General features: G+C 41.3%; 22 protein-coding genes and 4 long non-coding RNA genes across 73 annotated transcripts; 14 read left to right on the top strand and 12 right to left on the bottom strand.

Annotated features, from left to right (window-relative positions):
• The first annotated feature begins 71,506 nt into the window (after positions 1-71,506).
• On the top strand, positions 71,507-82,788 carry STEAP1 (STEAP family member 1). Of its 5 annotated transcripts, none has more exons than XM_081882673.1 (6): positions 71,592-71,688; positions 74,302-74,515; positions 74,751-74,857; positions 76,534-77,040; positions 78,982-79,146; positions 80,886-82,788. In XM_081882673.1, exons 3-6 carry the CDS (start codon positions 74,795-74,797, stop codon positions 81,141-81,143), a joined length of 993 nt encoding a protein of 330 aa, XP_081738799.1. In that variant the 5' UTR covers positions 71,592-71,688; positions 74,302-74,515; positions 74,751-74,794; the 3' UTR covers positions 81,144-82,788. The 5 variants fall into 5 exon arrangements, with proteins under 5 accessions (XP_081738797.1, XP_081738798.1, XP_081738799.1 ...); XM_081882674.1 differs by having other exon boundaries at positions 71,608-71,688; positions 74,371-74,515; XM_081882672.1 differs by lacking the exon at positions 74,302-74,515 and having other exon boundaries at positions 71,541-71,688.
• A 5,621-nt stretch (positions 82,789-88,409) lies between these two features.
• STEAP2 (STEAP2 metalloreductase) lies at positions 88,410-112,167 on the top strand. Of its 2 annotated transcripts, XM_081882536.1 has the most exons (7): positions 88,411-88,682; positions 97,773-97,836; positions 100,561-100,638; positions 101,509-102,032; positions 102,999-103,526; positions 110,454-110,618; positions 111,587-112,167. In XM_081882536.1, the coding sequence occupies exons 4-7, from the start codon at positions 101,541-101,543 to the stop codon at positions 111,869-111,871; spliced, it is 1,470 nt and encodes a 489-aa protein (XP_081738662.1). In that variant the 5' UTR covers positions 88,411-88,682; positions 97,773-97,836; positions 100,561-100,638; positions 101,509-101,540; the 3' UTR covers positions 111,872-112,167. The 2 variants fall into 2 exon arrangements, with proteins under 2 accessions (XP_081738663.1, XP_081738662.1); XM_081882537.1 differs by lacking the exon at positions 100,561-100,638 and having other exon boundaries at positions 88,410-88,682.
• A 6,884-nt stretch (positions 112,168-119,051) lies between these two features.
• Positions 119,052-172,554, top strand: LOC309380847 (cilia- and flagella-associated protein 69-like). Its single transcript, XM_081930942.1, has 33 exons — positions 119,052-119,685; positions 121,656-121,718; positions 122,163-122,225; positions 123,613-123,722; positions 125,437-125,513; positions 126,470-126,568; positions 128,453-128,602; positions 128,712-128,889; positions 129,826-129,949; positions 130,650-130,698; positions 130,789-130,910; positions 131,411-131,627; positions 133,044-133,208; positions 133,891-134,003; positions 134,573-134,691; positions 135,738-135,819; positions 142,777-142,969; positions 145,906-146,043; positions 146,413-146,489; positions 146,779-146,976; positions 147,303-147,389; positions 147,897-148,001; positions 149,735-149,908; positions 161,331-161,528; positions 162,679-162,872; positions 162,958-163,049; positions 163,909-164,053; positions 165,630-165,703; positions 166,242-166,294; positions 168,733-168,840; positions 169,584-169,661; positions 171,322-171,445; positions 172,069-172,554. The coding sequence occupies exons 1-33, from the start codon at positions 119,548-119,550 to the stop codon at positions 172,269-172,271; spliced, it is 4,110 nt and encodes a 1,369-aa protein (XP_081787068.1). The 5' UTR covers positions 119,052-119,547; the 3' UTR covers positions 172,272-172,554.
• Positions 172,555-174,017: 1,463 nt separating this feature from the next.
• On the top strand, positions 174,018-181,674 carry CLDN12 (claudin 12). 2 transcript variants are annotated; one of them, XR_014161744.1, is made up of 4 exons: positions 174,018-174,175; positions 176,221-176,287; positions 177,527-178,343; positions 180,653-181,674. XR_014161744.1 is itself a non-coding variant. In XM_081882726.1 (3 exons), the coding sequence occupies exon 3, from the start codon at positions 177,548-177,550 to the stop codon at positions 178,283-178,285; it is 738 nt and encodes a 245-aa protein (XP_081738852.1). In that variant the 5' UTR covers positions 174,018-174,175; positions 176,221-176,287; positions 177,527-177,547; the 3' UTR covers positions 178,286-178,873. The 2 variants fall into 2 exon arrangements, 1 of the variants encoding a protein (XP_081738852.1); XM_081882726.1 differs by lacking the exon at positions 180,653-181,674 and having other exon boundaries at positions 177,527-178,873.
• A 1,745-nt stretch (positions 181,675-183,419) lies between these two features.
• PTTG1IP2 (PTTG1IP family member 2) lies at positions 183,420-202,563 on the top strand. Its single transcript, XM_081882887.1, has 7 exons — positions 183,420-183,761; positions 185,065-185,117; positions 188,451-188,559; positions 190,739-190,844; positions 191,725-191,793; positions 195,360-195,406; positions 201,558-202,563. Exons 1-7 carry the CDS (start codon positions 183,614-183,616, stop codon positions 201,605-201,607), a joined length of 582 nt encoding a protein of 193 aa, XP_081739013.1. The 5' UTR covers positions 183,420-183,613; the 3' UTR covers positions 201,608-202,563.
• A 14,547-nt stretch (positions 202,564-217,110) lies between these two features.
• Positions 217,111-449,452, top strand: CDK14 (cyclin dependent kinase 14). Of its 6 annotated transcripts, none has more exons than XM_081882550.1 (15): positions 217,111-217,750; positions 227,284-227,315; positions 290,895-291,140; positions 298,078-298,172; positions 300,519-300,598; positions 309,054-309,148; positions 320,562-320,624; positions 329,158-329,281; positions 339,158-339,278; positions 349,814-349,907; positions 355,845-355,908; positions 365,074-365,122; positions 393,325-393,464; positions 401,358-401,504; positions 433,889-434,089. In XM_081882550.1, the coding sequence occupies exons 1-14, from the start codon at positions 217,651-217,653 to the stop codon at positions 401,471-401,473; spliced, it is 1,419 nt and encodes a 472-aa protein (XP_081738676.1). In that variant the 5' UTR covers positions 217,111-217,650; the 3' UTR covers positions 401,474-401,504; positions 433,889-434,089. The 6 variants fall into 6 exon arrangements, with proteins under 6 accessions (XP_081738676.1, XP_081738675.1, XP_081738678.1 ...); XM_081882549.1 differs by lacking the exon at positions 433,889-434,089 and adding an exon at positions 445,048-449,452 and having other exon boundaries at positions 217,114-217,750; XM_081882552.1 differs by lacking the exons at positions 217,111-217,750; positions 227,284-227,315; positions 433,889-434,089 and adding exons at positions 273,270-273,711; positions 445,048-449,452.
• Positions 332,597-640,532, bottom strand: LOC309353385. 4 transcript variants are annotated; one of them, XR_014161767.1, is made up of 16 exons: positions 640,195-640,532; positions 638,028-638,120; positions 610,905-611,003; positions 605,278-605,508; positions 597,723-597,805; positions 546,739-546,853; positions 535,707-535,860; positions 532,941-533,130; positions 531,792-531,890; positions 515,577-515,682; positions 462,991-463,145; positions 392,586-392,755; positions 387,854-387,970; positions 376,430-376,623; positions 345,474-345,607; positions 332,597-332,729 (listed from the first exon to the last, which is right to left on the bottom strand). It is a non-coding gene; the product is annotated as an uncharacterized lncRNA (long non-coding RNA). The 4 variants fall into 4 exon arrangements; XR_014161768.1 differs by lacking the exons at positions 332,597-332,729; positions 345,474-345,607; positions 376,430-376,623; ... (9 more) ...; positions 605,278-605,508; positions 610,905-611,003 and adding an exon at positions 635,603-636,284 and having other exon boundaries at positions 640,195-640,513; XR_014161769.1 differs by lacking the exons at positions 332,597-332,729; positions 345,474-345,607; positions 376,430-376,623; ... (10 more) ...; positions 610,905-611,003; positions 640,195-640,532 and adding exons at positions 635,603-636,284; positions 639,082-639,252.
• Positions 468,529-472,976, top strand: FZD1 (frizzled class receptor 1). The gene has a single exon (XM_081882895.1). The coding sequence runs from the start codon at positions 469,298-469,300 to the stop codon at positions 471,077-471,079; it is 1,782 nt and encodes a 593-aa protein (XP_081739021.1). The 5' UTR covers positions 468,529-469,297; the 3' UTR covers positions 471,080-472,976.
• LOC309353452 lies at positions 559,241-566,848 on the top strand. Its single transcript, XR_014161866.1, has 2 exons — positions 559,241-559,829; positions 565,520-566,848. It is a non-coding gene; the product is annotated as an uncharacterized lncRNA (long non-coding RNA).
• On the top strand, positions 620,369-627,498 carry LOC309353508. Of its 3 annotated transcripts, XR_014161914.1 has the most exons (5): positions 620,369-620,459; positions 623,148-623,307; positions 623,408-623,534; positions 626,171-626,805; positions 627,217-627,498. It is a non-coding gene; the product is annotated as an uncharacterized lncRNA (long non-coding RNA). The 3 variants fall into 3 exon arrangements; XR_014161915.1 differs by having other exon boundaries at positions 626,171-627,498; XR_014161916.1 differs by lacking the exons at positions 626,171-626,805; positions 627,217-627,498 and adding an exon at positions 625,657-625,780.
• A 10,543-nt stretch (positions 640,533-651,075) lies between the features above and the next one.
• MTERF1 (mitochondrial transcription termination factor 1) lies at positions 651,076-656,645 on the bottom strand. Of its 2 annotated transcripts, none has more exons than XM_081882886.1 (2): positions 656,241-656,624; positions 651,076-652,541 (listed from the first exon to the last, which is right to left on the bottom strand). In XM_081882886.1, exon 2 carries the CDS (start codon positions 652,478-652,480, stop codon positions 651,323-651,325), a length of 1,158 nt encoding a protein of 385 aa, XP_081739012.1. In that variant the 5' UTR covers positions 652,481-652,541; positions 656,241-656,624; the 3' UTR covers positions 651,076-651,322. The 2 variants fall into 2 exon arrangements, 1 of the variants encoding a protein (XP_081739012.1); XR_014161932.1 differs by lacking the exon at positions 651,076-652,541 and adding an exon at positions 654,967-655,505 and having other exon boundaries at positions 656,241-656,645.
• A 6,253-nt stretch (positions 656,646-662,898) lies between these two features.
• Positions 662,899-774,694, top strand: AKAP9 (A-kinase anchoring protein 9). Of its 13 annotated transcripts, none has more exons than XM_081931337.1 (51): positions 662,900-663,862; positions 680,062-680,316; positions 684,701-684,745; positions 690,025-690,078; positions 690,448-690,618; positions 693,470-693,625; positions 694,275-694,472; positions 695,642-698,062; positions 698,571-698,781; positions 699,505-699,584; positions 699,867-699,972; positions 701,120-701,217; positions 701,917-702,019; positions 702,674-702,872; positions 704,946-705,036; positions 705,683-705,757; positions 706,755-707,108; positions 707,743-707,967; positions 709,322-709,462; positions 709,934-710,028; positions 711,247-711,455; positions 723,136-723,362; positions 735,200-735,362; positions 739,826-740,038; positions 741,748-741,786; positions 743,648-743,880; positions 745,005-745,124; positions 746,980-747,156; positions 747,269-747,367; positions 748,350-748,502; positions 748,724-748,903; positions 751,737-752,804; positions 754,133-754,279; positions 754,683-755,144; positions 755,980-756,037; positions 756,188-756,309; positions 756,691-756,882; positions 759,580-759,768; positions 760,510-760,654; positions 762,743-762,938; positions 763,736-763,886; positions 764,729-765,397; positions 766,113-766,318; positions 768,036-768,147; positions 768,611-768,787; positions 770,176-770,376; positions 771,076-771,308; positions 772,049-772,134; positions 772,641-772,764; positions 773,703-773,842; positions 774,132-774,694. In XM_081931337.1, the coding sequence occupies exons 1-51, from the start codon at positions 663,815-663,817 to the stop codon at positions 774,173-774,175; spliced, it is 11,661 nt and encodes a 3,886-aa protein (XP_081787463.1). In that variant the 5' UTR covers positions 662,900-663,814; the 3' UTR covers positions 774,176-774,694. The 13 variants fall into 13 exon arrangements, with proteins under 13 accessions (XP_081787461.1, XP_081787462.1, XP_081787463.1 ...); XM_081931338.1 differs by having other exon boundaries at positions 662,901-663,862; positions 690,025-690,057; positions 747,263-747,367; XM_081931332.1 differs by having other exon boundaries at positions 662,901-663,862; positions 747,263-747,367.
• Positions 774,695-775,408: 714 nt separating this feature from the next.
• CYP51A1 (cytochrome P450 family 51 subfamily A member 1) lies at positions 775,409-786,588 on the bottom strand. The gene is made up of 10 exons (XM_081931247.1): positions 786,335-786,588; positions 785,771-785,869; positions 784,608-784,784; positions 783,487-783,613; positions 782,189-782,363; positions 780,679-780,798; positions 779,275-779,470; positions 778,316-778,411; positions 776,400-776,568; positions 775,409-775,947 (listed from the first exon to the last, which is right to left on the bottom strand). Exons 1-10 carry the CDS (start codon positions 786,497-786,499, stop codon positions 775,760-775,762), a joined length of 1,512 nt encoding a protein of 503 aa, XP_081787373.1. The 5' UTR covers positions 786,500-786,588; the 3' UTR covers positions 775,409-775,759.
• Positions 786,589-788,108: 1,520 nt separating this feature from the next.
• Positions 788,109-794,814, bottom strand: LRRD1 (leucine rich repeats and death domain containing 1). The gene is made up of 6 exons (XM_081931233.1): positions 794,724-794,814; positions 792,225-794,562; positions 790,577-790,775; positions 789,885-790,046; positions 788,874-788,994; positions 788,109-788,374 (listed from the first exon to the last, which is right to left on the bottom strand). The coding sequence occupies exons 2-6, from the start codon at positions 794,517-794,519 to the stop codon at positions 788,194-788,196; spliced, it is 2,958 nt and encodes a 985-aa protein (XP_081787359.1). The 5' UTR covers positions 794,520-794,562; positions 794,724-794,814; the 3' UTR covers positions 788,109-788,193.
• A 3,711-nt stretch (positions 794,815-798,525) lies between these two features.
• Positions 798,526-819,545, bottom strand: KRIT1 (KRIT1 ankyrin repeat containing). The gene is made up of 17 exons (XM_081931237.1): positions 819,406-819,545; positions 817,592-817,708; positions 814,618-814,777; positions 813,159-813,251; positions 812,362-812,491; positions 811,825-812,068; positions 811,262-811,377; positions 810,346-810,489; positions 808,715-808,871; positions 807,893-808,000; positions 806,936-807,092; positions 805,562-805,713; positions 804,883-805,049; positions 804,483-804,570; positions 803,324-803,530; positions 802,186-802,302; positions 798,526-799,845 (listed from the first exon to the last, which is right to left on the bottom strand). Exons 2-17 carry the CDS (start codon positions 817,691-817,693, stop codon positions 799,777-799,779), a joined length of 2,211 nt encoding a protein of 736 aa, XP_081787363.1. The 5' UTR covers positions 817,694-817,708; positions 819,406-819,545; the 3' UTR covers positions 798,526-799,776.
• Positions 819,546-820,343: 798 nt separating this feature from the next.
• ANKIB1 (ankyrin repeat and IBR domain containing 1) lies at positions 820,344-868,429 on the top strand. 5 transcript variants are annotated; one of them, XM_081931230.1, is made up of 20 exons: positions 820,344-820,482; positions 832,908-833,172; positions 834,847-835,147; positions 838,976-839,158; positions 841,082-841,199; positions 841,500-841,708; positions 845,346-845,434; positions 846,502-846,646; positions 848,262-848,428; positions 850,781-850,869; positions 852,065-852,195; positions 854,161-854,295; positions 856,193-856,279; positions 856,372-856,438; positions 857,624-857,769; positions 860,100-860,278; positions 860,975-861,026; positions 864,022-864,133; positions 864,369-864,502; positions 864,894-868,429. In XM_081931230.1, exons 2-20 carry the CDS (start codon positions 832,985-832,987, stop codon positions 865,641-865,643), a joined length of 3,282 nt encoding a protein of 1,093 aa, XP_081787356.1. In that variant the 5' UTR covers positions 820,344-820,482; positions 832,908-832,984; the 3' UTR covers positions 865,644-868,429. The 5 variants fall into 5 exon arrangements, with proteins under 5 accessions (XP_081787356.1, XP_081787357.1, XP_081787358.1 ...); XM_081931231.1 differs by having other exon boundaries at positions 850,781-850,887; positions 864,040-864,133; XM_081931232.1 differs by having other exon boundaries at positions 850,781-850,887; positions 864,369-864,412.
• A 1,972-nt stretch (positions 868,430-870,401) lies between these two features.
• Positions 870,402-892,776, bottom strand: LOC309381005 (protein lifeguard 1-like). 4 transcript variants are annotated; one of them, XM_081931273.1, is made up of 11 exons: positions 892,756-892,776; positions 888,915-888,992; positions 886,840-887,049; positions 885,064-885,142; positions 882,818-882,871; positions 882,430-882,520; positions 876,916-876,953; positions 876,736-876,823; positions 873,452-873,541; positions 871,815-871,862; positions 870,402-870,586 (listed from the first exon to the last, which is right to left on the bottom strand). In XM_081931273.1, exons 2-11 carry the CDS (start codon positions 888,916-888,918, stop codon positions 870,437-870,439), a joined length of 852 nt encoding a protein of 283 aa, XP_081787399.1. In that variant the 5' UTR covers positions 888,919-888,992; positions 892,756-892,776; the 3' UTR covers positions 870,402-870,436. The 4 variants fall into 4 exon arrangements, with proteins under 4 accessions (XP_081787399.1, XP_081787397.1, XP_081787396.1 ...); XM_081931271.1 differs by lacking the exon at positions 892,756-892,776 and adding an exon at positions 891,635-891,733; XM_081931270.1 differs by lacking the exon at positions 892,756-892,776 and adding an exon at positions 889,464-889,530 and having other exon boundaries at positions 886,840-886,934.
• GATAD1 (GATA zinc finger domain containing 1) lies at positions 889,699-897,645 on the top strand (the record flags this gene model as incomplete). Of its 4 annotated transcripts, XM_081931277.1 has the most annotated exons (6): positions 889,699-889,926; positions 890,799-890,873; positions 894,043-894,168; positions 894,733-894,792; positions 896,138-896,321; positions 897,173-897,645. In XM_081931277.1, 6 exons carry the CDS (start codon positions 889,834-889,836, stop codon positions 897,361-897,363), a joined length of 729 nt encoding a protein of 242 aa, XP_081787403.1. In that variant the 3' UTR covers positions 897,364-897,645. The 4 variants fall into 4 exon arrangements, with proteins under 4 accessions (XP_081787403.1, XP_081787404.1, XP_081787401.1 ...); XM_081931278.1 differs by lacking the exon at positions 890,799-890,873; XM_081931275.1 differs by lacking the exons at positions 889,699-889,926; positions 890,799-890,873 and adding an exon at positions 892,175-892,384.
• A 1,822-nt stretch (positions 897,646-899,467) lies between these two features.
• LOC309380997 (1-aminocyclopropane-1-carboxylate synthase-like protein 1) lies at positions 899,468-916,145 on the bottom strand. 2 transcript variants are annotated; one of them, XM_081931253.1, is made up of 14 exons: positions 916,009-916,145; positions 912,948-913,007; positions 912,408-912,478; positions 911,764-911,833; positions 910,004-910,070; positions 909,189-909,286; positions 908,158-908,235; positions 906,685-906,785; positions 904,799-904,885; positions 903,707-903,752; positions 902,639-902,780; positions 901,809-901,951; positions 900,942-901,095; positions 899,468-900,744 (listed from the first exon to the last, which is right to left on the bottom strand). In XM_081931253.1, exons 1-14 carry the CDS (start codon positions 916,012-916,014, stop codon positions 900,569-900,571), a joined length of 1,299 nt encoding a protein of 432 aa, XP_081787379.1. In that variant the 5' UTR covers positions 916,015-916,145; the 3' UTR covers positions 899,468-900,568. The 2 variants fall into 2 exon arrangements, with proteins under 2 accessions (XP_081787379.1, XP_081787378.1); XM_081931252.1 differs by lacking the exon at positions 916,009-916,145 and adding an exon at positions 915,265-915,575.
• A 5,213-nt stretch (positions 916,146-921,358) lies between these two features.
• PEX1 (peroxisomal biogenesis factor 1) lies at positions 921,359-942,703 on the bottom strand. 3 transcript variants are annotated; one of them, XM_081931227.1, is made up of 24 exons: positions 942,455-942,703; positions 940,318-940,461; positions 938,809-938,892; positions 938,468-938,582; positions 937,618-938,381; positions 936,837-936,956; positions 935,909-936,026; positions 935,421-935,521; positions 934,489-934,583; positions 933,792-933,924; positions 933,273-933,369; positions 932,143-932,313; positions 931,142-931,296; positions 930,712-930,901; positions 930,445-930,611; positions 928,010-928,144; positions 927,312-927,376; positions 926,960-927,102; positions 926,775-926,878; positions 926,008-926,184; positions 924,488-924,718; positions 923,804-924,001; positions 923,008-923,138; positions 921,359-921,660 (listed from the first exon to the last, which is right to left on the bottom strand). In XM_081931227.1, the coding sequence occupies exons 1-24, from the start codon at positions 942,566-942,568 to the stop codon at positions 921,579-921,581; spliced, it is 3,834 nt and encodes a 1,277-aa protein (XP_081787353.1). In that variant the 5' UTR covers positions 942,569-942,703; the 3' UTR covers positions 921,359-921,578. The 3 variants fall into 3 exon arrangements, with proteins under 3 accessions (XP_081787353.1, XP_081787351.1, XP_081787352.1); XM_081931225.1 differs by lacking the exon at positions 942,455-942,703 and adding an exon at positions 942,125-942,332; XM_081931226.1 differs by lacking the exon at positions 942,455-942,703 and adding an exon at positions 942,068-942,326.
• A 181-nt stretch (positions 942,704-942,884) lies between these two features.
• Positions 942,885-948,190, top strand: RBM48 (RNA binding motif protein 48). Of its 2 annotated transcripts, none has more exons than XM_081931263.1 (5): positions 942,885-943,048; positions 945,355-945,545; positions 945,762-945,907; positions 946,915-947,462; positions 947,990-948,190. In XM_081931263.1, the coding sequence occupies exons 1-5, from the start codon at positions 942,923-942,925 to the stop codon at positions 948,092-948,094; spliced, it is 1,116 nt and encodes a 371-aa protein (XP_081787389.1). In that variant the 5' UTR covers positions 942,885-942,922; the 3' UTR covers positions 948,095-948,190. The 2 variants fall into 2 exon arrangements, with proteins under 2 accessions (XP_081787389.1, XP_081787390.1); XM_081931264.1 differs by having other exon boundaries at positions 942,886-943,048; positions 945,398-945,545.
• Positions 948,129-954,834, bottom strand: CLXN (calaxin). The gene is made up of 6 exons (XM_081931287.1): positions 954,661-954,834; positions 953,251-953,406; positions 951,539-951,643; positions 950,253-950,404; positions 949,756-949,860; positions 948,129-948,477 (listed from the first exon to the last, which is right to left on the bottom strand). The coding sequence occupies exons 1-6, from the start codon at positions 954,716-954,718 to the stop codon at positions 948,427-948,429; spliced, it is 627 nt and encodes a 208-aa protein (XP_081787413.1). The 5' UTR covers positions 954,719-954,834; the 3' UTR covers positions 948,129-948,426.
• A 1,768-nt stretch (positions 954,835-956,602) lies between these two features.
• Positions 956,603-970,721, bottom strand: FAM133B (family with sequence similarity 133 member B). Its single transcript, XM_081931279.1, has 11 exons — positions 970,564-970,721; positions 967,137-967,234; positions 966,141-966,219; positions 964,649-964,723; positions 964,437-964,469; positions 963,920-963,988; positions 961,453-961,548; positions 960,722-960,769; positions 959,642-959,737; positions 959,177-959,221; positions 956,603-958,584 (listed from the first exon to the last, which is right to left on the bottom strand). Exons 1-11 carry the CDS (start codon positions 970,585-970,587, stop codon positions 958,498-958,500), a joined length of 750 nt encoding a protein of 249 aa, XP_081787405.1. The 5' UTR covers positions 970,588-970,721; the 3' UTR covers positions 956,603-958,497.
• Positions 970,722-970,875: 154 nt separating this feature from the next.
• On the top strand, positions 970,876-981,808 carry LOC309381014. Its single transcript, XR_014173259.1, has 3 exons — positions 970,876-970,947; positions 972,768-972,835; positions 981,726-981,808. It is a non-coding gene; the product is annotated as an uncharacterized lncRNA (long non-coding RNA).
• On the bottom strand, positions 974,236-1,088,588 carry CDK6 (cyclin dependent kinase 6). 4 transcript variants are annotated; one of them, XM_081931266.1, is made up of 8 exons: positions 1,087,431-1,088,588; positions 1,079,642-1,080,136; positions 1,053,656-1,053,791; positions 1,038,347-1,038,514; positions 1,013,967-1,014,076; positions 995,817-995,867; positions 986,620-986,755; positions 974,236-985,981 (listed from the first exon to the last, which is right to left on the bottom strand). In XM_081931266.1, exons 2-8 carry the CDS (start codon positions 1,079,872-1,079,874, stop codon positions 985,835-985,837), a joined length of 981 nt encoding a protein of 326 aa, XP_081787392.1. In that variant the 5' UTR covers positions 1,079,875-1,080,136; positions 1,087,431-1,088,588; the 3' UTR covers positions 974,236-985,834. The 4 variants fall into 4 exon arrangements, with proteins under 4 accessions (XP_081787392.1, XP_081787394.1, XP_081787393.1 ...); XM_081931268.1 differs by lacking the exon at positions 1,087,431-1,088,588 and adding an exon at positions 1,086,201-1,086,411; XM_081931267.1 differs by lacking the exon at positions 1,087,431-1,088,588 and adding an exon at positions 1,086,076-1,086,186.
• Positions 1,088,589-1,138,885: 50,297 nt separating this feature from the next.
• Positions 1,138,886-1,153,179, bottom strand: SAMD9L (sterile alpha motif domain containing 9 like). 2 transcript variants are annotated; one of them, XM_081930924.1, is made up of 4 exons: positions 1,153,011-1,153,179; positions 1,152,101-1,152,154; positions 1,146,077-1,146,146; positions 1,138,886-1,145,563 (listed from the first exon to the last, which is right to left on the bottom strand). In XM_081930924.1, the coding sequence occupies exons 3-4, from the start codon at positions 1,146,088-1,146,090 to the stop codon at positions 1,140,757-1,140,759; spliced, it is 4,821 nt and encodes a 1,606-aa protein (XP_081787050.1). In that variant the 5' UTR covers positions 1,146,091-1,146,146; positions 1,152,101-1,152,154; positions 1,153,011-1,153,179; the 3' UTR covers positions 1,138,886-1,140,756. The 2 variants fall into 2 exon arrangements, with proteins under 2 accessions (XP_081787050.1, XP_081787049.1); XM_081930923.1 differs by having other exon boundaries at positions 1,146,077-1,146,154; positions 1,152,102-1,152,154.
• Between the last annotated feature and the right edge of the window lie 254 nt (positions 1,153,180-1,153,433).

Raw genomic sequence — 1,153,433 nt, 5'->3', positions numbered from 1 at the left:
CCATACAATGCATACCAATGAGATCATAATCTTTGGGGGTGGAATGATAAAATGAGAAACAACAGGCAGACACACAGGAGGCCAAACAAACAAGATTGAGACCCTCAGTGGATATATTTATTTGTCTTTGTCTTCCTCATTTCATGTGGCATTGTGCGATGGTCTGGGGAGAGGTTTGCCCTTTCACTTGACTAGACATCTCACAGGCATCTCACACACACAAAAGTGCAGGATAGCGCTGCTTGCTATTCACCTGTTGGAACACCTGGGAAATAAAAAGAAGACGAGTTCTACAAAGAGATGGAAATTGTTTCATTTCTAAAGATGCAACTTCTGGGCTTGGAATCTTTTGTTTGACATGAGCCATATGAAAATTTGAAAAGCACAAATTCAGACTCTTGCTTTGGGAAAACACACAATGACAGATGAATTATTTCCATTTAATGTGTTGCTTCCCACATTCCTGCAGTGCTTTCATCAAAATATTCATGAATTCTTTTTTTAAAGTTCAGTCTAATTTTGCTCTTTTTTTTTTCTTACTCTGTTAGAAAGGAGGGGTTCCTTCCATTCTCAAACTCTGCTATATCTTGAGAAGTTCATGCATTTCATTTTGACAATGCAACTCTAGTCTTTGTCTAAGGTTATGACTTCAAGGTACTTGGTTAGTAGGGGTGTGACCAAGCACAACATTGGTGTCTGATTCCGATTTGGCACTTTGTAAAATAGCCCAATATGGTTTGGACTGAGGTGGAGGTTGTATAATTAATCTTGGGAGTCCAAGTCTACCTCATCCCCTCACCCAACTCACTATTAGGTTTTATTTATTTATTTATTTAAGCCAGCTGTGCCTTTTTTCTATTTGACATAAGTGGATGGAATTTACAGGTATAGTAGTCCCTCCAGAGCAAACTGATGTAGAAATGAGAACTGAACTTGAGACTGGTAAAATGGGAAACTGAGAGAAATTGAAATTGACAGATTCTTTTTTTTAAAATATGCTTTATTGTGCTTAAACATCAACAAAACAAAAAACAAAAAAACCCATACATTTACATCAATTGTTACATAAAATACAAAGTTAATAAAAAATAAACTCATATGTTCTGACAAAAAATCTTCTTAAGGTACATCTTAACTTCCCGTTGTCTCCATATTTCATTTATTATTCACTAACTTATTGCACAAACCTATCCATTCACTATAAAATAAAGTATTATTTCTCCTGTGTCGTTGTTTCTTACTTAATACAACTACAGAGGTTATTCAAAGGTGGCAACCAAGTTCAGACTGCGACAATTGTTCTTAAAATATGTTTTAAGAACTTCCCATTTTGTGATAAATACTTGTTTTGGATTATCTTTCATTTTTTTGGTTAATTTGCCTACCTCTGCATATTCAACTAATTTTTGTAACCATTCTGACCTGGAGGGGATCTTATCACTTTTCCAAGTAGTTGCTATTAAGATTCTCGCAGCGGGGGGGCATATAGAAAAACTTCTCTTACATTCCTAGGAATGTCTGGTCTTGTAATTCCAAGTAAAAAAAGCTTCTGGCTTTTTTTTTTATAAATGAGACTTTAAACATTTTTTTAAGTTCTATGTACAGTGTTACCTCCAGTTACGAACTTAATTCATTCCAGAGGTCTGTTTGTAACCTGAAACCATTCTTAACATGAGGCGCATTTTCGCTAATGGCGCCTCACACTGCTGCCGCGCCACCGGCACGCTGCTTCCGCTCACATCCCAGGGTAAAGTTCGCAACCAGGAGCATCTACTTCCGGGTTAGCGGAGCTCGTAACCCGAAGCATTCGTAAGGAGGGTGGTACGTAACACAAGGTTCCACTGTAAATGTCATCCCAGAAGTTCTTGATTTTTTTACATAGCCACCACATATGGAACATTGTACCGATTCCTTCTCTACATCTCCAACAAGTATTAGATACATTTTTATACATTTTTGAAAGCTTCCATGAAGTCAGATACCAGCGGTACAGCATTTTTTGAAAAATTTCCTTTAAAGTGTAACACACGGTGATTTTCCAGTTTACTTTCCATAAATTTTCCCACTCTTTCATATCTATCTTATGCCCAACATCCTGGGCCCATTCGTTTAATCATGACAGCCTTCACCTCCTCCACCTTGACTTCCACCTTGACCAGTCAAGAAGGAGCCAGTACATTTTTGAAAGAGTTTTCGTTTTGGAGTTGACTAAATCTGTTTCCAGTCTAGATGTTTCTGTCATAAACCCCCTTTTAAAAATCTATTTTAAATGTTTCAAATAATTGATAATATTGGAAGCAATCCGCAATCTCTTCGAAGCTTTTCAGCTTTAATTCATTTTTTTTCTTCCTTTAGTAATGTGTTATATATTAGCCAATTTCCTCCGTATTTTTCCTTTTAATTGCAGATTCTTTGATTGGTGAGATCCACCAAGGTGTTTTGGGCTCTAAAAGATCTTTATATTTCTCCCAGACCACACAAAGGGATTTTCTGACAGTATGGTTCAAAAAACCCTTGTGAATTTTGACTTTTCCATACCCCAGGTATGCGTGCCACCCATACCTGTTGTCATAAACTTCTAAGTCTAGCAGGTCTGGGTCTTGTAGCATGCACCATTCCTTTATCCAGGTGAAATTGACAGATTCACCCATCCCTACTGGAGGCTTGGACACGAGTTGTTACAATATTTGGATGTCTTCCCTTGATTCTGCTGCTTGTGACGTCCATGCATTGGCTCATTGGATAGGGTCATAAACCAGCCCAAATTCATCCTACTCTGCTAGAAGTTGGGAATAAATCAAATGGAAGATAGTTGAAATGAAAAATAGATGCCTTCCCATAATATCTTGATTTGTTTTAGAAGGCAATGACAGCTCAAAGCTCTAAAGAGAAAAATCACCTTCATCCACTTTTCCTGGGAAAGACCCAAACCAAAAAGACTTTATTTCCTGTCAAAGGCTGTGCTTCTCTATGAGTGATTCAGCAAAGCAGAATATGTAAAAATCTAAGTCATCAGAAATCTGGCAGACACTGCAGTGCTTCTTCTGATCCAACAGATATGTGCCAGGCTATTTGTGCCATCTGTCACACAGGAATCAGCAATGAGATGACAGGTGTACAGCTGGTGCTGTCAGTTTTGAAATGCCACTTCAGCATAGAAAGAGCAGGGGGAAAGTGTGGGTCAATCAGCGCGCAAAACAAAGAACCTCGGTGGTGAAAACAGTGAAATCGGCGGAAGTTCAACTCAATTTCCAATGGGCTGGCTGGTATTCCAGCCATCCAATATCACCCTTTCTAAGTGGCAGCAATACATTCCTCAGAAGCGAAAAGGTTGCCATGTCCATAAAAGAACTTGGCTGCCAATTTACAGCAGTAGCTCATGTTCATATTCCTAGTGTTGCAAGGAAGCTCATCTTTCCTATAATGTCCAGTGATACAAAGCCAATATATAATGAATCCCTCCGCTGCAGAGGCATGGAATAGAAACACAGCAGAACAGGCTCCTCAATTGATTTTTGCCATGGAAACCTAGTTGCCAGCAAAGTATTCATCAAATGGTGGCCGCCAGCTGACCTCCATTATTCTGCTCCTCCTTTCAAGTTCTCCTTTGGTGAAAATGCTGTTTCGAACTTTATGAATATGTGAGCAGGGATGGAAATGCATATCCTGAAGAAGTGAGATTCAGAGAGGCTCTTCATACCTCTAAGTGCAAGTCAATCATGACTACACAAAATACAGGGATGGAAAGCCCCAAAGTCAAATGAACCCAAGAGGGATTTAAGGTTGGAAACGTGGGAAGGAAGGGAAGGAAGGGAAACACTGTTGGATCAATCCATCAACCTCTGATGGACGATTTAGAAGGATTGGGTCCGGCATCACTTTTGCTGTATATGTGTGCCAGTATCCATACTCAACAGTTACATCTCAAAGCAGCTCCTTCCTTGGAAGCATCTTCGGGGTTGAAGGTACACACAGTAGACAATAAATGCCATAAAGACTCAGTCAAGTGTAGAGCTTTGCTTGACAGGCCTAAAAACACATTGGTAGCAAATATATACAGACATTCACCATTGCCATGGAGAGGATATACTTAGAGTCCAACAAGAGTTAGCTTCTCTCACCGCAAGACATAAGCAAGAGACTTACAAGTTACAAGTTACATAGAACCATTGTTATCAGTACTTCCTGTCACTCTGCACATGTCCAAAAAATAGTTCCCGCAGAAAATGTCCTTGTATAGACAAAACAATCTCAGCCTTCTGCTGCTTCTTGAAACTTCTTCTCTGTTCTTCTGTTTCTGGGACAAATGATTCTCTCTCACACAGAGAGAATATCCAACAAACACAACCTGTTCCCTGCATCCGCCATTAATTGGTGGATGAAGCACATTGCTCACAAGACCTCAAGGGCTAATCCAGGGATAAGCAACATGGTGCCCTCCCAGTGTTGTGTCTGGGAACTAACTAGCCCAGGTGACAAGAAAGCAGCTGCAGGGAACCCACCTAGTCTAGTTGAACCAACAATCCAGAGGAATTTCAGAGGCCCGCCCCCTTCAAGCTGTCAACCAGAGACCTGTGAAGAGCCATTCTATAAGACTTGCTGCTGCAAGGTCTATGAATACTATAGATGGGGGGGGGGAAACCAGCACAAGCATGGGCCCATGCAGGAGATTCACTTTACCTAAACGAGGTGGATGAAGCCTGAGGATGAGTCCTCAGAGCCTGCTCTAGTGCGTAAAAGCTTAGTCTGGCTCTGATCCTAAGGTTGGTAGCATGCTCCAACAGAGTTATCCATGATTGTCCAGCCCTACCCCAGCCAAATTTGATACCTTCTGCACTGCCAACCTATATGGGCCAGCTGATCTCATGAGCACTTTGCTGTGCTCTGCATGTTCCAAGACTAAATCAGACCAGTGTAGCTTCCTCTTTGATCATACCTTCCTTTCATGTGCTTGTCTTTCCTCAGCCAAATGTCTTTGCTCTTTCACATAACTGGTGAGTGCTATAGATGCCCCCAAACCAAAGCATTCTTATGAGATCATCCAGCCCAGCATCCTGTTCTCACTATGCGAAGCCTGAAAACCAGGAACAGACTGCAACAGCGTCAAAAGTGAGGCTTGCCTTTCCCACACCTGGTCTGCCATCTCTCTTCTGTGCTCTCCTATGCAGCAATCTCTTAACACCTCTGTAGTTAACCCAAATATACTCTCTCTTCTTGAATAGTAAAGCACTAAAGGAAACCTGATAATTAATGCCCAAAAGTGTAACTGCTGCTGAGATAGCGATAGCAGTAGAAACGCGAGAGACAGTAATCAGCGTTTGTATTCTTGCCGAACTATGCAAAAGTGATACTCTGCTTAGAATGGCTGTTCCTCTTTCTGCTAAACTAGGGCAGGTCTATTGAGGCAAAGGCAGTCAGCTGCTAGATCTGCGCTCTGACTCTTTTGTCATGTTGATGCCGACTATGACAGTGCTCAATGATGACAAGGAGAGACTTAGTGCAACCCCAGGCAATCACTTCCATATTTGAACAGCCAACATTTTTTTACTTTTAGACATGCACTTTGCATTCCCATGTGCAATTTTAAATATTTCAAATGATCTACCAGAGTGGAGTGTGGATCCCTATCTTTCTGCTGAAATAAGTACTTGAAAAGCCACAGGAATTTATGATTAAAATGCAAATCAAAGGAAGTGAAGATTTTAATCTGTTATTACTATTCTTAATTCCTTACACACCAGCACAGATAAGAACATTTTCAGCTGTTGATCCTCGTGACTGAACAATTTCCCCATGAAATAAAGGATCCTATTGTAAGGGTAATTTAACCCATCAAGAAGGCCACTTTTTTTTTTAAGGTCATTGTTAGTGGGCTGTAATTACAGAGAGGGTAGTGATATTCAGTCAGTCTTGAATCCATTCAAGCTTAGCCAATAAGGTTGAAGGGGAATTATGAAGATGAACCTTTAAAATGATTAAATCAAGCCTGATGAGGGAAGTGAAAGTCAGCTGTCTGGCTCATACTTAAAACGTTCTACTAGAGCTGGTTGTCACACCTGGTGGCCTAAGGACAGAGAGTGGTTACAGCAGCATCCCCTGCTAGGTAAATCAAGACCATCCCGTTGTTCTGCCTGCCAGACTAGGAAGTCCATTATAGTGCATGAAGGCAAAATCTCTCCCTGTTTTCTCTCTGCCCAAAAACTGAGATTCAGAGGTCTATTGCCCCTGAACATAGAAGCTCCCCTCAGAAATCTTTCAAGGCTAATAAGCATCAGTTGACCTTTTCTCCATAATTTTGCCTATTCCAGGAATGGGAAACTTATGTCCCTCCAGATGTTGGGGAAGTACAACTCCCATCATCCATATCCATTTGGTCATGCTAGCTGGGGCTGAGAATGATGGAGTCCAACAATAGGACTCCACATGTTACCATCTCTGATCTATCTTTTATGATCATCACCTTTACCTTGTAGCAGTGAATTCCAAAAGTTAAATTATGCCTCAAGTATGTTCTTTTGCCTATCTTAAACCTGCTACCAGTTTCAATTCCTAGTGATTGAATTAGGATTGAATTTGCTACGTACAAACCTTACATAAGCAGAAGTGTTTTCTGTCCGTGTAGATTGTGACTGTGCACCCCTAGACCATGGTGAAAACTCAGGGAATCACTTCTCTTTGTTCCTCCTTCCCACAAGAAATCATCTTGGGATAACCATCAAATGTCACCTCTCTAGCTTCCCTTTACCGTTGTTATGTCACAAATATTGTTCCCTAGAGCAATGATGAGATACTCTATGCCATTTGCCTGTGACCTTTTCCACTTCCTGGTGTGATTGGCTTCCACAAAGACCTGTTGGGTTTCTAACACCCCCCAACTTCGATGCAGAGAATCTGCTCAACTTCAGCTTCTCCCCTGCTATTTACTTACTAGTAACTGGTCAAGATAAAGTGGGTTGGTGTGGTCAGAGTTTTGCCTTGTGTTGAGCTAGCACCTTTACAATTTTTCAGCAATACATACTGCCACTTCAAGCCCCAAAGCCATCTCACATACTGTCTGCCATTTAGTTTAAAACAACATTTGTTGTCACTTGAATTGGCATTTATTGGTGTTTGCTCGTTTCCCCAAAATAAGCAAAGCAATGTTGGTATTCACAGAAAAATTATATCCATTACAATAACCTCTGCAGTTGTGAATTCTAAAGTAATAGTTGCAGGAGCACAAATGTTCATATGCATGTGTGAATAGACAAACAAGGAGATTTGATTATGCAGATAAGGGGGCTGCACTTCTCTGTGATCACCATGGAATATTCAAATGAAAGATCCATATGCCATACATTTAAAGCACATGACCTCCCCCAAAGAATCCTGGGAACTGTAGGTTATTGCTGGGGATTGTAGCTCCATGAAACTACTCTTCCCCAGACTGTTAGGGGAACAACATGTACTTTAAATGTGTGTTGGAGGTGCTTAAATATATGATGTGGATAGGTTAAAAGATGAACAGCTGGGACAACCTAATTAGCAGCAGAAACCCCTGGGCAGAGGGCATTTTTCTTCTTCATCCCCTCTCCCACAAAGCTGTTGTATGTTCTTATGTTTTAAGTCATCACAGTCTTTAAAATACAGTGTTATATTTATTGTCAATTGGATACAGACCTGGGCTACAACCCTAACCCCGTTTACTTTAGTGCAAGTCCCCTTGAATTCAATGGACTTGCTATTCATTAGGATTGCATTGCGAGTCATGCTTAGAGTAGACCCACCAAAATCAGTGAGACGCAGTGGCATGTGGTTTGTAGGGGAACAGTTAGGGCCAGAGGTACCAGCTTGCAAGGGTGATTGGGGGAGCGATGCACACATGATATCATAATTTCCTAGCATTACACCTTCCTCCCTAAGCAGAGCAGGAGTTTCCAGGGCTTTGGGAAGGTGGCAGGAGGGCTCTTGGTCCCTTTAGGAGATGAGTCGAATTCCCATTCCCCTGACTGCACACCACTGGTGAGACTGAAGTGAATCATTAAGCATGCATCAGTTTGCATCTAATACAGTGTTTTCATTTTCATTTATTTTCAGCTGCCCTAGAGACCTGTTGTCAGGCAGGAAAGCGGATTTTAAATATTTTAGTTGAACGAATGAAAGACAGTGATAAACAAGCATCACTATGATTGGCAGGTATAGATAAACAGTGTTTTTTTAAACCACGTTGCTCGAGTATCATGGAGAGGCAGTTAAGCCCTTCAATATGCAAGGCTGCTTGCAAGAGTCCAGTAGGAGAAATACCACATTCTTTGAATTCAGCAGAACATCTTCTGACTTTTTACTACCCTTGCTGCCTGCTTCTCCCCCTCCCCTCTCTTTTCCTAGGGCTAAACTTAGTAAGGCATTTTGAAAGGTTAATGGCGATTTTAATGGACCTGCTTTAATTTTCAGCATTGCAACAGAACCTTAAATATGCAAACATGTCGTGGCCTTTGCAAGTCCTCAGCCTAGAGACAGTGATTCATTGCTACCACCTTCAGAATTATTCTTTCAAAACAAAGTAGAATGAGAGCACTTCGTGATTTACTAGGGTTGTTTTTTAAAAGGAGAGAAGGGGGAGGGGGGGACATTGGAGCTGCTTTTTCTTCCAGGACACATCTGGGTGCCTCCCCTACAGCAGTGAATACTGAACAGTCAGGTTGGTTCTTTCAAGCACTGCTGTGCTTTGGGGTGGTAAGGGGTCTGGAAACAAAACCTATGGAGAACAGATGAAAAGAGCTGGGTGTGTTTAGTCTGGAAGAGAGAAGATGAAGGAACATGGGAACCTGCTTTACCACAAATCAGACTGTTGGTCATTCTAGCTCAGTATTGTCTACACTGACTGGCAGTCGCTCTCTAGGACATTCCCAGCCTTACCTGGAGATGCCAGGGATTGAACCAGGAACCTTCTGTGTGTGAAGGGTCACTGAGTTCAACTTCTCACCCTTCCATAAAGGGCTGTAAGGGGGAGACTATGATATTGGCCTTCAGATATCTGAATGACTGACATGAATAAGATGGAGCAGGCTTGTTTTCTGCTGCTCCAGAGGGCAAAACTAGAATCATAGAATTGTAGAACTGGAAGGGACCACGAAGGTCTTCTAGTCCAACCCCCTGAAATGCAGGAATTTTTTTGCTCAACGTGGGGCTCGAAGCCACAACCTGAGATTAAGAGTCTCATGCTCTACCGACTGAACTATCCCAGGGATTTAATATGAATGGATGTAAATTGGAAGGAAACAGATATTAGAAGAAACTAAATATTAGAAGAAACTCCCTATCAGTAAAAGCTGTTCAGCAGTAGTCCACTTTCCCTCAGAAGATGAGTGAGCCAACTGTCAGGGATACCTTAGTAGGCAGCCCTGTATCAGGAGGTTTTATTTTGTTTTTAGATATGCTGTAAGCTATCCAGAGTGGCTGGGGAAACCCAGCAAGATAGGTGGGGTATACATAGTAGTGGTGGTGGTACACTTCCTGTGCTGGGGGTGGACTAGATGGCATCCAAAGTCCCTTCCAGATCTAAACTTCTACAGTTCTATGATTCTTCTAAGCATGTAAAGAAGATACTTATTTGGTGTGAGAAGCCGGGTAAGCTGGGTATAGTGAAGGGATTTGGGAGGAGTCAGATTCATAATCACTTCAAGACTGAAACTTATCATTATTATTATTATTTAAAAATTGTACACTCCCCTCCCTTCAAGAATCAAGGGGGACCTCACATTTTATATATCCAACAGGCTAGGTTGAAAGGTTTAGCAGGTGAACACATGGAGAACCCTTGTTCCGCCAAATGCTGCTGAGCTACAACTCCAATCCGTCCCAGCAAGCATGGTCAAAGGCCAGGGATGTTTGGCAACATCTGGAGGGACAAAGGTTCACCATCCCTGAGCTAAATTAATACCTCAGCTCCTAGGATTACCTGAGCTTGGTGGTCACTGGTTCCTGGTGGTTCAGGGTCCAAAACATCTAATAGAGGCTTATATTATCAGCACATCACTCACTAAAATCAAAGTTCTTCTGTCCTTGCTGAGATTGTCCTTCTGAGCCTTTGATAATCAGCACAAATGTGGCCTATTCCAGATCTATTGATAATGCATTTGTGCAGTATGAAAAGTGCCCACAGGAGATTACTTTGACTCCAGAGTTTGTGTTAAATTCTTAATCAGCTGGAATCCATCAATTCCAAGAGAACAACAAGCACCACAGCACACCAGTAGCCTTTGGGTTGGAGAATGAAACAAAGCACTAACACCTCCACAGGCATTGTGACCGATAAGTATCAGGGTATTTGAAAGCTGAACAAAGCTTCCACCAGCAGCTTGCTTTAGAAAAATCAAGGCAAGGTGGAGTACATGCAAGTTTCACAATTGTGTGGCTTACCAAACGTCATTTAACACCAAGCACTTCTGCCGGTTGTGGAACACTGGCTTTGATATTCACAAGGTTATTGTATGCCAACAATGTCACTGTGAAAGGGGTATGAACCAAGGGCATGTGCATGATGCAGCCAAGCAGATCTGGATTGAGTCCAGAGTTAGGAAGCTTTTTTCTGTCAAGAATCACATTCCTTCAAAGGTAATCAGTTGAGCAGTGCATACGGCTTAGGTCCAGGCTATCCAAAGGATTATATCCCCCCCCCACACACACACACACATAAGAACCTGCCTGGTCTCTGAAATCTTTGAGGCAGTCCCTTCTCTCAGACACATTTGATGGGACTGGCTCCCTTTTTGTCTTTCCACTGGCAGGTGAAGCTGTTCTTATTCTGATTGATTGTTTTTTGAGGAAAGGGCTTTAATAGTGTGGTGCTGTTTTTACTGTATTTTAATAAATTAGTTTTTGTTTTGTTTTGATTCTATTAGAGTTTAATTATTAACTTTTTAAATTTTAATGTTTTTAACTTTTTGTATTTGTTTGTTTGATTGATTTATATACCACCCTTCACCATAAGAACCCTAGGCAGTTCACAGAATAAAATACAGGATTTGATTTGTGTAAGCTGCCTTGAGAACTGGTCTAGGGAAAAAGGTGGGGAAGAAAGAAAGAAAGAAAGAAAGAAAGAAAGAAAGAAAGAAAGAAAGAAAGAAAGAAAGAAAGAGAGAAAGAAAGAAAGAAGGAAAGCAAGCAAGCAAGCGATGGACAATGGCTGAAGCCAAAGGTGGGCAATGACTCTCTTCTCTCTTCCCCACACCTCTTCCCTCCCATGTGTGCCACCCCATTCCCCTCTCTCTCTCTCTCTCTCTCTCTCTCTCTCTCTCACACACACACACACACACACACACTACCCAGCAGGCTGCCAGAGAAAATATAGAGTTCTGAACTAATCACTTGCAGAGGATTTTCCTCCCCCATTTTGTTCCCGCCCAGTCTCCTTCTTTGGGCTGCCTCCACCCACCTGCATGAAATGTGGCAGAGAGCTGGGGCTAATGTTTAAAATGGCTTGGGGTCCCAATACCAAAAAGTGTGCCTTCTCCACAGAGGCGGAGCTAGCTGCTCTGGTACTAGGAGCAGCCCACGATGGCAGGGCTAACCACCTGCGGGGGTGTGCTGGCAGTGAGCGTCCCAGGGGGGTGCCACCTGCAGTGATGTCACCCCCCTCAGGGATGACACTTGGGGCAGACCGCCCCCCCTTTCTCCACCAGTGCTTCTCCAAAAATCAGCCATCTTGGACCCTACAGTTGGCAAGGGAAGTCCTGCTGCTAGTGCTGCCAGTGGGGGATGCCCAGATGGTGTTGATCCATGGAAGATCTTCTCAGAGGTGGTTCCCTGTTTTTGGAAATGCCCTCCCTAGTGAAGGAAGCATTTGGCGGTTGAAATATACTTTCCCGGACAACTTTGGAATTATTAGCTATGAAAGGTGTTTTGTTTATGTTTTTTACATTTGTATTGTTTTAACCATTGATGTGTTTGTCAGCCTGGGCTCCTTCAGGAGGAAGAGCCAAATATAAATGTCATTAAGGAATTCGTAATAGTCATCTCTTCCTTCCTCACTCACTTTCTCTGTCTTGTGAATTAGAAAGGTAGGAGTAACAACAGTAAAGCCATATTTTGATGTCAATGTGTGTGAATGTGTTAAAAAGGAGCAACCATTTTTGGTAGTCAGGTTATGAAATGATATGGCAAGAAGCCTATTGCACTACATTCCCTGGTGTATATGGGTTATATTGTTGTATTGTGGGAATATAGAAAATGCCAAAATTTGTGAGCGCCTGGTCTTTGGGAAAGAAAGCAAAGCAACCTAAGTGGGTGGTCAGTGCACCTATCCTTGATGGGCAGTTGTAAATTAATATTGCATAGCACCTCAAGACAGCATAATATAAAATTCATTTGATGTTGCACTCCTGTAGAGTAATTTGACCTTTAGTGTGAAGAAGGGGGTGAAGAAGGAGTGAAGGAAACTCTGCCAGATACTCCAAGCACGGGGGCCTGTTTCTGCATTGGCTGCAATCAATCAAAGAGATCGGGAGAAATTTGGTCATTAACTTCTTTTGCAATCTTATTGTTAAAAGCAGTGCCTTTTTCACTTGTTAGAGCTGCAAAAATAGGGAAGGATGCAGCAAGAAATGACATCGTCAATTAGTTATTAACTGATGTACTTCAGAGAATGGTTGATAGTGGTCTAGAAGAGACAGAAAATTGAAGAACAGTTGTACATAGCAGAATTACAGAAAACCTCTTTGGTCTGGCTTGTTCCTTAGTTCCGCCCCTTATTTGTCCTGGCGTAGGCTGCAACCCTAATTCAGTAAGTAAGCCCCACTGAATTCAGTAGAATTTATTTTTGAGTAAACATGGTTAGGGTTGTGCTATGACTCTTCAATCTTGTGTTGTGGCTCAGCCCACCCAAGTAAAAGTCAATAGTGACCTGCAACACCCTGCATATATCCTTTCAATCAGCCTCCCACACATACTGGTACATCATTGAGAATTGCACTCCCCTCCCCACAAAATACCCATGCAAAATCAGTTTATGTCATCACCCAAGTCTGCTCACCGCCTAAGACTGCTGTTCATAGACTTCCTGTCACCCATTTGGTTACTGGGTGTGCCCTCTAGTTTTCCCAGACAGAGCTGTGTAGAATTCACCCTGCAATTGAGGGTAAACACTAGGCATGTTTCCTGTTGCAATTAACATATAATTGACTGGTTTATTCAGCTTCGAGACGCTTTGCTAATACCAAAGAAAAGTCTCAAAACAAAAAAGAAGGGGAGCAGAATAGAAATTGAAACTCAAGGGGGGGGTGAAGGAAGCTGATTTTGTCAGGCCTTGAAATGATAATTTTAAATCCACTTCCAATTATTGAGGAATCTATTTCAGAAGGATTTGTAAAGTAAATGTTTAGTTTTTAACACAGTGAAGAACCCCACATGCAATATTGATGATTTCGAAGAATGTAAAGCTAATTGAAGTCAATTTTATAGGATGCATGATTAGAAGCTGAGCATTTTTAGATGATTGGATGATTGAAAGAGATTATTTTTTATTGTTTTAAGTCCAAATTCCCCATCTGTTCTTGTATGCTAACTTCACACTCCATTGCACACTTCCTAATTAAGATTGCTAATGATCTGTGTAACTGGTCAATCCATGGGTTGTAGAAAGATGAAGTGCCATTAGCATTTTATCTCAGTGATCACTGCATCTAATTGTTACAAATATGTTGCAGCTTTCATAAAGCTCATATGGGAATAGATATGCCTCTTGTTCTTGCTGCTGTTCAAATCATTTTTGCAACCGACTGTCATTTGAATAATATACTCAGAGAGGCAAACCCAGTAAAATATTCAAGTTCAGTAGCAGAAAGTACAAAGGGGGGGAGGGGTAAAAATAAAAATAAAACACAAAACCCTACAGGAATCAAACTTAACATTTTAAAATCCCACCCGGAGCTCTAAAGAAATATCACAGCACACTGACATCCGTCAGCACAGACTCTTAATCAAAAGTTTGCAAAAGGCCAAGAACATCTTGAAGGTGAAAAGGGGTCTGAATAAAACACAAAACGCTGGTGTGGACATCACAAATTATTCATTTTAAGAAGTGTGATAGAAGAATGTGGTCTTCTTGAAGTGGAGGAAAGACTGGATTGACGTCAGAGTTTTTTCATGAAATAATTTCATTAAATAAAATATGAGCAGAGACAATATCGTAACAACATGGGGAAAAGTATATACGAAGGAAGATGGCCCTGCAACTTATCATCCCAGTACTTATTGGGGGCAGGCTGGGATAGTCAATGGGTGACCTTGCAGTGTGCAGCAGATGGTTCTGATGAGGATGAGATTTGAGCAGCTTCCATGTGGGGAGAAATGCCAGTAATTTATTTGAGCCCTTCCAGGACACAGCCTTATTACAATCATCTGACACAGACGTTAAGAGTCCCCTGCAGTACCTCTCCTCTCCCCAGTCACCAGAAGTCAATGGCTGCGAAACAAGGTGAGGACCCTTGAATCAACCGAGGAAACAACTCCAGGGAGGCAGAGCCTACCAAGCTCCATGTCTTGATGCTTCAGTTGGCTCCTGCTCCATGCAGAGATAATATCCCTCTGGCTGCCTTAAGGAGAGCATTTTCAGGCAGAAGAGCCCCTCAGAGCTGTCCATGGTCCTGCTCTTCTCTGCCGTTGACTTTGACCTACTACTACCTGCTTCCCTTGCAAGCCTTGATGCATCTCAGGAAACTTCATTTGTCAACTTAAGACATTCTTAAATAAGAGGTTAATTTTTGTCGGTGTAGTTCTCCAGCTGCTATTAAACTAGCTATCAGCTGAATCCCAGGTGTTTCTCTTCCACTTGATAGCACTAGTCATTTTTTGCTGTTCTTAGCAAAATGACTATTAAATCGTGATCATTGTTGTCAAGAATCCTCTTCAGGTAACATAGCAGCACTTTTTGCATCCCAAGTTATTGCATATCAGTTATTTCGATCTGTATTAATGAGTTTTTTCAATCATTCTTTGTAGAGCAGCATGTCCAGAAAATAAGGTAAAAAATCAGCATGCCTAGATTTACATCTCCAGCAAACTCATTTTGCTAAGTTATAAGTACATTTCAATCAGTGTAGTGTAAAGTAACACTAAAACTGTCATTTTAATGAAAAAAAATCCTTTGGGTGTGCAGATATTAAACTGGCATGAACATTCAACCAAATCCATCTTCAGTCATTATCTGGCATAATTCAACCTAAATGTCTCTTCCATTTATTCAAAAAGTTACTTCTACATTTATCTGGGTTTAACAATGACATAGATCTAACTGGCCAAACCTTTTATATTACAAGTTCCAATTAATTGTCTAAATTATGTCTTGTTCAAAGTTAAAATACGTTTTTGTATAAAAATAAATATTCTCTTTCAGATGCAGTTGAAAGGTCTGAGCTTCAGAATTTTTAAAATGTACAATTTTTAACATGAACAATTAGCAACACTGTCATTCCCTTCCCTGCAAAGCAAAACTATACCCAAAGCATTTATTTGTTTTCTTATATTTATATCTCACAATTCTTCCATCATGGAACCCAAGGTGGCATTTGAATGACCTTTCAGTGAAACAGACTATTTAGGCCTACAGGCCAGAAGGAAAAGGGAATCACTGTGCATTTGGCAACTAAACCTCTCTCAAGACTATCTGTAGTTACTTACAAAACTCTGTGGGGAGTAATAAAAATTAATGGATAGAGTTCTTAGTGGGGTCATTCCTTATCAAGTGATCCAACTTTTTTACCTCGTGTCATTCAATTTTCTAAATATTTTGTACACTTGTTGAATGATCAAAACCAAATTTTGTGTAAGGTCCCCCCCCTAATTTTGTTTGAAATGCATTTTGTTGTAATGTTCATGAAATGATGTACTAACAAGAATTATTTCAAATTATTATTAATTCTATCATGCAATAGCAAGCTATCACTCGGCTTTGGAACACATTTTTAAAAGAAAAGCCTGACTAGCTTTTCAGATACCTTTAAACTGAATAACTTTCTAAAGGAATGCCTGAAGTAACTGATACTATATTCTGAAGTCTTGTTCATTCTGTTATATTTTTACTCCCAGAAAATCCATTTATCCTAAATAGAGCCCAATAAGACAGACATTTATGTACTCGTGTGTATGTGTGTGTGTGTGTGTGTGTAATGTGATCCCATTGAGATCCCAAGATGAATTTTTGCAGGTAGCAAATTTTAAATCATATTAACTTTTTAAATCACTTTTTTAAAAAATTAATTTTGTAACTTGCATTTAAAATTAAAAGTAAGTCCATCATGTGACATATCATATTAAAGCCCATGAAGTAAAACTGAATCTCACCAACAAATCACAGCTCTACAGTTTTCACGTAAATTCAAGTAACAGGTGTAGCTTCAATAACACATGCTCATATTTTATATCAGAGCAAGCCGTTCTCAGTGGAGATGATGGTGCTTTTCTTAAGAATGCCCTATTTTACAAATCTGAATGAAAACAACTCTTCGGGCACCCACTTAGGTAAAACTGAACTGTGAAAATACTGCTGGCAACATTAGGAAATATGCATTTCTGTGCACCAGATAGCAAAAAAGATCTCCACTTTCACAGGTCTAAAGCAGAATTGCTCCACTTTGAAATGAGAGAACTTAGCAGGAGATATATGAAAGCATCCATTCAGTGTAGATACTAGGATTCATCACCATCTGGTCAGATCAGATTACTATATAATCAAGGAGTCTCCTGCTAGCCGAACCATCAGGGAGAATCCTTAAGAGGCCTGTCATTTGCTATTTGAAACTGCAGCAGGGAATAAGTGTGATATATGACTAACACTCTTTGCCAGAATCAGAAGTATACACTTTGGTGTGGATTCATTCATTATGCCAGCTCCACAGAGATGCATCTGTGAAGCTGAAAGTATTTTAATGAAGAAAAACAGCAGTGTTTCAAAAGTTCAACGAGGACACCCTAAACAAATGCTGCATTTTAGCTCCCCTTTAAATTGCCAGATTCTTAAAATGCCAACTTTTACTGAAAATGGATTTGCTCAAAGGAACAGATGCTTAATGGACAAGAGGCTGTCCCAGCAAACTTTTAAAAGGAAAAGAAGCAAAAACAGAAAACTTGGCATGCCAATTCTGTGATCCCATCCTACTGTGAATGGGTTTTTAGACATTCATTTTAATTCCCCATTCACGTGGATTCCCATATGGAGCAAAAGTCTCTATTGCAGTATGAAAATTACTCAATCAATAATGGACAACAATTTGTAGAGAAATAAAATAGTGGGCAGATTACATTGCAATTAACTGAATTGCTGTCTTGCTAGTGATATAGTCAGATGCATGACAAGGAGGACGATAGGCATGGGGAACGATAGGCATGGGGTCCCAGACCAAAGTCACATCCACAGCAAACCAAAGTCTTCCAAAGCAACTACTCTAATCCGAACTTAAAAATGGAAAGCATAATGCTGGCGGTCAACAAAAGAGGTTCAAGACTCTCTCAAGGCAAATCTAAAAAAATGTAGCATAAACACCGACAACCAGGAAACACTAGCCTGCGAGTGCTCCAACTGTAGAACAGCCTTTACCAAAGGTGTCGTCGTGGACTTTGAAGACGCTTGAACTCAGGACAAAAGGGAGAAACACGCTTGGCAAACCCTCATCGTGATCAATGCCAGATTTATGTATAAGCTAAACAAGCTATAGCTTAGGGCCCCACTTTCTTGGGGGCGCCCAAAAAAATTAAAGGTGGGAAAACCGGATGTACATTTCCAAAATATAAGATAAAAAACAAATAAAATAAAACCTACATACAGCAACAGTGTTTTGTAGGCTCCTATGATGTGAGTTAAAGGGACACAGGTGGCGCTGTGGGTTAAAGCCTCAGCACCTAGGACTTGCTGATCGAAAGGTCGGCGGTTCGAATCCCTGCTGCGGGGTGCGCTCCCGCTGCTCGGTCCCAGCGCCTGCCAACCTAGCAGTTCGAAAGCACCTCCGGGTGCAAGTAGATAAATAGGGACCGCTTACCAGCGGGAAGGTAAATGGTGTTTCCGTGTGCAGCTCTGGCTCGCCAGAGCAGCGATGTCACACTGGCCATGTGACCCGGAAGTGTCTCCGGACAGCGCTGGCCCCTGGCCTCTTAAGTGAGATGGGCGCACAACCCCAGAGTCTGTCAAGACTGGCCCGTACGGGCAGGGGTACCTTTACCTTTACCTTTATGATGTGAGTAATGGGCCCCACCTGCTAGCCTGCTCCCTAAAGTATCACTGGTTTGCTCATTTCTGTATATAGGTTGCATGGACTGGTTGCAAGGCAACATGTGCAAATGGCTTTAGATACCTATTAGGTCCATAAATTACCATATATTCAACACACAAAAAAGCGACAATTTGTTGTTGACAAAGAACTGCTGGCCATATAAAGGGCCCCATTACCTTAAATGAAATTATTCTGACATTTGGACCTGTTCAAGATAAAACAGTCTGATTTTTTGAATTCTCTACCATACATCATTACTACCTGTGGACAAAGTTTAAATATATCAGGTTTCATCTTGATAACCAGTCTGGAAAATGACTTGAATTAGGCATAAAAAGCTACCGTACTTTCACAGAGTTGTGGAGGAAGAGGATAATATACCCAATCTCCTTCCACCACAACTTAGAAGCAGCTATTTATACGATAAATCAAATTTAGGAATCTGAAGTTTTTGGTGATGTAGTATTTATTTTGTTGAGCTCATTTTTAGAATAATGCCTCCTCTTTTTCAGTATTGTGCCACAGGCACTGGAGGATCTCACGGAGGGGATCATGTTCAGTTGCTGAAAGGAGGGATCCCAAAGCACAGCAGCAAGTATGACTCTCTGGTTCAAGTCCACAATGTGCAACCAGATTAAATATATATTAAATATATTGTTGCATCTCATAATCAGTACTTTGAAGGGAATAAAAGCAAGCTCTGTACACCCTTTAAGATCCGTGGAATTGTTGTTTCTTATAAAATGCTTGGCCTCTGGGCATTTCTCTGGGGTGATTACAATCTCCATAACATTTATATAGTTACAGCAGCTAAACTTGGAAATATATACCACAAGGGTAAAGAGCGAACAGCTCGCATTTCAAAACATATCTTAAATCACTGAGATAATTCATCCATAAGAAATTCTGCAACAGCTGGGAGGTGTCTTTATTAATTGTATTTCCATTGTGAGCTGCTAAAACTGCAATCTTCATAGTAAGGCACACTAGAAAATTTTGCTTTGAGCCCTTTGACAATTTCATAAATATCCAGCTTTGGACCTATATTTTTATAGGGTTTGTTTAACTTTTTAAGCTGTTCTGTAGGGAAAATTTGCCTAGTAAGTATTTCTCTAGCTCATTGCAATGACTTTTTATTAATGGCAGACAACTGACAGAAGAACAAGATGCATTTCGGTTGTTTTCTGCTTATTGCATACCAAACCTTTGGGCATTTAATATCTGCCTACAATGCATTATGAGAATGTGAATCCTGACTGTGTACAAATGACCTAATTTGACTGATTTGCAGCATACGTGGGCTGTGAGCACAGAGATATGTTCATCTTCCTTGGCTGACTGCTCTTCAATCTTCCCCATCCACTGAGCACTTAAGACAAAGACTATAGACAGATTTACAAACCTGGAGAAGTGAGCTCACCGGGGATCTACATCACTCCATTTTGGATAGTAAAATAAACCTAAAAAGTAAACTTAGCCAGACCAAACATGCAGTGCTAACTGGTTCTTGTGGCATTTGCAAAGCCAATTCCTTCCACCCTTGCCATCTTAGCTGTGGAAAGTGCTGGCTGGCTGGCTTCTGTGGCAGTCATGAAGCCACTTCCCTTCTTTGCCCAAAGTTTTGTTTTTGTTTTTTTGAGGATTTGTTTGTGAGTTTGGTTTTGCATTTCTTTAAGCCTTCAGAAACCCCATCAAAGGTCTAGGGGGAAAGGCTCATCTTTACCTGGCACCAAAAAGATGTCAGTGAAGGCACCATGAATACCTTACCAAGGAGAGCATTCCATAGACCAGTGTTTCCCAACCTTGGGCCTCCAGCTGTTTTTGGACTACAATTCCCATCATCTCTTGCCACTGGTCTTGCTAGTCAGGGATGATGGGAGTTGTAGTTCAAAAACAGCTGGAGGCCCAAGGTTGGGAAACACTGCCATAGACATGGAGCCACAGTTTAAAAGGCCCTCTCCCTTGTCATCACCCTTGGAGCCTCCCGCAGAGGTGGGACCCAGGTAACAACCTCAGATGCATTACCAGCACCAGCCTGGAGTGGACCTCTGATCTTAATACTGGCTTCTTCCTGTGCTATCTCTTTACTAGACATCTAAGTTTCCCAAAGCAACCACAGAATTGTGTGTTTACTCTGTCTCTGCAATCGGACCTAACTGTGAGCAAGGGGGTGGCTTTTCCAAAGGCAGGAATAGGAAATGGCTGGATGAGGGCCAATAAATTGAAGATGGATCTTGACAAGATGGAAGCAGTGTGGGCAGGTGGTTCTCAGATCCATAAAATCCATAAAATTGTGCTCTCCCTGAAGGTGTATACATTTTGAGGTTGTCAGTCAGGTGTCCTCAGTGGACCAAGGTGCATGGATATTAAGCATACAAAACGTAAAATGCAATAGAAGGGATACAATTCTTTGCACAGAAAACCCCTAGTGTCATTTGCTGCAAAAATGTAAAGAAAATAATTTAATGACTGTGGGAGACTGAGGGGAGCAACTCTCATTGCTTACTCATTCACCTGCCTCTATGATAATCACTTCTTTCTTACCGGTCATATGAACAGAGAACTATGTGATCAAAATTGGTTTAAAGTCACTGCAAGAAGAAAATCATAAAACTACAAATTCCCATCACATCGTGCTCCTTTCTGCAAGTCTAAGGAAATGGCAAATACTAAAAAATATATTTTGTTGGCTAGCATACCTGTGTTCAGACGGTATGCTTGCAGATTTAATGCTGACATTGAGACAGAAACAGCTTAAAAACAACAGCACTGCATGACCTTAAAAGTTTGGGTGTTGATGTTCTGCCAAGGGGCAGAGGCTCTTTTTGGATTCAGAGCATAATGAAATGGGCTGAAGGCTATAGATTTAATTAAACAGCCCAAAGGAAACAGCAAAGCATTGAAAATAGCTTATGCCCTGTCTCTTCTTGGCTGCTGAGAATCCCACTCAGCAACAGGTGTGACTCCTGAAGTTTGGCTGGTACACAGAACTTTCTGGATAGCCTGGGTCAAAGTTCCACTAGCAGAGGTGTTCTTATGCAGGGATTACATGATAAGTCACACCTTGTGTTTATGTCACATCTTGTATTGTGGTTATTTAGGCATCTCCCATTAGGACAAATTAATATAGGGCAAGCAGCCAACAGAGATAGCTCTAGGACTAGTGGAAACTCCCTAAAGTAGAAATCACTTTGGGACCTTTGCAGAAATTTATCTAGAAGGTTGCAATTCCCACACTGTGCTGTTTCAGCATAACTAGGCATGTGAAACTATAACTTTATGGAATAGATTGAGAGAAAACAGAATTACGGTAAATACTGAAAGACCTTAGCCCCCCCCCCCCCCCGGGATCTCTCGGCACGTAAGAAGCATTGTTGTATGTGTCACCTAAGCCTCCTTGAGATAATAATTGTCTTCTGCAATATAATGCAGTTTACTCCCCCGCCCCCCACAACGGGGGCAATTCCAGGGAAATAATAATAATAGGAAGAATGAACACAATTAATGTCCTTTCTAATATAATGTTCCATTTTCCTTTCTTTTTTGCACATAAAGATTTTGGGATGGGTTTTTAAAAAAAAAAACTTGACCTTCATGCCAAATATTTCAAATGTATATGGAATCATCAATATGTAAAAATAGAAAAAGTTGACTTTCCTTTAAAAGTGGGGAGTTGTTAATTCTCAGTTGCACAAAATTCTTTCATGGTCAGGTGAAATAGCCTCAGGGGACTCTCTCTTTTAGGAACTCTGACTACCCAGGATGGAATGATCAAAACTGATTAATGGGCCATTCTCTGAAAAATGGGATGCATCATTTATTACATGAAGCTGCTGTTCTTTCAGGCTCCCAAGCCCCAGGACCTCACAATCTAATGGTGGCCGTGGAGAAAGAATGGAGAGAGGGAAAGGATATTGAGCAGGGCCAACCCTATCATTAGGCAAAGTGAGGCAACTGCCTCAGGCAGCACATGCTGGGGGGGGGGGAGTGTCTTGCTTGGCAGCAGCACAATAAAGCAAGTCCCCAACTAATTGTAAGGCAAGCTCTGTTGCTGTTCCAGGAAGGAACAAGCTGAAACTGAGCCCTTATATAGCAGCAGATGCAAATGCAGATGCAGCCTAATTACCAACAGCAACTGTGCAGCAAGAGGCTGATTTATTTAAAGGGACCCACCCTTCTTCAGTAATCTCTGCAACAGAGTGGAAGAGCCTCAGGTCTTCCTGGGCCTTCTGCAATGAAGATGTCAGCAGTCATTCTGGTGCTGGCCCTGTCTCTACTTAAGAACATAAGAATAGCATACTGAATCAGGCCAACGTACCTCTAGTCCATGTTTCTGTTCTCACAAGGGTCACTCAGGAAACTGGGGAGCAGAACATGATTGCATGAGCACTCTCACCTCCTGTCGCTTCCAGACACAGGTATTCAGAAGCACTACTGCCGTCAACTGCAGAGGCAGAGTGTAGCTGTCATGGCTAGTAGCCATTGACAGCCCATACCTCCATGCTTCCCCTTCAGGTTCTGCCCAATTTCACCTCTGGACCTGCCTGTCACTGGTATGTGGCCTTCAGAAGGCTGCCCATGAGGGGGAGAGGCTAAAAAAGAAAGGTTCCACACCCCATATGACATTAGCTGTGGTTTATCTACCAAGCATTTCAGAGGAGATCCATAGACCCTGATTCAGAGAGAGTGTTAATCCTCCAGGCACTTCATACAGTGTCAGTACATCATATATCATCAGCATCAGCATCATCTCTGGTATTCTTAAAGAAAACTGTCCCTCCCCCAGAGGTGCTTAGATTCTGTATTTCTACAAGAAACAAAAACAAAAAAACAAAAAAGGGTGAGAATGGAAGGAAGAGAAGAAAGTAACAAGGGATGACTATGACTCAGGCTGTTTTCACATGTGAAGCTGGATTGTCCCTTTTAGGTTCCCATCTTATCTCTGCTCCAGGAGGAAAAACAAGAGAAGAGAAGCATTTGTGATGCAAATAAGCATTCTGGCTAAGGCAGGATTTTACATTCGCATTGTAAACCTAATTGATGTAACAGCTACTTTAAGCTCTGTGTGTGTGTCAAGGAGCAAACTATCAAGGCCGTCCAAAATGAAGACCATGGAGTTAAGGGAAAGGCTGGCTGGTAAGGGTGAGTTTTAAAGAGCAATTTGAAAGGATAGAGGTGAAGAGACCATGGAGCAGGCTGAAGCTGGTAGAGTTGGGAGAGTGAAGGTCACAAGCAGAGTTATAACAAAAGAAAATGGTAAGATTAGACTGGGGGAGGCCATAGAAACCTCAGAAGGTGACAATCAGGAGGTTTTGTTGAATTAAGGAAGAGATGGGCAGTTGGTGTATGGATCTGAGATGGTCTGACTGTAAAGAGAGGTGAATGATTTCAGTCACAGAGTTGCAGATAGGTCTGAAAGGGGTAAGGGATCAACTTGCAGAGGGAGCTATTTGTTGGGATCACTGCAGGGATGGAGGGGGGATTTAACCTTTTCTTCTCTTTGCTGCAGTCGAAAGGAAAAAAATCCCTCCTCTGAAAGTGCTATTTGCATTAGGAGGAAATCCCCTGTCTGGAAGCAGGGCAAGCAATGCCCAGTTGTAAAGGTGGAAGGAGATAATTGTTCAGATAAGGAACAGAGGGAAAGCTGAAGGAAACAAAGGAGTTCAAATGGAGGAGGGCTGGGCAGAAATCACTGTGTGGAGTTTGGGATTAACTTGAACACTTGTTTAGAGACAACATGAGAAACCTTGTAATGAGCTGGATCCTGACTTTTCTCGAAAGTGAGGGATCCACCAGCAGCACTCTGAAGTAAGAGCATGTTCTGAGGGTCTGATGGGTCCCATCATAAAGGTGGAAATTACATCACCCACTGGCACTAGTGCTTTCAGACTACTGTATCTGGAAAGCTTAAATTAGGCCAGCTTTGTCAAGACAGAGCTAAGCAAAGCATAGATGAAGCAAAGCATAGATTAAGCAGAACGCTGGGGTGTTGGAGTTGTCTTTATTCAGCAGGATTTATATACTGCTTATATTATATTTATTCAGCAGGATTTATATACTGCTTACATGTTGGAGGCTTTCCTAAACAAAATGGTTTTTAGCAGGTGTCCAAAAACAGTACAGAGAGGCACTTGCCTTGTATTTAGAGGTATGGAGTTTGTAAGAGTAGGTCCTGCCACACTGAATGATGGATTCCTTGCAAGTGCAGAACAAACATTATGCAGAAGTTGTGAAAGTGCCAGTGGGTACTGTTGGAAAACGCCCTGGGGTGCCCCTGCAGCCCCCGAACTCCAAGCATTCTCCAGTATGCGCAGCTCCGGAAAAGGCATTTCCCTTCTTCTCCAGTGCACTTCAGCAACTTATATCAAATGATATATGCATACTAATCTTCTAGCATAACACAGCAAGAAGCGTGAGACATCGTAGAGCTAATCTACCGGTATTTATTTACACACTATGTACAGTTTACAGATAAAGGAATCATGGCATCCTCTCTCTCCAGCTCCGAGAGAAGAAACAGGAACAAGTAAAAGCAAAAGTACAGTACATACATACAGTACAGTACATACAGTGGAAGAGATAAGACTGTCTTCCATTCCCACATTCTTCCCAGACAGGCATGTGATTTACACCAATCTCAAGTGCAGCATCGGAGTCAAGAAATACTTACAGGTACACTTCCAGCAGCAGTCAGGAATATGCACGTCTGTTCACAGTATACACAGTATGTTTACTATTATATGTGTGCAAAAATGCTCTAAGAGAATAGGAAATGGCAACAATGCTGCTTTTTTTCAATCTTAAGAACATAAGAAGAGCCTGCTGGATGAGGCCAATGGCCCATCTAGTACGGCATCCTGTTCTCACAGTGGCCAGCCAGATGCCTGTGAGAAACCCACAAGCAGGATTCAGGCACCTCTCTCCTCCTGTGGTTTCCAGCAACCGGTATTCAGAAGCATTACTGGCTCTGTGGAAGCAGAAGAGAGCTATCATGACTAGCAGCCTTAGATAGCCCTCTCCTCCATGAATTTGGCTAATCCTCTTTTAAGCCCATCTAGGTTGGTGGCCATCACAAGACTCCTATGGAAACAAGTGCCACAAACTTTTACATCACCTCTTATTCCTCACATGATGTGGCCACACCTGCACTACACTATGATACCTTGTTAGCAGTCATGGCTTCCCCCACCCCGGCGCCCCCAAATCCTGGAACCTGTGGTTTGTTAAGGGAGTTGAGAGTTGTTAGGAGACTCCTGTTCCAATTGCACAGCGACAATTCCCAGAGTTCCCCAGAAAGAGGGATTGAATCTAGCTCTGTGAGTAGAATAGAGACTTCCTAACAACTCTCCGCACCCTTAATAAGCTACAGTACAGTGGTACCTCAGGTTAAGTACTTAATTCGTTCCGGAGGTCCGTTCTTAACCTGAAACTGTTCTTAACCTGAAGCACCACTTTAGCTAATAGGGCCTCCTGCTGCTGCCACGCTGCCGGAGCCCGATTTCTGTTCTTATCCTGAAGCAAAGTTCTTAAGCTGAAGCACTATTTCTGGGTTAGCGGAGTGTGTAACCTGAAGTGTATGTAACCTGAAGTACCACTGCATTCTTTAAGGGGAGGAATGAATGCAAAGCGGCATTACAGTTTTTTAAAAGGCATGGTGCAGATGCAACCGCATTATTTTATAATGACATTCCATTTACAACAGTTAGGAAAACCCATTTGTATATTCTGACAAGAAAAAAACCCTCTTCCTAATAAAAGAGGATAGCTAATAAATATAAAAGGGCTTCTTTCTAGAATTTTCCAGGAAATCAATTGTTATATGCCAAACACAAATGAATGAATGCAAGATTGGAAACCTCAAATCCCTTAGAGAAGATAGATTTGCCTTTGGGTGTTTCAGGAAAAGCAAAAAGCGATGCCAGTGTGAGACCTTATTGTAGTTTGAGGGAGGGAAATTACGAAAGGAGTTCTCTCATATATATATAGACTTTCTTCTGCCTTTTTCTCCCCATGTCACTGACTGAGATTTAAAGAGTAAAACAGTGGAGTTCATTTTTCTTTGCTTTTGAGGCATCACAATGACCATTAGCAGCTAAGAGAATGTGACCTTTACAGAACTCGTACAGGAAATGTTACTGCAGAGAACATACAGTCGTTCTGTGAACATAAAGTCAAAAGGGAACAGCTCTTAAAGCGCAATAACATACAGCTCAATCCATTCCATTCACTGGCAAAAAGATTTGATAATATGCTGTAAAACCTTGGTTCACTTTAAAACATAGCTAGATATGCAAGGCTTGAGGCCTCTTCAAACAACCATTCGATGTGAGGGAGCCATGAAAATGCTTGAAAATTCCATGCATGCCTGTTCCCGCTCTCATTGTCAGTTAATCATGTGAATGTTGCTGAAAAGGAACATTTCCAGAAAAAAACCCCACCACCACCCGCTTGGCAAGGAACTGTGTAAGTGGTGCACCCCCCAACCCCCCCCCAACATTTTAGCACAGTAGCCACATTAGGAATTACCTAGGCCAACCCCTAGATACGCCTCTGGCATTTTATAATAAAGGGCACCAAGGTCTAGAACGGCAGAGAAAATCAACAGTAAATTGGACTGTAGAAAGGATGGCTCCATTTAAAGATACTGATGTTGGCACCCATAGTCCATGACTGCCATTTCTCTGCAATTTTCGCTTACCCGCCCGCCAATCACATACCATTAATGAAATCGCCTTGGTCGCTTTAAATTATTTCTTTTGTATTCTGCTCTCACATACCTTCCACTCCTATACACTTGGAAGAAATGCAATCCAGCAGCAGAAAACACTGGGGGATTCCTGCTTCCCTTGCAAAAACACAGAGTAAGAAAAGGATGACTTGACATGGTCCAGAGACTGAGAGTCCCAAGGGAACACTCTGCCTTGAATAGCAGGCTTTCCAGAACCCAAACTATCTCTCAGGGGACTTGCAGTCTATTAGCTTAATGACCAGAGGAAAGCTAGGAAGACCTGCCTTGTGGCTGCTCTAGTCAACAGAGCTACAAGTGGACTTTGATGGAAGTGCCTGGCACAGCTATTAGCCTGGGGAGCAATAGCGTGTGTATGTAGAAAGAAGCAGTGAGCAGGCTCCCCACAACTCAACTTTCCTCCTAAACTGCGGTGCACCTAGAGATGCACTTTGGGGCCACACTGCCCCAGAGGGTGACATATTATTGGGGCAACAGCAAGCTCCTGATACCTGGCCATCACAGCACCCTTTGTCATTCTTATTTCGTTCTACAAGAAAACGCTGCTTATTGCTAAGAAAATGTGTTCAGCATCAGGGTGGGAGAAGTAAATTGTCATGTCATTCCTCCTGAGCGGGCTGGCCCTGATTCTGTGGGTTTGCGAAAAAGACTCAACAGGTGAGGAAACCTTGAAACAGGTCTGCCCAAATACTAGGAAAAAGCAGGTGCCAAGAAAAATTCAGTAGTTGCTTTCATTTCTCAACAAATGATCAATGGAGAGCCAGAAGTTGGTAGGTAGTTACATCTAAGGTTCCAGCTAGTTCCTACTGAGCTATGGAGGGAACCACACCTGGCAAGTCTCTTAAAGAAAAAGTCAGTGCATACTACATCCTTACTTGCTGATTAAAAGCATTCTTTGCTAGTGTCACATCTTGTCTTTCTGTCTCTCTTTGCCACCTCTTCTCTCTCTCTCTCTCTCTCTCTCTCTCTCTCCCCCCCTCCCTCTGCCACCCCTTCCTCGACCCCAAGCCACTGTCTGAAATTATGCCAAGGGCCACATGGAGCCTTTGGGCTGCAGGTTTCCCATCCTTGCTATAGACATTTGATGCCAATTGTAAATTAACATTTTCAGGACGTGACAAAAGACTTTCCATTTGCAAAGTAGAAAAATCAGTACATTTTGCAAATTAAGATTAGGTCTATTCTCTTGTGCCCAAGAAACAAATTAGTAACAGCTCGATTGTACTATATTGGAGGTAATGTTATTTAAGTCCTTGAAGCAAAAATGGGATATTAATACAAATACAAACAGGGTTCATTAGTTCATTTCCCCAAGACCTCTGTTAATTTTTTTTTTATTATTATTATTATTATTAGCCTCAGAGATTTATTAAAGGCAGTCACAATATAGGCCACGGAAATCAATATAGAGTATTCTGCTTTGTGATATGCATTAATTACTTTCATTTACAGTTTTAATTTCTCTGGGAAGGAAGCTCCAATTGGGCATTGCTGGAAAGAAATGCCACTCTTCAATTCATTAAATCTGCACCATTGTATTATTATAGACCAATCTGAGCACAAACTATCCCCAGAATGCTTTGGGGGACACAAGCTTCATTAGAAAAGATAACCCACCACAGTATGATAAACCATAAGGTAGCTATTCTTTCTACCTCAGCACAGATAAAGACCTTACTTTAAACCACTGGCAGATTGGATTTATGCATGATGTTTCCTTTAAACTGCCTTGCTTAATTTAGAAATACATTAAAATACTCATCTGCCAGCTGTGCTGGTTTCAGCTGTACCAAACTGATGATTAGTATCCTCCTGCTATTATTTTCTTCATACAGATTTGGCGGGGGGGAGCATTATAGGATTATATTGTGGAAAGAGGGGAATCAAAAAAATTTTAAATTAAAATATATATATGCTTGTGAATTATCTTGACCATTGACAGCTCTTCTTTAATTAGGCAGATTTGCTAGCGTCGTACTAAGGCAGGTAATTTAAAAAGATTTGGCTTGCCAATCTTATTTGGGGAAAGCATTTGTCACTGGGACATAGATAATTCTGCTGGCTAACAAAAGCAACAGACAGGAATATCTGAAATGTATGTAAGGCCTTCTTGGAGGTGTCACTTTGTTCCACTGGTGGTTAGACAGGCACCCTGTTGGTTTTATGTTTTAATGTATGGTTTTGATGTGCTTCTTATTTATTTTAGTTGGGGGTTTTTAGGAATACGTGGTCTATATATTTTCAAGTGCATCTCTAGAACAGCCCTGTATCCACTAAAGCAGAGCACCTTGAAGAAAAAGGCTCTTGACCCCATGTTCTGTTTGTGGGCTTTACACTGACATTCGGTTGGCCACTGTGGGAACAAATTGATGGGATAGATAGGTAGGCCTTTGGTCTGATCTAGCTGGGATCTTCTTAGGTTCTTATCTTCTTATCTTCTGGGAATGCATCACATTGCCGTTCCAGATTTCACCAAGTCAGTTCTACCGCTGAAGAGCATAGGAAGTTGGCTCAAACTGTTGTGTACTGTATAAGAAACCTTTCATGCCTCCAGTAAGCAGAGGGCAGGGTTGAGACTAACAGATAGTCAGGGAAAATGCACTTTGTGATTTTTCAATAAACCACCAAGCTCTCCCTCCCTTCTCTTGCATAAGATAGCCAGGAGAAAATAGCTCTGTATCTTGCAGATGTGCCTTAAGTTACAAGCAAGCACAATATGTGACATCGCACAATATCATGACTTGCTGATGGGGCACATTGGTTAAGGCACGAGCCTTAGCTCCCAACAATCTGGTTTTGTGGATCCATAGTTGTCATGAGATAAGCTTAACTCTGAGCTTAAACTGGCAGGGGTTTGTATTACTGAATATTAATTTTAAATGAGTTGGATGCATGGTTGAATAGAGAAAAAATGCTGTCTCTGCCCAGAGGGCTTGAGATCTGCAGCAGAGTGACAAAACATAGGTGTGAAAGATGCCACAGTATCCGCTTACCTCACAGCAACCTTGCTTTTCCCTGTTGTGAGGGTCTGAGGCACCCAATGCGAATTAATGGGGATAGCACATTCACACCTTCCAGTAATGAAGTGATAGCTGCAATTAGCTTTCAATTACAGTCAAGTGTGATTGTAAAATGTTAACACAATTAGCAGGAGATACGAGTACCATGTCCTAGTTGTATAAAATACATAAATATCATGTTACAGACATCAATGTTAGATCATGTAACCTATGCTGAATGCAACCCTCACAAAGTTGAGCACAACTTCTAAAGAAAAAGGTAAGCTCTTGCGTTAGGTGACTGAGGCTCAAACTAGATGCAGAAAAAGCTTATAATGTGAAATTACTGCATTTGCATTTTTCTGTCCCATCACCACCCTGTGTCTCTAGCAAGCAGGGAGCACAGCTGTGATATCATGGCTTTGATTCATTGTTTTTTGTCTGCATGTTGTTGCACTTTCAGAGGCCCAATGCCTCAGAGTGGATTCAAAGCCAACAGTGGATGGGACTAGAGCTAAGAGTGGACAGGACCAATCCTCTCATTGTCTCCTTAACCTATCTCTTTTTCTCTGTCTATCTCTTGCGCTCTCTCTCTCTCTCTCTCTCTCTCTCTCTCTCTCCCACCCACCCACCACAGCCAATGAAATTAGCACAAGGCTCCCAACGCCTGGTCTTGGTCAATTTTCCAGGGTTGTTGTGAGGCACTGGGGCCCTTGAAGAAAGCAGAGAATGCAAGAGTGGTAATATTACTGTGGAAACTGCCAGCGACATCAAATCTGCCTGCGGTTTGGCAATTCATGTACACTCTGGACAGAAGCTATGAGATAATTTGACATGTTTCGTTTTTCAAACCCATTCTAAAGATGGCTGTAATTTCTTACACAAGGTAAAATTTCTCACAACTGACTTCCCAATGAATCCATTATCCTAGAGAGAAAAATCACATTAAAAAAGTCTATTACATTATTTCCAAAGGGCTATTACAAACAGTAGCTCTTAAATAAGCAGAACACTATCTACAAATATGTAAGATTCAAGATTGCCTGCACATATCACAACATAAAAATTACTAAAAGGATTGGATCCATACTTAGCCACGTAGTGGACCCACTGGAATCAGTGGGAGTTCAATCATGGATAACGTTTGCCATTGATTTCAGTGCTCTAAGCATAATGAAGTCTGGATCCAACACATATCATCCTCTTTGTATCTTCTTCTGGTATGGTACTAGAAATCTTCCACTCCTCCAGTTTAAATGCACATTTGGTTCAACTTTGAGCCAAATGTGTTGAAAAAACACTTTTATCCCTGCTGGACCACACTGCACATCTTCCATCTGATTTTTCTTTGTATGCTTTAATACTTATTTTAATTGGCTGTCAGCATTTATTAATCTTCCTATTTTAATGTAATGAGAAAACTTTAAACATGGTTCACTAAAGACTGAACTTCTATGTACCGTGCGTGCTGTGATTTCAATGTGGAGAAGGAACAAACTTGATTATGTTAATATGATAGAGACAGAAAAAGGGAAATATTAAAAAGGAACGACTATTTCAGTTAAATTTTTTTCTGTAACCATTTTCATTACAGGGTGGATTGTGTCTGAGGACTCTAGATCTATTAAGCAGTGTCAGGGTGTTTGTCTGAGAAAATACAGAGATAAATTCACAGTAAACTGAGGACTGGGATAAATGCAATCAGAACCAGTAATCTCCTAAACTAATGGTGGCTAACCTACAACTCCATCCCACCCCCCACAACACATTTTTCTGAAATCCAAGACTTTGGTGGCATCCAATAAAAAAATAAAGTAACCATTGAAACTGCATGGGCAGAGCCCAATGTCCTGATGAGGATTCGAATTGCCTTCTCCCCAGTCATCTGACTGGTCATTTGAGCAGAGAGCAGGTGATTATCCTCCCTCCTCAGCTGATCCATGTGGGTCTGAGTGTGCAAGTGTGCATGTGTGTGTGAATACAAAAGTCGATTAAGAGTATGGGGCGTCCATACTTACCATTAGCATTCAGCCTTCAGAGTTTATCAAGGATGAATCTTGCCCATAGGTGAGGAAAGGTTTGCTGCCACTGTCCTAAAACAATTCTTACCTACCTAATCTCCACTATGCTCCATCATCTTCCCTCTCCCTTTTCCAGCTGTCAGATGATAGAACCACCTTCCAAACCATAATTTCATGCTCCCTTCAGTTCCTCCCTCCCATTTACTTTAACATTACATATTCCAAGTGATCTCCTCTCCCTTGCTAGGGTGGGAAACCTCCAACCCGCAAGCCAGTCTTCGTCCATCAGGAGGTCTATGTTGGCCACAAGACTATTCGCCCATCTGCTGATATCACTGGGTTTAAAGAGCAACATTGGGCTCTGTGCAAAAGGGCTTTCAAACAGCCCCATGCTGCACTTTGAAGTACCAACAGATGGGGCTTCAAAGTGCAAAACCACTGGTCATCACTTGCATCAGGTGATTGACCCCCAAATTTGGCCTTCCAGGGGTGGCCAGAAAAGATTCCCCGTCACATCTAAATACAAGGTAGATGCCTAACTAACCAGTCCCTGAAAAGGATCCCCATAGAATCACAGAATTGTAGGGTTGGAAGGGGCCACGAGGGGCATCAAGTTCAACCCCCTGAAATGTAGAAATCCACCCAATGGGGGGCTAAAACCCACAGCATTATACCAGTTGTTGTGGGGTGAGGTTCCTCAGTAACTTGTTGCTTGTATGCCATGGGCTTTCTTCCTGTGTGAGAAAAATTGTACAAAATCTACACCACAAGTATGAATGAAAGAGTACCTTGGAGATGCAGTAGCTACTGTATCTCCATTTCATTTCTTTGCAGTGTCAAATGGTAGGTTGAACCCTTTGCAGATTGGCAAGGTGCTTTTTTCTGTAGGGCTCAACAAAGTACTTCATAAACTTTTATTATTTTTATTTTTTGTTAAAAGCTGTATCATACTGAATGGGGAACAGACCCAGGTGCCTTGTATTAGAAGGGAGACTAATGGAAGCCTGGCATAGCAACTAGTGTTTGTTCTTTTATAATCCTTTGGTTTCTGAAAGCTGCTTTATACGTAGCTTGCTTTGAAGACATTTGGAGCGAGCAGCTGCATAATGGAGGTGTGCTCCCAGGAGCACATTAGACCATCAGGCCAGCATCTGCAGTGCCTTTCTGTAGGCTTCTGTTACAGGCTTTGACCTTTTGTTGCAACCGGGCAGCAGACAAAGCAAAGTGTGCCATGTGTGCCAGGTGATTTCTGAATTTTCATCTAAAAAAACAAAACCAGTTTAACTAAAGTAGACATTTTTTTTTAAAATTGCCTAAAATAAGAGCTAATCAGTTGATTTTATCACCCCAGCACAAAGAACGATACTGTATATTTGACTCTGTTCAGTTCTGATTACTGTGTTTTTCTCCCAAAAAAAATGCATTTTCATTTAGCATACAGAAACAGGTTGAGGAACGTAGTTCATGTATTGTACTGTATTTTAGGGAGAAGCTGCTGAGCCCACTTGATTTTCAGTATTGCGCCATGCAGTTCAAGGCTAACAGGCCTGGAGGAATCCCGAAGGAATTAGTTTAGCCCAGAGGCACTCAAGAAGCTAATAAGCCACTGAATGCCAGCAAAGTTTTGCAAAGGCAAAGTTTCAAAGAGTATTCTCCAAAAGGCATCAAACCCCAAGGTAGCAACCCGCCAGGCTGGGAGCCTGTGACAACTGTTTAGCATATGTGATAATTAAAATATGTCAAGTTAAAAAAAAAGGTGATGGAACACAGGCTATAAGTGCACGGCCATTATCCGTCTCTTCTGCTGCATCTAAGATTTTTAAACAGCAAATGCCAATAGCTATTCTAAGCTTTACATGACAGCCAGGTAGAATAATGCCTTTTATCTCTTAACCCATCCGTATCAGCTCCTAGGCCTGCTACAGTTTCTTAAGAATTTTGGCAAAATTTAAGCCATGTGTCAAATGATTTGACAACTTTACTGATTTGAAGAGAGGTAATGTAGTGATTTGAAATAACAACATGTCGGGACGTATAAACTTAACACGTACAGCCAACTCTTTTACATGGTTTACATTTCCTGTTCCTGTGAGCACAAAAGGAATCGGAGAATCGGAGAATAACTCTAGGAAGGTACTTCGCTCAGCAGTTAAACAAGTGGAGATCCACATAATTAATACACATCATTTGCAGGTGTGCATTTTGGTCCCTCATTAGCACGTAACTACATGCCTGTTTATCTTGCTCATATACTTCTCACACATGCCATTAACATAGGATTCTCATGCAAAGTAATATTCACATGCTTATAATTGGCAACACTTCAGTAGGGAAAGTTACTTTTTCCCCTGGCAACCCCTTTCCAAACAGCAGCCTATATCCTCATCTGTCTGTAGGCATTGTGTGCTAACAGTTAAATTTTATTTTTATTTTTTAAAAGAAGAAGTTTCCAACAGTTAGGATGTCCATAAACATTCCTTACCACCTTGTTTAATTAAAACCAGAGCTTTTATAGATGATTGCAGTGGATAATTCAGTCATTGCAACCTATTCAGTAGCTTTTAGATTGTACATTCCTTGGGGTAGAATTTCTTATTTTCTTAATTGTGTACAGAGTCATGCACATTAAGGCTGCTATATAAATGAAAGTTAATAATAATGTTAACTCTCATGCATTCAGAGAATATGTGGAGTGGGACCATAGGCACTGACCTGCCCTCTACAGTCCCATCCCCACCACCTCCACCTTGAATTTCAGACCTGCATTGGGCAGCCAGGGGGAAATACAGCATAAAACCATTTTCAAAGGATTAAAGAGCCAGAGAAAAGAAACATCCCAATCCATAATAATAATTTTACTATTTATACCACACCCATCCGACTGGGTTGCCCTAGCAACTCTGGGCTGCTTCCAACATATATAAAAACATAATAAAACATGAAATGTTTACAAAACTTCCCTATACAGGGCTGTCTTCAGACAGCTCAGGGGTCGGATAACTCCATACGCTCCAACATTTCTCTGACAAAAATAGGAATGTCCAGTGGAGAAAAGGGACATTTGGGGATCAAATAAAAAACCGGGATGGCTTCTGTAAATCCGGGGCTGTCTCTGGAAAACAGGGACACTTGGAGGGTCTTTTAGTGCAGACCCATGTCATCAAGCCCACACTGCCATCTGCAATTAACCACCATTGGCTGGATTGGCAGCAACAGCAGCAGATCTGAACTAGGCTTATGATAATATTTTATTCTCTTGTTAATTGTGCTGTTTTAAATGTGCATTTTATATTTGACTTCTTTAGTAATGTTTTCTTTTGAAATGTTTAAGATAAACAATTTTTTGTTAACTTTGCTACGTTAAATGTGCAAGCTGTAGTTGACCTCCTTTATAATGTTTTATTTTGAAATCTTAAAAATAGTACTTTCATTTCCTGTTAATTATGTTGCTTTGAATGTATACTTTATATTTGTCTTTCTTCTGAAACATTTTATTCTGGATTGTTTTATTTCATGTTTTAATGTAGGATGTATATTTTGAGATTTCCCCCATCTTTTAAAATATAAAGTGGTATAGAAATAAAAGAAATAATAATATGTTCATCCATTAAACAGACATACCAACTTCGCATCATTCAAGCACCTTTTGAGAGCCAATGGGTGGTGGAATATGCATCTAGCAGAGCTGACCTGTTAACTGTCCCTCAACATAGATCTTTCTATGTGCCACCCATGATTTAATATCAACAGACAATATCAGAACACTATATAAAACATAATTCATCTTTGTGAACAATGCAGCTCTGAGTTGCCTATTTTTAAGAGGTTAAATTGCTTATTTTTAATAGTGTTGTGCTGCTGTTTTCTTGACAGAACAGAACTTTACTGACAGAGGAAACTTGATTAAAGTAGGCCAAGCAGCCATTGTCTAGAAATTCACATAAAGTACACCTGGAGATACGTGCAGTATGTAACATATCAAAGTTTCATTACTTGTCAATAAACCCCATGAATTACATGCATTCAAGCAATTGTAGTTTGAAGCCAGTGGTTTCTTTTATCGCTGTTGAAAATCTGCAAAGAATACCCTAGACGATTTAGCAATAGAAACTTTCCTCTGTGTATATAGGAGTTAGACAGTGAAACTTCTTTGTAGGGGGAAAAGTAATCGCATTTCAACTGACACTGCCGGAGCACATTCAGTGCTAAGGATATTGAGGAACAGCATAACCTTAAGAAATATTATTTGGATTTTCTGACACACATAAAAAGAGAGCAAAAAAATAAATCACTGACAGCTTGTAGTTTTAGTTTCATCTTTATAATGTTGCTTCTTTATCTGGAGATGCTCTTGTTACAAGGCTAAAGGCGAGTGAAGTTCACTCTGTCCTGATGGATGGCCATTTCATAATAGAACTGGTTCCAGGCCCTAAAATCAATATAAAAGCTACAATACAGTTCAGACAACCTCTCTGCCCAGTTATCTCTCCTCACAGACAGTGGTAATCCAGAAACACTGATGTCCAAGTAATCTCCATTATCCTTTTGCAAAAGTCAGTCCTGTCCTTCATCAGTGTGGGTACCAGATCAATCGGTCATCTTAAGGCGATGACTGAGTGCCAATCTTGCTCTTTGCTTCAGAAGTACAAGATAGTTTTCCTTCCCTTCTTTCTCAAGATTCACTTTAAAAGGGATTTGCCAGAGATGAGCAACATAAATAAACCGAAGAATCTAATTTCCTAAAATTGCTATAAAGACTCTAACATTGTCAACAAAGGGATTTCAGATGCTTTCCAAAGGCTTACTGAGGACAGGGCTCATTCTGACTCTTGACTGACTGACTCCCAGGTAGAACCAGCAACAGAAGTAGGCATTGCTAGGCACTTGTTGAGGCCCACACCCCTACAGGGCAGCTGCTTTCAAACCTCTGAAGCCCTATAGCCCATTCTACTGACTGTTACTGTCTGTTTTCTTGTCCCCTCAAAATAAGCAAGCAATCAAGTTTGTTGCTCATTACTAAATACACTGGGAATTATTGGCATAGCAGTCTCATGCTTGAAAAATTATTGGACCCAAACAAAGCACTGAACTGGATGCAATGGTGTATCTTCTTACAGAGAAGACTCTCCTGAAGATTTGGATATTGTGATGGGACGATGAGCTGCTTGTGCGTAAAATGCAAGTCCCTCAGAGTTTGATCAGGCTTTCAAACCTCTGCCTGTGACGGAGCCCCTCCAGCATGGCTGCGTCAATCACTAGTAGAATCCGAAAGTGGCTGCTTTCGGAAACGTTTCCAACATAAAAGCTCCTTAACGGAAACACGTCGTCTGGCCTCTCGGCGTGACAGTTTCCGTCGAGGTGTGGGTGTCCCTATAGGAGGTCCTGAGACCTCCCCACTGGTTTCGCTTGAAGCGTCTCTGAGCCATCCCTCCGACTCACTTTCCCTTGGAGTTCTTGCTCGCCCTCTACTGGTTCCCTCTTCCGCTGCTACTGCTCTCTCACCCTCAGTGAGCCTTTGCGCCTCCGGCGCTTTAGATGTCAGTTCCCTGACAGATATATACAGTTTAGCCAATGAAAGTAGTCAGAGCCTGTGACTGATGTGGACTATGGAGACGTTTAGAGCCATGCAAGCCCAAGAGAAGACCCCAAAACAGCTTCAAAATGATCCAGGAAGTCCATTATCAAAATAAAATATTATCCCATCCAGCTGTTCTGTAACTACATTGAAAGAGGGAGGGAGCATTCTTTTAAAGCCAGGAGAAACGGGGAAACAGGAAGGAAGGAAAGAACTCTGGTGGGTATGGAAGAATGGGGCAGCTTCAGAAAGAGTTAGGGGTGGGGACTAGTTAAATAAGATCAAGGACATTGTTTGCCCACTTGCATTCTAGGGAAACCTTAATTTAAGTTACTTCAGCATTGAGAACTGACTGCTAAATATGAATGAATGCTACTTTGTTGTAAACCAATTGTGAGTTATAAACTATATCTCCAGCAGTTTTATCATTTTAATATTTACTCTTATCTTCCTTGACTTTTTTCTTTTTCCAAGGATTTCATTGCTACCTGCCTTACCAAAGGAGGTGAACAAATGAGATGAAAGTGTAACAGGAATTCAATAAAGCTTGACTTTTTTATTCTTCTAAGAAACATGTTTTAATATTCTTAACTTGGTTGTTTGAAGTGGGTAATTTTCAAAAGTTGGACCTTTTATAGACTAAAGAATTAGGTGGTTTTATCCTTAGCATAATCAAGCTTTGGCAAATCCTCTGTAGAAACGGAAGTGTTAATAACAGTAAAGTAAGCAAAGCTATTAGATACAGTCTCCGGTGTATTGAAATAAAGCAATGCATGCCTGTAAATTCAAGCAAACTCAAGGCAAACATTCCTATTACACATTTTGTTAAGAGAAGATAAAGAGCACAGAATCAATAAATCACTGAAAAGATTATTATTTTGTACAAGCTGAAGGTCGCTGCAGGTCATTCCCACTAAAGCAAACAGAGCTTGTTAATTTAATCCAACAGACTTGGCAGTGAAACTAAACAAGAATTTAATCAGCAGCAGAAGGTGGCAACATCTCTGAAAATTGAACTATCATTGTGGCAGACAGGAAACAGTGTTATAGCCCCAAAAGTGGAAAGCGGGGAGAGAGCGGAAGAAGCAGAAAGAAAAGTGCTCTTCATTAATTTCATCAAACATGTAATAAATGATTAAAAACAGTTGCCAGGAAAAACAATCACTGAGTATAAGCAGTCAGGCAGAAGCTTAGTGTAACACTTAACAATAATTTCCAGAGGGGTAGCGCATGGAACTGCAGTCCTTCACGCACCAGGCCTCTTCAGGCATCCCCTACCTCAGTTAAGTAAACACACATGGGGAATCTATGGGGATAAGTGTCCTACCTTCATCCCCACCCCCTTCAACCTTTCCAGATTAAGGTTTCCAACTAGAGAGAGGTCTTCTGTACTTGTGGAGGCTCCCCACTCCTAGCCGGTGACAGGACCAGAAGTTGCATATTGATCCCCACAGTCTCTGCATCACATATTTGCTTCACACATATAGTGAACCCAGTTTGGTATACACTAGGCCCATGCAGAGGTGGGGCGCAGTTGGGTACATTTGGCCTGGATCTCGAGGGGTAAACCAGCCTTGGAGCCTTGCCAGGGGTCTGCAAGATTTACACTGTCATGCCATGAATGTCTCCCGACTGGGGACTCCCGCCCTGGGTCTCAGACAATCTCTGCACTGAGAGATCCCTGGTATACTATTCTTCTGTTTCATTGCCAATCTGTTGCTGCAAATTGTGTGCCTACAACACCCCAATTTTACATGGGCCACCCCCACCCCAATTTTTCCTAATTCTGGAAATTCTGGAGGGACTTACAAGAGCTGTAAATTAGTTTTCCTCCTGGGAGGAGGCAACTAGTAGTTTTTTCCAGTAGTGGTATGCCGGGGATGGGAAGGGCACCACCACTTGCCAGTATGGGGCAGGAGTGAGGCTGGTTTGACAGCAGTGCTTGTGTACCTGTGGGTTGCCTCCACCGCCCTGGACCCGCCCCAACCTTGCTTACTGCTTCACCCCACCCAATCCAGCAGCAGCTGCTACAATTTGCAAACAGATGTGAAGACTGAAGACTGAAAACAATAGAAACTGAGGGAAACAAAAAATGACAGAGTCGTACATCCCTTCTCAGAAGTAGTTCAATGGGACTTACTTCCAAGTAAGTTTGCATATATAGGATGGTTTTGCCGGCAGCAGGTGATACATTATGCGGAGACCAGATCTGCTGTCCCTCTGAGCCAGTGGCATGTGGTTAATTTTTTCATAGGGGAGCAGTTAGGGCCGGAGGCGCCAGCTTGTGAGGGCAGGGCGGGGGGTGACGTTATGGGCATGAGCATCACGTCTCCTTCCCTAAGCTGAACAGAAGTTTCCCAGGCTTTGGGAAGGAGACGCTAGGCCTCTGGCAGAACACTGGAGTCCTGGTGGGCTTTGGGAAGATGGTGGGAGGGTTCTTGGACCCCATTGGAGCATTGTGCCTCCCTCTCTAAGCTGGACAGAGCTTCCCAGGCTTTGGGAAGGAGGCACCAGGCTTTAATACTTTAATACTCTAAGTTACCAGGAACATTTAGGCAACTAGCCTAGTCCCCCTAGTCCATTGACCACATGCCACTGCTCTGGGCCCTGGACATAATAGTCAGGTGGGGGGAGGCTTTAGATAGCTACTTGCTTAACTTCTGTTGTGAAGCACTGGCTTCAAAGCGCTCTCTCGCTCTCTCTCTCTCTCTCTCTCTCTCTCGTGTGTGTGTGAGAGAGAGAGGAAGGAAGGAAGGAAGGAAGGAAGGAAGGAAGGAAGGAAGGAAGGAAGGAAGGAAGGAAGGAAGGAAGGAAGGAAGGAAGGAAGGAAGGAAGGAAGGGCAGATATAATTTGAGACAGGCTTGTGGTTGTCATGGGAGCTGTGCATCGAAAGCCACACCAGATGAGGCTGGTTTCCAGTCTGGATCCACTTCAGATACATGATAATTCTGAAATCCTCTTCAGATGTTATATTTCAGATTGGCGGTTTTATTCAAGTCTCTCCATACAACATTCTGCCACATGGCCCTGCCCTTGGTTTTCAGCAGAAATGTCTAAGATTCATTGCCATTTTCTCCCCTTGGACAGATTTTCCTTTAATGGTCTCCCCATATCAGAAAGACTAAACATTAAACATAAAAAACCTTATTTTTACATGGTAATAGCTTTGCACAAACGAATAAAATTGTACTTAGGCTGGAATCCTGCTTTCTCAGAGCAATACCTATTCAATGTGACTTACTTCTGAGTAGGCATCTATATGACTGTGCTTCTTCTGCATTTATACATAGCATTTAAGGTTCACTTGTGTGTGTGTGTAATCTGAAATAAAATGCTTATAAAATATCTTTACATTAAAGCTGCTTTTAGTGAGAAATGTGTTGTAGCTGATTTGGGGGCGGACTGGGAAGCTATTTTTAAAAGTGCTATAAACAAATTTAATACAAATGCCATTAGATTTTCCTATAATAATGCTGATTTGTCATTTTGAAGCCCTGTATATTAAAGGATTCAAAACACAAAATTTAACAAGAGTGGTAACAAAAATACAGAAATTATAATCTCTTCTTTTGAAAATGCCTCTTATCCTGTGAAAATACTCCTGGATTTCAACAAAGCATAAACACTTTACAATGTTTGTGATTGGTAAATATTACCTCAATATGTGCTCACTACATTAGAGGATGTTTTTACTCCTTTTCAAACTCCATAACTTTTCCTCATCCTCTGTTTTAAGAGTCTCAGCAACTGAATTGTTTCTCAAAGTTATTTTAGTGTCAAATAACCCTGATGCAGATACTGGAAATGTATAAAAAGTGCTGTATATGTTGCAATCCTGAAAACATCATTGACACTCTCTCTACTTAAACAGGTTTGGGATGAGACCTGTATCCCAGGCCTGAATAATTGGTGATGTCCAATGCCAGACTCAGCCTTGTATGGTACACCAAATGACTTCCTTTTTACTGTCCAACTCATCTTCATAGGGTAGAGTAGGTTCTAAACAGAACATGGATGACTAACAGGTAGTCTATGGCTCCCACTGTGGTGTCCAAAGACCCCAATAATTTGGAAGAAGAAGAAGAAGAAGAAGAAGAAGAAGAAGAAGAAGAAGAAGAAGAAGAAGAAGAAGCAGCCGCCAAACACTGTTCTGCAGAGAAGCAGAGAAGTCCCCCACAGTGGTGCTGAAATGTTCCTACTACAATGCTATGACGGCCCCATGAGTACTTCAAAATTCAAGTGCCTCTGCCTCAGTTTACCTTACAAAGATGACTCTTCTTCCTCCAAAGTGGCACCATTGCAAGAAGGTATTAGTGCTTCTGTGTCCTTACAGTGGCTCCACACCAGAGGGAGAAAAGGCCCTTTAGTAACCATGTCGATCTCACTGGGCAGTAGTCACCTGGATCTTCTTTTTTCTCCTTTTTGAAGATGGCGTACCTTCCAATGTTTTTATCCCAAAAATCAGGATACTCTGGTCTGGCACTCTGGTGATTGCCAGCAGGGTCACTCCAGAGGGAGTATATTTTGGTCTAGTATTCTGGAAAAAGGACTCACACCAGAGCGCTGAAGAAAAAAACTGGGACACTCTTGGATCCAAATAGAAGCCAGGATTGGCTTCTGTGATCCAGGATGTCCCACTTAAAATGGGACATTTGTGGGGTATGAGATGTGGTTAACATTTTCCCACCTCCAGTCCACAGGGACCTCACCTGTTCTCCAATAATTCTCAAAGATTATAGACAGAGGCACTGAGATTACATTCGCAAGCTCCTTTGGTACCCTTGGGTGCAGCTACTCAGGCCCTGGAGAGTTGAATTTGTTTACAGTAGCTAGGGGTTCCCTTACCATCTCTTTTCCTGTCTTGGGCTGCAGTTCCCTCCTCGCATCATTTATTCTGTTATTACCAGGTTGGGGACTCCTTTCCTTTTGGGTGAAGACAGAGGCAATGCAGATGTTGAGCAGTTCTACCTTCTCGCTGTCACCCAATAGCATTTCTCCATCTTCTCCATGCAAAGGCCCTACTAGTTGCTTGTTCTTCCTCTTAATACTCCAGACCTTTTTGCTCAATAATTCTCATGTTTTTCTGTCTCTTTACTTCAACACTTCTTTCATTCCTTTCAAGTTCCTGTTGATCTCTTTGAATTCCACCACTGACCTTTTTAGTATTTCAAACAGAGTACACTCAAATTCAAGATGGTGGATCATGACTTCTTTATCCATATTGTTGTCTTTCTTTTCCATCCTGTCGTAACACCTTTTCTTAAGCCATCCCCTCTAAAAGTGTGCCTTCTGGGGCATCCATTTTTTCTGTACATTAAAAACAGTGCAATTCATATATGTGTCCTTTAACAGCTGTTGCTTATGTAGACAAAATGGCACATGCACCCAACAGTGAGACTTCAGCAGACTTGGGGAAATCCTGAAGTTTTTCAGAAATAAATAAAAATAAAAAATTAGGGTGGAGACCCATAAAAGCAAACCAGTGGTGACTGGGCATGCTCACTGAACGTGGAATGCCAATTAGAAAAAGACAAATATGGAAGCAAATGGAAGGGTGGAATGGAATGGCCAGAATCCTGAACAGGGAGCTGTCTGGACTGCAGCATTCTGTTGCAAATCTCACTTGCATTCAGGAGTATACAGGCAAACTTCCAAGTACCGTACCTATTGTTAATTAAAGCATTTAGAAATGCATATAGAGGCTGATCCTATGAGACCCTGCACTGACGAAGAAAAAGTTTTTCGCACTTTGTAGTTGAGGGAGAAGGTAAATATTAGACTTTTTTCCCAATGCAGAGACTAACGCAGACCCTACTTGTACATTCTTCTGTTCGATCTGACCTTTCAGTCTTCAGCATCCAACGTCTGTGGGGAAATAATTGCTGGAACAGTGTATATTTTTCACACAACCTGCTTTGTTTATGAAGGTTAGTTTGTAAAGGCGTAGAGTTCTGGCATCTTAAAGTCAAACTTGACGTGACTTTTATCCCAGGTTTCAAAAACATGCTTAGGCTCCTTCGTGTACAAAAATTCAGAGACCTCTGTGTTCTGCCCCACTATCATTAATCATCTCCCTGTTCCACCCTGTAACTACCACTGCTTACTTGCACATTGCAGAATCTACTAAGGCATTCACTTATCCCCAGAGCTGCCCCAACCTTGCTGCCATTTCACCCATCCCCACAAGCAGCAGCACAGTCAGTGTCGGGAGGACTCTATAGCTGCTCAGCAATGGAACTTGCTCCCACAAGAGGCCGTGGTGGCCACTAACCTGCACAGATTTAAAAGAGGATTTGACAAATTCACGGAGGATGATGCTCTCAAAGCTCTGCCCCTGTCTATGCTCTGCCTCCACAGTCAGAGGCAGTCATGCTCCTGAATGCTAGTTGCTGGAAACCACAGGATGGGAGAGAGCCCTTGTGCTTGGGTCCTACTTGAGAGTTTCCCACAGGCATGACCACAGTGAGAACAGGATGCTGGACTAGATGGGCCATTGGTTGGATCCAGCAGGGTCTTCTAGCTATTTTCTTATGCTTTGCCCCCACCCTGCCCCATATGCACAGCTGCATGACTGTGCTTAATGGTGGGACCAGGTTTGCCCATTCCATTCCTTGTGCCCCTGTACCATCAGGTCCACCATTCCTTCTTCTGCCTTCCTATAAGCAGCAGAAACTGGCTCTGCCCCTGCAAAGTAGCAGCTGATAGTTTCCAAGTCCGAGGACCAGCTCCTACATCAGATGTGCCTGGATGTACTTGTGAAATGCAGAAGTCACACACACACAAAACACAGTATATTGTGGTCCTTAGCTCTGGATTCAAGTTCAGTGTTCTCTTTTTAATTAGCTCAACAAATGAGTTTAAAATAAAATAAAAAAGTTGGAAACGGTCCATAGAACACCATTAAAATGCTTTGATCATTATGCTTCCTAGAGATATAAGTCACATATTGACCATGGAGCAGAGCTTATTCATTCACAAATCTTACAAGCCTCAGCTATTCACTGCCTGCTACTGTCTAAGAACCCCTTCTCCTGCTGAGGGCGGGGGGAGACTATTTTATTCATTCAGTGCAATTGTAGTCTCAGAACTCAGACATGCAAAATCAGACTTGGAGGCTACCTGAGGGCTTTGAAAGCAAGCACAACAGAAGCATCCGGACTTGGCATGTGGAGTAACTGTTGAACAAGAATACAAGCAATTCACACTGCTTGTCAGGAAGGGGGCATTTTTAAATCTCAGAACATATCAAAGGCTGGTTAACAGATTCTGTTAAGTACAGCTTCACCACTGAAAGAATAATTTTAGAAAGAATAATTTTAGAAAGAAAAATCTAGTCTAGAAGAAAGATTCTCAAATACTCCTGTTCCCCTTCCCCCCTTTTCTAAACTTCCTGATTGTGGAGGTTCTTGTGTTTAGGGATTTTGTATTTTTTTTAATGCATTTTTAAAAATGCATAGGTGGGGAAGTATTGAATTAACAGTTGACACTTAAAACTGAATGAGACTTACGGTTAGCTTTCTTCAAATGGCACAAGTACAATTCAAACATTTTCAAAACTCCAAAAGTTGCTGAATTTTTTCAAAGTTTTATGCTAGCTCTATTTGTTGAGCCATAAGAACAAAGGAAGGGACGCAGGTGGTGCTGTGGGTTAAACCACAGAGCCTAGGACTTGCCGATCAGAAGGTCGGCAGCTCGAATCCCCGTGACGGGGTGAGCTCCCGTTGCTCGGTCCCTGCTCCTGCCAACCTAGCAGTTTTAAAGCACCTCAAAGTGCAAGTAGATAAATAGGTACCGCTCAGGCGGGAAGGTAAACAGTGTTTCCGTGCGCTGCTCTGGTTCGCCAGAAGTGGCTTAGTCATGCTGGCCACATGACCTGGAAGCTATACACCGGCTCCCTCAGCCAATAAAGAGAGATGAGCGCTGCAACCCCAGAGTCAGTCACAACTGGACCTAATGGCCAGGGGTCCCTTTACCATTAAGAACAAGAGAAGAGTTTGTTGGATCAGGACAAAGGCCCTTGCAGTCCAGCCCTGTGTTTTCACACTGAGCCACCAGATGCCCATGGGAACCCTATAAGCACAAAAGCCCTACCCTCACCTGCTGTTCTCAGCACAATCACCGCCTGTAGTTCTGGTATTCTGAAGCAAACTTTGATTGTAAATGTTAAGTGTCAGTGGGCTTGAACCCAGGACCCCTGTCAGCAGATCTCAGGCAACTTACTCCATGCACCAGCAGAATACCTTGCCAACAGAGTAAATGGCTGGTCTAAAGCTTGCAGTCCTACATCACCACCCTGATAATATTCCTTTCTCCATTGCATATACAGGTATTAATCTGAACAGATAAGGCATCGCTTATCCTTCAGTGCCTGTCGTTTCATCTTAAAAAACAAGGAACCGTGGCAGTGACACATAGCTAGATGCACTCCTATCCTAAACACGGTCTATGTAGCATTTATTTTCTCGGCTACTGTCAAGACAGCGTGAAGGTGTATTATATATTTCATGAAGTGTCAGAATTGAGCCGTCCACAAAACGGCTTAATGGTACAGCAGATGAAGTGAAGAAGCTGCTCTTCTTAAGGTGCGATCAAAAGCAAAGCCAAACTGCCTTTTGAACCTGTTTCCTGCTACTAATTTAATCAGTAGCAAGCAATCTAGAGTACAATGGCTCTGCCACAGTACTCACTTTGCATCCTCTAACCTCCTCTGCTCTTTTACTACTCATTACATCTTCTGCATAGATAGCATAGAAAATCGTTTTCTGGACTGAAAGGGCAATCCTAACCATGTCTACTCAGACAGTAAGTCCTACTGAACTGAATGGGGTTTATTCCAACATAAGTGGAGCTTGTTCCAAGATTGGGCTTGTAGCCTTTCTCCTTTTTGACTACCTAATGACCTGCATCGCTTCCTCCATTCCATTCCATCCTTTATCCATTTCACAGTCCACAGCCTGCTCTCTCCATTTCTTTGCTTGCTTTACTTCTTAAATGTGTTATAAAAATGCCAAATGAATAAAACAAAAAGAGAAACATATAGACCTGCCCCAAGCCATAAGAGTAGCACCAGTCTCAACCTAGTAATGAACTAAGATGTGTACATAAATGTTTGCCCTGTTTTCAGTTGAACATGATAGAGAACATTATCTGCGGCTGCTCCCATAGTGTGGAATTCCTGCCTTGGTATCCTTCCTCCACAGGCAAAGGCATTCTTTCTTAGACAGGCCTTTGAAAATTAAGGAGTCGGCAATGCTGGTCACTGGGATGCTGTCAGGACAAACTGTTTTCAATTGCTGGTTTAAAATGTGCTCTGATATATTGTGGTTGTTAATATCGCACATTTGGAATTAATGGGATGAATAAAAGCAGACTGTGCTTGAAATAAGAATTGTCCAGTGCAAAAATATGGTTCAAAAGCTTTACTAACAGAACAGACACAAAACAATGTTACACCCACATATAGTTGCACAATGTCATGTGCTGAGCCCAGCACAGGTACAGCATCTTAGAAATACTGTATGAATTTCTTCTAACCAGAGCTGAAAACAAAGCTCTGCATCTCCTGCAATCAGAGAGTCGTTAGCACACCACACTCTTTGGTGGCTTGAGAGAGGAAACGTCTAACTCACACAAAATGGATACCCACAGATTAACATATGCATAGGGCTGAAATTCAAAGTCTTTCATAGAATCATAGAATTGTAGAGTTGGAAGGGACAAGGGTCATCTAGTCCAACCCCCCTGAAATGCAGAAATCTCAGCCTAAGTGTAGCCTAAGTTAAACATCTCCTGTCAGAGCAGAAGAGATACATTCTAAGTTAGTTACCAACTATTAGGCTCTCTGAAAGTCTTTTGTTTAGCTTCAGTGGAAGCTTCCGTACTAAGCATTTAGCAGTACACATACAGTTATACAGAGTTATTTTCTGTTTCAGTGTACAATTGAACAATTGTACTGTACTTGACATGATGTGTTTGAATTATTATTTTTAGCTAGCTTGTTTTTATCGCTTTGCATTTTGCAACGCTGTTCTGAAATGTTGTAAGCTGCATTGAATCCCAACCTGGGAGAAAGGAAGGATGTACAGTAAATTGATGGAAATAAATAAATAAATAAATAAATAAATAAATAAATAAATAATATTCACAGCTCAGCATCTCCCAACATGATTTTACAGCAGTCTTTACTGACCTGATACCCTCTGGATGTTTTGGACTACAACTCCAGTGTCTACAGTGCCCAAAATGACTAGAAAGCTGTGTAACAGCAATGGGGAGAAACAACACTTGCCAAAACAAGTTTCTAAGCATGGCAACATGCAACAGATTGAATCCCCCCCCCCATCCCTGATCACTGTAGCACCGAGAAGCTGCTCTTGGAGGAATATTCTTCCTCAGACCTCTTAAAAGGACTGGAGCCCTGGGGAGAGATTTAACCGATCAACTGAGAAATAAGTACCAATAGCAAATGCTCTAAAGAAACAATAGATAAAGGTCATTGCTAAGGTTGCTTAAATGCATATCCTTCACTAACAGCGTGCTCCCAAGCAAATTGACTCAGAAGTACGCTCCATTCTTTTCATTGGGGCTTATTCCCTAGTAAGTGTGTTTAGAATTGCAGCCTAACAGTATGATGTTAAACTTGATTTGTGTGTTAGGATTTAAATGCATCATAAGAGACTCCCTGTCTCCAGTTCTAGGTGCCCTCGATGTTAATTAAAAACATGATATGAGCATAATTATAAAGCCTGAACGGCAGAGTCCCCCCCCTTTACCTCTCTCATCCTGGATAGGAAGCACGTTCAGCAGTATTCAATAAGCAAATCCCATTTCTCAATGCTATTACCATGCCAGCTCAAGATGGATTCACATTAGTGGCTTTCCCATTATTGGAGATCAGTGTGAAAACTACTTCTTCAGAGGACAACTTAGGGACTATTCATAGAGAGTGTGGCATACTTTTTGAGGCCTCTCTTAATCCCTCTTGTTACACTTTGCTCCCATTTTAACCAATTCCAAATCTCATCCTTTTCTAACTATGCTATTCCCACGCAACATGCAATTCCTAAATTTTGGAGCAGGGGCCTGTGTGGCCAATGACAGTCTTGTAAGCATCACGAAAGCATCAATAGTGAGTTTCGGAAGAATTTCAGGGTGGTATAGTAGTTACCAAGTGTCAAACAAGGGCCCGGGCAACCAGGATTCAAATCCCTACTCGACCATGAAGGTCACTGGGGTGTCCTTGGGCCAATCATTATCCTTCAGCCTCACCTAACCCACAGGGCTGTTGTAGGAATAGAATGGAGAGGGAGGTAATTATCTACGTTACCTTGAGCTCCTTTGAAGAAAGGTGAGATATAAATGAAATAACAATAGAAGTGTCATTGTCCAAATGTTTTCCAGAGCCAGTGTAACATAGTGGTTAGAGGATTGGGCTGGACTCTGGGAAACCAGGGTTCGAATCTCTACTCAGCTGTGAAGGTGACATTGGTATTAGGCACTTTTTTTCCCAGTCTAAGCTACCAAAAAGGGATATTCTGATAATAATATGGGGTGGGGGAGAACCATGCAAACACTGCCTTGAGGTCCTTGGAGGAAAGGTGGGCTATATAGTTATGAATATATACGGTAAATAATATATTGTTATGAGTTGTAGGGGGGGCGCGTCGACTGTATGCCAAGACCCTTCTAACTCCTGGCTCCAGCAAGTGTTAAAATCTAAGTAAGAATTCAAATTGCTGGAATGGCTGTGCTAGTAAATATGGGTTGTTAAGGTATCAAAGGAAGTGGCTCTGTGCCCAGAAGGTCGGCGATTTGAATCCCCGTGATGGGGTGAGCTCCTGTTACTCGGTCCCAGCTCCTGCCAACCTAGCAGTTCGAAAGCATGCCAAAAGTACAAGTAGATAAATAGGTATCGCTCTAGTGGGAAGGTAAACGGCATTTCCATGCACTGCTCTGGTTTCGATGTTCCATTGCACCAGAAGCGGCTTAGTCATGCTGGCCACATGACCCAGAAAAACTGTCTGCGGACAAACGCCGGCTCCCTCAGCCTATAAAGCGAGATGAGCATCGCAACAAGTTGTCTGCGACTGGACTTAACTGTCAGGGATCCTTTACCTTTACCTTTTTAAAGACACTCCGAGTTCCGCTGTTACTCATTCCAAAGGAAACATGAACCCTGGGAAAGCTCCCAGTGGAATCTTGCACTGCTCGGATATTGGGGTGGTGACTGGAAGTTTCAGATACATGAGCTAAAGGTGGGAAATTTATTTTGGTGAGTACCATCAGTAAAAAGGTGGCATTTACTTCCCTAATGGGCAATGTTATATTACCACAAACCTGATTTCTGGTGAGGTGACCATATGATTATGCCAAACTTCAAACATTATTGACACAACTGCCATCTGACTATCTACAACTGGTCTCATGAATGGCCTCATGTTCTCTTTTAGTTTATCTTTCATTCACCTTCGGAATAGATGGAAACATATGCCCATCTTCATATTTGTGCTTTACAATCTATCATACAAATAGAACAATAAAGCTTTTCAGACCTAAAGTATCTGGCGGGTTGTTGAGCTATGTGCAACCTGTGCAGGAGTTATTTTCAAAAGGCCACCTCTTCACTGAGTCAAAGCACACCTGTTCTGCCGCTGGATCTCATAACAGCAAGCCGCGGCTATTCAAATTCACAGGGTGTTCATGTCAGTTTACAGGAACGTTTCTACACGAGCAGAGGGCAAAAATGAAATTAGCAGCGAGTCATTTTGCACCTACGAAGCAGCAACAAGGACAGCGTTAAATGAACAATTTAGGACTGTAGATTATAATCATCTGAAGGTGTTTGCTTTCTTTTCCAAAAAGCTTCTCCAGTGTTTTTGCAGTAGTATTAATATTGTAGTACCATTTAATGCTTTGTTCGGTTTTTTTCCCCTTTTGGTCCCATCAAGCCTTTGCACAGGCGTGCATGCCGAGAATTTAAAGTGAGACTCACCTTTTCTTCTTATTATAAACTTCCTCACTCTGAGCAGTGGGTGGCTGCCTTTAACAAAAGACGGAAATGAAAAGCACTTTGGGTGTTGAAGTACTACTAGCAAGACACCCACTTTAATGTGGACTGGTTGAAGTATAAAACCTCTTAAAAGCCTCTAAGGATTGTGTTTTGTTGTGTGTTTGCTTTTTTTACTCATTTTATTAATCATGAATTTATGGGGGAGGGGGAATCTGAAGGGTTCTGTTTTGACAGCAAGCCAGAACAGAGAGTAACAGCAATTATTCAGTGCATCAAGCAAGCTCTTATGCAATTAGTCCTTATATTGAGGAGAAATAAACGTTAAATTGTAAATTACTTTACGATTAGTTACAGGGAATGACTAAAAAAAAGGAAAAGGAAAAAAGGCCAGTCTTCAGGGACTAAGAAAGCCTTCAATGGATTAGCGGGGCCAGTTAATTTCTGTTACGTATGAGTGGTCCCAACTGTCCTCTGAGACAAGTGTGTGGACAAAAATTATGTGTTAACAAAGCAATCACAAATGTAGGCAAAGGCAATTCCCATGATTACAGGGGCTTCCTTCCCCACTGCTACAACTGCAGAAATTGCTGCCAGCTGCATCCTCTATGCATCACTGTTAATTGGTTCCAAAGTTAAGCATCTATATGAAGCTCTGTATGAATCATGGGTGACTTTGGGGTGAGGTGTCATCAGCAGACTGACTCCATATTTACGCTACCAGGCACCTGGCATCTACTATTTCTGTTCCAAAACTACTTTTTCAAGGTGTTAGTCAGATGAATGAGACTGAATAGATGGAAGCTGAATTTAGAAACGCCAGAGGTGATGCTTCTGGGGTGCTCCTGGGCCTTGAAGAGGTTGGTGTTGCTTGGGATTCAGGAGCCATGACTTTCCCTTCTGTATAGAGAGAACTTCGCAGTGCTTTGTGGCCTGGTTGTTCATCTTCGAAAGGCAGGTAGCTGCAGTTGCTATCAGCTTAATACATGACGAAGGCTCCACCTTTTACTGGACAGAGATTATCTTGCTACCCTGATCTGTGCTTGACTACAGTTTGTAACCTCCAGGCCTGACTACTGTACTGCACTCTATATGGGACTTTCTTTTAAAGGCAACACAGATGTTTGAGCTAGTACAGAATATGGCTACTCATCTCCTTATGAAAGCAGCATATTCGGTCTGTGTTGCACTGGTTGCCAGTATGCTTTTGATCCCAATTCAAGGTGGATCTTTCATTGCTTGGGAGCCATGTGTCTTTGAGACCACCTCTCCCTATAGCAGCCTGTTGCTTTCTTTTCATCAGGCCCTGCTTCCTATTCCAGCAGTACACAAAGCAAGAACTGGAGCTGTTAGAAAGGCAACCCTTACTTACAGCCGAGGTGGGGAACCTGCAGCTCTCCAGAGGTTGTTGGCCTGCAGCTTTTGCCAACCCTGAACATTGGCCATGCCTGTGGATCTGATGGGAACTGGAATGAAACCACTTCTAGAATGCCATGAGTTGCCCATCCCTGCTTCAGAGTGATCACCCAAAGTTTGACTTCTTTCCACATTATAAGAAAGGGCTGCAGGTCATTTGTCCACTTTTGGTTGACTTTAGGATTTGCGGGGTAAGTGCCAAGTGAGTTGGAAAGTAATCCATCGAGATTGTTTTAATAATAATAATAATAATAATAATAATGTCAGGGAACTGACATCTAAAGCGCCGCAGGTGCAAAGGCTCCCTGAGGTTGAGAGAGCAGTAGCAGCGGAAGAGGGAACCAGTAGAGGGCGAGCAAGAACTCCAAGGGAAAGTGAGTCGGAGGGATGGCTCAGAGACGCTTCAAGCGAAACCAGTGGGGAGGTCTCAGGACCTCCTATAGGGACACCCACACCTCGACGGAAACTGTCACGCCGAGAGGCCAGACGACGTGTTTCCGTTAAGGAGCTTTTATGTTGGAAACGTTTCCGAAAGCAGCCACTTTCGGATTCTACTAGTGATTGACGCAGCCATGCTGGAGGGGCTCCGTCACAGGCAGAGGTTTGAAAACCTGATCAAACTCTGAGGGACTTGCATTTTACGCACAAGCAGCTCATCGTCCCATCACAGCAATCCGAAAGTCGCCGAAAGCCAGCTTGTGCAGAGAGAAGCATCATGAGCAACCCAGCCGGAACCGGGGGTGCAGGAGCAGCTGGAGGGGGTCCAAGCCTGGAAGAAAGGTACAGAGCGTTGGAGATCCAGTTGGCGCTGCAAACGGCGAGGCTTGAGGAGAGGAGGGCTCAGGATGCAGAAAAGGGAAAGGAGAAAACCACCCCGCTCGCCAGAAAGGTACCAGGATTGGTGCAGAAATTCGGGGGGGATCCCAGGAACTATCATGCCTTTAGAACAGAGATGCAATACGCTCTAAACTTGCAGTTTGATGACTTCCCCGACGAGGAATCGCGAGTGGCGTATGTGATTGGCCATCTCGAATCCGGGGCGAAAGATTGGGTTAGACCCCTGATGGCAGCGAATAATGAGATCTTAAAGGACACGAGGAAGTTTTTTCGTGCCATGGACCTGATGTTTTCCAGCGATATTGAGCAGGGGGTGGTGCGAAGGCAGTTAATGGCTTGCCAGCAAGGAAGCAGATCTGTCCGTGAGTACTGGACTGAATTTACTATGCTGATTCATAAATTGGGGTGGGACCTATCGGCGGAGCCCATCCAAATGCTTTTCGAAGAGGGGCTTTCTTCAACCGTCAAAGATGAGCTTTCCCGGGGGCCCAGGGCGGAGTCTATGGACCAATTAACCAAATCTGCGCTGGCCATAGGAGCGCGCCAGGAGGCGAGGGCTTTGGAAAGGCGGGAAGGGAAAGGAGACCGTTGGAGGGAGTTCCGCATTCCAGACATTCCAGAGCCATCTTTCCCGCCGGCAGAGCCGATGGAAGTTGGAACAGCGCGGGCGCGCGCAGTTTCAAATCCCAGTGAAGGGCGGAAGAAGGAGGGAAAGAGCGCCAAGAGATGTTATCTCTGCCAACAGCCAGGGCACTTTGCCAGAGTCTGCCCACAAAGAAAGGAATGGCAAGGGATGGCAGGAGCTGTTGGGGGAAAGGAAGAGGAAAGCAAGGAGCAAGTAAAAGCCAACGCCTGGCTGCCACCGTCGGGGCACAGCAGCCAGGCCAAAGAGCAATGAAAGTGCCCATGCCAGAACCTCCCAGACCTGCTTTAGTGATAGAGGTGTTACTAGAACTGCCAAACGGACACCCACTAAAGGTCAAGGCGCTTTTGGATTCAGGCAGCTCCTGTAATTTCATGAGTAAGGAGTTTGCAGCTGAGCACCAGATACAGACCATCCCTTTAAGTAACCCCTTGCAGGTGACTACGATTGACGGCAGAGAGCTGTTGGGGGGAGAAGTTAGCCAACAGACTGTCCCGATGATAATGAGAGTGGCAAGGCACACCGAACAGATAGCGTTTAATGTGGCCATCCTGGGAGGAGCGCCCATCATTTTGGGGATGAGCTGGCTGGCGCTACACGATCCGCTAGTGGGCTGGCATCAGAGGGTGGTCTCCTTTGGGTCAGCGCATTGCCTAGAACACTGCAAGGAGGGGAAGGTCTCGGGAGGAGACAGAGTCACCCTAGCGGGGATGGAAGTGATGGGCAAAGGGAAGGTGCCCCCGCAATACGCAGATCTGAGCAACGTATTCAGCGAAAGGGAAGCAGACAAACTGCCACCGCATAGACCCTTTGACTGTCAAATCAACCTACTCCCAGGGGCCCAACTCCCAGTAGGCAAGCTGTACGCCATGTCAGACAGGGAGATGCAGGAGCTGAGGGAGTTCATTGACAAAAACTTGAAGCGAGGTTTCATCAGAGAGTCCCGAGCGGTGGGGGGCAGCCCAGTGTTCTTTGTGGACAAAAAGAACACAGACAAACCGAGACTGGTGTGTGACTTCAGGGCCCTCAATGCAGTGTCGGAGCCCCTGGCGTTCCCTATGCCCCGAATTGACGACATTTTGACCAGAGTAAGGAAGGGAAAGATTTTTACAAAACTGGACCTGCGGGGGGCGTACAATCTGATACGCATAAGGAAGGGAGATGAATGGAAGACCACCATGTTTACCCCTTTGGGAGCCTTTGAATACCTCGTTATGCCCTTCGGTCTACAAGGGGGCTCCGCCTGTTTTCAAGCTTTTATAAACCACGTTCTGGGACCTTTGCTCTACAAGAACTGTGTGGCCTTTTTAGACGACGTGTTGGTGTATTCGGAAGATGAGGAACAGCATGTGAGGGACGTTCGAGAAGTGTTGGGCAGGCTGCAAGCCAACCAGCTGTGGGTGAAACTGGAGAAGTGCCAGTTTCATACCAAGGAGGTGGAATTCCTGGGGTACCGCTTGTCAGACAAGGGATTGGCCATGGATCCAGGCAAGGTTCAAGCGGTACTGGAATGGAAGACACCGAAGACCAAGAAGGACGTGCAAAGATTCTTGGGGTTTGGGAACTTTTATCGGAAGTTCATCAAGAACTTTGCCCACTTGACGGCGCCCATCACCGACTGCCTCAGCAGCAAGAAGAAATTTGTTTGGACGGTGGAGGCGGATCGAGCCTTTGAAGAACTGAAAAGGGCTTTCGCCTCGGAAGAACAACTTCTGCATGTGGATTTACAAAAACCCATGAGAGTGGAAACAGATGCATCCGACCGGGCTATAGGGGCGGTCCTTCTTCAACCGGGGAGGAGTGCGTCGGAGTGGAGACCGTGTGCATTCTTCTCGCGGAAACTGAATAAGTCCGAGAGGAATTACACGGTGTATGACAGGGAACTACTTGCCATTCACGAAGCATTCCGGAGGTGGAGACATTTATTAATTGGGACACAACACAAGGTGCAAGTGTGCACCGACCACAAAAATTTAGAGTATTGGAGAACAGCTCGAGTGCTCAACCAACGACAAGTGAGATGGGCACAGGAATTCTCCAAATTTAACTTTGAGATTTGTTATGTGCCAGGCCCAGAAAACGTCAGGGCGGATGCGCTCTCACGCAAACCAGAATATTGGGAAGGGGAGGAGGTGATCGAAGAGAGACATGTCATCCCGGAGGACCGCTGGGTGTGTGGGGCGGCGCTGGTGGGGCAACGGGAACTGGTGGAGGAAACGGAAAATGATGAATATGCCCAGGATAAGCTCAGAGGTCCAGGGGAAGGAGGGGAGAGATGGAGCGTTCCAGCGGCTGAACATTTTGTAGAAGAGATGGAAGCCATCCATCAGCAGCTCCAGCTCAACTTAGAAAGGGCCAAGGCACAATATAAGAAGCAGGCAGACAAGAACAGAAGGGAAGGTGAAACCATAAGGGTGGGGGATCAAGTGTGGTTGTCAACCCAAGGGTTGCCGTTCAAAGGGGGTTGTAAGAAACTGAGGCCCAGAAGATTGGGACCCTTTGAGGTGATTCAGCAGGTCAACCCGGTAGCTTTCAAACTCCGATTACCCAACCACATGAAATTGCACCCAGTGTTCCACAGGTCGTTACTGTCACCATACAGGGGGGGACGTGAAGGGGAGCACGTCAGGGGACCAGCCTTGGAAGAGAGGGAACGCCGCAACCATGTAGCGGAAATCCTCGATTCCAGGTGGAAGGGTAATCAGGTGGAGTATTTGGTGGTGTGGGAAGGGGAACCGGAGTCAGAAAACACCTGGGTAAGTGCAGAGGAAGTCAATGACGAGGTTTTAACAGAAACGTTCCACCAAAGGTTCCCGAGGAAACCTCAGCCTATAGCAAGGTTTAGGAGGGAGTATTTCGGCACCACCGATGAGGAAGAGGAAATGGAAGGGTTCGCGGAGTCGGAGTTGGAAGATGGAGTGGACTCTGATGACGAAGAGTACCTAGAGAGTAGGAACAGCAACAAGTGGAAGGAAGTGTTCGCGACGTCGGAAGATGAGGGAGGTTCTTTCAGGGGTTTTACCTCCTCACCGCCAGTAGGAGAGGAGACGGGAGGGGGTGAAGGGGGCCCTGGAGGGGAGGTGGATGTCAGGGAACTGACATCTAAAGCGCCGCAGGTGCAAAGGCTCCCTGAGGTTGAGAGAGCAGTAGCAGCGGAAGAGGGAACCAGTAGAGGGCGAGCAAGAACTCCAAGGGAAAGTGAGTCGGAGGGATGGCTCAGAGACGCTTCAAGCGAAACCAGTGGGGAGGTCTCAGGACCTCCTATAGGGACACCCACACCTCGACGGAAACTGTCACGCCGAGAGGCCAGACGACGTGTTTCCGTTAAGGAGCTTTTATGTTGGAAACGTTTCCGAAAGCAGCCACTTTCGGATTCTACTAGTGATTGACGCAGCCATGCTGGAGGGGCTCCGTCACAGGCAGAGGTTTGAAAACCTGATCAAACTCTGAGGGACTTGCATTTTACGCACAAGCAGCTCATCGTCCCATCACAAATAATAATAATAATAATAATAATAATATATTTATTGTCATTGCCCCCTCTCAGGGACAACGAAATTACTTGTTTTGTTATTGTTTCTCTATTTGTGGTGTTACTTATTATTTTTCTTCTTCTTTAAATGGCTTTGAGCTCCAGAAAAGTGGTGTTAAACTGTTATATATTAAATCAGCGAGTGCTTGGTTCATACATTACACCTCCTCCGTTGGCCCCTCCCGGCGTCCTTTTTACTGCGTGTCCATAATTATTTGTTCTCGTGATCCTATTGGGGCGGTCATATGTGATCCTGCTTTCAATACAGTTTACACCTGCCAAAGTACCGGGGTGGTCACTCTGCTTTCTTTCCAGTCAGTGCATATTATGTAACTTCCCGCTGAACTCCTGCAACTTTTTATGCCAATGTTCTGCTTTGTTTTTGACCCACTTTTGTTGCATCATAGCCCCTCCAGACAGCAATAGCATGGTAGCAACAGGGAAGTATCTCAGAACAAGTGAAAGCAGAATAAATCTGACACACAGTTATTGCAGAGAAAAAATATTGCAGAATAAAGCACCAGACTGGAGGATGCCCTTTGTGATTCCATGCCTTGGCATGGTCAAGATTGCCCATAGCACAGGACTTTCCAGGGCATGGAGCTACAGGCAAAGTGCTAACGGTGAAGCTTTTGCATTAAACAGTTGGGTGCCTGAACAACAACAACAATCTCTGTATAAAGCACCTAACAATTCATAACCAGAATGTTAGTCACTAACAATAGCTACATTATGCTGGAGCTGCCAAGATGATTAATGCTGCGCTCATGGGAAAAGAAAGCAATCAGAGACCACAAGTGTATGTGAAAGACAGTGAGAAGTAGACAGCAGAGATCCATTTAACATACCTACAGCTAGCATAATTTTCAGTGGAAAAGGCAGCTTTTCAAGCAGAAAAGAGGTTCACACATGTTGGCTATAGGAGTAAATCTACCCAGAGAACAGCATCTGAAACAATTTGCAGAGCCCAAGGCAGCTTTGTTGACCAATTCTGCCCAATAATTCATTTGCATGTTCATCCATATGGAGAATGAAAGCATCACGGTGCAATTCTGACAATTTCTAGAGGCTATTTTATGCATGTCTACTAAGAATTAAGAACCATTAGAATCGCAGCTTAAGGGAGCCAGGGTGGTGGAGCAGGGTGGAACAGCGTTCCCCCCAACCTGGTGCCATCCAAATGTTTTGTACCATCAGCTCCAGCCACTATGGCCAACAATCAGGCATAAGGCAAACTGTAGTCGAAAAAATATCTGGAGGTTGCCAGGATGCAGAGGCCTGCATCAGAGTATTGGATTAGGACCGGGGAGACTGAAAATCAACTCCCTACTTAGTCATAAATCTTACTGGCTGACACTGGGCAATTGTTATCTCTCAGTCTAACCTACCTCACAAGGTTGTTGTGGGGGATAAAACAGGTGAGGAAATAAAGTATGCAATATATTTCCTTGGAAGAAAAATGGGATGTAAATGTAACATATAAAACAAGTATGATGTTAAGTGTGTACAGGCAACACCCCATTTACGCATGTTCAAGGCATGCTCGACAACACATGCGTGCATTGCACCAAACCCATAAGTGACCCAAAACTGTTACAAATATGTCACTAAAAGGAGCAGAACAGAGTGTTTGCAGGCTTTGTGTTTCAAATATACACAATTTCACTTAAATGCACGGTGCCTTGGATCGTAACCCCCACATGAATTGGGAGTTGCCTGCATAGAGATGTGCTACATTGGATGAAGTGTTGCCTATGTAACCTTCCCAAATCCAGGAGCAGCAGGAAGGCTTCTGTGACACCCATATCGTGGAATTAGTAACACAGAAAGACTTAGTTGTTTTCCTCGTTCATCTTAAGCTCAAGGCAACTTCAAAACAGCCCCCCTGTCCAGTGCATTCTGCCGGCTACTGCAATTCCATTCCACAACCCTGTACCCTGTGGGAAGGATCCCAGGAAATCTGGGAAGGCAGGCTAAGAGTGCCTTGATTGTATCCTGAAAGGCAATATCTAAATGACTTATAGAACACTGATTTACAGGTGCTAAGGCACCTGAGAGCTTATCCTTGTAGAAGAGAATTAGTCTAAGGCTAAGCATTAGCCCATGTTCTCTTATCCTGTAATTTTTATAGGGATATAAGATCCCAGTTTATCTCCATGGTACTTTCACTACAACTGGGGAATGTGAGATGACTTTTACATCTCAATTTTAAGTGCAGATTCCACCCCCTAAGATCACAGAAAATACTACCAAGCTCTTTGCTTTAGCCATCAAAATTAGGTTACAGTTATCAAAGGAACATGAGTTCTGACTTAATCAAAATTATCTGCATTTTTAACAAGTTCTTGTTGTTCATGGATTTTGTTATACTCTAAAGTATTTGTGTGCATGTGCATTGTCCTCTCTTTTTTCCTACTGCATACCCCACCCCCGTGGTTGTTTTGCTATGTCTGCATTGTACTTTGTATTTACTGTATTTGGTGTTTATTACCTGTACACCAAACAAACTGTAGTCCATTAAGATTGCTGGGAATTGCTCTGTGGAAGGTAAACTACACTTCCTAGGATTCCTAGCCATGTCCTTTAAGTGAGCTTTGGTGTGTGTACACACCCTAACTTATTGTAACAAATAAATGCAGTTCTGTTTCCCAACATTCTGCCAAAGGGTGGGTGGAAGATGGTACATGGTCTCCCTTATACTGTTTGCCAATGTTATTATCTGGCACTGTTTTCCTCCCTTTGAGTTGTTTTGGAAAAACCTGTACCAATGCAAAGTTTGACTGAGATGGGGGGGGACCCTGTAAATAAAGCAGTCTGTTGTTGTTTTCTATTCAGAATTACATTACAAATATAAAGGAGGGCTGGGGGAATTTGGCTTTTGCATTCAGACAGAGCAAAAGGCAGGCGATTCATCCAGATAATATCTCCCTCGTTCCTCAACTTCAGCCAGCAGCTTGACCAGAGTGAGTCATAGAGAATATGGGCTTTGTTAAATAATTAAACTGAAAACAGAAAAGCACAGAAAAGTTGCAAAATTGCCTCTGAGTTCTCAGATTGGCAGTGGAGGATTATCCACTCCACAACCTTTCAGGATATTTTTATTTTTATTTTCTATGAATTTATACACTGCCCTTTCTCGCGAAAGGAGCCCAGTGAAGCTAACAAATACAACATAATAGGAATAGAATTCAGTAATAACAGAAAAGCTGGCTTAAAAAACATACAGAACAAGCAGAATAAAACAGCAGTAAGGACAAAGGACAAATTCTACGCTCTACAAATTCTACAGGAGTGGCGAAAAGAGGAAGTTTTCACAATGAGCTACAAAGTATCTAGTGCGGAAGGCAACTGAATGGATATCGGGAGGAAGTTCCATAGTCTAGACCAGGCAACCCCAGACTTGGCCCTCCGGATGTTTTAGGACTACAATTCCCATCATCCCTGACCACTGGTCCTGTCAGCTAGGGATGATGGGAGTTGTAGTCCCAAAACATCTGGAGAGCCAAGTTTGGGTTGCCTGGTCTAGGGGCTGCAACTGAGAATGCCCTGTCACCTGTCAGCACCTGACTAGTCAAAGCCACTGATGGCACAACAAGGAGGGCATCCCTGGCTGATCTTAATGGTCAGGTAGGGTAATTCGTATTGGATAATGTTATGTTTTCATAGCATTGAGATGGGGACACCCAGTGGCTAGTCATTATCACAACAGAGGGCTGCATACATACCATATATTTAAAACACATGTCTTCCAAAGAATCCTGGGAACTGTGGTTTAAGGTTGCTGGGAACTGTAGTTATGAGCGGTGTAAACTACAGTTCCCAGAACTCTTTGGGGTAAGGTGTATGCTTCAAACATCTGGTTATACTTTGGCCTCTTGCACCACCAACACAAATAAGTTATATATTTATAGGATGCTGAAACTCCACTCACAAGTATGTAAAAGAATGAAAGTTTACTATCTCTCCCCCATCTTCCCCCACCTCTCTCCCCATATCTCTTTTCCCCCAACCCCCTGCTGCCTATAACAGTAATATCTCACGCTGAATGTAACTGACCTGTATGAAGGAATCTGTGATTTAAAAACAGAGACGCTGGTGCTGTATGTACTTTTGTTATCCAAGAAAATCTTTTAATAAAAAAGTGTGTATGCAGCCATATTTGATTCCATGTAAATGACCAGGTACAAACAGTTCAACTACCTGGCCATATCGACAGAATAAAACATCTTCCAGTGCTTTGTTGTGCTCTTCATGATAGAACTATGAAGCAGTGAGACAGTATAAGGAAATGCAGGTTTAATACTGGGGGCAATTTCCTACAGAGGAATATATTTTCATGGTGGAGGGACTTCCCTAAGGGAAGCCTTGGTTCAAAACATATTCCAGCTCCTGTTGATTTGACTTTCACCCCAATTCAGGAGTTCAGGCCTCGCAACATCAAGAGACCTTCTGCATTCTGCTCTGTCTGCATCTCATCCGTTCAGATTCAAATAAGCTTGTAGCAATGACAAGAAACAGCAGCTCCTTCCAGCACTGGCTATGGAAAGATGCCGCGGCTGCCACCAGAGAGGGAAGCTGAAGGGGGGCCCATTAAGGCAACCGGCTATGTCTTCAGAGACATTAAGAACTGGGCATCCCACATTAGAAACTCTGATTTAGCCCAGGGTTAACCATTCCTAAATAAGACTGCTAGCAATTTACTGTGTACGCTTCTGTGCCTTTAACATGCTTGATGCACAAATTTGGCGAGTGAAGTTTTTTCCAATCATATCCCCTGATTATTGGTTATGTGTCAGGTGCTGCAGATATTTATTTATTGCATTTGTTGTCTACCTTTCCTCCGTGGAGTTCAAGGGGGCATATATGGGTTCTCTTCCTCCCTGTTTCATCCTCACAACAACCCTGTCAGGTAGGTTCGGCTGAGAGACAGTGACTGGCCCAAGGTTAAGAGTGTGGTGCTGGTAATGCCAAGGTCATGGGTTCGATCCCTGTATGGGCCAGCTGCAAATTCCTGCATCCCAGGGGGTTGAACTAGATGATCCTCTGCTTCCCTCCCAACTCTACGATTCTATGATTCTAAGCAATCCTACTGAAAAGAGCCGGTTAATGGGAGGGACACATTGCCCTGAAACGGAGCGAGAAACCCATTTACAGTATAATTCCACTGTAATATTGGTGAAGCGGTTCACCTGAGGCAAAGGAATTCATGCTACAACTGTTTTCATTTGCGGGAAGCTTTGCATTCCGTACTTTCACTTTTTCTTTTGGTTCCTTTTAATGACACCCAAGGCTCTCTTGCTGGTTAATTGGCTATGATTGCATAAACATTCTCTTACCTACAAACCCTCATTCCAGAATAATGAGTTAGTTAGAAAACACAGATCCTTTCATCTTCTTTCTATAGTATCCTACTTGGAAACATGTTTTTGAATATTCTACATCTTTGATTGGAATAAGCATGGCATTTTTGATGGGGGTCAATGGATATGTGTCTGCATACACAGTATGGAGAGAGTGACCATATAGAAAAGGTTACATTCCGTTATGTTTGTGCAAATCCCACAGCCTAGGCAGATAGATATGGGTTTTCTGTGTCTCTTGACTGCCACCTTCTGGTTAATTTCTGGGGGAAAGCATTCACACTACGGACCAATGCAAAAGTGCAACAAGATACAGAAGCAGCTTTGCAGAACTGGACTTCCACAAAGTGGAGTGTTTTTTAAAGTGCAAAAGAAAGAGAACATTCAAGAAAATTATTCTGCTTTCATTTGTTTAAAATATTCCATTGGTTTAAAAGGGTTGCATCTGAGGTTCCTAATAAATAATAACAACGAAATACTGAGTGCTTTGAAATCTTTTTGAAACCCGTTACCTTTAATATAGGCAGTATGTATATTTTCCACCTCTTTTTTAAAAAATGTGTATCATAAATAAACATGTAGAAGGAGATCCCAACGAAAAAAGTAAGGAAGTACATAGGAGGGACTCTAATTTTACGATTGGGAGTCTTTCAACATGGAAATGTTTTATAATATCATAGCATCATACAGTTGGAAGGGACCACAAGAGTCATCTAGTCCAACCCCCTGCAATGCAGGAATATTTTGCCCAACATGGGGCTCAAATCCGCAACCCTGAGATTAAGAGTCTCATACTCTACCAACTGAGCTACCCCAGCAGATGCCTTTACAGGGTCCCCCACTCTCTCAACAGGAGGAAGTTCCAAAATCAACCTTTACATTAAGTTGAGTGTAAAGCTCTTGGTCAAACTTACTCTGCGATGAAGTGGGAGGGGAGATCCAGACTAGGACCATAGCATGGGGCAGCAGGCGCTTTAAAGCAGCTTTCCAGCTCTTCCTTCCCCAATGCATCTCAATAACTCTCTTCTGTTGAGATCATAGCTAAGTGGGCCACAGGTCTGTCATGCATCCCCCCAGCTAGCCTGCTGCCCTTGGATCCACTGAAGGGCACTATCCCATTGCCAGCACTGAAATAAGATGCCACTGCCAGTCCAGTTAAGCTTCTGTAAATGGAATGAGAGGAGATGCCATCTTGTCATTTGCTTTAGGCAGCAAAATAGCTTGGGCCCCTGGGCCAGCCCTGCTTCTCACCAAGCAGAAAGGGACAGTGCACTCAGGACAGAAGGGTAGTAGAGCTGACAGAAAGAAAAGCATCCTGCATCACAACAAAGAATAAGGCTATATCCACACTGTCATGAATCTGACAGAAAAATTCTTCATTGCTAAGCCAACATAGACATCTGCTGGCCTGACATGTAAATTTTTAATAAATGCACTATTGTGAAATAATTTTAAGATATCATAAATAGATAGATAGATAGATGATATATGATAGATAGATAGATAGATAGATAGATATAGATGATAGATAGATAGATAGATATAGATAGTCTTCGTTTGCTTCACACAATAGTTCGGAAGGGGAGAAAAGAGAAACTGTTGGATGACTTAACTATGAGACATTTCATTACAGTAACTGTTGCTACAGAATTGCAGTGATTTTTGAACATTGTGGTGACAGCTTTGAAGCTGGTAGAGTCTGTATGAAAAAAAGCTTAATCATAAGAAACTGATAGCTGTTTGTCCACTGTAGGGCTTCTTCAGGTCATTCAGTCACATGACAAAAACATAATATAGGAAGGATTTATACCTGTGTTTGGATAAGTTGGAAGGGGGAGGTAATTCCACACAGCAGAAAATGGACAATTGACCAAGCTCAGAAATAAAACTGATCCCAAAGCACGGAAATGTTCCTGCAAAATGCTAATCTACAGATTTCCTTGACACAACAACTTACTGAAAAGCAGCCTAGGAGCCTGCAATCAAGAGCAAAAGAGCCATTATGGAGGGCTATCATTTAGGTCAGGCATGTCCAAAGTCCAGCCTGGAGGCCACTTGCTGCCCCTGGACTGGTTTCAAATGGCAATTTTGAAAAAGCAATGTCTTGCGGCCCCCGAGCACCTGCCCACCAAAGCCATTTCCTTTTCAATGCTTCTAGGCTTATAGAGTGGCACACAGATTAAGGACACAGGGACCAGGGTGGTACAAGTGGGAGCAGTTCTTGAGGTATTGGGTCCTGAGCCACATAAGACTTTAAAAGTAAGAAACCAGCACTTTGAATTGAACCCAGAAGCTAGCTGGTAGTCCATGCAGTCATGCCAGAATTTGTGCTAGAAATGTAAAGTTGGGAGGGACCACAAGAGTTATCTTGTCCAACCCCCTGCAATGTAGGAACCTTTCAGCCAACACGGGGCTCAAACCCACAACCCTGAGATTAAGAGTCTCATGCTCTACTGTCTGAGCTATCCCTCTGACCTGCTCTGTGTTATATGTTTGGACCGTGTTGCCCCAGTAAGCAATCTGGCCACTGAATTCTGCACCTTCTGCAGTTTCCAAATCATCTTCAGAGGCAGCCCCGTGTATAAGACATTGCAGTAATCCAACCTAGAGGTTAGCAGAATGTAAACAGCCTGACCCTGCGTGGTAGATGTGGCATTCTAATGAAAAATAAAAGGAAAGGAAATCTGCCATGCATGAAGTCTGTTCATCCATGGCTAAAAGCTAACCTAGGGAGAAAAATATTAGAAATGAAAATTAAGATTATTATTATTATTCAAATGCCAAATGAGATGATTTTAGAGTCTGCAGGGTCTTAGCTTTCTGTTTATTTTATCTGTTTCCATTTTGCTGTTCTTCTCTGGCAAAATCACCTAATCATATGGTGTCAGTTCTATCCCTGCTTTGCATTTCTGGAACTTTACAAGTAGGAGGAATAATAAATAGCAAATACGGAATAATCAGCTTCAGACATGCTATTCTAGACAATCATTTGTTCAACAGATCATGAAAATTCCTAGGAGCTTCAAACGTTTTTGCAAAACAATGTTTTCCTAAACAATGAATAATATACCAATTTCCTTGCTCCTAGAAACAAACAGCAAATTAAGTGGCTGGGTTGTTTTAGCATTTAGCCTGTTTTGGTTACTATAATTGTTTCCTTGCAGAAGAATTACAAGTGATTAAAATGTCAGACACTACGTGCAAGTAATAATGTCATTACTAGTCATCCATAATAAATGTTATCACTGTAAGCATTATGTAGTCCAATGAAATATATAACAGAACTAATCTGAAGGCAGATGACTCGGAAGCATATACTTCATCAAGCCAACCAAAATTACCACACTGTTCTATAATGTTTTTATTTAATCTTATAATTTGATTTTTTTAAAAAAATATTTTAAAGAAAAGATGCCTGAGTGTGGTAAAAAGAGAGTTGTGGAGAATCTACACATTCTCCACACAGAAGCCACAACCTCTCACATACCCTTGATTTGATCCTGGAATGTCCCGCTTTTCTTTAGGATGTCCCTCTTTTCATCAAAGAAATGTTGGAGGGTACGAAGTTATGCAATCCCTGAGCCAAGGAGATAAGTAACTATACAACCTTAGAAGACATCTGAAGGCAGCCCTGTTAATGTTTATTTTTTAAAATATGTTGCAAGCCACCCAGAGTGACTGGGGCAACCCAGTCAGATGGGAGGGGTATATATGTTGTTGTTGCTGCTGCTGCTGCTGCTGTTGGATAAGGTGTCCCTATTTTCATCAGAGAAATGTTGTAGGGTATGTTATCCACTGGGACAGAGCTGCAACACAAGCTTCATGGTAGCTGCAAAGCTTAGGAGGGTGAGGTAGTAGGGGAGGTCAGGGGTGTGTGTATAGGTCCACCAGCGGAGTCAAGCCACACATTCCCAGTGGCACATCTGTGCAGTCCTGACCACCCCACTGCCTGACTCCAACCCCACTCCCTTCTGATAAGCAGCAGTGGCTCTGCCACTGGAAGTCTAGCATTGCTGCTCTGCCCTGTAAGTGAGCGGAGAGGACTGAAAGGGAATACAGTGGAACCTCGGGTTACAAACACCTCGGGTTACAAACACTTCAGGTTACATACTCCACTAACCCAGAAGTAATACCTTGACTTAAGAACTTTACCTCAGGATGAGAACAGAAATCGCATGGCGGCAGCAGGAGGCCCCATTAGCTAAAGTGGTACCTCAGGTTAAGAACAGTTTCAGGTTAAGAACGGACCTCCAGAAGTTCGTAACCAAAGGTACCACTGTTTATATTTGGCAATCTTCTTAGTCTATTCTTGTAAACCTCTGGCACATGAAGAAGGCCACTGGGAAAATCAGGCCATGGAAATGCCATCTGTGGAAAGCCAACCATGTGAATTCTGCATGCTGAATGCTGAAGTCAACTCAGATTGGCTCTTGGTGGTGGCACCAGATGGGAAAATTGCAGTTGCAGCCAAAGGTCCAGTTAGGCCATCTACACGCTGTCCAGCTTAAAACACAGCTAAGTCCTTCTTTTTCTCCAATCCGACAGAAGCTGGTTTGGTAGGAAACCCATCGAAACATAGTATGTCATAAGAAACAACAGGATAAAAAATATTTTAAGTATTGAAATGGAAATAGGAAATTGATGTGACATTGAGCAGCGAACAAGGGAGGAAAGAGAAACATCAACGTTGTGGGGTGGGAAGTCAACTTTTAAATTTGTATTAAATTTGAATTAATTCGATGTTAATTTATTAGAATTTTTGAAAAGCAATAAAACTTAATTAGAAAAGAAAGAAACAGCAGGATAAACATGGGTTGTGGGTGGCTAATGGTGTGTGTACACTGCTTCCCTAACCAGCAGGGGGCGTATACTAGATGCAGAGTAAACAGGAGTGTGTACACCATGGGTAGGCAAACTAAGGCCCAAGGGCTGGATCCAGCCCAACCACCTTCTAAATCCAGCCTGAGGGGAGTCCAGGAATCAGTGTGTTTTTACATGATTAGAAAGTGTCCTTTTATTTAAAATGCATCTCTGGGTTATTTCTGAGGCATAGGAATTTGTTCATATTTTTTTTCAAAATATAGTCCGGCCCCACACAAGGTCTGAGGGACAGTGGACCGGCCCCCTGCTGAAAAAGTTTGCTGACCCCTGGTGTACACAGCCTTAGTCCGTTACACTACTGAGGTAGCTTGTTTTACATTTTTAACTTGTTTACTTATATTATCTACCAGGTAATTTTTAAAAGATTTATTGAGGTTTCCCCCCCCTTTTCATACTAGATACAAGCCGTATGCGATCCCTTTGATTTCTCTGTGCTTTAATATATAAGACACTTCTCCATCAGCATTCCAAAGTCATGAAATTATTGCAACTTGCAGCATCGGCAGATAAGATGTGACAGCTAGGATATACAGGGAGAAACATGTTATTAACCCCTCTTCCTGCCCCATCCCCATTTACAGCAAAAGTGGAATAACAAGGCTGTAAATCAGTGCTGAGCAAAACAAAGGAAAGGAAAAGGAAATAAACAATAAATCAAAATAAATACAGACCCACATACATCTATAATATATATTCTAGACCCCACAGTATCAGTTTTAAACATCTGAGATAAAGCTGGAAGATGTATGGGAGAGAGGGAAGCACTTCAGATTTGACAGGGCCATTAATTAATTTGTTTGTAGCTATAGGAAGCCCTTGAAACAAAAATCCACACCCACCCGCTCTGAAAAACTCCATATTTCTGCCCAAATAATTCTCCATCCCTAAGTCTCTGTACTAGCCCTCACACAGACAGAATGATGTGTTTCTCATCACACAGAGAGTCTCAGAGGGGAAAAAGAAGCCTCTTGCACCTTTTAAAGTCCTAAAACCTCCTGCCAAAAATAAAAGTGATGTTTACAACTTCTCTGACAAGGAACCAAACATTTTTAAGTGTTACAAGTCTCATCTTCCTCCATCCACCCTTTTAGTGCTTTTGCTTAGAGAACTTCACCGCCTATCTCCATTTAAAGAATGAGGTACGATGCTTTTTTTTTTCTAGAAAAAGAGATGCCAGAACTCACCATGAACGTCTCCCTTGTTCTCTTATAACCTGAGAGGTGCCGGTACTCAGTTCCAGGGATTTCCGGCTGAAAAAAAGCCCTGGGTACACATTGCTTCAAATCCACATGATAAAGTCCCATATTGATGCACCTATAGATTGGTAAAATGAGGTGCGTGGACATCACAGGGTAAAGTCTAGATGGCAGTCTGGTTAGTAGACTTTGGGAATATACTTTCCTGCTCACGAGAGCCCATAATTTCAAGCATCCTCAGCTTCAAAGCTAGGCAGAATCTAAGAGGGTGGTAGCAGCCGGTATTACAGAGGTCCGGCTCCCCTAAGCACATGGCCTGTTCATTACATCCTTCCAGATGCTTTCAAATTTGTCAGCAGTTTTTCCCTTCTGTGCAAAGATGGTTTGCCTGCGCACCATTCCACTCTGAGCATTTCTTCATCCGGGTGACTGAATTCAGTAAGGCGTACTCCCCAGGTAAGCTTGCACAGGGATTTGTTTTGTTGCCTTTTAATTGTTTTATCAGAATAATCTGTCTAATACACAGTGGATGGAGTGGCGAGCTGACCCAATATACACCTGAGGCAGGGGTCACCAACATGGTGCCTTTGGGGCGCCACAAAAGATCTCAGGAAATGTCCCCTCAAAAATCCGCAAGAGCCCGTTCTTCCTGAACAGTTCCTGTTTGCACTGGCTCAGCCTCTTCCACATTGAACACACATCCTTAAACATGCCCACATTTCATTGGTTTGGACACCAACCCTTCCTTCTGATTACAGGAATAAACGGCTGCTCTCTGTGAATGCAGCGGTGGCTGATTCTTTCCATTTATGATGTGGGGGTGGGTGGGGCACACCAGCACCCTTTTGTGTTCCAGTCGACTTTTTCAATCCTTGTAGTTGTGGCGGCCATTTTGTGCTATGCCACACCTCACAGCCACATTTTTGTGACTGGAGACTATTGCAGTTTGCCACTGGTTTAAACTAGATTGGCGACCCTGAGGACAAACTGACATGTGATCCAAAACACAAGAGGAGGAAACTCCTTTTAAGGTGCCTTGTGGCACCTTAAAGATTAATGGCTTTATTTTGCTCACAGGTTTGTGGGTTATAGCCTCTTCTCCCTCTCTAAATTCAGTTGCTTCAGCAAATATGATTCCCTGGCCGGTCTTCATTTTTATTGTATTGGGGTGGAGATGTATTTTATTCATATTTTGAACTGCCCTTTGACTAAACACCACCAACAGACAAACAAAGATCAATTCACTTTATTTATCTACACGCAACTAGAAAGTCTCAAATTCTTTTAAGTCTTCAAACACAAAAAGAACAACAACAAACAACAACACTTGATCAAGCAAGATAGGCATTAATTTTGTTGTGGAAAATTTTGTCACCCAGGCTCCCTGCAAGGATGACTAGTAGATAAATAACCCAATATGCTTATTTTTATTTTTCAAAGTAATGCTAAGTCAGCAGGTCGTGGCACAGATGGTAGGAAGAGCAGAGCTGTGGAAGGGCGGAGTCATCTTTCTCCACAGAATTACCCATTCTTTCCAACTTCCACAACAGGCCTAGTCAGTGAACAGGAAGTCTGGGATAGTTCAGCTGATAAAGCATGAGACTCTTAATCACCGGGTTGTGGGCTTGAGCCCCACATTGGGCAAAAGATTCATGCATTGCATAGGGTTAGACTAGATGACCCTCGTGGTCCCTTCCAACTCTACAATTCTATGATTCGTTGCTCCACAATGTCCCATTGCTGCTGTGGGCATCACCCTCCCTTTGGCCATGCCTTTATTGTATTGGTTTTTCTTTTCCCCAAACCCCCCAGAAAGTCCACATGGGGCTGAAAAGAGTTCTGATTCTATAGTGTTCTAGCTCACTATTTGGGTCCACAAGACTTAAGTCTTCATTGTTGTTTCCTGGAAGTTTTGCCTCTTTTCAGAGTTGGTGTTTGTTTTTATTTTCTTTCTGCAAACCTCACAAGTAAGTAGGTATTTCCCTTGTGTTTATTTGTTGGCTTCATTCTCCAAGAAGCTAGTGGTAGAATACATGGCTCTCCCCATCTCATTTAATCCCAACAACAATCCTGTAAGGTAGGGTATGTTTGAGGCAGTGGCTGGCCCAAAGTCAGCCAGTGAGCTTCACAGCCCAGTGAGGATTTGAAGCCTAGTCTCCCAGGTCTAACTACTACACCACACTGGATCTTGTTCCCCAGAGGCCGTGCTTTGCTGGCCCCATTTATCACCATCTGGGGTCTCACACACCCCGTGTGTGTGTGTGTGTGTGTGTGTGTGGTGTGAACGCTCCCCATGCTCCTCCTGGGGCTGGAAAGGGCTTAGTTCAACCTCTGGTTTGCTAGTAAAACTAAATTACTGTGTCGCGAGATGATGCATGTCTAAAAAGCATGTCACCATGAAAAGTTTGGTGTACATGGTTTCCCCACAGAATCCTAGGAATTGTAGTTTACCCCTCACTAAACTACAATTCCCAGCAGCCTTAAACTACAGTTCCCAAGGTACTGTGGGAGTAAACCATAACTGTGTGGTGTGCTAGTAATCTGCTGACTGGTGATCCTATATGCTGACCAGTCTTGGAAAGTGTAGGCTACAAACATGTGTCCACATTGTGAAGCTGGAACGGACCACATGGATCATCTAGTGTTCTAGTCCAACCCCCTGAAATGCAGGATTTTTTTGCCCAAGGTGGGACTTGAAAACCACGACCCTGCGATTAGTACAGACTTCTTGCGCCTACGTGCAGCACGGGTGCGCGACAGCAGCAGCGCGATCCTATGAGTAACTACCTAGAAATAAACCCATTCTGCTGCATGGGACTCACTCCCAGAAAAATGAGCAAATGCGACTGCAGCCTAAAGGCTGTTCATACTATCTCACAGTAGGGCAGGGGGGTTGCAAGTGTTTGGAGTCGTGTGCCGGGGCGGGGCTTACGGACACTTGGCCGCCAAATGCAGACGGCGCGCACGCCGACATCTTTACGCCCAGCGCAACAGTTTACAAGAGTGATTCTCCCCCCTCCCCTTTAAGCAAACAACACAACTTTGGCCGGCTCCTGAGGCGAAGGAAAGGCGGAGCCGACCAGGCAGGGAGAGATGCCGAAGGCGGGGCTGCCAAGGGCGGGGTAGGCGGCTGCATGTCGAGCGGGCTCCGCAGAGGAGCCGCTAGTCTGGGTCTCTCCGCGTGCTGGTTCGGGATCGCGTCGCCCCGGGCCCCGAGACGGAGAAAAGTTGTTGTAAGTAGCGCCGAGAAGTCCCTGAGCTTTCGGAACAACTCCTCCTTCTCCGGGGGAGGGCGGGATGTCAGCGGGAGGTGGGCCGGCTAGCCAAATATTTGCGGAGCCCGGGAAGGCGCCGTGAAATTCCGAGCCCCTCTCTCCGGACGGCGAGCTCCGCTTTCCAAGCACGGCCGGCTCTAGCCTCCTCCAGCAGCCTTCCCTTCTTTTCCGCTCGTTTCCCCGCCACCCCGCGGTGCAAACGAGATTTCATTAATGCCTTAATAAATAAACGAAACCGTGACGGCAACAAGGGGCGATAGGTGACGGGCTTCTTCTGTACGTCATAAGGTACAGAACACCCTCGAAAGGGGGTTGGGGGAGAGGTGTTTGCTTTTGTACACGTCTACAAGAAGCACGCGCCTCCTGGCCAAAACTTTATTGGGTTAAGCTTTGCAGGGCAGGCTTTAAATCACAGCGGCTTCTACGGGGTTTGCCAAGAAAGCAAAAGTAATTGTGCTCAACGGGACCTGCCACGAAACGTCATGGTTCAGAGTGAGTGAGTGAACGAACGAATGAATCTTTATTTGCGTCAGCCATCGGCCATAGCAATAAAACAACAATACGATATACAAAGAATAGAAATAATAAGTCAGTTATATAAAATACATTTTAGAGTTTTAATCAATAGTCAAATAGTGGATCTTATTCTGATTGCCCCAGCTAAAAACCTTGGTGGTTTGGAGTGCTTTTGATCAGGGTGCCAGCCAACTAGCTATATACCCTTTTCAAGGACACTCCATTCCAGCCCATCTTTGTCATGATTTATGCTCCCAGCTCCCAACAGACGCTCAGATGTTCTTTAGCCACTGAACACACAAAAAAATCCTCACCGACTCTTTTGGTTACCCCCACTTCTTAAAAGTACCCCAATTTATTGCAACCCTTGGGGTGTCCCGATGTCTACCGCTGTGTACCTCCATTTTGTGTTTGGATGTGTCTTTCCGACTACATAAGAATCAGTGCTTGGAGCTTGCTATGAGCACATAGAAGATAAAAAGAGTTTGGATTTGATATCCCGCTTTACCACTATCCGAAGGAGTCTCAAAGCGGCTAATATTTTCCTTTCCCTTCCTCCCCCACAACAAACACTCCGGGGCTGAGAGACTTCAGAGAAGTGTGACTAGCCCAAGGTCACCCAGCAGCTGCATGTGGAGGAGCGGAGACACGAACCCAGTTCCCCAGATTATGAGTCTACTGCTCTTAACCACTACACCGCACTGGCTCTCCACATAGGGTTTTATTTTACAGCATCACTCTTGGCATATGAGCAAAGCCAGGCTTATTGCTAGACAAGTCTTGCTGGTTGCCTAGAGCAGTCCTTTTGCTGCATCAGCAGGAAGAGAGGAGGGAATAGCTTCTACTGTTGAGGAATAGTCGAGGGGAAGGAAACAGCCAAGGGGCGAGAGGAGATACAGTTAAAGGCAGCATGAGAAAAAGCATATTGGAAAATAGTGTGTCTGCTGCTTGTTGAATAGTGGGGATGGACAGACTTACTTTGGCAGGGCATTCCCATGTCTTATGGCACCATTGCCCCAAAGGCCTTGTGTAACATGCTCACCTGCAGTACTTCAAATAACCCTGGTACATAGAGCAGGGCACCTATAGACAGTCTGGACTTTTGGACAGACTTGTACAGGTAGATGCAGTTCTTAAGATACTCTGGTCCTGGGCCATAAGGTGGGGGCAGAGGATCCTCCCCCCCCCAACCCGGCAGGAGCGTTGTTCCCTTGTGGGCAGATTTCCAGTGTCTTCATTCCAGTAGTGGGCAAGGTTAGAGGGGAAAGTAGGCATGGCCAAAGGCAAATGTGGGCAGGGCAGATACCATAGCTTGAAAATGGTAAGAATCTCATTTGGGAAAGTCAGAGGTTTCTAGCCCTGTACATGTTCACTTCCTGATCAAGGGTGCTGGGGCAGAGGCAGAGCTAGCTGCTCTGGCACTCGCACCCGGAGGGCACTGCCCATGCAGCGTGTGTCCCTGGTGGGGGTGGCGCTGCAATGTCAACCCCCCTCAGGAATGGCACCCCCTTCCTCCGCCATTGTCCTAGGGCTGTGTAAAACAACCAAGGAACTGTGCTTTAACCTCACTGAAGATTCTTGTTTTGGATATTTTCTATAGTGAACAGAGTTTCTTTAATTGCTTTACTCAACAGCCGTAAACAGCTACCAAGAGAGTTTTTGAAACTGACTTTATCCCTAGCAACATTTTTTTGCCTGTTAACATCTGCGTAGAGTGAGGCAAGATCATGATGTCGACACTTCTGTAAAGTGTCTGGTACACCAGCCTGAAGATACTGCTTGCTTAAGCTGTCTGGGTTTGTTTTACAAAACATAGACCCTGGCATCATGCCTCTTGGTCATTTATGATAGCTGTAATCTGGGATATACAGAAATCTGTCTCTCCCCCCCCCTTTTTTTTTTTTTAATCATGCCCATGTGAGGAAGATAGGCCAAAACTAGCAGATACCTTTGAGTGGAGATTCTATTTCATTCCTTTGTTTCTCTTGTCACCTTGGTAAAGTCTGCTCCCTTCAAGTACAATAGAAGCGAGAAATATTTTCTTTTATTTTCAAGCCTTTATTCTCTCTTCTGGAGTTGTGGGAAAAATAAGAGGATTCCATCAGCTCATGCTCATTTGTTTAGCCCTGCCATATGTGATTCATGCAGAAAATTAAACCCAAGGAGAACAATAAGAAGTAGATTGAAGATGTTAAGAACCCTACAGCTTTTGGAGCCGCAATTTGGATGTTTGTGAAGGGGGCTGTTCATGAAACAGCTTAAAGATCATGTGAGTCATTGTTGTGTCTCAAAAATACTTGTGTAGAATTCAGATCATTTCACTTATAGAACGTGTACTTTTAATTCTCAGATTTGTGTGACAAGACAAAATCTATGAAAGTCCCCAGGTTCATCAAGGCTAACTCAAGACAGTGCATTTGATTACTTATGTGTATTTCTAACGTACCAACTGCGTATACATAGCATGATACAAATAAATGAACCATGTAAAAATTGTCTTGCAGAGATCCTCTTGCCTTAGAGCGCAGGACAGTCATTGGTCAAGAACATGGAACAGAATGAAGATCAGAAAATGAATCCTGAAAGAACTTGGGAGAATTTCAACAATTTGGTAATCTTTATATGTGTGTGTGTATATATTTATGTTACACATGCTAGGTTGGCCTTAGGCAAGGGGACATAATGACCCACTTAATCCTTCTGGTGCTCTGGTCTGCCAAATTCAAAGAGCTTTTACTCCCCAGGCTCTTTATCTGCAGCCTCCCCAGAAAATAAAGTCTATGGGAAAGTATTTCAGGCCCTTGCAAATAGTGCAATTTTATTTACAGACCACAAGCAGTGTAGGGTTATCAGGACAACCACAGCAAAACAAAAGGAGACATGGAGACAAATGGTACCTTTTTAAAATGGGAGCATAACAGCGCAATCCAATTCATGCCTACTCAAAAGTAAATCCTGTGGAATTTAAAGGGTTACGATTGCAGCCTCAATCTGTAAACAATTAAAATTGCTAAAAATACAGAAATTTCGACTCGAAACATGTGACGTTTAATAATTGCGATCCAGTTTTGATGACTACAGCAAGGAACTTGGCTATATCTTCTGTTACCTTAGGGTTGGAATCTGACCTTACTTGTCATTCATCTGAATTTCCCAAGTGTAGGGACATATATCTTCTGTTATATCTTCTGTATATATCTATATCTTCTGTTACCTTAGGGTTGGAATCTGACCTTACTTGTCATTCATCTGAATTTCCCAAGTGTAGGGACATATAGTCATATAAGCTTCAACAGAACAGCTTTAGCAAGGACAAACACTTAGGTGCCAAGGCAGCCCAGTAAATTGCCCTTGCTAATGCTGAGTAGTTGGTAATGTGTAAACAACATTTCACATGACTCTAAACTCTAATAGAATTGTCACAAGCTCTACTCTCAACATTTATATATAGAGGGTTAGAGATCTTCTTGTCCTTCGGTGTGTGTATGCCACGCTTTGCAACTGAATTTCCCACTTGGTGTACCTCATGAACTGTGCTCTAGCAACAGGGGTTTATGCCATAATCAAATTTGCTTGCTTTAGGGTGCTCCAAGGCTCTCTCCCTTGTTTTTGCTAGGGCAAGCTAACATGGTTGCTGCTTTGAAAATTGGTAATGGAAAGAACTATCTCTATCATCATGTAAAAGAGCGAATTTGAGCAGGCACAGCTTTTTCTCATGATTTCAGTTATACCTTGACGGAAGCAGCACCTGCTGTGAAATACATCCCAGTATGGAAGCCCTGCCTGTATAGATACAGCAACCCTACTCCTCTCTTTTTGCTGATATGTCCACCTCCAAACCACAGATCAAGGGATCTGCAATGGTCCAGGAGATAAAAACGGCATTACTGTGCCTTTTTGTATTTCACACAAGAATAAATGTGTTGTAAAGACTAGAGATTACATTCCGTTCCCATTTACATGTTTTGAATTGCATTTCCTTCCCACCTCTTCACAAAGGGTTGATGAAGAAATGTAATCTGCGGAGGTGGCTCCCTTCTGGGAATAAACCTTGGTGCCTAAAAATCATCAGTGAAAACCATGACTGCAATGGAACCAACCTTAAGTTGCTTCAGTTCATTATTGATATTTTAGTATTTTGCATCCTAAAACCTTGTGCACAATTAGAACAGTTTCAGATAAGAGTATATATGAGTACACGAAGGTCAACAATGCAAGGAATCTGCCAATATGGATAAAGTACTCTTAAATACTTTAGGTTTATGTATCGTATTTTCTCCTTTTCAGGTGATGGATTTACAAGTGGTTGGCACGCCAGATGCTCTCCCCCATGTTCATAAAAGAATCTGTATTGATGAGTTTGACTGTCCTCCCAGTAAGCACTGCGAACACGACCTTTTCCCTAAATGGCATTTGCCGGTGAAGACAGCATTGGTACTGTCCTTGTTAACCTTTATCTACACTTTCCTAAGGGACGTCATCCATCCCCTTGTAACTAATCAAGGAAACACATTTTATAAAATCCCAATCCTGGTCATAAACAAAGTCTTACCAGTGGTTTCGATTACCCTGCTGGCTCTGGTTTATTTACCAGGAGTACTGGCTGCAGGTTTCCAGTTCCACTATGGAACCAAATATAGACGTTTTCCACAATGGTTGGACAGATGGATGCTATCGAGGAAACAGTTTGGACTTCTTAGCTTCTTCTTTGCCTCGTTACATGCCTGCTATAGCTTGTGCTATCCAATGAGGAGATCCTACAGATACAAACTCTTGAACTGGGCATATCAACAGGTACGCCATTTTGTTTTGTCATAATGCCATTAAATCGGTTTAAGCTGATGGTGTGCTGGCATCTGGAATGCTGTGTGGGTCTCCCAGTCCTATAATGAATATGTTATACAAAAGTGTAACAGACTGCAATCCTATACAGAATTGAGTGCCGTTGAATTCAATGGGGATTAATCCTAGGTAAGTGGGTATAGGATTGCACCTTTAAATGATTAGAAATTGTGAGTTGGAAACACCAAGGTGAGGGCTGACATAGTTAAAGTTTATAAACTTACAAATAAAGCAAAGAGAACAAATACAAAGATTATTGTATCCCAAAACATTTGTACCCAGGTTCATTCAATGGAACTAATTATCAGATGGTCCAGAAGAAGAAGAAAGACAATTCCCCACAGCATGAATAATGTCTGGAAATCATTAACACAGGATGTTTTGATAGCTACTGCTTACCTGACTTTTTATTTTAAGTCCTCATTATTATTATTATTTATTAAAATCACAGATCTCTGATTTATCCATGTCTATAGCCAAAAATAATAAAATGGCCGGGATTATCCAATGTGGTGCTTTCCAGATGTTGGCTCCTTAATTCCCTTTAGCCCCAGCCTGCATGGTCAGGGATTGGGAGAGCTGCAGTCTGACAACATCTGTAGAGCGCTGCGTTGGCTTCTCCTCGTATAAATTATGCCTTCCAGAGAATTTTGGCAGATGCAGTTGTCAAGGTGGGAGAACCTGCGCCTGCTGTTGAAAGTTTCCAGATCCCAGACCTCCTTTGCACCTCAACACCTTATATCTAACTGTAAATACTGAAAGCACGGCAGCTCATTTCTGTATATAGGCCAATTATGCAGGTTATTTGAAAACATCTAGACTCATTGGCGGGACGCAGGTGGCGCTGTGGGTTAAAGCCTCAGCGCCTAGGACTTGCCGATCGAAACGTCGGCGGTTCGAATCCCTGCGGCGGGGTGCGCTCCCGCTGCTCGGTCCCAGCGCCTGCCAACCTAGCAGTTCGAAAGCACCTCCGGGTGCAAGTAGATAAATAGGGACCGCTTACCAGCGGGAAGGTAAACGGCGTTTCCGTGTGCGGCTCTGGCTCGCCAGATGCAGCTTTGTCACGCTGGCCATGTGACCCGGAAGTGTCTCCGGACAGCGCTGGCCCCTGGCCTCTTGAGTGAGATGGGCGCACAACCCCAGAGTCTGTCAAGACTGGCCCGTACGGGCAGGGGTACCTTTACCTTACCTAGACTCATTGGCTGCTCTGGCAGAGCGAAAAAACTTGCAAGTAAGCCTACTGATTAGCTGCTTAAAATACTGCTTCTTGGTGTTGCTTACCTCTTGTTACAGTTTGCCAAAGGTTGTGTTTAGCTTTTAGATGGAATTTTCTTTGTCAGCAAACAATGCAGTCCTGCTGGGAAAAACAAGTTAAAAAGGAATTGGAACAAGTCTCCTTGGGGGTCAAAACTTTGCTGAAGTAAATACTTCTCCATCTAATTGACTTTCCTATGGTTAAGGCTGATGGCACTTCTTGGGGGGACATCAGTATAAACAATGCTGCAGTTTAAGATCTGAAATGGGACCATGCTCTAATTTGTACCATGAACAGGTGAACAAAAAATATCAACAGAATCCCAGCGTATCTTGTTTTGTGCAGCATTTTAGTTAGCTGACAATGATCTATACAAGATACAGGCTGGTTCACACACCTGGATACTTTCATCCCATCCGTGAAATGCATACAGGCTTGGATGGGGAAACTTTAGTGCCAACTGGGGTATTTTTATTTATTTTTTAATCCCACTGTTATTCCCATGATAGCTGCAATTGCAAAAAAAAATTTTAGAAATCTCTATACAGTTTGGTTCTTACTGGGGTTTCACCATGGAATCTTAAGTGTACTTGTGTTGTCATTCTAACACTTCTTAATGTGTAGTGTTCTGTCCACAGGTGAAGCAGAAAAAGGAAGATGCCTGGATTGAACACGATGTCTGGAGAATGGAGATTTATGTGTCTCTAGGAATTTTGGGGCTTGCTCTGCTGGCTGTATTGGCAGTAACGTCAATTCCATCTGTCAGCCACTCGCTGACCTGGAGAGAGTTTCATTATATCCAGGTACACATGAACAAAGCGGCATAGATTGTTCATGGCTCAGTGGTAGAACACATACTCTTTGTGATAGATTTGAAGTTCACTCTCTGGTATTGCCAATTGAGAAGATCTGAAAAACGGGGGGGGGGGACACTCCCCCCACTTCTGTAATCCGACACTGGACATTTACAAATAGCTGCTGATGCGATCATATTCCCATACCACCAGATGGAAATTGATTAGAGCCAAAGATGGATCCTTGCATGAAAGAGTTTGTGTGACCAGATATTGCTGGACTACTACCCTCATCATCCCTGGCCATTGGCCATGTTGAATAGGGCTGATGGGTGTTGGGGATTCAACAATATCTGGAGTGCCACAGATTCTTGCCCATGCGGCATGTGGAGCCTTCTCCATATGTAAATCAGCTTATAAGGATGAACTTCAATCTGTTGGTTGATGCAGCAAACTGGGACACTTGCAAGTAATTTCCCTGCTCCCGTTTTGTATATGCAAAAAGCAGTGCTGAACCCACCAGGGCCAGTAGAAGGAAATTTGGCACAGCTTGCATTGGAAACAAAGGGAGAGCTAGTCAAGATACAGACCAAAGATCTCAACTCTTCCGCTATAGAATGCGGGTGGCATGAATCTCTTATCTATTAAATTTAGGCACCACGCAAGAGATTTCCCCTATAACCAGGCCTTTTAGAAGTGGGTGGAATGTTTTTAATGTATTTCTTTTTCCTCTTTATTTTTATGTATCTATAGAGGGGTGTTGTCTGTCTGTTCGTTTGTAAGTCGCTTTGAGTTGCCCTGGACAAGATAAAGCGACTAACAAATTGAATAAATAATAATAATAATAATAATAGTAAAAGTTTAGAAAATACAAAATGACTCTACCAGATTTCAAGTCGACTGTGGTAGAGTTCCATTTGTCTTATGCAGACCTAAGTCTTAGAACATGGGTAGGCAAACTAAGGCCCGGGGGCCGGATCCGGTCCAGTCGCCTTCTAAATCCGCCCCACGGACAGTCCGGGAATCAGCGTGTTTTTACATGAGTAGAATGTGTCCTTTTATTTAAAATGCATCTCTGGGTTATTTGTGGGGCATAGGAATTAGTTCATTATTTTTTTCAAAATATAGTCCGGCCCCCCACAAGGCCTGAGAGACAGTGGACCGGCCCCCTGCTGAAAAAGTTTGCTGACCCCTGTCTTAGAAGCTCAGTGTTCTAAGCACATGAGGCAACCACCTTGCTGAAGCTAAGCAGGTTTGGTCCTGGTCAGATTCTGGATGGGTGACTGCCTGGAAACCACATGTTTGTCTCCTTGCGTTCCGTGAGCAAAGAAAGGTGGGGATATAAATATATGGTAGATAATGTTTTGGCATAGGACTGAATATGCAGCAAAAACAACAAGGAGCATTCTTCAACAATTGCACAGAATCTTAATTAAGCATTCGGTGTTTTAAAATAACAAGGGTTGTCGCCTTTTGAACTAATTCTTGTGCTGTAACAACTGCTTTTATCTGCAGCAATCAGCAGATGACATTTATCTCCATGCCTGCATATTATGTGCATGGAAAGCTGTTGATAAATGCACACAGGCAGATGCCCCTCGCCTGTCTGATGAAAACCCTGAATATGCAGCAGTGTGTATTTGTTTTAATTTCCTTTCATTTTTAAAGGTTAACCTATTGTTTTCTTTCTTTCTTTCTTTCTTTCTTTCTTTCTTTCTTTCTTTCTTTCTTTCTTTCTTTCTTTCTAGAGCAAGATGGGACATTTAGCTTTGCTGCTGTGCACCATTCATGCATTAGTGTTTGCATGGAATAAGTGGATTGACATAGGCCAGTTTATATGGTATACTCCCCCTACTTTTATGATGGCAGTCATTCTTCCAGTTGTGGTTCTGACTTGTAAAGGTATCCTGCTTTTGCCATGCCTTAGGAAGAGACTAGAGAAGATCAGATCTGGCTATGATGCTAATGCTCTGGCAAGTAGTACACAGATAACTTCCAGACTGTAGATTTTAAATGTGTGTGTACTTTGCTGGCAATATTCAGGTTTTTTTTTAAAAAAAGACCATAAGGAAACGGTCATCTTTATTTTTACATAGAGTAATCTGCACTGAGTTCAGTGAGGCTTACTTCTGGGTTGCATCGGTTAAAAGTGTGTTGGTTGGTTTTTTTCTACTGATGGATTTTAAAATATCTTACTTCACTATAGGTAGTTTTCTGAAAATTTACTTAACATTACAAGCTTACGTGAGCTTAGGCTAAAGTATGCATGTGGAAATTAAAATCTCAGGTGCCCCATATGTGAACTTCACTTTAAAAATACTGAAGATTTTTCAATACAAGTACAGCAATGACAGCCTTCTCTTCAGGGAAACTGTGGAATAATAACACAACTGTTATCACAACAGTGTTTATATTCACATCAAATCTTTTTTAAAAATGCAATACAAAAAATAATGCATAACACTTTAAAATGCAGACACAGATCTGCCTTGCCGGAAACAGCTTCTCAATTCATTTCAGTGGCTGGAGTAGATCAGTATGTACATGCTTTTGTGCCCAGAGATCATATCTTTATTATTAACCTAATGAGCTCTCCTGTGCTTAACGAGATCCAAATGCATATCTAGATCATGGGATGCACCCAGATTACTTAATAATTTAAACACTACAGAGCCTTTGTAGCAAACCAAGCTCAGCCTTAAGAACATAAGAAGGCCTTGCTGGGTTTAGACCAGGATCCATGCAGTCTTGCATACTGCTCTGCAACATGCAGGATAACCTTCTTCGCCAGCATCTGGTCTTAAGGGTATATTGCTTCAATCTAAGGAGAGTTGTGTTTAGCTATCATTTCTGACAGCTGATGAAAGAGGGTTCCATAGATTTTTAGAATCTGTCTTTTAAATTCACCTGAGCTACTTGCAATCACCACGTTTTTGTGCCAGTAAATTCAATAAGTTAAATACTAGGGGCTGGATGCTGGCCTTCTTCCATTCACAGGAGGGATTCCTATACAATGGAAATTCCTGTTGTTAGAAGGGGAGCCATTTTTGCTGTTTTTCTGCTGCAGTCTCCTGCATCACTTCCCTTGCTGTTTCAGGAGGTTCCTAACCCTCTGGAGCAGCTTTTTTCAGGCTGATTGTAAAGGAGTATTTGGCAGAAATTCCTCTTCCACTGGCAACAGAATTCCCTGAATTGGACCCCCCTCATGGGAATGCTGATTCCCACCCGTGTCCTTCTTTTGGTCCTGGACTTCTGTGACTCAACTGTCTTGGGTGAATGCAGATTACAGTGTTGAGAGAGAGCTGCTTAACCGCATAAATTGTTTTATTTCACTTCTATAAAAACTAATATGTGTATTAAAGAGTATTTGACATGGATTGGTCTGGAATATGTTTTGCAATTTGATTTTTTTAGAAGACATTTTTCCAGAGTGAGGTGGGGATTGAGCCCTTCGCCAACAGTAATTTGGATTCCAAAGAATTGTTTCATTTTGAGACTCTTGCCTCTAGTCTGCATTTCTTAAAATTATGTTGTAAACTGAGTACTGTAAATAAGAATTCAGCTATACTTGTAGAAAATGTGTGTTTTTTCACATTTACTGTATTTAAAACAATAAAACTTCTATACTCCAGCAGTTTTATATAAAACAAAGATTTGTCTGTCTTTTTAGATTGTTTTTTTTAATTGGCAGAGGCTAATAAATAGTTAATTGAAGACCATGAGTCAGTAACTGTTAAACAAGATAAATTTAGCATAGTAGACTTTCATATGGACGTGATGAGATGTGCCATGTGCGCACATGAAAGATACACAATTCAGCCAGTGCTATGGAATTAACCCTGAGATGAGTTCTCTCATCCACAGTCAGATCAAGCAAAGAAGAAACAACCTTTGTCACATTGTGGGTTGTGTCCAGTGGTCTTCACCCACCAATGCAAGCCCATTTGATCCAGTGAAGGCTTCCATTAGCAGACTGGGGAGGGAGACTATTTTTAATTATTTCCCTCTGCAGTCCTCCAAACAGTCTCTGGAATGTTGAGCGACCCATTGACACAGCAAGAAAGGTGCCATGAGCACCTCTCCATTCTTCTGATGAAAGGCCCTCTGACCCAACAGAGACTTCCATCAGAATAACACCACCACTGGATACAATCCAATTCCCTTACTGGATTGGGAACCTATTGTGCAGAAAAGATTTGTTTCCAGATAGATGAGCAGTGCAAGTTCATCTAACATGGTGTGGCCCCTTCATTTGCAGACCATGAGTGGAGATGCGCTTTCTTTATCCATCTTAACAATATACCATCCCAGCTGCATGTGCCTTGATCATGGTTAAACTTGGCTTTGAAATTACAACGCAGGAATTATTTATTAGTAAAGTGCTTAAAGTTTAATAGTCTGTTCTCTCAGGCTAACAATTAACCTGATAGACACAAAACAGAAGGGGAAGGGAGAGAGAAGGAAGAGGAAACATATGCTGGTGCTAGTCCTTTGTAAAATTATATATATTTGTAGTGATCTGCTGAAGTCGCTAATGTGGGAGACAGGTCAGTCTCGCCTCTCCATCTGCTGCACCCAGGTAGTTCAGCTGTTTATAGTAGAAGGCATATCGGAGATAGGAGGAGCCACTAAGACCTATAATAAAAAGACAACGCTGATTCATGGTCACGCGACTCCAACAAGCTAGATGGTGATTACTGTTATAAAACAATTCCATTTCCTGCAAACAGTCTCTGGGCACTTAATGCTGTAGCACAGCTGAAGGTAAGCAAGTAAGGATCTGGTCAAGATTGCCAAGAGCAGGACCCAAGTATATTGTACATGGCCTGGGGATCCTGGATCCATTGCCTTCACTTTAGACTCAGGTGGCCTTGGTAGCCTTTCATCAGCTTCAGCAGGTAGCACCATCATCTGGGCAGGGGTAACTGAACTTCTGCCATCTGCTCTGGTAACCTCTAGGTTAGATTATTGCAACGTGTTCCACATGAGGCTGTCTCTGAGGATTGGAAACCTCAGAGTTTGGAAACTTCAGCAGCCAGGTTGCTCACTAGGGCAAGATGGTTTGAGCATATTACACCAATCCTGGCCCACCTTAACTGGCTACCAGTTAGTTTCCAGGCCCAATTCAAAGTGCTGTTTTCAACCTATAAAGACTTAAATTGGCTCAGTACTGCAATAGCTCAAGGACCACCTCTCCATCGGAACCTACCAGAACCATGCGATTATCATCTGAGGCCCTTCTTTGTATGTCTGCATGAGAGATCCAGACGGCAACACGAGAACGGGCCTTTTCTGCGATGGTTCGCCATTTGTGAAATGCTCTCCCCACGAAGACTCACCTTGCACCTTCACTATACATCTTTAATTGCCAGACAAAAACATTTTACCTCTACCAAACCTTTGGATAATAAATCTATGGCCTTTGAAACTCTGGAGGATATTGTTTTTGTTATTATGGTATGTATTTCTGTGTTTTTGTAAATAAATAGACTTTAAATTAAATAATAAGCCAAATTTTCCCCCCCTAAACATCTTTTTTTATATAAATAAGCCAAATCTGTGCAGTCCTTAATATAGGAAGACTTGTTTTTTGTTTAGACTTTGTGTTTGCAAAAGTCCAAGTCCTTCCCCTGGGCAAACGACTTGATTTTTTTCATAGCAAGCATTGCAATCAAAACCTGTTTTAGCTTCCTGTCAGATAAGTTTGTGACTCAACCAAGCACTGTGACACAGAAAACTGGAGAGCCTGACCTTTTGTTGTTGAAAAGTGACGAAGGTTTCAGGACACTACAATTCTCTATGTCAGTAAAAGAACAAAAATGAAACTCAAAATGTGCAGGATGCAATTGCTTAGGAAAACATTAGAGAACTATGGCTGAAACCAGGCCTGTGCGGGGGGTGGGGGGTGGCAGCTGGGTCCACTTGCCCCAGGCCTTGGAGGGCTATGGTAGGCTTGCCATACATCTTTGGCCAAACCCTCACCACCAACAACTATACAACTTTTCTGTCCAGATTTTCACAGTTTGAAATATGGCAACCCTAGCTAAGCTGGCTGGAGGCCCCACCAGGGACCGGCTGCTTTTTTGTTTGAGCTTATAACTTTATTCTAAGAAGACTCCCGCCCTGGGCCTCAGACAAGCTCTGCACAGGCCAAGGAACAATATTTAATACTGGTTAGATTAATCCACGGGTGAGGAACCTTGGGCCTCAGGGCCAAACATAGTCCTCCAAGCCTCTCCATCTGCTCATTGGGACTCTCCTCAGCCACACCCTTCACTATTACGGCTTACCACCCTTCCTTAGGTGTTTTTTGTCTGGCTGAAATATGTCCTTGACCTCTGGTAATGTTGCTTGTCTGAGTAGACGGTAGAGGGGAGTTTGTGTAGAAACTAGCTTGCTGTATAAAGGTAAAGTTTATATTTCCTGTTCCGTCCACTTTTGCCTCTGCACCTGCCAACTCCTTGAAAGGTTGCCCAAGAGAGAATGTGGCCCTCAGACCACAAAAAGGGTTCTGCACCTGTAAATTAATCAGTTTTAAATGTTAAAATGGCATCCCGCTAATTGAGTAGCACATTTTGCAAAAATGATGTCAATGTTTCTTCTATAGTAATTTTTTTCATACTGTGTTTTATGTTGTGTAAGTCACTTGTAGAGGGCTACACCTTAAAAGGCAGCCTATAAATTATGTTTATGAATAAAGAAAATAAAGGTTGTGAATGTGCCACAGAGCCGTCTCTTATGTTTGCTTTTTATTTTATGATCACTGATAGTTTACTAGCGGCAGAATCCACATCCATGTTGACTCAAGTCCTGCCTTTCTTAATGGGTCTTTCTCGCAAATTATTGAGTATAAGACTGCATAGGTTCATTTAACTTTTTTTTAAAAAAAAATTACTGGGTCAAACCAGATAACATATAGTGAGAAAGAGAATACATTACATCAAAAGTGGACATAAAAGAGAAAAGTGTAATGGTTAATAGTTCAAGGCCTATGAGAGATAAAATGGCAGAAGGTGAAGGGTAATGGGGCCCACTTTTGTTTTGCTTGTTAATAAATGACCCCGTAAATGTAATCTCAAAACCTTTTATTGCTGACAAGCTAAAAATTAAATGAGCGCTATAAACAAATTCAGCTCATCCATGCACATTTTATCATAGGGGGAATTTGTGTTCTCATTTTGGGGACCTTTCAACATTTAGACATGTGTTTTTAAACTGATCTGAGAAAAGAGCTTAGCATGTATTTATGGAAGAAAAATGCTGAAAAGCTCAGGATCAGAACCGGTTCCTAACGTGGCCTGCTGATCTAATAACTTTGTGGTTTGTCGGAGTAGAATGGCATACGTATAAAATCACTATCCACAACTTCAAGGCTTTAGGTGTCTTTTGCATGGACTGTGGCAAATAGGAACTGCGCTCCCAATCTCAAGGTCAGCCAGCCCCCATCTGCCTGCCTTCTCCCTTGCATCCAGCCCGGGGAGTGGCCCTGGCTGTCAGCTTCCTCCTCCTCAGTTTCAGCATTTTCCTTGTGTAACTCAACAGGGGGGAGGATAGGGACAATGCAATAATTAGTTGGCTGCATCTGCCATTGGCTTTTGGCCTATTTGCCTTCTGCACTGCCAGTCCCAATGAACACCAACCACCGCCATTGCATAAACTGCAATTAGTGATTCCTTTCAAATGTGCACTGTTAGGATCACACCGGCAGACTCTGGATCAATAGAATGCAATAGAACATAGAATTGTATAGTTGGAAGGGACCGCAAGGATCATCTAGTCCACCCACCAGCTATCAAGTAATCTTTCACCTAGTGCAAGGCTCAAACCCACAATCCTGAGATTAACAGTCTCATGCTTTACTGACTGAGCTGTTCCCTCAGAGGTTCCTATAAATATCATTTGTCTTGGAAGAATTCTGATGGATTTGATGGGAACTGTCAAGATAGGAACATGTTTTCATATAATCTAAGATAGGTTACCTGAACCACAGACCCTTAGGACTCCCTCAGAAATATGCTTCAGAGAAACGTGGCTATTTGCCAGAGCAAGGCATCTGAAACTGGTCTGTGGACCACCAGTGGTCTGCCAGCTTCAGGTGGTTTGTAGCACGTTTGCATTAAATGTTAATATTTATTTTCAATTGTATATTTTTTATATTGTATTTTATTTTATTGTTTTACAGTCTGAATTTTAGGGAATGCAACTTGTAATACAATAACATACAATACAGGAAATAAGAAGAAATTGACGAAGTTGCCTCCCATCAATCCACAGAAAACCCAACTGATATTTGTTCCAATTCAGCAGTAAACAGATTTTCCTGAGGAAAGCGGTGGAACAAAAGAACAAAAATCATGGGACAAACAAAAGTGTGGATGAGACCCTAGGCATGACTTTGCTCATTTTTGGCACAGGTTCAGTTACCTCTTGAGATATTGTTGCCAAACTTGGCATTAGGGTTCTCAGGGGAGTGAGTGGTGTTAGTCAAATTTGGGTGCCTGGCATATTTTTGATTCAAGATGGTGGAGCAAAACATCACTTTGGCATGACTTCATCTGATTTTGACGCAATGGGACCAAACTCACAAATTTCACTAGCCATTTAAAAATCCACAGTATTTAGAGCCTGCTGGATGCAGCCACTGGCCCATCTAGTCCAGCATCCTGCTCTGGCCAACCAGATGCCTTTGGGATTCCAGCGCAAGTGTGCTCTCTCTCCTGTGGTTTCCAGCCCCTGGTCTGAGCAGCGTTGCTGCCCCCAGCTACATACTATAGGACTGCACTGCCCCATGTAAAAAAAAAGTTTATTATTATATGCAAATTCCCTTTACTGCATTACTTTTCTTTCTGTTTTCACCCCGTATTTGCTATCTGCAAAGAATGCTGAAAATAATAAGGAAAAATGCTAATACCGAGCGAACACGTGACGGCCCGCGGATTGTTTGCTCTGAAATTTGGATCCGCTGTCTTCCGTCTCCAGATTTATTGTTTGAATAGCGGGTTGGTTTTGCGGTGTGTGTGTGTTTATTCATTTATTTTGAACGATGTTAGTTGCCTTGAGGTTTTCTGCGGCGGAGGGCGAGTTAGGATCGGAAAGCCGGGATTTAAGAAGAAAGAAAGAGATGGCCTTAATAATAAACAGGCCTTTGGGGCCTTGCGCGGTTATCCATCAACCCACCCCCACCCACCCTTGGGTGACAGGAGCAGCGGGACGCCGGCCTCTTTCCACCTCGCCGCGCGCACGGAGAAGGCGGCGGCGGCGGCTCACCCCCTCGCTCCCCGTGACTCCGCCGCCGCCGCTTCCCCCGCCTCTCGGTGCCGTGCGAAAGGACGAGGAAGACGCGGCTCGCCCGGCCTGCGCGACCCACTTGCTGGCAGCACCAAAATCCCGAGGAAGGCCGGGCCGAGTTGGGGGAGGGACGGAAGAAACGCTTCTCCTCCTCCTCCTCCCGCCCCGCTCCCCGCCCGCCGGGAGCTTCAGACAGGCTGGAGCGCGGGAGGCGAGAGGGAGGGAGATCCGCCGAGGCGGCTCCGGCGCTGCAAGAGGTGAGCTGCGCGGGACGGGGCGGGGGGCACCAATAGGCGCCTTGCAACCCCGGAAGGACGGGAAGGGGGCTGCGCTTGTTTTTTGTTTTTAACACGGCGCCCCCGCGTGAGAACCAGGCGGGAGGACGAGGAAGCCCTGGCCGAGCAGAGCGCGGGTGGCGTGAGAACGAGCCGCGCGGCGAAGCGCAGAGCGCGCGCGCTTTCGCGCCGGTTTGTACTCGACGACCGGCCCTTATAAACGCGTAATAGCGCGGTTTCCAGTCCCATGGCAAACCATCCCTGCATATTCCCACCCCACCCGTAACCCAGTTTCATTTTATACGTTAAGAAGAATAACATAGCTGGAGCCTTCGTGTTGTCTAACATCCATCGTCTTCCGGGCCAGTCAAGGGCAAAGCAGCACAGCGCTATCGGAACGGGACACAGGGCATGCGCGATCAAAGCGGAATTATTATAGGATCTGGTTGCAGGTTGATAGAAGGCCTTTGGTCGCTTGTCCCTTCCTTTCCGTTTTCTTTACAATGTGCAGTTGACAAACTGATTAGCCCAAGAGCAGTGCTCGAAACCCCCATTGTTCTAGGCGCATTTTGCGAGCAGTTTCTGAGCTCTGGGCACAGTAGTGTGCCTAAGATTTCAGATTAAAACTGCAGAGCCTCCCCACTTCCAGGTACTCTCTGAAGTCTGGATAAGAGACCCCCTTAAGAATATTAGGGGGTGGACTAGAGCATGTGAAAAAGAACATAGTATTTTAGCTGCAGTTCATTCATTTTCAGCTTTGTACAGTGGTGAAGGTAAAGGGACCCCTGACCATTAGGTCCAGTCACCGACTCTGGGGTTGCGGCACCCATCTCGCTTTACTGGCTGAGGGAGCCGGCGTACAGCTTCCAGGTCATGTGGCCAGCATGACTAAGCTGCTTCTGGCGAACCAGAGCAGCGCACGGAAACGCCGTTTACCTTCCCGCCGGAGCGGTGCCTATTTATCTACTTGCATTTTGACGTGCTTTCGAACTGCTAAGTTGGCAGGAGCAGGGACCGAGCAACGGGAGCTCACCCCGTCACAGGGATTCGAACCACCAAACTTCTGATCGGCAAGTCCTAGGCTCTGTGGCTTAACCCACAGTGCCACCCATGTCCCTTGTACAGTGGTACCTTGGGTTAAGTACTTAATTTGTTCCGGAGGTCTGTTCTTAACCTGAAACTGTTCTTAACCTGAAGCACCACTTTAGCTAATGGGGCCTCCCACTGCCGCCGCGCCACCGGAGCACGATTTCTGTTCTCATCCTGAAGCAAAGTACTTAACCTGAGGTAATATTTCTGGGTTAGCGGAGTCTGTAACCTGAAGTGTATGTAACCTGAAGCGTATGTAACCCGAGGTACCACTGTATTCTTGTTATAAAAAGCATGCCTAGACATTCCATTGTTGCGCCGGTAACCTAGAATTAAGGTGCCATTTAGCTCCTAGCTTTCATATCTCAGTTTCTAACACAGCCCAAGAGGTAGGTGTGTGTTTAACCACAGAGGTCAAGGGATGTGTCCCTAGGTTGCACAGTGTGAAAGTGTGAAGTGAAAGGGAGATGAAATTAATAGGATGGTGGCTGCAAGAGGTCATGAGCAGGGCTCCATATTGTTAACACTGAGTGACAGCAGCTTTCAGACAGACATTCCCAGGCCTACTGGATACTGGGGACTGAAGGGGACTTTCTACATGCAAAGCAGATGCTATAGCACTGAGCTACAGCCCTTCACTAAAGGTGAAAAAAAGGTGAAAGGTGAAAAAGCTGCTTGGATTGAATACAGAGGGTACTCTCCCGTTTATGCACAGTGGTACCTTGAGTTACAGACGCTTCAGGTTAGACCAGTGTTTCCCAACCTTTTTTGGGCAAAGGCACACTTGTTTCATGAAAAAAATATCGAGGCACACCACCATTACAGCCCCGTGACGTCAGCGCGCAGCGTAACGCCGGGAGGGACGCACGAAAGTGTAAGTTTCAATTTTTTCCCCTCCCCCTTGCCTTCCTTCTGTGCCAACCGCCAAAAAGCCAAGAAAAAAGCCAAGACTTTAGGGCAGCAGGTCGACACGGAAGAAGCTCCTACCTAAGGACAGGTGCGACGGCCGTGTCCTCTTCTGCCACACTTGGCAGCCCTGCCTCACGGTCGTGACTCCCACCCTGATTTCTCCCCGCAGTCTGTCCCCCGACCTCTTCTGAAGGCTGGGGGGGGGACAAGGGCTTTTCTTCCGACCCCCAGCATTTTAAAAAACCCCGGGACAGCGGAGGACTTCTCCGCTGTCTGGGGCAATCTTAAAATGCTGGCGGGCGGCATTTTAAAATCGCCCGGGACAGCGGAGGACTTCTCCGCTGTCCGGGGCGATTTAAAAGCCCCTGGGAAGGCAGGCAGGGGGGACAAAGATTTTTGCCCCCCGCCCGCCTTCAGAAGAGGTCCTGGACCTCTTCTGAAGGCGGGCGGGGGCGAAAGCCTTTGCTCCCCCCTGCCTGCCTTCCCGGGAGAGCGGAGAAAGGCAGCGCGTTTCTCCGCTGTCCTGGACGGCTTTTGAAGGCAGGCTTTTGAAAGCCGTCCGGGACAGCGGAGAAACGCAGCGCGTCCTTGCCGCTGCCCCCCGACTTGGCTGGAAGGCTGGCGGGGGGAGAAGCCTGCTCCTTTCCGTCGCCAGCCCCGCAAACTCGGGGGACAGCGGGAGAGGCGCAGCGCGCCATCCCGCTGTCCCCCGACTTGGCTGGAAGGCTGGCGGGGGGAGAAGCCTGCTCCTCCCCGTCGCCAGCCCCGCAAACTCGGGGGACAGTGGGAGAGGCGCAGCGCGCCATCCCGCTGTCCCCCGACTTGGCTGGAAGGCTGGCGGGGGGAGAAGCCTGCTCCTTCCCGTCGCCAGCCCCGCAAACTCGGGGGACAGCGGGAGAGGCGCAGCGCGCCATCCCGCTGTCCCCCGACTTGGCTGGAAGGCTGGCGGGGGGAGAAGCCTGCTCCTCCCCATCGCCAGCCCCACAAACTCGGGGGACAGCGGGAGAGGCGCAGCGCGCCATCCCGCTGTCCTCCGACTTGGCTGGAAGGCTGGCGGGGGGAGAAGCCTGCTCCTCCCCATCGCCAGCCCCGCAAACTCGGGGGACAGCGGGAGAGGCGCAGCGCGCCATCCCGCTGTCCTCCGACTTGGCTGGAAGGCTGGCGGGGGGAGAAGCCTGCTCCTCCCCATCGCCAGCCCCGCAAACTCGGGGGACAGCGGGAGAGGCGCAGCGCGCCATCCCGCTGTCCTCCGACTTGGCTGGAAGGCTGGCGGGGGGAGAAGCCTGCTCCTCCCCATCGCCAGCCCCGCAAACTCGGGGGACAGCGGGAGAGGCGCAGCGCGCCATCCCGCTGTCCCCCGACTTGGCTGGAAGGCTGGCGGGGGGAGAAGCCTGCTCCTCCCCATCGCCAGCCCTGCAAACTTGGGGGACAGCGGGAGAGGCGCAGCGCGCCATCCCGCTGTCTCCCGACATGGTTTGGAGGCTGGCGGAGGGCTTCCTCCTCCCCCAGCCCCGCAAGCTCCCAGAGCGATGCCAAAGCTGCGCGCAGCTTCGGCATGGCTCTGGGTCCCGTTCTGGGGGAGGGGGAAGCTCGGGCTTCCCCCGCCCCAGCCCCACGCCTGGCGGTGGGGGAATAAATTTTTTCCCCTTTATTCCCCCCCCCCCCCCCGCCAATTTTTCCCGCGGCACACCAGGCAAAGTCTCGCGGCACAGTAGTGTGCCGCGGAACACCGGTTGGGAAACACTGGGTTAGACACACTTCAGGTTACTGACTCCACTAACCCAGAAATAGTGCCTCGGGTTAAGAACTTTACCTCAGGATGAGAACAGAAATCGCGCGGCGGCAGCGGGAGGCCCCATTAGCTAAAGTGGTTCCTCAGGTTAAGAACAGTTTCAGGTTAAGAACGGACCTCCAGAACGAATTAAGTTCTTAACCAGAGGTACCACTGTACCTTAAAGATGGATTTTGTGGTTGCCTTCTGAATAAAGCGACTTGCAGAATTGATCACTTGGGTGGAATGGGTGCCCAGACTCAAAGCTTGTTGCTTCTCAGTTAGACAAAGGCATTTATATTTTGCTTCTATAGGTGGTGGTTGGATAAAGACAAGACTAATCATTTACAAAGTGGTAACTTAACCTCTGTGTGCACATAACCACATAGTCAACTGATTGCCAGAACATGAACAAATAATCAGTGCATCATACAATCATAAAGGGAGCTGTCGCAGGGTAGGTTGGTACTTATTTGCTAAGTGAGAGGTGGGGATGTTTCTGAGCTATGGGGCTGATGGGAGCTGGAGTCAGCAACACTTGGAGGTTCACAAGCTCCTCATCTTTCTTCTGCATTTTAACAAGGAGGCCTTTACTCCAAAGCAGAAATGTGGTAAAATGTTAAACTGTGATCTGTGCGGATTCTCCCAACTCAGTAACTTTTCTGAAACATAAATTAATATTTTTTTATTAGCTGCTTATAAAGCACAATCAGTATAAACGGCACCTTATAATGTAACATTTTAAACATTAGTAAAAATTGGCTCCAAAGTTTGCTATCTGCCATGTTTTGTTATGTGTGTTTTTTCCTATTGAAACAATGTACTTGTTTTAATTATGAGGTTCCTTGGGGAAAGGTGATCTTAAAGATGGTATGTAAATACTTAAAATAAATAATAAAGTACAGAGAACACATAGGAGCCTGCCTCCGTGGAGTTTGCAGTCTAAAGCAGACAGTGAGGGAAACAAGGTCATCCATGGGAAGGATAAGGCTTGCCAATGTGGTGTAGTGGTTATGAGCGGTAGACTCGTAATTTGGTGAACCGGGTTCACGTCTCCGCTCCTCCACATGCAGCTGCTGGGTGACCTTGGGCTAGTCACACTTCTCTGAAGTCTCTCAGCCCCACTCACCCCACAGAGTGTTTGTTGTGGGGGAGGAAGGGAAAGGAGATTGTTAGCTGCTTTGAGACTCCTTCGGGTAGTGATAAAGCTGGATATCAAATCCAAACTCTTCCTCTTCTCATCTTCTTATATCTCAGGTTCTGCAAGCGCTAGAAACTTACTCAAGCAAACAGACAAATAAACAGGGGGTCAAGATTAAGGTTTATCGAGGGATGCCCTCCCATGCCCTGCCTTGTAGATGTCCATGGGGGGAAACAAGAGAAGGAGAGTCAAAGGGAGAGAATGAAGAATTCAGGCAAACATGTTTGCACATTATTAAATCCTGCTTATGGTTAAGAATGAGGATTAACACGATGAGTCTAGGCCTTGTAGGTGAGCTTTGACAAGGGATTTGAAGGAAACAAAGAGAGGTAACATCATACAGTATATGTTTTCAGGTTGCACACATAGGGAGCAGCAAGGAGCAATGAGGTGGTGCTGGAATCATTGAAGGGAACAGGAGACCATTACCCAGTGGAGAGGGAGATAAATGGAGGAGTGGGTATTACTTTTTTGTGCTGTTGACGTGGATGGTGTTTTAGAGAGAGTGGAAGAGGACTGCTCCCTGTCTCAAGGAGATAACGACTCTTATGTTTTCACACAGGGGAAGCAACAGTGAAACAGGGAGGTAGGCAGAGACGAAATGAGAAACAAGGATCATAGGAGAAAAAGGTGGCCAAAGAGTGCTGGGTTGGACAACAGAATGGGCAGACACCACTTGGACATCAGCAGATAATATAGCCTGGTTTCATTAGCACAGTCTTCTTATCATGTGGTAAGCATGATAAGTAGTGTGTCCCTGATGGTTGATAAACACAGGCCCAGGGCCCTCCAAGCCTCCCTGTCTGGCCCTGAGGACTCTCCCCACAACAACCCCCAGCCACACGCAGTCTCTCAATGTCATGCCCCTCTCTGGCTCTGGTTCACAGTCACCTTGAGTAGGGTGTTGTTTTTTGCTGGAATGTGTCCTTGAACTCTGAAAATGATTCTTGTTTGCTTGGATGAAGGATAGAGGCTGGTATGTGTATAAACTAGCATACTGTACAAAGGTAAAATTTACACTTGTTGTTAGGCTCACTTTTGCCACTGTCCGTTCTCACCACTGACTGGCATGTGGCCCCAGAAGGTTGTCCAGAAAGGAATAGGACCCTCAGTCTGGAAAAAGGTTCTCCATTCTTGGCCTAGAAGCTCAATGGTCATGTCTAGGGCATCTGCTTGCAGGGTGTGGCACTCATGCGAACCTTGGTAACCCACCTGTCCAACTGTCTAATTAGCTCAACTCCCTCTTTTTGCAGCAGTCTTTTCTGCACTTTCCAGCTATAATAGGATTGTATGCAGTTTAGCCACTCACTTAATTGTACCATTAATATTCTGAGCTCCTGTAAAGTTGCTAAGCAAGCAGAAGTAAACATGTCACTTTTTTGTTTGCTTTAACCCTTCACCTAATTAGTTAAGACAACTTTACTGTGCTTAGCATTTTTTTAATAAATCAGACATTACTCATCCTCACCAGATGTCCTGTCCCTAACCACAAGACTGCTAAAAGGCAGTGTGTTCCAGTTAACACAACTCACCACTCTTGAGTTCTAGCTCCCTGATTTCTCAATTTTGTGGGACAGAACAGGACTGCTGAGGGAAGCAACTTGGCAAATAGCCTGGTCAAGCATGCTTCATTATGTACACTTTTACTACTTCCTCTGCTCATATGTGTTTGGACGTTAATCTTCAGCCAGTAGGTCACAGCAGAAGTCATAGCACTATACAAAGATATGTTTACAAAAAGTAGATGTCCCTGAATCCATGCTAATTTTTTATTTTTTGTATTTCACAAGATTTATATATCTCTTGACTGTAATAAAACCTTGGTTAAATATGAGTCATGGTTCACCACAGATTTTATAGATCGACTTGGGGCTCCATCCCTGCCAGCCAACCCTGCCTACAACTCTGTCCCACTGCACCCCTCACAAACCCCCCACCCAACCAACCATTAGACCAGAGCTGGATAATCTTTTATGGTTTCCACCCCGGGGCCGACTTAGGTGGGAAGGGCAACCTGCATGACAATCACATGACATAATTGTGATGCCACATGATTGGTAGGTGGTCTGTTCCACTCACTTGCTCAAATCCCAACATCAGAGGTTGAAGGAGGACGGCTGAGAAAGCCTACGCTGCACTAATCCTTTCAGCCTTTTGCAGCTCTCCCCCTGCTTTTCCTTTGTCCCTTACCCAATGTTGGAGGTCCAAAGGAATACCAACCCCATCTGCCCCCACCTCACCAAAGCCCCCAGTGCCTTCTAGACCTTGCCCAACCAACTTCCCCCACTGAGGTAGGGCTTGCCAAGTCTCCACCCACCCCCATCCCCTTAGACCTTCTTGCACAAGGAGGAGGGAAGTGTGGCAGGTGGTCCAGGGGTGCCATAGAGGAACAATCATGATAGGCCAGGATGGCTCCATCCTGCTCACCCACTGCTTCCTTCCTCTGTGCCTTCTGCTGCTGCTGAGGTTGAAACAGCATCATTGGTGAGGGGGGCAGCAGCTATAGGGCGGTTGCTGAGGAACTGACACAGGGTGTTGTGACTTCCTCCACGGCTTCTCCAGTGCTACTGCAAAGGCCACAGCAGCTCTCCAAGAGCTATTGTCATGCTGTAGTTCTCAATGTCATCTATCAGACAGTGACCAAGATGCATGATGACAACCTTAGGCAAATATATACAGTGGTACCTCGGGTTAAGTACTTAATTCGTTCCGGAGGTCCATTCTTAACCTGAAACTGTTCTTAACATGAAGCACCACTAGCTAATGGGGCCTCCCACTGCGCCGCCGGAGCACGATTTCTGTTCTCATCCTGAAGCAAAGTTCTTAATCCGAGGTACTATTTCTGGGTTAGCAGAGTTTGTAACCTGAAGCGTATGTAACCTGAAGCGTCTGTAACCCGAGGTACCACTGTAGTAGGAGATAGACTTGCATTTTACTGAAATATCTTTGAATTATTAGTTGCACATGGCAACAGTACAGATAAATTTTACTTTTCCAGCTTCCTTTTGTCCAGACCATCATTTTTTATGTTATTTCCCCCCCACCTTATCATTTCTGTTACTTCAGTTTGTTTCCCCTTTCTGCTTCACTGCCATCCCTGGTTCCATTTTGTTCTGGTGGAAGAAGAAAAGGTGGAAAATTAGGACATTGTTGGATTAAAAATCAGTCCTGACTAAAATTATGTAATCTAAATTTATAGCCAAATGCACTGCCGAACAAATGCATTAGCAACAGGAAGAACATCTCTTGTTCTTAATAGTTCAGTGACCTGATGTTCCTTTTGAAGCGTTTATCTGGATTTTAAAAAAATCTATGCATTCTCAGATGAATACCATGGTATCACTGTGGGGCAATTGGAGAAGAGTCATTGTTCCTGGAATTTTAATCCTGTTGTAGTCCATTTTCAACCCCAAGCTCAAAACTTTGAAAAGTATACTCTGAAAAGTATACAGCGTTTCAATGACTTGAAATGGTCATAGATTTGTAAAGGATAGCCAGGTCAAATCATGCATAAAAATTGAGGCAGGTTTTTTTCTGGGTTAAATACTTTTAAGGTTGCAGGTTTTTTTAAAAAGTGGGAGAACTGTTTCAAGTTTCTAGAGTGCTTTATAGCCTTTGACAGTTTTGTTTATGACTAGAGTGGGCAGGGAGTAGATTTAATTTACTGGTAGACCTGATTACTCAAAATAGATCATCAAGAGTTTCCCAGTTGTGGAACAATAGAAACAGCAAAAAGCTGAAAACACTGATCTGTAGTAACTCAGATGTTGGCTTATATAATAACATGTCATGCAGTTAATATTTGGCTGCCAAATTGTCTTTTGCATCTGACTCCATCCCCCCAAGCCACTTACTTAGCACATGGCTCTGCACAAGGTTTGTGGAACTAGCCTGAAAACTTAGGGGAAATGATTTCTGGTTCATGCCAGGTTCTCCTGCAATTCTAGACTTCTAAGAAAACCATCCTGTCCCATTGGGAGTCAGATGCAAGATCATTAGAAGAAAATAAATCATCAGAAATTTGGACTTCTACCATTAAAGCCTTGCTGTACACAACATGCAAGGAACAAGCCTTTTAAGACCCTCTTTTTATTCTTCACAGGCTGCGCTCTGATCTCTGCTGGCATCAGAAACCGGGAGCTGATTTGCATATGTGATCCAACAAGGTAATTTTTCAAAAGCATCTGTTCATAGCTCACAGGGCCAACTTCAGGTTTGAGGAGGCTTTCAGCAGTACTGGTTCTCTCCTTACAACCGTGGGTCTCACCCAGCCACAGGCTACCCACCCACCAGCAGCAGCAGCAATAAGCTACAACCATCATTTTAAATTTCCCACTGTTCCCACTGGGAGAAAATCTAGAATTAGTTGGTTCTGTGGTTCTGGTTCCATTCACCATTGGTCTCCCTTGCTTCCACCCTATCATTCTCAATGGGCACCAATCCGCCGCTGCTCAGACCATTATCCAGTTCTGATGGGAGTCCCAACAACAACATCAGTATGGAAGGCTACTGTGATGGGACGATGAGCTGCTTGTGCGTAAAATGCAAGTCCCTCAGAGTTTGATCAGGTTTTCAAACCTCTGCCTGTGACGGAGCCCCTCCAGCATGGCTGCGTCAATCACTAGTAGAATCCGAAAGTGGCTGCTTTCGGAAACGTTTCCAACATAAAAGCTCCTTAACGGAAACACGTCGTCTGGCCTCTCGGCGTGACAGTTTCCGTCGAGGTGTGGGTGTCCCTATAGGAGGTCCTGAGACCTCCCCACTGGTTTCGCTTGAAGCGTCTCTGAGCCATCCCTCCGACTCACTTTCCCTTGGAGTTCTTGCTCGCCCTCTACTGGTTCCTTCTTCCGCTGCTACTGCTCTCTCAACCTCAGGGAGCCTTTGCACCTGCGGCGCTTTAGATGTCAGTTCCCTGACAGCTACAATGTCCCGCCCGTGTTGTACTATAATGGCAATTTATACAGTCATGCTAAGCATCCAATGAGCAGCATCTTAGGTACATCAACACATCACCCACCCACCCAATGGCCTCATTGCTTTCCCAAGCATAGCAGTATTTGACCACCCTTCCCTTATTTTATTCAACTTAAAAAGTGGCATGTCAAATACTGAAGACAGTGCATTTTTTTCTACTGTTGACGTTCTGGCAGCTGACAAAAGGATTAAGATTTCAGTATTTAAAAGAGAAATTCGAAATTGGGATTCGTGTTTCAGAGTTATGATATAAAGCTGAAGGTCTGCCTTTGGCAACTAAGGTTTGGAAATGTTGGCCTTTTTTCTGAGCAGTGTATTTGGGATCTGAGTATAAGCCCTATGGTAAACAGTGGAAATTTTAAGTTTCTGTTTAGGTTTCTTAACTAGTTCAAAGAGCATGAAAAATGAAGTGAATGCTCAATATTCAATTCCCTGGCCTCTTTTAATGTTAAAAGTAGCCCATTTCTCGTAAAAGAAATGTTACCAAATAGCTGGGGTGTTTCACAATGTACCTTTTGAGATTTAAATACAAAAAAATAGGATGCAATCTCGTCATTTGCATGAGTGAATCACATTTCCAGGACACACAAATCTTTTTTCCTTAGTTTGCTTTGGCTAAAATAGTTGTTGACCAATTCCTGCTGGATTTGCAGCTCACATTTAAGAGTGAATCATTTCCTCAGAATTAGTAAAGCACAACAACTGCTAGCAAGTTATTTCAGTAATAAAATGACATTTAAAAAATATAGATTTTCAGAGTTAAGAAATTGTGGGTTTTCCCCTTATCACAATCCTACATGCCATTTGGAACTTGGATTAAGGTTTGTTGCCTTTGACTTTGCAGTTCCCCTTAACATTTTATTCATTTATTTTTATATATGCTTCCTTCTACATTTTATTTTCCTAGACAAATGAATATATAAATTCCTGGAGGAAGTAGAATGGCATACAAAATTCCTTTAATGTACAGCTGTAACGTTTAGTCAATTAATCAGTTAGATTTTGATTGACTAACACACTGATGCTTTACTCAGTTTATTTATATGCTGCTGCTTTTTAAAATATAGTAATAGTATTTCTGCGCAATGTTACTATATTGTTTTATTGATTACTCTGGGAGTGCCTTGGGAGGATTACCAAGCATAAAAAGCAGTTTAGAAACATGTTAAATAAAATTAATAATCTTCTCCTCATTAATAGGGCAGCACATTTTTTAAAATTTTACAACAGTTGGTTGCATGGAGTGTATTAGAGAAGGGGTAATGCCTCTTCTAAGATAATGTCTGATGGGTGTGCACCATCTGTGTTTTTTTCTTTAGAGCTACTGCTTTTTCTCATGCAGTTTTAGGCAGACTATCAATTCAATTCTGTGAAAGTTTATTTGGAAGTAAATCCCACTAAATTCAACAGGATTTGCTCCCGTGTAAATTTATGTAGGTCCGCAACTTAAATCTTGTACAATTAATCAACTTGAATTAGGTGGTTGCCCTACTTTGGTAGCCATGCAATACCAGTAAACATAAATAAGGTCTGAAATAGTACCAACTTTCAGTTTATCACATTATTTATTTATTTATACATTATTATAGTATATCCTATGCTTTGGTTCAGATGCACCAGTACACAATGTGTATCTTGTTCGATATATACACTGTTCTGTGTTAGCATGGGCTATACCAGTATCTTCAGTGTGGAATAGTGTTGTGGGTCTGCTTCAGCATCAGAATGGCACACCGCCTTAGGCCACAATCCTAAGTGCAGATTGTTTCCATTGTTAACAATGGAAAAGCACAAGATGTCATCCTGCAAGCATATTTATGAGGGGGAATATCCTGCCAGGCTTTATAACTGCTACACAATGTTTGTATGGGTGTGCTGTTGTGGTTGCTTGGATGGTTGTCGTTCTTATGTTACAGAAAAGGAAATGAAGATGAGAGGTAGTGACTGAATTCCTCGCCAGCTGTGGTAGACAAAGATTCACACAATTTGCAACGGTGGGTGACACTTTGGCAGACAAATGTGTGCCTGCAGAATCTCAGCTTTCCAATGAAGACATAAATTTGTTCAAGCTCAAGAATTCTGTGGGGAATGTTCTCTCGGGTCATATACGGTATTTCAGATCTTTTATGGATTCTGCCAAGCATCTTTGAAAGATGTGTTTTCTCCCTTATTGATGTCTACTGAATTCTTTTGCTATTTATGGAGGTGGTTTTCTCTGTGTAGACCTGGGTTGGGGAAACTCAGGCCAAGGGTTTGCAACCGTCCAGGCCCTCAGAACTCTAACGTAGGCCATACCCCCAATCTGGCCCTGTTTCTCAACCCAAGTGTTTCTGCCTGGCTGGAATGTGGAATATGTCCTTGAACCTTGATGATGCCTCTTGCTTGTCAGGTTGAAGGATGGAGAGGGGTGTGTGAATGTGTGTAGAGCCAGTCTACTGCACTTTTGATTATGGCCATGTTTAGGCATGCAGCCTAAATTAGGTTCCCCCACCCTATAAACATAGGGGTTGTGGGTGGGGGGAGGTGCCTTCTGCTTGTACCTGCTTACATGCGAGGGAGAATTCCATTGTGTTCTAGAAGGTTCTGCTGGAGTGAATCATCAGGGGATGTGGGGAGGTCTTAGTGGGAAGAGTTAGATGGGAAAACCCAATTCCATAAACAAATCTATTTATGGCTTAGAATCCAAGCCATCATATGTACAGTAATCAGTTTTTTTTTGTTTGTTTTTATTTTATCTGGTGCTAGAACACAATTGCCTGGCTTGTAGAGAAATGTGTGAAAGTAGGGGGGGAAATATTTCACGATGCAGGATGTATTAATGGGTTCATATTAACTATGTGTGTTTCTTCTCTGTTTTCTTTTAGAAAATTGCCCTCTAATCTCATCCTGTTGAGTTATGGAATCAATTTCTATGATGGGAAGTCCCAAATCTTTAAATGAAACTTTCTTGCCAAATGGTGTAAACGGTATCAAGGACACCAGCAAGGTCACAATAGGCATAATTGGAAGTGGAGATTTTGCAAAATCACTGACCATTAGGCTTATTAGGTGTGGGTACCATGTGGTCATAGGAAGCAGAAACCCTAAATTTGCTGCTGAGTTCTTTCCACATGTGGTTGATGTCACTCATCACGAAGATGCCGTAGCAAAAGCAAATTTGATTTTTGTTGCTATACACAGAGAACACTATGCTGCTTTGTGGGACCTCAAACACCTGCTTGTTGGTAAAATCCTTGTAGATGTCAGTAATAACATGAGAGTTAACCAGTATCCAGAATCTAATGCAGAATACTTGCAGTCACTTTTCCAAGATTCTTTTGTTGTCAAAGGATTCAACGTTATCTCAGCCTGGGCACTGCAGTTAGGACCCAAAGATGCTAGCAGACAGGTAAGCTATACATTTATGTCTTTTTAAAAAGCGGAATGAAAATAGTGGTTGGAATAGTTGTGACTGTCTTGCCAATCTCAATATTTGTTCCAGCACTGAGAGTAAACATTGCTCAGTATGCTAGCTTGTAAACAGTCATCAGTGCTGCTGAGCTTGAATTGAGGAAGAACATCACACAAGGATGCCAAAGCGTCATCGCATTACTGTTATTGCTTCAGTACTGACCATCCAACAACAGAGTTTTCTGGGTGGCTCACAGAGATAAAATGATATTATTATTAATTATTATTATTATTATTATTATTATTATTATTATTATTATTATTATTATTGAATCCCTTCAGTTGAGGCATCCCAAAACTATTTATAATAAAACCATATGTAAAATGGTATGTAAAACATACAATTATTTTTTTTTCTAAAGGAAAAAGCTTGGGGAAGTGGAATATCTGGTTCTGAAATAATTTGTTCGGTCAACTATGACAGAATAATTCCATCAGTGCTCCAGACAACATTTGACCAGAAGCAGCTGGCTGCAGAGAATGCTTTAGTTTTCCATACAATGCTTTCTAGAAAACAAAATGAGAGAACTCCCTAGTTTCATTATTATAGAAATTTTAACATTCATTTATGTCACTGGAAACATAAGTAAGGTGAAAAACATGACCTTGCTGACAACAATGAATGAAAACGAATTAAACATATAAAATCATTTATGCATTTAAAGTGGTCTGGGCACTTTTTATCTGCTAGTAGCATCTACTGCAGTTTGACCATTACATTCAGGAGTAGCCAATGGGGTGTCTGCCAGATGTTGTTGAACTCCCATTTTTGCCATTCTGGCTGGGACCTATGGGCATTGTGGTACAGCCACATCTGGAGGACATGAATTTAGTCCATTGCAGCTGTTGAATTCATCTTTATATTGGTACATCATCATAATGTTTGTGTGTTGTTTTTTTAAAGGTCTACATATGTAGTAACAATTTTCAAGCTCGACATCAAGTTATGGAACTTGCCCGTCAACTCAGCTTCATTCCTCTTGATTTGGGCGCTTTATCATCTGCAAGGGAGATTGAAAATTTGCCCCTTCGGTTGTTCACGCTGTGGAAAGGACCAGTAATAGTGGCTGTCAGCCTGGCCACCTTCTTCTTCATCTATTCATTCATCCGAGATGTAATTCATCCTTACGTGAGGAACCAGCAGAGTGATTTCTACAAAATTCCTATTGAGATCGTGAATAAGACATTGCCAGTTGTTGCTATCACTTTGTTGTCTCTAGTGTATTTATCAGGGCTGCTGGCAGCTGCTTATCAACTTTATTCTGGCACTAAGTACAGGCGATTTCCACCTTGGTTAGAGAGCTGGTTGCAGTGTAGGAAACAGCTTGGACTGCTTAGCTTTTTCTTTGCAACAGTGCACGTGGTTTACAGCCTCTGCTTGCCCATGAGGAGGTCCGAACGGTACTTGTTCCTGAATATGGCTTATCAGCAGGTAAGGAAAATAACTTGGAGACGGTGATTCTCAATGGGGTTCCCAGTGGTCTTCCGTTCAGGTTACTGATCAAGTCTAGGCCTGCTTAGCTTCAGTGCAGCATCTGTTCCAAGAGATTGTTAACTAAGCCCATAAGCACTTGTCAGGGTTTCTGGGAGAGAGGAGGAGATGACAGAGGAGACGGAGAGCGAGTGGGAGGAGGGGCAGAAGGATGAGGAAGAAGATGACGGAATTCTGAGGGAATCCACGAGTCTGAGCAGCGAGTCAGAGGATTCTCAAAAGGGGGTTACCTTAATCAAGCAAAGGGGAGGAGAAGGGAGAAGCGGAGAGGAGCCCAGTGGAAGACAGAGGAAGCAAGAGACGTCTCAGCCGGAACGGAGTAAAGGGGGTGGAGTCGTCAGCCTCTCGGAGGGAGCAGGATTAGGAGAGAACAGAGAGAGGGGGTTGGAGCAGGGTGTTCAGCCGGAAAGGGTGGAGAGCAGAGCAGGGGGTGGTGTAGCGGTCGAAAGAAAGGTCAGCAGCAACGTACGCGCGCCAAGTTCAAACGTAGAGGCGCGCGGAAGTGGAGAGAGCTCAGGGGAGGAGCCCGGCCCTAAAGCCAGAAAGAGGGGGGAAGAGGCGGCAGAGGATTCAGCCTCAGGCGAGTCACGGAGAGAGGGAACCCAGGGGGGCAGGAAGACCCTGCGGAAAAGAAAGGAGAGGAAGAGGTGGTCTAGAGCCAGGCTATTAAGTTGGTGCGGAAGAGGGGAGGAGTCAGAGGGGACTTCAGCGGTCTAACGTGGCAGACGTACGGCCACAATGCTGAACTGTATGAGAAGCAGAAATCTTCAATAAACTTTTCCTGTAAATAAGCTGCAACGGAGTGAGGTCTCTTGTGAGCTGGGACCAGACCTGGGTGGCCGTGACAGTAAGTCCCCTCTCTCAAAGCAAAAATTTTTTTTTGCGAAGCTCACGAACGGGAGCAGCCATGAGCGCTGAGGAGCAGCTGGTTGCATTGCGGAATCAGGTTACCGCTCTCACATCGGCAGTCATTGCTTCGCAGACGAAGAATGACGACTTGGAGAAGACGTGCCAGGATTTGCAGGCAAGGTGGGAGCGCGCGGACAAGGCGGGGGCCCCAGGATCCAGAGCGGAGGGCATTGCGCTTGGACGGAGGGGGGGTGCCCTAGTTCCGCATTTTAATGGCAACTTGCAAGACTATCCCAATTTCAGAGCGGACGTTGTATATGCACTGCACTTACTCCGTCACGATTTTAAAGATGAGGAGGAGAGAGTGGGGTTCATTGTTTCGCACCTGCATGGGGAGGCCAGGGCTTGGCTACGCAATTTGTGGCGCGAAGATGGACCGGCCCGTCGCGATTCAACTGCGTTCATCAAAGCGATGGATTCTTGTTTTCAATCCTCTGTGGATGTGGACATTGCGCGCCGTCAAATGCACGGGCTGAGGCAGGGGAAAGCGACTGTGCGCCAATACCACTCTAAATTTTTTGCATTGCTCACCGCCTTAGATTGGCCAAAGGACAGTAAACTGGTCAGAGATCTTTTTTGGGAGGGATTGAGCCCCCCCATCAAGGATGAGATCGCTAGGGGGGACAGACCCCAGACCCTAGAAGACGTGGTGCAACGGGCTTTAGCTCTTGGAATTCGACATGAGGGGCGTCCGTGGCATGAGGAGGACGGGCCCCAAGCGCGTGCGCAAGCAAGGACTCTCCCTTTTGGGCACAGGGACTTCAGCCGTGCGCACCCCTCGCCAATGGGGAAGGACAGAGAGGAGCCAATGGAGATTGGTGGTGCTAGGGCTCAGAAGCCATCCCAGAGCCCTGTCCCTGGTGCAGCCAAAGCGAAGCCTCCTAGAGGAACCAGGAAGTGTTACATCTGTGACAGTGCGCACCATATGGCGAAAGAGTGCCCCCAGAGGCTCCAGAAGCACACTGCAGCGCTGGCAACTGTAACAGCAGAGGTGCAACCAGGGGAGCAGCTTCAGGGAAACGACAGTGCCTGGCTGGAAGCAGAGCTACTGGGGCTCAGCCAGGCGGATCTGTAGACAAGCCCCCAGCATCACTGCAGAGCGTGGACCCTTTGCCTCCCAAACCGGCAGTTCTGCTCACAGCAACACTCCAGTTGCCTGATGGGAGACTCCTCGAGGTTCCAATAACGATCGATTCGGGAAGCAACGCCGACTTCATGGGACTGCAGTTCGTTAAGCAGCACAACATGGCGCTCCTGCCTGCAACGACGCCTCTGAACGTGGTCACGGTGGACGGCAGGAAGTTGCTGGGGGGGCAAGTGGTGCAGCAAACCCCTCCCATGATGATGCAGATTGGCAACCATCGAGAGCTTATTAGTTTCAATGTCACCCACTTATCGGACACACCCATCGTGTTAGGCATGAGTTGGCTGGAGAGGCACAGTCCCGCGGTTGCGTGGTACCAGAGGCAGATCAACTTTTGTTCATCGTATTGTGCTCAGCATTGCTTTCAGACCGATCAGGGAGGAGAAGCTGAGCAGCCATTACATCTGGGTATGGTGCAAACAGTGCCTCACAAGTACCAGGAATTCTTGGAGGTTTTCTGTGAGAAGGAAGCTGACAAGTTGCCGCCTCATAGACCTTACGACTGCGCGATTGATTTAGTGCCAGGGGCGCAATTGCCTGCTGCCAAGCTGTACTCCATGTCGGAAGACGAAATGCAAGAGCTTCGGGAGTTCATAGACCATAACCTCAAGCGCGGTTTCATCCAGGAATCTAAAGCAGCGGGAGGCAGTCCTGTTTTCTTTGTGAAGAAGAAGGACACGCCCCAAAAAAGGCTTATAGTGGATTACAGGTTCATCAACAGCTTGACTAAGCCCAAAGCTTTCCCCATGCCCAAGATTGACGACCTTTTAGCGACCGTCAGGAGGGGCAAGATTTTCACCAAGCTGGACCTACGTGGAGCTTACAATCTCATCCGCATCCGGAAAGGAGATGAGTGGAAGACCGCCATGTTCACCCCTCTGGGCACATACGAATACAGAGTCATGCCTTTCGGCCTCCAAAATGGCAGCCACGTTTTTCAAGCATTTATGCACCACGTGCTAGCAGGTCTCCTCTACAAAAAGTGTGTCTGCTTTCTCGACGATATCCTGATTTTCTCGGAATCGCCGGAGGATCACGATAAGGACGTGAGGGAGGTCCTGCAGAGGCTGAAGGAACACAGGCTGTACGCCAAGTTGGAAAAGTGCCAGTTTGATGTCAGAGAGGTTGATTTCCTTGGCTACAAGTTGTCCGACGAGGGACTGGCCATGGACAGGGCTAAGGTTCAAGCGCTGTTGGACTGGAAAAGCCCTCGAAATCGGAAAGAGGTCCAGAGGTTCATCGGCTTTGCCAATTTTTACCGCAAGTTTATTAAAGGTTTTGCGAACGCGACGGCGGCGATCACTGACACCCTCAGTTCCAAGAAGAAGAAGTTCGTCTGGACCGAACAAGCGGAGCGGTCCTTCCGGACGCTTAAGGGTCTTTTCGCCTCCGAAGAGCAGCTGCTCCACGTGAATCCCGGCAGACCCATGCGGGTAGAGACCGATGCGTCGGATAGAGCGGTTGGGGCCGTTCTTTTGCAAGAGGATTCACAAGGCAACTGGCGACCGGGTGCGTTCTACTCCCGGAAGCTCAGCAAGACGGAGCGCAATTATACCATATGGGACAGGGAGTTGTTGGCCATTCATGCAGCTTTCAAAGCGTGGCGACACTTCTTAATAGGAGCCAAGCACACGGTGCAGGTCCGCACGGATCACAAGAACTTAGAGTATTGGCGGACGGCTAAGTTGCAGACCCAGCGACACATGCGCTGGGCGGAGTTCTTTGCGGACTTCGACTTCAAAATAGAATACATCCCAGGAGACTCCAATGTTATTGCAGACGCGCTGTCCCGAAAGCCGCAATACTTGGAGGAAGCAGCTCCAATCGCAGCAAAGCACATTTTCGCACCGCAGGCGTGGACGTGCGCTACCATCGCAGTCGACCTGGACGCGGTGCGACGCGCGTTGCAAAGGGATCAGTTTGCACAGTCTAAGATGGAGGAGCTACGCGGAGGGTCGCGACACAACGATGAGTTTCAATTACAAGATGGACTTTTGACTCGTAAGGGTGCCCTTTACGTGCCCACCGACGATCTTCGAGCCAAGGTTCTGCAACAGTTGCATGACGCCCCTAGTGCAGGCCATTTCGGCAAAGAAAAGACGATGGAGTTGGTGGCTAGAGACTTTTGGTGGCCCCAGATGAGAGGAGAGGTGGCGGACTACGTCGCCAGGTGTGATATCTGCCAGAGGTCCAAACCAGTGCACCAGAAGCAGGCGGGATTGCTAGAACCGCTGGAGACACCGCAGCAACCATGGGAGAGGGTAGCGTTGGACTTTGTTACAGACCTGCCCAGCTCCAGAGGTAAGACGGCGGTGTTAGTGGTGGTGGACTTGTTCACCAAGATGGCGCACTTCATCCCTTGTGCCAAGGTGGCGACGGCAGAACAGACCGCAAAGCTCTTCATCGATCACGTCTTCAGAGTGCATGGACTTCCGCAGTCCGTCTTGTCCGACAGGGGGCGCCAGTTTGTTTCCACTTTCTGGCGAAAGCTTCTGGGCATCTTGCACGTCAAAATCAACCTGACATCGGCGAGGCATCCACAAACCAACGGTCAAGCGGAGAGGGTCAACGCGATCATGCAGCAGTACCTGCGGTGCTACGCCAACCAGCGACCTGCGGCGTGGGTGGACTATCTGCCGATGGCTGAATTCGCCTACAACAACACGAAACACGCTTCCACCGGGGTGACGCCTTTCTTCGCGAACAATGGCCGTCATCCCAGAACCTTCCCGAGATTTGCGGCACCAGGAGGGGGGGGGCCTCAAGATGCCGACCAGTTTGCAGCGGAGTTGCAAGAGGTGCACGAGGAGCTGCGGAGACATTTGGAGCTGGCAAAACAGGCGTATAAGGTGCAGGCCGATAAGCACAGGAGGGCGGGAGAGGACATCCAGGTTGGGGACTGGGTGTGGTTAGCAGCCCACGCGATGCCGGCCAGGTCATTGGCCAAGAAGAAGTTAGGACACAGGCAGCTAGGGCCATATCAAGTTGAGGCTAAGATCAATCCGGTGGCTTTTCGTATAGCCCTTCCGGAAGGTTCCAGGGTGCACCCGGTCTTTCATAGGTCGGTGCTCACTCCCTACAAAACCCCACACAGGTTTCAAGAGTCAGGAGCACCCCCAGAGCCACGTAGGAGGGCGCCTGAGAGGGGGGAATCGCCAAGACCAGAACCTCTTAACGAGGTCACAGAGATACTGGACTCGAGATGGGGGGAGGAGGGAGTTGAATATTTTCTCGCCAGGGAGGGCACACCAGCCGCTGCTAATAGTTGGGTGCCAGGCTACGAGTTAGACGAACCCCTTTTGAAAGAAGAGTTCCATGCACTTTTCCCACATAGGCCCATGCCAGCTGAGTACTTTGATGACTGGCTTTTCACACCCACATTGTCAGATAGCACGTTCAGGGGTTTCTCTTCCCCCGAGGAAAGAACACCAGAATCAAGCCCGCCCAGGGGATCGTGCTCGGGGGTGGACACGGAAACCCCTTATTGGTGGGAGGAGCAGCCAGAGGAGGAATGGCGTAAGAGGTGGCTGATAGGTCCTTGGCGGGCAGCACCGGAGGAAGTAGCGATGGAAGCAGAGACTGAGAAGCATTTGGGGGAAGAACCCGACTTCGAATACACTTACACAGAACTGCCAGCAGAGAACATTGACGTACACGACCTGTATCCTGAGCCTACCCCCGAAGAGCCGCAGTTTCCACAACCGGTCCCCGGCGAGCGGGAGGGGGGAAGGGGGGGCTTCGAGGGGGGGATGGATGTCAGGGTTTCTGGGAGAGAGGAGGAGATGACAGAGGAGACGGAGAGCGAGTGGGAGGAGGGGCAGAAGGATGAGGAAGAAGATGACGGAATTCTGAGGGAATCCACGAGTCTGAGCAGCGAGTCAGAGGATTCTCAAAAGGGGGTTACCTTAATCAAGCAAAGGGGAGGAGAAGGGAGAAGCGGAGAGGAGCCCAGTGGAAGACAGAGGAAGCAAGAGACGTCTCAGCCGGAACGGAGTAAAGGGGGTGGAGTCGTCAGCCTCTCGGAGGGAGCAGGATTAGGAGAGAACAGAGAGAGGGGGTTGGAGCAGGGTGTTCAGCCGGAAAGGGTGGAGAGCAGAGCAGGGGGTGGTGTAGCGGTCGAAAGAAAGGTCAGCAGCAACGTACGCGCGCCAAGTTCAAACGTAGAGGCGCGCGGAAGTGGAGAGAGCTCAGGGGAGGAGCCCGGCCCTAAAGCCAGAAAGAGGGGGGAAGAGGCGGCAGAGGATTCAGCCTCAGGCGAGTCACGGAGAGAGGGAACCCAGGGGGGCAGGAAGACCCTGCGGAAAAGAAAGGAGAGGAAGAGGTGGTCTAGAGCCAGGCTATTAAGTTGGTGCGGAAGAGGGGAGGAGTCAGAGGGGACTTCAGCGGTCTAACGTGGCAGACGTACGGCCACAATGCTGAACTGTATGAGAAGCAGAAATCTTCAATAAACTTTTCCTGTAAATAAGCTGCAACGGAGTGAGGTCTCTTGTGAGCTGGGACCAGACCTGGGTGGCCGTGACAGCACTGAATTCTGAGATCTGCATAAATCACTCAGATTTGCATCTGTTTTCCATTTTCCATAGTTTATTCTCCTCTTCCTAGTTGTAGGAAGGGACAGGCCTATTAAGAGCATGAACGCCTCCTCACAGTCACTGGAAATCCTGACCAGCTTCCCCCCCCCCCATCCCTTCTTCCCAGCTTCCGGACTATCCACCAGGCACACTTAGAAACCCAACAAGTCTCCAGAATGAATGAAAACTCCTCTTGTACAAAAGTGTCCCGTGTTCTAAAAAATTTCCGTCCTCTTTCTTCAGGTCCATGCGGATGTTGAAAATACATGGAATGAGGAAGAAGTCTGGCGGATTGAAATGTATGTCTCCTTTGGAATAATGAGCCTGGGGCTGCTTTCTCTGTTGGCTGTAACTTCTATTCCTTCAGTAAACAGGTCGTTAAACTGGAGGGAATTCAGTTTTATCCAGGTGTGTATTGTAGCAAAACCCGGTATTAGAAGCTAATCTATCAGAAGGCATTTCAGTGTTGATATTTAACAGGATTGCTCCAGAAATGTCAACAAGTTCCTAAATGCTAATACTTAGCAAAAGCCGCCCTGGAATGTTTCCTTCCAAGTAACTACGTATAAGAGTACACTGTAAGGCAGTGTTCTTTATTTTTTCATTCTGGTAAACTGACTTCACAAGAATTCCAAATCTAAGAAATGCTTGGTCAAAGGACATTTCCTTGAATTTTTTTTTCACCCAAAATGTGTTTGAGATAAGCAGTTGAGGCTTTAAGCAGTTCTTTTCAGGACTTAACACAGTTTTAGAATATTATCCACAATTCTACTGCATTACACTGATATAACAAATCAACACATCTCTGCTGAGGACACTAAGCACCAGCAAATCCCAGGAAGGGCTGGAAGCTGTGATGTGTATCATTAAAGATATCTGGCAGTATCTTTCTGATACTGCTTTTTGTCGCCTTTTTCTATGCAACCATACCTGCTGATTCAAGTGAGCAGCCTCTTTCATCCCTTTTCTCCCAGACTCGTTATCAGTCCAGCAAATCTCACACACTCTGCTCATCCAGCAAAAGGTTTCTGCCCCTAGAGACCTTCGAAAATACCAGAGGAGCATTCTGGATGCTCCTTTTCATATTCTGAGCTGCTCTTTCAGTTTTCCTCTGCAGAACTTAATTTGAAAAATCAGAATACATATTGGGCCATCACAGTGAAATAAAAAAGAATGGGGAGCGACCTTTTTATTAAACCAGCAGAGTTCAGAATCCTGAAAGCGATAAAATGTACTTACAACGTGTGCTGATTTTAACTCTTTTTCAGAAATTTTAATTAGTTTATTAGCTATGTCTGCTAATTGGGTTTCCAGAGTGTTAATTTGTATCTGTTTCCTCTCCCTCCCTCCCACCCCACCCCCCAATATCTTCAAAGTCTACTCTTGGATACGTCGCCCTGCTCATAAGTACTTTCCATGTGTTAATTTATGGGTGGAAAAGAGCCTTTGAGGAACAATACTACAGATTTTACACACCGCCAAATTTTGTTCTTGCACTTGTCTTGCCATGCACAGTAATTCTGGGTAAGGTATTTTTGCTGCTGCCATGCATAAGCAGGAAATTGAGGCGGATAAGAAGAGGATGGGAAAGAAGACAATTTATGGAAGATGGAAGTGGAACTGGTTCACATCCCTCGCCAGAAAGGGTTACTATCATGTGAGTCCACAATGACGCTATCGCCTTTGTCAGCATTGTCCTTTCAAAGTGATGTAGTTCATAGAAGCTTTACTGTAGACTGAAACCTGTGGGAAACAAGTGATGATATGCTGTAAACTATTAGGAAGTGGGCAGTGTTGGTCAATGCAAACATTTTTAATGTGGCGTAAATGTCTTTGAGCACATCCCTGCATTCTGAAGATTTGCTGTCTGGGCAGAGAAAGTGTGTTCTCAAGCCTCTTCTGCCACACTTGGGTTTATTAAGCATGTTGACCAGAGAATAAATACCATTGAACTCCATGGGGTTTATATCTGAGTGAAGATTCTTAGCATTGCACCATTCATAATGTTACAGCTGTCTTCCCTTAGGCTGCCAGATTCAACGCTGGAGAACAGTCATTTTCCTTTAAATCTATTAATGTTACAAAAGATAAGTCTTGCCCTTTCCTTCCCTCGCCCAGCTATCTACCTCCTTTCCTGCTTGCTATATGCCATGCCTGGAGCCTTGATCCATTATGGTAGGTTGGAGGTGTGGCTTAAGCACCTGCCCCAAGAATTACTGGTGAATTTGGCTCCCCTGAAACAAATTCCTGTTTCTACACTCTGAGGAGCACCAAGCAGGTGGATCTTGCCAACCTTTTAATGCACATCCCACAATGCACAAATTAGCATTGCTCTGGGGCATTGTGGAAGACTTAACTGGTGGCCAAATGGGGGAAAGGCTGCAGGAGAGCTTTCTTCAACCTCACCCACATTTGCAAAAATTTACTCCATTGTTTCCAGTGGGACTTGGACACCATTGGGAGCACTGCCATCACAGCTAATAAATTCACACTGACAGAGGAAGGGGCCCACTTTTCCCAGTACACTTTTCACCCAGAGCCAGCCATGACATGGTGAATGAGGGGACCAGAGAAGCTGCAGCTGCCCTATTTCCTGCTGCACCAGGATATTTAGAAGTACAGTATATGGTTGTTTTCCAGTTTTCAATAAGGCTACCATAGTTTTTACCCGTTGTTTACATGTTCAGTAGTGTTTTGAAATTGCAAGATCAAACCTTACAAAGCTAGCTATTTATAACTGTGCTCAAATCCACAGTCTTAGAAGACTGCTGGTTTCTGCTAGGTAGATTACCACCTAAGTTAGCACAAGCACTAGTGGACAATGAAATGAAAGTAAGGGGCATTAATAGACCAAAGTAGACATTATGGCAGCAGACTGATTTGCTAAACTGATTTGTTCGATCACATAAATGTTTGGGGAGGGAAAGGGGTCTTGTTTTTTGTGTTTGTTTTTTAAGGAAAGAAAATATGGGGGCTGGTAGAGCTTTCTCTGCCCATGGCTTACTCGCATTTTGCTTCTCATTCCCGGCACATTTCTTCTGCACTGAGCCTCCAGTACTGGAAGTGAGCTCAGCTGGGAGAAGAGCAATTGGGTGAAAGGCAGTAGTGGGAGAGTTCCGTTGCCCTTACCCACATCCATAATCCATGGGACTCAGCTGGAAACTTCAGTTTCCATTCTTTCCAGTGGGACGTGGGCAGCCTCGACTTTTACTGGACTGTATCCCATATACATTTTGCACAATTTATCACAAAACCAAACTTCAGTCCGTCTTTGGCAGACGTATTTACTGTCAGCAAGAATATCACAGTTTTTCTAATGCTATAGCCTGACTTCCAGCACACTGCTTATATTTATTTGGCTCAAAATTAAGAATAATAGATATTTCACAGTCCCGCTTAACACACTCGCAGTAAGGGCGCTATGAATGTGGGATACCCGTTTCACATGCATAACGGCAGGCTGGAGGCTGCTAAAAATAGACAAAAAGGGACAGTTTGTAAGCCTTCCATGCACTTAAGGTGTCACAATGTCTCTGTGTATGACTAACCAGTAGAGATAGAGAACATGGTGCCTTCCAGATGTTGTTGGAATCCACTTCCCATAACCCGCAGGCAGGATGGCCAGTGGTCAAGGGAGGTGCAAGGCACAGTCCAGCAACATTTGAAGGGCACCACACTGGCCAGCTCCGTCATGTACAATGCCTTCTTGATTCCACCTATCTCTGGATTGAGGCCTTTGGAACAATAAGCTCAGAAAGATTCTCATCTTTTAACATGTTTAGCATAATTGGGGGGATAACTATTTTTGTGTGACTATGGGGGGGGGGGAGTCCACCGGTTATTCATAATTTGTTATGGACTAAATATCTTTTTAAAACGCTTTACATCGCACAAAGGATATATTGTGTGTGAAAAACAAAATCATCTTCTGCAATGAATGTGCTAAAATGAAATCTTCATAGTTTTAACACCTTGTTAATAATTATGATACCTTACACCTTAAGTTCCACTCTGAAACTTTAGTCCTAGGTTCCTAAAATTTTTGAATTACACTTAGGTAGGAATTCATTGTAGTGCTATAGCAATTGTTCTGTCAGCACACACACAACCCAGAGCCATGGGGGGGCATGGGGTGAAGGGGGGGACTCTGTTGCACTATCAGAAGTCCACTATGGGGACTACTTAGTTGAATCCATCCACGAGAATTTTGTTTACTATTTTGCTAAACTTCAAGTAGCTTCACTAGTTTGTTTCTGCTATTACCAATTGAAGCCAGCATAAATGGTCAAATAAATGTCCAAAACAAAAATTCCCATCACTTGTTAATTTTTCTCTAGGGCCCCAAACAAAGAATGCAAGGTAGATGTCTGTGTTTTTATGATACACTATTTGTGCAAATATTTGTGTTTCATGAGAGTCTAGCTAGATTATAATCAATGAAAGTATTGAGGGCTAATCTAATTATAGCACTGAACATGACACTGGAGAGTATTATAGGGCTGTTGTTTAATAGCAGACAGGGAGGGGGTTTTGAATGGAGCACAGCACATGGAGGTTTAACCCTTCGCTTCCCAGCCACAATCCCACTTAAAATGTTGCCTCCCCTCCTCATCTGTTAGCATTGGGGATAAAGACTTCCATTGACACCAGTTTTCATCAGGATTGATTTTCTACTTGCAGTGTTTAAATCCACAATAATTCATTGCAACCATTGTTACTTCACAGGTGGTACTAATTCCTTTGCCACTTTTATTCAAACATATAAAATAAATTGAAAATTAGAACTTGTTGCTTAGCATGGGGGGGCAGGAAGTGCTTAGCAACCTGATCTTTAAATGCTGTGCAAATATAAGATGTGCTACACCAAATTAAATGGGACCATCGACTAACAGTGGAACAGTTTACGGCAAGGTTAGGGAACCTGTGGCCCTTCAAATGTCCCAACTCCCATAAACCCTTGCTACTGGCCATGCTTGCTAAGGCTGATGAGAGTTTCCGTTCAGCAGCATCAGAAGGGCAAAGGTTTCTTACCGTGACACAGAGAATGAATCTGTGCTGCCCTGTTTCTGGCCAAGATGCACTTACAATAGCACCTGAGCAGAAATGCACCTACGGTAACCTCAGACACCAGACTACCATTTCCAGCGCAAGGGCAGACCTGGGGTTTGTTGGTTCCGTTGCTTGCACTTACTGAAGAGTCGTCACCACAGCGGAGCACTTTTATGGACCATGTAATTTAATTCTTCCCATTGAAATCAATGGATGTTCTAGTTTTTTGTCAAGGGCTGCACTCTCTCTGGGGTAACTTGTAGGGGCTATATGCCGTATGGGCAGGAACAGAGCCAAAACTGGGTTGCCCCACTTTTTTTCTAATACTCCTCTTGCAGAAGTATATACTAATGACTCATAGAGGGCTTTTGAAGTTTGGCCAAGGCCCACATGGATACATTCTTACATCAGTCACATCCACATGCTTCTTGCAAAGAAACCTGGAACTGTAGTTTGTTAAGGGTGCTGGGAACTGTAGTTCTGTGAAGGGTGAGCTCCAGTTCCCAGGATCCTCTGGGGAAAGCCATGTGTTGAATATATGGTGTGGATGTAATCAGATGCTTATTCCTATATATGCAGGGGATTCCCATTCTCTGCTTGTGAGTGGTGCTCTTAGTATGTGCCATATTTTGTACGTGTGCATAAACCCTTATGCATGAAGTATCCCCCTTAAACATGATAACACCACTGCAAGTTCAGAGCTCTGGATCCCAATTGGTATTTAGCATGTGGGTGTAAAATCTTTAATGGCAGCGTTATGTCATATTCAATTTGAGCCACAAAAATGTCTTAAGGAAAATGCTATCTTGAATTATTTTTCAAAAGGTTTTATATAATAGCATAGATATTATTTTATTTTAAAATTTATTTAAGATAGGTATATTAATAAAATTGTATTTTTGGATAAAATCAAAGAAGAGTACTATTAAAATATTTATGCTACGTATAGGGTTTTGACACATTAAGTGATCTGACTATTCACGGAGCAATTTTCAAGCCACTTGAATGCATGCAGGTCCTTTTCATGCAAATAAGCCTTACAAGCATGCATTTAAGATGCAGAATTGCACTCCATTTTATTAAATTCACTGTGGCTCAGATCCTGCAATCTACAGTAATTATAAAATAGTAATTATAAAATGCACACAACCACAATCCAATATTTTCAATGTTTATTGGCCCAAGCCAGCTTGTGCTGTATAAATGCTACTACTTACTGAAATACTCAGCAGATCAAGCTTTTCTCCAGATATTCGTATTTTGTTGTCTATGTGTGTACGTCTTGGCCATACACAGATCTTGGAAGACGTTGGTCCAATTCTGATGTTAACAATTTCATTCCAAATAAATAATTGTTTAATGCACTGAAAACAATAATTGTGTCTCCATGGTCTCTTCTTCTCCTTTCTTCTTTGCTTCTCTCATATGCCTCAACGGGAATTTCCAAAGCTTGTTAAACTATTTCACCACTACATCTGAACTAGGAAGCTACAGTTACATCTCTGGCTGCAAACCAATATGCCTTCCTGGTTTGTAATCAGATATTAAACCACAGCTACCTGGTATGGGTGTAATAGGTAACTGGCTTAATAAACCCCAGGTTTTCATTATGATGCACAATAGAAAGGATGAGAAAACACAGTCACAAGTTACAGCAGTCATTCTCAGTATAATAAATTATGGTTTATTGAATCAAGATAAATATTTCTAACTGGGCCATTATATGAACACCTCTCCCAATGTTTTCAGTGGAGCCTGTGCCGATGTAAGAGGTTTTGGATTGGGGTATAAGCCATATAATAAATTATTTCACAGCCTAAAAATGAATGGCTGATTGATATATTTTTGGTCTATATATATTTTTTGAGAGTTTCAAATATTTATCTTATTAGTTTCTTCTGAAAATTAATATAACTTAATTTATCTCATTACAATGCACTATAATGCTGTACCACTGCTTAATATAGTCCATGTGTGCTTTCAAAATATCATTTACATGCATTAAAAACATTTGAAATGACATTTGTAACATTTGTTTTCCATAATTGTAAGAAACTTTTTTATTGTGCTTAAAATGTGGCAAATGATTTAATTTTTTAATTATTAATTTAAGTGTTACTTGTTAACTGTAGCTGATAGATACAGATGAATGATATTTAAATTTGAATAATACTTAAATTAAATTTGAGGTTCTACTGAATTTTATTGTACGGTTATTGTCTTCTTGGCTGTAACAATGTAGACCCAGAGGTGCAAATTTTTTGTTGTTGACATTCTTGTACAAACATGTAATGTGTTAAACCAGAATAAATATTTCATTTGTGTTACATAGGTTTGTAGGAGTTCAGTGTGCAATTATCTATAAAAGCAGCTGTAATAGAGTTTATGAAAACAGAAGCAATTAGAATTGTGTCCATTTTTCTATCCTTATAGATGGGCCTTTAGTTTTCAGTCTGCTTTAACATGGCAACCTGGTACATTCACACAGTACTTTGCACTAATTCTAATTGAACTTTTAAGAACAGGTTGAAAGGCTGTGATTTTTATATTTAATTTTGGAATTATATCTTAATTTTGGGAAATACAGACTATCCAAGGCAGGAGGGCAGCTCCCCCCCCCCAAACAAATAAATAAAATTATTTAACTAACTAGCTAACTGCATTGTACTCAGTTCTGCCCCTCAACATAATGCTTGCCCCCCAAAAATAAATCCTGACTACACCCATGGTCTAAGGCCATACAAAAAGTCCCTGACTGAGCAAATAGTTGAACCTGATCTCATGCATTGATTTCACAAAGTCCTAAACAGAATGGGATATACTAATGGATACAGCAGCGCAAAGTATTCAGACACAAAATCAATGCGCTTCTCTCAAAGCAACAGTGAAATTTCCCGATTTTACCAATACTGAAGTCTTGTTTCCCTCCCACCAAAGTTGGGAGATGTCAAGGCTTTGCCGGAGAGGCCTAATGCAAAACCTGCCTCTGAAGGCAGCTATCTTTTGGCGCCACCATTTGGTAGCAGTTCAATATGTCTCATCTATTACGTGATGCATGAGTCGGTCCATCAGGAGGACCGTGGAAGGGGGCTGCATTATTATGGCCTATAGCCGCTTCTGCCACCTTGGCTGGGATTCTGGGAGGTGACATGGTTGAATGTACATATACTAGAGAAATCCCTCTTGCCTTAGCCAGCCAAACTTAGGACAATTTCGCATTCAACCCAGGACACGTAATGAGGGAGAAGGAATGTTCATACACATCAACCCCACTTCTTTCCTTTGTTGTGTGGTTCTATACAGTATTCTATATTCTCCTAGACGTGGCTGGTCAAGGGCATTGCGCTAGCCCTGTGTTAGCCTCACATCCAGGGCTGACCCAAGACACTTTGCTAATAATAATTCATCTAACTAGGTTTCCCCAGATTTTGCTACCCAAAGCAGAGCAGCAAACGGTACCTGCTGCTACCCACCCAAATCTCAAAGAAGCAGAGCACCCAAGACAGGTTATTTTGGCATCCCAGAAGTGACTCGTTGGTAGTAGAAAGATAATAATAATAATAATAATAATAATAATAATAATAATAATAATAATAATAATAATAATAATAATAATAGCCAGGGGCTGTCCCTTTTCCTGACACCCAAAATCAGCTGCCCTGAGGAAGCAGCTCCCTTTTAGGGGGCCTAAGAAACCTTAGGAAGGGAGAGACTGCAGATACCAACTTTTTAATTAATTAATTTTATTCTTTCCCGTAAGGGCCAGTGCCGCCTAGACCGGCTACCCCCGTTCATGGCGTGAACAGTTCTCAGAAAGCCTCAAGGGCAAAGGGCGCACGTCGTGCCGGGGTCGGGCAGGCAGCATTTCTGGCCAAAGCAGCGCCTCAGCTCTGGAAGTTCCGGCGCCATTTCTCCACAGAACTGGGCTAGAGACACAGAGCTCGGCTTTATGAAGGATCTATGTGAGAATATGAGGGCGAAGGGAGCCTATGGGCGCAGGCCGAAGCCCTTTCCCGCGGGGATGAGGCGGCGGCGGCAGGCTTGAGCCAAGGGGCTGCCGGCGCCTCGGCCTCACTGCCTAACTTAGGAGCTCAACCTCCCTCCTTCTCCTCTTCCTCCTCCCCTCAGGGCGCCCATAGCTCGCCGGCTTCTCCCGCTCCCATGGCAACCGCGCCCGGCTTGTGTTGTCGTCGTCGTCGGCTCTGGCACCTTCTCCGTGGAAGCTGCGCCCGGCCCCTGCCCCTGAGGCTTGAGCTCCGCAGAGCCCGGAGGGGCGTCGTGGGGCGCCATGTCTTCCACAGCCAGGCCCGAGGCTTCTCCGAGCCTCCAAGTCCCTTCCTTCGCCGAGATGGGGAGGTCGCCTTCCTCGTCCTCCAGGCAACTGCGCCCTTCGGAAAGCCAGTTCAGCGGCAGCCTCGGGCAGCAGGTGAGTGAAGGGAGAGCAACCGGGAGGCCGAAGCCCAGCAGCCGGCGCCGTCTTCCCCGCGAATGTCCCTCAGGGAAGCCGGGGGCTCCGCCGGTGAGCTCGGCCTCCTCCTGCCTCGGAGAGTCTTGGATGGAGGGGATTCCGAGGCTCCTCCCCTCTCAGAACCCAGGACATCATTTATTTTTATTTTTTAATGGCTGCACCCTCGACGTTCATGCGCTTTAAAATCTAAAAGGGCGGGCTTACAGGCTGAAGGGACGACGTCAAGGGCTCTGCCCCTAGGGGCTTGCAATCTAGAATGCGACATCCCAGTGTGCAGGCGGGGCGGGGGGCGGAATCGAAGCCGGGGAAGATTACTGTATGCATATATTTTTATTTACTTGCTCAGTGAAGAAGGGCATCTCCTCCAAGCAGCCAGTTAGCTACCCTGGCTTCAAGCCACGGATGGTAAAAAACGGCACTTTCAATTTGGGCTTGGAAGTTGGAACAGATCAGGAACCAATGCAATTGATAGAACACATTTTTATTTTAGGCATTTCCTCCCTCCCCATCCCCACTGGCTTTAACTTGTTCTTCTGGTGACCTTCATCAGCAGGAACATTCTTCAGAATGATGCAAATGACAAAAAGTGTTAATAAACAGTGATGTACCAGAAAGACATTACAATTCTCCCCCTCCCCCCATTATTAGGCTGTGAATTTATGAAAGCATTTTTCATAAGTAGGAAGGAGTTAACTGATGTTTATGCTGTTTTTAATTTCTACTCCAAAGCATTAGAGACTGAGATCGCTCAGGTGGAGCATGAGACTCTTAATCTCAGGGTTGTGGGTTCGAGCCCCACATTGGGCAAAATATTCCTGCCCCACCCACCTACCTTTGCAAATCCTATTTAGTCCCCATACTTCTGACATTTTTACCAACACATTTATTGTAATGTTCTTTGTTTAATGATGAGCTGGTCAAGGAACCTGAACAATAATTAGAACTCTGTACCACTGGAGGTTTTTTCTCCTTTAGATACTTTCTCACTCTGCTTCTCTGACTCCTGCTTGGGCTTCACCTCCTAAACTAGATATTGGAGGGATCCTTAAAGCTATTTATCCATACATTTACATTAGAAAGCCAGAGATGCTGCCTAAGCATGCTGAATTTTGCACCCAGTGCTAATTCATTTGATTACATTGTACAGGGTAATTCAAAATGAAGTATACAGTTTCAACGCACTATAAAAAAGAAGAATGTAATATATCTTATGTTACCTGTAACAGAATTGTAGGGGGATGTTTAAAGTTTTTTTAGAAACAGTCACAGATGTTCTATGTGTGCACCCTTTGTCACACAACATACATCAAACTGCTAATCCATTTCTGCCCAAATGCGACTCACCCTAGGCATTGATTTTCCTGGGCTTCGTTGAATGATGGTGCAAACACTATCAACAACTTCTTCCGATACACACGGTCATCCAGGACTTCTAAGATTGCACAAGCAGCCCGTAGTTTCATTTTTTTTATGCCAATCATACCTACATTTTCTGCTTGGAGGTTTTTTTCCGAATCATGTTCAAAAATGCCATCACACAACAGTTACAGATTCCATTTTGCTCAATTCAAGAACACAAAATGCCTTCTCCACTGCAGACGCAGCCATTTTGCCTGACTAGTCGTGTGATATGCACACTATCGCCTACGTCACTTCCCTCAGCAGCGGAACACAAACTTTATGAGTACTTCTACCTCATGGTTCGCAGTTGTGGTCCATGTCATCACCTGTTACTGTCTTACAGCATCTGGAAACTATATATTTTATTATGAATCACCCTGTATTTGTACAGAATTGTGAAATATATAAAACCATAGCTGGAAGTGAAAAACAACTAGGAGGTGAGAAGACTGAAAATGGAATGAGACATGTGCTATATGCTTAGCAATTATTAATCATTTACATATTGATTAAATGAATCTTTTTAGGATAACAACTTGAAATCCATGGATCTTAATCATGTTGTCAAACTGCTTGAAGAAACAGAATTAGTAAGTATGACCAAAGCATTAAATAAATTCTACATTTGAAATAAGTTTACTTGGATTCCCATTTGTTTCAGAATAACTTGAAAGTGCCTAACTTTGGCTGGACTATTCTCTTCCCATTAACTGTGCTTGAAATTGTATAGACCTTGATCCATGCCTTCATTATTTATTTTAGGTTAACTGCATAGTCTCTAGGTGACATATAATAAGGTTCCTAAAAAAACAGTAAATATGAAATCTAAGTAACTTACTTAAAATCCTGCTGGAATCAAAAGGTGCAAGCGCTGAATGTTTGACAGGGTCCTATACGTTTTCACAGAATTGGGCCAACAGTACTGAACACATGACTTCTGGTGGTTCTGTGCTGTGTAACGTAGAATGTTTGTGCAAAACACTTTAAGCACTTTTCACACTCATTTACTGCTCTTTCCCATCCTGTTTTCTAAGAGTAATTTGGAAGATCAGCTTGAAGCACTGAAGAAGGTTGCAAAACGCTATGAATATGGGCTTGTATCTTTTTTGCTGCTTTGTTGGAAGAAAAAAGGAAGACAAAAGAATGAAGAAGAAAACACAAAATAATTTTTGTTCCAGTTAAGTTAATTTATAGATTGCTTCATATCAGATAGATTAGCACTTAATTTTAATATAATCTATACAGTGGTACCTCTTGTTACGAACTTAATTCGTTCCGGAGGTCTGTTCTTAACCTGAAACCATTTTTAACCTGAAGTACCACTTTAGCTAATGGGGCCTCCCACTGCCGCTGCGCAATTTCTGTTCTCATCCTGAGGTAAAGTTCTTAACCCGAGGTACTACTTCCGAGTTAGCGGAGTCTGTAACCCGAAGTGTTTGTAACCTGAGGTGTTTGTAACCCGAGGTACCACTGTATTCCATTTGTTTTTGTTTATGAAATGTTATTACATGCCATGTATCTTGGAAGATAGAATAGGTTAAAATCTAGATCAATAATTATTTGCTACAATTTATCACAAATTAATACATAAACAGGCCACTTACACTGATATAAAGAATGTCGGTATAAGTAGGCTGCTATACCTGAATGTGGGATAATATGAATTATGATGTGGATGCAATGGGCTAGTGCCAAATATGCTGGAATTACTAAATAGGAAAAGATTGGCAAGCAATAGTTAATAATGATTTTTTCGCTCTTTCAAGCTAAGCCATTTTGTCACATGATCTGACTACACAGAACACTGGGAAGGATACTTTGCAGTGTTGTAAAGAATGCAACTATCAGATCCCACCATTCTCTGCAAAAGATCATACATTGCTTTATTAATGCCCCTAAAGTCTTGTTGCTCTAAACCTTTGTTTGGGTCAGTTGTACAGTTGACATAATGAATAATTTACAGATAGATCTGTATAGTCAATGTTATGTAGAAGAAGATAATCTCATTTTTATGCTTCCATAATGTATGCTATTCAAAGCAAATAAAAAACGTACTTTTGTTACCTGAAATAAATACCTGTCAGATCATAAAAGTTAGGTATCTAACTTTACATTCCTGTGATTTCTCTGGGATTTGTAACCCAGAGCCCCACTTTAGTCTCCTCATAGCAACAGGAAACCCTGTCGCAGACACAGACCGCACATGTGTATATAGTTTTTTTTAGGATGGGGTGCCTCATCAGTTAATCTAATTAAGTTTCTAGAAACAGTTTATTCATTTAGAAAGCTGCTCTTAGAACTGTGGAAAATTTAGCTCTGCAGGACTTATGTATCCTCTTCACTGTTAGAAATCTGGCATACTGCCTCCTTAAACTTGTATCTAATTTAACAGCTGACATTTGAAGGCTTACTTATTCATTTTATTATTTAAAGAGGTTATTATACATAATTTTCCAATTTTCCTTGATTCCTGATAATTACAAGATTCTTAATGATTTAACACAAATATCTAAAATTTTAAATCTATGTGCTGAAAGAATTCCACTCCACAATGTTTTCCTAGAACCAACATGTGAAATTCTTAAATTATATGGGTATGTATTTCATTCTTTATTTTAATACAGGTTTTTATTTACATGTTTCTACTGGCATTAACAGGTGTTCTTCTGTTCATTTGCCATCTCTGTTCTCTTTTATGTACCGGTTTTTCCAAGTCTTGTTTCTATTGTCACACACATTCTGGGAAAGAAGCTACAACTGCAGCACTAGGAATACATTACATTTATACCTTAGATACAGGGAAACCAGTTTCTGACAGGTCTCCGGTTGCCCACAGGTCATCTTCATAGGCGCCGACTCCATGGGGCTTGAGGGGGCCCGAGCCCCCTCAAAAATTTGTTTGGGGGGGCTCCGCCCCCCCAATAATCTCCGGCGCCCCTCCAGCAGAGCGCCATCGCCGCCCCTCCCCCAGCCCAAAATGCACAGGGAGGGGCGGGCTGCATGCCTCCTGCCCTCCCTCCCGAGCAAAAGCTCCACCCAATTTCCTTTGGAGCTGATTAATAGGCGCAGCACGCTCTCCCCTATTTGCTCACGAGGAGGCGGCGCCACTTTATTTGCATATTCATGAGCTTATTTATTATTCATGAGCTTTCCCGGGCCCCCCCAATATTTTTTATAAGTCCGCGTCCCTGGTCATCTTATTGTACAGGGATCATTATCACCAAGAGATGGTACCATTAAGTGTGTTTTACTGTTGGGAAATAACCCTTGGTGATTTTAATATATGTAAGAGATGTAAACATCATGTGTTTTAAGAGCTATCCTGCACAGAACTAGAAACAAATTTGAGTCACAATAGCCTAAAGCTTCTAGGAACCTGGTTGGCCAGACACTTCAGGTTTAGTAACCTTACTTAACACATTTACAACTGGTTTGCACATAATGTTAAACCATGGTTTAGCATTAGCAAGCAGCATGCTGGGTGTATGCTACTCATTAGTACCCATTTTGCTCCTCTCCAGCTTCTGTCTTTACCCCACCAGAGGAAACACACCAGAGACTGACTTAGTGTTATGTGCAAACCAGCACTCAAGATAGAAATATTATAAAGTTGGACCTTGAGGAAATACCCTGCTCTTTAGCCAGAAATGCTCACGAAACAGCTGACATATAATCACTAACCAACAAGACAGTCTCTGCCCACAGTTCTACAAAAAGAAATACATGGCATAAAAGGGGAAAGTTGGGAATGGGAGAGGAACAAATAAACTCAGACACCAGTATTGAAGTTACAAAGTTATTATAATGACCAGCTTAAATAGAAAAAATTCAGGAAGAGGAGGAGCCAAAAGGAGCTGGTCTCTCTGAAGAATTGAGGGCCCTGCTTAATATCTGTCCTACTGTTGTAGCCAGTGAGACCAGCTAACTGCTGCGGAGGGGAGGAGACAAATGCAGCGGGTCTGCTGTGGTGGGCCCAGCTGCCTCCCGCTCCATTTCTGCAGCCAGATATTAGTATAATAGCTTCCTCTTGCAGTTTATCGTTTTACTTTGGGATTTTTGTTTTATATCAGCTAGTAACACTTATATATTGTTTTATATCAGCTAGCAACACTCCTATAACTGATATAAATATTAAAATAAGATCAGAATATCTATAAGTGACAAGCTGATCCTGGAGAAAAACACATTTTGTTCACTTACTCTTCTTATGAAAATTGTTGGTGTACAGAACACATATCAATATCATGAAGAGGAATCACCTTTAGTTTTCCATGGTAATTCAATACTGTTGCAATAACTTTCTTGCAGGTTACCATTTTACAAAAAGAAGTTATCTGATGAAGTAAACTACACCAAAGAAGTTCAAGAATCAATTGCAAATTTGGGTAATTTTAGATTGCGCGCGCGCGCACACACACACACATATATGTCTTTTAGACATGTCTATGTGAGCCAGAAGTTACCTGATGCTCTGTAAGATTGCTTGTGCTATATAGGTTATTCCAAACCTAAGAACCATGAAGAATTTAAACAGCATAAGTTTTATCAGTTACATATTTCCACCATCCTGTAGTTGTAATCTTAAACTTACTTGGGAGTGGAATTTGCATCTGTTTAGGGTTGTTACCTATGTGTTTCCATCAAAATATGTTTGTTTATCTCCTTCAATACAGTCTGCTTAAGCACATAAAGCATTGCCTTGGCTTGTAGGTCATGTGTCTCAAACTTCAATACATATCTTTTGTATAATATGAAAGATATTTTATCTGGTTTTCTTATATTATTCTCATGTATTTCACACAAATTTATCTCTCTTTACTGCAGTGCTGATTTTTGGTACATGTGGGGTGCTGATTTTTGGTACATGAATTACTTAATGTAGACTTTGGTGTAGGAGGGCTAGGAAAGTAGAGAAACAAAATAAAAAAAACGTTTTGAGCAAACCAGATAAACAAAACTATAAACATATACATATATTTTAAAGCCATTATTAAATATTATTAGTAACCAGTTTTTCTTGCTGGATTCTATAAAAGGGATCCTGTTTACCTCAAAATTGGCTTCCTTAGTTTTTTAAATATAATTTAGCCATGAGGCAAAATCCCATGTTTTATCTATCTATTCTTTAATAGACTTTGTCATAAGTAATTTCAGTTTTCCTGCATATAACATTTTAGAGGTTGTTACTATTAATGAGACTAGTTCTTTGTGCTCCTGTCTCACTGAATCATCCATGTATTTCACTAAAAGCTGGGTCTAATGGGTTCTCATATCCTAAGATATGTTTTCCAGAACCTTGCATTCCCACTACACAATTATCACATTCTCTCCATTTCCCCAGGTTACTTAATGAGAGTGCCATGTTCTCAAGTAAGGATACAGATATGTAAGTGTGTAATTAGCTTTTACCACACTGAACCACCAAAGAAAGAGTATGAAGGTATTCTTTTTATTTTTATATATTTGTATTAACTGCTTAATGATATGTACAGTGCAATCATATGAGTGCTTACTTATAAGTAAGTTCTATTCTATTGAATAGGGCTTCTACGTAAGGGTGCACAGAATTATAGCTTAACAGTGCTATCCTAAGTATAGGAAGCCAGCAAGCCTACACTGGCTTAAACTAAACTAGCATAAGTTAGTTCTATTCCAAATTGTCTTCAGGAGTGGGACTACTGTCTGTTGAGTCTGGGAGAAGAAAAACAAGCCTTGATAAAGAGTTTGACTTAACATCACCCTTTTTACCAGTTCTTCTGAGTTGCGTGGTCACATGACTAAGTTGAAGGAGGTTTGGAATAGGTATAAGTCTGTGCTTGCCCTGTCAGAACCCCAGACCGTCCGTGGAACCTCTGCCAACTTAAGTTTCAGCAGTTGAGCCAGCAGAGCCTTGGTTGATCCAAGATGATGGCATTATAGTGGCTGAGCCCAAAAAGCCTGAAAAACTCACTCATCACGGCAGATCTTGGGTTTGGATTGGTATGATAGTCATTTAATTTATCATAGGCCTAGATCAGACAGACAAAAGATGCTCTATCAGTGGAGGAGCGAGCAAAAGCATGGTGGAAGAGTTGCACCTAACTTGTTTTAAGGCACACAGGTTCTCCACTATGATATCTATACATACATAGTGCTGAATCATATCATCCCTCTCCCCCCTTTTAAGGGAGCCACTATTCCTTCAGTAGCTTATGTGGAATACCCTTGCACACATTATGAGTGTGATAAAGGGAGATGCATGTGAAAGCATGATCGTCCTGGGCAAAGGTCTAAATTGGCCATATATGCTCTTAGCATATAGCATTATTGCATATAGTAAACGTAAAATGTTTCCAGTATTAGGATTAAGTTTGTTACACCTCTATTCCATTGGCTAATTAAATGCAGCTCCTCTCTAAACTGATGTGTCTTTTCAAGGGTGGATAGATTCACATTGTTTCATTTTGAATGTATCTATTTCCTGATCAAGCATGCATTCCAACTGCATGCTGTGTTTGGTTGGTAGATTCATAATATTTTCAAGCTTATTCATATGGTCTCAGTGGGTGATACAGCTGAGATACAGGATTGCATCTCCTGATTCTAGCACCTGCTTAGACTGGAAGCAACTTCAGCAGTTAGATACCCCCACCCCAGGTTTGCTCTTATTCATTATGAGATTAGTGTACAGTATAGGCTTTATTAGGGATGCAGGTGGCGCTGTCGGTTAAACCACAGAGCCTAGGACTTGCCGATCAGAACGTCGGCGGTTTGAATCCCCATGACGGGGTGAGCTCCTGTTGCTCGGTCCCTGCTCCTGCTCCTCCTTACCTCCTGCGGGAAGGTAAACAGCGTTTCCGTGCGCTGCTCTGGTTCGCCAGAAGCGGCTTAGTCATACTGGCCACATGACCCAGAAGCTGTACACTGGCTCCCTCGGCCAATAAAGCGAGATGAGCGCCGCAACCCCAGAGTCGGTCACGACTGGACCTAATGGTCAGGGGTCCCTTTACCTTTACCTACAGTATAGGCTTTGTATTAATTTGTATTAATTTTAGGTTTTACTTATGTAGAGGCACTTTCATTTTGACAATTTCCCAACCATTGTCAAGATAGTTGTAAATTACTGTTGTGTTTCCATGTTCCCTCCTATTCCAATAGCATTTAATTAAGTGGGGCATCAGTCACAGGATTCTGGCCAGATCTAGCATAATAATATGTTTGGGAAATTATTTAGTTATTAGGAGTAGGGCATTTCTGAATCTTTCCATAACAAAATATTACATGTCCGCATCGTCCTTTGCTTTACATCAATAAGATTTGCATCTTTAAACTATTGTTTCTCCAGCTTACCAACCTGTAAGTGCAAACTATAAAAGGCAGATGGTGGAAGCAGGAGGTTTAGCAGAAACTTTAGTCCTGGCGCTGACATTAGTTGAAAATCAACTTCAAGAGAAATTATGGATAATTAAAACACTGCAACATCTTTCTATTTCTGGTTAGTGTAATTTATCTATTTAAAATATAATCTTTTCTTATTTTGCTTTTCTATTTCATAAAACATTAGCAATATGACGAACCCAAGTATTGATCCTTTTCCATTTCAGAGACAAATTGTAAACTTATGATGAAAGCTGAAGCCCCAAGAAGATTATGTTCTCATCTTAATGATGCTGACCCTTCTGGACAGCTGCTATTCCGTTCCTCGGAAATCCTCTGGAATTTATTAGAAAAAACCTCTAAGGAAGAAATTATTGAGCAGCTCAGTAATTTGGAATGTGTAAAGTTAAGTGCACTCACATAGCATATATCATTTCAGCTACTATTCTAATAATTAGTTCATAAATTGTAAAGTATGTATGATTTTTAGCTTGTATTTCACATATGCTTTAAAAAGAAAGAAGGAACATATTTTCACTAATACCTAGTATGGATAATCTTCCAAAGTGATAATAATAAATAGGTGAGTGTTGTCGTCCCCATCATCATAATAAAACACCATGTGTGTTGTAGACTTGTATGTGACTATGCTGCAATTCATAGTCAACGTAGGGAATTTGCTGCTACAAAATATGATGATGGCCAGTGAATTTAGTGGCTGTAAGAATGGATTGGTTGAATTCATGTGTCTGTTAGTGCTTAATTGCAAAATGGGGGCTAGTATGTCTTTGAATATCAGCTGCTGGGCCTCAGTGCCTGACTAGAACTGTTCTTCCACATGCTCTTTCACTAGGCTTCCTAGAAACATCTAGCTGACCATTGTGAAACAGGTTGTTGGACTAGACTAGATAATTCTTCAGTATTATCTAGCAGGGTTTTTCTTTTCATAGAATTGTCGAGTTGGAAGGGACCCTGAGAGTCATCTAGTCCAACCTCCTGCAATGCAGGAATCTCAACTAAAGCATCCATGACAGATGGCTATCCAATCTCTGCTTAAAAACCTGCAATGAGCATCTTTTGCACACTTAATTTTTATCAACAGTCCCATCTTACTGCACACTGAGCAAAAATCTGATCCTCTATTTTGCAGTTAATTTAAGAGTTTGGTAATGTAATACGTACTTCAAAATAATTTAAATATTAAGTGTAAATTAAAAGTGAAGGAAAAGTGTGTTTGGAATTTCAGATTTTGATGAGATATAGATTTGATTTTATATATATATATATATTATTAGAGATAGAGTGCATAAATTAAAATACAGAATATCATCTTTTTATCAGTGCTCTGAAGGAAGCATTTACAAACTTGCTTATACATGGTTCCCGCCATTATGATCGTCAGCTAAGAAATGACATTTTGGTGATCGCCACCCTTGTGGCTCAGAACCCAGGAGCACCAATGATTGTATGTATCCTTTACACAATTTTGAGTTTTATAGGCCCATTTTTTGCTGGTATTTTGAAAATACTTTTAAAGGAAGTGATTGTATTATTGTGGTCTGCTAGTGCGTTGGTGTCAGCATGTCAAATATAGAAACAAAGCCCCTTCCTTGAAATGTACTGCGTTACTCGGTTGTCTTGCAAAAATATGTTTCTTAGGATTTTGTCGTTGCCAATGTTCTCTGGGGTGTTTCTTAACATGCCTTGTGGGTTGCTTAGTTATTTCAGGGCTCCTGGGGATATGTCTTTCTCTTCTTCAGTCTTCTGCTTTCTTTGTTAATTGGTCTCTGTCCATAAGGTTGTCTGTAAGAACATAGTCTCTGTTTCTTAAGAGTTCTACAGGTTCCAGGAAATGTAAGATATGCCTTGGGAGTGGAGTCATTTCTCATCTCCTAATCTCATAAGATTTTAAGTCCTGTCTTCTGACATAGGATCTTGGTACTTAACCATTTTCAACTGCCTTTCTATTACTTGGGCAGTTCATAACAAGTCTAGTTATTTGTGAAAAGCTACGCTAAAGCCCCTACCCCATTTAGTATTTTCTAGTAAAGCTAAAAGTAGTCTACCATTTGTTATATTTATTATTTGTGTGCCCTACTTACATGAATGTAGTAACGCTTACACTGTTCTCCCCACCCCCACTGTAACTTGTGTGTATTTTTTAGGAAACAGGGTTTGCCAAGCTGTTAATATTATTTGCCACTTTTGTTGAAGGTAAGCAGTATAACTTTTTAGTAACTGATACTTCAGTTTATCAGTAAACAGTTAATTATTTTACCAAGAATATTTTTGTTTCATTCACAGTAAAAAGTCACAATCCTTTGGTAAAGAACCTCAGGCTGACTTACTGTTATGAAGATTTTGAGTTGAAAAAGTTACTGCTTAACATGCTTACTGTACTAGCAAAAGATTTATGTATTGTACAGGTAAGATATATGTGATTATTTAGTCATTAATCATTTTAATAATCTGTGTTTACACAGGTTTTTTTCTACAATCCAGTGGTATATACATTTTATGAAATGTAAAAGTAGTAAGCTTGAAGCTTACTACTGTTTTCTCACTACAATAGAATTTTTATTTGAAATATGCTGTGAGTCTAGCCTATACTTAGAAGAATGTGCACAAGCAATTCTGAAAGTACTGTGGCAATATATGAATCAGACTTCCGAGTTCAGCCTATTTCAGAAACCGAGTGGAGGGTTTTCTGACTTAATTTTTAGATTGCTTTTTAAATGGAACACATTCTTGCCAGGCACTTGCTATGACATAACAATAGGATGACCATTGGTCTTACCAGTGGCACCTCAGAACAGAAACATTAAATACAAGTTCTATAAAAAGTGGAACATTTTGCTTCACTTCTATAGATTTATTTTTTACTTTTTCAGTGACATTTTATATTATATCTCCTTCCTTTGTTTAGCTGCTACAAGAGGGTAAAGTTATACTGGCCTTGTTTCATTATTTAAAACCAAATGAAAAACCAGGAATGGTTGACATGTCTGCTGCCCAGTATGAAGAGTTACAGCTTCTTGCAATTGCAACCTTAGCCACAATGGCTCCCTTGTTGGTAGATGACTACATGATGTGCCAAGGAAACACTCGCCTTCTCATGTTTCTCGAATGGTGCATGGGCAACGGTGAGTAGGTGGGATAGAACTACTGTACTTAAATCATATCACTGATTATGCTTAATGCTTATACTTAGAGAAGCAAGACGTTTAGAGAATCCATTTCTTAATTTCACATCTGAAAGCATTGTAAATCCTCACTATTCTATAGGTGAGGAATTGTTTGCAGGATTGCCAAGGACATGGTGACCATGAAGCTCAGTATCAATTAGATGAGGAGTGGGGAAGCTTTTTGATTCCATGAGTCAGATCCATATTGGAATCAGCCTCATGGAACAAATTTGACAGGTGGGCACAGCTGCCCACCTGCAAATCATCTGATGTCACAATGCCATCAGGTGCAAGGTGCTCTGAGGTCTCAGATTTTTAACATCAAGGCATCTTGCAAAGTGTAGCTTTCTCAGTTATTACATAATGCTGGCCTTGTACATGGCATGATGCTTTATAGTCTGTGCAAGATATATTCAGGAGTCATGCTTGTCTCTTTTGGAAACAGTGCAAGATGTATTTGTTCAAGCTAGAATCTTATTATTATACTTAAGCAAAGCCTTTAAACATATTTTTATCTTATATTTTAATTTATTTTCAGTGTTGTGTCTACCACTGGTGCTGAATTACAGTCAACGACCATTTCATGCAGGGTTCCATTCCTAGCCTCCGCTCCACCTTCATGCTGCCTTTTTGGGGACTTTTTTGTCATTTCCAGGTTTGGCACTGTGTGCACATGCGAAATCATACATCTTTCAGATGCATGTTAATCGTTCGTTGCCTGTATTCAGTCACAGAAAACTGAAAATCAATAGCCTTGAACAAATAAATTACAGATTTGACTGTTGCATTGAACCTCAGTTGCATGAACACTGCAGCACTGGGCAGGCTTTAAAACAAGCACAGCTTTAAAAAATGTAATTTTCTTTGAATATTTCTCCCTCTATTATCAAACACCAGAGGGAGACTTGACACGCCAGGGATCAAGATTAAACCTTATCACAGTTGTAGGAACTGTAGCAAATCAGCTTACAAGTATATACTCAACATGGGTATGAAAGAAACTGGAAACAGTTTGGACTAGTATACTTAGATTCTTTATTATGTGAGGGAAAGTGCAGGCATTGCCTTATGCCCTCTGTCACTATGCAGTTGAATTGGGACTCGTGTGTAGTACATTCCTTTCTCTCAGTACTGTATTTCTTTTCCCCGCACAATTAACACCAGGGATCCATGATAACGTCTTTCAGTAAATCTATGATGATCAACCATGAAATGTCTTATGTTGCAGCCACTGGTTGGTTATGTATGTTATGATAACAAAGCACCATGTTAAAGTCTGCAATATTCTTCAAATCATATTTACACAAAAGACCTTGCCATAGCCTAAACACGCTGTATTGCAAAAGAAGATGTTTTGTTTTCGTTTGTTTGCAGATCCTTTCTTTGCTCAAGGTAACAGCTTCCATGGTACTGGTGGTCGTGGCACCAAGCTTGCACAGATGCGCTACACCTTGAAAGTACTGAATCCTGTTGTGTCCCTTTGTGATGATGCTGTGAATGTTGATCTTTGTGACCAGGGAGCAATTAATCAACTGTTAGGTGAGGTATATATTAAATAGTCTTGGCTACCTTTGCCTGAATTGATGAACTTCTCCAGCTTTCATTTCTACTCTCTTTTGAAACTTTACTTTTTAATCTCTAATAACCAATCTTCCTTACCCCCACCCTTTCTATACATTATGCAGAATTGCACTGCCCATAGGATTCACATATTGGCTCCATGTCCTGAATAGCAATGCAGATTCATAACATGAAAATCCAAGCATGTTTTCTTGAGCAGACATTTCATCTGTGTTCTTTCTGTTTTCACTTTAAGAGCACAACCCTGCTGATTGAATTTACATGAAAGGAAAGATCAAATCAATATATTGGATTCAGTACACAGTAATACACTGGGATGCCAATTTAAAATATATATCAAGAACTATAGCTATCCAAAGAATTTGTGTGTGTAACAGGGCTTTTAACCTTTCCTTTCTAAATTATTTCCCTCATACACATTGTGGCAAATAATTTTTGAAATTCATGAAAAAATCAAAAGCAGTTTGTAATTCATTTTAGTAGTAGTGGGCTACTGTTTAAAAAACAACAACACACGAACAATACCATTACACACAAGCCCCTAACGGTACCTAAAGTAACTGCGTATTTTGGCCAAACTATGTGAAACATTTTTTCTGGAGGAGTAAATTTGATATTATACATTTATTTATTCTGCTAGGTATCTTAAAGAATACCACAAAGAATTATCCAGAAAGTGCCATTGTGGTAGAAGTTCAGACTGATATTTTACTTCTCTTGTCAACTCTTTGTGAAAATAACCTTCATAGAAAGGTTAGTATTTTCTCATTGTTTTTAAAATCTTGGAATCTAATATCGGAATCTAATATTATCATGTATAAGCAAAAGAAGTTAAGTATTTATGGTTTCTGTATATAGGTCATGTGCTCTTAGCTCCTACTTGTTTAAATCTTAAAATGTTAATTCTCACAAGTAGTTAACCTTCCCTAGCAGTTTGGAGTGGAAGGGACTTTGAAAACCAGTTGCTTGTATGATAACACTGGAAGACCCAAAGGCTTCGCCAACAGCATGGATACATCTTATTCCATTTGGCAATAATTAATCTTGCTGGAACCCTCTGTTCCCTAAGAGGGTAAAAAAAGTGATAAGCCTCTTCAGTCTTCCTTTCCTCTGTAGTGTCAGGATGCTTGAGTGAGGATTCTAAACTGGTGGAAGTAGGCTGCTTTTCATATGATAACAGATGGCTTGCCTCTGGGTCTCTCCATCACAGAAAACTACAGAGAATGAATGTAATGGTTATAATAATTATTAAGTGTAGTGTAAATTATTATGAATGTGTACAGTTTTTCTAGATTAAAATGGCTTTGATATATATCAAACAGGAACTCTTTGGATGGGAAGGAGTTGATACACTTATTCCCTTTATGAAGATGGATTCAAAGAAATTCTATAGTGGATTGGGTCATAATCGTCTGCTTTTTACTGCTCTGGACTGCTTATGGTATGTTCAGCTATTTTTACTGTGACCTTCTGTAAAGAGGATTTTCAGCATCACATTTAATAAATGCACAGTACCACAATATTATGTCTCCTTTCTAACTGCACACTTTACATTCTCTGAATATCTTTGGTTTCTATGAGTTGAAGTGCTAATGAATTGGCAATGACTACTACATTTATATTCATTTTGTTAATTTATTGGATTATTTTTGATTATCAGTCAAGAGTATACTGAAAATGTAAAAAATATATATTCAAGCAAGTTGTATATAAAGGAAGAAATATACTTGAAAATAAAACCGCATAGCACCCCATTGAGGCTGCCTTCAAAATGTAGCAGTAAATTTCTGTGTACTTTTTCATCCATTACATTTGGGGTTGAAGCCCAGTATTTGTACATTGTGGCAACTGCTTTGGTCACCCTATATGATGACCTCTGTTGGGAGAGAGATGCATGAGTGTGACTCTGTTAATTCTCCCTAAGCTTTCAGCAGCTTTCGGTACCATCAACCATGGGACCACCTTTCCCCATATCAACTTATATGGACCCTGCATTCATCAACTGAGTCTTTCTGAGGGAGGTGTGGAAGGTGGCAACATGAGAATGGATCTTTTCCGGGGTGGCTGGATGCTCTCCCGAGAGAGATACACATGGCACCATCATTACCCATTTTTAAGTGCCAGGCAAAGATGTTTCTGTTCGCCCTAACATTTGGGTCTTAAATGGGGTTATAGGGTATGATTAAACTATGCCCAAACCTGCATTTGGTGTTGATCTTTAATAGGGTGGGGTAGGAGTTGTCCTTTTTATATTACCACAATATGAACAATTTTGATCAAAGTTTTTTCATCTGTTTTGAAATTTGTATCATATATCCTTTTATAAATGAAAATCATTTGAGACATTCATTACATTCAAATTAATATAATAAAATAGAAGCATCCAAATTTGACATTTTCTCATTTTCAATGTGTTAGTGTAAATCCCATGTGTGTTCTGAGAGTAAGCAAAAGAGATTAAATGAACTGAAATTATTTTCATTTCAGGTGCTGTGTCATGGGCTGTACTATTTTAGAGGACTATTTTATTGAAAGAGAAGGCCTCTTCACTCTCCTGGATTTGCTTGTTGTGAGTACTATTTATTGGAAAACCACCTGTAGTAAAATATTAAATACACATTGTGTAATTGACTCTTGCTGAGGTGTCAGGTTTCAGCTATATGTCCATTGTTGTGCTTGTTGGAGATAAGCAGTGTCCAGTGCACAGCGGAATGATGAGAAGTATGAGCCAACATGCTCTATACTACTTTATTTACAGTTCAAAGCTGGTAAGTTACAGAAAAACATCTTCCCTCTGCTGGAGCAGAGAAAGCGTCATCTCTCCTCTAGGGCACGGAGAGAATCACAAACTGAAACTGCAAAGAACAGTGAAAAACAGGAAACCAGTGTACGTCATATCCAGTCTCCTTTCCCGTGGGAAAACCTCCAACAGTACAGACTCTGTGGAATGTAAACAACCTGTCTCGTGACAAGCACTTCGCTGCACAGAGAAGAAAGCAGAAACCAACATCCTCCCCCTTTCTGTGAACATCTCTGGGCAGCGTGTTCGTACAATATCAGTACAAACCCAACTTCTGCACATAGGTACAGTGTTGATCCCTTGATACAATCTTGGACAATACATCAGCAGGAATTTCATTACCTGGCATATAGGACACCGTTACGAGTCCCTTTTGAATACGTTCCCTAGCATGTTGCACCTTCAATTGCAAGTGTTTCGTGCTTTGCTTACAACCTTCAGAATTCAGCAAAGCCAAACATGCTTTGTTGTCCTGGTAAACCTGGATTGGACATTTGACAGGAATTTTCATGTCTTTGCACAATTGTAACAACCATTCACAATCTTTAAGTGAATAAGACAGTGCATTCAGTTCAGCTTCACAAGTACTTAAGCTAACTGTTGTTTGCTTCTTGCATGACCAATCAAATAGACCCTGATTGTACTTATAGCAAACTCCAGACGTACTTTTCCTGTCTGTAGTGTCACTTCCAAAACTTGCATCTGCAAATATCTCAAGACCACCAGACTTCTGATTGTTAAATCTTAGTCTGTAATGCATAGTGCCTTTCAAATACCGCGCTATGCGTTTCAGAGCTTTCCAATCCTTAACAGTAGGATTGTTGACTTGTCTGCTTAGCAAATTACAGCTAACAGCAATGTCTGGTCTTGAACATCTGGCAATGAAGTTTAGCTTGCCTAGCACACTTCTGTACAGTGTAGTGTCAGAAAATGCTTCTTCAGTGTCATCTACCTGATAACCTGTTGTCATCGGTGTGTCTACAGGGTTAGCATCCATCAGGTTTAGTTTGCTTAACACATTAGCAATTTTCCGTGACTGGTGTACTAGAATGTTACCATCTTGATCTCTCTCTATTTCCAGAGATAGGTAGTTGTTTACCTCACCAAGATCTTTCATGTCAAAGTGCTCTTTCAGTTGAGCTAGGGCGTTATTGTACATTGTGACATCTTTCCAAAAGAATAAAAGATCATCAACATAAAACAAACAATACAGTTTCTTTTGCCCCTCCTCTTTGACAAATACACATGGATCAGCTTTCCCTTGCTTAAAACCTAGAGAAAACAATACTTCAGTGAGTTTTGTGTGCCAACACCGTGCACTTTGTTTGAGACCATAAATTGACTTTTTCAGAGCACAAACAAATCCCTGTTTTACCTGTACGCCATCAGGTGGAAGCATATAAAGTGATTCATTTAGAGATCCGTACAGAAAAGCTGTATTCACATCATGGTGACTAATGTGTAGATTTTCCTCTGCAGCTAGCTTGAGCATAAGCCTAATGCTCTCATACCTCACTGTGGGTGAGTAGGTCTCGTGATAATCTTCACCTGGTACCTGTGCAAATCCTCTGGCTACCAATCTGGCTTTGTGTCTGACTATCTTGCCATTTTGATCAGTCTTCGCTTTGAAGACCCATTTGCTTCCAAGCAGTTTCATTCCTGGAACTACTGGAACAAGGTCCCATGTTTTGTTCCTTTCCAAGGAATCAAGCTCAGCCTTCATGGCATTTAACCATGGCTCAGCTTCCTTTGAATCCAAATCCTGGATTTCTTGGAAACTTGAAGGTTCAAAAACCTTCTTGGAGCTTTTAACAGCTGTTACTGCTATCTTAGCAAACTCATCAGCAAATCTCTTTGGAGGTCTGCCTTTTGTGGCTCTCTGTGACCTACGAATTAGCCTTAAGTCTTCAACACTCTCCTCTTCCTTCTTAGGAGAAAAGTGACCTATTGTGAACAATGGTTCCTCCAATTCTTGATCAGAGCTTTCAGAGGGTCGCATAGAGGCTTTCGCACTCTTGAAATCCTCTGAATCATCTGATTCAGTTTCAGACTCAGAATCAGAACCTTCATCAGTGGGTGTGGGTTGTTGCGGTTGCTTTTGACTATCCTCAGTCTCATCACTGTCATCAGGATAACATTGGAAAATTCCCACATTCTCCCCCCACTTGGCATTGTACTCAACACTTCTTGTGAGCTTAATTTCCTTAGAGTCAGTCATCATTATTCTGTAAGACCCTTTCTGATAACCTAGAAAGATACCATGCAATCCACGCTTGTCTAACTTGGAGTTTTGTGGTGAGTGAACCCACATGTCAGAACCAAAAATTTTCATGTGTTTGATGTATGGCTTCTTGCCAAACATCTTCTCATAGGGGGTACAACCAATCGCTGAAGATAACCTGCGATTATAACTGTAAGTGAAACATGAGAGAGATTCAGCCCAATAACTCTCTGGAAGATTTGCATCATGCAGCAAGGTTTTTAACCCTTGAAGCAATGTTTGATTTGCTCGTTCCGCAAGCCCATTCTGCCATGGCGAGCGTGGACTAGACAAATCGTGTTGAATTCCTTTCTCAGCCAGAAAAGCTTCAAACTGCTGAGAAGTGAACTCTCCCCCCCGGTCGGTGAAAATAATCTTAATCTTCTTACCATGCACATTTCCCAACCAAGCACAGAATTCCTTGAACCTAGGAAAAGCCTCTGATTTCTGCTTGAGATTGTACACATAAATATATCTGGAAAATGCATCAATGAGAACCATGAAGTACCTATTCCCACCCAAAGAGGGCGCTAGGGGTCCAACCAAATCAGCATGAACAACCTGGTATGGTTCTGTAGCTTGCCTACTAGACACCTTACCTTTCGCAGCCATTTTCACCTTGTTTGCTGCGCATGCCTTGCACTTCATGTGGTACCTGCAGGGTTTAATAGTCATACCTTCAACCAAGGCAGGCATTTTAGATACTGCCTCAAAATGCAAATGAGCAAATTTCCTGTGAAAATCATGAATACATTCTGCATGCAAACTTTTGTTAGAACCTGCAATGCAACAAGTGTCATCTTGCACAACATCATCATAATACAAAAGAAACAAACGATCAACAAATTCAGCATACAATTGATAATCATTTTTCTTGGTGATGATGCATCTATTGTTCTTAAAGGAAACGTCAATTTTCTTCTCAATCAGCTGTCCAACGCTGAGCAGATTATGTTTCGCATCCGGCACATAAAGCACGTCCTGTATCGATAAGTCCAAACTGTGAAGAACAACAGTTCCGTAGCCTTTACTGGGGATCGTGTGGCCATCTGCCTGGTGAATCGCACCTTCCTGCGGTGTAAAAGACACGAACAGTCGCTTATCGTTGCACATGTGATGCGTTGCAGCTGAATCAACAACGAAGAAAGATCTAGACGTCTTCTGGACCTCTGCAACCTCTGCAACCTCTGCAACCTTTGGAGCGTAGCGTGAGACCATTGCCTTGTGCTGCGTTGTCCTGGACACCGGACCTTTGCCTTTGCTCTGGCCTTTTCCACGCGATGAGCTTCCGCTGCGCTGCTCTGTCTTGGCCCTGGGATATTTGCATTCCCTCTTCATATGGCCTAGACGTCCACACGAGTAGCATTTCACTGCCTTCAAAGCTTTGGCGCCATCTGGTGGTTCCACTGCACTATGGGATGATGACTGTGAAGTCTCCCCCTTTCCCATGCAGCCAGCACCCCGCCGATCTGCTCCATTCTGAATCATGGCAGTTTCACAGGCTACTGTGAGTTGAGCATTTGGCTGATCAGTGGTATCAAATTCCCCACTTGCTTCATCCAGCCTTCTGCAGCTAGCCATCACTGCTGCTTTAAATCAAGCTGCTTTAATCCAAAGGCAATTTCAAAACTGCCTCTGCCTTTGAGCCTGCGCCTTTCTGTATGCTACGTTGCTTATCTGCAGCTGTTTCAAACTGCATTCCAAAAGCAAGCTCAAAAGTGAAAGTCCCCAAGTGCTTTCTCTATGCTGTGCTAAATTCTTGCTGCGTCACATCTGCAGCTGCTTTGAAACAACAGCATTTGTAAAAGTTACTTTCGATTTCCCCAGCATAGGAAATTGTTCCCCTTTTAGCCTTTTGCCTGTGCCACGGCAAAAACCGGCTATTAAAAGTTCAAAGTCCAGCCATAAAGCCATTAATTAGAAGCTGGCAGGCTGCCCGGAGCAGTAGCACATACCTTCATCAATCATCTTGACGCGCAGAGCAGATACCGTGCGTTCCGTGTCTCTGCCGCTGTTCCGATGCTTTGCCGGCACTTTGTCTCTGTGCTCCTTTGTTCGTCTGCCAGGAGCCCGACTTCTGAAGTCCATCCTCAAAACACTGCATTTTTCTGGGCCCGAAACCAAATGTTGGAGATAAGCAGTGTCCAGTGCACAGCGGAATGATGAGAAGTATGAGCCAACATGCTCTATACTACTTTATTTACAGTTCAAAGCTGGTAAGTTACAGAAAAACATCTTCCCTCTGCTGGAGCAGAGAAAGCGTCATCTCTCCTCTAGGGCACGGAGAGAATCACAAACTGAAACTGCAAAGAACAGTGAAAAACAGGAAACCAGTGTACGTCATATCCAGTCTCCTTTCCCGTGGGAAAACCTCCAACAGTACAGACTCTGTGGAATGTAAACAACCTGTCTCGTGACAAGCACTTCGCTGCACAGAGAAGAAAGCAGAAACCAACAGTGCTCCCTCTCAGACTATACTTGATGTGCGTCTGTGATGCTCAAGCAACCACAATCTACACTGCTAAAGACTCGAAATACACACACAATTTTTCCATGTGCCAAGTATGACTCTTTGCTCTGAAAATGTGCTATTCCCACAACAGAGGTGGTGCCTTGCAGTCAGTAGTTACAGATGGAAAATGGGTGCAGTTTTATTTACAAAGAAGCAAAGCATGAAGAAAGTCTTCACTGTACATGCACAGCAACTAGGAGGTACTGCCTCAGGAAACAGACCTTCTTAGGGAATGGTTGGCATCCGTCTGTCTTGGAAATGATGAATTGTACAACATTAGGGTCTGTTCATACTCTGCACCAAAATAATGCAAATTATGGAAACAGTAAATCTGCTCCAAGAAATACCTGCTCTGAAGTGAAGTAAATCAGTAGAACTTCAGATACTCATATTTTGCACAAGCGTTTTCAATTTGCGTACTTTATTCTGAAAACCTTACCGTATTTTTCGCCCTATGGGGCGCACCGGCCCATAGGATGCACCTAGTTTTCAGGGGGGGAAATAAAAGAAAAAAATATGATCTCTCCCCCTCCCCCCGCAGTTCTGGGAGCAGCGGACAGGCTGCATGCAGCCTGTGCGCTACTCCAAGACCTCCTTCCTGCTTTTGCGGGAGGTGGCGGAATTCCCCCAACTCCCCCAAAAGCCCACAGGAGCCTGCAGACTTTTCGACCAGGAGGGAGAAGGGACTGAAACAGCCAGTCAGTCCCTTCTCCCTCCTTGGAGAAAAGCCCGCAGAAGCCGCGCACCCTTTAAAGATTGCGCGGCTCCTGTGGGCTTTGCGACCCAGCTTGTGGGGCTGGCGATGGGGGGAAGCACTGCTTTCCCCCACCGCCAGCCTCAAAGCCGGGTCAGAGAGTAGCGGGAAGGCGTCACGCGCCTTCCCGCTGCCCCCCGATCCTCTGCTTTCCCCCACCGCCAGCCTCGAGGAGCAGACTCTTCTGGCTTCAGCGAAAGCAATGCAAAGCCTCCGGAGCGCAGGCTTCCTAGGCTTCACGTTGGTATCGCTGAAGCCAAGAAGCCTGCATTCCCCCCCTAGGATGCACACGCATTTCCCCTTCATTTTTGGAGGGCAAAAAATGCGTCATATAGGGCGAAAAATACGGTACTTAGGTTTGGAAAACATGGTTTTTTGGGAAAAGGAGTGTGTTGGAATTAGTTAAAAGAGATACAAATCAAGGGTACTGTCATCTGTAAAGTATATACAATGTAGTAGGCACTGTACTTAGATAAAAAAGAAGGACCTGCCTACAGGCTCACACTCTAAAATGCAGGAATACACAGGTGGAACGTGGAGGCCTTAAAGTAGAACACAATGTGGAGTACAAATGCAGAGTGTTTGAACAGACCTTTTGTAGTGATTGCATTTTCAAACATATTTCTAAAATGAGAAAAGCAGAAACTTGCATTTCACTTATTTAAACTGGGGACAAAAAATTTCAGGATTTAAAATTCTGCACCTGATAATCAGATTCCATTCAAAATATCACATCCCCAGAACTGGAGAAGACAAAGAGCCTAATAATTTCATACAACTTTTAACAAGTATTGCTCAGACATTTTTCTGTCCATCCTAATACATTGTACACTTCAGCAAAGTCTGCCCTCTAAAATATTTGCTTCATGCATCTACAGGTTTTATAATGGAAAAAATAGGTAGTTAGTGTTAACAACTGAGCCCCAGTTCAAAGCTCTGTGGATCCCCTGTACATATGTAATTAAGAGATGCCTGATTCCTTTCACAACCCAGCTTTGCATGAGTTCCTATTCATTCAAAGTATTCACTGACATTGAGGTGTGTGGGAGAAATCCATCTGTACATTTGAATGCCTGTGTATTCATTGGGCCACTAGATCAGGGTTTTAATGCTCAAAGTTTTATATATATATAATAATTGTGAAGGCAAATTTTTTAGGGATTAGATTTGAAATTCTGTCCTTGTTTTTCTTCTGCAAAGTTAAATCAAAAGAATATTTGCAATCTAATACTTGGGATATTAGTTGAATTTTGTGACAACCCTAAAACTGCTTCTCATATCAATACCTGGCGAGGGAAAAAAGACCAAACAGCAGCCAATTTATTAATAAAGTTATGGAGAGAAGAAGAGATTCAGATGGGAGTGAAACATGACGAAGTTGGGAGAATTGTTGGTAAGTATTAGATTGCCGAGTATTTTATATCATAGTAGTTGTAAATTTAAGAGAATTACTGAAGTTTTAAGAAGAGCTGAATTTTTCTAAGCGTGATTATATACAGGAACATGGAGAGCGGGATAAGGGGAGTGCAGCTGTGCCAAACTCAGAGCTGGCAGGGTTTCCAGGCTCTGAGCTTTCATTAGAAAAAATAAATAAACCTCTAGTCTTCGTGGAACAAAAACTATGAAGCAAAATGGGCAGGCACTAATTTCCACAGTTACTTGTGGAATTAGTGGCCACAGAACACGCCGCCCAGTAGCTGGCAGCCCAGGGGCACCAAGCAGCACCGCAATTTTTGCGCGCACACCCAGCCTGCATCCCCAGCAGGGGCCAGTTTTGCCAACCCCTAGGTACGTCTCTGTGTTTGAGTCTTTCTGGGTGTATGTTTCACTCCATTATTTTTTCTAGATTGGGACAATGAAGAAAGTATTTCTTTCATTATGATGAAGGGGCTTTCTGGTTCATTCTGAAGTTGGGCTTCTTTTTGTTTTTACTTTCCCTGGTAGAGAAGGGGGTTGTTGCCCAGAGAAAATAATTTTGAAATTCAGGACTTAGCATAGGTATGATAAGACAGAAGCATGTTTACTCAGAAGGAAAAAAAGCAGCAAATAATTGAGTTAATTTGTATCTTACGTAGAATTTAATGCAAAAAAAACCACCCCTTGTTTTAAAAATTTGCAAACGCAGATATAAATAAAATTGGTACATCTGCATTACAAGGGTGTTGTTGTTGAGAAAGCATGGGTAACATCAGTCCTGCAAATATTGCTATGCTATGCTAATACTGCTGAATGGTGGTGTGAGACACAATAGTGCATGGCAACCCTGCAGTGTAGTCCAGTGTTGTTATCCAGTCAGGAGGGGGGAGGCATTACAACATTGCAGTGTAGCAGCAACATAGAGGAATGGGTGATTAACTGCTTTCTCCTCCCTTTTGTGGTTGGGTGCTACTTCTAGTATAAACACTTAAACGGGTATACTTATGTCAAGATGCACATCCTATTTTCTCAAAAGGACAGGTGTTTGGCCTGTGCTAATTGCTGTAGATATTATGAGGTCGAAATAAATAAATACAGTGGTCACACAGTAGGAGAAACAGAGCCCCAGTTCAGTCATGGCTCGAAATACTTTATTCTGTTACTAGTTTTACCACTAGATGGCATTTGTCCCTTCAGCTGCAAAGAGCATCTATTATTAGTTTGATTGACTGACTGACTGACTGACTGACTGAGGTAGCTTTGCTTGGTAAATCTGTTTCACTCAATACCACTCTTTGTGCATCTTATTTAAAAACTAAATTCATTGTCCCTAAACATAATCAATTTCTTAGAAAATAACATTTGGTATAAGTAAAAGTGAAACAATGTAATAAAGTCAGTACAGAGTATAGTAAACATTGTTTCCTAACCAGTATTTTGTTCTCATTCTCCAACCAAATTACTGTAATGATGCTAGATTTGAAGCCCAGTATTCATCTCAGAAAGCCCTCAATATAATTCATAAATTAAAACAAACACCATTGCCAAGTTTTGACTCATAGAAATATATATAAACACCCTCGTCATAATAGGGATGGAGTAGTCTGAAAACCAGTTATTACAAACAATTGTTGCTTTTGGGCTGATGTGGAGAGTTGTAAGAATTTATTCAATAAATTTTGTATTTTTAAAAATTCTTGGCTCAGTCAAGTCAAGCAGACCAGGAGGTAATAATGCTGAGGAATAGCGACTCTTATATATGAAATATTTTGTTGTTTGTCTGTGGTATTTATATATCACTTAAGCGTTCACATTTCTAAACAGCATACATAAAAATAAACCATATAGAGGATAAAATAATAAAAATTCACCATAAAACTGAACATAAACTCAAACAGTAGCCTAAAATGTATATTGGAATAAGAAAGACATTGTCATGCACCTGAAGTTTGATATTGTTGTACGCTACCCCTGTATCTGAGCTGTGAGAGACTCCGGGGTTTCCAGCACTTACCCAGGGTTTGGTTTCCTTGGAATGAAGGTCAGTGGAGACTGTTATATATATACTCATGCCCCCATGTATAAGACTCCCCCTATTAAGAATTAAGAAAATAGGGGGAGATTGCCAGGAGTTGTTGAGCTTCTTTTGTGGGGGGGATTGCAAAAAATCACTCACCTGCCACACCGACAATGGCAATCACGCACGCCAACAGCAGCTGCCAATTGGGCAGCAACAGCCAATCAACAATAGCCCTTGCCACAGCCACCAATCACCTGCCCAATTGCCACAGAAAATCTGCTCACGGCAGCAACCAATCCCCCATCCCACCTCTGCACTATCCGTGTATAAGACGACCCTGTTGGGCAGTCGCCGGGAGGCTGGACATGCCTCCAGGCAAACAACATATACATGCCAGCCTGTCTTCTCCCTTCTGCGTGCCGCTTGGGAGATCCATCAATCTTCTTCCCCTACGTGATTCATGTCTTGGGACGTGAGCACACATTGACTTAGCAGAGTCAACAACAGCAGAGCTAGGCTCGAGGTGTGAGTACTAAGCTACTTTATTATATAAAAATCAGGACAAAGGAAAAACATGGCTCCTCTCTCTCTCTTCTTCCTCGAAGAGAAGGGAAAACAAAAATACAACGGAACAGAACAGTGTAAAAATAACTCCTACTCCCATGACTTCCAACAGAGTTGGAATGTAAATACAGACATGTGATGAAGCAATCCCACATATCTGCAGAGCAGGGGAATGAAATGTCAACAGACCCCCCCCCATTTTTCACATTATTTCATAAGAAAAAATCTCGTCTTATACATGGAAAAATACGGTACACTCAGTGAAAGTATTATAATTACTGAATATCTGATGATGAGTGGAACCTAAAACTGAAAATTTCTCTCTGCAGATACAAAGAAGCCATTGGCTGGCAAGTTCCAAAGAAAGCAAGAAGTTACTCCAATGCCTGCCAGTTGTCCCACTATTGCTGTTATGGATGTTGCTGAAAACATGCGAGCAAAGATTTATTGTATAATATGTAAATTAGGTAAAGGCCATGAACTTATTTCCTGCATTTTACATATACTTTAATTTTTAAGAAGGTGGTTATAAAGCAGTAAAATAATTTATGTTATTTAACCAAAGACAGCTTGCATAAACAGAAGAATGAATAATCAGAGTTACACACAAGTTTGGCAAGTTCATCTGCGTCTGCAACTGCTGAACTAGGAAAAGAAAAATCCTGTATCTCCTTGTCAACCAGCTATTATGGCTATCTAAGCCAGGAGCTTCCAATATTCTTGGCAGGATCACATAGTTTTGCTAATGTGTCCACTTTGAAATTGCCTTGTGACACTGTAAATCTCAATACAGAAATAGGATTTTTCTAAAAGTAATTATTAATGCTTTACTTTAGGCTTTGAAAATTTGCCTGGCCTCTCTGCCAAGGATTTTGTTACACTTGCTATCATACGTAGATATCTTGACTTCAAGGTAAGCCTTGTTTAATATGTGATTTGTTATTTATGGTTTTGTTTGTTAGAATCTGAAGCACTACATATGTACTCCTTTGCAGCCACAATGCAAGACACATTGTTAGAATTTAAAATGCCAGACTTTTGCCTGTGATTACACTTGGCTTCCTCTTTAAACTTAATGAATAAAAATAGATACTTGAACAGAGAGTCAAAAGTGGCTCTTTCTGGGTCTTTGCCCGAAAAGAGTTACGGTAGCTGTCCTTGGTATTGATAGCTTTCTAAAAGTGCCACTTTTGTTAATAAAGGTAGGTGAAATCTGGAGTGAGATATATGCAGAACTTAAAAAAGAAAACATCAAACCCGTAACTCCTGACCATGAAGCACTGCAGGTTATTATGGAAGCATTTGAAAACGTTGGAAAGATGGTGATCTCTCTCCAGACTGAAATGCTGGAAAGCCAACAATACCAGGAACTTCGAGAAGAAGAAAAAAGTTATGCCAAGGTAAGCAAAGAAGCAGCATGTGAGAGGGAACCATTTTTTAAAAGAAATAAACTCCCTTTCTTATAACACATATTTATAAGAAGCGCTTTTTCTTTAAAAACTAAGAAGTTATTGTCTTGTCTCTCCTACAGAGTCTACTCGGAATACCATCTCCACTTTGGGGGAGGGGGCTAATTGCAAACAAACTGTAGGGTGTAGTGATATTGGTGCCTACAATGCAACCAGAGCTCTGCTCTGAACTACTTCCATAACTGAACTGTGCCACTAAAGACACTTTTGAAGAATGAGAGGTTTTAATTTCCTCCTTAATCTCTTTCACGCTCTAGATTCAATCCCTCCATAAGCAAAAGGAAATGGTCAGTAAGTCCTGGGAAAGTTTCTTGGCCCGGACATCAAATTATGAGACTTTAAAGGTAAGGATATTGTGAATACTGCCTTTGGGATGATTTTAGCTCCAATTAATATTTATTTTAAGCTATTAAATAGATATTTATTGTGGATCCTCTTTTCTATTTTGTATAATTTATATTTTCAGGATAAATAGATTAAACTTGAAAAATAAGAATAGGAAGGCTTGTACAAGCAGGAGATGTGCCAAACAGATGTCTTAAATATGTTCAAAGAAATTCCTTCAGTTTCTCTTTGGACAGTGTGATGTTGTTCAGTCACTTGTAAGGAAGGGGCATTTCTGTACAATGTACGGTACTTGTTTGTATATTAGTTAATTGCTAGTTCTTCATATTACTTTTACTCAGCGTGGATTGCATCACCATACTTGGAAAGATACACAGTCTGAAACACCCCTATTTGTATAGTAAGCCTATTAATGTGTTAATGCTAAAAATTCAAAAGACAGTAAAAAGAGATATTTGACTTTGCCATGTCATTTATCCCTCACCCCCTTTTTGAATTTTTTATAGAAAGCGAAAAGGATTCAGGAAAAATCCATAGAAAATTCTAGAACAAAGGTAAAACCTTACAACGCAACATTCCATCCAACTGACATTAAAGGCCTAAATACAACTGTAAGTGAATCCTTACAAATCTTAAATATGAATTTCAAAAATATAAAATGTTACAAAAGTATTATCTAAGGTTGAAAATTCTAAGAATGCAAAATGTTTGTTTGTTTTCTTTCCAACAGAGCAAGTATTCCACTATATTGTTATGAGTCGGGGTGGGGAAGTAGGCTGTATGCAAGATCCTTCTAACCCCTGGATCCAGAAAGTGTTAAAAATATAAGCCAGGCTATCTTGCTGTTTAATGATTTTTAGGAATTGTTCAGAAAACTCTGTGTGTGTTTGAAAACCACTTTTGTGCTGCAGTAGCACAAGGGAAAGGATGAGCAAGGCCTTTGGGTAATGCAGCTTTGGTACTGAGGCTTGCATCCTGGCTTAAACATGTTGAAAACCCATTATCTTGGGTATGCCAAGGATTGGGGACTGGGTAAGCTGCTTTGGGATGCAGAACTGTAACAAGGAGTGTGCACCAAGGAGAAGGAGGAAGGCTTGAAGAGATCCTGATGAACTGGAAGCTTGCTTGAAAGGAATAAGCAGTTACCATACTAGTCTAAGGTTAAAAGTGTAATTGCGTTTTCTTAATTGGTTTTTGATTATGCGTGTTCTAATGCCTTTGCTAACTTGTCTGTTATTTTTCTGCAGGGAAGCTGTATTTTGTTGTTTGTTTGTACCTTTCAGGACAGATTCTTGTTCTTTGGTGGGTAGTGTTGTATGCTTGGTGGGGAGGAAGTAGACTGTTAGAAATGGATATCCAAGGTTGAAAATTCTGAGAATGCAAAACATTTGATTTTTCATTACAGCCGCAGCAAGTGTTTCACTATATTTTTATGAGTTTGGGGGCAGAGGGAAGAAATAGGCTCTATGTGAGATCCTTCTTAACCCCTGGATCCAGCAAGTGCTAAAATATAAGCCAGGCTCTCTTCCTGTGTTGAGGTGACAGCCTGAGTGATGGGCCTTTAAGGAAAACAAAAGAAAGGGGCTCTGCGTGAGACAACAAATGGGTGGGTGGGTGGGTGGGTGGGTGGGGGCCCTCCCTCGATTCATAGACTCAATTCAAAACTTGAATTTATGTATATATGTGTAAGTAAACCGTTTTTCATAAAGACACCACAGTCTCTGCTGTGCCTCATTCCCAAAGGAAACACAAACCCGGGGTAAGCAACTGGAACCCCTGAAATCTCGCACTGCTCAGAGATTGGGGGTGGTGTGCAATAATATTCATCCTTCATATTGAAACACTTTTTCAAACCTTCATATTGAAACACTTATTCAAACCATCATAGGTAATCTATGGCTCTATCATGCTGATGGAGATGTAAGTATAAGATCTATGGTATCAAGCAGCCTCTTCAATAATTTATGTGTTAGAGGAAAGAGCATCTAAAATATTTTTATTTGTTAGAGATCCGTAGTAATAAGGGGCTAAAGAATAAGTGTGACAGGAAGCATAGATAGCAGAAATAAGATTTGAATTTATGATCAATCTTCATTATACACACACACACACACTTAGGCATGAGCTTCTAGTGTACGTTTCAGAATGCATTCTTAAAAAACAAATCATAAAAGCATGAATGAGAAAAGTCAATTACAAGTCAACTAATAGTTTTTACATTTCCTTTCAAAATATGCTTTAAAAGAAGAGAATTTCAGAATGTCTCCTTTCTAAGGAATTGTTGTAAAACAGAACTCTTGTTTCATTTTGTCAGAATACTGAGCAGTGTGTTTTGTTTTTCCAGGTTGCATCTGGTCGCTTAGTAACTGTTGAAAGTACACCTGCTGAATTGACTGGAGGGCCACTAGCTGATACAGATCTTGCAGTCAAAAAGCTCTCCATTCGTGGTGGAGCCTTAAAGAGGATCAAAACAGTTAAAGTTGTGGATCCATTCAAGAAAGATTCAGTATCTGTAAAATAAACCTTGTCTAGAACTGTTCTAGACTAGCTCCCTGTTTTTTGTTGTTGTTAATTTATATACAAATTTTAATCACATATTTGTATCACACTGGTTAAGTGCACAGTTATTTTTAGATATATGTTGCTTTAGAAATAATGTGGAGATCATGATGCTAACAAATAAATTCAGTATGTTACAAATATAGATTACCGGTATGTCTAATCATTGCCGAGTTGATTTAATTTGGTTTTTGCTGTCCTTTTGCACTAACATAAATGCATATAGCCATGTGTGTTACCATGACATTTACACACACAAGGATTTGAAGCACAAAGGGAAGAGAACAGCCACTCAGGATATAAAGTGAATGTGGCATTAGCAATCACTGTCATAATCCAGTAATTGCTTCAAAATGAGGTAAATAGGAGAAATCCTGGAATACTGGCGTATTATAGGCAAATACTTTAAACCTTAAATAAATAGGCAGAGACTGATTCATACATTACGTGCATCTTAGTTCCCTGCCAGACTCATACAGTATTTTGGAGCGAAAATCAACAAGAGTAATTTGGAGAAAGCAATGGCAAAAATCACCCAAAGCACTGCAAATAGCACCAAGTTTTCAATAGGCTCCTGTCAATGCAATATTTCGGAGAAAAGGCCCATCTCCATGGTGGACTTGAACATGCTCCCAAATGTCTTTTGGGAAACAAAAGGGGAAAGAAGGGGAATGGGATGGAGTATCATCGAAGGAGGCCTGACTGGAACACTGAACATTCCGTGCTGCAAGGTTTTGTTACTGGTCCCACTTCTAATACATTGTTTTATAATGCAGAGTATTGCCACCAAGTGACTCCAAATGCTGCATGACTCCCTGTTCTTTTCCATGAGCAGGAGAAAGTTCAGCGGACACAAGAGAAGCACTAGAGATTGAGAAGACTGTATTGTGGCATATTAGGGAGATTATTACAAGTCTGAAGGATACTGAATTGAATAAGAGCACCATTTCAATAGTCTACACAGCATAGAAAATATTTTTTATGATAACAAACATAAGTGACTAAACCCAGTGTTTAAGAGATTACATCAAGCATAATTTCTTTGGGTTTACATTCCTCCCCCCCCGTATGTCTTTAAAATGAAATTACTATTTATAGGATGCTGTATAAAATATGCTTGTTGCTGCAGCACCATGTTTCATTAGCCTATAAAAATATATTTGGTTTTCATTGCATTCTGAACTTTTAACAATGAGAGAAACCTTTCTCCCCAAAAAGGACACGTGTGCTAGTATTAAACACATAGATTTACCTGAGAGAGCACAGGAAATTATTCAAAATACATACAGCATTTGCATTGGAGAAAAGACCATGTTGACAATGATTGGAATGTGCTTATTAAATCAGAACAAAGAAAAAGATCGCAAAAAAAAGAGTTGTCAGAAATATCTACAGTAAAATATGTGCTTTTTGAAAGCTTCATTCAGTGTGGAATCATCTGGGTGAGGTGTCTTCTGTAGATTTGCCTCTTTGCTCTACAGCTGAGGTTTGTGAACCCTGCAGAGGAAGGAAAGAGCCAATTAGAAGTAAAGATAGTCCTTGTTGCCATTTTTTCTTTCTTGTTTTTTCCTGGTTGTCATCTGTGAAATATGTGGTTCTATTTCTATGAACATTGGAGAATTGCAGAGTAGGACATGGAGGAGGTAGGATGGTGTAACACAGAGAGCCAGTGTTGTGTAATGATTATAGTGTTTGACTATGACCTTGGGAGACTCGGGTTCATAGCCATGAAGCCCACTCGGTGACCATAAGCTTACCGACCATTTCTCAGCCTTACCTACCTCACAGGGTTGTTGTGAAGATAAAACAGGGAGCGGAGAACCTTGAGCTCATTGGAGGAAAAGGTAGTATCTAAATAAAAAAAATGACATATTTAAATGCTTAGTAGTTGAAAGAAATGGGGGCAAAACACATAAATGATGATTTAATGAGAGAGCAATCCAGTTCATGTTTACTCAGAAGTAAGTCCTACTATGTTCAATGGGGCATATTCCGAGGAAAGAGTGCACAGCCTTACAGCACAATCCCACATGTGTCTATACTCAAAATTCATTCCCATTTAATTCAGTAGGACATACACTTGGGAAACTTGGGATATGGGATTACGGCCTTAATCTAGAAATAGCAGCCTTTCAGTATTAACAGCACAGACTCCTCTGGCACCTTAAAGATGTAACAAATTTATTTTGGTGTAATAATTCATGGACTACAGCCTGCATCATCAGTTACATGGCAGGTATAACACTTCACGCATCTGGTGTTTTATTAACAGGTAAGCGTAACAAAATTACCTTCTGACGCTTTCTGTCCATATGTAAAAGTATTCTCTGTGGATGCTAATTGTCTCCTGCCCATGCCGTGAGAACTTGAGAGAACGCATTCTACATACATATCCCAGAAGTTCTGAGCTAAACTGTTGAAGATGTCATTATGCTTGGGTTTAGACGACCCTTTTAGGAACATCATGAATTCCCAGAGAGCAGTAACTGTGCTTGATACCCTGAGTTTCTTCACTTCCACCAGCCTGCGAGAGGAGATTTCCCAACAATGATGATCAATCTCTCCCAGGCCAGCAAAGGCTTCTTTTTGATATTCCAGGTTGCCAAAAACTAAATTCACCATCAAGAGACAACCCATTTGGAGAAGCCACTTTCTGCTGCGTAAAAATTCCATGCTGCACAGAGGTATCTGAAAACAATACAAACAATTATGACTTCACTCCCCCTATAGTCTTTGACTTTACAACTTTGAAACATACTGTACTGTCACGAAAAAGGATGTTAGTTCTGACTTCGTCCAACTGGCCTGCGGCTCCAACAGACACAAGAACACAAATATGCCCTGTCACATGTGAGGTGGGGCCAATAACTAGTTAAAATATGTTGCTATTGCAGATAAAAAGAAAAGAAAAGGCCAGCATCAGTAGCCCCAGTCAGGTGCTCTTTGATTGTGTGTTGAACAACATGAGATCAAGGAGTTGGGCTACACTGAGTGTCATAGCCCATAAAATCACACAGTTCTCTCCTACATACAAAGCATGTGCTCTACCACTGAATCACAGCCTGAAGAGCTTTGTAAGGAGGAGACCTTCATATGACATCAACATGAATGTCGGAGAAGACACAATGTAAAGGCTCTGCCCATTTGCTCCCATACTATTCAACAGGGTAGCAATGAATGGCTAAGACACACTTGCCTGACTGGAGAGAGACCTGTTGGAATGTAATGTAAAAGTGCTGTCTAAAATGCATAAAATATTATTGGAATGGGAGACAAAGGATGAGCAAGTAAAATCTTCAGTGATACAGTGGGCAATAGATATTGGTCATAATATAGACATGGAAGCATGGGAACGGGTGTGGAATATGGATATAGAATTCGCAGTATGTTATGGTCTAAGAGAAAATTAAATGAAAATTATATATTGATAGTATCTAACACTGAGTAAATTGGCAATATATATATAAATCAAATAAGTGTTGTAAATGTAAAGAGAAAGAAGGTTCTTTTTAGCATATGTGGTAGTCTTGTAGTAATGTTAACGCTTACTGGGAAATGATATATAATGAAATGATGTTTAAAATAACCATGGGGGGACGGACGGACCAGAAGCTTTTATTTGGGGAATTATAGGGACAGAACTACCTAAACTGTATAGAAACTTATTTATGTATGCTACTACAGCAGCAAGAATGTTACTTGCCCCAAAATGGAAAGAAGCAGAGGTCCCAGCAAAGGAAGAATGGGTACAAAAACTTATGGAATATGCAGAAATGATGAAACTTACCTGAAGAATAAGAAATCAAAATAATAAACTTTTTATAAAAGAATATAAATGGTTTATTGAAGAATTACAGATAAATTGTAAACAGACAAGAACATTGGCAGGGTTATTGTAAGAACCTGCAGTTTCATTAGAGTATATATTTAAAGAAGATGAATAAATGAGCAAATTAAGTTAATTTGGATATGCAGAAGATATTAAAAATTAATTTAAGGAACCGCAGAAAGAGGGGGAAGCAAGTCAAGTTTTGAAATGTCAAAATGATTGTAAAATTAGTGAAATGTATAAACTTCAAAAGTATAAATGATTTATTTATTTTTTTAAAGACACATGTGCCCTGAGGAAAGGCAGAAGGCAAAGAACCAAGCCAGGGAGTCCAGGTCATGGAGCACAGTTATCAATAGCTCCTCACAGAAGCACCTATGACCTGAGACATAAGTGCCGGGTTGCATCCGCTACTGAGGAGGCTGACAGCGTGACATTCTGTGTGTGACTTTGCTGTTGGATATTGAGGGGCTCAGCCCCCTCCTTAAAAACTTGGGGGGGGCTGAAAGAACCTTCAAATACAGATAGCAAAGGCTCCCGTCTGAGACGTTGGAGGGCTGCTGCCTTTCAATAATGAGCAGCACGGACAAATTGTGCTGCTTGTTATAAGGCAACTTCCTTTGTGACTGCCTCTCAGAAGTCGGTTGAACACATCTTTTTTTAGGTTGAAGTACTGGAACACTGTGCTATTTAAATACACTCTGCTGCAAAACAATTAAATTGCACTCAAACCACCCGGTTTTGTTCCGATCAACATCATGAGCAAGAGTGACTTCAGTTGTAGCCACACGGCCTCAGCCTGTGTTTTCAGAAGTCCCACTGTTTATATAATGTCATAGATTTAGGGCTCCAGAGTCTGTTGATGAATGGTGTAAATTAATAAATGCTAGTATTTAGATAATATTTGGGGGCGTGAAGGGAAATACAAGCTGCAGAACTGTGCCAGGCAGGAAATTTCTGGGTTAGCTAAGTGCAGAACCATGAAGGAACAATGGCACTGAGCCATTAAGGTCCATTAGCAATGCAAAAGAACAGTCCCAAGCTTGCTGAAGCTATGAGAGGGGCAGTGAGCGACAGAGTCCACTCAGCCTGGACACTGAGGTCCTCCTCCAAGGGTTGTCTGCAGGTTCATTCACTGCAAGAAGCGAAGTTACAGGGAACCGGGCAGAGGGCCTTTTCAGTGGTGGCACCCTCCCTGTGGAACACCTTCCCTTCAGATGTCAAGGAGATAAAGAATCACACAGCTTTTAGAAGGCAGCCCTGTTTCGAAAGGTTTTTATCGCTTGATGTTTTATGTTTTTAGATATGCTGTAAGCAGCTCAGAGTGGCTGGGGAAACCTAATCAGATGGGCGGAGTATTAATAATAATAATAATAATAATAATAATAATAATATTTCTCTCGGGGTATAATGCTCTGCACCTCCTTAATTGAAGATTCCAAGTGTAAATATGTGTACAGTAAGCCATATGTATTAAATAGCCTCCGCTGTTCCTCAGTTTGCACCCTGGGTGAGTGCCTGGAATCTTGCTACCACTTGGCAGAGATTGGGAATGGCAAGCAACCTTCGTAACAATGGGATTGCATACAGGCAGGCATGGGGGGGGCAGGGAGGGGCAGCTCCCCCACCCAAATCAATCAAATTCAATAAAAATACATAGCTTACTGAGGTTCTGCCGCCCCCCAACAGAAATCCTGGCTACACCCATGGAGGCAGGCCCATTCTGTGTTAAGATGGCTGCCGCTACAGAATTTTTTTGTGCACTAGACTTGGGACAGAAGAACCTGGCTCCTAATGCCCACTCCCACCCTGTCAAGAAATGCATTGGGTGACATCAGAACAGTCACCTAACCTACCTCACAAGGCTGTTGTGGGAATAAAATGACCGGAGAAAATAACTATATATGCTACTCTTGAGTTCGTTGAGATGGGTAGGATTTAAGTCAGGGGTTCCCAAAGCGTTGCCCATGGACCACCAGTGGTCTTGTGAGTCTGCAAAGTGGCATAACTACATGTGTATGAAGAAAGGGGTGTGTGAGAGGAATGGCAGGCACAATGGCTGCTGTTTCGTTCTTAGAACCTGGCAGTCTGCCTGGAAGGTGAGGAAGAGGGAGTTAGTGATGGTAGGCAGAGATTCTGCTTTCCTCAGGGGAATAAAGCTATGGCTGGCAGCAAGACAGGGGAAGGTCCTAAGCAATCACCACTTCTAAACAACAGGAAGAAAAATCATTAAGTGATCTTGGGCAGGGAGAGCTTGTGAACAGTTGGTATAGTGGTTAGCATAAAGGGCTAGGACTGGGAAGATTAGGGTTCAAGCCTCCATTCAGTCATGATGCACACTGAGTAAACTTGGGTCAGGTACTTTTTCCTCAGACCAGCAGACTACCTCACAAGGTTGTTGTGAAAACAGAAGAGGTTGAGAGAACCTAAAGGTTAGCCCAAAGATAGCATATAAGTGTTAATAATTAAAACCTTACATAAATAAAATACTTAGGATTCTAGGCACCCAACCAACTACGACAGGAGGGAATTATTTAAAAGCAGCCAGAAGTTTATAGAAAATATTCAGCTTATACTCTTAACCACAACATTACACTGGCTCCAATATACAGTTCCATGGACAAGTAAAAAGGTCAGGAGTTTAAAACTTTTGGAATGTAAAACTTTCTTACATTGTAGATAGCACCTGTAGAAAGTGACACACAGGAGAAAGTAAAAAACTATCACTGATCTACATGATCAATAAACAATGCTTTTCTAACAGCAACATTATAGATTTTACTGATTGGTTCTTTCTATTCTCTGGAACTTAGAAGCACAATAAAGTTTTTTTCCTGATTATTCGTACTTGTTTGTATCCTCAGGGAATATATTGGAAACATATATCTTCCTTCCCTCTTATAATTCAGTTGCTACAAAAGCACTTGCAATAATAACATGAAAATTACAACCAGTTTTTTTTGTAGCTGCTGTCATTGGCTATCAAACAGCAAAAGCAACTAACACACAGCAATTCTATGACACATCTACACAGAAGTGAGTAGTGCTGAATTCAAAGGGGAATACTCCCAGGCAGGCAGGATTTAGCATCGCAGCCTTTACAAAGAAGCAACCTCCAATGAACACAGTGGGTCTTACTTCTGAGTAAGTGTGTACAGCCTTGGGCTAGAAGTTTTGGAATCTGGCTCTTCCTTGTTCAGTTAATGAGACTTTTTCAACATTTGTTTTTAAGGAGCAAAGTGAAAAATCATACTTACTGAAATATAGCCTTCTTGAGTGCAAATATTCAGTGACAGAAAGCAGTCTGTGTTGACTGACCACTTGGACACAGAGGGGTGGAGGGGGTTCCCAAAGACCAGAAGTCTGAAACTGCTGTCTGTTGCTAGCGAGGTAATGGTTGCTGCTGTATTGGGATTATATAGCAGAGGAAGACACTGGCAGTATCATCCACTCCATTAAGTGAAAAAGGAGAGGCGAGGGGCTATAAATCACATAGCCCCGCCTCTGTCCACATCATCTGCTCTGAGTCAATCAGCTACACAATCTGCTGCAATCTGCATCTTTGTTCCCTTATCTTATCAATACATCCTTATTCCCGTGTACATCCTTGTCCAATAACAGCTGGGGTAGTTGTCCTAGGAAGAGATTTGCAGATAAAGCCTCTTGATGTTTACTCAGAAGTAAGTCCCACTTAGTTCAATGGGGCTCACTTCCTTGCAAAGTGGGTTTAGGATTGCAGCTTTAGACCCCCAATCCTATGGGTGATTATTGGACATGTAGTTCAGCTGGGCCCAGTAGTGGAGCTCACGCCCAGGCTAAGTGTGCAGAGATCTGCAGTCTAAAAGTGCTTCTCCTAGGAGCCAGCTGATTACATCTTGATTAAAACTAACAAACATTGAAGTCACAAATTTGTTAGAGAACATTCATTTCCCTAGAATATGGAAGACACTTTATTTAAAAGATGCCAAATGACGTCGCCCAACGAAAATATAATGAACAGCGATAGAATCACTGCTAAAAATACAACGGTTTAAATACAAACAGCAACAGACAGGACATTTAAAAAATACTTGTTTTGTTTATTTAGTCAGTGAATAATAAAGACTCTGTGGGCGGGGTACAATTTTTAAAAAATAAAACAGTAATTTATATATATAAAAAATGATAAAAACAATAAAATAAACATATTCTTCTTCTTTGGCGATCACTTGTAGCCAAGTAAGATTGTCTTTCATAAACACGGTTTTAACAATGAGTCCGTAAGTGACTGTGGAGGCCAATTGTGAATCCACACGTCCTGCCACAGTGGGGACATTGATTCCTGGGAGGGTGCTGATCACGGTGTGGATTTGCCAAGCATGCCTTCCTCTAGCATGTTTCTCCCTTGCGTCCTAAGTTTGAGTGTCTTCAAAGCCCATGACACCTTTGGTAAAGGTTGTTCTCCAACTGGAGCGCTCGCAGGCCAGTGTTTTCCAGTTGTCAGTGTTTATACTACATTTTTTTAGATTTGCCTTGAGACAGTCTTTAAACCTCTTTTGTTGACCACCAGCATTACGCTTTCCATTTTTAGGTTCGGAATAGAGTAGTTGCTTTGGAAGACGATCATCAGGAATAAACATAAAATAGGAACAATAAAAAGTAATAAATACAGAGTCAGAGAAGGTCAGAAGCCACTTAGATCATTCAAAGCTAACAAAACACTAGACAAAACAAATGACAAAATGTGCTGAAATACCTGGTTGTTTTAATTCACTTGGTGCCAAAATATGGCACCAGGTTAACTTCCCTAGAGAGACCTTTCCATACTCAAGGCATCATGACTGAAAATGTCCTCTTTCTGATCACCACCCATCTAAGTAAAGATGGCAGGTAGGACCCTGGGAAGGACTAATGTACAGGGCCAGTTCAGGCTATCTTCCCGTCTGAAGTGGGTAAGAGGGCACCTTTCTCTCCACCACCAATCTTGCAGTCTTGGAGCTTCACAAAGAACAAATATTGGATATTATTTTCTACTCACTACAGAGTAAAGTCACTACTCTTGCTTATATTCTCCTATAGACTTTAATTCGGCAAGTGACAATACTCTGATTCATTTCCTCGATGGTGTGGTATGAATGTGAGCAGTGCTTTTTTTTTCTTTAAAAATGTTTAGGGGTACTCTCATTTTGACTCAAGAAAATCACCATGTTATAGTTCAAATCGGGATAAATAAATACAGTAAATGGAAAAAAGTACAAAGATTCACAAAATGTTTTTGTGTACCCCCAAAAAAGAAGCACGTACCCCCAGAAAAATAGCACTGAATGTGAGTATGGTGGGGTTTTTTAGAGCACTATTTTGTTCCGTTTTATACCCAAAGGAATGGTCAGGAAATAGAAGCACTTGCTAACCATTTCTGAAGCAAAATTTGATTTCTGTTTGGTGGGGAGCATTTTTGAACACCAGTACTGCATTTGGTTCAGTAGGTACATTGTAGTCGTTAATTGACTCTTCTAGTGAAATTAAGAGAACCAACCATTGCCTTTTCCTCAGCAGATGGAGAAAGGTGTTCTGGGGGCAACAAACTTTGCACTGGCTTTTCGTGTATGCGAGTCAAGATTCTTTGCTTGAGTGCCCACATTGCATCTTAACAAGAAACGACATATCTGTTTCTAAAGTCATTATAACAGAATAATTGTTGTAGAAGAGGAGGGGGCTATGGCAGGAAATTGACATCCTTATGGTGAACAAAAAACATGTCACTGAGCACAACTCAAAGTGGGCTAATCATGTAAAGAGCTTCCAGCATATACCAAACAACCTCCCCTTCCCTCAGTGCCCCCAGATGGAAAGAATGATTCAATTTCATTGATTTAGATACTTATAAAACCTATCTCCTAGCTATCTAAGCAAACAGGCTTTAAAAACTCATTTCCTTCTCTTTTTCCCATTTCCTGTTACACCATCTCTGTGATTCAGGACAAATCTATATTTCAGTTTACCTTTAGTTTAGTTTATACCTCTGTGATGCTAATTCATATGCTAGTTCATATACGTTCGCACTACTTCATCCCTGACTGCTGGCCATGTTGGCTAGGGCTGATGGGAACTGACTACACTGTTACAGAAAGGCAAAGGTAAAGGACCCCTGGTTAAGCCCAGTCAAAAGCAACTATGGGGTATGGCGCTTATCTGGCTTCAGGCCCAGGGAGCCAGCGTTTGTCCACAGACAGTTTTCTGGGTCATGTGGCCCGCATGACTAAACCGCTTCTGGCGCAACAGAATACCATGATGGAAGCCAGAGCACACGGAAATGCCGTTTACCTTCCCTTTGCAGCGGTACCTATTTGCACTGGTATGCTTTTGAACTGCTAGGTTGGCAGAAGCTCACTCCGTTGCACGGATTCAAACTGCTGACCTTCTGATCAGCAAGCCCAAGAGGCTCAATGGATTAGACCACAGCACCAGCCGCTTCCTGTACCTTTTACTGTTACAGCAGAATAACCTCAAGAGGTGTCCAGAGCACTGTCTAGTCCTGTTGTTTTGGATAGTTTCAGTTAATAAGGCTCAAGGATGCAGACAAAGTGAAGGTGAGGGCAACCATTTGCGCCCTAAAGCCTTGCCCTTCTTGGCTGATAAAAACTAGCAGGGAGGGGACAGCTGGCTGGACCACGGAGGTGATGACTGTCTCCTTTTGAGAGGGGGTGGTCGATCTCTGCCTGCTTAAAGGAGACAGTGGTAAGACCACCCTTAAGAAGCCCTGACGGGATTTTGAAAATTTAAATAATTACTGGCCAGTGCCAATCTTCCCTCTTTGATCCAGGTATTTGAGCAGATGGCCACAGACCAGATCCAGGCACTCTTATAGTAAATCCATTCCAATTGAGGTTTAGTCCTGGTTTTGGCTCAGGAACTGCTTTAGTCGACCTGTGTACTCAAGAGACAAGACAGGGAAAACATGTCCCTGACTTTTGATACCAGCAACCATGGTAACTTTCATGAGCGCAACCAGGATTTTTGGAGGGGCAGGACCAACACGATTGGGCAGTTACGTTTTGTATTTCTATTGTTTTACTTGATGGGATGGAGCGGCTCTGCTTTACGATGGATCAGGTCTTACTTCCCAGGATGAAGATTATATGTACAGGAAAGCCAGCTAATTTATTTTATGTTCCCCACCCCGCCAAATAAGGATTTATTTATTTTTTGCAATTCTATGTGTACAAGGTCCGTCTGCCACGTTATGACGTTTAGGATTCATTCCTACAGAGAGAAGTACTGTGTGGAATCTGCCTCGGTCCAGCTTCCGCTGCGCTCCCGATACGCTCCTACACCGTTTTCATTCCCCGCTCCCCGAACCCGCATGCACGGAATGCACGTGTGCAGACTCAAGAATTTCACTTCGCGTATCTGACGAAGCAGCTTCTAGCCCTCGAAATAAACGTGCCAGGCCTCTTTAAAAGGCAACCCTTTTGGAGCGAGGCACAAAATGTTCCGCGGCGCCCTCATCGCCATTTGCAGCGGCAGCAGCTCCAGCGTCTCAAGAAAAGCTCTGCTGCAGCGCCCCGCGTAGACCTTCTCTCCCCGGCCCTTCGCGGTCCCGCCTTCCCCGCCCGCCCCGCCTCCGAGCAGGCGGGCCCGTCGCGGGTCGGCGTCACTCTCCTGCGCTGCTTCCCTGGCTCTGCATGCGCCCAAGCCTCCGCTGAAGGGAGCCCCTTTGCGCCCGCTGGTCACCAGCATGGGGCGGCTCAGCCGAGCCCTTCTGAGGGAGGTTAGTGCGCCGCCAAAGCAGCTCTTTCCCCTCAGCCTTATGGGGCGGGGGGCGGCTTAGGAGGTGCCCCGTGCACCTCTGAATATTTGGCTGCGGGGAGGTGGGTCCAGTGACAAAAACTTCCCTCATCTCGATAATAAATCTTCAGTACAAAGGAAGGAAGCTCTTCAGCCCTTCTTGGATGAAATTCTTAGTGGTTATTATTATTATTATTATTATTAAACTTTACATAATGGCAAATTTAAAAATCTACAATCCTGTGTCCATCTTGCATGTCTTTGCACCATATTGTCACAGACAGTTTCCTTTTGGACTTCACTGTTTACAGGGTTTTTTTCTTTGTTCATGTCTTAGGATGGGACTATTCAGATCGGTTCTGTCTTAAATACCAGTGACACCAAGGACAGGAAGCAGGTTTAGACACCATCCCTCTATTTCAGGGATCTGGAACTTTTTGCCCTCCAGAACTTGTTGAACTACAACTCCCATCAGCCCTAGCATGCATGACCAATGCCCAGGGGTGATGGGAGTTGTAGTTCAGCAACATCTGGCGAGCCAGAGATTTCCCTGCACCTGCTGTAAAAGGTAAAGGACCCGACAGTTAAGTCCAGTCATAGACCACTCGGGTTGCGGCACTCATCTCACTTTACAGGCCGAGGAAGCCGGCGTTTGTCCGCAGGCAGTTTTTCTGGGTCATGTGGCCAGCATGACTAAGCTGCTTCTGGCTTAACGGAACACCGAAACCAGAGCAGCGCATGGAAACTCTGTTTACCTTCCCACCGGAGCGATACCTATTTATCTACTTGCACTTTTTGGCGTGCTTTCAAACTGCTAGGTTGGCAGGACCTGGGACCGAGCAACGGGAGCTTACCCCATCGCAGGGATTCGAACCGCTGACCTTCTGATCGGCAAGCCCAAGAGGCTCAGTGGTTTAGACCACAGCACCACCTGCGACCCTGCACCTACTGTACTTGTTCTTATATAACCTCATGGTTGTCATTTATCACTATGGGGAAAGTAAAGTACTGCATTTTGGTCTCATTCATAGTAGCCTCACAGGGGGTTGCATCCCCTACTTTTCATAATGATTAACAAATTGCTAGTAAATATGAAATGGCAGTGTTTTAATACTTTATTTATTTTGTTGCAGTATGGCAGGTTTATGGATGACCTTAGGATCTACGTGAAAGGAGGAACTGGCGGAATGGGCCATCCTCGATTAGGTGGGGAAGGTGGGAAAGGCGGTGACGTCTGGTTGGTAGCTCAAAAGAAAATGACATTGAAGAGACTTAAAGATCGATTTCCAAGCAAACGGTTTGTAGCAGGAGCAGGAGCCAACAGTAGGTGAGTATGTTTCATTGATTGAGAATGTGTGTGGTCCAGTTTACAGCAGTCTTGTAATATATATAATTTTTTTGCTCTCCACAAGTCTTGCTACGCTGAAAGGTACTAAGGGGAAAGATTGTGAAGTGAAAGTGCCTCAAGGAATATCTGTCACAAGGGATGATGGGAAAGTGATTGGTAAGGATGTTTTGGTTCTTCACTTTTTGTTACTGTAAAGGATCAGAAAACATATCAACTATGCATCTGGCAAGGATTTAGTACAATAAGCCCTCATACGGGAAAGTTCTCACATTATTTTCAACATTATAGGTGAGATTCTTTTACATGAACTTCCCTTCCAACACACCCAAAATATATTGAAGACTGTACCTCAGATGTATTATTATCTGAGAGAACAAATCATGGCTTACATTGCAGTCCTAACCTTGTCTACTTGGAATAAAATAGCATTGAATTCAAATTGGTTTACTCCCAGGTAGTTGGGAATAAGCTGCAATTGAGTTTAATTGGACTTACTTCTGAAGGGACATGGTTAGGATTGCACTGTTAGTTGCTGTTTACTTTCTACTGAGTCTGTGCAACAGCACAAACCTATAATTTGGCTCGCACTTCAATAAACTGGCATGTGCAGGTGTTAAAGGCATAGATGCACTGGCAGACATCCAGGAACAGTTAATTATAATTCTCAGAAGCAGCTTAATAGATTTTGATTAAGGTAGTATATTTGCCTTGATTTATGTGTCTTCACTTACAGAACTCTGTAATTTTTTTGGAAGTAAAAAGTGAAGGTAGCGTAGCCATGTTGATCATAAAAAAGTCCATAGCTGGGCGAGGCATTTTTCAGGACTCACCACAAAGTCTCAAAAACATTTGCCACATTTTGTGACCATTTAACCTGGAGGTAGGCTCCACTGTGTCCAGTGTTGCTTAGTCTCAGATGAGTGCTAAAATGTAAATGACAAGTTGAAAGAAATGTCTGTGTCATTGGGAACAAATAGAACATTTGCAAAAGGCGCTTCTGTATCTTGGTTTTTAGGTGAACTTGACAGAGCAGAAGACAGATTGTTGGTGGCACGAGGAGGTGTTGGTGGATGCATGGCAACAAATTTCTTGCCCTCCAGAGGTCAAAGGCTCATGATTCACCTTGATCTCAAACTTATAGCAGATGTTGGCTTAGTTGGGTAAGTCTTTGATCTTGAAAATTGCACTCTGGAGTCATGCTCATGTTTATATATTGAAGTGAATGCCCTTGTACTAGCAATATCTATGCCTGTACTACATCCACATTAAGACATATTTAAGTTTAGGGAATGTTATTCATACAGTCATTTATCCTGCCTCCAGATTATCCTATTGCTACTTTATTGTCATAAGGCGTCAGTGCTATTTTTCTAGAAAAAGAAGTACCAGAACTCACCATGAACACCTCCCCCATTCTCTTAGAATGGCAATGGCACCCACCAGAGAGGTACCAGAACTGAGTTCCTGTGAGTTCCCCCTGGAGAAAAATGCCCTGCAGTGCATGATGTAACTACAGTTGCAGCTCTTGCCTCACTTCTTTCTGGTTTAATGTGTGAAGTTGAACTTTTATTCAGGCTTTGCCCAACAGCAAATGGAAGCTTTATAAGGAACTGGTGGGTGTTCAAAACAGTGTCACATAAATACTATTGCCTTTGTGATATATCTGTATACCTCTCCCACCCACCACCTACTTCTACTTCAAATTTCAGGGTGGTTTGTTCCTCCCCCACTTTGTTCTAGATGAGGTAAGGAAAGAATAATTTCTAGGGAGTCATGGAAACACCTTTGGTTTATTTCACTCAGTTGTTGAGTGAGTCTCTGAAAGCTTGTTCTTTTGATCTCAGTCTGAGTTTGGTTTTTTTTAATATTTCAGTATGTACATAAGTGCTTTATCATTAGATCACAGACATGGAAAAAGATTTGAGGAACATTAGGCTGAGATACATTGAAAGTGAGACAGCATCCCTGTATATATTTCAAAGAGAGTACAGCTACTTCTGATCTAATAAAATCATTCCTAAAGAAGTATGATAACTTTTGAAATGGCTCTTGAGGCATTGCCATTACTCCAATAGTATCTTGAAAGAGCACCCTCCCTCTGCCTCATTAGTCCAATGTAAGGTATCAAAGTATTTATTCTTTACTGGTTTTTGTTTTCTGGTTATAATCATTAAGAATGTGATAGCAGAGCAATTGTTCTTTCACAAATGCATATTTGCAAAATGGTGCTTAAAAGCTTAAACAGTTGCATAACGTGGAGTGTACTTCTTTTGAGACTTACTTAAAAATAAAAAGGAATCAGATTTTTGGAAGGTGGGGGGAGAATAGCAACACAAGTTTTTTTTGCACTCCCCCCCCCCCGCCCCATAACAGTCCCGTCAACTCAGTCTTCCCTGTAATATAAGGTGGGTTCTTCCCATTGTGAGTATACAGCATATAGTTCTGTTAGGGACTTACAGGAACATTGGCTAAATACATATTTGGGGCACACTTTGATTGACTTTAAGGGGGGAAATTAGCATTTAAAGGCAGCTTTTGTCCTTGGTGCTTTTTCTAGTATGTACAGAATCTATTCTACCCTCAGAGTAGCCCACTTCTAAGACGTTTCCTCTTCATTTTAAACAAAATTCACTTGAGTAAAATGCATTTTAAAACTTGAAAGTGGTTTTATTCTTCTGTCAACTACATACTGATATGAACACTAAATAGAAATTCTTTCATTCTTCCCCCACCCAGATTTCCAAATGCAGGAAAATCCTCTTTGCTAACCAAGATTTCTCATGCTACACCTCAGATAGCAGATTATGCCTGTAAGTAATTAATTTTCCATGTATTAGTGTTTGCACCCTGATCTTAAATGCAATGCTTGCAATAGAAACACTTTGACTCTAGGAGCCATCTTCCCCGTCTCTGACAACAGTCTCTTGCAATGCCCTGGGGACAGGTGTGTGTGTGTATGTGTGTGTGTGTGAGAGAGAGATCTTGAGTATGGGCAGAGGCTGTCTGTAGATGAACTACCCCTCCTGAATGAGAGCTCAGTCTTTCAGCTACCAAGTTTTCAGAGGATAATTGCAGCGAGCTATGATACCGTCCCTCAAGTGTTTTCCAGTATTTAATAAGAATTTCTCTGCATTCAGTTTTCTATGTATCTTCTGATGTGAGCAACTTTAAATGTTTGGGAAGGACTTCTGCTATCACTGCCTGTCTAGCATTCAAGAGATTGCTTCTGAGAAACAAGAATGTTCCATCTTTTGACTGAGAATAAACAAGTGTGTTGGGCATTCAAGCCAGGGGTAAAACTCCAAAATACATCACAAAACAGGGCTCACTTTTCCTTACTTTCCACAGTTACAACGATAAAACCTGAACTTGGAACAGTCAAGTATGCTGATTTTAAACAGGTTGGTTTCCAAAAGTAAGATCTGCATTAAAGGTGTGGTTGTGGAGAAATCATTTTTTAGTTACGTTATGAGACCCCAATTTTCTTAACTTACACCAATATTTCAAGGAGAGCAGGCTGTTGACTTGTTTTCTAAGAAATGGTGATAGCCTGAGATAGGTCTGGCATCTGTTCTCCTTCAGTTTCAATATATTTCCTTCAGATGGCTGTGTCTGTCTTAAGCAATATCTGTATCCAGATAAACAACCCTTTCGAGCCACATTTACCTAATTTTTAGGACATTGAGAGAGGCCGGACACCAAGTGTGACCCATTAGACCACTCTCTGCTTTACAATACTAAATACTGTAACATGATGCATTACCTAAAATAATGCTCCATGCGGCATTATTTATTGCTGTTCAGCAGCTGAGAGTGATCTACTGTAGTAAACATAATTTTAAAAATTGCCTGTGTTTGTTCAGAAAGATTATTTTTTCCAAATATGAGGTCCGTTATCCATGCTACTAAGTTTTGACAAAGAATTAAGGACCATGTTCATTCATGAGTCTTCCAAACTTTGGATTGCACACAACCTAATTTTGACTTTGATGTGTAGAACTCTAGCTGGCACATGAGAGCAATCAAAGACATAAGATGAAAGCATTTTATCAAGAGGTGTTTGAGGACAACAGTGCAACTGTGAATGGAGTTCACAGATGCAAAATGAGTAAAATTGCTTTTTCTCCTTCCTGGAACCAGGGTGTAGAGGGCTTGTCTGACGATGCTTTAATCTTTCTCTAAATAAAGTGTATTACATGGATAAGATCTGCAGCATTACTGCTAAAGATTATATTTTCCCCCTGTACTTTAAAAGAACTTCAAAATAACATTAAGCATCTGTACAAGACTCTTAAAAATTGCTTGGAGGTTTGTTTGTTTTTTTACAATCAAGCAGTGTATAAATTTTATGAAACGAATATATAAACAAGCATTCTAGTTCCTAGCTGTCCTTTTTTACCATAACAGGCATAAAATTAGAATTGATGGGAAATAATTTTGATCCTTATCCCCCACCACCCAAAATGTAATATATGTTAAGTTTTGAGTCTTGCAAATTAGTTGATAATTGCTTGATTCTTCAAAGTGGGGGAAACTCTTCAGTTCTCAGAATACAGCATGCAAAAATATTCCCTTGGCTTCTGAATAGCTTAGAAGATCAAGCCTGGTGTTTTCTATTGTAAGGTTACCAGATGTCCCTGTTTCCCGGGGACAGTCCCCGGATTTGCAAATCAGTCCCCATACAGAATCTATTGAAGTTCAAAAGTGTCCCCGGATTCATTGAAAAAAAATCTGGTAACCTTATTAAGCACCCAAATGAGCATGCTATGTTTATACAAGTAACGGTTCAAGCCCGAAGCATAGTTTGGTTACTAATGAATTGCATGCTTGCATGTTCCCTCTTCTCCTGTATGGGTCTTCCCTCTCCCTATTTAACCATAACCAAAATTGGATGTGTTGTCTCCATTGGTAAACTATGCAGTAGTGGCCTGTGCAGAGCTGTCCCCCAGTTCTGACGTCACTGCAACTTACCTGGATGGAACATGTGGGTAGAGTTGGAGGCAGAGCTGCAGTGAAGTCAGGGTTACCACCCCCTGCCCTGTTCCAGCCCTTTCCAGGTAAGCTGCAGAGATTGCAGGGTCAGGATGATGGCTGTGCAACACCACATGGGCTACTGCTGAAACTATGGCTAGACTTTTCCCTCACAAGCAGAATCAGAAAATATGTGTGGAAGTGGCAAACTGTGGGTGGCGCAAAACTGGAGAAGGAAAAGCCGCACACAAGAGGAGAGAGGGAACATGCATGCCATGCGTCATTCACAGCCTTCCAAAACATACCTTTCAGTGTGCGAGGAGAAGCTTACTTTTAAATCAGATAATTCTAATGGAAACTTAGTGTTAAGGTTGGAGAAAACATTTTCAAAGGGGAAAATTTTGATCCTGCAGCAAGAATACAAAACTCACTTGCTGTGGTCACGTTAGTCTGTTTTTTTCTGGGTGGGGTCAAGAATTAATTGACTTGAAATTACTAGTTCCTGCAAAACTGTGGGTCATTCCCAATCTTACATTTATGTGACTGATTAGAACTTGTATCCTGCTCATGACTGCAATACTTCGTCGTCCCCACCCAAAAAAGAAAGGCTAGTTGAAGACTTATGAAGGGGGGAGTTCTGCTCCATAATGTAGCTTGGGACTAGATATATGAGGGAGTCTTCAGGTAGTTTTTTCAATGGTTCAGCCAGATAACATGACACTTTCAGTCTCTTCTAGTAGTTAAGGCTTCTTGCCTAATTCAAGCCATTGGTCTCTAATGGAGATGCTGTAACCATTTTTAAAAAATCGATGTGACCCAAATGATGATGGGATCTTTGGTGAAACTCTAATCTTTCTTTCCCTCCTAGATCACAGTTGCTGATCTTCCAGGACTGATTGAAGGTGCACATGCAAATAAAGGAAGAGGACACAAGTTTCTAAAGCATGTGGAAAGAACCAAACAGCTCCTCTTTGTTGTAAGAACATGGTGTAGCTTAGCTTTTTATTTGACATCTTTAAAGTCTGCTTTTAATTTAGGCTTTGTTTTGCCGAAGAAGTAACCTGGGGGTGCCTGTTCATTACATCATGCCATAGCTTTGCTAATATTATAAATGAAAATTTAACATATAACATGGATAGCTGCATAGCTCAGTTGGTTAGTGTGTGGTGCTGACATCACCAAGGTTGCAGGTTCAGTTCCCGTAAGGGACAGCTGCATAGTCCTGCCTGGACACAAGTCTGGGAAGTGTGTGTGGAGGTCCTTGGGTGTCCAAATGACAAGACCCCACCTCTCTCAGCCTTGCTGGTGTGTTCCAAAGGAAAACATAGCAATATGTTTGGCACCAGCTTGACTGTGGGAGTTGCCAGAAGGAAGCACACAAGATGCCACCTAAATGTCTTAGGGACTCCACTCCTAATTTGTGTAGGGTTTATTCCTTAGCCTTTTCCTCTCCCGAAGATATCCTGCAAGGCAGCGGAGGAGAGACAGTAACAGAACACATAAAACTAAGCAAACAGATTGTTTCTGTGAATTGGAAACTGTTCAGAAAGGATAGCAGAAAGGATGCTATTTTGGGGGCAGAAATGTTTTGTGTATAACAGCCACCTCACTGCCATCACTCCCACGCTGCCTGTCATCTTCATGGTCTCTTGGAAAGTGAAGGATAATCATGTGAGAAAGCATTTGATTGTCTGATTAAAAAAATTGTCAATCTTTCAGGTTGATGTAGCTGGGTTTCAGCTTTCTCCTACAAGCCCATTCAGAACAGCCTTTGAAACTGTAATACTACTTGCAAAGGTAAGTGTACTGATTCTTTTATATACAGGCATGATTTGTGCATATTGCAACACGCATGTTCTGACATGAGAGACCTAATTAAGATTTTATTTGAAATGTTTACTTGAATGGCACACCTATTAAAGCTACAAACTTGCTAACTGTATCCAAGATGTTTGAGATTTGGAAGTTTCTCATTACTTCTAGGGAGGGCTGCTAACATAGTGTTTGTCACTTTGTTTTTCACTAACTCCATTTTCATCTGTATGGTGGAAATTTCTCCGGTTCAGAAGGCAGTGAGAAGTCAAGCAGTTTAGTCTTCAAGATTGCTTCCTGTTATCAAATAGAAAACACGTAGCTAACAAAATTTGTGATGCGGATTAACAGTTGTGAATTCCAGTGGTACTGTCTCTTAGGAATTTATACCTGAGAGGCTCAGGTGCTCCCAAGTGTACACTGTCCCATTTATACTGGCTTCATGTGCTTATTCCACATGAGAATATTCACCAGACAGCTATGGTTTGATTTATTATATTTCTATGCTACTTTTCATTCAAAGGAATCCCAAAGCGGCTTAGAAACAATGTATAATAACGTGATAGAACTTAATAAAACATCACAAATACAACATAAATAATGCAAAATAATTAACAAATAATCAGTGAAACAATTACAACCTATAAAGCTCTGTTAACAAAACAACTTAAAAAAAAAGTTAAACATCTAAATCAAAGCAAGTTATATGATTAATAACTCACTGCAGCATTTATAATCTAGAAAACAATATTAACAACATCAACAAAATAGCAGTCAAAAATAAACTAAGCACTGTTAAGTTCATACACACACTCCACACACCCATGACTCATAATTTTTTCACTCTATTCAGCTCATTAAAACTACGTGTACACATAATGCCCATGGCAACAACTCCCTTCTGAAGGTTCCTCAGTAGCTCCTGCCTTGTGGAACACCCTCCCATTAGATGCCAAAGAGATAAACAACTATCTGACGTTTAGAAGACATTTAGAAGACAGGCAGCCCTGTTTAGGGAAGTTTTTAATGACTGATGTTTTAATGTATTTTTAATCTTTGTTGGAAGCTTCCCAAAGTGGCTGGGGAAACCCAGCCTGATGGGCGGGGTATGTATGTATGCATGTATGTATGTATAAATAAATAATAATAATAATAATAATAATAATAATAATAATAATAATAATTCCTCAGGCTTAAGATAGGGCAGCACAGATGAAACCAACTACCCCCTGATGGCAAGCAGAGTCTTTCTCCTCTCACAGTTCTTCCTCTGGAAACAGCTCCATTATGAAGGCATCTAGGACTGGAGCATGGGGCAAGACAGGAGGGAGAAGCCAGTCATGTGATACAGTCACGTCTTCTATTTAAATGGTGGTTGTGTATTATTATTGTATACACATGGTAGACAGTAGTAATCAGTAATGTGTGAAAGGTTAAATGTACCTTCATGCTCCCCTTGATTTTGCCTCTGGGCCTGCTCACCCCTCTCATGTGGTCTTGAGAGGTTTTTAAAAGGGAATGTGGCCCTCCCTGCTCTGGTTTGCATATATATTGTGTAGTAATTAAGAGTTAAATAAAAAGGCTTGTATAAAGCCAAATACTTTCAACAACAATATTTTACAAATGGAAATGACTTATGTCGCAGGAGCTGGAACTATATAAAGAAGAACTTCGAACTAGATCTGCACTTCTGGCTGTTAATAAAATGGATTTGCCTAATGCGCGAGAAAAATTGAATGAGTTAATGGAACAACTGCAGAGTCCTCAAGGTGAGATACTTACTGTACAGCTCCTTTTTTAAGATAACATATTCGCATATCTTTGATATGCAGCAAGTAGTGAGTTTTCATTACTGCAAAAGAAGAAACATTTTTTAGTATATTGATTGTATTTTAAAGTAAAATACCGTATAACCAAACTATTTTGTCTTTCATACTAACCTAGAACTGTAATGATGCTAAAATGCTAGTGTCATAGAATTGTAAAGGAACTGTGAGAGTCAATCTAGTCCAGCCCCCTGCAATGCAGGAATATTTCACCCAACGTGGGGCTTGACCCCATAACCCTGAGGGTTAAGAGACTCATGCTCTACCAACTGGGCTATCCAGCAGATAAGAGCCTTAGAAGAAGAATGGAATGCAAGCCAGTCATCTCTTCTGTCAGTAAATGCAGTTAGGAAGTCTTTTGGGCCAACAGCCACATCTACTTTTGTCTCCTAACATCTTGGCAGTCCAAAAACCAATTACCCTGACTTCCTTGGAATGGAATATCTTCAAACAACTCTGCTACTGCTGTTACATCAGGCATCTATTTAACTGAAATCCATCCATAGCAAATTTTATACTGGCTTTATACTATGTGTAGTAACTCTAATTATATATATATATTTCAGATTATATGCACACTCTTCCAAAAAATATGATTCCAGAAGTCATTGTCAACTTCAAAGAGATCATCCCTATATCAGCACACTCTGGTGAAGGAATTGAAGAACTGATCATGTGTTTAAGAAAAGTACTAGATGAAGAATCTGAGAAGAAGATTGAAGAACATCAGAACCAGCAGCTTCGTGCACTGAGAAGCTCAGAAATATAGCAATTTCTTAACACACACAAACTATTATATAATATTAAGACATGAATCTTTGCAGGCCTCTGAACACAACTGAGTTTGTGGCAAGCCTGTATTTACACACAGTTTCAGGTCAACCATTTCAAAAAGAAAAGAGAGTATGTTATTTTCCAGTTTCTGTAAAATACAGAAAAGTGTATCATGATCTTTTACAACAAGTCTTCAAGTTGCACAACCCTCTTAATTAAGTTGTAGAATATATTTCAAAAGATGTAAATAAACATGTAATTTTATATAAAGATAATAAGGAATTCCTTTTGTTATCGTTTACTCCATCAGTGCGGGAGAAGAACGTATAAAACTACATGTGTTTGCTTTCCTGAAATATTTTGGGCAGAAATATTTAAAATCACTAAGACTGTAAAGTGATTTATCAGTAGCAGTGCTAAGTTGAAGCATGGCAATGACATAGTCTCTATCCTGGATGCCCCAAAGATGAACAGAGGAAAAGGGAAGAGATAAATGAGTTAGACAACAGTGGCAAAAATGGGGTCTGGAAATTAACATAGTGGCTGGCAAAGAATGCCTTTTAGTGGAACAGACATGTAAATGGTGAATGTTTGTCACTTCTACAGCCATAGATAATCCAAGATAAACAAAACTCAAATTTTGCACTACGGAATTATACATTCTTGATCGGAATAAATTATGTCTGCCTAAATTAGACCGAACTCCTCACCTCTTTTGAGCAGGGACACTAAAAATGGTTGATTAGAGATAGCTGCAACTGAATTGGAAAGGAAGCAAAGGCCACTGATTCTTCCCATATAATCAGATCAGCTTTGGGATGGCTTCCTAATATGGTCCTGAATAATCTACTGCAATGATGCCCAAGGAATAAATGGCACTGGTCCTGGTTTCCCTCCTGCTTCCTTGCACATTTCCTCACCTAATATGGCTACTGCCAACCTTCACATTAAAAATAAACAGATCACAGGAAAATGAGGCTTTTAAAGCAACAATGATGAAACCATGTTTGGAATGCTTTGGTGTATAATACATATGAAAGCTAGCAGCTGGGTTCCAAGTGAAATTCTACTTGTGTGGGTGTAAGATTGTACTGTAGTGTGGGAATTATTATTGGTAGTAATAACAAATTTATTACTTATACTGGGTTGCCCCAGCCACTCTGGGTGGCTTCTAACATATCCTCTCTCTTCTCTTTCCCCATCCCTGTCAAGTATCAGAAACAGCCTGGGAGGGGGATTCTGACGGGAATAATAACCCCACGTCCCCTTGAAGAACGTGCTTAGCTGGTTATGTTGTGTTTTGGAATTTGGCTGATATTTTGCTGCTTCAGATTTGAGTTTCCAGGTCAGACTCACAGGTGGATAGTGATAGCCAGGTCTTAAAAGCTGCCTTCTCAAAATGCTGTAGCTGAGACTTTTAAAGAAAACACAGTTTTGAGATCAGGGATCCATTATTATGCTTTAGGGGAAAGTTGGACACGCAATTCTTAAAAAGAGAGGCAGAGAATATTTACATTGCGCAGCAGCAGGCATATTCAAAAGGGTAAGAGAAAACTGATGACCAAGAAGCCTCTGAAGAGATGCAGTGTCCTATTCCAGCATCAGTTCCTTTCCAGTAACGCGCGATGGAGCTGGAGAAAACAACTTGAAATACAATCAGAAAGAGGAAGCACCCGGAACAATAGAGTAGGAAGAGCGATCCCTGGGAATTGTAGTCTTTAGAGAGGAAGGTGAAACGAAGAGCATTGCAGGCGGAGACTACAATCCCAGAAGCCTTTGGGCACACCTGGAAAAGGCAGCCGCTTCCTGAAAAGCCGAGACTGGGAATCCTTAGCGTCAACAAGAGGGGGAAGAGAAATTGGATGCTTGAAAATTAAGTCCCTCGAGCGTGGGAAGGGGGTGAGTACGGGGGAGATAATCTCTCCTTCTGCATTTATTTATATGTGAATCATTGCTCCTTCCAGAGAAGCTGGATTTCATTAGAATCATACGTCACTACGGACCGGTAAAGTGTAATTTCCATTGAAATAGATGGGATTTGCTTCGGCGTAGATGTATTTTAATAGCACAGTCCTATGCATATCTGCTCAGAAAGAAGTCTCAGTGAGTTCAATGGAGCTTACTCCCAGATAAGTATTAGAATACACCCTAAAGATTGATGGCATGAACATATAAACACCTGGCGTGAAATATTGCCTTTAAAAATAAATGAATGAATTGGTCCTTCTCTGATACTCTGGTTTAGGGTGAACACTCGAACATGGGCGATCAATAGGAGATTCCGGGCAGCGCAAAGGAAGTGGTTCTTCAAACAACCCAAAATTATTTTGTGGGATCTGCTGCAGCCTGCTTGATACGGCGGTGGCTTCTATCAGATTGTTTTAAAAGGGGATCAGAAATATTCATGGAAGAAAAAATTACCAGTGGCTGCTATTCATAATGGCTATATGCAGCCTTCAGGTTTTTGAGTCAGTACGCCTCACCAGTTGCTGGGAATCACAAAAGGGGAGAGTTCTCATGTCCTGTTTGTGCGATTCATGTGCTTGATCACTGTGGACACTCAATTGAACAGACCTTTGTTCTGATCCAGGTCTTCTTACGTTCTTCTCTTTGTGTTTGTATTTCAAATGGTTTGATACTTATTATGCCCTGAGTCACAGTTTAGCCCACACACTGGGCTTGTGAGTTGTTCCATCTCTTTAGTCATCATTAGTAACGCAAGCAAAGTGACTGTCTTTTTATAGTTTCTGTACAGTGTTTTTGAAGGTTTCAAAACGGTGATTACAATCGGCTTCTCACCTTCCTTGAGTGCGATAACCCATAATTGAAGGTGAAACAGTTCAGATGCTGGCCACAGTATAACCAGTATAAACATCACATTATGTTCAAATACACTTATCACAAGTGTTGACCCAGTTATTAGCACATAAATGAATCAATGCAAGTCATATGTGGTTCCCTCTACATTCTCAAATTGATCTTGCATCCTTTTAATTATGAACTATGGCGATTAAACCCAAGCTCAGCTTGTAAAGCCTTCCCCAGCTTTGAAGGGATGGAAAAAACTTAACCTGTTGAATTTCTTCTTGTGTAACTGTTAGAGATGCATGATCCTTGCCAGATAAAGATTGGCAACTGTACTATGTTTTTACAAGTTAATATTAAGCACTGATTTTTCATATTTAAGGTTAGATCTTACATGTAGAGGGTAGCAGGTGGTACCAAATGCACAATTAAGTGCACGTCTGCAGTGCATATATACAACACTCCACGTAGTCAGGAATGCTGAAGAAATATGGTTTCTGATCACCTGGAGTGTTGCCTACACGTGTATGAGAAGCACAACATAGATGTGAATTTGAGCACCTCAGGTGAAGTCTGCAGCCTCCCTTTGTACATAAATGACTTGCACAAGCAGAAGATCCGAGCCAGGCTTGTATCTCATAAAAAAAGTATTACTCATCTGTACAACACTTTTGGGTGCAGAGTGTTCTGCAATACTGTCATGTGCCCTTAGGATAGGTATTGAGGAGCAAAGGTAGAAAAATAGCAAAACATTTCTCTTTTAACGACTCATAGGAAGAAATGTAACACTGTCTTAGTTTGGGAAGAGTTGAGTATGAAGATGTGTTGATGGAACTCCTTCCTACAGGTTTAGCACTTTTAGAGGTCAACTATTACTGAATATTCCACTGTGTAAAAAACTGGTATTGTGCAATAAGGGGAGCTTTGGATCTTGGGAAGCTGGCTCCAGCCAAGTTAACTCAGGAATTCATCTTGACCCCTGTTCCTTCTGTCCCATCTCTATAGCAGTGATTCACTCCTACAAGTTAATTGTGACGATAATGAAGTGTTTTGAAGTGTTTTATATAAGTGAAGACTAGTTTGTTATATCTGTTGTAGTTGTATTAATTCCAGAATTAATTTGTTGTTTCCCCCCCTAGATCAGTTAGAATTGTTCTACTACTTGCAAGAGTTCTGCTGTTACTCTGGATTTGGTTAAATCTCTTGGTAAGTTTGTTCTTCTAAGCCTTTAGAACAGGGGTTCCCAAACTGGTCTGAGTTTATTAAAAAAAAAAATATTTTTCCAATACAAAATTAAAAAAATAAAAATCCAACTACATATCCATATACAGAGATTTATCTGAATCTCAGGACTTCCCCCCCCTTCCCTGGAGCCCTGATTTAAATATTTAAAACTGCATCTTCTTCCAAACTCTAACTTTTATATCAATCCATATTATCCATGGTAATTGTTACACCACAAGTGAAATCTGGTCTGAGTTTCAGTCATGTGGTCTGTGGCCGTCTGTGGATTTCTGACTGAAGATGCGAGATGACATATCAATCCCCCTAAATATTTGTGGTCGTTTTTATTTGTATTGCTTCTTTTATGTTGTATGTATTGTATTTTATTTTTATTACAAGTTGAATTCTGTGGAATGCAATAAAATACAAATCATTAAAAATCATACAGCATCTAGCACAATGGCTACACCAGGTAGAAAAATAATTGTCACCCACCAATACCCTCAGCAAATTTCAAATGGTCCATGAGCGGAAAATGTTTGGGAAACGCTGCTTTAGAAAGAGCTTCTCCCAACATGCAACTGAAGGTATATTAAGACATTAATCCCTGATCCTACATAATAAGTGCTGGTGTCTGTAAAGACTTATTCTCAGCTTAGATCTTTGTCAACTTAATTTGATCCTTATCAGCATGCAAAGGCTCAGTATTATGGTTGCAGGGTCCCTCCCCTCTTCACACACATTATTAAATAAGCATGAAACCTAGCTATAACCTAACTATAGCTGGATAGTTTGGTGAGAGGCCCAGGGAGTGACAAACAAGGTACACTGGATCTCCTTTGCTATACCAGCTACGCCTGCTGTTTTTTAATTACCCACAAGTAGCTTCTGATGCTGAAAAAAAAAGTATTATTTAATAAGAGTTGCCCATTGGAGCAGAGCCTCCTGGCACAACCCATTCAGTTTAATTTATATGTCAAGACTGTCAGTCATTTCTCCCTCATTATAGTTAAAAAAAGGGGTCGAACAGAATATTTATTTATCTCATACAATTTATAGACTCATTTATTATTATTATTATTATTATTATTATTATTATTATTATTATTTTATTTAATGATCACAGCGGATTACGAACAGAATAAAACAATAACATTATCGTAATAACAGCTACTCACGTAATAAATCTTGATGATTTAGTAAAGTTTTTCCCTCTCCCAGGAGGCATTTTTGTTGGCTAAGATGGGTTGCCGTGATGTCCATGCTGCGACAGTCCTCGCCTTCCTTTCTGGTACAGCTGCCTTATCTGGACTTATTGCTGCGGCTCTGCTGCCTAACTGGAGACAGATGCGACTCTTCACCTATAACAAGAATGAGAAGAATGTCACCGTGTACACTGGGCTCTGGATTAAGTGCGTTCGCTTTGATGGCAGCAAAGACTGCGTCATCTACGACACCGAGTGGTACACAGCAGTTGACCAGCTGGATTTACGCGTCCTCCAGTTTGCTCTCCCCATCAGCATGTTAACCACTGTCTTGGCTCTGTTTCTCTGTTTGATCGGCATGTGTAATACCGCCTTCATAACCACCGTGCCCAACATCAAGCAGGCCAGATGTCTCATAAACAGTGCGGGCTGCCATCTTGTGGCCGGCCTCTTCTTTCTTCTTGCATGTGTCATTTGCCTGACGCCATCTATCTGGGTCATTTTTCATAACCAAGAACTGAACAAGAAGTACGAACCGGTTTTTTCCTTTGACATCTCTGTGTTTATTGCCATTGCCAGTGCAGGAGGCTTACTGTTTACAGCCATCCTCCTATTCCTTTGGTATTGTGCATGCAAAACGCTTCCTTCCCCTTTCTGGCAGCCTCTGTATCCTCATGCGCCCAGTGTGCATAGTTACGCCTCCCAACCTTATTCTGCACGGTCACGCCACTCTGCCATTGAAATTGACATTCCGGTTGTTACACATGCTTCCTAAATGATAAGCTGGAGAAGCCAAGCACCTGCTCCTTCTCTCCTTCGCCAAGGCACTGCAGGTGAAGTGTTTTCCCCATTCCCTCGGAGACATCTAAAAATGTTTTAAAAGGCTAGGTGGCGAAAAATTGCTATTGTAACTTGATAGCTTTTCCAATTTCGCTATCTAGGAATACTGCGGAGATAGGAATGTAGTTAGGTAAGCGAGCCATAATATTAGAATTCTACTTGTTTTGATATTGAAGCTGTTCACAAGTTTCTAGTTCTCATTAAAACTGGTGGCGTGTGAATTCATAGGTAAATTAAAGACTGGGACCTTTTTGCTTTTTATATTTTGAACTAGTTTCTTCCATGAATTGTACTACTGGAAAAAAAACCATGCCTGCTGGTGTTTATAACCCAGTGCATGAAACTTTCATTTTTAAGTACTTATTGTCAGTCCAAATTTTTACCTAATTCAAAAATGCCTGGGCTGTAACAATGTTTACCGATAGCCATTTTGTTGTGTTGTTTTGTTGTTGTTTTTTGCTTATTTAGAAACATTTGTTTTGTTTAATTATTAAAAGAATCACCTTTAAATAAAAAGAAATATGTATATTCAATATAATAATGAAAGCAAAAAGTGAACATCAATTATATTTGTGACTTTCCAGAAATTGACACTTAATCTAAAACAACCAGATTTTAATAAGATCATTCAAAAATAGCCATTTTGTACTTTCTGAAAATGATAAACTTAGGGATGTTGATGATTCATTGTAATAATTCCCCCCATTGCAATAGTATAGCCTGCATTTGCTTTTAGGTTTAGGTGATATTTCGTAAAGGCTACATCTTACTCTTTTTAAACATAAGATGTGACCAGAATCCATTTACAATTAAATTTTACGTAGTACAATACCCATAATTCAAATAGTCTTGGAATTATCTAAAGTTCACCAATACTAGAAATCTATATTAATAGGTCCCCTCTGCACTAGACATTTAAAGCAGGATCGGGGCACCTAAGAACTCTCAGCACCCTTAACAAACGACAGTTCCCTTCAGGAGGAAGCCATGACTCTTTAAACTGGAGTGATACCTCTTTAAATGGGGCCATAGAATGCTATTATATTTTGATATATAGTTATATTGGGCTTTCTGGGTTATTTATTTATAACAAGGATTTTTGGATAACCAAAATTCCTGTTGCTGTAACTTTAAAAAAAATATCAGAATTATTTTAAACAGCTTATAAGTTCGAATGAAATCTGCTGCACTGTATTCATTCTTTGCTTAGCAATGCCCTTTGAGCTTTAGACTGTGTTACTAAATTAGGATTATTTTTATGGTTTGCTGTATTGAAAATGGGCCCCTGAATTAATAGTAACACTAGTGATTTCACAGTATTTTTATATAAATAATTCTGAAGATGAGATTATTGTTAGAGGCAGTGTTTGACTTGACTATTTTTAAAGGACTTCTGGTGCTGTAGCTTTTCATGTAGGTCAGACTTCTCCATCTCTGACCTTGGTCTTTTCCCCTATTCATTAGGAATCAGGTATTTGGCTTGTATTCAGGTAATTTTTTCCCATTTGGTGGTATTTATGCCTTTTGAATAATGAAAAAAATACTAGCAGGTATCAGCTGTCAAGGTTTATTTTAAGTATTGAGAAATATGGAGCATGTAGTTTGAGCTATTCCTTTTTTTAAAAATCCACAAATGGATCTGAACATACTCTGGAAACCAAGACTTTACACATTTGTTTTAGCTGAAGGAAAACCTGGTTTTCTTAGTTTGTTAGGGCCATATATTCTTAAATAGTTAGGCAAGTGTAAACATATGATCAAAACAAAGCACTTATCAACATTCCATTTATAGAGAGAATTTTTCATCTTTCGAACTGGGTGCCTGCAAAAATTCTCTTTTTCTTTAAGCAGCAGAAGTGTAAGCTGAAGAAAACTCAGGATCTCATTTTACAATTTGCATTCCTCTAAACCCGGTTTCTGCGATGTTTTCCATACTGATGTTTACTGTGATTAAAATTTTAGGTAGCTCAATCCCGAGTCACAGGAGAGTTTTTGTTTTGATTCAAAGATTCACTGAAACACGGCTACTTTGAAGTCTATGGGGATTAGGAACAGCAGTGTCCTATTGATTTGTTTACAGGTGAAAATTGAAAGCTTTGATAAGTGCTTTGCAGTTGCACTATGTAAAAATTCACCACATGTGGTGAATTCAGTTTGCTTCAGACATTCACCGCTCATGTGATTGATGAATTCCCAAAGTATGAGGCAGGCCTTAACTTTTATGTACAGTTGTTGACAGAGGTATAATATCAATGATGCTAGAAAATGAAATAATTGCATTCCCTTTTCCTTCTCTTTTCAGAGGTTATATATCCACTTGCTTGTTTTGTTGAAGATCCTGTGATTCTTTCATAGGCATTTTGAAACTTAAAAATGTGTTGTGCACCTTTCTTTTTCTTCCCTTCCTTCCGATGTACCAGTTCTTGATTTAACATTGATTTGTGTCCAGTGATGTGCAAGTGGAAGGCAGCTTCAAGAACCAAACTTCCTTCCACTGAAGCCCCCTAGACTCTTAAAAAGCCTCCCCAGATGATCAGCATGGGTTGTGCCACCCAGAACAGCAGTATGAAGGGCAAATTACCTAAAATCAGATACAGGAATCTTGCTCCAGTAGAGCTCCACTGAGTGCAAGATTTCTCTGTCTGAATTCATAAGATTCCTGCTTTCTGCCGCAGTTCTGTGAGATGCACCCAAAATCAACACCTTATGCTGTATATGAAGTTTCAGTCAGCAAAGGAAGGGTGGCAGCCTTCACTGTGCATGAATGATGCTGAGAGCTTCAAACGATAGTACTACATGGTTCAGTCATAATTCTATATGTGGTCCTTTTCTTTTAAAGCCATCTGCTACAGGAACTTAGTCTAGATGTTTGTATTTTCAAACTGGTAACTTCTTTTTTTTAGTTTTCTGTTGTGTGCTTGCCTTAACATTTTCTTTTAAACTGGTACTATTGGTGCTACGAGCCAAATGTATTAGCTGTTGTCCATTATCCTTTAAAGACAAGGTTACCCCAAAATACATACCTATTAAAAATTCTGAACCTGCTTCTGTATGCAAAAGCCAGTGGATTTTATTTTAATTGTAACCTGTTTCTTGAACTTTGATCTTGTTTAGCTTGTACCAAGAGAAAAATGTGAATTTCAATATTTGTTACAGAAAATAATTTTTCCATTTCTGTTCTTGTGTTCTGCATGAATATGTATCCATTTCTTCAAGGTTGCCTATTATAGAATTCTCCTTTTGGCATTTAGTTATGCTTCATTATGGTTTACATTTTTTTGTAAAAGAAAGTATGTATTTTTAATTATAAATGGTATTGTGCAACTATGGCTTATTTCTATAGCTAGTTTTGAATATTGATCAGTTCAGAGAGAATGAAAGCTCAGGGCTCTCTAGTACAGTAACTGCTTGATTGCCCTCTAAGCAAACTTCAGTAACTACGGTAACTGTAACCCTATACACATCTACTGGGAAGTAAGCCTAAATAAGATGAATGGGATAGGTAAAGGTAAAGGGACCCCTGACCATTAGGTCCAGTTGTGGCCGACTCTGGGGTTGCGGCGCTCATCTTGCTTTATAGGCCGAGGGAGCCGGCGTACAGTTTCCGGGTCATGTGGCCAGCATAAATGGGATACATCCAGTTAAATGAGTATAGATTTGTACTACTAAGGAACATATTTACAGTGAGGACAAACATTATAAATGAGGTGGCAGTATTCTGAATCCACATTTGCAGTCTTGAAGAGAGATCCCAGGAACTGAAATGTGTAGTCAAACTAAATCCAGCATGTTTGTTGAGCTGTCTCCTTCCATTACTATGGGGGTAAAGATGGGTGGGAGTAGAAGGAATTTGTGGGAAATGATGTGTCTATGGGGGGAAATGTTTGGTCTCAAATCTCTAAAGTACACATAGGAACTGGCATCTATGAACCAACAGGGCTATCTCTGCACACAAAGCATGTCCTACTCATTGGTCACTAGTGTCCAAATAATATACAGTAAGCCCGCAACTTACGTGGGCGTTCCATTCAGGGAATCGTGCCTAAAGCCATAACTGTGTATAGACGAAACACATTGGGTGCAATGGTGGGTGGGATTGCCAAAGCCTTTCCCCCCTTGGACATCTACCTCCTTTCCACCCTTTATTATTTATGCCGAGCGCTGAATGTGCACGTTAAGTTGCAACTTGGAAGTCATACAGTGTTCAGTGGCCTTCAAGTATGCAAGGGATTTCAGCCTTCAGAAAAACTAGTAACACTCATGCCACATGCATTTCATACAATTGAAGGATTTCTTGTCAATGCTGCAAAGCAGACAAGGGCTCACTGGAAAGGAAAGTGGGGGTCCCATCACACGTTTGTACTATACTGTAGCTTGAGAAGGGATGGAGAAACTTTCTGAGTCCAAGGACAAACCTTCCCATGTAGACTGACTTCAGAGGCTGCCAAGGCAAAAGAGGGTTGAGCAATGGATGGGATTCTTTGCTTTGCAGTGTAAGATATAGTCCAGCCCCACAATGAGACAGGGTGTGGTGTTAATGGTTAGAGCGCTGGATTATGGCCCGAGAGACCAGGGTTCAAACCCCAACTCAGACATGATGGCTCACCAGGTGAGCGTGGGCCAGCCACTGACTCTCAGCCTAATCTACCTCACAGGGTTGCTGCGAGGATAAAATTGGGAGACACCCACGTGCACCCCCTTGAGCTCCTTAGAGGAAAAGATGGCATATAGATATAATAAACGAAATGCCTCATAGCATTCCGCACACGCGCTCCATCGGGCAAGCCAAAAACATGGCAGCTGAAAGATTCCGGCCCTGCAAAAAAAGCACTTGAGAAGAGCGCCGGGGAAGGGGCGTGGCCTATTCGTACTGAGGACCAGATGGACAGGACTTCACAGCCAACCACATTCGCCTGAGCCAGGGCTGGAGAAACTATTCGGCAGGTGCCCTCGGTTATCCAGGACTCGGACCCTGTCTGGGAAAGCGGGCGCATGAGGAGGCGGGCAGAAAGGGGCGGGCCTCGGCTTCCGAGGGAGGAGCGCAAAAGCACGGAAGCGGGCGGGACTCCCAGCTTCACCCTCTCTATAGGCGCCTCAGAGGGAAGTGGGCGGAGCGAGGAAGTCGTGCCCGAGACTGTGCCGTTGCTCGCCCTGAGGCGGCCGGTGGGAGTGCGCTTGCGCAAGAGAAGGACCGATCTGTTCCTTAAATCACCTGAGGAGGGGAGTGGACGGGGCCGCGCAGGCCCGCCGTGAGGGGAGGAAGATGATGGAGCGGGAGACGGCCGCGCGGTCTTGGCAACCGCGGCGGCGGCGGCTCTGGGCCTTCTGCCTGCCGTGCTGCTTCTTGCTGTGGTGCCGCCCAGTGACAGGGATGGAGTCCACTGCGTCGCCTTCGCCATCTCCCGCTACGCGTAAGCGAGGAGGCCCTTCTGGGCTGCCCGGGACGGGTCGTGGCGGGTGAGGGGGGGGCTCTGCTCTTGATTCCTCCCTGGTCCTGGTCTTGGTTGGAGGCAGGGGCCGCAGCGGCCTCTCCTTGGGCCCTTGGAGGGCCGGGCCGTTTCCCCCGCTTGTTAACCCCTCCCCACCCTCACCCCCACGTAGGGCACCTTCAGGTACAAGCCGCGCGTCCCTCTTCCCCTCGCGAGGAAGCCCGACGGCAACTTCCCTTTCTCTGGCTCAAAGAAGGAACTGTTAAAATGGGCAGGTGTATTATAGTGCCAGTTTCCTGGGACTGAAAGTTCCCCTTCTCGGTCTTGTTTGCATCTCATCCCAACCTAGATAGCCGTTTTGGACGTACCTGCCCTGTTAACTGCTGTCCCCTGGCCTCGATTCACCCCCCGCCTCCTTTATCATAATGACATCTCCTCCGAAATAACTGACCGTAGGACTTGGAAGCCGATTCCTCTCTTTTCAGTGACAAATAAGGGATCATGGCTAATAGTTTAAAGAATCCAGAATTGGATTGTTGTGGGTGTATTTCCACTTAATTTTGTCTCCTGTTTCCTTCCTTCCTATCTTCCACCCCCTGCCAGTGTTCTGTTTCCATACAAGGAGGCTTATCTTCGTTGTATGAGAGACTGGTATAGCTCAAACTGGCTGAAGCTAGCTGATTACTTACAGGCCACAAGTGAAAAATGAAAGCTGTAAATCAGAGAGATTATCCTGGGGGCACCAAATAAGTCCTTCATGGGTACCATCCAGTGCTTTTTTTCTAAAAAAAATGTTTCAGGGTACTCTCATTTTCCTACTCATATTGAAATACTGCCCCTCAATGAGGCCAAACTTAGATTCACAAAATGTTTAGGGGTATGCGCCCCCTGCATCCCCCCAGAAAAAAGGCACTGATACCATCACACCCATGGGGGCTGAGTTGGCAGCCCCTGAAATATGTCAACCCTAGTTCCTGTCAAGATGAATATAAGGCCAGACCTAAGATTCAGTATCCTGTTTCAAAGTAGGGTGAAGGGTTTTGGGTGTGTTTGTGCGGTGCTGAATGTCTTGTTGACATCTCTAAGCAGAGTTTAGACTAGTACGCAAATGGGTGGAAGTTGTTTTGGAGGATTTACAGTTCTTTAATACATTCTAAAGTGTTTTAGCATAGTTCAGATTCACATTTCATATGATCAAAGAGATCATACGTATGTCTATACAGCTGTCAGAAAACTAAGTTCAATTAAGTTCTTGATTTTTCATGCAAACTTTATTCCTTTCCAGCATGTGCTGCTTTTACTCAAAAGACATGTGAAGAATGTGTAAAAAATACCAAAGTAAGTTTAGTCACTTTTCTATTTGGGGGGATTTTCTAGTGATAACATAAGTGAATACTTCATGCACTGGCAGAATAAAATGTTTTGCAAGCATTTGTTGCTACACTTCAGTGGAAGTCCTTATTCTCTAATGGAAATTTACTGGACAAACTCTCACACAACTGACTCATTCGCCATGGAAACTGGAACCAATTGCTATTTTTTTTCAGGGAGCCTTGGAAAACTGTTCTTTATTTTTTGTGCTTTTGCAAAAAACTATATGCTCAAAGTGATGTGCTCTAATACCAAGTTGCTTTACACAGTAGACTTGAAGGGGAGAGCACTGTTGCATTCAAGTTCTTCTTTTGGGCTTCTTGCGGATATCTGAGAACAGAGCTGCATTGACAGGCATTTGATCTGATCCACCAGTCTCATGTGTACTTAAGGCATGACTTGACTTTTATAGGATAAAACAGCTCCCCTTGATTTGATAATTACAACTCATAATTCTGTGCAGAGTTCAAATGTTTAAAAATCTGCTTTAAATTAGTATAGAATAGAGTTCTTTAAATTATAAACATCTGGTTTGAAAACAACATAAGCATACATTGCAGCAACTTCTCAAAGTGCATCAGTTTTAAAAAATATATATCAATGTTAACAACACAAAAGGATATCAAAACTTTCTCTAATACTGAGCAGTTTGCCAAAGTTTTTAACATAGTATGTACAAAATGATCAGAACTGTTTGCCAAGGCTTTTAACAGATATTGTGAGCAGGGTTGTCAACAATGGTCTGTGTTTACTCAACTGCCCCAACTCGACAATAACTTCAAGCAGCACCAATGTAGATAGGAGCTACTGTCTATTGGATTTCAGTCTCTCACCAGGAAACCAGTCTCCCTGAAATCTAGCTGTGAGAGGTTGTATTTGCTGCTGGGCTAGAGAAAGTAAGTAGGGATTCTGTCAGTATAATGACCATTCCGCTGACCAACAATTTCCTTCCCTGAGCAGATAGATTTGATGTTGGGGCTAGTGTTTGAAAACTCCCCGACTTTGGTTCTGGGGGATTTAAACATGCATGCTGAAACCATCTTAACAAGTCCAGCTGTCACGACTATTATGGAACTATCTCAGTATACATCATAGACCCAATGTATAGAGTAGCTCATACTTGCAATCTGGTTCTCACAAATGGAAGACTTATATATGTGTCGGGAGAAAGTACAAATCACCCTGTTGTCATCAATCAACAATTTCCTTGTAGGATTTAGGCTATTGATAGTGTTGCCACCCTGCAAGGATGGATGACCCCTTAGAATGTTCCGTAGCAAGACACTAATGGAATCTAAGGGATTCCTGAATGCTCTAGGGAAGTTTCCAGTTGGCATGGCTGCTCGCATCTGAGGCCCTGATCTCACTGTGGAATGGTGAGATGGGAAGGGTCATAGATTGAGTCCTGAGCACTCTCCTAAGCTTGACTTCCTGGTTTTCAGATGAGCTCTGATCAGTGAAATAGGCTGCATGACTGTTGGAGCATAAGTGGAACAAACAGTGTACCAAGTACAACTGACCACCACTGTTAAGAGTGCATGTTTGCACCTACTGAGTGGTAGTGGTGGCAGTGAAGAAGGTTTACCATTGCATCCTCATGTGGCTATTCAGCAGAGCTTTTCCAGGCAGTGATGGTGCTAAAGGGATCCTCCCATAAGGGAGAAGGCCTTGAACCTTCAGACGCTTGCTGTGACAGATCGGCCAGGTACTTTTAGAATAGCTTCTCCATTTGTAACCAATCCTTGGGATTTATGTTTCCCCTTCTGGTTATACTTGTGGGCTCCAATATCTTCTTTCTTTGTTGAAATATATAAACCGGGTCTACTTTGTTTTGAACAAATTAAGGACTGATTGGTTTGGATATAAAGGGAGACTAGTATGATTTGTTTGAAAAAACCAAGGAGGAAGGTGGGGAGAGTAGGAAGCAGAGGATTAGTCATAAGTGGCCAAACCATGGCTTGCTTTGTCATGCATACCATTACCAAGTAATGAAAACTATTTTTATAAGATGTCCATTTGTTTAAATAGTACATAATTCTTTAAAATAGTGCATAATTCTTCTGTATTTAATAGCAATGAATGACTTTTGTGGTAACTGCAGATAGTTTGTTAGCACTGGCCTTGTGACTGTGAGATTGTTTACATTTTAATATCCGTTTTTGAAAGTTTTCTTCACTTTCCCTAATTTGGTTATACTGTTTACATTTTAATACCCATTTTTGAACATTTTCTTCACTTTCCCTAATTTGGTTATGTACTCTTCAGAAGTAAAGACTGATTTAGTTGTATTGGTGTGGTACAATGGCCCCATATTTTTTTTAAGCTGTAGCTCAGATAGATAATATCCCTTTGTACTCAGTAGTTGTTTTGTCCAAAAGAATAGCCTTATTGTGTTAAAGCAACATCTAACCCAGTATCTACTGTCCAACTGCTCTTGGACAGTTGGACACTAACAATTTAGAGCAAGCATCTTTGGAAACCTTTTGCTGCCCCTTTCACAGCTGTAGGTTCAGCAACAGGGCAGAAAAAAGGAGCAGAGCCAGGAAGCAGTGGAAGAATAAAAGTGTAGGAGAAGTATTTAATGTTGGAAAGATAGAATGAAGTGGAGGCAAGGAATAAGATTGGGCAATAACTGCTGAACATCTTACCTCTTCTGTAAATTCCTGCTATTTCATTTAAAATCTTACTGTACAGTTCTTACAATGTGAACAAAGTAACTTCTGAGCCATTGTGAAGTTACTAAAGCAACATAAATAAATATATTGTAAACACTGACAAAGTTTAGAGTAGTTATGGTAACAGAATGATGAATGACATTCACAATGCTGCAGTCTTAGTCTCGTCCTTGAGGAAACATAAGCCTGACCTTCATTTACCTGGATCATATGTGATGCTAAGTCAAACCATTGCTTAATATATGTGAATGTGAGGGTTCCCAGAGAGAAGATGGCAGCTGCTTCTGCACATCTCTCCTACTGCAACCCAATTCATGGTCTGGCTTATTGTGTCATTTGAACCCAGGAAACATTGCCATTGGGAGAGGGCACCAGGAGCAGAGGAAGAAAAGTGTTGTAGTTTCTACTAACTGTAAAACTGTCATTGGCTTCTTTTAATACCTCAAAAATTGACATAGAGGGTCTGCTTCAATCACTGCCTGCTCCCCACAGAAAATGTCAAGTTACAGCTCCATTTTAGTTTAATTTCAGACTATGTTAACTTCTCAAGAAGTGTAAGATTGAGTGGCTGACTTGCATCCTGATAAGACTACTTCTGTTTACTTTTCACTTTTGTTCTGCTTAGTGTCTTTGGTGCCATGTCAATTCCACTTGTATGGACTATCCTGTGAGGAAACTCATTCCACCATCTTCGCTGTGTAAACTTACAGACGCTTATTGGGCAATTTGTTGGGGTAGGTAATGATTGTGATTGTCTTTAATTTATTGTTACTTGTAATGGAAGCCATGAAATGATGATCATAATTCTTCATGCAAAAGTACTTAACTGGAGTTCTCCTACTAGTCAATATTTCATATATGCACCATTATCTTACATGGACTATTTATAAGCTTAAAAGTAGTCTTGCACACAGCACTAATCACCATTGGATTTCCTGAAGATTCCATTTTAATGAGACTATTTTTCTGGGAAGTTTGTTTCTGAATTGTTTACTGCTGATCTCTGATGCTGAACAGAAAAAACACAGTTCTGCTAAGTGGTAGGCTTAAGAATAAAGTTGAGTTCTCTGGATAATGTTGTCCTCTTCTGAAGTTGTCTTCTCTGATTTGCGTTCAGTTAATCAACTCACTTAGCTTGCACAATTGTTGCATTCAGTTATAATACCACATCATGGTATAATGTTATGATAAGGAACTTAGTTTCCCCTCAGATGGTCACAAGAAAGTGATAGGTTGTTGCTATGTTAATTTTAGATCAGGGTGGATAAAAATCAATGTTTTTTTAAAAAAAGAAATTAAAAATTGATTTTTTTTAATTTAAATCGGATTTTATTAAATTTAAATTGGATTTTAAAATAAAATGCTTTTGGAGGAAAAATCTTTCTAGAGATAGTTTTCTATTTAAGTTACATTGTAGTCCAAAGGGTATTCATCAGGAAATAAGGATTTCTTAAAAGTTTTTCATGTGTGCTAAGACTCAGTCTTAAGGTTTTTTTAAAAACAACAACGATTTAACCACATCAGTTAACAAACATGGATACATATGCTATAATGTTATTGTTTTAGTTAAATAATCATTTCCTTAATAACAATTAAACAATTTATTTTTCTCCTTCTAATAAAGTACAGCAGAAAAGTTGTCCAAATATAAACAGTTAACTTATTAAACCTCACAATAATTTCAGAATTATCTGTCTATGTATTTCTAATAGTAATTTTTGATATAACTGTAAAAACTACCGTGAAAATTTACAATTCCAAAAATGAAACCTTCATCTGGTTGTAAATATTAAGATTATACCAGCAAGCATGAGTCTTTCTGTAAAAAAAATAATTAAATCAAGTCTTACTGACTAGTGATTTAAATCATGATTTAAATAGATTTGATTTAAATCAAATCCGCCCTGTTTTAGATTAAGTGTAGTTTAATGCACTGCAGTTTAACATATCATCTAAATTCTAAACAAGCCACTCCATAATCATGGTTGGAAGTTAACGTCTTTTCAAGCAAACCATAGTTAAGATTAACAACAGTTTGTTTGGTTCTGACAAAACAGCAAACCACAGTTAATCAAAATGGAAATGAAAGCTGATTTCATGGGCTGGGCCGGGAGCAGTATGGGAGCCCAAAGCTTGCTGCAGCCTATTTCAATTGTTCTAAACTATGGATTAGCCTTGCATTCAATGTCTCTTTGTTTTAAATTGTTTATATGAGGGAAGAGTTCTTACAATACTTCAGATCCACTTGTTTATAGAGGGTTATCAAAAATAGATTTCACTGTTCACAAAGTTCTGTCGTAGTACATGAGTTCTCTTTATATGTTACACGTGTAGAGGGAATGCAGATGGGTATTTTGCCTAACCCCATGTGAAGTTTAAGTTGAAAATATCTGATTTTGCTACCCATGTAATTCTAATTCTCTCATTTTGAAATGTGACATTTCCTTTAGTGGTTGTTTTCTATTTTCTTCCAGGATATCTGCCTAATATTGTAGAAGACATACTTGAGAATGGATAAAATTGAAATTTGGATTCCATAGCGTCACTTGCCCTTTTAAATAAACAGACCATGTGCTAATGTTCTGACTATCTTAATGTGCTTAGTTTTAAGTTTAATTACCAGTTTTAAGATCTTTGATACAAGAACTAACCTATTAAAATGTGCAGGGCAGTACCTTGGACCCAGTTAGATGGAATCTCTAAACTAGAAGAACACATTTCACAATGACAGGCCCATCTACTTCATCACATAAGTGAATTCCAGTCATTCCATTAAGATATAATATGTAAGTTGCTGCAAGGTGGTCTTCTAATGGGCCCTAGTCGCTTCCCTGCATGGAGCTCTTCTCTGTTACTGTATTTCCTTCCTTTGCTAACCTTTGCATGTACTAAAATTCTGCTTTTAATTTTCAGTCAACTTTGAGGCTATGATCATCAGCATTGCAGTTGTAGCAGGCTTCCTTCTCCTCCTTATAGGATGTTGTTGCTGTTACTGCTGTCGCAGACGTCGTTCTAGAGGGTAAATGGTTTTTCTTAGTAACTTTGCTTGATTTTTCTCCCCCTGACTTCGTCACCATTAACCTATAATAAAGTTGTCCTTGAAATTAAGGGTTATACAAATGTGATTTTAAGCACCTGATTGAAAAACATATGGTCATCTTTGTTTACAAAAATTACAGGGATCCCCAGTACAGAATGGGTCTGCTCTACATTGAGTGTAAACTTCGTGTCAGAACTGGTTTTTTTTTTTAATTTAATGTACAGTTTCCTGAAGAAGGTATTATACACTTGAAACACATTGGATATCTGAAACATAAATTCCATTAAAGGCACTTTCATGACATGTTGGGGCTCATTCTTTAATGTCCATTACACATTGTGTCCACTGGGTGTCAGTGTTTTTTCCTCAATATGCTCATATGAAGTAGCAGATGAAAGATCTGTCTTTTAACCTAAATCAGTTTGATATGTCTTGTTATGATGCTGGTGAGTTAAAAGCTAGAAAGAACCATGTTTTGGCTTCTGATTCCTATTTCACACTTCCTCAGGTAAATTCAAGAAGGGAATCAATAATCTACTGCTAGTGAGAGAAATGGTTCCCAGTCAACGAATCCCATACTGTGATATCCAAGAACGCCATTTTTATATTGAATTACCAACACTCTTATTTATTCCACAAAATATATGACACATAAGGTGCAGTCAATGAATCATGACTTTCAAGTGTGTGTTAATGTCAGCTTCAAATTCTTCAGTATAAGATACCACTTATGATTAACTTGTAGAGAAAATGCTGCAAATTTGTGAATGTATGGGTAAACTAACAAACATAAATTCCTCAAAAACTAAATATCAGAAATTATAGTTTTTTTATTTTAAAAAAGTGCTTTATTTCTTAGGCGACCATCTGAAGAAGAAGAAAGATTTATCAGAGATCGGGAAGAAAAAAGAATGCAGTCACTTCAGCGGTATGTTTCAAAGCTTTTCTTTTTTAAAAAAACACCTAAATACCGTACATAAGTTTTGGTCATAGATGTCATTTTAAAAAAGCCTGCTAGGGATATGTTCAGTATAGGCTTGCTATAAAGCTTTGTAAGCATTAATTGCAGTAGTTCACTCTTAGTATTTATTAGGCAATATGCTTCTAAGCTGGCTCCTAAGGGTTTCAATAAATGCAACTCATGATGCTAGCTAGAGGCTTTGAGACCCTAAAAATAATAATTTGATGCTTGAGGGCAGTCAGCCATCTTGTACAAGTAGATATACAGGTCTGCTTCCAGACAGTGGCGGGGGAAAGGCAGCATAATGGAATGAAGCAGTATTGGGTGAGTCATCAGACCTTCTGTTTACAGCTCCAGGATAGCAAGATGTTCTGCCCTGGTGCTGATCCATTTTGTTAGCTGTTCTCCTGAGGATCTTCAAAGCTAGTCTATTTGTGCTAAATGTGAATAGTAATAGTGGTAGTATTTTATATGAAATATAAAATGAATCACACTGTTTGCCTGATAGCACCCATAGTGATGTACATTTAAAAAAAACAAACACTTTTTAATCCCTTGCTAGAACACAGAATGCAGGCAGACAGGAACAGCAATAATTTCCAGTAAGGATATCTGATTTCTTAGTTTTCTAAGTCAAAGAGAAATTATACATATATCTAGATTGCCACCATATATAAGATGCCCCCTATTTTTGGGACTCCAAATTAAGAAAACACCCCTCAGAACTACCTGTGTATAAGACGAGCCCCAATTTATAAAAAACAACAACCCTAGTCTTATACACGCAAAATACGGCATTTGCATGTTTCTTCAGAAGTATTGGTTATATATTCATTTAAGAAAACGTATATCCCACTTTTTAGTGCTAAAGTACCACTCAGGGCAGTTTTCAACACCTGAAAATTGCAGTTACATAAAAGTATATAAAATTGACCACAAAGAAATGTTCATCAGTTAAAATTAAAGCATTAAAATCATCTGCCACATACAGCAGAAGCCTGCAGGAATAAAACTGTCTTCAACAACTGGTGAAAATTAGCATTGCGTAAATCAGGCCACACTTCACAGCAGGGCTTTCTATAATCTTGAGTGCAACCACCGAGAAGGCCCTTTCTCTGAAATATGCTTCCACCCTAGATAGGGCACAGAGAAGCTCAGATTCTTTGAAACGGAAATTAATATTTGCAGAATTCCTCTTGGGACACTTTGCTCAGGTTTGCTGATACTTGTTACTACAGTGTTATACTGCAGTTTATCATTACATGTGAACCAACATATAGTAAGTTGGTAGGACTGTGGTTCAGTAGTAGAAGCTAGTCTTGCTTCTTATATTTGTCCCAAATTTAGGGTGGGATGCAGTCCTAACTAAGTCCTAAGTCTTTTGCACTAAGTCAGTCCCAAGAACCCTGTAAGAATCATGTAAATGATACTGCAATGTTAGGAGTCAAAGGCATGAGTCTTTTGTAGTTTGGTTCATGTCCCTCATGTCATGTTAAATTTATTGTTGGCTTTGGACTATTAAGTAGCAGGAGATCTCCCAGCATTCCATTTAACTTCAACTGCTAAGATGATCAGTCCTGGATTTTTTGTAGGCAACCTCTGGCTAGAAGAAAAGCTGTCTAAGCTAATATAGCATCTATCTGTCTACTGAAACCTCAACAAATCTCCTTGTGTATTGCCACAATTTATAAGTTAATTTTCTTGGCCATTAAAAAAACCTTTCATTTTACAAGCTGTTACGTATGTTAGAATAAGAATATGCTTATTCAGTATGCATACATCATTCATTGGAAACCCATACATTTGGAATAAAGACTTTTGAACTGATGCCTTATTTAGATATTACACTGTGATGGGCATTGCACCACAGTGCAACATAATATATTGATGCAGTCCTCTATCTAGAGCAGTGTTTCCCAACCTTTTTTGGGCAAAGGCAGACTTGTTTCATGAAAAAAATCTCGAGGCACACCACCATGCCAGATGGGGAAAGGTCACTTTTTACTTATGTAAAAAAAAAAATATATAGTAACAGCATAGAAGGTAATGGTTATCTCTTTGATGTCTGATGGGAGGGCATTCCACAGGGCGGGCGCCACTACTGAGAAGGCCCTCTGCCTGGTTCCCTGTAACCTCACTTTTTACAGTGAGGGAATTGCCAGAAGGCCCTTGGCACTGGATCTCAGTGTCTGGGCTGAACGATGGTGGCGGAGACGCTACTTCAGGTATACTGGACCGAAACCGCTTAGGGCTTTAAAGGTCAGCACCAACACTTTGAATTGTGCTCGGAAAGGTACTGGGAGCCAATGTAGGTCTTTCAAGACTGTCGTTACGTGGTCTCGGCGGCAGGTAGCAGCGCTCACAGCTTACGGACTGCACCGTGTAACAGGTGTCTGGCCCAGCAGCCTAAGGCGGACAAGCCACTGAAACAGGCATTCAGAATCCATTCATTTCATAAAACCTGCAGGGCTCAATCTCTGTGTTTGTGTATGTGTGTGTTTCTGTTTTGCCCAAGGGTCTGGGGGTGGGAGAGAGCTCTTTAGCATGATGCTTTTAAAACAATTAAATTATCAACAAACAAACCTGATGATACGAATAGCAACGTCAGGTGCTACCGGGGGGGGGGGGCCTACTCGGAAGTAAATACTGCGTCCAGGCGCAATTAGCGCTGATTTAAGGTGCACCAAGACTGCCTAAAAACCTCACCAAAGATATGCAACAAAGCGCTTCGTTGCAGAGGGGAGAGTTTGTGCACCGTGGAGGCTGGAGGGCTTCTATTCTACATGCGGGGGTTGGGGGGGCGAGGAAAATGTGCTCCGTGGGGGGGCGGGGAAGGCAAGAAAAGGAGCTGAGCTCTAACTATAGGCTCCCACGCTTGAGCACGCCCGACTCGGTGGGGCGGACCACCCTCTCTCCTGGAGGAGGAGGAGGAAGAGGAGGAGGAGATTCCCATCCACGGCGTGGCCTCCCGCGCTCCTGAACGGGAAATCTCTGCAGCCCAAGACTCTCTGCGAGGCAGCTCAGCCCTTCCTGCCTTGAGCCGCCGCCAGCCGCGCCCCCTCCCCAGTTATCTGCTGCCTGCCAAGCCCCGCCCCTCTTCATTGTCCTCCCCTTCTGTTTATTCCCCTTCCTCCATCCCTCGCTTTTTTCCCTCTCTTTCCTTTTTTTAAAAAAATATTTTCTCTTCCCCTTCTTTTTTCCCACCCTTTCTTTTTTCTCTTTCTCCCCCCCCCTCCCCGCCCTCCTGGGTTAAAGGATTTGAGCAATGGGTCTGGAGGTGGAGCTCGTCAGAGGATTAGCCCGACTCGCCCGCCTCCCTCCCACGGCACACTAGGCAACGTCCGGCGGCACACTAGTGTGCCGCGGAACACCGGTTGGGAAACACTGATCTAGAGTTTATTTTGAGCCAAGATCTGTGTTCCACTTATCTTTGTGTTCTAATGTGTAAGCAGGAGTTAATTATATTGCTTTGTCATATTTTGCTTAAAATTACGTCTTCAAGTATCTGTTTTTTATGTTCATAAACTTTTCAGAAAACATGAAAGAAAAGTGAAGCATGATGAGATACGGAAGAAATATGGTATGTATAATTCACATTTAAACACCCCACCCCCAATATTTAGCCCCAGTAACCTATTCTTAGTTCATGAACTATCTGGAAAATACATCTTCATACCTTCCCTGTCCCAAAAAAGAGTTTGGATGCTGCTGGAACCTATTTGTTATATCGTCTCCATATTATATGTGGTTTGCAGGGTAATTTATGATAAAAATATGATGTTAAAGCAGTTTCAGTGTCTTGCTGGTCCTTCTCCTTATAAGATGGCAAGCCGGTCTTGCAGATGCTAGACCATGGTTCTGCAGTGAATTTGGGATCTTAACTCTCCTGCAATATACCTGCCCTTACCCTGAACATTTGCCTAAGAGACTACATTTAATTCTTAGCTTGTCTATGGAGCTCCCAACACCAGATTGTGAATTTAATATTGCAATTTTGTTGAATTTTGAATGGTGGAGGCAAGAGAGAGTGAGTGAGGGAAGCAAAAGTTGCCTTCTTTAGCCCCTAATGGTTTATAGTGTCTTGGAGGTGAGGGAAAATACAGGCAGTGGTGGGAAATACTTTTTAATTAATTTGTTAATTTTAACCCTGCCTCCAGTAGAGCCAAGGATGGCATGCACATAATCCATTCTAATAACAGAATAAAACATTAAAAACACTCCATTCAAAAATTACAGTAAACACTACCAATCAACTACAACACATTGGTTCTCTGCTGTTGCCTGCAGTTATGACACAAAGATCAAGTTTATTTGTATCATATCACAAGAGTGAGGTATATTAAAACATATATTAAAACACTCAATAGTCAAACTCTCTTTGGCTATTAACCTGCAGTAACATGTTTTGTAGTATATTGTTTCACCCCCTCTAAATCAAAAGTTATAGCTGCTTGAGTGCCTAGAGAGATCATGTAGATGGAAAGGTAGTGTGAAGTATAAGTCATCTGCAGGCTTTACTGCTGTAGAGTTTTCTTTTTAGTACTTTATTTTGCTCTTAAGTCTAGTAGCTTATGGATATTTGAGTTACACGTTGAACTAAAGTGCTTGGGACGCAATCCAGTCCAAATTTTATAGACAGCTGCTTCTATGATGTAGTGTTCTAATTATTGGCAAAAAGAATTTATGCCATGGTGTAAAAGAGGAGACAGCGCCATATGTACAGTGTACTGGGATAAGTGAGGTGAATCCTGTGCCCAGGATTAGAAATTGGAATTATTTACTGTGCATACAATTAAAAGCAATCTATTAATCTACAAAAAATCCTGCATATTTCTTATTCTGCACAATTCTGCTACACCCTAGCTAATATCTATTAAAGTGTTACTTAGTCTCCCTGGCTTCTGAAAGTTCACTGGGCACTGCTCCTAAATCTGAAAATCTTCACTACTGTAAGGACTAGAAACATTGTATACCCATACTCCTTTGCTTACGCAAATTCTGTGATCACAGAATACCCATCGCTTGAATTATTAATGTAAGCAGCTCCCAGTGGCGTAGCGTGGGTTGTCAGCACCCGGGGCAAGGCAAGTAATTTGCTCCCCCTAACCCGTGGATTTGCGCCCCCTAACCCTAACCCCCAGATGTTGCGCCCGGTGCGGCCGGGCCCCCCTGCACCCCCCACGCTACGCCACTGGCAGCTCCTTTCTATATCTTTGGACAGTAAGCATTTAATAGGGATGCTTTCATCATTTTTTGAAAATTAAGCACTACTAATTGCCTAGTTCATATTGCTAGTTGGTATCCCTTCTCCGCAACAGTGCACCTCCTGTTTAATATAAATCTGGTCCATACATCATTGCAAACTTCACTCAACAAGGGCCTAATAAAGAATGTTGCAGAAAAGTGTAAATACACTAGATCTTCCCGTGGTGTGCAGAGGAGTCTTCTCATTTAAATAGGCAAGAATGAATGGAGAGTAGCAAATGCTTTGCTAACCCATCACTAAATTAAGATAACATCTGAAATGTCAGCCTTTTTTGGCTTTGAGGGAATGTCTTTTTACCCCTATTTCACCCATCAGCTTTTCTTGCTCCATTTAAATGGTAATTATAAATTTATAATGCATTGCAGGTGTTGCTCACTCTAGCCACAGTCCTTTGGGAGCACTGGAAGCAATAGAGCTTTAATAAGTAGGACTACTCGGTTTGAGTAGTTTCTTTGTTACGCGATTTGCCACTTTTTTATAAGAAACCCTGGTATGAATACAGTTTGATTGCTTAAATTATAGGTTCATGGCTAAATGAGTTTGAGCAGCATTTAAATTATTTTTCACTGTGGTAACTTTCAAAGGAAATAGATGCAGTTGTCGCATACATGCTACAATTCTGTTTGTTATGCAAGTAAAACATTACAACATTTTATGCTATGCCTTTGTTTAGATTCTGAATACTCTTTCATATAGTAGGGGAATCAACAGAAGGTAGATCATGGTCCACTGGTTGACCAGTGGACAGTTTCTGGTGGACTACCCGAGTATGTGTTTCTTTATCTGTCTATTGTGAAAACTGTTCATTTATTCCTACTCTGCTTTTTGTGCTTTAGCCGGTTACTGATCTGTAAGAGGACCTGCTATAAATTTGCTCAAGCAGCTTGGTCAAAAGCTTTTTGAAGCCCACAAGCTTATTAATGTTTCAAAAAAAAATCTAAAAGGTTACTGGCACAGGATTTACCTTTGCATAATCCATGTTGAGTCTTCTTAAGCATTCCTGGATTTGCAGTGTGTTCCTGACACCTTCTACTTCCCCACTCTGACTAGCCACATGTTTCTCAGTCATCTGCTGCTTAGCCATATTGCCAAGGACCCAAGAAGTTCCCAAACTACATGTAGTCATGGTCAGAATGAGCCAATATAACTGGCTGGAAGTGAAACCATTTTACCAATTGTTGCTGGCTTAATGTCTGAAGGCAAAGAAAACTGAAGAAGGTCCTTTAGATACTTAGCTTCGGGCCATATTGATCTGTAGATTAGGGATGGGGAACTTATGGCCCTCCAGGTATTGTTGAACCCTAACTGCCATCAGCCCTATCCAGCATGTCCAGTTGTCAGGGAATTAATTCCTTTTTCCCTGTTAGTGGATATAGTCTCAAACAATAACTAATTTCCAGTAGGTGAAGACCTTTCCTGACTCTCTGGAATAATTTAAGGGCAGAATCACCTTCATACATGCTACCTTCCCTTTAGATCTGCTGTAGTTCACAACCATTATTAAAAGAGAGAACCTGCCACATCAGGTGGGGCTAACCTGCGACTGGTGGGAGTTGTGGTGCAACACCATCTGAAGGGCCACAGGTTGGCCACCCAGGTGCTCCATGTGATAAGGCATGCTTATACAGTGGTGCCTCGCAAGACGAAATTAATTCATTCCGCAAGTCTTTTCGTCTTGCGAGTTTTTCGTCTTGCGAAGCACGGTTTCCCATAGGAATGCATTAAAAATCAATTAATGCGTTCCTATGGAAACCGCCTTCAGACCAGGTCCGGGGACAGTCTGTCCCCCGACCTCTTCTGAAGGCTGGCGGGGGGGGGGGGCGAAAGTCTTTGCTCCCCCCCCCCCGCCTGCCTTCCCGGGACAGCGGAGACTTTTCCGCTGTCCGGGGCGATCTTAAAATGCTGGCGGGCGGCAGCGCCACCCGCAAGCATTCTTCTGAAGGCGGGCGGGCAGCATTCTTCTGAAGGCGGGCGGGGGGCAAAAGTCTTTGCTCCCCCCCCGCCTGCCTTCAAAAGCCGTCCGGGGGCTTTTAAATCGCCCCGGGACAGCCCCGGGGCGATTTAAAAGCCCCCGGGAAGGCAGGCAGGGGGGACAAAGACTTTTGCCCCCCGCCCGCCTTCAGAAGAGGGACCTCTTCTGAAGGCGGGCGGGGGGCAAAAGTCTTTGCTCCCCCCGCCTGCCTTCAAAAGCCATCCGGGATAGCGGGAAGCGCTTCCCTGCTATCCCGGACTGCTTTTAAAATGCTGGCGGTGGGGAGCAAAGCCTTTTGGCCCCCGCCGGCCTTCCTGGACCTCTTCTGAAGGCTGGAGGGGGGGGAAGGCTTTGCTCCCCTCAATAGCATTTAAAAGAGGTCCCCGGAGATTTCCCTATGGGCTTTCTTCTTGCGAAGCAAGCCCATAGGGAAATTCGTCTTGCGAAGCACCTCCAAAACGGAAAACCCTTTCGTCTAGCGGGTTTTTCGTCTTGCGAGGCGTTCGTCTTGCGGGGCACCACTGTAAAGTGGATAGACACAGTTGGCACACATAGGTTGCATGATCTGCTTGCTGTTTGGTCATTTGGGTTGTTGCCATCAGGAAGTTATTTTAAAGCTTTGTGTTTGAAGCCTGAACCATGTCTATGTTTGAATGTCGACAATTCTGTATGATATCTTTTACTGTGCCTATCAGTAGATTAGATTATAATTGCTTGTTATGTGATTTTGCTACTGTTGCCTACCTGTTTGTATGTGTCACTGTATGCATCTGATTGCTGGTCAACAAATAGTCATTGAAGGGCTGGGACTCCTTTTCTCTGTGAATAATGTTCTTTAAGTGTTGGCATATCAGCCTGTCTATACATTTTCACATTGTCTTGTGCATCTGATCACTAAGCTCATATCTGTTGTCTGCTTTCTAATGTCTCTTGCCTCTCCACCCCTAATTCTATTTTTAAAATATATTTTATTTATAATTTTTGGGTTTATACATTTCAATAATTTTACAGTCATTTTAACATTTCACAACTTGACTTCCTTCCCCTTCTTTCTGCAGTTCCTTAAATTTATTTTTTAATATTTTCTGCATATTAACTTGATTTGTTTATTTATTCATCTACTTAAAATATATACTCTTATGAAACTGCAGGTTATTACAATAATTCTGCCATTGTTCTTATCTGTTTACAATTTGTAAATACTCAATATATCATTTCTATTATTTTATTTAAAAGTTTGTTATCTTGATTTCTTACTTTTCTGATAAGTTTCGCCATTTCTGCTTATTCCATAAGTTTTTGTATCCATTCTTCTTTTGCTGGGACTTCTTTCCATTTTTGAGCAAGTAACATTCTTGCCTCCCCACCCCTAATTTTAGATTCTGTTACTTGTCTTTGTACCAGAATGTCATACTTCATAACTCCAGTGTTAAGTACTCCCATAATGACATTTCCTGTGCTGTGCTTGTGCTATGAGTGTCTTTTGTTTATACATATCAGTGTGCTCTTAAAATAGATAATGTCATTGTGTGTAGACACTGCATGCCAGTTTTAATTGCTTCCTTAATTGGTGAGTAATCAGGTTAGACTAGACATGATGAAACTCCTTTTTGTCTGTGGGCACTAAGCCTTGATTAAAGTTCTTGATGGATGGTGAAGTATGATTTGAAGCCTTCCAAGTTTTAATTAACTATTTAGAATTTGCCTTCACTTTTTCTTTTAGCTCAGTAGCAAGTGTTTCTGGTTTCTTAGCCTGTGTGTTGAGCTGCTCTTCATAAGGTGTTGGAGTGTTGTCTACTTTTTCTAGGTGCAGCTCATCATATTTTTCCAGTAGCACTATTATAAATTGAGATCATATAATCCTTACAATTGTACTTGTACTCCTTACCTTTTTTGTACTTGATGTTCATCCTGGCACCCAAGCGACAACCTAGTTTGTTGTGATGACATGATATTATTCTATTTGCAATTTGGAAGCAGAGTTCACTTCATCAGCTCTGCTGTGAGAGGCCATCTCCATCAGGCCTTCTCTCCCCTCAGCTGCCATCTGCGGGCAGGCATTTGATCAGGTTGCCTCAATGGGAGGGATAAGAAGCAGGGCTCATTTCATCAGCTTTGCTGGAAGCGCAGCTTCATCAGCCACCTCCTGCCTCTGAATTATGCCAGCTGGTCACTATAGGAATAACGGTTTAGAAATTAGTTTCTGAGTTTTGATTTTCCTCTTCCATCTCTGTCCCTTTCACCTTGTGGTTTGTGGGTAGGCTTGTTTTGCTTGTATGTAAGTGACTCTGGGATCCTTTTTGGCTGAAAAGCTGGGTACAGGTGCTCTAAATAAATAAATTTTGACATGACAGAACAGGTTCAATGTACTGGTGCAGTAATTGGGCTGTACCATCCTTGGCAACATAGCTAGCTGGTTTGCTATGTTTTAGCTACCTGGTTGAATAATATTTTCTTAAGTATGTTATTTTAATTGTCCTGCTTTCCCCCCAGGTCTCCTTCAGGATTCTGACCATCCATATAGCAGATATGAGAATGAATGAAAATGGATGCTACTGTGTCTTCTTAAAGATGGCAAAATGTGAAGTTAATTTTCTGGTTCCAGTTTAAATCACCAAATATGTGCATAAATGCTTAATAGAAAATGGTCTTTCCCCCCCCCCCTTTGTAAGCAGCATTCTGTTTGTGTATGTAATTTTTTTCTAATATAGAACACGTCAGTGGTTCCTTTTCTCTCTTCCCCCATCCCCTGTTCCTTTTCTAGACCTCTTATTTAATGGAATGTGAGTTGAGTACAGAAATAACAATCATGTCATTTCCCCTAACACTCTAACCTTTATAAAACAAAGATATCATCGTCTTTTCCACATAATGCTAAATAAAGACCTCCTTTAAATCTGTGTCAAGTAAGTGTTGGCAAGTATTTGACACTACAGACATGTGTGGTATCAAGTGATGACAAATAATTACAGCCTATGCCACTTCCAAGACTGTTAATAGAATATGAGGGGTGTATGTGAGAGTATGCTGGTGTGAAATGGCCACCTTGGGCACAGCAACCAGACCTGGATAGCTCTTGGTGTTTCTAAGTCAATCAGTACTTTCTTGCTCTGCCCCAGCTCCTTGAATGTGGGTACCTAATGGAAGCAAACATATCCTTGCCTCTGGCTTTTCAAAAATCTCTCTCTCTCTCTCTCTCTCTCTCTCTCTCTCTCTCTCTCTCTCTTACACATAAACACACACACCAGTTGGACTTGCAGTGGCACACATCCTCTCCCAATATCTTGCTCCATTTGGGCCTTCACTGCAGTTTGAGCAGACAACTCCATTGCCACTTAGGGAGATAAGTGCCCTGCTTAGGTGTTGGGAGAGGGTTCTGATTTGTGATCATTATAGACCAACATTTGAATGACAATGGATATTCAACAATACCTGATAGCCTTGTTCCATTTTTCTACAACATGTAGAAAGCAAATAAATTTTTCTAATGTATAAAGAACGTCTGTATGTAGTGCTTTTTTCTATATATCTTCACTTCTAATAATGAACTCAAGTGGTGAATGCTGACAGGTTTGTGGCCACTGAAAACAGGGGAGGTATTAACATGCTTGGGAGAACCAAAGAAATTGCAGAAGTAGAACACGTTGCCAAAAGGTGGCATCTACCACAAAGCAGCCCAACAAGACCTGTGCATTCTCAGTAGCCAAAGAATATTGGGCACATTTGCAAACCAGAGAAACTACCATGAGCATCACACATACAAGTATGCATTGTGACCTCTTCTATTGGCTACAATAGAATATTATTTTCAAGCATGGATTCATTGGAAAATGAGCTCCTGAGGGTGCATGGGAAGGCCTCTAGAAGCATGTGCATTCACAGGAGCCACATTGGCAGCCCCTGGAATAGGCTGTAGATCAAATATAGAACAGAAACTAGGAAAGTGGGGAGGTGAAGAGTCAAATGCCCTGCTTGGAGAGCACAGCTATCTGGAACTCTGAATAGGCACTATTCTTGGAGTGATTATATATTGCTCATTTTGTTGTAGATCCCACAAACTTTGTATTGTCCTGGTATTACACAGTTAAAAATGTCTGTTGAAAGTCACATAGGTGAACTTTTGTGAAAATCAGGTGCCCTTTTCTGAATCCTTGCTACTCGTCCTGCATTCAGTCAGAATTATATACAAAGTGTTTTGTTTTCTGTTTCCTTTTAAGCAGCTACTCTCTCTAGGACTATCAAATTGTGCATGGATACTGTGGGATTTTTTTGTTCGGAATTTACTTTTGTGGATATCTGAAGCTAGATTTTTATGATTTCCCAGGGTGTGTGTTGTTGCAGCAAAAATAATGAGTCTTTGGTATCTTAAAAACCTGCTATGGTCCATGAAATCTTATACCATAATAAATTCATTTTTAAGGTGCCACAAGAGTTTGCTGTAGATTTGAACACTACTTGGAGCAATTTATTAGATTGTGACATGCAAATAATTTTGATATAATAAACTATATAGCATATATATTAATAATATACTTCCATGTCATTGTGCAGCAGCCTGTTTAAGCAAAGCAAGACCTCATTGCTCTGGTTTGTCAGTGGCTTTTGAATTCAGATATGCTTGACAACCCACAACATAGGCTGGTTTGCAAGCCACCCTCGAACCATTGATTTGGGCCCTTGTGACTCATGCTATGTGAGATCACATAGGTTTGGAATTGAAAACAAAGGGATTTGGCTTGTCATCTGAATGGAGACATAAAGGCTGAGTAATGAGTTCTTATTGGAAATCCCTTGTGAAAGTAGGTTGAATGCAATGGAAAGTTTTCTTGCCCTTTTCCAATGGTGTCTGACATGACGGCTGATCCTCTTAACCATCACAACCATCCTGCAAAGTAAGAGGTTACAAGAGTGCAATGATCCAGGGACCAAGCAGGGACTTCAGATTAGGTCTCCTACTTAAAGCTGATGTTGTCCATTATCTCACACTTACTCTATTTTCCCTTGAGACATTCTCTTTCATAATAGAGTGTCTTTTATATTTGCTCCTTTGTAGTTCACACATTTTCCAATTCAGTGTTTATGAAATATGAAGGCTACAATCCTCAGTATACTTACCTGAAAACAGTGTGACTGGCTTCTTGGTAAACCAATGTGATGATGCTCCCTTAGAAATAGAAATACAAAATCATGTTGCTCATCCTTCCACCTCGGCATTGTAAAAATATTTACTTCTAGGAAAGATCTTCATGTGAGCAATAAATTTTGTTTGTCCAACAGTAACTTCAGAAAAGCCAGCATAGACGCATTTCAAGTCCTGCTATTAATATTCTGAAAAACAGTTAATATGGTGGAACAAGGGCGCAAGACAATTTTGAATCAGTGTTAATAGTGCCTGCAAGTAGATTGTCCATGAATGGTTCTCTCTGAAAAATAAGCCATATAATGAGGAGCTCATGTGTGTGAGCTGTGGTTGCATAAGCTGTTGTTGCCTGGGGAAAGAGGGGGACTTGGAAAACCCAAAGACAAAAATAGCATGTGTAATTTTGGATATAGACACAGATTTGCCTCTTAATTTTGTCATCTACTGAGTTCTAGCAGCTAGATTTATTCTACATAGATGAATGAAGTGGGAAATATCAAAACATTGGTCATTTTTTAAAATGTTCCAAAAAACCCCTGTCAAATTTGCAAGTAACTCATTGAACATAAACCATGTAGGGTAGTTTTACAGCCCAGTCACGATCCTAGAGAGATGTCTGCTGCTTGCATTAATGCAAACTGGGCTAAGATCTGATCCTTGCTTAGCATCAACTTTGCATCATGCCTAACAGCTTAAAGAGACAGGTAGAGAGGATACCAACCACTTTAATAGATACCACTGTATCAGTTAAGTTGCCCACTAATCAATTCTAGCTCTTCTAGCAATTGCACAAAGAAAGCAATCTAGAGTTGCCTTTACTGCAGACTAACACAAGCAAATCCAATTGCATTATTTCCCTTCTGTTGATGCATGCCAGACTGTAGGAGGAATTGCAAGCTAAGAGTTTTGGTGGAGATAGTAAGCCCAACCAGTCACTGCACAATACTGTTCTATCCCTTAGCCCAGAAGTGGAAAACCTGTGGCCTTCCAGATACTGGATTCCAATTCCCATCAATCCCAGCCACCATAACAAATGGTCAGGGATAATGAAAGTTATAATCCAGTAATATCTGGAGGGCTGAAGGTTTCCAGGAGGGCAAATACCAATATTTACACGGAATGAGTAAACTTATCAGAAACTTACAGTATATTTGTGTTTTTGTTGTTGTTAGGTAGCAGTTGAGTCACCAAGTTGGAACGTATTAAAAGGTCTACCTACCATCTACTGCTTGCTGTGACTACAGACTATTCAGTGGCCTGCAGGCCTGTATACCCTTAACTACAGAGCACAGATCATGCCATATATATTAAGTGAAGCTTCATGTTGCAAGGCAAAGGTTGCTTGCTAGCCTTTCTTTCTAACTTGGAGGAAATAACACTGCTACCCCATATAATGTACTAAAGTGCTGGAGTGGAAAGAGGCACAATTCTTGACATTTGATAACATCTATTTGTGGCAATCTCAGCAGCTCAAAGGAAGGGGAGAAACATTTTCAAGCTCCTACCAGAGTTTGGGTGGGGGAATACTATGTCCTCCTTGGTCCAGCGATCCCCAGCTGTGGGGCTAGAACAGAAACTACAATATGTTGTTGAGGAGAAGCCCTTGTGGAGTTTGCCCCCCATCAATGTGGGGGTGGCAGCAGGATGTTTTGCCTCAAGTGCTGAAACATCTTGGACAGCCCCTGATTTCAAGTTCCTCATTAAAGCTATTCTAATTTTTCTAGACTTCTTATTTGGAGCTTGTTGTCTGTCACATTTAGGTCCGAACAAATTTATTTGTACAGTGATACCTCGGGTTAAGAACTTAATTCGTTCTGGAGGTCTGTTCTTAACCTGAAACTGTTCTTAACCTGAGGTACCACTTTAGCTAATGGGGCCTCTCACTGCCACCGTGCCACTGGCACACGATTTCTTTTCTCATCCTGGGGTAAAATTCTTAACCTGAGGTACTATTTCTGGGTTAGTGGAGTCTGTAACCAGAAGCATCTGTAACCTGAGGTATCACTGTATGCCTTTTGTAGAATAAATCCTTTTTAAAATCCCATGTTTTGCCTGCCCAGAAATGGAATTATCGGTCTTTATTACTTTTTCATTCTCAACTTGACTGTGGGGGGATGCCTATAAATAGACAAGCAACTGGTCTTCCACGATCACTGCTTACAACCGTGATCACAGTGACTAACAGTGCCTCATCTCCATCTGTTGCAGGGCAGGCCCAATACATTTTGGCACCCGAGGCAAACCAAAAAAATGATGCCCCCACCACCAGGGAAGAAAGGGTGAAGATCTCCATCAGAAATAAGGGGGGGGGGAATAAAGATCTGCATAAGGCTCTCTAGAGGGTCAGTAAAGCTCTCCATCAGGAACAAGTGGGGGAATCAAATCAGCCTCACCCAATGGTTGAAATGGGAATCAAAGGTAATCATGGAGGGGAAAGGGGCCCACTCTGAATCATGTTGGCAGGTGCAGAGCCCAAGAAACCCTAAAGGGCAGCTTCTGTTGTTTCCTCCCTCGGGTGTGGGAAGAGACAAGCAGTACCTATTTACAGAGAGGGTTGCCTTACCTTGCCTCGTGTGGGTGAACCGTGATCTGTTGTATACACCTGATGCCTTTTTGTCCCATTTTTAGAACAGATCTAGACATCAGACACGCTTATGGGCATGAAAGTGCAAGTGAGTTCCACTTTCTTCCTCCACACTTGGTTTAAAATATCTGGAGCTAGGCCAAGTCATCTCTCTTTGTAGGGAGATGGGCTTGCACTCCACTGTGGAGTTATCAAACCAATATTCCCACAAAGGAAGAGGTGTGGCCTCAATACTGGACATTCAAAACAAAGGTAGGAATTGCAATTTCCTCCTACCCCTTGTTTCATACACTTTGGCCCAGCATGGAACATTAATTTTCTAAGCATTGAGTAACCAACAGATTGGTGTTGTATTCATCATATGAGTTGTTTTTTGGTTGTTTTAAATGATAATCTTCCCCTAAGATCAGGGCCGGCCCAATATATTATGTTCAGGATGCTGATACCCCTGCTCAGTTCTACATAACAAGCTGATTAGACTGCCAGTTGAACTTTGCTTCAGTGCTAGGGATGTGATTACATCCTCTGTGAACACCTGGGAGAGCATACCTGATTAAGGGCCCAGGAGGGGCCATATGGCGACAGTGAAGCCTGGCTGGGGGCTCAGGAGGAACAGCCAGGAGTTGCTACAGCTGCCCAAGGTGGTTGCTGCACTGTCTAATGGTAGGGCTGGCCTAGCCTAAGAACAATAACAGTGAACATCATTGAAAAACGTACCCAAGTGCTCTCACTCTTTTCCTAGAACAAATCAAACTCTCTGCCGGTGACACAGATGGTCTGTGAGTTGTTGGGGAGGCAAACGTTGGCAGGCTGATAAGCTCAGAAAAATGTGCTGCAATCTGGAACAAATTGTCAATTAAAAAAACATCTAAGTTAAGGTCAGAGAAACTGCTTTTAAAAATGTTGTGATGGCAGCGTCTTACACCTATCACAACCCACCATATATTTTATCAATGAACTGCGAAAGGTGTTGTAACAATATATCTCACATTATGCAGTTGCTTCTGTGGTCTCCTAGGAGGATCCAAAGCTCATTGAGGAGCCAGAGCTCAGACCACATGTTTGGTATGCAGAAGGTCCCAGGTTCAATTTCCAGCATCCTCCAGGTAGGGCTTGAAAGAGGCCTGTCTGAAACCCTGAAGAGCCACTTTCAGCCATTGGTAATGCTGAGCAAGATAGATTTGAGTTGGTATCAGGCATCTTCTGGTATGGTTCCAAGTCTTCTGTGAAATTAAGTACCGTTAGCAATAACTCCTGATGTGCTACTTCTGGGTATCATTCTTGATGAGCTCCAGCCAAGCAGCATATTTTGCATAAATATTTAGCTATGTGAGTCTTTGGCCGGTCAGTGCAGCTTGTTCAGGACTTGTGCAGCCCTGAAAAATAAACTCATGGCTGCTTGGTATTTATAAGCATGGGACTTTGTAACTGTGGAAAATTTGCTCATCAAGTTCAGCTTTCCAGACTGAAAGCTTTCCGAGTCAAATGGCACAATTTTGTTTGTTTCCTTTTCAATAAATCTCACTTGGTGCTGCAAGTTAATTATACATATTTTTTAATTGATTTGTACTACTGCTCTGTCTTCTGAGATTTGTTTTTCTTCATTGTCTTAAATGAAAAAAGGTAACTGCTTGACATGTAGTTGTATGTATTTTGGAGTACACGGAATTTTTCTGTGTCTATGTAAGTATGTAAGAAATAAGAATGTAAAATGGAATGTCAAACTAGACTCCCTTCTGAGCCTCTGTGATGTCTTGTTGCCACAGTAATAGAAATTACAGCTTTTAAAAACACAACAAAAAATTCTGACCTAGAGAGCTACAAATAGGTCCATAATTTTTGGATTTAATTTAGTAGTAAGACTTATGACCAGACTTACTGTTCTTCAGATTCACAGTCTTGGAAAGCTTCTAGATCCATCACAGTGCAAGGAATTGTTACCATCTTCCATGGTTGAGCTACCTCCTCACAGACCAAGGGTTATTGACTATTGTTATTTTCAGGTGGGATTCAATCACACATCAGTGAGTTCAAGCTGTGCAATTGTAGCTGAGTAGGAGGTCTTGCACAGGAAGCTCACTTCCCCCAAAGATTGGACTTTTGCGATAAGGAAAGTGACTGACAAATGCAGCAGGAAATGTTGGGTAACACTTGCTTTGATACAGTGTCATCTAACCTCCCTGCAAACAAATCAGGATAACTGCATGATAAACAGGTTGTCTGAAAGCACTCCCAGTCCAGGCAGTGTAAGCTATGATGTATTCCTTACATTTTCATCCTGCCATTCCCCTAAATTGCTCAGTATGGCATAGGTTTCTGCCCCGTCACCACTCTTGTATCTTCAGAAGCACACTGTGAGGTAGGTTGGGCTGAGAGACTGTGACTGGTCCATAGTCACCCAGTGAACTTCACACATGAATGGGGATTTCTAGCAGTGTCTCCCTAAGTCATAGCTCAACAGTATAGCCGCCAGGCCCATGCAGAGGCGGAGCAGTGAGGAGGGCAGCTGGGTACATTTGCCCCAGGCCTCAGAGGGCAAAGCCTGCCAGATTTATGCTGTCATGCCAATAACAAGACTCCTGCCCTGGGATTCAGATGACGTGATGTATGTGTGTGTAGTTACACACATATCGGGCGTGCCTAAAACAGCCACTGCCTGTAGAACATTATTATTGTCCTTAGTTTCCAACATCCACACTGGTCCTATTTAAAGGTGCCAAACCTGTCCTTTACAACTCTGCATCTCCATAGTGGTGGACACTTTTCTTGCATGCAGCGACAATCTTTAATAAAAGCTGCTTGTTGTCCTCAATTTTACACCACCTGTGCACAAAATATAATAAACACAGCAGGCAGGGAGATAATTATAGTGGCTGCCTGATGCTTGCGGTCCTTGGTTTCCCTTGAGGTACATAAAACTCTGAACCTGATTATTTCCAAAAAGTGCTGTAAGTACTTTTGCAGGGTAGAGGGTGATAGACTGGGATTTAGTGATTAGTGGATTTTTAATTTGTTTTGGTACACCGTGTTATGTTTTGCTTTTACTCATTTTGTTGGGTGTTTTAAAAGTGCTCTGATCGTTCCTCAGCTCTCAGAATAGTCAAGCAAAGGTCATGTTTTCTTTTTATGGCACAAGAAGAGTCACTGGCTGCCTGGGATTTTTTGCAGAAACACTCATTTTATAGAATTTTTGCTTGTCGGAGACATAGTAGATGATACTGAAATTTAATTTAAGCTTTGATCTGCTGCAAATATATATATACTGTGCTTATTTACTTGGCACTGCCTTTGAGATTACATAGCCTTTGCAGAAAGACGTGATGTGAAAACCTTATAGGAGGGAATTAAAGAGTGTAATCCACATGGAGGATCTCCTGCCCTTAGAAGTTAACAGCCTGCATATTGTGCATTACAATGGGGCTTGCAAAAGAGAATGTCCTGGTGGATATGCTCAAAGTAATTGCATTTCTTTTATCTGTTTGATTAAAATGTTTAAACAGGAGTGAGGAACCTCTGGTCCAGGACACATGTGGCTTCCCAGACCTCTCTACATGGCCTAAGGCCATACCCTGAGAACATTTGGCTGTCTCTTAGCGCAGACCCAGGTCATTGAACCTGAGCTTCCATAGCCTCCAACCCATGGGTAGGCAAACTAAGGCCCAGGGGCTGGATCTGGCCCAATCGCCTCTCAATCCGGCCCACGGACGGTCCAGGAATCAGTGTGTTTTTGCATGAGTAGAATGTGTCCTTTTATTTAAAATGCATCTCTGGGTTATTTGTGGGGCACAGGAATTCGTTCTTTTTTTTCTTTTCTTTTTTTCAAAATATAGTCTGGCCCACCACAAGGTCTGAGGGACAGTGGACCGGCCCCCTGCTGAAAAAGTTTGCTGACCCGTTTTAATGTGTTGTAAACTGCTTGGAATTTTTAAATTAAAAATATAAAGTGGTATAGAAATGCAAATGCAAATGATAATAATAATAATAATAATAATACCTCTCACTCGCTCAGCTCTGCACCCTCCTTGAGAGTTTGCCAGGTTGGAATGAGAACTTGAATTGGAACAACACCTCTTCTTTGCCTCAGTGGACAGATGTGAACATCTGCGGGAGCCTCTGACTTTGTGTGACTGGAATGTAGCTTCCTGTACAGAGGTAAGAGACAAACTCACTGCTCCACTCACTTTTGCATCTGGACATGTGGTGCCAGAGGGAAGGTGCCCCATTGCTGCCTTAAACTAATACCAAGGCAGTGAACAATAGAACAATTCCAAATGAAATAGCGATTCAGAAAGAATTGAATGTGGATCCAAATGAACAATTTCCAGAGAATGCATTCTAAATGCATAATATATACTGAGCACACACAATCAATGTCAAATTATACACAATGTCATCCATGCAATAAACTCCACAACTCGACTCCTGTAAAGTACAGAGTCTTACAGCATGTTATTATATAATTGGGTGCAACTATAAAACATATCTAACAACAACAGCCTCCTGAAAAGTTTGGGGGTGGAGAATTACCTGAGCATTACCCATGTTTTATTTTGGCTAAGGTGCTGGTAGGAGCAGGCTCCAATGGACTGATCTGGCTGTCCTCCAATGGAACAGAGCACAGTCACATTGGGATGAGTTTTCCTGAGCACAGGGAAGTATCATGTCCAGTGTAAGCATGGTGACAACCTTGTAAGCAGTGCTATTTTTCTTGAAAAAAAGAGGTGTTAGAACTTGTCATGAATGCTTCCCTTGTTCTCTTATAATGGCAATGGTGCCCACCTGAGAGGTGCTGCCAGAAATGAGTTCCGGCTGAAAAAAAGCCCTGCTCCTAAGACAGATCAGCATTAATACTGTATTGCAGATAATGGGTTGAAACTGATTAGTGGCTGGTTTTAGGGCCACCTGTGAGTGCTTGGCTTATATTTTTAACTGAGTGCTTGTAACTGACTGTCCTTTCATAAGATCACTTTCCAATGACTATACTTCTCTTTGTATAATCAAACAAACATGTTGCATTAAACGGTATAGGGCTTGGTGAGGGTGAGACTAATAGGGACTAGTAACTTAGTTTTACAAAAATCAGTCACTGGAGCATTCCTGAATATTCACTGCCTCCTGTGCTAGTGAAAGAGCTTCAGCCGCCGTCTAATTCTCAAGCCGAACAGTCTGATCTTTTCAAGGTGAGCAAACTGGCATAAACGTATTTTCCTTGGCTACGGGAGAGATTTATGAAGCGTTTACACTGAGCTGTCAGGTGGAGTCCTGACAAGGTTATGCCTTCCTGATCAGGTGCTATTCTTGGCAACTCTTCCCTTCTACAAAGGATATTTCAGGGAGCCCTCATTGAACAGTCACTCATCCTGAGTACAACTGCATTCCTAATGTAATATCTTTGAGCATTAGACTCAAAGCACTTGAATATGATGAATAAATATTTAATTCTATTTATGCTACTAACTTATGCACAAGAGACACAGTCTATATATTTGAGCAGAATCAGAATGTAGCTTTAGTACATTGCTTTGAAAATAGCGAGACCTGTATCTTTTTCTTGGCTAAGGAAATAGAATATCTAGTTTATTGCTTGGAAATGTTTTTCCAAAGAGGCCAGGAGATAGGGTCGCCAATTTCTCTACTTTACGGGGGGGGGGGGGGAATCCTCTGTTTTCAGGAGTCCTCCATTCAAAGGGCTGTCTGATCCAAGACCCAAATAAGAGAGAGCAGAAGCCTTGAAGCTGCAGTTTCTGGACTGAGCACACAAGCCCCTTGTGCAGCCTTCCCCACTATGGTGACATGTGCTTTATTTCTATTTAAGCAATAGTAGTTGTTTCCAAATAAGCACCTGTATGCACAAATTAGCATATGCTAATTTTATATGAATTTGCACTCATTTTGTGGTGATGTGTTTCCTCTCTTGAGCCAATGCCTAAGTGACCATCGTGAGGGCTGCCTTTGAATCTCACCAGAACATGGGCAACAGGACAGTATTCGGCACCCTACCAGAGGTCTTGGCACACACAGTTTTGTCTTCCAACTCCTCATGCTTCCGCCACCTGAAACATCCACACCTCACTCTACCAAACAGCAGGGCCGGTGTTGCTGTGACAATGCTGAGCATTTAACTGTGTTTTTCATTGTTGCATTTTCATTTGTTCTTGTATATTGATATATGCTTGTATGTATATTGTAAATCCTTTAGAGAAGATCAGTACAAGGTGGTTATTATTATTATTATTAATCTATTTGCATTTCATTGCCAACAGCTACACTGAATTGTTATGCACCACGTGGTACGAAATAGCTTTTAAAAATCTCCCACCTCTGGGCTGACCTTTTCCTGGGTTCAGTCAGGCCTTATCCTAGGAGTCTTAGTGTATTCTGAAGAGGGTCCTGTGTTCTTGCTATGCTTGATAGGCTCTTCATTTTCAGAATGAGTCAGCTTGACACAGTGGCAGGGCCTGACCTCAAGGTTTGCGCCAGGAGAATTCTTCCCCGAAAGTCAGTCAAGGAGATGCTGATGTTAACAGACAGGAGGATTTGTGCAATTCTCCTCTCTCTGCTCCTCAAGTATACACAGTACTTGGAAGTTGCACTGGGCATAGAGCTTGTAGCTAATTGTCTGTCCCTTGCTATAGTATAAAAAAAATCCCTTTCCTTGTGAACACATTGCTTTGGGGAATGCATGAATGCTGGTCTCTTTTAGCACAGTTTGAATGTACTGTATAGACACTGATGGATTTCCACATCTCATCAAATCTATACGCGAGATGGATAAATTTGAAGATGCATGGGGGGAGGGTTGATTGACATCAACCCTTGTGATGCCAATTTATTTTAATATACAGATAAGACCATAGGACCCAACTCCTAGGGGTTGAGGTCCCTTTGCCCCCCCAATAAAATCTGTGGGGGCTGCCCCCAAGTTTATGGTCATTGCCATTCAAATGGTGTGTGTGCACCTTGACTTGTTTATGTGGGGTGGGGCTTACCTGCCCCCCCAATATTTTATTTAAGTTGGCACCCCTGGATAAAACATTTAATAAATCTTAGATTTCTTATGAAGTTGCAATGCTGAAATTTTCAGAAAGTAGATCAAAGTAAAGCTTCTTGTCAAAGGAGGCTTTCCAGGTGTGTTGATTACATGACCCTGACAGCCACAAGCCAAAGTCAGTCATGGGAAGACAATTGTGCCCCCATGCTGATTCCTGCTGGTCTAATAGTCAAGTAGTAAGTGTCAGAATCAGTGTAGCTGATGCAGGCAAAAAACAAACAATTGCTATACAAAATCTGGGCATCCTCTTCCTGGGTATCTCCTACCTACCCCTGCCCGCAGCTCCCCAAAACATTTATGGTTTAGTGCTAAACCACAACTATGGCAAGAGAAGACTGGTCAGCAAGACCGTGCAAGCACAAAAAGTTAAATCACAATGTAGGAAGCTACATTCTGAATCATTAATGCAGCCAACTTATTGCTCTATAAACTGATTCCCCTAATATTCAGACACATTTTGGGGTGATTTTGACAGGGCTGATCCAGGATATTTTGCTCATTGGGACAAAGGACAGCTCCTTCCTCCCACATCACCTAATTTGCATATAGAAGCCAACTAAGTTGGTAGTTTATTTCATTTATTTAGACAATCTCTTTACCACTTGCTAACTAAAAAATATTTCTAAGTGGTGTACAGCAAACTAAAACAATTTTACAAAAATACACAATAAAAACATTAATTCAAATTACTAATAAACATCTATGTTGCTGTATCTTCCCCATCCCTCTCCCACAGTAAAGGTAAAAAGTTCATAAAATGATAGCCTTAGTGGCCATACAGCTTTGGGTTTTGTTTTCTCTGCAGGTATTATCATAAAGCAAGATAAGGCTGCTCTGTTTCAGTGGCATTTGGCCATTGTGGGTTATATTAATAGCATACAATTCAATCACTCACTGTGAAACTTTAGAACAGGCTGGAGATATCAGTATATTGAGCATGTACTATGTGGACACCTATAAGGCCTTCAAAGGCAGCTCCTTTTCTCAACGCTGTCCAACCCTGGGAGAGCTTGTGCTGCAAACCACACTATGAGGCAAAATGCTACAGTGTCCTCTTTTTGACCTGGTGTAGGAATCTTAAGTCTTCATTATGGAGACACTCCTGACATTTACGGCGTCTGTGCCAGTGCTATAGATAACGGAGGCAGTAAACCAGTTCTGTTCCATGTTACTGTTCCAGATGCAGCTTCTCAGTCCCACTGACCTTGCCTGGCCAGCGGTGATCCTGCTGTGTCGCCCAAGCCTGAATCTGGGAAAATAGGAAGCTAGGATAATAAAAAACATACCCTCCAACATTTCTTTGATGAAAATAGGGACGTGCTAGTCAATAATAATAAGAATAATATTTATACCCTGCCCATTTGACTGGGTTGACTCAGTCTCTGTGTGTGGCTTCCAACATATATAAAAACACAACAAAACATTAGACATTAAAGCTTTTAAAAATTCCCTGTACAAAAAAACAAGAAGCTAAATAAGAAGTGGGAATTCCAAAGTATTTTCTCCAGAGCTGATGTTGGGGGCACATGGAAAGTTGCAGAGAGAAGAGAGGAAGGGAAAATCCCACCCCACAAATCTAATTCTGTGCTGTTCGGGCACAAACACTGTTGGATACAGCCTATAGCAATTTGAAAAACAAACTCATTTTATTGTTACTTTATATTGAAAATTGCTAGATAATATATGTGTCTGTGACCTATTCCACGGGGGGGGGGGCAGGGAAAGAGGTGAGGGGAAGGAACCAGATGTGAGGGGAAGGAACCCTCATTGGAGGAAAGATGGTATAAAAATGTAATTAATGACATCTCAGTCTGCAGGGTGGCCTGAGGTAAGCCACTATTTATTTAGCAGTAGCCCCTCATACAAATATAGATACAAAATGGGAACTGCAACAAAATGTTGCAGTGAGGAATGGACTGTTCCAGCCTGCCAGCCAGGCTCTCTCCAAATATATTCCATTCCCCTTCACCCAAGTTTTCCATTCCTCTGTCTTTCTCCCTGCTTTTGTACCCTGTGCTAGACAGATAGAACCAAATGGTTAAAATATAATTTGTACTGCCAGCTAAACACATGCAGCAAAGGTGAACACATTTCCCCTAGTGCAGGATACCCTCTAGATTAATTCACCTTGGCCAACTGATGTGTTAAAATTCAACACTACCTGTGTACACTTTGCCTTTTATAAGTCTTTGTTAAGCTGTTATTGCAGAAACACTTGACCCAGTGTCATGTGGACACCATAAAGCAGAAGAGGAAGTCAACTGCTTGTGCATTCATCTGTTCTGAAAAGCGAGGAGTGTTTTTGCACTCTGTTTTTGCAGAGTGACATGCCAGTTTCAGCAGAAGTTGCTGGTGCAAAAGGCAAGCCCCACAAACTGAACGCGCTTGCTTATATACTTCACCCTACTTTTCACCCCTGAAAGTACTATAAATCTGTTGGGTAGTCGAGCATCCTTTCCCAACCTTGGATCCTTAGCAATTGTTGGACTACAACTCCCATCATCCACAGCCAGCAGTGGTCAGGGATGATGGGAGTTGCAGTACCTCTGGGGACCCAAAGTTGGGAAAGGCTGTCCAAGAGAGCATCCTTTCCCAACCTTGGGTCCTTAGCTGTTGTTGGACTACAACTCCCATCATCCATAGCCAGCAGTGGTCAGGGACGATGGGAATTGTAGTACCTCTGGGGACCCAAAGTTGGGAGAGCCTGTCCTAGAGAGCATCCTTTCCTAACCAACTCCCATCAGCCCCAGCTAGAACAGGCAGGGATGGTGGGAGTTGCCGCCGAAAACATCTGGAGGGGACCAAGTCAAAGAAGGCGGTACTGGAGAAGGAGAGTCCTCCTCTCGCCAAATTTGGCGGGGCTTCTCTTGAGAGTAAACTTTATTAAGGCTTGCGCTTGCGGCGTTTTGACTGCCAAGAGGCCGCCAAGTTTTCCGCGCGCAGTTTCCTCGGGAGCAAAAGTTCCCGCCTTATATATCAAGTGAGCCTCGCGCGGGGAACGGGGCTGGTTCGGAGCCTGACGACAGAGAGAGAAAGAAAGAGAGAGAGAGAGAGAGAGAGAGAGAGAAAAGGAGCCCAATTGCATTGTGAGGGAAAGAAAGAGAACTGAACGCTGGCGAGGGAGAGGAAGAAAACTCCCCGACGAGCCGGCGTCCCTCGCTCGGGCCAATGAGCGGCGCGCGGAGCGGGGAGCGTGGGCGGGGCGCGGGCGGCCTCCGCCTCCAGGGGAGAGAGCGAGGGCGGCCGGGAGGGAGAGAGTTGTTCTTCGGGCCGCGGCTGGAGGAGCAGCAGCTGCTTGGCTGAGGGGCGGCAGCAGCGGCAGCAACCTCCCTTTTTCTGGCCGCAGCCCCTGACAGGGCTTTGCTCCTCCTCGGCGCCTTCCCTCCCTCCTGCTTTTCTCTCTTACCCTCCCCATTCCTGGGGTCTCTTTCTTCCCCGCAGATATAACCCCCCCCGCCCTCGCCTCCTTTCTCCACCCCTCATTGTCTCGGGGAGCGCGTCGCCCAATTCCTCGAAGGGGCGGGCGCGAGAGAAACTTGGCTATGGGCGAGGGCGGCGAAGTAGCGGCGCTTGCTGCGTCTCGGGGCACCTCCGCGTAAAAAGAGCGAGAGGGCGCAGCGCTTCCCCTGCTCAGCCCGACGGAGCGGGGCTTTCCCTGGGGCGCGTTGTGCGCGTGTAGAGCAGCGCCGGCAAGCCGCCTCCTTTCGGGCTGAGGTTGCCTCTTCTTGCCCTGCTCCCGGGCGGGCGCTGGGTGACTTTCTCGCCGCCCCCTTCTCCTCCTCCTCTTTCTGCGCTCTCCCAGCGGAGCCAGATGTGCGACCTGCTCGACTCGCAGCCGCCGCCCGCCGAGAAGAAGCTCAGCAGGATGAAAAAGTTGCGGCGAACTTTGTCGGAGAGTTTCGGCCGAATCGGTGGGTGAGAGCGAGCGAGTTAAGCCGGGGGGTGTCGGTGGGTTAGGCTCGCTCAGCTTCGCGTAGGGCGTCTATCATCATTATTTTTGCCAGCCTTCCCGGCTGCGAGGGGCGGCATTGCTTACGTCAACGTTTTCCTTCTTTTTAAGGGAAATTCTCTTATTCCGAATAGGATTCCTCCCAAGAAAAGGGGAAAGTTGACAGCTATGCTTATGCCTCGCTTGCTCCTCCTTGGGTGCCCTTGCCCCGCGAGGAAGCGCTGGGGCGGGCGGGGAGAGCTCTTATTCAGGGTCGCTTTATGCCAGGGGTCTGCAACCTTTAAGACAAAAAGAGCCACTTGGACCCGTTTCCGAAGGAAAAAAAAACTGGGAGCTGCAAAACTCGTCATAAAAATAATTTTTTGTCACTTTTTATTATTTCTTTGTTTGCCCCCTCAGAATTACTCCTCCTCATAGAAATAAACGTTAAATTAACAATTAACGTATGTGTGTTCTTCACTCCCCTTCAAAACAGTGACCAGCGTACATGCCCCCTTTCAATGCAGTGACCAGCATACATGCCCCTTACAATGTAGCGGGCAGGCGGGTGGGAAGGTGAAGTCAGGACGGTGCGTGACTAACGCACGCACCACCCCCATGCGACTGTCACAGCCAGTACAGCGCCCGCCACAGTGGGGAGTGTCGGGGCGCACAATGCGCCTCCTCCCCTCGCTAGTATCTGCCCCGGAGCCACGGCAAAGGTGTAAAAGAGCCACATGCGGCTCTGGAGCCGCGGGTTGCAGACCCCTGCTCTATGCGGATGAAGTCCTCTTTTTCTCTTTTGACGCCCCTCCCGCTTTCAGTTTTTTGTGCAACATCTGGTCGAGTACGCAAAAGTTGCTGCTAGATCAGATTCATTCCCACCCCCACCCCCCGGTCCCAAACCCAGATAACTGTCTCAATTAGAAGTGATTCCCAATTCAATGTATTTGGGCTAAGAGCCCTAAAATTTATTTATTTTTAAAAACGTCGAGTGTTAATGCTGGACACGTAACAAAACTTTACTCTGTGTTGAGTATATTTTACATCATAGGTTCGATGTTCGTGTATTGGAGATAATTTAAGATTAGTTATTCCTTTGCAATCTTGAACTAAGTTCTCTTTCGTTTAGTCAAGAGTGGTTAAAAGGTGGCGCCCCTAATTCCTCCCCTTCACAAAAGTGCATTGAAAGTGGAGTAGTGATTTTTAATTCTATGCTAATTACTGACTGTGCTGGACTTGGGAGTAGAAGTTACTCTGTATTAACTGGACCCATGCATTCAAACAGCCTTTAGTTATGGATTTGAGTGTTATGCTTTTGGGGGGGGGGATGAATAGTATCTCATAGGTGTGCCTGATGAACCACTTAATGCACTGCATCAGCTTTTGCCAACCTGGTGCCCTCCAGATGTTCTGGCCTTTGACTCCCATCAGCCCTGGCATGGCAGCTGAGCCTGGTGGGAGTTGTAAATCCAAAACATTTGAAGGACTTCAGGTCTAGTGCAGGTTGAATTACACGTGCCTGTGGTTTGCACTGAAAAAAATGTGAATGAGACAAATGTGTATCATAGTAGCATACATTCATTGCTGCTTTGATTGACTGCAGCTGTCAAGTACATATATCATGGCAAACATGGATTTGATGTATGAGATGACCCAGTTAGAACATGCCCATTATGTTGTAGAAAGAGTCAGAGTAATGTGGGTCCGAATGGTTTATAACTTGAAACTACTCATATTGTGTGTAGCCTGGCTGGACCTTTCAGAGGCACCTTCCTCTCCTAATATGAGAAGGAATGAGTCACAAACGTAAGCTAATCATCTCCCCAAAAAGAAGGTAACAAAGTGTGCAATGAATGAGCAGCAGTATTTGGAAATTATTTTGAGGGGTAACCTCTTTTGTGGTGGCGGGGGGGGGGCTCCTTCATACCCACTGTTAATATTGTTATAGCAAAAGGAACCTCTCTATTTTATTAGGCGCTGTTCTGTAATTAAAAACCAAAGTGGGACATGCAATGCCACTTAATTACATAGTTTCTGCTGGTGGAGTATAAATAAGTGGGAGCTTAGTTTTCCAGATGGCTTAGCTGTAAGGGAGGCCGTTGTTGGGATTGTGAATTAGCCGAACTGTCAGGTTCTGGTCCAACTTACGGATGCAAAGTTATTTCCTTTTCCTTTAAATCTTTGCTTAATACTGTTATGAATCTACAGTGCTGCTGGCTTGCTGACTCACAAAGGACTTGCAGGCTGACACACCATTGCAAGAGCCACACATATTTTAATTTCTGTTCTTGCATCTCCCAGCCACATTGCCAATTGGAAGTGACATAGGAATAGAAAAACGATGCCCTGTCTTCTAAACTATTCCATTCGTTTCTGTTATCTTAAATCTTGTGACCACTGTTTTACTTCACTCAGCCCCGCCTGCCACAGAGTTCTTAGTCATTTTTTCGGTATTTCTTGCTTTGTCCTGAATATCCTTTGGAGAGTACAGAGTGTGATAGTGTGCACAAAGGGAGGGAGGGCAAGGCTCTATGCTTGTGCAAGACACTTTACAGCCCTGTCTTGAACAATTCCAAGAACTCTCCCTAAGTGGGTGAAGTCCCATTAATTTTCAAAGTGTGTACTGTATAGGATTGCAGCACAAACCCTCAAATTCTGAGCACATTTCTCTGAGAAAATTCCCCTGAACTCGGTGGGTGCTTGCTTCCAAGTCAGCTTAGGAGATGGGAGCCTCAGGCCTTAGGGAGCACCCTGTCTACAGCCATACACTCCTTAGCGGTCCTGCATTGTTCCCTTCTTGAGTGCTTTTGCCAGGCCTAATAATGTGAGGCTGATAATGCCTCTTGCTTCCCTGGATGTGGACGACAGAGCCGACTGTGTGTGTGTGTAAAAACCAGCCTGCTAGAATTTTCATTCATTGCCTCTGACCACTACTGCCCCATTGGCTGCCTAGAAAGGAATGCAGCCTGCAGGGCTCCCCACCTCTGTTCAGAACCCGCCGTCCTCATTACTTATGGCTTTACTTTATTGTTAAAAAACAAGCTGGATAACTTAACAGGGTGATCATCTGAGAAAGTTTGCTCTGAAAGGGAGACACTCCCACTTCAGTGTGCTGTCAGCCTGATAGGGAGGCGTCTGGGATCATTCAGCAGTGTCAGAAATGAAATGTAATAAATGAGGAAGGGCTGTAGGCAGGAGTGGATTTAGGGCTGTGCAAGTGGTGTGCATGCACTGGGCGCTCAGTCTGTGCACTGGGCTTTGGGAAGGAAGTGTGAGGCTCTGATAGGGTCCCAGAGTCCTCCTGCCTCTTTCCCAGAGCCTATGTAGTGCTTTCCAAGCTTTGAGAAGGAGGTAGGAAGGTTTTAAAGGTAAAGGGACACCTGACCATTAGGTCCAGTCGTGACCAACTCTGGGGTTGTTTTAGGACCTTCCCAAAATCAGAGAGGTCTAGAGGAAATGGAAACTGGTGTTTTAGTTGTTGTTTTTGATGCACTTTTAAAAAATAAGTTGGGGTAAACAAACAGGAAGGGTGTTTCTTGGTTTCAGGTGAGATGACGACTGATAGCTTTTGAGAAATCCCAGTCTATCATTTTCTACATGCTCCTCCTACTTATATTTATATTAAAGTATTTACTTGCTGCCCACATCCATATTTCTGATGTCACTAAATAGTTCTGGGGTTTGGGGTTTTGTTTTGTTTTTTTGGCCGCCCGCCTTCTTGCCTGAAATGAAACCCTAGTTACAGCTTCTTTATGCATAGGCTAACATTTTCCTGTAAAATTGTTTCCACTTTGCCCTATTGGCAAATGCTGAACTTAAAAAAAGTACAGTATGTCTTGACAGTATAAATGGTTTGCTAGTCATTGCAAGCAGCAGTGACTTATAAAAGGGGTGTAAAAGGATGTCTGATAGAAATATGCAATAAGCTTCTGTTGGGATTACTTGGTGTGTATGTAATTCCTTCGAATTAAGGAAAAATATAAGCCATATTACCTGACAACTCTAAATGCTTCAAATATTACCTTGTTTGGAATGGCACAAGGACTTGAGACCCCTTTGTTGAAGCTACAAAGTTAGATTAGCCATAGCAAGGAAGGATTTATTATTATTTTTTGGTAGAGGGTGAATAATGCAGTTTGAGATAACAAACATGTAATGTACAAAACTTCATCTGAGGCTTTTTGCAGATCTGGCACAAAACATATAATTTGGATCCTGTTTTTCTCTCTGTGTGTTTGGCAAGTTAGCTTTCACACATTCCCAATATCCCTTGCTGTTCTGCGGCTTGCTATCCACACTCTGGGGAGACCTTGAAAAGATTGTGTCTAGGCTGCATTTTTCTGTTTCTCCCCAATCACTTCTCCCTCCTCCAGTGATGTCCATTCAGAATGGCAGGGCAGGAGGGCCAACAGAGCAAAGCCAAGCCCAGTGACAGGCAGAGCTAACTCTTTCTGATTTTGCTTCTGTCCTCTTCTCCAAAGGCAACACAGGGGCTAGGGAAGAGGAAGCTGGCAGCCAGTTTAGCCACCTGAACTGGTGGTTAGTAAGAAGGCAGGAAGGGGGGGGATGGTTGAGACTTGTGGGGCAATGCTCTTTTTGCTCTAATGGAGTGGACACCACTGCCTCTGTCCAGCTCTGCCTTTTTCCCATTCTGGACATGTGTTCAAATATTTCTGAACCTGAGTACATATACATATATTTTCTGGGAAGAGTGCAGGAGAAAATATTTATCAACCTTATCCAGCTATTTACTATGTTTCACAATAGGCAAGAAGGAAAAGCTTGTGGATTTTTGGGGAGAGTTTAGAGAGCAATATCAATTTTCTTTTTTGTTGTTTTGCTTTTAATGAGGTCTTGTGTAAAGCTGCTGCTGCTGCTGCTGACAACACACACACATATAAAAGCCAAATGTAAGTGCAGTGGTTATAGTCTCCCAGGTAATCCCCCATATTTGCTTCGTGGTGTCCTTGAGCGAATAACTTCTCCAAACTGGGCACGAGGCAGTCAGTGGTATTGCATTTATTTGGTTCGGTGCTACCCAAAAACAACAAGTTCAGGGTTGTGCTTGCGTGAGGAGATAGCGGAGTTAGTTTGGTCCCTGCTCCTGCCAACCTAGCAGTTCGAAAGCAACTCAAAGTGCAAGTAGATAAATTGGTACCACTCCGGCGGGAAGGTAAACGGCGTTTCTGTGCACTGCTCTGATTCGCCAGAAGCGGCTTAGTCATGCTGGCCACATGTACACCGGCTCCCTCAGCCAGTAAAGCGAGATGAGCGCCGCAACCCCAGAGTCGGTCATGACTGGACCTAATGGTCAGGGGTCCCTTTACCTTTACTTTTAACCCACTGGAATGGTAGACTGTTGACCCCACAAAATGTGCTCATGTCTGCAGGATTGACTGGATATGTACAATGGCTATATTTACTTATCAGATTTTCCACGGTAAGAGGAAATCCCGATTAGGCCCATATGTGGATATGAGCAATGCTAGTTTCAGGATAAACTCCTGCCTAGATTCCAATATATTGTGTTAGAATCCCTGATTTGTAGCAGTTCCTTAATTCTGAAGGGGGCGGGTTTGAGGCTATTTGGTGCAGCCATCCAGATGGATGATTTGGTTACACCTGTCCTTAAATTTGTTTTAGGTGCTTTATTGCTAAGCATTTGAGAACCAGAAACCCTTGTGGATCTACTGCAAATCATCTAGCAATCTGCTAGTAGGTTCTGATCTACCTTCTGCTCACCCCTTTCTGCAGTTCTTAATCGCTTGATTGCATGAGTGCACTGGAAATAAAAGTAGGCTGTGACTCTTAAGTTGTGACCATTGCATTATGTTTAGGAGTGAGGTCCATTCATTAATTATAAGAAGTTGAGAAGAGCACAGACCTTGTAGGCCAGTGCTGTATCTTGTTTCCCACATTGGCCCAGCCAGAGATCCCCAAGAAGCCACAGGCAAGACCTAAAGGCAATCGCCCTCTCGGGCTGTAGCTGGTATTTATTGCCTTTAATCCTGGAAATGCCATTTATCTGTCATGGCTAATAGCCATAGATAGGCCTGTTCTGCCTTTCTAAAGCCAGTGACCGATGGCTATTGCCCTATCTTGTTCCAGTGACTTCCATAAACGAATTGTGCATTGCGCCTGTCTGTCACCTGAATATTATTCCTGATTCAGTTTCGTTGGTGGCTAGCCTACAGTTCCAATATTACTGGATAATGAAAGAAAAAAGATCTTTAAAAAAGCAACACTATTCCCTCCCTCCCTCCCTCCCTCCCTAGTTATCTTTTTTTTCTCAAGTAGAGATAGGCAGCCTGTGGCTTTTGAGGCATAAGTGGCCTTGGGGGTAATTTCTTGCATTCCTTTGCTTAGTTTGCAAAGGTGGAAAATACATTGTTAGCAGGGAGGATATAAAAATGGGATTAGGAATGGGAGACAAAGGCGGAAAAATGCAGAGAGAACAAAACTCACTTTTGACTCTGGTTCTTACCCTCTACTAGTATGATCCCTCCATATTCTGAGGAAATGTAGCTCATGAAAGGTTGCCCCAGGCACACTATTGACACCAATGCTGCACTCCTAATTCCTGGGAGTAAGGTTAGGATCTCACTGTAAAGGCACCCAACCACATCACTGGTTGTTTTCAGAAGTGACTCTTCTGAAAGCTTGAACATCACTTTCTTGGGCTCCTAACAAAACCCATGGAAGCTGTTTTAAGAGCATTCTGAGTAACTGCCCTACGTAAATTCTAAACATTTCAGAGACCAAATAGAATTAATTGCAGACTTCACATTCTGCTTGCACTGGGAAATTTAAGCATTTTAGGATTTGATCCAACTTTTGTGCCAGTTTGTGTCACAATCTATTTAAATATAAGCCTGTCTTCAAGGAATTCGGAGCAGCTTGCGCATAGTTCTCAGGTACGTAGTTTCCACCCAGCAATTTACAAGGCTAAACCTGCTTGGTTTCGTTAGCAGAATTGCATCACATGTTATTGGACTGGAACACTTTGCTAAGTTTGCAGGGAGGTCACATTTTAAGGATGATGATATTTGGCATGGTCTTGCCTGGGGTTTGAGGGCCGATGTTCAAAATCAGCCAGTGATTAAAAATGCCACTTCGCCGGGTGGATAGTGAACACATGGTAGGTAGTGCGATTACCCCTTCTGCATGGTTGCGCTAGGATGGAGATGTGTGGTCGTGCTTAGTAGCATTAATGCAGAAGGATAGACAGCTGCTAGAGATAGACAACAGAAGATCTGTTATCCCCTTATGAACTTGCTAATATTTTTTAGATCTTCTTCAGAGGCCCTGGTCTGGCTGCTGCCTCCTTCAGAGTTTAGGTGGGTGGCCATTGGGTGCAGGGCCTCTTGTGTGGTAGCTCTGTCTCTCCAGAGGTGTCTGCCTGGGGCTTGCTCCTCTGCATTTTAGGAGCTGGTTGAAGCCCATCTAACTGCATTGCTGTTGCTGCTGTTTTTTAATGCAGCTTTTTGGTTTTGTTTACTTCTCTTAAGCCTACGAGTTGTCCTGCGTGCATATGTGCAGAGGCAACATGTAAATGTTTTGAATAAATGCACCCTAAAGGCTTAAGTGTGTACATAAAAATATTTGTGTTTAAGGAACTCTTTATCTTTTGTTATGTGTGTGTGTGTTAAAGATCATGTATTTTGGTAGGAAGCTGGGGTGAGGGGTGAGCCAAGAGTGAGTTTAAAACTCAAGAATTTGGCTAGAAGTTTAATCAGCAAGGTGGTAACAGCTATCTTCTAAAAGCTGAGCATTTTTCTTTTGTATGCTAGTAACTTTGTTTGCTACCATCTAATTCAGCTGCTGGAAGTTAGATGCTGAGCTACAGCTGTTCTGAATTTCTCTCCTGTTTCACTCCCGTTGTCTGGGTGTTTAAACATAGTGTGATTTTCTCACTCCTTGGTGATAAGAGTCTCTAAGCTGCCTTTCTGTGGAAAAAGCTATAACGTATAGCTTGAACTGCAGAAAAAAGATGCATTTTGATGATTTTATTGTTAAACTGTGAGCAGAATTGTCCATTTGGTCAAATGTTTTAGCTACCTAGCTGCAAGTGCTAGTTATCATACTACTACTAAAATTTGTCAATGTTAAGTTTGTAAATAGTCAGATGCCTTTTTAGCTATACTTTTGACATTTTTTTTACTAGAAAATTAAAAGTTAGGGTGGGCCATCCTTTACCTGCTGAGATGGAAGGAGCAAAGCAATGCAATGTGGTCATGCATGCATGACCCTCCACCCCCCGTTGCACCTCATACCTGGGACCTGGAAATGAATCCTCCATATGTAGTCATCTTCTGTGGAATGTTCCTTCAGCCACAACATAATCTAGGGATCTTCACCTGACAGCAGATGCATCTGGTGGCTTTCCATTTACAGGGCACTACCACAGAAAAGGCCCTGCCTCTGGTCGCCTGAAGTCCAACATTATATAATGCCTCAAAGTCCTTGTCCCTGATATAAGTTAATGGATATATTCATATAGATCAGGCATGGCCAAACTTGGCCCTCTAGCTGTTTTGGGACTACAGTTCCCATCATCCCTGACCACTGGTCCTGTTAGCTAGGGATGATGGGAGCTGTAGTCCCCAAACAGCTGGAGGGCCAAGTTTGGCCATGCCTGAAGACGAAGGCAGGCTTTCACCTATCCATTAGGCAGCTACCCATTCTTCTTCCCTGTTATTAATTTTGAACCATTTATGAGTGGGCCATAAATCTGGGTTTAGCTTAGACTTCACCATCTTGGTGTCCTCCACATGTTTTGGGCTTCAGCTCTCATCAGCCCTAGGCCATCTCCTCTGCATTTTAGTTGCCCAACTCCATGTGGATAGAAAGAGGTGGAGATAAGTTATGGGGAAGTGTGGCAATACATTAAGCAAGGTATGTTATTGTGTAATTGTTGATTTCGTACAGATGGAATACATTATAAGTAAACAATGGATGGCAAGGTGTTCACAGTAGGCTTATTGAACAATCAACTTCTGGCATTTCACTTGCAAGCTCCCGTAGGTGTGCTTAAATGAAAGCAGAAACGTGCAGATTCAAGTCCTGCTGAGCTAGAGGAGACAACTGAATGTTGTATTATAACTTATTAAAGGATTTTTTTTTGTGCTTGCTATGCAGTTCTACTAACCTATGAACATTTTGATTTTTTGAGTAAAGTCTTATGCAAGTAAATGCTCAATTAATACAACAGGGGCAGGCAGCCCTTTTTTGTCAAGGGCTCCGTTCCTTTGGAGGTGATCTGTTGTGAGGTATAAACAGGCAGTGGCAGGGGCTGGAGACAAAAGTGGGCAGAACCTTCTCTTTCTTTCTGTCCTTCTTTCTTCTATTTCCTATTATTCCTTGCTCCCTATATGAAACAGGGCTTGTAGATCAGAGGTTGCCTATTTGTGAAATGCAGATAAATATTTCCTCTAATTTCGCCCCGTCCCTGGCTCTTTGCTACTGATTGAAATACAGTGCAGATAACCAGTTTTCTTTTCCTTTTTTTTGTAGCCTTGAAGAAAGATGACAACGGCTTTGATGAGGTAGGTGAAATATTTCAGGCTGTTCTATTTTACTACTAAAAGTTGTAGTCGTTTACTTCACTATCTTTCATTTCCCTTCTCTTCAGATGTAGTTTTTGACAAAAGACACTGAGATGAGTACTGGATTCCATACAGGATGGAGCTTATGTTTATATATTTTGCCTTCAAATGAGAAAAGCCTAGTCCAGCCTTTGCCAACCTGCGTGGCCTCCAGGCGTGTTGAATTGCTGCTCACATCAACTGCAGCCAGCTGATGAGAGCTTCAGTCCAAAGTACCTGTACCTAGGGCTTACCTGTTTGGCCAAGGTTGGCCTAGTGGTTCTTGTTGAAAGTTAACATATCCATCTCCAATTTCTCCATGTTTATTTATTTACAACATTTTCATGCTACCTATCAACGAAGTCTTGGGTGGTTTACAGAAGTTATGAATTGGTAAAATACAGAACCGCAATCAAATAACATCAGGACAAATGTAATTTATATTCTAAACCTTGCTATTCCACTGCTAAACTTTCCGAGGAGAGATCTTTCGGAGTTTACCTCACTTGCCAGTACAAGTTTGGATCACCAAAAGATAGTTGCATATGAGTAGAGTGCCCCAAGTATTACCTTTCGATGCATTTGTTTGGATCATCTGTTCATACGCATGGTCTTGTATCCTCCTTTTATGAAAATGAGCAGGGATTCTTAATTTACAAATCTATATGTTTTGCTGTGAGTTCCATTTTTGTTACACTTACATCCTGCCTTTCCTCTGAGGCAACACACATGGTTCCTCCCCCTCCATTTTATACTCACAACAACCCTGTGAGGCAGAGAGGAGAGAAGAGAGAGAGAGAGAGACAGAGAGACAGAGAGACAGAGACAGAGAGAGACTGGCACAAGACCAACCTGTGACCTTTGTAGCCAGGTAGGGATTTGAACCCAGATCTTTCCAGCTATAGCCAAACTCTCTAACCCCACCAAAGAGAGAGAATACTATTAACGGGGAAAGACTTATGTGGTGAACCGCCCTGAGATCTACGGGTTTAGAGTAGTATACCAATTTAATAATTTATTTATTTTTAAAATGCCAACACATACCTCTGGTGTTTAAAAGCTTACACAGCTGCCCATATATGACCTGGCCAGGCTCAATATTCATTTACAAGGTCCTTAATAACCTAGGTCCAGTCTTGGATGCATAAATCGTAACAACTAGAAGCCATGCATAAAATGCTGTGAGCCCAAGACTGTGCGACTCCCTCTCAACTGAGATCAGACAGGGGCAGTTCTTGAGGAACTTGAGGTGCCATGACATAGGCTTTAAAAAATATATTATTCCAGCAGGCATAGTAAGGTTGCATTCATATGTGTGTGTGTTTTTTATGATTATTTTGCTGTTTTATACTGTACGGTTTGTTTTATGTACCCTGTTTAGAAATGCTAACTATTAAGTGGTATATGAATGCCCTAATTACTTAATTAAATAGAAAACCAGAAGTCCAGTCGAAAAGGAACAGATGAAACTTGTGCTGGTTGGCAAGGAGAACTTTCAGTTGACTGGTACTGTTGGTTTGGTAAAGGTACCCCTGACCATTAGGTCTAGTCACGGACGACTCTGGGGTTGTGCGCTCAACTTGCTCTATAGGCCGAGGGAGCCGGCATTTGTACGCAGACAACTTCCGGGTCATGTGGCCAGCATGACTAAGCCGCTTCTGGCGAACCAGAGCAGTGCACAGAAACTCCGTTTACCTTCCTGCCAGAGCAGTACCTATTTATCTACTTGCACTTGATATGCTTTCGAACTGCTAGGTAGGCAGGAGCTGGTACCGAACAATGGGAGCTCACCCCGTTGTAGGGATTCGAACTGTCGACCTTCTGATCGGCAAACCCTAGGCTCTGTGGTTTAGACCACAGCGCCACCCGCAAATGCCTCTATTTTTCAGTTGATATTTCTTCTCCAGAAGAAAATGCACAGCAAGAATCAATATGGTGAATCTGAAAACTTGACCTCAAAAATCTGGTCCTACAGGGTGTTGAACCCTTTCACTTTTCCTAATGCTGTTCCTGATGAAATGGTTGGTGACCAGTGGATAATGGGTCCCAAGTCTAGGTTTGCAGAACTGTAAGAATCGTTTTAGGCAAGGCAATCTTGACTGTCTGATTTAGGACTTTAAAATTTGAGCATCTGAGCTTTGAGAGTGATGGAAAGTGAAAGTATGTGGGCATGGGTGATGTGAATGTGAAATACAAAGAAATGGAATATGGTACTCTGGAAATGAAACTTACTCAAAGATTAGGAAGTCAGTGAGTCTCTTGCTCGCTGAGCTTGTGGGTCTGGACATGTAGCTTCCCAGAAAGCACCAGAAATGGTATCTGAGCACAAGCACTATACAGTGGTACCTCGCAAGACGAATGCCTCATAAGACGAAAAACTCGCAAGACGAAAGAGTTTTTCGTTTTTTGAGTTGCTTCGCAAGACGAATTTCCCCATGGGCTTGCTTCGCAAGACGAAACGTCTTGTGAGTTTGTTTCCTTTTTCTTAAAACCGTTAATACCAGGGTGCATCCGTGCTTCGCAAGACGAAGAAACTCGCAGAACGAATTAATTTCGTCTTGCGAGGTACCACTGTAATTGTTTTGTTAAAAGCCTAGCTCATAAATCCTACAAATAAGCTTGTATCATACTGTTCTTTTTTATTGTATTAAAACACTTTTTCTCTCTCTCTCAACTGTGTTGTTTCCCCTCTTTCGAGGAGACTAGATAATTTCAAATAAAACTGACAGGATGTTAGAATTACTTAAAATTTCACAATGCAGGAAGAAAATATTAAAACACTTCATCAACTTCTTGTCTCAGACGGAATCTTATATTCTGAAATAAACAAAAGGTTTCAGAATCTTTTTGTGATTTTATTTTTTATTTTTAAGAATGCACTTGACACATTTAGTAGATGCTTTCTTAGGCATGCGTTGCCAGAGTCTGTAATGCTAATTGTGTAAACAAGAGCTTCTAAAAGCTCTGTTGCTCCTACAAGTGAAGTGGAAGATAATGAGAGGAAGGAAGCGCTTTAGGTGATATTTAACCTCTGTCCTCTCTCACGAAAACCGTGGTAAAACGAAAGCCTCTTAATTTGTTCATGATTGTATATGGGCAGGGGTGTGGAACCTTGAACTGTGACACCAATTCAGTCTCCCATAGTTCTGTGTTTGGAACTTGGCATTCTCCCCAGGTCACCCCTGTCACTCACCCTCCTCTGCATCCTCCTCCAAGTTCTTTTGCGTGTCTGGAACCTGTTCTTGGACTGTGATTGGGCCTTTCTACTTGCCTGGATGTGGATATATGTGCAGGGGCAGGGATGTAGACATCTCTGGTCTCTGCATGGTTAGAATACAGCCTGTTGTCCAAGAGTAAGTTGCCCACTATGGGACGTGGGTGGCGCTGTGGGTTAAACTACAGAGCCTAGGACTTGTCAATCAGAAGGTCGGCAGTTCGAATCCCATGACGGGATGAGGTCCTGTTTTTCAGTCCCTGCTCCTGCCAACCTAGCAGTTCGAAAGCACGTCAAAGTGCAAGTAGATAAATAGGTACCACTCCAGTGGGAAGGTAAACGGTGTTTCCATGTGCTGCTCTGGTTTGCCAGAAGTGGCTTAGTCATGCTGGCCGCATGACCCGGAAGCTGTCTGTGGACAAACGCCGGCCCCCTCGGCCAATAAAGCGAGATGAGCGCCGCAACCCCAAAGTCGGTCATGACTGGACCTAATGGTCAGGGGTCCCTTTACCTTTTTAAATTGCCCACTCACTTCTGCACCTGGACCCACCTACCCTGGCATACTGCCCCTGACAGGTTGCCCTCAAGGGAATGCAGCCCTTGGATTGAAAAAGGCTTTCCCATCTCTGACACCTGGTATTCATTTAATGATAGTAGTAATTCGCTCCCCCAAAGTGCTTTTGAGTGTTCAAAGTGCTTCGCATGGATTATTTTAGCAATCCTAATAAAGTGTGAGGTGGGGTTGGCCTTGTGCCCATTTTGTGGAATTTTGAGGAAGACCAAGGCTGAAAGAAACAGTCACTTGGTCAAGGTCACCTAGTAAGTTCATTGTTAAGGTGAGATTTGAACTGGCTCTTGCTGCTCCATTCACTTCTTGCGCCATCATGGTATTCTGCCAGTGCGTTGGCGTCTGTTTTTGTATTTCAATGGTGTGGGTTCAGGGCATACGGGTTATGTAAGATTGGCAGCCCTGTGCCCTGTGGAAGCTGTGTAGGGTTGCTGGATCGTGCGGCAGATGATTTCAATCTGCATAGCTGTGGGTTGTCTGAGAAACTGCTTAAGATAAGTGCCAACTCTTGATAGATTATTTGGCTAAAATGGAGTGGACTGTGTGTAGAGCATAATTACTTCTCTGCTTTCTTGACATCTTCCTTTCTTGCTAATGGGTTGTATTGGAGTGGAATCTCAAACAGCTGCTTTGAATGGGGCATGCATTACAGACTAAGGGAGGGCAAATTATGTCCCCGTCTTCCCTGCCACCCATCAACAATAAAGCAGGAAAGGCACTAAATTAAAAGTTTTTATCTGCCAGAAGATTCTGGGAACTGTCTTTTACTTATTCTGTTCCATCTCAGGTTTATTTTGCTTTGTTTTCAGAGTGGGGTCAGGCGAACCAGTCGCAGAGACTGGCTGACCTTTGTGATGGGGGGGGGGCGGCAGCGAAATAGCTGATCTCTTAACCTCTTCATTGGAAGGCAAGATGGGCAGCAATGAACTTTTTTGCTGTTTCTTTGCTTTATATAGTAAGCTATTGATTTTTACACACAAACAATGCTTCATCAGTGAAAAGGAGGTCGTTCTTCTGCCCCTGTGCACCAGGATGCCGATGTAGAGATTGAGTGTGTGGGGGAGGGAATCAGTGAAGTGCAAAGGGATCTGATATGAATAAGAAGCACAGATTTTAGTGCAGTGTGTAGGAAATATAAAAAAGAATTATAAATGGGCCTGCGGGGGGTGGGGGACAGTGTTAAAAACACAGAGGAAAGTTCTGAGCAATTCAGCTGTCTAGGTTCTCTGGAAGTGATATGTTTGGATTGGATAGAATTTGTCTTCCATGCATGCAAGTTTGCTATCTTGAGGGCAGGAGTGGACTTAGTACACATGGTCTGCAGGAAGTAGTAAGTGCATAGCTTATAGGTTCCTGCAGAGCTTTAAAATTATTATTATTATTATTATTATTATTATTATTAAAGGATTTCTGAACAGGTAACCGGCTTCTGATGGTAACAGATTATATCACACTTCCTGGAAATAATGTATTGACAGAATGTATTGGGAGGTGATGCGCATTTTGAAGTAGTTGGTAGAAAGACAAGTTCATAGAAGTAACTTATTTTACAGTTAGTTAAATGACTTGAAGTTACTGCAATGACTTATTACCGGATTCTGAGAGGCTAGGTAGTATAGAAGCTTGAAAAATAAATGTCCACTTGTGCCATGAAAATACCTGTTTACTTTAATGGATGCTCCATTTATGAATAGTTTTTAAACAACCAACCAATGGGTGGGGTTTCTATAGACACAGATAAATCAGACCCCACATACTGGGAATGGTATACAGTTGTACCTTGGTTGACAAACGCCTTGCGACTCAAACGCCTTGGCTCCCGAACGCCACAAACCCGGAAGTGAGTGTTCCGATTCGCGAATGTTCTTTGTAACCCAAACATCTGACACGGCTTCCGATTGAGTTTAGGAGCCTCCTGCAGCCAGTCAGAAGCTGTGCTATGGTTTTCGAACATTTTGGAGGTCAAACGGACTTCCGGAACAGATTCCATTCGTCAACCAAGGTATGATTGTATAGTGGTTGACTTTTGTTCTGTCACTGTGGCCACACTCACCACTGGAATGCAGGCCCCACCAGAAGGTTTCCCAAGAGTAAATGTGCTTCTCAGGCTGAAAAGCATTAGCTATTCTGATTTACTTGGATTTACAAATGCTGCTCTCTGGTGTGGTTTGTTGTTCAGCTTAGAACTGTCTTACTAGGCTTCCCTATCTCTGATTGTTTCACTATCGCAACTACCTTTGTGGGCAGAAGTAATTGCTGCTGTTCGTGTTTTACAGGGTTGGAACCGAGACCGAGAGAGTGATTGCCCAAGACTGCTGAAAGGGATGTGGTGTAGCATTTGAATTTCTGAGCTCAGAAATGTGTGTCTGGCTCTCTTGATGTTGTTATATACTTACTGATCTTCAGTGTATGCCTTGACTGTTCACGTTCGCTGATAAATAATATATTCAGTTACGGAAAACAAGGGTAGGAGGTGGTAGAATACTGCAGTAAATTTAGCAGCTGTGATAGCACTGTTTGCTCTGCAGTTAACAGGTTTTTGCATGACTTGCTGGAATCCAGATTGCATTACAGTATTTGCATTGTCCTGGGATTGGATTCCAGTAGCTGCAGCATTCCATGGTATGGCAGCTAGGTTCTTGGTGTTGATGTCTGAAGTGCTTAGCATACATATTTGGAAGCAAATCCCACTGGAACGTTTGACAGAACCAGGTTCGAATTGTGCTCTAAAATGCAATCTCATTTGAACCTACTATTGAGTAAATGTTGGACTAAAACTACATTTAAATCAACCAGCCTTTCTTTCATATTAGTGTAAGGATTGTCTTGAAATTAGTGTAAATTGATTGTCTTGCTGTATACTCTTAGTCAGAAGAAATGCAATTCTTTTCTAATGAAGATTGAATGTTCTTCGGACAGAGTTGCCAGAGTTGAAGACTGGGAGATAAACTGGGAACCTCCTGACTTACCTTTGGAATGTCTTCACGCTGAGGTCAAGGTCTTTGCTAACCTGATGCCCTCTAGATGTTTTGGATTACAACTCCCATCAGTTGTGCTGCTTGGGGCTGATGGAAGTTGTAGGCCAAAATATCTGGGTGATGGGGAGGCAGAACTAGCAGATACAAAGCCATTGTCTTGGAAGTGACATCTTATCAGTAGCTGCTAGTCATGATGGCTCTACAAACACCTGGATCTCAGAGGCAGTCTTGTATACCCCTCAGCACTTGCTGTGTTGCTTAGAAACTATGGGAGAGGGCCATAGTCATCATGTCCTGCTGTACTGGGATCTTTCCAACAGGGCAGCTAGTGGTGGGTTGTCCTGTAGAGTGGAAGAGATCTTTGCCTGAGCCGCCCTCTCTCCTCTTATGTACTGTTGAAACAGTGAAGGGCCACTAAAGCCTGTTGACTCTGTCTCAACATGTTTTGTCATTCTCTTGGAATACAGGCAGACAGAGAAGAGGCATCCATGTTTTCCTGGTATGGTCAGATAAAGACTGTTCTATTTCTCCTTCCCCAACCTGGTGTGGTACTTTCCAGGAGCAGATAACAGAATGGATGTATTTTCTCCAAAATACTAAAAGCGGTGAAACCTGACTCCCAATTGTTCCCAAGCAGACGTTTTATCAAAATAACGTGGATGTGTTTAGGCATAACATCACAAGGTTTTTCTTCTGTCTTGTGTAAAGCAAAAGCAAGAACAGAAATGAAATGTCAATAGAAGCCAACTCCATCATGGGAAAACACATGGCAGATGTTGAAATGGTTTCTAAAATTTTGTAAAGTTAACAAGATAGTGGAAAATCCTAAGGACTGTGGAAATGCGAGCAAGAAATAAGCTGCTTTCCTATTGGGATGAAGCATGGTGACCTTTTCCTTGTTTGATCAGCTGGGTTGTGTGCATATTTCTGCATGGGAAGCTAAAACGGTATCAGAGTTGCAGATGTGTCTCTGTCCCCGCCCAGTGATTTAGTGACCTCTAATACATTCACTTGAGAAAACTCTTGGGAGCCTTTAATAGGGACCTTTTATATGCTTTTTGAAAATTGAATTTAGTCACATTTCTTTCTGTTGCCTGTGTAGTCAGGGATGCATACCAAAGGGACCACAACTTTGCATAGGATTACTTTTCCCTGCAGTTTCTCTTAAGTCCCAGGACAGGGCTTCCCAAACTCTGGTCGGTCTGCCACCTCTGGTCGGCAAAGCTTCATTCAGATGGTCTGTGGTGCCTGGGGAGAACAGCGGGAGCCATGCATCAAATAGTCATATTTGTAATTGTATTTTTATTGCTTCTTTTTGTTTCTTATATTGTGTTTTAAGATGGAGATCTGTGGAATTCAGATTGCAATACAATAAAACACAATATAATAAATAAAGGAAGCGATAAAAATACAATTAAAAATGACAGCATCTTGCACAGCATAAGCTAACTTCAGACAGAGGTCTGAAGAGGTGAGACTTGTATAAAACAGGTTTGGGGGGGGAACCATTTTCAGCAGAACTCAATCAGCAGTCACTTTTTTTCAGTGAGGTCACTTGCCTCATGAAGAACAGCTTGGTTCCTGTGTGGTTTTCTGGCATCAACTGTAGCCAGGCAGCAGAGGCCTGTAGAAGCCTGCATCTGGTTGGAGGCTTGGAACTTCTTGATCTAACCACTAAATTAAGGGCAAAATCCTTTAGTGAAAACAGAGGTGGATTGATATATTTTATTTTTTAATGGCTGAGTTCACACATGTTAAACCCTAGTTAATGTTTAACTATGGTTTAATGCAACTAATATCTTGCAGTGCAGACTAGCAGTACGTATGCTAGTGTGCACTGTTTAATAGTCCCTGTTTTGCTTCTCCACTCCAGACTTTGCCAGGAGCAACACAGCCTTGGCTTGTCGTGTCATCTGTACCCAAGCTCATGCTTCCAAACAAACCATGAACAGTAGCCAGTATTTGTTCTTGGCTTGCTTCTAATGATTTGTTTTAGGGAACGGCATTACAATAATGTGTACTAGCATGCTGCTCCTTTGCATTAAACTATAGTTAAACCATTTGCATTAAACCATCGTTTAACATTAAAGCATGCATTAAAGCGACATTCAAACACATCCACTGGATGCATTTAATATGGTGGTTTGGGACTCTGTATCTGGGTGCATAAAAAGCAAAGACAGCTGTGTTGGCCCATAAGAAATGACCAACCAAAATATAATAAAACAGTTAGCAAGGTTTTGAGTTCCTCAGAACTGTTCTTCAGTCTAAACGTTACGCAAAGCAGTGGGTGGTGAGGGCAAAAAACAAAAGAAGCACAACACCATCGTGGTTGTATGTTGCAGCCATGAGGTCTGTGTTAACACTCTGTCTCAAGATGGAAATTGCAGATGGAGGCAGTTTGCCTAGAAAACTGTTGGCACAAGAAACTGCTGTCAAAGCTGGGTCTATCTCAATATTTAATTCTAAAGATCCTAGTATTTTGACCTCCACCCCCCAATTCCAGAATCAAGCTTTGTACAGTCTGGCTGCCTTAACATTCATTTGGAAAGAATAAATGGCAAAAGCTACAAAATGAGCTTTCTTAGGTCAGTCCAGCTCTTCTCCGTGCTTCCTCCCCCCCCCCCCAACCTGGCAAATACGCCTTAGGGTCCTTGGGAGGCTGTGTTGCAGTAAGACCTCTGATATTTGCCGATACCATATTTGCTTTCTTATTAAAGCAAATTCCACTGGCTTCGGCCTCATCACAAATCCTCACAGCTCAAAGTATTAATCAGGATATGATAGCTGAAGGTAGCCAAATATTATTGGACAGGCTGCGATCTCTGTCCGGCTAGATCATGCACTTTGTTCAAACTGCACCACACTAAATTGTCTCAGCAGCATAGCTGCTAAAACCAGAACAAAACGGATAACAATTGCCATGTGTGGAAAATTATTAAGGCTCCTTCCTCAGTTATGCTTGAATACCGGTGAAAATTCATTATGGTCTATAATAGGGATGTATCTGGTAGTTAAATCTCAGACTGACCATATTGGTAATACAAACACGAACCAATTGTAAACTTTTATTTTTGTGTGGTAGTTTTCCCTGAGGCAAACTGTATTAGGAGCTTCACAACTGGCATACAACTTACCTTGTAAGTCGAACGGAATCCATTCTGGAAGTCTGTTCGACTTCCAAAACGTTCAGAAACCAAAGCATGGCTTCTGATTGGCGGCAGGAAGCCAATCGGAAGCTGTGGAAGCCCTGTCAGATGTTCAGCTTCCAAAAATAGTTCACAAACCGGAACACTCACTTCTGGGTTTGTGGCGTTCGGGAGCCAAAACCATCCGATAACTAAGCTGTTCGAAAACTAAGGTATGACTGTATTTGCAATCTGGTAACTGTTGGAAAATTTATTAGGGTGCAGCAAAAGTTTCTTCAGAAGTAGTATCATCGCTACATCTTTCGAGGCAGTTCGAACCACCACTCCTCTTCATGTAACGCACACAGAACCTCCTGTACTCCTTTGGCAGAGTCTAATTAAGGTGTGTGTTAAACAAATGGAGGCTGCACATCTCAAAATCCTGTCTCAATTACTCAGGCTGTAATACCTGGAATTCTTCTGGAATACATAGGAATACCATGACCAAGTTGTGGCATCCAAGTTAAGCATTTTCAGCATTTGCCATCATATCTCACAATGATTTATTTTTATATGCATATATTGCTAGCTGTTTCTTTCCTTATAGATATCACTTTAGGAACTGAGACCACTACTGGGGGAAAAAAGTTGTGCTTCAGTTAGCATACCACCATTACTTCCACCCTGAAATCCGTATAGTTCAGCTAGTTTCCTTTATATGCTGCTATTGCTTGGTTCAATAAGGAGCACCCCAGGGAAGTTGGTGGTAATCGCACAAAGTGTATGACCTTCCTTGAAGCTCTAGAAATACCAAATGTTCCCTTCCTTTGAAATTAAAAATCTGCCTTGTTGGCTGTGTTGTTTCCTTTGTGTTGATCTTAACGGCTGTGTGCAGTTTTCATGCTAGCTCATGCAAAAAAGGAAAAGTTTCTACTGCCAAACATTGGAGCTGGTGAAATTAGATTTCTGGGGCTCCAGATTTCAGTAATCCCCTTATGGTGGGATGGAAAGAGGCAGTGCTTGCTTATGCTTAGAGAAGGAAATAAACATGGATGCTTTTTCATAAAAGCTATTTAATCAAATCTGCCTTTGTGCTATGAGTTCATTAAAATGTTTTGGTGCATCTTCAGATAGGAGAACTTCAAAGGCAAAATCCAATTTCTACTGCTTTACCTTTTCAGAATAATAATAATAAAAATTCTGCCAGCAGTTTCAATTATTTTTAACCTCTTGCTAGCAACACCAGGGCTGATTGTAGCGGACACATTTGCAAACAAAGGAAACCTCCTGCGCAGTTGTGACCTTGTTTGGAAATGGATGACCATGTAAAATTGGAGCAGTGTTTTAAACAGTTGCAATTAGCAGTTCTTAATGCGATGCTCCCTGACCTGGATTGCAAATGGACTTGAAACCTTGCTGAAAATCATTATCCTGAACAAGGCAGGTATAGTCTACAACTTGCGTGATTCCTCCCCTGGCCCCCCTTTCTTCATTCTAATGGACAAGTTGCAAGGCTTCATTTTGCTTTCTGAGCTGTAGCCGCCTCATATGTACATTATAATGTCCTTAATATGATTGCTGCACTATTACCTAGCTGAGCTCTCATTTTCTTCCTTTAATGAGCTTGGAATATCTCTCTGCAGTAATATAAATTTTACAAAATTGTTGTAAACCTAAGTAGCAAAAGCTTTGCTGTATGGATTCTGGACTGTCAAAATCTTAATTTGGACAGTTGAAATATTGGGGGGGGGGAGTTACATAGCCTTAATTTTAATGCAAATTGACAGAACATTGCAGGGTCCTCTGGAGTGTTCATTTTTGCCTATACATTTTATAATAGCATGAGGACATCTAGCCTATCCAGTTGGGAGGCACGATATGTGCTAACCAGTTTTTCTGCAGAGGAAAATGTATAATCTGAAATGCTACCTATACGTCCCCCCCACAACTTTGGTATTTGGGGTGCTGCCATGTATTTTCCTCAAGGGAAGTGCAAAACTCTTGCCCTTGACTTTGCATTGAGGTTCACCTTGGTCTCTCAAGTCAGGCTGATAAAATTATCTGTGCTTGATCCTTTCAGATTCACAATTTAATCTGATTTCTGAAGTTAATGTAATCAGGTGGCATATAAAGTAGTGCTTTCGAAAGCTTGCTGGGTCTGGTAGCAGTTAATTCCAGGAGGTAATATTTTAATGTGGTGCTAAATTCACAGCTGCCTTCTTGAGCTTTTATTTTAAACTTTGTTTTAAAGTAAAAAATGTAGCTTGCAATGTTGGATGTTGAGGACAGCCCTGTTAATTGTGAACTGCTTTCTGAAAAGAGCTCAAGTTGGTAACTGGTGCTAGTCTTTTAACTCACAAACTAGCTACAGAGATGGGCAAAGTTAAGCATTTCATAGTCTAGCCGCTTAATAAGAGTTAAGTTTGTACTTACCTATCTATCTCCCACTGAAATAAAAGGGACTTATAACTGCTTGGCTTCATTGATGGTCTGCCACATGAATTTAGTAGTACACTTTTCATTCAGAATTACAAAGCAGTTAACAATAAAATATCTGTGCTATATATATAATGTTCACATTACATTATAGGCATAATGCTTACACCTAACTCTACATTGTTTGGGAACAAGTTAAAAAGCACAGGTCCCAATGTTGTTCCTTGGGAGACTCCGCTTTTCTACAGTACTTCTATTGATTTGGAGAACTGTCCATTTATTCCTACTCTTTGCTTCCTGCAACCAATTCCTGTTGCATGAGAATACCTTTCCTCTGATTGCTAAACTTTCTCAGGAGTCTTTGGTGAGGTATTTTGTTGAAAGCTTGTAAAAATCCATGTACATTATGTCAACCAGATCACCTCTAATATGCTTGTCGACACTCTCAAATACAGTGGTACCTCGGGTAAAGTACTTAATTCATTCCGGAGGTCCGTACTTAACCTGAAACTGTTCTTAACCTGAAGCACCACTTTAGCTAATGGGGCCTTCCGCTGCCGCTGTGCTGCCAGAGCACGATTTCTGTTCTCATCCTGAAGCAAAGTTCTTAACCTGAAACACTATTTCTGGGTTAGCGGAGTCTGTAACCTGAAGCGTATGTAACCTGAGGTACCACTGTAATAAGTTTGTGAGACAGTACTTTCTAATAATAATAATAATAATAATAATAATAAGTTATTTATATCCCACCCTCCCCAGCCAAAGCCGGGCTCAGAGCGGCTAACAAAGAGTAAAATAACAGTTTTCATAAAATCACAATTAATTGAAATACATTCTAAAATCAATTCATTCTAAAATCAATTCAGAGTCAAATAATTGCAAACATTGGGCTAGAGTTCTATGAGGATTACAGAAAGAGGGGGATCAGACTGTGCCTTGGCCAAAGACCCGGTGGAACAGCTCTGTCTTGCAGGCCCTGCGGAAAGATGTCAAGTCCCGCAGGGCCCTAGTCTCTTGTGACATAGCATTCCGCCAGATCGGGGCCATGGCCGTAAAGGCTTGGCTCTAGTTGAGGCCAGCCTAACCTCCCTGTGGCCTGGGATCTCCAAGATGTTTTTATTTGAAGATTGTAAGGTCCTCCGTGAGACATACCAGGAGAGGCAGTCCTGTAGGTACGAGGGTCCTAGGCTGTATAGGGCTTTAAAGGTTAAAACCAGCACCTTAAACCTGATCCTGTACTCCACCGGGAGCCAGTGCAGCTGGTAAAGCACCGGGTGAATGTGATCCCATGGCAAGGACCCCATAAGGAGTCTCGCCATGGCATTCTGCACCCGCTGGAGTTTCTTGGTCAGTCTCAAGGGCAGCCCCACGTAGAGTGAGTTACTGTCTCTGCTTCAGTATGGCTTGTTCTTTGGTATGCTTGGTTATTTTATCTTTAACAATATTTTCCACCAGTTTTATGGGGATAGCTAACTGGCCTGTAATTTCCAGGATCTACCCTGGATCTCTTTTTTTAAAGAATTGGTGTTACATTGGCTACTTTCCAGTCCTCAGGCCTTTGAAGCTGATCTGGGGGACAAGTTACATATTTTTCTTAGAAGTTGAAACATTTCACATTTGAATTCTTTGCGAACTTTCAGGTGGATGCCACACCCGAATATTTCTTCACATGATTTTTTCTTGAAACATCAATAATGGGATTGCTGCTTCCACCACAACTGAGGCAGCAGGCTATATTAGGGGGCCCAGGACAGGCTGTGTAACAACAGACAACTGGGCGTAGCATCTGCTGAACGATGCATCTGCCTAATTGTAGGACTAGCCCCGCACTTAACTCTGTCTGGTGGGTACCTGTCTTTGCTAATCACAAGATTGCCTTGCAACTCCTCCCATTCCTGGAAGCAAAAGCCTGAGAATTGGGCACAGCTGTAGGGAACTATATTCTACTCTCCCCCTTTGTTGTGCCAATGGTACGTGGCAAAAGATGGCAACTAATCAAGTCCTTAGTGCCAGCTTCCTTATTGCCAGCTTCCATATAATTCCAAAGGAAGTTCTTGCAACAACTCTAACCATTTGCTTTGTGGTTTAAATAATAATAATGGGGGTTAGATCAGATCAATAGTATTCAAGATAGTTTGATATGCAGATGATATTTCTGTGACATTTATTCAACTGGAACAATGTTTTCCTGAACTGATATCACTTAAGTTGGATATTGTGTTAGACTGAATTACAGCATAGTACATTAGAGCGGATCATTTTTTAATACCAAAAATGATACTAGGAGCCATTTATCTAATATAAGTGGAATTTGTGTGGCGTTATATACTAGTTTGGATATCTGGATCCAACAAGATTTAGAATCCCATTGAACATAACCAAATTGTACTGTTTAGTTTGATATAGATTGACATAGCAGGTTGGTCAAATCTTGATTAGGTAGAGTAGCAGCAGTTAAGGTGAAAATACTGTCTAAAATGTTGTTTGTTCATTAATATGCTACTTTCCATTGAAGCTGGATTTAGTAGCCAATTACAGAAGCGAATTTTGAAATATGTCTGGATGAGTAAGCTTCCAAGAGTGGCTGTTGTATTATAATGCAGTGAAATTAGCTTTGTATGAGTGGTGCTATCCTGATAAGAGGGCAGAACAAGAATATTAGTATGTGGGTTTGTCTTAAACTAATTATTACAGTTTCAAAAAAGCTACAAAGAATTGAAGATCCTGACATGTGTTATATTACCTTTAATGATTTCGTATGAATATATTCCTCCATTGGTGTCAGTATTTCATTATTAGCAAACATAGTTCTTCGTGAGCAATTTGGATGATCTCACAGTATGGAAACAAACATTGTCAAATTTGATTATTGCCAACATAAAAGGAAAACTTTAAAAAGAAGACTTGCCAGTGGCAGTTGGGCTCTGCATAGGCTGAGTATTAGTTATTCAAATGTGACACTCTCCTCATGCTTATTTCTTTCATACATTTTCTCCCTAAAGATTATCAGATAGGTATTTTAAAATTTCAATTTACAGAATATTGGTTTCCTTTGGATCCCAGAATTATTTTGTTAGGATATTTAAAAGTGGTAGTAGAAAGTAGATTTATAGTTAAAACCTGCAAATGTTTAAAATATATTTACTCCACAAATCTCAGACAGGCTCAGATTGGTTTGGAAAACAGCTATATTAGCAATATCAACATGTGTGTGTTTTTTTACTAATGATCACTTCATATTTCAGATGCTGCTATAAGAGGGATATCTTTCTATTAACTTCTAGAACAAGAAATTTCAAAGTAACATACAGTGATAATTCACAGCACACACTTTATATTTGTAATAAATTTTTATTGTTCCCATATCATGTTGATTTATTCAGTGTCTAAATATCCAAAAGTTTACTTTCCTTCTGGTCTTTTATGTTACATTTTATATTCTGTTTGAAATCTTGTAGTTCTGTATTTTTACGCCCTCCTTAAAAGGATACATTATTAAAAACAAGAAGCAAAAACTGGATGTGTCCCAGTCCTGCACGGAGCACTGATCAAATGAGAATTTAACCATGTCCCAAATCCAGTAGCTGGAGGCCTTAAGATGAACCAAGCATTAGGTTTTTTTCCTCGTAATGCATACTTGTATAGTAATAACGGATCATAGGTACACTATAAATGTGTGTATTATAAACATTCATGTTGAGTATTACCAGTCCAAAAGCTGATATTAGTTTCTGAGCATCCTATTTCAAGCAGACCTCCACTGTTCTTTTAAAAAAACATTTAGTACAAACAGGTTGCTGGGCATTCTTAATAGTATAAACTCATGTTTAGATGTTAAAATGTGCTATGCCTCATATAATAATGAAGACGTTCCTTTGATGTAGCCATTATCACCCCATTTTCCTAAACCTAATAAGATATCAGTGCGAAGCAGTGCATTATTTCATCAAAAGATTAGAGCTTATTACTTCCCACTAGCTTGTTTATTCCAGAATTTGTCGTCTCCCATTCTTTGCTGTGAATGAATATTCCATTTTTGATAATTGCTGGTTGGTCTTCAATATTCCAGGGACGTGGGTGGCGCTGTGGGTAAAACCTCAGTGCCTAGGACTTGCCGATCGTATGGTCGGCGGTTCGAATCCCCGCGGCGGGGTGAGCTCCCATCTTTCAGTCCCAGCTCCTGCCCACCTAGCAGTTCGAAAGGACCCCTAAGTACAAGTAGATAAATAGGTACCGCTTTATAGCGGGAAGGTAAACGGCATTTCTGTGTGCTGCGCTGGTGCTGGCTCGCCAGAGCAGCTTCGTCATGCTGGCCACGTGACCCGGAAGTGTCCCCGGACAGCGCTGGCCCCCGGCCTCTTAAGTGAGATGAGCGCACAACCCTAGAGTCGGACACGACTGGCCCGTATGGACAGGGGTACCTTTACCTTTACCTTCAATATTCCATTCTTGGTCAAGCATGTGATGGCTTCTGAGCTCCAGGAGTTCCTGAATGAGACAGATTATATGGATCCACTTCAGTCTGGCTTCCGTTCCAGGCATAGGATGGAAACAGCTTTGGTTTTGCCTTGGTGGATGCTGGGAGCTATGCATGGTTTACATAGGGTGTGTGTGTGTCCCTCTTGATTCTGCTGGACCTCTCAGCAGCTTTTGATACCATTGTCTATGGAATCCTTCTGGGCCGCCTTGAAAGCATGGGATTTGGAGGCACTGCTTTAAACTGTCTCTGGTCCTTCTTGGAGGGGCAAACCAAGAAGGTTGTACTGGGGGACTGCTATTTGATGTACAGTATCTGTCAGGGAACTGCCCTTTCCCCCATGCTATTTAATTTACATGAGAGATGTCCAGAATTTAGTGTTTAGTACCACCAGTATGCAGATGACTCTCAACTCTACTTTTCATATAAATCTAAGGAAGCTGTTTTGGTGCTAAATCGGTGTCTGTTGCCAGCAATGAACTGGATAAAGGTGAGCAAATAGAAGCTTAATCCAGAGAAGATGGCGCCTCTGTTTGGGGAATGACCAAAGACGCTTCTGCAGATGATCTCAGTGATTAAACTGCAATATAAGGGTTCAGGCGATCACTGAGATATCCGGGCCCCAAGATCTGCAGCATAGCTTGTGTATCCCTTATGGTTTAGGCAGTATGGACTTAGCATGTTTGTCTGACTTAAAATCAGGCAAGTGGTATTCCCTATCTCTGTGCTGTGTGGTCCTACCAGACAATCTGCATGTTAATTAAAGCAAAGCTTAGTCCTTACACTATACAGGAACTTCATGTAGTGTTTTGCTTTGTTTTTGTGTGTGTAGGTGTGTGTGGCTGACTTTGAATTTTGATACTAATCAGAATTCATGGTGAACTTCCACACATTAGCCCTTCGCCTATGTCTTTTCTGTCTACCCACTCTCCTTTCCGACTAGTTATTTCAAGTGTTGCTCTTGATGAAGAAAAACGACCTGTTTTCTTTTAAGGTTGACACAGTTGGGGTGAATGTCTGTTTCTTCCTTGAAACGAACTACCGGTAGCTTGGAATCCAATGGCAAACACTGAATATTATTCTTAACAAATCTGGTAGGTGAACATCATTCTGCTCTCTGTGTGTTTTTTTAAATAAAGAGTAGTAAATAGGGATCCATGTATGAGGTATTTCATGCAATATTGAAATCAGGAACAAAGCCTTTGCTGATCTTAATAGACTAAGATTAGATTGCACCTTTAGGGTACAACTCCCCCTCCCACCTCCTTTTATATAGAATATAATTAAATGTAGCTCACTCTGCCTGGAAGCTGCCCAAAAGCTCTGAAGAGGAGCTTTAAAAATCTGGTAGATGCATCTGTTCAGTAATCTGCGTATATGAGTGTTGTGCAGATAGATGGTGCTAATGTGTATGAGATTAGAACTGTGTGCTGGAAGTACAATGGAGATCTGTCACCCAGTAGCTCAGTGTATTTTAAAATAAATTATTTATGGGTTTAAATGTTCCTCAGCAATCTTGTGCTTAAAAAGCTTTCCAGCTGTAGCTGCCTCTCTCTCTTTGATTAACAAGTGTTTTCTCCCCATAAGCAACCACATTAGTTTGGTGCTAGCAAGGACGGATTATAAAAGTACAGCTCTCTCTCCTCCTTCTTTTGTTTCTGCAGTGTTTGTCAAGAGTGAAAGAGTGATGTAAGTAGGAGTTATACAAATTGCAGAAAGTTTGAAACAGGATATGCTGTTGGCATAAAACAGTGTAATGCTTTGTATTGCTTATTTCCTTTTTAGCTTGCTTTTTTTTACTCGACTGTCAAAGCAATGATAGATAAGCATGCCTGAGAAAATATTAATAAATCTGAGACAAGGTGTGTTTTATATATACACACATGAGAAACTTGTGGAATACTAGTAAGCCTAAATGGACTTGCTTTGCATTGTGCTTAGTCAAAACTTGACAATGTGCAAAGGTTTGAGATGCTAGATTGGCGATCCCACGACATGGGTCAGGAATGAAGGAATCGGTGCGTAGTCTGAAGATCAGATGTTTAAGCAGGACTCCCTTCTATCACCTTCAGCAGATACAATGGTTGTGGTTGTTCCTATAGAAGGGTAACCTGGCCTCATACATGTCTGCACTATTCTGATGAGATGTTTGGAGGTGCCGCCTTTAGGCTGCCCCCCAAAATAGTTCAGAATCTGATACTCTGGCTTTCTCTTAACTTCTGAGCAAAACTTTAAATTTTGGGGGTCAGCTCACTTTGGGAAAAGTTGTGTTTCTGGGCATTTCGATAGACCCTTTCTTCAGATGCTCACCTAGTCCAGTGTAAGATTTGTTGGTCAAAGGGACGGGGCTGCCTTGGTGTTGGCACCCTTGTTATGCAATTTCTTCTTTCCCAAGTGGGTTCATTGCAGTATTGGGAGCTCTGCAAAGTTGGCTCTATTCCAGTGAGTTTTGGCTGCCTAAGTTCTTCAGAATTTAACAAGATTTTCATTGGACGTGTTTGCTTCTGTTACGGATTGTTAACTGTTGTGATGTGCTGTTCTGATTTTACTACCTAGTGTATTATTGATCTTGCATTGCATGTTCTTCCAAGGGCTTGTCTAAGCTGTGCTGGCAGATTGCAGAAATAAAACTTAAATAGTGTGAGCCTACACACTGGATACCGTGTGATCTAACCAGACATGTTGACAGCTATAAAATGCTAGGTTAGGTTTTTATTTACAAAATTGAAACTTCTTGCAGAGAGAGAAATCTCCCCATTCTCAAGCAATCAATTACCTGGAGTTTTGTGTCTTGTAAAAAAAACAACCCAAACAAGAGTGGCACTAGTGAATCCAGGAGGGAGGGAATAATAAGTTGTCTAAACCTTTTCCATTGGGTTGTGTTGCAGCTCAGATCGCCCTTCCCAGACTGGCTCCCCCTGCTCCAACTAAGCGTGAGCAAGTGAACTGCAAAAGAGGCAGAGGGGGGAGGCTTAAGCTGCGTTTTGCCATCCTTATTTGCAGCATGCCCAGGCTGATTCTGCCAGTGGGAGCAGAGGAACACATGGAACTCTACTGTGCAGTATCAGCCTATATATAATCATACCCAGGTGTTTTCCTAGTTAGTTGCTTTCTTTTATATTAAAATATTATGCTGTGCATTATAGTGCCTAAATGCCCAACAGAACATTCATTTGGGGTGGGATTTTCCACCAACACCATCAACTCAGTTTAACTGAATTGTTCATATTTCATTCCCTGGTCCCATTTGTTTTGGTACTGACTGAAATAATCTCTTGAATCCAAATAGGAGAGAGTAAAATGTTTCTCCTCCAAAGCATGCACCCTTGTGGAACTGGAGCAACTGGGCACACTTTCCCCGAGGCTTACTAAAGTGATTGATACTTCAGTCTTCCCCTTTTAAAGCATTCTGATAGTTCCCATAGTTATCCTTATGGTGCTAATGGGAGCTGGTGGTGCTATGGTCTAAACCACTGAGCCGCTTGGGCTTGCTGATCAGAAGGTCAGCGGTTTGAATCTGCGCTACAGGGTGAGCTCCCATTGCTCTATGCCAGCTTCTGCCAACCTAGCAGTTCGAAAGCATGCCAGTTTAAGTAGATAAATAGGTACCGCTGCGGTGGGAAGCTACATGGTGTTTCCGTGCACTCTGGTTTCTGTCACGGTGTTCCATTGCGCCAGAAGTGGTTCAGTCATGCTGGCCACATGAACCGGAAAGTTGTCTGTGGACAAACGTGGGCTGAAGCAATGTGAGCGTCACTACTCCATAGTCTTAACTGTCCAGGAGTCCTTTTATTTTACCTTTGGCTTATAGTGCTATACTTTAAGGTCCCTTCCAGATGACCTGTTGTTTGAATGAGGATTTATCCTACTTTGTTTTTGGAGAGGCTAGGTAACTTAATTTAGTTAACAAAATTTATATGCCACTTGGTTATAACAAAACCGAAGTGGCTTACAGGAAATATTAAAAAGATATATAAATAACAGTTAAAAACAAGCAGTGACGATGCTGATTGCTTGTTGAGCATTTATTCCAGTTTGCTTGAGGGGAGGTTATACAATGTTGCATTGTTGTATTACAGCTTGATCTGTCACTTTCCTTATGGCAAAAAGTCCAGGGTTTCTTTAGGAGCGGGGGGCACTATACTGTATGCTGACATATATATTATATATTTGGTGGCATCCATCTCAATAAAATTATGTGAAGATCAGAGAGATCTTAAAAAGATACTTCAGATGGTACTATAGGTTGTAGTCGCAGCAGGGCTTAGGTCAACAACAGATGTGCATTTACTACATGGAAAGAAAAGCGACTCAGTGTGAAACGTGCCATTATTCCCTATGGTGGCCCACATGACATGCTTAGTTCATGCTAAGACATGCTATTTCTATAAAGTGCTTCTTATTCTATGCAAATATTAATCAACATGTCTAGAGAGAGAAGTTCCTATAATGTAGAAGGGCATGTGCCACTTTATTAAGATGCTTGAGTGCAGTACAGCTGTGTGGCAACATGTGGCAAGGGACTTGCATAGCTTCTGTGATATAATCTCATTTGGCAGCAGAACTCTAAAGGGAAGAACTTTTCTCGACAGCAAATCCAGGCATTACAAAAATAATCAAACATGCAGGTAGGGGAAAAAATGACATTTGTATATTTCTGACAAGTAACACATGTGAAATTCGTAATTTAGTATTAAGGTACTGGAACATTTTATGTGTATTAATATAAGCATTGTTTTACCTTTGAACTTTCACTTTCTCTTAGTTGCCAGCTAGCTAGTATTTATTGGCAAGCAGGGTGGCTGAAAGCAAACATCACTTTCCTTGCATGTTAAGTCCCTCACTTTACAGTCGTAGTAAAGCTGTTAAATAAGATTCGGTCATCTACTCGAAGTGGAATAATGCCACACATTGAAAACCTGTAGTTACCACAGCAGGGTTCATCTTTTGGACCAGGGGGCACCAGTTGAAAAATGGCTGCCATGTTTTTTTTGGGGGGGGGGAGTGGAGCATGGCAGAACACAGAGTGCAGTCATTGCTATTCCCTGACCCATAGTCATGAACTTTTCATAGGAAATCAGCTATGTCTATTTCTGGTGGTGGAGCAATTGTGTTGTTTCTCCCATTCGCACACAATGGTGGTGCTGCTCTGTAATAACAGGGAACATTTCTTCGTACTAGGAATAATAATTCCTACCACACCACAGACTCTCTCTTTCACACATTCGCACACTCTTTGTGCACATACAGAGTACAGACACACATGCATCTCTCAATCATTCATATGCACACTTCACATTTACCCCTCTCTCTCACACACAAATCCACAACCCACCCACCATGTACAGCTCTCCCTCTCTTTCCATGGCTTGGTGGGGGCGGGGGAGGAGTAAAGCCCTGAAGGGATGGAGTAGGGAGTTTGTTTGTTTTTATTTTTTTAAAATGTTTGCTTTAGATGTAGAAAATAGAACATGAGAAAGAAAATCCAAGCCCCCACCCCCACAACTGTGGTCATCCTGAGAACATCTTATTGTTTATCCCAACAGTGTCTGAATGCGCAGCAGGCAGAAGCCATGTCCCTTTGTTGCAACATATGTAATAAAGTTTGACCAAATGGCGTAAAAGTTTTCTATAGTGTGTTCATTCCTTTTCCGGAGCGAGGTTTGTGGGTTAGTTTCCCCCCCATTACAGCCAGATTCTATATCTGGGCAGTCCATTCCAACATGAGATTTGTAACTCTGGTTTCTCCAGTGTTTAGCTGTTGTCAGCCTAGCTGCTACCATTAGATAAATGATGAGGTCCTTAGAGAGAGCAAAGTTTCAGTTTCTGAGTTGAAAATAGAAATGAGAGCAAGCATAGGGTAGGGCAGAAGTTGTTGCTTGGTAATTTGTTCAATTTCTTGAAGTTAAACCTGAGGGCAAGAACACTGAACAAAAAATTGAGAAACTTAAGGGGGGGAATGAAATCTGAGGGTTATACTGTAGTTCATCCTGGGAGACCAAATATAAAGCCATAGCATCTGTGGGTACCAGAATGGCAAACCCCATACTCCATAATAATAATAATAATAATAATAATAATAATAATAATAATAATAATAAATATAAATTTATTATTTGTACTCCGCCCATCTGGCTGGGTTTCCCCAGCCACTCTGGGCGGCTTCCACAAAGACCAAAAATATACTAATATGTCATACATTAAAAACTTCCCTGAACAGGGCTGCAGTTACTGGTTTAATCATTACAATTTAATTTTACTTACAATTCTTACTTAATATCTTGTTTCTTTTTTGGACTCAATGGAAAGATCAACCACAGAATCAGGAGAAAGCCAGTTGTGCTGCAGGGGCTCCAGGGATCTTTCCCCCAAATGACCTTGCAAATCTCCAGTGGCCTCCAGTCCTGGCCAAGGTTATTCACATGCATGGGGACTTTTGTGGCACAGTCCTCTCATGACGACTGCACCAGAATGCCTGAAGGCCTTGGTTTTTTTCTTTTGCGTTTTCTTATGGACTAGACCGCTCATTGCTTTGAGCTCAGGAAATATGGGCTGTAAGAATTTTAATTAGATACACACATGTAGCTCGGTTTGTGAGGACTGTGCCTCATGAGGGGCTCAGTGACTGAGCTGGCTGCAGTATATGTAGTGTGAAAAGGTACTTCACTTGTACACCTGTCTCGTAGTGGAGGACGTTCTTTGTTCAGTATCAAAAGAGAAAATCTCTGTCTTTGTCACTTGCCCTTACAAATGACTCTTTGGCAAGCATGCTGCACTAATTCTCATATTGTTGAACTGTGTCTGTTATTCCCCCCCCCCTCTGCATTTTGTGGGTTGTGTGCTTATTGAGACCTTATGCCTGCCAGTATTTTCCTAAATGAGATTATGTGATTTATATGTTGATGGGCATTTTTAACAGGCTGTGATTGTGTAATAAGACTCATCGTCATCGGGGGTCTAATGAAAATGAGTTAATCTCTTGTTTGCCCTCTCGTATTCAGACAATCAGACACTTGCTGCTTTTACGGTGTATTTCAATGGTGCTGATTGCGCCATAATAAGTGCCCCATCTCTGTCTTAAGCACAATATGAAATTAGGGTATTTTAAGTAGTCTTGACTTCCCTGCCTCCCATTTGCATGACATTTGGCACTATAAAAGACAGGGTAGTAGTGTTCCATGTGTTCAGTAAAATATGGGAAAATAGGTGCTAAATTGTGGCAGTTGGACTGATACAATCTCTGTCATTGATGAACAATGTGTGTGAAGAAGTCACCCATGGTGTCTGGCTTCCTTTGTGGCTTATTGGAAGCTGAGGACTGTTCAGAGCTGACATAAATAATTATTCCTCTCTGGGCTTCTCCATGTAAAGGTTTTGGAAGCATCAGCTAGTATAGCTGCAGGAGTTCATAATTACGGGAGTGAAAACAGTTGGTTATTGTGAGTGTGTTGTGCCAGTTTCCAGTGGTGTTCTCCAACTACCAATTTTCTTCTCTGCATGTGTGTGTTTAGCAATGTTAGCTTCATAAGTGTGTCAAAGCAGAGCTGGACCAAAGCAGGCAATATCATTTAGATAAGTATAAAATGCAAGATGTTGAAAACCAGCCCTTGAGGGAATGTTTTGCTCAAGAACCAATATTATCTTATCTAGCTTGTTTCAAACCTTGCTTGTGCAGCAAGGACATAGATGTACCCATTTGCAACCTTTTTTTTTTAAGGTTTGCTGTCTTCCCAATTAAGTGGGCTGCACAGTTTCATCTGCAAGATTTATTTTAAAAAATGTTTGCTAGTTACAGCAAGGATGTACCATGCCCCTAATGGTAAACCAATAATCTGGGTTTGATCCTGAAAACGCTAATGGGTTGACAGGTTTACACGAAAGATAATCTTGAGATATTGCTCGCCTTCCTATCCAGTCTTTGATCCTCCATTGGTGATTAGGAATGGATTGTTTGCCTTAGAACTCTTTATTTACTGCTACAACTCAAAAAAGCTTTCAAAATATTTTGTGCGTAAACTTTTTGCAGGGCTGATGTTGGCAGAGTGTCTCAGGGTAATGCTCTGGGTGTTTAGTAGGCAGAATTTTTTTCCCTATGTGCCAGCTGTGTAATGGAGAGCAGCTGCTGTGCGAGGGCAAAGACATCTGCAAAACTTGCAAGCTGGCAAGAAATGTAAGGAATCTCCTGCTTTTGAACTTGTTAGGAGCTGCACCTCTGAACCTGGGTTATTGTCTGATTAGGCATCAACAGTTGCTGATGAGTACAGCCGTTGCATTTCATAGTATGCATGTTGGTGTGTTAAGTGAATTCGGTAAACCAGAAAAAAAATCATACTACTGATTTCAGCATTTTCAATACTGCTTGTGTGCTGGATATATGGCAGAGAGGAATGTTTTCAATTTTGAGAACTCCCATCAGACAGAATATATTAAGTAGGTCATATAAAATGCTTCGTTGCTAATTTTGTTTACATTTTGTGATCCTTCCGGATGAGAATTTAATGTATTGTTGTTCAGCGTTTGGTAAATTATTGCTAGAAAATCAGTTAAACCAAACTTCCTGTTTCTATTTGTTACATAATTAAAATTGAAATGTACACATATATGAAAATAAGGAGGCTTCTAAAGAGAGCACTTGTGACCTTGGCCTGCTTGACTTGACTACTTCCATTTTGCAGCTGTCCAAACTCCATTTTGGGAGCCCAGGATAACAAATGTCAGTCTGGGTGGGAATGTGTTGTTTCCTTCTGGGTAGTCTCATATGCAATTCCATTGAGGGGGCCTGTCACAGCTCTTTCTTTGGCCAGGATATTTTGGAAAGTTACATATTCTGAGTCGAGTACATTTCTTTTCTGGGATTCTCAATTTAAATATTAGCAAGTTGATCGCAATGCATGGTATTTCTAATCTGACCAGTTCTAATTGCTTCCATGCCTTAAACCAGATGTGGAAGTTTCCTTTCTTCATAAACACAGCCACGTAGAATGGTATTTTCCTTCCCCCTGGTGGAAGATCAGTGGTTTGGTAGGGAAACGGTTGCTGCTTTTCAACACTGTCATGCACTAGGTGTGTAAACAGGTCAGTGGGAACAGAACTGCAGCACATCCATTTTACAAATTCATTATATGTTAATGTTTTAAAGATAACGAAATGTTAAATATTACATTGTTAATGGATTTACATCCTATCAGTGTTTAGCGATCTAGGTCAGGCATAGGCAAACTTGGCCCTCCAGATGTTTTGGCACTACAACTTCCATCATCCCTAGCTAACAGGACCAGTGGTCAGGGATGATGGGAATTGTAGTCCCAAAACATCTGGAGGGCTGAGGTTGCCTGTGCCTGATCTAGGTATTTATCAACATTAAATATTACCAGATACAAGAGAGCATTTTCAACAGCTATGTTCAGTGCTTTGCCATCAGCAGTTACAGATAGGTAGCCGTGTTGGTCTGCCATAGTCAAAACAAAAAAAATTCCTTCCAGTAGCACCTTAAAGACCAACTAAGTTAGTTCTTGGTATGAGCTTTCGTGTGCATGCACACTTCTTCATCTGAATCCCCGCGATCGGGTGAGCTCCCATTGCTCGGTCCCTGCTCCTGCCAACCTAGCAGTTCAAAAGCACGTCAAAGTACAAGTAGATAAATAGGTACCACTCTGGTGGGAAGGTAAATGGCGTTTCCGTGCACTGCTCTGGTTCACCAGAAGTGGCTTAGTCATGCTGGCCACATGACCCAGAAGCTGTACGCCGGCTCCCTCGGCCAATAAAGCGAGATGAGCGCCGCAACCCCAGAGTCGGTCATGATAAGCTGGTTTACAACATGACTAAGCCGCTTCTGGCAAACCAGAGCAGCACACGGAAATGTCGTTTACCTTCCCGCCGGAGCGGTACCTATTTATCTACTTGCACTCTGATGTGCTTTCGAACTGCTAGGTTGGCAGGAGCAGGGACCGAGCAACGGGAGCTCACCCCGTCGCGGGGATTCGAACCGCCAATCTTCTGATTGGCAAGTCCTAGGCTCTGTGGTTTAACCCACAGCGCCACCCACGTCCCAACATTTTCAGTACTGAGTGTAGTTTGCAGGAAACAATAGTTACCTAACTAGGATAATGCAGCCATATGCAAATATGGCACAATGCAGATAGGGATGCCCAATAAAGATGATTTAGGATCGTGCATATATAACATTTCAGACACTGTCTATAATTTTTAAGGGTTTTCAAACAATATGTTGTTATCGTAGGAGATATTCTCTTGCCTGTGAGTGTACATGGCATCAGTTTAAAAATTTGTCCAGGTCAGTGCAGATTATCTTGTTCAGGTGTTGGGTTCAGGTGTGAGCAGTAGTCTTTCCTTTTGCTTCTGTGTTAGTCTAGTAGTCACTACATTATGTATGTCTAAGAAAACATCTGGAGGTCCAAGGATTCTCCATTGCTGACTCATAGAAGGAACTTAAATGTGGAAATCTGAAACCTTATTGATAATTCTGTGTCAAGCTGTGAGAAAATGCATATATTTGTTCCTTTATTTTATCATTTGAATATGTGCTCTGTGCCTTCTTTTACAATACTAGCAGTTTTTTCCATCCAAAATATCTAAAAGGTTATCAAGTTTGGACTTATGTCTGAAACTGGGGATTGCTTAAAGCTTGTTTACATTTCCCCTCCTTTTTCTTTAGAAAGAGCCTCTTCTGCTATTCTGTATCCAGCATTGCCTGTCTCCCTGATAAAATTAGAGGGAGGATTGTCTATGTAGGATTGAGGTGGTTAATTTCAGCTGTGCACTGTCCTGTTAAGTGGTTCTTACAGAGAGAAAGAATGTCACTGCTTGTCTTTTAGGCAGAAAGTGTTAATGTCCTTGTTGTTTTGTATGCCATCTGGAAGTGAAATTGATTTTCATTTGTCTTGCTGGTTCTGGTGAAGGGAAGAAATAATTGCACTACCTAATTCATCCTGTGTCTGGCAGATGCTTGAAGTGTTCCAAGTACCAGAACTGGGTTTTGCCTCTAGTATCCTTGATAAATTGCACCAAATCCGTGCTCGCTTCGGCAGCACATATACTAAAAATTAGATAAATTGCACCAAATCCTAATCTAGATTTTGTTGACCCATGTCTTGTTTGTAGTTGATTTTTTTAAAGGCTAAAGTAGTGGGTTGTGGTCTTTGGTCTAGACTCAGAGAGCAGTAGTTGTAAATCTCTGGTTATGCCTTGGAAATATTGTTCCTTCTCCTGCAAGGGTATTACAGAACAAGTGCAGCAAACCCATCAAATGCAGCCGGGCACCTGCCATGTTCACGTAAGATGCAGTTTCTCTATCCAATGCGATTCTCTGTTAAAGAGGAGCACCTGATGTATTCATCAACATTGCCTTAATGAGCTACTTATACTTTAATATATTTATGATTTATGGTATTAAAAGCTCCTCTGCATTCTTTGCACTTGCCTTTGAAAATTCATTCTGAGTGCAATATAATAACAAATAAAGTAAGCAGAATCTTTTGAGACCTATACAGTGGACCCTTGGGTTACACTGGATACGTAATCTTCAGGTTGCGAAAGCGGCAAACCTGGAAGTGTATTCTTCTGGGTTTCACTGCTTGTGCATGTGCAGAAGCAGCGCCTCTGGTTACAGACCCCTGAAATGAATTAAATTCAGAACCAGAGGGTCCACTGTACCATCTTTAGAAGATACAATTTCTTGTTCCATAGCCACTGGCTACCCAGATCTGCAGTGCTATTCTTCTGGGCTCTACCATCATAAGCACATCACTATTAGGAGCCTTCCGTGCAGGCAGCATGTTACTGCCTGAGGAATGTCTCATCTTAGTCATCTGATTATGTTCATTGGATCAGTTTATACATGAACTGAGAATTGATTTAATAGTCCTTCATGTTATGCTGTGTTCTACTTTTTCTACATACTCCAATGAGATCAATATATAAATAAATTTATAAATATAAAACATTGAATTTGCCCTGGTGCATTATATTGATCCAAAATGAAGCAATAAGGAAAGGAATAATAATCTCCCATGTTATGAGGTAGATGAAACCCTGGGGTTATACAACAAGGATTTCTGTTTTGGTTTGGCTCAAAAAGATGCTGTAGCATTCTGCAAATCTATATTTGGAGTATTAATCATCTTCTCTAATGCAAGTAGTTCTTTGTGACTGAAGGCAGTTGGTCGAAAGTCCCTTCATGCCACAAAGCCACAGTAACTTAAATTGATCACTACTGAGAACAGTCTCTTTTGTTGATCAAGTATAGCGTAGTATTTTTGGTATTTCCCCTCTGGAAGAAACAAAGGAAGAGATAAAGCAAACACATTTGCCGGTCTCAGAAGAAATACGCTGCCTATTGCTGAACAACAGCATAATATTCTGAGTTGCACAAGGTGTTTAGCAACTAGGCCTTGAAAAGCTAGTAGTGGGCCTTTCGTTTTACATATTGGAGATGGGGATTAAGAGAAGACAAATGAGAATTGTTGTTTTGATACAGATGCAGACACTGGGATGCAATCTAGAGTGCTTCTTTAGACATGTCTGAAGGTTCGTATGTGCCCAGTGGGATTTTCTTTTTTAAAAAACCCTTTCCCTCATAAACGGAAAGCTACCATGTTGTGTCACACACTTGCTTTTGAAGCTTCCTTCATTGTCAAAAGTGGCTTGCTGTTTAGCCTGGGAGGCTACTTGAGAAACATGAGCACAAAGAGCCCTAGGAAGTGCAGACCTAGTTTCCTTTATGTCTGTGTTGGAATCCACAGTCCTTTGCCTACAACCAGTAAGGTCAGCGTAGCACAGGCTATGTTGATTTGTGTACATTCGCTCTTCAGAAGGCTGTGGGAATATATTTACATTCTATTCTTTTGAGACTTTTTATTTGGTAAATACATTAAATCGTACTCCCAAACCTGCCATTCCTTAAAGATCTGCCATTGCACTTTGTCCTTATGATGTATTTTCCGTTCGCCAGGGACCCGTTGGCACTTTTTGCAGTTGCGTTTAATGTTTTGGAAGGCGAGGTTGGAAAAATCTCTCGACTGCCATACCTTGAGCAACTTCACAGTTGATTAACGGAGCAGAAAATGGTGCCATTTGGAACCTGAGATTCCTTTTACTTGCCACCGTGTACATTAATCTATTGATCTTTCTGCCCTATTTAATTTTATCATATAAAATAAGGGACGTAAGAAGAGCCCCATGGGGCAGACCAAAGGCGTACGTCTTCTAGAGTCTTGTTTCCATAGTGGCCCACTGGATGCTTATGGGAAGTTTACAAAGAGAAAGTGAGCACATAGAACTTTGTGGTCCCAGGCACAGTGAGCCCAAGGTCATTGGGGTGTGGGAAGCAGCAATAAATACATGATAACACGTTGGGATAGGAATAGCCATGACTATTGATTACAGATGTCAGTAGGCTTTGGCATAAGTGTTGGGTATGTATCCTGAATCAACCATCCTGATTGCTGATTATTTCTTCAGGGGGCAATCCTGAGTTACGGATCACCCTGTGATGCACATCAAATATGGGCGATCCCTCCAGTGGCTCCCTAGGGCAGGAGACATTCCAAGCTGTAATGTAATCTTCTGCATGCAAATCAGAAACTACTCTCCCAGTCCTGTAAGGGGCTCAGGAAGGCTGCTCATTCGACTTCTCCCACCCCAGTTTTACTTGCTCAGTTAGCAGCATTCTGTAGTGCTTGGTGACAACTGAGCATGCTCAGTCTTCATTGGACTTTTTCTTTGGGTTATGCTTTTTACTTCCCCAACTCTCAGCAATTTCCTCCATGCATGCTGGCTCCTCTTGTTTTCCACCGGTTTCATTTTGACTCTTGAGAGTTCATTTTGAGGTGATTTAGCTGTAAGTCATTAATGTGTGGGAAACTTATGTTCCTTTTACCCATGTTGTTGTGCTGCGATTTCATTATATATTTCAATAGCATGAATCATATGCGCTGTTACTGGGGACTTAATACATTCTGGAATGACTTCATTATAAGGATGCCATACAGAAAAGATGTATATTACCACCTGTCAAATTTCAGTGACTGAGTTATATCTAACAAAACATGATTTTGTATATTAAAGGTGTAAAACAAAAACGTCTTTGAACATTTCCCCCGCCTGTGAATTAATAATTCACTGAAGTCTGCCAGAGTGACACATTCTGACAAAGAACAGCAATATTGTGCCAAATCCTGAATGACCAACTATGCTTTGAGCAAATATCCTGTTTATATGAAAGTATATTAATCAGGTGAGGATTAAAAAGACCGTGCTTCTGTGTGTAACTTACTCCTAGGGCGGGGATAAATGATAAAACTTTCCACCCCAGGGCCCACTTGAGAAGGCTAAAAATTACTCAGGCCTGGCTTCCGGTTCCTGTCCCCATGCCATGGCGACGGCTCTCTCAAAATCGGAGAGACGCACAGGCTGAAAAAAGGGGAAGGGGTTAAACTATCCCTTATAAACCTCTTGGGGTACGGGAGGTACTGACAACCCACTGTCGCCTCAATGGCTCATCTCCGCACGGATCACAGATCAGTGCGGGGATGGGTGGAGGCACTGGGTGCCACACACTTCACCTGATGCGGACCCCCCCCCCCATTGCCATGGGATGCGGAGGTTCTCCTTATAATTGGGCTTTAATTGGCATTAAGAATAGGCACGTACTGGAGGACAGGGACATTATAACTGCGAACAATCAGCTGCGTGGAACTGAAGTTTGAAATTGGGAGAAGATTCTATCTTGTGCTGGAGGTGGTTGGAGGAGAGCGGGGGCTCTCTGCTATATTTTATGGAAGTTTCTACATTTATGATTCAGCGGCCCTCTCCTAATATAGAATTTTAAGATATACAAGTGAGGATGGTTTGATGTACGATGTAACATTGTGATTTAAAAGAAGATGTAAAGCTGTGTGTAGCTAGAAAGGAGTAAAGCGGGGGAGGGAGCCTGGTTGTTTTGTTTGGGTGTCACTGGGAGTTAGAGCCTACCCCGCCCCCCCCCCAAGACTGAAAGAGGTCATGGATATGTTGATATATAATCTTTTTTTTTTAATTAAAAAAAGCAGCGAAAGGAAAGTGGCGTGAGGGCTTTTTGTATGTTGGAAGAGGAATGGCACTGCCTTTCCTCTCCCTTTCCAGCTGGAGGAAGAAAGGGCAAATCTCTGGAACTTGTTGATCTGTTTGGAACTGCTTGAGCATTATTGGATGGAGCTGAGCTGGAGAAATAAGAGGGCTTAACCTTGAAGCTGCAGCTCTGTCCCAACCAGTCTGGAACACAACAACAGTTGGGAGTAAGGAGATAGCCCCAAATGCCACAGGAAAAAGGAAAACGTCAAAGAGACCAACAACTGACGTTCGGATGTGGCGCACAGAGGATGAAAAGGAAAAAGCTACAGGTTCCTTACTTGAAGTCTTTTTTTGAAAGTTAAATAATATAATAACACAAATAGAAATCATTAAGACTGCAGCTGTTAATTACCATATTGGCCTGAATATAAGCCTCACTTTCCCCCCAAATTCCAACCGCGAAAAGTTAAAAGTGCAGCTTATATTCGTGACCTTACGGTATGCAGCCAGAAGTGCAGCGCAAACAGCGCCAGGAGCGCGTCAAAGCGGCGTCCGCCCCGTGCGTAGTCCCCCGTCCTCTCCCCCAAGGCTGGGAAGGGACACAGTGCGGCGCCCCCGCCAAATATGCAGCCAGTAGCAGCGACGAATGGAGCGGCTTATATTCGGGCATTTTTTCTTTTTCCTCCTCCAATTTTAAAGGTGCGGCTTATATTCGGACCAATACGGTATGTGATAATTTTGAAATTGGCAGCCATTGCAGTCAGGGGCAGGTTCGGTGTAATAAGCTCAAGCTATCTTGCCCCAGTGAGCAACCTGGCCCACTAGATTCTGCACCAGCTGAAGTTTCCAAACAGTCTTCAGAGGCAGCCTTCAAATTGCAGTAATTTAACTTAGAAGTTAACAGAGCATAGACAACAGAAGTTAGGCTATTCCTGTCCGGATAGGCACACAGCTGGGCCACGGGGCAAAGCTGTTGGAAGGCACTCTGTGCCACCGAGGCCACCTGAGCCTTAAGTGACAGCAGAGGATGCAGAACCCCCCCCCCCAAAAGGGACAAAGCTTTGTGTTTTCTTTGCACTCAGCTTGGAAACCAAGTGGACTACCACATCAAGGCTATTTTATACTGAACTAGACCATGGGTCCATAGGGCTCAGTATTGTTTACACCGATGGACTGTGGCTTCCCAGGGATTCAGGCAGCAGTCTGCCCATGTGGTCTACCAACAGGAATGTGCATCTTTTCAGGAGATGCCCTGTCCCCTTCCTGCACAAACCTTTATTTGCAGCCTCCATAAGAAGAGTGCGGTGTTATCACAACTGCTTTTTTTTGTAACATCTATTGCTGAGAGTAATTTAGCTGTAGCACTTACCTGTGGCACAGTTCCTGTTTTAACATGTGTTTTATGCTTTGAAGAACATGTCTCAAACAAAAGCATTTGCCTTTAAAAAGAATTACATCTCCTTGCTGAAAAGAAGTTGTTTTATATTAAAGTGATGCCATAGTTTTTCATAGGATGGTGCATTCAGTTACGTACTTCTGCCCAATGTTGATCACACCAGCTTCCTCGTACAACTTTGTACAATGAAGTATTCAGTGGGTGATCCACCCTTTTCTTTGCCCTTTCATATCCTAGTTAAACAGAACAACAGTTTCTTTTGAGGGTAGACGTGTTTAGTGCTTATGCAACAAATACTTGCAATAAAGTGATATCAATCATAATGTAGTTTAGTTTCCTTGAGGACTCAAAAGCTTGTTTCACAAAACCCTTAAAGACTTGCTCTTAACTATTTTTCTTTCTATAGACATGGAAGACACAAAGGACAGACTGCATAATGTCAGTCTGCTGTGCTTTACCAAAGTGCCATTGTTGATTCTTGTGTACCTCCTACCAGAAGCACCAGGTTGCCACCAAAATTGAGGGGACCCGGTGCACGACTTGTGTGTGTGTATGATGTCACGTGCATTGTGTTCATGTGATGTTGCTTTGTCTGGAGGAGGCTGAGTGCTCTGGATGAACCAGCCAATGAACCTCTGAGGCGAGCTGTTCACTGTTCACTGCCCCCCTCAATGTTGGGGGGGGGGTTGTCCCCTTTCCAACAAATATTGAGGGTACTGAGGTGTCTTTGGCCCCCTAGAGTTGGTGTGCCTGCCTGCCTCCAAAAATTAAAGAGAAAAAGATATTTTTCTTACTATTTGGGTCAAGCAATAACCAGCTTTCTCCAGCATCTAGATGCTCCTAGACTATTCATTGTTCTCTTGCATTTATTTAGTATTTTATTTTAAACATATATGGAACTTAGCACAGGTTATACGGAAATTGTGTTGTATTATATATTACATTTTAAATACTTTATTTGTTTATTTACATGCTAAGGTGTATGGGGTATTAGGTGGGGGTAGTACCACTGGTGGGGACAACAACGCGTGTGCTCCTTCTGGGGTAGTTTGTCCACCTTTGGTCCCGATCCTGTGTTCAGCTCTCACCTGTGGCTCCTAGAAGCTGTCACGATGCAACAGCAGCCACACCCCAGGAATGGCTAAAGTAGGTGAGGGTAGCTGATGCCTCTCCAGTCCATGGTGAGTTAGGGACTGCCCTGCATGCAAAGACAGGCTCTGGCTGATTGAGTGGTCAAGACCAATGGTGGGTCCAACAGTCAAGAAGGTGGATTCTCTACATGCTTTAGATGGAAGTGAGGGGCAGATGGGGCTCATCAAACTGGGAAGGTAGCAGAAGAAAAACTCTGATCCTAAGCCTCCGCTGCAATGCGGGATATCTTCAGGAGAAAAGGCTGAGGAGTTTGGCTGGTGCCAAATATATTCCTCTGCTTTCCTTTGGACTATATCAGCAAGGCCTAGAGGGGGGTATTTGTTACGATATGGATGCAACGCAGCTGCAAATTGGTAGCTTGAAAACATCACATGATGGGAATGATGGGACTGACTGTGGGAAAGAATGTTACAGTCAGTTCACAGGGCGATGCACCGGAATTTGCTCAGAGTGTAATTTGAGACCTTCCTCTTGCGTATGTACAGGAAGTCTTTGCCACTTGCTGGAAGGAGTCTGAAGTGAATGGACATGTTTTCTGTAGTGCTGAAAAGTCAAAATAAAAGCATGTAAATAGACGTTTCTGGCTATCTCCTTTCCCTGTTAGGGAAGCAGGAGGGAGTGGGTGTGTACTTCCCACGCTGGGAAGTATCGCCTATCGAGACCTAGCCTGGATCCTGCGGGGATTGCAGCCAGGGAGGTCACCGGAGACCAAGCCGGGAGCCTGGGAGAGTTGCCAGCTTCTCCCGAAGCAGGCTTGTTTTCCAACAGTATTGTCATCTGGGCAGCCTAGGACCTCCATATACACCGCCCGGCTTGCTCCTTGAGGAGGTTACTGCAGTGCCACTAATGCAGCAGTTTGACTTCACCCTTGTAGGCACACTCCATTGTCTCCATTGCCAACAAGGTGGTTGCATGAGTTTGCCTTTCACCTTGGTGTCCAAGGTGGTGTGGTGTGCATGAGTTTGCCCTTTCATTTTTCCTCTTTGTGCCTCATGTTATACCTTTCTTTTGAGTAGGTAGAGCTTAGAGGTAAGTGGGGATTTCAAATATGGTCCCTCCCCAGTTATGCTCTAAAATTTTAACCATTATGCCATGCTGGTTTAGTGTCTTTTGAAAAACCTTAACTCTGCACAAGTGTCTATAACAGAAAGAACATATTTAATAACCCTGTTAGCTGTGGAACTTCCCCTCTGCAGTTCCTAGAGCTGTCTCTGGGGGAATGTTGCAGTTCTTCAAAAACGTTATATTTTATTTCATTCTGTATTTCTGTCTTCTACATGCCACTCATCAGGATGTGTTTTTGTAGGGCGAGGCCTGAGCAATCATTGCTGTTCATTCTAAATGCTTTTAATATTTCTATTATTTTGTACCAGCTTCCAAAACTTGCATTTTAGTTTCTGCTCAGAGCATTGAACCTTCTGGGTATATGACACTCAAATGTGTACATACCATCAGGTTCACCTACAGAATGCTTACAGACTGTGTGTGTAAGACCTGTCCTTCAGATGACCTGTTTTATGTTCCATATACCAGTGTAAAAACTGCTGCTGAGATTTATATACCTTTTTTGTATTACATTGCCGTTGAACATCTTTATACACTTTTCTTTGGTGCTGTGTGGCTATAAATACAGCCTAGTCTTTGAATTTCTTTGAAAGAATCTGTATGCTGTGTGGGATATAATCTCAAAGGTGCTAGTGCCTTTGCTTCAAATCTTTTTCTTTCTGCTAGATTTCTCTGTGTTATATCCTGGGATGTTCAAAATGGCCTTCTGCATTAATTGAATTTGATTGTTTTGGATTCAAAGTTCTTTTCATTATCCACATTCTGAAAAGAAGCAAGTTTTCTCTCTGGTCGGGGACAGAGGGTGGCGCTTGGGGGGGGGGGAATTGTCATCGCACCACTCCTTGGTGTGTGGAGTGCCCCTGAGCCCGGCTTTGGCTGGGGAGGGCGGGATATAAATAAAATTTATTATTATTATTATTACAGCTTGCAGTAACAGGTGCTGCTTCTCTTTTGTTTACTTTGCTGGGTGTTTTTTCGGAACTCTTTTTTCGGAAGTTGGTACCAGGGGCCAAGCCCTCTCCCCGCCCTCTATATTTTTGGGGTGGGGGGATGGAGGTCCCCCAGGGTCCCAAAAGCACAGAGCTGGCGCTGTGGGACTGAATGCAGCATGCATACGCCCCAACATTCTGCTGATTAAAAATTGGGACAGGGGCCTTGCCTGTCAGGATCCCTCCCCCCATCTTACTTGCAAGCTGGCACCTCTGGTTGGTACCCTGTCTTGTGCCCCAGAGTTTGGAAGAACTGCAAGTAGGTTTCAGCTGCAGTTGAAAAGGCAAACAATTACCGTATTTTTCCGTGTATAAGACTATGTCCCCCCCAAAAAATAATGTCAAACATTTGGGGGCGTCTTATACACAGATACATCTTCCTCCGTTTTCTTAAATCAGAGCCCCCCAAAATAGGGGGCGTCTTATACATGGGGGCGTCTTATAGACAGAATAATATGGCACTTAAAGGTGTTTAGTGCTATGCAGACCCTGGGCTCTAAAGAAGGGTAAATTATGTGTAAACTACTCTTAAGCAAACAAGCCGGCAAACAAACAAACAAACAAACTCTAATGTCACCCCCAGATTACAAGACCAGAAAAAGCTGTAAGGACCAAGACTAATTCTGGAATTAACGTAAATACTGAGCATTACGTGTTTTAACTGTGGAGCATAACTTTGAAAAAATGATATTTTAAATAAAAAATTTAACAAAGAGAGGAAAAAGAGGGGGGGAGAGTAAGGGGGGGAACCACACCCATTAGTTTACATTAAAAATGCAATAACCAAATCTTAATTTAAACCTGGAACTACATGAATATCAAGGTTTTTTTTTTTTTTTTGCCAATGCAAAGTTGATATAGATAACAACCTCAGACCAAAAAGAAAATATAACGGGGCATGTCTTGGTTGACTTTTTCTACACTATAGTTCTGTCTTCAGTAACATGTCTAAAATAGTGAGGGTTTGGGGGAATACTTTTATTTAAAAGAAATGAGGATATAAAATTAGGTGTGCTGAAATAATCGTTTTAGGAACAACACATTTGGTCTCCCCTAACCCTCCCCCCCCACATCTAGTGACACTTTTTGCATCTGTATTTGCCAGCAGCTTTACTATGAGTGGTCAGAAGCAGCATGTAATGTAGTGTGGCAGCGCTAGTAAAGGTAAAGGGACCCCTGACCATAAGGTCCAGTCACGGACGACTCTGGGGTTGCGGCGCTCATCTCGCTTTATTGGCCGATGCAGCTGGCGTACAGCTTCCGGGTCATGTGGCCAGCATTACTAAGCCACTTCTGGCGAACCAGAGCAGTGCATGGAAACACCATTTACCTTCCGGCCAGAGAGGTACCTATTTATCTACTTGCACTTTGACGTGCTTTCGAACTGCTAGGTTGGCAGGAGCAGGGACCAAGCAACGGGAGCTCACCCCGTCGCGGGGATTTGAACCACCGACCTTCTGATCAGCAAGCCCTAGGCTCTGTGGTTTAAGCCACAGTGCCACCCACGTCCTGTGGCAGCACTACTATTACTTATTACGTTTATGTCCCACCTTCCCTCCAAGGAGCTGGATGTGTGGCATACATAATTCTCTTCCTCCCAATTTTATCCTCATAACAACCCTTCAAGGTAGGTTAGGTTGAGAGACCCAAGTCCACCCAGTGAGTTTCATGGCTATGTTGGGATTTGAACCCCTGGTCTCCCAGGTCCTAGTCGAACGCTCTAACCACTACACCACACTGGCTTTTTTGAGAGAGAGTGGCAGGCTTCCCTACAGCACAAGCTTAGGTTTTACTGTAAAGAGTCTCTTGCACTGCATTGCCCTTAGTTAAATGGCCTTGCTTTTTGAAACTTGAATTTAAATATCAGTGTGGGCTTTACAAGTGTTTGGTTAATTTTTTCAGCATGTACATGTACTGCCCAGCTGTAAACAATAATAAAGACCAGCATTTTCTGTGTCACAACTACTACATCAAGATGTTTTCCAATTGCTAAAATGACTGAATAATCAAAATATGACCAACTATGGTGCTACCAATTTAAAAAGCATAGCTGCCTTACAGTAAAGTGCATAAATATAAGAATAATGTATACTACTAGCCTCATCTTTTTTTAAAAAAAGGAAACCTTGCATTATTATTAATTATTCCATCTCAAGCTTTAAAATAAGAGCATTTTTCTAGTGTAGAAATTGAATGATCCCACGTTTTGTTAGGACGATTAAAAACTCATATTGGTTTTAACTTATTTTAATTTCCTATTTCTTTATCTCTCCTTTCCAAAAAAGGACAGGGACTTCTGTTCAAATAAATAACATGTGCAAGGATGGTGAACGATGTGAACAGGGTGTTCTAATCTATGTGTACACAAATAACAGGGCGTGTTGAGTGTGAGATAAAGAACTAAAAAATTGTATCTTCTCTTGCGCTGTGTATAAATAAGGTTTTTTTGTCAGTAGTCCTGAATCTAAGAAAATTTATGCCTCTCTGTTTTCTTATCAGTGGATTGCTCATTTAGCCAGACACTAAGAAACGAAATGGTTCACTGCCCAGGAATGGAAAGTGGGCATCTGAATTAAGTCTGGAGAATAGAAGGCTGCAAATATGCTGAACAGTTAAGTGTCAGTATGAAAGGGGGCTTACAGCATGAAACGTGGTTAATGCAGTATTCCACAGGGGATGGCAATTTTGCCTTGATTATTCTTGTCCAGTAATCAAATGAAGGGAGCAGCTTAAAATGAGCCTAATAAAAAACAAGAGGAAAGTTACAGATAATATTAGTTCTTACCTAGACAGGCTGTTCCATACACCCATCTTTTTCTCTCTTACAAACGCAAACCTCATGAAGATGTCTACATAATTAGGAGCCCTGTGCAGGTGAATAGGGAATGTAAACATGAGTAACTTGTGGGCTTCCCTTTGGCATAAGTGTGGCCACTACGAGAGCAGAATGCTGGAGTCAGTGCACCTTTTGCCTGATTCTGAGAGCCTATGTTGCCTATTAAATAAAAAAGTCATTTTTTATCTTACTTTATTTACATAGAGCTTAGACAATACAATACCTACAATACTTACAATACAAAAAATTACATATATGCAACCCAACATAAACACCCCGTGCATGTTTGGCTTCCAACTCTTCTCATTGTGTTTTTTTGTAATTTGTTAATTTGTACGCATTTCATTTTTGTTATTTTCTCTGTTATCAAGATTCATTCTACAGTCATACCTCCTGTTACATCCGCTTCATGCTACGTTCTCTCAGGTTACTTCCCGCGGCGACCTGGAAGTATCGGAAAGGGTTACTTTCGGGTTTCGCACATACACTTCCACCACATGTGTACGAAGGTGCCTATCCCATTTTTATACCTCCAACATAGCTTCATAGGATTTCATAGATAACTGCTGGAATTTGTTAGGGTTTTTTTTTAAGGCAACAACTTTTAGAGCAGTGTCTGTGTTGGCCAATGGGTCCTCACTGCAGCGTTCCTAGTCATTAATTTAGACAAGTCTCCATTCCTCAGCTCCACAATCAGGGGCTTTGCATCCCATTTCACCACTTGAGGAAGTGCCGTTTTTCCATTCTGCTGCTTCTTCTACCATCACCTACCTGCTCCTGTGACCGTTTGCCCTGCCTCATTTGCCAGTAGCAGAGAAGCAGCACTGCCATTGGTGCCAATTCTCAGAAAGACTACACATATTTTGAGTGAGATCTCCAAAAGGGGGGCTTCTGCCATCTGAAGCGGTAGCCTCATCCTGCTTAATGGCTAGGCTGGCTCTGCCTGTAATATAGGGATGTTAGTATTGATTGGTCTTACATGTCAAACTTGCTCGGTTGATGGTCTGGTTCACAGGTCATGCCGAGTCCAATGTATGGCTTAGTGCAAATATGCGGACACCTTGAAAACAGCCCCCTGCTGTTTTGCTTCTCCTGGGCCCTTTTTGTTGCTCATAAAACAGTGACTAAAACAGTATAAAATAATCAAGACTAGCAAAGGCAGTGTGATTAACAATTAGTATTTATTACTGAAACATGAAGCATTATAATCAGCTTAATATGGGTGGTTATGCTTAAATGAAAATGCATTTTTCTTGCAAAGATGGCATCACATGTAGTTCTGACTTCTGTAAGTCTACACCTTTTTGCAATGTGAGAATGGTTGCTCCATGGAATATGTGCCATTTATGAGGAGAAAGAATAATCCTGATTTTAAGGAACTTAAAAGTGTGCTGCAAACATGCATAAAGCATTTTGTTTCATTTGATGTGTTTTTTTTAAAAGGATAGGAAACAGCTGGTGTGAAAACCAGGACTTTGATGTACGCTTTTAGTGTGGGGAATTATGAAATTGAGAAACGTCATTAAAAGATGGGTACATTCAATGCAGACGAAGCTTAAGGTGTAAATGAACCTCTCTCTTTTATTGTGTCAAGTTTCTATTCATTTGTGTTTGGTCTTTATTCTTTTCTGCTGTTGAAGTGATGTGACTGCTTTAGAACTTGGAGGCCCTTGAATTTAGACCCTGCATGAGGCCAGCAGAAAGCTAGATATAATTTGAAGAATAAAAGTCCAGTAAGATGAGCTTTTGTTAGTAGCAAATGTATTGATGCATAGTGAGAGCGAGAGGGGTGGGGGGAGAGACACTCTTTAGTCTAAAACTGTGTAGGATTGTTATGAGAAGAAGACTTTTGAAAGTAAAGATAACGGCAATAAAACAGATGCACGTATTTGTGAAGTTGCTACTAGTAAAAATGTGTATGGCAGATGAAACATAACCTGCAGATTTTGGAATTATTAGTTAACACATTCAGGTTGCAACCTTATGAACAGGGAGACTCGGGGATGGCAAAATGCAAAATTCATCATGTGAAAGGCTGGGCTGGATGAATCTCAAGATTCCCAGAAGAAATATCAACAACCTCAAATATGCAGATGACACAACCTTGATGGCAGAGAGTGAGGAGGAATTAAAGAAGCTTTTAATGAGGGTGAAAGAGGAGAGCGCAAAATATGGTCTGAAGCTCAACATCAAAAAAAATGAAGATCATGGCCACTGGGCCCATCACCTCCTGGCAAATAGAAGGGAAAGAAATGAAGGCAGTGAGGAAAGAAATGGAAGCACTTTCTTGGGCTCCATGATCACTGCAGATGGTGACAGCAGTCATGAAATTATAAGATGCCTGCTTCTTGGGCGAAAAGCAATGACAAACCTAGACAGCATCTTAAAAAGCAGAGACATTAGTCCTTGCCAACAAAGGTCCGTATAGTTAAAGTCATGGTTTTCCCAGTAGTGATGTATGGAAGCGAGAGCTGGACCATAAAGAAGGCTGATCGCCGAAGAATTTATGCTTTTGAATTATGGTGCTGGAGGAGACTCTTGAGAGTCCCGTGGACTGCAAGAAGATCAAACCTCTCCATTCTTAAGGAAATCAGCCCCGAGTGCTCACTGGAAGGACAGATCCTGAAGCTGATGCTCCAATACTTTGGCCACCTCATGGGAAGAGAAGACTCCCTGGAAAAGACCCTGATGTTGGGAAAGATGGAGGGCACAAGGAGAAGGGGAGGACAGAGGAGAAGAAGAAGAAGAAGAAGCGGAGTTTGGATTTGATATCCCGCCTTTCACTCCATTTAAGGAGTCTCAAAGCGGCTAACATTCTCCTTTCCCTTCCTCCCCCACAACAAACACTCTGTGAGGTGAGTGAGGCTGAGAGACTTCAGGAAAGTGTGACTGGCCCAAGGTCACCCAGCAGCTGCATGTGGAGGAGTGGAGACGCGAACCCGGTTCCCCAGATTACGAGCCTACCACTCTTAACCACTACACCACACTGTCCAAGATGGTTGGACAGTGTTCTCGAAGCTACCAGGATGAGTTTGACCAAACTGTGGGAGGCAGTGGAAGACAGGAGTTTCTGGTGTTCTCTGGTCCATGGGGTCACAAAGAGTTGGACACAACTAAATGACTAAACAACAACAACAACAACAACAACGCATGGTTGCATCCAGCCAGTTTATACTGTGTTTGTAACTTAAGCTGCCTGATAATTTGCCCCTTTCCCTGCCACATACATATCCAGGCCTGTGTTGAGAGATGGACAGTCTCTACTCAGCTTTGTTCTGAAAATCCCCAAGTTCAATTGGTTTCCAGCCTTAGTCTTCCATTAAAGTTCATCAAGGGTTTACTGAGGTGGGGTCTTGACACAGTGAATAATCTAAAATAAATCTTAACTAAAATAATCAGCACTCAAAGGCAGCAACATTAATCTTTTAATATTTGTGTTGAACTAGGGCGACAAAATTTTTCAAAAACAATGTACCGTATTTTTCACTCTATAAGACGCACCAGACCACAAGACGCACCTAGTTTTTGGAGGAGGAAAACAAGGAAAAAAATATTCTGAATCTCAGAAGCCAAAACAGCAAGAGGGATCGCTGCACAGAGAAAGCAGCAATCCCTCTTGCTGTTCTGGCTTCTGTGATAGCTGCACAGCCTGCATTCGCTCCATAAGAAGCACACACATTTCCCCTTACTTTTTAGGAGGGAAAAAGTGAGTCTTATAGAGCAAAAAATACGGTATATATGTATTTCTTATCCTTTTGTGAAAGAGATTCCCACATGATCAAGAATTTCAATGTGTAATTGATCCAACTCCTCCGCAAATCTAATACAGGTGGATTGGTAAGGATTTGTGTAGCCCTTGTTTTTCTTATAAAGTCAAACCTGGGAACTCAAATGTAATCCATTCTGGAAGACCAATCGACTTCTGAAATGTTTGAGTTCTGAGGCGAGGCTTCCGATTGACTGACAGTTAGGTGTTTGCATCGCGGAAGCTGCGTCGGAGGTTCAAGTTCTGAGGAACATTCTAAAACCGAAACACTTCTGCGTTTTTGGTGTTTGGGAACTGAAACATTCAGTAATGGAGTCATTCGAGTTCCAAGGTTTGACTGTATTCTTTCTATTGAAAGATAAAAAGTAATGTGTATATAATTGTAAGTGCACAGAGTAAAAGAATTGGGGGGGGGGGCGAGATAGCCCTTGTAAGGTTACGGCCCAGATGCCATTCCCTCACATTTATTTCTTTTAAAGAAAGATTCTGAAAATAGCTCTTTGAAAATACAAGCTTGACCTAAAGTCAGTGGAAGTTTCCAACCATCTACTGAAGGATAAGTGAGACTTATTACTTTGGTTTTTGACTGGTGGAGTCTTAAGGGCCAATGACTCCTCATGTGTCTGCAAAATCAAAATGCAGCTAAATAAGGATTTGCTTAACTGAAGGACATGAAATTTCTCCATCTATTTCTGCTAATCTATTTCTGAATAAATAACTCTTTCTTAATTCTCCTGGCTCTTAAAGTCAAGTCATAGGCAGTGTTAGAAACTCAGATATATAACCTAGTCACCAAATGGCTCCTTAAACCTGGGTTACGATTGCCACAATGGAATGTCTAGGTGCCTTTTTTGCAATTATATTCATTATTATTATTATTATTATTATTATTATTATTATTATTATTATTATACTGCTTTTTATGTTGAAGGAAAAAAAATCTGAAAGCTGTTTGCAACACATTAAAACATCAAGTAAAACAATCCAGAAGAAAACAAATTCAAGTTTCAAGAAAAATATTTTAGATCCTGCTCTTAGTGTCATTTTGCTTTCCCCATATTTATTTACCTACTTAATTTATATAGCTGCCCCATAGGAAGCCAGTGTGCTGTAGTGGTTAGGGTGTCAGACTAGGACATGGGAGATCAGAGTTCAAAATCCCTTTGGATGATGATATTGAGGTGCCGCTCATCAAATTATAGCAAACTGGGGGGTGGGTAGGCAATGCCAGTGAAGACAGAATCAGGAAAACCTTAATAGATTGGAGAACTAGGCCCAAACTAACAAAATGCATTTCAACGTTGACAAATTTAAGGTTCTATACTTAGGCAGGCAGGAAGAACCTGATGCACAAATATAAGATGGGGGACATCTGGCTTGCCAGTGGTAGGTGTGGAAGGGAGCTAAGATCACAAGCTTAACATGAGTCAGTAGTGTGATGCAGCAACAAAAACAGCTAATGCTATTCTAGGCTGCATCAGCAGAAGTATAGTGTTCAGATCAAGGAAAGTAATAGTACCACTCTATTCTGCTTTGGTCAGACCACACCCGGAGTACTGTGTCCAGTTCTGGGCACCTCCATTTAAGAAGCATGTTGACAAGTTGGAATGTGTGCAGAGGAAGGTGACCAAGATGATCAAGGGTCTGGAAACGAAGTCTTATGAGAAATGATTTGAGGGAACTGGGTATGCTTAGCCTGGGAAAGAGGAAGTAGCCAACTTCGAATATCTAATAGGTTCTCGCAAGCTTGTTTTCTCCTGCTCCAGAGGGCAGGATCCAAACCAGTGGACTCAAGTTACAGAAAGGAGATTTAGAGTAAACTTTCTGAGTGCAAGAGCTGTTCAACAGTGCATCAGACTCCTATGAGAGGAGGTGGACTCTCTCCCCCTGGGGGTTTTAAAGAAGAGGTTGGATGACCATCTGTCTTGAATGCTTTAGTTAAGGTTCCTGAATTGCAGGGGATTGGATTAGATGACTCTAGAAGTCACTTCTAACTCTGCAATTCTGTGATTCTAGTTTATAACCTAATAACCCTGTTTTTCTAGGTAAATTAGTTCATAGTGCACTTCCCTTTGAGCAGTCTCTTTCACTGGATCTTACTAGGCTTTGCAGGATAAATGCTCTTGGATCAAAAAGCAGAGCTCTTTTGAGGGCCTCGGCAAATAATCCTTGCAGCTGAGTTGTTAGATTGTTAGATGTAAGGTGTTACTGGCATAATGTTGATGGAACTGAATGCACAGTTGTAAACTAGGCCAACTTCCCCCAACTTGATGTCCTCCAGATGTTTTTTGAACCCCCCTTCAGCCCCAGCCGGAATGGTCAATGATCAGGGATTGTGGGAATTGATATCCAAAACATCTGGAGAGCATCTGACTAGGGAAGAGTGAGTTAGACATGTATATTGTTCAGCCTTATTGATGGCAATAATTCAATCACTTAAACATTCTGGTTTCATTGGATTTGTTATGAGGATTAGTGAGGGCATTAATTCCCCATTAATTAAAGCTGTGGGGAAGAGCCTAATTTCTCTCTCTTTAAAATGGCCAGGCTTTAATTAACCTTGTGAAGTAGTTTCATACTACAAAGTTGAGGCACTGTGAACAAATGTCATCATATGCACTTCTTCCTCCTTCTCCCCCTGACACTTGGCAATTTTATTTTATTTTTGATGCTAGGGCATCAACTGAATTGACCATAATTCCTTGTATCATTTAAGAATCCTTCCCCACTGCCAGCCTCTTATAAGTTGTACATACATTGGCCTCCGTTCCTTAATCTACTGAAGCTCTTCCAAGGTGTACATTTACATGCCTTTCCCCCAAAAAATCCATGATGCTGCAAACCACCTAGACTGCATGTGCATAGTTACATTGGCTGCAATACTGCTGCAGAGCCTGAGTAGTGTGCCTTCCCGGGAAACTCCACAGGCAAGTCCATCACATTTTCTTTAAAAAGGCAGCAACCAAAAACCTTCCTTCCCCTATCCCTGTGCTGTCAATGGCATTTAGACGGTGAAATCTCCTTCCTTGATGATCATCAGCACCTTCCACGCAGCAACTCTGCAGAGAATATCCTTCCTTGAGGGATTTCTTTGTTTTTCTGCTTATAATTTCCCCCTTTCTTAGCTGTAGTACAGCCGCACCATTTCAGCTTGCTAGTGCAGAAAGATGTTGTGAATTCAGTTGCTGAGAATGAGGCTGGCCTGCCTGCAAACACTAATGCTCCTAGAGGCATGCTAAAGAGTCGTAGGTGAATCTAACCCGATCCTTTCTACAACAAAACGGTAAGGCTGTGTTTGTTTTTAAATAAGAGATGAATTGAATTCCTGTCGTCTTACTAAACCTGAGCCCCTCGTTTATCGCATGCTTGCAACTTGAGCAGGATTCATTCTGGGTGCATGCTGGGCTTCCTATTTTCTTTTAAATCCTTTAAACGCAGACTGGTGGTAAATGTTACAGCTATCTCAGAATCACTCATGAGACTATACACTCTCCTGAGATGCTTGGGAGGGGGTGGAAATTTTCACCTTTCTCTGTGGAAATAGGTGGGGAAGGTTTTAAGAGCTGTGCTTCTTTCTTGCTACAGCCCTTTCTCTCTCCTAGGCTGTTTTATTAAGAGTATAAAGAGGACGCTATGCACAATTTTACTCGTATATGCTTGGCTGAGTGCCCTCCGGGATGAGTGGATGAAGGACGTGACCAATCACTTTTCCATCACTGCAAACAAGTCTGTGTCATGCTGGACCTAGACGGAATAAATGGCTTCTGTAAATTAGAGGCTTTCCTTAATGTGGAAGGGAAGGAAGGCGTGTACTTTGCTGAAATGAACCTTTAAGGAAATACCAAAACAGTATGACGGAGGTCAGCGGATATTTTTTTGGGAGGGGGGCACATTACCTGTGTGTTAGCTCTGTATCAATGTTCTAAGATATTTTAAACAGCACTGGATGACAGCACTGGCAGCAGTTTTTGATCTGTGGAATAATTTAGCATGTAGGAAAGCTTGAGCAGGAGCATGCTACAACCTTAAAAGAGAAACATTTTAAAACCCAGCAATGATCAGTATAGAACAGTCAGCATGCAAAGCACGCATGAACACAGTAATAGACCAGCAAATGTGTAACAGCATGAGATGAGCCATGAACTTCATTTTATCTGCTCTGTGGTGGACCTGCCTCTCATATAGTTCTCCCATATCTATGCTAGAGTTGATTCCATTGAGTAAATTAGAGGAGCTATGCTGGCATTGAGATATATTAAAGGAACCACAGATTTAAATTCATTATTTTTTCATTGAAATGTCAAACTGAGTTTGGTCTCTTTTGACATGAAGAACACTTTCTAAATATGTGATATATTAGGAGGTGATGGGTACTACTACCTGTAGGAGCAGGGTGATGAATTTAGAGCCATATATAATAATCTAGCAACATATTAATGCTTACTTGCTCCATAGATGTCTAGCAGATATATCTCTTGATTCTCCCTGCACCTTGGCATTAGCTAGTAGAAACTCCTATTGAAATCAGTAAGACTTTCTCCCAAGGAATATATAGGATCATAGATAATAAATATATCTGTAGGAGCTTTTCTCATAGAAGAGGAAATTCAGACCTGAGTGAAATGTATTGCAAATGTGTTTTTTTCCTTAAATGTGAGTGACAGGGAGCTGCCTTATTTCAACATACTTAAGCCACAAATTTACATTTTGATAGGAATGGAACCTCTGTTTTCACTTTGGACAGGAAGGCTAATCTCATGAATTTGTGGCAGAATAATTACTTCTGCTATATCTGGGTTCTGAGTGATAATTTTATTTGCTTATGGTACAAGATGTCTGTGCATGCATAGCATCTACTTCAAGTTTCCTTAAGATTTCAGCCGACACTATCTATTGGCATTTACTTTCATTCATTTAAATGTGGCTTTTGGATGTTTTAACACCTGCTTTTATAATCAGTATTTTAAAAACTGAAAGTACTTGTAGAATGGTGGATATTGCATCTTGGCTATAGAGATGGATAGATGAATCTTCAAGGTTTTCTTGGTTTCCTGAATTATCATGGCCGATCTTAATACGCACTTGCAGGGAATAAAAACAGAATTTCATTTGCCTGAAACATTATTGGTAAATGACAGTCCTGTGAATACTGATCATGTACGAAGAAAAGGTGAAACTTGATATTGCTATCCCCACCAAAAGTTCCCACACTTATTTAACGGAAATATTCTATTGGAGGGGCAGTCCTGAATGCTCATCACAAGTTTTCTATAGGCTGTCTAGGTGTGTTCTCTTATGCAGCTATAAAAGAGCCATTGGGCTCTGATTGCTGCTAGGGTGATGGGCTTTGGTTTGTAAATCCAGGTTCAGATCCCGTTTCAGCCACAAAACCCATGGGTTGGTCATAGGCAAATCAGTGGCATGTTGCAGAAATACACATAAGCTGAGAATTAGGTAATAGGGCATGTGCTGTGTGATCATGCATGCTGTGATTTCAGAGTCTAACTACTCAAAGGAGATTTAGAAGCATCTGTGTTTAGTTTTGCCCAGGAGAGTCAGGAGGAATTCATGCGCAATGGGAAACAGTGCGTGCAACCTCAAGACCTCATCCCTGTCTCCAAACTGCAGTTTTATCATATGTATGAACCAGCGTGGGGTCCTTCGCCAGCAGCCTAACCTACCTGGTAAGACTAAGATGTCAATCTGAGCTCCTGAAGGCAGAATAGGATACAAATGGAAATTTAAATTCTTCCAAGTTGTCAAAAAGAAACACTGAACATAAATTTGGTGTATCTCATCTGGGCCATAGCAACATTAAAAAACAAAACAACTACTATCTGGCTCTCGGTCAAGCTGCAGTTCTTCAGGTCCCTCCAGTCTTTGTTCTGTTGAAATCAAGACCCTCAAGACAACTCTCTTATCCAGCTAGGAGAAGATGGTTAAAGGAAGTGAATGACATTATTCAGTGACACTATTAATTCTTTTAGAAAAGAGATGGTTGACCTGTTTCAGTTGCACTGAAGACCACATGGGGAATGTGCACCATTGCAGATTCCATAAAGGCTGGAAGTATTCAGTTTGTTAATGAGAACTGGATTTCTTACAAATACCTGGAGACTGTGTTTATTGGATAAATTTGTAACCTATGCAATACAAGTTCTTTATTTTCACCTTCCTTGACATTTGGAAATGAGACCTATCAACAAAGGGTGTTTGTATATTTATTGTGTAGATTTCCAAGCACTGGTTTCCACCAATGTTTTCAAGCAGGAATAACCAGTAATTTAATGGTTTTTTAAAAAATGAAGTATAGAATTGTGCTTGAAAACAGGTTCAGTAGTTCCTTCCATTCCATGAGAAAGTAATGCTTTTCTTAGACCTCCTGTAGTCCAGAAAATTGATAGTGCATTGAAAAGATTTTTTTTATTGTTCTGTAGTACAAATACTCATGCTACTCAACCTGTGTTTGACTGAAGTATAGCAACAGTGATTCATGGCATGTCAGTGGATTCCAGCTCTCACAGGTAGCAGATTACCGCTTTCAAAGAGAACCTTTTTGCTGAGTGCCAGCTGGCACTGCGGTTTCTGCATGGTGTGTAGCTCCCAACACACTTTGCCCTTTGTTAACCAATTGCGATGTGTGAGTAGTTTCGTCATCCTGGTTCTAGGTCAACAGAGCATGCACGCGCGCATGCACACACACACAAACAAACACACTGACACACACTCCTGCTGTTACATATATATGCAACTCCTGCAGGAGGGCAGGAGGCTCTTACTGAACATGGTGAGCATATATTCATTTTCAGGTCACACTTTTAAAGTGCATATTCTATCATACGGTTCAAAATTAAACATAAGTATCTTGTTGACAAATTCTTGGCTAGTTTTTCTTAACCTACATTACAAAGAAATGAAACTAATTATCTGGTTCTCATTTAACATACCAAAGTTCCTTCTAAACAATAGTATTTCTTTTGCTTTTTAATTGCAATATACCCTCAGAACCAGCTGTTCCAAACATTCATTGCATTAAAACCAGAGTGAAGATTTGCCTGTAGACTTCATATTAGAAATGTACCCTATTGTGATGTGCTACATGACAGAAACCTGAGCTACTGCAGTTCCTTTGAGGAAACATAGCCAGAATTAGTTGACATCGTTCTATGTTCTATGATTGTGCAAGAGTTAAGAAAAATAACAGCCTCCTAAAACTTAGATGCTTGTGCTCAAATATTTAAACATATGGATGATCCAAGTGTTGGGCTCTTTCCTAGGAATATGAAGTAGTTTTCCAGCTGCTTGCTTTCAGTTTCGAAAATTCACAAACTATGATTCTCCAAGTATTTAGATGGATCTCCTCTGTCATTATCTCCCCACCCATTCCCCATTAGGAAGCTCTCTTCATAGTTGCTTTTTGCAATATGCTTCTCTCAGGAATCTCTAAGCATTTATACTCCTCTGGCATTGATCACGCCTACAAAATATAAACATAATGCTGACCTGTCTAAAGAAGAATGAGGATTGCCAATAGTACTTCAAATGACACCCTTATATTGAAAGAACTGTGTAAATGATCAATTCTTTAAAGTGTGTTGTGCCAACATGTTGTACCTGAGAATTTCTAGCTACTTGGCAGCTCATATTTAGGTGAAAGAATTAATAACTTTGCACATTAGGTTTTCAGCGCAGCTGTTCTGACTAGTTGTGGTCATTCATCCGCTACCATGGTAGAATATTACAACTCCTAGATAGGATGCAGTTCTACCCAACAATATAAAACCCCAATAGTTTTTGAGCAGCTGGGCAGACAGCTGCCTTTCTTACAGCAGATGCAATACCCAGTTGATGCAAAACCCGGATTCTTGCTGTGAGGAACACACACACACACACTGTTTAACAAATGAATGAGCTTGATATCTTGCAAGATGATGTATGAGTTGAGCTGTGAACTTGTGCTGGCTGCAACTCAAGATACTCGACCTCTGAAGCAAATTTAGGTGGTGCTGCTGTCATCCTCCTGCTAAATTTCTGCTCATAATACTGATGTGTCATCACGAAGTGTGAGGTAGCACTGCCACGAAGCCCCATTCCAAGCACTTCCTCTCTTTTTAGATATAGGCTTCGCTGGGTTGCAGACACAGCAGAACTGCTCCAGATGGGGGCAGAACGTGCACTTCTTCTGCTTAGTTCTCCCTTTCTATGATTGGTGCTCATTTCTTGCTATGTATGATGGTGCCTGTCTATAACAACTGGCTTTGAAAGCCTTTTCAGTGTGACATTGAAGCTGCTGTGCCCTGTGAGCTCTAGGAGTGGTATCCATTCTGAGCAGGATAAAAGGCACAAGTTCCTCGCTTTATTTTATTTAAAATAATTTCTTAACAGTTCTTCATCAAAAGTTCCCAGGGCGTATTAATTATGAGACTTGTGGCACCTGCATTTTGTTCATTTCTGTGCTTGTTTTATAGCCCTAGCTTACCAAGAAGCCAGCCAAGCTCTTGCAATGCAGGAGAGGATGCTTGGGTGTCTAAGGCTTTTTCTATCTCACCGTTACAAAGTGAAACCAGAAGCCGGGACCATCAGCCATGTCAGCAGGGAAATCCTCAACAGCATTCAGGAATCTTTAAGCCTTATGGGGCAGGCGCGCTTAATAGGCCCACCATCCCTGGAGAGAGAGAGAGAGAGAGAGAGAGAGAGAGAGAGAGAGAGAGAGATATCGATCTACTTCCAGTCCAAACCTCACCAAGAGGAGATCTGACCACAACAACAGGGTTACTGATGAGATTCTCATTTTCAGACCACCAATTTCTCGAGTGGTCAGAAATACCAGGTATTAGCAAATGGTATTATAATGGCCTCATAGTGGTCATGTGGTAAGGAAGTCCTGAGCTGCCTCTTTCCAAGATGTACCTGAAGTGAATATTGAAGCCCCCAATACCAACACCCTGGGTTGTCCAGCAAACACCACAGCCGGCTCAATTGCCATCTATCTTACCTTACTGGATAATCTCCCTTTCAAATCTCGGCCACTTATTATTCTGCAGTTTTGTTCTATTTGTCTTCGGGCAAGAAAAGAGAACTTTGGAATGGTGATAACTGAATTTGTGTACTTTGCTTCCTGCACATTTCCTCACTCATAATTTTGTGTGTGTGTAAAAGCTGCTCATTAGACAACTAATGTTCTTCCTTCATTAATTAGCTGTTTTACAAGAGTACCCCAGAATAAAAATTAAAAATGTTTCGTCTGAGAGGTCATGACTTTCTCCATGACCTCAAAATTCAACACAATGCAATAATTTCATATTTACATGACTTCATCACTGAATAGCATTAATTCCAAAAACTAAAATAGACTGGATACATCAATGCCTTGCCAAGCTTAAAATAATTTCCTATATTCATCATTGTAGCATATCTATTACTCAAAAGTGGTTGGAAGCAAGCAAAAATTGTGGTGTATAACAACTGGCCTGTGAGCGGCATATTGTAATAAAGGATATTGGAGATGAGGAAGTCTGCTTTTTGGTACACGTTAGTGGAAGGTATGCATTTAATTTGGCTTTGGTTCTTTTAAGTTTTGATAATGCCAGATGACAGTAAAGAACAGGAAACTAAAGAGTGAAGAACATACAAGTCAAAGTAAAAAAATCATTTCCCTTGGCCTTCTACAAGGAATTAAACTACTGTGAATTATATTTTCTGAATATTATATTTGGCTAAATACAGCATCTGCAAAGGCATGCAAGGAATTGAATTAAACAAATTTAAAATACTAGCTATTCTAGGCTGCATCAACAGAAGTATAGTGTCCAGTTTAAGGGAAGCAATAGTCCCACTCTATTATGCAGCAGCTCCCTCCCACCAGAAGCCAAGGTTATCTAGAGCATTGGTTCAGGGGATCCTGCCTGCTGCTACAGGTCCTCAACCTGTGGAGTGTTTGGTTCATCCTCTGAGGACTCCACCTCTGTTGCTAGGTCAGGGCTAGGCATGACAGGTGATGATGATGATAAATACAGTGGTGCCTCGCAAGACGAAATTAATTCGTTCCGCAAGTCTCTTCGTCTTGCGAGTTTTTCGTCTTGCGATGCACGGTTTTCCATAGGAATGCATTGAAAATCAATTAATGCGTTCCTATGGAAACCGCCTTCCCCCGACGTCTTCTGGCGGGCGGCATTTTAAAATCGCCCGGGACAGCGGAGGACTTCTCCGCTGTCCGGGGCGATTTAAAAGCCCCCGGGAAGGCAGGCAGGGGGGACAAAGGCTTTCTCGCCCCGCCGCTCGGCTTCGGGACATCGTTCCGATGCCGGGCGGCTGGGGGAGGCGTTCCTGCCCCGCCGCCTGGCATCGGGACGATGCCCCGAAGCCGGGCGGCGGGGGGAGGCTTTCCCGCCCCGCTGCCCAGCTTCGGGACATCGTTCCGATGCCGGGCGGCGGGGGGAGGCTTTCCCGCCCCGCCGCCGGGCTTCGGGACATCGTTCCGATGCCGGGCGGCGGGGGGAGGCTTTCCGGCCCCGCCGCCCAGCTTCGGGACATCGTTCCGATGCCGGGCGGCGGGGGGAGGCTTTCCGGCCCCGCCGCCCAGCTTCGGGACATCGTTCCGATGCCGGGCGGCGGGGGGAGGCGTTCCTGCCCCGCCGCCCGGCATCGGAACGATGCCCCGAAGCCGGGCGGCTGGGAGAGGCGTTCCTGCCCCGAAGCCGGGCGGCGGCGGGAGGCTTCAAAAGCCGTCCGGGGGCTTTTAAATCGCCCCGGACAGTCCAGGACCTCTTCCCAAGGCGGGCGGGGGGCAAAAGTCTTTGCCCCCCCTGCCTGCCTTCAAAAGCCGTCCGGGATAGCGGGAAGCGCTTCCCTGCTATCCCGGACCGCTTTTAAAATGCTGGCGGTGGGGAGCAAAGCCTTTCGCCCCCGCCGGCCTTCCTGGACCTCTTCTGAAGTCCGGAGGGGGGGAAAAGGCTTTGCTCCCCACCGCCAGCATTTAAAAAAAGGTCCCCGAGATTTCCCTATGGGCTTTCGTCTTGCGATGCAAGCCCATAGGGAAAATCGTCTAGCGAAGCGTCGCAAAAACCGAAAAACCCTTTCGTCTTGCGGGTTTTTCGTCTTGCGAGGCATTCGTCTTGCGGGGTACCACTGTACTGGAGTAGAAACTCTAAACTTTTTAAAAAGTTGCAAAGAATCAGTCTGGTTTTAAGGTAACTTTGGATATCATATTAACACTGTTTCCAAAGATGACGTTTTTGGTTGGAGTGGCAGCTGAGTGCTAGCATTGGTGGCTTACCATTAAAAAGTTGTATCCAACCAAGTTATACTTGGAGTAGACCCATTGAAATTAATGAACCTAAGTTACTCATGTCCATTAATTACAGTTTGTATACTCAGAATATGACTAACATTGGATACAGCACATCAACTCTTTATTTCACAGTAAGAGCTTTCTGATTCCCAATGTATTATAGGATATAATTTTACAAGAAAACAACAAATCTCTAGTGCTAATTATGAAGTGTGTCAAGAATATGATATTTCTTATGGTCCTTCCTTGTCTATGGACTGTGAAACAGCTAAATTTATTATTAGGATCAGTTTTGGTTCACTACTCAGCCATTCATTTTGCTCTTCTTTCTCTCCCTCTCCTGGAAAAAAAATATGTTTGCTGATACCCTTTCTTGAAATGAAATTATGCTTTCTTCGCAACAGCCTTTAGGCAGCAGCTTTTTCATCTTTCTTTTGTGCTACTTCCAGCAGACATTTGAAAGCAGGAAGATTGCATAAAGATGAGTTAAAAGCCAGTGTGTTTAAGCAATCATATTACTGTCTCCATTGTCCAAAGGCAGCAGGCCAATTCTTGAGTACGTAAAGTAGGAGAAGGATGGCCGGCTTTGAACCTGTCTAGGACCCAAAGAAAAAATTAGACACTGGGGTGGTTGTCTTGAAAGTAGGTCACAACCCTGCAAATACTATAAATCTTCCTACTGCTGGCAGCTACACTAAACTACATATTATTAATGGAAGTTGGATGAAAGCATTAACAGGAGTGTAGAGGCTTGGGTTTAAACTGTAAAAAAAGCCCAAGAACACTAGGATCTTTTTAAACAACAGTCTACCTTTAAAGACCAATGATAATCAGGATTCCTGTCTGTCATGACATTGATACCTCCGCTTTTCTGTCTGCTCCATTTAATTTGTAGCCAGAAGGCCTGCTCCCCAAATACGAGGACAAAACAGTAACACTATATTGTGTGTTGTGTCATCATTACCCACAGGAACTTTAAACTTTTTTTCTTCCTGATTTAGGGAGCCTCTTATGATAATTCAATAATTCATCCATTGCAAGATTTAGATCTTGGATTCTTTTCTGTTAGAAATACCTAACCAACTTTGGTTAGTTTTCATTTAATGGCTCAATACTTGCTTAAATGAATCAATAGTATTATATCTTCCTGCCTGAAAATATGTTCAGATGAAGTCTGAGTTTTGAAACGCTGTCCTGCTAAAAGAGGGTCTGATATGTTACTTGAAATTGATGGTTTTGAGAAAGATGGGGGGGGGGAATGGCCATGCTCTTAATTCATTAATCTTGTAAAATAATGCATATAATCAAACCACCCGTTGCATCACAGGCATTTCCCATTTTAGTCCATCTGTGAATATGGCTGTGCATTGGCCTCCCGTGCTACATTCAGTATTGATGCAGTGTTGAAACGGTCTGTTACAGAAATCTGCCCAGGCACTCGAGATAAGGAAACTGTACAGACACACAGTGTGTGGTGGGGAAGGGTTGTTATCCACTGGTAGAGCATCTGCTCTGCATGTGAAAGGCCATAGGTTCAATCCCTGGCATCTCCAGGTATGGCTAGGTGTGAAAGCTAGTCTGGGTAGATGATACTGAGTTACATAGACCAATGATCTGACAGAGTATAAGGCAGCTTCTTATGTTCTTTCAGCTGACTGTGCTTGAGCTTCTGTACAAGGTAATTTACAGGCAGTGCCTGCAGAAGATAATGGAAAACCAGAGGAGTATTTGCTTGCAAGAGATTTGTAGTTTATAGTTCAGAAAGTAAAGAAGCGTCTAGGTAGCCTGTGCCTCTTATCTCGTGTACAAGCACAGGCTGCTAAGGAATACATTCACTATCAGTGCTCCTACCATGGTACAGTGGTACCTCATGTTACAGATACTTCAGGTTACAGACTCCGTTAACCCAGAAATAGTACCTCAGGTTAAGAACTTTGCTTCAGGATGAGAACAGAAATCGCACGGCTGCGGCGCAGCAGCAGCAGGAGGCCCCATTAGCTAAAGTGGTACCTCAGGTTAAGAACAGTTTCAGGTTAAGAACGGACCTCCGGAACTAATTAAGTTCTTAACCCACAGTACCACTGTATTTAATGACACTACACTTTCTGGAAAAGGGTTTGTTCATGTGCTCCATCTCTACTTCAGATATCAGCATATTCCTTTCAGAGTTTTAACTTTTTGACATTTAATTTCTTCTGTAGTTGTTACAGCCGTTGCTCTGCATGGAATTTGAACTAGAGGCAACCTTAATGCAATGTGTGAATGCTGCAGAGAATTGTTTGGTTTCTATGGAGATAATTTTCTCTCCTTAAAATGTAATGGTCTATCAATACATTTGCTGGGAATGCAGAGACATGCTTCAAATACCAGGAGTACAGTGAATCACCCACTATTTATTAAAGGTTTGGAAGCATCTACTGTAGTTCCATTTGGGTTGAAGCATTGCCAAAACTTGTACAAGATATTACCTGGGAGGCCCTGGGCTCTTGAGACCTGGTTCATATCTGCAGGCATAACGAATATATATATATATATATATATATATATATATATATATATATATATGCTTTCGTAGATTTTCACGGGTACAGGAATGCAGGTTTTGGTGTCCTCGGGTGTCTTCCCGTGTAAAAGTTGGGGTGTCTAGGCGACGTTTCGACGAGGTCTCACTCGTCATCTTCAGGCTGGTGCTTTCGGCTTCTTGTTACTGGAACAGAGCAGGATCTCAGTGTTTGAGTTCCTATAAATACTGTTGAGGGGGTGTGGTGTATAGCCTCCAATGTTCTGGGCAGAGAGGAAGTTCCCAGGCTAGTGTGCCTTTTCTTCTTTTGTTCCTTAATTACTTGAGGGACATCTTGAGTGATTTCTTGAGTGATATCCTGAGTACCACTTAGGTGGGTCATTAGGTGTGGATTAGTTGCTAAAGTCTTTGTGTCTTGACCTCTTGAACTTTGTGAAGAGTTTTTCTGAGAAGATGGCTGTACTGCACTTAGTTGTGCTCTGGCTTGGCTTCGTGTATAGGGGCGAGCTGTGGTTTTGTGGCCTGTGTCAGCCAGATCTGTGTAGGGATTGCAGGGGGGTGCAGCATCCGGAGGTGCCACCATGGTTTGGCTACTGGATGGTGTCTGTAATTTATCTGTGGAGAGGGTCTGGGTTTGGGTCTGGTGTGGTTGGTTGGTGATGGCGTTCTGTGTGCCTCTGGATCTGGTGTCAGTTTTTGTGGGGAGGGCTAATTTCCAGATGTCTGGCAAGCGGGATGTGTCGTCACGCTTGTTCATGTTGTGAGGGTGTTTCTCTATCTCGATGGCTTCCATGATTATTCTCTTGTGGTGATGTTCCATGTTAAAGAGCAATTTGGAATCTGCAAAATTAATTTCGTGTCCTGTTTCTTTCATGTGTTGGAAAAGAGAGGAAGTTTTTTCTTCTTTTTTGACGGCATTCTTGTGTTCTGCGATACGTGCATTTATTCGTCTGTTTGTTTGTCCAATGTACGTGGCTGGGCAGACTTTGCAGGGTATTTCATAGACCCCTTGGTTTTCCAACTGGATTTTATCCTTGGGGTTTCTGAGGATATTGGCTATTTTTTGGTTGGTGCAAAAGGCTGTTTTGATATTGTGTTTATGGAGGATTTTGCTAATTTTATCTGTAGTGCCCTTGATATAAGGAAGGAGGGCCATGCCATTGTTTTCTTCTGTGTCTTGGTTTTTGGGGGGTGTTTCTTTTTGGATTAGCTTCGTAACCCTGTTTTGCTGGTATCCATTGGCAATTAACACATTTGAGAGATTCTGTAACTCAGTTGTCAAGTGGTCTTTGTCAGCCAGGCGTTTGGTTCTGGAGATGAGAGTCTTGGCTACGGAGTTTATTTGTGCAGGGTGGTGGTGTGATTGTGCATGTAAGTAGCGGTTGGTGTGTGTTTTTTTCCGGTAGATAGTGTGTCCTAGGGAGCCATCAGGTTTTTTGTAGATTAGGACGTCAAGGAAGGGAAGTTGGTTGTTGGCTTCTATTTCCATAGTGAATTGTATTTTGGGGTGTAGGCTGTTGAGATGTGTGAGGAAGCTATCCAGTTTTTCCTTCCCGTGTGGCCAAATTACAAAGGTGTCGTCAACATATCTGAGCCAAAGTTTGGGTTTGTGTTCTGACTTGTCTAAAGCATTGGTTTCAAAGTGTTCCATGTACAGGTTTGCGATGACCGGTGAGAGGGGTGATCCCATAGGTGCTCCTTCTATCTGTTTGTATCTTTGTCCATTGTGGATGAAGTACGTGTTGGTTAGGCAGTGGTTGGTCAGGTCCAAGATGTATTCGGGGGGATTGTATTTGTTTTGAATGGCTGTCAAGGCTTCATTAATGGGCACTTGTGTGAAGAGAGATACAACATCGAAGCTCACAAGTAGGTCATTAGGATGTAGGTTTTGCTTCTTTATTGTTTCTATGAACTGGAAGGAGTTTGGAACGTGTGAAGAGATGGATTCTGCATAGGGCTGAAGTTGCTTGGCGAGAAATTTAGCGAGATTTTGTAGAGGTGAGCCTATGGAGCTGACTATTGGTTGTTGTCTTTCCTCAGGTTGGTGAGTGCTTTCTGTTCTTCTGTTCTTCTTTGTGTACTCACCAACCTGAGGAAAGACAACAACATAATCATTCTCCCAGCAGACAAAGGTAATGCCACTGTTGTGATGAACACATCGGACTACCAAGCAAAACTATCAAATCTACTCCAAGATCCTACCTACCAACCTATAAAAACAGATCCCACCACCTATCTGGAAAAAACCACCAAATCCAAAATAAAAGCCTCTCCTATCAGTGAAGAAATCCAGCTAAGAATCATCCCCAGAGAAAAATCATCCAGATGCCCCAAACTCTACGGCCTCCCCAAGATACATAAAGAAGGAACACCACTCAGACCAATAGTATTGCACATGAGGTAACCTTAAAGATAAATATGGGATCACTTAGTCATCCATGATGTTGCACTCTTCAAGTATGTATAGTCAATCACTCTTGATTTTTGTGGAAAATATCTGACAGTATTAACGTGTGTGTGTGTGTGTGTGTGTGTGTGTGTGTGTGTGAAGGGAAACACCACATAAGTGAAATCTTTTTTCTATCATAATATGTCTCTGTCCTTCTAAAGGACAAAGGGTTGAACCAAATTCCTAGACTAGGAGATAGATATACCTCATATGGCTTTCACTTCTCATGAAATTCTGAGTCTGTCTTTCTGACTCATCAGTCATTATCTTTAGCCCTCCCTGTCCAGGTGTAAAAGACCTTGTATACTATTCTAGCCCTAAAAGCCAGCAACTGCATTCTTAAATTTTTTAAGTGTGCTTTCTAAGGAAAATATAATATTTATTTCAAAGCAAGATTGTTCTGTTATATATACTATAGCATGCTATGAATTTATAGAATTTATACACAAAAATACATAACATTTTACATAACAAAGTAAAAGCAATTACCCTCCCCACTGTTCAAGAGGCTATAAATTGGTTTAATTAGCTAAGGCTAATTAATGAAATATTTTTTTCTAGTACAGCAAAAATTTCCCAAAATTATATTACAGATTTTGGGGTTTTGTAATGCACTTAAGGAATGATAATGTGGACATATCACTCACCCACCTTTAATCTTTAAAGAATAGAATTTAGCCCTGAATTGCTTCATCCTAGAAGCTGAATAAGATGTCATATGCACTTTATTAGCTCTACTTCTGAACAACTCACTCAAAGGTTTTGCAAAAGATAACACTTTGCCCTTTGAACGTAGGCAAGATAATGTCATGTGAAAAGTTCAAAAATAGAACGTGTCATTCCACAAATATTTTGTTTGTTCCAGACATCAGAAAAAGAATCATCTTTTTATACATGCTAGTCTTGTGACCATTTAATTGATTTGTTTTTCCAGTTCAGTTATAAAATACAGTATTGGGCTAGTTGCCCAATCCATAGTTCTGCATGCAAACACAGTAGTGTTTGCAGAGCTGTATAAATGGTTGTTGCCATATATCTGTCTTGAGAGAGAATGGAAGAATGTGCCATCTTGGGTAAAGCCAAACCACCAGAGAGTTGCAGCACCTGCTGTAGCTGTAGAGACCAGTACGAGAGAGACATGTTTTATTGCAGCTTGGGCAGATGAAGGGTGTCCAGATTAACTATTAAAGAACCACCACGGTGTTTCTTCTCTCTGCCTCTGTTAAATGAATTCTTATAATCTTTCACACTTCCTGATAGGGTTTCATATGTGATTTCCATGAATGCAGCATCAAGACAAGCAGCCTACCATTGTGAAGTGGAGATCTCTGTATTGAGACTCTCTTTGTACGGATCTTGACGGCAATGAATTTTGTACACCTACTGCAGACTTTTGTGTTTGCTTTCCTGTACTGAGGTCAGCGCTCTCTTGCCCAAGGGTTGTTGGCTATGGTTTGCCATTTATACAGTTAGGCATTTATTTATTTCAGTGGATATACTTAAATTATTGAATAACTTCATTCAGATGTTTCTGTAGAGGAAACCCTTGGAGTAGTGGTGAGACTTGGTTTAGACTTTGTCTTAGTACAAAATGTTTTGGTTTTTTTTAAATAAAATAATAGTTGCCATCAACATTGGATCATGGCTGCATTTTGTATGCAAGGAGATAACCTCTTGCCTAGCATATCTCATCTTAAACTATTGCTTTTGCTGAGCCAGATAAAATCTATGGCAGCAGGTATTTTACAAAGTTATTTTCAATGTGAGGGAAGATGAATTCTCTAGAGTAAATTACAATCAGGATTCAGTGCACGGCTAATCATGGCAACCTTCTGTGTACTGCCTTTATTTGTTTTAAAGTATCTAACAATTAAGTTACATTTGCAACATAAACATTATAGCTCTCCATCTCATTTTGCATATATGCAAAAGGACTACCAGCATCTGTGAAGCTGTAGGATATTATGCACACAATGTGTATATCTAATCTTGTCTTTGTTATCAAATATTGATATTTGATATTTGGGTCATAGTGGCAGGTTATAGTGACAGCAAAAACCTTACCTGTGCAATATAATAATTGATTTAGGTAGCCAGAGCAAGTAACTTTTGACTCTGCTCTTGCATCAACTTTCATAACTGATGCAGAGTGATATGTGCCACGAATTTGTAGCATTCAGATTTACGGTAATGATTAGATCTTCTAGCCATTCTGGTTGTAGAATTGTGTAAGGGCCTACTACACGCATCTTGGAGTTCATTGGATCATATATATTATTTAATTGTGTCTTTGAATTCAGTTTTTATACTAGAGGCATTGTATGGAAAGAGGTACTTTAGTGTTACTTTCTATCTCTCTTGCTTTTTTGCAGAATTGTATTTCAAAGTAAGCTAGTCTTATTGTTTAAACTATTTTGAATTTGAAATTTTTATTGGTATACAGATCCATTGGCTTCCTGTTACACTGCAAAGGAAGCCTTTTTGGTGAGATATAGTCTTACTATTTTGGGGAAGCATTTTATGCTTCCTCTAGCGATGAGCACCACAGGTGATGGCAATACCATTTTCAAGGACTTGCTTAACACGTTTAGGCTTTAGAAGGTAGCTAATTGCTCTGAATCCATAAGTTAATAAAATACTTAATTCACAAACAACTGAAAAGTAATAGCTGTTGACTTGGTCGTTCCTTTGAATGCATTGGCTTTGGAGATCATCTCACAAATGTGAAGAACAACCTGGAGATTATTTTTGCAATTCCATTTTTAAAGTATTGCATTTAATGCACGAATAAAAATACATACTTGTGTGCTTTGGAACCGGCTCCTCATCTTCCTTTTAGGAGCTCTACCCAGATACACAAGGAGATTACATCAGTTCTCCTTTCTGATAATTGCAAATCTAAGAGTCCCCTCTACTTCTGTGGAGTACTATTTGGAAACTTGAGAGGTTTGGAACAAACACTCTGTGCCTAGCATATTACATTTGAAAAAAGTCTGCTGTCTGAGAACAATTGAAATAAATTGGATTTGAAGTAATAAAATCAGGATATGCACTTTGAGGAAAAATGTGCTTTTAGAAAGTGTTTATACCACTAGACTTATACATGAAGGCAACACTTTGAAGTCAATTATCCCAAGGCTAGATAGAGATTCTTTTGTGCTTCAACAACAAAAAATGGTGTTGGCCCACCATTTTGTAGATACTCACTTCCCAATGAAAATAATAATTTTGTGAATAAACTACATAGTTCATGGCCTTGGGATTGGATCATAACACTTAAGGAGGTAGCAAAATTGCTGGATTGCTGGAAAAGTAAAGACCTGAGAAATGTTGTGTGTTATTGAACTACTGAATGTTGCCTCCACTGGTTGAGGGATAGGGTATGGTTTTACCAATTGGATTTTCCAAGTCTTATACTAATTCAGCTATATACACATTGTTTTATGAAACAATTATGTAAGGCATGCTACAGTAAGATGGCTTAAATTGACATAAGTCAATATATTTAATTTGGCCTCATCTAATTTTAAACAAATGGAAATCAATACTTTGCAGCAGATATCAGTGACTGGACAGTAAGACTTAGTGATCTGGCATTTAAGCTGATAAAGTTTACATAAGGCTTTTACCAAGACTTCCAAATCTGTACTTTCCCCTTTAATTATTATTATTAATTTATTTATATTCTTCTGCTGTTTATTTTTATTTAAATACAACAGTGTAATTTGTGCCTTTTCAGAATTAATAAGTATATTCAATGTTTCAGAATAAATGGCACTTGAATACTTATTATTATATAATTATAAAACACTAAGGAGTCAAAGTAAATGTTACTTGGTGAAACATTATTAAAGGTGGGAAGAGTGTTCAGGAAGGATTTGCAGGTAAGAGGGAAGATGCTTAATTTCTCCTATGCCCACTCATTCTGGCCAGCATACTTCTTCAGTTTGTACCTTAACTGGGTTCTCTTCTATTATTAGAGCGTAGCTGAAAACATTTTAATAATTTATATGGGAGAATTGGAGGGTTGGAGATGGTTAACCATGACCCATCTGCCTGTACCATATGCATCTCATGTCCTACGTTAGTAGTACAACTGGAGCTGGAAACACAGTCTACCCCCACCCTCTGGTAATGGTTTGTTTGGTCCTGAGCAATGGTACCTTATCAAGTTATTTAATAGATATTTTTCCTTTCCTCCCTTAGATATGTGTCACAAAGATGTCTACACGGAATTGCCAAGGAATGGATTCTGTGATCAAGCCCTTGGACACAATTCCAGAAGACAAAAAAGTCAGAGTTCAAAGGACACAGAGCACTTTTGATCCATTTGAAAAGCCAAATAATCAAGTGAAGAGGGTGCATTCAGAGAACAATGCCTGCATTAACTTCAAGACTTCATCCACTGGGAAAGAATCTCCTAAAATCAGACGACATTCCAGTCCTAGCTCTGTAAGTCCAGACATGCCATATTTATCTCAACTAAATTCTCCATCCAAGTTCCAAATGTTTTGGTGCTTTTAATAGCAATGTCACTTAAAGCGGTATGCTGAGATTGTGTGTATTTTAAAAAGAGCCATATCTCTCTGCTTTCATTATGTGCAATTTTAGTCTTAGATAAACATGATCCAAATTGGTTCAGTATCATTATATTGTTTTCCATTGAATGAGCTGTGTTCTCAGAAGGTTGTTATCCCTGTTTTACCATCTTCTGAAACTGTTATGAATTCTATCCATCTAACATAAAAAGTAAATTGTTTGTTAATACTAGGAAACATCTAGTTTGAGGTGTTTCTTGTTAGTTTAGAAGATTAATAGATTTTTTTATTAATTACTGTATATACCACATTTCAATTTTGGAGGGTGGTGGGCTAGTTTATTTTAAAACTGTGTGCTACCTTTTCATCAGAAATATTTCAGAACAAAATTAAAATTAAAAACTTACTATTCTTATCAGAAGCTGGAAATTTTGTTTGGGGAACACTGGATTGGCAATGCTGAACCTTTGTCAAACAGTGCATTATGACCCAGCAAACATTTCTCACATCACAATACTTTGTGAAATCACGAAGTAGACAAAGCTCTCAGAACATGTTATGCTTTCCCCATGTGGTGTATTATCTTTTTAAAGTAGTGATAAATGAAATGTCATCCTTGCTTATGACTGGTGTGCCAACAGTTGTCCCTGAGGTGTCCTGCCAAATTATTGTGTATGAAAATGACATTTTATTTCCCACTATTGCATAAATCTCTAGTAATGTGACCTTTGAGGTAAAGAATACAAATTCCAGAAAAATGAAAATGGTATCTATTTACTTACAGGTTACTAGTCAGTTAATAATAGAATATTTTCATTTTCTCGCTGAAAGAAAAAAGTGTTTAAGGTTGACTAGTATCACTAGAGACTTTTCAGAGAGTTGTTCTGAGCCACGTTGGATAAATGTGCCTTCACTCTCTTGTCTAAATAGACTTTATGTCTAGAAGAGACATCAGTTTACAAATGTCCTTGGTGTTTATTCCAGACATCACAATGTTACTGTGATATGCAAGATAGCTTGTATTTTGCACACAGTCAAAGCCAAACAGGTGATCCCATGTACTTAACTCTTCAGTTGACCAGCTGTAAAAAAAGGCTTGCATGAATAGAACACAAAAGGTTGAATTTATTTGTCCTTTACTTTCAGATTTTCTTTTTATTGCTGTGAAATTAGTTCTCTTGAGGGCACAAGATCTTCAGTATTGATACTGAAATTCTTCTACAGAGGCACTGTGAGCGTGTTTATTGCTCCATGGATAATTTTATATTGAGATTTAATATCCTGTGGACATGTCATATCCCTAGACACAATTTCAGAACTAGATATTTTAAGCATAACATTAGCATCCTGTTACTTTATGAAAAATGAATATGAATCTAAGAGCATGTGCAAATATAACCAGTAGAAGTATATTTTTTTCACAACAAAGCATTGTTTTTCCAAACTAGGAGAGGGTAAAACCCATAAGTGGCAACTGCATTTACACAAAGTAAAATTTACTGACTTTTTGTACGCTCAAAGTGATGTGATAGTCTTATTTTTTAAATTCATGTTGAATGATGGAGGGTGGATTTTAATTAGTTTGACTGACAATGCAGTACCAGGATATTGTATTCTGAATTAATATGTGGGAAGGGAAGTTGGCAGTGTCTCTGTAGGACTAGGCTCCCCACCCGCTAGTCAGTGTATGTAACCAAGAAATGATCTGTATGTTGCACTAGCTATAGAGATGCCAATCCAATCTACCAAAGTTCCAATGCTCTTTTTTAGTGCTGTGACAAAAATTTCTCTTGCATTTTTTTGCCCATTCACCATTAGTTAATGAGAAAACAATATTATTAATGGGAAGAGAAAGTTTCAGCGAAATTATCCAGAAGTTATCTGGGCCTAAGGGAAACCTGTTTCTTCATAGGGAGTCCAGCCTCATCCAGAACGGATACTCCCCAACTCCTGGACATGTCAGTCATTCATCCATAGAGTATTTGACAGTTTTCAGATGTGGGGGATTATTGTGTTGGTTTTACTAGTCGTAATACTTTAAGCGTATCTAATTATGTGTGTGTGTCTGATTGGACAGACTAAAAGTAAATATTTAGGCTTTAAAGGTGGGACTTTGCTGTAAGGGCCTCTGTGCAGGACCAGAAAACCCGTTAACAAGGCTCATATTTTTATTTGTAATTAAAAGAAATAGTATTTTGTAATTATTTTGTATTACTTGTTACAGCCTTCTTAGCTGGAAAACTTTATGTATTTGTATCTCTAACTTTGGACACTGACATTTATCTGAGAATTTTGCAGGCAAACTAGGTTTCTTCGACCACTGGGGAAACTGACTAATTTCTCATAAGGCTATATGGAAAATACTTAAGATGTAGACAAAAGATTAATTGAAGAGAAATTAATGGTGCCATTTTTGGAATCTAAGCAGGAATGCCCTCCCCTTGAACTTTGGAGGCTGCTGAAAGATATCCATGTCAGAAGGCAGAGGGATTCAATGTTATTTTCAGTCAGATTCTTTTGTCATATAAATTTTTATTAGTTTTCCAATATTTTCAGTCACATTCTTGCCTGTGATAGAGAACAGCCTCTGCTTGCATGGCTCCTCCCTCTTTCAAATTCGGAACTGTTTTTAAAATATCTTACTGCTAAACAAACAAGCTTTTCCTACCCCCAACCCACTCATTTTATGATCTCCCAGGCTGTTAAGTTATTTTCTGAAGTGAAAGGTAAAGAGATGGGGCACTTCTTTAAAAGGCTTATTATGTACTCTAATTTTAGAGTAGAAAATAAATTATAGTGTTAGTTGTAGAGATGCACGGGCACTTAAATGTTGCCTTTGTTGACAAAATAAATAGGAGCAGAGGCCCAGATCTTTGCAATTGTTCTTTGTGAACTTTACCCAGTGAAGGAAGCCATTTAAAAACATTTATAAATGTTTTTAATGATACGTAAATAAAATTAAATGTGCATTTAAGCTGACGCAAGGCACATGTGGGGTTTGGGGTTTGTTTGTTTTTTAATTCATTGTTTTTAAAAAGGCTTCCTGAGGTGGTGTTATTTTACCCTCTTAAGGTGTTCTAATCTGTTCTTTGAAAAGCTTAAAAATACCCCAGAGGCTGTTTCTGAGGTAAAGTGCATAGGTGTGGGGGGGGAGTGGAGTTTACACACAAGTGTTGTCTCCTTTGTAATGGGAAACACCACTCATGAATTCTCACGACATGAAGCCCCCCCTCAGCCCTTCTGTTTCAGAAGAGATATGTGATTCAAGGGCAGGGGAATCAACCACCATCTTGAGTTCTGTAGCAGAGGGACCAGATGCCATTTCCAGCGAGGTGTCTGAACCCCCTGTTGGAAAACCTGAGGAATGCAGTAAAGAAATCACCGTAAGTCTAGAGTACATAAATAAGACCCAGCCCTTTCCTGGTCATTTGAAGCAACTGCTGTTCTTTCATCCTTTAATTCAAATTACAACCACTCATTCATAAGCCTTGCATATCCTACAAGCATGGATTGAGATATTTGGGGGGGCGGGGAGAGATAATCATTTTTGCACCCTCTACAGCTACTTTTTAAAAAATGACAGTCAATTAAATCTTGCATGTGTCTCCTTCTGGGTTCTTCATAACAGCATACAGTGCTTTGTAGAAGGGCTACGATTTTGTTGTCTTACCAAGTACATTGAGTGCTGAATGATGAATTCCACAGGTCATTAGGCCTGTTTTCCTATTTATATATATGTACCTGTATGAAAAAGTTGCATCAGATAATTTTTTTTTTTTTGCTGTATTGAATAATGTGCAGATCAAAACAGGGATTGCTTAATAAATAATATATACAAATGGTCAAACATGTACAAATGGTCATGGGAATTAAATAGTTAATTAATCAGTTAACAATTTAAAAAGTTTAAGAAACTTTTGACTAACTGATTAACATTTTCAGCTGTCAACTTTTTGACGTATACTAGTGAAAAATTACAAGCAAAGTATTTGGTTGAAAATTAAAATCTGACTTTCACAGAATTTTCCTTTCACGGTCGTTTTCTAGCGCTCTGGAACAACATTGTTATTTTCAAACTCTAATACTTGTTTATGAGAAAGGTAGTGATGTTTGTTTTTATGAGATACCATGAGATTCCTTAGTTCATCAAGCTGGTGTTTCAGGGCAGCCAATAGTAGAGAAAAAAGCAGAGCAGGAGTGGTGGCCATTTCTGCTGCTAAATTGTTAGCTCCCATAAAATATTTGAGCAAATAAAGCAGACTTAATTTTCAAATGTATAAACCTCTGATTTATGTCAGTGGAATTTCATGATAAAGATTATTTCAGAATTCTGGACATTTTGGAGTAGTGCTACGTTTCCTGAGATTAGTCATCATTGCAAAGGAAAATATACACATAGTGGTATTTGTTGAAATAAATGTGTGTTTTAAGAAATGTTTGCTAAAATACCCCTTTGCATGCTATAAAAGTGCTCTTTTTAGAGTTGATCTGCCAGTGAAAATTGATCCTTAAAAAAATGTACTGTGTCCTTCTGGTACAGGCAGCCTAGTCCTCAAAAGCATCTCCTGCCCCTAGTGATTCTGTGCCTTAATGGAAAAGAAACCCACTCACTGCATTTGGAAAAATATAATGCTGTTGGGCAAATTCAACATGCTTCATGCATTACTCATCAATTAGCTTAACTTTTAGCTATTCTCTTTCAGCTAGTTGAAAGTAGCAATTCTTAATTTACATGCTAACTGAAATTAATCTAGGGAGTAACCATTGAGGAACCTTGTTATCTTTGGTTCATATTTAAATCCTGGATTATGAGTACCGAATGAGATGATCATGCTGTAACAAACATTTCTGTTATTAAAACTAAAGGGCTAAATGTCATTAGCCACAAATGACATAGTGACTACCAGGCAACCTTGTTCCTGTTCACAGGGTTGCCACTGGCTCTCAAATCCAGCATTGAGACTCACAGTGTTCAGTAGCTAATTGGCATGTGGAACAGGACCTTAAAGAAAAATATTGAGTACTTTTTCAGTATTCTGTAGCTGTTGCTAACAGTCACTGTATTGCTTAGAACTAGTCTAATATGAGTAATTTCAGTGATAGACAAATAATAAATATTTAGATGAACAAGCCAGCGTGCTTAGCAATTGGCCAGAGTTATTTGTAAACCAGACTATTTCATATACAGTGCTAAGCCAGGATTATTTGAAATGTATCCCAGGACAGAAAATAATGTAAAATGTACAAAAATGTTATGTTTTTATCTCCTCAAAAGGACATGTAAAGTGAGAGGGATAGTAGGGAGACCCAAAGGCTAATTTTAGATGCATGGGGTGGTGTATTCATTTAGTCAATTAAGAGGAAAAGACAATCATATCAAAAGTCCAATGTTTCATGATGTTTTTCTTTGACAATCGGGAGTTGCTATATTGGTTAAGATTATGTTTTACTTTAAAAGGGTGAGGCCAAGAGGGAGAAGTATGGTTTGAAGATGAAAGCAAGCAGACTAGGAGTTCACCGGCAACCAGTGCCCAAGCGCCCACAGAAACCGAGATTTGGCCCTGGTTTTTATGCCCACATCTTTCTAGCCTGGCAAGCAAAATGTATTATTGCAGTAGAAGAACACATTACAGTCCTTCAAAAGCACTTCAGGAGAGTGCAGAGCAGGGCTGCTAAACCTTAGGAAGGAAATATGGCCTAGGGCAAAGTCAAGTGGCTTGGACCATAGGTTCCCTTCCCCAACTTGTCAAGAAACATTTGAAATAAATGTTTAGAAATCAATCCATGCTCAAAAACTTGGCTTTGATTCCCCATGTCGTTAAATGTATCAAAGCTTTTTGCAATGTTCTGGTTGCCTTGGGAAGGAAGGACTTCATTGTTATATGCCAAGGACAATGATGTTGAATAAGTTCCATCTAAATAGGAGCACTCCAGATGATCAATGCTGATTTTAACACTACCTCTGGAGATATTGGAAAGTGTTAGTTCATACAGTATGAAATTTGGATTTGCTGCCTACTGAGCAAGTTTATAGCATTTACATATACATTGCTAAATGGCTTGTGACCCAACTATTGGATGGAGTGCTTGTCCCTGTACCAGCTAACCCAGACATAGAGGTCAGCAGAGTGGGCCCTAGTCAGTGATCTATCAACAGGGATGGGTTTCTGTAGTGGTGCCTGATTGTGGTATTCCCTTCCCCTGGTGGAGTAGTTGGTTTCTTATTTTGTTGGGCTTCTGGCGCCAGACAAAAACACATCTGTCATCAAGACCTTTGGAGGAGCTGATTAGACTACTCAGGGCCTGGAGTACAGGGGTTATTGTGTCTGCTGATGTGCTTCTTTTGTTTCCCTTTTTTCACATTTTGGTTTTACTGTTTGAAATGGTTAATTTATTTGTATTTTATAATTGTAAACTGGGACACACCTAGATGAACAGTGGTTTAGAAGTTCAATTAATAATAATAAAAATTACTTTGGTTATGCTGTCTAGTGAATAAAGCATGCTCAATTGGACATCTTGGTACAGCTGTTCGTTAATCTCATCTTTACAGAAATTCTGCAGCAAATCCAAATTTCATTCTTCTGCATGGGCTAAGTCTTTCTGACATCTCCACTGATATAGGAATACTGTTGAAATAGGCAGTGAACATCTGGAGTGCTGAGTGATATTTAAATGGATATCGTTAGACATTGCCCTTGGTACCTGACAATGTCAGGCATTAAATATCCAAAGTATAATCTCATTAGTTTTGGTAATAACAGTTGTTCTTCATAGGGTTGGCTCAACACAGTTAATGGTAGTGTGTGAGTGCTGAAAATTTTAATCTCTCCGTTTCTTTTCTTACTTAGCCAACAAGTCCCAAGTTTGGAAAAGCAGACTCTTATGAAAAACTGGAAAAACTGGGAGAAGGCTCATATGCCACAGTATATAAAGGGAAAAGCAAGTAAGTACATTTTTATCATGTACATTTACATACTTGTGATGCAGACCAGCTGCTTCATAAACAATTCCACTATTTTAAAATAAAATATATTGTGAGGTAGGAGTAGTAAGTAACCATTTTGAATTGTTTTTTTAGATTGAACTTTAAATCTAGTGTTTTTAGTATGTAGAGAGAATGAAGAAGAGTATTCAATACAAGCCTCTTCCCATTTCCCATTATTGTTGTGCTAAGTGTAGGATATTACTAAGTGCAGTAATGCCAAAAGAGCAATATTGGCAGGCCTGTGACCTACAGTTATGTTTTGGAAGAAAATGCTTTTAGTTTTTTTGAACCATTTATATAACACTTTCAGTTCCAGTTGTGTTGTAGTATTGGTTTCTGGCTGCAGCCCATTATTTTTCATAACTAAGAGGTTATACACAAAGTAAATTTTCAAGAGAAAAGCCAATTATTAGAAAAGTTTTATGTTAACGTTACTTTATCATAGTGAGGTGGTAGGTGTGCATCTGCCTATGTATGTTATGTATGTGGGCCCGTTTCATGCAGCTGTTTGCCCACTCACCGAAAAAGAAGGAAAACTTTGTAAAAAAATGTGTCTGCACATGTCCAACTATCGGCACGTGGGGCATGCCTCAGCCTTACTTGGTGTGTGTTCTCATCTGCTTGCTTGAAATCAGACCACATGCTAAATTGCAACATGCCTTTCCAAAGCCTTTCAGACCCATAAAACATAAAGGGAGGAAGCACAGCTCCAGCATGTTTTTTACATATGGCTTCTCTTGTCAGCCTGAAGTCAATAAAGAAACAGCATGGTTCTTTCCTTTTTAAATAAAAGGTTGCAAGTCAGTGTAAGCCTTTCCTCAGCTGAAGCTGGTGGAGCTGGAAAAGTGAAGGTCCTAGACAAGAATATATGGGGACAGAGACTGGTTGTGGGGGAACAGAGGAGGAAGGCCATGGAAGCTAAGGATAAAGAATATGTGTTTCATTTGATAGGAAGCCAGCATAGGGGCCTTTGGGAAAAGCATTGTCTGGTCTGAATTAATAGGGTGATGAAAGCTTTTTGTATCAGAGTTCTGGATAGAAGTAAGAAGACAAGAACAGACATAAGAGGAAAATATTGTAGTAATCAGGGTGGGTGATGTAACATTTCAACTATACACATCTTTTGTCTTGATTATATTAATTAGTCCAAAAGATTATAAGAACTGTTATTCTTCTCAGATTCTTTCCACTATAGTGGCCCTACAAACAATGGCTATTTAATAATCAAATGCTCAAGAGGTATGCATCAAGTAAACCAGTCTGGATGGTGTCTGCTTATCAAACTTCTATCCCACCCTCCCGAAGGAGCCGAGGGTGGTAATCAAGGCAACAAAACAAAGCAATTGAAAATAAAGGAATCTAAAACTTTTTTTTTTAATTAAGAACATCCAAAAACATGGAAAAAACTATTGGGAAATACTGATCAGATTACATTCCAAATGTACAAGCAGATTTTAATAGGCTGCGTAGTTCATTTTCAGCATCTCAAATTGTCCTTTATTGGCTGTAAGGAAATATTGTGATAGCCACATCTGCATGTTTCACAAGGCATGAGGGGATTTAGAATTGCATCAGTAGAAACAGCTGGAAAAGCAAAATCACACCAATATTGCTTTTAACTGAATCAGTTTGTTTTCAACCACCTGAAAACCTGATTGAATAACTATTCACCCCACATCCCCCAATAATAAAATTTTTAGGTCAGGTCTTAATTCATAATGATAGGTCATATAAATAATAACAAAGGTCAGTCCTCAAGTTATCCATGATCAGTTGAATCTTGAAGCCTCTCTCAAATTACAGCAAAATTGTTCTATCCAAAAAGCTATGGGGAGGTGAATCATATAGCAGAGATACTCAGTGTTGTGAAGTAACCCAAAATTATTTAGAACTTATCAATCACAACTCACAGAAACATTGACAACTAGGGAGCAAGCATGTCAGCACATTTCCCCCAAAAATAACAAAAACTGCTTATAAGGTCACCTGCAAATTTTGCTTCATAAATTTATTTTTATGAGGACTAGAGATTTAAAAAATGAAAGCTCGGAATGTGGGGCGAATGAAGGTCATCAGTTCATTACTCTAACTGTGTAAAGCATTTTATTTTAATGCTATAATTTGGGATAAATACCTGAGATAAAGATTTGATAAGTTGAATATTTCAAAGCTGCTAGTATCTTGCTTTTATGGATGGCAGAAGTTGGACCAGAGAAATAGGATGTTCTGTACATAGAAAAGCCTATTATTGAAATGTGCTAAACCTAATTTTGTTTGTGTAATGTTTTGTTTGCATTACTCCAGGGTAAATGGAAAGTTGGTGGCGCTAAAGGTGATTAGACTTCAAGAGGAGGAAGGCACTCCGTTTACAGCCATCAGGGAAGGTACACTTGTTTCTTTATTTACTGCTCTTGGTTTTCTCTTCCTCCTTTCTAATTGCAACATACATCTTTTCAGCTTCTTGTTGCTGGAGAACCTTGGGTTTCTCAAATTATATGGTTATGTTTCTTGTAGGAGGAGAATTGCTACTTAAAAACCAAAAGCACCCTGTTGTGTGGGAGTTGACATGAAATAAAACAAATCTGTGCTTCTTTATTGCTAGCTTATATAAGAACTGGTATCAGGTGTACATGACAGTATGTATGCATTTGCGGAGGTGCAGAAATGCCAGTGGGAGTTCACATTGTTGGTTAAGAGAACTGCTTGCTGTGAAGTAGCACCCTAACTGAGAATAAATTTAACTTGGCTGCAGTCCATTAATAATAGCTCATATGTTAAGTCACACAAAAGTATTGGAAAATATATAGAAGTGCAAGTTTTCAAGAAGCAACCTCTGAAGTAGTGTGTATTGCTAGTTAGAAGATTAAAAATGTGTGTTTAGAGGGTTTTACCATACATGTTCAGGACATGTGTCTCTAACCATGTCTATAAGATACATCTCTGTGCTTGGGAAGTAAGTCCTTCTAGAACAGGAACACTTGAGGGAATTTAGCTCAAATGTTGCTTTAGGGTAGGGGTGGGGAACCTTTTTGGTGCCTTTTTGGAGCACTTTGAAGTCCTGACTTTGAGACTGAAAGTACCATGTGTGCCTGAATCAGCAGGCTTCAAGCTCTACCGTCTATCAGCTAAAGCCTACTTTCTACATTCATTGGATGCATGAGGGTTGTGCACCCAATCTGGCAGGCTTTGGTTCTGCTGCTGAACATTTTGGCACAATAAGCAAATATTGTACCTTAAAAATAGATTTATGTGTTGTGTTCGGAATCGGCAACATTCCTTCTAGGGCTCAATTTTCAGTCTGATTTGCATAGTGAGTTTGATAGCTTAATAGAAGTAGTAGTAATTTTTTGAATAGTAGGGTGCTCCACTAGTAAGATTATGTCTGTAAATTAAGATACATTAAAAAGGACTTACTGCTTGGTGGCTTCCAGGACAGACATAATGTTCAGGATGTCAACATTGATTTAGTGTTCTTTTTTGACCCAAAGATTAACCCAAAGATTTTTTTTAGCTCAATTTCAGCTGAATGCTATCTTAATTGTGACCAGCATTTTTTTCTGGTGGAATTCTAATTTGCACCCCCCCACACACTTTTTTTTTAAAAAAACATACATACTTGTGAATACTCTTGTATAGGATGGGCTGTAAATTGCTTTGAGTTCATGTGGACATACTCCCAAGTAAGTGGATATAAAATATATCCACTTATAAAAATGTATATAAAAATGTAGCCTTAAATGGCTTCAGTAGATATATTTTGTTTTACAACCCTAGAAGTTCAGCCTCTTTAGGGCTTTTGTATACTAAAAGCTAAGTATCAGTATTTGTTTCCCACACTTGTTTTACAACCTTTCTGACTCTTTCTCGCCAAAGTTCAGACAGCAAAAAGTTGCTGCAGGCTAAATAGCTATAGTTCAAGAAACTTTTCATGTTGTCTGACAAAAAAACCCAACAGCACTTGTAAGCTGAAACTTTGAGTGGAGAATAAGAAAAACTTAATGAAAAATTGCCCACTCAGAATTTCAGTGCCATCATTAGCATGATGATACAAATCTCATGGAAGAGTAGGGATACTAAAATTATCTTTTTCTTTTTCATCAAAATTTTAATCAGCTTCCTCATACTTTTAGGATTCTCTTCCCAACCTATTTGCCATAATCTCTTCAGAGACAAAATGCAGAATTAGAAGTGCAGTACATGACAATTATCTGTGTTCTTGTAAAAATGCTTCTTTCTCAGCCTTAGATAATTCAAAACTGAATTCCACATTTTATAAACTCTGGGTAGAAAACACACTAAGCATAACCTGCAAATTTCCAAAATAGCCCTTCTAAGAACATAAATAATTAATCACCAGTCAAAGAGGTTCATACATATTAACATGCTAAAAATCTAAACACATTTCCTGGGATACTATTACAGTGTTCAATAGATATATTCTGTCACCAATGCGACACAAATGTCAATCACAATGAGGATAAATGATGGGGATGCAGATGAAAATAGTTTGTTGAAATTGTATCTGTTACTTAATAGCAATTATTTGTTTCAAAAGGCAGTCACAGCTTAAAATAAGATGGAGTTGCATAAAATGAAATACAGCTTAGCTATTTACCTTTGTTCAAACATAAAACTGGTGGGTGTTGCTTTTGCATGGCTTCATAGTTAGGCTTGGAATTACTGCCTTTTTGCTTTTTCCATTAAAATTTTGCACCACTATATAACTAGATCCAAACATCTATAGTTTTAACCTTTTTATTCAGATGTATTGTTCATCCCCATGATTGGTGCAATTTATTCTAGATGAACACATCATCATCATCATCATCATCATCATTATTATTATTAAAAACACTAACATGTAGCCACCTTGAGGTGGACAGTGGTTAAGAAAGTTCAAACAGTGATCTGGATGAGGGCTCTACCTCAGTAAGGCAGTTAGAACCAGTTGAACCAGTTGCCACCTCACTAAGTGTCCAGGGAGTGAGGTTCCTATGGTAGCCAAGGAGCTGGCTAGCCAATCAACATAGGTGACCAGATCAAAGGTGGAGGGTGTCAGAAGATTGGACTCGAGTCCCATCTCAAAGGACTTGTCATTGCAAGTGTGAACAGACCCAGCCCCTGCTGTAGGAGCACTTGCTTGCAAGCTCAATCAGAAAGGCATATCACATATTCGGACAATGTCTTTGCTTAAGGCAATCCATGTATCCTAGATTCTGCCTTTTGAACGTGTCACATGTGTTTTGAGCTGATGCAGAGATTGCATGTTGAATTAGTAAAAAAAACAAAAACAAACCTTCCAGGATTTCTTGAAAGGGGATTCTGAGTCTTTTGTCCAAGGATGTGAGCCAGGACATCTGCTAAGAGTCTTACCCATAGTGTGAGAACGTTGTTGTTTAGTATTTTTCAAAATCACAAACATTGCCTAGAAAAAAAATGGTTGCTTTCTGGTTCATTTTTCAAACTTCAGATTTTGTCTTCTGTGTATTCTCCAAGTTTGTTATCTTTAGTGTTCTCTTTTCTTAGGCTTGTATTTTATTTATCAAAGCTTTGGCAGAACTTAAAATTAGTTATCTTTTTCTTCATGGATTTTGTGTTGTGTAGTTGCTTTACTCTGTTGAACTCTTGTATTAAAGAATTTTGTGAGCTGCCTTAGAGGCATTGGTTAAGCAGAAGGGCAGGACAGAATTTTTAATGCTTCCGCTAGCCTCATTTCTGATCTTGGAGTCTAGGTGGGAGGAAATGGGAATTGGTTACAGCGCTTTGGGAAATTGAACAGTCTAGTCTCCCTCACCCAGACCCACTGTTGCTCTGAAACACACCTCTTGAGCTTCATATGTAATTGGAAAAGAACAGAGTTAAACAAATAGGTGAAGTCACATGTAGTATGACAAACCACCCCCTCCCCCTATACCTCATTTCTCGAACAGAATCTGTTCTGGAATTCCGTTCCGAAAATGTTTGAAAACCAAGGCACAACTTCCGATTGGCTGCAGGAGCTTCCTGCACTCAATTGGGATACACGTAAGCTGTGTTGGATGTTTGGCTTCCAAAAAATCTTTGTGGCGTTCGGGAGCCAAAACGTTCGAGTCACAGGGCGTTCGAGAACCAAGGTACAACTGTGTGTACACACACACACACACACACACACACACACACACACACTGCTTCCTGCCAGCTTTTGAAAGGTGTCTATCCTCCTTTTAAGGGTTAAACATACCTATTTTACTCTTGCCACTTGCCCCAATTAAGGTAGTGTAACTAAAGCTGAAGCATCCAAAGTGTGTTGCACTTTGACCCCAATTGAATAAATACAAATCCATCTTTTCACAACTTTCACCCTACCCCTTGATGCATGACAGGCTTCTTCCCCCTCCCCCACTCGAAGTGCTTATTTTTGAGGGTTTTAAGGCATTTAAAGGTATTCTCAAATCTTTATTCAGTTATATAGGGCAGTGATTTAGAATGTTTTGAAGCGGGATTTGCCTAGACTTACTCAGACGTTTGGAACTGATGTCAACTAACTCCACCTACTGAGTCCTGCTTTCCCCTTCCACAACAATATTACGTCTATCAATCAATATTTCATTAATCAATTATTAAGCATTAAATAACAAATATATATATAATTTTTATTGATAATTAAAAATAATTTTTGAACAGAATTAACTATTACATAGAGCCTGATTCTTAAAGGGGGCAACACATTAATGGTATTTATTATTCGCTTATATAGAGCATTTTTATCCCACTCTTCAACAAAATGACTTCAAAAAAAACGAGAGTGATGTATATATAATTATTTACAACAAGCCAGCCTCTGTTCAGGATGGGAAGGAAGAGGACAATAGAAAACTTAGTTGCCAGTTTTTGAAGTAAAATACTGTACTTCTTATAATAACCATCTGGAATGGAAAATATTCAGGAACTGGAGCAGCTCTAAGGAGTTGGTCTTTCAGTAGAATTGATGGAATGGTCCTGTTCCCATATATCCCATAACTGCAGCCAAATTGAATGGCAATCCCCTTCAAATAATAATATGGTTAATGATAATAATGTTGTAGTACTGGAAGGGATGCAAAACAAACATTGCTCAGGAATTGCCTTTGGCTTGCTTTTGGCATATTCAGCCCTTTTGCCTTCTACACTTCACATGTTATTTGGCATTCAATGTTGCTAAAGTGTAGGTAACCTCCAGAATATAGACTTAGCTATAATAGCATAATCCTTATTGAGTGATAATGATTCCTTCAGAAGCACAGAGAAAATTGGTATTCAGTGTAGTTTTACTCAGAGTAGTTTTACTCAATTGAAATTAAGAAGAATAAATTAGTTCCATTAATTTTGGTGGGTCTGCTTGGTTGAATACCACCCAATATGTTAGTGTAATACTGTCTTTGGAATGATTGCATGAACCTGGGTAATCCAAACTTGATGCAAGACTAATTTGTTTCCTCTAACCAAGCTCCTAATTCTTGTTACAGTTTTGTGTGTTTAATGTGCTGTGACCTTACTGTCAAACTGCATTCATTAAGATGAAGAAGATAAGCTTTTGAAGTTGTATGAGCTTTGATTTGATGATAAGATGTGCAGTGCAAAAGTGGGAAATGCTTTCTCTAAAAGGACAGCTGGGGTAGAGGGGAGAATTTGGATTTTTGCCAGACTATCTTTCCATAGTTTCATTACTTTTGCAAGTGAATATTGACTTGGCTATTATTGACAATTATAACTGCAACATGTGTTTGGGGGGGGAGCAAGGGAGAACATGTGAACCTCTCACTTAGAGTGATGCTTAGTATGGAGAAATTGACTTCTTGCCTTTTGCTGTAACTTCTTTTTTCCTCTGTTTCCTCTAGCTATCCTAACATCTAATAGGTGAAATTGTACAATATTGAAATAAACAACAACTTATCGTCCTATAGAAACATGCATCTAGATTCTAGACAAACAATAAGGGCATTCATCCCAACGTTAGATTCTTGCATCATATGCTAGAATGCTTGCTCAAAACTCTTTGGGAATTGAATTAAAATGAAGCCATCTGTTTATCTTTACATTTGCTGCAAGAACAAAAACGCCATGTCAGATTAGCATTACATAACAAGTTTGCTAATGGGGTGTACGTGTGTGTGCTGTTTTTAAACTTTGTTAAAAATAATTTATCCAGTAATATTGTATTTTACATAGCGTAGCTGAGCCTATTAAGTTGGTTTCTAGTTTGTGCCTTCTAGTTTATGCTTGTGCTTTCTAGTTTATTTCACTCTTGTTTTTTATGTGATGGAAAATATCTACTTCTTCTACCCGTCAGCTGCAGCAGCTACCTCTGACAGAAAATTCTTGCTAAATCAGCTCATTTATAGCTTCAAAACCTAATGGGTTTGTCTCTTGAATGATTTGTGTTGAAGTTTTTCACTTGGTTTTTGAACCAGAATACCATTGGCTTGTTGTTGTTTTTGATGTAGTGAAGTTAAGAAGTAGAGCAGTGGGTCGTCAGCATATTCCTGACAACATACTCCAAAACTCTGACCCCACTCAGGAGCTTTATGTAGATATTAAACAGCATAGAGGATTAAATCAAACCCTGAGGAACGCAGCATTGAAGTCTCCATGGGGCTGAAGTGAACACCCCAAGCATCACCCTCAGGAAACGATAACCCAAGTAGAACCAGAATCACTGCAAAGTAGTTCCAGCCACCCCCAACTCTGACAGTCACTTGAGAAGGGTGAAGTGGAAGTACTGGTAACCATAGGAGAAAGTGATCCTGTTCTCTTGGGGTTCGCTATAGAAGATGTAAGGGGAAGTTGGGTGTAGTCAGACATGCGCTCTAGACTTTAAGAAGGTTGATTTCAAAAAGCTTAAGGAGCTACTGGGTGAGATTCCATGGTTAGAAATACTCAAAGAAAAAGGAGTCTGAGTTGGATGGGAATTTCTTAAAGGTGAAATATTTAACACACAAATGCAGACAATTCCAACCAGAAAGACCTCTAGTATGAGAATTCCCTTAGCCTAAGAACTGATATGTCCCTGACTGAAATGTCCTGTCCATGATAGACTCAACTAGGTAGCCCTTGGCAAGCCTCTGTCTCATAGCTTCACCCCATCCCCAACCGCAATGTGGATATAATAATACTGACTTGCTTGACTATATGGAATACAGATTACACAATAATATGCTTAGAATAATTTGAAGTACTATATAAATGCTTCATTTGCATTTGTATTGATGTTGGGTTCTTTTTATAGTTGTAATCTTTTGTGTGTAGCTAGCACTGAGTTTATATGGTGGAGGGCTTCCAGTAACTAATATAGATACCTAAAGTGATGAGGACAGATAATAAAAGATCAGGGGAAAGAAAGCCAGTAGACAGGCATCAGGGTGTGGTGTGCTCAGTATGTTTAAGTTTTAATGACCTGTTTGAGGTTTTAGAGAGAAAATAACGATCACCAAGAAGAGGTAAGGGCCTGAGGTGATACTTTAACAGTGAAGAATAGAAAACTCACAAATAGGAAAGCATGCAGTTATGTTAAGCCTGTTGCCTGCTTTCTATTGAACATTTACTGGATTGATTTTATTGTACATCATTATACATACAGTTTGAAGTGGGGTGTGCGTGTGTGCATGCGTGCATTCTTTCATGTATATGTATGGTTGGCATCCGTCTGTATCAGCAGACAATGGAAGACTGTGCCTTTGGGGGTGAAGTCAAACCGCTGGAGAGTTACAGCTCCTGCTGTGGCTGTAGAGATTGATAAGGGAAAGATATGTTTTGTTGTATCAGAGGCAGATGAAAACATCTGGTTGTGCTGGTGTGTGTGTTTCATAAACACACACACAGACACACACACCTCTCGCTTCAAACTATATTATTAATCCATCCCTCAGTGAGAGACCTTGTGGAAATAATATATTATATAGGAACATAGGAAGCTGCCTTAGACCATTGGCCCAGCTAGCTCAGTATCTGCTGCACTGACTGGCATATGAAAGCAGCAAAAGCATTTCCCCTCTTCCCCTTCCCCTTTATATAGCTGTTGTTTCTATCTTGGGCTAGGGGACAAAGTATATAAAAGAACAAAAACCAGAAAAGTATTACTTGAATATGACTGTACAGTTGCACATTATTGTCTTTGGATATACATTTATATTATGAGGGATGTTGTTCGTTTTCTGATGTCTGTGTGAGTTGACAAGTTACCACTGGCATTTTGGCTTCTGTAGTGACACATGGCTTGTCATGTCACATTGGTTAAATATACCATATCTTAGGAATATTAAATGTGCACATTAAATATGCATTACAGTATGAGCATTAAATATAGATTACAGAGAAAAATAAAATATGTGCAAAACCTTTTACAGGTTTAATAGGAAAAGGTTTTTCTGTTACTTTTCCACAGACTTAATATAATTTTTATATGAAGTGACTGATTTGGATAATCCAGTGTTAAAACACTGAATACAGTACTTGCATTCTTAAGGGTTAATGTAGCAAACTGAATCAACTGATGGTATGCAGGGCAGATAATATTACATTAACATGTTAAACTTGTTCTAATAATACACATTAAGTTATTTGAAAAAATTATTCACACAGGAGAAAAAAGCTAGAAAGAACATTTTCCCTTTTTTATACTTTACTCATGGGGTAGGGAGGAAGGTGAAATGCAGTGAACTCTACAATTCTGTGTGGGTTCAGGTGAAATAAGTATAGGTTGTATGTGGAGACAGATTATGCATCACTCAGAGCACCTACAAAATATTACTAGTATTGAAGTCATTTTTGGGTGACTTTATTGGTTAACTATATTTTCTTTTAATTGTGCCTTTTTTCTTTCAGCTTCTCTTTTGAAGGGCCTAAAACATTCTAATATTGTGCTGCTTCATGATATTATTCACACAAAGGAGACATTGACACTGGTATTTGAGTTTGTGGTAAGTTAACATTTTTATGTACTGTGATCTAAACCAGGGCCTCAAAAAGCAAAATGGGTGCCAGTTAGTTAAAAAATACCCAGATTATTTAAATAATAGTCCGTTGCTGCCCATTGAGACAGACTAGAATATAATCTAGTGCGTTGAGTGTGGAAACCTGTGAGCCAGTCTAAATCTTGCTCCCAGTCCATCATTAAGTTTGGTTAGCTAGGATGTGGACCAGAACTTTTTAAGATCTAATTTTCAGTTCAGTTGGATAAAACAGACAGAAATATTATAACAGACAAAAATTCAAAGATGAAAAACAAAACTATAAAATTGGCACCTAAAATGAGTAGTTGCATATGACTTAAAATAACAAAGTACAAGTTCAGACTTACTAACTAAGATCATCAAGTATAGTTCCAGATTTGCCAGGCTTGTCTTGAAAATGATACTAGCTATTGCTTTTGATTGTTTGCAAACATTGTATACATGAATATCGCTTCGGTGTATGTTATGAATTGTGTTAGGGCCCATGAGAAGCCAAAAGGCAGGATGTAAATATTTTAAGTAAACTGTTACAGAAGTATTGACAGTAGCAGACATTATTGTAATGTTATTGATTCTTCAGTAATTTTTGATAAGTGGTAGCTTGCCAAATGATTATAGACCATTTTTATTTGAGCTTATTGGGCTCATGGCTACTGTAAGACTTAAAAGGGGATGGGAGGGAAGCAGTATACAGGATTAAATTCTCCCCAAGTGACTTTTATTTCACCTGGCAGTTTGTATTTTAATAAGCAATGTCAGAAAAAGTCTGAGGAATGTAATTTATACTTCATAGCATATACTCTCTAACTTGCATTTCAGCTATTAATTAAAACTTCCATTTGCACAATGTAATGATCTAATTTTGTGTGGGAAATTGCTTTGTGAAGTCTTGGATCTGAACTCCTAATTAATCATTCTGTGTTTTCCTAAGACAAACATATGGTATTTGTGTAGAACCACTTCAGCATTTAACTGGTGTATTGTAGAATGTACAGTCACAATTAACCCCAAATTTCTGCAAATTGAGTTCAGGATATTATAAAAAGCAAATGAATCTCAAATAGGGTTGGTTTTTAGATAGTATGTTATGAAAAGTCCATTTACCTTGCCTATTTACATATAAATGATACATTTTAATAATACGGTTATTTCTCTGTAAAACAACTGGTGCAGAACAGTTGCAAGAATGACACTGGAGACATTGACATAGCTAAATGCTTTTGTCTAATGTATAAATAAATGGGAATTTTACTGTTATTTAATTTCAAACTGAGTAACCAATGACAAGTCATAGCTTTTAATCTTATGTAACAGTAAACACAATTTGCATAACTTTTAAATGAGTAAAATGTCTTGCCTTATGTCACTGTATATCTATTGGACAGCCAAAAAGTAATAATAATTGCAGAATTATCCACTGGTGCAATGCAAATGCCTCTTGCTGGCTTCCATCCTTTGCTCATGTTTTGCTGGTAGAACAGTGAGCCTTCATTTTCTCTAGAAAAGTACATACACTGGAAGTCCTGGGTAGGCAGAAGGATGAAGAGGCAACATTTCTCTGAGACAGGAGCATTCAAAAAAGCATTTTCTGTAGCAAAGACATGTTCATGACTGCAATATCCCTTTGCATATGGCCTTTCTGCCTGTAATCAAAGGGAGACAAGCTGAGCTATACCAGGGAAAATTGATGCCTCTTTTTCTCCCTTACTGATTTCTCTTCCCTGATTTTTTGCCTCCCTGAACTATCCTTTAACTGGAAAACTGTAGTGACAAATAAAAAAGAAATGTAAAATTTCCCTACATGCTGATATAACTTATGCGAGGAAACAAACAAAAAACCCTGACTATATCTCCCCATCCTCTGTAAAACTTTTTTGAATTATAGTACTTAAAATGTTTTAGCCAGGATCCTGAACAAAAACGATCTACTTAAATTTCACTGAAGACAATGGGCTAGTTTGCATGTTGGCATTATGAGTTACTTCTGGGTTTACATGTTACCCATCCCCCATTCTCTTGTGCTGTCACTGACTTCTGATTTTATGACAAATCACAGTTTGCTGTTGGACCTGGGCAAGAAAGATTATAGTTTTTGTAAACTAGCCTTGTAAGAAAGGCCACAAATACTAGGAAAACAATAAAAAGGATGGAGTAGAAATAAAGGAAATTATTTATTGTACAAAGCATTTTGGACCACTCTGGTCCTTTATCATGGAAAGCTACAATTTAAAAATATATATAATTACAAATCTGAATATGACTTACCCTCTTCATAAAACAATATGTTAACACCATGAAGCATTCCAAAAACAAGTTTAGAAAAAATACACCTGTCAAATAAAAGTATGAATGCTTAAAAATTTTTAAGTTCTCATGGATTAATATTTTGAAAGTGTAATAAATACTTGTATATACAAGTTACTAAGATGGGTTACTTAGTTAGATATATAGAAGTTCAGTATTTTGTGGTACCATCTCCTCTTTCATTGTACTATACCAACAACTGAAACCAGATTTATCTTTCAACCCATCCTGCTTTCAAACAGCTGTGTCTTAGGATTAGTTCTTAGAAGACACACAAAACAGTGTGTTGCTTTGAATCATTTGGAGAGGCAGTCCTTAGATAATTTGGCAAATAATACAATTGCTACTAAACCGGCAGACAAAGTTGGGCCATCGTGCTGCCATTTTGGATTACGAAAAAGCAGCGATAAGGATACAAATATTACAGTTCACATGATAAGAATCCTGTTCACTATATACAATGAGAAATTAGATTTCTGTTGGAAGAAGGTTTTGCCTCAGGTTATTTAATTCAGAGAGAACACGATTCTCTGTAGAACAAGGACCCCCTGCACTGCACCGTTCTATATACTGTACTCCTTAATACCTGCTGCACAGAAGACCTGTAGTTTCAGGATGCAATTCAATTTTAGAACCACTTTCTAAAAATGGAAGTTTCTTTTTGGCTCCTTTTGTGGTTGGATATGCTCGTACCCCTTCCAATCTGCGCCCCATCCCGAGGGACGAAGGTAGGGTGAGCAAGGATTACTCACCTCCGTCACTGGTGTTGTGCAATGCCAGGTCTATAGGCAACAAAACCGCCACCCTGCGAGATTTCTTCACCTCGCAGGGGGTTGACCTGGCTTGTGTGACGGAGACCTGGATGCGCGAAGGGGAAACTGTTACCTTACGAGAGATGGTGCCCCCAGGTTTCTCCGTCCTCCACCAGTCACGGACTGTGGGCCGGGGGGGAGGGGTGGCATTATTAATCCGGGAAGATTGTTCTTTCAGGGCTCTACCATCGCCATTGATCCCCGGCATTGAATGTGTTGGCCTAGTGTGGGGCTCCGAGGTGAGCTTGGCTGACTGGCTGGTGTACCGGCCACCTAGCGCACCAGCAGCCACCCTGTCAGGCCTGCTGGAGGCGGTGGCCGGCTGGGCCTTGGAGTTCCCTAACCTATTGGTATTGGGGGACTTCAAGATCCATGCTGATGCCACTCCCTCCTCACAGGCTCTGGACCTGGTGTCTTCCATGGCGACACTAGGGCTCTCCCAGTTTGTTTCGGGCCCCACATATCAAGCAGGCCACCCACTGGATTTGATCTTTGGCGTCGGTATAGATGTGATCATGTCTCCTTCGATGAAGGTGCCATGGTCTGATCACTACGCCCTGTGATCATCATTAGATCCCTTAGATCTATCCAATTACTGCCCGGTTTTGAATCTTCCATTCCTGGGTAAGGTTATTGAGAGAGCGGTTGCTGAACAGCTTGGTAGGTTTCTGGATGAAACATCGGCTCTCTATCCATTCCAGTCCGGCTTCCGCGCTGGTCATGGGACCGAGACGGCTCTGGTCGCCCTAACAGATGATCTCCGCAGGCAGCTGGATCGAGGCGGGTCGGGGCTGCTGATTCTTCTAGACCTGTCAGCAGCCTTCGACATGGTCGATCACAAACTCCTGGACCACCGCCTTGCCGACGTGGGGATCCAGGGCACAGTCCTTCAATGGCTGCGCTCGTTTCTCTCTGGTCGGGGACAGAGGGTGGCGCTTGGGGGGGGAATTGTCATCCCACCACTCCTTGGTGTGTGGAGTGCCTCAGGGTGTGATTCTCTCCCCGATGCTTTTTAACATCTTTATGCGCCCCCTCGCCCAGCTTGTCCAGAGTTTTGGGCTGGGTTGCCATCAGTATGCCGATGACACCCAACTCCATCTGTTGATGGATGGCCATCCTGACTCGGCCCCAGACACACTGACCAGATGTCTGGAAGCTGTGGCTGGATGGTTACGTGGGAGCCAGTTGAGGTTAAATCCTTCGAAGACAGAGGTCCTCTGGCTGGGACGGGGCGATATGGGATTGAGGGGGCAGCTCCCATCTCTTGCGGGGGTGCAATTAGTGCCAGCATCATCCGTTGAGAGTTTGGGTGTAATCTTCGATACCTCCCTCTCTATGGAGGTGCAGATTACAGCTATAACAAAGGTGGCATTTTTTCATCTCCGCCAAGCTAAGCAGTTGGCTCCTTATCTCTCTTGCCCTGACCTAGCCACTATGATCCAATCGACGGTCACCTCCAGACTGGATTATTGTAACTCGCTCTACGTGGGGCTGCCCTTGAGACTGACCCAGAAACTCCAGCGGGTGCAGAATCCTTATGGGGTCTTCGCTGCGAGATCATATTCATCTGGTACTATACCAGCTGCACTGGCCCCCGGTGGAGTACAGGATCAGGTTTAAGGTGCTGGTTTTAACCTTTAAAGCCCTATACGGCCTAGGACCCTCGTACCTACGGGACCGCCTCTCCTGGTATGTCCCACAGAGAAATTTATGGTCTGCAAATAAAAACATCCTGAAGATCCCAGGCCACAGAGAAGTTAGGCTGGCCTCAACTAGAGCCAGGGCTTTCTCGGCCGCGGCTCCAATCTGGTGGAACGCTCTGTTGCAAGAGACTAGGGCCCTGCGGGACCTGACATCTTTCCGCAGGGCCTGCAAGACAGAGCTGTTCCACCAGGCCTTTGGTCAGGGCGCAGCCTGACCCCCTCCTCTGGCAATCTGCACAGAATTTTGCTTAATGGTTGCCATCAATTTGATTTTAATTAATTTTATAATGAAATGTTTTTAGAATGTTGGATTATTTTGATTGTTGTTGGCCGCCCGGGGCCCAGCTTCGGCTGGGGAGGGCAGGATATAAATAAAATTTATTATTATTATTATTTATTGTAGTGACTTTGGATGCTGCTGCATTGTAATGAGGATGAGGATGATTTTATTGTTTATATGCCACTCACCTGAATGGGTTGCCACAGCCACTATGGGCGGCTTCCAACAAATTATAAAACCACAGTAAAACATCAAATATTAAAAACTTCCCTATATAGGGCTGTCTTCAGATGTCTTCTAAAAGTCAGATAGTTGTTATTTCCTTGACATCTGATGGAAGGGCATTCCACAGGGCGGGCGTGACTAATGAGAATGATCTCAGAGCTGGATCTCAGTGTCTGGGCTGAACATTAGGGGTGGAAACGTTCCTTCAGATACACAGTTTTACCAAAAGAGAAAGCAATGTAGAGCAAGTTTTAGATTTGCAAGAAAATAAATTTACTACCCCATTATATTGTAGCCCTTACAGAATTAGTTCTCTGTAGAAATTACTTGCCTTCCATCAGAAGTATTACTGGCAGGAGTCAGGCACATACCCAGTTCGAAAGGTTTACCCAGGGGTGTGTGTGTGTGTGTGCAAATATCACACCTCTCCACTCTGACCCTGAGTGGCTATTAGCCCATTTGCACATGCCCCAGACCACTCCTCCACACAGTGGAGGTTGAGGCATGCCGGCTCCTCTGGGTTCCTCAGCAGAATAATCCATTTGCTGGCATGGGCCATGACAGCAGCCTGCAGGGGCCCCTCCCCAGTCTGCCAGCAGCACTATTAGAAGTGTGAGTTCACCACCCACCAGCTGGGCTCTGAGGGAAGAAAGACTGAGAGAGTGGGTAAAAGTTGCAAGGGGAGGAAAAAGGATGGAAGGGGAGGAAGAAGGCAGAAGGGAAAGCAGTGAGCGGAGGGAGGAAAGAAGGCAGGCAGGCAGATGGATTGACAGAGGAGAAAGAGGATGAGGGCTTCCAGTGGCCTTGATGGAAGTCACTGGCAGAGTGTGAAAGGCAACAAAAAGCAAGTTTGTGGTCTCTCCTGACTTTGGAGGTGCTGATATATCTCCTTGTCAAGGGTGCAAGGAAACCTAGGTACACCTTCAGGGATTAGGCCTAGGGCTGTCCATTGCAGCAGAACTGGCTAATATGTAAGTGGGACAATTGAGAAAACTCAATAAGGAAGTGGGCTTAGAGGGGACAGTACAGAAACGAGTTTTTTTATATCACCTTTTTAATACCTCAGAAGTATACCTTGTAAAAAGATTTAACAAGTTTTTCAAAATTGGTAGCATAAGGCAATGTAAGCAGGGATGATGTAGTGATATTTTGAGCTTCAATATCGACCCACGGGCAAGGTAGAAAGGCATCAAAGTAAGATGATAAATATGGAATTCCCCACCCTCCCATTTTAGATGATAATAATGAAGAAGTGATCTGGCACTTTCAGCTTGAAAAACTAGTTTGTTAAAAAGCTGTTACCAGGAGGCAAGCATTTTTCATAGGATCGAAAGAGGAAGGACCTGAAAGAGAAACAGGAGTCTCATTCTAAATGAGATACCGGTAAGTAGACTAGTTCTATGTGCAGTGTTACTATAGGACAATCTGAGGATGGAGTTAGCACAACTTATAGTGTGTTCGTTTTGGAATCAACCCAGGGACTTTCAGCAATATGAGCCAATGCATTTATACAAAGAATAATTTTCACACCAGTTGTGGCATAGTTGTACTATACATGTATAAGAATCATAGAATTGTAGAGGGTCATCTAGTTCAACCTCCTGCAATGCAGAAATCTCAAGTAAAGCATCCATAACAGATGGCCATCCAACCTCTGCATGGAATCATAGAAATATATGAAGTGGGGGATATGGAAGGAATGGAATGGCAAACTTTGGTGTCACTTTTCTGCATGGAATAGTTCGGGCATTTTGGTCAGCACGAAGTCAGACATGCCCTTAATGGCTCTGTCACTTGATTTAATATCCTATTCTAGTGGGACTGCAGCTAACAGGCAACATAGCAAGATGGACTTGCCCCACAATGGATGCTGCTGCAATTCTATGTGCAAATGTTTTATGTGATATTTTGGCTATATATAGTTAAAAGGATCTGGGTAGAAGTATCATAATGCAAACAGATGGCTCAATGTTCATTCATTTATCAGTGTCATTTTTTGATGGATGAGAATGCCATTCTCTTATTGTCCATGTAATGGCAAAGATTCAGATAAGAGAATGATTGTCTCTTCTTGAACTTAATTCTGTTTTGGGGCTATTTGCTGGGAAAGGGGATATCCTTGTGCCCCTGAAACATGAAAATTTGAGACAGAAATCTGTCATCATTATGGGAAACTTTACAGGCCAAGGTCTTTCATTCTCTCTCTGGCTGTCTAACCCATTCCATTATAAAATACAGACTAGAGAACATCAGAGATAAAACATTTTATCTCCCCTTTCCCACCCATTACTCTTGGCTTCCTGAGTTAAAATAACATTTCTGTTCATCTTCTGTATGGAGGGATAGCAAAAATTCTAGGAATTATCCTTCATTTTCAGAGAATTGTGTGGTTGGTCATGATTAAGGGCAGCAAGGAAGCTGATAGGGCCAACCAAAGCTTCCTAGGATAGAGGTTACATCCCCAAAGAAAGGATGTTCAAAGAGCAGTGTTGACATTCAGTCCTCTAAACCTTGCTGTAACCGTTTCTGAGGACAACCTGCTGTCTTCTCAGTAGTGCTCCACATTCACAAATTGCTAAATTTCTTAGGGTCTTATTGTGCATGACTCTAAAAAAAGCAGGACTGGCTATGGTCTGTGCCTGAATGGGAAACTGCCTTGAGCTGAGGTGATGAAAGAAAGGTGAAATGCAACTATAACAAATAACTTAACATTTTGTGTTCCTTACTTCTGTAATTTAAAGGCAAACTTCATTAGCTTGAATTATTTTAAAAGCTTTAAAATGTTTCATATTTTGCGTTCATATAAATGGTACAAGTAGATAACACTGATATTCTTGTAAAAGAGTGGAAAGGTCAGTACCAAAATGCATGAATATTGACTTCAATCACATGCACATTTTGAGGAGAATAAGCACCCTTGAATTCAGAAAGACTTGACTTGTTAAACAAATTTACTATAAGTTTCTATAACTATTGTGTCAGTCAAATGTGTACATTTCCAAGTACGTAAAAGTAATAGATAAAACAGAATAACAAGAAAACAATCTTTAAAAAGCAAGAAAATGATGGTTATGAATGACAGTTTTAAGGGTAAGAATGGAAGGCTTTAAAGAACAACAACTCTGGAATTAACCTATTTAGTAGAACAAAGAATGTAAGGGATTTTCGCACTGACATACTTGTGAACTTTGGACAGGTTTATACATGATGCTAAATTATAATTTAGCATTACAAGAATGAACTAATTGTATAAATACAATAATATGGATGCTTATTTCTAGTGAATAAAATCTAAAATCTAAGTGTTTACTGGGTGATCATTTTAATACTATGATGAAGCCATTTCACATCAGGGCTGAGCCAAGATTGATTTCAATCCATGCAAGGATGATGCTAAAATGTTACTGGTTAATTTAAAACACCATAATTGGTTACTTTAATATTTTATGTTAATTTTAATTATTACTTTAAATTGCAATTTATTTCATAAATGAGAATGACTACAAATAATCCTAAAAATGTGGGATTCTGTCTTGTTATATTTCTACTTAGAGTAACTTCTTTGTAGAGTATGGTTGCATGCAATTGTTGCAAACATGTTACTTCAGCTATATCTTTTATTGTTCTTTGCATTGTATTGTCTGCTTAAGAATTTCTTAGTGACAATAGGGAAACTATTCTTGTCAGAAGAACCTCCGGAGCGTAACTAATGTGTGCAATCTCTTTAGCAGAAAAGAATGGCTTGCAACAGTCTTGCTGCCTCAGTGAAACAATACATTCTGTCTGCTGCATGATGTCATTGCCAGAAGCTAAATAGTACAGTTTTTGTTTTAATGGAAGAGCTCTTTCACATTGCTGGTTTGACATGATGGGAATGTGGTTGGAAATGCTTCCTGTTCATTCACAGGCCCCAGGCTGTCCATGCATTTCAGCTTCAGAAATGACAGCTGAAACCAATTAGGTACAACTATGGGACAGCTAAGTCACATGTAGATTTATCATTGCTGCGAAAGAGAGGAGGAGTGAAGAATATTTCATTGAAAATATAAGTGGCTAATTAATAGTGAATGATTACTGAGTAAGGAGGAGGCTGGGTATGAGCTCCTTTTGTGAGATTTGTCCCGGATGTAATGAAATCTAGCTATCTATTTATCCAAATATCTCTCCCCTGCCCCTTTTTCTAAAGAGAGACATGTTTGTTTTTTATTGCAACTGTTGAACCTATACTCAATGATATATGCATTAATTAATTAAGTAATTATAAATAAGCATTGTCAGTATAGAGATATAGTGTCATCTAAAGGGAATTTTAGAAAATGGGTTTCAAACTTTTCATCCCCATGAACTTTTGGGGGCTGGAACTATACAATGTGGATAATGTGTGGCTACTGTGAAAAGCAGAGAATCTATATCACCTCTTCATCCATCTCCATTGACAAAACAAAACAAATCCTGCTTCACTTAATTTGCTATAGTTTACAAGGGCAAGGAGCTCTTAAGACAATAGTTATCCTGCATTATGCTATGTATTTTCTTGTCATACTTGGACCATTATCTGGTAAAGTTTGGATTCGTGGCAATAATAGTTGACACCCCCCAAGGGCGGAGGACCTGTTTGAATTGCCCACCCTTGGAGACTGCTGGAACCCAATGGCTTCTTAAATGTCCTGGGGCATTTTCCAGTAGAGAAAACTGTTGAAGCCCTAGTCTCATTATGCAATGGTGTGATGAAATGGGCTGTTGACACAATCACTCCCAAACATTCTCTCTAGCATTGTAGAGCCCAAGTGGCTCCTTGGTATTCTGGGAAGTATGGGTTATGAAGCAAGCTGATAAAGATAAGCTGTGGGTGATAGGTGAGGGTGTGAGTGAGGTTTAAAAGTGTAGGGGAAGGGCAGTTGGCAAAGAGGTGGGTGAGCAGGCAAATAGGGAAGGAGCCTCTAGTCAGTAATATCAGCAAGTAATGATACGAACCAGGAAAATGTATTGGGCGGCTTTGTAAAGGAAACAAAACATTCTTTTTACCAATGAAACTGAAACCCAAACATGTCGGGCAGCATGGTGATAGATGTAGAATAATTAACTTGGTTTTTATTGAACGAGTAGATGAAGGTACTAAACTTCCTTTCAGTGTTTAGGCGCTATTGCACAACTTACACAGAATCTCTATGAACGACATAGGTTTCTCTAGAATGGCAGTTGTTAAATCATTTCTCTTTGGAAGCAGCTTCATTTATATTTAACATTAAGTAGAGCTTCTTATGCTGGCTTTAATAGCACATATATTTTTCTAGTAGAATGTAGGTTTGCAAATTTCATTCTGCATTCCAACTACTATAGGCATATCTTTCCTTTTATGGTTTTAATGTATGAACAATTTCTACTGCAGACAGGAATGTGTGACATACAAGACTACAGAGAAATATGTGGTTTTGACCTCCTGTTTGAACACACATTTCACTGCAGTGCATTTAGAAATGTAAATAAGGAAATAGAGGTTTTTATAACTACAACATTGTTTTAATAGAGACTGCAGTGAATGAAAAAATAATATTACAACAAGATAGTGATGAGTATGTACATAGAAAAATATAATGGTAGAGTTGGAAGGGATCACAAGGATCATCTTGCCCGTCCCCCTGCATTGCAGGATCTTTTGCCCCATGTGGGCCTTGAACCATTTGGGATGCTTCTAGTCTGCTGTAACTGTAATTAACTTTCAACACTGGAGCAGACCTATCTAGTCAAGCATCCTGTTCACACAGTGGCCACCTGGATGCCTGTGGGAAACCCTCAAGCAGAACCTGAGCACAAGACCGCTCTCCCCTCCTGTGGTTTCCAGCTAGAAAATGAGCTGCATTTTAGAGTTTTATAAGCAATATTATTAACTATATAATGAGATGGAACCTGAAGGTCATGTTAGCATAGCATGTATTCCCCTTATTTGCTGCATCTGGTGGAAATAGTGGGTTTTGAGTAGAAAATTTGTTACATTTCTGTAGCAATAGGAGTAATTAATCCCTCCTTCTTCCCTTTCTTGGATTTATCTTTTCAAGCACACAGATTTATGTCAGTACATGGACAAACATCCTGGAGGACTTCATCCAGACAATGTGAAGGTAGGATACCACTTTCCAAATAAGCATTATTATATTAGGATTGTTTGTGGTAAGAAATGTTACAGTGATAATGCAAGCAGACTTGTGATTGAAGAAAGTAAACTGGCCCTTTAAAAATATTGCTTTTACTGCTGCTTGTAAGCTGGATGTTAGCAGGCACAGCTGACATTAGTTTTTGTTATTTGGATATGAGCTGGAAACTTGATCTGGCTACCTACTGGGAAATCAGCCAAATTATTTCAGCGTAAAGTAGAATCCAGTTAGTCAATCGTCTTAGAGACCACCCAGGTAATATTTGTTCAGCGGCCTTGCTTTTTGATTATTTTCATCAGTGGAATAATCATAAACACACTGTATCATAGAATATATACTTCAAATTGCTAAATTTAGGGTTGTGATTTATTTCTCTATGTTAGGGTCTATGTACGTTTTGTAAGAAAAAGCTGTGGTCCTGACAGATTGATTGCATTATATAGATGTATTCAAATTTAAATAAAAAGAATGTGTGTGTGTGTGTGTGTGTGTGTGTGTGTGTGTTGTAATGCCCCAGGATTAATTTCTGGTTCTGCAACACAATACTTGTGGGATTTCTGGAGGCAATCAAGTGAGTTCATGCATGTGGAAACATTAACACTGGAATATAACCCTTGTGAGAACATTCAGCATTATTCTGCAGAAATCTGTGATCCTGCTCCAGCTTATATCCCTGAATGTTACATTTATTTATTTTATTTGAGAAATTTGTACCCTGCATTTCACTGAAGAGACCCAGGGTGATGAACAGTAACACTACAGTCACAATAAACAATAAAACTTGTAAAACAAAATCAATCAATCAGGATCATATAATTAAGAATAAATAACACCACAAAAGCAAAAATAGGGTTTCATGATGCATTACATTCCTCTCCAAAAGCTTGGACCAAAAGGTGCATCTTTGCTTGTCATGAAATGTAAACAGTGTGACACACCTCTGAGGGGAGCTTTCACCCAAAGCTGCAAGGCCAGTACAGAAGAAAGCTCCCTTCTGGACTCCGGATCACCAAGACTACTTCCTCTGCAAAAGCTAACATGGAAGTGTTAACATGGATATCTTAAACTGGATAATCAAGTTTTAAAATGTGTGCATGCACTTGAAGGATCACTGTGAGTGTCAGATGCTTACACAAGAGTTTTCAGCTCTCTGGCATCTCTCAATACGACCAAGACATTCTGCCAAAAAAAGTGTGCATTGCCTAAGAAATAAGTGTTTATGTGGACGCACAAGATCTTGCTTATTTTACTTTATTTTATTCCTTGTTTGTCATTGTACCACCCAGGGGAGGTAACAATAAATGTTTCAAAATAAACATTGTACATTCCTTGTTAAAGGCCTCAAGTTGTTTTTCCCCTGTAGACCTTCAGAAGAGGCACTAGAAATTTATACTGATACTTTTAGTGTATCCATGCAACACATTTTCACTTCTAGTTTGGCTACTTAGAAGAGTTGTATAACCATGTCTATTTATTTTTGTGTAAAAATAAACAATGTGGTGTTTTTTCTTTTGGCATTGTGTAGCAAGAACGCTGAATACACAGAAACATAAACTTCATTTATTAGTAGCCTTAGTGTCTCAGGGAAACCTCTGTTCTAATTAGGAATCCATTTTTATTTCTCGTTTTCCATCTGAAAGTAATGGATTCCTCTAGGGTTTACTTGCAGAAAAATAATTGCAGGTGAAATTTCCTTCTGACATAACTGCCTTTCATCACATGTCTGCTGTAATAACTGAAATGATTCTGAGTTGTTTGCTCTTTGTATATCAATCTAATATATATAATAATAAGCATTTAAAAATACTGTAGTTTAAAAAAATTGTGCTAGTTTTCTTGGTGTGCATTTTTAATAACCTCAAAACCATACCATAAATTGTTGGGTTGATGGGACAGATTGGAGTTTGGTTGATGCTTTGTTATACTATGCATTATTATACCATGATACACTGTAAAAACAAACAAAAAAGGGATAATAAATAAAATTTCTGGGTTGTACAATACACACATACTCCAATTATTACCATTTAGGTTGTGTCACCGTACGTGTATAATAATGAAATATCTGGGCCCAGTTAAGATGTAATGGGAAAGCATGGTTTCCTGCTATGTGAATAAGCGACAGCAAGCTCCTCTCCTCTTTCACACACCTGAGAAGCATCTGCTTCCATTCTTAATCTGTTCTCTTCATGGTCTGCAGTTGCAAAAAGCTTCTAATAACCTTCTGTCCTAAGATTAAAAGAGGTGAGACTGTGGTTTCCTGTTACCTCTAAACTAGGCCAGTGTGTGTATATGTAGATAATATTTTTACTCGTTTTTTTGAACCGTTCTTTGGGCATTTCCTTTCAAAACCAAAAGCACAATTACATCATAAGAAAAGAGTAAGACATCTTTGTAAAAGTGTTCCAAATGCTAGTTCCATGTTGGAAGGTAGAACGTGCATTCATGAGTGGCTACAATTAAAGAGCTTAGTTTTGGAATTTTAAATTTTTTTTTGAAAGGTAAGACTTTCAACTTCTTAGTCAAGAAAAGCAGAAGCAGCATTTCAACCAGCACAGAATCCATTGGAGGGAATTTCAGCTTTCCCCTTGACTTAGGAATGGTATCACTGTGAAACTCTTGAGGGCTGTTAGAACCTTACTTCCTAATGCATATCCATATATCTATATCTATTGAGATAGATATAAAGACATAGATATAGATATATTGCTTCCTAATATTGATCTATATATCCGTGCTGCAGCTAAGAATTGGCTGGATAGTTCATGTCAATATTTATTCATAAAACTTTTTCTATTTCTAGGATAATAGGGAAATTGCAATGAAGTTGTGAAATTTTACATAAAAAGCTTTTTTATTTGGTGACTGTTATCAAAATTCTAAAGTCCCACATGTTTCTCTGTCATGAACATTATCCTTTAACTACGTTGCCTAAGTAATATCTGTTCTTGAAAAATGGATAAGTTAATGACCAATTTGGAAATTAACAACCAGAGTGAAAGCCTTAGGGTATTTGCCATCTTATAAATATTTATATTTTTATAGGCATAAGTAATTATGCTTGAAATTACCCAAAAGCAATGAGGGGAAATTACCCAAAAGCAATGAGTGTTCAGAACAAGCGAGTAATTCATTAACATTTATTACACATCATTTTCATTTAAATAAAAAGAAGTATTTTAATATGCCTGTGTAAATACATGTGGAGTATAATCTTTCTGAGCAGCAGTTTTTCAATGTATCCTTCAATTCAAATTAATGCATTAATGGAGGTTTTACTAATATACCTGCTTGTTTTATTGTATCAAGAGTTACTCTCGCCCCCTTTGTTTAGAATGTGTATGTTTTCCTTCCTGAAATCTCCCTAAGGTATATTCATGCATAACACTGCCAAGATGATTGACACATAGCAGCACGATATGTATTGCTCTTCATATTTTGGGAGCCATAGAAGAAAAAAGAAAGTAATTGTCCTGCATAAAAAGGAATTTGGAGAATATTTAATATGCTATATACTGGGTATGCTATATACTGTGTGTGTGCCTTACAGTGCATGTGTAGACAGTAAAATAAACAGATGTTATTCTATACTGGTGTAACACATACAGTTTAACCTGTGTTTATTAATAGACTTTTAAAATCAGATCAGTTTGAATGCATGCAGGTGAAATTCTTACATCAGCAGCACACTTTTTCATACCTACATCAATGAACAGGATTGAGCAGAAATCTAGGATCCATTCTGGAAATATTCATGATTCGATATGATTTCTTTATAATTTTATCCATTTACACACCTTTGAAATGTCTGCTTTTGTCTCAGAAGGTGTGATGTCTGTGGCGCATGGCTGGGTTTTTCCATTAATTACAGTGGATATACTAAATAGGATTATTTGGCATTTAATGTAGTTGATAAGTTGCAGTTTTCCATTACTCTTTAGAGGGTAAGCAGGTGCAGAAAAGGGTAGGATAATGTTATGCTAAATTAAGGCTGTCTCTTTCAGATGGCATTGAGAATCGATTTTTTAAAATAAGCTTTTCTGGTGATCAGTCATCAACTAAATCATCATGATTTTACACTGATTATTTTATCTCTTCCACTTATACATTAATGAACTATGCATGATCATTAAATAAAAATGCTTCCCCCTAAGTTTTTAAGCATAACTACCTGAATCATCCTTACAGTATATTTCCATAACTGAACCCTCATCCCTTATGATGCATATACTGTATATATGCAAGGTTTTTTAAAAAGAAAGGCGATCAAGAATTGTCTGTGCAAGTTTTTTCCCTTTAGCATTTTCATTAAATTTTGAAAGAGCCATTGATTGTGATGATGTGTGAAGGAGCCTTTTAACCTCATTGATCAAGGAGGACAGTTTCTTCCTTCTATTAACATTATGCTAGCAGATGAGGAAGGTGTATTATTTTGCTCAGTTAATTAATCATACTTGTCAGAACATCAGCATTGTGAAGGAAACGGGAAAGATTGATAAGCACAGTAAATAAAGGTATAAATGTGTACTTTTCAAAATATAAAGATCTTAGTGGTGTGGTCTTACTGTAGGATGTTTCCATATGGAAAAGTCCTGAAGGGAATTGGTTGGAAGGACACCTTTTTTGTGAAAGCAAGTGTGATATATGTCCCTTGTAAGAATGTAGTTATGCTATAGAGTTCAAAATCTGGAAATTATGTCTTTAGCAAATTCTGCCCCTGAAATGTCCACTATCTTAGAAGGCCCAAAATGCTGTTGTTCTGAGAATTGTTACTAACATATTTCATGTCCTTTCAAAGGCTAATTGGGCTGTAAGAATATGTTTTCCTTAAGACAAACTACAATGCACCCTGGTCAAGTAGGGATCTGCACCTTGGTTTCTTCAGGGATGTGGTGGTAAGCTAGTTTTGTCATTGGAGATCACCACCATCACCATCGTCATTTGACACTTGGGCTAAAAATCAATTTTTAAAAGTTGCCTATCAGAATTTGTCTTTTTATTTTTCTTTCCTTTTTTGGTGAAAATTGGAAATGTCACCCAGCAGTTATAATTCTAGTCTTACTTCTGTGTTTGAAGGGATGTCATCCTCTTTTGGGGTATCACATCAGCTCCACTGCTCTCTTGGCTTCTGTTGATTTAGATGTTGCTGCTAGAATGTGAGCCAATGAAGTCAAATGTAGCTGTTGGGTTTTCTTGGCAATTGTCCACTTATAAATATATGTTGAATTTGATAGCATGGTTCTGAGTCTGTTCAGCAAAACTTTCATCCTGCACTGGGTCCCAGGTACCACTAAAGATTAAGCGCAGGGTCACTGCCCTTTACTTAGTTCTATGACCATCTGTTTTAGGATATAGTTTGTGGGGTTTATGTATGTAGTGTTTAAGGTGACCACTTAACCCATCACCAAAAAGAGGGCAAAATATTATAGATCTGATAAACAAAACAAAACAGACATGCTTGTTTATATGTATAGAAGCACATTTAAAATTACTGTGTGCTTGCTCAGTCTTCTGTACAGGTGCTAATTGTTAAAGGGCAACTTCAAGATCCTCTGCTCTCTCTACTTCTCATTCATTATCTTAACTTGAGGCCTTTATAATAGAGGATTCTTTCAAAGGCAAGCCTGTCCCTAATGGTGTTCCATATTATATTTACAACTTCAGTGCTCAAACTATTTCCAGTAGCACACTTTAAAATATTAACCCACCTCCACATTTCAGTTTTCCATTTTCTGTCACCTTTCTTATGTACGCAATTACTGTGAGTATAATAAGTAAGTCTCAAAATTGTTGGAAATCTCTTAAGTCATAAACTGGAGAATTTTGTAGTTTGTAGTCTGAACGAGTGGAAAGAACCTTAGTTCTTGCTGAGAGAGCTGATACGTCTTTAGTGGAGAAATTGTTGGTTTTAATGTGTTTGCCCTTACATTTTAATCATTGCTAACACATTGATATCACACTCCATAAACCTCTAAATTGATTTGACCTTCCAATGGCACCATCGCTCCCAGGACTCATTATTGGAAAGCAGTACCTCAGTTAAAGTGCGATTGTCAAGGCAAAACAGCAAAAGCATGCTTTTTGCATGGCCATCAAGTGTGGTGTTTCAGTACTTTAGATTGTTTTACAGATTAACTAAACAGTTTAATTGCGCTTCAAAATGCATCAAAGCTAACAATATGTGAATCTGTTTTTTATTTTCCCCATGATATATATCTGTTCAGCTAGACCTTTGGAGGCAATTACTGTCATTAATGTTATATAAAGTTTTTAGTTTCTTCCGCAAGCTGTATTTTATTAATGAATGGTTTAAATATGGTATATTGTTGTTCAATGTTGAATGAATATGTTGAAAAGCATTATAAGATCACTATGTGTGTGATATTTGGTAGTCTAGAAATTTTGTCAATAAATATAAAAGCAAGTAGGCTTCTATATGTGTAGCATCTCTTCCAATGTTGTCTGAATTGTCTGTGTGTTTCCCTTTTTGGAACTCTTTTGACCATCCTTTCCCTTACCAGTGGGACATCCTGATTATTTTCAGAGTTTCCCATAAAATTGTTTTCGAGGCATCCTAAGCCACTTTGTCATTGCTCTAAATACCAAACTTACTGGCAATTTGAACCTCACTTTGTCCAGGCATACCAGCGGTGCCTTACTTGAGTTCAACTCAACATTTATAAGATTTCTCATTGATGATCACGCAGAAATAAGGCCACTTCACTAAATGAAGAACTGGAATTTGGCAACAACATAATATTCTCACAATATTGAAGTTAACATACAAGGTGTACAGTGGTGTATTCTAACATAACATTGTACAATATTTGTTCTATATAAATAGTATTCCACCAAACAGGAAGTTTTGTTCATTTGTCTTTACTGTGTGGCTTGCCATTTTTTCAGACTGATGACTTGAAATAAAAAAAACTAGGTGTGACATAATTGAAATTTTACAACTTTGCTTCAGTACTGCAGAGCACTTCACATATGCACTCCTGCGCAAGCGGAGTAGGTTTTTAGTGGATATGGTTAAGCTGCTTTGTGGGGAAAGTTCCTCGAAAAGTGATCTATGTATAAATAAATAAATATGGCCTATTATGTTCTCAGTTAAAATAAACTTTGATGATTCCTAGGATCCCGAGCAACCTCCCTGTACTGGGAGGTGAGAAAGCTATTTTTATAATGTATAATCTAAAATTTAAGATTTATACTAGCCAGCTTCATTTCATTGTTTAAAAATACAATGTGTCAAAAATGCCACCCGAAGCGTTATTTTTTCCTAATTTATTTCTGTACTTGTTACCCTTGTATTTCCTCAGTTTCTTTCAGAAATTAACAATATACTATCATGTGAACAGGCAGAGAGGAAAGGACATTTAATTAAATATTCAGCTTCAGTAACATGACATTTCTGTACTTTCATGTTGCCCTTTGGTTTATTCAGTAATCATATTCCATAAATTCATACAGGTGCTGTGTTGATAGCTAATTAGGAACTACTTCATGCCGGTATATTGATTCTGAGATTTTTTTAATGGTCTAATATTCCTACACAAACAAGAGGACATCACTGTTTGCGAATAGCTTAACGGCTGGGTGAAGTAAAACGTTTGTGTTTTGTCTATGATATATTGCAATTATCTTGTCATGTAATAATAACCTTATGACTGTTTTTACAAAAGATTTGCTACTGAAGAGTAGCCTTAATATCTGGCATGCTGAGGTGAAATCAGCAAAAAGAAACTCACAATTTTGCCAGCATGCAAACCTAATATTTGATGTAGTCCTCTGACAAGTGACTTTCATATGAGATTTGAAATTATAAGAAAATACAAAGTGCACAGTGAGTTCCTGTATATATTAGCATACTGAGAATATATCTAATCCCACAGTTAGCCTATCTTTAGAAGTATTGTGAATAAGTTAAAATTCCCTCTTTGGTCACATTTTGAGTTTTTGAAAATAAACTCTTGTATCAAATATTTGAGAATAAAAGCCTTTGGGATTTATATATTTTTGATATCCTATTTCCACTACTTTCATATATATATATATATATATATATATATATATATATATATATATATATATATTCCCAGCACTGTGTTCTTCTCCTTTCCTTTTCTCCATATGCTGTTGTTTTCTTTAATTAGTGAAGATACACATCTGTCTTCAGGCTACCACCTAATCTCTAAGGCCATATGGGTAAACAGAATATAATTGTGGCTTTATAGGGATTGACTCTACTGTTTGTAGTTATTGTTAAGGATTGTTAAAGCAGGTGACTAGAGTTGGATGCAGTGAAATGGATGTTTCTTACCTCTACATATTAAACATTGCTTAAAAATAAATTCTGGTATTTTAAAATCACACCTGTAGCAAAGCTGCCAAGGAAGTGTTTTACCCATATGCAGACACCCTGCTTTTTTGTGTGAAGGAAGCCAGTGCTCTGCATGCAAGTATTAATAAAGACAATGTTTTTCCCCCTCTCTTTCAGTTATTTTTATTTCAATTGCTGCGAGGACTTTCGTACATCCACCAGCGTTACATTTTGCACAGGGACCTGAAACCCCAAAATCTTCTGATCAGTGACACTGGGGAGTTGAAGCTGGCAGATTTTGGTAGGAAAGCTATTAATTAAAAGATTGTCTTATAATGATGTGGGAAATGTTTCAGCTGTCTTAGTCATAAGCTGACTCTGGACACAGTGATGATTGATAAAATAAAATTCATAGAAATACTTCATATCCTACTGAATGACAAGAGTATGGAAAGAAGTAACCTGTCTCAGTACTAGCTAGAAAGTTTGAAATCCTACAGTTTACAGCTGAGTACAGTCTTTCTTATTAGCATGGTATTTAACTTGAAGGAAATTGTTTGTTATTTCAAGTAAGTAATATTTTCTCCATACAGTTATGGGTTCAGGAAGACACTGAAGCATTTTAAGCATATTTAGGATGTTTCTTGATCACTTCTTAATTGAAAGACTAGTCTCCAGCAAGATACTTTCATGCTGTCAATGGAGTGTTGAGTCTTCCCCTTATTATTTTACATTGTGTTTAATGAAAATCTGTAGTTAGACTTGGGTAGAAAAGAGAAGATAAATGTTTTTAATTGAAGTTATATTATTTCCTTATACTGTATCACGATATTTTGAAATTGAATACAAGATGAGTTGACTTTTTTAGTGAAAACTATAATAAAAAATTAAACTACCAGATAAAGCTATATAGGGTCATGATCCCACATTGCCATAATGAGAAATAGTAAAGGAAATCTGTCTCTTCAGAAGTATTAATGTTACAAAGTTATATGCAAAGTTGCTCTTCCACCAAAGACATCAAATGATTTTCTGCTCTTGGAATATATTTCGCTCATGTTTCTATTTTCTTAGAAGGTTGTTGCACAAGGATTATTGTGAAGCTATTATCCTTATTATGCACACAAGAAATAGAAATGTAAATGTAGCTGGTTGATTTCGGCAGGATGTCAGTAAAGAATATTCTTTTCTTCTGGAGAAGGCTTATTTTTTCAGAGTAATAAATACGAAATCACTAAAGACCTTTCAAACCTGAAGAGATGGCCTTCAGATCTGGTACCACAAGTTTATAAAACTCAACAGTGCAACTCACAGTTTTAATTCAGTGTCCCAGGGACACTTCATCTTCTCTGAGCTAAAAAAAAAAAAAAAAAACATATTCAGAGCTTAGACCTTTGGAAAACCATTGTTTTTGTATTAAAAAATTACAAAATTGTCATGTTTGCTGGTATATTGTGTTGTAGCTGATGGATTTGTAAATGTAGATAATAATCTCCCACCAAAGAAACAGTTCAGGGCTGTGTTTACCACCATACAGCAGCACTCTAAAATAGCATTTATGAAGATGAATCTATTTATCAAAGACAATGAAAACACAGATGGGATTTTTAATAAAATTAAAAATTGAAGAAAGCATGAGAAAAATTTAAGGCCGTGTTTGGTGTGCTTTTTGGAAATAATTGTTGCACAAAGGAGAGCAGTCGTGTGTGTGTGTAGAATCCTATCACTGATCTACCACCAAAGTCCTGTGGGATAGGGTAGAAGATTCTGGAAGTGGCCTTTTCCTCTCTCCCTGCCCTCACTGAAGTGTTTTTATTTTCCCTGCTACTACTATACCATCTTCAGTGATGGAGTTGTTCAGAGCCATTTGGGGAGATATGTCTGGAAAACAAAGGGACTTGGGAGCCTGCAACCTGCAGCTTCCTCTGATGTGTCACCAACACGCCCCATATCTGGGCCCATCACCAGCAGAGCACCTCTGGCTGACCAGTGATTGGTAGACCTTTCCAGCACCTCAGCAAGGAAAGCTCCAGTGGTGAGCCTCCCTGCCCACCCACACAGTGGGATGTTGGCAACTTCCATTGGCCATTCATCTGCCCTTCCCAGAAGATTAGGATTGCTTGCTAAGAAAAGTGGTATTTTTTCCTTTTTATTACAAGGCGCTGTGGGTTAAACCACAGAGCCTAGGACTTGCTGATCAGAAGGTTGGCGGTTCGAATCCCCGTGACGGGGTGAGCTCCCGTTGCTCAGTCCCTGCTCCTGCCAACCTAGCAGTTCGAAAGCACGTCAAAGTGCAAGTAGATAAATAGGTACCGCTCTGGTGGGAAGGTAAACAGTGTTTCCGTGCACTGCTCTGGTTTGCCAGAAGCGGCTTCGTCATGCTGGCCACATGAGCCGGAAGCTGTACGCCGACTCCCTTGGCCAATAAAGCAAGATGAGCACCGCAACCCCAGAGTCGGCCACAACTGGACCTAGTGGTCAGGGGTCCCTTTATCTTTACCTTTAAGTTGAAATTCTAAAGGTTCTTAAAATATGGCATGAGTTCTCCCTGTTACACAGTTAAATGAGAAGTAAATTGAGCTGATTTGGGTGTGAATTTGATATACTTTATCTATTTCCCAAAGCAAAGCTAATGTGCTGGCTGTAGCCAGCAAATAAAACTAATATTTTAAGTTAACTAATCACACAGTGAAACTTGAACTGCAGAGCTAACTGCCTTTGACCTTTCTTCACATTTTTTTACTTGATTGTTTATAGATTTAAAGTCTCCAGTGCTTTTGCATAAGGTTGCTATTTTGGATCGTAGAGCAGATTGAGAATTATAAACTTTTGAGAGATCTTTTGTTGGAATGGGTGCATGATGGAATGTTGCAATAAAGAAAGTTGCTCATTTTTGTTTCAGTACAGCATATTTAAAATTATGCTGAGTAAGAGGAGAATGTAAAATGCAACATGTATCCATGAAGGTAGTGGTTTTTAAAAAATAGATTACAGCATTCTTGATCCTAACAAGCTACATGACTAGTAACTTTGCAGTAAATATTTATATAAAATATGGTGTTTTCTTATGAAGCAATTTTAACAAGCCACCCTAACTGCTTTTCTGGTAGAAGTATGCATCTAATTCCAGTCACATCTGGCCATAGGTTTCATGTGGTGACAATATTTGTTTATTCATTCATATAAAATCTTCTGTCCTACCCTTTTGGTGCCTTTGTGCCACTCAAGGTGAGCTGCAATAATATAAAATCACAGTGCAATAAAAATATATTAAACTATAAAGAATCAAGCAATAAAAAATAAATAAAATATACACCAGGTAAAACACACATCAAAGTCAAGTTAAAGGCAGCAGCCGCAGGTAAAAATGACCTTAACTGGTTAAAGCTGGCCAAAATAAAATAATAAATTAATGCACCATTAGCAAACTATTCCCATTCCCCCCCAAACATAAAAAACACTCCTGTTGCAATATGTCAGTGTACTTAAGAATTCCACTGGGCAAGGGTGTAGGAAGAAGGAAGTTGGACTTGGCTGTCCTGGCACAAAATGATTGTTTTATTGATGTGTGTCTATGAGTGTTTGTGGCTGAAGTGAGCCAAAACACGAGGGCGGCTTACATTTTCCATTGTTTATTTAGATTAATAGATTGGCTGGCTGGTATTTCTTGAGCCTGGCAATTCCCAGTTGTTCTTTCTCCTCCAGACATGTCATGTAGAGGAACAGCAACTTGTCATGCTGATAGAATTCTGATGAAAAGAAATACAGATGAGAAGGAAAAAGAGGTTGAAGTTCTGGAAGCCAAACCTGCATTTTGGATTTGTGCAGTTATTGTTGAGCACAGATGCCTGCTGTGTAGGCGCTACTTGTAACTGGTACTTTATTTTATTTTGTAAAAGATGGTTGTACTAGTTATTTTAGGCCTTGGCTGCAAGCTCAGTAGCAGTTTGTGGCTGCAAATAATATACAGACACTTGAAAAACAGGCTCTACAAAGCAGAAGAACATCAGTGAGAAACTGGGACTGTGCCCAAAGAATATTGTTGGCCTCTCTGTAATGGCTAGAAAGGGTAGAGTTTTAACATTGCCACAGATAATTTAAGCTCTGCATTTAAGAGATTTTTCTACAGTCTTTATGCTCTGCTAGTTTTCCTTTAGCCTTTTAAACTGGGATTATTTAGCAGCATCACCTTTAACCCTCAGTCAGACTTCCAGGTATGAATACAACTTGAGAAGGTTTCGTAAAGTTCTTCAAACATTTCTACTGAGATGAGGAACTTGGACAGGAAGCTGTATTAACAAAATGCCTATCTTGTATTAAGGATTGATTGATTGATTGATTGATTGATTGATTGATTGATTGCTGAAGATGGTAAACATGGTTCTTCTCTCCATTTCATCCTCACAACAACCCTGTGAGCTAGGTTGGGCTAAGAGATGGTGACTGGCACAAGCTCACCCAGTGAGTTTCATGGCTGAGTGGGGATTCAAACCCTGGTCTCCCAGGTCATAGTCCAGGACTCTAACTGTTACATAATAATTCTTATATTGTATATCGCATGAGCACCTTTTCTACTTCTGTTCTTCAGATAGTAGTAATCAAGGATCAAAACATACACTGTGCCTTAAAATTGCAAACTAGTTCTGCTTTGAACTCCGCACAGAAAAGACAATGACCTAACCTTTTTAAAGTCAAATATCACATTCACAGCTTTCCCCTGTAATTTTTCCTTTTTAATGAGAAATATGTTTCCTAAATGTTACAATGTTGATTCTTGTTACCTGACGTATTGCTCATTTTCCATATTAAGTCTAAAATGGCCTTGAGTATTTCATTGCATTAGTAAAAGCCCTCTGGGGAACTAATGAACTATTACTTGATTTATTTTAGTCCAATTGTTCCCAGACTTTCACTCCAGTCGGTTATGGTCCTATGTATTTAAATAATTAGCTTCTGACCCATATGCATTCTCCTTATTTTTTTGCCTATAATTCCTTTTGTTGCATACCCAGTTATGCTGTTACTCAACTATTTGCAGTTCAGAGTTGTCTTTAAATTATTTGTTATTACTCTGAAATACTAATCAGAATGTTACAGATAGGTAGCCGTGTTGGTCTGCCATAGTCAAAACAAAAAAAATTCCTTCCAGTAGCACCTTAAAGACCAACTAAGTTAGTTCTTGGTATGAGCTTTCGTGTGCATGCAGAAGTGTGCATGCACACGAAAGCTCATACCAAGAACTAACTTAGTTGGTCTTTAAGGTGCTACTGGAAGGAATTTTTTTTGTTTTAATCAGAATGTATTAGTGCATCACACTCACATATTTGTTGCGTAATTAGCAGAAGTTATCTTCATAGAGAATATTTACATGGTAACAAAGTTAGGTTCATTAAATGAAAAACTAGAAACAGGAAAGCAAAGTGAAAATCAGCCAGCTGTTAAATTGTATACATAGCCAATTTCACGATGATTCCAGTTTTACAATAACATTGATAGGATATTAGTATTACTGAGGAAGAGCGGCTTTTTAGTATTAAACTCTGTACTATAATGTGTGGTTTATATTTGAAGGACAGAATTGTTATTTTGTGGAGTTTTCAAATATGGCCTCCAGAGCAAAATGTTGACAAAACATATTTAAAGTATAAGAGGTGTTTTATTTTTGTTTTTTAAAAAGTATGGTGCTATTGTGAATAAAATGCATGCATTTTCTTAATAAAAAATCAAAATCACTGATTTTTAGCTTCTAATTAGTAATGGGGAAATTGGCTGAAACACCTTGGGTTGCCCCTGCAAGCAGGGAATCTCTAACCATCGTCTCCATTTAGTCAGAGCAGGAAAAGTAGCAGATTTAGAACAAGCTGGGATCCAAAATCATGGTTTGAAGATTCTAGTGTCTTCCAAAGCTGGTAACCATAGTTCTAGTTTCCGCTAAACTGGCATTAGAGGCTTCCTGGTTTGATTTTTCTTGCTGCAAAGGCGTGTCATGCATGGATTAAGTCCCATTAATATCTTAGTTTATAGAGCTGAGATAAGATTGTCAGAACATTGCCACTGTAAACTTGGGCATGTGGAACATGGGTTTTTTGTCTGAGTTTCTTCTGGCCTTGTGGTCAGTCTAATGAAGGCCACTTTATTCGGCAAGTCTGCATGTTACTCTACTCAAATTATGAATTAGTGAATTTTTGGAATTTTGAAACTCCTGAAAGATTATTCTTCTGACCTGTATAAATATAGCCCCTTTAATCAGCTGTCAATACAGTTATCATATTCAGGCTATGCATGCTTGTATAATATAATAATTTCTTTTCTTACATCAGTGTAACATACTTTTACAGAGAGTATGTTACAGCCTCTTCTGAGTATTTAGGAATATAAGTCATTTGAGAAATACAGATGTGCGGTCTTTTCTAATCCTGTGTCTTCATACAGAATGAGCCATTTGAAACATTTAAGTAATCAGAATTTTAAGACTGCAGTTGTGTACATCATGAGGGTGAAAGGGGATACCACTTGACTTTTGAATCACTAGGAAATCTGGATATTAGAGATGAAATATTTTACTGAGTGTTGTGCCCTTTCCTGTAACATGCATCGATTGCAGCATGAATATTTGAAAATTAGTACACAAAGGTGGATGGCAAGCATTCGTAATTGATTAATTCTGAATAATGAGTATCCCTTGCATTCTGTGCTTACATTCATTAGCACAGATTAGAATCACTACTCAACATGTAAAGTTATGTTGAAGGTGTGGAGAATAGCACACATGCTTTTAACTGCATTATTTATGTTCACAAAGGACTGTTTAAAGTGATTAAGAAGAATTTAATTGGCATTAAATTATCTTGGGTATGCATAGTATGTAGAATTTATTGCATGGCAGAAGTACACAAAGCAAAACATAAACAGCACAGCTGCTTCACCTATAACTTTATCAGTTTTGTGTTGTGTTAATGATAGCCATGGCTATTAGGTGATGTGCCTTGACTTCTGACAACTGGCTCATGGTTGTCTTCTTACTGTAGAGAATTGACATGGGCAGGGTGCTGTTTTGGTGACTTTTTTTTAATCTGGCAAAAAGAGCAAGATCTGAAATTCACCTTACTGGATTGTCATGAAACTATCCCTATAGATCTTCAGGCCAAAACAGAAGAAGTAATAATATGCAAATATTATATGCTCACCTGGCTATCTTCCCCATTACCTTTTTACTTTATGTTCGCTTCATAAAAGTTATAATGATCGCTAATACAAGCAGCACTGACTTTTGGAAGAGCATGTGGCTTCCTGTAGTGTAACCATGGAAACAGACAAGGAATCCTTAAACAAAGTGATCACACATGCTGTGCTAATTAATCCTGTCCTACAGCTTTTCCTCAGCTGGAGGAAGCAGTTAGATAAATTTTGCATGAGTTTGCATGTTTGGATGTACAAACAATATGAAATATGTTGCCATGTCTAGGTTATCATTCACAAGATGGGGAAAGCCAACAATGCTGTAACTTGTCATTCATTTGTAACTTGTGCTGTGCCCCAGAAGATGTGGGGTTTTAAAAAGATTACTGAGAGGAATAGTGTATCCAAAAGGCTGAACTGCCAGTGTTTGATGTTCTGCATAACTGCTGAAGGATGCACAATTATTTTAAACATGTAGGCCCAACCTTATTATTATTAAACATGTTGCAATGAAATAGAAGAAAAGCTTACAGTATTAAAATATAGAATCAATAAAGTAAAGTTTATTGATTCTATATTTTAGAATTTTAGAAGGGTATCAGCTTAGACATTAAGGTGTATCCCCACATTCTATCTATCCATTGATTAATGCTAGCTCTTTCCTGAGACCTTTAGTTATTTCCATGCAATATTCTGGTGGCAGCTGCTAGATAGGAAAATAATTTTATGCAGTTTTTTTATTAATTCATCCATATAATTTAATAGGCTCAGCCTTTACAACTGCCGAGAAGTTACGCCTTTCTAGAATATTTCATGCTCAGTTCATCCTACCTGGTCATCTGCATGCTCTGGTATTTTTCTTTTTTCTTTTTGCTATTTTCAAAACATGTTACCAAACATAGCATAAATATAAACTGCAGGAGTAAAAACCCATCTTCAAATTTACAGCAGATAAACTAGCTTTCATTTTTTTCTAAACAGAATTCATATTCATCAACTGGTTCCATAAGCCTGTGCCTCCTCCCTTACTCTGAGAAAATAACTTTTGAATTTTCATTATGAACCACACAACACACTAAGGAGAGCATGGCAGCAAAAAGGACTGGTGAGGTGCAAAGCTACTGGGATTTCGCCACTGGGATTCTGCATGCACACGCTTTTTGGTTTAGCATGTCATGTGAACAGGCCATTCTCTCTCCATCCCTTAAACTGTGGTGGCTTTTAATTTTTGTCACAATATTTAACCATATTCTATCAAATTCTAAATCTGTACCAATGCCTTCTTGTAATATAAAAGAGCAGTCACAGAATCCAATCAAATATTGATTCCTGTAATAATTTGTATAATCTTGATCACTCTTTGCCAACTATTAAAGATCCTTTAACTTAAGATGCCAGGGATTGAACCTGGAACCCCTTGCATGCAGGTACAGTGGTGCCCCGCAAGACGAATGCCTCGCAAGACGAAAAACCCGCTAGACGAAAGGGTTTTCCGTTTTGGAGACGCTTCGCAAAACGAATTCCCCTATGGGGTTGCTTCACAAGACGAAAAAAATCTTGCATCCCCCCGCGTTTCCCCCCGCTTTTTTCACCCTTTTCTTAAGCCACTAAGCCGCTTATCAGCTGTTCTGCTGATAAGCCGCTTAACAGCTGATCGCTGGAAGCCGCTTGACAGCTGTAGCGCTAATCCGCTAAGCTGTCAATGGGCTTGCTTCGCAAGACGGAAAAACCGCTATACGAAGAGCCTCACGGAACGGATTAATTTCGTCTTGCGAGGCACCACTTTATTTTAATTATCACAATGCTTTTGAAATTATAGTGACTGTGCTGCTGTTAAAATACATCCGAGCCTAGTAAATACCTTTTGAAGAGAATCACAATGACCTGGGTTGCACATCATGCTAAACCAAACCACGCTCCTGTGCCACACTGAGCTAAGCCATAATTTTACATAACATGCTGTCCAAACCCAGGCTTGTGGTTTAGCTTTCTCCAGACTAACCACAAACTATAACCAAGGTTTGTTCTGTGGCTGCAGCTTGTGGTTTGTCCAGAAGAGCTAAACCACAACCCTGGGTTCAGATTGCACATTAAGCCAAACTATGACTTATCTCGGTGTGACATAGCAGCAAAACAACCAAGGAAGAATTAAGCACTGGGATCTCTTCTGTGCTATGTCATGATTTGGCTTAGTGTGAAACAGGTCTATGTGAGCTGGGGGGGGGGGGATTACTTCAGTTTACTTCCAAGCTGATAGTTACTCAGCCACCTCTGTTTACTATTAGAATAAATGATTTTAGAAGGAATGATGTTGCTCTTCTCAGATATGCCTAGAGTGGAATTTTAGTCCTATGAGGTAGATTTTGCTGCAGTATAGTGACTTGCTGTTCTGTTTGTTTCACAGTTGAAAAGGAATTTGAATTATTTCATCCAAGACCAGTAGTCTTACTCTTAGCACAGAGCAGTATGTTAAATGTTCAAGGTTAAGGGCAGATGGCATATATTTTTTCTAGCAGTATGCAGATATACAGCATGTGCCTGAAGCTTTAAATGTTACTCAGTGTATAAGCTATTTAGCTCTCTGTTTAATTCACTAGTTGTCTTGAGTTACACAGGTTATGTTCCCTGCTCTAAATGCTAACATTTAAGGATTCATCTCTGAGTTTTTTTTATTAAACAGTTTTTAAAAATTGTGCCTAACACTTTCTCTTTTTAAACATGAAAAACTAGATCCTAAAAAACAACAACATGACAGCCCTATAATGACTGAAACAATAATGCAGTCACTTCATATTTCATGATCTGTAGCTTTGTTTTGTGATGTGTTGAATGATAGAAATGGATATGTTTTTTCTCTGATTAGCTTAACACATGGCCAGAAGAAACACAATCTACTTTTTCAAGTGGACTCATATTACACATACCTTTTAAAGATCTAACGTGACCTTTATTTCTTTATATGCTGATTTTCTTTGTTGTGCTTTTATTTGCTCTTTAGGACTTGCAAGAGCCAAATCTGTCCCTAGTCATACGTACTCTAATGAAGTGGTTACCCTGTGGTACAGACCTCCAGATGTCCTCTTAGGCTCAACAGAATATTCCACCTGCCTTGATATGTGGTAAGAATACAGTGCGTTTACAGGATCCATATGTTCTAACTTGCTGTGACTTCGATTTGTTAGACACACAGTGGGCTTGATAAGCAAAGATTGCAATCTTGTTCATGCTGACCAAGGGATAAGTCCCATTGAACTCAGTGGAACTTATTTTGGAGTACATGTGCATAGGAGTTCTCTGTAAAATAAAGCAGTACATTGTTTGTAGACTAAAGTTTCCAGATACTGTTTCTGTAAGAAACCTCTATGCTCTCTCACCAATGGTTAATTATCGTATCTTAGTCTCATACTTCAACCAAAAAGGACTCTCAGATGGACTTACAGTTAAAAACAATAAACAAATTAGATAATCCCTGCCCTCAGGTTTACAATCTAAAAGATGTAGCTCAAAAGGACTGGGTAAACTCAGGTACCAGTTCTTAGAGTTAGAAACTTCTATACTACTGTCTTGGATGGGAGCAATTTGGGTAGCTTGACTGAGTAACTCCTGCTAGGTGGCAGATGAAGAAGTAGCCAAATACAGCTGCTGTCTTACAGATGGGATAAGCCTGCTCATCTTCGTTTCCTCCACTCCTGCCCAATGGAATGGCTGCTGTCAGGTCAGGTTGCAGTTGAGAAGGAGCCAAAGTTAGCTGATATCATAGCCAAATGAATGGAATAGCCATGCATCCCTTCTCCTTTATTGGTGTATATGTTTATAAGTAGTCACAGATTTCAGACATGTAATGTGACTGCTTTTAGTCTTCCTTTACATCTTTAAAAAAAACTGATTTTCTGGATAATTTTGCAGCACAACAAATACTTGAAGGGAATTAGACAGAATACATGTAATCGAAGATCCAGTAACATTGGCAGAGCCAGCCGAATACATTTTTCTGCCTGAGGAAAAAGACAAAATGGTGCCTTCCTCATCCCGCATATAGAAACTGACCAGACTGGCAGATTAATCTTATTTCAGCATTGAAGACAGTAGTCTAGCTCTGTCCTCCAGCGCTTTGCTGCCACTCCTTGTCCCACACCACTGCCACCTGAGACAAGTTTCTCACTCTGCCTAATGACAGGGCCTAAACATTGGTACACAGTTGTGTAAAAACAATGAGCATTAAGAGAAACTTGGGACATTGAGCATATCATCAAGCAAAAACAATGCCCATTTCTAATATTTCAACTGTACGGGAATTTTTTTTTAGTAAGTATGTAGTATGGGAATTAGTTGCACTTTGCCTCCACTGGCAGCTTCTCTATTGGAAGGAAGGAGGATTTTGGTTACACTGCCTAGCACTGGAGTGCCATCTTCTGTTCCTTCCTGATGACAGATGCTGCATCAGCTCTGTTTTCATGTGTGACTAGAGGGAAAAGGCAAAGGTCATCTACCCTGTGGCCAGGATCCTCCAGTGGCTTGGTTGTAGAGTAGCAGTGCCTCTCACTTTTTTCTGTAATTCAACAAAGCAAGGCATAATATTCCTTCCACCACTGGCTGAATGAAGCAGTGGCCCTTACCTGTTGAAAGAAAGGCTGAAGCTTAAAGGGCAGACTTATTGCAACAGCAGTAGATCTCCCCCCCCCCCCGCCCATGTATAATGTAAGAGTAGAATTTAACAGCAAAAGGGACTCATGAATGAGGGCTACTGAAGCCTGGTGTGCTACTGAAGCCTGCTATAAGTTACCACCTGTGTCCAGGCACTCTTATCAGAGCTGAGCATGTTTCTGGTATTCGAAGCTCATCTGAAAATAAAGGTGACTGGAAAGATAGAGTTCTGTACTCCAAAATGGCACATCTTGGTGTTAAAACTGCCCCCCCCCGCCCCCCGCGCGCGCTTTCTACATAGATAGAGTCATGGATAGCATTTGCTGTGATCACATCTAGTTTGTCTCTGATTTTTTTGCTGCTAGGAGTAGGGGGCTGTGTGTGATCCCTGGGTTCCTTAGGAGGAAGGTTAAGGATATAAATTTAATAAATAATAATTTTGAAAATTCATATTAATGGATGTGTAAATTCTGATTTTATACTCAGGAAGAAGATGCTCTTTTGGGATGGTGTGGAAGATATTAAGGATTTAATTTGACTGTGTAGCATTATTCAGATAAAAATGATCATCAAATTAAAATTTTATTATATAAATGCAAAGGTCATGGTTCTGACAATGCAGCAGTAATTTTGAAACATTAATAGAGATGCTCTAATTTAGTACAGAATTGATGTCTTTCTAATACCAAATGGAGACTTCCCCTTCAACCGCTATGTACTACTATTGCCAAGGTGAAAACTGGTCCTAGCAGGGGAACACAAAAATAATGTATTTAATAACGGTCATGAAATATTGATGTTCCCTGATGTAGGACCTTTAACACAAGTCAAAAAGATATATAAAGGGTGCTTTTCAATAAGAATGCTTTGTTCCAGATGAAAAATGAGGCAGTACTGATTGCATCTATCAAATATATGAATCCAATAAAATGACAAATAATTCATCTTCTGGAAAATACTGAGCAAATCACAAGCTGAGGTTGCAGTGAAGAGCAGACAGATCAAATAGCTGACAGATGAAAAGTTTTCCTTTTCTGGGTGTCTTTGTTGATATGCAGAGTAAAAGTATTGTGCTGTGTTCATCTAATGCTAGCACCCAGATCTGAAACACTTCATGGACGTGTTCATTGATTTCAACAGAATCTATTATATTGGATTCTGGAGATTATACTAATGCTACAAGTACTTCATATTTATTGTCATAAATGTATATTGTTCCACATATAGATTGCCAAGTATACATTGTGTATTGGATGAGTTTCACTTTATGCTTGGAGAATAACTGATATACCTCAGTTGGGAAATTTCTTATTGTGTCAGACTAGCTAGTGGACCTAGGCCCAGGTCATACTTTTCCGGTAGCATGTGACTACCCCCTCTAATTAGTTATCTACTTTGAAAGCTTCAAGATATAGGGCACTGTACGGCTGTAAGATGTTATTTGTGAGGCACCTTCCATTGTGCCAGTGGTCTTAAGTTTTGCAAGACATTAGGTTCATTTCAGCTTTGTGATTATCTGTGCGGCGGCAGCGGGAGGCCCCATTAGCTAAAGTGGTGCTTCAGGTTAAGAACAGTCTCAGGTTAAGAACGGACCTCCGGAACGAATTAAGTTCTTAACCTGAGGCACCACTATACCCATTTCTGATCATTCTCAGATTAGACCAACTGAAATTAATGGACATGATTAATTTAGGTCCCTTAATTTCAGTGGATCTACTCTGCATAGAACTTAGTTAGATGCAACCCTTTGGTTTGAAATTGATTGGAATTCTTACTTTATTTAAAATATTTATAACCCATTCTTCATCAGAATGTGGTATTGGAAAATCAAAAGATTTTAAAATAATTTCCAATCCAACCTGTAACACAGTAAAAGAGCATACTCTGGTTTCACCTCAGATCGTATAAATCTTTCGCCTTTTACTAAACACAGTAAAAGAGCAAATAAAATAACCATAGAGTCAAAAGCAGGAGGAGCATCAAGCTTATGACAGCTGATTCAAGTCCCCATAAAGGCCTGTTGAAATAGCCCTTTAACAGACGCTGAAACTCATTAAGAGTTTGTGCCAATCATATATAGAGTGGCAGGATATTCTGCATGTGGTGCCATCACAGAATAGACCCTTTAGCTTATTACTGCATAATAAATGTCCTTAGGCTGCAGAACAACCAAGTGGGTTTCAGCTGCTGATCTTGAAACTTGGCCAAATGTATACAGAAGAAAAGAAGCTCCTCCACAGATCTAGCTTTGTAAGTCTTTACTAACACCCTGAATTTGGCTTGGGAGCAGATTGGTAGCCAGTTGTATCAGATTCAGAGTGACATGATTCCAAAGAGCTAACCTAGTCAGCAGTCAAAGCTGCTGCATTTAGCACTGACTGAAGCTTTTGAAACAGCATCAATGACATCCCTACATAGAATACATTACAAAACTCCAGTAAGAATATTAAAATTTGACCGGGGTTGTGTTGGTGTTGTATGTACAGTGGTACCTCTGGTTAAGTACTTAATTCGTTCCAGAGATCCGTTCTTAACCTGAAACTGTTCTTAACCTGCTGGAGCATGATTTCTGTTCTCATCCTGAAGCAAAGTTCTTAACCTGAAGCACTATTTCTGGGTTAGCGGAGTCTGTAACCTGCAGCGTATGTAACCCGAGGTACCACTGTATGTCCATTTATAAGGGAGGGAAATGGTGAAGGGATCAAATTTACATTGTACATTTTCATATTGCAAACATGCAAATGATAGTGTGGGGGAGGAAGTGACAGTACAATGCCTATAGAAAGACAGGGCTATTTTCTGTTGGTGGGAAGAAGTTTAGCTAGTAAGGGAATAAACCAAACTGCAGAAAATTGCACAACATTGCTACCTAGTTCTTGGGTGGCTGGGGTTATGTGAATGGTAATGTGAGTTGCTTGTATAATATGATCACTTGTATGGAAGTTTTGTTAGGGAAAGAAAGCATGTCTCCCCCTCACATATTTATGCAGATCTCGGCTGGTTTTGCATAAAAAGAAAAAAAAAAGTTGTCAGCTATTAGATTACAGTGACACTGTTGGATTACAGTGAAATGCTTCTAGTTATATGTCTTGATGAGTTGAAAAGGAGGCATAGGGACAAGTATTGAAAAGTAATACAAATATTAAATACTGGGCAGTTTCTGGGAAGCAGGTGGCAGTGGCTGTAAGCTATTTATGCACTTCATTTGTCATTGGAGGGCATTGGGAGAGTAACCAAAAACTAATGATTCATGTACAGTATTAACATTCTCCACTTTTCTCTGCAAATAGCCACTGGCAATTTTGATAATATTAATGAAGACATACATGCATTAGTGGTTGTGGCTAGCAGTAAGAATCAATGGGGAATGTTCTGCAATTTACTACTGTCAGCATGTAGAGTGGTAATATGCTGGATGAATTGTGTGACATAAGACAGCATCAAGCATTGCTGTAGGCACAGTATTTCCCCCCCCCCCTTTGTTCAGGCAATTAGTATATTTTATTTAGCATAATCTCAGGTGTAACATTTGAAAACTTGGATGTTTTATGTCAACAAATCCTGATGTTTTAATACTTTGAGGCTAAAAGGCATTGGTGGGAACTAATACTTGATCTCAATCCCCCCCTTAGCACTTTCCTTCCTACAATCCTGAGCACATGCCATGTTTCCAAGCTGGCATTTGTGACAAGGGTTGCTCTGTCTGGTTTCTGTCTTGCCTTCTCTGTCCCGTGGTAAGAAGATAGAAAGTGATATGGGAAAGACATGTTTTGTTGCAGCTGGGGCAGATGCACCATGGTGTTTCTCTTCTCTGCGCTCCTCCCAAAAGTCATTCTTCCTTTGGTCATTGCTTTGGATATGGGACTACGCAGAAAGATGCACTTATATACACAGCTACATTCAGTTCAATTCCCTGTCATGTTTGTTGGCTCTTGAAAGTGCCAGCACTGCATATCCCCAAAATTAGTTTAACACAGAAATATATGTTAGTAATAATGGATATTTGCAAAACTTGCAAAAAAAATATTAAGTATTTCTGGTAAACAGTCAGTTAAGGAATTTATACTTGGGAAATTACTTTTTAGTCCAAAAACTAATATTTGAGCTGAGGAGATTTCTCTTTACCTTCAGTACTCACCCTAAAGAATTGCTAATCCATAAGAGGTCAGGATTTTATGATAACTATCAAGCTATTCTTAATTAAACTTCTGGAAAGATGCTGACACTGAACTCTTATCAGCTGTAATCAGCTGAATTAACTTTCAGCAGAATGATCTTCTGAGATTAGGTTGAGGCATTTTATCTCAAGAAGCATCCTTTGTTCCCACATTTTGGATGGGCAATTAATCCTGTTTTATTGAAGAACATTTTTTTCAGTCTATGAAGAAACCAGTCTCTGGTTTTTCTTCAGATCGTATAAATCTTTCGCCTTCTACTATGACCTGAGAATATATTAAGGTCCTTTAAAAAAAAAAGTATTTGGAATGTAAGATTGCTTAGAGTTGTATCTTTATCCTGAAGCAAACCTTTACAGAATTAAAGGTTTCCAAACAAGTGGCTCAATAGCTTTGAGTAGTGATTGTTGGGAGAGAACGCACTGTAGTCCATGGGATTTCCATCTAACTTAGTACAAGACATGTCTATCTCAGGGCGGAATTGAAGGACCTTACCTTGGACCTTAGAGACACACTGGGGATGCTGCTTGTGAACTGCCTATCAGCTTCCTTAACTGAGCTGCCTGAGGTTGTCTTCAGCATGGTGCTTGAGCTTCTCTGGATCTGTAGAACGGTTTTCTGGGAACCTCCTTGCAATGAAATTGTTTGGGAGAAAGTTAGATAGATGATGGAGGAAGACTCACAACAAATTTGGTCAAATACGGGCTAGAGGCCACTTTCAGATCTACTCTCACCTGCACCTGCTTATTCAGTGCCTTGAATTTCTTTTCAGTTTGTACAATTTGACAGGGTAAACAGGATTCTTAAATCAGTGAAGTTGTCCATATATGTGCACTTTTGGTTGTAGCCAACTAAATAAAGTCTACTCATTTTAGACCCATTGAAATTAATGAACTAAAGTTACTTATGTCCATTATTTCAGTGAGTGAACTCTGAATATGACTGGCATTGGATACAACTCAATTCATGTTGGCTTAGAAGGCAGTGGGAGGTGGAATGACTGATTTGGTGGAAATTGTCAACTCTTTTTGTTGCAAGGGTTCTCGTCTATTCTGCCAAAAACAGTGGAGTTAAGTAACCCACATCTTTCCAAGCCCTATCTGACAGTTTAACGGCCAGGTTTTATTTTTTTAACTTTCCATTGCCTACTGATCGCTCGACACTCTTCCCAACCCTGATTAATTTCAGGGGCCTTGGAAGGATGATTCAATCTCCATTTGTCACAGCCAGTGGTTAGGGATGGTGGAAGTTGTGGTCCAACAATGTCTGGAGAGACAGCTTAACAACTCCTGCTTTAAATCTTTTGTGCCAAAGTTTCCCAACACCCCCTGCTTTAAAAAACAACCAACAACCACTGGAGGATTTTAGAGAGTAAAATTTCACAGAAGCTAAAGTCTTTCCTCTTGTTGTTGCATCACATGATATCTTTTCTGAAACAATTTACATAAGCGTTGTTAGTAGAGAGTGCATCCTGTTGTTCAGTAGTTCCACAATCAAAATTCTCATTTAAACACCGTCCATTGTGTTGATGTTAGTTTCAGTTCCATCATTGCTGTGGTAAATGCAAGGCTTCTAGAAAATTAAGAGGAACAGTGGAACCACAGTATTAAGATAGTATGACCATATGTTCCCACCAGCACATGTAATAGGCTTAGTTATGCTTGTTGTCATGAGAGAGCAAGGCACACATTTCTGCATCATATGGTTGTCACTCCAGCTTCAGTTGTTTTGTTGTTTTGTTTTTAAGGCAAGGGTTCTATTACATTCTGCCAAGAAACAGTATTAAGATAGCTGCTTGTGATGTTAGTTTGAGGTTAATTCAACAACAAAAACAAAAACATTGGACACTAGCATGTTTTAAGAGCCTGAGGATACTGCTTTCTGGCAAGCCAGGAAGATGCAGGCAGCTATAGACAGATTTGGCACACCTTGTTTCAGGTTGCCCAGTTGTAGGGCCTTTTTGCGGGGAGATAAGTATCAAGACTTGGTTCTGGACCACTCTTTGTATGTGGGCACTTGGGATCGCAGGTGGAACAGGGGGTACCCGGCTAGGTGTTTTTTCCTTTATTATAGGAGCAGAAGGGGGTAACGAGCATTCATTGCCGGTTAAGATGTTGGCAAAAAGAGGTTTGACACTCGTGTCCTTAAAGACTCTTGTTGTTACAATCTCCCAGGCTGCCAGCCGGTCTTTTTGTCTTGCAAGAAGATGTGGGATCCTTGCAGACTGGAAGGAGAGCATAAATTTCCTTGGCCAGGGCGTGCCATTTAGGGGTACTACAGATATAAGATCTATCTGGAAAAAAGGGATGTTTAGCAAATCACGTAGGTACCCTTTAGCCATCCTCAGGTTATTCCACCTAAGTCTGGGGGCGTCACGGGAAAAAATGGATAGACATATTTTATTAGGTTGAAAAATCAAGGATTGCTTGTTCCTTTGGGGCAGTGGCAGCCTGCTTCTAGAACCCTTAAGGTGAGATTTCTGGTCATGTTGTCTCTTTAAGGCACTTTATGTAGGAGACATCAGTGCTATAATTGGCTATATACCTGTCAATGGAGGTTGGCAGAAAAGGTGATCCTCAAGACCACATTAACAGCATAGTGAACAATCCTCCAAAATTAGAAGATTTCCCCCCCTCCCCCCGTATTACAGTGTTGGGCTTTTAGATTTTTATTTACTGCTATTTTTTTGTAAAGCCCCCTTGTGAAACACCAGTGATCTACTTCCAGCCAATATAGACAACATTGAAGTAGATGAGACAATGACAAGGCAACTTTCTATGTAAAGTTATTTCCCTGTTTTAGTAAACCTTATATTTGATCATTGATCATTTGAACACAGCCTGTAATGTCTGACCAGGCCTTAGGATAGGATTGGAGAACCTATGGCACTCAAGATGTTGGATGTCAGCTCCAGTCAGTGTCACTAATGGTCAAGGGTGATGGGAGTTGTAATCCAGCAACAACTAGAGAACAATAGGTTCTCTACTCCTACTTTAACAACTACTTATTTTTGGCTCATCATTCAAGAAATTTGCAATCTGAATTTACATTTTCAAGAATTGCCATTTTACGAAGAGTCAGTTTACTAAATGATTCACACACAAAAACCACCTTTACATTTCTCTATCAATGAAGTTTACCATTCGACATTCATAGATATTTAGAAGTTCCTAGGATCACTCTAATATTTAAAATGAATTAAATGGCCAGTGTTGGGATGCATGAACAGAATTTGAACTACCTGCTTTCAGGATACCTATGTCTGCAAGATGTCTGTCTCTCTCTCTCTGTCTCTCCCTCTTTCTCTCTCTCATATATGAATACATTATTAAATCACAGTTTTAAATATTGTCTGTGTTTGACAAAGATACATTGGGTTTAATGAAGCATTTACCAAAGTAGGTGACGAATGGCAGTTTCATCAATTCAATTCCTTCCATATGCCCTAGCCAGTTACAGAGAATAATGTCAATCCCATTTTTAAGCACAAGGAACGTAACTAGGGATTAGTTGTGTGCTCTTTGTCATACTTTAACAATATGCTTCTTTTCAATCTCGGATATCTTAAACAATCTTTTTTAAGACTGCAGTTGATGAAACTAGATTGTGCACTAAAATTTAGCTATATATTGTGCACTAAAATTTAGCTATATATTCTAACTGGGTTAAAAAACAAGTTACCTATATTACTAAATGAGTTTTAATTAAAGGGCTCTTTGCCAAATGTGACTTATAAATATTCAGTTAGGATCTCTTAATTAATGAAAGCAGATTGCATGTTTTAAAGAGATGGTGTTTCACTACTTTGGCACACTTAAAATGTGTTACTTTCCAAGTATATCATTGCCATTTGAAAATACTTTTCATTCTAGCAATTATGTCATGAACTGTTCAAATGTTGTTGGAGTACTGATATGCATATTTACTTTTGGTTGTAATGATACATATTCAGCCCACATGGAGATGTAGAAAACCTTTTAGCTGAGGCATATGTTATCCAAATGTCGAACCCTATTGTGTAAGAACATCAATGCTTAGGTGAAATCAGGAACAGTACAATAAAACACAACACAATGCTGCTGTTATAGGTAAATAAAGTTGTGGTCAAGGATAAATATGATGGCATACACAGCAATAATAAACATTCTGCCTCTTTCATTGCCTTTGCTTTCATTATTTGCAAAGAGGGCGTCAGAAACTATAATACTCAGTAGTAAATATCTTTACTGTTCAGTGGTAAAACAGAACATGCAGAGTGTTCTGTATAGTCAGAAGTAACCATCTGGTTTGTGCAGAACTAAAACTGTGGCTGGTATCTAAAGCAATGTTTTAGACATAGCCAGTGAAATTCTGACTTAGGTGTAAAAAGCAAAAGAAAAACCACTTCATACACAAACAGCTTTGAAACAGTTTGCCACGTGACATGAAAGGCTATTTGAGAAGCACCAGCACAAACCCTTTGGGCACATGTAACTGGTTGAGCAGTTCTTTGAATCATGTCCTAGGCCCTATTAGGGATTTCCTGTTTATATGTTGTGCGTGTACTGCAGGGTGACTGCATTTCATTTTATTTAAGATGTTACAAACCATGGGGTGTTTCTGCCATTGTGCAATCATACAAACCCCCAGAACAGCTTTTAAATTTTGCAATTCACACTCAATCAAACTGTTTTCAAAGAGACAGTTCTGAGTCAATGTCAGACATTCAATGTAATCTGTCTTGCATCTTTTTGCAGCAAGGAAAAAATCTCTTGAAAACCAATGTACAGGCTGTGTACCAGTTTCTATTATGACATTTCCCCCCAAAAAATATTTTAAACCTTTTTTCTTTCCAGGGGAGTTGGTTGTATCTTCGTCGAAATGATTCAAGGTGTTGCTGCTTTTCCAGGAATGAAAGACATTCAAGATCAACTTGAAAGAATATTTCTGGTAAATCTCCTTCCCACTTCCCCTGCATTTGATTATTGCATGCTGACAACTGCCTCCTCTACCCAAATATAAATAGCAGGAACCTTATATAAACCACACTGAAATGAATGGAGTTTCCATGGTGGAAGTGGCTGGAGCATTATGTCAGATTCCCTTGAAATCCAGAGTTTGTTTAAATTAGTCAGCCACTTCAAACAAAAATACTGTCAATAATTATCTAGCTAGATACGTTGTGTGCATCATTAGAATTATCCATTTGACAGTTACTAAAAACGGGACTACTCTGCTTAAAAAGGATTACTTCCTTCCCCCATTATTTAGTGAATTGTGTACATGAAGTTGGTTAATCATTTTTGAAATACCTGTAGGTGTTTGGGTGATATCCGAAGAGCCAAATGTTTGCCTCTTTCCTTACTTGTTTGTGTTTTGCTTGTCGGAGGCAGAAGTCATTTTGGGCAGAAATGGAGAGAGAGAGAGAGATCAGAGAGACAAATCAGAGAGAAGGAAAGGTTGGATAAATTAGTTTCCCCTTTGTTTGGCTTTTGCTGATTTGCCACAGCGACCCTTGTTAGAATGGTCGGTAATCAGACTGTGATCAAAATGGTCTCCATTTCCATTATCAGAAGAAGAAAAATCAAATACGGAGCCAAAGTAAAGATATTCTCAACTGTTCCATAGCCTTTCCATAGGCCACCTGCATAGAGTTCATGGACCAAATGTCTGTACAGTGGTACCTCGGGTTACATATGATTCAGGTTACAGACGCTTCAGGTTACAGACTCCGCTAACCCATAAATAGTGCTTCAGGTTAAGAACTTTGCTTCAGGATGAGAACAGAAATCGTGCTCCGGCAGGTTAAGAACAGTTTCAGTTTTAAGACCTAAGATGTATATGTATGCAGCATTTACGCTATGGTAATTGGCTGCAGTCTATTTGATCTTAGCATGATACAAAGCATTATGCTAAGTGTTACTCATATCTTCATTTCCTTTATTGCGCCACCAACTGTTCTTTTTCCTCTTGTTACCTGGAACAAGTGACTATCTCTATTAAAACTGTACATGCTAGTAAAGAGTTTTACGAATAAATGTTACATTATTTGCTTAACTTCAACAGAGCTATAGCAACTTAGCTATTACTGCAGGTTTTCAAAATCTTGAAGGCAAGAAAGCTTACCTTAATACATGTTTATTTGGAGAGAACAAATGAAAATTACTCAATCGATTCCCAGTGCTCACTGCAAATCAGTATATTTTTCTTACGAGTTGTCACTTTAGAAATATTCTTATGAATACGATGAATTCAAAAAACCATGACTAATCATGGAAGAATTAAAAAGGTCACCTACTAGTCTTCCCGAGAGTGTTAATGATTTATGATTATATCCAAGCAATCATTTCAGAGAAAAATATATATTACATTGTTCCTAATGCTGAATAGGAATATGGCAAGACTTTGTTCATTTTGTCAGCGGTAAGTAGTGATGGGCATTTAAAACCCAATTTGATGTGTTGTTTGTTCATTTTGATATTTTTAAGGTGAGTATTCAATAAAAGCACAGGTATCTTTCAGGAGTTCTCTCCCAAGTTTTTAATCTTGGCATATCTCTTCACTTGTTGGCATCTGTCTGTCTTGGGAGACAATGGAAGAGTGTGCCTTTGTAGGTAAAGTCAAACTGCTAGAGAGTTATAGCACCTGCTGTGACTGTAGAGACAGATGCAGGAGAGGCATCCTTTATTTCAGTGATTAAAGGCTTAATAGTGACTATCTTCTGTTTTGTCTTTTTTGTAGTTGGTTTACAACTAACTTCATTTATAAAATGTACTCCACAGATCCTCAATGAGTTAACATTACCTGCAGTTCTGCGTAATTTTCCCTTCTACGCAGAACAAAATGTACTCTTAATACATTTTCTAGAAGGCACTACTACATTGCTAGAAGTATGCCTTTCTGTGTTTTATAGTCCTGAAACTGTGCTTAAAACCTTACCAGTTTTCATGTGGTTCAGTGGTTCACTTTATGAAAAAATTAACAACTGGGCATAAACTGGGCATATTACCAAAATGCATATTTTATAGACCATGGCATTGGAAATGGAGCCTACTGGATTTTCTGTTCCCTTGTTATCTTGTATTAGACAATTGAATGTTTAATTACGAAGATAGAATTCCATATTGATAGAAATCTGAAATAAAAATGACCCACCATCAAGCCTACTCATACGCAACCATTAACAGGCAGGGCTTTAAAGACTTTAAGTATCTTATTACAGCCCATCATTCTTACTGTTCTATTTCTCTCACACATATGAAAATAAGAGACAATTTTGATGACTGAAAATAAAAAGCATACATTATAGTAATATTTGCAGTAATAGTTTCATCCATAGAAATAATACCTGCCCTAGACAAAATGCAGACATGAACATTGTAAAGACTTACTAACATACCGTAATTAATCAGATGGGCAGAAATGTCATGATTTTTGCTGCTGTTTTATGTGCCCTATTCATTAGTTCTACAGATGTATACAAATAATGCAGATTAGTTATCATGGATCCTTATGAAGTCATTTTTATAATTGATAGATTCTTTGTGGTGTCTCAGTTGGGTGCATTTGTTTTTGTTAGTGTGCGTGTATTGCCAAATACCCAAGTGGGACCTTTGTAGATGTGCATTCTCTGGAATGCTATGCTGTAATTGTCTAGTCTGCCTGCCCCAGAATCGCAACATACTAGAATATATTTCTTGGCCTTAAATTCATTTTCTCTTCCTTCATGAATGTAAAGAATATCAAAGAGCTTGATTTATTATCTCTTATGGAAACTAATGCTTATAGTGGCAGAAATATTCATGCATTTTCTCTCGAATAGTGAGCTTGACAATAAGCTATCATATTGTGCCTTGCAAAGAGGGTTGATGAGGCATAGACGGAATTGTCACTCAAAATACTGAGTCAACATATATAATATATGCTGCTAGTAGTTACATCTGTCTCTTTTGCCTTTTTAAGCTTTTCATATAAGCCAAGAATTAATCTGAAGGATGCAATTTCTTCGTGATCTTTACTGTCACTTAAGTATCTAGTTTATGGCCTCTGTTATGCCATTGGTAAATAGAAAACAGAGTGATGATTTGCTGTAATTATTGCAACAATACTCATATGTTCTGTGTATAAATTTTCTAAAACAACACCTTAAAAATCACAATAAAAATTACATTGACAATAAATAACTTTCAAATCTCAACCAATTAGCACTAAAGTAACCCAGTACAGTAAATGTCTGAGGAAACAGGTTTTTAATTGACAGCAAAAGGCATAGAGTAAAGGGATTACGGTAAATTTACTGGGAGAACTTTCAAACATTGGAGAAAGCTTCTTCCAGAGGTAGAAGACATTACTAACATGGGGCACATTCCTATTTCTTATAAGGTTTGTTTATTTTCTTTTGGTCCTGTTCAGAACTATCTTTTGAGGAGAAAAAAACCTATTGGTCAGTTTCTTAAAGAACCTCTACAAGCACTAAATTACAGTTTTTCTTGGCATATTTTTCTCTCGTTACTGCTATTCCCAACCATGTTCAAGACATTACTGCCTTTCTCGCTGGGTCTAAAGCAGTGTGAAATATTGCAGATATTGGGGAACTACTTTTACCCACAGAAACTGCTGTATATTTGAAGTAGTGTCATGTAAACGATTAATTGTCACAGGATTGAATTGAAGATACCCTGTGAATCCACATATGGCTGTCTGAACTTGGCTCGCTTCTTGAAGGTTGCAACTGCACATTTATTTTAAATAAATAATCTAAATTTCCATGCCCGCTTTAAACTATCTTGCTTTGCACTCTTCTCCCAATTGAAGAAAACTGTGGGAAGATTACTAACTGAGAGAGTTGCTGATAATCTGCAGTTTTGAAACTGAACGAATAGGTTCTTTATAGAACCATAGAATTGTAGAGTTGGAAGGGACCCCAAGGGCATCTAGTCCAGCTGCCTACAATGCAGGAATTTCAGCTAAAGCATGCATGGCAGATGACCATCCAACCTCTGCTTCAAAACCTCCTGTGGGAGTCCGTTCCACTGTCAAACAGCTCTTACTGTCCTGATGTTTAGTCAGAATCTACTTGATTCCATTGGTTTAATTCCCAGCCTCCAGAGCAAGAGATAACAAGCTTTCTCCATCTTCCATGTGACAGCCCTTTAGATATTTGAAGATGGCTATCACATCTTCTTTCAGTCTCCTCTTTACCAGGCTAAACATACCCTACTCCTTCAACTGTTTCTCATAAGGCTTGGTTTCCAAACCCTTGATCATCTTGGTTGATACAGCCTAGAATAGCATTAGCTTCTTTTGCTGCTACATCATGTATCTCCACGCAGAGGACCTACTGCTTGCTTGTTCTTCCTCTTGCCTTGAACATAGCTGAAGAAAACTTTTAAATTATTTTTGGCCTCTTTTGGTAGCCTGAACTCATTCTGACCTTTGACTCTCCTGATCTTCCTCCTGCAACTGTTGGCAAGTTGTGTATACCCTTCCTTCTTGATTTTCCCATTCTTCCATTTCTTAAACATGCCCTTCTTAAATCTCAGTTCATCTGTAAGTATATGCAGCCACACTGATTTCTTTAGATGCCTCCCATTTTTCTTTGAATTTTCTACATTTGTGCTTTCAATATTTCACCTTTAAGAAATTCTCATTCGTCTTGGACTCCTTTCTCTTTCAGTATTTATGACAATGCGATCTCACCCAGTACGTTGAAACCAACCTTCCTTATGAAAAGCTCTTGCAATAATATGCCTTTTAAACTTTTGATATTGCTGCACTATCCTGTGTGCCGTGCTCCCCTTCCCTCCCCCCGTTATTTTTAGTGGTTTCCAATGTGGTGCTGTCCGATGGCATGCTACTTTAAGAATAATGTGCCTTTCTAATTTCAATTCTCTGCCTCCCTCTCCTGGTCAAAGTGAAATATTGCATGGTTGCTGTTATATACTGCAGAGTGTGTATGGGGGGGGGATGCATACAACATATTTGCAATTCTTCTGTACTTTCACATGAGGTAGCTTTGGCTAATGTAGAGCTACTGCTGAGCAGAAATTTGGAAATTGCATTCAAACTCTAGTCTTTGCACACTGATCACTAGCCATATCTTCCACAAACACTACTTTAATAATTATCAGACTCTTCAGGCTACTTTCTATTATTATACCCAGTCTGTCTTTAATGTGAAAGGTGATGATTAAGGAGTAGAAGTCATGGTGTTGCTGATACATTAATATGTTTTAAAATGCAAACGTTAATTAGGGCTTCTTTTTCAAATTAAGTAAGAAAAATTCAGGGTAGCCATCTATTCTGTATACAAAACACAGTTCTCTGTCTGAAGGAGTTGTTTGTTTTAAGGGCTATCCTCTCCAAGTGCAGTTTAAAGATTAAAGAACTGTAAGAAGGAAGAACAGGACCATTGAAGGGACCTAATTTTTGGCAAAAAAGAAAAGAAAAATGCAAACAGAAAATAAGGCATAATAATAATAAAAAAAAAGAATTTGTGGAACGTATTGCTACAAACATACAGACACATTGTGGCTTAGATGCTGAAGTCTCCCATTGCAGTGTTCCCCATGGTTATTGGTGCTGATTTTGATTTCTTTAATAAGGTAGTTTGCAGTAGTGAATTAATTAACAGTAAGCCTCTTTGTATCAGGTAGTACATAAACAATGACTTGGTATTCTGGTTATAAATGACCTGAATAACATGGATGTCCATAAAATTTAAATGATTAGTTCTTGTTCTTTTGTAGTAAATCCTGAAATAGTAAATCTTTTAAATCCTTGAGCAAATCAATACATTATTCTTAACTTAAGTCAATCATAAAATATTTTACATGAAGTGGCCATCTGTATTTTAAACTAAATGTATTTGGCTCTGTTTACTTGTAGGTGCTTGGAACCCCAAATGAAGATTCATGGCCTGGAGTTCATTCTCTGCCCCATTTCAAGCCAGGTAGGTTTCAAGACCTTGCCATCAGATTTCATATTTAAATACCATTTCTATTGCGAAAAGATTCTGGCATTATAAACAAAGGTGCCCTTTCAGATTTCAGCTGATGCGTATGCTGCAATATAGGAAGCTGGTCTTGGTTTGTCTGGTTCAGTATTGTCCACATTGATTAGCAATGATTCTCCTGGGTTTCATACAGGAATCTTTCCCAACCTGGAGATGCCAGGGATTGACCTTGGCACCTTCTGCATGCCCAGTAGTTGCTCTGTCACTGAGCTCTGACCCTTTCCAAGTTACTGCGCAATCACTGTGCTTTGTCTTGGCCATTCTTTCCCCAAGCTTCAACCAGAGAAGTGAGGCTGTTTACATCACCTTCTTTCCATTCTCTCTATAGGCCTTGCTCAGGTTAGAGGTGCTACTCCCTACAGGATCTCAGGAAAGTCATCCTCACCCTGTTGGTTTATAAATCCTAGTGGCAAACATCACAATTATATGCCCCTCTTGAGATACCTTACTTCTGCAGAGAGATACCCTGGCACCGTCAGGGAGACAAAGCGCTAACTTAGCCATTGGCCAGTTGGCATCTCAACTGCATACTGAAAATTTATCTCAGTAAAATTGACTTGCATTTTTTTAGTTTCACCTATTCTTTGTATAAATGACATAATGTAACGTAACGTCTGATGTCCAATCATTTACTCTCCAGAATTTCACTGGGTTTAGTTTAATGTCATTTTAGTCATTTGTTTTTATCTGAATGCTGATAACTTCCTGAAGAGGAGCCCCTCTTTTGCTGAAGACTGCCCAAACTCCCTTTATTACTAGGTACATGTGGTCATGGTTTCAACTAAGCACACAGAAAGTGGAAGTTGGTATAGAATCCCGCTTCCTAAGAATCTCAACCTTCTAAGTTAAAATGTTTGATAAGTTGTTATCCCTGCTCTTGTCCCTGAATATCATCTTGGAAATGTGTTTGTTGTAAGCCATAATACATTTTCATTTCCCCTGTTTTTTAAAAAAATTCCACTCTCTTACCTACTCTCTCCCAATTTTGCTATAAAATTGACATTCTACACTTTATAAATATAAATTTAAGGTATTTGGTCTACCAAGCCCCTGGAAATACAAAGTAGCTAACATTTCAGAAAATATGATTTAAAAATAAATGTCTAAATTTAAGAATACAAGCTAAGTTACTTTGAAAGGCACTCATTTTAGTACATTGCTAAGGCTGCTACTGTTGTTTAATTCTGTAAAAAAATTGGTGGTGTTTTTCCAGTGAAGAATCTGAGTTTAGAATAGTTTACTTCAGAGGTAGTTGACTACGGCTTCCATAATTCCTTATCATTAACCATGCTGGTTGAGGCTGATGGAGTCCAGCAGCATCTGAAAAGTATCACAGTGGCTAGCACTGTGGGCTTTTTTGCCAATAGGTTCCTTCCAGTAGCACCTTAAAGACCAACTAAGTTAGTTCTTGGTATGAGCTTTCGTGTGCATGCTCATACCAAGAACTAACTTAGTTGGTCTTTAAGGTGCTACTGGAAGGAAATTTTGTTTTGTTTTGACTATGGCAGACCAACACGGCTACCTATCTGTAACTTGCCAATAGGTGGCAGTCTACTGGCAAAATTGGGGCTTTTTTGCCAGCCCCAAAATTGGGGCTTTTTTGCCAGTAGGTGGCAGTCAAGAAACCTTTCTGAGCTGGTTAATTCTGTTTGATTTTATTTTAATTTGTATATATGTGTTGTGTGCTTGTAATTTTTCTTAATAGAGCAGATTCAGGGAAATAAACTAAAAAGGGAATGTTATATAGGCTCTATTTTAAGATAGCCATTGTGTTAGATTTATGTTTCTCTGGTTAAATGCTATATGCTTTGCCAGTTGTGATTTAAAACACTAGCTTTAAAACACTGCACTTGGAAAGGTACAGATGATTGTCAGTTGGAAAAAGCCAGCTAAATGTTATCACTCTTTTTCTGTGAGTAATAATTTTTTAGACCCTTGTTCTTTCAAACTTAATCTAATTCTATACAAATTTGTAATCCAAAATATTATCCTTTACTAGCAACTATTATTTGTAGGCTTCATGACTTCTCAGAAGTGCCAAGTGTTCTGAATTCCTTTTGGCAGAAACAAATTAGATGTGGTTGCAATAGATCAATACAGATGTAAACATGGATGTAAACATTTTTAACAGCAAAAAGAATAGGTGGATGAATCTGGGAGAAGTCGGTCTTCACCCACCGTCCAACAGTCTCTCCATACCTGGTGATTTCCCCTCAACTGAGCTTCAATACTAGAAGTCTGTGAGGAAAGAGAGAGTGCTAAAACCTCTTTCCCAGGTTTCCATGCGATTTGGTCAGATTTGTATTTTAAATACATGGATTTGCTGCCATTATATTTGGCTGCCAGATAAGCATCTTATTGCTGCTCTTAGTTTAACACTTCGGTATTAATGTGGGAGGAAAGTTGTTTGGTTCTTTTTATAAGGTAAAAAAAAATTGTTTCTGCGTTTGCTTTATAATGGAATCTAAGAACCTTAAGGCTGATTTAAATTGCATGGCTCCCACACAGAATTTGCAAAAATCCTTTTCACGCACACTGACAGGTGTGATGCAAAAGAATGCACAAATGTGCTGCTTCTTCACTTGTACAGTATTTCTCTCCACATGAAATACTGCATTCTTCTGATGATGATAGTGCCTGCATATAACTGGTAAAATGCATACTGACAAAAGCTATCAAATTGTGTGCTCACTGCACTGTAATCATGCATTTCTGCCTAGTGTGTCTATCAATGCAGAAGTTTGTCTATTTTTTTGTTCCAATTCTAATTGACTTAGGAAAAAAGTATGCAGAAAACACTGATGAAGAGAAAGTTAGCATCTGCTAAAAGGCTTTGATGTCTAAGCTTAGCTAGGTTTTCAGCAGAAAACAAGAGATTTTGAGCAGAAGGAAGAAAGTCATTAACAGCTACTAAGTTTAAAATGGCTGGTGACAATTAAATATCTACAACTTTTTACATTTCATTGATTATTTAATTTCTATACTGCTTAATATATTAAAAATAACTCTTAAGCAATGTATAAAAACAAACTTGACAATTCAAAATCCATGTCATCTTAAACCATTATTGGCACCCTAATTTAAGAAACTCCCCCTGCCTTTGCAAGGTGTGATTTGGTATAACATAATGTTGAGACAGTATTCCTTCCTGGGATGATTGCATAATAATCTATTTTGGGCAGAAACTGTGGCAGTACTGGCCCAAGATACAAACTGAACTGGTATCAAAGGATGTACATATTACCATATTTTTCCGTGTGTAAGACGAGCTTTTTTGACCTCAAAAATGAGGTTCAAAATTTAGGCTTGTCTTATACACGGGTATTGCTGGGGGGGGGTGTGAATGGTTTTTTGGCACGAGCCTGTATTGTAAGCAGCAATTGGCCGCTTGATTGGTCGGGGGGGGGGGGGAGAGAGATGCAGAAAATTGCTCACCTGCCGGAACGAAGTGCGAGCCCAAGATTGTAAGCGGCGATTGTAAGTAACGCAAGCGGTTGTGTGCTGCGTTCTGGCAGGTGAGTGATTTTTTGCATTCCCCCCAAATAATCCTCCCCGAAAGCTCACCCCCCCATTTTCTAAATTTTGAGGCCCCCAAAATAGGGAGCATCTTATAGACAGGGGCACCTTAGAGACAGAAAAATACGGTATATTATTGCTGTGTCATGTTTTGTGCTCTCATACAAGTGATTAACAAAAAGATTTTAAAGATATTTCAGAGAACTAATCCATACTCAAGTTCACCTCTGAGCCAAAAGCAAAACACCACAAAACCTCCCATTTTATTCAGCTTCTTGCAACCTTCCAGGCAAGATAATTAGCACTTACTCATTATTGCAAAACACAGTGCTCTTCTTTCTAGGACAAAACTATGAACATCAGTACTTTTCCTCTCTCTCACTCCTTGTTGTGTTGCCTTAGGAGCCAAGCACACAAAATCAAATGGATAAAAAGCACGCTTCTGTTTCCTTCTCTGTGATATATGAGAACCAGTAGAGAGATGCTGGGATCCAGACCCCTAAAGCAGCATGTGGGATTAATTAGTAACTTTATTAAGGAGCTGCTCTGAACAGTAAAATATCCCTGTTAGACATTTCTGGTGCAAACTGAAGTAGGAACTCAAATCAATGAGAGAGTAGGAGATATCAGGTGAACATGGGGGAAAATAGTAGGCAAATATGCACACTTAATTAGATAAAATGTAATAAAACAAATAAATGCATGCACTGCCTTTTTTCTGCCCTGCTTTGAGCTTGTACTTTTCCTTTCCGCCCAGAGTGGCTGGGGAAACTCAGCCGGATGGGCGGGGTATAATTTATTATTATTATTATTATTATTATTATTATTATTATTATTATTATTATTATTATTTCCTCAGGGTGCCTTCCCCACATTTCTTCCCCTCGGAGTTAAGGCAGCTTAGCTGTTTAGTTCAGCAATGCTATTAGGCATGAGCATACTAGATAATAAATAAATGTGCTTTCGGAAACAGCTCCAAAGTGTTATTAAAAAGTCAAAATTAATGTAATAGGCGTGTGTACCAAAAACAACACAGTTTAATAGGCTTTTTATGCTGTAGAGCAGGGGTCCTCAAACTTTTTAAACAGGGGGCCAGTTCACTGTCCCTCAAACACTGTTGGGGGCCGGACTATAGTTTGAAAAAAATATGAACGAATTCCTATGCACACTGCACATATTTTAATTTGTAGTGCACAAAAAACAGGAAAAAACAATACAATATTTAAAATGAATGATTTTAATCAACAAAAACTTATAAGTATTTCAGTGGGAAGTATGGGCCTGCTTTTGGCTAATGAGATGGTCCCTATCCGGTTCCATATTTGTCACTGCTAGTCACAGCACTGTCAGGACAGTCGTATACTTTTGCCAACAGTGCAGTCATTTCCCATTTATTACAAAGGTCCTTCCTCCTCAATGGGAAGGCAGAGAGAGCCTTAGAATTCTTGCTTTCCAGAAATAATTTCCAATGCCACCCCTGAGGTCCAAGCTCGGTGCGGATCCTTCCCCATTCCAACTCTAGAACACTTACATGACTCGTGGGGAATTCCGTGCTGAGCACAGCAGGAAGGACAGCAAGCTGGCTCTCTTTCTCCCTCCCTCCCACTCTCCCTCAGGCAGCATCCCACTCAAGTTGGCTGTGGCGATCAAAGATATCTCTCTCCTCATCCCACGAGTAGCCAGGTGCAGACTCCTTGAGGCACAAACAGACCAGCATCCTCACCCCCAGCTCTGGCACTCATGCTGATCCTGGGGTTTGAGGAACTCCCTGCCAAAGGGAGAGGCGGGGAGAGGAACCAACTTTAAAATAGCAACGCTGCTTGATCTCCCAGCTGGACTCTCCCCGCTGTTACCGCCGCTGAGACCAAAGGCAGCAGAAAAGAGGCAGCCCGCCAAGTGACTCCTGCCAGCGAGGAAGAGCGGTGGCAGCAGCTGGCGAGCGCCAAGCTGGAGGTAGAAGCGGTGCAGCTGCTGCCTTCTCCCTTGGCCAGGGGTGCGAGGAGCGCTTCTTATAGGATGCTTGCCAAGGCCAGCATTGCAAACTCTTTGCTTAAGATGGGAGGGTGGGGAAGGGAAGGGTGGAGATGGCGTGGCCGGCCTGGGTTTAGGACCCTGGCGGGCCGGAGGCAGGCCACGGAACGTTCTTTGAGGACCCCTGCTGTAGAGAATGGCAAGTCAGAGAAGGTGTTTTGTTTTTAAAGAAAAGACATCAAACTTTTCAAATTTACTGCTGAAAATACATCCAGTGATAATGGACGTATACCTGAACCTTAAATTAGGATCTCAGGATTAGCTAAATCCAAGTTTTACATGATTTTGTTGTCACAATGTAGACTTCTTTATTAAAGTTAGGTATTAATATTCTAAATATTATCTGGAAATCAAAATTTCATCCTGTGTTTTGGGTAACAAAATTGGAAGACTACATTTGACTCTCATAAATGCCAAATGCTGTATTTTGAATGAAAGGTTATCATGGATTTTTTTGCCTTAATATAAAAGTTACCAGTGATAAGTCAAAACACCATACAGGTATATTTATTTTTTAAAAAATAAAGTAGGCCAGCAGTTGTTATCCAATAGCTTTATTTGCCTAGAGAGTTTATAAAGTAATTTATAGGCATCTTGGAGAGCAAGATGAGTAAATAAGGTACTCCGGAGATTTGGGGCAATAATTAGGCAACCAGAGACCATAATTGTGCTGCAAGTGATGTAGTTTGAAATTCAGGAGCAATAAAATTCTATTTTTCCTCTAAAAGGATTATTTTCTCCCCTGAGATTTGTAAATGTGGTGCTTACTGAATTGCTTTAAGAAAGGTTTAGAGCAGAGCATAAGGCTTTAAAGAATTTTGAACAGAAAAAATGCAAATAAGAGGTATGTAGTCTCACAGTTCCCAATCCATTTTGGTCCAGAATAAGTTTGAAATAACATTTGGGCAGCAAAATAATTTAGATTCATAAAATGGTCCATAAATTGTCCCACTTCCTGCAAAGTCCTTACATGCTACTAACTACCGGTATATGTTCCAAACAATGACTGCTGTGATCCTTTTATACTGTAACAGTGGTGAAGTTGTATTCTAGCCTCCTTACATTCTAGCCTCCCTACAGCTCTCTAGCTTACTTTTCACACACACACACACACACACACACACACAATTTTATATGGTGAAGGGTGGATAAGCCATGTGTAGTATGTATAGTACTACTAGTAGTAATAGTCCACCAGCCCCTTCTCTCAGCCAATTTCCCTTGAAACACTTCTTACCAATCCTGGGTAATTTGCAAGCTAAGTTTGTATTCAGAATGTTCGTGGTAGGAGTGAAAGCAACTTGAAAGTGAAAGTTGCAGAGGGAAAGAGTTTTCTGTAAATCATCTTAGAAGAAGTTGTATCCTGAAAGGTGTGGGAAATAGATGGTAGTAAATAATAATTAAATAAATGTTAGTCCTACGCAATGTTTTCAAAAGACATTTCATTTTCTTGCAACATGCCCATGGTTCTCTCTGTCCTTTTATATCCTGAATCAGAAAGGGATGGTATTTCTAATCCATATTCGCTTTACTGAGGATTCCCCTTTTTAGTCTATTGCAGGAAAAACAACACAACATTCTGTGGCATCTTAAAAGACTTAGCACATTTTATTGTGGTATGAGCTTTTATGAGCTAGTGTCCTTTTTATTAGATGCAAGATTACAGTTGATAAGGTTATGCCTCAATAAAAAAAGTTCGTCTTTTTGTTTTCATTTTAGTTTGAGTTGGAACCTGACAATATCTCTTAGTAAACCCAAAATAAGCTAGTATGGCCTTCTGTTGGTATCTAGGGACAGTCCAAAATAAAACCATACAACACACAGTTCCAGTTGGCAAGTTGGAAAGGGCAAGGAAGCAAGATTTGGCAAGAATTTCAGATGTTTTCCGTTCATACTCTACACTGCATGTTTGAGAATGAAGTTAATTTTAGAGATTTTGTTTCTTGTCCAGATTTGCTCCCACTGGCACTTTAAAAAATGTTAGGGGCTTTGAGTCTTTGTTTACATTATTTTGTAAATTCTGTTTTATTTTTTCACATTTAACAAGTCAAACATTTTAGTGCTGCCACTTCCATCTGTTTTGTTACACTAAACTAAGCATATTGATTGTCACTTATGCTTCAGTATCTTTGTCAGGCTATATCGTTGATTTGTCTGTCGCTTCATCTCTTCTCTCAAACCTGCTGCTCTGTCACTGAATGTTTTTTCCAAGCTCAGTGTACAGTACATATAGCCAATGTGGTGCCCTCCAGATGCTGTTGGTCTAAAACTCCCATCATCCCTGACCATGTTTGCTGGAACTTATGGGAGTCCAACAACATCTCGAAGGCACCATGTGGGTTATTTTCTCTCTATTTTGTATCCGGCCCAGGACCCAGACATGAAGGAGGGAGAAGCTAGGCATGCTTTACTGCAGGGATAGGGAAACTCAGGCTAATAATCATGGAATAATTCCATCCCTTACTCCTGCAAAACAGGAAGAAAGTAAAATTAGTACTTCTTTCCCTTCCCTGATGGTTGAGGAATTGTGAACAATAAAGAACTTTTGTTTCTTGAGCTACTATTATGGGCAAAGGAACAAGTAATTACTGTAATTGTGGGACTGTGGTTATTCTTATCCAAGTAGAGGTTTATATGAGTTGCATACCTCCCAGCTTGTCTCTACACAAGAGCCTGTGTTTCAGTTCATTTTCCTTCCTGTTGCTGTTATAGATTACTTCATCAGGGATATGGAGCCATGAAACAAATGCTCAAGTGGATGTGCTTGTGTACAAGAAATCTAATCTGACTGTATAAAGTTTCCTGTTGTACTGTTCTTCAACCCTGTGCCCCCAGATATTGTTGGGTTAGAACTATTTATGCCTGGATGGTAGCCCAATGGATTCATGGGAGTTGTAGTCCAACAATATCTGTGAACACAAGGTTGAAGAACACTGTCCTGGTTCATAATGTTATTAAGCCGGATTATTGACTGGTATTTGCATTTAAGACCTCACCAGTATTAAAAAAAATCAGTGGTCTCCATGCACAATTCAGGGTGCTGGTTTTTTCCTATAAAGCTCTGGAAGGCTTGCAGCCAAATTTCTGAAGGACCAGAGGCTCTCCTAGGAACCTGTTTGGTTTTTAAAAATTCTTAAGTAGAAGTCCTACTCTAGGATGTCACCACAGTCAGCAGTTAATGGCAATCAGAGACAAGGCCTTTTCGGTGGTGGTTTCCAGTTGTGGAATAGTATCTCCCAGAGGCATTCAGCTGGTGCCTACATGAATAAATATTAGGCATCATGTGAATTTAATTAATTTAATTCTATTTTCTTGAGCTTTTTTTGTTACTCCTTTTACTGTTGATGTTGCAGTTTGTTCTCAGCTTTTGGGGTAGGTGGGTGTTAAATTTAGCTTGGAAACTTGTGTTGAATACTAGTATTAAAAAATAGTTTACATTTTTTTTAATGCCACTGAGCCGCACAATAAGTTGTATTTGTTGTTTTATTAGACTATTTTAAGTATGTTTCCTATATAGGTTTATACAAAACAGGAGATCTTTATTTTTTGTTACAGATCGGTTTACACAGTACAGTGCAAAAAACCTTAGGCAAGCCTGGAATAAGTAAGTCTTTTATTACCATGTTGTATCAATGTTGCTGATTTCTTGCCAATTGTCCTTCCTACTTAAGAATATATATCCCTTCACATTTTGGAATATTGTGTGTATTTCATATATCAGAAGCTACCCAGATTACTTTTTGCCTCAAATGTTGGAAGTATATATTTGTGCTTGAGGATATACTGTAGGAAATTAACAATGCACAAAGGCAAGTTATACCGGTTATGAACCTGTAGGTTAGTTGGAGATGGGTGAGTAAGTGGATTAAGAACAGAATAACTGGAAATACTCATTTGCCTATAGGTGATTCTGCTACTTCTAGGCTCTATTCTGGCTGACAGTACAATCCATAGGCTACATAAACTGATATACTGGGATGTATTTAGTCCCACTGTGTTCTTATTCGTATCATGGGGCAAATAAAGTCAATAATAGCATTGGATTAAAAAGTATAATTTGCATAAGGTATACATTTCTGGTAAGCTCTTACTGAAAATTATTCTGATTAAACTTAGTACCTTTTATTTTTCAATGTCCTGATATGATCACAATAAAAGCCAAAAGAATATCCTTATTAAAAATTATCTTAACATATTCTGAGCTCTTTGTGTGCCTTTGCAAAAGGATTGTTCTTCAGTTTAAATGATGTGATGAATAAATGCATGAAAGTTATCACAATAGTACAGTAGTTCAAAATGGAAAAGATTTAGTTTGCCAATTTTACATAAACATTCATGAAATATGGAAGGGATTTCCACCTTTTCTGATGCAAACATTTCAGTGTTGTATTACTGATTATGAATATCTCTGTGGATAATGATGTTTATATTAACATTTTAATTGAAAACATCCTGTTGTTGTTTTGGAATTGACTTGGTTTCAAACATTTGTCAACTGTTTGTTTAATGCATTTGTTTAAGTTCAAATAAACAGTATGAGGGCTTGGTTACATTTAGATATAGCAAGTGGGACTAGAAAAATGTTGCAGTGGGGAGTACTTCAGTTCAGTATTTCATCTGGCCAGCCATTTCTTCTTTTACAATGTTCCATTCTATTCCCCTTCCCCCTGGTTTTCTGCCCCCCCCCCTACAGCCAAACAGATCCTCTGCAGTGTGTGGCCACTGTATGCCATTTGGGGTGTGGGTGTCCCTGGGTCCCCCCCAATTTTCCTTGGTAACCTAGGGGTTCTCTATAATATCTCTCTCCCCTGCGCATGGGTGGTGCCATTTTGGCTACATGAAGATAGACACTCATAAAAAGAGGTTGCTATTAATATTTGTATGACTAGTCCTATGAGAAGTTCCAGTTTTATGCCTGTGAAATGTGAATAGACTCTGAAAGGTGGTAATTTCTGAAAACTGGAGAGTATACAAGGGTGAGCCTCATTGGCAGACTTCTGGGATTTGTTTGATGAAGATATTTGCCAAGCCATGTGTCTAGCTGGACTTGGTGATACCTATCAAGTTGTGCCAAACTTTCCATTTAACTGTTGAAGTTCTAAGGGAAAATATAATAGTAACTAAGATAATGTGATTGGGAGTTGGTTTTAAAATCTTTGATTTGCAGAGTTGGGGAACAAACCACAACCATGGACATTAAAGGGCAGGATGTACACAGTTATACAACACAACATTATTTTAATCTCTTCCTGAAATTTAAAAGATTGAAACCTTTTCAAAATAAGACAAAATCAAAACTTTGCATTTGAATCTGTAGAGGAAACACTTTAATCTCCTTAAAACACTATTACTTTTTGCCATGTGTTGACTTCAGCTGTGTTTTAATCAGTGTTTATCTATGGGTTTAGTTCTTAACTATAGAGTCTATATCAGTTTTTCCTCCAGGAGAAAAGGCAATACTCATGTCTGTTCACCATAATCCTAGTTTAAAGTATGAATGTTCACATATGTGGATAAAAGCTATCTCTTCCTATCCAGAACCAACACTGAAGAAGCCTTGAACACCATGGGCAAAAGTCTATGTTTGCTTTGGCTTTTCATAATTAAAAGCTATTGGGGCTGATAATACAAGTGACCCATATTTTACTTGGCAGCATAAAATTGTATCCAGAGTATTAAGCTGTTAAATATATTTTATATACTTTATATATAAAACATAAAGCTGTTAGCACAACATGCAGATGTATTTAGACCTCTAACTTGTTAGGTACTGAATAATTATCTCATAGGCAGTATATAACTTGAGGTAGCTGTGTCTTTCAAACTAAATTCTGGTACCTGGCATTATGAGCTCTATTATCAGGCAATACAACAGGAATTTTCTTTTTTGCAACTGTGTCAAAATTAAAGGAACACTTTGGACACTTGGGGGAGCACTTGGGTTAGTTCAGTAGGCAACACCTTAAAAATTGCAAACAGTGAAGAATCCTATTTGCCATCATTTAATGTCACTATTTTTATTTCAGTAATAAAGAATAGCCTTTCCAGCCACCCGTAATCAGTTTTGTTTAATAAATACCATATAATAAGTAATTTTTTAAAATAAAATCATGATTACTTGAGATAATCATCACTTCAGAGATTATCTGTGGCTTTTCTGTTGCTTGAACTTCAACTCTCAGCCTCAGCCAGCACGGGCAGTGGTCATGGATGATGGGAGTTGTAGTCTAACAACATCTAGAGAGCAATAAGTTGGTAACTCCTGTTTTAGAGCAAGTACCCCAACACTTGAGAAAAGGTAGATGTGCTTACTCAAAATCTCTTTTGAACATTTCTGCATATAAAGTGATCCAGACAGATGTAAATGAAAATCATAGTCTCACATATATGCAGAGAAATATATGGGTGTATATGGTACAATCGTTGAAATTACTTAAATATATTTTATTTTTGCTCTTTAGTGTTTACTATGTATTGTAGTCTGGATAAACCATTGTATTGAATAAACTGCAGAATAGGGACCCAGCCAAAGTCAGGACCCTCCTGTGAACTATAGAAGAGGCCGATGTCAGGAGATAGAATATCTGAGCAAGCTTCTGGGTGGAAGAGAAGGCGTGGCTTATGAAAATAGGACCAAACAATACTTTTTAAATTTGTTCTTAGTTATTCAGCACTTTAAAGTATACTGACCGCTGTGACTCAGCATATAGGACTAAGGATGTAAGAAGACATTGTTTTACCTTCCAGCTGTTTCTTTTCTGCTGCAGTTTGTCTTCTACCCAATCTGACATTAATCATCTTGGTGTCCACTGTGGTAAAATTACATATCTTAATTCAAGTAAAATTCGTTGTCATTATGTTATTCCATTCCATTTCTTTCAGTGCAAATTGGGGGAATGTAATGTCACATACCATTTTCAGATTGAAAGCAGCAGCAAATAGCAATAATTTTTGCTGGATTTCTTTCTGTTCTGGACATGGGGCAAATATCCAAACACAGGCAATTTCCCCTTCCGTTTCCAACAGAATTCTCTGACATCCCTGCAAAGGACAGCCATTTCAACAAAGTCTGGAGGGCTGAAGTTTCCCCATTTGTGCTTTATATGTTTTGACTAGATGTCATTCAGTGAACCTTGAATTTGGGAGATTCAGAGTGGGCAAAAGGAAGTACTTCACACAACACATAGTTAAACCAAGGAATTTGCTAGCACAATATGACGTCATGGCCACCAACCTGCTTTAAAAGGAGATTCAGTAAAACTAAAGGATAATAAAGCCTCCAGCATAAGAGAAGCATGCCCCTGAATAAAAATTGCTGGGATCACAAGCAGGAGTGCGACTGTCTTCATGTTCTCCTTGGGATTTTCCATAACATCTGGTTGGCTGCTGTGAGAACAGAATGCTGGACTGGATGGGCCATTGATCTGATTCAGCTGGGTGGTTCTTACGCTTTTAAGCTGAATATGCTTATCTCCTATATCACTTTATCACCATCATCACCAAAGGTCTATATATATATTTAGCTGTCTCATCACAGCTGACGACCATCCATGCCACTTTTTGTCTTTGTTCATGACGTGCTGTTGAAGTTTCTTTTCCAGTTCTCCTTTTTCTATGATTGAATGTTGTAAATAACTATTTCTTGATATCTTCCATTGAAATATCTGTTTTGATAGTTCTGAATTTTCTCTATACTGAATCTAATTTCCCCTCTTCCTCTCTTATTTTCTATATGCCTATTTGTTATATCCTTAGTAAGATTCTGCAGTGCCTTCTACTTTTTTTCCCCCAAGTGAATTTTTATTGTTTTCCTTGCATATTCTTTTCCAACAAATTGTAATAACACCATACATTCCCTTTGACTCTGCCGAGTCACGACCCCCCTCCCTCCCCACAACTGGTATATTTATCCTCTTTCCATCACACACATCATTCTCAAATTAGTACTATTATACATTGGAGGTATTTTGTCAATCCTGCTAGTGTCTTGACCTCCTTACAATTCTTCTTTAAGTATTCAATAAATTTACTCCAGTTATTTTGGTATCTTTGATCTCCCTGGTCCCGGATCCTCCCTGACAGTTTGGCAAGTTCTGCATATTCTGTCAACTTCGCCTGCCACTCCTGTATAGTTGGTATATCTTGTATTTTCCATCTTTGGGCCAGAAGGGTCCTCGCGGCAGCTGTAGCATACATGAACAAATTTTGATCTTATATTTTAATTTCTGTTCCTATTAAGCCTAATAGACTGTGATGGGACGATGAGCTGCTTGTGCGTAAAATGCAAGTCCCTCAGAGTTTGATCAGGTTTTCAAACCTCTGCCTGTGACGGAGCCCCTCCAGCATGGCTGCGTCAATCACTAGTAGAATCCGAAAGTGGCTGCTTTCGGAAACGTTTCCAACATAAAAGCTCCTTAACGGAAACACGTCGTCTGGCCTCTCGGCGTGACAGTTTCCGTCGAGGTGTGGGTGTCCCTATAGGAGGTCCTGAGACCTCCCCACTGGTTTCGCTTGAAGCGTCTCTGAGCCATCCCTCCGACTCACTTTCCCTTGGAGTTCTTGCTCGCCCTCTACTGGTTCCCTCTTCCGCTGCTACTGCTCTCTCAACCTCAGGGAGCCTTTGCACCTGCGGCGCTTTAGATGTCAGTTCCCTGACATCCACCTCCCCTCCAGGGCCCCCTTCACCCCCTCCCGTCTCCTCTCCTACTGGCGGTGAGGAGGTAAAACCCCTGAAAGAACCTCCCTCATCTTCCGACGTCGCGAACACTTCCTTCCACTTGTTGCTGTTCCTACTCTCTAGGTACTCTTCGTCATCAGAGTCCACTCCATCTTCCAACTCCGACTCCGTGAACCCTTCCATTTCCTCTTCCTCATCGGTGGTGCCGAAATACTCCCTCCTAAACCTTGCTATAGGCTGAGGTTTCCTCGGGAACCTTTGGTGGAACGTTTCTGTTAAAACCTCGTCATTGACTTCCTCTGCACTTACCCAGGTGTTTTCTGACTCCGGTTCCCCTTCCCACGCCACCAAATACTCCACCTGATTACCCTTCCACCTGGAATCGAGGATTTCCGCTACATGGTTGCGGCGTTCCCTCTCTTCCAAGGCTGGTCCCCTGACGTGCTCCCCTTCACGTCCCCCCCTGTATGGTGACAGTAACGACCTGTGGAACACTGGGTGCAATTTCATGTGGTTGGGTAATCGGAGTTTGAAAGCTACCGGGTTGACCTGCTGAATCACCTCAAAGGGTCCCAATCTTCTGGGCCTCAGTTTCTTACAACCCCCTTTGAACGGCAACCCTTGGGTTGACAACCACACTTGATCCCCCACCCTTATGGTTTCACCTTCCCTTCTGTTCTTGTCTGCCTGCTTCTTATATTGTGCCTTGGCCCTTTCTAAGTTGAGCTGGAGCTGCTGATGGATGGCTTCCATCTCTTCTACAAAATGTTCAGCCGCTGGAACGCTCCATCTCTCCCCTCCTTCCCCTGGAAATGCCCTGGGGTGACACCCGTAATTAGCCAAAAAGGGACTCATCCCTGTGGACACATTCTCCGCATTATTGTAGGCAAATTCTGCCAACGCCAACTTTTCGACCCAATCGTTCTCTCTGTCATTGACATAACACCTAAGATATTGTTGAAGAATGCCATTTGCCCTTTCCGCCTGCCCGTTGGTTTCAGGGTGCCGGGCAGTTGAAAAATTAACTTCCACGTGTAGCAAGCTCATGAGCTTCCTCCAGAACCTGGAAGTAAATTGTTTGCCTCGATCTGAGATCACCCTCGAGGGAGCCCCGTGCAACCTAAAGATATGTTCCACAAACAACTTCGCCGTTTCTTCCGCTGTGACTGCATGTGAGCATGCTACAAAATGGCACATCTTAGTTAACAGGTCTACTACTACCATGATGGCTGTTTTCCCCTTGGACCTTGGCAGATCCGTCATAAAATCTATTGATATCGCTTCCCAAGGCCGTTCTGGTGTGGGTAAAGGTTCTAATAACCCTGCCGGCGCCCTTCTTTCCCCTTTGGCTCGCTGACATTGGTCACACCCTCTTACATACTCCCTTACATCTTCCCTCACCTTAGGCCACCAAAATTCCCTGGTAACCAACCACATGGTTTTGTGTTGCCCAAAATGTCCTGCCGTGGGGCTATCATGCAACTGCTTGAGTACTCTCCCCCTCAATTCACCTTCGGGTATATACAGTGCCCCTTTGTAATACAATGCCCCATTTCTTTCCTCAAAACCTCCGGGGCTCTCGCCCTCCCCCCTGAGACCTCTGAGCTTATCCTGGGCGTATTCATCATTTTCCGTTTCCTCCACCAGTTCCCGTTGCCCCACCAGCGCCGCCCCACACACCCAGCGGTCCTCCGGGATGACATGTCTCTCTTCGATCACCTCCTCCCCTTCCCAATATTCTGGTTTGCGTGAGAGCGCATCCGCCCTGACGTTTTCTGGGCCTGGCACATAACAAATCTCAAAGTTAAATTTGGAGAATTCCTGTGCCCATCTCACTTGTCGTTGGTTGAGCACTCGAGCTGTTCTCCAATACTCTAAATTTTTGTGGTCGGTGCACACTTGCACCTTGTGTTGTGCCCCAATTAATAAATGTCTCCACCTCCGGAATGCTTCGTGAATGGCAAGTAGTTCCCTGTCATACACCGTGTAATTCCTCTCGGACTTATTCAGTTTCCGCGAGAAGAATGCACACGGTCTCCACTCCGACGCACTCCTCCCCGGTTGAAGAAGGACCGCCCCTATAGCCCGGTCGGATGCATCTGTTTCCACTCTCATGGGTTTTTGTAAATCCACATGCAGAAGTTGTTCTTCCGAGGCGAAAGCCCTTTTCAGTTCTTCAAAGGCTCGATCCGCCTCCACCGTCCAAACAAATTTCTTCTTGCTGCTGAGGCAGTCGGTGATGGGCGCCGTCAAGTGGGCAAAGTTCTTGATGAACTTCCGATAAAAGTTCCCAAACCCCAAGAATCTTTGCACGTCCTTCTTGGTCTTCGGTGTCTTCCATTCCAGTACCGCTTGAACCTTGCCTGGATCCATGGCCAATCCCTTGTCTGACAAGCGGTACCCCAGGAATTCCACCTCCTTGGTATGAAACTGGCACTTCTCCAGTTTCACCCACAGCTGGTTGGCTTGCAGCCTGCCCAACACTTCTCGAACGTCCCTCACATGCTGTTCCTCATCTTCCGAATACACCAACACGTCGTCTAAAAAGGCCACACAGTTCTTGTAGAGCAAAGGTCCCAGAACGTGGTTTATAAAAGCTTGAAAACAGGCGGAGCCCCCTTGTAGACCGAAGGGCATAACGAGGTATTCAAAGGCTCCCAAAGGGGTAAACATGGTGGTCTTCCATTCATCTCCCTTCCTTATGCGTATCAGATTGTACGCCCCCCGCAGGTCCAGTTTTGTAAAAATCTTTCCCTTCCTTACTCTGGTCAAAATGTCGTCAATTCGGGGCATAGGGAAAGCCAGGGGCTCCGACACTGCATTGAGGCCCCTAAAGTCACACACCAGTCTCGGTTTGTCTGTGTTCTTTTTGTCCACAAAAAACACTGGGCTGCCCCCCACCGCTCGGGACTCTCTGATGAAACCTCGCTTCAAGTTTTTGTCAATGAACTCCCTCAGCTCCTGCATCTCCCTGTCTGACATGGCGTACAGCTTGCCTACTGGGAGTTGGGCCCCTGGGAGTAGGTTGATTTGACAGTCAAAGGGTCTATGCGGTGGCAGTTTGTCTGCTTCCCTTTCGCTGAATACGTTGCTCAGATCTGCGTATTGCGGGGGCACCTTCCCTTTGCCCATCACTTCCATCCCCGCTAGGGTGACTCTGTCTCCTCCCGAGACCTTCCCCTCCTTGCAGTGTTCTAGGCAATGCGCTGACCCAAAGGAGACCACCCTCTGATGCCAGCCCACTAGCGGATCGTGTAGCGCCAGCCAGCTCATCCCCAAAATGATGGGCGCTCCTCCCAGGATGGCCACATTAAACGCTATCTGTTCGGTGTGCCTTGCCACTCTCATTATCATCGGGACAGTCTGTTGGCTAACTTCTCCCCCCAACAGCTCTCTGCCGTCAATCGTAGTCACCTGCAAGGGGTTACTTAAAGGGATGGTCTGTATCTGGTGCTCAGCTGCAAACTCCTTACTCATGAAATTACAGGAGCTGCCTGAATCCAAAAGCGCCTTGACCTTTAGTGGGTGTCCGTTTGGCAGTTCTAGTAACACCTCTATCACTAAAGCAGGTCTGGGAGGTTCTGGCATGGGCACTTTCATTGCTCTTTGGCCTGGCTGCTGTGCCCCGACGGTGGCAGCCAGGCGTTGGCTTTTACTTGCTCCTTGCTTTCCTCTTCCTTTCCCCCAACAGCTCCTGCCATCCCTTGCCATTCCTTTCTTTGTGGGCAGACTCTGGCAAAGTGCCCTGGCTGTTGGCAGAGATAACATCTCTTGGCGCTCTTTCCCTCCTTCTTCCGCCCTTCACTGGGATTTGAAACTGCGCGCGCCCGCGCTGTTCCAACTTCCATCGGCTCTGCCGGCGGGAAAGATGGCTCTGGAATGTCTGGAATGCGGAACTCCCTCCAACGGTCTCCTTTCCCTTCCCGCCTTTCCAAAGCCCTCGCCTCCTGGCGCGCTCCTATGGCCAGCGCAGATTTGGTTAATTGGTCCATAGACTCCGCCCTGGGCCCCCGGGAAAGCTCATCTTTGACGGTTGAAGAAAGCCCCTCTTCGAAAAGCATTTGGATGGGCTCCGCCGATAGGTCCCACCCCAATTTATGAATCAGCATAGTAAATTCAGTCCAGTACTCACGGACAGATCTGCTTCCTTGCTGGCAAGCCATTAACTGCCTTCGCACCACCCCCTGCTCAATATCGCTGGAAAACATCAGGTCCATGGCACGAAAAAACTTCCTCGTGTCCTTTAAGATCTCATTATTCGCTGCCATCAGGGGTCTAACCCAATCTTTCGCCCCGGATTCGAGATGGCCAATCACATACGCCACTCGCGATTCCTCGTCGGGGAAGTCATCAAACTGCAAGTTTAGAGCGTATTGCATCTCTGTTCTAAAGGCATGATAGTTCCTGGGATCCCCCCCGAATTTCTGCACCAATCCTGGTACCTTTCTGGCGAGCGGGGTGGTTTTCTCCTTTCCCTTTTCTGCATCCTGAGCCCTCCTCTCCTCAAGCCTCGCCGTTTGCAGCGCCAACTGGATCTCCAACGCTCTGTACCTTTCTTCCAGGCTTGGACCCCCTCCAGCTGCTCCTGCACCCCCGGTTCCGGCTGGGTTGCTCATGATGCTTCTCTCTGCACAAGCTGGCTTTCGGTGACTTTCGGATTGCTGTGATGGGACGATGAGCTGCTTGTGCGTAAAATGCAAGTCCCTCAGAGTTTGATCAGGTTTTCAAACCTCTGCCTGTGACGGAGCCCCTCCAGCATGGCTGCGTCAATCACTAGTAGAATCCGAAAGTGGCTGCTTTCGGAAACGTTTCCAACATAAAAGCTCCTTAACGGAAACACGTCGTCTGGCCTCTCGGCGTGACAGTTTCCGTCGAGGTGTGGGTGTCCCTATAGGAGGTCCTGAGACCTCCCCACTGGTTTCGCTTGAAGCGTCTCTGAGCCATCCCTCCGACTCACTTTCCCTTGGAGTTCTTGCTCGCCCTCTACTGGTTCCCTCTTCCGCTGCTACTGCTCTCTCAACCTCAGGGAGCCTTTGCACCTGCGGCGCTTTAGATGTCAGTTCCCTGACATAGACACTCTTCCGGTCTTTTGGGGGTGCCTTCTACTTTGAGCAGTGCCTTCTACTTTAGGGTAACCATTGCTGTGAGTTCATGTACTGTTTAGATTTTTGCCAGGTTATTAATAAAGATGTTAAATAAAACTGGATAACACTAATCCCTGTAACACACAGCTGGATATTCCCCCTCTGAATCAAGAGATTCTCTTTATCTTTACCCTTCATTTATGGTTGTCAGCCAGTTTCCAGCCTGTATGACATATCCAAGTTAATTTGAGTTATTCTGGAAAAGCAAGATTATTTAAGCAACATTCTAAACATAAAATTACTGGAGGAAATTGCATGAGATTTGCCACTTTTTGCATGATTTTAGCCTTGAGTTTAGATTCCCCCCTCCCCTTCTTATATTCTATTATTTATCTGGGGAGTCCTGGCTCCTCAAAGTGGCAAAAACTACTCTTTTCAGAACTGCAAATTAGAACAGAACCCATTGTTTGCATGACTGCAGCTAAATAATAGTCTATGAAAATCAATCCCCCAACCATGGACAATATATTTAGAATCTAAGAAAATAATACCTCTGCTCTGTCCAATATTATTAATTACCGCCCCCTTTTCATCCTAAGGTGCCAGGGTGGCTTACAATAATTAAAACACTTTAAAAACAGTTGACAGCTTACAGCCACAGAAATACAGTGGGTCTGAAAACCACACATCTCAAGTGTCAAAAGCTATGGTAAAAAGAAGTGTCCTCAGCATTACCCAGAAGCATTACCCAGAATGAAGGTATAAGATACACCTCTGTGGGGAGGGAATCCCACAGTTTAGGGGCTGTCCCAGAGAATGCCTTCTACAGGTCTGCTACCACCCTGAACTTCTAAGAAAGGTGGAACAACTTTCTGCTTATCTTAATACACAAAGGGGTCTGTTGTGACCTTTCTGGCATGAGCCTGGAAATGAACTGGCGACCAGTGCAGCTGTTTCAAAACAGTGGTTATGTGAGCTCTAAACAGAACCACAGCCAGTAATCTGGACACTTTATTTTGGGCTCTTTGAAGTTTCCTAGTATTTTGAAGGGCAGGCCCATGTGGAGCATATCGAAATAATCTAATCTGGAAGTTACCAGAACATGGAGTACAGTGGCCAAGTCATCTAATGGCAGCCCTAAACACTGAACATGACAATGTTGAATCCAGGCGCACCCCCAAACTGCACACCTGCTCCTTCCAGAGGAGTGGGATCCCAACCAGGACATCTATCTCCCCACCTCCTGTACATGAGAATTTAAGACACGCAATACACCTGTCTTTTCAGGATTCCGCTTCAGTTTATTGGCCCGCAGCCAGCCAATCACAGTGTGTAGACACTGGTCTATGGAATAAGAGCAGAATAATCATCAATATTCTGTTTCCTATATTGATTACAATAATTTTTGTCACATATGGACCCTATTTTGACTGCCAGTACAATCCATGGCCTGTGTAAAGTGATATGCTGGGACTTGTTTAGTCTCAGCCAGTGTGGTGTAGTGGTTAAGAGCGATAAACTCGTAATCTTGGGAACCGGGTTCGCGCCTCCGCTCCTCCACATGCAGCTGCTGGGTGACCTTGGGCCAGTCACACTTCTCTGAAGTCTCTCAGCCCCACTCACCCCACAGAGTGTTTGTTGTGGGGGAGGAAGGGGAAGGAGAATGTTAGCCGCTTTGAGACTCCTTCGTGTAGTGATAAAGCGGGGTATCAAATCCAAACTCCTCCTCCTCTTCCTCTTCCTCTTCCTCCTCCTTTCTTCTTCTTCTTCTTCTTCTTCTTCTTCTTCTTCTTCTTCTTCTTCTTCTTCTCATCAAGTTCTCATCCATATCACAGAATAAATATCCATATAATACGCAAAAGGTATACATTTTTGTTACACTCCCTTACCAAAAAGGGTTCTTAAACATCTTAATAAAATATGCTGTACAATGACTTGTAGAAAATGCAAGGTTTTGTGTTTATGTTTGAGCAACACTTCTAGTCAAGATCCATATGCCATCATAGTTTTCAGATCTTCTATGTACCCCTACATTTTGGTACGATTTTTATTTATACTGTACACTAGAGTCCCTGTTTTTTTTTCAAAAAAACAATTGGGCATGTTGTTTTTGTTACTCTGTTGCAGCCTATAGGCAAGTTCGCCACTGGTTTTTAAATGTGCTTAGGTGTTCATTATCCTTTTAGATGCTGTTAACTCTTTAAAATATTTTACATGTGTTTTTATTTTGAATGCATTTTTTATACCTAGTTGCTTGTCATCTTAGGCTCATTTGGGAAGAAGAGTAGGATAGAAATGGATAAAAAACAGGAGTACCATTTTTAAATATAATAATAATTTAAATAATAATTACTTTTAATAATCAGGATGTCACTGGAGCTGCTCGATGAAATGTAAGGTTGTATTTTTACCTCATTGTCCATTTAGTTGTGTCCATTTACCACTGTTGTCCATTTAGTTGTGTACTATGAATAAATAAATTTACAATGGTATTGGTGCACCTGTCATTGCTGGAGGGCAGATAAGCGAGTGATTCCAAAGGGAGGTGACCTTTTTCTTTTAGGCACTGAGTCACTTTCATATCCTAAGGCACAAATTCTATGTGAAAGCTGTTATATTCCTCACTGTATTGTGCTTTAAAGTGTCTCGTTCTGTGGCCATAACATGAACCCCATAAAAATACTTAAAATCATTAAGCCTTTGTAGATAGTAACCTAATTTTTAAGATAGTTATGTAAGGTCAGTTATGCTGTGATTACATTCAGATTTAGTTTAAAGCCAAGCCTGTGGTGCAATTTTCTGATAGGTTAGTTGCCAGGTCCAAGTACAACTGTCTAAACAGCAAAGTCACCTGGCTGCACACTGTGTTTTTACAAAATATATATATATATCTTTCAAATTAGGGATGGAGAATCATCATGACTATCAATTATAATAGGTAGTTGACAATCACTGCAAAATGCAATGTTTTATCTTTAAAATACTTGCTTCTCAGACTATTGATTCTACAGCATTTCCACATTGCAGAAATACTTGGACATAAATTCAGTGAAACCAACCACATTTTATGTTTGTGAATTTAAATCCTTCAATGCATAAACCAAGATTAGATGTCAGCCATATGCCTTCTTATGCCTTTTTATTTCCCTTTAATGAGGAATCTTCAATCCTAGAAGCAACTTACTTCAGAGTAATCTCACCAAATGTAGTACATTTGTTTATAGCCCTCAGCAGCTTTTTTTGTCCTCAGGCTGAGTTATAAAATAAATGTTGACTGCTTCTTAATTACTCTCATATCTGAAATATTTATTATCAGAATCCTTGTTGATGGCATAAGATTTTGTCAAGATGAATATTATGTTGTCTGTTCTCAGTGAAATTACACTCTCCCCTAAGAACTAGGTTTGTAGTTTGAGCATACTCCTGAACCTGGATTCACTGCTTTAATCAGGTGGCTATGGGGGCCTGGAGTGCTTTTTTTAATTGCCTATGTTGATTTGGTAGCTGTATCCCTTTCTGGAAGCTAGATACCTGGCTATTGTGGATTGGTTAGTTACCTTCAAACTGGATTACTGCAGATAGGGACGTGGGTGGCGCTGTGATCTAAACCACTGAGCCTCTTGGGCTTGCCAATCGGAAGGTTGGCGGTTCGAATCCCTGCAACGGAGTAAGCTCCCATTGCTCTGTCCCAGCTCCTGCCAACCTAGCAGTTCGAAAGCATGCCAGTGCAAGTAGATAAATAGGTACTGCTGTGGCAGGAAGGCAAATGGTGTTTCCATGCGCCAGAAGCGGTTAAGTCATGCTGGCCAAATGACCCGGAAAGTTGTCTGCGGACAAACACCAGCTCCCTTGGCCTGAAAGCGAGATGAGCGCTGCAACCCCATAGTCGCCTTTGACTGGACTTAACTCTCCAGGGGTCCTTTACCTTTACCTTTTACTGCAATGGCTTTTGGCGACTGTGAGAGACCGCAGTGGAGATGTGGGGTACTTACAACCCGCACTATGGAAGCACATTGAACTGTCCTGGTAGTGAGCACCAGCTACTGACACAATGCATTGGCACTCCACCACTGCTTCCCAGCACTTAAAGATAATAACGTGAAGTTCTCTCCTCCTCTGCTGCCACACTGTGACAGTCAGCACCAACTGGTTGCCGCCACTGGTGTCTAATGACATTGCCAATTGTCCTTGAGATTTTTGAAGAGTATTTTGTTGTAGCATGTTAATGCTTGGCTTTTTTTCTGGTATACTCTATTGCCAGATGTCACAGGGCCTTGCTAGCTAGTGAGCAGCCTGCAAATCTTAAATAAAATTGTATAATTAGCCTAGTCTCAACCCAATATACCGTACTTCTCACTATACCATGTTCCATTACAACTCCTAAAATTACTGCATCCTATTGAGTTTGCCCATCTATGCAAAATAGGCTGCAAGGGACGCAGGTGGCGCTGTGGGTTAAAGCCTCAGCGCCTAGGACTTGCCGATCGAAAGGTCGGCGGTTCGAATCCCTGCGGCGGGGTGCGCTCCCGCTGCTCGGTCCCAGCGCCTGCCAACCTAGCAGTTCGAAAGCACCTCCGGGTGCAAGTAGATAAATAGGGACCGCTTACCAGCGGGAAGGTAAACGGCGTTTCCGTGTGCGGCTCTGGCTCGCCAGAGCAGCGATGTCATGCTGGCCACGTGACCCGGAAGTGTCTCCGGACAGCGCTGGCCCCTGGCCTCTTGAGTGAGATGGGCGCACAACCCCAGAGTCTGTCAAGACTGGCCCGTACGGGCAGGGGTACCTTTACCTTTACCTATTGAGTTTGCCCATCTATGCAAAATAGGCTGCAAGGCATGCTTCTTACTGGAGCTGAAATAAGAATGCCTTCTGGACACAGTAGAGTGTCCAGATAAGAATCAAGGAGGAATTTTAAGCAAAATGAATTACATATGGAAAGTAAATTGGAAGAAATGCAGGGGATGATTGACAAAAAAATAGAAGGTGCAGTAGGAGAACTCTCAATTAAGATCCAAGAGTTATCTACCAAATCTAAAATAATTGAGGAATCTAACAAAAGAATGCAGAAAGAGATGAGGGAACAGAAAAAAGAATCAGTAAGGATGAAGGAAGATCTGAGAGAATTAAATAGAACACAAGAAAGGATTTGGGATAACTTAGCCATGACAGAACTGAGACAAAAACAACTCCACCTAAAATTTAGGGGAGTGGAAGAAGAAAGGAATGAGGACATAAAAGGAAAGATGGCTAAGGAATTATCAAAGTGGCTGGGATTAAGAGAAGATGAGGTGACCCAAACTATTGAAAATGCATTTAGAATTAAAACGAGACCTCAACACTTGAAGCCAAATAAATTTCTGGGTGACTGTCTAGTGATCTTCAATTCAATGGAAATGAAAAATTTGATCCTAAAAACAAGCTATCGAAATAAACTGAAAATCGGTGGGAGGCCCATCATTATCTATAAAGAAATACCGACAAGACTGCTACGTAAAAGAGAGGGGTTTAGGCAAGTGGTAGGGGTCTTAAAAAGAAATGACATACAGTATAGATGGGAATTCCCTGAAGGAATCACCTTTTTCTACAAAGACAAAAAGTTTAGGTTACTGGATCCTCAAGAAGCCGAGAAATTTTTGAGAAGATATGAGAAGGAATTGGGCAGGATAGAGAATAGGCCAATGGAGGTGGAGCTGGATGAGAAACAGGAGAGATGGAGGGGGAGGGGGCCGGGAAAGGAAGGAAGAGACGCTGAGGAAGAAAATGAGGAGAGTGATGCCGCGGTGGGAGAAGAGGCGGCAGGAGAGGAGGAGGTCCTAGGGAACAAGGACTCTAGATTTTAAACTTGTAAAACTGAACTGAGTGCTTAATACACCTAAGAGTTAAACAATAGCCGTTACACTGAAGCTCTTATCCTGGAATGTGAATGGGTTGAATGAAAAATTGAAAAGGAATAAAATTGAGAAAGCCTTAAAAAATAAGAACTATGATGTAATCTGTTTCCAAGAGACGCACATAGCAAAAAAACATAGACATATCCTAGTAAATAAGAAGTTAGGGGTAGAATTTGTCAACTCGGGTATAAATAAGAAAAAGGGAGTAGTGATATATGTCAAAGAAAAGTGGGACCCGGTACTAATCTGTAAAGACGATGAGGGGAGAATAGTAGGAATCCAACTTAACTGTCAGGGAGAGAAGCTCAACGTGGTTACGGTTTATGCCCCCAACACAAATAAAGCTGAATTTTTTGAGAAGTTGGAACAAATACTACTAGAATTGGAAGACCATAAATTAATCTTACTTGGGGATCTCAACGGGGTCCCAGCACCGGAATGGGATAGAAATGTAAAGAAGGGTAAAGTGAATCAAGGGAAGCTGCCAAAATCCTTTAGCAATTTGGTGGAGAATTTTGACTTAATCGATATATGGAGGCATAAAAACCCTGTAACAAGGCAATTTACTCATTTCTCAGAACCCCACCAGAGCTGGGGCAGAATAGACCAGATTTGGGTCTCAAGAACAATTTTGACAAAAGTAAGGGAATGTGAAATACAACCCAGAACCTTATCAGATCACTGCCCAATAGCTTTGGAAATAAAAAAGGAAACATCAGGTCCGTACAGGTGGAGGATGAATGAGTACCTCTTAGAAATCGAGGAGGTGATAGATAAAGCCAAAGCCACTCTTAAGAATTATTTTGATTTAAACTGGAATAAGGGTACGCCCCCTGACGTAGTTTGGGACGCCGGCAAAGCAGTCCTAAGAGGCTTCCTGATACAACAAAACAGCTACAGGAGAAAACTGAGAAACCAAAAGAAAGAAGAGATCCTTACCCAACTAAAAGATTGTGAAAAAAAATTAGCAATAAGACCAGGAGATGATAGACTTAAACAAACCTCCAGTATGCTGCAGACACAATATTCCGCACTACTAAATCAAGAGGTAGAGTGGAAAATTAAATTCATGAAGCAGAAATATTTCGAATCGGCGAACAAATCTGGGAAGTTGCTGGCATGGCAACTAAGGAGGAGGAAAAAGCAAAACGTGATAAATAAACTTATAGTAGAGGATAAGATAGTGGAAGAAACAACTGAAATAGAAAGAAGGTTTACCCAATTTTACGGAAAGCTGTATGAGAAGGGAGAAGAGGAAGAAGTAGAAATAGAAAAATACCTGGCAGAGTGTGGAGGGATCCATGTAACGGATGAGGAAAAAAAACACCTAAATAAAAGTATTACAGTAGAAGAGGTGAGGGAAGCCATTAAGAGAATGAAAAAAGGGAAGGCACCCGGCCCCGATGGATTAACTGCCAAATATTATAAAATATTAGGAGATCATATAGCCCCAGTGCTCAGCGAGGTTATTAACAACATCCTCCAGGGAGGAAGGATTCCAGATTCATGGAGGGAGGCACATATTACGTTAATACCAAAAACAGAAACAGAGAAAACGGATATAAGAAACTATAGACCAATTTCCCTGCTCAACAATGATTATAAGATCTTCGCAGATATTATGGCGAGCAGGCTTAAGAAGTACTTAATGAGAGCCATCCATAAAGACCAAGTGGGTTTTTTACCGAATAGGCAGTTAAAAGATAACGTCAGACACTTAGTGAATATTATCGAATATCTGGATATGAAGATAGATATCCCGGCAGCATTAATTTTTATTGATGCTGAGAAAGCATTCGATAATGTTTCTTGGAACTTTTTGTTACGGTGTATAAAAACAGTAGGAATAGAGGGCCCCTTTTTAGAAGGGATAAAGGCAATATACTCAGGGCAAAGGGCAAGGCTGATTATAAACGATAGCCTCTCCAGCCCTTTTACAATAGCGAAAGGCACAAGACAAGGCTGCCCGTTATCCCCCCTTCTCTTTATTATGGTTCTAGAGATATTGGCAAATAAAATAAGGGAGTCATCAAGAATAAAGGGGATAAAAGTCGGAGAGAAAGAGTACAAGCTAAAGGCATATGCTGATGACGTGGTGTTAACTTTAGAGGAACCAATGAACAGCGTTAGTAATACTGTAAAGATCTTAGAAGAATTTGGCAAATTGGCGGGGTTCAAACTAAACAAGGGGAAAACTAAAATTCTAGTGAAGAATTTAGATGAAGTGGCAAAGACCCAGTTGGAGCAAATGAGCGGCATTAAAGTAGTAAAAAAAGTTAAGTACCTGGGAATATGGATATCGCCAAAGAATATAAACTTATTAGAAGATAATTACACCAAGGTCTGGCAAGAAATTAAGAGAGATCTGGACATTTGGAATAGGCTGAAACTGTCTTGGTCAGGAAGGATGGCTGCGATCAAAATGAGTATCTTACCAAAACTACTGTTTTTATTCCAGAATATCCCTATAATAAGAGGAACATCATGTTTTAAGTCCTGGCAAAAAATTCTGACGAAATTCATATGGCAGGGGAAAAGGGCCAGAATTAAATTCAAATTGCTGACGGATGCGAGAGAGAGGGGGGGCTTCGCAGTCCCAGATTTAAGGCTCTATTACGATGCTGCCTGCCTCTGCTGGATAAAAGACTGGGCGACTTTAAAAAACCCAGACTTACTGGACCTTGAAGGCTTTGATGCCAGGTTTGGCTGGCACGCTTATTTATGGCAAGATAAAGGTAAAGCCCACAAAAGCTTCTCAAATCACATTATCAGAGGCCCCCTACTAGAAGCCTGGAACAGAAATAAAAAAGTAATTGAAAGCGGTACGCCTTGGTGGATCTCCCCAATCGATATTATAACGCTCAAAAAAACAAACCAAGAGGGGGAGAGATGGACGTATGAGGACCTCCTAGTCAAACTGGAGGGTGGATGGAAAATCAGACCCTATGAAGAGTTAAAAGGAAAACTAAACAGCTGGCTTCAATATCATCAGATTAATGCGTTGTGGCTCGAGCATAAAAAAACAGGGATGAGTGAAAAAAAATCGAAATATCAGGTAGAAATATTGGAATCTAATAACAAACTCCTCTCTAAAATGTATAAACAATTGTTAAGCTGGGAAACCAGAGATGAGGCAGTTAAGGGGGTCATGGTTAAATGGGCCAGAGATCTGGGACATAATTTGGAACAGGAGAAATGGCAGAAACTATGGAAAAAAGGGTATGAAGTTCTCGGCATGTGCTACTCTCCGAGAAAATCTAGAGAAGATGATGTACCGATGGTACATCACCCCGGCAAGTCTGGGGAAGATGTATAAAACCGGTGATAGCACATGCTGGAGATGTAAAAACAAGGTGGGGAACTTCTTTCATATGTGGTGGACCTGTGAGGTGGTGAAAGGATTCTGGGACCAAATTTATGAGGAACTAAAGAAAATTTTAAAATACAACTTCCCTAAGATACCGGAAGCGTTTCTTTTAGGAATGGTAGGAGAAGAGATTAAAAGAGAAGATGAAAACTTCTTCCAATACGCCACGGCGGCGGCCAGGATCGCGTTGGCGCAGAATTGGAAAACATCTAACACCCCCACAGTTAAAGAATGGCAGACGAAACTATTCCAATATATAGAACTAGCGAGGTTGACACAAAGAATTAGATCTCAAAATAATACTAAATTAAAAAATGACTGGAGTAAATTTCTGGGCTATGTTGAAGTGACTTATGGAATGTTGAAAATCTCAGTGGATGGAATTTAAAACCTGTAATGTTTGAATATTGGTAATGATAATGTAATCAGCGAGTAAACTATAAGGATTGTACAACCCAAACCGGGAAGGATGGAAGTCACAGTGTACGGAACGATGTTTTATTACCCTCTTTTGGTTTTGTTTTTCTTCTTTCCTCTTTCTTTTTCTGTTTTTCTTGTGCCTTTTCTCTTTTTTTTATTTTTATTTTTATCTTTTTTATTTTGTTCTTTTTTTTTTCTTTCCTCTTTGCTTTTTTGACCCCCTATTGTATGTTCTGCCGCGGTTTGTAGATGATTGTATGATTGTGTAAAAAATTTAATAAACAGAGAATAATAATAAAAAAAAAGAAAGCACCTCCGGGTGCAAGTAGATAAATAGGGACCGCTTACCAGCGGGAAGGTAAACGGCGTTTCCGTGTGCGGCTCTGGCTCGCCAGAGCAGCGATGTCACGCTGGCCACGTGACCCGGAAGTGTCTCCGGACAGCGCTGGCCCCTGGCCTCTTGAGTGAGATGGGCGCACAACCCCAGAGTCTGTCAAGACTGGCCCGTACGGGCAGGGGTACCTTTACCTTTACCTATTGAGTTTGCCCATCTATGCAAAATAGGCTGCAAGGCATGCTTCTTACTGGAGCTGAAATAAGAATGCCTTCTGGACACAGTAGAGTAGCTGTTTTTTGTGACCCCGGATATGATGATAAGACTTCCATGTTGCTAACAGCTTTGAAACTTTGGGATAGATGATACAAATCAAATGAAGTGCCATGTATGTTAAATAAAGAATGTGAAGTAATAAGGAATACTCCTATTTTTCTATATCATTAAATTTTCCTCATTAGCCTGACTTGATAGTAAATAAAAGAAATAAAAAAGATTAATGTGGCAGGGACAAGAACCCCCTTCCAAGTGTGACAGACCTAAATCCCCTGCTGGATAGATTTGTAGCTAACAATGATGAATGCTCACTGGCTGCAGTGACTGCAGAGGTTCACCCTTTTAGGGCAGAAGCTCTTGCTGGAGTTGCTGAACACACACACCAGTTCTTATTTACATTATAATGAAATTAAGAGTTTTCAAGTTCTGTATGTTAAGAAAGGAGACAGGGAATGAGATTTATGAGTTCTAATGTTTCTTTAGTAAGAGCAGAGCTGATTTTAAAGATGAAAACCTGGACAGCTCGTAACGGCAGCCACACTTTCATGTAGAGTGATTTAATAGGATAACTTTGCTAGAGACACAGCGTTTTCACCAGTAAGAAATTTAAAATCCAATGTTCTCCTTTAGTTTCTTTTGAAGACCAACAATTGAAGTTACTGAAGAGCAAATGTGTGTGCATTGGAAGGGGGGGGATCTGCAGTGAATGATGTGCTAAGACTATTTCAGATATTCCTGTGGAGTTTTTATTTCCCCCTTTTTTGCTCCAGTCACTGAGGAAATAAATATGTGAAGAAAGTGCACTATGGAATGGTAACTGCAGTGCTATTCCCCCCCCCCCCTTTTATCATGCCCAAGATTCAGTGAAGTTGATATAAATTCACCATGCCTTCTTTAAAAAGCATAACAAAAAGGCATTCTTCCTTTAAGAGTCAGACTGTAAAAGGTGATTTTCTTTTACTCAGTTTAGTTTAAGCCTGTAAAAAGCATTAACTGAAAAATCTGATATATTTGTTAGGGCATTTATTGCATTAGTAACATATATTTTAAATTCTCAGTGAAAGGTTTATAGAGAACATAAACCTTGAAGAGTTTTTGCTCAGGATTAAAGATTCATTCTCTCTTTACTGGAGAAATAATAGCCTATAAAATGATGTGTTTAGTAATTATTTTAGCTCTGTTTATTTTTTTAAAGCTGTTCTATTCAGTTTGCTGCGATGGACAAAGGAGGACTTTAAAGCCCTCTCCAGGTTAGAATATATGTACCCTTTAATGCCTGTTTGTTTGTTATATATATATATATATATATATATATATATATATATATATATATATATATATGTATATATATGTATATATATATATGTTATTTGTATTTGAAAAGAGCAGCTTCTAATTAAGAGAAGCCACAGTTGTAGTGTTCCATTTAAATTATGTTCATAGCTAGCCTGCAACCTTCAGACACACTACATTTAAAAAAAAATCCGTAATGGTGTAAGTAATCTTTCCCCCCTCATATGCTATAATGAATAATATTAGAAGAACTGGATTGCTGAAAGAATTAAGATAACTGACTGACTGGTGTGCAAATTGAAAGGAAGTCATTGTTGAAATCTTTCTAGATCCCAAAGTGGTGAGAGGCTGGAGTATGCTATAATTAAAGTATCTTGAAAAACACATTTTTCTCTCAGATATATATTTTTTAATGTAAAATTTGAAATGGCATTGTTCTCACAGTCCAAATCCTTAAATGTGAACTATGTCCCTTCTTTAAGCTTTGACAAATACCACCATATTTTGTGCTTCACAGTTCCAGTTTACACAATAAAGACTATTCAGAAAGCATCAGGAGGAAGAGCAGCAAAATTGTGACAAATATTGACAAGAGACAAGAGAGGATATTAGTTCCCTAGCACTTTCATTTAATACATGGTTGCTTGATGTCAGAGGCTTATTTCCATATGATAGATTTTTGATTTATAGGCAGCAAGAATTGTATATTTTACTATTGTGTTCATTATTATTTAATCACTTGCATGTACTCAAAATAGTCTATGGTCAGTGGCCAACATGATGAAACAAGCTCCTTAAGATCATGTACCAGGAAAGGTACAGCAACTATCAAGAACATCATTGAATGTTACTTATTAAAGTGTTGTGGACTTTACACACACACACACACACACACACACACACACACACACACACACAATTATACATTACAAATACTTAAAACATGTGCTGAGAATCTTCCATAAGAACAAAAGGAAACCTTTGCTGAATCTTACCAAAGTCCGGTGTCCTCTCCACAGTGGCCAGTCAGAAGCCACTCCCAGTTGCTTAGAGCATGGGGCTGATAACGCCATGATTGTAGTTTGATTCCCATATGGGCCAGCTACATATTCCTCCATTGCAAGGGATTGAACTCAATGATCCTTGGGATCCCTTCCAACTCTACAATTCTATGATTCAATTAAGCCCTAAAGGAAGCCCACAAGGAAGAAATGGGGGCAATATCTCATTCTCCATTTTATTCCTGAGCAACTGTTATTCAGAAGCATGCTGCTGCTGATCCTGGAAGTAGTATGTATATAACCTTATCCTCCATGACTAATCCTCTTTTACAGGCATCTAAGATACTGACCATCACCACATTTTATAGTAGCAAAGTCCTAACTACATGCTATGTGAAGTAGTATGTCCTTCTGTATGTTCTGAATCTCACAATGGTCATTAGTTTATCCCAGGTTCTAGTATAATGAGAGAAGAAGAATAGCACATCTCTAGTCACTTTCTCCCAATGATAATTTTATAAATCTCCTTCATATCCCCTTTTCCTTGGGGGGCCACAGTACAAAATTGGATAAGTCTTTAAGTTGTGAGTAAATTCTTTAAAAATGTGAAATACTTATTAAATAACTCCATACCAGTAACGTTTACTGTTTACACTAAGATAGTTAAAATACTGTGGGCTCAGAGCATCTAATAGATCAACAGAGCATTATAGTTTTATTTACTACAACTTAAACCGCTTCATAACAGTATCTCAAGGGCATTCTATACTGATTTTATAATAAAAATAAACTATAATAAAAATAAACTATGGTACTAATACTGGCCCAATACATTTTGGCACCTGAGGCAAACCACAAAATTGTGCCCCTTCCCAGGAAGAAGGGGTGAGTGAATACATCAGAAACGAGGGGGAATAAAAATTTACAGGAGACCAGCAGCTCCTATTTTCCAAGAGCCCATTGTAGAGGTGGCATGAGGGGATTTGACCACCTGTGGTAGCAGCAGCAGTGGGTGATGCATTCCTTGGAGGCTGGCTCTGCTGCCCCTGTGGATCCTCACCTTGCCTCATGGGTATTCCCTGTATGGTACAATAGTTGAAGAGCTGTACCACATGGTTTCTGTTTCTGCTTGAGTAAGATACTCAAATCTTAATGGCAAAGTAGACTCTTCTTCCTAAATGCTGGAAGCAAGAGATTTTCTGAACAGGACATTGGTTGTTGTGGTAAGATGGAGATGGCTACCCTGTGGCCCTTCATCTTCTCTTGTCATTGGCCCTCCTGGCTGGGACTCATTAGAGTCGAACAATATTTGGAGTATCATAGGGTAGCACCACCTCTGGTAAGAGAACCTTTTCTTCCTAGAAACTTCTGCCACTGCTTTCTAGTTTGGACTAGTCATTTTATTTCAGTGGAGCTATGCATAGTGTACTCTTTCTGGTGGCATAATTTTACAGATTTTAGATCTTTACCTTGATGCATTCAAATTGTGCTGATACTCTAAATAGAAAACCGTTGAAGACTAAAATTCTTGGAATTGAGTACAGTATATTAGCTGGTTGCCATTCAAGTCTTCCCATTGGTATAGCTACCTTTTTGTCTCAAGCAGGAATAATGCCAAACTAAGGAAATTTTGAAGTCAGACCTAGTGATATTTTGTAATTGAACAACCAGTATTTAAAAGTGTTCTGAATATGTTGCTCTGAGTTTCACCAGCAAAGGAGTGGGTTGTAGTACTTGTTGAATCAGAAAATGCTGGCATATTGTGGGTAACCTTCAGTAGTGCTCTCCTGATTTGCTGTCAAAAATATATACAGGATTAATCATTGTTTTTTAATCAGGCCTTGATTTTGAAAGTGAACTTGACCTCTGTCCCTCATTTAATTTAACCAGCAAAGCACCATAAGTTCAGAGGTTCAGTGCACATGCCCATATCTTTTTTCCCCTTTGAGGGCTTCAGTAATCCTAGTCATGTTCAGCTTGACCAAGAATTGACCCTCTTTGCAATAGGAAGAAACCCAGTGTGCTCTCTATGAAATTAAATCAAATGCTTGTGATCAAGAGTTTTGTAAGTGGTGGTGGTGGGGGGGAGTAATGCAATAATAAGCCAACAGCTTATGTGATTTGCAAATTATGTTAAGGAACAGTTGCAGTTAACTTCCAATTCAGCCAAACATACTCTTAAGTCATTTTAAATGGTATTGGTCATTTTTCAGATACCTGCAGATTAGGTTGTTCTAAAGATCATTCCAGTAGTGCTAATTACATTATTGAATGGTCACAAGTGTAGTAAGTACTTGATTGTACTCATCTGTAAAAGCACTCCATTGCAATTATGCTATCATGGCCAACCACTATTGCTTTCTAATTAGTGCGGAAGCAAGTGAAGCATCAGCATTGAAGCTTACTGTATCACACATACCAGTATAGACTGCTGAGAAATGAAACATGCTGCAGTGCCTTAGACACACAATTATATTCTATTAAATTCTACTCTGACACCAAGTAGAGCAAGGTGCATGTTAGATTCAGTAGCTAGTTTCTTTGGTGGTTTGTCAGTTTATGTTTGTCTTTGATAAAGGACTGCTGCCTGACTTCTAGTAGGTAAATTGTTGGGTACATCTTAAAGATATTTGAGACAAACTATGGATGCATATAATATAATTGTTTTCTCAGAAGAAAATACAAGTTGTGAAATATGAGTTGAGAAGTCTTAGGTGGGAAAAGGTGTTTAACCCTTTCTGGACATTTACCTAGTTCCTCCCCCCCCCAAAAAAATTGGTTCTTCCATTACAGAGTTTCAGATGCATATTTGCTTGCATTTAGAACACTGATGTGGGTAGCAGATGGAATAGCTTGAAGGTGAGAAGCATTTGGAGCTAAAATATAGTCACCTTGGAAAGGGTTAAGTATTTTTTAGATTAGATTTTTTTTACTGTTTTTAATGTTTGTTGTACTGGATATCATTCTCTGGTGCTGGTTTTATTCTGTGTTAGATTTTAGTTTCCTTCCCTATTTTATATTTTATATTCTTGTGAACCACCCAGAGGACTTTTACCATTGGGTGGTATAATAAATATTAGAAAGAAAGAAATAGCAACAAGTATGCCTTATTGCTGCATCTCTGCAGGATGGGTGACATGTGAAAAGGATATAGGAATATTAATAGATTACAAGTTAAATATGAGTTAGCAGTGTGATGGATTACAGCCCTCATCATCCCTGACTATGGTTGGAGTTGATGGTAGTTGTAGTTCAACAACATCTGGAGGGCATCACATTGATTACACTGACATGTATATACCAGAGTCAATTTTTTGCTGTTGCTCTACAGCAGCCTTTCTGAACCTTGGGAGATGTTGTTGGACTAAACTCCCATCATTCCTGGTCATTTGTCAGGTAGGATGGAAATTGTAGTTCAAGAACATCTGAGGACACAAAGTTGGGAGAGACAGCTCTAGAGGGTAAGACCCAAACCAACAGGTTCAAAATACAATAAATGCATTTTTGAATAATGCTGTTGTTGTTGAATAAACATTAAGAACCTTCTGACAGTGTGAGCTGTTCATCAGTGGAATTGACGCCTTTGAAGTTTGTATACTCTCCTTTATTAGAGACTTTTAAGCACAAGCTGAATGCTGCTTGTTCAGAGTGCTATAGCAATGGTTTCCCTGCATTGGCCAGGGGTTGGACTACTAGAGGAACTTAGAAGTCCCTTCCAGTTCTATGATGCGATGAATCAATTTCCCCCCTGATTCCACTCCCCTGTGGTTGACTTTCCTTTAGTATGCATAAAAGATCTGCTCATTTGAAATACACATTTTATCCTTTCTATATCCATTCTGTGACAGAAGCATTACTGGTGGGAAGAAATTTGAAGACTAATCTTTTAATAAAAATGTAATTGTTTTATTTCAGCAAAGAACACCTAATAGCTCTTGTTGAAAATCAGATAACTTCTGCATATAGCTTTACTAACTTATATTTGGAAATATACTTTGGTGCTTTAAAGCCATGCAGTTGAATTTGAGATGGGTGTTTGGCTTAATCCTACAAGGATACTGTGCCAAGTTACTTAGATTTATATTATAATTATTTTATGAGCCCATATACGTGGACATTTGAATATGCTTTTCTCTACCTTTGTCTGCCAACTGTGTCTTTGTGAGCAATCTATGTACTGACATTTACTAGTGCCCTTCACTCTGAAGTGTTTTCTTGTAAATGTCAAGAATAGCTGAATGGAACCATTCCCACCATTTGAATACAAATTCTTGCAGAACTGGAGTCTAGTTGGTAGGTGACACTGTGGCCTGTGTTTGTATTTCAAACTGAAAATGCAGAAAAGAATAGCAGTTGATTTTGAAAAACTGTATATGTCCTCTGCAACAATTCAGTTAAACTCAGTGGCACTTAATTTGTGAGAAAATATTTACAGGACCAACCTATAAATAAATTGCATTGAGATCCCATTGAAATCGACATGAAAGCTGATTATTATCCCATTTATTTTGGTGGGAAGTAAGTACAATAACGTAGCCAGATTCCAACATACAGATACAGAAACTCATGGCTTGACTGTAGCCTACATAGAAATACCAACAGATACAAGAGCAGGCTAACAAAATGTCAGTCTGTGTCGTAAAAACAAAAGCCTATCTCAGTCTAAAACCAATCTCATAAGAAAACTAAAATTATTTCTTGCCACATCAAGTGCAAATAGACTTACTTGAAAAGGTATTCCACAGTTTTTCAAAATTAATGTTTATTTCACAATTTGAGGGATCAAGAGGTATGAACCTATTTTATCTGTTTCAGAGTACTGTGTTCCATAGGGTGAGCTCCCATCACTTCATTGGTGGCCATAAATCAGTAGGCATCCCTCGCTTCAGGGGAAATCTGGAGCAAACAGAATGGACAGTTGGCAGGGTTTTGATGTGTAATGCTTTGGGGAAACATGATGATAGAAGAATTGGAGGGGGGGTCTGTAAAGGTTAGGGCATTTATATGCTTTCCCCTCCATTCACCAAGAAAGCACAGATGATGAGATGCCCTTCCTTTTGCAGTCAGGGTCTTCCACAAAGATTTCTGCTTAGAAATGTGAGATGTTGGGTGGGGAATGTTGAGAGGACACTGAATTTCTACAGTAACTGTAGCAGAGAGGTGAAGGTCCTTGGCTTTGTAGCATCTTGAAAGGCAAGGAGCCACTGTCTCTGCATTCTTCAAAAATGTCTGCTAACAACTAAAAGGACAGTAACTAAAGTGAAACGATAAATTTTAATGTTTATAACTACTGCCAATGGCTGTGAATAAGCCATGTAAGTTACAGCGGTGGAATTTGGCTAGCTACATGGACCTAGCTCTATATTTCTGCTTTCCTTGATATTGTTATATATGGCATAACCAGTGAGAGTAGTTTCTCTTTTTTTTATTTGTTGTCTCACTAATTTTTCTCTGCTTATTTTAAGGCTAAGCTATGTGAATCATGCAGAGGATCTGGCCTCCAAATTACTCCAGTGTTTCCCAAAGAACAGATTGTCAGCACAGGCAGCTCTCAGCCATGAGTATTTCAGTGACCTGCCCCCACGGCTATGGGAACTAACTGACAGTGAGTATAACAAAACATCCATAAAGGCAAGGAAGTGTGTGTGTGTGTGTGTGTGTGTGTGTGCGTGTGTGTGTGTGATTCTGCAGTTCAAATTCCATACTTTGCTTGACACAGGGAAAATGGACTCTCCCTTGCTATCTCTACTGTGCAGTATGTAGCTATCTATCTTTGTATTTGATTATATGTGCAGTAAAGAGAATTATTTCAAATGCCATAAAGGAAGGAAGGGAGAGGGAAATATAATTTACATATTTAGTACTTTTTACTTCATAATATGCACACTTTCTAACATGCTGCAGTGCACACCACAATAATCCAGTGATATTCTCAAACATTATATATGCCAAAATAATAACAATTTAAAAAAGATTTTTGCATTTAAAAGACTGAAGAACACAAAGCACACAATTGATTAATGTACAGGATTTAAACATATGAAAGATAAACTTGAGCTCATTTTCTTATAGCTTGAGGATGCTTTCAACATTCAAACACTGTCCTTTGTTTTTTCATTTTAAACAAAATGTATTAATGTTATTATAAGTAATATGGTCCCAACAAGATGCTGCCAATTTTCTTTTTAACTAGCAAGGATTTTTTATTGACCTTTGTGTTCTTAAAAAGTCATTGCAGCACATTCAGGCAAAGCCATATTTACATTGGATGAGGTGGCAGGGATAATTTTACCAATACAAAATTGGTGTAAATCAATTTCACTTTCAAGTGATACTCATTTCTGCCAGCACAATAAACAAAAATGCTCTTGAGGACGCACCTTTTTAACTGGTCACGTTTGCTTAGTGAGTTACGTTTCTCTTTCAACCCCATTGCACTATACTATCTGGATTTCTCAGGCCCATTTGGAGAAATAACGAGGCTTGTTCAGACCTGTTGCAGTTAGATATGTGAGAGCCTGAGTGGGGGAATGGGGGACATTTCCCCCCAGAAGCCTCTTTGTTCTCCCCCCCCCAAAAAAGGGGAAAATGTTGTACTATGAAATGTGAAAGGGTAGATAAGCTTGTTTCAGTCTGGGTAAAACTTCAGTTTTTAGAAGTACATGATAAATATGATGACAAATATGAAAAAGTAGAAACTGGTAGTCATAGCTCAGGAAATCAGACTGATTAAATTTTATGTAGTACTCACTGAGTCTTGGTCCCTTCCCCCAATTTTCCAACTCTGTTAATGGAAATGAGTGCTTAACATTGTGGAGGACTGAAAGAAACATGGGTGGTATCCGGTGCTAGTCCTACTCATAGTAGACCTACTGAAGCTAGTAGACTTTACCAGCTTAGGTTCACTAACTTCAATGAGTAGGACTTAGTTGAATAGAATACATACAAATTTTCTCCTTTTTTACTGTAATGCTGATGGTTTCTCCTGCTTTTATTGCTTTTGCCTGCTCATAAACTGACAGAATGCTAGGTTCCAATAATAATAATAATAATAATAATAATAATAATAAATTATTTATACCCCACCCATCTGGCTGAGCTTCCCCAGCCACTCTGGGTGGCTCCCAATCAAGTGTTAAAAACAATACAGGGTTAAATATTAAAAACTTCCCTAAACAGGGCCGTCTTTTAAAAATAGGATAGCTGCTTATTTCCTTCACATCTGAAGGGAGGGTGTTCCACAGGGTGGGTGCCACTACCGAGAAGGCCCTCAGTCTGGTTCCCTGTAAACTCGCAATGAGGGAACCGCCAGAAGGCCCTCGGTGCTGAATGAGGGTGGAGACGCTCCTTCAGGTATACTGGACCGAGGCCGTTTAGAACTTTAAAGGTCAGGACCAACACTTTGAATTGTGCTCGGAAACGTACTGGGAGCCAATGCAGATCTCTCAGGACTGGTGTTATGTGGTCCCGGCAGCCACTCCCAGTCACCAGTCTAGCTGCCACATTCTGGGTTAATTGCAGTTTCCGGGTCACCTTCAAAGGTAGCCCCACGTAGAGCGCATTGCAGTAGTCCAAGCGGGAGATTACTAGAGCATGCACCACTCTGGCGAGACAGTCTGCGGGCAGGTAGGGTCTTAGCCTGCGTACCAGGTGGAGCTGGTAAACAGCCGCCCTGGACACATAATTAACCTGCGCCTCCATAGACAGCTGTGAGTCCAAAATGACTCCCAGGCTGCACACCTGGTCCTTCAGGGGCACAGTTACCCCATTCAGGACCAGGGAATCCCCCACACCCACCCGCCCTTTCCCTCAAAAACAGTAATTCTGTCTTGTCAGGATTCAACCTCAATCTATTAACCTGCATCCATCCTCCAACCGCCTCCAGGCACTCACACAGGACCTTCACCGCCTTCACTGGTTCTGATTTAAAAGAGAGGTAGAGCTGGGTATCATCTGCATACTGATGAACACTTCATATAGATATTAAAAAGCATGGCTCCCACAAGTGAGAGCCCAGGGGTCTGAACACTCATCCCCCAACACCACTTTCTGGACACAGCCCAGGAGAAAGGAGCGGAACCACCGTATAACAGTGCCCCCAGCTTACAGTTCAGCAGCTTCTAGCTCTATGTGTAACAACTTCTTTTTTAAAAAGTAAATTCAATTTGTAAATTAACAACTGAATAAATTTAGGAACATCTTATATTTCTAAAGCTACAAACTGACATTTGATCTGCTAAAAAAAAAAGAATTGCATATTTTGGGGTGGGGCTGGGGACAGGAAACAAAACAGGTTACCTCCACCATGACTTCAGTTTTTTCAGAAATTCTACATCTCTAGTTGCAAAGCTTTTTAGGCATTTACAGATCTAATGTGTGAGCTAAACAGTAAATATCTTGGTTTACAGGAGGCATGACAATTGCTGTGAAAAAACTAACTACCCAGTTCTACATTTGTATGCACAAGTGTGTACTTGAGAACATGATATGGGTATGAAATCAGCCCTTGGGCACTGTGGAATGTGGTGCTTATGGGACCCAGTTGCTCCAATAGGGAAGGGCCATGGCTTAGTGGTAGAGCATGTGCCTTACTTACAAATGTGGGAATGTTAAGGATAGTAGGAAAGGATATATTGAATAAGCATTATCCTTCCTTCACTCACACTAGTAAGTGATGTAGCAGAGCAAATTCCCCTCAATATAGCTGGAAGCTAGTTTGTAGATTCGTTTGAATCTCTTAGGTAAGTTTATTTCCTGGTGTCCCCTTTGATCCCTCTTAAAAAAATTAAGACACAAGTCTTTCTGATTAAAGTAACAAAAAGTTTACCCACATTTCAGTTCACAATTTTGATCCCGGAAAGGCAGACTTTACTTGGTAGTTACACAAAGAAACTGAGTTTATCTCATATGGAGATGGAACTCATGGGCTGCTGGCTAAGAGCCAGCAGACAGCAAAATTACATTAAGACCAAAAAAAAAATGGCTGCAGGAGAGCAGCATGGCAGCAAAAGAACAGCAAGACCAGGGGCGCCGACTTATAAAAAATATTGGGGGGGCCCATACCGACTTATAAAAAATATTGGGGGGGCCCAAGACCTCCAAACCGCTGCTGCTGGGGGAACGAAAGGGGCGAGCCCCGGGCTGCCCCGACCTTAAGTGAACCTGTGAGGTTGGCTGCCGCCGTGGGCGGTGAATATTAATGATGTATCATTTTTGTGCTTCATGCTGTGGCCACAGACATGTGATCTGATGGTGAATTTGGGGTGACCCAATGCAAAGATCCTGAGGATCCCTATGGATCCATGTTTTGTAACCACGTTTTTGCACCATTGCAGCCCCAGGCAACAGTGGGTGTGTGATTTTGGGGGGGCAGGCTGTAGCCATGGACATGCTATGTGATCTGATGGTGAATTTGGGGTGACCCAATGCAAAGATCCTGAGGATCCCTGTGGATCCATGTTTTGTAACCACGTTTTTGCACCATTGCAGCCCCAGGCAACAGTGGGTGTGTGATTTTTGGGGGGCAGGCTGTAGCCATGGACATGCTATGTGATCTGATGGTGAATTTGGGGTGACCCAATGCAAAGATCCTGAGGATCCATGTGGATCCATGCTTTTTAACCACATTTTTGCACCACTGCAGCCCCAGGCAACAGTGGGTGCGTGATTTTTGGGGGGCAGGCTGCAGCCATGGACATGCTATGTGATCTGTTGGTGAATTTGGGGTGACCCAATGCAAAGATCCTGAGGATCCATGTGGATCCATGCTTTTAAACCACATTTTAAGTGGGGAGGGAAGGAAAAACACAGAACGGACAGGGAGCACGAGAGGGGTGTGCAGAGAAGCAGCTGGCTAAGAATGCAGGGGAGGGGTATAACAGGAGGGAGGAAAGGAAGGCAAAAGTTTTCCCTCACCTACCCACCCAAGCCAGCCAGCTCGCACGTGCGCTCTCTCTCTCTCTCTCTCTCTCTCTCTCTCTCTCTCTCTCTCTCCCCCCCCCCCCTCCTGGAGCACAGAGACGACACTCTGCTTGCCTGGAGGGGAGGGGCTTTTCCCTGCTCTTTGTTCCGTTTGAGCAAACACAGCAAGGAAACAGAGGAGGGTGGGCAGTAAGACCCTGAAGCGGAAAGCAGCCGCTTCCTCTTTTTGAGGGAAAAATACGGTAATAATTTTGTTAAATTATTGGGGGGGCAGAGCCCCCCCAAACGAATTTTTGAGGGGGCTCGGGCCCCCTCAGGCCCCATGGAGTCGGCGCCTATGCAAGACGATAGAAAGACAAAACAGATGACCTGAGAAAATGGCTGCACGACTCGGTTCTTTTACAGAGTCAGCCAGAGGCATGCACATCTCCCAGGTCACATGCAGGGGGAGGAAGCTCCTGACCAGTGGAACAGGAAGTTACACTGACTGGATGTCCCCCTGCCTTATTTCCCACTCTAGGGCAATAAGGAATGTTGCATTTGACTGCACCGGTGGATTACATCCCACAACAAAAGCTCCCATGTTCAGTTCTGGCATTTGTAGGCGCGTCTAAGAATAACTCCTGTCTGAAAGCTCAGAGAGCCACTGCCAGTCAGTGAACTAGTTAAACCAGTACTCTTGACTCAGTAAGCACGACAGCTTCCTATGTTCCCCTAACCCTGCAGCTAATCATCTGTCATTTAATTACTTCAACACTGTCTTTAAACTGAGTGTTCCTATTCCTCAGCCTATCTCACAGGTTTTCTATGGTGGCAGTGATACACACACACACACACACACACACCATTTATGCTGCCCCTGGATACCCAAAGAGATTTTCTGGAAAATAAAGTCAGAGAAGGATCTCAGAAGTCGATGGGCTTTAGGTACTCTCAATCCCTGGCATCTCCAGGTAGGGATAGGCCTGTGTCTGAAATTCTGGAGATATGCTAGATGAACTAATAGTATGTATAAGGCAGCTTCCAATGTTCCTGTGTTCCCAAAGTGTCCTCTTAGAGATGCAGCTAAGAACTATAAAGGATCTCATTAAGATTTAGTTTTTCTAATTCACATAAACATACTATTCTTCCCCTCCCTCCTCCAAAAAACACGCACATCTACTCTAGTAAAAGCTCATATTTTCATGAACTGAAAAATTTTCATCCAGTAATTAGACACTGCATTTTGCCTTATTTCAGACAAATGCTACATTCTTCAACCCACCCCAGTTTGAGGGACTAAGTACACCCTCTTCTTGACTCATAGGGTCTTTTGCCTATTGCATGATTTAATCAGAATTTTCCAAAGTACCCAGGTGCAATTTAATGATGCTTGTTGAGAAGTCTGCTATCTTGTTGGAAGTCTAATATGAAGTGATTTGTTAGTTCATGAGTACTTAGACAACAAAAATACCAATGGTTTTTTTTATTAGTCCGTTTAAAAGACGATAACTTAATATCGCTCTACATTGGTGACATCTCAATCCTTTCTGACTGTACATTTTAGTCTAGCCAGGATTTTGATAGTCTATGAATTCTGAATTCTGTAGTAATACTTTTCAGTTAATATGGACTTATTACCCACTTGCCACTTAGTTTATCAGTTGGTGGTTAAATCCGGTTCTATCTGTGAAGTAAATGCCTACACATTATCACTGTGCAGCAGGCTGCCAACAGAGACAGTCTTGTCCTAGTCATTAACAAGCACAATGTATGCAGAACACCAGAGGGGAATTAAAACCACAAAAAATACCTCAGGGTGGTATTTTTAATATGAGAATTTAATTTGTAATTTCACAGATTAAGAATTTTGGCAGCATTAATCCTTTTATCAGCTCACAGCAGGTTATTTGCAGAAGCATAACCATAAGGCGATATTCATTGGCAGAAACACGTCTTTGCATAACGTTAAACATCAGGAGCAGTGAAACCTTTTGAAGGAGGAGAATAAAGATGAAAAATCATTATATTTTAAGGCAAGGTTTTGCTAAATGCCTCCAGTAAAATTTTTGAGTTACAGAAACACTATTTCTGTGTCTAGCAGATAATCATTATGGAGCATAAATAAAGATGCAAGAAGGGACAATCCCTGTATCAAATACTATAATTGTTTTCATTTGGAATGCATGGATAGAAATTGCAATCATATTTTTAAAAAACAATGAAGTATATTTTGGCAAAAAAAGGGTTACACTGTGAATTGATGGGATTTTGGTGGCTAGAACCTAGGTGATTTTGGTAACTAGTTGTGATGCTTTCTCTATGCACCTGAAAATATTTCCTACTTAAATGTTGCATTAATTTTAATTGTGGGTACAGTATATCCAGTATAATACTAGTAAGGAACCACACACATTTTTCAGTGTTAAAGGTAAAGATGATGACCTTTCATCGTGGAATTCATCTACACATACACTCAGTTCCTTCTAACCCAGAGACCTTGTGAAGAACTCTGCAAGTGGGCAATCCTTTTTTTATAGTTAGAGATATCCAATATGTAGATCTTGTAATGAATTTGCAAACACATTTTAGAACTGATTATTTAATCACTGGAGCCAGTGTAAATATTATGGCATTTACAACCACATTGCCAAAAAGAATCCCATCCTTGTGGTGACACTCCATAAATCAGCTGTAATGTTTGCTGTGGCTACTCTTATTACTTTAATCCATGGCCTGAGGGCTGGATTTTAATGTCCAAGTCCCATGTTCCAAAGGTGGAAGTGGGTGGGGCCAGAGACTGAAATGGGCAGAGCCAAAGAGAAAACCAAACCAAATAAATAAAACGGGTCAATGCAGGCCCATGCAAGCAGACAGAGAGCCCCACCCCAGTACTGAGTTGAGTGGAAATGCTGACTTTTGCTCCTAAGATCAGGCAGCATTTATCTTCTCTGCAATCTTAAGGCTGTGGCACCTCAGCACGAAGATTGTATATATTGCACCCCTGCCTGTTGCCTTTTGCTATCAAAGGTGGTTCTACCACCTTATTCAGAACCCTGCCATTTGGGGCTTAGTTTTTTATTTTTAGAAAGAGATTAAAAATGAAGAAACAAGTAACACGTCTAGGTCCTACTCCAAGAGAATCTAAGTCAGGCAAGCACTGTTAGTAGGTCCTGAATGGCAGCAGCCAATAAAACAGAAATAGTATATTCTCTCTTACTATTTGGCAGTGTAATCAGGAGCTGGTTGCATAATGTGTCCTGAATTCTCCTCTTCTGCCTTTTCCTTATGCCACACAGGTCTTTAAGTAGCTCCTGAAAAGCAGGGGGAGGGGCTGTCCCAACAGTTCTTTCAAGCCATTAGTAAGTGTCTTTAGGGGCTGATTGCAAGAACTCCCTGGCCTGGGATGAAAGAATAGCACGGGAACTTGTCTTATTTTCATAAGAATGTTGGATCACAATTTTCCATTAAAATACAACTTGCTGGCTTTTTCTTGCTTGCTTTTAAGTTTGTGGGGGGAGGGGAGTGAATATCTTAGTGCCTTGAAACTTTAGAAACTTTTAAAGTTAAATGCCTGAATTCTATCTTTTCCCTGCAGTGTCTTCTATTTTTTCCGTACCTAATGTAAGATTACAAGCAGAGGGTGGTGAAAGCATGAAAGTCTTTGGAAAAAACAATATTTATGGCAAAGGTCTATCAAACATGAAGCACTGAGGAACATGTTGATTTCCCACAAATAATTCAGGTAAGAGTGGCTTGTCAAAAAGTTTTTGTTTTTTTAAGTAAAGCTTTCTCTCCCCCCGCCCCCACTACCTTGTACAGTATGAAACCCCCTTTTTAAATGGAAGAATTTATTCATCTAACTGTGGATTTTGTTTGGCAGATCTGTTTCGTGGATAAAAATATGATACAACACCCTGTGGCATTTTGAGGTCCCACAGCTAGCTCTAAGCATGATTAGATTTATCCTCCCTCCCCATCCAAGTCAGTGCACCTCACACATGGGAAAAGAAAGTTCCATGTTTCCCATTACAGTGACCCTTATGTGCAGTGTTTTTACATAGTAACCCTAACCCTAACCCATAGGTTCTTATGATGGTAGGCTGCTGATAGCATACTGAGATATAATGTTGTGTGGGGAAAGGATATAAAGGCAATGTGAGGTTTATAGGAGCAGAGGACATAGTATGAAATGTTAAGGTTGGTTAAGGACTTGGTGTAACTGAATGGGCTAGGTCTCCAATAAAATTAGTTTGAGGGGTCCTGAAGTAGGCCCATAAGAAAACTTGCAAATAGGAAACTGTCTAGAGGCTTAATGAAAATATGATAATTAAATACAGAAATCTTTGCTTGTTGTGAGTTAAAATATGAGAGAGAGCACGTGGGTTTGTTTGGCAAGACTTGAGTGAGAAGTGTTGGGATAATTGCTTGCAATTGTGGAGACTGAACATTGCAATCTTTCACCTTGACAAAAGAAGTTGATGTTGGGACACCAGCTTGTTTTGGTTCTATTGCATTCTAGCAAAGGTAGTTGTTCCTCATTACATAGTATCTAAACATCTGCTGTCAGGATACGCTTCGATTTCAGGGATATTGCATCCAGTATGTATTCTCCAGCAAGCTGATCCATTGCAGTTTCAAAGTGCTATGTGGAATGTGTCTGAATGTCAATTATTGAAATAAGACGCCTGGAATAAGGATTTGGGGTACTCAGTTCTCAGATACTCATTTTCCATCTTCAGTTGTTGAAGAATAAGGATGCCCTAAAATGTACCAATGTTTCTCTAACCCAGTGTATCTAACAGCTCTTTAAACTCCTTGTGTTATGTGAATTCAATCCTTTTTTTGGTTGTTGTTAGATGAGTACTGTTGGTATTCCTTCTCAAAGGTACCCAAAGTTGTCATGTTGCCACTTCCTTTTGACAATTGTCATTGTTCATAAGGGGAACGAGTTGTTGGTTTGTTCTTGTTTTGTTGTGCATTTGGGTTTTCATTTTGTATGTAAGCCACACCCCTGTAGATCACCCTTGTGATCATAGGATAAGGGTGATATACAAATTTAATAATAATAATAATAATACCACCTCAACATTTTGGAACAAGCATTCCTGCTATCGTATCTTTTCTTACAAAAAAAGAGACTTTTGTAAACTGTTTCATACTGATAACATAGAATAACCTAGTTAAGTACATCTAATTGAAAGAGTACTTAATTCTGCTATACTCAGTTAAAAAGAAACAATTAATTACATCATAATTGCAACAATTTCTATTGGATATACTTATTTATGAAAGTATAAATAAATCTTGCCAGCTAGTTGCAGCTCCATGAACTGTATCTGAAACTGATACCAGCACTAGGTTGTTTTCAAAGTGGTGGTGATGTAAAAGCAGTCTACAAAATAATGACAATAGCTTTCTGGAGGAATATCAGCTAGTGTAAACTGCCCCAATTATGTCACATGTTTCTCTACAGCGAAAGGTTTATTTATGATTCTACAGTATCAGAAATCAGGCTGCCTGGCTTGTTTACAAGTTTGTTGCCTAGTTAATTTTTACTTTTCCTCCAAGTGGCATCCCTATAGGCATTTCTTCAACTTTACCTGTTCTAATATGAAACATCAACCCTTGCAAGCACATTTTAAATGTGGATGTTTGAAAGGTTTGGAAATACAACACAAAATGGTCAGAATGTATATAGGGTTTTGATGACCAAAACACCTATTTTTCTGTGATAAAGCACATTTGGAACCTGGTGTCACTAAATTACTTATATTTTCAAAATAAAAAATCCATACAGCAACTACTGCACCCAGATGGAATAAACTGCTGCTGATGGAGCTCCACACCTGAGTATGAAACCCAACAGATTTCCAAACATCAAGTCATGTTTTTTTTTAAAGTTGCCTAGTTTGAGGTGGAGGGAATTTGATCTTAGGAACAAAGGCAATGACAAAGAAAAACTGTTGCCAAATATATGTCTGTGATTTTTCATATATGACAGCATGCATGTTTTGTACCTGTTTTTCCTACATCCCATAGCGGGGTAGTGTTGTGTTTGAACAGGAAGCACCCCTAATTTCTACAGATGACAACATTATCTCCTGGTAGCAGCAGCATGAATCCCTAAATAACCTTTACTCTACTTTCTGGGTCATTAAAATGACATCCTCAATGAGTATACCTAATAAAGAACAGGTTAGTAACTATTGAAAGGAGCAACTGCATGCATCTTAAAAACAATGGATAAAGTAAACACAAAGGGAATCTTGTCACTATGTAGACTAATTGATTTATTGTGATATAAGCTTTTATGGATTAAGCCAAAAGCATGAAAGTTTATTTTTAGTTGGCAGATAAATATATATCCATAGACATAGAGAAAATAATAATAAAGAGTAGGACTAACAGAAAAGCAAGCGAACAAATAAAATAAAATAAAGAGTGGGACTAAAAGATAATCCTGCAGTCTTTGATCTCCTAGCTTCCATAGGTATGTTAGAAACCTAGGTGAAAACTGTCAGATACAAGCCAAAGATTGTACAGCACCCTTTATATGAAAACCCTATATAAAGTAGTGTTTAATTTGTAAATAGAGGTGAGGGGGCTTAAGCCCATTGGAAAGCTAGACTCCTGAACTTGAAATCGTAGATGTATATAGGCAGGCAGCAATTACTCAGATGTGAGAAAAAGTTACTCTTTGAAACATGTTCAGAGGGACTCTGTTCAGCCCAAGAGCTGGAGCTTTCTCCTAGCATAATTCCACTCAAGTGATGTACTGTTGCAGGCATATTTTTTGCCACTCCACACTTTTCCCCCTGCAACCCCCCAGAGGTCCATTTCCCACACAGTTCCAGAGGGTTGGTGGAGGTTGTACAGAGAGGGGAAATCAACAAAGTCACCTCACACAACAGTGGGAACCCTCCACCGAATCAAAAGTCTTTGACCCTGGATCCAACCCACTAATTATTAAGTCACAGATTCCACAATTTCTATTATTACTTCATGAATAATTATTTTTATATAGTATAGCCTTATTATGATCTCATTATAGAAACTGCATTTCTGAGCAAAGCTGTGTCTTTCAGCTTCACTGTGGAGCATAGCTGTCAGCTTACAGATTTGAAAAAAAGGGATCAGCAGCCTTGAAAATAAGGGACCAGCAGCCAAAATAAGGGACCTGCAGCCTCACCTGTTCCAGGCACTGCAGTCTTCCTGTCCTCCTGCAGTCTGGTCAAACTCATGCTGGTAGCTTCGAGAACACTGTCCCTGTCCTGGCTTTGCACTGCAAAGTTTGCAACAAAATGGCGTCCAGCATTCAAAAAACCCCTCAGCTTTCATTAACTAGCCACACGCAAGCTCCACCTCCCAGTCGTTCTTAGACTTCTTATTGGGTGATCAACACAGCCAAGCAACACAGTTGGAGCCTCCCTCCTCCCTGGCCGGCAGGGAGGGAGGGAGAGGAGCTGCTTCCTTTGAGATTTAAGGGACATCATTTAAGGGACATTTAAGGGACATCTATCAATAAGGGACAGCAGCGGGACATGGCGCTGGAATAAGGGGCTGTCCCTTCAAATAAGGGACACTTGACAGCTATGCTGTGGAGTTGTGTCTTTTACTTCTCCCACAGGCACTCAATGCAATTTAGAATGCAATTTCTAGATTGCATTCAAGCAATCTAGAAATTTACTTTCAGAATTCTGCCATTCTTCCTCACAAAGTGTGGGCAGAGAGATTTTGTGGTTCTGCAAATAAGCTCTGTTTTCTATTATTGCTTACATTTAGTGAGCCAGTATGATTATCACTATGATAGCAAAAGCACTAAAGAAGTAGCATGGTGATATCCAAACACTGGGAATGTCCTGTTAAAAGAAATTTCTTAACTGACCACTTTGCATATGTGATTAGTTGTGTTTTCACAAGCTGAATCCCCCCCCCCGCCCCCATTCCCTCAGTAGCATTTACCAGCATGCCTGTTCACCTCTGGCTTTTGCAAACTGTGTAAGGCACTCTACCCAGCAGTCTTGTGTAGCTACATTATTTTTGCAGGATTTCCTTTAGTCAAGCTGTGGGGGTGCCATAGTCCAGCAGTGTCTGTGTCAGAGAGTATTGAGAAGTCATTCTAATTCCTCACCTCCTTGTTTCTTTCTAACCTCTGTGCCTCATCACCGCTGAATCGCCAGGAACAGCTTAAACATTGTGTAATTTGTTCCCAATTTGACCAACACTGGGTCATAGCACTTCAATCATTATAGTGAAGTCAGCCTGCATGAACACGTTTTATTAGACTGACCCTTGGTACCAGTGACCTGCACTTCTATACTGTATTTTTAATATAATTAAACATTGTAGTCAGGCTATAGCATTTTCTCTTCTTCAGGTTCCCAAGGTTAGTGTAAAAGTAAGCATTTAGACATAGGGGGAAATAGCAATTATATACTGCAAAATGCAAAATTAGAGCGAGGCAAACACCACTGTATGTGTGTGCGTACACACACACACACACACTGTAATTAAGAAGATGGGGTGTCTTAGTATTGAACATGTATTGTACCAATCCTAATTTCTCATGCATCTTCTTTCCAAATAACGTCTACTCATGAATGTTTAATTATTTCACTAATACTGCATCTGCATTAATTGGAGCTAGTGAAAAGGCTTATGTGATATAGTTGTGGTGGGCAGCTGAAAGCAATCTGAGTCTTAGAATCCAATGACAGCAATGTTAAATGTAGCTGAAATTGTTGCATTCATTTTGTAAAATGTTAAATTAGAGAGGCGGACATAAAGCGGACTGTGAGATCCTAGATTATTTTGGCTGCTATTAGCATTTTTAGAGCCCTAATTTCAAACTGTCAGCAACATAATGCTTTCAGGGATGTTTTACTACTGTCTTTTTTGTTAGCATCAAAGGCATTAAATTGGTAGAAAATATCCTAATTACTATGCATATCAAATACAGCAATACCCTCATCTTGAATTGCAAGATTTATTTTAGTTGCTGTGGTTAAATGTAATGGAAGCAAGAGGTTTCACTTTGTGTCAACCCACACAGATGTGATACCATTATTGGGACCAATATCCTTATGTCACATGAAATTTATGCACAGTTTGCAGACCATTGCAAGGGTTTCTGCTGGCATAATCCTATGCCTTGGAATAAATTGGTGCAATTGATTGGGGAGTGCTTTTTTAACACCTTCACTCCCATAGCCCTTACCCACATGGTATTTTAGTCCCAAATGACTATTGCATATAGTTCAATGTTCAAGCATAGCCCCAGGTTCAACCTCTAGTATCATCAGTTATAGAATTGTTCTGGTACTGGAGTTAGCAAAATCTTCAGCCTGATACCTTAGAGAATTATTGTCAGAGAAAATAGAGTGTTTAAATACGGAATGCACGTGTTTGCACATGAGAAATTCATTCTCAAGCCTATATGCTATGAAGGTTAGTAAAAGGACCCCTGGATGATTAAGTCCCGTTAAAGGCGACTATGAGGTTGTGTCGCTCTTCTCGCTTCAGGCTGAGGGAACAGGCATTTGTCCGCAGACAGCTTTCTAGGTCATGTGGCCAGCATGACTAAACTGCTTCTGACACAACAGGACACCATGACGAGTGCTAGAGTGCACAGAAACGCTGTTTTACCTTCCCTCCTTGGCGGTACCAGTTTATCTACTTGTGCTGGTATGCTTTCAAACTGCTAGGTTGGCAGAAGCAGGGACAGAGCAATGCGAGTTCACCCTTTTGCAGGCATTCATACTGCCGACCTGATTGGCAAGCCCAAGAGGCTCAGTGGTTTTAGACCACAGTGCCACCCGCTTCCATGAAGGTTAGTGGGTGGCTTGGGCAAGTCACTCTCTGGTCCAAACTGCATATGACTTTAACTGTACTATTGCCCTTGAGTGGGAGGATTCTTTTCCACAGATTGGCAGCACAGAGATACAAATGCAGATCAGAATTCTAGCATGGGGGTTAAGGGGCTTTATCTCTTTGCCCTCCATTGTGGTTCTGATCCAGATGCATCTCCCGGCTCCTGCAATTTGCATTGGGGAAAAAGAGGTCACATTCATTTCTGTGGGAACATTTTTTCCAAAGCAACTTACAAGTATGGGCCCTCTGTCCAGGTCAGGAATGCAGTAGGGGGCAAAGTGTTAAAGTACCCCTGTTCCCAACACTGGGGACATCATCATCATCACCACCATCATTAGAATTTATATACCCAGAGGTCTTGGGGTTGTTCACAGAAGAAAATCACATTTTACAAGGGCATAGAATGTCAATCAAATCACCCAAAGGCAAGGTTATAAAGGAATGTTTTTGCCTGGCATCTAAAGGTGGATAATGAAGGCGCCATGCATACTTTGCTGGGGAGAGCATTCCACAGATGGGGAGACATTACAGGGAAGGCCCGTTCTCGTGTTTCCACCCTCTGGACCTCTTGAGGAGGAGGCACAGAAAGAAGGGCCTCAGAGGATGATCTCGGGGTCCAGGGAGGTTCACATGGAAAGAGGAGATCCCTGAGATGTTTAAGGCTTTATAGGTCAAAACCAGCACAACAGAACTGGAACTGGCTGAGGGTTGTTGCCCTCTGAACTCCCATTGAGGTATGGGCTACTGCTAAGAGAACAAAGTAATGAGGACGTCAGAAATTACCCAGCAGCCAGTCTTGCAAGGGCCTTTACGCCAAGTGCTTGAAAAGTAGGAACAAGTAAACAGTTCTTTTGCATGAGTCACAATCTTAAAGAAGATCCAAGAGAGCTGGGAGCAGGCCAAAAACATGTCTCTTGGTAGAGAAAAGCTAGATGTTAAAGAGGCTTTCCCTTCAAAAATTGACAAGCTTTTTGACATCCTCAATTGCAAGTGTATATTTTTTTCCTCTGCCCTGAATTTGGCTGGTTGCAAAAAGGAAGTTCACATTAACTGTACGTGCCCTAAGGAGATGAAGATCCCTATGAAGCAACTTGCTTTATTAAAGGACAGAGGAGAGAAGACTGGTTCTGTTGGACCACATCAGATTGGCTTGCTCAATCTGCCAGAGCATAACAGACAAGTCAAAAAGTGGAAGCGGCAAAAACACTAAAGAAGGCTTGCGGAATATAAGCAGGGAAGTAAGCAGGAGGCTTCAATACCATCAAATGAAATTATTTTCACTGCTGATGAAAATGAAGAACAAATAGCTAATGGCCTTGATGGAAATGATGAATTTACATTAGAAAAACCAAGCATGCATTCCACTTCCAATGAAAAGACAGAATACAACACATTAGAAATACATAATGTTGCTATGACGAGCATCAGATGTGGTGTTGATCTGTGTGCTGGCTTGATCACTGAAGAAGAGACTTGTAGTTGATCACAATGCTCTGAAGGCAGCCCTGTTCAGGGAAGTTTTTAATATTTAATGCTGTACTGTTTTTAACACTTGATTGGGAGCCGCCCAGAGTGGCTGGGGAAACTCAGCCAGATGGGCGGGATATAAATAAATTGTTGTTGTTGTTGTTGTTGTTGTTGTTGTTGTTGTTGTTGTTGTTGTTGTTTGTTATTAAAATCAAGAGGGCTCAAGAAAAAGTTATGAAATCCCTGGATTGGGTATTTGATTATCTTTGTCAGAAGAGTGAAATTGACTGCATCTTCTTTTACAGTTGCAAAGATATAACTAAAGTTATGCTGAAAGCAGACGATTCAGATCAGTAGATCCCCAGCATCATCACAGAACAGCATTTTGTGTGCAGTGAGCCAGGTAGAATAAATCTCTACCACTTCCATCTAGAGAGGCTCAAAGAGAGAAAAACTAGCTGAAGTTACTGCTAATAATCTTGTAGATTCCATAAAAAAGAAGGGCATTCATAAGAGACTGCAGGCCATTAGAGGTGATTCTACAAATGTTAACACTGGCTGGGAGGATAGTACCATGCATTGGGTAGAGGTCAAGCTTCATTATAAGCTGATCTTGTTAGTTGTGCCCTCCACACCAATGAGTTACCCCTGTAACACTTGATCACAGTACTCAGTAGGAGTGGACAGCAACTGGACAGGTAACATTGGCAAGATTCTAGACACTGCTACAGAACTTGACATTGATCCTTCATTCACCAAACACTCAGTTGGAGAACCTCTTACTCCACTGAGTGACAGTGTCATAAAGGATTTGCCTGCTGATCAGGCATACAGGTATCAAGTCACACAGGCCATAAGGACAAGAAAGCTTCTCATGGATCTGGCCTGTCTTGAAATTGGTCCCGTGAGCCATTCAAGGTGGGTAACAACTGTTTGTCACAGATGGGTTTCAAGACATGATGCTAAAGGCAAAACCCTCAACAGCTTAAGAACAATAGTGGAATACATCATTTGCGTGTACTGCTTGTTCAATATCAGAGTAAAGCATTTGGCCCATAGAACCTTTCAGCTGCCAAAGAAGGCTGTATGGGATGCTGTTTTGCCACCCAGCGCTCACCATGGTATGCATTTAGCAAAATGATAATCCAGACACTCATGTGCTCAGATGACAGTGAGGAGAGGAAAGCTGGTTCCAAAAGATTGTTGACTTGAAGAGCAGAGATGATGACACACTGGGAGACCTTTCTGTACATCCAAGGAAGACACCTTCTATCAACCTCAGTGCTTTGTCCCTGCTGGAGCTGATAGTCTGGTCTGATGGAGTATATGAACCTCCTTTGACATGTAAACTTATTACAGCAGAAGTAAAGAAGTTCATTGATGAGCTCATGCAAGTTCCACAGTGGCCCTGTAATTCTCATTCTATAGAGGTGTAGGTGAAACAAGTCACAAAGGCAGCAGGAAGGGTGCATACACGCAAAAAATGTGAGGGCTACATCAGAGGCCAAGAAGCAAGTAGGTGGCTGATGTCCGAGAATGAATAAAAGCAAGATTTGATTAAACTTGTTTAAATTTATTATTAGCTGATGTCATTACTTTCTGATGTTGTTTTATGATTACAAGGTAATGTTGTGACAAACTAAGATTAGTATAGCATTACCTGACATTTTCAGAAGGTGAAATAAAAACCAGAGAGCAGTTTATGTGCTTTTTAATCAAATGTCAATTTACGAAACTAAATGTTGTCCAAGCGCAAGACCCCTCATTGAAGAAATTTGCAAAAATTAAGTTTCACGCCCTAAAATGACACACCCTACTGCTCCAGGCAACAGGAGGTGAGGGGTCGTTGACAATAGAAGGGAAGGACTTTTGGTGACAGGAATTCAAATGAGATTTTCCTTATGTTTGCTTTAGGAGATATGCAGTTAAGGTTTGCTAATCTAACCATGTGGAGCTGACTAAAAGCAAAATATCCTCAATTTTGTGGATGATTGTTTTAACGGATAATACTTTGATTTAAATATATATCTTAATACAGGCTACTAGATTCTGATAGTGTTAAGATTCTTATCAGGCACAATTTGTGGAGATTTTTTTGTTTCATGTATGCTCCTGAATTTGTGTTGCAGAAGATAGAACTTTCCTTGCTCTGTGCTCACTGTATGATTAGGATAAGCAGCAGATTTCCACTGAACAATCATTTTGGTCTGCCAGTGGTCTGCCTGGACATAAAAGGCTGTTTGAGTTGAAGTGGGCTGATGGTTTGGAATGACATTTGAATACATGGAGGACAATGTCTTAATGACAATGACTAAAAGGAGAAGCAAAAGAAATTCTAAACCATCCCGTTTATCCCATAGACCGTTACCTCTTTTTTAGGATTATTGTGTCACGTGACCCATTGGCTAGGCTTTGTCTAGGGCAGGGGAAAGAGGTGGGACCACTGAAGGGGAGAAACTGAGGTTTCCAGACAAAGCTTTAGTTGTGACACATGGCCTGTAACCTACAGAGACAGCAAAACCAACGAAAGGCATTGTCTCGAAGGCATAATCTACAGCATTTGAAAATTCAGAAATCATTTTTACTTTTTGTGGAATTCTGAAATAAAATACATTGTTAATTATAAGTCCTCTAAAACTATATGCATGGATTGTTTCTATGAACAAGAGCTTCTAAAAGAATTACAGCTAAAATATTGATACTGAGTGTAAAGAGACTGAAGCAGTCCGCGAAACAAAGAAAGCTAAATACCCGAAAGACTGACTCAGTTCAGCTGTCCAGTACCAACACCCACTGAGGTTAATGGGGAATTAAACATTCCCAGTTTCAGAGGGGATCCTGCCTATTAGTGCAGAGATTTTTAAGCATGATTTTGATCAAATTGTATGACTTCGTTGTACCAGTCTATAATAGGCTCCTTCTATCTTCATATACAAATAGAATAGTGTTAATGGTCAAATGAAGGGTAGTAGAGAGGGAGAGATTTGAAATTCAGAATCATTAATTAAAACATATTTGCACAACAAAATGTGTTTATGCATTCTTCATCTTCAGTATCTAGTGATCCTGAAACAGGCATTTGCAAAGTTTGAACAAAATTTGAGATATGTACAGAGCTTTTAAATAAACACAGGCATATCACTGGATAACCATTGTTGTTAAAAAACAGCTTTCTAAACCAAAAATATGTAAGACACAATTAATGCACAAATTCTGTGCAAAAACATATTTCTGGTTGAATACAGTGTTACAGGGTAAAAATGATGTTCTTAGGATATACTTACAGCCCTACTGCCACCAAATCCACATAATCAATTTTAGCTGCAAACATTCATTTTAACAAGCTTATAGCTCTTAATTAATTTTGAAAGAATTCTATTTGATAAAGTAGCCTTGTGAGAATTACATATTGATGGTGGCAGAGGAAAGAAATTATTTTCATAGCTATATGGTGAAATTTACTCGTCTAGGTTTTAAAAAACAAAGCTCAGAGGTGCTGCTCTTGACATGATCTCAAGATGGAGAGAAATCAGTAATTACAGGGCCAGGCATTCAGTTCTATCCTAATTTTCCCACCAGTTTTTCAATGTTTCTGCTGCCTCTGAGACTTAAAATATTCTCATTAGGTAGCTGCAGAGGCAGCTTGCTTGCCTACTCCCTCATTCTCTCGCTGGCTTTTCCTTTCTTTCTGTTTCTTTATTTTTTTTCCTCCTGCCTTGGGAGTGACTGTGAAGATCATTTGCTGGAATGATTGGCAGGTTAGAGGATTCAATGAGATGAGTTCCTCTTAGCGCAGGTCAAAAAGGCTAGTTAGCAGGAGCTGCTGAAAAATGCCAGCAGCATTCGAAATGGGAAATGTCATGACTTCGAGGCAGGGGGTGCCACCTGGAACAGAGAGCCCCCAGCTCATTAGCAAGTTACAGGATGCACGCTTAACTGGAGGGAGCAGAGGAGGAAAGATAATGCCCAATAGGGAGAATTATTGTGAAGTGGAATTGATTTCATGTATAATTTGTTTATCACTAGAGGGGACAAATGCTGCCCATCTGACATGTGCGGAGGAGTGTGGACTGTGAATGAAGCAATTTAGCATAATCTCTAGGTTGAGCTCTGGATTTAAAGAATGCAAACTTCTTTCTTCCTAACTGTGCAAATGATCAGGTCATGTTGTATTAATTAAACCTGACATACTCTCAAATGGTTTATCTCTGCAATTGTAGCAATTCAGCAGAAGCTTGTATATATGAGTTGCATTCATTATAAAGCGGGGCGGGATTTCTGGATGTGATTTTCTCTCTACACACACCCCATTTAGCTTCTGCTGGAAGGCAAAAAAACCCGTCTCCAACACAGACTGAATTATAAAGCAGCTCATGTTTATTTTCAGTGGGTAGGCAGACTGCATGAGATCAGAACACCATTCCTAGTTTACAATGCAATGTTATTTGAATGACTTCAAACTACCATTCCCCCCCTAAATTTAGGGTTTGGAACAGACAATTCAATTTAACCTTCCCCCATCTTGTAATACAAGCAGCTCATAAGTTATTCTTACTCATGCACAAGCACAGTGGTCTCTAAGATTTTCTGAGAATATTTTATCTTGCAAAGAACCTTCTGGGGGCCACATAGCAATGTTGAACATGGCCATAGGCAGACCAATAGACGTGATTCTTACCATTGTACAGTAGACACCCTTCAACCATGCAAAATTATAGGTTTATACGGACACATCTCTCCATTCAGGCAAGCAAAAAATGACATCACACTTCAAGGACACATTCTAGTCAGGCAAAACACTCGAGGAGGGGATAGAGCAGGTCTGGGGAGGAGGTGGAGTGTGCCTCAGGTGTGTCCCTGGGGCCAAATAGAGAGCACTTGGACTAGACCTCAGGTTCCCTATTGAGTTAAGCCTACTTTAGTTGAATTCTAAAATAAATTCTACTTATTCCCTGATAGGTACAGAAGATAATTGGTGTGGAAAAATATATTTGTGCATAATATTGAATAGCAGGAATATAATATATAGTACATGCAATGTAGGTTTCAGGCCCTCTTATTCCAGACAACACAGTATTGTCACTGACTAAAATAGGATTAGGATTGGGTGAATTTTATAAACTATAACTGAAGTTTATATACAACATGGGAGACAAGCAAACTTGCAAGTTGGCTTATCACTTGAGCTGACTAAAAGTGAAGTATTCTGATGAATACTGCCACAGAGAAGGAGCCATGGTTTGGCCTCCATCCCTGGTCCCCCTTTCCTGCGCTCTGTTCCTCAACCCCAGCACAGTGAAAGAGCTGATAGAACAGATTGGAGTGGGGACTGATTCATGTAGTCTATCCCCTCAATTCTAACAAAACAGATGGTCTGTGAGAGATGAGTACTACCTCCATTTTAGGCACATATGAAGTTTATACGACTTAGATCAATACTTAGTCCAGTATTTCTACGCAGACTGGCAGCAGCTTTCTGGAGTCTGAGGGAGAGGAAAGTCTTTCTCAGCCTTGCTGTCCAAATTGCTTTTAACTGGAGGTTGAATTGGACCTGGGACTTCCTGCATGAAAACATATAGTGTACCAGTGAGCTGTATCACCTTGCAGAATTTCTGATCTAGAACTTTCTTAATAGCAACCTTGTACATATTAAGCGCAGTCCTGGATGCCATAGGTAGAAACAAATTGAACACAGACAAGTAGTTTCATTTGGGGAGCTGAATTGCAGAGGAGGATGAGAGTATTCCATGTCTACTCAGTAGCCGGCATAGAGAACAAGTGGCAGTCCCCAGCAGACTAGCAAAAAAATTTTAGGCTATTAACTTATGTGGACTTATTTACAAGACTGCTTTATAGGGCATTAACAACTGTGAGTGAGAACTTGGCAGCAAATTAATTTATGATGGTTCAGGACTTCATTAGTGTTTGGAGACACTGATCAATAGACACAGCTTTCTCTTGAGCATACTGTGGTGTTTGACAATAAGTGATGCGAAATGTAGGAAGATGCAAAAGAAAATGACACCACACACTACTGAGAACAGCAGAGTTCATTTTACCTCTTAAGGTAATTTGATTTCTACAGACATATTTCCCTTATGGTGCCACGCTGCTATAGTCAGCATGTAGCTGCAAGTAAAGATGACATGGTGTAGATATAATATGTTGCTGACATCCGTCTGCCTCGGGAAACAATGAAGGAGTGCGCCTTTGGGGGTGAAGTTAAACTGTCAGAAGGATGTAGCACCTGCTGTGGCTGTAGAGACCAATATGGGAGAGACGTGCTTTGTTGCAGCTGGGGCAGATGAAGGCATCCAGTTGTGCTGCTGCAGATGCACCTTGGTGTTTCTTCTCTCTGGATTTCTTCCACTGGTCATTCGTCAGCTGGTCACTGCTATGGATGCATGACCTGACTGTGTCTCCAGGTACTGCATTCGTCTGCAAAGTGTTCCCACATGGCAGGGTTGATTTTGCCAACCTTCATGTCACCTTTGCAGACACCTTTGTAATTCAGCGTCGGTCTGGCAATGGGCCTGGTGCTCCCCACGTCCTTGGGGATCCTGCCATCTTCCAGTCTGTGGACATGACCAAGCCAGCGTAGATGTTGCTGAGATAGGAGTTCAAACATGCTGGGAATGTGGGCGTGTCTTTGTTTGAGACTCTGTCCTCCCATGTGATACCCAAAATCTTCATGACACAGCACATGTGGAAGGCGTTGAGACGTGTTAGGGGAGGGGAACTATCTCTGGTGAGGGACACATATCCCTCTGTGTAGGATTTGGGCAAGACCCCACAGGCAACCTCTGCCAATCTTGGCAGTAACTTTCAAACTGAAACTTCTTTAGGACTTGGTGACTGATGCACTTTTCTCTGTACAATCACTGCCCTCAGGCTTGATTCCTCAAAGCTTGGTGGCCACACCTTCCTTTGTGAAAGCTGTACTTTTATTCTTCCTCAGTTTAGAAATAGATTAGTTTGCTATATAGGATTGGGGCATAATGTTTCTAATTTTTGTTCCAGGTCTTTGTCCAGCATCTTGTTGAGCTTTGTTATGTGATCCTGTACCCTCCTAAATAGCACATACACTGTATATAAAATTTCATTGTGAGTAGACATGGGTTTTGTTCCAGGATGTAAATTAGAACTGTGAGTTTTTAGCCTATGAATATATTTAATGATGGTTGAAAATTAAATTGTACAGTTAAAATATATCAAAGCAAAACATTCTAGCCAGTTAGAAATACCAAGGCTTAAGTGAGTGGATATAGAGTTTAGAGAACCATCAGACTACTTCAAAAGCTTACAAGGCAGGTAGAGACTAGTGCAACCCAAGGTGCCAAGGTGGCAGTGTAGGAAGTAATTACTTTATTTTATTAAAATGGTCTAGCCCCACCAAAAGTGCTTACCTTGACATCTTCAATTTTATCATTTTTAGGGTCGTCGTCCCCTTTTTTACTTCAGTATAGAATCTGTGATTCATCCTTCTGACCTTTAAGAAAGGGAAGGCGGGGAGGAAATCTAAACAGTGCTGATACTTACTGTTAATAATAAGCAACCTTGATTGTGTTGGGAAATGGCTTTAATTATTTCTAAGCCAATTTGCATTCAACCACTCCTGTGCAGTTTGTTTCTGTAGTTTACTGGTCTGCATCAGGAGAAGGAAAGAGGCTCGCCCTGAAGACTTATGGGCTGAGGGCAGCAAGCGGTAATCCAAAAACTCATAGGGAGGAACAAACAGCAACTCACTGCTGAAGACACTTTGAAAAAAGTACCATTGGTGATGGGTTGCTGTTTAGAATCAGGAGACATTTTCAGGGCTGCAGTATCATTCTGTCTACCAAGGAAATAAAATTGTTCTACTAGATTGCAGAAACAAGGTACACAGGAAAGTCAGGAAAGTACAACCTCATTCAGGGAAGGCTCTTGCCCACCTCCCAACATGAGAACCTGAGACACGTAACATCTCTGTCTTTTAAGGATTCATCTTCAGTTTATTGGCCCACATCCGTCCCATCACTGCCTCCAAGCACTGATCTCACACCTCAACTGTCTCTCCAGAGTCAGATGGAACAGAATGATAGAGGTGGATGTCATCTGCATATTGATGACATTTGACTCCAAATCTCCTGGTGACAGCTTCCAGAGACTTCATATGAATGTTAAATAGCATGGGTGACAAGATCATCCTGTGGGGATACCACAAGATAATTTCCATGGTGCTGAACACAAACCTCCCATGACTACTTTATGGAAGTGGTCCTGGAAGTATAGGAGCGGAACCACTGAACAGTGCTTGAAAAAAATATAAAATGCATTTTTCAAGCCTAAATGCTGTGGGAAGGTATTTGTCTCTGTATCTATATGGAGTGACCACACCCACTTTTGCCTTGGCCACACCCATCACTGGCATGTGGCGCCCAGAAGGTTGACACAGTTCAAGGCCAGAACAGTTCCCAACCCTTGGAAATATACACTTGCTTTTTCTGCCATGATTTTCAAACCTTTCCTTTTAGCATTGAAGGGGTCAATCAACAGCACACAAAGCTGTCATGTGAATGAGTGTTTCTTCTAATGATGATATTTCATTCAGCTTTGACTGTTACAAATGCTACACTCTTTTACCATCTATTTTTCTTCTTAATGGAATCTGGATGGTGAGCTTCTAATGCTGTGGTATGCCATTTACTGTTATATTGAAAATGCCTAGTGCATTTGGGAGGAAATGAAAATGTAGTAGCAGAATAGGTAGAGAGGAAGTTCCCTTTTTTTTTGGCAGATCCTAGACATCCAAGAATTGAATTTTATTTTTCAGGAGCAAATGCTTCTAACATTCTCCAATTTATACTCCAGCTTTAGAACCAATCTTTAATTATATGTTTGTGAGGATTAAAAATAAATAAATCTGAGGGGGTTTTTGTATCTGCACAATAAAAGAAAAATAAATAAACACCCCTGCGCTCTGTGGATATGTTGGTCTGTTCAAACACAAGTGTTTGAAATGGCCTGGCCTGAACTCATATAATTTCCAACTAATTTTGGATTTGGGCAGTAAGAGCAGATGGATAAGAACAAATGCATTTATCATATAAATATGTAGTAAGTTAGATACAACTTATTCCCCAACTATGCAGACAGGTTGGCTTGCCAATCCTTTGAATATTAATACCAGTTGTATCCTGTTCATATTCTCCACTCTGTGATACAAAACAATTATATAATGGGTAAAATTTGGCAATCTCTGCTTTTTTAAAAAGCAACCTTTCCCCCCTCCTCCCCGCTCCTCTACGTACCTCTTTCTGTCTAGTTTCTCTGAAGGTTACCAAGGAGGAGGCCAATAATAAGAAAAAAGGGGAAAGGAGCTTAAAAAAAATGCTGTGGAAAAGAAAATTAAAAGAAAACTGGAATGAATGCTTCACTTGTTGGCTATTACCACAATTACCATACCTTAGAAAATATGCAAGGAATAGTTAATTATGACTAAATGAGCTCTTTTTAAAGTCCATGGCAGGCCCCAGGATCCAACTGTCAGTACTGTGAAACATATTGAATTGGAAGGCTGGTCTCCCTGTCAGCCAGTAGGATGGTCTGCCTGAATAAAACAGACAGTGAAAAGATATCTGGTTTAGAGTAGCCTCAGACAAGGGAAACACGTACAGCATTTGCATACTTTTCCTGCAAAGGGGTTTAATCCTAAGAAAGAAGGAGATTTCTGTATTGTCAGCCAGGGCTTTGTTCGGAATGAAGAGTAGAAGGAAATCTGATGAAGGGGTCTTTCTGAAAGCTTTGCTCTCAGCCTTGAGGTTGTCCTAGCAAAGTTATATATTTGCAGATTGTTTACATACTATTGTCTGCTTTAAGGTCTCCTATATTCAAAAGGCTCAAAGTATTCCCTTCTGCTTGCACAAAAACAGGGGTTTTGTATGGTAAAAATGACTTGCACTCCAAAGCTGAAACAAGTTCTTTTTTACTATGTATGCAAAACACCCTCATTCTCATCAGTCAAACTCAAACAACCCAAAATATTTGAAAGACTGGAAAAAGAAAGCAGAAACCACATCCTGTATCATATATCTGCTATAGAAGTCTATACTTAATATGTTTTATAGTTTGTAGCTTTTGGCAAAAATCGGCAAACTAAAATTAATCTCTCTGTGTGAGAAATGCATGTGAGAAAAACATATTTTTTAAAGTTTAACTGCATTGCAACTAGAGTGCCTGGCTCCAAAATTTTAGCTGTGAAGACATTGTTCAGTTGCTTGCTGTGACTCCTAAATTAACGATACACTTTCAATATTTGGGATACCAGATTGGACAAATAACCCTTATTCTTCATATTATAATGAAATATAACTCAGATCTTTCCCCCACATGTACCACAAAAACTGCAAATAGTCTTAATGGTCTAAATTTTTATAGTCTGTGGCCCTCTCCATCAGATACTTTGTATTATCCTTGAATGAAGGCAATATTGCAAACAGTGAGACAAAAAAAAAGGCTTGAAATGCAAGAAGTGTATGTATGTGGAGATACCTGTAAGCAAAGACTGTACTTCTTGCATATCATAAAATCATAGAATTTTAGAGTTGGAAGGGACCCCAAAGTCCATCTAGTCCAACCCCCTGCAATGCTTGAATCTCAACTAAAGCATCCATTGTAAGTGACCATTCAATCTCTGCTTAAAAACCTCCAATAAAGGAAAGTCACCACCTTCCAAGGGAGGTCATTCCACAGTTCTTAGTGTCAGAAAATTATTCCTGATGCTTAGTCAGAATCTCCTTTCTTGAATCCATTGGGTTTGGATTCTACCCTCTGGAGCAGGAAAAAACAAGCTTGCTCTATCTTTCCCATGTGACAGCCATTTAGATATTTGAAGATTGCTATCATATGCTTGGTTTCCAGACCCTTTATCACCTTGGCCACCCTCTCTGCCTATGTTCCAGCTTGTTAATATCCTTCTTAAATTGAACTGGACACAGTACTCTAGTTGTGGTCTGACCAAGGCAGAATAGAGCAGGGCTATTACTTCCCTTCAACTGGACACAAAGCACTCCCTCTCTCCATAAACTATACTGTAACTAAGATTTTAAAACTTGTTTGTTTGGTACTAGCATTAAACACATTATTAAGCTGTTATCTAGTATTTATGTGGATTTATAATAAACATTTATATTTATGTAATAATGCTTAATACATAAGTCAGCGTAATAACAAATACAACATATATTTGGGGAGATGTTAAACATCTGTGTTTATTTCCAGCAGCTAGTAAGTACATTTAATGTAGATTAGTTTTTTTGCAGAGAGTAGTTAAAAAATCTGGCTACAAACTGGTTGCTCCATTACATGGATAAAATATATCGATTCAGTAGGGATCTTGTGTCAGGAAACTTCATAAATCTAATGAGAATGTCAATAAAAACCCAAATAATGTTTGATCTGTATTGCCTGAATTTTCAGAGGTGGTTCTACAAAATTGTTTTCTATATACCCCAGCAATAAAGAGAATGCCCTCTTGTAAATCAGCACATGCCCTTAAAGCTAGTATTCAGAAGACAGATACAAAATAGTTCTCAAGGGGGGTGGGATGGCATGCCAAAATGACCCAACTTGAAACATCTGTTTTAATGGTTTGGAGAAAGCTTGTGGATGAAGTTATATTAAATGTTTGAAAAAGTAGTTAGAGTCTAGCAGCTATGGTTTGAATAATCCTTAGAAACTGTTGAGGTTTTCTTCATTATTTTTTTGTGCAGGGCTAGAAACCTAGACATATTTACCTGGAATAAGTTCCATAGAATTCAGTGGGACTACCTTCTGAGTAGGCATGTATTGGATGGTGGTGTTAATCACTGTTTAGAAATTATCCCTTGCTAGATGAGATGAACTTTCCCCTCATCCCTAAGCACATTTTTACTGTGAGAAGCATGTCAGAATATGGGGGGACTAAATATACTTCTTTTGTTGCTGAGCTTGTCAAGCACACCACTGTGTTCTCTTTCCCACCAGGAAGGTCAAACCGCTGGGGGCCATTCTATTTTCTGACATGATCCCTACTGTCTGTCCATGCTGTCTGACAGATTGAAACAGTTGTCTGTGTCACTGTGCTTTCAATGCTTTCTAAATGCTTCATTTTCTATGAAAGAAGTAAAATATGTAAGCGACAAGAGGAGAAAATGGCAGAGGAGCCACAGCCTCTCCTATATTTTCCCATTTTTGTACTTAACCAGTCAAAACCTTACTTTTTCAGTGTCCAAGATGATGATAAATAGTTCACGTGCATTAGGTTGAGTCTTTTGAAAGATATGGTAATAAAACGATTAAATATGCAGTGTTTCAATAGTTAAAGTGAAATAGGGGGATTCTTTTGTTCACTTACATTTCAGTTTTATATATTTTGATTTGAGGTATGTATAAAGCCTGAAGAAATTAGTGCTGTGCTGAGCCTTGAATACTCTCTAGATAATTGAACTAATTAAATCTTTACCAACATTAACACAACTCCAGCATTCCTCGGACAGTGGTTAATTATTGCAGGAACATGGCAAGCTTCAGCTAAACAGATGAAAATAGAGTCCTGTGGAATGGTTATTGAGTTTATTCTTTATTCATCTTTTGATAAGGTTTAATTAAAACTGCCTCTCTCCATTGTGGTAAGAATGAATGTGCTTGTTTTCTTAGTGAAAGCCGAATTATTCCCTTCAACCATGGTTCAGCAATCAAAGCTGCTTCAAAGTTTTGGGTTATACTGTAGCTGTGGAGATATAATTGCTGAAACTCTCTATGAAGGCTTTATTCTTTCTTGTGTTTCTTTATTTTTATTTTTATTTAATTTACTTTCAAGAATTACAACATCCTTTTCCAGCTGCAGTTAAATTTTCCAAATGTTGATTATATATACATGGTGAAAGCTCAGAAAGGAGTAATTAAAAAACAAACATACAAAATATTTATTTAAGCTCTCCCCTGACAAAATAGTAAGAGGTCATTATTTTAAAATTGTAGTTGCAACTGGTATTTTTTTTTAACTTGGCATCATTTAAGCAAAAATCCTACACTTGTTCAGAAGCTAGACTTTAAGATGAAAAAAAATAATGACTGTGTTTTTAGTGGACAGGAATAGTGACTCTTTACATAGGCATACCAGGCAATGATTCATTTTAAAGCAAAAGTGCTAAAAGTATTGATGCCTTGCCAGTTTATAAGAAAAGCAAAACTCACTACCTCTCCAGATATGCAGTTCCATTTGCTACCCACAGATACACAACTTCATTTTTGAAAACTTATTTTTTTGTGTGTTTTTTGAAAAACAGTACAATAAAGCTATTTTAAGAAACTTACTATGCATGTCCTATTATGTCAAGATGAGGTTTGATACCATGGGGGAAGGAACCATATTTCTACCTTAAAAGTCAGCAACAGAATGTGCAGATGTGGCCAACACCTGTAAGTGTGCAAGTAGTTGGTTATATGAACAGTTTGTGAATCACTGTCCATGCTAGGCTGTGGGAATTGGGCTAGAGTGAGTTAGGAGCCCAGACCTGAGAGTTAGGGCTGAAGAACAATTTGAAAAGATGGCAAACCAAAAGGCAGAACTGGTAGAATATGACAGGAGTTGGCATCAAGAAGCAGTCTGGATTGGGAGGCAAACCAAAAGGCAGGGCCAGTGGATAAGCCCAGAGTCATAAAGAACAAGGCAAGAAACAGAAGTCACACTACAGCTTAGATAGGACTTGTTGCTTGACTGAATCACCACTGAGTCAGGAAATCCTCTTATATTCTTGCCCATTAGTAGCCAATGACCAGCCTGGGAAAGATCAGTCTGGAAAATTTGTCCCTGAGACGCTAGAGTGACACTGCTTTTCAGGAGCAGTTCCTGACAATCATACAGGTATCCATTCCTTTGTGTGCTAACACTTCATCGGATCCTCCAAGCTGGAAGGCAAGAAGATGGGAAGTAATGCTTCTTCCTGACCCAATACTACCCTTCATGCCAGTGAGCATTCTGATAACCTGGTGTAGTGAATGCATCACCTATGATGGTTCTTGCCCTCTGGAAGTAGTTATTCAGTATTCTGGCCCACACAAGCTCAAGTGATAGCATTATGTAAACTTCTAGGCACAGGATATTGGAGCTGTAATTTTGGTGCAGCAAATCTATATTCCTCTAGTGACTGACTGGCTGACTATTCCTCTAGGCCTCCAAGCAGTGCGTAATGGCATTTGATTGCAGCCTTGGTCTAGTTATGAAAATTTAAATATCTGCTTCTAAACGTGTCAGGCAGCCTGATTGGAAGGTTGTCCCATCTCCAAGTCTTGTTTGTGATGTCTGAGCTTCAATGACCTATTTAGGTATGTGTGGTGTTACTGGTCCTGTGTAACCTTTTTAAGGTACACATAGGTTTTCCTAAAGGGGAAGATCATGTCTCTCATAGACTTGCATCAGGAGAAGGATGCGAGAGGGAGATAGGTTGAACACCCTCATGCTGCAGTTCTGATCTGGATCGGAGCCCTCACAACTTTCCTATAGTGCTATATTAGTTGATCATGAGCAGGTATCATGAGCAGTTTGTTACATTTCTATATTATGTGAAGCAAAATCACTGGAAAGAGAAAAGCCAAGTACAGTAAATAGAAATGTTCAGCTGGGGTAGAGGGGTTCATACTCTAATCAGTATTAGATACCCAGAGGCTTTTTTCTAATGTAATTTTCTATTTTTGTAAAGATTGTTTTTCCCCCTGGATACCAAAAAAGACAAGCCCTTTGCTGTAATTATATTGAACACTTAAACAGGGAGAAAAGAGCAGATGTAGCATTTTTTCTTGGTAAGTTCTCAGTAACCTTGCATCTTAAAGAAACCCTATTTTCTTATACGGGGGCGGGGAGGCTCTGTAGATGTATAGCTATCATAAAGAAGAAATATCCTTCCACCAGTTTTTATCCTTCTAATAGTACTGACACTAGCTCAGTTTGCGCATAATGCTAAGCCAGACCTTGACTTAGTGTAAGCATGTGGGTTCTGGAGAGGAAACCACAACTGCTTTGCTTCTTGTCTGGTCCTGCTGCTGCTGTGCTGCAGTGAGCTAAACCACAGTTTGGCTTGGCCCTGTCATCTGAAACAAGTTTGGCAAATCATGAACTGTAAGCCATGGTTTGGCTTAGCATTGCATGCGAACAGGGTCACTGGTTTCATTTGTAGTTTGTGTTGATTAATACCTGCTTGACTGATACTATGCCATCCTTAAGCAGAAACACTGCTGGATTGAAATTAAGAGGGAGAACTGCTGAACCATACAAGTATGTAGCTAATTCAATCAGAGAAGCATGAGAGAGGACGAGAATGGCTAATTGTGTAGGACAGCTTAGTCATTATTTTTGCTCTGAAATGGTGGGAAGCAGCCTGGGTTTCTGATGCCATCTCTCTGGATTTGGCAACATTTGGCTTTAACCCAAAAGAGAAAATGGAGTGTATACGTTTCCAGCAGGGTCTGTTGCTCTTGCACAGAATGGCTAACAGTGACATTAGTAGACAGAATGACCATTCCCCTAGTCTTCCTTTAAGCAGATCCTTTTAAATGTATTATTGGGTGGATGGCCCATTACTTTGAGGTGTTAACTACCTTCCCCCCCCCCTCTTTGTTATATATACACTACATTGTTTTCACTGGAATTTCATTTCATCCCATTCTTTATTTTGTACTTATGTCCGGAATTAATTGTGTTGACCTTACCTAAAAGTGGCATGGCAGTTACAGCCCGGCATATCCATGCCGCCATCACCTAGCCTCTCCTTGCCAGGCTCCAACAGCCAACAGAAGACATAACTTCTCCCATTGGCTTTGGGAATTCAAATTGGCCCATCTGCAAAATTGGCCAATTATAAGCAGGTGTGGAAGCAGAGATTCAGAAGGGTGGAGCTGATAGCGACTCCTAAAGGAGTCCTCACTGAAGGAGTCTTCACTGAGGTCCCCTCACCTGGCTTAAAGCAGACCCACCTCCTCGCCCTTTTCGTTGCCTTTTCGATCTCCCTCCATTCCTTAACTCATGGTTGCATCATTTCATTTCTGTGTGATATCTTGTTTGACTTTGCTATGGGTTGCTTCGGTATCAGTATTCAGTATATCACCCTCTGTTGGAAACAGCATAATACCAGGTAGATGTTTTCTGAAACTGAACCATATATATGTTTGTGTAGTGATTTTTAAATACTAAAAAGGGTCCAAGCAAGTAAATTTATAGTATATTTCAACATTGAATCCCCCCATCAAATTTACTTCAGAATTCAAGCTTATTAGGGCCCTAAGAAATATTGTTGCATAGTTGCTACAAAAAGAATGTGAAATTGGGACATTGAGCATGTGGTGTTCTTGATCATGTTAGGGCCTGTCTGCTTCATTTGCAAGCACAGCAGTTTAAAATATGTCTGTCGTAAAGCTCAGTTCTTCTCTGAAATGTAGCCTTGCATGCGTCTAAGGGTTCTCCCTGCCCCCCCATGCAGTCCTTGCATGAATGTAGGTTAAGTCCGACCACCTATGCTGGATGTATATTACTATGAACATGGTTGCTATAGGCACTTGCTCCTTGAAACTCGGCTGCATATTTCTCATGCAAGTAGCCAATAGCTATGAATAAAATTAATCTATCCCACTTCACGACATATTTTTTCTTTTGAACTCCCAAACCTGGAATGCTCTGCTGCACACCGAGCAATAGACTATGCCTTTCAGATATTGTCTGTGAATTATCCCACCTCAAACTTTAGTGTTACTTCTCTGCAGAATTTGAATGTTAAAAGCATGTTTATAGAGGTGTTTGTGTTAAGAAGCAAGAACCTCAAGGTCTATGGCTGAGTCTTACTCTGTGAGCTGCCTGTGTCTGTTTCTCCTGCACAGCCTTGTACATACACAGAAAGGAATGACATTTGTAACATTAGTCCCTGCAATTGGCAGGCAGCATGGATCACCTGGACTGCCCAGAGCTGATATAAATACAGGTAAGGGATTTCTGCCCTTACCTGTTTAACAGACCAGTGCCCTCTGCCTGCTGTACTTGAGACTCATGCAAAAATCCCTTGCGCCTGCATCAAACCTTGGGACCCTAGAGCTGGAGAACATAACTATCAATAGGTTTGCATTCGGGTGTGACTTCCCATGATCCTGGAATGGCCCGATTCTTTTGACTTTTAAAAACATATATTAATTTACAAAAGCACTGTTAGCTTGCCCTTTCTGACAAGCTAGTTGCCTTTTCTTCAGTTGGTGTTTCAGCTACTAATACTAAAAGCCATCCACTGGGGGCTACCAATTGCGTCTAGAGCGTTGAGGGAGACGAGCGATGTTATCCCATTTTTTTCCTGCCCATATCCTCTCTTGCCACTCTTTGCAGCGGATATTGATCAATTTTACTTCTAAAACACCCTTCATCAGTAGAGATCCCAAAGTAGTCACAAGCTTAAAAAAATAAAACAGTAAAATAGTGTTTCAAACAGCAGCAATTCACAATAAGCCTGAGATCTTAGCAAATTTTAGTCCAGTAGTGGCCATCCATCTTTACTGGGGAAGGAAGATGGCATCAGAGGGAAATCAGTGCAGAGTTGGGCAGGGAGGTAGCTAATTGCAAGCATGTGCTTAAAAGAACATGTTTAATATAACATGTAGTTTGACCTTCTGAAGTTTACCCAGTAATACATGTGTTCATAATAACACATTCAGATTTTAGGATGCTGAATACACTAGTAACTCATATGTAATTCTTCTCGACTGATTTTACAAGAATTAGAATGCTTCAAATACAGTGTTGAACAATAAGCCCTTTTACATCTTTAACCGCTTTCAAATGTATTTTTAATCCATTAACAAACTTCCTAATACAGCATTAAATCTACATCTTCAAATAGATTTTCCTGCCTTTCACAATCTTTTGTATTCATTTTATTCCGTACCTTCCATTTTTGGTTCCTTTCCTTGACCTTAGCATACAAATGTGTAATGGGAGAAAAAATGATTGACTCGCAGAACAGGGGTCTGCAGTGTAGTGATTTCATGCTCAGTTGTTGGCTAACAAGCTGCCATAGTTTCATTTAGTGAAGCCCAGTTGCAAAAGATGAAGGGTTGTGTAAGGCCCAGCTGCCAAGGTTACAGAACAGACTGCTTAAAGGACTTCAAGGTTCCAAGTGTGAGGGGAATTGTCTCTGCCCAGCAGGTATGGAATAGATTTAGACAGAGTCTGTTGTGCACAAGATGCTGACTGGCCTAAGCAATTCATAAATCCCCACCTAAATTACAACATTCTCCTCCCATTTTGCTGTGTACATACTTAACCCTTGCACAGCTGTTCTGGAATAGCTTGTCTTTCAAAATGGGCATGAAATATAAAAAAGCTGTTTCTACATACTTTGTGGTAATAGGTTGAGGTAATGATCCATGATAGAACCTGGCGTAACCAAATGCATGCATGTACTACTCTACTGATATAGCTTTATATTTGAAAAGAAAAAGGCAGTCCTTTTAATTACCCAAATAGCTTGATAGTCAAGGGCCTCTCAAACTTTCTAAGCCCCAGGCTTGCTTGACAGGGCTAAACATTTCTGAGGCCCATGAATCATAATATGGTGGTGGAGGGGTAGAGCCAGTAATATGTATAGGAGGAAATTGGCGTAATCAGTTGCTAATTACTGATATCCTTTTATATTGACAGTTAATAATTCTTGGGAAATTGTTAGATTCATTGCTAAATTTCATTGTGGCAGGAATTCCAGAGTTCAGCTTTTCTCAGGCTGAATACAGACATGCTCTCTGGGGGTATTGTGACTCAGCCTTCCCATTTTAGGCAAAATTTGCTAATTCGGAACATATCTCTCAGCCTCAGACCTGCTACCAGGTTTCAAATTTCTAGTGTTTCCAGCCTTTCTTTGTATTCTTTAGTCTTCTTTCCTCTACACCACCTCTTTAAAAGCACATGGTGTTTTCAGCTGAAAAATCCATATCTGGGAAGATTTCAGTTAGTTATCTGCTTTTGTCATTTACCGTATTTTTCGCTCTATTGGACGCAGTTTTTCCCCTCCAAAAATTGAGGGGAAATGTGTGTGTGTCCTATGGAGCAAATGCAGGCTTGTGCCATAGCCGCGCGCAACCCCTCCGGCAGGGAGAGGCTGCACGGGGCTATGGCTTCTTTAGCCCTGCGCAGTCTCCCGGCAAGGAGAGGCTGCACGGGGCTAAAGGGGAAGCCAAAACAGCGAGCGGGATCCATCCCGCTCGCTGCCTTGCCTTCTTCCATAGCTGCGTGCAACCCCTCCGGCAAGGAGAGGCTGCATGGGGCTATGGCTTCTTTAGCCCTGCGCAGCGTCTCCCGGCAAGGAGACTGCCTTCTTCCAAAGCTGCCTTCTTCCATAACTGCGCGCAACCCCTCCGGCAGGGAGAGGTTGTGTGTAGCCTGTACGTTGCTCTTTGGGGCTGGGGGAAAAAAATTTTTTTCTTGATTCCCCCCCCCCTAAAAACTGGGTGCGCTCTATGGTCCGGTGCGCCCTATGGTGCGAAAAATACGGTAAATCCAAGAGAACATCCATCCTTCCAATTCCTGAATTATATACTGTAATATAACTGGATGATGCAACTGGCATCTACTATAAAATTAAACATAGAGGATAGTTGAAGTAATAGGCTATTTCTATCTGTGTCAAAAAAGGTGTCATAGTGGTTAATTAAGTTGTTTTGCAGTTTTTAGCTCCAAGGTTTCTCTATGCATTTCATTAGCACTTATTATTCAAACACTTCATATGCAGATCTGTCTTTAAGTAATGTAGACTAAATTGTAAAGTCTTTTCATATACCGTATTGGCCTGAATACAGTGGTACCTCGGGTTAAGAACTTAATTTGGTCCGTTCTTAACCTGAGGTACCACTTTAGCTAATGGGGCCTCCTGCCACCGCTGCGCAATTTCTGTTTTCATCCTGAAGCAAAGTTCTTAAGCCAAGGTACTATTTCTGGGTTAGCGGAGTCTGTAACCTGAAGTGTCTGTAACCCGAGGTACCACTGTATAGGCCTCATTTTTTCCCCAAATTCCGACCGTGAAAAGTGACCTTACAAAAATTCGCTTTTTCAATATCTCTGCTGAAACAGACATATGGTAAAACGGAACAGGTGTGAGTGCCTGCGGAATTTTTAGAGAGCGGCTTATATTCAGGTATTGTCTTTTTTTTCTTTCACCCTCTTGAATTCTAAAGATGTGGCTTATATTCGGGCCAATACGGTAATCTTTCTCCTGCTGTGCATTAAATTCATCATAGCTGATAGATTTTCCTTAATTTTGTGGAACTAGGTAACATTTTTGCTTTTATTCTGTTGTTGCCTTATAATTCCTATTCATAAGGAATTCCTATTGCCTTCTCACTTCCCACTTCAAAATTTACTTTAGAATCATATCACTGCATTTACTAAAAAGGAAGACAGCAATATGAGGTAATAGTAGTCAGTGCATTCTTTCCCACAAAAATGCACCCCTTAAGGAATTATATGGTGCTTTTTATTTACTTCTTACATTTTTCTTTCATGCTTTACATTAGTATAAGTTTACTGCATCCTAGACACTTGAGAAATCAGCCTGCTGGTCTGTTCCTTTACTGACCCCCCCCCCCCTTTTATAAGCTGCTATGGCAACATTTCTTATCAAAGGACCTTGACTCTTGAATGTATGAAATCCCAGCTGTAGAGTTTGATACACCGAAGTAACTTCCACTTTACCAAATTCATCCTATATTTAATTCTATGGGTACAAACCTTTCTACAGGGCATAAGATGATTCAAGAACACAATGCGAGATAGCTGCTGATCACATTCTTCCAAATCTCAAATTTCAAACAATACTTACAAATATTTAAAATGGGATAGTTCCTTCTCCTGGTCGTTAGATGAACAATTTGCAAATGACCCCAGGGAATTAATGTTCCACAATTTCCATATCATCCCTGTAGCAGAAGGCAAAACGTTGAGAGAACTGCTAAGCAAGCCCTGTGACATTAGAAGAAAACCCCAACAAAACACTCAAGCAACTTCTGTCCCCCAGCCAGGTTCCTCTGTCTTAACTTAACAGGGCACTGAGTTACCTAACTTGGGAAGACTGTTTTCCCTTTAGTTTTACCTGAGAAATACATTCCCCTAGCATAAGATATGTACCTCAATTCTGATGATAAAACCTTGTTCTGTACTCTAAAAAAGTAGTGAGCTAATTCCATTTTCAATGGGAGTTGACTTACAAGTGAGAAATGTGTTTGAAGCCAAGGTATGAACTGGAAGTTCTAGAAAGCACCATTCCTTACTGTCCGTATGCAAGTTGTCACTTGTCCGTATGCAAGAGGTTCCAATAATCAAGGCTGTTCCTTCCTGATACTATTAAAAACAGGAAAACTCAAATTTCTCTTTGCCTACCCCTGAACTAAAGCATTGAAAGCTTAAACTTGGCTTATTATAGCATATATTTATCAATAGATTGCAAAGCAAGTTTGCACTGAGAGTATAATGTGAATTGTTTTGAGATCATAATTATTGCAGGCCCCAACATTTCTCTCTAACTTATCACACTGTTTTATCTCAAGTAATTCAGATCCTTGGAGACTCCTTTCTTCAAAGCTTTGGAGAGGACTTTAGTGGGGTTAGATTGGTGAAAATGGGCAGGTTTCAAAACTAAACTACCGTACATACCTCTGCTGTTTCAGTTTTCTGTAATCCTTTTGGACACTAGCAGCTGTAAAGCATGGGCCATGGGTGTTTCATTGTTTAGAAAGCTACGTGTCTCCCAATTCAGTCACTAAATTAAACTTTTCTGCTGACTTGTGTTTATTTAAACAACTTTGATTAAGTAATTATACTAGTTTGGCTGTCATGGTTTCATTGGTCTCCTATAGCCCCTGGAGGGGGAAGGCAGAAAAAGACTATTTATGGTCAGCTGGAGGTCTTGTCCAGAGCTGCTTGTACCTGCCTAACGTCAAGTACTATATTTATTAATTGAACTCTAACCTTTTCTTACCCTGAACTTTCATTATGAGCCCTTTCTTGATATTTCTGAGTGTTTTTTTCTAGTCCTGCCTGTTTGCTTTAAAATATTTGTTTATTTAAATATTTGTTATTCTCTTTACCCAAGTATTCAAAGGTGGCTTGAAGCTGCAGATTTAGAAAACGTCAGCAAACAATAAAATATATAATAGAAAGCATTAAAATAAAGGCAACAAACAAAAAACAGAATGGCAGCAATTAAAACTATAATATCCACTAAGTATGTCTGATAAACACATAATTGACCCATAAATCCTTCAGTTTTACACATGTGAAGGTTCTGTAAACCAAAACTGATTCCAAGATATTGCTAATGCACTATCCCAATGCACGGTATGTCAAATCTTTTGCATTTAAGGTGGTCTGGTCAGTACTTCAATATGGGTGATCATGTGGGAACCCTATGTATGCTGTCTTTGAGTTTCGTTGTGGAAGGAAGGTGCGGTATTAATTAAATATGAATGCATAGCTTTGTGTAGATTTTCATAAACATTATTAAATATGACTTAAGAAGAGAAATGCCAAATCTCTTCCATTTGTCTTAATTACTTTTGCAGGTTGAATACAAACCTGCAAATAGAAGGAATCTTTGGATACAAAATCTGTACATAGATGGCATCTCCCACTTAACAGCAAATCTGTTTAACATTTTCCCTTAGATCATGGGTGGATAACAGTTTTCAGCCTGGAGCTGTACCCCTTTTTGGCCAAACTTTCAAGGACCACATGCCAGTTCTGTTTGAGGTCAGAGGTCAAAGTGAACCAACCAATTAATATAATTTTTGCTTTTGTACAGTAGGCAAGCTTTCACACACACTAACAAACCCCTCTGTAGCTTCCATCCTGATGAGCAAGAGGCATTATCAGAATTCAAGGCAAAGATACTCAGGGATGGGGTGTAGCCTAGGGAGAATTCCAAGAGTCATATAGAGAGACCTGGAGGGCTGCATCTGGTCCCCAGGTTTGATGCCCCCCACCCCTTCCCTAGAGCATTCCTCAAAAGTAAGAAGCTTTCCCACTTGTGCAGAAGCCTGTTGTACAAGCAGAAATATGAAAACCGTGATAGAGGACCTTTTTTAGCACTGCATAACCTCTTGCAGAAGTTATTGACACAATCATTTATTAAACAATGCAAGCAACCCCTCCCCCCCCAAAAAAACTTATGGCTCAGTGCATCTTTTTAAAAGGCATTCACTACACTAAACACCCAGAAGTCCTACACTTCTCAGTAGAATTTGTGAGACTCAAGGAATATGAAACCATAGTTTGTTTACCTGAAGCTAGCTAATGATCCTCTTTTGATATTTCTAAATTACTTACATTTGGGGCACAGTCTTTATGGAAGACAAACAGAATGGGGCCAATGAAGACAAATTCTTAGATACCTAAAGGAGTCAAGTCTTAAAAAAAAAAGAAAAGGGGGAAAAAGACGGAACTTTTCTAGTCTCAAAACCACCTAGTGATCCGAGGTTGGTGGTCTCAAAACAAAACAAAACATTTGTGAGGAAACAGATACCAACCTGCCATAGATATACATAGAGTGAAGATGTTTTAGTTTAAAAGAACAGCAGCTGAGAAACAGTTATTTGATCCCTGCTGTTTGAGGGACAAAAGAAGAGCGTTTTTGCGATCACTCATCAGTGATCCCTGTGCAGCTTGATTCCAACAGCCGCAACAAAACCACAGATGTTATAACAACATTGCAGTAGGTGGTATGTTGCAAATCTTATGCAGAGTAGTATCAGACAGATGTATTGTTCTGTTGCTTCCAGAACTATTGCCCAGGTTTGCTGCAACAGTTCAGCTAGTCTGTACATAATTTGTAAATTATGTGCCTGAGTCACCTACTCTATTTATCTGAAGTAGTGCCATAACTTGCAAGTTGTGTGTGTGCTTCACACAAATAGAAGTATGAAAACTTCCATAGGGCCCTTCTGTCAGAACTATCATAGAAGGTTGCATTATAGTGATTGTGTGTTTGTGAGAGACAGACAAAGACAGAGGACAGGATTCTACTACCTGTGTTTTGTTCAGATGTTGTGTGCACAAAATAAAAATAAGTACTCATGTCTAATGTGCAGACCAGTTACAGACACACATTAACAGACCTTTTAGGGTCGTCGTCCCCAGAAAAATCAACTTTGAAATATTATGATTTGGAGTTAGGAAGAAGCACTTAACCCTTCCCTGCCTTCTGCTTCTCTGTTCCCAATTGCCCTATCCTCAAACCACCTTTTTTTACCTGTGGGTTTCAAATGCATGTTAACAGTTCTTTTTGGAAAAATTAAATAACAACACACTAAGCACTGCTTTGAAGCAAATCCATAGAACACAAATCATGTATGTATTGATTTATAGGTTTGCTGCATACAAAGCACCTGGTTTTTCTGTGGCATTTTTCTCTTTCTTCCTCATAATCGAATTACGAAGAATTATTTGATGTTGTTAGCACTTAACCTAGACTTTTTTATGAAATCGGTTGCTCAGTCAGCATGCCTGCCACCTATGTCCACACAGCCAACATATCTTTACAATATCTAGGTCCTTCTATCTGAAGGATTGTATGAAATTTTATGTTAAACGGTGGTCTGCTATCCACACATCCATTTTATTTTCTTTGAACATGGACCACAGTTAAGTGTATTGTACAACTAGGCAGTTTGATATCACTTTGATAGACACAAAGTGACCTTATATGTGCACTCCTGTGTACTCTAATCTGTGGTCTCCCATCTCCCACTCGACAGGAATTCTGAGATGTTGATGGAACCCTCCGTTTCAACAGAGCAGCTGTGCTGACCTTTAACCCTTCACACTGGTTCTGACAGCTGCCTGCCATGTGTAGAGGAAACCTCACAGACGAACATTTCTGTCCTGAAGTAAAGATTTTTAGATAAACATGCCAAGCACTACTATGGATACTACTTTTAAAAATAAATAAGCTACTGAATATATAACAGCAGGATACGTTGTAGACTCTTAAAAAATATATACACACTGTTGCTAGCTTGTTTTCCTGAAGAACTTTTAAATAACAAAAATTATCATAAACTTAAAACTGCACACCAAATGTAACCAATCTGAAATTTATAAATTTTATTAAATGAAGTTAATTGGGCGCCGCAAATATAGGCTTATGGCATTACTGGCATATATGTAGGTGAGGTGATTCAGACACTTCTAAAGCAACTGAACTTGTGTGCAGTTTTTAAATTTTAATCCAAATAATACAACCTTTTCCCAATTGTTGTTGTTTTTTTTGGGGGGGGGGATTAAAACACAACTTTAACCAAAAAGAAAACTGCTTTAAAAACCTTTGTTATGTGTTAAAACATGGTGACTTGAATGTCAGGTTCATCTTGCTCTTATTGAGAGTCCAGTGTTATGTGCTAATGTTTTCCTGCTGAGCTGCTATTGCCTTTTTGCGCAGCTGTCATGGTATTAATATAATATACCTTCCCCATTTGTGTAGAGGTCACTATTCTGTTGCCCACTCACATTACGTCTCCTCAGATATTAACTGCTTGAGGTTTTTTATCTCAATAAATATTCAATAGTACCTCAACAACATGAGGTACTGCTTTTTCTAAAATGAATGAATGAATAAAAATACAGTAGAAGACTTTTTTTATTCATTTGTTTCTTAGCAGGAGAAGAATGTCTCCTGGTTAAAATCATATTCTATTCAAATTCTTACCTTACCTTACAAAATAGTTGCCTCTTTTTTCTATTGGACAGTTTGACAGACCGTAATTTAGTGCTGTTAATTTTTTTGTCCATGTGTTTCCAAAAATTAAAAAAAATGGGTGGGGGGGACATCTTTCTCTGTGTAGGGTGTTAAGTGTTCATGTCCTTAAATAAGGCAAATGGATATTATATTTTCTACCTCTGTCCAGCTGGCAATTCTGTTAAATTGGCACATGAGTGCCTCTTTAGTTGAGTAGTGAAAACGTTTCCACCATTATAAGCCTTAAAATTCTATACTTTATAATAATGGCATCTCATGAGCTATCAACATGAAACCTGATATTACGCGATCAACCTGATGAGGTCTACAAAATTTCAAACTGATCCAATGAAAATTGTTGGATTTACAGTAAGTTTAAAAGTGCTGAAATCTACACTTTTATTGGTTTAAAATTTTGGTTTGATGAAGTTCTGAGCAGCAATTCAAAGGTAATCAAGGTTTACCTGCCCCATTAAAGTCAAAGGTAGCAATTACTGGTAAAATAACTGTCAAAATACTACGGCACATGTGCATTTTACATTTTGGAGCAGAAATTTGCCTGGACTTCAGTGTCTGCACAGTGAGCCACCTAATGAATGCTATGTGCAGTTTGGCACAGTGGTTGGACAAACTTCTTGGGCTCAATAGCATGTACAATTTGTGATGTTGCATAGCATCTTTACTGATCACAGGATACATTTCTTAAGGCATCTAGGGAGATTAAATTTGGAACTATTTAAAATGCAAGCATTAATGTTTTTCAATACCTGGTTAGACATTCAAGTCATTTAAGATGATACTGTGAAATACGCCACAGGGCCCACTTTCCAATACAGTGTCAAGAGACTGCATTTTTTATGTTTGTTCGATTTTAATAGTAGATGGGGTAATGATTTCATCAAGTTAGATAGTATTGCAAGTTATACAGGAGGCTTGTTGACAAGGTTCTTGGGGTTATATCCCCTGTTGCAAACATATAGTTTGCCTTCTAGAGCCTTCTTACGTTGCTAGCTGCCTAACAATACACATATAGAAACTGTTTCTAAAAATGCTTCCCTTAGTACTGAAATAGGGTGTCATTTTTAAGCTTAAACTGTTACACAATTTCAAAGCAGACTTAAAGAAAAAATAATTACAATACACTGCAGAAATGTCCAGTTTGTTGTATATCAGAATGAACTACATTCCCATGCCTGTCACAGATATAACTGCTGGATGTCATTCTAACAGCACGGCTCCATTCCGCCCCCCACTCCACCCCCAGCAGATTTCCATGTAGCCTTTTAATCTGTCTCTTGTCTTTGGGTGTTTACACTTGATGCATTTAACCCAATGTTGTAGATATTCTACATATAAGGGCTTTAGGACTTGCTCAAGGGATTAACTAGCATTCTAGTGTCCTTCCTTTATCCACTTCAGTTCCTACATTCTTTTGCATCTGATACATGTTTTGACCAGATCATATTTCTCAAAATATTTAAGCCCACAGAAAGCAATTGACATAATGAACTAAATTCTTCCATATACTTTTCTAGGCTTATTGGTTTACATTATACATTGGATTTCACAATTGAAATTTAATGTATGATTCAAAACAAATCACAATCCTTTCCGTACCAGGCAGCTCACACTGGTCAATTCTTCCTCACCTTGGCTGGTTCTCATCTTGTTAGCCAACTATGTGTCTCATTGGAGACTTCTGACCCTCTCGTGTTTTTCCAACACTTTGAAATTTCTTGATACTATCTTGTTTTGACTAAATGTTGTTTTTGCTATGTTGTTACTAAAGACACTTCTTCATCCTAAACATGTTTACTATTTCTTACTTTGAGCTGTTCACAAATGGTTATGCTCCCGCTATCTTAACTCATACCAACTGTGTCATCATCTATGTTTATATAATTTCATGTTCTTAGTTTACCTCATTAGCTTACCCAAAGGCCTCACACTAACCCTTTCCCATAGCTAGTATTTTTTTCAAGTACAGTGGTGCCCCGCAAGACGAATGCCTCGCTAAACGAAAACCCGCAAGACGAAAGGGTTTTCCGATTTTTAGCGGCTTCGCAAGACGAATTTCCCTATGGGCTTGCTTCGCAAGACGAAAGCCCATAGGGAAATCTCCGGGGACAGTGGGGAAGCGCAGCGCGCCTTCTCCTCTGTTCCCGGACCTGTCCTAAGGCTTGCGGTGGGAGGTCCGGGAACAGAGGACAAGGCGCGAAGGGCTTCTCCTCTGTTCCCGGAGCTTGCGGTGGGAGAAGGGTTTTTCCTCCCCACCGCCAGCCTTCAGAACAGCCTTCTGAATGTTGGCGGTGGGGAGGAAAGCCCTTCTCCCCCGCCAGCCTTCAGAAGAGTTCCCGCCTAGGCTGCGGATAGCAGCCTGCTGCCCCGCGCAAGGGGCGCTCTTAAGCAGAGCGCCCCTCGCGTGGGGCAGCAGGCTGCTATCCGCAGCTTGGAGAGCCCTGCAGGGAAGTCCCGGGAAGGCAGGCAGGGGGGGAAGCAAAGACTTTCGCCCCCCGCCGGCCTTCAGAAGAGGTCGGGGGACAGACTGTCCCTGGACCTGGTCTGAAGGCGGTTTCATTAGGAACGCATTGATTGATTTTCAATGCATTCCTATGGGAAACCGTGCTTCGCAAGACGAAAAACTCGCAAGACGAAAAGACTTGCGGAACGAATTAATTTCGTCTTGCGAGGCACCACTGTATCATTTCTATGGAGTTCCTATCAAAGTAGGTTTCTGGAATTCTTTCTTCAAGTTTCCCCCCAATAACATGCATATGATGTATCACAAGTTAACAGCATTAGGCTGCATAGCAAGGATCTGTCATGTTGTTCTTGTTTCCCCTCAGCTCCTGGGAAAAGGAGTATGGGTTTTACAGAGCGATAGCTATCTTTAGCAAGTAGTTCAATACTGCTCTCACAAAACAATTGTGGTTTGCTGTCCAAAGTTGGTAGCTGCTCATGGCATGGGAGCAAGGAGCTATGTGTACATCTCTGAAAGTGAGGTTGACTAAGGATTGGGAAGCCACATCCTCCACTTGAAAGGCTTTGCAATAAGAATTTCATGATCTCTTTCGTTTTCTCTAGCATTTGTGTAGGTGGGCAAAGATTTTCTAGCTCCATGTAGTATATGGATAATTGTGAAGTGTATTATATACCTATTATATAAGCTTATGGTTTGGTTCCATTGACAGTGAATATCTCTAAAGTTAAGCGTGAGAGGTTTTCATTCCATTTAATAGTGTGTGTATAGTTAGTGGCTCCAGGACTTTAAGGAATTTGATTTACCGTAATTATTTTAATTGCAATGAGCTATCCTATAAAACAATACAGTAACAAGTGAACATAAAAAGTGGGTCATAAAAGTAATCTCTTCCCCCCACCCACCCACAAGAAGTATTTTGTGCTGTAGGAACCGACATATTGCATTCCTTTATGTTTTTTTATAAAATAAAATCTTCTCCCAACTCAGTATTACAGTCTTATTGAAAATGTATTGCTGGTCTTAAAAGAATAATTTCTTTTGGATAGAAAATAGAAGAAAATGATTATTTTTGGCTCCTATTTGGTATTACCTTTTTCAATCCAAAAATATTTCAGTAAAGTGCAAAAAAGGCTACCTGGGCTGTGGACAAATATTGATAATAAACAACAATTAGGGTTTCCTTGTTTGAAAATAACTCTTGATTATGACATTCCCAGCTACGCTGGTTCTCTTAGATTTTCCTTCAACTTATCCTTAAGTCCTGTACTGTGTTCATTTGCCATGTTAAAAGTTGGAAAAGCCTGTCTGTAAACAATTCCATTCACTGTAAAGCCCTCCAGTCACTCTAATAGCTAATATCCAGAGTTATATACAGTATTAGTTTCCATTGATCATTTGCAGCAAAATATAGTTGTACATATAATTTAAGGACTTTTCAGTGCCAGTGTAAGTGCTGTCATATGGTGGCCATCCTGGGACTGCACCACTTAATAATTCAGTTTTTTAGCTTGCAGTGCTAAAATCTTCCCTGTCCATGTAGCATTCCAGACCTAGCCTGCTTCTTGATGTTCAGTTTGTGTTTAGAGAGGCCTCTTTTTATGGGAGAGCAAGCATTCAAACTTGCAGTTCACTCATCTGCATTCTGAAGGTGTAAAATGCCAGGAGGGTTGTCTCATATGCTTTTTGTAGATCAAGTCTTTGGATAGAAGAACACTTTCTTAAGGGCCTTTCTGCACCTGTATTTTAAAGAACTACCCAAGTTTTTTCATCGTCGTATATTTGCCATTCATAATATAGTACTTTTGAGAAAACATGGGTTTTCAGAATGATCCATCTGAATTGTGCTCAATGACCTATCTTCCTCCTGCCTGGAGCTATGGGGTTGTGATGTGGATGGTACAGGTGCAAAAGGCGTTTGTACCCACTTCACCCAATTGAGCAGTCACTTTTTCCCCCTTTTCACTCACAGTTGCACAAAAAAGTTCATAGCTATGATAAATAGCCCTAAAAATGCAGTTAGGATGCAGATCCCCAGCCGTAACCTCTGTGAGAAGCATGAAGAATCTAGGTACTAATCATGGAGGAGTAATTAAGAAAATGTAGGCATAGACCAAATTTGGGGAAAAAATGCCACATACTATTGAAGAAATACTGTATTAATGCCCTGTTGATAATTACAGTTTTTATTATTGAGGCAAGTGCAGGCAGGAGATTAATAGATTTTATTTCTTTAAGCTTCCGTGCATGTAATTCACTTGGGTATTTTAATAATAGAACAACAGGTAAAGCATACACTGAAATGCATTACATTCAGCACTAAGGTGGAAAATAATTGATTATGCAAAGTAGGCCTAGGTCCATGTAAATGTTTAGGGATTTTACTTATCAAATGCATGCTGGTGTCTCAATCTTTTGGCACTTTTTAGTAACTAGAGCATGTCAAAATGTAATAATTGTTTGCTTTTTATTTTAGTACTTTCCCCCTACTTCCAAAATATATTACCTCCGCAACTTTTGAGCTATTTCTCCAAACTAAATATCCCGTGTAATTTCAAAACTAGAGTTCCTCATTTTTTTCTAGGAAAAGGTCTGCAATGTCTCGGCCGTTTAAAAAAATCTTAGTGGAACACAAACCCCACAAACCACTTTAATTGCCATTTATATAAGGCTGCATATGAAAATATCCAGGAAGGAATCTATTATACTTTTTCATTTCTCCTCTGTTAATGAAATGTGCCTTGATTCAGAACATGCTCACATATACTCCTCTCTAAAACATGACCACTTGCAAATCTACCTAAGCAGCTTTCCTAGCAGAGGTGTAGTGGGGGGCAGTGGGGCCATGGCCTCAGGCACACATTTTTGAGGGGGCACAATCAGGCGCCCCAATGGCAGGCATGAAGCCCTGGCAGCTGAGGCATGGCAGCAAGCGCTTTTTAGTGGGCAGGTGATGGACGCAGTGGCTGAGGAGCCTGTTGGAGGCAGGTTCCATTCACCCTCCATGCGGACTTCACGTGTGCCTCCATCCCAGCTGCCCAGTCCACCAAGGGGGCACAACATTTGCCCCAACCCACGCTATCCCGCTATTTCCTTGGAAATAATGGGTTTTCATTAGGAAAATGTTATATCACAGTGATAGAGCACATGTTGTGCATTAAGTAGGTTCCAGGTTCAATCACTACTGTCTCCTGGGGCTGGACAAATCTGTCTGAAACTCAGAGCCACAATCAGTCAGTGTAGAGCTAGATATGTTTGTTAGAGCAGTGTAACTGTCTATCTGAGATCCTTGGAAGGAAAGGATAGTATATAAATGTAATAAATAGCTAAATAGTTAATACAACCTCAATTTGGGAATTGACATAGCTGTTCCTTCTTCCTTATAGGCCTCCCTCTTTTTTGCCTCTGCTGCTGGGGGAATATTCTTTGCTACGGTTCTCCCAGCTCCTCCCTCTAACAGAGAAAGGGAGGGAGGGAGAGAGAGTTCCCCAGGAAATAAGCTTACCGCAGTGTGCTACTTCTAACTACTAACTGGAAAGTCAAGAGATCACAATTTTTCCCAAACGTGCCCATGCAAAATAAGAAAAAGAAAAGCTATAATTCACTTCCTTCAATTATTACCCATTGAAACTCTTATCATAATCAGTCTTAGTAACTTTCTCTCCAGTATATATTTTTTATTCAAAACTGAGCCTTACAAATTATCTCTATTTTAGTTTACGAATAGGAAGAATGGGAAAAAAGTAAGCCCGAACCTGTTTGCTTGAAATTAAAATCCAATTGAAATGTGTCCATAGTAGCTTTCTATTAATTCCTAATAAACAATGGAGCTCAATAAAATGCACGCATGGTTTAGCACAGGAACAGATTCCTTATAGCTATAAATCAAACTAGAATGGGTATTACCATCGCTAATACATCCATTAATTCAACCTCACTGTTAACGTTACTACAGCTACGAAGAAAAACTTGGCTAATAGGCAGCTGCCTGCAATGATCCTGGCCTGAGGAAAAATTGCAAAGTTGAGCTAACACTCCTTGTCTTACTGAGCACAATAGCATTTACTTTTAAATCCAGAAACAAGAAAAATGTGAGAAACCAAGGCAATATGTTTATAGTGCATTCATTTGCAGTCTGCTATGTATCAAATCATATATGTACACAAATGTACAAACAGGAATAATCTAGGTGTAGGTATAATTCATGTTGCATATGCATAAGCAGAAGGGGGAGGGGAATTTATGAGAGGCTGGCCAGGTTTAATTTGTGTCTGCTTGTATTTAGCACTTAAAGTTTCTTACATTCAGTTTGCTCAGAAGCGTGATGAAGTGCTTCTTGCTTCTGCCTCAAATCAGAAATGCATGAAGTGCAGCTGCAGAGATAATACATTCTCCCCAAAGGCTTTGGCTGAGCAAATTAGGTGTCAATGGGGTGCCTGCGCAGGCAGTACTCTCTCTAATTAGTCTCTTGAGCCTGGTTGGTGGCGAGAATAAGATGATCTAATCAATTGGTCTGTGTCTGATGGTACGTGTAAAAATCCTACCAGGCAGAGCTGTCTCCCACAGGTCACTCACCTGCACAGCAGGATTGCTCATTTTCATTTTTCATCTCTTCCATCACATGATGCTGACAGTTGGTTTTAAGAAAATTGAATTTAAAAAAAGAAAGAAAGAAAGAAATCTGGTTCATAGGGCATCTGGGTCAGAATTAAGTTGCATTATGGGTATTGGTGATCCAGTTCATTAACATGGGTAGCAGAATACTAGCATGAATTTGTTTGCCATATACATGGTTTTGTCAATAACATAAAATCTTTTTATTCTTGATTCACAAAAGATGATTTCAGTAAAAGTGTAAGCAAGGTAAGAGTGCTTGTTCAATGCATTCGAGGGAGTGGTATCTATTGCCTAATATTATCAATGGAATTTACCGGTAATTGGGAATGGCACTTTGCATGCAGAGAAACAGGGCATCCTCTTCGTTATCGCTTCGCTTTTAAAAAAAAACAACCCATGTGATTGGAGGAACCAGTATTCTAAAGTGGTATCAAGCCAGCTGTGTGCATTGAGCCTTGAGTGTGTTCAGCATGCTAAGACACTGTGGGAGCCTTGCCCCATCCTTTTTCTCAGAATGTACCTCCAAATGGACTGCCCTTAAAAGTCATGGTGTGTATGCAAAAAGAAGCTAGCATGCCCTAAGTATTTTTTTTAATTGGGACAAATATTCTGGAAATAGTGATATCTTACCCCATGCCTTGAACTATAATTAATATTTTAAATCAAAGCTTTGTCTCACTTCTGTTCTCCTCAGACTAGCAGCAACAGTATTTTAAAGTTATTATTTGGCTTCTTTGTTCAAGTCAGAAATGGTTCTCTGATTTATGAGAGAAGCAGCTCTATATGGCACAGGATTTGTGGACAAGATGAAAACATGATTGTACTGATTCTTATGCCCTTAAGTTGTAGCCTAATCATGCTCATTTTTTTCTGTAAATATACTGTGAAGAAATCAAACCTACCCACACAACCTTTTGCGTTTCAAAATTAAAAGTGCATTTTTGTGGCAGTATGTTGTTCTACGTCAAAGGGATTTTTGAGGATCTCTGAAAGCAAGCCTTCCTTTGCTCTTGGGAAATCAGGGGTTGCAAATACTGGATTTTGCAGCAGTTGCTGTTATAAGCAAAGATGTGACCGGAGGCCATATCACCATCTGCAAAGATTCTAAGAGAAACTTTGATTTTTCCTGATCTGAAGAAAAAATAAAAATTAACTGGATTCTTTTCTAAAATAGCTTTAAAAATACTGCCGTGAAACCAAGGACTGGTCTATAATGTAAGAACGGACATTGTGTCTATAAACACTTGTGCACTGAGTAAAACCCATTGCCTTGTCTCCTAGACTTTGTATTGGTTCATTCTCTCCCTCAGGCAAGTGTGTTCTCACTCTTCTGGCAATGCAAAATGTTGGATTTTTTTAAATGACGCCATAACAATAAAATACCATATTTACTCAAGTATAATGCACCATCAAATCTAATGTGCACCTTAATTTTCACAATGTAATTTGGCCAAAAAAGGTGAGCATTAGATTTGAGTAAATACGATAATCAGTCTCCAACTCTATTTTCTGCTAGTTCTGCACACTAACATCAGCAAATGCTTGTTTGAAAGGATGAAGTTTACCCACAGTGATTAAGAAAGCACTTCCCCACTTCCTATTTCAATTCTATGTACTTCATAAGGCACAAATTAATGCTACTGAAGGTGGCACCAGTGGCACCAACAGCACCCGCTAAAAAAATTGTTAAGAGGAGTCAGTCAAACAGTTGAGCTAATCAGTCAGAGGGTATTAGGAAGGTATAGGCCGGTAAATAAACTAAAGTTAAGATATCTGAGAAACCATAAACTTGTTAATGTTTGTAAAATAAACTTGTGGTTTTTTTGGTTCACTTTTAACAACTGACTGGACTCAGTGTTTTACCAGAGAGTAACTGGTTGGTGGCAGTGGGGAAGCAAGCACAGTGGTGGCACAGGGATCAATAGACTGTTAAATGTCCGGGGACCCTGTGTGATCGCCACAGTGGCGTCACCCAGAATCTCTGTCAGAAGCTGTTATTGGTCACCATTAATAAGGTGCCCTACGTTTTCTGTGCATGGAACTAGTACTCTAAAGCAAGAGTGGAGAACCTTTTCCAACCCAAGGACTTCACTGCCTTCTGGGCAAACTTCCAGGAGCCATGGGTGGGTGGTCTCAGGCAAAACTGGGTGAACCATTAGCCTAGGACACATTCTAGCCGGCCAAAATTATTAGAATGCCAAGCAAGGCAAGTGAGAGCTGTGGCTGAAAAGGTGGTGTGGCCAGATAGAGAGGTCTGAAGGACCCATTCAAGCCCTATACCTGAGTTACCCACTGCTTGCCTAAAGCATGTACAATCTAAACTCCATTACTAAGTCATCACAGACACATACCCGCATACGCAAATTGGGGACTGGGATTCAGGGCAATTTCACTTCAGAGCCAATTTTGAAGGCCCAGCATACCTCTTTACATATTGGGTGCAAGCTTAATTAATTTTTTTAATTATTATTTAAATTCCTCATTCTTGGAAGTAGAGCTTCTATAACTTCTATCTTATTTCATCATCCAACCATTCCTAGCGTTACATATTATCTCTTTTATTCTAACAAGCCATCTTATGTAGGTTAGGTTTAAGGCTAAATTGCCTGCCCAAGATTATAGAGTGAGTTTCAAGACTGTTCATGGAACTCTGCTCTCCTCCCCCACATCTCACTCTAATGTGGACCCACATACGTGGCTCCAAATCTGGAGCTGATTAAGGGAGGCTCACTTACGGGCCAGGGAGGTGGATGTGTCTTTGTAATTTCAGAAGAGTCAGCCAATTGGCGATCAACACAGCCAGTTTCTGTTGCACAGCTCCTGAGTTCAGTTGTCTTAGGAAGAAGGGGTGGGTGTGGATCTGCTCAAGCAATGCATTTTAGTACACACCATTCAAGGAAAACATTTAAGAGTACCTACAGTTCAAGCCTTTCCTTCAGAATAGCTTAATATTTGAAAAAAGGGAACCCTATACTACCTTAAACCAAAATCAGGTTGCTGATACTTAAGCATTATAACAAGTTACTTTGTACTGTTATGTTCTTGGCCATGATCCTTATTGTACTTTCTATTGGTTTTTATAGGAACTAAGATCACCAGACTGGAGGAGAACCAAAACCTAAAAAGAGAGCCAACACTATGAAAACACCATGGCCCTGCTTCCTTTCTCTCTCAGTGGTGGATTTCAGTCACAAGAAAAACAATGCTGGCAAGACCTTGTTCCCCTTCCCTCTCAGTTTATTTAAAACCTTGCACGCATTTTGATACCTTGTGATTTCAGAGACCTCTGTGAAGATTAAGCTTTTTTGCTTACTGATACATGGCATGTTCTTTTTCCCCCAGCCTTTTGTGTTGAGTTTATCTGGTTTTTCCACAGCAGCACAAAACCCTTGTGAAGATAGTTATGCTTTCACCAGCAATGTCTTATTAAGACAACACATTTGGTGTTCACACTTCTTCAGTAATGTCTGTAGATAAAAGCCAGTCATGGCATGCCACAGTGTGTGTGTTCATCGAAATGTTCCACATATTTTGCAAATTGTCGGAAGGATACTTTAAGCTAAAGCAGAGCTTTCCAAGTTGGTTGTAACACAATCAGTATCTTACAACTATGCCCATTTATTACTGCTAGAGGACATCATGTTCCTTTCTTTAACCATGGCAATAAGTGCATCTGAGTTTGGTTACTCTGCCTATGTTGCATAATTTGGCAGATTTTAAAACAGACTTCCACTATATATATATAGTACTGAGTACTTCAAATATTTGAGACCTATTTAGAAAAAAGGGGTTTTGGGGTTCCACATTTACTTTTTCCTGTAGCTTAGTTCATAATATATTCTAAAAAGTAAAATAAAGAAGATGAAGGGGGAAAATGAGTTTACATTAGGATAAGCACTATGGTATAGAATCTGTAGTTGCTGAATGAGCCATTAAAAAGCCTAGTTTTTAATAGTCATCCGAACTCCAAATATTTGTTCTTCCAAACCAAAGCATCTTTCCAGTTATTTTTATAAGATGTTCAGATACGATTGGAAAATGCCTCTGTTACTACATCTTCAAATGGGATTTTTCCCAATAATCGTTCAAATTTCTAAAGATTAAAGTAATTGGGAATTGAAGGGATTTCTATTCTTGTTTTGAGGGAGGATGGATGATGGAGCCTATGGGAATCTTACGGGCTGTAGCGGTTTCTGCATACTATTCACCATCCCTAACATGATTAATAACACTTGTATTCTAGGAGATGGGGAGTGGGCAATCCAAAAAAATAAATTTGACATGCTTACAGTGAGGATTTCTCATCCATTTATTCCAACAAAGAAAGCTTATTTGCCTTTCTAGTAAATCAGCTGCCTAAAAACACGTCTATTTTTGTAACACATCGATTGTAGCATCTAATGCTATGTTAGAAAAAAAAGGAGAAAACAGGGATATAGGACCCATTCTGTACTTTCATTTTGTAAACCGATGTCTTGATATTGTTTGGAGTTGGCAAATTATTGATTTTGCAGAGGACTTGTTTTTAGCAAAAGGCAACAGTGGTAAATATTATTCTGTGATATTGATTCCAGTAGTTATACAATAATTAAAATATGCACCTCCTAAATACTACTACTAAAACTCAAACCCTAAATATCTCAAACTTTGTTTCTGTATCTGTGGAAACAAATAATCACAAAATATAATAGAACACTTTGAACGTAACACAGATGCCTTAACTATGACTTGCTTTGAGTTTCATATTCAACCTTTTGTACGTAATCTCCTTTTCCAAGTTAGGTCGTATTTAGTTGGATGTTTCAAGATGAGGGTTTCTTTAAAAAAAAAAGTATCTGTGCTTGCAAAAATGTGAGGAATCTTTGAGAATGTAACAAAGGTTCAATTAGGAAAATGAGGGTAGATCTTTAGATGTAAATCTCTTGCTTTGGCAGCTTAAGGAGTGAGGGAGACAATTACACTCCTTGTTGAGGCATCTGATGGTTTGATGTAGAGAGGAATTCTACTGAAGAGCTCTCATCTGTGGTTTAAATGCCTAGCACCTTACTGTCCTCAATTAATCAAAAGCTCAGAGCTTCTGCTTAGGTTTTGTGAATGTGCGTATGTATGCTTTCAGTGCTTCTGCTATTTAAAATAGCCATTAATGCAACTGAACATATAGGCCTATAATATTTAGTTATCAGCTATCAAAGTCTGAGAGTCAGCCCCACTCCACGCATATCACTTCAATTACATGTTTTTGGAGTGATTTCCCAGGGAGGATTACGTACATAAAAACACTGTGTGAAAACTGAATATCTACACATTCCCCAAGAAGGATTTGTGGTCAGAATACTACGTCATTCCTAGATATTCCTGTTATAATCTGGCTTTTCAATTCCAGTGTTATTTTCCACTGATATCTCTTCATACAAATCATTCCAAAAGCATGCATGAGAACAATAGTTTTGGCAGAGTCCCTATATTTTTAGCTTCTTAAAGAAGTTACTTTTTTGTTCAAGGTGCTGAGATTCCAACAGAATTCCATGTACTTCAAGCAACTAAATTTTAAACCAGCTTGAACTTTATAGTTGTATTGGGGTGGGGAGGTAATTGTCACTGCAGTGTAAGAGGAATACACATAAGGGTGGTGTGATGGGCTGAAATTGTGCAGTATGATCCACATCATCAGGCTGGCCAAGAGAAAAATCCAGTGCAGTATAGTTAACCCATGCAAGTCCTCAACAAAGAGAGTAGTAATTATAAAACCATGCCCTCCCCTTTTTAGAGCATACTCCAACCCCAAAAATATATTCCAATGTTCTATTTGTTTCTGCCAAGTCCCAAGGCTAGATAATTTTGTTCATAACTCCCTCTACACCATTTTATCCCTCTAATGATTCTCTTAAGGGTCACTCAGGCAAAACCGCTAATTTCCAGAGCTCTATTCTGGAGGTGTAAAGGCAATCCTGGAGAGCTCTGAACACTACATAACACAGGTTTTTAAATGTTACATCTACCTCCACCATCAGCTGCACAAGCTTTCTCTGCATCTGAACATTGTGCCCTTGACTGCAGCAGGAGATGAGAATCTTGCGCTCTAGGCACTCCGAAGTCCCTTGCACTGTTTCCCCTGTGTTATGAAGCCACTCTGAGCTTTGCAAGATTGCAACAAAAGCCAAAACTTGATACAGTTCCAGTCCTCCTTTCAGCTACTTGAAAAGAAACAATTCTTATTCTCATTTCCCCATGTATATAACAATTGTGGGCTGATTCATATGTTGCTGAAATGGAGGTTGTTGCTTTCCCATAATTGAATCCCGTACATTTCCAGTAACAGTTGAATGAGCTTTTATCACATGGGTAGATGTAAAGTCTACCTACAGGAGCCAACTATTCCGCATGATTCTGTGCTTCAAATGCATAGCCAGAGAACTAGCAATAGAGGACCAGAGGTGGATAGAGCCACAACCGTGCTGTTTTGATAACATAGATTGGGCCTATGTGATTGGTATTAGAAATGCGACAGCTTTCCTTTTCCTTACAGTACTCCTGAATTGCACCCCTTCTTGTTTTAGTGGGCTTACCAATGAGGAGAGGAGACTCACAGTTCTGAAGCTGTGAAGAGCTTCAGCTTGCAGTCAACAATAAGAGTTTGCTGTAATGTTGATTTTTCTTCTCAGAGGAACCCAACCAAACATGCAGAACACCTAAACAGTGGAGTAGTATAGGCATTACTTGACTAGACGGTACCCTTGGGGTTATCTTAAGAATAAAGTGGTTAAGTAGCAGTAGAAATTTTAATGCACAATGGCTAGAAAACTTTGGGGTTCAAGTCTTCCTTTCAACATTTGGAAGAGCTTTACATAGACATTTCCTATTTATTCTGGTTTGGAAAAACCCTCACCTCTTTCAGTGGTGAGGGCAACAGACCCTAAGTGTGATCTTTAATGTGTGTGCACAATGGACTACAAACTGTGTGCTCCATACAAAACATTATTATTGTTTTTATAACCTAATAGGATAAATGGCATTTAGACTGTACAGACTGGCACTGAATATAGATGCCATATAAATAGATGTTCTGTTATTGGCCATAACTAAACCTTCTCTCTTGACATAAAGGTGTGAAGGTAATTATATTTGTTGTTGCCTTGCAATATTCTCAAAAGCAAAAACAAAGGATGCACTAAGAAATTCCCTAATCCCAGAAAACTGCCCTTCTGCAGTGCTATATTCAAAATCTTCCCTTGCTGGGGCTCTTTATATAAGGCACAAAAGTGCTCTTTTTAACAGGGGTTTGGTACTCAAACAATGTTAATATTAAATATGTATACATACATATAGCCACACAATTTAGAATGACAGCTTAGTAAGCAGTATGGTTAAGTAAATGTTACATTGTTTGTTTTCAATGTGTAAATTTGTCTGTATTATGAAAGATGTAATGGTTTGTCAGGTGTTGACTGTTTTCATGTAATATTATATTGAATAAAGTATCAAAGGATTTCTATGCTTCTTGGTAGTTTTATGTACAATTAGTACCACAATTCAAAAAATTTAAAAAGGTATGGAGAACATATGAGAATGGGAAAGGAGAGCTTTTTGTTCAAGGGGTTTGAATTACTTCCATTGGCTTTATTGATAAATTTACTTTTTGAGAACAAATTGCAGCACAATATTGTCATTTGTTCATTCCCTCTGGGTTTAAACCGATGGTGGCAATGAGATCTTGAATTAACAAGAAATGTCCTGTTTGTTCATTCCCCTGTGGTTATATTTCGTTCAAGATACAGGACAAAAATACAAATTCAGAGGCTGTGCTTAAGGCAACCTTCTTTCTACACAGGATCAAAGTACCACCATTGGGGGGTGGGGAACCACTAACACTCTTCAAAACAATATAATTTGGTTATGTGGATATAGCTCATATTTCAAGTTGCTTCTTAGCTGTTCCTCTTGCCAAGTTCAGCCTGGCTGTTACCACCAAGAAAGCTTTTGCTGTAATAGCTACTGCTCCCCAGAGGAAAGTAAAACCAGAGGGAAGGTGTTTGAGCAACCCTGTGCCACTAGGTTAATGCACAGCTTTTCAGAATAATGGTCGCCATTGTAAATCATAGCAGTGTGAACCCTACAGCAGCAAAACAGCCCGCTGCTACCAGTGGGGGGTGGTGTTATGGGCATTAGCTTTGAGAAGCTTATACTGCACAAGAGCGAGGAGGATAAAGGATACAAATCAGGAAACAACTGACAAGACTTTTTATTATTAAAAAAAAAAATCCAGGGCCTAGTATTTACTGTTCATTCCCCTTGTGAATAGTCGTATATATTGTCTGCAGTGAATCATGCTGAGAGTGTCAAGCACAATAGCTAAGAGCACACTAACAGTTCCACGGTTGTTCCTTCCAGTGGTGCTTGCTGAACAAGTAGAGCACACAATTGCTAAGCTCTGTTCTATTTCCAGAGAGAGAGAGATGAATTTGTGATTAATTCACAGTGCTAATATTCCTGTCTCTACAGACGGTGGGAACAGCAGCATATTTCAGAATGAAAAGCTTTCTCCTCAGCTAGTAGCCAGGGACACAAAACACTGACAGGAAAGAGATCTTTCTCCGCATTGTCCAAACTTTGCTCCTGCTAGGTAAAATAAAGCTCTGCTTGTGCTGGACACTATCTTCTTAACCACTGATGGCCAGACCTAGCACATCAAGCTTAGGAAATTTCTCCTTTTTCTCCCTGTCCCAGTGACATATTACCATGAAGAGAAACAGCTTAGCAGTGGATTACCTTATTCCCTACTTTCAAGACCTTGTGGAGTGAGAACAATTAGCAGGTGAAGGATTCTCAAAACTGGCTATCTCTTTGCCCATTCACCCGATGGTCACAGAATGAATGGAAGAACTGTGTCTATAGGTGGCCATTTTAATGGCAGCAAATTATGCAGTGGTTGTAAAGATAATTCAACCGCTAGCCAACCAAAGCACATTTCATGATCAAAGATGTCACTTCCTCAAGACTGGAATGGGTCAATTTTCTCTTGTTATCAGTGAAAGCATTATTACACCCTGAGCTTGCTGGGTGGCTTCTAAGGAGGGGTAAAGCTGGAGGCAAAATAGTAAGTAATGTCACATAGGGTTGCCATTTATTGAAATTAATTTTTTTGTTACCTTTGTGGGGTTTGAGGCTAGAGCAGAGAACTCTGAGCACCTGTCATGGATTGTCTGGATGCAGAATGGTGGTGGGAATCTCCAAGGGAAGGAGGCTCAGAGGCAGGGGATTAGTGGTGGGATGATAATGAGTGGTCAGAGGGAGAAGACTGGGAGAAGTTGTTGGAAGCTGAAGAGGTAATGGGGTTTAGTGAGCAGGAAGAGCCTGTGGCAGAGAGCAGTCCAGAACCAGAGGCAGAAGAGGAGGCTGGAGAGGAGTGGTGGCCAAGAAATAGCGATGTGTTAGGCTGGTGAGGAAGCCAAACTGTCTGTCCCTCCTGCTGTGACCAGCTCCTCTCCCCTGTGGTCTTCCAGAACCCGAAGAGCTATGATGAGCACAGAGCAAAAGCAGGCAAGATGATGAAGCCTTAGATTGATTGAGAAGGAACTGGGGGAGGATAGGGCTTTGAAAGTGGTGGAAAGCAGGTACCTTCAGTCCTCACAAGTGTCTCATAGGGGCAAGTTCTACTGGGAAGAGTTGCTTGTGCTCACTAGGTCTGGCCTCCTGAGCTGTCTTGTTTCTTTGAATAAAGAGTTAACTTCACTGAAGCCATGTGAGTTACTGCTGACCTGTTCCTGACAGCACCTTTTGAGAAGGCCAAGACTGGAGCCCAGTTCAAAAGCTGTCTTGTTTGCCTAAGGCAGGGTTGGAGAACATGCAGTCCTCCAGATGTTGGGACTCCCATCTCCATCAGCTCCAGACAGCATGATCAATGGTCAGGGGTGGTGGGAGCTGGAGACCAAATCTATGGAGGATTATTATTATTTATTAGGTTTCTATACCATTCTTCCTGGGACGCGGGTGGTGCTGTGGGTTAAACCACAGAGCCTAGGGCTTGCCGATCAGAAGGTCGGCGGTTCAAATCCCCGCGACGAGGTGAGCTCCCATTGTTCGGTCCCTGCTCCTGCCAGCCTAGCAGTTCGAAAGCACCTCAAAGTGCAAGTAGATAAATAGGTACTGCTCCCGCAGGAAGGTAAACGGCGTTTCCATGCGCTGCTCTGGTTCTCCAGAAGCAGCTTAGTCATGCTGGCCACATGACCCGGAAGCTGTACACCGGCTCCCTCGGCCAATAAAGCAAGATGAGCACCGCAACCCCAGAGTCGGTCACGACTGGACCTAATGGTCAGGGGTCCCTTTACCTTTATACCATTCTTCATCTGAGGATCACAGGACAGTTTACCAAGAAAAGCACAAAAATACATGCCATAATAACAAACAATATGCACTTTCTATATTTCTTTGCCACTTTGTCTTTTCCAGTTAACACAACTTCCTAGTTCTTGTGACATTTTATCCTACTTCATTGCAGAGGTAACTGGCACACATTCAAACCATAAATAATAGCTTTGGGGATGCACTGCAACAAAACTGATTTGATTGGGGAGGGGGCAGGACTGAAATTTTGTTCTTTTTTTTAGCAACATCTAGTTTTGTACTTTTTATTTTCTGGAATTTCTGCAAAGAGAAGGTGCTACATCGCTATCAGTATTTTGATAGTATCTTGGAACAAACCATTCTGGCTTGGAGGCCTAAAGGCAGCAATTCTTAGAATGTTTTTCCACAACCAAGACTGTGCTTCCAAGCTGGGAAATATCTCACGAAACACACACTACTTCAGAATCTAGACTGTCTTGCATCAATAGTGTGCGAACAAGCTGTGCATTCTAACAGCACCAAGAGAGACAACTGCTGATGCCCAGTCGGACATTTGGGAGCTGCCTGCTGTCTTGCATTTCCTGCTGAGAACCCTTGGGAAATATAAGGGCAGGGGAGAAAGATTTGATGTCTGAAAGAGAGAGAGAGAGAGGAATAGGAATGATGGCAGCTCAGAGAGACAGCAGTAAGTTGAAGGAAAGGAAGGGTAGAAGGAAATTCATCTTTGAGAAAGAAACACAAAGTTTGCAGCTGAGGAAAGTAAGAAATGTTAAAGGGTACAAGATTAATTAGCATGGAGATACTGGGACAAAAAATTATTATAATGCACTAGTTGAGTTATCCAAGTCTATAGTTACTCAACTGCTTGATTATCCAATACTATGGAATCAAAAATGCAGAACTGTTGTGGTTGGGACAGGTATAGTGTGTGTGTGTGTGTGTGTGTGTGTGTGTGCGCGCACCCCCACTTCCCCCAAACGGTGAGAAGTTCCAGGAGCAATAATATGGAACATAAGAGGAGTTCTGATGGATCAGTTCAGTCCTATCCAACTATACCCAATATACAACTATGTTTCTACTCACAGCAGACCTATTGAAAATCAATTGAATTAATCTAGTCTTTTCAGTAGGTCTACACAGAGTACAACTACCACTGGATACAACCCAGAAGGAACCAGGCCCACTCCCAGTGTGTTCTTCATTCTTTCTTTCAATCCTTTGGTAGAATTCAGTGCTTTTTTAATGTAGCACCATGCAAGGGCACACATAGGGTTGGACCAAATTGGCTCCCGACAAGGCCTGGGTGTGTGTGTGCAAAAATTGTCACTCCTGCCCTGGTTCAGAGTGTCTAGGAGCCAGCCAGTCCGCCCATCTGGGGCTGCCCCTCCGCTACCTGGGTGGCCAGGCGAGGTGCACAGATTTCTCTGGGTGCCTCAATGAAGGAATCCAGTCATTGGTGTGGGCTGTCGCAGCAGCCCTGTGGGGCCCCCTCCCTAGAAGGCCACCAGCCCTATCAGAAGAGTGAGCCCAGTGTCCAGCAGAGCTCAGAGGGAAGGAAGTGTCTAGGTACACTTCTGGTGGAGTGCAAAAGGCAACGAAAAGCCAAGTTTCTGGTCCATGGTCTCTCTCAGATTCAGAGGCACCCATACAGCTGCTTGCCAAGGGAGCCTAGGTACGCCTCTGGAGCCATGCAGCAACAGAAGAAGCCACCACATTAAAACAAGAACACTGATTTACAGCTGGGAAGGAGAAATCCAGAGCTTTCTCCCAAGCACACACTTTTCATTCTCAGCCTTATGAAAACGTAAGAGCCCTGTTGGGTAAGACACAAGGCCCCTCTAGCCCGACAAGCCAAACAGGTGCCAGTGGGACCTGGCACAAGCACAACCCAAGTGGAACAACACTCTCCCCTCTTGTGATTTTGAGCAACTGATATTCAGAGGCATACTGCCTCCTACACCAGACATAGTTTATAGCCGTCACAACCAGGAACCATTGATACCTTACACTCCATCAAGCTCACCCTCAATATTTTGTTCCAAAGGGCGGAATAGATCCCCGGTACTAAATCACTATTAAAAAGCAAATGTACCAGGTTTGTTTTATTGTGTGCAATGGCAGTCCAGGGTTACCAGTCTTTAGTACAAGGGGGGGGTGTGGGTGTGTGGGTGTGTGTGTACGTACATGTGCATTTGGCTTTGGTAAGTCTGATAATTTACAAAACGGCCTTTTTAGCTATTTTTTAAAAGGCTTTTATATTGTGCTGACACACGGTGATTATGATCTTTGGATAGTTACCATATAATGTTTGTTTCTCCTCATTTTGCACTGCAAATTTAATATATTTATTGAAAAGTGGTAGTGTTGACTGACATTGATATTTACAGACGCCTGAGAAGACGCCGTATTTTAATATGTCACTTAGTTTGAGGTTCACACTTTTTTTTGCTTTGTTGCTCACCTAAGTACGGTAGGGTATAATATAAACTCCGAATTCAAAATAACATCCTAAGTTATCTTTTAAAAGCTTCCCCACAGACCAATAATGTATCTACTTGAGAAAATTTACTTCTAGATTGAGATGCTAATATCTACAATCCTGAGAGGCCAATTGTTTTAGTTTGGAGGGATGCAAAGTCTGTTGACTTGCATCCCTTGAGAAGTTGTTCGTATATTGAAGTGTTTCTTTTGACAGTAGCAAGCATTTCCCAGGGTTAGCCTGATGTACATATAAAATAGTATGCTCTGACCCAGACAAGGACAGCATCAGAGAGCATGACAATTCAGATTATAAATATGAAGAAAATTATTCATATTTGCATTGTTTTGTTGGTCAATACAGAGTTGTGAAGCATGGGTGATACCCAACTTTAATGATACTCAAAACAGACCATTGAAAGCTGTAGAATTAAGGTACATTGATTTTGATGGGTGCTATTTAACACTGCACTCTTCCAATCATTCTGTCTGCCCAAGCTTTTCAATTTGCCGAACTAAATGATTCCTCCCTCCTCCCCTTTGCATTCTTCTGGGGGTTCTCCTGAATCCCCTAGAGCCTATTTTTGGGGAAGCATGTGTGTGCACAAGAGGAAGTAAGGGAGCTGCGCTGGCAAAAGCAAAAGGTCTGTGTGGGTCTTCTGCCAACAAGGCTGGCCCAATAGGTCTACTTTATAAGTGTGACTAACATTGAATGGGACGCAGGTGGCGCTGTGGGTTAAAGCCTCAGCGCCTAGGACTTGCCGATCGAAAGGTCGGCGGTTCGAATCCCTGCGGCGGGGTGCGCTCCCGCTGCTCGGTCCCAGCGCCTGTCAACCTAGCAGTTCGAAAGCACCTCCGGGTGCAAGTAGATAAATAGGGACCGCTTACCAGCGGGAAGGTAAACGGCGTTTCCGTGTGCGGCTCTGGCTCGCCAGATGCAGCTTTGTCACGCTGGCCACGTGACCCGGAAGTGTCTCCGGACAGCGCTGGCCCCTGGCCTCTTAAGTGAGATGGGCGCACAACCCCAGAGTCTGTCAAGACTGGCCCGTACGGGCAGGGGGTACCTTTACCTTAACATTGAATATCACCCTATGTTATCTTTTACTTTACTGGATATATTTAATTTTTAAAAAATTGTACATGGCTTGGAAACTGGTTATATTAAACAGTTTGTGATTTATTTCTTTTTGTAAAATGAACTATTGCTGTTGACTCTACTATTACATGTAAATAGCTTGGGTTTGGATCCAGAAGTGCATAACTTGAAAGCCAAAATGGAAACTTGGGACTAGATCCAGGCTCAGTTTTAGATGATGTTTATGGGGAAGAGCTATAGCTCAGTGGTAGAGCATGTGCTTTGTCTACAGAAGGTCCTAAATTCAATCCCTGCCATCTCTAGGTAAGGCTGGGTGAGAGCACAGTCTGAAATCCTGGACAGCTGCTGCCAAACAGTGCAGACAATACTGAGCTAGATAGACAAATGGTCTAATTCAGTATAAGGCAGCTTGCCAATGTTCCTTCCTGTGCTCCTAGTTAGTTTAACTTAGTGCTCACTGTTATCATTTAGGCTTCACTTAGCCCTGATTTGCTTGTTAACTTGAAACCCAACTGATACAGGGGGAACTAATTTAATCTAACTTATTGTCCAGATTCATCCCTGTGTTTCATTGTGGAGGGGATTCTGTTTTCCCAGGAGACTGTCCACCTGGAATGGAAGAAAGGAACAGGGGGATCTATAAACATGCCAGTATCATTCCACACTAGAAAACTGAAACAGTTGTCTCTTAAGCTCTTTCATATATTTCAAGGGTGAGGTACCTTTGGCTCTCCTGATGCTGATAACCTACATTTCCCATCTGTCCCAGCTAGCAAGGCCAATAGCCAGGGATGATGGAAGTCGTAGTTCATAAATATCCGAAGGGTCAAAGATCCCCCACATTTTGATTTATTTGTAGCATGGCAATGACACTTCCTTGTTTGGCTTGCACATGCATATTTGAACCAGCTGCCAACAAATGTGTTTCTGCTAATATTTACTCGCCAACGGGTTGTTCCGTTTGGCCACATGTGCTTACAGTAAACCTTAAGAGCCATGATTTACAGCAATGGTTGCACAGGTCAAATTTCAATTACCCTGGCCTCTAACCCCAATGTCCCACTGTTCATTCTTCTTAGCAACAGACATGACATTTTTCCTGTAGAAATTGTGGATGCTACCTATTGTCAAGAAAGTTCCTCTTATAGTGCACCTAGGTCTCTTTTCTGGTGGAAATGTGAATTCATTTGAGGGGGTGGAAGTGGAGTGACATCTGCTTCTCTCACTTGCTATAAGACGGCATGTCTCAAAGCGCAGGCAAAGCAGGTGGCTTGGCCCTTGCTCTCTTTAGACAATTGCAGCTTAAGGGGGGGAGCCGCAGGAGGTGCTTCCTGGAGCTCCTGCTCACTCTGCACATCTATATGCCACTCTTCCTGAAGATACGGTTTTGCTGCAGTTTAAGCTCATTAAAATTCGTAGGCACCTATTTCTAAAAAAGACTCAAGGCATCTTGCAGTAGATTAAATTACACACAAAAAAAACCATACAAGACAACAATATAAAATGATACCATAGTCACAACATGCTACTGGATAAGAAGTAAAAAAGTAAAAGGATAATTAACTAAGGCAGGCAGAAAGCAACTTCCATATCTCATCAGGTGCTCGGGAGGAGAGGAATGTCGTTACCAAGTGCTGAAAAGCTTTTCACATATAGGGGGCCACTACTGAAAAGGCCCTTTGTCACCACTCTCTGAACCACCCTTGGAAAGGCAGCTGGAAGTGGGCTTCAGGGGTTGACCTAAGGTTGTAACCAGGGTCATGGTGGCAGAAGTGTTCTGTCAAGTACTGGGGTCTCAAAATGTATAGGCAGCCAGGCCAGGATAGGTGCTACATGATCTGGTTTCTGCTTTCAGCCATCAATCTGGCCACTTGCCCTTCTGAGTTAGATACAGTTTCCAAACTGCCTTCAAATGCAACCCCATTTAAAGCTCATTACAGTAATCAAACCTGGAGCTTATATACCGCACCAAACTGTGAAAAATTATGGCGTTAAAGGCATAAGGGAAGTAGACTTCTTCACTGCTCTGCCTTACACAGTCTTCAAGTTTATTAAATATAATTAAGCTCGCTTTATGAAAGGGCAACATTTCAGCTCTTGAAAGTGGGGCTGACACATGTATGGGAATACATAGGCCATATGGATCTGCCTCTCCCTTTGTGCCACTCTCTTTGCATTGTTGCCTGACACTGAGGAGGGGGAGAGAAGTCAGCCGGAGCCGCTGAACACAAGACGGTGAAGGAAGTCGTTTCCCTAGTAACAATAACCATGTAGCAGATCTCAGAACTTCTTGCCCTTTCTTATGGGATTTTGTTTTGTTGTTTGTTTGTTTTTTCCTGGGTCAGACAGAGTAGAGGCAAAAGAAAAAGGAGGGGGAGAAGGAGAAGGAGGTGGAGAAAAAGCCAGCTAAAAAGCATCTCTTATCAGCTTGTTTGTGAGGAAGAAAAAGTCTAGAGACTCAAACATGTCAGCTGTGTTTGCTGAAGGTGCCGTGGCTGACTTTGTTATCCTTCCTTCAAAACAAAGCAAAGCAAAAACTAATGCTGCAGACCCAGCCATCAGGTGCACCAAGGATGGGTCCAGCTTAGCAGCTTCTGGCTCAGTCTTGCCTTTCTCTCCCAACCACTAATTTATGACTGCCTTCTCCAGCAGCTCTGCTGTGTCTGGTAGCCTTGCCTCCAGATGGACAACCTGTGGCTTGGGGCTCAAGTGTCACTCTTGCCACAAACAGCAGTGCCACAAGGCAAGATGGCCATGGTGCGGGGTCCCTTCAGGATTTGTAGCCAAGACAAACATCCAGGACCAGCACCAAAACCCAGCACCCTAAGGCAGCTGCCAGGTCTCCAGAGCTGGCCATTTCCATCCCCAGCAGTGGGTTCACCTGATGCATTGTAATTTATGCATGTACCCAATACCGATGAATTGTAAGGTGAAAAAGGACACAGTTAGAAAAGGAAGAAAGGACCCACAGTGAGGTGGATGAAAGTCACATTGAAAGAGTAGAAGGTGATTTAATGTATCAGCGACATACGATGTTGAATCTTTTATATCATGTATTGGTGTTTCTTGGAATTTCTTTCTTTGCTTTTCTTTTTAACAACAAATTAAATAGTTGTAATACTTAATAAAAGCAATAAAGAACATTTAAAAAACTAATTTATATATGTACCACAGTCATAGCTATCCTGTGACACTTGGGTTGATATCAAAGAAAGGTATTGTCCTACCATAGAATTCTGATTCCTCCACCCACATGCCATGGACCACCATGGGTTTCTACACTTTCACTGCAGAAGAATACTTAGTCCTGTTGGTGCAAAGGTTGACAGGAAGACTTACACATTACCTTTAAGTGTGCATTGCTTGTGCAGCAGGAATAGGGAATCTGTGGCCCTCCAGATGTTGTTGGACTGCAACTACCCTCATCTCTGGCATGCTGACTGTGGCTGACAGAGTCCAAAAACATCTGGGGGGCACCTATTCCCCATCCCTGCCGCACAGAACCCTTTGCTGCCACCCCCAATGCCATGTGAATTTATCAGCAATTTGTGTGGGCCATAGCCTAACGTTCTGTTGCCCTCAGACCAAATTCAAGTGCTCTCTATGATTAAACAGCTTAGAAGATGAACCGGCCATCCATCCTTCAGCAAGCTGCTGGTTGTAGAGAAATATGTTAAAAGAGAAGAAGGAGTAGGCATCAGAAACACAGAGAGAGGAGTCCCCACCCACCCATAACTGGCTTCAGCCCTGCCCACAATTGGCATTTGGTCCTTGACAGGAAAAAAAGGGTGCCCACGCCAGACTACCAGAACTGTATGGAACTACCTTGAGATGGGGTGTAGTTGAGCTAGAAAGGGTATCTGTCCAAGGTGCTGAGTTGTATGTAGCATGGCTGCTACTCACCCACTTAGGTAGTATGGGGCTAAATGGGCAACTGGTGTAATTCACTAAACACCACTCTCTTCTTTTCTGGTTCATTGTCAGTACACTTAAAAAGCGGTTCATGAATTGTTTTTCTCTCCAGATAGGGAGAGTCATACATTTGGATCTATGAATAAAAGTTTCTGTTCCGTTTTTAAGGGTAAAGAATTCTCATTGTAGGATTTATTTATTTATTTTAAAATCAATTTCCCTACTTTTCTCAGCCTCCAGGGCCTGACTATAAACAAGCTTATATTGTTGTGAAAAGACTCAGTCATCTGTCTGTATCATACGCCGGGATGTCGAGCGTTTTCTCCTTTTCTCTTGCCCTTGTTGCTTTTAATGCTGGGTTCTTTTCTCCAGCCATCCATAGTAAACACCAATTCCATTTCCATTCTATTATTTTTCTAATCAAGAGTTTGTCATGCAAAAGAAGATCTGAGGTGACTGTGTTTTCCATTATGCAAAGTATTCAACTATGATAATGGCTTTAGGACAGTTTCAGAAAGAAAAGGTGGGGGAAGGGGAGGAGTGCATGGAAAGATCCCTTCATATATATTTCCTCCCTCACATTTAAAATTCAGGCCACTGAGTTCACCCTAATTTGCCACACACATTTTCTCTAGTCTCCCCAATCTGTTCTTATTGTAAATAAAAGAATTGGCAGCTTCCAGTGAATGGGCTTCTCTTAAGTGCTTATCAAAAAAAAGAAGGAGGGGGGGAGGGAGGAATGTAGAAGGAGAAGAGGGAAGAAAGGGATTGTAAAACGTAGTCATATTTAGTACACTCTCCGCTTCTCTTTGCTTGCACGACTAAACTCGCATTTAGTAAAATCTACAGTCAATGAATTTTACCTTTTGAGCCCAAGTTGTTTCTGCTCAGAACAAAGTAATAATAATATAAAGAAAAAATGCCAGCAAAGGAAACCTGACATTTCTTAGAAATTTTCTAGTCTGTCTTATGCCAAATCCCATAGGGACGACGGGGCTGTAAAGAATGGGAGTTTATTTTCCAAGTGCTTTGAACACGGCACTTTCATATTTTCTGGGGCAAGGTGCTTTGGCAATCTCAATAATTGTATTTTGCTATTAGTCTATCATTTGAAAATGTTGAAGATTCTACACGCACTTGATGAGGCATGAGGATTTGCTTGCTTTTAGTTTGCATGGTAATTGATGTCCAATCAAATGCAAAAACTACTGCCGTAAACCTGATTTCTAGGGCAACTATATATTTTTTTCCTTTGGCTCTCTCTTTTTGCCACATGCATTTCTCCGTGTACATTTGCAGATATATCACAACAGTTGGTTTGCACTACTTGCTCAAGGGGTGTGCCTTGGTGGAAAAAAGTAAGCTATGAGGCCCACCTAGCAACACAGCATCCTCCTCTCTGATCAATGGGGATCACTACCAGCATCTACACCACCTTGAGGTGGATTGCAATAGGCAGTATATAAAAATCCTTGTAAATAAACAAAAGTAAATAAAACTCATGGTATGCATCACGGTTTATTTATCCAAGCCAAACGACAAGAACACCCCTCCCCCAAAATTAGAATCATAAGGGATCAAAAGCACAGAACCATCCACAAGCCAGCCAGCCTGGTTTCCCCACCCCCAGTCTCACGTCAATCCAAACCACAGTACACCATCATGGCCGAGATTTAGAGTACTATGTTAGGCATTATTTTTTTTTGTCCAGTGGAACTTTGGATATGATACTCGACCACATGGAGGGTGCTTTGGGGAGCAGCTTGTGGCATTGGGGAGGAGGGTGTCTGCCATTCAAAATGGGTAAGTAAAAAATCCCATTGAGCATGCCCACAACCACTGGGCGCATCTAAGGTAGCTCTTGGAGACCCCAGTCAATGTGCTGCACAAGATTATTTGAAGAGAAAGAGTGCAGGAAAAGCCAAGAGCAATACAGTAAGAGAAGGTCAAATGAAGGTCACTAGTCAAATGGGCCTTTGTAATTAATCAGATCTGGAGTACGACTTGTTTCTAAGTATCAATGAACCTCATAACACACACACACACACACACACACACCACTATTTTTCAAGAAAAAGAGGTGCCGGAACTCACCAAGAACACCACCCACATTTTCTTAGAATGACAATGGTGCCCCACTTGAGAGGTGCAGGAACTCACCTGAGAGGTGCCAGAAATGAGTTCAGGTGAGTTTATAAAAAGCTGTGTGATTGTTTGTGACTCTGGGATTTTGATTCCTTTGGGTGATAGATAGTGCTGATAACTGAGGATGACTGTATGAGCAGAATCCATTGGAAGCAAAGATGCAACAGATATCCAGAAAACATGTATCTCTCCACCATCACCACCTCCTACAAGGTTGCATACCTGTTTCTGGCTAATTCTAGGTAAAAAACTGTGCAAACTTCAAAGCTGCTGTATCACACTACCACAGGGCTCCACGGCTGCAGGTAAATGGCCGTTTCCACGAAACGTAGTTCTGGTCCTATCCTTCCTTTACACATTTCATTTACCTGCCCTGAGGTTTTAGGCTGCCCTATCCTGTATTGTTTAAAATATTTGTTTTATTTTAAACTATACCTGGTTTTAATCTGTATCACTGAAAACCATTTTGGGACCTTTAGCGAAAAGTGATCTAAAGATCTAATACGTGAATAAAATAAATAAAAATGTAGTGAGAATGTGTGGTGAGGATTTTCAGATCCCTGAACCATGTCAAGTCACCATGGTCAAGCTGGCTAAACTCACAACAACAACAGCAACAACAACAACACCTAGCAAATGCCTGAGAAAACATTTAAAAAACTAAATGCTTTTAGTTGGCACTGAATTATATAAGAGTCGGTCACCCTAAATTCCAGAGGCTGGGTGCCACAAATGTAAAGGCCCTGCTGCAACCTTACCTCATTATATTAATTTACTGTATTTTTGAAATGGTCACTTATTGGCTAGCTTCTAATTCAGCACTAATTCCTGGAATCCTTGCCGAGTTCTGATTTTTTTTACTCTGTGAAGTATTTTAACATCCGTCACAACCAGCACAGTCCCATTGTCCACCTCACACCAACCCCCAAACAAGAAGGGAGTCAGCAGCACCTTAATTCATCTTGTTTATACATCTTCCATCTCCCCTCAAAGACAGCCCTTGATGATTGTTTTGACACATTCCTTAGAGTAGATAGTAGAATAGAAGTATTACCTTGGCAGGCTGCAGGCCAAACTCTTGTTCAAATTCTTCTAGCTGAAAAGCTCCCCTTCTTAAACTCCACTTTTTCAATTCATCGTCTTGAATACAGAGCTAGGCACTTCATCTCAGTGTGTAGCAAGACTTGGTCTTTGTGTCTTTAAGTCACACTAAGCGAGAGAAAAAGAAAGAAGGAAAGAGAAAAAGAAAGAAGGCCTTAATGATACTGTTCCATCATGCTAAGCACACACTGTAACAATCCTAGATGCCCATTTCCTTCAGACCTGAGTCAACGCGACCAGATATATCTGGTTCACACTTCATTCTAAATTACACAAGGTTTTTCAAATCAGTCTAGATTTTTATTTTGATTGTAATTTTCAAATTGTCCTATCACAAACTTTTAGGGTGATCTGTAACAAAGGACAAAGTCCCTGCTCTCCACCAATCAATGTCAAGCACTTAAACAAAAAACAAAAAACTTATACCATTCATCAATCTTATTATGTGTCTGCTCCAACAGTAGCTGCAATGTAAGGAACTGATTTGGAGACAAAATCTTTTGTACAAAGCCATCCATGACTTTATGAGCAAGTTTTGAACCCACATCCAATCTCAGTACTGTATTTATTACACTTTAGTTCTACCTTTTGTTCAAGAAACTCAGGGCATCATACATGTACCTGCTTCATTTAATCCATACAACCCTGTAAACCTGGTTAGGGTGAGAAAAAGAGAAGGACCCAGTGAGGGTTGACTGAGTGGATTTGAAGCCACATATCCCTGATCTAAGATTCTATCCTGCATTGGCTCTCCTTGGACCAAACGTCAGCTCTGTTAACCAAGTTTCTGTCCATTTTTAAAATATGGTGTTCCTCTTGTTTAGCAGAAGTGTTAAGAATTAATTTAGTAACCTGAATTTGTAATTCCACAAAGCAAACAAAGTGTTCCCATTGTACTATGAACAGTATAGTTAGGACCATACCAGTGTAGGATTGCCATCCAGTACCTTGAAATTGTAGTGAGTTATAAGAAAAGTTTTAAAAGTTTATTTAACCCCAGCAATGATTAATTATTGTTGTGAACCATTTAAGCCGCCCCATGTTTGCAAACAATGTCTGCTATCTCCCCTGTTGTGAAAATGATGTTTGCTGAGGTGGTCTAAACTCATGAGTGTTATTTTTAAAATATTCAGATATAAATCTGAAAAAGCGCTATTGTTTAAGGAAGAATTAAGTTGCTCAAAAAGCAGATTTAGAAATAACTTCCATTTGCAGGTGTTGCAACACACACATGAGGCTCCTCAATAAATCATTACTTTTCCATTCATTTCAATGGCTACATACTAAAAGGAAGTAGATAGTCATAAACTTTTTTCACATATTAGAATGACTGAGGCAAACCCACATGTGCAATGGAATTTGTGCAAATCTGATTGTATATGTATCTGATTAATTGTGGGTGAAAATTAAAAGGGGAGAATGAGCAGAGCAATCATATGAATATCTACTCAGTAGTAAGCCACATGGAGCTTATTCCCAGGTGTGCAGGACTACAGTCTAGCTCTTCCATTCTAAACACATCTACTAGAGAGTCGGTCCCACTGAATGTCATGAAACTTGCTTTTGAGTAAACATGCATGAGATTGCCCTGTTGGAAGGAGAGCTGGCCCAAAAGAATATCAGCAATAATTACATACAATATATGTATACTATATCTGAAAGAGATCCAGCAAGCCTTTAAATATATTCATTTTCTCAACATAGAATGTCCTGCACTGTGAATTTTCAAGTACCCAGGAGTTAGTGTATTACAGATTTTTTATTATTTAAAAAACCAGATAAACTAGATAGGTAATGATATGCTATTTCAAAAAGATGCCTTTCTTCCTCTATTCATTATAACTAGATGTTGGTAGTAACTTTTTTGAATGTGGGACAGCACTGCTGGGAGAAAGGAAGTGGCCTAAATATTTAGTCTGAGATCTGTCTGTAAGACAGAAAAAAATGTTCTAGCTATTGACTGCAACAGAGTCAAAACAGAAGCTGGAAGACATTCTCTCCTAAAAGACTTGATTCCAGCTTGTTTCGTTTCTGTGCGAGACAGGCTGCAATCCTACATGCACATACCTGGGAGTAAGTGCCACTGAACTCACTAGGACTTCTGAGTGAGTAGACAACCCGAGGAACCTGTGGTGCACAAGCTACAAATTAATTTTCAAAGCAGGACGTAAAATCCTAGGTTCCTTTATCCAACTTATGTAGCAGCACATTTTACTGGGGTGTATGTTTTTGTTCAGATTTCACTTGGGAGTTGGTTTCTGTGAGCAAATGGAAAGAGTTTGAACTTAAGGGGAAACTTATGGTGTGATGGGGAAGTAAATGAAAGTTGAAATGGAATTATGTGTAATTCCAAGGAGTGCCTTGGAAAACAGCCCAGTAAACATGTATAGGATTCCACTGTAAACGTATGAGGGTCAAAATTAAATGTGGCTTCCTGTTTGTGGAATGCTATCCCCAGGGAGGTTCATCTTCAGACACCAGCAAAAAACAGACCTCTTCAACTAGGCCTTTGGCTGATTGGTTTTCTATAGCCTTTAAAATGTGTTTGTGGAAGGGAGCAGTTAATGTTTTAACTATTTATTTCGTGCTTCTATCCTGTATTTTTATCCTGTGAACCACCCTGAGATATTTGGATGAAGTGCAGTATATAGATCTAAAAATAAATAAAGGACGAGTTGGGATACAAGTTAGGAAAGTCCCAGCTTTTGGAACCATTGGAACTACCTCCCAAGGAATCTTATTTGGATCTCTCTTTTTTTTTGGATGAAATTGGTCAGATGGTTACAGGTTTTCCATGAGGACTAGGAACTTCACCCCCACCCTTATTTCCTTTTTATGAAAATTGATATTTTCAGGATGCTGCTCCAGTTGTTAAAGTCACATGTCCTCCTCTCCCGTGGCATAACCAGAGTTATGCTTCTATCTGCAGTCTTTGTTTAATCTCCCCAACTGTTACTGCCCAGCAGACTACACTCCTCAAACTACGCCTTCTGGCCAACTGGGTGGAGTCTTGCTACAATCCGATGACCTGTTTAGGGAGGGAGATGGCTCAACTGTTTCTCTCTACACCTTGATTCATACAATTCACTACCATATTCCAGAAGGGAAGGCTAGATCAGCAGGTGTGTTTTGGTTTATGAGGCAATGCATTTGGGTGGAGCAGTGAAGTTGTCAAAAGTGTGAAGTGGGAGGTTAGAAAGTCCTAGGCGATAATAAGAGTGACCACCAAGTATGGCCATTGTAAATATTGTTTAGATTATATGTGTGTGAAACACTAAGTTTACAAAGTGATATTACACATCTATGTACTGAAAGGTGGAAGGTGGGAAAGTGACAGAGAGAGATTCTTAGTACTTGCTTCTATAGGAACCAGCATTAGTATGGAAACAACCTTGATTGTGTAACACTGGTTCCCAGCCCAGCTTCTTTGCTACCAGTTATTCTGAGTTCATCTTTTGTCCTTGGCATATCCTCCCTCCCATCCCAAAAGTTTGAACTTGTCATGGAAACCTTAGAGGACCCAGCAGTCAGGAAGCTAGATAATGCCATTTGTATACCGCTTCCCACAACAGCAGTGGAAACGCAAATGGAAGTGTGTAAACAGGCTTACAGCCACATTTACCCAGTGAAGTCATCAGATGATCCCCACACATGTGCTAGCCCCGCCCCATGTGCAAAAGCCATGACTTCATTCAACTTGTTTATATGTTCAGTCAGCATGTGAAGGGGCTCTACATGTGTACCCCCTCCCCCACTGCAAAGGTGCCACCTGATTGGCCCAGGATTCCTCCTTATGTCGACAAAGCCCCTTCACAGGCTGGCTAAGCACAAGGGCAACAAAGGGGCATGGCTGCTGTACACATGGGCAATGGTGGCATGAATTGCCTGAACCTTCCTATTGTCTCTAACAAGAACAACAACAACAGGAAAGTCCTGATTCCAGCTAAACACAACTAAGTCCGGTGCCACCTAGTGACTAAACATAATGACAATTTGTCCTCCTTGTAGCATTACAGAGACTTGCTGCATTAGCCTGAAGTCCCAATTCTTGCACTTATTTGTGGGTGAGGGATGTATTTTTGAAGCCAAAGCTAAAACTACCTCTAATTTTTGGCTGACAGATCAAACACAGTGAGATCTGTCTCTCCTTCAGCTATGAATTCATTTCTTTTGCTGTTTCTGCCTAACCTCACACTTGGAAGTGATCAAACACGAGCAAGATACTATTCAGTGGGCACAGCACCACCTAACTCTAGTAAAAGTAACCGGAGTACCTTGAGTACCTTGGGAAGTTATGCATTCATGCAGCACAGAGTTAAACTATGAGACTCATTTTTAGTCGAGTCAGTGATGGCCACCAGCTTGCATGGCTTTAAAAGAATACTACTATATTGGACAAATTCATGGAGGATAAGGCTTTCACTGGCTACGAGGCATGGTAGCTATGCTCTGCATCCACAGAGGTGGTAATGCAGCATTACCAATGACCAGTTACTAATGCTTCAGAATATCAGTGTCTAGGAACCACAGGAGGGAAGAATGCTCTTGTGCTCAGGTTTTGCTGCCGATATCCCAGAGGTATGTATGGTCACTGGGAGAACAGGATGCTGGACTCGGACAGATCTACTATGAAACTAATGAAGCCTAAGGTTCAGGACCCTTAATCCCAGAGGGGCTCCAAAGGTGATTTTAGTCCTCATTGCTTAACATTTTTGGGTCTAATACACCCACAGTTTGTGTCAAACAATTCAAACTGGGGTGTTTTTTGCTTTTGTTTTTTTACTGTATTTCAACTATCCCAAAGTTAGAGAGTCAGTAATGGTGATCTGTCATGGAACAACCCTACTGAAGAAGACACCAGTGGTTACCCAGACCTTGTTGCTGGTTGAGAAGTGGCCTGGTTACAGTTCAAGCTTCAAGGCCCCCAAAATGTAGATTCACTGCTGGCTGGAATAAATGGGCCACTGGAATAAAGGTTCTTCTCATGTTCACATGTTTATTTGAAAGCCAGCCACACTCAATTCCACCCAGGTAATGGGTCACAAAAGTTGGTCCTGGTTTTTTATTTTGGTTTGGTTTTCAAATCCTTTGAGATATTTGCCCAATTTCACCTCCCAGCCTGACATCAGTCCCTCCAGCAATGATGTGTTTTGTAAGTTCTCGGATGGATGGGTGGAGGGAGGGAGGGAACAGCTGTCATTTTAAATGTTAATTTCTGGGAAGAAACTGACTTAATGTTTGCTTCATTTAAAAAAAAAAATACATAATCGTTTCATGTCGACTTTACAAGTGTGTTTAAGGGCGGGAGGCTGGGAAGCGATCGCTGAGTAAGGCGCGCCAAGAGGCCGCCTCTAAAGACTTCCCTGCGTCAGGTTACAATCATTTCAAGTGAAGAGTTTTGGGTGGTTGAGGGTTTTGTCGTTTTTATTTTATTGAAAGCTGCTCAGCAAACGAGCGTCTACCTCCAAGTTGCGATGCTCTAAAACTTTGCTCTAATTCACAAACATACGTCCTTGCCTTAAGTCTTCTCCTGCCCTCCCTTTTTGCATTTTATTAAAATGCGAACCACCGAATTTTTAGGCGTAGAAAGAGGAAGAAAGCAATTGTCTGCTCCCTCCTATTCATTAGCTGCTCACACAGCATATGGGTCTATTCTTCTTTTTAAGGCAAAACCCACCAAGCCTGGCCTCCTCCCCCTCCCCCTCGTGTCCTGGAGGAGAAGTTGGAGGAGGAGCGAGGCGGGAGGGAGGGCGGAGAGAGAGAAACCGTATCGGGCGACCTCCGCCTCCTCCTGCGCTTGGAAGCGGGGAGTGATGTTGGGCGACGGTCCCTGACGCAGGGAAAACTTAGGCGTCGGTTTCAAGGCTCCTCCCTTCTGGTGAAAGGCAGACTGCGGGGCGCCTGGAAACCGGTTCGAGGGAGAGAGGGCTTGAGGGATTGCCACAAATGGTCAGGCGGCAGCGGTGGCGGAGAAAGAAGAAGAAAAGGCGGCGGTAGCAGCAGCAGCAAGAGCTGGAGCTGGCGCGCTCTGCCTGGCAGGCGAGAGAGAGAGAGAGCAGAGCGCGCTGGCGGCGCGGCGGAGGGACGTGCTCGCGGGGTGGCCCTCGCCGTCCTCCTCTTCCTTGCAGCCTCCCCTGCAGGAGGCTCAAGTTTGACCTGGCAGGAGAGGAGGTGAAAGGCGGCGGCAGAAGCAGCAGCAGGAGGGACCTGGACAGGGAGGCGGCGGCGGCAGGAGCAGCAGCCAGAGGACCCGGCGAAGTATGGCAGAGAAGTGGACTCGGCAAGTTTGCAGCGGGGCCGAGGCGGAGAGGGGCAGCCGGGCCGGCGCTCTCTCCCCGCCGCTGCTGCTGCTGCTACTGCTGCTGTGCACGGAGGCGCCGATGCTTCCCGCTCTGGGGCAGCAGCAGCAGTACAACGGCGAGCGGGGCATCTCGGTACCGGACCACGGCTACTGCCAGCCCATCACCATCCCCCTGTGCACGGACATCGCGTACAACCAGACCATCATGCCCAACTTGCTGGGCCACACCAACCAGGAGGACGCGGGCCTGGAGGTGCACCAGTTCTACCCGCTCGTCAAGGTGCAGTGCTCGGCCGAGCTCAAGTTCTTCCTGTGCTCCATGTACGCGCCCGTGTGCACAGTGCTGGAGCAGGCGCTGCCGCCCTGCCGCTCCCTGTGCGAGCGGGCGCGCCAGGGCTGCGAGGCGCTCATGAACAAGTTCGGCTTCCAGTGGCCCGACACGCTGCGCTGCGAGAAGTTCCCCGTGCACGGCGCCGAAGAGCTCTGCGTGGGCCAAAACACCTCCGAGCGCGGCACGCCCACGCCCTCGCTGGGACCCGAGTTCTGGACCAGCAACCCGCAGCTGCGGCCCGGCGGCGGCGGCGTGGCAGGAGGCGGGGGCGGAGGGAGCCACCTGGCGGAGCGGGCGGGCAGGTTCACCTGCCCCCGGGTGCTCAAGGTGCCCTCCTACCTCAACTACCGCTTCCTGGGCGAGAAGGATTGCGGGGCGCCCTGCGAGTCCGGGCGCCCCTACGGGCTCATGTACTTCGGGCAGGAGGAGCTGCGCTTCTCCCGCACCTGGATTGGCATCTGGTCGGTGCTGTGCTGCGCCTCCACCCTCTTCACCGTGCTGACCTACCTGGTGGACATGAAGCGCTTCAGCTACCCAGAGAGACCCATCATCTTCCTCTCCGGCTGCTACACGGCGGTGGCGGTGGCCTACATTGCAGGGTTCCTGCTGGAGGAGAAGGTGGTGTGCAACGAGCGCTTCTCCGATGATGGCTCGCGGACGGTGGCGCAGGGCACGAAGCGGGAAGGGTGCACCATTCTCTTCATGATGCTCTACTTCTTTGGCATGGCCAGCTCCATCTGGTGGGTGATCCTCTCCCTCACCTGGTTCCTGGCGGCTGGCATGAAGTGGGGCCATGAAGCCATCGAGGCCAACTCCCAGTACTTCCACCTGGCTGCTTGGGCTGTGCCCGCTATCAAAACCATCACCATCTTGGCTCTGGGGCAGGTGGATGGGGATGTGCTGAGTGGCGTCTGCTTTGTGGGCATCAACAATGTGGATGCCCTGCGGGGCTTTGTGCTGGCTCCTTTGTTTGTTTACTTGTTCATTGGCACTTCTTTCCTCCTGGCTGGATTTGTCTCCCTTTTCAGAATCCGGACCATCATGAAACACGACGGTACCAAGACAGAGAAGCTGGAAAAGCTGATGGTTAGGATAGGGATCTTCAGCGTCCTGTACACAGTGCCTGCTACCATAGTCATTGCCTGCTATTTTTACGAGCAAGCGTTTAGGGAACAGTGGGAAAGGAGTTGGTTTGCTCAAAGCTGCAAGAGCTATGCCATCCCTTGCCCCAGTAACCACCACCACCCGCCCATGAGTCCTGACTTCACCGTCTTTATGATCAAGTATCTCATGACTTTAATTGTAGGCATCACTTCTGGCTTTTGGATCTGGTCTGGGAAAACACTCAATTCCTGGAGGAAGTTCTATAGCAGACTCACCAACAGTAAGCAAGGGGAAACTACAGTGTGAAGCTCCCACACCAACCAGAGACACCTGGCAAAGGAACTTCCTCTCTGCTCACAGTCCCAGCCAGAAAGTAAAGTGGTCACATAGGTGCTGTCCAAAGTCTCATGACTTTTCTCTCCAGCCCACAGGGGACTGGATGTAAAGAGGTTGGTGCTGGTGGAGAAACATACCTTATTCCCCTTGCCTCTTGTCTTCTACTGGACTAAATTTTACTGTAAAGTTGGGAATGTGGATCTGAGGTTGTAAATAGCCTCTGTAAGATTTTGTAAGTATATTTGTATTTAAATTGCAAAGTTCTCACTTTTGTAATTATTTAGAACTTTTTTAACCAGTTTGCAGCCTTTCCTCCCTCCCTCCCTCTCCCTCTCTCTCTCTTTCTTTCTCTCTCTGAAGGAGAAAGAAAATCAATGTTCTTTATTTTATTTGCAAAGCTGATATCATAGGAACCAAAATGAGCCCAATAGCTTTCCTTTTCTCACCTCCCACCCCACACGTCATGGTAATAGTTGTGTGTCAAGCTGCTTAGGTCCAGGATTAAGGATAACTGATTCATAATTTGACATATGTTATAAATTGCCCCACTGATACCAGTAGAATTAATGGTTTCAGGAAAATTGTCTGGGTAGGCTGCACGGCTGACTTGATCTGCGCTGCAAGACAAATACAGACAGGGAGTGGAAAAGCCTTAACTCCCATCTCTGCTCAGCATGACCTGAAGGAATAAAGGAGCAAGCAGTTTTACCTGTTCCACCCCACCTGGGGAGGAGTATGGGAAAGGGAACTGCATGTTATTATTACCAAACTGTATTGCCTAGCCCTTGCCTAAGAAAACTTTCTCTCCACCACCAAACTCTTGGTGAGAAAGTTTCCTAAGCTCTGCCTAAAGGTGTGACCTGTTTTTAAGAAGGATGAAATTGAAAGGTTGGGAGTGATATTTTTCTCACCAGCTGCTCCTTTACACACATCTGACCATTTTAAAAAACTGCTAACTTTTCTCTTAACTTTGTTAATATATGGAATGGGCAGCCTGCTTTTTAAGCCTGCAAGAGGCAGCTTCTACTTTCTATGGAAATGCGGCCATTGGTTGTAATTGTTAATCTGTAGTGAGGATGAGGTGGTGCATTTTGATTGTGATTTTGACACTCCATTTCTTAATAGCCTGCTCTTTTGATAGATTTTTTTGTTCTGTTTAATGAGTTTGCTGGGAGAGAGCCATCAGGAAAAGTGCTATTGAGTCGATTTTTACAAACCTACTCAGTATGACCAAGAAGAAGGGGGGACATAAACCCAGTAAAAGATCTCTGCAGCTTGGATTATTCAGATTTTCATAGCATTTATAACACTGACATTTCATTTCTACATATCTTCATAACTGGTGGGTTTTAATTCCTTCTTGTTAGTAGGTGAATGAAAGGCATGGTGATTTATGCCGCCAAGAAAAATAGATTTCAGTTGAATGATAGGGTGTGAGACCCCAAAGAATCTACAAGCCTGATGTTTCAATATAGTAATTTATATGTAAAGCTAAAAGAGCCTGTGTATGATTGGTCTGTGTTCTCGCTGAACTGTTATGGCTCATATTTCCTTAACAGGCTTATGCAAGATGTGTCAATTTTAACTGGCAAACACCTTTTAATATTTAATCCTTTGTATAGCAGCAGACTTGCTGCTCTTCCGATTGTACTGTTTCAAACTTCTTTTTATATAAGCACCTGTCATAAATATTATCCATGACTTAACCTTACCCTAAAATGCATAGCTATGTGAATTTGGTATGCATTTCTTTCTGTTCACTATTGCAAGATCAACTATATTTATAGAGGAATAGAAGTTTATATATAAATATATATAAAATACATATTTTTAATTTCTTTGAAATAAATTGAGGTTTTGTACAAAATTGTCTTGTCCTTTTAACATTCTTCATCAAAATTTAAAATGCGCACCCTGTACTGTTTTAAAACTAAAGCTGTACGTGCTTTTCCCCCCCATCAAGAAAAACAGGCTACATTGTATACCTCTTTTCCTTTAATTTAAACCAGTCTTTAAATGTACATAAAACAGAAAGAACTACCTTTCCAATTCTAAAATTCTATAATTCTATAATGTGATCTGTGTACAGTTAATGAGGGGTAGAGCTGATGGTATAAAACTTGTTTCTTCTGTCACAGAAGATAAAAAGCTTATAAGTGTTTATTTCTTTAAAATACCAATTTGGTGCTCTTTTGTGGCATGCTTGCTCCTTTAACACCAATATATGAAAAATTTCACACTGCTCAAATTGCTTTTAGAATTTATGTTCACAGAATATCAACTTTAGGCAATGCATTTAGAATGCTTAAGTTGGCTACAACAGTAACATGGTTAAGGGTGAAGTGCCTATTTCTGTTCTTTGTAGGGGAGAAAATATCCTCTTTCGCAGTGGTTCATCAGTGATCAAAATACAGTATTTTGATCAAAATAAATATTTTAGTCTCCTAATGAAATAGCATTTTAAATAGCATTTACTGACTTTAGGAAATGTTATATATAACCAATAGTACTAAAAGAAAACCAAGTAAATGGCAAAGTATGTGATAACACAATGGTACAGAAATTTATAGAATATAGATCAGGATGGCACACAAACTTTAAAAACAAATATATATAATTTTGCAGTAGTTTAAGAGAATAAAAATGAAAACAGTTAAAAAATACCTTAAACATTTCAGCTCAAATTATGTAAGCAACCACACTTAATTGCATTTGATATGTAGTTCTGTTCTAATCAGATCAATTTTATAGTTCTGAATACATTAGGTATTTTTAATTGAACAATCATATTGAGACTAAATGCATATATGATGCATGGAATGAGAGAAGGCCGGGTCCATCTATTCTAAAAGGAATGACTATTGAGGTGTCTGGACCTTAAACTTCATTATCATTGAGTGACTTTCCAGTTAATGGTATTTGCTCAGTTTTTATTTTCTTTTGCACATTTGTGTACATGCTTTTCATGCACATCATGCCCCTCTCATGGCCTTGTTGAAGACGAAGACACAAGGCTGTCTTTCTACAACAATCCTAGGACTGAAAACAACCCCTATCTGCTGCCTTTAACACAACAGTAGCATAACCTGATTTTGTATGTAATCAATGTACTTCATACTAAGTAGAGCTCAGTTGAGGCTCTGCTTTTGTTGCCCCTCTACTGACAGCCACATTACAGCAGCCTAGGCATGGTGGGGTTGGCCACTGAGCCATAACATAACTGCTCCATTTCTTCTTCCTGCTTGCAGCACTGTACATAAGCTACTTCACTGTTTTGTCTTACGCTACACAGATTTGAATTTGTCACTATCCCAACAGTTTCAAACTTTCCAGTTACCATTTCATTTTCAAGTGAAACACACGCTGAAACATTTCCATACCAGTTTATCCCTGACCCTTCCCATGCCAACGGTTATGCATTTTGATATTTGAATATGCTTACAAAAAGAGCTGATATTTTCAATTAAAAGGAAGGCCACAATCCATCTAGTGCAGCATCCACTTATTTCACTTAACATTCACCCACTTCACCAACCTGATGCTCTCCAGATGTTCTGGACTGCAACTCACATCAGCCCTAGTCAATCCTTGCACTGATGGGAACTGTAGTCCAAAACATCTCAAGTGCACTAGATTGGTGAGGTCTGTCCTGTGCCTTGCTGCTGCCGACAATAAAATAGTGGCATAAGCACATGAGATGAGCTTGCTGAATCAGGCCAATGATCCATCTAGTCCAGTTCTCCCAGTGGCTGGCCAGATGCCTATGGGAAGCCTGCAAGTTGGACATGAATGCAACAGCACTCTGCCCACCTGCAATTCCCAGTAACTGGTATTCAGAGTCATATTGCCTCTTGACAGTGAAGGTGGAACATAGCTATCTGATAGGCATGATTCTATTTTCCCAGAAAGCTTCATTATGTTCAAAACAAGCATGCCAATTCCAAGACAATAATGCTATAGACTTTCATCCCTGCATTGAAGTGGGGGGTTTTTCTGAGTAAAGCTGCACAAGCCAAGTTTCACACAAAAAACAACACTATTTTCAATGTAATCCTAAGCATGCTTACTCTGAAAAAAGAGTTGTTGAACTAAATTGCGTTCAGAGGGCAATATGGACAGATTGAGCCCCTATGCACATCTAGAGATTGGAGCAACATTAAGGGCAGGAAAGAATCAGATCCTGTTGGCCCAAGTGCCATGTGAAGATAGAGCAGAAGGCCTGTGTTCTTACCACAAGTACAAGTGACATTCAAAAATATGGTGAAATAACAGGCCGCTATCCTATATCTACTTGAGAGTAAACTCCATTGCCCCCGACGCGACTTGCTTCTATGCAGACATGACAGGACTAAGCTGCTAATTACTCTAGCACCACATCACAATTCCTAACTCTACTTTCTCCACTGGACCACTAAAGGCACCACAACTGATGGATAACAACCATTGATTGCACTAAGGAGCACTATCTGACAGAGGTGCCTACTTGAACAAAATATTGGGAGGGCCCAGGTAAAAGCCCCACCCCACATAATTGATCATATGATATAGCACATGCACACCATTTGAATGGCAATGCCCATCAACTTTGGGAGGCCCCAGCCCCCCTCAAATATTTTAGGGGGGGCTGAAGGGACCTTGGCTCCTAGGAGTTGGCTCCTGTGCTAACTGAACATGCTAAGTAGCAACTTAGCATGCTTGGTTTACCTTATAAATTAAGGGACAATTCAAATATGATGGTCACTACATGGAGGCTCACTTATCCATGTAGCCACACCACTTTGCAGGTACAATATTTAAAAAGTTCTGGTCCATGTACTGATCAAAACCTGTGTAATTATATTATGCACAGCCACAGTGGAATCCTCCATGCAAAGATATGCAGGCTCAATGCTTTTTAATATTAAGGCCAGGTTGTACAGTAGTAATACATAGGTAACTAATCCCTTCTACCTGGTTGCTGTTGAAATTAAATCAAGTATTCCAAGAAGCATGGATAAGTCGATACATTAGTGCTTTAGATTGCTGCTTTTTTGCACTTTCCCTGTAATGCTGGAAGAGAAATTTAGATTGAGATGTACAAGCTTCAGATATACAAATCTGTACATTTGCATGGGGGATGTCCCAAAAGCTGAAGCACAAAGCTTCTGTATGCAACTTCATGGTTGTCCTTACTGTGTTATAAGAGAATGGCGACTGTGGCCTTGTTCGCACGTCACGACAAACCACAGTTAATGGTCATGATAAAACACAGTAAATAGTTTACCGTGAACGGTGTATTTTTCATTGTCTCCTCCCTGCTAGCATGCAAAGGAATCAAACCACAATCCCTGGCTTAGCATTACATAAAACCCCAAGATTGTGGCTTTGTTTCACTGCCAAAAAACATTGTCTTGTTTTTCAGGAATGAAATAAACCACAATCCCTGGTTCAGATGAAACATTAAGCCAGGGATTGCCATTTGCTTCTTCAGTGGTGGACTTTGGTATTATGGTGCCCTGTGCGAGGCCAAAATTTGGTGCACCCCCCCCCGTCATTGCACCGTGTTCCCAAAGCTGGGTAAGGAAGTGTCGGGTTTGGGGAAGAAGGCATGAGGGCTCTGGCAGGGTCCAAGAGCCATCCCACCATCTTCTCAAAGCTGGGAAAGTGCTGCCTGGGCTTTGGGAACGAGGCTGGTGGACTCCAGGACCTTGTCAGAGGTCAGAGTCTTGTGACTCCTTCCACCATTTTTCTTACTGGGCTTTGAGAAGGTGACCACTTGGCTCTGCACCCAATGTATGCACACTGCTTGGACAGCCCAAAATCCACCTCTGGTTTCTACTACTGTGTACTAGGAGGGGGAGTGAGGCAGATCAGAAGGTGTGGTCATAGTAAAGTATTAACCATGGTTTACTGTGACATGCAGGTAAGGCAATGGAATGCACAGTGACGTGTAGCTCTTTGTTTTTATTTAAACTCCAGCATCTACAAGGGCCTAGCTGAGGTTCCTTGCACTGTAGGAAAGTGTCACTGGTTTTTTAAAAATGAAGGCTACATTTAATAAAATGCATCCAGTGTGTGAAATACGTGGGACTTCAAGATTCTCATAGTTCATTTCAGGACAGAATGTCTTCTACCTGATGGCCTTACTTTCACAGTCTTAGAAACATGTAACCTGGCGAGTTCAAATGCTCACTCAGCCATGAAGTTGAATGGGTGACTTAGTGCCAGTCACTAACTCTCAGCCCAACCTGACTCACAGGGTTGTTGTGAAGGTAAAATATGGCGGGGAGAACCAAGTACGCCACTTTGACACCCCTGGAGGAAAAAGTGGCAATCAATCTGACTTGTTACCCTGTGAGCTTTCATAACCTTATAAAAGGTTATTGTACATTCAGCTCACCTGATTGAAGTACTGGCAGCCACTGTCATCCTTGGAGGGGGGGGGGCTTTTTGCCATAATATTTGCTTGCAAAGAAAGATACTAGCTTAAACCATAAAATGTAATTTGATCTGTTTCAAAGACATAAATTATCTGTGAGCAAATAAACAACAACAAAAAACCACCCCAATTTTACGAAGAACAACAAGGAAAAAAAAGATGCTTCATGGTAGGTGGTCTAAACGTGGTTATTCACAGCAATTTTCTCCAGTGCGATTGCTCTAAGCAGTAGAATTAAAATTATTATTGTAACAAAGAGCTACTGTGTTGGTGATAAAACCCATCAGCAATTCTGTCCAATTGCTATAAAAACAAATGGAAAGAGCAATCCATGCTCCAGGAACTTTCCGTTCATTTCAACAGGCTTCTGTAGAAGAATCATAGGATTTTATCCAGTATTAGTCCCACCCAGAGTTGAACTGTTGGAAATAATGGACATGACTAACTTAGGCCCCGTCATTTCAATGGGTCTCCTCTGAGTATAGCTTGGTTGGATGCCATCTACAGTCACAGTTTGAAGGAATCATCCCATCCAACCTAATACTCAATGCAGTATCTGCAGTACAGGATACAATACAGCATCCTTGATAGATGGGATGCCAAGCTTCTGTGTAAATACCTCCAGCAAAGGAGAACCCACCACATCCTGAGGCAGCTTGCTCCACTGTCTTTCTGTTAAGGATTTCCTCCTAAAGTTTTGCTGAACTTTCCCTTGCCTGCAGTTTTGACCCACAGATTTAAAGCCAGTGTGGTGCAGTGGTTAGAGTGTTGGACTAGGACTTGAGGGACCAGGGTTCAAATCCCTGCTCACCCAAGAAGATTGCAGGGTGACCTTGGGCCAGTCACTGCCCCTCAGGGCTGTTGTAGGGATTACCTGAGGAGTGAGAGAACCGTGAGCTCCTTGGGAGAAAAAGTGGAAATGGAAATTGCAGAATGCACAAAAAGTACACATTTGCTACAAGATAGATGCACAACTTTAGGTTCCCGAGTATGCTAAAGCGATCCAATCACTCATTCAATCAATAATAGTCCAGCCCTCTGGAGCAACAAGAAAAAGTCTGCTCTGTCACTTGTGTGACAGCCCTTCAGATATTCCAGGACTGTTTTATGTCTCCCCTTAATGTCTCCTTTTTCCACTAAAACCTTGCTCTTTCAATGATTCCTATTAAGACTTGGCTTCTGGGCCCTCAACAATGGGGTCACCTTCCTCTAAACATGCTCCAGGTTGCCAATGTCCTTCTCATAAAGTGGCTGGACTTGGTACTCCAGCTGCAGCCCCAACTAGTGCAGAATAAAGTGGAAGTGTTTTTATTTCATTATATTATTTAACAAAAAATATAATACCTCTTAATTGCAGTGAAACCTTTAAGTGGTTTACAATATAATATTCAACTAATAAAAAGCATTTGAAAACATTTAAAAATAATTAAAATGAACATCAAAAGAGATTAAAGCACATCTACATGTCTGGATAGGCTTGCCTAAGCAAAAATGATCTAAGCAGGTGCCAGAAATAAGGTGCAGTGCAGTTACAGCAAAGGCACCTGCCTATTGTCAATAGGCAGGGTGTTCCGAGTGTAAATACATTAAAAGATCAATTTATTACAACTGCAGGATAAGTACTAAGTGTCACCTGTAACTGTGCCAGCTTCCTGTGACCTAGATTTTAAACATCTGCCATGTTCTGCCTTAGTTACCTCTCTTCTAAAATTAAAAACAATAAAATGTTTTAACCTTTTTCATAGGCTCTAGATTAGATCATTTTCAGCTGCTGCCTTCTGTGTTCCCTCCACAAAGGTATGAAATAATTTTTGAGATGATGTGGCCAGAACTCTATATATAGTATTCGAATGGTGGTGACACCATGATTTTTTATATCTACATTTTTTTATACTGACAGGGTTATTTCCACTCTTTCTCCTAATAACCTGTAAGCATGGAACATGGCCTTTTACTGCTACCAGTTGACATTTTCACTGTGCTCTCTGCTGTAACCCCTAAATCTCTTTCCTGATTAGTTGCTGCCAGTTCAGATCCCATCTATCTATATATGAAGCTTGAAATCTTTTTTTCGTGCTTTGCTTTACACTTATTTACACAGAGCCTCATTTGCCTTAATTAAAACAATAACAACTTCAAGAGATCCTCTTTGGAGTTCTGTGCAGCCTTGAATAGCTTTGTGTCATCTGCAGGCCTGGCTACCTCACTAATTGCTGGTGACACCGGATAATTTTTGAACCAATTTAACAGTCCTGGTCCCAATACAGATTATTTTATGATCCTCTTGAAAACATATTATTATGGTAACATGCTTTGCCCATGAACATCTCAATTTTGGGGGGAGGAATAGGAGCTATGCTACATTAAGCACACATGCAAACCTGCCCTCTAGGAACAGAGTCCTTGGAGTGCTGCATTCACTTGCCAGCATACACAATCCTCCTATACACAGCTGATCTTGAGTTAATGCTAATCAGTACACTGTAAGCAAAGAGAGAGATTATCCAGTTGCTCAGAGTCAAATAGTGCTAAGTATTGCTGATAAAGCAGCTCTTTATGGAATGATTTTAGATTAGAAATGGGGTGGGGAGAACCATCAATAAATTTTTCTCCCTGGAAAACTGGAGTGTAATCAACCAGCGTGTAAATGCTACTATAGTAACCAGACAACGAGGTTCTTTTTTCAAGGTGAAACTGAACTGAGTTTCCAAGTCCTACAAAACATTACATAATATCCTTAAATATGTTATTTTGGGTGTGATCTAGTCCCAGAATTATGCTGCCTGGGGACTTTTAAGATTCAGGGAAAGCCTAGCTGTGCTGGAGGGGTGCATCATATTGATATGCAGGCAAAACACTCCCAATATACTTGCCAAAGCTCTAACACTCTTGCTCTCAGTGGTAAGGAGCACAGGGGAGGCACCCATCATTTCCACATCAGAGGCAAAGTCTCGGTGGGCAAAGGCCAAGCACATCACTCCAACCACCATTAGCCAAATGCTCATGAGCACTTATGCCATCCAGAATTGCAGCCCGGATGCACAAAGCAGAGCAAACAAGACACCATCTACAACCAACTTAGTTACAAGAAGGAGGAGGAAGCATACTCACTGGCACTACTGTTTCTCCCTCACCGTCCCAGCAGACTCCCATACACCTACAAGCTTCATGGCAGATAGCAACACTTTCCTGTTGCAAAACATGCATGACCAGCCCAAGAAAACTTGATGCCGAAGGAAAACACCATGTGGATATATTTTTGCATCAACCAATCCACTTATGTGGAAGTAGTTGTAGCCACTCACATGGTTTATCACCTTTTAAAGCTGCCACAATCATGCAATTAGTCACACCTGGTACAACAGCCAGGCTAAACTTAGGAACAAATGAGATGCAATGCTATTCAGGCCATTAGCAATTGTATGGATAGCTGTAAATCACAGGGGTGGGGCGGATCAGGATCCTGCGATGGAAATAAGGGGGTTTCAACCTCCCTGCTGTGGTTTGGATTGGGGGTGCTCTACCTGCTCTTTGCACTGGACAAAAAATAATAATAGAGAGTCATAGGGAGTAGGGAAGTTTAGGGTTAAATGGTAGAAAATTGATAAAATATTTAAGATGACCCTCTGTAGCACCTCAATAACTTAGTGGCCTTTCCTGCATCCATTCCTCACCCTTCCTAAATGAGCAACCAAGGTTGACCTTTGCGAACCTTGTTTCATCCCTGCCAACATCTGGGTGCAATGTAGGCAACTGTGTCAATTTCACAAGCAAAGACTAACAAAGGCTGGGTCTTGGGCCTTACTGTAGGCTCCTACTGCTCTGTATTGAGTAGGTGGTGGCTGCTAACTAGCCATTGGACTATTCAGTTCTGCATTTAACACCATCATCAAAGCTGGGGCATTTGGGTGTCTAGGTAAGCTGTTCATTTTAGTGACTTCCCTGGGAGTGTGCCTGGGTACAGAGAATGGTAAGGACTCTCTTAAGGATACGTCATGCTCCTATTTACTCATTCATTCTGTAGTTCAGGGGTAGGAAACTTGTGACCCTCCAGATACTGGACCACAGCTCCCATCAGCCCCAGCCAATGGGAATGATGGGAGTTGCAGTATAGCAATTTCTGGAGGCTCAAGTAGTTCCCCATTCCTGCACTAAAAAAACACAAAGGGGGGGGGGGTCCAATGTAATTCTTATCAGGCGCGTCTCATTCTAAATTGTTCTTGGCAAATTATCCTTTTCTACATGGAAACGAACCCATGTCGAAGAAGGCATAAAACACGCACTTTGGCTTTCCCCCCTCTTGTTCTTTGGTGATGATGTTTTAGTCTTCTTAACACACTATTATTTGTCAAGCTGCTCGCAAGATCCTGGAAAATCTCCAAAATGTATGTTGAGCCAGGCGATAATAGCATAGCTTTGGCACATACACTTACAGAAGTCTGTCATCATGGCAGAATCCCCCCAAATATTTAACATTGATTTCCCAGAATTCGTGATTAGCAGATGGGTCCAGAGGAACAAAGCAAACATTACTCTTCCTATGAAATGGAAAGTGGTGTGTGAGTGTGTGTGTGAAGATTTAAAACCCTCTTAGATAATTCACCAAATCTTGATTTCACAGTGACCATATAGTCACCCCCATGTTTGAAAAGGTTGTGTGAATGTGACCACCCATACTTAGCTTGTGTCTTGAATTCCGAAGCTAACCTGTCAGATCTATTTTTAAAAGAAGCCACGTTTGTGCCTCTACAATTCCCTAACGACTGGTGTGAGTGTAAATATCCTTCCATCATATGCTGCAAAGCCGTTATTAAAATACATCTGAATACTCTTTCAAAGCTGTTTTTCCCCGCCCCTCTACAGCAGTTCTGTAAATAGTCTTTCTCTGAAGTGTTAGCATTTTATTGAAGTCGAGCTTGTATTGCTAAGGGGGATGAGAGGAGGTGCTTCTTGGGATATTAATTTTGTTGCAGCATTTTGGGTTTATTTATCATCCTGTTTATATGTCACACTTTTAGTTTATGGTTATGTTTTGCTTATTGGAACTGCCCAGAGCCCTGGAGTTAGAGACGTGCTGGACTGGTGGGCAAGTATTAATAAGGAGAGAACAACACATAGAAGGAATCTTTTATAGTAATTCCCGTCTAAGCTATGACTGCATACACATCACACAGAGATTTCTAGAACTAGAACTGTTTCTTAGTGTGATTAATCAATCTCTTCAGTGCTTAAAAACAGCAACGCCCAGATTTCAGATTAACCGAAAAGGAAATAATATAATTTCCATTTACCACGCATCTCATGAAATGCTGACACCATCCATTGCTATCTTTTTCAAATGAATGCATCAGACGTTGATTGAACAGCCATGCTTTGTTGGTGCTGCAAAGCGGTTGGACTGCTAACATGCACCAAACACGTACCCTCCAACATTTCTCCAATGAAAATAGAGACATCCTATTCCATAATGATAACTTTACTATTTACACCTCACACAACTTGCTGTGTTGCCCCAGCCACTCTGAACAGCTTCCAATCTATATATAAAAACATAAGGAAACATTAAACATTTTTAATAAAAAACTTCCCTATACAGGATTGCCTTCAGACAGCTCAGGGTTCGGATAACTCCATACCCTCCAACATTTCTCCACTGAAAATAGGGACAACCTAAGGAAAAGTGGGACATTCTGGGGTCAAATCAGACTGGGATGGCTTCTCTAAATCAGAGAAGTCCTTGGAAAATAGGGACCCCTGGAGGGTCTGGAAACATATAAGCAAAAATAGGCACCCTTTTCCTCCAAGTGCTCTTCTCTGCGAGAGTTGGTTCCTCTGATGCTGGGAGAGGAGTGACAGACTGGGCCATGCTGGGGGTGCCTGCTTCAGGCCCCCTCAAAAATCTGTGCCTGAGGCCATGACCCTCTGACACCCCTCACACTATGCCCCTGCAGTCTGGTGAAGTCACCAGAGGAGGGCACAGAGCACAACCAGTGAAAGGCGTGGCCTATCCAGAGCACATTTGGCCTCTGAGCCTGAGGTCCCTCACTCACTTTAAGGACCAAAACGTAGAGTATCATAAAAGCGGTAGGAAATATTAGAAACGGCCACATTCTGAATTTCAGCATCAAACGTCTATCTGAAGCTGAAACTTGATGGGTACTTTGCCCTTCTCCCTATCTAGGATTTGAGGTAGGGATGGCTAAACGGTTCCACTTGGATTTGTGCATCAAGGCCACCATGAAACGTCTTCTAATTCTTGGGTAAGTAGCAACTCAGGTCTGCTGGTGGCCACTGAAGAAGGAGCAGCTGCCATATTTATGTAATAGCACATGAATAACTTGCAGACGCTTCAATCTCCATATTACTGACCCAGACGAGGCAAATTTAATGCTTTAATTTGTTAGTTTGATTGCTCATATGGTATGCATGTATCTATATATACATATTTCTGTGCGTGTATGCATGTGTGTCCACACTCACAAACACTGGTTCATTGCAAAACATTGTGACAAACCGCAAGCATATTTTTCTGCAGCTAAAGCTTAAGCCTTATCACAGTCTGAAAATGTGGAAAATCAATTATATGGTCTGAATTATTCTTTTCTTTCTCTCTTTTCCTTTCTTAAGTGCAAGTTTCTTTTTCCTTTCAGAGTAGTGTGTGCTTCGTAACATCCGCCACTAACAAGCTGTTAGGACTTTTTGCTAAATTAATACACTGGAAGTAAGCTAAACAGAAGGCTTGTGGAATTCCAAGCATTCACTTTCTCTTCTGTTGTGGCTGCCTTTCAGCTTGGGAACCTTCCGTCCTGTTGCTATAACATCTGGACAACATTTGGGGCTGTCTCTCAAGCACACGGGGTGTGCACCGCCGGTGAATTTCAACTTTCAACATCTCCCTGCCTCTAATCTATATTTAATGTTTCATGACTGGTAGTCAGAGAAACTTCAGCTAACTACCAGGTTGGAATGAAAATGATCCTTGGGAAAACAGTCATTTTTTTCCCTCCAGCCTATGCCAGCAAAGTATCTGTGACAGAGATGCTCCTTGGAGATTTGTAGCCCATTCACTCGCAGTAATAATAATTAAGACTCATGATTACTGTGCCCGCATAATCAAAGATTGCTTCATAAAATGTACTCCCTAAGGGGACAAATTTCTCTGTTCTTAACTGGATGTCAGTCATAAGGATCAGCACCCCTAGGGATCTCCAGTCTTTTGCCTGCCCTTTTCATTACTCTGTTGTTAGCATTGTATTATTCTTCTCGATGCAAATGAGTAGGTAATCATGTGTAAATCGTGCCCTCCAGAAGGCACATGTAGCGAGTCACCCCCCCTTAAAAAAAAACCCACCACAGGGATTTCTCACATAGAACATAATTACATCTCAGCCATATGGGCTCATTTATATTCTATTACAGGTTAAGCTAATACGACTGCGAAATATGCTAAAAATACCTCAAAGTGTTATGAGTGCTGTCAAAACACTTGTCATTTCTCGCCTGCCTGTTTGATTGCTAGTGACTCTATATTTATTTAAGAATCCACAGAGCCAGGGAACCTAGGAAAACAAATTTGAGAGGCATTTTTTCATGTTGTCCAATCTGAAATCAAGATAGCTGGTTGCTGAAATGCTCTCCTCCTCAAGCTCTGTCCCACCTTTAAAACACTGGGGCAGAGCCTCCTCTCCTCTCCCCACCCCGGTCCATGGGACAGAGGCCATGCCTACCCATTATTTCAGGTAAGTTTTGTAATCTGTATACTATCCTCTTTTTATTACTGGGCATTTTAAAAATAACAACAAAGCTAGCCTTCTTTAGGCTAAATACATATCTGATCAGGTGGTATTTCACCCACAAGAAAGCATCAGGGAAATTACAGGGAAATGTTAAAACATTGTGACCTTTTCTTGTCATGAAACAAAGAGGGGAAATATTAGGCTAAAATAATTCTAGACTAACTTAGGCTGATGGATGAATATAGGCACAGTGACCAGGAAGCAGGGGAGGGGGGTGATTCTCCACCCCCACCCTAATGCTGGCCTGGGAAGGAAACCACAATGATTACATTATTTTAAAAAGGGCCTTTACCTTTTACAGGTCAGAAAACGTTCCATCTTGCCCAGTATTATCTACTCCAACTGGGCCATGAGTCTCCAGGGGATCAGACCAAGGCATTTCCCATCATTTGCCATCTGATTTTTGTAAACGGTGATGCCAGCAAACTGAACCCAAGACCTTCTGCATGCCAGGCACATGCTTTCCCTACCATGGAGCTGCAGGTCCTAATGTGGTTTCTCTTTTGTCAAGTCTTAAGATCACTGTGGGGCTGGTTTTAATGGATAGGAGAGGAAATATTAATTGCAATTTATCCCTCCAGGCACCCACGTGTGTGGGTTGGACAGTTTCAAAATCCCATCCTTGGCAGCAAAAATAAAAGCTTAGAAATTAGGCTGTAACACATTGTTTGGAGCAAGTCCAGCTACAAAGTCAGATGGTTTCCCCCTTCTTACCCCACTCAATAAAGAATCAGGTAACAACTTGTAAAGTAAAGATTTACTTTTTTTATAATCATGCTCTGGTCCACAAACAAAGGCAGCCGTAAAAACTATGCAGGCAAAATATTTACAGTATAACCAGCTTCAGACATGTGCCTAAAGCTACAGCTTGGAGGCATATTTGCCTCTAACAGATAGAGGAACAGGAAGTACTATATGCTCCTTCCTCTCCAAGAGAGGAAGAGAAATGACATCACACAGAGCCCTCTCTACAAATTGTATTTCTATGGTCTGAATATCTGCCATCAGCAATACAGCTCCCTGGACTTAGCCCCTTCTCATGCTAACTAGCAAAAATATGCATTTGTTTGGTTTGACTGCTGATCTCCCACAGTCACAACAGTTGATTTCCCACATTTTTGTGTAAATTCATTGCTCTAACACTGCACCTCTCACAGGAATAGATTGCTTGAGAGAGCAATATTTTTTTATACAAGTAAACCAGCAGCTGAGCATTTTAATCAACTCTCATCCCTGTTCATATGTTCAGCACTGAAATAGCACCAAACAGAAGTGCACCATTAGGATGAATTAGCCTGCTAGCTACTATAAGTAGGGCCTTCTCAGTTGTGGCTCCTATCTTATGGAATTCCAAAAGATATATGGCTGGCTCCAGATTTTTCATGAAGTTTCATGTGTTTCCCTAGCTTTTATTTTAACCACCCCCTTTCCTGCTGCTGAAGTTTTATGGCACTTTAAAATGTATAGTGTTTAATTTTACTGATTGCTTTGTTGTGTTTGGCCTATTGCTTTGTATTATGTTTTTGCACATGTTGTAAACTGCCCTGACATAATTTTAATGCAGGGTGGCATGCAAATATTTTAAATAAATAAACACCAGATAGTTTGCAATGAGAACAGGGTTCTCCATTTGAGCATCCGTTTGTGCAGAAGCCCAGTTTGCAGAATTCTACAACAGGACAAGCCAGGTCTCCATGGTACAACCATCATGTTGTATCAGCACAGACCTCAGCTGAACTTACGAACCAGAGCCTAGTTTCACTAAAATGCCCTGTGTTGCTGTGTTTCATTCAAACTGGGATGAATGGTGCTGAGAATCTATAAGCATGAACTCAACAGTCTTCATAAGAACAAAACACAAGAAGAGCTCTGCTGGGTGAGCCCAATGACCCATCTAGTCCAAACAAAAAAATTCCTTCCAGTAGCACCTTAAAGACCAACTAAGTTAGTTCTTGGTATGAGCTTTCGTGTGCATGCACACTTCTTCAGATACCATCTAGTCCAGTATCCTTTTCCCCACAATGGCCAACCAGATGCCTGTAGGAAGCCCTGTATATAAATATTGTACAAACACTTATATAGTCAACAACCACTTTTAAAATTCAAAGATACGAAGGTATAAATAAGCAATCTGTTCTCTCCTAACACAATAATTCCACATCTCTCTCTGTTCCATAATCAGTTTGGAAGGAACTAGTGTAGCTGCAGACACTCTTGTGGGTGAAGATTCACCTTCTTCCGTTGCAAAAATGCAAAGACAGAATTCAGTCATTAATTAGTAGAGTGCTGAAACCTTCACGGTGCCTAAAGAGAATAGGAATAAGCTGACACCCTATTGGCTGATCCTGTTGAAAGGGGTATAATCAGGGGTGTATTTCTCTAAAGTTAATATAAAACTTGCCAGCAGATGGCGCAGAAGAATATGTCACACCCTTCAATGGATCCTGAAGGGCCAATAAAGTTAGCGGTTGTTTCACATTGCAGATGACTTGTCACAGGCAGGTTTTCACATCCGAGCATAACTAGTGTGATTAACTATTTGCAAAGCAGGTGTGTGTGTGTCTTTGGGCATATGAGAACAGGAGGAATGCCAGTAGGTGGAGAGTCAAAACATTAGGAACAGAACTGGTGTAAAATGAGAACAATAGAGCAAAAGATAAGGGGAAGCCTTTTGAGACTGCGATGCCTGGATATCATCCAAAAATGGTGGCCTATCTGGGCCAGTCTGAAAGAGACATAAGAGAATCAGGTTTCAACAAACTCAGCCTATCAGTTTTATATGATGTCTATGGATATGATGGTTAAGTTCCTTCTTATTTGCAGTTCTTCAGCTGGAATGAGAATTTGATGACTTCAGACCCTCCAAGTGTCAGTCGTGGAAGCCGTCCTGGTTTCTGATTTGATCCCAGAATAATAATAACAATTATTACTTTTATTCATTCATTCATTCATTCATTCCCCACCCATCTGGCTGGGTTTCCACAGCCACTCTTGGAGGCTTCCAACAAAATATTAAAATACAATAGTCTGCCAAACATTAAAAGCTTCCCTAAACAGGGCTGCCTTCAGATGGTAGTTGGTGGGAGGGCGTTCCACAGGGTGGGTGCCACTGCTGAGAAGGCCCTCTGCTTTTCCTTATATGGATTGGGTAGTATAGAAATTTGGGAAATGAATAAATGGGATTTGATAGGCTTTGGATCCCAACAGGTGAAATTCTATTCATATACCATGCAATCAAAATGATAATTAAAACTTTAAAAAAAAAAAAATCAAGACATCACCAAGGTAAAACAAAATATACTCCGCAGGATTCTATTATCACTGTTCATTAAAGCAGCGTAAGCATTAATATTTTCCTACAGGGATAGAGGCTGTATTTCTTCACAATCAGTCAGTCACAATGAGTAAAAAGAACATAATAATGCAGCCACTTCTGCTGGTGGTACATTCAGGGACGTTGTAATACATTTCTCAAGGGCATGCATAATAACTTCTCCAAGGAAGAATACATATATTCACTTTATATGTTACAAGTGTATCTCAGGAACAGCCTAGTCTTGAGCATAAGTAGTTTAGGACTAATCAATCATTCAAACAAACAAACAAACAAACACATAGCACTTATAGAACCTGTCACTGGGTAATAAGTGCCAACAGTGCAAGGCGAGGGCTAAAAATATGTAAATTAATCCATAATGCTTTACAGTAGTGGGGTTTTGTTGTTGTTTTTTTACCATGAACATATATAAGAGGAATCTAGATTTATCCTAGTTATCTGAATATTCAGCTAACAACTGCTTGAGAGCAGTCTATCGCTGACTTTCACTGTATAAAAGGGAATATATTTTTTTTTTCATCCTTCTGGACATATTTAGAATGGAGTGTTAAAAATATACTGTGCTACAATCTTCCTTTGGGAAAAATGATTACCAGGCAGAGCTAAATAAATATTTTACATCCAATATTTTTTTTAAAAAAGAGGGTGTTTATATGTATTCTTATTTTTTATGAAAGGGCTTTTTTTGTTTAAATTCACAAGAATAGAATATTAAACTGAATTCTATTCTTTGCTATGGATCATATTTTCATGTGACCACTGACACTTTAGATAGGGGTGGGAAACCCTTTATAGCCTGATAGCTGCATTCCATTTTAGGCATTATCTGATGGTAACTGGCCCATAGTGGGTGGAACCAGGGACAAAAAGTGAGCAGAACAATGCAATAATTGGATTTTTTTGTTTTGTTTTCACATTTGTACAACAGGCTAGTTTCTACACACACTCACACATCCCTCTCTATTCTCCATTCACACAAGCAAGAGGCATTATTGAAATTGAAGGATACATCCCATTAAGGTATCACATAGTTCTCTTTGCAGTTCAAAGTGTATCACAGCTGGCACCAAGGTGCCTTGAAGTACATTGTGTGTGCATGTGTTGTTTTAACTGAGAGCAACCCTTGTTTTATTTAATTCTGCTATAAGGCATATAGTAGTAAAAGGGAGAACCTTGAAAGGTGTCTGTCATAGAAATAGGGGATTCTAGGCATCCATTCAGGAGTGGGGTCAACAACTTGTTGGGGCTAATGGGCATGTTTGGAATTTAGAAAAGGTGCCATGGGTGCTGTGATGGGATAATGAGCTGCTTGTGCGTAAAAGCTTGATCCCTCTGGTGTTTGGCAGTTCAGCCAAACCGAGGCACTAACGGAGCCTCCCCAGGCTTGACTCCGTTAGTCGCTGGTAGAATCTGACAGTGGGCGTCTACGAAATTTACGCCAACATAAAAGTTGTTTCACGGACATGCGCCTTCGTGACTCTCTGCGTGACAGCTTCCGGCGAAGGGTGGGAGTTGCCAACGGGGGTCTAGTTACCTCTGCACTATTCTCACTAGAAGTATCCCAGAGCCCTCCCTCCTCCGACTCCCCTTCTGCCGGAGCTTCTGCTCTCCCCCTGCTGGTTCCCTCCTCCGCTGCAGAATCTCTCCGAGTCTGCTGGAGCCTCTGCACCAACTCTCTTTCCGATGACAGTTCCCTGACATCCACCTCCCCCTCAGGGCCCCCTTCACCCCCCGCGTCCTCTCCCACTGGCGGTGAGGGCGGAAAGCCCCTAAAGGAACTCTCCTCGTCGTCCGAGGATTCAAACACTTCTAACCATGGCGTACCGTCTCTCTCCCCGTTTTCCTCTTCTTCGTCGGAGTCGGCTTCCTCACCCACCCCTGACTCTGGGAACCCTCCAAACTCTCCTTCCTCATCAGTGGTCCCAAAGTGTTCCCTTCTAAATCGTGCCACGGGTTGCGGTTTTTTTGGGAAACGCCGATGAAATGTTTCTATTAAAACCTCGTCATTGACTACCTCAGCGGGTACCCAAGTGTTTTCCGACTCTACTTCCCCCTCCCATTCTACCAGATATTCCACCTGATCCCCCTTCCACCTGGAATCAATGATTCCTGCCACGTTCATGTCGCGTTCTCTCTCTTCTATCACGGGCGTTCGGGAGACCTCTCTCTCACGCTCCCCCCCCATTCATGTCCCTCTCGGTACGGCGACAGTAATGACCTGTGAAATACTGGGTGCAATTTCATGTGACTGGGCAGTCTGAGTTTGAATGCTACTGGGTTCACCTGCTGTATGACCTCAAAGGGTCCCAATCTTTTGGGTTTCAGTTTCTTACAACCCCCCTTGAAAGGTAGTCCCTGGGTGGATAGCCACACCCGGTCTCCCACCCTTATAGTTTCACCTTCCCTCCTATTTTTGTCTGCTTGCTTTTTATATTCTTCCTTGGCTCTCTCTAAGTTAAGTTGTAGCTGACGGTGGATGGCTTCCATCTCTTCAACAAAATGTTCTGCCGCCGGCACACTTCACCTCTCCCCTCCTTCCCCTGGAAATGCCCTGGGATGACACCCATAATTTGCCAGAAAGGGACTCAGCCCTGTGGACACGTTCTCAGCGTTGTTGTAGGCAAATTCTGCCAGAGGTAACTTATCTACCCAATCATTTTCTCGGTCCTTTACATAACACCTCAGGTATTGTTGTAAAATCCCGTTTGCCCTTTCCGCTTGCCCATTTGTTTCCGGGTGCCGGGCAGTGGAGAAATTGATTTCCACGTGCAGTAAGCTCATAAGTTTCCTCCAGAACCTGGAAGTAAACTGTTTCCCTCTGTCGCTGACCACCCTCAAGGGGGCGCCATGCAACCGGAAAATATGCTCTACGAACAACTTGGCGGTTTCCTCCGCTGTGACCGCATGAGAACAGGCTATAAAATGACACATCTTAGTTAATAGATCTACCACTACCATGACCGCCGTTTTGCCCTTGGATTTTGGCAGTTCCGTCATAAAATCTATGGAGACTGCCTCCCATGGCCTTTCTGGTGTGGGTAAGAGTTGTAAGAGCCCCGCTGGCGCCACCCTCTCCCCTTTCGCTCGCTGACACCTGTCGCAACCCCTGACATATTCCCGTACATCCTCCCTCACCTTGGGCCACCAAAATTCCCTGGTAACCAACCACATGGTTTTGTGCTGTCCAAAATGCCCCGCTGTGGGGCTATCATGCAACTGCTTGAGTACTCTGCCCCTCAGTTCCCCATCGGGTATGTACAGTGCCCCTTTGTAATACAACGCCCCACTCTTTTCTTCAAACCCCCCTGTGTTCTCCGCTGTCCTCCTGAGTTCTCTGAGTTTCTCTTGGGCGTATTCGTCGTTCTCCGTACCCTCTAACAGTTCTTTCTGCCCCACCAAAGCCGCCCCACACACCCAGCGGTCTTCAGGGATTACGTGCCTTGCTTCCGGCGCCCCCTCCCCCTCTAAGTACTCAGGCTTTCTGGAAAGAGCGTCCGCCCTTACGTTCTCGGACCCTGGCACGTAACGAATCTCAAAATTGAATTTGGAGAACTCCTGGGCCCATCTCACTTGTCTCTGGTTCAGCACTCGGGCTGTTCTCCAGTACTCCAGATTTTTGTGGTCAGTCCGGACTTGAACCTTGTGCTGCGCCCCAATCAGCAAGTGCCGCCATCTCCGGAATGCTTCATGAATGGCGAGCAGTTCTCGGTCGTATACTGTGTAGTTCCTCTCGGATTTGTTCAACTTCCGCGAGAAGAATGCACACGGTCTCCATTCAGACGCATCTTTCCCCGGCTGGAGAAGCACGGCCCCTACCGCTCGGTCTGACGCGTCCGTCTCCACTCGCATTGGTTGCCGTAGATCCACGTGCAAAAGTTGCTCCTCCGACGCAAACGCTGCCTTTAAGCGTTCGAATGCCCCTTGCGCTTCTTCCGTCCAAGCAAATTTTTTCTTGCTGCTAAGACAATCCGTGATGGGCGCTGTTAAATGGGCAAAGTTCTTGATGAACTTCCTATAGAAGTTTCCGAAGCCCAGGAACCTTTGCACGTCCTTCTTGGTCTTTGGTGTTTTCCATTCCAGTACCGCTTGAACCTTGCCGGGATCCATAGCCAACCCCTTGTCAGACAACCGGTACCCCAGGAATTCCACCTCCCTGCTATGAAACTGGCATTTCTCCAGTTTCACCCACAGCCGATTTTCTCGCAGTTTGCTCAGTACTTCTCTAACATCTCGCACATGCTGCTCCTCATTCTCTGAGTACACCAGGACGTCATCTAAGAATGCCACGCAGTTCTTGTAGAGCAATGGCCCCAGGACGTGATTCATAAATGATTGAAAGCAGGCGGAGCCCGCTTGTAATCCAAAAGGCATAACTAAGTACTCAAACGCCCCCAAGGGGGTGAACATAGTGGTTTTCCACTCATCCCCCTTCCTCACACGTATCAAGTTATATGCCCCCCTAAGGTCCAGCTTGGTAAAAATCTTCCCTTTTCTCACCCGTGTCAGAATGTCATCAATTCTGGGCATAGGGAAAGTCACTGGTTCTGACACAGCATTTAGGGCCCTGAAATCACACACAAGCCTGGGTTTGCCCGTGTTTTTTTTGTCCACAAAGAACACTGGGCTGCCCCCCACCGCTCGTGACTCTCTGATGAAACCTCGCTTGAGGTTCTTGTCAATGAACTCCCTTAACTCCTGCATCTCACGGTCTGACATGGCATACAGCTTGCCCACTGGCAATTGTGCTCCTGGGAGTAAGGTGATTTGACAGTCAAAGGGTCTGTGCGGGGGCAGTTTATCTGCTTCCTTTTCACTGAAGACGTCAACCAAATCAGCGTATTGTGGTGGCACCTTCCCCTTGTCAGTCACTTCCATCCCTGCTAGAGTGGCTCTGGCCCCTGCCTGACCCTCTCCCTCCTTGCAGTGTTCTAGGCAATGTGCTGAACCAAAGGAAACAACCCTCTGATGCCAGCCTACTAGCGGATCGTGTAGTGCCAGCCAGCTCATTCCCAGAATGATGGGAGCTCCTCCCAAGGTGGCTACATTAAACGCTATCAGTTCTGTGTGTCTTGCCACCCTCATAATCATTGGTACAGTCTGTTGGCTCACTTCTCCCCCCAACAGTTCCCTCCCATCAATCGTGGTTACTTGCAAAGGCTTACTTAATGGGAGAGTTTGTATCTGGTGTTCAGCAGCAAACTCCTTACTCATGAAATTACAGGAGCTGCCTGAATCCAATAGCGCTTTTATCTTTAGTGGGTGTCCGTTTGGCAGTTCCAGCAACACCTCTATCACAAGCGCTGGTCTTGGAGGTTCCGGCGTGGGCACATTCACTACTCCCTGGCCTGGCTGCTGTGCCCTGATGTTGGCAACCAGGCGTTGGCTTTTACTTGCTCCTCTATTTCTCCTTCCTCCTTTCCCCCAACAGTTCCCGCCATGCCCTGCCATTCCTTCCTTTGCGGACAAACTCTGGCAAAGTGCCCTGGCTGTTGGCAGAGATAACATCTCTTGGCACTCTTTCCCTCCTTCTTCCGCCCTTCACTGGTGTTTGAAACTGCGCGCGCGCGCGCTGTTCCCAGTTCCATCGGCTCTGCGGGCGGGAAAGACTGCTCCGGAATCTCTGGAATGCGGAAGTCCTTCCAACGTTCCCCCTTTCCTTCCCGCTTTTCCAAAGCTCTTGCTTCTAGGCGCGCTCCTATGGACAGTGCAGATTTAGTCAGCTGGTCCATAGACTCCGCCCTGGGCGCCCGGGAAAGTTCATCTTTCATGGTCGGAGAGAGCCCTTCTTCAAATAACATTTGAATAGGTTCACTTGCTAGATCCCACCCCAGTCTATGAATAAGCATAGTGAACTCAGTCCAGTACTCACGTACAGATCGGCTCCCCTGTTTGCACCCCATCAACTGCCTCCGCACCACCCCCTGCTCAATCTCGCTGGAAAACATCAAGTCCATGGCGCGAAAAAACTTCCTCGTGTCCTTTAAGATATCATTATTGGCTGCCATCAGGGGTCGAACCCAGTCCCTCGCCCCTCCCTCTAGATGGCTAATTACGTACGCCACTCTAGAGTTCTCATCGGTGAAGTCATCAAACAGTAGATTGAGAGCATATTGCATCTCCGTTCTAAAAGCTTGATAGTTCCTGGGATCCCCCCCAAATCTCTGCACCAATCCAGGCACCTTTCTGGCAAGTGGGGCGGTTTTCCCCTTATCCGCATCTTGAGCCCTCCTCTCCTCAAGCCTCGCCGTTTGCAGCGCGAGCTGGACCTCCATCGCTCTGTACCTTTCCTCCAGGCTTGGACCTGCGCCCGCTCCAGCTCCTGCGGTTCCGGCTGGTTCGCTCATGATGCCCTCTGCTTGCACAAGCAGCTTACAAAGACTGTCAGATTGCTGTGATGGGATAATGAGCTGCTTGTGCGTAAAAGCTTGATCCCTCTGGTGTTTGGCAGTTCAGCCAAACCGAGGCACTAACGGAGCCTCCCCAGGCTTGACTCCGTTAGTCGCTGGTAGAATCTGACAGTGGGCGTCTACGAAATTTACGCCAACATAAAAGTTGTTTCACGGACATGCGCCTTCGTGACTCTCTGCGTGACAGCTTCCGGCGAAGGGTGGGAGTTGCCAACGGGGGTCTAGTTACCTCTGCACTATTCTCACTAGAAGTATCCCAGAGCCCTCCCTCCTCCGACTCCCCTTCTGCCGGAGCTTCTGCTCTCCCCCTGCTGGTTCCCTCCTCCGCTGCAGAATCTCTCCGAGTCTGCTGGAGCCTCTGCACCAACTCTCTTTCCGATGACAGTTCCCTGACAGGTGCCAATCATAAAATGGCAGCCGTGGAAGGCATGTCATAATGTGAGGTGTGGCATAACACAAAATGGTCGACACATCTAAAAGAGCAGAAGAAGACACAGGACCACAATATAAAGTGGACACACCTCACCATTAATGGGAGTGAGGGGGGGGGACCAAATCAGCCACTTGCTCACAGAACAGAAGGATGGAGGGGGACCTATTCCTGGCATCCTGTGAAATGTGGGAATGTTTAAAGAGGAAGCTCAGTGGAGGGAGGAAGAGTCAGTCCAAAGAGAAATAGTCTCTCGTGTACTGTGAATTTTTCAGGGGTTATTACTTTGACCTCTTGTAGTCACCATAGAACATAATGATAGTCAGTTTAGCACCCAGGAGTGCTGTGTTGGTAACCCCTGACTAGTATAACTTACGATGAAACTGGCTTTCCCTTCTGTAATTAGAATAGTGTAATCTATTATTCCTAGGCTTGTTATGAACACCTCACTCCTAAACACATTAACATGAAATTAAATCCCAGTGATTTAGTCAGAACTTATATGCATTTAGCTTTAGCCTACGATTTGAATACAGATAACAGTCCAGCCTTTGGGCTTTTCAAGCACCCATTTTATTTGAAGATGTCAGAAATCTTTATGAACATTAATTACATCTCTCCAGGTAGGGAACTAATATATAGTCAGAAAATTGAAAAGTGGAGGGGGCCTGAGGATACACAGAAAGTCCTGAATTTGCAAGAGCAAGGTGTGCTTTTCTTGTCTTATTTACCTAACAGCAGGGCCATATTTTCAGGTTGCGCTTGATCACAAGTACAAGGCACAGGAGCTTGAACTGCATAGAGGAGGGAGGATCTGGACAAGACGCCTGACAGCCCTTGCTCAGGCTCACGATAATGAACTCAGTATCTTCTCCCTGCAGTTGTAGCTGGAGGACTGGGATCAGCAGACTGAGTTCAAATTGCATTAAAAAACCTTTTAGGGGGAAAAATATTTAGCCTCCTGGCCAGAAGACCTTTCCCTTCATCCTTTTCATGGGTTTTCTGTCTTGGATCAACTCTCCTAAGCTATTTCTGTCTTGACTTGACTTTGAAAGCTGTCACTCAGGGTCTGATCATTCTCATTAATACCTGAGAGCAAACTCTCCTTTTCTGTAACTAGGTTTTTACACACAGCAAGAAGAAGTCCCCAGATCAAGCAAAGACAGGTAGCTGGTGAGGGGTGTGTGTGAAGGAATGAAGTATTTTATCCAAAACTCCAGTTTGTTGTTGTTGTTTTAAATCTTTCTGAGCACCACACAATTCATAAATAAATGAGAATACTTAAGCAGGAGATGGGCATCAGCTTGCCCCACATGAGCCTTGGCACAGCAACATTTTAAAATATGAAGTTTCAGTCACTGAGTCTTTAGTTAAGCCTGTGCTTTAAGTGCAGCCTTCTAATGAGCTTCTGATATGACAGCCGTCTAAAATTATTTTTAGTATAAGCTGCATAAAACTCAGACCCACTTCTGGGTTTATATTTGAGGCTAGTGGTTTGGAAATGTGTGTAGTACAATGGAGTGGCCTGAAAAAGGTCAAAAATACTTTGTAACGTGAAAGACAAGCACCAGAAATATGAAAGCGATGAAGAGACTTACGGCACCTTCAAGTCGTAACACATTTATTGTGGTATATAAGGCTAAGGGTAAATCTGAAAGCCACAACCCTTCTCTCTCTTTTTAGTGTTGTCCACTTTGACTCTTTTGCCTATGGGATGCCTATGGGAAGTTTGCAAGCAAGACAGAAACACAACAGTACTCTTCTCACTTGTGATTACCAGCAACTGGCACATTTTTGGGAAGCGCAACAGTGTATGCTGCTCAGAATGCGCAGAGCTAATTTATGAAGTGTTCCAAAATCCAAGCAAATTTGGGCTGAGATTTCAATACGCTAAGAGAGCATAGCTGTCAACCTTTCCCCTTTTTTAAGGGAAATTCCCTTATTCCGAATAGGATTCCTCGCAAGAAAAGGGAAACGTTGACAGCTATGTAAGAGAGGAGATTGTTTTGGAATCCCTGCCCTGCACCCCCAATTTTTGGCAATATTTTCTGTACAGATATGCTCCTAGATGTACCGTATTAGCCTAAATATAAGCCTCACCCCCCCCCCAATTCTAACCATGAAAACGTAAAGTGCGGCTAATATTTGTGACCTTACAAAAATTGGCTTTTACGATATCGCTGCTGAAACAGACATATGGTAAAACAGAACAGGTGTGAGTGCCTGCGGAGTTTTAAGGGAGCGGCTTATATTTGGGTATTGTCTCCCCCCCCCCTTGAATTTTAAAGGTGCGGCTTATATTCGGGCCAATATGGTACATTGAAAATTTAATCCAGTCCCCTTAGGACTTTTGTCACACTTCATGTGTCATGTACTAGTATGTTGTTATTCTCATTTCACAAGGCCATGAATCTGTGGCCATGGTTAGACTGAAACATAAGCTAAGAAACAGGTCTCTTAGTTAGATGTTCTCCCTTGCCAACCACGTTCCCTCATCCCTGCCACCTATGTCCCATCAGCCCCTGTGCATTCAGGATGATCCTCTGCAGTGGGGAACTGGCTCTCCTAACAGTTTCCCTGAGCAATGAGTGATGATTAGGAGGGATTCTACATTGCAGGGGGAGTGTCCATGAGTACAACTAACTCTCTGCAGCAGGCATTCTGCCCCAACATATGAAGGATGGTGAGAACACAATGGAGGGAGAAGGGCAGGCAAGTGCCCCCCTCTCTTCTCTCGCCTCATGCCAGAATAGGGCTAGAATTCGGAAGGGCCATGGCTCAATTGTAGAGCATCTGCCTTGCATGCAGAAGGTCCCAAGTTCAATCCCCAGCATCGCCAGGTAGAGCTGGGAGAAATCCTGCTTGAAACCCTGGAGTGCTGCTGTCAGTCAGTGTAGACCAGGGTTTCCCAAACTTGGTTCTCCAGCTGTTTTTGGACTACAGTTCCCATCATCCCTGCTGGCAAGATGTAGTCCAAAAACAGCTGGAGACCCAAGTTTGGGAAACCCTGGTGTAGACAATACTGACCTAGATGGGTCAATGGCCTGACTCATGTTCCCAGTGCTGTCAGAGTCCACCCTTCAAGAGCCATCTGGTGATCAGCTTGGTGGGGAATAATGGAACCATTAGCTCAGCTTTCTGAATTGTATTTATTAAATGGACAAGCCTTCCTGTTTGGCCACACAGGTGCCTCTCATTTCTTGTCCTCTTGTCAAGAAGGTATGAATTGTTTCTTCCATCCTCCTTTTTCTTTCTGAGGATAATAAAAAGATCTGTCGCCACCTGTCTCATGCCCACCCTTGGCAGGTCTGACGTTGATAGGTTTTGCAGAGAAGGAACTTAGGTTTATTTGCTTTTTGAGAAGCTCAGTTGCTTCTCTCCACCCCAGGCTTGCACATATTTCACTAGCTGGTGAGAGCCTGCATGCTGCTGGCTTAAAGTCAGGGCTTTTAAAAATCTCATAAAAATTTGAAATACCTATCTTTATTCAGTCTTCTCAGGAAATCTCAGCAAAGCCCTTTGTAACTGAAAATGTATTATAGCTTTTAAAAGGCACTGTGGGTAACAATTTCACATTATTATTTTTTTCCCAAGATACTCAGAAAATCACCTTATGATGCCAGTTTCAGACGAAAGGAATCTGGGCGATTGCATGGGAGCGTAATTCAAGCCCGACCCTTAATTCCTTAGCAGTTCAGTGCATACTTTAGTGGTAGCATAATGCCAAAGCTCATTTGTTAAAATGACATCCAGTGGAAGCACTTTTATAACAAGTGGGCTAAAAGTCTGATGTTATTGAGTGTCTGAACTAGAGACAAAGCCATCAGGAATAACGCCTCCAAAGCCCAAGCATAGGAAGTCTCTGCAATTCAGTGGATATATATGATTTAACACCTAAGCGAAAGTAACTGTAGTTGCTCATGTTCATCCTTTGTCTTCCTCATTCCTTTCTACTCACTGATGCTTGTTACTCTTGCCTTGTCTTTCACTCCTCTCAGCTGTTGGGTTATATTTATTTATTCAATATCTATCTATCACAGGCATAGGCAAACTTGGCCCTCCAGATGTTTTGGGACTACAGCTCCCATCATCCCTGACCACTGGTTCTGTTAGCTATGGATGATGGGAGTTGTAGTCCCAAAACATCTGGAGGGCCAAGTTTCCCTATGCCTGATCTATAACTCAACCCTCCTCATCATTTAGGGTGGCTAACAGTGATTAAGACCATCTATAAAATTCAATAGCATTCCAACAACAATATAATAAAAACAGAGACAAGTGCAAACGCCTGCCTAAATGGGAAGCTTTTATCCCCCCATATAGCCAAACAGCGTAAGCGAGGTGTCCAACCAAGTCTTCTGGAGCAAAGAATTTTAGGTGCGGGTACAGAGAAAGCCCTTCTCTTCTTTCCATCAACTGAGCCTAACCATTGTCAATGGGACACATAATTTTAAAAAAATATATTTAGTTATTTAAACAATTTCTGTCCCACCTTTCCTGACTGTGTACAAGATGGTTAATAATAAAACAAGGGATCATAAAATATAAAACCATAAACAGGAGGCCAGAGAGACAGAGACAGAGAGGGGCAAAAGAAAAGAGAATGCTTGCGGGGATGTAATAATCTTCACAAAAAGCAGTCGGGGAAGGGGCAAAGCGCAACTCTCTCTGCAAGCTTTTCTACATTCTAGGTGCCACAACTGAGAAGGCTTTCTCTCTTTCGCTTGAGTGTCTAACTTCAGATGACAAGGAAATGCAGATGATGCTCCCTTGATCAAACCTTGATCAAACCCTGATGTATTGCACTAAGCTGTGATAACAGAATTATGGCTGATGGCAAAGATGGTGTCTGTCTCATGTAGATGATCCCTGCATGTACCATGGTATATGTACATAGCATTTTGCATATGCATAGTACATGGAATCATAAAAGAGAAGAAAAGTGATGAAGCAATACTGCTAAACAATCCACTTTGCACTGGAATCTAATCAACATAAACCCTTGGTTGAGCCTAGAGCAGTTCTACACTCCATTAATTACAATCATGAATTATTCTTATTCCAAAATGCTGTTCTCCTTGGACTTCCAGTGCTTCCATTTGTCCTCTGATCATGAGTCGTTTGCAACTGGACATTACTACATCCTGACAGTCCTGCAGACATACTTAGATATAAGCTGCCAAAGAACATCTCACAGCATTAATGTAATGGCATGTGAATTTGCTTGACTTGATCTTACATAATCCATTAAAATCTTCACAAATAGCATGGGCTGAATCAGACTTGCTAATAGAAATAGAGTCCTTGCTCTTGTTTCCTAGATAAATTGACTACTAATATAAACGTAGCAAGATGAGCACCCAGGCCCTTTCGTGAACGCATTGCGATTGTGAAAGTGGCATGTATCATTGAGCAATGGTGTGAATTATATATAATCCAATTGAAAGTGCTGCTTGCTTCTAAACTTTGCCTTGTAATCCTTCTCAGACTGTGACTTCTTATATTTCTTGAGGGTGAAGGACCGAGGGCTGTAGTGGGTGGATAGGAAATAGGTTTACGGAAGGATGGCAAGCTAATAGGTCATGAGCGTCAACATAAATTAAATGCTTTAGCAAGGTTTATTGTCATTAAGGTTCATGATTTTCATTAGAAAAAGATGTTCACTCAAACACATCTAAACTTCTGGAAACTTCAAATCACATAAGTGGGTCATGATTTTGCAGCATGGGTGTTTCATTGATTCTAGGGCATAGTTATATAACGTTTTCCAGACCACACTGTTTATACATTGATAAGAGGGAAAGGGACATAATTAATAGCTGCAGAGTTCCCTCCCTCTATTTTTAATTTGAGGGAAAGGGGTTGGGAGAAGCATCCTTGCCTTGCCTTGAGGTGAGAAGGCCGTGTCCTATATTTAAATGAAATCAGTCAGCTGGCAATTCATTGAACACTGACTGAGGAAGAAGTGTGTATTGGATTTTTTTGTTTTTTTTTTAAAAAAAAGCTAACTGGAGGATATAGAAAGATGAAAGGTGAAATGCACCAGGAGCAGTTAAATGAAAATGTTGAGTGTGTGTGCAGCTGCTGTGAAAAAAGGTGAATTTCATGTTGGTGATCATTACCCTTTGACAGTGAAGGTATTTTGTTCCGTTTTCTCAGTGTGTGAAAATTCATCTAAGGGTCAAAATTAGCTCAGATGGGGAATTAGGTAGTATCTGACTGGCTCCCAGGCAAATAGGACCAGCAAAGTATGTTATGTATTTGCTGGTTGTCATTTAAACTGTTAAGAAACCTGTACTGGCTTGGAGCCATAATTTTAGAGTCCCCCTTATTCAGCAATATCACAGGCAGTTTAGCAGACCTGCTTGCAAGGGAGTCTATCACTGAAGATTTGCTTAGATTCAACACTATCCAGGGACAGTACAGTATCTATTAAGCTACATCCACTCTGGATCAAACTTTTGTCTGACACAGGCAGCCAGCCTTTGCAAGTTCTTGGTTTTTTAAAGCTACCTGCAAAAGTCCCTTCCCCCTCAACAGTGTCCCTTCTTTGGGTGGTGATGTTGTGCTAATGTTGTGGTAATCTTCTGAATTCAGCTGAAATATATGTGGATGCATAGTTTCTCCTTAGTGTTCCTGCTCCTGCTGTCACTCTAGCCCTAGCCCTAGCTATCAGGAAGCAGTCCCATTTATATAAGGAAACTGCATTGCAAAATGTGGAGGAATAACAACTTTTAGAGGTTCTTGCATTGTTTTGGAAAGGGTGAAATAGGTAGGTTTGTCTTTTAATGCAAACTACATCAAATCCCTCCCCCATCCCTAGTCTGAAGGCATCTGATGCTGCCATTGTGTTGAAGCTAAGAAAGTTTGGGTTTAGTCAAGTCTTGGACAATGGACTGTCTGAGAATCCCATCTATGCTGCCTTTGGTTGTGTGTGGGAGGAAAGGCTGGATATATATGTACTGAAAGCCAAACTTGGGAGAAAGATATAAATATATTAAAATATTTTTAAAAATTATTTCATAAAAATACTCTTTGTTAACCACTTTAAGCTTTTTTAACAAACAAGCAGAGTATACATTTTATGAAATAAATATAAAATAAAATAAATAACAGTAAAATGAATTTGTTTTAGTATCCCACCTTGAGCTCCCTTGGGAGGAAGGGCAGGATGTAAATTTAATAAATAAATAAATAAATCCATCAATTTCAGTCAAACATGCTCTCAAGTATATTTCCTCCAGATGACAGCCTTGCAGGTAAATATTATTTATTTTATTTAGTCAAAAACATTCCTGTGCCTTAGCAGCGATTGTGGAGGAAGGGAAGAAGGGAGTTAAATGTTTATCGAATGGCTACAGCTCATGTTTGTAGTGTCAGTGTGTACTTTATTGAAGTAGCTGCATAGAATATTCCTTGGTAAGATTGCTTGAGACAAATGCTACAATAAAATAAAATATACACCAGGGACCAAGTGATGGTTATGCACCAACCTTTAAATGGTACAGAATATTTTCAATTTTTGCTATACGGCTTAGTCAATAATACCATTTTTTTTTAAAAAAAATCTAGATTGTTTTGGTTTGGTGAAAGCTTCACTTAAAACCTTCATTTACCTATCTCAGTGCATCATTTAATCCCCCCCCAACATGCTGACATTTGCAGTGTCAACAAGGAAAAATATTGCTGGGGATGGCAACGTGTCTGTGGTATAGACAGATGTGGTTTTAAAGTTCAGTGACATTATGTTGAGAATTTCACACAAACCAACAGGACACATTTCTAGTTTATTTTGCATTTGTGTAATATCACTGACCTTGGCTACTTTGATAATCTGCAGGGTGCTTCTCTGCTCATAGGAAGGGAAAAAACTGTGATGTTGAGGATGCAGCTAGTAGCTCTGTTTCTGTCTTCCTAATCCCCACTCACCACAACTTCCTTTACTACAGCTTTCCTCAACCTGGTACTCTCCAGATATTTTTGGAATCTAGGTCCCATCAGCCCGTTACCATAGCCAATGGTCAAGCATGATGGGAGTTGTAGTTCAACAACATCTGGAGGACACCAGGTTTGGGGAAGGCTGCTTACTACAACGTATGTTTGCATGGACTCCAGCACTTATACCAAATCAATCACCCTCCTATGTTTATCAGATAAACCCCAAGTGCCATTGCTTAGTGCTGCTTAGTTTCATTTGTGTCTTCTTCTGAACAAGAACTATAGGAGATAAAAAAGGAAGTACCATATGTTTTCGTTTGCTTGTTAAAGAAAAGCAGTTAGGGTTGTCATTATTGTTAGTGTTTGTCTCTTATATATATATTTCTCACCATGCAATTCCAGAATATAATTTGAATCTGCTCAAAAAAAAACCAGGGATGGCTATAGCGATTATAGTGCAAGAAGATCTGGATGACCACATTTTAGCCAACCCTGATATTGAAGGTACTTTCCTAGACTTTTACAGCAATGGAAAGATGAGATGCACTCTTAAAGAAAAGAGGGATATTTTGTTGACTTAGGTGAGTCAACAAAATCAACTTAAGCGAGTTCTCTCTATCTCTGTCTCTCTCTAGCCACATGTCTGTATTGCTGTGTGCAATCACTACCTTGCTTCAAAGGTATTTGCAACTTGGAAATAATCTGTTCTGTATCATTCCTAGTTTGATTATATATAATAAATTGAAAACCATATATGTAAATGACTCAACAACATCTGGAGTGCAACACATTAGCTATCCCTGGTATATCTTATGGGTTTACTCTTTTGCTGGAACACACTTATTTGCTCCACTTTCCTCCCTCAACTTGCTTGTGATATGGTATGCCCAGAGACCTCCAAAAAAACCACCTTTGCTTGGTAACAAACTTTTTATTTTTGTTAGGCCTCAGGAGTCTGATCGCTCACTTCAGAAAGGAAAATCACCACAGTTGCTTAAAATATTTCCCAACTGATGGGGGGGGGAATGTTAATAATTTATTGAGCCAGAATTGGCCTGTAGCTGGATCTGCAGTAGTACACAGTCACACCTTGTATGATTCTGAAGAAGCAGTGATTGAAAAAGGTCAGTCTTCATGATATAGTATGCCTGGGAACTCTGGGCAATGCATCAGAAATATAATGAACATAATGCCAAAGGTCCACATATATTTGAGAAGGATGAAAATCACCACAAAGAACTTTTAGTCTGCCCTAAAGGGCATCTCAAGTGTAAACTCTTGATATAATTTAGAGAACAGTTTTATGGCCACAAGAATTATTTTAACAACCTGAAAGAAACCACAATGCAGACCTTTTTTAAAAACTTAAAATACAATATGATATATTACTGGACTGGTCTCCAATATGCAGCTGAAATTAAGAACCGGAGAGTTTGGACCTCAAACATCTCCTGTTTGGAACTTCTGGGCTAATTATGAGCAGAGCCAATCTCATAATTAGTCTGTAATTCCTCAGCTTGTCATTATTTCAATACCGGCCACAGTAGCAGCTCTTCCTGCTTCTTTAGTTAGCCAGTCGGTTTCATTTGCCCCTGAAGCTTAATGGTGGTGACAGAAGTAGTGAGAGAATCTGTTGCTATAGCCTGCAGTGGCACTGTGACCACCAAGTCCTCTCAGAAATCTAGTTCCTTTGATCTTTCCTAAAAACCTCAAAAACTCTGCTTAAATTCCTAGGGATCCTGGTTTCCTATACTCTGTTGCTGAAGCACTCTGGGTGCCAATGACGGCTACAACTTTCTTACTACTGCTGCTGCCAGGTAGCTTTTGGGTACAGTTGATTATTATTACCACTACTACTACTACTAACTTCTAACTTAACCCAAAGGTCTCCAGGTAACTTACAAGACATGAAAAACATAACCATAAATACATTATACTGTTAACAAATTAATACAAAATGCTTACAATTCAACAAAGAATCTTTCAAAAGTACCTTAAAGTATCATAAGTATTGGATAACACACCACAAGTGGATCTGGCAGCTGCCCCATAATCAACTGGAGCTCATAAAAATCTTATTCCAAAACTCCCCAGTCACTGGGCAAGTCCACTACATATAGTAAACGATACCTAGCTCTCCACACCCCCTCCAACAATTATTAATTGTCCTACTCAGAGTGCAAGGAGTCAGATGTATGAATCAATGTAAAATAATTGAACTTTCTCCCACACTCTGTTCCCCACCCCGAATATTACCTTACCAATATCCTGTTCCCATACCTGATGCAGACAATCAAGTGTACCACTATATTGAGCAAGCAAAATTTTATACATTCTAGATAAGACACTTTTGTTAGCAGATGAATGTTAATCGACATATTCTTCAAATGGTGTCAAACAACCTAGTAGTTTGTTGTCTTACCATAGGAATTGATGACATGTGCTGAATTTGATACATTTGTTGCCATGGATAAGGGACACTATCCAATTCACAAAGTCATTTGTTCATAATTTGCACCTTATTAGGGTAAATATATCTAGCCTCAGAGCATTTCTGATGCTATCTTTGACTATGAATTCCAGCAGTTTGTTCTGTACACAGATGCTGCCCAGATGCTGAAGACCATTACTGCCTGGACATATTAGCATTTGGTGTTTGAGTTCGTTTGTATGAAGCCAGAAAAATTCAGGAGGATTTTCTGTTAGACCTACAGTTGTGGCTGCTGTTATTATTTCTTATGTACCCATTACCACAAGGTCCCTGAGTGGGTCACAACAATATAAAAATATAATATGTTTGGTTAATGGCAAAGCAACCCCCAATAAATTAAATCAGATTTTAAAAAAATAAAGTTTAAAAGAAAAGGGCGGGGGAATACATTTTAAAATGTTCATTTAGAAATAAATAAATGTCAAGCCTGATCCCTCCAAGTCATCATGCCTTGACTCAACATTTGTCAACCTGGTGCCCTCCAGTCATGCTAGGTATGGCTGATGAAAGTTGTGGTCCAAAAGATTGGAGGGAAGGGGGATGGGGTGGACCAGATTGGTGAATTCTGCATTAATTCATTATGTTTGAGAGTACAAAGATTAAAGGATGTAGCAACATTCACAAGGTCATATAGTTGATACATAAAGTCATTATAAATGTCTTCATTTTTCACTGCTAGGTATTTTTTTCTATGCTATGCCTGAATACAATTCTTCTAGAAAGGAAATTGGTGTGTTTTTATTACTAGAGCTAACCTATGCAAAGGCAAACAATCTGAACTTTGAGAAGGTGCCTGTTCATGTCACTTACCTATTATGGGTGCACAGTTATCAGGCAAAGACATATACGAGTGTGTGCATTCATGAATACAGAATTCTGTTCTCTTACGGATCACTGCTGGACAATCAGTATTGAGATGGCTTTCATAAAATGAGATTCTGGCAGAATCGATAGCTGCTGACACGTAATCATCACAGGACTGTCTGGAAATGTCTGGCTGTATGTAGTGTGAATTGCAAAGTGATCCAAATAAGTGATACTGAGGGCAACACACATATACCATGAAAAGTTTCAACAACCCCAGAAAACTTTGGAGGACAGTAAGAAACACCAAAAAGGAGTCAGGTTGGAATGAGCCCAGCGGGCCAAAACCTGACTAGTTCTGAATTGTTTCATTTGTAGGAGGGGTGCTTTAAGTGAGAATGGAAGGTGATAGACCAGGCAAAATGTTCTCACCACAAGTAGAATGCAGTTGTGTTGACAAAGCTCTCTCTACTCACACCTCTTTAGTCTGGCTTGGCAAATAAGTAGAGAATGGTTGGTATCCTTCAGAAGCTGAATTTGGCCCAGAATTTGCTGGGCATTACTGCATGGCAACAGAATCCCCAATGGAAGTTTGTTCCAGATTTCCTTTGGCAGGGTGGGGGGGAAAGTCAATGGAGATTCCACACAGTTTCCTTACGCAACTTCCTCTACTGGAGAACTATGTGATGGAGCACTTGAAAGGCAACTACATCTAGCAAAAATGGTCAGGAAAAATCCATTCATCATGATTTCACTGTGTCAACAAAGATGTTAGTGTTTGATGCTGGATTTTAAATGTCACTGACAATTTGTCTTTCACTGGATACCATCTAGACACATTCTCACTAAATCATCTGCTTGTAGACTTCCTTTCTTTCTCCTTGCTAACAACTCATATTACCGTAGATAATTAGGCTGCCATTTCCAGTTCAGAGCTGCTTAGTCTGTGCCAGCCTTCAGTAGCCTAGCACCATCCATCCTACAACTCCTATAATCCCTGACAATTGGCCACACTGCCTGGGAATTGTAGTCCAAAACATCTGGAAGGTATCAGGTTGGCAAATGCTTTACTTCTCTCATGTTGCCTGAAAAACCAAATGCTGCAAGCAAGTTCTTGCTGATTCAGTGATTTTCAGTTAAATGATGTATCAGGTAGGAATGCAATAAAATGTTGCAGAATGGCATGCTTCTATTCAGGCCCACCTGCTGCCAGCCATGCCCTTTTACAAGATACTCCATTCCACACTCCTCCCAATTTTCTGTTTCTCCACTCCAACATTCAATCAGCATTCCAGGCCCACTAAGCATACTCATTCTTCTTTGGTCTGTTTTAGGCTTTCCCCCTGGTAACTGATACCTTCCTCTTGTGTCTGGATCATCTGATTTCTGTTTATATTATTATTATTTATTGAATTTATATACTGCCCTACACCCAGAGGTCTCTGGGTGGTTCACAGAACAAAATCAAAATATAAAAACCACACAATATATAATCAAAATAAAACAAAACCCAATAATCGCCCTTCCAAAACCCCCTACCACATTTTAAAAGGGCATAGGATGTCAATCAAATCAACCAAATATTCCCTCTGTATTCTTTCATGCCTTCTCATTATTGATCTTATTTATTTACTTTTGTTTAGATTTTCACTAAAGCAATGTTCTATTCATTGCAAAAAGCCCTGGGCCACACTGACTACTCTCACAGCCCAAGGGAAAATAAACCTAGTATATTGTGTGCCCAATACTGCATACCCACAACCAGACAAAATAATATATCTATGAAAATATGAAAGAGATTCATAGCCATTATCAGCAGGGGAAGAACTGCATTTCATTGTGAAGAGGAAATGCTTCAGTGCCCTGTTTTGCTAATAATGGGACCAGTCATGCACAAGATGTTTGGTTATTGTAATCTCCATGCATGGTATTTGCACATGCATGCAGTGTGATTTTAGTATTCTGCACAGCCATGAAAAGAGCTGGGCTGTAAAGCTGACTTTTGCAAAGGACACGTCAGAATGCTGGCTTAGCCTGTATTTTGCAGAAATAAATACACTGTCTTGATTTTAAAAAGAAGTACTTTGCTGCAGTGTATCCTAACAGAAAGATTCATTGTCACAATCCAGATGGCATCGTGTGACAAAGGAGGCATGATGACTTAATCCTCTCCTATCTCTTACAGCTAACAGTTTCCGGACTTCTTTCAAAACATTTTGAAAAAGTTTTATGGAACCTTACTTTTCAATAAGTAAAAGATTACGGCAAGAATGTGCATTGTTAACTACGGCTGCAATCAGGGGTGGACTTTGGTCTCTCAAATTTCAGCAGTGCCCTGTGCAAGGCCAAAATACAGCGACCCCCTGCCTCTTGCCTTCCATTATGCTCAATTCACTATGTCATAGCTGTGACGCCCTGCAGCACTCCCTAGGCTTGGCACCCAGAGCAGTGGACTCAGTCATGCTGCCCTAAATCTACCTCTGGTGCGATTAAAAGGAGGGTGGGGTTGGGAAGAACCAAAGTCATCCAACCCCCTGTTAGGCTCTTCTGGCAAGGCAGGAGGTGGGGGGAGGCACTCTTGTGCTCCTACAGCCTCAGTTAGTTTGTCAGTTTGTTTAAAATCAGTTCCACACCCATAGGGAAAGTGACTGAGCTGTCCCTTAGACTATATGAGCGTGGTTTACCATAGATTCTGTTCCTGGCTTATTCAATAAATAGCGTTTAAACAAACCAGAGTTCCCTGACTTTGGACGTAATAGGGAACTCTGGTTAGCTTGAAAGTGAATGTGGGAATTTGCATTCTCCTCCTGGTGGCCAAGGAAGGAAAAAGAAGGGGGTCATGAGCATCGTTCACTGCAGGAAATTATAGCTTCCCATTATTCCTCAAATGGCCAGTATGCAGATATTTGTTCTGTACACTAGAATAGTAGAATTGTCAGGTGTGTAGGCAAAATGTTATTATGCCTGACCCATTAATAGAACACAGAAGATACACTAACACCCCTAAGAGACCAAAACCCAATAAAAAACAATAAGCCTTAGCAACACAGAAGTTTAGAATAATGAAAAACCATCCAGGAGGCAAACATTTGTAGTCCAGGCATTCATGTACTTAAGATCAAAAAGCCTCTACACAGTCATTTCAAATTCAGTGCACAGTAATACTGTGTATGTTGCTAAAAACCAGAAACACTGGATTCAATAAAAGCTTGCCATGTGGGTGTATTCAGACCACCATCTCAATCACTATGTATTTTTATTTTTATTGAGTGTTGCTAGATGTGAGGCTTACTGTGCCGTAACATGCCTGTACTTAAAAAAAAAACCCAGTCCAATGATTTCTCATTAAGCAGTTTGTCATTTTATCTGTGAAATCAAATTCAAGAGAAATAGCAGCAGCTACTCCTGTCTAATAGCAAATGCCTTATGGACATGGAGTTCCAGATAAGCCAGGCCAGGGCATATTGATTTCTGTGGTTTCTGCAGAAAAGAGGATTATTTAGGGGAGAAATCTTTACATGTTCAGGGATACACATGGCTGAAGGAGTCTAACGAAACTGTGGATAATTCACAGTAGTCACAGTGCAATTGTATAAGAGTGTAATAAACACAATTTCACAGTAGAGTCAATCTCTTATGTGTGTCTGACACTAGTTTTTAAAATGCTGGACACAACCCATCTGGATGCTCCCTGCACAGGTGCTGTTGAGCTGAATGGCAACTAAGAAACTGAGTGGCAAACTTTTATATTGTATGTTAGGTGTCAATATGATCTTATATTTTCAAAATGCCAGCCTGAAATAGCTACTAGTTACAGATAACCTAATTATTGGAGATTATGAGGACTAGGATGATCAAGAGCTGAACCAAAGCTGATCCTTGGTGCAAATTGCTATGAACCATTGAGAAACACTTGAAATGGGTTCAATCAAATAATAATAATAATAATAATAATAATAATAATAATAATAATAATAATATAATATAATAATAATAATATAATAATAATAATAATAATAATAATAATAATAATAATAATTCAGATGCAAGGAAAAGCATTTTATAGAACTGCCCTGATGTGAAATATAACTGGAGTGGAAAGGACAGGACGAAATAGGGAGAGCAGGTGTGAGTCAGAAAGGCAAAAAGAGGTATCTGCTACTGGAGAAATAATAGTTTAGTGAGGTAAAACCCTCGAGATTCCCACCATGCAATTCAGCATAGTGCCTCCGGATCCTTTAATCTGGCCTTGTGAGTAGAAAAGAATAAAGGGCTTGCTCTCCAGCTATGAATGAACTCTACATAACCCATTTGGTGTTTAATAAATTCCTGCAATGTACATTCCAGCACATTCACTAACTTAACACAGTTTTCTCCTGCCGTGATGGGCATCTAAAGTGTTAATGTTTTAAAGAAATCATTGCTATTGCTATTGCTATTGCTGCTGCTGCTGGAGTCCAGCAAGCCATGAAATATTTAAAAAGTGAAGTTTTTGTTTCCCCTGGCTGCAGAGCACAGCCCTACAGCTTTAAATATTAAAACAACAACATTTGAAGCATTTGAAACAAGCACAAGAATTCACTGGCACTTGAATGCTCTCCCTCCACCCCCACCCATTGCTGCTACAGAAAACTAATCCTTTTATAATATAATCAAAAGGGAAGAAGACTACTTAGGAATGCAACTGGCCAGTGTGTTTTTTGCATTGAAGAAAGATGTCAAAGTGATATTCATCTAAAATGTGCTCAGAATAGCAGCATTCTTACACTCATACCGCTGCAGTTGATGTAGCCACACATATTTTGCCAAAAAAAGTGGACACAGTTTTGGAATAAATGTGCATGTTAGCTGATACATATAGATGCAAATTTACAAATAATAATAATTATTTGTTCGATTTATATATACCACCCTTTGTCAAAAGATTCCAGGGCAATGTACAACACATTTTACAGAACATCAGTAATAAAAACATAATGAAAAGCATAATAACAGGCAGCATAATAAAATAATCATAATAACAGTACCCCCCCTCAACACGTCATAGATTATTTAATGGCCAAAGGCCTGGGTAAAGAGGAATGTTTTTGCCTGGTGCGTAAACACATGTAATGATGGCACCAGGCGAGCCTCTCTGGGGAAAGCAATAATTTAAATAGAAAGCCACAACATCCTAGTGGGAAAGACTGTGGACAGGTGACTTGTACATCTTCTCAGTCTGCTATTTGTGGTCAGCTATCAATGGTTACTGGTCATGGTGGCTGTGTTCTGTCTCCACTCTCAGAAGCAGTATGCCTTTGAACACCAGTTTCTGGGAATCACAGGTGAGGAGAGTCCTGCTGCACTCAGCTCCTACTTGCGGGCTTCCCATAGGCATCTGGTTGGCCATGGTAGGCCTTTGGGCTGATCCAGCAGGGATCTTTTTCTGTTAACTGTTGACAGAAAACTCCCCAAACCCTGCTGCTCCTTATGGATCTTTACCTTTAAGTCAGACTTAAGGACTGGACAGCCCTTCAAACAGAAGACTGTAGGATAGCAGCAAACATTGTTTGCCTGCTGCTGTCTCTCCCAGTTCCACAAAGAGTTCTGCCCTGAGCAAGGCTAGAAGAGGGGGAAAGGGCCTACTGAATGGAAGCAAGATGGCATCCCATTCAAGCACTGGCTAGTGTACATCCAGTGTGAGAACCTTGTATGCTGCAAGCAGGACGGGAGCATCCCCCTGCATCATCCTGATCACATTTTCAGGTAATCACTTGTGCTGATGTAGTTCGATTGTGTTGAATAACTTAACTATCTCTTTTCTTAAGAACACAGAAAGGTGTCTTATAAGGAGTCAGACTACTGGTCCATCTAGCTCAGTGCTGTCTACAGTAAAGGGCAGTGGCTCTCCAGGATTTCAGTCAGAGGGTTTCTCCCAGCCCTACTTGGAGGTGCTGGGGATTGAACCTGTACCCTTCTGCATGTAAGGCAGATGCTCTGCCCTTGCTACATCCTACATTGGTCTATATCTGCCACTACCACTTTCACTTTTCTCCCACCCTCAAAGCCCAATTGAAGTCAACTGTTGCAGAGATCGCTGGAGCTCCATCTTTGCTAAAACCCAGTTACCAACAACCCATGATTATGGTATTCTCTGCAGCCAGAATGGACTCACCTTCACAACTTTTTACTCTTCCTTTTCCCATTAGCTGTTCCATTTTGATGACTGCGTCCTGTTTCATCCCATGCTAACATGACAGTGCTACAGTCTATCTGTTATGGACGTGGTTCAGAAATGCCTTTTCTATTTTGCAGATCTACATTGTCCCCTTGATAAGAGACATGTCTTAAAATACAGGGGCATCTGGCAACCTTACACTGGCATTTTTTCCCAACTTAAAAAAAAAAAGCATAACTCAAATTTGATTTTCTCTGTGGTTTGCATAGCTCTGAGCTAAGACACTTTGCACACATTCTGCTGATGAAATTTCTAAGCACTGCTGAATTATGAAGAGTCTCTTTTCTTCTCTTACCCACCCCCCCTGTTCATGTGCACGTGCACACCAGTCAAGAACACATTTTGGAATTGAAGGATATGAAAGCACAGACAGTTTGGGAATATTATTAGCCAGACCTCATTAATTAAATAAGACTAATGATTTATTCATAAATCTAGGACAATGAGAGGACAATGCAGTGCATTTACATTAGAGATGAGCACATACTTTGAGGAAGAATAAAAGGCTTTAAGCCATAAACATTGAAATCCTTGTTTCTAACACTTGAATGTATTGTATGGGCCATTTCCCTGCCTTATTTTATATCTCAAATGAGGAAATTGTTCCGGTAAGGAGTCTGAATGGCTGTTTCTGACCCTCTGGTATATATATAAACCTCTTAAAGAATTGCCTCCTTCTCACTTTTCATTTTTACTTGGAAAATAATTCTTAAAAACATTTAATCAAAATCAAATACAGATCCAAGAAACAAAAGACGGAACAGTATCAATATTAGGATTTCAGATATAAGCAAGCTGTCACTGGGAGTTTAATCTTAGCCAAGACTTAACTCCAGAACCCACTTATGGACTCAGCCTGAAACATGGAAGTCCAAAACCCAATATTATGATATACGTATTTCTTGCCAAAGATGATAAGCAACCTATCACTTACTAACATATGTTTCTAGGCCCTGCTATTCATAGTTTACATAATTAATATTTGGAATGGAATCAAACTATTCTATGCCAGTTCCCATTATCAGGGAAAATATGATCACCCTGTGGGTAGGTTTATGTACCAATAGGAAGGCAAAATATGATTACTTTTCAGCTAGGTTTATGTGAGAAGTGCTTTGAGTCTATGCACCACTAGATTTGACAAAGGATACTCTGTCCCTGTATGATGCCCATTACAAGCCAAAGAGGGACTCAATTCATCCTAAGGTCATTGGATTGGCCCAGGCACCCTATCAACGTCATCACTTTGCATCAGTAGAACAGCATAGCAAGGGATTTTACAGTGTTATTTGAGCCAAGTATTTGAGCATCTGAATTTGGTGGCAAGCCTTCCAGGCATGCTAAAAACCCAGGCATCTCTTCATACAAAAGAGAAGATGTGCAGTGTTATATAATAATTTAATGCACAACTACCCGTTTGTACTTACAAGAGATTAAATGTGTCTCCCACTTTTCCAAAGCAACTTTTCAGCACGTGAAATGAGTATGTGTACATGCAAAAGTGAGCCTAAGTAAAGCACCTGTGTGTATGTATGTATGCATGTATAAAGTTACTCTGATCATGTGTTATATTGAATAAGTAAAGATGTTATCTTGAAACAAAGAAGTTTTTAAAGTTACAGATATGAGAATTATTGACATTCTTTGTTTCTTAGCACATTGAATTAAGTAACACCATTCTTTCAGAAGCCAAACTGCAAATTCTCTGAAAGGGTTTATCGTATTCAATATATATTTTATTGATTTATTTACATATTTATTTTGCTGCTTAATAACTAAGGGACTGGGCCCTCTCAGAGTTACTGCAGTGAGAACGCTGGTCTAATTTTCAAATACCGTATTTTTTGCACCATAACACTCACTTTTTTCCTCCTAGAAAGTAAGGGGAAATGTCTGTGCGTGTTATGGAGGGAATGCCTACGGGTGGCATGCCTACGGATTTTCCTCCTCTAAAAACTACGTGCATGTTATGGTCAAGTGCGTGTTATAGAGCGAAAAATACGGGTAATAGACATTTTACTTACTAATAGTGACCCAACATTTGTTTAAAAGGTAACTTATTTTGTGTTAGCACTTGTTAAAACTAAGTAAGTTGTTGAAGTCTGTAGAGGACACATTGCACCTAGACACTGTAGGAATGGCCAAAAAAAAAAAAAAGTAATATATGTGACTAGGAGGAGAAAGCAAGTTTCTTTCACTGCTGTCTTAGAACCATTGGCAAGACATCAGATATACTGAGCCTCACTCTTCAGGGTGTGGGAAAGGACTCTGGTGCAGCAGAAACAAAGCCTTGTCCCTACCTACATTTGAGCTCCTGTAGTTCCAAAAGCGAAAAGTTGGGGAAAGCCTAGGGTTGTGTTGAGGGAGGACCAGGAAATAGGCTTGGATCCAATGCCTTCTCAGCTGTCTGGCACACACTCCAAACCAGGGAGAGTGTTTTGCCATCGGAGTCAATGTCTCCAGTGAATGCACTTGCCATTGTTTCTAATGGGGGAAAACTGCTAAGATGAAGAATGTTCCTCCATCTTCTGCCCTGCCGGTTCCAGCCAGTATTCAGCTTGGATATGGCTGCTAGGCAGCCCTTGCTTTCACTAACACTATCACCCCCTTGTTCCCAATCTTTACTCACCCATTCTTCCCTGACAGAGAGACGCACACACCGTTTTGTGGATCGCCTCAGGTGCCGAAATGTATCGGGTCCACTCTGATCTTTGTTATCTGATTGGTGCATCTATCTGGATTCAGAAACAGGAGGGGGAAATGGGTTGGCTTTATAACCCATTTTAAGCAAATATCTGTTCCGAAGGGTGTACAGAATAAATGGAGTGGACTGTAATTTCATAAGCTCTCTGGATAGAGCACATTCTAAATCCCAGCACAAATCTCTATTAATTATTTCTAATCCATGTAATTATGTTCAGCTCATATCTGATTTTTAAAAATTATTTTGAGCAACAAACTGCAAGCTGCCCTGCTTACGTAATTTCTTATCAGGCAATATCCAAAGAACATTTAAAAAGACAGATGAGGAACTTCTTTAAAGTAATGGAGGAAGATAAGAGTATGTTTATATATGATCAACAAAAAAGTTTTTGTGTGGGTGTGAACAAATGAATGAATATTTATGTGTGATGTATTATAGGTTGCTTGGAAACCTTTTGGTTAACAAGAGATTAACAAGTTTAATAATGGTAAAATAATAGTAATGTGTGAAAATGTATTGTGTGGGTGTTAGGTGTGCATGTGTATGAATGGGTGTGAGTTTGGGGTGCTCTTTTGCACTGTCTCAATACACTGCTTGCATGTGGTTCCTGGAAGGTCGACCTAAGACCCTCAGCCTGAAAACGGTGCTCCACCCTTGCTGTAAGACTAAAATATGCATGCCTAAAGCTACCACCATTTTATTGATTCTCCTCTTATGCCTTTAACAGCAGTCAGGCACATACAAATTAAGCAGGTGGCACTTTTAATGGCATGGAGATTAGCCGTCACTTTTAATGGCATGGAGATTAGCCGTACCATCCAGCATTTTACCAATAAAAACAGGGCATGATAATATCCCAATTCCCATACCTAGGATCATGTCCCCAAGTGTCACCCCAACAAATTGATGAAGGCTCTTTTCTGTGTGCTGTTTTTGTAAGGCTGAACAGAAAGTTGTGTGAGTTTACCTCAAAAGGTTTGACACCAATCCCATCCCCACCCATTCCAGCGGCTGATAGGATGGTCAGATGCAAAAGAGGACAAGACCCCTGAGGAAATGTGAGGTAAAAATGTAATCACTAAATAATAAAAGCTCATATACAAAAATCATTATCTAACATTGCACATAGAGATACCATTCTGAGACTTGGCTAATGTATGTTTCTCCCACTTCATCATGGCCTTACGACAATCCTGCGAGGTAGAGTAAGCCGAGAGACAGAGGGTGGCCTAAGGTCACCCACTGGGCTCCTTAGCAGAGTGAAAATTCCCCCACTGTACACAATGATTTAGACCTCAGGACTCTCGTCCTCTTTATACCATATAAAGAGGCACTTATACCACATCCACTAAATAATAATAAAAGCTCATTATATTGTATATAGAGATGCTAATGCAGAGATAGCATCCCAAGGCCTGGCTGAGGGGCTCTTGGATGTGGTATAAGTGCTGCCCCACCACCAGGGAGCGAGGCCTGCTGGAAAGAGATGGCACTTTCACTGCCAGAAGTACCATGGCATGTCCACGAAAAAACTTGAATTTAGAATATCGATGGGTATGAGGTTTTGAGCTTACCTTATTTTTATGAGGCAGATAAGGGTTGGTACATGTGGTTTTTTTCTTTCCAATAAAACATGTCTGCAGAGCTCTACAGTCTCCCAGGCTGCCTGTGCTTCCTCTTCTGAGAGGTTACCTCACGCTGGCCACCATAAATTTAAAGTCCTACCACTTTAAACACTCAAGGTTACCTGCAAAGAATTCTGGCAGCTGTTGTTTGTTAAGGGTGCTGAGAGGTGTTAGGAGACTCCAATTCCTCTCCCAGAGCTGCCGTTGGCAGAGTGGTTTAACAATCAATCCTTTCTTCTCAGGGAACTCTTGAGAATTGGAGCTCTGCGAGGGAAGAGAGGCCTCAAGTCCTGACAACTCTCACTGCCCTTAAAAATCTACAGCTCCCATAATTCTTTGGGAGAAGCCATGACTGTTTAAAGTAGTATCACAGTACTTTAAATGTATGGTGTGAATGTGGCCTAGGTTTCCCCTTGAGCTTTACCTGTAGCATAGGCAACCCAGGAAGCCTAAAGAGTGCAGACCACTGCTGGTGAGGTGATTTGTATAATGAAATAACAGACATTCAAACAAAAACCCTCAGCCACTTCAAAAGGTGAGCGCACAACAAAAATTCCACCCATGAAAATAAATTTCACTGAATTTTTCACTGATTCATTTTGCATGCCGTTTTGTTTCTTCGTGAGGTTTATTCATTTAATTTCAGCAATTTATATGCCATTTAATCACTGAAGCCTGGAAGTGGTAAATATAAGAATCACAAAAATGCATATACTGGATGAAATCAGTTGCAATTAATTATGAAAACAGAAAATTGATGGATAATGGCTGGGGTGGGGGTGGGGAAAATTGTTTTGACACAAAACTACACCCAGCCAAGCAAGCCCTGGAGCTGGTATGGCTAACTGGTTCCTATTCACTGCAATGAGAGGGGAAATAAGGGGGAAAGGCAAAGAGGGGAAGGCAAAGTCACGCTACGCATCTCAAGTAGGCCAGAATGGGCTTATGATGTGGTATTCCAGTGAATCTCCCTTACACACACATCACCATCTCAGGATTTTTAGCAATATTAATAAATATTGCTAAAGAGGTTACAACCTCTCTGCCTATCTTTAATTACTCTACTAGTCATATACCCCTCCCCCTCCAACAGTGGGACCTTTTGCTCCTGCTTGATAGAAAGATATAAGACAAAGAGTCCAGCAAAGAACCCTAAAGCCTTTATTTTTAGGCCTGTGGTTGATAAGGAGACTAAAGCAACTTAGGCGGGGAAAACAGTGTCAACAGTTCACATAAAGTTTCTTTTCATGTTTAGGAAAAGCCAAGCAAGACTGAAACTATATAACTATGATGGGATTTTTTTAAAGAAGAAATGCACAATAAAGGCAGCCACAACCTATACCTGATACATGGAAGGTCATTTCTAGGAGGTTTTGATGTGTTGGAACTTGAAAACACACACACATTCATTCTAGCCCAAAGGCAGAGGATGGCAATAGTTGCTTGGGGACTGCAATAGTAATTGCTCCTAAGAGGGAAAAGAAAACGTTCCCAATTGCCTTGAAAAGAAAGAAACATCTGAAGGACTCTTCAGGGCCATTCCAAGTTCAACTGAATGAAACCTTTAGCAAAGTGATGCTTTTATCCAAGAGTATTGCTGCAATCAACAGAAATGGACCTAGACGGAGACAAGCCAGGAGGAGAGACCGAGAGATGGCTATTGTGATGGGCATATCAGAACTGGGAGGGGAGGGGAATCAGCAAAAAACTTAAAAGAAAAGTAAAAGTAAAACACCAGGCAGTGAGCTTCTTCTCAGTTGTTCAGCATTTCTGCACATACACTACTAGACAACAGAGGAGAAAAGTGTAACACACCATTTATTCATTCATTCTGTGAAACTGGGCTATACTGGTTATTTTGCTACATTGTTGGCTAATGTAATTGAAGTACATATAACAGAAACAGAAAGGGGAAATAAGACTTCTTCGGGGACCCATTAATTTCTTAAGGATAAAGTGTTTGAAGGTTCAAAGGCTTTGTTGAAGCTTATTTTAAATTTAAAATTTTCACTGCCAGGGGATTGATTACTATTCTTGCTTTAGCTTTATCAAACAATAAGTTGATCCCTGTCCTTTCAAAATTTTATGGTACTGCTCTTAGTATATTCAGCTAATTCTTTGTTTTATTTTTTAAAGGGAGGGCTAACTTCTTATAATTATTTCAAGGACGGAATTTATTTATTTATTTATTTTTAAAATCCCTCTAAACTCTCAAGTTCTAAAAGCTGAGAAGCAATAAGGGTTCCTTCACATGGGGTAGATTCAATACATAGTATATTTGTGCATATCTTTCCCTCTCTGGTACTAATTGTCAGATGCAGTGGCAGACCAAACACATCTAGATCATTTGTAATGTAATAATAATAAACTTTCCACTTGACAACCAGCAACTGAATATGTGAACTGACTCCAATGAATATATCGGGAGGGGTGGGGGGCTTCAGACATGCAAGTCATCACATGAAAAACATGATTGTGCGCACCCTGGCAGAGCAAAATTTCTACCCCTTCCCTCCCACCAGTCATCATAGATTTCCAAGTGCTGCTATTTTCATACTTTTCAGCTTCAGTAAAGTCTTTTGAACATGTCCAGCAGGTTCCATATGCTCTAAGGCTTTCAGAGCAACCCCTTGAGTGTGCATATGGGTGTTTTGCAGAAGAGGACAGTCCCATCCATTTTTATGGAGGAAGCAGCTCTTATGACATCCAGGGGAGCTCGATACCTGTATTTTGCACCTGCAGCAAGTTGTTAGATCAGGCAGCCTGATCTGAATAATCTTAACGGTGACACTTCTTTCATTATTGGCTAATTGTTCTCTACTTTATCACATCTTGTACAATATGGGGTTTAACTGATAAAGTTAAGCACCAAGGTTTCGCCAGGTGAACATTAGGCACCTGCCATTAAAACGAATGAGAATGGAATGTGCTTAATCTTAGCTGGATTACACTCCAGTTAGTTATAGTTATATATGGTTAGTTATAGATATGCTCAAAAGGCTGTAATTCAGCCGTGTGATCCTATGCTTGTCTATTCAGAAGGAAGGCCCACTGGGTTCAACAGGACCTACTCCCACATAGGAGTATACATGACAGCTGCTTAAAGGTTGGATCCAACCTGTCAGTTACACTTATGCCCCACTGAAATAAAGGGGATTTAAGGGCAACTAAATTAGGTATGAAAATAATGAGAGCTTAAAAATCTAAAAGAATGTCTGCTTTGGAATCCCCCCCCCCCCCGGACTAATAAACAACAAAAATCAATGAGGTTCCAAGTATATCATTGAACCAATACAAACTTACCAAAAGGACAGCCAAATAGTGTGTGTGTGTGTGTGTGTGTGTGTGTAGTTTTGTACTATTTTGTTGTTGTTACATTAAACTATGCAGTTGTCATTTTCTAACATTTTAATGGCTTCTGGATAAATCTTCCTAACTAAATCGCCAAATGTTCCATTAAATAAATATGCATAGAATTTTCTGGCTAATCATCTGTCATCATGAGTTGAAGCCCACAGCTGCTAAGAAAGACATCTAATTGCTGTTTCATCAAGCCTGGCTATTCTATTTACATAATTCTCTTACTGATCTTAATATAGATAGATAGATATATAAAGAAGGATGCTAACGTAATGCCTCATTAAATGTAGAAAGCTAAAGAAACATTTCTAGTCACAGCTGGTGGCTGATGCATATTTTTCTTTTCTTAAAATGTGATGGATCTTTGTGTAAATACATATATAAAGATATGTACATCCATGCATGTATATTATGCCTATATCTATGTCTATAAAATATGGGCATGTGGTATTCAAATTGAGAGCTAAATAAACTAGCTCTTTAAATGAGCAAGAGAGATAAAAATGACCAAAAGAAATTCTAATCCATGGCTTTTTCCTTTGATTTTGTGCAGTGTTTTGATTAAAGAGAATGTCAGCTGCAGATAGAATTAAATCCATAGGAATTAATATGTTTTCCTAAAAAGCATATTAATTGCCTTTCTTTTTAAAACAGAACTCTAATCACAAATTTGATAATACACCTTGTTAGTGCTCCATATGCAAATGTGTTTTAAAACAGTATTTATAGATTTTGGATTTGGGAGGTTCTCCTTAAGATCGGGAGAGATTGTTGAAAGTTTCAGTTTATCTGTAAAATTGTACTGCTAGTACTACAGCAAATATAACAGCAGTAGGAGTTAAGACTTGGGAAGTTTTTTTTATTTCAACCCCACATCCAAGGGTAAATTAGAACTGTTTTTTGTAAACCACACTACTAGTATCAATGCTGCTTAGGATATCTGTTTCCTGAGTATCAAGAATGTGCTACAAGAGGGATGGGAAACCTGTGACTCTCAAGATGCTGTTTCATCTCCAACTTCCATCAGCCACAGACAGCATGGATAATGGTTAGGACTACAGCTTCCTCATCCCTGCCAGCTGTGGTTCATAGTGGGAGGGGGAAGCTGCACTGCATTCACTGGGACAGGAATAGGGCAGTGCAAAGTAGGGGGAGCTATGGGTAGGAGAGACACCTTCCAGTGATGCCTTGCCTCACCTCATCCCTGTTCTGATGAGCACAGAATGTTGAGGTACACAAGACCACTAAACACCCTTCCTTGGAAATGGAACCCATAGGTTTCAGTTAAATCTTCCTCGAAGTGGAGCATTCTTAGAACTGCAACCTGACACTAAAGTTATTACATGGAAGTCAGTTTCGTTGCAGTCAATGGAGATAGTGAACCATAGATCTAAGAAATGAGAAAAAATGTAAGTTGATAGGAGAATGGTACAGGGAGCCAAAAAAGAAATGTATTACCATAGCAATGTGGCAGAATGATTTAGTATTCTAAACGTGATGAAATCCTCTATTCAGTGCTCTCTTCAGTTGAGGAAACATCCTCAAGGTCATATTTCATGCATATTGCATGCATTTAGTATGCATTGTCTGATGAAATTCAGGATTTTTGTAGGCTGATGAACCCACACATTTTTTGTTTTACTTTTAACCTGTGGTTCATTTCACAGATGTTGAGATCTTTCCCTGCCTAGCTTCCCCCAGCACACACTATCTATCTCAAAAATTAGCCAGCATTCACAAATGAAAATTTTTGAAGGAGGAGAATATTTATAGGGAGGTTATGTGCTAAGCAATTGCTGCCCACACTTTCCAGTGCATTTACCCATCAGTTGCCTTATTGTAAAAAGTTGGATCTGAGGTGGTGAAGGGCGAAAGCAGGTTTTTTTGCACAAAAGCACCAAATCAACTTCTATTACATAACGTGAATTTGCTGGTGATTGAATTTCACTTGAAAATAGCCCATAAAATGGAAGCACCCCTTGTCTCTGAGGTGAGTACTCCTTAGGAAACCACATTTGGTCCTGGGCATCCAGTTTCTGATTCTTCCTATTTATAGAACAGAAATTGTAGGGCTGATAATAAACACTGTCAATTTTCTCAAATGGGCTCTGCTCCAAAACTTCTTTACAGATAATATTTTATAATTAAGTCTGGCACATTTATACTGGGCATTGCTACAAACTGGTTGTGTCTCTCTTACCCGACTCATTTGTTCTCACAATCTCAACCTTGTCTAAATTAATGCTGGCAGATTATTGATCAAGATGATCTGCTGGAGAAATCCCAGCTGCTGGAAAGAATCAAGGAGGCAGTAATTTGACTCTAGCAAATCATGGTTTGTTTGTTTAAGCTCTTTGCTTTTCAGTAAACAGCACTCTGTTGATTATGGCTATCTTTTACACAGCTATACTGTGGTGTGCAAAATGCTTTGACTCTCTCCCCACCCCACACGTTTTGTTCATGCAATAAAATACTCTTCATGCCTGGGCAATAATTCAGTGGGTAAGCATGTGCCCAAAGTGGGAGGAGAAAAAGAAGTAGGATGGTTTTGAAGGAAGTGGGATGGTTTCAAAGCAGGGATAAAAAGGAACATAAATAAGAACACGAGGAGAACACTGTTGGAACAAACCAAAGACCCATCTAGCTCAGCATCCTGATCTTAGAAGGGTCAACCAGATGCTGATGGGGAGCCTGCAAACCGGACCTGAGTGCAACAGAACTCCCCCCCCCCACTTGTGTTCCCCTTGTATACAAAAGCATCTTGTATCTGACAGTGGAAGAAGTGCAGTCATGATGCCCAGTAGCCTTAGGAAGTGGGATTCTACAATGCCTGAAAAGAAGTGAGATGGTTGTAGATTAATCTGAAAACAAGCAGGGTGGTATCCCTCCCCACTATGATAACTGGTTTAAGCATATTAGCTCTGTGCTGGATAACAGAATATACAATTTACAGTATATGGGAGTTTCATTCTCCTGTACAATTGGCACCAGGTGAAGACCTTATATTTCCTCAGATCTTTAATGTTTTAACAGCTATATATTTTTGGTGCTAATCTTGCACTAATTTATTTCCCTCTTTCTTTTTTATATGGGGTTATTGTTTTTTATTTCATACTGCTTGTGCATATGTTGGTTTTTAGATTAGGTGTGTTTAGCTGATGTTTAGTATTATATGTAGTTATATGTAGTTGGCTTGTGCTGTTTGTGAACCGTAAGGGTTTTATACACATATACAACTTTTCATTGAAGTCATTGATAGCACTTTCTATTTCTCAACTGCAGGGAGCCTCAATGAGACCCAACCTACTGATTCATTTTTGGGGTAGCAAATACCTCATGTAATCTTATCACGTCCTTTCACAGTGGGAATCCATTTATATTTCCCATTGCTTAGAAACTCTGGCATCCATTTTTGGCCTCACGTAAGCATTAAATAGAGAAGGTACCACGTAAACATCTTAGCCACTTAGAACAGCATGTGGATAAGTTTGGTGCTTCAGGGGGCGGCAATATTTATTCTTTCTCTGCGCAAAGCATTTGGGGCTTCTGTGCTGTCCTTCAGGATTACTTTTCCATTCTGTGGGAAATTATGACATATTCAGTTCCTCCAGGTTGGTTGTTCAGGACGTTTGGGCCATGAAAGAATATCCATGTCAATCTATTAGCCCTCCTCTGGATACCCCCTATTGGGTCAACTTCAAAATGCCCAGCATGCTTCAGCTAGGAATCCAGTCCTTTAAGGTACAGGTGTCACACAGGTAGATTTGTACAACTACTCAGAGAACTGGCCTCCTTGTGATCTCAGCTACCAAAGGAAAACTTGAATAAGCCCTTTTATGCAACCATATTGCACTATTCCTCCAAAATTTTCAAAGCTACTGGATGGGGGGAGACTGTTGCCCTCATTTAACATAGATAAAATGGAAGAAAAAAATGATTTATGCTTTGGGATTTCCCAGATGTTGTGATATTGAGTACTGTAAAATTCAGGAAAAAAGCAACAAATTGTTCAACAAATAACTCTAGAGCGAAGAAGATCAAGCTTATCAGACTTTACAAAATGATTTAATGTCAGTGTTAGGCAGACATCAGAAACATGCCATTAAGCTAAGCACTGATTATTCACTGATGTAAGAGCTTGCATTTAATGTCAGTGAAAGGAAACTGAAAATGTTGATGGTCTCCCTTAATATCCTGCTCCTTGTTTTATAAAATGATGCAAGCCCACTGTTTTAATTCATTAAGTGTAATGCAGAAACAAAACCGCACCATGCCATATTAAAGTAATTAATGAATTATTTAGTTCTGTCTTACGACTTCATGTGTTAATACACACAAAGCCTCTGACCCCCTATAACACGGAGGTTTTAGTGATTAAAGAGTCATCTTGGCATAAATAGGTCAAGAAGAAGAAAAAACTCTGGAGCTTCTTTCCCCATCTAAACTATTTTCCTTAATTATAAAATGCTAGCAAAAGGAAGCAACGCAGTCTCCTGAAACCCTATAAACTGCATATAGTCAGGCTCAGCATTCTTGGGATTTTCCAGATGTTGTCATGTTCAGAACTGTACAGTCAGCAGCACCCATTGCGTATTAACAACCAAGGGGTGAATCTTTAAGAGGGGGAGAAAAACTCTGAATAATTTAAAATGCCTGAGAAAGAACAAGAAAAGCGAACTCAGTTTGCCTGATATTGAAGGCAGCAAATTCTTATATATTTCCTCCCAGTTGTCAAGGGTAGAATTATTATTAATTAAATTTCTATTCCGTCCTTCTTCCCAAAAGAGCCTAGGGCAGAAAACACCAAAGTGGTAAAATAACACTATTAAAAGTAAAATAAAAACATATTTAAAACAACTAATAACAATTTAAAGCATCTAAAGACAATTAAAATTATCAAGAGCATCATGCTGGTCTTCTTAAAATAGGGCATGCCAGGGCTTAATGTGGAACACTGCAGTTGTCCTTAATCAACACAATGCTGTATGTGAAATCAGTACCTGAAGCTAAACTAGCCTTTCTTCTCTTACTGCAGTGAAACCAGATCTCATGTTTCTCTCTTGTTGGATGTCTACTAAAAGCTGAATTTCTACAATCAATCTTCTTCTTCTTCTTCTTCTTCTTCTTCTTCTTCTTCTTCTTCTTCTTCTTCTTCTTCTTCTTCTTCTTCTTCTTCTTCCTCCTCCTCTTCCAGCCCCATGGTAGTTTAACAAGAACTGCAGGAGAATCTGATGAATCATTTAGTCCAATTCTGGGCTCTCGTACAGGCTAACTTATATGTAAAATATTCTATATCTCTGTTCAGGGCTTTTTTCAGTTGGAACTTACTGGAACTCAGTTCCGGTACCTCTTAGGTGGGCACCATGGCCATTCTAAGAGAACGAGGTAGGGGTTCATGGTGAGCTCTGGCACATCTCTTTCTATAAAACTAGCACTCTCTCTGTTGTTCTTTAAATGTTACACTTCCATGCATATTAAGAAATGGAATGGCAGCACATTCCTTAAATTGTGAGGTTCAGGATGTCACAAGTTTGCCACAAACTCTCTTTTCCAGGGATAGCATAACTAGATATTATGTGCCATAATGATGGTTTTTCAGAAAGTTTATGTGTCAGGAAGGATAGGAATATAAGCTGCTGCCAGACCACTGGTCTATCTTTTACCTCAGTATTGCCAACACTGACTGGCAGTGCCACTCCAGGGTTGCAGAAAGGAGTCTCCTAGCCCTAGCTGGAGATGTAAGAGAGTGAACCTGAGATCTTTTGCATGCGAAGCCCAGGCTTTACTACTGAGCAATCCAACACTATTACTGGATGTTTAGGTGTGCTTTGGTATGTTCCCGCTCCAGACAGCTAAAGCCCCTGTTTGACATAGAACTTGGCCACTGCACTTTATGCGCTGGTAACTTCCGGATTGGATTATTGCAACATGCTTTTATGTGGGGCTGCTCCTGAATATGACGTCAATTGCAACAAAATGCAATTGCTACAAAAGGCAAAGACCAAATAACTGGCCAGGGTTCTATTTAGAACTCACGAAACCCGTTCTAAAACAGCTATACTGGTTGCTAGTTTGTTTCCACACCCAATTCAAGGTGCTCACATTAGTGTTTAAAGCCCTAAACAACTTAGGCCCCAAATATCTGCAAGATTGCTTCCATCCCTACAAACCCTGGGTGAAGTGTACCTAAGAAACCATAGAATCGTAGAGATTAAGAGTCTTATTCTTTACTGATATGTGGCGCTATTCTTGTACTCTTAATAAAAGTTGTAGATATATGCTTCCTTTGGAAGCAAGCAAGAACAGATCTTTAACTTTATGGACACTTTAAAGGCAGATAGGATAGGATTTTCTTTTGCATTTTATTAAACTTGCACAACTATGGCTTATGTGTTAAGATAAGTTATCTTAAGAATTCATTGAAGTTTCCTGTTCTTTCTTCCGCCCTCCAGCAGCCACTGTGCTCTCTCCTACATTGGTCAGAAAAGTCCCCCAAACTTCTGGAGAGGCTTGGTTGGGGGGACGTTGTAGCGGGTTTGAAGGGGAAGAGGGTCCTGGAAACGTTCTGTGAACTTCCTTAACTTATCGTAAGCCTACATCTAGTGGTTTATATTGACAAATTCACATGTCATTACACTGACTTCTAGATGAAAATCTGAATATATATTTTTTTTTGGGGGGGGGGGATTCTTTGTCCATCACAGTACTCATTTACAGGCACGTCACTTTTCACAAACACAGAATGTATCAAATAAGTCAGCGAGTCATTACTCTCTTATTCTCTTTCACGATACATTTCATTTGAGGCAAGATAATTGCACTTGCTACTCTTCTCATTAGTAAGCCTCTGCTGATGTTGGCTATTGAATTAATGAGAACAGGTGGCATTTGGTTTTCTTTTTCTTTCTCTTCACCACCCACCCCTTGAGCCTTTCTGAGTGTGTGTGTGTGTGTGTGTGTGTGTGTGAGAGAGAGAGAGAGAGAGAGAGTCTACCATTGCTTTGTTAATGGATAATCAGCTCAATTAGTAGAGACTTGACAGGTGCTATGCATGGCTAAATCACCTCCATTTCTTGTAATGAGCAGAAACACACTGTATCTCAGACGTACAAATTATATTACCAACACAAAACTAAAGTGAACAGAGTTTAAAGTGCATGATGGGTGGTGGTATATATGTACACACACACACACACACACACACACACACACTGTTTTTCCAAGACCCTGAATAGTCAACACCACAGTTTAAATTAAGCTGTGTACAGTGTAAATGTCAAACATAAACTCCTCACTTCATTGATACTGTAAATATTGTAACTAGAGAAGGCCCTAGTTCAGTGAAAGAGCACATGCTGTGCATGTTGACCATCTGAGATTCATTCCTTGGCATCTACGGTGGAAAGGATGTCACGTATTAAGGGCAGGAAATGAGGCCTTTGAGAGCAATTGCCATTCAAGGCAGTATTTGGCTGGGTGGATCTACTTGTCGAGCTGGATTGACAGTCTATAACAGGGGTCCCCAAGCTAAGGCCTGTGGGCCGGATAAGGCCCGAGGGACTTGTTTATCCAGCCCATGGCGACCCCCACCGCCTGCTGCCGCCACCTGCTCTTACCGGCGCTGCGCTGCACGGCTTCCCACTTTCGGGTCGGAGAAGCACTGGAAATAGCTTGTGCGCATGCACAAACGTTATTTGCGCATGAGCAAGCATTATTTCCTGTGCACATCCAGGTCAGAGGAGGCCCATGCACATGCACACAAGCTATTTCCAGTGCTCCTCCGACCCGGAAATAACGTGTGCACGCGTATGGGCACGCGCTCCCCCGTCCTCCGGCCCGCTGTGCGATCAGCGCTGGAGACACTGGCCCAAGGCGCGGTAAGTTTGCTGACCCCTGGTCTATAAGGCAGCTTTGTACATTCATATAAATAAGTCATCAACACAGTGCCCATGAACACCACATAATCCAAAGTCACCTCTCATGGACCCACATGGCCCTTGACCCCTATCAGTCAAGTGAAGAGTTTGCCTCCAGCAACCTATCTTCTGTAATTTCCAAGAACTTTGGCCCAGAGGTGAGAAGCAGAAGGCATAAACTGGAGAAAGAAGAATCTGCAGCCACCTGGATGGAGAATGAGGAAAAGAGAGGAAGACTCCACCAGTACCCAGGAAATGGGGGATAGCAGTGGAAAGTGAGCAATGGGTTGGTGAATGTAACCATCTTGGGCATGAACTTCATCAGTTTGCATTCTCAATTTCATCTGTGAAATGGGTATTTTGTTGTACATCGTGAGAGCAAATATTTGGCATTAGGGGCTCAGGTCCAACCTCTGTCTTTTACTCAGTTCCTTGGGGCAAATTATTTATCCTTTATTACTAGCTAGGCTCCCACGGCAGCAGTTTTGTGATGCTGCCCACAAAACATCAAATTTCAAAACAAAGCTACAGGCCCCAAAGGGTTAGTATAAATATTACTAACATTATTCTATCAATATACTAAGCAGAAATAAAGCAGACTCCTTCTGGTTTTATTTTTCTGAAGTTATATTCATATTGGAGTGATATGAGGGAAATTGTTACTTGGACTTTTGATTAATTGCATTTTAATAATGTGCTTTTCCTGCCTTAACTGATGAACTTCTGGGCTAAGTAGTACAGATGCCTGCAGGAACATCCTGAGAAAACTAGGGGACAGGCTAGTTCTGACTCACTTCCCAAGGTATGGTTGCATTCCACCTTCTGTAAGTGGGCAAGTTATAGCATGAGACCCTGCAGGATAAGCCAGTCTACAGAACTGAGCTCTGTAATCGGACTTGCCTGGTAAAATATTTTTGGAGCTCTCCAACAGTTCTGTGAAATAAAAGCTCACAGTACATTTCAAAGTATCTTTCCCAGATGGGCAAAATGCTAATATAACATATAACAATAAGTACTTCGGCCTGATAATTGGTACCTTGATCCTATACAAAGTCACAAAGAAGAATACAACAGAGTCTTGCTCTTGTGAGACAAGACTATATGACAGGGATGGGAAACCTGTGTAATTGTCACGCTGTCCACCCAATGCTCTTGGACACCTATTACCATTAGGTAGCATGACCAATGCTCAGGGATGATGGGCGTTGGAGTCAACATTTGAGGGCCAATATTAGTGACACCTGTACTAGGTGGTTGTGATTATTAGGCCCAGAGGGCCATAGGTTAACTGGAGGCCCACAAGTTAGCTGACTCTGGCCTACAGGGAGAGAGTCAGGCAGATAGTGAATGCTACTCCATTTGCTCACTAGTCATTTGCTTGCATGCTAGGAGGGAGCAGGTTAACGTGCAGCAATAGCAAAGGGAAGATGTCCAAAGGCTTGAAGTTAATAGTGGCCCACTGAAGGGGTGTGGCATTTGCACAGCAATGCTGGTCATGAAGCTGATCGTGCCAACATTTAGTCTAATATACCACAAGTGTTGACATTCCATTATTATGTCATAAGAGCCCTTGATCAGTCTTGTTCTAGATTTTGAACAGGTACTTCACGATTACACATTAAATGTGTAAGACAGTTTTTCTCTTTGTTTGATAGCTCAGTAGATTGATAGCTCAGTAGTACCCCAACAGGCCAACACTCACTCATTCAGTTCAGTAACTCCTCCCAATTTGGGAGAATGGAAGGATATAAATACATTTACTAATAAAAATAATTTTTCATACTGTTAAAGCTATAACACATCACATCTTTCTCTTTCAGAACTGAAATCTCCAAAAGGTCTCCTCATATTAGCTTTGGGGTGCTTGCAACACTTTTGGGGGGCGGTATCATTTTATTAACTGCTATCCCTACCAAGTTGATATGCGTGTGTGTGCGCGCGCACATATAACAAATCTACATATATGTTTTGTGTTCTTTAACATAGTCTTGTCTACAGGACACATACCAATTTGGAAGAATTACACATTTAATCAGGCAATGAAACACGTGTTGTTTATTGAAGACTGAGGTGGGTTATGATAATTCACCACACAGAGAGAAAGAAAGTACTTTGGTAACACTACTATTTCAGCCAGAAAGCCCAAAGGTGAAATTCTAGCACTTTCATCCACCCGACCATCAAGTCATCTAAGCAATTACTCAGTTAAAGGAAATGATGTGTAGATACTGTAGGTTGATAAAGTTAAAAGGTGGTTCATTAAAAAATATTTTTCTCCTCCAAGAAATAATCTGCATTTTGAAGTAACTCGAACACAAAGAACAGGAAGAAAGAAGGGAAATATGGGGTTTTTTATCATATCATTTCAAGTTTGATTAAGTTACAGGAAAAAGTAAATGGCATTAGAATATAAAGGAAGCTAATCTATAAAGGAAGTGGGGGGGAAGGTTAAAGAAGTCAACAGTAATTAAATGGTGATTGAAGCTGAAAGAAAATTGATCTGTGTTAGCTGAAGGCCGTTCTTCCCTTTTGGGATGTTATGCATCGGTGAAGAGGGGAAAGAAAGGTTTCTGCTGTTTTGATATGGAAATACATGTCACATCATCTTAGCTTGTGGCACTGTGACTCAGGGCTGCCATGGATTTCTGGTACACTGCTCCTAGTGTCCTATGCATGCTTGGGGGGCATTGTGTGAAGATGAGTTGCTTGAACAAAGACCTGTGAGGTCAAAAGTCATGGGAGCTTGGGAGCTCTGTATGCTGTTTTGTCTCAAGCATGGGTGAAAAAGAATCACTCTAAACTAGCAGACGGGATAAGAGTAAATCTAACAGATATCTGTCTTGGAACTATGTAACACATACAGCACTAATACAGGGGGTAAAGGTTCCTTTGTTGGTATTTTGTGGTGTCTGCAAGAATACTGGCATGATAAACTCTAGAACAACCCGGTTGTTTTCCCAAACACACTGAAGGCATTTGTTTGATCCATTATGACTGAAATAGTTAGATGATTTCATTCCAAGTAAGAGTTTGGAGCACATCTGAAGCGATGTTAGGATAGAACAGACACTTACTAAAAAACATGCTTCTTAAATTATCTACCTCCATCTCATACATGCCCTTCGGGAATTGAGACAAGATAATCAGAAGAGCCTTGCTAGATCTTATCTAAGGGCCTCTTGTTTACAGTGGTCAGTCAGTGGACAAGTTTTGAGAACCACAAGTAGAAGGATACTCACCAAAGAAGGCTTCCAATACCTTCCTCCTCTCTCCCATTAAAGCCAACTCTGTCCCCTGAAGAGCTTCTGAACAGTGTGGCATGAAGCAATGAGAGGTTGCTGAAGGAAAAAGAAATTAACCAAAATCAGGTGAAGGAAAGAGAAATAAACCAAAATTGTAGGTGCATAAGCCCTGCTCAGCAAAGGGGTGTCTGTCTGATTTTGGTCAATTTGCCCTCCCCTGATGACCCAGTGCCCCAGTCCACACCATGCATCATCTCATAATGTCAAGGAGGCTCTTTTGAGCCTCCAGACAGATTTTTTGGTGCACACAGGGAGCAGTAGAAAGAGGAGGGGAAAGGAAAGTCCTCTTCCTTGAGTTTCCTTGTGCTTATGGCTCTTGGGACAAAAGACAAAAGCCACTATTTTCCCCGGCCCTTTGAACCACCACCAACCTTCACAGTTGGCTACAGCAGTACTGCGGATGCTTGTCCTTCCCTTTTTACCAGTGACACCAGTATTCCAAACTGTTTACTATGAAGTGGTCTCCTGAAGGTCTTATATAAATGGCAGAAACCCAGGAATCTATTGGCAAAATTTGAGAGTATGGGAGCAGGGATGTGAAATATTGTTTATGCAGCTATGAACTGGGCTGCCTTGAAGCAATTTAGTTTTGTACAGGGGCACAATAGAATAAAACAAAACACTGTTGTCATTCCCTCGAATGCATGGATTCAAATAGCCTGCTCAGTGCTTTCACAGTTGCACTAAGTCAGTGCAGCCTGCCATCATCAATGGTTCATGCTAGCATAATAATAATGGGAACTTTGCTCTTCTTACTCCCCAGGATCCATCCAGAAAATGCTCTCCTACGGTAAGTGCCTTTTGGAGACCAATTGGGATCTAAAGAAGCGTTTCATTCTTGAAAGAATTATTTTCATTCACAGTGAAACACACTTGAATTTTACAGATCATCACCAAAAGTGGGGTGGGTGAGGGGTTTTGTTTTTTTAATAGTTGGTGAAAAATGCCTAAGGAAAATGTGTCCCTAATCCTATTAGCTGACTTAATATAGAATTATTAAAAGCCTTGATATACAGGATTTAACACAATCTTTCTAGCAGGGTGTGATGTAATCTATTTTTGTTCCTCAGCTAGCAGATGGCTTACCTTTAAGTAATTTCCAATATGTTAGGAGATCAAAAGCCATCCTCTCGCCACCGAGGCAGTAATCGCTCCTCTCTGCTGGGGGTTGCTTGGTACTGTGGTGGGGATATGCAAAGGCTGCTGGCATTTCCAAACATAGAAGGCCGACATTTCTTCCGACTTTGAAGTTAATAATCCTTCAGAAGTTGAAAAACTGTGGGATTTTCAAAACGCTTTTAATGTTCTATATGCCATGCGCTAAAAGTAAATATCTGCAAGTAATCACTGAAGGCTGGCACATGGAATTATTTTACAGCACCAACCACTGTAGCCTAATGTGCTCTGTGACAGAGTAAATTGTGTTTGTTTTTTCACATTGATCGTGTTTTTAGGGAAGGAGGAAGACTCCAATCACGTTGTGTAATAAAGTGCCAAGAGTACTGCGTAGGCATACAGTCTCCACCGCAGTGAGAGCAGACTTTCTTTCAAGGAAACTTCAACATACCTCTTTCGATATATCTTAGAGCAGGGTTTTCCAAACTTGGGTCTCCAGCTGTTTTTGGACTACAGTTCCCATCACCCCTGCTGGCAAGATGGTGGGAACTGTAGTCCAAAAGTTGCTGGAGACCCAAGTTTGGGAAACCCTACTTTAGAATATGAAGAAGACTGAATATGCCTTGTGGGGATATAAATTGCACATTGCCACTTCCCTGGAGACAGGCAAGGGGAATAATTCTGTACTGCTTCCAGGAGGTCTCTCAGTCACTTGTGAAACTGTGGCTATCTGCTTTTCTTAAACCAGTTTGAAAAGCTAGTTAGTATTCAGACAATAGTGGTAGACTCGTTCCTTCTGCCCAGTGGTAAAGCACACGCAGAAGTTCAACAATTCAATCCCTGGTGTCTCCAGCTAAAAGCAGCAGGTTTTGGGAGAAGACTTTCTTGAGACCTGGAGAGCTGTTGTCAGTCAGATTATACAATACTGGCTAGATAAACAAATGGCTTGACTCCTGAGTCTTCTGCTTTTTCATAAACCATATCCAGCATGTGAATCTTGGGGATATGTGATCTTCATACTGGAATTGGACAATACAGAGGTCTGTTTTGTCATCCCTTTTCAATCCAACATTTACACGTAGGATCCTCAGCAAATTTTGAAGGAGTTCTCCGGCCAGGCAGCCATGCCCTTCCCAGGATGCACCTTTCCATTTATCTCCCTCAATGATCAGTAAGTATTTCATGCCCACTGAGCATACTCAGTCCTCACTGTGCTGTTTTTGAGGTTTTCCCCCTTAAGTAATCTTTCTGAAATAGGTTGCGCTGGAGGAAACTACTAGCCTGGAAATGCCTTTGCAAGTAAGCTTAATTAGGGCCCCATCTGCACTGCACATTTAAAGCGGTGTCGTGGCACTTTAAATAGTTATGGCCTTCTCCAGAGAATCCTAGGAACTATAGCTTCTTAAGGGCGCAAAGAGTTATTAGGAGCCCCCTATTCCCCTCACAGAGCTATAGCTCTCAAGAGTGGTTTAACAGTCAATCCCTCTTTCCAGGAAAACCTGGGAATTACAGATCTGAAAGGGGAATAGGAGTCTCCTATCAACTCTCAGCATGCTTCCCAGAATTCTTCAGCAGACACATGATTGTGTAAAATGGCCTTATAATGCAGATAGGTCCTGAGAGAAAAGTCGCCATGGTATGGGTCAAAGACTGTGTGTGCTTCTTATTTGCAGCAAAGGAGCTTCTGCATAGCACAAAGTAGTCCAAGTTAGTCCATTGATGATCTATCTGGAGCAATAATTTCATGGAGCAGATATTCATCAGATGTATATAAAAGAAATGAGAACTGAATGGCAGATCTGCAAATAGCCCTAGGCATCAGCCACACATTGGTCACAGCATGAAGAAAAATATGCAGGAAAAGTACAGTAAGATGGTGCACCTTCTCAAGGCCTCTTTTAGCTGAGTGAAAACAATAGCTGTTTGATGAACATTCGAGTGAAAATTCAATTGGTCCTAGACAGTCACCTCTCCTGCCACCTAGCATGTGGGCTGTTTCAAGTTCTTAATCACTACCCAATTGCACAGATTGAGATTAAACTAAAAAAAGAAAAGAAAAAAGGTTGCACCTTTCAGATTATCTGGTTTATTGTGGCAAGACAGCTGTGTGTTTTGCCTAGAGCCGTTCAACAATGTCATCTCAGTACCCCATTTATGGGCAGAGAAATTGGAGAAAAACATTTTAATGTACTTCTCCAAGAATCAGAGAAATTCTCCAAGTGTTTTTCAGGGGTAGTTGTCACAATTAGCAAAGGCGGTAAAATCCTTCCTTCCTTCCTTCCTTCCTTCCTTCCTTCCTTCCTTCCTTCCTTCCTTCCTTCCTTCCTTCCTTTTTCCCCCGCCCCAAGTAATTTTGTTTGGCTTTGCTGCTGCAATGCTGATGTTAAGTGGCAGTGGCAAAAACTATGCTAGCAGCCTGGCCACCAATTTGCATCCACAATTCCCCAGACCAAGTATTTCAGGGCATTGTTTAATAAAATGTCAGCAATCATACTTCTTCTTTTTTTAAAGTGTAGAATATTCAGAAAAAAATATGGCCTTCTTTTTCGAAGGGAGATGAGAAAAGGGAAAACCTCAGAAATCTTCTCAGAAAAAAAAGCCTTATAAGAAATTTCAGCTCAACACTAGCAAGAACATAAAAATAATGGGAATGCAAAATAAAAATGTGATCTCAATCGCTGGTATTGAAAGGAAATAAGCCTAGAGCACATAATGTGTAATGAAGAAGTAGCTTACCTGGCCTGATTTTTGAGATTCCTGCAAGTGACCTTTCATATATAATATGGAAGCACAGGACAATGCTAAATTTACACACAAGCCATCCATCCCATCCAAAGACATCTGGACTTGAAGGACTTGTCAGAATGAATATGAGATGAATCCTGTGTGTCTGTATATATAGAAAAAAGCATAGCACAGCAGTGACTGCACAGCACTTTCTGTATTCCTACTGTGTACAAGGCAAAGATTTTTCAGTTCATACATCATTTACAACTTGCTACAGGGATTCCACAAAGCCGGTACATACCCTTTACACAAAGAAAAGAAAAGAAAGATTCCGGAAAGAAAAGATTCTGAAAGTATGTCTGCTGAATAGGCAGTGAGTGTCAGGGGGTACCTAATGAAACGCAATGCTCTCCAAGAAACGAAATAAATAAGTAAACAATAGTGGCATTTTCACATGCTACTACATGTCCAGAAGATTTCTGCTGAAATTACTTGAAGAAAATATTATTCCCTCACCAATCAGTGGTATCATTAGCCAGAGGGAGGAAGAGACATTGAAGGATAGATACCTCGTTTCCCACACTCCATCTCCTGATAAATAAGATCCTGTGTGTACCATTTGACCCACACCATTCAAATTGTTATTGGGAAGACACATGTCTAGACATGCTGTAACAAACATTTGATGTCTCAGAATATGGCCAGAAAAGCAAAGTCCGCTTGAGGTAGGCGGGTGGGGGAGATGCCAAAGCAGCAAAAGGTTTCTTTCTACTTAATAGAAGTCAAAACATTTTGTGTTGCCATACAGAAATGTTTGTTTTAATGAATTCATCATTGTTATCCTTTAGCTTAAATATATATATTAAGGCCATAAAGCAAATTTCAAAAGTAAGGAAGTTAAACAAGAAAAACAACCAATTTAAGATAAAAATAAAACAAAATCAACCTCCGTGTATAACAACCTTTTTCATTATTACACTCGCATCCCATCTTCCTTCAAGGGGGCATACATGGTTCTCCACCTCCCCATTTTTTCTTCAAAACAACTTGTGAGGTAGGTCCTTAATTCACTGACAAATTACATCAGGATGAACAACATTTAAAAATCAAAAAGTGCCTTCTTCCACTGTGCTGTTAATTTTGTTAGCTGTTCTTGGCATCACTAGTGTTCCTTTTCTGTAAAATGGGACCAATGATGTATATGCAATTAGAGCTTCTATTTTATTTATTTACTTATGACATTTTTGGCCCTTAGGGTCTGAAAGTTTTTGTCTGAGGAGTTTCTGAGGAGAAGAGATTCAGAGAGAAAAGTAAGACTTGAGGGACTTCTGTGAGCAGAAGTCTTGAGCATGTCAGAACAGAAAATATCCCCCTCTAAGTTTCTTCCAAAGCTCCCAACTTCCCCTTAGCACAGAAAGCGACCACACATTGGGTAAGTTAAAAACGGTTTACTTACAAATTCATGTAGTTTTCCATACAATAGCAAAACTGGTAAATGTTTCTAAATTATTTGCACAGAAACACAAAGATGGCTTGCTAAAGCCACACAGTCTGGGCTTGGAGCAAGCAGCCGAGACATATTTACTAGTTGGTTACATGGTGGAAAAGAGCGAGAACAAAGAATTTGGGAACCCTCCCAATGTGACCTAGCTAAGCCAGGGAGAACAGTTTACTCTATGGTCTTAACTCCTTAATGGAGTAAATAGAGTTAAGCACATTAGTTATATGAGGCTGGTTTATCCCACACAAAGCAGGGTGCTTATGCAAAATTAGTAGGTTTCCCCCAAAAAATGGGACATTTTGAGAACTGGATCCAGCTATGCTCACCCACATGTTTCAGCTCATCCACTCAGAGAGGCTCTGGTGGACCACCATGCATGGCTGGAATGTTACATTTTGCTTAGTGGGTCACAAGTTGTATAGGTTTGAGTTCCTACACAGTGAACTGTTAGAAAAGGGGAAGAGGGCTTGTCAAACCTAAGTGTTTAAGAAAGAACTTGGGGAGGGGGCTTGGAGGTTCTTCAAAACCACAATGAGAGTTATAGATTCTTATTTGGAACATAAGCATGAGGAAAGAATTCTGTAGAAAGATTGTTATGCCTCAAAACTAACAATTGGTTGTGCTACTCCTGTTCTTAATAAAACACATGGATAACTGAAACTGATTTGGCATGCTTCCTGACTACCTATAGTATTTTTCTGGGCACCACTTCTTAAAGGCTTACTTCCCCCACCCCACCCGAACTTCAGGGAATTGCAATTTACTACAACGGGAGAGCTGGAGACTGTAGTCATAAGCAAGTTAATAAATACTACAGTCTGGGTTCAAATGCGTCATGTATAAAATGCCTTCGTTATTTGACAGGACTCCACAGGAATCTTTATATGGTGAACCTTAAACTGAAAACACAACTGTAACTTCATCTGGGCCTGTGTCTGTTTGCACTATAATCTTATGCCTGTTTCAGAATTATTTAACCATCATGGTTCTCAGTTGTCATGATCCTGAACCCTAGAATTATAATTCTGTATAGGAGGAGAGCTGGGGAAGTTGTGGCACTCCAGATATTGTTAAACTTGAATGCCTAACAGGTCCAGCCAGCCCAGGCCGATGGTCAAGGATGATGGAGCTGTAGTCCATCAACATTTGTGGGGCAAGAGGTTCATTATTTGTTTATCAATGAAACTGAATCACAGTTTTTACATGAGTTCTATGGAAGTAACATCAGCAACCTCTTTGGCTCTAGCTCAGGGACAATGGATCAGGCCAGTGGCAGCTGATCCATTATGGCAAATAGGGCGCTGTCCCATCAACTTCAATCCTGCCCTCAACCAGTACCACCCACCCTGTCTTTTTTTCTTACAACCAATTCAGGAGGTGGCACTGCCTGTTAGCTTCTTCCTCTGAAGTCTCAGTGTTGCCCTTATAGAACTCAAAGCATTGTTGTTGTTGTTTAGTCGTTTAGTTGTGTCCGACTCTTCGTGATCCCATGGACCAGAGCACGTCAGGCATTCCTGTCTTCCACTGCCTCCCGCAGTTTGGTCAAACTCATGCTGGTAGCTTCAAGAACACTATCCAACCATCTCGTCCTCTGTCGTCCCCTTCTCCTTGTGCCCTCCATATTTCCCAACATAGTGGAGATTAAATGAGGAGTGGAAGAAAAAGGAGGTATATAAATGCAATAAATAAATAAGATGGGGGAAAATCTAAAATTAGTTGACACTGTTTATCATTGGCTCTGGTTCCACCTCCTGTCTGGGCCCCTAACTTTCTGCTGCAACAGTCACAATGGGCACTAGCAGCTACTGGACCACACCAAGGCAAGACACCAAGGAATGTGATTCTGCTGCTGACACACTTCTTTTAAAATGTCCAGCTTTTACAAAGTGTGTTTGTAACCATTATCAATGTGGCCATAAGACAAGATGTGTTTTGAAGGGTTCAGGAATTACAAAGTAAACAATAAAAATCCTTTTCTGCAGTAACTATGGTTTCTTTTAGTATTATTATCTTAGACAATCTCTCAATTTTAAAGGAGTAGGTATTGCAAATAAAGGCTTGGAAATTCTAAATCTCCCTGAACAGTGCTGTTATACATTCATGTTTTTTTTAAAAAAAATATGGATTGTTCATATTTTAGGAGCTGTTCTGCCCTTAACAAGCAGAAAATTTGTTGTGGATGGAATTTGCCCATTTATTGTTTGGAGACAAAAGTGTTTGTATGAATAAACTTTAATCAATTCTGCCTTCACTTTCAGAAATATTTGTAGGCCAGGCATCAAAGAGTGACAGCAACTATGCTTTCAAATGAGAGAAAGCGAAACAGGGTAATGCGGGTAAGTTATTTTATAAAAATATAACAGGGTTTATTTCAATAGTTTCCTTTCGTGATCTACAATAAGAGCTACATAAGATATGTGTCATGCAAACTCTTTCATTACTCTTGGAAACTATGAAAGGAAATGCCTGAAATCAGTAATCTTCTGATGGAGAACCATTAGCACTCAAAACACTGTGCAGCCCATTGCATACTTGCCAATAAAAGCTTTGCTGCATCCAAACACTTTTTATTGTGTGGAAACCTTCCCTCATTACAAGAATGGATTTTAGCCATCCGGACTAATTACAGTGGTACCTCGGGCTACATACACTTCAGGTTACATACGCTTCAGGTTACAGACTCCGCTAACCCAGAAATAGTACCTCAGGTTAAGAACTTTGCTTCAGGATGAGAACAGAAACCGTGCTCCGGCGGCACGGCAGCAGCAGGAGGCCCCATTAGCTAAAGTGGTGCTTCAGGTTAAGAACAGTTTCAGGTTAAGAATGGACCTCTGGAACGAATTAAGTACTTAACCCAAGGTACTACTGTAGAAGGCTCTCTAATCTGAACTCTCATGTGAATTTAAACATTCTGGCACCTAGGTAAGAGGAGTCTACTAAAGGAGGAACATTTTGTAAAAAAAACCACACAAGTCGGATAACAATATTTAAATACGTGAGATGCAGAAAAAAGGCTGGGCAGGCAGTTGGGCAGGGCTGGTCCTTCTATGAGGTGATCCTCAGGCAATGGATAGTGAGAAATGAAAGATTGTGCACCTCTCCCACCAACTCACTGCCTATAGGCCTGGCCATCCCCCATCACAATTAACTGGTCACCCACCCACTGCCACTACTAGCCAGTGGCTGCCACTGCTGTCTGCCACTCTTTCCTTGCTTCTTCCACCTCCACGCCTACCTACCTACCCATCCAACCAACCACTTCCACAGACTGTCACTGTGCAGGGGCTCCTGGCCTTGCTCTGAGGAAGAGGTTCTTTCTCAGAGCAAGGCATTGTGGGTGAGGTTATCCGTCAAGTGCTTATGCCACCACTGATTTGCAGAGTGTTAAGATGCACAGCTTTAAAATAGAGTTTAGCATTTCCTGGCATTTTGAAGCTTAAAGAATTTTTAAATTATATATTTAAGCTGCATTTTTAAAGCTGTGGCAGCACAGGCACTCTTTGCCTCATTCAATGAGCTCTTCATCAGACTTGAGACCAGGAGTGAGTTTCATTAACATGTCTCTGCAGCTAGCTGAGCAAACGGAGAAGCGGAGAGCAGGCAAAGGAAGAGAAGAACATTGAGTAGGCAAGCAGGTTGAAAGGAGGCAACAGAGGGAAGGAGGGAGGAGGAAAAGGTGGGATGGAGGCAGCAGAGAAGGGATGGAGGTGGCTGGGTCAATCTCAGGTAGCAAATGTCTTATAGCGGCCCTGCAGTGGTTGGACCTTTGGACAACAAAGTAGTCCTGACTTTGCTGAAGGAGAAAAGGGAGAATGCAGAGAAAGTGAATGAATTATTTACAGGTGTCTTCACAGAGGAAGATACAGGGCAAATCTTTGTACTGGCACTAACTTTCTCAGGAAAAGAGAAACACACGCAAATGGTTGTGGCAAGGGACAAATCAAAAATGAATAAATCACCAGGTCCTGATGACACCCACCCAAGAGCTCAAGCACAAAACTGATGATTTAAAAAAATGCAACTCGACTGTAATATCAACTGCCATATCTGAGGACTGGAAAGGGGCGAATGTAACACCATTTTTTAATAAGGGATTCAAATAAGATTCCAGATATTATATAACAGTTAGCTTAACACATGTTCTAGGGAAACTAGTGGAAAATATTATTAATGGTAGAATTCTCCTTGTCACAATGCTGTATTAGACAAATTCCTGGAAGATGGAGATTATTAGTGGCCACTAGTCATCAGAGGCAATATGCATCTCAGTACAGATTGAGTGTTGCAACAATAGCAAGGCAAAGGATATTGCCCTCATATCCTGATTACAGCCTTCTTATAGGCATCTGGTTGACCACTATAAGAAGAGGATGCTGGACTAGATAGGTTTTTGGTCTGATCCAGTATGGCTGTTCTTAAGTACTTAACATCTGGAGGACAGGCTACCACCAATAGCTAGTGTCCTCTAATTGGCTTGATAGGTCACAAACAGTGAAAGCCTAAAAGGCAGTCCTTTCCATGTTTCACCTAAACTGAAGGCAAATTGTGACATTGATTACCTTCATGCAAATATTGTGCAGTCATCAGTCATCTCCAATATGGTGATCACTGATCAATAAGCTATCTGATCCTGCTTTAGCCATTGTGATCTCTTGCCAGGATGCCCAACACATAATGCTTACAGCATAAGGCTCCTGCAAGTCACTGATAAACCCAATTAGAGGTTTATTGTATGAGTGTACCCCCTTGTTGTTTAGTCCGCAAAACAGAAAACTGTAGCCAGGGTACATTTGTGGGAGTTCAATCTGGTGAGAGAACAGGGGGTAATTGTAAAACTTACATGTCTCACCTTTTGTGTTCTTGAGTAAAGAAGCAGCTCAAGGAAGATAAATGGGAGCTTTAGAGACAAGGTAACTGCATGGTATCAGGTCTGTGTGATTTTATGCTGCCATTTCCTCAACTTGTTGGTATCAGGTTTGCTAATGGTGATATTTAAGTATTCTCAATGAATTATTGAAAACTCTATGAAGATATAATATCCACTTAGAATCATACTGCAGGATATCCTCATCTAGGAGTTCCAAGTTTTAGTTACTAATAGAATCAGAAGATCCCTAAAACTGTACTATTTATTTTACATGCTTTGGTTCAGTACTACTATGATGTTTTAAAGTACCTATTTTAAACTTTTTTTTTTAATTGATGATTTCATTTTTTTGTAAACCACTTAGAGGTTTCCTTACAATGAAGCGGTATGTAAATTTCGTTGTGATTTCACTCTTACTGTCTAGGGTTTTGCAGTACGAGTTGGGAACTTTTGGTCCTCCAGATGTTGAACTACCAATCCCTTCAGCTCCAGCAAGCATGGCCAACAGCCTGGGAAGAGGGGAGTTGTAGTTCAGAAACATCTGGAGGGTCAAAGGTTCCCATATCTGCTTTATGGTGGGTCTCATGCAGTGATCTTTCCCATCACCTGCTCCCTGATGCTTTTAACTGCAGGTGCCAGGTATTGAAAGTGGGACTTTCTGCATGTGAAGCATGCGCTCTGCCACTGAGCTATAGTACTTATCCAGAATATCATTGTCCTGGAAAGCAAACCTAGACATTTACTGCATTACCTGCAACTATTTTATTGATATTAACTCACTACTACTACTACTACTACTACTACTAGTGTTGTTGTTTTTATATAGCAGTTTAAATTTGGAAAGTGCATTTTGATCTTTATCTAATTCATCACCATGTGAGAAGGCTCTGTATTATTAACTACAAGCTGGGACTCATGAAAATTTCATGGGTGAACAGGGAAATCTGGGAATTGACTTCAGAGGATTTGTGTCTAAACTTCCCTCAAGCTATGCAGTGTGTCACTGATGCCCTCGGAGATACCAGGCTACCAGAGTCCTTCCGCAACAAACACACAAAGGTGGGGGGAGATGGGCAAAGTTGAAGGCACCACATGTTTTACAACCATTCAGAATTAAATGAAACTGGTGCAGCTGCAATATGGCACCCTGGAACTGGCAAGCTTTTGCATTCATCTGTGCATGAAAGAGGCCAGGAATATTATTTATAGAATCAGAGCTGGAAGGTGTCTCCAAGGTCAACTAGTCCAAACTACTGCTGATGCTTGAAACCCACCAACAAAGCCACCCAGTCACTGCTAAAAACCTCTAGGGAAGAATTCAATATAGCACTAAAGTCCCTTAGCAGTGTACTAGATGTGAAGGAAATCAGCCCTGAGAGCTCACTGGAAGGACAGATCCTGAAGCTGAGGCTCCAATACTTTGGCCACCTCATGAGAAGAGGTGGAAAAGACCCTGATGTTTGGAAAGATGGAGGGCACAAGGAGAAGGGGACGACAGAGGACGAGATGGTTGGACAGTGTTGTCGAAGCTACCAGCATGAGTTTGACCAAACTGCGGGAGGCAGTGGAAGACATGGGTGCCTGGCATGCTCTGGTCCATGGGGTCATGAAGAGTCGGACACGACTAAATGACTAAACAACAACAGATGTGCTAGCAGAATGGCTTGCACGAAAAATGGCTGCTTTCCATATGAACATACCTAGACCCTGAGATCATCCTCTGAGGTCCTTCTTTGTGGGCTTCATCCAGAGGGTAGCAACATTAGAACAGGCTTTTTCTGCAATGGCTCCGTTTGTGGAATGCTCTCCCCAGGAAGGTTCGGCTGATCCCTTCACTATACCCCTTTAGGCACCTGGCAAAAATGTTTGTCTTCAACTAAGTCTTTGGCTGATTAACATCTGATGCCCTTTTAAATGTGTTGTGTGAGGGAGGATTTTTGGTCTGTTTTTTTTCTTATTTTTATTAGGTATTTTGTGTTTTTATATTGTAATTTTATGTTGTGAACTGCCTTGAGATCTACGGATGTAGGGCAGAATACAAATTTAATAAATCAATAAAATAAAAATGTGTGTGTGTGTGTACACACACACTTACACACAAAAATGAATGGAGAATATTTTTCTCTGTATTTCAGTCAGTTTGTATAATTGGATATGGGCAGCATGTAATTAATTTGCAACATTTGCATACTGTCAGTACAAAAGGATATAGTTCCCTTATTTGAATTTGCTAGCAAAATATAGGATTGGCTTTAGAAGTGCAAAACTCGTGGGGGAAAATAATCTGTTAATATTTCCGTAAATCATTTTCATGTCTTTCTTATATAATTATAAGGGGAAAGAAACGGGGGGGGGCGCTATTCATTCCTTTAATGGAAAGGAGCCAGTCTCAAAAGCTGAATGAGCTTTTATTACTATTGTTCAGCAAAAGACAACAGATGCTGCAACTATCTTTTTTCATGCCAGACTCACAATTTAGATCCGGCAAGGGACTTCTATTGAAATTCTGGAGAGACCTCTGTTCTCAGCAGTGCTGCTGTGCTAAGATTAATATTGGAGTCCATTGGCAGGACAATTCACATTGATGCACTTGATGTGCTTTTCAAAAGCATTCGTTTTAATAAAGAAATACTTATTTTACATAGCTGAGTTAGCAAGTGGTAATTAAAGGTAATCATTCTATTCATTTAGGGTTCCCCCTCCTCCTTATTCCTCACAACTGAATAATAGGACTGTTGTAAGGCAGAACATTGCCACTGCCCAACATTCTTTAGATAAAGCAATGAAGATTTAAGAAAATTCTGTGATGAAAACAAAGTTGCACTAATTCCAATCTTTCCTTTGCAGCTGTGGTCCAAATTACAGAAGTTTTCCACATACTTAAGATTGAGTCTAATTCAGAGTGGGAAAGTTTACCAGTGGCATCTGAAAAATGTGTGATTTTTCTTTCAACATGGTGATTTGTATGACTATAATTATGATGACTGTGGTCTTTGGGCAAAATACTACCTTTATTGTTACCTGCACGTACTTGCTTGCTCTGTGCACACTCTAGCAGGGCCTTTTTGTTGACCAGAAATGCAGAACTGAGGAGCCTTCAACAATATTCAGAGTAGTGTTTTCTACAAAATGGGCTCTAGAAATTTTCCACCCAATTTCTGGGCAGAGTAACTGGAGGAACAATTTCACTGAATTTCTTCAAGAGTGAGGGGCAGAGAAATTCTCCAAGTTTGGAGAGGATGGACTCACCATTAGCAGCTGAACTCATTTTCCCTTCTGCCCCGCCCCCCGTGTTTCAGCAGCAACAGTAACTCTGTGTTGGCAGTCTAGCCCACCATTTTGAATGCCCCAGACCCAACATCATTCCAGGGCACTTGGGAGGCAAGGTAGAGAGAATGGCAGATGACACCAAAAAATGTGGAGTCATTCCCTCTTTCTGAGGAACTCTGGGAATTGTAACTCTGTGAAGAGAATGGAGTCTCCAAACACCTAAAGGGTGTTATCAGCATCCTTAACAAGCTAAATTTGCCAGGATTCTTTTGGAGAAGCCAAGACTGCTTAAAGTGGTACGATACTGATTTAAATGTATAGTGCAGATGGGGCCTAAGTAAGTGCATGGAAGTGGATAGAGTCATGCACTAGAGCAGGCATAGGCAAACTCGGCCCTCCAGCTGTTTTTGGACTACAACTCCCATCATCCCTAGCTAACAGGACCAGTGGTCAGGGATGATTGGAACTGTAGTCTCAAAACAACTGGGGGGGGGGGCGAGTTTGCCTATGCCTGCACTAGAGCAGAGGTGGGGGAACCTATTGCTCTCCAGATGTTGCTGTACTCCAACTCTAAGCATGACCTGACTACTGGCCCAGCTCGATGGTACTTGATGTGAACTGGAGTCCAACAGCATCTGCTTTAGGGGATACTTTCCCTGACATTTAGAGTCATATTTGAAATATGGTGTGGGTGTGAGACCTGTCTAAATATACCCAGTTGGGCATCGGTGTTCGAAAATGTATTCACACAAGCTGTGAAAAAAGAACTGTTCAGACACGCCAGAGGAAACTCCCCAGTGCTGTTAACAGTTCTATAGAATAAATTCAAGTTGCTACGTTGGAGGAAGCTTATGAAGCCTTTCAAGATGAGCCCGTCTTTTGCATCAACTCGCCAGTCAGTTCCTTTCATTATCATTCAAACCCAGAAGGATCATTAGCTGAACACTTACTGGTTCACCTTCACCCTATAAGATACCACTGAATGCTATAAAGAAACAGATAGGGAACAGCTTCTTGAAACTATATCCTTTATTGTCTTTAAGTCAAGGAAGACTCTTGAAAAGAAAAGATTTTTCTGGGATTATCTTGGGAAGCTATATTTTAAAAAGAAGAAGAAGCACACCTTACAGTCTCAGACATGTCGAGCGAGTCTCCAGCTAAGCTATTTTTCATTACATATTAGCAGAGCAATGAAATATGTTCAAGGGAGATCACTCGCATTTCTTATCCATCTAAAAGAAGGTGTCACTTAAGTAAAAAAAAAAAGATTCTGGAAAGTGTGTAGGGCTTATTCCTTCCTGCATTATGTTAGTAAAAATGAATATTCAAGTCAGATTTTATTTTCAAAAATTAACAAAAAAAATTGATGGAGTAAACATTTGATCACACTAACCAAAACTTACCATCTGAAGCTATACAGTCTGGAAACAGGTCTGCCATTTCTTTTATTGTTTGTGAGAGCTATGCTGTTGTCTTTTATCTTCCATAACTAGGAGCTAATTTTCCTTTGTGTTCCTCCTGAAAAGAAAAAAAGATATTTATTTTGCTAGAATTGACCTAGAATAATGTAGGTGAAAGTGGGGGACGGAATCCTGCCCAGTACAGAATATTGCAGAAGGGAGAATTCTGTCATAAGTAAATTCAATCCCTACAGCTATAGCAGAAAGAAGGGATACACAATGTGTTGCCCTCCAGATGCTTTTTTTACTACAACTCCCATCATCCCTGGCCATCAGTCATGCTTGCTGGGGCTGATGGAAGCTGGATTCCAGCAACATCTGGAGGGTGCCCTGTTGGCTACATTTTCCCCAAAACAACTCCAATCAATGTAACCCTTTATAATTATAATAAAAAAATCATACTTATGATTTGCCAAAGAAGTTGGAAGAATCCCACACCAGTTTCAAATAAATACAGTTCTATTGTTCAGATCTAGCTTCTGACAGATAATAGCTCCTTTCCCCAACCTCAAAGTAGGAAGGGCAAAGTATTCAACCCTCTACTTTGTGCAAATTAGAATAGTTTCAATGAATTTATGAAGATAACTAAACTGCATCAACTAAAGATAACACCCAACCACTTTGACTATAATTGCCCCTTCCCCTTTTTTAAAAAAAGGTACCATAGAAAGAATTCTACAAAAAACCTCATGATTCTCTGTGAACCTTTTAATTGATGATTACAGCTACTGTTTAGGTTTCAGCCTAATGTGACCATGGACTAGTGGGCTCTACCAGATGGAAAGTAAACCCAACTGTTAAAAGATCTGTACCAGGTGACAAATTACCTTATGGAGAAAGAGCTTTTGTGTTCAATAATTCACCATTGTGCCATATAGGAAATGTGGAAAATATTTCATTTTTTCAGGTGCCTGCCCTGTTCAGTCTATTATTCACAGTGGATATTACAATCCATTCTTAGCGATTTGAGCTCATCTTATGGAATGTGATTTCATTAAACCATTTACTAGCAGAGATGGACTAATATCTCCATGACTTCAGAATCTCCTTCCTTCCTTCCTTCCTTCCTTCCTTCCTTCCTTCCTTCCTTCCTTTTATTTCCCTTCTCCAAAAACCCATGTGCAATGTTTTACTGATCTTTCATAACCAATAACATAGAAACACTACACATAACACCCCCTTACGAAAATAATAATAATAAAAATAATTATTGCAAATGCCTTCCCAATGGGACTTAACTCCAGGATACAGGGTAGCAGACTAAAACTATCCAAACCATTGCACATACATGGGAATGCTATTAATGTATACTTAATACATCAGGAGCAGAGCAAATTAGGATTTTGAAATTATATATATATATATATATATATATATATATATATATATATATATATATACTGAAGGTCAGATTAGAACTGACATGGCATTAAGAGGCAAAAAAGATGGGTGAATAATCATTTGCCCTGACAACTCTCATCTTCCAACCCTTCAATTAAATGAATAGGAGCACTACCTTAAGCAAGTTTACACAGAAGCAAATCCCACTAAATTAAAAACAATTTACTCTCCTGTAGGTGTGCATTGGATTGTAGCCTGTGCAATCTTATACATGTCTACTCATAAGAAAGTCCCATTGACTTGAATGGGGCTTATTCCGGGGAAACGGGTATCCGATTGCAACCTAAGAGTCATCTCAATGCATTTACTTTGTGTTTAATTGAATAAGCTTATGATCATAAGCATAAATCACATGCTAAGGCAGCTCAGCCATTTCAGAAATTCCTTGTGTGAGTTCACAGCATATTCAGTAGTAAAAAGTGCTCTCCGCACCCCTGCCAGTACATCTTTGTGATCCCTGGTGGTCTGCACTACAAGAGTTCACCTGACCCGGTTTAGCCAACGACAGTACATATGATCACAGTTGGAGATGGTATGAAAAGGGTATGGAACAAGCTGTGAGTGGTGCTCCTCAATTAGAGTGCCTTGAAGGTCAAACACTTCAAAAAAAAAATATGTTCCCCTTGTGTCTACAAAAGAGTAGGGCATGCACTCTAGATCTATTATCACCAAGAAGCCAGGGCTGGTTTTTTTTTTCTAAATAAAAAAGCCTATCACAATCCAATGAACTACGCTGTTGCATACATTGTTTTGTGTGCTGCTGAAGGAATTTTGTATGCTCTGTTGCATGCATGGAGAATATCTATCCTGCAAGAGCTTTGTGCGCTAGAGATGGTTGCCATAACTACTACCATAGAAAGATGCATTGACAAATTCAGCCCTACAGTGTCTGTGGCTGGCACATTACCTTGTTGAATTATTCAATTAAATGTGATAATGAGAGCTCATTGACATCATTAAATACGCAGGTGAATAAAGAATTCACTTTGAAGTACACTATTATCTGAAGCCAATTGTGAGTGAACAAGCAATACTTCTCACTACAGGGTACAGGTTTCGGAGAAGGAAACTGCCTATGCCTACAAAAAAAGAGGGAGGAGTGCTTATGAGATTGCATTTGCTGCCATCAATTAAGAATATATCAGGTTTTAATTAGATTCTCGCTGTATACTAAGCTTTCGTTATTGTCCATTTTGAAGAAATAGGAGAAACAACAGGAAATATTCTTGACAAGGTGCAAAAGCAAATCACATCTGCTATCAACTACTTGATTGCTATGTCTGGAAATATTCTATGGCAGCCTTCACCAACCTGGCGCCCTCCAGATGTTTTGGACTACAACTCCCGTTATCCCTGATAATTAACCATGGCGGGCAGGGCTGATAGGAACTGTAGTCCAAAACATTTGTACTCCCAGTTGGTGAAGACTGTTCTGTCCTGGCAAAGAGAACCTGGCACAGTTTGCCCTTGGGCTCTGAATGTTGTTTCACCCTTCTACATCCATGAGCAATATTGCTTCAGACCTTGTGCTCACTCTCAGGTATAGACAGAGATTTGGTAGAGAAGTTAATCATGTCAATGCAGACAATACTGAACTAGATGGACTGATGGTCTGATTATTATCAGGCAGCTTCTGGTGCTCCTGCTACCTGGTCTTTTTAACTGGAGGTGTCAGTGTGACTGAACCTGGGATCACTGGCTCTATCTTCAGGGGACCCAGGCATCCACAATTATTTTGCTGTGGGTGCCCAGCCTCTGCCCCTGCCGCAGAATTGATTTGCATCATAGGGCAATCCTAAAACCCAGTTATCAACCCTGAAGGAATCATCACCCAGCAGACAGGCTGGGTGATTCAGGACATGCACCCAATGTCTATGCCAAAACCTACTGATATCTGTAATCAACAAAGTTGTGGCCGTTAGATCCCATGCTATTTGTTTTGTCATTATTTCTCATTGACACACCCCGTCTCGCAATGGCCTGGGCTCACTGCACCTGGTCCTGCGAAAATTCACATCAAAATGCTGATTAAATTTCACCAATACTTTTTTTAAAAAAAAACTAATAAGGAAACGTGGATAACTTAAGAGAGGAAAAATGAGATAAGCTGATGGAATCACCTATCCCTAACTTCAACACAGGCCACAGAACCACAGAGCAGCAGGATAGCTTAGAGCATGCATGGCCAAGCTTGGCCCTCCAGATGGTTTTGAGACTACAACTCCCATCATCCCTAGCTAACAGGACCAGTGGTCAGGGGTGATAGGAATTGTAGTCCCAAAACATCTGGAGGGCCAAGCTTGGCCATGCCTGGCTTAGAGGGCACAGGTCAGGCTGTGTGGCATGCAGAACTCTGTCCTTCAATATACTACTGCCTCTGTCTGCCTCACTCCCAGTACCTAACATCTGAGGCAGCTGCCTCAACTCTGTCTAATGGTAGGGCTAGACAGTGCTGGAAAATAGATATATTGGCCTCGTTTGTACATGATAAACTATAATAAATAATAATAATATTTTTTTATTTATACCCCGCCCTTCCCGGTTCAGAAAACCGGGCTCAGGGCAGCTAACAACAAATTTAAAACACTTAATTGTAGAAGCAGCATAAAATACAGTATAAAAATCCATCTAATAAGCGTTAGATAATCATCAGGGCTAGCTGGCTGAATTAGTCCTACATGTCAACAGACAGGTTGCTTTCTCTGGGAAGAGATGATTTGCCTCCTAGGGAAGAGCAGTCTTTTATTGGAGAAAGCAAAGCCTCTCTGCTGCTTACTGTAAAGCTAGGTGAACTGGCTACTGAACAGGAGGGGGACTTAAGATATATGCACGGTGACTATAACCTGTGAATCAGCTCCAAATTCAGAGATGCAAATCAAATGCATGAGCTAATTTGGAACTGAAATAGGGAAGTGTTTGACTCAGTACAGAGTCTGGGCTATGCCATGCTTCAATAAAATGTGGACATAAGCATCAATGTGCAGTAATTTATTTCTCCTTGAGAATCAAGTATGATGTTTGGAATCCTGAATGAGTCACAGTTACTATCCACTTAGTTCTCCTCCAGGATTTTCACAGCTGTACAGCACCCCATGTACAGTGCTGAGCCTTGAGATTCAAACTATTTATATGTGTTTGTAGCTGGGGGGGGGGATAGTGCCATCTGTCGCTAATGTGACATTCTGAGTCCAAGGAGAGTAAAATTCAAGGTGTGAAATTTTAAGTTAGTGGAGAAGACTGTGTTGAAATTTCTATTTCAATGGATGGGTAGATAAATTAGGTTTAGTTTAAACTGGTTCTATTGAAACTGTTGCTGAAATAACCTACTTCCTCACTCACTATGCACCAGGGTAGAGTATGCAATAATATGGAAACTATTGGGATGTCCCACTGTGCATACAGAAGGTTATAAGATAAAAGAGGCAAGAATTAACTAGAGTTCACATTCAATCTTCATCGGCACTTGCATTCTCAGACAGATGTTTTTATGCAGCTCATGAGACATAGATACAGATGTAAACACTTAGATGTAGTATGTAACGTTTTTCTTTGTCATATATTATAGAAAAAACACTCATGATATTGGCTAGAGAGCTCCCAATGTACAGGAAGGAGCTGCTGTATTCTGAATTACTCTGCAAAAATATCTTAATGCTTTCCATAATATCTGTACTAAAGAAGCACTGCAGATGGTGCCTTGCCCCACTCTGTGGCTTAGGAACTCCAAGGGACCTTGCTGGATGGTCCATTGAAGCTAGATATAAAAGTTTTCTGGAAGGGATTGCTAGGCACTAGTTCCACAGGCTTTGGGGTTACTATGAGATGTAAAGATGCTGAATGTTGTTAACTGGTCTTTTGGTAAGACTGGTGCTCACTTTTTGATCTATTTTAAAGGAGCTGTTAACGCTATACTGCAGCAATTTATGTCTTCTATTACCCACACCTCCCTCAGATGGGGCATATAGAGAAGGACCATAGATGCAGAATGCAGGGTCTGGGTGGGTTCATGTGGGGAGAGAAGGTCATTGAGGTCTTGATGTTCTGAGCTGCCTAAGGCTTTATAGGCAGAAAGCAGCACTTTGAATTGGATCCAGAAACTAACTGATAGCCAAGCCAGTTGTGCCAGAATTGGTGTTATGTGCTTAGGCTAAGTCTAGCCTAAGACCATCTTGCCCTATGTGAGCAAACAGTTTTCAAAGGCAGCCCCATGTGTAATACACTGCCATAATCTAACCTAGAGGTTACCAGAGTACAGACAACAGAAATTAGGCTATTCCTGTCCAGGCAGCATCTTATCTGGGCCCCCAGTCAAAGCTTATGGAAGGCATTTTGCACTAATGAAGTAACAAGATCCTCAATTGAAAGTAAACGGACCCAGAAGTAAGTGGACCCCCTACAAAGCTATGCACTTGTTGCTTCAGGCGGAGCGCAAGCCCATCCAGAACAGGTCACATCCCAGTTTATCGGTTCTCATCCAGTCCATTATTGAGGCCAGACATTGGTCTAGTTCAGGGTTTCCCAAACTTGGGTCTCTAGCTGTTTTTGGACTACAGTTCCCATCATCCCTGACCACTGGTCCTGCTAGTTAGGTATGATGGGAGTTGTAGTCCAACGACAGCTGGAGACCTAAGTTTGGGAAACACTGGTCTAGTTAGAACATCCACTGCCACACCTGCAGATGTGAAAGAAAACCAGAGCTGTGTATCATCAGTATATTGCTGACAGCACACTTCAAAATACTGAATGACCTCACTCAGTGGTCTCATGGAGAGAAAATTGAACCCTGTGGCACCCCACACCAAAGTTTCCACAGAGTCAAACATAACCTTCTGAACATGGTCCTGTAGAACTGGAATTATCGCAAAGCAGTGGCATCTACTCAGACAGCTGCTCCAGAAGAATACCATGGTTGATGGTTTTGAAAGCCACTGAAATATCAAGGGGGGTGACACAAGGACACAATGCCAGCGGTCTCTTCTGACAAAGGTCATCATACAGGGTAGCAAAGGCACTTTCCATACCAAAATTGTACCTAAGCCGATCTAGAAAATTGGTTTCATCCAAGAGAGTCTGTCCCCATGCCTTTAATTTTAAAGATTGCCATGGCCTTGATGGTAAGACAACATTTAATAGAGTATGAAAGTGAATATATAGTATAATTGCTCATTTCTTCAAGGTGCCACAGGATTTTTGTGTGCACAATTCTCTGTTGTCCATATTGTAACTTTTGATGGTTAAATTGAATCACAACTGCTCCATTTGAGAAATACTGTGCAAAGCATTACATTTTGTTATTTGAAATTTCATATGTACTCCTGGACTTTGACAAATCAAAGAGCTGAAGTTTATGCTGTGAGAGAATCACAGAATTGTGCATTGGAAGGAACTGTGAGGGTCATCTAGTTCAACCCCCAGAAATCCTTTGCCCAAAGACATACACACACACACCTAGACACAATTGTTACAATACTGAGTGAGCAACATTTCACTGAGGTTAATCTAAAATGCATCTTGTGGTATTTTCACAACTGTGCTAAAGTCACCAATTCCATATAACTGCCCATTAAACATGCCTAACTGTGCACCTGAAGCTTAGAATTTACATTATGGATTTTGTTCTTAGAGGCAGCTGAAATCAGGGATATAATTTGCCAACAAATTGCAAACAGAGGGGCAGGGGCGGGGGCAGAGATCAAAGTGTTTTGTTTGTCTTTTAATTGTACCTCCACTCAGCGTTTCCAAACTGAGCCAGAGTAGATTTTTCCTTCTTTTGTAAGGGGTTAACGTTTTAATTTCAACAGTGCTGAATACTTATAAGGAAAGGTTGAAATTTCCCAAGGGATGAAAATCCTGTTTTGCACAACCAGCTTTAATCAGACAAACCACACAACAGCCACCCTTCAGTGAGTGCAGTTTGCCACACCAAATGCAGCAAATGGCCTCCTTCCCCCAACTGCAAAAAAATCATTGTTTCAAAGAGCCTGAAGGAGTTAAACCAGCAGCTGAGGTACTAGCTCAGCCTTCATCAGCCTGGGGCATGGGATTACTGGGCTTTTGGTTGCCCTGTACTTGTCTGTATTAGCAGAGACTTTCAATTTAGAGAGTGACCTGATGTCAGACATTCTAATCCACCCAACAGGAACTGTCATGTCTACCTCACCTGGTTGAGCCTCGCTACATAAGCAGATTAGACAGCTGTCATGCACCAACTAGATAGCTCCTCAGACAGAAAGAAATGGCACACTAAACAAAGTCTGAAAGACGCTCACAGTGTATAAGTATTATGTGTAGAGACACGCCTGGCCTTCACTGATTCGCTCACAAAGGGTGTCCAAATGGTTAAAATTAGTTCTACAATAAACAGGAAGCTGAAAGCAAAATATTCATAGTCCAAAACATCCTGGCTTTTAAAAAAGAAAAGCTGAAAATTTTGAATTTTTTGTCTCACGTCTGAACAATATTGTGCAAACTCTCTCATTCATGCCATTTCAGCCAGACTGTAGCCAGAACAGGACAAAATTGGACACATATATGAGAGTGGAGATTTGCCACGGCAGCCAGCCAGGTTTTGAAATGGGACTGCAAAAACACAAGGATGCAAGGGCTGCCCCTTGATACATTTCAACAGCAATCAAATTAGAGGAAATAGGCACTCCCAGCGATAGCAGAATTATAAACATTTTTACTGAAGCAAACTGTACAAGAAGCATGTATATAAACTGTTATCAATAGAAATAAATTCCAGCATATAAACAGAGGGGCAACATACAACTCCAGGTACGTTATAGTAGTTTTATGAGTTCTGGACAGTATACAGCAGTGCAGTGGTACATACTGCAAGACAGTATACAACAGCACCTCCAATCAGTGGTGTGGTGGAAGGGGAATTTGGGGGAATGTGCAGTGGGACATTTTTCACATCAGAAGTGATGACATAATTCACTAGAGTGCCTGTGAAATTTATGGTCCCTCCTTATTCTGGCAAGCGAATAAAGTGATAATAAGTTTCAAAGCAAGTATGAGAATCCATTTGGTTTGCATTTCTTAAAATTCTCCTCTGGAGCAATACTATGACGGCTACGTAACAGCGGGTTCCTGGTTTTCAAAATTTACCACTACACCTGTGTCTCTAATCTTCATATAATCCATTCACCCAAGGTTTCTTTCTTTTCTACTGATCTGTAACTAGAGTCCTATCTAAAACCTCAAAAGGAGAAAGAGAAGTCTGGGTAAATGGATGCTGTCACTGGTCCAGAGACTGTAAAACTGTAAGAAGAGTTTTGAGATCAGGAAATTCTGGATATCAATCTTTACTAATCAAAGAAAAAACTGAACATTCAAAAGAAACATATTTAGACCAATGAAACATGCAGTAGTAAGCATGTAAAGAAGGAAACATTAGAAAGAGGACTATATAAATGTCACCATTTCTCAGGCTCATGTATTCCTTCCTTCTCTTCCTCCTCTCATGTGCTTAAATTCCCTCTGTCATTGTCAGGACTTGGCCACGGGCTGGACAAACCAGAAAGTGAGACTGAGGAACAAGCCAGAAGTCAAGCCTGAAGAATAGCTGTTAGCAAATTCACTTAAGTAACACATAGCTCAGAGAGAAAAAAAATCCTAATAGCACTTTATTGAGGAACCTGAACAGAGTGTATAATTTGAGAAAGGAAAAGTGAGGTTTTGTCTTTCTTAGCAGGGAGACAGTCACCAAACCTACAGAGGAAAACTCCCTTAGTACTACGCAGCCAATCAGGGCACAAACTGCCTCAGCAAACACCACACCACTCTGCCTGGTTCCTAAATAACACCTCCACCCCATTGCCCTCTTGGCTAGATGACTTAACACTAACAAAAATAACCCTTAAATTATGGGATAATCTTGGCTATTACCTTTCCAGCATAACCAAGGGTACAACAACACATCAGGAGTCAGGAAGACTATGTTATGCAAGCAAGACCCAACAGGAAAGGAAAGCCCTCTTATACTCATTCCTGCCAGGGAGAATCCAACGGCCATCTTGAATGGACAGAGTCAGCTCGAGGTTACTTCACTCAGAAACTATCATCTGCAGTTCAGTTCAGCACATTCAACAGCTACTGCTTCAAGTTGCTACTGACGATCACTTCCTATTGCTTTGTTTTTTGCAGATTGAGCAAAATATAGTTCGTGCTAACCCACAGTTTGTCTCAAAATCAAATTCAGAATCCCATTTCAAATTGTGAGATATGACAGGAAACCGATTTGACATTTTTAAATTTTATTTTTACTCCAAGAAGTCTACTTTCTTGCAGCCATTTTGAAACAATGAAGTGTTGACAAAAAGTTGCTATGGGTCATAGCAAAACAAAGAAGTGTTGACAATAAGTTACTATGGGTCATTCCACATACCCAAACTAGTGTGGCGAGATGAGAGTTAAGCTGTTCCATAGGCTGAAGCATTTATGTGATTTCCCCCCTGCCCAGCTAAAACTTACTTTATATTTAGTGTGCAACCACCAAGTGCTCAATGTTTGCCCTATATTAAAAGCACTCCACCAAATGCCAAGCCTTGTTGTGCCGAAAAGTTACTGATTTTCAAAATATTACAAATTTCCAAATATATACCTTATTTTCTTTGTCTGGAGCTAATAAGTAATGCGAGGCGAATGATTATATCTGTGCAGGGAAACTGCAGAATGAAATTTTCTCACTGAAGCAGTCAGTGAGTCTAGAAAGCTGTGTGTTTGTTGTTTTTTTTCCCCTCTGCTTGCAACAGAGGGTTTGTTGCCTCAAGGTCTGTGTTACTGGCTCAGTTAAGCATGCTCCAAAGCTTTTGGACCACTGTATATGTGCCGTAATCCCAAACAGGGAAACTTAATTACTGAGAACCGTGATCTGAATGGAAAAAGAAAACAACAGTAGGAAAACAGCCTACAGCAAAATTCATTACCTGTGGATTCGTTGTTAATGTCCTAGCAAACGTGTGCTGCTTAATATTTTATCTCCAGCTACTGCAGTTCTCTTTGCAAGCCCCAGAGAAAATGTGGCATTTTCCCATCAAACTTCCAATATTTTGCATCTAAAGAACAAAGGAATTAGGAACTCCATGGAAACTCATATTTTCTTGCTCTGACCTTTTGTGATAACTGATACACAAGACTTGAGTTTTGGAGGTTACAATTTACAGCTGCCCTTTCCCATCTTTGAGAAGCACAAAGCAAATGATTTTTGTCTGTGCTGAGGTAAACAAATGCTACTTATGTAGGAAAGGCTTATTGATTTGGCAAGGCCTGGGCCTTTGTTCTGTTACCTGAGTCAAATGAAGGTTGAAGGATATCATCTATTCTGCCTTGTTTTTAATAAAAACAACCATTTTTTAATTAAGGCTGCAGCTTTAAAAGCTTATGCTAGGCTTCAGCATGACTTATCCAGAGTGAGGAATTTTAAGAGAGCCACTTCCTGTTTCTGGTGAGTCCCTAGTTGAAAGCTTAACAAGCAGTAACAGCAGCAGGAAATTATGAACAATCTTGTTAAATTTCCCACAATGCCTCATAGTGCCCGATGTATTGTTGCTCAAAGAGACTCTGAGACATTTAAATAGCAGCTCTTGGCATAGAGACCCAGAACAGATGTAAAGTTTAGTGTGCCCTTCCAGGGCAATGGGACTCCAACAACCACTCAAATGTACTGTGTTTTGACACTAGGCCTCAAAAAGACCTGGCTTGGGACTCTTGTGTTCTAGGTCACATTTGGTTATTTCTGGCCAGCTATGTTATAAACATAACGCGGTGGCACTGTGGGTTGAACCACAGAACCTAGGACTTGCCGATCAGAAGACTGGCAGTTCAAATCCCTGCAACGGGGTGAGCTCCCGTTGCTCGGTCCTTGCTCCTGCCAACCTAGCAGTTCAAAAGCACATCAAGTGCAAATAGATAAATAGGAACTGCTCCGGCGGGAAGGTAAACGGCATTTCCGTGCGCTGCTCTGGTTCGCCAGAAGCGGCTTGGTCATGCTGGCCACATGACCCGGAAGCTGTACGCCGGCTCCCTCGGCCAATAAAGCGAGATGAGCGCCACAACCCCAGAGTCAGTCACGACTAGACCTAATGATCAGGGGTCCCTTTACCTTTACCTCTGTTATAAAACATTAAACAGTATGTACTGGTTTTGCATGCCCAAGGCACAAATCCGCATTTGCTTAAATTTTTTTTAACTGATCCAAGGTCACTCAGTGACTTACATGGCTGAAGAGATCTTCGTCTCTCCTAGACTCAGCGTCATTAGGCAGATTTTGTTTGACTCCCACTTTCCACTAGTCCCAGCTAGTATGAGTAGCAGTCCAACATGGGTTTGGGCATAATGTTCAACTTTAATGTAGGGGCCACAGGTTTCCCTATCCTGTACTACAGAGATTTTATTGATTTATAGAAACAATTTAAAACTACCTTTTGGACCCGGTGGTTCACAACAATAAAAATACAACCCTCATGTGAAAACTGAGAACCATAAAATCACTTTAAAAATAAACAAACAAAACCCAGCAATGTTGACATACAGTTAAGGTCCATTAAAAGCTTGGGGGGGGAATAGTCTTGACTGTTCACCCAAAAACAGAGGGGCCAGTTGAACACCTCCTGAGAGGGTACTACCACAGAGAAGGCCCTGTTTTATACTCTTGTTACCTTTGGCACCAGAACACAGAGCAGAGCCTGGAAAATCCTTTCAGACTTTCACAGCACCCCATGGTATGAAAACTATAATGAAAACAAAACTCAAATCATTTAACACAATAAGTATATAAGAGCAGCATAGTCAAGGAGAAGAACAGAAAGCTCCATTAATGAAAGACCCTTATAAATTACATTAAAGTTGAACATTATGCCCAAAGGTGGAGGGTGGAAGAGAAGGAATAGGAGGCACAGTGGTCGTACATACTGCCTTTACCCCAACACTGCCATGTGCACTTGTCCCATATGCTCTGCCCCCAATGAGTGTTGATCATACATACAAGCGTTTTTGTAATATCTACACATTGTCAGCTTCAAAATGCCAGCCTGTATTCCCCCCGCCCTCATTTAATCCATCCAATCCAATTTAATCTGATGAGTCATAAAAGACCTGTTGCCAATGATACATTTTCAATATCTGGATGTGCATTGGGAATGTTAAGCTCCTGCCTGGAAGCACTCAGAGTAATGTTAAAAAGTAATGCCCATAAACAAAATAGCTGTTAACGTGATGGTACATTAAAACAAAACATTAACATCTCTTATACCTTCTATGGTTTACTTTACTGGGGCTGCTTCTTTCCTTTCGGACGATAAAAAAATATACTTCCCCAAATCTTTATGCTCTTGAATCGTTTTGATCTATTCCTCTTTCTAATGTACAGAAGGCCCTTTTGAATGCAGCTACTTCCAAGAATCTGTTTATGTGGGCCACTTTGTTTTTTAAAAGATGCAGATAAAATTGTGTTTGGTGTTGTTAAGCAGCCTGCTGCAGGGCAAGTGGCTGAACTACATGAGCTGTGGGAGTTCCATCCTAGAATGTGATACCTGAACTGAAGCTGGTTTTCTATAAACAGGACAAGGGGAAAATAATAATCAGCTGGGCCAGTACTGGGAAAATGGCCAGGCAAGCATCGCCTAGGGGTAAGTAGCCAATCCAGGCAGTGCTGAATTATATCACTGTACTATTAATGCAACTCTGCAGATTCTTTATTGTCTCCTCTTCTAGATCACTCATATTCATCTTGCTTGTATCCCAGTGGTTCAAAAACTGCTTTCCAGTTATGGCACCAGATAATAGCACACAGTTCTCAATACAGCCCCTTCAGCTTTTTTCATTCCTATGAACTATACCAGGTGAATTTCAGACAATATATGGGGCAGAATAAATACACATTTATATGTTTAAAAAACCTATATCCCACTTTTCACCACATGTCTCAAAGTGGCTTAAAAAAGGTAAAGGTAGAGGGACACGGGTGGCGCTGTGGGTAAAAGCCTCAGCGCCTAGGGCTTGCCGATCGAAAGGTCGGTGGTTCGAATCCCCGCGGCGGGGTGCGCTCCCGTTGCTCGGTCCCAGCGCCTGCCCACCTAGCAGTTCGAAAGCAACCTCGGGTGCAAGTAGATAAATAGGGACCGCTTTCTAGCGGGAAGGTAAACGGCGTTTCCGTGTGCAGCTCTGGCTCGCCAGAGCAGCGATGTCACGCTGGCCACATGACCCGGAAGTGTCTTCGGACAGCGCTGGCCCCTGGCCTCTTGAGTGAGATGGGCGCACAACCCCAGAGTCTGGCAAGACTGGCCCGTACGGGCAGGGGTACCTTTACCTTTACCTTTAAAGGACGCCTGACAGTTAAGTCCAGTCACAGACGACTCTGGGATTGCAGTGCTCATCTCGCTTTACAGGCCAAGGGAGCCAGCGTTTGTCCACAGACAGTTTTTCCGGGTCATGTGGCCTCCTTGACTAAGCCACTTCTGGCACAACGGAAACCAGAGCAGTGCACGGAAAGGCCGTTTACCTTCCTGCCGGAGCGGTACCTATTTATCTACTTGCACTTTTGGCATGCTTTCAAACTGCTAGGTTGGCAGGAGCTGGGACCGAGCAATGGGAGCTCACCCCGTCATGGGGATTCGAACCGCCAACCTTCTGATTGGCAAGCCCAAGAGGCTCAGTGGTTTAGACCACAGTGCCACCTGTGTCCTCCAAAGTGGCTTACAGAAACAATAAAAATAAAAATTACAGAATTAAATGCACAAATTAAAGCATAAGAGAAAAGAGCATTCAAACAACATTCATGGCCCAAAGGGTTTCTGAAATAAAAATGTTTTGACCTGCTGCCTAAAACTTGGGAAGGATGGTGCCTAGAACTTGATATCTAATGGTTTTTAAAACAATCTCATAACTATCCAGGGGTCTTAAAGAGAATAGGTTTCAGGTTTCTTTTCTAACAACAAAGGGAACACACTAGACCTGACCCATAAAGTGAAAGGGTGAGGTCACAGAAAACTAATTTTCTTAAATCTGATTGTCATACAATATATTGTCTCCCTCCCAGCAGTCAGAACGCCTGGACTTTCTGTCATTTGATAGCAGTAAGGAGAATTGGATGACTTCATTTCTTTAGCACAAGTCTGGCCTAGGAAGGAAATACACAGATAAATAACTCATGGAATTAATTTGTTCTCCCATTTTACTCTTTCTCACTCTTCTCTGCCTGATACTCAGCAAAATTGTTGCTTTCCTGACGGGTTATCCAACCAGAAACATATACACACACACTTGTGTGTATTCACCTTCTGTAGCTATTAAAGATCCCACAAGCTTGCCCCAGGCGGCTGATTGTATAATTTGTCAGATGAATGGCACCAACTGCTCTTAAGGGCAGTGCACTCGCCTATCTGCCATGGATGGCAATAAATCTCTCCCAGCATCATCAGTCCTCAGGTGGACTTCATCGGATGTAGACATCTTATCAGCTGAGCACAGCCTCTCCTAATGGTGTGATAAATATTCCAGCCTCCGAGTATCACTATCAAGAGATTTAAATCAGACCTAGTACTTATTGCTGCTATTACTACAGAGTTAATGCCAATGACTCTTTCACTTATCTCTTTAACCAGAGATGGTGAATAGCCTTTTTATGTCTCCACTCCTGGTCACCGAAAGCAAAATTCATACAGAAATGGCCTCCTCATGAGCTCAGTGCTGAAATTTCTCAGGTGGGATGCAAAGAGTAGTTTATATCATTTTTCAGATGCAAGTTTCTACAATGAGACCATTTCTAAAAATAAAAATAGTGTCTTTTTTCAAACTATCAGGACTAAACAACAAGAGCACACTATCACATGCACCAACAGTAATTAATTAAGTAAGTAAGTAAATCTTTTTCAGTCTGCAAAGTATTTTGCAGTGAATAAATGCTTCTTGTATTATCCCTCTGACATAGGTCATTAACATAAATTCCTTATAGGGGGAAAAATTTAAGATACTGTGTTGCAATGAATGATCTATAGTAATGCTGAAAAGAGGATATGTAAGAACCAAACTAGATATGAAGTTTATCACCTACTTGGCAGTGCATATCTGTTTTTTTAATTCAATAGCAAGTGTGGGGAAGGGACATGGAGTAGAGGCACTGGGCAGGGGACTTCAACCCTTTTGTCGCTCTTGCAGTCCTGATTGGAATTGCCCCACCCCGGCCTTGCTATTTACAATGGGAGGAAAGCTCTGAGGTAAGTGGGGACAATTCCAATCAGGTCCAAGGCAAGGACAAATCTAAGGTTCATTCTTTATCACCAGCCCTGCATTTTCCACAGCTCTTTACATTTTCTGCTCTGAGCTCCTGTTCTAAAAACCAGGAATAGCCTGTCTAACTCTTCCAGCACCCCCCACTTCCATTACGTCTGTAGCATCTGATTTTAATCACAGACACTTCATGCACTTCCAGTTTTAGAAATGGTTTTATTTTATTATTTTTCACACCTACAAATGACATAATGGAACTTTAACCTGCTTATAATATGGTTGAAAAACTGCTCAGTTGTACATCTCTAAGAACTTGCAAGACTCCAGCTAAAAGTACAGAGAACATAAAGGACAATGAGCTGATTTAGTTGAGTTACCATTCAATAAGTAATAGAACTGCTGTATGATGTTATTTCCATTTGAGCCCTGAGACCAAAAGCTCCATTCTTGGTCATGCTTTAATATATAATAAAATTTAAGGTGGAGTAAAGCCACTGGGTGAAACTGGGACATGATGGCTTCCATTTTTAGGGCTTGGCTGGAGGCTCTTGGTCTCTGTGCCACACTATTTTGTCACATGCTTCTCAGGCCAAGTTTCCCAGTGGTGGAAAAAGAATACAAGTCCTTTTTCTTCTTAATTTAGTTCCTGCGGTCATGTCATTTCGATTTAAGAAAGAATATAAGGTTCTTCCGAAGCCAGTATTACTTAAATACTTGTTTATAAATCAGTTGTTTCACTTGTGATAAGGGCTGTCTTTGTTAATGAGACTCTATAGGATCACACCATTTGACTATTAGAGTTTCCAGCTGACCCAAAGAGGAAAATAAGAAAGTGTCACATGGATATCATGAGTATTGGAACTAAGCCAAGACACTAAGGGTACATTCAGACATGGGAATTGTTGCATTAGTTTTCTTGGTTATAATGCTAGTGCTTCTTGTCCTGGTTTCTAACATTTCTGTCATATTGCATTATGGAACTGTGGCTCTTTGATCAATATACCACCATGTCATGCTAAAATTAATTCCTAACAATGGACATGGTGTGACACAACAGTAGATGCCATTGAACATATTGCCACTGTTTATGTACATGCATGTTTCTGTTCCCCCTTGATTCACCCCTGAAAATGGCAGGAAAGAACTGCATATGCTGGAAGACTGCCTTAAATTTCGTCACATGACATGATGCATGAAAACTCTAGGGAAATTACAGCAGAAGACTCCTGTCATTTCCCCTGTTTAAAGGTAAAGGGACCCCTGACCATTAGGTCCAGTCGTGGCCGACTCTGGGGTTGCGGTACTCATCTCGCTTTATTGGCCAAGGGAGCCGGCATACAGCTTCTGGGTTATGTGGCCAGCATGACTAAGCTGCTTCTGGCAAACCAGAGCAGCACACGGAAACACTGTTTACCTTCCTGCCGGAGCAGTACCTATTTATCTCCTTGCACTTTGACGTGCTTTCGAACTGCTAGGTTGGCAGGAGCAGGGACTGAGCAACGGAAGCTCAACCCGTCACGGGGATTCAAACCGCCGACCTTCTGATCGGCAAGCCTTAGGCTCTGTGGTTTAACTCACAGCGCCACCCGCATCCCCTTTCCCCTGTTTACAGGGTTGCAAATAGATGTGTTGTTGTTTTTTCTTCTGGAAGCAATTAACACATAAATGAGCACGAAAAATTCACTAGATTTCAATGTGTAAAGCTCAAGGTAAAGCTTAATGAAGTTATTTTTTAGAATGCCACCCTATTTAGGCTTTCACTGGTAGTTGAAAAGTTTTTGTTTTTTGTTTTTTTGCATATTGCATTGCTCAATGCTGTGACTTAGTCAGTGCTTTCTTTCTAAAAAAATGTTTAGGGGTACTCTCATTTTGACTCAACAAAATCACCATTTTATAGTTCAAATCGGGGAAAATAAATACAGTAAGGACAAAAGTACAAATCCTGAGTACCCCCAGAAAAACGCACTAGATTTAGTATTTTACTATATCACTCAAGTGTTAGCTGTGATTTTACAACTACATTTCTTTTCTTGTAAAGGACCTAGACTTTTTTTTTTAGTTATATGTTTTATTAATTCCATAAATGTAAAAATAATGGAGTGATGAAGCTAATACCGTATTGAAAATCATGTATATTCTAATTATAAGTTTCTAAAAACCTTTAAACTGGATGCTTAAAAACATGGAATTGATAATATGAATATACCTCCAGTATTTATCATCAATACAATGTGCAGCAGAATTTATTCCCTATCAACCTGTACTGAGATGGCCTGCTGCATTTTTCAAGTGAGCAACAAAAAAATGTATTTTTCCTTCTTACTTCTTTCTCTCCAACCCCCACCTAGTGCAGACACACATATGCTGCAATGTGGGATTTGAGAAAGTGTTTTTCTGAGCCTATCAGGAACACTGAGTGGGTGTTCCCGCTACCGCCTCCTGTCCATTTGGTTTTCTTCCATCCTTTCTTCTCTGGCCCAATTTCTGCTTTGAATTTAAACTGCACACTTGCAGCCAGATTTTCCGCACCAAGTACCGTCTAATATAATTCTGTGGTTCTGCCAATGCGAGTATAGTACATCACCAACTGAAACTCCCTCAACGCTGCCAGCCTTCCATCCAACACCAAGCTATTACCAAGCCTTGACAGCCTTGGAACCTCAGTTAGGCCTCAACTCCTCTACAAAATATCACTGCTGAGATACTGGATAGTTCATACTGTCTGCTACCAATGTGCACAGTGCTATCATTTTAATGCTTTACAAATATGGTCTTACGAAATGGGTGTCTTTAAAGTTTTGCCAAGTTTGGGGGTTTTTTTGTTCAAAGATCTTATATATCTCTTAGGCTATCACCCTCTACAAGTTTACGTGGGAATAAGCTTTATTGAAAGCACTGAGACCTATTTGCACTGCAGAGTTCTGGTCACTTATTTTAAGAAAATGTTATAAAGATTTGACTAGCAAATATGCAGAGAACGAAATATGCAGAGAACATAATCCAAGCAAGAGCAGAATTGCTTAAAACTGTTTAAAACTCTATACCTGTACTAATATTGTTTAATTTACACATGAGTTTTGTCTCATTTCAGTATCTTCAATATCACACATGGTCAACTGGATGAGCGGCAGGGCTTTCAGGATAATAGTGCCAAATAGGAGTCCACAACTGGAGGGCCACAAAGAGGTAGCAGGGTACCGTGAAACAAGAGATTAGCCAATAACTTAGGGAAAGACTTGAACCTTATCCAAGAAGGAACTGGAAAGTGCGTAATATGCATTCACAGCAAAAGGTCACAAGAGAGCAGCCAATATGAGTCCAGGCTTTGTCATGGGAAGCTGAGTCACCTGCAACTTAAAAGTTTATTTTTAATAATGTAAGGGATAAATGCAGTTTTATCATTAAATTTCTGATATATTCTCATTTGAGATTTCATACTTTTTATAATTTCTCATCATCATCTAATAGTGAATGTAGGAAATGGGAATGTTTCAAAAAGCTGGAAAAACGAATACAGTAGTTTCCCTTTGTACAAGTGAGTGTCTTGATTGTTCTCAGGCATGTTGGCAAATGTAATGTGTGAACAAGAAAACATTGTATAAAGTTCACAGCAATACCTTGGATGCCACTGTTTTTCTACCTACCACATTTATAGAAAATACTGCAAATACTGTATTCATCACCAGTTCAGGCATTGCATTTGTTCACATGAATCTATACAATACCCGGGACTGTCTGAATATACAAAAAGAGCATTCTTTTATACTGCTACAGGCACTCATTATTTCAAACACTTTTGTTTACCTCTTATTCTTTTACAAATATGGGAGCTGGGACAAAATTGACCAGAGATTCTTACAAAGAAGTACAACAAAGAAGTACCGCCATAGCCAATGGACAATTATGGAAGTTGTGGTCCATAACATCTGGAGGGCGCCATATTAGGTACCTGTAACAGATAGCAGAACATGTATACTTTGTATGTTTGTCCCTGGTTCTAGCCAGGGGTAAAACAGAAGTTTATTTTATTTATAGATACATCCCAGTCAGTGTAAGGTAAAGTTTTTTTGTAACAATGATTTAACTTTAAAACATTGCTACAATATAACTTTACCTCACAAAATTATGGTCTCTTCACAATCTTCCTCTTTATTTTTCAGCAGACATACACACTAGTAGAATGTTTGGGGGTCATATTTGAATCACCCCCGAACCTTTGCAGTAGACTTTTGATTAAAGGGGACAGTCTCTTTTGCCATTGTCAGAGACTTTTAATTTGTCTTTCTTGCCTCCCTTTGCCTTCATCTCTCTCCTAAGATTAAAGCTTTCTATTATAAACATAATTCTTATAAAAGATAAGACTCTCTCCAGTATATCTTTATTAATCCTAGCTAAGATAACATTTTGGAAGCAGACAGGGGGGAAAAAAGATTTATAAAGAGAGAGAGAGAGAAGACAGTTGCAGATCAGCACAGCAGGGACAGAGACTGATACACTGTGGGAAACTGTTAACAAAGAACTCTTAAGTTAAAAGTTACCTTACAAGTGAAATTTTACAATAACGTATGTTAGCCCAACACTCCTTTATGCTTCTTTGAGTGTGCGTGTGCCTATGCGAATATTTCCCTTTTCATCCATTATGTAAATCTGTCTTTGGATTTTTCAAATTATATTATCTAGGCCAAATGAATAAAATTTTATTCTTGAAGTACCCCATTGGAATCAATAGATGGAAAAAGTCAGAACTCCATTGCATTTTGTATAGTATCAAAGGATGTTTGAAGCTTGGGACATTCTCCCCCCTACTTTTAACACCATGGTCCAGAAAACTCTTCAACTATGCACGCCTACCTATGCCAAACTTTAAAAACCAAATAAATGAACTATGCACGCCTACCTATGCCAAACTTTTCAAACCAGAACACATCATCTTTCAAAAATTGCAATTCTCTGGATTTTTTTGATGTAGTTTTCCTACCGCAAAATGTGAACAAGAGTGAATAACTTAATAAAAATCAATGTATAAAACTACGTTATATTAGTGGGAATGTGCTTGCAAAATGGATTATATTAGGCAAATACATAGAAATAGAAATATATTTGGAGAAATGTGCACTAACTGCATACATGCGGACTTTGTTTTCAACAGAAAAAAAATGATGTGAAAATGGAATGAAATAAACTTAGGTTGGGAAAATTTGAAACTCACGAGAAACTGTAACTGGAAGATTTATCCATTTCTATTCAATCCTTAATTCACTTATGTAGTAGATACACCTAAACTTTATTATGCCATGTGTCAGTCAAATGACACAGAGAGCCTCCCTGCCATTCATTCTTGCCAGCTATTGGAACTACCATGAAGGCACTTCACATAATTTTATAGTCACACATGTTGGAAAGCTAATAAATGTTATGGCAGCACCATGTAGAAGTGGTTTGTAGCATCTTCTGTATTGTATTTGTTCAGATTGTAGTTATTAAATCACACACACAAACTTGCTCCCAAAGTAGCTCAGGGCTACAAAAAACAAATCAGTGAAACAGCGCTTTAAAACACACACACACATTTTTAAAACAAACAAATATCCTCACATCTATTAATTTCTAGGTTGCCAGCAGCATTGTATTTCAGCCATCAAATGTCTGGATGAACAGAAATATTTTAAAGTCTGCTGAATATTAATCGTGAGAGTGACAGATCCAACCTCACTAGAGAGAGCATGTGATCAATAAGGTCCTGTTGTGAGTCAGGACCAACCAAGCAACACCCAATGGGGCCACCACCAAGGCATTCCCTGCCAATCAAAAGATCTGAGGTGGTTGATATATTAGTTTAGGTACTTATGCCCAAAACCATTATATACCCGTATACTAGTCCTACCACCTTAAATAGGGCCCAGTAGCTCACTAGCAGCCAGTGCAGCACTTTCAGGACCAGTGATGCAGAGTACTGCTCTATTCACCAACCTAGCAGCATTAATCCACCTCAAGCTGCAGCTTCCAGACCATCTTCAAGGGCAGCCTCACACAGAGTACACTGCTGTAGTCCAGAAAGGCTGCACAAGGGGACTACAAGTTGTCAAACATTTTCCATGAAAGAGCTCACAAACACAGTTCAAGAACTAGGTCTTACAGTATTCTTAGATGCAGTGGGGCAAGAGGATGTCCTATATTTTTGCATTCATATTATTATTTTCTATTCTGCACTTTATATGTTCAGCAGCCCTGTCTTTTTTATGGACATTGTTATGCTTTGTATATTGAATCCAGAGAACTGTAGTTTACTCATGACAGAGCACCCTTAATATGCTACAGTTCCCAGGATTCTCTGGAGGGACATTTGCTTTAAACAGCCTGAGGAAGTCACCCCTGGACCAATCGTAAGTAAGATGGCAGGCAGGTGAGGGCTGGCTGACAGCCCTCTAAGGTCAGTGGAGCAGTCCCCTGTTTGTCCTGATAGACCAGCCTTCACTGCTTGCAGGCATATCTTGAGTGACTCACAAACTATTATGATTCTACCACTAGATGACTGGAATAACATGAATGTCCCTGGAACGCTATGTGCAGTTTTGCCACCACAGCAACCTGAAATAAATGTGATTTATGGGATTATCCCATTTGTAGAATGGCTTCATGTGCTTAGGCAAAACAAATCTGCATTTTGGGGCTGGCCCTTCCTTCTGAGGTAGAACACAATTGCCCATCCAGCCAAAATTAAGCACTTTAATTCCCATGATTTCAGTAGGAAGCTAATTCATGTGCTTACACCATTCCCATTGTTATCAACAGGTTTAAATATGCTTAATCTGCCTGAATCATGCCCCATGTGTTTTTGGCAGGAGTAAAGAAATTATAAATAAATAAAACTAATTTATTTTCATAATGAAAGTACTGAGATAATTAAATAATTCCAGGAGTAATGAAACCTGCTTGATCTGCACTAATCGTGTTGGGCACAACATGCTCTAATCTACACCACAAGCAAAGATTGTAGATACTGTTACATGTTAATACCTAAATTAATCCTCCTTATTGAAGGATAAGATTCCTAGGGAATTTGCTTAATTCATTACTTTAAATTATTCTGGCTTCTCTAGGGATAGCAATAAATGTGGTTGGTAGACTCCCATCCTTTCATTCCAGTGGAAAGCCATTAAACATTAAATAGTATGATGTTACCCCCAATTGAAATTATTTTAGTTTTGGAAATAAAATTACAAAAACAAACTCATCATTAAAAGGTTGGGCAAAAAGAATAGTCACTGCTGCAGGAGAAAGAGTATCTTCAAATGGACAGATAAAAGCCAGTTTTGAGAATAGATCAGGACAAACATTTTCTTCTTATCTTGTAACTGAAGCAATGAGATTTCACGATCTTGGTGGTGCTTTCCTTTCAAGAAGTGCATATAAATCAGTGAAATTAAACAGTTTGAACTACGTACATTGGAATATATGTACTTGGGACTCAATCAGGTCCCCATGTGAACAGACAGCAGTGCTAAGGAGACAGCGATAGTATGTCTGATGCAGAGAAGGCAAAAAAAAAACAACAACCAAAAAACCCACACCCAAGCCCTGTAGGGAAAGGACTTGTCCTGCATGAAATGAATTAGAAGTTTCTGCATCTGGAAATACATGGCAATGAATCATAAAAGTAGGGACATCTCAAACACATCATCTAAATGCCCAAGGAACCATGCATCCCTCCTGTTGCATTTTTCCTGTCCACACTTATAAAGAAATTAAGCTGCTGTTTCATTTTTTCTATCCTTAATGCAGTGGCAGCTGTTGTGGTGTGGAACCATCAGCTGGAAGGGGCAGGCAGGGGGCACAGCAGTACAAGGGCAGTGTGGGTGCATCAGTGAGAGCACTGCATTGGCTCTGACCTTGCTGCTATCCTGCCTCACCCTGTCCAGGCAAACTGCAACACCACCAGTGTCAGAAGGGTGGTTGCACCACCATACCTTAATAGATTTTTCTATGGTAAAAGAATACAATGGTACCTCAGGTTACAAACGCTTTGGGTTACAAACTCCACTAACCCAGAAGTAGTTCCTCAGATTCCGAACTTTCCCCCAGGATGAGAACAGAAATCGTGCGCCGCCGGCACAGTGGCAATGGGAGGCCCCATTAGCAAAAGCGCGCCTCAGGTTAAGAACGGTTTTGGGTTAAGAATGGACCTCTGGAACGAATTAAGTTCATAACCAGAGGTACCACTATAGACAGCTGCAACGCTGGGAAAATGGGAAGCTTCCTTATACTGAGTCAGATCATTGGTCCATCTAGTTCAGTATTGTCAACACAGACTGGCAGGGGCTCTCCAGGGTTTCGTCCAGGAGTCCTTCCCAAACCTACATGGAGATGCCAGGAATTGAATATGGAACCTTCTGCATGCCAACGAGGTGTTCTATACCACCTATTTATTTATTTATACGGACTATGGCCCAAACAGGAAGGGAGAAGGAGTAGCTTTATATTGAAAGTATGTGTAGAGAACCATGACCTGGAGCATGGAAGGCAGATTGAGAGTATAAGGGTAAAAATTGTAGGCGAGGGAAACAACAGTGACCTTACTGCTATAGATCTCCAAGCCAGACTGAAGACTTGGATGATACCTTCCAAGAGTAGATTGCCAAACATTCAAAAAAGAGAGATACAGTGGTCATGGGAGACTTCAACTACCCCAATAGCTGTTGGAATTCGCACTCTACGAAGAATGCAATGTCCAACAAATTCCTCCGTTGCCTCACTGACAATTTCATCTCCCAAAAGGTGGAAGAAGCAACAAGAGGGTTATCTGCCTTGCACCTAGTCCTCACCAACGTGGAGGAACTGATCGAAAAGTGGAATCATAGAATCACAGAATTATAGAGATGGAAGAGGCCAGGAAGGTCATCTAGTTCAACCCAATGCAATGCAGGGATCTTTTGCTCCTGCTCTACTGACCTATCTCAAGAAGTGCTGGGATTCTTGGGAGGAAGTGATGATGTCCTCTTGGTTTCATTATACAGAGGCAAGGGAAAGCTGAGTGTAGTCGGACATGCAATCTGAACTTTAAGATGGCTGATTTCAAAAAGCTTGGGGAACTACTGGGTAAGATCCCATAGTCAAACAAATTCAAAGAGAAGGGAGTCCAATATAGATTGGAGTTTCTCAAAGGTGAAATATTGAAGGCACAAAGGCAGACAATTCAAACAAGAAAGAAAAAGTGGGAGGCATCTAAAGAAACCAGTGTGACTGCATAAGGAGCTTACAGATGAACTAAGATTTAAGGACATGTATAAGAAACGGAAAAGGGAAATCATGAAGGAAGAGTATACATTAGTAGCCAACAGTTGTAGAAGGAAGGTCAGACAGGCCAAAGCTCAGAATGAGCTCAGGCTTGCAAGAGAGGTTAAAAATAATTTTTAAAGGTTTCTTTGGCTATGTTCAAAGCAAAAGGAAGAACAAGCAAGTAGTAGATGCTCTGCATGGAGAAGATGGAGCAATGCTACTGGATGACAGTGAGAAGGTGGAACTACTCAACACCTACTTTGCCTCTGTTTCCATCCAAAAGGAAAGCAGTACCCAGCCTGGTGATAACAGAATAAACAATACAAGGGAACTATAGCCAAAGATAGGAAGAGAGGTGGAAACGGAACACCCAGCTACTTTGAATGAATTCATATCTCCAGGGCCAGATGAGCTGCACCCAAGGATGCTAAAGGAACTTGTGGATGTAATCTCAGAGCCTCTGTCTATAATCTTTGAGATTTCTTTGAGAACAGGTGAGGTCCCTGCAGACTGGAGGCAGGCATATGCTGTCCCCATCACCAAGAGAATGAAATTTGTCACACTGTACAGTGGTACCTTGGAAGTTGAACGGAATCTATTCCGGAAGTCCATTCGACTTGCAAAATGTTCAGAAACCAAGGCATGGCTTCTGATTGGCTGCAGGAAGCTCCTGCAGCCAATTGGAAGCTGCAAAAGCCGCATCGGGCGTTCGGGTTTAAAAGAACGTTTGCAAACCAGAACACTCACTTCTGGGATTGTGGTGTTCAGGAGCCAAAACTTTCAACTTGCAAGGCGTTTGGGATCCAAGGTACAACTTGTATAGCAGTGCTCTCAAAAGAGGTAAAACTACTTCTACACTTATGGACTGAGAATGAGGTGACTGCCTTAAGCAGCAGGTGGTGGGAGGAAACAATGACAGCCCCCTGGCTGTTCCTCCAGGCATTCCAGAACTGTGTATGCCACACAGCCTATCCTAGGCCTGCCTCAGGAGCAGTGACGATGTTATGCCATTTAGTGCTGAAGCAAAATTAAGCTGTTACTCTAATTGGCTTCTGTGCAAGAGACACCATCTTGTACTGTGTCACAGGCATTAAAATGTCTTGAGCCAGCCCTGCAAGGTAGAACCTTTCAATAGGCAAGAATGCTATGAACTATTGCTTAGGGGGCCAAATGACTGAAGACCTTTCTAATATATGTAGAGGAAATGGAAGCAAATTAAAGTGTACGGAAGACTACATAGGGAAATAGTAAACATTCTATAGTCTTGTTAAAGTATAATGCATCTTTGCTATTTATTTTATGAAAATAATAGAAACTATATACTATATATATTTTTTAAAAAGAAATTAAATTCAGACAGACAAGTCCTTTTGCCTGTTAATAAGGTATAGATGATGTTATCCAATGATTAATTACAATATATCATCACTAATAGATCCCTAAAATTATATGCTATGCACATAAAACAAGGTGTGTTGTGTTGTGGGAACATTAAGGTATTTTAACCTCATGTATTAACAGTATTCATTTCTATACACGTATGAGATCAGAATTCTCTGCAGTTCTTGTTTCATGATTGATCTTTGCAGCATGCATAGATTTCAAGCTGCTGAAATTTATTATTGGCTCTAATTAGAACCAGCCTTTTATAATTGCTCAGTGGGGCTGTTTGCTTATTCATATAAAAAACACCACCATTCTCCACAAACAAGCTTAGAGCAACCTCAGTGATTGGAGATGTTTCTGCTAGAAACACTGATTTCCAGAGTACTTTTAAGAAATCATGTTCTAAATTGTATTCTGTGGATTTTCCTCCCAATTTGATTGTGATCTAACCAACAGAGGAGAGGCAACCATGAACATTTCCCACAATCAGCACATTATTCTGGTCCGGAAATCCCTCTGCTTATTCTGTCCTAGCCATGTTGTATCATAGTCCTCAGCCACCCTCAGGGTAATTTCAAGATTTTTCCCAGAGATAACAGTTTGAGATTCATTGTTACTACTTCCTGGCCATATGACTCTTATAGGAATCAGATTCGCCATAGTCGGAGAACTGTATTTCATTTCCAGCATAATCTAATTAAACCAGCAAGTGTGTTGACCAATAAAAATAGTGAAAACATATGGCTCTTAGCTTAGAATGACATTACATTGAACTTATTTGGTTCAACACATCTGTGGGAGACTCTTATCTCACTGTAAAAGAAAGATGTTTATATAGCAGTCATCTTAAATGTATTAACGTCCCCCCTTTTTTGTTTAATATAGTTGCCAGTTTGTTACAGCCACTCTTATATACAGTCTGCTATATTCTTGTATTCTCACTTCAGTGGAAATATCCCAGAATACTGCCAGCCTCATAGTCTGATCCCATGCTCTGTTGTGGTGTCAGCTGAGCAGAGCAACAGACACACCAAAAATGTAGTGCTGGTACAAAGGCATGGAAAAATAGAGTTGTCATTTCATTCATTTTTCTCTTGAATGTGAGTGGATAATCTTGTTTTTAAGTGATTATTACATTTAGTATTTTGATATTGGCTTAATGGATATCTTGGGTTGTATGCAATGTTAGTCACCCTCAGAGTTAACCATTAAAATTCACAGACATAATTAATGTAAAATCTTTAATTTCAGTGGGGCTACTCATAGTAAAAACTTGTTTTGATTCATTCATTCTTAAAGCAACAATCAATTCATTATGGTCACAAGCCAGAAATATGGACATACGCATTTGTTATGAATTAGGTCTCAGGTTTTTTAAAATTTTGCTTTAAAATCTCAGGTTTTCTCTAATTTGCTTTGGGACTTTCTGCAACTGTGGGAAGCAATGGATAAATTTAACTAATTTAACTAATTCAATGGTGCAATCCTAGTCCCACTAACCTGGAAATAAACCTCAATTAATTCAATAAGACTTTCCTCTGAGTAGACATATTTAGGCCTGCACTATACCTTCTCCTACATCTCCCCTTTAGTGATGGTTTACTGTTGTCTTCCACCTTTTTGATTTACAAAAGTGAGGAACTAGCAAAACTGACACAACAGGCAATGGAGGGAGGGAGGGAAGACATGGGAGGGGGAGAAAGGGATGGAAGGAGCCATATATCAGGTTCCACATATCAAGTTGTAAAATGTGACATCAACTGACTTGCCAGTGCATCAAATACCAACATCCCTGTAGGCAATGTGTGTTCTATGCCTGTTGTGGATGGAATAATGCATTATAATTCATTTGGTCCTGGGGCTATTCTGCAATATTCAGAAATGGGTATTTGATGGGGCTATACTCCATCAAGAACATATTCCAAGATTGCCCGCCCCCCTCAAAATGCTGCCTGAGCCAGAACAAAAGCCACCCATGTACCCCAAAGTGAATGTACATAATACCCAAAACAGGTCAAGTTATTTTGGCACTGAAGGCAGAAAAGTTCAGAAGCACCTCTCCCTGGAAGTAAAGAAAAAAAACCCCACACACAATAGTAAAATTAGATAGATAACTTTTTTTTGCAACTTCATTATACCACAAATCAGCAGCTTGCCGCACTCATGCTTAATTGTAAGGCTAGCTCTAGCAGCTTGGTAGGGATGGGGGGGGACTAAGATTAACAAAACCATGATGTTTCCGTATTACAGTCGTACCTTGGAAGTCGAATAGAATCCATTCCGGAAGTCCGTTCAACTTCCAAAACATTTGGAAACCAAAGCGTGGCTTCTGATTGGCTGCAGGAAGCTCTTACCCACGCTCCCAATGCAACCATGCAGTATTTAAAAAATCATGCCAATGCCAAAGTAGTGGAAGGAATGCAACTCCCCGCAAACCCCATAGATGGCATTATAGTGGGGGCCAAGTGGCAGTGCCATTCTTCAATGCGAGCCAATCTCAGTTCCCAGGCACAGTACCCTCCTGCCACTTTAATTTCCTCCAAATGCAATTCCTCAACCAGGGTTGCTCAACGCATAAGCATAGATCTAGTTTCCAGTATAAACCTCTTTTTGAATCTCATTCATTGGAAATTATTTTCCCCTGAATTTAAATTGCTAACGTTTCCCCCGACACACATACTTCTCTTACCTGTCAAGTGCCCCATTTTAAGTGGAATGGACCCCACTTCCTCTGAAGGCAGCGCAGGCTCTGCCTTTGTATTGGTTGCCCCGATCTCACGTGGCTTGAGGATGGCGACTGTGGAAGCAGCTCCTGGGGCGATAGCAGCATTCCCTTCCCCACCAACATGGCATCCTTCCAGGACTACAGCTCCCATCAGAAGAGGGAAGCTAAGGTAAGGTGGGTGGTGGGCAGAGGCAGTGGCAAGCGAGCAGCAGTGGACGGGCGATGGTGGGAAGTGAGTGAGTGGGCACTCAAAGGGGGTTGCAGGATGATGCTGGGGGGGAGGGCGATCACATTTTGCCCTACCAAAATATTGGAGGGTATGAGTTCTGTTTACAGACCACAGTTTTCAAAACACAGAGGAGAAAATGGATGCATTTAAAGGATCATTATTTCACATAAAAGGCGGCCATGCTGCTGGCTCAACACACTAATGAATGGACAAGCAGCCTGCCACCTCCTCCCAGAACATTTCCTGTCAGTTTTAACAGCTTCATGATGACAGACAGATATTTAGTATGGGGAGTTTCCTCCATCAGTGCACCTCCATGCTGGGAAGAGTTGTGCCACTTGACTTGCTGCCCATCACGTAGCTGTTTGACGGCACTGAAATCCTGCCAGAACGAGTTGGCAACCCTCCTGATGTATGGCAGGGGAGAAACAGGGAAATAAATATACATATTGGGTGGGAGCTTTGAGAAGGCAACTTATTAAACACGCAAAATCCCTATTAAAGTACCACTGTCTGCACGCAGAGCATACATTCTTGCCAGTTAAAAATAGTTAACAGGCATAGAGTGAGCACACGCAGAGCAAGGAGATATGCCCAACTGAGTAGATCAGTTTATATATTTTAATCCTTCTTAAAACAGGTTTATCTTCCAAAAGAGTCACTCATGCCTTCTTCTTTCCCATGATTTAGCAACCAGAGAGCCTACAGACCCACTGTGCTTAGAAGGGGGCTCTCATTTTTATTTCTAACATTTTTATTTCTAACAAGTCTTCCAGCAGATTTGGAACATTATTCAAGTATAATTTGTATTTGAACTTTACCGTCTTTGATAATGAACACATCTGGGATGAAATTTCAAATCTTGAGTAGCAGTGAAGAGAGCCTTCAAGATCTTTAAGCACAGAGAAAGGCAGATTTGTTGCCTGTAGCATCTGAGAAAAAGTCTATTGATCACTAGCACTTGATATAACCTGACCTAGACTTCCATGAACATGCCAGTGAATAGCTGGTGTTCGTGCATGTCCAAGACATCCCATCTTTTTGAAATTGGGAAGTTCAGCATGAGAGGACTTAAACTGCAAGTCCTATTAAAACAAATGTTGAACACCTTGTCTGTGAGGGAACAACAAACACACATAGTAAATTACTGGACCCATGGCAAGATCCCATCCCACAGTGAGTCTACACCTTTACTGTCATTATCACCAGCTGCTACAGTTCCTCTTCCATCTTCTAGCTTGCTAGCCAGGTGATGAACCAGCAGCCTTGGCACCTACTGCATCTCCTTCTCAATGCCACCATTGTCTGGGCAAGAAACGGGTGAATAAAGACCCAGTTGCAGTGGTGAACAAAAAGGAGCAGGGTTGTTGTTGTTGTTTTAATCAATGGGCCCTCTACTGGCATATGTTTGAATATATGAAATTATAAGTTGGGGACACACAAGAAATGAGGGAGGAGGTAAACAACTGGGAAATGCCTCCTATAGCATAACAGCTGAAATTGCTAATCTCCAGGTCTAGGTGGGGAGTGTTTTGCTCACTGAAGCTCAGCAGCTTAGCATTGGAGCACATTTGCCTTATAGCTATGACTGTTGTGGTTCAGGGTTAAATGAGCAGAAAGCTGCTCCCCTAGCTCTGAACCTGAGCTGCTCAAAATGGGGAGAATAGTATTTTACCTCCTTCTACACTAATATGTAGGGACATGGGTGGCGCTGTGGGTAAAACCTCAGAATCTAGGACTTGCCGATTGCATGGTCGGCGGTTCGAATCCCCGCGGCGGGGTGAGCTTCCGTCGTTCAGTCCCAGCGCCTGCCAACCTAGCAGTTCGAAAGCACCTCCAGGTGCAAGTAGATAAATAGGGACCGCTTACCAGCGGGAAGGTAAACGGCGTTCCGTGTGCTGCGCTGGCTCGCCAGATGCAGCTTGTCACGCTGGCCACGTGACCTGGAAGTGTCTGCGGACAGCGCTGGCTCCCGGCCTATAGAGTGAGATGAGCGCACAACCCTAGAGTCTGGCAAGACTGGCCCGTACGGGCAGGGGTACCTTTACCTTTACCTTTACAATAGTATGGGATAGATGGGCTGATAAATAGGTCAATGGTATACAACTCATGGTATACATTCCCTAACTTGATTTTTACCCCATTCTATATACAAGATGCTAGTTCTCACTTCTTTGCAACTGAGCAAGTCCTTGGAAGGATAATTTCCTGTCCAGACTCCAGGATACCACAATCTGCTAGGGACTTTAAGTAGGTTGATTTACACACACACAGAAGTCCCCACCCTCAGATGACCATCTGTGGCTCCTGGAGGGCAATAAAAATGCTCAGTCCTCACCAAACTATGCCCCTGACCTTTAAAATTTCTGAACAAATCTTTTTCTGCACACTTGGGGACTCCCTGAGTATACAGAAATCACTGCTTTGTCTATGGGTGGTCTTGTCTTGTCTATGGGTGGTCACATTTGGTATCAGAAGAAACAAGTTGGGGAGTTGCAAGGAATTGTTTGGGGGCAGAGAGGGAAATAACATATTGCAAGACTGCTGAGCTCCTGAGCTAGATGAGCAGCTTATCTAACCCTGAACCTTAGCAGCCTTCATGCTGTCTCGCAGTTGCTCTGTCCTGACTGTTCAAGGCTAAGTGAGTAGGAAAAACATGTGTATCTGGCATTGAACCTAAATAACACAGTGTGGGGTGGGTGATGTATGCTCACTTTGTTCTCCCTGCTGTGTATGGAAAATTTGGACAGAGAAAGCCCATATCCTCAGACCCAAGTTTCATTGCTTTTTACAGAGCACTACTAGGGCTCTAACTCTTTCACAGTTTAAAGAGTCCTTGGAGGAGTTGTTTATTAACATCAGTTGAAGCACTTTTTATATACAGTATTCCTAATTAATTCCTGCCTTTCTTCTAGCCTCAAAGTAGACAGAGCCCTTAAAAGCTTATAGTAGTCTGGATTTATGCATAGGAGTGGGGTGGGGGTTAGCATCAAGAGATGTGCACCTAGAAATTCCCTTGTTTAGGATACGATAATCTGTTAGGAGAATCAATATTTATTTATTATTTCATAAAATTTATACACTGCTTGATGGTAAAAAAACAACCTCACAGTGGTTTTCAGAAGATAAAACAGTAGAAGCAAGAAGAATTTACAACCTTACTTTAAAACATACAAAAAATTAAAATACTAACACAGATTAAAATTACCTCATCTTTCTAAGCATCTGTCTAAACGGCTTGTCTAAATGGAAATGTTTTTAGCAGGCACCAAAAAGAGTACAGTGAAGGTGCCTGCTTGATCTCAATAGTCAAGGAGTTCCAAAGTTAGGTGCTACCACACTTAATAATCAAGCGCTTACAAATGAAGAACAAGTACAGTGGTACCTCGGGTTACATACCCTTCAGGTTACATACGCTTCAGGTTACAGACTCCGCTGACCCAGAAATATTACCTCGGGTTAAGAACTTTGCTTCAGGATGAGAACAGAAATCGGGCTCCAGCAGCAGGAGGCCCCTTTAGCTAAAGTGGTGCTTCAGGTTAAGAACAGTTTCTGGTTAAGAACAGACCTCCAGAATGAATTAAGTACTTAACCTGAGGTACCACTGTATTATGTGGCACCTATAATAGTGCCAATTACACTGACTGAAGCGATTGAGTGGGCTCCTGTGGGCTTAGGCAATATGGTAGGTAAGCTGGTCCCACATTGTTAAGGGTTTTATATACTAATAGTAACACCTTGAACCCGGCCCAGTAGCAAATCAGCACAGGTGTTGCATTTTGACAAGGCCTCACTCCTGTCAGCAATCATGCTGCAGCATTCTACACTAGCTGCAGCTTCTAGTGTGAGGGAAGCCCCACATAGAGCCCATTTCTGCCACTCCTCAAGATGACACCTTTAATGTTTAGTGCTTCCTGATTCAGACAATAAGACATGCCACTGGTATTGTGTGTGTGTCCCCCCCCCCCTTTTAGAAATACAGTGGTACCTCAGGTTACATATGCTTCAGGTTACATACGCGTCAGGTTACACACTCCACTAACCCAGATATAGTGCTTCAGATTAAGAACTTTGCTTCAGGATAAGAACAGAAATCGGGCTCCAGCGGCGCAGCGGCAGAAGGCCCCATTAGCTAAAGTGATGCTTCAGGTTAAGAACAGTTTCAGGTTAAGAATAGACCTCCGGAACGAATTAAGTACTTAACCCGAGGTACCACTGTATATATATTACATGTACCATATTTTTCTGTGTATAAGATGAGGTCAATCCCCCCCAATTTTTTAAGTGTAAAACCATGGGCCAACTTACACATGGAATGTAACAATTAAATATAGAAAAAAATACCGTAACCATAGGGGCAGGGCACACCACTGGGCCTCTGTAGCCTGTCTGCCTCCTCCCACTCAGCCCGCCTTACAGCTGGTGGGGAGGCAGTGGGTGGTCCGTTTATTGTGCACAGAGCAGGCCCTGCTCATCCTATACATGGTGGCATCCAATACATGGAAAAATATAGTACTTGGGCAATCTCCCAAGTATGCAAAACACACTAACTTGTATGTGGAGGGCCCTGTTTTGCTCTCTAGCTGATTGGTACAGGACCACAAAGTTAGATATTAAAAGGAATGTTGTTGACAATGATGATTCCCTTAGCATGTGTGCAGTCCTACTATACTGTATTGTTTACTTAGAAATATCTCACTGAGGGATCTTTTTCAGGTGTTCTCCGCCATATGATACATTACCTACTGAATTACATGGCAGCTTCTTCATATTTTGAGAGCTGTGTGTTCGGGTGCGTGTTTATTTTTTCCACAAAAAACCTCCATACATTCCATACATTAAACATAACCCCCTCCCCTCGTGAGAATAAAGTACAGACGTGAGCCAAATATGCCCTGCCATAACGGGACATGCATTGTTGTGAGGGTGAATGTCAGAAGCAGATTCTGATATGTATGTTATAAAAGCCTATCATATTTCCACAAAACCATTTTCTATTTGCCGCCCATTCCATGCCTTGAACAGTGTAATAAACCATTTGTCTCCAAGCAAACGACTGCAAATTATCCAAACCGTTCCAATTTCGAGTAGTCAATAGATGAACTGCAACCAGTAGAGATGTAATCTCTACTTTATTGTCACGGCCACCCAGGACGGGTCCCAGCTCACAAGAGACCTCACTCCGTTGCAGTTTATTTACAGGAAAAGTTTATTGAAGATTTCTGCTTCTCGTACAGTTCAGCATCGTGGCCGTACGTCTGTCACGTTAGACCGCTGAAGTCCCCTCTGACTCCTCCCCTCTTCCACACCAACTTAATAGCCTGGCTCTAGACCACCTCTTCCTCTCCTTTCTTTTCCGTAGGGTCTTCCTGCCCCCCTGGGTTCCCTCTCTCCGTGACTCGCCTGAGGCTGAATCCTCTGCCGCCTCTTCCCCCCTCCTTCTGGCTTTAGGGCCGGGCTCCTCCCCTGAGCTCTCTCCACTTCCGCGCGCCTCTACGTTTGAACTTGGCGCGCGTACGTTGCTGCTGACCTTTCTTTCGACCGCTACACCACCCCTTGTTCTGCTCTCCACCCTTTCCGGCTGAACACCTTGCTCCAACCCCCTTTCTCTGTTCTCTCCTAATCCTGCTCCCTCCGAGAGGCTGACGACTCCACCCCCTTTACTCCGTTCCGGCTGAGACGCCTCTTGCTGCGTCTGTCTTCCACTGGGCTCCTCTTCGCTTCTCCCTTCTCCTCCCTTTTGCTTGATTAAGGTAACCCCCTTTTGAAAATCCTCTGACTCGCTGCTCAGACTCGTGGATTCCCTCAGAATTCCGTCATCTTCTTCCTCATCCTTCTGCCCCTCCTCCCACTCGCTCTCCGTCTCCTCTGTCATCTCCTCCTCTCTCCCAGAGACCCTGACATCCATCCCCCCCTCGAAGCCCCCCCTTCCCCCCTCCCGCTCGCCGGGTGCAGGTTGAGGAAAACGTGGTTCTTCCGGGGTCGGTTCAGGATACAAGTTGTCCACTTCAACGTTCTCCTCTGTCATCTCCGTATATGTGTGTTCGAACTCGGGTTCCCCACCCACAGACCTCACAGTCTCTTCCTCCATCACTGCTTCTCCTGGCGCTGCCTGCCAAGGACCTACCATCCATCTCTGACTCCATGCCTCCCTTGGCTGATCCACCCACCAACAAGGGCCTGTCTCCTCCCCCCCCAGTCTCGGATCCCTGGTCGGGCTTGTTTCGGGCGTATGGCCCTCGGGTGAGGAGAAACCCTCGAACGTGCTGTCTGACAAAGTGGGCGTGAAAAGCCAATCATCAAAATACTCCTCGGGCATGGGCTTGTGCGGAAAAAGTGCATGGAACTCCTCCTTCAACAGGGGTTCGTCCAACGCGTAACCCGGCACCCAGCTATTGGCAGAGGCCGGAGTGCCTTCCCTGGCTAGAAAATATTCAACTCCCTCCTCCCCCCATCTCGAGTCCAGTATCTCTGTGACCTCGTTAAGAGGTTCTGGTCTTGGCGATTCCCCCCCCTCAGGCGCCCTCCTACGTGGCTCTGGGAGTGCTCCTGACTCTTGAAACCTGTGTGGGGTTTTGTAGGGAGTGAGCACCGACCTATGAAAGACCGGGTGCACCCTGGAACCCTCCGGAAGGGCTAGACGAAAAGCCACCGGATTGATCTTAGCCTCAACTTGATATGGCCCTAGCTGCCTGTGTCCTAACTTCTTCTTGGCCAATGACCTGGCCGGCATCGCGTGGGCTGCTAACCACACCCAGTCCCCAATCTGGATGTCCTCTCCCGCCCTCCTGTGCTTATCGGCCTGCACCTTATACGCCTGTTTTGCCAGCTCCAAATGTCTCCGCAGCTCCTCGTGCACCTCTTGCAACTCCGCTGCAAACTGGTCGGCATCTTGAGGCCCCCCCCCTCCTGGTGCCGCAAATCTCGGGAAGGTTCTGGGATGACGGCCATTGTTCGCGAAGAAAGGCGTCACCCCGGTGGATGCGTGTTTCGTGTTGTTGTAGGCGAATTCAGCCATCGGCAGATAGTCCACCCACGCCGCAGGTCGCTGGTTGGCGTAGCACCGCAGGTACTGCTGCATGATCGCGTTGACCCTCTCCGCTTGACCGTTGGTTTGTGGATGTCTCGCCGATGTCAGGTTGATTTTGACGTGCAAGATGCCCAGAAGCTTTCGCCAGAAAGTGGAAACAAACTGGCGCCCCCTGTCGGACAAGACGGACTGCGGAAGTCCATGCACTCTGAAGACGTGATCGATGAAGAGCTTTGCGGTCTGTTCTGCCGTCGCCACCTTGGCACAAGGGATGAAATGCGCCATCTTGGTGAACAAGTCCACCACCACTAACACCGCCGTCTTACCTCTGGAGCTGGGCAGGTCCGTAACAAAGTCCAACGCTACCCTCTCCCACGGTTGCTGCGGTGTCTCCAGCGGTTCTAGCAATCCCGCCTGCTTCTGGTGCACTGGTTTGGACCTCTGGCAGATATCACACCTGGCGACGTAGTCCGCCACCTCTCCTCTCATCTGGGGCCACCAAAAGTCTCTAGCCACCAACTCCATCGTCTTCTCTTTGCCGAAATGGCCTGCACTAGGGGCGTCATGCAATTGTTGCAGAACCTTGGCTCGAAGATCGTCGGTGGGCACGTAAAGGGCACCCTTACGAGTCAAAAGTCCATCTTGCAATTGGAACTCATCGTTGTCTCGCGACCCTCCGCGTAGCTCCTCCATCTTGGACTGTGCAAACTGATCCCTTTGCAACGCGCGTCGCACCGCGTCCAGGTCGACTGCGATGGTAGCGCACGTCCACGCCTGCGGTGCGAAAATGTGCTTTGCTGCGATTGGAGCTGCTTCCTCCAAGTATTGCGGCTTTCGGGACAGCGCGTCTGCAATAACATTGGCGTCTCCTGGGATGTATTCTATTTTGAAGTCGAAATCCGCAAAGAACTCCGCCCAGCGCATGTGTCGCTGGGTCTGTAACTTAGCCGTCCGCCAATACTCTAAGTTCTTGTGATCCGTGCGGACTTGCACCGTGTGCTTGGCTCCTATTAAGAAGTGTCGCCACGCTTTGAAAGCTGCATGAATGGCCAACAACTCCCTGTCCCATATGGTATAATTGCGCTCCGTCTTGCTGAGCTTCCGGGAGTAGAACGCACCCGGTCTCCAGTTGCCTTGTGAATCCTCTTGCAAAAGAACGGCCCCAACCGCTCTGTCTGACGCATCGGTCTCTACCCGCATGGGTCTGCCGGGATTCACGTGGAGCAGCTGCTCTTCGGAGGCGAAAAGACCTTTAAGCGTCCGGAAGGACCGCTCCGCTTGTTCGGTCCAGACGAACTTCTTCTTCTTGGAACTGAGGGTGTCAGTGATAGCCGCCGTCGCGTTCGCAAAACCTTTAATAAACTTGCGGTAAAAATTGGCAAAGCCGATGAACCTCTGGACCTCTTTCCGATTTCGAGGGCTTTTCCAGTCCAACAGCGCTTGAACCTTAGCCCTGTCCATGGCCAGTCCCTCGTCGGACAACTTGTAGCCAAGGAAATCAACCTCTCTGACATCAAACTGGCATTTTTCCAACTTGGCGTACAGCCTGTGGTCCTTCAGCCTCTGCAGGACCTCCCTCACGTCCTTATCGTGATCCTCCGGCGATTCCGAGAAAATCAGGATATCGTCGAGAAAGCAGACACACTTCTTGTAGAGGAGACCTGCTAGCACGTGGTGCATAAATGCTTGAAAAACGTGGCTGCCATTTTGGAGACCGAAAGGCATGACTCTGTATTCGTATGTGCCCAGAGGGGTGAACATGGCGGTCTTCCACTCATCTCCTTTCCGGATGCGGATGAGATTGTAAGCTCCACGTAGGTCCAGCTTGGTGAAAATCTTGCCCCTCCTGACGGTCGCTAAAAGGTCGTCAATCTTGGGCATGGGGAAAGCTTTGGGCTTAGTCAAGCTGTTTATGAACCTGTAATCCACTATAAGCCTTTTTTGGGGCGTGTTTTTCTTCTTCACAAAGAACACAGGGCTGCCACCCGCTGCTTTAGATTCCTGGATGAAACCTCGCTTGAGGTTATGGTCTATGAACTCCCGAAGCTCTTGCATCTCGTCTTCCGACATGGAGTACAGCTTGGCAGCAGGCAGTTGCGCCCCTGGCACTAAATCAATCGCGCAGTCGTAAGGTCTGTGAGGCGGCAACTTGTCAGCTTCCTTCTCACAGAAAACCTCCAAGAAGTCCTGGTACTTGTGAGGCACTGTTTGCACCATACCCAGATGCAACTGCTGCTCGGCTTCTCCTCCCTGATCGGTCTGAAAGCAATGCTGAGCACAATACGATGAACAAAAGGTGATCTGCCGCTGGTACCACGCAACCGCGGGACTGTGCCTCTCCAGCCAACTCATGCCTAACACGATGGGTGTGTCCGATAAGTGGGTGACATTGAAACTAATAAGTTCTCGATGGTTGCCAATCTGCATCATCATGGGAGGGGTTTGCTGCACCACTTGCCCCCCCAGCAACTTCCTGCCGTCTACCGTGACCACGTTTAGAGGCGTCGTTGCAGGCAGGAGCGCCATGTTGTGCTGCTTAACGAACTGCAGTCCCACGAAGTCGGCGTTGCTTCCCGAATCGATCGTTATTGGAACCTCGAGGAGTCTCCCATCAGGCAACTGGAGTGTTGCTGTGAGCAGAACTGCCGGTCTGGGAGGCAAAGGGTCCACGCTCTGCAGTGATGCTGGGGGCTTGTCTACAGATCCGCCTGGCTGAGCCCCAGTAGCTCTGCTTCCAGCCAGGCACTGTCGTTTCCCTGAAGCTGCTCCCCTGGTTGCACCTCTGCTGTTACAGTTGCCAGTGCTGCAGTGTGCTTCTGGAGCCTCTGGGGGCACTCTTTCGCCATATGGTGCGCACTGTCACAGATGTAACACTTCCTGGTTCCTCTAGGAGGCTTCGCTTTGGCTGCACCAGGGACAGGGCTCTGGGATGGCTTCTGAGCCCTAGCACCACCAATCTCCATTGGCTCCTCGCTGTCCTTCCCCATTGGCGAGGGGTGCGCACGGCTGAAATCCCTGTGCACAAAAGGGAGAGTCCTCGCTTGCGCACGCGCTTGGGGCCCGTCCTCCTCGTGCCACGGACGTCCCTCATGTCGAATTCCAATAGCTAAAGCCCGTTGCACCACGTCTTCTAGGGTCTGGGGTCTGTCCCCCCTAGCGATCTCATCCTTGATGGGGGGGCTCAATCCCTCCCAAAAAAGATCTCTGACCGGCTTACTGTCCTTTGGCCAATCTAAGGCGGTGAGCAATGCAAAAAATTTAGAGTGGTATTGGCGCACAGTCGCTTTCCCCTGCCTCAGCCCGTGCATTTGACGGCGCGCAATGTCCACATCCACAGAGGATTGAAAACAAGAATCCATCGCTTTGATGAACGCAGTTGAATTGCGACGGGCCGGTCCATCTTCGCGCCACAGATTGCGTAGCCAAGCCCTGGCCTCCCCATGCAGGTGCGAAACAATGAACCCCACTTTCTCCTCCTCATCTTTAAAATCGTGACGGAGTAAATGCAGTGCATATACGACGTCCGCTCTGAAATTGGGATAGTCTTGCAAGTTGCCATTAAAATGCGGAACCAGGGCACCCCCCCTCCGTCCAAGCGCAATGCCCTCCGCTCTGGAACCTGGGGCCCCCGCCCTGTCCGCGTGTTCCCACCTTGCCTGCAAATCCTGGCACGTCTTCTCCAAGTCGTCATTCTTCTTCTGCGAAGCAATGACTGCCGATGTGAGAGCGGTAACCTGATCCCGCAGTGCAACCAGCTGCTCCTCAGCGCTCATGGCTGCTCCCGTTCGTGAGCTTCGCAAAAAAAATTTTTTGCTTTAGGAGAGGGGACTTACTGTCACGGCCACCCAGGACGGGTCCCAGCTCACAAGAGACCTCACTCCGTTGCAGTTTATTTACAGGAAAAGTTTATTGAAGATTTCTGCTTCTCGTACAGTTCAGCATCGTGGCCGTACGTCTGTCACGTTAGACCGCTGAAGTCCCCTCTGACTCCTCCCCTCTTCCACACCAACTTAATAGCCTGGCTCTAGACCACCTCTTCCTCTCCTTTCTTTTCCGTAGGGTCTTCCTGCCCCCCTGGGTTCCCTCTCTCCGTGACTCGCCTGAGGCTGAATCCTCTGCCGCCTCTTCCCCCCTCCTTCTGGCTTTAGGGCCGGGCTCCTCCCCTGAGCTCTCTCCACTTCCGCGCGCCTCTACGTTTGAACTTGGCGCGCGTACGTTGCTGCTGACCTTTCTTTCGACCGCTACACCACCCCTTGTTCTGCTCTCCACCCTTTCCGGCTGAACACCTTGCTCCAACCCCCTTTCTCTGTTCTCTCCTAATCCTGCTCCCTCCGAGAGGCTGACGACTCCACCCCCTTTACTCCGTTCCGGCTGAGACGCCTCTTGCTGCGTCTGTCTTCCACTGGGCTCCTCTTCGCTTCTCCCTTCTCCTCCCTTTTGCTTGATTAAGGTAACCCCCTTTTGAGAATCCTCTGACTCGCTGCTCAGACTCGTGGATTCCCTCAGAATTCCGTCATCTTCTTCCTCATCCTTCTGCCCCTCCTCCCACTCGCTCTCCGTCTCCTCTGTCATCTCCTCCTCTCTCCCAGAGACCCTGACATTTATGCATAAGGGCCTTCTGTTGTTCACCCTTCAAAATGGTTAACAAGGTAAGTTGTGATGTATGGAGTGTTTTGTAATCAAGCTTCTTCTTCGAAAGACTGCAGTCCAAAATGTATTAACAAAAGTACATATACTGCACAATCCCAATACACTCACAACCCCTCCAGCACAGTGTGGGTGCTCAAGCACTGACCTGATTACATTCTTAACATGTAAGAAATACTATAGGTTTTGAAGGGAAGAATACCGCAAATAAAAGACTCCAGCACAAAAATATGTAATACTCACCATTCTTTTTTCACCAGTGACCCAACTGGACAATCTTCAACAATCAATGCAATTAGTGGCATTTCATACTTATTTTATTTCAATTATGTTTGCTTTAATCATGTTTATTTTATAACTGAAAGAATAAGGAAACAATTCTTATCCCTATATAAGTATTATGGCTTGATTTTTGTAGCCATTGGCAAAGACATAATTGAAATCAGTGGGGTGGTGCTGGGGCTTAGTAGAACATAGTTCATGCTGTTATTCTGTATAAATCTGTCTTGAAACAAATTTCCTCTTCTGGCAGTTGAACTGTTTACTCTTCCCTCAGGAGGGAAAATGTCTTTCCTTGGCCTCTAGGTTGGATCTTTGCCAGGCTAATAGATGTGTTTAAATGGTGATAAAAAATTCCCTGTTTGGAGAATTTTAACTGAGGGAATCATATCCTGAGGGAGTTTTGACTGAGAAAATCATATTCTTCTGTATCAAGGTATACAGATCTTCAAAATGATTAGCACACTGCGATTTGATCCAAGAGGATGTGGTAATTCAACAACCCATTCAGCAGGGATTTGTGTTTGGAGCCAAAATGGAAATAAGTGGGCAATGCCATTTACTTCAAAGCATTAAAAAATGCATGGACTACTTATGGACAGAACTACATACTGAAATAATTTACCCATAGAACAACAATAATGGAGGCAGCAGCCATGGGGCTTCTGCTTCTTCGTCACATACCTCTCTTTTTATGCAGTGAAATAAAAATCCTAGAGTGCTTTCAGATACTGTATTACGGAGAAAAGTAGGGAAGACTCCAATGCAGCAACAAGATGAGAAAAACATCTAAGGTACAGTCAATTTTCCTCAATGGGGCTTAGACTGTGGGGCTGTGTCATACAGCAGGGCCTCCTCAGCGACATTACGTCAGGAACTCCCTCCCCATGGAGATTTGGTTAGCCTCTACAATAATGTTCAGGAGACAAATTAAATTGCATTTATTTCAGCTGACCTTCAGCACATTTTCATTCCCCACATACATACTGTATGTCTTCCAGCTTCCTGGCTTGTAGCACCTACATGTAAAAGGAAACATTCACTCTCATTTTGCTCCCTATAACATACATGGGCATGTTTCACTAAATGTAATATACTCATGTTTATGGAAAATATATTTTTAATAACCACCCTCAGTTTTTCCTTCCTATTTAGTTTGTAGTGCTGGGAATTAACCACACAAGGAAGGCCATCCATGCAGTAAGGCGAAAGGTCCTGCTGATGAATAGCTGGGTGATTACCATACCCCTCAACTGCCCAAATTAATTTGGAGAACCCTGTTTTGGGGGGCTATGCTCTCACGCAAGAGCATGGCACCCCAAAACATGCGAGATTGATCTTGTCCGAGAACACAGTGCCCCAAAACGTGCACTTTTGGGCTCCATGCTCTTGCACAGGAACACATCCTGGAAGACGCATGTCCTGGTTTTCATCCTTGACATGTTGGAAGGTATGCATTACTTTTGACAAATAGACTTTGTTCATGGTGGATGGTGTGCACCTTCAGCAGAAGGAAACAAAATCTGGCAGACAGACCCAGTGGAGGGCCTGAAGTCTTGATTGCAGGTGTGAGGGTTTTGACGGTGAGCCCATTTGGGTTAGGTTGGCAGTTTGGGCATTGGGTAAACCAGGCATGGCCAAACTTGGCCCTCCAGATGTTTTGGGACTACAACTCCCATCATCCCAAGCTAACAGGACCAGTGGTCAGGGATGATGTGAATTGTAGTCCCAAAACATCTGGAGGGTGAATTTTGGCCATGCCTGAGGTAAACCTTAGTCTTGGAAGGAGGTGAGGTTGTAGTCTCTGCCTCCAAATGATAGGGTATTCCACTAAAGACATCTGAGAGGAGCTGCTTCTGTCCATATGACCAGGTGGGAGCTTGGGCCACAGCACTCGTCAAAGTAGCAATCCCTGCGGGGTCCCCCTAAGTCATAGGACTCCCTCACTGTAGGGTTGATCCAGATTGACTTCTGGCAGGCAGGTCAGAAGTCAATAGTTATGCCCAATACCTTTGCCAAACCTCTTACAGATGTAACTAATAGAGTTTGGATCTTATTTGACCCAATAACCTGTGTTGTGTTTAGTTCTTCCTATCCAGTTGAGGGGATGTAGGGGTGTGAAGCCTTGGCTCCCATGTCTTTGCTTACATGAGAGACCCTTACCCACAACAAACTTTCTAGATTTCCAAAGCACAAAAAGACTGGCAAAATCTGTTTGCCATCAGGATAAAAGGCTTCAAGGACTGGCTTATTTCTATTATACTCAGTTAACCATTTCCCCAGAAGCCTGTTTTCAAATACAGAAACTTTCCAACTTTAAGAAATTTTGGTCTAGTTCTGCACTTATGGGTGAGGAAAGAGACTGAGGAAAATCTTTTTTGTTTTTTGAGAAAGAATTATCTACTTAATAAATTAAAAGCAATTCCTTAGAACAAATTCACCTAAAATAAAGAGGCAAAATAGTTTAAGCAAGATGTTCACAAAACTATGCGCAATTCCAATTCCTGAACAACAACAACGATAAAAATAATAGATGTGATAACCAGTGGTTGGTTGCAAGAGCTGTATCTGGGTCCAGATAAGGTCATAGAGCGTAGCTGAAATTTTGTCTGAGTGGACACAAAGCATTCAGCTACTGAAGGAAAAGAGGGCAGGCCAAGCCATATTTATAGCATTTCCCCTGCTGCTCACAGAGAAATAAGCTCCAAAGGGAAATGGTTTCCCACCTCTCTGGCTAGGAGGAGGGAAAAAGTAGTGAAGGCAGCAACACAGGGGGAAAAGGTGAGGACAAGATGATATTGGCACAGGGTGACTCTTTTGATGCACGGACATTAGCTATACATATTGGTTCAATAAAAAGTCACAGTTGGGCAATTTATGTGGTTCTACAGATCAGGGGAAACTTGCGTATCTTCTTACCCAACCATACAAGATACTGGCATTTCTCTCTGTTAGCTATAATATTCATCGCAACATATGACTATTCTGTGTACAATGTTCTTCGCATTTTTACACCAATTTGTTCATTTACAAGAAAAAGTCCTCATCAGCATTTTTCATGTGAATTTCTCCTTCTATGCACATTTTTATGTGCTATTTTTGCCTAGTTGTCACAAAGCAATTCCTGCTAATATAATTCATTTCTGTATTTTATTTTCACTAATATATGCATTTAGTTGAACACTTTCCCATAGTAAATGCATTTTTGTATACATTACATGGCCTTGCAAATTTCGGATCAGTGCTAATTTGAAGGATAACTGTGTTTCAGTTCACATATTGTTCTGGGAAATACAAATCGTTAAGCTTGCCTTCAAATGCAAACTGAATCTTCCCCATTCTTCCTTTGGAGTTAATCTCATTGCAGTCTGTTGAGTTTACTTCTCACCCAACAGGCATGGAATTGGGCTGCCAATCCTCCACCCCACCTCAAGCCAAATATGTGTACTGAGCTCCATCTATGGCAGCCAGAAATGGGAGCTCCATTTTTGATGTGACACAGACTTTGTATTCAGAAATGCTTTTGTTTGTTTGTTAATTTAGGACTAACAGAGTTGAGATGTTAAGGAAGAAACCTCTCACAAACATATATTGGTTATACATTTAGTAATCTATTTTCTGCTGATAGCAATATACTGGGGCCAGCACTGACAAAAGTCAGAAAAGGCTCTTGGAAATCTAGAACTGGAAGTGTTTGGGTTTCTAATATATATATCTATTCCAGTGTTCAATGAGAGAGAACATAACAAAGTAAAAATTTCAGCTGCACTCTGAAAGGAAAAACTATACTGAGGGAGGGATGAGTGACAGAAACAAGTTGGGGGAGGTGGCAGCTTAATAACGCCCCTGCTGTTTTATCAATATGGCTAAAATAGAGTGGAAGAATCATGTGGTGACAATTTAGAGAGAGAAAGTAAAGGATCCTAGTCACTTAGTTATTGTTGTTGCTGCTGCTCCTATGACTGCTGTAACAGCCAGAACCAGACAAACAAAGCTTTTCCCACCACTATCTCCATACTAGGGGGAAAAACCACTGCATCTACTAAATTTCAGCCATTTAAGCTGGTCTTTAAGACATGAGAGCGTTTAAGAAAGCTGCCTTATACTTAATCTGAGCACCTAGTTCAATATTGTCTTCAGTGACTGGCAGCAGTTCTCCAGGGCTGCAGGCAGGAGTCTTTCCCAGCCCTACCTGGAGATCCCAGGGATTGAACCTAAGACCTGCTGCACGCAAAGCAGATGTTCACTGTGGAGCTATGGCCTATCTTCACTAACAAATTCACCAGCAAGGCAGACAACCATAAATGAGAGTGTGAAAAAGGGGTGTGTGGTAAGCTCCATGGAAATACAGTGGTACCTCGGGTTAAGTACTTAATTCGTTCCGGAGGTCCGTTCTTAACCTGAAACTGTTCTTAACCTGAAGCACCACTTTAGCTAATGGGGCCTCCCGCTGCTGCTGTGCCGCCAGAGCACGATATCTGTTCTCATCCTGAAGCAAAGTTCTTAACCTGAGGTACTATTTCTGGGTTAGCGGAGTCTGTAACCTGAAGCGTATGTAACCGGAAGCGTATGAACCCGAGGTACCACTGTACATAGAAGGCTTACAGAATATGAGAAGGAAGTTTAAGCAACTGCAACCAAGTTTGGATCCCCTTGTGCCTATTCTATGTCCACTTTGACATGCTGAAATTTGTCACATTGTGTAGCAGTGCTCCTGAGAGAGGTAAAGCTGCTATCAAGCCCAAGAATTAATACCAGGAATGTATAGGGAGCTGCATCCCATTGCATGACAGCTGAGAAAATGCACCAGTGAGTTTCCTTTATTTCGTCTGTGTAACATTCATCTTCTTTAAGTAGACTTTAAGCAGGCGCCATTTATATGTAGCACAACCTCTGTTCTAATCCCTGTGTATTAGTAAAGTTAACTGCCGTTCACTCGGCACCGCTGTTTGCACAGCTGGAAATGTCGGATAGAATGAGTTCATCCTTTCTACAATGAGCTTAAACCTACAACCCAGCAGTGTCTGTCTTGTTTACACCTACCACCATGTTGCATTGTTCACATAAGCGTGACTTGTTTTAATGATGTCGGTGTAACACCGCAGGTGCCTAAATGCCAATAAACCTTGGCTCACTGTAAAACCAAAAAGTCATCATTCAGAATGGATAATGTTAAGCCTTTGAGAAAGATATTGAGCACGGTACTCCTGCGCATAACAGTTAATGATGCATAACATTAAAATATCTGTATTTCCACATCTGAAAGGACCACAGATTCTGTTTGGTGAAAAGCATGTTTCTGTTGACATAATAAATAGGAACCCCAGAACTGAACATGCTGTTATTTTCTTGACAACAACAACAAAAAAGGAAAACTAAAAATATTATAGAGATTTAAAAATATCACTCAGTGATTTATTGAAATCATTTTCAGCAGCATCTGACCCCAGTGTTGCTTGCTGATAAGTGAAATTATGAGCATGACTGTATTTTAAGGAACATTACTAAATATGTACATTCCTTGCCTTGGGCAGTGCAAGAGGCAGTTCCATGAACAGCTCAGTTCTATGGATCAATTTTTAGTTTAGCACCACAATTAACTCTGGAGCTCAAATGCAAAATTATATTCCCAGTAAGAATGGCTGGAGCATGTAGGCCAGAAGGGCAGAACCTGTGTCTCTCCAGGTGTGGTTGGACTACAACTCCAATAATCCCTGATCATGATGGCTGGAGCCGATGGTAGTTGGAGTCCAACAGCATCCAGGGTGGGCAACAGTTCCTCACTTTGGCCTGAATCTAGGCTGTGTCCTGCTTGCCAGGGCACTCGTCTTCACTTGTTAAATTCATGCATAAGCAGATTTAGGGCGGCATGACTGCTTCCGCTGCACTGAGCACCAATCCTAGGGGGTGCCACAGGGAGCCAAAACTATGATGTAGTAAATTGGGAAGAATGGAAGTGAGGGTGTGGGGACACAAAATGTGTCCTCACACAGGATGCTACAGAATTTGAAAGACCAAAGTCCGCCCCAGTGCCCACAAATGTAATTCATAGCAAGCTCCCTCATATCAGGTCAGAATATTTTTCAATTTAAATCAGTACTGTACTGTCTAATCTGAACTGCAATGGCTCTCCAGGCAATGGATTTTCATATCACCTGCTACATTGTCCTCTTAAATGGAGAGGCCCAAAACTAAACCAGGAAATATCTACATGGAAAACATCTGCTTTACTGATCTGTTGACCTTCCCCATTTCATATGATCTAGAACGCCCATGGTATGTAGCAAAGGATGGCAGACAGCTTGCTATCTCTTAATTCCTACCTATGTATTACACCGCTGTTCCTTGACTCAGTGGTCCCATTTCTCAATCTTTTTAAAAAACCCAAAGGCGGCGTGTTAAATTGCGACTGGAAGACAACAGGAAGCAAGTCACAGCAAATGCTGGAGGGAAACGGTAATACATTCTTGGAAAATGCACCAATCACAAGCCAGAGCAACTGAAGTTTCTACTAGCTATCTAGGGCAGCCCTACACTGTGCACTTTACAGTAGTCTAGCTTCAAGGTAACTGTGTGTGGAGAGAATGTCTGTGCTGCCCATGTAATGGACCTTTTGAAACCCTCATAGGTCAGGAAATGTTTCTACTTTAATGGTTGTTGCAAAATTAAAATACCATTAGCCTTTGCAGCATATATATTAAAAAAAGTCCTGTTCTCTGTATTGCAGATGATTTCAGAATAGAATTATAGAGACCAGGGAAAGGCTTTTGCTTCTTATAACTCAGAGACTTGCATCCCAAACCCCTTTTGTGACAATTTCCATACATTCATGTATCATTTTATGGGGGGGAAACAATTGTGTCCTGAGCGTAGTTCTAATATGTAAAATTCCTTTATTCTACACTATAACTGCACAGGGAGTGTGTCATATGGTTTTTCAGCATTCCTGCAATTAAATGTAAAGTGTTCGCGGTATTTTAATGCTTCATAGTTGTGGAAGAGGCATAAGAAAATGGTCTGTGGGGATCCTATATTCGCATTTGAAATATTTTTTTTTTACTTTCAGGCCTGGTCAGGCTTTATGACTGGTGCATTTTGGAGAATGCAGCGTTCAAGCACTATGCTTTATAATGATTTCTCCTTATGCTATTTATCTCACTTTTCCAGTTGCAGCGCATTTATCCTCACACAGGCAGGAGCATGACAGGAGAGGAACGAAGACGTCAAAAGCGATTCTGCCAAACTAGGGAATAAGGATTCTCTCCTCTCTCTCTCTCCTTCCCCCCTCACTTGAATGACATTTTTAAGAAAAAGCATAGAAATATTAGCATTCCAATGCAAATTAGACTGTTCATAGCTTTCTGTGCTAAACTGGATCAGTTTTTTTCTGTTGGGGAAAACTATTCATGAAGAAACTCAGGGAAAGAATGCTCACCATTGGTTTTCTCCTTTGCAACACTACATTCCTTTAAAGTACCCAAATAATATTTTTGCCAGTTTCCTGTTTTACAGTGCAACCACAACCATGTCTACTCATAAATAAGTCCTATCGCATTACCTTTTACCACTTACTCTTTTTTATGCAAACCACAACACAGTAGGTTTTCTCATAACAACTAATTTTTGCTGGCTTGTTGCATCTTTAAGGTGTACACCTAAAGTGGACGTATAAAAGAACTAGGGGGCAATCTTAACACTACTTAGCTGGGAGCAGTGCTATTTTTTCTGGAAAAAGCAGTGCCAGCACTCACCATGAACACCTCCCTTGTTCTCTTAGAATGGCAATGACGCTGTTGTTCAAATAGGGCATCAGAAATATAAACTAAGAGCATTTGTGGATGACTTAGTTACCATCAGCTCCAGCAAACATTGCTAATTGCAAGGGATGATGAGAGTTGTAGTTCAGCAACATCTGGAGGGCCAGAGGTTCCCCATGCTTGTGCTAGGGCAATGCATTGAAAGAATTGTGGGTTTCTGTACTTTTGCTAAAGGTTTCAACAACAATAATAGTCCCCTGAAAAACATGTGCTATATTAGTCATAAGTATCTGTCATACTGGAACTCTACTGTAAAATGTCAATATTAGTTGTTTAAATGATGTGTATTACAAGTATCATCTCCTAAAACAGTAATTATCCTCAGCTAAGCACCGTTAACACTTGCCTTGTTTTGCAATTTTTATTTGTTTACATTTTTTGTAACTTGGTTTGTTAAACTGGCTCCTGGGAATATTGTGCTTATTACTGCATAAATTCAAGTGTATCAGTTCAGGTTAGTTTCAGGCATGGCATCTTTCTTTGGTGGTTTCCCTGCCTGTTATGGTGGGTTTATAAACGTTCACTCCAGGAATACTCTTGACAATGACAATACGTCTTCCCAGATGTAGATTTTGTACCGCTTTGATATAAACCTGCTGAGAATCCTTTAAGACTATGTCTTTTGTCAGAACCACTAACTATGAAAGAGTCCCTGCTTTCTCCATAAAAAAAGAAAGAACGATACAATGGGATTTTTCACAACTTTCTCCCTATGGAAGGTTTTGTTCTTTAAATATTCAGACAGATTTTTGCTTCCTAACCTATTCTCCAGAGGTGTAGATATTTGCCATTTACTTCAGAATGAGTACAAGCAAGACCTTTTGACATGCATAGTTGTTCCAGGACTAGAGCTTATGACAAAATGTATTTTTAGAAAATCTAAATGTTATCTTAGTAAAGAGAGAGAGAGAGAGAGTATTAAAAATGTGAAGCGAGCTTTTGGTCCCTGTCCTATTGCAGTGACTTCTGCAGTCTTAATATGATATATTATATTATGTATCTATTGTATTAGGATGATCCATAGCTGGAGATGCCAGGGATTGAACCTGGTGCTTAACAACTTGGGTCTAGGATACTTCAAGGACTGCCTAATCTTGTATATCCCTGCCTGATCACTGAGGTCTTTGGGGAAGTCACTGTTAGTACCCCCCCCCCATGGCTCAGATACAGTTGTGTGTTCAGTGTTGCAGGTTCAGTTTTGTGGCACTCCCTTCCAGTTGAGATCAGACAGGCTGTTGAGCTTTTGGTACACATGGAAGACTTTGATTTATTCCTGCAAGACTGAAGTTTGATTTTATCATGTTAACCAATTTTTACCTTTTATGTGTTTTATTTCGTGTACACCAGCTGGGGCTGATTGTACTCAAGTGGTATATAACTTGTTTAAGCAAACAAATTTAAATAACAGGATTGGTGCTCACCCACAAAGCAGACTCTGCCCCTACCTTCCTTACTCTGCGGTACATGGGGACTGCATTCCGATGGACCTATGTAGGGCCATTGGCTCAAGGCAGCTTGCTGAGTTTATTTAGCAAATGGTCCTGGTGTGGCTTGAACTGTTTTGCACGTAGGCTCTCATACGAAATTAATAGAATTGATTAGCTACAGTATCTGACGGCTCAGGTTCACGCTAAGCAGGAGAAATGTATAATATTCTAAAAGTCAAAATCCTGAAATGTCACTTCACCACTCTGAGACCAAATAATCTATTCACCGCATTAAGTAGATTGTACAGTGAGCAGCATGATAAGCCGACTTCGTTGTTAGCACAGTAATGAAAGCAACAGACCATGACAAGGTTAATCCCTACCATTAGGAGTTACTCTAACACACCTTGTTGATGGTAATAAAGCCTCTGCACTGTAGTTTATTAAGCCTTTTATAAAATAAATGCTTAGCTCTCACCCAAATGTTACCATTGCTGCTCAGTCTCTTTGCAACAGGAGGCCTTCAGGGAGTCTCGGGATCATCCAGCCCAGTCCTAAGTTCTGGAAATTAAAATACAACAGTGATTTTTCAAAACAGTGCTGTTCAAAACATGGACTTTCTTCATTCCTGAGAAGGATGGCACGGCTGCTTCCACATTAGAGCCCATAACCACTGCTGAGGCATTGCTTCGCTATAATCGGAAGGAGAATGGAAATGTCCCAGCATTTAATATAGCTGTATATTATGCCGTAACACGAGAGACTTATTGACAAAGAACCTTCTATAATATTTATTCAGAAATAAGGCCTGTTCAGCAAAGGTTAGCCAAGTCAAGATGGTTGCACGTTACTTCCAGTGGCCACTGTGACAATAGGATACTGGACTAGATTGGCCTCGGATCTGAAGCAACAGGGCTCTTATGATGCTATCTTTAATTCGAAGCTGCCATTAATTTGAAGTAGCTACAGGAGAGCTATGAGATTCAGGTGAGGGTCAGATGCCTTGTCAATCCCAGCAGGTATATAAGAGGACGACCCGGCCTGCCCAGGCCTCCAGCCTGCCCCCAGTATGTCACACAACCATGCACCCAGGAATGAAAAGAAAAGTCAAAGTGCCCTTGTGGACTAACCCTAACTCTTAGTAATCAGCTCTTCCCTAGAATTTCCCTGTACTTTGTACTCTCAGTGATATCATGCTTCTAACACACATTACAGTCATACCGCAGGTTATAGATGCTTCAGGTTGCGTTTTTTCGGGTTGTGGACCGCTGAAACCCGGAAGTAGCGGAACGGGTACTTCCCACTAAATCGCGCTTTGCACATGCACAGACGTGCCGAATCGCAACCCGCGCAGCCTGCCCAGCATGGAAGACTTGTGTATAGTACACAGATCTGAAAGCGCCACAAAGGTTATACCTCCCAAAAGGTATGCTGAAGAGTTTGCTAAAACAGTCATAGCAGATACAGCTGTTGTTAGTAACTCAGAGAAGGTCTGGGAACCTTCAAGCTTCCAAGAGGTCCAAAGTTTAACCTCAGAGGATGTTGAGCCATGGTTAAATGCCATGAAGGCTCAACTTGATTCCTTAGAGAGGAACGAGACTTGGGAACTAGTTCCAGGCCTGCCCAGGCCACAAACGGTTTACAAAGTTCAGTTATTGCAAAAGTTTTTCAGTGTTAATTTTATGCATTTTTAAAAATCACCATGGTCTTTAACAATAATATCTTATATCCTTTAGAGGAGAAATCGTGAATTGTAGGATTTTAAATGCCCATCATCATCCTTGGCTTCACTCAATTTTGTTTATAACAATCTTCCATTTTCTTCTAGTTGTGAGGGTGGAGGGTGGGGAGGGGCCTCACAAGTGGAGTAGCGTAGGACCTCTCTGCATCTAAATCCGGCCTTGGTTGTGAGCTACTCAGATTCACACTGCTGTAGCAGGAAGGGTTGAAACACGTCACCTAGACATAGTTCTGTATGAATCAGCTTAAATATAGATCAGATTCTCTTAAAACATCGTGCCAAGTAGTAAGAAGCCTCTGGCTATAATAGATTTTCTGCTGATTTACACCTGCCTAAATTGAAAGTTGAATCAGGCCTTCCTCTCAAATTGTTATCTAAAAGATCTCATGAAAAATTGCCTGATAACATATCTTCCCAGCCCAAGATGTGGTAAGATATAGCAAATACATAGAAACAAGATACTAATTTGCATAAATGCCCACCATTTCATGCAAGGCACTGTAAGTATTTCATATTCAAACCAGCATGCATAGGGTTGATAGTGAATGCAAGCAATTATCAAGTGTCCTCAAGGGCAGTCATGGTTTGGGTTTTCCTTGTTTAAAAACAAACACACACAAAAAAAAACCTTTCCTTTCTTGATTTAGGCTTCACTGTTTCTGCCTCGGAAATTGTTATGCAGGACTTGAGGAGCTGTTGAAAATTTCATGACATTTGTACTTGAAAGGCATAAAAGGTAACAGCATAGGTTTCCGAACATACCTTGGATTAAAACCCATTAGTGTCACAGCATACGTATGATTCATACAGGACTATATTCTAGGGCCTTGTATGATTCATGGCATACTTACTTGTGGCAACATGCAGAGCAGTTAATTACTGTTTTGCAGCAGTGTGTGTGTGACACTGATTTTTAGAAAAGGATTTAGGAGCTGTGAGACAGCCAAATGTGCCCCCCTTTTTTCCCCTGAACAACCCTAATGTATCCAGAAGGAATACACTTGAAAAGTATCCATAATGAGTATTTATTTAGATGTATTTAAAACACACACACCATAATTTCCCTTTCTGTTTTAACGCTGCACATGTAGGTCTGAGACATAGCTTTTTATTATTATTCCTACAACAAGACTTCAATTGTCTGTACATTTGGAAACAATTATGCTGTTTCGTGTGGTAATATTCCAAGGCTATCCCCAGTGTAATTTGAATATCCTATTGGCCGTTTGCAGGGGATTGCACTGAATAAAGGTTTGAGTCACTACAGAATGTTTGAATATTATAATGGAATATATTTATATGTCTACTGCAGATGAGGTAAATGTTTGTTGTAGTCAGTTTTATAGGACTTGAATCCCAACTGCAGACTTACCATTGATGAGTGTAATGTAAGGACTAGCCAGATATATAAGGATGTTCTACCTCCACTGACGGAGGCAGTATGTCTCTGAACAGGTAAAAGGTAAAGGACCGTTGGACGGTTAAGTCCAGTCAAACTTGACTTTGGGGTACAGCGCTCATCTCGCTTCAGGCCAAGGGAGCCGGCATTTGTCCTCAGCTTTCCGGGTCATGTGGCCAGCATGACTAAATCACTACTGACGCAACAGAACACTGTGGTAAGTGCCAGCATGCACGGAAATGCCGTTTACCTTTCCGCTGCAGCAGTACCTATTTATCTACTTGCGCTGGTATACTTTTGAACTGCTAAGTTGGCAGAAGCTGGGACAGAGCAATGGGAGCTCACCCCGTCAAGCTGAACTAGAACTGCAGTTGGCAAGTCCAAGAGGCTCAGTGGTTTAGACCACAGTGCTGCCCACTCTGAATGCCAGTTGCTGGAAATCACAAGCAGGGAGAATGCTGTTGTGCTGAAGTCCTGCTTACGGGCTTCCTACAGATGCTGGACTACATGATCCATTGGCATGATCCCACAAGTTCTTATGCTGTCATGAGCAGTTCACATGTCAACTGTACATGTGGCCAACTGCTTTTTTTTTTTTTTGCTCATGTATAAGACAAGGGAAAATGCAGCATGGCATAAACAATATTTTTAATGCAACATGGAGCAACAGTGTGCAAAATCATGTTTTGCACTCATGATGACAGACAGGTCAGATGAACCACTGATGTGCAGAATACAATCTAGGCTGAAAAAATAACTAACCCAATGTGCAGCACCTACAACAGTAGCTTTAACTTATATTAGCCCATAGATCATATGTTCAATCATTTACAAGACCAGGAGCTACAAGAAGTTCCAAAATGTTATTACCTTGTGGTGGGGAAAATGTAGTATATGGAACCGTTTACTATAATTTGGATCTTCGCTGTATTTGTAAGCAGGAAGAATCCTGATTGTGTGTTATGGTGATGTAAACTCGGTGGCCTCCTTCAGATGTCATACTAAACTATAGCAAGATGCCCAAACATGGCCAATATGTGCAGTAGCTAGCTAAGAATTTGTTCAAAAAGCAAACTCCCACTGTCCCTGATCCTAGCCAATGCACATTCATCTTCTGTACACAACATATACACGTACATGTTCCAAGATATAGACTGTGTGAAATGTACCCACACATGTGCAATTTTTATAAGTGATAGGTCAGTACAGGTGAACACGTGAAGGTTGTGAGTGATGACAGCAGGTTCAATTCTGACCCCGTTCCTATCCACTTTCTAGTGGCCTGAAGAGTGCTTTTGCCTAGGGTTAAGAGGTTTGTTGTGTGGAGCCCATGCATTTAAAAATGATTCTGTTGAAATTGTTGTTCCATTTTAAACATTATGCATCTTCCCAAAGTTTCATTCGGTGATTAGTGAAGTCACAAACACACACCATCCAATAGCAATTTAACTAGATAGCATTGTAACTTCACCATCTAATTCATTCAATTAAACAAAACTTTCAAGCATTGGTTGCATCTGTCCAAAATGTTCAGTATCTCACAGTATCAAGTCCTACAGCAGGTTATGATGAGACTTTTGGAAAGCTGAAGTATAATGTTGGTGCAGTGAAAAGGCTAAACTGAGGTTCAGTTGCACAAGTTTGCTAGCTCACAGATGAGGATTGTCAATCATAGTGGTGCCCTGAGCAGTCTCTTTCAAAAATGGGAAACATAAATATCTGGGCTTGAAGGGCAAAACGGAGGTGTTGAATTTTCAGAACTTGATAGGAAATGCATTTTAAGTGCTCAGCCTCTTACTCAGCAAAGTAAACAGCTAGCAGATGTCACTCTTTCCAGGTGGTCTAACATCTAGCAATTAGCCAAACCCCCTTTCCCCTTTTAATATAAAGCTGATACTCAGAAACTACATACAGATGTGACCTCATGCAAAAGTAAAGGCCTGACTATTCAGCGTTAGACAAGAGGCCACCAGTTGAGTTGCTGGTGCTGCTACCTTGAAATATACAGGTCAAAGGAGTCGTATAGCATAGGGGGCTGCCTTATACGAGGTCAGTTTACCATGCATTTAGCCTAATATTGATTGCTCATCTGTCCAGTAATGGTCTTCCATATGAAGCACCTGCTTTACATGCAGAAGGCCACAGGAACAATCCTGGGCATCTCCAGACAGTGTGGGGAAAGACATCGTTTTGAAATGGGGGTTCACTATCAGTCAGTGTAGACCAGGAATGAGAAAACTGTAGCCCTCCAGATGGTCAAGGAAGCTCACAGTTGTAGTCCAAAGGCTCCCCATTGCTGGTATAAACAATACTGAGCTAGATAAATTGGTATTATAAAAAAATATGTCCCTATTACATATTATTTTAACTGGAAAAGCCAGTGGTTGAACTTAGGACCTTCTGCCTGCACATCATGTTCTTTGCCACTGATTTTTGGCCCCTCCCCATTAACAAGTCCAGCTATCCCATGTTACTAACTGAGGGAGGAAAGATGATAAAGTGGTTCCTGAACAGCAGAAGGCTTCTAAAGATGTGGCCTTTACCCCAGAGATTTAGTTTAGACAATTTCATGCTTCGAAAACATTCATCACATGTTGGAAGCAAGATGGAAGCTGAAACAAAAGCCAGACTGTAAGATCAGTCTCAGAAAATTGGTAAACAGGAGACTTTTTTGCAGAAAGCTTCCATGGACTTAACTCACAGTACTGGGTTTCCAAGTTAGAATCTTTCCATCCTAGAATTTTCCTAGTTATCATCCAACACTCATGGCTATGCTACACTGCAGAGCAACCACTACACTGTACTGACATAGGATAAGCTGACATTACCTGAAACTTAGCTGCTTATTTCTATCTAGGAAATCCTTGTTCCATGGTTCATTTTTGGAACATGTATTTCTCAAGGCTGAAATACTTGTTTTTATCTGGGAGAACATCTGGGTATCTGGAAACATAAAAATAAGAAAAATGTCATCATCTTGTATGAAGACAAACTTGTTAGTTGTAACCTGTCCATCCCCAAAGCGCCAGCCTGATAACAAAATACTATTACCCCCTTTAGCAATAATTATCTACTACTAATTTCAGTCAAGCATTCACAATGATGCTATTGCCAGATCTTCCAGAAGTCTGCACTCAGGATCAAACCACACATTATGTTAATGTGATTTCTGTGAAATAAATTGAAGGTGCCCTGTCTCATAACTTAGATATCCACCCCAAGTATGTAGGGGCACATGGGAAACAGGGTTTAGCACATACCCCCAATCTCACAGTCCCAATGAGAATTGCCTGTGAAGTTGTTCTTTGGTTCCATGGAACAGGAACATAAGGAGAACCCTACTTAATCATGCCTAAGTGCATCATTCTTTTCTCACAGTGACCACCAGATGCCTCCAGGAAGCCCACAAGCAGGACCTGAATGTAACAGCTCCCTCCCCACTTGAGAATCCCAGCAACTGGTTTCAGAAGCAATGTCATGGCTCCTGTAGAACCATCCAGGACCTATAGCAAGATCTGTCACAGAAGGAAAGGGATTCATAGGTCAGAGGTGAGGAGAACCCAAGCAAGGTTTTTCCAACCCTTTGTTGTTGGACATCACAGAAGAAGAAGGGGAACCACACCCCAGCTATGAAACTGAGTAAATTATCCAGACTTCAATATTTAATGGGGAATGAAACATACATTTTGAAAAGTTTTTTTTTTTTATAAGGCTGAAAACCACACCTAAATGTGGGAAAATATTAGCTGTAATTGTGTCACAACTTTGAGGGCATAGGCTGTATGCTGAGACTGTTCAAATTCCTGGATCCAGCACATGTTAAAATCTAAGCAAGGATTCAAATTCCTGAAATAGCCAGGCTAGGTTCTTGGTGAAATAATGGCCTAAATATGGGTTGTTGAGGTAACAAAGCAAGTAGCTCTGTGCCAGAAAACAAACGTGTGGGTCCCAATCCCTCAAATGGCCGGTACTTAGAAAGACAAGGGCCAGAGCTGAGAGTTGTTTGAGCTAGAAGCTAGAAGCAGGCTAAGAAGCCAGAGAGATAGAGCAATACCTGATTTCTGTTAGAATCTAAGACTGTGGCTATGGAAGAAGCAAGACTCTCTTGAGGAGTTAATGCTGTGAACCCCTCCATGGTAGAGTGTGTGTGTGTGTGTGTGTGTGTGTGTGTGTGTGTGTGTAAACAAACCAAATAGTGTGTCTACTGTACCCCATTCTGAAAGAAGCATGAACCCTGTGTAAGCGCCTAGAACCCCTGGAATATCACACTACTTGGAGATTCGATTGGCGTGCAACAATAGTGAAAAAGTGGCAACCAAGAAACATTCACTTAGTTCTGCCACATTTTAAAATTACAATGAACTTGTCATATACTAGGCACACCAACCCATGCAGAGACATCTTGTTCCATTTTTCAAAAATCCAATAGCTCAAAGCCTATTTCAAATGTCTAACGGCTTTGTCTCCTATATAAAATGAAATTTGTATCACAAAATAGAACATATGATGCTTCAAGACTCATTCCCTTGCAAAACCCTCTTTTGCCACCATAAATGGTTATCAAATTCCGTTTCAAGACAGGAGCTTCTTCAGGGCAAATGTCAATGATTCAGAAAGACTGTGCTAGAAATACTGGAAGGTTGACATGACAGGTTCTTAATCCCATCACTTCATATAACTTCTAGTGATCTCAGTGGAGGTGCGGCCATTGATCAGTTGGAAATTGTTTGATTCAGGAACAGAGCCAAGTCAAATGAACCCTGTGAACAGGCTGTGTGGAGGCGCTGGGAAGAAGACTGAGTTTAAAGGGCACAAAAATTATGGGATACCTTCCCTAGTGAGGCCCACCATGTGTTGTCTTTGTTGACCTTTTGAAGTTTAATTAAAACTCACCTGTTCTGCTAGGCAGTTGAGAAAATCAGCAGAGATCTAAGGTTTCAATGTTGTTGCAGTTGTGTTTAGTGTTGCTGCAGTTGTCTAGTAGTTTTATTGCATTATTCTTGGGATATTTTACTCTCCCTCTCTTTCTTTAGGGAGACAATTGAGTCATGAAGCCAGATTTGGTGACACAGTCTAGGTTCCAATAAAAGTTTAGCATTTGTACAGTAATTACCAGCATAAAGCCTATGGAGGGAAGAGAAATCAAAAGTATGTAATTAACATTACAATGTTTCATTAACACACAATAATTCCTCTGCAGGTCATACAATTCACATGCATATTTTATTAAATTGCACACAATTTTTTTATATGTATCTGACCCTCGCATGCTTTTTATATGTATCTGACCCTGCATGCTTTGAAGATAGAAAGCCAGTGGTATAGCCTATAAGTTTAAAGACATTTAGAAAGAATTGTGGAGTTAAAAGGTACTTTTGATGTTTGTTCTTTCTTTTCTATCACAAGGGCATTCAATACAGCAAAGGAACGTAAGTAGAAAACATTAAGGCTGAAGAAATTTCCATGGCAATCATTCTCATTTAACCCTTTCCAATCATTTAATATAAAGGGCTGGTAGACAGCTATTTGTTTATTAAGGATATAAAAGCAGCAATATGAATTTCCCCATCTCATTGCCAACAGATTCTCTGTGTGATGCTCTGGTACATTTTAATGAGGATTATATCATATTCCGAGCTGTTAACTAGATGGAGCCAGATGTATGCTATTGCCTTCCACAGTCCTTGCTAGTATTTCTGATCAAAGAGGAGAGCAATTAACACTGCCAAGCCTCCCAAGCTCTTTTGTCCAAACCACCTTTTCATAATAAATGTCCTTGCTCCCAATGATTCATGCAACTAGTCTGTAAGAGTTGTCCATGGAAATAACAGGATAGTTCAGGAATGACTTGGGACGTGGGCTCTGATCATCAGTGGAGCCTCCAGGTTTGGAGAGAGACTTCTTTGGGCAAGATTCATGTAACACCCTATGCCTCAAAAGGGAAGGTCCACAGCTCAGTGGCAGAGCATCTTCACTATATTCAGAAGGTCCCAGGTTCAATCCCTGGTATCTCCAGGTAGGACTGGGAATGCCCTGTGTCTACCAATCAGTGTAGACAATACTAAGTTACAATGGTGTATCTATATCTATATCTATAATCTATCTATCTATCATCATAATCTATCTATCTCAAATGTCATCTTAAAAAGCAGAGACATCACCTTGCTGACAAAAATCCATATAGTTAAAGCTATGGTTTTCCCAGTAGCAATGTATGGAAGTGAGAGCTGGACCATAAAGAAGGCTGATCACCGAAGAATTGATGCAAATACCAGCTCTGAGACTGTTTTCTGTTTGTAAGTGCTGCTAACTCGTTATTTTAAACACTGCGTAAGTATTTGCTCTATGGACGTTGTATTCTGCCTAGTTTAAACTTAACTTAAGAAAATCCGCAAACAGCCATCCTGAACAATCTCTGTGTGCATGTACTGTGTAATCGAGTTAAGCTTTCCAAAGCTTTAGGAACACTATCAGTTCCTCGTAATGATAATTTTATTTATTTTTTTAAAATATCAGCATCAGAGATTCAAAACCTTTGTTAAACCCGTGGTAAACACATGCACAAGGATTGACCGCCAAATACAATGTTATAGCAGCCCCAGTATGTACAGCGAACCTCCTTCACCATCGGTAATGCAGTCATTGAAAAGTTAACATCTGTGGCTTAATTATTATTAGAATTTTAATGAACAAGATGAAGTAAATCACTCAGCTTAGCTGCTCGCTTTTTGAAGCAGACTGAGTTCCTGGAAGATAAGAGTGAGATTGTGCTTGTTCAACAGCTTGGCAATACTTGAAGGGGGAGGGTAAAATACAGGTTTGATGGAATTTAGAACAATTCTACTGCTAATAAAAAAAAAAGTGGGGGATAGTCGTAATTCCTGAATATGAGTTTCAGGCTTAATGAGTTGAGTTTAGTTTTTGCAATGAAGCTTTAATGCAGTTAGACAAAATACCTGCCTGTGTACACATGGCCAAAATCAGCTCCCGAGAAACTAAACATAGAGCTAATGTAAACTATTTCTGTGCTCTATGCATTCCTTTAAAACTCAACAATCACTTAGCTAGCTGGCAGAATATGTGGAAGCAGGGAATATGTACTTTGAATGCTAATCCTATAAGTCAAGGATGAGGATCCTGTGGCCATGCAGATGTGGGACTAGAACTTTCATCTTTCATGACTAGCAGGTATGCTGGCTGGGGTTTTTTGGGAGATGGAATCAATTAACATCTGGAGGGCCACATCTCTGCTGTAGGAGATACTGAGCAAGCACCTTTCAGGCTCTGATCTTTGCTGCTACAGCTCCTGAACACACCACCACCACTGAAACCCTGGGCCAGATATTTTCGGTACTGCAGCTTAGAAGTGGCAAGAGCGGTTGTTAAAAATGGAAGGAAGCAGTGCAAGGATGAATGTGGGAAGCAGAGAACCAGGTCAGATGCAGAATCCAGAAAAGGAAAGGGTGTGAGGGGGAATCACACTGTGGACTCACTCGCAATGACCCTTCCCTCAGGAGCAAAGCCTAACCTGCAAAGGTGAACAAACTGCACAATAATAATAATACCTTTACTGTATTGTCATTGTACGACCTGTGTACAATTAAATTAAACGAGCCTCCCCACCCCCCGCTCAAACACTCAATCTCTTATCGAACAACATACCACCTTGCAAGTCAATTTCACTATGTTATTTTTCATTCAACAGAACAGCCTAACAGCCCATGGATAGAAGCTATTTTTTAGCCTGTTGGTATGGCTGATTATACTTATATATCTCCTGCCCGTGGGATTAAATTGGCCACAACCTTATTGATTCCAGGTTGGCTTTGGATCAGGCATTGGGTCTACAGTATATCTCTTTCAGCCCCCTGGTGGAGCGATGATGCATGACAGGATCAAGCATAGTATTAATGGGTCATCCTCCCAACCAGCTGAAGGAAGCTGTATGGCCCGTCTGCCATACACCTTGGCTTCTAGACAGAGATTTCCATCTAGACCCCTCTAGCAGGGTGCCCTGCTATTACACTATTCAGAGGTGGGGTGTTTCCACTCAATGCCTCATCCATCAAAGTTGTGACTATTGCTATGGGGGAAGGCAAAACCTGCAAATGAGGCCAATCTATTTTCAGGCAAGTTCCTTCCCAACTCTGAACACAGCAACCATTATAGAACCACAGCAAAGCCGACAACACAAAGACCTAGGAAGGAAAAGGTTAGCATACAAAACTCAAATGGGATGGGAAGGGAGGGATGTTATTTGGCCGAATGCAGTCCCTGCGGTCAGATACATCTGACTTTTATGTACTGGAGGGCGGGGAGGACCAGAGTGAAACCTGATCTGCTCCCCTCCGCAGCCTCACCCACCCACTATGGGCTGAATTGACCCAATATTCATATAGTTTGGTGGTGGGGAAGGCCATGGATCCAAGCGGCTATCCTGGGGATTCCCCAACTGCTGGCCACATAGACTCAGCGTAGCTCCCATGGGATTGTGCTGTGAGGGCCCGCAACAGCCATTCACCCCATACTGGGTAAACAACCATTTAGGCATATCTGAACTATTGGCCCCTTTTGTTTAATACGACTAGCAGAAAATCTCCAGAGCCACAGACAGAGGTTTCTTCTGTCAGCTACTATCGGGCTGTTTTAAGTGGAAATGTCAGGGACTGCATACAAAGCATGTACTCTGCCACTGAGCTATGCCCTATCTCTTGACTTGGTGAGGTGAAGTAAAGGCCATGTTTAGAAGCTTGGCAGCTATACAAAGGAATTTCCCATCCTGCATTCATCACCCAGTTGCCATGATTGCCATGTGCTCAGGGAATACATATTGGTCCAGACCAGCTCGTGTACTGTGACCATGCACTTCTTTTCATCATGTGAATGTTCCCTTTGAGCATGGCCTGCATATGAAAATAACTCAGTTACAGCATACAAAGGTTCACCAACAAAGAATTCCTTCTAATCCCGCTGAGCCAAAAAATATAGTTGGGGAAACTCATAATTTCTGCCAGCTTTCCTTCCTTCCTTTTTGTTTTTGTTGGAGCTTTGATCCTTCTGGCTATCTAAATTTCACACAGAATACATTAGATATCTTTTTGTTTGTTTCAAATATCTTTGAAGGAATTGGTACTATGCTGGAACGACTTGCCAATAATATCAAGCAAGCAAGCGAAATAAAAGATAAGAAAGAGATGGCAAAGTTGGCAGGTACCTGGGTAGTAAATGGATTGCTGACGTGGCACATATTTAAGACAAAAATGTTGACTTATGCCACAGAAAATAGAATAAGGTACAATTAGAAAATATTTCAAGGATTTCTTCTTGATATATGCCAGGCACCACCAAACTTGGGCCTCCAGATGTTTTGGGACTACAATTCCCATCATCCCTGAACACTGGTCCTGTAGCTAGGGATGATGGGAGTTGTAGTGCCAAAACATCTGGAGGGCCAAGTTTGGGGGTGCCTGATATATGCTAAGCCTGAGTCTGAAGGAGTGTTGCCTTCACCTGTGTGGGTTGTCTTCCCTTTGTCACACAGAAGCAGACATCTAAAACAGCAATTATAAGCAACAGTCAGCTCTTTGCAAAGGGAGGACAAAACACCCAGTCTTCCCTCCAGGCACCCCCAAACTTGGCCCCCCAGATGTTTTGGGTCTACACTTCCCTTCATCTCTGACCACTGGTCCTGTTAGCTTGGGATGATAGGAGTTGTAGTCCCAAAACATCTGGAGGGCCGAGTTTGGGGGTGCCTGCTCTACACAGAGTAGAAGGCAGAAGGATTAGCAAACTGAACCCATATTCTAATCCTAAAGTTACCACATAACAATCAGGATGTCAGGGTGCTGTTGGTGGCTATTGGCTGCCTGCCCAGTAAAGCAGAGAGACAGGGGAAAGCGAGCTTTTCAGTTCCTTTTTATGATTAGAATTTCCAGGACAAAATTCCATCCACACTGTTCATTATCCGACGTTGCCTCGAGTGAAGCTCCACCTCCCCTTCTCTGTACTTCCCTATTCATCACAGTCCTCCTCCCTCTGACAGCGGCTACCAAGTGCCACCAACCTTTGAGCCCTCTTCTCTGCTATTCACAACTAGGGAACGGTTTCTGGGGAACTCTCCAACGACAGTGTGTCAGTCAGCCGCTGCTCAGGCTCTGTCTGTTCAATGCTACCTGGTTACTGCTCCTCATCTTCCATTATTTCCCAACTTCTTCCCTCTTCTTCTTCTGGGGTGTGACCTGTGCCAAACCCCTCCACTAGATCAATACTATCTGGAAGGCTCCTGGGGAAGAGTGACCTCCACCATTCCTCTTTATCTGCCCAGTCCCTGACATCAGAATGTGTAAGAGCTTTTAAGGTTCAGGAGACGTATTCAAAGGCACCTTCCCATGTATTTCTTTAAGTTGAGTACCTATTTCATTATTTACTTTAAAGGTCCTTCCTTCTGCCCTCCCCAAATGTACGCATAGTTAGCTATTCGTATTTATTAATTTTATGAACATTTAATAGCAATTACCCACTGTTATAATCAGTACAGATGCAAGTGCCTCCTCTGTTCTGTTGTCTTAAACTATCCTGCAGTCTCTCCCAAGCCTTGACTTTAAGAACAGCAGGAGCAGCTGGAAAGGGAAAAGAGGAGTTCAGGGTTTTATTAATTTTTAATTATGATTCTGTGTCTTTGTTTTTCAGTTTGATCCTTTTAAATGGTTTTGTATGTGTTGTGGTATTTTATGCATTGTGACTTGATGTTATTTAAATTTATTACAGTATAGTAATTAGTTATTGTAATTGTTAAGAGTGAGATTCTGTTTAATTATTATTTACTCTTATTTTGAGAATTAATTTTATTGTGTTCTATTATATTCTAATGGATTACTGAACATTACTTTATTTGATATACGTTGTTTCTTTTAAAGTTATGTTTTTATTGTGACTTTTTTGTATTGGATCAGATTGTTGTAAGGTGTGTTTGATCTTTGTTGCATACTTTGTTGTATCTTCAGCTTGTAAACTGCCTTGTGCATAGTAATAGAGAAAGGCAGTATACAAATTAAAAGTGAAATGAAATGTTCCCTCTTATAGTCAGAAGTCATGTTGCAATAGGAGGCATTTCAACTCATAAAGAGTCTGCTTTCCATTTCTTTTCTCATATTGAAATTCACAAAAACCCTTTAAATCTTTTTGTTTTTCTAATGTTTCTGGGGTGTCATGTTTTAAAGGTAACATTCTAGGTCTTTACCTTGGCAGCCTCCTATATATTTGCTTGCTTGTTTAAATTTATATATAAAACCTTGGTCCAAAGCAGGCCCTCAGATGTTAAATTCATCTGAATGTCTGGTGTCAAATATTATGAAATACTAAATATAAAAACTACTAAATACAGTCAAATATTAACAGCCAAATATCAGATACTGTACTGAAATCATTGCATAGCAAATAATGTTCAGTTATTTAAAATACCCTGTGTCTCAGTAATTTTGATTGTAATTCTGATTAGTTTCAACCAATTTCCCAATCTTCAGTTTACTGCTATAGTAAATTGAACATGCAGAATTATGTTTTTTCTACATAGAACACTTCTTTTCCTGAATATTAATCATCAATGAGATTTTGTCTTTTTAATAAAAAGAAATTCCTTCCTTCCTTAATAATGTTTAAAGTGCATTGGTCTTGCAGAACTCTATCATTCCGCAGAATGGCCACAAAGGTTTATAAAAAGTGCAAAATATAAATATTTGGGTTTCAATATTTTGATTTCCTGTTCAATTTCAATGTAGCTGTGAAGCAAACCATCTACAGTCAAAGAGAAAACAGAACTGGAGTTTGCTGATATTACAGTGTGCCAGGAACAGAAGCTGTTATTGCATGTCTGAAGAATTTTTATATCCCTCTGATAGTTTGTACACCATCTGAATTTTATTAAATTCTCTTTGACCAACCTAGAGCCAAGGTTGGCTTATATATGCAGAGAATCTCAGTGCTAATAAAATAGCTTTAAATGAGGCACAGATGAAAATCAAATGATTGCATAGAGACCTGAAAGACATTTTGGCAAAGTATTTATTATTAACATTGATTGGCAAAATAACTAAGATTTGAGCTAAGAAATTGCAGTCTGCAGTATCTCCAGGTTGCAGTCAGAATATTGACTGACTGTCTTGTGTCAAGGCATTCATAACCCAAGCCTCAGTACAGTATTCAGTCTCCTGTATCATGCCATAACTCTAAGCCAAGAGTAACATCCTGGCTCAGTTCTCTGTGCAAAACACAGTAGGAGGTCAGCATTAAAACTGTATGATGAATTTGGCTTTATGTATAATGTCACACTAGTAAAAATTTAGTATTTGGTGGGCTTATTAAACAAGCCAGACACATATATCATCTAATTCAGTCCTCAACATTTCAGAGTTGTGTCTCCCCGTTGCAGAAAAGAAAATACTACTTCATAACAGTTACACTTATAACTAAATACTTTTCCAAACTGAATTTTAAGGTGTGCACATAAGTCTGGTTTCAGTAGGAAATTGTCAGAACCAATGTAGAATTAAGCTTGATTTTTAAAACCATGAAGTACATTCAGAAGGCAACTTTAAAAGCCACAGGTCAACAAAATGCATAAATTGCCTTGAAGTGGTGGTTTTGAAGGCATTGATAAATTAATAGTGGTGGTAATGTTGCCCTTCTTTGAAATGAATTTGTCCAGCTCTGCTCACTACTCTGAGCAAATCACACAGGGCTGATTCATATCTCTACCCAACCAAAGGTCTGGTCTCTGCCTCACCACACACAAAAAAACAACACATGAAATGAGGACTTAATGTGCAATTTGTGTGACTGTTCCCCTCTCAACAAAGGGGAGTAAGATCAGGCCTATGTACATATGGTAGCACTTTACTTTATATCAGGTGTGGAGAACCTTTGACCTTCCAGATATTACTAAACTACAACTGCTATAATCAAGCCTTGTTGGGAATGCTGGGAGTTGTAGTTCAGCAACATCTGGAAGGTCAAAGGTTTCCCACCCCTGCTTTGTATATATGCTAAGGTATCACTCCTCCACTGTGCAAAAAAGGATTGATGGTCTCTCTGTGTGTGTGTGTGTGTGTGTGTGGTGTGTGTGTGATTTGTGGATCACTACCTCATCCAACAAATGTGCTTTAGTTCTGCAGTGTAAACATGTCATAGCTCAGAGGGATCTCCTCCAAAAAGTGGCCTTTACAGCTTTGCCAGTCTGCTGCCTATCTTCCTCTTTAATGCTGCCTATCTTCCTCTTTAATGGCTACACACCTCCTCAAATATGATTGGATTCAGGGGGAGATTTAACAGTGGTACAGTATCTGCTTTGAGCATAGGAGATCCTAGGTTCAATTTCCAGGTAGGGTGAGAATGTTCAATGTCTAAAACTATGGAGAGCTGCTGCTCTGTGTGGACAGCACTGAACTAGATGGAAGAAGGTAGCTTCCTATGTTCCTAATACAGTGGTACCTCGGGTTAAGTACTTAATTCGTTCCAGAGGTCTGTTCTTAACCTGAAACTGTTCTTAACCTGAAGCACCACTTTAGCTAATGGGGCCTCCTGCTGCTGCTGAGCCGCCGGAGCCCGATTTCTGTTCTTATCCTGAAGCAAAGTTCTTAACCTGAAGCACTATTTCTGGGTTAGTGGAGTGTGTAACCTGAAGCGTATGTAACCCGAGGTACCACTGTACTTTCAATGGGGGGGTGAGTATCTTACCCAGTGGAAACAAAATCTTTTAAAATATGGATTTAATTAGAATGGACTTTTTTACTTGGTGTGTGTATGCTGCCATGATACTAAACTAAGTTTGTAGTTTCCCATTAGGTATGGATGAAATAAGTCCAAATTCTTCATGGAATGGTTTCAGAGATTTGTAGAAGACAAAAAAATAAAAATAAAATGACCTTTACAACTGTCATTGGAACATTATTATTTTTCTTAAATCAGAAGAGCAAGCTCTGACTTTGCCTCTGACAAAAATCAGCAGCAGCAGTGGCTTAAGCCAATACCCTTGAGGGCCAGGATTTGTGGATGCCTCCACAATCCTGACTAAGAACAGCAGGAGGTAGAACAGAATGTAGCTGAATGATGCCAGCAACCACCTGGTGGGCTGGACTCAGCTGCCTCACTTGGCAGAAAGATCAAGGATTGAAGAGTAGGAGGGAGACAAGAATCCATTGCAGAGAGAGGAAGGAAAATAAATGTCAGGGGTATATGCAAGGAAAAGAAACGAAAGGCAGAGTGATATGTCATGGAGCAAAAGACTTTAAATAAAAAAGCTAGTGTTCTTTTCCAAGCCATGGCAACAGCAATGCAAGAACACCCCAAGCAGGATGTTCATAGCTGAAGATTCAGCCCTGACGAAGTATAGTCAGGTGAGGCAAATAGGGCTATGTCCCTGTTTCAGCAGAACAAAGCAAGCTCAAGCAAGGCAAGGTGAAGCCAAGTCAAGGTTCAGGCAGGGTAGGAATTGAGGATACAGACAGCACCCTGGACAGCTCTATGGAGCATGTAGGCTGCAGTCTTATAGGAGCAAAGCTCAAATGTTGCTTCAGCAGCAGACAACTCCACACTGAGCCTTCAACAGAGCTCCAGCTGGGTGGTTAATTCCACCTTCGATGACAGAAGCTTCTTCCATTAGACTATCTTGGCTGTGAGTCCTGGAAGATTTGCCCCCTGCCTTGCAGGTATTTTTTCACCTGGCCTGGGAGGGCAGAGCCTTGATTGACTCCAGCTACAAAAGCTGATGCTACATATGAGGCCAGAGACCAACTTGGCTTTCTATTAGTGTAGACCCAGGTCATTGAGCCTGAGCCACCACCTGCCATGAAGCACCATTGGCAGGACTGGAAAGAACAGCAGCAGTTATATTCTAGGCTTATGATCATATTTTATTATTTTGCTAATTATGATATTTTAAATGTGCATTTTATTTTGACTTCTTTTTAAAAAATTAAGTTTACAATTTTTGTTAACTTTGCTAAGTTAAATGTGCATTCTGTAGTTGACTTTTGCAATGTTTTATCTTGAAATATTTAAGATAAGATTTTAGTTTCTTGTTAACTTTGTTTATTTGACTGTATACTTTATATTTGACTTTTTTCAGTAATGTTTTGCTGGATAGCTTTATTTGAGGTTTTAATGTGTTGTAAACCACTCTGAGATTTATTCTTAATATAAAGCGGTATAGAATGAATAAGTTAACAGACATTGACTCCAACATCCGCTCAAGTCCTCTGGTGTGGCAGCCCTTGGGATCTGGCAATGCAAACTCCATGGACTAGAGCGGTGAGGGCAAAATAGGTTCATCATGTGCCAGTGGTTCAGAGACAGTGGAGACTGGTTCTGAGAGCAATCTCCTCTGAATCCATGGCCTCATCCCACAAACATCATAAGAAGCACTGTCCTAAAGTCATATATAAGAAAGTGGAATATATATGGGTGGAGGGGTTATTAGCAATATCTAAACCAAAGAACATTTCTGTATTATAATTTGCTGTTTGAGAATGTTTATACAACACAGTATCAGACATGTGGTTTGTTATGCCTGTTTTCAAAAGAGCCATGCAACGGTTCCTGCAAAAGATTAGGTGTCAAAACAAAATAGTACTTTGGCCTAGGGTTCCTCAATACCACTTTACAGATTAGATCAGGCTTCCTCAACCTCAGCCCTCCAGATGTTTTTGGCCTTCAACTCACATGATCCCTAGCTAGCAGGACCAGTGGTCAGGGATGATGAGAATTGTAGTCCCAAAACATCTGGAGGGCCAAGGTTGAGGAAGCCTGGATTAGATCGTAGTAAAACCCATGAGAAAGGAATATATGCTTGTTTTTTAAACCGCATATTAAAATCACATTAATTAACGAAATGTTTGTTATTTGAAATTACACATTACAGCAACAGACCACAATGACTCATGGCCGAGATAAGAAGTATATGTCAAACAATTCAGAAAATTGGCTCACAATTAGTTAATCTAAATGAGCATTTTACTCTCTCTCTCTCTCTCTCTCTCTCTTTCTCTCTCTCTCTCTCTCTCTCTCTCTCTCTCACACACACACACACACACACACACACACACATATTCAGGCATCAAGCATCACTTTTTTAAACTTTTCACCCCAAATTCTAGTATTAAAGAAACTCAATAGGGCATGAAGATATTAAACATCTACTCAAATAACAGGAGAGCCTAGATCTGGAACAGTTGCTCCACAATTGGGAGAGAGACTGGGAGATGAACGCCACTGGTTTCAATAGAAACTCGAGTTTAAAATGACAGTGTGTGTTTGACGGTTGGGAATGTTGCCCTGTAGCAGTCTCGGAGCAGTGTGATTGTGCTAAATTGCCAAGCTGCTGTGGGTAGCTTACAGATGGTTTACATTCATTCAGCATTTCCTCTCAACTGGGGGTTTACATTGTCACAGAAAACCTTATATTCTTTTACCCACCACTCTGCCAATGCAAATATACTCTCCTGTAATTTGGATGAACAAGTCTAATAACCAGTTTATCTTTGGTCATCTGTAGTATGGGAGGCTGGCGCGAATGTGCATACCCCTGGACGGCTTTTCTTTTAAAATAAAGGCAAGGCCAATACTTGCATCTTTTGCATTCCTTTTCTCCTACAATGATACTTGATGGGTTTGTGGTATTGGGGAAGGGGTGCTGGCATGAATTCTCATAAAACTAATTAGATGGGTGTGAGGGGATGAGAGTCGAAAAAGTAAGACAAAACCTCATTGGATCTAGGGAACCTTTTTTAACCTGCCCTCTGTCTAATACAGGAAAAACCCAAATAAGAATATTAACTTCAATTTATTTCTGTACTAACAGCCTCGTACCCAGCGTTGCTCAGGAATTCTAAGAAACCAAAAAACCGGTGCAGTTTTGAAAGGTTCCGCCTGTCATCTTGCTTCATCTAATTGTATCCAAATGTAGACAGAACCGTGCTTCTTGATCTCAAAAATCACCATGCAATATTTGGTTACAAAAACTTAAGCCATATCCAAATCCATAGGGTAGTATTCAACTAACTTCTACTCAAGAGTAGACTTCAGCGCAATGTGTTTGCGCTGAAGAAAAGTTAGTTGACTGTAATCCATAGAGAAGAGTCAAACAAACAACTTTCCAGTGTATATCAGATTCAGCTGTGTGTTAGTGCTTTCCATCTGTACTAGATTCTCTTATCTTTAGGGTTCCCCCCCCCCTAAATATATTAAGGTTTTAATCTGATGTAAAATAGAAATAGTGCATTCCATCAGTAATTATGAGCATTGCATCAGTCACTATTTCCATAAATACATCAGCTGGGCAGTATAGTCAACCCCATAGGGTTGTTGTTGCTGCTGCTGCTGCTGCTGTTGCTGTTGTTGTTGTTAAATCTATATCCTGTCTTTCCTCACATAATGATCCTAGGTGGATTAGAATTAATTATTTAAGAATCACTAAATAATAACAACATTTTAAACCCTAAACATTAAAATTCACAGTAGACATTACCAACAGCTGTTCTTCCAATAGTAAATCAACCTCAGCTCATAACCTCACCTCCCCATGTCCTGTCCCTGCCAAAAGCATTTTTAACTGGTGCCTAAAAGTGCACAGAGTTTGTGTGAATCACATTTGAGGGTGGGGCTTTTCAGAAGCACGGAGCCATCAATGAGAAAGTCCTTCCCCAGGTCAATGAACAGCATAATTCATCCATGGATGGAATCACAAGGATGTGAAATGGTAGATGTGGAATTCACTGATTCTGAATATGCATCTTGTGCAAATAAGCTACAGTCCTGAACACCCTTGTTAGGAAGCCACATTGAACTATGTAGGTTTTGTGTCTGAATTAACATACTTGGGATTAGTCAGTAAATTTTATACTTCTCCTTAAAGCAAGATAGCATGCAGCTCAGTTTGTAGGTCCTATGTGACTTTCGGAAATCATTTCTAAAGATTTAGTTTCTAATACGTAACTGCAGTTATAATGTTGACTTTCTGCTACAGAGTGTCATATGTAGGGCTATTGTTCATATATGAAGAGTTGAGCTGAGTATGGCACTAGAAGTGAGACTAGCAAGAAAAGTTGAGCACATCAGATTGGAGAAATGGGCATGAACCACATCTGCAAACTGAGAAACAGGGCAAGCAAAACAACATTTCAGATTGGGCCAACTTTCTCCATGTTCAAAAACAATGAATTAAGAATGGGTAAACATAAATAAAGGGCACATATTCAGATTTCACATCACCCATATAGTTCATAACTGGCTTTCATTCTACATGTAAAACATGTACAATCCATGCTGTGAGGTTGAAATCTGAAACTTATAGCAGTAAAGCTTTTCAGTGTAAGTACAGATCGATTGATAGCCCTTTATCTTCTGCTGTGACTAATAATAAGCCCAATGAGATAACACTACAATTTCACACTAATCTGCAGGTTGCATTGTTCACTTTGTCACTCATAAATATTTTTGCTTACTATAAGTTGAGGAACAACCACTCATTCTCAACATAACCAGTGCAGAGCAAAAATAGACTCAGCAAACAAGTCTTCATATTATAATCATCAGCATTGTTTGGGTTTGTGAAATTTTTAAGAGTATGTTAAATGATATGATTCCTTTCAACAGTATTGGTTTTAATATCTATTTCATGGGTACAGTGTTTATTTTGTACCATATGCCGTGCTTATTTTTCTAGAAAAGTAGGCGCCGGTACTCACCATAAAGTTGTTACAGTGTCACACTTTTTAACCAAAAAAAGAAAACAAAACAAAACAAAAAAAGAGGTGCCAGTACACAGCATGAAGTTGTTCCCACACAGCAATTATTTTTTTAATTTGTGGAGCAAAATTCCAACATGCACCCTCACCCTGCCTTCTGACTGAAGTGGTATGATCGAGGAACTGGAATTTGTGCAGACCAGGCCTAAGCCAAAAGACTTCATGGAAGTGACCCAAACCACAATAAACTTAGCCTCATGTGATGCAGCTGCCTACAGTGTATCATTTTCTTCCTTTCCTGTATAACCAATTCAGAGACTACTGTATTATGCCTCTTGCCTAGCTAAAATGTTAGTACTGTATTATCAACATCCCAACTTTGGGATGCTGTCCCCAAATAGGCTTCATGCTCACTGCTGCACCAGGCTAAGGCATTCTTATTTGTCCAGATAATTAAATTTTAGCCCTGCTTTGCAATTTTTTCATCAATAGTTTTTGCGTCTCAATTTGTTATTCATTATGAAGGTCATAGTTTTTTTATTGTATTTGCACACCATCTTGGAATTTGTGGATGAAGGGGATAGAGGGTGGTTTATATATTTTTCAAATAAATATATAACATATTCAGTTTTCCTGAATCTGAATGAACTTGCCCACTGCTTCTGCCTTGCTGTGATAACAGAAGGATTGCTATGTTCTGCATAGCAGAGAATGTCAAGGAAAACCAGAAACATCATATTAGAAAACTTTCAGGCAATTATGCCATTGCAAAGGCATTTATATACCTGGTAGTTGTTGTTATTGTTGTTTTTGGTAGCGATGAATCCAGTCCTGGAGAGGAATGACCATTGGGAGTTTCATAAATGAACCATGCATTTCAAAGCCAAAGTTTTAATTATAATTGCCCATTTACAAAGAACCATACTATGCTCTACTATAGCTTTCCAACTTTGGAATGCAAACCATTGGTGCCTATTGTTTTTCAGCCACAATAAATGAGGGCTTCACAGGAAGAAAACAGTTCCCCTTATCTGCTAAAGGCTGGCCTGCAGCATGTAACTATCAGCTGCTAGCATCACAGGGACTGGGAGGTAACCAATAGAATGTGTGAGGAGAGATTAGAATGAATTGTTGACGTTGGTTTTGCCTCATAAACGACAGTCTCTTGCATTTGCAAGTTGGCTGTTTGTTACATTTCTTTTTCCTTCAAAGGCAGTTTTGTCTTATCTGATGCTGAAACTCTTCCATGCAGCTTTGACCGCAGAAGCACGCATGAAAGAAATCGGTTGGAAATTTGTTCATGTCTACCTCTATGCTTGACATTTCTTCGCTGATAAGGTAGAGCTAAATATTGACTTTTTGGTTAAGTTCAGATTAGCTGTCTGGTCTACGAGCATTGATCGTAACCCATTATCTTTTTCCCATTTTGGGCCTCTGAGCTCAGCTGCCAAAAATGAGAGACAAAGGAATGGCAGGAAGAAAATTAATGTGCAGTAAAGATATCACTTTACTAGACAAAGCCACAATTACTGTTGACCTTTGATTTTATTTCCTGTCCATCTTGCATTCCAATAAAGTAATTCATATTTGCCTTGGCTTTCCTTTTCCCAAAGAAAACAATTTCTCTTCTGTCTACATGACAAGAAACCCTCTGCTGTTAATGCTGTTTGATAATAAATACAGGTGCTACCATAAGTATGCAGAATTAAAGAGCAGTGCTTGCTGGTGTAAGCTTCAGTCTGTTGCTTTCCTCTAACCCTATAAGAAGACTTAAGGACTTGGCCTGAAGGGGGAAAGAAGTAAGGGAAGAAGGAAAGCAAATAATGCAGAAAGTCTTTGACAAGTTCCCAAGAGACTTCCAAGGAAATTAAACATCTGGAGTTGTGATGTCCACCCTGACATGGTTTAGAGCAGTTTCAGGCACTGTGGAGGGGTTAAATGAATGTGAATGAGGAGAGACTAGCCCTGCCATTTAGATGCTTGTCCTCTTTCATGCCAAACCTTCTTAAAGAGAAAAGGAAAGGATACATGGTTGCTTCCAGATAACCTGTTTAAATACGCATTCATCTTGATTTGTTTACACAGTATGTGGGGAGTTCAGATGTCCCTATTTTTGAGAGTTTTTTCTGATTATTATTTTTTGCAGGGATGTTGTTATCTATCTGTCTATCTGTCTGTCTGTTTGTTTGTCGTCTATCCTGCCCTTCCTCCCCAGTGGGTCCAGTGCAAAACATTAGACAACTTTGTGTCTAATAGCAATTGCTATTCCATACTTTCCTTGGCATTTCTCTGTCAATTTTTAAATTGCAAAAATTACATGGGGGGGGGGAGCACAGAATAAACTCAAATGGCACAACCTGCTTTTGCAGGTATGCGATTAAATCCCACCAGGAATTCTCAACCATCTGGAATAGGTCCATGTCAGTTCTTCTCATGTCCACACCAGTTCCTCTACAGCCAATGAAGTAAGATCATTGGTTCCCTCCAAGTTCAAGCTCAAAGTGAAGGAAGTGGCAGTGAGCTGGCAGAAGTCCAAATAACAGAGTCACCATTGTGCTTGTTGTCATTATGTATACACAAATAGCTAGCATAGCACGAGAGAATCAATTCAACATGTTGGGTATTCTCTCAAGACCGCTTGTTATATAATAACATAAGGAGATTAAACAGTCATCAACACCTCCTCTCTTTTTTGGTCTCAACCTGTAATTAAATAATCCCTCCCCTCATTGTAAAATGTGGTTCCTTGCCGATGAAAGCAGCACATTAAGACACTGTCAAAAGTATGTTCAAATACTTTCCCCTGTAAAATGTTAAGGATTCCCAAAGCTCATTCAAGCTTAACACTCTCTCCACCCTCAAGTTCTCTTCTATTGCCATGTATTGTGCATAGTACAGAACATGCTTTTTGTGGGGGGGGCACACCTCTCCTATGTGTATTTATATTCCAAATTAACAAGAAATCAGTGCAAAAGATCTACAGGGTGGAAATGTTATATGGTGCACATTCCACTCCCCTGCAGAAGGATATTCTGAGCTTAACACAGTTCAACAGGTATTTGTACTGAAGAACTGAGCAGATTCCCCAGCCACATGGATAATAAACTCCTACCTGTACTGTACACTGAATGGAGGAGGATCCACTATGTTCCATCTGGCAACTAATATGCCAGCAGCAGAAGCTCTTATCCTCCACAGACTTTTTTCTTTTGGTCATAGAACTATAGAATTGTAGGGAATGAAAGGGGACACAAGGATCATCTCATCCGACTCCCTGCAATGCAGGAAACTTTCACCCAACGTGGGGCTCAAACCCACAACCCTGGGATTAAGAGTCTCATGCTCTGCAGACTGAGCTACCAGTTTCACTAATACAAGAGACATGCTGTTTTCTTAGAATGGGGGGAGGAGTGGTCTTTTCACAGCTCACTGTTTTACAAGCCCAGGAGGCAGGAAGCAGTAACAGGACTATTGCTGGCTGGGAGATGGGCATTCAGTTTAGCCTCCCCAGTCCTTTTCTGCTGCAGCTGCAGAACAGCAGCCTACTGGAGGAGCCAAAAGGTTTGGCCAACTAGACCTATCTATGAAGCACAAGAACTTGCCATGGCTATAGCTGGTTTCCAGGAATGACGCCTATTTATCCAGAATGACATTGGGTCACTGCCAGCAAGCCAGCCCCAATACAGGTGACGCTAAAGGGGATGTGACCCTTTGGAGTGTGATGTGGGCATGGGCATTACGGGATGAGCTTGTTCCCAGGTGAGAGACTGGAGCAGCACTGGGAGGGTAGAGGTTGTGAAACAGGTGGAATACTGTGCCTATGGTGAAAGCATATCCAGTGCAATTGGTGACTATTTGTTGATTTTTCTATTTTCTGTCATTTTGATTGATTGTACTGATTGAACTTTTATTGTATATTCATTTGTACTAATATTTTTGGGAGCCTTTGGACAAAAAAAAAGCAATGGCATAAATACAACAGAACATTTAGCTTTTGTTTATGACACTGGGTTTTTTGTTATACAGGCGTCAAGGAAGAAGTGTATTTTAAATGTGACTTGTAACTTTCATGTTCACGGCTGGATCCAGAGAAGCTTTTCCAATCTGAGGTTCTTTTTTCCAGTGGAGGCAGCAGTCATCCCAAGGAGATGACATCCTTTCCTCCAATGGAAGATATTCCATTGTAGTAAGTTTTTCTGGATCCAACCCAATGCCAACATTTATATTGTGTTGATTTTTGTAGGTGTGTGCAAAAATAAATTCAAAGTTGTTGTTGTTTAAAAAAGAATGAACATATTTTAAGAACCCTGCAACTGCTTTCTACAGCAAGTTTTGAGGAAACCAATGCTGCATTTGAGAAAGAAATTCCCTAGCCTGGGAAAAATGTTTTCCCACCCAAATGAAATTCCAAGGGTAAGTCTGTAAAAGCCAGCATTTTTATACCACTGGTTTTCTAACGTGTGTTTTGTTGCTTCTGTATGTTTTTAGTAGTTTGCCTTTTTAAAATCCTATAATAAGTAATGTAGTTATAAAGCTTAAAACACTATATTTGTATCTGTCATTTTAAAATAATCACCTTCTTTCAGTTGTATGGAAATGCCAAGCTGCTGCTAACATGTCAGAACACTTCAGTTTATAATAGCCTATTTACAGGCTTATATCTTAAACAATAATTCTATCTTCTTTACCACCACCTCACTCATCTTTGAAACTTTAGGAGAAAGAATAATTCGTTTACAGAAATGCCCCACCCCCATTTCTTTCTTTTTTTTAAAGGCAGGATTCCCAAATCCCATTCAATTTCTTTTAGAGGAAGTTAGCATGTGCTTCAGTTTCCCACAGAAATCAATGGAACTTAAATATGCTTCACACTGGTCAAATGATATTCTAGTTAAAGTTCTTAGCTACAAATCTAACACAGTTTTCATCACTTAGTATTTCATAGACTCAACAAAGTTTATTGATACAGTATTGTTACCTAGTGGTTCCACTTTTTCTTGCATTCTTCCATGGTCCTTTTGGATGTTTTATATTATTGTCAAACTTTTGGGTCAATTTCAGTACTTGACAACTTTCAATTAATCTCCAATTTTTGCTTTAAAAGCTTTTTTCTTTATATTGTATCTTCATGCATTAAATGATGTGCGATATGAGGAATGTTTTCTGTAGACTAATCTAAAACATAACTCAGTTTAACTCAGTGAAACAAAGGTTGCTTCAAGATTATGTTTACTGAGTATTCATCCTGATTTTCTGCAACACCGTTTACAGGGAGGCTATACAAGATTGCCAAATACTGAGCATTTGTTTGTGTTTTCTGGGAAGTTATACAATGTTGTGACAATCACTTGTTATCCCTTTACAATGCATTTCCCCATCACTTTCCTTACTGCAAAAAGTCCATGTCTTTTTGTGTGCCAAAGTCAAATCCACTTTGCTGATATGCAAGTGAATTCCACCCACTCTATAGCAATAGTCTGGAAGTTTCTTCAGAATCCTACTATATAAGTGCTTATTCCAAAAGTAAGTCCTTTATTAAGCCTGCAACCCAATAAACAAAAAAATCCCCCATGTATCTACCTTCCATACCCACAGTGGCGTAGCGTGGGGGGTGCAGGGGGGCCGGCCGCACCGGGCGCAAATCGGGGGGGGCGCTTGCACTCACAGCTCTCTGCCCCTACCTGGCTCACTCAGGGTTAGGGGGTGCAAATTACTTGCCTTGCCCCGGGTGCTGACAACCCACGCTACGCCACTGCATACCCATGCTGGTTTGCTGCTGCCTTAACACTTCTGGGTCATCATTTGAAGCCAAGCAGACTCACTTTGTATTCCCAAGTCTTTTCATTCTTCTCCAGATGTGACAGTCAAAACACACTCAGAACATCCAAAGATTAGAAACCATAACAACTTATCTGGCCCCACAAAATCACGTGCCAAAACTATTGTTTACGCAGAATTGGAGGTGGAAAAGATACTTGGTATCTGCAGTGAATAATATTATGATGTTCAAACTGCAGTTCTCTGCCCAATTTGTGTAATTATAAGGGTGGGGGACTCAAAATCCTGTAAAATATGAAGGCAAGCCTCAAAAGGAAATCCTTTTAAAACTGTATGACCATTTTTTTACTAGTTCTATTACTGCACAATTCATTAGTTGCACAGCTAATCAGCAGGAGCCATGTATTTTGATTAACTCATCATGATGTACCAGTTATATAAACAGGAAATGGCAATAGATTACATCACTATGGATATTGCCTAGAGGATTACTTTTAATTCCAGAATTCTTGCAAAATTCAGCTTTCAAAATACAGATAACACACTACACACTATGTGGTCTTGGCTAAGGGTTGTTCATGTGTTCCCAATCACATCCAAATTTTAAGAGGTGTGGCAATCAAGACTGCATTTTTGTCCAAAGTGAAGGAAGCAATTATTTGCCCTTCTTCAGTGACAAGCAGATTTGCATATGCTGCCTATACTTGAATGGTTGCAGACTGATTAGACCAGCCTTCCATCCTCCATATTGTTTTAGATGCAACTCCATCAGGCTCCGACAGTATGCTTGCAAACACTGCAGTTGATGGGAATTATAGCCCAAAACATCTGAAGGGAACCAAGCTGGGCAAAGCTAGAATAGACAGTGTTAGCCTAATAAACACAATTCATAGAAGAAATTTTATTGATTTATTTCATAAAATTTATGGTATACACTGCTTGGCTGTAAAACAACAACCTCAAAGAAATTTACAAAAGATACAAGGAAAATCAAGAAAAAAAATACAACCCTACTTTAAAACATACAAAAGTTAAAATACTAAAAGAGATTAAGATTGCCCCAACTTTCTAAGCATCTGGAGAGACTATGTTTGATATGGTAATTGAATCCGCAGTCACCAACCAACCATGCCGCTGTCATCATTTCACCCTAATCCCTCCCACGAATCCTGCCATTTTATTTGCAATAAGTTTAAACTCCTTTCTCTCCTCCTGCCCCAGTTCAGCACCATATCACCTACTATTTGTTATCTTATGTCTTTATCCTTTAGATCTGTTATGCATACCTGCTTATATGCTGCACACTGCTACAACTCTCTGGATCCTTCAATTTAATCTCCCTATCTTGTCTCTTAGCCGCTCCTTTATCATGGTGCCACCTTCATGTTACAGATGAAAATGACAGGAGGTCAGCACCAGAGACCAGACTCTCTGAATGCCATACTGAATTTTAAACTGGCAACTTGATTGTGTTCCTTTAGAAACACATCTTAGCCTTTGGAAAGAAAAGAAAAATACGGAGAGGTATCTGCTATATGAAATCCTAACAGTATGCCCACTTTCGAGAAAGTTCCTTTGAAGGAATCAAATGCATACCATAAAATAGTTATTTCATCAGGTGTGTGGAGTTTTTTGGACGGAGAAATCTCTCTCTTTCAATCATCCTCTCCCCTATTTATATATATATTTTTAAATGATAGGGAGTTGTGAAGTCTGTTGTCTCCAATGCGAGTGATCTCATTTAAATATATATTCCTTTGCCTTGCATTGTGTGAGCAGCCATGGAGTCCCTGTCCCTGCAAAGCCTGGCCATCTAGGGTATATGAACCACAATGGTCAGGGATTAAAAGGCCATAACTTTATTGATTTCAGAAATAGGTAAATCTTTGGCATAGGCATTGGGCATGTATCCCTCTCAGCCTCCTAGTGGAGGGTCTGAAGCATGACAGGGTCTGCTTGGGGGAAGAAGGGGCCATCACAAAATGCAGGTTTACATGGACGGCCCAACCCTAAGCACTGGGGAAGCTCTATGACCTGCTTCTTGCTCTATGAACAGAGACTTCAAGACCCCTCTAATGGGGTACCCTATAAATGCCACCGCTGGAAGGGGGACGAGTCACCTCTTCACCCCCAAAGGTTAGGAGATAGACTAAGGATTCCGCCCAAGGCCTAAACCGCCAAAACTAGTGCTACAGTGAAGACAAAACCTGCAGCACAAGGAAAATTCCTTCCTGGCTCCGAATATAGCAACCATCCAAAGACCATAGCAAAGCCCGCTGAGCTGGAAAGAAAAAGGGTGTTAAAAGAACAACAGCAGTGCCTAGGAATGGACCTGAGGGAAGACTGCATCCCTAAGGTCTGCTCCCAAAACCCCACCCTCCAGACCGCCACAGAAAGGCCAGTTTGAATGGTGGGCTTGGTGGAGGCCCACGCACCTCCGTGGCAGCCAGGGAGGAGCGGCAATGGCCACTTGTAAAATGGCGAGGCTCTGCGGGGAGAGGAGGCACTGTGGTGGGCCACAGCTACCACTCACCATGGAGAGAGGTAAGCGGCCATTTCTCACTATATCATATGTGTATCTCCACACATTTTGAATAGCTGTACTAATTGGAATTAGAGGCAGAAAACATGAATAGGATTCTCACATAAGGTAATTAGAACTCGGGACAAAGGCTTTTATAAGCATTCTGGATGTGCTGGGGGGAATTAAAGTGATGAGCAGATTTTCAAACTATGCCCCACTCTCAGCTCACAGTCCTCCTTTTCTTCCCTTTGGTTTTGCTATAAGTTTTTGACCAGCTTAAAGGTATGCAAATATGATAATGCATTGTCTAGCTTGTACCTGAAATGAAAGTGTGTTTTTCTCTGTGTGTGTGTTCCCTCCTTCATGCATTTTCAGTGTTTTCTGCAGATCCTCAAAGCACTAGCGGCGATTGCTTTAGGGATGTTGAAAAGTTTACAGTGAAATAAACACACTGACTATCCAGCCTAATCGGGATTTTATTGGCTCACAGGCCTTTTACAATCCTGGCAGAGTGTGGCAAAAAGGAAGAAAGGCAGCAGTTCAAAACACAATACATTTAAAAGCAATACAGTATGTGAGTTTTATTTATGACCTCCTGATCCCAGGGAAAGCATGCAGTACGGATCCTGTGTGGTTTAGCAGTCATCTCATGGGGTCAGGAAGCTAGAAAAACTCTGCATTGGCTCTAATGAAGCCAGAAAGTATCTGAAAGAAAGCTGCCACGTTAACCAAGGTAGGTGGCCTGGGCAGTAGAAAATAAAAATATTTTAAATAGAAAGGCATGAAGAAACAAGAGGAGTGGAAGAGTGGAAGAAAGCCATGGTGTTTCAGGACAGAGGCAAGGTAATAAAGGCTTTGCGCCCTCAGAATTACTATTTTTTTCCCTACTTGTTTATGCTACCTTTGAAGAAAAAAGTGTCCCCAAGACTCTTCACAGATACTAAAACAACAATTTCAAAATGAATAAGCAAAATAACTTGAAACAAATTCCAATCAGGTAGCCAATTATGATTCAACCCAAGAGAAAGAAACGCATCACCAAGAAAAGCAGGAAACAGCTTCACATAAAACCTGCATGTGTTAATTTATATAGATGCAAATTTAGACATAATTGTTGTAGTTTAAATATAAATACCATACCCCTCACCATAGTGGGGGTGTCTAACCTGTGCTGTACTCATTCTGCTGGACTTGGGACTAGAGTGTTCTTCAAACAGATAGCCCTTCAAATAGAGGACTGGGCTTTGTAAAGTAGAACGCAGGGCCAGTCTCAAGTGGGAACAAATCAAAAACATATTTCCATTTCATTCCAACTCTCAAAGTCCTGAAGGAGTAAGAAACCATTTTATCCGTCTATTTTATGTTTTAAAGAGAACAAAGATGAACATAAGCAAACCTCTGAAGGAAATGCAGTTTACAGCTTTAAGAGCCACCGCTGCGAAGGCCCTGCTCTAAATCGAAACCAATTTTGGTTCTCAGATAGATGACACTTGGAGCAGGGTTTTTGGATATCAAGGAACGAGAGATTAATTTGGTGAATTCTTACCTTAGCATCTTAAGTGGGATGGAAGTAATCTCCCAGAACAAACTGGAAGAAATCGTGCTAAACCCTGCAAATGAGTTTGTTGTCTCATTTACCTTCACTTCTTTACATTTTAAAATCCTAAGGAGTTTGTATAGAGCAGGAATGCAGAAAATGGCCAATGAGAAATAAATCAATAATAAACACACTCATAGATAGTAAGGCCCATTGAGTTTGATGGGACCTATGTCTGAATAAATATGCTTAGGATTGCACTGTGTAGGGGCAAATACCGTATTTTTCACACCATAGGGCGCACCGGACCATAGGGCGCACCCAGTTTTTTGGGGGGGAAATAAAGGGGGGGAAATTATTTTTTCCCCAGGCGCGGGGCTGGGGCGGGGGAAGCTCGAGCTTCCCCAGCCCCCAAACAGGCAGCTCTCTGCAAGCCGTGGGAGCACTCCCGCTGGGTCCGTGAAGGTCCGCGAAGCCTGGGTGCGCTGAGCTCAGCGCGCACAGGCTTCGGCATGCTGGCAACTCTCCGCAAGCAGCGGGAGCTCTCCCGCTGCTTGCGGAGAGGTCCGCGAAGCCTGGGCGCGCTGAGCTCAGCGCGGGCAGGCTTCGGCATGCTGGCAAGTCTCCGCAAGCAGCGGGAGCCCAGCGCTGGGCTCCCGCTGCTTGCGGAGAGGTGTGCGAAGCCTGGAGAGCGTGAGGGGTCGGTGCGCACCGACCCATCTCACTCTCCAGGCTTCAGCGAAAGCCTGCATTCGCACCATAGGACGCACACACATTTCCCCTTCATTTTTGGAGGGGAAAAAGTGCGTCCTATGGTGCGAAAAATACGGTAACCTATAACACCTATCTTCACAGCCCAGAAACATCCAATTGCTCCAATTGCCTTAAGGTCAGCCCTGATGAGACTGTGCAGGGGTTGGACTGACAAGCCCTGCACCTTCTAGGTCCCTGGTGTCGCCATTCAGAGTGCAGATTCAAGGACTTGTTATGGAAATAAAGGGGGGCACTTATTGGAAATCAGTTTTGTCACCTCTTCCTCCCCAAAGCCCGACACAATGAGCCCAGCCACCTTTTATTCACAGTCGCATAAGCACTACACTACAGCATGGCCATAAACCTGTACGTTCAACCACTGAAATATACACCCAATATGTAGCAATATGTTTTATGACTTGACTCTGTATTTTGTGAATTACCTAAGAGCCACCAATAGGGAGCTCTAGAATCTGACAGCTAACCAATTGGGTACTACCAAAGAGCAACCCCTATTGCTGAAAGCAGGTGACCAGCAGGGAATGCTTCAGCTCAGCCTTTGCACTGTTGACTGAACACCCCCTGCTGTGCAGATAATGGAGAAAGCTCATAAATTGTATCCCTTCTGGCATCCTGGCCAACTCTATTACGCTGGTGTAAACCCTGGTGCACCAGAAGCACAGAATAGCAGCAAATAAAATCTGCTCATACCTCAGCAACTGATAAGACTTGTCAACCAGTTCTTCCAAAGTCTTCCTAAATTATAAAGCTCCAAAATACAGGCCAAAAGAAAGCAGGTCTGGGAAGAGCAAGGCATACAATGGGCAGCACCAGTGAAAATGTCCTGCTCTATGTAACTCCTGCCCTGTCTTTTGATAGAGTGCTCACTTGCCCTCCTTTTTGACATGGAATGCTCTCTATTGGAGTCTCCAGGTTCTAGTTGGTTAATTGGTTTGGCAGCTACAGGAGAGCTATGAGATTCAGGTAAGTGTGGTCAGATGCCTTGTCAATCCCTCCCCCCCCCCAATTTCTTTATTATTATTCATTTTATAACACAACTAAACAACACAAACAGAAAAACAAACAATACAAACAAATTCTTGTCTTATCCTTATTTTTTCTAAACATTGTTAGGTGAGCTTCTCCAAGTCCCCCCTAACTGATTTTTATTTTATGAGATGCCCTGTCAATCCCAGCAGGTATATAAGAGGACGACCCAGCCTGCCCAGGCCTCCAGCCTGCCCCCAGTACGTCACACAACCATGCACCCAGGAATGAAAAGAACAGTCAAAGTGGACTAACCATATGGACTAACCCTAACTCTTAGTAATCTGCTCTTCCCTAGAATTTCCCTGTACTTTGTACTCTCAGTGATATCATGCTTCTAACACACAGTACACCTAGGCTGCAATCCTATATTGAAAGTCTCACTGAGCTCAGAGTAACTTACTTCTGTGTAAGATTGCATTGTAAGTGTCAATCGGTGTCCATTTTTAATGGCAGGCACCAAATCCCTTAGGAAACGGAGAGGATGCCAGTGGCAACTTTAGCTGCCCTTACAAATAAAACAAGAGCACAATCAAATCTAAAGTGACATCACAAGAACCATCCAGATAATTTCCCTTTCAGACGTTTCAGTAAAGGGCTGCAATAAAGACAATAATTATCTGAGAGTAGGAAATGGAGCAGACATAACCCATCTTTCATTCCAGTCTGAAGGCTGCAATTTCGTGGTTGTATTCCGTTCCTAATGCCATGCATTGACTATTAGCAGATTTCCTTTGCAGACTGGATAGAAGTGGATGTGTTTCAAAGAGGCTTCAGGAATGTCCCATATTCCTGGTAGCAATTTTTAGAAGCCTGCTCTTTTGAGTGACTGGCCTTTGAATGTCTTTAAAACAAGACCTGTCAAACAATCTGTGCTAGATCAGTTAAGTGAGTTATAGGGCTAAATGGAATGGTTGGAGACAGACTGCTTGCCCAGAGCCCTTGATCCAGTGCAAGCAATTCAATATCCTACTCAATATTTGGTAGAGGCATCTTCAAATATGAATGCTTTTTACACATATTTATACAGTACACTGACGACATCTTGTCAAGTGGACCAGATATAAAGCGGTTACACAAAGAATCCTGGAGTGTGATCCTGCACTGAACAGATCACTTCCATTGCCCAAGTACAACACACTTCTCCTGGCTTTGCACAGCAGATATCATTGACAGTTTTCACCAGCATTCCATATAGATCTGAACAACAGCTGCAACACCTTGCAATTTCATGCCTACATTGAATCCCAAAGGAAAGTCTCCAGAGACCTGACAAGTACCTGTGGAATTTTATGGCTTTTTGAGCGCAGTCCTATGCATGAAGTAGGAATGGGAAATAAATGTGATTTGGTTCACATTTAAAGGCGAACCTACCTAATTTGCATGTTCTGAAACAAGAAGCCAATTAACCTATCCTTCAAAATTCACACTTCTCCAACTTTTGCAACTCAGATCTCCAGCCAACAGAAGCAGCCAAGATGCTATGGTAAAGTCTCCCAGTCCCACCCTCTGAAACAAATCCTGCAGGTAGAAGGGGTATAAACCACTGAGCTTCTTGGGCTTGCCAAGTGAAGGTCAGCGGTTCAAATCCACACAACGGTGTGTCCCAGCTTCTCCCAACCTAGCAGTTCGAAAGCATACCAATGAAAGTAGATAAATAGGTACCGCTGCAGCGGGGAAGTAAACAGTGTTTCAGTGCACGCTGGCACGCATCACAGTCCTCCATGTGCCAGTAGCTTTAATTTGCTGAAATGAGCTCCACCTCTGCCACTGAGCTGCTGTGATGTCTTGGAACGTTCATAAACATTCTAATGCTTAGTGTCATCAATAAGCTATGAACACAAAGAGTGTAGGAATAAAAGGTATCATGTTCTATAGACAGGAAGGTAGGAATGACTGGGTGTGTTGAATTTCAAAGGTGAGCTATCATTTCTTAGGAGTGTTTTATGCATCACTTTCTGGTGACTGCATTGTTATAGGAAAGCATGCTTCTTAGTGCTGTGAAAGATGAGAAAAGCTGAGTTTAGAATGCAACTTTCAGTGAATTTTCACAGCTTTCTACTTATTATTCTCTTTACCAAGGTACAGTAAAGGTTGCAATATTAAACAGTGGGTACATGGTAGTGGCATAGAAATACAACATCCCATCCCTTTGACTACACAGAGTTGTCAAAAGGGCTTTTATGGGACTTGTTAGCATCCATGACACAATTTATTTAACCCGCCCTTTATTTGTATTATTTTTTCCATAGTCAGTTGCACAAAATCAAATTAGAAGAAGCAGTGCCCTTAACTAATCATTGATTCCTATGGTGCCCTCATTGGCTATCTAACACCCACACAGGAGACACTGACAGCTCTTTGATACATAATTGATATGGCTATTGAAGATCATACGCAATATAAGGGATTTTTTTTTCCAAAGTTTTAGGCTTATATGTAGCCAAGGTTCTCTTTTGTATTGAATTTCCTCCTAAGCTGTGATCCATTCAAGCTGCCCTTTTCATACAGCTGAAAGCAGATTTGATTAATATGATTTGTCTGTGTGTGTGTGTGTGTGTGTGTGTGTGTGAAAATATGAGACGATTAAGGAGTGGTGATGTGGGGAGCCCATGCCTTTTCTCAACATGACATTCTCTAGCATTATACAGAAGACTGTAGAGTCCTCCAATCTTTATAGTTTTCCTACTTGCTGCATCTGAAGTGGGGGTGGGATCTATTATCGGTGGGGGTGTCATTTTTTTTTATTTCTTATTACTGTTCCACTATCGTGTCCAGGTCAACAAATCCACAGCTGCCTATTGATTTCACTCAGTAACAAGACAGGAAAGGCCAGGTTTCAAGGAATGGTTTGCAGATTGGCTTTTCTTTGTGTGAGAAGCTTTCTTGTGAGGACCCCTTAGAAAAAAAAAATTAAGATTGCACAGATGTCCTCTGTGCTCAGTGAAGCAAAATACCAAGCCAATAAATTTACAGCCTGACACTTCTGGTAACCAGCTTCTGTCTCCATATACTGCCAGTCATGGAAACAATCTTCAGAAAAAACTGGTGGTGTGGTGGGAAATAGTTCAGTATTAGTTCAATAGTGTTTTCATCTAGTTCACTGACCTTTTATGCAGCTTGTAATTAGAATGAACGTGTGGATATGGAGGCCCACATCATAGGAAATAGGGCTGCAGCCAGATTTCAAATTATTTATCCTCCAAACTGTGGTTTAGAGGGCTAGAGAAAAGCCCCATTCTTATGTGCATCCTCCTTTCATATGCTCCAAGTAATAGAAAATTTCCTCATTTGTGCAAACCATTGAATCCTAATTGAGAATATGGAGTTTGTGTGACCTGTTCAAAATTAGGCTGTAAACCTGTGCCGATGCAAGCACACAGAGAGACAAGAAGTAATTTTCTTAATCAGCTTTCTTAATCACATTTGATACCATCTAGTAAAAAATATCCTTCTAAAGATGTAAATAGAGCCCTGCAGGATCAGGTCAAAGAGCCATCTAGTTCAACATCCTTTTCCCATAATGGCCAGCATTCTTCCCACTTGTGATTCCCTAACTACTGGCATTCAGAGGCATATTGCCTCTTGACAATAGAGGTAGAACTTAGCCATCATGGTGGGTAGCCACTGATAGTCTTGTTCTCCCTGAATTTGCCTCATCCTCTTTTGGGCCATTACTACACATCTAGTGGGAGAAAACTCCATAGCTTAATTATATGCGGTGTGAAGAAGTACTTTATTTTGTCTGCTCTAAATAGAACTGCAATGATCGATTACTTACTTACTTACTTACTTACTTACTTACTTACTTACTTACTTACATATTATTGTCCTATCCAGGCAGGGAGACCCATTTCTCTTTTAACTACTAGTGATTCTAGCATATTGTGGGAAGCTGCCATACAGATATGCACTAAGCGACATTTGCAATACTACTGCAATAAAAACATTGTTTAGAATCTTTTAAATGTGTTGTTGGGTGAAGCAGTGGTTATTTGTTGGTTTTTGTTCTTGTTTTTATTATTTATTTTGTGTTTTTATCTTGTATTTGTGAACTGCCCTCAGATCTACGGAGTATACAAAATAAATAAATAAATAAATAAATAAATAAATAAATAAATAAATAAATAAATATTCTAATTGTCATATCAATAAATTTTAACTGACATAAGTTAACCCGGCACTGTTTGTAGCTCAAGCTGACATTTGCATGTCATGTTCAGAGAATGAGAAATCTGTGAATGTGGCTTATTAAGCAATGGGTAGCCTTAGAATGGGACGTGGGTGACGCTGTGGATTAAACCACAGAGCCTAGGATTTGCCGATCAGAAGGTTGGCGGTTCAAATCCCCGCGACGGGGTGAGCTCCCGTTGCTAGGTCCCTGCTCCTGCCAGCCTAGCAGTTCGAAAGCACGTCAAAGGGCAAGTAGATAAATAGGTACTGCTCCAGCAGGAAGGTAAACAGCATTTCCGTGTGCTGCTCTGGTTCGCCAGAAGCGGCTTAGTCATGCTGGCCACATGACCTGGAAGCTGTACGCCAGCTCCCTCGGCCAGTAAAGCGAGATGAGCGCCACAACCCCAGAGTCGGTCATGACTGGACCTAATGGTCAGGGGTCCCTTTACCTTTAGCCTTAGAATGCAGTTCAGTAAAAATCCACTCAACAGAATTAACAATGAGCATAAAGCAATGTATTTATGACAGACACTGGGCACATTCAGACAAAACACTGGCTGTTAACAATGGCTATTGCACAACCTCTGTGCTAGTACACACAACCCAAGCACTCCTGATTTGTTCTTCCCTTCCTCCCAGCCAGGAAACAAACCATGGAGTGGCTTACTTTTCTGCTGGGAAAAAGGGAGGAGCAATACTTTGATTCCTATACATGAGTGCCGCTTCAGTTGTAATACAGTGATACCTTGGTCTACAACCATAATCTGTTCTGGAGGTCCGGTTGTAAACCAAAACAGGTTGTAACCCAAGGCGCGCTTTCACCATTGGGGCCTCCCAAAAAAATATGCGTTGTAATCCCCCCCAAAATGGGTTGTAATCCAATAAAAGGGACACACACTTCAGGGTTTGACGTGGTTGTAATCCAAAACGGTTGCAAACCAAGGTGCTATTGTACTAAGTCACTCACTAGTTTCGCCTCTAAGTAGGAAGGAAGGAGCGAAGGAGGAATGTGCAGATTGTGCACCCTGATTATGGTGATTAGGTCTAAATAAAACTAAAATTACAGTCCTTATTTTGACCACAGGAGATAAGAACTAGTATTTGTAACCATGTAACTGCCATCGCAGACTTTCAAAGATTATATATATTAAGAAATATATTTTAAAATCAGCTATTATTCATATAGAACTACTGTATTGGTATTAATTTCAGCATGAGAGATTCTATATTTTGTTATATATCCTCTTCACTTCGATGGAAGAAAAGTCATGATATGTTGCCACCTTCTGGATGAAATGAGAAGAAAAACTGATTTCCCCCCTGCATCTTCATCTGATTTTAAACCTGGAATCTAGATTTAACCAGATAGATATTTGAAATTTTGCCTCTTGTCATTTAAAATAGTATTTTGATAGATTTGTTAACGTGCACATGCACACAAAAAGCGTAATTATGATAATACTAGGTTTTTTAATAGACTGCATTATTGCTAGCTATGATCTTTTAATTAAATGATATAGCAAAATACGTTCTCCATAAACCATTTTTCCTGTTTCAAAGCTTTAACAATAATTCCTATAAATTCCAGAGTAATTACTGAGTATCAGTTCCACATTTCTACTTAAACAACATAAAATATAACTTTATTCTGAATTCTCTCTCAAAATGTGCTAGAGTAAAAGGGCGTGGGGGGGGGGTTGGGGGGGATACATGTGTACTTAATACAGTGAGCACCAACATACCACATATGTACTGTGTGACCGCCATGTGGAGCGGTCCTTTCAATACAAATTGAGAAGACCTGCCCCTTATATCATCTGCACTGCAAGAAGATTAGGAGAACGTTCAATTTCCGTGCAAGAACATAGACCCAGAAGAACTAGCCATTTGTAGCTTTAAGGAACAGGTCCCATTCTTCCTTGCTATTAACTAACTTCTAAACACTCAGATTTCCCAACTGATAAGGTTTTCTGGACAGAAACACTAGATTCAAGATCAGAGATTGCTTTACTTTGCCCTGCAAAAACTATCAAGCAAACAACAATGAATCAGAATGATAGATTAAAATAAAAATCACACTACATGCGTGGATTGGATTACAATTGGTAGGATGTCTATGTGATCAACAACTCCCCCTGTCCTCAGTGGCCACTGTTAATAACATACTGTAATTTTCATTGTCTATACTTTCTGTATTTCTTTTCCTTCTGACCTCATTGTTTACAATTCCTCCCCCAAACATGTATCTGCAACTCAGGACAACACTTCCTGCATCTGATGACATGGACTGCAGCCCACAAAAGCATACGGCATAATAAATTTGTTAGTCTTTAAAGTAGTTAGTCTTGAGTGGTTATTCAACCTGAAGTGATGTCCATATTTCTGACTTTGTCTATGATTTGACCAAATTCAGCTTTTTATCTGGTAACCCACCATTGATTTTTACTGTTATATGTTATTCTGTATAAAAATTCTATTATAAACACTAAAAACCCACAAAGTCGCTTTGTTGCTTTTGATGCAATAATCTTAACACAGCTTCCCCTCTGGAAACTATTCCTGCTGGGGATTCCTTCGATTTGGCATTTGTTTTTTGAGATGGCATAATCACATGCTGTAGATTCTGTAAAGTTTATTAAAAGTGCTTTTGCGAAAGTATCATAAAGTTACATGGGGTTTGCTACGCTCATTCACTGCCACAGAATCATAGTTTAGCTCAGCTGAAGAAAACACGGCCATTTAGTTTTCCAGATAGGCTGGGAATGGTTTCAATTACCTGATGTTGCGGTTCAATCCATCAGTATAACACTAAACACATCAAGGCTAGTCATGCCAGTAAAACAGTGGAATGTTTACGGGGAATTCAAGATTATGCTGCTATATTCTCTCCATGTAGCTGGCCATAGCCCTGTGTAAAATTGGGGGGGGGGGAATACAAGTGTTTGGCCTCAGGAATCTACAAAAACTTAAATAAAAGAGGGAGGAAAGTCTAAGATTATGATAATATTTTTAAATTGTGTACAGAGTAGTTTATTATATAGTTCCAGTCATATCAACATTATGTAAGGGAATACTCGGCTGGTTTTGTTTTTACCTTTATTCCAAGCCTGCCATACTGAATTATTATCACAAGAAATGTTGTAGACCTTCCATGCTTCTTCGTGTACTTTTATGGGCCTGTAGCAGTCTAAAGAAAAGAACATGCATTGTGTTATATTGAGCTCTTATGTTATGAGGACTAATTTTTAAACTGATGACCCCTTCTCACGATATGGCCACCACACAGATATTGCTTGAAACTCCATTACAACTGAAATTTTATTTCCTTTCATTTTGCATGACTAATAGCTTGGCAGCTGCGAGTGCAAGACATATGTTCCTAGTGCGAGGGATTGCTTAGCTTGTTACGCCTGCAACTGTTCCCTGAATTTGTTTCCAGAAGTCAATAATGAAAAGAAACTCAGCCAGATGTGTAAATATATGCCACTAGTGTTACAGCTCCTCTGCATTTACTCTGGCCAACTCCACTTGCCTTCTGAACACAGAACAGCATTTCATGGTTTATTTTCATGCAAATATCTGAAGGAATTGGGAATCAAATACAGTACAGTGATACCTCAGGTTAAGAACTTAATTCGTTCTGGAGGTCTGTTCTTAACCTGAAACTGCTCTTAACCTGAGGTACCACTTTAGCTAATGGGGCCTCCCACTGTTGCCGTGCTGCTGGCATGCAATTTCAGTTCTCATCCTGAGGTAAAGTTCTTAACCCGAGGTACTATTTCTGGGTTAGCGGAGTCTGTAACCTGAAGCGTCTATAACCCGAGGTACCACTGTACCTCAAATGAGGGAACAGCCATATGAATTCACCAGTCTGTCCTCAATAAAGCTAGGGATTATTCTACAGTACTTGCAGAGCTTTTAAACTTCAGATGGCCTGTACTTTATACTTCCTCTTTGCTTCCCCTGTGTTAAACTTATTCAAGTATTGTTTATTTAAAGCATTTGTAACCCAGGCTTCAGCTAAAAAGGCTCCCAGAACAGCCTGCCCACGATCTAAAAAACACGACACAATGGAAAAGGGACAGAGAGGAAAGGGGGGTGGAATCAAACTCAGGCTCCAATTGTTAAACAGTTGTTCTTATAATGACCAACTTGTGTGATTCAAGAGTAAGCGGTGCCTGATAGAGCTGGGGTTTTAGCAAAAATAAGATAGGATGAACCCTGCTTTCTATTTCTCCCACTGACGCAGTGTGACAAAATGGCTGCTCCCAGGTGACAGTTGTAGGGAGAGGAGGCCTGGTGGAGCTTCTTCTGGATAGAATAAACCGTGCTTTCCATCTCTCCTACTGATGGAATGGAATCCATCAATAAATACATTTTATTATTTTTTTAGTAACATTGTAATCTTAGTTATGTCTGCTTAGATTTAAGTACAGTGGTACCTCTGTTTACGTACTTAATTCGTTCCGGAGCTCTGTTCTTAAACTGAAACTGCTCTTAACCTGAACCACCACTTTAGCTAATGGGGGCCTCCCGCTGCCACTGCACCGCCACTGCGTGATATGTGTTCTCATCCTGAAGAAAGTTCTTAACCCAAGGTACTATTTCTGGGTTATCGGAGTCTGTAACCTGAAGTGTATGTAACCCGAGGTACCACTGTAAATCCCATTCATTCAGTGGGGCTGAATCCCCACAGAATGTATATAGCAGGAGTTCCCAAACCGGTTTGCGAGCTTCATTCGGGTGGTCTGTGGTGTGTCTGTAAAAATGCACTTTAAAATCATATAGCATCTAGGACATCATTGCCACAACTGGCAGAAAAATAAAAACCCTTTTAAGTGCTCTGTTTGGGGTGAGGTGGGAGTTTGGGGGACTATGGTGCAGGATTACATCCTAAATATGTTATTTTCTGTAATATGCTATGACAGCAAGCACAAGGCAAGCCAACCACTGGCTGTTTCATTTTCCCCAACAATACTTCTGTATTCTTGACCAGTTATCCTGAATTTATCTCCAGTCATCCTTTCCAGTCTTCAATATGTAACACAGATAACATCAGACACAATAAGACTATTCATTTATGTTTTGGTCAACGGGGGTGGGGGGGGATCAACAAAGATGTGTGTATATATTCCTCACAAAAGCCATTACACAATTTTTAGTTGAAAAGAAATATTAAAGGAAAACTGGAATGGGTGGTCATATGGAAAGAATCTAGTCCTCAGTCAATATGAACAAAGAGAAAAAGGAAAATGTGATACCTAAGGTGAGGGTCCTAACCAGCCAGTCAGCTCCTTGCACACTTCAGGCCTAATCTGCCTAAATAATTACTTGTATCTTTCGTCAGCCTGCCTTAGCAGGGCCTCTTGGAGTTGCCCAAGGACCCCTACAATGTTTGCGGGACTTGCTACTTGACACCGCCTGCTTCCCCTTCAAGCCCTATGCCCTCATAGACCTGGGCAGGGTCACAGCCAAGCATAGTTATGGTTTTTAAACTAGCTGAAATAAATGACCTCAATCCAGAAAATCTAGCAAAGGCCCAAGTAACTACTTTAGAAATCCATGTCAGCTAGACATGACTAAGCCCCAATTTATTGTTTTCAATGGGACACAAGGCTGTTGATGGGGGGGGGGGGTTCCATCAGGGCAAAAAACAGCTTCAGGGTGGGTGTTATTTTCTTTGGGGCAACACCTTTCACCATGCCATTGCCTGATACAGCTGCCTTCTCTCCCTCCTTCTTTGCCTCATTCTCTTTTTTCTAACCTATCTGTTGGTTTAATTTGGTAAAAGGAAAATGATATGTGGTTAAAATAAAAAGGAGAAGCCTGGATTCCTAGATTCAGGTTTGGAGCAAGTGTTCTTTGGTGAGGAAACCCCAGCAGAGATTTAAAATTACAAAATATGCAGCAAAGCAGAGCATGGAACTATAGGCTGTTTGACCTTTAAAATACAATACCCCCTTCTAAGTTTCTTCCAAAGTTCCACACTTCCCTTAGCATAGAAAAAGACCACATTTGGTAACTTAAAAATGGTTTACTTACAAGCTCTTCAAAGGACAGATTCATGTGCTTTTTCCACTGCTGCAAGAAAAGACAGGCAGTATAACTTAGGTTTCAAAATGGTAAATGTTTCTAAATTATTTGTATAGAAACACAAAAATGGCTTGCTTAAGCCATGCAGTCTAAGCTTGGAGCATCCACCTTAGGCCTCCTTACTGGTAGGATTCACAGGTGGAATGGGAGAACAAAGAGTTTGTTAATCCTTACTCCCAAGGTGAGGGGAATCTGTCTGCATCCTAAGTTGATGTTCTACCAATGAGTTATAGCTTTCCCCCAAGGATGAAAAAAATGCTTAGAGGGGAAGAGCATATGATAATGTTCATGTTTTCAATGTTCCTAGGACCGTTTCTTTGGACTGAACTTTCAGGGAAGGCAATTATTTAATTTTACAGCTAGCACCAAACATATAAGCTATGGAAAGACATGTTTATTGCATCTCCGAACATTGGATTATTGTTTTGTTTCAATGCTTCTTGACACAAAAATGACAATCAATTTTATCTTTAAAGTTTGCCCTATAGTGCCCTCAAAGTTATAGCATTAGTTGAATACCAGCCAAGATGTTCGGAGAAGCAGTAATTCACGGAATCAGCACATTTAAATTATTAATGGAACGTAAGCTGGAAAGATCTGCAAATAAACTGTTACTCTGAGAATCAAATGAATCGCTCACAACTATGAAGGAACAAGAGGGTTGAAAAATACACAATATGTCAAAGTACCATGAGTAAAGGGACTTGGGGATTCAGGTCAGGTCACCGAGTTCAACTACAAACCATTCTTTGTCTTTTATTTTGAGTATGATTCCTGGTAGGGTCTTTAACATTTCAACAATGACACCATCCCTCTCTCTCTCTCTCTCTCTCTCTCTCTCTCTCTCTCTCTCTCTCTCTCTCTCTCTCTCATGCACACATACACACACACACACACACACACACACACCCTTGTAAGACCCTCTTTAGTAATCTATGAATTCTGGTAATGCCTTTAAATGGAGGTGATATTTCAAGGCAAGTTATTTACTGTCCAATTACAACACAGTTGTGATGCTCACAGTGCCATAGACAAAATGAAAGGAATGAGAATTTAAAACGGGGTGGGGCAGGGAGCCCTGTGGCCGTCCCAATGTTGCTGCTTCTATCATTCCTGATCATTGGCCATTCTGGCTGGGGAAAAATGGGAGTTGGAGTCCAGCAACATCTGGAGAGCCGCAGGTTATCCACCCCAGATTTAGAATAATATCACAGCACTGTTTATTCGGAGACACATCCCACTGGGTTCAGTGGGACTTAAACCAGAGTACAGTATGTGTATCTAGGATTGCAGCTTTTCCTCATGCTTTTCCATCATAAAGTTCGGAACTATGGCCCTCCCTCCAGTTCTGCTTCTAGTTCACTTCCTGGCATAGGTGAGTCAAACTTTCAGAAAAGGTACAATGGGAAAGTCCTAATAGGATCACTACTGCAGCAAGTGTGTTTGGATACTCCCAACATCAAAGAAGCAGCGTGTCGTGACCATACATATGCTTTCTCCCTAAATCTGTATCAGCCCTCAAATCACAGGTGTCTCAAGGCTTCATTACACGCAAGATTATTTCCTTCACACATATCGTTCCCACGAAAGAAATTGCATAAATCAAGCATGTCCAAAGTCCGGCCTGGGGGTCCGGGCTGGTTTCAAACAACCCCCCAGGCAATTTTGAAAAAGCAATCTCTTGAGACCCCCGAGTGCCTGCCCACCAAATCCAAATAAGTCCGACTACAAGGCTTCACTAGGGAGGCAGACAAGGTGGGTGTGCTACTGGTGGTGCTGGGAAGTTGAAAGTGCATGCGCTTACTTGCCATTAGAACATTTGTTTACCAATGCTTATATGATTGGTTAGAATGTGCCTTGTAACATAAAAAGTGTTAAACCCAATACAAAACAAAGTGGCACTAATAAAGAAAAGTTCTAGGGTGGCAACAGAAAGCAAATTAAAAATGCTTTTGCAGTTCATCAAAACTATCCAGCAATATCACGTTATAGGAAAACTGGTGCTATAACAGTAATCCTTCTAGCTGGTTAATTGGTTTGGCAGCTACAGGAGAGCTATGAGATTCAGGTGAGAGTTGTGAGATGCCTTGTCAATCCCAGCAGGTACAGCGGGTTACATACACTTCAGGTTACAATACATAACACATATGCTTCAGGTTTCAGACTCCGCTAACCCAGAAATAGTACCTCGGGTTAAGAACTTTGCTTCAGGATGAGAACAGAAATCGTGCAGTGGCAAGAGGCCCCATTAACTAAAGTGGTGCTTCATGTTAAGAACAGTTTCAGATTAAGAACAGACCCCCAGAACGAATTAAGTTCTTAACCTGAGGTACCACTGTATATAAGAGGACGACCTGGCCTGCCCAGGCCTCCGGCCTGCGCCTGTCTGTCAAGCTGTGTGTCTCGAATAGTTCCCTGAGTGTGTTTATAGTCGCTCTAGTGGACACGGTTGAGGTCGGCACCATCTCAAGCCACTTGGACTGAGTCAACCACTATTAGGTAGTGTTGGCCCTGAAAAGGCCCCTCAAAATCCACGTGTAACCAGGGCCATGGGGACTGTGTGGACTCCCAGGACTGTACTGGTGCCTTGGGTGGATCTGGCAGGGAGACCTGGTAGGGCTCGCAACGTTTCACCCAGCCCTCTATCTCCGCATCTATGCCTGGCCACCACACATAGGTACGAGCCTATGCCTTCATCCGGATGATCCCTGGGTGAGTCACGTGCAGCCCTTCTAAGACCCTTTTTTTTTCTTAAGGGGGGGGCTCCTAAAAAAAGCTCAACAACTTTGGCCAGCCCTCACGCATGCTCACTTCACCAAATCTGGCCCTCTTTGAAAAAAGTTTGGACACCACTGAGGTAGATGATCTGAGCTAACACAGATACATAAGGGCCCTCTAGTGGTACAAACCAGAGAGAGGAGGCTCTAATTTAAACAATGATAGCAGGAACGTTTAGAGCACTGGGGCAGAGACTGAACATTAGTTCTCTATACACATACATACCATTTCTGCTGCAGTTGGAGCCTTTAGAAACTGCACCAGAATATGTGATAAAGTGGGTGAGCATGTGAAAGGTTATCTGCTGCAGGATGTGTTCTGCCCTAGGGAAAATGAAAGCCCCTTGTTTCCACAGTGGGCGAGTATATTTCTGCAGCCACCACTCACTCTCTCTCCCCCCCCCCTCTCTCTCTCACGCACACACACACACACACCTCTCAAAGCAGCAGAAACATCCAGAGTTGGCCCTACTATTAAGCTGAACGAGGCAGCTGCCTCAGGCGGCAAATGTGGCGAGGTAGGGGATGTGTACAGTTCATGCCACATGACCACCTAAGCTAGCCCGCTGCCCTCAGGAACTATGTAAGATGCTGTCCCATTACCAGTTTTGAAGTAAAATTCAACAACAGTCTGGCTGGCTTTTCTACATGGACTGTAGAAGGAACTACCAAAATGCCTTGGGCTGGTCCTGTGGGGCACAGGGGTAGAAACTGAACATCAGCACACTCTTTCTGTTGGAGTACTTGTGCTAGAATCATTGTGCATGAATCATTTGCTGTGTGGTTTGCTGGAGCTTTCCCCCTGACACTGGTGCCACCAATACTTGGATGGGCCTGGGATATGGCAAGGCAACAGCAAGGTTAGCGCCACATGGGTTCATCAACAGGAGTCTCGCCAAGCAATCTGACACATTTGCTGGTACATCCACACAGCCCCAACCTCACCCCCAGCCTGGCTATATGCTACCAGACACCCCACTGTAACTGCGATAAATCTGGTTGCTATTTCCTGTACTTACCATTCTTATGACCTGGCTGCCAGTAAATATTTATTAATATTCATACCTGACTGCACTTTTCATTTCTGACTGGGGCTTATGCATGGAGAAGGGGATTTGTTTCCACATTACATTGTGGATAAAATAAAGGAGCTGCAATAGTATATGTGATATTTTATTGTGTAAATCCTTAGCTTCTAGTATCAATCATATCAGCTTTAAATTAAAAAGTTCCAGAGAACTGTTAAACCTGAAAATAAGCTTGCTTTGGAGGACAAGGGAATCTTTGATCGCTCCAGTGTTCCGACATTCTGCATTTAATTTAGTGCGGATAAATGAAATTTTTGCCGAGCTGCATATTTCAACAGCACAATTTTTCTTGAATTTTTAGGGCAAATTATTTTGTGATAAAGTGTTTGCAGGAAGCTACATATCACTGTGAAGGAGATCCCGATATGGTCAGGATTTATTATTAAAAGGCCAGTATGAGATCTTTTAAAGATGCTGAAAGGGCTGGAGGCAGAATGATGCCCCTCTTGCTTTCTGTTGTCAGTTAAAAGTTTGTTTGCCAATACTGAAATAAACCCTCAAAGCATGAGGCGTGGGGCAATGGCACCCATTGCTTTGCAAAATCCATCACTTTTGCTGAATGTATGCTGTTCTGTTCCATTTGGAACGGTTTTGTGTGTTTTGTAATTCTGTAACCTGCCCTGGAATCTTGTGGTGAATGGTGGGTAAAAAAATATACTACAAATAAATATTACTTAAATACAACTGAAATTTATTATCTAGAAGTCTGACAGATTATAGCGAGCAAGAATAGTGATGAATGATATACTCTAAGACAAATGCCAACAGGATTCTCTATGAAAGCAAATTATGTATTTTCAAGTTCGTTTTCAAGATCAGGAGCGTCAATGAGTCAGAAGAGGAGGAAATAGACAGCCTTCTTTAAATCTTCATTTGGTCTATATTGTCGGATATCTGCAAAACAATCTCACATAGACAATGCAGAAGTCAGGAAAACTCACGGTCTGTGCAAAAGGCATGCTGCCTAATCTCGAGATACCAGATGTGCTTTCAATTCATCAAAACCATGGCAAATTGACTCTCTGACAAAACAACAAGTGCAGATGTGTTCTTAATCGCCCAAGACTGGCTTGTCTTCAATCATCCAGCATGGATTCTGCATGGATTCCACACTAACTTTATCTCTTCAGCAAAGACAGCAGCAGGGCATTTTTCATAGGTTCAGAGTGTGTAGCTTGGGATTTGTTTATGTTCCAGTTCCTTTGATCTTCCAGCTGCTCCCTGTTCCTTTACTGAATCTCCACAAATTTTCTTTACATACCTGTTTTCACTGTGGAGACTTACTGGCATGAGAAATTTCTCTGTGTGGATCTCTCTCACAGAACACATTGAGCCTGTACGTTGGAACAAACAGCATCAATCAGCTGTGTGATCCAAGTTTTAACTATTTGTATCCCGCCCTCCCCGGCTGAGGCCAGGCTCAGAGCGGCTAACATCATAAAAAACACACAATAAGCATAAAAACAGACATCAATTAATTAAAATAGATCTTAAAATTAATTCAGACAAGTTAAAATCTGGGCAGGTGGCAATTATCAGGTTGGAAATGAGAGTGGTTAATACTTGCCAGGACCAACTGTTTATACTGATCATACAAGGACCTATGAGCGGGTTGAGGGCCTCCTTCTGGCTTGTTTTATACAAAAGAAAGTCAAACTGCATCCTGCCCAAAGGCCTGGTGGAACATTACAGGCCCTGAGGAAAGATGTCAAATCCCGCAGGGCCCTGGTCTCTTGTGGGAAAGCGTTCCAGCAGGCCGGGGCCACGGCTGAAAAGGCCCTGGCTCTAGTCGAGGCCAGTCTAATTTCCCTGGGTCCCTAAAAATAACAGCACTGACAAAGGACATGTTGGGGACTAGCAAGATGTTGACAAGTCTGACTCAGGAGAGGGGATAAGTGGTTTGTGGGGACCTGTACCAGCCAGGAGGCAAGAATCAGAGGTATGGGAAGCTTCAGAGCTGGTGGAAGAGGCACACCAGGCAAATGAAGGGCCAAGGGCTTCCTCACCCTCTCCCGAACCACTATCTCCCAGAACCAGGAGAGAACTGAAGAGGGTGGAGCAGAGGCAGTTTCCACAAGGGCATTGTCTCAAGCTGAGTGCATGCAGGCCTTTGGGGGAAGGTACTTTAACTGGTGGAGGGGAAGTGGTCCCCTGTTGCTGCAACTGCCCCATAATTGAATACCTGGGAATACCTGCCTAGACGCTACACAGGTGTAAGTATTCAGAACTATAGAAGTGGCTGTAAATGTTATCTTTGACAATTAAGACTACAGTACAACTCCCATCAGTCCCAGCCAGGAAAGTATTTTTTTAATTTTTTTTTACAGTAACTGGGCAAGTTTGCTGGTTAGGGAGATTGGATGTCCCGAATGGTCAAGGGAATAATTGCTTGCAGCCAAACTAAGTATGCAGAGATTTTTGAAATGCAATTTGGTTCAGAAATAGAGGAGTGATAGAGAAGTATTTCCCCCCCTGCTCTGCTGTGATTCGGAGGAAAGATGGGGCAGAAAATTTTCTGTGGAAAACATTCCATTTTCAGATATAAATCACCCTAATTAGCATAGGACAAGTTTCCAGAAAAGTTAGCAATTCAAAATTTTCAAGAAAACTGCCACCACTTAGGCATCACTTCTTCCAACTCTTGTCAGCCAGGAGTTGTCCAAAGTGCCAGCACAGCAAGCGCTTTCAGCTAACAAATTTACTTCTTCCATCTACTGGAAGCTCTAGAAATGCAAAGTTTATAAAATGTGTCAGCAGTGAATTCCATGGTGGCAAAAACAAAATAGTTAGAGGGCTCTTTATATAGCTATAGCTATGGCAATTCCAGCCGGTGGCAGATGTCCTTGTCTCATGACTCTTCCAAGTGGGTTTTTTTAAAAAATATTATTTTTAAGGAACATATGGTGCACACCACAAAATAAATGTGTGGGGTTGTTTTTTTTCCTAGGGGGAGGTGAAAGCCTCCAGTGGTTTGATTATTACAAAGACTACCAAAAAATAAGTTTTACCTTTGTTAGAGGGGGCGACCCTGTGCAAACCTTTGTTGGGCTCGAAGCTGTGTTTTGTGTTGTCTCCTTCCATCACCTCAGAAACAAACATGAATAATTAGCATACTTAAAAGAGAGACCATATGCCCAGGATTCCTGCTCTTGGCTTTCAGTTTCATAGCTCCAGCTCTTAACGTTGTTCAGTCCTCTGAGGCACTAGCAATTGGATATACGGTAATCCCCTTCTGTGTGTTCCTTGTTGCCGCCAATATCTCCGCTCCCTATAGAACCTTCACAGTTCATTTCCTTCTGGCAAAAGCGGTTCACATTTATTGCTTCTGTAGCTCTGTAGTCCTTATTTAGGAACAGAGGAAAATAAGGAACTGCCAGTCCTGGGAACATCTGCATGTAAAGCAGATGCCCTACCAATGAACTATGGTCTTTCCTCAAAATTACAGGAAGCCTTAAATAAAAGACTTATGTGCCGCTTTTGAGAATAAACTCTTTCAAAATGGCATGCCATAAAACACTTAAACACAGCTCTGTTTGTACTTCCCTGTTTAGTGTGCCCTTGGTGGCACACTCAGGTTTGCCTGATGTTTGAAATGGTCCCAGAGCAGCAGTCTAAGAGCTGTAATAAAGTAGTATTAGTCTAGAACTATCCAATGCCTACAATAGCCCTGTGGTTACACTTCCATGCAGAGGGCAGGAAAAGTGGGCAGTCATGTGCTCCCTAACAGCTCGACATGAAAGGTTGCAGTGACCTAGGAGTAAGCCCTACTGAACACTTGCTCACTTCTGAATTAAGAATGAATAGATTTGTGCTGGGTTCAGCTGTAACACAAAACCATTTGTTTAGCTAACCACACTTTGTTTTAATGTCTGACCCGCCCCTGAGCCAGCACAGAAGTTGTGGTTTGATGGGAACAAAATAGGAACAGAAAGCTGTTTTACATAACACTGTACCAAATGAGGTTTGCCATTTTGTCTCAACTCACAGGCCACTGACAATCCAGATAGGTCCTTTCTACCATGCAGATGGGAGTCAACTTACGAAGCAAAGCGCTGGGCAGATAGAAAACAAAGATATACGACTCCAAACCATAGTTTTCCTGTTGTACGTCTGTAACTTATATTAGTACAGTGGTACCTCGGGTTATATATGCTTCAGGTTACAGACTCCGCTAACCCAGAAATATTACCTTGGGTTAAGAACTTTGCTTGAGGATGAGAACAGAAATCGTGCAGCAGCGGCAGTAGGAGGCCCCATTAGCTAAAGAGGTGCTTCAGGTTAAGAACAGTTTCAGCTTAAGAACAGACCTCCAAAACGAATTAAGTTCTTAACCCGAGGTACCACTGTCAGGGAACTGGAGTCAGAGAAGGAGGAGGGAATGGGAACTTACCGGGAGAAGGTCCCTTTAATAAGCAGCTGTTCATCTTCGGACGAGAGAGAAGACAAAGGGGGGTCAGAGGGAAGTGAATCTGAGAGAGAGAAGGTACTTTCTGGGCCAAGCACCTCTCGTCAGAGAGGAAGAAGGGGCTATGCTGGCCCAAAGGCGGAAGGAAGCCAGTCGGGACAACTGACCGACCATGATGAAGTCACATTTTTTAACTGCTTGTACATAGCTTCAAAGAGGCAATAAATCCTGTAAATATGGCTTGATTCCCGGACTCTTATCTTCGCTAAGCACTCTCAACTCCCTGCCTGACAACCACTGTACAAACCATGGGTTTAGGGTACAGCTCAACCCATCCAAGGAACTTTCTACATATAAATTGTCTTCTAAGAAACTGAAATACAAGTTGTTGTCTTTAAAAAAAAAAAGCATTGTGAATGCATAAATGTATTTAAAATACCAATACACATTGCTTTGCAGTTCCTATAATTATCACACAACAATCACTAAGTCAACATTTACGTCACTCAAGAATTTGACTCGCCATCTCCTTTGAAGCCCTCTAAATGTAGAATCCATGTTTTACAGATTAAGTTTTAAAAAAAAACTTCACATGACAAATTTCTCATAAGCAAGCAACTCCCCTGCAGAGAAAGAAAACTATGTACATTTTTTTCTAAGGAAAAAACAGTATGAGGACCTCTCTAAGGATTCCAGGGGAGAAGAGTGTCTAAGATTAGCTCACTATGATTTGTCTGATGCATCCTGTTTCAAACAAACTTCTGTTTCTTCAAGGATACAATATGAGTTCTAATCACCCACAGGAATATAATTGCTTAGAATTTATAGTCAAAAGGGTTGTTTAAAAAAAGCTTAATAGATTATTTTTTACCACTAAAGGCCAACACATATTATTCCTGACTGTTTTTGCAGCATGGTGCATACTTCATACATACCAGTAATTAGTAGTAGTAAATTGTAGGGTGAATTATTCCCCAAAGACTTCTATCCTTTCATCTTGTGGATGTTTTAACCACAAGAGAGCTTGCCCTTTCTAGCTGTCAATTAGTCATATATATTTTTTCCACTTGATAGCTATTGCCACCATATATCATCTTCATTTTAACATCCATAGTAACTGTCAAAAGAAGTTCTGGGTTCAACTGATAAAATTCTTCATGGAAATTTCAGTTAATGGGTGGGCTGAATGTAAAGTTGTTGTTTTTTAAATTATTTAATTAAATCATGCTCCTCCCTTATAAATTATGTCCCCCCCCAAAGACTCTTTTTATTGTCCCATTGATTTATTATTTTAATTCACTCTAAATACCAAAAAGAAAATAGCTGCTATTCTGCCTACCATGTTTCAGTTTCATTTTTGTTCCGTATAAAAATTTACAGTTCCTTAAGTGGCCATCAAAGGCAAGGGGGGTGGGGGGTGGAATTACATAGAAAAGCAACATTCATTTTAAGTTTAACCTGAGCCAAGAAATACATAGGCAACTTAATACAATGCTCCATTTAAAAGAGTAGGAAAGAAGCACAATAAATAGTAAAAAATACATTCAGCAAAATCAAGTAATAGTGTTTCATTGCTACTGCATCATTTCAGCTATCAGGTTAGAAGGCTCCATGTTTAAATAAATCAATGTAGAAATGTAGCATATCAGGGAGCATATGTAAAGATATTCCTAGATTTGAGGCGCATCCATTCACCAGATCCTATTAAAACCAATACTTTTGAAAATTTAGAATAGCCACAAATAGTTATTAATTCAAAAAAAGTACTGCAAGGCTAAATTATTTTTAATCTCAATACCATTTATTTATTTCTTCCGTTTTGCTGTTTCTTTGGTCACATAAGGCAATTAAAAAAATATTTATTATGTACATTGTACAGGCAGCAACCATTTTGCACCTGGGTGCAATTTCTGACCCCTACAGGGGTTGGTGGAGCATGCATAAGCCCATTTGCCTCCATTAACCCCCCATGCCCCTGTTTGCCCTCTTCTGGGTCCAAAAACATCCATGCATTGGTGGTCGCACATCAATTAGAGCCGTGCAAAATTGTTGCTGGCTTTAACTTTTCCAATTTTGCTTCAAATCGTTGTTTACTTAACGCAAGAATTCCAATTCCATGGATTTGAAAGTTATAGCCTAGCTTTCCCAGCTCATCAATACGGTTACTTATAGTTTTGATGCTTTTGTCCAGAACTAGAGGACTTTTCAGTATTAGATTAATGTTAATATTTGCCTGCAAGAGGCAATCTATTTTATCATTCAGGTTCTGTGGAGAAAGGTATAGAATGCGAAGGTGCTTAAGGACAAACATATCTGCCTCTATTTCAGTGCACCCATGAGACATCAGCTTCTCTTTCACGTTTGCAAGTGTCTTTTTTAGGTATTCATTAGAAAGATCCAGAACATCACCTCCTTGCCCATGTAACAGTGTTAGAAATTCCTTATTGCTCAGACTTAAAGATGACTGCAGAAACTGAACGTTTGCTTTCACTTGCTTGCTGCTCCGTAAGAGGATAAAGGCATTTTTAGAAATTATCTGTTTTACAAAGTCATCTGGCTTTTCTCCACCTAGATCTAAATAGATGTCATTCAAGAGGCTTATCATTTGTTTATTGAGCTCTATACTGTTAGAAAACACCCTTGGAACTCTGGTCAGCATGTTGCCAAGGTCCTTAGACGTCAGCCCAATAGAACAAAATAAGGTAATGTTCTTCTGCATGTTTTCATTATTCCCAGAACGGAAAAAGGATTCAGGGGAACGTTTCAGGATTGTTACAATTTCCATGTCGGTCATCAAAATGCTTCGCCAAATTTCCCAGCGTTCTTTCAGAGACTGGTGTGAGCGAGTGATGGCACGTGGATAACGTGAGATTATACTAGCAATGGCTTCTCTGTTAGCCCCTTTTCCTTGCAAAAAAATCTTCAGGCCATCTTCATTGGTGATCTGCCTCTTGAGAACACCAGGCTGTCGTTTTCTTACCATTTTGACATCCACGCCCATACCAGCCAGATTTTTCACTAAGATGTTGTTCTCCTTGTCCAATTCATCACTGGAGCTATCAATCTTAAGGCAAAGAAACCTAGTGGAATCCCCTCTGAATATAATGTCTGTAGACAACTTGATAAGCCAAGGTAAATTCATGTTGAAAAGCAGTTTATTTTTCACGTTCACCAGTCCTCTCATTGCGATGCTAACCAGGCACTGCAAATCTCTGAATAAAATTGTACTTCCATCAGTTCAGGATCTTTAAGTAAGAGACAAGGAGAGAGAATTATAATAAACTGTAAGGAAGCATTCGTGAACAACCTGTTCATAACTTAATTTGTTTAACACATTTTAAAAGATTCATATTTATTGTGAGAATGAATTAAATGTTAGCAATTTCCTTCTAGATGGGTTATTATTACTTGTGTGGGGTGCCTATTGTATGGGTTAGAAACGTCTGAGAACACTCCTTGGTGGAATGAAGGAGTACCAGAGAGCAGCACATGAAATTCCACCCATCAATTTCCATTTCTTAGTACAGAAAGTATTGATCGATGTATAGAGATCTCTCCTATTCTGATTAATTCAAGAGGGTTCTAGAAGGCTTTCTTTCCATGTGAAAGAAAGAGGCAGGTTTTTGTTTGGGTTATACTCCTTCTGGGAAGCTGTGTACAGCTGGTTTAAACTGATTGTTATCTTTCTGTCAAGGTTGTGCTGACTATAATAGTAAGACCAGGAGGAGCCTGGGCCACACTCACATTCTCTTTCTGTCCCTTTGTTTTGGTGTTCTGTATGCTATAGTGTTAAGGCTTAGTCTTATAAACTTGTAAGTTTTATTGTAAGTGCTACAAATGGATTCTTTTTATGGACTGTGCCAATCCTGAATGTATTGGGTTTGTGACTATTACGCTCATTTGCCTTCAGTAGTAGGTAAAGCTCAAGTACAATTGCCTGTGGTCTATTTTTTGGAATCTCTGCTACGTGTTTAAGTTTTTTCCTCCCCAGTGGAAGAAGCTGGGCGACACCTTGGGTGAGTCATAGGTGGGAGATAGCAACCTGGGCAAGAGCCAGATTGCTATCTAGGAGAGTACATCTGTGGATAGATGGATGCTACATGGTTCTGTCAATGTCTCCTGGTATTTTTGCAGTACATTTTAGTAGAGTGGATAAAGTCTTAGCGGTTTGATGACGGAGGGGGAAAAACTGTAAAGAATGGGTGGGTGGTGCATGTATACATGCGTATTGGTGGATGAGTTGAGGGTGTGGGAATTAGAAAGGGATGAGTACTGTGTGTTGTATGATTTGTGTTTATGTAGTTTGAGTGATTTGGGTAGGGAAATTAGATGGGAGTAGGCACAGGATATAGATTGGTGTGAAGAATATGTGAATGCTGAATATTGAGTGAGGATGTGCCTTAGCAAGAGGATGAGGGAAGACGGAAGGGATGGTACTCCTATCAAGGTAGTTATGAGGAAGAAGGTATGGAAATGGGTGAGGTCCAGATGGCTGCAGATTGTGCCCCTTTCCAACCTTCCATCCAGCTTACTGAGTAAATTCTCTTGACTCTTAAGATGTTTTCAAACTGTGCTACTCTGTTTTTGCTTTTGAAGGACTTTATTGTTTCATCCAGTGTTGTAACTTTATCAGTTTCATTGTTTGTGTATTTGTGGGCATATATTTTATCCTTTCTGTAAACTGCTTAGAGGCTGTTCTTGTATTAAATGTTATATAATTATATGAAATAACAACTTCAGAATAATTATACCTGTCTTGGCGATAAATACTAGCCACACAAGTATTATTTTTTACTAGCCTTCTAGTACTTGAGCAAAGGTAGTAGAGGTTTTTAAAAAAATAATAAATAAATAGTGAAATAAACAGCAAATTACATTCAGAAAATTACAAACAGAGAATTACATTCTCAATGCAGAGGATCCAGACTAAGGGCGCAGTCCTAACCCCATTACTAATGGGAATTCTTAGTAAAATGGTTCAGATTTAAGTGTATATAAAATTGCAGCCATAGAGTAATACAGTAGAACCTTGGTTCTCAAACTTAATCCGTTCCAAGGGTCTGTTCGACTCCCAAAACCATTCAAAAACCAAGGTGCAGCTTCCGATTGGCTGCAGTAGCTTTCTGCACTCAAGTGGAAGATGTGTAGGACATTCGGCTTCCGAAAAACATTTGAAAATTTGAACACTTACTTCTAGGTTTTCGGCGTTCGGGAGCCAAAACGTACAAGTACCAAGACATTCAAGAACAAAGGTACGAATGTATACAACATTAGTCATGTTAAGAGTAAACCCACTGAAAACAATGGACATAAGTAACAAAGGGTCTACAGTTCAGTTAGCATAGGGTGCACTCACGCTAATGAAATACTTTTAAGAAGCAGTTTCCCCTCTTTTGCATCCTCCCAAAATGTTCTGCTGTAGTTCACTGCAGATGGCACAATTCACACCAGCAAAAAGGAGCCACAGAATTATACATGAGTACGTACCCCCATTTGGGTGCTGGGAAAGACTCTAGCCAACCAACTGTGCAGTGTCCTGTGCTTGTCCCAATTACATAGCACTCTCTGTTCATAATCAGGAGCTCACACGTTGGGCTTCATTTTCACACAATACATACTTGCTGGAAGGTAAAATATATGATGTTGTGGGTGAGACTAAATGCCTGATCCTCATGCTATAGTATTAATTCTGTGGTGGTCATATCAGTAGACTGGTTTTTATAAAGTGTTATGCATTAAACTGAGTAGCTATCAGAAAGGAATGTTTTGTTGTGTTCTAAATTGTTGGCTTTGCATGCTTTTATATTATGATATCACATTATAAATGGACTAGTAACCAATAAGTTTAATTAATACTACTTACTAATTGGCACTTTAAGTGCAAGACAAACAATATTCAGATACATTAAAATAAATTCCTTAAATTGGAGCTTAATGGTAGAGCACATGCTTTGGCACAAAAGGTCATGACTCCCTGCATGTAGAAACAGGGCTGCAAAAGATAGGCCGTGATTCTGGAGACGCTCTGCTGAATACTGTACTGAGCTAAATGACCAATGGTCTGACTCTGTATGACAGCTACCTTCCTAAACCGCTTCCTCTGAGGAAAGGCATCATTCCCAAACACTGGATCTTCACCTCATTTACAGCCAGGTTCTGTACATGAGTGTAGCCGGGGATGGGGGGTGAGGGACAGGGGAGGCAGCCCCCTAAATCAAGTAAATAAATGAAAACATTTAACTGACCAATTGCATCGCAGTTAACTCAGTTTCTCCCCACCCCAGCATAATACCTGCCCTCCCCTACAATAAATCCTGGCTACGCCCATGGATCTGTATACGTTAACTCCGAAATAAAACCCGGCTTTATTCGGTTACAATTTATAGTACAAAGAGGCAACAGCAAATTTGGGGGCGCGGGGTGAAGCCGCGGGCGTGCACAGACATCTTCCCTCCAAAAAACAGCTTGCCTCTCACCCCATTGCTGAGACCCTGGGGTGACCTGTAAGAAAGGCATTTTTTCCACAAACAAACGGGGAAATGGGGGTTTCACTTCTGAGTAGACATGATGAATGTGCAGGACTGCGCTGTCGCGGCGAAATCCGAAACAGGAAAACAAGCCTGAGCCCTAGGTTTGCTTAATGAAATATCACCTCCCTCGAAATCAACAGCATTTTAATTCCTAGATTAGATACGGCACGGATGGGAGTTTTAGTTTCCTTCAAAAATCTAGCATGAAATACACATTGCCCCTGAAGCGAACCTCCTTTTCTCTTTTTCCCCTCTGCCACCGCCTTCCCTATTTACTAGCCTCCGCTTTGCTAGCCTTGAGCCGCTAAAATCCTGCTTCCAAAATTTAATCTTCGCGTTCTATGTCTGAGAAACTTTTAAAGGCGTTACAGACAACGCACAACAGTGGGTTGCAGATACTAGCGTGTTGCTCACCGCTGGCATTTGTGCGCTTCCTTCCTTGGGGAGGCGTGGAAAGTTGCAAGCGGAAAAAGCAGAAAGCGCCAAAGAGCACGCGCGTGCAGGAGGGGAAAAGCGCGATGGGTGTTTTACTTTTTTAGTGCTGCCATCTAGCAGAGAGGCCTCGGCCTGCCTTCCTTTTGCTGAAAAAGCGAACTACCAGGAGATGGCGGTATTAGACCAGATTCACACGTTCTTTGTTTCACGGTGTTCTCACGTTGCCGCAGGAAAAAGTAGTGACAAATTAACGCGTTCCTTTCGAATTTGTCATTAGAATCTGTTGATAATCTCGGCCTTCTGAGGTACTGCTTTGGGGCAAAGGAGCTGCTGCTGTTCTTTTAATTTGTCTGTTGGTTGATTGGTTGATTAATCTGTTCTATGCAATGGTTCTATGCAATGTATTGGTCTCCCCAGGCCCACACAGCAGCTTGTTTAAAAATAGGAGATGTTTGGCTATTGCAGGGAAGCTCAGCTGATTACTGTATGTATGAATTTGGAGAGGCTGGCATCACTTAGCCATTACACTGCCTCAATTCAGTGAGTTTTAAAATTCAGCAAGTCAGCCTCATTATGATGTGTGTATGTTTCAGTGTTTCTGTGTGCTGCTCTGGTTCGCCATGCTGGCCACATGACCCGGAAGCTGTACGCTGGCTCCCTCGGCCAATAAAGCGAGATGAGCACCGCAACCCCAAAGTCGGTCACAACTGGACCTAATGGTCAGGGGTTCCTTTACATTTATGTTTGGGTTCAGAGGCATCATTATCATTATTATATTTGTACCCCACCCATCTGACTGGGTTGCCCCAGCCACTCTGGGTGGCATCCAGCATATACAAAACCATAATAAAACATTAAAAACTTCCCTATACAGGGCTGCCTTTAGATGCATTTATTCTAAAGGTTGTCTAGTTACTCATTTCCTTCACATTTGATAGGAGGGTGTTCTGCAGGGCGGGCACCACTACCGAGAAGGCCCTCTGCCTGGTTCTCTGTAACTTCACTTCTCGTAGTGAGAGAACCACCAGAAGACTTCTTCAGAATGCCTTTGAATGCCAATTCCTGATGACAACAGCATGAGAATGCCTCTGTGCTCATGTCTAGTTTATGGGCTTCCCACTGTGGGAAAATTTGACTGGACAGAACTCAAGTCCAGCAGTGCTCTTCTTATGTTCTTTAGTCGTCTGCTGTATGTAGAGGAAGTTTTTATAACAGCAGAATACAGTCAGTTGGGACCTGTAATCTGAAGTGGTTCGGTCACAAGTTTACCACTGCAAGGTCCAAGACTGGAGAATTAAGCAGATAAGGAATAAAACAGATAAGGAAGTTTGGTATTGTCATGTCTACCCACCAGATCTTTTCAGAAATTTATGTGGCAAGTTTTGAACAGGACAGAATATTGTGGAATCCAATAGAGAATGGAGGAAGGATTTGATTAGCCATAAGTCGTTCTCAGGAACATTCTAGAAAGGAAGAAGCAGAACCACATCGCCTGGCTGTTACCCTGCAGTTACTGCTGTCAATTTGCCAACATGTGATAGTCCACAATATCAAATATAGATAAAAGATCTGATAGGATGAATAGCATACTGTGCTCCATATCAGTTTCTATGCATGGATTATTCATAAGGGTTACAGCCACATATTCACAATAGCATATTCAAAATTGAAGTGATAATTGCATGGGAGGTATCAAATAAACATTCTTAAAATACTACAGGATGTAATGAAGCATTGCTGTCTTGTCAAGACAATCAATAGTGTTTAGGATTTTTATTTGTTTATTTTTTCCCCTGTTGCATGAAGCATTGCTCTTTTGCCACACTCCATATGAGGCTTTAGTTGTTCCTGATTAGCTGCAAGAAATACAATCAACAGCAAGATGATCCAGACTAATATTCGGATTTTAGCCCTTTCCCATACCCATCCCTGAAGCCTCAGCATGGTTAACAACTAGAAGCAGCTAATAATGCAACTGTTAGGATTTTAATCAATAAAAAGACAGCACTAAATAACCACAGTCATCCCTAGGCAAATAATTCTTACTCAGACATAAATATCACCTGCTTTTGTTTTCTTCGTAGAAGATATTCAGACTACTTTTTCAAGGATGAGGAGTAAACAGAGGGCAAGATATAGACTCGGGCACTTGGACCCTTAGATTTGTTTTTCTTAGTCATCATTTCCATGCTGCAAGATAAACAGCTTTGAAAGCTGAGGTTTAGCTTCAAAAGTGTTTGTGATATCGCATGGGGGGTCAAAGGGAAAAAGTAAAAAATGTGACTGAGCTAATGCATAGCCCTTGCATGAGCCTAAGCTTCTCTATTGATCCAGGCCAAAATTCCAAACTACCTGCGATAACAGAGCCATATATATTACTGAATATATTACTGAATTTTGTACGATTGGAAATATATTAGCTAGGGAAGCAGGGTCAGCTAATTAATTACCAACTGCAGCCTTTCTTCAAGTGTATATCGTCTTTGATATATTACACTTGCAAAATAAATAATTCATCTCACAAACTTTCTCAGTTGTAGGAAGCCTTAATCTTCTTTCCAGTTAAAGTGCTGGTACCAGCTGAACAGCAAAACCACAGCATTATTGAATGTTTAATTAAAAGATAAGGCAAAATCAAATATGTCCAAAAAAAGATATGTAGAGCTTACGATCTGTCAAACTATAAGCTGCACAACTCTAGGATCCAGGGCACAAAGGGACTTTTCTTCAGGGGGTATGTATTATTGCAATATTACAAGACACCTATGCTTCATGCTTTATTTATAAGTGATTATCTTGATCTCTTTACAACAGGAGAGTGATGTGATGATATGTTGGTTGCTTAGGAAACAAGGCAGCGTGTGAATTGTGCATGCATGTATATAGAAGGCATTATAAACTTGTTTATATGTGGCTATAAATGTACATATGAGTGCATGTAGCATACATACTTGTGAGTGTGCATTTATTTGTATGAATTTTTCAGTGAGTTTCTCATTTACTTGTCATCTGATACATATTGCAGCATTTTGTAAATAAAAGGTTCCTTAGAATATTACTAGTTTTGATTTACAGAGCAATATAAAATGTTCAATGACAATCAAATAACCAGAGGACAAGAGCAGTTTCCATTGTATAACATGAGCTGCCTAGTATTCAGAGGTGTAATAATGTTTTAAAGGGCCTTCCCCAAACAATCATGTTATGTTTTTAATCTGAATAGTGCATTCAGAAAGATAGTGCAATCAGAATACACAGATAAAACCAAGTATTAACTATTCAAGACTGCAGTCTTGATTATTTTTTGTACTTTCTTCTCCATTTTCTACTTTATTTCCTCAAAGCACCCTTTTATGAGATTAAACATGAACAATTCTGTCTTGTTTCATTAAAATCTCAGTCTCCCCTCCTAGCCATTTAGTTCTCGTTCCCAATCTATAAAGTCTTTTTGTTCCTCTTGCAGCAGAATCTGCAATACAATACTCCCGTCAAGCGTAGGAATAAATAGTGCTGAAGAACAGAACTGAAGGATATATTGGAAACTGAAGGCAACACTGGAAATTTGGTACAAACTAAAAAGAGTCATAGCTAATGACAGCATTGTAGCTGAATGCACCTTCCATGATTTGCATGAACAAAACTGGAATGTATATGCCTTGATCAGTGAAAGACCAGTCAGTGAATGGTTATTAAGGGTGGCCAATACAAAAGAGGAAAGGGCTGCTGTCTCTTTAATAGTTGAGTGGGAGAGGGAATTTCAGCTTGCCATGCCCTGTCCTCTTTTGCATCTAATAATACCCTGTGCTGCACCTTGTGATAGAAAAGGTGCTTTGGGCCATCTTTTTTGGTTCTTCTAACAGAGAACCTAATACTACTGTTGCATTTTCAAGATAATCCATACAACTGTGACTAACAGGAAGGCGGTTATTTGTTTGCTTGTTTAATTAGAGCCCCCAAGTCTCTGGATTTTAATCACAAGTCCAGATGAAAGGCTTATAAAAGTTCGTCAAAGGCTGCATGCATTCCGCGGGTTCCGTGTTGCTGAGTCGACACCTGGTATAGCTTAAGGATGAGACTGTCTGTCTGTTTGCTTAAGCAGAATATTTAAGGTCAGTAAGCCAAACACACTCCGTATTTCAGCAGAGGCATATGCTCCCCCACCAGAGTCTTTTTGCCCTATTAACCCCATTTTGGAGCACAATTCTTCTTTGCCACACATAGTGTATACTACCTAAAGGCATTCCTTGTGGCTCCCATGGCAACAGATAAGACCACAGCATACTGCAATACTGAGATGCAAACCTATGCTTGGCTTTGTTGCGGGATGAATTACAGAGGATAGTTCAGCAAAACAGGGAAATAAGTAATGTAATAAACTGTGGTGAGCGCATAAGAATAAACTATTCCCCAGCCCATCCCCACAATGTTAATAGCAACACTTTATACTTACTTTTAATATATTATCTGACAGCTGGACATTGAAATCACTATGCTATCCTTACAAAGGCAAGATGAAAAACGCCTACTGCCTTTAATGGAAATAGGAGTAGACCCTGATCAAATAACGCCTCAGGCACAGACACTCTGCAAATATAGGTGTCTCTTTCATTTTCACATTGCTTCAAATATTTTATTCACGGATCTCTTTGCAATTTTTCTTCCTGACAGGCTTTAATCCCATTGATAGGTCACAAGGGTAAAGATGCATATCCTGGAGATAAAAGTCTTGTTTCTTTCTGTCCAGCACACTTAAGGCTGAAGAACCATATTTAAAATCTTAGAATTGTAGATACCTGCAAGATACCTTCACATTTTCATTCTGGTGTTTGATATGATCACTTACAGTTTGTTTTGGTTTTGCCATTTATGAGATCAAGTGGCAATGTGAACCAAGTATAATGTTAACACTGACTGAATACATATTCTAACATATGTGTGTGTGTGTGTGTGTGTGTGTGTGTGTGTGTGTGTGTAAGTGTAAGTCTGGCCCAGATTCATGCCACCAATATGGAATGGAAATGGATTTCTCTGCTGTTCTCGTGGGCACAACTGTGTGATGCAATTCCAGCAGGAAAATAAATATATGAAAGAGGCCTTTAGGTTTTTCACATGGGGGAAATTAACATTAATGAAAATTAATTTGTCAGAACAGATGGCCAATCAAGCCACGGTATCAGGATGATCAGAAGGCAGGGAAATTTGCTACTCCTAAATAGAGTCTGGTGCTATGAGGTGTTTCTTGTTGCCTCATTCTGCATCTATCATTGCTATGCAATCCATAGCTATTATAGCCTTAGATATACATGACATGTGAAAATGCACATGGCCTCATTTGCAGTATCACTAACTCCTTTCTCACAAAAAAATCTGCCGACAACAGCATTATCCTTGAAGGTATTTCCTGATCTGTAGATGTAATTGACTCAGACTTAATTCCCTAGCTATCCTCCTGTGCTCTCTAGAAGGATCACACTTCTTATGTGATATTAGGAGCTAAATATTTTCAAAGTCAGTATAATTAAGTAACTATATTATGAAACAATCCAGTTTTTAAAATGCCTTTGTCCTTTCTAACCTATCATAGGAAATCAAATGAAAACATTTTGAGAGAAGGAAACGCAACATTATTCCTTAAAACAAACTAAAAGTGTGCCAAGCAACAATAACTTAATATAATTAGTAATCGGGTGGTTTAAGAGGACTTGCGTCAGAATAGGGTTGATGGCAGCCATGGGTAAAGTGTTGTACGTGAGCCCCATCATATATAAATCCATGTATTGAATGAACCAACTCATTTGTATGCCATAAGCCCACCTGCTTAGGGAATTGGTTAATAGTATGCTAACTATACTCATGAATGGGGTCACTCACATGAGGCATGATGGCGAGTGAATGAGTGAACAGCAGGCACCAGCTAGAGAGAGCAAGTGAACAGGTGAGCACTCACTGAATGAGTGAACAGACAGGTGTCTTTATATCTATGCATTTTTTCCTCTTTCCCACTTAAGCCTTGGTTCATGTTGTGCTAAGAAAATGATGGCTTAGTTTACAGTTCTGCTGGGCAGCTCTACATCAGTATCAGGGGAAGGGCAATTCTTGCTCTGGAATGCCCACATGCTTGTTGTTCTTGCCAAATCATAGCTTAGCAAACTATGCCAAACCATGTGCAAATCTGGTCAGCAAGTGGTCTACAGCCACAGAATGAACTGTCATACAGTTGGATAATGGTCTTATTTAAGAATGTGGGAAGCCAGCCATTTTGTCTGGGGGTTCTGCTGCTCATTCATAATAATAATAATAATAATAATAATAATAATAATAATAATAATAATAATAATAATAATTTATACCCTGCCCATTTTGCCCAGCCACTCAGTTCATATTCAGAGGTGACATTACCCAGTTTGCACTTTCCTAAACACAACATAAAACTGTACGCAGCCATCCTTCAAACTCAGTGTTCTCTAAATTTTGCAATTTAGTTATCCAGTCAAGAAATCGTGTACAAAAATGGATATGCTAGGGTAAAGTGTGTGTATAAATGAAAGTATATTTGTGAAAGTAACATATTAGACAAAACTGCACACAAAAACGTTTATATTAAGGTAAATTTGCACTAAAGTGTTGATGGATTTTCGTGAGAACTTTTAGAGGAAACATTTCCAAACTGATGTGGAAATGTGGAGAACTGTACTTCAGATTAGGAAAATGAGAAACTGAGAAACCAGAGCTGGCAGATTTTGTCCATCACTTAAGAGTAACCCCTATGCTTGATTTCTAAAAATGCGTGATGGCCTCCGCCCAGACTAAAATGACAAGTCTCCACTAGTTTTAACAGCTGCGTAGAAGAGGGAATTTCAGCTACATCTACCAAATTTCCCTCAACTGCACAAAGGTTAAAGAGGCAGGAGCCATGTTTCTCCTTTGCAACAGGGCACCTTTCTCGTTTTAGTCTGGCTTGCAAGTCACACCCTTTAGCCTGGACGTGCTGCGCCACAGCTGTGGATCGGGGGCGGCGGCGCGTTCCACACACTCTGTGCATGTCCAGAGGCGCCCACATCTTCAAGATCCAACAGGTGTCCGAGCGGCAGCTTCCAACCAGTCGCTTCCGCGGAACTGAGCTCTTTAACTCAGAAAGAAAGCCCGCCTTAAAACCCTAACGGCTTGCGAAAGGGCCAAGAGTCGGGAAGCCTGCACTATGGCAACCACCTCCCGCCTTGGGACGCGCGACGCCGCGGGAGAAGCAACTCCCTCCAGGGGGTCGCTTTCTGGCAGCTCGGTGGGAAGGAGGAGGCGGAGAAGGAGGCGGCGGCGGCGCGGACGTCACTTTCCCCGGCCGCATGTTTACGTGGAGATGAAGATGGCGGCGCCGGTGGATCCGCCACGGAGTCCCCGGTCGCCGTAGCGCCCTGAGCGCGTCCCGGGTGCCAGAGGAACCGGGCAGGAGGAGCCGCAGAGGGGAGCCGTCCCCTTTGGGCGCCTGGGGGGCGAGCGGCCCCCTTCGCCTTTCCGCCTGGCGCGCAGTAACGCTGTTGTCTCTCCGCGCAGGGGCCATGGAGGACGAGGAGAGGCAGAAGAAGCTGGAGGCCGGCAAAGCGAAGGTGAGAAGGGGCGGGAAGGCGCTGGGCAGGAGCGGGCCAAGTCCGACCCCGGGGGGCTGCCGTCGGGGGAAATGCGTGGCCGCCTCCGGGCTGGATTTAATGGGTGAGAGGAGGTGAAGCTTTGCCGGGCCCGCCCCTCTGCTGGCTGTCATCCGTTGCGGACTGAGCGGAATATTAAAGCTCCTCCGGGGGAGAATCGTGCGCCTCCCAGGCGGGCCCTGGCATCCTTCCCGAGCTGCGTTTTTCTTTGTTTGCCGCTTCTCTTTGTGTATGTGCGCGCGCCCTGCGCGGCGTCGATCGCCGCGGGTTTGCTCTTGCTTTTTTATCTTTATTTTTTAACCCACCCTCCCCTTCTTGAAAATGTAGGACCCAGCTCGGAGGAGCCTCCTTCCTATTTGTATGTGTAGTAATGCGATTGGCTCGTGACAGCTGTTGCTGGACAGAAGCGGCCACATGCCTGGAAAATGCCACAGGTGCCAACGAGGAAGGGCTGTGTGTGGCTCTTCTCGTGCCGGATCAGCTGGTCCAAGGGGAGGAAGGGACGTCCCAGACTTGGCTTGGCTTGAATTAATTGCCTCAGGTGTTTAGATCTCGCTTTTCGAATGCATATTCCGGAGGCCTAGTGATATTAAATCAGAAGTACAATAAAGAAAGACGCACGCATACTTGAAAACGCTGCAGACTAAAAGCAGTAGAGTCCAAAATCTAAGAAGATAAACTAAGACTTCATGCATGTTCCCCACATGTGAGACCAGCTATCGGTCATTTGTGCAGCAATCACTACCTCTATCCCTCATGCGTGTAAAGAAGTGGTGTGGAGCTGACATTTGTACACCTGATTTCTCTGATGGTTCAACTGCAGTAGATGGTTGGAATCTAGCCTGTGTCATGTTTGGTGGTGGGATAAATAAACTCAACGAATAAGTGACATTTGAAATAATAATCAACCCTTAGGGTTTTTTCTGCAGCTTTCATTAGTTATAGCTGAAAAGGGACATTTCTATGTGTAAAGTGCTTGCTAGTTTGATCTTTATAATGTTTTTGACTTGCATAGTGCTCTGAAACAAGATATTTTTTATCCTTGCAATAAGTACATCACTATTTATCATAATGTAAAAATACATAAAAAGGAGGAGGCATGTTTGGTTTATTCTGACCGCTTGTGTTATGGCTAGAAACATAATGACTTGCCGAAGTTCCGTTAATGAGCTTGGGCTGCGAGAATTTGAATTTTAAACCTCACCTCTTCTTAAAATCTGGAGATGTGCATTAAAAAGTGGAATAAGTGTCATTTTTATTGTATCCTTAGCACCATGATAGATAGGATTTTTTGGTGCTAATGGGTAACTAATTTGCATTAAACAGATAAGCAACTCAAATTGCCTTCACACCATGCTTATAAATAATGCAGCACAATAGAGCTAGTCTGTCACGCTGTAAATCAGGCTACCAATTAATCCGTGAAAGGCCAGCTCTTAATCTGTGAAAGGCCAAAGTGAACAATTTATCCCAAGTAACAGAATTTGGAAAGAAAATAGATTTGGATAATGTTAACATTTGCAGTAGTTTTGATATAGAGTACATAATCTAGAGATCCCATCAATGGTGAACATGAAACTCCATTTGACACCTCTGAGTATAAAGAACATATTTGTTTATTAATCTAAGAAATGAATTAATTGCTCTTCAGCCAAAACTTTCAAAATGGACTACAAAAAGTTGAAAACAAATCATAAATATCTAGGTAAAATACACTAAACCAAGAGATTAAGCAGCAATAAAATAATTTAAAATCAACTAATTTAAAATACTCCCCCCTCCCCAAATCAGTAGATACAAAGGGATAGGGTCTGCAACAAGCAAACCTCCTTGGAACTATTGATCAGGATTCCTCTCCTCGCCTGATCTTTTACTTGTGTTTAACTTACACATCAAATCGCTATCCTGTTTCGAAAGTCTGGCAAGCTTTTTATTTAAATTCAGGTTGGAGGAAGAAGCTGATAGAGAAGTTCCCCAAAATATTATTTTCTGTATTCTGCATGCTATATTTTCATTTTCTGGAGGAGAATAGAGAGGCAAATGGGTGAGAAGATTGTGGTAGCCCTAATGCCCTCCTGTTGTTTTGGACTACATCTCCCATCATCCCTGATCATTAGCCATTGGCTGGGGCTGGCCCCCAACTATATCTGAAGGACAGCAAGTTGAGGAAGGCTGCTCCAGAACTCTTCCAGCTCTGGCAGGGAGGCTTAGATAAAGCCTGTCTTGACTTATCCTTTGTCCCTTCTAGATTCTTCCTTTCTTGGCATCAACACTGGAGGAGAGGTGGATAGCAAGCACCCAGTTTCTCCTTTTGCTCCACCTTGTTTCCCAAAAGTACAGCAAAGATAGAAGCTTGCTTCTCAGTCTCCTACCCACACCTGTCATATATAATGTGGCAAGCAGCACATTCTTGTGATCATTTACTAGCTTCTTACAAGAAGTCATCATAGGGGCTTCAACGCATCTTGCCACTCATTTGAATGAATGCATACAAAGCTCCTTAAAGTGGCTATGCATGTTTAGAACAAAACAAGTAGACCACAAAAGATCTCCCGCAAATATACAAGCCATAACACATGAACATATAAACACAACACGAAGCAATTGGGGAACCATCATAATAAGTAATCAGCTAGCCAAGCATAAAGAGAAGGGGGAAATTAACCTATAATGTCTCTCCATAAAGCCCCATGAGTTGTTGGAGGAAGCCAATCGTGCTCTTGGACAAAAACAACAAAATCATTTCACATGAAATAATAATTAATAATTATTAATTAAAAACCCATCTGGCTGAGTTTCCCCAGCCACTTTTTTTCCCTCCTTGGACTTTCCACCGCACCCCCAAATTGACAAGTAAGTTTTTCCATAAGGGCCACCAACTAAATCTGGAATACTACTCTTTCATCAAATCAGTTGTTACTAATGTCCAATTTCGGGCAGATTTTCTTTCTTGACTGGCCTAATGAAGCAGCAGGTCTGTCTTCATAAAGTATCCTGACAGCATATATTGTGATCACAGATGATTGCTGTATAAAAAAATGTGTAAAAACACACCCCCTTACAACACAGTCCTATATATACCTGCTCAGAAGTAAGCCCCCCACTGCCTTAGGTGAGTGAGTGTGAGATTGCAGCATTAAAGACTTTGGCTGAACCATATTTGCATTGTGTGTCTTATGTAGGATCACACGTAGAAAAGGTTAGACAAGATTTCCAAATTCTTCCTGTAGGAGACAGTATTGTAAGGTCAATCTAGCAGGATTACTCGATGTCACGTGTTCTTCCACCTTTCTGGGGAGTGATGTGGACTCTTGAAAGAGATTATAGGTGAGCTGCAGGGCTTCCTTCTGCCCTGACAGATCTGTGTGCGGTAAAGTTTGTTGCTGCGTTTGACAGATTGCAAACTTGGTAAAGAGCTATGCATTATGAGGAACTTTGGGACAGTTCAGCTGTGTTCAGGATACAATGATCTAAGTGATCTCTGTACAGAACCAAGCAGAACATGAGAATTTCTACAATCTTTTGTCTGTGTAATGGTGTTGGTGGGTCCTTCCCCTTTCTATTTGGTTACAGAGAAATAGAGAACCATAGAATATTTGCAAGAATGAACTTGATGGCAGAGCCTCGTGTATATTCTTGCCTTACTGCACCATTAAGAGACCTCATCAGTTATTTTTATTGTTGTTGTTCTTCTGCTCTGGCTAACTTCTAGAATGGTCAGAATCCATCCCCACCCCCACCCCCACCCCCAATATATATTCACACACTCGTAGTTTTACTACCTTAGAATTCAGCAGTTGCTCCTTACAGGCTGATTATTTATTTCATGGACTATTTATTAAGCTGGTTTGCATTTCCCAAATCAATGTATTTTCTTATTTTCTGTTCCATGCCATCTGTAAAGGCAAGTGCAAGGCTGCAGTGATCATCTGTCTTCTTCCTCCCCTTTGTTCCTGTACTAATCCTCATTCCCATGCATAGGTGTGTCTCCCTTTCACTGATCACTGCGTTAAGAGTCTAGCACAACCAGCTGCTGACTGGGCAAACCATCACCAGCAGTTACCTTTATTATTCAAGCCCTGCCAAGTCTTCTGCAGAAGCAGTGACATTCCAAGAAATGAATAGGCAGCTTTAATTAAGCGTTTGGACTTATTATGCATATGGCATATAGGGAGGTCTACATCTCCAAACAATACCAATGGGGAGGGGGAGGTGAATAGTAATCTTGTTTGTAGAACAAAGAAAGGGGCTTGCATGTCTCTGAATTGTAGTAGTGAATAACTACAGCCGATGTAATAGCTGAAATCACAGCACTTGCTCTGTTGTTTGGTGCACTAAAGAAATACAAGAATTTCTTGGTTGTAAACTTCTTATTTTCTTAGAAAGCATATTTCTGGTAGGTGCAGGAAAAAGAAATATTTGATTTTTTTGTAATAAACCATGAGCTGGTTTGGACTAAATCCTAGTTTGGTGAGAATGAGCCTTCTCTCTCTCTCTCTCTCTCTCTCTCTCTCTCTCTCTCTCTCTCTCTCTCTCTCTCTCTCTCTCCCCCCCCCTCCCCCTCCCCCTCCCCCTCCCTCTCCCCCCCCCGCCCCCGCCGCTTGTGTGAGTCTTTCTTCCCACCAGTACAGCTGCAAGGATGAGTTCAGATTATTTTGCTTCAGTTTTTGATTAACCTAAACTTGCCCTGCTGTCTGAACCTGGACAAACTGTGGGTAATCTTAACTATGGTTAGTGGAAAGAAGCCAGCTCCAAACCATAGTTAAAAGCTGCATTGTTTCCACTAACTGTAGTTAATATTAATCATCTTGGGCCTTAGATTACATGATTGACCTGCAGTAAATTTAAAATGGGAGTGTTAACTTATGACTTGACTTCATTGTGGCCCTGCTGGAGAAGGAAAGGGGAGCGAGAACTGTGAGAGTCTGAGTGGAGTCCAGGCTTTTTCTCATAATGCTAAAAAGAAAAAAAGAGGTTTTGCAGGCATGGTTTGTTCTGTACGTGAAGGTCAGTATTAGTGAAGGTGTAAGCGTGTGCAGGGGACACAGGTGGCGCTGTGGGTTAAAGCCTCAGCACCTAGGACTTGCTGATTGAAAGGTTGGCGGTTCGAATCCCTGCTGCGGGGTGCGCTCCCGCTGCTCGGTCCCAGCGCCTGCCAACCTAGCAGTTCGAAAGCAGCTCCGGGTGCAAGTAGAGAAATAGGGACCGCTTACCAGCGGGAAGGTAAACGGCGTTTCCGTGTGCAGCTCTGGCTCACCAGAGCAGCGATGTCACACTGGCCATGTGACCCGGACGTGTCTCCAGACAGCGCTGGCCCCTGGCCTCTTAAGTGAGATGGGCGCACAACCCCAGAGTCTGTCAAGACTGGCCCGTACGGGCAGGGGTACCTTTACCTTTACCTTTAAGCGTGTGCAGATTAAGACGAGCCCCATGGTGTGTTCAGTAAGGTTTACTTCCAAGTAAGAGGTCATAGAATTACATTGTAGTTGAGCAATTCTATACACTTCTAGGTTCCTTCTTCTGCCATGGCAAATGCAGTAGTGAAAAAATATTTTTGGATCATAGAAATTGTACCTTACACACATCTCCCCACTGGATGAATCCCAGGAATGAAGAATGTGTCTGAAGACATATCTTCAGTGGCTTACACAAACCTGTGACCTAGAGCTGAAAAGCTCTATATCCTATTTCCAATCACTTAAGCTATCCTCTTCTACAGTAATTTCTTTTTAGTGCTCATAGATTGGAAGAGACTAGTAATCCTGTGTTGGTTTATTAGTAAAACCCACATTTAGACACAGAGATTTCTACTTCAGTGGGAGTTGTTTTGTCAAATCCTCCTTCCTTCAATATTTTATACTAATACGGGCTATAAATGCTTTAAATAAATGAGTTAGTATACACAGGTCAGCCAAAGAAATTATTCTTATCTTTCTGATTTTATTTCATATTACTGTTTAAACAAAATTAACCTTGCTTTTTCTTTGTAATTTCTATCCTAGTAACTACATCAAAAATAGTTAAATGTCTTGAACTAATCTTATGCATAGGAGCAACAACAAAGTATACAGTATTAAAATATGTTGGTACTAATATAAAACAAAACAGTACAATGTAAATTCTAATTTAGATGTCATCACCAAGATATTCTTTCTACTAATTATGCCTGTAAATAAAGGTTTTTTTCTGTGCAAATTAAAACATTGGGATCATTTAATGAATTTAGGAGAAATTACACTTTGTCATCATTATGTTTAAGGTTAAATCTGTATCACATAGTGTCAGTATTAACAATTTCATTCTTAGGTTGGGTGAAAATGTAGGCAAATAGGACATCTACACAAAAGTTAAAGTGAGCTGTGTTACAAGAAAAGAATCAAAATCTGTACTGGGACAATACCTTTATTAGGCCAACACATGCCTTCAGAGATTGTCATGCTTCTTATTCCCAGGAAACCTCCATGCAGTCTGATATTTGCCGAACACCTAAAGAACCTCCTCTTCCATCCCATCTCAAGACTGTAACCAGATGCAAACTTCATAGCTTCAACATCAGCTGTCAACCAAATTTTTGTGCTGCTTTGGTTGACCTGATAAAAGTACAGTTGTACCTCAGCCTACGTATCCCTCCGGTTACGTAAACTTCGGGAAGCATAAAGAGCAAACCAGGAAGTATATTTCCGGGTTTTGGCCATGTGCACATGTGCAGAAGCGGTCTTCCGGTTGCGAAAACTTCGGGATACGGCTGGACCTCTGGAACGGATCCTGTTCGCAACTGGAGGTACCACTGTATCTCCCTAATAGCAAGCTTGAAAGACATCCACACACCTTATTATGGCATTATTTGCTGGAATAATTGGATTTCATTTGTGCACATGGCACCATTTGCTTTCCCCCTTTTCAAAAATCAAACCCAAAGAAAGCATAGTGATTTCTCCTGTAACAAGACTGATTGCAATACTTCACTTACTATGAGTTAAGCAAGATTAAATGCAGCAGAAATTACTTACGAGTCAAATGTGCATAGCATTGATGTATTATATTAAATCAGAAAACTAAGGTCCTTATTTATTTGTTTCAGCAATTTTTACCTAGTATTGACCCCAAAGGGCTCCTAGAGCAGCTTTCTTAAATTCCCTAATAAATGCTTAACACATACGTGTCATGTCATAATGTCCCTGAGTTTCTGCATCTACACCTTTTGACATGAAATTAAGAAATTCTTAAATTATAATGTAAAGAGTTATTCTTATAGCACATCTTTGGTAAAAGTAGGAGTTGACTGTTCATGTAAGTCTTACTGCAGAATTGGCTAAACTGTGGCTCACCAGATGTTGTTGGAATCCAATTCACATCTGCTGTTGTCATAGTTGGGGGTGATGGGGATTGCAACCCAGCAACAACTGGAAGGCCACAGGACAGCCATCACTAGTTTACTGGCTGATTCCAAAGGTTGGGCCAATTTTGACACTATTAGTCTCCTTTTCAAAAGGCCAAAACTCCGTTTTGGGAATGTGCTGTACACTGTGCAGTAGGGATAAACAGGTGTTTCCGGTTTTATAGGAGTATAAACCCTCAGAGAAACCAAAGAAACTTGAAATGTCTAGAAGACTAAGAAGGCCGTTGGCACTTTCAGGCTGTTGACCAGCAGTAGCTTTCATTTTTTATTATTCCTCTTTTTAAAAAATCAAGAAACAACTGAGGCACTAAGAGCAGCAGGAGTTTGCTGAAAAGGGCTGCGGAATCCTCATGTTGCTATCTGTAGCTGTTGCCTTTTTTCCACCCAAACCCATTTCTGCCACTTCCGTTCTTAAAATGTGTCTGGTCTTAGTTAGGGAATGGATGTGGAGGAGCCACTGAAAGCATTAAAATATATCAAGGCATTGTTCCTTTTCAATTTTCTTGAATGTTCTTCATTTCCCCCCTAAGATAAGGCCATTATTCATATTCAAAAACTGTTCCTTTGAGTCTGTTGGTCTCTTACAGTAGTTAATAGATTTATTCTTTAAATCACTGAATGGAATCAAGGTCTTAAATCAAGTCTGGACTTTTTCAGTCATCTAATATGTACGGAGTGATTGGTATGTACTGCTTGGAGATTGCAGCAACTGTTGCAGTACTTGCATACATTTGCTTGTTTATAATTGGCTCCTATATGGAAAACACAGATGGTGTAGACTCTGGCTTTCCATATGTTTTTGGTTAGAGCAAATTGTGTTTAACTAGTAATTTTAAATTCTTATTTAATTATGTGAACTGAAACTATTTTTGTAATAGGTGTCCAGGTTTGGTTTTGTTTTTGCGTATTTAATAGATTTATAGCTTGCATTTCCACTATTTAGGTCTTTAAGGTGGCTCACACACATAGTTGAATACCTGAAGAAGTGTGCATGCACACGAAAGCTCATACCAAACTTAGTTGGTCTCAAAGGTGCTACTGGAAGGATTTTTTTTATTTTGTTTCAACTACGACAGACCAACACGGCTACCTGCCTGTAAATAGTTGAATAAAGTTTACTGTCTCAGCATGAGGCTGGCTTCCTCATGTAGGTCTTCCACTTGACAACAAAGCATGGATTGCTATTGTTGAGAAAATGCAATTTTCATTCTTAATTTTCCATTCTCCACCCAACCCAAAATAGTCAGCATTTTGTGCCAGCTGGGCATGCTCAGTTTTTATTGGGTGGTTTTGTGGAGTTAGCAGTTTTTCTATATTAAAAAGTGCTTTTGAAATCTCAGGGTTGTCCCAAGTTGGAGAATTGAATTCGCTATTAGTCTATTCAGATGGGACACTGCAACAAAATGCTTCAGATACGTATGTTGACAGGGGCAGAGCTTTCAAAGCCAAGAGACTGCCTGGAGCAAGTGAGCAGGATGGTGCTGGCTGGTGAATGAACGGACAGGTGCCCTTTTGTCTCAGTTTCTCCATTCTCAATTTCCAGCTGCTTCTATTCTCCCTCTCACTCAGCTTTTAGTTATAGTTGCGGAGCAGAACTGGAATTGGAATGCAGGATGATTGGTTAATCTGGAAGCCCTGTGGCCTTCTCATATTGATATTCATCAGTCCATAGAAATGTCTACGCTTTGTGTTGTTTCTTTAAAAAAACAAATTATGCATGCAATGCTACTACAGTATTTAGAAGGCGAGCTGACTTTGATTATGATTATTCACTATTTTCTTTGGTCTCAGTTGAATAAATCTAATAATTTGTGAGCTGCATTTTTATAATTTGCTACCATACTAACCATACCATCCATATTTTGCAGGGGTAGGGAATGTCTGGCCACCCAGATGTTGTTGTACTCCAACTCACTTCAGCACTAGCCTACGTGACCAATGGTGGGAGTTGTTGTTCAGCAACATCTGGAGGACCATATGCTCCCCAGCCCTATTCTGGAGGAGCTTCCAACAGATGGAACATCTGTATATCCAAACCATAGTTTTGTATGTAATGTTTGTTCTATTCATTTATTTAAAGTTGTGAGAACTGAGCACATAAAAAGCAGCATTAATAATAATCATGGTTCATTAACCAATTAGTTAGAAATTGCAGGAATATTCAGAGCAAACAGAAATGCATCAATTGTATCATCACCAATCTGTGATGAAGTGGTACATCTTTCTCCTTAATCTAAAATACATAATAAATTAGACAGATAAGCATGCTAAGTCACTTAGGATTCTCTTCTATCCTCACAATAAAAGGATTTGCTCCAACGAATATTTTGCTGATTCTCAAGGATTTGGATTAGTCTACAAGAGAACAGAAAACCTGTGGCAGAGATGCATGGCATAGTGTATTCAGATGCTACAAAACAGGATTAAGAGGATTTCAGCAATTTAATTTTTCTTCCCCTTCTGAACCTAAGTCACCCTCTTATAAACTCCTTCCATAATATGCTGTACACACTTTATCGTAGCCCTTTGTAGTTCAAGATTACAGTATATGAGTTTAAATTCCAGATTTGGCATGGTGTACCAAGCCAAAACATCATAAGACTGCCTGGGAAGGGGGAGAAACATTTTATAAAACCGAAAGAGTAATCCAATCATTTGTTTCTAGCAACAAATTTCTATGATATCTGCTGAATCCCTATTTTATAATTTCTCAAAATGTTAGGTAGGAGGGGAGTGCTCACATTAAAACATTTTATCTATTATTAGCAGAAAAAGACTGCTCCAGGAGCAGTGTTTTAATTGTAGTTTAATTGCAGCTCAGGACAGCACTAGCCTAGGGTTGCCATACATCTGGGAACTCCCGGACATGTCCTCTTTTGGGGGTCCTACATGCCCATTCGGGGAGAATTTCACCTTTTAAAGCTAATATCTTAGATTTTGGGTTTAAATTTTGTGTGTGCGTGCACGGACAAGTGGTTCTGGTTCAGGCTCTGGTGTGGGCAACCCGGGCTTTGGCTTGGGCGGCTTGGGCTCAGTGGCTCTAAAAAAACTCAACAATTTTTTGTCTCCATATTTTTACTTCTTGAAACATGGCAACCCTACACTAGCCTGTTTTCCAGTCAAGCATTGCCTAACACCCATGAAGATTCACCACTTCCAACATCTCTGTATACTCATGCTGGAATAGGAAGTGGAGGCTCACCTTGCATGAGAGCCCAGTGGCGTGGCGTGGGTTGTCAGCACGTAATTTGCGCCCCCTAACCCGTGGATTTGCGCCCCCTAACCCCCAGATGTTGCGCCTGGTGCGGCCGGCCCCCCCTGCACCCCCCACGCTACGCCACTGTGAGAGCCTGAACTGAACTGCTAATAATGGATTCAGGACTATCTTCTCCCAGGTATACCCAGCTTCTTGTGATCTTCTGAAAAGGCTTTGCTTCATGTCTAGCTAGCTAGGGCATTGCTAGGGATGTTCGCTTTTATTCTGTGGTACCTGCATTGTAGAATTCAATTACAGTTCCCCTTTCAAGTCCATAATTGTAGGTTTTTAGATTGCAATAGATGATTCTTTTTATACTGGCATTTTAGGTGCAACATGATTTTGATTTTTTAGCTCTGTTGAAATTAAACCAGTACACTTCTCCTTTGCACCTTCTTCACTGCTCTGTGTGAGGACATTTCCTTCTGTTGACTCTCTGGCCATTATAGCATATGACACTAAACTGCAGATCCGCACTTCTCAGACCTCGCACACAGACAAGAGAAGGACTTTGGCAGAGTAGGAGAAGGACTTTGGCAGAGTAGGAGAAGGACTTTGGCAGAGTTTAATTTCACTTTCATAGAATCCCAGTCTAGCAATATGAACCAGAGAACATAGCTAAAAATAAGCACTGGTTAGCTTAACAAGCCAGATTTATAATTCATGGTTTGAAGTAAGCATGTTACAAAGCTTTTCTGTTACAGTTCATTTTAAAACACTATCCCTGGTTTGAACGTAATGCTAGGCAGGGATTTTGTGAAAGTGGAAGTAAACTTCCAAACTGTGTGGAAGGAGTAGTGGATGGAGTGTCTGAGCCTGGTGCTTTGCATAGGCTTGTTCAGGCTCATCCACATAGCACCAAACCATGGTTCAGCATTATGTGCAAATGTGGCCTCACTCTCCCTGTCAGCAGTGGAGTATAACTGCAGGTGCACAATGGGGAATGTAGTAATCTAACTAGATTGAGCCCAAACTTTAAAAAAATGCTATTTGACTTTAAAATAGCTAACGTACAGCATTTTTTTTTGTATTGTTCTAGAAATACTACCCTACCGATGGGAGTGTTGGCAACACCAGTCTAAGATATGTCTAACAGAGGAAGGGGAAGAGGCTAGAGAAGGGGAGAGAATACTACAGCTGAAGGACCTTTTCCTGTTCTGCCCATTAGATTCCAAAGGCAATTACCCAGTACTTGAATAAATCATTGATGCTTGGTTATATGAGCACCGATGCAGATAAATAATTCTATTGTCATTGGCTTAAAGATACGGCATGCTATCAGGCTAACAATTTACTCCTTCTCATTTGCATTTGAGTAATAAGGTTGTGTACACTCCTATTTAACCTGCTGCCACTGAACTCCCACTGCCGCATTGGGAAGCAGGGTCCACACAACATTAGCCGCAATCCATGTCTATCCAGTATCTGTCCTGTTGTTTCCCATAAAATACTGCGTTTTTATGTGTTTTTCTGCAAACCAGCTTTGATCTGAATTGAGAAAATGAACGGGTCTAGCCAGTAATGTATACACAGACATAGTTTGTGTTGCTGTGGAAGCAAATTATCAACCCCATGCTGAATGGAAACTGAACGCTGCTCAGGCAGGGGCTTAAAGTGGTTAAATGTCCAGCAGATGAGTCGTGCCAACTGGACTTGCACCTGTTCCTCACAGCAGACATGAAGTGAAATAATTGCCCAAGCAGTGCTAGGACTGTCAGTAATTTTTCTTGTGACAAGAAGCTGGCATACTTAGTGACATTTCTGATTAACCTGGTGTGTGCCACGTTATAAATTGTGTCACATATTCAATATATCACTATTTGTATTGATTCAAGCACATTGCAAACATCTTTCATATTTAGTCTAATAACAATTTAACGTCTTGGTGATATTTTCTCTTTATGCATTGTGGAATATTACTAATAATCGATTCGTAAGGCTGAATTAAATTGATTGCTCTACATATGACTAAGTAGCGCCATTCTTTGGGATACTATTTAGCTTCACTGAATTCATTTAAATTTTAATTCCTACTCGGATGCTCTTGAATTGTATATGTGGAAAGCCAGTGAGGTCACACACACCATCCCTCCAACCTGGACTTTCCTCTGTTGGGCAGAAACATCTGAAGGGGGGAACACTTCATGATCGAGGCTTCTGATAGTCAAGGACTCTGCATTCAGCTAAACATACTGACAATACCCTCTTAGACCTTCCTGCTCAGCGCGAGATGGGTTGGGTGGAAGGAAGGATGAGGCCAGTGTGTGAAAGTCCTTCAGGCCCTCCTGAACACCTGAATAGTGCTGTAATACAGAAAAAATATCAGTAAACGAAATATCATTTTAGGCATGTCCTGTTGATGCATGACCACCGGCAGGCAGGTCCTTTTGAACCCAGAAGAGGGAGGAATGAGACGAGGGCCAGATGGAATGGGGTGGAGCAGACTTATGCGCACTCCACTGACACACGTGTTGACCTGGAACACAGCCCCCATGGAAACGGAGAGTTGCCTGTACAGTGGTGCCTCGCAAGACGAAATTAATCCGTTCCGTGAGGCTCTTCGTATAGCGGTTTTTTCGTCTTGCGAAGCAAGCCCATTGACAGCTTAGCGGATTAGCGCTACAGCTGTCAAGCGGCTTCCAGCGATCAGCTGTTAAGCGGCTTATCAGCGGAACAGCTGATAAGCGGCTTAGCGGCTTAAAAAAAGGAAGAAAAAAGCGGGAAAAAACGGCAGGGGGATGCAAGATTTTTTTCGTCTTGCGAAGCAACCCCATAGGGGAATTCGTTTTACGAAGCGCCTCCAAAACGGAAAACCCTTTCGTCTAGCGGGTTTTTCGTCTTGCGAGGCGTTCGTCTTGCGGGGCACCACTGTACTTGACATATTAGAAATTCGTACCAACGATGCAACTCCTCTACAAATTGTAATACATGCATTTTTAGTTGTTTATACTTTTTTCTTCTGACTAAAACTCAGTTGGTGAGACTTGAGAAAGCAGAATGCAATCTAAATATATGAAGATTCATAGGAGATTTGACAATCGCTTTAGTGTCTGAATAGTGTTGTGTAATTAAAATCAAATACATAGTGTCTTTTGATTCTGATATTATTCCATAATGGAATATATTACTGTTCCACTAAGTTCTTTCAGTTAAACGGTTAAGATGTAGTTAAATTGATGTTCATGTAGTCTTGGGTCCAAAAGCTTGTTTTTTAGGCATGCCCAGTCAGATTTTTCACTTTCTTTAAGCCACAGGCCTTTGCATCATATGGCAAGCTGCTCTTGCATATCCCCTCAGTTTTAGAAATGGTTTATCATGTGGCATGAAGAACTGCTGTTTGTGAAACATAATCCTGTAGCTCATTTGGGCACATGGAACTAGTTGTGCAGTTCACTGGCTCCCAGCCACTGTAAACGTTTGAGAAATATCGTTGAGGAGGGTCTTTTACAGGATCTCTTTTGTTGACAAGCACCGAATATTTCATCAACATGATACATTTCCCTGTTCTTTTTTGACATACAAATAACCATGCTCATACATCATTTAATGATAAACTGATTTTAAAAAGCAGTATCTTTTCAGATGTGATGTGTGAAACAAATGCCACACATTCAAAATTTTATAGTTTCTGACCAAAAACCCCCCATTATGGTCACTCATCAAAGTGAGTAAGAAGCCACTCCTTCTCCCTCCTTTGTTTCTGCTCATTGATTGCAGTTACGGAATATATTTCTTTATGGACAAAAAAACACACTGTCATCCATAGGATTTTTTAATGCATGTAAGTGGGCAGATTTGCAGCTTTAAGTAAGTGTTGTATGTCAATATGGGCTGTGTAAAAGGCTAATGGAGCTGAAAGCCATTCTTTCCTCTGCTAAGAAGATAAGGCTCTTGCGCTTTCTATTGTTTACCTGAACTTGATGGGGATAGCAACAAATTAATTGGATAGTTGGAGAATCTCTAGTCAATGTGAGGTGTTGCATTTTTTTGTTTTGTTAGGATACTAATTAAATATTTACTTTCCTTTTTTTAAAAAAAAGTTTGCTAATTTAAAAGTGGAAAAGGCTATGTTAATTGGGTAAGCTAATTAAGCAGCCAAAGGAGAGCAGGAGGGAGGCAAGTGCTAAATACGTAGGTGAACATTTTTGGCTCAGCAAATCTCAAGGTCCTTCTGTGAGTGGAGCAGGAGCAGGAGCCATATGCCTGGTTGTCAGCAGTCTCATCGAGATCCAGAGACTGCAAAGTCCTGCTGGGGAAATGAAATATCTGTACTTGAAGGACAAAAGTAGCTACGTGCTGCGGCTGATTTGCAAGTACTGTTTCTCTTTTGCTAGTGGTATTTGCTGCTAGTTGGAGGTTGGCAGATATTTGGAAGAAACAGCTCATGTTCCAGCATTCAGCAACTGGGATCTTTTTTTGTCAAAAGTCTGAATCCTTTTTTTTTTTATTCATTTGGGAGTTGCGAAGAGCTTGAATGGAGGCCTGGCTTTCTGGACTGGTGAATATCATGAGCACAGCATTCTTGTATTGTATAATCTGCTAATATTGTTTCTTGATACCTGTTTTCCAAAAGGAGCAATACTTTTGCATTTGTTAGTATATGAAGTAGGTGTTTGCTTCTCTGTGTACTTTTATTACATAAAAAATAACAAGGTTTGTCACACAAAAAGGCTTCTTAAGGAACAGAAATGGATGTTGAATAGTTCATGGGGTTTTTAATATTTAATGCAAAGTAGGAAATTTGCTATTCTCCTACTAGAGCCTATATTTGGTTCCTGCTCAGAAAAATGTATTGTATTGGTTTAGTTGTGAAAATCCATTTCTATCTCATTAAAAGTGTTAAGCTGTGCAAAAGGTATTGACTTACAGTATTTGAATAGCTTACGTACTAATTGGTTTTCAGCTGTTCTTTGTCTGACTCACCTGCGACTTTATGTTCATAGGCATGTTTTGCTACAAGGTAGGGTGTCTGGTCAATTTCTTGCTGCCTTCTGTGACACTATTATGGGATTCCCTTTGATGCTCTGAATTAAGAGGGACTTTATTATTTTAACATTATGACCTGTTTTTAAAAGTTGCATTTTAAAATAACGAAATGGCTTCATGGGATGTTACTACTAATGAAAGCTGCGAGTTTGTGGAAAGGGAGTGCAAAGCAAAAGAACATCACATGCTTTAAAGGCTCATTAGGCTTTTAAATGCAAGTTTACTGGTTTTTAGTCTTTTCTAAGTAGGTATGTCACTTGCTAGTGTGAAGTCTGCAAGTTATATATATATTCATCTGATCGTGCTTCATGTTGATGTGCTGATCGTATTACACATTGCAGTTGTGATGAGGATTTCATACTTTCTATCCAGAGATACTGTACTACGTAGAGCGTTATAACATTGAGCTTTGTTTTCACCTGCAGTGATTCTGAAGGTTTATGTAGAGCACTACTAATCAGTGTCATTTGCAATAAAGAAGAAAACTTTCACTCTAACAGGATTTTCTTTTGTGTTCAGCTTGCACAGTTTAGACAAAGGAAAGCACACTCTGATGGGCAGCATGCACCCAAGAAGCAGAAGAAAAAGAAAAAGGTATCAAACACCAAAGATGAAGAATCGGTACAAGAAGGTCTGGATATTGACCAGTCTCAAGGAGAAGATGCATCCCCACACAGCTGTCAAAGAGGAGCAGCTGCTGCATCGGACTTTGCCATTGTGAGGACTTTGCACAGCGATGAATTGATCAAGCATGATCAAATATATACCACAGAAGTAAGTGTTTCTGAGATTAGAAAAACTTATTTTTATTACCATGCATTTTAAATTCAGAATCAGGAGGCTACCTCTCTGTTCCACAGTAATGGTCAGTGGTGAAACTTTGCATTTGAATGTGTTCATTAATGTAGTTTCCCATGCACGTTTTAAAAACTAAGCACTATTTGTAAAACTAATATTTTTCCGTACTTACAACTATAAATACATTTCTAATCCAATTTGTAAGGGAAGGAAACTGAATGGTTTATGAAGTGCTGATAAATAATCTGCATTTTATTAGATGGAAAATAACTTTAGAGCGTAAAAGCATGTAACTGTTTGAAGATTATTCCATGACCTATGCAAAAGAATAATTGATCATAGACTAGTTTGGTATTGGGGGTTCCATTTGTCATGTTTCATGGTCATATCCTCCAACATCTTGAGTCCCAAAACTGGGACTTGTGTCTTCTCATGTGAGATTATGGAGCCCAAAAGACATACTTTTTTCAGGGTGAGATACTTGTACAAAGTCACGCGAGATCATGACACCCAAGATGGTCACCGTGCTCTTGCGTGAAGAAATTGAATGCCCTGTTTTCTTCTGGGCAATTCCAGGGTATGCACTGTTATTCATTTGAAATGATGCTGGTAGGCAGACAGTCTGCTTGCTGTATAAAATATCTCTCACAAGACCTCTGTAGATCATGAAGGTGTATGCAAAAACTCCTCCACCAATGTACTTGTGTAAGAGGCAAAGAAGGCTGTCTATATACGTGGAAAGTCAAGCAGTCAGCCAAGTAACTAGTTACCAGGAATATAACTAAATATAAACTTTAGATGATAACGCTCCATCATGTTGTCCTCATATTCAGGTTTTTCATAGTAGTCTTTGAGGATGATGACACTGAGATATGCAGATTCTCATTAATGTAAGTTTGAATATGAAATTTCCATTTCTCATGAAGCATAGGCACTATGTGAAGATCTGCTGCTGTCTAGGTTGCCAGTCAGGTAACACATCTATTAATTTTCATTTATGCTTTCCTCAATCTAATGATAGAATTCCTGGAGCAGACTGCCACTTATATCACATGAATTATGAGTTTTAGATATGGAGCATTCAGATTATTACTTCATGATTATTGTGCAAGCTAAGAATGCTTGTGCTAATTCTTCAAGAAGTGTTGCTACTATAAAGTGTAATTTGCACTCATTCATTTTTATTTTCTGATTTTCACTTTAGAACTTGTCTCTACTGTCAGATATTGTAATCATTCACTTAACATCCTTTGAGATGCTATATATAGGGAAATTTAGTACCTCTTCAGGAAAGTGTTTGAGAGTATTATCAGTGTTCTCATCTATCAGTACAGTGATATGAGTTGACCTCAAAGAGCTCTTCTGTATAATATTTTTGAGATGAAGCAAATTCCAATGTCACAGTCTGGGAAATTGAGAGACATGCAAAGGATGTTCTGGGCTGATGTTTGAGTTTGCAAATGGATATGAAACTAGGCCTCTTAAAAGAAAGGAATAATGCAGCACAGCTTGTGTTCTTTCGGACTGTCTCATCCTAACCAAATAAGCAGACAGCTCAGTGATTGGGATTCAAATACCGACTGTACCAAGAGTTTGGGCATGTTCAATCTTCCCATATGAACCAACAGACCCTGCAGTCATCATCTGAGGCCCTTTGTGTGCCTCCATGAGAGGTCTGGAGGGTGGGAACACAAGAACAGGCCTTTTCGGTGGTGGCTCCCCACTCAGGGAGGCTTCTTCCCAGGGAGGCTTGCCTGGTGCTTTTGTTACATATCTTTAGGTGCCAGACAAAAATAATGATGATAATCAGTGGAACTTCTAACTCTCTTTATTTGAACAGGGAAGGTTGGTTTGCTTCATGGAACTCAAGGAGTAGGAAAAAACCAAAAGAACAGAAGTAATGAAAAGCACTGATATATCAGGCCCATGCAGTATGTATTTTATGTACACCACAGTAAAACAGAATGGGAAGAAAGGCTCAGATAGCTAGATTTCCCTGAGTAATGTAGTGGACTGGCATCTTATATGTACAGTACATACCTAACCATGCATGTATTAGATGACTGCATGATAATATCCTTTCAAAATATACTTTTACATTTTTACATCTCTGAGTAATTGTTCTTACTTACCATAAGGCTACAGAGGTAGGACAAAGTGAACATTTTAAAAAAAAGGAAAAATGATATGCAAAAAGTTGGTTTGGTTTTAGTAAATCTGTAAAATGAAGATTTGCAAGGCAGTCTTTGGGATTTGCCTCTTCTTTCACCCTATCACTTTTTTGCACAGTATTCTGTAAAGCTCAAATCAAGAGGACACAAAAAGGGATTATATTGTTTTCTTTTAAATATCCAGTTGTTACTTGCCTCATTTCTAGAAAGGAGTTTCCTCTTGAGTTAGCACACTTGGGCACACAGTTATTTGGATCTCAATCTCTGTGTTTATCTAATGGAATAAATCTAATTTGATCTGTTTGGCTAGGGTTTTAATGTTCAGTTATATTTCTTGGCAGAGCAAATAGCCAGTTGTAGCCAAGCATTATGCCTGAAAGTTGACCTATTTTATTTTTTTAGAACATTTAAAACCAATAACATGGTTCTCTGTGCAGTCTTGCAATTAGGTTCTATGCTTGTACAGAATGTCCTCAGAAAGTTGTAATGTTTTGCTTAGGGAGCTGGCACTCTCATGTAGAGAAAATACTGTATACATGCCCCAAGAGATGGGGTAAGTGCCTTTTTGCTCACTTATTTTCTGACTGTCTTACAACCAACATTGCTGAGAACTTTCTTGAATAGTTTTCTTTTTGGGGTTCTTAAAATTTCTATCTTGCCAGCATTACTTGTAGTCAGGGAGACCTTTTCATAACTTTCTAGGTTGTGTGGTGTATCTATTTTCTAAAAATTATTTCACTCTTTCCACCTGGTTATGCACTTAAAAAAAAATCTAAGATGGCCTACACAAAGAACATAGATTTCTAATTATCTAAGAATGAAGTTTAGCAGTTGTCTCTGTAATAGCCTTAATGAATGAGTGGAATGAAACTTCTTTTGAGGCTTTAAGACCAGGTTTTGCTCATTATGACTCCTGCTCACTTACCATAATTTTGGCATTTCTAAGATGGGTTTCCTCACAGCAAAAAATAAAATAAAATCTGAAAACAATACAAAAAATACTTCTTATACTCTCTACAGCTTTCAGTACTGATAGCCATGCCATTCTGCTGGACTGGCTCCATGGAATGGGAACTGGGGGCACCTAAGGGACTGTGAGCCTAGGAAGTAGCATTAGGAGAGTTCTTTCAACTGCCTAGAAGTTATGATGTGGCATGCTGCAGAGCACATTCATCCCCAATGACTATACCATTGGGAATGGTCATTAGGAGTTTGGGAGCAAAGTACCATCAATACATGAATGGCACACATCTGTTTCTCTATCACATCTGAATCAGGAGAAGCCCTGGAGGCCCTGGGTCACAGTGGTGGGGTGGATGAGGGAACGTAAGTTGAGATTGAATCCTGGCAAGATGGAGGCGTCGTGGGTGAATGGTACCCGTGTGTAAGAAATTTGTCAATTGCTTATTGTGGACAGGGATGCATTTCCTTTGAAGTAGCAGGAGCAGATAGAGTTTTGGAGGTGTTTTGGATTCAGCTTTGTTATTGGAGGCCCAGATAGCCTCATTGGCTAAAAGCACCTTCTACCAGCTTCTCCTGGCATGACAGCTATGGCCATTCCTGGACTGGGAGAGCTTGACCACAACAATTTAGGCATTGGTGACTGACTTTGTGGGGATTGCCTTGCACTTAACCCTGCACTTAGAGAGAGGGATGTGTGTGTGTGTGTGCGTGCGTGTGTGTGTGTGTGTGTGTAGACAAAGACACACAAACATGTGCCAGTTCCAAATGGTGTGTGGATTTGGAAGAATCAGTGGAACAAAACAACTAATTGCTATAATCACCATTTAATTAGAGCCTATGCAACATATTTTCCGCAGAGAGCAACAAGGGTCTGTGTACCCAGTTGTCCTCAGATTTGGTATCCCTGCTGTAAAGGACCTTAATTTTTGTGCAGCACATTGTTAATTCTAGGTGCTCTTAGCAATAATAAATGGTGCTTTTTATGCCTCTTGAAGTAATGACTGTTGCAGTTCCTCTCATGTGTTTTGAGTACTGCAGAGTGAAAGGGAAGGATAAAGATTTGGTGCCTGTGGCTGGGGGGGGGGGATTTCTCTTGAGAGGCAGTGGTGTTTGTTATGCTTTTCACTCCGTTTGAAATACTTTCTGGAATCATAAAAATAAAAGGATTCGGTTGTTTGAAATGGGTGTGTTTATTTTTGTCCTTTTATTTTTTTATCTTCTTTTAGCTGGAAAGTGAGATTTCCACTACAGCGGATGATTATAGCTCTGAGGTAAGAGCAAAACTGATGCTTCATGTGCTGCAGTGGGTATTCATACCTGACTGTTTTTCTGTTTAAAGACAACAGTAAAATATTTAGTAACATTTTGTATTTTTTAAATGTTGTAAATGATACATTAATGTTTGCTGAGAGAAAGTGAGTCATGTAAAATCTTTATAAATGAAAAGTAATGGTTGTGCTTTTTAAGTTCTGTGTTGTGCAGGTATGTAAAAATGCCGGGTATGTAAAAATAAGAAATAAGAACCATGCTGAAATTTGAAAGGGAAATGTTTGTATCAGAGCTTGTCCGTTACTGTTGCACCCTGTTATTTCATTATACTTTTTAGTGTTCTGGATATATCATTATTTCCTTTCTATAGCAGATTAAATGCCAAGGTGAGTAAGCTAAAATTATTAACAGGAAAGTTTTTTGGTGAGAAAATGTCTATGAAGGAAACACTCAGCATGAGCAAGACTTATAGTGACAATATTTATTTGCAAACTTGGTCAGCAACTCTGTTCAGTTGCCCATGGAAAAGTCTGTCTGTGTTCAGTGCATAGATACAGAGAAATGTAATGTTTCCGATCTCTATAACTATAGTTAAGAGATTAGAATGGGTTGTGGGCTTGCAGATTTCCTCCCATCATCTCCTGCTAATCATGATGTAGTGTTACAGCTGCAATGATGCTTCTAGTTTGGTATATATCCTAGGTATTTTATGTATAATGAGCTTCTGATTTATTTAAGTTAAATATGTTTAGTTATGACTACCAAATGAACCATTTTCACTTAACAGCTATTACTTCTGTCTTGTTTCATGTACATACCGTGCATATTAAGTGAAAAATATACAGGCTGTGTGTCTGTCTGTGGCAAGCACCAGCAGAGAATAGCAGCGGCTGTCCCATTGTCAAAGAGGCTTTATTTTGTCTCTGTTATGGCAGTAGTCTAGCGCCTGTACTGGCTTGGTGCCAGTACGCCATTGCTTGGAAGAAGCCCCAGGCAAGTGCAGACTATGGAAGATTGCTCCCAAACCACTAAATCAAGTGGAGTAAAAAATCCAGATATTCTTACAGAACACTTAGCAGGAGTAGAAAACTCCTAGTAATTATTGCAATTTGATAGTGAACACAAATGTGTAGTTCAAACACGTGTAGTTTTACAGCTAAGGTTTGCAGAGGATATTTGTTCCAAAGTTTATAATTTTAATAATAGCAACTGCATCCCAGCTCCCTAGATCTGCTTCCTCTACTCCCAGATCTATCTCCAATACAAGGTGTGCTTGAAGATTATATATTTGTGTTTTTACAATTCCCAGAACCTGAATATTTTCTGTAAACGGCAGAGATTTAAGAAAAGCCATGCATGTGCATGTGTTAATAAAGTTTGCAGGATTTCCCCCTATACTAGTATTCATTTACAGAATGTGCTACCATCCTATAAACCAGGGGTGGAAAACCTATGGCCTTGCAGTTGTTGCTGAACTCTTAACTTCCATCAGTCACAGCTTGCTTAACCAATAGTCAATTATGAAAGCTGTAGTCTAGCCAGATCTGGAAGACTACAGGTTTCCCATCTCTGCTATAGAACTATAAAATAGGATAATGGTTAAAAAAAAAGTTTATCTTCCCATTTTCCTTGTGTTGTTAGCCCTAAGCCAGTGAATTGTTATAGTGTTCCTGTTCATTTGTTGGCTGTCTGCAGGAAGCCTCCAGAACACAAGCCACCCCAAAACTAACAAAAAGAAAAAACCCCAGCTGTATTTCTAATATCAGCTACTTATAAAGCTTGATTTAGGCTGCAATTCTATACCCACTTAACTTGGATTAAGTCCTACTGAACTTAGTGAGGTTTATTTATGTGTAGACATGTATAGAATTGAACTGTTTTGTTTTTGCAGTGGTGAATATATGCAAAAGTGAATATATTTTTGTACTGAGTTCATATAGCCATTGTAACAAAACACCCCCCTGATAAATTATTACTACTATATGGTTTAAGTGGATCCTACCTGGGAGAATCTAGAATGACAGCAGCTGGAATTTTTTCAAAGGAAAATATTATCTGCTTAAAGCACCACCTTTAGCAAAACTGTCTGCCACTTTTGATAACATTAAGCTTTTGCTTAATTACTGGAGTCATGACAAATGTAAAATATTTATTGGATCCCATGCTTGCGACCAAATAACCCAGCAAGAGTGGGATAGCATTTGTGAGTTTCCTAGAGAGAATCATTCGGAGAATTTACAGCTTCAAGTAAGACTTTTACTGTATCGACATGAGACTAGTTGCTCTTTAAAACTATGGTATGCTTTCAGAATTTTAGGAGATTGATACATTTTGGGGGCCAGTTATTTACTTAATTTAAAGTAAAAATGTGATACTGACCTCTTGTGGTAGAAGGTGTTACAGTCGTACCTTGGAAGCTGAATGGAATCCATTCCTGAAGTCCGTTCGACTTCCAAAATCTTTGGAAACTAAGGTGCGGCTTCTGATTGGCTGCAGAAAGCTCCTGCAGCAAATTGGAAGCTGAGCCTGAAATTTGGGTTCCAAATAACGTTCACAAACCGGAATACTCACTTCCGGGTTTGCAGAGTTCGGGAGCCAATATGTTCGACTCGCAAGGCGTTCGTCAACCAAGGTATGACTGTACTATATTTCATACGTTCAATTGTTTTGTTGCTTTTAAGTCTTGAGCATATATCTTGTATGCTGGATAATATGGTTGCCATACGTCCAGAATTTCCTGGACATATCCAGAATACTGTAGTCAGAAGCAGCACCCGGATGGAAATGGAGGAGGGGGGTGTCCAGGAAAATCCAGACATATGGCAACCCATGTTGGCAGTGTCTTTTTTGCCACCTTCCTTAAAAATAGCTCAAAAACATCAATTGTTTTGTGTTTTTGCCATAAAAGCGAAACAGCTTTGCTTGCCCCCCCCAAAAAAGCTTAACAATTTTTGTGTTGGAATTTCACTTTTTGAAACATGACAACCCTATATAAAGGAAATGCGTTTCAAGCACATTTGCCTTAAACTTTTAACTTTCTGTTGTGCATCTGTAAGAAACACGCAGAACCATACAGTGGTACCTCGCAAGACGAATGCCTCGGAAGACGAAAAACTCGCAAGACGAAAGAGTTTTTCGTTTTTTGAGTTGCTTTGCAAGACGATTTTCCCTATGGGCTTGCTTCGTCTTGCGAAGTTTGTTTCCTTTTTCTTAAAACCGTTAATACCAGGGTGCATCCATGCTTCGCAAGACGAAAAATCCGCAAGACGAAGAAACTCGCAGAACGAATTAATTTCGTCTTGCGAGGTACCACTGTACTGAGAATTACATAGAAGGCTTCCATATGGAAAGGTAGTGATAGTTTAGGAGGGCTGTGGGATCCTAGGCACCCACATTGGAGTTTAGGAGCACTTTTGTATTTAGAGGCCCCATCTGAACTATACATTTAAAGCAGCATTATACCACTTTAAGCTTTCATGGCTCCCCTGCCCCAAATAATCCTGGGAATCATAGTTTGTTAAGGGTGCTGAGAGTTATTAGGAGACCTCCTCTTTCCTTTCGCTGAGCAACAATTCCAGAGTTAGCACATGGGGCAAGTTTCAAGCACCCTCCTGCACCGGCGGAAAGTGGTTCTTGAACTCTTTAGAAGAGGAAGATGCAAAAATGCCTCCCAGAGGCATCACTTCGCAGTGCATGGTAGCCCACTCTGGATAACCTCAATATTGGGACAAGTTTCTTCATGGAAACATAGCATCTATTTGTCTGAATCCCAACTGCTCTGAGACCTGCGGGTATAGAGCTGTATAAAATTCAATAAATAATAATAATATAAGATGGACCTAGAGTAATATGGGAGGATGGAATTCACATATGAGATGAAAAGGATGGGGAATGTAGTATGTTCTGTCCTGATAGGGAACTCATTTATATATTGTACCTTGGAGGGTTTTTTATGAATTGGTATCTGCACATTCTGCAAAAGGTTTAATGCTCTGCTGTATTCAAACCACCAGTTTATTTTCAGTAGCGCTTAATAATTCACATGCTTTCTGTGTGCCTTTACACCGTGGCGAAAATCTTCAGTACAAAATTGTTGAGTTAAAACAAAGTTTTAAGTTGGAACGAGATGACCTGGAATAATAACGGACTAGTTCAGCAGACAAATTCTGCAGCTCTTTTTATTGAACAGTAATGTTAACGACTTCTGTGTTTTGCTGTTCAGTGCTGTAAGCATAGACATTAGATTGCAGGCTACTATATTTTAATAGTGTCCTATTCCTCAGCCCAGAGTCTGGCTTTCTGGGAGTGAATTACTTACTTACTTACTTACTTACCTGCTTACTTAGCTTTTATTTATTTTGTAACATTTATACACCGCTTGTTTGCAGAAAAAACCTCAAAGCGGTTTACTAAAAAGGTAAAATAATGAAATCATCGCTTAAAATTTTACAGCAAAAAGTTAAAACAACGAAAGACTGTAACAAATTGAAACTCTCATGAACTTTCTAAACATCTGCGTAGGTTTGTCTAAATAAGAATGTTTTTAGCAGGTGCCAAAAAGAATACAGTGAAGGTGCTTCATATCAGGAGTGTTGTGGGTGCTAAGATCCCCCCCCCCATACACAATATTTTATGGGAATCTTGAGCAAATCATGGCAGAGTATTCTTTTCAAAATCATGTCACTTAAAATTTAGATATTTGGCCCTTTCATGCACCTTCATTCTCATAAGGCAATAATTCATAGAATTAACTCCCAGTGAAACACCAAAAATACATTGATAACTTATTTCTGCCAGCTTTTAAAGTCTGTCTTTTGGTGTATGTATATTACAGAAACTTTGATCTATTATCTGCTGATATGCACATCTTACTTTTGGACAGCATATTAATATCATATCTTTTAAAATAAAAAGCTGCTACATGGCAAATTGGTATGTAAATCTGAACACTGTGGATTTGGAACCCTATAAATATACAAACTGTTTATCTGAACTGGTTCAGATTTTTGTATGGAAAACATGCTATGGAAAACGGCAGTGTTCTTTGTTATATCTTACTGTCCAAAAAGCTATGGACTTACTGGCTGTATTTGCATAATTTGAGGGAGGAATAAAATGTAAACAGGCAAAGCTAGAATCTGAGGCTGTAATCCTGTGTATGTTTGCTGAGGAATAAGCCCCTTTGAATTCCATGGGACTTAATTGTGAGTAAATATGTGCAGGGTTGCATTGTAAGTTACAATTTAAATTTATAATGCATCTAGAAATTCTTTTTATACAGGTAAATGGTTGCAGTTTTTTGACAAGAACAGAGGTACCTGCAGACTTTATTAGGGTATAGTATTTAAAATTAAATCATAGTACTCAGTACTAAACACACTTGATGCTTTGCATTGGGGAATGTATCAGGATTGCTAACAGAAATTCATTTGCTTGCATGCTATAAAAGTTTACTACCTTATGTAGTTTATACATGTATGCTATTGCTTCTTCAGTAATCTTTGGAAGACAAAATTCAGTTTATAACTGATGTCACAGCAGTGCTGTATTGTTACTGCTCTTCTGGAGCAAATTATACTAACAAAACAGGTTTCCATAGCAATGTGCTAAAGTGCTATCTGATGAGAAGGAAATGTTTTAAGTATCCTCACCTTGAACAAATTTTATAAAATGCTGAGATGCTAAGGAACTTGGATTGGTTTAGGAAGAAGAATTTGGATTTGGAGAGAATTATTCTGAGCTTGGGATACAGCATTCTATAGCACGACTGGAGATGATGGAGAATGAATTGGCTGGAAAACAGCAAGAGATTGAAGAGCTAAACAGAGAGCTAGAAGAAATGAGGGCAGCATATGGTACAGAAGGATTGCAACAGGTATAATTACCTTACGTTGCTTTCTGCATGCTTTGTAGCCGTACACACAGTCCTTCAGTATTGCTTGTCATAATTCAAAGGCATTGAATGTGAGAGAGAAGTATGTCAGTGGTGTCCATGTTCATTATCATTTTGCTTTATGAAAGAATACCATATGTCGTAACGCTTTCTATCTCTTTTGGTTTTGTGTTCATGAGTTTTGCTCTTGGCTCTGTGAATTATAGCAGTAGAAAAATTGACCCTCTATTGAAAAGACATGGGGTCGTCCCATCCCCACCAATGCAGCCTATTTATGTGTTTTTGTTCTTGTTTTTAAAAAGGACAGTGCCAAAATAGCACTTGCTCCTCCTATTAAACAAGAAGAACCTTGTTACCCGAGTTGTACTACAAACAGAATGAAATCACCTGCCTAGTTCTTAAGTAAGGAAAATGACTGCTAAAATTGTGTCTGCCCCATATTATTAAAGGTTCTCTGTATGTAATGTGTATATGTGACTATAGTCCACATTGGTTTCTCATCTGTCCCTGCCCACGGTAAAGATGGGGGTGACCATGGGAACAGCATGGCTGAGCAATCTGCCCAGTCATGGAATTTTTGTGCAACCATACTGGAACAAGATTTCAGCCAGCCATGTAGATTCACTGCTGGGTAATTTGCATGCACGCCATGCACATTTAGATAATTTACATGTGTGTCAATGGGCAATGTACACATGTACATCTGATTTATAGATGTAGATGTATAGAGTGGCTGGGGCAACCCTGTCATACGGGCAGTGTACAAAAAAGAAATTATTATAAATTATTATTTGGCCTTTGGCCTGGTGCTTCTGTGTATCAGCTGACAGAGGACAGTGCCAACTGCAAACCAAACAAAAATCCGGAGGGGAAATTCGAAACATGTTGAAGGAAATTATTGCGTCTATTTGCAAACCCACTCCATTCCTAAAAATAGTTTTCATAATGTGTTTTGAGTGTGACAAGTCTTTGTCAGTGGCAGTAGTCACTACTTGTTTCCTGAGTGAGGGGCTTCTTTATATTAGGGAGAGTGCTTTATAGCCCAAGCTTTCTGTGCAACCCCTTTCCCTTTGTATCCCCCATAATCCCATCCCAAAAACTATTCCAGAAAGTGTAGAGATAACCTGATGCAGCAAGGAGCAGTGGAAGAAGAACCAGGAAATGGGGAGTGTATTCAAGCACTTGGAAGGTGGCACGTGATTCTTTGGTTCTTGGCCATTGTTTGTTCTGATAGGCCAGATAATTCTTATTCTTACCAAGCATCTGGTTTTTTAAAAAATACCTTAAATCAAGGAAATTGTATATGCTGCCTTGGCCCCATTGGAGTCAAAAGGTGGGATAAATATTTGATTAAATAAAAATTAATAAATGAACAACTATAGTTGTTTGCTGCATTTAATTGAAGCTGCTTTTGGACCAAATTCATTTAGCTTAGTAGTGTACCTTTTCATGTAGGTTGTCTTGTTTTTCCTTTGATACTTTGCTGTTTAGATTGTATGCGTGAGCATTCATTTGTGCTTTGCATTGTACATTGTCACTCTACATGGAGATTATTTGGAGAGGTTGTGAGCTTTTTGCTTGGTTCTGCAATCTTGAATGAATGAATGAAAAAGGATCTAGATTTTAAAAACATACTGCATACTGCTGTGCTAATTACTTATCTTAGATACTCCTTTAGACTGTACAACCTTGTACCAGTTTGACATTCTTGATTTAATTCTACTCTTAGCATTTTTGCTTTTCAATGAGAGCTAACTGGTGCATGTTTTCTGCTTTACATTGAAACAATTTTTGTTTGTCTAGAATTTAAAAAGCTCCCATTTTTATGCTAAAACTCAATCCTTTGGATTGGTTGAATAGTCTCAGAAGAGAATATTTACCTGAGATGTGTGGCACATGGATTCTTTTGCTTTCCTTTCGTTCACCTTCTGTCTTGTATTACTTTTTCAGATGCTTTGCCCACATGTATGCCCATTTAGTATTCCATGTTTATTTTTATGCAATATTGCAGAAAAACCCTAAAATTGTGCTGTCGTTTGATTGTGTACCAGAATATACCTGAGTGGATGTACAGAGGTCAGGGATTTATAAATGCCAGACATTGCATCTTTTGCAACTGGTAGGAACAGATTACAGACTTGGAAGAGCATTTGCTATGCTTTGGGTGTGGGTAGAAGCTTTTAAAAATGACTTGAATGTGGATTTTAATAGTGGCAACTATTTTGTACAAAGTGGTAACTGTCAGCACTCCTTTGTTCAGAATTTTTAAGATATGGCAGTATTTAATCGTTTGTAGACTCTAAATCTTATATTGAAGTGCAAGGTCCATCAAGTTTGACAGGAAGAGAGAGGCTTTGGGTCTCTCCTGGAGAAGGTTCCAGTCCTTTCCCAAATCCATTACTGTTCAGTCACCATTACCTTCATCACTGAGGCCAGTGGAACTGGCAGAGCAAAGGGTTGCAACAAGGTCTGCTTTATTTCTGCAATATTTCTAGTATTGTCTCTGAATTCTGCAGTCTGCTTATATATATTCCAGTTTTTATTAAAACAGTTCCAAAATCTTCCTCTGGGGAAAAGCTTTAGAATGGGGGACAGGAGAGTTCAGTTTAAACCTCTTTAAAAATAGAACTTTTAAAGGGCCATCAAATATTCGCCTTTTAAAGTGTTAATTCGGGAAACAATGTTCCTGGTCAATAAATATGTATTCTTTTACACAATCGTACTTGGAAAGCTATGCTGGAAACACCAGGAGCAGAATGTATCTTTTAGTGTTTCTCCAGAATAGCTGCTGCTGATATGAACCATGTTAATACTACAATTTCACCTCCTTTAGTTACAAGAATTTGAGGCTGCTATCAAAAAAAGAGATGACATTATCACACAGCTCACTGCTAATCTGCAACAAGCAAGGAAAGAAAAGGATGAAACAATGAAGGAATTTTTGGAATTGACTGAACAGAGTCAAAAACTGCAAATTCAGTTTCAACATGTAAGTTATTGGTAACAAAATTTATTAGCCTTGAAGGCAGTGCCAAAATACATACAAGGCAGCCTGTCTCCTCTTCCATTGGGAAGTCCTGCTTCTGAAGGTTCAGTATGATATATTGATGTCTCCCACTGCCCACCCCCCACACTGTGCAGGGATTAGTCCCAGTGAATAAAGTGGGACTTACCTCAGTGCAAACTGTTTGCAATTCTGTTAAAGCTAATAAATTTTGTGGGCTTATTTATGAGGTTGCTCTGAAGGTGCGGCCAATAAATTGGCTTGCCTAATCACACTACAGGTTAACTGCTACAGCTTGGCTTATACTTTTTGTTCCTTGTAATTTGGGCACTACGGAAAGAGAATGTATATCTGACATCATGCGACCTTTATTGGGACAAATAATTTTGTCTCATTGCATCCAAGACAGTTTGCTTCACAAAAATGACCCACAAAAATACAGTGGCGGAAAGGCTGAGCGGGCCCATATTGTACTCCAGGCTTGCAGAGAGTAACAACATTAATTCTCTAGAATACAACGAATGTGCTGCTTTAATGGAAAAGAAATGAAGAATGCTAATTGGCTCCAACCACCATATAATTTGATAATTGTTATTCAAGCAGTTGATCTTTAATAAGTAATTCTGTGTATAAGTTGCAGGCAAGTGAAGCTTTAAGGAACACTAGTCATAGCAGCACGGCTGCTGACTTACTGCAAGCAAAACAGCAGATCCTTGCATATCAGCAACAGCTAGAAGAACAGGAGCAGCTATTGAAGAATTATCAAGTGAAAAATGAAGACTTTGAACTGCAAGTTTCCCTTTTGCAACAGAGAGTCACTGCCTTCGAAATGGTATATTTCTCATTAAGCTTGTGTTTTTTAGAGGCATGTGGTGATGGTTGAAAAGAGATATAATCTCTTTGCTTCAAGTGTATAGGATTAACTAATTGTTACAGCATGCTAACACGGGAACACACTGCGTATTTGTGTGAGTGTTATGAAAAAGTGCTTCCTTTTAGAATTATTGAAAATATTGTTCTAAACCACTGTGATATATTTCTATGGTACTGCAGTATATAAATATGTTGACAACTAAATAAACAAATTAAATATATGCAACCTCAAAAAAACTGAAATGAATTTGGACCTCTTAGAATATCATATATGGAAGATACCTTGATGCCATATAAATGGTCAAGAATTTATCAGTTCTTATGCAAAATTTGAACAACTTCATTGACAACCATCAAAGGCAGTGTTGAACTAGATTTTCATGTTTTTGTGTCTTTTTGTAATATATTAATAATACATGTTGTTTGTGTGGGGGGGATCTTATAAGATAGATGTGATGGGTATAGTCATTCTAGTTAAATTGTGTGTCGCTCCCGATTACATATAAAAAAGGATGGTGGGGACCAAAGGGAGTCTAATGTTTACATTTAAATGGTTGTGTGGGTGGCTGAACCTTCCTCCACTTTACTTTCTCACCTCAGATACTATCACTACTGCTATTTTTCCTTCTCCTCCTTCTGCTCCCGCTCCCAATCTGTTCATCATAGGATTCCTAACCTGGGTCATTTCCAGTATGCTTATTCTTAATATTTATTGGTCATTTTCCTCACAAAAGTGACCCAGAGTGAGTTATCAAAACAAGTTGGGAGATGATTCAGGGAAAGGATTCTGCTCATTTCTCTCATTTCCCTTTCGTGAAGTAAATATTAGATTATCTCCCCACCACACACACACACACACACACACACACATACACAATGGGACAGGCACATGAACAGTTAATGGCTTTAAGTTAAATTTGATAACGTAAAGTAAAAAGAAGCACATTGTACATACGGTAGGCATCTATTTAAAATAGTGTGTATATGCTTTGGAAATTACTCTATATGCTGTCCTCAGAACATGCAGAAAATGGGCAATACCACTTGAAATCATTTTGTTTTGTTTTTATAAAGCAGTAAGTCAAATATGGTAATTCAAGAAATCAAAGCAACTTATTTCTATTACAGGAAAAATGCAAAACAGAGGAAGATTTTACTAAGAGAAAACTACGGGAAAAAGAAACAGCTATTGAAGAATTGGAGGCAAAAATTTTAGAAGAGGAAGAAAATATATTTATTCTTCAGAAAAAACTGTCAGCTGCTGAGAACTCACTTGAAGAAGTAAAAGAAGAGATCTTGCAAAAGAATCAAGAAATACAGAATGTGAGAGTAGAATTAAGCAGCTCTAAACAAAAGGAAAGGCAATGTTCTGATGAAATAAAGCAATTAATGGGAACTGTGGAAGAGCTACAAAAACGATATCACAAAGATAGCCAGCATGACAATGATATTGTAGAAAGAATGGAACTTGAAGCACAAAGGAGACTTGCAGACCTCAGAGCAGAATTGGAGGAAGTTCATGGGCAGCAGATTGTGCAAATGAAGCAAGAGTTGGTTAGGGAACATACAATGGAGATTGAAAAGCTTCTTGCCCAACAAAAAGCAGATATGGAGAGAACGTTGAGTTTACACTCTGGTAATACTAATGAAGACCAGATGCATTTAATGAATATTGCAATTAATGAGTTGAACCTCATGCTTCAGGAAGCTACTTACCAGAAAGAAAAGGTGAGGCAAGATTTATCACAGCAGCTTGAAATATTATCCTCAGAAAAGTCTGCTCTGCAAAATAAAGTTGAAGATCTTTGTCAAGAGCTGGACTTTGCAAGAGAGCAAATTCAGAGAGCCAAGCAGACCATAAATGAGAGAGAATCAAAGTTACATGAAGTAGACCAGTTACAAATCACTACCGCAGAACTAAAAGCACAACTTGCTGCTGCATCTGAGATCAGGGAAGAATTAGAAGAGAAACATGAGGCAGAAGTTACAAATTACAAAATAAAACTTGAAATGCTAGAAAGAGAAAAGGATGCAGTTTTGGGCAGGATGGCTGAATCTCAAGAAGCTGAACTAGAGAGACTGAGGACTCATCTTTTGTTCAGCCATGAAGAAGAGTTATCAAAACTTAGAGATGATCTACAGCAAGAGCACAGAATAAACACTGAAAATCTTAAAGATAATATCATTATGCAGTCGAAACAGCAGTTGGATGACTTACAAAATGAAATGAGCAAAAAGATGGAAGCTATGCAATTTGAAAATGAAAACTTAATAGCAAAGCAGAATGAGCTCACATTAGAAATAGCAAGGCTAAAAGATTTGCAGGAGTCTATTGTAAATTCTAAATCTGAAGAAATGATGCTTCAGATCCAAGACCTCCAAAAGGAGATAGAAGCGCTTAGACTAGGAGAAAAAGAAAAGGGAACACTTGAGCAGGAAGTTCAGGTGTTGCAGCTGAAAACAGAATTATTAGAAAAGCAAATGAAAGAACGAGAAGATAGTCTTCAAGAAAAATGTACCTTACTTGAAACACAAAACAATTTTCTTGAAGACAAAAGCAATGCTCTGAAAGAGAAGCTAAAGAAGTATACTATTAAGAATACAGAAGAAAGCTTCCCTGATGGCATTAGTTCCGAATCAGAAGAATTTGATTTGCAAAACAGAATAGACAATCTGATAGCAGAAAATGAGAAACTTGTAAAACAAGATATTGAACTTAAAGAAGAGATTGAAAGGCTACAGAATTCCTTTTCATTTGCTGAGCATAATTACCAGGAACTCCAAAAAACCCATGCTTCTCTACTAAAGGTAAAATTGGATTTAGAAGAGAGCAAGGACAAGCGAGAAGCAGAATATGAAGCCAAGCTCCGGGCTTTGACAGATGAGATCCAACATTTACAAGGAGATACATCAGTTGTACTGAAAAGTCAAAGTACGATTGTTTGTGGTAAGAGAGAGAAGATCCTAAGATCAGAAACATTTGATGTTGAGGAGGTTGTTGAAAAAGACACAACAGAGCTTATGGAAAAGCTTGAGGTCACTCAGCGTGAGAAGCTAGAACTTTCACTGAGACTTTCTGATCTTTCCGAACAATTGAAATTAAAGAGTAGTCAGATATGCCAATTAAATGAAGAAGTTAGATCTCTAAAACAAGATAAAGAACACATGTCAGTGAAATGTAAAGAACTAGAAGTGCTAGTTAGCCACAGACTGGAAGAGAATATGAACTCATGTGAACATGAGACAAAATACCCCAATGGGGGGCTACAGACAGATCACCCCAGAGTTTGTGAACACACAGGCTTTGTTCCTGATTCATACAAAGACTATGACAAAGCTATAAGAGAGGAGAAGCTGATAGCAAACCAGAGTGTGGTTCATCATGTTCCAGTGGAAGAGACAATTGAACATTCAATATCAGAGCCAGAATCACTGCTGGATAACTTTCACCAAATGAATGATGGGCTAGCAGGAGGCTCTTCATGTCTGAACCATTTGCAAAGTGAAAGTGAGCTTCAGGAGCAGTTGGATATGCTGAAATCTGAACAGGTATTTATGGTAACCCACACAATTAACATTTCCGCTATGCTTGCGTCTCAGCAGCTAATATGTCTCCGTGTAATCCTATGCATATTTACCCATAAAAAAGTCCTACTGAACTCATTAAAAAGAGTGGCTGTGCTTTGAAATTGAGAATGTTCCCTCTAAATCAATCCAGTCACTATGAGGACTAGTAAAGAGTCAGCATTTTCTGGCAAATGTTACAGCCTTGCGGATAAGTGTGATTTGAATTTTTGCAAAGGAAACATGGTTTCCTAGTATGGTACATAGTGAACAACGGAGTGAACAACAGAGAAGTGGGGCTGGGAGTGGGAGAGATGTGGCAATGTTTAGTGAGAACTTTGGTATTCAGGTTTTTTTTTAATTTTGCATGATCGATTGAAGTCTTGTAAAATAAGCTCAAATGCTGATTTGCCGACGTTTTGATGCTACGTTTAAAGCCATTCATTAGAAAAACGTTTATTGATACCCTCATACGATGCCCATCTCTACTTAGAGCGATTTAAAACTGCAGATGGAAGCCCAGCGCATTTGCCTGTCTTTGGTTTACTCGGCTCACGTGGACCAAGTGCGCGAATGCATGGAAAATGAAAAGGAGAATGCGCTCTCTGCTCTTAAAGAAGAGCTCCAGTCCCATCATGCACAAGAACTGAATGAACTTAAGAAAAGCCAACTAGATCTTCAGAACGTTAAAAATCAAAACTTAGGTAAAGTGGTGAAGGGGAGGAAAATTCTTTTTGAAGTTTTAAATATGAGGCAGTACTTTTGTATTAGTAGTTGGTTTTAGTTTGGCAGCAGTAGACCATTGCATACATTATTATGGTGCTCATGATGTAGCACATAAAGCAGGTTTTTGGTGTCTTCTTATTTTAATTTTGTGATTTCTGATTTAACATTTGTATCCGGTTTAAACAGATTCGACCTTAAAAAGCAATGCTGTAGTTTGTTTTTTACATAAGATGCTAAGGTATACAAATGCAGAACTCTGACTCCCAATCTGAGGCAGGCATTTGGTTTAGCAAATTCCAACCACCATATTATCTCAAGATTTTACTTTGTGCAAAGTGGTTGGTTTATTCTTTCTGCTTCCTCTCATGAGTGAGAAAGGTTATCATGTGGGATTTGGTTGCTCCTTAGGAAATGCCAAACTTCAGAAGAAGTAGCTAGGTGTCCAATGTTGAGAGGCTTCAATTCATTTCCTGCCTTTGCTTGGAGGCATCTCTATGTTTCCTTGACCTTCCACAGTTGTCTTCTAATTTCACTGGTTGGTGGCTGTAATCATTCAAGTGATTGCTGTGCTTTGTATTTTGAATTTTATTATAGTGTATAGATAAAACAGACCCAAATATCTGTCTTTATTGTCCCCCTTTCTCAAATTGTTGGAAAGCATTCTAAAATAAATAATTTTCAGTGATGGTTTATCTTCACAGATGAAGAAGGCCAGTCTCCATGGGTGCATCTAGAAAGGCTTAGCAAAACAGTAGCTGAAGAATGTTCTAAGCTCACTCAGGTGAGAAGCATTTTACCACAAATCATTTGCAAATCCTGTATTCTTTCATCTATTAAAATTAAACTAAAAGTTCCTTTATTGTGTGCACTTGTGGATCCCTACATCTCATGGGCGAATCTCTTAGGATTGTTGAATTGTGGATCTACCTCTTGCTAAATTCTCTTCATGCCCATTTTAGGAGGAAGAATCAAGATGTTATAATGGTTTTATTGACCTCGTCCTGTTTGCTTGATACAGTCAGATGCAATAGGAATATGTTTAACTTTCTTCCTTTGTTTATAGTCCCTTTGCAGCGTTCAACTTGAAAATGTTTCACCTGCTGTTGAATCTGGTGCTGGGGAGAGAGAACAATCGAACTCAATGTTAATATCAAGAGCAGAAGCTCAAGGTATCAAAAAACACAAATCTTAATTTTATAGCCCTGTCTTTTATCTCCTTGGTAGCAGTTGTAAACATAGAAATGCTGCTTTTATCTGTGGAGCAACTTGGAGCTGAAGCTAGCACTGGCTGGAACATAGCAAGGCTGGGGTTTTGCTATGCAAACAGCTAGAGAAATCTCTTTACCAGAGTTGATCATGGCAGTGGATGGCACAGGAGCAATTGGAGCAGTGATATTCTGGCAGAATGTTAGCTTTCTAAATGGGATTCAGGAAGCCTTGGAAAGAAAGAGGCTTGAGAATTCTAAAGGGAGACAACACAGTGGACTTAGGAAAGGGTTCGTTGACCATGAGAATTCTACAGCAAGTTAAAAATTGTTATGGTCCAATGGGGAAAGTAAACAGCATGACTCCATGGTAAAATACTTGGGGTGAATAATCTGAGCTGCTTGAGAGAATAAAAAAGAGAGGTGAAACTGAACCAAGTTCACTGGAAAAGAGGGGATATTAGAATTGGAGGGACAGAAGTCTGAGCTGCAGGGCCAACAGCATGGTCACTGGAGTATTTTTTTAAAAAATCTCTTTAACATTTAGCAAGTAACTGAAACCAAGTCCAAGATTTTGCTCCATAATACTTTAAAACCTAACAGGGACAGTAAAAACAAAAAAACGGCATTTAGGAAACAGTTTAATGGCTATGGTATGCTAGGATTATTTCCCCTTTGTAATAAATTGCTTGTAGAAAATATGCCATGTTTTGGCTGATTGAAGAGGAGAAAAATCACCATCCATGGCAAGGCAAAAAGAATATACAGTGGTACCTCAGGTTACATACGCTTCAGGTTACAGACTCCGCTAACCCAGAATTATTACCTTGGGTTAAGAACTTTGCTTCAGGATAAGAACAGAAACCGTGCTCTGGCAGTGTGGCAGCAGCAGGAGGCCCCATTAGCTAAAGTGGTGCTTCAGGTTAAGAACAGTTTCAGGTTAAGAACGGACCTCCGGAACGAATTAAGTACTTAACCTGAGCTATCACTGTACTACATTTTCTAAAAACATAGCAGTAGAATGCTGTTTAATGTAATGTTTATAGAAAGAAAAGAAATGAATACACTAGAGCAACACAATAATTGTGTTTGATTCATTTTCTGCCTTTAGCTTTGCAAGGAACCCTGCAAATTCTTCTGAGCAAGATAATGGAAGAGTATCACAGATTACTGGACTATCATTCAAAGTTTGTGAAAGACAGAAAAAAGGTAGGTTGCCTTTTGCTTGTATCCTAGACAGAATTAAGGAGTGAGCCACTTTTCTGAGTTACACATGCATAACACTGCATTGTAAATATCACTGATGGTAAGGGAAGTGCTTACTCCCATAGTTCATAGTTAAACTATGGCACTTGCTTCCCAAAGCAGTGGTGATGGTCACCAGCTTGGATGGCTTTAAGGAGAATGAAACAAGGCAATTAATGGCTAATGCTGATGAATGCTACATTATATTTCCGTTTAAGGGAGGCAGTATGCCTCTGTATACCAGGTGCTGTGAACCACAAGTGGGGAAATGTGCTGTTGCACACAGGTGCTGCTTGCGGGATTCCCACAGGAATCTGGTTGACAACTGACAACAGGATGCTGAGCTAGATGCATCTTCTCTTATGTTCTTTAAGGATAGAATATATATTTTTGGAAACTCATTGGGGCTTACTTCTGAGTATACATGCACAGAAATGACGGCACCGAAGACTGTTGACATAATAACTTAAGCACAACCAAAGAGCTATGAGTTAGTTAGATATATATACATTTCAGTGGCAATATAGTTTTATCACAACTTCGAAACTGTCCACATTTATGCAGAATTCAGCAAGATATACAAAAAGTAAAATGTTAGCAGCAATTTTAGAAAGAAAGTTAATGTTCCATGTCTCCCATTTGGTTCTATTTAATTTTCTCCAGCTTGAAGAGCAAGAGGCATCATTTGCAGAATACAATGGAAAAGAAAGCGACTGTCTTCAACAGAGTGTAGAATGTTTACCTACTCCGTCACAGGATCTTGCTGGTAAAGATATACATTTAAAGTCAAATTAGAAGATCTGTGTAATATAAGCAGACAAATCCATTTAAATCGGTTACAAAGCCACAGACCCTTCCCATATTGGGCAAGTCTCAAAATGTACATGGGGTGGGGAGAGCATTGAAGAAATTCTAGAGTGAATAAACTTGCCTAGTGCTTTGAGGGTGTGGAATGAAAAAATAACGCTGACAACTCATGTGAAATATGGAGGTACCGTTTTGATCTGGGTACTGCATGTATGCTAGTTGAGGAGCAAGAATGGGGAGAAAAGAAAGCTCTCCCCACAGCTGAAGACCAGGAGCCACTCTCTTCTGAAGGTACCTCTGTACCTGAATCTGGGCTTGATTCATTATCTTTCTACCTTTAGAACATGCCCTGACACCGCTGGTAGTGCTGGCCCATCTTGATGAGGGCCCCACTCAGTTGTCATTCTCGGGCTGAGAACCCTGAAAGTCGGATGCTACTGAGAAGCTCACATGAATTCCTAAACCCTTTGGAGTGATTGCTAGTACCGCCCCAAACAAATTGTATTTGTTGTAAAAGGAAATGTTGCTCTGGTAACCTTTGCTTCCCCACCCCGCCACCCCGGTTTATGCATACGGTATGTTTAGAATTATTGTTTGATTTGTTCATACATAGATCTTAAAGTGAGGTCACCCTGTTGGGAAGACATGGATAACTTTAAAACTCGACTTGAAGAACAACATGCTCAGGAAGTGAAGCGCCTCAGATCATATTTCCATCAGCAGTTGAAAGAAACTGAGGAAAGATATACTGCAGAGATAGTCCACTTACAAAGCAGACTCCAAGATGCCAGTGTGGCTTCCGATTGCTGCAGGTACCTATGATTTTGGCTTTCCCCTTTTTTCAACAACAAAAGCTACAACAGAGATCACACAAGCATTTTTGTTCCATAGCTAAAAATGAGTTTGCTCCCCACCACCATTTTGGTATATGACGGGGGCGTTTTGCTTTCTCCTCAAGGATTTCCCCATTTGCAACCATATTGTCTTATAAGCAAAAGAAAATGTGGTGGTTTCTTCACCTGTATAGGATCAGTGAACAGAGACTGCTGTTGGGAGAATGATGGTGCAGGTTGCCTCCACCACTTCAGACCATGATTTCTGAATGATTTGTGAAGGGGTGTGTGCCATGACGTGGTTTGTAGAACAAAAGCTTTGCAGGCAGAAAGTCCCAGTTCAATCCCTGGCATCTCCTGTCTGAAACTCTGCTACCCTTCAATACCACTGCTGAGGACTTGGAAACAACTGGAATCAGATAAACCCAAACCCTGAAAAGTAAATCTTTCCAGTCTAAGATGCACTCAATATCATATTATTATCGTTATTAATTTAAATTTCTTACCCATCCTTCATCATGAGGTCCTACAGGCCAGGTTACAATTTAGAACTATGATATTAAAATCAGTTTCTAGTAGATCAGGAATAGACCCCAGGGGTCCAGGAACATCCTATTCAGGGAAACTACAGGGACAAAGAACACTGTTGAACACCAAGGCAGAACATTAGTCCATCAAATTCAATGTTGTGCAATGCAAATTGAACACAAATTGTTGTAACCTGCCCTGTGAGACCTCACGGTAAAGGATGGGTAAGAAATTTAAAATGATGATGATGATATGATATTGAAAGTCTGGGTTTATCTGACTCCACTTGTTTTCAAATCCTTAGCAGTGGTATTGCTTAGCCAGAGAATCAAGAAGGAACAAGAACATGAGGGAGATAATCATGGTTTCTCTGCTCCACAAAACAGCTGATAACCAGAACAAGTACAATGCCATTATTATCATTGTTGCATGTTGATCATAGAGAACAGGAGTACTGGGGGAAAGATTGAATATCACTCCGACCCAGACTCTGAGCTTTTAAGAACTGCAGAGTGATAATGAATAGGGCATGAGAGATCATCTGCTGCAGGGTGAGTCCTGGCCCTGGGGAAATTGAAAACACCTGGTTTCCAGCTTCCGCAGGATCTAGAGAAACAGCAGGAACATAAAAGCACAAGGGATGGGGCTGAATATCAACAACAAACATCAGTCTCTCCCTTGTGTGTCTTTGCTGCTTGAGCGCTAAAGAGCTGCGGCAGAGAGTGTGGATGTGAGAGATCATCTGCAAAGCAGAATGCAGCAGTTGGGATAGCAGGGAAAACCTTCATACTATCAAGCCCCTGGTATTCTATTGGCGCTGCAATATGAGACAAGGATGAGGGTACCATGTACTATTTTAGCATGAAGGGAGGAGAAGAGGCAAATATACTAGTGCCTCTCCTCCCAGTAAGAAAGGGGGAATTGGTTTGGTTAACTGGAGGCGCCCTAACAAGCATGAGAGCGGCTTGTTTATAAGGTCCCCCCCAGTGTGCTTTTAGGTTTTGGAAACTCCCAGACTTGACACAGATCACCCTTCAGCTATCTTTCAGTGAAATTGTTTTGATGCTTCTGATATTTATGTTCTGTAGTTGTAAGAAATATGGCCTCCTTTGCATGTACAGTTGTACCTTGGAAGTCAAATGGAATACATTCTGGAAGTCCGTTCGACTTCCAAAATGTTTGGAAACCAAAGCGCAGTTTCTAATTGGCTACAGTAAGCTCCTGCAGCCAATCAGAAGCCACAGAAGCCCCAACGGATGTTCGGCTTTCGAAAATAGTTTGCAAACCGCAGCAGTTACTTCCGGGTTTGCGGCATTCGGGAGCCAAAACATTCGAGAACTCAGCTGTTTGAAAACCAAGGCATGACTGTACTTGCCACTTTTGAGAAACGACATTGATGATGTTATCTATTAATATTGGATTGCTTTGGAAAGTTTCATTGTATCTGTGACTCTGATGGGTGTTTTAACAATGGACACATCTTAGGAGAAGAAATGTGCTTCACCTTTTAAATTTTCTTTTTAGCATTTCTGTGGAATCACAGGAAAATGAAGTTAAGCAGAATGGGAAGAATGCTAAAAGTGATCGTCAACAATGTACAGAAATCCCAGAAGAGGTACTGTAGATTACTCTGGATTTTTACTTTTTTTCCAGCATACTTTTTAGTGTTTACAAATAAGAGATCCTCATCAACATAAACCACACACAAGCACACACAAAACTTGTAAACAGATTTCATCTGGGATTAACTGATTTGCAGTGATCTAACTACCTTTAGCTTTATTTAAGTAGATTTGGGCCTCTTGAGCAAATGATAATACTGTAAAGTGATTTCATACTTGGTCAGGAGATTCTGCTCACTCTTAATAACTTCTATTTGATTCCGAGATAGAACATTCAGCATGTGTTTCAAAAGGGCAATGTGCTGTGTTAATTCTGCTGCAGCAAAAAAACAGGGCTTTGTGGTATGGGCTGTTATTACCTACAATATGAGATGCAGGATGAGTCACTGCTGAGCCCCTACAAAAACCTGTGCTTTAGCCAGTAAAAGAGCTGCTATTATATTACTTGTAGAAATCAGTGTTGTATACTTTGAAAGTCTATGCCTGGCCATCACCTTGCTTCACGCTGAAGGCATAGCTTATAATATGTACAGTTAACCTTTTAGAATAGTCAAAAGTGATTTTCTTTTTTAAAAAAAATTATTTAAAAATGAATACATTTCCTGTTTCTGTTTGTTTGTTTTTTTAATGTATATATAGCTCACTAATGACATTGCTGTTACTGAATTTCTGGAAGAACAGTACCAAGAAAAATTACTGCAAGAAGTAGCAAAGGTACCATCTTTCTTTGGCAATATATTGGGGCTTAATTCAGAATCATGCCTAAACATGGTTAAGGAAGGTTTACTATAGTTTGGCATTACATCTAAACTGACAGACAGTGTATATAGGCCAATCAGAGAGCCAACTGCCTGTAAATACAGGAGTTCTGAGCAAACAAGACTGACAAACAGTGTAAAGCATCATTTGTGTGGTAGTTTCAAACAGGGTTGGGGAACTTAAGGCTGGGGGGTGGGTTGTCAAATGAATCCCTTCAAGCCTTGCTATTCCACACTTGAGAGTCTCCCAGGGCCATACCCCTCATCAGCCCTGCACTCTCATCACAGTCTTTTGCCTAGCTTGAATGTTTCCTTGAACTGTGATGCCTCGATGAAGGAAGGAGTGATGGTAGTGGGTGATGGAGTGTAGAAACCTCTGTTTTTTGGGTGGCTGAAATGTAGCCAACTGTCCAAACATAAGAGTACCTCTATTACTTCACCCAGATTTGCCTGTGTCAGCTGATCACTGGCATGTGATTTCCTGTGCCCCACAAGTTGTCCGTGAGGAAATGCAGCTCATGGTCTGGAAAACTTTCTCCAGACCTGATTCAGACTGTAGTTTGGCTTCTTAACTATGGTTAGCACAAATCATGGTTTGGTATAAACTGAACTGAGTGAAGAAGTACTCCTGTCAGTGCTGTGTGTATTGTGGAATACTTTGAGGAGTATGTTTTGCCTTATAAGCAAGTCCTTATATAGATATTGCCCGTTGTGCTACTTCAACATCCCTTTAGCTAATTCCTGTTATCCCATGTATATTTCTGCCATTTATCAAATGTCACAAATGATTAAAAATAAAAATCATTTGTTTTGTTGATTACTTGTTTTAATATGTATAATGCAAGCTTAATTTTACGCTGTCACTGATGGAGGGAATGTATCATTCATTGATCTATATGAAAATCTAAAGTAGCTCCTCTCTTTCTCTCACTCTCAATTTGTTATTTATTAAGGTGGTGGTAACCATGAGCGTTGAGTTTGCACAGAAAAATGAACTAGCAAGGATTGCAAATCTAAAGGAAGAAGAAATGTTATCGGTAGTACCAATAGAAACTCAGCAAGAAAATAATTTCACTAGAAAGGAATGTCTTGAAAAATTCGATAGTGCTTCTCTTCTCATTTCGATGCCTAATTATGAAGAATCCAAATCACTTAGCAGAGAGATCAGTGAAGAATGTGGTGAAATTTCATCACTTGAAGGACAATTTCAACCAGATGTTAAGCCTGCTAAAACATTTGGGTTACACAACTTTGATTCAACAATCTCTTCCTTAAGTGATAGAGAGCTTATGCAGAATTCATCTCTGGTAAATACAATCAAACATATTTCAAAAAAATTACTTTGAAAATCATAATTTGGTGAATTTTCTTTGTTCCCAGTGCATGGTTAGCAAACCACTCATTCTGTTGTGAACAATAATGCTTGAGAATGGGGGTAGGGTGGATATCCTGTAATTGTGGTGGTTGATATTCAGCTTGTATAGTTCAAACCAGGCTTCCTCAACTTTGGCCCTCCAGATGTTTTTTGGCCTACAACTCCCATGATCCCTAGCTAGCAGGACCAGTGGTCAGGGATGCTGGGAATTGTAGTCTTAAAAATCTGGAGGGCCAAGGTTGAGGAAGCCTGGTTCAAACAAAATAATGCAAAAAAGGACATAAAAGACTAAAAGTTCACTAAGGTTGCAATCCTGCATGCTTATTTTGGAGTAAGTTTTCTTGTACTTGATGTTGCTTACTTTGAGTATATATCAATAGGACTGCACTGTAAATAACATTTTATTACCATAAATGTTCTTATTAGCAAAGCATGGCTTTAAACTTCTTGAGTTTTAAAATCTGATGTTGGTGGTATACAGGTAATGTAAGGTACATCTATGTAAGATAAAATTTTTACTTCATGGAACTCATGCCATTTTTAATACTTGCCAACAAAAATTACAGATTCAAAATGAAGTTTCAACCTCCAGCATAGTATCTTCAAGTCAGAGATCATTGTATGAAGAGCGTTTGGAAGATATGCGTCAAGAGCTTGTCCGTCAGCATCAGGAACATCAGCAGGCAACAGAAATATTGAAACAGGGTCACATGAAACAGATGGAGCTGCAGAAAGAAAACCAAGAGATCCTCCTAGCAGAGCTTGATAGGCTTAAAGTACAGTTAGCAGAGGTAATGTGAGCCCTGAGACAGGAAAGATCTGGAAATATGGGGAAAAAAAACCTTTCCCCTGCCCATGGTTTTCTATAAGACTTATGACATGCACAAACAGATGCATATTGTCGAAATAAATTAAAAAATTGTCCAGTAGAACCTTAGAGACCAACTAAGTTTGTTCTGGGTATAAGCTTTCGTGTGCATGCACACTTCTTCAGATGGTATCTAAAGAATATGCTACTGGACAATTTTTAAATTTATTTCGACTGCTTCAGACCAACACGGCTACCTACCTGAATCTAGATGCATATTGTGTGAAGGATACATTTTTCATTTGTTTGGCTTGAAATTTCCTTTATTACTTTTTTTTTTAAAAAAAAATACAGATAAATTGAGTAGCTTTCTTGTCACTACCAATGCGGTATTGGCAATTCTCATAAACTCAAAGAGCCTTGGGGATATTTCATGAATTGAACAGTCGTCCTTGCCTTTTACAAGCATCAGTTCTGCTGCTGCTGCTGCTGCACTGTACTGAACCTAAGTCATGATTTGGTTTAGTTTGTCATCCGAATCCAGGCTCATGATTTAGCTCTCTCTAGGCAACCCATGAACAGAAATTATATATATGTATTTGATATGAGAATGAAAAGGTTCTACATTTTGCCTGAGATTAAATAATACCACCCCATAAAGAATGCAAATAAAGGGGTGTTTGTGTCAATCTTATGGCAGAATTGAATAAGCAGAATGAATACATTTTGTTTGCCAATATATGTTAAAAACTCTGTGTACACACACACACACAGAGAGAGAGAGAGAGAGAGAGAGAGAGAGAGAGAGAGAGAAAAGAAAGACGAGAGAGAGAGATTCTATCCAGACTTGCGTTCAGTGGAGTTTTATTTGCATAGAGGAAGGGAGCTGGGTCCCCCCCCCCCAATTTCTCCTTTGGCCTTGCAGCCACCTGGAAAGCTATTCCAGAGGGCTACAGAACCCTCAAGAACACCATAGAAGGTGGATGCAAGGGAAAGGAATAATGGGCAAAAATCACTGTGGTCCTCCTGCAGCTGAGAGTGTCTGCTGGGTCTCCGTTCCTTCCATGAATGCAAGTCCAGAGCCAACCCATATACACATTAAAATATTTGTGTGTGTGTGTGCGCGCGCGCGCACGCACACACACACACACTACTGAACAGTTTATCTTAGTGTCCTAATTTTAGACTGGTTTTCTCTTTAATCCTGTGACCAAAGTGAACAGAATTTTTAATGGTGTCATATCTGGGACCCAGCCTTACGATTGTCAGATACAGTATATATCTGATTCCTTTTGTGGTATTTCTAATATGTTAGTGGTGTGCTCTTCTTTTTTTAGAGTGACACACTGGATAGTGAAAGCATCATCACAGAAAGAGAACAAATGCTTTTAGAGGAACTAGAATCACTAAAGGAGCAGCTCCTGGCAGGGAGAGAGAAGCTACCCTGTGAGCTAAAAAACAGTGGTACTCAGACACAGGTAGTGTAGACTTTGGCTGTCTTTAGAAGCTGCGGAATGTAAATGAAGTAGCCTTGCTGTTGTTGCTCTTTTCAACACAGGACATTTTCCTATTAGGTGTCAGATTTACTTAAATGGGGTTTGATTAAATAAGAAGGTGGGGCATAGGCAGCTGACATGATATTGAAAGCAAACTCTAATTTTAATGTTGCTGTAGTAACGCCCAACAAGGAACTAAGAAACTGTTTACTTAGCACAACAAACTTGATTCTTATAGGCTGTGACTAAACTATTTCAATCTGTAGCTTGAGGTATCTGATAACAGGATAGTTAACTATTACTTAAATCTATATAAAGCTTGTGGATTATGGTGTGGGTGTTTTCCCCCTCCCGTTTTCATAACATGACTGTGAAGCAGAAAAGCGTGCTGATTCCAATATGACGGGATTTTTGTATCTTTTTTCCTCTCTGCCATTGCCAAAACTTACCCAGGGTGAAAATGTAAGTCAGAATGAATCCAAAGAGGAAATTGGTGAAGGTGAAGGAAAGCATGAAGAAACTTCTCCGGATATCCTTTCCAAAGAAAGGTATGCTGTTAAGAAGACTGAGATATTTCAGCCTGAGAAACTTTATGCCAACAGCTGGAAGAAATTGCATAACTTTGAGGCTGATAGGTCAATGTCAATGATATGTTAGCACTTTGCTAGCAGTCAAGCTATGTAATGTGACTACAGATCTGTAGATGTTTTCATCTCAAGGCATTGCTTGACTAAATGAGCCTGGATTGGATCCTTGTCTCTTTTTACTTTGAATGCTTACACATTAAAAACTCAGGGTGGGGTGTTAAAATTTAATTACTGAATTAAATAAGTAGCCATATTATCACTGGAATTTGTAGTGATCGTTAGTGCCTGGTGCCACAACTATGGCTGTGTTCTATATGTGAAACTGATTTGTCCATATACATTAAGCTCCATGATATTATTATACATTTATTCCAACCTACATTTACAGTTTGGTTTTTCGTAACAGTGATTTTGCTGGATGACAGATACAAGCTGTGTGATTACAATAAAAAGAACCATGTAATGTCGCTTCTGCTTTTCTCTGCACGATTCTCAAAGTGGTTTATAAGTCAATCCCTCTTCCCGAGGAACTCTCAGAACCCTTAAACTACAGTTCTCATGGTTCTTTAGGAGAAGCTGGGACTATTTAAGCTGGTGTAATGTTACTTTAAATGTATAGTGCAGATGGGGCCTTGGTTCTGAGCAAACATGTCCCCAAAAGTGCCCCAAAAATCTCTTAAACATGCATAAGTTGGTGCTCAAAAGATCAGTTCTATGCATGATTATTTGCGGTAGGCTCCATTTAACATAGGGGAACTCAATATACACAGGATCTAGCAACAGGAAAAAAAAATTTTAGCCATCAAAATACTATAAGAGCCCTCCTGGATCAGATCAAAGTTTCATCTCATCCAACATCCTGTTCTTCTTGGGAGTTGGAACCATTGAGTATGCTAGTAAACCCTTTTGCTTATTACACTACCTGGGGGAGTCATTTAGTTCTGATGTTCCCTTATCCATGGCTTTGAGTCATTAATTTGATTCATGTGGAAGTAAGTGGTTCAATTTGAGTTAATACGCCAATCACTCAACTTTCTACCATTTGTTGCTTATTTGGATTTTGTTAAGTTTTGTCTGCATCTTTATACCCTGCATCTAATATTTCTGTTACCATTGTGTAACGTGTAATTCTCAGTGCACAAATTTTGATGGAGTTCGCATTCCGTTTTCTGTTTCCAGATGTGCCTTGCAGAAAGCCAATAACAGACTGTTGAAGATTCTGTTGGAAGTCGTGAAGACGACTGTAGCTGTAGAAGAAACAATTGGCCGCCATGTTGTAGGACTTCTGGATCGCTCATCTAAATGTCAGTTGCCTTTTAAAAGTCTTGCATGGGAGACCAGAGCTGAGGATTCCACAAAACCAAGCATCTGTGTGGCATACGAAGCAGGTACTTGCAATGAGGCCATGCTCTCTGTTGCTTTTATGTGGAAGCTATTCGGAATCTGTACTGACAACAACAGGTGTGTGAAGGGAACTCTAAAATTTGGCTCTAAAAATAATTCTGTAATAAGAAACCTAAAACTGAGTTTGGATTTATATAGTTTAGGGCTTTAATTTTTAATTGGTTCTTTTCCATGGAATGGAGTGGGATCCATGATGCCATTGGTTCCATGGGATGTAAATTTCTAAGAACTTAATTGTATCTTGCTGGTTCAGGCCAGTAGTCCATCTCTTCTAGTATCTTGTTCTCACAATGGCCAGCCAGAAGCCTGTGGGAAACCCACAACAGGATGCCAACACAAGAGCATTCTCCCCTTCCGTGGTTTCCAGCAGCTGGTATTCAGAAGCATCACTGCCACCAACTGGGGATGTAGAACACAGCTCTATGTTGAAGGATGTGCTTTTGTAGGTCCCAGGCAAAGACAGGGAGCTGGATAAACAAAACCCACTACCCCGCTGTGAGAATATTGATATTTCGCAGAAATTGTGTGTGTGTGTGTGTGTGTTTGAAGTAGTGTGCTTGAACAATATATTGATTTATGCTCAACATTTTTAATTCTGCAGCAGGTAGACAATTAACTGGTATCAGGCAACAACTACATCTTAGTACAAGCTTGATGACAACTCCAATGTGTCTCTTCTGTAAACCGCAGCAATCTCAAAGTTTGTGCGGAGAGCTTCATTTGCTCAGCTTAGTTTCAAGTAGACAGGACATTATGTTCAGCCATTAATATTGCTACCTGACTTATCACGGTTTCTTGACCTATTCCATTCCATTGTAAAGATATTTCTGCATCAGTGAGGATCTCCACATACTTCTGTGTTGAATTTGCAATAAATAAATACAGTCATACTTCGGGTTGTTGTAGCTTCGGCATTAGTATTTTCGGGTGGCGTGCTGCGGCAACCCGGAAGTAACTGAGTGTGTTACTTTGTGTTTCGTCGCTCGCGCATGCGCAGACGGTCAAAATGATGTTACGCACATGCGCAGAAGTGGCGAATCACGGTGTGCGGACGTGGGTTGTGTTCACTTCTGGATGCGAATGGGGCTCCGGGACAGATCCTATTCGCATCCAGAGGTACCACATGCGCAGAAGTGGCGAATCACGGTGTGCGGACGTGGGTTGTGTTCACTTCTGGATGCGAATGGGGCTCCGGGACAGATCCCATTCGCATCCAGAGGTACCACTGTAAGTAAAATAGAAAACTTAATGTATGCTTGGGCATCAGATTATTATATTCATTCCTGATTACCAGTGCTTGAAACTAGATGCTGAAGTAGATTTCCAGACCTTAGTTAAAGAAATCTGGCTGCATTGATGCTAGCCGTGGCTAATTTTAGACATAACACTAAATGCTAGTTAACAAGACCATGGAAGAAAGGGAATAATTTGTGCAGAAGAGGGAGTGTTCCAGGTCATAGCACACTCCCAGTCTATTAACCATAATTAACAATACTGCAACCAAATGAGACCTTAGTAATGGCTAATCAAACTGTCAAAATAAAACAAGCACACACATTACCAGAAGATGGGAGCACCAGTAGGTCTTAGAACTTTAGAACATGTATCCTTGTCTATATTTACTATGGTACTGTAAACATACAGAGATTGGGAGTTAATGTTAAGCAATAGAGTATCCTTTATTACACTTCAGCATTAAAATTTCTTGTGTGAGCATTGTCAGAGATGGAACACTGTAATATGTTGACTAGCGGTCTTACCTCATTCTTAGTTTTACATTATGAGTGCTTTTACAGGGCCACTAAGGAAATGTTCCTACCTACATTATTACTGAAATAAAGTGAAGTGTGTTGAAAAAATGCTTCTGGAAATGAACTTGCATGCTTGGCTACCGAATATTGAAGCTAAAACGTCTTACAATTTTAATTACATGTTTTCTATGTAACTCATGCCGATGAGATTTACAAATCACGGTGAAATAGGACTTATGAAAAATGCCAATGAAGCAATTCCCAGAGGTTTTTTCCCTATTTAATAGCCTTTTTAAAAGCCTGGGACTGCTGTGGAATAGGTAGACTGGAGGTTACCAGCTAAACGTATGAATCTTACTCCTGAGGTATGCAGCAGTCCTCTTGAAGTTTAGATGTTTGCAAATTGCTTTGGGGTTCTCTTGTTGTTAACACTATCTCTGTTCTATGGCATTTCTACATTATTTGGTCTTCCTGTGCTAAAGAGAAAGATCATGCTGTCTTTCGCTCTGTTGTTTTTCCTTCTTCTCTCCACTCAGTGTGGTCTGCTTGCTCATGTGGCAGAATGGTGATTGGAGATTTGCACGTTGTGCCTGGTTTCCTAGTGGCAGACTGACCTAGTGCCTCTGGGATAGATCAATAGGGCCACTTGAAAAAGACCAAGAAAGGAAGTGTGGGAAGAGATTGTGTAATCAAGAAGAAAAACTCAAAAGCCTTTTTTAAAAAAAGAAAAGGATACTAGGGCATTGGAAGAGGGTGACATGGAAAGTTTTTCAGAGAAGGCTCTAACACATTTGTGAGGATTCAATTTGCATTTTCCTCAAGACAAAGAACCCCTGGCTGACCATAGTGTTTGGAGATGGGGTGATTGTGTATTTTTGTTATGATTGGTGTTGCATTGAGAAGAACTGTATATGTTTGGTATGAGAGTTTGAGTAGGTAGATTTAGGCAGATTTAGGTCTGCAAGATTTTTTTTTTGTAGGGTGGGGTTGGGAGGAAGAGTAGGAATCTCTCCATTGACTATTTTACCTGCCTGTATCTGTCCCTCCCCTTTTCCTAACCCCATAGCACAGAGGTCGGCAAGGTTTACCTCGCCTGGGCCAGTTCTCTCCAGGGGAGATTACCCCGTGGGCTGGATCACACACGCGCGATTTCCGGCATCTGCACAGACACGATTTCCAGCGCCGCAGAAGCGAGCCCCTGAGCTGTGCTGTGCCAGTTTAGCACAGCACGCGGGGACTCGACAAGCGGGTGGCTTGGTTCAGGGGAGGCTTGGGGGCTGGTTAAACGACCCCCGTGAGCTGCTTGTGGCCCATGGGCCTCAGGTTGCCGGCCCCTGCCATAGCAGGTCAGTGATGGCTTCCAGCCACCTCCAAGGCCTCTTAAGTGTGTTGCATTTGTTTCAACCGTTGTTTTGCTTAATTAACCTGACAGGACACCCCAGCAGATTTCTTTCTCTGGACTGAGGAACAGAATAAGTGTTAGATAGTTTCTACCCACCCCTTTCCTCCGCTGCTTTTCATAGCTACTACTCTAAGGACAATGATTGTGAAACTGCAAAGACTTTGCAGTTCACCTTGTTGGTACCACTGGAAGCTAAAACTCAGAGAGTACAGTGTAAGTAATGCTGAGGTTGCATGCTTGTCTCTAACCAGAAATCACTGCAAACAGATGCTTGTGACAACAGAGGAATGAATGGAACATTATCTAGATTTTCAAAAGCAAATTAGTGCTTGAATTGTATCTCTTTAGTCTGACTACAGTGGGGAGACTCTTGTGTGAATAAAGAAGAAAATGTTTAGTATTGCTTAGTATGGATGAATGGTTGTTGAAGTTAGTGGAGAAAAAATATTGCTGGCATTTGTTAATAATAATTACTTTTTGTGTGGAAGACAAAATCAATGAACCTGAGACATTTGGGACTGAAGATTGGGGGCGTATTGCCTAGCAGAAGGTAGAACAGCTGGATGTCATCCTAGAGTGAATATTTTATATTTTTTATGTATATAACTGACAGACGGAACATCATAAGTCCGTTTTATCGATTTTTCTTTTTTCCTTTCCCCATTTTTTCTTCTATTCTTTTTTATATCCTTCCTTCTCTCTTTCTTCCTCTTTTGCTTTCCTTGGTGTCCTCTAATCTGGGACATTATTGGAATTATACAAACATGAAGGTGATGGTTGTTTGGTGAATGACCCAGAGTGAGAGGCAGGGAAGGGAAGATCTCCCAACGTGAGAGACGGGAAGAAGATGGGGAAGCTCCTAGGTGAGAGCTGGGAGGGTCCACCCCTTTCTGTGTAGGACACAGATCTACCTTTGAGAGACAAAATCTGCATTTTCTTTTCTCTTTCTCTTTATTTTCTTTTCCTGTTTTTGTTCTTATTTATGTTAGTTTTTTATTGTATTGTATTATGAAAAAGCCTTAATTAAATCTTATGAGAAATAAAAAAAGAATTGTGTCTATGCAGGAGAAACAGCTAGTTTAGGGTCATTTTACTTAGGCAGTAATATGTAGTTAATACCGTATTGGTCCGACTATAAGCTGCACCCGAATATAAGCCACACATTTAAAAGTGGGGGGGGGGGGGAAAGACAATACCTGAATATAAGCTGCTCCCTTCTTAGCCTTGGGGGAGAGGATAGGAGATTACGGGCTCCTGGTGCTGTTTGCCCAGGCCAATACGGTATATTGTTTTATCAAATGGTTTTGAAACGCTTTTGTGATTGTTGTTTGACATTACCATAGAGCAGGGATAGGCAACCTGGTACCTCTTCTAGTTGTTGGTAGTACCTTAACTACTGGTCGTGCTTAGTGTGGTTGATAGGAGTTGTAGTACAACAACTTCCAGCCCTGGACTCCCCATGTCTCTTCTATGGTGGCCCTCATTAGTCATTTGTTGTAATTCTGCTCTTTGGAGCATAGGTAATGTGTGCAGTGAAATACAAGACTATACTTGTCTTCTTAAACTTGTACTAACTTGTCTCAGTATTTAAAAATAAACACTGATGAACCTTGTCATACTGATTTATAGAGTATAGAATTTAATGACATGACATTTTGTTCGCTACCTGTTTCAGCACAAAGGCTTCTAATTTTTATTATAAAAATGAATTGTTCATTCTGTGAACAGAAAGAGTAAGAGTGCATCATAGTTTAATATGAAGAAATCTACACCTTCCATTCTCAGTATGAGAGGGGGACTGCCTTTATCTTTGGCTCCAATTATGAGCCCTACTTACTATTTGTTTGTATTATCATTATCATTATTATTTTACTTGCCCTTTGTCACAAGATCCTAGGGTAAGTTATAAGAATAAAATATACAATTATAAAAACAAATCTGTTACAAAAAAGTGAGAAAAAACACACAAGTTAAAACAATTTCATATATGTCCTTATCACATGGCTCACTCAGTAGAGCCTGAGGCTCTGGATCAGGCACTTCCAACTCCCAAGACACTGTGATCTACTCATAGTTGATCGACCTGTTGAGTATGCATAGACTAGATGATCCTCGTGGTGCCTCCCAGCTCTATAATTCTATGATACTATGATTCTGTATAAAACAATACAAACTTTTAAAAACAATTCCATGTATGCAAACAGTTAAAATAGTTCCAGTACAGATGCAGACTCCACTTAAAAGGCTTGTTGAAAGAGTATGGTCTGCTGGAGGCACCAAAAGGACAACAGAGACAGGCTGTCTAATATGTGACCAGGGAGGGGGGCGGATTCCAAAGGGTAGGTGCCATGACACTAAATGAATTTTAAACAAGAGTTATGCTAAAGTAGGGGATATATATTTAAGGCTGTTTTAGGTGTACCTTAATTTTCTCTAATGTGTGAATTATAAATTCACTCTGATTTAATGATACATTTTTTTAGATTAGAAAAATCGTGTTAGCCATAGTTGGTCTCACCAGATTACAAAGCTTGGTTAAGGAAAAGCAAAAGGCAAGTAAAAGCTTCCAATTCCTCCTGGGCCATGTGGGAGTATCAATCAATAGATTTATTGCATTAGCCGTGTGGCCGTAGCATAATATACATAGAAATAACAGCATAAAATGGGGGTGGGGAGGTAAAAGTAGATATCGTCCTGGGCAAATACTTTTTTTTTAAAAAAAGGGAGTAAAAGAGTCTTGTAACTTGACCATGACACTTGTGTTTGGTGCTTATTACACTAAACCATGGTTTATTGTGATGGACAAACACAGCCAGTATATGTTATAAGAAATGGCTTGGAATATTAAGTTAAATGCTGTTTCCTTGAATTGGCCAACTATGTCAGCTGAACTCACATAGTTAAAAACATCGGTCCCTATAAAATACCCTCTCAATTTTAAATGATAAAGGTAAAGGTAAAGGTACCCCTGCCTGTACGGGCCAGTCTTGACAGACCCTAGGGTTGTGCGCCCATCTCACTTAAGAGGCCGGGGGCCAGCACTGTCCGAAGACACTTCCGGGTCACGTGGCCAGCGTGACAAGCTGCATCTGGCGAGCCAGCGCAGCACTCGGAAACACCGTTTACCTTCCCGCCAGTAAGCGGTCCCTATTTATCTACTTGCACCCGGGGGTGCTTTCGAACTGCTAGGTTGGCAGGCGCTGGGACCGAGCAACGGGAGCGCACCCTGCCACGGGGATTCGAACCGCCGACCTTTCGATCGGCAAGCCCTAGGCGCTGAGGCTTTTACCCACAGCGCCACCCGCGTCCCATTTTAAATGATACATAAGGCCAAAATACACATTTGGTGATAAATTGAGATAGCACAGCTGACTGGAATTTAGTAAGCAACTCTATATAAGGAATATATCTAAGTCGTTCATTCTTTTGGTGTAGTATGTCAACCAAGCTAAAAAAATAAATCCAAGTAGATTTGGGGGTTTAATGTTAGAGATGGTTATATAATCAAGGACTTGCTGTGCCTGCAAATAATTTTCTACCACTGTGCTTGTGCAATAGTACAGAACTCCATGTGGTATTATACAAGAATGCTATCTGGTCTGGAACTGAAGACTTTTTCAGATAAGACAAAATTCCAATGCAGAAAGTGCCTCCATGTAAAACTAGGACATCCTGAAAGTTGAGCTTTTTTTAGGAAGACCCCCAAATTGGGTAAAATACCAGTAAAACATAGCATATAAGTCATATGCAGGTTACCATGATTTGTGTTGGTGCACCTACACAAACATTTGCTATGTAACCATATTGTATTTATTCTTAACTATTGATATTTATTGCAGATCAATGCAAAATTGTTTGTTCAGAAGCAATCTTAGACTTTCTGAAGGGGCTTACACCAGTGTTGCTGCCTGTTATGTATTCAGTGGTTTGTGTTTGCTTGAGCTTGAGTCTGGACTAAGGATTCTGAGCCTCTGTGTTCTGATTTGAGACATGATATCCAATCACAGAACAATTTAGGATTTGGGCCTCTGCCATTGGCCCTTAATCTCTGAGTTATGATTCACAGCTTGGAAGTTTAGATAGTCAATCATGTTGGGAGTGGGAGTGGCCCAGGTCTTCAGAAATGTATAGAAGCAGTTGCTTTGCCCCTGTTGTCGAGTTCTGTTAGTTCAATAAAGGTTGGAATAACTTTGGAATATGTCCAGGCCTGGCCAGGTTAATGTGCCATGACTCTGCTTTCTAGAGGCACGGATGAATATGAGGAAATGAGCAGTGCTGTTAAGATGGCAGCAGCATAAAAGTTACTGCACAGGAAGAGAGAAATCTCAAGCTTTTACAAAAATTGTGTGATTAATTAAACCTGCATCAAAATACAAAGAAACACCCTCTCATATAAAACATTAGTTGTTAGGAGTTGGGGATTTAAAACATAAGTCTTTAATCTTAAAAATTGATCTTAAAATGCTATCATATATTTAGCATAATCTGCTTTGTTTGGTTTTATGTAACTCATTGAGATGCTTCTTTGAGAGGGTGTGTGAATGAAGGCCTTCTTTTGGACTCTTCAAGGAAGGCTTGCTTTTGGGTGTGGTCAGCAACTATAGATGGGTAAAGAAACAGCCGTCTTCATCACTGGTGTAGGGGGAAGCTGTATGTGTAAGCCAGAGGAAAGTAGACAGAACGTATATGTTGCAAAACTATTCTGAATTCGTGACAGGTAAATAAATTGGAAAGTTTAGATAGCATAAGAACAGGATAGACGGAATGGCAAGGGAAAGTTTGGGATTTGGCTATGTCTGAGCGTCAAACGCAACACAGAAAGGATCATTTTTGATAGTTCATATATGGGGACCATACCTTATGTAAATAGAAGTGACATTAATGTAAGATGTCCAGCAACTCATGCTTATTTATAGAGAGCTTATGTCATGGACTGCTGAAGCCTTCACGATGCATTCAATGATTCAGTTATTTTACAGTGTCCCTATTCAGCTTTTCCTTTGTGAATGATAAAAGCTTGTAACACTTCACAGTTTCATTGGAATCAGTGTTATTCTCCCACAAATTAGCTAAATATTATATATAAAAAAGAATAGAGTAGTTGGCCATCCAACATGCATTATTCAGGTTTAATGTTGTTAGTGCAGTGGATTAGACTGTGCATTATGAACAGTTAGGAATGGAAGGTAGCTTCTGGTGTTGAACCACCTAAAATGGCATCCTTGACTCACAGCTCCTGTGAAATAGCAACCAGAATCAAACTGCAAAGGTGTGGAGGAGTGGGAAGTTGTTTTGGGTCTGTTGTCATACTGACATTTTCCCTGTTCACACCAAGGCATTCGCTCCCCTGTTACTATTCAGCCTCCACTTGCATAGGCTTGCCAGAAACTGAGGCGAAGTCTACATCTCAGCCCCATAAGTATAGCCTGAGGTGAACCAAAGGAAATAATTCTTCCCTCTGTGTTGGCACCACTGTGTGGTACCAGATGAAGGAACAAGCATGATTGTATGAGCTCTTGGCCAGAGATGAGCATCCCACCATTGGCTCAGCTTCCAATAGGACAGGGCATAAACGGGTCCCATCTAATCACAGGAGCTGCCCCCCATACCAATTGTCACAATATCAGAGCTGTTTGGTTAATAAATAGCTGGAGCCAACACAAGGCTTTAGAAACGTAACTTCAAAATATTTGTAATCCTTTCACAGCCCCTCAGCCACTGGAATACATAAGGGAGATTTACTTCATAATTGTACGTATAAACACTTGAAAAAACATGAGCTGCTTAAAACAAAGGCTAAGTCAGCACAAAACCTGCTGATTTGATGCATGAAAACCTCATAGACCTTAGGAAGTTCAAATGTTCTTGCACATCTGTGTAATTCTATGAAAATAGCAACCTGTATTTTAAAGTAGCTTACTGAAGCACAATACATCCAGCCATACAAGCTCAGCAAAAATTTCCTGTCAGGACTTAGATTATAGGGTATGGTAGATTAATGTGAACTACATGCATTTTCCCTGCAAGGATAAGTTTAAAGGTTTTTTTTAGTTAGCAACAGTTTTAAAATCTCATGTTACTTAAGGGGGGTTAGAAAAGCAAGCAAACCTACAGTCTGCAAGCTAAATGACAAGGGTGCATTTCTGTTTCCATGAAAAGCATGATATAGCTGGAAGACGAGAGTTAAACTGGCAATGGAGTCAGCTTTGCTGAACTGCATGGCACTGCTAGACTCTTAACCCACAGCCATTCCTCAGGTCTACAGATACTTGAGACATGCTGTGATGCACCTTCTGAAGTTAATGCCCTACCCAGAAGGACTAATAGTGAGGACGCATGGCCAAAGCTGCAAGCTTGGGTGTCCTATTTCCTGGGTCAAAGGGGGCATTGTGCAATGGCATGCAGTGTAATGAAGTTGTGGATTGGGCCAGAGTAGTAATATATACCCATTGGACTTTGCACATAGCTTAGAATACGCAGTAACTAATATATCTTTATAATTGACTGTATCTTTTCTGTAGCTCTGCTTACTGTACTGCAGGTTCTTATTTGTCAGAAGCTAAGCAGGGTCTCTTACCTGGTCAGTACTTAAAGATGGGTGAACTTCAAAGAGCATCCTTTGCGTCCGTAAGTGGTGTCAGTGGCTCAGTACGGGGTTATGCTTCCCCCGACTCAGCCTTAACCAATGTATTAACATTGACCAAACAGTATCCTGGATGTGCATCTCAAAGGTCCTTTCTACTCTGAGGATATTAAAGCTCCTGCAGTAAATACGCTTTGACACCAGGAGGCCCTTCACCTCCTGATGGAATAGTAACACTTTGCATATTGTCAAAAGGGTGAGCGGTTAAGTCTGTAGAAAGTTTTTGTTTTTGTTTTTTTTAAGAAGGGTTTGGAAAGTTTTTAAACTCTTCCTTTCTCCAAATCCATCCTAAATGTTGCGCAATGAGTTGGCCGAAAACATTTGCCAGCAAATCCCTAAGGGAACTGCACGCTGATGGCTCTGAGTTTGAATCCTGCAGGGCATGTAAAGTGCTTTGACATCCTGTGCAGATGAAAGGTGCCATGTGAATGTAAACTTGACACTCATCCAGCTATTCATTCCATTCATATAAAAACTATGTTATTTTATTTTTGTTCATGGAGTCTTGCAGTTTTACGGAATTTTACGTTGGCCTTACGAAAACCATAAAAGGAGATATGTAACAGTAATTCATATTAAGGAAAATATTTCATGGATGTTATAAAAAGTGGTACACCAAGGCTCTGAAAGCCTAAGCAAGATGTGTTGGTGGTGCCTACTTCAATTCATACTGACTAGTTCACCAAAGAGGAAAGGACACTATAAAATTATTCCTACATAGACCTCTTGCCCATGGTCCTGATTCAGACAGAGCTGAGAAAACTGCAGTCCTTAAAGGCCTGAGAGAGTGTGCCTGTGCGTTCCCTTCTTGTCTCTTCCTACCCAGCTGCCTCCAGTTCTTCTTTTAATGACAGGTTCACATTGCAACTTAATGGAGAAGTTGTGCTTTAGTCTTTGACTATTATTGATGATGTGAAATCATAGTTTATTAATTTAAGATGACTCTTACATCTGAACCAGGACTTCCTTTTTGCTGCTTTGGACATGAAAGCTCTTGCAAAACTGCTGCTGCTGGCTTCATTACTGACAGTGGATTTTAATTTTAAACTGGAAAATACTGATCAAAACTGAGATCCGAGTAAAAGGCAACACTGGGTAAACACAGAGGCAGGGTGCTGTTTTGTTTTAATTTACACTAGTGGTGGAGACAATATATTTCATTTGCTGGGAAATCTAAGAGAGTAGACTTCCCAGGAGGAGACTTAAGGAGAGATAAAGTTGGCCCCAAGCAGGCCAGTTGAGAGCAGGAATATTTTTTTCCCAAACCATATATCCCTCCATAGAATTGCAGCCCGCTTGGTATATCTTTTTAAACAAAGAAACAAACAAATGCAAAAACAAACCCTGATGTCGACATGAATAGTTCCCTGATTAATTGACCAATAGTAATTTATTAAGGGCATAATCTGAATGTTATGGCTCAAAGTGGTACTGAAGTGCAGTCTGCTTACATTCTATATGCTTGCAATGTGCAGCTGCTTATTCCAAACTGGGACACACTAACAGAAGCCAATAAGATTAGTTTCCAGTTACGTACCCGCTATAAAAGGAATAGACTATAGCATGCTACAAAAATATTTTTCTTCTGTTAGTATCTCCTTTTCTATTGCCTGTTTCTGCTTGCTAACATTCTCTCTACCTTATTTGTGTAACTTTTAGTGCAAAATGTATTTTTTGTTGTTGCTGTGATGTCCTGCTTTTACAGTGTAAGTATGGCCATATATTATTATATATGTGTATTTGTACTATTTATTTGATCATAATTCATTCTGTATATATATATGAAACTGTTTTACCATTTTTAATACCAAAAAGTTTTACAAGACACCATTACTCATATTATTATCATCATTATTATTTTTGTGTAGAAAAGGCATCATCTTCGTATCATGGCAGTGATGTAGAAGGTGATGGCCCTAGCATGTGGTCAGAAGTCACAGATGAAGGCCTTGAACTCTCACAGTACCTCACGGAGCATGGCTTTGCTGGAGTGGAAGTAGACCCCAAAAATGAAGAGCTGGTTTTAAATATCAGTTCTCGACTTCAGGCAGCCGTTGAAAAACTTCTGGAAACAATAAACGAAACCACCAATCAGGTAGCACTCCTTAATTATATCCTTAGTAGATTATTGAGGAACGGGTTGCAATACACTATTGGATACAGTATAGATTTTGAAAATCTTCTCCCTTAGCATCTCATCCCAACCTCCTCTCCCCCTTCTCCTTACAACCTATCCCAACCACACTTTCTCCTTTAGACCCCCCGTCCCACCCTCTGCTTATACTCACACTGACATGGGTGCCTTGGACTTAGCTGCAGAAGTTGAGGAGCAGCGAAGTGGTAGGATGGTTGTTCGACAGCTCCCCTGTGCTGTCCCGACTGTTCCTCTGCAGCCTGCCTGGGGTTCCCACCTGCCTCTGCTTACTTCCTTCTCTACTCCAATGCTGCTGAGGCCAAAACAGCAATATTGGTGGGCGGTGGGCAGTGGCAGCAGAGCTGAATGGTTGGTGGGGAGCTGCCCTGGGTTTTCCTCTGTGGCTTGCCTAGGCTACCTGATACCTGTGTTGATCATCTGGGCCACCTGCTCACCTGCACTGTCACCTGCCTGTTCACTCACTTGTGTGGGCTGCCCCCATCTCTATTTCTATCATCCTCAACTGCCAACACTGCTTTTCCTTCTTCACGTTGTAGTTCACAGAGCCATCTGTTGCTGGCCATGGAAACCACAGCATGATGACATCCTTATATAGTATATAGTACTGTAGGATAGATTTAGAAAAGTAAGCATTAGCATCTCTTTAAAAAGTATCTATAGCCCTGATACCTGTTTATCTGTTGAGCCAGGTGTATTGATTTTCCACCTCCATCTCCCCTTCTGGTGGTGGTACACCTACAATATTATATGATTTTTCGGGGATTGTGGTAAGTTTTTCAGATCTTTTGAAGTCTCATGTTTTTGGAGGTTTCTTTCATTTAAATGTTTTTAAGACAGTGACGTAAACAGTTCAAAGTTGTGATAAGCTAAATCAAATTATTTGAAAGTTGTTTCTTTGGTTGCCATGACTTTGATCATTCCTTCCTTGGGAGAGCAGATATTTCTCGTTCTGTGGATTTAAATTCTTATAGGCTGGTGTGTGTATCCATTAATTGAAGGGCAAATTCTTTGGGTACAGGGAAGCTGCACACAAACATTGCCTAGTACCTCCACGTGAGGAAGTAAATTGGATTCCTTCAGACCTATACCATCAGTGCCCTCAAAGTGTGGAATGTGGAGTTGTTCCCAGTTTCAACTAGTGTTTATACAATTCTTATTATTTCCAGAAAGATATGTGTATGCCAGTGTAACTTGCAATAGGATTTCATTTGCAATCCAGTTTTTTCAGTGTTGGCTTTCCTAGAAAGAAAATACTTCATTTTAAAAACTAGTGAATCGTAGGATTGAATAGGTCTTGCATCCGGAACGTTCCAATGAACGTTGTTTCATTGCAATTGTTTCAACCTGCTTATCCTATTGGAATCCTGTTATCTTTCCATCTCAATATTTTTCTTCAATATTTTGAGTCATTGCACCTCGGTGTTTACCCATCTCTTCTCCCTCTTCCTCAAATACTTGGAACTTTTAGAATGATGCCATGAATGTGCACACCAAGTTTGAATCCAGTTTTTCAGTGCTGAATGTTTCCCTTTCAAAAATAGTCCCTATCAAAAAGGTCAGTTTTGAACCTGAAACCTAGAATGACTTTTGGAAAAAGCAATAGATTGTAGCATGCATAGTTTTAGTGCTCAACGAAGAAATCACATTTCTTGCATGCCTCAAAATGGTGCCACATTTGAACTTGGAACCTGCATCATAGTATTATAGCCTCAGTCTTAAATGCATTTGAAACGAATCTCAGTGCTCAAATGAGAGCTCTTCCATCCCTCTTAGAAACAGGTGAATGGATCAGATACATCTTTGAATTTGAAATGTACTATTCTATTTCAATGACAAACCTAGACAGCATCTTAAAAAGCAGAGACATCACCTTGGCAACAAAGGTCCGTATAGTTAAAGCTATGGTTTTCCCAGTAGTGATGTATGGAAGTGAGAGCTGGACCATAAAGAAGGCTGATCGCTGAAGAATTGATGCTTTTGAATTATGGAGGAGACTCTTGAAAGTCCCATGGACTGCAAGAAGATCAAACGTATCCATTCTTAAGGAAATCAGCCCTGAGTGCTCACTGGAAGGACAGATCCTGAAGCTGAGGCTCCAATACTTTGGCCACCTCATGAGAAGAGAAGACTCCCTGGAAAAGACCCTGATGCTGGGAAAGATTGAGGGCACAAGGAGAAGGGGACGACAGAGGACGAGATGGTTGGACAGTTCTCGAAGCTACCAACATGAGTTTGACCAAACTGCAGGAGGCAGTGGAAGACAGAAGTGCCTGGCATGCTCTGGTCCATGGGGTCACAAAGAGTCGGTCACGACTAAACGACTAAACAACAACAACAATTCTGTTTCATATCTGTCTATCAAGTTTAATTTTGTCAACTTAGTTTCTCAAGACTCTTGCAAGAGAACAAGTAGAAAATGCCCAGCAAGTTAAATGAAATATTTATTTTCTAATGGACAATAAGTGCATCATTTTACAACTTGTTTCTTCAAAGGATGTAATCAAAATCTTATTCTCCTTTCTATCTTCCCTCATCTCCCTTAAACTTCCAAAGGAACTATGTTGTGATGTGTCAGGGAACTGACATCTAAAGCGCCGCAGGTGCAAAGGCTCCCTGAGGTTGAGAGAGCAGTAGCAGCGGAAGAGGGAACCAGTAGAGGGCGAGCAAGAACTCCAAGGGAAAGTGAGTCGGAGGGATGGCTCAGAGACGCTTCAAGCGAAACCAGTGGGGAGGTCTCAGGACCTCCTATAGGGACACCCACACCTCGACGGAAACTGTCACGCCGAGAGGCCAGACGACGTGTTTCCGTTAAGGAGCTTTTATGTTGGAAACGTTTCCGAAAGCAGCCACTTTCGGATTCTACTAGTGATTGACGCAGCCATGCTGGAGGGGCTCCGTCACAGGCAGAGGTTTGAAAACCTGATCAAACTCTGAGGGACTTGCATTTTACGCACAAGCAGCTCATCGTCCCATCACAGCAATCCGAAAGTCACCGAAAGCCAGCTTGTGCAGAGAGAAGCATCATGAGCAACCCAGCCGGAACCGGGGGTGCAGGAGCAGCTGGAGGGGGTCCAAGCCTGGAAGAAAGGTACAGAGCGTTGGAGATCCAGTTGGCGCTGCAAACGGCGAGGCTTGAGGAGAGGAGGGCTCAGGATGCAGAAAAGGGAAAGGAGAAAACCACCCCGCTCGCCAGAAAGGTACCAGGATTGGTGCAGAAATTCGGGGGGGATCCCAGGAACTATCATGCCTTTAGAACAGAGATGCAATACGCTCTAAACTTGCAGTTTGATGACTTCCCCGACGAGGAATCGCGAGTGGCGTATGTGATTGGCCATCTCGAATCCGGGGCGAAAGATTGGGTTAGACCCCTGATGGCAGCGAATAATGAGATCTTAAAGGACACGAGGAAGTTTTTTCGTGCCATGGACCTGATGTTTTCCAGCGATATTGAGCAGGGGGTGGTGCGAAGGCAGTTAATGGCTTGCCAGCAAGGAGCAAGTAAAAGCCAACGCCTGGCTGCCACCGTCGGGGCACAGCAGCCAGGCCAAAGAGCAATGAAAGTGCCCATGCCAGAACCTCCCAGACCTGCTTTAGTGATAGAGGTGTTACTAGAACTGCCAAACGGACACCCACTAAAGGTCAAGGCGCTTTTGGATTCAGGCAGCTCCTGTAATTTCATGAGTAAGGAGTTTGCAGCTGAGCACCAGATACAGACCATCCCTTTAAGTAACCCCTTGCAGGTGACTACGATTGACGGCAGAGAGCTGTTGGGGGGAGAAGTTAGCCAACAGACTGTCCCGATGATAATGAGAGTGGCAAGGCACACCGAACAGATAGCGTTTAATGTGGCCATCCTGGGAGGAGCGCCCATCATTTTGGGGATGAGCTGGCTGGCGCTACACGATCCGCTAGTGGGCTGGCATCAGAGGGTGGTCTCCTTTGGGTCAGCGCATTGCCTAGAACACTGCAAGGAGGGGAAGGTCTCGGGAGGAGACAGAGTCACCCTAGCGGGGATGGAAGTGATGGGCAAAGGGAAGGTGCCCCCGCAATACGCAGATCTGAGCAACGTATTCAGCGAAAGGGAAGCAGACAAACTGCCACCGCATAGACCCTTTGACTGTCAAATCAACCTACTCCCAGGGGCCCAACTCCCAGTAGGCAAGCTGTACGCCATGTCAGACAGGGAGATGCAGGAGCTGAGGGAGTTCATTGACAAAAACTTGAAGCGAGGTTTCATCAGAGAGTCCCGAGCGGTGGGGGGCAGCCCAGTGTTTTTTGTGGACAAAAGAACACAGACAAACCGAGACTGGTGTGTGACTTTAGGGCCCTCAATGCAGTGTCGGAGCCCCTGGCTTTCCCTATGCCCCGAATTGACGACATTTTGACCAGAGTAAGGAAGGGAAAGATTTTTACAAAACTGGACCTGCGGGGGGCGTACAATCTGATACGCATAAGGAAGGGAGATGAATGGAAGACCACCATGTTTACCCCTTTGGGAGCCTTTGAATACCTCGTTATGCCCTTCGGTCTACAAGGGGGCTCCGCCTGTTTTCAAGCTTTTATAAACCACGTTCTGGGACCTTTGCTCTACAAGAACTGTGTGGCCTTTTTAGACGACGTGTTGGTGTATTCGGAAGATGAGGAACAGCATGTGAGGGACGTTCGAGAAGTGTTGGGCAGGCTGCAAGCCAACCAGCTGTGGGTGAAACTGGAGAAGTGCCAGTTTCATACCAAGGAGGTGGAATTCCTGGGGTACCGCTTGTCAGACAAGGGATTGGCCATGGATCCAGGCAAGGTTCAAGCGGTACTGGAATGGAAGACACCGAAGACCAAGAAGGACGTGCAAAGATTCTTGGGGTTTGGGAACTTTTATCGGAAGTTCATCAAGAACTTTGCCCACTTGACGGCGCCCATCACCGACTGCCTCAGCAGCAAGAAGAAATTTGTTTGGACGGTGGAGGCGGATCGAGCCTTTGAAGAACTGAAAAGGGCTTTCGCCTCGGAAGAACAACTTCTGCATGTGGATTTACAAAAACCCATGAGAGTGGAAACAGATGCATCCGACCGGGCTATAGGGGCGGTCCTTCTTCAACCGGGGAGGAGTGCGTCGGAGTGGAGACCGTGTGCATTCTTCTCGCGGAAACTGAATAAGTCCGAGAGGAATTACACGGTGTATGACAGGGAACTACTTGCCATTCACGAAGCATTCCGGAGGTGGAGACATTTATTAATTGGGGCACAACACAAGGTGCAAGTGTGCACCGACCACAAGAATTTAGAGTATTGGAGAACAGCTCGAGTGCTCAACCAACGACAAGTGAGATGGGCACAGGAATTCTCCAAATTTAACTTTGAGATTTGTTATGTGCCAGGCCCAGAAAACGTCAGGGCGGATGCGCTCTCACGCAAACCAGAATATTGGGAAGGGGAGGAGGTGATCGAAGAGAGACATGTCATCCCGGAGGACCGCTGGGTGTGTGGGGCGGCGCTGGTGGGGCAACGGGAACTGGTGGAGGAAACGGAAAATGATGAATATGCCCAGGATAAGCTCAGAGGTCTCAGGGGGGAGGGCGAGAGCCCCGGAGGTTTTGAGGAAAGAAATGGGGCATTGTATTACAAAGGGGCACTGTATATACCCGAAGGTGAATTGAGGGGGAGAGTACTCAAGCAGTTGCATGATAGCCCCACGGCGGGACATTTTGGGCAACACAAAACCATGTGGTTGGTTACCAGGGAATTTTGGTGGCCTAAGGTGAGGGAAGATGTAAGGGAGTATGTAAGAGGGTGTGACCAATGTCAGCGAGCCAAAGGGGAAAGAAGGGCGCCGGCAGGGTTATTAGAACCTTTACCCACACCAGAACGGCCTTGGGAAGCGATATCAATAGATTTTATGACGGATCTGCCAAGGTCCAAGGGGAAAACAGCCATCATGGTAGTAGTAGACCTGTTAACTAAGATGTGCCATTTTGTGGCATGCTCACATGCAGTCACAGCGGAAGAAACGGCGAAGTTGTTTGTGGAACATATCTTTAGGTTGCACGGGGCTCCCTCGAGGGTGATCTCAGATCGAGGCAAACAATTTACTTCCAGGTTCTGGAGGAAGCTCATGAGCTTGCTACACGTGGAAGTTAATTTTTCAACTGCCCGGCACCCTGAAACCAACGGGCAGGCGGAAAGGGCAAATGGCATTCTTCAACAATATCTTAGGTGTTATGTCAATGACAGAGAGAACGATTGGGTCGAAAAGTTGGCGTTGGCAGAATTTGCCTACAATAATGCGGAGAATGTGTCCACAGGGATGAGTCCCTTTTTGGCTAATTACGGGTGTCACCCCAGGGCATTTCCAGGGGAAGGAGGGGAGAGATGGAGCGTTCCAGCGGCTGAACATTTTGTAGAAGAGATGGAAGCCATCCATCAGCAGCTCCAGCTCAACTTAGAAAGGGCCAAGGCACAATATAAGAAGCAGGCAGACAAGAACAGAAGGGAAGGTGAAACCATAAGGGTGGGGGATCAAGTGTGGTTGTCAACCCAAGGGTTGCCGTTCAAAGGGGGTTGTAAGAAACTGAGGCCCAGAAGATTGGGACCCTTTGAGGTGATTCAGCAGGTCAACCCGGTAGCTTTCAAACTCCGATTACCCAACCACATGAAATTGCACCCAGTGTTCCACAGGTCGTTACTGTCACCATACAGGGGGGGACGTGAAGGGGAGCACGTCAGGGGACCAGCCTTGGAAGAGAGGGAACGCCGCAACCATGTAGCGGAAATCCTCGATTCCAGGTGGAAGGGTAATCAGGTGGAGTATTTGGTGGCGTGGGAAGGGGAACCGGAGTCAGAAAACACCTGGGTAAGTGCAGAGGAAGTCAATGACGAGGTTTTAACAGAAACGTTCCACCAAAGGTTCCCGAGGAAACCTCAGCCTATAGCAAGGTTTAGGAGGGAGTATTTCGGCACCACCGATGAGGAAGAGGAAATGGAAGGGTTCACGGAGTCGGAGTTGGAAGATGGAGTGGACTCTGATGACGAAGAGTACCTAGAGAGTAGGAACAGCAACAAGTGGAAGGAAGTGTTCGCGACGTCGGAAGATGAGGGAGGTTCTTTCAGGGGTTTTACCTCCTCACCGCCAGTAGGAGAGGAGACGGGAGGGGGTGAAGGGGGCCCTGGAGGGGAGGTGGATGTCAGGGAACTGACATCTAAAGCGCCGCAGGTGCAAAGGCTCCCTGAGGTTGAGAGAGCAGTAGCAGCGGAAGAGGGAACCAGTAGAGGGCGAGCAAGAACTCCAAGGGAAAGTGAGTCGGAGGGATGGCTCAGAGACGCTTCAAGCGAAACCAGTGGGGAGGTCTCAGGACCTCCTATAGGGACACCCACACCTCGACGGAAACTGTCACGCCGAGAGGCCAGACGACGTGTTTCCGTTAAGGAGCTTTTATGTTGGAAACGTTTCCGAAAGCAGCCACTTTCGGATTCTACTAGTGATTGACGCAGCCATGCTGGAGGGGCTCCGTCACAGGCAGAGGTTTGAAAACCTGATCAAACTCTGAGGGACTTGCATTTTACGCACAAGCAGCTCATCGTCCCATCACATGATGATAAGGTGATTTTTGTGCCAAAAAAATCTAGAAACAGTATGAATTTGGCCTATCATCTAATTCATGGACTTGCACATTGATCCTAATAGAAAGAGAAACCTTGCTAGGAGTGTTTTTCAGGCTGTCAACGTTAAAGATCTGGAGATGCAACTGTATTTTAGAAATGTTCTTTTTTACAAAGCATTGAAAATAGTCTTTTAGTCTTGAAGCTATTGTTTTATTCCCTTACGAATACAGCTTCTGTGCTCTGACTTGGATTTTGAATCTTGTCGGGCAAGGTTTACTGTGGGTGTGCTAATTCAAATTCCATCGGCTTGTGTACCTGCAGTAAAGAAATTAAGCCACTCCCATTGTCCTGACCTCTTCCTCAACAGAGGCATTGAGAGAGAGAGAGGCTTTCACTTTGCACGGTGAAGTTTTATCTAACTTCAGGAGAATTCTTTCAAGAAAGTAATCAAAGCCAAATAGTGTGCCACTTTTTGTATTTTTGACCTCACTGTAGCAGGTGTTTTGTTTTGTTTTTTCAATTGATAACTGCTGCAATTTTTTTTTTCTGTAATGGATTGATTCATTGCCTGTTGCTTGTCGTTACATGGCCTAATAATGAAGATACCTTGTTCCCTCGATGAATGCCTGCCTCACATTACTAATTCTTTTTGTTTAAAATACCTTTTCGAGTTTGGTTCTGAGGGGAAAAGTCGTAGTTCAGTGAAGTCTGCAAATGTTGACACTTTCTTTTCTTCTCAAGTTGATATTTACTTGGGCTTCTCCTTACTTGCGGGTTACTTATCCGGATGTGAACTGATAGTTCCTGGCTCTCTGCAGCAGTCAGACAACTGGTGAATTTCTCTGCAATTTTTTGTCAGTATATTGAAACCTTTCGTAGCTAAGGCAAATAGCCCTACCTGATGAACGAGGGCAGCAACGTTATTCTCGAATGGATTCCTACCGTACATATTGGGCATCAAATCTATTCAGTGGCTTGAAGTCAGAAAAAAGCGAGGAAGAAGATACATATGAAGTTGAATCTCGTGTGCCTTTACCATATCCTTTTCCTTTCACCGAAGAGTTGGATGAAAATAACTCTGTAGTTGTCAATACTTCAATTTTTCATTTTAGGCGCAGGAAAAATCAGCATAGAGTAAGAGTTGTTTCAAAAATTTCTTTGCCTACACCTCCTTATTCAGTAAGTATGAAAGAACCTGAAGGAATTTTAATCTTGCTGTACACGTGTGTGTGTGTTACATGCTGGCAGAAATGGTAACGGGAAAGTTAAACTATATACTGTACTTGATAATATTTTTGTATCTAAAGCAGTTTTTTATTTTGTAAACAAAGTTAATGGAACTTTTTTCTTAAATTATTGACACTACAGTAGAATTGAATTCAGCATACAGTGCCAGTATTGACATTATAAAGCAGGTGCAAATGTATCATATTTGTAGGTATCTGTTATTTTAGTGCTTACCACTTAAATCTAAGATATGATAGCAGTGTATCTGAGCCACGTAGTATATCTAGCTATTATTTAACAATCACATTTATTCTCTTTGTTTATTTGATTTTATTTGATTCCCCCCCTCCATGCCTTTTAGTAAAATATATTTGCAAAGTAGCAAAAAGCATACTTTATTAATATAAGGACCGTTTCCAATGAATGTATGGTTCTGTTTGCACCCAAAGCTGAATGCAACATTGTTATAATAGATAATAGGAGGCACATGACAAAATAATAGGAGGCACATGACAAAATGAGGATCAAATGCCCACATTGGGCAGTGTGTTGCATGTGCTGCTTTAGTAGTGAATAGTTTAATTTGGCCATGCTTCAGTGTAGAGTAGAGAAACAGAAAGTGCTGGAAATACTAATGTCACTTTCTAATAAGATATATCAAATGCATACTTAAACTAAAATGCAGTAGTATATTCTGTAAAATGCACCTGTGAATTTTCAATAAGTATAGTTATCTGCCATGTAATCAAAGCATAGAGAAATCTTTAGTACAATTTAAATAACCTTTAGGAATATTATTTTGTGTTTTGGCACAATGTGCTGACTGAGGCTTTGTGCATACTATGCATTTGAAGCACATTTCAAACACATGTCTCCCTCCCCCCCCTCAACAACAGTTTCCAGGATTTTTTGGGGGGGGACTCCTGTGCTTTAAATGTACGATATGTGTGCAGACCTAGGTGACTTGAGACCTGTACTGTGAGGTGTACTTCTGTCTCTCTATATATATTGGTATAGTTTTGCTGCCTTTAGACTTAGTGATGGGGCTGGGATACCTAGATAACATTTCTCCCCTTCCCTGGGATGGTGGTGGAGGAAACTAGAAGTTCTCCATGAGTGCATCTGTCATCATCCAGACAGCAGATTTGGATTTTGAGAGGCCTTCCACACAGCCAAGCCACGTTGCTGGATGAGAAAAAAATTTAACCCCAAGTATATACTGCCAAGTAGGGACGCGGGTGGCGCTGTGGGTAAAACCTCAGTGCCTAGGACTTGCTAATTGGAAGATCGGCGGTTCAAATCCCCGCGGCGGGGTGAGCTTCCGTCGTTCGGTCCCAGCTCCTGCCCACCTAGCAGTTCGAAAGCACCCTTAAGTGTAAGTAGATAAATAGGTACCGCTTTATAGCGGGAAGATAATCGGCGTTTCCGTGTGCTGCGCTGGTGCAGGCTTGCCAGAGCAGCTTCGTCACGCTGGCCACGTGACCCGGAAGTGTCTTCGGGCAGCGCTGGCTCCCGGCCTCTTGGGCGAGATGAGCGCGCAACCCTAGAGTCGGACACGACTGGCCCGTACGGGCAGGGGTACCTTTACCCTTACCTTTTATATACTCCTGCAGGAAGCTTTAGCATTAGAACTCTGTTTGCATGGGTTGCTTGACATTTTGCTTGCTGGCCCATGTCTTCATTGTTAACCGGTGACAACCACCTTAGCTTTGTTAACGCTAAAACAGTTGATAAAAATAGAAGAGCTTTTTTTTCTGATAGAGCCATGCTCTATGAGGAATATAGTATTACAAGACACATAATATGTGAACACATTCACCATACTTATAAAAACATGGGTGTGGGTTCTTTCCTTCCCTGCAGTTAAACAAATATGTGTTTTGTCATTTTGTAATTTGAGTACCACGTGAAATGTCAGCAGCCTTACCTGCCCTTAACAGCTAGACTCTGAACTTTTTCACTTGTTAAACTGAGCTAATAATATATTTTTTTTAACAAATTCTAAGTAAAGTCATGCTATATGCTTAATTACCTTAAGCACATGACTTGAAAAATATTGTTTCCCCCAAGTCTCTACTGTGATTCTGGTCTGATAATTACAGCAGGTGGTTCTTCATCATTTCTCATTTATTCAAAAGAGACAGGCAGGATTTTTGACTCAGAGCTATTGGTTTTTGAGATGAATTGCTTTGGGGGGGGGCAAATGAACTTTTTCAATGTTTGTTTTTTAAAATTATGTCAGTTAAGTAGGTGACATTTCCACAAATTAAACAATAGATGGAAAATATACAATGGGAAACAACATCTCCTTTCAAGTACTAATTTATATGTGCTTAAGAGCTTTAGAGCCTAATGAACCTTGCCTATAGGGTTGTTTCTGCTTCATTGTGGTTCTCCGACCTTTGATCTGAGGGAGTTGCACAGTAAATATTACCCTGTAGTATGTCATGTTGTATTAATTGAGCATGGTGGAAAACACCAAAGTTTCTTATGAAGTTGAATTATTATTTGCAACATGAAATCCATTGCTCCACATTCTTTTTCAACCATCCTAATTAGGAACTGTTGTATAAAATTTGTAGCAAGAGATAATATGTGTAGTATGTGCTGAGGGTTCCATTATGTTTGGGAAAGTTTGTAATGAACATTAAAATGAGCCTCTCATAAGTTGACGTAAGCTAGGAAGTGTCAAGTTCCGGCACTTGGACACGGATATGGTCATGTGACACTGATTTATTATACTGCGGTGTGCAGGTATTTACTTATCTTACTGACCATATTGTGTAAGGCCAATAAACCTCTAATTTAGAAGTCTGTAGAAATGAATGAAAGGGCCCAATCCTTTCCAGATTATTTATCGTTCCACAACAATTTCAGGTTTCCAGCATAAGACCTGGGTAAACATTTATTTGTTTAAGCCATCACATTTTAACCTTTTTCATTCTCTTATCACACAGCTTGAACATGCTAAAGTTACACAGACAGAATTGATGCGAGAGTCCTTTAAACAGGAACAAGAAGCCACTGAATTGCTCAGATGCCAGGAGGAATTGCAAGAGCGGCTCGATGGAGAGGTTAAAGCTAGAGAGCAGTTGGCTTTGGAGCTTAGCAAAGCAGAGAGTAAGTAATGATTCATTTGCTGTACAAGGCTTTAAATGTTTAAGGCATAGCAAATCGTTTCTCTTTGTTATGTCAGTGTTTGCAGTATTTGCATTATTCGCCCAAAAAAACGCCAGAATCATAGAGCAACTCATTTAGTGATCTCTTGAATCCATGTCAAATTTTCAGGTAGTTATGGATAAATTATCCTTCTTTTTCAGCAGTAGAGAAAAGGAAGGTGCAAGCAAATAGAAAACAAAATTAATTCATACCTCTCTGAGAGAAAGGAAAGCAGCCACAATGTGAAACAGACAGACAGAGAGCAGAAATGAAGAATAAAAAAAAAAAAAATGAGTATCTTGCGCAAAGGTTAGGGGAAAATAAGGGGGAGAGGAATTTCAGAATCTTCTGCAATGTATAATCTAACCTCTTTCTTTTCAACCTGTGCTTCAAGTTAAACTACATTAAAGGTTATATCCTAAGACCATCATTATCATTCATTTGTTCTGTAATGGACAGCAGCAGTGTCTTAAGCATTTATTGATGAGAAAATTGCAAAATGAGGGTTTTCATGGTTGGTTCAGCTCTGGCGTATTTTATAGACGATGCTATCATCATTGTGAATATTCTCAATTTGCATGCCACAAGTAAGAGTAATGAGCTCTTTACTCATAATATCACATTTTGTGTATGATTCAGAATCTGTTAAACCTGTATAACAGGATGTCTGTTGCCATAGAAACCTATCACCATTGTACTCATTCTTTCAATAGACATTAGTGCAGGGTAAGACACAGATTATTTGTGAAAAGTTCTGTTTACTGAGCAAGGCATAAAGGCAAGATTCAAAAACTAGGGCTCAACTTAAACAACTTTTTTGTTAACTAATTATAAAAAAATTAAATACAAGGAAAGTCATGTTATAGCTGGTGGATGGCCTCTGTTTTACAGCACTTCAACTTTTCAGCCAGCTCTCCTTTGAAATGCATATGATCCTAGATTTTGAATGAGCCTTTGAATTAATCAACAGGTGTTTGAGTCATGGGTCAATGATTTAGTTGATAAATCAAGGAGCCAGAATTTGGCAGCACTGAACCATTCACAGAAATCATCATATGTAATAGACTGTACATTGGCATTTAATAAATAAATTCTGACTGATACAAAAATAGATTACTTACATTGTACTAAAAGCCAAAGAAATTATTTTAATTTTTGGATAATTGTGCTTTGCTTCTTTAAAAAAATGATGTTTAGAATTGTTCTTTAAAAGTATTATTGTGTTGCTTACTGGCTGCTTTCAGCAGCACAAAAAAACAAACAAACTGTGTGTTAAAGCTGCAGTCCTAAACATATTTACTAGAAAATAAGATTAATTGAATTTAGTAGGACTTGCTTCTGAGTAAATGTTGATAGGATTCTGCTAGAAATAACTTTATTTCAGACTATTTATTAACAACAAAACAAACAACAGTATTCATCAAGCTTGCAAAATTTGTGAAAAGAAATCTGTGGAACTGCATTTTTCCTTAAGATAAACACTACTTTCTAATGAGGGTTTGTGATTTACTAATGTGCCCTTGGGCAGTTCTCATGAAATTGAGTGCCATATTTTTTTTAAAAAGATCTGATTCATGACTGCTTCTTGGGAGCAGTATTTACAATCTCTGACATTACAGCAGCCAACTCCTTTAAATTCTGGTTTTGTCACCTTGATTTAAAAAAAAAAGGCAGATTTAAGTTACTGCAAACTTTCTCGTTTGGTAGAATTCCAATGATGAATGTGCACTCATACAAAAAATTGTCCAAATTATGGCCTTCTGTCCTGTCATAAAGATTTAAAACCCTCTTTACATGTTAAGTAGTGTCTACAGCTCTAAAGTATGTGCACATGTACACAATCCTGCTTCACATAGTAATAATAATAATACCTTTATTGTCATTGTACAACCTGTGTACAATAAAATTAATTGAGCTCCCCCCCTCAAATACTCAATTTCTTATCGAACAACACACCACCTCGCAAGTCAATTTCACTATGTTATTTTCTGTTCAACAGCCAAACAGCCCACGGATAGAAGCTATTTTTTAGCCAGTTGGTATGGCTGTTTATACATCTATATCTCCTGCCCGAGGGTAGAAGATTAAAGTGGTGATGGCTGGGGTGTGAGTCATCCCTGATAATTATTCTTGTTCTCCTAAGGCAACAATCCCTTGCGATGTCATCTAGCGGACTCAAGGGACAGCCCATGATATCATGTGTTGTATTCACCACCCTCTGTAGAGACTTTCTGTCTGCGGATGTCAGGCCAGCATACTACACTGTGATACAATATGAAAGGACACTTTCTATTGTGGACCAGTAAAAGGAGTTGATCAGTTGTTGTTTAACATTATTCTTTCGCAAGACCCTGAGGAAATGGAGTCTCTGTTGGGCCTTTCTGACCAACTAAGTCTCTGTTGGGCCTTTCTGACCAGCTGAGTTATGTTGAATAGTATCGAATGGTTTTGTTAATAAAAAACACCCATTTCACCACACGTCCTATGACATGTCCAGTTTGCTTTTCATATGGTAATATCATCCTAGGACAAGTAACCAGATGCATAAGCTATACATTGGTATATCAGTTTGGCTGACATGGGCTGGTAGATCCTGGTGCCACTGTTACCTAAAGAGCAAGTTTATAAGCTTTCAGAAAGTAAAGAAAAAGATTGGGATTCAAAGGTGGGCCCAACTTATTTCATGTACCTAGCATCAACACTCTCACCCCACCATTACCTTCAAAAAGCATATCTGTTGTAAAATGAGAGAGAGAGAGAGAGAGAGAGAGAGAGAGAGAGAGAGAGAGAGAGAGAGAGAGAGAAAAGCAAAGGTTGATTTGAGTTGGGGATCAGATTTTTAAAAGGAAAATATCTACCAGACTAGCATGGCTCCTTGGACATAACTAAAATATTCCTTTGAATCCTAACCAAGTACAGGAATTCAAATTCTCTCATGTTTACAAGAAATCTAACTCAGGACAGTAGAAAATTCAGTGGAACTAAAGTGTGGGAAAGGGCAAATAAAGCTGCAAAGTACTTGGAATGTTTAGCTCTTGTGTTGGTGAAGAGGCAATAAAGTTCTTTAGGTTTGTGTTCCCTCAAAATACCAAGGCTTGCCAAACATGCTTTTTTATGCATAACAAGCTAAATTGTATTTCATCTGAGTTGGGTTTTGGTGTGGTACATTATCTACATGTCCATAAATCTTCACGTTATCATTTTAAGGGACTGCTGGTGTTGTAGTCTCATAATTCAGGTTTGTTCAACTATGAAACAACCAACTTAACATGTGAAGACTTGTTGAAGTACCTTTTTATTGATGCATCTAATCTGGGAGCTCATAAATCAACAAATCTTATGCTGGGGGAAATTCAGTGGTTCAAGAAAACCCTAATTTGCAGTAGTGATGCATTAAACTGTAGTGGGTGACTAATTTCTGGTTAATTATATTTTCCTAAGAATAATAATAGATTCAGTATGAGCATATTGTTAATTATTGTCCCTTTTGAGAACATTGCATTTATCATAACTACACGGGCCTGAGTCACACGTTATACTAAAGAAACCTTGCCCTCACATGGGAGTTTGGAGCGGAACAGTGACCGCTGTTCAGTGAAATGCTAAGCCAGGAATTGTGATTTGTTGCTCCCGCCAGGGGGGATGTGAAGTGGGAGCCATCTGTGCATTCTTGTGTGAATGCAGCCATTGTTTTTTGCAATAGGCATTGTAAGGTGTTTGAGACAAAGCCCATTTTGTTGTGTACAATATGCAAAACCTTTGAAATAATTAATTAAAGGCATTTACTAGTTTTTAATTCTGTTAAAACAGCTGGGAAATTAAACGTGTATTTTTTGAAAAAATTATGAACAGTTAACAAGTGGGTTAGTAGAATTCATACCAATTTAAGACCTACCTATTTTTATGTCTATGAAGTTTTAATACATAATTTCAGGAAGAAATTATTAGTAAAAATTCGCCCCCAAACACTTTACAGATAAATGAACACCTTGAAGCAACTTTTATTAGTATGTAATTATGCCCACTAACATAGTAGGGTTCTTTGGAATTTATTGAATTTAAGATCTTTAGGCCTGTTCAGATGGTGTGTTGAATCCCATCATCACCTATTAATGTGTGAACATGACAGTCAGATACACACATGCACACATTTCACTCAGACATGCATGTAGACATATAGTCATGTTGCCACCCCATGAAGAAGCTGTCTCATAAAATTAATTAAATATATGGCACTTTGGGAATGTGAAACTGAAATTGAAGGCAAAAAATATTCTAGGTTCAATTACATAGGATAAAGCTCTTCCACAGCTGTTGACGTTCTGGTCAGAGTTGTCAACATGTTTTATAAAACTTTTCTTTTCTTTGAAATATATGCTTGGAAATCACTGTGGTTAATTTCAGTATTTTTCTTGTTTCTAAAGATCTTATTGATGGCTATGCAGATGAAAAATCACTTCTGGAAGAGCAAATCCAGGAAAAAACAGATGCAATAGACCATCTTGAGCAAGAGCTACTCTGTACAGGTAACAAATTACAGGAACTAGAGGCTGAGAGACAGCAGCTTCAAGAAGAAAAGGAGTTACTCTTCAGACAAAAGGATGCTATGAAAGCTGATGCAGGACCAGTAGAACAACGTATGTATTCCCCTCAGTCTTCCAAAGATCTTATCTGGTTTTACCACTTACTATTTAGCAGATTTTTCACTTCACTTTTGTAAAACTGGTTGGGAGCGTATGTTTTCCTATCAGGTCAGCTGACTTCTGTTGCAACAGTACCTTACCTTCTTCACAAAAGGTTTTGAGAAACATGAAAAATCCACCAGTTTGCCTTAAGCAGAGAACAAGGGCACCATGCTAAGATGCCTGTAGAAATATTTTTTTAAAAAAATAGTATTGGTGGGACTAAATCCATCTTGAAACACATACACACATATCAATAGATGCCACCTTCCCACTGAGAGAACAATCCAAACTCTTACTATCGCAAGTGGATGTTTCAGTTAAGAGATCATATCAGCTTTCAGTCTCTTTAACAACCCAACTCCTCTCCCCAAAGGATTCATGTACCTTTTCTTAGTAACATTTCCAAAAGGATGAAGGCATTTACAATCAGATAGGGAAGCTGAATTGAATCTTCCCCAAGTGAAAACACATGGGTTTATGGTTAGGCCCACTAACATACATAAGGAATATTGGGATGCAATCATGGAATCATATAATTGTATAGTTGCAAAAAACCCCAAGAGTAATCTATCCCAACCCAATCAAAATGTTGTTTCAGCTAAAATATATTAGTTATGTTTTCAGCTGCCTCTTCCTTCAAGATGCTCAGAACAACATTTTACCTTTTAAATTCTGTGAAATAGGGTAGCCTAAATTATTGTATTTACCCAAGGCCACCTAGTGAACTGAGATGGGCTTTCCTTTACCTAAACCCAACTTTGTAACTATAACACCACAATGTTTATGAGCCTTAATGCTTTTGTCCAAAAAATAGAATATTTAAATGTAACTGGAGAAATACGTATAGATATTGAAGAGTGTTCCAATTCACTAGATGATTGCTAGAAACTGATGAGTAGGAAGATTGTGTATAAGTTGATTTTTTATATAAAAATACTCATACTGTCTTTTTTCCCCACAAAGAAACTGCTCAGGAAGCAAAACCCCTAATTTTTTAAATTTTGTATTCTGTTGTGCCTTCCTTTTTGCTGGATAGCTTCTAAAAAGAAGACACAAAGCTTGTTTAATGTGCTTAAGTGTTTGTTCAACTAATATTTGCCTTCATAAACAAATTCATATTTTAATCCTCTTTTCCCCCAGTAAGAGGCATCTTATTGAAACAGTGTTTATTGTAAAGAGTACATTGACATGCTAAAGGTGTTAACTTAAGAATATCGTCTCTATTCTATAAGGAGCATGTGAAGTTTTAGATTTTTTTAAAAAATGCCGAAGAAGCAACAATGATCAAAAGAGGTAGTTGTGAGTTAATTACGTTTGAATAAAAGTATCATGTAAAATTATTAAGATTAGGACTCTTGCAATAATCTAGTAATCAGTACATTTAATAGCAGGTATATTACCTGAGCTTTTCAGTGGAACATCTATAGTGTGTTCATGAAACTTTGTGGAAAAATAAATGGATATTCCACATTAAAATAGTAGAAAAACACTTAACTATCGTACTTAACAGATTAATGACACATTTCTTACATCATCAGGCATTTTCACTGAACTCAGCATTCTGTCTTCAACTTCATTTTTCTGATACAGTATTACACCTTAAGAAAGCTATAGATGGCATGTGAATTACTTTGCTTCTTGTTTTTTTTCTGTTCTCCTAGGCCTAGTAGATGCTGCAGTCGATGCAGCTTCCCAAGCAGGTGTGTTTGTATATTGCATGGCCAATCTTTCATTGGGTGGCAGATTTAACAGCTACTGACACTTGCTAATCATGGTCTCTCTTTGGGCTTTCAGCTTACTGACATTAACTTTTACTGGGCTGCAGCTTTGATACTGTGTTTCATACTCACAACTTTCTTTTTAACAGTTGCTCACAATTTCTAAGTGCAATACATTAGTAAAGTGAAGCAGATTCATTTAATAACCATCATCTTAGTCAATTAGTTTGCGAGCACAGGTAGTAGTAATACTTTGCTTTTAAAACTGCAAATACATTGGTTGATAATACTTTTGCCAAATATGACTTCTGTATTGACATACGATGTTTAAGCAAGCAAGCATGATGTAAGATGATGGTCCCCAAATATTCTGTATTGTGTAATGCAAAATGGCCACTATCTGGTGACTTTTCCCCCCTTTTTCTTTCATTTATATGATAAAAGATCCTTATCCATAAATCCATTACTCTGCAGTATTCCTCATTTAAAAAATCGACAAGCATTTTGTGATTGCAGTATCTGTATCTATTATACTGGTGAATCACATTATAAAGCGTTTATCCTGATATTGTTTTTGGCTATACAAAATGTTAGGAAATGTGTGCATGATGAGCCCAATTTAGTGGGAGTTGACTAAGCACGTCCCCTCTGTGTATTGGAAGCCTTAGCTCTGCTGGGAAGAGATCACAATGCGCCTCCTGTTCACGTTAATGTAGCCCAAATCCCAGAAGGAGTGTTGCCGACAATATCAATAATATTTATTACGGCCATAGGCCCATACAGGTAAAAACAACACATAAATAACAGCTTGTGCACATGGGGGAAAAAACAGTCGCTAAAACACCACAGTAACAATAAAATACTATAAAATGGAATGGCATACTACGCCTTAGTTAGCTTGTAGTGCTCCTTGGCGTCGCTTTTGGGTGAGGACAGCGACCAGGAACCTAGCCACATTCAGGGTCGTATGGGTATCCTTATCCTGCAAAATTTGAGCAAGGTGGAATTTTGGTGGGGTACCCTCTAGTTTCTGTATGATTGATCCCAACAAATTTGCCCGTGGCACATTGAACAGGGGGCAAGTGAACATGATGTGCTGGAGCGACTCCGACGTCTCCTTATCACATTCGTGTTGCCGACACAGAAAGCATCAGTGTCACCAGATAGTCCAATAAGGCCTCCAACATCCAGTGTGACTGGAGTGGCATTGGAAGGCAATCTGTTCCAGTAGGCCACTGTGGGCTAGCATTTCCCCACATCGTGAAAAGCATTTTTTAAAAAATGAAGGGCAGGGGACAGGGGAAGTAAGGTGTTTAAACACAACACCAAAGACAGAAAATCTCCGTTGCAGGTAAGAAATTTCCTTCGCTGTCCTTTCTATAACTCACCAGGTGAAGGTCTATAGTGTTTTCACATTTAAACGTTGTATGTGCCATTTCATGGACCATTTTTTTTGTTAACTTGGATCAGTCCTACTGGATGAGAAGACAGTTGGGTTTTAATGCCATCATACATTTCCCCCAGTACTGAATGAAATATATGCAGTTATGATTTGTTACGGTGACCCATGTACATGATTAATCCTTAAAATTGGTGTGTCCTAAAGTAAACTGAGAGTGTTTCAGCTTTCATTCTGGGGTTTTGTATGACTTTTTTGTGATATCTTCCTTCCATACCTCCCTCTTTTTATTGAGAGATACCACATAATTCTGGTAAAACCCAAACCTATTTCCATCCTTTATTATACTATAGCATGAATACATTGTTTTGGGAGTGAATTTGTTCTGATAGGCTGAGTTAACTCTTCCTATCCGAAACAACAACTGATGCCTTTATAAAACAGAGTTGCTGGCGGAAACAGAAAAGCTCATGAAGGAAAAAATAGAGGTGCAGCGGCAAGCAGAAAAAGAATATGACTACCTTCAAAAGCAGGTGAAGGCACTGGAAACTGATATAGAGGAGCAGGTCAGCCGATATTTGGAACTGGAGCATGAAAAAAATGCAGAACTGATGGATCTAAGGCAACAAAACCAAGCTCTGGAGAAACAGCTTGAGAAAACAAAAAAATTTCTAGATGTAAGTAAGAGATGGGTTGAAATCCTGCTAGCCATATATGACAGAATTTTTAAAAAGTGGGAGAGAGACAAAAAGGCCATACTCTAATTTAGTTAATACTGCACATTAAAAAAGCTTTCTGTGCGTTTTTACATTTTGATGCAGATTACTTTTTTTTTTAATGCACATTAAAAATGTAGGTGTTCTTAAAAGGAATGAAGAACAATGTTGATCACAATTTCAGAATTTAAAATTTGTTAAATGCAGACTTGATAATAATAAAAAAAATTATTTCGGACCTTGAAAAATACTTTAGGAAAGCATATAGCCACACCCTGACATCTTATGAAACAATGTGTGAGATAAGATGGTTATATTTTAGAGATGTATTTTTCCAGACATGATGAGTAATATAGAATCATTAGTCATAGTACAGTGGAACCTTGGGTTGCGGACGTAATCTGTGATGGAGGCACGCCCGCAACCTGCAGCGTTCGCATCCTGAAGCGTTCTGGTACTTCCGGGTTTCCCACGGTCCATAACCCAAAAACATGTAACCTGAAGCGTCCATAACATGAGGTATGACTGTATTCTAGAGATGGCCCCAAGCATTTGTGTATTTATTAAGGTGGCACATTTGAGTTGATATCTAAAGAGTAGCCTAAAGTACAAGCAAGCACATTAAGCTCTGTGCCAGAAAAAGAATTGCCAGTCAAGCATCTACAATATTTAGGTTCTGCCTTGGCTGTCTGCAATGGCACTATACTGTATATAAAAATGTATTACTATCAGCCCTGCCACAAATGTATATAGACAATAAGGCATGTGCCAAATATCTACCTGCTTATCTGACTACAGTACTTTGATAAAACATCAGTGGTTATGTTCCAACTAGAAAGTTGATTTTCTGTGGGCTTCTGCTATTTACTGGTAACAGATGTTTTAATATAAGTGTGTGTGTGTGTGTGTGTGTGTGTGTGCGTGTGTGTGTGTTATTGATAAAAGTAGAAGCACTGTGGTATCATTACATTCATTTTGGAAATCTTGTTTAGTTTTAAGTAAAATTGAAAACAAGATACCATGAGTTAATTTTGAAGTTCATTTGAACATGTTTGCCATAAGAAATATAATGGTTACATTTTCAGGAACAGGCGATTGATAGGGAGCATGAGAGAGATGTTTTCCAGCAAGAGATTGTGAAACTGGAGCAGCAGCTTAAGATTCCCCAGAGGTTTCAGCCAGTCAATGAACACCAAAACAGAGAGGTAAGATACAGGTTTGTTGGTTTGTTTTACCATAAATACATAAACTGAAATGTTGAAAATGTACAAAAATATAGTCCTCTGTTTGGACAACTGTCCAAGGTTTCATAATCCTTTGTTTATGACCATGGACAAGTGTCATGACTGCATCTTCCTCTGTCACCCATCCTACTTCCCAATTGCATGCCAGCTTTGGCACAAAGATCTGGTCTCGCAGTAAGCCAGAGTACTTTGTTATAGTCAAACTGGGGAATTCTGTCTTAATGTCAGTTAACAAACCAGAAAAATAAGATTTGAATTAAGCTAAAGGCTGCAATCCTTCACATATTTACTTTGAACAAATAAGGTCTGTTGCATGCAATTGGGCTACACATTATTATAACCACTTATTTGTAGAATTAATAGCCAAAACCATAGTTTTTTTTCAGGTGTGGTTTTTAGTTCATTTATTTCCTTATGGTAGTCCCAATGCAGTCAGTCAACACACTTGACAAAATCAAAGTGAGTTCCAAAGGCCGTATGCAAAGTAGGTTGGAGCAGAGGCTCTGTGGGATTCACTGGGAAGATTGAATAGATGATTTGTATTTACTGAACAGGGATAATGAAAGGGAAAACTTAGAATTTTGTAAATTTCCCTTTTATCATTAATACAGAAAGATATGCATCTTTTGTGGTTGTTTATCTTTCTTTTTGAATTAGGGCAGTGTTTTTTCCATGTGGCAGGCGTAGCTGACATAGTTTTAATTTGTGACACATTCCAGGGGTGAAGCATGTTCACCTGTTTCAATAAAAACAAAATATTTTGAAGCATGTTTAAAGACTTTTATTGAAGCATAAGCTTTTGTGAACTAGAGCCCACTTTGTCAGCTAACACCACAGAGAGACTGATAAAGTGGGGGAAGTGCAAACCGTGGACCCAAAGGTCTATGGGTACAACTGCAGCACAAACATCCTGGTACTTACCAGATGTTTTGCACTATAGCTGCAACTAGCCTCAGCAATGGGACTAATCTACAGAGTTATAGCAGTATCTTGGCAAAGGTGGTTCTACGATGTTTCTATGCAAATCTCAAATTTGTGGAAAATAATCACAGCAACCATATCATATCAGGAAGTAATCGTGGTTTTGCACTCTAGTGTTCTTTCCTCCCTGCAACTCTGTCTGCCTGCCAGCCTGCCTGTGTCTGTCTATATGTTTGTCCATACATCAGTCTCTAATCTGGAAGAAGTTGCAGGTAACCCTTCATTCATCAGATGAAATACTCCACCTGTGAAAGTTGAAATAAATCTTTTAAGAGTTCAACAACTCACTCTTGGGTTTTGTTTAATTTGTGTTTGTGAAACAACATCCTTTTTAATTTGGCAGGCTTGAGCTTCTGCGTAATTTCTGTCTGTTGTACATACAGTTTGAACTGGTAGCTGTCCACCCACTGGGGAGTGTTTTGTTAATTGGTTTTCACTTGCTATCTTTCTTTGGCCAATTACTACTTCTTTCTCAATGAGGTCTTTCTGACTGCCTCATAACTGAACATTCCATTTCAGTATGCGTGGCGGCCAACATCCTCTCTTTCCTCTCAATGTGCTTTCTCTTGAGTCTTCCATCTTACTTGCCTTTATTCTCTTGGCTTCTGGTTAGTAAGTAGCTCCTTGTACCTAAATACTTCAGAGACTGAAAGCTTTCTTCTTACTTCCTGCCTCTTTTTCTCCTACGCAATTTAACTTGGTTAACGTTATAGTAAATTTGTGTTTGAACTTATGACCTACATTAGCATACATCTTCTAGAGCCTTCATCAAAAGAGTTCTTCATCCTTAATATTTCAAGAGGTTTGAAATATCGTTCCTGCCTATTGTCACCAGGTTGAGCAGTTAACAAATCACCTCAAAGAAAAAACAGACAAATGCAGTGAGCTTTTGCTCTCTAAGGAGCAACTTCAGAGAGATGTGCAAGAACGGAACGAAGAAATTGAGAAATTAGAGTGCAGAATCAGAGAACTGGAACAAGCTTTAATGATCAGTGCAGACAGTTTGCAAAAGGTATTTTTTTGTGGACAATGTTTTTATATATTTATTATCAACAAGAACATTCAGTTATTTAATTGTGAATTAAAGAGATGTGATAGCTAATATCCTTACTTTAAAGGTGGAGGAAAGGAAGCAGTTTGCCTCTACAACAATAAGGGGAGAATTGCCCCTTGAAGCACAGTTACAGGCTGAGCAAGAAGCTGTAGACAGGAAAGAAAAAGAGGTAGAGTATCCCTTTCAATTATTCAGATAAGTTAATACTTCATATAATCCATTTCAGTCCAACTTCACAGGATGCAGAGTGTGCAGAGGGTCAGAATAGTCACATGGCTCCATTGTATGAGCCTGGCTTTCTTCTGCGGGCCAGACATGTGGCCTAGATGAAACTGTCCCCCCTGAGTGGAGGTAAGAGGAGCAAAGAGAGCCACATACCACATTCATGGCAAATGTATATGCGACCACATAGCTTGGGAGCCCCAAGGCAAAGGCAGGGCCATGGTATGTTATGGCTGCTGCTGCTTAGATATAAGCCAGCTCAAATGTTGCTTAGCTCATTGTGGAGGGGAATGATGTCTGGAAGAGGCCAGCACATGCCCTTTTCCAAACCCTGTTACACAACTTGTGGTCTCCCCATACCCAGCCACCTGGTCAGTTTGGATACTTTTAGCCTAGGAGATCACAGTTGCCTCTTAAAAAACCTGAGTCATCTACAGGTTATACAGCTTCACCACCAGACTTGATGGGTGTTTAGTATTACTATTGTGCCACTCTGCAGTGTTTTCTAGCCACAAAGTGCAATGCACCATGCTGATATAATTGTGGATGCCCATTTAAAATCTCAGGGTGCTGAATCACTGTGCCCTCAGCCACAGATAATAGCCCCACCAGCTCTTGTAGGTCCTTTGTCACCTTCCTGAAGGAACAACATCTCTGGAATAATCTTCAGGATGTGTGTAGCCATTGTATATCTAGTGCTATATTGAGAATGGGGGAATAGAAGAAATGAGCTAGCATCCATCCAGAATTCTCCACGTTCATTGTAAAATTGAGTATTTTTTTAAAAGACTTTAGAATTAGAAATTAAATACAAACATTTGTTTCTGAAAATAAGTATGGTCGTAAGATTGCAGAACAGTTTTTTTATTTTTATGGTTTTTGCTTGTTTAAAAGACGTTATCCCTTTGACACTTACCTTGGGTATATAGATCATAAATCTTGAAGAACAATTAGAGCAGTTTCGCGAGGAACTAGAAAACAAAAACGAAGAAGTACAACAGTTGCACATGCAATTAGAAATCCAGCACAAAGAGTCCACTACAAGACAACAAGAACTTGAGCAAGAGAATAAATTTTTCAAGGTAATTATCTGGAAAGGAAATCCGGTATTTCCCACCCATCTTCTTCTCTTGAATGAACACATCTGCAAATCATGAGTTTTTAAAACTTTTAATGCATAACATCCTGGTTTCTTCTTTTTTAAAAAGAATATATTAATATATATCTGTATATTCATCTTGTAAATGGAAAAGAATGAGAGAAACACAAGTTACATTATTTGCCGCTGTTTTTTTGTCTGTAGGAGGATATGGAAAAAATGGGACTAGCTATCCAGAAACCTGAAGATACTTCTATAAAGGGTCATCATGCAATTGCTGGAAAATTTGTGCAGATCATACAGGAAAAGGAACAGGAAATAAATGAACTTCATGAACAAATTTCAAAACTGCAACAGCAACTTGAAATTACAACAGATAACAAAGTACATGGTTTTGGGAATCTTTTGTGGGAACCTCTCTTTTCATTGTGAGATGTAAAATCAAGACTTCCGTATAAACGAAACAGTTTAAGATGTTAGAACGTGGGTTAGGCCACAGTGCATTTAGAAATCCATGTCCTGGTTTTCAAAATACAGTTCTCGTGGATTCTGCTTTCTCTTGATATATTTATTGAAATCTTAATTTCTGTGTAGTGGTAGATAATTGTGCAATTTTAGTCACAATTCCTCTGTAGGATAACTGGAGCAATATAAACATACATAATCTGAGTAGTGATTATCAGGATGCTAATGAAATGTATCATCTCCAGTACAAGTATTTATACAATGGGTTGTACTCTAATGCCATCTGCTGGATTTTGCCTAATTTCTGCCAGAGGTTTGCAGAAAAAATACGTTTTATAACTGAAATTGTGATTCTAGAAAGTTGCTGAATTCTTCTTGCAAACTTAGGATAGAGTGTCAGTGTATATTTTACAGCAAAGCACAAAAGGCAGACCAGTTTTTAATAGTTTTCAGAGTGCTGATGCCAGTTACTGTGAAACAAAGTGCTTCGAAAAGCAAAATTTAGTGAGTCATAATAGTTCTCTGTTCCAAGTTATAATAGTATTCCTGCTATTTTCAGGTTTTCAAAAGAGAAACTTGTTCTGGATCTTCCCTCCCCTCCTCCTTTCAATTTCAGGATCCCATATTTCTGTTCCTTTCATGACTACATGCCTAAAATCACTACTGCTGCTACTCATTTAGATATGTTACTTGTTCTTCAAGTTATGTAGCAAGTCCTCCACACAGCCTCCATTGCATTAGCAATAGAGAGAATTCACTAGCTTTATTTATATGTCTTTTCAGGAATTGCTATATCTTTTGGAAAGAGGAAGACAATTATTTGTACTGCTTCCCATAAATCCTGTGACTTTATCTTGTATCATTAAGATGTAAAATATCTAGAGCTTCTGAGTTTTCTGGTTCCATCTAGTTGTTGTTGTTTTTGTATTTCTTTTAATTTTAAGATTTTTGTGGTGGCTAATAAATGCTTTCTGCATCCTTTTGCTGAGAAAGCAAAAAGAAAGAGTTTTATTAGGTGAGGCCAAAGTCCATCCAAAACTCTATTCTTGAAGTTGTTATAAATCAATCACTGTCATCTATTCAAAGCCAATATTTCAGCTATTCTACATTGGTCTTTTGAATCCATTCTATTTATACTTCTCTTTCTGTTTCTACCTTTGAATTCCTAGCATTGAAACTCTTCCTGAGGTTTCTAAAGCACACCTTCCCCATGTAGCTACTTCTATCTTCCTCTAAATTATTTCTCTGAATAATTTGAATCTTCTTACTTGGTCTTTACACCTTTCCCTCTTTCTAAACAGATTTCTTTTAGATAAAATTCTGGAACATTCCTTGTATGGTTGGCAACTTATCTCTTGGATCATTTTGCCTTCTTCATAATAATACACCAGTGAAATAATATGCTTTATTATTTTTACTTCATAGTGTCCTTCCCCGCCCCCTTACAAAATCTCTTACATCTGTATAGTTGCCACTGTTTTGTAAAGTCATGATTTCACAGCTTTTGAATAGTCACCGGTTCTTTTTTCTCTCAGTCAAATGGCTACCAGCCACAGTGGCTATGTTCTCTCTCACTATTAGAGGCAGTATGCATCTGAATGCATGTCAGGAATCACAAGTGGAGATAGTGCTATGGGCTTCCCATAGGCATCTGGTTGGCCACTGAGAGACCAGGATGCTGGACTAGGTGGGCTTTTGACCTAACCCAACATGGCTCTTCTTACGTTGTTAAATGTATCCCACCTTTAAAAAAAAAGAAAAAAGATATGAGGTGTTGATTGTATGAGTTTCTCTTTTTTCCAGCCATATATAGTCGTATCTTGGTTTTCGAACAGCTTTGTTTTTGAATGTTTTGGCTCCCAAATGCCACAAACCCAGAAGTGACTGTTCTGGTTTGTGAACTATTTTTGGAAGCCAAACATCCCATGGGGCTTCCACAGCTTCTGATTGGCTGCAAGAGCTTCCTGCAGCCAATCAGAAGCTGCAGTTTGATTTCCATACGTTTTGGAAGTCAAATGGACTTCTGGAACGGGTTCCGTTTGACTTCCAAGGTACGACTGTACTTAGATAATATAGCAACTTCATCAGTGTAGGAAGATGTGGAAATTACCCTATGATTCTGTAACTTAGGAGACCGATCAGGATCCTTACTTATTCATTTTTTTGTTGTATGTTTGGACTGTGGAAAATAATGTTAAGTTCTAGTAACTAGGGATATAACGGTGGTTTTGTCGAAATAACCAGCACTCTGGAGAGTTCTTTTTTGCAAATCGCAAATGGGAATTCAGTAACTAGAATGAAGCTGAGGAGCTGAGATATAGGAATAGTTCTGGCAGTGAAAATATCAGTTGAATTAGAGTTACACAAATTACTCTCTAAGCTGCTTGTATATCTGCAGACATAATTGATCAAAAAGCACTATGAAGCAACTTGGTCCTGCATATAGTCCCTTTGAACACAAAGTCCAGTGAATTTTATATTCTCCAGTGAATTTTATATTTTCCAGAACTTGAAACATTTAAGTGGAAAATACCATGAAGTTTATGTTTGGACAAACCAAAATTCTTAAATAACTCTCAGAAACATTAGGTTCTTAAAACTTCCATGTGAAGGTGGATTGATTGGCACTATGCAATCAATCATATATTGATAATATGAGGAGTTGTTTATGTAAGCAAGTTGTTGGAATCAATTCCAGAACTGTCTACCTCTTTTGGATAATTAAATATTTTTTATTTCTTTGACCACCTAGGTGATTGACGGCAAAAATGAGCACATAAGGGAACTGGAGGCCCAAATAGAATATTTAAAGAGCGATCAGGAACGTGTGAAGCAAAACAGCGAACAGGAACTTGAGCAGCTAAATGACGTTATTGAAAAACTCCAGCAGGAGTTGGCAAATATTGAGCACAAAGTACCTCTGGACTTTTCTTTGACTCAGGAAGATGCAGATAACTTAAAATACCAGCTTGATGTCATGTTGGCAGAAAAGGAAGCTTTGGTGAAACAAGTGGAAAATAAATATGTAGAGGTTTCTGTCATGAAGAATGAACTTGAGGAAACAAAATTAAAGATGAGCAAGTTGGAGAAAGAAGTAGATGCACTGAAGAAAGAACATGAGAAAAAGGAAGGAATACACAGAAACACGCAGATGGACAGTGGTGTGGCAGAAATACGAGGATCAAGCCAACTGAAAACTGAAAGTCAGAAGAAAACTAAAATGTTAAAAAATGAAACCCCTCTTGGCTATGAGGAGGAAAATGCCAAAGATTCTTCCAGCACAAAGTTGCAGCAGCTTCAAGAGGCTTTGGAGGAAAAGGATTCAGAGCTAAAGCAACATTGCAATCAGCTCACGGATTTAAAAGAGCAAGCCCAGGCTGAGTCAGTGGTGCTTAAACAGAAAATAACAGCGCTGGAAGAAACGCTTGAGCAGAAAGTTGCTGCAGCCCTTGTGAGTCAAGCTCAGCTGAAAGCAGTTCTGGAGCAAAGTAAACTTCTCCAAGAAATGCAGGTGGTTTCAGGAGACGCCTTAGAAGCTATAAAAACTATTTCAGCGGAGAAAGGAAACAGCACGCCTGGAGAAGATGCAGGTTCTATATTATCTTCATTATCCAACAAACTTTTGGAAATGGAGAGCCAGCTGGCAGGTACACAGGGCAGCCTGGAGCTAGAAAAAGCAAAGGTAGAAATTGCACAGAAGGAAGCAAAGGAGAAGGAAGAGAGACTTGCTGAACTTCACCAGCTACTAGCAGAAGTAGAAGAAAAGCACAAAAAGGAGAAAGCAAAGAGTTCTAAGCAAGAAAAAGCGCTTACTGCTCAGGTGTGTGTGGCCTGAAAATGGCTGCTCATTCTTCTTTTATGGAGTAGGTGACTTTTCACAAAATATGGGTGAGGTGATGTTGGAAAACACCATATACATGACCAGAAATGTTTCTGCAATAGTTCATCAAGTCTCCTTGCACAGTGGGCAACAGATTTCTCAGTTGTAAGGAAACTTGTATCTTTTCGCTTTGCTTATCATGAACTATTGCCGTTCTATCAGATTATAATAATACTAGCTGCATAACTCTGCAAGGTAGAAAGAAGCACCTTCCCATCCATATACTTCAGTAAATTCTAAAAGGTCACCCAATTAAGTATTACTGTTTCTGAGGATGGATTCCAAAGACCATGTGTGAACGTCTACCCTCCTGCTGGAAATACTTTGGTTTCTTTTTGTGCAGTCTGCAGGTTGGAGTGGGAAGGAGCTGCTTACCTGGTTTCCCAGTACCTGGGTCTCTTGCTAGTTTCTGAGATGGGGAGGGAGCAAGGCAGTGGAGAAGTTGGTGCATTGCAGGCAAGTGGTGGGAGTTCCAGATTGACGGTGCTGCATCACCTGCTATATGCCAGCATCCCTGCTGCCCGCCAGTAACTGGCAGTGACCCCAGCATTGGGACGCAAGCTAAGCAGTACAGCCCCACCCTGCTCTGCCCACCAACTGCTACTGCTTGTGCCTTTCAAATAACCGCTGCTGAAAATGAGTAGACATTTTCTCTTGCTGATTCAATGCAAGTAGCTTCAGACAAGTTGTAGCACATTCAAAGAAGCACTTTGCTCGGCAATGGACTCTTGGAATCGTAGCTTTAGGTTATTCCATTTAATGCCATTCTGTTGTGCTCTAAGTGCTAAAGGTAATACTGGCCTGGTATGCATGATGTGGTAAGTCAGGCTTCCTCAACCTCGGCTCTCCAAATGTTTTTGGCCTACAACTCCCATGATCCCTAACTAACAGGACCAGTGGTCAGGGATGATGGGAATTGTAGTATTAAAAAACATCTGGAGGGCCGAGGTTGAGGAAGCCTGTGGTAAGCTATGACTTGCCATGACCTGCTGAATATGCACACTAGGCCAATATCTGTATTGTAGTACTCAGTGGCCTTTTCAAATGCTTCAACGGACTTCTTTAATGACCCAGAGCGCTTCAGAGACACCGCATCTTAGCTGCATGGTCCTGATTTCATTGGTTAGCAACCTAATGAACTACTTAAAGCTTTGTTACACAGCTTATGTCACGAGGAATCATGATATCAGGGTTGTAGTAGCAAATAAGCAAAACATGCCTGGGCTTATAGTCACAAAATTGGGGTTTTTTTGTACATTGCTGTACAGGTGGCTAAAGAATTGAGTGAAAACAAAGAAAGAAATATACTGTCTGATGATCCTGAACTAGAGAGAATCAGAGCTGAGTCTGTTGCTGCTAAGGAAGAGCTTAATAGTTACAGAGAAAAGGCAGAAAAACTTAATGAGCAGTTAATGGTAAGAACTGAACATTGCCATAATTATTTCATTTTGAGCTAATGATTGCTTGCAATATTTTCATAAAAGACTGTTTGGTTGAAGGGTGGTATTCTTATTCTTATATCAATTTGCATGATGTTTTTCCACATAAATGTGCCCAAAGCTACCTATGGGGTTTTTAAATTAAACAATTTAACTAACTTTACCATTTTATGTTTGTACAACTTCTATTTCTGAAAATGTCCGTGTTTAACTTACAGTTGGATTCCCTTGTTTGTTTTTGTGAGTTACATTGTAATGGCCACTGGCTGCCAACAATAAAAATCTGACTTTTTGTCCACTTTTAAACCACTTCAGATGTTTTAAACTCGATGCTTTGAAAAAGGTATTTGAAACACCTGTAATTCTGATCCATTTCTAGGTAAAAGAAACAAGTTTACTTCGTCTTGAAGAAGATCTAAGGCAAACCAAAGATATGCTGGCTGAGGCAGAAGAGAAAATTGAAAATTATGTAAGAAAGGAAAAGTGCATTGAAAAGTTAGAGAGTGTTTGTATCAATAGAAGTGATGCAGCATGTCAGACTGACAAAGCCCTGCACATCAACAGCTGCAACCAAACATCACAGCTCCTTGTCAAAAATGAGGAAATTCAGATTGATTTACAGAATGGGTGTTCTGCAGAGGAAGTTGCAGAAATCATCAAAGAATTCAGTGAAAAAATTGACAAAATGCAGGAGCTACATGCTGCTGAGATAATGGATATGGAGACCCGGCATATCTCGGAATCGGATGCACTAAAAAGAGAGCAGTTTATTGTAGTGCAGGAATTAACGGAGGAATGTAACACTTTGAAGGATGTCATAGAAGCCCTGAGAGATAAAGAGGTGTGTATTATCAATAATGTCACAACACTTCCATTTTCAATAAGAGGGTTTGCAGGGTGCCTACAAGGGAGTTGCACCAGTCATAGCATCATGGAGTTCTGTCACTATCAGATAAATTTCCATAGTTTCTCATCAGTCCAGGGGAATCCAGTGATAATGTGGGAAGAATGTCCAACCTTTTTCTTGCGGGCTTCCATAGATGGTCAGATGGTGATGTTCTTTTTGTGGCACTCTTGGCTATGAGAAGTGAGCACATGTGCTTTTGAAACTAGCACTCTTCATAGGAAATAGCTGCTTTATTGAGGGTTCCCTAGGGATTAATAGGGATAAGAGGAGAGGGAGGGTATAAGGAAAGGGGTCTGGGAGGGCTTTGAAAGGGTTTATGGTAGGACTCGGCATCTGGAGGCTCCTGGGGAACAAATCTGCCCTTGTTGGGGGAATGCTTATTAGTTCTCCAATATCTTTTTATAGAAAGGTTGTGGATAGCTTATGTGGACATGAATTGGATTCCCATAGAAGTGCTGGTCAGGGATTTAATGGAATCAACATTTTAAAGTGGGCCTCAAATACTTTTTCCTCTAAATTTCAGTGGCTGGTATAAATTGCAGAGATGTTATAAATTGTTGAAAGCAAGCTGAATTTAAGCTGGGAAGGTTGGTTGCTTTTGTGCTGACCTTGTAAATGATAATGGAGTGTGGTTGTATTTAAAACAACAACAACAACTAGTAGTTGTGCTGGTTGCTTTTGTTATTGTTTTCTTTAAAAAGCAGTTCATCCGTTTATTACAGTGAACTCAATCTTTATCTTTAGATTTATTTATTTTTTTGAATTTTAGGGGATCCCTGGCATAGCACAACCCTCATCTTCTAATGCTAGAGATGGATGCTCCAGTGGTAAGAGAACAATGTTTTTTCCCTGCATGCAGATTCAATTCCCACTATCTCCAAATATGGTTGAGAATGTCTCCTGTCTCTTGCTGCATTTGGCAGTATTTCCCTTTCCAGAAGCCATGTTGATTTGTCCCAATGATTTGCCTGTTTTAGACTCTAGTTCAGACTGGAGCCAAGGAGCATATCTTGTACCAAGCCAAGGATCAGATGCTGTATCAGAAGGAATAGGAGATGAAGGTGAAGAATCAACAGATATTCTTCCAAAGGGAATAAAGGTAAACAAGGGGATTTTACACCAGTATAATCTGGAATCCATTGCAACAACTATTACAGAGATTAGAGGGGAGATGTAGAAACAGAAAAACATACATACTGTTTGAGGAGCCAACATTTCCTCTTTGTTATAGTCATTGCTCTGGGCCAATTTGAGCATTATGAGGAGAAAATTACAGTCTCGTCTTTACAGCCATGAAGGTAGGGAGAGAGTGTTCAAGCCCAAGGCCCGTGCAAGTTTGAGCACTTAGGGGGGCAGTGGCTCCCCATTGCCTTTGGACTGCCCCTTTATCTTTGCATGGCTGATTTGATATGATGTGCTCAGAATGGTAAACAACAAACAGCATGATTTTATAACAGCTTTTGGCTTCTTTTTTTAACAGGGATTGCTAAGAGCTATTCATCGGGAAGGTGAACAGATTATCTCTCTCTCAGAATCTCCTTATAAGGAAAGTAACATACATTCTCTTAAACAAGGCCCAGAATTTTGGCTAGAAGAACGTAAGGCTTTCTTGGGCACTGTTTCATCTTTGAAGGATGTAATTGCAAAAATGCAGATTCACAGGGACACTGAGGTAATTATAACCGCAAAACTGCTTAGTCTTCATGGTTCGTACTAGATGCCTTTTTCTTTACGTAGGTTAATGTGAAATATTTGTTGTGCATTCTTTGATAGAAGAGGGCTATGAAGGGTGAAAAATTGACTGCAAGTAAATTTAAGATCCCTGCTAAATCGCATGCAAGTGATTTTTAAGTTTGGCCATTCCAAGCAGACATAAGAAACTGATCTAATTCTTGCCATATGTAAATCAATCCTATACAGGTCAACTTAGTAGTGACTCTCGTTGTGTTCAGTGGGACTTATTCCTAAGAAGGTGTATATAGAATTACAGCCCAAGTCATGCAAGCTCCAGAGAACTTGTACACACTCAGCATGACCTCTGATTTTTCTGCTTTGAACAGTAACCTTTGAAGACTTTGAAGGCAGAAGGGTCAATACCTAAATAACAAAAAGTAAAGACTGGCCAGTCATATACAAAAGCAATCAAACTGAGAATGTGGTCATATTCTTTGTTACATTTTTAGTTGGATTTAATTATTATTTTATTTAAGCAAAGGGCAAAAGGCTCAAGAATGACAAGGTTTAATGCAGAATCCAGCACAATAGTACTCCTAAAATGAACGGGAGGTTGCAATATGGCTCACCTTCCCTGGCCCTCTAAGCAAAACTAACCCCAACAACAACTATATTGAGAGTTTATTCAGCTTCTCAGTTGTTTACAAAAACTGGACCTAGCACTCACACATATTATTGGAGGCATCAGGCCCCAGTTGTCACACTTAACACACTGAAGTGGAGTTGTCTCCAGATTCCAAATGTTCTTCTACAACATGTACCACAAGCTTTACTCCAGTTACCACCACAGCTAGCCCAGAATCTGTTCCAGCAATTTGGGCCACCTCAAAACACATATGCAGCTTCTTTGAGTATTACTGATGACCACATTCTTATTGTGATGAAATGGAGATTGAAAATCTTGTGCCTGGTACAAATGAGTAGCAACAAAATATGTTGAAATTAACTCTCCAGGAAGGCAACAATGAGTTGCATTCAGGCAATTTGCGCTGAATAAATGGTAAGCTATTTCCTCTTAGAAAAACAGCATTCTTCAGTATCCCTCAAAAAAGCACAGGTATTGCATTCCCAGTAGTATTTAAATATATTTAAATAGTATGCATAAGTTAAAAGTCAGATCAGTGAAAGTTAACAACCCTTCAGGTGATCAGAGTAAGGTGCTGATCAGTAAACACGCTGAGTTCTGTGAGGAGGATGTAAAGTCAAAGTCTCCTGTCAGGCGTGATGTTCTCTCAGAATGTCTCTCTGATCCAGAAGACAGTTCTGATGAGGCGGAAAGAGAGGCTGAGGCTGCTGATGACGACCAGGTCACTGACCAGGGTCAAGAGCAGAATGTGGCATCTCCACAAGTTGTTAAGAGAGTGCCCAAAAGTGAGCCTAGTTCTCCTGTGAGTGTGATGGAAAGGATTCGAAGACGCTTTAAGTCAGAAGGAGAATCCCATGATGCAGAGGACACACCTGCTGATCAAAGTGAGTCAGAGGGAACACCTGAGTTTGTGCCTAGGAGGTCCAGTCGCACAACAAAGGGTATTCCACCAGAGAGGTACCAGGCCACAGGTGCGTGGGTAAGTTTCGCACAGTGCGATTCTGAGAGTTGTGAGGTGGTTCCACAGTTGCCTAACAGGGACGCCAAGAGAGGGCGCAAGGCATTGGGGAAGGCATTGATCTCACAGAGTTTTGCTGAGGATGTTCCACAGGTGCAGTCGGAATCCAACGCAAGGGGGGGTGTGAGTGTTCAGAACTTAAATGGTTAAGGGTTCTGAGTGTGCGTCACATTCCGACGTCAGACGTAAGCTGGGAGGAGACAGAAGCTTTTAGAAGCTAAGGAGGAGGAGTTTTTTCCTGTACTTTCACTTCTCTCTGTGTATCTGTGAGAGAGAAAGACGTGCCTTTGGATATGGCTGAAAGAAGCCCCGGTCTTTGTAGCTGAAATGTTTTAATAAAGAGCTGTAAATAGACGAACCTGTCTGTGTGTGCTTGCCAGAAGAAGGAAGTAAGTCTGCTTTACACCGCTGTGTGTTCTACTCTGCTAAGCCGTGACCTGAAGGGAGCAACAGTGGCGCAGCTTTGAAGAAGTGTGCCGGACCCGTTATAAACTGCTGATTGACGATCATAAAGTAATCAGGTGTCACGGCAGATCGATTTCCAAGATAACACACTGAAGTGGAGTTGTCTCCAGATTCCAAATGTTCTTCTACAACATGTACCACAAGCTTTACTCCAGTTACCACCACAGCTAGCCCAGAATCTGTTCCAGCAATTTGGGCCACCTCAAAACACATATGCAGCTTCTTTGAGTATTACTGATGACCACATTCTTATTGTGATGAAATGGAGATTGAAAATCTTGTGCCTGGTACAAATGAGTAGCAACAAAATATGTTGAAATTAACTCTCCAGGAAGGCAACAATGAGTTGCATTCAGGCAATTTGCGCTGAATAAATGGTAAGCTATTTCCTCTTAGAAAAACAGCATTCTTCAGTATCCCTCAAAAAAGCACAGGTATTGCATTCCCAGTAGTATTTAAATATATTTAAATAGTATGCATAAGTTAAAAGTCAGATCAGTGAAAGTTAACAACAAAAGAGTTTGACGTGATGATATGACTACTTAATTGCATTCATGCCTTTGTAGTTTTATGCAGGATCTGAATCTTCTGAAGGTGTCTCAGATTGGCGAGCTGAACTTCTGTATGCTGTTCAACAAGTGTTTCAAAAAGAAAAGGACGTTCTTCTAGCAGCGTTTCAAATGGAGTTGGCTGAAATGGGCATTAGAGATGTAATGGAGATTGTGGATCAGTTGGAAAAGAGACTTCAAGAACAGGTAAGACTTACTCATGTATGGCAAAAATTGTGATTCTCTTTCTACAAACTTTTAAATTACTGTATTAAACTACAGAAGCTCTTCACATTGTGGTTTTAAATCCTAGCAATTGTCTTGCCTGTTGCTCCACAGTCTTGCCTGTCAATCCAGTGTCCAAAAGCATATTGGTGAAACAATTTATATACTGCTTCATCTGCCTTCCATGTTGCTAAGGTTGTTCCCAGAGAGTCAACTTTGAACTTTCTCCAAAACTGTAGTTTATAAACTTTTTCCATCTTTGCCTGCAAACCTATACCTTTGTACCCCCTAAGCTCCATTGAAACTTACTTCTGAGTAGATATATATATATATAATTGCACTGCAACAGGAATATTTCCTTCACTTAAAAATGTAAATTGAAAAGCATTCTATAAAGATGTAGTGTCATGCTATTGTGATACCACAATGCTTTTATTTTATAGAAATACAGTTTAAGAAAAGTAGAAGACTTGTTACTGAAGATCACCACACAGAAATGATAAAACTATAAACATTAATAGTTATTACTGCTCCCTTGATGAAATCCTGCATGTTTTGCTTTATGTGCTCTTCAGTGGCAAACACAATGTTCTGTATAAAATGCTTGAGATGACAATAACTTGCTAAATTGTGATTACTGAAGACACATTTTAGATAATAATCTGGGTTATTGCTCACTCATTTGGTGTTATTGTTCTTTCTTTTGTTTCTAATTGATAACAGCACATATTTCAGAGAACTGCTGTGGACTGCATTCAGAATGCGGATAGAAGAAGTCTGTTAATGGAAATCAATTTATTGCGTGCTCAGCTGAACAACAGAAGAACTGATCTAAGGGGAGAACTAGAAATGGAGCCAAAATGTCACGGTAATTTATATGACTCTGTGCTGCTATGTATGCTTATATATTCATGAAGGTAAAGGGACCCCTGACCGTTAGGTCCAGTCGTGAATGACTCTGGGGTTGCAGCGCTCATCTCGCTTTAGTGGCCAAGGGAGCCGGCGTACAGCTTCTGGGTCATGTGGCCACCATTTATCATCCCGCCAGAGCAGTACCTATTTATCTACTTGCACTTTGACGTGCTTTCGAACTGCTAGGTTGGCAGGAGCAGGGACCGAGCAACGGGAGCTCACCCCATCACGGGGATTTGAACCGCTGACCTTCTGATCGGCAAGCCCTAGGCTGAGTGGTTTAACCCACAGCTCCACCCACGTCCCTTATATATTCATAAACATCTGCTAATAGATGGAGCCGTTGTTCTTATCTGAAAGGTGTTTCTACTTGGGTGTTAGGATGTCAAGTGGTTTGGTTCCCCCTACAGTTGAATGCAAGCAAAACCTTCCAAGGAAGTTGACTCTCCCTCCCTTGAAACCTTAGTTCTTTTTCTGGCCAAGCTAAGGAGGACCCTAGAGAAAAAAAATGGGAGATAGGAAAACCAGACATAGACAAATGGATAAAAAGACAATTACAAGTCTCCTTGTTGGACATGCCAGTTTCCCACTGATTGGTGGATGTATGGCATCCGAAGTGCTGTTAATTTTCTCCTCTGAACTGGGAGGCAGCAATGAACTTTGAAAGAGATTTCCACAGTCTCTTTGCCTACTTCAGGAGGCATGGCTAAACCAAAAATCGCCTCTTCTCTTGAACTGGTTATTTTGAAAGGACTGGTATGGATGGCAATGACAAAAGGACTATCTATAATTACACTTCCTGGCTGATGGCATGGTTTAATTGGCACCCTGGTAGTTTCTAGCTAACTCTGCTAATATATGAGACAAGAAAGCAGCTTTTATTTGCTTGTGTATATATTTACTAAGGTAGAATGGGGGTGACTTATTGGGGGAAATTCCACGTTAGATAACTGGGTGGGAACTCCCCAAACCAAGAAGTCTCTTCAGAAGAAGCAGACTATAAAACAACTTCATGAGTTAAGGCTTTGAGAATTTCTCCTCCGTTTGCTTGTCTGCCTGAAAAGAGTGGGAAGAAGTCTTGCAGTTTTAGCTCCCTCCCTTCTGTATCTTGCTTGTCTGCTGCCATTCCCTCCACTGGCCAGGAGCCGTATTGCTTCTTCCAACTCTATTCAACCAGAGTCACCACCTGCTGTCATCACGTCTAATGTGGGACAAGTTTGGGCCATGCACACAGTTGCCACCGCTCTGAACTGCACCTGCAAGATAGTAGTTGGAGCTCTGTATTTCAAGTGCCATTGGGTCTACCTCATTAGGCACCTTCTCCCTCATTCTACGTCTTGACCTTTGCAACACTCAATAATCTGGATCACAGACTCTGAAGCACACATGCCTTGGAGGTGGGTGAAGTGGTGCTTTTCCCCAAAGCCTTTCCCATCTTTGAAGGCTGCTTGCCTAAATAAAGAGGCACAAGGAAAAGCAGAGAATAGACAACAGACAGAGGGGAGGGTGGCTTACTTAATAGGGCAAAATAAATCTGATATTTGTTTGTGACTAAGAGCAATTCTGAGGCAAGCACAGAGACAGTCACACTAACTAAAGAAATCTAACATACTGATAGGTAAACAGTCACAATACAGTATGCCAAAAAGCTTGAGGAAGGAGAAGACTGAAGATGAGAGAGGTATGTCAAGGGTCTGTTCTGAGTGAAGGCATGAAAGGAACTGGCTTCAAGGGAGGGCGAGTCTACAACTTCTTGTGAAGTTACATTATTTCCTGCCTTTGAGCAATAAGGGGAGCCAAATCCCTCTTGGCAACATCCCAAAGCCATGGAAGAACCGTCTCTCCCTTTTCCTTCAGGCTAGTGCTGTCTTTCGTGACATATATGTGTTTGTACCTGTTTCTTTGCTACCATTTGCTGAAATCAAACGTGTTTTATAAATGATATATTGGACTTGCTACAGCCATTTGCTCAAGGTGTTTTTTTCGATCATAAAGGATGAGTGTGTACAGTCAGTTACTTATTGTTTGACTGCATATTCTCTAGAATTGTTGGGGTACAACATGGAGGTGCAAATGGAGCTCAGTAATATAAAGGACAAAGCAGCTGAGGTTCAGGAGCAGCTGAATTCTGAGAGGGTGATGGTTGCAGAACTGAAGAATGAACTTGGACAGACTAAACTGGAACTGGAAACAACACTGAAAGCCCAGCATAAGCACTTAAGAGATCTGGAAGCCATCAGGTGAGGTTCTCATTGGTAGGGTTCTATAGTAAATCTGAAGTTTAATGTCGGTATAAATTATATATCCATAATTTTTCATACAAAGTCAGTTTGACTTCTCTGGTTTTTAATTATAGAAAAAAAACAATGGCCTCAAACTGTAATAGCTATAATAGCTAATGTGGTATGGGGTTGGTTATTATCAGCTGTTTAATTACTTAATTCAGGGCTTATTCACACTGAGCTTTCTACTCTTTCCAGGCACAGTCTGTGCTTTAAAGCTCCATGTTTTAGCATCCTTTTCTTATTTTCTTTTTGCTCCAGAGCTTTGCCTGAGAAAACCTACTCTTTAAAAGTCAATCAGAGAAAATAGCAATCCATGGATACCCGAATTAATGCTTGCTCTGATTGATCACTTAAGATTGGGTTTACATGGGGAAACATCTGGGGCAAAAAAAAAAAAAACATTGAAAGAGGGGCAAAAGGTAAGGGTGGATAATCCCTTAGATTGACTTGCCTCATTTTGCTGACGCTTAAGAAAAAATATTCTACAAGGAACAACATGTTAACTCCACAAACATGGAGGGTTGGGATGATGTCGAATTAGTGGGCAAGGAAGGATTCAGTACTTCCTAAACAAATGTCCACCCCCACCCCCATTACTATTAGGAGGCAAATATGAAGTTGAGAACCTAATGTTTCCCTTTTAACATGTAGTTTCACACTCAAGTGTCCACACACATGTGAATAATTTATCCTGTCCTAGTTACTTTCTTGAAAAAGGTTTATAAAGGCAACCTTGTCTTGACTTTTGTCAGAAATGAACTTAAGGGGAAAGCAGCTGAATTAGATTTGCTCAAAGACACCATGGCAAGTGAACAGAAGAAATCAAGAGAGCTTCAATGGGCGTTGGAAAAAGAAAGGGCTAAAATAGAACGCAGTGAAGAAAGAGGAAAAGAAGAGCTTGAGGTAACAGTTCTTGACCCTTAAAACATTCTGAGCATGTGGAATGTAGTTATACAGAGCTATAGATTTTATCTAACTAAATAATGATGCAGCAAGCAAGGTGTAGAAGTAGAAGCAGTGCGCTGACTGACAGTGTGTGACAGTGTGTGTTTCAGTACCTGAAGCCATATGTTCATCCTTTTAGGGACACGAGAAGCAGTCTTACGCAAAGTCGGACTTTTTATTTGTCCATCTAATTCAGTATTGTCCACTCTAACTAGCAGTAGCTGTTTAGAGTGTCAGGCAGAGGTCTTTTACATTACTATATCTGAGCCATTTAACTGGTGATGCCTGGAAGTAAGCCTGTGACCTTGTGCATACAAGGAATGTGTTCCAGCATGCTAGTCTCTCCCATGATGGACCGTATACTTCTAATAAGTATGTGAACTATTCCTCCTCCTCTTCCTTTGTACCAAGTTTAAATCTACTCGGCTGCCAAATGATGCCTGAGGTTTTTTGATATGCCAGTAGGTGGGAGTCTGAATCCCTTCAAGTTGTCAGAAATAAATTTACATTTCAGCACATTCTCAGTAGGCACCCAAAAGACAGCAGAGGACTTTCTTCTTTTAACAAGGCTTTTAAGCAGAGATATTTGCAGGTCTGCATCTGTAATATGTACCTTAATCCTTTTTATTGGAGTCAAGGGGAAAAAAACATATTTAATGAAGAGACTCCAGCATTAGGTTAAGCCCTGAATTAGAATCACATCTAGTAAGATCTTCAGCCCCAGTAGTGTCAACATTCATGTTGTATTTTCAGATTCATTCAGACAGTTGTGTATCATTTTCTTTTTTTCCTTTTGGAAGGATTTGAAATATTCCCTTGAAAATGAGAAACAAAAAGTTGCAGAACTGAGTAATCTTTTGGAGCTGGAGAGAGAGCTGTCAACTGATTTGCAAAAGAAGACCCAGTCCCAAGAAACGTTGAATGCAGCCCAGTTGTCCCAGGAGCGCAGCTGTAACTCTGAGCTTCAGGTACTCCTGGAATCTGAGAGATTCAGGGTTCTTGAGATAAACAGTGCACTAGAAAGGGAGAAAGAGTTGTGTGCCCAGCTTCAGGCAGCTGACCAGAAAAGTCAGGATGGAACTCTTACACCAGCTGAAGAATTACTGCAGGATCTGCAAAAACAACTGGACGAAAAGCATGACTGTATAGTTGCCCTGGTTAGCGAAACTGAGAAATATAAATTGGAAGTTGTGCAATTGAAACAACAGATGGAAAAGGAGAGGCAGGTGCAAAGACAAGCTCTACAGACTGAGCAAGATGCTAACATCCTGGCACAGAAAAAAGTACACGAATTGGAATCCAAGGTAGAAGATCTTCAGTGGCAGCTTGGGGAGAAGAGACAACAGGTTCATCAGCTGCAATGTGAGGAAAAGAAATTGCAAGAAACAATCCAAGAATTGCAGCAAAGAGAACAGAGAGAGGAGCCCGGAGTAAAAGTGGAAAAAGCAGTATGTCAGAATCTAAATGAGGTATGGTAGCTTTTAGAACATAAAGTTCAAAATTGCAAGTGATTTTAATTGCCCGATGAAATTTGTAATTTTAGATCATTGAGTCTTAACTGCATGAATCAAAATTGCTTTTAATTGGGGGAATGAAGGACAATTGAAAGCAAAATTTTAGGTATTTCATTAAGCTCTCCTAGCATTTGTCAAAAATTGCTATTGCGAATGCTAATAAATTTCATTAAGATAATTCATGCTCTGCCCTTCCATTGTGCTCAGGACAGCTTACAAGAAGTTTAAATCTACTAAAAAAGGGGAAAGAAAAGACCAATAAAAACCAGCAACAGTTACAGATAACAATAGCTCAAAAATAAGTAGGATCAGCACCTAAAAGTTTGTGAGGTGCTTAACTTCATCTAAGCCAGTTATACAGTGGTCAAGGATATTTCATATATTGTTATGTAGCTAATGTCCTTGTACATGTTGTATACCTATTTGAAAATTATTTTCTAAATAGCCTTGCGTCATGAAGTATGCAGCTTGAAGCTACTAATAGTTGGGTTGTGTTTTTTTAATGCAGCCTTTATTTAAATGAAATCACCATTTATTCTTTGTAATTATGCAACTTGGTATCTTTTAATGTTACATGTCTAAAATAGTCAATCCTTTCATTTAATTCAATAATAGGATTTTGTACTAGATATGGAAATTCAATCTCCCCCCCCCCCCTTTGCATGTACAGACTACTAGGGATACATCTAATGAGCGAACCAGAAAGTGGGTTTTCCAGCAGAAAATTGGAGGAGTTGAAACAAAAGAATTGTCCTATTCTGCCCTAGTTGGCATGGGAGATGCTACCAAGGAATCTCAAGATCTGCAGATGATTGGACAGAAGCTTATAATTGTGTCTTCCACATTGAAACATCTGGCTAACAAAGCTGCCCAAAGGTTAGAGTGATTTCTTGCTACAATAACTGGATGTTCAGAAACCAATGACTCAGCTTACCCTTTTATTGTTAAGGTGGTCGGCTCTTTTATATTAGCAGCATGCCACATTTGGGGGGATGTGGACTTTAATTGACTGTGTTCACCTTGGGACAAAGATCCTCCCCTTGGTTCAGAAGGAGATAACATGCTTTTCTGATTGACATCAGAAAAGCACTATCTTTTTGGGGTTAGGTCATTCTGAATGTAAACTTTGGCTACCTACCAATGCCAAAATGTATGAATCACCTGCTTAAATACGAGGAGGTAAAATATTTTGTTGACTGAGGTGGAGCAGCCCATCCCAAGATGCACAGAGTCGTACGTTTTATTCACAGGAGTCCCACTGAAATAAATAAACATGACTAAGTTGGGTCCATTAGTTTCAATAGATCTCCTTTGAGTACAACTTAGCTGAATACAGTCATACTTTGGTTCACAAACACCTTGCGAGTCAAACGTTTTGGCTCCCAAACGCCACAAACCTGGAAGTGAGTGTTCCGGTTTGCGAACATTCTTTGGAACCCTAATATCCAATGTGGCTCCCGCAACTTCCAGTTGAGTGCAGGAAGCTCCTGCAACCAATCAGAAGCCATGCCTTGGTTTTTGAACATTTTTGGAGGTCAAATGGACTTGTGCCACTAAATTCCAGGAGTAATAACTTAAAAAGTAACAGTTTTCTTCCCTTTCATGATGTCCCAAATAAACTGCCTGAGCTGAAGCGGTTTGTGCAGAAGCAGACCATTATGGGTCCTTATAGCCCAGGGTGGTTTACCATGGCAGGCAATGACTCTCTGGATTTCATGCAGAAATCATATCCTGTGTTGCTGCCCCATATGTTTTAACTGGAGATGATGGGGATCAAAACCAGGAATGGGACACAGGTGGCGCTGTGGTCTAAACCACTGAGCCTCTTGGGCTTGCTGATTGGCAGGTTGGTGGTTCGATTCCCCACAGTGGAGTGAGCTCCTGTTGCTCTGTCCCAGCTCCTGCCAATCTCGCAGTTCGAAAGCACGCTAGTGCAAGTAGATAAATAGGTACTGCTGTGGCAGGAAGGTAAACTGTTTCCATGCACTCTGGTTTCTGTCACGATGTTCCCTTGTGCCAGAAATGGTTTAGTCATGCTGGCCACATGACCCAGAAAGCTGTCTGTGGACAAACACCGGCTCCCTTGGCCTGAAAGCAAGATGAGTGCCGCAACCTCATTGTCGCCATTGACTGGACTTAACTGTCCAGGGGTCCTTTATCCTTTTAATATAAGGCTAAAGACCTAATCCAGCCCACCGCTTAGTTTAATTCGGTCCCTGTGGCAATCTCCTGGGGTAAAACCCTAAAAAAAGCTCAATAACTTTGGTTGGCCCTCACACTTGTTCACTTCATCAAATCTGGCCCTCTTTGAAAAAAGTTTGGACACCCCTGGTATAAGTTAAAGAACAGCTTTCCAGGAGAAAATGACATAAATTCTTGAATAAAAGTTTAAATCTTCAGGACAATGAAGATGCCATAGCGTTTAGCCACAGTTTAGATTTGCAATTACTTTGTATTAATTTTATGTTAAAGAATTCTGAAAGCTAGACTTCATAAATGAAAACTAGGTACCAGTTCTTGCATTATGCTACATTTATACCTATATGCATACTGTTACTCTACCTAAATTAACAGTTGTTTTTATTTATTCCAGATTACCATTTGAAAAAGCAGATGATGAAGGCTTTGTTGGAATACAAAATAACATTGAAGAAGTTATCTTGCAGTTACAAATGCTGTCTGGCTTGCCCAACCTGGAAGCAGAGGTGAGAGAAATTAGCACTTATTCAAGACGTTTCTGATACAAAATGTCATAAGTATGTATGCCTGATAAATTAACATGTGTGTATTCAAAACATGCTACATTTTCTGTGAATTCTGTACACATCGTTCTGTGGACATAGGTCCTATTGAATTCTGATGGAACTCAGTTTACCCTAGTATGGGACTCTATCCATTTAAAATTATTATTAATTTACTTAAAATATTTCTTCCTGCCTTTCTGACTAAATATGGGGAGCTCAAGGTGGCTCCCAAGAGATCAAAATTTAGCAGTATAATAAAATAGGTATATTTATCTGTTTTATTTTGTTACATTGTTTCATGAAAATTTTTCCAAAGTTGATTTAAAGAACAATTGTGGGTACTCTTCCTGATCTTGTAGCATTTTAAAAAAAATTCTTGGGAGCCAAACTGATCTACTTGAAAACTACTTGTTTTTCTATCTAGATAAGTTCAGACTTGCCATCCTCTGCTTCATTGACTGAAAGATTACTAAAACAGAATGCTGAATTGACTGGGTTTGTCAGCAGACTGAGCGAGGAGAAGAACAATTTGAGAAATGCAGTCATGAAACTGGAGGAGGAGCTTAGACGATACCAGCAGAGAGGGCCGTGTGGAGACTCGGTATGTTTCTACCTAATTTGAATATAAATAGTCCTTCAGTTCACCTTAAGTACTTGTGCAGATGGACTGAGTCATACATCTCTTAAGCTGAGTGCATTGCTGTTAACTTGCACATTCTTAAACGCATGTTTTCCCAAATTTGGGTCTCCAGCTGTTTTTGGACAACAGTTCCCATCATCCCTGACCTGCTAGCTAGGGATGATGGGAGTTGTAGTCCAACAACAGATGGAGACCCAAGTATGGGAAACCCTGCCCTACTGGAATCAAGACCCATCTCATCACAGGGATGCCTGTTAGCTCTTCCTCTAGGTCACTCCCTTCCGTTGCTACCTGACCTCTGGGCATAGCACCCAGCTTTGTTCCCTCAATGGCTGGGACTGAATAACTTCACCATCCCTGCCCTTACCTTCTCCCACTTCTCCTGTGTCTCCTATATTCTGCTGTCTGGCAGCTGGCCATACTCCTATCTTTCTCAGACCGTATCATTAAGAGTCCCCTATAGGATTTGAAGCCCTTCTGCCTTGTCTTGGGCAACAAGGTCCAAGGAAATGAACCAGATCAACATTTACAATGGCTGCTTTCTCTCCCCCACCCGCCTCTTGCTTGGCTGTGTTTCCATGGGCACCAAATGACAGCGACCAGCTGAGAAGCCCTCTTGCGTTCTCTCTGCACTCATTAGCTGGCTGGTAAACAATCCTGGGACGCGGGTGGCGCTGTGGGTTAAACCACAGAGCCTAGGACTTGCTGATCAGAAGGTTGGCGGTTCGAATCCCTGTGACAGGGTGAGCTCCCGTTGCTCGGTCCCTGCTCCTGCCAACCTAGCAGTTCGAAAGCACGTCAGAGTGCAAGTAGATAAATAGGTAAGGAAGGTAAACGGCGCTTCTGTGCACTGCTCTGGTTCGCCAGAAGCGTCTTAGTCATGCTGGCCACATGACCCGGAAGCTGTACGCCGGCTCCCTCGGCCAATAAAGCGAGATGAGCGCCGCATCTCCAGAGTCGGCCACGACTGAACCTAATGGCCAGGGGTCCCTTTACCTTTACTAAACAATGATTAGGATCCTAGCAGTTTTAGGTAGCTTGCCCTATACTGAGTCGAGACAGTTGGTCTGTATAGCTCATGAGTTTTGTCTATACTTACTGGCAATACCTTCAGGATTTCAGGCAGGGTTCTTTCCCTGCCCTACTTAGAGATGCTGGGGGATTGAGCTTCAGACTTTTTTTGCATACAAAGCAAGATGCTGTACCACCGAGCTACTGTCTTTTGCTGGAGGGGAGATTTAAACTTTTACTCCCCTCCTAGACCTGAGGAAGATTCCTCCCCTGAAATTGGTGTTTGCCTTGTTGGTACCAGTGGACTTAATTCTGCATTTCTTCTGAAATTTCACAAGACTTTCAGGCTGTCGCTGAACAATGGAGGCAGCGTCGATACTCTCCTTTCTTCTGAAAGAGAGCTCTGGAACAAAGAGAAATTGATTCTGCAACAGTCCCTGAAGCAGGCCGAAGCAGAGCTGGCCAAACTGAGGGCAGAATTAAGGAATGAGGCTTTCCTGAGAGAACTGGGGTCAGATTCAGAAAATGCTGCTTTAAAGGTAAGAGGCCTTTCATGGCCTGTTGTTTGGACATTTTGTTCTATTGTTAAGAATATTATTTGATTTTTTTCTTCTTGCATTAATCTGAGGCAAAATGCTTATTATTGCATTTGTATCCCACCTTTTCTCTAAGAAGCTCAAGGTGGCCTTCATCATTCTCCCACTCGCCATTTTAGCCTTGTAACAACTCTGTGTGGTAGCTTAGGCTGACAGACTGTGACTGGCCCAAACTCAGTTCAAGGCTGAGTGGAGATTTGTGCCCTGGCCTGTCACATCCTAGTCTGCTTAACACCTTTCCTTTCTTTTGTTTTTCTTCCGATTTTTCCTTCGAATAAATGAAAGGAAAAGGCCAACATTCTGCACTTGGTTGAAGTTCAGAGGAAGAAGATCCTGCATGCAAGTGGAGCCTTTTCGCTTTGCCAGTTAAGGTTGAAGTTGCAGCTCCTCAAACTGCAATACTAACTTCAGGAGCTGCATGGGTAGTGGACAGGGCTGGGGAAGCTGTGGCCCTCCAGAGATTGCTGCACCACAACTCCTATCATCTCTGACCATTGGCCATGCTGGCTGGGGCTGGTGAGAGTTGTAGTCCAACAAAATTCCCCTTTCCTGGCCTAGGATAAGAATGACCTCCATTCGGACATCAGACATGACAGAGAGTGTTATTTCTTAATACATTATTTTATTTCCTTTCCTTTCTAGAGAATTTATGGCAGATACCTGAGAGCAGAGAGCTTTCGGAAGGCTCTCATATACCAGAAGAAATATTTGCTGCTCTTATTGGGCGGGTTTCAGGAGTGTGAAGACGCCACCTTATCCCTCCTTGCCAGAATGGGTGGGCAGCCTTCCTACACAGACCTAGAGGTGATCACCCGCCGTTCAAAGAGTTTCACTCGGTTCCGCTCAGCAGTTAGAGTATTAATCGCAATTTCAAGGTATGATACAAGACATTTGTTTTGTATAAAGTGAACTAAATACATGACCTGCATGTGTAAAGAAATAAAATTATGTAAGTAGGCGTCCACTCCATTTAAATTTGAGCCCCTGTGTCACTGCAAAGTTACGTATCATGGACGGAAAACAAATCAAGAGATTCTATGGCATGTGTTCTACTCGCAGTACCTAAGAAAACATGATTCATTTTCCTCTCCTGAATGTCACTAATTGTACAACTTATTATTTAGTTTATCTATGTTTATATTCACAAAAAACAAGCCTACATTATTTTAAAAATGTATTATAAAAGCAGTGTTGGGGTGCAGTGCTGTGGTCCCTGGAAGTTCATCCCGGGGGACCTATGATCTTTCTCTGAAAGCAGAGAAGGAACTCCATTCCTGGAGGCCTCTTCATTGTGGCTGCAGGAACCTTTGTGGCTGTCTCTTCTCCAAAGCTGATCAGGGAGACAGGCCAAGAGGCGGCTTTGAATCCTCAGCTCTCCTGATAAGTGAAAGCACAGCTCCCCTCCCTTTGACCCTGGGTGGCATGAGATTGACAGCCCTCCAGATTTGGCACTTCTTTCCCACTGTCATTGGTTTGCTCTGCCCAGCAAGTTGCATTAGCTGATGTAGAGATTGGCTATGTAAGACTGTTTCATGTATCTATGGAGAATTCTAATCCTGTTGTTTGCATCAGAAATGTTTAGACAAGTCTTTCTTTGTTCATTTTCAAATTGCAGAATGAAGTTTCTAGTTCGTCGATGGCACCGAGTAACTGGTTATAGTTTAACAGGCATCAACAGAGATGGTTTTAGCCAGAACACAGGTAAATAATTTTTGACAGATTCCCTTTTAAGGTCTGGTAGTCCTAGAGACCAGTGTCTCATTTTTTAAGGTTAGCAATGAGATAAACTTTTGCCAGTGGTTTGGTTTTTGAGGGACATTTTCCCCCATTCAGAGAAGAGTGTGTGTATGTCTGTCATGCATATATAAGGATAGCTTTCTTGAAATTGTTTGTTGGTGGTTCTCAGGTGATCTTAAAGTGATCACACCAGTGTTGCCATGGCCATATTTTGGAGAGAGAATAAATAAATAGATGCAAAGTAGCACATTTTTAAAATTCTGTGCTGTAGAATACAAACCCGAGCCAAGTCACACATTCACACAGTGGATGGGGAAGCTGATGAGGTATCAGAGCCCTCGATACTCTGACAGTCATCTCCACAAAGTGCCACATACTTCGATTCCATTGTAGTCAGAGCTTAGTGCTTAAGCAAACTTAAACAAGTGCTGCTTCTCCTTAGCAGAAAGTTAATTTGTTTGTTTACGTAGGTAATGACCTGCGACCTGATTCCTTCCCTGGTGGTCTGGAGCTCTTTGGAGAACATAGGCATTCATCTTACAGATCTAGATCAGAGCTGGAATCACTTAGATCTCCTCTAAGCTATCAGCATAGGTAAATATCAGTGTTTGTTCTTTACTTGCATGTCTGTGATGGGCTGCTGAAGCAAATTAGCATGTAGCTTCTATTTTCAGAGGTACTGGGGACAAAGGAAGCTAAGAGAGGCTGTCATCTTTATGCCATGTTTTGTGAACTTTGCTGGAAACGGAATGCTGGACCCTGACTTGACCAAGGAAGCCATTCCTTAGGCATGAATACTGGCTTACAAGGAGAGAAAATGCTAAAAATGCATGTCCCTTTCTCAAACACTAGAACTGGGTGGGGGGTTTCAACCAACAAAATGTATTGGTAGTAGCATCAGGGCAATTGAACACATGCTCCCTTGCGCCACATAATCAATGAATGGATTTACCTACCACATACTGTGACAAGGGCCAGTGACTTCCATAGCTTTTAAAAGGGAACAGACAAATTCATAAATGGAATATACACACACCATAAAAGGCTGTGCACATTTTCAGTACCAGATGCGGGGAGGCAGCGTTGACTTTTGCGTCCTGCTTATGGACTTCCCGGTGGCTTGTAATTGGCTACAGTTGGAAACAGGATGACTGGCTAGTTGGACCTTTGATCTGATCAACCTAATACTCCGTGTCACAATTTAGATTGGAAGCTCCTTGGGGAGGGAGCTGCCCTCTTGTACTCTTGTTATTTTACATAGCATCGTCAGAGTGCCTGGTGCTTAACAGCCAGCAGGGAAGTTATTACGGCTTTTACAGAAGGATCAGCATAAATGCCTGAGGATTGTATATTGACATACCTGTTGCACTTATTTGGCGTAGTTTCTGTAACATGTCTTCTGTACCATATCTTCGTATGATTCAGTAATCATGAACAGAGTTTTGCTTATTTTGCAGTATTTGTCGCATTCTGCAACCTGAAGGCACTTTACAGCAACTGACATCTTTTGTGGCTTCTCTCTCCATTCTAAGGTACCAGGGCATCCACACCGATTTAAGCCCAGTCTCCCTCGCATGTTCTCAGCTGCAGAATTATGATCCTGACAGGGCTTTGACAGATTATATCAACCGCCTGGAGGCTTTACAGAGGCGGCTTGGCAGTGTACAGTCAGGTAATCAAATCAAATAGATTTTATTGCATTAGCCGTATGGCCATAGCATAATATACATAGAAATAACAACATAAAATGGGGGTGGGGAGGTAAAAGTAGATATCGTCCTAGCTCCTTGTCCTTGTACAATAAGGCTACTTGGAAAACGATGTTCTTTTGAAATTATTGCACTCCAAGTTGTATTTCTGTAAACAACTGCTGTTCACATCAATCATTGTGTTAATTTCAGGAATTCCGTAATTGTCAAAGCCGCACCACACCCACTAATGTGTTTCATTTTGGTCCACAGCACCTGCTTCATATACTCAACTGCATTCTGGTATCAGAAGATAATCCTTGTGACCTTTTTCACCGCTGGTAGTGATATCAAATGAAATGCCTTTTGCAACTCTGCTGCTGCTGCTGCTGTGCTTTTCGTATGTGTATATTGTGGGACCAACATGAACACAGCTCAATGATTGTATGCAGTTCACCTTGCTGGCATCTTCACCAAGACTGGAACTTATGTATATAGGCACTTTTTGTGGACATTTGAAACCGATCATTAAATTTCATGTATATTTGTGGAATGCTAATTTAAACAATTAAATTATTTAAAGTGTATTTATCAGGCGGTTTGAGAGGTTGAAATGTTTATGTCTTGAGATTGCCGAGTGTGTAGCTCCCAGGTGTGCACAACAGTTTCTGATGAGGCTATAAGTGAAGGACTTTTCATGATTTTATCCTATTTGCTACTGGCACTGCAGAGAAACAATATCACCCGTAGAGACCTATTTTTGTAAAGGTAGAAGTTTTGAATTTTATGGGTATTTTGTCAAAGTACTGAAATAAAGATGATTTCATCCTTTTAAATGTGTGACTTGTGTTCAAAATTTATTTTGAAACTTTAGGTCTGCTGAAAAAAAAGCCAGTCTTCTGGCTAGCTACAATAAGACTGTTTTTAAGGCGCTACAACATTTTTATTGTTACAGGCGGTTCCCCATTTACACAGGGGTTATGTTCCGGGCCCCCACATGCATACATGAAAATGTGCAAAATGGAGAGCACCCTGGAGAGTCGTCCTTGCTCAGGAAACCGGCCCCAGTGGTCTCCTCGTGAGTCGGAGGGGAAGCGTCTTCCCTACGCATCAGCTGCCCGCCCAGCTTGTGTCTGCACGATTATGCACAAATATAATATGGGGAGTTGCTTGTGCATTTGTGAGAAATGGGGGAGGGGGAGAATGTCTGATTCTCAGGTGTAAACAAGTCACCTGGTTGTTCCTCTGTTCTACTCCCAGTCCATACTGAGGGCACTACACCCATGAGAGCCTTTTAAAGTATTAATCGCAACCCGATTGCCTAACTGTAAATTACATTAAAGTTGTCATTTTGGCATTGCCCAATTTAAAAACAAAGGGTTGTATCCAGTGTTTTGCAAGTGGAACTCTGCCACAGGCAGAAAGTCACCTCTGGAAAACAGTAACATCTATGATCTACAGCTCTCATGATTAGTCATCTTTGGCTTAATCAGCATTCCACTAGACCAGGTTTTTTCACAAGTTTAAATGAAACTACTGGAGTCAATGAAGCAGGATCCTATTTTTTTATCCCAACATTTTAAAGGAACCAAAATACATTCTCATTAATCCATTTACATTTTTTTTAAAAAAGTGGTTTGTATTTCTAAACCTACCAAAGATTAATAGTTTTCTTTTAAAAGGCACATATATTAGAACACATTCACATTACAGAATCAGAAGTACAGGGTAAGAAATGATAGAAACATAAAAAGCAAACATCCCCACCCCCCCACTTAGTACTCCCAATAGCACAAACTTTCCACACTTCTTCACAATACTATAGGCTAGGAACAGCCACTTCTTTTAACTGTCTTCACATAACTTGTACAGAAATGTCTCTGCAGTTCAGCTGCAAGAAGCTATGTTGTGCTGTTTGATCTCCTTTTGTATCTAATGATAGGGTTAGTGGGTGTATGGATCATAGTTGTATAATTTATGGTAGGGAAATAACCGTCCACCAAATCAAATTCATACAAACGCAGAAGCGTTGACCAAATTGTCTTAATTTGAATATAAGCAAAGTTCTCTCCAATACAACGATGACGACCTAAAAGAAAATTAAAAGTGTCTTTATTTTACGTTTGCAAACATTCTTGTACCACCAAGAAATTAGATCTGTATAAGGGAGCAATCCTAAACTCCCGGGGGGGGGGGGTGAAGGGCCACAGGATGCCTCAAAACTGGATGCTTGCAAACAAAACCCACCCATGCTGGTGTAACAATGTCTGCTTCATGGGAACAAAAACAGGTTGCTGTGGGATAGGTCTTTAACCTGTTGGATCCTCAGTTACTGTTTATTAGCCAAGTGCCTGCATTTTCAAGAGATTAGCTAGAGACACTGATACTCCACTTTTCAAAACATGAGGACTGACAGGTGTCCAGTCCATGCCGCAAATTATTTTTTTAAAATTAAAGTCTTTTGCTTGTTTGTTTTTAAATGACTGAAGGTGGCAATGATTGTATCCCTTATTTGGAGAACATCTACTACAACCAACTTACCAGCACCAAATGGCACATACGCAAACTTCTCTTTAGCTGCGGGGTTATCTTGGAGATAACGCTCTGGTTTGAAATCTACATTTTCTGTCCAACAATCCTTAAGTCTCTGATTGACAGTGGGAGATACACAAACTTGATGACCAGGTGGAATTGTATACCCAGCAACTGTCTAAAAGCAAGAAAACACTTTTATCAAGTGTACATTCAAATCCAACCCATCAAAAGTTTGGATAGTTGATTTACTAATACTATTCATGTACCACTCATATCATCAACAGAAATGTATTATCACTATCCCAGCTAAGGCATTTCTCTATGTTTGCTCAAGTTGTGGGACATCCTCCTATAACCAATATGCTTAAGTCTAATTAATGCATGAAGGGGTTAAGACCATAGCTTAAGCTGTCCTGCTTGGCTTAGCTAGGTCACTCCCCCTCTCACCTTGGGAGGAAGGGATCAAGCCTTTGTTCTTTCCATTCCAGCATGTGAATTCTACCAATAAGGAGGTCTAAGCTAGATGCTCCAAGCTCAGACCACATGGCTTAAGCCAGCCGCCTTGGTGTGTCTATACCAAATAATTTAGAAACACTACTTTAGAACCTAAGTTTTACTACCCCTTATTCTGACTACTGTATGGAAAAGCATATGAAGAGTTTATTAGTAAACCATTTTTATTTACCAAACGTCTAGCCTTTTTCTGTGTTAAGGGAAGTGGGGAAATTTGGAAGCAACTTAGAATGGAATATTTTAAAGATCCAACAGCACTTTGCTGCATGTTTTGTGATTTTAAATCTCTGTTGGGGTTCTCTCACCAAAGAGTACTTGTCCCGAACCTGAATCTTGGCATCCAGAGAATTCTCTTTTTATATACCTAGTATTTTTTATTACTTAGCCAAAAACAAAAACCAACACAAGTATGTTGGGGCCTAAATGCAGAGCCGATATTTTATACCAGGGTAGTTGACAAAGATGCTGAAATGTCCTTAAGATATTGCTTAGCACATCAGTAATCGGCCAACTGCTGGAAATAATTTAAGGCAAGCAGCAGTCCTGAACTCCTGGAAGAGCAGCAGAGAGGCTATAGGATAGCACAGGGTTTCTTCTCTGCAGTCAGAAAGGGAGGTCCAGCACTAGAGTCCTCCTTGTGGGAGTTAAAAGCTCCACCATCGCCACTCCTCTGCTGTTAGTGCTCCAAGGACGGTATCCAATTTAAAGGGGGCATGTTGTGGAAACCCTTAGTTCCTCTTTTCCTTAGGTCTTCAAACCAGCCACAACCCTACTCCCACCCTCAAGCTGATGTAGTTTGGGAGGGAGATTATTCCCACCCCAACCTTCCACCCTGGCCAGTGTAAACACAGCAAGGCTTTGGAAGTAAGCATTAACTCATCTGCCATAAACTCCCTTCTTCTTCAACCCCATCTCCAAGGACTACTTTGCCCATGTATTAAGTTTTAGGTACTACAACAGCCTTATACATAACTGTGTGTCTGTTACTTTAACTGATCGCATCATTTAGAAGGGGAGAAATCAAGAGGTTAGAACTATTCCACCTTTTGTACTGTTATTTGTCAATAAAATAATGTTTGCATCATTTAGAAGGGGAGAAATCAAGAGGTTAGAACTATTCCACCTTTTGTACTGTTATTTGTCAATAAAATAATGTTTGCAACTTCATATTGCTTTTGGAGCGTACTCTTCTGGTCAGTAGTGGCACCTTGACATCACTGCTACCTAGTTAGAAGGGGTGAGGTCAGAGTCACAGTTCACCAGCAGGAGTATCGCTGGCTCCTCTTCTCTGCTGCCCAGAGAAGCAGCAATGCCAGGAAGATGGCTCTGCCCACCAGACATTCCACTTACCGCCTCATCAAGTATTATTTCTGCTTTAACAGATCGCTGAAACAAACAAAGATTCTTACTTGGGGAGTTTTAGCCATCCTCATCATAGTCATTATAGGAGGTCGAAGTCTTAATGTTTCTTTCAAGCAAAGTTCCAAGAAAGTCATCTCTTTGAGCTACGAAAGAGTAAAACAAACCTTGTGCATATCTATACAGATAACGTCCTTTAGTGAAAGAACCATAATTTAGCATGAAGCTAAACAGCAGATTGTTATCTTCCAGCAGAACTAAAGCAATTTAAAACATGTTTTCCTCTATGTAATTGGAGAAAAAGAAACTACATGTTTGTGTGTAATTTTACATTAGCATCCATAATACTGCTCAATCTTAACTCTGGTCCAAACTAACTCTCATTACACCTAGAATCATAGAATTGTTGGAAGGGACCTCAAAGGTCATCCCATCCAATCCCCTGCAATGCAGGAATCTTCTTGCCCAAAGTAGAACTTGAACCCATGACCCTAAGATTAAGAGTCACATGCTTTTACTGACTGAGCTAGGGCAAAGGTAGGAACCTCTCTAGCGGGCCAGATAATTATCTCCACTCATCCTTATTCTGACCGATGGCAAGTGAGCTCTTCTGCTTGCTACTTTACACAAGGCTTTCAAGGGGATTCCTGAAGATCTGAGAAGCAGCTGATTGTCAGATGTTCAGAAACTCCATTCAAAGCACTGTGGAAAATAGCACTTTTGTAAAAGGCTTTGCAGACGTTGCCAATCAGTCTTGCCTTCAAGCTCCCTTTCAGCCAAGACTCACCTTTACCTGCCCCACACCTGGCATCATATATTACATGCAGGGCAAGTGGACATGGCTTCGCCAAATAGGAAGGCCCACCAATTTGCCCCCCCCCCAATTTAGGGGATTTAACTTCACTCATAATTAAAAACCAAGAACTAAAAAGCCCTTCCGCCTAAACATTTAAGGAACTTGCATGCATTCACACACAAATGCTTAAAAGGAATTACAGAACCTACAAACCTGGTCATAGCTTAATGAAAGCAAGTCTTCCCCACACACTGCTTTTTGCTCCCCATAACATCGCTCCTGGATTGATTTATCTCTAGCCAAAAAGAAGCCAAGCCAAGTGCTTGTAGTTGAAGATGTGTGCTGCCCTGCCAACAGCAGCCCAATAAGCATCCCAGCAATTTCATCATCTGATAGGTAATGGCCATCTCTAGATTTTAAAAACAGACAACACAGGTCATATGCGCGACTTGAACAAGGAAGTAAAAAAAAAACGATTTCATGGACACAATCCTCTGGGTGGCTGCTGTTTTCCATTTCTGCTAAAACAAATTCAAATTAATTCAAGCAAAATACAGTATTTTTCGCCCTATAGGACGCACCTAGCTTTTGGGGGGGGATAAAGGGGGGAAATTTATTTTCCCCCCCCAGCCGTGGATATCTGCCTGAAGCACGGGGCGCTCTGCTTCAGCGCACCCAGCGCTCTGGGCAAGCAGTCAGCTATCCGCAGCCTAGGGAGCCTTGTGGCAACTCCCGCAGGGCTACCTAGGCTGCGGATATCTGCCTGAAGCTCGGGGCGCTCTGCTTCAGCGTGCCCCACGCTCCGGGCAGCAGACTGCTATCTGCAGCCTAGGGAGCCCTGTGGGAACTCCTGCGGGCTCCCCATAATAACAATAATAATTTATTATTTATACCCCGCCCATCTGGCTGGGCCTCCCCAGCCACTCTGGACGGCTTCCATAGAAACCAAAAATACACTAAAATATCACACGTTAAAAACTTCCCTGAACAGGGCTGCCTTAAGATGTCTTCTGAATGTCAGGTAGTTGTTTATCGCTTTGACGTCTGCTGGAAGGGCGTTCCACAGGGCGGGTGCCACTACCAAGAAGGCCCTCTGCCTGGTTCCCTGTAGCTTTGCTTCTCGCAATGAGGGAACCGCCAGAAGGCCCTCTGCGCTGGACCTCAGCGTCCGGGCAGAACGATGGGGGTGGAGACGCTCCTTCAGGTATACTGCTGATAGTTTCCTGAATCCTGGAGAGCGAGAGGGGTCGGTGCGCACCGACCCCTTTCGCTCTCCAAACTTCAGCGAAAGCCTGCATTCACCCCATAGGACGCACACAGATTTCCCCTTCATTTTTGGAGGGGAAAAAGTGTGTCCTATAGGGCGAAAAATACGGTACATAGAATCATTTCAGGATTGCTAGGACAATTTATTAGAAATATTCATACTGTGCCCTTCCACTGCATTTGCAGTGAGGGGCAGGGTTGGCACTGCAAAAAATCCTGCTCTGCTTCTAATAAGTCAGGCTACTAGTTGCCCTGCTGCTATTTTATCTTCCTGAATAAAAAGTTGTTGGAAACTCAGAGCTGAAAAGACCTTCCTGGAACTAACAGCAACATTTTTGCTACATCACATACTTGTAGGTAACATCCAGCAGTGTTTGAAGCATATCGTCCTCTCTTGCCAAAGACTTCCGTCGTTTCTGAATTATTTCGTAAAAAATGGACTTTATCTTATTGTGGGCTCTATCTCTGCGCCTGAAATTAAAACAATCCATGTAAGTAACAGCATGTTTAGAAGGGGAAAAAATTAATCTACAGGGTTTGAATTCTACACATCAGTTTCTAATTTCAACACACATGCATGTTGCCTGCATTGCTCCTTAAAAGGCTGTATCAATTTACACAAACTTAAAAGACTAGATTGACCCTACAATTCTATACAAGAGTGTACTTACTGAGAGGCTAATGCATGGGTAGGCAAACTAAGGCCCAGGGGCCGGATCCGGCCCAATCGCCTTCTAAATCCGGCCTGCGGACGGTCCGGGAATCAGCGTCTTTTTACATGAGTAGAATGTGTGCTTTTATTTAAAATGCATCTCTGGGTTATTAGTGGGGCATAGGAATTTGTTCATTTTTTCCCCAAAATATAGTCTGGCTCCCCACAAGGTCTGAGGGACAGTGGGCCGGCCCCCTGCTGAAAAGGTTTGCTGACCCCTGGCCTAATGTGATACTCCTACCTGAAAGGTGGGACTTTCTTTCAATATGCGTGGTACCTCGGGTTACGTACGTAATTCGTTCCGGAGGTCCGTTCTTAACCTGAAACTGTTCTTAACCTGAAGCAGCATTTTAGCTAATGGGGCCTCCTGCTGCTGCTGCGCCGCCACAGCACGATTTCTGTTCTTATCCTGAAGCAAAGTTCTTAACCTGAAGCACTATTTCTGGGTTAGCGGAGTCTGTAACCTGAAGCATATGTAACCTGAAGTGTATGTAACCCGAGGTACCACTGTATCTGACAAACACTGGCATGCTGAGAAACAATCCCCATTCTAATCTGTACTTCATAGTCTAGCACCAACAGTAATGGAGGCTTTGTTTTGGTTTAAAGGGAGATTGCTCCCTTCTCATGCTGGTATTTCCCCTTTTGAAAACCAGGGCAATACTGGCATAGAAAACAGTGGAATTTGGCGGTCCTCCATGGGCTGGCAAGGGGCTGCACTGAAGCAGCTCCCACACCACATAAAGAGCAAAGAGGTCCTTAAGCAGGACTGACTCATACGTAGAATGTTGTGGCTATGGATTCGAAAATAAATGCTGTGAAACCAAATTAATATTATGCTAAATACTAAGTGTTCTGTTTTAGCAGCACTCAATAAATAAACAAAACATCAAGAACTGGAATTGAACTGAAACATTAGTGAAGTTAAGTATCTCAGGTTACAGCACAACATAATTCATGTGAATCCCTGCTCCAACCTGAAGTACAACATCACTAAGACCAATTTAATTGACAGGGTTGTTGTGATGGTGTAACAAAGGAAAGAGAACTGCATAGAAAGCCCATAACGCCTTATGGAGGGCGGGATGAAATGCATAGAATGCATATTTGATTTACTAAAGTTAATCTGCTCATCAAGTTTCTCAATACCTGAAGCTGGGCAAAGGCAGCCAGCCTGGCAAAAGCCAAGCTGCATGAGAAAATCCCCCATCCAAATCGGCATAGAGCTGTGCTACCTTCTCGTCAAGAATGCTTCTTATCTCCTTCCCATGTAAACAGTGACTTGCTGTCAAAATTATTAGTTCTGAAAGTGCTGTAAACAAGTCTGTGCATAGAGGGAAAGAGTACATTAAAGGGAATTCAGTAAATCAGAGGAAGAATTCACGTTTACCATCAAAATGAACTTCAAAAATAAATGAACACAGTCCATTTTTGCCATGTGTGGCAGAAACTACTGTTTCTAGATGCTGGAAATGGTTTTTACATGGAAAATAAAATAAAGTAAAAGTAAAGGCAGCCCTAAAAGTACCTTGTAACCCTGTTACCTTGTGAGTATCTTACCTTTGTCTGTGGGAGCAGTTGTGGGACAGAATTTATTGTGGATTTCTTTTTTTTAAATATATGGTAAGGAACGGGCCAGACAAAATGTGCTGAAACCAGATTTAGAGTTATCCACCCCACAGGGTTATAAAATCCCATCTAACTTGAGAGCCTACAACCTAGAAACTTCAGACCCATGAGCTACCGGTAAATCCATTCCTGACCACATGCTTTAATGAAATGTGCCATCAGGTTGTTTGAACAGAACTGGTTGCATGTGTATTTTCAGTCCTAAATAGGGATGAAATAGCTCAAACTGGATGAAAACATCACACAAGGCTCACATTGACCCTAGAATAGGTTCTGAAAGTACTCACTTTTCTTTCTTCTTTGTGTTTTATTTAGATCGGTTTTTGGCCTTGGTAAAAATATATGTGATATTAATCTTTGTATTCTTTTTCAAATTTCAATATTTTTTTTTTAAAAAAGAAAGTATACCCTTCAAACAATCATCTCAGGTCATTATAACAAGGAGGGGAAAAACAAAAACAGTTATCCATCACGATGGAGCCAATGAGTAGCCATTTACTACAATTTTTACTCAAGCAACGTGCATAGGGAAAAGCACGAGGCAAACCTTCCAAACTTCTTTTCGATACCAGCCCCAAAACCTTATGCAAAAACAGGTCTGGAACTGAGCACATAGTGTTATTTTTCCTGCCATTTTTATTTCATTATTTGTTGCCCATAAGATAGCAACTGGGTATTTTATTTGCCCTGAAGTTGTTGATAAAGGATTCTATACACCTAAGAAGTTGCAAATAATTGATTGCAACTGGATACACCAACGCTTGTTCCAGAATGACCCGGTTCAAATAGAAGCACAACATTTCAAACTATATACTTACTTTTTTCTCCACTTTCCCCCCAAGTTTTAAAATATTCCATAGTTTCTTTTTCAATTATTGGTATATGGCTTTTAAACTGGCTTATGTTCAGCCCGGTTTTAAGCATCTTCTTCTGTTCCAGAAATACCTTTAAAAAGCAAAGAATGCTGTATTTACAAAATATTCAACTTATATGTTTTAGGCATGAACTAGCAAAAAGGTAAGGACTTGTTTGCCACTAATTTTAGTAGGAGAAAGTAAGGCACACATGCTCCACTTTCTTCCCACATCAGAATCAGTTTCACTTTGGCATTTTGTGCCAATAATACATTATAGAACTAATTGCAATGATGGCAATTTTTCAGGACATAATAAGACAGACTGTGAAGCATTTACGTATGCACAAAAAACCTGTTTTAAGCCAAACCTTTTTTTTATATAAAATGCCTTCAGGCTAATAACTTCTTTCTAAAGTGAACCATAAGTTAAACCAGGCATAGGCAAACTTGGCCCGCCGGATATTTTTGGGACTACAATTCCCATCATCCCTGACCACTGGTCCTGTTAGCCAGGGATGATGGGAGTTGTAGTCCCAAAAACATCTGGAGGGTCGAGTTTGCTATGCTTGAGTTAAACTATAAAGTAATACAATGCACCCTGATAGAGTGTATCAGCAGTTCTGGAGTGGGTATTCAGCTATAAAATTGTACTATCTACTATTTCATCTTCTGTCATTAGTTAGGCTAATTGTATTAGACTGAATATGGCAGCAATACTTATGAGTAATTGAAGCTAACTCTGTTGTTTTGTTATTGCAGCAACTTGCTGTGTTCTATATGTATCATGAAAGTACAGTCATACCTCATGTTACGTGCACTTCATGTTACGTTCTTTCAGGTTACATCCCATGGCGACCCGGAAGTACAGGAAAGGGTTACTTCCGGGTTTCGCCACTTGTGCATGCGCAGACACACAAAATGATGTCACATACATGTGCAGAAGTGGCAAATCGCAACCTGCGTGTGCACAGACACACCGCTGCGGGTTGCGTTCTTTTCATGTTGTGAACGGGCCTCTGGAACGCATCCTGTTCGCAACCAGAGGTACCACTGTAAATAAACTGAAATGGAAATAACACATACTGGGTTGGGTACATCATAAGCTACTCCCTTGCCAAAGACAGGTGTGGTTAGCCGTGAATACACATCTTCTGCATTCAAGTCTTCATTTTTACTGTTGAACAGAAGAGCAGCAGCGTCACTACCCAGGAGATATGTAAACGTCTTCCCCACCATTGTGAAGCTAAATACAGGACCGTACTGTGGAAACAAACCGAGAAGGTAGGAAATGAAGGGGCAGGGAACAGAAGCATACAAGAATGTGACTTTATTATCATACAGCAAAGATAGTGAGAATTTTCACTTAAATCCATAAAATGTATAGTAACTGCTTTAAAAAACATAAATGGCTGTATACAAGAAGCAAAAACGAAAACAAAAATGCATCTACCTGGACATCTACTGTGTCTAGGCTGCAACCTTAGGCACAATATATGTTCAAGTAGACAGATGGGCAATGGCCAGACAAAGTAGACAATGACCAGGGATTCACCAGGCCCACCCAATTATAATTCTACCCTACTCTTCTTCCCATAGAAAAAGTTATACTAACCACACGTAGATTATTTGCATCTGTTCATTTCATTTAATATAATATCCAAGGTTATTCATAGAGTAAACCCAATGAAACCAGTACTTAGATTCCTTATATCAATACCCCAAGCATGACTTAGTTGGATATTACCCTATGGTAGCTTTGCTGTTGAAAAGCGTGTTGCTGTTAACCACATCCCTGTTCACTCACTTACTACTAATGTGAATATTGATCTAACTTACTGTTATTTTAGTTAAGATTTTGGGCAGACCATTATTATCACTCTGCCCCAAATATTAGTCTCAATAGGCTAATATACTCAAATGCATAACCGATCATGAGAAGAACTCAGATCTCGAACATCCACAAAAACCCCACACAAGATGAGGTGAAGAAGCCACTTGGAGGAGGATTTAGGAGCTGATACAGAGAAAGCACTCAAACTGCATTCTAAAATCTTCTTCTAAAACAGCTTTTCATTTTTTTTTTTTAAGTAGCATCAAGGTTCTCATATGTGCATGGGATGCATTGCTAGCCTATGAGACTTCAGTCTTGGAATTTCATTCAGCTAAATATTTAAGCTCAAGGATTCTGAATAGTTGTGTTACTTTGGAGCCCTAACAATTATACCGCAAAATGATTATAGACTCACTTTTTCATAGGCGTTTTCCAAGAATTCGATAGGATTCTTCCCAAATGTAATTGCATGTCCCAAAAAGGGGACGTTCGACGAAATGTAAGGTGGGTAATTCTGAAGAAGAAGAAGAAAGCCTTTTGTTATATACCGTAGTTTAGCAAAAAGCAGCTCTCACTAAACTGTTTTCAGCACCGCGATCTAATCAACTGAGCTAACCGGCAAGGCTGGCTCTAAAAAAAAGGATGACAGATATTCAATGCTCCGCTTTGGATGGGAATCAGGAAACAGCACCGCCCCTATGAATCTTTTCACCTACACGCATTTATAGAAATTAAAGAAATCCCGAGCATCCGGGCTCTTTACTCTGATTTCTTTACTCCAGAGTTCTTCTCTGGAAACAAAACAAAGGCGTTTGAGGAAGGGGGATTTCTGCACACGCACAGAGTGCCCTTGTTCCTTCTTTGGCCGCCTTGCACCTGCTGCAAGGACCCGCCGTCTCCCCTCCCGCTGCCCAGGTTTGCTGCGACCCCAAACTATCCGCACGGATCCAGGTTCTGCCCACCTCCCGCCGCGACCCACCTGGCCGGCGCTGGGCTGCTTCTTCTGCCGGGAGCCGAGCTGCAGCAAATATCCCAAGCCGAGGGCGAAAGCGGAGGCTGCCAGCAAGAGGGAGAGGGGGTTGCCAGCAGCCGCCTTCTCCAGCAGGGAGTAGCCCGCTTCCAGCAAGCTCGGCGCCGCCATCATCCTCCCGGCTCTGAGGCACACAGGACCAGGACCGACGGGGACTCGGACGCCGAGAGAAGCCGGGCGGAGGGGCGTGGCCTATCCTCCGCCGGCGGGAGCTGGGCCGATCTCTGCCCATCTGACGATCGCAGCGCGGAGGCCAATCAGCAAGCGCGCCGCCACAGGGTGACCGTGTCGGCGGCGCAGTGGTTGGAGGAGGCGGACGCTGAGGTGCCCTGAGGTAGGGTGAGGCGGGCGTCATCCCAAACTATCCCCCATAATAATCACAACCCTATGATAAGAGGTCGGGGTGCTGCACCTGTGGAGAAAAGGAGACGGAGCCATGCTTAGTAGCCCAAAGGGCACACGCGGAGGAGCCCCCCACCCACCCGGGTGGCTTATTTCACCTGCAGTCCTGATAAACCTTTCGTCTCCATGCTGTGAGAAGCTTCTACTGATTCTTTATATATCCAGTCTCTGTTAAGCAGACAGAAGCAGACCAGGCTGTGGTTTTTCTTTTTCTCCAGACCTCCGTGTTGCTGTTCTGTTATCATGCACAGTGCCACAGCATACAGGAAAATAAAAAGCTTTTAGCATCAAGGTCTATAGAGCTCCTAGATGCAAGAGTCAAACCAGGTCACTTCCTCTGACATGACTTAGGATGTTTGGGAGAAAATAATGGCAATAGTTCAGAGGCACAGTGGCAAGTTCAGAGGCACATACAGCCTGTGGTGCAAAGAAATAACCTCATCCAGTAATTTTAAAAGATCTTCATGTACATTACTTTGACAAACTTGAAATGCAGCCTTATGAGGCTTTGCCCTCAGGTGGAAGGAGCAAGTGTGATAAGTCACAAACAAGCACGGGTTCACAGTCATTTGCACAGAGCATATATTCCCCTTCCAGTTCCCTCCCCTTTCTCCTCCTTTTCCAGGAGTCCTGCCCATGATGTGTTTCCTGAGCATAAACAGAAAGCTCCTCCTGTCTTGGGAAAGGGGGGGTGAGAAGCCAGGGGGGTGGCCGAGCCTTGCGTTCAGCGTGTCCAAAGATGTTGCAACTAGAGTGAGGTAAAAGTCAGTTCTCAGGCCTGAGTATTCTTGGCATTGACAGAGTCTATTCATTAGCCTTTTTGACGCTCTCTTGTACTGATATAAAAATAACATTTTGCCTTGCAACAGCAGAGCAAATGAGCAGATGCTTAGCTGCTGAGAAAATGATTTTGGAAAGCTTTGAGAAACTTTGAGCCTGCTTTGTGGGGGGCTTCGGGCCTAGGTGGGGTCACCTGTCCTCACCTTCCTTCAGCACAACGCTGCTATGCTTTCGGTACTGATCAGTTTATGTTTATTTATTAACTTTCACCCAGAGCAAACTAGACTTCCTGTAACTCCTACATCTTTTTAGCCTGGTTATTTAACGTAACATGCTGCTATTATTTTCTGCTGTATACATGTCATGAATTTATTTTGCTTTGTACTTGGTGACCGATACCCATTATTTGTTGTTTGTGTTGTTTCGTGTGTGTGTGTAAGTAACATGAGAGGAAAAACATGAGAGGAAAATTAATTTTAAAAGCCTGGTTGGAATCAGAGTTAACTGAAAGCAGCAATAGCAATTCATTGAACACAGTAAATTACTGACTCCTGACAAGGTAGTTTTATTCAGCTTATCTTATGTGCCCAAGCAACAGAACTGAAAATACCAATATTATTTGCTCTTTAGAACTTTACCAGTCTTGAACAGAGTTTTAAAGATTTCACTTTGTTGGTCAGGTAATACAGGCCAGCCATAGTTAGTATTCTGATCAACTGGTCTGTCATGGCTGCTGGAGACAGGTTTTGATTTGCAGTTTTCCAGTGGTTCAATGCCTGAGTAACTTTTTCTTCCAACAAAAGAGTCCTAATAGAAAAAATATACAGAGAAGATGCTTGAACTCCTTCACACAGCGATCCTAACTTTGGGTCACGTGGCCCTGGGGATGATGGTCACATCCACAACCCTGCTGGTTCCTGCAGGTCAGGGTGGCAGTCAAGAGTTTTCAGAGGGTGTGGTGTGCCAGCTCAAGATGGCTGCAGCAGAGGGGACCAAACTGGACCCCTCGCTTGTCAGTGGGCCAGATTAGGATCCAGAAAATCCTTGTGTGGTCATGCTCTGACCTCACCCAAAAAAACCCAGAGGGGGCAGCAGCATGCTTAACTCCCAAGCAGTCTGCACCATTAGTGGGTACAGTCTTCCACCCAAACCGAACACCTTCCAGGAGCATGAATTGGGGGTTAGGATTGCTCCCTTAAACGGGGAGGTGTATCAATTAAGCTACAAAACATAAAACATAAACCAGATGGATGAAATTAGCAGAACCTGTTCCAAGGAAAAAAAATAAATTTTACGTATCACTAACCTGTCAGTTTCTATTGTTTTGATTACAATACTGTTAAGCTGGAGTTTTTGACAAAAAAATTCAAAATGTTCAAACGCGATATTGCTAGCAATGGTCTTCAGAACTTTCTCCAAGATTTTTTCTAAAATAAGCAGATCATAAACTTTACAGAACAGCAGTTTCATATGATTTATGCACAAATCCAAGGAACTTTACTCTTTTAACAACTGGTGGCAATGTTAATTATATACTTTGATGGGCAGGGAGGATAGAGCCAAAATGCTGGGGTTTTTTTTTAGCATACCTAGAAATGTGTAGAGATAGCTAGCAGTTTGTAAAGGTGGGAAACCTGTAACATTCTAGAGGTTGCTGGATTCCAACTATTAGCCCTGCACTCCCACCATCATGCTCAAGGTTAATGGGAGTTGTACTCCAAAACAGATGGAGGGACATAGACACCTACCCCTGGTTTATTAACTGTAACACACAAAACTTTAGGTGGATGCATAGGGAAATTGGATGAGGCCATCTTTTTTGTTAATGCTTGACATTTAACTTCCCTGTATGCACCCACCGCATGCTTCTGCTGCTCTGGAATATGAGGGATTGAAGAAAAGATAGAGACCTCATGGTATGGAGAAGCAAGGAAAGGGCAGGCAACAGTGACCTGGATAGGCAGTGGACAAGATGAGCTGATGGACCACCTTGGGAAGGGACTTACTGAGAGCTGCAGAGTGAAGCTGGCTGTTTTGTGCATTCCTGAGAATAGAATGGAAGGTGATCTGGACCCTGTTAGAATAGACATGCCACAGAACAAGGATGGGCAATGAAGTCTAAGAATTCCAGGATCTCAGGAGGCCTGGACAGACCTGTCTTTCTATATTTTGCTCAGGGTGTCAGAATACCTTAAGGTGGGCCATGCTGGTTGAGGCTGGTGGGAGCTGCAGTTCAGCAACATCTGGAGGGCCACAGGTTCCCCATCCCTGATCTAAGATCCCTAGTGATGCTGTGAGAAACTTACTTTAAACTTACCATCTCTTTCATCAGCGCTTTCTAAGTAGCGTGTTATGGGGAGCAGTTGCTTGGCTTTACAGACTTCCAGCGGAGGTCTAATCAGAGTATTTTCATCAAAATTTATATCCTTCAGTTCCAGAAGAAGGTGCAGATCGCTAGGCAAATGTAGCATTTTATTTTCTGGCAAAATAAATGGATAATGTTTGCATTATGTTAATCTGGAGCATTTCTGGACACAAACAGGCAACTGTCCCACTTTATAGATAGTACCATTAGCAACTTATGTAAAAGGGTTGTCTCTTTAGGAAGCAGCTAGAGGACAACATGTACACAATCTTCAAGCACAGCTACCACAAAAAATAACATGTTTTCAAGGTGCATGTTTTCTCTTCAAGAAAGTCATAATTTTATAACTTTCCTTCTCATTTTTGTTCTCATCTGCTCTGGCCTGGAAGACCATAACAGGAGAAGAATGCTAGAGTCCTTCAGTTGTACTCCTGCAACTCCCGCATGTAGGTTGATACATAGAGAATGGAATAACACATGCAGCTGGATGCCATGTGTTCCAGTTTCAGAAGCCGTTTGTGTACTCACTATACCTGATCTGGGAGTGGAAACTTATTTTTGCGCAGGTACTGCTGACATTGGAACTGGGACTATAGCATTTTGTGCCTGAATTTTCTTATGACATTAAACATTTAAATCCTTACCTTTGAGATTCAGGCATTGTAAGTTATGGAGTGTTGAAAAATTCAGTGGAAGCTTTTTTAAGCAGTTGTTATTTGCTATTAAAGTAACCAAACTTTTTATTTCCCCTAAGCCTTCTGGAATTTCTTGTAATTCGTTATGAGATACATCAAGCACTTTTAGGCTGGTCAGCTTTGATAGTTCTTCTGAAAGTGATTTTAACTGGGAATAAAAAGTACAAAAGAGTTAAGCAACAAACATTTATACAGAGAGGCTGTTTATGTTAATGGAGAAGGGCCATAGCTCAGTGGCAGAACACATCTTTGCATGCAGAAAGGTCCCAAGGTCACTCCTAGCACTTATTTTTAATTTTATTAAATTTCTATACCACCCTTCATCCAAGGATCAGAGAGCAGTTTACAATATAAAAACACAAGAATATGCAATGTAGCATTTCCAGGTAGGGCTGGGAGGGGCTGCTGCCTAAAATCCTGGAGAGATGCTGTCTATTAGTGTGGATGTTACTGAGCTGGATGGAACAAGAGTCTGAGTTGTTATAATGCAGCTTCCTATGTTCCTATAACTCAAGCCCACAGTGGGCACTGCATGTCTAATGTGTCAGGTAGATCAGTGCTGGGAAAGTTCATTTTAAAAAAGAAACTAGTACTAGTTCAAGTTCAACATGTCCAAAGAGGAAGTAATTCCAGTTCTCATTTGTCCCTTTACAAAATCAATTAGTTCAGTTCGCGTTCAATTCACAGTTTGATTCAAGTTCATCAAAACGATCACCATTTAAAAAAACCCAGCATTCAGAATGTTACGATCTGCTCTGCTGAAGTATAAAATATACTTGAGAAGACTAAGAAAATACCACAATGTACACACAGGGGAATGTGAATTTCCCCAACAATTATGGTCTTTAATCTTAAAGCCCTGCAAAGTCTAAAGAGGAAAATACACATGTAATATAATGAACCTGAAGATGAGCTGGAACTTGTTGAAAGTAAGCAATTACAGGAACTATTTTCAGGGGTAGTTCATCGATTTTAAACTAATTCAGTGAACTTTGTGAAACTGAACTTGCTCATTCTAACCACTGAGGTAGATATGCAAACTAAGTTCTGGTCAAAGGATGGAACTGTATAATAGCCACCCAGACTAGCAACATAAACTAAAGGTTTCAGGAAGATGGTTTGAATAATAAGGGAAGTAGCCCTGGTGCTAATCCCTGCTACAGATTTAATTTCCTTGGCCCCCAGTTTCCTTAGCTCCCCAGGACTTTGTTGCTCTGCCTTGGTCCAACATGGAACCATATCCCCCCCCAAAAAAACGTTTTCCTGAATTACTTTTGCATAGGGTAACAACAGGCGATAGCTTTTATGAGAGCTGAAAATGACTTGAAAGAGGCATTGCTTCTCATGGATTCGTTCTGTCGCTTTAGCTTTGTTGCCTCCAGTCAAGGATGTTTTTGTTTTTTTACAAGTATGTAAGCAATACAAACACATCTGAAACCTGGGTTTACTCAAAGACAAATGTAGGTTGAGTGTGCACAGCTTGAATGCAGGCTGTGATGAGTCTGAAAAACACATGATGAGTGTAAACTTTGTTACAAAGGACTGTACAGTACAAAGTTATGTATAACACAAACTTATATTTTAAATGCCATCTTACCTTCAATCCACTTTTTTGGCACAATATTAATTTCTGCAGTGATGAAAGCTGACATATTTCATTTGGAAATGATGCAAACTGGTTGTTTGACAGATTTAAGTCTTTTAGTTCTTGCAGTTGACTGATATCTGAAGGAATGACCTGTATCTTATTTTCTGAAAGATCAAGTACCTTAAGCCAATTTAGCACACACAACTCCCTGGGAAACAAAACGAATCTGTTATGGTGTAACAGCAGAACCCGAAGAGACCTCATTTTTTGAACATTTATTGGAACACTACTTATTTGATTGTTACTTAGGTCTAAGTAGCTTAATTTGGTAAGAGTGCACAAGTATATGTAAAATGAGGGCAGTTTGTTCTTACTAAAATTTAAATGCTGCAGGTTTTTAATTAATGAAATTTCAGTTGTTATTTCTGAAATATAATTTTGGCTGATATTTAGGTATTTAAGAGCAGTTAGTGCACACAGTCCAACTGGAAACAAGGACAGCTTGTTGCAACTCAAATCAATTCTAGTAAGTTCTGTACAGCCTTTTATTTCAACAGGGATGTACATTAAAGCATTTCCTGATATCTCTAAAACTGAAAGGTCTTTAAAGTATGCTATTTGTTCGTCTAAGAAGATCAGTTTATTTCTGCTTATGTAGAGTTCTCTCAGACATTTTAATTTGTACAGATTGGGAGGAAAGATTTTCAGCTGATTATCACTTAGGTTCAGATATTCCAGTTTAGTACACCTGCAAATATTTTCTGTAATATTTTGGAATAAATTTTTTGCAAGACTGAGTTCCCGAAGCTTTTGTAAATTCTCCACTTTATCAGATAGACTTTCCAACTGGTTATCATCCAGTCTCAGTTTTTCTATATTTATCAGTTGAAAGAGCTGTACAGGCAAAAATATAAGCTTGTTGTTATTTAGCGAAAGTTCTTTCAAATTTTTGAGTTCTTTAATTTCTTTTGGTAAACTCTGGATCTGATTATCTGACATACTGAGTTTATATAGATTTGGAAGGTAACAGAGAGCCTTTGGGAATATAGACATTTTATTGGAATTTAAGTACAGCATATGCAAACTTTTCATGGTAGTCATGATGTCTGGCAGAGTTACTTTATTTCCACTAAGATCCAAAATTTCTAATTTTTCAAGTTTTTCCAAAGCAGCAGGAAACGTTTCAATGTTGTTATATCTTAATAAAAGGCACCTAAGTCTTGAAAGTTTCGAAATTCCATCAGGGAGGCATGATATTTGGTTATGACTGAGGTTTAAAGTTCTAAGACTTTGAAGTAGGGAAATTTCAGTAGGTAAAGATGTTAACTGATTTCTTTCTATGGATAATATTTCCAGGTTTGTAAACAATCTTATGTCTCTTGGTATGGTTTTGATTTCATTATTGTTTAAATGCAAATACTTTAACATTTGAATGTCAAAAAGCCCTGAAGGAATTTCAAGCAGCCCTTTAGCATTTAGCTGAACGGTGCCGTCATCAATCATTTCAGACAGCCTCTCTGCTAATCCCATTTCAGGTATTGTAGCATTCTCAAAAGATTGTAATAAACTTCTCCTAGCTCGCCCTTCAAAAAAAGATGAAGGGATTTCACTTAATCCTTCAGCATACAGATAAGCAAGAAGTTCAGCATTAATTGTGTCAGGCGTCAAAATTCCCTCTAGCTTTTTAAGCATTTGCAGTTTCTCTGTGGAACGTGAAATAACCTTTTCAGAAACCTCTAAAGAGCTTTCCATGATTTGTTCCATGAGACTCTCCTTGGATACACATGGCTTTTCGTCAGCGGAAATGCTTGTGGACGAAATTATACCTGATTGTAATGCATCTGGTTTCAAATCTGCTTCTGGGGATGGTTTTTTAAGTGTAGTGTCATCAGGACTAGATTCACTCTGATTTCCATCAACTGGACTTGGCAAATCTTCAGTTGCATCAAGATTTTCTAATAATTCCATTATGGCATTTTCAGAAATCACTGGAGAGATTTCAAATACTCCCTCTGGACTTATATTGACCGACTGCTCCACATTTTCTCCTTCTGGACTTAAATTGGGGGGCTGCTCCCCCTCATTTTCTCCCTCTGGACTTATATTGGGGGGCTGCTCCCCCTCATTTTCTCCCTCTGGACTTATATTGGGGGGCTGCTCCCCCTCATTTTCTCCCTCTGGAATTATATTGGGGGACTGCTCCCCCTCATTTTCTCCCTCTTGATTTGTGTTGGGGAGCTGCTCCTCTTCATTTGCTCCCTCTGGATTTATATTGGGGGGCTGCTCTTCTTCCCCCCCAGACATGATTGAAGATTTATTCTGGAAAGTATGTGCTCATTCCAGCCTTCTATAGAAAAAGGAAACAGAAACAACAGACAACAGCATGAAAAATGTGCAGTGAATTTAAATATTAAACAATTGAGGTCAAGCAGGATTGATGAAATTGCCATATAAAGCGGCAATGTTTGCGAAACAAATGAGTTAGAAAACATTCCCTTCCTATCTCACCTCTCAGAATTCCCAACTGCCGCTGCGTTTCAAGTGGATGTTCCGTCCCAGCATAATCCTGATTGGCCCATTTTTCTCATCACACTGAAAAGCAATTCAGCAAGTTCAGTTATGCTTAAGTGTGGCCGATATTTACCATACAGTTTTGCCACTTGTGGGCATAATTGAGAGGATTACCAATTTTGCTAGATCTAAGGAGAAGGGCCACTCAGATGTTGTTGGACTTCAACTCCCATAAGCTGCAGCCAATATGGCCAGTTGTCAGGAATGATGGAAGCTGTAGTCAGCCCAGCAATCTCTGGAGGGCTACAGGCTCCCTACCGCTGCTCCATATATTTATTCTGCTTTGCTAGCCCACTAAAATTACCTTGGTAGGTGTTGTAGACTTTAAATGCAGTAATTATCCAAGTATTCTGAATGACTAGCTCAGCCTTATGCAGCCTCCATATGTTTTGGGCTACAGTCTCATCAGCCGCTACCAGCTTGGCCAGTGCTCAGGGACGATGGGAGCTGTTGTCCAAAACATCTGGAGGTTAAGAGAAATGGAACTAAATGCTTATTTGTGCGACAGAAATGTGGATCACATTGTCTCCAGGATGCTTTAGCATTTTTGGCTTCTGTTTTACAACCTTGTGAGCTAGGCCAGTCTTGTGCTTAATCACAATTAGCTCCACTATGATCTAACCTTGGTTAAGATTTCAAAGTTTCCCTGAAATCATGCTTTTAATACGTGAAGTTCTGCTTCTGAGATAATCAGCAAGGTCTGTTGTTCAGTGCCATAACTGGGATTAGCTCAGTGCAGGTGCAGTGCTTAATTGTGGTTGCTGTGGTTTCATTTCTTATGCAGCCACTCTTAAAGGTAAAGGACCCCTGACAGTTAAGTCCAGTCGCAAACAACTCTGGGGTTGTGGCGCTCATCTCTCTTTACTGGCCAAGGGAGCCAACGTTTGTCCGCAGACAGTTTTCCCGAGTCATGTGGCCAGCATGACTAAGCCACTTCTGGCGAAACCAGAGCAGCGCATGGAAACGCCGTTTACCTTCCCACCGGAGCTGTACCTATCTATCTACTTGCACTTTGACATACTTTCGAACTGCTAGGTTTGCAGGAGCTGGGACCGAACAACGGGAGCTCACCCCATGACGGGGATTCGAACCGCTGACCTTCTGATCGGCAAGCCCTAGGCACAGTGGTTTAGACCACAGCGCCACCCGCAGCCACTCTTACATTATACAATAGTTAACCAAAGTGAGTAAGAAAATGTCTGAAGGGGGACAGAGCGTCTTATGAAAAGCTGCTATGAATTCATGGCTCGGTAGAAATTTGAAGTTTTGCATGTCCAGATCATCCTGATTCATGATTTGACTGCATATATGAAGAGAGCAAGGCATGCTGAATATAGGGAGCACAAGTTTATAATACTTTCTATATCGCATGCATTAGATATCTTAAATTAGGAAGCAGCAAATAGTTGTCAGTTGAATTTTAAGAACTCAGCCAGGATATTATTCCATTACATTTATTTGAGAATAAATAAGAAAATTCTAATCAAGTAGCTAAAGTTAAACATTACTAGGGCGCGCGTTCTCTCTCTCTCTCTCACACACACACACACACAAAAAAAAAACAACAAACAGAGAGAGAAAGAGTCTGTAGCACTGTAGTTTCCTGGTTCTCAAATGAATGCAGGACAACAAAAATGAGTAACAGCTCATTTAGTTGGAGATATAAATAGGGAGGCCTGCTTCCATACACACATTCACATTTAGCTGCTTGTTACATTTAGCTGCTTGTTCCCATTTGAATAATTGTGTGAAGTTAAGTCTTTCAACATTTTTGAAGTTAAGAAATAAGAGGATAGTTTGTAAGTACATGCATTTTAGAATACACAAGAGGTATTGTAAATATCCATATATTTTCAGACAAGCAAACCCAAATATAATACAAAAATGTATGGCTATATATTCAGTGGCACATTGAGATTAATTCCATGTTTTAGTCTGATTCCAGTCATTTAATGAGATACGTTTTTAAATCCTCCTCTCCCTTCCTAGTCTGACAATGCAGATGTTGAAATAAATAAATAAATAAATAAATAAATAAATAAATAAATAAATAAAAATAATAATAATAATAATAGTCTAGTAGCACCTCATAGACCAACTAAGTTTATTCTGGTATAAGCTTTTGTGTGCATGCACACTTCTTTAGATACACAGATCTAACTTAGTTGGTCTATGAGGTGCTACTAGACAAGTTTTTTTGTTTTTTTATTTTGACTGCGTCAGACCAACACGGCTACCTACCTGAATGTATATGTTGTTATCCAGACCCCAAGGGTTAAACTAGGAGATAAATGTGATTCTGGGATTCTGTTAAAGCAGCCAGGAAGTGCTTCAAGGGTGCAGGGGGAGAGCCGCACTCAAAATTGCTTTCACACAGCTAAGATATGGGAAAGTGGACCTATGGGCACTTGTAAGGATAACCACTACCCTGGTTACCCATTGACACTTGATCAATGTAATGTAATTTTCATAGCAGAGACACAAATCTGAGTGGTATAGTGTATGATTCGCAGGTGGTAAATTGGTCAGACTTGAGTGGCAAGGCTTGATGGAAGAACTTGTGGCTCAGCTGATGAATGAACCACTAGAGAATACATGTTCTCTGGGCTGTGGTTATCAGCAACTACACAGTAACTCACAAGGGTTGTGGCCAATGCAGTTTGACCTAATGTTATTGGAATGAGTCGCTGGAGCATCTGTGTCTTCCTTTAGTTTGGTGGAGCTAGGCAAACGTCTTTGCTACTCAGGTTCCAGGGGTGCATTAGTATCAGGCAGGAATTTAAGGTTGGAAGGAGTAAGCAGTTTGAGGATACCACCAATCATCAGTATAGCTCAGGATTTTTGAAGCTACAGCCAGTTTTGCTAGATGTGTGAGAGGCACATCAGAAGGCTAGGTGCAGAAACCCCTCATCCTCTGCCTTGTCATTCACCTTCCTGTGGTTTTCTCTAGCAAGGCTTAATGGAAGTCTTTTCTTCAGAAGCACAAGTAACTGTGTTATCCATCATATAGGCTGGTCACTAGGACTACTGTGTCCAAGCCTTATGTTGCACTGTTGAAAGATGGTGATTCAATAAAGCTGTGATCTATTCTCACAACTAAGCATGTTGGCCTCTGTTATCCCTCCCCTACTCTTCACAGCTGTGAAATAAGAACCCTGCTGCATCAACCCAGTGGACAACCTAGTCCAGCATCCTATTCTTACAGTAGCCTACCAAGATGCCCCAGATCTGAGTGCAAGAGCATTATCACAAGCAGCTGATCAATGAAACTTCCATTTAAAAAATAAACTGGGACAAAAGAAGATGCTTTATATGAGGTCAGAATATTTATCTTCCGGAGTACTGTCAGAAAAGACACTGACTAGCAGTGGCTTTCCAGGTCTTACGCAGGGATCCTTCACTTCACCTGTGACCTAATCCTTTTAACTAGAGATGCCAGGGACTGAACCTGTGACTTCCTGTATGGAAAATATGTTCTGTGCCACAGAACTATGGCCCCTCCACTCTGTTTGGATCACAACCAAAGATTTTACTCAGGCATGAAACAAATAGGAATGCCGTGAATGAAAAATGGCAGGCTCAGAAGGATTCTTATGAAAGGCTAGTTTTGTCGGAAATTGCCCAGATGAATACTAACAAAAGCATGGAAACGAACAGGCCTACTATCACTAATCATGATTTAGTCAATCAGACTTTTTCTTTTCGTTTTAAATAAAAAACACACACTAGTTTTCACAAGTCTTTGTACAAATAATATATTATTTAAAAAACTGTACTTCATAAACATAACAATAAATTAGCAAAACAATTATTTCATAAGTATAAAAAGGCAACAAAGTACACAATACTTTAGATTTCATTCAACGAAGTTCTTCCTGCGTTGCAGCTAACTAAATTATGCTTAAAGAAGATACACTGAAATAAATGGACTTGAGTTAATCATGTCCATTTAGTTCAGTGGATGGACTCTGTTTGACCGAGCTAGATCTAACCCCCTGACTCCATGCAATATTCTAAATATATAATAAGATGTTGTTTCTAATGAAATTAGGTTCTAAACAAAGGGGTAATAAAGAAAGATTTTTGTTGTGTTGGCTTTTTTAAAAAATCAGGCTAGGGAAGTTGCTGGCTTTCTCTTCTGGCTACAGCTATTTGCACTGGATTGAATGCTGCTTTAGAGGTCCCCAGATCTTGTTACTTTTGGCGAGTTTAATTATAGTATAGCCACTTGTTACTAGGCTGACTACTCAAGGTTATTTTTCAAGTTTCACTACATTCCTCCAATTATGCTCTACTGCAATAGTTTACACAAGCCATGACAGAATAATGTTGTAAAACCTGCAAAGCAATCTTCTGTTCGGTAGCCGAGGTGCAAAATCTTATTTATTGCCCATTTTAAACAAGAATACAGTCGTACCTTAGAAGTTGAACGGAATCCATTCTGGAAGTCCGTTCAAATTCCAAAACCTTCCAAAACCAAAGCGGGGCTTCTGACTGGCTGCATGAAGATCCTGCGGCCAATCAGAAGCTATGGAAGCCCCATCGGATGTTCGGCTTCCAAAAATAGTTCGCAAACCGGAGCAGTTACTTCCAGGTTTGCGGCGTTCGGGAGCCAAAACGTTCAAAAACTAAGCTGTTTGAAAACCAAGGTACGGCTGTATAGACTTACAGTGTAATCCTATGCAAGTTTACTCAGAAGTAAGTCCTATTGTGTCTAATGGGGCTTACATCCTATTGTGTTTTCAACTACTGTTGGTTATATGCACATTTTTTCTCGATGCATGTTATGGTTTTGAAAATAACCCCCCCCCAACATTATTATAAAAATAACAGATATATTCTATTTTACAAATAAACAAATAAACTCCTGTATGAAGTCCAATAGAGAGCATATTTCATCCTGTACAACTCATATACATGCAAGGCTTTTATTTACAGAAACAAAAAATGTGCTTAATGTAGCTAATTGCATAAGCATTCTCCATTTATTTCAGTTACTTCTTTCACTGGGAACCAGCTGGCTGCTTAATTTCATCAGCAATTTTACAACAAGTCCCGCCTGCAAACAGAAAAAACAAATCAGGGTTTCCCAAACAGCAGTCATATGACGTATTCTGTCCAGTACTTTGTGAGTGGAAGCCCACTTGTGCAAGTGGGCATCCCTGCCCCTCTTCCCCACTCCAGTTCTCTGCATCCCAAAAAACCTCTGCTGGAGGATTGGAAACTTTCGTGAAATTCCTGGGATGTGGCATGGGAGCTGCAGTGAGAATAACTCAAAGGATTGTTTTTGGAATTGCAGCCTTAAATGCTCAGTGCAAAGTCAGAACTTCATGTTTTACGTAACTTTTTAGAGATGGAAGTAATTATTTTTATTGGTCTGCAGCCAATGTTGTGAGCAGGTCTGTTTGTATGAGGAGGCTTATTAGTCAGCATCTCCACCCTCCACTTACCCTCTTGAGAAACCTGGGCAGTGGCTGGGGAAACCCAGCCAGATGGGTGGGGTATAAATAAGAAAATTATTATTACTATTATTACCTCTCATGAAGGTCAAGGAACCTAGGACATCATGGGAGTGGGGAATTGCCAAAAACTGGGCAGATGCAGCTTGTGCAACCTATGCACCTTCTAATTTGGGTTACCTGACCTAGCCACTGTGATCCAAGTGACGGTCACCTCCAGACTGGATTATTGTAACTCGCTCTACATGGGGCTGCCCTTGAGACTGACCCAGAAACTCCAGCGGGTGCAGAATGCCGTAGCGAGACTCCTTACAGGGTCTTCGCTGCAAGATCACATTCATCCGGTGCTATACCAGCTGCACTGGCTCCTGGTGTGGAGTACAGGATCAGGTTTAAAGTGCTGGTTTTAACCTTCAAAGCCCTATACGGCCTAGGACCCTCGTACCTACGGGACCGCCTCTCCTGGTATGCCCCACAGAGGAACTTCCGGTCTTCAAATAAAAACATCTTGAAGGTCCCAAGCCACAGAGAGGTTAGGCTGGCCTCAACTAGAGCCAGGGCTTTTTCGGCTGCGGCTCCAACCTGGTGGAACGCTCTGTCACAAGAGACAAGGGCCCTGCAGGACTTGACATCTTTCCGCAGGGCCTGCAAGACAGAGCTGTTCCACCAGGCCTTTGGTCAGGGCGCAGCCTGACTCCCTCCTTTGGCAATCTTTACAAAACTTTAGTTTATGGTTGCCATCAATTTTGATTTTAATTATTTTTTATAATGTTTTTATAATGTTGCACTGTTTTAGTGTTGTTAGCCGCCCTGAGCCCGGCTTCGGCTGGGGAGGGCGGGATATAAATAAAATTTATTATTTATTATTATTATTATATTTCCCTGTTCTATCTAGCGAATTCTTTTGACTATTTGTGTAAGAACTCATGTCTCTTTGACCTTTACCCTTTTTATAGGAGACACCAGAATCGAATCTTAATTTAATGTAGTATAACCTTCATTTAAATATGATGAAAAACCTTAACCTTAGTCCACAGTGCGGGTGGAAAGAACAACTTTGGTTCAGAAATCTGCTTTTATAAAATATTAGTCAAATCAGCCTTCCCCAACCTGGTGCCCTCTCAATGTTTTGGACTACAATTGCCATCCTCCCCTGCTGGCCTGGGATGATGGAAGCTGTAGCCCATGGCATCTGAAGGGCACCAGGTTTGGGAAGATGGCCCAAGCTATATTGTGAGACAAGGATAAATAACATTTACAAATAGAGATAACTGCTTGTTAGTGTTGAAAATGTATGCTCCATGGACTATAAAGAGTGTAAACTAGTTCTAAGCACAGATTTTTAGGGCTCTATGGCAGACATTGAATATTTTTTTAACAGCTGAGTAGTGTTACTTGTTCATCTGCCTAAATCAAACTATAGTGCAGAACTACTGTGTTTCTTTAAACCAATGCTAGTCCAATCAACAGTCAAAGTCCAGTCAAAGGTGACTATGGGGTGTGGCGCTCATCTTGCTTTTCAGGCTGAGGGAGCAAACGTTTGTCCACAGACAGATTTCTGGGTCTTGTGGCCAGCATGACTAAACTGCTACTGGCAAAGGAACGTGACAAGTGCCAGAGTGCATGGAAATGCCGTTTACCTTCCTGCCACAGCAGTACCTATTTATCTACTTGTGCTGGTATGCTTTCAAACTGCTAGGTTGGCAGAAGCTGAAACAGAGCAACGGGAGCTCACCCCGTTGCGGGGATTTGAACTGACAACCTTCTGATTGGCAAGCCCAAGAGGCTCAAGTGGTGTAGACCACAGCGCCACCTGTGTCCCCTCTCCAAAACTAACTGCAATTGATATCTGTCCTAAAATGTAATTGTTAGGCATGCACAGCACCAGGAAAAAAATTGGGGGGGGGGTGAGGAATGTGTGAAATCAGTCGTTTGCTTACCTGCTTGGTATGGACTATAAAGCTCATTTTGTTTTCCAGACTATGAATTTGAAAACAGCTGTCTCCATCTCCCAGCTGCCACATAAAGCAACCATATCTTAAAGATATGAGCAATGCCTGTCAATATAAAGGAAAGCCAACATTATCTATAAATTTGACACTAAATAAAAGTGCTTTCCTCAATAAGCTACATATGTGCTCACTGTCTGACATATTCTGTTCTGAATTACAAAAAATGAAATACTACTAAGTTAAATAGAATAACATTATTGATATATGCTGTATAGAATATGCACACTGTCAGGGTTTCAGGGAGAGAAGAGCAGATGGGGGAGGAGACAGAGAGCGAGGGGGAAGAATCCCAGAGAGATGAGGAGGAGGATGACGATGCCCAAAGGTCGTCCATGAGTCTGACCAGTGAGTCAGAGGACTCCCAAAAGGGGGCCCCCCTGGTCAGACCAAAGGGGGGACAAGGGGGAAGCAGTGAGGAGCAGGGGAGCGAAGGGAGAAGCCCCAGTGGGAGTTGGAGACAGGAGCCGGCTTCTCAGCCGGAACGGAGTGAAGGGGGTGGAGTTACCAGTGTGTCAGAGGGAGCAGAGCAAGGAAGAGACAGGGGAAGGAGATCGGAGCAGGGCGCTCAGCTGGAAGGGGCGGAGAGCAGCACCGGGAGCAGTGTAGCGGTCGAGAGAAAGGTCAGAAGCAACGTACGCGCGCCAAGTTCAAATGTAGAGGCGCGCGGAAGTGAGGAGAGCCCTGGGGAGGAGCCCGGCCCCAAAGCGAGAAGGAGGGGGGCAGAGGCGTCAGAGGATTCAGCCTCGGGCGAGTCCCGGCGAGGGGGAACCCAGGGGGGCAGAAAGACCCTGCGGAAAAGGAAGGAGAGGAAGAGGTGGTCCAGGACTAGCCTCTTAAATTGGTGCCTCGGCGGGACAGATTCAGAGGGGACTTCAGCGGTCTAACGTTACAGACGTAGAGTCACAAAGATGGAATGTAAACGCAACCATGATCTTCAATAAAGACTTTCTGTAAATAAACCGGATCGGAGTTGGGTCTCTTGTGAGCTGGGACCAAACGGGTGGCTCTGACACACACTTTATGCATTATGTTCACAGATAGCGTTAATACTCAAAACTGACTGTACCTTTGTTTCCATATTGAGAAGGTGGAGTCCTTTGACATTTACACCTACATACACTCTGATGACTTTATGATTGCTTGAGCTTGCTTTTGTGAATACTTGTCCTGTGAAAAAAGCAGCCCCATAGGTAGGAATCTCCCAGCAGGTCTGCAAAAACATGCGCTGCAGGTGATGCATCTCTTTACTAACGCCTTCACTGGTACTGAGATTCTGCAAATACAAATTGACATACCCACAAAAGTTGAGATTTTAACTTCTACAGCCATGTTATGGATGTTTCAGGTTATGTGCTTTTTGGTTGCAGACTGCGGGAAACCCGGAAGCACAGTACTGGAACGGGTTACTTCTGGGTTTCGCCACTCGCGCATGCGCAGAAGCGCTAAATTGCCTGCGCAGGTGAGGCGCTTCAGGATGCGAACGCTGCAGGCTGCGGACGTGCCTCCGCCATGATTATGTCCGTAACCCGAGGCTCCACTGTATTTGGATCCAGATTCTTTGCACAGGGTGAAATGACAGAAATACTTTGCTTAAGGATACTTTGATATGAATACATATGAATACATACAAGATGGAAAGAAATTCATAACCATGCTGTTGACTTCAATAAGAATTTTGGGCGGGGGAGATCAGGAAGTTAAATTTCATTTAGCATTTCTGCTAAACCTGGGTTCATGGTTTGATTCTCCAAAATAATCCAGTACCCCTTAGTTTGTTTGGACAGAAACAAACCCTTAGCCCAGGTTCAGACATAGCGCTATGCCAAACCATAGCTTAGTTCCCCAGCAGCATATTACCAGTGGAGAGGAAGCAATGGATTCATATTACACCAGAGCTTATTTTAACAATAGTTTAATGTGGCATGCAAAGCTGGTCACCGATAGCAATGACTCAAAAATTAGCCGTTAGATCTCTTGGTTGGCAATTTATTTTTGTTGCCCTAACATTTCCAGAAAATAAAGGACATTTTAAATTATGGTGAGAGTCAATTTTACTGTATATAGCCAAAGGCCTTTACAATGGATGACAGAGAATAGAAGGAAAACTTTCATCTAAAATCATACAACGTAACCTGTAGCAGTTTACAATATAAAAACAAATGTACAACATTAAAATTTACGATCGGCGTGCTTTCAGGTTTTTGTGACGTTGCTCAATATCGTACCTTGTATTCATGAAGTATTCGATTTGTCCAGTGAGGTGCCTTGCTTTTTAATTTGGTGATTGGTACTATAGATTTTAAGTTTTCTTCACTGTAAATAAAAACCAAACACGTTTAACCACTTTTATAATATTGAACAGATAAAAAACAAAATCTGTTTGCCCTTTTATCAACAGTTCATGCATGCAAATAGGCTATAATGCACATTATAGCATTCTGATGATCCATCTTGCTGCTCAGGTGATTGGTTAAGTCACCTTTAACTGTATTGGTTATCTATGTAGAAGTGAGGGAACCCAAAATCAGCCAACACCTCCAATCATGAAGTAGTCTTTTAGACTCTCTTATCTGAATATCTTCATTTTAAAACAAAAAGCATATCAATATTTTAAAATCCACTCACTTTAGGAAGCCTTGCTTGTGCTTTTTACTTTCATAATTTCCATAGACTATTTGCAGCAGCAGACTTGCAAGTGTTATCAGCTTGGCATCAGGTGACGTATAGAAACCCTTTAATAAATTGTACCTGGCCTCATCAAATAGGATAAGAATAGCCAGTGGATCCTCAATCTATAGCATAGAAAATAAAATGTGTCTATATTAAAAATTAAAACATCATTAGTTCTTATTTGGTTTGCTCAGTAGCAAAGCAATTAATAGTTATTTAAATTTTAAGTTCAAGTTGGTTATTTAAAACAAAATAAATTTAAAATAATGTTTAAAAGCTTGAACATTAAAAACGCTACATCACAGCTTAGATCTAGCTGCCCACTTAACAACAACAACAATTATACCTCGCCCATCTGGCTGGGTTTCCCCAGTCACTCTATTGATCATAAATGGCCTTCAGATGCTGTTGAGACTACAGCTCCCATCACTCCCAGCCAGCATGGTCAGCAGTTGGGGATGATGGGAGTTGTAGTCCAGCAAAATATGAAGAGCATCACGTTGGCTTCCCTTGGCCAAGCTGCATTATCTGAAGAATTCAGAAGAACAAACTAAGTGAAATCATTATACTGGACTCTGTCTAGAGATTCAGGCGTTGAACCTGAATTTGATATAGCAGAACATAAAATGCCAACCTTTTTTTCAAGCTCTAAAGGAAGTCTTACATCCCTCCTCAGGAAAAGCTGTGGGGTTTCCCTTTGAGGATCCAGGTTTGTCAGTTCAGTGAGTATTTCCGTCCAGTCGCGAACGTGCTGCAGAGGCTTGTGATACGGTTTCAGCTGGAGATCTATACAACAAAAGCTCTTTAATTTAAATAAATCAAACAATACAATGTCTCACTGTGTGTATCAAGTATGTGTGAATGCTGTACAGTACCGAGTATGTTTGAAAGAAGGCAGGATTATAAAAGCAAAATGTCATAAATAGCAATGTTATATATTTCCTATTGTCCTTTGGCAACTGTTGAAGTTCTTTCAACAATCTTACATGGATTCCCCCCTGCAGTTAATATCTGTATTGAACTTGAATGGCATGCACACATGTTTTTATACATGTGATTGCTCCACATGTGTCTTTATTGTATTGTATTGCTTTGGGATGTCTCTTGTTACAGTGGTACCTCGGGTTACAGATGCTTCAGGTTACGCAGTTTCGGGTTGCACACTGCGCCGAACCGGGAAGTACCGCAACGGGTTACTTCCGGGTTTTGGTGCTTTGCACATGCGCAGAAGCACCAAATCACGACCCGCGCGTGCTCAGACACAGCGCTGCAGGTTGCGAACGTGCTTCCCGCATGGATCACGTTCACAACCCGAGGTTCCACTGTATTTATGAAGCACATGAAACAAGAAGTCGACTGAATATGCATGGTACTGTCACCACCTCTCCCAACCATGCAAATGCAATGTGGTCTATACCAGTTACCAGTGTCCTAGAAAAATGGATGCACTTAACAAAAGTGCAAAAGTCAGCTTTTTGTCAGAAAAGGCAGAAACACTAAGAGCTCAGGCCTCTTGTTAGCTTCAGCTAATATACCAGCTACAATCGTAGCTAGAGGCATAGTTTGCTACTGGTGTTCAAGTGAACTATTTAAACTATTATAATGCATTACACTTGGATCTGTCTTTAAAAGTAGTTTTGAAACTACAGCTGGTCCAAAAGTTGGGCTGCAAGATTATTAACTATGCCTGGAAGTTTTGATCATATTATGCCACTGCTTTGTCAGCTGCACGGGCTCCCACTTGAGTTTCTGGATCCAATTTAAAGTTCTGTTCATAAACTTTGAAGCTCTTAAAGGCTTGGGAGCAGGTCAGGTGAAAGACTGCTTTCTTCAGAACCTCTCAGAGATCCTGCTCCAAAGGAGGAGGCTGGCTGCTAGGGAGAGAGGATGGACAACCTCCGGCGCATGGGCCAAATTAGGCCTGGAAGGACGCCTGTTTTTTTGCCTGAAAGACTGTTCTTCCCCATCCACCCCACCACCAGATGTCATCAAGATACCAATTACTTACTAAGATTTTCAGAACAGATCCAAATAGTGAAATACTGCTGTGTCTCTTGAGAAAGACGCATTCCTTCCATTATCTGTTGCACAGTGGTGTTGTTTCCATGTTTCAACTCCACAGAGCGGTATGACCCATCCATTCGATAAATTCGTACCTTCTCATACTAGAGGAAATAAATGAAAACAGGAAATACTGAAACCTTGCCTGGTCCTGGTAGCAAGCCAAAATTTGTGGGTGGCAGTACCTTGCCCCCCCCCAGTGGAAAAAGGGGCAATATTAGTATCTAAGCATCCCTGAAACGAGACACAAGGTCAAGAGACACACTTCTCCAGGTACAAGCGCAGGAGAAAGGTCAGAGGTCCCTTGTGTCAAGCTCTGCTTCCGAGGCCCATTGCAGCACAGATGACATAGGGAAGTTCATTCAAATGGCATGCTGAACTGGATTTTCGAGACTTGCACTATTGCAAGTTGTTCTGCTGCACAAGAATTTATTCATTATAGAAAGTCCATTAAAATAACTCTGGGAAGAAAATATTTGAGAAGGTCTGTGGTGTTAACAAATTAGATTAAAATGGAAATGATAAATTCTACTCAGCAGCATCTTATGTTTATGGGCTTGCCATAACACCATGTCACTACACATGAGATAAATGTAAGATGCTGAGGGATTATGCTGTGCAGGTTGGCGATGAGGTCAAAGCAAAGCTAGCAAAGCTTGCCCCTGCCACTATACCCATACAGCCTCAACCTCACCACTGTCCTGCCCCATCATGGTAAAGGATGCATCTATCAGGAATGCGTCTATCTATGGCACTTCCCCACCACACCGACTGCTCCTGGATTAATGCTTCCATTTGCTTTTTATTAATATATATATATTGGTTTTTAACAAATACAATAACCAGCAAACACTTCCTTTTGCTTTTAAGGACCTTTACTAAAATCTGAAAGGTCATTGCATACTTGTTTGTTTGCGGCCTCTTTCAGCAAGTTAGCGGTTTTTGCCCACTCATTTTGTTTGTTCTCTTCACAGACGTTCAGTGGGGTTCTTCCTTGTTGATCAGTGATGTGCTACAAACAGAAACAATACGAGATTTAAAACACAGCTTTCTAAATGCAACATAGCAACCTGTCTTATGCTGTGTTAGGCCACTGGTCCACCTGGCTCAGCACTGCTTACACAATGACTGGCAGGGGACATCCAGTGTTTCAGACACAAGCCTTTCTTTCAAAGGCTTTCAAAAACCCTGGGACCTTTTGCATGCAAATCGTGTGCTCCACTATTAAGCTACAGCCCCTCAAGTAAAGGCTGCAACATCCACCGTCCCCTTCTTGGAAAGTACCCTTCACTTATCAGCTGGCATGACTCCACTTCTGAAGTGTGTTTTCCAGTCCTACCACCAAAGAACAGAATCATGCTCATGATTAGGAAATTAAGGTTTAAAAGCACTTCCAGATGCAGTGTTCTGTGGGTGTTCAATGCTCTGAATTAGAGAGCACCACTTGTCTTAAACATTTTCAGGGTACTGTTCAAAGTGCTGACCACAGTGTCAATTCTTCCTAGCACAAACTGCAATGATAGGAATTACTTCTTTGCAATAGGAATTACTTTTCTGAAGTATTTACTGTTGTGTTTCCTGCTCCACAATACTGTCTTTTCTTGTACTGACTTCAAGAAACATCTTAATTGTTTTTATTCTTTTGCAAATGGAAGTATGAGCCACTGTTCAAAAGCAGAATTTAATTGTATAAGAAACCATGATTGAAATTACAAATACATCTTACTCTATCAATTTCTGGATGGTTTAGGAGAATCTGTACAATTTCGGCATGCCCACCCCCAGCAGCAAAGTGAAGAGGCGAGCTGAGCTGTCCGTTGAGCAAGTTTGGATTGCATTTTCCTTTCTCTAACAACATTCGAGTAGCTTCAACTTTACCATACCTACAGAGAGAACAAATACAAATAAAGGTAAGCTTGCATATGGTCTATGAAATGGTACAAAAGACACATGTAAGAAACTGCACTTACTTCTTAATTATTTTAGTTCAGTCTAAGTGTCTGAAACACTACTAGCATTCTGGAATGAATTCATGCCCCACAAAAATAATTAGTATTTGCAATTTAATGAAATTCACTTAGTTGTGGGAGAAGTTACTATTCTAAAATAAATAAATTCATTTTTTTTCAAATAATCTAAGAATATATGAGGGTTTCCCCCCAAAAAATTTTACATACATTTTTAAATTAGCAACTGCTAAGTACATTTTTTGCAGAAAGCCTCTCTTACAGCAGTGGTGCTTTTCATTAAAGCTGGCCCTAGCCACTTAACTGGATTGCCAGTTTCTACAGCATTTGCAAAGTTACTACAAAGTCTGGGTTACCTTTGAGCTGCCAGAACCCACTTTCACACTGACCCAATTTGCACCTAATACTAAGCCAAAAGCCATAGTTTAGGACAAATGAACAAACATGGCTGCTCAGAAGAAGAAATGGAGCCACTTTGCTCCTTCCCTGGTCTAGCTGCTGTAGCACTACTTGCAACTAAGTTATGGTTTGGCATATATCTGAATCTGCAGATAAAGTATGGTTTAGCTTATGTCTGAATCTGGACTTGTGATTTCTCCTACTCCTAATAAACCACAAGTTATAATCAAGGTGTGTTCTGCCTGTAGTTCATCTAGGAGAGACAAACCACAACCCTGGGTTCGGACATAATACTAAGCCAAACAATAGCTTAGCTGTGGGTAGTGCAACAGTGGCAGGCCTTGGGGAAGAATGTGACAGTTTCAGCCTTCACTTGTTCATGCTAAACCATGGTTTGGTTTAACATTACATGCAAGCTGGGCAACTAATGTGCAATAATTATTAGAAATTAGCAAAATGCCCGTCTTTTTGATGGGGGCAGTCTATGTGCATGCAGGGAAGACTTCTGAGGGACAGTGATACATCAAACTACGCTTTTCCATGAGTTTCAGTGGAATCTAGGCCTTCCACTATAGGAAATGGAGAGTGGCTTTGTTCCCACCATAAAGTTTCCTCAAGTTCAGCCTGATTAATCTATATGGGGTAAATGGCAGCCATTCAGTTACATGTGAAAAAAAATAACATTTCAATGGGGGTCCTATGATCCTATGATCTGCAGTGAGCTTCGCATTTTGCCCTTTCCCAAGTCTGTGCTACACTACAGATGGTTTACTTTGTCCTCCAAAGCTCAGAGACACCGAGAAGTGAGCAAATCCTCAGCTGCGGAGCCACACCCTACACCCACATAGCTGCATTCTATTTCTCAGCTACGTTTGAGCATGACAAAAGCTTGAACACACAGACACACACATAACCATGAAGACACAAACAGATGGTTTTAATTGTGAACAATTCCCTGTTTTGGAGTTCAATGCAAGAGTACTCTGCTCACCAGCATGCGTAATGGATGGGTGCCCAATGATCACTGTCAAGCTGGTTGACTGAAAAGTTTTCATTGAGAAGTTGACTCAATAACTCAGAATCTCCTTCACAAGCACTGCGATGAAGAGGGAAATCATCAACCCACTGACGTTCCCTGTGGGGTGGGGAGGGAATTAAGATATGATATTTCAGTAATGTTATACAACTGCTTCATCAAAAGCATCCTGTTGCTTTGATCTAAAGAGAAAAGTAAAGACGAGACAGTAAAGGAGTTGGTTTTCCTCCCACTAATGCAATGCAATGCAATGCAATGCGGGGTGGGGCTGCATTTAAAACCTATTTCTACTTTACAGTCTTAGTACACTGATGGGATATTTCACTTTTAAGAGCCAACACACTTTGAGGGGAAGTTAAGGGGCTGCTCATAGCTTTGACTGTGGTCGTTGCCACTGCCCTCTCCAGCAAGGGACCTGAGATCATTACAGAACTTATGCAAACTTACTTTAAGTGACTGTTACATACCCCGAGTATCTAAGAAAAATTGGCAAATTCTGAATGCGCCCACCTCAATATCGGAACTGCAAATGGCAATAAACCAAATGAAAATGGGGAAAGCACCAGGGCCAGATGGACTTACTGCAGTTTATTATAAAAAGTCACTGGATATTTTAAAGTTTGTAAAATGTGTTATTTTGAAATGTAAAATTGAAAGCTTAATAAAAATTATTACTTAAAAAAAATGCAAACTTACGAAAGAGTATACTCTACTGAACATAATGGGATTTACTTATGAGTAAACATATTTAGGATTGCCCTGATCCACTCTGGAAGCAATAATGCCTATACAGTTTTTAAATAAATAAATAAGGGTTTGGACTTCAGGGGGCAATTCTTTTGTAAAGAAATGAATAAAAATAACACAGTACTTGTCTTCCATGACACTGCTCATGCTGCGTTGCCACTTTTCACGTTTTGGAATCTGTATTTTTGAATAGTCTGGGGCTCCAAGTCCAAAGTATGGATTTATAACCACTTTGTCGACCTGGAAATACCATATAATGAAGAAGAAAAAGGCTCAAAGTACACCCTAACGAACATTAAAAATCTAACACTCTTACCATATATACTCGAGTATAAGCTGACTTTTTCAGCACATTTTTTATACTCGAGTGAGGTGGGTAGCAGCAGAGGGACGAGCAGCCCGAAAGGAGCCCTTTCTCGCCGCTGGTCCAGCCGCTGCCGCCTGCCTCTCGCAAGGGCAGGCACAGAGGTGGCGACGGAGGGACAAGCGGCCCGAAAGGAGCCCTTTCGGGCTGCTTGTTCTTCCTCCTCCGCTGCTGCCACCACCAGGTTTGTGGTGTGGTGAACCGGCTTATACACGAGTCAATAAGTTTTCCCAGTTTTTTGTGCTAAAATAGGTGCCTCGGCTTATATTCGGGACGGCTTATACTCGAGTATATATGGTAAATTAATAATGATCTCCTCTTACCCTATTGGTATACTGAAGATCTGAGCCAAATAAAGGGTTGTAGATGCACATGTCTGCCTTCTCAAGTGCCAGCATTTTACTCTTGATTTCCAATGCTGTGTATCCCATATGAAGCGAGCTCTCTGTCTGCCCAGGTTCAACAGCGTATGCAGGGTTTGTGACATTTGTTTTGATCCGCTCCAAGGGAGATGGTCTGAATAAAGCGGGGATTGAATGGGATTGTGAATGCCGTTCTTCTAACCACCTGCAGAACACAACGGGCAAAAATGTTTTAGCATTGTTGCTTTTATTGAAGATTAGCAGATAATTAGCACAGCATAACGTAAACACATACCCATAGTAAGCCCTTAGAGAGATACACTGATACAAACACTTAAGAACAAGTGCTTAGGACCTGCAACTTTTTTTTTTAAAGTAAAACATGATCTGTCTTGAAATATTATGGTATGTAAAATGTTAAGAATACTTTAAAATATTTAATTATTTAGTGTCATTTTCTTTTTATAGACTCAAGGAGTTCTATTAAAAATGTCTTACTTATCCAAGTAAATTAACATTCTAGCTGTTACTGTAGCAAAGTGAGTACTGGATTCACTGCAGACCCTCATGATGTCTTGTAAGCAGTAGAAAACTGGACATCCAGGACTGTAGGCATATTTTGTATTATCTACAAAGGAGAAGATACTTTTTAAAACAAAAACGCTGAACAAATCTCATGTATTCTATTACGCAATTTTGGCCTGATAACATTACATTTTGTTCTTATATTCCTATGCCCCACAAATTAAATTCCCAAGGCTGCATGGACATCTCATTATTATATTCATCAAAGCACGTTATTTTGTTTCTGGAAAAATGCAATTTTCTCCCAATATAAGTTGCAGTGTAACCTTGTTGAATGATGTTCCATGAGCATTACGGCCTCATTTCTATTCCCACTTACCTGAGAGTAATCCCCACTGAATTCAATGAGGCTTGCATCTGTGAATACATGCATAGGATTGCACTGATGGGCACAGACTGAATATAATTTGTGATTTAATCAGCAGTAAGCAACCCTGACAAACACCAGTGCCTGATGCAGCTTGCCACTATCCTTTCTCTCCCTTTCCCGCTCCTCAACTGATTATCCTCTCTCATCCTCATAAATAATATGTTTTCCCCTTTTCATTTTGAAAAAGAAGTTCCATTTCTTAAAAGCATTCAAGTGTAGCCCTGAGTGGAACTGGTTGGTGTGAAATCGTAGGATTGTGCGATTCATGTACATTTTAAAGAAAATGATATTAACATTTGCTAATTATGTGCAGCTTTAATGTTAACATTTTAATTTTTACCTTTGACTACTGTTGGTACAACAAAAAGGGATGCATCCTTGCCTGCCTTCTCGCCATCAAGAGGGAAAGTCTTCATTAACAGAACTCGTTTTCCTGTATACAATAATAATCCTTTAATAATTAAAACACACTGGTCCCACTCTTCTGGATTGGAGATTCTGGGGTACTATCAGCCCTGGCAATTCTCCTGAATTCTCAAGCTGTTGATGTAACCAAGATTAACGTTCACTAGTTTGGGCTGTTATCAATCAAGACCTGTCACTGCTGGCATAATAGCCAGGTGACTGTGATCCATGCAGTAGGCTGTGGCCAACTAAATTATACTCAGTGTAAGACTCATTGAAATTAAATGGACCTAGGTTAGCCATGCTCACTCATTTTAATGGGCAGGATTCAACTAAAATGTTGCATGCATGGGACTTACACCCCCCATGGCCCTAAAATCTGCTCTGGAGGGTTGGAGAAAACCCCAGAACAGGTTTAGAAGGTGGGGGGGGAGAGGGAGGGAGGGAAAGTCCCACTGCTTGAGATGACTTAGTTTCCTGCACACATACTGCACTGAGTGATACATTGAATTCTATCCCCATAGGTGCACTATGAGTACAACTAGCATTGGATTTAACCCTTCGTTAATTGTTAGGCTACAAGAGCATACTCTATATGGGGCTGACTTTGAAGATGGCTTAGAAGCTTCAATTAGTGCAGCCGCCCATTTGATTAAGTTTTCTTCTGCTCTTTCCAGGTGTGATTTAAAGCTCCATGTTTGAGCACCCCTGGTTTTCTTTTGCTTCAGAATTTGCCCTGCAAAAACCCATTCTTTAAAGCTGAATTGCAGCAAGCATCAATCTCTGGAAAACCCGAACTGACATTTGCTCCAATTCAGCTTTAAAATAGTGGGTTTTGAGGCAAGGGGAACCACACTCGGACATGGAGCAAGCATTAAAGTGTGGATCTCTGCCTGGAAAGAGTTGGTCAAAAGGTAAGCGTGGTTAAGCCCTAATAGGAGGGAACTGGAGGAAGCGGATTACACCTGGAATATAACAACTGCAGTGACACCCAGTTAGTTTCAAGGCACAGTACAAAGTACTGATTTTAACTTTTAAGTGACCTAGGCTCCAGTTGACTGAGTAAGCACCCTTTTCTGTACCTGCCTCCTCTTACTGGGGAGACTTCAAATGAGTGCTTGCTCCAACTTTCTAAGAATAGATTGGCATAGACAAGGACCAGGCTTTTCCAGTACCAGAGCTCTTCTTTCAGAACCTCTCCTTTAGCCAGATAAGAACTTTCTTAACTTTGAAAAATAAGTAAAAATCTTCATATTACAACAAGCATTATGGAGAATAATGAAGATTGTTGTTTTAGCTGTACAGACTGTCATTGGTTATCAAGCAGAAAATAAATGGGGTTAGGGAGACTGACCTGGTTATTTATTTTAGAAAGCAGAAACAGCCATCCTTACCTTTAATACCTTGATTTCCTGGTGAAATTGGTTTGGTGGTTTCTAGTATATAATCCAAGATTTTTTGGGATATATCGCCGCCTCCTTGAATTTTAGTTTCCAACAACATTTTTCTTCTTTTTTTCTTGTGTCCTTCGATGGGAACTTCAAGCAACAAAATCTAATGAAAATCAAGGTAAACATTAGTTAATACAAAGATCTGTATTTTGAAAGAATAATAGCACTGTCTAAACAAAGGCTGACCTTGCATTCATATACTTAGAATGAGATATACCAATGTGCAAGCTTTACTTTTTAGGCAATGCCATGTTGGTATGAGATGTAGATAATGGTAAAAAAAATGTTTAGGCTCATAATGCAAGTTTTTTTTAATTCAAAATACTGTACTGTAAGGTCCATTTCTGCATTGAATTCCCTGAATAAAAAGAAATATCTGGAAGCTTAAAATAAATCTGTACAGTATTTAAATTGTGTCTGCAAATAAGATCCATTATGGATGTACCACAGAATTACCTGCTGCTATTTTGGAAATACAGTATTATTTCATTATTCTTTGACCACATGCATTTCAATAACATAATTTTGTTTTTTTGTATTATTGAGTCAATGCAAATTCATGCATTTGCTTAAGCTTTTGAATTTCAAAAGCCCTCTGTACAAAATGAAAATGTTCATAATCACAATTAACATGCTATTGCATTCATTGAATGGCTATTTAATAAATAAAGCATTAAGAGAGACTGGTGAAAATTCAAAATATGAGGAATTGAATAAAATTATTCTGTAAAATAAGTCCATACCTTCTTAATGTTGAAAGAGAACTGGGAGAAAGGAAATTTGCTCTGCATATTTCAAGACATTTACTCTAGACTAGTTGATTATCTTAAATGTGCTGCGGCAAGCTTTCACCTTGTGTGCTTCCCCTTCTCCTATGCAGCTGGGGCAGAGATGTTTGCAAGCTTTTGCTTTTGTGGTTGATTAACTGTGGTTTGTTATGTTGCCTGGATCAACAAACTCCAGTTAACTATAACTTTGTTGAGCATAACATGAATGTTGACTGTGTGAATGCCACATAATTTGCTCTGTGATAATCTTTTATTGGTAACAATTTTGCTAGCTTGGCTAAACACATAGCAACAAAATAGAATTTTAGCAATATTACTACACCCCACACATCCTTCTGTTAGGGTGTTTTGTAACTGCATCACTTCCCCACAATACAGTGGTGCCTCGCAAGACGAAATTAATTCGTTCCGCAAGTCTTTTCGTCTTGCGAGTTTTTCGTCTTGCGAAGCACGGTTTCCCATAGGAATGCATTAAAAATCAATTAATGCGTTCCTATGGAAACCGCCTTCAGACCAGGTCCGGGGACAGTCTGTCCCCCGACCTCTTCTGAAGGCCGGCGGGGGGCGAAAGTCTTTGCTCCCCCCTGCCTGCCTTCCCGGGAGAGCTGAAAACGCAACGCTGCCTTCCCACTCTCCCGGGAAGGCAGGCAGGGGGGACAAAGACTTTTGCCCCCCCCCGCCCGCCTACGGAAGAGGTCCAGGACCTCTTCCGAAGGTGGGCGGGGGGCAAAAGTCTTTGTCCCCCCTGCCTGCCTTCCCGGGGGCTTTTAAATCGCCCCGGGACTGTCCGGGGCGATTTAAAAGCCCCCGGACGGCTTTTGAAGGCAGGCGGGGGGGGGGGAGCAAAGACTTTTGCCCCCCGCCAGCCTTCAGAAGAGGTCCAGGACCTCTTCCGAAGGCGGGCGGGGGGCAAAAGTCTTTGTCCCCCCTGCCTGCCTTCCTGGGGACTTTGTCCCCCCTGCCTGCCTCCTGGGGACTTCCTAGGGACAGTCCCGGGGCGATTTAAAAGCCCCCGGGAAGGCAGGCAGGGGGGACAAAGACTTTTGCCCCCCGCCCGCCTTCAGAAGAGGTCCAGGACCTCTTCTGAAGGCTGGCGGGGGGCAAAAGTCTTTGCTCCCCCCCGCCTGCCTTCAAAAGCCGTCCGGGCGCTTTTAAATCGCCCCGGACAGTCCCGGGGCGATTTAAAAGCCCCCGGGAAGGCAGGCAGGGGGGACAAAGACTTTTGCCCCCCGCCCGCCTTCGGAAGAGGTCCTGGACCTCTTCTGAAGGCTGGCGGGGGGCAAAGGTCTTTGCTCCCCCGCCTGCCTTCAAAAGCCGTCCGGGATAGCGGGAAGCGCTTCCCTGCTATCCCGGACCGCTTTTAAAATGCTGGCGGTGGGGAGCAAAACCTTTCGCCCCCGCCGGCCTTCCTGGACCTCTTCTGAAGTCAGGAGGGGGGGGAAAGGCTATGCTCCCCACCGCCAGCATTTAAAAGGGGTCCCCGGAGATTTCCCTATGGGCTTTCGTCTTGCGAAGCAAGCCCATAGGGAAAATCGTCTAGCGAAGCGACGCAAAAACCGAAAAACCCTTTCGTCTTGCGGGTTTTTCGTCTTGCGAGGCATTTGTCTTGCTGGGCACCACTGTATTCTGAGCAATATCTCTGAGATATTAAGCAGCAGTATGATGTACTAGCTGTACATTGTGGTTATTGTAACAATTGAGAAATATTTAATAGCAACTTACATGGTGACAGAATTACTCTGCACCTATCATATGATGGCATTAAAAGGCAAAAGTGAAATGATGAAATGGGGCTATGATGAACTACTTTCTTACGCAGAAGATACGTTGCTGTAGGAAATTCAATCTCTAACGTCAGATTACTTCCTAAATTTCTGTCTGTACCTAGGACTAGGATTATGATGCTACACCATAATTTATACGTTCTTTTAAATGTATTCATGGAAGAAGGGTTAGTGTTTTGTTTCAATTATGTATTTTGTGTTTTTATTTTTATGTTGTGAGCCACCCTGTGATCCTTGGATGAAGGGCAGTATACAAATTTTAACAACAACAACAATTTCCTACAATAAAAAACCCTCTCATTTAATGCATTTTCAACACCTCCTAACAAATAAGAATGATTTTACCTCATATGATTTAGCACGATATTCACGAGAATTCAGGCTTGCAGCGTTCTTTGGACGGATTACAGCTACATATGCTTCAGTTATTACCTCTGGGTTGCCCATGGTTTGTTAATATATCTATTTTAGTGAAAAAATAATCAGAAACCAAAGATTATATGTGAGAAAACAAGTTGTTGTTTTTTTAAAAAGGAAACAACTGCCACAGATATTTTCCCCCATTTAAAGTATGCTAGTAATTTTCTTTCTCTCCCTCTCTATCCTCACTGAACAAAGAAAGGAAATCTTGATTTTGCTTTGAGAATTTTGAGGACTGTCCTGAAAATTCAAAATAATTTATAATGAATCCATTGCTTAAATACCTTTGTAGAAATAGAAACAATAAGCATAATTTTAAGTAGCTTACAAAGAAATGGCAAACAGTGTGACACTAAAAACATATTCACTAATACAGCAAAGACAGTACAAGCACAGGCCTGCTGATCAGGAACCACACATGCAACAACAACCTCTGTGTGTGGATTCTGAGGCCAGATCTGTATTCAGCTTTGAAGGTTTGTAGTTTGCAGTGACTGATTGGGATCTGGGTGCACATAGCTTGAGAGATTACATAGCTCTCAATTTTGACAGTGACAGTCAGCTGGGGTGCGGGGAGAAGGGACTGAACCCAGACCTCTTTCTCTGTCAGGATATGGGGGGGCAGGAAGAGCTTGGATTCAAACATCCCATAACTTCAAATAAGTAGTATGCTTTCAAAGCTCATAACACTGGCTGTCTGCTAGAAGCCCAGGGGCACAAAACACTGTGCTGCACTGTGTGAATCTATTGTTTTTGTTTGCAGATTTTAACTTGGGATCATGCCAATTTAAAATTTCATTGAAATCCAAACAAATGACTTTCATGTAATGTGTGTTTGGTAACAGGATCTAAGTTGAGACTGTTGAGATCTTGAGACTAACTAAAGTAGTAAATGTAAAAAAATTTATACAGGATGTAGCATTTCTCGTATCAACAAAAAACACTTGTCGGTCCAAGTGCAAAACTGTATCTACACCTTAATTTCTAAATCTGCCTTCACCTTTCACTTTAAGCTGAGAAACTTCCTTAAATTTCATGTGGACTTCATGTGAAAACGTATAATCAAAAATTGCAGGTCAAACAGCATCAGGTATTTTTTCATCAACATTAGACGTGCGAAATTTGTAAAGATTGTATGGTGGCAAACAGTTCAATTCACAGCCCATTTAAACTGAGCAGTAATCCTAAACAGAGAAATTAAGCACAGTCACTACTAACCACTTGGCAAAACCAAGCAGCTGCCCAGAGCCCATAGATAATCCAAACATATCCCTAATTCACCTTCTGGGTCTTTATGAGGTTAGCAATAAAGGAGGATTAAGGACTGGGAAAGTCAGCAAAATGAATCCAATTGCAGGAATGGGAGAGGCAGCATTGAAAATGTATTGCTTGGGGTTGGCCTATGACATTCTGCGGTCATGGGCAAAGGACAAGATGCTGCCTCCTTCCTGTTCCATATACAGGAACTGCCAGTTGATTGTTGCTTCAACATTGTATAGCATCTTCTACAACACCTAGTAGCAGGCTAGTTTGTGAAGACTAGGATAGCCGGTGCAACATGCACAGCTCTGTCCTCCAGCAGAAGGGAATGTGGAATGGCTAAGGGAAAACAACTAAAGGAGTGCCCACCCACTTATGTCCCAGCATAGGAAGGGTCCTGTCCAGCTTTTTCATTTCCTATGTGCAAGACGCATTTTGTTTCCTCCCGCAGGAGAGCATTCCCACAGGCAGTCCCTCACCTGCAACCTGGCCCCGGTGCAGCAGGGGTCCTTTACCACGGAACGCAGGCGGTGGCTCTCAAGATTCCCCGGAGGCGAAGGGACTTGATTCCGAAGCAGATGCGCGCAGCAGGGCAGCCGTTTTCTGAGAGCGGTCGAATCTGAGGCAGAGAGAATTATTTAGGCGCGGGGGAAGAAGGAGGCGGCGCCGACTCCGAATTGTGGAGCGTCGACGACTTTTTTGTGTGTGTGGGGGAGCCTCGCTTTCCCTTACCGCCGCGCAGCCTTGAAAGGGGTCTCTTCCTCCGGGGAGTAAGATGCGCATCGCCCTCCCCCCTGCCCCACCCCGGGGTTTCTCTCTCGCTCTCCTCCGGGGCTCCGCCCAGCTTCCCTCCCCCGTGAGCCGGCAGCAGATCCGCTTCCCGTGCGGCTCCGAGCGCCGATAAGGTTCCGGGTCGGAGGCCCGACCGCTTGTTGCCGCCGCTGTGTTGTTGGCCGCCGGAGGAGGAGGAGCAGCACCAGCAGCAGCAGCCTCGGCTTTCTCCCTTCTCCTCCTCCTCCTTCTTCGTGTGGAGATGCCGCAGCTGCCACGAGATGCCTGGGCTTGAGACGCCGGGGCCGTGAGGGGAGCGGGCCTCTCGCGAGGTCTGGAGCGCGAAAGGCTTCTCTGAAGGGCCCTGCGAGACGCGGTGCAGCAGCCGGACGGACGGAGAAGCTTTTCGGGAGAGTTCCGCCGCCGAAGCCGAACAAAGGGGGTTGAGAACGGCGCGCGAGCCGAGAGAAAGGCGGGCGGGGGGGGGGGGGCCTTGCCAGCGCTTGCCCTCGCGCACGCGCACCCCTCTCTCACCGCCACCCGGCTCGGGTCTCTAGCGGGGGGCGCCTTTCCGTACCTCTGAGGGGGAAAAGAGGGGGTTGAACGGCCGCTTCTGGCCCCGCTGCCCCTCGCGGGCTTGTCGGGAGGGACGAGGAGAGGAGCGGGGAAGCGGAGTGGCGGCGCCTTAAGAGGGAAAGGGGCAGCGGATAACTACTCCCAGCCGTCGCCGGGCGGATGGATGGAGGCACCGGCAAGCCGGCGAGGAGTGACCCTGTGAGGAACCCGTGAGTCGGAGGTGTGTGTGTATGTGTCTTTATGTTGCCACAGGGAGGGTCCCTTTCGTGACTCTCTAGTTTCTGGGTGCTTATATCGAGGGAGCGGCGGGGTTTGGCAGTCGAATGGCACCACAAAAAAATAAAATTAAAAAGAGGGTTTCAGTCAGAGTTCGGTTTTCCCTTTTTCCTTTGGTGAGGGTGTATAAAGGGCAGTTGCACGTAACTTGACATCGTCCTTCGGGAAGGGGGTCGAGGGCATCCGCAGAAATGTGCCTTTCGGGATGTGTGGGGCTGTTTTGGGGGAAAAGGGTGGCCGGCGCCAAACCCAGTTCAGGAGGTTTGGCTTTGACTAGAGAGCGGAGAGGGGGCGGGGGCTTTCGGACCTTCGTTTAATACCACCATAATAGCTCTCCATATTTGGAAATCCCGAGTTGTTAATGGTTGGGTGGGTTTGTTGTCTCTTCTCTCATTCTGCCCCAACCCTCTTAGTGTATGTTTATGGGTAAGATCGGGTTGGTGGTGGTGGTGGGGTTTTTTTACATTTTTCATTCACATTCACCGTTAAGTCCTGCGGTGCCCGGCCCTCCTTTTCAGTACACTGAAATTATAGACAGGAGACAGAATTCTGGAGCAAATAGCGCTGAGTACAAGGGTGTGGCCGTGTGTGTGTGTGTGTTTGTGTGTGTGTGTAGAGAGAGAGAGAGAGGAGGAGAGACAGATGCACAAAATTAGATTACACATCCGGGCTTACTACTTTGCATTCAGATAGTTTATAATCAGTGAAGGCCACAATGTCATCAGCAGGGATCAATTGGCAAAGTTTTTTTCTGGCCTGTACCACTTCATGTAGCTAGTGTGGTTGCGTTTTTTGAATGTATCCCGTGGAGAGAAAGATCCCTGCTTTTAGACAATTAACCTGGTAGGAAATGGATTCTGACTAGTCTTCTCTTTGCTGGGTTTTCTCTCCCACGCTAGAAAGTCATTATGAAGGGGAGGGGCGGTATTCAAACAAACACACACAGCCACAACAGGAAGTGGTACAGGCCAGAAAAATCTTCTTTGTTTAATTCAGTTGATAGTACAAGCAGAATAGAATACAAATTTCAGCCAGGATCACTTGACAATGTAAGGCTTATCATTAACGTGTTAGAGCCTAGTCATATGTTACACATGCATATGTAACAAAAGGCTAGCAGCTGCTTTTCCTAAAAAGAAACAGCATTGGGAGGGGGATCCGGACCAGCGATGCAGTAGATGGGTGTGAGGGGAAGGATGAAACATCTTTCCACTGCTTCTGTATTTGAAATCCCTCTTCCAAAGCTGCTTTTCTTTACGACAAGCAGCCACCTGGTTTTTGTTACGGATCTGTGTCATGTGTAGTTAGAATCTTGCTTTTGAAACAATTAGAAGGACTTTGTAACATAATTGGTGATTTTATGAAGCAGTTACATGGTAAGCCTCAGCTAACTTTTCCTTATAAGAGAATATAATTAATTGGACAAGGACTGCTTAGATCTTGGGACAGATTTTTTGGAAGATGTTCCACTTCTGGAAAAGTTGCAGTCTGATTTTAAAATCAAAGCCAAACAATAACTCTGCAGAAAACTAGCTGTTGTGTAAGTAGAGATTTTAGGAGGCATGCACATTCTTTTGAGGTGGAATGTAGTATTTACTTGAGGAATTGTGGGACATTGCACTGTTTGAACACAATCTATTCAGTTGGTAGAAAATGTGCAGTGCTAGTACTGTAATGCATATAATCCCTTGAGGGTTAAACCACCATGCCCCCACAACAATCCTAACCTAGCACCCTTGGACAGCCTCTCTGGTGCCCACTAAGCCCCTCCCCCATGCCCCCTTTTTTGTAAATTTGAGTTTTTTTGGTTGGGAGGTGTTGACAAATTTTTTGGTCTGTTTTGTTTGATGGGGGTGTAGGCGTTTTGGCTGGGACAGGGTTCTTCTCATCAGCAGTTCATCTTTTGTGAAATGGGTTTTTTTGGGGGGGGTACTCATGACAATTTCCATTTGATATAGGTCAATTGTGTAATGTCTGTCTGCCAGTAGATAAACAATTACTTGCATGCTGTTCTTTTCAAAGTGGAATATTAATCTAATTTACTTTCATACAAAGTAATTCATTTTTACATACTATTTCTTGCTTAATTGTGAACGGTAAAATGGGTAATATAAATATTTAAAATGAAAATTATCTCATTCTTAACTATTATTGCCTGTTTTAAGATATTACATTGTACAGAAGGTGAAAAGTCATTCTATAGTGAATACTTTCTATGCCTGCCCCACAAAAGCTATGTCTTTAAGGTACAACAGAACTCATTGTTTTTACTATAGCAGACTAATATAACTTCCCCTCTGGAATTTGATATAATAAAGCTTATTAAGAAGTTGTCATATTAATATTTATTCCAATATATTGTCCTGACTACCTGGGAGAAAGTGAAACAAGCCATTTTGTATAGAGCATATGTCTATTTCCCCCACCTAGTTTCACTTAGTAATGTGTTAGTTTTAACTCATCCTATCCCTGAAAGTCCATTGTGAGTGATTCTAATGTATTACCATCTTTTTTAAAAAAAAAAATCCCTTGGTCTATAAAGATACATATTCATCTATAACCATTAAAATTTTGTCTATCTGCATCATTCTGTTTATCTGTGTTAAGAAACACTGAGAGACGCTGGTACTTAATAGGTACAACTTTCCCCTTCAATAGTCTGTAGGGATAGATAATTAGCAAAGCAATTGGAATTCAGAGGGTCTGAATTACCCAGTTCATACACTTGGGAGAATCTTCTCTATTACAAAAGTCAGTCATATGACACAGCATGCTCTCAGACAGGGTATTGTTTAGAGTAGAAGCACATGAGTATAGTGCAATACTTCTGACAAATACAGCTTACTTGTGGTAATATAGCTCAGCTGTGAACATTCTGGTATGGAGAAAGCTGATAACTTTCTTTTTCTATAATTGTAAGCTGAACTACTGAACTCTGATCATTTATGCTAACTATTATGAATGCATCACTTAGCATCTTTTTACAATATCTAATTTAATACAACTACAGTATTGAAGACCTAAAACTTACTGTATTTCTAGTACTTCTAGAATGCTGACATATTCAAGCAGATCTTCTGGCTATCAGCTTTTGGTCAAGTTAATTTTCTTTCCAAAGGATAAACTGTGCGATAGGTGAGGCTATGGCCCTCCAATTGTTGTACAACTCTCTGGCCATTGGGCATGCAGACCTAGGCTGGTGGAAATTGTAGTCCAAAATATCTGGAGGGCATGAGGTTGAAGGAAGGCTGAATGATACTATTAATTTGTTCTAAATTTGATATGATCGTACTAAAGGTAAATTTATAAGATGATATTTTAAGCCTTTAATGCTTTCTCTGTGGTGCAGTCTGGATTAGTATAAGTTAAGCCTTCATTAATACTGAAGATAAATTTCTTTATAGAATTGCTATTTGTTCTGTGTAGTGCTTTGTGTATTGAGGGTTGTTTTTGTTTCTAGAAGCCGCCTAATATCACTCAATTGAAAAATGATTTGAGTACCTTATCAGGTCATGTAAACTATATATAATAAGGTGTGGACTATTAGACTGGCATAATTCTGTATTGTAGACTTGCCAGTTTTAGAACTAGTATTTGATAGTAACAGAAAACAGAACTGTTCTAATGGTAGAAACCTGGTCCAAGAGAAGATTGTACTTCTCACATGTTTAACAGGATACCAAGCCAAAGAAAAAAGAACCTAGGAAACTGCCTTATACTGTATTGAGTCAGACCATTGATCCATCTAGTATTGGCTACAGTGACTGCCAGTAGCTCACCAGGGTTTCAGACAGGATTGTCTCCCAACCCTACCTGGAGATGCCAGAGATTGAACCTGAGACTTTCTGTATTGAAGGCAGATGCTCTACCACTGAGCTATGATTCCTCCCCACAGCAAATGCAATTGGCAGTGGTAGTCCTGATTACTGGATACTTGTGCTACCTATCTTTTAAAAATATCTTTGCATCTGGGACATGGGCAAAATTCACATATGGGGGGGTTGTTTCTTTAAAAAGAGTGCTTCTGAAGAAACACACAACAAATACAGAGGACCTTTCCTTTGGGAAGGGAAAGCTCCCTTGCATTTATGGGAAATGAGAAATTTGCCCTATGTCTTGTTTTCAGCATACCTGCTTATGATGCAGATGGTTCCAACTTATATTGTGCTTCTTTAGAGGTGACCTGGTTGAGCAATCAGTTTTACTGAGCAGGGAGAAGCAGGGAGAAGTTCACACTCAAGTTCTCTTGCACACACTGGGAGGCCTACACATACAGTGGATCCCCCTGATACGAACTTAATTTGACCCGGGGGTCCGTACTTACCCCAAAAAGTCCATATCCAGAGGACCACTTCTGCGTGCACGCGTGGCGCCATAGAGCGCTTCTAAGCATGTGCGCAGGGCGAAATCCAGAAGTATACCCAAAGGTAACGTAACCCGAGGTACCACTGTACAGTCTTTCTAAATGCAACATGCATTTAGTGGTGCAAACTACTTTCATAATTTCCAAGTGGCAAACTGTGTACAGTGTGTTTGTAGCGCTAAGCTTTCACAGTGAACCACCACCAGAAATTAAGTCACTTAACTACATGTGGTGCTTGAAGTATATATGTACACTATGACAGCTCATCACATACATACTCATAGAAGAAACTGTTCAGTTAGAATTTCTGGCTTCGGCAAAATTCAGGAATCCAATCAGCTCATAACTATAGACGCATGCATTTGATTACTGCGTATGTGTACTTGTATAATGTTGCTTCTTGAACCATGATATTTTCAGAGATGTCTGTACTTGAACAGCATGTGGTCAGTAAAAGTAGTTGGACTGTGTGATTTAATCAGGGAGAGAGCAGAAACTTTCTGGAGAAAGTTATAGTGCAAGGAGTGCCTGCATGCAAGTATAAATAAGTATTGGATGATATCATCCAATAAAAAGAAATGCTGCCTTTTGCCTAAAAACATTCTTGATTAGATGGAATCATAGTCAACCAATAATTGATCAGTATCCTATCTTAGCTCCTTTGGCATTTTGCTATAGATATCTTTTAAGGTATCTTACTTTTAATAGGAAAGTACATCCAAAGGAGTTAAGTTGTCCTAGATCGTGCATCTCTTGTGTAATAATGAAACAGCAGTTCATAGTCTTAACTCTTTCCATGTGTCTGGTATTTCTGTCCCTATTTTGGGGCTGGCATCTATGTCAATATACAATTTTAGTTGGCTAGAAAGAATATGCCTCTCCTACCCACCTTGTCTCCTATGCTGATTACTACAGTACTTTCACGTGTGTGAATGACTGGTTGTGAAATTGCTCAAAGAAGGAAACAAAGTTGCTTCCCTGCTTTCTTTGAGAGTGGTCTACTCAGCTACACTCCTGTCCTTACTTCCCATTTGGCTTCCAACATTCAATCTCCTGTATATTTGGCAACTCAGTAGTTTGGAGCTTTGCATTTAGAAGGAACCTCCTGCCTCACTTACAGCACTTGATAAGGCTTCCTGCCTAGTGATGAGCCAAATAAGTGAGGTGAGTGAAAGAACATATTCAGAATTTGCTTTTAATACCCCCATTCCATGAGTGCTATTAAATCTTCATTTCTTGGGTATCGGAGTTCTATAATGGGAAGGAAACAAATGGCAGTAATAACTTCCTCGTGCTATGAAAGCATTGAATAGCATCATTAGGTGTATAATCATTGACTAAAGAGGCTTGTACAGATAAACATAAGCATCCATTTCCACTAACTCAGAATGCGCTCACTCCAATACCATCAGTTTCCACTGCAGTAAGTGCCCCCTTCATTTCCTCCAAAATTTGCTGCCAGGACAAATCCTTGTTGTGAATGTTCTGTTACTCCTTGGTATCTGGAATGCTTGTATGGAAAATCCCAGGCACCTGGGTACCTGATATATCACCAGCTAAACATCATGATATATCAATTTCTGAAATAAGGAAGGAATTACGTAGAGACGAACAGGACAATGTCCTGGGAACTGCTACAACTTAAGGGTCTAAAACTGATAAGTGAAGATATTATCAATCACCTCATGGTCGCTTTCAGCAGCAGGCAAGCCCAAATGCATCTAAATTGGTTTTGGGCTTGGCTACCAAAGTACGCGGGTGGTGCTGTGGGTTAAACCACAGAGCCTAGGGCTTGCCAATCAGAGTGTCGGCGGTTCGAATCCCCGCGATGGGGTGAGCTCCCATTGCTTGGTCCCTCCTCCTGCCAACCTAGCAGTTCGAAAGCACAACAACGTGCAAGTAGGTAAATAGGTACCTCCAGCGGGAAGGTAAACAGCTTTTCTGTGTGCTGCTCTGGTTCGCCAGAAGCGGCTTAGTCATGCTGGCCACATGTATACCGGCTCCCTCGACCAATAAAGCGAGATGAGCGCCACAACCCCAGAGTCGTGCACGACTGGACCTAATGGTCAGGGGTCCCTTTACCTTTTACCAAAGTACAGTGATGAGTCATAGTGAATACAAATAATCTGGGACTGCCAGCAGACCTACTAGGCGGCAGCAGAATCAACAACGGCAGGGGGAGGCAGAAGCAACAGCAGCCTGGCAGTAGTGGCACAATAATCAGCAGCCTGCAAAGCCTCATCATGGCAGAAGCAGCGGCAGTCTGCGAGGCCTTGTGGTGGCCTGCAAGTGGTGGCCTGCTTAGCAGGTGCTTAGCAATTAGTAACGTATCTGTACAAAGGCGATTTTCAATTATTTAAAATAAATCCTCTTTAGAGCTACTTGGAAATGCTTCCTTATATGTGAGACTGCTGTCTTCTGAAGGGAGAATACTGCAGCCAGTAGCTCGGTTCCACCACTATTCTTAACTTCCCCAGTGACACTGCTTGGCAACTGCAACAGAGACCCAACTTGATGTTAATGCTTGCTGGGGAATGTATATTGTGGTTGCTTAGTAGCTCAAATCTTTCCTCCACCTCCTGGGCCCAACAAAGTAGCTAAGTCATCTTTGTTGTTTGAAGACAAGTATTTTCTAATTATCAGTTGTCTTTAATTATCCTATTTATATGCTAACAGTTGTGATTTGCATTGGATCATGCAATATTCATGTGTTTCAGTTGAAATCTTGTAATGTGTGTGATAAATGCAGGTATATGGAATGTTCATTATTTTAATCCTGGACATGTGTATGGGAAATGTTTATATAGTTATGTTGGTATGATTCTAATATTGTAATACGAAGAAAGCATGTTGATCTTGATTACATTTTTAAGATTACTGGTGATGGTTGTTCAGTGTATATGTGAAGGAGCGTCTCCACCTCCATCGTCTAGCCTAGACACTGAGATCCCGCTCCAAAAGCCTTCTGGCATTTCCCCCACTGCAAGAAATGAAGTTACAGGGAACCAGGCAGAGGGTCTTCTCAGTAGTGGGGCCAACCTTTGGAATGCCTTCCCATCAGATAGCAAACAGATAAATAACTATATGGCTTTTAGAAGATGTTGGAAGGCAACCCTGTACAGATGGGCAGCATATAAATAATAAAATTATTATTATTTATTATTTGATTTAGGTAACATATAGCACAAATATATAAAGTGCTCAGATCAACTTCTGACAGATTTCCTCCAAGCATTTCTCCTTTAGAGAAGGTAATTGGCTATGAGAGACATTGCCAAGGTTTTAAGCTATCTAGAAATAAAACCACAAGATCTCCATTGCCTTATGAATTGCTGGAGCAGCTGCCAGCTGAACTCCCAAGTCTCTGGCTTTGCAACTTCAGCTCATCATCCCTCTTGATCACCCATGCCCTTTAATCCAAGTAACAAAGCCCAGGTGAACTAAACAATGTGGGAGGAGGCAACAGGCAGCTCTTGAGGGTGTCCAGAGACTAGTATATATATTCAGTGATTAAGTCTATTTAATTGGAGTATGGAAAGAAAAGAGAAATGAGTGTATGCACAATCAAAAGACAAAAGCAAAACACTGAACCACAATATTGGTCTATCTTGTCTCGTGTTGGGGATCCTGTGGCAGTCTAGATGTAGCTGAACTAACACTTGCATCATTCCTGACCATTGGCCATAGTGATTAAGGCTGTTGGGTGTTGAGGTCAATAGCATCTGGAGGGCTATGGGTTCCCCATCTCAGATTTAGTCAACCGAATATACCCAGGACTTACACACCTAGGGCTATTGCAGCTGGTCTCCTCTGGAAATGTTTATGAGCATATTCCATATTTTATGCTGTTTAATCAGGGTGATCCAATCCAAATCTTAATCTGGGGGGGTCATGATTGACAGCTGGAAAGCAAGGAATTCTCTCAGGAACAGGAAATTAGCTTACACAAGCGATCGCCTCTATAAAATAAGAAGTTAAGCTTTGCCTACCATGTAGCAAAGTGAAGTCAAGTGGATGATGGCTTATTTGTGGCAGGCCACATGAGAATCATAGAATTGTAGAGTTGGAAGGCACACCAAAGGATCATCTAGTAAAGTCCATGAAATCTGCTATTACAGCCAACTTTCTGGATGATGTAAAGTATCACCCAAGGTCATTTTAGGAAGTCATGAAATTTATTGTGTCTGAGCTGGAAAACTGATCACCAGCTATCATTGGTGCAAAGAAGGCCCAATGGTGCTATATGTGAAAAGAAAAGGTTGGTTCACTTCTTGGCTTAAAAGTATAATTGTTTGACATTGGCTTATTGATTGGCATAATGTTGTAAAATAGAGTGAGGACTACATTTTGGGCTGTATCTTATATTTAGTCATGCTCAGAGTGGACCTATTGAAATACCGTATTTTTCGCCCTATAGGACGCACTTTTTCCCCTCCAGAAATTAAGGGGAAATGTGTGTGCGTCCTATGGGGCGAATGTAGGCTTTCGCTGAAGCCTGGAGAGCGAGAGGGGTCAGTGCGCTCCAGGCTTCAGGAGAGCCCCACCGCCAGCCCCACAAGTTGGGGGGACAGCGGGGAGGCGCAGCACGCCATCCCGCTGTCTCCCGCTGTCCTTTGGAGGCTGGCAGCGGGGAGAAGCCTGCTTCTCCCCACCGCCAGCCCCGCAAGCTCGGGGGACAGCGGGGAAGCGCAGCACCTGGTTTGGAGGCTGGCAGCGGGAAAAGCCCGCCTCTCCCTGCCGCCAGCCCCACAAGCTCGGGGATAGCGGGGAGGCGCAACGCGCCCAGGCTTAGCTTCAGCCGTGGGAGCCCGGTGCTGGGCTCCCGTGGCTTGCGGAGAGCTGCATGTTCTGGGGTTGGGGGAAGCTCAGGCTTCCCCCGTCCCAGCCCCACGCCTGGGGGGGAAATCATTTTTTCCCCTTTATTCCCCCCCCCCCCATAAATTAGGTGCGTCCTATGGGCCGGTGCATCCTATAGGGCGAAAAATACGGTAAATGGACATTAATGAACTTAGGTTCATGCATTTCAGTGGGTCTACTCTGAGTAAAACTTAGTTGCCTGCAACCCTTTGACCTGGAGCTGTTTAGCCAACATAATCTACATGTAAAAAAATCAGCAGTTTATTGTGTCAGAAAAAGGTCTGCAAAGAAAAATACCTGATATTGTTGAGATTTTCATATGGGCTGTGTAGGAATATGAGATACTTAGAGACTTTTTCTCCTCAGAAGGAAGTATAAGAATCAGCTTTGAGAAAGACTGTTCTTGGACTCCTTCCCTCAAATTCTTAAATATCTTTTAAGACTTCAGATTGTTTATAACTAATCATGGACTTTGGATAGATAGCAATGCTTTCTTTTAAAATTGTGTTCTTCACTTTGTAGTTCTTTTAATATTTTGAAATGGTGTCTTTCATTTGTATTTGACTTATGTTTTGAAATGAAGTGTCTTTAAGTGGCATGTGCTGGTTAAATTGCTTCATTGTTAAAGGAATATAAATGAATGTCTTTAGGAGAGCAATAATATCTGTTTGCCTAGTAGCATTTATAAAATTATCATAACGCTAATTCTTGGAAAGTATAACACAACCAGGGTTTTTTTTTCTAATCATATGCTGTAATTAGATATATCTTTTGATCCTTCATGGAAAGTATAAATGGATTTCTGTCCTTCTCCTGGGCTTTTTTTATTGAGAAAAAATAGTATTCATGGCTAAGATGTGCACAGTTGTCAAAACCAAAGATCTGCAAGCACAATGGTACTAACAGATCTTCATTTCAGTTCTCCCATTGTTAAGACACTAGAACTTGGGGTCATCCGTTGGAGCTGAATGGTGAGAAATACAAGGAAGAAAAATGGGAACACTTTTTTGCATAGTACGTAGTTAAAACTATGGAAAACACTGACACAGGATATGCTCATAGCTTCCAACTTACATGGGTTTAAAGGAGAGTAGAAAAATTCATGGGCAAGGAAGACTGTCAGTGGCTGCTAGGCATGATACTTACATGATACTTAGAGGATCCATGGAACCATGCCACTGAACACCAGTTCCAGGGAATAAAAGGGAGAGATGACTATGAGCCTCTTGTAGGCATTGGGTTGTCCAGTGAGAGAAGCAGGATGTTGGACAAAATAGCCATTCAGTAATACTATATAATTTGGCTTGACTTAAATTGACACTTACTACCTAGTAACACCACCCCAAATTAACCCCTGCCCTTGTTAAATTAAAGACTAGCATGTTTCTCTTTACTTTAGCTCTCTCTATGCCTACCCAGGAATCTTTGTGTTTTGTTTCAACTTCGGGATACATCTAGGTTAAAAGGCAGGCTTTCTGAGAAAAGAAAACCCTTCTTCTGATATCATGGTAAAAGCAAATGATTCATCATGGGTGGCCTGTCCTCCTGTCAAAATGGCATTTGGGGTTGGGGACATTCAGGATCTGGCCTATTGGTCGGATCTAGCTCCCTGTCCCTCGTTTTAGAAGTGTTTATATAAACATGCCCTTAAAGATGTGGATTCTTAGTATCCATCTCATTCTTTTCTCCCTCAGCTATTCCTTCCTTTACCCGTGCCTGCCTTTTGCTTCCCTCTGCAAAGTTTATTATGAGTGATAGGTTAACTACCCCTATTTTCCATAATCTAATCAGCATGTTATGATAATCTTCCTGGTTTGCATCTTCCATTCCATAGACACATCTTCTCCTTCCTGTGTCTTTATTTACTTCTGCATGAAATCTGCTTTAAGACTAGTTCTTTGAACCAAATAGATTTAGATTGCTTCTACAACATTAGGGCTTGTAATAATAATTAAACACTTTTAGCACAATTCATAGGTAAGTCACACAGCTGAATCTAAATAATTTATACATTAAAGTAGAATCAACAAATGTTTGGGTAATTCATTCAGGTATCAGTTCTAGTTTGCAGTCTGAGCATGTCAGCGCTGTAGAGTATTGAACTGGCATGTTCATCTCCACAGCTGGTTGTTCGCCCAGCCGAGCTAGCAACTACTATAGGTCTTTGCTAGCAGACGCTTGTCTTATAAACATCACCATGTCTCTACAGATTGTCACTGGTGGCTATGCTGGGAATATTAGCTTCCATTACTCATGCCTGCATGCCTTTACCAGGCCAACAGTCTATGGCTTGTATCCAATGCTTGTCCTACCCAGAGTAAACCCATTGAAATTAATGAACCTAGGGTCAGCAGTGTAGCATTCGCTGATCGGCTATCTGGTGCTGTTGTGTTGTCACACTGGCCCTGATATCTCTGACTGACTTGAACACAAAGCCAGTAAGAAGAACCCTGTTCTAAAATGGGGTGGGATGTGTTGAAGCGCGTCATTGAACAGGAGCAAAATGGCACAAAACTATTACTTTTGAAGAATATTTCAGGTCTGTGAAAGCTCCTGTTTAACGCTGAGAATAGTTGTTCATGAAAATTCCCAGTAAAGACTTGAGCTGAGTGCATCAGCATGGTAAATTTATCTGCTGTTCCACACAAGTATGATATAAAAGTTACTGGGATATTCCCCAGTGATTGGATTAAGGAAAATTTGTAGATCAGTTGCACATGATTTACCTTAATGTATAATGGAGTTTAAATAATTTTCCTATCCCCAGGCTTTCTTCAAATCCCAATTCTTTCCTAGAGTTTTTTATTTACTAACAAAAATTTTGTTTGAGATTTTTTTTTGCACCACTGCAGGATGAGGTTGACGGAAATGTTATTATTATGCAGTTTCCACTGATTTGGGTCCAAAGTGTATATCTGGAAATGTTTTACCAAGTTTATGTAGTAAAGATGTTAATGGTTTTACAGAGTGCAAGTTAAAACTATGTAGAACTAGATAGTTGAAGGAACTTAGTGTTTTCAAATAAGGACAGTATAAAAGCTTCTTAGATTGTAATTTTCCTAAAGGGCTGATTAATTTTAGACAAATTCCTAGTATAGCTTCTTCAACCCAATTTGCAATGCTATTTGCTTGTTTCAGAATTTAAAAGATGTTGCTGACCTCCACACCAAGTGTTTGAAGGGGGGCAGAAGAAGCACCACCCCACTAAGAACAACATGGGAAATACAACTACTAAATTCCGCAAAGCACTTATAAATGGAGATGAAAATTTGGCCTGCCAAATATATGAGAGCAACCCTCAACTAAAAGAATCTCTGGACCCTAATATTTCTTATGGAGAACCCTACCAGCATAACACTCCATTACATTATGCTGCCAGGCATGGGATGAACCGAATATTGGGGTGAGTATTGTTGCTTTGTTCATAGTGTTTCTAGATGTGCTAAGTGACATGTGATTTGATATCATCATAATCTAATATAGTACTATCTTTTGATGTACAAGTTCAATATTTTGCCATGGATAACCTCTTTACACTGGCTCCAGTTCCAACGTGCACATATTCTCCAGAATAATTCTAAGATGAGGGCATGCATGTTTGATTTCTTATCCTCATAGCCCTAAAAGGTTGCTGAAGAACTTGGTGGTGTTTACTTTCAGCTCAGGAGTTGCTCTATGTTGGCCAATGTTGAAATGAACATAACTCTGCTTCTTTTCTATGGAAAAGTCGGAGTTAGTACAAGAACACTGTATTGTGCAAGTGTTTGTAAAATAAAGAATGCAGGGATATGATGCTTGCTCTACTTGCAGTTTTGAGAAAGGGATGAAGCTTTCATCTTTAAGTGGTGGAAGGCAGCACTTCGAGAGCTGCAATGTATCTGCTGTGCCAAATATTTGGAAAAGAGAGGAAAGGTAGTTTTTTTAAAGCAGCAATCCTCTGTTTCTGGAATTGCAGTAGATCTTCCCTGTGGCAGATGCTTCTGGAACAAACAAGATGTAATTAAACCAGACTGGTTATTAAATAATATAAATTCTTCAGTGTATGCCTTATAGTGTATGGCCCTTTGGTTTAACATTTTGTATTACACATAAATTCTATTTGTGGCTACCAGGAAGCTACAGGCTATTAATATTATCAGGAGTATCTTAAGAAACAGCTTCCTGTATTCATAAACACTGGTACAGAGCAGTTTAAAACAAAGATACACATCATCCTGATTCGGTGAGTCATAAAGCAATATTAGATTATGCAGTATATTATCAAATAGTCATTACAGGGCTGCATTTTTAAATGACAATATGAGAAGATCTAATATAATAACGCCAACAACATTGAGTAGGATTTCTGCCAGGCTTCATCAAATAGGATGTATGGAAACAAGGAAAGTCTTCCGGCTACAGAATAGCCCATTCATTTAAAAGTTTGCAGATGAGAAGATGCCTCTCTTTTGCATTTGTATTAGAAGTACTGTTTTGGCCTGAATATAAACCACACTTTTTTCCAAATTCTGACCTTGAAAAATTAAAGTACAGCTTAAATTTGCGACCTAACAAAAATGGGCTTTTACAATATCGCTGCTGAAACAAACATACAGTAAAGCAGAATAGGTGTGAGTGCCTGTGGAATTTTAAGGGAGTGGCTTATATTCGAGTATTGTCTTCTTCTTTTTCTCCCCCCCCCCCCCCTGAATTTTAAAGGTGCAGCTTACATTCGGGTCAATACAGTATTTATAAATGTATTAGAAGTATGAGAAATACTTTTAGTGGGGCAGTGGAGCTGAAAAAGAATTCACATCTGGCAACCAATGTACATGGGCAGATGAGTCTAAAAAGCCCAGGACACAAATTTCCATGGCCCTCTAGCAGCTATGGTGGTTCACTTAGCAGAAGTGATTATTTAGCGTTAACTCTGGAAATGTATATTCGATTCTGACCGAACTAAGCCTCCTAGGAGATTTCCAGTTTATATACGATTTTCCTCAATCTTTACTGTATCTTTACTGTACCTTTATTTCCCATGTCATTATAAAAATCTGCTTCTTATTTACTGCTTTATTTCTTTACTTTCTCTGTTTAGAACTTTTCTTTTTGTAAGAGATGGCAACCCAAATAAACGAAATGTGCACAATGAGACCTCTATGCACTTGCTTTGCATGGGGCCTCAGATTATGATATCGGACGGAGCTCTTCAGCCTCGATTGACACGGCCCTTTGAAGATGATTTCAGAAGAGCAGATTGTCTGCAGATGATCCTGAAATGGAAAGGAGCAAAACTTGATCAAGGAGAATATGAAAGAGCAGCCATTGACGCCGTTGATAATAAAAGAAATACACCTTTGCACTATGCTGCTGCCTCAGGAATGAAGACCTGTGTAGAGGTAAAATTCATATAAATAGTAATCAAAGTAATGATGGAGCATACACTTGTTTCAAAAAACTGAAGCTCTACTTTAAGGGCATTTAATGTTGTATCTAAAAATATATAAATGGCAAAAAGAAGTGACATCATCTTATTCAGTGCATACTGAATAAATTTATTATATTTATATCCTTACTTTCTTCCATGGTGAAACGTAAGGCAGTGTACATTGTATTCCCTGATGGTGTTTCATTCATGCACTGACCAGATCCTGTGTGTGTGCCAATACCAGTTATTATGCTAACCCCACCCCCCCACCTCCTATTTATTCTTTTTTTATCACTTGCTTTGGGGAGTATTGCTTTTGAATGTTGTGTTTAAGTGCAAACTGTTAAATGCCCAATGAGACAAACTATAGTATATTTGAAATTTACTGTATATTCCAGTTAATTGACTGTACTTAATACAGTGTTGCACACACAAAAAAATGCTTAGTCTTCCATAGCAGCTGTTCGCAAATATTTTATTAAAGGGAATAACATTTTTTTTCATATTTGACCTTGTCCTGTTGCTGACCTGAAAGTTATCTCCATGAGCCCCTTGAACTTCAAACATAACTAGCACTCGCTGCTTGAAAATGTAATAGTCCATTTGTGTATTGAAAGAAGGTTCATCATGGTATATTCACCAGAGCTCTTTGCAGTGCAGCTGCTTAAAGAATTGCTCAAGTTACATTCCTTCCAGGTGCTACCACCCACTTGATCTGTTTTTTAGGCTTGCCTTAATTTGTCAGTGGAATCTTGCAGAGTGACCAGTCAAGTTCTATACACTTGCATAGGTACTATGACACAAACAGCTGCTGCTGTTGATGCAAACTCTTCCTTACTTTCTTGCCAGTGTTTATTTGCAGGAAAGCCAGACACAATGTTGTGCCAGTCAGTGATAGATCAGAAAGACCTTTGAATTGTCCCAAAAGGACTTGTAGGAGCTGTTCCCTTGCATTGCTGGGAAAGGAGCAATTGCTGTCAGAAGCTGTTGTACTGGAAATTGTAGTGTATGCTCAGTTTGAGGGACCATCTGCCTGATCTTTTGCCAGAATTACCATCATGGAAACAGGCTGTTAAATTAGTTTAACACGTGCTTTGAAATACTAGTTCATATCAACTTAATACCAATTTACAACTTTCACCAAATAAGCTTCTAGCACTTACAAAACCATTTAAAACTGTTTTAAGTATATATGTATAAACATTTAAAAATAAAATGACACTTTGTACTAATCCCAATTTAAAAAGAAGTTTGCTCTTTCATAAATTCCCCATAAATTCATATGGTTGAGGAGCAGCAGATAGTATCTTCTGGGAGCAAGGTGTTCTATGCAAATGCCTCATCACTTGGTGGGGAATTGCATGAGCCAGGGTTATCAATGGACTTGTAACTGAATGGAAAACGAAAGATGTGTAAGGTAATAAAGGGGAGAAATTGGAAACCAGGGGTGGGGTGGGGGAAGTCTAGAAGGGATGAATAAGTAAGTAATTTGGATGTTAAATTGTTAAATTATTGAAAATTGAAAATAAAATATGAAAAAAGGGAATTGCATGAGCCAATTCATTCATCTGGAGTGGCTGGCCTAGTTTGCCTATAATGCTGAACTAGGATACAGATGAGATGCAGCACCGAGGGCCTTCTGGTAGTTCCCACACTGCGAGAAGTAAAGCTACAGGGAACCAGGCAGAGTGCCTAATCGGTAGTGGCACCTGCCCTGTGGAATACCCTCCCATCAGATGTCAAAGAGATGAGTAATTATATATATTTTAGAAGACATCTGAAAACAGCCCTGTATAGGGCTTTTTAACGTTTAATGTTTTACTATGTTTTTATATATGTGTACATGAACCTCTGTCTCCAATAGGTCCCCTTCCTCCCATATGGCTAGGAGTAATAACAAATAACAACCCATAATTCAGTTTCACTTTCCGAAACTTGACTTGTGGTTTAAAATATTATAGCTAATTTCAGACAAGCCAACTTCAAACCATGGGTTGTGAAGGTGACTTGCTTAACACACTATAATTTATTTTAAAGCAAAATTTCTTGTTTGTATATAATGAAATGACAAAAATCTGGGAATGCAGATATGAATCCTGATTTCGTCCTTCTAACTATGTGGCAAGACAAGAGAGTACTCAGGCATAAGGCATCATTCAGGCTCATGCACATAATACAAAATATGGTTTAGCATTTTGTATGAACCAGCCAACTAATTCACATTAGACGTTTTCTGTGTTTTGGGTGGAAAGGAATTGTAATACTTATGAACTACATAAAACTCTGTACTTGGCTTGAGGAATGTAAGAAATCAACCCAGCTTGAGAATGTTGGCCAAACATTAGTAAAATGCAGGTCTGCTTTGAAGGGGCTAATCTGACTGCAATAGAAAGAAATTATGCATAGAAAGAACTATTTATCAATGTGCTAATTCTAGAAGATTTCAAAAATGTCTCATTTTTCACTTGACAATCAAACCTTCATGATTTTGAAAACATGTATTTATACTTCCCCTTCCTCTCCAATAAAAACAGGCACGTTACAATTAGTGGAGAAACAGCCAAGAGCTATTCAAGGATTAGAACACAGTAACATGCTGTCAGGGGACGCAGGTGGCGCTGTGGGTTAAAGCCTCAGCACCTAGGACTTGCCGATCGAAAGGTCGGCGGTTCGAATCCCTGCTGCGGGGTGCGCTCCCGCTGCTCGGTCCCAGCGCCTGCCAACCTAGCAGTTCGAAAGCACCTCCGGGTGCAAGTAGATAAATAGGGACCGCTTACCAGCGGGAAGGTAAACGGCGTTTCCGTGTGCGGCTCTGGCTCGCCAGATGCAGCTTTGTCACGCTGGCCACGTGACCCGGAAGTGTCTCCGGACAGCGCTGGCCCCTGGCCTCTTAAGTGAGATGGGCGCACAACCCCAGAGTCTGTCAAGACTGGCCCGTACGGGCAGGGGTACCTTTACCTTTACCTTTTTAACATGCTGTCAATATTCATAGACTTTTCTCAGATAGTCTGGTACTTATGTTCACCATGCCCCAGCTTCTTTATAGAATATTCTCTGTGATTCCCTCCCCAAAGTGAACAGCTTGAAAAGAGAGCAGGAAAGGGACTAATGTTCATGTGTGCGATAGGAACGGAATTTGGGGAAATTGCCATTATTGCCTAAGACAGGAAAATACACACAGATGCCCCATATCTGAAAATTACTGGGGGGGGGGGAATAATGTGCATGAAATCTTGGAGGTTCAGTGATCTAATTCTAAACTCTGTGATGCCATATGCAGAGTTGCCATTCAAAAGGGTTTTTGTGTGTGTGTATCAGCAATCAATTGTTGCTTCAATATGCTTGTCTTTGTGAATGAGTAAAAACATGTCTAATGGTGGAACATTAACCTAGTATTTATATTGTGGAATTTTTAGTATTACTTGTTGATCTTTTCAAATATTTCTAAACTTTAAGTGTTCGCTAAAGGATAACAATCTCACTATGAACCTTCCTTTATTCTGAGGGGTGTCTATATTTCTTCTGAAAAGGATCTTAGCCAAAGTTATACTCTGAGTAGACCCATTGAAATTAATGGACATAACAAACCTAGTTTCAGTTATTTCAGTGGATCTACTCTGAGTTGTACTTTGTTGGATGCAACCTATAATCTTCCCTGGGTTCACATGTCTGGTTTAGTTCTCTTTGTTCAGCATTCTTCCATTCTGCATAAATCGTTGGCGACAAATTTCGACTGAAAAAGAATTTCCAAGGATCTGTATTCAAATTAGCTCTTAAAATGGTTTGCATTAACTTGCAGCTTCTGGTAAAACATGGTGGAGACTTGTTTGCTGAAAATGAAAATAAAGATACTCCATGTGACTGTGCAGAGAAGCAACACCATAAAGAATTGGCACTCAATCTAGAATCCCAGATGGTGTTCTCACGAGATCCTGAAGCTGAAAGCATTGAAGCAGAATACGCTGCTTTGGACAAAAGAGAGGTAAAATAAAATTAGTAATTGGTTACTCTGACTGGAGATGTGCATACTTGGGAAAAGGACTAATATATCAAAGTAGTTTTTATCTAAAGCTCTTGAGTTCCTATTTATAGGGATGGGTATTGTCAAGAATACAGGGACGCAGGTGGCGCTGTGGGTTAAAGCCTCAGTGCCTAGGACTTGCCGATCGAAAGGTCGGCGGTTCGAATCCCTGTGGCGGGGTGCGCTCCCGCTGCTCGGTCCCAGCGCCTGCCAACCTAGCAGTTCGAAAGCACCTCCGGGTGCAAGTAGATAAATAGGGACCGCTTACCAGCGGGAAGGTAAACGGCGTTTCCGTGTGCGGCTCTGGCTCACCAGATGCAGCTTTGTCACGCTGGCCACGTGACCCGGAAGTGTCTCCGGACAGCGCTGGCCCCTGGCCTCTTGAGTGAGATGGGCGCACAACCCCAGAGTCTGTCAAGACTGGCCCGTACGGGCAGGGGTACCTTTACCTTTACCTTATTGTCAAGAATATAGGGAGCTATTTTTTACCAGCTCCTTTTTTATTCTTACATTTGGGCTAGTATTGTCTGCTCTGATTAACAATAGCTTATTTGTACAGCAGAGCTCTTTTACAGCACCTGGCACTTCATATTTTTTTAAGCTGGAGATGCAGAGATTGAACCTGATACCTTCTGTATACCAAGCATGTGTTTTACACCTTTAAAATTGTTTAAACAGTTTGAAACAGCTGTAGAACACCTATGTAGGAAGAGATACTATTGAAAATTTCTCAGCTTCATTGAGGCAAAAAAGCTGTTGGAAGGTTTATGTTGCTTGATCCAGAAAATTAGAAGAGATAATAGGCTTTCAGAAGTTAATGGCTTATAAACCTTTAAACTTCATCTCCAGCCTTAAACTAACAAACCGAAGCCACAACTCAGTTCTTTGCAGTTTAGGAAACTTCATTCAAATCAATCATTTCAGCAAAAAGCCTCGTTATACTAGTAGGTTGGAGCAGGTCAGGCAGTACTTTCTGACATCTGTAATGGCTTTCTGGACAGGCTGGATTCCTAGTGTAAGGGACTGGGAAACCTTTTTGCTTTCACTTCAAACTATGTACTGCCTTTCCCTCCCAACTCCATTATCCTTTTGCCTTACCTGGAGATTGAACTGATAGCTTCCTCCATCCTGCTTCCTTCATCATGACAAAAAGGAATGACTGAACATGAGATCCTGCAGTATTCGAAGTTCGAAGATTATTCGATTTTTCACAGTTGGAGGAGGTCTTGCATCCAAATAACTGCACGATCTCCTGTTCAGTTGTCTACTTTATCACATAATGATTGGAAAAGAGCACAGAAATCCAAAACTCAGTTCCATTCTTTCCCAATGAAAAATCCAGGGAGGATAACTTTTAAAAACAGACCCTATGTTTTTTTATATACAAGTATCAAATTTAAGATGTAACTAAACCCAATAGAAGCACTGTAAAATCCTATTTATTTCAGTAGCAAAGTTGTGCATCTCTCTGTGTCTCGTTCAAATTGCATAGCTAACTTGGGCAATTTTTTTTTAGTTTATAAAAAACTAATACATACCCTTGTTGAGTGGGAACCTGGTTAGCATTAAATGTAGTCTATGCATGTGCTAATGTGACAGAACCTTCCCTCCGCCATTCTGATCCCATCCTGTGAAGCAATTCTTGGTTGACTGTTGAGACAATGTGTAAGGAAAGTGTTCTTTAATATATACATGGGCTGATGTGATTTAAGGTTTTGTCAAAATAAGCACTTCATATTGCCCCAAGAGTTATAAGAAGCAAATACACACTCTAGAATATTACAAGAACAACCAGGGGCCCACCACTGTCAATAGGAAAGGTGCCACTTTCTAAATTAAAGACTTATTTCTACCGCTACTTTGCTTTTCTGTTTCCTTTCACAGCCGTATGAAGGACTAAGACCTCAGGACCTGCGAAGGCTCAAAGATATGCTGATAGTAGAATCTGCTGACATGCTTCAGGCTCCATTGTTTACTGCAGAAGCTCTGCTGCGAGCCCATGGTAATCAGGAAACTATATAACATTCAGCCAATTTTAATAACAAATCTTGACCAAATGTATTAACATTTCCTATATGTAAATATGTGCTTTCATAATAAAAAGAATAGTGTACTATAAATGAAAATGGATAGACTGTCAGGAACCTTGGCCAGGAATGATGGGATCAACAGCCTCTGGATGGCCACAGGTTGGCTATCTCTATTCTGCAGTGATTTTAATCATAAATATGATCATAAGCAGACACATCATCACCAAATCATTTCCATGTTCCTTTTTAACACTTTCTGGTTTTATTTTAAGACTGGGACAGGGAGAAGTTACTTGAAGCTTGGATGTCTAATCCTGAGAACTGCTGCCAACGTTCAGGTGTTCAGATGCCAACTCCACCTCCTAGTGGGTATAATGCCTGGGACACACTTCCTTCACCAAGGACTCCTCGAACAACTCGCTCTTCTATCACCTCCCCAGATGAAATCAGCCTCTCGCCAGGGGACATTGAGACAACTATGGTATGAAGGGTTATCTATACTGGTGTGGGTGTGTGTGCATCGCTAAAAAATGTTTAATTCTAGTGATAACTTACTGCTTCTGGAACAAGAATATATTTTGTGTGAATAATTGTTATAAAGAAATTGGTTGGAAGTTTAAAAGTTGCACTCCTGCAACATTTCTGGACTGCAAAAAATCTATTACTGATTTTCAGCTATATGATTTTTCCAGCATATAAAAGAATCAGATGTTGATTTTCCTGAATATGTTTTGTTAAATTTGGTATTTCACCACTCTTGTCTCCACTCTTTGCCTACTGATTTGTGTTTTCAGGTAGTTTGACGGGTATTGTGCTCACACTGTGAAGCAAGATGACTCCTTATTGGTGGTAGAAATTTCCATTCCACTTTGTCCAGAACTAGGTTGCTATCAACCTTCTCCACATACGGTTTGCCTTTTTAACATTAAGTCCCACCTTCTCCTTTGGTGGCAGCATTAGTTTCCCGATGACCATTACAGCAGCTTGGCAAGCCAAGGAGTCAGTCCCTTTTCAAGTGATTTTATGGCCCTCTGTTCTTAATGCTAGAGGCAAAGCCTTCTCCTTCCCATAAGTGTGGAATTTCATTAGATAATAATAATACTAGGCAAAAAATCAACTGACCATTACTTGAGTAAACATATGCACAAAGGTATCCTATGAAGGCCTACTTTTGCTATGTATAGTGAATCACTCAACATACTCAGTTTAAAACAATTTAAAAATGTACTCAATTATTGCCATCAGTAAGAGTATGGCTATGATCCAAAGAGCTATTAAGCACTCCCAAGAGCTTACATATGTCTTTCTTAAAAATCTTTCCTTTGAACTGTAATCTCCTTGCCATATTAGAAACTTTTTAAAAATGCATTCGTTTCAAATATGGTTTGCAACATTGCATGACGGGTGCTGTTTGAGAAATAGAAGCTCCTTGAACCTCTGTTAGACATGCAGAAACAGTATTGTTGTGCCTTGGATCCCAGCTTGTACTGTAAAGAGAGGGAAAGAGAGAGGTGCCAGAAAAGAAATCTTCATTTAGCAATTTTAAAACGACATTGGATTAACTGTCTTTTTGTGCTCTCCACATCTATGTGAACGACAGTGTAAAGGATTTTGTTCCATCTCTGGTGGAACCACTGTAAGATGGTTGAGAGATGACAGTTTGTGTAAGAAATTGAAGTTGTTAAGTTATTGTGCATTTTGTAGCTCAGATTGCATGAAATTATATAAAGTGTGTGTTGGAAAATTGAAATTGCGGCAGTGTGTTGTGTGAAAATTTCTAGATTTTTCACTTCTGTTATATTTTGTTTCTTAAGCATTCTTAAACTCTCTCTGCCCTGCTTCCTGTCATTTCCCCCAACTTAGGAAACAACATTCTCTTTGTCTGCATTTTAAAGGTCAACCCACTAATACCCAGATAGATTATACGGAACCTCACTATGTAGGTTTGTTTGCACCAGTCTATAAGATCAACACAGCTTTAATATACGAAAGGTCTTTTATAATTATTGGAAGAGCTCTTTTGAAAAACAGTCTTTTTTAAAGATTCTACAGCAGTAACTGCAGCTGGAACAGATTTGTGCGCAATGATCAAGATACTTCTTTTTTAAAAAAAAGAATAGAGTAGACTAGGTTGTTTCAATATTTACTTTGTTGTCATAGTTAGATTGTCATTTATCTGATTTTAACCTAATTATTTAAATAAGGCACCACAAGGATTTTATTGTATGTGTGTGTGTTATAGCATATATGTTCTGTATCGCTATTAGTAACGTACAGTGAAGGTTTTGTACCACCCCTACTGAAATGGGAGGAAAAGTTAGGAGAAGTTGTTGGCAAATGTTATCCTTTGTGTTGAACTGAGGACCAAACTAAATGCAATATTATATTTGTCCTTGCATTTTATGTACAGGTTTTTAAAAATGCAAATAGCAGCAGCTGGCGAGAGGTGATAATTCCTGGGAACAAAGCAGGCATGCAGGGATAATTTAACCCTTTCTCTCCTGATGTGGACCTGAGGGGGGGAAATCCCTCTGAAACTGGTGTATGCTTTGGAGGAAATTACCCATTGATGTCAATGAAGGAACCGACACCCCCCCTTCCCGCCCAATAGGGATTTTCCTCAGTACAGCAGTGGCAGGAAAGGCTTAAATTATTGCTCCACACCTACTATGTTTCCAGTAATTATCAGCTTCTCCAGCTGATGCTATTTATATATATTTTTACAGGGGCACAAAAGGGCAGCCTATAAACGTTCCTATAAATAAAAGATGTGTTTAATATTGCTCGCGTGAGCTGACTTGTAAAAGAATGATTCATATAGAGTTGCTATTTCTCACCTTCACAAATCAGACATCATTATCTGCATATTTAATACAGATTCACGCCCCCCAACCTGTGATTGACTCGTGTGCGGCTGCTTATATGTGTGGCGCCAGGAAATAAATAGATTTGAACCAAGAAATGGTGGGAAAGAGCTGGAGAGCCCTTGTGGCTCAAGAGGAGACCCTCCACAGAGCCCCAAAAAGACTTCAGTGAGGGTGAAGGAAGCTTCAAAGAAAACAGAGGCACAGTGGAACTTTGTTTAGGTTGCTCAGCCTCTCTTACCAGCAGCTGATGCCAGTATCCTCCAGCTTCCAGCCAGCCCCAGATCTTCAACTCTAGTTGAAGAAAGAGAGCTGGAGAACAGGAAAAAGGGGCATTTAGAGGGTGCTCCCCACTTAACGTGATGGTGGTGACACAGATGGTGTCTGATTTGTGGAGGTGAAAAATAGCAACTCTATATATGACTGTGTTGGGCCCCTGGGCATGAGGTTCCCATTCCTGATCTGTGGTGCTGTAGATTGTGATATTGCCATAGCAGAGAAACTCGGCCACCAGCTGAACATTATAAGAAAACAAGGTGTCAAGTTACTTTTTTGCAGTATGGAATACTTCTATTGCTTATAGTAACAAAAGCAATTTTGTGATATTGCCCCCTACACGCCTTTCTCAAATCTGAGGGGTGATGGGACACTTATATCACAGGATCAAATTTTGTTTGTCCCTGTACATTACCTGGACTCTGAAGACAAAAAACACTCCACATTCACAATTCAGTTGGTAGTCCTGAGATTCTTTTTTCATTCCAGGCACTTTCTGTGCACAGAAATAAAAATATAAATGGTAAGTGATTGAAATTTGAGGACATTGTTTATTGCTTTTTGGGTGACAGTATTCTAGATTCAAAGACCATGTTGCAGGTCTTTTTCTGAGTAAGTTCTGCAACAAAAAATGCACTGCAGGTGTAATTTTACTCCCAGACATCTAGGTTTGGATTAATCTGCCTTAATTACATGATTTCCAAGTAGTGCTTTATTTCTGAACAAATATGAGGTGTAAGTGACTAACCAATGGATATTTTTGTTATGTTGACAATTGTCCAACTTGGCAACTTGGCATCACAACGGGCCCACTCAAGTGATCAATTAACTTAAAAAACAACAACACAAAACACTTTTCTAAAACATACTGTTTAAGTTTTATTTTTTTAAAAAAGAAGGCTGTACGGGCTACAGGTTAATCCCTATTATATAGTATTTGAAATATTTTTTAAAATAATTTTATTCTTTTATCTACAGTGTGAAATTTGCATGTGTAACATTTCTGTATTTGAAGACCCAGTGGATATGCCTTGTGGACATGAGTTCTGTAGAGCATGCTGGGAAGCGTAAGTATATATTTAGGCATCTTTATATAAAAATTGTCTCTGCTGGGGGGGGCGATTATCCTACTTAGTAAACTAGTAGTAATATGTCTTGATTTATTTTTAATGTTGGTTTGTTCATGTCCCTAGGATTCTATTCCAAAGACAATTTAATTTCCATTTTAGATGCTGGCTGTCGTTAAAAATTGCCCCACAATGGAAACATTTTTTAAAAATTAAGCAAAGATTGTGTGTCTTCTGTCTTTGCTCTAGTATGAGCCTGAAGTAGACTTGAAGCTACTGGGCATGAAGTGGGGAATGTGGAAGTCACAGTATTTACTATGATGATGTTTGTTCCAACCCAACAATTCTATGATTTTGTGATGTGCCTCAGAACCACTTTATGGGACATTTTGCAGCCCTTTCAGGACCAGTTCTGTTTCTGTAATCCAAAGGATCCTAAGGAGTTGACTGTCCCTTATAAAGTCTGACTTAGCTGAGAAAAGAAGCCTAAGGAGAAAATCTGGACATAAAGTGATCTGGCCATGAGATGCTGTTGTCTTGTATTATTAAAGTTAAACATAATGCAGTTCCATCATGCATGTGGGAGAGAGTTTCTTTGGACAGAAACCCTATCCACCTTAGCATGGGGAGATTATCACAGCTACTAAGTCAGTTTCTATTCTAGTTTTTCTTTGAGACAAAAATTGCAGACACACAGTTCTTTCTGTCAGCTTTCGCTGACCAAAATGTTCCACTTCTTAATGTGATATGGTACTTTTTGACTCATGCTATGCACCCCACACAAATCAGTAAAGGGCTGCTAAACCATTTCAATATATTTTAGATCATTCCTTTTGATACTCCACTGTGTGCCCACATGCTCAGAGGCTTCCCTGTTCTGTTCAGTATTGTAGAATGCTCTGTGAGATGCTGACTCAGAGCCTTCCCGAATACCTTGCAGAACTTGTAAGGTAGTCAGAATCTCTCTTTACTTACCTGCGAGGTTTAGGCATTAATAGGTTGATTTTTGCTCCCTAATTTTGGTGGAGTTAATATTTCCTGCTCAAACCTGATGAACATTTTAACAGATTTTTGAATATGAAGATTCAAGAGGGTGAAGCCCACAATATATTTTGCCCAGCGTATGATTGCTTCCAGCTTGTTCCAGTGGAGATCATCGAAAGTGTGGTTTCCAAGGAGATGGATAAACGCTACCTACAATTTGACATTAAGGTAAATTGCCAGCGGCATGTGTCTAAAGTATCCGTCTGAGCTGATTATTCTGACGTCATTAAAAATACTCTTAGAAAGAAATGCCTCTAGTATTATAGACAACTATTTCAAGAAATATTATGATTTGTTTTTTGTTTTGTTAAATACAAATTATAACAAATGTTTTCCTGATAGCTGTTGCCCAAAGTGATGGTAGCTTAATGGGAGAAAGGTCACACTTTCACTTAGCCACTATCTTTATTCAAGCCAAAAAGATCCTGACCCAGTAAAAAGAAAGAAAGAAAAAAGTATGAACTATTGCAAACCTTTTTCATGAGCCAACACACCTCTTAAATGTACCAGTTGTGGCTCCTCATATGGTTAAACAGTTTGTGATTTTTTCAACCCACCATATCTGACACTTCAGTCAGATTGCATCTAAGTACTACAAGTAGTTTTCCCATTAGTATTCAGCCCCAATTGAGATATACCGTATTTTTCGCCACATTAGACGCACCGCCCCATAGGACGCACCTAGTTTTTATGGGGGGGAAATAAAGAAAAAAAATTATTTCCCCCCCAGGCGTGGGGGAAGCCCGAGCTTCCCCAGCCCCCAGAACAGCCTGCTATCTGCAAGCCTAGGGAGCCGCACCGTCTCCCCAGGCTTGCGGAGAGCTGCATGAAGCCTGGACGCGCTCTTCAGCGCGCCCCAGGCTTCAGAATGCAGGCAGCTCTGCGCGACCCTTCAGAGCCCGGGGCGGCTTCACGCCGTGCTCCGTAGGGTCGCGCAGAGCTGAGCGACGCCCGGGAGCGCAGGGAGCTCTGTGCGACCTTTCGGAGCCCAGCGCGGCTTCGCGCCAGGCTCCGTAGGGTCGTGCAGAGCTGAGCGACGCCTGGGAGCGCAGACAGCTCTGCACGACCCTTTGGAGCCCGGCGCGACTTCGCAGAGCTGAGTGACGCCCGGGAGCGCAGGCAGCTCTGCACGACCCTTCAGAGCCCGGCGCAACCCCTCTCACTCTCCAGGCTCTCACCAACCCCTCTCGCTCTCCAGGCTTCAGCGAAAGCCTGCATTCGCCCCATAGGACGCACACACATTTCCCCTTCATTTTTGGAGGGGAAAAAGTGTGTCCTATAGGGCGAAAAATACGGTAGTGATATTGCTCGCCATATCTAAATTTATTCCCCAATTCTACATGTTACAATCTTACTAGGAAGAGTTAGGCCCTCACAGTGCACCAGTGTCTGTAACTTAATGCTCCACTAATTTCCTATTTGGAGGTGGGGGGTGGTGAGAAAAGTACGTGGGAACAGGAATCTTTTCCTCCCGCCCCAAGACCTCGCTCTCCGCCTTTCAGACATTCCTTATTAATTTGTAGATTGTGCCGGATTGAGCTTTGTAAGCTTTTGCATAAAAAATACATGAATGTTCCAAATGGAGTTCTTTGGCTGAGCTTTACATGTTGCTATAGCAAATAACTAAAATTGTGTAATGGATAAAATGATTATATTTTATAGCTATTTTAAGGCCTACACCTGTTCTAAACTGCAGAGTTTTACACCTTCAAATTGAGCTTTGTATCAGTTAGAAGGTCCTGATCGAAAATGGCAACTAATTAATATCTCCTTTTGTTTTCAGGCCTTTGTTGAAAATAATCCTTCTATTAAATGGTGTCCTACACCAGCTTGTGAGAGAGCGGTCAGGCTAACAAGGCAAGGGTCAAATACAACAGGTTCAGAAGCACTTAGTTTCCCACTGCTAAGAGCTCCCGCTGTGGACTGTGGGAAAGGGCATCTCTTCTGCTGGTTAGTAATGCTTTCTTGTACATGATTTAAACATGATTGCTGATCTTTAAAAAAAATTGAAACAGTGCCGTACAGTCCATGTACGAGCATTAAAATAATTACCATTTGTGGGAAATTCATCTTTGGTTTCATATAGATCTTTGTGCTCACATTGTGAAATCCTATTCTGAATTTTTCATTTCCCTCTTCATATTCAGACTCTTAAACCAATAAGCATTTTATCTGCTCAAAAGCACTTTTTGGTCTTTTAAAATTCAAGATTACATTGATTGGGGGTATAAATCTTTTGCAAAAAGAGTATAGTTCAGTTAAATAATAATGGAATATAAGCAAATTGATCCTCTCAGGGTGAGCTAAGTACATATACATAGTATATATGTATACATAGTCCTGCTTTTTTGGGGCGGGGTGTGGATAATTTTTATCTCTGCGTATATGAGATATATATTTATGCAGGTTTTGGTGTCCTCGGGTGTCTTCCCGTGTAAAAGTTGGGGTGTCTAGGCGACGTTTCGACGAGGTCTCACTCGTCATCTTCAGGCTGGTGCTTTCGGCTTCTTGTTACTGGAACAGAGCTCTGTTCCAGTAACAAGAAGCCGAAAGCACCAGCCTGAAGATGACGAGTGAGACCTCGTCGAAACGTCGCCTAGACACCCCAACTTTTACACGGGAAGACACCCGAGGACACCAAAACCTGCATTCCTGTACCCGTGAAAATCTACGAAAGCAGATATATATTTATATGTAGACTTCTATTCTAATATAAATTCAGAGGTAAAGGAGCACCCAAAGCTGCTTTTTTTTATTTCTAATGTGACAGAATGTTATATTTTCCTTTCTACATTTTTTTTTCTTTTCGCTCTGGCATTTGTGGCGTTTCACTTAACAAAAAGCATTTTAGAAGATTCTTCATCATTAGATCTAGAGAAAATTCCTTGTATCCTGCACTATATCAGGCTCCTCCATAAACCTATAATTCTGAAATGATGCTATTTTTAGTTCTGTTTTTTGTATGTTGGATGTGTGGCAGATGTCTGAAGCTATTTTGCTGTATTTCCCGTAAAAAAGAGTGAGTCGTGACCAATCTGGAAATCATATTGACACATCTACACCCAGGCACCATCTGGAAATGATGCATCTTCTGCTCCAGAAATTTGATTGCTTCTTTGAAAACTAGAAACAATAATGAAATAAGCTCATGGGGTTGTCCTCTGTAGAAATCTCAGTTCCTGGTATTAGTCCCTATTCAATTAAAGGGCAGGTGGAGTAGAGATGATATATTCAGTGACTGTCCCTATTTTTGACAAATGCATGTTCTCAGTCAGAAAATAGTGCTTAATTAAGTGACATTTACCCTAGTTACAGAAGACACTTCCTTTTTAAGCTGTTAAAGGTTGTGACAGATATTCTGTTATCTTTATAAAACACTTCAATGATTTATAATGTTATTGCAATATTAATGCCAGAGCCCTTTCAAAAAACCCTCCATCGCTTGTCCAGCTTGAAATTTGCTGTTAGGCAGTACACATGGTCATATTCTAGGGACAGCCTCCCATCTGATATAGTGTGGCCTAGTGTCAAAGCGAGATTGAGTCAAAATGCCTATTTCTGACCAGTGCAATGCCTCTCCTCCCAGCACTTGCAGCCTTAAAATGTCTGAGTCACTAGCCTACTTTTAAGTACATCTTCCTGTGCCAGCTGGAGTCTGGAAGGAGACTGACTGCTGTCTTCCTTCAGCTCTGCATGGATCTCTAAAGCGTCTAAGAAATTAAAAATGACAGAATGCTGCATGAGAGATCCTCACATTCTGCCACTATTAAGTGTTTGAGGAAAAGGTAAACATACATAGTAATGTTGTTCTACACATACACATGACTCAGAAAGCCTTGAGCAGGACTTGAGAATCCTGATTCATAGTGGTTTGGTCTGTATTCATAAAAGAATGCAACTCTGTGTGAGAGAGAAAGAGACAGAAGAGAGTACTGTTAATATAAATCAATACTCAACTCAAGACTTAGTGGATTGCTAAATCGAATCATAACTACAATCAACAGTTTAAATTACATAAGGGAGACTTCAAAGTGCACTTTGCAATTATGCACCTAAATTCTACTGCAAGTTATTGAGGTTTATATATTTTATGTCATTTATGGCTTGGGATATTGTTTCTGATTTGTTCTTCTGTATTGCTATCAGCTTTGGAATACCTAGTCATGTTAGCAAAACATATTATCTGATTTTTTTTCTTCCTGAGTTAAGAACTAATATTCTTGAATCCACAGTAAATAATAATAATAATAATAAGGAGGGAGTTTAATATTCAGGTTATTAAGCCTTGGATCAATTTTTCAGGGAGTGTTTAGGTGAAGCACATGAACCCTGTGACTGTGAAACATGGAAGAACTGGCTGCAGAAGATAACAGAAATGAAACCGGAAGAGCGTAAGAATGGCCATTATGGTATTTTTGTTAATTTGTAGAAATTCTGTGTTATTATTTATTACAGTATATTAAATTATGATTTGCACAATGGGCAGCCTGGCCTCCTAAGGGGAGTGTGGACAAGAGTAAGGGTTATAGCTTAGTGGTAGCACAACTGCTTTGTGTGCAGAAGGTCTGAGGTTCAATCTCTGTTATCCCCAGGTAGGACTGGGAGAAAACCCAGTCTGAAACTCTGGAGAGCCATTGCTCATTTGCATGGGAAATGGTGAGCTAGATAGACCCATAGTCTGTCTCCTAAGTCAGATTATGTAAGTGATGCAGACAAACTGTAGTTTCTCAAACCTGCCTGAAATGAAATGGCATTAATAATGCACAGGTAATCAGCAAAGAATTTGAACTGAATTTTGACAGGTTGTACAGAGTTCCCTGTGGTGTTTAGTTGTACATTTCCATCTTTGGGGAAGCTGAGCTTCAAAACTGAGAGCAATTGAGTTTAAGTTTTTGAGAATGTAGACTTAAAATCCATAGTCACACCAAACAACATTCTTTACTCTGACTTCTGACACTTGACCTATTCCTGTGATTGTAATTTATTATAAACTGTTTCTAATGTTGTATTTTAAATTGTTGTGATCTACCCTGGGACCTTAGGGTAAAGGGCAGGTGTTTAATAATAATGATGAAATAAACATGATGTAGACTTGGTTGATTAGGGTACAAGTAATTTCTAAGAAATTGAGGGAATTTAAAAATAAAATGTAAGGGGAATGCAACATTTCAATTACTCCTTATTAATCTGCAAAATATACTGTTCCTTGCTGGGAGTTGCAGTGATTGCTATGCTTTAATTTTGTGGGATGTTTTATGGAAATAACAGCTTGTTTATAATTAGTGGGCAAACTTATAAAGAGATATTGCAAAAGCTTGCAGTGAAAATGTGTGTGCATCTAACCTTTGGACTGTGCATTATTTTTAGCATTTGTTGTGGATATTTGTAGTACCAGTCCCATAACACTGGTTTATGAAGAAATTTGAAAATCTTTTTCACCCTATAATAAGTGCTCAGGATGAGTTACAGTGTATTTAAAAATAGCGTAATTACATACTCGGAAAATTTAGAAAATGCAATGATGAACTTGCTATTAACACACTATTACATGTACAAAACCTTAACGTTATTTTTTCTATTTCACAGTTGTGGGCGTTAGTGAGGCTTATGAAGATGCTGCCAACTGCTTATGGTTACTCACAAATTCTAAACCATGTGCCAATTGCAAATCCCCAATTCAGAAGAACGAAGGCTGCAATCATATGCAGTGTGCAAAAGTAAGCAAAGAGTCAAAATAATGCTACAGTTCATATAAATCTAAGTAGAAATGTTTAATTCATGCAATGTCTTAAAAAGTCCACAATATCCACTCTGGTGATCAGTATTTTGTTTGTTTTTCTCATGAAATTTTATTGAAGCTTTTTCATAAAACAACACAATAAAAACAATCTAATCTAATAAAGAGAAAAAGAAAATGCAAAGTCTTCTCTCAAAGGTAGATCTTAAACCTTGTCTCACACAGAAAGGGGTGGACCTTCCAGCTCTTACCTTGGGAGCTTCCCTTACTTCTCCCAGCCTCCCTGCTGATCAGTATTTTGCTTTATCAAAAGAACTGCCTTTGTGTTGATTGCTCGATGGTGTGAGAAGGTAGTTTTTCTTGCAGTCTTCACTTTATTTAACAGGTAACATCCATAGCACCCTCACTTCTTTTTGACAAGAAGCATTATCTGATGTATCAATTTATCTATTTCAGGTTGTATCCCATGTTAGTCATAATCAGAGTAGACCCACTGAAATTCATGTACCCAGGTTAATTTAAGTAGGTCTACTCTCAGTAATGCGGGTGGCACTGTGAGTTAAACCACAGAGCCTAGGACTTGTCGATCAAAAGGTCGGCGGTTCGAATCCCCGCGACGGGGTGAGCTTCCGTTGCTCAGTCCCTGCTCCTGCCAACCTAGCAGTTCAAAAGCACGTCAAAGTGCAAGTAGATAAATAGGTACTGCTCTGGCGGGAAGGTAAAAGGTGTTTCTGTGCGCTGCTCTGGTTCGCCAGAAGCGGCTTAGTCATGTTGGCCATATGACCCAGAAGCTATATGCTGGCTCCTCGGCCAATAAAGCGAGATGAGCGCCACAATCCCAGAGTCGGTCACAACTGGACCTAATGGTCAGGGGTCCCTTTACCCTTTACCTTTACTCTCAGTAAAACTTAGTTGGCTACGAACCTTCATTATTAAATTCCTATCATGCACTTTCCTCTCCAAACAGAGATGTTTCAAGCAGCTAACAAAAACAGATCTAAAAATTATATAATCATTTAAAATTCAGCAATATAGCAAAATAGCATACAGCATTAAAACAGCATATAAACCAGAGCTGCCATAATTTTTAAAAAATGCATTGCAGTCTAATCAGCAGTAAATTCAGAAAACCTGTTGAAAAAGATATGTCTTCGGATGTTGAAGGCAATGAAAGGCACGAGATTCTCATCATCTTAAAGAACTGGCTGATTCATTTGAGAGGAGAGGTAGTCCTTTAAGTATACTGGACTCAGGTATATAGGGCTTTAAAAGTGCAGGCATACCTCAGAGATACTGCAGGTTCGAATATCACAATAAAGCGATTTCCCAGTACACATAAAAATTATGTTTACACTATACTGTAGTCTTTTAAGCCAGGCCCACTAGCTGCAGGGGCAGTAGGGGAAAAATCCAGCTGCAGCCCTTTGAAGCAGACAGGCTGCCTGCAGCTACACTGCATCCTCATAATGAACAATATCTGCAAAGCATAGTAAACTGAAATGAAACAAAACGAGGTATGCCTGTAATGATTAGCACCTAAAATTGTACTTGGAAACCAACAAGCATCCACTGCCTCTGATACTGTTGCATAGGTAGTTGCATAATCCCAATATTTGGCACTGGTCAAGATTTGGGCAACAGCAGTCTGCACTAACAGAACTGTATGCAGGCCACTTAACCATAGAACTATGGGGGTTGCATTGAGATAATCCTCTGAATCACGTTCCACTTAGGGTCAAGCTAGACATGGAGTTTTAATTGTATGAATGCAGTTAACGCACACATTTTTTGTTATGTAAATAGCAGATATGGAGAAACCAATGCCAATAGACCCTTTGAATAACTGTGATGAAAACACAAATTGTTGTTTTTAACATTCTAGGTCTCCTTTCAAATCTTTTAACAGAATTGGTTTAAGAAATTAGCTCTCTTTTTCCTTTTCAAGTGTAAATATGACTTCTGTTGGATTTGCCTTGAAGAATGGAAGAAGCATAGTTCTTCCACTGGAGGTTATTACAGATGTACTCGCTATGAAGTCATTCAACATGTAGAGGAACAGTCCAAGGAAATGACAGCAGAGGTAAGAAGCTAACAAATACTGAGGCGATACAGAAGGGTAATTATCTTTGCCTTTCTTCTTAAGCTTTTTAATTTGTGCAATTCATTTGATTTTTAAACTTCAGGTATTTCACTGCTAACCAGAGTAGGGTCCAAAAATACGTTCACCTTGGCCGTCACACCACTCTCTTCTAGCATTCATTTCTCATCTCGCAACTTCACACTGTGCTTCAGAAAGACTTGGAAGCACAGCATAAAGTTGGACATAATCTCCACTTCTCCCCTGAGTCTGAAATTTGCACAAGAGGCAGAGGATGCCATTTACTCTGTGCTTTGGAGGCAATGCAATCCTGTGCATGCTTATTTAGAAAATGGTAAATAGCATTGTGTTCACTGGAGCTTGCTGCCAGAAACATATACAGTGGTACCTTGGTTCTCAAACTTAATCCATTCTGGAAATCTGTTTCAAAACTAAGGTGCACTTTTTCATAGAAAGTAATGCAAAATGGATTAATCCGTTCCAGACTTTTAAAGACAACCCCTAAAACAGCAATTTAACACGAGACCATTGATTCATAAAATGAAAGCAATAAACAATGTACTGCAGTCACACAATCAATCAATCAGAAGCTGAACAGGGTTCCACACAGTCACAAGAGCAAAACAAAAAAACTGCAAAAACAAAAACACAAAATAAATAGCAAAAACCGACAGACCTCAGCGTAACACTCGAAACGGAAGTGTGGCACTCAAAAAAGAAGCATAACACTCAAAACGGAGCACGTTCAGCTTCTGAAAAAAGTTCACAAACCACAACACTTACTTCCGGGTTTGCAGTTTTTGGGTTCCAAGTTGTTTGAGTACCAAGGCATTTGAGAATCATACATAGGATTGTACATAGGATTGGTACCTGTTTTCTAAAGTACAGCACGAGCTCCTATCAACCATTAATGGTTTCGTTATATAGTAAAATTCATGTTAAATTGCTGTTTTAGGGGTTGTTTTTAAAAGTCTGGAACGGATTAATCCATTTTGCATTACTTTCTATGGGAAAGCACACTTTGGTTTTGGAACGCTTTGGTTTTGGAATGGACTTCCGGAATGGGTTAAGTTTGAGGACCAAGGTACCACTGTACCAGGAAATGCCTAAGAAGCTTCCTAAAGTTTGGAACCCTTTGGGTTTTTTTAAAAAAATGTTTAGGTCTGCTTCACACTTTCTGGCTCCCATCCCATTATGGCCTTAGTAGCATAAGGATTTGTAGTTCAACATGCAAAGCCAGCAAATATATCTACCATTGCCTCACTACAGAGCTGCGTACATGGCCACTGCAATTTCCCTGGTTAGGGAACCATCTTTGAGAGCCACTGTGATAATGCATATTGCAGTGGTCCTTTATACAACTCCCACGTGGAGCCACCAGTGTACGTACTTGATGCCCCTGTACAGGTGTGACCTAGCTGCAAGGCTGCTGGTAGCTCAACAGGCTCTCAAGAGCTTGATGTACTTCAAGAAAGCAGCATCTTCACCTCACCAATACCTTGCATGCCCCTGCTGTGAAACTTCTGAGGGCTGCCTAAGAATGGCAGAAGGAGGGGTGCACAAGGAAAAGCAGCGGAAAGTGGCTGGGTGGAATGTTACCCACCAAAGGATACAACGTAAGGCAGAAAAAAGCGGGCTTAGGAGTTTGACTTAATAACGCCAAAGTGCAGTTTGACTTGTGAGATGTATTAAGGTATATTTACAGCTGGCTGATTTGTTCATACAGTATTCATCACTATGCTGCTTGTGAATAAAGCTCTATTATTCACATTTTAAATGGTTGATTGCCCATTTCCCTTTGCTCATAAATGTTACATTAAGATAAAACTAGCAAGTCGTTAATTTTTTTTTATCTTTCTTTCCCGTAATTATTTTCTAGGCTGAAAAGAAACACAAACGATTTCAAGAACTTGATAGATTTATGCACTATTACACAAGGTTTAAGAACCATGAGCTCAGTTACCAAGTACGGTTGGAAATAGTTCTATAAAATTATTTTCCAGCTTTATTAGTTCAAAACAGTGTTTTTCACTTTTAAAATTTTTATCTTACTTTTAGTTAGAACAGCGCCTTCTAAAAACAGCCAAAGAAAAGATGGAACAACTGAGTAGAGCTCTTAGTGGACGTAAGTGTGCTGAGTTTATGTGATACATTCGGGTGCTCAGAATAATGTGTGTACACCAAAGCCTTTCAAAATCCAATTTATTTCTGGCCACTGCTTTTGTCCTTATCAAACTGAGCATTTGTGTGGCTTGATTTACTTTGATTAATGGGTGAACAAACAATACATTGCAGTATATGACATGTGCTTTATGTCTTTTAATCCAAATAAAGATATATTTTCTGCAATACCAGCTAGTATCTTCCCCAATCTACTTGTCATACAGTTCCTCTCTGATACCAATCTGTTGCTTCCTTTTCTTCATTTATCTGTGCTGATGCTGAAAAGCAACAAGAAACTTTAGTTTCATGTAGGATCTCTTCTCTTGGGGAGTTAGTTCCTACCCAGCTTTTCCATCCTTGGCTATTCAGATCTGTCTCTTCTCTTGCACACGTTCTGATTTTAGTAGATGGTGTTCTATATGACATGGTTTTTCTCCTGTGAGTATAAGATGTCCTCACATGGGACTGCAACTGCCCCTAGCAACTGAAGGCAGCAACACAGAAGCTTCATAGAACTTTCTGCATCTTACCCAGGGATCAGCAACCTTTTTCAGCTGTGGGCCAGTCCACCGTCCCTCAGACCATGTGGTGGGCCAGACTATATTTTTTGGGGGGGATGAATGAATTCCTATGCTCCACAAATAACCGAGAGATGCATTTTAAGTAAAAGGTCACATTCTACTCATGTAAAAACACGCTGATTCCTGGACCGTCCGTGAGCCGGATTGAGAAGGCAATTGGGCCGCATCCACCCTGGGCCTTAGGTTGCCTACCCCTGATCTTACTCCATCTGAAGCCCTAAGTTCCTTCCTGCATTTGCTTGAAGTGGTCTTTATAGAGTGCACTGTCCATCTTCTCTGTGTGCTCATGCTTGTATTTTGTAATTTCAGTGGGACTTCAATGTGAATTTCTTTTAATTTGGACTAATGTGACTATGCCGTCTTGTGAATGCAGAAATCTGAATGCAGTCAAACAATGGACATAGAGCTTTTTCTGTTGAAATCTAGATTAGGATTTGAAAAACAATTTTGATTTTGCACAAAACATTATACTCTGTTTAGAATAAGTTCTACTGTTGCTGAAATAGTCCTCACATCAGCAAATGGGAAACAAAATACTCTTTGCAATGCCTGGATTTCTCTTGCAGCTGAAGGAGGTTATCCAGATACCACATTCATTGAAGATGCAGTACAAGAACTCCTCAAAACCCGTCGCATCCTGAAGTGTTCTTACCCATATGGATTCTTTCTAGAGCCAAAAAGCACAAAAAAAGAAATATTCGAACTTATGCAGGTAAAGGAGGCCCTTGTGTTAGTGGCTGACTAGTTGTATATATTGAATCGATATTTTCTAGTAATTCTTGCTTGCTTCCCAGTAACTTCCTCTAGATTTGTATTCTTAAGAGCACAACTCAAAGATTAAGCAGATATGTACTGTATCCTATTGGCTTCAATGAAGAAGTGTTAGGGTGAAATGCTATGCATACTTACCTGGGAGTAAGTTTTATTGAACTTACTTGGGTTTCGTTTTGAGTGGGTATGTATTGGATTGTACTATTAAGCAGATGTTCTATTCTCCCATGGAAATCAAGGATCCTTAAAAGTGCCTTTAGTGTGTCATGTTGTTGTTATCCATTTTAGAAGTCGTAAGACTGTGTACCAATGAACAACAAAATATTTGGTCTTAGTGTAATGTGTGCTAAAAATGTCCTGCTCTAATTCCTCTCATTCTTCTGAGCAGAGATGGCATAGATAAGATGTCTGGCAGGCATTAAAATTTTATGGACCCCTTCTGGAACTTCAACTCTCCCCCCTTCTCTCTCTCTCTCTCTCTCTCTCTCTCTCTCTCTCTGTGTGTGTGTGTGTGTGTTCGTGATCTTATCACTCTGGGAAGAAAGCCAGAGATCCATTCTGACTTGTTGGCTTACGACACCTAGAGCAGATGCTGCAAAACTCAAAAGCTTCTTCCCAATTTACTTTCAGGTTTGCTCCACTTGATAAGGAGCTACTTCAGTGATCTTTTCCCCCCCAAAACAACCCACTTTAGTGTATTGTCAGGGTGGTGACCAGGGCAGCCTTCTCCTTTACAAAGCTCTTAAAAAATTGAGGCTCCCTTTGGGCAGTACACATTGCTGCAATTGCATACTCTGTGACTGTAGCTATCACTTGAGGTCCACTTAGTGGTTGAAGGCAAAATTGCTGCTCAAAAGAGAAGGGCCCTTCACAGGGGCCACCCAGCTTTGGAATCCTGTTTTTTATTTTGCCTTCACCAAATTGCTTCCCGTTCTACCCTTTGCCACTCTGTATTTGGTTCAGGCTTTTAGTTTAGCTCTTAATAATTTCTTTGTGTGCCTGTCCTGTTCAAAAATAGTTTTACATTTCCCCCCTACACTCTGCCAGCCTCAGCTGCAGAGGGAAAAACTACTTTTTCTCCTAGCCCTCATGATAGGGCAGAACTACTTCAAAGCATCCCAGGCTACCCAAGCAGGACCCTGTCGTCTCTGATCTTATTCTGGATGAGGATGAACGGAGAGGGGAATGTGAGCTGGAGGAACCTGACTATTACCATCTCTTTCAGTACTTTCACTATCTGCTTCTCCGATGTAAATTGGTGGTGGCTCTGGACCTGATGCCCACCCCTTCAACTTCCAGGGCAGCTGCTTTATGTCTGAACTTTTTGCCCAAGACCAGAGTGGTAAAATTAACTGTGTTAATTAACACTGTAACTGAGTTGGATACACAAAAGGCATGTGGCCATTGCCAACAAGTATGATGTGTCGAAGCCTTCAATCATGGCTTGGGCTGCCTGAGTCTGCTTTCTGCATTCATGGTACAGTTTGCCTGAGCTTTTTAGTCATTACTGTTATTTTTTATTTAGAAGATGGTATTATTGCTTGTTAGTTAGTGTTGGCTGTCATTCTCATCTATTCTGTTTCTACTTCCTTGGCTTGTCATAATAGAAAATTGAAGGAGTTTTGAAGATTCTCTTTTGAGAAGTAATTCTCCTTTTGACCACTAGGTGGTGGTCAAGTCCCACTTGGGGTCACCTCTCTGCATGCATAGAAATCCTCTTTCCAGGCAAGAACCCAAATGCTCTTTTTTTGCCACCATGTTAGAGTTAGCCACCTGTATGCAATTCTCTCGCCAAATTGGTTCAGCTTAGGCAAGTCCCACTGTTTCCTGGCTTACTCCTGCATGCCAGCCAGAGAACAGAACATTGGGCATTTACCATGAATGTTCCTTCCAGGGGTTATACAGGAGGAAGCCAGTTCCATCACTGACTCAGGTAGGTGAGTGGGTCATCTTTCATTCAGTTAAAACTCACCAGTCCTTACATCCTTGTATTCTAGCCATGCTCCCTAAGGAGGGAGTTTTATTTTTCTTCAGACTTTTTCTTTCAGGTTGAACATTTTATGCTCCTATGAGCAGAACTAGGAAAGAGCCTCAGGAATCAGAATAGCCACAACTATGCAATGTGATCCACCCTGTACTAGGCACCATTAACCCACTTTTTCCTGGTTTGTTCTTTCTTGTCTCCATGGAAATAACATGCACAGCAAGTATCCAGAGTTATGGTTTCTTGTCCTGTAAAGAATTTACATGAGTATTTATTTTCTGATATAGACAGATCTTGAGATGGTCACTGAGGATCTTGCTCAGAAAGTGAACAGGCCTTACCTTCGTACTCCGCGTCATAAAATCATCCGTGCAGCCTGCCTTGTACAGCAGAAGAGGCAAGAGTTCTTGGCCTCTGTGGCCCGAGGAGTTGCTCCTGCAGATTCTCCAGAAGCTCCAAGGCGCAGGTAACCTAATCATAACAAAGATCTGTATGGCCAAAGAGGTTCACCTGACAGCCACTCGGCTTGGTAAGCCTGCCTTAAAAACTCCTCTGCTTAGCCTTCAAGTTGTAGTGCAGGTAGTCCTGGTAGGTTTACTTTGCAGAATTCATTTTTAAAAATCTATTATTGATGCTTCCCCACTTCCCACCTAACAGTTTTAAAGGGGCAGCGGTGGGGGTGTGGTGAGGACACAGACATGTGCTTGTGGCCAGAATTGTAACAAGGGAAAGATTTATACATCTGTTAGCTGGACTGAGGTCTGTATGTGCAGTGCTGCTCCTCTGAAATAAAAGGCAGGAATAACTTTTTTAAAACACCTCAGCTTATCTTGTAAGCTTCTGGCTGGCAAAAGTTTTTTTCTTGACTGCGAATCTTTTTACATGGATATAGTAGCATTGTTGGTAACAAGGACTAGCAAGTTCTAGTTCCCCATGGCTTTTGAGAAAGGATGCTCCAGCTGCACTTAACAAAAAGGAGGTGGTTTTGAGGGAAGGGCACAAATGTTAACACCATTGCCCTTGAAGTAAAATTCCAGAAAGGTTGCACAGGACAGCCCTTGAAGCTGATCAAATGAACACATTCGTTTTTGTACTCAGTTTGTTGGAGGGGGTGTTCACAATTTATTCTAGTATTCTTTAACAAAGTCTGTTTAATTTATAGCTTTGCTGGTGGAACATGGGATTGGGAATATTTAGGATTTGCATCCCCCGAGGTAATTTTTTGTCACTTTTAATTAAAATGTGTATTATTATGGAAATTAAGATGGAATTTCACTTTGCATGATTAGCTTCCTAATGTTGTTGCAAACTGCACCAAGGTTTACAAGGTCTGGATGAGCTTTCTATTTTTGCTGCTTTACAATAGAAGGAAATATATTTAATTTTATATATCATGGTAGATATACAAGGTAGCTTACATCCTAATCCTCTAGCTCTGCTTCAGCTGTGTCCCTGCAAACAGTGTGACAACTGTCTCAGCTAAAGAAGCATTCTATCTAAGCCTGTTTGATATGGGAGAGGCATCTTGCTCCATGCTCCTGGTATGCCCCACAGAGGACCTTAAGGTCCATGAATAATCATAGTTTAGAGCTCCCAGGCCCTAAGGAAGTTAGATTATTCTCCACCAGGGCCAGGGCCTTCTCAGTGATGGCTCCGACCTGGTGGAATGCTGTGTCATGAGACCAGGGCCCTGCAGGATTTAACCTCCTTTTGCAGAGCTATTCCGCCTGGCTTTCAACTTGAACTTAGCCTGATCTTTTATTCCTCTTCCTTCCCCCCTCCCCTTTTTATTAAGATTATCCGCTCTGGGATCCCACAGCTAATTCTCCCCTGGTCTCCATGCTGGCCCAAATAGGACTAATTTAGCCAGCTAGCTCTCATGATCATCTAATGTTTATTGGATGGATTTCCCCCCTAAATTGATTTTTCAATTCTGAATTTATCGTTATTCATGTTTTATACCATATTTTATGCTATTTTTGTTGCATCAATAAGTGTTTTAAATTTGTTGTTAGCCGCCCAGAGCCTGGTTTTTGAACCGGGAAGGGTGGGATATAGATAAAATTATTATTATTGTTATTATTATTATTGTTATTATTATTATTATTATTCTAAGGGAATGTCCTACACTCCTCCTCCTCATTGTCAAGGGACTAAACCATGAATAAAGTTTTCAAGGGCCTAGAGGAACCATGCCAGTTCTGTAACACGAAATACCTTTCAGTTCCTCATTCTGAGTTGGCTCTTTGATCAAGGCCAGCGATCAGTAATGATCTATATTAGTCTGGTGCTGGCACACTGTTTTTAATTTCCCTCCCTTTTTCATTCCTCCTAGCTGTATGTATTTAAGCATCCTCCATTTCAGGGAAATGCAAATATATGTGAGTGCAGGCTTGTACTTGTAGTGAGACACAGGCATCTAACCAGAGATGTCTATCTCTTTAGTTTAAATTTTATACAAAATTTGTCATCAGCTGCAAAACACGCCGGGAAGAAATAAATATACTACTTAAAACCACACCAGATTGATCTGAATAGGTTAATTTTACATTTTGTTCCTTTTGCAGCCTCTGTTCCTGCCTCAAGTATGAAAATCCCTGAGTTAGATAGGTTTTCTACACCTAGTGTGTGATGTTTGGGTTTTTTTGTAAGATCCACACATTTCTGCATATTTCCTTTTCTATTGTTGCTGAACAGCAGTATGCCTGCGAGAATATAGCTTGCTTCTTATAGGCAAATGAACTTGCTTGCTTTTCCCAGTTCTTCCTATAATACTTGGTTCCCGATAATTCCCAATAATAATTATAAAAACGACCCCTAAAAATCCTAGTCCCATTGAATTCAATAGGACTTTCTTTTTCAAATATGTCTTTATTTCATTTTGTTACATAAGTAGAGAAAGCAGATACAAACCTGAAAAAGGACAAATAGAACAAGAAAATTTATAAAATGAATAACACAATAAAAGAGAAAATTAAATGATGCAGTGGAGCTACAAATACCTAGCATCCACACACCTTATTGGAGAAAACACCTGCAAACTAAAATGGTAAAATATCATACAAGTATTATATGAGATATACCAAGAATCATGGGCAATCGCTGTCTTGTCCTGTCTCAAAAAATCTAGCTGTGAAAGTGGAGCTCTTCTAATCGAGTAACAAACACAAAGAGAGGCCACCAGATACCCTCAAACTTAGCATTTTTAGTAAGACCTTTAATAAATCTTAACATGATTTTCCACAGTAACATGCTTCCACAGTAACAGCACTGAGGTGACATTCTTACTGAGGTTTCTAGTGAACATTGGAAAACGCTCTCTTGCTTTATTTGGCATTAAAAACTCTAACATGTTGTGCTTAGTTTAAATCTCATCTGCCATTCTGTTGTTCATTCAAAAAATGTAGCAATGCTTTTATCCCAAACAATCATGCCCTCAGCAAATAAAACTCAGTCTGTTTCTTGCGAGAAACTTCCTTTTTTTGTTTTCCTATTACAAAGTTGTAGTATTTGATATCTGAAAGCACTGATATTGCCACAAACCTTTTTGCCCATAACAGAAACAATTTATTTATCCAGTTTGTTATATCAAAGCAGTGATAATCGATAGAGAACATGAGCATCTGATTAACACATAATTCCCTGTACTGTACTTTATTGATAAGCACCCTTTTCCATTACAGAAATCTTGTTTTCTATACTAGCCTCTTATACCCACGCTTAATGTTATAAAACACCCTAAGTGCATCCTTAACATTTTAAGCAATGCTGAAATGGATGCAGATAAGCCAGTGTTTTTGCCTGAGGATGAGCCATGTGGTATTATAACGTTAGGCAATTGTAAAATTTATCAATATAATACACAAACTTTTTGGGAAAAGCAATTAAACAGTAAGTATAAAAATGCATAATTAAATATTTTATATAAGATAAATATGCCTTGGTATTCTTGCAGTAAGATTTGCAAGCAGTTCAGCGGCAGCTTTATATAGTCTTGTTAGTTTAATTTAGTAGTTTGTGTAATCTGTCCAATTTTTCTTTTGATAAAGCTTGCATGGTATAGGCTGCTATTTACTTTTATGAAAACAAGTGATTTTATAATGCATAAAATCACAGGCACTCTTTTTTTTTTCTTTAAATGTGCTGTTTGTTATGCCCAAAACTATTATTGCATGCTCCCCTGTATTTTGTAACGTTTGGTTTATGCAGGAATATGCTGAATTTCAGTATCGGAGGAGGCACAGACAGCGTCGACGTGGAGACATGCACAGCCTGCTTAGTAATGCTCCAGATCCCGATGACCCCAGTGAAAGCACATTAGGTGAGACTTGTATAGAAGTTCTCTTTACCTTTTTGCTAGCGATATTCCTTCTTTTTAAAGAGGAATTCTGTATATAGATTATAGTTTATTTTCAATGAAGCAATTTGTTAGTGTTTGATTAGCAAGCCTTAAATGCCAAAATAAATCATGTGTAGCCTAACTGAATGTGGTTTGGAGTATCTGGTGACGAGGTTTCTCAGTAAAATTAAGGGATAAACTTTCTTTTCTTGAACAGATACTCAAGAACCAGGTAGTAACAGAAGACATGGTAATTCCATGGTGAGTTCAGCTTCCATGAGTATTCTTCACAGCTCTTCTCTTCATGACTATACTCCTGTTAGTCACTCTGAAAACCAAGATTCTCTGCAGGTATATTCCTTTGTGACTTTCCCTTTTCTTTTCTTTTCTTTCCTGTATCTGTATCTTGCATGCCTCTGCTTTTAGTTAGCTAATTTGTCAGCTAACTCTGGTTGTCAATAATTTGAACACCTAAGCTCCTAAACAGGTTTAATTGGAAGTACCATGAATTTATATGGGACTTGTGTCTGAGTTAGCATCTTTTGGACATTAGTTTCACACCAAAAATATTAGCTTAAATTAAGTATTATGAAATTGTATTCTCTTGAATGCATAATTTCTTCTTGGAAATTGGAAGCTATTTAGGGGGGAAACGCTGCTCTAAGTATATGATTGTAAATGTGTGTATATAGATATAAATATATTGCATTTATTCTGAAAATTATTCTAATCTCTCTCTTAGGCTTTAAGCTCCTTGGATGAAGATGACCCAAACATTCTGCTTGCTATTCAGTTATCATTGCAAGAATCTGGTTTAGTTATTGATGAAACCAGAGACTTTCTAACCAATGAAGCTTCCTTAGGAGCAATAGGTACTTCATTGCCTACAAGGCTGGACTCTGGTCCCATAAGTATAGATAACCCACGAGCTGCTCTAAGTAGCTCTGAACTTCTAGAACTTGGTGATAGTCTGATGAAACTAAGTGCAGACAGTGATCCATTTTCAACTGACCATCTTAGTTCTCACACCTTCAGTGATGCAAGAAGTGGCCTCTATTCAACATCTAGTGAAGCTGATTCAAGTAGCCAAGACCCTAATATAAATGAAAATCTCCTTGGGAACATTATGGCCTGGTTCCATGACATGAATCCTCAAAGTATTGCACTCATTCCTTCAGCAAGTACGGAAACGGATGATGATTCACAGCAACCCAGTACTGAAGAGGGGTCATTGGAGCAACCACATGTTCCTGATGCAAGACAGGACCCTCTGGAGGAGCATGCACTTTTTGAGGATTCGCTCAAAAATGAAGGTAGAAGCACCCAGACAGAAGAGAGTGGTGCTGTTGGGAATGTTCTTACAGGAGAAGCAGTGCCACCAAGTGGGGACTCAGCTGGGGAGGCAGCTAGCCAAGTGGATGCTTCAGGAGATGTTTCAAGTCAAATATCTCAGAGCTCAACTGAGTGGAATGAACATGTACATTTGGTGTGAACACAAACAAGCCTGAACACAGAAATTGATTATGGAGCCAAAATGGCTAGGCAGTTGCCAGCGGTACACTATGTGGAGTAAGCATTCTGGAGACTTTGGCCCACATAAGCAGAGCTTGGTTGTTTATCCGTGGTGTGGAGATGGAATATATAGGAAATCCCTTTAAGTTCTTTACGATGGTTATGTGAACCTTTCAGGGAATTTCCATTGCATTTGACAGTGTTCTGTTCACTTTGAAGAGAGAGAAATAGTTTGTACTCCACATTCCTAATACAATGCAGCATCTATTTAGCCTTAGGCTGGTGATCCTTAACTTGAAAGTGTGGATTAAAGGCTCACTGAGTATTTGAATTATTGATTCTACGAAACCATTCTCTCCTCTTTTCCCCTTATTTGAATTGTCTTCTAACAAACCAGTGTTTAGCAGTATTTTTTATACCTTGCTTTTTCATTGCCTTTCCCCAACTAATCTTTAACCTGCAGTGTGAATTGAGGTATACAATACTTCTCTTCAGTGCTGCTTCACAAACCAAGGAGTGGATATTATTTTCTAATTAAAATTGTTTTTTTTTAATGTCTATTTACAGTACAGATGTGCCAAACTGTAAATAGCAAACAACTTCAACACAGAAGTATGCATTATTGCTGTTTTAAAGCGCACCTATAATTATTAGTGATAGAAGGACCACTTGAAAGAAATGCTTTTCCAAATTTAACTGGCATTTATTGCCATGGTGACTGCATTAACATAAGCTGTACCTTAAGTTAATTAAGCCTAATTCTACTGTTAAGAACAGTTATTTTAAATAGTTGATTTAGCAGCAGCTATGCTGTATTGAAAAGACACTTTAATGGAAGTGCAATCATATGCCTTTTGTTTTCATAATTAACAATACATTTTATGCTTTTAATAATTATAAAATAAAGAAGTTTGAAATTTCTTGACATTAGAGGCAGTCCCACAATAAAGATTTAATAATACATATTACATGCAACATGTTACCGTGCCTTTGCCTAACTCAAATAGATAGTTGCCACAGTTGAATGAGTAGTTATCTGTTCTGGAGTTACTATGCTATGAAGTGCAAAAGCCTCCATAAAAACCACTCATGGCCTTGCCTTTCCGGTAAATAATGACATAGCGTAAAATTCTTCCCTATACAGGTGTGGTGCTAACACATAGAAGGATCCCCATACAAATCAGCTGGGCCCCATTTCCCCCTCCCAGCATGCATGCCATGGCAGTTCAGGCTGCACCAGATCTGTGTGTGCTTCATCTATCTCCAGCCAAGCCCTCCTGCTCAATACAGTTGTGCGATCTGATTTCTGCATCTTGAGCAGAGAGAGCCTGAGAGTGGAATAGGGGAAGGGTGCCACCAGGGCGTGCATTCTGAAAGGGAGGGGAGAAACGGGGTTCTTTAGAAAAAACCCTCTGTGCTGATCCCTCTATGCAGACACTGTGCCCACATTGGGAAGTATCATACCCTAAATGCTCAAAAGTTTTTATATAAATAATGAAAACACTACTGTGTATTCTTTCAATTGCACAATATTCGTTTGGTGTGTGGTTGCTGTTTAATGTAAAAGGAAGAAAAAAAATTACCTTCCCTAGTGGTGTCCTACTGTGAAGAAAATTCTTGTTGAGATTGGCTTAAAAGCATCAAGACCTCATTGTAAGTTACAGTGATGCAGTTTGTAATTTTAACTAGAAGAAATTGTTTAAATTACTGTTTTGCTTGCATATAATCGAATCCTAGGATAACACAAGGAAAATAGGTGAAATGTTCCATTTTTATGTTTGACGATATGAGAGATCTGATGTCTGATATAAAGGTTTCTCGCTACTGACTGTGTATAGTAAAGTATTATGATGGGAAATAAGGTTGTATGTATATTGATTACTGTGAGTTACAAGAAAAAGTATTTTAACTCTTTCATTTAAAGATTACTGTTGGAATCTTGCAGTCCCTGTGGCTCATAATACTAAATAACTACATATTAATTATTTACTCCAAAATTAAAAAAAATAAATCTGTTTCTTCTAGAAGTTTATTTAGAAGGAATAGTTCGCTGCTCTGTTCACTGTATTCTGTAGATCCATTACATTTTCTAGCTTGGCTTCTAACTGCCCTATCCTGAAGGTATTGATGTTGAAACCCTGTTTTCAGCCTTGAGAAACTATTTAAACAGCTGTCTGGTATAAAATCTTCTTAACCAAAAATAGGACTTGAAGATTCTATCCTCATTAATTGGTTTTAAACTGAAATTAATTTGAGACGCACATACAGCATCCTTGAGTTATAATTTCCAAATAGGACGATCCTCACACAGATTTTGTGTATTGCATTAAGATGTCTTGCAAAGCTAAGAGAAGATATGTACAAGTGCTCTCTGTGACGAATAGTGAAGTTTGTGGGTTCTGGTTTTACTGTAATTTGGTTTAGATTGTGCAGTATACACCATTGTTCCTGTGTTGACTTTATTCTGAGCATGAAATTTAGCATATTAAATTTGTATTTTCTTGGTACTTATTTAAATTTAAGACCACCCCAGTAATTGAATTTGCAATTCAGAAAGAAAGTTTGGCAAGCCTATTTTGTAAACCAATTAATTTTGTAATGTAAAAATAATAATCTTGAAAATGCTATTTGCACTTTCATAGTCTATACTTGATACATTCCCACTTTATATACAGTAGGATATTACAACCATGTAGATGTTTGGCCAAATGAATGCTGTTAATAATATGTAAAATTCTTTGATTAAACATTTATTACTTAATCTAATTTCATTTTGTCTCATTAATTTTAATTCTCTTTAACAAATAGTGGATTGGAGCCAAAGAACTGGGAATAGAAAGAAAATAACATCTGGTCCTATCCTGCAAGCGTTGTACATTTCTAATAAAGTAATCAATATGCTTGCACAAGCTCTTGTGGAAGAGCATCTGTTGACTTAGTTTCACGTAAGTACCTTTGGATCCAACCTACTATTATGTATTTAAAGTGCCATGTAACATTAAGGAAGTACTATGTGCAGAGATACTTAAAAAGATAATAATGAACCAAGGTATCTACCTAAGTAGCTGAACTGCATGGAGTTTTAAATAATTGGGTTATTTGATATAGTTAACTTTAAAGCTATGGAAAGGGGAAATTATAGGGTGTGTGTGTGCGAAGAGAAAGAAGTCCAGTGCATCAGGAGATGTATACAGTTCACTAATCTGGTTAGCTTGATTCTGTTGATACAAGGTGAGCTCACGTGGTCATTGCTTAATCAGTTTACATATTAAACAGAAAGTCTGAGTAAGTAGACACATCCCTGATCTAGGTGGAATCAGGATAGCAAAAATACATAAAGGAATAGCTGCTACATGCACAGTTCTCCAACCTGTTCAAAGTTCAAAAATATTACCCATCAGCTGTTCAGGATGGGAATCGGGACTGGATTTAGTCCTGACTCATCACCAAACAGTTGGTTAAAGTAGCTAACTGGGCTACATGTTTGCATTGTTGGATTAGAACTAGTGAGAACAACTGGCCCAATGTGTAGAGTCCTTCTGTTCAGAGCTTCATGTGCTGCATTCTAAAGTGGGCATTAGGGCACCACCAATGTGAATTGTAGACCTCTAGTCTTGAAAATGGGATGCGGGTGGCGCTGTGCTCTAAACCACTGAGTCATGGGCTTGCCAATCAAAAAGGTCGGCGGGTCAGATCCCCGCAACGGGGTGAGCTCCCATTGCTCATTCCCAGCTCCTGCCAACCTAGCAGTTTGAAAGCGCCCCAAAAAGTGCAAGTAGATTAATAGGTACCGCTCTGGCGGGAAGGTAAATGGCATTTCTGTGTGCTGCTCTGGTGTCGGTGTTCTGTTGCACCAGAAGCGGCTTAATCACGCTGGCCACATGACCCAGAAAAACTGACTGTGGAGCAGACAAACGCCATCTCCCTTGGCCTGTAAAGCAAGATGAGCACCACAACCCCAGCGTCGTTTGCGACTGGACTTAACTGTCAGGGGTCCCTTTACCTTTTACCCTTAAAAAAGCCAAAGGGGGACTGCCCTCTACAGGAAAAGGATCCCACATCCAAAAAAAGGATGACGTTTTCTGCCTCTTCAAGTGATAACATTACCCACCTGCTGGTATCCTAGTACCCACTCAGAAACACCCTTTAATGGTACCTTCCATTTCTCTCTGAAACCACTTCCCATGGCTACAGAGAATACACATTGGCCTGTTTCAGGTTTTCCCCATTTGGGGTTTCTGGTGGTGTGGTAGAAATATGCTCAATCCCAGCCTGCCACCACAACTCCATTTTCAATAAGGGGCCCACTCAACATCTCACACCATTACATTATAGGGCTGGTTGTTTTTCTAAAGATATTTTGAGTACCTGCAAATCCTGAGGTTGCCCAGAGTCTGATGGTACATCTCTCGTGCATTGGTGTTTCAGTTTTGGCTACAGAAGTATGAGCATAGGAATAGTCAAAAAGGAGTTTAATAGGTTCATATTAAATTTTGAAGTTGATCTGTGTCTTTGAGGAGAAAGTCTTTGAATACTTCATACAGAATTTTGATATCCCATTTAAAACGTACATGCAAGAAATTTAGTGAATTTATACCCTTAAACAAACATTTACCTATTGCTCACTCTAAAAAGAATTGTTTGTTTAGCTAGCCAATAGTTTTGCTTCCTCAACATATTTCATGATGCTTTTAATGCAACCCCCCCCCCCAAAGCAATGCTCTTCAGACTCTTAGGCTACTTCTAAAACAATCCCCTTTATTTATGCGCTTCTCACTTCCTCCAACCAACAAATTGCAATAGAAATAAAAAGAAAGAAAAGATGTCAATGTAGATGTTCAGTACTGCAAAAATATACTCATTAGGATTCAGACGATACTGGTCCCTCTTTCCGAGCATTAGTTGTGTGTCCACCAACAGATACTTTTTAAAAAAGAAAAAAAAGTCAGTGTATGCTGTCATTTTAATTTTTTTATCCTAAATAATGGCTCTCTTGAAAGCAAATACCTAGCAGAATAGTACACATTGTTAACCTACTACTCATTGTATCCCTCTAGCCAGTTTCTGATCTTCCTGTATGGGAAAGATGGGTCTCCTAATTAATGTCTTATCTAGGAATAACAGAAGCCACTTCAAGTTACAGAAGTCATTGTTGGCATTTTTTTAAAAAAGTGAAATTAGCATGTAGAGTGTGTTTGCTCATAATATAGGATTGGATCCCGGAATGAATTAGTTGAACCCATCCTGTTGAAATCAGTAGGACAAGTTGGTAAAGATTTTAATGGGAACTTAATGTGATTCACTTAGTTTGTATCCATTCCACTGTTTGCAATGCTATAAACATGAAAGTAAAATCTCACCCATACATATGTTTTAAAATCTGAAACTTTTGGCTCACTGGCTTTTTATCTTGGATATCTCTGATATCACTGTACCTCCAAAACAGGGATCAATTTCATTCTAGAAACTCAAGACAGTTTATTTTGGCATTAAGTGTTTAAGATCTGATTTCAATTAAAGATTCTTCAGTAAACACCATTTTTAACAAACTAATAGATACATAACCATCCACACCTTGTGGCCCTGTTCAGATATCATTTGAACCATGGTTTATATGACTGAATGAGCCACAGTAAGCATCAGGCTTGAATATTTTCCCTCCCCTTTGCCTATGAGAAGAGGGGGAAAGAGTGAAATATTATGTTTTCACTTTAGAACAAACGCTGCTTCCTTGTTACGTATCAATTTGGAACTGTGGCTTTTACTCACTAGTTAAACAAGGACCAAAACATGCCTTCAATTTCAAACGTGGATAGAACAAACGTTGGTTCTCTGCTTTTATACATAATAGGGAACTGCAGTCTGGTCTAAAGTGAAAGCTTTCACTCTCTTCTCATAAACAAATGAGAACAGAATAGGAGCAGACAAGAATGAGGCTCACCTCAGGTCATTTCCTATAATTTAACTGATTTAGCGCCTGAACCATGGTCCCCAGAGTCTTGTCTTCAACTAAGTGATTCAGAAGAAAATCAGTCACAAATATAGCTTCCCCACGCTGGTCATAGTTACTGCTATGAGTAAAAGTAAGATTTTTGTTTCTCACATACAGAGCATCTCAGTCGATTCAGCCTTCAGTTCCTTTAAGACTTACTATGCTAAAAATTAGTGTTCCAACGGCAGCATGTATTATTCGTAACCACTGCAAATACAGAGTTTACAGTTAGCAGTATGCAAAACCAAGAAAACCAATTAGCACTTTGGTATTCACACTGTTACTGTGAAATAGGAAAATGCTAGTAGTAGCAGCAGATGCCAGGGTTGTCAAGGCTGGCACAGAACACAGAGCAAGGTACAGACCCACTTATTTTGCAAGTGGGTGGGTATCAAGAGTGAACAAGTGAAGGCATGTGCCCCCGAGGCAAACAGGAAGGTGTCAAGCCACCACACCTGCCCACAAAATCTGACTGGTGTTATTTAGCTGCGGCAGTTTCCAGCGAGATCACACTGAACTCTCGCGAGATCTCACCAGAATCTGCAACAGCAGCTGTGCAACTCCACCCGGGGTGGGCAGCACATCTGCAGGGGAACCACCCCATGGGACTCCTGCACAAAGTGGCTGCTTTTGATTTGCCTCATGGTTGGGCAAGCCCTGCGTCTGTGCTTGCTAGTTTCCTGCATGGATTCTCCGTCCTGGGACAAAGACCATTTCAGGCCTATCCAGTGGGCCAGGAAACTTCATCTAATTTCATATGGCCCTTGGCCTAATTTCAACAGCTTTCCGCAAGAAATCTGTTCATATCTTTGGCAGGAGCCACCTATCCTTGTAAACCGCTGGGTGAAGAGAGGAAGGATGGAAGAAATATGGTCCCTCCCAGCAGTCTTTGTCTTTGCCCCCAAGGCTTTCCCCAACATAGACTCATATTACATTGCCAACCAAGTCTGCCACATAATCCCATATATTTTAGAAGATGAAACACTGGCTCCATTTGGAGAAAGACACCGCTGAAAACACCCCACGACAGCATACCTATCTCTCCAAAACAAAATAAAGAGAATCCCCACAACACTAAACAGGTTCATACAGTGCATGGTAGAAAAAAGTAGGCCAACTGCCCCCAGCCCCACTAACCCTCCCCCCCAGCTCATCCCCTACTGTTCCAACACGCAGCACAAAACCTCCAAACCAAAGGCCTAGGCCGTCTAAAAGACTTCTACAAAGGAACTTCAACAAAGACAAGCCAACACAAGAAATACAAACTAGGGGACGCCCAAATTCCCTGGCTAATGCACTAGCTGAAGTTTCTGAACCGTCTTTGGAAGCAGCCCTATGTGTAACACATTGCTGTAATCTCACCTAGAGGTTACCAGAGCATAGACAGCAGAGTTAGGCTATCCCTGTCCAGATAAGGGTGCAGCAGCCTGAGGGTGATAAACACAGAAATGGAGAACTGAGACGGAATTCCTCCAGGTGAAGGTAGGAAATAAATGAAGGAAGAGCTGCCTACTTCCCCAGAAAGGATTGTGATTCTCACATTCAGGCACCAAGATCCTACCTGAAGACCCTTCCAAGGTAAGAACAAAGCCTGATTGGACAGAATCAAAAGCACTTGCAGTATAATTCGGAGGGAATGGCTAGCGCACAAGAATGAAGGTGCCTGAGTCGTCTTTAAACTTTGGTGAGAGGGGAACCAATACCGGGAAAGAGGAGAATGAAACTAGCTTGGAGGGGATGCAGACAATAAAACGCAAAGGGGTTATTTACTTCAAAAAGTAAAATGTTGTACTTACCATTGATTGCAGGATAGCACAAAGACATCCATAAATAAGCATGACTAAATACAAAATTAGAAGTATTCCTGATGTGATCGTAAGGTCACACTAAAGAAAAAGAAGAGAGGTATGAGCACTTCCTGCCATGCAGATATGATAAAAACAGAAATTGGTGAATGGGGAGGTTCTCCACCCAAGCCATAGAATAGACATTCACCAAGGAATATCAGGTGTTAATACATTTTCTTACCCTATCCTGCAAAGTATCTCAAGGGGTATAGCTCGATACTTATTTGTACTGTATAACATTATTCTTGTTTATAAAACCCAGTAAAAAAAAACTTTCAGCATGGAAAAAACACACCAAAGTGGAAGGAATAAGGGAGCACATTCCAACAGCAGAAAAACCTCTGTTTCAGAAGTCTATTGATGCTTTACCAGAAGGAAATATCATCTGACGGATATACCTTAATTTTACCACTTAGGAGGAGAATCTTGTGGGAAATCAAACAAATTTTAACATGGCATACTTGTGGTTACTATTAATTAATATGCCAGTGTCTAGAGAAGATGAAGTAGCCATACATAATAATATAGTAAATCAGAAAACTACTTTTAAGAGCTAATGCACTTAAAATTACATCTAGCCTTTCAGTGTTATGAGATACAAAATACAGAGAACCATATTATCTGATCAAATTTGATTTCCTGAACCACAACAAGGTCAGATAACTACAGAAAAATGAACTGCAAGCAATTTTTTTCTGTCTTTCACAACTGAAATTTGGCCTCTTCTGTGTTACTCCCTTTCCACAATTTAAGAAGGATATTGACAAGCTGGAACATGTGCAGAGGAGGGTGACCAAGATGACTAAGAGTTTGGAAACCTAAACATATGAGGAACGTTTAAGGGAGTTGGGCAGTTGAGAAGAAAGAGGAGATATGTTAGCCATCTTTACATATCTTAAAGGGTTGTCATATGCAAGATGGCACCAACTTGTTTTGTCCCGCTCTGGAGGTAGGACCCGAACCAAGGGATTCAAGTTATAAGAAAGGAGATTCCAACTAAACATCACAAAGAAATTTATAATTAAACAGAACAGGCTCCCACAAGAAGTGGTGGACTCTCCTTGGAGGTTTTTAAGCAGAGTTTGGAAGGACATCTGTCATAGATGCTTTAGTAGAGATTTCTGCATTGCAGAGGCGTTGGACTAGATGGTACTTGGAGAGCCTTACAACTCTACAATTTTATGATTCTATGTGAGCATTAGCTATAACTCTAATAAATATAAGAATGTATGTATCCAAAATCTTACTAATGGAGCAATTAATAAACTCATTTAGACCACATATAAGCAGCTATGCTGTGGCATACAAACAATTACAGTGGTAACTCCAATTGCGGACGGGATCCGTTCTGGAGCTCCAGTAGGATCCCGAGGTTTCTGCAACTGGAAGGACCGCTTCTGTGCACACACATGCTGCGGTAGAGCAATAATGCAGAAATATACTTCCGGGTTTGCTGCTTACGTATCCCGAAGTTTACGTAACCGGAGGGATATGTAAGCAGAGGTACGACTGTATACAGTGGTACCTCGGGTTACATATGCTTCAGGTTACATACGCTTCAGGTTACAGACTCTGCTAACCCAGAAATAGTGCTTCAGGTTAAGAACTTTGCTTCAGGATGAGAACAGAAATTGTGCTCCGGCCATGCGGCAGCAGCAGGAGGCCCCATTAGCTAAAGTGGTGCTTCAGGTTAAGAACAGTTTCAGGTTAAGTACAGTGGTGCCCCGCAAGACGAATGCCTCGCAAGACGGAAAACCCGCAAGACGATCTTAAAATGCCGCCCGCCAGCATTTAAAAAAACCCCGGGACAGCGATTTAAAAGCCCCCAGGAAGGCAGGCAGGGGGGACAAAGACTTTTGCCCCCCGCCAGCCTTCAGAAGAGGTCCTGGACCTCTTCTGAAGGCCGGCGGGGGGCGAAAGTCTTTGCTCCCCCCCGCCTGCCTTCAAAAGCCGTCCGGGATAGCGGAGAAACACGCTGCGTTTCTCCACTCTCCCGGGAAGGCAGGCAGGGGGGAGCAAAGACTTTCGCCCCCCACCGGCCTTCAGAAGAGGTCCCGGGGGTTTTTAAAATGCTGGCGGGCGGCAGCGAGGTGCTTCAGGCGGCAGCGAGGTGCTTCAGGCGGCAGCGAGGTGTCCCGGGGCGATTTTAAAGCCCCCGGGAAGGCAGGCGGGGGGGAGCAAAGACTTTTCAAAAGCCGTCCGGGACAGTGGAGAAACGCGCTGCGTTTCTCTGCTCTCCCGGGAAGGCAGGCGGGGGGGAGCAAAGACTTTTGCCCCCCGCCCGCCTTCAGAAGAGGTCCAGGACCTCTTCTGAAGGAGGGCGGGGGGCAAAAGTCTTTGCTCCCCCCCCGCCTGCTTTCAAAAGCCATCCGGGATAGCGGGAAGCGCTTCCCTGATATCCCAGACTGCTTTTAAAATGCTGGCGGTGGGGAGCAAAGCCTTTCGCCCCCCGCCAGCCTTCCTGGACCTCTTCTGAAGGCCGGGGGGGGGGAAAGGCTTTGCTCCCCACCGCCAGCATTTAAAAGAGGTCCCCGGAGATTTCCTTATGGGCTTTCTTCTTGCGAAGCAAGCCCATAGGGAAATTCGTTTTGCGAAGCGCCTCCAAAACGGAAAACCCTTTCGTCTAGCGGGTTTTTCGTCTTGCGAGGCGTTCGTCTTGCGGGGCACCACTGTATATCATTTATAGTGTCGTTCCAAAAATGTAAAAACTAAGCACTTCTCGATAAATTTGTTTTATTATTATGTATAGCATTTCTCTCATATTTATGCTTTACCATTAAAATAGTATTTCAAGTTTTCCTTAACCAATCAGTTACAGTAGGGGGAGTTTTATTTTTCAATTTTTGTGCAATATACTATTTTACTGTTGTTAGTAGAGTAGTAATCAGCTGTAAATCGGTATTAATTTACTTCAGATTAAAGAATCAAAAGGAGAGTTATTTTAAGATTTCTTGGAACATCATAGCCTCTACTTGATTCCAGCACAAATATTTTAATCTGGGCTGCAGGCAAATAATAAATAAATTCAGTGACCACTGATATATATTAGCAAGAATGATATATGTTCCTAAGTGTCAATTTGTGCTACTGACCTTTCTCAGTATTCTTTCATTATGCCAAAATATCACACACTAACAAAGTTTTCAGATGACAGAGCAAACCTATTTTTAATTCTGAATTAGCGATTAATTTATCAAATAATGGGTCAAGACAGTTAAGAAATGATTGCTTACTTTTTTCTGAAGAGTAAAAGCGGCAAGTCCAAATGTCACAGATGCAGTGGCACCAACTGACCACATAACTGCATCAGCATCAAAGAAACTAAATGCCAAGGAAAGATAACTGTTAATGTGAAACGTGATATGCCTAATTACACCAGTACAGTCAATTCAATTTATTGATCAACTACTTACGCTGCAATTGATCCAAGCAACATACCCTCACATATTGTCTAAAAATAAAAAATAGAAATAATTATATGCAATTGGAAGCACATTACTATTATAGCATAACATCCTCTCAATTTATTCAACCTAGGAGGTTTTCCAATAGTGTACAGAATTCAGTGTATATAATTCCCCTACCTTGCTATTTCCCAACCAACAAACCTAGACGCTTAATGGGGGATCCATCTGGGGATGGGGCTGTTATTGTAATAGTTGCTGTAGCAACTTTGTAAAACACATAATGTGGCAACTTTGCCACATAAAACTGAAGAGTATAACAAAGGAACTTTTAATACTGTGTGGGTTTTGCTGCAACTTATCCCAAAACAGTTATCTTAGGTTTCGGTATTGAATTGGTGCTCCTCAGAAACCCTTCATTCCATGCACCAGTTCATAAAACAACTTTGGTTCTTACTAACCTTACAGTTAACTTCATACAGTAGTGCAGTGCCTAAGCAATTTCCAGTCCAGAGGGCAATCCCATCTGCAGAAGCTTTGAACTAAATCCAGCTGATTTAAACATAATTTACTTCTAAGTACATGTCTTTAGAAGGGAATGTTAGTCTTCTCTGAAAGGTGTTTCTTACTGGGAATTAGGATGCACTCAAGTGGGATTACCTTCTTCCCATTGCTCAAAAGCAGAAAATGCTGTGGCACCAAAGGAAGTTGTCCAGTTCTCCCCTGGAATCTGTGCTTGCATCTGCCTATGCTGCCTAACGCTAAATGTGAACAAGACAAAAACATCATCTCAGCTTTTACTTTTCCCTGGCAAAGGGGCACAGAACCTGACAAATATCTTACCACAGTACTTTGCTAGAGAACCCAGATGCAACCCAGTGCAGGGTGACCTAAATACTGTTGAGTTCCTGTTGCAATAGTTAGGGAAATAAAAGTTAATGTGAATCACCTGCACCTTAGTCAATACAGTAGGCAGGCAATCAGCTTTGGCAGAAACTCTTAAAGAGTAATTGAATGCTTAAATGGGAGGAACTTGTGTTACTTATATTTGCCTTTGGAAGCCAGAGCTAAGGAAGCTCTGTGAAGCTTCGGCCATTGGGGAAAGGACTATATGCTTCCATAGGATCCACAGAAGCTAAGGAGAGCTTCTGCTACTGTCTTGATGCTTTCTATGTGTTTGCTCCCTTAAGCAACAAAGAAAATGAAGTAAAGACCCTAAAGTTTCCTGGCTATGCACCTGAAGTATAACCTGACTGCTCAAATAGATTTATGTGCTCACTAAGCTGCAATCAGAGGTGAAATAACATTCATAATGGACAACACTGAATTTGGGTAACAACCCTCCTGAATGCTCAATGAAATCATCAAGTTATCTGTGAAAGAAGCATCTCCAGCTAGGTGAAAGAAAACTTCTCAAACTTTTGTGCACTGCAGGAACCTATGCAGCACCAGCAATCTCAGTATTTAAAATGCTGCGTAAAGGGACTGAAGAGACTGGCAAAAAGTTGGAGGATTCTTCTCCCCCTTAATTAGGAGACATAGAAAGAAGCACCTTCCTGTCCTGGATTCTATTTTTTTTAAAAGTCTTCAAAAACTCTCCAAAAGGACTACCTGTCAAAGAAAGGAATAAAAGTAAAATTATATTACATTTAAAGTATACATTACATTTATTACTGAACTGCCAATCTGTTGGCAGAAAAACAGAATAGCATCTAAGTTTTTATCTATCATCCTGTGCAAATCTTACCTCCCCCCCCCCTTTATTTTACAGAGAATTAAGCCCTACTGAAGGTGCATATTCTAGATGTTCCTTAAACCCATGAACTGGGCTCAGTTGGTTAGAGCATGGTGCTGATAACACCAAGGTGGCAAGTTTGATCCCTATATGGGATCCTGCAGGGGACTGGACTAGATGATCCTCAGGGTCCCTTCCAACTCTACAATTCTATGATTCCATGAAATCCTGATGAAAAATAGGAGAGGTAAGGGCAAAAATGAGCTTCTTTAAACAATATTGCTGAAATAGGTTCCTCTAAATCTGACCCATTGCTCCATTATCCATCCTCAATATCCTGATAGATACAATAGGCTGTCAATCTGCAAACTGTACATGATGAAGTCTGGCTGGTTTCAATTGGGAAGGGGAAGCCCAGATTTGTGTTTGACCTCTAGCCACAGGGTAAGAATTCATATGAGCCCCTGCGGTACAACTTAAATTCAGGGCTCCCTTGGGAAACAACTGACTTTGCCATGTGGGACTGCTTTGGCTTTAATGCAGATGCATTCTGAATGGCAGGTTGACGAAACAGCAAATTAAGCTGACAGATCAGAAAGCAAAGCTTCTTTTGTTTAAGTATATCTGCATCAAGCTTAACAGAGCAGAGGTAGAAAGTTGATGCCCAGTAAAGGTAAAAGGACCCCTGGATGGTTAAGTCCAGTCAAAGGCAACTATGGGGTTGTGGCGCTCATCTCACTTTCAGGCCAAGGGTGCAAGACAGCTTCCAGGTCACGTGGCCAGCATGACTAAGCCCCCTCTGGTGAAACCAGAGCAGCACATGGAAACACCATTTACCTTCCCACTGGAGCGGTACCTATTTATCTACTTGCACTGGTGTGCTTTCAAACTGCTAGGTTGGCAGGAGCAGGGACAGAGCAACGGGAGCTCACCCCATCACGGGGATTCAAATCACCAACCTTCTGATCGGGAATCCCAAGAGGCTCAGTGGTGCCCAGTATCAATACATTGGTCTTGGCGTGATGATTCATCAAAGCCCCAAAAATCTGCCCCAAGGAAGAAGCAGGATTGAACAATACCTACAGGGCTAGAGCTGGTTCAAACCCCTCTTCCTCTTCTGATAAACCCTCCTAATACCTCTGTCTTGCTAATGCCTGGTGGAAACTAAGAACAGGTGTTCTGTGGAGTCCCGCTGCAGACTCTGGTTTGCCCATCTACCAGGTCTTTTGCATACCAGATCCAATGCTGGCACTGCAGCAGTCACTGTGGAGATGTGATCAGGCCTCTGGGAGTCTGGAACCTCTGCCTTCTCCTGCCTGCACCTCTTTTGCTACAGCAGGACCATTTAGGCCGTGTCTGGAATGTCACTATTGGACTCAAAATGACGACCATGATCATGTGCACCAAGTGGATGAGAGGCAGCCAATTGACAACATCTGTTTTTCACACTGGCAGTGTACATTCTCATGCTCACAGAGCAGGAGGCTGGGGAGGGAGGCACACTGCTTTAGAAGAAAAGGCGGTGTTTACTTTTTTTGAGGCATTTGACTTATCACCTAATTATGCTTACTATGAAAGGAAGAAATGAGAGACAGAGAAAAAGAGATGGGAAAGGTAAGCAGACAGCTGAAAAACAAACAGACTTTCCCCCCTGTTTTCTTATTTTCCTTTAATAGAAATGAACTTAACAATAAGAACACCAAATGGGAGAACACCGATAGAATACGCTGTTTAAACTGGCAGGCCCTGGGGAAATAACACAAGTTGAAAGGCAAAAACCACTTCAGATCAGGGTAGTCCAAATAAATATATTAATTGTGTATATTAAATAATATTAACTATATTGCAAGCACTTTAATTTACAATGTGGACATTTAATTCAGTGTGTGGCCCATGGGTTCTGTGCCAAAGTACTCTTGCGGCCCACTTGGTCTGAAAAATTGAACCGCCCTGCATTAGAAGCAGTAGCCAAGGGAACAGGGAATGCTGGGATGGGCTGCTTTGAGTGAAAGCAGAAAACAAAACTGATGCTTCAAGGGACGGGGGCTGGACATCTTCCTTTGGAGTAACAATGTCTCCTGCCTTTGAGCACTAGAAGGAACACAATTGACTCGGATGCATCCTAATTCCCAACAGAGAATCACAGTTTTACAGCCCAACGCAATGGAACAGCTGGGCTGCAATTTGACTCTAGCCCAGAGCTTTTCGAACTTTTTGAGCCAATGGGCATGTTTAGAAATTTGAGAAAATGATGCAGGGGTACCAGTCACAAAATGGCTATGGTGAAGTGCATAGCATAGCAAAAGGCGGCCATTATATCTGAAACAGTATCAAAACAGATAGGCCAAGAAAATAGTGCAGACAAGCCTCACCCAGAAGTCTTCCCCTATCAATGGGGGAAAGACACATCAGTCACCACCACATTTACGAAGAGAAGCTCCCTCATGCTTTGTGGATTTTTTAAGGGAACATTTGCAGAGAATTTTCATGGGTGCCATAAGAGGTATGTGTGGGCACCTGGGCACCCATGGGCGCCATTTTGGTGAACTTTGTCCTAGAAGGCTGGAGTGCTCACAACAAATGGACAAAGCTGCAAATAAAGTGTGCATAATAAACTTGTGCTTCCTCTCTTACACCATACTTCCTACCTTCTTCTTGGTGAGCCAAATTCTAGATTGCACAACATGTAACAGGTTGAGAGAGAGCCTGTCGGGGGCAACAATGTTACAATTTGTACAATAAACCAGGGTTCTTTCACCTCGAGTCCTTAGTTGTGGGGAACTTTCATATAACGAACAGGCTTAACTTTAATTAATTCACGAGGCAGTCGAGACCATAGAGTACCGTATTTTTTGCTCTATAAGACTCACTTTTTCCCTCCTAAAAAGTAAGGGGAAATGTGTATGCGTCTTATGGAGCGAATGCAGGCTGTGCAGCTATCCCAGAAGCCAGAACAGCAAGAGGGATTGCTGCTTTCACTGCGCAAAGATCCCTCTTGCTATTCTGGCTTCTGAGATTCATAATATTTTTTTTCTTGTTTTCCTCCTCCAAAAACTAGGTGCGTCTTGTGGTCTGGTGCATCTTATAGAGCGAAAAATATTCTAAGTTGTCCTGCCAGACTTAGCTAGGTCCTTCTTCATCACCTTGAGAGGAATAGCTATCAAGCCTTTGTTCTTCCCATTCGACCATGTGAACCCTACCGGTAAGGATGTCAAAGCTGAATGCTCCAAGACTTAAGCAAGTAATGTTTGTGTTTCTATACAAATAATTTAGAAATATTTACCACTTTAGAATCTAGAACTACCTGTTTAGAATTTAGAACTACCTGCCTTTTCTGAATGGTGCATGAAAAAGCACAATTCCGACTTTTGGAAAATTTGTAAGTAAACCATTTTAAATTTACCAAATGTGTGGTTGCTTTCTGTGCTAAGGGAAGTATTGAACTTTGGAAGGGGATATTTTAAAGGTCTAACAGCCTATATTCCCACACTATACTTTGATTTATATTGTGTGATTTTAAATCTCTGCTGGGGCTCTTACCAAAGAGTACTCCCCCCAAACCTGGATCTTGCCATCCAGAAATTTCTCCTTTTTATTATTTACCGTATCTATTATTTTCCCTTTTACCAAATTCAAACAGCAAGATGTTGTTAGACTACAACTGCCATAATCCCTGGCCATTTACTAAACTGGCTGGGGATGATGGGAGCTGTAATCTAATAACTTATGGGAATCCAAGGTTTAAGAACACTGCCCTAAACAGAACACTGCCTTCAAAAAATACTTACAAATATTAACAACATAATGACGTCCAGTGGAAATCGCCTGCGGGCTTGATCACAGCAGGCTATTGTAATAGCCAGCAACATGATTAATGGTCTAAAAACAAAACAAAAGCAAGTGTTACAGTTTTGCATGGTAAAATGCTCTAATTGCTACTGGAGATCTTAATTTAAGTTACAAGAGAAATTAACTTAAAACTGCATATTTTCTTGAAACCATGTTGATGCACATAGATGTTCAATCTGTTTGTATACATAATTGATACTACAAATAACATTTTTCCTTGTTTACATACACTGATTTTATAAAACATGTTTGTAAAAAAAAATACTTTATTGTAATTATTAAGAGATTAGATTTGAATTAATTGGCAGCTACATGCACTATACTTACAACATGGTATAGCAAAACCATGGGCGTCTTCGTACCCATATTTTAAGGTATTTCCTGGCCAAAAAAACCAAGCAAAAAGCAGTTACAGAAGGGATCCCAATGCAGAGAACTGGTAGTTTATTTATTATTTATTCTAACACACAATTTCCACACTCACAATATTTCATAACAGCACTTAAAACAAAGCTAAAACATAATATATTTGATATAAGACATATATCAAATTAGAAGCAACCTTATTCAATGATATTATAGTCTAAATCAGGCATAGGCAAACTCGGTCCTCCAGATGTTTTGGGACTACAACTCCCATCGTCCCTAGCTAACAGGACCAGTGGTCAGGGATGATGGGAGTAGTAGTCCCAAAACATATGGAGGGCCAAGTTTGCCTATGTCTGGTCTAAATGGTTGTCCTTTCAATGTGACTATTCCATAGGCACTAATTCCTATGAAAGGTTTGGGGCTTTTAGTACTCAGCTCTCCTGACCTGGGCACGTCCCGTTTGACTGCTTGAGACAAAGCAGGAAGTGCTTCTCTGACAGAGGCGGTAGAGGTGAGCATTGGCGTAGCGTGGGGGGTGTAGGGGGGGCCGGCCGCAACATCGGGGGGGGGGGCGCGCTCGCACTCGCAGCTCTCTGCCCCTACCTGGCTCACTCACTCTCTCTCACTGCAGTGCTGGCTCTGCGAATCTGATCCAAGCCGCTGGGTCGCCGCCCACTGTGGAGGGGGTGGGTGCCAGGCGTGCGGTGCGGAGAGAGAGCGAGGGACTATCTGAGGGAGGGGCAGTGCAGCGGCCGCCCAGCGCAGCGCTGAGCGCGGGAGAGAACCACACCAGACCAGACCAGGCAGCAGCAAGAAGAAGCTGGCATCAGCAGCAGGTTAGGGGTTAGGGGGCACAAATTACTTGCCTTGCCCCAGGTGCTGACAACCCACGCTACGCCGCTGGAGGTGAGAGGAATGCCTGCAAGGATGTAGCCTTGTGGGCCTCTACCAGCTGAGGCAGCTGCTTCACTGGACCTTGGGGGGAGGCTGAATGATACACATTTTCTTTTTGTGAGATGTTATGGCTGGAGACACTCAGCACTAATATATTGTTACATGCCACCCCAATCTCCACAGCAGTGTGAGATTCCAGGGGTTCCTAGCACACTTCACCCAGGGTCTGTGTTTCCTTTTGGAAATGAAGCACAATGGAGACTGTGGTGTCTTTATGATATAGGATTTATTCACAAACATATGCAACCTGAGCCTATGATGGAGAGGTTCCCAGTATTAGCCCTCCCAAAGGTTCTTGCTTTTCCCATAACTGCAGCAGCCTTGTATTTAAACAGACCCCAGCCATGGCTCTAACTCTCAGCAGCTTGCTGTGTTGAACAGACTGCAATTTTTCTCTCCTAGGTCAAATTCCAGCCACTCCAATCCTAAACTCTACTCTCTATTGCCTTCCAAAATTAAGTCTGAGCAGAGGGAGGGCCTTACCATCTGGCACAGCCTTTGCCTTCTTAATGACATTCCTAATGGCTCATTACCTTCCCTTTGATTTTGGTTAATTGCTCATCTCCCAGGCAATTTCCTGAATTTAGGAAGGTGATTTGGCCTGTATTTTAAGATTTTATTAATCCTGTGTCTGGCAACTTTAACACTCTGTGCACTGATTATATTCTAACACCTATTAGGAATTTTGGGAATTTTGGCACCCACAATTCATAACAATATATTTTATTAGAAGACTGATACACTGCTTTCTTCACAGAAAGCAGTAACTCCTGTAAATATCCCTGTTAATAAAAAGATGTCACAACACTTTATTGGTTAACCACAGTGCAGGAGAACGGGGGGGGGGCTTTATGAAATCCATAAGTTCAGCCGCTTTAGCCAAACCCCTCTAGCCCCCCTGTAATTCAAGAACTAAACATGGCTGGATCTGGACAGCCAGCCAAACAAAGGAATACAGAACCAGAGAGCAGGCTGCCCTTCTCGGCCAGGCTTGTAGTCACAAATCTGACAAACAGATCCAGGCAGCTGGGTGAGGTGAGATGGGACTGAACAGAAGTAGATGGTAAAATCATGGCTGCCATGTAGCCTCTTAACATAATAGCTGGGGGCATCATAAAAGGTATGGAATACCTCCCCCCCCAATAGAAGCAGTGGTTAAGATACCAAGTTTTGCCACAATAGAACAAACATGCAGCTCACCATGTTGCATCTGAAATCAATCAAAACTGTGATTACTTAGCTATACTTACCAGTAGACGAACGTGCAAATTATACCAAGGGTCAAGCCCAGCTGAAGTGTAGACATAAGATATAATTTCCTGTAGAAAACTAGGGAAATGGTACAGGTTATATGGGGTGGGGAGAAGAATGGATTAATCCATGGGTGTAGCCAGGATTTTTGTTAGACTTTGTTGGGGGGGCAGAACCGACGTGATTGGTCAGTTAGTTAAGTACTGTATTTATATTGTTTTACTTGATTATTGTTTTAATTGATCGGGGGGGGGGGAGCAGCTGCCCCCCTGCCCCCCCCGGCTACGCCCATGGATTAACCTAATCTGGTTTTGATAAGGAAGGAACCCAGAAGACAATGGAGCTATTTTAATGGCTTGTTTGGCTGTTTTAAAATATTTTATTAACATTTGCATGCTTTTCCATTGCTTCTCAATAAGTATCTGAAAGATTTTCAAAACCCCAAAACAAGTACTTATTTAGTTTTTTTAAAAATCCCAGATATTAAAAACGCTACTCCAAGGAGACCAAAGCCAAACTTTCTGTGTATTTTACTAAGTTAATGAGTCTGTATGCATCTGGAATTATACATGCACTATTAATCATTTATGAATGGGCAACAATTACAACTAAACGTGGCAGTGAAACCCAGGATTAACTACCTATGTGCTGAACATGGACTCAAGCCCTTCCTACCTATTGGAATAAATAGAGTGCATCTGTGATTTTCCATGGTTCTAAGACGCTTTCACATATATGTGGTAGTACTCTTGAACAGTGTGGATCAAATGTTTCCTGCTGTGCCACCACCTTTCATCCTCACCTCATCCAAATGGAGAAGACATTATATACTGTATATTGCCAATATCATAGAACTGTATAGTTGGCAGGGATCCTGAGGATAATCTAACCCAACCCCTTGCAATGCAGGAATATGCAGCTGTCTCATACAAATATATTGTATTAAAGAGAGCAATCCAAAACCCCAGCCAGGAACAGCAGATCAACAGCTGCATCCAAAGTATTGCCGCTTGTGCCAGCTAGAATGGAAAGGGTGGGGAGGGGGCAGTGATAGCCTACTTTTGTAGGCTGCAAATAAGGCCCCATTCTGGGAAATGGACTAGCTTTAGAGGCAGTAGCTCGATCAACCCTTCCTATAACACTCTGTCTGGGGGGGCTTATCATAGAATTGTAGAGTTGGCAGGGACCCTGTGGATCATTTAGTGCAACCCCATGCAATGCAGGAATCTAAACTAAAGCAAAATGATGCAGACTTCTACCTTATCCTAATCCAGTGCAGATCAGGGGTTAGCACAACTGTTCTTACCTTTAAAAAAATCTATTCCAAAAGAATTGGTTCCTCAGCATCAACTATATTGTTCCAGCCATTAGTCTTGACCACTTCAAGTTAAAATTTCAACTAAAATTTCCATAATGCAAATTGCATTGAAATAGTAAAATTCAAAATATTTTTTCCAGTACAATAAAAACCTACACAGATCTGTTATCTGTTTAAGAATGTCCTATTAGAGGGCCTAATCCTTTCCATTTCTAACATATTACTGCAGTTTAGCATCCTTGTTGTTTTTTAATTGTTGTTAAATTTACCAGAATCTATTATTGAAATATCTATTACCTTAAAATGCCAATTCTAATCTAAAGGGGAGAAAGGCAAAAGGGATCTATTATTAGAATTACATATATTATATGCCTGACCAACAATGCAAGCAATTACTTTGCGCTCCTTCCTGTACTCTCTCATCGTATGTCCTTGGACAGAAACTGTTGTCACTTACCTGTGCAGACAGCTCTGTCAGAAAATGGACCTTCTTCCTCAACGGCTGTCATGGGTCGCCGTCTTTTATGTGATGACCGTGCACCTCTTGGACGCCTGTGTTGTGACCGAGATGATTTTGATCTTCTTACTTTTGTTGGATGCTCCTCGAGAACAGGGGAAGGTTCTTCAACAGCACTTTCCTGATTACTAGAAGGTGGAGGTTCTGTCTCTGCAAGCAGTATTACTGAGTTTGTAACTTGTGGAGAATCTTCACCAGAATGTTGGTATTTGGGGCATAATATGTCTCTACAAAAAGCTTACTGGTAGATTATTCTCCATCTTGGATAAATATAGTCGAGTTACACCTTCAGATTCATACCAAGAAACCTTCTAGTCAGTGGTTTTTGCAGGTGAAGCACGCCAAGCTCGTTTACTTTGAATTCAATGGGGCTTGTTCTCTAATAAATGTGTTGAGGATGATAGTCTTAAAAACAGAAGAAAGCTGTAGAAAAGCACAGGGAAATATGTGGCCTTCCAGATGTTTGACTCCCATTGGCCATTTTGGCTGGGTGTTGGAGTCCAACAATGTCCGGAGGGTCACAAATTCCTCACCTGCTTTAGAACGAAGTGGTGACGTAGGGGGTGACAACTTTCCTTTATATTATTGTTAAAATACTAGCCCCACTGAGAGGACTACCATAAAAGAAACTACAGGAAAATACTGTTGAACAAAACATATCATATCCTTCATTTTTAGTGCACTCTTATATTGTTTTGTGGACCACCTAGAGGATTTTGTTGAATAAACCAACTATGAACCTAGAGAACAGTGGCTAGAAGTACTTCCTTGTTGATCAGGCAAGAACAAAGGGCCAGGTTCCTGATATTTATTTCTTACCTAACCATTTGAATGTGCTTGCCTACCAAAAAGCTCAACCACAAACACCACTCCCTGCTGCCTGAAAGTGTCTGCAAGCCCTGTGTGCATTTAGGTCCATAGGGCTCATCACATAGAGTCTATCCTCAGTTCCTGATATATGCCTGGTATATTCCAGGTCAGCATCCTCTGACATCTGCCCATAATGCTACAGTGGTACCTCGGGTTAAGAACTTAATTTGTTCTGGAGGTCCGTTCTTAACCTGAAACTGTTCTTAACCTGAGGTACCACTTTAGCTAATGGGACCTCCAGCTGCTACCGCACGATCTCTGTTCTCATCCTGAAGCAAAGTTCTTAACCCGAGGTACTATTTCTGGGTAAGTGGAGTCTGTAACCTGAAGTGTCTGTACCCTGAAGCATCTGTAACCTGAGTTACCACTGTATATATAAGACTCCTACTCCTTTCACCACAATACCTTGCAGACAGGTATTAGGATAGTAGTGGGAAGATAGCCGGCTATCAAAGCTGTTCACCTCTCAAGGAACTAACCCGGCTTTGCATGCTGTGTTTGCCCTCAGGCTGTATTGGGTGTCATGGTTCAGCCAAGTCAGGTCTTGCTCCCACAGCTGCCCAAAATTTGTGGGGCACCTCAGCCCATATGATCCTCTTTATAGGTGCTTCCACAGCCCAAGGGTGTATAGCAAGTTATTAAAAGAGCCTCCCTTTCTCTCAATGGGTCACAGTCCTCTACACACAATATATATATATATATATATCTTATAAGTTGTGACAAAAATTAAGACTACAGAAACTATGCACTACTTATATCTTGTTCTAAAGGAGATGAAAAAACAACAACACCCTAAGTCAATCTGGACAGCATGAAAAAAATTTATTCCTGGCTTTCCACAGCATGACCCACTATAAACTGAGATAATCCTGAAACAAAGGAGGGTAGGTTTCATCACCTGCCTGCACAGAATGAAGCCAAACTGATTTGGGAGAAGCCATCTATAGGCATCCCAGTCCCACAAACCTGTCAAATCTCGTAAGGGCTGGAAATCCCTTGTGACCCCCATGACTGCAGAGACTGCGGAGACTGGCTATGACATCTATGAAGATCTCCCAGAAACATGGCTAACTGGGAGGGACTGTCAGCCATCTCCTCCAGACTTTCTTACATATTTCCCTTATCACTACTATTAGGAGACTTACCCATTTTTGCACTTTAGATCGTAACACCCTTGCGCAATAGCCTTGTGTAACCACTTCTCGTTCAGAGGGCTTCTGAAGCTAAGGGATTAAGGTAATGAAGAATAAAACTTTTTATCGAGTTAAAAATATGTTCTCTATTTACATAAATAGTTCCATAAAACTATATTTCTATAGTTAGTTTTTTAGGATTTCCTATGGAGCCCCTGCATTAAAACTGATCTAAAATGGCTCTCCAGGGAATATCCTTCCTTGTCATCTAAAACTTATCTAAATCTGAATCCAAATAGTTAGAGAAGAGACTCATACAAAATATGGCAACTTGTCATTAGAGGTAAAGGTACCACTACTGTTAAGTAGTTTACTTTCTAACAATGAACAAAAGGGAAGAAAAAAGCTCTGCAGGCAAGGGGTGACAAAACCGGGCTCCTGAGCCCCACAGGTGTGCCGCAGAAAGACTGTAGATGGTCAAGGAAGCTGTGGACTCAAAAAGGTTGAAAACCTCTGCTTTAATGGACTGTCACTATTAAAAGGTAAGGCAGCATTACCTACCATAGATATAAACTAATACTCTGTGATAACTTAGTAAGGACACTATGGCAACAAGGCATCCAGAAGTTTCAAGAAACAGAATTCTAAAAGTGACAGTTGGCAAAAGAGAGCTCAAGAGGATAGCACAAGAATAGATGAGAGGGGGACAAGACTGGCCCCTTTCACCACTTGCTATGTCCATCCCCTGTGACCCCATGTTAATTCATTGTTTTTTTATTAAATTCAAAACATGCCCCTCATCCAAATGAGCTCTAAGGCAGTTTACAATAGGCATTGGAGTGGGAAAACTGTCTCTAATTTTTTCAGTTGTCTACATTAATGTACAGAGTATGGGAAACAAGAAAGGCAAATTTGAGCTCTAACAGGCATTATGGAAACCTGGTGGGGTGAGATTCATGACTGGAATGTAGAAACTGAAGGGTATAACCTATTCAAAAGGAATAGACCAAAAGGAAAGGAAAGGGTATGTACACTTGTGAAGAGATACATAACTTGGAGCATGGAAGGCAGATTGAGAGTATAAGGGTAAAATGATAGAACACCAGTGACCTTACTGTGTGTGTCTGCTACAGACCTCCAGGCCAGACTAAAGGCTTGAATGATACCTTCCTAGAGTAGATTACCAAACATTCAAAAAAGGAGAGATATAGTAGTCATGGGAGACTTCAACCTCCCTGATACCTGGAGGTATCATCTATCTTGGACCAGGTCCTTACCACCAGGGATGAACTGATTGATGAAGCAGAAGTATTGGGAACATTGGGAGGAAGTAATCACAGGTTTCATTATACAGAGGCAATGGAAAGCTGGGTGTAGTCAGACTTGCACTCAGGACTTTAAGAAGGCTGATTTCAAAATGTTTAAGGAACTTCTGGGTGAGATCCCATGGTCAGAAATACTCAAAGAGAAGGAAATCCAAAATGGATGGGAGTTTCTTAAAGGTGAAATATCGAAGGCACAAATGCAGACAATTATAACAAGAATGAAAATTGGGAGGCAACTAAAGAAACCAGTGTGGCTGCATAAGGAGCTTACAGATAAGCTGAGATTTAAGGTCTATAAGAAAAAGGGGAAAGGGGAAATCTGAAGGAAGAGTATACATGAGTAGCCAACAACTGCAGGAGGAAAGGCAGGCAGGCTAAAGCTCAGAATGAGCTCAGGCTTGCAAGAGAGGTTAAAAACAATTTTTAAAAATGGTTCTTCAGCTATGCTCAAAGCAAGAGGCAGAAGAAGCACATACTAGGTCCTCTGCATGGAGAAGACAGAGAAATCCTATTAGGTGACAGAGAGGAAGAACTGCCCAACACCTACTTTGTCTCTGTCTTCACCCAAAAGGAAAGCAGTGCCCAACCTGATAACAGAATAAACAATGCAAGGAGGGAGCTGCAGCCCAAGATAGGAAAAGAGGTGGTAAGGGAACACCTAGCTACCTTTTAGTAAGCATGTTATTGATACATATTCAAGATGACTTACTTCGTTTTAAGTAACTTTTTTTTTGTTTCATTTTATGCACTTTATTACTTCCCTTCATACTTTTTGTGGGTGAATTTGGAGTTTATGAAAAATATTGACAACCTTGGATTCTGAAGGTCATTACTGAGCTATACAACAATACGAGTTTTCAGTTCTGTCCTTAAAGCAGATACCATAGGTGCCAGAGGGAGGGGTATTATTGGTTGTGACGGCGTCTTCCTTATTTCATTTTGTAGGTTGCTTTATACATTTTCGCTGCAGTCTTTGGGTCCTTGTGATGGTATGGTAGGAGGTCCAGGAGACCTCTAATTCAGAGTGAACAGTATTAGAAGGCAAATAACTTGTAGCTGTTGGTTTTAGTGATTAGTAATGTTGCTTTTAGTTCTGTGTAACATGTATTTTATATTGTAAACTGCTCTGTTTATTATGGAAAAGGAATGGAGCCTACAAACATAAATTCCCATGTTTTATACACCCACCCACCAGCAAAATCTTGTCCTTAACTTTCTTCAGCTGCTTTCTTGTGATAGTTACAAGTTTCCCTAAGAATTTTTTAGAAATACAGGTATAGCTTTCTATGCAGCATTTTGTCTTCCATCCTACCCACCAGCCACTCAATAAACTGACTGGGGGAGGGGTGCATTTCTGAGTAAACAAGTCCAGGATTCAGATGGCTCATCAATTTAGTATAATTTCACCTGCTGCTTTTCGAGGCCGGCCTTTATCACATCCCTCTCCCTCTCCCGTTGTTGAGCATTTTTAATATACTGCTCCAACTGTATGCATACTATATTATTTGCCCCTACTTTATGACTTCCCTAGGCTAGACGAGGTTAGCCGGTTATCCTTGGGCCCGAGAAAGAGAAAGGGCTAGTCTAGTGTCTGCTCAGTTGATTACAGCAGACCTCAAGGGCGACTCAAGGCACTGGGGCTCCTGAGGAAAACCACCATATACCGCCCGTGTGTTCCCCGCAAGCCCGGCCACCTCGCCCTGGGTCGCCATTCGGCCTGAGGGCGGGAAGCCCGGCTTTCCTCGTTTGTCTCTCCCCTCAGGCCATGCAGCCTAGTGGGCAGCCAGCAGAGGGCAGAGGCCCCTCTTTTGCGGCGCTTCCCTTCCCGGCCGCTCTGCTCTGCCCCCCGCCGCTTCCTCAGCCGCTCCGCTTCCACGCACAACATCCGTCGTGGCGAGCGGGCTCGCAGCCGGAGGCCGAGCGAGCGAGCGGTCCGCCGGCGCCAAGATGCCGCTGGGCCTGAAGCCGACGTGCAGCGTGTGCCGCACCACCTCCTCGTCCATGTGGAAGAAAGGCGGCCAGGGCGAGATCCTTTGCAACAACTGCACGGGCCGCCCGGGGCCTCCCGGGTCCGCGGGAACCGCCTACGCCACCACCTCGGCGGCTGCGCAGCACAGCAACGGCGGCGGCGGCGGAGGGAGCGGCGGCGGGAAGCAGGTGAGGCCGCTTTCGGGCTGCGGCGGGTCCCTTGAGCGCTCTTGGGGAGCAGGGCCCGCCGGCGGAGCAAGAGGGCCTCCTCGGTCGCCCTTCCTGCGCTGGCGCGGCCAAGCCACCCTCCCCAGAAGAGGCCATTGAACAAAAGGAGGGAGAGCTCAGTCTAAAGAGCATCCCCACTGAAGCAGGGGGTTGGACTAGATGACCCCCGTGGTCCCTCCCAGCGATACAATTCTAGGTCTAGGTCAGCTGTGTGACATCGGACCTCTGTGGGTCACGTCGCGCTCTTTTCGTTATGCTTCAGATCTCTTTTCCCAACTCCCCGGCGCCGCCCAGCTCTTCAAGGATAAAAGCTCAACAACTTTCAACCTGACGGTGCACATTCAAACTTAACCTGATCTGAGTTGTGCCTCTAACTCAGGGGTGGGGATTCCCTTCTTGGGCAGCCTTCCGAGGGGTCACATGCCAGTGGCGGGTGCAGGCAAAAGTGGGTGGTGCAACTAGTGCACATGCTACCTTGAGAGAGAGAGAGAGAGAGTGTGTGTGATTTATATTACGGTAACTGCGTAGGTGAGTATAATACATGAGCTAAGGTATATGTTGAGATTGGAAATGTGTTTGGGTTGTTGGAAGTGAATGGTGATTAGATAAGAGTTTGAAAGGGAGTTTGAATGCTGTTGGGAGGCAGTTGAGAAGTGAGTTGGGTTTTGGGAAGTGGGTGGTTAATTGGAGTGAGAGTTGGAAATGGAGAGTTTTGATGGTAGCAGGGTTTGTTTACTAGAGCAGGATCAATATTGTTAACTAGTTACGTTTTTATACGAGAAAAAAGTAACAAATGATACCAAACCGATACCATATGCTTCTGAACCCTGTGATCATCAAACCCTTATTTGTTTTTTTAATAAGCGCCGTATTGCACCACATGCCTCTTGACTGGTTGTGTTAGAGATGAGAACTATTCATAATATTGTGTCTGGTGTGGAAACAAGAAGGAAAATTCAGAAATACCTATCAGAAACCCAGTTTTCTTACAAAGAATGGTGTGGTGGGACAGGGGAGCTGAGGGGAGTGCCAGAGAACCACATAGCTTAGGCAGGGGGGTGGCATGACACTAGCCTACTCTCAGATAATTCTATATTGGTTTGCAGCCTTAGGCTGAGATCCTGGGCTCACTTATCTGGGAATAAATCCCATTGAATATAGTGGGAATTTTGAGTAAACATGCATAGGACTGTGCTGTAAATTCTTCTATGATTGGAAATTATTTCTGAGTTGCTGAAACTCTCTAGATTGATACCCATTCTCTCATTGTGTACTGTGTTAGTTTTATGATGTTAGCCGCCCTGAGCCCAGCTCCGGTTGGGGAGGGTGGGGTACAAATAAATTTTATTATTATTATGATTGGCTGCCCTGCAGAAATTTTTTTGAACAACAGTGTTTAAGCACTTGAAACAAATAAAATCTTTCTGTTGAAATTAGCTGCGTGTACTTTTTTTAGTAAATGTATTTAGAATAGGTGTTTCATCTCTTTCTGGCCTGAGGAAAGTGGGTCCTACTGTGTTCCCCCACCCTATGAATAACTATATATAAATATGTCTTGTTGTATGTTTGATCATGTATATACTAATGAATTCCCACTGTTTCTTACTTTTGTACACTAGAGTAAGCAAGAAATTCACAGAAGATCTGCTCGATTAAGAAACACAAAATACAAGTCTGCTCCAGCTGCTGAAAAGAAAGTTTCCACTAAAGGAAAAGGGAGAAGGCATATTTTTAAGTTAAAAAATGTAAGGTGATTATGGACTCCAGCTACAGTTGAGCACTTTCTAAATTAAAGCAGTGTGGCAGGTGCTGTACTAAAAAATAGTAAGGTTTACAAAAGGCTGCACCAAATATAAATATTTTCCTACATGCTTATCAAATTATATACAACTTTGCTACATTAGTATTGCTTTCCTGAAGAACCATGAGTATTCATCACATAAGATTATGCACATTATTGCATTGAAATAGATGTATTTAGTATGCTTCAGCTCATACTTGTTGAGCATAATGTGCAAAATGACTCTTGAGCGATGTCTTAAAAGACTTTTTCATTTGTGTATAATATCAATATTCTATGCATTTCTGAATGTGGAATCCTTCTTGGCTAAAACATGTAACAAATATAGATGTATTTTGTCAAAGCTTACTGATACTGAAGCTATTAATTTCTTGATGTTTTCATATATAGTGGTCCAAAGATTATCAATTTTTCATCCAAATCTCATTTACAAAAAATGCATTATATTTTAATTTTGACACTGTTACGTTATTTGTGCAGTTTAATCATTATAACCTTCCTTTTTCAGCCCATCAAAGCTCCAGAGTCTGTAGCTACCATTATTACAGCAGAATCTATCTTCCATAAGGTATGTTATTAGAAGTTTATGAACATAGAAGTGTTTCAAAAGTTAATAAATCTTTAAATGAGTACTTGGTAAGAAAATTTATTGGACTGTGACTCAAACATACAGTATGTATTTACTGTTTTTGCAGTAGCACTATAAATCTGCACTGTAATTTGCATTTTTCCTGTACATTTTTACTGAAGTCTCCTAAACGCATAACTTGCTAAGGATGCTAGCATGTTCATGACTGAACTGAGACTTTCTGATGCAGTTCATACTCTTCAAGAGCAAAATAGCTGATATTTTGAAACTGAAAAACTCCATTAGTTACTATCAGATCGTTTGCTATGACATAGCTTGAAACTGTTATATATTTATTTATGTTATTGTATTGAAACTCTAACTTACTTATTTGGAGCAGCTTGACAGCCATTTTATCAATATCCTTACCTGTCTCTAAAAAGATATGATAATACTGTTTGTATTTATTTTAACATATTTATGTGCTTTCAAACCACATTAAATCAGCATTATTGGCGTAGAAGTGCAGACTAAAACTCGGAACAGCCATATTTTAGGGGAAGGAGAAAAATGATGCAGGCACGTGGTTTCAATCCTGTTTGTTGTCAGGGAACACTGAAATTGCCCTTAAACTTAGTACTGTGGCCTCGCTGAAGGGAAAATGCAAGTATGGCTTTCTGCAACTGCAACGTGGGGGAAACGGATAATGTACATAGACCAGCTGGGGACCAACAAAGGAAGAAGGATAAGAGCCTGGGGAGCGGTGGTGGGACAACGATGAGGGAGAAGACTGGAAAGAGGAGGGGTTGGAAGCTGAGGAGGTAGCAGGGCTTTGTGAGCTGGGTGAACCTGTGGCAGAGAGAAGTTCAGAATCTGAGTCGGAGGCTGAAGCTGAAGCTGGCAAGTGGGAGGATGGAGGCCAGTAGAGATGCGGCAGGCTGGTGAAGGGTCAAGGGTGTGCCCCCATCCTGCTGCAACAAGCTCCCCTTCCCCCATCTCCCAGAACTAGAAGAGGGCTGAAACGGGCAGAGCGGTGACAGACTTCATGGAGGTGTAGACTCCAATTGCTTGGGAAAAGCCCTGGAGAGGAGGGGACTTAGATGGTTGTGGGGAGGCAGGGACTTCCAGTCTTGGCAATTGATTTAATGGGGTAAGACCTACTGGGGATGTGCTGTTGTACTTGTTAGGCCTGACACTCAACAAGAACAGTATCTTCACAGACTTGGTTAATAACGAGTTATCTCTGGTGTGACTACTGGCCAGCTCCCTCTGTGACACCGAAGCAGAAACTATTATCAGTTTAGCTTTTTAAAAAATTAATTCTAATGATCTATATCTTTTCTAGGGAGTTTACTATCAGATTGGAGATGTTGTTTCAGTGATTGATGAGCAGGATGGTAAAACATACTATGCTCAGATTAGAGGGTTTATTCAAGACCAATACTGCGAAAAAAGTGCAGCTTTAACATGGCTCATTCCTACTGCAGCTAGCCCCAAAGACTGTTTTGACCCTGCAACTTACATAATAGGTAAGTTCCAAGGCCCAAAATGTTAAAATTCTACCTGTCCTGACAAAGCAGAAAGTGCTACATGTGATATAACTCCAGAGTCCTAGATTTCTTTTTATCCTGTAGTACAAGCTAGTTAAGCAGCATTGCAGATCTGCTCATGAATTGCAATTCTGGCAGAGATGTATATTTGTGTTGGAAATAAAGTTCAGAGTTGCATTTTTGACAGCAACATGTTCTCCTGGGAAGTGTGCTGATGTTGGAGTGTCTTTCTCGGTTAAATCAGTAGGACCACTAGATAAAACTGTCTCCTAGCTACTTTTGGCGGTCAGAAGTTGATATAGACACACAAGGTGCTCTACACATGTGAACCTTCTCTTCTTAGGCCCAAAGAAACAGGGCTGGAGAGCAACATGCTTGCTACAGAGATGCAGCATGCTGAATGCATGCCCCTCTTCCATCATCATCAATAGTATGGTTGCACAGCCTCAAGCTGTGCAAGTCCTTCCTTTCCTCTGCTGTTTGTTAGTAGTTTTGGTATTGATCTGAAACCAGCTGAAATTATTTCCTAGGAGGAGTGAGATACCAGGCATCCTTGTGTTACTGCATTTTATACAATTCTGTGTTTTGCCCTTATGTTGGAGGATGGAGGACTTCATATTAGATTCTCCCATCTAATGTATTTTGGAGAACACTGCAGGCCCAGCTTGCATAGCTTTATTTCCTGCATAGAGCTATATCCATGCTGGGGAAAGTACCTGTCTTGCTAGTGATACTTAAGGAGAAATGTGACAATGGCCAACTGGATGTACCATAAAGCTCCAAGTGGGGGAAGAATAATCAACTAACTTTTTCATTTTTTTTTATTTAAGGGCCAGAAGAAGATCTTCCAAGAAAAATTGAGTACTTAGAGTTTGTTTGTCATGCGCCTTCGGAATATTTCAAATCTCAGTCATCTCCTTTCCCTACCATTCCTACTAGACCAGAAAAAGGTTATATCTGGACTCACGTTGGACCTACCCCAGCAATTTCTATCAAGGAAACTGTTGCCAGCAGCTTGTAGTGTGTCTTGCTCTTGAGAGACTCCTTTTTATGTATATTAATTTTCACAAATGTTTAGTATATCCAGCTAGGCCTATGAGTGACTTTTATTTATTATTTAAATTTGGGTGCCTTTTTCAAAATCAAAATTTCTTCACGTTATTTGAAACTTGTTTTTCTTCTCTTCTGTCAAAAGTTAACTTCTCACATGCTTGTTGATTCTAGTGAGAAGCTGTACATTTTGTATTTGTTAGTATTGCTTTATACAAAAATAAAGTTATTGACTACCTTTCTTCACAAAAAAGCCTGTTGTTACTGTCACTGTGGAAAACTTGTGTATCTGTGCGTTCATTTACAAAAACCATTGCATCTAGTAAACAGAACTTAAGTTCAGTTACTGTAGTGATGGGAAGGCATAATTGCAGGTGTTCAACTTGCAGTTGTTATAGTACAGCATACATGGAGTCCTACTCCTATCAGCCGCAACCAGCATGGCCAGTGGTCAGGGCTAATGGGAGTTTTAGTTCAACACCATCTGGATTGTCGCAAGATCCTTATCCTTGTTCTTTGCCCAAATGAACAAATTTTACTACAGGATTATGCTGTTAATTTTCTGAAACTACAAGAGTTTCAACTGAGCAGACTTTTAAATAGCTGCTTGCCAAAGTTTCATAAAAATTGTCTTACTGTGTACCAGGTAAGATGTAAAGGGAGTAAACACTGTTAGGAGAGGGGGCAAGTACAGCCACATTGAAATACATGACCAGGTGTCCACTTCTAAATAAATCTTCATTGGAGAGAGGGTATTCTAACCACCACTAGTTGCTGTTATCCTTTTCCTGCGAAAGATGCTTAAGCGTATGTTTGCTAGGCTATGTATATTCTCTTGAACAATTATCATGGATCTGTTTCAGTCTAGCTTCAGACTTCCATTTGACCCCAAAACTACTAGGATGACCTATGCTAGCACAACAATATAGTGATCCACACAATTCTCCTTGGCTTCTCAGTAATACCATCAACCATTGTATCATTTTTACACCCACTAGTTAGTGTAGGAACTGGTGGCACCATGCTTCAAGTGAGTCCATTCCTATGTAGCTGAGCAGGCCATTTCAGAACATAGTTTGGGAGCGGGGGACTATTGCCCCATAATACAGTGGTATCTCTGGTTAAGTACTGAATTCGTTCCGGAGGTCCGTAACTAAACTGAAACTGTTCTTAACCTGAAGCACCACTTTAGCTAATGGGGCCTCCTGCTGCTGCCGCGCCACCGGAGCATGATTTCTGTTCTCATCCTGAAGCAAAGTTCTTAACCTGAAGCACTATTTCTGGGTTAGTGGAGTCTGTAACCTGAAGTGTATGTATCCCGAGGTACCACTGTTACTTGCACTTTCATGTTTAGCAATTCTATCTTTGGGGGGGGGGGCGGCTTTCAACACCTACCCCAAGGAAGCTACTGCATGCAATATACTGATGACACCTAGCTCTACTTTCCCTTTCAATAACAGATAAAATGGTGGAAAATGTCATTTCTAAAGTCCATATTACATCACTTTAGAATGTATGTGGAAGATGATTGATAAATAACAATAAACTGAACCACAATCCAAACAAAATAGGAATTTGGTTGATAACTGATCCATCTGGAAATGGATGTGGTTTTACCTGTTCTAGGCAAGTTTGCAGCATGGATTTGCTGTTAGATCCGGCGCAAGCTCTAGGCATCTATACAGCACTTCCTTAAAATTTCAGGCTCATTTCCCAACTGAAGTTGGGATCTACCTTTCCTCTATCCAAGGCGTAACACCTACAGAAAAAATAGGCAAGGTATGCTTATTGCTATACTGCACTAGAGCCAAAGTAAATTCTGTTTTGTCCTTGCACAGCTGAAGTAGAACAAACATTGGGCAACAGCAGTTGTGGCTTCAGGTACTAACCAAAATCCTAGTTCTTTTAAACTGCAGTAATAAAAAATCCAGGGTTTTCTTTTATATAATCACAATGATTTAAAAGCTAGTAGCTGTGAAAGCAGCCCACCTCATCGGTGACAATGTGTGTAAACTGTATTGGATCTTAAATTACACAAATATCCTCACTCCTTTCCCAGTCAGCACAACCAAGCATATGTTTTTAAAAAATATTTATGTTAAGAGTGCAAAACTGATCAGAGAGTGCAAAGATTTTGCAAGAATGATATGCAACAGCAAAATGTACAAATAAACCCTTTTCAGCAACAGAATGAAAACAAGATTTAGACACTTTCTTAGAAAGCAGTTACAGTTATAACACCCATATGGAAAACCCAAGCTTCTTTGTTTTAGATTACTTCCTGTGCATTATAAAAACAGTCTGCAAGTTGGCAACTAGTTATCAACAGCCAATTATCAACTGAGTCAACATTTTCTAATGTATTTACATACCAAGTATATAGCTTTTGTCTCAGTGGACCAATGTTTAGAATCATAGAATTGTAGAGTTGGGATCCTGAAGATCATCTAAGTCCAGCTCCCTGCAATGCAGGAATATGCAACCATTCCATACAGTGATTGAACATACATACAACCTTGGTGTTATCAGTGCCACACTCTAACCAACTGAGCTATCCGTTGTCCTGTATGAACCAAGAGATATATGCAAGATAATGTGCAAGATTCAGCTCTATTCTGCAGATTGTCCATGTTCAAAGCATCAGTCACATGCTTGACCTGAATATGAATGAAATTCAAATACTTGAAAATAAGATGGTGGCATGACCTATTTTGAATTCTATAAAGGGGGAGAGGAGGAGGAGAGTGGCCTAGTTTAAACTCTGTGCATATAGTTTAAGCATGGTCAATATTACAGTATCCTGGGGACAAACGGGAGGTGCTGAACCTCCCCCTCCTCCAATGATGCTTCCCTTGCACCTTTCCCACCTATTTTTGTCCTAACAGGTATTACCTTTAGCCTTGAAATTCCTCTAGGGAAAAAACAGCTGGGTAGAAGTCACTGTTGCATCTAATTTGGCCCATAGTGTTCTGAGGAACAGAACTAAGTATTCCAATGAGGAGAATATAGGACAGAAAGTCTGCCAGGTTGCAAATAAGTAGAATCTCCATAGTCAAATTAGTAACCATAGGTTACAACAAAATGTTAATGCCTGCCTGCCATACTAAACAAAACAAAGGGGAGTCAGAGTTACAGTAAATATAAATATGCCATGCTTTGTTTTAGCATTCAGGTTCTTAGAAGACAGCTATTTTCTTCAAGTGTGAATATCCTTCGGAGACATCATCCACTGATGTATTTATGTAATTGGCTGAAGTTTCATCATCTAATTCAATATGCTCATTTTCTTCATGAGATGAAGCTATAGGTTCATCTATTTTATCACGTAGCATTTGCTGAAGTCTCTGAATACCTACAAAAAGGAAGCAACATAAATATTTTAAAGACATAAGATATTTCCTAAATGTCTGCTTGTATGTAGTACAGAACATATTGTAAGGTTGTATATATTCCTTGATGGCTTGAAAGTCTATGACAATGCATATAGCTGAGTGAAGGATGAGAAAGGAGAAAGAGATCAGATAACCCTTTTATAGACTTGAAACTTACACAGGTAGATTCTGTCTATAGAATCTGAGAAGACCAGCCTAAACCATCCAGGTTCATAACAGCAAAAGGCTTTCCCAGGACTAATGAGCAGCTTTTCACCAAGAATTTTCCACCATAAATCCATTTCAGCTTCAAATGTCTGTGACTTTAAGAACTAAGAGAAAACAGAAATACACGTTAACTAAATGCCACATTAGCAAACAAAGCACTTTACCTCCCCACCCTCAAAAGAACCAAAAGATCAGGTTTATCAAAGCACCTTTTGAGTTCAATTTAAGCCTTGGCCCTCTATTATTTTTCTTGCTTAGCCAATTACTCAAAATATTATTTAGGACCAGATGCTGCACCATTTATTTATTGTTTGGCATGTTATGATTTAATTCAGTTGTTTTCAACCAGTGTGCCACAACATGCTGGGGCACCTTAAATGATGGTCAGGTGTACTGCGGGCAGCACCAGGCTCCATTTCCTCCTTCCTCTGATGGTTTAGGACCTTAACTATGTCCAAAATTAATGAAGAGTACTTTTTTCAAAAGCCTCTTTTAATGGTGCAGGGTGGGGAGCTCCAAGCCCTTATCTTATCAATAATGAAAACCTGGTGCACTTTGAGATTGTGCACGTACAAGGGGCAGGGGACTGGTCCAGTTGCAGACCAGAAGTGCTGGATAGCATTGTGATGATACATTCTTCCGACTGGGTTTGCTCATAAGCCTATGACCTCTCAATGTCTTGCTGGGAGGGGCAGGTCCTATTTTGAATACAAAGCCCGACAGGAAGGAAGGAGCTCACAAGACCAGCCACAATACAGCCAACTGTATTTATGTCCTTTAATCCAGCCTCCCTGAGCCCTCCAGGTCCTCCACGTACTTTTCTGAAGTCAGCCCACACATATAATCCTCCTGAGCTTTTTAAAACAGGTATTCCCATCTCTGCAAGACCATCCACAAGAATGTTCTGTGCTTCCTTAAGTCTTCTTTTATTGGTTGGGAAAAACACATTATCCAGCCATTCTGCCAAAATAAGAGCACAAATCAGACCACACTGTTCCCCCCCCCTTTGTATTATTCAGTCTTAGTAGTACTTTGACAAATTATGGGGTGGGGAACATTGGGAACAGCAGGCACTCTGTTAAAGGGATCCTGCATGGCAAATGTAAAGTGTAAAAAGTAGCTTATGTGATTAAGAGGGTTTTTGTTTGCAGTTTTATGGAGTTAATAAAATTCTTATTCCAGGTCAGACTATTTGTTCATCCAACCCAGCATTGTCTACTGTAACTGGCAGTGGTTTTCAAGGAGAGAGGCGTTTCACATCACCAGCTAAATGAGTTAACTAATCTGGAAATTCTGTTTTGCTGGCATCAGTCCTAATAGTTAATGATGGCAAGGTAAGTATAGACAAGGCAAAGCAAGATGAGACAGGTCCTATACAGAACTTGTTCCCTGGTTGCTCAGATGGACCCAACACCAATTCAGCCACTTTACACCAACTTCAACAACATAACTAATAAATAAAAATGAATGTAGTTCATAAATAATTTGAAACTGAGGAATAAAGCTGGCTAGATAATGGTCTAGCCAGGCACGGTGAAAAAACAGAGCTGGATTTTCCTCATCTGCAGTAACTATATAGTGTGAGGGCTGGTGTTCATTACTTGGAATCAGGACCATGTGTGTTTGTGCACTTTCAAGTTTGCTAACCTCTGTCACGAAGGAACTGGCTGAGAACATATTGCACTGGTCCAGGACAGCCATGGAAAACAGCCAGCTGATTAACTGCTTTCCTGACTTCATGATTTCTGGTGTATAATACTCCAACTCTGATGCCACACATGCCAAAATCCTTGAAAGGGAAGGGGGGAAAGTTTATAATTAAAAAGTCTCTCTAAAATGTTAATTTGTACACAAAGCACATTTCTATCCAAATTAGCATTATCCAATGAAGACTAAATAATTTCTGATTCTTGTAATAAAATATAATTTCTCAAGTTTCAAAGCACTTAACATTCTATATAAAATGTTTTAAAGTCCATTTAAGAAACAAAAGCAGAATGATTGATTTGATTTGCATAAAGTATTTCATTAGGTTAGAATTTTTGGCTGAAACCCATATGATGATCCCTGAAGTCTAGTTTTAGATTTAGAACAAGTGAAATTATAAACAATATGTGGCACTTGCATCCACACAGGGTCCTGGCTGTTTACAGCCAACCTTACTTGGCCCTCTCAAACCCCCTATTTTTGTAGCAAGCAAGGGACTGTCACCTATCACTGGTTGCTAGAGTTAACCAAATCAACCTGTAGTTGCAGCTCCCACATGATGAGAGATTATAAATGGATATTCTGCCGCCTAAGCAATCAGAAGCCACCCTAAGGCTGCAATCTATTTATTTTGGAGTAGAATTTACATTGAAATAAACATCAATAAGGTTTGCACTGCACTGCAAGTCATATCCTAAACTATGGAAGAGCATAAAGTAGTTCATAGTCTACTGGCCAGCTTCTGGTGAGCTACCTAGTTGCTTGATAGTTCTTGGGATAGTTGCAAATGATACTGAGTTTATAACAGAATACCATCTTCCAATAATGGCTAGACCTGCTGTGCAACTGTGGAAGAGGCAAACATTATAATCCATGATTACACTGTAGGTTTTAAGTTCTCACGTACAAGATTTCTTTGGAACAATGCATTGGGTAGATGGAAGAATTTGACAGTTTCAAGAATTGAAGTACATTTTGAAGAAATATTAACAAATATTTCTAACCCACCTTACTAAATCCCCACATAACGTGTGTCCGGTCTGGATCTGGTAAACTAAAGAGAAAGATTTCAAGATAATTAATGTCTTACATTTATTTGGGGTGGGGAATCAACACTTTTCAGTCGTAAAGACAACGGCAATTTACCCTGACCCAGCAAAATATTGGAGAAATAGAAATCCACAGCACAGACAGCTCATGTTCTGTACTCTCCACAGAAATGAATGCAAATCCCTGTGTGCATGTGCATTGAAGTACATACAGAAATCTGGATCAAGGAAGTTCTAATTATGTTGTATTTATTATTTATGTTTTCACCCCACCCTTCCTGCAAAGGAGCCCAAGATGGAGGGCACTGGATAGCAGTCTCCACACACACACACACACACACACACACACACGCTAAAGAAGGTATAATTTACTTGCCACATGAAGGAATACAGTCAATAGTCCCGCTCCTTCAGCATGTGGACAACAGGGTGCAGATGTATTTCGCCATAATTTTATACTTTCATGCTACCCTTGTGATGGCTGCAACCCTGCTGCGCTGGACACATTACTTGCAAAGCAGGCTCTCTCTTACTTCACCAATGACCAGTTGCTACTCAGCTCCACCCCACTCTCCTCAAAGCACGCAACATATGTAAAAGTCCAGAAAGGAACTTGACACTAGATACTTCCAAGTGAGACATGGAAGAATTTTGGCTTGCACTAAGTGACCTAACATGTTACAGCATGCATGCACACTGGACAGAGTTACAACAGACCTGTATGAGGAGCCTCCTGGCATGCAGAGGAAGCAGAATAGCTACAATAGTAGTTAGGATTAAATTCACATATGAGCAATGGTCTGCTTAGTCCTAAATCAATTGACATGTAGGATTTTGTCGGAGAATGGCAAGACAAAAAAAGTCAACCAACCCTTGAAAATCATACATATGCTACCTTATCAGCAATAATTACTTTGAAAGAATAATTTATGCATACAGTAACTGGTAACTATGTGTGCATATATAAACAAACAGAAGAGATTGGCTATGTTACTCAACTAAAAAGCTGACATTATTTTTTTATAAAAAAGCAACAAGAAGGTACACTCACCTCTCCAAGCTAAGAATGCTTGTGAATGTGGTATCACCATATACAGACAGCATATAAATTTCATCCATTATTACATGTAATTTATGTCTATGTAAAGAAACACACACACGTAAGTCATTAATATATATATATATATATATATATATATATATATATATGCATTCATTACTGCAATTGCTGCTTAGCAAATTCCTTAGAAAGCTGCATATTCTATATTCAATACAGTTGTTGTTATTATTATTATTTAATATGTTTACTGCCCTTCATCCGAAGATTAAAGGGAAGTTCACAAAATAAAAATACAAAATGAAAACATAAAATACATAATAAAGCAAAAACAAAAGCAACCAATAACTCTCATCCCACAGACATATTTAAAAGGCCATAGAATGTTAATCAGCCCAACGCCTGGCTGAAGAGAAACGTTTTTGCCTGGCACCCAAAGATATGTAATGAAGGTCCCAGGCGAGCCTCCTTGGGTAGAGCATTCCACAAACAGGAAGCCACTGCAGAAAAGTGTTTCAGTGTTGCCACCCTCCAACCTTCTTGTGGAGGAGGCACCCAAAATACTGCTACTTAATATAAAGCAAAATGTTTTTAAAAACTGAACAGTGATATATAAAAGCGAGAAGTTAAGAACCAAGTATCCATCTGTAATATATTGCACAATTAAGATATAAAGGCCAGAAAACACACACCACACAGCTTATTATATTTGCATGCACAAGCCAGAAAATACATCAAACTGAATTCTTATTCTCAGTATTAGCAGGCATTCAGAAGTACGTGACTGACAGAAAGATGCTTAAATATCACAAAAGTATAAGTAACCAATTAAAGTTTATTTATTTTTTTGTAAAAAATTTAAAACACCAGATTCTTAGTTTTCACCTTCAGATGCAGACTGCATCCCCAAGTCTCATGCAGTGTCATGCTGAAGTGAAAAGAATTGTGCCATGTTTTGAGGCTTACTAAATATCTAATAACCACTTTAGTTAGAATCATAGAGTTGGAAAGGACCAGAAGGGTCATGTGGCCCAACTCACTGCTATGCAGGAATCTTTTGCCCCACATGGGGCTCAATCCCACAACCCTAAGATAAAGAGTCTAATGTTCTACTGACTGAGCTAGTTGTTACCTTCATTAGAAATAAGCCACATGTAAAAAAATTAACCCATTTCATGTAGATTGGTGGGAAGGGCAGGTATGCTAGAAAATGGAACAAGCAAGGAGGATGGAGTCCTTTCGCGGATAAACTAAGGAGGAGGAAGGGTCACTGAACATAGTGAGACTTATGTCCAAGTAAGTGTACATAGGATTTCAGAGTAAGCATTACAAGAATGTGGCCAAGGATAAAAAATAGACATTAGGGGAAGTATGAGAAAATGTATTGAAATTTAAAGGAAACATTAGGGATCCTTCTTTGAGAAAGATAAAAATAATTTATTAATTCATGTTCCATATAGAATTCTACAGACTGGACGGACAAGTTACAGATTACAAGAATGCTTCATTTCATAAATTGGTTCAAACTTACTTTTCAAATCAACGTATGTATCCATATTAAACACTCTTACCACTACTTATTTTGGTAATTACCAGTTCTCATATTTATAACATATGTTTTAAAGAATCAATATAGTCAGGCTTTATGCATACAGGAAAAAAATTTTAGCGCCACGTAAAGCCATCTCCACCATAGTTATACGTTCAGAAACGAAGTTTGCCAATTTAAGAATTCTAATGTTTTTCAATGAATTTTCTGAACAAACCTTCTTATGGCCATATGCCAAATGAACTAAGGAAATTACCAAAATAACTTTCAAAACTAACATACTGCATCATAGAAAATTAAAAGCCCAAACAAATAGCGCTAGGACTCAAACCTGTGTGCAAAGTCTAGACATTCTTTCAGTAACTGTGCTGGGTAAATGTCCCCTAATGGATTGTGTGGGTTGATCAGGATTAAAGCTCTGACTCTGATGCCCTGAAAAAAGAAAAACTGATAGTCGGGGACGCCGTCATGACGTCAAACAAAGGAGTAGCGAGTCTGCAAAATTGCCATCCTTTCATAAAGTGCCAGGTATTGAAGTTTCTTGACTGAATATGAGCATACATATTCCTTTATAACCCTAAAACATATCCCAGAATCACATTTTCATGGCATCACATTTCATTTTCATCACAGCATGGCATTTTGTTATTTAGTTATGATTTTAAAATTCATCTGCTATAATTCAAATGACTTAATTTACAAAACTATAGATTTGATGTAATACATTAAATGATTGTTTTCTTGAAGAAATGTATATATAACACCAGTGTATATGTTACTAAAACATGTTTAAATGGAAATATATTCAGGTAGGAAATAAAATTTCTTATGACCAAATTATTATGTAAATTCTGTAATTTCAGCATAACTAAAACATACAGGGTTAGGTCTAGACTGTCATGCTTAGAGCAGACCTACTGAAATTAGTAGTACTTACATTAGTCATGACTAACTTAAGTCTTGTCGATTTTGATGGGTCTACTCCAAGCATGACAGTTGAATCCCATTCACTATTTTCAGTACATTATCTCCTGTGAAAAGATTCTGACACCTAGTAGCTTCAGGCTACTTAAGAAAAAAACCAAGAAACAGCAGCAGAAAAGATGAACTACTCTGGAAATCAAGGGAAGTAACTAAAGCAGTTTGTAAAAGGTAAGTATTAAGTTTAATATGAGTTGCTCCATTTATTACTTGCAAAATATTTTAATGGGCTCACATAAGAACAGGAAATGGGATGCGGGTGGCGCTGTGGGTTAAAGCCTTAGCACCTAGGACTTGCCGATCGAAAGGTCGGCGGTTCGAATCCCCGCGGCGGGGTGCGCTCGGTCCCAGCACCTGCCAACCTAGCAGTTCAAAAGCACCCCCGGGTGCAAGTAGATAAATAGGGACCGCTTACTAGCGGGAAGGTAAACGGCATTCCGTGTGCTGCGCTGGCTCGCCAGATGCAGCTTGTCACGCTGGCCACGTGACCCGGAAGTGTGTGCGGACAGCGCTGGCCCCCGGCCTATAGAGTGAGATGGGCGCACAACCCTAGAGTCTGGCAAGACTGGCCCGTATGGGCAGGGGTACCTTTACCTTTTACCTTTTAAGAACAGGAAATATATAATTTAGGATTCTAGTTTCATTCTTGAAAATGATACATTAGAATGACATGACAATCTGCTTTTGGGCAATTTGTGCACATGAAAAGAAAAAGGAGATTTATCAATTTACATTTCTAATAGGATATATTTCACTGGAAAGTTGATAAGGAAGTATTGAACCGAAAGCACAATAGTTGGAGTTCGGTACAAAATATTCCTACCTGTTCTATGGCTCTCTGATGTGCAGTTTCTAATTTTTCAATAGTTAACTGAAATGGTTGACTTTCTTCATTAGTCACCTGCATAAACATTTCAAAAGGTGTTCAAAGACAGAAATTCAGTAAAACAATGCAATCTGCTCAGAATACCTATTTATTTTCACAAAGTGTTGGTGCTGACCTTTAAAGCCATAAACGGTCTCGGTCTTCTACCTGTTCCCTTGCTGTGAGAAGTGAAGTTACAGGGAACCAGGCAGAGGGCCTTCTCAGTAGTAGCACCCGCCCTGCAGAACGCCCTCCCACCAGATGTCAAAGAGAAAAACAACTACCAGACTTTTAGAAGACACCTGAAGGCAGCCCTGTTTAGGGAAGCTTTTGATGTTTAATAGACTATTGTATTTTAATATTCTGTTGGAAGCCGCCCAGAGTGGCTGGGGAAACTCAGTCAGATGGATGGGGTATGTATGTATGCATGTATGAATAAATAAATAAATAAAAATTGAGGGGGGAACAGCAAAATGCACAAGCAAGTTATGGTGGATGTGGCTTAAACACTGATGGAGCTTTCTTTTTCTTGTTTGTTGGGATGAACTCAATGCAGACACTCCCTTTTCAACTTGTTCTGGTGGAGGTAAAAGGGAGTTCAAAAAACTCTACGGTTCTTTGAGGATGCTTGGATCAAGGGCAGTGGTGACATTATGTCATCCCAGGAAACTGTTACTCTCTGAAAATGGCGATTAATGGATAGACACACACACACACACACACACACACACACACACACTAAAAAGACTGAGTAAATCAGTCAAGACTTCTGTAGGACAGTTTGTTGCCACCTCTGCTATATACACACTTGTGTATGAGTCAACATCCATAGTAAACTTATTTGCCAAAACATATAGCACAGTCATACAAGAAGGGACATGTCTACAGTTTGGTTTCCATAGTCAATAGTTGTTTTGTTGCTTGGGCTTTATATAATTGTGTTCATTCATAGACAACATATCAGTATTTATAAGAAAGGGAATATTTACCTCACTGAACAAGGGCACATGGATAGGTTGCATTCCACCATACAGCCACATTTTGGAGTTTATTCCACCATAATATGGGGTAGGAATCAGATACCCATCTATAAAAAGAATAAATAATGGAGGTTTACTTTCTTTTTAAATAAAGTATTTTACTAGTTTGTTAAAAAACAGTGATAAATTATTTTGCCTTCATCTTACACACATCTTTAGACTACTACTTTCAAAAGCTTTGTACATAATCATTGTGCTGCCAGAATAGGGGAAAAAACATTGTGTGAACCACTTGCAGGTCTGTGATTCCTAAATGAATACTCTTACTAGCATACTAAAAAAAGTGACACAAATTTCATAGTAGAGGTTTTATCCCATTCCACATATAATTTTATTGTCATTAACCAATTGTTAAGACTCTACTATAATATATATAGCTACTTAGAAAGGGGGGTGCAGACCACTAGTTTCATTCTGCTAGCATGTACTTCACATAATTTAAACTATTTTTAGCTTACTCAAAAGGCACATAAAATAAAGCAATGAAGCAGTTCATTTTCTACATGATTTAGCCCAGGCTTCCTCAACCTCGGCCCTCCAGATGTTTTGAGACTACAATTCCCATCATTCCTGACCACTGGTCCTGCTAGCTAGGGATCATGGGAGTTGTAGGCCAAAAACATCTGGAGGGTCGAGGTTGAGGAAGCCTGATTTAGCCATTATCAGCAGAGTGAACAAGATTTTATACATTCTTTAAGATGTTCAAGCACTAATTACTACTAAATAACTGCTACAATATGTGATACATATTCATGCCCCCTTACCTCCAGGATCACACAACACAGTTGAAAGTGTAGCAAAGACAGCACAGCAGCCATTCAAAACTATAATCTAGAAACAGAAGACAAAATAGCAAGATACAATTAACAAAATTACAAAAGCAGCTAAATTTATTTTAAGAAATTAAAGACAAGTCTAAGGCAAGGATATCATATACAAGTGTCAACAACTCAAACCAAATTTAAAAATGAACCACTGTAACTTCAAAACAATCAACCCTTAATTCCTCTTGTATATGTGAATTCTATTGGCTGGTATCCAATCAGTCATTGAAATGTTTTGTTGAGCTATAATGTAATTGAAATTATGGGTTCAATGGTCTATAATATATGATATAAATACAGACCAACAGAATATCCCTTAATTATGTACCATTTAGTAGCTCTGATTTCCAAGTGGTTGTCTAGGTGTATGTCCCTGGCAATGACCATCTAAGATGGCATTGGAGTGAGCAGGATATGTTGTTTGCAGAGTCAATGTCTGAGAAGAATGCTATCTATGTTTGACCTCCTCGTTTTATAGAGATAATCCAAGCACTAAGTTTAGCAATCTGCCACTTTTTAGAAGTGTAAAGAAGAAAAGTGTAAATAAGACAATTGATTTCAGTGGATCTATTCTGAGTATGACTTAGTTCAAGGATGGGGAACCTCTAGCCCATTGGCTTTATCAGGCCTGGCATGGGTCCTAATTTGGCCCATAAGGCCATTTCCCCCAAATCATGCTCACCTGCTCCACACCTGATACCACGTGATATCAGCTGTGCAGCAGCCAATCCAAAAATTAGACCCTTAAAATGCACTCCTGGCATTGGCAAGGGAGGCTGGCTTTCACTGTCAATCAGCTGACATTTCATGACCATGCTAGAGGAATCCTCACCAGATGAGGGCCTGGTACTCCCTGGAGGGAATCACACAGACATTCAGGTGGGGTCAGACAGCACCAAGGCTGAAGCAGGACTATCAGGCAATGCAACATCCCAGCAGCTGCCATCTCCTATATATAGAGAGCCTGAATTGAGAGGCAGAAGCTGAGTCACCTCCAACTCTCAGAGAGCACTGAAAGATGAAAGGGCAGGAACCAAGCAGTCCACCTGAAATCCAATACCTCCTTGAGAATGATAAGTTACTTGTGAGGAGCTGCTTCCTCATGAGTAGCCCCAACACTACTGAGAGTTCAATAGCTGAGAGATCAACAGCAGTGCCTAGGGTGGGGCTTAGCAGGCTCTTGGATAAAAGCCTTCAGTTGCTTGGGAAAGCTACAGGAACAATGTCCTTATTCTAGCTTCTTGCTGAAGCTGTGCAATAAGCCTCTATGTGTGGTGTTTTGAAGTCCTGACGATCATCATCTGAGGGCAGTGTGATGTCAGGTGATTGACAGGTAGGTAGTCAAATGTAAGTGGTAGGGGAAGTAAGAATTTGGTTCATTAGCTGGATATTAGATATTGCCCAATATTTTCAAACTATTTGCCTTTGTATCTGAATGCATCAAAGTTGAGTGTCATTATTTGAAGACAAATGGGTATCTTAAGCAAAGTTATGAGAGCTCCCTCTGATAAATTTCTTTTAGGTACTGGCTTTAACATAAAATTCTATCTGCTATAACAACCTGATACATTCTCAGTGTTGCAGAGTTTCCAAAATGATTTAAAAGTGGTAACTTTTGCTATACCCTCATTTCAGATCTTATGAAAGATTCAGCAAACTTTCACAAAATTAAAGGAAAGGAAAGCAACGTGGTTCCTTACATGATCTGGATCTAGTGCTGTTGGAGCTTTTGCATATTCCGTAAGAAACTTTGCAATTTCTTCTCTAAAACTAAAGTTTTAAATTAACACAGTCAGAAAATTTGCATCAACATATTCATATATAAAGTTAGTTCTGGCACAACTTTAACTTTGAATTAGTCTTTTTATTCAATTCAATTGAAATTTTGCTACTGATTTCTTTAGAAGCATAGAACTTATTTTAAAAGTAAACATATGTAGAGGATCACATATTTTAAACTGCCCCATTTCTGAAACTTGATTTTGGACTGAGTCCAGAAATCTGAATTCTATAACTATTAAACAACACTGTAAATTGAAGGCAGCAATACCAAACAATTGCACAAAAGAACATTTATTTACATACAATTGAACCTATTTTTATTAAATGTGTTCAAACAACTAGACATTTATGCAGTGTTATAAGTAGTCTCCAAGCACTAACATTACTGCATCAAAAGAAAATACATCTGTAAGCCACAACCATTTATTTTAAGAGGACCTCTACAGAATAGCTTAAATCTCCTGCACAATGTGAATTTTAGTTTTTGAAATGTTTAACTGGAACTAGAAAAAAAGAGAGCTGTTATAAAAAATAGATTGAACTGCTAAGCAATTTTTGTTACCTTTTAATGCCTTGTGTATCTGAATACTGAAGTAAGTGAGGTTCCAGATAAGCCATGTCAGGTTTTACGAGCTGTTATTTTTTTTAAAAAGAGACAATTAGAGTTTTTAATTATATGAATGGTAGTTAGATTCACACATTGCTATTTATATTTCCCACAGTTTATCAAAAAATTTCAAGTTAAGCTGTCTTAGCTGATCTTGGATGGAAGCCAATCCATTTCTCAGAGCTGGGCCGGATTTAGGCTCCTAAGCTGCACTAGCCTGGAGCCAGAACAGCAAAAGATATCACAGTCCCTCCTCACTTTCTGTCCTGGTTGGAGTAAGCCAACAAGGTTTAAGATGCAGGGGCCGATTTGCCACTCTGACCTGCTGGCCCAGTCCAGGGCTTAGGCTTGTTTTGCTTGCACTCTGCATGGGTAATGTTATTAAACACAGTGCTTGATTATTCATAAGAAATTATCATGACCACTAATTAGTAGTACCTACTGATCACAATTTCAAAACTAACTTGTGCAATTCATGTGGGAAGCCAAACTTACCCTTTCCTGTATTAAATCAAAGCAAAGCTTGTTCTCACTTGTTCCAAAATTCAAAATGCCCTGAAAACAGGAATGACATTTTAGATAGCTACCACCACTAATGGGTTGGTTTTTAAAAAACATTTTCTGTTTACTTTTTGCATGAACCCTCTTGGTCAGAAAACTAAACCTTGTGTCTAAAGGACAGTATGAAAATAAACTGCCACCGTTATATATTTTTTCCACTATATAAACAAAGGAGCAACAACTTCATACTCTCTTTAAGGCACCTTCCTATGTTGCCAACTTAACCACCATTTCTGCTTCTTAAGGACTGAAGTCTTCTAGACATAGATTAACTCCACATTTTAATATCTGTACAACCACTTTGTTTTTTAAAAAACAGGTCTCTGGAAAGGACAAAACTCTCTTACATAAGAGTACAGACAGCAACTATGTTCACACTCAGCTGTTCTACTGATCAGACTGCAGAAGTTGGAAGCAGCGGCACCAACAACATATTTCTAGTAAGGCGATTTCAGGTCAGGGGATAATGTTAACTGTCCCATGCTGGAGCAAACCAGATTGAACTACTTCTGCTTGAACCCAGCTGGCACTTTGCCAATGAAGCCTAGACTGAAAAGCAGCAGTACAATTTCTGCTGCCACAATTTCTCCCCTCTCCTCCAAAATATCCCCTCTGCTACACTGTATGCAATGAACTGCATCCTTTGCTCCTGAAGGCTTTTGCAAAACTCTGACCCAAGGTTTGGAAGCTTCGTATCTGCACAGTCTTTAAGATTGCCTCATTTCCACACCTTCTTCCATACAGTGTTTTATTACCACATCTCTTTCTCCACATCCCCTTGTTTTTTTCTGCAGCCCTCACACACATAATTTCCAAGTGTTTCTGCTCCCCTTAACTTTTCTTCCATGCCCCCCTCCTCCACAGCACAACCACTGGTGCTCAGCTTTCGGTATTCATTCTTGTGTTGGACGGGGGTGGGGATTTCACATTGTTAGCTGACTTTTTGGATTAACACTTTTAGAGTATTTTTTAGCCTTAGATTTGGGACTCCCCTTTGGCTGTGTGAAGTGATAGAAGTTTAATAAAATAAACCAAGCCATTCCTTCACCACAGCCCAATCTTTTCACTTCTTCTCCACCCCATTTCACTCCTCAGACTCAAAACTTCTCATCTCCATCTCCAGCAGTGGCGTAGCGTGGGGGGTGCAGGGGGGCCCGGCCGCACCGGGCGCAACATCTGGGGGGTAGGGGGCGCAAATCCATGGGTTAGGGGGTGCAAATTACTTGCCTTGCCCTGGGTGCTGACAACCCACGCTACGCCACTGATCTCCAGTCTACTTCACCTCATCTTCCCACTATCCCCAACCAAAGGAGTGCCAAATGCCAACTTGAATAAAATATTGGGAGGGGGGGAGGTAAAACTTGGCCTGCATAATTGATCACAAGGCACGCACACACCATTTGAATGGCAATGCCCATCAACTCCACCCCCTCAAATATTTTATTGGGGGGGGGGAGAGAGACTTTGGCCTCTAAGATTTGGCTTCTATGAGTCCAGCCAAGCTTCTCTTTCTGGTCCTCCAGACTTTCCCCAGTCATACACCCCTCAGCAGTCCCGCTTCACACCCTCCTTTACTGCTTTTGCCTGGCTAGAATACCTCTGTCAACTCTGATGATGCCTGCTGCTTGCATGAGTGTAGGAAATGTGTATGAGTGTCCATGGAAATTAATTTATTATTATTACTATTGTTGTTATTTACTGTTTAAAGCTCAAATTTACATCAGTTGCCCCACCCACTTATGCCTCCGACCCCATTCACCACCAGCATGTGCCCCACCCCTGCTTTCCCATAATAAGTGGTAGACCATGGGCTTTGCAGGCGGAAGGTCCCAGGTTCAATCCCCAGCATCTGGGGGTAGGGCTGGGAGAGACTCCTACCCCAAACTCCAGGGAGCTGCTGCCTGTCAGTGCTGCCAATACTGAGCTTCATAGACTCAACGGCCTGTCTCTATATAAGGCATTTCCCATGAAATTAGGCGCCTTTTCCAGGCGTTGGGCTGGAAAAGGTTGCCCTACCACCATACCTTTCCATTTAACAAACCCACCCACCCACAAAAGCCTCTGTTCTCACACTCTTGTCACAGGCACTTGACTTGACCCACCCATGGCTCCATGTTTTATACCCTGCGCCCTATATTTCCTCAATACACTAGCAGAGAAGTCCACCCCCCCCCCGCACACCTCCTGCCCCACCAGCGGCTTCTTCTACACCCCCCTTGCAAAAACCACCGACTCTCTCTCACACACACACCTGAGGGTTGTGAGCAGCGTCGAACGGATCTCGCACGTACATGTCGAAGCCCTTCTGCAGCAGCCCCTTTGCGCTGCCGGCAATGCCGGCTCCCCGAGCTGAAAGCCCTGGATCAGGCGCCGCCGCCGCCTCGCCGTCCGCCATGGCGCCGCCGCGCGCGGGGAAATCTAGAGAGTTCGCCTGCGACCGCCTTGCGCTGAGGGAGCGGAAGGAAAAGAGGCAGCGAGACGCGAAGGGAGGAGCAGCGAATGCCGGGAAAGGGCGGCGAAGACGTGTCTCCTTAGTCAGTGCGAACTAAGGATTCGCTTTTGGGGAGCCGGTAATATAGTGGTCAGTCACAGGCGGAGCCACAGGCGGGCGGGACACACAGACACACACACAAAGTGCCCCCCTCAAAAAAGCAAGGAGCTCACCCCCACTTGCCTCTCCTCATTTCTGAACTCCTTTTTTATATTTTTTATTACATTTTCTGTTTTACTGTTTAGAATACTCATTCAAACATCCTTAAAATATCAAAGAATTCCCTTCTTCTTTTTCCATGGTTCATCTTGCATATCGTAAACCCCTGCATATGTTACATAAACTAAACCATTTAGTATTCCGTTATTACATCCATCCAAACTTATTTGCACTCATTTGATTTATCTTAATGCTGCCAACGTTTTTCATTTCTGAACTCCTATCATTATACTGCATTTTTTCTTTCTTTCTCTAGAACTATAGTTTGCCCCTCCTGTGACTCACCCCCATCTCTCCATGGGATCCAGAAGCTGAGCTGGTGACGGTGACCAGGGCTGCAGTTTTTCCCCTCAGAGAACTGACTAGATGGAGATTTGTCTTATTTCTCTTTTGGAGCTGTTAAAAGCCCTCTTCAGGCAATATGGCCTAGACAAGGAGTGGGGATGTGTCTTTAGCCCAGCCCCCTGAAGTAAAGCAACCCAGTTACCATAATCTGCCGAGGTTTTAGGGGAGGGTAGTACCTCTGGTGGGGGACACATGTGCTCCTTCGGTGGTAGTTTGTCCACCTTTGTTCCCCCACCCTGCACTCAGCTCCCACCTGTGGCTCCTAGAAGATGTCAGCGTGTGCCAGCAGCCACATCCCAAGAACAGTAAACTGGCTGGCTAAACCAGGCGAGGGCAGCTGATGAGTCTTTAAACCTCAATGAGTTAGGGACTTCCCCTGCATGCAAAGACAGGCTCTGACCAATTGAGCGGACAGGACTAATAGTGGGTCCAATGGTCAAGAAGGCAGTTTCTGCATGTGCCCGTAGAGGGAAGTGAGGGGCAGATGGGGCTCACCAACCTGGAAAGGTAGCCCATTGAAGAGAAGGAAAACTCTGAACCTAAACCTCCGCTTTGTAGAATATTTTTGGGAGAAGAAAGGGCTAAGGAGTAAATCCTACAGAAATCTGGAGTGGAGTCCCTAAGGCGGTTGGGTGGCACCTTGTACACTGCCTTCTGGCAACTCCTGCAGCCAACCAGGTGCCCAACATATTGCTCTGCTTTCCTCTGGGCCACCCCAGCGAGGCTGAGAGTGGGGTCTTGTCATCTGGGCAGCCTAGGGCCTCCATACACACTGCCTAGGTTTGGACTCCAGGGAGGTCACTTCAGTGCTGCTAATGCAGCGGTTTGACTTCATGCCCAAGAGACACCCTCCATTGTCCCTCAAGACAAAACAGATGCCAACAACTGAGAATGGGAATGGTGTAATTCATAGTCCATGTTTTATGTATGTCAGCCAGTATGAGTAATTGTTAATGCAAAAGTCCATCCCACCTGCCTTCAGTTCCTGATCAATATAAAAGGTGTGTAGAGAATAATATTTTTTTGGTTGGTTACTTCGGTGTGTTTGTTTCTTTCCTGCTGTGTGTTTTGTTGTTGTTAATATTAATTGCATTTGTATACCACCTTTTTCTACAGGTTCTCCTCCTCCTCATTTAGTCTCCACAATAACCCTGCGAGGTAGGTTAGTCTGAGAGGCAGTGACTGGCCAAAGGTCACCCAGTGACCTTCCTGGCTAAGTATAGCACTCAGGCTTTTCTTTACATGCTTCACTCAGCAGAATGAACATCTCAAGATCCTGACCTACTGCCTTGGATTGGTAATGATGAATTTTATTCTCACTCAAGATGCTAGGGAATTTAGAACACATGTTTTACAACTAGGTGGACTGGAGGAAGAAGTTAGGTGGCGGCTTGGGACCAAACTGCCTAAAAGTGTGCCTTATCCATTATCAACCAGGTGGAGGGGCAGGATATAAACTCAATAAATAAATCCATCTCAGATCCTACAAGTGGCAGCTAAGGCCTTGGTGGTGTACTAGTGGGGAGTACCCACTTGATATTGTCCTTTTCCATGGTGGTTTCCCATTTGTGAGATGTGTCTATTAAAAAATAGGACACTAAACAGGCATAAGAGCCTAAGAGCCTTGTTTCACTTTCTCAGAAAGAGAGTTTTACAGACAACTGTTGTCAGGTCAGAGCCATTTTTCTTTTATGTTAAGCAAATTGAAATAGACAATATTGTACAATAGAAGCTAGGCCCAGATGACAATGCTGCAACTGTTAATTCCTCTTCTCAAATTGTATTCATAACTGATGTGCATAAGATTGCTCTGCTTACTCAGAAGTAAGATCCGCTGAGACTTACTCCTGGGCAACGGTGTAAGATGGTGGTTGCTACCTTGAGAAAATTGGGTTAACAGAAAATAAAATGGTTACTTTTCAGATAACTGTATGCATGCATCTAAAACTGTGAATTATACCAATTCTGATTGTTCTTGTGTTTTTCATACTGCTCCACATCAAATAAAGAACATTTATTTATGGCAGAAGTACACAAGTTAAAATGAATACCCTGTAAACAAAAACCAGCACAATATTCTGGTTACATATTTACTTTACTGTAAAGGGGGGGAAAAACTGTGACTGAAATTTTCCCAGACATAATTTATGGGCAGCTCAGCTATCCTTCAATGTGACTGCGTCTACCCGTGTTCACTCTCTTTCAAGGAATCTTAAGATCTATTCCAGCTGGAGCAAGCCACTGGTTTTTTTTGCGAGGTCAGTCAAGGATAATTGCTATGTGTAAACAGACATTTATCCTACAGACAGACTGTTATCTAATAGCAAGCTAATACCATATAATGCTTGCATAATAGCCTAGGAAAGATTATGCTAGGAAAAGTCATAGGAGTTCGGAAAGAATCTACCCTGTGAAAAGAAAAGATACCATATTCTTATCAGTACATAAATACTTGTTAACACAAAAAAGTATCAAATCACTTTTTCTTCAAACATTTATTGAGAGCAGCTTTCTAGATTTGTTTGCTTTTGTCTTCACTTTGGATTAGGAACTTGATCTGATAACAATATAATCAAAGCAGAAAACAGCTTCCGTTACTTTAGCTACTTGTATGCTAATACTGCATGGAAGTTTCTCTGAATGAAGAAGCATGCAGTCACATTTTTCTTTAAAAGTGAAATATTAACATAAAGTACCCTCTTCTTGGCATTTTGATAAAAGCTGTAAAAAAAATCATGCGCTGTATTTTTATACTGTAAACAGCACTGTGATCCTACGATGAAGGGTGGTATAGAAATTTAATAAACAACACATATTATTGCTGTTTTTATTTTTTTGTTGTATTGTTGTTGTTCCCATAATCAGAGAATAACAACACAACATATAGTGGGTGTCAATAAATTAAGGTTTATTCAGAGTAGATCTATTTAAAGTAATGAATGTGTTAGGTCTACTTTAAGTAAAAATTGAATAGCACCCAGTGCCTTCAAACCTGAATCCTCCTAAGTAACATATTTCCAATAAAATATACTTCAGCTAGTATTTAGGAATTGGTCAATGAATGACAGTTGTGTAAAATAAATCTGACAAAACTGCATCAACTGTTCCTCAGATTTATTAATGGCTGAATAAAATGTGACTGGGGTATATTTCTTCTCATGGGAACATCTCATGCTACAGCCAACTGTGACTAAGGTACTATAATTTGATGTAGCTGAGACTGCAGTATGTGTCTAGTTTTTTTGAAAACAGTTACATGCTGGCTGATCCATTCACCTAGCTTATCCTCTGGAAAAATGTTAAGGGATTGGGGGGGGGGGGAGGTAAGATCCATTCTGCCACCTGGGTGTGTTACAGGCATGCAAGTCCCGAAGGTGACTGGGTCTTGAAGCAGCATCCCAACATCCCTTAAGTGTATGTCCAAGTGGGGAACACAGAGCTCATCCCTGATTACCCCTGGGATGGATCCTGCCCAATGCCCCAACCACCACAAGAGGGCCCATCTTACCCCTTGCCAAATAAAGGCAGCTATAATTGATCTTAACAAACCAGGTTAAGATCCTGTAGTCAGATGTCATTGCAGAATGCTCAGTTTTCAGCTACAAGAAGTGGAAACTAATTTACTGTAATTTGATAGCTTTAAGAGCATAGCAGGTTACTACATTTTAGAAGCAGTTATATGGCATTATGTAAATTAAACACTTGCTGATACTGCCAGACATGGTTACAGTATATATACTGGTTCATATGACAGTTTGGGTTACATCAAAGGAAGGTTCTGATGCTACTACTATTCAGAATAGTTTGACATCTGCTTATTGCTAAAATGGTAATTCCAGATACTAATCCACAAAGTGCAAATTTGAGAATTTATATGCTTCTAAAACCATTATTTTCTGAAATAATTATGGAAAGGTTAGTCAAGGTCTGTTGGATAGGTCAACTGAGAAGGCCATCTGACAACTCATATGCTGTTAGGTCAGTGAAAGGAAATATATCTTGGGTTGTCAGCAGGTACCGTTTGAAATAAATACTGAGAAACTGAATTAAGGTTTTAACATACCACATGGGCAGAGTGTGATACTATGATACTGAGATGAATTCTGATATTTGCAGAGGAGGGCAGCCAAGATGATAAAGGCTCTGGAAACCAAGTCTTATGAGGAATGCTTGAGGGAGTTGGGTATATTTAGCCTGGAAAAGAGGAGACTGAGAGGAGATATGGTAGCCATCTTCAAATATCTAAAGGGCTGTGGCATGGAAGGTGGAGCAAGCTTGTTTTTTTCCTGCTCTGGAGGCTAGGACCCGAACCGATGGATTCAAGTCAAAAGGAGATTCTTACTAAACATCAAGAAGAAATTTTTGACAGTAAGAGCTATTTGACAATGCAATTCCCTCAGGAGGTTGGATGGCCATCTCTTAGGGATTCTTTAGCTGTGGGGTTGGATTGGATGATTCCTGGGGGAACTTCCAACTCTATGATTAGTGGTGTTTGCCAGTCTGGGGCTGATGGGAGCTGTAAGTAAAAAACATATGGAAGACACCAGGTTGGCAAAGATCAGTAATAAACAGAAGTAATTGGCTCCCTATTTACAAAAAGATACTGTCTCTGTTTACATCATGTGGAGCTACAACAACTATTGCTGTCCCAAGGGACACTGACATCACAACCACTCTTTGTGAATGTCTAAAAGACTAAATATAAACTGTTAATCCTTTAGAGATTGTATGAAATGAAAACCAGGGCACCTCCCACAGGCCACATTGAAGACATATCAGTGTCATGGGGGAAATGGGAACAATCTGATAAATATTTTAAGCACGTGAAGCTGACCTAGGTTGCAGAACAGTGTTAGATGGTGGCTTAAAATTCTTTGTAAATTCTGGAAACAATGGGATCCTCTCATCTGTACAACAACATGCCTAAGCATAGATAAATCCAACTGAATTGGTAGCATCATCTTGCGAAGCACCTTCTCCCTAGCATATTATTTGCATAAAGAAAGCCAGGAGTAGAAAGGTGGTCACACTGGGTACTACCCCAAGAATATATGATGCACATCTCCTTTTCCTCTTGAAGATAATGGTAACTTAATTCTGATACTGACAACATGGATTTTATAAGCCTACTGTGATCAGGAGGGGGGGGGGAATATGACTTCATACAGTTTTATATTTAGTTTCGGTGTGGTGGCTATCAGAATTGAAGCCAGCTAGAGCTCTAGGCAGTCCAAGATGATAACTTAATCTAAATGGGAAATTAAAACAACTTAAAACACAAGGCAGCCAATAATATCTCAAATATTTTATTATAGGTTTGTAAGAGGACATAATCTGAAAACTAAAATTATGTAAAACAGTTTTGCAACAAATAATTTCAAAGAAATCTATTATTTGTCATCTCAGCATTAACATACCCGCAGGTATATATTTTAATATGATTTAATAATGGAAATACTTTGCTTTAAAAATTATTTTGGGATAATCACCATAAACGCATTAAACAGCAATTAAGCTAATGTCACTTTTTGTCCTGGTTTGAAAGTTGCTCCACTGGGCCCTTTCCTCTTTGGATTGCGAAAATTATCGTAGCTAAAAAACAACAATATTAGTGCATTACCACCAGAACTATTCTTTGTAAGAAAAAATATTCAGGTGAAATCTAAAGAAGGCCAAACGCATAAGTAAAACCAGAAATACCTAAGAGGCTTCTTTGGCAAAAACATTTAAAAGCAGCAGTTAACATTTTTATTAGCATTCTTCAACTCCCTCTTCCCCATTCAGGAAAACTAACAAACAATAAACAAATCCATTATAGTTAAATAAGAATTTTAAAGTAATAACAATCAGAGCAAATAACCTATAACTAAGAAAATGTTTAACGTCCACAGAAAACTTTTTTACAACATTTGTTAACAATCACTGGCAAGCTTTGGCAGACTTCTCTTGGAAGCAGAAGCATCTAGCAAGCCAGTGTGGCACAGTGGTTAGAGGGCTGAACTAGGACCTGGGAGATCAGGGTTCAAGTTCCCACTTGGCCATGGAGCTTACTGGGTGACCTTGGGCCAGTCACTGTCTCTCAGTCTAATCTACCTCTCAGGGTTGTTGTGAGGGATAAATGAGGAGAACTGTGTATGCCACCCTAAGCTCCTCAGAGGAAAAAGGTGTGATATAAATGCAATTAATCAACCAATCAGTCAACAGTACAAATTGCTGCCACTACTAAGGGCAACTGAGGGAGATGATAGGCATATTCCTGGATGTCACAATGAGGAATTGGAAGCAGGAGCTGTGAGGCTGGAATCATGCAGCAGCACAGCTGCTGGCAGGTCAACATGACCATGACTTCAACAGTCATCCCTGCTTAAAAAGGGATTTCAAACATTTTACAGTGATAGCAAATGGTGCCCACACTGCTGGAAGATATTTCAAGCAATTTCCCCTCCCTTTTGCAGCCCCACCCTACAAATCTGTTTCAGAGGTTCCTCTAGCACCCCCACCCCCAAGCAGATTTGGGGGGTGAGCAGCCTCCCCTTTCCGCTGATGGAAGTCTTCTGTCAGTGGACAGAACCACACTGGATACAACATTTAGGACCCACAATTGAAAAGGAATTTAAAAGAAATTTCATATGCATTTGATAGAAAATCTCCAGCCATTTTAGACAAGTGCCTATCAGTAATCTGTAAGATAATAAAACTTATGTTTCAGGCTTTGATAGCGCAGCCTCTAGGGCTCCATGTACCAGCTTCTTTCTCATACAATTTCACTGAAACCTCTCGCCACACTACACTTCAGTAAAGTCTTCAGGATGTGTAGACACCTTAAGACAGAAAATGGTATCTGTGTGGCAATAGACAGCAACTGTTCCAGAACACGTGTGAGCATATTTTTAATATTAATAAATAATTTGTGTGATTTCCTTGACACAAGGTACTTACAGTTCAGTAAAATTATTCCAGTCGTCTTGACTAATAGATGGCTTTGTGTTTCCAAGTGCAGTCATCAGGTGAAGCTGAGTAATGCTTAAAGTGTTCTTGCTGGGTACTGATGATGGAGGAGTGACTTCCTCCTGGGAAAAAAATCACATTAAGGGAAAGTACTATAAAAGACTGTATTTCAATCCCTGATATTGACAATGGCCCAGTTTATAAATTGGGGCTAACTTTGATTTGCAGTAACCATAGACTAGAGACCAGACTACAATGTATACACTTATGTATACAGGCAAACTATGATTTAAGCTGTGCTTTTTCTTCCCTGCCTTCCCAATAGGCTATCCTTTCTGCAGGTAAATTGGTATGTGTTGCTTCATTACTATTGTTTGGCAACCCTACGCAGTGTGTGTGGGTGGGTGGGTGGGAGATAGTGAAGTCAAGGAACCTCCAGCACAACTGACTACAGGACAATTATGCAATTATTCTGTCTGCAGAGATCCCCACTCCATGGCATGGTGACCTGAAGAGGAAGTGCAACAAGTGTAATCACGGTTTATCAATCAGAAAATAACACCAAACCAGTTTGCAGAAACCAGGGGCTACCAATCTGGATGTCCTGACTAACCATAGTTAAGGTCTGTAATCTATAGTTTGATGTATGTCTTAACTGAGCCAGGGAATTTGTCTGAATGGTTCAGGATATTCTCTGAGGCAAAACTTTGCAGTAGTTACTATTACTACTTCTACAACAGAACATTTCTAAAGATCAAAAGAATTAACAAAAAAAAGTCTTCCATACCCCGTTTTTGCTTCTGTAGTTGGCCTTGATAGCATTGATTTCAGCCCTGAGTTGCTCTATCTGTTCTTGATTAAGTTCTTGATAACCTTCCTGTAAGGCTGTTCTTAGAATTGGGGGCTGATAGGATACTAAATCCTTCAGAGAGATGCTAGCTAAATCATGATTTATGGAGTTTGGTCCCGAGAAACACTGAGAACTCTGTAGAGACAAGTGGGTGGGTGGGGTAACATAATGCTGTTATTATTATAGTCATCAATTTTGTGGTTACAGTTACTAATATTTCAGTTATGTTTTTCACAACAACAGTTACATTGCCAAAGTTATTTATCAAACAATAGAAACTTTAGGAAGTATTTTGTTGATCAGATAACTTATTAGTAATATGAAAGTTTAAATATGAATATGTTTCATTTCTAAATACTGTGCATTCATAGGGGATTCTCCCTGGATCAATTCTCATGGGGATGACACGTCTTCATTGTTTTCCCAAAAAGAAAAGGACTTGTTGCTGCTTTTGGTCAAGGAAGAATGAGATCTTATTTTAAGTTTATGTTACTCAGAATTTATATCTGTCACCCAGTACTGACATAGATTGAATTAGCACTGTTTTCCCCCAGTTACATTTAGATGCTAAAATGTTTCCTCTGACTTTACAGCATCAATTAAGCAAAAGCAGCCAGCTACCATTTCTGAAGCAGTTCCATTGCCGAGCTCTGATTCATAGGAGCTGCCAAAGTAAAGACGATAGATGTTGGACCTTGGATCTTCTGGAAGCAGCTCACACATCTCAAGAGAAACTAGAGATTGCTCCAAGCCTCCTTCTCCATCTCCAGCAGAATCATCTGATCCACTGCTTTGATTTAAGAAAACCATTGATGATAGACTGAGATCGCTATCTGAGCTAGAACCTATTTCCTGCGGATGGAAATTAACAAAATTAGAATTTCCAACTCCGTAGCACTTCCCTCATTCTGGATGTCTGTGTGGCTCTTTATCTTCTGGTCTTCTGGCAGGGAAGAGCTAGCAGTGTGCTGAAGTTAGCAGTGTGCTCAGGACTGCAATACATCAAGGACCATGGCTCACCATATGAACAAATCAGGACCCTCATCATCTGAGGCCCTTCTTCGTGTGCCTGCCCCACAAGAAGTTTGGGAAGGTGACAACACAAGAATGGGTCTCTTCTGTGGTGGCTCCCTGTTTGTGGAATGCTCTCCTTAGGGAGGCTGATCTGGTGCTTTCATTACATATCTTTAAGCACCAGGCAGAAACATTCTTCTTCTCTTAGGTTTTTCGCTAATTAAACAATCTATGGCCTTTTAAATTGTGGGGGTTATTGTTTTGTTTATTATGTGATTTTTTAAATTGCAAACTGCCCTGTGATCCTCAGTATATAAATTTGCTGTTCAAATAAAAGCAGTCGTAAATCCTTAGGCATGCTAAAATTCAGATCTTTGGATCTCATTGTACAACAATATCACAATCAAATCACTGCACATCACCATAACATTTCTAGGCACCACTCTTGAAAAGCCAAACTACAGTGGTACCTCGGGTTACAAATGCTTCAGGTTACTGACTCGGCTAACCTGGAAGTAGTACCTCAGGTTAAGATCTTTGCCCCAGGATGAGAACAGAAATCGCACAGCAGGTTAAGAACGGACCTCCGGAACAAATTAAATTCTGAACCAGAGGTACCACTGTAATTGGAATATTAAGTATTTTAGTGCCCAGGTTACCAGTTTCAGATTGTGGCCAAGCTACTGGACTTCCTGCACTTTAAGATCTGCTTTGGCATCTTCCCTGGTATGCCCATCCCCTAGATTGCTAAGCTGAGTGGCCACAAGGGAAAGAATCTTCCCATGGACCTGCATCAAATTTCTATGTCTCAGGGTTTCCAGAAGGCCATGAAGAACTATCTTTCTCAACTGGCCTTCCAAGCATGATGGTTTGGTTGAGTTGCATTATTTTTGGCTCTGTTAAAAAATAAATAAATGGAATGTTGATGAGTTTTAGTTTTAAGTCTGAAATGTTATATTACTGTATTTCCTTCGGATATTTGGAATGCAAGTCATTTGGGATTTGTTATTTGTCTGGAAAAGCAGCCTAAAATTATTAGTGAGAAATAATTTTACCATTCAAAAATGTTATGGGTAGCAAACTCTTAATGATTTTTAAGGAAGTACTTTAAATTTCAGTGCACTTACCTGGGGCAAAGTTGAACCAAAATTAGCATGCACGGCCTCCAATTGTGCATTATACAGTAAAGCTTTTAGGTCTGCTCCTGTGAAATGTTCTGTTTTTTCTGCCAAATGCTGAAAATCCACATCATGTGCCAGAGGGAGAGAATGACTCAGTGCTCTTAAAATTTCCAGTCGGGAAGCCTAAGGAAATTAGAAGTAACCCTGTTAATAAAATACTGATTTCTTGCCCTTAGACAGTACTTAATGTTTTGTTTTTCAGTCTTCCGTGTATTTTTCCAATAAGGAAAAGGGCACTGGAGAAGCTAAAACAACATGTGGGAAGGACCCAGTGATGTAAACATTATTTTGAATTTTCTATACATTTTCAAGCATCTCTTCTTAACCATAAGGACTTGCAACTTGGTTTTTATAATAGCACGATGAGGTTCTCTGGAAGCCAGATTCTGTACCCACTACCCCATTCTGATCTTCTTTTTAACACACCTGTAGATCATAGAATACACACACCAATGCCTACAGACGACAGCATCAAAGCTAAGATGAGAAAGGCCTGAGAGAAATCATTAGACTATGCAAGATCATTGCCTTGACATAGAATTCTACCACCACCAATCTAATGAAAAAATAAAAAAGAATCAAACTTGAATCTGTTTCAAAACGACTTCATTTTATGTTCATGGAAACTCAGCCACTGATAGCACGGAACGGACATGAATCCACATAGAAGTGAGTCTTCCTTTCAATATTTGGTACAGTGTTTTGTTTCTTACCTGGTCAGGATGTGGACAGTATAGACACTTATCCAATCGGCCTGGTCTCAACAGAGCAGGGTCAATCAAATCAGGGCGACTAGTGGCCGCTAGTACATAAACTCCTTAGAAAAAGAAACAGACTTTATTAATAAAATGCCACCTTAACCTTTTCCTGGAAGAAACAGAGATTATTTGATCATTACCTTCTAAGCCTTCTACTCCATCTAGTTGAGTCAGCAGTTGATTAACAACACGGTCAGTTACACCAGTGTTATCATGACCTCTTCGAGGAGCAAGGGAATCAAATTCATCAAAGAAAAGTATGCAAGGCTTGGCTGCCTGTGCTCTGCAATAAATTCAACACAATTAGGACAAAAGGAATAAACTGACCCTGCCAAGATTGGACATGTGATATCAGCAAGTCTTGTTATTTCACACCTCCCCAACATACACTTACTAAGCCTGTTTCTTCTCTAGATTACAAATCCAGCATCTATTTTCAGCACTACTTACAAAAACAGAATCTATCAGCAACACCATAAATCTGGATCTAACCTGTTAAATACATCTCGAACTGCTTGTTCACTTGCTCCAATGTATTTGCTGAGCAGTTCTGGTCCCTGTAAAAAAAAAGAGAGAGAAAGAGAAGAGTACTCTCTGTAACCTGAGCTATTTAATTAATCAATACTTATAAAGTAAAGTGTATAAACTGTGGCATAACATACTGTAATAAAGTACTGTTTGGGCTATGGCAATTACAGACTGTTTAAAAACATTACAAAATATAGGTTTCCAAAGGAACATACCTTGAACATGAGACTGGTCCAGTAGTTTCTACTTATGATCTACTCTACTGGGATCACATTAACACTGCTTGTTAAAGAGCGGGCAGGCAGGGGGAAGGGGAGAACAAACACACAGAAGGACAAAAAGGAATTGAAACCCATTAAGTAGTGTGCCCCAAAAAAATCTATGGCAAAAATGAAGCTAGTTTGTTTGGACTTTGTTGATTTGGACTGTAGAAAGTTGGACTGTTTTCTTTAGGCTAAATACCATGGGTCATAATCCAGATATGTTCATATGCCATATTTATGTGTGCATCACAAACACATAAATTTACTAAAACATATGAGAGCTTCTGAAAGACAGGCTGTAGCATTTAATTTTTGTCACCTTAGTGGATTCTGACTTATGGAGCACATCTTTGTATTTTCAGTTACTGCAATAAATCCTGAAAAATCTCACATTCTTACCTTGATGCTGATAAAATTCATTCCACTTTCTCGGGCAACTACACCTGCTAACAAAGTTTTCCCTGTTCCTGGAGCCCCATATAGTAAGATTCCTCTTCTATGTCGTATGGGCAGGTTTGCAAATAATTCTGGATACTGAAAACATATGAAGTCTTTAGAAATTGCATCTGCTTTAGAAAGTATATGATCCCTTAATAACACCTGTTTAAGAACCTCTATGCAGGGTAGCTAAGTGTGAAAAATTGGATTCAGCCTACAGTATGCTGAAGAGGCCAGAGATCATCTTGGAAGTCTCTTAGTGCAGACCGAGGTCATGGATCCTGAGCTTCCATAGACACCACCCACTATGAACCACGCGGCTTTAAATGTGCAATTTATATTGGACTTCCTTTAGAATTGTCTTCTTTTGTAATGTTTAAGATTGTTATTTTTTTGTTAACTTTGCTGTGTTAAATGTGCACTCTGTCACTGACCTCTTTTGTAATGTTTTGTTTGAAACCTTTAAGGTAGTATTTTAATATCCTGTTAATTACGTTGCTTTGAGTGTATACAGTGGTACCTCGGGTTACATACGCTTCAGCTTACAGACTCCGTTAACCCAGAAATAGTGCTTCAGGTTAAGCACTTTGCTTCAGGATGAGAACAGAAATCGTGCTCCAGCGGCAGCAGCGGGAGGCCCCATTAGCTAAAGTAGTGCTTCAGGTTAAGAATAGTTTCAGGTTAAGTACAGACCTCCGGAACGAATTAAGTACTTAAACCTGAGGTACCACTGTACTTGACTTTCTTCAGTAATGTTTTAAATCAGTAATGTTTTATTCTGGATTGTTTTCTTTGATGTGTCAATGTAGATTGTAAATCGCTTTGAGGTTTTTTCCTTTAAAAATATTAAGTGGTATAGAAATGAAATGAATAATAATAATTCATAACCCTAACCCTATTATCATTCATGTAGTTCCAAATTACTATTATGATATGCTCCATAATTTCAATTTTGGCAAAATCCATATCTGTGGTGGAACCAGTGAGTCACCATAACATCTCTATGCTTATTCTGAAATGCGACTAAATGCATCTATATATAGACTAACATTTGCATGAGTGTTTTATCATCCACAGGTGTTGGGTGTTTTTCTGCATTTTCAGGCTTCAGTTTAGTCTGCTGGGGCATGAGCATTACGAAACAGTCCAATAATGATCAAAGAGCCATACATATTATTGCTATAAAGGTAAAGGTACCCCCTGACCATTAGGTCCAGTCACGGACGACACTGGGTTTGCGGCGCTCATCTCACTTTACTGGCTGAGGGAGCCGGCATTTGTCCGCAGACAGTTTTTCTGGGCCATGTGGCCAGCATGACTAAGCTGCTTCTGGTGAAACCAGAGCAGCGCACGGAAATGCCGTTTACCTTCCCGCTGGAGCGGTACCTATTTATCTACTTGCACTTTGACGTGCTTTCAAACTGCTAGGTTGGTAGGAGCTGGGACCGAACAACAGGAGCTCACCCCGTCACGGGTATTCGAACCGCCGACCTTCTGACTGGCAAGCCCTAGGCTCAGTGGTTTAGACCACAGCGCCACCCGCGTCTCTATTTTTCTCTATTATTGATATAGACAAAAACAAAGCACACAGAGTTTTATTTCTGTGGTCCTGTTCATGACTACTTCAAATGCGGTGTGTACACATCCCTACACATATAGTGGTATACCTTCTCTACCTCATATTGACATGTTGGCTATAACAAAAAATATTCTGCGTTCATACAATTCAAAGAATGCCCCATAAAACTGGAATATTTGGCACACATAAAAAGTGTGCATTTTTTCACTATGCCTGATGCAAGGCAGCTGAAGATAAGGAAAATACACCCCTAGCAGCCACCGATGAAGAAGGGTACCATTATTAACCTGGCCTCCTGGGAGCAGCACCACTGCCATGTACCAGAACGTAGTAGGGTGATGCAGGACACCTGATTGGCTTCACTGATTTGCCCATGCTGCCCTGCACTGTCCCTGGGTCTGGCTGTCATGCTGCTTACAGGATGTCAGGTCTGTAGCACCGCTGCTCCCTGCTGGCAACTCCGGATAACTGCCTCCCACACTGTGCATAGTCATTCTAAGCCACCCAGGATTCTTCGTGAAACTTCCTGTCTTAATAACCCTCAGCTGTTGCATCTTCATTCTTTCCTCAGCTCTGTGCAATAAGCATCAGGGATGATCTTCTAGTTTATGCCCTTTAACATACTGTTGCTGAGAAGCTGTACTGTTCTCCTCTCCAGCTTCTGCAAACTTACATATGAATGAGAAATGGCTGTACTATGGGTGCTTATTTGTCCATTTTGGTTGAAGAACCTGTCACCCCTCAAGCCAGAACCATCAAAGGTCTGTGTTCCTACAAACACCTACCAATGGCAGACACAACTGTAAGAGAAAAGTACCTTGGCAGGCAATTGGATTGTATCTATAAGCACTTGCTGTATCTCCTTGAGGCCACCAATTCTATCCCAGCCAAACTCCTGAGGCTTATGGAGGTTAACGTTTCTCAAAGATGTTGGGGTAAAACCTTCTAAAGCTTTTTGGAAGTCTGATGTTGACAGAATCAACTCTGTTAAAATGGATAAACACATTCACTATGATTACACCGAAATAGTACATTATATTATACACAATTTCTTCTGAATACTTCATAAAATTATTATTCATACCTTCTTTTTTACACGTTCCTTTGGTAGAAACACATGAGTGTACAGCACGTTCAACTAACATTGTCAGATCTCTAGCTACAAATCCTTCTGTTTCCTTTGCAATTAGATGGAGATCAAGATTACAAAACTTGTCAATATTGGAGTCAAGTTTATTTTTTATTATGGAATGAAGTATTTCACACCTTTGTCCCTGGGAAAAAAATACAGTAAATTTATTTGTAGCCTAAATTCGAAGAATTGAAGAAAATAAGAAGACTGGCCAAATTCCAAATTAATTAAAATGGACAGATTCTGAAGAAATAATAAAATGCAGATCTGTGCATTCAACATACAGTATCACATTTTATACCGAGATCTTAAACAAAATTACTGGGAATTAGATTGCATGGTTTTAAGATGCTTTGATTAAAACATAGTTTATTGCTTTTACCTGATTTGGAGCCTGGATATGTTGGAAACACTGAAATATGTGAATTCCTTGAGCAGAAATCATGGAAGAATGTAGTGACTGTTCAGATAGGCTTGTGGCAATGAGTGCAATCAAACTGTGCATGGAAATAACTTCTTTTATCATATCTGTCAAAACTAGGAACAGAAATACAAATCAATTCAAACTTCATGGATTGATGGCCATATAATATAAAATAGCAGCTTCCTCTCAATTTTAGTGTTAACAGAAACAGCATCTTCTTTTATTTCAGTGCATTGTCTGTTCCAATAAAGTTCCAGAAGCTTGAAATTTTGTTGGTATCATCTGTTAATAACCTAACAAAGCACATTCCTATACTGTATCCAGAAGTATTACAGCACAAGCATATACTTATCAACTTATAAGTAAGTCCCCTGGAATTTAATAGGTTTACTTCCATATAAATAATTACAGCTTTAATATACAAGAGCAAATCATAACCTTATCCATAACATTGTACCAAATGCTGAATATATTGTTTATAACCTGCAAAGACAGACACACTATGTAGTGTTGTGCTGATTAATAAGAATATGCAAGTGCTGGATTATGCTGTTTCTTTTGGAAACATTCAAAAGCTAAATATCAATATTACTTGGGCCAGGGCACATTCCCAGAGGTGGCTATCCTTTTTAGCCCAGGGACTGCATGGCAGCAGTGGGTGTAGCAAAAAGAACAGCCATGGCCATTGCATACTCTTTCACACACATATCAGAGCATATCTAAAAACAAGCAACAGAGCTTCCCATTCTGCAGTTGATCCGTGCAGATCAAGAGGAGCAGGGAATATGGTTTTCTCCACATTGCGTGGAAAATTCATTTCAAAGTTTAAAATATTGCTAGCTCTCATGAGGATATGAACAACAGATTGTGATCTATTCAGGACCTTGCAAAGGTCAGATGTTTCCACTCACAGGACAGTTAAAGCAAAAACAACTCAGTAATGGTTGGTAAACCATTACCATGAGCAAGTCGAGTACTCTGGACAGCTTCAGGACTGTTCTCATGCTCCGGAGCAAGGGGTACTCCAACTATGTGATCAAGGTCATCTAGCAAAACAACAGATGGTTGTTTCCATCCTGCCTCTAGAAAAACTTCTTCCAGTTTTTTCCGTATGTTTTCTAATCTCTTTCCTGAAAAACAAATATAGTGATTAGAACGACACAGAAGAAAAACGTGCCAACTTCCAATACAATCTATGATTTGGCAAGATTATGGGTGAGAGACTAGCTTGTATATGACATTTTCATTATACCAAGAGGTCTTAAAATTACCCTATTGTGGATCTCCTTTAAGATATTTCCTATCTTCTATCTGCTGAACATATAAGGAAAGCTGATGCAGAATAATATAATTCACTAGTCTGAATCACTCTGCTGCCATAAACTCACAGAATGGTCACAGGCAAGCCATTCTCTCAGCCTCAGACCTCCATCAGCAATATGTGATGAATACACTAGCCTATTTTACATAAATAAATAAAATAAACTGAGTTCAATGGGACTTTTTCCGAGGTAAGTGTGCACAGGACTGCATCTTAATTGACACAAAATGAAGTAGTACAAACATCAGAGACATAATACATAATAATATAAATAAATCACATATTTCAAACTGGGAGGAGGTGGGCAGAAGTTCAAACCTACTGGGTGGCTACAGAGAAGACACATTTTCAATATAGCCCAAACTCTTACCAGTTGTTGCTATGATAAACAAAAACACTAGGAATAGTATTTATTTAATTATATGTGTTAGTTGCTTTTCTCACAAAATGACCCAAAGCAACTTACATTAAAACCAAATCAAGAACTTCCAATAAAAATCTAAAAACAAAGCTGAACAGATAAAACAGATCAGGACTTGCTGATCTCACCCAACTAAAAGGGGCCACAATGCCGCCATTAAGAAAAAAGTATTCACCTGGTGCCCAAAAACAGATAAGGGTGGCGCTAGGCATGTCTCCCTGGGTAGAGCAGACCACAAGCTGGGAGTCACCACTGAAAAGGTCTGATCTAATTAACTTGGTAACTTAACCTTTTAGTTTAATGGTATTCTGAAAATCCTACAAGAAGGGAGACAGTTGTACCCATACCTCTTAAAGCTTTGCAGTCAACTACTTCCACATGGGCATCCAGTCTATCAAATGCTTCTTTGCAGATGGCTTTTGCTAAAGTTGTCTTGCCACTTCCCTGTAAAATAAATTAGGGCTAAAAACTCCTAAAATAATTCCCAGATTGAAAAACTATCAAAGTTTGCTACTATGATTTTCTATTTCTGTAATATTTAACCTGATAGTGTAAAATCATGCAGATTCAATGCAGTCTGTTCAAGTCTTCCAGATCCAATGTTTATTTATAGCCCTTGGAAAAACAAAGCGTGTATGTGTGCATGCACATGCACGTTTTGCTTTCTTCCTCTCTATCTAGGGGTAAGGGGAAAGTGATGCAAGGGTGGAGGGAGAGAAGCATGCAGATGGAGGAATCTCCATGGCACTCTCTCAAAATTCTAAATGTACTCACATGCTCAGAAAGATTGACAACCATTTGAATTGGACTAATGATAAAACCCAGAATTTATTGGGTGCTAAAACAGAGAAATGTAAAAGTTTTACCTTTGCTCCAGTAATCAGGATACCTCCACTGCATAGCCCTGCAGATATGGGAGCTAGCTTTTGAGACAGTGGTCGTTTCAAAAGGCTGTGAGATACATGCTTCAAAGAAGATACTGCTAAATTATCAACTCCTCTGCAATGGAAATGTTAACAGAATTGAGTGCCCTCTCAATGTACTGTAGTCAAATTAAATCGTATAAAATTAAAAGCTTGTCTATTTCAGAGTACTCTCTCTCTCGATTATTTATAGAACTGTAGCCAATGTCCCAGTTGCAATATTTGCTACTGTACTGCACACACTGGTGGCAACTGCAGAATAATGTCAGCCATTAAGTATGTCAAACATTCATTTTGCAAAAAGTTTCCATGTATGTGAAGAAATAATCCTGCATACGACTGCACTATTTGCTGCACCCCATTGTATGTGTGTTCAGATAGACCAACCACACCAGCAAAACCTGTATTAGAGGGCACAGGTGTGCCAAGTACTTGCCCAATTTCTGAGTCATGTAATTAGAACTATGTATGTGTTTAAATATTGGCAGGACTCTAGGGCTAATCTAATGTTCTCTTTAGCTACAACGTTATTGACATCTAAAATGCTTCATATTTATATTACACATTTAATATTTATTTTTGCATAGCTTTTTATTGTTGATTTTTTATTCTAATTTGTGATAGTATTAAAATGTCTCACCCTAAACTGTTCAGACCAAACCATGGAAGAAGCTGCTCACAAGAAGATTGTGCACCACTGCCATTGGCTACTGAGGTCACAGGCTGTATCAGAACCTACACAAAAGAAGGCAGTCATTATTTAGAAGTGAGGGTGCCTTTTTAGAACATGCTGTGTGTGTGTGTGTGTGTGTGTGTGTGTGTGTGTGTGTGTGTAGAGAAATACTGAATACATACTCCAATAAAATTCAGAATGGGATTTTACTGTAAGAAATCACATAGAAGAAACTTGTCTCCCAAGAAGCTCAGGATTGTAGTGGGTTTGTCCTTTGGATAAATAGCCATAAAGAATTTTTTTTAAGTATCTAATTACTACACTACATTTAAAATACCAAGTGATTTTCAGATTTCCTTGTATTCCAAATCCATCCAGACTCTATGGCAGCCTTCCCCAACCCAATACTCTCCAGAAGTTTTGAACTACAACTCCTAGCAATCCCACTCAGCAATCCCAGTCAGTCAAGGGCAGTGGAGCCTGTAGTCCAAAACATCTGGTTGGTTAGTAGAAGCAGGAAAGCTGCTGTACAGTTTTCACTCCATCAATTCTACAATGAAAATTAAAGTTGTCATTACAATATAGAAAACCGGAAATTAGAAAACAATAAACACACTTCAAAAATCAGGAAGTGAGAGAACTACAAGCTTGCTTTGGAAGATGGGGGCAGGTTGCTGCAAAGCCTTTCCTTAATCTTCTTAAGGGAACTTGAATTTATCATCCAATGATGTTCATTGTGACTGAATTTATGCACAGATTATCTTAAGAGTATCCTCTCCTGCAATGCTTCATGTACAATGAGTCAAAAACCAAAACGAATACAAAACATACCCTAATAAACAGAATTGCACTGTTGATTTAATTTAAGTTCTTGGATACCTGAAATAAGTGATATTTACTTGCATATTTGTCTTCTGCAACAAGCTGGGACTCAGGATGTAAGTATTTTTTGCCTTCTCCTCTTCAGAAGTAATGACACTGAGGACAAAGTCCTCCATACCTTTCAAAACATAATGGACACATCAATTTGCTTCTGATACAAAATAGTAAATTTGAATACCTTGTAGATCCTGTATTATACACTGGTAAACCCTAGCTCATGCAAAAGTGTTTCAATGTTTATGTAAGTATTTTTGTGGCTAAAGGCCTTGATCACACTTTGATTCACTGGCAAAGACCCATTTAATGGTTGACCATAGGTGAGAGTATGGATCTTTATTTATTGGGAGCACCTTTATTTAAATACAATAGTTAAGTAACAGACTGAAAAGACAATGCTAAATAACTCATAGTTTTAATTGGTGATTTTTAAAAAAAAAAATCAAATATATTTTCATAACTGGGTAGAAATATATTCACAATCACTGCTGAGGGCAGTTCAGCTTACCATCTTTAAGAGCTAATTGTATATCATTCGTGCCTGCTATTAGCAAGGGAAGTTTGCTATAATCCTCTATCCACAAATTAAAGGCATTTTTTATTTCATCGTCACTGATATCTTTATTCTAAAATGAAGAAAGGATGAGAAGCATTGTTAGTTCAGTAAATATTCCTAACACTTTCACACAACAAACATTTGCTCATTCAAGTATACAAGGGTCAGAAGTGCTAAGAACTGAGGCAAGTCATTATCTGAGGATTTACTAGTGGCCCCAGTTTTATCCAAATTATGATTATCTTCTTTATTATTTCCCAAGGAAAAATCTATACTGAAAAAAGAGTTTAAATATTTAACTAATGTTAAATATTATGTTAAACTATGTTCAAGCTCTTAATTGTATATGCAATAACCATTTTAGTTCACTTGTGACATTACTGCTCCTCAACAGTCTAAATCAGGGGTCAGCAACTTTTTTCAGCTGTGGGCCGGTCCACCATCCCTCAGACCAGGTGGTGGGCCGGACTATATTTTGAAAAAAAAATAAAAATGAACTAATTCGTATGCCCCACAAATAACCCAGAGATGCATTTTAAATAAAAGGACACATTCTACTCATGTAAAAACACAAGGCAGGCCCCACAAATAACCCAGAGATGACACATTCTACTCATGTAAAAACATGCTGATTCCCAGACCGTCCGCGGGCCGGATTTAGAAGGTGATTGGGCCGCTTCCGGCCCCTGGGCCTTAGGTTGCCTACCCCTGGTCTAAATAAACTCTTCATATTCTTATGAAGAACTGGTAACCATAGGTTGATAATGCCTTTGGAATAAATTGTCTCAATAAATAGCATAATGCAATATGAATTTCACCAACTTGTAAAGACACATGGAAGCAGCTTAACAAATAATTACAGCCAAGAATGCAAACTCACTAAAGATTTTTTGGGATACAATCTAATAGATGATGGAATTTTAGGATCCAAGTTCACTGATGTGATTCTGACAGCTGAATGCATTTCTATGTGTAGTCTTTCTCTCAACCCTTCTGGTATCTGAAATAAAGTTAAGGAAAAAAAAAAAGAAATATGAAAGAATAAATGATGAAGACTCTTCTACACATTTCACACTTCAAAGGTATATCCACCAGGGCTGTACTCGAAGTTTGTATAACTTAAGAATGACTTAATTTTTTAAGATTTCAAATGTACCTGAAGATTTCAAATACCCTGACTGTCCATCAAATGTAATTTAAGCCGCCTCAGTTTCAGTTAGTAAGGGAGTATAACGATTTCAATTAAATAAAACAAACCAGACAAGTATATTTTTTAAAAAGAAGAAATGGTTTGAAACTGTATGTTGGGCTCCACCCAGAGTGGCTGGGGCAACCCAGTCAGATGGGTGAGGTACAAATAAATTATGAATTATTATTATTATTATTGTTATTGTATTATTATTATTATTATTATTATTATTATTATTATTATTATTATTATTATTATCAGAATAGATCCTATTGAAGTTAATGGAACTATTATAAGACAACTATTGTGGCTTGGAGATGGTACCACTGTGATCCTGAGGACACTTCTTTATAAATAATCCACTATAATCTGTAGATCTTATTTCTAAGTAACCATTTTAAAAAATGTAATATTAAGCAACGATTTAACATTTGACTTAAAATCTTCTGTAGGCTTCTGAAATTGGACTAACCCAAACTCTTCCGACATGCAGTTGTTCCATGTTGTTATTACATATCATAGCACTCTTTAGATCCTCAAATCCATTCCATATTATTTGTATAATAGATATCTCATTGGATTCTTGACTTTTACTAGGGCCGGATTGCTTTTTGTCGTCTCCATTGATCATCTGTTTTTCTTTCTTTGACATTACATTCTGCTTTGACTCTTGATGCTGCTGTCTTGGAGAGAGCAGTGTAGTGATTTTCCCGTAAGACACTTTAATATTAGCTTCTAAAGCAGGGAATTCTAGATTCCATGGAAATACATGAATGGTGTTGCATTTCTGAAACGTACATGTTGCCAATGTATTTTGCACACTGGGGGGCTGAATCTGGCACACTCTGAAAACAGAATCCATGTGAATCAAGTTTAGCAGCCCATCTTTGGCAGCGTTCAGTTCACCTGTGTCACGAGAAGCCTCCTGTTCTTTGTCAGAAGAGAAAATGTTCCCAATTAAATTCCATATGTTTGGCAGGACACTTGCAGTTAATGACGCCTTTGCATCTGGCTTAGGCTCTTGGACTCCCGTATTTAAATTAGTTTCTTTGGCACATGATTCCTTAGTTGTTGCTCTTGGATCCAACTTGGTTTTAGGAACATCGTCCTGTAAGATGTCACTTTTTGTGGAAGGCAGCATGGTGGAACTTCCTTCATACTGACGTACTTTGGGGCGTATGAAAAGCTCTGTACGAGCTTCCAGTCTCCCGTAAAGAGCAGCAGGTTTTAGAGTAACTGGAATTAAAGAGGGGCAAGTTAATACATATGCCACCTTACAATTATTCCTGCAAAGTTGTAGGAAGACTTGCATGAACACTTACCAATCTGGATATAAATACAAGTGTGTTGTTCAACCCACACTGGGAAGACAGCTTTGGGAAACACTATTCGAATTTGGTCAAGAAGATGGCTTTCAAGTGAGAAAGCATGCAGCTCCTACAATACATTGCAGAATGTTAGAAAACATTTCATATTAGAACTCATTTGTGTTTCATAATGAAATTTGTATACTAAACTGGATCTGAACCATAAGGAAAACAACAAGAGGAAACACTCAGAAAAAAGCATTAGGAGGTGGGGGGAGTGGGAGAGGACAGAAATGAAGAACACCACCCTGTTTAAAAGCATTTGGAGAGCTAAATAATTTAAATTTCTGTATTACCAGGATCTCCCAATCATCGGCTGAGAGGGGTTCCACTTCTACTTGCTGACAGGACAAGACTTGAGAACAGGGCTCGAGGAAGATCTGCCAAACAATAAACCTTTTTGAAAAAATACTCTCAATATATTTACATAAACAATGCAGTGGAGATGGAGTGAGTCATGGAGTTGCTGACAATGGGGATGAACCACAAGCACTTGCATTTAACCAAATTGCATTATAAGTTTTTCACCATTTATTGTTCAGCAGTGTTGCTTGTTCCCCTTGGAAAATCAACAAACCATTTCCCAGCCTTCCTTTAAAAAACAGTTTGCGACTTGGTTCAGGACATTGTCAAATGCTAAAAGGTTGGATAGAAGACACTTTTACATGTTCATGTTCATGAAACAATCAACTCACTAAATATGAACAAATCACCCTGATATAGAACAGCTGTAATTCATGCATGGAAGCAGCTCTCAACATTATATATTTATTGATTAGGTCCTGTAGAAATAAATACCGTATTTTTCACGCTATAGGACACACCTTTTCCCATCCAAAAATGAGGGGGAAATGTGTGTGCGTCCTATGGGGCGAATGCAGGCTTTCGCTGAAGCCTGGAGAGCGAGAGGGGTCGGTGCGCACCGAACCCTCTCGCTCTCCAGGCTTCGCGGACCTCTCTGCAAGCAGCAGGAGCGCTCCCGCTGCTTGCGGAGAGTTGCCTGCATGCCGAAGCCTGCGCGCGCTGAGCTCAGCGCGTCCAGGCTTCGCGGACCTCTCAGCAAGCAGCGGGAGCCAGCGCTGGGCTCCCACGGCTTGCAGAGAGCTGCCTGTTTGGGGGCTGGGGTCGGGGGAAGCTCGGGCCTCCCCCGCTCCAGCCCCGCGCCTGGGGGAAAAATAATTTCCCCCCCTTTATTCCCCCCCCCAAAAAAAACTAGGTGCGCCTTATGGGACGATGCGTCCTATAGGGCGAAAAATACGGTACATGCTGTGCCAGGCAAGGTAAGGGGAATCCCAGACTTTTAGAACCAGGGGTTGTGTACATAAGCTTTCAAACTAGTACTTTCAGTTCTGATAAACTTTTGGCGAGAGAGAAGGCTGATTCCAGTCACTGCTGTTTCCCATCACAGATCATAACTGGCAAAACTAGCAGTACTCTCCATCTGTCATTGAGATCTTTGCACACAGCTGCCTTTGCACAGCTGAATACAAAGAACCTGAAACTGGAGCCTGCATATTTTGCAGATACAAGGAAACAAAAATGTACAAATGAATAGAAGCCATAGAAAAAGAGTCATTTCCAAAGTTACTTGCTCTATAATTTTGTCCCATTTTCAATGTTACCCTAAATGTTAAACACCAGCTCCTGCGATTCAGGTTTGCTGAACCCTTATTTATTTGCAAAAGCTTTACTAAAAAGGATTTTGACATTACTCAGTAGACAGATGGAGACCAATGATTGTGAAATATATTTGCCTAGTTTAATATTCTAGTCGAGGCAAGAAAATAAAAGTCAACATTCCACACCTGTTGTCCATCTTTGATGCCAAGTTTCTCTGCAAGTTGTCTGTTCATTTCTACAACATTTCCAGCATGCTGACCACAATGTCTAGTTTCTGTCCAGCCCAAGAAAACAGGCTGATTGCCCCAAGAAGCTTTCACAGCTTGATCCTGTTAATGCCACAGAAAACAGAAAGATGTCAAATAGCATAGCAGCCCGTAGTACCCATAATTCTTTTTCCAGCTATCTATATGTGAGAGCGCAAATAGCATCAAGAATTATTCAGCAAAGGGAAACTTTATATGACACATTTCTGTACAGAATTCTTATCTACAGGATATTAATCTTGTAGAAAACATACATTATTTTGGAACACTAATGTGATTAGTGTATCTTTTATGTTCGAGCAAATAAGTAAATGCAAGAGCTGTTTGTTTGACAGTGGAACAGACTTCCATGACAGCTGGCGGACTCTCCGTCCTTGGAGATTTTTAAGAGGCTGTATGGCTATCTGTCATGTATGATTTAGTTGAGATTCCTGTATTGCAGGGGGTTGGACTAGATGACCCTCAGGGTACCTTCCAACTGTACAATTCTAGGATAAAAAATTGATTTTTGGGGGATGCTAATGAAATTAGTGCAGTCCTGTGTTTGATTGGATGCATGTGCAGAGCTTTTCTATGAATGGGCTCCCTCATCTACTTCAATTGAGAAAACGACCCATGTGTCCAAAGAGATGTCTACAGTCAGATCCCTTTACTGAAACAAATGGAAGAATTGCTGTGGTTGGTGGAGTTCCATCATGTAGAAATCCCAAATGGTTTTCAGCCCTTATTTCATATGAGCATGTACGTTTTATACAAGGATTCCCAACACCAATATAGTGCAATGGCAAAACAGCTAACAATGTTGCAGCAGGTTAACAGGCAGGTGTTAATGACAAGAGAACATTGTGAAACTGTGCCTTCATCTACAAAGATGTATGTACAGTTCAATTCAGGGATGGGGAACATGAGACACTTTGCCTAATTTTATGCAAGTGGGAGGTCACTGGAGAAAAGAAGGGTGGGTGGGGTGGCAGGAAGAGAGGGAGATAAAATGGACAGAGTGATGGAGTGGGGGAACCCTCTGCAAGTGAACAGTTCAGACCTCTGGCAAGGGTAATATATATGGGGAAGAAAGATGCTACAGAGGCCACTAACAGGCAACAGTGAAGCCTAACAAAGCCATGAACCAACGGTGTACCACTGAAAGTGCATTAGTTACCTATATCTTTTTTTTTTGCTACTATTGATTTTAATAACCTTTTTAACTGTTTTTATTGAGAACATTTATTTAGACACAGAAAGCATATTTTTGTTCCTTTATGAAGCAGAGAAATTCAATAAATTGAGTTTTTATTTAATTTCAATGTCAGTAGTCCATTTCAAGAATATCTGCAAGATGGAATGGAAAATCATTTCACATAATTCTTCTTTGCACTGATGTTAAGATTTTGTTCCACTAGTGTTACCAGGACCCTTACAGAAGAGCACCTCCTAATTTGATGCAGTAGCTGCTGTACCCTATACAGTATAAGGTAAAGGGGGGGGAGGGGATTCAACTCTCGTGCGCATGTCTGTGAAAGAGAGCAACAGTGTCAGATATGGGACACCTGTTCCTTTACGAACTGTGGGAAGCTAAAGAAAGGATGGCAGGTTCTCTCACTCTTAAAAACTGCAGTGGCGACATAATGAGCGTGACATAACAATAACCTTTAATTTTGTATCCTTCTACCTTCTGCCCTGCGAATAAAGTCTCTCACAGGCCCCGTTGTATCCTGAACCCAGTCACCTGAGAACCACACCCCATAGCGCCAAGATGCTGGAGGGCAAAAGAGGATTCCCCCGAGCCCCCCAATCCCCACTGCTGCCATAGCAACGGGACGCCAGGACGCTGGCAAGGCTGACGAGAAAGAAAGGGGGCGACTGAACGTCGCCAGAAGAAGACGAGGAGAGCAAACGTGTGAACGAGACGGCTGCCCACGTTACCATAGCGACGTGACATTGGGGGGGGGGGAAGGTTGGCTGAGGAGATAGAAAAGGCCCTCAGAGAAACGAGCCAGGGCGAATTCCCATGAACCTCTCTGCCCGGATAAAGCCGCCCTCCCCCGCGTTCCTGTACCTGCTGCAGACGGAGGCTGGAAGCCAGCCCAGGCGGCAGGTGCAGGAAGCAGTCCCGGGCGCCACTCAAGGAGACGCTCGCCGTGGCTGCCCCGGGGCCTCCCACCCCCCACATGGCAGGTGCCGGCCCTGCGACCGCGCAGAGCCCCGTGCGGCTCGCGCTAAGGGCCGCAGAACATGTACTTGCTGCTGCCGCCGCTGCTGCTGTTCCTTCCTGCTTCTCGAGCGGCCCACCCTCTTTGCCCGCTCGCTGTGATTGGCTGAAGCGGTTCGGCCCCTTGTTTTGTTTCCTGGCTCGGTTCAACTTTCACCCGCTTACCTCAGCCTTCCCAGAGCGCAGGACCAATGAGAGCGCGTTACCTGATTTAGCTCTACCGGATTGGTTGTTTTTGGTGGAGGGGGCGGGAGGAAGATGAGTGGCGTTTGGAATGTGCGACAGGGGAGGGAGAGCGAGGCGGGTTACGGGAAGATGGCGGCGGCCGGTGACCAGAGCGGCGGAGGCGAAGTCGGCGGCGTCTATCAGCACCACGCGCAGCAATCGATCTGTGCCTCGCGCGCCAAATATCGTGAGGGACGCAGGCCACGCGCGGTGAAGGTAAAGCGGGGGCGGGGAGGACTTGGGCCCGCCTGCCTGCGTGTTTGCGCATCTCCCTTCCCCTTGTCTTCTGGCATCTTCCCTCTGGAAGGCGGTATGCTAACACAAACGACCGACAAAAATCAGTTGGAAACAGTGGGAGATCTCTAAGCGGCTGCAGGCAATTTAGGGGGGCGCATTGGGTGCTAGTTGACATGACTGGACTTTGTTGAAATAAACGCAAGCCCCATAACTACACCGCAAATAAAGCAAGGGATGGATCCTGAGAAAATCAACGAACCACGTTGACAGGAGGAAATGGCCTGCCGAATGAGACCGAATTCCCTTCAGCATCTTGTTGAAAGCAGTAATGCTTCTGAATACCAGTTGCTGGAAGCCACAGGAGGGGACGAGTGCTCTTTGTGATCGAATCCTGCGTGTGGGTTTCTCACAGGCATCTGGTTGGTCAACTGAACAGGATGCTGGACCAGATGGGCCGCTGGCCAGATCCAGCAGGGTCTTGTTATTTTTGTATGTTTCTCCTAATGTCCTGCTGAATGCTCATGAGAGCCGTGAGAAAGGCATGTAGCTTTTCCTTTTCCAGTGACTGCTGTTTATTGATATACAATCAAATGACTCGATTTATTTCGGTCACTGACCAGAGTGCTTATTGATATACAGTGCTGCCTCTGAGTGTGGAGGCTCCATTTAGCTTTCATGGCTATGAAGAAGACACCCATACAGCTGTTTTCTGTGAAATTGTCTAATCTCCTTTTCAAGGGAACTAGGGGGCAATTCCAGCTCCCATAGATATAGATTGTGCTGGTGGTTGGCCACCTTCTGTAGTAGCCCCTACTTTGGAATTCTTAGTGTATAGCAAATAGTTTGCTTTATGAAAATACTTATTTGCCAGAAGAGCGATTTGTTACTTGCAGTTTGGCTGTTTTTCTTTATAAGCAATTGTGTACTGATAGGATTATTTTCTTCAACTGTCAAATCTAAATTCCCATCAAAGTATAGGTGATGCTGTTTCTCCCTACATAGATCATTCTATATCTGTATATGATGAATAAACTGTAGCAAATGTAGTCCTCCAAACTGAGGGGCATTTTAGGATTGGCATATATTTGTTGAGATGTTTTATTGTACAGTACTTTTAGGCTGAGGGTTGGATGTAAGCTCACTTCAGTGTCACATTTTCCTAGTATCCTAGGAACTCTCAACTGTAAGACATAACTAAATTATCCTGATTATGCATTCTTGCTTAAGAAAGTAGGTATTATCTTGGATCAGAAAAAGGTACAGCATTCTTTTCAAGAATCTCTGCATCAGATATCCATTGACATTCCCCCACTGTAACTTGCTTCAGGGGTGTTGCAAAAAAATGCCACACACATGCACAAAAGTTAGAAGAACATAAGTGCCCTACTGGATTAAAGGTAAAGGACACTTGACAGTTAAGTCCAGTCGCGAACGACTCTGGGGTTGCAGCTCTCATCTCGCTTTACTGGCTGAGAGAGCTGACGTTTGTCCGCAGAGTTTTTCCGGGTCATGTGGCCAGCATGACTAAGCCGCTTCTGGCGAAGCCAGAGCAGCACACGGAAACGCCATTTACCTTCCTGCCGGAGCGGTACCTATTTATCTCTTGAACTTTGGCATGCTTTTGAACTGCTAGCTTGACAGGAGCTGGGACCGAGCAACGGGAGCTCACCCCATTGCGGGGATTCGAAGCGCTGACCTTCCAATCGGCAAGCCCTAGGCTCAGTGGTTTAGACCACAGCACCACCCGCAGATTAGCCAAATCCTAAATAGTTCAGCATCCTGGCTGCTCCCCACAGTTGCCAACCAATTATGCCTATGGGAAGTCCAAAAGCAGCACATATGATCTATAAGGTGACATATAACCACCATGACCTTTGTAATTCTGTAGTTGGTGAAATATTTTCAATTTTTGGGTGAACAAGGGCTATCCTAAGGGTACTTACCAAGTAATTAATTTATTAAAATACCTATTTATTTACATCATTTGTATACTGACCAATAACTAACATTTGTTCAAATATTATATAATCAGTTTAGGGTAGTAAATTGTAGTAAAAAAAATGAGGCTTGTTCTTAATATCTTGGTCACAGTTGGCAACCATTATTAAATGAACATGCTCTGCTTCTCCTGTATAGTGCTCATACTAATTGAGTTGCTTTACATTAGAGCTGTTTATGGATGATTGAGTTTAGAACAGTATAACACTTAAAAAGCATATTTTAACAAGCAAGTACTTGACATTGTAACTGAGACAAAAAGTATTAATGTGGCTGTGGTTTTTCAGGTTTATACCATCAACTTAGAATCTCGATATTTGTTAATACAAGGTGTGCCTGCCCTGGGTGTTATGAAGGAATTAGTTGAGCAATTTGCATTGTATGGAACCATTGAAGAATATAACCCACTAGATGACTATCCGGCAGAAGAGTTTACAGAAGTTTACCTGATCAAGTTCCAAAAAATACAGAGTGCAAGGTATTTGTAATTTTTCAAAAATAGCCCATCTTCCTTTTCCCCATGACCCATAGTAACTCAGTGTTGATTTTTTTGTTAAGTAATATTTGTGTGTAAGTTAAATGGATTTTTGTGATGCCATAACTGAACTTTGTTTTAGGATCAAACAGATTTTAAAATGTTTGCTTCTGTAACTGGATAGCGTTTAACGTCTGACTTAACTTTCATCTTTGTTAGGATAGCCAAAAGAAAACTGGATGAACGGAGTTTCTTTGGCAGTTTGCTGCATGTGTGCTATGCTCCAGAATTTGAGACTATACAGGAGACTAGAGAGAAACTACAAGACAGGAGGAAGTATATAGCAAAAGCAACTAGTAGCAAAGGTTTGTGTCTGTATACTTCTCTGAAAATTAAATATCTTGGGTTTGTATGCTTAGTTAAATTGAATTCATTCTGTATTACTCCGCATCCACCACAGTAGGCTGTGTTACAAGGAAAGAGTAGAGGCAAACAACATAACCAGTGCCAGAGATATATGCAGGATGCAATTTGAATAATAGTTTATTAAAACAATCCTATGCCTTTAACAGATGTATAAAGCTGTTAGACTACAAGCATACTAGCCCATCAGTCTGACAGAACTATTGCTCAATTGTCATATATAAAATATGAAGGAAACCCTATCCACTGGCTACTTAGTCTAGTAGAAAAATGTTTTGACTCTCTTGTACTTAGCCATTATTACAATTTAATTTATATCCTGCTCTTCCTCCTAAAGAGTGTAGGGTGGCAAGCACCAACTTTATAAAACAAACCTGGCTCTTTCATTGCGATTTGTTCCAGGGTAAACTCAGGGCCAAACTAATGTGATATTTAACACACCTTTGCATTTAACATGAACTTTTTTGAACTGTAAACTGGTGCCACATGCCTCTTCCCAAACAAGCAGGATTAAGTCCACAACAGGTGGAGAGTTTAAACAGTTTTTCTCCTTGTGGTGTATGTAGCAACACCTCTACTTCAGAAGGAACATTACCATTTTGCCAATGATTTTTTTTTGAGAATTAGCATAGTAGTTAAAACTAGTACTTGTCCTCTCTAAAATATGAACATTGAATTGTGCCTCCAGTGGCACAACGGGTCAGTGCATCTGGTTGTTAACCAGAAGGTTGGTGGTTTGAGCCCATCCAGGGTCGTTGTGAGCAGGATTTCTGCATTGCAGAGGGTTTAACTAAATGACCCTTGGGAACCCTTCCAACTCTTATGATTCTAATACAAATGTCAGTATTAAAGTCAAATTATTCCATTGTAGCACAGTTGTACACAAAAGTATTTTTGTGTAAAAATATTAGGTAGTCAAAATGTTAACGGCTTGTGTTTTATGTTTAAGATCAACTGCAGGTAAAGAATTCCAGTACAAGTTTTCAGAAGGCTGTGCAGCTAGATGCTTCTGGATCTTGTACATCTCAGGCAGCCACTAGTAACTGGAATCAATCTGTACATCTTTGTGATCCTCAGCAATCATCCTACTATGAATTGCCACTGAGAAGCGTAGCATCTCCTTTAGGACAGCAATGTCAGAGTATGTTAGCAGCACCTTGGAATGTTAGTGACTGTGCTGAAGCGGCTGAGTGTTCAGGCCAGAGGATGCTAATGGCTCAGGGCTTGCAGCAAGGAGTTCACAATACATTGACCCACTGCAGCTCGCAAAGAAAGGTTCCTTGTACTAATGGACTTGGCAGATTTATGCCTCGAACAACTCAGCTGCAGGAACGAAAGAGGAGACGAGATGAAGACAACAAACTTGCTCTTTTTGGAAAAGACATTAATAGTGAAGAAATAATTATTGGTCCAAGGTTACCAGAAACACCTAAAATAGACCTGGAGGATGAGTCACTGAACACCTCAGCAAACTTGATTCGTAATAAACTAAAGGAGGTATGCTATATTTTCAAAATATGTGGTCTGTAGTTCTGAAATTGGATAGCAGTTGTTTATTTAAGGTGATAAGCTGCTCTTCTATGTCTTATGTTGATTTCTTAAGCATAGCTACTTGGGAGAGGAATGAAGGACAAAGGTGCCTCATATTCTTCTTGCATTAGAGAACTTTCATTTAAATGTTAATACTGTGCAGCTTAAGGGAAGGTTTGTAAAGTTGACTATTTGCGTTACTAGGTTGCTGGCATTTCCTGTTTATGGCTGTAGATTGGTCTAAAAAATATTAGCAAAAACAATGTTTCTTCGTATCCTAGGGGACCTTCTTTATTTTGGTTCTAAAAATAATTAGTGACACAATTTGTAGGGTGAAACGTAAATCGAGAAATAATTGCAAGTCATTAGAAAAGTTGCTTATTTGACTGCCTGCTGTACAGCTAGTTCAGTTAACTATCTGAAAGTTCTAGCTAGAGTAACTGCTTAATGAATAGTTAAAATGCACTAAGTTTGCTTTCCTCTTTCCATATTAGGTTGTGCTTCCTTTTCAGACTCCAGTTCAAACTCCAGATCTACCTGGTGGAATATCAGTGAATAGTCAAGCAAAGCCAACATTAAAGCAAAGACGACGAATATAGTTCTTACTAGAAAGTATGGCTTGATCTGGCAGTATTAAAGTATTTTTGTACATTTTATTTAATAAACTTAGCAATTATGCTGAAATTCAACTAAAATGTACGTTGTTCCATTGTTTTTGTAGTCCTTGTAATTGTACTGCTTCACAAGAGTGTAGACACATCAAAATATTTTCCATTAATGTCTTACTGGTTTTTCTAGTAAGTATATTGAAATGAAGGCATTCTGAAAATAGAGGAAAAGGTATAGAGAAGAATATTTCTGACTTGCCTTTATAAAAAGATTAATGGTATCCTTTTCAAGGACGTTTACATAGTATAAGTCATTTGTAGAGCTAGAGATCAGGACTATCTTGGAATGCTTGTGATTCAAAGGCCATTCTGCACTGTAAAGTAAAATGAGAATGCTTTTTAAAATAAGTATTTAATATATGATTAGTCTTATACAATATAAAATACCTCTGAAGCTTAAAACATTAACACTATACTTTAACAGTAATTTTTTAATACTTTCCTCTTATATCAAGGAATCTTTATTACAGCCTATGCCCAGTGGGATTTCTACTCCTTCCAGTGTGAACAGCAAATTCCCATGTCATATCACAACTTGTTCTCGAGGCTCCCATCAATTTAAAACAAGCAAAACAGTTTTTTCGTGTTACAGTGGTACCTCTGGTTGCGAATGGGATCTGTTCCGGAGCCCCGTTTGCAACATGAGCAATAAATACTGTATTTTGAAATGTAGCCCTATGCCATGGCCAAGTATGACCCCCAAGGCATCTAAACAGAAAGGTGTTAACAGTGTTTGCAAACTGTTTTAACAGTTTGTAGAAATGTGAGCAACTTCCTTTGGGACAGCATTTATTAAGTTTTTATTAAGTACAGTGTGGTATTTGGGGCGGGAAATTGGAGGTATTTGTGTTTCTTTTGAATCACTTTTCCCAGAGGCCAGCAGTAGTCCCAAACTGCAAACTTGGTTCTTTGGGGGGGGGGGGAATGCAACCCTATCAAGAACTAGTTGTAGATTTCCATCCATGGTGGTTAGCGTCCCACCCTCAACGCCTCTGAGAATCATTGTCACCACAGTTACATTCCACCTATGTCAAACCTGGTCAGCCAAACCACCCAGAATGACACTATGGTTTATGATATTGCAAGCCTCTGAGGTTGCAGAGAACTGATAAAGCTGTGTCCCCCCTCCCTATATTCAGAAGAACGAAGGCTGTCCTTCCCAAAACCAGGAAGAAAAACTGTTTGGAATGGATCCAAATAACCAGCGTTATCCAATACTGCCTGGAGTTGTCCAGCTGTCATATGCACCACCACCTTGCCCAAGAATAGAATATTTAAAACAAGGTGGTAGTTCTCCCAAGAAAATTGGCTATTTAAAAGGGGATCCTACTAGTGCGTCTTCAAGGGCAACAGGAACCAAATCATCTCAAGGAGGTATTCACTACCTCTACAAACCCAGTGCATGTCTGGCAGATCTCAATAACCAGGAAAGGCAACAATCAAGCAAATGCCTAATAAACAGTTTCTCCAAGCAGATTGTGTCAGCATATTGCACAAGCTGAAAAGTATCCGTAACAACATGACTAGGCAGCCCACAAACTTCACCTGCCTCTGATTGTATCAACTCTGGCATTTATAGATTTCATAAATACCTTTATATCAGGTAAGCATGGTCCAAATGCTTCTAAAAGGAGGTTTTCATCTCTCACAGCATTTTCGAAATCCGCATAAGAGAGTTTGCCATCATGGTCATAGTCCTGCAAATGCAGGTATTTTTAGTTAATTCAGTTGCATTGAGTAGAGATACAAATGCACTGTCAGCTTGCTAGAATAGTATAATGAAATGCTTTTGGCTACTATTGTATATGTTTCTCTGCCTTGCTGATGCCTTTAGAAGTACTTTGCTCCTATTCTTGCAAGCACTTTAACCTGGTATTGCCAGTTAGTATACTCAGGAGATAGTCTGCTGAATTATCTTTTTAGGTATTCTTGGAGAGATTGAATCAATTTGTGCTTCTTTTTCGTCTGTAAAAATGTGGGTGCAGAGCTTCTCTTACCATAAACCAATAGTTCATATGAGCACATTATAGATACAAGCACAAAAGCTACAAAAGCATGAGAAACTATATATTTACATTACAATACTTGCCATTTTCTTCAAAGTTATTTCTACTAAATCTTTAATTCCTTCATCAGGATCTTCTTCCGATGGCTGCTTTAGCAGGCTGTTCTTCAGCATATGAAACATTTCCTCCCGTGAAATATATCCATCACTGTTCATGTCATAGACCTCAAAACAATCTTTGGAAAGGACAAATGATTTAATGTAAAGCAGGCATACATATCAAATAAAGCACTTTTACATAATGAGAGAGCTTAGCTGATACTAAATTATATATAAAGTAAGTAAACCAAGAACTGCTCTGTTGAAGCCAATTTTTAAACATTTTGTGGAATTCCCCCCCTCCCCCAAATAAGATGCTGCATATTTATAGCCAAATATCATAACCCTAACCCTATACTGGCTTTAAATCAACCTAACTCTATACACTCCCAAGCTAGACACTTACTTCCTGTTTATTCATACATTTACTTTTCTTTTTCATTTCCTGAAGGACCACCTACCTTTTGTGAAATGTATGTGTGTGTGTGAATATGAAGTGAATCCTAAGACTGATAACAGGAAACATTTTATCTATGTGCCTTATATATTCAGACGCAATACCAGATTTTGGAAAGCAAATTCTTTGAAAACAAACTCAGTATTACGGTAGACTGGCCATTCCCAAAATGATATATACTAGTAGTGCAGGCAGTATAGTTTGTGATAGAATACATGACAGCAAGTACTTTGTAAAAACAGTTGCAGAAGGAGTGGCTATAAGAGAGGCCTTCTCATTCTTATCTAAAGGATCTAAACTACAAACTAGGATGGTTCATAAGATCTGGGTTCACAGTCAGGGAATTTTGTAGTGTAGGAATTAAACAGAGACGATATGGGTTCAAATCTCTATTCAAAAACAAAATGTCTCACTATTTCCCCCCATTTATTTAAAGGATTGATTCTTATTGTTTTGTTGTACTGTGTTCTCTTGAGAATTTGTTATGATGCAAATAACAACATTGTGAAGCAATGTTGGTTCACAGCTGGAAAATGGATCATCATATAAACTAAATTAAACTTAGGGCCTGTCCTAAGTTTAATTTGGCTTCATCTACTTACAGGGTTTTCAGTAAAAGCACAAGACTGTGAACCACATATGCCACCTGAGCACTTTGAAAGAAAGGGAGGATAAAAATGTAGTAAAATGAGTGATGAAACATTCCTATTTTTAAAAGTAAATCGCTCGCATACTTTAGCAATACACTTGTCATTTAAATTGTCTTAGATTTTAAGACTAGCGTAAAAACCTGCTAATGGTACGGAAACCTTACATTTTATTTTTTCCTCCAGTGTCCCCCGAAGAAATATTGATAAACCTTCTACCCATTCTGTTACACTGACACAGCTGTCATTGTCTTTATCAAAAGCACGGAACACTGAAAGAAGAAGAAAAGTTATGGTATATTTCAAAATACTGTAAATTATTTGCAGCAAAGTAATCGCTCACCCAATGTGTTTGTGTCTTACAAACTATATGGTTCAAATACACAAGAATTCCTTTAGAAATTTCAAAACAATTCTTCAATTCTTCATCCACAAGTTCTTTGGACCCAGAGGAGCTTTAGATTTGTAGCTCTCAAAAAAATAGCTTCCCCTTTCATATAGCTACTTGTATTTGAAACAGAGAGGTTTTTCAAAAGCAGCTTCTGATGTGGCATACAGAGGAGGGGAGGGCGTCTTTCGTTCAAAAGAAAAACAAATCCTACAGGGCCCGTGACCTCTTTGTAAACCTAAAGTAGCATTTGGATCCAAGTCGTAATGCTGGAACAATTCTGTGTCACCAAGTGGGAGTTTTAAAAACACAGTTATGTAATTTAGTAACCATAGCTTCTGATGACATTTTAACAGATGTAGTGTACTTTACACTTTAACTGCTACTCATCTAAATTGCCTCATTAGAGCAACAGAAATGTACTTGTCATGCTACACAATGCTGCACAGAGCAAGGACTTAGACAAACACTGACTACTGCTCAAAATGAGTTAGTATAATGTGTCTAATGCAAATGTCTTCACCATTCTATGCCAATAAACTGATATTGGGGGAAGATTGCTACTCTGAACAGACATTTTTAGCAAACTAGAAAAAGCTGAATTATTGCAAGTTAATGTTTGGAGAAACAGTTAAGAACTATAACTTGAAGCAATTGTTCTTGAGCTTGCATTTCCATCCTTCCATTTCTTTTTCTTTGTGTGCCATATCTTTTTGAATTGTGAGGTTTGGCTTAGTACCAATTTCTTTTAAATAGCTCTTATGGTTTTGTTGGCTAAAGGGCAGGGTATAAATGCCTTATGCTGCTGGCAACCATCTGTCTCCGGAGACAATGGAGGAGTGTGCCTTTGGAGGTAAAGTCAAACTGTTGGAAGGTTACAGTGCCCGCTGTGGCTATAGAGACCATTACGGGAGAGACACTGTCCAGAAAGATCAACTCCTCTCTTTCCTCTCCGCCAAACTAGACTCGAAATAAGTTAGAATATTCTTTGTAACCCTAATTGTTGGAGTGGGGGTGGGGAATGTGCATGCGAGTGGCAGTGGAGCATGCAAGCATGCACAATTGCAGTGAATGTGAAGCATGTGTGCATCAATGACTGCAGTGTATGTTGTGCCCACAATAGCTTCTCAGACTCCCAAATGTTCCCCCACTGTCCCAAAAAGGATGGTGGTCCCCGAGCTACATAGCAACTTGTATAGCAATACTTGTATTGGTGCCATTTTTCAGTTGCTCAAAAACCACATTATAAATGGCAAACACAAACAGTACTCCCAGTACCTACCTATTACTCATGCGTATTCATGGGCTGTTATTAGTAACAAACAGTAAAGCATTTAATGTAATATCAGAACAATTATTATCATGTGTCCTATCGATGTTGTGAATAACTATAGGGTACTGGAATTGAAATGTTTTCAAAACTATGCGAGATGCTATTTTAATAGATGTTTTACATATATCACAATTTTGCAAGAATTTATGTAATCTCACCTCTGTCCATAATCATGTCATCTGTCATACCAAATGTGACATGCAGGATATTTCGAAATGAGTTACGATCCAAACCAACAGCAGCATGCCGGTCGCTGGGTTCCACCCCCAAGTTGTTGAAAAGCTTTATGAGGCATTCCACTTCAAATTTATTGACTATGAAATAAAATAGAAGTTATGGCAATAAGCAAGTGGTAAAAAAGGAAAAATCTCCACAATATTTATAGCCTGTTCTGGTATGCTTTCCCTAGGAAGTCTTGTCCAGAGTGGAATCCTTTTGGCATCAGATAAAGACCTTTTTATTTGCTCAGGCCTCTTTGACATTGCAGATCTTTCTGAGGAGGCATGTCTAGGATTGTGTTGTATATCTTCATAACAACAGTACATTTATTGAAATGGGTTCAGTCACAACCTGGTCTTTAACATGGTTTTGAAATTTAGTTACATCTCTTGGGTAGCTGCAATGTGGCAGACAAACATTTTTTTATACACACACACAAACAATTCTACCTCCCTTTCCCTCCCAAAGGAGATATTGAAAGCAGGTAACAAAACATAACAAAGCCCCCACAATACCTCTTAAAAAACTAAATATATACCAAACACAATCCAAGAGGGAAAAAACAGCATTAAAAATAGGGGTTAAAAATAGGGATCTCAGAGCCAAAAGATTAAAAAAGCCATAAAACCGAAAGCTTGTTTAAAAAGAAAAGGCTTCAGACACCAGGGGAATTGAGCTGAAAGAGAAATAGGATCTAACCTTGCAGGGCACTGTGTTGTCACCGAACACACCTCAAAAAGCAAGAGAGCACGTTCACCTGGGAGGAGACCCATGTTCATATGGCGACAAATTAAAAAGAACAGCACACAACAGGCATTGGAAAACGAGCTCCTCTGAGCAACCAAAGGAATACACTGGATTTCTAGCTCGATGGTGGAATCCTGTGCATGTCTACTCATAAGTTATCAATGGGGAAAACACCCACGGTAGGATTGCAACCTGAAAAAGAAATTTTGGGGTTGCTGCCTATCTTAGGAGTTGCTGAAACTGGGTTCCCAGCCAATGTTGAGGGCCATATCCTACGCTGCTAAAACTATGTGTGGACCTTGGGGGCCCCGTGTATGCTTTCATTATTGCATTTCTACACTGCCTTCCTCTGTGGGGCTCAGCGGGGCCCTGCTTTATCCGCTCAACAACACCCCTGTGGGGTAGGTTAGGTCATGCGAGCTACCTCACAGGGCGCACCCACGAACACGCGTGTCAACCCGGGGCTCCCTGGTGGCCTCGCTCCGACGCCTGAACGACTGACCGCGTGTAAAAAGCGTAAGGGCAAATGCTGCGGGGACAGCCATTTTTTAAATTATTTTTTTTGGCGGGAGTGGGGAAGGGAAGGTCCGCCTGCCACTCACAGTGCCTCGCGGTTCTGCACAGCGACTCGGCGAGCTTCTGCTGCTTCTTCCTGTTCATCTCGGGTCTCCTCGGGCGACCGCGGACGCCACAAGTCGCCACGCGGTGGCCGTGGCAACGGAGGCTCCGCCCGGCAGGCCGCTCCCGACGCGGGAGGCGCAATGGAAGGCGGCGGGCGCTCCCGACCCTCTTTGCCAGACCCTTTTAAGGCTCTTTAGGCTGGCAGCGTTTGCCGCCCTGGGGCTCGCCCTTCCCTGTCACTCTGCTCTTTGTTTATGGCGTTTTTAGGGTCCAAAGTGAACCAAGGAGGAAGAGCCCGAGGGAAGGAAACTCAGGGCGGAAGGCTTAGCTGGTTTGGTTACCGTGGGGACCATGGACACTGAATAAAAGAAACTGGACGAGGGAGAATATATGGGACGGCATATATAGCGCCAGACCGACATCCCCGCCCTAGACCCTCGTTACCCGCCCCACTGATTTGTATGGGGCTAGGATTAAGCTGTAATTAAGACAAAAAAGAGAGCAAATAACTTCTTTGTCCTTGGAGCCAGCTCCTCCCACCATTCTTTCTACTTGGCTGCTGACAAAATGCTGCATGTTTCAATGATGCTTTCATGTGCAGGGATCCCCAGGTCCAAATTCTCACCTGTAACAATTCATTTTCCACCGATATCTAAAGCTGGTGTGAGCTTAGGTGCAACACAGCATGATGTTGCCCAGATGTGTTGGGCTCGTTTTTAGTTTGCAGGTTTTGGGAACGCACCTTTCAGTATAGAGTCTAGAACTGTGGTTCCCACCCCACAGGACGGCAAGTTGATTTTAAAGTGGGGCAATTAGAGAATGAGTTATTAACAGTGAATGGCCTTTTAGGCGTTCTCTATGTGAACAGGACTTCACTTTCTGAATAATAAGAATTATATGTCACACTGGGGGTGTGTGTGTGTGTGTGTGTTTCAGGATTTTAGAGATGCTTAGGTGGGGCATGGCCAAAAAAAGGTTAGGAACCACTGGTCTAGAATCTCTGTTCATTCTGCCCTATGGCTAGAAATGGTAAGCAAACACTGTTTTTCAAGGAAGCTGTGTAGTATTACTGTTATCTTCAAAGAATTCAATGATAAACTTCCAAGTAATCCTCATGCTACACATAGTTATCTGAAAAGTAATCTGTGTATAGCCTACACCAGTTTTAGACAGCCCAAGATCACTTTACGTATGTATGGCTTTGAGTCAAAAGGAACTTAGGATTTCCCACAAGATAGTACACCCCACCATAGTACTGGACACCATCTTGACAGCAATTTGTTTAAAAAAACTTCTGCACCACAAGAAGCTGGTGGGAGGAGGTATCCAACCTTGAGACCCACTGCTTTCCCCCCCCTGTGTTCTGCCACAATAATTTGAAAAGGCTAACAAAACAGGCTTTCTGAGAACAATAGTAACAATTTAATTTCTACCTTTGCAGTGACCCAAATTAATACAGTGGAAGCTCGGGTTGTGGATGTAATCCGTGACGGAGGCACGTCCGCAACTCGCAGCGTTCATAACCTGCAGGCCGTGTCTGCGCATGTGTGTGACTCGATTTGGTCTTCTGGGCATGTGCGAGCAGTGAAACCCGGAAGTAACCCTTTCCAGTACTTCCGGGTTTCCCGCGGTCTGTAACTGGAAAACGCGTAACTCGAAGCGTTTGTAACCCGAGGTACCACTGTATCTTTCTGCTCATCTGCTTAACAGGCAGCTGAAGAAGCAAGCATTACTCAATCTCAGGGCTGGTCCCTATGGAGAGGCAAATTTATATAGCTCATTGCGGCTATTCCTGTTACCATAGCATGCATATGGTGCTACACTTTATTTCTGGGGGGGGGGGGAGAGTTGTTTGGACACACTCTGTCTCTCCCTATTTCCAGTCCACCTGTCTGACACACACAGAGACAATGCAGAAATGAATAATTTTTTCAAACATTATCTTTACTAAGTGTCTGGCAGTAATTTTGAATACCAAGACATAGTTGCATAACAGGTCTGCCACGGAACTTGTGTAGAGTAAAATCAGCTTCAATATGAAGCTGTTTGATATCATCCCCTCAGCTTTTTACATGCTAAATATCTTCAGCAAGTGTGCATTTAAAACATAGGCATGGATGCAATAAAAATCTGTAAGTAATGCTGCATGTGAAACATAATTAATTTTTTTAAAAAATCCCATTGATTACAACTGTATTTCTCTATTGGTTAATTTTAAAATGGGACAAAATCATGCAGAACATTAATTCTAAATACCTTAATGACAACACAAATAATAATAATAAATGCAACAGTGTTTGCTGGGGGGGGGAAGAAATCAATTAACTCAATGCCACCTCAAATAATGTTAAGTACTCAGTATTATTTTGATTCAACAGGGGTAAAATCCTCACTTTTTGGGCATCAGCTATGCCACATTAGGCTGGCGTTTTCTTGCTTATCCCAGCAGCATGTGCTACAGGTTCCAAATAAACCAAGGACCAGATTAGATGGGAACAGACAAATCGCATTTGTTGTTCACGTGCCTGTTCATGCATAAAGAGGCAGGGAGAGGAGGGTAGGGTCTTTTTTAAAGAGCAAAAGTTGGGGGTAGCCTCTCTTCCCACCAACCCCCACCCTCCTGTGTCATCTCCGAGTTTTGTTGCTCTATGCACCGTTCCCCTGGCTCAGCTCCAATACCAGAAGTGAGCTAGACTAGGGGGGAACAACGAAGCACAAATGAGAAGGCTGCCACATTTCAGCTCTCCTCAGTCACATGTGCTTTTTGTTATAAAAATTAGACACTCCACACCATTATACGTGAATGGGGTAGCCATGTAAACTAACAAAGCAACTGTCCCCAATCGCATCTAGCTTTTCCATAACCAATCATCAATACAACTGCTCTTCTGCGGGTCCTATTTACTTTTCATGGGGCCTGCACAGGGAAAGGTCGTCTTGGTGGAATCTACCCCATATTCAGAAAGAAAAATGGCCACTTAAAGTACCCTTGGAAGCACAGCAACAGCATCAGCAAACACTGGTGCTGCTTGCAAGGATTCAAAATAAGCTGTCTGATCCAAGAGAACACAAACATCCATGCCCCCCCCACTTAAAAAAAAAGAGAGCAAAATTATGATACATACACACAAACTGACATTTGTACAGGTTACTGACACTTTCCTGTTTCAAAAAATGGCATCAGTAGTAATGAAATGTCACAGGAGTTGCTATGCCGTGTTCATCTTTGATAATGAATTTTGCATATTTGTAAAAAAATATAATGAAAATTTAAATTTAACCACCCGTTCAAAAATAAAAACACCCAAATTCATTGTTTGCTTTATGGGAATAGGTGCACGGGCAGGGTTTCCATCCGTAAGGGCTGGCCCAGTCATTACAGTAAATGGCTGATCTACATGCACAGTTGTTTACGTGTGTGAATCGGGGCCTTCCATTAAAATGCAGGGGGGCCCATGGGTGCAGGGTGCACATACAAAGACCCTGGAATGGGCAAACCCTTTTCTTGTACCAACCCTATTTTGCACTGCTGTTACATCATGAAGCCATGTGCAGGGCTTATTTCAAAACATTTAACGCCAGTCACCGGGGCCGAGGGGAGTGGGGAATACTACATATATTTAAGCATCAGGCAACAACAATGGCTATTTCCAGCCCAACTGCACTGGGCAAGCTGAAAGTTTAGAATATTGTTAATACACAAGAGAACTCATGCAGTTTGGTAAAGTTTTCTCGTAATTTTCACAGTTGCAGTTCTCTCTAGTCTCATTGCACTTTTGATAGGAAGGTGGTTGGGGGGAAGAGAGTCTTGACTGAAGTTATTCTGAGTAAGAGCTTGAGCTGGCCGTCTTCTTTTTTTTCTTCTTGCCATGTTTCTTGTGCTTCTTCCGTTTCTTTGTTTTATCCTTTAAGAAAATGTAAAATAGCATGAACGATCACAGGATACTGCAGTCGATTCACTCAGATATAGGCCCCGACTAAGCATATGTGTTTTCAAAGGAAGGATTAACCAAAGCTATTCTGAAATTAAATTAAACCAAATAGAGAGTAACATCTACTAAGCAAAACCGTGTTTGAGGCCCCAGTGTCAAACCTGGGCATATCAAATAAGTTGGAGAAAAATCTAGCTAAAAATCCAGGCGATGTTGTTTGGAAACCTTTTGCCAAGCAAGCACAGTTGGCAGCACTGTCTTTAATGGTCTGATTCAATGCAAATTCATTGTTTAGGTCCTTATTTCTGTGCCATATACAAAGTCAGGATAAGTAGGATATAAAGCAATGCAGCCAGTCAGGTGATTGCCACCCTCAGCTCATTTGGGAGAAAGGGGAGGGATGTAAATTTAATCAATCAATAAATAAAATTCTGCTCTCATTTATGCCAAAATGCTGACGTCAGAGAAACTCCAGGAGGAGTTTGTGCCAACACATATTTATGCCGGTCTGAAATTTAAAATCAGTTTTTGTTGGAAGTTATTTGATAAGCAGGAAAATGCTTACATTTTTCTCTTTTTCTTCACTGGTTTTCTTCTTTTTTGCTGGTACCTACGTGGAGAGGAGCAGAGTAATATTTTCAAATATGCTGAAATACACATACAACAGCCAAATACCAATATTGTCTAGTACTGCTGTGGAGAAATAACATTTCCTGTTCTCTCGAATATGCAGAAATATTCTTTTTTCCAACTATAAATTCTGCTATCCTGTACACAGCTTCACAATTCTTACTTTTTTCCAGGTATGGTGTGTGTGTGTGGCAATTAAAAAGCAACCACAGAGGCCCATACTAGGAACATCCAGGTGGGAAGGATGTCCTGCTCATATGATTTATTCATTCACATTCACCTGGAATGGCACATATGGCAAAATGGCTCCCATATCTCTGAAGGGACAAGTTGAACAGGACGTTTATTTGCTGAATTCATTTGTTTTTACATTAGCTTTTGGCTTCATAGGCATACCAACCTCCTCTGTGTGTTCTGATTCTGATGAGGACTCTGTTGATAACATGCCATCCCCACGATCTGCTTTTTTCCTTTTCCTTTCAAGGCTTTTGGTATCCTATGAAAGATAAAAGTAACATTTTGTGTACTGGACAATCAGAAGAATATACAGTGGTACCTCGTGTTACAGACACCTCGGGTTACAAACAGTTCGGGTTACAGACTCCACTAACCCGGAAGCAGTACCTCCGGTTAAGAACTTTACCTCAGGATGAGAACAGAAATTGCGCACCGGCAGCACGGTGGCAGCGGAAGTCCCCATTAGTTAAAGTGGTACCTCAGGTTAAGAACAGTTTCAGGTTAAGAACAGACCTCCGGAATGAATTAAGTTTGTAACCAGAGGTACCACTGTATTATGAACAACTGGCTTAAAATTTATGCACCAGTGCTTGCATTTGAACATTTATTCAAGGGCAACGAGACTTCAAGCTAAAAATTAAAAGTTAAAACCTGAGAGGACAAAATGCATTCATGTATTCATAGCAGTGACCAGAGGAGGAATAACCACGTGGAGGAGCGCAGAGAGAAGAAGCGTCATGGTGCATCTGCAGCAGCACAACTGGACACCTTTCTCTGCCCCAGCTACAACAAAACATGTCTCTTCCATATCGGTCTACAGCCCCAGAAGAAGCTGCAACCTTCTAACAGCTTGGCTTCACCCCCAAAGGCGCATTCCTCTATTGTCTCCTGAGACAGACAGATGCTAGGCAGTATAAGAAACCTGAAAGTTGCTTTATAAAAAAAAAGTGCATAATAACTAGCCATTTTGATAAGTAATGGCAGAAATCCACTGACGATAAGTGAGAATTGCACCACGATTTTCGCAAACAGCCCAGCCTATTAGAACGCTCACTGACATTCACAGTTCAGAAATGTTTGCCCTGTTTGTCAAAGTCTTATTTCCAACAGTGAAAGAAGCACTTATGAAAATCTGGATAATCAAATTCCAGCTGACAAGTGCTCTGAATAGAGACACTGAGCTTCTACATGAACCCTAAGTCTTGAGGTAGTTGTTGTTTTACAATTTATGAAAGTATTTTACCTTTTCTCTTTCCAAGTCTTCCTTTGCCCTTTTATTTTTTAAGCTGTCCTAAATAAAGAGATGAAAAGTAGTTATGGTATAAAAGATAGTAGTTACAGTGTAAAAGATAGCCCTTGTGCTGTCAGTGATTATAAAATCAATGCTACCTGAAGTCTAAACATTTCCTATGATGAGAAATATGCCTATTGCACAGTTAACAATTTATTGGTACTCTGGAAGATGGATGCTCATAACAAAGCTTCCAGTCATGCAGAAACAGCTGCTGTATTATTCTTACAATACAGGGTAAGGCTGTTCTTAGTTGGTCAGCAACTACATTTCCCAGTAGGTGAATCTAGACAAAAGGACTGATCTTGGAAATATCACTCTATGGAAAACAAAAACCAGGGATATTAAGATACTGCATCTGATGAAGCGGAATCAAGTCCACAAATATTATTATTTTTGCCATCATGAACTATTGGTCTTTAAGGTGCCATGAGATTCTATGAAGTTTTAAGGTATCTTCAGTTGCAATGTGTATGGTGGGGTAGTAGGATCTCCCACCAATCCGGTTCTCTCGCCAGTGCCACCACATGGCACCATCTTCACTGCTACTCCACCCCAGCACCATCCAGGTTAACAGTAGCAATGCCACCAAGTGCTGGGTGGGCGGCTCTGTACCACTACTCACACCGCTACTGGGTATCTTAGGAAAATGTCAAGATGACTAATACAATAGGACACTTTACCTTGCCGTCCGAGTCAGAATCTGAACTAGAGTTTTCAGATGATTTCCGTGAGGAGCGGTGCTTCTTCTTTCTTCTCTTTTTCCCTTGTTTCTTATCCTAGCCACAAATATTTTAAGAAAATGGCTTGATTTTGTTCATGGCAAATCGTTATCTAAGCATTGAGCTTGGATCATTTTGGCATCGACTGTACTGCTGCACAAGGATGGCTGAAGCTTACACAGGCAACTTGATTTTTAGTCATCAAGATTAAATCCAATGGCTTTCTTTGTCCAACCAAACACTACAGTTCTTGCCTCGTTGACTCAAGTTTAAACACCCAGAAGGTCATTAGCAGAATTTTTCAGTGAAAAATTAAAAGGGCAGATGCAGCCCATAAAAGTGCACTGATAGCTGCATAAACACCTGTTTAAAAATCCATACATGTCTAAAGTCCCGTTGAGTTCAATGGGGATTTGTTCCCAGATAAGTGGATATAATATTGTATCTACAGTATCAGTACAAAAAGATACATATTCAGCTTAGACTAACTTGAACTATTAATGTACTAATTATTGCAGCTCAGCTAGTTTGGATCCTGTCTTTCTTACTTTGCAAAACCTTGAAGGGTTCTGCTGGAACCCTTACCAGATACTTTCCCCAACACAGTGATTTGATGTTTTGTCTACTAATGCTAATCATTTTATTGTTGTTCTGGCTGCTTTTTTTAAATATTTTGTTGGATCACTTGTCTCTGGAAACCATGGAGTGGATTGGTCTCAGTTTCCATTCAGAGTGCTTAAGCTTTTAAAACTCCCTTGATGCCTTTTTGCATTTCTCTTTGTTGAACAACAACACTGAACGCATTGTTTTGGCCAAGGGCTCGCTTTGTACATCACAATTCTACTCTGTGACAAGCCAAACTGAGGCCAGAACTACACTTTGCGTGGCCATCTTGTGTACTGAAGAGCTCAACAACCAGTTCTTTTCTGCCAGGGAGCACAAGGAGGAGGTGATCTGCAATGAAGAAGCTGGAAGCAGAGGAGAGGGTGCCTACCCCTCAACATCTTTCCACTAAAATTCCTCCAACCTACTTTTCACACAGCTGGGTAGCGATACCCACATTTCTATCTTATACAGGACTGGAACCTAGGTTAGGGGGGGAAGCAGGTTGCAGGAGACAAACAGCAGGTGGAGAAAGGTAAACACCCACTCCAGTAATTGCCTTCTCTACTGCAAATTACCCCACCTGATGCCACTTTGCATAGAAGAAGCAGTCACTGGGGCTTTAATACATGAGATGGCTGCCTAATTCACAGTTTCGGCCTGCACAATGTTAACAAGGACACAGCCTTTTAAGCTTTTGCAGCACTCCATCTTGCCATCTTCAGAAGAACAATGCATGCTAAACATTTAATCCTGCAACGATGCTCAGAGCTCATTACATTTAGGCACACCAATACTTTAAGGGCCCTCAACAACTTAATCAATGCACTGCCTCGAGGTAACATTTTCATCTCTTCCACACACAGAATGTTCATTTATGCTGGCTGTTTATTTAACAGCCTGTTTCAGCTCTTCCATGTAAAAATAACATAAGTAGTTTTGAATTGGGGAAAAAAGCAAGAAGTCTCTTACACCCACATGCTAAACGCAATAGTCATTCCCTTTGAAGGAGCGCCACAGGCTTTTTACTGACTTTATTGAGCTGCAGCTACCTCTCCTCACCTCTGATGGGTGAGTTTGCAAAGCCTCTACCATGTTATCTAGTTGAGATGAGCTTGGAGAAGACTAAGGAAGGAAGGACTTGGAGAGTCAATAGAAGACCCTCCCCAAAGATGAGAGCCTATACATGGATAAAATAGATGAGATCTGAATAATGGCTGGAAGCCCACAATCTATGCATGGCGACAACTGAGCTTCTTCCTCCTAACAGCAGCCTAACCCGAAATTCAGAAGCTTCTTAAGTATCCTGACTAACTCCTTTCCTATGGGCATGGTTATTTGTAGGTTTTCATTAACAGATTGGACTACATTTTCCTTCCTCTATTCAAAAGTGCAAGGGCCTGCAATCTAGCATAGGCTTCCACTTGAGGGAGGGGAAGAGAAAGAGGCAAAATTATTGATTTTCTCCTTTGCACTGCAGCCCCCCTCCCATTCCTTCAATGTAGTTCCAGATGGTCTGGAGCAGGTTTCCAGGGCGCTGCAGGAGAAATGGTCAGAAATCCTTCCACCACCCAGTCACTTGTACCAGCAGGAGCATCCCATATGTAGTAGCCCATGTACAAGAACTCAATCTAAGCCAATGCACTTAGGATGAGGGTGTAGAAGACTTGAAAAAAATTGTTGCCTTCCTCCTGATCAAAACGACACACACTGGAGTTTCCTCCCCCCTACATTTGAATGCAAACATATCAAAATAATCGAGATGAAAAGGGGGAGCTGGCACAATTTCACAGAAAGGGACAGTTTCAGTTAACCGCATTCTTACCTCATCTTCAAAATCTGAAGAACTACTGGAAGAATCAGAGCTTGATGAGGAAGAGGAAGATGGAGACAACTTGACCAAAGACAACAAAACGTAAATTTGTGAGATGCAGAATTTGTTAGATAAATGCAAAAATGAACAGCCCAAGAAGATGGCCCCTACAATTACTCTCTTGACTGCTAAACACTGATATTAGGATACATTCTTTAAATAAAGATGCGTCATTTGGGTTTAAAGCCAATATTAGGTATTAACAACAAATAAAACAGCTTTCAAAAACATTTTTTCTCCTTAAACCAGCTTTCCTGTACACTGGGACTCCAGATACTGCTGGACAAATGCCCATAATCCCCAGCCAGTGAAGCTAATTGTCAGGGGTGATGAGATAGGTATATGATCTAAAAACACCTGGGGACCCAAGGCTGGAGAAGAATGCCTTGCACCTGTTTACTTAACTCCCTTAAGTTAAAATGTAGATCAACTTGTACATTGGGGAAAACACCCTGAAATCTTTGCTCACCCTACTGGATTTCTTCTTCTCCTTTTTCTTCTTCTAAAAGGAAATAAATGAATCTAGAATTAGTATGTCCATGTGTGTGTGTCACCGATGAAGTTAGGGTTCTACATTCAGTGATGTGTTCTTTAGTAGGAGTTGCACTGCCATACTGCCAAACAGCAAAGGCTATCCAAAGATCCAGACCCCATTGCCCTTGAATGCTAAAGATGTTTTACCTCTTTCTTCCTTGAAGTGCTCTCACTTCCACTTAACAATTTCTCCCGGTGTTTTTCGAGTTCTTTTTTCCAGTTCTGAAAAAAAAATGTTGGAAGTAATCAGTTGTAATTTCACGCAGAGCAGGCAGTCAGCTTCTCCAACAAATAAGCGTCTACTCAAAGCCATGGATACGCAAAGGCTATTGATGGAGAATTTCCAGTGAAAGCTGTGTTAAGACTGTTGCTGGAAGAACTGCACAGAATCCTCTGGGACATTTATTGTGGTTGAAGCTTCCATGGAGCAGGGTCTGCTAGATGAAGTGGTCTCGAGTCCATGAAAGCGTAGGCCACAATACATTTGTTAAGGTGCAAACCTAGACGCCGCTGTTCAGGAGTAAGTCTCATTTAGTTCACTGGGACTTACGGGTATAGGGTACCCACATACCTGAGTGGAAGTCCTAATGAACTCAACAGGACTTATGTCTGAGTAGATGTGCACAGAATGGAACTCTTAGGCTTTGAGATGCCACAAGAATCTTTGTCATTTAAAATGGTATGGTATGTCAGGCCTTGAATTTTTTTTCTAAAAAAACCCATAAATATGATAAAAAAAGCAGCATAACAAAATAGTAAAACCTTAAAAAAAACCTAACTAACCATAAAGCAACAAAAATAACCAGCATATTCTCTTAACAATATCAACAATACTAGCATTATGTAAGGGGGTTGGGGCAGAAATAGCAGTCTGGAACATATTCAGCCTTTTTCTCTCCTGAACATTTTTCTTAAAAAATTGCTCTCACAAACTTTTAAAGCTATATTATTAAGAACTTGGAGAAAGTTACATAGCGTTCCATCCATCCTAAGAAATGTTGAACATCTAAATCCCTTGGTGTCACTAATAAGTCTTCATTCTCCAAAAGGTCATTTTTCCAGTGTAAAAAAACAAGGCTTTGTCCTCACATACTGGGCTACAGCGGCGGTTCCTAGGAATGCGTACCTATAAGTGCTATGTCTGTTAACCTCCCTTTGCTCTTCCCTTTCTCCTCAGTTTTTAAGGCTTCTGGCAAGAATTTTATGTTTGCTGGTAGTGATCGCTCCTTCGTGGGCACTATGTTCCCGTAGCACAATGGCTCCTAATAGCTTTGTCAGAGTTATCTGAATACATTTCAAAGGTATTTCAAGGTCTGACAGAGCTTTCCATTTTAGCTCTTGCTGAGCAGAACAATCTGCAGTTTTCACAGTGGAAGCTTGCAAAATGGAGGCCTTACAAATTAGATGTTATCATTTCCTGGGGAGGGGGAAACAGCATTTAGCAATAATATTGGATTGGCAAGGGACGAGATAAGCAACAGTTTCTATCACTCTGCTACAGTTTTAAAGTAATACAGTAAAAGGGCAGGCAGATGGCTGGGGTGGGATAACAAGACAATTTCATTATGCTTCTGAGAGTAGAGCAGGAGAAAAAAAAATCTAAGTAATCTATCTACATAAAGTTAAACCAATAACAAACCTCATTCATCCTTTCTTCAAATTCTGCTAAGGCTTTGGAACCCTTCTTCTTCTTTTCTAGTTGTTCTTTTACTTCTTCCCTTTAACACAAACAAAACAATATAAAGCCCCGATTTATGAAAATCTTCAAGGCAGCCAGTTGTAAATTCACCATATCTGATACAACAGGCTTGGACCCTAGTTAAGTTAACTTAAGGAAGTTGATGACCCCTGAAAATCTTCTCCAGAAGGTAGTGTTGGTGGGGAGGAAATCCTGAAAAAATATGGGATGGGGCACTGTGAATGACAGGAGGGAGGTTACTATGGGAAAGTTACCTTTCATGAATTTCCTTATGTTAACTTACGTTATGATCCTATCTATCTATCTATCTATCTATCTATCTATCTATCTATCTATATCTATCTATCTATCTAGTCTGGGCAACTGCCTTCAAGCCAAAACCTACTGAGGCTACTTAGATCATACAGCCCCAAACTCTGCCCTCCAGATGTTTTGGGACTACAATTCCCATCATCCCTGACCACTGGTTCTGTTAGCCAGGGATGATGGGAGTTGTTGTTCCAAGACCTCTGGAGGGCAGAGTTTGGGGACGTATGACTTAGATGCAAGTAATTATTCCGTGGGATTCACTTGGCCTATTATTGGCTGCACTGGCATGTGATAATAAACTATACTTTGTCCCTGCTACTCTTTTGGTACGACCACAATAAGGAGCTTGGGAGCATTTGCTTCTACCTTCAACTAACTGTAGTCTGTTGTTATGTCTGAACCAAAACAAACTGTGATTACTCTAAACTTTAGTCTGTCTGAAAAAGTGATTTTCGTAGTTAAGATACTTGAATTGTTTGGATAAACCATAGTTAAAACCAACGTAACACTTGGCTATGGTTAAGAGTTACATGCAAACCAGGTGATGGCCTTCGGAACTGAAGTCCCATTCTCCTTCATAACACAAGGGCTCTGGAAAAGGAGGGAAGTCACTATGGCCATACATACCATGTTGGTCTTGGTCTGTTCAAGTAGTCTTGTATGGTAGGTCCTGAAGATGGAGCAGGACCTCGTGATCTAGCCATTGCTATGGGATTCATATAAGCCTAAAAGATTACAAGGCGATAAATTCAAAGTCATTCCACTTTGCTGACATTAAAATAGCACCCCACCCCAACCTCCTATTTATAGAGAGAAATGAAAGCATTTTTAAATTAAACAACAATAACAACAGTCTTCTTCAGGTACCTAGCAGATTCTTAGAAGACAAGTGCACAGACTTCCTTATGGGTTGATTTTCTGTTTTATCTTTTGTAAACCACTTACAGGGTTGTTGTTGTTGTTGTTGTTGTACAACCAAGTGGTGTTTAAGTTTTATGGAAATAAAATAAATAAATATTTAAAGGTGACAACCACACCATACATTTGAAGCATATTTAAAGCACATGACTTCCCCCCAAAGAATCATGGGAACTGCAGGTTACCCTCACAGAGCTATAATTTCCTAAACAAACTACAGTGCCCGCGATTCTTGGGGGGTGGGGGCAGACATGTGCTTTAAATTTACTTTAAATATATGCCGTGGCTGTGACAAAATTCTGAGGGGGGAACCATTGCTTTATTTTCCAAGTCCAGTTGCTCTCTGACTATCAAAGAGTGTTGATTTTTAAATGGGACACATAACAAGCACTAAATAGTCATTCATTTTGCCTTTTCTCTCTCTAGTCTCATTTTCTGGCAGAAGCTGTGTACACTCAGCCTCTGGAAATCATTCTGTTCAAGAAACACTGGCACACAACCAAGGCTGTAGAAATTAGTGATAATATTTATAGCCTGGGCAAATTTTGAGAGCACCATACAACTCAGTAGCACTGAACATTTGGCCCACAGAAGTCCCTTATTTATCCACACAACAAGCTGTAATATAGGTCTTTATTATTCTCATCATGGAAAGGTTCTAACTTGCTTTAGGCTACTGAAGGACAGAGTGGCTTGGTTCAGACATAAGCTAGTTTTATTCTCCGCCCCCTGCAATGCTCCATTCCCCTCTCCTCTGTCCTTCTCCTTTCACTCTTGCCCCATAAGTCAATACTTGAAGGGCTTTTAAAACCACAGTTTCACATTACATCCAAACCGGAAAACTGTGATTGAAGGAACCCTGTAAGTATTTAATTATGGTGCAAAAGAGAAGGAGAAGGGATGAGGAAGTGTTCTGACACAAAGCTAATTCTGAGTTTGGTTTACTACAAGAATGGGCAGGTTCCAAGCTTGCAGGATCAACTGGATCATGCCTCAACAACAGAACATCTGCTTTGCATGCAAAAGGTCCCAAGTTTAATCCCTGGCATCTCCAGGCTGGGCAGAGAAAGACTCCTGCCTGAAACCTGGAGAGTCACTGCCGATCAGTGTAGACAAAACTGAGCTACATGGACCAAAGGTCTGAATTGGAATAACACAGTTTCCTAGGATTTCTACTTCATTTTTTGCTAGTGCCACCAACTGGATCATGGTACAAAAGACCTTACACTAAGAATTAAAGAATTCTGAGCCAGCCCAAGAATTGATTTTGAGTACCAGAACAAAAATAACCCTGAAACTTTCTTTATTTCAGCAATATAATTTTGAGTTAGCAGCAGGTATTTCCTCTTCACCATTTTCTGGTTTAGGTTTGACAGCCCCAATGACCATAAGGCAGACTACTACATGGACAAGCCCTTCCAGTGGTTCTCAACCTGTGAGTCCCCAGATGTTGTTGGACTACAACTCCCATCATCCCTCAGCTTTAGCCTTGCTAGCTAGGGCTGATGGGACTTGTAGTCTCAAAACATCTGGGGACGCACAGGTTGAGAAAGGCTGCCAGAGTTTTTGCATTTGGACAGTGCCTAACTAGTACAAAATTATAAATCAATTGAGATTGCCCATTCTTACTATGCCCCAAATCTCATATATAGCTTTAACACAACACCTTAAGAGATAAATAATAATAATAATAATAATAATAATAATAATAATAATAATAATAATATCATGAGCAAAAATAATTAAAAAATGCACAGTAAAGAGGATGTCTGGAGGGAGCCTTAGTTACTTGTATCGAACAACTTCTAGAGGTTTGTACAAGTAAGTCCAGACATTCTCTTTACTGTGCATTTATTATTATTTGTGCTCATGATGATACCCTACTTTCAACATTCTTTGCATATGCAATAGCTTTGGGGTAGACATAATGCTTCATTTCCAAATAGCGCACTTCCCTTGCTTCCTGTTGAAATCCTGTAATTTTTTTATACCACAAGTGTTCCAGTGTGTTTGTTGCCTGCTTTTGTTGCACTATAGTGCAAGAGTGCCTCTCCAGATGGTAATAAAGCAGTAACAGTGGGGAAGCATTTCCAAACAGCTAATGAAGTGGAATGATGTGCTGACGGTCTTGTATAAATCCCCCACAAATACACCTTATTGTGCCAATGACACGTTTCAGAATACTGTACACCTGCAAAAAAACCAAAAACCTGGAGGGGGCCTTTCAGCATCAAATCTCAGAAAGAAACCTGAGCTTGCTTACAGCTATCTGCCTTTACCCAACAAAGGAATTCTATTTAGCAGAGATCACTCAAACCTCCGTCCTCCCCAGGCACTTCAGAACATTTCCATGCTAATGCACAAAGTGTGACCGTTCACATTTCCAATCTGTGCTAATAGCAATGAATGGCCTTGGTTCAACTTGAATACAATTATTATTATTATTATTTTGCTTAGGACAGCTGCAGATATCATTTAGTCACTCCTGCTTTGCCTTTAGGTTTACTTGGCCAGCCTCAAAACATCAAAACCCTATACCCATATGGTGAAAAAGCGCACCGGAATTACGTATTCAAACAGGATCACAAAAGTGGAAGTGAAAACACCAGGGGGACTAAGAAACAGGGTCGCAATCCTTAAAGCAAAGTCGCAAAATGCCCCGTACGGTTAAGTTCCTGCCACATTGCAATTAGATCTGCCCGCCCAACAGATCTCCTGGCTGCCACCTGCTACTTGCAGGAGGAAATCATGTTTTTTTAACCTACGTACTTCAGAGACACTCCAAGTCCAATGGTGCGCAGGAAGGTCCCACGTTCCCCATTAGGGTATGTGTGTGTGTGTATATATATGACCGCCTCCCCATCCCGGATTCCCCAACCGGGGGGTGGAGAAAGAAAGACCTGCCGTGTGCATGTCTGGCACAGTCCATCCCAACATCAGGTCCCCCCTCCCCAAATAAACTTCTCAGGTGATCGCCAAACCATAACAGCCTCCCTCCCCTCCGCCCTGCACCCCAAGTCTTTCACTCCCGGGTCCAGCATCCCCACCCAGTCCAGGAGGAGCCGCCGTGGGGCCTCCTTCCAGAGCCTCGCCGCCCCCCAGAGGCCTCCCCTCCAGCGCGGCGCGACTTACTCACCACCCGGTTATCCCTTTTGCCCATGGCGTGCAAAAAACCTGCGGCGCCCGGCGCTCGGTCAGAACCGCACCGGCCTAGCCGAGCTCCCTTTCTCCGCTACCCGTCAAGTTGTTGGGTTTTTTTCTTAACCATCGAAACGCTACCGAGCATGCTCAGTGGCACCCGAGCATGCTCAGTGGCAGGCCTCGAAGCACTCATGCCCTTCCTTCCTTGCCCACACTCGGGAGTCGGGTTGCAAAAGCGCGCTGCTTGGGAATGGGTGGACGAGTTCGGCGCGTCTGAATGAGGGATTTACGGGAGGGTCGCGGGTCGTTGCACTTGTGAGCAAAGACTGATTCTGCAAGCAAAAACAGCAGTCTGGTTTGGAAAGGGGTGTCTGTAAAGGTGCATAAAAAGAGCCTCAGATTGAGGCAGGGTCAGGCCGCGTCACATTTGTGCGGTGCATTTACCTTTCGTCAGAAAGAACTAATTGCAAGAGAGGGGATGGCGGGCGGGCGTGGGAGAAAGGGAGCATGAAGGAAAAATATATATGGAATAATGCAACTGCTTAAGGGAGAGGAGGAAACACACTCTCCTCCCTCCTATCCGCTTCAGATGTTCCTCGCCCCCACCCACTTAAGGGATTTCCACATTGCAGCCCCCTCGCTTGCGCTTCATGCACCCGATTGTGTCCATACCCCAATATGGGGAACAAATCTGGGTGCTGCCGTCAGGATACATCTCCAGGTCTAGGAAAAACACACTCCCTGTTGCAGCGTCGGGGGGGGGGGGGAAGAGTTTCAGAGGGCCTGCAGCGACTGCAGAGCAAGCCAGCGGGGTCTTCCCTTAAGAGGGTCCTAGGCAACATAGGCTAGCCTTCTCCCAACCTGCTGCTCTCCCCATGTTTTAGGCTAGAGCAGGGGTCAGCAAACTTTTTCAGCAGGGGGCCGTTCCACTGTCCCTCAGACCTTGTGGACTATATTTTATATATTGTGGAATATATATGAATGAATTCCTATGCCTCACAAATAACCCAGAGATGCATTTTAAATAAAAGCACGCATTCTACTCATGTAAAAACACGCTGATTCCCGGACTGTCCGCGGGCTGGATTTAGAAGGCAATTGGGCCAGATCCGGCCCCTGGGCCTTAGTTTGCCTACCCGTGGGCTAGGCTCTTGTCAGTCGCAGCCCGCAGGCCGCTCTGGAGGCTGCAAGCCTAGCAATACTGTATGCATGGAGTAAAAAGTACAGCCAGAGGAATGATTTGGAAGCTGCAAACTACAAATTGGCAGGGGATAGGGATGTCTGCAGAGACGAGTAAAATAAGTAGGGCCTATCAAAGGCAGCCTTTGCTGCCTGAGCCAAATGAAAAGATGATGCCTCTCTGCCCCCCCCCCCACTTTCCATATGGGAAAAAACAAAACTGATCAGATTGACAGTTTGAATCTTACTTCAAAACTGACAACAGAAGTGTTTTTCCACTGCCTCTGAGGAAAACAGGCCAGCTTAGGGCACCTACAGTAGGCCACAATCTCTCTTAACATCTTGGGCACATCCACACCATAACTTTAAATCTCTGTGATACCACTTTAAATAGTCAGGGCTTCCCCCAAAGAATTCTGTAGGTTCTTAAGGGTGCTGAGAGTTGTTGGGAGTCCCCAGTTTCCCCACAGAACTACAGTTCTCTGAGTTCCCTGTGAATTGGATCTCTGAGAGGAATAGGCGTCTCCTAACAACTCTCAGCACCCTTAAAAAACAGCTCCCAGAAATGTTTGAGAGGAATCCATGGCTATCCATCTATCCAAGTGGTGTCAGATAGATTTAAATGTATGGTGTGTGTGTGTGTGTGTGTGTGCATGCGTGTGTGCCTGCTCACCACCATTATTGGCCGTCCAAATCAGTATGAATGTTCATTGCAATATAACCAGTGCTTTTCTTCTAGGGAAAAAAGTGTCGGTACTGTGTACCTTTGAGTACCCCCAGAAAAAAGCACTGCATTCATCCCATAAACAAATCAGAAGGAAAGCTCAGTAAACACTGGGTGTAGTATAAACACGTATGAAAGCTTTGCACACTCAAATTGGGATGAATGCTGAACAAACAGGTGGTCTGGAGGAGTCCATAGTGTATTATGTATACCCCACTGCTACTGTTTGTAACTGGATATTGGAAAACCAGAACATATAAAAGGAGTATGAGATATATCATGATGATGTTTTTCAGTGTATGTGCAATGATCCAAAGAAGATCAGGACAAGCTCAATGAGAAGCACAAACCATTTTAACCAGCAGTGAGTAAGCACGTGGAATTCACACATTTTTGAAAAGAAAACTGTAGTCCAGGTAGGCTTGAGAGTGTCTAGGGAAATAGATTTTAAAACCAGATGTGGCTGAAGTACTAAGTATGAACAGTGAGCTCATATTATGTTGTTAGGTCAGGAGTGGGGCATGTCAAGCACAAGGGAAGCCTTTCTAACTGGCTCTCCTCTCTTCAGGTCATGTCCCTCACAGGCCTTCCTTGAATGCTTTTGTCAGCCTGGAATGTGTCCTTAAAATGTGATAATACATATTGCTTTCCTGAATGGACGGTGAAGGTGTGTGTGTGTGTGTGTGTGTGTGTATTCAAACCACTGGCCTTTACAGGGGTGGAACGTAGTCAACTGTACAAAGGAAAGAGTCATATCCACTGCTGTACCCATTTTTGTCTCTGGTCTCTCCTTCCACTGGCATGCGGCCTCCAGAAAGTTGCTTATGAGGGATGCAGGCCTCAGGCTGAAAAAGGCTCCCTCCTGCTGCAAGTCACGCAGCTTTCAGTTAGTTAAACATTTAACTGTGTGGGATGAAATCGTACATGGGAGTTTTACATAGAGTGCCTTGGCTAGGATAGTCTAGTTATTCGTGTCAATTGCTACAGTTCCACTGACTCCTATCTAATGGTTTTCATTAGCTGCAGCAGCACAGAGACGTGAGCTGTTGCACATGAAATAAGCTTGGCACATGAAAACAACTGTCAGGCTCTGCCTGCTTGCAATTGAAAAGCATTATTTCTCCACACGTTGCACCGAGAATCTCAAGTTTAACCTTTCCATCTTTAAGATTTTTCTCAGGAGGCTGTGAATAACTCTCACAAGGAGACACATGCCGGCTCTGTGACCTCCCCATTGTATCCCATGCACTGCTGAGGCTCATAGGGTCACTCACTTCATTTGTTTACACAAGATGAGCACCAGGCTCACAATTTTTAAACTGGTGCTCACCCTTGTTCAGATCATATTCTAAAATTATCTAGGTGAGGGCCAGGGAACCTGTGCTTCTCCAGATGTTTTCAAGTGGAGGTAGGATGGCCATCTGTCATGGATGCTTCAGTTGAGATTCCTGCATTGCAGGGGAAGGACTAGATGATCCTCTGGGGTCACTTCCAACTCTACAATTCTATTTTGCTGGACTATGGCTCCCATCATCCCTGACCATCAGGCTGATGGGAGTTGGAGTCCGGCAAGTTCACCATACTTGCATCTAGATTTTGGTCCCCCCCCCCCAGCTGTCAGGAAATTTCTCTGATTTATTTTAAGAGATACCATGTTGAAGACCACATTTATATTACATTGCTTTTAGTTTAGACAGATTGCACTAAAGTTGATAGGGAGCATCTACTAGTGAAAAATAATAATAATAAATCACAGGAACCAGGTGATGTTAATCTGTTTTTTTTTAAAAACACCATAACATTGTACACCAAGGCTTTTATAAATTCACAGGTATTTCAAATTTTAAAACAGCATCCCTTACAAAAAGATGTCTCTCAGAATATGATGAGTCCCTGCTGCATTGCAGAGTTACAGGAAATTATTCATGGCATCAAGTTCAAAGTACACTTAATATTTGTTTGAGAATGACCCAAAAACTCCCATTTTGACACTTGCTAGTTTAACACCCCCCCCTAATTTACAATGATTAGTATCTTGGTAAAGAATATCACAAAAATAAAGATAAAACTATTTAACAGCAAATGTCACCATAATATGTTCCCCCAGCCATTCGCCTATACAAGGATACACATAATGAATCAATATTTTGGTAGGCATGAACTCTTGCAACTAAGCCTAAACCATGAAAACGGTACTTTTGAAATGCAGACTTTCATATCCAGATGCCAATATTTACTTCTAGCTCTGTGGCTTTCATTTATGGTTCAACAATTAGGTTGCCAGCATTTTAATCAGCGGCTTGATCTACAAGCATTAGCCAGTGATAATGTTCATCTCAGTGCTGAGAAAGGGGTCATTTGCTGATTTCAGCAAATCATGCCACTAATAAAGAAATGGGAGCAGGCTAGTCAAAGCTTTTGTGGTAAGCTGGCAATCCTATCGATAAACACAGAATACTTTGTAAGTCATAGTTAAGAGAACATAACAAGAGCCTGGTGGATCAGGCCAGTGGCCCATTTAGTCCAGCATCCTTTTCCCACAGGTGCCTGTGGGAAGCCTGTAAGCAGGATCCAATCACAACGGCCCTCTCTCCTTCTGTTACAAAAACCTTTATGTACAATGATACCTAAGGCTTACTCTAATGACAAGAAATCAGTGAAACGGCTTTAGGTATCCGTCGCTGACTAGTTTCTAGTGACAATGTCAAACCAAAACACAGAAAATAAATCAAGCTCTTTTCTTCTAATTTTAATTTCCAGCACGATCCGTTTCCACTCTACTGTTCTACATGTACATTTCGCTTTACCAAAACTTTCAAGTTTACATACATTAAAAAAACAAACCCAAAACAAACTAATGAGACCTAAAAAATACTACGTCCAATAAGCTTTCTCTCTTCAGTTGCAAAATGCAAATATTATACTATGCGGCTCACTCAGATTATGTACTTTATATCCTGTCTAACATTTAGTCCCTACAATCAGATTAGCAGCTTGCATATCTAAAACATTCTAAGGCAACCTATATTGTAAAAGCACAGACCTTCTACACTTGCAGCTACTGACACGTTCCCTAAAAAGGCTAGTAATATACTACACTTGTTTTTAACTCTGAGAAGCCAATAGTAGTATCCATTTTAGTAAAGAAAAGCACACATCAATTAAAATAGCCATCATTTACATTGCAGATAAAATAACTTGGATATAAATGTCCATCTTTTCAACAAATGTTGACCCCAACAATTGGGTCCAAGTGCTGTTACTAACCATGTGTCCTCACTGCATCAGTCAGTTACGAACCAGGAACCTGAGACTGCAAACACTCCCTTGCAATTGTAAACACACTTATTCCCAAGTAAATCTCATTGGTTTCAATGGAAGATGTTGAAGAGCAACTATGCTTAGGGTCGAGACCTTGCAACTGTCGTCTTGAAATGACTTGCACTGCAATGATCCTGTAGAAAAGTCAGTTGGCTTCAAGAAATGTAAATGAAACTACTTGGGGATAAATGGGTTGAGGATTGAGATGTTATTCTATTTCTGTAACAGCCCAAGCCAGCTGAGCTAGAGGAATTGACTTTAGTAGGATGATTTGTAGCCCTGCCACCAATATTTGCACTGGCATATCTGTCTGCCAAAAATGGATACAGCTGCATTTTGTATCATGGTACTTGGGATGCTCAATCAAAAACATTTATTTGGGACAGTAAGTTTTAGGATCACTCCATTAGTCTAACTGAAGCATGGGAACTCTACATGCACACATAATCTTATCAGTTCGCCTTAATAGGATAGCCCAGTGCTGCTCCCATCTATTCAAGTGAATGGGGAGATCCATTTACATGGGAGCTCTGCTTACACATCCGAGCACCCAGAGTTTAGAACCAGGGGACACAGTCCATGTGCAGAACCTTCCCGTTCTCTTCCATGAAGGGATCCATGCATGGACAGGAGATTCTTGTCATGTACAGAGTGATCTCCTTGTGCTTAGATGTGAAACTCCATGACCATGACGTTCTAGACTTCCATTAGAACCATTGGATTAAGGCTATTGCACAGAAGTTAAATCCCACTGATTACGATGGAGCTGTACTTGGGACCACAGCTGAAACCAACTGAAGCATTTAGCTTAATTGCAGGCGACAAATTATACCGCTCTTGTATATTTGCATGTTCAGGCCCTAGGACTGAAGGAATATTAACTTGTGAGGAAATAAAAATACATGACTAAATAATAATAATAATAATAATAATAATAATAATAATAATAATAATAACTACTCAATGGCACATGTACAAATGAAAACGTGTTTTGATTCTAAGAGAATGCACCATATTCATTCCCCACATTCTGGATTTCAAGTTATAAAACAGGTCTTTGAAGCGATGATTTTTACATATATATATATTATATGAATGCTCAGGTTCACAGGGCAAATTCTGCCCCAGGCACCAACCTTCTGTGTTTACACAGTGAACCCAGACACACAGCCTTTCACACAACTCTCTTTAGCAGGAGGGGGATATTATAACAGGGTCTAAACAGCAGGCGGCTGAGGTGGAATGCAGGTGTTCCCCACCATATACGCTATTCTGTCATCAATATGTGGCAAAAGCAAAGGTGGAATGGCTGAAGGGGAAGGCATTTTAGGTAGACCACTACAATATGGCATTGAGGGACACAGCATGAGATGCAGAGTCAAGGAGAACAGATTATTACCGATGGCTCTTCAGGAAGGCCACGCCAAATATGTGGAGAAAATGGGGACCTCAGTTGGTATTTGATCTTGCTAAGGTGAACACATCATTCAAAAATAAAAAGCAGTACTGGATCAGAAGAATAAAAAGTGGAAAAACTGTGACCTTCCACATGTTGCTGGACAAATGCGAGTTGGAGCCTGACAACATCTGGAGAGCAACCCCTGTCCTAGTAGATCTAAAGAGCATGGGATAAATCATTATTATTTAAAAATGCAAGCCCCCCCCCCCATATAAATTCAGCCCTCCTGAATGGTACTATGTGATTACCAGTCAGTGGCAACAGGATTTGTAAGGAGGCCACTTTGCAGGGTGGCGAGTCAGGGCCCTGGCCTCTCTGCTGCTGACTCCACCATCAAAGTGGCCCTCCAAGGCTTAGGCAGGCCTTTAAGTGCTTTCCTTTTTAGCTAGGAGAACAATTTGTTAGGAACTTACAAAGGTGCCTTATTCTGCTGCAGACCATTAGCGCATCTAGCCCAGGATGGTCTACTCTGGCCGGCAGCTGCTCTGCAGGTTCTTAGGCAGACTCTTTCTTGTTCAACCACCACCTACGGTTCTTTCAAATGAAGATACCCGAGACTGAATTTGGGACCTTCTGCATGCAACGTGTTGCCTCTACTGCTGCACCAATACTCATCTTGCTGTATATCAGAACCTACCAGGGTATGCTGTTAGCATCTGGGCTCTGAACAAGGTGTGGAGGGGTGGGAGCCTGTGGCCCTCCAGATATTGTTGCACTTGAACTCCAATCAGTCCCAGCCAGCATGGCCAATAGTTAGGAAAGCAACATCTGGAGGGTGACAGGTTCCTTTCCCTCGCTCCAGGGAAAACAGGATTTCCTCCTGCAAATGCAAAAACCAGGTTAATGAGAGAACTGAACACCTTATGTGTTTCAGGTTTGACCTGAAATGGCTTTGGACAAGCTCATTCTAAAGTGCCTTATGAAAACGCTCGAAATGCTGAACAGCACCAGTCAAGACTATTCATTGGTACCTTCCATTAACTTATACATTGTGCTAGACACAGTGCAAGTAGGTTTAAAAACATAACCTACAGGTGAGCCTAATCATGCTTACTCCCAGGTGAGGGAGGGTTAGAACTGCAGCCTTAATCTAGGATGCCATTATGCTTTTACAGCGAGGAAAAACGAACCCCTCTGTATGAAAGTTCCAACACACAACTTGTATTAATGTGGAAGTGTCCCTGGGTTTTGATTCCATGTTGTGAAATACTTTTAAAGTTATCATGTCACAGTGCGCAAGAAAGGTAAATTGCTATGGAATCACTTTTGTTACTAGATCCAGAGCTTATATAAAAAAATAGTTTGAACAAGTCATGCCCATGGATTCAGTCTCTTACCATACGGTTTTTGCATTCATTGCCTTAGAAATACAGCTGCTCTGCAGGTTCTTAGGCAGTCTCTTTCCTTGTTCAACCACCTACAATTCTTTCAAATGAAGATACCCGAGACTGAATTTGGGACCTTCTGCATGCAGTACAGAAATACAGTCTTTTTCCCATTAGCACCACAATTTCCCATAGCCTTAGCATCCGTTAATCATTAGCTTTCAAAACTTTCTAAAATCCTGCTCTATCCTAATGAAGGTTTACCCAAGGTTTTTGCTTACTTGGCTACTTTTAAGTTTTTATAAATGAGTTCCTCCAAAGTTATATGGAGTTCTTGTACGCTTGCTTGGACATGCAATGGCTCCCCTCACTCCTACTTTACCTCTTCTGCTAATTGTCAAGAATTAACTAATTTCCCAAAGTGTGCATTGGTGCTCCTTGTGGCGACCCATTGGAAGCGACAGAAATCATGTTTGGAGACACAGCACCCCTCTGCATGCAAGAGATGCCGTATGTATAGGCTAACTGCTGGATAAATCCCCTCGAGGAAAAGCAACCCAAATACATTGGGAACAAGTGATTAAGTAATAAATGCAGCTTGTCTGCACAATACCTTGTATGTTTCTCATTATTGTACTTGGGGAAGGGCTATAGCTCAGTGGTGGAGAGTCTGCTTTGTTCCAATCTCCAGCGTCTCCCAAGGATGGCTGGAACAGACCATTGTCTGAAATGCATAAAGGCACTGCTGGGTCAGTGTAGGCAATACAGAGCTGGATGCACCAATGGTCTGACTCAGAATAAGGCAGCTGTCCATGCTGGCGACCCTCCTTTCCTTGCTCCTGTGGTGAGCCAATTTTTCTCTTCCAAGGTTCCAGCATGGGTCCTTGCAGGCAGCCCATCAGTTCCTCCTGACCCTCATTGATTTCAGTTGCTTCCTGGTCAGGGCTCTCTTTGATTTGACAACAACCAAATTCTGGCTCTGCTATGTGGCTTTGTAGCTCTCCTCCTAAGGCAATTTTTGTCACTATTCTTGGGTCTCTCTGCCTGCCAGTCTTCTAGCTTCCTCATCTGCCTGCTTGTTGCTCCTACCCAATCTTGCCCAGTCTTCTTCAGGTGAACTGTTCCCCAAACTATGCTCAGCTATACCTCTGCTGTGCTACATTTCTATGGCTCTTGCTTTCTACGTTCTGCCTAGGTCCTCCTATGGGATTTGCCCCAGTGCACCATCACAACTCTAGCCTCAGTCGTGATGGGACTTCTACTTTCATTTGCCCACATGCTTGGCTACCCATAGCTCAGTACTAACAGGACATGCACAATATTGTTTATGCCTAAACAGGTTATATAATTTCCCTGCACGACCTCCATGCACTTTTCTACATTATGTTGTTCACAATATAAATACTAAGAGGCGTGGCTTCATGCTAGTGTGAGGAATGGTTTTTTTAAAGGGGTTTCAGTGGGTTGTAGTTGTACTTAAGATTAAAGTGCTTGACCAAATTCAGTAGCAGGAATAGCAAGTGACCACTACAGAGCAAAATCTCAAAAACGTGTGAGAATTTACCTCTCTTGAAGTCATCACAAAGCCAGCAGTTCTCATTGACTCATAAAAGAGGACCTTTGCAATTGTTTGAACCCCATCGGTTCAGAGCAAATGAATAAAAATGGCAAAAAGGTACATTGCTGGGAATTCGCAACTTAAATATTCATGGACTAGAACCTGTAATCGGAGGGTACCCCAAGAATAGTCTTCCCCCTACATTTTGATAAAAATGGGTTGGACAGAAGTAGCCATTTTGCGAAGAGCCCTTTGCTGACAATGAAAGTTTGGAATGTTATATGCTAGGAAACGGCTGAACCTCACTGAACTGCTGATTCTCACTGAACCACACATTTGCAAGAATTTGTGGCAATATGCTGAACAATATTATGAACAAGGGAAGTTGGCAACATTGGGCAGAATGCAGAGGGAACAAGCAACACAAGCACAGAGCTATGTGCTAAAATCTTATTAATTTTATAGAGGTCTAGGTCAAGGGTGGCTAACCTGTAGCCTTCCACATGCTGCTCAGCTACAAGTCCCATTATCCCTGTCCACTGGCCAGGCTTGATGGGGACTTAAGTCCAATATCTGGAGGCAGACAAAGGACACAGGCTAGCCACCCATTCTCTAGGTATACCTACTGTGGACAATGTCCACTGCCTTCCAAAGCTCTGGTCTCAACATTGTATCTCTACAGATATAGAATACCTGAAATTATGTCCCAATACCAGTCAATGAAATTGAGTGGGGTGGGATGGAACTAATTAACACCCTGTCCAAAAGCAGAATATGAGAGAACATCTGACAGAAAGTACTGGTAGAGAATTTCTGATCCACATATTGTACTAGCGAATCTCACCCAAACTTCAGTTCAAACAGAACGATACTAATTAGAAAGGTTTCACGTAGCAGACACCGCAAAAGCACTGCATGCTTTTGTATTCACTTTCGTTTAACACAGCAAACGCAGTTAAAATGCCTGACCTTTTAAAGCATAATGCGCATTTTATGACCGGTATGTATCTATATAGAAGTCCTGATAATGTTTGTAAGTTTGCAGGGAGACGTTATCTTTTAACTAGAAGACTATCACAGCATATCTAATTATTCCACCTTTTAAAATAGGCATTGTTTCTAGCAGCCAAGAGATTTGTCCTTTGTACAAATAAAACATTATTCTAAAACAAGTATCTCATATAAATATAGAAACGGAGCACAATACATTAGGCAACATGACAATAGATTTTGGCAAATGAAAATGCAGGTGGACAATCCAAACAAGGCTGATCTATGACACCAAACAAAGCAAAGGGCCAGTCTGTGACTTCTGCTAACCCAAGCAGCTGAACTAAATGATATGAGAGCTTCAGGGTATGTCCTTCCAATGGGGCAGAGGATGTTGGTGTACAGTACAACATATCCTAGGGCTTTATGCCTCGGATTGCACACTGCACATGCTTAAGTAGTCAGAGCCTGTGTTGACCTATCCCACCTGCATGGCAAATGGCAAGAAGTATGTAGCTGATGCAATATCCCACAAAATTTATTGAACGGTCTGGGTTCACAGGGATGTCCTATCCTGCAAAGTATTTTTCTTTTCCCACAGAAGACTCCTCCTGAACACCCGCTTTGGTGCTATAGATCCCAATCCAGAGAGCTGTTTGGTGGGCTTGGCGTGTACAGCAAGGGGGGCTGATTCCTTTCCATCTCATCACAACTGCCTGAAAAACTGATCCTAAGACACCAGGGAACCTTCCAGTGCAGCATAAGGAACTGCTGCCAGAAGTGGAAAAAGCAAGGAGCCCCACTGGTCACCCCAAGCCCTTGTGCGTTCTAGAGGGGCTCTCTGGATTGGGGCCAAAGATTTTAACTGGAGGCAGGAGAGCTTCCTATGCAGAGGTGCCCTAAACATTTATAGTTCCATTCCTGTGCTGAATGAACAGATATGCACAAAGTTACATATCCCAAAGCTTACAGAGGTCCATAACATATTTTGTGGCACCTGGTATTGCGGGGGGGGGGGGCGGGGGGACGGGACGGGACGGGACACACACTTTTAAAGGGGATAGTCAAACAAAAATATAAGCAGCTGAATGACAGGATTAATATGCCAGTAACCAGGGGTACACTGGGAAGTATGGAAAGGTTCCTTCTCTAATCAGGGACCCAGGAAACAGCTTTATACCAGGTCAGGCTATTTGTCTATTTAACCTGCTCCCATCTATGTTGGCTGGCAGTGCTCTCCAGAGTTGCCAGAGACTGGACCAGAGACTCTCCATATGGAAAGATCGTCCTCTGTCCCTGAGCTATGGTGTCTCCCCAATCCCCTCTTAGGCAGCTTGGTTACACCTCAAACATGGCAGCAATTTGAGCAGACTAGAAAGAGACTGAGGTTGGCGACCCGTCACACAAGGTGCTTTTGCATGTATTAACTGTGAGATGGTGGGACTTGACATGACCTAAAGTCATGACATCGCTATGCCCTGTGACTAACATAAATCAACTATTAGCAGGTTAAGTTTTAGTGACATGCTGCTATGGATACTATGACAAATGGATGATTTCAGCTTCTGGAAATTAACTTTTAGATGTGTTGTTAAGTGGCAGAAAACTTCCATAGCATAGCATTCTTTATTTTTTTACAGTGCACCCCCAATAGTCCTTCCCAGATGCAGGTGTACTTCGATTACGGAAAAATTACAGGTCCTGGAAAGTGCTAATTTGGGCTGTATGCAGATAACATTTTTTTCAGAGATAAGAAAAACAGTATCATAGAGATAGTGGCACTCATGGCTACATACATTGATTGATTTTTGTAAAAGGTGTTTTGATCATAGACCTTTGGCTTATAGGAACATAAAAAAGGGATGCTTCCTTCAAAATTCTGGAAATGTGCACCACCTAGTGGCAGCACTCAGAATAATTTCACACCTCTCCAATTGCATCAGTGGGACATATGAAAGGATAGTTTGGTCCCGGGAGCTTAATTTTTTATAGTTCTGAATGCCATCTGTATGGGGCAGGGCGTGATCAGGCCTACAGTGGGGATTTTTTTTACCCCTTTACTCTTGCAATGTGATATTGAGTAAAATCAAAACCCCACCGCACAGTTGTTGTTTGTGCCAATAGCACCTTCCCTTGTGCCCAAAAAAGCAATGGGGGCCGAGGGGGCAATTTTAGTCAGGATCACACCATGGGATGTTGGTGGTAGAAAAGGGTCATCACCTCCCCTTGCTCTGACTGGGCATCTACGTGCCCACTACTTAAAGACCAGGAAAATTAAGCATGCAAAGTGAAGCTACACACTGCACCTAAAGCAAACCTTTTGTGCCATGCGATGCTCAGGGCACACCCAAAAGAAAGCTTTCTCTACACTTCATTTGAGGCTTTAGGGCAAAGGATGAGCAGCAGCACCTGGGGGGAAAGTCTACTGTGTTGGAGAACTTTTGCACACCAACATCCTTCCATTTCCCTGCTGCTGCATGGAGAATGCACCAGCAAATGTTGGAGGAATCTCCTACAAGTGAACATGCAAGGACAAAAGAGTGGCTGATACAGTTCAGGGACAAATTACAAGTGACCTTACCAGCATAGTTCTGCCCTTGAGTATAGATCCTCATATCCAGTGCTGGCCTCCCTATTCTGACTGGCAACCAAGCATGGGGCTAGCGGGCTTTAACCCTATGTGCTCTCATTCTGATCTGGATCGGGCTTCCCTGCACTTGTAATTTGCATTGCAAAGAAAGGTCCCATTTAAACAGATTTGGTGGGTGGGTGGGTGGGGGGAGAGCCCCACTCCAGATTGGGAATGCAAAGGGTTAAAGCCACCTGTCCCCATGCTAGGGGTCTAGTACTGGTCAGCCTGTCCCCTGGGAGAAAATTGCACCCAAGGACAGAACTACCCAATTGTCCCATAGAGTTCGGCCCCCAGTAAATTGAAACGACAAAAACAAAAACAAAAGGATGGGTTAGCACAGCAATAATTATTGTGTGTGTTAACAGTACTAGCCATCAGTTATTTCCAACAGCACCTATCCCTCTGGTTGTTGCTGTTGTTACAGCTGTAACATATTTGGGCAGTATTTCCCTAGAGTTACATCTGGATCACTACAGTAGAACCAGGCTAGGAGTACATCTTTCTCTCTTGGATTAAAAATATTTCATCAAAACCATACTACAAAAATAAATTTTCTTTTTAAAATTCTATTTTTTTAAAAAAACAAAAACCCTTAAAACTAAAATATATACAAAATTTAATGTAACATTTAAAGTATTTGTGATAAGGCAGCTAGGTGAATTACTGAATAAAGCTGGCTGGCGTGTTTGTCAGAGAAAGCAGAGCAAAGCGATCAATCTAAACGGTGATTCAGAAGGGCTCCTCCCGCTTCACGGTGTAGAAAAATAAACTATCCTAAATTACATGAAATGTAAAGGATCTGAGGTTGATATGCAGGGACAATTCGTGCACTCCAGTCCCTGAGGTTTATTGTGGGTAAGGCGTTCAGTGTTTGTATGTTAAGCAATGCTGTAGCCTCCTAACAACACAATCCTATGCATGCTTCCTCGGAAGTCAGTCCCACTGTGCTCAATGTAGCTTACTCCCAGGAAAAAGCACACAGGATTGCATCCTTGCACTATAACCCTATACCTGTCAGTTCAAAAGTAAGTCCCACTGAGTTCAATGAATCTTACTTCCAGGTAAGTGACAATAGGATTGTGAAGTCAGATTTGTTCTCCAAAGACAGGGAAAACATTTCAGCACGTGCTTTTCATTGTTCGCTGAAAATAATATGGAGGTAATACTAAAGGAACACTTGGTTTTTCGTATACCCATTTAAGTATGTTAACTGGGCATGATAGATGTCGGAAATGTATCACTGCTGAAGATGTACAGCAGTATCATGAAAGGATGAATAAAGAAGTTACACTTTGCGATGACTGACATAATAACATCAGCAGACTAGAGAAGTGATCCTCACATTCTTTTTTTAAAAAGAAACCCCACCTTTTCCCTTTTCCATATGTGCACAATCTTGTTAATAATACCCTTGTGCATTAAGCTAGAGACACAAGTTATTATGAGTAGCAACAAAATGCTGTAATTATCATCTCATGTTTCCTATCAGGGAAGGACATTCCTGTGTGATTACAATAGCCAGATGTGTTTGTACACATTTCTCTTAACTGCAGGCTGTATAGAGGTTCAGTATTTTCAATGTCATTCTTTTAAATATTGCTTTTAAGGAAGTAATTTTCTGAAATCATTTTTTTTTTAAGCAAAGCAAACAGACTATCACCGTTAACTCCAAAGGAGTACCGAATCAGACTTCAGCACCTAGACACCGAGGTTAAGTCAGGTTTTGGTAGTGAGACTGGATTTCTCTAATCCACGACGGCACCATTCAATGTAAGGAAGAAGAAAATGGCAGCAAAAACTGGTCAGCAGCTTCTCTTCACCTGGTGATCCTCAGGTCAACTAAACAAACATCAAGCCACAGAGGGAGTCATTGGAAACCTTGACTCTTGCATTTGCTTTGATGAAGGCAACTTGGTCATTTTCCGAGGAGAAGCAGGTCATCATCCGGAAGAAGCACTCAGACAACGCATAGAGCCTCTGGGGAATAACCTTCAGTCAGACAGCTATGGTTTTTTTACCCTCAATGGTGACCTTATCATCTACATTTTGTTCATCTGTAAGTTGGACCTCAAGCAGCCTTATGGTGTAGTCATCTCAGTGGAGTTTTGAAGGGATGACAAATCAGAGTCTGTATTCTCCTTGCATTTCTCCAGATCATGAAAATAAGGGTGAGATAAGGCATCGTAAGCTGATATTCTCTTTGTGGGGTTGAATGCCAAACATTTCTGTATGTAGGGAAAATGAGACAACAATTACAAATTAGAAGTGGAGTCTAAGACAACAGCAAGGTTCATCTTATGATACTGTCCCTTAAAAGCTTAGCACAGAATGGCAGCAGTTCCTTTATTCCGATTAAAGGAAAATAATGGGAAAACTGAGGTTTTGTGCCCTTGCTTCCAACCCAGCCGCAATCTACCATGAGAGAGAGAAACACTATAATTATTAATATCCAAAATGAGCAGAAAAGATTTTAACACACTTCATTTATAGATATTTTTAAAAAGATATAATCAGAGGTTCTGACATTTGCACCCATCACCACTACTCCTATTAATTTCATATACAGTGGTACCTCGGGTTAAAGACGTTTCAGGTTACAGACTCCGCTAACCCAGAAATAGTACCTCAGGTTAAGAACTTTGCTTCAGGATGAGACCAGAAATTGTGCTCTGGCGGCGTGGCGGCAGCTGGAGGCCCCATTAGCTAAAGTGGTACCTCAGGTTAAGAACAGTTTCAGGTTAAGAACGGACCTCCAGAACGAATTAAGTTCTTAACCCGAGGTATAAAGCATATTGCTTTTTGTTTGGGTCACGTGATACTGGCAGCAGCTAGTTTCTAAAGCTTCAGTGGAGCAGACACTTACAAGCAGCAAGTCTTTGCCTAGTTCATCAATATCCGTTACGAAAAGCTCAATGGGCTGTGGATCTCTAGCAGGAAAAGCATTCCTTGGGAGGGCAACGTCACTGGGCCAGTCCTCTTCTTTAGGAAGCCCAATTGCACTGTGCAAGGAAGAAAGGAAGAAAGAATCAGGCATTTAGCTCCAAGAAAAGCACCGCTACTTACTGCTTCATTCACACCCCTGCGCTTCTTTTTCACTATCTGATGACATATCTCATCCACTTGAAAAATGCACTTTGTGCCACATCCTGGCACTGTCCCTCTAAAGCACACTTCCCCCAAACTGGTGCCATCGCTGATGCAGCTGATGCTAATCATGTGAGATCTCGCAAACTCAGCAAGACCTCACACGATTTCAGCTGACGCCAGCACCGCTTCTGTGCTGGAGCAGGTGGGGTGTCCGCAGGGCTGTCGCCTTGGGGGCTTCTGCTGCCTGAAGCAGCTGATTCAGTCTGCCTAGTGGCTGAGCCAGCTGTGCCCCCCAAAATCCTCCACCCTCTACTCCCAAAGTTAAAAAGCAAAATCCAATTATAATTCAATGGGGATCACTCCAAGGCTAGTGGGTTAGGACTGCAGCCAGAAAAACAAGGCAAAGGTGTATAAAAGTTTCAAAAACCATATTGTTAGGAAAGCATTATATAATGTTTGGATTCAATATAAAGACTTGTTGGAAAGTAAAATTCCCAGGTGGTTGTCACCAATGGAAGCTAAGGCGGTGAAAAAACTTAATATGGATTCTAAATGGCCAAAATACTGTGAAATCCTGGAACAAGATGGTGAGAAGCTTAAACTTCAGAGTTATGAGAAATTAAAGTCCAAAGTCCGAGATTGGTTACATTACCATCAGATAAATGAGACATTTAAGCAGGACAGGAAAATAGGATTTCAGAAGGAGAGGTCAAAGTTAGAAACAGAATTGTTAGAACCCAATACTAAGAATCTGTCTAGAATGTATAACTTGCTGTTGAAATGGAATACACAGGATGAAACGGTGAAATCAGCTATGATTAAATGGGCACAGGATATCGGTCATGACATTAGGTTCGCTGACTGCGAACAGTTATGGACCACTGGTATTAAGTTTACGGCATGTAATGCCTTAAAAGAGAACATAATGAAAATGATTTACAGGTGGTACATGACCCCAGTCAAGCTTGCAAAAATCTACCATTTGCCCAATAATAAATGCTGGAAATGTAATGAGACTGAAGGAACCTTTTACCACCTTTGGTGGACCTGCCCAAAGATTAAAGCCTTTTGGGAAATGATCTATAATGAAATTAAGAAAGTCCTTAAGTGGACGTTTTCTAAGAAACCTGAGGCTTTTCTCTTGGGCATGGTTGGCCAATTGGTGCCAAAGAAGGATAGGACATTTTTTATGTATGCAACTACAGCAGCAAGAATTCTTCTGGCAAAGTATTGGAAGATGCAAGAACTACCTACTCTGGAAGAATGGCAGACAAAGGTGACAGACTTTATGGGATTGGCAGAGATGACCGGCAGAATCCGCGACCAGGGGAAAGAGACAGTGGAAGAGGACTGGAAGAAATTCAAAATATATCTAAAAAATTGTTGTAAAATTGAGGAGTGTTAAGATGTCAAGGGGTAAGAATCAGAGAATTACAGCTGTAACTAATAAGTTTAAGGATAATTAATAGAAGGGAACTAGTAGATAAACTGACCAATGGGTTGCTAAAGAACTGTAAAACAAGGATGCAGTGAAAGGGAGGTATGGGGAAGTCAGAGGAAAGAAGGTGTATGAGAATAACATTATGATTTAAATGTTGTGTATGTATTTGTCTTTTGTTTTGTTTGTGTGTTTATATGTGTTTAAAAAATGAATAAAAATTATTTAAAAAAAAAAAGGACTGCAGCCAGAAAAACCTCATGTATCAGGATATATCAGAGTTTGCTTATTATCACTGTTCTTATTTTTCAGTGGCATTGCAGCTTATGGCCACATAAGGGGAAACATACAGGTGTCTGTACCCAAAGAGATTAGAATCCAAAACAGACAATGTTGAAAAACAACAGAGAGAGAGAAGAATGGGGGATCCCTGCCTGGGAATGTAGGCAAATGCAGTTACAAATACTGTACCTATAAGTTTGATTGCAGTTGGGAATTAAATGGACAAGGCAGAAGGTTTAAAAAACAGGGCTGCAGGCAGAAAGCAAGGGAAGCAGGGGTCCCTGATGGACACCTCATTGAGATATTCAGCTGTCATTTCATACCAGATTATAAGCAAAACTGGCATTTGCAATTGAGTTTAGTATTCCTTTGAGGCACAAAGCCACGTGGAAGGCCGGGAAACAAGAAGGAAATGTTTGTGTTGCGCCACAAGGTGGCAGCACTGCTCTAGTTTCCCAGGAACCGTTCTTTTAGTGAGCATGTCTGGTGAAGCTGCTACTGTATCTCAAGGTGGAGGATTCTGCAGGTGTCAGGAGTGCTGATTTTGGCTACCCAAAAAGGATAACCTTGCAGATCCCGCCTAGTGCTGAAGACCACCCATAAGCCGGTTGATTTTGTTGTGACCGTTGTGCAAACTCATAAGTCTTGCATGCATGGTTTACTAGCAAATTAAACGTACAATCAGAAATAAAAAAAATAGCTTTCAACTTCCTCTGTTGCAACTGTCTTTATCATAACAGCTTTATTTATGTCAGTTATTTTTTAAAAATCAAACCTACACTAATGCAGAATTTTCCCAGTAATATTTAAAATTCCTCCACAATGTAATATAAAAACACCCCGGGATGGCACATAACATCAACTGAATGTCCTTATAACAGGATTAGCCGAGAGGCAAAAGAAGCACAGGAAAAAACCAGAGGATACAAAACACACTAGATGCTGGTATCTTATTAAAGCCCAGCCCGGAGGAGAGAGGCAGCCTGGGCGGCCCAGGTGAACTTCTGGGAGGTTTTGAACAGGATATAAGTGAAAATAACTAAAAATGAAATCAATACAAAATGAAACAAAACTATAACCACAATTAATGGGAGAGCAAAGGTTGTATGCAATGCATTTTCCCCACCAGAAATGTCACAAATAGTTTGCATTGGTCCTACTCAGAGTAGATCCTTTAAAATCCATAGGCACAGCTAACAGGGTCATTAATTCCAGTAGGTATTTCATTATTTTATTTATTGAATTTATATACCACCCTATACCCGCAGGTGTCAGGGCGGTTTACAGAAAAAAAATATTCTCTGAATAAAACTTAATTGAATACAACCCCAATACTTTATCAGTTTATTATTTTATTTTTCAGTAGAGGTTGAGCAGGTTTACCATATAAAGGCTTAAGTATTTGCATATACATTAACTGGATGCCGAGTGATGCCATTATTTATCATTTGTTTTCTTCTTCCCTCTCCATTCTTCTCTCCTTTTGTATTGTATTTCACATTCCTATTAAGATTTGAGTTTTTAGACAGGGACTGTCCTTCCTTCCTTCCTTCCTTCCTTCCTTCCTTCCTTCCTTCCTTCCTTCCTTCCTTCCTTCCTTTCACACACACACACACCACACACACACGGAGTAAGTGCCTAATAATAAGAATACTTATTATTATTAGCATTTATTCATCATAACATAATATACTGTATTTTTTTAGGTGACTGACAGTGAGTTACGGTACTTCAGCTTCCCACAACTGCTATTTTTCAATATCACACTCCCAGGACTGACATACATGATGGCAGCTACATGCATGTATCCCCGAAGTGTGGGGCAATGCAAGATATGCAGTCAACATATAGATAGCATGCGGTTTCTTACAGATACACAAAACACATGACCTAACTGCAATTCATGTAAATATATATGAATCAACACCTTGAGAACTAGTTACAAATAAATAAAAAATACAGTAGTAAATAGTGATGACCAGTGATGTGGGCAGGACACCTTTCCAGCGCTTATTTCAGAAAAATTCCAGGTTTCATAAGTTCATTAGTCACAATGAATGGCTGTCAAATGCAAATACAGTATAAAGTGAGGTTGGCCATTTCTAATTATTTTGCTATGCTTACTAAATGCAAGTACTGTAACGTCAACATATTAAATCAGAATACACTCTAGGGGATCTGATAATTTTTTTCTGATGCAAACTGAACATTTTCCCATGCAAATTTCCCTATACAAATTATCCTAATGTGCATTCTAATTTCCCACTCAAATTTTCCCAGAAAACCAACATCACTGATGATGTCAACACCGATTGCAATGGAAATTGCTTCCACTCGAATGTGCTCAGGACTGCAGTCCTGGTATTTTTACAACACTTTTCCTAGGTGCTCAACGCATTTGGTTGTTCAGCTGCCCTTCTGCCCATGTATGAGAAAAATAAACAAAAGGTATGGGAAAGCAGCAGATGGATGGAGGGACAGTCCTTCATCACAGCAGGAAGTTGGGTCAGATAGCCTTTTGGTCCAGCCCAGCCCTAGGATTCTATAATCCCAAATGAACTTTACAATTACCCTGGGAATTACAGCAACCACTCCTACTTGCTACCTCTTGAACTACTTGGTGCACTTCCCTTGGTTCTATAAGCAACATCACAAAAAGAGCAATGAGAGGCGAGGCAGAAACGGCTCTCGCTTAAAGCATTGCAGGAAACTGTAGGGCAAGGAGTTGAAACAGCACAGAAAGCATTACACAACAGTTTGTCTCAAGGAGGTGGATATATACAACCAAAGTGGAAGCTCTGTTTCCTCTCACATATCCCATTGCAAAGAGAAAGGAGCTGCTTCTTACCTTATGCTTAGCTTTACCTCTTTTTATGCATTGCACCCGTGTAAGCATAGCATTTCCATGGATAACATACTCCAGGGATGGGCAGGCTTTAGACTTGCAGAATCTACTCTTTTTTTTCTAGTATCCCAACCAGACTTAAGTGCTAAAAGCACTTAGATTTAAATTATTCAGAGTCCAGAAATTTGTTTTGAGCACCAGAACTGAACCAAGGGCACAGTCCTTCTGTAGAGAATTCTATTCCTGCCCCCTCTCTTTAGAAAGCGGGGAGGACTAATTTTGTTGTCGCCATTACTATTTACTTATTTAAAAGGTTTCTGCTCTGCCCTTGATTAAAACGATCCCAGAGTGAGGTACAATATAAAAGGAATGCATAATCAAACCTGGGTTATATAAATCAATATAACATTAAAACATCAGCATCAATATTTGTTAAACAGCTCCGATTCAGGAACCCTTGTCAACATACTTCAAAGCACCCAGAGATCTCCCACTTAGAGCCTGATCTATCTTCTGCTCATTCCTGGTCCTACTCCAGTCCGCAGAAAACAAATCGTGATGCATGTGCCCACTTGGAGATGCAAGCAGCATCTTTGTGCTATCAATTAGATTTTTGGGGCTGCCTGTTGTGGAAACAGGAAAGTGCTACTAAGCTTATTCTGAAGCAAGAGAAATGCTAGAAATAGTAAAGTACAGCTGGAACAGAGACTTGGCCATTTCTCTGCCGCTGCAAGAAGACTTGCAATAATGAATGTCTTGTGGCTGCTCAAGTTGGCATAGCATTTTCTCTTTCGGATTCATGGGGAAATTCTTTTCCACACAGGTAATTGCACCCACTAGAAACAAATAGAAAAAGCTGTTTTCTGGCTGCTCAGCCATGTCCTGGCTCATTTCCCCCACCAGAAATGTCATAAATAATTTGTATTCTTTATTTAATTTTTTAAAAAAGGATTGCAGCCATGCTTCTTATGCCATGAAAAAACGCACAGTGCACATATCAAAGCATTCTTTATCTAGTAAAGCCATATATAAATGAACTGAAGGGATCATTCCCAGCGCCAAAAAGACCAAACCACTGAGGGCTGACTTTTTCTAGACTGTGCAGGAAAAGCTATTCAGGGGCATGACAAATTAGCCATGCTGATGAGTCATATACAGTGGGGCAGAGCACACAGGAAATGGAAGCCAACTTGGTAAAGACAAAAACCAGCTATTGAAATCGTGTTGTCCAAAATAAAAATCTCCAGAAACAGATACGATACAGTTTTAAAATTGGACAGTGATAAGTTTGGCAAAAGCACTGTTTGACTCTTTTCTAAAAAGCTCTTTGAAAAAGTGGCTTTTCAGAACTGAATAAATTGGTCTGGAGAAAATAAGATTTCCTTCCCTTGCCATGATCTTCCAAAGGTGTAGGGAACCTTTGGCTCGCAAGATGTTTCTGAATTACAACTCCCGTCACCCCTGGCTATTGGCCATGCCTGCCTAGGGCTGATGGGAGTTGTAGTTCAGCTGCCCAACCATATGCCCATGGGAAGCCAAAAAGCCAACAACAAAAGGCCATAAGTGTCCCAGCACTCTTCCATTTGTATACTCCAGCAACAAGCATCCAGAAGCATGCTGCCTATGGTACTGGAGGTAAAATCTAGCCATCAAGACCAGTAGCCATTGGTAGCCTTAAAAGGTAGAGGTACCCCTGTCCATAAGGTCCAGTCACGGATGACTCTGGGGTTGTGCACTTATCTCGTTCTATAGGCTGAGGGATCCGGCGTTTGTCTGCAGACAGCTTCCGGGTCACGTGGCCAGTATGACTAAGCCGCTTCTGGTGAACCAGAGCAGCGCACGGAAATGCCGTTTACCTTCCTGCCGGAGCGGTACCTATTTATCTACTTGCACTTGATGTGCTTTCGAACTGCTAGGTGGGCAGGAGCTGGGACTGAGCAACGGGAGCTCACCCTGTTGCGAGGATTTGAACTGCCGGCCTTCTGATCCACAAGTCCTAGGCTCTGTGGTTTAGACCACAGCACCACCCACATCCATTAGTAGCCTTATCCCCCTGCAAATCTGAAGCCATTCAAGCCAGTTACTGTCACTATATCTTGCAGCAGCTGCTTTCCATAGTTTAGCCATGTACTAGATGAAAAGAATGTCCTTTTATCTGTCTTGAATGTTCTAACATTCAGTTTTGTTGAATGGACCCCGGGTTCTACTATTATGAGTTCTCTATCCAATTCCTCAATACCATGCATTGTTTTATGCTAAATAAATAATCAATAAATTCAGATATCTCCTATTATATCCCCCTTTACTTACCTTTCTCTAAACTAAAGTGCCCCAACATACTGTAGCCTTCTCAATATACTGGAATATTGCTGACAGAATATACAGAATAGCGCTTAAATAAAACTGTTACTAAACTGTCAACAGTAAGAAATAAAAAATGTAAAACTGAGGATGGGAAGAATATGAGCACAGTAAAGAGCAGGAGCTTTTTCTCCCTTTCACCCTCTTTCTTCAATGCATTCAGTGGGCATCTACCCATCTGATGCATGCTGTAGAAGTCTGCTGCATGTGTGGATCTGGAGCATATATGTTTTAACTTTTAAAATATCCTGTGTTTATGTTATGTATGGGCCACTCTTTTTTATTTTTAAAGATTTCCGGTGATATATCGCCACCCTGGGCTCTTTTGGGAGGAAAGGTGGGATATAAATTTTATAACAAACAAACAATCCCCAACAACCCAGACTTCCTTGCTTGATGGTTAAAAACAACCATCGGTCATGTTGCCTGGGCTGGTGCACATTCTAGTAAGAAAGACTACATAAAAATGAGCATAAGAAACAGAAAGGAGAGAACGAAGAAGTCAGTGCTTAGAGGCTTGCACACTAATGCCTAGCAGAAGCTTAAGCTCCCTGTTAATACAGTGTTTGTTTTTATTCTCCATCCTGAGTTTGCCGAGCATCACTTCTCTACCATTCATGTCTGCAGTTCATGCATGCAGCCGCTCTTCAAGACTGATGACCTATGCTATCCATAGCTTGGTCATTCTTCCACAGCTGAAGAAAGGGTTTCCTAAAAAGTGTGTTAAAAAGGCATCGGGAAGTCTTTCTTTTCATTTCTGCAGGTTGTTGTGCCAAACAACGGAGAACTCTAAGTAGCAGACTAGAGCAGAAGCTACTTGCCATTCAATACCAATTTTTAAAACACTATACTGACTTAACTAGGGGAAACAAATAGAATTAGGACTTTAAAATATGTATCATAAAATAAAGTCCCATTTTGACTACAATGGTATCAAGCAGCGGACCACTGCAGTGCCAAAGGGAATTAATTAAATTTAATTATTAAAATTGTATCTTGCCCTTTCTTCCAAAGGAGCCCAGAATTTCTATTATTCAATAGGAGCAATCCTTCGTAAACTGTCCCAAGACTGGGTACTCCAGTGCCAGGTGCTGCAGTGGTACAAACTATTATCTGCACATAAAGCAGTGATGGGGAACCTGTAGCCTTCCAGATGTACTCGGACTCTTCACTTTCCCAACCCCTGACTGCTGGTGAGGCTGGCTAGGACTGATAGGAACTGGAGTCCAGCAACTTCTGGATGGCCGGAGGTTTCTCATCCCTTATATAATATATGCACAGGAGACGGCCTGGCTACAAGGGATGAAGGACCAGCCAGTATGCAGCTACCCATCTACCCATCTTTGCAGGCCAATTGGCTCACATCAATTTAAGTGCGGAGATGGGGGAATTGCCTTCAGGCTTACAATCTAAAAAGGCAAGGAACACAAGTTAAGGAGAATGGATGGGAAAGGAAGAGAAAGGAGACCACATCACAGCTATGCCATAGTATGAAACAAAAGCAAAGAGATTTGATGGATGATCCAGTGCTGCCTCTGCATAGCAGGTTAGGGTACACCTAGAAAAGAAATACACTGTACAAAAATTCCCGAAATTGTAAGGCACTAGGGGGAAGCCTTGCCACTTTATGAAATTAAAAAGCAAGAAGACTCAATACAATTGTAGGATGAACATTTGATTCCAGAATTGTGGCACTTCTCATGGAACACAGACATGGAAGAGACTGCTAACATGTTTGTTCTTAAAAAAATGAAATAATAGAATTTCACTAAGTAGGGAGGGGGATTTGCATTGCTGTCACCAACATCATTAAAGACAATAGCCAACAGACACTGGTGACATTCCTGTAGTGACATTCTATAGAGCAGTCAATCTGAAGAAAGGGATTTGCCCCTCCTATAAAAAAGGCATATCTAGTGCTTGGAAAGTAAGATAGAAGTTTTATTTAGAAGGGCACTATCTGGACTCAGCAACAGATGAATGATTCCTGTGCACTTATTGCACTAAAAATTAATTATGTGAAAAAATGCAGGAAGCTATTACTTACTCAAAGATTTTTCCTAGCTGATCAACATCCGAGTTTCCACGAAAAAGTGCCCTGAAAAGAAAAACAGAAACACCTTCTGTAATTGAAGTAATTTTTTTAAATATGCTTCATCTAGCTTTCCTATGTATTTCCCAGTCTTGGCTGCTTTAGCTTCTTCAGTGTCTGACCAACCAAAAGAATACATTTTGAAATCCATCCAACATATGCTAGCTGTGGGGTTTGTTGGACCCTTCAGACAGTTCAGTTGCTTCCCACCACTTGGAGACTGTGAAAATCAATGCTCACTGAGAGAGAAAAAGCTGGTTGTTAGAATCCACTCTTCCCAAACCATTTCCAACATAATATTTTTCTCCCAAGTGAGAGCTGAAAAGTCTTTTTAAAAAGAAGCTCTATGCGTGTCTCATAAGACTAAAACAAATGCTTTGGGTTTAATAGTGCCACTGACAGCAACTCCATAAGTTGTGCATTTGAAATGAGTAGAGCTACATTCCATGTACAAGCCAATGTCAGGGCTATTCCTTATCCAAACAATAGAAACAAAATTAATTGTGAATATGAGGAACCTATTTATGTCTTCTGCAACAAGGAAGCCACATGCATTAAAGGTAGAAAGCCTATTTTTGCAAGCCTTATACTTAGTTCCTTAAGAATGACTCATCCTGAGCCAGGCATGAGTATCAAAGCATTTTCAACAGATTAACTCATTGGAAACCACCTCACAGCATGACAAAATCCACCAAGTATGTACAATAGGAAAGGGAAACTAGTGTTTAGGAGAAAAACAAGACCTCCCATTTCTAATCCAAATACACTACGGAGAGCCACGTGGGACCCTCTAGAACTGCCAATACAGCAGCCTCAAATTCTGGGCTGGAAGCCAGAGATGAAAACCAAGAGAAATAACTTCCAAACACAAATATCTGGATTCTGTCATTGTTAGTACAGTATAGCCAGCTAAGATGGTAGCTGCCTCTCGTGATGTTCTTACTTTCTCCACAATCCAGCATCAAATATTTTCGAAAGAGCGTTGCAAATTCACTCATGTCACCCAATTAAAATGTCTGCTTGTGGTCGTCAACCTTCCAATATTTTTGTCACCTTCAAGGAAATGACAGGAACTCCATAACAGCATTCTTTTTTTTTAAACCCACCACAGTCCAATGACTATGTAAGCGACTCACTACAGAATTGTAAGATGGAAGAATTTATAACATTTTTATTGAGGAACAACTGCTTTTATTTGCCAAGATGTGTGTGGTTCTATTCTGTGGTCTGTAAAAAAAAACATCCCAGGTTACTAGGAGGGTGAATTAAACAGACAGCAGTGGGGTTGGCTTTTCTCTATTTTTATTTCCCCCTCCCTCCGTGAACAGCCGTCTGATCCCGACATTCTCACCCCAGGACCAGAGGTCTCAATACTGCTTGCCTTGGTTCCTGCCCCACCATCAGACACCCTGCCAATCACCCCCCAGGGCCACAGGATTGGAAGAGGTGACACTCCAGGCAGGAGCTTCAATGCCACCAGCAAAGTTCTCAACTAGCTACTTGAGAGATGGGAGAAGCATGTGTAAGTCAAGTCCTGACAAAGGACCAGGAAGGGGTGGAACCTCCAGCTCCTCTGATAAGCTCTCCGTCTGAACAGGTTTATTACTGAAGCAACAGCTCCAAGCTCAACCTTCCTGAACTGTGGAAACCAACAGCAACACAATGAGGAATGATGGTAATATGACAACTGAAACAAAACAAAACAACAAAACAAAACAAAACAAAACAAAACAAAACACAGTTTTCTTAACTAGCTTTGAGGAAGACATCTTTGGGATCAGCTGCTACCTGACCTTAAACTGATAATGCCTGGAATTGAATCTGAGACATTCTGCATGCAAAGCATGGGCTCTACCGTTGAACTATGGCCCCTCTCTACTGGATTAGTCTAGCCTCCATGAAAACAGTGTTAAAATTGAATATTTAAAACTGAAACCCCCCATTATGGGGAGGAACCACCAAGCAGAAACAGATGTACCAGACAAGGGGAAATCATATTTTCCCAGCAAACTGCAGCCTATATCCTGGGAACATGTGATTTCCCTAGAACTGACACGACGCTTACTGAATGCGGGGGGAGGAGAAAGAGGTGTCTGGATCTTCCACAAAATTAAATAATGACAGCACAATGTCAAATACCCTAGTTTGCTTTCCAGTAGAAGGTCTTTGTGTTTTGACCCCAGGGAGTCCAAATGGCAGGCAAGGAACTAGCAGATGTCACAGCCCAAAGTGAGATAATCTCACAAAATCCCTCTCTAATGTTGCTTGGGCTCTCCTCAATTCTGTTTTTGTGCTGTACACAAAAATGCAAAAAATGCAAAAATTGGAAAGCACCCTGCAGAATACCTGTAAACAATAATTGGCTGAAATGTGAGGGATTGCTATGAAAATAAAATCCTAATTATTTTCAACATCTTGAGATACAACCTCGTTTTTACAGCTCTAAACCAACCATGGGGAAACTTTTTCACAAGCCACAGCTTGTGTTTCCGAGCACAATTCAAAGTGTTGGTGCTGACCTAAACGGCCTCGGTCCAGTATATCTGAAGGAGCGTCTCCTCCCCCATCGTTCTGCCCGGACACTGAGGTGGAGCTCCGAAGGCCTTCTGGCGGTTCCCTCACTGCGGGAGGCCAAGTTACAGGGAACCAGGGAGAGGGCCTTCTCGGTAGTGGTGCCCGCCCTGTGGAACGCCCTTCCATCAGATGTCAAAGCGATAAACATCTACCTGACATTCAGAAGACATCTGAAGGCAGCCCTGTTCAGGGAAGTTGTTAATATGTGACATTTTAGTGTATCTTTCATCTTTGTTGGAAGCCGCCCAGAGTGGCTGGGGGAAACCCAGCCAGATGGGCGGGGTACAAATTATTATTATTATTATTATTATTATTATTATTACTGACAGCATTGCATAATTTGGACTCACTTTGAGTTACTTCTAGTCAAATGCAAGCTCCTGTAATGAGCTCTGCTTGGCTCCAGGCTCTCTCTCTGTGAGCATGAAACTTCTCAGTGTGGTCACATACTTCTTCCTCTTCTTTCCTTTCAGTTACTATGTCTGTGCAAGTGGATGCGAGACACAGTGCAGGAGGAAGTTCATCTGAATGTCGCTATTAAGCATGATTACAAGCAAACGTTACTTCCTTACCAAAAATAAAAAAGAATGACTCGGCCACAGCTAGATGGGGGGAAACTTCTACTGAATGTGTGCTTACTTCTAGAAACAGGCCTTCCATTTTGTAGATGTCAATATGAGTTTAATCTGAAATGGCACAAAAAATTACCACAACACCCAGCACACTGAAATGGCAGGAATCTGATAGTGTTAAGTTTGCATCTGAGCCCAATGTGACCAAGTCCAATTGCAGTAGAGCACAAAGCTGGAAAGTATCATAGAATTACGGTTAGAAGAGACCCCCAAGGATAAAACCCCTTGCAATGCAGGAATCACAACTGAAGAATCCCTGGCAGGTGGTCATTCAACCTCTGTTTAAAAACCACTAATGAAGTTCACCACTCCACCACCTCCCAAGCTGGTTTCTTGCTTCTAATGTCTTTAAAGATTTTTGGTTTTGGTGGTGGTTATGTTTTCAGTGATGTGCTTCCAAAAGTCAAATGAACAAGGCCTGCTAACCAAATCCCATTAGGTAAATTTCCTTGGCAGACATGGCTATTGGCACAACCCTGGCTGTAAGGCATAAAAGTATAGGTAAACAGCCAAAACAACCTTCTCAATGCCAGGACCCTTCTTATAGATTGTGGAACATTATGTTATCACCCAGAAATGAAGTCTTATATATCTGTTACAGATAAATGTCCAAACAGCATAAACTGTCTATGATCCCATTTGCATCTGGAGAATGTCTGAAATTATGGACTCCACATAGCCTAGTGTAGGTCCGCACTTTGGACATTCAACAGATGCATGAACAATTGTCACCCTTCCTTTGTGATTGGCTACAGCCTTCACATGTTACTGCAAACGTTTAAAAACATTCACTGTTAAGATATACACTTTATGTTTGCCTTTCCCCCTACATATACATGTATAAGCGGAAGTAGAGTTTATAGCCAGATGAGCTGTTGCTGGAACAGGAAAGAGTTGTCTGAGATACTATTATCCAGAATAAAGTGAATGTTGATACATACCCATGAGGCATACATGCACAATCTCTTTCTGAAGCATGATTTATAAATAATAACAACATAGTGCATAGTCCAGAAAGCTACCTCAGCCATATGTAAAAAAGCTTGGAAGTATCCAGTGGGATTCTTGATCCTTCCCTGTGAGTTTCAAGAGAGGTCTACAAAATGGCTTCAAGCTCAAGAAATACAAGACTCACTGGGGCGCAAAGCGGAGTTATTACTGAGTTATTTTCATTAAAAAAAAACAGATATTGGAACCATTTAATAATGGGAGGTGGTTGGAAGATACATTCCAAATCAGGGATGAACCATGCTGCCTGGAGCTGATGAGAGGTGGAGTTCCATAGCCTCTGGAGGGTACTATGTTAGGACTCGTCCATGCTTCTGCTTGTCCTGTGCCTAGAACCACTTGTCCTGTGCTTTCTAGGCATGGTTCTGAGTGGTTTTTCCCTTCCCCCACTGCTTTCCCCCAAGAAACCTGCTCTTTAGCGCTAAATCAGAACCAACAGCAATCTGCTGAAAACTCAATTGCCGTTTGTTTCGATTCAGCACTAAACCACAGGTTTACTCCGGGGAAAGTGGTGGGGCAATTGTGGGTGTGGATGAGCCCCTAGTTACATCTGGACATCTGGACTAATTTTACTACATAAAAAGCTGCAGATCTGCAAAGGCTCTGGTTTCAAGATTAAAACTCTTCATGAGACCCACATACTCAAAGGACTGTCTTGCCACACATGCTCCATATGAGGCTATACATCTATTAAGATGGGGGTGGTAGCCCTGAGCACTGTCTGATCATTACAACTGTAGCTAGGGGAAAGGCTTTTTCTATGTGGAGTGTCAGACCGTGGAATGCACTGAGGTAAGAAAGCCCTTTTTTGCAAGATTTTGGAAAGGGTGCAATACATTTTTATGTCAACAGACAAGTGACTGACTGTGATTCTTAGTGGCTATTCTGGCTCAGCTGTGTTCTATTTAATTTTAGTTTTGCTCTTTGATTTATACTGTTCTCATGCATATAGTTTGTATTCTTTCTTGAGCACTCTGAGCTGTTGAAAAAAGTGGCTTATAAAAAAAATAGAGACAGACAGACAGAAAGGTTGATTCACATGGTCAGATGTGAATCAAATCCGTCTCACTAGGTCACTCCAGTGTTTTGTTTGGCTTGTTCTTAGTTCAATTTATACTGTGCTGTGCTAGAAAATGTACAAACCTCACTGCATGCTGACTGGTAGGTGGAGAAGCTAATGCAGCAATCAAACGACAGCTTTACCGGGCATCCATTTTATAAGGAAACATTGGGGTTCTTAGCTCTCATTCTGTCATTTGCAAAGGGTCATATGATTTGTTCTAGAGAGATCAGTGTGGGAAGCTGGGAGGTGACAAAGAATACAGACACTGTATTTTTATGTCAACCCTTTCAGTAGGTAATGAACCTTGAAACAAGATAAGGAATCCATGAAGATTATAGTCAAGTCTGCTTAGATTCCGTTTCTCTTCTAAGGGGGAAAAACTTTTTTTAAAAAAAATCAAAGAGTGAGATTACACACCTTGGCCATTATCCAAATGAGCTATTTACATGCGCGATAAGGAATCTTGTAAAGCTGAAACTTGCTTTGTAGTTTTACTGGTGCAGCTCCTAGAGGCCGATGCAAAAAACTGGGATTCGGTTTTCAAATCTTGTTTGCCTTTTCACCAGGTAATACGGAAAAGAAGGCTCTAGCTGCACCTGTGGTTCCCTTACAAGTATGCAATGACTCTTCGGCGTTACGACCTCATTGGGAAGGGATGGGGAACATGTGGTTCTCTGGATGTTGTTGAACCCCAGCTCCCATCATCCGTGACCACGGGTCCTACTGGCTGGACTCCAACAACATGTGGAAGACCGCAGGTCCCCCATCCCAGTCACAGAGTGCTTAACTGCGCTACTCGGTCATAGCAAAGCAACTAAGAGTCTTGATGAGCAGTTTGTGCCAAACTCTGTTAATCCCTACATTAGTTAGGACTGTTTGTTCTTTTGGTCTTACAGAGATGAGCAAAATTTTAAAGGTTTGGAACTTTTCACAAAGAAGAACTTCACTTTACTATGTAGCGCTTCTTTTACCAGCTGACACGCCACAAACTCTGGCTGGGCAGAGAAGTCCAGAATTCTAAGAATTAGCTGGAAACAACAACAACAACAACAACAACAACAACAAGAACATTAGAGGTTCCTTTTGTATGGTTAGAGGAAAAAGAAGCACAATTAAAACAGAAACAATTCAGAAATGAAACGTAATGTAAAATTCTACAGATGATCAAAGTATGACCTCCATTCTAATTCAATATGTTAGCCAATGTTGCTACTCACCAGATGTTGTGGACTATAACTTGTGTTAGCCCAATAAACTACTATCTTATTTTTGGGTTCTCCTATTTCACTTGCAATCTGATCATGGGTAAGGACCACTTAACATCAGCATTAAGTGAATATGATGACAGCTGTTTTCTTCTTTCACTTGGAAAATGTGCTGTACATCACCCAATGATTCTCAGATAAGCATGTGAACTGCTTCTTTTGAAAACAGGGCCAGTCCAAGACATTTTGCTACATAATGCAAAGGGCATGAAGGTGCCTCCCGTTCCATGCGCAAAGGCCAATGTTATTTCAAAACTGGCAATGGGACAGCATTCAGGTTATCTGAATGGTCATTTGTGGAAAGGGATCTGGAATGACCATTTCATAAATTTAAGTCTTTAACCACTGATCAGTTCACTGATCAAAACATACTTGTAACAGCAAAAGAGGGGGTGCCAATTTACTATGGAGGGGCAGTTGAATAGGAGGCTGTCAGAGTGATGTATAGTCCCACCAGTTGTATATTAAGACCATTCCTTTCTAACATACTAGAATGTTTTTTATTTAAAAACACCTAGTTCTACCTTCCAAGTTTGAGACATATTTGCTTTGGGCCTCACCAACTGAAAATATTTCTAATCAGACTGCTATGATGGGAAACCTTTGAACAGCAAATGTTTAATGCCAGTAGGTCAGTTTCTCATGGAATAAACTTTGCTTAACCAAACATACTCCTACTTGTATCAGCTGAAAGCCTTTGCACACATGAATGAAAGCATGAAGGAAGTTAACTCTTACCTACTTGAGGCCTTTCTAACACCAGAGCAAAAAGCAAATAGAAAAAAAAGAAACAAAAGCAATCAACTTATTGGTTACCTCAAATGTTACAAGTACCTTGTAGAAGAACAATTAACACCATCTTCTGTTTCTTTCACTAAAACACAGGTGTTTGAAAAATAGAATTAAAAACTGTGCTAAATGCTTTATAAGCAGCAACGAATCATGGATTAAGCCACGCATGCTGGGACAATGCAACACAGAATCTTTGGGGAAAGGTTTAAAACTCCCCAGGGCATTCCCAGCCCTACTCAGAGATGCCTGGGATTGAACCTGGGACCTTCAGCATGAAAAGCAGATGCTCTACCACTGAGCTATGGTCCTTCCCCTTTAAAGGCAGATGTTGTCCATGTAACCCTTTAAAAAACCAAAATGGTCTCTTGGGTTTGTCTACTGTACTTTATATTAGGGGGCTGAGAATGCCCTTTTGCTGCCTGAAACACACAGAATCCAACTGGTCTGGCAACAGAATCTTAATTGTATGCTGGCAATAGGGTAGCATCCTCCATCAACAGCATTGATCTTTCCTTATTCTCTACCACTTCCTTTTAAAAATATATGAATTTTGCCACAAAGCAAAAATAATATAACCTAATTTAAACAGGCATAGCTTGAGTAACAGTGTGAATGCCGGATTCGGTTTTCTACTGCTGCACATTTTTAATTTGCCCAGCTTGCTGATCAAGGTATACTTGGTACCACCTCTGTGGCTTATATCAAGCGATAATTAATGGCTCACAGTGTGGCCTGCACTTATAGTTAAAAACCAGATAAAGCAAACGTTTGAAATTATATGTAATGGAACATGGGCGATTAGCAAAGGGCTTCAGAAGAAGGTTAGACTTTCAAAACAATAAAAGCATCGGAAACCGTTACAACACTAAATACCATGCTATTATGCAGCACAAGGTGAAATTTCAACTTTTATACCAGCTGTCTGGGTTTTGGCATAAAAGCCATGAAAGCAAGATGAGGTAAAATATATAATTTGGAGCAGCTGCTTTGCCTTATCAAAGCTTACTAAACATGTGCAGAAGAAATTAAGAGCTCTCGTGACAGCAGACAGAAAATTGATATTTTGTTCATAGTATATACCATAGTGATTTGAGCTCAAAACAACACAATATACAGTATTCAGCAGGAAGGACTAGGCAAATGTGTTGAGTTCATCCAGTTTGGCTGCTCTGATTTAACTAAATCAGTTTGTTTGTCAAAATTACATGGAGTCTGATTTCACATCAAAATTATGAAGTACTTTGTTATTGTCTTATATTGAAACATGCATACAGACAGTGACCATTTTGCACACATCCTGTGGGACCCAGAAGGGGGCAGAACAGGCAGGCTTATGCATGCTCCATTGAGGGGGGGGGAGGAGGAATGGAACCCCCATGCAAAATGGTCATGGCCGCTTGTACGTGTTTTTAAAAATACTCCTTAAATATACCTGAAGTGCCTCAAGAAATAATGAGTTAAAGGGTGGAAAGAATGTTGTTATTTACATGCCTCTATATGTATTTGAAAAACCAAGTGATTTTCATCTAAGGGCTAAATAGGAGCCACCTGTTTTCAAGATGCTACTTCATCCTTCCCATTCTCTTTTCCATGTGCCTTCGATCTGCTGGCTGTTGCTTTTCTTTTAAGCCTGAGCACAAGGCATTGTTATGAATGTTAACTAATGTGTCAGGCACTCTGAAATTAATGCATAATGATGATCTCAATATATAGGCAGTTTTATTTGCGAGACGCACAGCAAGATAAGAATAGCTCGTCACCGAGCATTAACATACATTCTGATCCGGTCATGATGACCAGCTTGCTGTCATGGAAAAAGAAAAAAACTGCTCCAGACAACTATGTCTGGATAATAGTCTATTATCATGGAGCTCAAGCACACCACGGTAAGATAATTGGTCAATGCAAGAAATTCTGAACCAGAGAATCCTCAATGTGTCCAGCCTCTCGATGAGGACCTTGAGTGAAGGTGAGCCCAACACCCCTCAATGTAATTGGTTCCATTCTTGAACTGCTCTTGGCATCAATAAATTTCTCCTAAGATTCAACCAATCTACCCTCTAAGCAGGTTAAATGAGTCCTCTGGATTAGGCCAATGGCCCATCCAGTCCTGCTCTCATTAGTGGCCACCCCAATGTCTACGGGAAGCCCAGAAGCAGGATGTGAGTACAACAGCACGCTCCCAACTTGTGATTGCCAGCCACTGGCATTCAGAGGCAGAACATAGCCATCATGGCTAGTAGCTTAAGCCCATAGAATGATGAACTTAAGTCCACATATCTAGTCATGAACTATGGATCAGCAGAGAACAAAACATATGCCCTATGGGGAAAGGTTATAGCTCAGTAGCAGAACACATGTAAATAACTGGTATTTCCAGGTAGGCTTGGAACAGTCTCCATGCCTGAGTTCCTGGAGAAACACTGCCAGTTAGTGTAGACAATATGTACTGTGATAGATGGATCAATAGTTTGACTCAGTAAAAGGGAGCTTCCTATATCACTCTTCTGAAACATTCCATTTCAGACTTCTTTTCCCCACCACCTGCCCCCAGCTGCTTTGGAATATTGTGAGTTACTCCTAGATTCCGCAAAAGGGTCCGCAATAACACTGATCTACAGGCTATAAAATGTTCTCACAGTCCCTCTGGCTGAAACGATGTGGCGTCTACAGAGGTAGCCAGTATCAAAGGAGCTGTGATGTGCTTATGAACTGGAAAAAATATATAATTATTTAAATGTCTAAACAGCATAAGATCCCACACTGTGCTCCCTCTCATTCCCTTTGAGCAAATCTGGCTCAGGATTGTAATTACTTGGTACAAGATGGCAAAATATTTCAGAGTTGTGTTATGTTTTTGCCTCGGCTGTCAATGTCCCGCTGTCCTATCTTTTTTCAGAGATCTATTTGATTTTCCACATGCCTGAATGTCTATTAACCTTATGGTTTAAAATAATTTTAAAATGAATAAAACAAAAAGCCTTGATGAGCACAGAGGGAGTTGCTAAAACAAATCTGATAAAAGGGGGCAACTACCGTAGTAGATTTATACCTATAAATATAAAATTGCCTCCTTTAACCCATGTAAACTACTTTTTTGTTTAGAAAAACTAAACACAAAGGGGCATTTTGAAATATCTTTAGTTTGAATTAAATGATCCCAAAGTGGGAAGAATATTCTGCACTCCTGTCTGGAATCTGAAACTATTTTGTTGGCAGCTTCTTGTAAACTGGACAACCATATATACATTTTCATTACTATACTGGATAAAGTAAGATGTTTCTTAATCAGCTCAAACTAGCATATAGATATAGATATGATGGACGAAATTATTTCCCTAAGAGCTGGGTCTCTGACCTTTTAGATTTCATCTTCAAACAGTTTCAGATGTCAGCATGACATACAAAGAGTCAAAATATACAAAGCTTTATCTTTGTAAGTGGGTTAGATTTTACTCCAAACCTAAGCCCATTCACATGGAAGTAAACCTCATTGATTTTAGTGAAGTTTACAGATTCTAAGCAAGTGTAGTTAAGACTGCAGACTTATTTTCATTTGTTATTTTCAATATAACTTCCTTCAACAAAACAACAGCTCTTAATGTATACAACAAATTTATCTCCCGCTGAGCTTCAGAAAGGTAGGCTTTCTGAAAAGATCTCAATAGAATCTAACAGTGTAATCCTACACACATTTACTCAAACGTAAGTTCCACTGATTCGGGACGCGGGTGGGGCTGTGGGTAAAACCTCAGTGCCTAGGACTTGCCGATCACATGGTCGGCGGTTTGAATCCCTGCAGTGGGATGAGCTCCCGTCTTTCGGTCCCAGCTCCTGCCCACCTAGCAGTTCAAAAGCACCCCCAAGTGCAAGTAGATAAATAGGTACCGCTTTATAGCGGGAAGGTAAACGGCGTTTCCCTGTGCTGCGCTGGTGCTGGTTCGCCACAGCAGCTTCGTCACGCTGGCCACATGACCCAGAAGTGTCTCCGGACAGTGCTGGCCCCCGGGCAGGGGTAACTTTACCTTTACCTTTTTAAGCTCCACCGAATTCCTTGGGACGCCCTATCAGGTATGTGGGTATAAGCTTGCAGCCACATATAAAGGAACTGAACTCAATGGGTGAAATGGCCATTCTCCCATGAAGCTGCCATTCATTCCAATAGAATTTGTGCAGAGTAACTTCCTAGCGTTTTGCCTTAAATTTATACTTAACAAACAATCAATTTGGAGCTTTGAAAACAAAACTCTTATTTACAAAGATCAAGGCTATCAGTTGAGGATTTTGTTTGTTTGTTTGTTTGTTTATTCATTAAATTTGTATACTGCCCTTCATCCACAGATTTCAGGGTAGTTCACAACATAAAAATATAAGCTAAAATTAACAAAATACATAAAAAGAACAAGACCAAAAACAAATGAATAACCCCCCTTTGCTCACCACTTCTCGCAAACACTTTTATTTATTTATTTATTTATTTCTGTTACAGCTCTCCTGCTCTCACAAAAGGTTTGATGCTGCATCATTTCTAGCAAATGCTGCATTTGTGCTTAGCAACACAACTGAATTCTGTCACTGCTTTGCGTTTGTTTAAAATATCTCTCTCTCTCTCTCAAAAAAAAAATCCTGTCTGCCAAGCTGGCGTTCCCCCTCCCCTCTTTGCTTTTGTTAGGGCAAGTAACAGTTTTTGGTTTCTATGGTTTATCAACGGTTTCCTTTGCCCATCATATCTACTATTGTGACAAAGCCTGGCATGATTGGGAGCTTGAAGAAAAAAACCACAACTGAATAAGCCTGGCATCCACTTCAACACCCCTCTCCAACCACAGACAGATACAGTTACTGGATTTGACTAACGGTTATCAATCAGCTCAACTGTAGGCCCTTGGGAAGATAACAAGCCAAAAAACAGAAGGAAGAAGGAAAAAGGAAACTAATACGAAATATTTTTCAGTTGTTTATATAATGAAATGGAATTATTAGCCTCATGGAACTCTTTTCTAACTCCTAAATGTTTCACAGAATAGATCTGGTTCCTCAGGGGAGCACCACACATTATGACAGCTATAGGAAGTGTTAGTGTTTCCTGCAAATACATAAAATGTGGACATCATATATATGCATACACGTATCTTTAATCACCCATTCACCTGCATCTAAGAAACCTTGTTGAACTAAGCTGTTTAGAAGGTAACATTGTCCACACATAACCGATTTGCTGAGGGAAGCACCAGTTTAACACCAAGACAGCAACAATCACAATACAATCTAATTGTATTTAAATGTTTATAGCTATGAATGAAAGCATATCCCGCAGACATGTCAGACGTGCAATTCTGAAGGAAGAACAAGAGTAGACCAATGAGTTGAAGCAAAAATAATGAAAGACGAAAGGGCGCACTTTTCCCAAACATGCTCAAATGGAAATAGGGCAGATTCAAACAAACAGTTGAGGAGATTAAGCCCCATGGGATGATTTATTTGGGAAGATGACTGTTTGACCCATCACAGACATATGACAAGACTGAAGTTTACCACCTGTTGGTTCACCCACGTTTTATGAGGTGGTGAACTAAAGCTCGGCCATGTGTGGTGCCAGAGTATTCACATAAAAGTAAACATGGCCCAATACCGAGACACAACTCTCATGGTGCCTTCACCACCTCAGCCAACACCAAACTTTTCAGCTGAAGCTGCCCCTTCATCCCAATGATTTCACTGCAGCTTACTTAAGTTTATATATTTATCTATTTCATTTATGAAGCACTTCGCATAAACCACCCTGAAGTAATTTAACAATAAAATCATCAACAGTGGAACATATAAAAACACAGTTTGTAGGCAGGCTAAAAGATCTTCACTTAAACGAGACAATCCCTCACTTGAAAGAGAATGATCTTCAATAGGCAGCCAAAAAATGAAAAATAAATACAGTGTCCCTCTGGTATACGGTGTGAGAAAGGTCTAAAGGACAGGTGCTGCCACACTAAAAGTCCAGTTCCAACATTTTATGGAATGGCCTTCATGATGAGATGGTATCTGCAGAGACCCTCTTCTGCAGAGCACAGGAATTGATTTGATCTAGAAGGGATAGGACAGTATTTTAGGTATCCTGGATCCAAGCTGCATAAGGGTGAATTTAGCTTGGTAGTTAATTGACAGGCATTTCAAGTTTTTCAGCAATGACAGAACCTGATGGTGACAATCTGCCTCAGTGAGTAGATGAGCCACTGCATTTTGCACTAGCTGCAGTTTCTGGGACAACCTTATGGGTAGCCCCACAAAGAAAGCATCAATTTAACCTAAGTTAAATGCACTCAGGTGTGAGGTATAATTTTTGTAGTGAAAAACAAGACAAAAGTTGTACTGTGTTTTTACTCTTTTTTGCTGGGAGCTGCCCAGAGTAGCTGGGGCAACCCAGTCAGATGTGTGGCATATAAATAATAAAATATTATCATTATCATTCCTGGAGCTAAGAAAAAGAACAAAATAATGTCCCAATTTATCTGGTTGGTTTTTGTAAAATATGCATAGCAGAAAAATGTAAATACAAGGGGATCCCACCATTCCCCCATTAATTCAGAGAAAAAGTGGCCATTTTAATATTCTAATATTCTGGTATCTATACCGACTTCAGATCTCATTTTGCTATTACTGACCCAAAATCCCTTGTAACTGAGTTGGACCTGGTGCTATCCATTTTCAAAACTATTTTAGTAAAAGTAAGAAAAATTTAACCAAGAGATGTTTCTAAATGTTCACTACAGTATAGATCTACACTAGAAGAGCAACCCTTCTTCTGAGAAACATCTAGATTCTATTTTTTTCTGCGTTTAAGCTCATCCCCCAACCCTTTGTTCTATCTTTCATGGGCATATAGATGCAATGGAGGCTTCTAGTACTTTCAAGCTAGTCCTGGTCTGAATTTTAATTCATCACTGGACAGGTGGCCAGCCTATTAGATTGGTTATTTCAGCTTTTCTTCTGGAGTCTTGGACTCATACCATCAAGGCTGAATGAACACAGGCCTCTAATTTAACCCAGTGACCTCTCAATGTAACAGAATAACAATGACAGCTTGAATCATGCTTCCCTACCAGACAAAAGGGCAGCAAGGCATACAGGTCTGCTGAAAAGCGATATTTTTTATTCCAAGTCTTTGCCCCAGGATACACAAACAGAGCTAAAAGCAAGGTGTTTCAACTTCAGAAATATAATTTGAATGCAGCAGAAATTTAATGTTTTCTTGATAGCTTATGGAGACACATTTGTCCTTTAGTATCCAATATATCAAAATAGCGTGGGCTTCATATAAAAGCATATATGTGGTTGCTTTGTTATTGCTATGACATTGACTACTCTCAGCCGGTCACCAAGCTCCTACTATTCCTGAAACTTTTAGAGTTATGGTAAATAAACGACTCTGGGAAATTAGGCTCTGAGAAATTGGCAGCACAAACTTGCTACGCTAGAATATTTCTGTCATGGTGTGTGCCGAAAGTAACATACACAGCAGCCCATCTATGTGTAAGGAGGAGGCTATTCTGGGTTGCCGCAGGATGCAACTTGAAAAGACGTAGCCTGGAGCGGACACAACATGAGGCATGACTGTATTTCTTTCCCCAGTTTCTAATTCTCCCTGCATACCTTTGCCTTCTCCTCTCCTCCAGTCTTGTCTCATATCAAGCTTCTCTTTGCCTCGTTCACATTCCTGCTTCTGAGTTGCCTTCTTGGCAACCTGCTTTTCAGCTCTGCCAGTTCTCTCTCTTCATTGGCCCTACATTCCCTAAAACCAAGGGTGTGGTGCCTCTGGCCTGGTGGCCCTCAAGGCCTCTCTATCTGGCCCTTAAGACTGTCCCCAGGCCACACCCTCTTCTCAGATACACCAGTCACCAGGTATACTTCACACCTTCCTTGAGTGTTTATGCCTGTCTGGCTAGATGGTATTTGTTGCTTTACCAACTTTTACCTGAGGCCCCGCCCACCACAGACATGTGACCTCAGATGGAAGTGCAGCCCCTGTTCTGTAAAAGGTTCCCTACTCCCCTAGACCATTTTTTTTTAAAGTGGTCTTTTTTGCCTGAGGTGGACACAATGCAGTTCTGGAGTTTGACCATTTAGCATTAAAGAGAACATTAAAATGGCTTGGAAATGTGGCGAAAGAGCAAGTCCCTCATGCATTGGCCCTCTTGAGAATACGCAGTTCTACAGAAATTCTTATCCCACCAAAATGGCTTGTTGTCAACAGCAGCATACCAAACAGTGGGAAAGTACAGAAGAACAAAGCCACACCTGAAATCCTTTAAATAATGTGAACAATGAAGAGATGAGAAAAAGGAAGTATAAGTCACCATGATAATAAAACAAACAAATTAAGTTTGTTTCAATGTTGACCCAACAGTTAAACTTCCATGCTAAAATAACTAGTCAAAAGCAGCTCACGATAAAGCTAACAGAAGTAAGAGTTGCATTTAAATAGCCACTTCAGAAACAATCCATGGGTGTTTGCAAAACTTCACAGTTTATTGATACTAACACTATAATATTGCCAGCTTTTCTTTTTGTTTTCTTGCAACATGCCTTAAGAGAAAGAACACATCTTAGGCCATAGCTATTGCAAAACTATATAAACACAACAATTCGAGTTGAAAATATTCAGTGTGGTACTGTGACAATGTCTGCACATCAAATAGTTAACAATGAAGTTGTAGATTACCAGGGTATGAACATGGTTGGTAGCTGTCCAGTCAACTGCACTCCTATTTATTTCAACCATTTTCTCCTGGGTTTTAAGACCAGGATTGTAAAACTATTTCTGGAAGCTCCAGAAGATAGTCTATTTTTATCTAACTCTGTTTCACATACAAACATTTGCACTCAAGTCTACTTTGAAATCAGAAATCAGAGTTTTACTTTATTTTAAAAAAAGGAAAACAGACTATTCCTAAATTAATCTAATGAATCAATTATTGAGTTAATCAGATTGATTCACCAAAAATATTTTGATCAACTAAAGAGGTACCATCAATTAATCAGATAACATATTTTTTTTAAAAAAAGATGATCATTATTTTTAATATAAAGCTTTTAAAAAGTACAGATGGCAGCAACCAAGAAACATTTACCCTCCTCTCACTCAAATGAGTGAATGCTCCTTTTAAGATGGTACCTGCTGCAGCAAACAATAACAAAAGGATTCCTCCCCAAAAATTACAGTTTTATTCACATGCAACATATGGTCAATGATCACTATCACCTGTGAGGTGTTATGTACTAGCATTTGTGGAAAGGACTTTACTTGTGCTAGACTGCACTGTGCACAGACTTGGCTGGCAGTTGTTTTCAGTGGGCTTAATCCTAGCAGATTCGTAGTAAGAACAGATGAAAGTTTCCCCAAGCAGATGCAGAGTGTATTTCTTCCACTACAGAGTAATTAAAGAGCCACTATATATTTTTAAAAAGGGAATATTGCCTAATCAAAAGTTGGGGTTTCCAATCAAAAGAGAGCCCTGCCATTTCTTTTTCAAGATATTAAAAATTTTGTTCCATGCGGGGAAAAACGATCTCCTAAAGCCAGTTGTGGCACCTTCAATATTCTTTCTAGAGTTCTACAAAGGTCCCCTTTATCGACATCTCAGCAATCTAGATTTACATATACCAAGAACAAAACAATGGGCAGGAACAATGCTACAACAGAACGAATACTTTAAAACAGATCTTCAAATCTCAGGGCTGGAACCAGGTTTGATAGGGCAGTGGGCCGCCCGCTTTGCTGCTGCCACTGCCCACTGCCCCACCTATTCCCCCTGCCACTACCACACATCTTGCCTCCTCCCCCTCCACTTCACCTTCCCCGCCTTGTTTTGCTGCCATATTTGTGTCAGCTGCAATGGTGTTTTCTCTCCAGCTTCCCTGCCTTGCAGGCATCCTGGGTGAAGCAGCTTGGAGAGTTTCTGTGCCATTGCCGGGCTAGAAATGTTTAAGATTCGAAAAAGCTTAGTTCTAACAACCTTTCTAGCCTCTGCGGCAAACCACTCTCCTGACCACCTCGCTCAGAATGCCTCACTCTGATAAAACACCCTTTAGCCCTCCTTTATAGACACTAAAGGAAGGCATGGAGCCTCAATGAGCAGGTGGACAGTGAGCAGCAATAATGAGAACTGGCCAAGTATCATGAGTTACCGTATTTTTCGCTCTATAAGACGCACCAGACGATAAGACGCACCTAGTTTTTTGGAGGAGGAAAACAAGAAAAAAAATATTCTGAATCCCAGAAGCCAGAACAGCAAGAGGGATCTGGCATCTGGGATAGCCTCTTGCTGTTTTGGCTTCTGGGATAGCCGTCCGAAGCCTCTCCAGGGCAGCAGGATGAAGGCTCAGCACAGCGTTCCCTCTCACTGTTCTGGCTTCTGGGATAGCCACGCAGCCTGCACTCGCTCCGTAAGACACACACACATTTTCCCTTACTTTTTAGGAGGGAAAAAGTGTGTCTTATAGAGCGAAAAATACGGTAAGCTAGTCCACTGCCTGAAACCCTCTTGGCTGCATTCACCACCAATTTCTTTATTCCCAACATGTGCTTGTCAGGTACGGGGCCCACAGGCATTGAATATGAGGAAGACAGACATGGCCGTAGCAGCCTAACCCAGCACATCTCTTTACAAACGGGCCTTTACAAATGTAAAGATTTTAAAATGGGATGCCAGCAACAGCTATGGCAAATCCTTAGCATTTGTCCCACCACGGTTAAAAAAATTAAATCATTTCTTACTTTCGACGGAACATTTCTGCAAATATGCAGCCAACGCTCCAAAGATCGACTGGCGTTGCATAACTGGATTGAAGCAAAACTTCAGGAGCTCTGTACCATAGAGTGACAACCTGCAAAACAAAAAGTAGAGTGGGATTCAGCAAAATGAATATATCTGAAAGAATATGTGTGGTAATCACTAGGAGAAGGAAAAGCCACCTTTGCCTTACAGTGCTGGGCTACTGGCTAAAACAAAAATGCATTGCTGGACTGGAGACTTTCAGTGGCTCGTAGCTCTTTCATTTTTATAAGTGCTGAGTTCTAGGTGCTGTTTATTTATTTTATATATTTCAAAAAACATCTATATACTGCTTTATAATGCATGTATCCAAAGCCGTTTACAAATATAAAAACATATAAAACAGGCAAAACAAAACTATACAGTAATTACAAAATTTAAATGAAAATACCATCTCAAGCGATACTGCCACATGACAGACAAGTTAATATTGGTGAGGACAGACTTGGGTAAACAAATATGTTTTTAGTTTTCTGGGCAGTTAAAATTAAAACAACATTGTTATAAATTTATAAATGGAAGAATTTGGAAATAAAGTTTGTTATAGTTGTGAGATATACCAACACTTATAGCTACTAGGGTGAAAAGGAAACTATTATCGGAGCTTTAGAGAATGTACTGCTCAGATTTAGAAATGAATGCTAAAAGCAGCCTTCTTATTATAATAATGACATGAGCTTTCTGGAAGACTCCTCCTCTCACCCACATCAGCTTAATTTGCTGGTCAGACCCACCTGAAATCAGAATAAACATACAGAACATATATAAAATGGACATGTTGAAGGGATAAATGAGGGGAGTTCAAGGATATTTACACAAGTGGTCAAATTGGTTAAAAGCCCTTTCAGCACTTTGATCTTACAACATCTGTTTTAGGAACAATTCAATAAATTAAGGGCAAAAGAAAGCTGAGACTGTTGAACTTTTGACATAAATGACCATCTAAACTGGTGTTGCAACAGCAGGATGGTGTAACTATAATCCCATTCGCTTTCTGAGCTTGGAAGGTGTTAAATTAGTGATTCTTTAGGATGATTCAAATGACTCTTTCATGCATGAGGCTCGTTGGTAAACTTGTGTTAGCTCTCTGAACAGGCACACTGCCACTGATCCACAGCATTCAGCTTTTGTCAAATGACTGAAGTGGTGTTACACACTGGAGCGGTGTCTGTGTCCACAACTGGTTCACACTAGGGATGGGAGAGAAATTCAGCCCAGTTCACTTTTAAATGCACACCTACCTAATTCGCCCCCGCTTAAACAAAATGCAAACCAAAAGGCAGCCATTCCAAAATTCGCACTTCTCCAAATTTTGCAATGCACTTCTCCAGCTTAGCAATGTGTGCAAAACCCCACATACTAGGGTAAATTGTACATTAAAATGCATATATTCATGAAATACAAAATACAAAAATACATTCTACTGTATTAGCAAAATTGCATAAAAATGTGTATTGGGGGGGGAAAACATTGAAATGCTGAAGTTCCAAGAGGAATTGTACTTAAAAGAAATCACAAACTGATGTGAACTTCAGGCTGGAAAAACAAGAAACTGGGAGGAATCAAAACTGACAGATTTGCTTATCCCCTTATGGTTTGCTTATTCCCTTTATTGTTTTCAGGGAAGAAGCAGAAAAAATGGTGTCCCTTTCTTCACGAATGGGACAATGTAAATGAATGTTATACTAGTTGATGTATCACAAACTTTTGTGACAGTCATGCTGCACCACTTTTCTTTGAGAGGAAGGCCACACAATAAGCAGATACACTTTGACTACTTTCTTCTTGTTAGCATATACAGTCATACCTTGGTTGTCGAACGCCTTGGCACTCATACGTTCTGGCTCCTGAACGATCGAAACCCGGAAGTGAGTGTTCCGGTTTTCGAACGTTCTTTGGAAAGCCGAACGTTGGATGCGGCTTCCGCTATTGTTTCTGGTGCGCCTGCACAATCGGGAGCCCATTGGAATCGGGAGCCCATTGGAAAAAGTTGAATGGACTTCCAGAACGCATTCTGTTCTAAAACCAAGGTATCACTGTATGTATTTTCGAATGTGTTTCTTTTTAAAGAAAAGGGGGGAAGGTGCAGCTGTGATTTCTGTTTCCACAATCTTCCCATGTTATTGTCACAACACTCATGTGAGCTACAATCAAGTCCCAGTTGTATAGTATTCCATCTATGCAAACAGATTCCATGGGAGGGGTGTGTGTGTCATGCTGCAGAGAGCAGCCATGATAATGTTCACAGTACTGAAGAAGAAAAACACTCAAAAGCAAGGTTGGGGGCCCTCAGGTCCACAAGCCGTGTGTAGCTCTCTAGCAGACTAGGTAGATTCCTGAGAGCTAAATAGGCTCTACCTAGGCACCTCCCCTCTACCGCCTCAGGCCATATTCCCAGAATGCACCACTCACTGGTCCTGTTTCACACCCTCAGTTCTGGCTGGATGGAATGCATCCTTGAACTGTGATAATTTTAAAACAGTTCACAAAACGGGATGTGAACGGAGAAGTTGTGTAGTTTTTCACCAGTGATGTCATGGGCACCAGCCTTAAGATGCCAAAGAAATTTGCACACCTTCATTCCACACAGCAATTCCTGTTGCCAGCATGAAATTTTGCGGGGGTGGGGGGCAGCATTTCCCAGAAACCAGTGCTGTAATTTGAATGTCAGGATATGTAATTTCCTTTCTTTTAGAAGCATTACCTCAAAAGAGATAAAACCTTGGAAAGGCCTTGCATTGCAAGCTTGCTCTTCCTTGTATTTTATATATTTAAATACATGTTATAAGGTGGGTAATGGATTAGAGAAGTGGGGAGGCAAAAATTATTAATTTGGAAATTGCACACAATTTCTACAGGGAAAGAGCAAGTTGCATTTCAATTATCAGATCTGCAGTGTTTCAGTATAATTTTTCAGTGTGGAGGGGTCTCTCAGGGTGTGTAATCTGTATGTTAAAAATGGTAAAATGTTTCCGCTTGCCTTCAAGGAACTTGCATGCAAAGAATAACCACAGGATATTTTTCTCACTTAAAAAAAACAACAACCCCAAACAACTCAGAGTGATGGAGTGAATCTGCAGTGACTGATTCATGAAGACCATTTCCCTCTGCCTCATCCCTTTTTCACCAGAGAAACCAAATAAATATTTGTGGACATTCCATTCACAGAAACAGATAAGCAGAAATGGAAATTATTCTGAAGGCAGGATATGGTGAGCTCAACACCAGAGCAGAACTTCCTCTTCTGCATTGGTTTTATTTCTATTTTTCACTTACAAAAGTGTTTGCTTAGGTAAGCCAGAAAAGAGGGATGTTTCATCTCTAAAAGAAAACAATAGCATTGCATCATTATGGGTATGTATAAGTGCCCCTGAGTGCTAGGACATGCTAAAGGAAGGACAAACCAGGTACCCTCCTAAGAATAAGATCTGTTTTTAAATAGTAATACAGTTGTACCTTGGATCTTGCACTCCTTGGCTCCCGAACAAATCGGCTCCCCAATGATCGAAACCCAGAAGTGAGTGTTCTGGTTTTCAAACAATTTTTGGAAGCCGAACGTCTGATGGGGCTTCTGTGGCTTCCAATTGGCTGCAGGATCTTCCTGCAGCCAATCAAAAGCTGCGCTTTGGTTTTCAAACATTTTGGAAGTGGAACGGACTTCCGGAACAGATTTCATTTGACTTCCAAGGTACCACTGTACAGATTTAACTATACAGGTAAGGCAGAGCCAAACAGCAAGGTTGACAATAGCACAATCCTATACCTAGATGCTCAATGGAGCTTATTCCCTAAGTAGGGGTGTTTAGTATAGCAGCCTAAAGGTGCAATCTAGTTCTGCTGGAGTCAGTAGAAACTCTCTTATTAGCTTCTTAGGATCTCAGCGACAATCAAAATGGTTAATCAATTTTTTCCTGTGCCTTCTCTCTGTGGTACGAGTTTGCATTATAACATAAACCCAAAGCTTTAGGCTTTAACATTAACCAAAACAGAGTGTTGACGTACCTGGTTAGCATGTTTAATTCATCACATGATTCCATTTAACTTCATGGTTAGATTAGAGAGAGAATAATGCAAAAGTGTGACACCAGGCATTTGGCACTGAAAAGAGTATTTGGGGAATACCTCCATGTAATGGACAGCAATTTCATATATCACAAACATAAAAAATAAAAGCAAACCAAAAGGATTTCCACATACAGTTATCCAGTTGTTCCACAACTGCTAATCAACAACTGATCTACCAAATCATGATCATGGTGCTGATAACACCAAGGTCTGATCCTGTATGGGACAGCTGCATATTCCTGCCCTGCAGAGGTTTGGACTAGAAGATTCTAAGTGTCCCTTCCAACTCTGCAATTCTATAATTCTTTATGATTCCTCTATGATGCAATTATCTTGCTGGTTTTTTTAACAAATGAAAGGGCTCTATACAAAGAATAAGACCAAAACAAAGAACAGAGGCGTGGATTCTTTCTTGGTTTACACTTCTTCATTCACTGATGTGTTTGTTAATGTTGTACCTGCTTTCATGTTATGAGAAGATAGCCAGCACTGTAAGACTTTGTACGCTCAAAAGGAACATTTTGTGTCTTGTCAACTGCTCTTGACCTTTAGGGAGGATAGTGCATTCATGCAGTTAGTCTATATGGTTCGGGGCTCTTTGAAGAATGAATTCATTCATAAAGATAGCCTTGTACATAAACTAGACTCTAGTCCAATGCTGTGCCTGCAGGGAACCTGTGGCTCTTCAGATGTTGCAGGATTAAAGGTCTCATCAGCCTAGTCAGTATGCCCAATGGTCAATGATAATAGCGGGTGGGGGCATATCAGCATCAATAGACACCTGGCATCTTGCTAATCTCAAGTTCAATTATACTTCTACTTGAGAAAAGATAATTTGCAAGGGTTTGTAAGACAGCTATGCTAAACATATTTACTAGAGGGAAAGTATCATTAAACTCAGCAGTATTTATCTGAACATCCATGTTCAGATTTTCACTAATAAGACTAAAATTACTATACTTGACAGATTGCTTTTCTCACCTCTCTGGGATATGGAAAACCTTTATATTTCCTTAACTGTTCCTTGCACCATCTTCACCACAGCAACTAAGTTCTAGGACTTTTTAACAAAACTAAAATAATTGTTTCTGTACTTGGTAACTTTCACTCCAAACAATGTTATTAGAAAGGAAACCATATTTTCTAATTATTAGTTTGTGAAGGCAATCCCACCCCTGACACTACTTTTGATTCTATGGGGCATAAATTACTTTTATGTTCAGTGTGTGAGAATTATTTTTTCAACTGTATTTTCTTATTGTCTTGCACAGAACTTCCAATTTAATAAGCACAGTTTTATGTGTTGCATTAGAACATCTGAATCTTGAAAAGGAAAGAAAAATTGAACAGCTATGAGAGTTAAATATAAGAACTATTTGTTTCCTTTGATGGTTTAACCAAAACATTAATCAGAACTTTATGCTACATTTCTAGGAAGAACCACATCCCTAGAATGTTGGTGCTGTTCTAAAGTATTTCTAGGTATCTCAATGCACATGAACATGTGTATATATAAACACTAGCGGAAGGCACTTCATCTCGATATAGTGATTTTTTTTTCATCAAGTCTCATGCATTACGCACGTGTATGCAATTGTTACTAGACAGAACTGCAGTTTAAATTTTCTAACCAAGCCCTGATTACATAAGTAAGACTACCAGTATATTTCAAAGCTTGTATTGCACTTATTTCTAGAAAATCTAACCATTTTTTAATAGCAATTGATTTTTTTAAAATATACGTATAAAAATTAGAAAGCCCATTAAACAACTATATATAGTTCATTCATGTTTCTTTCTTTTCTGTGGTGCGGAATTGCCATGATAACTCTTCCTAGCAGAGAGGTTACTTCTTGAGGTCTTCATGAGAAAGGGCACCCTACGGGAAATTTGAGGGGAGAAGCATGCATTCAAATAGCTTTCACAGTTTACTCTGCATGAGGCAAGTATATTTACCTTGGCATTCCTTGCAATCAGTGGTATGCAGTGCAATGGATAGTATTAGGTTAGTAATACGGACTTCATCTAGATGATGAACTGGTGCAGGTCACAATATAGTGAAGTTAGGGTGGCCAGATGCAAAACAGGAGATGGCATTCCCTATTTTACACAAGTAGCCAAGGGGCAGGTGTCCTGCTCTATTTTTGCATCTGGCCACCCTAAAGCCCACATAGCACTGGTCACCAAATATTTTTCTTGCTAGAACCAAGAGCGAGCAAGCAGAGAGGATCAAGTACACTGGTTGGCCAAAGCACAGCTAGGCCTCACTTCCTCATGTTTATTCTTGACCACACAAGCTTCATTTGTGAGGGATGCCATCTCTGTTGCCTTTTCAGCACATACTGAAGACAGGCCTTTTAAATAGACATGTTCTGTATTGAAATTGTTGTTAGATGTTTGATCGCTTGTGTGTTTGATGCCATGTGTTCCTTTGGAAGGAAAGACAGGATATAAATCTAATCAAATTTAATCACCATCTCCTGCATCTTCAGCTAGAATTTCCTTATTCTTTTCTTTTTTAAAAAAACCCATACTCTTGTGCTTTAACAGTAGACTGATCTACAGACATTGGTAGATGATAATGCATTCTATCTAAAGCCACAGAAGCAGGCCAACACATTTATTTCTGGTCCACTGTCAAGCCTATCTGAAGCTGTAGCACCCACAGCCAACTGTTAGATACCACATACTAATTCCAAGCATGCCTTAGAGACCTTATTGGTTGCTCTTCTAAGTATTTTGGAAAGTGGTTTGTCTGTCTGTCCATCCATCCAGATGCTTCTTGAGATATTATCAGCATATGTGGCATGACAGTTCCCAAGATGGAGGAGTTGGTTTTCGCCTATGTTTGAATACTGTTTAACACCATTTTGAATCAAGATGATAGACCTAAAAGTTCCAAACTGAACCAACAGTCTCCAAATTTAGCAGAATGGTTCCCAAGATTGAGAAGCACAACTGAGGAGTCATGCACAGCCATATAAACTATCAAACCACACTATTCATTTACAAACAAACAAACAAACAAGTTTTAAAATTAGCAGATCAACAAAGGCAATGAACAAATTATGAGGGAAAATTGAAAATTTAAAAACCCACAAGCTTCACTTCCTGACTCCCCAAATTTTAGTCAAATCATAGCTTCCCTCTAGTCTTTTAAAAACAGTAACAGGCAAAAATTGGATTAAATTAGTTTTCATTTGGCATTGATGTGCTAGAAATTTGGAAAATGAATAAAAATTAATTGGCAAAAAAGTAGAAACAGTAACAGGGGCCATCACAAAAAGTAAGGGGCCAGGCCACATCTGGCCTTCCTTCTAATTAAAATCCTGAAGAAGTTTCCCATCACAGCTTCTGATATATCTAAAATTCAAGTTGCAACCATTGTACTTGAAATTAAAACCTGTTTAGCTACGTCCGGAACAGGCTTGTTTATTATGCATTTCGGAAAAGCACCTTCTCTTCACATGCTGAAGGGTCAATGACAAAAAGGCAATGCCAAAGAATGTTCAAGGTAATAAGCGCTTTCATGTTTCTAGTTCTCATGTCCGAGAGCATAACATCCAGCTAAAGGGCAGCAAGATAAGAATGATATTGCTAGTTACTAACAAACACCAGATAAAAAGGGCTCTTATGGCTACTGATAAAGTGACAGCATTCTACACATTCCTCCAAGTTGAGGAAGTTTTCGAGAAAGGCAGCTATGTTACATGCGAAGCACCATGAAACAAGCCTATCTCTGTGTTTTCAAATTCCAGCATAGCGATGGCACATTTCTCTCCCTTTCCCCCACAACCCCATCTCTTCCCCTGGAACAGAAGTGTTCTCTGGACATGCAGAAATAACTCTGGTGTGTTGCAGTTTCCACTAAAACCTGTAACCATGTATGCTGGCAGGACAGAGGAGTTCTTTAGAGCGCCCTGGCTGCAAGCCAATGTTTACAATCCCCTGGGTGGGAAATGCAGGGTCAAAGGCTCTAGATGGCAGGCTCCACAAGCCTTTGCTGTTGCCGCCAATGACCTTCTGCCTCTGTTTTCAAAGTAGCTCCCTTGTTAACCCTTTGGAGACTGTGGGCACAAGAGCTTTAGGAAGGAAATGCCTTCCCGTGGAAGCACAGTTGCCCCCTTCCGGGCATAAACCTGTCAGGCTGTGGCAGCCGTGGAATGCTGGGATAACAGCAGACTCCCAGCAGACTATCAGGGTCACAGGAGAGAGCTCCCTTTCTCTCCTCCCAAAAGGTCACTCCAGCCAGAGGTAGACGGGCAACACACTCCCTCTTTCCCCCCTCTGTTTGCCACAAAGCGTGAAGGTTCTCCCAAGAGCAAACAATGGACTTTAGATTACAGGGTTGTGAAACAGCATATTGAGTCTGCAGGAGAGAAGGAAGCATCCAATTTAGGAAGAAATGCTTTCTTCCTGCCTAGCCAATGAGCACTGCTGGAACTGGTGGTGGTGATTCCTCCTCCTGGCATATTCTCACTAAAGGAATTGGTCTTGAAATTAAAGACAGACTGAAGCAAAAAGGGAGGATTCAACACAGAGAGGAGTTAGGAGCACCTCACAGATTTCAGTTTCTCCTTTTTTGGATAAGCAAAGCAGAGCAAACAAGTCACCCTTCTATTCCCAGTTTGCCTTACACATCTGCTGATTGCTTTCCTCAAACGTTTACGAAATTTTACTTGCTAACCAAACTTGCTGCATGTTCTGCAGCCTTTCCCAACTACAAAACTTGATGGGCACATTAATTTATAAAGCAATCTAACTTCTACAGCCTCCATGCTGTGGCTTCCTCCCACACCTGCTCAGCCCCTACAATCTCCCTGCATGTACGGCTGCAAGGGTTGCCAATGTTTGGCTGCAGTGAGTTTCCCCATCATTTAAACTTCCAAGCTAGCTACAGCTTCACCTGTTAGAGGCCTGCCTGTCATGCTGCTCTTAAAGATATTTGAAGCCCTGCAAGGAAAAGACTGGCAGTCTTTACCCCTGCTTGGCTCTTCTCCCTTCCCAACTTCTACCGCACAATGATGTTTCATCATTCAAGGTTAGCATAGGAGTATGAAAGGAAGAAATGAAATGAAATGAAAGGCAGTCAGGCTTAGCAGGCAAGCACTTGCAAAAACAGCCGTTCCTTGCAGCAATCTAGATGGGACAGGACCAACACCTCGTGATACTTGTTTGGGATTTCAACCACCCAAGTAAGTAACATCTCATAATCACGAAGCCTACTTTCCCAAAATGTTTTGCCCATTACCTTTCCTTGGTGACAGCCAGAGTTTTGTTATGGAGGTTGCTGGCTAAATGTTCAGGTGGCTGATGGTTCTTCAGTGGGAGCTGATATGAAAAGAGAGCCGGTTAGGTGTAGAGGTCAGAGTGTGGACTAGGACCTGAGAGACCAGAGTTCAAATCCCCGCTTAACCATGAAGCTCATTGGGTAGTCCTGGGCCTGTCATAGTCTCTCAAACTAACCTACCCCAAAGGGTCGCTGTGAGGATAAAATGGAGAGGTGGAGGAGAACCATACATTCCACCTTAAGCTCCCTGGAGGAAATGTGGGCTATTAATATAATAATAAACAAAATAACCAGAAATGACTCAGGAGCATCGGAAGCGTTTCACAGACCGGACAATGAGCTGACCTCATCTTTGCATATTAAGTTCCTGTTTTCTCTTCCTTCTCCCTGCTTTATTTTGTACAAGCCTTTTGGACTGTAAGTAATTCTATCTTTTTTTCTAAATTTTATGTACACTGCAATGTTAAGCGTTTTAACATTTCACAATTATGGTTTAGGAAAATACCCACAATCCTGAGAGAGAAAATCAGTAGATCTGGCAGCTCTGATTTGGGCAAGCTATCATCTAAGGTGTCTGAACTGGGTGCCATAGACCAGAGAAGGCTGGCAGAGCAATCCTATGCAGTAAGCCCCTCTCAATATAGAAAGCCTTAAAAAAAGGTAAAGGACCGCTGACAGTTAAGTCCAGTCACAAACGACTCTGGGGTTGTGACGCTCATCTCACTTTACTGGCCGAGGGAGCTGACATTTGTCCGCAGACAGTTTTTCTGGGTCATGTGGCCAGCATGACTAAGCCGCTTCTGGTGAAACCAGAGCAGCGCACGGAAACACCGTTTACCTTCCTGCCAGAGCGGTACCTATTTATCTACTTACTTGTGAGCAAACTTGCGTAGATTTTCACTGCTACTATGATGGAAACAGGAAACTACAGGCACTCAAGGAATGTAGGAACGTAAGAAGCTGTCGTTTATATGGAGTCAGACCATTAGATCCATCCCTGCTCAGTATTGTCTACACAGACAGGCAGCTACTCTCCAGGGTTTCAGACAGGAATCTCCCCCACTTCTACCTGGTAGATGCTGTAACCTAGGACTTTCTAAATGCAAGGCAGAAGCTCCACCACTAAGCTACGAACATTCCACAACAGTAGTTCTTAAAAGGCAGCCCCCTACGCAGCACGGCAAGCAGAATGAAAAGGAGGGGGCTCTCAAAAAGCAGTATGTGTTACAGTATGGGAGTCTCCCATTCAAAGGGCGGAGTTTACAACAATTATACAGGGATGCTGAAGCTCCTTGGCAATGCCTAAAGCAGCTCCTTGGATCCTAGCCTGACTTCTGAGGGCCGGATACTCCTGGAGGCTACTAAAGTTGGCAACTTTAACATGCAGTCCGAGGCGTAGGTCAGTGACGTCTTTACGCCTACACATTTTATATGGTACCCTTAAGACTCTTAACCTTTCCTTTCTGCTCTTTCAATTTCTCTGGGTTTTGTTTTTTTGCAGTTTAACAGCGTATTTCGAATTAGTTGTTGTGGTTTCCTTCAGCGTCTTCCCCACAACAGCAGCAAATCATTTTGGCTCCCGATTTTTCTTGCTATGATTACTGCCAGGGGTGGTGGTGATAGGGCTATTGTGAATAATCACTCAGCATACTGTAAAACTTCCCTGTTTAACAAAGAGTCAATTGCTTAATGATTAGGAATAAAGCACAGAACAGAAAAGGTTATATCAGTTTCTTCACTTCCTATTTTTATCCCAAGCAACTATGTTAAGTCACTGGTCTTTTCATTACATCAGCTAGCTCTAAATTCTTTCACTTCATTGATGGGTTTTAAAAAGGCAGCATTCATTGCATCTGTGTGTCCCCTAAAGGCAGCTGTTGCTGTGAAGTATTGCATTTTTTGCATCTGCCCCCAACCCTTATAATATTATACAAATAGCAAAACACCCCGAGCAGCTCCAGGTGTCCCTTTACCAAATTTTTCATGTGCCACAGACGATCTTTTATCGATTGCAACAAAATCTATCTATCTCTATATATACATGCAGCTAACAACTGATGTGCTCCATACACAGCATATAGTTAACACTGCACAACTGAAGCCAAAATATACACAGCTAAAAGGAATGTTACAGGGGGCCTCTCTCTTACCGAACAAAGCAGTCTCAGTTTGGCTCTTTTTCTCTAGCACTACCACATCCGCACATCGTTAGCTGGAAAATTCCAGATATATGCTGTAATTTTTTGTGCTCCCCCCCCCCCCCGCTCTTCAATGTCCAGATGCCATTACCCCACCCCTCCCCTCCTTCCTTATCTGTCCCTGCTAGTTTGGTTCTTTGCCAGCTGTGGTCAACAATTAATACAACCAAAGTTTTTTGGGGGGTGGGTGGGGGGGTGTAGAGAGGTGGAAATAGAGTACACCCCTTGGCAACTGGCACGGCCTCACAGGAAATACCAAATAAAAACTTTTATTATGTATTGTTTAACCATTTTGTTTGCCTGTAGGCCACCCTGCTATTGGTGCAATTTAGCAAAGCATGCTCCGTCTGGATGAGCTGCGCGCAGACTCTTTGTTTCCAGAATCTGTCACGCACAATCATTGCTTCAGCATGTGGCCTACTAAAGAAAGCGGAGAAGCAGCATGGCAGGCCTCCAGCCCCCCGAGTTCCTTTTCATTAGCCAACTAGTGACCAAATGTTAAAACGGATGAGTAACCTTTTAATATTCATGTAATTAATTTACTTTCCTCCCTTTAATTATGGAAGTCTTGACATGAAAAGCCATGGGGGGAAAGCACCAGCAGCAGAGGACCAGAGGGGAGGGGACTGAGGGAGCTCTCTCTGCACCCCTCCCCAACCTGCACCTCTCCATCCGCTTGCTCTTTGGGATACGGAATGGACCACAGATTGCCATTATGCATGGTTGCAGGCAGAGCTAAAGAGGAGGGGAAATTCCAGGGCTTATAAATATGTCTGTAACATTCTCTTGAATGTATTAATTAGTCTGGTATTTTAAATAGATTTCCCAGCCCTCCCCCCCATGTTTCCCCTCCCCCTCGCTCCAGATATAATAGCAATGGGAGATTAAAAACGCTTTTCATCAACATGCAATTACAACATATACTTCCTCTTCTTAATCAGCCGGCTAATCTACTGACGCATACAGCCATTCCCTCTCCCCCAGGATCCAACAACAAACCAGGCTCACTCTTCATTCGCTTCACTTGCTACTAAGCTATGACTGATGTGTAAAACCAGTTAGTATGACAATCCCACGCCGTTTTCTGGACATTTGAGCAATTGCCGTAGTTTCCAAATCCCCCACTGTTAAGGCCATGCAATAGTAGTATTGCTACAGAATATACGTATAAAGTTTGTTCTTGGCTTGCTGAATGTGGCTAGTTTGAAGGAAACAATCACAAGCCTAGGTTTAGGCAACATGACAAGCCAGACCAGTACACATTTCCCAGTAGCAGAAGGGGCAGTGGTGGTCCAATATTTCAGTAACATCCACCACCAGCCCACTGCTTGCTCACATTAAACCATGGTTTATTTTAACTATGCTTTAATGTGACATGCAAACCAGGTCAGAGTAACTAGTATTATTTTATTAGTCCTATTTTGTTTTTGTCTCTCCCTGGCCTACCTGGAGATGCCAGGGATTGAACCTGAAACCTTTTGCATGCGAGGCAAACACTCTACCACTGAGCTACAGCCCTTCCCACTGTCTGTGCCATCTTATGTAGTTCATATATTTCAGATACATCAAAAGCACCAGAATTGTTCATGCAATGAACAGAAATATGAAATCTAAATCACAGAGCTAAAAGAAGACCCCATATTTCACACATGCACGGAAAGGGGATGGGAACGCAGCAACATCAATGTAAAAGACAGGAGCAAAGTGCACAAACAATGGAATTTTTTTCACAGGTTCCCACTTGTCTATACCTATTAGGAATGTTTTGTGGTTGGCTTTAAAAAAAATCATTGAGATGGAAAAGTTCCTTGTTGGACACCTACCTTCAGTAATGCGTAGAACAAAGGTATGTCATCTGTGACATTAATTGCTAATCCAGGCTATAATATTTCACATATTCACTGGGAAAGAATTTCAGCTATGCAGTAAACCAAGCAGCAGGGATATAAAAAGAAAATCGAATGCCTTATGATCAATTAGGAAACTGAATACACCCCCCCACACACCTAGGCTAAGGGAACCTGGATGCCAAAGAGAGATCCAAGGAGACAAAACATTTAAATTTTGGGCTACCATGGCAAATCAATACTCCATTCCTTCTCCTCTCGTTCCTGTGATTATTAAGGTTTTCCTTTTAAAACTGCACCACTTCCTCCTCTCTTCTGAGAAGCCAAATGCTCTGTATATTCAGATCTATGCCTAAGCACTGTTGCAGTTATGGAGGTCAGGCTATGCATACGTAAATGTCATTTGTAGTGATTTCAACAACAACAAAAATCAGTGGGAACTTTCCTAGATCTCAATCCAGCTGGTGATATCCCTATGTAGAAAGATGATTCTACAATCTGATTAGTTTAAATCAGAAATAGAAAAGGGCCTTGTAGGGGAAAGCACTCTAGTCGCCGGGATCTGAAAGCATTGGGGAGTTGAGGTAAGATGCCCATATCCAGTCGAAGTCAAATGATGACTATGGTTGTCCAACAATACAGTAACCCAAATCACATTTAGAAAGGATGGGAAAGGCAAGAACAGCTATTGGTTTGCAGTCTTCTACTGTGCTTGTAGCTTTCAGAAAGTTACTACATTGAGAATGGTTGCAAATATACAATCTGTTCAATGCTAAGCTTGCTTGGTGAGGCAGGTTTGCTTGCTCTTGGCAACTATGTCAACCTTTGTATGGTAAATGCTGGTGTTACAAAATGAAAGGCAATTCAGGAAGCTCAGATAAAGTTCAGGTAATGTTTACACTGGTTATAAAAATCTGGAAACAATGCAGAGATTCAAAAGAAGCATTCTCTGCTGCTGTCTCTGTTTTGTTATGTTTTAATACAGCCTTTAAACTTGGCCAAAGGTAAACTCTACCCTAACTCTTGACTTGTACCGAGCTGAAACCATCTTATGTTAATGTACCACATTTCACTTTCTTGACTAAAACTAAAAGACCAACAATAAAAAAAATTCTTTAAATATATTAGGAACAGGAAACCGGCTAAGGGAGGCAGTTGGCCCTTTGGACAACAAGGGAGTCAAAGGTGTCCAAAAGGAGGAAAAGGAGACTGAAGAGAAGCTGAATGAATCCTTTGTGTCTGTCTTCAATGTAGAAGATGTAGGGTGGAAGTTTAATGTGAATTAACATATTCATTAGGGGAAATAACTATTTATCAAAGTATTCAGTATATATTTTATTTTCTCACTCTTTTGATATTTAGAATGTTTACTTAGGAAGATCCCTTCAGGATAATTGTCTGAAACAGTAAATTAATTTCTGCAGATTCTTGCATCATATGACTCCTAATCCATACAGCTGAAGGGCTTTGGGATGTCTCAGAGTTCTGTTGCTAGTGCTGCAAAACGAAGTAGATCTGTATTTTTCTAAGAACTTCTGTATACCACAGCTTCAGTGAGAGAGCATATATTTTGCAGGTTCAATCCCTGGTATTTCTAGGTAGGGATGGGGAAGACTCCTGCCTGAACCACCTCTACAGAGCTATGGTCTGACTTGAAATAGGCTGCTTCCTATGGTCTGGATTCTCATATTTGAATTTATTTATTACATTTTCATACTGCCCTATACACATAGACCTCAGGGCGGTTCACAACATAAAATTACAATATAAAAAACACAAAATGCATAATAAACATAAGAACAGAAAGAAACCAATAATCCCCCTTCCACAGCACATTTAAAAGGGCACTAGATGTCAATCAGCCAAAGACCTGGTTAAAGAGGAATGTTTTTGCCTGGCGCCTAAAGGTGTATAATGAAGGCCAGAGGAACCTTCCTGGGGAGAGCATTCCACAAAAGGGGGTGGAATAATTATTATTATTATTATTATTATTATTATTATTATTATTATTATTAGTTTTCAATTTCTATTTCCAAATATAAATATAAATCACGTCTTTCAAACGTGATTATATCAAGACAATAATGCTATACAGTATATAGCTTTTTAATTCCACAGTTTTGATGTGAAACATTTAGCTTTACACAGTGCGCAGGACTCTCCAAAGCCTTCCCACTCCTAATGGCATTAATTGCAAACTGAGCTTTCTTTCACAGTCTAGTAGAAACTAGCTTTCTGGAACTAGGATCTGTACAGACTTTGGTCCATTTAACAAGGTCAGACTGTTTATTCTCGACCAAATTCTTTCCCACTGTAAAAAGGTACTTTTAAATGCCACATTCCATAGCCAGTGCCAGTAAGTCACTGAAGCATATTTTCCCACAAGAACTGATACGATGGATGGGACTCTACTTATTTAAAATTTCTACCGTTCGAATTACACAAGGTAAAGATAGCTTGTAATGAAACAAATTGTTTAAAACTATCCATGCTTTTGTTGCATTGAAGTTTCAGACTGGGTATTCGTTAACCATAGCATTGGTTGCCATGCAAATACAGCAAATGGTATATCTTCAGTAAAGGAGAGTGAAATCACACATGAGATGAAAAATACAGTTGAATAGACATATATTAACTATATATGTTAATATATGAACTCTACCGCTGATTATATGAACCTGATTGTATACTGCTGATCTTAGGAATCTGAGAAGACTCCAAATATAACTGGACTCCAACACCCAGCTGTCCCAGCCAGCATGACCACTGATCAGGGATGATAAATAGTTTTAGTCCAGCAACATCTGGAGGGCCATAGCTTCTCTGATTTATTAATAAGAGTAAACTTGCAGAATATGTAGATGGTTCAGCATATGGCCCGAAGGCACGTGAGGCCACCACCTTGTTGAAGCTATGCAAGACAGGGTCTGGTCAGTATTCGGATAGGTTAAGAACCTGGGAACCACATACAACCCCAACCGGGTTCCACAATGGAAGAAAAGCACAATATGAATGTATAAAAATAAATAAATAAAAGGCTATCCCTTTAATTATGCTGGTGACCCTTTCTGGCAGGGTACTTGTTCCATAACAGGCTGACTGAGGCTGATGTCAGTTGTAGTTCAACAATATCAGGAGCGCCAAGGGCTCCCCATTCTTGGAATAAAATAGCATGTAAACCAAACTGTCATTGAAACAAACGTCTGATTATATCAACATTGTGGCTTTAGATAAACTGGGTAAACTGGGCTGTACCTTATCCCCCCCCCAATAAATAAATAAATAAATAAATAAATAAATAAATAAGCAAGCTCACTGCATTCATTGCAATTTTTGATGCCATTTCTCCTATACCCCCCAAATGAAGCAACCTATCATGTCCATTTGTACCATATCAAGTCAAGCCATCGGTCTATCCTGTGTAGCACAATCAAATCCAATTGGCAGAAGCTCCCCAAAGATTCGAACAGTTCCCGCCTCTTCTAATCAAAGCTTTCCCAAGAGCCAGCACCAACACTTGCAGAACAGTTTAACTCCACATGACACTGAAAACTTGTCCCCATTGTTCTGCTCCTGAGAACAAGCCCAGATGTTCAGCATAGGACTATCAATTGCTCTGATTTCCTAGCTCCGGGACTGGTATTCTCTACATAAACGTGTCGATTTATTCTGAGGCTTTCATTTATTTATCAGAGGAAGCATCAAGGGATAACAAATGACAGAAATATGCCCAGAAGGTTTACCTGCCAAAAGAATGCTTTACTATTTGGGAAGTAATCATTGCAGCTAAAATACTTTGAAGTTATCGGTTTGCAGCACACAGTCAACTAGGCTGGATCAGTTCTTTATGCTGCCTTACTTTCACAGCTCTTTCTGTTCCACTAGAGGAGTTCCTTTGTCGTCAGAGAATGAGGATGTATCTTGGGAAAGAACTGATACTTCAAGAAATAATTCTTTATGTGGCCTCAATATACTGCACCGCTGTAGGAAATGACAGAGAGTTCACATGTCGACTGATCATAATGATAACCCTGACAGGGGACTTTCTGTAACTTCACTATGTGCACAGCTCCTAGAACATGAGGTACTCAGTCCTGTATAGAAACATCTGTTAAGTGACTCACAAATTGTTCACTCTCAAGGTGAAGAACAGAAGCGAAGACTCTAAACTCTGGGGAGAAGAGTTTAGGTTAAACATTAGGAAGAGCTTCCTGATGATTTAGATAAGCTTAACAATGTGAAGTCGCTTTCTTTGGACAGTTTGGACAGATATCTGCAAGGGAACCATTAGCTGGAAAATGATAATGATTTAGAGCAGGAGGTTGGGGTAGATGACCTATTAGGTGCTACCTACAGTTCTATTATATCAGTGTTTCCCAAACTTGGGTCTCCAACTGCTTTTGGAATACAACTCAAATCATCCCTACCTAGCAAGACCAGTGGTCAGGGATGATGGGGATTGTAGTCCAAAAAAAGCTGCAGGCCCAAGGCTGGGAAACACTGTACTATACTATGAATGGAGATTGTATGCATCAGCTGTGTCAATGTGCAACTAAACCACAGGATCCATGTGGCACACAGGAGTCCTTGTAAGGTTTGGAGCGGTGTCAGAAGTGCAATGTTCTATATCATTGTTCCCAAATGATGTTGGAAGTCTGGATGCAAGTCAGCTGGCTGAGAGAGGTTTGCATGGGTTAAGAGCGATAAGATTTCCAGCTTCCTATCTCTGTACCTTTATCTCTATGCAGACCACTTTAGCTCTTTGATGACCAGTAAGTCTTAGGTTGCATCCTGTTTACAATTTCCTGCTCCTCCTCACACACTTTCTCTGGACCTTGAGGCAAGCGGTCAGTTTGGATTTGTCTTCTGAGAATAAAGGGACAAGCATAGCTTTTTTCATTTCTCCAACCAGATAGGACTACAGAATGCTTTCCTATCAAGAGTGTACTTCCTTTAATAAACATAAGCTTTCTTATTTTATACCAAAGCCTTAGTTTGAATACCTTTCAACTAAAGGTATGCTCCAAACAAGGGTTCATTTAACTAAAGTCAACTTCTGCTGCAGCAGACAAACTCCACATGCCAACATATATACCTGGACCTGACCTTTTTATTTAAGAAGCAGACTGTAGCTTTAAGCTAAGGGCATTCTTTATCATTTGCATATAGTGTTAAGGCCACTATAGTGTTAAGACCCTGCCATATGGGATGTCCAGGAAGGACTGTAGATCAGTGATGAAGCATCTCCTTTGCATGCATGAGGTAGGGTGAGGAGAGACTCCCAGTTTGAAATCCAGGAGACCCACTGCCATTGAGTTACATGGGCTAATGGTGTGACTCAGTATAAGGCAGCTTTCATATGTTCCTTTCTGTCTCAGGAGCTGCCCTTTAAGATTACTAGCTTAAGGTTCAGATCTGCCACAAATTCTCTTGCACTTCCCACATTTTAGAACTGTAAGGTTTGCTTGAGAGGCAGGCGGGGTTTTTTGCTCATGCTTGGAGATCACAATTGTAATGGTTATATGGGGTTGCTCGTGCGTAAGTTGCCGCCACTCCTGGCTAGGTTGCCTAGTTAAACCTTTTCTGGCTGGACAGCCCTTCACTTCGTGGCTGTTCAGTCGCTAGCAGAATCCGTCAGTGGGCGTTTCTTGAACTTCTTCCAGCAAAGAAGTTCTTTGATGCCAAGTCTACGCCTACTTTCCCTGTGTGGAAGTCTTCTGCGCAGGGTGGGTGTGGGTAGCGGAGGACCCGTGCTCTCCCTGCTGGTCTCCGGCGAGGAGTCCTGGAGCCCCCTCGCCAATTCCCCCGTCTGCCCCCCTTTATCCCTGGTGTTACGCTGATTTCCTTCCCCAGCCGATGAGCTCCCTCTCTCCCTGCTGGGCCCTTCTCCAGCATCGCTTGGGAGCCTTGCCTCCACGTCTGGCTCCGATGTCAGTTCCCTGACAACAATCTTTTTTAAAAAACTGAAAGTGGGACACATAGTGGACCCCGTTGATATTTTTAAATTCTTGTTTGACTAATATGTTGATCCAAATATCACTACAAGACCAAGGAAATAATATCTGATCATCTCACATGTTTCCTACTCCAATGCCATAAACAAATGGCAATTGACTGATGCACAACCAGGTTACAAGTAGTCATGTAAACAAGCCCATGGTGCCATATTTTATTTTTCTCCCTCTTGTGCACTCTACTCACATCGCCTGCTGAGCAAAGCAGTAACTGCTACATTATCTTTTAAGAAACTTGCAGGCCTCCTTCTAAGCACTATCAAGATGTGATTCAGAAGGGGAGGAAAAATGCCAACTGTACTATACCTCCTGTGTAATGTGCAGTCGCTGCATATTAAAACAGTTTAATGAAGTAGTAAAAGATGCAAAAGCATAATATTCAGGGAAGTCCACCTTTGTATATAGTCTTGGAATGTCAATCAGGCTTTGATTCTTTGTACACTGGACTTTTCATGAACTTACTTCCACGGAAACAAGTACAGGACTAAGCAGTCAGATTCAGCAGTTTGTAGGAATAATTTACCACCCTGCAGTAATTGCAATCGCTTCAGATAAAGTTCAAATGTAACGCTTCTCAAATAGTAACAGGTATCTTTTGCTTTATTTAGTTGTTCTAAAATAAAGACCAAACAACACCTATGCGAAACTGTCAGGGTTTCTGGGAGAGAGGAGGAGATGACAGAGGAGACGGAGAGCGAGTGGGAGGAGGGGCAGAAGGATGAGGAAGAAGATGACGGAATTCTGAGGGAATCCACGAGTCTGAGCAGCGAGTCAGAGGATTCTCAAAAGGGGGTTACCTTAATCAAGCAAAGGGGAGGAGAAGGGAGAAGCGGAGAGGAGCCCAGTGGAAGACAGAGGAAGCAAGAGACGTCTCAGCCGGAACGGAGTAAAGGGGGTGGAGTCGTCAGCCTCTCGGAGGGAGCAGGATTAGGAGAGAACAGAGAGAGGGGGTTGGAGCAGGGTGTTCAGCCGGAAAGGGTGGAGAGCAGAGCAGGGGGTGGTGTAGCGGTCGAAAGAAAGGTCAGCAGCAACGTACGCGCGCCAAGTTCAAACGTAGAGGCGCGCGGAAGTGGAGAGAGCTCAGGGGAGGAGCCCGGCCCTAAAGCCAGAAAGAGGGGGGAAGAGGCGGCAGAGGATTCAGCCTCAGGCGAGTCACGGAGAGAGGGAACCCAGGGGGGCAGGAAGACCCTGCGGAAAAGAAAGGAGAGGAAGAGGTGGTCTAGAGCCAGGCTATTAAGTTGGTGCGGAAGAGGGGAGGAGTCAGAGGGGACTTCAGCGGTCTAACGTGGCAGACGTACGGCCACAATGCTGAACTGTATGAGAAGCAGAAATCTTCAATAAACTTTTCCTGTAAATAAGCTGCAACGGAGTGAGGTCTCTTGTGAGCTGGGACCAGTCCTGGGTGGCCGTGACAGTAAGTCCCCTCTCCGAAAGCAAAAATTTTTTTTTGCGAAGCTCACGAACGGGAGCAGCCATGAGCGCTGAGGAGCAGCTGGTTGCATTGCGGAATCAGGTTACCGCTCTCACATCGGCAGTCATTGCTTCGCAGAAGAAGAATGACGACTTGGAGAAGACGTGCCAGGATTTGCAGGCAAGGTGGGAGCGCGCGGACAAGGCGGGGGCCCCAGGATCCAGAGCGGAGGGCATTGCGCTTGGACGGAGGGGGGGTGCCCTAGTTCCGCATTTTAATGGCAACTTGCAAGACTATCCCAATTTCAGAGCGGACGTTGTATATGCACTGCACTTACTCCGTCACGATTTTAAAGATGAGGAGGAGAAAGTGGGGTTCATTGTTTCGCACCTGCATGGGGAGGCCAGGGCTTGGCTACGCAATTTGTGGCGCGAAGATGGACCGGCCCGTCGCGATTCAACTGCGTTCATCAAAGCGATGGATTCTTGTTTTCAATCCTCTGTGGATGTGGACATTGCGCGCCGTCAAATGCACGGGCTGAGGCAGGGGAAAGCGACTGTGCGCCAATACCACTCTAAGTTTTTTGCATTGCTCACCGCCTTAGATTGGCCAAAGGACAGTAAGCCGGTCAGAGATCTTTTTTGGGAGGGATTGAGCCCCCCCATCAAGGATGAGATCGCTAGGGGGGACAGACCCCAGACCCTAGAAGACGTGGTGCACCGGGCTTTAGCTATTGGAATTCGACATGAGGGGCGTCCGTGGCACGAGGAGGACGGGCCCCAAGCGCGTGCGCAAGCAAGGACTCTCCCTTTTGTGCACAGGGACTTCAGCCGTGCGCACCCCTCGCCAATGGGGAAGGACAGAGAGGAGCCAATGGAGATTGGTGGTGCTAGGGCTCAGAAGCCATCCCAGAGCCCTGTCCCTGGTGCAGCCAAAGCGAAGCCTCCTAGAGGAACCAGGAAGTGTTACATCTGTGACAGTGCGCACCATATGGCGAAAGAGTGCCCCCAGAGGCTCCAGAAGCACACTGCAGCGCTGGCAACTGTAACAGCAGAGGTGCAACCAGGGGAGCAGCTTCAGGGAAACGACAGTGCCTGGCTGGAAGCAGAGCTACTGGGGCTCAGCCAGGCGGATCTGTAGACAAGCCCCCAGCATCACTGCAGAGCGTGGACCCTTTGCCTCCCAAACCGGCAGTTCTGCTCACAGCAACACTCCAGTTGCCTGATGGGAGACTCCTCGAGGTTCCAATAACGATCGATTCGGGAAGCAACGCCGACTTCATGGGACTGCAGTTCGTTAAGCAGCACAACATGGCGCTCCTGCCTGCAACGACGCCTCTGAACGTGGTCACGGTGGACGGCAGGAAGTTGCTGGGGGGGCAAGTGGTGCAGCAAACCCCTCCCATGATGATGCAGATTGGCAACCATCGAGAACTTATTAGTTTCAATGTCACCCACTTATCGGACACACCCATCGTGTTAGGCATGAGTTGGCTGGAGAGGCACAGTCCCGCGGTTGCGTGGTACCAGAGGCAGATCAACTTTTGTTCATCGTATTGTGCTCAGCATTGCTTTCAGACCGATCAGGGAGGAGAAGCTGAGCAGCCATTGCATCTGGGTATGGTGCAAACAGTGCCTCACAAGTACCAGGAATTCTTGGAGGTTTTCTGTGAGAAGGAAGCTGACAAGTTGCCGCCTCATAGACCTTACGACTGCGCGATTGATTTAGTGCCAGGGGCGCAATTGCCTGCTGCCAAGCTGTACTCCATGTCGGAGGACGAACTGCAAGAGCTTCGGGAGTTCATAGACCATAACCTCAAGCGAGGTTTCATCCAGGAATCTAAAGCAGCGGGAGGCAGCCCTGTTTTCTTTGTGAAGAAGTTAGGACACAGGCAGCTAGGGCCATATCAAGTTGAGGCTAAGATCAATCCGGTGGCTTTTCGTCTAGCCCTTCCGGAAGGTTCCAGGGTGCACCCGGTCTTTCATAGGTCGGTGCTCACTCCCTACAAAACCCCACACAGGTTTCAAGAGTCAGGAGCACCCCCAGAGCCACGTAGGAGGGCGCCTGAGAGGGGGGAATCGCCAAGACCAGAACCTCTTAACGAGGTCACAGAGATACTGGACTCGAGATGGGGGGAGGAGGGAGTTGAATATTTTCTCGCCAGGGAGGGCACACCAGCCGCTGCTAATAGTTGGGTGCCAGGCTACGAGTTAGACGAACCCCTTTTGAAAGAAGAGTTCCATGCACTTTTCCCACATAGACCCATGCCAGCTGAGTACTTTGATGACTGGCTTTTCACACCCACATTGTCTGATAGCACGTTCAGGGGTTTCTCTTCCCCCGAGGAAAGAACACCAGAATCAAGCCCGCCCAGGGGATCGTGCTCGGGGGTGGACACGGAAACCCCTTATTGGTGGGAGGAGCAGCCAGAGGAGGAATGGCGTAAGAGGTGGCTGATAGGTCCTTGGCGGGCAGCACCGGAGGAAGTAGCGATGGAAGCAGAGACTGAGAAGCATTTGGGGGAAGAACCCGACTTCGAATACACTTACACAGAACTGCCAGCGGAGAACATTGACGTAGACGACCTGTATCCTGAGCCTACCCCCGAAGAGCCGCAGTTTCCACAACCGGTCCCCGGCGAGCGGGAGGGGGGAAGGGGGGGCTTCGAGGGGGGGATGGATGTCAGGGTTTCTGGGAGAGAGGAGGAGATGACAGAGGAGACGGAGAGCGAGTGGGAGGAGGGGCAGAAGGATGAGGAAGAAGATGACGGAATTCTGAGGGAATCCACGAGTCTGAGCAGCGAGTCAGAGGATTCTCAAAAGGGGGTTACCTTAATCAAGCAAAGGGGAGGAGAAGGGAGAAGCGGAGAGGAGCCCAGTGGAAGACAGAGGAAGCAAGAGACGTCTCAGCCGGAACGGAGTAAAGGGGGTGGAGTCGTCAGCCTCTCGGAGGGAGCAGGATTAGGAGAGAACAGAGAGAGGGGGTTGGAGCAGGGTGTTCAGCCGGAAAGGGTGGAGAGCAGAGCAGGGGGTGGTGTAGCGGTCGAAAGAAAGGTCAGCAGCAACGTACGCGCGCCAAGTTCAAACGTAGAGGCGCGCGGAAGTGGAGAGAGCTCAGGGGAGGAGCCCGGCCCTAAAGCCAGAAAGAGGGGGGAAGAGGCGGCAGAGGATTCAGCCTCAGGCGAGTCACGGAGAGAGGGAACCCAGGGGGGCAGGAAGACCCTGCGGAAAAGAAAGGAGAGGAAGAGGTGGTCTAGAGCCAGGCTATTAAGTTGGTGCGGAAGAGGGGAGGAGTCAGAGGGGACTTCAGCGGTCTAACGTGGCAGACGTACGGCCACAATGCTGAACTGTATGAGAAGCAGAAATCTTCAATAAACTTTTCCTGTAAATAAGCTGCAACGGAGTGAGGTCTCTTGTGAGCTGGGACCAGTCCTGGGTGGCCGTGACAGAAACTAAATCCTGAAATTAGATTTAAAGAAAGAACACATTGAAACTTACCACAGATGTAAGAGCCATTTGAAAACTGTAGATCCTTGCAAGGCCAAAGTCGGCTAATTTTATCTGTCCGTTGCTGGTGACTAGAATGTTTTGCGGTTTCAGATCACGGTGGACCACTCTGTGCGAATGCAGAAAATCAAGCCCTCGCAGGAGTTGAAACATCATGTCCTAAGGGTGAGCAATTGAGAGTTTTGATGAGAAACAAAGTATGTCATTTTTTGCACAGCTTAAATATATAGACAGGGCACCCTATATATACACTTAGGATATATATACAATAATTAAGCCCCATTTAAGGTAGTGAGACTTACTCCTGAGTAAACATGCACATGGTTCTGATAATTGTACCTATGCTTGTGTACCTAGATACACAAACAGCCCTCTTAATGCACATTTGCCTTAATGCACATTTTTATCACCATCATCAATTCTGTTGGGAGCCGCCCAGAGTGGCTGGAGAATAAATAATAAGTTATTATTATTAAATTATTATTATTATATGTTTGCAGGAAAGTGCTGCAATGGGGAGCCTTGTGCATTCATGGAGGCTTTCCACGGAATAAAGACCTTGAAAGATCAAGAGTCCCATTCATACGGGAAACATCTAGATACACAAAGCTTCCTGCTGCAGAAATTTGCTGTAAACACATGAAGTGGCCAGAGGACTCACGCAGCTTCAGGGGCTCCCCCTCCTCTCCCGTAGTCCACTCAACCTATGTTCCCTCTTTAGGCCAGAAGAGGGTTTCTATCAATAGGTGGAAAAAATTGAGCTATCTTGAAGAGATATGTTTATATTAGCTAGCTGCACTTAGGTCTCATTTAAATCAATAGAAATTACATTAGTAAGACTAACTTTTCATATAGGGCGGATTATGCGCAAGCTGATAAACATAAGTCTCTATGTTATTAGAATTTGCACAACAAAAATAGGCTATTAACATTTGACAATTAAAAGCATGTAGTTAGTAAATAATATATTATTTATACACCATTCTTCTACTCATAAAGCACCCAGAACAGTTTTTTAACATGAGGAATCATATAACCAAAAAGATTTATTAAAAACCTGATGCAAATTTCTTGAAAGCAGTGCCTTGAAAAGGTGCCATCTCCTGTATTCACACCTGCAGAGTTGACAAGACTTAAATGCAAGGGTGACAGGGGTGTTTGGCACAGTCACAAGAGCTTTGACCTGCAAGCACTCAAGGCTTTTGAGCCTCCTTAATCAATTTCACATTTGAAACGCATTATCTAATCCAAGAGTGTGGAACCTGCGGTCTTTCAGATGCTGTTGCGGTAGAACTCCAATCATTCCTGGCCACTGAGTGTGCCAGCTGGGGCTGATGGAAGTCCAGCATCTGGAGTCACAGGATTCCCACATCTCTTTTAATCCAACATGATAATTTACACACACAACATTTAATTGCTCAACCGAAGGGTTGAGTTTTGTAGCATTTAAAAAAAAAATGAATCGGATCACTATAATGACCCATAAATATTAAAATCCAAACCAAAGCAACACAGAATATTCACAGGTATTTGGTGATCATGTTTACTGCTTCTGTCTTTTACATGTTCAAATGCATACAAATGGGGGGAAATGCACCTGTTTTGTCACCTGTACCATTCCGAGTCTCCATCTACAATTCTACATTTTAGTTTCTTTCATAACACTAAAAATGTGATGGTTGGCAGGTGAAAGACCCTGTGTGAGAGGCAGAGAAAGGAAGATATCACAGGATAGGAGACTGGGAGAAGAAAGGAAAGCTCCCAGATGAGAGCTCGGGGAGTTGTACGAGACAAAGGTTAACTATGCCAAGGTCATTCTGAATACTAATTTCTACATATTCTATTTCCACACAAATTGTTGTGGGCATGGTGATATAAGCTCACCAATCTCACACAGTGAAAAATTCTTATGAATGCACTTTTGACAGTTGACAGGGTATGTTAAGGAGCTAGTTCTTAAGCTTTACCCTTGATACTGTTTCTAGGAAAATATACTGGCCACTCCAAACTGATGAGATAAAAAAAAAGAAGAACATGGTGATGATCTTACCATGCCAAAATTGAATGTGAGCATCAGCCATGATGTGACATACTATCTTTATCCTGCCAGACGACTAACAGGCCATTCACCAAAAGATTTTAGTGAATCTTTCTTAAGCCTGCTGAAAGGAAATTTAGGAATCTCCTAGTTACTTATCATTTCCAGAGGTCTTCCTGAATAATAAATACTTGTTTTAAACCAGTAAATGTGATCATGAAAACTATACAATTATTAAAGCTCCTGAACTAAGTAGTACTGCAAACAGGCACATTTCTGGGAATGAAATGCAGAGTAGTGTGTTTTTATTGGCCGTGCATCTCGAGCAAACCCACTCAGTACTCTGTATCCTGTCTACTGATTCAGAACTACAGCTCACAGGCTGCAATCCTACGTACACTTACCTAGGAGTAAGTCACACTGAACTAATGGGACTAGTTCTGAACACACAGACATAGGATTGCCGTCAGTCACTGATTTGGCTCTATACAGCCGAAATTAACACCTCAATGAAGGGTTAAAGTATGGCAGATGTTGATAGCAGGCTCTCCTCACCAACAGGAAAGACACATGGCTATGGGGCCCAGATCTGGGTTTCTCTTTCCTAACAGCTGTTTGTGGACAGCAGCTAATTGTATCCACTTGTTTAACCTCAGGGATAATGTCTAGAGGGGACAAAGTGCCACAAGCACACTTTTTTCAACGGTCATTTCCTCTCTGGTGTAACTTGCATGACAGCATGTGACAAGCAGAAATTAATGGTGGCACTGCTGTGCCAATACCTCTTGAATTGCTTTGACAGTGGCTGCAGGCTGCCTGCTTGGCCACCCAGCCAAGACCTCACATGAAACATGGCAAGGGGCCCACAGCTCTATTCACTAACAAGACAGCTGGTCAGTGATTAGGAAGCTGAAACAATGCACCAAGGGGGGAGGGAAAAAAACATTTGCAAGCAGCTTCAGATCAGGAGATCAAGTTTACTCAAATAAGAGCATCTGAATGTTTCACCACCTTCTTACTCTGCATATTAAGGTGGACTAGGATGACACAAATTTCATAAGACAACTCCGGCAGAAATTCAACGAGGCATTTGAATTATGAAAATAGACTTGTGGACTGATCTTAGTCGCAGTATACTTACCCATGTGCAAACCTTACAACCTTCTTATATGGAACACCTTTCTGTGACGTCTAACTTGCTCAGACCAGAGGTTCTCAAACTCTGCAATCTAAGACCTAGAAGAATCTGCTTAGGGCTGTCCTACTATTATGACAGTTACCTTCAAGATAAGTTGTTATGGGTAAGTACACATTTGTGGCCATAACGGTGAGAGGTGGTCCCTTGGGCTTGGGCTGAACTTATTTTTTTCAGCGATTAGGTTCCTGGGAAACTGAGAAAGGTCATGCAATAAATCAGCTTGTTCTTCACTGTCCCTGAATAAAGTAATATAGAGTTGACTGGGAGAAGTTAAGTAACCACTGTTTCTACAAAACCACACCTACTTCCCATGAGTCCATGCTAAAGCCACATGATGGAGGGGTGAAGATGAACCTTTGTCCACAAATGCATTCTGGTAACTTTTTGCTCCCTGGCACCACACATTTCTCCCAATGTATGGACCAGAGGAAGAGTTCTCTGTTCTTCCACTGCCCATCCCATTACGAGAGGAAAACAGGTGGGCCAGAAAGCAGGAGCAAAGCTAATTCTTTCTGTGGATCAACTCCTTGGAAAGTATGGGGGAAGAAACATCATAGTGGGGAAGAGGGAATCTGCCACATTGGAATACTTTGTGGAGCTCAGTGAAGAACACTTGCTTTTCATGGAGAAGGTTCTAGGCTCAATATTCGGCATCTCTAGGTAGGGCTTAAACATACCTGTCTTAAACCCAGAAGAGCCACTGCCAGTCAGTGTAGAGTTGACAATACTGAGCTAACTGGACCAAATGTCTGGCTTGGTATAAGGCAGTTGACTTTATATGGCGTTGATATATTCACTGCATCAAAAATCTAAAAGATTTTTCACAGTTCTGCCAGTCTAACTAGGAATGCACATGGGACCTTCTGCATGCTGCCCCACTGAAGTGTGGGACCTCCCCAAGAAATATAGAGGGTAAAATTGTCAAGGGTAAGCTTGTTAATAGGAACAGGAATCCAACTAGCAAGGTTTTTTTTGAGCGAGGAGGAAGTTGTGGCAAATATAAACTGCCCTGTGATCCTCAGATGAAGGGTGGTATAAAATGTATTAAATAAATAATACATTTTCAGACGTAGAACAAGTGTTAAGGTCAGTATAGCACCAACTTTCAACACAACTTTCGAATTCAGAAGAAAAAATGCAAAATAATTTGAGCTTGCCCTAGGAACTGATCAATAGAATGAAACCTTAAAAGATGAAAAAAGCAAGTTTCCAAACAATATATTATTTTCAAAATAAAATACCATTGTGCCAAAGAAATCTTGATGGTGGTAAGCAATTGGGGCTTTCTCCCGCTATGAATGAAGCTCACACGGAATGAATTCAGAGGGTTAATTTAGATATTGCTCAGTTCAGCAAACAACTTTAAACAAACTGAAGTGCCTCTGCTACACCAGGGCCTAAGTAACCTTTCATTTACTCATGCCAATTAAGGGGGGGGACCCCAACAACAACCCACCAATCAGAGAACCCACCACACTAAAGTATGCACTGTTGCAAAATGCCACTCAATGAATTGGAAGCAAACTGGAAAGCAAATGAAAGAGGCTAGGAATCACCATCAAAAGAGTGCTGTTCTCTTTTGTGCCTTAGATATACTAAACAGTATTATTTACTGTGTGCCCTGCAAACTAGTGAGCAGCTGGGTGTAACACATTTCCATGCCATGTAACCTCTCCTTATGCAGAACCAGAAGAAAAGAGATCTCTCTGCTATGCCGTTCCGGTGGCAAAAGGAAAAGACAAGATGATGACTTTCCAGCTCATTGCACTTTTATAACATTCTCATCAATCACTGTGAGGTGGGTCTTTCTTGTTCTTGCTGGAGAAATGCTCTTGGTTTGCTGTTCACAATGCAGAATGACTTCACTAAATAGCTCATCAGGGTCACCTTCATCAGTTTCGTGTGTGGGGAGGACCCATAAAATTTAAGGCCTCCGGTTTGTTGCATGAGGGTCCACTTACTTAATTTTGATTGCAGGCTTGTGGTTTCAAGTTTTTCTCAAGCTGTGTCTGCGCTGACAAACCTCGCCACAGCTCATAGTTAGGGACTACGTGGACCTGTGATTTTGCAATTGTACTGCCTAAGCGCAAGTGGTAAAATTCACCATCCTGAATAATTTTATCTCTCTTCCTTTAAAACAAAAATAAAAATGCCGTTTGCTAGCTCTGAAGAAGGAAAATGAGAACAAGTATAAACTGATGCATGAAGGGGCAAAAAACCTTTATTTCACGTATAGGTGGTGACCATTAAGGTAAGTCCAATTCACACATGATCACTGATTCATGGGTCCTTTTGGATCTGGAAAAAGACAGAATGGGGATGAAATGGGGCATTCTTAGATGCACTCTGTGGGGGCCGGGAACAGAATCCCCATGTGAAATGGTCGCTTGTTTGCTCATGGGGTCTGAACTGGCAGTGACTGGCCAGGATCAAGACCTTGGGTTGTAGTGGATAGCTCAATGAAGATGCCGACCCATTGTGCGGCAGCAGTGAAAAAATCAAATTCCATGCTAGGAATCACTGTGCAAGAACTGAAAATAAAAAAGGTACTCAAAATGATCAAGGGGATGCAGAAACCCCCCTATTTGGAAAGGTTTCCGCATCTGAGGCTTTTCATTTTAGGGGAAAGGCGAGGAAGAGGCAATATGACTAGAACTCCTGGGCACCCAAAGAATCTGGAAGTTGGAAGAGTCAGGACAGCGCTCAGCTAATGGAGGAACTAGTTCCCACAGGAAGCAGTCATGGCTACCAACTTGGATGGCGTTGGACAAATTTGTGGAGTATAAGGCTATCAACATCTACTAGCCATGATGGCTGTGCTCTGTCTCTGAATCGGAGGCAGTGATGCTGGGTCCGACCCAGCAGGGTTATTATATTCATTGTCCACTTGGCTCAGTACTGCCTACAATAACTGGCAGTGGTGCTCCAGGATTTCATGCTGGAGACTTACCCAGCCAGAGGTTGAACCTGGAAACTTGTGCATGCAAAGCAGATGCTCTACTACTGATCGACAGTCTTTCCATTAACTAAAAAGTAGAAGCACAAGTAGAGCACAAGTAAAGAAACACATGATAGGAAAGCAGGTTAGCCAATGATGAAAATGATCAAAATACAATTGCCACCTGTTCTCATGAACTAACAATTTCTTTCTGACTGTTCAGATATTTAGAGACTGGGTTTGCTTTTGTTACAACCTTCCCGGGAGGTATGCTACCCTTTGCAGTTTTGGTTTACTGCAGCCAACGGGACGTTTTTGCTCTTCTAGAGGTACATTATGGCCTGTGCACATCAAATCAGTAAAAGTTCCATGATTGTACAGAAAAAAATGAGGCCAGTTTGCAAAATCCATGCAATTCACCACTGCAGGCCAAAATTGGCACTGCTTCGCCTGGAGAACTTTGGATCATAATCCAAAAACGTAATTTACTGCTTTGTGTGCTTTGGAAGGGATTACTACAACACAGCTGTAGTAATCACCCAGCCCACTGTGAATGCGACAATATGAGTGGGCTGGTTTTGGAGATGGGAGAGATCTGAGTCTAGCCTTGTTGGTCCTGCCCTTTGCCCCCGATCTCCTCTGCTGCCTTGCAAGCTCATACCAACAGATTTGAGAACTTTGGAACCAGAACTTACACATGAATAGAGCTGCACTGGCCATTGTGGATTAATGCAAAAGTGCCTTGCACAGCAGTTTCAGAGCTTTGGAAATCAGCCCAGCCAAACCATCTTCCTCCAGGCTAATATTCTGCACTATATATGTGTGTTGAGGACTATATCCAATAACATGTCTGGTTTGGAGCTGGTTGTCTGCATAACTAAGCTACTCGGGACTAGCCTTTCCCAAGGGAATTCTCAGGGCATTGTGCTCCCTGAAGCTTTCTCAGGCTGCAAGATAAACTGGAAGATGTGCAAGTCCACCCTGGCTGACTAACAAATTTGAGAAGGTGGCATACAGCAAGTTGCTCTTCACTTGCCTTATGAGACTCAGGCGGAGATGGAGGATTACATGTTAACAGGTCAAGTTTGGAACATTTGTGCATCCAAACTTTGGGACCTCTAGATCAACTGGCCTGAACTCCTTTCCAGTCCTATGCCTTGAGGGGTTTTTTAATGGGGATGCTGAGCTTGAACCTAGGACATCTTGCATGTAAATCATTACAGTATTCTCTTTCTTTCCAATTGTTAGGTACTGAGTGCTGATACTTATGTAACCAAAATGGCACCACCTATGACCAGACACTGAGATCCAGCTCTGAGGGCTTTCTGGCGGTTTCCTCATTGTGAAAAGTGAGGTTACAGGGAACAAAGCAGAGGGCCTTCTTTGTAGTCGCGCCTGCCCTGTGGAACACCCTTCTGTTGGATGTTAAGGAAATAAACAACTATTTGACTTTTAGAAGACATCTGACATAGGGGAGTTTTTAATGTTTGACGCTTTGTTGTGTTTGAGGTTTTAATTTGTTGGAAGCTGCCCAGAGTGGTTGGGGTAACCCAGTACAGGTTTGCAGGAACCCCAAGTTTTGCAGAAGTACAACAAATCCTTTTTTAAAAAAGAAAAGAAACCAAACCCAAAAGAGGCCAATGGAGACTGATCATGCTTTGTGGTCATGGAATGCTGGATGTGTGTAAAAAACGGAGGGAAGGAGGAACATCCACCTTTTAACTGAGTTGTGAGGTTCAGAAGATTCTCAAATAATGTTGTGCTTTAGATTTCCCTGATCAACTATAACCTATGACCCAATTCATATCCTTACATCACTGGTAGAGAGCCAAAGCAGTGTGACTCCACCTATACCATCTTAGTAATGTATCAAGTGTGTCATGTGGACAGGGGCCATGCCCCTGCAGGCCAGCAAAACTGGTGTGGGGATTATTCATGTGCCTAGCCCTATCACCATGACCCACTTCCACTAGCTCTTTTCATGCTACAGCCCTGCTACATTGTTTTCACATTAGCCCTACACCATGGAAGACCTATGCGGAGAAGGCCCAGTGTTACCAGGGCAGCATGACAGCAGCCATGCCTCAGATGGTAATATATGAACTGGGTCTTACTGTGTTTGCACTGCCTTTTGATGTTCTTGCCCTTGTTCCTCATTGTCAATTCCGATCTTCCTTGCAAATATCTTCCCTTCAGTGCTGACGGAAAGCCCCCTTGGAAACAACTGTGTGATTTCTGTTCCATGCACAGCACCTTGCAGAATCTCGGTATCAAATCAATCTTTAACACCCTTGCAAAAGTACGAGTTCAAATGTGGATGTGGCATTGCTGGCTGCAAAGCCGCCTCTCTATCTGCTGCTCCTCTTTTGCTGAAACTGCACCACTACGCAGTCAAGTCTGCTATGTACCTTCCTTCATATGTGGGGAAGGAAGAGGAACTTAAAGGAATCCCATCCTCCTGGTGCCAGGGCATTGGTTTTAATCACGGTGGTAACTCAGCAAAGAACACCCGAAGATAATAAAACACATATTTAGAGATGGTTTGACTTCCCACAAGTCTTTTTTTTCTTTCAACATCTCCTGTTTTAGTCTGTGTTGCTTCTCATTGAATGACAGGCCTGTGTAAGTCATACTTCAGTAATCTGAAGCATATGGCTCGTAGCTCACTGTTGTTTTTCTTATAGTTTCAGAATTAGTCTTTCCAATTTAAAATACATGAAAGACATCTGTATGCTCTTTCATTAAACTCCTTTTTATATTTATAACATCCTATGCATTCTTTTGGAATGTTTTCTATTGAACTGTGGAGTCCAGGCTTGGGCGGCAGCTATTTCCTTTGTATCACAGAGGGAGGAGTACTATTAGAATAGATCTCCATCTCTCTCTTACACACACAACACAATATATTCTTTGCTTATCCAAACAGGGATGTCTTGGGTTAATTTCAAACGAAATAATATTTTATGTGGATTCATACTTCAGCCCACACACCCTCTCATTCCAACAGCTCTCTGACCCCCACTTCCACCCCCCCACCTCCCTCCTGCAATAAAAATGGATGGAAAACTCCTTGGAATCTCCATTAATGGCTGTAACATAACATTCTGAAGCCTTTTGAGATTTCTAAATTGCAGCTGCACAGCAGAACTGTCCTACTGCAAAACAAATGGTATGTATTTTGTCTGCCGAATTTATTGCACCAAGTATGCTGAGATGGATTACATATAGCATCAGCTATGTTGGTCAAAATGGCATTCAGTGCTAGTCAAAATGTAAATCTAGGGCACATTTCATGTGAAAAGGAATAAGAGCAATTTTTTGGGAGTAAGTGAAATAAAATACTTGGAACATATTAACAATATTCTTGATTCTATGCATTTATGCGAGCATATCTACCTGTATACCATCAAAATGTCCATTTAACACCAATCCACTACCTTTTTTGTGGTGGGTACAGTGCTAACAAAGCTAAGCATTTTTGTGCTACTTCAGTATTACAGTGGGGGCACTGGATTTCTGATGCAATTTAACTAAGGCAAGGTTGTCATGCCATTTGGCTAAATTAAAATCTCAACTCAATACATGTCGGCCTGGATTGCACACACAGGCACACAAACACTCCACTTGTGTGCATTCCACTTGTGTGCAACAGCATGTACGTGTGTTGCTGCCAAATGCATAATTTTTTGGAACCAGGAAATGGTGCCAAGAGAGCCACGAAAAGAACAGGAGGGAACTGGAGGGAAACAGCTTGCAAGGTCGCTCCAAGTGTCTTTCCATCCCCACTCACTCACCCTCCTTGGCTTTTTTCTTCCTGCCAGTATGGAGGGGGGACTCCATGCCTCTGACCACCCACCGGCCCATTCTTCCCTCGCTTGTGGCCATTTTGTTCCTCTTCCTTGCCACCCCACAAGCATGCAGCCATGTTATTTCTTGGGGATGGGGGAGAAACTAGATAAAGGGAACTGTCTCCATAAACTTCCAAGACTAACAGGGAGAGCACCAAGAGGCTGCACAGGGGTGATGGGCACTGGGAGCCACTGACCCACCATTCAACTTTCCGATCATTGGAGGCAGGCAGGGCAGGTGGGTGCACATGTGCAAGGGCACATCACCACCCGGGGAAGGCAAGTGGGATGGGTGGGATCTGCCGAGAGAGGTACGTTTCCCAGCCTCTCTCAACAGTGCCCTTCCCACGTTATGTGATTTCCCATACATGCACGGAGCCTGGGAATGTAATGTCTGTGTAAGTAGGGAGATGCCTTTAATGCTAAAAAATGATTTAGCATTATGTGCAGAAGCCTGTATGAGACTGAGCAAAGCCTCTTCCTTCCACAATATTCAGTTTCGTCATGTATAAATCAGGAATCACAGCTTACAATAAACTCCATTTAGTTGCAAAACAAGACAACTTCAAATCTTGGGTTATGAAGCTGGCATGCTTAACAAACCAGAGTTTATTTTAAATCACAATGATCTTGATCCATTGTCACTAACCCCCCCCCCCAACCTAACAGCAGATCTGTATCTCCAGAAAAATCATTTGATTCTATGGTCCTGAGAGTACAGCACTTTAGAGGGTAGATGTGACAAGTGCATGTTTGATTAAAAATCCCTGCCCCTGAAATATTCATAGAATCAGAGTCATCTAGTCCAACTCCCTGCAATGTAATGACCGCTCCCCGCTTAAAATGGGGGGCGCCCTTTGCGTGGACGCGTGCAGCCCCTAGATCTGGAGCGGCTCCAACAGCATAGGCTTGGCCTTGCCTTCCCTCAGGTGGGATACCTGGAGGTCTCCGCCTACCTCAGTCAGTTGTCCAATCCCACCTGGGGGAAGCGTTGCCAAGGAGATCAGGCCAAGTAGGGGAGGGATTACCTGCCCACACAATAGAGGGAGGATCTTACCTGGGAATCCTCACTTGGCTCCGCCCAATGCCTGAGCCAAGGTCTACCCACATTTGAAATTTAATAAAGTTGTGGCCAATTTAATCCCATAGCACGTTGTCTCGAGTCGTTATTCCACATGACGGGGGGACCGCGCGGGATCTGGGGACTCCGCCTGTCCACGCAATAGTATTATGACAAGAAAGACTCTGTGTGTAGTCTGGAGAGCTGTCCCTATCATTAGACAGAATGAAGAAGCTATCTCAGATGACAGATGTTGGGACGGGAAGTGGCAGTAAGGTGTGCAGAGCTGTGTGGTTTCCCTAAATTGGCCTGCGGCCCTCAGAGGCACTATGAATATTGTCCTACTGACAGTGTTGCCAGTGTTAATGTCAGAGTTGACAGCCAGTCTGGTTGCCTTCTGTACACTGCATGTGGAACTGGGGAGGGATACTATCTTGTCCTTTGACACAGGGAGCAAAAAAACCCTTTGGATGGCTCTGGTACGGAATTTAAATATATAGGGGAAGCATTCAAATATTTAGCCTCTGACCTTCCTGCCTTCTGGAGTAATGCAGTCCCAGGAGGGCTATACTATATGCTCCCCCTGCCCAAATGTGTGGATATCTCTTAGATTCTGTAATATCAGATCTGCTTTACTGAAGTGAAAATAATCTTATCAGGTAAGTATCTAAAGGATTAAGCACCCAAACAGTGCATCTCTGTTATTTCATTCATGTCTTCATTCGTAGTTTTCTGTTTGCTGGCAGCAACACTCTAACTTTCCCATAATGTGTACTTTGTTTGAGTTTATTTTAAAAATGGGGAAAACTCTCAAAATAAAGGCAGTTCTATGTATACTGATTTGAAACCCGTCGAACCAGAAACTGGACTGGCACGCTGGTTATCAGAAATAGTGACGAAGAGAGAGGGAACAGTTGTGTAAATGTGTGCAAACATAGGAAGAAATGAAGTGGAGAATCTCTGTTCTGTATACGTGGTTCTTTGGTGTTGTCGTTTTCAAAGAGTGAGCACCAAGTTAAGTACCTCCACATCTGTCTGATTTTAATAGGAGAGTTAAGTATATTCTCTACTTAACTGTTTATATACTTGGGGGGGGGATGATGATGAAATTCATAACTGGAAAAGATGTTTGCTTGGGTTTTCTTAGTCTCTTCCCAATAGCCTCCAAAAGAGCTTGCATGGATTTGAAAAGAAACAATAACTGTCCCAGGATATTGCTATTTTTTTGTAAGTGCAAGGATTTCATTTTTTTTCACATATGGAAATTGCATTATTCCTGACTGATCATTAAAGGTTTTTGTGAAGACTCAAAAAATGAGTTACATAATATGGTATCCTTGATTTCAGAATCCTATAGCTCCTTACTAATCTGCAAATAGCTATCACAGGTCCTTAATGATGTCCTGTGCTTGATTCTGAAATTTTGATTTGACAAACCTATGGAATATAAGTGGAGATTTCCCATGCACCCCCTGCAGACAGGAGGTGAAGGTATTTTCAAATTAGCATATGACCACCACAACTATGTGGGTTAAATTATGCAAGGCTGTTTGGTGCAGGCTCTCAGCTTGGAGAAGGTTGGTGACAATTTGATCTCATTAACTTAAGTATCACTGATTTCAGTAAAATTCACTTCCAATTAAGCCTATAAGTAGGATTGAATGCTAACAATCCAATGCTGTTTACAGGTAACTCCCGTTTTAGGTGTGAGAAATATGCGTGCGATTGCGCACAGCAACGAACCTGGAAGTGACCAGAAACGTCATAAAGACATCACTGAAACATCACTAAAAAGGGCAGAACGAGGGTGGAAAGGGGCATTTGCAAGATTTTTCAGTGGGTTTCTGATTTCATGCAAGCACACAATGACCCAGAATGCAACCCCCATGTAAATTGGGGGCTGCCTGTACTTGGAACGAAGTCTTATTCATTTCAGTGGGGCTTATTTCCACTTAAAACTACACAGGACTGTAGCTTTAGCATGCCAGAAAAGGACTTTGTTGATCCTGCAAAGTGTCTACCAGATTGTTGGCACTTAATTAAGCAGCAGTAGAATTAAAAGTAAAAATGGAATCAGTAACACAACACATTCACTATGTTTTTCAAATAGGCAAATGTAAAATATCCATGTACTTTTCAGGAAATAATGATTTTTATATTTATATACAATGACTTCACTTTTTGCTACATTCTAGCAATGCTCATGATTTTAAAACTCTGGGGTTCCTCAGCTTTTGTTTATTTCACTGTTATTTATATATATATCTGTCCTGGAGTTTTTCACCTTGTGCATTGTGCCAATACTCAAATATGATCAACTGATTATGAGCATCAGTGACAGATGGCAAATGGCTCTTGCCTCAACACTGAAAACTGACATTCTCAGAGAAGCCAGATCTTCACAGTAATTGATTCTTTGTCATGCAATGATGTCATGCGTTGCCTGTTTTATGGACAGAATGGAAAATGCAAAGCATACAGAATGGGCAACAGACGCGCAGTCCATTCCACTTAGACTGTGCAAACCTCACAATGGACAGCTGCCGAAATGGGGTAAAATATGGCAAGCATTCTTTAGAGCTGGCAATAACTAGCAGCCTGGTCCCATGCCCTGTTGCAGAGTTATAGTGGAGCACAGCATCCACCACTGAGTATATCACTAAAGATAGTACCCATTGCTCAAACATGGCATGCTGGCTTCACTTTTTTTATAGCAGATGTATATGTAATGACCATATCTAGTAGATGACAAAGGATTTCCAATTTGTTTCCAGATACAATTCAAGGTCCTAGGCTTTGACTTATGAAGTTCTAAGTGACCTATAATCAATGTTTGAAGGATGTTCTCTTCTATATGAACATGCCCATTCTTTAAGATCTCAAGTCCTACCCTGAGCATTCTTATCTTCAGAGGCTGAGTTGTACCTGGGGCAGGGCCTTTTTTTTGTAGTGGCACCCCCTCCTATGGAGATCCACCCTGAATAAATATTTGCCTAGTGCTTACTTTTTATCATTCAGACACTGAGTGATGCCTGTTTTTTCTCTCAAGCTTTTGGTTAAGGACATGATAATTTGTTGCTGGCAGCTCTTGTGTATTCATCGTTTCAGTGTATTTCTTATATTAACTGCAAGCCACCATGAGCATTTTGCAGAAAGATTAAAATATTTAAAATATATGAATCAAATAAAAAAACCATGCCTGTCCAAGTGATAGCATCAAGCCTTTATACCCAGCCAGATGGGCGGGGTATAAATAATAAAATAAATTTATTATTACTATCTGCCTCTTATACTGGACAAAACTGGACAGGCTCTTTCTGCCTTCCAGCTGTCTAATAGACTTATCAAAAACACATAAACACGAGTCACAGGAACATGATAGTGGAATGCACTAAAATACAGTACAGGAATATTCTGGATAGCAAATAAATAACAAAATCATATAAATATATGAAGCTGCTTGATGTTGAGTCAGACCATTGCTCCATATAGTTTACTACTGGGTACAATAGGATTAGCTAACATTGTGCTCTCCGGATATCGCTGGACTACAATTCCTATCACCCTCTGCAACCATGACCAGAGATCTGGTATGATGAAAACTGCAGATCACCAACATTTGAATGATAGCACTTTGGCTACCCCAATCAACTGGCAGCAACTTTCCAAAAAGCAGTTCCATGCTCTTTCTGGACCTACCTGAGATGCCATTGGGCTTCTGTCTACAAAACATGAGCTCTACTGCTGAGCTATGGTTCTTTACTAGAGGCTGATAATAAATACAGAGGCCCAGTTCAGCTGTGAACCATGGTTTGCTGGTACAAGCACAAGCAATGGGAAGCCTCAGGCTCATCAACACTTTCCTCCTCTTTCCCCATATGTACCCAGCCTTTAGATGAATGGGGGTATGACTAGAAGCTTCTGATTCTGATTTACAACAAACTGTAGTTTGTGATTTTAGATGAACACTGCAAACTGGTTTATTCAAACCACTTGTTCTCAACCCAAAAGCTGAAACCATGATGAAGAGCATTTTTTATAATTAATTATAAATTATTTTTATAAGAACCAATGCCTCTGAATTTGAGAGAGAGGTAATTAATTTAATCTCCTCTTAATCAGATAGAAGTCGTCCTGAAAATGCTTCCGCTGTATGTTTGTCTTTAGCATATTATTCCATAAAATTATGTACAAACCTCCCCTACCCTTCTTTGATACCTTTATAGTTTCGCTAGGCACACCAGGCTCTGGAACTTTATTCAAATAAGTGGTCAAATCTTGATCAACATGTTCAAACACCAGTGTTAGTTTCGTCTCTCGGTCTGTTCGGGATGCTGTGCATACATCGAACAACCTAAGAAAGGGGAAAAACACATAAATGCTAAGTAAATGAGTGGAAACCAGCAAAAGATTAGTGTTAGAAACTGAGATATGAAAGCTAGGATCTAAATGGCACCTTATACCTAGATTATGGGCACAAAACCAAATGTCTAGGCAATTTTTTTAAATAATACAAAGCTGAAAATGAATGAACTGCAGCTAAAATATTATGTTCATTTTTCACATTGTCTTGTCCTTCCCCTGCCCACCCCCTAATATTCTTAAGAGGGTCTCTTCTCCAGTCTTCGGAGTAGCTGGAAATTGGAAGGCAGAAAAAGGTCCTCTCATCCTTCAACTCTGCAGTTTTAATATGAAATCTTAGCCACAGTACTGCGCCCAGAGCTTAGAAGCTGCTCACACTAATGATATTCCCGGTCACAAAATGCGCCTAGAACAATGGGAGTTTCGAACACTGCAAAGGAGTCCTTTGAAATAACTTTCATTTATTATGAAACATGACATGCAGAAAGATCCTGCTGAATCTGGGTACCAAACACACAGATATCTAGCAAGAGGTATTCTGAGGCATACGGCCACTGATTCTGGAAGCAGAATCATCTTCTTTAGTGATCACGCATAGCAGAGTAAGATTGTCTTCCAAATACACGGTCTTAACAGTGAGTCTGTAAGTGACTGTGGAGCCCAATTCTGGATCTACATGTCCTTCCAGTGGAAGCACAAATTACCTTGAGAGTCTTTAAACCTCTTTTGTTGACCACCAGCATTACGCTTTCCATTTTAAAGTTCAGAATAGAGTAGTTGCTTTGGAAGATGATAATCAGGCAAGTTCCCCTGCATTCCCAGGTTATAGGTAAAAAAATTTCAGAGACACCGTTGTTGAAATCTTTCAAGGAGTTGAAGATGGCGCTTATAAGTCGTCCATGTTTCACAAGCATACAGTAAGCTTGGTAGTACAATAGCTTTGTAAACAAGCATTTTGGTTTCCCTGCGAATGTTCTGGTTCTCAAACATTCTGCACTTCATTTGGGAGAAAGCTGCACTCGCAGACCTCAGGCAATACTAGATTTCAACATCAATGTTGGCCCTTGTGGAAAGATAACTGCTGAGGTAGGAGAAGTGATTGAGACTTTCCAACGTCACACCATTGAGTTGGATTTGTGGCGCTGCAGAGGGGTTGTTTTGTGCTTGTTGGTGCAGCACTTTGGTGTTTTGGATGTTGAGTGATAGGCCAAGCTTTTCGTAAGATTCTGCGAAAGCTTACACATTGTCATCAGCATACTGAAGCTCTATGATGGAAGTTACGGTAACCTTACTCTTTGCTTTCAGCCTACTCAGATTAAAGAGCTTTCCATCTGTTCAATATATGAATTCTACTCCGGTGGGAAGTTTCCCTTTGACAAAGTGTAGGATCATGGCAATGAAAATAATAGAGTTGGATGAAGACAGCCATTGCGACTAGTAGCCACTGAGTCTTATCCTCCCTGAATTTGTCTAATCTCCTTTTAACGCAATCCAAGACAACAGCCATCACTACATATTGTAGGAGACAATTACATAGTTTAACTGTCTGCTATGTAAAGAAGTACTTTTGTGTGTTCTGAATCTTCCAATATTCAGTTTCATTGGATGACCCCACATAATAGTATTAAAAGAGGAGAAAAACTTATATCCATCCACTTTATCCACATCATGTATAATATTATGCACCTTTATCATGCCCCTCTTTACTAATTTCGCCCCCCATCTAAATACTGTAGGCTTTCCTCATAGGGGAGTTGTTGCTCCAGGTCCTTGAGCACTTTGCTTGCTCTTTTCTATACAGCTATTAGTATGTTCAAAGGGAAAGGGAGGTGTATCAAGCAGTTTGCCCCCATCACCACCCTTTCCAAGAAGCATAAACTATGCAGAAAGGGAAGATCCAGTGAAAGTAGCCATTTACTTTTCCAAACTCGGTGCATACTACACAGCTGAATCTGCCCTAGACATGCACTCTTTTAGGCTCCACTTTCAACTGCTTCCTACCAACTTTAATTTCTCTCTTGAAGATACCATCTGCCCCTTGTAAGTAAGTTGTGTATTCTAGAATACCAGACAGGTCACAATGCAGTTAAGAAAAATATAGTTAAGAAAAATGCTTTGCCTTTGTCTAGAACTTTTTCATCTTCAGATATCAAAGGAAGTTTGCAAATTGGGTAAGCATTAATATCCCAAAGAACAAAGAGCCGAACCAACCTGCAAGTGGAAGCACAGTAATCTTTCAGTTAAGATTCTGATCTGCCATTTCAGAGATTACCTGGGCTAAGCAGAGAAGCCCCAATTAACCCAGAGCTGAATGGGGCTTGCACTAGCTTACAGGCTTCAGCCAAATTCATTTTCAAGTTAAAGGAAAATTGGAAGATGAGTTCCTGAAGTACTTCTACCTTGCAGTAGACAAAGAGTCGCCAGAGAAATAACTAAAGGATGAATTTAAATATCTGTTATGACAGGAACACTGTAGTTTTAGAGGAGGGGACTCATGGAACTGTGGTGGAGCAGAAACAATCCATGCATGAACTCTCCCTTCCAGGATGAAACTGTTCACGTGACTCAGTGACCATCACCATGCGAAAGGTCCTTTGAATCTTCTCTGCCATGGCTTATGTATTATTTGGCCTTGGAAACTAGTGCAGTAAAAGTAGATATGTGTCTACCACTGCAGTCACAAAAATGAATTATGAAGCCTTTACCAAATCCATTTTTTTAAAATTCTAATACATTAGGCATCTCTTTGAAACTGAGAAGTGGTAGGATCATCATGCAAAGAGAAAACCTCACACACTGAGAAATAAAGGTACCGACCCATTCTGTCTCACCCTATCTGTACATCTATACAAATTCTAAGTGGCCTAGAACAGTTTAAAATCTTGTGTTCCTTGTCCATAGTATAAATATGCCAATTTTAAGTTATTTCTTTATCAGTCTTTCATGCGACAAAAACTTTCCTCAGACACAAGGACAGGTTCCAGTTGTATACTTGTGGCGGCGTTTTCCTACATAGGTAAAAGCGCCCGTTTTCAAGGATCAAAATAAGAATAGGCAAATTCATGGAGGAAAAAAGGACTTTGAGTCATGATGGCTATGTGTGCCATGTCCTGTATCAGAGGCAGTATGTCTCTGAACACTATTTGCTGGGGATCGTGAGCAAGAGGCTACTACTGTGCTCATACCTTTTGTCTGATCCTGCAGAGATCTTCTTAGATTCAGTTAGGTAAGGAACATGTGCCTTTGCACAGCAGGACCACTATGGGCTGAAGTCACTAGTTAAATTTAAATTCCCTGAAATTTGTAAGGAGTTAATAATTTGCAATATATTTATATAAATCATGTATCACAGTAAACAAACATAGAGGAGCCAGGCAGGTATGAGATCTGAACATAAACATTGGAAAATATTTCCAACTGTATGTTTCTGTTAAACAACATTTACTTAATTTTTAAACACCTTTTTTTGCCAAGTATTTAATACATTGGCAAAGCTACTCTTTCACCTAATGCAGTATTTTAAAAAAGATTCCTCTGTGTAGAATGTGAACACCATCAATATTCTGCACATTTCTTCTAGAGGTCAATCAAATGCTTACGGCTGCCAGGTCCCTTGGCTGTAAAGGGTTTTACACCTCTGGCTCCTGACTGTATAGTGCTAGTGATTTGGGGGTTGGCGGCATTGTTACCGTTTTCATTCATTTATTTTTGTTGTGCATTCTGTTTCATCATATAATGTTGTCATGAAGAATTATCTTGGGAAATACACAACTGGAAAAGTGGTAGAAGTTTAATTAATAAGTAACATTAAAATACAATATGTTTTAACATCTTGCCCAAGCTACTTGGCTTGATATTATTATTCTACCCATGTGCATGGCAAGCAAGTGGAGGATGATTTGTTCTGGCCAAGTTTCTGTGGCTGGGTTCTTTTAGTGACTGATCAACCTCCCTGTCAAACTGCGTATTTTGAGTACTCACTGCAGAATCTGAGTGCATAGGACAGGCTAAAAATCCAAGGGCACAATCCACCAGGGTCCTCTCCGGTGCAGAGAGCACTGCTAAGGAACAGGACTTCAATGAGATCTGCATGAGATAATTCCCCGGTATATTTGTATGCACATAGCAAACAAATATGGGGTAGAACTCAAGAGTTGTTCCAAAGCTTATTGGAAATCCATATATCTATTTTACTTTCTGGAAAGTGTGAGGAGGGACTTTTAATTTATTTGTTTTGTTACATTTTTAATCCAATTCATCAGAGATAAATAATGGGCCACTTTCGCCAAAGTCTCAGAGAAATAAATACGTTTTTCACTGCCTATGGAAAGAATGTGATTGGGGGCAGGTGGCAGCAGCCACAATTCAGCGGGGAGGGAATTCATGACTGGGATTCCAAAACTGCCCTGGAGAAAGTTACCACCAGACAGGCCATGCTACCAGGTTGCAGAATGTTGGCAACCACAAACTGTTCATAAATTCTATGAGACACTTTGAAAGCACAAATATACATATCAATATTTCATTATATCAAGCAGTTGGTATCAAGGGAATAATAATAATAATAATAATAATAATAATTTATATGCAGCCCATCTGACTGGGTTGCCCCAGCCACTCTGGGCAGCTTCTAACAAAGTATAAAACCACAGTAAAACATCAAACAATAAAAACTTCCCATTACAGCTATCTGCTTTATTTTTATTTTTTTTACTGAACTGTATAATATATATATATATTTTAAAAAGTGAGTATCTGCCTTGATATTTTGAGAGCCAAATAATTCAATTCCATGTCTTAGGAATACCATTTAAAGCTACCCACATGTGAATCTGTTGGAACACGTTTGTCAATTCAAACTGTCAGGTTCTGAGTACAAGAGGACTGTTATAATTGTGTACAGTTGTACCTTGGATCTTGAATTCCCTGGAACTCGGACGTTTTGGCTCTCAAACATCGCAAACACGGAAGTGATTGTTCTGGTTTGCGAACGTTCTTTTGGAATCCGACAGCGCTTCTGCGGATTCTGATTGGCTACAGGAGATTCCTGCAGCCAATCAGAAGCTGCAATTTGATTTTCGAACATTCTGTAAGTCAAACGGACTTCCGGAACGGATTCCGTTTGACTTCCAAGGTACAACTGTACACTGAATTGGGTGGTGGTGGTGGTGAGAGCAGAATCATTTCCACTGGTGCCCAATGAACGAATTTTAAAAACCAAAGAATGTAAGGTAAGCCTGCTGGATCAGGTCAACAGCCCACCAAGTCCAGCAACCTGTTCTCACAGTGGCTGACCAGATGCCTGTGGGAAGTCTGCAAGCTGGACATGAGTGCAAGAGCACTCTGCCCACCTGTGATTCCCACCAACTGGTATTCAGAGTCATAATGCCTCTGTTTATGTACCTACATGTGTTCTCTACATACATTCAGAACATCATCTAGAAGACTTTAGATATGCATATCTAAAGCATGGTTTCTAATTGCATTTATACAGAGCGTATGCAGGTACAGTTTGTTTGTACATGAATAGGCTCTTTTAATAGTGATGCTGAATGGGGAGGAGAGGGGAGGGGTAGCAGGTGTGACTCCACTTCCCAAGTGCACGCATTCAGTGTACAATATTGTAACATATTCAAAATCCTAACTCCCTCTGTTCAAGACAAAGGAATGCACACCTGCAGATCTTCTGAATATCTTTTTTCTTGACAAAGGGCTTATGTGGCGCTCAAAGACTCTCAGTAGGGCTACCTAGTGTTCCACAACCAAGATAAAATTATATAATTTGTTTTAATACAGTTTAAGCTGCAACACTATGCCCACTTTCTCAGCAATACAATGTGGGTCAATGGAGAGCAATGTGCATCAGGTTGTTAGTCTCATAGAATTCAACAAGTTCATTTAAATCAAAGTACTTCAGGATGTAGATTAGAAGGTATAACAATTAAAGCTTGGTCTTGTCATTTTGGAATTATGCACACATTAGGCTTTTGTTCTCATTTACTCCAGAGTACTAGCCATCAGCATCTGTCCACAGCAAAATAGAGTTCTCAATTACTTCAAGCCTCTCCATAGAAATATGTGTGTAGCTACCTAATTACAAATGGGGTTGTTGGTTCTACATACAGCAACAGGGCAACATGTACACAAACCCTGAAGTTTCACTCCTTCACAAAACACATTTTAGGAACACATCAGTCTGTCTCCCAGGCATTAATTCCCTAGGACAAATATATGGTGTAGATTAAAGGTAAAGGTAACCCTGATCATTAGGTCCAGTCATGAGCGACTCTGGGGTTGTGGCACTCATCTCGCTTTATTGGCTGAGGGAGCTGGCGTACAGCTTCCAGGTCATGTGGCCAGCATGACTAAGCCGCTTCTGGTGAACCAGAGCAGTGCACGGAAATGCCGTTTACCTTCCCGCTGGAGTGGTACCTACCGTATTTTTCGCCCTATAGGATGCACCAGCTCATAGGATGCACCTAAGTTTTTTTGGGGGGAGAAATAAAGGGGGGGGAAAATTATTTTTCCCCCAGGCGCGGGGCTGGGGCGGGGGAAGCCCGAGCCTGCATTCACCCCATAGGACACACACACATTTCCCCTTCATTTTTGGAGGGGGAAAAGTGTGTCCTATAGGGCGAAATTATGGTATTTATCTACTTGCACTTTGACGTGCTTTTGAACTGCTAGGTTGGCAGGAGCAGGGACCGAGCAACGGGAGTTCACCCCGTCGCGGGGATTCAAACCGCCGACCTTCTGATCGGCAAGTCCTAGGCTCTGTGGTTTAACCCACAGCGCCGCCCGCATCCCTATGGTGTAGATTAGTCAATCGCAAATATTGCCAGCAACTGTTCCCATAGACATAGAAGCGCTTCTAGCAGCTGCATTAGTGGGAGTTGTTACATGCCAATATCCATGATTAACCAGTTCACACAATATGGTTATCCATGGGAGTGCCAACCTGTGCGTGCAACCATTGTATACAATTTGTGTGCAAAGAGGCTATGTGTGTATACAATTTGTGTACAAAGACTCCTAAGACTATATTATGGATTTAGCTGTATTAACATGAATGCCCTCTCCCAAGGTAACTATAGTTCTAAGGCTCTTTTAGCACAACACTCTGTCCAAAGTACACTTGCTAGGATTCTCCGGGAGACACCAGGTTCAAAACTGGTTTAAAACTGTAGTAGGTATACCCAGTGTCAGCACCTCTGAATTAACAATAGCAGGAAGAACATTCTGAAGATCTTGAAATATTTTGAAGACAGTAAACTGAACAAGTACCCTTTACATGTCGGTCCCTAATTGAGCATAAATATCTACAACTACAGCCACAAATGCTATCTAAACTAAGCACCTTTAAGTAGAACATGTATTAGGCCTTAATACTACAAAACAACTTCTAGCAATGTCTCTGCCAAATATTTCTGGAAGAAGCAGACAACACCATGAGAAACACCCTCTTGCTTGGGTAAGAATTCTTTATTACAAACTGTATCTTTTTTATATCCACTGTGAAAATCATACAGATGTGTTTCCATAACAGTTGCCTAGTATGTTAAAAATAATGAGTTACTCAAAAGTACTTCTGGGTTCCCCCTCCTACCCACCCATTTTCTGCTTATTATAACTTTGTAACAAGCCAGAACATGTGAAAAACTTGCTTCAAAAGGCTACATTATGTGCAGGTATAATAAAGAGAAATGCATCCAAATTAATACAAGATTTGCCTACTGAATGCCGTAAATACAACCTATTGTATGTTTTCATTCTTTACAACGATTAAAATTAAGAAAGGCAAGAGAAACATCAAGGAGAAATGTTGGGTTCCCAGCTGCAGTCCCTCTTCCTCTCTCCCTTTCTACCTGCCCCTTTGCCATTTCCTTGGCAGTGGCAAGGAATTATCAGCATTACCAATAAGGCATCACCTGTGGCCTCAAGTTTTTAGGAGTCTAAAGATCTCTGGAGGGAAAGAAAGGCTCTGTGCAAAAAATACACCCAGTCTGTTCCAGAAACAATTCATCAGGCAGGTAAGGAAGAGTTGTGGCAACTTCCTAGCAGGTGGGCAGCTGCTGCTTACGGGGAGGGATAGAGATAGGGGGCCCGTTGGTGCAGTACAAATGCATTGGTGGAGTCAGTCTTGCACTCCTGCCAGTGTGTCTGCACTAGGCTGACCTTTCTTGCCCCTCTTCCTCCCATTAAGCAGTAGCAATCTACCTGTCAGGAAACTCCATCCCACCTGATCAGATGCTTCTGGCCTCTTCTCTCTTGTTTTTAAACTTCATTTGGTACTGGTGGCTGTTTTTGAGACAAAACTATTTGCATGCCACTGAACTAAAACAATATTCTGGGGAAACTGATCTGTACATCCCGGGTAAGTCACATCATACAGTGGTTTTGAGACTGCACTACTTCAGACTGTAGATGAGGGACTGCTTGTCTGAATACCCCCTATGTAAACAAACAAACAAACAAACAAACAAACACCCAATCTTCCTGCATATGGAATATAAGCAAATCAGGAGAAAGTATGGGGTAGAGCTATTTTTGCATGGCCAGCAAGATGTTGATTTAGTGGACCATTTAAACATGCAATACCTCACTGTGGGTTAAACCACAGAGCCTAGGACTTGCCGATCAGAAGGTCGGTGGTTCGAATCCCCGCGACGGGGTGAACTCCCGTTGTTCAGTCCCTGCTCCTGCCAACCTAGCAGTTCGAAAGCACATCAAAGTGCAAGTAGATAAATAGGTACTGCTCTGGCAGGAAGGTAAGCAGTGTTTCCGTGAGCTGCTCTGGTTCGCCAGAAGCGGCTTAGTCATGCTGGTCACATGACCTGGAAGCTGTTCGCCAGCTCCCTTGGCCAATAAAGCAAGATGAGCGCTGCAACCCCAGAGTCGGCCACGACTGGACCTAATGGTCAGAGGTCCCTTTACCTTTTTTCACCTCACTTGACACAGAACAGTATCAGAAGCTTGGTAATGTGCAGAACAGCTCTCAGCCAATTCTCACATGTATGTTCATCACCCTACCTGCAGAACCAAGAAATGACTTGCTCCCATGAACAAACCATCATAGTCTATTTACCACACAGGAGTTTCAGACCATCTAGTGTCAACATATCCCAGTGGTGTCACGTTCACACATTCAGCTGCATGGAGGCGTGAACAAGGTAATATACAGGTGATGGCACTGCACCAGCAAGGAAGTTGTTATATTGCATCTTATTGGGCAGCAGAGGGTTCATAGGATGAGGTCTGAACAGATTATACTCTTTGTTTTACTCCTATGTCAGCGTGCACACAAGCGAGTTCTTTTGAAAATGAAGTAAACAGCTCAGGATCATGGCCAACCCAGTAAGGTCAGCCTGGGCAATCTTTCAGTACACAGTTTTTGCCTTTGGGCATCTCCACAGTACTGATTCCTCTAGCCCTAGACTTGTTTTGAGGTGTCATTGTCCTGACTGCCAAATTCTACCGTGGTTTGGGGATGGAGACAAATGTCTGGTAGGGACTAGGCTGAAACCACCAAACTAATTTTCACTTCCACAGCTTGTGCCCAAGAGTTATAAAGGCCAGTGCCTCATTAACACACCATGTCACCAGCCCCGTAAAAGGTCTCATTGTTAGGCATCAAGGAAACAGCGCCCAATAATGTGTTCTTTCCATCCCTCCCTTCTTGCTTTTTCAGTACATCACTCTTTTCCAGACATGCCAACCCTTCTTAATCATTTTTGTCTGGAGGTATATTTCTTTCTTTCTTTTTAATAGTTTAAGGAGAATCATGCCTAGTGAGATGTCACTATAGCCAACACTTTATCCTAGGAGGCAGCTGGACCTATTCAATGAACAATAATAACTACAGCATGCATCTACTTTTCTGCTCAGATGTCTTCTTCAATTGATTGACCGGGCACAAACTGTGAATCGAGGGATGTCTGAGGAATTCATTCTTTGCAAATTCTTATATGAAATGAGTCAACCCACGCTTCCCAGTTAATGCAAGGATCAGAAATTAGCTATCCTAAACATTTCATACATCTCCAAATGTTATCAGCAGTTATAAACTAATAAAAATACACATTTAAATACTCGTTTTGAGAGAAAATATACAGTACATACATATTTAAATATTGAGTTTGGGATAAGATGAATTCACAGCACATTTCTGTATTTTTCAACTCAAAAGTAAGTTCAGCTGAGTTCACTGGGGAGAGTCTCAAGGGAAGAATGAGAAGCCTTCCTGCCCGGCCTGTGATTCCTCACCCCTGGAGTTATCACTTCTTTAAGAAAGATGAGTTTTGAGGACAAAGTGTTGGTACTATAGGGAAATTCTGGGAACCAGGCATAAGCCCCTGCAAAGAACAGTGGGCGGGGTCATTTAAGACTACGGTCCTATACATACTTACCAAGAACTGGAAGTAAGTCCCAATGAAATAACTGGGACATACTTCTGAGTAGATATGTCTCACTGAACTGTGAGGCAGCAGACCTTTAGGTAACTGAAGGGGGTAGAGTTGGAAGAATGAAGAAAATGGGGCAAGATATGCACTGAAGGGCTTTTGATATTCCCAGATGAGTTATGGCTGGCACAACCATCTATAAGGCAGCTAGGCAAAGCCTCCATACTTGAAAGGCACTTCAATTGATATCAATAAACATTACATCCTATTTAAGATTGACAGTGGCAAGCAAGTTTTATTGTATCTTAAGTGAGAGCTTAATTTGCAGCTTGTTTCAAAAAGCCATGGCTTAGTGAAGTGATGAAATGTTGTCTCAAAGGGTAGGAGCAAAACTATGGTTGCTAATGAGGGAATATCTAGTCGCAGAAACATTATTAATGCACAAGAAAAATTAAATTCTATGGCAGCTTTTGATTATGTACTGTAATCAAAACAAAACTTTTGCACAGAATCACTAGCATTGCTTAGAAGAATGTGAAAAGAATAAAATTTATTTTGCATTGTTAACCGATAAAATAATTTGTTTTTCTTATAGAAGCACTGAACTACAGAAAGGATAATACTTAATTTGTAAAAGAGAGTCAAATAAGGAAACTTCCAATGATGAATGTGTCGTTCTGAATATCCTGAAGAAGCAACTCTTTACCCTGTCCTTTAACACTTGGCAGATTTTTAGGAAGCACCCTGTTATCCCAATTGTAAATTGTTTTAACTGATTTTAATATTGCATATTTACACTGCCCTGGGCGGACCAAAAATCCAATAAATTAATAACTCAAAGTCTCTAACAAGGCTACAGCAGATATAATGCTGCCCTCCCAACTTTGTAACCTTGCCGTCAAATACAGAATTACTTTTTTTGCAATTGCGATAATTTTCTGAAACATATTAAAATCACTTCTACATTATAAATCATTTTAATCACAAATGTGCAGTATGTCCACCCTCCGCATCTTTTGTTGACTTTTTTTTAAAATAGCGCTTCCTAATTTCCCATAATTTATTTCTTTAATCTCAAACTCTTCCTCCTCCAGTTCACTAAATTCATTTCATTTGGAAATAAAATCAGGTAACTACTCTCTGATAACTCTGATAGTTAATCATATGTATGGGGATAAAATAAAATAAACTGCCTTTTAATCTTGCTTTTTAAAAGTAAATTTTGAAGTGAGATTTCTGATGCAGTGCTTTGACAACTGGGCTATCCAGCAAAAAGGCAGGAAAGAGTGTGAATTTACACACTGTGTGTGTGTGTGTGTGTGTGTGTGCGCGCGCGCGCGCGCGTGTATCTTCCCACAATTTTTAATTTCAAATTTTGAAGTGAAGAATTACAAAATATCTCTGCTCTTGTTGGAACTTTCAAACTGATCTTAATTTGCTGGGGTTCCCCTCCTGCCCTAGAGAAAGTACATTTGTTAAATTAATCTGCTTTTTGAAAGTTTTTTTTTAAAAGCAGGGTTTAGTGTAGACTTAAAATAAAATAAAAACTCCACTTAAACTGTTCTATCATTTAGTTCATTTGTGTCACTTTCTGTAATTTCCCCCAATATCTTATTACCAGTAAGTACTTTCCCAACTCCTACTGCCAGGCAAAAATGAAAGCACTATTAGTTAAGAAATGATTGAGGTGGCTTGCTCTAATCAAATTAAACCAGCCAAATGTTCCTTTCAAAGGTAACTGTCTACTCAGCAGCTGTATGCAAACTACCAGATCAAATGGGGGGGGGGATAAAGATGCAAAATCCTCCCCCCTCTTTCCACAACTCCCATTTACACTATAAGTCTAGCTTGAAAGATTGAGAGAAACAAAACCCATGCACAGGGAAATGCATTCACACAACACTTGGAGAAGAAATGTGCTAGTCTGGGAAACATTAAAGCTGACACAGCCAGTATATATCATGATAATTCTGAGAGGGGAATTCCTCAGAAATATTAAACAGCAACAGATACTTTGAGTCATTACCCAAGTTTCATCTGTAGAGTTTCATCTACATATGTTAAAACTACCCAACACCTCATGGCAAATATATATATATATATCTCATTTTAAAGCAAGTCTTTTCATTCTGCTGAGGTTAGATTAACAAGATTCAAATAAAGTGATAATGACTCATTTTATATCTTACATAAACAAACATGGGGAATGCCTACAACAACATGGGCACACCAAAATCTGTTTTCTTTTCCGATTGTTCTCTTTTCAGCAGCCCCACCTTCTCTAGGAATCATAGAATTGTATTATAAAGCTAAAAATGACTATTTAAAACTGTGTGACTTTCTGATCATAACCTACATGCACACTTGGTTGTATTAGTCAGGTTCCTTCCCAAATTAGTTGACTCAGTTTTTGTTATGTAGTGTAGTTTCACCCTGGGCCAACAGGGGGATACTGTATATAGTTTTCACTCAGGTCTGTAGATAGTTTTCACTCAGGTCCGCAGCAGTTATTTTAGGCGGGAACTCTGGGCTGTGGTTGTTACAATGTTGACAGCCGGCTGCCTATAAAAGCAGGCCGGCTGAGCTGTTTGCAGTCAGTTCTATTCCAGCTTACAAAATAAAGAGCTACTTGAAGAAATCGCTGTGCCGGCTGCTATGTCAACCCCCAACTTAATACTGGCGACGAAGGTGGGATGGATGGACATCAGAGCACAGCCAGATGCGGCCAGCCTCTGAACTGAGCTGAATCACTGAGCTGAATCACAGAGCGAAATCACTGAGCGAAATCACTGGGCAGAACCAATTCAGAGCTGACTGTTCTGGCTAGAGCACTGTGTTCCATCCATCGCCCTTCACGCCGGCATCGGAATCATGGCTTCACTTGTGCCTCTACCGCCGTTTGTGTCAGCCTCTGAATCATGGGACTCCTACCTCGCTCGGTTCGACTGCTACCTCCAAGCCAACGAGCTGACAGCAGTATCAAAGGATCGGAAGCGGGGCCTATTCCTCAGCCTCTGTGGGCCTGAGGTGTTTGAGACGGCCCGAGCATTGGTTGCGCCTGAAGCAGTCCAGGCAACACCATGGGACACGATCCAAGAGAAGCTCCGCAACCACTATGCACCAAAGCCGTCCAAGATTGCTGCCCGCCATGCGTTCTACCACCGGAACCAGGCAGAGGGGGAGTCAATCAACAGCTACACCACCGCCCTGCGCCAGGCTGCAATGCACTGTGAGTTCCGAGACTTAGACGATGCCCTGATGGATCGAATCGTCTGCGGGGTCCGGGACATCCATCTGCAACGGCGTCTCCTAGCCAAGCCAGACCTCACGCTACAGAAAGCCATTGAGGAGGCTGTGGCCTCAGAAGCTGCTGAACGCTCCGCCCAGGAGATCCGCAAGTCCAGCAGCCCGCGTCTTGCTAGGGAGCCAGTTCCGGTGCATCATGAAGAGGCCAGCAGTGATGAGGCATCCTCCAGTGAAGACGATGACGTGCACCAGACAAAGCGGGAGCGCAGGAAGTTCCAACAGAAGTCCAAGGGCCAACCGGAATGTGCCGGCTGCGGAGGCAACCATTCCCGTGCCAAGTGTCGATTCAGAGACGCCATCTGTAGGAAGTGTTCCAGAAGGGGCCACATCGCTAAGGTCTGCCGATCGGCTCCGTCTGACACCCCCCCTTCATCGACTCGCAAGTCCAAGTCTTCACTCCAGTCTGCCAAGGAAAGTTGTTTCGCTCTCACCAACTGCCGCTGCCCGTCTGGAACCACGATTGGCCAAACCGACTCGCCTACGCGACGCAAGCTGAACGTCACGGTGCTCATTGAAGGAGCTCCATGTGACATGGAGATCGACACCGGGTCTGCCCTGTCCATCGTGTCATGGAGCACCATCAAAAGACTGGTACCCAGAGTGTCCAAGAGGCAACTCAACTCTCACCGCGTACACCTGAGAGACTACCAGGGAAACGACATTCCCGTGGTAGGCGTTGGCCGGTTCCGGATCGCCTTCAAGGATTTTTCGGGCCTGCTCCGATTGGTGGTGGTCGAAGGTCAGCGGCCAAGCCTCCTAGGGCTAGACTGGTTTGATGCCCTCGGCCTGGAAGTCACCGGCATCAACTGCATCTCTAACGCAGAGACTGAGGGTCTGGTCAAAGACTTTGCCGAGGTTTTTGACGGCACCTTGGGGCAATATACAGGTACGCCCATCTCCTTTAGCCTTGATCCACAAGTCGCCCCCATCAAGCTAAAGCCACGCCGGGTTCCCTTTGCTCTCAAGGCTAAGGTGGACGAACAACTGGACAAACTGATTGCCCAAGGAGTTTTGGAGCCGGTTGACCACGCCAAGTGGGAAACCCCCATCGTCACGCCTGTCAAGCCAGATGGGTCGGTGAGAATCTGCGCCGACTACAAGTGCACGATCAACAAGGCACTTCAGCAGCACGCTTATCCGGTTCCTGTTGTCCAACACCTGCTGCATTCCCTGGGTGAGGGTAAGGTCTTCGCTAAGCTGGACCTTGCCCAAGCATATCAACAACTGCCAGTTGATGATGCCACTGCTGAAGCCCAGACGATCGTCACCCACCGGGGGGCATTCCGTTGCCGCCGGTTGCAGTTTGGGGTGAGTGTGGCTCCTGGAATCTTCCAAAGCCTTATGGAGCGTCTCCTGCAAGGGCTTCCGGGCGTGGTACCATATTTTGATGACGTCTTGGTGTCTGCAGACTCACACCAGCAGCTGTTCGAGCGCCTCCGTGCCGTGCTGACTAGGTTCCAAGAGGCCGGGCTCAAGGTAAAGAGGGAGAAGTGCCAGATCGCCGTTCCACAGGTAGAGTTCCTGGGCTATCTTATCGATGCCTCCGGCCTTCACCCAACCACATCCAAGATCCGCGCTATCCAGCAGGCCCCCACCCCAAAGAACAAAACGGAGTTGCAGGCATTCCTGGGGCTGCTGAACTTTTATAACATGTTCCTGCCCCACAAAGCCACAGTGGCTGAGCCTCTTCACCGACTCCTTAGCACTAAGACGCCTTGGGCCTGGGGTCATCGGGAGACGGCGGCCTTCAACGCGGTCAAGGCTCTCCTTTCTTCAGACAGTGTGCTGGTACAGTACAGTGAATCCAGGCCGCTGGTCCTTGCCTGCGACGCCTCACCTTTTGGCATCGGTGCTGTCCTTAGTCACCGTTTTCCAGATGGAAGAGAAGCACCGCTCGCCTACTTTTCCAGGACACTTATCTCCAACGGAACGGAATTACAGCCAGCTCGACAAGGAGGCATTGGCACTTGTGGCTGGAGTGAAGAGGTTCCATGAATACCTCTATGGCAGGACTTTTGACCTCATCACTGACCACAAGCCACTCCTGGGCCTCCTCGCCGGTGATCGTCCAACTCCACCGGTCCTCTCGCCACGCATGCTGCGATGGACTGTTTTCCTGGCTGCCTACCACTACCGGCTCATCCATCGCCCGGGGAAATCGATGGGCCATGCCGACGCCCTCAGCCGTTGCCCTCTTCCAGCATTTGTGGAAGACCCGGCTCCAGCTTCATCGCTCCTTCTGATTGAGGATCTTCCGGCAGCGCCTGTATCAGCTACCACTGTGGCCTCCGCGTCTGCCCAGGATCACACCATCAGCCGGGTGCTCAACTGGGTGTAGAGGGGGTGGCCACAAGGGCCTTTTGCATCGGAGTTCCAGCCCTTCGCAACCAGACAACATGAACTCTCAGCTCATCGCGGCTGTCTGCTGTGGGGAGACCGCGTCGTGATTCCCCAGGGACTCCGTCAGCGCGTCCTGGAGGCTCTGCACGTTGGCCACCCGGGAATTGTCAAAATGAAGGCATTGGCTCGGTGTTACGTCTGGTGGCCTAATATGGACGATGCCATCACTGCCTGGGTGTCCGCCTGTCAAGCGTGCCAAGAGTCGAGGCCTGCACCACCGGCAGCTAAGGGACACACCTGGGAGATGCCAAAGACACCCTGGTCGAGGGTGCACATCGATCTGGCTGGCCCCTTTCACGGCCGGACCTTTATGGTAGTGGTGGACGCCTATTCCAAATGGCTGGAGGTCGCCCTGATGCCCTCCACCACTACCGAAGCTGTCATCCGGGTGCTGCGAGGCCTGTTTGCAACGCATGGGTGTCCTGATGTCCTTGTCTCTGACAACGGACCGCAGTTCACGTCAGGCACCTTTGAGCGGTATCTTTTGGGACTGGGCATCCGCCATGCCCTAACGGCACCCTTTCATCCATCCAGCAACGGGCAAGCGGAAAGAATGGTGCGCTCGGCAAAAGAGGCACTGGCGCGCCTGGACCGGGGAGACTGGCATGAGCGGGTCGCCGAATACTTGTTCGTGCAACACATCACCCCTCATGCGGCCACAGGGAGGAGTCCTGCTGAACTGCTTATGGGCCGCCGCCTCAGGTCACCGCTCGACCGGCTACACCCGGACTTTGCCGTGGCTGAACCCCCAGGCTGTGCCAACGCGCCACGGTCATTTGTCCCAGGAAACCAGGTCTTTGCCCGGAACTATGTGGGGGACATTCCTTGGGTGCCAGCCACAGTAGTGGGAGTCACTGGACCTCGCTCGTACCAGGTGGCACTCGAAGATGGACGCTTGTGGCGACGGCACATAGACCAGCTTAGGCGCAGGGTTGGGAACTTGGACACTACCGAGGTGCCCCCAACTGCACTTGCAGCTCCAGAAGAGACACGTACAGATGGCGAGGCCCCACCTACACCTCCCTCGCAAACTACCAGCGTGGAGCCGAACCAAGCCGCTTCAGAACAGACTCAGACCACTCCACTTGCGGAGGCTCCACCCACAGCAGCGGATCCAGGGGAGTTGGTCCCAACGCCACCTAGGGTCGCACCACAGCCTCAGCGAGAACTGTGTGGCCCTCCGGACTTGGCTACCAGTCCCCGGCGGTCTGGCAGAGTTTCCAAGCGCCCAACTTATTTAAAGGACTATGTTGTTGGACATGTATCACTGTTGGTCTAAGTATGGTAAATGTAACCGATATGCTTTTGTGCCTAATTGAACCATTACGCGTAGTGCTGTATATAAGGAAACCATTACGATTGTAACTAACGCCTTATCTCGGTGGGGAGGGGTGTTATGTAGTGTAGTTTCACCCTGGGCCAACAGGGGGATACTGTATATAGTTTTCACTCAGGTCTGTAGATAGTTTTCACTCAGGTCCGCAGCAGTTATTTTAGGCGGGAACTCTGGGCTGTGGTTGTTACAATGTTGACAGCCGGCTGCCTATAAAAGCAGGCCGGCTGAGCTGTTTGCAGTCAGTTCTATTCCAGCTTACAAAATAAAGAGCTACTTGAAGAAATCGCTGTGCCGGCTGCTATGTCAACCCCCAACTTAATAGTTTTTCAGTGGAAACTCCAGGATCAACAAAAGAGTTTACAAGAATTAAAGGTCTACGTGTGCCCTTTAACTTTTATTAGAAATGACTTCTGCTGTGGTAACTTCACTGACAATGACATAACAAGTGAACATTTATTTATTAAAATGTATATACCACTTCACTGTAAGAAAAATAATCCACTGTTCACTCGGGAGTAGCCCTTTGGGGTCCCAGAGGTTTCAGATGTCTCTTCCCCATCACCTGCTACCTGATTACTACATCTGAATAAGCCAGGTATTGATCCTGGTAACTTCTGCGTGCAAAGCTTCTGCTCTGCCAGTGAGATTAGGTCCCTTCCGGTTTAGGGCGAAACCCCTGAAACTCCAAGTCCCAGCCCATACCAAGCTGGTCGCGTTCATTTACTATCATGCAGAGGGCTCATGATAAGTCCTGTCCCTGGAAATTGTCAGAAATTATACTTTCTGTGGCATGATAAAAATGTGCTCTTCTGTTACTTGGCACAGATCTGACAGTCCAACATAAGATGGTGTATGATAATTTGGGAAATATATATTTATCTCTTCTAAAATCAGGAAAATATGTGTGTGTTGCCAAGTACACTAATATATGTAAAAGTCTCACTGGCCTTGTTCTCATATAATGGTAAACCGTAGTTAATAGTTTACTGTGAATCCCTAGCTCTTGGTCACTTGTTTCCATCCTACAGACTCCCATGAGAGGTGGACGACTCTCTTTGCTTTGAGGTTTATAAACAGAGGCTGGGTGGCCATCTTTCATATATGGTCTATCTGAAATTCTTGCATTTCGGGGAGTTGGACGAGATGACCTTTGGATGCCTTCCAACTCTACAATTCTATTATACTATGCTCATGCTCAGAGAAAATAAACCATGACCCTTGGCTTAGCATTATGTCTGAACCAGGCTTCTGGTTGCTTTTACTCCCAAAGAATCAGGATCTGTAGCCAAGGTTTGCTCTTGCCTTAATCATGGTTTGTTGAAGCAAAACAAACCACAATCTCTGGTTCAGTTGTAATGCTAAGCAAGGGACTGTATTTTGTTTCCACTGCACACTAGCAAAGAGGAGACAAAACAGTCTTGAAAGGTGTGTTAACAGCAAATAACAATTAACTATGGTTTACCCTGACATGCAAACTGGACCAATGAAGACATTGGCACCAATTCACTTGTAAACGCTGTATAGCAGAAATTATCTTAATATCAATGTAGTTATTTATATTTATTTGTATGCAGCTAATATATCAGTCTACCACTTTTATTGTAAGTCAGGAACTATGGCAGTTAATTGAGAAGCATTTTGAGTTTTGGCCATATGAATATTTCCTTTTAAAACCTTTTTCTCAGAGGAAAACTTAAAACCACACTACACCATTCTCCATGGAAACTGACAAAACATTTTTTCCTATAAATAGCAAGTGCTTTTCAGCTCAAATGTATAGCACTTCAAAATGTTACCAATGCTTATTTCATTACAACATTATTGCTATTATAATATGGAACATATTTATTGAATAATTCATCTAGGCAAAGGAATGTCTTCTTTCGGTTCCGGAAAACGCTATATATTAATTACATATGACTCTTGTGCCTTTCTAAGCCCATATGTATAATATTTTAAAACCACTTGTTCATCATTGCATCAGAATGTGTAGAGTTTACGTAGAGAAGACAAAGTAAAGCTCACATATGTTTTGCTGACAAACGGAGTTCTAAAAATGCACCAAGAGTAATGATCCTTCTTAATTCTAAGAAAGCTTGCTAGCCATTTGGGAGGCACTACAGGCCTATAGTGATACAGACAGATGTTCCTGCACACAGCAGTGTCAAATTTATTTTACTGTAAATGACCATCCTAAATACCCTTAAACCCCAAAAGATAAAAGACTCTGATTTGCTACTCTTTCTTGGGCTATGTCAAGGAATTTACTGTCCTGGACTGCCTGTATATATTATGGGAATGTAATACAGGCAAAAGGTAAAGGTAAAGGACCCCTGGGTGGTTAAGTCCAGTCAAAAGCAACTATGGGGTACAGCGCTCATCTCGTTTTTGGGCCGAGGGAGCTGGTGTTTGTCCACAGACAGCTTTCTGGGTCTTGTGGCCAGCATGACTAAACCGCTTCTGGTGCCAATGGGACACAGTGACGGAAGCCTGAGAGCACGGAAATGCCGCTTACCCTTCCTGCCACAGCTGTACCTATTTATCTACTTGCACTGGCATGCTTTCAAACTGCTAAGTTGGCAGAAGCTGGGACATCAAGCCCAAGAGGCCCATTGCCTTGTTGCAACTTATTTAGGGAGTATAGGGTTAACTAGCTATGTATTCATGCACCTGCTATTGCATGTGTGCAGGACACAACAACTATCCTTGAGGTAGGGGAGAAAGTTTCTTTGTGCAAGCATAAATCCTTGCACTAATGGAACATTTTACCTACTGCTACATTAGATACAACCCAATAGAATTATCATTATAATATAAATGCCCATGCTCACTGCTGTCCATTTAACATGTGGAAGAAATGTTGACTGTATGAAAGCAGTTATCTTCAAAAGGCACAAGATCACATGAAAGAACTGCTTTGGGTCCAAGATGACAATGAAACCTTGCTATGGGGTCTTATGAACAACACTGCATTGGCATAAAAATCAGTCCACGTGTGCTACAACAGCAACCATAAGGAATTCAAAGTTCAACAGCTGTGCAGGCAGGGGTAGGAAAACCTACCACAGTAACAATTAACTTCAAAAAAGAGAACACCACAAAATGCAGACATTAGTTAGAAGATAATTAAAGGGACAGACAAAAAACAGCCATGCCACTTAAGATGCTCACAAGAAATGTCTTTCTCCTAATGTTAAAAGACAAAAGGCAATCCCAGAAGGAGCCATCATGGCTAAATTTTAAGAGGTCAATAATGTTATTCTGTTTATTTATTTACACTGTTCAACTAACTAGACTTCCACAGCAGCTATATATGGCGTTCAAGGTATTCTGATCAAGGCTCCAGACAGAAAGAAGAAATATTGTCAGCTTCTTCCCCATACAGCAAGGGTGCTAACTACCATCTAAAAAGGGATGTCAAATATTGGTTAGGAATATAAATGATGAGCTTGGAAGTCCCTAGTGCAAATATCAGCTCAGCTGCTGTCTCTTAGACTTAGCCTCAGATGGTCTACAGTAAGGGAATAATTATGGTGACCATACAGAGTTGTTGCGATAATTATATGTGAACTGCTTTGAGCTCTAGCTCTCCACAAATATATAAATAATACACACAAACACACATATTTGGGAGGCAGAGAAAACACTTATCTTCATATCTTCATGTCTTCTGTGCTCTTCCAATTATGCTTTATGTAATTTTCTGTTAATTGTTTGGCGCCTGATTCTTTACAGAACATCCTCTAAGGATCAAACCAGAGTCTTCAAGAATCCCTGCCAATCTACATCGCAAGGGTCATCAATTTTGAGTGCACCTCCTGAACAGTCCCTTTATTTGGGTAACTTTTTTGGTGTGTGTTATCATTTCATGTATTTAAAACAGAAACGAATGGTACCTATTGAGTCCTGAGGGGTTTGGCACATTAACCTGTCAGGCACCAGCAACACCCAACCTCAAAGCAAAACTTTAACCAGTATGTATGCCAAGACCTGCCCACCTATTTCAGAAGTCTGGTGTGGCTTGACAGGAACAGTGAGAGAAGTTGTGTCATCATTCAGACAAAGCCATACCGCAAGGCAGCTTTGTCAGGCTGGCACCCTCCACATGGTTTAGACTGCAACTCCCTTCAGCTTCAGGTTGTGAAAGCTTCTGTATGGTCATCACACCACGTGGAAAGTGGTTGGTGATGATAGTGAGAGGCCATCATTGGATGGGAGAGATCCAACCATGTTGCTGGCACACCTGACAGGAAACAATATGGTTCGCAAGACCTCTGTAAAACCATTTTCTTCAGCTCCTGTGGCATTTTTTTTTTTTTTGAAAGTTGCACGAAGAATAGGAGCAATACTTTTTGGCCTCCCTAGAGGTTGTATTCCCATGTTTTAGGAGACATCTTTAGTAATACAATATCTCATGTAGTCTGATTCATGATTTTGGAGCTGAAGCTAATTTTCCGAAATTGGTGCCTTGGGAGTTAGTTAACAAAAAAAAGAAAGAAAGAAAAGAAAAAGATAGGTTGTTTTTCCAAAAAAGAAATTGTGCACCGAGTGTTTTTGTGAGCTTAGAAATCACTGCTTCTATCACACATAACTAATTCTACTAGAAATAGCTACATATACCAGCATTTTGGGCTGCTTCCTAAGCAACAAGCACAGAGCTCAAATTACTGCATTCTAGTATGGCTTTTTTGTGTACCCAAAGCTTAGAGAATAACTCCTCAAAACATTTAACACGATATTTTTAGGAGAAAACAAAGTTCCAAGAATCAAGTGGAGGGGAAACTACAAACATAGGTATTATCTGCCTATAGAACTTGAAGACACCGAACGCTTTAAACTTTCAGTGACTACATTTAATTGAAATGCAAATTACGATTTTTGTTATGACCTATGGTCCAAACAAATAAATTCTCCATTGAAAATGTAGCAATTTAGCTTAAAATATCCCAGTTCTGAGTCATATTCTATAAATGCAGATTCTAGTATATGCAAGCTAATGGAGCTGAATGCAACAAGTATAATCAGAAGAATTCTTACAGATGCATTACAGCAGGAAATACTCCTAATTTTACACACAGGAATTTCCTGAATCCAATATGTCATTTATTCCTGGCAAAGTCTCTCCTTTGTCTACGTATACTTCATGTTTTCCGCAAGCAGAGCAGCAGTAACTTACATAACTAGTGGACATATTTGTGCCAGATTTATCTACTGTGCACAATAAAGGCTAATTAAGCATTTCATCTTCTCATTTGAACTCTGGGCTGGATACACTAAGTTTATCTTACTAAATACATTTGAAATGTCAAGATTCTTAAAAAACAAAACACAGTAAGATGTGCTTATGTCCATGGTATGCCAAACAGACATTTAGACAAAAGACTGATTGGTTTTCTATGTAGGGGAAAGGTGAAACACAGAACATTTACACCCGGACAATTCTTTCCAAGGGAGCTCATAGTGCTCTCTAAACTGCAGATTCTGTTGCGAATGTTTCTAGGGTCAGATTGATTACGTAAGGCTGCTTATGTTCTGCACGTACCTAGACGATAGTGTTTGGCATTTAGGAAAGCTATATGAAAGAGCATTTCTTCAAGATCCTGCGCAGAGAGCTTTATTAGTCCTGCTACCTGAGGTTCTTCCAGGAATTAAAACGTGGGAGGGAGTTCATTCTGTGCTTTATCTTGGTGAAGTGATCTTGTTGATGTAGTTAACATCTGTAGTCCAAAGCTCCATGATGTGCACAGGGACCTGGGGATGCAGCACTTTCACCCCAGCAGGGCCATCAGATTGAGGATTATGGCAAGGACATGGAGACTCAGGCCTCATCTGATTATTTGAAAGGGCAATCTGGTATTTAAGTTAATGGCTAAAATCTAAAAGATATATAACAAAATAAGAGGATTATAAAGTTATCTAAAATAAGAGAACACCCAAAAGTTAGCTGGATACTATGCTATATGATCCAAACAGGGTTGCCCAAAATTGGGTCTCCAGCAGTTTTTTTGACTACAACTCCCATCATGCCTAGCTAGCAGGGCCAGTGACCAGGAATGATGGGACCTGTAGTACAAAATAACAGCTGGAGACCCAAGTTTGGGAAACCCTCATCTAAAGATATGGAAGAAAGAGGGTAATAGAGAATGACACAAGTTGTTGCAATATGTTTTCTCTTCTTTATTTTATTGTTATTGAAGATTAATGATACAACCCTGAGATACCTCCTCACAAATAGGCCTCATAATCAATTAGTTTTAAGATGATGGGCCTTCTAAACTTTGTTTTAGAAGAAATAAACATTCAGCCTTCTAAACTATTACAATATTAATTTGATTGAGCGGTGGTCATTTATTTTGTATTTTATGATTTTATTTTTTAAGACGTTTCAATTATTTTTTGTATGCCACCATAATATTTTTGGTGATTCAAAGGTATTACTATAAATAAATTGTATGCAGTCACTGTACAAGGCCTTTAAATATGTCAATTTTACAGTTTCTGGGTAGTTCAAGAATAAATGGTATTACAAATAACCAACAGAGTTTGTTAGGAGGAAGTCATATGAGACCAAAACAGTTTCTTTATTTAAATAAAGAAGTGGTTTAGTAGAAAAAGATGCTAATCGTATTTGAATTTCAGCAAGACTTTTAACTTCCTACAAAAGCTTAATATATATGAGTATAAGGTAGATGAACAGTTAGTTGAAAACTGCACTCAGAGAGTAATAATTAACAGGTTTTAACTAGATTGTACTCTACTGAAATCAATGGAGTTTGATCAGCAGCAGTACTGGGTGAGATGGAATTATATTTTGCACAAAATAATCCCATCCACCATCTTAAACAAACTACAGTTTACCCAGTCTTCCTAATGACAAGACAGATCTTTCACTGCATCTAAAAAAGGCAGAAAATAGGGGTTTTCAAACCTACTTGACTTTGCACATATAAAATTACTTTGTAAACACAAATGTTACTGTTTATCTTAATGGATTCCAAAATAAGACACTAAATGTGAAGATTTATTATGGATTAATTATATACTTCAGAATTGCTTAGAAGATGTCACAAAAACTCCCAAGCCTGATTCTTTCCAAATTCTATCATGATTCTTGGTATGTACGGGCACGATTTTCTATGATTAATCACCATTCAGACTTGAACCTCACATTATCACATATCTAACATGTTACTCATCTGAAGAAATGTATGATTAAAAGTACTGAGACTACACCCATGAAAGTGGTCAACGAGTCCTGTTCTCCAGCTATCACAATTACCAGCAAGAACACAATGAAAATAATGTAGATTTGAGCACACAAGACTGTCTGGTTGCTGACAGGAAGCCTTGCACTGTTTTGAACAAAACTAAACTAAAGTTGTCATGTATCAGAACAGCAATAATGAAAATAAGTCAGTTCTATTTTCTGACTTCTCCCACAATCAACCAACTTCAGAGTGATGAAGGACAAGAATTGCTGACAGAAATGGAACTACCACTGTGGACTAACAAGTAATGGCTCCTTTGGGAAGAAGGAAGGAGTATGAATTTTTTAAAATTAATTTTTAAAATTAAAAAGTAATGTACTTCCAGGCCACATACAGTTGGGTTCTATACCATCTGTCAATCAATTGAGGTTCTGTTTCACTAGATGGCTTGTGTCCAACATACTTGCCAGACCACCACCTATCTATCCCATGACCGACCATGATTTTAAGGTATGCTTTAGACCGATCCTTAGGCACACTGAGACATGAAGGGCAAGTCTGAGCATCTTTTGAAAATGTTTTTTTTTAAATCAGGCAGATATTTTGGTGGCCTGAGTTAAGGTTGCAGCTGAGCAAGATTTCAACCTTTAATATTTTTATTTACATGTTCATTTTGAATTTTACATATTACTTTTAACATTTTAAGCATTAGAAAGCTATTTAACCAAGAACAAATTCTGAGTTTTCTAAAACTGCAGAATTGTCCTGCCTAGTATAAAAGATTCTTATTGCCACATAGGCAGTGTTTAGTAGCGCTAAAATAGCACCAGCTTTTACTAGGCACAACTAATACCCAGGACAAAAGAGCTTCTCTCTTTCTATTCTTCCTTTTTTGTGCTGAAAAAGACCACAGCTTCCATGTGGCTCCATGCCCATCCACTCAAATACTTAAGTCACACACCTATGCCTCTGGAGATGGATGTTTGAATGCGTGGGAGGCAGAGCTCAAGAAAAGGTGGGTTAGGCAGGTTGGCAAAACATACACTTGAGCAAACTTCAAATTCATTTCAGACAACTATTCTAGTGCTCAATCGAGCCACATACCCCAAACATGATGCTCAGAACACCCAAACTGTGTAACTGGGATACAGTTGGCCATATGCCTTGCCACCGCCCCCCGCACCTTCCTCACCTGACCACGTTGGGATGCTCAAAGGTTTCCAGATGCTTCAATACAGCCACTTCACGTATGGTGGAAAGTGGCATCCCCTCTTCGCTTGTCTGCACCCGCACCCTCTTCAGTGCTACAAAACGTCCACCATTCTTCAGGTCCCGGGCCTTGAACACCTTCCCATAGGCTCCTTCACCAATCTCAGCTACACATTCATATTGTTGATCAGCTAGGGTCATGCTGTCCTTCTCCATGGTGACACTGCTTTCCTTCTTCCCCAGTTTCTTTCTGTGGTGTTTCAGGTGCTGTGGCTGTTGCCCTTGTTCCCTATGTGCAAATCTGTCCTTAGTTGTTATTGGAACAGGGTGTCCAGATATTTTGACAGATGGAGCAGCCTGCAGGATGGTTCTTGCACCCTTCCAGAACTGTAGTAATGCCCACGTGAGCCTTCTTGCTTAGCCAGTGGCAATTATCTGGTAGTCTTTGGAATCATTATCTTTGTAAAGCTAATGAGATCTAAGGGACAAAAAAACAACCACCAAAGAGAACATAATTAGTATTAGGAGTATCTCTCCACCGGCTTCCATAATAGAATATTGCCATTAAACACTTTGTCTGCACATTTAGTTGGCATATGTAATACAACTGGCTTGCACACATTTAAGTGAAATGAGCCCTTTAAACAGTGCAATTACAAGAGGCAATGGAATGCAGATCAAGGGGACAGAATATTTGTGCCCTGTGAACTGAATTAAGTTAAATGTTACACTTGGACTTTATTATAAAAATTAAGAAATGTGCATTCTGCAGTTCATTCAGAATAATTTAGTCTGGTTCCAGAAATAAACAACCATCATTAAAAACATGGCAGGTAAAGCAGCAGCAGATTAAAAAACAAGCACAGCAAAATGGCAGAAAACTCACAAATCAAAGGCACATTGAAACAAACAAGTATTCCATAGATAGCAAAAAAAAGTGAAAAGAGAGATAGCCTGACAGATCTCCATAGGAATTTATTCCACAGTCTTGGTGCACCAATTAAAACACCCTGTCAGGAGTGCCTGCTTGTCTGATCTCAAGTAAGAAACTGGCATGTTATTTAAAACAACTGGTAGTGTTAGGCAGGTTTGGGGAGGTATGTGTGTCTCATTAGGCCTTCATCTGATAATAGAAGACATAAAGAATCCTAGACATATTTCTGTGCTTCAGCAGATGCAACTGCCTGCTAACAAGTTGTTCTCTTGCAAATAAGTTTTTTTAAAAAGTTTTTCCATGTTGTACAATGCTATGCTAGGGAGAAATTCCCGTCCTTGCCCTAAACCTGTGGGTTGGCTGAATGGCACAGAAAGTATTGCATGGCTAGGAGGCAACTAAACATGCTTGTCTGGATAAGCAGTAGTTCCTGGTTCCATAAAGATAAACCATGGTTAGCTGAAAATGGAAGAAAATGTTTCTAACCTCCTCCACGCAGGTAAATCTAGATGGGGAGCGATGATTTACAAGTTCAAGGCTAACTGGGGTCTGCTGTTATAACTGAATTCACAGACAACCAACAAAGCACAGTTAGAGTCACTGCTCTGCCTCAGGGGGACTGTCCAGCAATGACCAAAACACCAAGTCAGGGGCTACAGTGCTACCAGCTAAGGAGCCAGACAAAGTTCCTAAGCCAGATGTTGGTGATCAGATCATTAAACCTGATAAACATGTGCCCATTGAAAGAGCTCCCCAAAGCATCTGGTCTGAGGAACCAAGTGCCCCCCACAGTATCACACAAGACCAATGGTGCAATATATTTTTGGTGGTTCAAAAACATTCTTATATTAAGAAACATGCCAAGTGGGAGGCCATGGAAAGGAGGAGAAGTGTCTGTCTTCATGCTAGAGTTGGCCCTTTAAGAGACTCTGTTTTCCACAAGAAGACAATGACCTTTTATCCACACACTCCGTGTCCAAACAGATTTTTTCAAGGAAAGCTCTGGGGTGAAAAAAAGAGTACTTAGACACAGAGCTTTAAAGCGTGGGCCTGTGCTTGGAAAGCGTGGGGCAAAATTTTAAGTGTTGATAAGCCCTTAGCTAAGATGGAGTGTACTGCTGCTTCCAACCCTTGTTGGATGGAGGAGTTGCTCACTAGGAGCTATCCGTGGTGCTGCAACAACCAACCTGTGTTGCTGTCTTTCCCAATGGACACCTCCCAAGTTCTGACCAGATAGAAAATTAAACAAGCACCACTAAACCATGGTTTGCCTATTATATGCCTGGAAGTTGAAACCAAAATGTGGGTTTCCTGCTACATCTAAGCCAAGTCACAAACACAAATCAGCAATAAATATACAAAAATATATTTAATACACCAGGAAAAACAACAGCACAAGCTGTACCCTTAAAACCCCAAAGGTTTGATGAAATAAATTTTTTTTAAAGTCCACCTAGCCTTTAACAAACAAAGAGAAAGACCTCTTGGAATTCAGGTCCAGGGTCACTACAGAAAAAAGAAAACAAACCTGTTTCTTGTGAAATACAACCTACCATCCAGAATGGACAGAACCTGGATGGCTCCATCTGCAGGTTTCAATTCTCAAGGGACAACACATGGAATAAGACACTTCCTGGGATAATCAGAATACTGTGTTTTAGGGCTTTATAGGGCAAAACCGTCACCTTAAATTGGGCTAAGAAACAAATTGGTAGCTGCCTAGTGCCTCACGCCAGCTAAAGTTTCTGAAACATCTTCACAGGTAGACCCATGTAATCTAATCAGCAAGTCAGTATAACATGCATGACAAGTGTCCAGATCCACCAACATGTACTCAGACTAAATAGAAAGGAGCTGGGCTTAGATTTAGTCTGATTCAGCAAGCAGATTCAGTAACTGCTTGCACAGCTGGCAGTACTTGACAAAATCTTTAGGACACATAGCTCACAATGACCATGAGTACTTAAATTCTGAATGTGCATTATTAACTAGCCGGATATTAAGTTTCATTTTCTGAACCACGCAATTGATTTTTCATTGCTGATATAATCCTCATCCCATTTTGTGAGCTACTCACAAAAGGCTGTACCAGTAAAGCCTGAGTTTTACATTAATATTATGCTCTTTCAGATTAGGTAATATATAATAGCTGTAGTTCCATTTATTGGATTGAAAACTGAATATAATATTTTATCATTTGTGGCTAAAAATGGAGCACAATCCAAGCAACGTTAAGCACAGTTAAATCTTACTGCTTTAAGTGGGAGAAATTTAATCATGGCAGAGTGTTTAACATTCCCACTGCAGCCTGCAAGACTTTTAATGCTGTATCTTGCCCTATTATGATAAACATTCAGTAATACTTTTTTACTCCTCTGGATTCATCTAAAAAATAATAAATTGTTTTTATGTAAACCACTCAGAGATTTTTTTATATATTATGTGGTATATTTTTTATACAAATACATTTCAAAACTTGTTAATGCATATTTGGATGAGGACTGGATCATTTCTAAATGAAAAAATATGGTAAAATTATGGAAGCCAGATAGTAGTACAGATAGATAGATTTCTGTTCTTTCTCGTCCCTCAACCAAATTAAGATTGAGAAGGAAAAATGAAAACCAAGAGGTCACTTTGCTTGACCAAAGTAATCCAGCAAAGATGTGGCAATAGCAGGCCAAGTCTCTTATCTCTTAATTTAAGAGTTGTTATGCAAGATCAATGCTTAATTATGACTAGCTACCGCAGGGGACGCGGGTGGCGCTGTGGGTAAAAGCTCAGTGCGGTTCGAATCCCCGCGGCAGAGGGTGACAGAGGATGCAGAACATAGCCACCATGGCTAGTAGCTGTTGACACCTATTAGAACTACAACAATGTTAACTGATATGAAGCTAGATGAAGATGCAAACAGTTCTAAGAACTAGGCAGATGCTACGCATTGTGAAATGAGTAGAGAACATATAAAGATGGATATTTATATCTTATCATGCTGTGTTATAGAGCCCTTAAGTAACCAGCAGTTCAGGACTCCTTATGGAACTCCAGTAAGGCACAGAATGTATGTAACAGTGGTTTAACATGTTGTAGAATGGACCTATAGGCTCATGAGAGAACTCAACTGAATAAACCAGATTATTGGGTAGTTCTCCCATTGCACTAACAGCACGGCAGTTGCCACTTATCAGTGCCCACATTTTAGACTTGTTCACATACTGGTTTGTGGTAGGGATAACTATTATCTCTGGAGAAACCACATTGTTTCTTTCTGGTGCTCATAATATTTTGCTTACGGATGTTTGTGATAACGTTAGTGGTGTCAATGTCTGAAAGTCTTATACCCAAATGGCTGTGACCATTCAGCGGCAAGGAAGATGCCATACGAGAAAGACAAGAGATAAGTAACAATTACCAGTTGCTGTCTACTCTTAGACATAAAGATCAATGTGAACAAAAACACTTAGCAAGACAGGATGATTACCATAAAATACCCGCATGTTTAGGTGTTTGCTTCAACATTTTCCTTCTCTCTTCCCTGTACAATATTGATGAGTAGTAATAGTTCTGTCTGGAGCATGGCTAATACCTCATCTATATGTCATTTACCTGTTAGCAACAGCATAAGAAGGCATACTCTATATTTCAAAAGCTCACTTAGTAGAAAATTACTAATCATTTTCACCAACTTTTTTATCCAAACAATCGCATTCAGGTTGGATTTATGTAGAAAAATCATATTTGCATTTACTCACCAATTCTCACACATGGATGAGAACCAGCACACAGCATAAATGCATTTATTGAAATAACTGAGATCTTTATCCAAGTTGGTACCTGTATTGAATTGATTTTATGTATGTCCTGTTGTTGTTTTAAAATGTATGTGTATGTTATGTACGTGTGATTTCATACATGCAATTGTTTTAACTTTTTATATATGTATCTGTTTCATATATATTTCCATTATGTTGTAAATTGCTTTGCGAAGCAATTCATACATTAAATAAATTGTCTTCCTCATCATATTGGCAGTGAAGTCAAGCATGATTTAAATTGTGTTGGGAACAAAACTGTATTGTTCTGAAAAATGGTCTTTGGAATGCTTAAATAGTGGTAAAGAGGATGGCATGCTAATTTTAGTCTTCACAGGTGACCAGAACATATCCATACAAAATTAAGACTTTTTCTGTGGTAACTATAGACACTGTATTTCTGTTCTGATATGCAATTATTTGACATAATTTTTTAAAACCTTCAATTGTGTGATATAGTTCTTATTTTGACATATTATTTTAGCCCTACTTTATCACTTCTGTTTGGGTGATACAAAGCTGCCTTATGCCAGGTCAAAATACTTGTCCAACTAGCCCAATATTGTCTACTTTGGCAGGCAGCAGCTTTCCAGAGTCTCAAGCAGAAGTCTTTCCCATCACCTGCTACCTCTTTTTAAAACTTGAGACGCCAGAGATTGACTCTGGGACTTTCCACATAGAAAGCATGTGCACTACCACTGGGCTATGGACCCCTGTGAAAATAGTTTTCTTGCATTTCACATGTGCGTGTAATTTCATTTTTAGTAACATATTGCATTATATGACTTTCGAAGACCATGTAACTGTGCGCGCGCATATGTTCGACCTCTGGCTAAGTTCTATTACCCAAGCTTCGGAAACATCTGAGTAACAATGACAACAGTTATTCTAGAGTAACTGCTCTATGGCAGCCTTAGAGCAATCTCATATGTGGCATGTGTAAAAGCACCTTTGAGCCTATATTTTGCTATTTGTCTAAATGCATCCATGTTTCTAAGGTGGATGCAAAACAGAAGCCTTTTTCAACCTGAATGCACATTCTTGCCAAAGTACACTTTACATCTGCATCACACATGCAAGAAACAAAAACAAAAACCCCCAACTCAAGACTTAGATATGAAAATTATTTTTAAAGCATATGCCAGAAACAACGAATAACTGAGTACTGTCAGCAGCAGAGCTTAAATTTGAAACGGTAGGTGTACACTTCACATTATGCCTTCCTTGAGCCAGTTCAGGCATTGTAGAGGCCAGCTAACCAGTTAGTAACTGCCCAGAGAAATAAGTCCAGCCATGTGAACAAGGTACCATCTAGCAAAGGCAGATCACAGTGGCTGCTTACATTACCTCCCCCCCCCCCCAATTTATGGAAGTAACTGCTATGACCACCTGCGCCATTTTCAGATGGGAAGGCCAAAGAAAGAAGAAAAAAGTCTGTTGAGCAGTAACATTTTGACAACCTATCCCATAAACCTTTGGCGTATTGTGGCTATTTTATTGTGAGGCACAGGTACCCATGTGCATGTTAAACGCCCCTCTCTCTCTGTTATTCCCAAATTATTTATTTATATTTATATCCCACTTTTCCTTCCACCACGGAGCTTTCCATGCTGCCTCCTATCGAGGACACCGCTTTAGCTTCCAAGCAAGGTCGGCTGCTGCCTCGTTTACCTTCACACCATGCCCTGCTGGGCTTGAAATTGAGGTCCCGGCATTCTGACACGCACAGACACACACATATATAGATATATATATACCAATTTTTAAAAATAATAATTAAAAATTAAAAAAAAAACCTGAGGTGGACAAAACGAATAGCGCCGCGTGCCCAGCAAAGCGAAAAGTGGCGACTGCAGAGGCGGCCGGTGGGGAGGGGAAGGAAAAAAGCTCCACGTGCCCCCGAGCGAGCGAAGAAGAGGATCCTCTGAGGGAAGCGCCTCGTCAGCCAATAGAAAGAGAGAACGGCCCGGGGGAGGGCGGGGCCGCTGGGTGCCTCTGGGATGGAGGTCGCCCCCAACCGACCAGGCGGCCTCTGCCTGCGTGTCTGTGTGAGGTCGGGAACGCGGGGCGCGCGGGGAGAGCGGGGGGGGGGAGCTGCGTGTGGGGGGTCGCCAGGGGGCGGGGCCTGCGGCTACACCGCCGCGCCTGCCTGCCAGCCTGAAGCGAGGGAGCCCGCAGCCCCGGAGAAGACTCGCTGCAAGGGAGGTTTCGCGAGAAGCCGCTACCGGAGGCTGCAAACGGGCCGGTTGGCAGTGGAAAGTTACCGGTCTCTTATAAGAAACGCACATCCTGGTGCGGGTCGAGGGGGGGGGCGGGTTGTTACTTTCCTCCCTCCGAGCTCCTTTTCGAGCGCGGTTAACATCGCAACTTGCCCCCCTCCCAAGTCACATGAAGAATGCATGCGCGAGGCTGGTGCCCTGCGTGCTCGCCCGGCCGCCTTGCAACTGCACGGCAAAGGCGGGCGAGCCCCTCTTCCCTAAACATTTCGCACTGCAACGCCCCCCCCTAACTGGGGGAATCGGGAGGGGTGGGGGTGGCCGAGTATGCGTGGTAAGCGATTTCCACAAGAACAACGCCTACCCGGGCAGGCGGGCGGGCAGCCCCCACCCCCCCAAATACTCAGACCAGGATCAAGACTCTCCATAATGCCCGCATGAGTCCTCATTCACCCACCCACATCCATGCATGCGCGCACACACACCCGCCCTTCGTGGCATTTCATAGAAAACGTGCTCGAGGACCACCCCAAAGCAGCTCCCTTATACAGCATGCACGCAATGGGAGAAAGGCAGAATAAGTTTTTCCCCCTCTCCGGGATGGGTGGGTGGGCTCGATCCGGCACAATCTGCAAATTAATAAGGAATGTCTGAAAGGCGTAGAGCGAGATCTTGGGGCGGGGGGGGAGGAGGAAAAGATTCCTGCTCCCACCCACTTTTCTCTCCACCCCCCACCCCTAAATAGGAAATTAGTGGAGCATTAAGTTACAGGGTCTACCCAGGAGAGCACATGGGCACTTTCCAAAGTACCTGATATTGCTCTGGAACTGCCTCGGTCTTCAGAGGAAAACTCCCACCTAAAGTGATCTCCAGGAGAGCTGGGCTTTAAAAAAAAAAAAAAGGAAAAATGGAGGGGGTGAAAGAATGAAAAAGAAAAGAAAACAAGAAAAGATGGGGGAGAGGTTTCCCTCCCCCTCTTTTTTCCTTAAATAATCAGCATCTCATAAGAATGATGGGTCCAAGGAGCAGCACCGAACCGGATTCGAAGCGTTCACATGGTGATGGTGGCTGAGGTTGCAGGCTCAGGTCTCAGCAGGCACCGTGGCGGGGCCACACAGGTAGTCGCAGCGTCTCCTCTGGGGCTCTGCCTCTGCTCTGAGTTCGCATCTTCCTGCAAGCGGTAGGGCAGGCTGCACCTTAATGCACAGAGGATCTCGCCTCCTCCCCCCTCCCTTGGGGGGGGGGGAGAAGAAGGAGAGAGAGAGAGAGAGGCTTGTGCTAACTATTCTGGGGCTGATCAAAGCCTTGCAGCGATCAGTCTCCCGAGAGTGCGGGGCTCTTACACCAGCTCTCCACGCTGCCTGCCTTCTGCCACTCTTGTTCCTGCCGCCGCTTCTCCTCTCTCTCTCTCTGCTCCTGTGCTCAGTCTGTGCTCAGTCTGGGAGTAGCAGCAGCAGCAGGAGTAGAAGAGTTTCCCCCCACCTCGCCTCCACTTTTTTTCCCCCTCCGTTTCCCACGCTGGCTGAATGTGACTTGACCCCGTTTCAAAAAAGTTTGACATAGTGCTTCAACATTTCCGCATTCCTCCCCGACTACAAAGGCAGCGGCCGCCTCCTTCTGCTTTCTGTCTCTGCTCTCTGTCTTCACACTCAATGAAATCCTTCATGTGCTCGCTGCCAAAAGCAGTCACATACCGCAAGGGTCGCAGCAGCCAGCGCAACGGCCAGGAGCAGGCGCCCCGGGGCAGGGGCAGCCCGGGGGGAAGAGGAGGCAGGCAGCCCTCCGCCGCGGGGAGGAGCGCGGGCGGAGGTAGCCCGACACGCTTGCGCTGCTCGCTGTGCTCGGGGCTGCGCAAATGCAAAGAAACCTTATTTATTGTCATTATTATTCCCTGCTGCTCGGGGCTGTACAGGCGCGATCATGCTATTACTGCTATATTATTATTAATATTACTACCGAGTGTTCACTGCTGTACAGCTGACAAAAATTATTATTATTATTTTACATTATTATATTTTATTATTATATTATTTCAAAGTACCTCGTAAAGCACAAATATTATTGTTGCTGCTTAAGTGCAAATATTGCTGCTCTTAGTATTATTAGTCCCCAGTGCTCAGGGCTGTACAAATGCAAACATATTATTATTATTATTATATTATTATTATTATTATTATTATTATCATCATCATCGTTGCTTGTGGGAGCTTGGTGCTGTGTAAATGTGAAAATATTACTATTCATTTATTATAATTGCTACCAAGTGCTCAGCGCTGGGCAATGATTATCATTACTGCTCTGGAGTGCTCTGTGTGGTACAAATTCAAAAATAAATAAATGATTGTTGTTGCTGTCATGGTTAGCATATATTATAATCATCACTAGTATTAATTTGGTTCCTTTAGTATTAATTGGATGGTCATGGCTGCTGTGAAAATAGTTTGCTATTATGAAGCAGGGACTTTCAGGCTCAACTCACATCTCATCTCAGATATTAACTCATTAGGTGCCCCAGATTACACCAATCTGCAATATGGGGATAATTAATATTGACCTATGTATGGCTGCTATAAGGATTTCTGAAATAATGTATGTGGAAACTCTATGAATGCATTTCATTTTTTTCTTTATTGCGGATGCACATAATCCACCCCATAAATCAGTCTCCAGTGTATTCTAATGATATTGATAGTAACCACAACAATTACCTTTCTGGGGGACATAGAAATCCTATTGTATACTTATTTGGAAGTAAGCCCTAATGACCTCAGTAGCACTTTCTTCTGAGTAAACATGCATAGGCTCATGCTGTATAGTTGCAATCCCGTAGACTTACTTAAGAGTAAATCCCAATGAGCTCCATGAGGCATATTTTCAAATAAACATGCATAAAATTGGGAAACATAATATTATGTGGATACAATCTGGAAAATATTTTATTCCCAGGTGAATAATAGAACAGGTAGGTAGTCTTTATATTCCTATTCTGGGGAATAGGAACTCTTTCATGGCCAGCTTGTTCATGCAAGGGGAAAGGAAAGAAAATTGTTTCTTGAAGCGACAATTTGCAAGCAAATTCTGCCTGCTGTTTTTCACCATGTAATAATAAGAATAAAAAAAGAATAAACATGGATTTCTGTATTTAAATAGGCTCTGAACTGCCGATACAAACATTTCTGATTCTCCCAAAATAATTTTTGAAGCCAAGAAATTAATGTAACTTATTTGGAGAGCTGCAAAAACAGAGATAAAGTTCCATGCAGGAAAACAGCACTTAAAACATGTGACATTGCACAATGAGTTTTGGTGCTGCAGCATGAGAACAAATAGAGCCATGTGCACTTTTTCATGTTACAATATATACATAAAGTATTTCCCCATGTAGGAAAACTGTCCTGTGGCTGTAGAATGCCACAGATGTTATTCACTGCAGAGGCTAGAAGACATAATGCAAGTCCTACAATTATGTCAAAATAATAATAATTATGTGCTAAAGTTTTTGTATCATTTTTGAAGCATTGTGGGAGATATGTTGGTGGTGGTAGAACCCGAAGGGACATCATCCAGAGCCAAGTACAAAATAGTAGCTAAGACAAGGATGAGGAAACTGGCCATCATAAGCTGTTGGACTCCAACTGCCACCACCCCTGGCAATTGGCTGGGGCAACCCAGTCAGTTGGGCAGCATATTATTATTATTATTATTAGTGGTGGTGGTGAGAGGTTGAGTCCAACAACATCTGAATGACATCACATTCTCTAACCCTAATTATACTGTGCCAAGTTCTTAAAACCAGAAATAAACATTTTGAATGACAGAGGTGGTGATATTATATTAAATTTGTTAATAATGTACAGAAAAAAACCAAAACTGAATCTTTATAGAATAATAATCCAAGCTATCCAACTGTTACACATTAAAATCTATTTCAGTAGTTTTATTTGAACAAAAAAAACCCCAACCTCATAAAAAATAGACTGATGCTCTTGCAAAATTATGCTGCTTGTTAAGGCATAATGTGAGCTTTGGATGTGTAACAATAATGATCCACTGATGCCCCAAAGATTTATGAAGCGACAGTTCTGACCCCTGAGAACCACCATGGTTTAGTGGTAGAGAATATACTACACATGTGGAAGGTCCCAAGTTCAATTCTTGGTATCTCTAGTTAGAAGGACCAGGTAGCAGGTGGTTTTATTTACTTATTTTTGCATTTATATTTCACATTTCCTCCAAGGTGTTCAAGATGGCATACCTGGCAGCTTCCCCTCTCCATGTAGACAATGCTTGACTGGTGGATTTGGTATAAGGCAGCTACCTAGGTTCCTAACTCGGTAAATGATGTTTGCAATTCATTTATGGAAAATCACCTTGAGGAGGCAATTAACTGGATAACAGACGTGCCAACCATAACCTTCAGTTGTTGCTTATAAGCTCCCAGAGGCATCTTTGGCTAGTGGTAGAGGAAACAAGAGGCTGGAATCCACCTCTGTGTACAAGCAGAAAGCACTTCCACACATGCAAAGGGATATTTCCCTTGACATGTTCCATTGGGTGATGCTCTGGGGAAAGCCCAGCTTTGGGTGGGTGTGGGTGTGCTCACATTGCTGCAGCTGGGAGGGAGAGGTCCCTGCGCACAACCACGACACTGGAATGCTTTGAAATTCTAGACTAGATGGATCTTTTAAATACAAAACAAGATAGAGTAGAATGGATCCAGCATGACCGTTTTCATGTTCTTACAATCTAGGGGCATCATTTGGGGGAGGGGGCCATAGCTCAGTGGTAGAGCATCTGCTTTGCTACAGAAGATCCCTGTTTCAATCCCTCTGCATCACTGGGAAGGGTTGGCTAAGACTCCTGTTTGAAATCCTGGAAGTTTATTGCCAATTATTGCAAACAATACTGAGCTTCATAAACCAGTGATTTAACTCAGTATAGTAGCTTCCTTAGTAAATCCCCACATTGTTGCATAACACAACCATAGGTGCATAACACATTCCTTGCATAAACATGATTTCCAGTCCTGTATGCATGACGCAGATATTTTTTAAAATTCATTTTCACTGCAGTGTTCTATGTAAACCTCACAGCTCAACACTACACTTCACTGGGGAGCAAGGAATCTTCTGCCATGTGTGTCTTTTCTTATAACCTTCCACGTCCCACAATCAACCTCCACTCCAATCCTTAATTTAATAGTTGTCTATAAGGGTAATTTATTGGATACTCTTAAATTTATTTATTTTTAAATAGGGTGTTACTGTACTCTAACTATAAACTGTTTTGTAGCATTATGCTTCTAAATCAAACCAGCATGTCAACAGCAGGCAGTGCTCTCGGAAGTCCCCGTGACTTAAATCCTATTTAATAATAGTAGTTAAGAATCTTTTGGCCAAGTTGCCAAACAAAAAGAGGTTCATTGTGAGCACAGGAAGGTGTGTTTTCCACATGTAAAGCCTTCCATCTGCATTCCAGCGAGTATACTGTCATCCTGTATGTGGCAATAGACATCTAACTCCCATTAACACCAGCCGACTTTCCCTTGCATGGAGATAATAATACATCCCTTAAGGCTTTTCTTTAATACCTTTTAATCCATCTGGTAAATGCAATGCAGATATGTGAAAACTGAATCTATGGAAAAAGAACTGAGGATGCAGAAACGAATTGTAAAGGCATTCCAAGTACAAAAATAAATTGTATATTGTATATAAAGGTAAAGGTAAAGGTACCCCTGCCCGTACGGGCCAGTCTTGACAGACTCTGGGGTTGTGCGCCCATCTCACTTAAGAGGCCAGGGGCCAGCGCTGTCCGGAGACACTTCCGGGTCACGTGGCCAGCGTGACAAAGCTGCATCTGGCGAGCCAGAGCCGCACACGGAAACGCCGTTTACCTTCCCGCTGGTAAGCGGTCCCTATTTATCTACTTGCACCCGGAGGTGCTTTCGAACTGCTAGGTTGGCAGGCGCTGGGACCGAGCAGCGGGAGCGCACCCCGCCGCAGGGATTCGAACCGCCGACCTTTTGATCGGCAAGTCCTAGGCGCTGAGGCTTTAACCCACAGCGCCACCTGTGTCTATATTGTATATAGAATGCTATAAAAACCTGTGACCATCTGGGTGGGTGATTCAGTAATTATATAATACCTATTAATGATGTCCATCAAGGCTTCATTATGAAGACCACCATCATAAGAGTTAACAGCGCACTAAAGGGCAACAGCACAGTCAAGAAATGAAATTCATGTTGTCAAATCATAGAAAGGGGCTTCTGATTCAAAGATGCTGATGCACCGAAATGTAATAGACACAGGTGGTTCCATCTGCATAAACTCTTGAGATGTAGACAGAGAGGTCAAAGTTGGATGCTGTTTGCAACTGTGTTTGGAAGTAGCTTCTGGACATTGCATCTGAGTTCAAAATAAATGTACTGTGCATTGCTGAGGTAGGTGGGTGGCCCTTCTGAGTTTGCATTTGCAAGTTCTTGGACATTTGGAGCAGCCATTGAACCCTACAGAAGTTTCTCACTTGTAGTACAAGGCAATATAATGGTTCCAGGACCAGCCCAAGTAATTTTGATGCTTGAGGCAGAGCAGCAAATGCCTGCCCCCAACCCACTAGCCAAGATGCATAGTAATAAGGCTAAAGTTATCATAGCACCTAAGGAAAATAACAAACAATCTACAAACAGTTCTCCTCCCCTGAGAGTAAAAAGCAAATAGCAAGAAATTAAATAACTTCATGACATCCCAAATCAGTTGCCTGAAGGCAGTTTCCTCAATCTGCCCAACAGTAGGACCTGCCTATTATCAGTTCTCCAGCTTTTTTTTGGGGGGGGGGGTACGTGACAGGATGAGATCCATGACGTGGAGTTGGCTAGAAGCTTAGGTAGAACATAAATGCTAAGGCTACAGGAGCAAGGACTTCAGCGTACTCCTGGATTCAACAACTGTTTTTCCAGGTCCAGCTGGTTCACCAGCTACGACCTCTTTTGGACAGAAATGACTTGGCCACTGTACTCCGCCAACTTCCAGATTGGATTATTACAGTGTGCTGAATCTGCCCTTGAAGATGACTCAGAAACTTCAACAGATCTGAAATGCAGCAGCTAGACTACTGGCTGGGATTCCATTTAAATATCATATCCTCCATGTTTTAAAATTGCTGCATTGGTTGCCAGTTCACATCTGGTGCCAATTCAAGGTGCTCACATTAGCGTTTAAAGCTTTAAACTATTTAGGCTCCAGATATCCAAAAGACTGCCTCCTTCCTTAGAGATCAGCAGATGACTAACTGCCCTCAAAAGCTCAAGGTGGTGATGGCTTAGGAGAGTATTCTTAGTAGCAACCCCAAAGTAGTGAATCTCCTCCCTCCATAGGTGTCTTCACTTTATAGTTTTAAAGTGAATGATACAGCTTTTTACCCAGGCTTTTGACAGCTGAGACGTGCTATATTTTTAGGACCCGCTCAATTTTTGTCATTGTTAAGTTGTGTAAACTGTTTTTAATGTATTTTTAAGAGTTGCGACCCACCCTGGGACCTTAAGGTGAAGGCAGAGGGGTGATAAATAAAACCAACATCATTATTAACAAAAACAATGGTCCAGGAAATCTCTTCTTTTGGGTAGCAGAGAGCACGGGAAGTCCATGTAGAACTGGGAACCGCTGATGTAGACCATTTCACCAACAATTGCTGGCTGAGTTCAAGATCAGCAAAGAGTCTTGTGGGACCATAAAAGCTACAAAATAAATGCTATTTATAACTGATGGCTCTCAAAGCTCACCTTGAATGGGGGGCAAGGGGGAACAAAGGAGGAGGGGAAGGCACTAGTGGCTTCCTTTTCAAGCAACCTTGTGGCTAAACAGTCTGTTTTGGGATCCCATACCCTCCAACATTTCTCCAATGGAAATAGGGACATCTTTTCCATAATGATAATTTTACTATTTATACCCCACACATCTTATTGGGTTGCCCCAGCACTCTGGACAGCTTCCAACATATATAAAAACATAACAGAGCATTAAAGAGTGAAAAACAACAACAACCTTACCTATACAGGATTGCCTTCAAATGGCTCAGGGGCTGGATAACTCCATACCTTCCAACATTTCTCTAATGAAAGCAGAAGGAAAATTGGGACAGGAGTGCTTTTCTAAATCAGGGACGTCCCTGGAAAATAGTTGACTTTCTTACTGCCATAGCCTGGAAAGAGTCCCTCCCTCTCTGCACACACTCCTTAGAAGTTGCTTCTTTATGCAGGGGAGAGAAAGAAAACTTTGTCATCTAAACCCACAGTAAAGGTAAAGGGACCCCTGACCATTTGGTCCAGTCGTGGCCGACTCTGGGGTTGCGGCGCTCACCTCGCTTTATTGGCCGAACTGCTATGTTGGCAGGAGCAGGGACCGAGCAACGGGAGCTCACCCCGTCGTGGGGATTCGAACCACCGACCTTCTGATCGGCAAGTCCTAGGCTCTGTGGTTTAACCCACAGCGCCACCCGCGTCCCTAAACCCACAGTACCCAAACGTATATGGAATGAACAAACTGCCACCTACTTCACTACATATCTGCCTGTAATAATTTTCTGTTATTTTTGCATAATTGTCTAGTAATGAACTGGTGGAATGAGAAGAACTCTTAGAGATGGAGATATTTAGAAATTTCCTTCAATGTATGGTTTATCAGATGTCTCAACAGCAAAAGCTCAGTCTCAATCCACTTTCAAATTCTGCATGAAACAGGCTATTTATGCTGGGCGTTTAATGACATGATGACAATCTCCTGAATTTTATGGCAGGAAGGTAATATATACTTAACATATAGAAATCTTTACAGTCAGATGTTTCACTTAATCTATGGGCTACATATCTACAATCACAGACATCAAATGCACATGGCATGAATGTCCATGCATTTCTATATTATATACCTGCTCTTTGGAACAGACAGGCAACACAAATAGATTATGAAAGCACCTTCAGTGATGAAGAGACTTATACTTCAATGGTGGAAACTTAGCTCTCTGTCCCCAGTTATTCCATAAACCGAAGCCCTTTCTACCCTCTCTACATTTGAGTAGGTGAATCTATCTATTTCAGTTTCTTATCTTTCCAGTTTCCAGTTCTCCACATTAGTTTGCAATTAAAAAGAAAGCTCCTAATGAAAATTCATACACATTTTTGTGTATTTCCCCCCAGTATACACATTTGTGAATGCAATTTTGCTTAATATACACATTTTTGCCCTGTACTTTCACCTACTATTTCACCTACTCACAAGTTCATTCCACAAATATATGCATTCTTATGTACACTTTAGTATATGCATGGGGGGGGAGGAGAAAACTGCATTGTGAATTTCAGAGGAGGGCAAATTTCAAAAGATGCCTGTTTTGATTCACATATTGTTTCAAAAATTGTGAATTAGGCACAATTTTTTTAAGGGTAAACTGAATCCAATCCCCCCTGTCTCTAGCCAGTACACTATTTAAAGCAACTTCCGAATACTTATTTGGACATATGGAGAGCATATACTGACATACTTCCCGCCATCACAATTTAATCCCAATGTACATTTCCTAAGGAAAATCTATTGCTAGTAACTCATTTGCAATATCTGAATGACCCTTTACAATATTAACCCCCTCACCTGGCAGTGGTACTATGAGGGCAGGACATGCGAGCATAAATCAAGGGTTCTACTTAGTAAAATGAATAGGTTGGTCCCCCAATAAAACACCTTACAATGTTTTGAAGTGAGTGAAGCAATATACATTACTCTATAAAGAGTGGTGTGTGTGTGTGTGTGTGTGTGTGTGTGTGTGAGAGAGAGAGAGAGAGAGAGAGAGAGAGAGAGACTAAAGCCATTGTATAGCATCCAAAATTACTAAAGCACACCTCTGTAAATCAAGCCTCTATCCAGTTTCCAATGAATACAACAATGGCTGATTTTTGCTCCTCTTCAGGATTCATCCACATCAACATTTAAAGTACTATTATACCACTTGAACAATTCTGAAGTATCTTAGGAAATGTAGTTTGTTAAGGTTTCTGAGAGTTTTTAGGAGACCCCTCTGACAGAGCTACAATTCTCAAAGTTCCCCAAGAAGAGGGATTGTTTGTTAAACCACTCTGCAAACCTTAGCTTTCTGAGGGGAATAAAGGGCTCCTAACAACTCCCAGCATCCTTAACCACCTACAGTTGCCAGGGTGTTTTTGGGGGGATGGAGGGGAGCCATGACTATTTAAACTAGTTTGATACTGCTTTAAATGTACAGTGCAGATGTGACCTGAGTGTTGTCACCCTACTTTGGCTTCAGCATTCTGTTTTGAAAGGGTTCTCTTAAGGATTTGGTTTGCAAAAATAAATACAAGATCAAAATGAGGAATAGCACGAAGAACAATTCAGTCTCAAACCAATTTATTAACATAAATTAAATATGGGCTCCCAAAGGATTTACATGTCAGTGTGCGAGGACAGAGCTTGGAGCGCTGCCCTCTCAAACAAACATTTTAATCTGTAGTAACCTAGTCCTTGAACGCTCTCAGCCTTTATGAGTAACCATACTACTTTAACACCTGCCACTTAGAACATGATATCATTGCAGTTAACTGCTAAATGACAGGTGTTCCTGCATCTCTTGTGCTTTCCTTGCTTAGGATACAATGGAAACTTATAAATTTGCAGGGTGTGGAGGTGGAATTACTATCATGGCCTTTAACTGTTCCAAACCAATCTGTGTGTTTTTTCAAACTGTGCTCCACAGACCTCTCAGGGTTTACCAAGGTTCCATGATGGTAAAATCTGGTATGGGATATAGTATTCTAGCTTGTCAGCCATCACTAATCTTCTCTCACATTGTACAGTTAGCAGAAGAACAGCGAACAAACTCTTCTGGCCCTGCTTAGGGGCGCATGCCTCTCACTTACATATTCATTCATTTCCTTACTACACTTAAATGTATTCCAGTGGCGTAGCGTGGGGGGTGCAGGGGGGGCCGGCCGCACCGGGCGCAACATCTGGGGGTTAGGGTTAGGGGGCGCAAATCCACAGGTTAGGGGCACAAATTACTTGCCTTGCCCCGGGTGCTGACAACCCACGCTACGCCACTGATATATTCTGCCAAAGTACTTGAGGTAGCTTTCATTTTATAAGCTTGCAGTTGTAAGGGGCATGATTCCAAACGAAAACAGAACTGGGAAGAAAAAGGAACAGAATCCTATCCAGGTATATAAACCCTGTCATGGTGTTGAAGAAAGAAACTAACACGAGGATAAGGTGGAATGGTCACAGCAGAGGCATCCTGGGAAGGGAGGAGCCAAATAGCAGTAGGTCCCAGCTGAGCCAATGAAGAGGTCCTTGCTTACTTTGGCTTTTCCTCAAATGGAGCCAAGTAGAATGGATGCTGATGCAAACAGTTCTCGGAGGGGCAGGGCCACACAGCAGCAGGTCCTTGCTGATGTCTGGTGTAGCTAGGTAGCATGAAGACTGGTGGTTTGGGGCTGTTCTCAGGGTTGACATGCATGATTCACTTAATACTGGGAATTTAGATTTAGGAGACTCGAGCCAGTGTTGCAAGTTCTCATTTCTGTTTTTTTACCAAAGTGTCTTAAAATGTTTCTACTACATACAAATGTTTAGAAAATGTCTGTGTTTTGCTTGAATCAGAAATGTGATCTCCTGCTGTTGTCATATTATGCTTACAATAAGAGTCACCAATAAACCAGTGGGTCAAAAGCAGCTTATAAATTTGGGGTTAGAGCACATAAAGCTCCAAATATGATTTCTAAACATCCCATTTGGCGATGTTGCAAAAAAAAAAAAAAGGAATGTCCTTGGTTGGTGATTCTTTTGTTTCCTCTTATATTTTAAGCACTTACATCCTTTTCAAGTACGATACATCTCTCCTAGTTTATCCTCGATTTTGAAAATCACACAAAAGTTCAGGGGTAGTTACTGTGAAACCAGCAGAACTATACATACACATAAGCATTATTTAAATCATATATACCAATAATGAGTTCAATTATTTGAGTACATATCCTTACATAGCCTAAACAGCAGCATTCACAAACAAGAGGGAGGTAACGGTATGCTCATTAAAACCCTAATGTTTTGCAGCTTTTTTTTAAAGCAGGATTGAGAAACTAATCAAGAAACTAGTCTTCCTAACAAATGAATTAGCACAGAGCTAATTCATGGAGATGGAATGACGACTGTCTCTCAAGAGATAGGAAATGGAAAACCAAGGTGGACAGGGAACAGAATGGAATTTCCCACAAGGAAGTATGGCTGATGGGCTGGAACGCTGAATAGTAGCATCATACATTGCAACATTCTGTTGCAGGTCTCACATTAATTTTATTTATTTGATGTCCTGCTCTACCATAGGGTTCCTTTACAGTAGCCTCCCATTCCAGAGGCTGAGGCCCATGCCCACAGTTCTGTAACATCTGGTACTCCTACCCCATTTGTTGGGGCCTGATGTGCGTTGACCTAGGAGATTGATGTTCAAATCTTCATTTGGCCACAATGAATGATCCTGGACTAGCCACTTTCAGCCTAACCTACTCCACGGTGTTGTTGTGAAAATGATTATATACACAGGGAGAACATATATAAACGTCTTGAGTTCCTTGGAAAAAGAGCGGAATATAAATGTAATAAGGAATCGGCACCCAGCAGATGAAGGTCAATAATGGGCATAATCTGAGTAGTGGCAAATGTGGTTTTAACTGAAAAATCAAGTCAATGTTCTTTAGGGAGCAAATATGGAGGCAAATCCTGCCTGGTTTTTGTGGGTTTTTTTCATCTTGCGCTGCTAGGCAATCTTAGGGATGAAATCTGCTTTGGTCAAATAGTAAGCAAATCCATCTTCCTAACCTGCAGGAGAACTTTTGTCCTCCTCTGAATTGTCAAATGGTGACAAAGACATCCTACTAGTTGGCTTCCAGACTGCTTGTCTCCTGCTGTGAGGAACTGAAATCCATGCTGTCAGTCCAGTGGGGGGATTCCAAACACAATGATGGCAAGAGGAGACATTGGTTGACAAAAAACGTGAGGGCTACCTCTCTGCTGAGAAAACCATGAAATAGAGACTGAAAGGGACTTTTCTCTCTCTTCAGCTCCTTCTCCATCCTGGCCCCCAATGCCTAACTAACTATGCACTATAGAGGAGGGGAAAATGCTTACAGTTTAAATGAGAGTCTCTCCCAAGCATTAAATGGTTGTCAGCCACTATTCTTTCCTTTTAAGATGTGCATATTCCTGAGTTCAATGTACTGGGAGGGAGTTCCAGAGGGGGTAAAGACCCACCTGCAGTTGATAAGAGCCTTATTACCTCCCCCACACCGCAAAAATATCACTTTGCGTTCCATTATTCAAAGCTCTTTCTACACCCTGACTAATTATTGCAGCATTGTATTCGTCTAATAATTGCGTGCTATAAGAACCCCACTCCAAAACCACTTGTTTATTATCTACACCACAGCAAATACTCTGATTCTAGCAGGAAATATACAAAGGGACCGTTCAGGTTTCCCTTTTGCAATCGCCCTCTGTATTCACATGTATATTTCCAGGAACATTAGAAGCTACATTGGGTCAGACCACTGGTTCATCTAGCTCCTTATTGTTTGCTGAAGCTCTCCAGGATTTCAGATGGGATATTTCCAGCCCTGTCTGGAGCTGCCAGGGACTGAACCTGAGACCTTCTGGATGCAAAGCAGCTGCCCTACGACTTTCCATATGTGTCACATATTGCCACAAATCACTTCAAAGCGGCAACTCTGCCAGCAATAAAGGAGATTTTCTGATGCCCAATGTGACCATGTCCTTCCAATTAATGAGCAAATTCTGCATAAGCTGATTAGATTCCTCGATGTCTCTCGTGGTTTCTAATGCAAGATGTTAACCAGGTGCCCCCATTCAGTCAGTTTGACATCTCACAGGCTTGATCATATCTTATTACTCTGGCTATCACATGGCCATTTCTGCTAATTAGGTAACATTTTAGGGGATTATAAACGTTTGGGAAGGCATGGTGGGCATTCCCTACCCTCCAGTTTCTATTTGGTGCTATTTAGAGAAACAAGGGAAGGAAATCTACCACAATACATGCATCTTCAGATTGCTAACAATAAATGCAATAACCATAACTCTTTCTCACAGCTAACAGGTGTACAATCCCAGAATGGATCTGTGTTTACTTTTAGGAACACCTGCTGATTTCTTTTTTTTTTTTAATCCTTTAATTAATGTTTAGAACAGATATGTCTTTTGTGCAGTTCCTTGGCTTCTTGATTTCTTTAATCATATGCTCAAAGCACATGTAAATCCAGAGAAGCATCATATCTGCCAGCTTTGTAGTTATTATTTTATCATTTCTCCTTATCTTTACAAGTTAGATGGTGTTTCATTGCACTTTCATATGTTTTCCTGCATCTGCGCTAAGGGTGGCTGATTAGGCGGTGCCAAAACTTGCATGTGTCCTTTAAAATACAAAACAAATAAATAAAAACCAGGTTATATTTTCACTGCAGACAAATTTCTGTTTTCAGAACAGCTGCTAGTTTAATGATACGTTAGGAGTACCTTTGATTCTTTATATAAATTACTCCCATTTCGAGGCTCAAATGGCTTCCTTAGAGACCAATTGCATTTTCTAAACCACTGAATGAGCTCTTTATAACAGGTAAGGTGATATTTGGTCGTTATTATTTGGCAGATTTCTGCTAGCTTGAAAGCATGCAGAATTTTGAGCCACACAAAACTCTTGACTCAAGGAAAGCTAGAGAACATGTGGGCACTGCTGGGCACCCACAATCTGGAGCCCAAGTTGGTGCCCCTGAACACTGGCAACTGCCAGGTGATCCCATTCACCATTATGACCTGATAAATGCATCTAGTTTCTGTGGATCAAATTTTCACCAAGCAGGGGTGCGAAACCTTAGTCTTGGGATGCAAATGTGACCTCCAGGCCTCGCTGTCTTATCCTTGGGATTTTCTTAGGCCATACCCTTCCCAGACACACAAACTTTCCCAGGTCACTGTTATGTACTGAAGTTCTCACCCTGGGCCAGCAGGGGGATACTGTAGATAGTTATGCAAATAAGGGATCAAAAGTGACGTTCAATGATTGGATAGTTTTAAAAAATTGTTACAGTTACGTTGTACTGGAGCGCTATATAAGCAGGCTGACTGAACCCTTCAGTTCAGTTCTGTTCTGGCCTGTGAATAAACAAGAGCTGTTTGAAGAATCGCTCTGTCGTCTGATATGTTCACCCACAACTTAACAGTCACACCTTCTGGTTTGCACCCTCCTCATGTGTTTTTGCGTGGCTCTAGTGTTTCTGAGATAATGCTTCATGCTTGCCTGGATAGAGGATAGAGAGGGGCATGAGTAGAAATGAGCCTACGGTGCAAAGGTAAAGTTAGCATTCATTTCTCTGCCCACATTTGCTTCTGCCCCCTGGCAGGCCTTTCCCAGATGAGAATGTGGTCCTTCAGCTGAAAAAGGTTATCTGCTGCTGTGTTAAAGGTACCAGAGAAGGCTGAGCTGGCTGAGCAGAGAGAATAGCTGGAAATCCAATATATTGAGCATTGCACAGTTTTGATAAGGCCATCTTGTTTCTAAATATTCACGACTGATGCATCAATAGAATGCTTTTGGTTCATAGGTATGGGTTGAAAAAAAGCTGATTCACTAATGTAGTCTGAGTCATTATACCAACACTATAATTCCAGAACTGTTCTTTTCCAACACATTCATTACAAAGTTTATGAGCAAAACATCATCGCTGGTTTCCTTTTTAATATTTTTTTAAAGTATTGAGCGTTTAGGAAATGGTTATACTGAATCATCCAAGCACTTCGACCATAGCAAAAATGAAAGAAATTGACTGCACTGCCCTTTGCAAAAGCAGCACGTGTTTCTGAGACTTTTTATAGATTATCATGAAAACAATCCATAATTGTGACATGGAACATGAGAAATTTAAGACTTTATGGGCTAACCCCCACAAACTTAATTGAAAACTCCCTATAATATGTTAAAATGTATGTCTGTAGCTTGAGTTAAAATAAGGATACAATTATTTCTGGCTGCTCAGTTTGGTTTTGTAGAAATTAACAATTTAAAATATTGCAGATATATATTATATCCATATATGCTGTGTTTGTTTGGGCTGCCAGCTGCTGTTCTGTAAATGTATCAAACATTACAAGGAATTAGAGGGTCATTATATGCAGCTTTACGTGATGGAGTGATGCCTGACTTAAGCAGTCAGTAGTGTGCCCAGTCCTGAAAAAAACAAAAAACACCTGAATCCTAGGGTTTATAAGTACCACCCAGTTTCAAATACAGCGGAACCTCCACTTACAACCATAATCTGTTCCGGAGGTCCAGTCTTAACTAGAAACGTACATAAGTAGAGGTGCACTTTTCTATAGAAAGTAATGGAAAAGTGAATCAATCTGTTCTAGACAATGAAAAACACCCCCTAAAACAGCAATTTAACACAGATTTTACCGTCTAACGAGACCATAGATCCATAAAATGAAGGCAATAATCAATGTACTGTACTATAAAATAAATAAGACAGTATTGTAGATGAAAAAAATTAACATTTTTTCTTACGTTCACTGAGGGTGGGTGGGCTTACCTGGCTACAAGCTGGGGGTGGGTCAGTAAAGAGCTGATTCACTTTGGCCAGGATCACTTGTTTTTCTTGCCAGGCCAGGTTCTTCTCTGGACTTCCTCAGGTTAGTTCCTCGGTGGGGTTTGGGGCTGCAGTGCGCCCTACTGTGCCTCTTGCACCTCTTCCACAGCTTTGGGGGTGGCATGGGGGCCCTCTCCCCAGCAGCAGAGGAATCAGCGCTGCCCTGCGGCCGGCGGGTTGATCTCTGGGCTGCTGGCAAGGCCTCTGTTTGTACCTAGAGGAAAGTTCAGAAGTCAAAGCACCTACTGAAGGTTGTAACTGGAATTGTACGTAAGTCGAGCCGTATGTAAGTCGAGGTTCCACTGGACCCCTTTTGGGAGAAAAGGTGGGGCAGTGGGTGGTGGCTGAGCAGTTACCAGAATTCCTGGAGGAGACAAATTACTTTGATCTCTTTCAGTTTGTATTCAGGCATGGTTTGGACAGGTTAGACCCCTATTGAATTTCTGGTGACTGCTGCAGACTTTTCAACTCCAGCGAGCATTGTAACTGATGCTTGATTTTTATAGTTTTAACTGATTTTTATTTGTTGCATTGTATCTTTGAAAACCGCTAAATACTATTACAGTGGTACCTCAGGTTTGAGGCCAGCCGTCAAGATACAGTGTACTGTCAAACCCAAAGCACGGTCCCATAGAGGTCCAGGAGCATCCAAGCCAAGGCCCATCCACATGGGCAGACACAGCACCTCACCTCTGCTTCCCTTTTGTACTTTGCCACCTGATTGCAGCAACTGGGCTTGATGAGATATATGACCCTCACCTGTTCCAAGCCTACTCCAGCAGAGGAATCACACCCAGCCTTCCTGATATAGAGAGCCCCACCTGGCCAGCTAGGGAGCTGGGTTGTGGATCCTTGCCTGCCTCAGCCTCATAGAGTGACACTCCCTGCGCCTCCAAGCCTGTCGTGTTCATGGGGATCAGGACCCCTCTGGCTCTGGCGATGGGTCTTGCTGCTCTGGTTCCTGTGCACTGACTTCTATCCCTTCGCCATCCTCTGTCACCCCTGTGAGTGCTTCCTCCCCCATCCCCTGCTTGTCCCAGTGTGTCCCAGTCACCCCTTGCCAGGATCTTCTTCCTCTTTCCCTTCATTCTAACAGTTCATGGCAGGCACTAAGCCATTCAAATGGCTGTGTGTGTGTGTGTGTTTCATTGGATGTTGATGTGGTTCTAATGAAGCATTGTGAGCCCCTTAGAGAGTTGTCAAACACAATTCTCTGCATGTTTACTCGGAAGTAAACCTGACTGTGTTGGGTGGAGTGTACTCCATTGTAAATGAAGCAATTCGGTAAATAGAGGGGTCAATGCATTGAGTATCTGTGCCACGAGTTTAGCACTCAGGACAAAGACTAGAGGCTGACTATCAAAGTATTAAAATTTTATACTGTGGGTTGGCTCTAGACTTAGAGTCCTATTTAGAGTAGACCCACTGAAAATCAACAGGACTTAAGACAGTTATGATTAACCTAAGCCCCATTGATTTCAATGGGTCTTCTCTAAATTCTGGATCCAAGCCATTATATGTATTACAGCCTGATTAAGGAAGAAAGGCTAAAAATAACATGTAATTATCTGCTTGTTATTTCTAGACACCCAAACTGCAGAGGTTTTGTCCGGGCTAAGCAGATTATCTTTGCTTTTCCCCTCTGGAATGCATGTAAAACGGTTCTTGGGTGGGCCCTGTTCTTCAGGACCGGCTCCAGTGCAAAATTCCCTGCAGCCCGGCCACTTGCCTTCCAAAATCAACAGTCAAAATGTCCTTTTATTCCATACCATCTCCACCTAGTCCTTCACAGGCTCTGAATGCCATTCTGTACACAAAGGTCTCCTTGAGTAAAGAAACTCCACCTGGATTGCCACATCCCAAAAAGGGGACGCAGTCTGCAACACCTAGGAGATTTCAGCAAACAGCAAAACCATTCCAACTTAATCTTTGATGCAATGCTTGGAATGCAAGAAGCCACTATGATGCCTCTTGTCTGTGTCTCGCAGAATCCTTTCTTTTCTCTGAGAAAAGCAGACCCTGGGAACTAGGCCAGATGCCTGCCACTTACTCTAAATTGATTAGACACTTTGCGATTAAAACCCCTCAAAACAGCAACACCGGGATGTGGCCGTGTTCACACCCAGGCACAGAATACTGTATCACATTGTTTTCTTATCTCTGATTTGTTAATATGCATCCTCCACCATCCATGTCCACCCATTTCTGCTTAGAAGGCAAAATCAATAAGTGCACCCTCTTGGCCAAGTATTTACAAAGGTTCCCTTCTATGTTTGTGGTTATTTAAAATTCTGGATTAAGAGGCAAGGTCTTTGGGGTTGTGGGGTTGGACACGATCCAGCTCCTGGCAAGGTACAGAGACTAGTTTCATGCCCAGTACTGAAGACTAGGTTCTCCACAGTAGTGCTCTTCAACTTCTGATCTCCAAATAACATTAGACTACAACTCCCATCATCCCCAACCACCTTAACCTGAGAACCCATGGTCAAAGAATACTGCTCTAAAGAACTGCTTCTTCCCATGTAAATCTGCCCAATGGAGAACAATCGGAGAGGCATTCCTCTGGTTCTGAACGTCAGAACTATTGTTGGTTGGGATGCTGGAGACAGCCTTCTCATTGGCTTAGGCTAGGCTGTGAAAATCCCTGCCTAGGGAGACCTGTCCCCTACCTTGTTTTGCTTTTACCAACCCATCTTGCTATTTTGACAGACATTTGGCCCATCAAGCTGGTGTAATAATAATAATAATAATAATAATTTATTTGTACCCCACCCATCTGGCTGGGTTTCCCCAGCCACTCTGGGCGGCTTCCAACAAAGATGAAAAATACACTAAAATGTCACATATTAAAAAACTTCCCTGAACAGGGCTGCCTTGGTGATGTCCCCTTAATGCTTCCTGAGTTTTCTGTGACATTTTTGCTGCGATTCCCATCTTAAGTGGTCTACATAGATCATTTTCTATATGTTTGATTGATTGTCTTTAAATTTTATGCTGGAGTGTTTCTTTTGAAACAGAAAGGCAGGAAATAAATTTCCAAATAATATATATATACAGTGATACCAGGAAAGAACAACTGTCTGTATCTGCCTGGATCCAGCTCCATGACACAGTCACCCACCCAAATGCCTTGGGACGCCAGCATACTGTAATAGGTAGTGTGTTGGACTAGGGTCCTGTCCTACTTGCTGCACTCCAGATTCAGATTCATTGCATCCATAGGAATTTGCATTCCATGAGCCAGACCATTGATCAATCTAGTTCAGGGTTCTGTCTACACTGACTGGCAGAGGCTCTCCAAGGTTCCAAGTAGGGAGTATCTACCAGCCTTTGTCTACCAGATGCTGATGACTGAACCTAGGACCTTCTCCATCAAAAGCAGACACTCTGCCACTGAGCCATGGCCCTTCCCAAGCACACTTTGATTGCCATGAGGACTCCTTGTATTTCCGTTGTCCCTAAATAGTGCCTACTCACTGTTACATCACTACATCAAAGGGCTTATTAAAGGAATTGGACAAACATTCCTTAGTCAACTGTGAAGCATTTCTGTGGCTGGAAAAAAAAGTGTTTGAATGAAAAGGAACATAGCCTTAATTTACACATCAACAAGTAAAACAGGTTTTTGTCCAGGATTCACTGTGTGGCATTTATTACTTCAGCAGTAACTGATACTCCAACTGTCACAGTATTGTATTGTCACAGCTGTGAGGATGTGGTAATACTGGGTGACAACTAACTGCCCTTTTTCCCCTCTCCAGTTTTCACTTTTTATAATGTTCCTGTGCGAATGGGTTTGTGTACGTGACTGGAAAAACAACATATCTGTATTCAAAACGTGGCTGCATTTGTCTCTTGAGGTGTGTCAAACCTCTTTGGTTGTTTTTACTGCAAGTGACTGACACAGCTACCTCTCTGGACAGTTTATATTTTTCAAAAGCAGTGTCTTTTTTTTTTTAAGAGCAGGTCAAACATGCAAGCAGTTACCTTGGTTCCAACGAAAAATAAGAATGTATGTATAAATAATACTGCACAAGTAATGAGACTTCCAGATAGGTATCAGTGAGGAAATAATGACTCATGCTCAGAGGCGCTGGTCTTCAAACTGCTTTGCTGGCACAAGATCCATCACTGCAACCTTAGGAAGCAAGAAAACAGGCCCTTAAAAAGAATATAGAGTGGTTTCAACAGGCCCACAATCCACCTATTAACTGGTCACAATAAACTCGCTCCCTCCAACCAACCAACACTCTGCAAGGATCAGATTATGGATAGCCTCATTGTGGATACTGTCCAAGTTGTGAGAGGTTAAGCAAGCACTGCGACAGAAAGGCAGAGCCAAGAAACACACCAAAACCAGGAAGGCCTTATTGCTCATCCAGCATCTCAGCCAAAACAGGAAGCCTTTTATATGTCTCAGAGAGCCCAATGGCCAGCCTGGGTGGGTGGAGCCAGTCCAGGGCTGGAGCATGTTAGCTCACCTCATGGGGCAGCTATATACAGAAGAAAATATTTCCTGGGGTTAGCACCAGGACATCTGGACAGATATACATGGAAGGGGCCAAAGATTCCTATCCTACCCTGTGGGGCACATGGCCAGGTACATGGGAGCTGTACTTTTGTATGGGGAACTGGAGGAGAGGCATGGTGAACTGCCACAAGATCTTTGGGTGAAGGGTGATATACAAAATAATAATAATAATAATAATAATAATAATAATAATAATTAATAATAATGTAATAATAATAATAATAATAATAATAATAATAATAATAGGTGGTTAATTAAACTGAGCCTGGCCACTCTTGGAGTCGACTCATGCATTCTGAAAAAAAATATGCTCACACTTTTACTATCAAGCTTTTGGAAATTTTGGCGTTGGGAAGACATTGGTGTTTATATGGCAAAATATATCTATTCAGGAGCATCACCATTAATGCAGACTCAACTGCAAATTCAGGAAAAGCTTAATAATAATACCTGATACACTTGGCTACCCGCAAAATACAGCACTTCTTATCAATATCCAAAGTCAAGAAGCAGGCTATTGGGCCATTGACTAGGTTTTGAAAGTATAATACAACAAAAATACAATATAATACAACAAAAATACAATATAATACAACAAAAATATATCATGAACTCTTTCAGAAAGGTGCTGTTACAAAAACTGAGAAGATTGGATAGAACAACTTGGGAACAACTAGATACCACCATTGATTCCACTAAGTGGGGTGGGGTAGCAAATGGAGTTTCATTCAACTCTGTACCGGTCACATTAAATAAAATTGTTTTAAATTAATTCACAGGTATTAACTGACTTCTGGCACCTTGAACAGGATTTCAGGATGCAGTCCAATGTGTTAAGCGGGGATGTGAGGAGAAACGGACTATTTTCATTTGTGGTGGAATAAAGAGGTTTCTCAAACAAGTGAGATTGGACAAATAACTGGCCATCTACTTAAGCCAGATCCTCCAACTTTGAAGCAGGGAAAGCTGATTTGCACAAGGAACTCTTGGAATTTTTCTTTGTTGCAGCCAAAATAACCACTGGTAAACATTAAATAACTTGATGGAGAAGTGGTACCAACAGTTATGGCTGATTACACTAATGGAAAAATGATTAAAGCAGAAGAAACTGAATGACAGTCAAAGACTGTTCTTAATGAAAGCTGGCATTATTGTTATTATTATGTGTTTATTTATAACCTGTCTTTTTCCCTCACAGGACTCAAGGCAGCTTACAGATAAAAATAGGAAGCACCAGAAAAAAACAGGAAAAAACCCCATCATTAAAAAATAATTAGACATTGGTAAAGTCAAAAGTATTTGCATATATAAAATCTGCTTTAAAAATACAAATAATTGCAATAAAAACAGCACGTCACCAGCCCTTTAATTAAAAGCAGTCAGTTCCCAGAAGCCTGTTAGAACAAAAAAGTCTTCATCTGCTGGTAGACAGACAGCAAGGAGGGAGCCAGTCTAGCTTCTCTGGGGAGGGAGTTCCAGAGTCTGAGAGCAGCCACCAAGAAGGCCCTCTTCTGCGTTCCCACAAAGCATGCCTGTGAGGGTCATGGGACCTCCCCCAAGATCTCAAAATCTGGGCAGGTTCATATAAGGGAATATGTTATTTCAGATATCTTGGACCTAAGCCATATTACTTTTGCTTTATTGCATAGATTTCACATGAAGAACACGGTTGGCAACCTACATCAACACATGGTGAGGACATTTCTAGTTGACTTTCTTCATTGTTAAGTGATAGGACTGTGTTGCTCCGTTTCACGTACAGAAGTTTATATTCTTGAATGGCTGATTGTCTTGAAATGGTATCCATTCATTCTGTTTTGTTTGTTATTGTTATCTAAGGAAAAATTAAATTACACACAGCGCTTTTTTCTGGGGGGATGCAGGGGGACACATACCCCTAAACATTTTGTGAATCTAACGGGTGAAGAAACTAAAAAATAATTAAATTTTAGTTTCTTCTCTAGCACGGTGAATTGTCAGTTCCGTTGAATAGCATGGTGACTCATCGGTTCCATTGCTACCCCATGTGGCGGCCTCATTTCCTGTCAAGGTGTTTCCTGACTCTCAAACGGAAGCGAGCGCTTAATGTATGAAGTAGGAATTGGAATCTAGCACAGTGATTGGCCAGTTTCATTGTTACCATCTCTGATGGTGGCTTTATTTCCTTTCCCAGTATTTCCTGAGTCGCAGATAGAAGTGAGCGTTTAATGTGTGAAGCAGTGTGGAATGTGGATGTGTGGTGGTTACCTCCTCCAATTTGAACTACAAAATGGTCATTTTCTTGAGTCAAAATGAGATTACCCCTAAACATTTTTTTTAGAAAAAGCACTGCACACACACACCCTACATGCCGCAGTTGAATGTTTCCCCTTGTGAAAATATCCCTGCTTGTGGAAAGCTGGCATAGTAAGGACAAGCTGATCTTAGTCTGATAGGCATGCAAATGTACAGTTTCCTCACCTGCGATCTGAAGTGGTGCCACCGCAGGAGAAAAAGGATCAGCCTAGTAACAAAGTGTTATGTAAACAACCACAGGAGATTACACAAATTATGAAATTGTTTTATTGAGGAATCATGAAACATGGATTGTTTTGATATGGCAAGATTTTGCCTGAGAATCACAGACTGAGCTGTGTGATAAAGTGACAATAAAACCTGTCATAAAAACATATTTTGACAGAGTTTTAGTGTTTGATTATTCTGCAGTTGCCTCCATATTTTGTTTGCCTTGGGTTTAGAACTGCTGCTTGCAGCATTAATGGGATTGTTTTATTGCATTATTGCTGTATATATATTGGTATTTTGTTGTAAACTGCCCTGAGTGCAAATGTAGAAGAGTGGGTTATCATCACTATCATTATCTTTATTTAAAAGATCTGATCATGCTTTTGCGATAAGGCGACGCTGCAGGAAAGCTGTGCCTTGACAGGAGAAATTCCATTAAAAGGGTGCAGCAGGGAAGGGCAACTCACCTGAGGATATATAGACAAAACAGTATGACTGGGTTTCAGTATTAGAGTAGGAAGTTCCAAAAAGCGCAGTAAGGTGGTACAGAGTTGAAAGCAGAAGATGGATTGTAATAGCCAGGTTTAGGTTTAACATGAGAGAGTCGTCACAAAATGAAATTATGGTGCCAGCTCCATGCAGGAGTTATTTAGCAATCCCATATTGTTACACCTGTTGACTAAACATCTGTTTGTTTGGCTGATTGCCAGCAAATAACCCAGGATGATCAATTGATGTTTCACCATTGGGAGCTAATGACAGGAGGTTTTTGATAGTTAGGCAACTCTCTCTCTCTCATTTTTGGAATGCAACACGCATTGGAGCTTGAAGAAGGAAGCCTTCTTCCAGCTAAGGGAAGGAAAGAGGGATAGAGGTGCAATAATCTTGTTTCACAGCACTGCTGGTTCTGTGTGTGTGTGTGTGTGTGTTCCCTTTCTGCTTCATACAGTGAAAGACTATCATGCTGCCCCCTACAGGAAGTGGGGGAAAACGCAAATTTGCAGCTCTGTTTCTGTACAGCTGTTGGCGGACAACTCTACTAGTGTCCAGATCAGGCATAACCATTATTGACACAAGGCGAGAGGCAATTCCCAGATGTGCTCCCCAGCTTCCTCTGCCTATCTTGTAGAGCAAACTCTATAATACACTGGCCACAAACAGCTGGCTTCCTGCAGGAGCAGCCCCATGGGAAAAGTGACCAATGAGTAAAAACTCACCCATCCACCTACAGCAATCATAAAACCTCCCACCAACTTCCCCCACCCGCATTCCCACCCTCCATGGAAGCGTATAGGTTTTGTAAACCAATGTTCTTTTTGGGGTGTCATTCAGATGCTGTTGGACTCCAATTCCCATCAGCCCCAGCGAGCACGGCCAATGTTCAGGGATAATGGGTGTTGTAGCATAACATCTGGACTGCAATGAGAAGTTCTGAGGGGCAGCTCTGTGATGTTTCGTTCCTTTGGATGACATAGAAGTGGAGACAAATTTGTGGGTTTTGTAACATTTACTTTAATTATAAATGCAAAGTATAGTGGAGGCCAACAGACAGCTTGTTCAGATCCACCCTGAAAAAACTCAGTTTGTTCTGTGTGCTTCTTTTCTTTGAAACTGCAAGTTTCTTTTTACAATCATGAACCATATCTGGACCAGACATAGGCAAACTTGGCCCTCCAGCTGTTTTGGGACTACAATTCCCATCATCCCTGACCACTGGTCCTGTTAACTAGGGATGATGGGAGTTGTAGTCCCAAAACAGCTGGAGGGCCGAGTTTGCCTATTTCACACAATCTCTGTTTTTTATGATTGTGGAGAGCATTTTTCAACATTTATTTTAAAGCAAAGGTAATTGGACCCTGATCCCCTGTTTTCCTTCCAACCCTGCTAGTACCCTGCCCCAAAGGAGGAGCTAAAGAACTGTAAACTCAGCTGCAGCTCTGATGCCTCAGCTTCAGTCTGGACTTCCCAGACAGGATTGGCATCCCAGAAGGCAATTCACCACCCTTAAGTGCTGGTGCTGAAGATAGACCATGGGCACGGGTGTTCTCTGGGGCAGGCCATGACCCGATTTCCCCCCACAATGAGAAAATTCTACCTATGATTTGGAAAGCAAGCTGTGAGTTGAACCCTGGCCAACCCACGCTCTGAGTGTGGCGATATGTGACTGCATGGGCTCAGTGTGGCTTGTGGAGTGATCATCGCTGCATGGAAAGAACGTGGAAGTTAAAGAATGCAGAAGTTAATCGTTATGTATTGAGTTGAATAGGATCCAAAATGCAGCAGTCTGATTGGTCCTAGAACAATAGGATCCAGAATGCAGCAGTGTGATTGGTCCACAGGAGCCACCCAATCCCGCTCCAGGTGGAAGTGAATCCACAACCTGATTGGCCTACAGGTGAATCCCGGAACTAGCTAATCATGTGGGGCCCATTGTGTAAATAATGTATATAAAGCAGACATCCTGGGGGAACTTCCATTCCTCCTCACCACTATGAGCTGAATAAAGAGCATGAAATCCACTCTCGACTCCGAGTGAAATATTTCATTAATGAACACCTTGAGTGTCTTCTTTTATATTGTGCTAATGAACTCCTCCCTCCTGCTCCAAGCTGGAGGAAATGGCGACTGACGTTTCTGGGGCCGAAGGCATGTTGTCCTGCCCCACCTCCCTTTCTGCCACCATGGATGGAACTAGCACATGTGCCTGGGAGGCTGGGGGAAAAGGGCGACTTCCCTGCTATGAAACATGCAGGAACAGAGAAGAGAAGCTCAAAGTACGGGGTGCACAGAGCCTGTTCCCGCAGTTCCCACAATTAAAGTGAAATCCATCCTTGCAACAAGTGCATGCCTGGAGGTGCCTGGGCTTGGCGAGGGAGAGGTGGATTGCTGTGCTGCTGCTGTGTGTCATGATGAAGGAGTTGTGAGAACCTCTTGCAGCGTGCACCCACCCCCAAAGGTGTGTTGCCAATCCCCCAATGTTAAATGGAATGTGTACTTACAATGTCTACGCTTAGAGGTCCCCAGGCCTAGAGAGAGGGAGTGCCCTGGTGAGGTTAGGTGGGAGGAGGAAGATGCACTTGAAATCCCACTCAGGAGCTATTTTTGGAAGTGGGCGTGGATATTTGGGTTTTCCGCAGATTTCCTTTTGCTTCAGTTCTGCAGTAGGCAGGGAAGTAGCAGGACAAAAACAAAATACTGCATCAATTCAAAATACTAGAAATCCTGTGACAAATGAAACCGTGGATGGGTCTATAGACACACAGTATTTTGTGAAAGGTTAAGTCGCAATGATGATAGCAAGCACACTGTGTTTGTACCCACAGATTCCTGATCAGAGGTCATTTCAGTATAGCTGCCCCTGCAATAGCCTCTTGCAAATGCAGGGGAAGTGAGCCACATACAAGACCCTGTTTCTGCATGCACTAGGTTCTGCATAACACTCACTTCTTATGGACCATTGTCTACAATTACGCTATCAAGTTCAGGAAGGAAATAACATCACAGGCAGATGTCATTTTAAAACTAAAGTGCTTTATCTCTGTCAGATGTTGTTTGTTTGTTTTTCCTATCCCATTTCTCAACCTGAGTTTTTGAGGTGGTTCACGGCAATATCTTAAATAGTAACTGAACAGCAGCAAAACACGGCAACAGCAAAGCACACTCACAGAAATGCATCCAAACCCAGGAAGGAAAAAACATTGGAAGTCCAAAGTTCTATTCTGTGAAGAGCTGTGTGCTTAACTGGTGCCTAAAAGCCATCAAGGGAGGTCCTAGGCAGAGGGCATTCCACAACTGAGGTGCCACAACTGAAAAGGCCCTGGCTTTAGTTGCTACCTAATTCCTAAACTGGTGCTGTTTTAGCAGGGCCTCCAAAGAAGATATAACTAAGCAAGTTCATATGGCAGCAGGCCATCTTAATTACCTAGATTCCATGTTTTTTTTAGGTTCATCCAGCCTAATTAGGTGTACTATACACAAAGAAACTCTATAGAAAAACCTGTGACATCTCCCAACCTCCAACTATGAATTCCAAGGGTCTTCAGAGCTGTGGGGCTCTCTTGTCTTCAGAAGAACCTTGGTGGGCTCTTTATTTGGATGTATTTGGAACTCTTCTCATGCCTAGAGACCTTTCGAGATCTGTTTTCTTAAGCAGTCTTGCTTCTGTCATCAGGTGTACATGTAGCTTCTTCCTTCCCTCAGTTAATCTAGGCTTCCTCAACCTCGGCCCTCCAGACGTTTTTGGCCTACAACTCCCATGATCCCTAGCTAGCAGGGCCAGTGGTCAGGGATGATGGGAATTGTAGTCTCAAAACATCTGGAGGGCTGAGGTTGAGGAAGCCTCATTAATCCTTTAATTCCTCTTCCTCATTTTATTTGTATGCTTCTTTTGGATTGCGGCTTACAATACGGAAAGATTTACAGAATTACAAACATAACAAAAGTAGACATAAACAGTAAATGAAACACATCAAAAGTATATAACAAAACAGAACCATTTCCACGTAAATAATAAACCACAATAAGATCTAATATGATGACACAAAAAATTAATATCAATTACAGCAACAACCCCCCTAAACAAGAGTCTGCTCAGCAGCCTCAGCTTTTGTAGCTGGAGTCAGTCAGGGCCCCTCCCAGATCAGGTGGAGAAAAGGTCAGCAAGGCAGGAAGCAGGTCTTCCAGGACTCTCAGCCAAGATGGTCCCATCTTGTCTCACCACTGTGGCAGCTAGCCGCAGAAATGCTGCCTTTTCCCTTCCTTTCACATGGTGTTCCAAATTGCTGTGTCAAGGCTTCCCATCGCTTTGCTCTTTTCTTTTTCAGTGACTCCTCCTCTGTTTTTGCTCTTCTCTAAATGTACCACCACCACACCTTCATCTTCCAGCTGGTCAAGGTGGTCCTTTGGGGAAGGGCCAAAGCTTAGCAGTAGATCATCTGCTTTGCCTGCAGAAGGCCCCAGGTTCAATCCTGGTCCTCTCCAGGTAGGGCTGGCAAGTCCATGTAAGGTAAGGTAGGATAAGATAAAGGACCCTTGGACGGTTAAGTCCAGTCAAAGGCTCTATGCGGCGCGGTGCTCATCTCAGCTTTCAGGCCGAGGGAGCCGGCGTTTGTCCACAGACAGCTTTCCGGGTCATGGCGCCAGCATGACTAAACCACTTCTGGTGTAACGGACAGAAGCCAGAGCACACAGAAACACTGTTTACCTTCCTGCAGCAGCGGTACCTATTTATCTACTTGCACTGGCATGCTTTCAAACTGATAGGTTGGCAGAAGCTGGGACAGAGCAACGGGAGCTCACCCCATCATGGGGATTCGAACTGCCGACCTTCTAATCAGCAAGTCCAAGAGGCTCCATGCTTGAGACTACAGTGCCCTCTGCTCCCTCACGCAAGTCCATGTAGGCAATACAGTGGTACCTCGGGTTAAGAACTTAATTCGTTCCAGAGGTCCTTTCTTAACCTGAAACTGTTCTTAACCTGACGCTCCACTTTAGCTAATGGGGCCTCCTGCTGCTGCCGCGCCGCTGGAGCATGGTTTCTGTTCTCATCCTGAAGCAAAGTTCTTAACCCGAGGTACTATTTCTGGGTTAGCAGAGTCTGCAACCTGAAGCATCTGCAACCTGAAGCATCTGTAACCCGAGGTACCACTGTACTGAGTGAGATGAACCAGTGGTCTGACTTGGTATAAAGCAGCTTCCTACAGACCTAAGATACAGAGTTTCTTCTCCAGCAGGGTTCTCCTGCCCAGTCTGCTCGGCTCACCTCTGCAGGTGACCATTGGATTGACAACATGAGTGGGGAGCTGCTGCTGCTGCTACACCAACCACTCCTGACACTATCCATGAAAATCTACAAGACCAGAGACTAGCATTAACTGTCAGGATATATGTGTTTCTTCTCATTGTCCAGGAAAATTTATTTTTAACTACTGGAATGGATATAATATATAGTATAGGAAATTTGGGATGTATTTAGCAAATGCCTTTGCAGCAGTAAAGGGGCTGAAGCTGTTGATGCTTACTTTATTTCCTGAAGTAATAATTTTTAACAATGTGTTCCATCTCTGGATGACACCAGCATATTTATAGTGTTGCTCATTTAGGGGAAATAAGACTCATGAGAATCGTTTTGAATCTGGCTTCCAGAACGTTTGCCAATATTTTGAAGTCTACAGAGCCATTATATTAAAGCCAAAAGTTATTAGTTGCCGTGATTATCTGGTTTAGAAGAACAAGTACTACCTTTGTGCTGGATACTTGGAATACACTGGTCCGAGCCAGGAGCTGTATTTGCTTTGCTTTGTTTTAAGGAATGGCTATTAATATTTGTTTGCATTTTTTGATTGATGCTTTCATTTATTTGTGTTAACGACATGGACAGATTGCTTCAGTGTTACCATCAAGGCAAGTCTCTGTACAGGAAGCCCAGGGTCCAACTTGACCAAAAGACTAGGAGTGCCCTCAAATGCAAGAGACCTGGCTTACCACTTTTTGAAGTGACATTACTATCTCTCCCTGAAAGAGGAATAGGTCCAGAGTCTACAATTACCTAAGTGCACTGCGGAGACCTAAGCTACATGTTTCAAAAATCCAAACTCTACAGCCTTTTCTACAACTCCCATCAGACCCAGTCAGCATGGATATGGTGTAGTCCAAAATATCTTTAAGGCACTAGATTGGGGAAGGATGCATTAGACAGAAACAACTGATTGGCAGTGCAAAACATTGGCAGGCACCAACAGTATTGAAAGTGGGATTGCATGTAACCACCCCAACAACATCACAAGCACAAAGAATCACAAATGCAGAATTAAAAGGAGGGGCCCAAAGTTCTTCAGCAGCTGGAATAAGGGATTACCTTGGGAAGAATAATTTGATTTTTTTTTAAAAGGGAGCTTTTAGAAAGAAACCACCTGTCTTTTCTGGCAAGACATGAGATTCAACTGCAAAAATAACCCAGCTTTAATTATTTCAACTGAGTGGGCTAGCAGCAACGCATAATTCTTTTCATAATTGGGGAAAAAATGTAACAGTTTTTTTGACATCATCAGAGTGTTGCTTTGGATACAAATTCAAACATAAATAGCTTAGGTGGAATTCAACTAAATTTTGCTCAGACCTGCTGAAATAAGTGGTGGGTTCGCTGGATCATCCACCACATCATTCTGCTTTATTAGCTCTGTGATGCTTCACCAGCGTTAATTGTATTATTGCCAACTGGAGAGGGATTCTTGCACTATAGCACTACAAAAGTGAAACACAAGCCAGAATATTTGTGGAATAAAAAGCTACAGGATTTTAAAAAGTTTTTACAGGATGCGCACTGATGGGAAGCAAAGTAGTGCGTCCACTTTTGCAGGCGCAAACAATATTGAAAGTGGAAACACATATAACCCCTCTAATACCATCATGAATACAAATGATCACAAACGTCTGGATAGGTCCAGTGCCTCTGATACTAATACATCAACTTTTTGTTGTTGTTGTTGTTCCTGGCTGGCAAATTACAAAGGGACTTGTAGCCAATTGGTAGGGGGGGAATCTGACTTTGACTACAAAAGATGCTGAAACTGGGGAAGGCGATTCCCTCATGCTTGGAAGCGGCTTATTCGGTGTAAAAAAGAAAAGAAAAGGGGAACTGTATTGTAATTATGTCATCTAATAATACACTCTTTAAAAGTTTTAAGTGAGTCACATATCTCCACCATTCCATCCAGCTCCTTAAATATAGCTATTTGGTTTGGCTTTGGGGCAAAAAAAGTCAGCCAAGATGGTGTTGTTAACATGTAAAGATTTCTTCAGCACAGCATTAGCAGCAGGGACTCAGTAGGAACATACAATATACTTAGATATCACAGAGATTAGCAGTTTTGCTGCACTATCACAATTCATCTGGTTAACAGAGAGAATAATAAAACTTTGTCTGTGTAATAAGCTGCACAATAAGGTCAGCATCCTGACTTATTAAGTATTCATAAATGTCTATCGTAGCTCTTTGAATGTGTTCATAGTTCATACTTTCGTTCTTTCTACTTCGGATGTTCAGCGTGTCAGTGCCATAGCTTATGTACCAGCTATGCAGCAGGGTTGGGGGACTGGAAGGAAGTGGAGTGGCTGAAGAGGAAACCCTCTGCACTGCAACCTTTCATAGCAGCTCCAGCATATCTTTCCTATTTCTGTTCTATAGGAACTTACTGGTGGAAACAGAATTCTCAAGATTGCCTCCTTCATTGCAACTGCCCATTCCTCACCATTCTTTTTATCTAACCCCAGCCCCTGAAGCAGAAATATTTCAGAAGGAAATGCGACATGGAAGCTCGATTGCAACCCCTAGGAATGCCTTCCATGCAACATAATTAGAAATGGACTGCAAAAGTACAAATTGCTGGGGAAATAATTATCTGAAACACTTTGAAGCACCGTTAGAGGAGCAAAGCCTTCTTATCAGTAAGCAGCATGAGCATAAGTTTAAGGATACTAATAATAGCATCACTTTTCCTCTTCTGGAGTAAAAATTACCTTAATGTATTTTAGCAACCCCCTTTTCATTTATATGCCAGTGCTGCTGTCCATTTTATGTTTGCGATTTAGATATTTCAATTTAGGGTACCCAAATGCTACATGTGGTTCAGAAACTGAAGTTACTACAGAATTCAAATGCAGGTCTTTTCATTGGGACACACGCTGCAAACATATACTATATTATCCACCCGCTGGATGCCAGTTCATTTCCAAGCCCAATTCAAGGTGTTGGTGTTGACCGATAAAGTTCTGCATGCCTTGAGTCCCTGGTATCGAAAAGAATACCTAGTCCCATCCATCTGTTGCCATGTTGCAAGGTCATCTGCTAAACTGTCAACACTCTCTGCAGGTCCTCCCTCCCACCAGCCATCAGGTGGGTACTAAGGAGGTGCCCTTTTGACTATGACACTCCCTTTGTAAAATTCCTTCCCTATAGAGGCTCACCTGGTGTCTACTTCATTCTTTATTATTCTTGCTTGGTTTTGGGGACAAAGCCTTCAAACTAAGTTCTTATTCTTAGAGTCTTCTTCTCCAAGGCCTTTCAGATCCTCCTTTGACTAATTATATGCTGTTAGTTTAATTTGCATTTTTTTTTAAAAAAAGTACTTTTAGTGTAATCTGCCCTGAGATAATGTTTTTCAAATGATGGGCAGCATGTAAATAAACAAGCAATCCCCAAATAATATTATTCTTAGATTTGTCCAACTCATTCAATAGATGCTTCAGTTTCTTCTTGATCACTGTTTTCTCAGCGACATAACAAGTTTTCATTCCTGGTGTCTGTGTATTAAGAAAGAAAGCTGCGCGTACACAACAGCACAGTAATTACACAAAGACAGCATGAAATAATTATGTGAGGTCTTAAAAATTCTCATAGTATTGGTTTCAAGAGTGTTTTGTATGCCTGACACGTATTGAGAATCAAAACAATATGCCAGCCGAAATGGGACGGCCCTGTACTGAGAAACCGGTTTTCCCCACCCCCCACCCCGGTTTTATGCTATTAAAATGTGTAATAAAAGGTTTCCCCCCTCGCTTTAATGAAAGCCAAATGTCAGCAACAGTAATTAGAATGTTTGCAGTGAAGTAAGGTTTTAGATCTTCAGCACAGCGATGCCCTTCAGGTTTTGATTAATTATGGCCAAGCCACACAAGAGGCTGTTCCTAGAACCACCCACTGGAAAATCCTAGAAGCATCTTCCATGGTCCTCCTGCTTACATTCCTTTCTTATAAATTGCATACATATTATAGGGGAAATAACCTCTCTTGGGGCAAAATGTGTCTTACATGATATAGAAATAAGAGAAGTATAAAACAAAGATCTGTTTCAGACTGTGAGGGAAGTTTTGATTTCTGCTTTACTTTTTTGTGCAGAGGAGTAAAGCCTTCTCCACTTATTTTGTTTCCAAGAACAGCTTCAGTATCCAACAGCTGGTCCTGGAAAACTTAGTTTTAATTTCACTATACCTAGAACCCTTGCAAAGGTTCCAAAGAGCAGGGGAGAAACTGAGAAGCTTCCTCCTGGCCTTCGTAGCAAGTGGAGGGAAGTCCCTTTAATGTTTGAGGTGAAACTGATAACAGGTTAAAAATTCCTTTCCAGGTTTCACATCTTATCTTTGCAGCATTTGAGATGGGGACTAGAGAATGCACCGTATCATGTTTAAACTCAAAAAACAGGCTGTAAAGAGCAGCTGTGAAACAGCACCCCCCACCACCAAGTCCTTTACAGCTAGAGGACCTCCAGAAGACCTATTGAGTGAGCATACATCCTGATACATCCTGAACAAAGCTTATGTGGAAGTTTGACAGACTTTCCTGAGCATTTATTCCAATTTATTTGTGCATTGTTATACAACAATGAGCATCCATCATGAATTCATCCTCCTTTGCTTGTGGGATGTTTATACACACTCCCATTAGTAATTTGTTCACCCCTAACACTTTCCAAATTGCAAAAAGTGGTTGTTTTCCCCCAAAGGTGGATTTGTTGTGCTAGGGTGACATAGCCTTTTAATGTACATTAAGTACCAAGTTGAATCTCCTTCAACATAGTGACACCCCTAGTTGGGGGGAAACCTCCTCGCTGAGGATTTTTTTAAAAAAACCAAAACAAAACAAAACAACCTAAGTTGGGAAAAGTGAAATTGTAGAGGTGAAATTGTAGAAACATTTGTCAATTTGGCAATTTCACAGCTTTTCTTAGCAGACTTTGCACCCAGTTTGCAGAACTTAAGTCAGATGATACACATTATCTCGGAAGCGAAACTGCTAAGGTTGGTTTAGGAGGAGACTTTCCAAAGTAAAGATGAAACTGACGGGGGTTTCAAATTCCTTGCCAATTTAATCATTATACCGAATTGGAGGTAGGCAGAAAGCCTACCCATCTCACTGCCGCTCCTTGCCAACTTTGTACACAAATCCCCAAGTTTTTCAACTATGTGATGCATAGTCTATTCTGCTTTGGTCAAACTTCACTTGAAGGGCTGCGTTCAATTCTGAGGGCCAGTTTAAGAAGAGTACTCTTCATCAGGGCATCCCGGTTTTGGGAGCCATGGGCGCGTTTTGAGGCTCTATGATCTCATGCAGAGTCATATCCCAGATCCTACGGTAAAAATGTTAGAGGGTTTGCAGAACATAACCAGTAGTATATGTATATCTTGTTCATATGAAGCATGTTCTTTTTACTTTAAAGTAAGAAATGATGGCAGAAATGTCTCATTACTTCAACATAGTGGTTCCCAAACATTTTGGGGGCCATTGCCCCCTTGGTTCCATAAATGCATCCCCAGTGGGCCCTACCCTACCCTATGAAAATCTATATTCATAATTATGGTTTGCATGACCTACTAAGGAAGATAATAACTCAATAAAATTCAAAACAGTAACAATTAATTGCACATGTATTCAAAATGCAATTAAAACTATAATTAATTCAACAAAATTGATGAACTTGGTCCAGTGACATCAACTTCTAAAAGTCTGATTGTCAGTTACAGCTCCAGCACCTCCTGACACCCCCTTGCCTCTAAGTGCCCCCTCTAGCTAATCGCACCCCCCAACCTTCACATACTCATGTGCTGGGAGATGGCTTTACCAGTTACGAAGTCTATGATACACAAGGATTCCAACAAGAAAAAAAAGCCACCCCGAAACATAAAGACAAGCCAAATGCTGCAACCAAAATCTGCTTGTACTTTCAAGAAACTGATTTAGCAACAGCTTGAGTGGAGCAAATCCAAAGGTTACACCATCTGCTGGGCCTCAAATCCAAGATTAAGCTTGTAGGCCTGTCAGCCAAGAAGACACGATTAATTCTTAGCTTCATGACACACAAAAATGTTAAAGTGGGAGTAGTTTTGTTTTGTTTTGTTTTGCTAACTTCACTTCCAGAAATGTTTTCCTCTTAACGTAAGTCTTCTAAGCTCTGATGGGGCTGCATGATATTTACTGCCTGTCAAAAGTGTCAGTTATATTCTTGCAGACCTTAGCACTAGCGGGAACAGCACAGAAAATACTGGGATGCCCCATGGCATCATGGCTGGAAAATATTATTGTATAAAATGCCAATGACAAGGTCTTTACTTGTCTATAAGGCTTTGGGCTGAGGTGTCACCTAGCCAATTTGGTATAACTAGGTGGTGTTACTACAGTGGCCGAAGGGGGAAGGCATTTATGCAGCAGAAAAGAGCTTTAAAAGAAAAGCCCTCTTCCTTTCAGCTCAGTCCATAAATCAAAGCAAACAGGAGAACAGGAACAAGAATTGGCAGTTGCTATTAATACGTTGATTTCCCCCCAGAGATAACTGCACAGGGCCATATTTAAGAACAATATATAATATTAGGCAATTAAAGAAAGAAGTCCATCTGTTGGGCAAGTAACAAAACATCCTTAACAGTGAGCAAAATGCAAGAAGGGGTGTGTTTGTATGTTTAAAGTATGGTATTGTCTTTCCTCAAATGTGAGGCGGGGGGTGTCTTATTGTCTGATGGAGGTTGCATGCTTGACCCTGCAGTCCCCTCCCTGCCCCCCGTTATTTTGCATTATAATGTTATACTTGCATATAGTACATCACAATTACTCTCTCTGTGGGACTGTAGGTGAAAACATTTAAAAAAGAAATAGGAAATTGAGAAAAATGTGTATATGGTTGGGAACTGAAGGTGAGGAGAGGAACAATGCCATGGACTATATCTCAAGACTACAAGTATCTTGTGATTGTGTGATTTCCCATATGCATGAGTCCGATCCAGATCCAATGTAATCTGTGGCCCGATTGCAGCTGGAATCCAATATGGGAGAGCCTCAGTTAGCCTCATATCTTAGGAATTTGTCCGTACCCACCTATCGGTGTTTATTTACCAAAGCTAGATTAAATGTATTTCCATCGGAAGTTCTAAATGGTAGGCTGAGAGGCATCCTCTACCAGAATAGGCTTTGTTTATGTTCCCAGGACGTCAACTGCATGAGCCATATCCTACTCCATTGTGGGCAGTATGAGCAAGCAAGGGACCAACTGATCAAACCCTTACTAGCAAATTTGCCGGGAAAATCTGAAGCCTCCCATATTAAATACCTTCTGGAGGATAGGTCAAATGATATTACACTGACCGTGGCAAAGTTTCTTTCGGAGGTTGCAAGAAACAATAACCATCACACACTAGACATAACAAAATGACTACCTCGGTCTCTTTCGCCTGTTGTTTGGTTGTTTTAACTGTATCTTGTTTTGAAACTGTTTTGTGGGTCTATGGACCACAATAAAGATATTTGATTTGATATGCATGAGTCTTGTTTATACGGTCTGCCAATCTGCACTATTAGCAAAGTACTTTTCTGCCTTTTCTGTTCTGTTTTGTACACTCCCTAACAGCTGACACGTTGTTTACAGGTGAACCTAATGGCAACATTACCCTCAGCATTTGTTGGAGACTGGAGGGTTGTACAAACTGGCCATCTAGCTAGATACCTCACAAGAAGCATTGCTATCAAATTTAACCCTTGCCCCCTTTTAATTTGCCTGCTTAGAATCCTTGGTACCCTTAACATTCCTTTCTTAAAGAAATCCATGTGTTGAAATCTGCAATCTTCTGATCAAAATAAAGGTTAATAGTACTTAAATGGAGTTAAACAGATTGGAAATGTGTATTCTCTGATTCACTGCAAAAACAAAAATAGGGGGAACAACAGGGAAATAGGAAGGTGACAATAGGCAGATGTAAAAATAATAATGACAAACACGATGAAACAGATGTTCATATTGTAAGAGTATGCTGCTTCTTTCATTTGGTGTTTTATTTTAAGGATTTATAAATTTTTGCATTCTTTCTCAGTAACGTTCTCCATATACACTCCTCAAAAAGACATCTACATCTCTCTTTCCTCTTCAGTTTATTTAATTTAGGACTTCCACCCTTTGATGAGGAGCAGCATTTGATTTTTATTTCTCCACATTTTGTTTTGGTCTGAGGAAAAAGGGAAGTAGAACTTTAAAAAGTAAAAGAGAAACTCCATGAAATTTTATCAAGCATGAAATGGCGTTTAAGCAAAACAGGCGGATTGCTGAAGCAAATGCTTCAGTTAGGAAGGAAATGCCATTGACTTTATTACAGCTGCCTAATGTTTTCCACGAACTGCAGAAAATAATTCATTGTATCTTAGTGACCTACAATAACAGCTGACTGCTTGCACTTGGTGGAAATGTGATTTGTGCCTACATTTTTTTCTTTTTTAACTATTTCAAGTTTCAGCACTTGGGCCTGCAGAGTTTCAGGAATTCCCTTTGCATTTAGTGAGAAGACTTGGTGTGAACCATTTGGCTGAGAATTGGCCTTTGGTGAACAAGGCTGTGTATTTCAATGCAACATTCTTTTTGCTGACTCGGGAATATCTCGGCGTGGTCTCGTTTTGTTGCACCTTTTGCAATGCACTGGAAATGTACCCTTTTTCTTTTCTGTACCGCCACATTGTTGTGTCCTCCACTTAACTGTGCAGTATTTGTAATGCAGCATTTCTAGAAAATACACACACACACATGCTTAATAAGTCAAAAGTATCATAGTGCACTCATATTCTGTGAAGTTCAAGTAAATACACCCAGAGTGTCTCAGTCTGGCAAACAGGTACAAACAGAAGAAGACATGCGTGACATAAGCATCATGTGAATGCAAGAAGAGCCTGCTGGATCAGGCCAATGGTCCATCTAGTCCAGCGTCCTGTTCTCACAGTGGCCAACCCAGATGCCTTTGAGAAACCTCCATGAAGAACATGAATGCAACAACACTCTGCCTACCTGACTACATTATTACATGAGCACTGTTCCACAGCATTTGATATTTTCATTTACATCCATCCATTCGATATAAGATGGGTTTATGAAGGAATTCTATATCCTCCCACCATGCTGACGAAGAATTCTACGAAACAGTAGTCAATATCCGGAATCACTGTTCAGTGTTGGACATCATATTTGCTGAATACACAAAGCTTCACAGCTTGTCTTTCATTGTACAAAGCCTGGTACCTTGCTTCATTTAAAGATTTCAGAGACTTTGAGACTAAAGATTTCATTTTGTACTTGTTATGGTTTGAATGAATTCTATAAAGATTGTCTATTGCGTATGTACATGGCCATCATGTTGCCTAGACATTGCTGACATTCTCTTTGCAACACAGGTGTTTGTTTGGTTACTACTTACTACCTGCAACTCCCAGCAACTTATATTCCGAGCCATGCTGGCTGCGATGGTGGACCTAGAACCTAGTCATCATGGCTAGAGTTATCATTGTCAGCCCTGTCCTCCACTGAGTTTAATCCCCCTCTTAAAGCCACCCAAGCTGGTGGCCATCATTACCTCCTAAGGGAGCAGGTTCCATAATTTAACTAGGTGCTGCATGAAGAAGTACAGTACTTGCTTTTATCTGTTCTAGATCTGCCAACAATCAGCTTCCACAGATGCCCACAGGTTCTAGTTATGAGAAAAGGAGAAAAACTCGGTATGTGAGGCAGCAAGCACACCATGCATATAGTTAGGAAGGTTGTGTGGCACACACCCCCCAATTGCTGCCGAGCAGTAGCAAGATCCCAGGGGTTCCAGGAGCTCACCCAGGATTGCGAGCAAGACACGATGGAGACTGCTGTGTTTTTTAAGAAGTATTGTTTACACTGGAAGCTTTCAATGAAGGAAAGTGCAGAGTTTGCAGCATTCACATCTCAACAGGGGCTTGTCCCCCCCAGAGCAGTGCAGCATTGGAGTTCAAGGCATCCTACACACCTTCCCTGTGCCTCTGTCCCAGCCTGTCAATATGGTTCTGCCCCACATGGTCTCTGCTTTGAATTCTGCCCCTTCCTTTCTCCTTTCCAAGAATCTTTGCTAAGCAGGTCCTTCTCTTCTCCAAACGTCTCTGTTTTAAAAGGGACACATTTTTTGCTGTGTGACAACACACACACACACACACACACAGCCCCGGTAATCTTGGCAACCCTCGTTTTTTTACAGATCCAAGGAATCTTTCTTTGATGTGTTGGTGACTGACTATTGTTTCTCAATGGCTTGCACTCAGCTAGCCCAGCCTGACTAGTTTGCATAGAGTAAACCCAGGAATTTCCGTGTTTGGCAGAGTTCAGGAGAGTTGCTGGAGCTGCTTGTACTTTCCCTTCAATACCCCCCCCCCCCGGTATTAGTAACATTACTAACATTCACTAACTTCCTAGAATTATGAGCACCTTTGCACCCCCAGACTCTGGCACCCCAGATCTATAACAATATAAGACACATGTAAAGCACATGACCTCTGTCAAAAAATACCAGAAATTGTAGGGGTTGGGTGCTGGAAATTGTAGCTCTGTGAGGGGTAAAGTACAGTTCCCAGGATTCTTTGGGGGAAAGTCATGTGCTTTAAATGAATGCTGTGTGACCTCCATGTGCAGCAATAGTGTACATTCAATAACGAATGTAGAAAGCAACCAAATAAATGTGTACCGCATGTAATAAGGGGATGACAAAAGCACCTTAAAGACACAACAGTTGTAGCACTTTTGTAAGAGCCAGAGTTCAAAATAATAAACTATATATTGGGCTGTATTCTCTTGGGTAGAGAATCACAGCCTTAGGAGGGCTCACTACAATAGTATATCATTGTTTTACACTTAGCTGCTTGTTGTACATATTCACCATGTGTTACAAATTACTAGTGGTATGATGGCAATTGCTTGGAATGGGAATTTCATTTATTATGTGTCCCTGTTGGGGACTAAGCACAAAACAGGAACCCCAGAAATGCAATTGTTTTTTGCAGTCTTAAATGTATTGAGCAGAGTGGGGAACTTGTGGCCCTCCAGTTGCTGCTTGACAACTCCCATGATAGAAATAATAGAATTGTAGAGTTGGAAGGGATCCTGACGATCATCTAGTCCAACTCCCTGCAATGCAGGACGATGCAGCTGTCCCTTATGGGGATTGAACCTGCAACCTTGGCATTATCAGCACCATGCTCTAACCAACTAAGCTATCCAGGCTGACCCCTGACCGTTGGCTATTCTGATGGGAGCTGGAGCCCATTAACATCCGGAGGACTGATCTGTACAGTGGTTTGCAATACTTGTGGCGTTTTAAATAAATAAATATAATATAAAAACCGTATGGAAGGCCACAGGTTTCCCACTCCTAGTTAGACTAATAGGGTTCCATTGAGTTCAGTGAGACTACTTTGATGTCTCATCTGTCTCCTGAGAAATCTCTATGTGGGACAAGAATCTACAGTTAGAACTGGATGTGGAACAAATGATTGGTTCAAAATTGGGAAAAGAGTACGACAAGGCTATATATTTAACTTACATGCAGAATTCATCATGTGAAAGGCTAGACTGGATGAATCCCAAACTGGAATTAAGATTGCTGGAAGAAATATCAACAACCTCAGATATGCAGATGACACAACCTTGATGGCAGAAAGTGAGGAGGAATTAAAGAACCTTTTAATGAGGGTGAAAGAGGAGAGCGCAAAATATGGTCGGAGGCTCAACATAAAAAAAAACTAAGATCATGGCCACTGGTCCCATCACCTCCTGGCAAATAGAAGGAGAAGAAATGGAGGCAGTGAGAGATTTTACTTTCTTGCGTTCCATGATCACTGCAGATGGTGACAGCAGGCATAAAATTAAAAAACGCTTGCTTCTTGGGAGAAAAGCAATGACCAACCTAGACAGCATCTTAAAAACAAGAGACATCGCCTTGCCGATAAAGGTCCGTATTGTTAAAGCTATGGTTTTCCCAGTAGTGATGTATGGAAGTGAGAGCTGGACCATAAAGAAGGCTGATCGCCGAAGAATTGATGCTTTTGAACTATGGTGCTGGAGGAGACTCTTGAGAGTCCCATGGACTGCAAGAAGATCAAACCTATCCATTCTTAAGGAAATCAGCCCTGAGTGCTCATTGGAAGGACAGATCCTGAAGCTGAGGCTCCAATACTTTGGCCACCTCATGAGAAGAGAAGACTCCCTGGAAAAGACCCTGATGCTGGGAAAGATTGAGGGCACAAGGAGAATGGGTCAACAAAGGATGAGATGGTTGGACAGTGTTCTCGAAGCTACCAGCATGAGTTTGACCAAACTGCGGGAGGCAGTGGAAGACAGGAGTGCCTGGCGTGCTCTGGTCCATGGGGTCACGAACAGTCGGACATGACTAAATGACTAAACAACAACAACAACAACATTCTGATGTAGAAGAGCTGAAGTGTAAAAACCAAAATGATTTCCAGAATGAAAAAAAAAGGAGAAGTGCCATCTCATTTTCTTTTGGCTCAATAAATGCTAAGCATCACACTAAGTATCTTGGAAGAAGACTTTTATCTACCCTTATATGGAATGCAGGCCAACAATGGAAAATCTCTAGATAAGGAATGCGTCATGCCACACTAAGCTTATGTAGTGCAAAGTTTAGCTTAGAAGAAGCATAATAGGCAATCCTTTTTTCCCCTCCTGCTTAATATGAAAGGAAATCACAAGGCCTGTGGATTTAAGGTGGATGCATGTGAATTTAATGCCCACGAAAAGACTGTTGATTTGTGGTATGTGAATTTTTAACACTGCAAAAAGAAGCGAACGTCAACACTCCCAATTTTTTCACTTTCACATTCTTCAATGAATTATACAGGCATACAGGAATGCAAGGCTTGCTATACATGTTCAGACCATCTTGTCTTCAGTCATGTACCCAACAGTAGCCAGAATCAGATTCTTTTGAATGTAAAACACCCACCAATGACTATTATGCAATTGCATGCCTCGTTCACAGCCATATTTAGTTGTTGGCTTCTCTCCAGAAGCATTTGTGTTGAAGGTGGAGATGCCCTAAAAGAGTTTATACTAGTCGAGTTAAACAGAAGACATTTCTGTGATTCATAGACAAATAGTTAAACCCTTTCAATGAACAAATCCTATCAAGCTATTGGGCCTTGGGAGTCTTGTAGTAGCAGGTTCCATGCATCTTAAGAAACCACATTTTCCCCCATTGATATGAAGCTTCCACACCACAACAGAGAGCTATATTACCACACAATCCTAATCATGTCTACTCCGAAGGAAATCCTGGTATATTCAGTGGGGCTTTCCCCCAGGTAAGTGGAGGAAGGATTGCTTCCTCAGTTTCTAGAATTAAACAAAAGCCACAATCCAAAACACAATCCAGAGTCCCTTTCAGACATTTTCCAAGTATACAGTAGATGTGTGGAGCTGGGTGTAGTGAGACCATTCATGCTCTCCCCATCCCTCATTCTCTGCTGACCCCACCCCAATCGTCAGCCATAAGTCTGAAAGGGTAAACTAAATGCATGTACAGCTCTACACGCATAGGCACCCATTTTCAGTCTTTTGGCTCTATGCAGAGAAGTCAGAGGTGAGTTGCCACCCTGCTCATGCTCCTCCACATATTCACTCTATTTTAACTTATTTATGAAATCAGAATTCAGTTACAAATCTCTTCTGGAATGTGTCTCTGTGTGTGTCTATGTAGGCACCAATGGTTCAACAAGGAGGGGGCCTGGAAGGGAGTTTCATAAAGTTGGGCCCACAATACTCAACACACAGCTCCTGGTGGAGAGGAGCCATGCATCCAAGCCATGGGGGACCAGCAACCGCGACTCCTTCAAAGATCTGCGTGATTGGGCAGGGTTATAAAGGAGCGAGTGGTTCTGGAGGTATCTTGGACCCACGCTGTTAAGGGTCTTGTAATTTGATACAAGAACAATATGTGCAAAAAAGGTCTGAAGGGTATCTTCTTCTGGTAAACAATGCTGTTCCCTGCAATGCAATTTAGAGATGCTTATCAGTGCCCTACATCAACGTTGTTTTTCTTCCCAAACTTGCTGTGTAGGGTACCTTGTATGGATTCCCTGCATACTACAGGGGGATTGTAAGGTTCACACTCAGTTCACATGGAGTACTAGCTGGGAGACATGGGCACTTCACCTTCCACCCTATGTGAAGCAAGAGGCAGAACCTACCTGTGAACTGCGGGCAAAGTCTCTTTCAAGAATGCTTTCCCTCCATTCTCAGTGCAGATATCTTCCATGATACTGTATGTTTCTAAGGTACCCAAGGTGTACCAGAAGACAGTGTGAAAATATCTGCATTAGACAGCTTAAGGACCAACTGATTTCTTATATCCTTTCCCAATCAATGAGGTCTTTGGGGGAACCATTGTTAGTTGTTCCACATGGCTCATATCCACAAGGAGCCACACATCCAGTATTGTGGGCTCAATGTTGTGAAAACTCCCTCCCAGCTGAGACCAGCCAGGCCCCCTCCCTGTTGAACTTTTGGCACTTAATGAAAACTTATTTTATTTCAGCAGACATTTAAAGTTAAGTATTTCTGATTTTATGGTTATTTCTAAGTGATATTTTTTTACTGCATTTCTTTTTTAACCACACACTGGACACCACTTGAAATTGATTAAGTTATATATAAATTGTTGAAATAAAAGGAAAGGGACAGGCTGTGGGCAAAGTAGGTAAGAATTCCTAACTAATCTTCTCAGCAACGTTTGATTTTGAGTTCTTGATATCTGAATACGTGCAAAATCTTCCTATAGTTCTTTGTTTGTTTTGATCAGCATGTGTGACACAGCTATCTTGGTACGAAACCATTTATGATGGATGCCAAATCCTAGCACTTGTTGATACTTCTTCTTTGAGCTACTTCCTGTTCCACTTCATAGTTTGACACTGTCATTGCTGTTAAAGCTGCACCTGAACAAGATCATTATATATCAGTTTCTATCAACTCTACTTGGTCCCTTGTTGGTGCAAAGCACTTTCTTAGAACTGAGCTATGAGCCATCCGCTCCCTTGCCGAGAGTCTGATCCTGGCTGTTAAATTTCTCCAGTACCAGTGCAGAGAAGTTTCCCATACTTTGATGACAGTCAAAAGACAGGACGTTTCTGCCAAAAGGAATTTCAAAAAGTCGTGGCTTTAGAACCGCAAACTATCTCTCAGAAGGCTGCCTTTTATGTGGAGCAAAGGTTTAATGCTTAATCACCTGCCAGTGAGCATAGTATCTAAATATTGTCTACCACACCGGTATATGACAGTCCCTTATTTATATTTGGACTGTATCCATGCAGACATTCCTGGAACGGTTATAGGCAGTGGTTATTTTCTCTTTATTTCATATAAAAGACTGCTCTGTATATATATCTTGCTGGAATTTGTGCAGGAAAACGATCCCTAGAATGGTGAGACAGCTCAGCTGCAAATTGATCCTGAACCAGTTCCAGAGTTTCCACAACACTAAGCGCTGGAGCCAGGCAAGAGTCCAGAGAAGAATCTTTGCTTATGACTGGCCAGGAAGCCCAGCCGCAGCCATTAAAAAAAAAAAAAAGGTAAATTAAATGCATTCCAGTGGTTGGCATCTCAGCCCATGCTTGCCAGGCACACCCACTCTGTGGCTCTGGGTACTGGCTGCAGTTCTAGAACATAGTGAGGATAAGGCCAAATAACCACTAACCATAGAAGTCGGAGCCAAGTTACCGTATATGGTCAAGTGCCAATTTGCTTGTGCTCCTGAAATATGGCATTTTACATAGGGATTGTTCTTATTTATGCAATCCAAACAACCTCTTGCAGAGATATGTTCATATTTGTCAATGCAGCATACTGTGTGTGTGTGTGTGTGTGTGTGTGTGTGTGGAGGTGGGGGGTTGATGGAAGCAAAGCTACTTGTGCAGACAAGCAGGCACACCTTATAGCACTTTAAAGGATCTATAACTTCAGTTCATGTCTTCCTCCTTTCAAAAAAAAAAAAAAAAAAGACAACTCTTCGAGGAAGTTCCACACACCAAGGTCGTGATCCAAATCAGTTTTCGAAAGAAATGCTTACAGAGTTTTCTTACGGTTTTCCAATGAATGCATTAATTTCTCAGAAATTCTGTTGGAGCTATTTCCCCCACCCCTATATCTTTGAGCCCCCCTCAGTTTTGTTATGATTCAATTTACACATATTCCCATTTAAAAATAACAATGAGGGTTTTTTTTTATCCTACTCTCACAAGCGCTTCCTTGCTGCTCATAGATCTGCATTGTCTGCAGATTAGATTACTTTGTTGCTCACTCTTTCACATTTAAGAAAGCTTGGGCATCACTGGACCCAGCAAAACACCTCTGGTATGGACACTGGGAAAAGATCCCACATCCAACTGCAGCATATAGCTTGGCTTACTTGTTTGAGCCATCTGTTTAAAACCTTAGCTGTCCCCATCTGTCTGTAGCTGTACACATTTAAGGGAATTATGTGAGGCTGTCCAGAGTAGGGTAACTGATGATTTACTTTGGGACAAGGAATTGCTCACAACAACTAAGGTAAGTAATAATAATAATAATAATAATAATAATAATAATAATTTTATTATTTATACCCCACCCATCAAGCTGGTTTTCCCCAGCCACTCGGGGCAGCTTACAGCGCATTAAAAAATTGTAAAACATTAGTCATTAAAATTTTCCCGATACAGGGTTGCCTTACCAGAAAGAAGTCGTCTCATCCATTCACAACGTCTTTGGGGTTAGTTGTTCTTTTTTTTAAAAGATATAGAAATGGATATAAGAAAATGAATCCCCTCTCAAATCTGCCTGGTTAAGTGGACCTCATGATAAAGCTGGACTTGTTGATCTCAGAGGCCCCTACACCTCCAAAAAGATTGAGCATTTGGTCTAATTCAGGGGTGCCAACCTTTTTGGGCCAGGAGTCACTTTGGGAATTTTGAAAAGTGTTGGGGGTACCAGTCACAAAATAACTGTTACATGTAGCATAACACATAATGGCTGCCATGGATGTATGACATAACACAAACTTCTAAAAGAGACGAAAAAGTGACAGGAACACAAAATGGTGTGTGCATCTCTCTCCCCCTCCCATCTTGTGCATTGTGATTTTCTTGAGGGAATCTTTTACCAATACCTTTTGCAGGTGTCATAAGAGGCTGTTCTGGCCCCATGGGCACCAGGCTGGTGACGCTGGTCTCATATTTCCAGATGGTATTTAGGATCATCCTATATCCACTTAAGCTACTTTTTTTAAAAAAAGGGGGGGAATGTGCTATAATTCTGCAAAGCATGAATACATACTTAGATTTCTTAACTATTAAGGCATGACTAATATGTGTTAAGTTATGCCAGGCATGCATTGCTAGATCAGATCAAGATCTACCAATCCAGCATTATTTGCAAAAAAAAATCTCCACAATCAGCTGACATTAGTTCTTCGCTAGAAATTGGCCAGCAAGCTAGTTGTTGACCACAGTCTCTGTTTTAATCATTCCCATTATAGGTGGCCTCAACTGGAATTTTACTTGTGTGGGTAGGTGGACATCTGTTGCCTTTAGAAAAATAAACCCCATGGAACAGAAAAATACTACACAACCTGAGAAAGCAAGCCCAGCTCTCTGGGTAACCCCATTTTGCCTGGATGAGCCCTTTTGCTCATTATTCAAACCTTTCACAGGCTGCCAAATAGGCCAAATCACCTCTTGCCTCATGGGATGCCATAAAAATGATACTTTAGGCCGTAAGGTCCTGAGCAATGGTAAGTGGAGTACAACTAAGGAGCCTCCTGCTATGCCACCAACAACAGAATAAATCCTCTATGTTTCTTTAATACCTAGCCAATGAAAGAGGGGACATGTGTTCCCACAGGATTGCCATACCTGCTGTATCTAGCAATTTGGCACAGGAGGATCCTTGCAGTTTTAACAGTGCTACTATAGCAGGCAGCGAAGGGAGCAATGCCCACACAAGGTGGCTTTCATCATATAAATATATTAAGCTGACATATATCTATATATTTAATCACCATAAAATTCATGGGGGGGGGGGTAAAAAGAATACCAGTATGCACACATACACTTGATCAAATGACCGAGAAGCAATACCAGTAAATACCAGAATACCAGTAAAATTACAGTACTTAGCCCGGGATAGTATGATGACAGCAAATGTAATCCTGTGTGTTGTGGGATGCCTATATTCTTATTCAGGAAAAAAAATTCCCCAAACCTGGGCTGGACACCATTATGAGCAAAAAGGCCAAGATGGTAGCTATCCTACAAAATAAATAGGCATTAAGATGGGCCTCCAGATGTTTTGAGACTACAATTCCCATCACCCCTGACCACTGGTCCTGCTAGCTAGGGATCATGGGAGTTGTAGGCGAAAAAACATCTGGAGAGGCGAGGTTGAGGAAGCCTGCCTTAAGTAATACAAGTCTGAGGAGAAGTGAAGCTGTTGTGTACCTCTGTTGCTTAAAATTCAGGAAGGAAATTTAGGAAGATCTCCTCAAAACCAGGATTTCTTAATTTCAACCAGTTGCACCTAATGAGTGGCAGTTTCCCCTCATAACCAGTGCTACAAACTTCCAACTCAGACCAACCCTCCAGTGAGAAGCTCTCCAAAGATGTTTCTCCTGATATTCCCTCAGGCAAGGGTAAGTCCCTACAGCTGAGCCCAGCTGCATTCCTCTCATGGCTGAGATCGCTGGCAGTCCCACTAGTGAGGAAACACAGCTGTGGTAATTCCAGTCTTCAACAGAGAACATGTTAACCCTTGATTAGACTCAACACCTTGCCGAGGGGAAAAGGGACCCTTACTACTTGGCTTCTCAATAGTTTGACACCTTGTATTTATTTGCTGAAGTATTTGCCTGTCTCTTCAGATTCCTGGTGAAAGCATGTTCTTCAAAAATCGCTCTAGGCCACATGTCTGCAACAGTTCCTTCCTGCAGCGGAACAGAGCTGCGAAAGACGACAGATCAGCTGTATCTTTAATAGTTATGCAGAAGCTGGATTTTCTGCAGGTGTACTTATACCATTGCTAAAGGTACAGGAACCCTGTCCTCCTTGGTGTGCATCTGCCCAGCCTGTTTAGCTGTGGCCTCTTTTGTTTTCTTGGGCTTCCTGCTGTCTACAACAAGTGCCAGATTTACGTATAAGCTAAACAAGCTATAGCTTAGGGCCCCACTCTCTTGGGGTTCCCCAAGAAATTAAAGAAAAAACCTGGATGTAGATTTCCAAAATATAAGATAAAAAACAAAATAAAACCTACATACAGCAACAGTGTTTGTGTTGCGTACGCACCTATAATGTAAACAATGGGCCCCACCTGCTGGCCTGTTCCCTAAAATATCACAATTACTTTGATAAAATACATATTTTGTTATTTGCAAATGGCTTTAGATACCTATTAGGTCCATAAATTACCATATAGCATATATTCAACACAAAAAAGTGACAATTTGTTGTTGACAAAGGACAGCTGGACATATAAAGGCCCCATTACCTTCAGTAGCTTAGGGCCTCATCAAACCTAAATCCAGCCCTGTCTACAGCTGCAGATATTCAGCACAATAAGCCTGCAGCTTACGTACATGTAACTTGTGCACATTCAGCTTTATGCTCTTGGCAAAGAAATGAAAAGAAATTAAAAAGGGGTAGAAAAGGGGTGGAGTTCTGGGGGGGTTGACTTTAGCAGTTCCACCTGCCATTGCACCCAATGTGTTTTGACTATACACGGTTTTGGTTTTAGGCGCAATCCCTGGAACGTAACCCCAGTGTAAATTGTGGGCTTACTGTACAGTATGATGAGTTGAAGATGAAAAACTTTATTTTCTGCTGAAACTCCAAAGCCTCTCTGATCAGCACCACCTTGTGGTCCCTGGGCTTATTCACAGCAGAAGTTACTCTGAAGAAGGAACATGTTCTGTTTTTGTTTGTTATATCTTCTGGAGTCTTTAAGTAGCTGAGATATTACAGTTAAATTGCAGTGCAGAATGGCCATGGTTGGCAACAGAGAATAATTTTAGAGATTCAGCACTTTGCATTATCTAAAGCAAACTGTTTTTCTTTTGAATCAGTTTAACTTTCTTTTTTGAGTGGACATATATTCTTCTGTTCTGAGGTTATAAGATCCTCGACCTTTTCATCATGCAACTAGCATGAATGATCACATGACTGAGAATGAGTGACAGGGCCTTCTCACTGGTGATGCTTCTTAGCCTTCCTTTTTTGTTCTCTTTCAGACAGAAACAAAATACATTTTTATTTAAGCACATCGATAATGCATAGTTCTACTGCAGTTCTAGTGATTTTAATTGCTGCTTTTTGTGTTTTTAATTCTCTGGTTTCAAAATTGTATGCTTATTTTTCAATAGTTTCATTTCAGCACTTTTCTCGGAGCCGCAAGCCAAGCTCTCTTTAGACATTATAACCCAACCCCACAGGTAGCATTTTGTAAGGTTGAGCAGCATTAAAACTGCAAAGGTCTTCCCCTGTCTCCATTGCCTTTTAGGACCTGGAGGGGAGAGCTGGAGCATTGTGGAGGCCCATTGGGCAGTTTAGAACTCGGAAAATTGGGAAATGGAGTTGGGAGGTTTGAGGAAGAGACATATGATAGTAGAGGGAAAAGTAGACAGCTGAGGCCAAATGCCCAGTTATCCTATAACTCCTTGCTGGTGAAGATTAGGAGGTTGCTGTTGACTGGGTTAGACTAAGAGGCTACTCTTTGTAAAGGTCTTTCCACAAAAAGGTTGCACCATCATTTTTTGATTGCTTGTTTGGTTTTTAACCAAACTATCCAAGCAGTCAGAAGTGCAACTGGAGGAGCTTTGGGGTTAGAGGCAGATTGTTCCTAACAGTTGGAGCGTGCTATGAGTTATTTTGGCTGGGGTGGAGGTTTACAGAATTTGGCTTAAAGTAAAAGTCATTTAGAGGATGGTGTAAGTCTCTCGAGTCTTTAGAAATTTTCATCAGGCACATTTAAGACCCCAGTGTAAATATAATAATATCCTTTTAATAAACAATATTTGTTACTAGTTCATCCTGTGGCTAGTGTTAGTGTGTATATCCCACCTAAGTCTATCTCAAATCGAAGCTACCGGTACTAGAAGACTTTAATAAGGGAATAGTGCCACTGGAAACGGGTCACATTGAGGAGCTCTGAGTTATGTGGCAAGGAGTTACATAGTGCAAATACCTAAACTTGTGTTTATAAAAAGTTAGATGAGACAAGGGGAACCAATTTACCTATAGATCATAGTACCAGGGGGATTTGTATTTCCCCATACTGTACACAGAAATCGAGAGATGTTAAGGGATGAAGAAAGACGCCCTGTTTCCCCTCCCCAAACAAAGTATTTGAACTATATGCTCAATTTACTGTAGCCTGTTTTGTTATTGAAGATTCAGTGACCCTTGCTCATTAGATTATGATTATACAGATCTATTTTAGAATGCATTTACATTGGAATATAAAACACTAAGAGTCCAGCAAATGGCTTTATGCAGGTTTAGTCTGGATGACCCTTGAGGTTATGATTCTATGAAGACATATATGAACATGGTTAACAAGAAAGAAAAGTGACTGGAATATTAAAAATGCCATAAATAATAGTGTAATACTGACACCTACAGGATAGGTGTCATTACCTAGGTGTTTGCTGCATTGGACAGATGGCGGTCTAAACCTATACACGTTTATTCACCAATATTAAGTTGTCCGCAAAGGCTTTTAGTTTGAAGGACTGTTTTCCCAGTAATATCCCTTTAATTTCTTCTTCCCTTCTTATTTCCGAATTTAGTATTTCTAGTATTAGTGTAAATAATAGAGGAGAGAGGGGGCAGCCTTGCCTTGTTCCCTTTTCTATAAAGAAATGAATTGTTTTTTTCATTGTTTATGATTAAGCTGGCTTTTTCATAAATGGCTTTTATACTCCTATAGCATTCTCTCATTTCAGATAAGTTGATAACCTTTTTTAGGAATTACCAAAATAGATTATTCGATAACCTATACAACGTTTATTCAGCTGCTAGCCCTACTATAGGCAGTGGATTTACATACATACGTGAAACATTGAAGCCTTAGATGGCAAAAGCTGCCCAAAGAGGCCAAATCTATTTTGGAGGAGCAACATTATCTGCCAGAATAAGAGATGTGAGCAATGTCGGGATTAATACAAGTGAGCTTTAGTCCTCATATTAGTTCTGTTTGTAATATATGCAGGTATGTCTATCAATCTATGATTGGGTTTATATAAGAAAAGGCATTAAAAAAAAACAGGGCAGGGGGGCAAATGGTGAAGAGTGTGACTAGCAACCAAATGTTGCAATGTGTTCAAAAATTCCAGCCACTCCATTCCATTCCATTCTCTCTTCCCTCTGGTTTCTTCCAGTAGTCAGTCACAAGTTAAATTCTGTGTCCATTGACCATGCTCAGTCCTCACTGGGCTGTTTTGTGCCTCTTCTTAAGGTTTGCCTGCACCCAAAAGATTTTTGTACTACTTTTACATGCCTCTTATGTGTGAATGGTGCTGTTTTGGCTAAATGAGGATCAGCACTTAGATAATGAGTTTGCTAATAGTATATGGGATAATTAGGGATGGACAATTCTCAATTTTGTTTCCTCTCAGTTTCTAATTTTTCTAGTCTTAAATTCACTCCACATTTCTGCATCAGCTTGTGAATTTTTTTTAATGCAAATTCATCAGAATTTTAGTGCAAATTTCTCCCAATATACACATTTTGGTATGCAGTTTTGCATGATGTCGACATTTTTAAAAGCAATTTCCCCAGTATAATGCATTTGATATGTTATTTTCACACTTTCCCCGATATGCACATTTATGAATACAGTACATTATTTGGCAGAAAACTGCAGCACAAAATTCAGAGAAGTATGAATTACAAATGACAACTATGTTTCAGTTCATGTATGGTTTTGGAAACTACAAATTAGATAGGTTCACATTAAAATCCTAATCATATTGAATTTCTCCCACTCTCCTATGGGTGGTACAGCTCTCCCATTCAGCTCATACCAATTTAGGATTTATCTTCATCCCTTAATTATCCCTATCAAATACCTTTCCATTTTCCTTTGGTAATATCCAAGGAAATATATTCTATGACATTCTTGGTCAGCTGAACCAGTGCTGAACTTCTCTTTGTTGTCCTGGGACACTCCATTCTCTTATAGGCTTTCCGTGTTCACGGTTCAGGTGACCCCCAAATATTTCATTAATCCAGCAGATTATAATATAAAAAATCAGACCACCAAGATCAAATTCTAATTTTATATAGATAGATAGATAGATAGATAGATAGATGATAGATAGATATAATACTATTGATGAATGGAATGTTATTTCTTACAACAAAAGAGAACAAAATTTAAATGCTATTTACCCTTTCTTTCTCTGCTTCCTCTTCAAAAGTAAACTAAGTAGGTACCAACCAACAATAAAATTAATAATTAAAAAAGTGAACAGAAAAGCAGAAAATATAAGAAGCAAGCAGATAAATAGCATAGCCAAACAGAAAAAGAAAAGCTGTTCTGAATACACATGCACTGGATTGTGTTGTAAATTAGCTGCATTTAAATCAGGGGGACTTAAATCATGACTAAGTTTGGATCCAATACAATAGAGAGGAACACAGCAAAGGGGGGGGGGAGGGAAATAACAGACTTACAAAATGAAGTACAAGACAGAAATTCATTAAACTGACTGCAGAAGCCTCTTATGTCGACTCAGTCAGGGTTGGTTTTGTGAAAAATATACTTTGTCTTTGCAATGGGACACATGACATACAAGATGCTTAAAGCAAAGATAATGAAATTGCCATATGCTATGCAACAGGTTGTGGTATAATCAAATCATATTATATTCATAAATTGGTAATTGGACTGGCCGAAGGGAATCTCAAATTATTAGTTAGCAAAATCTACCAGTCCAGTTAGCATTCGACTCCTCCCTGTTCCTCTGCAAAGATAAACTAAAACGACCTTTATTAGAAAAATATTTTTGCCTATGTACATCTATGGCAGGGATGGGGAACCTGTGGCTCTCTAGATATTGTTGGACTCCAATTCCCATCAACTCCAGCCAGCATGGTAAATTGTCTGGGATGATAGGGGCTGTAGTCTAACAACATCTGTAGGGCCAAAGGTGCCTCATCCCTGGCTTTTATGCTTAAAGCTCAATCATTCTAATATAAAGCTTCTATTGCCCAAGGAAATGACATTGGTTCAGCTATTGCCCCATCTGGCTGTACTACAGATTGAGGAGACATCCTTGCCCTTCAGGGCAAAGAGGAGGAAAAAGGGTTGTATCTACAGCCAGCCACAATCAAATGTATCCATTGAAATTATTAACTTGGGGTCATCAAATTCAACAAGTCTGCTCTGAGTAAAATTTAGTTGGATACAACCAAATACTATATCTGGTGTTAGGATAAAATGCCATGTGTCTCTTGCTGCTATAGACAAAGGAGAGGTCAAATTAAATTTACAGTGCTGTACAACGGAATGTATTTTCAAAGAGGGTTAAATAATTTCTATGTCACAGGCTATCAAGCCTCCAATGGAAAACCCCAAGTAAAAAGATACTCTTTCTACACTCCGACCACTCTTCAGCTGGCCTAAGAAAACAGGCCATGCTGGTATTCTAATGTCTTCATCAATACCGTAATCGACATAGACAATATTATCTTCAGCCTTCCCATTCAGCCGAAGCAAAAGATGTTTGGCTTCCTCTGTTTTCCATATCTCTCCAGTCTGCCACAGGGAACTCAGCTCATCATTCATCTTTTGCCTTGACTTGCCCCTACTCTTAGCAGTAACAGACTGATCAATTTTTCCTTTGTGAATAAATTTGCTCAGGTTGCTTCCTTTTCCAAGGTAGAAAAATGCTATAGGTTGTTTGGAACGGCACATTTGCCAGTACTGCCTATTAAATGCCTTCTTCAAAGAATTGATATATTTTCCCATTTGTTTGGAATCTTTATCTAATTGCTTTTGATTTTCAGGCCAGAATAATAAAGAAGCCAAGAAGTATGGTTCTGCAAATCGATAATCTAGACCTACTGACTGCAAAATTGTTCTAAGCAGTTCTTTCAGTTCTAGAAAAGATGGTACCATCTTGGATTTTGGATTGAGGCAATGAAGAACAATGTTGGCCAAGATAAAATTCAGTTTGTATCTCTGCAAAGATTTGCTAGAGCTCTGATCAAGCAAAAGTGTATACTGTTTCACTACGTCCTCAATTTTGCTTATAGCATTTTCATGATTGCTGAGATGTTCCAAAATTCCAGAAAACTTGTCAGCTTTGGAAGCTTCTAAACTCTTCTTGTAATTTTCCACCTGCAAAGATGAACTCAGTTTTGAGTTCATTAGCCAGTCTGAATCAGAGTGGCAAAATGTTTCGGCATACTTGTTGAAAACTTCTTGTACCTTTCTCCGAATTTTGAGCTCCGCAATTTCTTTTTCAGGATTTTTCGGCTTCAAAAAAACAAAGTAGTTCTCAAAAAAATCAAATGCTTTTTTCAAATTTGTGTGCAGATTACTTAGATAACTAGCATATTCTTCCAGTGTCAATCTGTATTCTTCATTCTCTGTATCACCCGGGACTTTTGGAATACCCCCATTTCCTGACAAAAACTGTATTATGTGTTTTCTAGAGAGTTCATCTTTTTTGTTGAACAGAGATTCAATCATTTCTATAGCATATAGACCAGTTTCTATTTCTCCAAGGTAACCAGATGTATTATATGTTTCATATTTTCTCTTGTATTTTATACTCTGAAAATATTCCTTTTCACTGTCTATATTTTCTGTTTGTTCTTGAGATTCTTTAAATGCCTCTGAGGCACACTTTGCAAGATTCAACAAACGTTTCAGAATTTCAACAGTTATAGATTTCTCTGCATTTTCTTCTAGGCAATGCTTTATTTCACTTTTATATACTTGACCCAAAGTGTCTGATATATATGAGTTGTTAGGGGCACCTTTTTTAGCTTTTCTAGCCCACTCTAGTGCACGATTAAAGTTTTTCTCCTTGATGTAGAAATGCCTTGCTAAGGCTTGGCTGATAAAAACATTTTGACTAAATATGCGAGTTGCCTCAGTTAACACCGTTTCAACTTCAACACTCCTCTCTTCTTTTTGAATTGCTTCGATTAATGGAGAAAACAAAGTGTCTGCGTCATCTCCATGTTCCTTTCGGTGCCTTATAAGCAGCATGTTTTGAACATCCTGCTGAAGTTTGTCTCTCCCTATGCCCATGTCATAAAATAAATTCTCTCTTAACAACAACAGTGTAATCTTACTTTTTGTTAGTTTGTAAGTTTGTTTAAATTCCTCTAAGCATTGTCCAGCAATCAATGAATGACTAATACGTACCCCTTTGTATCGCCCACGTTCTTGCACTTCAGTCTGTATTATAATGTTGGAGCAGTTTCCCATCTTGTCATCCAGGTTTTCTGTACCCCAGTAAGCCTTTTTAGTACTTATTCCCAAAAATTCCTCACATTGTGATACTGAAATTGTGGACTCAGTGACGTAAGAATTTAACAGTGCCAGAAAGGAAATAAGTTGAGCTTGCTTACTGCTAACATCCAAACCTTTTAGAGTGTTCTTAACTACATTCTCTATGTACTGCTGGTCAAAATTTCTTTTCATAATCATAAATGAGTAAAAATCTTCAGGATGATCATACTGCTCTTCAATTTCTTTCAGTTTTTCCTCAAAAGCCCTTTGTTCTTTCGGACTTAGTTTTTGTTTCAGTGCAATACTGTTCAAGCTGTTGCTTTTTGAGCTTTCCCCAGGATTCTGGGATCTCATGCAATTTAAGATTATAACTATAGGATTTTCATATTGAATACCCTTTTCTGCTATGGCAGACTGCATAGCATGCTGTAGCAGGTAAACATTTTCTTGCTCTTCAAAGTCATCTACAAGTAGCAGTACTGGCAAATAATCAAACTTGTTTGATGTCCCATATGTAAGTAACGTGGTCAATTGTGTTGCAATTTCTGCAAAATCAACTGTTTTATTTTTCAGAACAGCACATCTAAATTTCTTTCTCAGTTCCCAGAGAATATGCATGGCTAAAGTAGTACCACCACAACCCGGATGATGATAAAGGTTGATAATTTTTGTGGGCGACTGTTTAGGAGACTGAGATCCTCTTTCAATCAGCTCTTCAAGTGTCTCATATGCATCCCGTTTAATAAAAGGTAAACAGTAGTTTTCAGAGGAGAAATAGAAATTCCACCAAGACACTTTCCCACCACGATAAAAATGCTCTTCTTGGGATTTTTTAAATTCATAAAATTTTTCTTTATTTTTCTCAATTTCTGTGTCCTTGCATTCATTTTCACATAGTATTTCCAATGCAGTCATAAAGTCTTCTTCTTTCTTTGAGAGAATTGTAAAAGAACCCCCCTTTGATGGCAAAAGTCTCTGAGAAGTTTGGGTCACTGATTTTAGTTTTTGGATGGTACCATCCACCATTGGTAGGCTCAAGTGAGATATGCACCTATCTGCTAGTGTGTCTGATTCAATAAATCTGGCTCGCAGGAGATCTCTCCAGCATGGGTATGTTTGTGCCCCAATACATATACACAGCATATCATCAAGTCCATTAAGTTCTTGATAAAAAGCACAGAAAGCTTCTATCATGGGATCACCTGGATCTTCCACTTTTGACAGCATGAGAAACACCACCAAAAATTTTCCTCTTTGCATTATATCTGGATGGGATAGAAATGAGATCAGTTTCCTAACCTCAGCTGCCTTCTGCTGCTGCCAGAGTCCAGGACTCAAGGGTTGATATGCTTCACTGTTCAAGTCTGACCTACCGTTGCAGAAAATCCAACTTGGCTGCTGATAGAGATTAAGTTCTTCAATTGTTTCAGAAGTTGAATTCCCAGGCTTCTGGTACTGCTTTGGAAAATGAAGGTTTGCAGCTCTGTCTTCTCTGAATGCTTTGACGACACCATTGCTTGCTGATTCTGGATCAAACTCTAGAACAGCAAATAACTTTATTTCCTGCAAGAAGTTTATATGCTGTGTCTGATTTGGATGACATTTGTTTGTGACTAAAATATACCAGTCATAATGGGAGTTATCTAGCAAGTCTCTGTTGCCTGTGAGCAAGCTCACCAGCTTACGACCTTCCCCATCTATATTCCTCCTTTTTTCTCCATGTTTTTCCTCAGCTTCTTTTCTGTCCTCTGCTAATTTCTCCAGTTTGGCCAAAAATGATTTATGTTCTGTTTTATCATTAGATTTTAAGAGGTTTTTGGAAGATGCACCATCTCTTATAAACAAACATGGATCCCATTTTTTAGTCTTAAAATTGTAGTTATTAGTAGGGAAATATTTAGATAGGCAACTAGAGTACTTTGGAACCACATCAACTTCAATAACAAATGTTTCTGATGGGATGCTGTTTTGTTGCAATACTTCCACAAACCTAGGTTTCCTAATGCAATCTTTTGCAACACCAATGACAGCATCTCCAAAGTATTTGTTTATTAACTCAAAATAGCTAATATATTTCTCTTTATTTTGAACTTTTACTCCAATAATTTCTCCATGTGGCTTGTCCTGGACTCCCAAGTGGATAGTACCATTGGTGCGAGAGTTCATGCATGCTGCAGCAAATCTGAAAACCTCATTGCAAAATTTCATCTTCATATCCTCCTCTGTTGCATTTTCTGTATTTGTAAAGAGTTTAAATTCATGGACTGGATCAATAAGATTGAGGGGACCTGTTTCAGGTATATGAAGGACATAATGTTGAATATAACGATGGCTAATGTGAAACTCATCAAAAGGGTAGGGGAGACATGTTTGTCTAGTTGGAAGCTGGTTATTTCTATTTCCTTGGTGAGCCATATTTTTTCTTGTTTCTTCAAGTACAGATTCTGGTGGCTCAGTGGATTTAGATCTTGCAAACGCTGGCGACGCATCAGCACCGGCTGAATTCCCTTTGCCATTTTCTTTCATTGCACCTGCATCTTCACTTTTAATTGACGAGTCAGTATCAAAAGGCCTTGCGCTACGTTCTTGCCCAGAAGAATTGCTAGGGCTTTCACCTGGAACATCCTTTTTTCCCAGTGCGTGCATTATTTGGCAAGCTGGGCCATAGGTTATACCCATTTCTGTGAGGTCTTGCTTGGTTAAAAGTTTCAAAATGGCGCCTGTCACATCTTGATGAAGAAGGATGTCGCCATGTTTCTCCTCAAGCTTAAGTTCATTCGTCACCCATTGTTTTACGTGTTCCTTAGTCCAGTCCTCAATTATTTCAGGCAAATCTAGCTGGTTGCTTTTCTTGATGTTTTTAGCCCTTTTAAGAAAAAAATAAGCAATACACCGCGTTAATGAAAACAAACCTTTTCTTTCTACACGACATTCAACATTTTGCAAACACCCCTTCATCTGCATCAGTGTTATTTAACTTTGATTCTCTTTATGTGAATGGACTATACTGCCCATCATCCTGTTGGGGTTGAATAGAGTTGTCCAATCTTTAGGTCAAAGAACACTGTTCTACATAATCCTGTCCTATGTCTTGCACCACACATCTAAAAAGATTTAAATGGATAGGCTTCTATTTAGTGGGAAGGAAGTTTACATTTTGGAGATCAGGCTCAGATTTTTCAGTGAAGTTAATTTGAAAACCCTGATGTTTAAATCTCGTTATAACAAAGGGTTGCCATATTTCAAAAAGTGGAAATCCAGACACAAAAGTTGTTGAGCAAAGTTTATGAGTTATGTCCAGGAAATTTTGGACGTATGGCAACCCTATATAACCTCCCAAATCACTTTCTATATTTTTGTTCATTTTAATTCAGCTTACCTTTTCTTCCCCATATTTGAGTTCTTCTGTCAGTGTGCTGTCTAGTTGGTCTTCCTTATTAAAATGACATCTGAAAGCCAGAAAACCAAAACCAAGAAACATTTACTCATTTTCAAATAGCTGCTGTTTAATTTAATCAAGAAGAAATAATACAACATATAGAAGATAATCAAACCCTTACTTTATGTGGCTTAGGAATATGTCCATCCACTTCCACATTAATTAAAAATAAAATAAACTTCCTATGTTTACATGGGCCTTCCACTGATTTGTCATTTACCACTAATGGAATGTTAGTGAAAAAAGGTGAGATGTGAGAAAATAATGAATCAGAAGACAGGAAAACGTAGAGATCTAGAGGAATCAAAAATACTGCATCTCATGGTTAGAAGTCACTTGCTTTCTTTTGCTTAATTTTATTTTCCCCCAATATATATATTTTTGGTCCAAGTCCTTTGGAGCCCAGCTTGCCTTTTTGCCTTCTTTGTTTTAGAGAAGGGATTTCTTGCTTTGAGCATATTCCACCCTCAGATTTGTTCTTAGCCATTTTCTCTGAGTCAGCCTTTTGAGGCCAGATATTTGACTAATTTTGTGCTATAAATGAATGCATTTTTATTTTACATTCTGTTTATTCTCTTGCACGGCTTAGACCATTCCAGTTTTAAACATTTTCCCTCAATTTTTACCTTGAAATGACTTTCCATTTGGACCATTCTGGGTCCCCTATACACTAGATCAGAGGTTCTCAACCCTTGACCAACTACATTCTTTCTGTGGTTCCCCTGTGGAATACTTGGCAAAAACTTGTGGTTTCATCATTTAGCGGTTTTGCCTATGATTTCTTTTCAAGGCTTAAAATTTAAGCAGTAGAGCTTTGAAAAGGCATTTAAAAAATAATGAGTCATTTATTGCCCTGCTAAATGTTGCTTTTGTAAGTTGGGGAAAGATGAAAACAAATTTTCTTAATAATAATAATAATAATAATAATAATAATAATAATAATAAAAATTCGAAAAAATATACCAAATATAATTCACTATTTTGCAGCAGCCAACATACTTTACAATTCTTAATCTAAATTTGGTCATTCTTGCAACCATCTTGTGATGGTTCGGAGCAGGGACAGTGGAGAGTGAACTTGCTGCAGGCTGCTCAGTCAGTTTCATGAAATTTGATTCTAGGAGTCTTGTATTCAAACTACACATTGTCCACTTCCCTATACCATACTGTGACCTAGAGCACAGATTACAACCACTATGGCTTGCTGATCGGAAGAAGCGCAGTTCGAATCCCCATGATGGAGTGAGCTCCCTTTGCTCTGTCCCAGCTCCTGCCAACCTAGCAGTTTGAAAGCTCGCCAGTGCAAGTAGATAAATAGGTACTGCTGCAGCAGGAAGGTAAACAGTGTTTCTGTGCGCTCTGGTTTCCGTCATGGTGTTCCATTGTGCCAGAAGTGGTTTAGTGATGCTGGCCACATGACCTGCGAAACTGTCTGTGGACAAACGCCAGCTCCCTCAGTCTGAAAGTGAAATGAGTGCCGCATCCCCATAGTCACCTTTGACTGGACTTAACCATCCAGGGGTCCTTTACTTTTACCTTTTTACTTTGGAAAAGTTGCCAAACAGGCTTCCAATGGAGTCCAATACAAAATTCTAGAAAATCACTCTCACTCTCTCCTCCCTTTCCTCCCCCCGCCCAGTTTTTTGTTTTTTAATGTGAACCACCGTCTCGGTTGTCATTTTTGGGCATTACATCTGCAAAGATGGAAGTAATTTCCTCCCCAGAAATCCTGCAGCAATTTCCAATCAGAAAAGTGCACTTTGAAAAGCGGAAAATCATCTCAAACCAAAGGGATGCTTTTGCATTCTCCCTTCCCTCACTGATTGTTCTCAAAATTGTGGGGCGCAGCCTGGGCCCCTTAGAGTGCCTATGCACCAACCCTAAACTCTCCCAGGCAACTTCCAAATTGAGCATGACCTACCCGCATGTGACCACACAGACATGCAGTGCCTGGCACTGGTGGAGGAACAGGGGTGCAAAGGGAGCGGACCGCCCCTGGCACCACTATTCTGTTTTTTTTTATATAAATTTTTATTAAGGTTTTTTAATACAAATGCATATTTAGTAAACAACATTGGTTATTTAACATCTTTTCATTACTATTTTGGACTCCCTCACGTCTCCCGCTCCCACTTGCATCATTATAAAATTGTTTCCAAGCAAATTATCATTTTGTTTACAATCTTAAATCCGTTCATTTAAATACAGTCTCTTCCTTTCTCCAAAAAGGTATATATACTTTCCTTATTTCCCTTATCATTAAACTCAAATCTAATTTAATGGTAGACAATTATTTCTACTCTGACATCCTTGTTAACATTCAGTCAAATTACAATACTTTTGTAGATAAATCTTGAATTTCTTCCAGTCTTCTTCAACCCTCTCCTCTCCCAGGTCTCAGATTCTGCCAGTCATCTCAGCTAGTTGCATATAGTCCATCAGCTGCATCTGCCATTCTTCCAGAGTGAGTAGATCTTGAGTTTTCCAATTCTTAGCAATGAGTATCCTTGCTGCCATTGTTGCGTACATAAAGAATGTTCTGTCCTTCTTTAACACATTCTGGCCGACAATGCCCAGAAGGAAGGCCTCTGGTTTCTTGGTAAAGGTATACTTAAACACCTTTTTCAGCTCATTGTATATCATTTCCCAGAAGACCTTCACTCTGGGGCAAGTCCACCAGAGGTGAAAGAATGTTCCTTCATTTTCCTTACATTTCCAACATTTATTATCAGACGAATGGTATATTTTGGCCAATTTAACTGGGGTCATGTACCATCTATATATCATTTTCATTACACTTTCCTTCAGAGCATTACATGCAGTGAAGTTCAGCCCAGTGGTCCACAACCTTTCCCAATCTTCAAACATAATATTATGCCCAATATCCTGAGCCCACTTTATCATAGCCGATTTAACCATTTCGTCTTGTGTGTTCCATTTCAGCAGCAAATTATACATTTTTGAGAGTACTTTGGTCTTAGGTTCTAACAATTCTGTTTCCAACTTCGATTTCTCCACCTGGAATCCTAACTTTTCCTGGCGCCACTATTCTGGTTAGGTGCCATCACAGCACCCCCCGACATGCACTGCATGCTGGGCACCACAGATGGTGTGTCATGCCCAGAGAACGTGCGCCATGCCCTTGCAGGCGGCGTGCCACGCCCCAGGGCACGTGTTGCACCCCAGGGCACCCCAGCCATGCCCCTGCTTGCTCTCCACCTCTGGTAGTGGAGCATGCAGCTTTGCCACTGGTGCCCGGAACCTGGAAGTGGGGAGTGCCCTGGAGAGCTCTAGTGGCTTGCGAGAAGACCCTCCCCAGAGGCTGAAGAGGATGTCCCCTCATAAGCCACTAGAGCTCTCCAGCTTGCTCCTGACATGTACATTTCACTGACGCATGTGGGGGCTTGGGATGTGACCCCTGTATAAGTTGCCTATAGTAGCCTTTTTTGATCTGACCACAAATCCATGTCTCCCTCTCCCAGTATTTTGCTTCCAGTGGAGGGCAGTTACATAGGTTTATTTCCGAGGAGCTGGGATCTAAGGCATCAGCCACGGCCCACTGGTTGAGGACCACTGCACTAGATAATAAAATTGTAGATTCTAGGTTCCATCTTTCTCAATTCCCCCCATTAGTCTGCAGAAACCATAGTTCCTCGGATCCCTACTTGGATTGGTAGCTACAACCTCCCACCCCAATGTTTAATCTATAAGACTGGGAATTCAGTAAGCTTTTAACTAGGTGGAAATTTTGGGAATTTAGGGCTTAGTAAGATACATTTGCTTTGGGTATTTATTTTTATTTTCTAGTATTTCAGTTATTGCAGAGTTTACATTTCTATCATTTCTGTGCATTAAAAAAAATTTAAAAAATAATAATTGTTGATCTGACTCAAGTGCTTTGTGGGATGGAGGGGTGCTGCTGTACTAGTTTTCCAACAGGTGGGTTGCTATTGCATACGAGGAAGGGAGGAGGGTGAGGTGACAAGGAGGGCGATGCAGTGCAAATGAACTGGCAGAAGCACTAGTCTGGCCCTGCTGGTGCATTTGCACTTGCATGTGTCTCAGCCCATTCTGACATTCATTCACACGTTCATCTGGCATATTGTGTTCCGCTGCAATTAATCTATTTTGCACAAGTCTTTCTTCCTCTGCTATGTGGAAATGTAATCTCTAATACTTCACAATAGACATGCATATTTTAGCCATCTATGGATATTTACAAATCAGCTGCCTTGCCTGTATGATCTCTTTCAACGTTAACAAATTTCCAGAGGAGTAATCCTGTTATTCTGTGGCAAAACGAACCAAGTGCCTTGCAGCACCTTAACGACAAAGTTGATGAAGTAGCTAACAAATAATCACAAAGCTGCTATGGCTAAAATTCGAAGCGTTTCTAGTCAGCACCTTAGTTCTCGAACAAAATCCGTTCCATAAGTCCGTTCGACTTCCGAAAACTTTTGAAAACCAAGGTGCGGCTTCTGATTGCCTGCAGGAACTTCCTGCACTCAAGCAGAAGCCGTGGAAGCAGGGTCAGATATTTGGGTTCCAAAGAACATTCACAAACCGGAACACTCACTTCTGGGTTTGCGGTGTTCGGGAGCCAAACTTTTGAGTTGCAAGGCTTTTCACAATCAAGATACAACTGTACTCTTAGGGTGCAATCCTAAACCCACTGACGTGCAGTGGTACCTCTGGATACGAACGGGATCTGTTCTGGAGCACCGTTCGCATCCAGAGCAGAACGCAACCCGCGTCTGTGAATCTGCGTGTGCACGGATCACGATTCGCCGCTTCCGCGCATGCACGTGATGTCATTTTGAGTGTCTGCACATGCGGCGAAACCTGGAAGTAACCCGTTCTGTTACTTCCGGGTCGCCGCGGAGCACAACCCGAAAACGCTCAACCCGAAGCTACTTCAACCTGAGGCATGACTATATGTCTAATTTTTTCAATAACAGTTAGAAAATCTGACACATCGGACTGTATGATGTCACATCCTCTAAACTTTTGTGGTGGGAGAAAGAACTTCTTACGTTGCTATTGTGAATAACAGTTACAGAATACATCGTACCAAGCATTCACACGGTACTCCCAAGCTTTCAAAGATTAAGTAAAAGAGAGGGAGAGAAAATGGTTGATAAAGTTCTCATTTGTTTCCCAGTTTAAGGACCTTCACTAGGTTGCTGAAGGTTGAGTTTTGGTCTGACCAACAAGCTATGTTTGCTCTGGGTGTGTGTGCACACCACACCAAAGCTGTTTTGCATTAAGGTGCACCACACCTATCGAAAACTCTCAGCTTCTCATACCAATATGTGTGGATTGGCTACATCCCAAAAATAGACCGATATTGGACATTAGTATTCAGAGATCCTGACTAAAAAGGTTCAAATCTCACATAACTCCAGTCTCTCACTCTCACATACATCTCTCTGCCTCTCTCTGCCCCTATATAGGCAAAAGAAGTCGCTGCTATTCTCCCTCCAACTTGGCTGCCAGCCTGACACCCATTGCCGCCAATGATGTTTTTCGCCCTGGTGGTGAGTTGGTGGTCCCTGCCTCATGCAGTTCTGGGTGACCTGGGTCAATTGGCCAGTCACAATACGTAGCACCTAACCAGATATGTACACCATAGACAGTGTGGTTTAGCAGTTAGAGTGGTGGACTGGGACAGAGGAGACCCAGGTTCAAATCCCCACTCAGCTACGAATCTCACTAGGTGATTTTGAGTCAGTCACTACCTCAGAGCCTGACCCACCTCACAGGGCTGTTGTGAATATAAAATATGGGGGTGCAGGGGCAGGGGAAACAATGTATAGATTTGTAATAGATCCTATTAAAAACACATTTCGATCCATTAATAAATATTAATTGTGACTGAAAGGCTTACATGGGAGAAAACTGAACTTCATAGAACTTACTTCTGAGTAGACATACATATAATTGCACTCAAAGATTAATGCTTACCATTATCTTGAAGTGCTCAGGCTTTCCAACTATTTTAACTGAAGAGCAGCAGTTCTGGGAAACGAAACAAAAACGAAAGCATTTATGGGTGTGACACTTTCCATCTCAACTCTGTATGTTTTTCACCAAATTAGTTTTAGCTTTTTTTTTTTACTTTTTTTGCACAGCTCAGACTATTACTTATTTAAAAAGTCAAATGTGTGTTTTAAAAATACTAGGAAACTACTTAATTAATTTTTGAAAGGGGAGAAAAATGTAGGCAGCTATCTGGCTCTATTACAGAGAGAGAAAACAATTTTAAAAATCCACAGTTACTTGAATACTACATACTTTTTCTGAACCCCAAACTTTTCAGTTTGGTTTCTTAGAACTAATTAAATAAAAGTTAGACATAATACTGAGTTGCTGCAATAAGTATTCATCCTTTAAAACACAATTATCCTATAAAAGAACAGCACTTACACAAAACAAAAAAAATTCCTTCCAGTAGCACCTTAAAGACCAACTAAGTTAGTTCTTGGTATGAGCTTTCGTGTGCATGCACACTTCTTCAAATACACTGAAAATGGATGCCCGGTAAAGCTGTCGTTTGATTACTGCATTAGCTTCTCCACTTACCAGTATCACTTACCAGAAGTGTATCTGAAGAAGTGTGCATGCACACGAAAGCTCATACCAAGAACTAACTTAGTTGGTCTTTAAGGTGCTACTGGAAGGAATTTTTTTTGTTTTGACTATGGCAGACCAACACGGCTACCTATCTGTAACTAGCACTTACACAAAGACAGTACGATGCCCCATAAATTTATCTCCATATAGTACAAAGGATACAATCATTTTAATATCACTTTTCTCTGGCTTTTGAGGAAGTATATCTTATCAGTCTTCATCTCTATATTAAATCACTTACCAAGATAGTTATGCAGACTCCATGCCACAAATGCTGCATAAATACATTTTGTTCAGTCAAAGAAACCCAAACATCTCTGTTCTTGGTTCTTCTGTTAGTTGCTTCTTCTGTTAGTTGCAAGGGACAAGCACATCTACAAAATCACTTTGCAAGGGACTAAGAAGCAGGGTGTTTTTTCTGCCAACTCCTGTCACATGATCTGCAAGCAGCAACGAGGCAAGTTGGCTTAAAAAAACCACAAAAAACCACTTCCTCAACCATTGTTATTCAGTGAGTAATATGTACAATAACACCCACTGAAAACATCACATAACATCACATAAGTACCAGATAATTTTACTGACCTATCTTTGAAAGCTTCTGATATGGGGTATGTGTTTATATCTCTGAAATCAATATAATGTTAGGGATACATGTATGAAC

Source organism: Podarcis melisellensis (genome assembly GCF_964234715.1).
Source record: "Podarcis melisellensis genome assembly, chromosome: 12".
In the NCBI taxonomy this organism is placed as follows: domain Eukaryota; kingdom Metazoa; phylum Chordata; class Lepidosauria; order Squamata; family Lacertidae; genus Podarcis; species Podarcis melisellensis.
This window is presented reverse-complemented; position numbering and strand designations above follow the sequence as displayed.

Bases quoted from the DNA above. Each gene is read 5' to 3' on its own strand.
- STEAP1 (XM_081882671.1), top strand. From the start codon at position 71,590: ATGTCGAGCGGGCTCCGCAGAGGAGCCGCTAGTCTGGGTCTCTCCGCG. The intron at 71,689-76,533 runs GTAAGTAGCGCC...TCTCCTTTTCAG, and splicing joins CGAGACGGAGAAAAGTTGTT to GTGATGGATTTACAAGTGGT. The intron at 79,147-80,885 runs GTACACATGAAC...CTTTCTTTCTAG, and splicing joins GAGAGTTTCATTATATCCAG to AGCAAGATGGGACATTTAGC.
- STEAP2 (XM_081882537.1), top strand. From the start codon at position 101,541: ATGGAATCAATTTCTATGATGGGAAGTCCCAAATCTTTAAATGAAACT. The intron at 102,033-102,998 runs GTAAGCTATACA...GTTTTTTTAAAG, and splicing joins CCAAAGATGCTAGCAGACAG to GTCTACATATGTAGTAACAA. The intron at 103,527-110,453 runs GTAAGGAAAATA...CTCTTTCTTCAG, and splicing joins TGAATATGGCTTATCAGCAG to GTCCATGCGGATGTTGAAAA.
- LOC309380847 (XM_081930942.1), top strand. From the start codon at position 119,548: ATGTCTTCCACAGCCAGGCCCGAGGCTTCTCCGAGCCTCCAAGTCCCT. The intron at 122,226-123,612 runs GTATCTTTTTTG...GATAATTACAAG, and splicing joins AACGCTATGAATATGGGCTT to ATTCTTAATGATTTAACACA. The intron at 130,699-130,788 runs GTAAGCAGTATA...TTTCATTCACAG, and splicing joins ATTTGCCACTTTTGTTGAAG to TAAAAAGTCACAATCCTTTG.
- CLDN12 (XM_081882726.1), top strand. From the start codon at position 177,548: ATGGGTTGCCGTGATGTCCATGCTGCGACAGTCCTCGCCTTCCTTTCT.
- PTTG1IP2 (XM_081882887.1), top strand. From the start codon at position 183,614: ATGATGGAGCGGGAGACGGCCGCGCGGTCTTGGCAACCGCGGCGGCGG. The intron at 191,794-195,359 runs GTATGTTTCAAA...TAAACTTTTCAG, and splicing joins AGAATGCAGTCACTTCAGCG to AAAACATGAAAGAAAAGTGA. The intron at 195,407-201,557 runs GTATGTATAATT...CTTTCCCCCCAG, and splicing joins TGAGATACGGAAGAAATATG to GTCTCCTTCAGGATTCTGAC.
- CDK14 (XM_081882549.1), top strand. From the start codon at position 217,651: ATGTGCGACCTGCTCGACTCGCAGCCGCCGCCCGCCGAGAAGAAGCTC. The intron at 291,141-298,077 runs GTAAGTCCAGAC...TTTCTTACTTAG, and splicing joins GACATTCCAGTCCTAGCTCT to CCAACAAGTCCCAAGTTTGG. The intron at 300,599-309,053 runs GTACACTTGTTT...TTTTTCTTTCAG, and splicing joins GTTTACAGCCATCAGGGAAG to CTTCTCTTTTGAAGGGCCTA.
- FZD1 (XM_081882895.1), top strand. From the start codon at position 469,298: ATGGCAGAGAAGTGGACTCGGCAAGTTTGCAGCGGGGCCGAGGCGGAG.
- MTERF1 (XM_081882886.1), bottom strand. From the start codon at position 652,480: ATGAGAGGACTGGTGAACGTGAAAAATAAACTGCTTTTCAACATGAAT.
- AKAP9 (XM_081931332.1), top strand. From the start codon at position 663,815: ATGGAGGACGAGGAGAGGCAGAAGAAGCTGGAGGCCGGCAAAGCGAAG. The intron at 690,619-693,469 runs GTATAATTACCT...CACCTCCTTTAG, and splicing joins GTACAGAAGGATTGCAACAG to TTACAAGAATTTGAGGCTGC. The intron at 755,145-755,979 runs GTGTGTATTATC...TTTGAATTTTAG, and splicing joins AAGCCCTGAGAGATAAAGAG to GGGATCCCTGGCATAGCACA.
- CYP51A1 (XM_081931247.1), bottom strand. From the start codon at position 786,499: ATGATGGCGGCGCCGAGCTTGCTGGAAGCGGGCTACTCCCTGCTGGAG. The intron at 780,799-782,188 runs GTATTGAGAAAC...TTTTAATTTCAG, and splicing joins CTGCCTTTGCCCAGCTTCAG to GCGCAGAGATAGAGCCCACA. The intron at 775,948-776,399 runs GTAAGTTGGTTG...ATTTTCTTTTAG, and splicing joins GTATGTGCCATTTGGTGCTG to GTCGTCATCGTTGTATTGGA.
- LRRD1 (XM_081931233.1), bottom strand. From the start codon at position 794,519: ATGTCTGGGGGGGAAGAAGAGCAGCCCCCCAATATAAATCCAGAGGGA. The intron at 788,995-789,884 runs GTAAGTTTAAAG...TGCTTATTTTAG, and splicing joins AAGCGCTGATGAAAGAGATG to AAAAAATCTTGGAGAAAGTT. The intron at 788,375-788,873 runs GTTAGTGATACG...TTTTTCTATTAG, and splicing joins AAAACAATAGAAACTGACAG to GACTCTTTTGTTGGAAGAAA.
- KRIT1 (XM_081931237.1), bottom strand. From the start codon at position 817,693: ATGGGCAACCCAGAGGTAATAACTGAAGCATATGTAGCTGTAATCCGT. The intron at 811,378-811,824 runs GTAAGAGGAGAT...TGGTATTTCCAG, and splicing joins ATCTTCAGTATACCAATAGG to GTCGACAAAGTGGTTATAAA. The intron at 799,846-802,185 runs GTAAGCAAACGA...TTCTGTTTGCAG, and splicing joins TTATAGTCCATACCAAGCAG to GCGGGACTTGTTGTAAAATT.
- ANKIB1 (XM_081931228.1), top strand. From the start codon at position 832,985: ATGGGAAATACAACTACTAAATTCCGCAAAGCACTTATAAATGGAGAT. The intron at 835,148-838,975 runs GTAAAATTCATA...ATTAACTTGCAG, and splicing joins GAATGAAGACCTGTGTAGAG to CTTCTGGTAAAACATGGTGG. The intron at 854,296-856,192 runs GTAAGAAGCTAA...ATTATTTTCTAG, and splicing joins CCAAGGAAATGACAGCAGAG to GCTGAAAAGAAACACAAACG.
- LOC309381005 (XM_081931270.1), bottom strand. From the start codon at position 889,522: ATGCCTTGTTGCCATAGTGTCCTTACTAAGTTATCACAGAGTATTAGT. The intron at 882,872-885,063 runs GTAAGTATAGCT...TTTTTTGGCCAG, and splicing joins ATTTGCACGTTCGTCTACTG to GAAATACCTTAAAATATGGG. The intron at 876,824-876,915 runs GTAAGTAGTTGA...CTTGGCATTTAG, and splicing joins TTGCTTGGATCAATTGCAGC to TTTCTTTGATGCTGATGCAG.
- LOC309380997 (XM_081931252.1), bottom strand. From the start codon at position 915,408: ATGGCGGACGGCGAGGCGGCGGCGGCGCCTGATCCAGGGCTTTCAGCT. The intron at 909,287-910,003 runs GTAAGGGGGCAT...TTCTTTTTATAG, and splicing joins TGTGTTGTGTGATCCTGGAG to ATGGGTATCTGATTCCTACC. The intron at 901,096-901,808 runs GTACGTGGAGGA...GTTTTCTCTTAG, and splicing joins TGTGGGCTGACTTCAGAAAA to TTCTTAAAGTCACAGACATT.
- PEX1 (XM_081931227.1), bottom strand. From the start codon at position 942,568: ATGTGGGGGGTGGGAGGCCCCGGGGCAGCCACGGCGAGCGTCTCCTTG. The intron at 933,925-934,488 runs GTGAGACATTTT...TTTCCATTGCAG, and splicing joins TTTGGTCTGAACAGTTTAGG to AGGAGTTGATAATTTAGCAG. The intron at 933,370-933,791 runs GTAAAACTTTTA...TTTATTTTACAG, and splicing joins TCCTGATTACTGGAGCAAAG to GGAAGTGGCAAGACAACTTT.
- RBM48 (XM_081931263.1), top strand. From the start codon at position 942,923: ATGGCGGCGGCCGGTGACCAGAGCGGCGGAGGCGAAGTCGGCGGCGTC. The intron at 943,049-945,354 runs GTAAAGCGGGGG...GTGGTTTTTCAG, and splicing joins GCAGGCCACGCGCGGTGAAG to GTTTATACCATCAACTTAGA. The intron at 945,908-946,914 runs GTTTGTGTCTGT...TTTATGTTTAAG, and splicing joins AAAAGCAACTAGTAGCAAAG to ATCAACTGCAGGTAAAGAAT.
- CLXN (XM_081931287.1), bottom strand. From the start codon at position 954,718: ATGAACAGGAAGAAGCAGCAGAAGCTCGCCGAGTCGCTGTGCAGAACC. The intron at 953,407-954,660 runs GTGAGTGGCAGG...TTTATTTCATAG, and splicing joins GTGCAGAACCGCGAGGCACT to TCAATAAATTTGAAGTGGAA. The intron at 949,861-950,252 runs GCAAGTATTGTA...CTGCATTTGCAG, and splicing joins AAATAACTTTGAAGAAAATG to GACTATGACCATGATGGCAA.
- FAM133B (XM_081931279.1), bottom strand. From the start codon at position 970,587: ATGGGCAAAAGGGATAACCGGGTG. The intron at 964,470-964,648 runs GTAAAACATCTT...ATTTCCTTTTAG, and splicing joins GCACTTCAAGGAAGAAAGAG to AAGAAGAAAAAGGAGAAGAA. The intron at 959,738-960,721 runs GTAAAATACTTT...TATCTTTCATAG, and splicing joins AAGACTTGGAAAGAGAAAAG to GATACCAAAAGCCTTGAAAG.
- CDK6 (XM_081931266.1), bottom strand. From the start codon at position 1,079,874: ATGGAGAAGGACAGCATGACCCTAGCTGATCAACAATATGAATGTGTA. The intron at 1,014,077-1,038,346 runs GTAAGTTTCAAT...TTTGTTTTGCAG, and splicing joins AAATGGCTCTTACATCTGTG to GTTGTCACTCTATGGTACAG. The intron at 986,756-995,816 runs GTAAGTAATAGC...TTCCTTGCACAG, and splicing joins CAGCTAGGAAAAATCTTTGA to TGCAATTGGGCTTCCTAAAG.